Genomic DNA, 942,055 nt, shown 5'->3' with positions numbered 1-942,055 from the left:
GTGTAGGAAACCTATTTTGATTATTTTGTATGAATAAAGTTCATTTCACTGAGGCTGCATTGGGAAGACAGAACGGGCCTCTAATCAGCTCTCTCATTTAGGAAGGTTCAGAGTAATGGAGTGCATGTAGAGCGTGTCTAGGACTAAAACTCAGGGCAGGGGACTCCCAGAACCACTGTCTCTTTTTCAACCACCAATATTCCACACTGGCTTAATAAAAGTAGAACCGTGCTCAAGGATCGTGTAATATAAAAATATAAGAGAATCATGTAAAACAGAAAATATTTCTTATAAGCTCACTGACATACTGGGGTTTGAGCTAAGAAACCAGAAAAAATAATGAGCGTATATATATATAGAGAGAGAAGATGGAATATGGAAAGAATAAAATTTAACTCAAAGTATATGGTCTATTAACATTTAAGATCTGCATTTATCTTTGTAAATTATTTCCTTGCAGCTATATTTGTGCTGAGCAGGTCTGACTTTTAGATTAAAAATAGAACATTTCACAAATCATGTTCTCATAACCACACTTCCCCTTCCTCTGCCCAGCTCAGAGGGCTTTTGATTTGGGGATTGTAGCTATGCCACGGAGTGTATTATTCCTCTCTTTAAAAAAAATGGTGGGGCTTCCCTGGTGGCGCAGCGGTTGAGAATCTGCCTGCCAATGCAGGGGACACGGGTTCGAACCCTGGTCTGGGAAGATCCCACATGCCGCGGAGCAACTGGGCCCGTGAGCCACAACTACTGAGCCTGCGCGTCTGGAGCCTGTGCTCCGCAACAAGAGAGGCCACGATAGTGAGAGGCCCGCGTACCGCGATGAAGAGTGGCCCCCGCTCGCCGCAACTAGAGAAAGCACTCGCACAGAAACGAAGACCCAACACAGCCAAAAATAAATAAATAAATAAATTAAAAAAAAAAAAAAAAATGGTAACTTAGCCCAAATTCCATGTTTTTATGTTTAAAAAAATAAATCACTTAACATTTGGCATATAACCATATGGGGAATCAATGTCATCATTTGCTCTAACATGACTGTAAGAAATATGTTTCTATGTGCAGGCCTGTGAGAAAATCTAGGTAGGTAGACAGCCTTGACTTACCGTGCAGAAGGCCCCTAAGAATAGAAGAACAGAAATGAGTTTTTAAAATCAGTTTTTCATAATCTCAAAACTCTACCACTAAAGTAGAATGCTTTAGTAAAAAGAATTCCATTGCAATGTTTATGTCACTGAGACATGACTTAAAATCCACATTAGCCTTCATTATTTAAATGACCCACCTCGAACTCTTCTCTGTTTATAAGAACTGGCAATCATATTAGTAAGCAGGTTGCAACATAGAACACAAACCTGCAGAAGTTGTTTCCAAATGTAAAATATCATAATATTCATGAATTTCTTAGTCTTTTTAGATTTATATCAGATGATGCCTTTTTCATTAGAAGCTCCTGTGCTCATATTTACTCAAAGTTGTCATCATCAGTATTAAGGTATCTTGACTCTCCATGCTTCAAGACAAAAAAATCTTCAGTCTTAAGTCCATATCTTTCTAGAGCCTCACTCAGTTTCACTGGAGGTTCTAAGTAATGCTGGCAAAGGGCAGAGAGAAACAAAAATGGAAAAAGATTAAGCATACATATATTTGGGGGGATATTTCAAACAAGAGTTCAAACTAAAATAACCAACATAGCCTACTTAAAGTAATGCTCTTCCTTTTCATTGAAGCATTAGCAAGTGAGTCAATCACACTTTCTAATATAGAATCATTAAGCCAATATAAATGTCATATTTGTCAATCTGTTAACACCATGCATGTCAAATTTGGCCAACTTAGATCGAACATTATTAGACTGCATGAACTCTGATCACTATTTCCCTACATGAAATCCCAGTCTAAATGGAATCAATGCTAAAGAATTAAGTGTTACCAATATTTTGGGAGAACACACAAACTTAGATTATAAGGAAGAGTATGTGTGTATAAGCAAACGCTAGAGAAAATATTTTTGGCTGGAAAAGGGTTGTCATCCCCAAACCCCAACCAAATACTGATTCTGTAGTCTATGGATTGAAGAGGGGCCCGAGGAACAGAGATTTGACAGGTGGAGTTACCTTTCGTTTCCTCACCTTTTCATAACTCAAAAAAAAAAAAAAAAAGTAAAGACAGCACACTGTTGAAGAATGTTTCAACACACTCAAATGTTTACCAAATAAATTGAAACCACTTGAATATGTGTTATAGTTAAAGAAAGCAAGAGGTATGAAAGAAATCATTTCACCAGTTATTTCTCTTTCGAGCTAAATCTTTACAGTGTATAGTAGCTATTTTTACAGCAAATAAAGGAAAAAAACAGGTATTACACAAAGGGTTTTTTCCCCAATTTCAATTAGAAAAGCTATAAAATGTGAAAATTAAAGCAGAAATAAAAATCAAACAGTCTCTACTCTGATCGCCGGTGGTTAAGTCTTCCACCCTCCATGCAGCAATGGCTGGTGAGGACCCAGAGAGCGGCCAGGTCAGTGAACTAAATAAAAACCCTTGCCTTCCTAGAGCTTTCATCCCAATACAGAGACAGATAAGAAATGAATAAAGAAAACAGTATCTGAGTGGGTGACATGTTCTGGGGAGAATATAGTTGGTAAGTGTCGGGGGTGGAGGTTTAATTTTAAATACAACCATCTAAGAAGTCCTCTTGGAGATGGCAACCTTTGAACAAAGACCTGAGGGAGCAGATTGCACCAGGCTTTGTAGGCAGCTGTGAGGGCTGTGGCTTTGACTGGGAGTGTGATGGAAAGCTGCAGGTCCTTCTGGCACAGGAGTGTCACAATCTGATCTAAGGGGTAAAAGGTCGCTGCCCTCTGCAGCGTTGAGAACAGACTGTAAGGGGCAGTGTGGCATCAGTGACCGGGGTAAGAGGTACTCAAAGTCTAAATACAGTCTAAAGGATGAGCTGACTGCATGTGGGGAAAAGCTGGAGGGAGGATATGAGAGAAAGAGTGTAAAGGTTTTGGCCTGAGGAACTGGAAGGAGGGTGTTGCCATTTACTGAGATTAAGAGAAGTGACTTTGAGGGAAGATCAGGAAGTTTGGTTTTAGACTGGAGTTTTGGGTACCTGATGGACATCCAAGTGGAGACGTCAAGTAGGCAGTTGGATATATAAACATGGATTGTAGGGGGAAACCTGGGCTAGAGAGGTACAGTGGATAGATGGTGTTTAAAGCCATAAGACTAATGAGATCCCCAAGGGAGTAACCAACTAGAGAAGAAACGGGGCCCCTGGACTGAGTCCTAAGGCACTCACTGCTGACGAGGAACTAGCAGCAGAGAGTAAGAAGGGCCAGCCAGTGATGTACTAGGAAAACCAGGCAGGTTTTCTGTGGCTTCAGATGTACAGATTGCTAACAGTTACTGGCCACACGTGGGTCTTTTCTCCCCGCTTGCTCACTTCTAGTTTTATGGCTATGTTTAGAGGGTCAGGGATGCCTTCCCACTGACTAACTGAGGTTAACTATGTATTATTTACCCAGTATTCCTAGAGATAGCCACTTATTAATGGGTTAGTTGACAACAGGAATCTACTTTTAGTCTTTATGCATATAGGAGATTGCTAATATATCCCCCATGAAATTTAACTGTAAATAATAGCCTAAGTCAAGAAGCTTCCCTTGCAAAATTGTTTTTAAGAGATTTCAAAATGATGAAATTCTTTCCCAATGAAAAATAATTGTTCTGTTAATTTTTTTTTCCCCTGTGCTCTCGCTACAAGTCTTGGCCAACAATACACTTACACAATTGCCCTACACTAATAATGTCTTTCCTAAACTGTAACTTTAGTTATAAGCTATAATTTAGTATGGATTTTGATGTTGCAGTATCTTTCTGAGTTTCTTCATAGGTCAATTCTCGCCTGTTTCAACCATCTAGAAGGGAGCTCTAGAAGTAGGCAAGAAAGGCTCTGAGTGACTGATAGCTATCTCTTAGTGCAAGCACATTAATCCTGCAGGGAAGGTAAAAATGCCCAATAGCCATGGGACCAAACAATATGTATAAAGCAAGGTAGTAGATTAGAAACATATATACCATGGAATATTACTCAGCCATAAAAAGGAAAACTGAGTCATTTGTAGTGATGTGGGTGGCCCTGGAGTCCATCATACAGAGTAAAGTAAGTCACAAAGAAAAACAAATACCGTGTATTAACGCATATATATGGAATCTAGAAAAATGGTACTGTTGAACCTAGTGACAGGGCAGGAATAAAGATGCAGACGTAGAGGACAGACTTGTGGACACAGTGGGGGAAGGGGAGGGTGGGACGAACTGAGAGTAGCACTGACATATATACACTACCATGTATAAAATAGCTAGTAGGAAGCTGCTGTATAGCACAGGGAGATCAGCTCGGTGCTTTGTGACCACCTAGAGGGGTGGGATGGGGAGGGGATATAGGTATGCATATACCTGTGCAGCAAAACTAACACAGCATTGTAAAGCAATTTTAATCCAATAAAGATGTGGGAAAAGAAAGAAAAAGAGTAAGTGGTGAAAGCAGAAGCTCCCAGCTGTGTGGACCCATTAAGGGCCAGGCAACCAGCCCCAGACAGCTCATACATTCCCTTTCAAAGGGGTCACTGTTTTATGATCTATTCCAACAGAAGAGACTCAAAATAAAGACCCTGGTCATTTAAGAAGTTAACACATATTATGTAGTGCCTACAGTTTGTTTCTACCAAAACTAGTCAGTTAAGTTTAAGTGCTTAAATACATCATTTAGGAAATTCACTCATCATTCCTTAGATAAATCAGATGTTGCTGTACGTACAATTTTAAAGTGTCGCCAAGTCAATGACATCCTTAAGCTGCTTGTATTATAGTAAGCAGTTATTACAACTATTTACATGCAAATCATTTAAAACTGTTTGCAAAGCATAGGCTAAACATCCTCCCCCAAAATTCCATGTATTTTATAATTTATTTAGCAAACTCGTAGTTCTCAAATTTATGCAACTAATGTCAAAAAGACTAAATGAGAGTGTATTTTATATTTCATTAAGAAATAAAGATGAAGTTTAGATTTAAAACAGGAGTAATTCTTGAAGGCTGAATAACACAATAACTCTTGAAGACTGAGGTTTTCTCTCCTCTCCTCATCTTCCCATCTCAGTAAAGAACATAACCACCTTCCCAGTTACTCAAGTTAAAAATCCAGGAGTCATCCTTGATTCTTCTCTTTGCAAGGTTTAATAAAATACTATTACTTCTTCTAAGTTGCTGAAATATGTTATATATAGAACATAGACATACATATATCTAAATTTACCTATATACACATGGAACACACATACATACACACACACGGAATAAGACATTGCCTCTAAATAATAGTGGTAAACCAATGGAAACCAGTGTCAAACTTCCCCCTTCTCCAAATACACAGACACACAAACCACACACACTCATCATATTCTCCTTCACCCTTCCCCTGCCCGTGGACATTCATTTACTGATTCCATTCTGTCCCCCAACAGTGTGGCTCAGGGCCACAGCATTGCGGAATGGGAATTTTGATCAGGGGGTAGTCGGCAGGGGGCAGGCAGTGTATTAATTCTGGAATAAGATGCAACTAGGGAGAGGGCAGGCCAGAAATAGGACAGAGAGGGAGTGCTTACAACAGCATAAAAGCACAGGGCTCCTGCAGAGAGGCCCTGGAAAGTGGAAGATGCCACACAGAGCAAAATAGAAGAAGCCAAGTTCAGTCATCTGTTTCTAAATTTTGCTTAGGGCAGGCCCTGGATCGAGGAAAGGAGAGAATGCTTTTTGCTAAGCTTCTGCTTGATCCCACAACCCTGGCTAGTAGCAGAGTTCCAGGGTTCAGCTACCTTAAGGAAAAATAAGCTCTTCTGTACTAGTCTAGGAATAAAACCACCATTTATCCCAATGCCTGGCACACAGCAGACACCAAGTCAGTGTTTACTGGATGAATAACATACTTCTGAAAACTTCCAAGCTGTCCAGCCTCACTTCCCCCATTGCCCTCCCTATCATCCATACTCTGGCTGAACCGATTCCTCACTATTCCCCATGCTTGCTGCCTCCAATCCCACACTTTCCTCCTCTTGAAATGCCTTCCTCCTTGCCTTTTCACAGCCAAGTTCAAATGTCAACTCTTCCATGAAGCTCTCCCTGATCCCTCCAATTAGTAACAGTCCCTGACTCTGAGACCACTTTATCTGTCCCACTTTACAACACTTTGAGTAATTATGTGCATGTCTTGTATCTTCTGCCAGAACAAAAGCCTCCCTTGGGAGGGATGACATGATGGTTCATTTTTCTATTTACTAAGGCTACACACGTTTTTGGTTATATAAACACATGCTTCATTAACTACAGAAATAAGCCAGAAGAACAACATGCAATGAGGATTTTTTTTTCCACTGTATATAAATATTGTTTTACTAATTAATATGATTTACCACCCTAATTCCCTTGATGACCATGATGACCATGCAGGTTCTGATTCTAGTTTGGTTTCTGAACACTGCAGGGTACAGTGATCAATCCCATCATCGGTCAGACACGTAACAAGTTATTGTTACCACACTCACACTCACCTCATTTGCTAAGGCAAAAGTTCCCCAGTGAATTGCCACAGATCTCTTTGTCTGCACATCAATGTGAATCTTTACAGCCTCTTCTGGGTCTACATGCTGGTATTTCATAAACCACCTGATAAAACACAGTAATTTATTAAATCTGGGCTTTTAAGTATACAATAAATTCTAATTACTGCTTCATGTAATCAACCTTTAACATTCTGCACAGGAATATATCACAGCAGGCAAAACCATCTCCCTTCAGTCCACTTTTCTGCTGGAAAAAAATAAGCAAAAATCTGTCTTGTACAAACTGCTATACAGTAGATAAGTCTCAAGCAAAACTTCCCTTTGAATAGTAGGATTTTGTTTCACATGTATTTTTATTTTACTGATGATTTATTCTGAAGATATCTTATTACTTTAAAAAGCAGATATTTTGCAATCCTGGTATGAATGAAAGAAACGGAATAATGGGTAAAGAACTAGAAATCAAAACTCCAGTTGCAAATAACCTTGCTGAAACAATTTTTTTTTAACGTGCTAAAGTGAAAAGGAAACAAAAATTAGTGTATAATTTGTAAAATCAGGAGCAAATAAATCCAGTTACTATTCAAGGATTTTATTTAAATACCGTACAACTGATGAGTGAGGTGTTTGGTTTGGCAAGAAGAAAGGGTACATAAGGGAGACTAAATAGAGAGAGTTTAGCAATGTGAAAGGCTGCCTCATGCCTGGGAAGAGACGGCTCTGGAGGCAGGGGGCCTGGGCGTGAATCCCAGCTCTACCGATTCCTGGGAATGCCTTTGGAGCTGCTTCAATTTCTCCAGCTGCCATTTCCTGGTCTGTGAAATAGAAGCTATGCCCACTTCACAAGGGTATTGTGAGGATTAAACAAGACAAAATTTATTCAAAGCATGAAGTACAGCAGCTACTTCATAGAATTCTTCCAAAAGAGTAGGGAGTTGACAAAGCCAACACTTTCAGGAGAAAGAATTATTTCTGATACAAAAGTAAAATGTACTACATACAGGCAGATCCTTTGCTTTCCCAGCCAGCAGTTTATTTATTTATTTATTTTTATAAATTTATTTATTTTTGGCTGTGTTGGGTCTTTGTTGCTGCGCGCCGGCTTTCTCTAGTTGCGTCGAGCAGGGGCTGCTCTTCGTTGCAGTGCACGGGCTTCTCATTGTGGTGGCTTCTTGTTGCGGAGCACGGGCTCTAGGCACATGGACTTCAGTAGTTGTGGCATGCGGGCTTCAGTAGTTGTGGCTCACGGACTCTAGAGCACAGGCTCAGTAGTTGTGGCGCACGGGCTTAGTTGCTCTGCAGCATGTGGGATCTTCCTGGACCGGGGCTTGAACCCGTGTTCCCTGCATTGGCAGGCGGATCCTTAACCACTGCGCCACCAGGGAAGCCCCCCCACAGCCAGCAGTTTAGAAGAGGAAAAACAACAGTGTCTTCACATTATTTATATCCTGGGTCTGCTACTGGCAATGAACACTGCAGTGAAGATTAAGGGATCTGGATTCAGCAGAGGGGCTGCTGCACTTTGTAGAACACGTCATGGAAAAGTTCATCCATCTGCACAGCACAAGGGTTGTTATTTACTGTTAGGAGTTGCCGGGCCTGATGGGAGCCCCAAAACAAAGCCACTGTGTTCTCAGCAAGAGATTAGAGAAGCACTTGTTCTGCTTTATCTCCTGACACTTAGAATTCAGGGCAAGATGAAAACAGTTTTGGCTGTTTCTCTCTATTGATTTTTTAAAAACTCCTACTTCAAATCAAAGGGATAGACATATTCCTTTCTACCTTCATATCTGAAATAAATTTAAAATGTTTACTCTGGTATACAAATTAAAATAAAAAGTTAAAATCCTAACCGACTTGGATAGAATGCCCAATGATAGGAGATCCCAAAAGTAAGGGTGAAAACATTCTAAGCAGATTATTGAAAATCGTTTTGGGTGTGATCATCTTACAGTTATAGACTACTCTGAAGTTTTGTTGATAACAACATTTCTAAAACTTTAGTACTGGGGCTTCCCTGGTGGTCCAGTGGTTAAGACTCCAGGCTTCCAATGCACGGGGCATGGGTTCGATCCCTGGTCAGGGAACTAAGATCCCACGTGCCGTGCAGCACGGCCAAAAAAAAATAAAATAAAATAAAAATAAAACTTTAGAACTGACTAGAGAACTGGAATACAGAGTAGAGGCTACTACAATTTAATTCTTTAGAGCAAATACTGTCCTCCCCATCCTTCTCCCATCTTAGTGACAAGACAGCTGCAGTGCAAGCAGCAAGGGGGAATTATGTGAGTGCATTTGTGTACTTCGGCTGTACACATTTTATCATCACCTATATATGACAAGTCTGTGTATTTCTACATGTGAAAATTATTTTCACAATTACAAGTAAGAAGTATTCTAATATACTAAGAACATATACTGAATAAGGATCAATACCATATAAAATTGATTTGTAAACAGGTTGACTGATGTTTTAAGAGGTTTCATTAGAATTCAGAATTAGAATTATGTGGAAAAGTGAAATTCAAGCACTACTATTGGCTTATAATAATTTTTTAGTAAGGTAAAAATATCTAGTCCCTTAAATGAAGAAACTAGAAAAAAGGGAGAAATAAGCATTAATATACTTAGCAATGAAATGGTTTTGGTGAACTTAAAAAGTTAATGAAGTAAGTATAACAATCTGATGGAAACCAATGATCAGATTTGCTCAATTCATCTATGTATCAGTGTTCTTCTGTTTGTAGGATTGCCTAAATAAAATGCCATCTTACATACCATTCTGTATGAGTCTGTGCATGCACTTCAGAAAATAAAACATTTTTTAAATTAGCCCCTACTTTGTTACTTTTAGTGTTTATTTTCTCTTAACTTGTACATATCAACCAGAGTTGACTGAAATCTAACTGAATTCTTGGAAATCACTTCTTTTTTCCTTAAATAGGCAGTATTAAGGAAAACACAGGCAGCAGATGGGTCTCCTGGGTCTCAAATGCTCGTGTGACCTTTATCTGCTCTGTGCTCTGAAGACAGGCAATCAGTACAGAGAGGTTGCAGGGCAAGTGGTAAGTAGTGCAGCAATGTCTTTAGCAGACTAACCTCAGTGCTGCCTGCAGTAAGACCGTCACAAGGGACTGATGCTATAGGCCAAGCCCTTGCTTTTTCTCCACTAAACACAGGACAGGGCATAGGTGCATTCCACTCACGGGGAGTATCCTCCACGTGAAAGAAAGACCAAGAGTCAGGTTTGAGTACTGGCTGATAGGTTTAAATTTAGTCGGAACAGTACACGAACTTCGGGCTAGGCAGAGTAATTCTTTAAACCGTCGTCCTTTTTTCTTGGTAATGTAATTTCAGTAACTACAATAATTATTTAACTGATATGACTGTAATTAAAGTATTTTAAAATTCAAAGAAAAATTTTAACTGACTCTGGCCCACCAATCCCCCACCCAACGTATAACAAAGTCCACCATTAAATCCACAGATCACTCGGAGTCCAGCTAATTCATCACGTAGCTTTCTTTAGACAACTACATACCTTGGTTCATACGCTCCAATGGGAATAGCTGCAAGGTCAAAAGGTCCAAATCTTTTTCCTATCTCTTCAAAAGCAGAGCAATAACCAGTGTCTCCTGCGAAAAAGAATCGGTTCCAGGGCCCCAAGACAGACCAGCTGCCCCAGAGAACCCTGTTGTCGTCCGTCAGAGTCCTCTTACACCAGTGCTGGGAAGGGGTGAGCACAAACGTCACCCGGTCGTGTCCGGGGACGCAGTTCTCCTCCCACCAGTCCAGCTCGATCACGTTCTCACAGCCACACTTCTGCATCCAGTCCAGGAGCCCCAGAGGCACAAACCACCTCAGCTCATTACCAAATCGCTCGTTCAGAGCGACGACAGAACTGTGGTCCAGGTGGTCGTAGTGGTTGTGGCTGATGAGGACCGCGTCTACCCGGGGCAGTTCACCGACGGTGCAAGGGGGGCGACGGAACCGCTTGGGACCCACGCGCTGCGACGGGGAGGCCCGAGCGCTGAAGACGGGGTCCGTGAGCAAGATGAGCTCGTCCATTTCCACCATCACTGTCGCGTGTCCCAGCCACGTGACTCTTAAGCCAGCTTCCCTCACTCCAGCTTCTTCAGGGTCATCGATAAAATACGGCTTAAGCACTGGGAGTTCTTTATCGAGCTCCTACACGTATAAACAAAGAAAGAAAAGCAGCTATTAAAAAAAAAAAAAAGTATGTGTCATCATAAATACATTTTTGACCTAAATTATAGCGAGAAGGGTTTTTGGGGAGAACTGAAGTCATTCGATAAATTTGTTATTTTTGCTTTTCTCTCGAAAGTGCATACTTCTGAATCTGACTCAATAATCACTATATGGCGATGTAAGATGTTACTCCCAAATGCAACCAACAAAGGGAAAATTAAACTTAAAACTTGGAGTACTGCTGACTTTACGAAATATTTTTAAAGGCTCTCTTCTGTAAGTGCCAGAAGTAGACCAACCGAGATGCAGTCCCTTGGCTACTGCTGTTTACTCAGCTGCTGCATTCGCTACTGAAAACTGCCTCAGGAGGTCAGCCCCTAGAAACAGTAACGAAAACTTTTGACCACAGATGTGTAGATCATGGATCTCACATGAACCTGACTTCCTGAGTACACAGAATTCAGAGCAGAGTACTGTGATGACTGCTGGGAAAGTCACGGGCATAGATGGTTCTCCTCACTGCTTACCTTTGAGGTTTTCTACCACTGATCAAACCAAAGCAGAACACGGTCCCTGCCCATGAGAAGATGATCGCTTTTGGGGGCAAAGAGGTGTGAAACAATAACTACAACATAATGTGTTAAGTATTATTCCTTTGTTTATTCTTCATTTTATCCTTGGATTAAGCTGGACCAACAAGAAGCTGTGTTCTAGGGTCACAGTCCTGGCTTTTATAAAACTTTCATAAACTGTGCTGTGGTGTTATGCCGCACAGCTGCATGGAGGTCTCTTCCTTGTGAAACCTGCCGAGCATGTACCGTGGGGCTGGCTGTCTTGAGGACTGGGTACCAGCCCACCCTGACCCCACCTTCCCACACACCCCAGAAACACTGCTCTCGATTCCCTGTAACAGGAAAAGCTCTTCTTCTCCAGAGCAATTGGCTTTATTCCTTTGACTACCATGGGGAAAACTGACAATCCTGCTTTGACTTTTGCTTTGACAGGAAGTTCAGAGTAAAAGCTGAAGACTCCTCCAGCCCATATGCAGAAGGGAACAGGGCAGGGCACATCGCAGGGAACAATGGAACAGATTTTCTAGGCTAACCTCTTTCTTGGCTTTATTTTTCTACCCTAATTGTCCATTTGCTCTTGTATGTTTATCCATCTGGTTTTTTACTGCTACATGTCTTTTTATAAGTTGCTGCAAATCAGTTTTGAAAAAGGCATGGTATTGAATAATTAAATAAAATACAAGGCATGCTGTAGCCCAATAAGAAGGAATGAAGAGCCCAGCTGCGGAAAGCATTACAGACACAGTAACTTGTGTGGGTTCCTGAAGAATGGTGAGAAGTTCCTGATGCAGAGGAAAGGGGGAAGGGCATTTCAGGTGGAGAAAATGCCCAAGCAAAGGCACAGACCCAAGTAGGAAAGTGGCATTCGGGGGCAGAAGACAAACTGAAATCTATAAAGGATCAGAACCCAGTAAAAGCCTTGAATCCCACGCTTCACCCAGAGACAGTGAGGAAGCATCGTTAAGAAAAGAAAAGGAAAAAAAAAAAAAAGACATGACCCAATTCATGTTTAGAGAAACCACTTTTCAAGTTTAAATGATGACCTGGGGTGTGTCACAATAGCTGCCAGGAGAAACAAAGAGCTGGACAAAGGAGACAGCAAAGGGCAGAGAGAGAGGGCAGATGGGGGAGATGCAGGTGAAGGGAAACTGAGAGGTCAGAGCCGGTCCAAACAGGAAATGGGCCCAGAAGGGGCAGAGCAGGAGCAGCAGAGGTGGAGGATGACAAGATAGCCCTTAGCCAGCCTAAGCCTTAGTTTCCTCATCTGAAAAATGGGTATAATAATTGCACCTACATGTCATTACTGGGGACTGAATTAGGAAAGGCTGGCACACAGTAAGCCCTCTGCAAGTATTGCGAAAGAAGAAGGAAGCACGCCCCAACCCCGACAAGCAATCAGGCACCACCCCTATCGATCCCTTACATATTTACCTGCTTCCTTACTCATAGTTAAGAGTTAAGATCCGAGTTAAGATCCTAAGTAACATCTAGGCATGTTCAAGTCCTCCTGATGGCTCAACCATCTTCCTGTCAACTCATTCCATACACTAGAGCCACCTCAGAAACACTTTTCTTATGGTGTAACTCTCTCCCCTGCTGAAAAATCGTCACTGGTTCTGTACTGCTTGACAAAGCACGTCTCACCTCCTTAGCCCAGTGGTAAGCCTGTCGGTGGACGGCCCCTCCTCCTTTCCAGCTGTTTCACTCAGTTCCTGCACACGGCTCTGTGTTCCCCCCAACACTGGGACTGCTCCTCGCTCCCAGCCTGAGCTTGGGAGCCCGGCACGACACTGACCCTCTTTCTTCTCTCTCTCATCCCTTCGAGACCTCAATCAAATCGCACGCCCTTCACGGAGCCATCCCTGAGTCTCCACAGCCGGCCGTGCTCACTCCCCCTCTCCACTTCCACGCCACGCGTTTGCACAGCATCTCTGGATGTTCTGCTCTTTGCCTGGTCCACTGTACACAGGATGTAGCCCATGTCTTATTCAACTTGGAATCATTCACAGTGCCTGGTTCAATGACTAATACACAGCATGCACGATAAAATTTGTTGAATGGATGAATGAATGAATTTTTCAACTCAGTTCTCAAAGCTGGTAGTTAGCATTGGTGAACAAATGCCATACGGTGTGCTTATCAAGAATTATGGAAGAAAGGAGAGGGAATGAGTATCAGTTGAGTCCCTAGCATGTGTTAGGCTTCATACGAGGCACAGGATGATGATGATGATGATGATGATGATGATGATGATGATGATGCAGCAGCAGAATCTAATGTATCAAGTACTTTCGTATAACACAAAATACATGTATGGAGTGCTTACCATGTGCTAGAAACTGTGCTGCTTCATAAAATTTTTTTCATTTAATACCACAATGCTGGAGGTAGGTGTTATTAACTCTCTCCATTTTACAGACAAAAAACCAGAGAAGGTACAGCACTCACACGAGGGCACACCGCCTGCCTCCACACATACTGCCTCACGCCACTATACTTACTCCCAAGTATTATCTCATTTACTACATATTTTTTAAAAACACAAATACAGGCATACCTTGTTTTATTGCAAGTAGAGATTATCATACTAAGTGAAGTAAGTCAGAAAGAGAAACACAAATACCATATGATATCCCTTATATGTGGAATCTAAAATATGGCACAAATGAACCTATCTACAAAACAGAAACAGACTCACATACATAGAGAACAGACCTGTGGTTACCAAAGGGTACGGGGGTAGGGGAGCGAAGGACTGGGAGTTTGGGGTTAGCAGATGTAAACTATTATATCAGGATGGATAAACAACAGGGTCCTACTGTAGAGCACAGGGAACTATATTCAGTATCACGTGATAAACCATAATGGAAAAGAATATAAAAAAAGAATGTCTCTATGTGTATAACTGAGTCACTGCTGTACAGCCGAGATTGGCACAGCATTGTAAACCAACTATACTTCAATTTAAAATAAAGAGTGAGGGCTTCCCTGGTGGCGCAGTGGTTGAGAATCCGCCTGCCAATACAAGGAACACGGGTTTGAGCCCTGGTCTGGGAGGATCCCACATGCCGCGGAGCAACTAGGCCCGTGAGCCACAACTACTGAGCCTGCGCGTCTGGAGCTTGTGCTCCGCAACAAGAGAGGCCGCGATAGTGAGAGGCCCGCGCACCGCGATGAAGAGTGGCCCCCGCTCGCCGCAACTACAGAAAGCCCTCGCACAGAAACGAAGACCCAACACAGCCATAAATAAATAAATAAATAAATAAATAAAATAAAGAGTGAGAATAAAGACATTTTAGACAAGCAAGGTCTCAAAAAACTGACTTCCCGTGCACCCCCTCTCAGGAAGTGCATTAAGAGTGCGCTCCACCAAAAGGAGAAAATATCCAAGATGGGGAACAGGTGGGACGCAGGAAACGGCCACAGTGAGGAGGGAAAGGGGCCCAGGAGGACGGTGAGGGAGAGCCCAGAAGGAAGCCACAGAAAGCGTGGAGGGCATCAGCCCAGATTAGAGCCTGGTGCTGAAAACCTCCTGAAGGTCTCCCCTTCGGGAAAATGGTCCTGAGAAGCCATGGAAAGGAGGGAAATGATTAGTCATAAATACACAGAAAGTTCAACAGATGAAAAAAGAGGGATTATTAACCTCAGAGGGAAAAGTATGTAAGACAGGAGACATGGCCATACTACATTACTTGGTTCATCAATGAAAAATACTGACATAGTCACAATAATGTAAATAGTAAGGGGAAAGCTCAAGTAGAAGCACGGGAGAGATGGGAAGGGGTACAGAGTGGGTTACATCTGATAGTAATGTGAAGGACCACAGAAAAACAAACACTGCATGATTCCACATATCTGAGGTATCTAAAATAGTCAAATTCATAGAATCAAAGAGTGGAATGGTGGTTGCCAGGGGCTGGGAGGGAGAGGAACGTGGGGAGTTACTATCAGTGGGCACACAGCTTCAGTTAAGCAAGATGGGGAAGCTCCAGGGATCTGCTGTACAACATGGTCCCTGCAGGCAACAATAATGCATTGTACACTGACAAATTTAAGAGGGTAGATCTCATGTTAAGTGTTCATACCACAATAAAAAGAAAAGAAATATGAAGACAAACTCCAAAGGAAATAAAAGGGCCTGGGTGGCAGAGGCTGGTTAGGGGACTGGTATTTGTCTTAAAAGCCTGTCGGTACTATGATTTTTTTTAAAAAACCTGTATACATGCATTTTTTTTCCCTTGATAAAAATAAAAAAGCAACCTGCTGGCCTACTATAGTACAAATATAAAATAACTGGTACGTATCATTTTTTCAAAGGGCATCCTATTCTTCAATATCATACATCTAAAGAATGCATGAGATTTTCCAAGTACTTTCATGTGTCACGTGAATCTCAAAACAATCCTCGTCACCGAAACTCTCTTATCCTAACTTCATAGATCCCTCCCCCCGACCCCCCCAAAAAAAGAGTTCCTTGAGGGACTGTGATAGAAATAAGGTCACACACGGACAGGATTCCTGAGCCTGAGCCTGGTTCCCAGACCCCTGGTGTGCCACTTTTTCTACCAGGCCATGCTGTGCAGCCTCAGTCCCGTGTCTCTCTCCTACTCCAATATGACTGTCCCTCTCACTTCTACAGCAGTAACTGATAAGGACAGCCTCCTTCCACTAATGAAACTCGGAGGTGCCTGCCTCCCTCCCTCTTTGAAGTTCTCCAACCTCCTTTCTCCTAACTATTGGAGACTATCATCAACACTAACAATCAGAGAAGGTCACTGAGCCACTGCAAGAGCACAAAGCACATGAACAACTTGAAGCCTGTGAGCAGGCCCACTGCTCCAATGACCCAGAAAAGGCAAATATCAGGAACGAAGTACTGTTTTCTAACCAGGCAATGCAATTGTGTAGCTCTGCTAATAACCCATTTTCACTTTGTTTAGAGCTGTTCTATTAGTTATTTTATACTTTAATCACATGTTTTTTCCAGAACACTTTCATATTCATATACCTAAACATAACATACTATAATGATGTAAATTCCATTATATATAGTCATCATAACCCTACATATATCATATTATCCTCTTCTTCCAAAACAATAATTAGAAGATCTGTATTATTAAACTCTAGCGTCCGAATATCTAATTAAAATAATTTCGAGAAATCTGATTAAATTCTGAACTGGCCCAACGATCTGAAGTAAGTATTCTTTACATAGTCTTTAAAATTTTTTAAATGAATAATTCTATCACACTTAGCAGTTCATAAAAATCAATAATCTGGGCAACTTAAAGGGATAAAGTATGGACTTATAGTTATCTATGAAAATAACAGAAGTCAACATGCATTTAATCTAGTTCTAGGCTTTTATTGGAAACAAGGGGAAACAAGATGTAGGTAAATGATAAGAAAATAAAAATTGGATTAAGACAAATGAGTCTTCTCTCTTACATGATGCCACATCTGTTTAAATGCGTTCATATTGAGCCTTCTTTTTGACATTTTCTAAAAAAAAACTGCCTTAAAAAAAAAAAGCTTACACTTCATTAAAGAATGCAGTTCTCACCCTTTTCTGCCTTATTATTCCTCAAAGCACTAATCATCTTCCTTTTCTGCCTTATTATTCCTTTCCCTTCCTTTTCTGCCTTATTATTCCTCAAAGCACTAATCATCTTTCAATATTCCACATCATTTACTTGACTACTGTCTCTCTTCCAATAAACCTGACTTCCAAGGAGGCCAGGTTTCCTTTCTGCCTTGTTCATGGCTGTATCTCTTGCACCTACAACAGTGGAGTTTAAGAACCACTCATAAGCCACAATCACCCTGATACCAAAACCAGAAAAAGATACTACAAAATCGAAAATTACAGGCCAATATCACTGAAAAACAGAGTTGCAAAAATCCTCAACAAAATACTATCAAACTGAATCTAACAATCCGTTAAAAACATCACTCAATATGATCAAGTGGTATTTATCCCAGGGATGCAAGGATCTTCAGTATCTGCAAATCAATCACTGTGATACACCACATAAACAAACTGAAGAATAAAAACCATATGATCATCTGAATAGATGCAGGAAACGTGTGACAAAATTCAACACCCATTTATGATAAAAACTCTCCAGAAAGTGGTCATAGAGGGAACCTACCTAAACATAATAAAGGCCATATATGACAAACGCACAGCTAACAGCATTCTCAACAGTAAAAGCTGAAAGCATTTCCCCTAAGATCAGGAAAAAGACAAGGATGTCCACTCTTGCCACTTTTATTCAACATAGTTTTGGAAGTCCTAACAACAGCAATCAGAAAAGAAAAAGAAATAAAAGGAATCCAAACTGGAAAAGAAGAAATACAACTGCCACTGTTTGCAGATGACATGATATCATACATAGAAAATCCTAAAGTTGCTACCAGAAAACTACTAGAGCTCATCTATGAATTCAGTAAACTGCAGGATACAAAATTAATACAGAAATTTCTTGCATTACTAACACTAAAAATGAAAGATCAGAAAGACAAATGAAAGAAACAATCACATTTACCATCACATCAAAAAGAATAAACTACCTAGGAATAAACCAATCTAAGGAGGCTAAAGACCTGTACTCTAAAAACTATAAGACGTTGATGAAAGAAATCGAAAATGACACAAACAGATGGAAAAATATACCATGTTGTTGGATTAGAACCATCAGTAGTGTCAAAATCATTATAATACCCAAGGCAATCTACAGATTCAATGCAATCGCAATCAAATTGCCAATGGCATTTTTCACAGAACTCAAAAAATTTTTTTAATTTGTATGGAAACAAAAAAAACCGAGAATACAAAAACCAATCCTTAGAAAGAAAAACGGAGATGGATGAATCAGACTCCCTGACTTCAGACTATACTACAAAGTTACAGTCATCAAAAAAGTATGGTACTAGCACAAAAACAGAAACATAAATAAATAGAAAAGAAGAGAAAAACCAGAAGTGAACTCAAGCACCAATTAATCTACCAAAGGAGGCAAGACTATACAATGGAGAAAAGACAGTCACTTCAATAAGTGGTGCTGGGAAAACTGGAAAACTACATGTAAAAGAGTAAAACAAGAACATTCTCTAACATCATACATAAAAAAGAACTCAAAATAGATTAAAGACCTAAATGTAAGAGCAGGCGCTATAAAACTCTTAGACAAAAACATAGGCAGAATTGTTTGACAAAAATCGGAGCAGTATCTTTCCGAATCCACCTCCTAGAGTAATGAAAATAAACGCAAAATAAAAAGGGGGATATAATAAAAGTTAAAAGCTTTTGCATAGCAAAGTAAATCATGAACAAAAAGACAATCCACAGAATGGAAGAAAATGTTTGCAAATGAAGTATGAACAAAGGATTAATCTCCAAAATATACAAAGAGCTCATGAAGCTCTAAATCAAACAAATAAACAACCCAACCAAAAACAGGGGAAGAAGATCTAAATTTGACAATCTCCAAAGAACACATAGAGATGAACAAAAATCACATGAAAAGATGCTAAAATCCCTAATTATTACAGACATGAAAATCAAAACTACAATGAGGTATCACATACCACCAGGCAAAATGACCATCATCCAAGGTCAATAAGCAATACATGCTGAAGAGAGCGCGGAGAAAAGGAAATCCTCCTAGGCTGTTGATGCAAATGTAACCCAGTAACAGCCACTATGGAGAACAATATAGAGGTTCCATAAAATATTAAATTTGAGGGACCACATGATCCAGCAATCCCACTACTAGGTGTATATCTGGAAAAACATATTTGAAAAGACACATACACTCCAAAATTCATTGCACCACTATTTAAGATAGCAACGAAATGGAAGCAACCAAAATATCCATTGACAGAGGACTGGATAAAAAAGATGTGGAACATGAAAAGGTTATTACTCACCCATAAAAAGAATGAAATAATGCCATTTGCAGCAACATGGATGGACCTGAAGGTGACAATACTAAGTGAAATAAGCCAGACAGAGAAAGACAAATAGCATATGATATCACCTACAGGTGAGATCTAAAAATTGATACAAATAACCAAATTTACAAAACAGAAACAGACTCGTGGACTTAGAAAACGAACATATGGTTACCAAAGGGGAAAGGTGGGGCTGGAGGGATACCTTAGGAGGTTGGGATTAACACCTGCACACTAATATCCATAAAACAGATCATCAACAAGGATCTACTGTCTAACACAGGGAACACTACTCAACAATCTGAAAGAACTTACATAGGAAGGGTCCGAAAAAGAGTAGATATGTGTCTCTGTTCACCTGAATCAAGCTGCTTAAAGCTAAAACAAACACAACATTGTAAAGCCACTATACACCAGTATAAACTAAATGTTAAATTAGAAAACAAAAACAAAAACGAAATGCCTACAACATTCTCCTCAGGCCTTGGGACCCAGGCAACTTCACATCCCTGGAGCCCGAGTAGCCTTGGTTTCCAAAGGCTGGATGTCATGGGGGTTAGGGACCTGGGAAGGATGTGCCAGCAAATGAGCCCTCCTTGGACCTGCAGTGCCTGATCCCTTCAGGATGGACCACAATCTCCAGATCCACGATGGACCTCTGACAGCAAGGCCAAGCCTAGTGCAGCCAAACGATGGTGGACCCTCTGGGCCGGAAGAGCTCTGAGAAGTCACCTGGTCCCCACGTCTCCTGGTGCTGGGGTTCCCACCTCCAGCCTCCTTCCACAGAGTCACCCCACCTACAGACGCCAGCGCCCTCAGCACAGCACTTTGGCAGGGATTGGGATTTGTCCCAGGGGGAAAGGGAAGGGGGTGGAAGTATTGAGACACAAGTCCTTGGGTGTCTGTTCTGGCACATTCCACTCATTTAAAACCCAGCAGCAGGACTTTCCCTAAGCCTCTCATTGCCCAAGTAACCAGAGTTGGGCAACCAGAAATGTTTCCTGGAATGACAACTTTAAAACCAGTGCTTATGGGCACTTCACATTCACAAGGCCTGTGAGACTTAAATGAACAATGCCCTCTAGAAATGTAGTGTGGAAGGTGATAGAAAGAGAATTCAGAACAGAGCCGACTTTCAATAAGCCCATTTCAGGCGGTAAATTTTACTCACGAGGTTTTTTCTTGTTTTGTTTTTTAAAGCACATGAAAAGATGCTTAACATCGCTCATTATCATAGCACATCAAAACTACAAGGAGGTATTACCTCGTACCAGTTACAGTGGACATCATTAAAAAGTCTACAAACAGCAAATCCTCGAGAGTGCGTACAGAAAAGGAACGCTCCTATGCTGTTGGTGGGAACATAAACTGGTAACAGCCACTATGCAGATCAGTATGAAGGTTCCTTAAAAAACTAAAATAAATCTACCATATGATCCAGCAATCCCACTCCTGGGCATATAACCAGAGAAAACCGTACTTTGGAAAGACACATGCACCCCAACGTTCATTGCAGGGCTATTTTCAGTAGCCAAGTCGTGGAAGCCACCAAATTGTCCGCCAGCAGATGAATGCATAAAGAAGATGTGGTACATATATACAAGGGAATATTAGCCATAAAAAAGAATGAAACAACACCATTTGCAGCAACTGGCTGGACCTGGCAATGATCACATCAAATGAAGTAGCCAGACACAGAAAGACAAATGTCATCTGATATCGCTTGAAGGTAGAGTCTAAGGTGAAAATGATACAAATGAACTTATTTGCAAAACAGAAACATACTCACAGAATTTGAATGCCAACTTATGGTTGCCGGTGGTGGGTGGAAGCACGGCTGGTAGGGATAAATTAGGAGTTCACAATTAACATATACCCACTAGTATATAAAATAGATAATCAACAAGGACCTTCTGTTTAGCACAGGGAACTGTAGTCGATATTTAGGTAATACTCTAAATGCGAAAAGAAATTGAAAAAGAATAGATACATGTGTATGTACAACTGAATCACTTAGCTGTACATCTGAAACTAACACCACACTGTATATCAACTATACTCCAATATAAAATAAAAATTAAAATAAAAAGCAAAGAAAAACAAAAAACTCCTGCCTTGAAAAAAAAAAAAAGAAAGCTTACACTTCATTAAAGAATTCAGCTCCCACTCCCCAACTTCCTTTTCTGCCTCATTATTCCTCAAAGCACTAATCATCTTTCAGTATCCCACATCATTTTCCTATCTGTTTATTGTCTCTCTTCCATTAAACAGAAGGCCCAAGGAGGCTAGGCTGTCTTTCTGCTTTTTCATGGCTCTATCTCTAGCACCTAGCATAGTGGAGTTTAAGAACAACTGGCCTGGTGAGTTCTCAGAAATTGAACACAGTTCCTTCAATATCTCCAAGTCATCAGAGTTCAGAGATGTATTTCCGCCTTCATGTGGTCACTCACTTTCCTGTTTGAAATGAGAGAAAACTAAAGACACCATTACTACTTCTGTATTTTTAGAAACTGTGGCCCAAAAACCAGGAAGGAATTTTTACCCAACAGGTAACCTACCCATCTTGGCTTCCTGCCCTAAACCCTTCTTCTCACAGCTTGACTCCATGTTTCTCTTCATACCAGGTCCTCCAGAAGACATAAAATTTTCTTGTTCCTCCCATCCACAAAGTTGACACATACACTAAGGTTTTATCTATTAATATCCTGACTCATTCTTAAACAGTGCCGGGAAAATATTATTCATGTTACTCAACTCTGTTAACTAGGATTAATACTCTGAACATTCCTTAGCATCAAAGTGACAATATGGGTTATTTTAAATCTCATATCCTTTAAAGAAAAATGGACACACTTACTAACGTAAACGATCTAACACCACCGCCACCGACCCACTCCCCATCCTCCTGCCTTACTGCAGATCAACGCTTCAGGGATACCTCCACTCTTTTCATCCCACCCACTGCCAATGTCTAGTTCCTCTATCTCTCAGTTCCCCACAAGGCCTGGCAGGACAGGGGTTGTTGGAAAAGAGAGGCCGAGCGGGGTAGGAGGTGTAGAGGGGCAAGAAACTAAGAAAGGAGAAAAAAGCGCTACTGCTATTGGGAGCCACCGACTCCCTGCTGAAGTGAAATCTCACTCATCTCATAAATCATAGGCCAAAGGTTAATAGTCTCATCCTAAGTATAACCAGCATATTGAAAGCCCAGGAACCTATTCCCAATTTTTAAAGGAGTGGAAGGTTATTTGACGATTTCTTTTATAACTTTAGCAGCTTTTTCCAAGGATGAAGAGCCAAGCGCTCCAGGCTTAACCCTTATAATTCATACTCCAAAACACAGGTTACTACTTTCTGGAACATGCCATGCACTTTCTCACCTCTGTGACCTTCCTCATGCCCATCATCCACCGGCAAAACCACTGCCAAATAGTTTTTATCTTTCTAGGCCCAGCTCAAATATCATCTCCTCTGTAAAGCCATTTCCAATTCCACCAGTCAGAATTAATTGCATCCTTTCCTATATATTTTTTTTAAATTATTTATTCATTTATGGCCGTGCTGGGTCCTCGTTTCTGTGCGAGGGCCCTCCCCAGTCTCGGCAAGCGGGGGCCACCCCCCATCGCGGTGCGCAGGGGGGGGGGCCCCCACCATCGCGGCCCCTCCCGTTGCAGAGCAGGGGCTCCAGACGCGCAGGCTCAGCAACTGTGGCTCACAGGCCCAGCCGCTCCGCGGCACGCGGGATCCTCCCAGACCAGGGCCCGAACCCGCACCCCCTGCATTGGCAGGCAGACTCCCAACCACTGCGCCACCAGGGAAGCCCCGTTTCCTATATTTTAAGGCATCTGTTCCTACTTCTAGTTGCCACCAGATCAGATCTGGTTATTCACACATGTACTTCGCTGCTCAACTATGAACTTGAAGGCACCTTATTCATGTCATCTCCCCAGAACCTTATCATACAAAAGGGCTCAATTAGCTAACTGGAGTGTCATAATACAATTCACAGCAACGTTAAGTAATACATATATTAAGAGCAAATATGCAGCACTCAAAAAGCCAAATGCTACCTCTTTGGAGCATGGAACACTGCTGTGATCTTTTTCCATCATCAGCCATCTGAGAACATTTGGAATAGAGGGATTTTTCCATGTTGGCCAAGGGTTAACAAATCTCCCATCCTTTCCTTTCTTTGATTTAGTTACATCTTCTTCTAGTCTGTAATCCAGTTTGAAACTCTTCCTGGAAAACCTAGAAGAATCACTTCCTCCAGAATTCCGTGAATTTTGGCGCTTTCTTACTGCTTCTTTAGGATATTGGCAACTTGTCCTCAGGGACTGGGTGCTTTCATTTTCATCCATGTCCTTTCGTGAAGAGCTAAAGAAATGGGGAGGGGGAATATACTGAGTTTAACATAAAGACATTAAAACATACACATAGTATTATTTCTTAACCAATAAAAAATTCCTCAAACTTATAACAATGTCTCTATTAGGCTCAAACTTTCTTCCTGCAAAATACAATTTTAGAATCCAGTATTACTGCTTGCTAAATAGAAAAGGTGTTTGCTTTACTTATTACTGCCAAACCTTTAAAATATTCCTTATGTGCTATAATTCAAAACAAATCTACTCTACCAGCCAGCATTTAAACATATGAAAATTTTCCATTTCAATGACATTCTGTAGAAAAAAGCACCTTCATGAATCTGTAATACTTTCATACCTTCATTTTAAAGTATTATTGTTAATAACATAATAAGAAGGATCGTCTTAGTTCCTCCAAGATACTTCAGTAATTCAAATGACTTACATATGACCCCATTAGGCCTAATTATTTTTACTTTGTAGACAATCTGTTACTAATGCCCCCCAAAAAGTACAATGAGTCCAAATCCCCAGAAAGGAGAGTTGAGAGTTGAGAAACATTAGTTGAGAAACATTTCAATAATGTATTTAAGTGGTTAACAATACAAATTTGAATTAACTCAGATGTAGAACTGCGCATGTAGCCTAGCTCTGTGACCTTAGGCAAGTGTCCTATCCTCTCTGTGCCTTGATTTCTTCATCTGTAAAATGGAGATAATAATACTACCTGCCTCCAAAGGGTTATTGAGAGGACTGAAAAAGCAAATGCAAGTAAAGCACTTAGAACACATATGTAAAATGTATACAGCAAACGTAACATACATGTATGCACATCGTCACATGTATCCCATACATCAGCTCAACAAACGTGAGGGGTTGCTGCTGCCCTTTTCTTTACTGCTCCTACAGCCACTTACACCACTTAACTCAAGGCACTGAAATCCTTGCTTTTGAACTATACAGGATTCCAGACACACAGACACATGAAAGTGAGAAACAGTGCAGTAAGAATATACATTCTTCTTCCATGAATTTCATCTCTTTCCTATTCTATTAAACAAACGTTTGCTTTCTGTTTAGTTTAAGTGTGTTGTGTATACACAATACACAATACTCTTTATAACCCCAAGAAAAATAAGCACAATAACAGAGAAACAAGTATTATTTTTTGACTACAGTGCTGTTTAAATAGAAATATTACCCAGGAAGAAAGGGAAATAACTCAAACCCCAGGATGAGGTACACATACATGTACACTCAACCAGAACTTTTTTCCCCCCAAACTTTCTGGAGTAAATAGTCTATGATCTGGAGAAGAACAGGTGTTAAGAAACCACAGCTCACAAAAGCTGAAGCACCCGCTGCTGCTCAGGCACAGCTGTTAGTGGGACAGCCTGACAGCTAAGGCAGTCTAACCAGTTTTATGTCTTCGGCAAATGACTTAACCTTTCTAGTCCTCAATTGTCTCATCTGTAAAATACCTACTTATCTCAAGTGGGGTTTCAAAGGATTCAAGGACATAATAATGTACGTAAAATGCTTGCCACTCACCCAAGGGCTAATTCTTTTTTCCCTAAACCATCTAAATTCTTTAAATTCTATTAGAAAGCAATGGATCTGGGAGAGTTATCTCAGTTCCTCTTACAGAATCGCTTTACCTGGGTCATAATTACATTCAGGCCGAGGCCTTTACAAAGGGCAGAAACAAAGACCAGCCATTTAAACCTTACTTCACTTAACAGATGAAAATACACAGGTTTAGAGAGTTTAAGTCACTTCTGGACAAGATAATGTCCGATGGCAGAGCTGACCTCACGCCGCCCCTTGTGATGATAAACAGTTTGTGAGATTGTTTGCATTCGTTACACACAGACATAAATATTCATATACATATAAACACACATATGTAGTAATTCTACCAAATATATAATAAAGTATTGGCTCATTGTTTTAAACAATCAAGAAATAAGGGGGAAAAAAGAAAAGGGCACTCTGATTCAAAACCACACAAAAAAGTCAATGCAGGGTCTTCAGACAACATCTAGTTGTCTAGTGTACCTGGGGCATAAGAAGCAAGAGAGGCTTGTGAGAGTCGAGGTGGTAAAGGTGTAAAGGCCGGGATGAAAAGGTTGGGACTGGACTGCGGGCCTGGACGGGGACGTTAAGGGGGTTTGGCTACAGTCAGGCAATGGGGAAACACTAAAGGTACTTAAACAGGGCATATACGGGGAAGACGACTCTGGTCACAGGATATAAACAAAAAGGGAGGGGACTTCCCTGGTGGCTCAGTGGTTAAGAACCCGCCTGCCAATGCAGGGGACACAGGTTCGGGCCCTGGTTGGGGAAGATCCCACATGCCGGGGAGCAACTAAGCCCGCAAGCCACAACTACTGAAGCCCGGGTGCCTAGAGCCCGAGCTCTGCAACGAGAAGCCACTGCAATGAGAAGGCCGCACACTGCAATGAAGAGTAGCCCCCCTTTGCTGCCACCAGAGAAAGCCCACATGCAGCAACAAAGACCCAACACAGCTAAAAATAAATAAATAAAATAAAGATTAAAAAAATTGAAAAAAAAAAAAACAAAAGCAAAAAGGGAGTGGCTAAAAACTGGAGCCAGGGACATAAATTAGTAGGAAACCGAAGAAACCCAGAACATCCACTAATAGCGAGGCCCTATGCTACATGTTTTATACGGTGCATTTAAATTAACGTTCCCAGCAAAATTTCAAGGTAGGTATTATGATCTCATTTTTTAAATGGAAAACTAAGAGGTACATAGCAGCCCAGTCAAAAGATGATGAGGCAGAGACTTCCCTGGTGGTCCAGTGGCTAAGACTCTGCACTCCCAATGCAGAGGGCCCGGGTTCGACCTCACATGCCGCAACTAAGAGTTCACATGCCACAGCTAAAGATCCCACACGCCGCAACTAAAGATCCTGCATGCCGCAACGAAGATCCCACGTTCCACAACTAAGACCCAGTACAGCCAAATAAATAAGTAAATAAAATATTAAAAAAAAAAAAAAAGATGATGAGGCAGTGACAGTGAGAAGGGAAAGAATAATTCCAAGAGACAATAAAGAAGCTGAATCCCTAAGAATTGAGAGTCTCTGGATGGTGGCAAACTTTGGCCACTTTGCAGGGCAGGTTGGGGAGGGGGTAAAAGTGGGAGGAGCACCACTAGCCCAGTAAGGGAATTAGGGGAAAGTAAGTACATATTTGGAGTGTGGAGGAGAAGGCAGGTCTCTGCCCCAGCGAGTCTGAGGCAGGGTCTGAGACCACAGGGAAGGAAGGATCCAAGAGGAAGTGGGCACTGACACCCAGTACAAACTGATGACTCTGGGGGTGATGAAAGTGAAACAGCAGAGAGGTTTCCAGGGGCCTGGAGATTGAAAGGAGAGTGAAAAATGGGTTTGGTGACTGTTTTCTATCTGGAAAATAAACTTTTTTTAAAGTTGTCTATTCACACGGTCCCCATTTTCTTAACTCCCACTAACTCAGGTTTTCACCCTGGTCAATCCTTGGAAGCAGGTCTCTACCAAAAGCAATCCTTTCTTAACATACCCCAGCTGCAACACACACAAAATCCAGACTTCAGGAGTGAGCTTTTTACAGGCAAATCTGATTCAAAAAAGAAAGAGGGGGGCAGAACCTCCAGAGGATGCCCTTTACTCTCAGAATGAGGGCAAAGGTCAGTAAGATGGTCCATGAGGGTGTGTATTTCTAGCCCCGCCCACACTCTCCTCTGTTCCAAACACAGGCCCTTCATCTATTTCTTCAAATGTATCATGCTCCCGCCTCAGGGCCACCTTGCCATCACAGGACTTTTGCACATGATTTTTTAAAATATCCTTGGGGTGGGAGGAGGGAGTAGCATATGGACATCGATACTCACAGGATTATGTATGACCACAAAATTTGTTCAAAACAACACAAAATGCTGGCACTATGATGCACCATTTCACACTATGCACTCTAAGTGTGAGATGATGGGAAGGAACCAGAAAGACATAACCTGAACTGTGACAACCTCGATTCATTCTTTTGGAGGAAAAGTACTAGAAGTCCGGCTGGTGAATGTGCACAATGATGGGCTCTGTCAACAGGTGGTCCCGTGACCTAGGGAGCACCAGCTCGTGGAGACGTACCAAGCCTGCCTGAGGGCTGGGTCATGAGAAGGCTCCGCATCAAATATCACTCTTCTGGTCACTCGGTAGTAGATACAGCAACAATCTCACAAAGGTCATCCTTAAATATCAAAGATAAAACGACAGGAAAACTAGAACTAAGGAAGACTGGATCCTGCTATGTTAACTAGCTTTCAGCTTTGCAGAATCAGAAAACATATCCAGCTTAACATATCAAGGCTGGAGTTTCCTTAATTAAATGTAGCAGATCTCCCAATTATTTCTTGTTATATATCTGTCTCCAAAGTTAACAACGTTAAATGAAAACTCTGCCTTGACTTCAGGCCAACACTAAGCGCGAGGGGAGGGGCATACCCATGAGTACATGTACACTATCAACAACCTGTGTTTCAAAACGAGGTTCAAAACTTGATGAAGATCTTTACGTTATACTGATTTTCATACAATTTAAGACACCATGAATTTGTAAGGCAGTTATTTTATGTGCCACTAAGAAAGTTAAAATGTTATCAACTATAATTATGTCATGCACTATATGATTCATCCTGATATGGGTGGTGTTAAAACCGGAATAAAATGTCTGTCTTAAAACTAATGAAATACACCATTTTATAGTGTGCTCCTAGGTACTATATATTACGTTTCTGTTTGCTTTGCTTTCCTTTAGCTTTTTAGCAAAACTGGTTGTTAAGTCAATAAACTGAGTTAAAAATGAAATTCACGGAAAAACAAAGCAGTATTTTCTTTGCCGATGCATGTTGTGCACGTAACTCCCATAGAATATTCTCTCTTTTATTATCCAGTGTACTTCCCATGCTTGGGACATATCTGTCCTCCCATCAGTCTCCTAAATGCCTGTGGGGTTAACACCATTCTCAATGGAAATCTGTACTGCATGCGAAGGGAGGGGAGGACAGTTTAACTTTAACCTGCAAAGCCCTGTGCAGACATTTCAATGAACTGGAATAGTTTCATTAGCTATGTTATCCAGCAGTGTATTAAAAGGACCCTTTTCTTCACTAAAGATAGGAGAACAAATATAAAATTGTGAATTCATAGGCAGGAGACAAGATGGCGGAGCAGGAGGACTTGAGCTCATCTCCTCTCATGAAAACACCAAAATCACAGCTAACTGCTGAACCACCATTGACAAAAAAAGACTCGAACCTACAAAAAAAGATATTCTACACCCAAAGACAAAGAAGAAGCCACAACAAGACAGTAGGAGAGGTGCTTTCACAATATAATCAAATCCCATACCTGCCAGGTGGGCAACCCACAAACTGGAAAATTACTATATCACAGAGGATCTCTAACAGAAGACAGAGTTCTGAGCCCCATGTCAGGCTCCCCAGCCTGGGGGTCTGGCATTGGCAGGAGGAGCCCCCAGAGCATTTGGCTTTGAAGGCCAGTGGGGCTTGAGCGCAGAAGCTCCACAGTCCCAGGGGAAACAGAGACTCTACTCTTCGAGGGTGCACACATGGTTTTATGTGCACTGGGACCCAGGGCAAAGCAGTGACTCCATAGAAGCCTGGGCCAGACCTACCTGAGGGTCCTGGAGGGTCTCCTGGGGAGACAGGGTCGGCTGTGGCTCACTGTGGGAACAAGGACACTGGTGACGGAGGCCCCAGGAAATATTCATCAGCGTGAGCTCTCCTGGAGGTCGCCACTTTGGCACCAAGACCTGGCTCCACCAACAGCCTGCAGGCTCCAGCGCTGGGACGCCTCAGGCCAAACAACCAATAGGGTGGGAACACAGCCCCACCCATCAGCAGATAGGCTGCCTAAAGTCGTCCTGACCCCACAGCCGCCTATAAACACACCCCTTGACACGGCCCTGCCCCCCAGACCCAGCTCCACCCACCAGCAGGCAGGCACCAGTCTCTCCCACCAGGAAGCCTGCACAAGCCCCTGGACCAACTTCACCCACCAGAGGGCAGACAGCAGAAGCAAGAAGAACTACAATCCAGATCATCCAGACAGAAAATCAATAAGGAAACAGAGGGCTTAAATGATACATTCAACCAATGGATTTAATTGATACTTATAGAACATTCCATCCAAATGCAGCAGAATACACATTCATGAATGCACATGGAACATTCTCCAGGATTGATCACATGCTGGGCCACAAAGTGAGCCTCAGTAAATCTAAGAAAATTGAAATTGTATCAAGCATCTTCTCTGACCACAACGCTATGAGATAAGAAACTAATCACAGAGGGCTTCCCTGGTGGCGCAGTGGTTGAGAATCTGCCTGCCAATGCAGGGGACACGGGTTTGAGCCCTGGTCTGGGAAGATCCCACATGCTGTGGAGCAACTAGGCCCGTGAGCCACAGCTACTGAGCCTGTGCGTCTGGAGCCTGTGCCCCGCAACAAGAGAGGCCGTGATAGTGAAAGGCCCGCGCACCGCGATGAAGAGTGGCCCCCGCTTGCCACAACTAGAGAAAGCCCTCACATGAAACGAAGACCCAACACAGCCAAAAATAAATAAATAAATAAATAATCCTTCCCTTAAAAAAAGAAAAAAACTAATCACAAAGAAAGAAAACCGTAAAAAAACACGTGGAGGCTAAACAATATGTTACTAAACAACCAATGGATCACTGAGGAAATCAAAAAATACCTAGAGACAAATGACAGTGAAAACATGATGATTCAAAACCTATGTGACATAGCAAAAGCAGTTCTAAGAGGGAAGTTATAGCAATACAGTCTCACCTCAAGAAACAAGAAAAATCTCAAATAACCTAACCTTACACCTAAAGCAACTAGAGAAAGAAGAACAAACAAAACCCAAAGTTAGTAGAAGGGAAGAAATCATAAAGATCAGAGCAGAAATAAATAAAATAGAGACAAAGAACAGAAAAGATAAAAGAATTTGAAGCTGGTTCTTTGAAAAGATAAACAAAATAGATAAACCTTTAGCCAGACTCATCAAGAAAAAAGGGAGAGGGCTCAAATCAATAAAATTAGAAATGAAAAAGGAGGGACTTCCCTGGTGGTCCAGTGGTTAAGACTCCATGCTCCCAATGCAGGGGGCATGGGTTCAATCCCTGGTCGGGGAACTAAGATCCCACATGCTGCATGGTGCAGCCAAAAAAGAAAAAGAAAAAAAAAAAAAAGAAGAAGAAGAAGAAAAAAAAAGAAGTGAAAAAGGAGAAGTTACAATGGACACTACAGAAATACAAAGGATCATAAGAGACTACTGCAAGCAACTATATGCCAATAAAATGGACAACCTAGAAGAAATGGACAAATTCTTAGAAAGGTACAATCTTCCAAGACTGAATCAGGAAGAAATAGAAAATATGACCAGACCTATCACAAGTACTGAAATTGAAACTGTGATTTAAAACTTTCAACAAGCAAAAGTCCAAGACCAGATGGCTTCACAGGCGAAGTCTATCAAACATTTAGAGAAGAGTTAACACCTATCCTTCTGAAACTATTCCCAAAAATTGCAGAGGAAGGAACACTCCCAAGCTCATTCTATGAGGACACCGTTACCCTGATACCGAAACCAGACCAAGATACCACACAAAAAAGAAAATCACAGGCCAATATCACTGATGAGCATAGACACAAAAATCCTCAATAAAATACTAGCAAACAGAATCCAACAATACATTAAAAGGATCGTACACCATGATCAAGTGGGAATCATCCCAGGGAGGCAAGGATTTTTCAGTATCAACAAAGCAATCAGTACAATACACCACATTAACAAATTGAAAAATAAAAACCATATGATCATCTCAATAGATGCAGAAAAAGCGTTTGACAAAATTCAACACCTATTTATTATAAAAACTTTCCAGAAAATGGGCATAGAGGGAACCTACATCAACATAATAAAGGCCATATATGACGAACCCACAGCTAATATCATACTCAATGGTGAAAAGCTGAAAGCATTTCCTCTAAGATCAGGAACAAGACAAGGATGTCCACTCTCACCACTTTTATTCAACATTGTTTTGCAAGTCCTAGCCATGGCACAGACAAGGAAAAGAAATAAAAGGAATCCAAATTGGAAAAGAAGAAGTAAAACTGTCACTGTTTGCAGATGACATGATACTATACATAGAAAATCCTAAAGATGCCGCCAGAAAACTACTAGAGCTCATCAGTGAATTTAGGAAAGTTGCAGGATACAAAATTAATACAGAGAAATCTCTTGCATTTCTATACACTAACAATGAAAGATCAGAAAGAGAAATTAAGGAAACAATCCCATTTACTATCGCATCAAAAAGAATAAAATACCTAGGAATAAATCTACCTAAGGAGGCAAAAGACCTATACTCCAAAAACTATAAGACACTGATGAAAGAAATCGAAGATGACACAAACAGATGGAAAGATATACCATGTTGTTGGATTGGAAGAATCAATATTGTCAAAATGACTATACTACCCAAGGCAATCTACAGACTCATTGCAATCCCTATCAAATTACCAATGGCATTTTTCACAGAACTAGAACAAAAAAATTTTTAATTTATATGGAGACACAAAAGGTCCCGAATAGCCAAAGCAATCCTGAGAAAGAAAAACGGAGCTGGAGGCATCAGGCTCCCTGACTTCAGACCATACTACAAAGCTACAGTCATCAAAACAGTATGGTACTGGCACAAAAACAAATATAGATCAATGGAACAGGATAGAAAGCCCAGAAATAAACCCATGCACCTATGCTCAATTAATCTATGACAAAGGAGGCAAGACTATACAATGGAGGAAAGATAGTCTCTTCAGTAAGTGGTGCTGGGAAAACTGGACAGCTACATGTAAAAGAATGAAACTAGAACATTCTCTAACACCATACACAAAAATAAACTCGAAATGGATTAAAGACCTAAATGTAAGACCGGACACTATAAAACTCTTAGAGGAAAACACAGGCAGAACACTCTTTGACATAAATCACAGCAGTATCTTTTTGGGTCTACCTCCTAAGGTAATGAAAATAAAAATGAAAGTAAACCAATGGGACCTAATTAAACTTAAAAGCTTTTGTACAGCAAAGGAAACCATAAATAAAATGAAAAGACAACCTACAGAATGGGAGAAAATATTTGCAAATGAGGAGACCGACAAGGGATTAATCTCCGAAATACAGAAACAGCTCATGAAGCTCAATATCAACAAAATAAACAACCCAATCAAAAAATGGGCAGAAGATCCAAAGACATTTCTCCAAAAAAGACATACAGATGGCCATAAAGCACATGAAATGATAATCGCTAATTATTAGAGAAATGCAAATCAAAACTACAATGAGGTATCACCTAACACCAGTCAGAATGGCCATCATCAAAAAGTCTACAAATTCTGGAGAGGATGTGGAGAAAAGAGAACCCTCCTACACTGTTGGTGGGAATGTAAATTGGTGCAGCCACTATGCAGATCAGTACAGAGGTTCCTTAAAAAACTAAAAATAGAACTACCATATGATCCAGGAATTCCACTCCCGGGCATATATCTGAAGAAAACCATAATTCTAAAAGATACATGCACCCCAATGTTCACTGCAGCACTATTTACAATAGCCAAGACAGGGAAGCAACCTAGATGTCCATCAACAGAGGAATGGATAAAGATGTGGTATGTATATACAATGGAATATTACTCATCCATTAAAAAAATGAAATAATGCCACTTGCAGCAACATGGATGAACCTAGAGATGATCATACTAAGTGAAGTAAGTCAGACAAAGACAAATATCATGTATCACTTATGTTGGAATCTAAAAGGATGACACGAATGAACTTATTTACAAAACAGAAACAGACTCACAGACTTTGAAAACAAACTTATGGTTACCAAAGGGGAAGGGGGGGGGATAAATTAGGAGGTTGGGATTAACAATATATACACTACTATATATAAAATACTCAACAAGGACCTACTTTATAGCATAGGGAACTCTACTCAAAATTCTGTAATAACCTATATGAGAAAAGAATCTGAAAAAGAATAGATACATGTGTATGTATAACTGAATCACTTGGCTGTACACCTGAAACTAACACAACATTATAAACCAATTATACTCCAGTAAAGATGTTAATTAAAAAAGAAAAACAAACAACAACCTGTGATTCTCAATTCTGGCTGCACAGCAGAATTACCTGTGGAGCTTTTTAAACTACACTGGAGGCTCCTGAATCCAAATGGCAGGTGGGGATTCCCCAGGTAGTTTTTAAAAGCTCTGTGGGTGATTCTGATATGTAGGCAGGGTTGAGAACAACTACTTTCAATCAGCCGTTGGCATGAAGGTAGCACAGGCATTTAGGAAGGACCAAAGGGACTTTCTGGTACCCCAGAATTTATGCTAGCAGAGCAGCTGCCAACAATAAAGCCTACTCTTCCTCCCTGTCCTGCACCCCAAGTTATAAAGGTGGCCTAACCTCAAGGTGGCTACACAGTACTAGGACTGGGAAGACTACACTGCTAAGGATAAAGTTTGATAGGTCACAGGCTTCTACTCAGTCCAGCTGAGTCACAAATTCAACTCTGTGTGCTCAGGAAGCCAAACCAAAAAAACAGGAACCACACTCAGTAATAACTGACACCGTCTATAATAACCCACAGCAGCCTGTACATCGTGAGTGCTCAATAACTATTTATTGACTGAATAAATGAACAGGAGCTTAAATCCTAATCACTCTTCACTGAGTCAGAGTTAATTGTTTCTGAGAGAATCTGCTGGGAATAAAACTACAGGAGAAGCAAAAGTAACCAAAGGACAATGAGACAAAATTCAACAAAGGGCATTCCCACTAAGTCTACTAATTATGGAGATAAAAATTGAAAAATCTTAGGGAATACTTCAGTAGTTGAATTCTGTGGTGGTAAAGTGGTGACAAAGTGGTAGAGACCAGAAAATGCCTACCATAAAATCTAGTCCCCCTTTTCTCCTCAGTAACAGAATGCCAGTTTTACTTAGCGTAGCTATGCACCAGTTAATGACTACATTTCCACACCTTCCAGCTAGGGATGGCCGATGCGATCGAAGCAGAAGTCTTATATGGGAAAGGGAGGCATTCTGGATTCTTCCTGCATCCTGCTGCCTGGAGCCATCTTGAGCCATGAGTATCACGGCCACTTCTAGGAATGGCACAGAGAAGTAGGACTTCAGACAGAGGCCACGTACCAAGCCTGGACCTTGCAACTCTGGACCTCCCCAAACTAATCCTAACTGATACAATGACCATAACCTGGAAGTTTAGGGAAGCTATTTTACACAAGGTAACTATCCAAAACTAGAGCCTTCCTAATCCAAACATGGGTACACAGAGCAGCACACACGACTACTATAGGTATATCGTTTATTGAGCACTTGTATGTGTCAGACACTTTACACACATTCATTACCTCATTTCATCCTCACAACATTCCCTCAAGGTAGATAGATATTATCGTCACGTCACAGGCAACATACCAGAGGTTCACAGAGGTTAATAGCTTACCTAAAGTCAAAAAGCTGGTAATAGTTGGACCTGGAAATCCAACCCAAGTTGATCAGACTCCAAAATCCATGCTCTTTCCGCTAATCATGTTGAATATGCAAGGAAAATCCAATAAATTTATCTTAAACAGATACCTAGGTTCTAAAGTTAGTTGCATACAACCAACAGTATGGTCTCACTGACAAGGCTAGCCTTTCTTGCTTTCAACAATGTCTTTTTTCTCCCCTTTCAAAGTAAACAGCACTTAGTAGACACTCAATAAATACCGTTCCCTTATTTTTCTTTTTATAAATGTATTTATTTATATTTTATTATTTTTTTGGCTGTGTTGGGTCTTCGTTGCGGCGAGCGGGGGCTACTCTTCATTGCGGTGCGTCTGCTTCTCATTGCAGTGGCTTCTCTTGTTGCGGAGCACGGGCTCTAGGCACGCGGGCTTCAGTAGTTGTGGCTCGTGGGCTTCTAGAGTCAGGCGCAGTAGTTGCGGCGCATGGGCTTAGCTGCTCCGTGGCATGTGGGATCTTCCCGGACTAGGGCTCGAACCTGTGTCCCTTGCATTGGCAGGTGGATTCTTAACCACTGCCCCACCAGGGAAGCCCTATAATTGCCCTTTTAATATTACACGGCGATTTCAAATGATGTAACTATCCTATTTAATTGCTAAATTATTTTCGTTTAAAGTTACACAGAAAAGAATAATAAATTAGTCCTATATTTCAGTCATATAAACAGAAAATATACATGGGGCCTTGAAGATATTTTCCTTGCCTTGAAAAGATGCCTTTGAGTTCATCCAGCATATAACCACCTAGCATTTTATCCTTCCAGCTGGAAGAATTTTTAATCAAGTCCAATGGAGAGACACTTTCAGGTAAGAGGATCAACACCTCGGGGCTTTCCCAGTTTTAGCACTGAAAGTCCTGTATCCTGGGAATGCCCTCAGTCCTGGGAAAACCTGGAAGATTGATCACTCTGCGGCCTCAGGGTACCATATATATGCATAGTAATGTCTTCAACAAAATGTATTAAAATGTGGGCAGTGTATACTAAATTGCAGATAAGCTTTATTATAAAGTATGATTTTAAGATATTTGGGCAGCTAAGCAAAAAGAAATTATAAAGCTCTACATAATCATGCTTAACCGGGAGAATGTTGCCGAGAACATCACATGTTTATGTCAAATTCTTCTGTGATGATATTCGATACGCGCTCCAGCATTCACATTCGCCCAGTTAAAACGTGGGCTCCGAAAGGCAGGCATACGTTTACACATGATGGACAGTTCGTCTACATATAAAATTGAGACACTATATGAGGAAAGAATAAGAAAGGAATGGACTTTCAAGTAAGAATTTTAAAGTATGAACGGTCCACGACTTACCATGGTCCAACTTATGATTTTTTGACTTTACAATGGTGCAAAAGTGACACGCATTCAGTAGAAACCCCACTTCGAACTGTGAATTTCAATCTTTTCCCGGGCTAGTAATATGTGGACCAAAAGATACTCTCTTCCCTTGCTGGGCAGAGGCAGCAAGTCGCAGCTCCCAGTGGGTGACTGGGGTCGCTGGCTAGCAATCACCAGGGTAAACAACCCATACACTTACAACCATTCTGTTTTTCACTTTTACTATAGTATTCAATAAAGTACATGGGATATACAACACTTTCTTACAAAATAGGCTTTGTGTCAGACTGTGGACTAATGTAAGTGTTCAGAGCACGCTTAAAGTAGGCTTATCTATGATGTCCGATAGATCAGGCGTATTAAATGCATTTTAAAATTACGATATTTTCAACTTAAGTCACATTTATGAAGATGTAACCCCATCGTAAGTCAGGAAGACCTGTACCTCATCTCTGTGAAATGGTGGAAAAGTCTAATTTTGACGTTTCACTTTTGTGGCATCATGAGAGGCTAAAAACTCTTGCAAGAGTAGAAACAGGAGAGACTTCCCTAGTGGCACAGTAGTTAAGAATCTGCCTGCCAGTGCAGGGGACACAGGTTCGAGCCCTGGTCCGGGAAGATCCCACATGCCGCGGAGCAACTAAGCCCATGCGCCACAACTACTGAGCCTGCACTCTAGAACCCACGAGCCACAACTACTGAAGCCCGTGCGCCCTAGAGCCCGTGCTCCTCAAGGAGAAGCCACCGCAATGAGAAGCCCGCGCACCGCAATGAAGAGTAGCCCCCACTCGCCGCAACTAGAGAAAGCCTGTGCACAGCAGCAAAGACCAAACGCAGCCAAAAAAAAAAAAAAAAAAGTAGAAACAGGAAATCTGTAAGCTAAGGGGTTGGACCAGCCACATATGAAGGTCCTTTCTAACTTGAACACTACATGACCCAAGTCATCATTCTGTGACCCCTTTCTTTTACAGGAGAAGCAAGTCAGGGCAGAGAGGTACATGGCACTCCAAGGGTCCAGCTCTGTCTGATGATGGAGCCTGGACTGCGATTAGCCGTATTCTCACCTGAATTATGCCTAGAAACACTTAGAACCAACAGAGCATGTGGTCAGCATGGGGAGATAAATGAAACATTTCACCTCATGGTGGGTATTTCACTTAGTTTAGCTCATAAACAGATAAACTGGCCTCAAGTTTAAAAAAGAGCTTTGAGCTCAGAAACTCTTTAAAACAGTAGTTACTTCAATCACAGAATAGCACAATACAGATAGTAGTACTTTGCATGAATTCTCTAAACAAGCCAAAGGAATGAACACAAGTAACTTGAAAACAAACATCTTTGTAGTTTGAAGGACCTTCAAAATACCGAAAACAACTTTCAAAACAAATTATTGCTGTCGTCCAGTTTTCCTAGCAACAGGATCTTTTGTAAGCAAATCAAGTGTCTGCCCACTTTAAGGGGTGCCAGAACAATGAGGAAGCTTGGTTTTTCTATATTCTGACCATTTCATTCTTATAACTGAGAGAGATTACAAAGGAGCACAGAAGTCTACAGGCATTTTTTACTGTCCCTTAAATCTGGGAAGGCCCTCAAATTAGATAAACAGGAAAATCTGCTGCCCCCGAGGGGAAAGGTGAATTGTTCTAGGTAGCAGGCGTATATACTGAGTTGATTTTCAATCATTTCTGAATTCATGCTGATCCATCTAGATGCCAGCCCTGTGCCCCCATAGCCAATGGCACTTACCATTCACAACCAACAGGTTTAGGGCTGCAACTTATGGCTGTGATGCTGACCAAAGTTTGCTGATCCCAACCACTCTTACCTTGGCTTCAGTTGGTACCCCCTTTCTAATAAGCAGCAGCTGTGTATACACGTATTGGGCCAAAGGCCAGGGCTGTTGTGTTAAGGAACCCTGGGTAAATTACTAAAATCTCCCAGGCTCTCAGTTTCCTGTTTCCCTCATCGGTGGAAGGGCATTAATAATCTCACATATTGTACGTCTCTAAAACCAAAGTAAATATAAATATATACAAGAATACTTGAAAGAGCTTTGTAAATTATAAAGTTATAATACATTATTTAACCAGCTGAGTTGGCAAAAGACTATCTCTGACATAACAAGACTTCCCCTGGGGATATATGAGTTCATACATAATCTGTCACAAAAGTCTGTTAATAAAATATTTACTTTGTTATAAGGCAGAAACTAACACACCATTGTAAAGCAATTATACTCCAATAAAGATGTTAAAAAATAAAGTATTAAAAATATTTAAATACACAATAAATGGTTATTAAATTCAAAAGACAAGTCAAGGAAAGCACTATAGATATAGATAGGTAGAATTTTTCGGTATTCTAGCAGTTAGAATAGCACATTACTTGACTCTCATGCTGGAAATCACATGGGTGATTTTTTTAATGCCAGTTTTACATATGCCCTCACAAGCCTTCAGGATAAAGATGCTCGTTAACCATTAATTATGTGCTCAATCCATTTCCCCAGTGATACTTCAACGAAAACATTTTTTACTTGTATGCATTTCAATCTAAAATGCCCAGATCAACAGTCCTTCAGCTACAGCCATATTCTAATTTACAAAAAAAAAAGAGCAGAATGGAATGGAAAAACCCACTATATCTGTTAGGTAGTTAGACATTAGCAGCAAGGAGGTGACAGTGGCGAAAAGAGGGGACTAGTGTAATTACACCCCGACCATCTGAGGACCCTCCCCTGACTCCACCCAGAACGGGGGAAACTATGGTCGTGTGGCGAGCAATTTATCCTGATAAAGAGGGAGCACAGTAACACAAGGGGACTTCCCCGGGCTGTGCGTGCCCAGACTAGACAGGCGTATAACCTAGAGTAAATCAAACTCATTATACCATCATTATAATAAAATCTGCAGGTGGTTTTGCCGCCCCCCTTGGGCTTTTCTTAGCGAATCAAGGGTAAGGGCATGCGCAATAAGGAACTTGTTACATAGCTCGGGACTGTCAATCAAATAATGACCCCCTGTCACTCACCCACGATTGCGCCCCGCCTCCTCGCAGAGCGCTCCTTATGAACACCCTTAAGCCGGTACAGGAGCTACTGGCTTCTCTTCGCAGAAACAGCCCGCTCTCTGAGAATGTATGCTTATAGGCTGGTTTCACTTCGCAGAAACTGCCCGCTGTCCCCCTGAGAGTGTAATTAGGCTTTAATAAAACTCAGCTTTGTGCTTAAGCCCTAAGTGGTAGTCTGCAATTCTTTGCATGCTATCACAAGGACCGAGATTGCTGGTCCGGGTCTTCCGCTGACCTCCTCGGTTGAAGCTATTTTGACACTACCCACGCCAACCCGGTAACATAACTACAGCTATCTACCACTACAATGAAAAAGCAGAATGAAACAACAAAATTAAAGGCCAATAGTACTTTGTCAAACACGGACAACATGTTCTTAAAAATTTCCCAAGCTCACTAATACTCAAATACCCTTTTCATACAGGATGACTGTATCATCCAAAGCATAACCAAAACCCAAACCCTATGACGGAATGCTTATATTAAAATATCAGTCAGTTATAACTAATTTAAAAATTAAATTTTGCAATACGAAATCTGTACAATATAATTTGAAATTGTGAAGGAAAATAAGAGTATGAGAAATACACTATTTTCATCCCTTGGAGACTTATGAAATTCTTGCAGCAGGAAAGCCTGCAGAATGTAATGATAAAATCTGAAAATTGCGACAATATCTTCAGTTAACTTAAAACAGTTTGAATTGAAATCAATCTCTCTCTTATATTTTAAACAGGCCCTAAATTTCTTCTCCAGCAGATCTAAATTTTCTTGCAACAAAATCAGACTACTGTGGGAAATAGGTAATCTTTTTAAAGATTACATAACTTCTTTCTAAATGATATCGACGTCTGCGGCTAAATCAAAATCAGTGAAACTGAAAATAGAAATGGAACTGCTAGATATCCATTCTTAACAAAGATGGAAATTATTTCTTAATTTCCAGAGAGCTGTATCTCAGGAATGGCTTTCTCAATAACTTAATCAGAATTATCAAATAGCAAACACTTGATGCTGATTAGCCAAAGTAAACCAGGTGAGTCATATTACAACATATATAGAACAACTGCAGTAAAGACAAGGCCGAAAACCTAGCTACTTTTTGAAGGTTAACTTTTCTCATACTCAATATTTTCCAGGTTCAACTGAGATGTGATGCAGCTCAGACTCAGGAGCCTGTATAAGCGTATTATCTCAACTACCAGGATTACAGCTGAAAAATAAAAAAAACTATCTGAATACCAGGTCTGACAAGCCTGCAATAATATTCAATTTGAGAAACAAACGACCACCTAACTGAAAACTCAAGAAAGCGCCGGCTCCACCACCTCGCCGCACCTTGCTCCAACCTTTCGCTCTTCATTTCCATTCCATAGTTAGTTTTCAAGATAAAAGGGGAGAAACCTGGTGGAACGGATTTTTAGAAATAAATACTACAGGTGAAGCAGAAATAAATTGCTCCAAGGAAGTTGTCCACCCACTCATTTACATACAACCAAAAAATACACCCACATGTATTCCAAGCGGTGAAGATGCAACCTCGTGATTTGCAGAGGAGATTGGATTATAACAAATCCCGGAGATGGCTACTCTCCCAAGCGAAAAAAATCATGTGGCTCTTCACCCAGGCAGCCTCAGAGATGCGGGCTCCGCACCTCGTGAGGTGCGGAAATTCAAACGAATCCCTGCCACTCACAAGTGCAGCATCTCCGGGTTGAGGCAGGGCTCGGGAACAGGAATCCACCCACATTCCGCTCTACTCCGCGGAAGAGTCCAAGCAGCCCCAAGCTGGGGAGTGCGGACCGGTCCACCCAGAGACCGAGAGGGAGCAAGCGGAGCCGGGCGAAGGAAAGGCGCTGGGGGGTAGGGGGGGCAGGGAGGCGGGCATGAAGCGTGGGCTCACCTGACGCGATGGTCGGTCAGGCGCGCGCGCCGCCGCCGCCTCTGCTGCTGCTCTTCGGCTACGGGACACAGCGCCCCCGGGCAGCGGAAGGGGCGACGGTGGCCAGCGCCCGGGTTTCTCCGCCCCCGGCTCCGCCGCACCGGCTCCGCCGAGGGCGTTAACAGCTGCAGGCAGCGCCTCAGCGCTCGCCGCCTCACCATCCTGGGGGTGAGCCGGCGCCGCATCTGAGGCCCACCGGGCGCCCCCACGTCGCGCGGGGCCCCGGCCGAGCTAGATTCCGCTCCACGTTGCCGGGTCACTCACTCATTGTGTCCTTCGAATCTGGCAGCCCCGCCAGCGTCAGCTCCGCCCTGGCCGCCGCTCAGGGCCTTACCAAGATGGCCGCCCGCACCCCCACCCCCCCAGGCCGCGGCGCCGAGGCCTTGTTGGTTACAGGAGGCGCCGCGGCACGTTTTGCCCTTCCTGGCCCAGCCCATGCCTCTCTCGCACTCTGCCCAAGCCCTTCTGACACCAAACTTGCTGTCCTGTCCTAGACCTCAAAGCTAACTTTCAGATCGCGTGAACACCTTCTAGAACACCCGCCCTAATTGCTAAAATTAAATGGGATCTTGGTGGCCTCTCGTAGCCTGCGCGATCGTAGTAGACCAGCACCTGGTAGCAGGATACTTACAACCTATGGTGCCACGAGCCCCGTAGCGAAGAAACCAAACTGTAATTTGAAGTGTGTACAGTAGGTGTTGACTATTCATGGCAAGCATTGCCTTGTCACGGTCTGTGCTCATTAACTATTAAAAAGATGTCACAGCTTCCTGGTATACACAGTTCTCATCTAAATTTGCTTTTTTTAAAAAATCTCAGGATGATGACAACAGAGCACCAAATTATGATTCCCAGCTTTTCCCAGGTTTTCCTTTTTGAACTGCAGGATGAAATTTACTGTTTCAATAAGTAATTTAAGTATAGACAGATGGAAACAGAATTCAACAATGGGTGGTTGGGCAAAGAGATTCCTCTATAAGAGTCCTCGGGGGTGTGTCCACGGGCCAGAAAGAAATGCCCTCTGTCTGGGACTGTGAATGCAGACACGACTGGTGGAAAATGCAAACCAAACTATTTTGCAATTTGAAAGTGCCAGTGTAATAGCGTAGGAATGTAAATAAGATTATGCCAGGTATGGACTTTTACCCCCTCAGGGTAGCTTGCAGCTGAATCTTACTCACTTAAGTGTGATTAAGAGCTGCTTGCTCGTGGGCTGGGCTGAGACTGCACTCACTCAGTGGTACCTCAGGTGCAACAGGAAAAAAAGACCCAGCGCTACAAACCCAAACTGTAAATTGAAGCTACTGTTAGCTCAGGAGGTCTTCACAATGCTCTTGGCTAAGGAACTTTAAAAAGATGCCCTCTGTTCCCCTCACTCCAATTCTTTATGATGATTTTCAAACATACAGAAAATAGAGATGCCTTTTTGTTACACCGTTTGAATAAATTGCAGACAACAAAATCAATCACCCCTAAATATTTCAGCCTGCCTCTTCTAAAGAAAGGACATTCGCCTCAATCACAATACTGTTAGCACACCTAAGGAAACAATTCCCTGATACCATTTAATGTTCAGTCCAGTTTCAAGTTTGTGTGATTGTCCCAAGAATGTCTTTTATAGACCTTTTTTTTTTTCTGAACTAGGCTTATTAACTGCCTAGGCTCATGCATTGCATTCGCTTATTATGTTTAAGAAGCAATTTGAAACGTTCGCTTGATAACTCTTCTCTACACAAACTTACAGATAAATGGAGACTAATGTTTACAGCTTGTTTTTCACTGAGAGCAGGTGCTTTTGATAAGCACATTTACGTAGACCAGGAAAGTCTAGGAGGAATGAATAGTAACCTTTTAATACAACACAGAGATTATCATTGAAGCTGTATTAATTAATGTTTATGCTTTCTAAACATAAACTTTTATGTAGTTTACTACATAAACTTTATGGATTGTGTTGTAATTTCTACTTGATTTCCAAAGCTTAATTTTTCTAGACAATGAAAAGCTGTTTAGTAAAACAATTTCTATCACTCCAGGTAAAACTTCTAGCTTGCCCTGCCTCACAGTACAGAGCAGAATGAATGCTGTGCCTTTCACTCATGGTTTAATTTTAGATCCTGACCTGCTAAACTGGGTTTTATTTGTCCTTCCCTCTTATGCCACCCCTAGGAAGTCAGGCACTCAGCATATAACTGTTTGTCTTTTAAGTTGTCACTGTTAAAACAACAGGCCTAAAATGGAGTCACTTATGCTAAGCTCCACATCACCAAATGGAGACTCAGAATGTCAGCCTCTCCCAGAATAGGAATCTTAAACCAGTCAATCAGGAATCACCTGGTCAGCACTAGTTAACCGGCCTGATAGACCCGTGCCATCCCCCAAAGCAAAGTGACCTGTCACAGCCAATCCACTTTCTGCTATTATAACTTCCTGGTCCACTCCCTTCTGCCTGTAAAGGTCTTTCATTTTGTGCAACTCCTTGGAGCTTCTTTCTATCTGCTAAATGGGATGCTGCCCAATTCATGTTATCATTGAAAAAAGCCTCTTAAGATCTTTAAAATTTACTCAGTTGAATTTGTTTTAACATTACTTCATTTTTAAATGTTAATTAATGCTGTAAAGAAGAGGGGCAAATTTACACAGTTCCCTTAAAGTGGCTGGTGGCCAAGGTAACATTTCTGGAGACTCGTATTAAATGAGCTTATTTTATTTTATTTATTTTTTTAAGATTTTTTCGATGTGGACCATTTTAAAGTCTTAATTGAATTTGTTACAACATTGCTTCTGTTTTATGTTTTGGGTTTTTCTTTTTTTTTTGTCTGCGAGGCATGTGGGATCCCAGCTCTCCATTCAGGCATCAAACCCGCAACCCCTGCATTGGAAGGTGAAATTCCAACCACTGGACTGCCAGGGAAGTCCCAAATGAGCTTATTTTAAATACTTTACAAAATGTTAGTTAAATTACTTCTGGGAAACCACATATAAACCAATTTTAGCACAACAGCTCATCTGTAAAGTGAGTTCTGCAGTCAGTACTGTCCTTTCTCCTCCCAGCTCCAGGCCTAAAGGCACAGAGGACTAGAGCACAGCGTGACTACTTACTAGAGGACTTTAATTCAATGTGTATTTATAGCAGCACCTGTGGAATTCAGTTAACTACTGAGTTCACCTCCAGTTAAATCAAAATTTATTTGCATGATCATTAAGAATCTATAGATAACTCCGAAAAGCAATAAGGCAGCTAACTTCTAAATCAGTGCTCTGCCATTAACTACCTCTGCGACCTTGGAAAATACCCGTCCCACCTCACCAGGCCCCACTCCTGCCCTCCAAAATGACTGAGTTTCCGTGGCCACTTGCAGTTGTAACATTTGGTGACTCTATAAAAAAGGTTTTGGGGGAAAATATGTGAAGACAGCATGCTGATTACAGGGGGAGTTGGATTACATTAGGCCAATGGTCAGCAAAATTTGACCTGAGGGCCAAACCTCGCCTGCCCCCTGGTTTGTTTTGTTTTTGATTCAAACTATTTTTTTTTTTCGGAATATAAAGTCCTCAACATGTATATTATAGTGATACTTTTTCACTTCTTGTATTGGGGTAAAAAACACATAACATAAAAATGGTTAAGGTGGTAAATTTTAAATGTACAGTTCAGTAGCATTAAGTATATTCACATTGTTGGGAAACAGATCTCCAGAACTTCTTCATCTTGCAAATCTAAAACTCTATACCCATTAAAGAATACCCCTTCTTCCCCTACCCCCAGGCCTTGGTAACCACCATTCTATTTTCTGTTTATGTGGATTTGACTATTTAAATACCTCATCCAAATGGAATTATCCAGTATTTGTTTTTTTTGTGACTGACTTATTTCTCTTAGCGTAATCTTCTCAAGGTTCACCCATGTTGTATTGCAGCACGTGACAAGATTTTCTTCCTTTCTTTAAGGCTGAATAATATTCCATTTGCCACATTTTATTTATCCATTCATCCATCAATGGACATTTGGGTTGCTTCCACCTCTTAGCTACTGTGAATTGTGCTGCTATGAACATGCGTGTGCAAATCTCTCTTCAAGACCCTGCCTCCCATTTTTTCAAACATATACCCAGAGGTGGGATTGCTAGATCATATGGCAATTCTATTTTTTGAGGAACCTCAATACTGCTTTATTGATCTGAAACAAATAGACTGCCAGACATTTCTCCAGCAAAGATGGACTTGGGATCAGCAGAGAACTGCAGTTCAGGGTCTGCAACCATGGTGAGCCATGTGCAAGTCTCCGTATAGCAAGGGAAGGAGCACACTTTTATAGAGGAGAAAAGGAAGTTGGGAGGGCTCAGTAAACAAAGAGTCCATGACTTCTCATTGGCTGAATCCTTGCCAGGAAAGTAGAAGAGTCTTTCTTCTTCCTGTTGGGCTCTACTATCATCGCAGGGTGTGAGAGCTCTCCCTTCTGGTCTCCCAACTCTATTTAATTGAGGTTTCCGTTTATTAAATTTTTAATACTTTCCATAGTGGCTACATCATTTTACAATTCCACCAATAGTGCACAAGTGTTTCAATGTCTCCATATCCTCATCAACACTTGTCATTTTCTGTTTTCTAGATATTAGCCATCCTAATGGGTATGAGGTGATATCTCATTGTGATTTTGATTTGTATTTCTCTGATGATAAGGAATCTTGAACATCTTTTTGTATACTTGTTGGCCATTTATATATCATCTTTAGAGAAATGTCTATTGAAGTCCTTTGCCCATTTTTTTTTTTTTTTTTTTTTTTTTTTTTTTAGTTTGGATATCATTACTTTATTATAAAAGAATCACGGAAATTATTTACAGGATGAAAGATTTCAGAACTTCAGTGGCAGCTTCACTTGATGCCATTTCAATAGTGACTTATTTTAGTCGACATATTTTCCAAGAATGTCACCATCTCTAAATAAGAAATAATCCTTGTCCTCTAGAACTACTTTGGTGCCTCCATATTCTGGGAGAAGAACTTTATCTCCAACTTTCACACTAACTGGTTGAATCTCTCCACCCTTTCCTTTAGAGCCCGATCCAACAGCTACTACCGTTGCTTGCAATACTTTTCCTTGCGATTTTTCTGGAAGCATAATGCCTCCTTTGGTTACAACTTCGGGTGCACTTCTTTCAACTAATACTCGGTCAAAGAGGGGAAGAAACTTTCTAAATGCCTGTCCTGCCATGACTCGGGTTGCCGCACTTCGTACTCTCGCTCTCTGGCCGCCGCCACCACCGCAAAGGAGAGATCCTCAGTCCGACCCCCCGGCCACGTGAACTCGAGAAAAGACCTCCCAGCGCGCAGGCGCGCTCGCCCTCGCCCCCGGCCCCTCCCCGCGAAAAGGGGCCCCTTTGCCCATTTTTAAATTGAGTTATTTGATTTTTTGTTGTTGAGTTATATGATTCTTTATATATTCTGGATATTAACCCCTTATCAGATATATGATTTGCAAATATTTTCTTCCATTCCATAGGTTGCCTTTTCACTCCATTAGCTGTGTCCTTGATGCACTAAAGTTTGGTTGGTATAGACCTATTTGTCTATTCTTACTTTTGTTTCCTGTGCTTTTACTGTCATATCTAAGAAATCATTGCCAAGTCAAATGTCATGTTTTTCTTCTGTTTTCTTCAGTAGTTTTATAGTTTTAGGTTGCCACCTGTTTTTGTATGGCCTGTGAGCTAAGAATGACTTTTTTACAGTTTTACATGGTTGGGGGAAAAAAATCAAAATCAAAAGTAATATTTTGCAATACCTGAAAATTATGTAAGGTTCAAATTTCAGGGTTCATAAAAAAGTTTTATTGACATAAAGCCACATTAACTCATTTACATATCACCTGACTACTTTTGCACTATAGGGGGCAGAGCTGAGTTGTTACAACAGAGACATATGACCCACAAAGCCTAAAATATTTACTACCTGACCTTTTACCAAAAAAGTTTGCTGACCTCTGTGTTAGGCTATTTTTAATCATGAAACTTTAGATGCATTTAAAAAAGAAAAGTGAAAGCAGAAACCAAAGTCACCAATACATACGTATTTTGTGATTAAGAAAAATTATTAGATTTCCAGGGTTTTTTTGAACGTTTATATTTGAGTTCATTCTTCATTTAACTTTTAAAACACCAGTTTTAACTTTAAAAACACTGCTTGTGTTGAATATAGACTTCAATTTTTAATCCTTATTAGACTGTCAGGAGGAATCCACTGACAAATTAACCAGAAGAATATGGGAAGACCCGCCGTGGTTTTCTCCAATGAGAAAGGAGCCCTCCTACACCTAAGTGGTTCAAAGAATATGATTTGAGGGAAGTCTTCGTCTGGGCACACTGATTGTGAAACATCACTCATTCTTTGTTCCCGTACTTTTTTGCTAATGTTATTTTGGGTTCCCATGCAGCTGAATTACAGAGTTACAACAAAAGATTGGAATTTAGAATATAGAATCAAACATTTTCCAAAATCTAAACATCAAAAACTGACTGTTAATGTTGAAGGCATTAAGTCTTATTTATCCTCTTCACCCTAGCTAACTAAATATTCTATCTTATGAAGGTGGGGCCCTAAGATAGATACTTTCCTAATGACTTGTTGGATTAATTGAACTTCTTTTTACATTCAGTTTGCTGCCCAAAGAAACTTGACTTGATTCCTTCTCATTATGATGCTTTCATTGCACTGCTTTGTGCAATGTGTGAGGTACCTCTGATTTAGGCGTTGCTATTCATAGCAGTGAGTGTAGCTCTGGCCAGACCTGCCACTAGCATATACAGAGCCCAAGGCAAGAGTATTAACAAGGGACACATTCTACATATCTAACTATTTAAAAGTCATAAATCAAGCTGACAAATGGTTAAGTAAAACATATTCGATCCTCCTACCTTGACAAAATACACCTTCAAAAAGACAAGGAAGCCCAGGTTCTTTGGCGTTCTCAGCCTCCTCAGAGTTCCCCACCAGACCCTGGCCATCCGTCTGGGAGAGCTGGCCTTTGGTCCGTGATATCAGCTCCAGAGCTTTGCTCTGTACCGTGATGGCCTGGAGCTCACCCATATGAACCCTTCCCCATATCTAAGTTCCTTCCATTCCCCAAAGAGCCACCCCTTGGCCACCCATGGGCCTTGGGGTGCACACAGCAGTGTGCTGCCTGACCTCAGGAGGACGGACATGGGGAAGAGGTTCGTGCAGGCCCTGGAAGCAAGCTTGGGACCATTTTGGCAGGACTCCAAATTCCTGGGTACCTGGAGAGCATTTAGACAGGTCCCCGTGGCACACCCGAGGAGAGGTGCAGCCAAAGGAGGCCAGAGTGGGCTCTCAAGCACAGGGCTTTTTACCTGGGTCTAAGGGTAAAAAACTCAGGACAGAGTCTTCAGCATGTCCCAAACTGTACACACAGTCAATCCAGAATCAAAAACTATGAACCTCCCGCATCTGTAAAACAGTTTACTCAGCTAGTCACGTGGCTCTGCCGTCAGTGATTCAGTGAAAAAATTTTCAGGAGTCCCTTAACCCTTTTTAAATTGCCAACCACATTTCCAGCACAATGTTAATTCAACTTGGATGGCATTTATTATGGGCAGGGAGGGAAAAGACTTCTTCTTGCCTTCTTCCCCCCAGACCCCTCTGGTATCTGATTGTCCAGAGGCTGAGCAACTGATGAGGGTTACTCGTCCCAGTCCTTCCCGTCTACCCCTAAATTCCCAAGTCTCCAGCCACAAAGAGGTGTGTGTCATCTGCTTCCAATTCAAGAACAAGGAATACTGCTCTCTGTGGTAAACTGAAGAATCCTCTCTTCCCCAGAAAATATTCACCTCCTAAGCCCCAGAATCTGTGAATGTTACCTCTGTGGCACAAGAGACCTACACATGTCATCAAGGATCGTAAGATGGGGAGATCAGCCTGGATTATCCAGGTGGGCCCTAAACGTAATCACAAGGGTCCTTAGAAGAGGGAGGCTAGAAGGTCAAAGAGAGAAGAAGGCAGGCACTTCCCTTGTGGTGCAGTGGTTGAGAATCTGCCTGCCAATGCAGGGGACACGGGTTCGATTCCTGGTCTGGGAAGATCCCACATGCCGCAGAGCAGCTAAGCCTGTGCGCCACAACTACTGAGCCTGCGCTCTAGAGCCTGTGAGCCACAACTACTGAGCCCATGCACCACAACTACTGAAGCCTGCGCACCTAGAGCCCGTGCTCCGCAACAAGAGAAGCCACCGCAATGATTAGAAGCCTGCACGCTGCAGCAAAGAGTAGGCCCCTGTTTGCCACAACTAGAGAAAGCCTACGCGCAGCAACAAAGACCCAACACAGCCAAAAATAAATAAATAAATTAATTAATTAATTATTTAAAAAAAAGAAAAAAGAAGGCAATGTGGCAACAGCAGCAGGGATTGGTGTGATGCAGTCACAGCCAAGGAAGGTGGGCAGCCTCTGGAAGAAACCAGCCTTGCTGACACACTGAGTTTAGCCCAGTGAAAATGATTTTGGCTTTTGGCCTCCAGAACTGTAAGAAAATATATAAATGTGTATAAATCACCAAATTTAAGGTACTTTGTTACAGTAGCAATGGAAAACCAACACATTCTCCTTTAAGCAGTCTTTGAAGTGTGATAACTATATATACATATATATATATATAAAATATATTTGTCCATTACCATAACATTCATGAGTAGACACATAGGTCTAAACTCTATACTGTGACTTCCAGGTTGAGCTCTGAGAGACCCAATTTCCAGGCATTAGAGGATCAAATTTCCAGGTTGGTGCTAGGAGTCATGGTTGGAAGATTCAGAGAAAGGAGCAGAAGTCCTGGTGTTGGGAGATGTCGGTAGGGAAGCAAAATTTACCAACCCAAAATGTGTCTCCTAGCGTGAGGAAGAAACAGAGGACTTGGGAAGTTTTTCTTTTCAGCTCTAACTTAACTGCCTAAAACAATTTAGATAGAGGGCCTATTCCAGGAAAGAGAACTATACTATACTATAGAACCAGAGGTAGCTATAGTATAATATGAACTAGGTGTGGTAGACAACGGAGGAACCTAGCAAAGCCTATTAAAATTCCCCTTTGTGTCCCATTGTTGGTTTGGCCCAGCAAACATTTATTTATTGATACTAAACATTTGCTCTCTTCATTCTTCCTATGAATTTACTTCTTTACTTTTGAAGGCCCAGACCCTTACTCCCTTCTCCTTGGTCCAGGACGACATATATACCTCATTTTACTTGATTCTTTGGAATTTCCTGTGTTTATGTGGATTCCCTGTATGTTCATGATTAAATTTCTTTTTTTTCCTCCTGTTTTTCTGTCTTATGTCATTTTAATTATTCAACCAGCCAAAAGAACTAAAAGGGGAAGTGGGAAATTTTTTCCCCTCCCGACAGATTGCTTCTGGTCCTGCCATGAACATGTCATTAAGCACCCTGAGCCTCTGTGAGGTTAACCTGCATAATCACTAAGTCACTAAGATCCCTTCCAATTCTAAAATTCGGAGCTGGAGCAAAACATGGTTTACCTTTGAATTTCACATTCACATGTTACTGCTGTTACAATCGCTCTCCAGCCAACCTTTCCAGCCTCCCTGCCCACCACGAAGCCTGCATGTCAACCACACACACATCCGAGCTTGTGCACACATTGCTTCTTCTGCTTAAAATTATCTTCCTGGGACTTCCCTGGTGGCGCAGTGGTTAAGAATCTGCCTGCCAATACAGGGGACACGGGTTCGATCCCTGGTCCGGGAAGATCCCACATGCCGCAGAGCAACTAAGCCCATGTGCCACAACTACTGAGCCCGCATGCCACAACTACTGAAGCCCGCTTGCCACAACTACTGAAGCCTGCTTGCCTAGAGCCCATGTTCCGCAACAAGAGAAGCCACCACAATGAGAAGCATGTGCACTGCAACGAAGACCCAACATAGCCAAAAATAAATAAAATAAAATAAATAAATTTATTTAAAAAAAAAAAAGAATTTATCTTCCCTGGCTTCACCCCTGAGCACTCAGGCTCATCCCTCAACACTCAAATCAAGAATCACCACCTTTGAGGAGCTCTCCCACCTTCTCAAAGCAGAATGGTCATCTCTGCCTTGGTGCTGTCAGAGAACTATTAAAGCAGGTAGCAAATTATAGTGTGACTATTTGTTTCGATTTCTGTTTCCCAAACCAGAATGTGGGCTACTCATATGCAGATACTCTGCCTGATCCATATGTATACCTCTAGCACCTACTCCTGTTCTTGCCACACAGCAGACACTCCTATTGTGTCTGTGGACTGAATAAATGAATGATGATTCCCTGAATTCTGCAGAGCCTACTTGGGGCTGGGCAGGAGTGGGATGTGGGGAGGGATGGAAAGGAAGTACAAGAGGACAGGAAATTTATGTTTCTGCAAGACTTCCAGAGCCTTGGAGAAAAAGCTGAGTCTGATGTGTGCGATGATTTAATTCAAGGCTGTCCTCAGATACTCATTGTACATGCAATCTAGCATCTCTCTTGACCTTGCTTCAAAGTCAGTTTTTGAGTGGAGTTATCAGTATGAGCTACCTTGCACAGCAATCTGCTGATTAGAAGCTCTTAACTGGGGCGGATGGCAGGCAGCCATGTATGATTTGTCAGCTTTGCATCCTTGTGTGCCCCTAGGCAGAGGCTACAACTTTAGAATTTTATGGTAGCTAGTTAACAACTCTGGCCTTATAGACCATTCTGAGTAACAACTCATAAAACCGTCTACATTCAGTGTTCTTTCTTAGGCATAAGAAATACCCTCCCCCTACTCCTTGAATGATCTGGATATGTCTTCCATTTTCTTGATACAAAGTACAAAGGACAAACGTACTCAGAAAACCTCCTTAAAGTGGAAATGAGGTTATCATTTCCACACACCTTAGAAAACCTATGAAGTCTTTTCACAGTATATAGACTGATGATAATTTACAATGTGTCTTTGATCATGCATCTCTCTTTATGATGTAGTCATCTCTGTATGTTCCTTTGCTGTTTCATTCCATATACTTGTGTCATTTTAGAATTTTACATTTGAGATTCAGCTTATTATTTAAAGGCACCACTTATTGTACCTTTTTCATGTACCAGACACTATGCTAAGGGCTTTACAAATCTTATTTAATCCTCATAACAAACTCAGGCACTAAGCATTATTATACTGCTTTTATAGAGGACAAAGCTGAGATTTTGAGAGGCTAATTAACTTTCCTGAGGACACAAAGCTAGTAAGATGTGGAAGCGAGACCCAGGCCTGTGTCTGTTGGAGAGTTCCTCTTCTCTCTGTTTCAATTCTTCTTAAAAAAAATAGTTAATTTATAATAGTGTATTAGTTTCAGGTATACAGCATAGTGATTCAGTATTTTTACAGATTGTACTCCATTAAAAGTTATTAGAAAATAATGGCTATAATTTCCTGTGTTGTAAGATATATCCTTGTTACTTACCTACTTTATACATAGTAGTTTTATCAATCCCATACCCTTATCTTGCTCCTCCCCCCTCCCCTCTCCCCACTGGTAACTCCTAGTTTGTTTTCTGTCTGTGAGTCTGTTTCTGTTTTGCTATATACATTCATTTGTTTTGTTTGTAGATTCCACATATAAGTGATACCATATAGTATTTACCTTTCTGTCTGACTTATTTTGCCAACAGGATATTCTCTAGGTCCACCCACATTGCTGCAAATGGGAGAATTTTATTCTTTTTCATGGCTGAGTAGTATTTCATTGTATGTGTATATACACACACACAATGTGTGTATATATATATATATATATATATATGCCACATCTTCTTTATCCATTCATCTCTTGATGGACACTTGGATTGCTTCTATAGCTTGGCTATTGTAAACAGTGCTGTTATGAACATTGAGGTGAATGTATCTCTTCAAATTAGTGTTTTCATTTTTCCAGATATATACCCAGGAATGGACTTGCTGGGTCATATGGTAGTTCTATTTTTTAGTTTTTTGAGGAAACTCCAAACTGTTTTCCATAGTGGCTGCACCAATTTATATTCCCACCAACAGTGTACAAGGGTTTCCTTTTCTCCACATCTTCACCAACATTTGTTATTTGTGGTCTTTTTGATGATTGCCATTCTGACAGATGCGAGGTGATATCTCATTGTGGATTTGACTTGCATTTCTCTAATAATTAGTGATATTGAGCATCTTTTCATGTGCCTGTTAGCCATCTGTATGTCTTCTTTGGAAAAATGTCTATTCAGGTCTTCTGCCCATTTCTTGATTGGGTTGCTTGTTTTTTTGATATTGAGTTTCATGAACTGTTTATGTATTTTGGATATTAACCCCTTATTGGTCGTATCATTTGCAAATATTTTCTCCCACTCCAAAGGTTGTCTTTTCATTTTATCGATGTTTCCTTTGCTGTGCAAAAGCTTTTCAGTTTAATTAGGTCCCATTTGTTTCTTTTTGCTTTTTTTTCTTTTGTCTTAGGAGACAGATCCAATAAAATATTGCTATGATTTATGTGAGAGAGTCTTCTGCCTATGTTCTCTTCTAGGAGTTTTACGGTTTCAGGTCTTACATTGAGGTCTTTAATCCATTTAGAGTTTATTTTTGTATATGGTGAGAGGAAATGTTCTAATTTCACTGTTTTACATGTAGTTGTCCAGTTTTCCCAGCACCACTTATTGAAAAGACTGTCTTTTCTCCATAGTATATTCTGGCCACCTTTTTCATAGATTAATTGACCATAGGCATAGGGGTTTATTTCTGGGCTCTATTCTGTTCCATTGATCCATGTGTCTGGTTTTGTGCCAGTACCATTCTGTTTTGATTACTGTAGCTCTGTAGTAGTCTGAGGCCAGGGAGTGTGATTCCCCCAGCTCTGTTCTTTTTTTCCAAAATTGCTTTGGCAACTCTGGGTCTCTTGTGGTTCCATATGAATTTCAGGATTATTTGTTCTAGTTCTGTGAAAAATGTCACAGGTATTTTGATAGGAATTGACTTAAATATGTAGATTGCTTTGGGTAGTATGGTCATTTTAACAATTTTGATTCTTCCAGTACAAAAGCGTGGGACATCTTTTTACTTCTTTGTATCATGTTCACTTTCCTTCATTAGTGTTTTATAGTTTTCAGAGTATAGGTCTTTCACCTCCTTGGCTAAATTTATTCCTAGGTATTTTACTCTTTTTGATGTGATTTTAAACAGGATTTTTAAAAAACTTTTTCTGATGGTTCATTGTTAGGGCAGGTGGGGCCCACATGGACCCTCAGCAGTGTGTGAGCTATGGTCGAGCGATTGCCATCAGAGATTTGGGCTGCTTCTGATGCACGGCTTGAGTTAGCGCTAACAAGAGCCACCACTGCCCCACCTAGGCTCTGCCCTGGGTCCGAGTCACATCTGTGTCCCATGATCAAGTCTTCTCCCTGGTTGTGGCCACCCCAGATCCAGTGCTGTGCTGTGGCTTGGAGTGAGCAGGTCACAGAAACCTGGGGGCCATTAGAGCAGACTTCTCTCCACCTTGCCTCGAGGGCAAGCCAGCATGCACGCTCCTCATGCGTGGAGTCGAGGCTTCCCACAGACCCTCTGTTAGTCTCGGCAGTCCTCCAACCAGCCAAAGGGGCTCATTTCCCCTTTGTAGGACCCCAGGACCAGTGCATCCAATCTGCGGCTCTCACCACTCACACCCCAGGGCAGGTGTCTGCCTGTGCAATCTCCCTTTTCTTCTGAGTCCCCTCCCAGGGGCGTGGATCCTGACACAATTGCTTTTCTTTCCTTCCTACCTGATTACGTGTGGATCTTCTTACAGCTTTTGTTGTACGGGGGTCCTTCTGTTTCTAGTTAGTTTTCAGTGAGGATTGTTCCACACGTAGATGTATTTTTGACTTGTTCATGGAGGGAGGTGAAATCCACGCCCTCTTCTCCTCCATCTTCATTGATCTCCTCTTTGTTTTAGTTCTTGAAGTCAGAGAGAGCAAAGCTAGAGCCCTAAGGACTGCCTACATGGATCCAGGCTGGAAATGAAATATAGGTTTATGATGTACATGTAAATGAACACTGAGGGGGACATTAGTGGAAATTACAATGCTTTGTAGAAATTCAGATTAACCTACAGCCCCTGTCATGTTCTGTGCCATCATTAGGTGAAACTTTGACTGTGGATTAGGTTTTATTTATTCCTTTAAAAAAAAACACAACAGGGCTTCCCTGGTGGCGCAGTGGTTGAGAATCTGCCTGCCAATGCAGGGGACACGGGTTCGAGCCCTGGTCTGGGAAGATCCCACATGCCGCGGAGCAACTAGACCTGTGAGCCACAACTACTGAGCCTGTGCGTCTGGAGCCTGTGCTCCGCAACAAGAGAGGCCGCGATAGTGAGAGGCCCGCGCACCGCGATGAAGAGTGGCCCCCGCTCGCCGCAACTAGAGAAAGCCCTCGCACAGAAACGAAGACCCAACACAGCCAAAAATAAATAAATATTTAAAATGTTTCTCCCACTGTATCCCCCAGGCCTGGAATTCTAAAAAAAAAAAAACACACACAACAAAATAAAAACAAGATCTGTATTGTATCCTACAACCTAGTTCTCCTGTGGAAGGTTAAGGACTTCTGAGAGGATGTCCAACACAACCGTAGTGAGCTTAGGATTCATGGAACGTCCCCGATTTGCAAGGACAGTCTGAGATTCACTCTTGGGTCTACAGGAAGCTACTCAACTCCCAAAGAGCAAGAATCATAGACTTCAGTGGTTTCCCAGATGTCTATGGATAAGAACAGCTGATTGCGTTAAGATCACTGGGAAAGTATGTTTCGAATACAAACAGATAGGCCTCACCCAGGAGAGGTTTTGGTAATAACAACAACAACTAACACTAACAGTGTTTACTATGTTCCACGCACTGTTTTAAGCATTTTACAAGCATTTACTCATTTAACTTGCTTAACAATGCTGTGAGGTAAATACTATTATTGTCATCACCATCTATCAACAATGAAACTGAGACACAGAGAGCTTAAGGAACTTGCCCAAGGTCACCTAGCCATTCAGGGGCTCAGCCAGACTTGAACATAAGCTGTCTGGCTCCAGATCTGCACTTTCAACCTGTATGCTATATTCTCCATAATCTATATGTTAACAAGTTGTCCAGGTGATTCTGATGTGCATCAAGGCTTGGAAATCCTGACAAACCTCAATGATATCTGAATCTCCTTCTCTTACAACCCTGTACCCAGCAGTCTCTCAGCTAGGGTTGAAAGCCAACCACCTCAGGACAGTCTATTTTTGAATTTCCAGTCAGTAGCTAGACCAACCTCTGCTTCATGGAGACTAAGACATATACTGGGAAGAAGCATATGGGATGGCGAGAGTGTGGAAATAAGGTGGTGCACTGGACTGGCTCGTACGGCTTGTTAGAGCTGTTTGTGTGCATCTCTTCCCAGCACCGTGTTTAACGGCGTTATGTTGGTAGCTTGAAGTCCACGCTGATGGGGGAATTTACACCACAGAAGTCAGCACACACTACAACACAAGGCTTCTTTTCCCCCAAAGAGCCAATAGTTAAACATTTACCAGCACACCACTGCATTTATGGCCTAATCCCAGCTCAACCACCTATTGGCTACATCACTTCAGGCACATTGTTTAAAACTTTCCAAGCTTCATTTTTCTCATTTGTAAATATGGGAGGAAGGACAACTATGGAAATCAAATGAGGTAAGAAATGTGGAAGCATTGGCACAGTTCTGAAAAGATGAATAAAGAACAGGCGTTTTACAAATAATGTTCCTTTTTCTTCCCATTTCCCAATTGCTCCCCAACAGTGAAAGACATCTGTCAAATTCCTCCATGTCTTCTCTTTCCCAAGCTAAATTTTTTTTCAATTGTTACTCACTTTTCAGTGTTTCCAGATCCTTTTTCATATTGGGACACATCAGACACAGATCACAGCTCTAGCTCCCTTTGGGAAGTGTTCCGGCTATTTCTCTGAGTCCCCAAAGAGCACTTGTGCTCTCAGTCTGATCAGCTGCCCTTCCTGGTCCACCTCACTCTGCTTGCAGCCCCTCTGCCTGCAGCTTGGCTGCCTGTGCCAGACCTTCTGTCGCTTTCAGTACCATTAGTGGTGCACCAGAGCCCAAGAAAATCATATTTCTGTGGCAAAGGAGGAAGACCACTCCTATTCCCATATGATTTGGTTGATTATCTTTCTCAAGTACCAAGGATGTGTTGCTTAGACCCCAAAGGCCCCGAAGTCTTGAAGATTTTATGAAGTTGCTGTTTAATTGTTTTACTCCCAATCCCTCTCCATAGGAATCAGGTATGAATTTGAAGGGGAGGGATTGCCTGAATCAGGAGATAAATTCAAGTGACAAAACTTAAGCCCAGACCACTCCTTGCAACACTTAAGGCTTTGCAACTGGGCCAAGGTTAGCTGTCTGACTCTTCCTTTTGGTTCTGTTCTCTCAAGAGGTTCATTTGTCCATCAACCAGCCAGCCAAACCCATGCCAATCTGACTTCCAGTGGTGAACTCACATAGACTCAGCTTGGGGGCTCCTATAGAATTCCTCATAAAGCATGTACCCAGAGCGGAATACCATATTCCAGGCAGTGTGGATGTGCAGCATGGAGAGGGGAGATCCCTTCTCCAGGGTGGAACACTATAGTTTTATAAAAGTTGCCTAAGGGCTTCCCTGGTGGCGCAGTGGTTGAGAACCTGCCTGCTAATGCAGGGGACACGGGTTCGAGCCCTGGTCTGGGAAGATCCCACATGCCGCGGAGCAACTAGACCCGTGAGCCACAACTACTGAGCCTGCGCGTCTGGAGCCTGTGCTCCTCAACAAGAGAGGCCGCGATAGTGAGAGGCCCGCACACCGCGATGAAGAGTGGCCCCCGCTTGCCGCAACTAGAGAAAGGCCTCGCACAGAAACGAAGACCCAACACAGCCAAAAATAAATATAAAAATAAATAAATAAATAAAAGATTACTATTAAAAAAAAAAAAGTTGCCTAAGATGGAATTACTTTTTAAAAAATCATCACACTGTTATTACCTGCTCTATAAAAAATAAAATTAAATTAAAAAAATCATCACACTGTTTTTAATATAAACTGAACTTGCAGTTTGCAAAAAGATTGTTTTTAGGTTACGGCTTACTTATATCTTCCAATAATCTCCTATTTGTATGGTTGATTCTTTGAACATAAATGGAGAGCTTTTAAGTTTATACCTATGAAATCTTAATGTATTGCATTAGGCCCATCACCCCAGCCTATTGAGCCTATCATCTTAGGTTACAGTTTGGTCTCTGTCAAATATCCTTTCATGTGGCAAAAACGTGACTAAGGTGATAGGTTTTTACTGAAAGATATAAGAAAAAGGCCTCTTGGACAACCAGACAAATGTTTATCATTTACGACCCAGCAGTGACTCTCCTGGCTCAAAACATCTTTGGTAACCTGAGCAATCCAAATGCTAGTGACACTATTTTGGAGGCCCCAAATCTGTCTTTGTTTCTCTCTCTCTGCTTTTTTCTTCACTTTGCTTCTACTGCCCCCTTTGCTGCTGCTGATTTCTACTGCCTTCCCTCTATATCTTGGATTCAAAATGCCCTTAATGTGAATCTGATGGGGTCTGATAGTCACCACACAATCTGTGGGGCAGATTTCTCATGCGGACCACTCACAGGCCACTGCTCTGTCGTGACTAGCTTAACCGAGGGTTTTCGCTAGAATAGCAATTATTAGTCCACTCAGATGTGGCCGACACAATGAAGTCACTTGACAAAAATGTGTTCATTCAACAGATACTAATTGGTCACTTATTGTGTGCCAACTGTTGTCATAGTGGCTGGTGGTATACACCAAGTCCCTGCTCTCAGGGAGCACTCATAAAAAGAAAGACAGTCATTTGACAAAAATTTAGTGGTAAGTGCCATTATATATATATATATAGAAGAGGTAATGAGAGAGACTGGGCTGGGGGAAGGGATTAGATAGAGTTGACAGGGAAGGCCTCTTTGAAAAGATAAAATTTAAGCTAAGACTTAAATGATGAGGATTTTACTATTGTCAAAAATCTCTGTAAGCGTATTCTCACACATTCCAGAGAAGTCTAGCAAAGGTCTGAGTATGGGAATGAGGCTGGTGTCCAGGAACAGAAAGAAGGCCAGTGTGGTCAAACTACGGGGAGTAAGGGGAAGAGAGGCAGAAGATAAAATTGGAAAGGCAGGCAGAGGCCAGATCATTTAGGAGCCACTTAGGAGTTTTAAATACGGAATGTGTGTTGTGGGTGGGAAGCATGATCTGGTTTAAACAAGATCAGAACGTGGTAACATCAGAAGGTACTGCCTGGAGATGACTTATTCAAGGTGTCTGGCCCTGGCAGGCACTTAGCATTTCATACGTTGTTCAGTCCACTCATCCAGAAATTCCTGTCCCTCCATCTTTCTGTCACTTATGACTTTTTTTAAAAAAATAAATTATTTATTTATTTTTGGCTGTGTTGGGTCTTCATTGCTGCGTGCGGGCTTTCTCTAGTTGCAGTGAGCGGGGGCTACTCTTCGTTTTGGTGCGCGGGCTTCTCACTGCGGTGGCTTCTCTTGTTGTGGAGCACGGGCTCTAGGTGCGTGGGCTTCAGTAGTTGTGGCACATGGGCTCAGTAGTTGTGGAGCACGGGCTTGGTTGCTCTGTGGCATGTGGGATCTTCCTGGACCAGGGCTCGAACCCGTGTCCCCTGCATTAGCAGGCGGATTCTTAACCACTGCGCCACCAGGGAAGTCCCCACTTATGACTTTATAAGCGTGCTTTTCAATGTTCTCATCCAGGTTATGATACGAACATTGCTTAAGAGAGAGCATCTGAAGGTCCCAGCCATCAATGATAATGGAAAAATCCAAAACCAAGGTCCAGATCACAGTACAGGAGGGTCAGCTGAATGACCAAGGGGATCGCTCAACTTTCCTCCCCATGTTCTCCCCTACCCCACTGAAAGAGTGAAAACCTGTCTGGAACTAAAAGATGAAAAAAATCAGCTCAAACTGAAAAAGAAAAAATAGGGGAAAAAAAAAAGCCCTGCTGTCATTCAGGCTGGGAGGATGAACACAGAGCCAGCTGCAGGGTTAACAGGAAGCACTGCTCCCCCAGTCTTATGGCAGCTGTAAAATGCCACGCCCCTCCTCTTTGAATGGCTGCTTCTTTCCTTCCAAGGATGTCCCAACCCATCTTATTATTTCCATCTCTTACTGGGGATTCCTAATTGCTAAATAGCCCTCCACTCATGGCAGCGCCCACCACCTGGTTTACTTCTTCTCTTAAACTCACAGCAGAAACAGCATCCAATACAGAGCTGCTCCTTGCTTCCCTTACGCCCTCCTCAGAATCCTTCAGGAGGAACCTAAGACTTACGAAATGCTTCCCTCCCCCCTCTCTTTAGTGCTCTCCCTCACCGCGCGGGGTCAGTAAATCGGGTTTTGTGCGACCACAGGTTTGTGCCTGGGGATCTTAATACCCAGCTCCCTCTGACCCCTCCCTGCTTCCTTTCCCCTAGTGACTCTGAAATATGGTCCTGGTGAGGTAGTCATTCAATTTTAAAACTGAGATACTGGAATTTGAAATTATAAATGATAAAGATGCATTCACCTCTCATCTGTGTGCTATCTGATTAGTGGAGTAGGCAGTGATATTGCTAGTTTTGCTACAGAAGAGGGGGTAGGGGACTGTGTCTTGACGTGCTCTCAGAAGCCCACGTCCTCATATCCCACCAGGATTCCTGTTCCTATTGGCAATTTCCTTCAACATACACTCTTTTAAAAACTACTCTAGGGGCTTCCCTGGTGGTGCAGTGGTTAAGAATCTGCCTGCCAGTGCAACGGACATGGGTTCGAGCCCTGGCCCGGGAAGATTCCACATGCCGCAGAGCAACTAAGCCCGTGCGCCACGACTACTGAGCCTGCGCTCTAGAGCCCGCAAGCCACAACTACTGAGCCCACGTGCCACAACTACTGAAGCCTGCGCGCCTAGAGCCCGTGCTCCGCAACGAGAAGCCACCACAATGAGAGTAGCCCCCACTCGCTGCAACTAGAGAAAGCCCGCGCACAGCAACAAAGACCCAACACAACCAAAAAAAAAAAAAAAAAAAAACCACAAAAACAAAAACTACTCTAATTTTGGGACTTCCCCAGAGGTCCCGTGATTAAGACTCCTGCTTCCACTGCAGGGGGCATGGGTTCAATCCCTGGTAGGTGAACTAAGATCCCACATGCCCGCATGGCACGGCCAAAAAAAAAAAAAAAAAAACGACTCTACTGTTGTATAAAAAGGGTTCTAATAGCTACCAGCTGATGTTAATTTTTAGGGTTTCCAGAATTAGCAAAATGGCCAGCAAGAATGCTGAAGCTGCTACCAGGAATGTTTATGCTTTCTTAAGGTAATGACAGAGTTCACGGTTACTACAATATGGAATTACAAATATATGTTATTGATACTACCAGCTCCATGCTTGACCTTGCTTTTCCACGAATATAAATTTTACTGTCTTAACGTTAATCATAGGTTGCATATGTGATGTTGCCCCTAAGAACAAAGAAACTGGAGTCAACTGTGCTCAGATACAGTGCGGAGTAAATATGTTCATGGAGTAGAAAGATCGTGGGTTTGGACTCAGATCGCCTTTTCTTAACTCTATGACCTGGGGCTATCACTTATCCTCTGAGCCGCAGTTCCCTCATTTGTCAAAGAGATAATTACACCTACCTCGCAGGGGTGTTCTGAGGTTAGTGAAAGTATATGCAAAGCCCTAGCACAGTGTCTGACACATAGTAGGTGCCCAGCGAGCAGCTGCTATTTTTATTAATATCAGTCCCATCTAGTCCCCAACTACTTAATTCCTGCTCCGCCCGTAGTGTGATGCCACCTCACACCCACTCCAGCCCCCACTCCCCACTGGGCGGCTCAGCTCCGGGCCGGTGTGTAGGCTGATCCTGACTGCAATGTCCAACCATCTTGGCTGTTGGTTTTCTTATCCTCCTGCTTCTGCTTTGAGATCTGGACCTCTGCCCTGTTCCCACAGGCCTGACTCTTGGTGCTCTGTCCAGTACCAAGTCCCTCTCCTTGGGACCCTCTTGTCAAACCTCCCAACTCTCATAATCCTTCCTCTACCAGGAGGATCGAGGACAAGTCTTGCTCACAAGGCCAGTCCAGCAATGTGGTCCTACCACCAGCTAACAAGCCTCCCCGATTCCACTGCTTGGAGTTCCAAGTATCATTACCTGTTCTGTCCTTCCGAAGGCCTTGCCCCTCACCAGTTGGGAGATTCCAGTTCCTGGGAGTTAGATCTCCCTTCATCTGGCTTGGGTAATATGTCCTGCCTTCTGGAATACACCTTTCTCCTAGTACCTGTTCTCTGAATACCTGTCCCAACCCAACTATCAGGAATCGCAACGCTGATTCCTGAATGCTGTTCATCTCTCCTGCCTATTCATAGTGGTAGATGGATCAGGATAGTAGAACCATCACACTGAAGCCTTTAACTGAGGGGCACACTAAGGTGTGTCAAATCTGGTTAAGTCTTTGACCTTTTGACCTTGTAAACGGTCAGGAAGACTGCAAATATCAGGACTGAAGTACTCTGGGGATGCAGGCAAGTCACTGCCTCTGTGGAGTTTTAAATGAATCTGAAATGATCATATGTTAAAGAGCTGGAGAGTTCAGCTGCGCTTAGCATTAATGGTCACTGGTGACAGAGTTTTCGTTTAGATAGTAGATTAGTTGTAATCTAATCTAATTAGTTGTAATTTCTATCGCCACTTCTTAAAAAACACAGTTGGTTGTCAGTTGGTTGTTGACTGTATTTGGGAGCTAGAAAGTATTAATAAGCAGGCATAGCTGGTACTATTTTGTCAACATTGTCTCCTAGGTGTGCCCAACGTGGACCAGCAAGTCACTGGGCTCGGTCACCTTTATTTCTCACGAGGCATCTGGGCAAATTTCAAGCGCTGTGTGTTGTTATGAAGAATTATTTTTCTAATGCTTCTACCTGCCTGTTGGCAATAATCTAAGTTATAAAGAAGACAATTAAAAAGAGCATTTTATATAAAATAATGCATGTTCACTTTAGAAACTTAGAAAAATAGTGAAGTACAAAGAAGCAGATAAAAATCACTATTCATCCCAGCATCTAGAGATAAACACTGCTAACATTTTTATGCTATCATACTTGTAGTTTAAAAATAATTCAGTTTGCATATAATGTTATGTGTTTATTAGGAAATAACGTTTGGGGGAAAAATAATAACAGTAATGACCATCACTTACTGAGCACTTATGTGCCAGCTTCTGTACTAAGTGCTTTAATGTGTATTAACCTATTTAATTCTTCCAACAGCACTGAAAGGTAAGCTGGTGAAATAGAAGTGTATTCAAACCAGGCAGCCTGTCTGGAGTGTGTGTTCTTACCCAACACACTATACAAAGAAAACAGAAGCTACTCATAATCCGAATGGACTCAGAGGACACCTTTAACATGTTACACTTCAAGAAACAATTTTCAAAATTCACGAGAAGTTGTATCTTGTGATTCAAGAAGCAAGAGAGATATTAAACAATGCATTAATATCAATAACATTTATTAGTTCTTTTATATGGCACTGCTCCAAACTTTAACATTTTCTCTCACAAGCAAAATGATACCATAAAAACTAACCTTTTGTCAATTATTTTATTTCTTTTTTTTTTTAAACTTTAATTTTTTTTTTTTAAAAGGTGTAGGCTTATTTATTTATTTATTTTTGGTTGTGTTGGGTCTTTGTTTCTGTGCGAGGGCTTTCTCTACTTGCGGCAAGTGGGGGCCACTCTTCATCGCGGTGCGCGGGCCTCTCACTATCGCGGCCTCTCTTGTGGCGGAGCACAGGCTCCAGATGCGCAGGCTCAGTAATTGTGGCTCACGGGCCTAGTTGCTCCGCGGCATGTGGGATCTTCCCAAACCAGGGCTTGAACCCGTGTCCCCTGCACTGGCAGGCAGATTCTCAACCACTGCGCCACCAGGGAAGCCCCAATTATTTTATTTCTTAATGCATTTGATCAATTATATTGAGCATCAGTGACTAAGGGGAAAAGTCTGAATGAAGAGGGAAATAAAGTAAGGAAAACAGGAGATTCCCTGGTGGCACAGTGGTTAAGAAACCACCTGCCAATGCAGAGGACACGGGTTCAAGCCCTGGTCTGGGAAGATCCCACGTGCCGCAGAGCAGATAAGCCCGTGCGCCACAACTACTGAGCCTGTGCTCTAGAGCCCACGAGCCACAACTACTGAAGCCCGTCTGCCTAGAACCCATGCTCTGCAACAAGAGAAGCCACCGCAATGAGAAGCCCACGCACCACAACGAAGAGTAGCCCCGGCTCGCCACAACTAGAGAAAGCCCGCGCGCAGCAACGAAGACCTAATGCAGCCAAAAATAAATAAATTATTTATTTTAAAAAAAAGAGAGAGAGAGGAAAACAGCAGTGCCTGACTACAGTTTAAAATTAGCCTCTTCTGGATTAGATTACTCTTCCATGGACTATTGCAATGGTTCTCTCCCTGGTCTACCAGCACCCACTCTGGCATGCTTCAGTCCATTTTCCACAGCAGCTAGAGTTTCCTTGTAAAACACAAATTTGGCCTGCTACCTCTTAGAATGAAGACAAGCTCCTTACCTGGTTCACCAGACCCTGCAAACCTCACTCCCAAAAGCATTCACAGGCTTCCGTAGGTGCCTAAGACTCCCAGGCCCTCTCCCTCCCAGTAGCCCCTGCTGCGCCCTCTGCCTGCATCACCGTCCATAATACTGCTTCGCCTTCCTCAGCTCAGAGGACGATACCTCAGAGGAGCCTTTCCTGACCTCCCTGAATAGGCCAGATTCCCATCCATTGAGTACTTATGGCACTGTCCACCTCTCCTTCTTAGCATGTCACAATCCCAGTTTTAAATTGGTGCATTTGACCATTTATTGGGTATCTGTCTCCCCGACTAGAGTGTGAACTCTGTGAGAACAAGCTCCGTGTCACCAATAGATCCTCAAGGTCTAGCATGGTGCCTGGCACAGAGTAGGCACCCAAAAAGTTAGTAAATGAATGACTAAACAAATATTTACTGAAAAGTTTACTTCCTATTTTTATAATAAGTTGCTATGTGAAATACTGTGTAATTGAAGTGATAACGTTAATTTATATAACATTAAGAAAAAACAGTCTGATACAGAGTGAACACTAAGCTGATTTTACTGTCCAATAGTGAGTAGAAAATTAATCCAACAGGAAGGGATTCAGCTCTGTGGGATGGAGCCTCAAGGAACAGAGGTGATACAGGGTTTTAAAGCCAAATGCACAATGGTCCATGATCTAATGGGCTTGCTGATTGGTTGAATTCAGGAAGTACAATTTAATTCAGACAGTACAATTAAGTCACAGACAAAAACTGACTGTTTCACCATCAGGGCACTTTGCTGCTGGTTGCAACCCGTATTCTTAGAAAAGCTATCCCAGTTCTTTCTTCTGGAGTCCTGACTGCTGGCTACCTTGAAATTTCTCTTGCCCTCCAAAACGCAGAGTTCTGCAGATCCTCACTTTGGGGACTCACCTAGAAAGACTGTCTTTTCTTTTACCTGGTTGGTACATTGGTTTGCATTCATCTCTAAAACAAGGCCGATGATATCTTTCTCAAAGGATTCTCATACAGATTATTAAGATAACTCAAGGAAGGAAGATAGTAAGTGTGTAATCTACTACTTAATAAAGACCACTTAGATGTTATTGAAAATGGTGTTAGTGGAATCCGCCTGCCAATGCAGGGGACACGGGTTCGTGCCCCGGTCCGGGAAGATCCCACATGCCGCGGAGCGGCTAGGCCCGTGAGCCACAACTACTGAGCCTGCGCGTCTGGAGCCTGTGCTCCGCAACGGGAGAGGCTGCGACAGTGAGAGGCCAGCGCACTGCGATGAAGAGTGGCCCCCGCTCACCGCAACTGGAGAAAGCCCTTGCACAGAAACGAAGACCCAACACAGCCAAAAATAAATAAATAAATAAATAAATTAAAAAAAAAAAAAAGAAAATGGTGTTAGTGATTCAAATGATACAACTGTTTTTGTTTAAGGACCAGTATGCCAAGCCCCACTAAATTTTGCTGTGCTAGTAAAGACTATCTCCATTTCTATATTAGTCTTCTAAAGGAGAACAGGAAAGATATCTTATGGAGAATCTCCCTGAACAAGTTTTTCTTCAATATATTGTTGACCAAAAAATTAATAGTCAATGGAAGAAAGAAACAGAACATTTTATTTGAGCCAACCTGAAGATTATAACCTAGGAGATAGTCTTCCCGAAAGCTCTGGGGACTGTTCCAAACAGGTAAGTATGGGAAGATGCAAGAAACTGTGTTCTTAAAATTCTCTCCTGAAAATATTTAACTATTTGAGGGCCAATCTGCCAGTTCTCCCAGAGCCCAAAATGCTTCATCCTGATCTTTGCCCTGAATTCCTTTCAGGGTGTATTGTAGGTCAGCAACTACAGTGGCTAATGACTTGATCCTTGTAGAACCGGATGGTGGGCTATGCTCTTTATTTTACAATACTCCCTCTTTCAGTCTTAATTTCAACCTAGGTTTCAGACCCATTTCAGGACCAGTTTGTCGCACGGTGCTAGGAATGCTCGTTCTCAGGTCAGGCGAGGATTTCACTGATAGGCCACTCGGTGTGCTATTACTGGACTAGGCCCTGTTAACTGTAGCAAAAAGCCTCTGGACCACCTGTCTTACTAGTCTGTCATGGTCCAGGAAATAGTTTCCTCTTGTTGCTTCTTCCCATATCTAGAGTTACACTATTATAATTATCGATCTTATAGAACTACATATTTGGTCAATCATTTCAAATCACTTAGTCATCATTATTTTTAATAAGAAGCTGGTCATACATTTCGTAATGCAAGAAACAACAATCTTATAAAATAGGCAGAGAACAAGTAATATAGCTAGTAACATTAATAAGGTCATAAGTAATGTTATCTCCTAAGGAGTTACATGGCCGGCACCGGAAGAAAAATAGATCGTCATGGTTGAGCAAGTATTTCTGCCCTGGGGGAGGTGTGGTTAATGCATAATGCAGATGCACAATGCACACCAGAGGGGCAGGAGGAGGCCCAAATGGGCAGAGAAAAATTTTATGTTTAAATTTTTCTTGTCTTGCCTTAAAATATGAATTTCATTTCATCGATATTAAATGAACTCATGCCTTCAGTACCACAAAATTCAAGGCCGAGGTTGTTCTGGGAAATTTCTTAGACGTCTTGTGGAATTAAAGCCTTAGAATAGTGGAGGCCATGAAGCATAGAATTCGGTCAGAGCTTTAGGTTCTTTTCAGCATCTCACCTCTATTTCTTAGAAGCTGTGTGACCCTAGCTTCTCAGAGCCTCAATTTTCTCATCCGTAAGATGATCATATTAACTGATCACCAGGTTATTTTAAGGACTAAAAGAGAAAGTTTTCATGGGAAACTTAACTCCCATATAAACTGAGTAATCATTATTTGTGTATAAAACAATATCACTTTTATATACAATAATAACTGGGCCTAGTCCTCCATAAAAACACAACCATATTACCCCATCTATTGGCAGTAAGTTAGTCATATGCACCTAATAAATTGAAACCAAGTTCCCTTACAAGTTTATGGTTAATCTCTCTATCTAAAAGTTTATGTCCCCTCTGACCTCAATCCTGTGCTAATTGAACACTAATCAACCAGAGTCGGATGACTATAATGATGTTATAGACAACGGCAATTTATGTACTAATAATATCTATAATACATGGTATTATAGATATCATCATTAACATACAAACTCAGATTGTTCCTCCAGGGCAAGATGAGTTAACAGACCCTGGAGCTGTGGACCACCTGGCCAGAGGCTCATAAACCAGAGACATGCTGACTCCCAAAACTACAATTAAGAAATGTCACAGATACATCACAAGATAATGATTAATCCCAGGCTTTGTTCTTCCCCTATAAAAGAACCCCTAACTCAAAGACCAAGTTGTAATGGATATGAGGCTTGTTTCCCACTCTGTTGCTTGGCACCCTGCAACAAATCCTACTTGGCCGCAAACTCCTGCTGTCAGAGTTTAGCTTTCTGTGCCATGGGCACATGAGCCCTTTTGCTCAGTTACAAAAGGTCAACATACTAAAGAGTTATGGGACCCCAAACACAAATGTAGAAAGACGACCAAATGACCATTATGGGGTTTAAAACCTTAACATCGGCATATGTTTGAAGATAATGTCATATCTCTAGTCAGCCAGAGAGGAGTACATTAATACAATGCATAAATGCAATGTCCCCACCTGATCAAAGGCATTATATTATTGGTACGTCAATGATATTCTAAATGAAAATTTTAAAGAAAAATATGTAAGATTTGACGTGAGATAAGCAGAAGTAAGTTGTCTGAAAACAAAATAAACATGTTAAATTTAGTCCTACATGATACTGGCTTTAAAGAAAAGTCTCCAGGTAGAGTTGTAGATGAGAAAGCATCCACCTTCCCTGTGTGTACATATGTTACCAAACCAAACTTGGGGCTGCTCACCCACTGTGCAGCAAAGCCAATTTACTCATGCAAGGTTGTGGTGAAGGAAAGTACAGCACTTATGTGCAGGGCACCAAACACAGAATACGGGCAGCTCATGTTCGAAAGACCCGAACTCCTTGACGGCTTTCAGGGAAGGTTTTTTAAAGGCAACATTTGGGGTGAGGGCTGAAGGGTGCATGACTTTCTTCTGATTGGTTGGTGGTGAGGTAACAGGGTGATGTTTCAGAAATCTTAATCATCAGCCTCTGGTTCCAGCCAATCTGGGGTCTAAGTGCTCGTGGTTAGCGTGTAGTCACCATCCTCCACCTGGATGAAGTGGGGCTCTTAGTTCCTGCAGAACAACTCAAAGATTTCTGTCAGATTGTTCTGTATACCCTTGAGGAGGAACAAGGACTCTGTTTTATCACTGAACCATTGCCATTACTTTTCTTGTTTAACTGCTTTGTTTCTGCATTCCCTCACTTCCCTAATTAGTAACTGCTTGAGCCTGCTCTTTGGAACTCAGGGAAGGCCTAGGAGACTAAAACCTTTTTCTACAAGCAAGAAACGGGGGACATGGATGGCCTTTTGTACCTGGGAGGGCTCTACAACGTTCTGCTCAGTTTCAATCCCCCCCCCCCCCCACTTCTTTGATATTCCTCAATCCTGAAGGGAACAGGGGCAGGACAAGAAACGGAATAACATTTCGAATAGAGAGGTTAATCATAAACTCAGCATGGGAACTTGATTTAAGGGGGACTCGGTTTCCTATATATGTATGTATTTATCTATATACATGTGCATACATATAGCATATGTTTTCCTAAAGAAATTTCCATTTATTTGCTGCAAATAAGTAAATCATTTTATTTGTCATTCCCCTCATTTTATTTTCAAGGTGGAGAAAGGATTTCATGAATTATTCAAACTGTCTTTTTATGGCTGAGAAAGGTCCTGCTATCTTAGAAGCAGCCTGATTTGAGACACTTAAAAACAGGCCTACTTTTTATGTGACTTTTAACCTTCTTGGTAGCTAATGTCTAGAAGCAAAAACTGTGTGTAGACATTGCAGCCTGATCCTTCCTGAAGGAAAATCCTAAATCACCAATTTCAAAAGCCTTAGATTTGCTAATAAGGAACATTGAAATCTGCAGCCATTATGTTTTACTTTAAGCAGATTTCCTTACAATTCAAAAGTACAAAGAATCAATCTCAATGCCTGAAGGCTCTTGAGGCTATTGCTCAGCTATTAATCATGGGGGAAAAAAAACTATTTTCAACTTAATTGGTTGGAGGACAACCTATAGATACAAAAAATGCAATTTACAGCCCACTAATGAACAGCTATTTAAGAAATGCTCACATTGAAAACACTATTTATATACATTATAAGAAATGTATAAAGCAGAATACTGCTTAATTCACATAAAATCTTTCTGGTCTTATTTGCTTGCTCTGTTTTTTCAGTTCCTATCTGCTGCTTCAATGAGTGAAAAGAACCTCTAGGCAGAAGCCATTGAAATACTCTTTAAACTCTGAGTATTTTCATTATATATTGCTGGCTGAATCATAAATGCTGATGCTGGCAAAGTAGTCACAGTAGAACAAAGGGGACTTTTAGGTGCTTCATCTTCTCAACACCACTTTATTACTATTGTTATAAAGCTTTGGACAATCAGTTACGGTTTGACTGCCTGTTTAGCCAGCTTTTGTTATATTTTGTTATAGCTCAAAAATCAGTTGAGAAACTCTCTATCAAGGCTTAGAATGATAGAATTTCAGATTCAGAAGAGATCCTAAATCAGTGAAGGTCCTATCAGAAAACAGAATTCCATGCAAAGGTTTAACTGAAGATAATTTAATGGCAAGATGATTTATAGGGATGTGGGCAAGGTTAAGGGATCCAAAAAGGGATGAGGAACTGAGGCAGGAGATAGATGGGCCCCAGGCTGGGCAGCTGGAGTTTGTCCCCTGAGGACAGAAACTCCAAGATGAAGAGAAGGAGGAGCTGAGCCCTGCCCAGATAAGAGACCACATATTTCTCATTCTGGAGGCCAAGGAAACCTTCCCGACTACACATGCGCAGAAAGGCTCCTCAGAGGTCAAAAGGGAGGGGGCGTCACCCCATAGTAAGGGATGTCAACCTACCCATAGGCCTCTTCACTTGGCTAAGAGATGCACAAGCACACATGGGAGGATCCTGAGATAAACCAAATACGGACTCAGAACCAGGCAAAGCAAGATGATTGGCCAAAGGAAACCTGGAAGAAATGCCCCATATAAGTGATTCAAATTACCACGAGGGCACGACTTTCTCTCTGAGCCTGCCCGTGTGTGCCTATTCACACGTACTCTTTTTCCCCCTAATAAACACTTCACTTGTTTCACTACTTTCCGTCCTTGTGGGAATTCATTTCTACAAAGCCAAAGGGCCAGGGGCCTTGTCACTGGTCACTGGTCCCTGGTGGTCTAGTGGCTAAGATTCAGCACTCTCACTGCCGCAGCCTGACTTCAATCTCTGGCTGGGAACCGAAATCCTGCTTCAAGCCGCTGCAGGCCAAGCCACCCAAGATCAGAACCACCCAGGACTAACAGTGGGGTTGTTACTACTTTGACCAAACAGGGCAAGGGCAGAAGACAGTGTCATGAGTGCTGGGAGGGAGCTGCAGTTCTACCCAGAGGAAGACAGAACCACTGCTGGAACTGAAATGCTGAGGCAGGGAAGCAGCAGGAGGAAGGACCCCTCCATCTCCCGCTCTCCATCCCCTGGCAGTGCCTCCTACTGGATGAACCCCAAGGGAAGCCAAAGGCGGGGAGCCTAGATGATGATGTCTGTAAGGCTCAGCTCCTGCTTGGGTACAGAGATCAGGGTAGAGAGCGGCAGAATGGAGGAAGGGGAGGAGCAGAGAATAACCCGACAACCCCTCAGAGGCCCCCAGGCCTAGTGATCCTCAGACATGTCCAGGCAGCAAAGCATGTGCAGATCAGCTTAGTCCTGACACAATAACTTGAGTCTAGCTAACTTTAACTGCACGCCTACCACATGCCAAGCCCTGCTAAAAGCAGGTAAATTGGGAGTTGCCTAAAGCATCTCCAAATTCAGTTCAATAGAATCCTATATAATTGTATATTTACCATTACAATTTAAAATTGTATATTAAAAGACCTTTTAAAAATTCAAGACCTTTATGCAGTGCTATAGAATGATCTGAGATATATTGTTTTCAAACACCGGAGCACAATGTTGTATGTAATATGCTGCCATTTATATCTTTAAAAGGGAGAAAAAAGAATATAGAGTCTAAATACATATGTTTGCTTGTACAGTTGAACAACACAGGTTACTACACGACAATCAAAGATGCTGTGAGGGGTGGCAGGGAGTGCAGAGGACTGACTCTAGGTTATACTGGGGTTTTCAACTGCATGGAGGGTCGATGCTCCAACCCCTGTGCTGTTCAAGGGTCAACTGAATATACTAGTCAGTCTCTCAAAGGAGTCATGAGGAAGTGGTAATGTCGATTGTCTCTATGGAAAGGAAATGGGTGGCCAAAAGAGAGGGTAAAAAGGCATATTGTTTACTTTCTTGAGCCTTTTGAATTTTGAACCATGTGAATATATTATCAATTTAAAAAAATAATGAAAAGTAAAAATTTTTAAGTCAACATACAATGGTAACTGCACAGGGTGTATGGCACCCACAGGAGGGATCTATAGGCTGGTCTGGGGGTGGGGATGGGGTCAGGCCAGGCCTCCTAGAGAAAGTGATGCCTGAACTGAACACTGAAAGAAGGCAGAGACTGGCAGGTGGGGAAGGCGCTGAGGCAGCTGAGATGGTTTAAGCAAGAGCACAGAGGAAACAGTGGGAGAAGCTGTGCATGACTGGAGCCAAAAGCTGCAGTGGAAAGTGACAGCAGAGGGGGCAGGAGAGCTGGCAGGGCCAGACTGTGGGAGCCTTGTGGACCCTGCTATAAAGTTTGGATTTCATCCTGAAAACAAAGAGTCATTGCACCAACTTACATTCCCAGTAACAGTGTAGGAGGGTTTCCTTTTCTCCACACACTCCCCAGCATTTATTTGTAGACTTTTTAATGATGGCCATTCTGACCGGTGTGAGGTGGTACAATGTAGTTGTAGTTTTGTAGTTTTGATTTGCATTTCTCTAACAATTAGTGATGTTGAGCATCTTTTCATGTGCCTACTGGCCAGCTGAATGTTTTCTTTGGAGAAATGTCTGTTAAGGTCTTCTGCCCATTTTTGGATTGGGTTGTTTGTTTTTTTGATATTGAGATGCATGAGCTGTTTGTATATTTTGGAGATTAATCCCTTGTCGGTCCCATCACTTGCAAATATTTTCTCCCATTCCATAGCTTGTCTTTCCATTTTGTTTATTGTTTCCTTTGCTGTGCAAAAACTTGTAAGTTTGATTAGGTCCCATTTGTTTTTTTAAGTTGGTGCAGCCACTATGGAAAACAGTATGGAGGTTTCTCAGAAAACTAAAAATAGAATTACCATATGATCCAGCAATCCCACTCCTGGGCATACACACCTGGACAAAACTGTAATTCAAAAAGATACACACACCCCTATGTTCATAGCACTAGTATTCACAATAGCCAAAACATGGAAACAACCTAAATGTCCATCGACAGATGGATAAAGAAGATGGGGTACATATCTACAATGGAGTATTACTCAGTCACAAAAAAGAACGAAATAATGCCATTTGCAGCAACATGGATGGACCTAGAGATTATCATACTAAGTGAAGTAAGTCAGAGAGACAAAGACAGATACCATATGATATCACTTATATGTGGAATCTAAAATATGGCACAAATGAACCTATCTACAAAACAGAAACAGACTCATAGACACAGAAATCAGACTTATGGTTGCCAAGGGGGAGGCAGGGAGGGAGAGGGATGAACTGAGAGTTTGGGGTTGCAAACTATTACATTTAGAATGCAAACTATTACATTTAGAATGGATAAACAACAAGGTCCTACTGTATAGCACAGGGAACTATATCTAATCTCCTGGGATTAACCATAGTGGAAAAGAATGTAAAAAAAAAGAATGTATACGTGTGTACACCTGAGTTGCTTTGCTGTACAGCAGAGATTGGCACAGCACTGTAAATCAACTCTACTTCAATAAAAAAAAAAAAGAGTCATTGTAAACTCTGGGGTTAAGGATGGCTTTGAGGGAGGTGAAACTGCAGATACAGAAGCTATTGTTTCAGTCCTTGAAACACGGGTACACTTTATTCCATCAGGTGACCCTAGAACAACTAGGCCAGCAAGAAATCCAAAAACAAAATCAACTCAAATTACAAAGATGATGTGGCATATATATACAATGTAATATACTCAGCCACAAAAAAGAATGAAATATGGCCATTTGCAGCAATATGGATGGACCGAGAGAAAAATCACACTAAGGGAAGTGAGTCAGATAAAGACAAATATATGATAATCACTTACATATGATATCACTTATATGTGGAATCTAAAAAGTAACACAAATGAATCTGTATACAAAACAGAAACAGACTCACATAGAAAACAAACTTATGGTTACCAAAGGGGAAAGGGATGGGGCGAGGGATAATTAGGAGTATAGGATTAACAGACACACACCGCTATATATAAAACAGATGAACAACAAGGATTTACTATATAGGACAGGGACCTATATTCAATATCTTGTAATAACCTATAATGGAAAAGAATCTGAAACATATATACATAACCGAATCACTTTGCTGTACACCTGAATCCAACACAATACTGTAAATCAACTGTACTTTAATTTTAAAAAATCATCTCCAATCACTTTCCCTTCTTAGTCATGGTGAGATCCATGTTTAACACATTATAGGTGTTCAATACAATATCACATACTGACTAATGGTAGTTTATAAGACTAACAGTATTTTAAGATTTATATCTAGTTTTGACATTAACTCAAAGAAGTTCATGTATTTAAACTTTTACTTATATTTGGTCCAAGATGATTTAATAAGTTAGTAGGTTGAGAGACAAGGAAAACCTAGGAGGAGGAAAGCATGGGTTTTTGAGTCAGAAAGCCCTAGATTAGGTTCCCAGTTCAGACTTGCATTCATTTTGTGCCTTGGCAAGTGGCCTAATCCCCTTGAACCTCAGTTTTTTCATCTCTCTAATGTGAATAAAGAAACACCACCACTTGCCATTCTATTTTCTCCCACCCCCCACCCTCCTCCCCATGAGGCAAGAATGTAAATTAATGAAGCCTAGTTTTCTAAGTGCTTCCACTTAGAAACACATAAAGGAGCACCACACAACTTCCAAGGCATGGTCTAAGGTATAATGTATGCATTACATCCACTGCCAGCTACACTCATCTTGAAGACAGACACCAAAGTCACACATTCATTCGTCTATTCAACAACTTATGAGCTCCCCCATGGTACCGGACATGGTGCTACTGTTGGGGATGCAGAGGTGGGTGAAACAGGCATGGCCCCCACCCTCACAGAGATCATGGCCAACAGGGAAGCAGGTAAAATTAATCAACCCACAAACAAATATAAAATCGCTATTTGTGAAAAGTGCAGTAAAGGAAAAGAGGATGTACGTGAGACAGTAAGGAATGTCATTTCTATTGCGAGCATCTTGGGGCAAGTTCTCTAGAAGGAGAACCTGAAGTGGGGACACTTGTGCAAGTGATTGATTCAGAGAGTGCTCTCTGGAGAGGCCTCTAAGGGACTGACAGCAGCAGAGTGAGGGCGGGGGGAGAATCTGGGTAAAGATGGGTTTCAGGAGAACTCTAGCCTCAGCCTGATCCTACCAGGAGCTCTGAAGCTTCCTTTCAGGACCAAATTTGTCTCACCCAGAGGCAAGAGGACTGAGCTGTTTTACCCCCATATCACTTAATAATTGGTTAAGGCCGCCCTCTTCGGGGAGAATAACCTCCTAGGCATCTTTCAGCCAGGCAGTTCCCATCAGCCAAAGGCAACTCTCTACAGAAAGGTGCAGGTGTGAGCAGTTAGCAGCAGCCACACCTGTAGTGGCTAAGGAACGTTCACTACCTGGGTACAGGTGATGAGGCGGGGCTTCAATAGCATCTGCTACAGAGCGTCTGGGGAGGCTTCTCTAAAGAAGTGACTTTTGAGCTAAGACTTGAAGGAGGAGTGAGAATTAGCCAAAAAAGTGTATTCCAGGCTCAAGAGATGACATGTGCCTAACAAAAAACAAAAAGATCAGCAGGGCTGGAGAGTTGTACTGTAGAGGAAAGTGGATCAAGATTATTTTGGGGAGAACCCGAGTCATTTTGGATTTTATCCTAAGAACAATGAAAAACCATTGAAATGCTTTAAGTGGGGAAGAGACATAGTCCTCCTCCCCCGCCCCCCAGTATGTTCATAGCTCCTTGGACTGGTCCGGAAAGAGTGAGAAGAGGGAAAGGGAAGATGCTGGGAAACTAGATAGGAAGCTGGTTTATACTCATCTGGGTTCTGAGGGATGGTGGCTTCAACTAGGGTGGAATGGGGATTGAAAGGAAAAAATGGATTCAGGATATATTTTGAACGTAGAACCAACAGAATTCGGTAATGAATTGTCTGCAATGCGGAAAGTTTTATATCCTGATGGAAGATCAAAATAAGAATTTATATTTATACTATTTCCCCTCTTTTGTCTATAGTATGCAAAACACAGGCTCAGAGCCTGGTGTTAAGGGGTGTTTTTTTTCCTGCCTTCCCCTGTTAGCTGATAGGGCATACTGAAAGAGACTGACAATAAAGCAAGGTAACAAAATAGCCACTCTGCAACAGCTAACCAAACATCTAGAGATTAAATTGTGTATGAGTTTTCTATAGCGGCACAACAAGTTAACACAAATTTAGGGGCTTATAACAACATCCATCTATGATCTCACAGGGTCCATGGGTTACGAGGCCGAGCATGGCTTACCTGTGTTCTCTGCTCCAGGGTCTCACAAGACTACAATCAACATGTCAGTCAGAGCTGGGGTCTCATCTGGGGCTTGGGGTCCTCTTCCAAGTACACATGGTTGTTGGAAGAATTCATTTCCTTGCGGCTGTAGAACTCCTGACATCTTACTTCTTCAAGGCCAGCAGAGAAATGGCTTACCTCTATACCCTTTTAAAGGGCTCACCTGATTTAGGTGAAGTCCCCCCAGGGCTAATTAACTTAAACTCAACTAATTAGTTGCTTTAATTCCATCTGAAAAAAATCCCTTCACCTTTGCCATATAATGTAACCTAATTACAGGAATGAGATTCCATGGGGAGAGGATTATATAAGGGCATGGGTCACTGGGGGTCATCTTAGAATTCTGCCCACTGCACACTGAAACTAAAAAGAGATCAATAGAAAAGAGTTTGATGCCAGTTTATGTATTTGGTAGGAATTTTTAAAAATACCTTTATCATTAAATTCTACCTCAGGATTAGCAATCTCTATACAAATTTGGTGAAATCAGCCAGGGTTAAGAAGAGAGGGATGCATACAGGAGATCCAGGTAGATAGATCCAACTGACTTGACTAGCTTCTCTCCCTGGAAATCTAAATTACTGAATTGGCAGATCATCATTCCTATAGTTTCTGAATTGCCTATTCTTTTCTCAGATACCAGATAACTGAGCAAATGTTGAAAATAGGTTCAATTCTTACTTCTGTAAGAATCTTACACCCATGTCTGAAGAATAGCATCTTGTGACTCAGGTGATTTCATACTCTTGCAAATTTGTTTTGAGATCTTTATAGAAGCTTTCCCCACATTAAATTAGATCCTAGACTTTGTCTTCTTCATCCCCTCTCTACCAAGCCTGTTGGAGTCTTCTCGTGAAGATTTAGCAAGTTTAAGTCTATCCTAAAGGTAACCACTGGAGTCATTTAGAGCAGAATATTTGTCTAGAAGGCACTGTAGGTCTTCACGACAGGAAAGACAGTCTCTAGGAAGGTTTGTGGAGTGAATAGAGCCCAGGGGCAGAAACTTTCGGTACATATCAATCCAGTGTGAGTCAAGGAGCACCGAGTGGACAATCAATGGAGAAGAACAAGATGAGGAGGCAATTCATGATTTAAGAGTCCCAGAAAGACCACTGGGTGTGCAAAGATCATCGCAATTTGGGGTCATCTAGACCAGGAGAAAATGAAGGTGAGGAAGACAGAAAATCAAATTTTGCTAGCATCATAAATGCTGGACTTAGTCTCCTATAGAAGAGAAATGGTGGCCTGAATGGAGGTAAGTGGGAGTTCAGATTTTTCAGAAATTACTTTTCTTCTACTGTACTTGATTACAATTGATTCCTAGCTAATAAACACAAACCAGAAGTTTGAGGAATGTGAAGTTGTTTGTATAAGGTGTCCTACATTTTCTTCTGCCTCTGCCCTCAAGGACAAACCAGGTAACCTATAAGTATTATACACACAGGCATGTATACACACATTCACTCAAACTCAGAAGCATTCAAAACATAGAAAAGTGCATAAGAAAGACTTTGACAATAGTTATGTGGGGGCCAAGAGCTACATTCCCAGGGATTGATTGTGGCCTCTGTTCCCATGGCGATTATACATTCAACTCGGGACTTCCTTCCCACTCAGTGTAACCTCCATTAAGAAGCAAGAAACAAAAGGAAATAAAGCCAAAGCACTTCAATGAGTCCAGACTGGGCACAAAGACTGCCAGCGCCACAGCCAGACTCAGGGAGCTGCTCAAACTGCCACATTACACATCTCATAGCACACTAATCGCTCCTTCCTCATTAGGGGGCCATTGTAGAAAAGGCTGGATCAGGAAAGCTTTATGAAACATGCAAAGATTTTTTGCTCCAATTCATTTGCAGTTCCCTTTATTACCTTATTAGTTATGCCCAGATGAACAATTCTAAATTTCCTTTCCTATGTCAATTTGTAAGAACTTCTGTGACTAATACATCTGTGCGTGTGTGCGTTTGAGTGTGTGATTGTGATACATGATGATCAGTAGATAGAAGCAGTACTCTTCCCACACGGTTCCTCGCGCACAATACAAATTTTCTTTTGGAAATGGAACCTCATTTTTCCCCTTTAATTCAACTTTTTATTTTGAGATAGTTGTAGATTCACATGCAGTTGTAAGAAATAATACAGAGAGATCTCACGTACCCTTCATCTATCTGTCCAATGGTAATATCTTTCATAACTGCAATACAATATCACACCCTGGAAATTGACATTGATGTAATTAACTGACCTTATTTCACCAGTTTTACATGCATTCATTTGTGTGTATTTAATTCTATAAAATGTTATCACGTGTGTAGATTCATGTAACCATCACCATTTCAAGATAGAGAACAGTTTCATCACCTCTGGGATCTCTCATGCTACCCTTTCACAGCCATACTCACCTCTTCTTCTCCCTGTCCTTCTCCCCTCCCTGCCTCAACCCCTGGCAATCACTAATCTCCTCTCCATCTCTATAACTGTGTCATTTCAAGAATGTTTTATAAATGAGATCATATAGGATATAACCTTTTAAGATTGGCGTAATTCTCTTGAGGTCATCCGTATTGCACTTATTAAGAGTTCATTCCTTTTTAGTGCTGAGTAATAGTCCATAGTATGGATGTACCACAGTTGGTTTAACCATTTACCTATTGAAGGACATTGGGATTGTTTCCAGTTTTGGGCCATCATGAATAAAGTTGTTACTAATATTCATGCAGATGTTTTCATCTCTCTGGGATAAATGCCCAAGAATACAATCACTGGGTTGAATAGTAAGCACATATTTATTTTTTTTAAAACCTGCCAGACTAGGGATTTTCCTGGTAGCACGGTGGTTAAGAATCTGCCTGCCAATGCAGGGGACACGGGTTCGATCCCTGGTCCAGGAAGATCCCACATGCTACGGAGCAACTAAGCCTGTGCTCCACAACTACTGAGCCTGTGCTCTAGAGCCCACTCGCCACAACTACTGAAGCCCACGCACCTAGAGCCCGTGCTTCGCAACAGGAGAAGCCACCGCAATGAGAAGCCCGCACACTGCAATGAAGAGTAGCCCCTGCTCGCTGAAACTGGAGAAAGCCCATGCACAGCAACGAAGACCCAACGGAGCCAAAAATAAATAAATTAATTAATTAAACAAACAAACAAACAAAAAACAACCTGCCAGGCTATTTTTCAGAGTGACTGTACCACACTGAAATTTTAGATTCCCACCAACAATGCATGACAGATCCTGTTTTCTCTGCATCCTCACCAGCATATGGTATTATTAGTATTTTTGATATCTCGTGTTTTTTTTTAATTAATTAATCTATTTTTAATTTTATTTTTGGCTGTGTTGGGTCTTCATTGCTGTGCACGGGCTTTCTCTAGTTGCAGTGAGCGGGGGCTACTCTTCATTGCAGTGCACGGGCTTCTCATTGTGGTGGCTTCTCTTGTTTCGGAGCACGGGCTCTAGGCGTGCGGGCTTCAGTGGTTGTGTGTGGCTCGCGGGCTCTAGAGCGCAGGCTCAGTAGTTGTGGCGCATGGGCTTAGTTGCTCCGTGGCATGTGGGATCTTCCCTGACCAGGGCTTGAACCCGTGTCCCCTGCTTTGGCAGGCAGATTCTTAACCACTGCACCACAAGGGAAGCCTGATATCTAGTGGTTTTAATTTGTATTTCTCTAATGGCTAATGATGTTGAATATCTTTTCATGTGCTTATTTGCCATCTGTATTTCCTCTTCAGTGAAATGTCTGTTCCTGTCTTTTGCCCATTTTCTGATTGGATTGTTTATTCTTTACTGTTTTAAGCATGATTTACATATTCTAAACACAAGTCATTTATTAGATGTGTGGCTTGCAAACATTTTCTCCCAGTCTTTAGTTTGTCTTTTTACTCTCTAATAGTATCTTCCATCGAGCAAAAGTTTTTAATTTTGATGAAGTCTTGTTTAGCAGTTTTTCCTTTTATGGGTTATGCTTTTGATATCAAGTCTAAAAATTCTTCACCTAGCCCTACATCCCAAAGATTTTATGTTATGTGTTTTTCTAAAATTTTATAGTTTTACGTTTAAGTCTATGATTCATTTTGAGTTAATTTTTGTGTAAGGTGTGAGGTTTAGGCTGAGGTTCATTGAGGGGCAGGGGGCAGGGGACGCTAGGAATATCCAAATGTTCCAGTACCATTTGTGGGAAAAGGTATCCTTCGACCATTGCATTACTTTTGCATCTTTGCCAAAAATTAGTTGGGCAGATGCGTGTGGGCTTATTTCTGGTTTGAGATAATCACAAAAGATGCAGATGAAAATGACAAAGCTTCAAGAGCCTAGAGAGATGCTAATAAAGGTGGAAGACAAAGTATTGTAATTCAGCATAAAGATAACTGTTATCCCCGATAAAGAATCCACTGAGTGGAATGTCAGATGATGTAATCAAAGAGAATTTTCCTAAATGAACGAAGAAGTGAATCTGCAGATTGAAAGAATATATCGTGTTCCCTGAAATTCTGACAAAAGTCATTGAACAGACGGGAATTCCCTTGCAGCCTGGTGGTTAGGACTCTGTGCTTTCAGTGCGGAGGTCCCGGGTTCAATCCCTGGTCAGGGGAACTAAGATCCCGCAAGCCATGTGGCATGCCCACCGCCCACCAAAAAAATCACTGAACACAGAGCTACACAATATTAATATATATCCTTAGTTATTAGACTTCAAGAATAAAATAAGTTTTTAGGTTTTCAAACAGACAAACCAAGCCATATTTAAAAGTGGTAAAAATGATATGGTTAGCCTCAGACTTCTCCAAAGCAACATTCAATTCAAGAAAATAATAGTGCTATGTTTATAAGATTCTGGGAAAATGAAAATGTGACCCAAGAATATTAAGCCCAGATAAAATATTAGTCAAGGATAAAACCAAAAGCAGACATTCTCAAACATGAAAGACTTAAAGGAATATGATATCCATAATGAAACTTGCAAAACAACAAAAATAGCAACAACTGACAATGAAATTCGGTCAATTAAAAGATTAATCAATATAAGAACTCAGGTTTAGAAAAGCCACATAAAAGGACTGGTGATAAACATTGGTCCATTTAAATATTATGACCATATCAAACAATTATGGGAATTATAGTTACAGAAGAGAGTATGAATGGGATAAATTTGAGTAATGCAAAAGTAATAATAATAGGGCTTCCCTGGTGGCACAGTGGTTGAGAATCCGCCTGCCAATGCAGGGGACACGGGTTCGATCCCTGGTCCAGGAAGATCCCACATGCTGCGGAGCAACTAAGCCCGTGTGCCACAACTACTGAGCCTGTGCTCTAGAGCCTGCAAGCCACAACTACTGAGCCTGTGTGCCACAACTACTGAAGCCCGCGCACCCTAGAGTCCATGCTCCACATCAAGAGAAGCCACCGCAATGAGAAGCCCGTGCACAGCAAGGAAGAGTAGCCCCCGGTCTCCGCAACTAGAGAAAGCCCGTGTGCAGCAACAAAGACTCAATGCAGTCAAAAATAAGTAAATAAATAAATAAATAAATTTATTATTTTTTTAAAAGTAATAATAATATAACTAACAAAAATCAGGAGGTAGAGGAATGAGGTCAGAGGAAATGTAAGATTTCGCGTGTCTTTATCTTTCAAAGCTGGAAGTCAAGAGCTACTGTTTAGATTGAAACATGTATTTTTAAATTTTTAGAGAGGATTTTAAAAAATACATATTTTGTTTTAAATAAGAGCTCTGAACCTCTAAGGAAGTAGCTTTTGGAAAATAATATCTCTTATGGTAAAGAAATATTTGAAGTTCAACAATTTCTTCAGTTTCACTTTAGTTTTTTTTTTTCTATTAAATTAAAGTAAAATTAAATGCTACTACTAATAATACTGAATCCATTTTAATCCTAATACTACTTAATAAATATTAAATGTATTGCTTATTTATACTCATACTGATTAATACAAATCTGAAACTTTGTTATCAGTCTCGTTCCTGCCATATTCAAATGGGGTAATTTAAAGAGGGTTTAAGACTATTTACAAAGGTAGGGGCAGGGTTTAGAGAAACCAACAAGGGAGGGTACAGTGTTCCAGAACCAGCAATAGCAGAGGCCTGTATCCACTTAGTCTCAAAGGTGGAAGAGAAAGGAAAGGCCACTAGAATGCAGAGAGGACAGCTACATGAAGAAGGCTGGGCCCTTGAGGAGATGCATCAACCCCCATCAAGGAAGCTGAGGGATAAATGTTCCCACCTTGCTTCTCCAGGCTTCTGTGTCCTGCTGGTGACTTTCATTGGCTAAACCCACTAAAAACCTGATGAATCAAGCAACCTATGCAGGTCAGCCCCCCTAAAGCACAGAATAGAGGGGGCAAAAGTGGGGATTGGGGATAAAAGGAAGATATGCAGATACTTTTTAATAAACGTAGCATCTGGGGGCTTCCTTGGTGGCACAGTGGTTGAGAATCTGCCTGCCAATGCAGGGGACACGGGTTCGGGCCCTGGTCTGGGAAGATCCCACATGCCACGAAGCAACTAGGCCCGTGAGCCACAACTACTGAGCCTGCGCGTCTGGAGCCTGTGCTCCGCAACAGGAGAGGCCGCGATAGTGAGAGGCCCGCGCACCGCGATGAAGAGTGGCCCCCACTTGCCGCAGCTAGAGAAAGCCCTCGCACAGAAACGAAGACCCAACACAGCCATAAATAAATAATTAATTAATTAAAAACTTAAAAAAAAAACCAAACAAAAAAATAAACATAGTATCTATTGTATCACCCCATTCTCTTAAAAATATCAGTTGAGTATTCAATCAATATAGCTATCTATCCATCCATCCATTCATCCGTTCTACCTCTCTAGTCATATATATGCCTAGAAAGAGACCTGGAATGTTACCCTAATGTTAATGGTGATAATATTTGGATGGTATGACTTGGAGTATTTTTAAAAATTGAGATGTAATTTATATAACATAGAATTTACTCTTTTAAAATGTAATACTCAATAGCTTTTAGTATTCATAAGGTTATACAACAATCACCACTATCTAATTCCAGAAAATTTTCATCACCCCTAAAGAAACCCCATATCCATTAATAGTCATTCCTCATTCCTCCCTCACCCAGCCACTAGCAACCACTAATCTACTTTGTCTCTATGGATTTCCTATTCTGGATATTTCATACAAATAGAACATATAATATGGGGGCTTTTGTGACCAACTTCTCTCATAGCATGTTTTCAAAATTCGTCTGTGTTGTAACTTGTAACAATATTTAATTACTTTTTGTCACTAAATAATATTCCATTGTATAGATACTCCTCCTTTTGTTTATCCACTCATCAGATAATGGACATTTGGGTTGTTTTCACTTTTTGGCTATTATGAATAATGCTGTTATGAACATGAGGGTATAATTTTTTGTGTGGACATGTTTTCATTTCTTAGGTATACACCTAGGAGTGGAATTGCTGTGTCAAATGGTAACTCTATGTTTAACTTTTTGAGGAACTGCCGCACTGTTTTTCACAGCAACTGCACCATTTTACATTCCCACAATCAGCATTGAAGGTTACAATTTCTCCACATCTTCACCAACACTTGTTACTGTCTGTCTTTTTCATTACAGCCATCTTAGTGTATGTGAAATAGTACCTTATTATAGCTTTGATTTGCATTTTCCTGATGGCTAATGATGTTTAACATCTTCTTATGTGTTTATTGGCCATTTACATATCTTTTTTTTGGAAAAATATCTATTCAAATCCTTTGTCCAACTTTTGGTAACAATTTTGAAATATAATCACGTTATGTAACTCACCCACTTAAAGTATACAGTTCAATGGCTTTCAGTATATTCATAGAGTTGGGCCACCATCACCACTAACTCCGAAACATTTTAATTACCTCAAAAAAAGAAACCCCATACACTTTGCTGTCAACCTGTAGTCTTACCATTTCCCCCAACCCTAGACAACCACCAATCTACTGTGTTTCTCTACATATTTGCCTATTCTAGACACTTCTAATAATGGAATAATAGAATGTATGGTCTTTCATATAATCATTGAGTATACTTCTTTCATATAATCAAGGAATATACTTCTTTCACATAATGTTTTCAAGGTTCATCCATGTCATAGAACATATAAGTCCATTCATTTTACTGCTGAATAATATTCTGTTTCATGGATATAACAAGTTTTACTCATCCATTCATCAGTTGATGAACACGTGGGTTGCTTCCACCTTTTGGCTATTACGACCTATGCCTCTATGGACATCAGTATACAAGTGGACATATGTTTTCACATCTCAGGTATATACCTAGGAGTGGAATTTCTGGGTCAAATGGTAACTCTAGGTTTAACTTTTTGAGGAACCATCAGATTGTTTTCCAAAGTGGCTGTACCACTTTACATTTCCACCAGCAGCACATAAGGGTTCCTATTTCTCCACATCCTCACCACTAATTGCTATTGCCTCTTTTATAAATTTTAGCCATCCTAGTGGAGGTGAAATGGTATCTCATTGGGATTTTGAGTTTGACTTTGATTTCTGAGGGAGTGTAGGGGAGGTGCAGAAATGACTTACAGCAGCAGTGGCCATTGGAGAGCCTAGGAGTATTGGAGGCACTGAACTCCCAGTGGTGGCAGTGTCATAGGCATCCTGGCCTTCTTTGGTTCCTGCTCATTTTCAGAGCTTACTTCTCCAGTCTCTCTATTGATTCTATGAAGCACAAAAGTTTTTATTTGATGAAGTCCAATTTATCTGTTTTTTTTTTTCCTTTGGTTGCTTGTGTTTTAGGTGTCATATCTAAGCAAACGATGCATAATCCAAGATCATGAAGATTTACATCTATGTTTTCCTCTAAGAGTTTTATAGGTTTGGTTCCTTCATTTACATCTTTAATCCATTTTGAGTTAATTTTTATATATCATATGAGGTAGGAGATCCAACTTTATTCTTCTGCATGGGTGTCTAATTGTCTCAGCACTATTCGTTGAAAAGACTATTCTTTCTCCACTGAATTGTTTTGACACCCTTGTCAAAAGTCATTTGCCCATAAATGTGAGGGTTTATCTCTGGATTCTCAATTCTATTCCATTGATTGTCTTTTCTTATGCTAGTACCACACTGCTTGATTACTGTTGCTGTGTAGCAAGTTTTGAAACTGGGATATGTGAATCTTTTAATTTCATTCTTTTTTTTCCCCATGATTGTCTTGGCTATTCTGGGTCCTTTGAGTTTCCGTATGAATTTGAGGATCAGGTTCTAAAGTATACAAAGAATCTAGCTGAGATTCCGATAGAGAGTGCACAGAATCTGTAGATCAAGCTGGGGAATATTGCCATTTTAACAACACTAAGTCTCCTGATACATGAACATAGGATGTCTTCCCATTTATATAGATCTTCTTTAATTTCTTTAAATAACGTTTTGTAGTTTTCAGAGTATAAGTTTGCACTACTTTTACTAATTTTTTCCTAAATAATTTATTCCTTGACTCTATTATGAATGGAATTATTTTCTTAATTTCATTTTCATGCTGTTTTTCATTTTTGAAGGATCATTTTACTAGATATAGAATTCTTGACTGACAGTCTTTTCCTTTCAGGACTTTGAATATGTTATCTCAGTGCCTTTTGTCCTCCATGGTTTCTGATGAAAAATTAGCTATTAACCTTATTGAATCAAGTGTATGTGACAAATTGCTTTTCTCTTGCTGCTTTTAAGATTTTCTCTTTCTGTAATTTTATTATTATGATGTCTTGGTGTGGATCTCTTTGAGTTTATTCTACTTGGAATTTGTTCAGATGTTTAGACATGTAGATTAGTGTTTATCATCAAATTTGGGTGTTTTGGATCATTATTTCTTCAAAGATTCTTTCTCTCCCTATCTCTCTGTCCTTTCCTTCTGGAACTCCCATTATGTGTATGTTGGAATGCTTTAAGGTATCCCAAAGGATTCTGAGGCTCTGTTCATTTTCCTTCATTCTTTTTTCTTTTTTTTCTTTAAAACCCACAGACTGTTAGTCTCAGTTGACCTATCTTCACATTTTCTGGTTCTTTCTTCTACCTGTTCATATCTGCTGTTGAGCCCTTTTAGTGAATTTTGCATTTCATTTATTGTACTTTTTAATTCCAGGATTTTGATTAAAAAATAATTACTATCTCTTTATTGATATCCTGTATTTGATGAGACATAATTCTCATACCTTCCTTTAGTTTTTTAGACATTGTTTCCTTTAGTTTTGTGAACATTTTAAAAACAGCTTATTTTAAAAAGCTTTTGTCTTTTAAGTCCGATGTCTTGGCTTCCTCAGGGACATTTTCTATTAATTTTTTTTCCCTGTGCATGACCATATTTTCTTAGTTCTTTGAATGTCTTGTAAATTTTTGGTAAGAACTGGACATTTAAAATAATATAATGTGTCAATTCTGAATATCAGATTCCACCCCCTCCCAGACTTTGTTGTTGCTGTTTGTTTTTGTTTGTTTAGTGACTTTTCTAAGTGAATTCCTTAAAGTCATGTGTTACCACTGAAGTCTCTGCTCAACTAGCTTAATGGTCAGCTAATGATTATACAGATACTTCCATAAATGCCTAGAACCAGTGAACTTCCCAGTTGTTGTTGAGGAGCTCTGTGTATGGTATACCTTCAACACTTAGCCAGACAGTTGACAACTGTGCCTTAGCTTTCACTTCCTGCTTGCACAGAGCCTCAAGGTCAGTGCAGTGGGAGGGTTTAGGGCCTTCTCCGGTCTTTCCTGGGCATGTGTACAGCCCTGGGTATGCACACAGCCATATACATGTGCATGGCCTTCCAGATTCCCAGGAATACATCTGGGCTTTTCAAAGTCTCTATAGGTATGCCTCAGAGATATCACAGGTTCAGTTCCAGACCACCACAGTAAAGTGAATATTGCAATAAAGTGAGTCACATGAATTTTTCAGTTTCTCACTGCATATAAAAGTTATATTTATACTATACTATAGTCTGTTAAGTGTGCAGTAGCACTATGTTTAATAAAACAATGTACAGACCTTAATTTAAAAGTTATCTCTTGCTAAAAATTGCTACCCATCATGTGGGCCTTAGTAACATTCAAGATCACTGACATCACAGATCATCATAACAAATATAATAATAATGGAAAAAGTTTGGAATATTGTCAGAATTACCAAAATGTGACACAGAGACATGGAATGAGCAAATGCTGTTGGGAAAATGGTTCCAATAGGGTTGCCACAAAACTTCAATTTGTAAAAGACAGAATATCTGTGAAGCACAAAAAAGCAAAGTGCAATAAAACGAGGTATCCTGTATAGACAGCTCAGGCCCTAGCTTTTCCTTTTAAGCTTCTTGGTTTGCCTATTGTTTGCCCTTACTGTTATCTACTACCTCCAGGCAGCCACCCAAAGTTAGATAACTGCCTCTAAATATTTTTGACAAACATCCCCAGAAAAAGGCTTTTTGCTTTGAGTCAGGTCAAATACAGGCAAACTTGCAAGTGAGATCATCCAGGGAAGCATGAGACAGGTCAAATAATTTCAATTCTCTGGATTTGAGGCCTTGAAGGAACTCCAACCCAATTTTGCCCCCTCTGGTGGCTGCCAGGCTGCTGATTTTCATCTTGGTTGTGGGATCCTGGTTTTCAAGGCTACCATGGAGTTAGGAGGAAGGGGTTAAGGATAGAGTTAAACACTATAAGTTTAAACACTATAAAGTTAAAGCACTATAAAGCTCCCTTTGCTTATTGCAATTTAGGTGTTTTTATTGGGGGGGGAAAGGAGCTCCCCAGATTACTGCAAGACTTGTTTAATTTCCAGAGTTTTGAAAATGTTGATTCTGGCCATTTTTATTTTTTATTTATTTTGGCCACGCCACATGGTACGTGGGATCTTCATTCCCTGACCAGGGATCGAACCCATGCCCCTTGCAGTGGAAGCATGGGGTCTTAACCACTGGACCGCCAGGGAAGTCCCAGATTCTGGCCATTTTTAAAACCAGTTTTCTCATTTATTTTATGAAAAGAAGGGAGGATTTTCACAGGTTTTATTCTGTCATTTTCCCTGACGTCTTAAACTAAGTTTGAATTAAGATGTGCTAAAATTTCCCAGGTGCTTCCTGTGATTATACCTAAATATTTTTGTATATATGTATGATGTTTGTATTTCTTTATTAATGTTAACACACATTTGTTTTAGAAACATGAAGGGATAACCTTGGTTGTCCTTATTATATAATAGATCTTGTGGGCTGAACCTGTGGTTCATAGCAGAAGGGAGATGTGGAGAGAGATGAGTCTGGAAAGATAAGTAGGAGTCAGCTCACGGAGGGACCTATCTTCCATACTAAGGAGGCTTCACTTTATCCTGACCAAGGGAAATTACTGGGGGGTTCTTCATAATGGTACTATCATACTAAAAGTTGCATTCTAAAAAGATCCCTTGGGCCAAAAACTATGACAGTGGGGCTGGAGTAGATTCAAGAGGCAGGAAAGGGGTGTATCAATTGGATGTTCAGAGTAGAGAAAAAGGGAGGAGCTGAGGATGCAACTGGGTTTCTGGTTTGGATGTCTGCTGAATGGAGGTAACATTTGCTGGTTTGCATTGAATATACAGGAATAGACTCCTGGGCAAGACAGTGAAGCGCATTTTGGACACGTTGATATTGAGGTGCCAATGGGGTACTCAAGTGTAGTTGTCTAGTCACTGAGTGGTTAAGGGGGCCTGGAGCTCAAGAGAGAGGCCTGGTTGGGTAGACGGGAAAGGCCTCAAGTGAAAGTGGAAACCATCAGGGAGAGTGTGCAGTAGAAGAGGCCCAGGCCCAGGTCCAGAACCCTGCGGAACAGCAACTTTCAGGGCAAAATGGTGTGGTGTTTAAGTGCAAAGGCTTTGGAGCCACACAGCCTGTTATTAGTGTCCTGACCTCAGGAAAGTTATTTACCCCAGTTTCTGCATCTGTAAAATGAGCATATTGAATAGCACAGTTAGAACAGTGCTTGCGATTTTTAGTTTCACTGAGATCTGTGAATAAAGAGCTGCCCAAGAAGGTGAAGAAGAAGGGACTAGGAGAAGGAGGAGGAGCTCTTAAGATACAAGGAGGAAAGACAATTTCACAGAGATTTACCATGTCAAATTCAGCCCAGAGGACTGTATGATAAGGTCTATAAAGTGTCCATCTTTCAGCAATTAGTGGCTTCACCAAGAGCAATTTCTGTGGAATGGAATGAGCCAGACTGTAAAGTGTTGAAAAGTGAGTAGGGGTCAACACCGATACTTCCCTCCCTCCCCTCACCGCGCCTCTCTCTCCCACTAGAGGCTTCCTCTAAGGACAGTGAGTTATGGATCATATTCCCCTTTTTCCAATCAATTTCGGCCACCAATGGGATAATATGTTGTACCAGGTTACCTTTCATTCTTCTACTTTTGTGCCTTGCACGTCGTAGGCAATTGAAGTAACTGCTGATACAGGGGCTTCTACAGACTCCTTAATTCGCGTTATTAGACTGCTCACACCACGTCCAGATCGATTCCCTCCTCGACTGCTTAGAGGAGTGTCATTCCCATCATGGCCACTTGGTGGGGCCCACCCTCTCGTCTGGGACCTCAGGTCACGACCCCGGAAGCACATCCTTCACACAGGCTCGAGGGGAGATGATGGCGGCTGCGGCGGTGGCCCGAGCGGTGGTGTTGCCCGCGGTGCGGCGGGGGCTCTGCGGTTTCACCGAGAGGCTCCTGGCCGGAGGTGCTGCCGGGCGGGTGAGCTTCCCTCCCCTTGTTTGGGTGCCGCCGGGACCAAGCTAGGCCGGGCCTCTCCTGCAGAACTCCGCGCGGCGAGCCTGAGTCACGGGCGCCCTGCCGGGCCGCGGGCGTCGGATCCACACATCCCCCAACGGCGGGTCGGGCCTTCCCAGCCGGGACCCGTGGGGCATCAGGCGGCCGGGGACGCTTATCTCCCGCCGGCGCTAGGCTGGCTTTGGTCCCCCGCAGCGCGTGACCCGCCAGTGACGTGTGGCATGACCCTGGTTTACCGGCCCCCTGCCCTAGTCACTCGGGAGTCATTATAAAGAGTGCGTGTTGATCACTAAAATCGCAGTGGTTGCCATTGGGGGAAATTAAAAAGTGAGGACCCCACCCCGCCCGCCCCGAGTTCTGTTTTTTCTTAAAACTGAGCGTCTTCATCATGAGCTCTGCTTCCTGCGAACCCCGGGGTAGCTAAAGGAAAAGTTTGTCTGTATATGTATATTTCTCGTGCGAGACTAGCTTTGTCTAGAGGAAAAGAAAAACGGGACAGGCGAATAGTCCATAGCCAACAAGTCAGTCAGCCAGAGTATATCTTGAGCATCTGCCCTTCTTCCTGCCTTCTCTTTTTCTACCTTTTTTAAAAACTTTGCTTTTCTTAAACGGTGGAAACCTTAAGCATTTCTACGTTGTGTATAGGTATTTTTCTATTTTTTGCTCCCTTTCTTGGCTTCCCTCACTCACCCACCCCCGCTTGTGCCCTCTATGGTGAATATTAAACATTTCTAGGAGAAGTATTGAAATAAAAGTAGTTTCTTTCAGGATAATGATAATAACTGTTTATTTTCCTTAAGGAAAGGGCATTTGTAGACATGTTGCTGGCTTTAGGAAAGTGGTTGGTTGAGGAATGTTCTCAACATAGGCCAGCAAAGGGGTGGGTCTCAGTGGAATAAAAGTTAAGGAGGAAAGAGTACTTTATAGAGTCTCTTTGAGATAGATTTGGTTTTCTAATCAACATTTCATATTAGAATAGTGATATGTTTTGCTTCTTCCCTCCACCCCCAACTAGTCACTATATTTTGGAGGAAACAGATTGAGAAGTACACAGGCTGCTACACAAGTTGTTCTGAATGTCCCTGAAACGCACGTAACCTGTTTGGAGAACGGACTCAGAGTGGCCTCTGAAGACTCTGGGCTCTCAACATGCACAGTAAGTGATTTAGTTTGACCCCTCATTAGGCGAGAGAGCAAACTGTTGATTTTAATTTAAGCTTTTCAGTTGGTTGGCAGGTGGTTGAAAGTAGCAGCAGTTATTTTGCCTTGACAAGTGACTGTCACTTGTGAATCTCTTCGTGTGATACTTCCATACCACACAAGTGTCTACATCTGGTTCTTGTAGCCTGTTTTGTCATGTAGTGTTGATAATAATGAGAGAGATATATTTGCTGGACTACTCTGTGCCAAATGTTTTTACATATATTGTCTTACTTGATCTTTAAATAGTTCTTTGTAGCAGGGATCATCACATCCATTTTACAGTTGAAAAACAAGATCAGAGAAGTTAAATGGTTTTGTCCAAGGTCACACAGCTAATACATGACAGAACCAGGATTTGAACCTAGATTTTCTGACAGTCTCTGATGTTCTTTATACTATACTTGTAAATTGACTGTAGTAACACATTGGGCTAAGAATCTGGGTTGTCAGTAAAGCTGGCAAGTAGCTATTTGTGGCACCCAGCAGTAGCCTGATGACCAAAATTTTTAAATCTCATAGTTCATAGGACTGTACTGTCTATCCACTCAAGAAAACTTTAATGTTAAGGCTGGAAAGCATTTGTCAGAAAAAGGAAGAAGACTGCCCCCTACCCCTTCCCCATCCCCTCAAAAGAAAGAAGATGATGTCTTATTTAATTCTTACTTGATTGCATTAAGGTTGGGCTCTGGATTGATGCTGGAAGTCGATATGAAAATGAGAAGAATAATGGAACAGCTCACTTTCTGGAGCATATGGCTTTCAAGGCAAGTTATAAGACTTTTTTTTTTTAATGAATTTTTCTTTAAGAGGCAGTAAACACAAAATCTCATTCTCAGGTAAGGAGAACTATAATAGTATAGCATGTTTTATTTTTATTATTTTTAAAATCCTTTTTTCAGGATAATTACCTGAAATAATTACTGATAATTGCTCTGTAGAGCTGAAACAAGGATTTTCTCTTGGGATGTGAGGGTCATCTGAAAGTATGCCACTATTTCTGAAGCCTGATGTACTTTAGAAACCAAATTTGGTCCTTACATAGGCTTATGTCCTCATATTCATTGTCTGAAGTGTTTAGAACAGATGAGGGATAAAGGAAGAGGTCATAATTTTTTTTTTTCTCTTTTATTTCAGGGCACCAAAAAGAGATCCCAGTTAGATCTGGAACTTGAGATTGAAAACATGGGTGCTCATCTCAATGCCTATACCTCCAGAGAGCAGACTGTATATTATGCCAAAGCATTCTCTAAAGATTTGCCAAGAGGTATTGTTATTATTTATACTGCAGATACGTAATCTCCACAGGAATTCAGAAATAATTTAGTGCTGTTTACATTATGTTTGTTGAGAAAGAAAATGAAAAAAATGAACCAAACTTTGGGTGGGGAGGGCACCTGTTTTTATTTTTTCCTCCAAATATGAGAAACGATAAAAATATTTGTAGGCTGCAGGACTTGTGCAAACCAGGCCCTAACACTTGATTCAAATATTACTTCCTCCAGAGCCATACCTGTGTAGTGAACCATTTTTAATTGTTTTATTATTTATTTACTTTTACTGCCTACTTTTTGTTTTTGTTTTTTCTCTATCCTGTTATCTGAATATTTTATTTCTACAAGTCAGAGCAGATTTTCTATCTATTGACTGCTGGGCTTTTTGAACAAAACTTGCTTGCTTCTTTATTGCATTTGCACATTCTGGTTCCTCATCCTGGAGTGCACTTCTTTCTTACTGTCCTTTCCACTAATTTTTTTCAAAATTCAATTTATTTAAACTAAAAAAAAAAAAAAACCCAATACAGATCACTGATCCCCCACCTCTCGCCCCAGCAATGATCAATCTGTTCTCTGTATCTATTAGCTTGGGTGTTTTTTTGTTTTCGATTTTTTTTCCCCACATATAAGAGAGATCATATGATGTTTGTTATTTCTCTGTCTGACTTTTTCGCTTAGCATAATGCCATTGAAGTTCATCCATGCCATTGCAAATGGCAAGATTTCATTCTTTTTTATGGCTGAGTAATAATACGCCTCTCTTTGTATGTGAGTGTGTATTTGTGTATCACAACTTCTTTATCCATTCATTCATTGATGAACACCTAGGTTGTTTCCATATCTTGACTGTTGTACATAACGCAGTGAACACAGAGGTAGATCTTTTCAAGTTAGTGTTTTTGTTTTCTTTGGATAAATATGCAGAAGTGGAATTGCAGGATTGTATGGTAGTTCTATTTTTAATTTTTTAAGGAAATTCCATATTGTTTTCTATCGTGGCTGCACCAGTTTACATTCCCACCAACAGTGTACAAGGGTTTCTTTTTCTCCACATCCTTGCTAACCCTTGTCTCTAGTCTTTTTGATAGTAGCCATTCTAACAGGTATGGGGTGATATCTCATTGTCATTTTGATTTGCACTTCCCTGATGATTAATGATGTTGAGAATCTTTTCATGTACCTGTTGGCCATCTGTGTGTCTTCTTTGGAAAAATGTTTATTTAGATCTTCTGCCTGTCTTTTAATCTGATTGTTTGTTTTCTTCCTGTTGGTTTCTATGAGTTCTTCATATATTTTGGATATTCGCCCCTTATCAGATATATGATTTGCAGATATTGTCTTCCATTCAGGAGGTTGCATTTTCATTTTGTTGATGTGCAGAAGCTTTTTAGTTTGATATAGTTCTACTTGTTTATTTTTGCTTTTGATGTCAGATTCAAAAAATCATCACCAAGACTTACGTCAAGGAGCTTATTACTTCCTCAGTTTTCTTCTACCAGTTTTATGGTTTCAGGCCTTCTGTTCAAGCCTTTAATTAATTTTGAGTTAATTTTTGTGTATAATAGGTGTCCAATTTCATTCTCTTCCATGTGGCTGATTTTCCCAACACCATTTATTGAAGAGACTATCCTTTCTTTGTTGTATATTTTTGGTTCTTTGTTGTAAATTAATTGATCATGTATGCTTGGGTTTATTCTGGGCTCTCTGTTGTGTTCCATTGATTCAGTACCTGGTTTTATGTACCATACTGTTTTGATTACTATTCTTTGTAATGTTTGAAATCAGGGAGCATGATGCTTTCAGCTTTGTTCTTCTTTCTCAAGATTGCTTTGGCTATTTGGGGTCTTTTTTGGTTCCATACGAATTTTAGGATTGTTCATTATATTTCTGTGAAAAATGCCATTGGAATTTTGATAGGGATTGCATTGAGTCTGTATATTGCTTTCGGTAGCTTGGACATTTTAACAACATTAATTCTTCTAATCCATGAGCATGGACTATCTTTCCATTTCCTTGTGTTGTCTTCAGTTTCTTTCCTTAATGTCTTGTAGTTTTCCTCGATTAAATTTATTCCTAAGTATTTTATTCATTTTGATGCAATTGTAAATGGGATTACTTATTTTCTCTTTCTGATAGTTCATTATTAGTGTATAGGAACACAACAGATTTTTGCTTATTGACTTTGTATCCTGCAGCTTCACTGAATTCGTTTATTAGTCCTAATAGTTTTTTTGATGGAGTCTTTAGTGTTTTTTATATGTAATATCATGTCATCTGCAAATAGTGATAGTTTTACTTCTTTCTTTCCAATTTGGATGCCTTTGATTTCTTTTTCTTGCCTAATTGCTCTGACTAGGAGCAATTTTTTTTATTCCTTGTTTGTTACAAAAACTCTGAAGCAGAATAAGCAAGTGTTCACTTAAAAGATTATTGATGATTGTTTTCATAGCAATAAAATAAAATAGATTTTATTTTTATTTTGTAGAAGTAAAATAATTATTCTGACAGCATAGCTATTTTTTGTAGTTACTGTGTTGTAGAGTGTTTTGGATATCTTAAGGGAAAGTTATTACACAAAACATTTTCCCAGTGGGAGAATTAACCAAAAAATGTAGCAGTTTTAGTGCTAATTGGTGAGACTATTAATCTTTAAGGTCCTTGTATAGTTGTAGTTAATTTCATTACTTTGAAATTTTGGATTCCTAATAGGCTTTCATTAATAATGTTTGAATGCCACTTTACACAAGTACCTTTGCATATATGTAATTTGTGTATATATCATCTCATTTGATCAGCATAGTAATCAGATAAGTGTCTCCACCGTACAGTTGTGGAAATTGAGGCCCAGCCCAGACTGTGACTTTCCCTGGATCACATAACTTAGTGGCTTACTGTGGACTCAAATGCGTGTCTTCTCACTCAGATTCACTGTGTCAGGTTGCTTTGTCAAAACAACAACAAAACAAAACACCTACCACCTGCAAATAAATAAAGTAAAATTTTCATAACATGGTAGCCTAACTTTTGCATTAAAACCAATGAAAATGAAAACAGTGGAGGGTGTGTTAGTTTGAATTGCAAAAAACATTGGTTAGATTCTTAATGATTTCCCTAGAAATAGTTTTTGCCCCAGGACTAGTTAGGCACTAAGAACAAAGGGCTAGGCCAGGCTACTTTAAAGGACTGTTCATTCTAGCCTGTCTCTCTCCTTTATTTACACAGAGAACAGCAAAGAAAGCAAAAAAGAGGACTAGAGAAAGGAAGAGAGAATTTAGAAGACCTTTTTTTTTTCTTTCTGGCTTCTGGCTGGGAAGGACAGAGTCCCTGCCAGTGGGAGTGGAAATGGAAAAGAGAGGCGCTCTTTGAGGAATCCAAAATGGAAGTGCTCTCTGAAGCAGATCCCACTTTGGGAATTTGCTTGAGGCTTTTATACTCTCAGTTAGGTGAAACCTGGTGTGTGAGGTAATAATTAGATGTTTAGACAAATGGTCTTCAAACTTTTATGATCATGCATTCTTATCAGTAAGAGACTTGAATATATACCCTCAATATAGGTATATGTATAAATTAAATACATGTACTGCTATACTAACATATACAGAATTACATATACATTAGAAAGAGAAGATTCTGAGTAAAACATAAATATTGGGAAATATGAATCCCCACTTTAGAAGGTACCAATCTAGACTACTACTTCCAAATAAAGGAGGGTCTTCACACAGGATCTCTTGTCCTCCCATCTGTCTTTGGGCTCTTCCTTACCCACCTGGGCCTTTATTTCTCTTGTCTGGACAGATAGGTTTTTTTGTTTGTTTTTGTTTTTAAATTTTATTGGAGCATAGTTGATTTACAACATTGTGTTAGATGGAGAGATGGTTTTACAGATAATTTTTTTCTTTTTGCCCAGGATCTCAGTCCCAGCCTATTCTAGCAGTCTGTTTTGTCATGTTGGGTAGTCTGTAAGAGGTAATTAATTACAGGAGGTCCTTGGTATTTGAACATTATTGCTTCTGAGACAAGTCACCTTAAAGTGAACTTAAAACAAGGAACAGAAATTTACAGCAGAGTAACAAAATGAAACTAAAGTTTATAAATTTGTTTTATATTGACTAAAATTTAGATAGTGATTGCAACTATATACTAATTCTTCAAGGATAGTTTAGGTTTTCCTTTTTTGGAGAAGTATGTACTTTTTCTGATAAAATTGCTTAATAGCATGATATATCCTTTAGTTCACTTGTGGCTTTTTGCAAATTAGGGTCATTTTTGTATAAATACTTGAGGGTTTTATCAGTTTTTCCAAGCGTCACTTTTAATCCTTTGATAGTCATATTATCTCTTTTGGGGTACCTATCCTTTTTTTCAAATCTTAACTGCTCCAGCTCTGTTGGATCATCATTTATCAGTGACTTTACTAATTAATGGTCAGAATCTACCAGCATTGACCAGAATCTAACCAACATTGACCATTAACTGGAGTTAAGTGGGGAAAGATATTTGAGAGGACACTAATTCTGTAAGTGGTTCATTGGGGTTATATATTAGATTACGATGGTTCTTGGCTTCTTAATATAGTAGCCTCGTTGCTGTGGGATCTTGGGTAGTAAATATTTGAGTGATGTCGGCTCTGTGTGTGTACCTATGTGCTCTGAGTAGAAAGATAATTTTCTCCTTACCATTGTCACAGAGAACAATATACAGTTATATGCAGATTTCCATGACCGTTTTGAAGTGGTTGTAGGCAGAGTCATTACAAGTGTTGTGGGGACTTCTGGCAAATTTAGTTTTCCTCAAGGTCATCTGTACCACAGGGGATTGCATTTCTCATTTTAATTTAGTCCTTTTAGGTATATCAAATTATAGAAACATTTCTTCCCAGTTTAATCATTTAGTCAGTATTGAGTGATGGTCACTATCATGGTTTCTGATGCTAGTTTAATAGATTTTAAATAGAGAAAATTTAAGATTTTAGTGTTTCTTCTTGTGTTTTATTTTCAATAAGCTGTAGAAATTCTTGCTGATATAATACAAAACAGCACATTGGGAGAAGCAGAGATTGAACGTGAACGTGGAGTAATCCTTAGAGAGATGCAGGAAGTTGAAACCAATTTACAAGAAGTTGTTTTTGATTATCTTCATGCCACAGCTTATCAAAATACTGCACTTGGACGGACAATTTTGGGACCAACTGAAAATATCAAGTAGGTATAATTCTCTTTTTTTTTTTTTTGAGAAAAAATTTGAATTGTGAAAATTAACATTCACAAACATTCAAAAAGTATGTTTCAGAAAGTAATTTTTTACCCCCAATAATCTGAATGAAATTGTACTTAAGCTACACTTTAGCCCCACCTAACTCCCAGGTGTCTGGGTTTGTAGCTAATTCTGGAATAAACAAGTGATGGTATTAAATCTTTTTTTTTTTTTGATATATAAATGTTGAAATTCTTTGATATTTGTTGCATATATCCTATTTCTGACTGCATTTAACTTAGAATACCTTTAAGGTCCAATTTAATTTCAGGTATATTATGTGAGGATCTGTGCTTTTAAATTTCCTTTTAATATTGCTTTTCTTACTCCATTTACAGATCTATAAATCGTAAGGACTTAGTGGATTATATAACCACACATTATAAGGGGCCAAGAATAGTACTTGCTGCTGCTGGAGGTTAGTTTAAATTTCTGTGACTGTTTTAAACAGAGTGATGTGCTTATCAGTTTGATCCTATTGGAAGATGTCTTTAGAGTTTTTATTTAGAGAGCAGATTGTTAAATGTGCTGGGTCAGGGCAATGTGGAGCCCTGGAACCAGACTTTTCCTCTGTCTTCTCTTTAGTAGAGTTTTTTTTTGTCTTTTAATTTTTATTTATTTTTGGCTGTGTTGGGTCTTCGTTGCTGCACGCAGGCTTCCTCTCATTGCGGTGAGCGGGGGCCACTCTTCATTGTGGTGTACAGGCTTCTCATTGCGGTGGCTTCTCTTGTTGTGGAGCATGGGCTCTAGGAATGCGGGCTTCAGTAGTTGTGGCACATGGGCTCAGTAGTTGTGGCTCGCGGGCTCTAGAGCGCCAGCTCAGTAGTTGTGGCACATGGGCTTAGTTGCTCTGCAGCATATGGGATCTTCCCGGACCAGGGCACGAACCCGTGTCCCCTGCATTGGCAGGCGGATTCTTAACCACTGGCCACCAGGGAAGCCCAGTAGAGTTTTTCAATGGGAAAACTTAGTGACCCTCCAATATATAAGTGTGCACACGTAATGGAATTTACTTGTAAGAAAAGGGCAAATGAGTGAACTGGGAGATAATGACACTTGGAAGATGGTGTTCTACGGTTTGGGAATCTCTTGAGATTTTAAATTACTTCTTGAGAACCAGCTTCATCCTTGGTCAGGCATGGTATGAGTATGTTATGTTGTTTATTCATTCTTTGATTTGTTCGTTCTTTCAGTAACATCTAGTTACTGAGAAGGGGAAGTATATAGGGGATTAGGAGAATATTTAATGGGAATCTGAACATGCAAGTGACATCAGGACAAGCCTTCCTTGTGAGAACATGTTTGAAGCCAGTGAATGAAAGAAAATTCACGTTAGATTTTGCTAGATTTCCTGGTAGTCTGAATTTAGGCAAATTGTACAGGTTTCCAGTTTTGTGTTCTCTTTCTCTTTTTAGGACAAAGTGAAGATACATGGAATGTTCTTTTGTGTAAATTTAATTTTTCTCTCTTTAGAAATGACAGTAAAAATTCTAGTTGCCCTGGATAGACTTTGAGCTTATTACTTGGGAATAATGGAGAAGATGAAAATGAGGGTTAAATATCTTAAAACATGTTACCTTTGTGTGGCAGATAAGTGTGCTCTGAAGTTATCTTGAGTTAGTAACATTGTTTCTAAAATGGCTGGTGCTGACTGGGGTTCAACAATTGAAACTGCCTTGGAAAGGGGAACACTATTGGTTGGATGGGGCCTCAGCAGCTAAGCTGTCTGGGATGTCTCTGCCATTGTTGGTGGCAAATGGATGCAATGGGTTTTATCATAGTTCATTGGTTCATTTTGACATCACCAGAGTTGGGATATCTTACAATTAATTAATGGCCTATCCTAGATTAATTAGCATTCTGTCTTATTGGTACATAAGTGATGTTTCTTATCAACAGTGGCATCTTAACTTCAGTGAAATAGGCCAGACCTAACTTCATTTAAAAAAATAAAATTTACCAGCTCCCCCCCCCCCCCCCCCGCCTTCTGGATAGAGGTAAGCAGAGGTGGTGCTGGGGCAGGAGCTGAATATCTGGAACATCCAACCAGGAGGGCTATAGGTGAAGGTAGTAAAACAGTGGAAGTGGTTGTTAAGTGCTGAGGACTGTGTGCATGTTCATGGTTCTACACTCTCTGCTTGTCATCCTTGTACCACCAGGGTCTTCCTATTGTTTTGTCACCCTCTGGATTGATATCCAAGGCGGCTCTCCTACATAGTGATTGTGAAAACGTGTGTAATCATTCACTGTCTTGTTTTATACCAGAGATTTGTTCGGAAAATATGGGTGTAAGCTGTGCTTTTATGTTCTAATGGAATGTTTCATTAAAAAAAAATCTTGTGGTGATATTTTTTAAGGCACTTACCCATGTTTAAATTTGTCTTGTAAGTTTAGGTATCTTTAACTGACTGAATCTGTTTGGATCCCAAGTTTGGAAAATAAGGGATATAGAATCTAAGTAATTCTTAAGTTTTGGATGGCAAGTAGTGAGTGTTTGAATAGCTATGAATTTATTCAGAAATTTATATGAGGTTATTTTGTTCCTGAATTTTGATAGCAGAGCACAGAGAATGAAGCATATCTTGTATCCAGCTTTCTTTAAATGATATATTCTTTTCTACTTTAAAAAATTAATTGAAAGTGACTTTTTCTTGCTAGTTTGCATTCTAGGACTTTTAGTTATTTAATATAGCATGATTCTGTATGGAAAATGGTATTTTCAAGCTATCTTATTATCCTTATCTGTGAATCCATTGGTATGTTATGAAAACTGTGATTGTTCTTCAGAATGAGAAAGCTGTGCAGCCCCAAGCCTTATAACCAGGGAAAAAGCGTGCTCTGTGAGCTTACTCTTGAAAAGGCTTTTAGTCAGAGCAAGCAGTCCATGTGTAACCTGTATCACATTATACCACCTTGAGCATATTGTAAACAGAAGTATTGGCAGTTCGTTGTGTGCTTTACATTGCACTGCTACTGGATATATAACATATTTTTCTTCAATTTAGGAGTTTCCCATGATGAACTGCTTGAGTTAGCAAAGTTTCATTTTGGTGACTCTTTGTCCACACACAAAGGAGAAATACCAGCTCTGCCTCCCTGCAAATTCACAGGAAGTGAGGTAGGGCAAGCCTCCTAAGCTAGTGTTTAACCCTTTGGGTTTCTTGTGTTGTATTTATGAATGTGTGTAGCAAATGTGCCTGTTTCTAACAGTAAAATGGAAGAAGCCAAAGGGGTCCAACCGAGGATGGACTCAGTTGTTTATATTCTTTCCTGTTCCATATATTTAACCACCTATTTTTCTTTCCTAAGGAAGTAAGGTTTTAAGGAAAATATAATTTGGTCTTTTTGTGCTTTTTCTTTGATACTATGCCCATTTTCCTATTGTAGGGCATAAAAGTAATCTTTTATTTTAAAAACATCCCAAATTTTGACTTTTAATCAGGTTTATTCTTGGCTAAGTTCTGCCCACAGTACATTTCTGGGGGGTAGCTGTTAAAGCCAGAACTTGTAGAAAACCTGCTACGTGTCAGCTGTATCTTTAAGCCTCACTAGAAGCTTAGTTTGCCACATGAGGGATGATGCTCATATAGTTGTATCTGGAGAGAAGCCTGATGTTGGCAGTTGCATTAAGACTGTAGCATTGGCAGTATTAAAATAAGCCTGTTATGTCAAGATTAGCTTAAATTTAGAGAGTCAGAAAAATTCAGACTGACAAAAGATTATTTCTACCAGTGAAATAATGCAACGCTTGTTGACCAGGTTATTATCTGGTGGCTGTGTCTGGACTATTTCAGTTGGAGATCTTTTGGTGAAATTCTTCTGGACTAGACTATACAGTGTAATGAGGCCTAATTGTTTAAAAAACAAAGGAGTGTCATGGTGGGCATTTTAACTTTGCAGTTAATGGAGCTGGTGAGTTTGTTTCTTGTTAAGCATGTTATATAGTGGTAAACTTAACTAGAGCTTTGTATCCTTTATCCTAACTAGATTCGAGTGAGGGATGACAAGATGCCTTTGGCACATCTTGCAATAGCTGTTGAAGCTGTTGGTTGGGCACATCCAGATACAATCTGTCTCATGGTTGCAAACACACTGATTGGCAACTGGGATCGCTCTTTTGGAGGAGGAATGGTAAGTGATTTTAAAAGTAAATTTCCATAATAAATGAGAAGATGAAACTCTGTACTATGAATTTTGACTTAAAATATAAACTGATCCTGGATTGCATCCTGGGCCAGAAAAAAACAATTTTTTTCTTTTGCCATATTGCCAAATTTTGAATAAGGATAGAAGGATTTGTTAATAGTAATATATCAGTGTTAATAGCCTAATTTTAATAATTGTACTGAGGTTAATTTCCTTGTTTTTCAGAAGTGCACATTAAAAAGTATTCAGGGGTAAAAAGGATATCTGCACTGTACTCTCAAACAATTGAAAAATATGTTAAAGAGAATGATAAAGCAAAAAAAAAGATGGTAAAGTAACAGGTGTTAAGGAATTTGGATAAAGGGAATTCTTTGTACTATTTATGTTACTAGTCTGTAGTCTGAAATTACTTCAAAATACAAAGTGTATATATATTTGTACTCAAAGATTTTGACAAAATACATTTCATACAAGTATCTTAGGCTTCACATGCAATATAATTTCAGTTTTTTAAGCAAACAGCCAAAAGCTCTACAAATTGGGTTGATAATAGCTAATTATTTTAAATTTTTGTTGTTGTTGGCAAAGCATATTGGCATGGGTTATTCAATTTTTTGGTTGATATGGTTATAAATGATTATTAAACAAAGCTGGAACACAGAATTAGAAGTCATAACTATATCTCACATCAATCACTGCTAGAAGTGGAATGCTGGGCTGGATTGACCAAGGGACCCTGTGAACATGCCTGAACTACAACATGTGAGGTCAACTCATTTTTAATTTTAGGGACAGCTTTGGCCTGATTGGATTTTTCCCTTTTTTTAATTTTAATTTTTATTTTATATTGGAGTATAGTTGATTTACAGTGTTGTGTTAGTTTCAGGTGTACAGCTAAGTGATTCAGTTATATATACACATATATATCCATTCTTTCTTTTTCAGATTCTTTTCCCATTTAGTTTATTACAGAATATTGAGTTTCCTGTTCTATACAGTAGGTTCCTTGTTGATTATTTTATACACAGTAGTGTGTATATGTTAATCCCAAACTACTAATTTATCCCTCCCCCAACCACATTTCCCCTTTGGTAACCATGAGTTTGTTTTCAAAGTCTGTGAGTCTCTTTCTGTTTTGTAAATAAGTTCATTTGTATCTTTTTTTTTTTTTAGATTCCACATGTAAGTGGTATCACTGACTTCACTTAGTATGATAATCTCTAGGTCCATCAAAATGTATTATTTTAGAAGTGGGTGCAGCTACTAAATTAATTACAAGGATTCACTGCTTTAACATTATGAATTTCTCTGGGGATGATGCATTGGGCTGGTGAGATTACTATAATTCTTAGTTTCAGTGAATTTTAGCTTTATTATTGAGATACTGCTGGATAAAACTGAGAAACTCAGCCTTTTAAGGCAGTCACGATTTTCACATCTCATTTTTCTTTCTGGTAATTTGGACACGTATACCTACAGTTCTCTTGGACAGTTTTTTTTCCTTACAGAATTTATCTAGCAAGCTGGCCCAGCTCACCTGTCATGGCAACCTCTGCCATAGCTTCCAGTCTTTCAACACTTCCTACACAGATACAGGATTATGGGGAATCTATATGGTTTGTGAACCAGCCACTGTTGCAGACATGCTACATGTTGTTCAAAAAGAATGGTGAGAAAAAATTTAAATCATGCTTAGAATTCCCACTTTAGACTAGTTTCTTTTTACACTGTTGATGCTGATTAATTTTTTATGGTGATGTTATTAGCATTTTATTAAGAGAACAAGACTTAAGTAGTAGCAGTTATTGCCGTGTTTTTAAAGATCACAGATGTTTCTTCTAAGTCTCATGTGAAGCTGATTTATACTATAGAAAATTCTTAATCAATCATTAAGAAGCAGATTACTTCAGAAAGAAGATCTTAAAAGCTAAAAATGTTTAAATGCCAACTAGAATTCTAGGAAATATTTCTAAAAGTTATCTGGCTTGGAAAGGCTGTGTTATGAAAATGAACCTGAAGTTGCCATTGCTAAAAGAAAAATGTAGTGTTTTAGTGAAAACTAGTACCTTGAGACAGGCAGAAGGGCCCAAAGCTTCTTGGAAAACTTTTATTTAGCTCTGGTCCCTTTCCTCCACCATTCTTAAATGGCTTACATCTCTCTAAGTCTAGTTGGAGTGTAATCATTAATTATTAGGTTTAAGTTAGACTCAGCTGCATTCTTTTGAGAAACCAATGACCCACTGACCTATCTATCCCCTAGCAAGTCAGATCCTATCAGATGGGGATTCATGAATTTTCAAAATGACTGTAGCATTTCTCAAAATGCGGTCAGCCTATTTTTATATTGTATTGAATCTCTGCTAACCATATCATTTTTGAGAAATTAACACTACCAGGAAAATAATCAGTAATATTTTAACATTTGCTTAACTGTTGGGATCATTAGTAATTTCAGCTTTTTACTAAATTGAAATCATAATCACTTGTACATTGTGGTGTAATACATAGAATATAGCATCCTTTCTTTCTTTAGGTCATTAACTCATGAAACGCATAACATTTTCAAACTACTTTGACATTTGATTTTTCCAAACGGTTTTTAGGATGCGACTCTGTACAAGTGTCACTGAAAGTGAAGTTGCACGAGCCAAGAATCTTCTGAAAACAAACATGTTGCTGCAACTTGATGGTAAAAGAACTAAAGACATAAGTCCTATTTTCACATGGTTGACTTACGTTCCAGTACTTAGTGTCCCCGTTTCTTTAAAACAGGTTCCACTCCCATCTGTGAAGATATTGGTAGGCAAATGTTATGCTATAATCGAAGAATTCCCATCCCTGAGCTTGAAGCAAGAATTGATGTAAGTAGTCCTTAGATACTATTGGGCCTTGTGTAAAATGATGCTTGTTACAACACCTGGAGATAGAGATATGCATCATAAATCTTGCCTTAGCTCTAAAACGTCCCAGGTATAGAATGTCTTCACTACTACAAAAAGCTCTGAATGCTTGTGTCTTCAATTTTTCAGGCTGTAAATGCTGAGATAATTCGAGAAGTGTGTACCAAATATATTTATGATAAGAGTCCAGCTGTTGCTGCTGTTGGTAAGCCTGGCTCCTTTTCTCCTATGCAGAAAGTTGGCTAAGGACCTTCCTTCTATTTAGTTTTAACTGTCTTTTCTTTTAATCCTAGGTCCCATTGAGCAGCTACCAGATTTTAGCCAGATTTGCAGTAACATGTGCTGGCTTCATGATTAAAATGCTCCTAATAAACATATTTTGAACATATATATTTATAAAACCGAGACCTGCAAGTCCTAAAGAAAAAAAAAAATGAACATCTATACTGGTAAATATGAATGAAATACTATCTCAGACTTTGAAAGAATAAGACCACCACAATGAATGGTAGATCTCTGAGCTCTGAGAAATTATACTGGAACAACACACTTTAAGTATAGTTTTAAGAATAAAATTTTGTACAGTATTTTTAGTTTTATTATAAAAATGCACACACAACAAAGATTGTCATAAGTCATTTCTTGCCTCTACTTGCATTCAGCACTTGCTCTTGAGCAGCTTTCTTCGCTTTCACCATTTCGACAAGTTCCTAGGGAGGGAGAAAGACGTTACTTACACCAAGAAGTTGTCAGAATTTGCAGACATTTCTAGTGTTTGGTATAAGTATGTAAAACATCCAAACTGGGATAAATCTATACTGAAAAGGTTGATTTTCTCTAGTAACTGCCAGAGCTGGAAAGTTTCTAAGGTTGGTTATTTCTAATATTGGCCCCACGACTACTGTGGTATTGAATAAGCACAAAAACATAATTTAAATGATAATGGAATCTATACACTAAAGATCTACAACCTTATATCGTTTCATGCAGTCCTTCTTTGTCCTGCCAGGCACTGCTTCTGCTATTTTTTCCCATCTTTCAGGTGTATTTACTGGGTACGTTTTCAAAGCTTGTTCCAAAAGCTTCTGTTCTTCTGTTGTCCAAGGGGTGAAATCTGTGCATGGACCTGTTTAAGAAAAAATTTTGTTTGGAAAATTTTATCCTAATTGATAGAAAACTGTCCTGGAACACCTTCCCAGATGAGTCTTTTGGTACACATCTTGGTAAGTGCCCATTTGAATCTGTGATGTGCAATCTTGAACAGACCAAATTAGATGCACATATATACCTCTAGGTATGAATCAGGGAAAAAACTTTAGATAGCTCACATCCCAGAGAAATATGAGACTTTTTTAAAGCACAATATGCTTTGTATTTCTGGTCTATCACAATCTAATCTTATATTCACCAGACTTTTTAAAAAAAGATCAGATTTAACATACACAGTTGAACTGTTTGGGTTCAAAACCACAATCACAAATCATTTAAGATTTCTGATAAATCTAGTTCCTTATAGCATAGGGAAAAGAGCTGCCTCCTACTTAAAAACTTTTAGCTCGATGAGAGCCTGGAAACCATTCTCGTTTTACACTGGAAGAAATAAGTTTAACGAAGCTAAGCCAAGCTCCCATGGTTTCAATGCTGTAGAGCCAAGGTGAGATTAGATTCCATTTCCAGTGTGGCACTGTCACCACGTCCACTAAAATCTTGTGGAGCCTACGCTGTACATCTCTACTAAACCAGACCTTTAATGTTTGATAGAACACCTCATACATGTATCAGAAACAAATATATTCCTTCCTAAGGATGTAAGAAGTACACATCCCACTTCTGTAGGAAAATGAAAATGTTAAAATGGTTAAAAAGCTGATTTGGTTATTCTAAGTTAATGGATTACTGACAGCTTAGTTATTTCAGATCATGCAGTGAAAACACAGTGGCACCTATCCTACCAGTAGTGAGGCGACCTCTTGAAATTGTATCCTGTGAGATCAGGTACAAAGTAAAGCCTAGAAATCTAAGTTATTTCCCAATTAAAAACACACTCACAGACACAGTGAACAAGTTGAAAAACAACACACCTTACTTAGAACAAAGCAGAGAACTCGTATTTGAAGACAGATTAAAGACTGAAGCTTTTTTTGAAATCAGCTTTTAAATTCCAGGAACCCCTTAGTGGAATTTCCTTTTATTAGTTTGAAGCCCCATTTAACACCATTGATTTAATTCATTTCCTCTCTCTTGGAAAAAAGATGGAACTGACATATAATTATTATCTGCTACTTATTATCTGCTGTTATTATCCAGGGACTTCACAATACCAAAATGAATGAAACATGTAAAATTCCTATGAGAAATCACTATTCTAAAAAACGCGGCCAGCTTGCTGTTTACTGGAGCAGTTGAAGAGAGAGGGACCTGCCCATTAAATCCGTAAAAAGAGGTAAAGGAGTCAGGCCCAAGTACCATATCACTCCTGCCCTCACAGGGTCACCCATCTGCCAGAAAGCACAACCATCAGTGTCTGCCTCCAGCACGGAAACTAGTCCCACAAGAAAGGGCTGAGAATAACGCAGTAATATCTGAACGTGTCTGATTTTTGTGGACGGCGTAAGGGGCAAGAGAATTATCTCCTTCTGAAATTTCCACTTTGTTACTTATCTTTCTTAAAAGAGCCAAAATAATGCCCAGCCTAGACAAAAGTCACCCGATTTTGCAAATGCAACTTGCAAATGCAGAATGATTTTTTCCTCTTTATAGAACATTGTTAAGTCTCTCCTAATATTTTCAAATTGAAATTTTGGGATAATGAACCAGACCAAGAACACAGGAAAAGTGGGACTGTTAAGACAGGGACAGGACATCATGAAAAGTCAAGGCTGTCAGTTAATCCCAAAACATACATTTGGCACTGTGATCTGGAAAGCATATCCAAGATTAGCTTAGTTTAGGGAGAAAAGGACTGGTGGCTCACAAATGCATGTAGTGAAAGAGAACTTTTCAAACTTTTGTCAGCAACTCACAGTGAGGAAAAAAAGGTCACATCCCAGACACTTATACACATGAACAAAAGTTTCACAAATACCCACTTATGTAATAGCTGTAATGCTCTCTGATATTTTCTATTCATGACCCATTAAACTGATTTCATGACCCACTTCTGAGTCATAATTTGCATTTGAAACATACTGGTCCAGAGTAATCAAATTAACTAGAACACCCAAGACATGTCAGCACAACAAATTGTGTCTGTATAACTAACTTGTTCTGAACCACGTAAGTTGCAGGCATGCTGCCCCTTTACTCCTGTCTTCGCTTAAAAACAAGGACCTTTCCTTATATATAGTGTATTTTTCAAAATCAGGAAATCAACCTTGATAAAAAATTATCTCGTCTACAGACCTTATTCAAATTTCAATTGTCCCAATATCCTTTAATACTGATTTGTAAAATCTGGTGAACAAAACTAACACAACCCCTCCCCTCATGGCATATGAAATGGAAGAACTGTAATTCTCAGTGGTGCTGAAGTAAATCTGTCCTGAAAACATCTGCTTTATACCTTTCAGTCTGCTAAATGCTTTCTATTCCAATCATTGTGAATGTAGACCGTAGATCTTGTATACTCTCACACAGATACATGGTTAGCATTTTCTACTCATAGAAAAATAAAATTTCATTACCTTCAAATCGTTCTGAAGGTGTTGCATTGTCTGCTTGACACACCACGCCATGTTCTTTTTTAAACTTATCAAAAGCCTTTTTGTTTATGTCATCTTTTTGATGAGGGTCTGAGAAGGGGAAAAAACTTTAATATAATACAGATCATCTCATTTAGTCTTTCATTAAATTGCATAGATTATTTTTAAAATATGTATTCAAGGTAGCAAAAAAATTGATTTGGCAAAACTAACTCACCAAGTTTTTGAAGACTCTTTGCTTTGCCAATAACATCTTTGGCGGTTCTCTTGACTCCAGAAGAAGAATGTATGTTCATGTAATTAGCAATAACTTCCCATCTAGAGCAACCGATACAAAAATAACGAAAAACTCCAAACAAAACCCAGAATGATCCCACATTTTTAATGCAGAAGGGTTAGCTATAATATCTAAAGAATTAGCTCTAAATTGGTGGTCTAATTATTACTACTGCCTGGACTATGGTTTTTGCTTTTCATATGTTTAAATCAACTGTGTATAATCTTGGTTTCAAGTTTGTACAAAACCTTACTGATTCTGTGTAAAAATCAACAGAAATAAAAGCACACATTTGTGTATACTGCCATTTGGACACATACTTAAGGAGACAGATCATTCTGAAAACAGAACCTTAGTTTCCTCATATACAGAATAAGGGAGGCTGGATCTCTAAGGTTTCTTTGAGTTCTCAGCTCAGACTCTGCAGTGAGCTCCAGTTTGAGGTTGGAAGCAACAAAGAAGGATTAAGACTGAAAGAGAAACTATGGAGCACAAAACCTAGTGCCTAGTGTAAGCCACAATGGAATAAGCCAACATGAGAGTCAAGGTTTATGTCTTACGATCCTTAATTTCCTGAGAAATTGATGAAGCATCCTACTGTATGTATGGATATACATATGTGTGTTGGTATAAGCTGCTAAGACTAGCAGGTTCAAAATGCACTCTGCTTTTCACACTTTTCTCTGCACAGAACTTAGTGTCTAGATCCAAGCACATCTCTGGAAGTTTGCTGTAACATGCTGCTAGTTGGATGTCTACATTATCCCTAGGCTCCAGTATGTGTTGAAGAGAAGTTTCATTAGAACCAATACCTTGAATTTGTTCCAGCAGGGAAGAGATTCACAGCTTTAATTAGTAATTGCAGATCATCTTCTGACCAGTGTTTACTGCCATTTCCACCTCCGCCAGTTGATTTCTCTGCATTCTTAGATGCTTGTCGCATACGAGCCTCAGCTTCCTCTTTCTCTTTTCTAATTTGCTCATTTATTTCTTCTATCTACACAAATATCATAGGTAAGTCAGGGACTTAAAGCATCTTACTACTCTGCACTCCCTTGCTGGCTGTGGTTCTCGACCCTCAGCATCATCCAGGCAAGGACCCTACACTCCCCCAGGCCAACCCCAAAACCACAATCAGCCTTTTCAATCTGGCTTCCAGGCTGCATATCTCTGCTTGAGGAACAAGAACCAGCCTTGGCCTGACCTACCCTGTATTCCTATCATATGATCTCTATTTGCCTTGGACACTACTTGTCAAATCTACAGTCAGTGGGTTATTCACCCACAAGGCCATTTCAAAGCTCATACCCACTCTTTCGCAGATAATGTCATTTACTCTCTACAAAAAGGTAAAAGCACAGCAAAGTGGCCTTTGGTTTATCTTGAAGTTCTACCTTTTACACTGTCACTTCCAGTGTACCTTCAAACATGCACAAGTGGAAGAAAAATCTTTACTTGATGTTGTTGCTGTGTCAGTTGCTATCTTGGAGTCATCTCTGACTCACTTCCCCACTTCAGTCCCTTAGCACCAGTCACCAGGTCCCAAAGATTTCAGTGACTCCCATTATCACTCAGTCCAAGTCCTTCCAGTGAGATTCTTACACTAGTCACTTACACTCATCCAATGCCTCTTGTCTACAAATGCCAGATTAACAGCACAGTCTTAGCCCTGTGCTACTCAGAGATCTGTGGTAATGGAAACTGGTCATCTTGGTATTCAAAACCCGCTTAATTTGGCTCTACTCTTCTTAACCAAGTTAATCTCCCGCTTCTTCTCCCCCTCACTTTCTACTCCTACCTGTATTTTACGCTGCTCCCCTGACCTTCATTTAACACTGTCGTCCTTCAAAACTGGCTCAAACCCTTCACTAAGCCTCCCTGACCACTCCAACCTGGTGTTGGCACTTCCTCTCTAACCTACAGCATTCACTGGGGGCCCTCCATCTTTTGGCCCTTAGGCCTTTTCTCTTTAGCATAACTGTTCCTGAACTCCTTTGTGGCAGCAATAGCATTAGGCTTTTCTCCAAATCACCTAGGCACGGGGCTATATACGGTAGGTACTAACACTTGTTGCACTGAATTGAATTTCTGGGCCTGTTTCCTCATCTGTAAAATAAAAGGTGTAGACTAGACAGAATAAAAATCTCTTTTGGTTCTAAATGTTATTATCCAACAAAAATGCTCAAGGAGTAGTCAACACAATGATTTTTTTCTAACAGTGATTCTGAAAAATCTATGATTAATGTGCTAGATAACCACAAATCAAACTATATACGGTAACAACTATACACATTTAAATCCAATTTAAGTCAACCCAAAGAGAAATGAGACACTCTTTGCCCCTACAGTAACTTACATGTTACGTGGGGAAACACTGAGGTGAAAGCAATACTAAAGCAGAATTAAATGCTAAATACAGGTAGAAGTGATGTGTTCTTCTATTACCTGTTTCTCCAGAGCAGCCTTTCCTACTTCTTTTGTAGACGATGTGAGTGTTTCATTCAAGCACTGTAAACTTAAAGGAAAAAAGGGGATGAAACTTCATCCTAAGCCCAAAAGAAGACTTCAACAGCAGCTCTACAGTTATACCTCGCTAGTTCAAGCCGATCACAAAGTTTTTCCACTTCCTCCATCATTTTAACACGTTCTGCCTCATTGTCAGAAAAGTGATTCCAGGTCTAGAAGTATGAACACAAACATTTTCATCATCTCTACTGGCACTCAAGAGTACATCCATAAACACAACTACCAAGCATGAAGTCCTTGAGGTTCTTAAGTTGACTGTATGGCCTCCTGGCCACCGACAAGCACATTCCCCGGGCACCGTGCAAGGCTTTCCCTGGCCAGCCAGCGATAAAGAGGCATTACTAAATGGATGGAGGCTCAAAACAGAAGCAAGGTGATGGTGCAGAAGGCCTCTGGATGATATAAAACAATGATTCCTCACAGAACCACTGAAGAATCAAGAAATTCTATATAATGACAAAATCCCTTTGTTAGGCTGCCTGTTCTATTTAGTGTGTGCCAAACTGTAAAAAAGACAGTGTGTTAAGAAACAGGAAGTTCAGCAAAACCTGATATAACTAGAGATTATGCTTAGAATGGAATATTGTGATGTGCCTGGATGAACAAGAATTGGAAAGTATCAATACTTCTCATGCTTCTTTAAGCTGCTGCTGACCCATCTCATTCCTCACTTTTCCTTGCTTCCTTAATCAATGCAATCTGGTGCTAAGGTTCCAATGCTCCTTTTACTGTGACACTTCCCTCGGCTTCCAAAAGCCTTACTGATTTTCTTCCTACCTGCTTGGGTCACTCCTCCTCAGGCTCCACTTCCTCTGTCAGTGCCTTAAGTACTAGTGTTTGCCAGTGTCCCATCTCCACCCTCCTTGCTCTATACTCTCCCCGGCGGATCTCCACTACTTGCCATTGAGATGTAGACGACTCTGTGATGATCCCACTCAACTCCAGACTTGTACATCAAAGTAAAGTCACCTACTGAGTATCTTCATCTGAGTATCTCAATGCACTCAACATGCCCTAAACTGAAATCATTCTTCCCTAGCCTTTTCCTCTTCCTTTGTTTTCTATTTCACTGAATAATGCCATCACCCATCCAGTATTCCATGCAAGAAACCAGGACATGTATTAACCCTTACTCCTCCTCTTCCACCTCCAACATATAATCAATACTCAACAGGCAACAGCCAATCTTACCTCCTAAATGTTGGTTCATTTAATCTACCTTCTTCTATTCCCACCATCTCTTCTAGTTCAAGGCCCATGCTCTCACCCGGATTATGCAAAAGACTCAATTTGTCTCTACCTCTAGTGTTCTCTCAGCCTCCTGAGCAAAAGTGACTCAGGATCAGAGTCACTTTTAAGGTAGCAAGATATATAATGCTCTTCAAGACCTGCCCCTTCCTTCCTCTGGCTCATTAAACCTCACTTTTCTGGATCTCTACACTCTCTCAATGCTCCCTGATCTCTCTCATCTCTAATCCCATACACACACTGCTTCACCTGGCTGAATCCCACTAGATCCAGAAAGCCTTCCTTGACCACCTGTTTGGTACCTTCTTGTCCTAGTACCCATCTTAAAGTGTTTCACTGGCCTGTTTTCTTGTCATTCTCCATCGTTAACCAGCAGATTCTTGAAGGCAAAGACGGTGTCATCATAGTATCAACATCAATTATAACTGCTTGACACATAATAAGTGCTCATCAGATATTTGATGAATGAATAAATGAACTCATGCTGGAAAGGAGCTATAATAAGTTACCAAAGGCCAGAACTTTAACCCTCATTTAGGCACCATCTCTAAGAACTATTCAAGTTTTCTATTTTCTAACTGAGCTTTTCAAGTTGTTGATTCAGTTCTCATTATGCCAAATCTAACAAGTGCTACATGTGAATGATCTCATTTAATCTTCACAACTCTATTTCTAGGTATTATTTCAGTTACTGTATAGGTGAGGAAATTGAGACATAAATGGGTTGAGGGAACCTCCTGAGGACCAGAGCCAGGACATGGGAAGTGGAAAATTACTTCAAATCTGAGTCCATGCTCTCTACAACTATGCTATACTGCATTCTTCTCAATGTAATTTTCTAGGTGAAATCTGAGGAAAATCTTTCATTTTTTTCTATTTAGATTTTCCTCTTACTTACCAAAAGCCTGAAGAGACATCCTGTGCTTGTATTTTTATTAAATGTCTTTCAAAGCCTGCTAATGGGGCAGGTTAATTTCAATTTTATTAACTGAAGATTTAGGATGGCATATATTAGCATACATATACTAGTGTCTAGAGCCTCTGGACAGTCACATGAAAGAGTCTTCTATACACAGTAAACATTTACATACTTGCTGAATTTAACTACAATGGTGTAGTATACTGTGCGGCAATCTCTACTATAGCTTGGAATTTCGTTAATTTATTCATTCGGTGCTATTTGATATGGAACAATACTGGCCTCTAACTTTACCAGTTTAAAAAGTAAGACCATCTCTTGGACAAAACTATATTTGAAAACTTTCAGGGTTTTTTAGTCAATATTTTTTAGTAAAAACTGTATCTGAACACAAACTACCAGTACTCAGCTGAAAGACATCCCTTTATTTAGATAAAAATGAAAGCTTTTAGATCCTTAAAAACAACCCAAGTTTAACTTCTTAAAGAACTTTTTCTTTGATAAAAATTAATTTTACATCATTAAGGAAGCAACCAGTCAAAAACAATTTGTGGCACATTTTCAGAACAAACGATCCGGTTTCTCCAACCAGGGGAAGGGGGAGAGATGGTGATGGTAGGGGACCTGCAACAGACACAACCAGGAGACACACAGCTGAAATCTTTGATCTTATTTAGATAAAAAGACATTGAGATAATCAAGAAGATGTGAATATGGAACAAGTATTAGAATAATAAACAACTTTTTTTTTAGGTTTGAAAATGGCAAGGTGGTTATGTTAAAAAAACAAAACAACCAGCCCTATCAGAGTTGCATACTGAATATGCATGTGTGAAATTTTTAAAAAGTGAATTTAAAAACGTTTATATTCTGAGATAAAATGTGTACAGTAGTTTATATTTCCATAGTATAGAAATATTTTTAAGCTTAATCAGCAATTTGATTTACTTGTATGTAGTGCCTGTTCAATCACAGTCTGACGTACCTTGCATGAGTTTCGAAGTTTTTGCCTTTCCTTCTTAATGGCTTTTTTCTGGATATCTTTTTCCTTCTTTGCCAATAACGCTTGTTGTCTAACTTCCTCTTCTTCTTTTTCCTTTGCTAACCGAGCAGCTTCTAATTCAGCTTGTCTTTGCTTTAATAATGGAAAATAAAAACATTTAATAAGAAAATTAGAATTCCAAAATGCTCTATAATCTTATTCAAAAAATATAATTTTTTAATAAATTACACAAAGGTAAACATCAACTTATCAAAGACTGAAGGAAAAGCAGATGGTAAAGTTCTATAAAAATTTACTAGAAATGTAAAAAGGACACATTACAAGTGAGTATAATATTAAGAAATTTATATGACATTATGTTTTTGCTCAATAAGAATTTGCTGGTAAGGAAGATCGTTCTATCAACTGTGCCAAATGTCATGATTCTTTCATAGTAGCACCTAATTCTCTACCGCCAGATTACAGTATTTAAAAATAGATCTGAAGATTGAAGATTTTATGAACATTTAAAATCCAACTTCGTCAAATGTCATCTTACTTTCTCTTTAGCTTCTTGCTCCTTCCGTTTTGCCTCTGCTTTTGCTTTCTTTTCTGCTTCTTTCTTGGCTTTTTCTTCTTCCTTAAATTTTTTTATCCTTGGATCACAGCTATATGCATTATCTACCAGAAAAAAAGATAATCTTTTGAATTTCTAACATTTAATTAAAGAACTTTAAAAAAACCATCAATTATCTTTACCAACTAATGTTCTTATTCTGTTCATTTCTTCTTTTTTCCTTTGGGCCCTTGTTGCTCTGTTCTGCTTTTCAATCCATCTCCTTTCGTCACGACTATAAAATAGGAAATATCGGAAATAAACTATTGCTTATGGATGGTATGATAGGAAAATGTAATACTTTATAATTTAGCTACAATGCAAATAATGTCTTGAAAGGTTAAAATGCTATGTCATTATTAACATTAGTTAAAGGGTAATAGTACTTACTATTATTTTTGGTTAATTTTTTGGGAACATTCATGTCAAAAGAATTTCCCTACACATACAGGGAAAATGAAAATAAAACTGGTTAAGCAACCAGAAGAAAAAGAATTTGCTGACTTGAGCTTTATTGACAATTACATTCCTTGGCGATTTCTTAAGCTTCATAACCAACTATTGATCTGGCACTATCAAGCTTAACTTGTGAGATAGGATCTCAAAATATCAAAAAACTCATTTAAAACGGATACACAAAGAGAAAATACAAAAGAAAATATATGTGGTATATTTTTACATCATCACAAATACCAAAGAACCAAACAAATATCTTCCTTTATTAATGATTTACATACATACCATTCTGCTTTTTCTTTTTCTTCTTCATCTAAATAAGAAAATTCTCTCCAAGAATCAAAATTATACCTAATATAAACAGAAATAAAATAAAATCAAGCCAAAACAAATAAAAAAAAATCTTCCTTTTAAAATTAAGTTAGGTGCATTTTAATTTTAAGAAACTTTAATGATAAGTGGATGAGTTTGTTTTAATAGATCCCTCCCCTCTCTTTTGATACTGAACTAGCACTATACCCAAGTCTTTTTCTTCTTCTTTTTAAAATGACATTGTATTTGGTATGAAAGTCTAAAATACTCATCACCCCTAAATGAAATCCCAGCTCCCTGCTATCTCTTCTGAATATTAGGTTTCTCTCTTGCCTGGGACTTGATAAAGTTTTCCCTGCCTTCACCTCCACTAGTCTGTCAAGTTTTAAGGGAACCTAGTAGTGGTTACTTTATCTGGTTTGTAGAGCTAAATTTTGTCATTTTTGTCTTACAGTGATTTTGTGTTTTCATATTTACCGATACTTAATGAGAAAATATAGCACACATAATATAAAAATGGAAAATGAATACTGCATATTAAAAATTAATGAATTAGTTATAGAGACAACGTGGTCTTCGTCATATATTCAAGTACTTAAAAAATAGCTAAATGAAAAATTATTTTTTAATGAATTCAAATAACTCCTTATTTTTCATATTTTACTGCTACAGTGTGCTTGATATCTAGAAATCTGATAAATAGAAAACAGATTGAAAAAATAATCATAAAAGCCTAAATATTACATAGGAGATAATACAGCATTCTGTGAAAACCTTCTTGATTTCTAAACAGAGTGCTTTCGTTCAGTGAAGGTTCTGCAATTTTCCCATCCCTCAATTAATTTACAGAAGTCAGTCGAGCACTTATTGAATACTTCTTAAAAAATGAAAGCATGGGAGAAACAGTGTATTCACTCACCAGAAAGAATAAAATGCATCTACGTCTTCAAATGATGAATTCCTATCACCAAGTTTAGGGACATTTTTTTTATTTGACCATCTGAAATATTGAAAAAAAGAAAAACTCAAAACATTTCGTACAAAAAGTTCAACAAGCTAATTTATTAAAAACAACAGTTTTTACTAATCCCCTACAATATCCCTCCCCTATGTCCCTCCACGACTAAGAGGTGGAACTGGGAAATCAGCAGTGCAGTGCTGAAAAATGCAGGTGCAATAAAAGGGAGGGCAAGGGGGGCGGTGTGAGGGGGAGAAAACAATGGAACAGTGTTCTAACCCTCAGGTTATCTTCAGTTCTGTAAATTACAGGGTTGTAGCAGCTGCCAAGCTGGCCAGGAAAAACAGGCTCTAACCCCACTTTTCAAGCTCACTTAGTCCTGCCCCTGAACAGGCAGTACGGAAGCCACCAGTAGGCCTTGCCTTTTAAAAAATGTGAATACTCACAGATGGAATAGATTTCCACCCCCTCATCACCACCACTTTCCTCCTAAGAGTCAGACTTGTAGGTTCAGCACTTCACCCACCATCTCTAAAAGGACCCTGAGTTCGCTACTGACCCATGTTTTTCCACTCTGTGAAACCATTCCACAAAAAAAAATAATACACTATATATATATATATATATTTTTTAACCATCTTCACTGTTACAAAACAAATGTGAGGAGAAAGGGTGGAGGAAATAATTAGTCTGCATCAAACCGCTAATCAAAGTGCTTCTCAAACTTAGCTGCCCATTAGAATCACCTGGAAGCATTAAAAAAACCTACAGGCATTCCAAACCAATTAAATTAAAATCACAATTTCTCCAGGTGGAACCCAGGCAGCGGGAACTGTTCAAGCTCTCCAGCTGATTCCAATATGCAACTAAGATGCACTCTCAGGAAACCTTCCAATGCAGATGGAACCAAAAAATGTAGATTATTGGTTCACACTACTTAAAAACTGATCTTAATGAAATAAATTACATATGCTTTAATCTTAAATATAAATCATCCTTTGTCAGAGAACCTTATGATAATCAGATGCTCAAAAATAGAACAAAAGCTTTTCCTAAATGATAATGGGCCAAATGTAGCAGTGTACCCATTAACAAAGGGGAAGGAAAGAACGGGAAATTACTGTCACTTAAGTATCAGCATCACACTACATAAAGTCAACCACCGTTCCCCGAAAGGAAATTTAAAAGAAAAACATCCCATGAGTTGTAATTTCACTAAGGAAAGGAAGAACTTCCATTTAGAGAGTAAAATAAATTAGTATAGTAAGTTCACCAGAGGCGCTCAATATTGTAGAGGATGAGGAGGACAAAAACAAAACTGTTACTAGCTATTACTAGAGGAAAAAACCAGAAACTTGGAACTACAAGAAGCCAACCAACAGAGCATCATAGCACAACCAACCTCTGCATTCAGTTCAATTAAAGCTCATTTTTCTAAAAAAAAAAAAAAAAAAAAAAAAGCCAGCCAATAGAGCATTATGATCACAAGGGGATGCCTTAACGCACCTGGAATTCCTTTCAAACACTGGGGAAAACACTTCAAAGAAATTGTCCTTTGCTTCACTTTTAGAAGGAACTGAGTTATCAAAAGTAGGATCTACACTGTTAAATGCTCGTCTTTTCACTGGATCAGATAACATTTCATAAGCTGAGGAAAAAAATCATAAGGTCACATCACCACAATGCTACATTTTTTTCTTAAAAAAAGTTATTTTTCATATTTAAAAATTTTGTGTGCTTGTGGGGAAGGGAGGATTTAGGTAATAGCTCTAGCATCACTGGATACAATTGGACTTAAGAACTTCTTTAAGTACCTCTTCTGGAAGGCAAAGGACAAAACAATAAACACTCAACCGCTTTTTTTTTTTAAATAATCCTGATGTTTATTTATCAAATTTCATCAGTGGAGTCATCGACCAGCTTTTAAAATAAGGGCAGTTTCATTATAATAGCATACTTGGCAAACCATGTAAGTACAGAAACACTCAACCCTTAGGAAAGCATGACTGAGGAAAAAGAAATAGCTAGAAGACTAACTGTTAGATCCCAAGGTTGTGAAAGATCAAAGGATCTTTGACATCCTGAGCACTATGTACGAGTGGGCCAACAAAGAATAAGTTTGAAAGGTGTGTATATAATTTTTTTAAAAATTAGCATCAAACTGTAAAATCACATTTAAGGAAATATTTAGGTATGGTGGCTCCCTCTATTAATTTGCTTAATGAGGATATGGCTATTTAAATATCCATTGATGGCTGGGGGAGGTCCCTTACTGGGATAGAATCAACTTCTTCATTTAAATAAGCAAAACGTCTGAGGAAAAGTTTAGTCCCGCAAAGTGTCTGAAATGGGAAAAGATCTTAGTAGTCTCATCATTAAACATAACAGGTATATGAATTAACTCTAGGATGCGCTTCTCAAAAGAACCACCTGGGGAATCTTGTTAAAATGCAGACTCCGATTCCGTAGGTCTGGGGCAGGGCCTGAGCTGCTGCATCCCTGACAAGCTACCAGCGTTGCTGATGCTGCTGGGTAGGAGACCCTCACTTTGTGCGGTGAGGCTCTGGGGGAGATTACCAGACATAACCAGATGTCAACTAACGATGTTTTTAAATGTTACGGTATAAATGAAGTACAATACGCATAGGACACCTAATCCCAGCAATTAATACATAATCTTCACTAAGGGAAATTTCTGACTCTAACGCGTTTTCTTACCTTTAGTTATGCAAGTGAAGTAGTCATTATCTCCTTCTTTTATTGGTTCACCAGCTGCTTTCCGTTTGTCTGGGTGATGTTTTAAAACCATTGCTTTATCTACAAAATAAGTCAGATTTAGATAATTTGTCCTTTTAGGCATCAAAGCTAAAAATAAAGATGAGCTAAATAGAGCCATTTCTAATAGCATAGTATTCGTTTAAAAAATATTTTCTCCTATAGTAAAATATATGCTGATTAAACAGAAATTACAGAGAAATTGAAATAATTATTTTAAGAACTGGCCAAAGTGCCAGCACCCAAAGACAAGTGCCATTCATATTTTGGTGTGTTTCCACACAGACTTTTTCCCCCTTAAACATATGCTTTCAAAAATGTAGCTATAATCATTTTATATATACCAATTTAAGTTGTGATTTTTTTCAGCTTAACATTACAGCAGTTCCATTTTCCACGCTGTTGCAAACTCTTCAAAGAATTTTAATGACTACTTAATACAGTATTTCAAGTAGATTTATCATAACTTATGTAACTGTTTCTCTACTGCTGGATATTTAGATTGTTTCCAATTCTTCACTACTGTAAGTTAGTCAATTTGAATCATTTTGTAGAGAAGTATTTTTCCATATTTAGGACTCTTTCTTCTTAGGATATACTCAGAGAAGTGAATTAGTGACTGAAAATGTAGGAACAAGTCCCATTCTAAAAGTCATACCACTGCACACCCCTATGGGAACATCCTTTTCACCACAACCTCAACACTGGACCCAATTATTTAAAACATGATTATCACTGGTGCTCAACAAATTTTTTGTTGTTCTTTATTGCTACCCTTCATCCTTCATTTATGGAGGAAAGAGAGGCTGTCTCAGTTTTTTCTTCTTAGTTTGTGTGAGTCACTTTACAATGACTAATGGCTGGCTGTTAACATCTACTGAGCATTTAATATGTGCCAGCACTATTTTTATCAGTTGATCTTCTCAGTAACCGGCTGAGGAAAGTACTATTAGTTTCTCCATTTTACAGATGAGGAAAACGAGGCACAGGGAGGTTAAATAACCACGTAACCTCTATGCAACCTGTCCAAAGTCCTGGCCAAGTTGGGCTCCAGACCAGGCAGCCTGACTCCTAAGCCTGTGCTTGTATGCTGCCTCTCCTGGTCCATCATGTTTGATGCTAATGCTTTCCACAACTGCTGTGATTATTGTTTTCAAAAAACATTCAGTTTTTTAATTTATATTTACTGATCATTTCCTTTATAATTTATTCCAGTACTTATAAATGTAGGTCCTTCATTCTCCAAAAGTTTGAGACATATGTTTCTATTTTAATATTTTCTACAGTCAGAATTGAAAAGCTTAGTTTTTTTTCAAAGTCCTAATACCATCTAATAATCCTCCCTTCTCTACTAATTTGTGATGCCTCCTTTATCACAGTAAATTTTACCAGGCTCTGTTTCTGGTTACCTATTCCTGTCCCAGGATTATCTTTAAAATGACTATAGCTTTCTAATTTGATGGTAACTTCCAAAAACTGTGTATTATTTTTGTATATTTTTCTTGCATCTGGCTACCTGACTCAACTCTTTCAGTTTTTAGGTAGATCCTATATTACCTACAAATAATATCTTTCTTTCTTTCTTTCTAATAGTTCTCTCTCCTTTAATATCATTAATTCACTGACCCAAACTCCCAAATAGCATAAAAGTAATGGGCAGGTAAGTTTCCCCCATGGGTTTTTATGGGAATATCGCTAATGTCACACAGTTAAAAGTTTGTTGGCAGTGAGTCTGAAATACTTATCTAAGTAGGGAGTTAACTGCATTTCTTTTCAAAGTTGTATTTACCAAAAAGGAGTGGATATTAAATTGTACTGTATGTACTTTCACATTCTTCTTAGGACATCACACTGACATATTTCCTAAGAGAAATCTTGTTCATGGGCATTATTCTTTTAATATACTGTTGAATTCAATTTGCCATTTTTTGAAATTAATTTATTTTATTTTATTTATTTATATTTTTGGCTGTGTTGGGTCTTCGTTGCTGCACGTGGGCTTTTCTCTGGTTGTGGCAAGCGGGGGCTACTCTTCGTTGCAGTGTGCAGGCTTCTCATTGTGGTGGCTTCTCTTGCTGTGGAGCACGGGCTCTTGGCACGCGGGTTCAGTAGTTGTGGCGCATGGGCTTAGCTGCTCTGCGCCATGTGGGATCTTCCCAGGCCAGGGATTGAACCCGTGTTCCCTGCGTTGGCAGGCGGATTCTTAACCACTGTGCCACCAGGGAAGCCCTAATTTGCTATTATTTTAACTGGGTGCTTTTTTTTTTTTTTGGTATTATATTCATGGGTGATATTTGTAGTTTTTTTAAAAAGCTCTTTTTGCCAGGTTTTAAAAATTAATTAGAGTCGTTTTAGGTTCACAGAAACATTAAGAGGATGATTAAGAGCTCCATATACCATCTGTGCCCATACATGCATAGCCTCCCCTCCCTGCCCCTCCTCCTCAACATCCCCCACAAGAGCAGTACACTTGCTACAATTTTTTTTCCATCTAGCTTTTTTTTTTTTTTTTTTAATTTGGCTGAACCACGTGCCTTGTGGGATCTTAGTTCCCCGACCAGGGATGGAACCCAGGCCCCAGCAGTGAAAGCACTGAGTCCTAACCACTGGACCACCAGGGAATTCCCGCTGTTTGTTAACAATTGATGAACCTACACTGACACATCATAATCACCCAAAGGCCAGTTTTCACTCTTGGTGGTATACATTCTGTGGGTTTGGATAAATGTATAATGATATGTATGCATCATAATATATAAAGTAGTTTCACTGCCCTAAAAATCCTCTGTGTTCTACCTGTTCATCGCTCCTCAACGACCCCAACCCCTGGCAACCATGAACTTTTTTTAGTGTCTCCATAATTCTGCCTTTCAATGCCAGGTTTTCATACTAGGATTACATTAATGTCACAAAATGAATTGTTCCAAAAACAGTTTACATTCAGCATGAGAATGTTCAATTCCTTAAGCATTTGAAAAAAATTCATCTAAGAAATCACCTAGGCCTAAAACATTTTTTAGGAGATAATTCTTGGTAACTCTTTAAATTTCTTCAATTCCAAAAAAGCCAATTTTATCAAATTTTCAAATTCACTGCATTTAATAGTGTCTCAGTTAAAAATATCTTCTGTAATTGTTTTCATCCTTTCTGTATTTCAATATTTGTTTTTTCTTCTCACAAATCCATTGTAAGATATTGTTTTATCTATTTTTTCCCTCCATCCTCCTTAGTACTATTCTTTTAAACATTCAAATTGAATGCCCATTTTATTTTTTCCCTCCTTTAAAAAAGGTAACATAGGACTTCCCTGGCAGCCCAGTGGTTCAAACTCCACGCTTCCACCACAGGGGGTCCGGGTTCGATTCCTGGTTGGGGAACTAAGATCCCGCATGCCACACAGCGTGGCCAAAAACAAACAAACAAAAAACGTAACACAATAGTTGAAGGCAATGAACTTATTGATGGTACAGCTCTAGCTGCCATCCCGTATGTTTTGACAGGCAATGATCTTACTTTCATGAAAAGAATCTATTAACACAATTTTTATTTCTGTCTAGGTGCAAAAGAGTATATTTCATTTCCCAAGTGATTTTGTTTTGGTTTGTTTAATCAGATCTATTTTATTAAGTTGAGAGAAAATTTACATAGAATAAAACGTTCAGATTTTAAGTATTTGGTTCAACAAGTTGTGACAACTGTATACACTCACTTAACTACCACCCAAAAGAAAATATAGACTATTTCCATCACTCAGAGTTCCCTTGAACCCCTTTTCCAGTCAACTCCTACCCCCTACCACCTGGGGCAACCTCTTTCTGATTTCTGTCACCACAGATTACGTTCGCATGTTCTTGAAGTTCATGTAAATGGAATCATACAGTATGTCTTTGTATCTGACATAATGTTTCGAGATTCACCACATTGTGTATATTAGTAATTTTTTGAAAACTGTTGAGTACTATTCTATTGTATACAGCAGTTTGCTTATCCATCATCCTGTTGGTGAACACTTGGGTGGTTTCCAGTTTTTGGATATTGTGAATAAGGCTGCTATGAATATTTCTGTACAAATCTTTTTATGGACATATTTAGTTGTTTATACATATACTGCAAGGTTTCAGAAACTGTGACAAATACACTTTCGGTTTTTTTGAGCTCCAAGATTTTTCTTATAGTCAAGTGTATTATCAGTTTCTCCACTAACACTCAAGAGAAGACATTTTCACCTTCTAGCTAGTTTAAGCAGGAAAGGAATTTATTTAAAGGTTATTAGGCGGCTCACAGGAACTGAGAATCTGAGTATCAGGCTTGGAAGCTAAGTAGCCAGGAACAATAATCACACCACACCAGGCAGTTCAGAGGTGTGATGACCCCACCACTGTTGGGCACCGCAGGGACCGAGCACAGGCTCCTCCCACGGCCAGTGCTTGGGGAAAGCCACAGCTTCTCAAGGCGCTGCTCTCCCACCCCTGCTGTCAAAACAGGTGCTGCTCAGCTCGGCCTAACTCACGTCGTTCTCCTCTGAAATGCTGACGAGTAAAACCTAAGTCACATGCCTACAAACATTCTCAATCTCAAGTCGTATCTTTTTATAATAAATCAGGCAACTTTTCTTCTTTATTTGCAATTTCTGTCTGTTACATTCATTCTGACCTCTTCTTTAGGGAAATCTGACATCTCTTTATTCTTTCCTTCTGAATCTTGGGAACATTCCTCAAGGCGGTCCTCTGCTTTACTTTGTTTTCTAATTGTACGTCAGTCAGCCTTTCTAATTCTAAATGCTGCTCTCCTGTTTTTAGTTTCCAGGCAATTCTACTTTTTTCTCGCTAGTCTCTTTCTGCAGTGCCTATGCTACTCCCCCCGCTCCCAAGGCAGTGTCTTCATCTCTCACTGACAACATGGAGCAATTAAGTTTTCCTTTGAACCTGATTATAAAGTCTGAGACAGGTGATGTCTCAGTTTTTTGTTGGATAGTCTCCTCTTATGCTACAATGTTTTTTTTCTTCATTGACTTTTCCACCTAATCACCTCTAGTCCTTCATGTACAGTAGGGCATCCTGAGATTCTCCTATATTCTGTCCCAGGGGTGGGGTTGGGAGAGGCAAAAGATGTCACCCAATATTAAAAATAAGGCAATGGAGGCCAAAGAACAGCTGTTGTGTATATTTACTGAAATTTCAAAGACCTACCTCTCCGCCCTTCCCCACCAAAGATAGTTTCTGGGGTGTTTTGAGGGTACATTAGCAAATGGGCTTTTATTGTACATTCATATTTCTATTATTATAAAAAGTCTCTATGATTTTTTAAAATATTATAGTTGATTTACAATACTGTGTTAGTTTCAGGTGTACAGCAAAGTGATTCAGTTATATATATATATATTTTTTTTTTTTCTGATTCTTTTCCATTACAGATTATTACAAAAAGTCTCTGATTTCAAATTTTTAAGAGGCATAATATGAAACAGTTTTCAGTTTAAAACATGGGAAGTATTTTAAGCTAAAATGATTAAATTTAGAAAATTCAAATCAAAGATTTTACTCCCATGTAAAGAATAGCAAACCTACATGCATCATTTGCCAGTGTGGCAATTTTTCTTCAAGAAGAAAATTGAAATACCACTGTTAGTACTCAAGTACTTTCTCTTAACCCATCATTCAACTTTTCTAGTATATTCTTTTCAGATAATGCAGAAAAGGAAAAAAAGACCACTTACTTTATCCACACGTAACTGAATCCCTAATTTTCATTATAGCAGTTCAAAATGTCAACACATTAAACAAAATTAAAACTTTCTACAAACTATTATGTATAAAATAAGCTTTAAGGATATATTGCACAACAAAGGGAATACAACCAATATTTTATAGTAACTATAAACAGAGTATAACCTTTAAAAATTGTGAATCGCTATATTGTACACCTGTAACTTATATGATATTGTACATCAACTATACTTCAATTAAATAAATTAATTAAATAAAATGTAAAAAAACCCCACCAACCTCCTTTATGTGTGTGTTTGTGATAGGATTCAAGAACTAGAAGGATCTCAAATGTCATCAGTCTTACATTATTATTAGGTTTGTCTGTGCTAATGATTATAAATTTGCAAACAATAACTTGTATTTTTACTTCTGGATGAGATTTCAGAGAGCAATAAGTAGCAACTGTCCATTTTACAGTGATAGAGGAAAGAGAAGAACAGTCTGCTTCTGAATAAATACTGAGAATATTCAGCAAGGTGGCAGAGAGTGAGTCATAAACCCACATAGCGTTAATAATCTGTACAGTCGGGGTGCAAAACTTCTGGCAACAGAATATTCAAAAATTAATCTCTATTATCCCAATAAAACAAATGGACTTAACAGAAGCAAATGGATGTTTCTTTTACAATTATTATACATTTTTTATCTTTAGAGAAAGAAACAATTCCTTCACCTTAAAACACCAACTGCTTTCCTGGCTCTCAATCACTTCTGGTTCTTTCACAAATTATATGTGTCAAGACGTATTTGGTATCTGTATGCTATTCTTTCATACAGTAAGACTTTGCAAATACTTTTCCAGGGCAAATGAATTTTCCTGGCATTTATGTATATTGCAACGACTATTCATATGCACTAACATATGCTTAATCTAAAATCATGCCAGCTTTTAAAGAAATCCAATAATAGGTCTAAAATAATCTCATAAATTCCTTCACCTTGTTAAAAAATATTTCCTGTGACTTTCCTAAATACAAGCATTAATGAGAAAATTTTGAGTTTATCTACTATACTTAGGCTCAACTAGCATTTTTCAGCGTGAAGTAGGTCTCATTCAGTCATCTTCCTCCAAGTGCAAGACTTTCTCTGTCCCTGATTCCCTCCTCCTTTTCCATATGGCCACAATCTTACCTCCTCTGACCTCAATATCCATTCTCTAGAGTAGAGGGCAGAACATTGTCCTAAGACAAAACAGAAAACTCATCACCTTCACCTCTTTCATGAAACTTTACTAATCAGGTGAACCGAATGGTGTGAGGAATTATGTCCACAGGACTGCAAAGGACAGGACAGGTCGACAGTTCAGAGCACTAAGGGGATGGTGTTTCATAAGGCCTATGAAGACTGGGTTGCCAACAATTCCTGCCCCCGTCTCCCCCCCCCCCCAATTTTTAACCTTGTCAATGAAAAGGACAATGAAACATCAGATAACTCTTTCTTGGGCAGAAGAGACAGGGTGGTATCAACAAAGATATGACCTAAGATCACAAAAGAATATTGAAAAACCTAAGTAACAAGGCAACTTCCACTAAGTACAGCTGGCCATACTTCCAAGGGGAGGTGAAATATTATTTTTTAAAAGCTTGCCATTGGAAGAGTGTTCTTTATCCTGTCACAAACACACACACCCACCCCCTGATTTCTTGTTCCTAATGAGAAAGTCCATTCATGAGACTGCATTTTTCTGGTTTTGAAGGTAAGAGACTGTGGTTACACATCATTATACCATACAACACATGTTAAATCTAGAGTTATGGCTATAGACTATGATCTTGCATACCTTTTCAAGAGGATAACATTTCCTACACCAGATATTTGATTATTTCAAAATAACTAAGTACTTACGAGCTGCTTTAATCTGTCTCTGTGTAGCTTTGTATCTTACATGGCCGAGTCCAAGTACTGCATAATGATCTTGGTTCTGATAAAGACACAAAAGGGAGTCAAGTTTGAAATGAAGCCATATATCCTATTCCTTGTGTTGGTACCCTATAACAGTTTCCCAAAGTGAGACTCTCATAACAGAAGTCTAGTGAGATGTTCCATGTTCCATAAAAAATGGGTTCTGGGACTTCCCTGGTGGTGCAGTGGTTAAGAATCCGCCGGCCAGTGCAGGAGACATGGGTTCAAGCCCTGGTCCGAGGAGATCCCACATGCTGCAGAGCAACTAAGCCCATGCACCACAACTACTGAGCCTGTGTGCCACAACTACTGAAGCCCACACACCTAGAGCCCGTGCTCCTCAAAAAGCCACTGCAATGAGAAGCCCATGCACCGCAATGAAGAGTAGCCCCTGCTCGCTGCAACTAGAGAAAGTCCACGCGCAGCAACGAAGACCCAATGCAACCAAAAAATAAGTAAATAAATGAATAAAAAGTAAAAAAAAAACCAAAAACGGGTTCTGAGGTCATGGAAGTTTGGGAAATGTAGACCACTGTATATAGCCTTCTTTTTTTTTTTTTTTAATTAATTAATTTATTTTTTATTTATTTTTATGGCTGTGTTGGGTCTTCATTTCTGTGTGAGGGCTTTCTCTAGTTGTGGCAAGCGGGGGCCACTCTTCATCGCGGTGCGCGGGCCTCTCACTATCGCGGCCTCTCTTGTTGCGGAGCACAGGCTCCAGACGCGCAGGCTCAGTAATTGTGGCTCACGGGCCCAGTTGCTCTGCGGCACGTGGGATCTTCCCAGACCAGGGCTCGAACCCATGTCCCCTGCATTGGCAGGCAGATTCTCAACCACTGCGCCACCAGGGAAGCCCTAGCCTTCTTAATAATTTGTATGCACAGAAGCCAAACAAAGGCTCTGAGAAGTCCTGCAATTAAAAAAAACAAAAATAAAAACAAGCAGACGGAAACCTATATAGCCCAGCATTTTCCAAAACTTGACCAAAGAACTCTTGGTCTTGTATTTCTCTTAATACGTGTTAATATGCTATGGCCATCCTTAAATCAAGGTACAGCCAGGAAGACTTCAGAACTGAGGGGAGCATTACAGTAGTCCCAGTAGGTTGGGCCAGTGGCAATGACAGGACAGGAGCCGTGGAGCAAAGAAGGCTGGATGGAAATTTTGAGAAACTGGGGATGAGGCTTCTCTGGATAGGAAGCAGCTGCTTTCATTTCTGCTTTGGTTAACATCCTTGCAAATCTAGAGATTGAGGCAGCACCTGAGTGAAGGCTCCTTACTCAAAGGGTGTATCTAGTATGGGAGAATGAGTGGGGAGAAAGAGGGGTTGAGGGCATAAAACACAGGAGAAAAAAGTCAAATAGGGTTGATTGGTTTTCCTTTAAATTCAGGACCGCAAACTCCCTAAGGATGTGCTCCTTTATGATGTCTGGCACTCACACTTTGTTCCAGTTGGTTTGCTTTTCCACTCCCTAAGACTATTATTACGTATTATTACATACTTCAGTCCTCTAGTCTTTCCTTAAACCTCACAGACCCTGCTCCACCCTCTCATCAATGGCCTTGCCTCCTGCTTAATGAAAAAATTTAAATTATCCTACTCAAATTCCAGCATCTTTCTGCCATCTTACCTGCATCCATGCATCTTTTCCCTTTCCCTCACCATTGAGAAAGCCTATCCTACTGAGACAAATTACTCCATCCCTACTCTTGGTTCTGAATACCATCTTCTCTATGTCTCTCAAATGCTAGCATCTTTCAATTGTCTTCTAAATTTCAACTGGATTATTTTCATCATTGTAAGAAGAAGCTCTGTCATCTCTCATCTTTAAGACCCTCCCATGACCCCACTTCCATTTCTTTGCTGCCCATCAAAATTAAACTTCTTGAAAAAGCCATCCACAGAACATTTTTACCCCCTCTAGCATTCATTTTCAAACCACTCCAATCTAGTTCTACTCTGTCCATTCACCCCAGGGGCTATGAAGCTGCTCTCTTCAGTGTCAATTTCCAGCTGTCAAACACAAGATGACCCAGCTGCCTTCACTCGACTTCAACTCTCAGTGGCAGCACAGCTGACTCTTTTCTTGAAACGTTATCTTCCTTTAGTTTCTGTGAATCCACTCTGTTTTTCTCCCACCTTCCAGTAGTGTTTTTCAGCCATTTTGACTGGCTTCTCGATGCCCCGCAAAGCTCAGTCCTAGGGTTTCTTTCTCTCTCTATACTTTGGTCCAAGGTGACGTGACCAATGCCAGGGCTAGAAGACGGTAGGTGCCCTGTAAATGCTCGCAACTCCCCAGTTCACTCTAGTGCGGACTCCTGAGCTCCAGATGCAGAGATACGACGTTCCCCACAAACTTCCTTCTCCTGCAATCCTGTGCTGGTGACTGACACCACAGTCTAGCAGGTGACTTAAGCTGGGATGATCACGGGTCTTCCGAATATGTTCCCTTCTCTTGGGCGGCACAGCCCAGGTCTCCAAGACCTGTCAAGTCTACCTCCCCAAAAAGCAAATCTGTCCCCTCGTCCTGCAAACTTGGCTACAAATTTAGTTCAAGCATCAAGCACTCATTCGCAGGCTTAGATTACGGCACTAGCCCCATAACAGCAAACTGTTCCCTTCCCCTCCGGTCCTGCCCTCCCTTTTCAAGCAAGTTTCTGTACTGCCAGGAGAATTACTTTTCTAAAATTAGCTCAGAAACTTTTGATGACTTCTTACTGCCCCCCAAAATAAAATATAAATTCCTTCCTTGGCATGGCATGAAAAGGACACTACAGAGTTTCATCTGGCCTCTGTTTTCAGTCTAATTTCTCACTGCCACCCCTCAATATGCTACTCTACCCTTCACCAATCCCCAAAGAGGCAGTGCATATTCTTTTACTCCTTTGTGTCTTTGCATATCTATTCCTTCTGCCCATTAACACCTTTTTTCCCTTCTTGTTTCATAAATTGTCACTTAACCTTTTAAGACCAACTCAGACATGACTTTTTCTGGATTTCTCCAGCAGAGATAGTATCCTAGGGCTACTGCTATCCCACTCAGGGCTTAACAATAAACAGGTGCTCAATCATGATTATTTTGTTGAAGCATCTTAAAACATGGTTTAATAATGGAAAACTGCATCTGACCGAACAAGATTCAGATATTAAGTACCTTCCAGTCTTTGGGATCAAGTGTTTTCAGCATGGGAAACTCTTCTAACTGCAATTCTTCATCTTCTGATTCCTCTGATAACTCTTTCTTATCCTCCAGTTCCTGAAAAGAGGCAGAAGCATTTCTGTTTCTCCTCTTAACAAAAGCTTCAAACCATCTTCCCACAGGTTCAACTTGACAGAGTGTTGAGGCTGTGATTGAAAGCGTTAAGAGAGGCTTCAATGTATTGCATGGAATAAATCTGTTCCAAGGCAATAAATAAGATCAAAACAGTGACAGCATCAGAATATAATTTTAAAACCATCAACTGAGAAAATAACTGCAGTAATCCAGTTAACATGAGGGTTAGCAATAAATAATCATTTCCTAGTATTTACAGAGAGAGATTCAATCAACCTCTTCCAGTTATCTGACAAAACAAGACACTGAGCAATGTCAACAATAAATCAATACTTTTCTGGGGATATGAAAGGAAGATGAGGAAAAGGGAGAGATGTTGCAAACTGCTTTCTTTTTAGACTTGTAATAAAGCAATAAATAATTATAAACTGTCAAGAGCCAGCCTCATCAAAAAAAATCTAAAAACAACTCAAAATATCTTAATTATTAAAACTTGAATTTAGATAGCTTTCAAAAATTTTAAGAATTCACTAGCAATGATTTTTTCTGAAAGACAATTTTCAAGCAGCTAACAGGAATTTACTAATGAAACTGTGCTTTAGTGGAACAGCTTTGAATCTGAAATCAGAAGCTCTGGATTTCAGTGCAGGTCTGACAATTAGTAGCTATATGAAATGAGTCAACGATGCCTTCAACTGTAAAATGGGAACAATACCTATCTTATCTGGTTCCTTGGAAGGACTGAATGACAAACGATAAAAGCACTTTGAAAATCACAAACAGTTAAAAGTAAGTCTTTATCATTATTCCTGGGAAGTGGGGTAAGTCACCATATATGTATACATTAACAATTCAAAAAAGGTAGTTTGGGTCAGGAAAAAAGTGAACATCTTAAGTTTAATTTCATATTTCAAATGAAAGCAAAAAGCTTTACTGTCTGGTAAAAACTCAGATTTAAGTCTTCCCTTGTACCTAATGGCCACAATTTTGTAAAAATAGCTGACTTTTCATGTTTTGTGTTGGGAAATTAAGATTTCTTCTACCATTCACAGGAGAGCATTCAAAAACACTATATTCAAGAAGTACTACCTGTGTAGTGTGCGTGTGGCTTTCAAGAACATGACCTTTCAAGCCTTTCCCTCTACTTGTGAGATTACACAGAAGCTTCTGTAAGCAGGAACACAACACGTGCCGTGAGATACGTCCAAAATCACATACAACAAGCGTCTGTATACGTGGCTATGGTAATCAATGAAATCACTGAAATTAGAGACTCTTTAAGTTTACAATACCATGACTGTCCTGGGCTATAAATCTAAGAACCTACAGCAGCAGGACAAATTTCACCCCCCTTTTTTTAAAAACTGAAGATAGTTGATTTCTACAGAACAAGTTTCACTTAATGACTGCCTTTAAGAGTCTGTCTACACGGGCCTTACCACCAGCATACACAGTGGTGTTTTCACATTGAATATGAGGAGCACTGTCTGAGTTGGGACATTTAAAAAACGAAGCCGGAGCAAACGTAAAAGGGGAGAGAGGTGTTTAACTGAGCGCCAGCTGTAAGGCTTTGTAGGGCTCCCGGCACGTGGGGTGCTCGCTGTGGGCAGTCTCCTGCTGTAGGCAAGATTCTTTTAAGAACCTTTTTAGGGTACTGGAGGGTTCGGTCCCGAACTCCTCCGCCCAATCCATGAGTCAGCAGCCGCGAGACAAGGAAGAAACTGCGGGGGCAGAAAGAAGACGCCCCCCCTTCCAGTCTGGGGAAGGACTTCTGTATAGCAGGGAGCAAAAAGACACTTGTCACGGCCCCACACTCTTTAAGCTAGTTGCCAGGGGCAAGGGTAGAGAGGTTTCGGGGTCGCCAAGGTGGAGGACCGAGGCAGGGGCTGCTGAGGCTAGGCTGAGCAGGGGTTGAGTGGGCACGTACCAGAGGTCAGAGCATGGGTGATGGCGGTGCCCTGGCCGTCCGCAGCGCTGTGCAGGAGCAGCATGGCGCCGGAGCCAGCCCCGCGGGCGCAGCAGTTCGCGTCCCAGGCGGAGGGCTCTCACAGTCCCGCCAGCTCTACCTCCCCGTCCGAGCCTCGCGCCTTGGCTCTACGATGTCCAGGAACCGGCGCATGGAGACGACCAATAACTACTTCCGGGATGAATCTTTCGTGGTACGTAGGCCAATCCCACCCCCGCCAACGTATGCGGCTGTCTAGGTCCCACTGACTCAGATCCGGGTGGGGACCAAGATTCACGAATGAAAGGTTCCTAGGTTTATCAGTTCCCTGGTAAAAAGGATTATTTGCCTCGTCCAGGTGGGATATGGAATACGTAGGACATGATTTTCTATAGCAGCTCTTACTATATTCTTTTCCTTTTTAAGTTAACTACTACTTTATTAGTTTGAATTGAACCGTTGATTTTAGTAGTAGCTGTACTTGTATAAATAGAGTGATGTGTATGAATTAGTATTGAGAATAACTGTTAGTATATACATTCATAGAGAATTCTTTACATAAACCTGTAATGCGTTTGTGTTTACCTAAATAATAATAGGAGCTAACGTTTGTGCTATTACTAATTTACCTGGGCTGTCGCATTTAATACCCATATCATTTGCAGAAGAAACCCCTCTGTAGTATTAGATTCTAATCCAAGGCCAGCAATCATTTTACCCTGCTCTAGCAGCATGAAGTTTTCTTTCAAGATATTCCCAATTACAGGACTCTGGGACTTAACTGTTTAATGTTTAATTGTTTAATAAAATCAATTATACTTCTGCTGTATGATTCCTTCTAGGACTGAGGTCAAATGCAAGAATTAGCAAAAAGAAACCAGTGGGTGGAAATTCACAGACTCCACCTCCCATCCTCCACCTCCATACACAGTATCTGGAATAGGTTGTGCAAAAGAGAAGAATTGATGTGCCACTCTTCTGCAAAGAGAACCAGAAATTAGTAAATTATTATCTAGGAATTACATTTTCACTGTTAAATACATTGGATTGGCCTGTGTATCTGCTGCATGACAAAATTGTTACTTCAAAACTGACATTTCAAAAACTAAGCTAAGTATCTCACCCTAAAACTCTTCCTGACCTGTAACCACTGTTAAAACAAGCTCTAAGGCTCAAGGTAACCTGACTCCACTTTCTTAATAATTTTTTCTCACACCTATCCCAATTATTCTCACCATAACCTCTAAGAGCATGAAGGTTATTTTTTTTTAATTGTGGTAAAACACACATAACATAAAATTCTCATCTTAACCACTTTAAACTGTGCAGTTCAGTAGTGCTAAGTACATTCACTCTGTTGTGCAACCAATATCCAGAACTCTTTTCATCTTGCAAAACTAAAACTCTTATATGCATTAAACAACTCCCCATTTCCACCACCCCTCAGTCCCTAGCAACCATCATTCAACTATCTCTGTGAATTTGACTACTATAGGTACCTCATATAAGTGGAATCATACACTCTTTGTCTTCTTGTCACTGACTTATTCCCTTAGCATAATGTCCTCACAATTGCAGTATGTGCCAGAATTCTTCTTTTTAAGGCTGAATAATATTCCATTGTATGTACATTTTATTTATCCATTCATCTGTTGACTGGGTTGCTTCCACCTTTCGTCTATAGTGAATAACGTTGCTATGAACATGGAGGTACAAATTTCTCTTTGAGACCCTGCTTTCAATTCTTGTGTGTCTATACCCAGAACTGGAATTGCTGGGTTATTTGATAATTCTATTTTTAATTTTTTGAGGTACTGCCATACTGTTTTCCACAGTGGTTACACCGTTTTACATTTCCACCAGCAGAACACAAGGTTTCCATTTTCTCCACGTCCTCACCAACACTTTTTTTTTTTTTTTGATAATAGCCATTCTAACAAGTACGAGGTGGTATTTCATGGTTTTGATGTGCATTTCCCCAGGGCCTAGTGAAGCTGAGCGTCTTTCCATGTGCTTCTTGACCATTTGTATAACTTCTTGGGAGAGGTGTCCATTCAAGTACATTGTCCAGTTAAAAAATGGGTTGTGTTTTGTTATTGAGTTTTAGTTCTTTCTTGGCTCCACAGGCTTGTGGAATCTTAGCTCCCCATCCAGGGATTGAACCTGGGCCCCTGCAGTGAAAGCTCTGAGTTCTAACCTCTGGACCGCCAGGGAATTCCCGAGTTTTAGTTCTTTATATATTCTGGATATTAACCCCTTATCAGATATATGACTTACAAATATTTTCTCTCATTCTGTAGGTTGCCTTTTCACTGCTGACTGGGTACAGAAAGGTCAGGCTTTTTTCTTTTTTTCATTTCTAACTTCTACAATTGTCTAACTGCTCTCTTCCGTTCCTCATCTCCCGAATTCATTTCTTTCAAAACCTGCTCTCTTCTCTGGCTCTCCTGTATCTGAAAATGGTACCGCTCTTTGGCAGCAGGGTCAAACATGGAAACCGTTTACCTCCTCATCCTTTGTTAATGTCAAATTAGTGAACAACTTCTATTTACCTTCACTCTATTTATAAATCTAGTCACTACTCATTGCGTATCGAATAAGCCAGGTACTTTACAAACATTGTTATTTAATGCATCCACAATGCTGTGAGATCAAGGGAAAAATTAAAGCACAGGGATTAAATAAGTTACCCAAGAGTACAGAGTTTAAATGACTAAAGCAGGATTTAAACTCTGCGACCTGAGCCTGAGTTGATCTTGCAATCTGTTGCTCAGGGAACTCGCCACGGTGAGGTGCTAAGGGAGAGCGACGTTCCCTCCTAACAGTGAAACCTTCTCACTCCCCTTCGCTGCTCTCCCGCCGCAGCGCGTCTCCTCCGTGGCGTTCTTCCGCCCGTTTCTGGGGCAAAAGGGCCCGCGGAGCCGGCTTTACTTCCGGTGAGGAAGGGAAAGGCGGGGGCGCCACCGGAAGCGAGGAAGGTGCTGTGTAATCATCCAGCAAGCTGGGGGTCCTTGGATCTCCTAAAATGCCGGATTACCTCGGTGCAGATCAGCGGAAAACCAAAGAAGATGAGAAGGAAGACAAGCCCATCCGAGGTCAGTTGACGTAGGCAGGAGCTCCGGGCCGGGGCAGGACCAGTCTTGGCCCGGGGTCCGGGATGAGGGGCTTAGGATTCCTGCTCGGCGCTCCGTCGCTTTTGTGCCGCTAGTGATTTGAGTCTGGTGCGGCAGCCGGGTTGACCGGCCTGTCCTCTCCGTCTCCCTCTACCAGCCCCGCGTCCTGTGTTCATCTCCCGCTGATCGAAATTTTTATTCATATTCAGCTCTCAGGTCTTGAGGGAGTCACGCGCCCCGCTTGGCCTTGCAGGCCTTGAAAAGTTCCCCGCCTGGCGGTGCTTGGTCGCCTGGACCCTCTTGGCTGTCCCTCCTCCCCCTCAAGTGACAGCTTGCTGTTATCACTGTATAGCCAGGATCCTGAGACATAATTTTCTTTTTTAAAAAACATTCCTTTGACTAGATAATTCATTCACATGATTCAAAACACGAAAGCGAAAAAGATAAATGGAAAGGTGTCTCATCCTTGACCCCGGCCCCCTCTTATCCACGGAGGCAACTGATGTTGCCGTTTTGCCTCATCTTTCTAGGCATTTTCTGTGTACATACAAGCAAGTTTGTATATTCTTTTTTTTTTTACATATATGTAACATGCTGTACATCTTGCTTTTTAAAAAATCTTAATGATATAAGTTCATATCATTCTGTAGAGTCAGTGTGGTCTGTATAGTATCCCAAATGATTGGGTGTTCAGTAATAATCATTATTGATGGACATTGCGTTTTCTTCCCGTCTGTTGGCCATTGTAGAGCAATGAATAACCTTGTTAATATAACTCTTTACTACGTGCACAAACACAAGGTGTAGGGTAAATTTTAGAAATGAAGTTGTAATTTTTATAGACACTGCTGGGTTATTCTCCTTACAGACTATACCACTTGACCCTTTCCCCGCAGCACGTTCGTTCATGATTTCTTCCCAGTAGGCCCTTTTGTAAAAGCCTTATCTTTATGCTGTTTTCTTTTGTTCCTTATAGGCTATTTTAAAACATTCTTATGGTGGTTTTTTGTTGTCTTTCCTTCCTAAACAACTTCAACCTCTCCTAGCACCCTTTCTTCTTAATATCCACCCACCCCTCAGAGAAGGAGCATTTCCTCTCCACTTTCATCTCAGTCTTTTCCCTTGAAAGAGGTACTCAGTCACCTAGTGTAAAATTTAGTCACAGAGATGTAACATTTCATGTGGGTATTTCTCTGGGTAGGTTGTAATTCTATAACTATATTAACAAATTTATCCCTTGGATACAGTTATGACTAATGTGTGTAGCATTTTTCTGCGCTTCTTCATCCATGTCTTACTTGATCTTTAGAGCAACACTGAGGCTAACATTTTTCCAGGTGAGAAGACTGATACTCAGAGAACTTAAATGGTTTTTCCAAGGTTACTTAGCAAATGCATGACCTTGCTGGGACTAGTGCTCAGGTCGTTTTGAATCTCAAAGTCTGTTCTTTGGGCTCCCTGTTCTTGTTATGTCATATCACTTTGAAGCTATGTTATGTACTTTTTAAGATCTGCCTTCACCCAGTTAGATAAAAGTTCCTTGAGTCCAGGAACTATTTGATGGTTGTGTTTATATCATTACAACTTTTCACAGTTTTTCTCACTCAATGCAATCTGAATTGAACAGAAAAGAATTGTAAGCTCTAGTTTCTTTTGTTTGAATTTCATGTATTATCTCTTTTCTTTTAGCTCTGGATGAGGGGGATATTGCCTTGCTGAAAACTTATGTAAGTCCTTTCAATGTCTACAAAATATAGATGTTTTGTGTTGAAATAAGGACTCTTGTTGGTATTGGCCTTCCAGAATAGTTGGAAGAGACTGTCCAGCTGTTTAATCTTCACTGAAAAGAAGTTATCTACCTACAGTTTCTATTTAGAATAGATCAGAGAGTAAATACTCAGTGTGTCTAAGCTATATTTAAAATGTTTGAAAATGAATTAGATCTGAAATGGTAAGTTTTAATGCATAGAAATGGACTTGAATTTTAGATCATTTTAGGCATGATTTTCATTTGTTACCTTGCATAATGGTGTGTTGCCTGTTTAGGGGAATATATTGGTTCAGGAATAGTTCTGAAAATGATAGATTTCTTCTCTCTACTCTCATTTCACAAGCTTTAGGACAATAATAGCTATTGCAAGTGTACCTGTTAAAAGTTTTTGTTTATAGTTTAATACATTGTTGGTATCCTGATATTCTAATTAAAGTGACCTTTGTCTCCTAGGGTCAGAGCACTTACTCTAGGCAAATCAAACAGGTTGAAGATGACATTCAACAACTTCTCAAGAAAATTAATGAGCTCACGGGTATGTATATTTTTTATTTCTGTTTCCCCTCTTTATGGGTAATGGTTTGATTATATCAAAGGAGCTGAAATACCAATGTCACTCTTCCATGAATCACAGATTTAAAAAAATTATTATTCTTCCTATCTGTTAAGAAATTGGATCTCATTTAATAATCTCTTTTCATTACCTTTTACAAGGAAGTTTAATGCTTAAGCAATTAAGAAACATCATCCTTTAAGCAAGTATTGGTTCTGTTGGTCAAAGCCAAGTTCAGTTGACTATAATAAATAAGTCAAAATTTCTTCTTGAATAAAAATATGATCTCACATGGTACTGCTGGAAGTAAGCGGGCTATGGCCTAGTAGTCGGGAACTTCTTTTTGGGAACTTGAGTGGTGAAGTTTTATATTGATAGTATTTGACTTGCACAAAAAAATGTCAAAATATGGCATCGCATCACATTTTGACCTGTGACTACTTTAGGGCCGTGGTTTTCAACTGGGGTCATCCCCCTAGGACATTCGGCAGCATCTAGACTCATTCTTGATTCTCCCAACTTAAGGGGGAGGTGGTGCTAGTGACTAGTGGCTAGAGGCCGGGGACGCTCCTAACCATCCTGGAATGCACAGGATGCCCCCCACAGCAAATTATTCAGTCCAGAATGGTAGTGGTGCTGGGGTGAGAAAGCTTGCGTTACAGTACAGTGAATTTTGTAATCTTTCTTTACGTAGGTATTAAAGAGTCTGACACTGGCCTGGCCCCACCAGCACTCTGGGATTTGGCTGCCGATAAGCAAACACTCCAGAGTGAACAGCCTTTGCAGGTTGCGAGGTACGCATAGTGCTCTGTGGAAATTTATTTTTATCTGTACTTTCAGGTACTTTTTCAAGTCTTGGGTATAAAGTAATAGTTCGTAAAGAATTTTTATGCCATACTCCAAGTAAATGCAGCTTTCTCCAAAAGTATCTGGGGTTAAAACTTTATACTTTAAACAATTATTTAAGAAATAGGTGAAAACATAATCATATAAAAGATTCAAATGATACCGGCAGATACAGAGCAAAATATGAAAACCTTCCTTCCCGTCTAACTACTGAAAATGATTTGGTCCTCTTAATCCTGCAGTGCGTCTTCACGTATATATTTACATACAAAGAAACGTCCTGTTTTCTTTTTAGATATAACTACATATTTTGGAAATCTTTCATTGCCTTTGTTATAGATGTACCTTTTTTATTTCTTGTTTCTCTTGTTTTTTAAAAATTACATAATATTCTGTAGGTGTTGGGTTGTTTGCAATTTCTGTTATGATAACAGTGCTGGACTGAACACTCATGTTAAATATTTCTCTACATATGTGCATAAATTTCTATAGTATAGCTTACTAGAAGTGGAATTATGGGGACAGAGGCATTTATCGTTTTGAAAATGTGTGAAAAAAAGTGGTTTGGCCAGTCTACACTCTCACCCAAAGGTTTTGAGGGAAATGCGTATTTGCCTGATCAATGTAAGATTTGTAATTATTGATTTTTACACTTTTGCCATTTGGGCAAAAAAATTAAAAAAAAAAATTCACTTTAATTTGTGTCGTGCTGATTAGTAGTATGATAGCTACTTCTTATACTTATTAAACATTTGTATTTTTTTGACCATTCATGTTTCGTTCCATTGGATTGTTTCTTGTTAATTTTTAGGAATACTTCATATATTGTACATATTAATCTTTTCTTAAATATGCTACAAATATTTTTTCTCAGTCTCTCACTTGACTTTTAACTTCTCGGTACTTTTTGTTGTGCTGTTTTAACTTTTTCGGAGGTAAATAAAATATATTAGCTTTTTCATTATACCTTTTGGGTTTTAATGTTGCTTAAAAAGGCCTAGCCCATTCCAAGATTATAAACATGTTCTCCTGTGTTTCATTCTAATTATTGAAAGTTTTAATTTTGCCTCTTTAATACAGTTACAGGTTATTTTTCTTTCGTCTTATCCTCCTTTCCTTTTTCTGTCTTTCCATGCTTTCCTTTATTTGCTTTTTAGTTTTATCATGGTTTTAAAGAGTTAAATAGTTCTATAACAACAGTTTTTCCTAATTCCTCTTTACTAGACACCTATTTTCAAAATTTTTAGGTGGTTATTTTGGTTTCTGCCTTTCTATTTCTAATGGATAGTGTCAAGTTTTGTATATTGTAGATTACTTCTTCTTGATTTTTTAGTTTCAGGTGGTGTTTATTGGTTTTCCCACCATGAAAGATGAGGATTTTGTTTTGCTTTGTTTTCTCTACCTTCATCCCAAAGACATGCCCTTCTCATCCTTACGGCCTCATAATGTAATTATATTAAAATTTTGGTTAGATCCGTATTTAGTGTTTTCATAATTATGGCTAAGTAAACCCTATTCACAAAGAGCCATTAGTAAACTGTGATTACTTTTCCTTTCTTCTACCACTTTTTGTTTTCCTTGCCCTAACTGTCTCGTTTTTTCATTTGCCTTGTTGTCTATGTATATTACTAACTCAACCCCCCGCCCCCCGGTTTTTCCCGATCGTCTCAGTTGTTCTTCAGATGCATTAGGTCCGTCAGGTTTTCTCATGTGTACCTCAGGTGCGTCAGCTGCATCAGGTATTCTCTCAGGTTCATCTTCCTGAGCAAGCCTTTCCCAGCACTTTCCGACCTGCTTCAGTTTGGACTGGTTGCCCTGAGCGCCTGCTGAATCACGAGCACCCTGTGACTTCTTACCCTGGCGGTTCCCTGTGACTCTCTCCGGTTGCTCGTGTATCACGAGTTTCTCTTTCTGATTTCTTTACACCCTCATTAGGTGGCCTGTGTTCTCTGGTAGCTTCCTGAAAGGGTCATTTGGGAGGTACCATTTCAGACCACATATGTCTGGAAATATCTTGGCTGATAGAAAATTCTTCTCCTTCAGAATTTTGAACGCATTGTTACAGTGTCCTCTGCCTCCCGGTGTTGTTAGTCTGAAGCCATTCTGATTCCCAGTCCTGTATATGTGACCTGTTCTTCCTCTGAAAGTTGTAGGGTCTTCCCTTGTTCTCAGTGTTCTGAAATTCCATGGCTGCGTGCCTTGGTGTTGGTGTGTTCTCAGCTGTGGTGCTGCGCTCTCATGTCCTTCAGCGTGCACATTTTCTTGAAACTATTTATTTGTAAATAGTTTCTTTCCATTTTCTTGGTCCTCTGTTCTGGACTTCTGTTACAGGGATATTGGACCTCCTGGACGTGCTAATCTTTCTCTCCTGCTTTTCTTTGTTTTGTCTTTTTGTTCTACTTTTTTGTTAGATTTTCTTAACTTTGAGTCTATATATTGATTTTTTTCCCTCTCACTTAAGTTTTTAATTTCCAAGAGCTTTTCTTTCTTTCAGTGCATATGTTGTGTTGTCCTGTTCTCATATCATGGTTGTAATATGCTGTCATGTCTAATGAAGTTAAGGATAACTGGAAGGTTTCTGTTTCCTCTAAGATGCTTTTTTCCTCTTTGCTTGCTTGGTGTCTGTCTTTTATGTTAGATGTCTGGTAATCTTACTTTGTGCTTTTGTTTAGTGGGAGACCAAAAAGCTGATAGACGCTCTAGATTCAATAGTGAGGCATGTCTATCTCAAGCTTCACTGTAGCTTATACGGTTGAATGTTTAGTTGGGGAGCCTTCAGGGTCAGTATCTTTAGATCTTTTCATTTGGATGGTCACTTTTCCCAGAGAAGTTGTCTTCAGTCTCATGTTGTCTCCAATCTCCAGTATTTTGGAAGAACAGTGGAGATAGAGGGCTAGGGAATGTCAGTGGCAGGTTCACTTATGTTTAATCACCCTTCCCCTCTCACCTCCACACTCTCCTCATTTTCAGTGAAGTTACCACCACCCTACCCCTTGCCCCAGCATTTCTTGACACTTTGTTTTACTCTCCAGAATATTTTCATCACGTCCAAAAGAAACCCCGTACCTATTAACTGTCCCTATTCCCCTCTCTCACTGGCCCCTGGCAACCACTCATCTACTTCCTGTCTCTATGGATTTGCCTGTCCTGGACATTTCATATAAATGTAATTATACAAGGCATGACCTTTTTCTGGCTTCTTTAGCTTAGCATAGTGTTTTAAGCTTCCTTCACGTTGTAGCTTGTATCAGAACATCTTTTTTTTTCATAGCCAGATTATATTCCAGTCTAATTTCTCTCTTCATTGATACTCTCTGGTGAGACATTGTTCTCAGACCTCCCATTAATTCTTTAGACATGGTTTCCTTTGGTTTTTAAAAAAATATTTATGACACTGATTAAAGTTTTTGTTTAGTAAGACCAATGTCTAGGCTTTCTCAAGGACAGTTTCTATGTACTTTTTTCCCTATGTATGGGCCATATTTTTCCTTTTGTGTCTCATAATTTTTTGATAGAAACTGGACATTTTAAATAATGTCAGTTCTGGAACTCAGATTTCCCCTTTCCCCAGGGTTTGTTACCGCTGCTGTTCCTTGCTGTTTTTTCTTTGAAGTTTTTTGGTCAGCCTCTTGTTAGCCCCAACTGGTAAATGCCGCCTCAGACAGTTGATGTTAAACAGTTGCCACCGATTGTTTCCAGTAAATGTCCTGTGGGCAGGGGGTGTGTAGACGGTGAGCTCTGAGTCCGGTCAAATAAAAGCAAGTCCTGAGAACGGAGCTTTTCAGCTAGCTGCCAGACAGGTCAAGTAGTTCTCTGGGGTTGGGCTTTTGGGGAGCTCCAGTTCTTTGTCCCTGCCTTCCCCGAGGAAGGCTGCTTGTTTTCACATCTACCATGGCTGTGAGGCTGTTGGCTTTCAAGTCTTGTGCAGAGCTGGGGAGAGGGCTGTGGGATGAAGGCGAATTTAAACGCAAAATGCTCGCTGTTCTTACCAGGATTCAGCCCTTTTTTTTTTTTTGGAATAAACATTCTTTGGATTGTTACAGACCTATAGTTTGAGTTCCGAAAATGTTGATTTTGAATGTTTTTGCCAGTGTTCTCTTTGCTTTTAAGGATGAGCAGGTTTTCAAAGGTTCTTATCTAACGTTCTGCAAGTTGAGGTCCCTGTATATACACTTTTTCAGCTGAGAATTAAAAAAATCCCTATCTGTGCAGCAGTGTTGGCAGGGTCTGTCAGATAAAGTAGTGATAGATACTTTCTATATGTAACATTCTATTTCCCTGGTAGACCTTTTCCAATAACAGAAAACGGGGTCCTGTCCACAATTTATGCTGCAAGGACAAAGCATTCTTTACCTTACTCTTAGCTCTACCTGTATGCACACGCCAGAGACTATTTTGTATTTCCCTGTATCTGTTGCTACAGCTTATGATATAAGCTCTTTCCAATATGAGTTCTGTTTTTTGTTTTTGGGTTTCTTCTGTAGGAAGATAGTATAGAAAATTGGCAGTAGACTACTTTCTACTGTGATGTATGTGGGGTTTCAGATTCGCCTTCACCACAACCCACAGGAAAAGAATATATTTAAGTTAAAAACAGCAACAGTAATAATGGATTTGAAGTGTACTCTCAGGAAAGAATGAAAACATTTATTACTTGACGTAAGACAAGATGACTGTCTTTTTATAGGAAAAATAAAAAGGAGAATACCTGAAGATATAGAGGAGTATCACTAATAAAGCCATATAGTTATGAAAATCAAGAAAGAACTTTTTTTTGTAGTTGAGCATTTTTTTAAATTTTATTTTTGTATACAGCAGGTTCTTATTAGTTATCTGTTTTATACATATTAGTGTATATATGTCAATCCCAATCTCCCAATTCATCCCACCACCATCCCGCCTCCCCGCCACTTTCCCCCCTTGGTAAAGAGAACTTCTTGATGATGAAATATTTGGGTTTAATTTTCCAGGGGAATGTATCTTTTGAAATTTTTATGGCTTGGCTAAAGTTGAGCAGACCCTTGGGATTGAGCGTGTTCTGTAGAGAAGCATCCTTAGCAGTGGCCCAGTTTCTGCGGTTCTAGTTTACACCTGCTCATTAGTGTACTGCATACCCAGGGGAGAATCTAGTTTCTTGAATTCATTATTAGTGGTTCAGGTTCCTTACTCTAATCAAGCCTTTTGCCATGTTAGATGCACAAAGATAATCAATGCTGATTCGGAGGACCCGAAGTACATTATCAACGTGAAGCAGTTTGCCAAGTTTGTGGTGGACCTCAGTGATCAGGTTGCACCTACTGACATTGAAGAAGGCATGAGAGTTGGGTAAGATTTCTATTTGCAGTAAATACTCGTCTTTCATTGAAGATGCCATGTCACGTTCACACCCTTGGCTTGCTTTTGAATGGGTGAACTGGGTGCCATGGAATATCGGGGTAGCCTAGGAGAGGGCTGCAGTTGGACCTCCCCACCCCGACTTGGCCTTTTATGGCCTCAAATGTCATGATCAAACTAAGTACAGAATTGTAGAGTTGAGTTTGCCGGTCTATTTAAGGTAACATGGTGTAGGTGGAGGAGGCACTTGCTCTAGGATGGTTATGAGGATTAAGTGAGTTAATGTAAATAATGTATATAGAACACATGATAATTCACTCAGTAAATTCTTTGAATGTATTGGTGAGGCTCTTTTTTACTTCCTTAGTGTGGACAGAAATAAGTATCAGATTCACATTCCACTGCCTCCTAAGATTGACCCAACAGTTACCATGATGCAGGTAAGAAACTATGGGAGGGAAAAGGAATGGCATGACTAATTACATCCATCTCAAAAAAACGCTGGAACTTTTAACTAATAAAATATTAATATGTGGGTATGTATTGAAGAGTTGCCAAAATTTTTAAAACAATTTTTCAGATGAGGAAGTCTTTATTGGTCTTTATTTTAGTAGTTTGTCTCTCACTTATTGTCATAACAAGTAATACAGCAAGTGGGTCTAGGACACTGGGCAGTGTATTCCATTTTTATTAAAATTCTTACTTGCTATAAATCTGATTTTTCTTTTAGGGTATTGGGTCTGCTCTACTGGATAGAACAATTGGATTAGTATGCAAAAGCGTGTGGCTCTATGTTGTACATTTTCATCCCTCTCTTAGGTGGAGGAAAAACCTGATGTTACATATAGTGATGTGGGTGGCTGTAAGGAACAGATTGAGAAACTTCGAGAAGTAGTTGAAACCCCATTACTTCATGTAAGTGGTTGAGTCTTTTGCCTTTTAAATTTCTTTGTACAAAGATGTGAGAGCGTTTTGTGTACTGTGCACTAAAATTATGCCTATATATTAGTTTTAAAATTTTATGTTTTCCTAAATGAAAATTTTTGATGGGGTAGAGGGTAAAGGTGTGGAGAATTGGTAAGTTCCAGAAGAGAAAGCAAAAGGATTGAGTCATCAAGCCTATTCAAAAAAAGAAGAATCTGCTATTTAGTGACAAGGGAGGTTGAGGCGTAACCTTTAGAATAGGTTGTAGAAGAAACAATGTGTTTTAATGCTATCAAGAAGAAATGGGCTTTAATTGAATCAAATTAAGCCTGGGGGGATAATGGAAAAAACTAGGATATTAATTATCATATTATTATGTATTAAATATGAGATAATACTTTTATTCTTTAAACACTGTAATTTTTTTAAATTAGGGAAAAAAAATGTTTTGTTAACCCTGGATAATAGAAATACCTTTAAAAGCCATTCAGCCTTGTGTATTAATATGAGTATAGTTTAGACCTTATGTCTTAGAATAAGTAAAATTCTTACTTAGATCAAGTATATAAATTGTGGACTTAATAATTTTGGTTTAAATATACTGATGTAGAAGTAGTCTTGTTTTTATTATAGAGAATTGATAAGTGTAAAAATCGTGTCTCCATCACAGCCAGAGAGGTTTGTTAACCTTGGCATTGAGCCTCCTAAGGGTGTGCTGCTCTTTGGTCCACCGGGTACAGGCAAGACACTCTGTGCTCGGGCAGTTGCTAATAGGACTGACGCTTGCTTCATTCGAGTTATTGGATCTGAACTTGTACAGAAGTACGTCGGTGAGGTAAAGTAAATTGATCATAATCAAAGAATATGTAGCTCTATGAAAGATTTATAAAGCATAGATGAAATTAAAATGGGATTTCCACATTGAAGGTTGAGACCTGAAATTTTTTGATTGATGGATTGTAATTAGTAGGTCAGAAGCCCAGAAGCCACCAGCCTTCCCGTGCGGTCATTTGGAAATAAAACTGCTTAACATTTTTAATCAGTATGCTCCCTACTCAGAAGGGTGACATTTTCTACAGATTTGATTTGTAAGATCAATAACCCAGTAATGCCCAGTGAATGCATTCGAAAGTGTATTCACTTCAGGGGCAGTGTTTTATGTTGTTTTGAGAAAGAGAACAGAGATTGTCTATGTGTATGTGCGTGGGTGTATGTACACACATGTATGTACACACACACACACGTTTTTTTCATTAGTAAGTCTAGGGCTGAATATATTATATCTGAAACATTAATGATTAGTATACTTACAATGAGAATTAGAAAAAGGATCTGCATGAGTTGAGATATACTTTTATTCCCTTATCAAAACTTACAAATCAAATTCATTGATCAGAAATGCCAAGTGATGGATCAGATGCTTTTATTTCCTCAAGTTTTATTGATTGAAATGGTGCCTTTATTTTATTTAATCGTGTTAATTTGACCTCTTCAGGTCTTAAAGTTATTGGCTATTTAATAGGTACAAAATCATGAAATTACTTAAGATTGTTTTAAAGCTAATAAGATTAATTTGATGGAATAGGTAACAAACTTCAGTCCTCCTGAAAAAGCTTTAGGTAATAATGGTTGAGAATACTGTTAGGAATATTAAAAAGTTTGAAGTATAACTTATTATATTTTAAAAGATTTTAAAACCAACTCTGAATTAACACTTTCTTTTTTTCATCAGGGGGCTCGAATGGTTCGAGAGCTCTTTGAAATGGCCAGAACAAAGAAAGCCTGCCTTATCTTCTTTGATGAAATTGATGCTATTGGAGGTATGAATGGTATCTCAAGAGAACTTTACAACTGGGTTTCATGAGAATTCTGTAGTAATATGTGTAAAGTTCCCCTGATACATTAATCTTGTACAGAATTTTAATTCCAACTCTTTTATGAGCTTTAGCACATCAGAGTCACGGATCTAATAAACTGTAGGGCCAAACCATAAAGGAAAGAAGCAGCATTATATAGTATTGGTATTTCTCAAAGTCTTTATCTTTGAACTTTCCCAGTTTCTTTCCTAGGGCACATATTTTCACTTTAGCAACTCCTAACTTGGGATACGGCTTCACTTAATCGGATCAGAAAGCACTGGGGCATAATTTAATTGGTGGTAGTTTTTCATAAAGTTTACATAAAATAACATTATTGGCTTCATCGATTTGATGAAATACAGTATTAGCTCTGCAATCTAGACAAGTTACTTTAACTACCTCTTAGCCCCAGTTTGCTTCTTTTATAAAAGAAATGATAATTCCAGCCTTGTTTATTTCATGGGTTTTTGAGGTTTGAAGTCAGTCATAAATGTGATTGACTTTGAAAACTCTATACTGTTCTATAGGCCTTGGCTATTGTTACAGTCTATAAGAGTAATAGTTCCTATTAGCTGCAGAAGTGTCATATCACCAGACAGTTGTTATTTAATGAACTTAGTGACAAAAAAAGTCTTAAAAAATATAGTGGATGCTGTAACACTGTTTGGGGACTGAGGTTAGGATACCTAAAGTCTTGCTTTTAGACTGGATGGATGTTGTGGGCTTTGGACATTCTGTAGGTAATGTTCAAGGGCCATAATTTGACCGCAGTCTATAGATGCGGTGTTGTGACCCTTAAGTCATTTTTTGTAGTATCATTGGAATAAGCCTTATGATGTCAGGATGCTCTGAAACTGTGGCTTCCAAAATGGATTTTGTATAAAACAGTATTAGGGTGAAGGAAGAAAATATTGGTACTTTTCTTCATATTTAATTTTAATCTCATTTTTAAAATGTCTATTTTTGTATTTTATAATGTACATAATGCATTAATACAACAGTATGTATTTATACAATTTTAAAATGAAAAAATGTATATGGAGGCCTCTTCTTGTGCTATTTTGGTTGAAATGAAGAAGAGTATTGACATTAACCTAGAGTATTCTAATATATCCAAATCAGTGTGATAGTAAGCTGTTACAGTTCTACTGTATTATGGATTTAGCCATATTTTTAAGGACAGTTTTGAGAAATTTAGAAGAGTTTGGCATCTTCTTACATATACTCAAATACCATTATAGTGCTAAACTTTGCATGTAATCTTTTGCCTAGTCTAGGTGTATATTATATTGTGTTGAATGGAGGTGTTCTTGAGTGACTTAAACCAAAATCCTTAAAGAGGATTTAAAAAAAATAAAGGAACTTATGTTAAATCAACCTATGACGAGTCCTTTTCTCGTTAGTTTTGTGTAAATCAGGCTGTTCTTACAGGATTTGCTTAAAACTGAGAAGTTCCCTTGGGCTGGAGGGTGTGATCTGAGCTGAGATTTACTGTGCTGAGATTTACTGTGCTGCTCTGAGTAGATGTGAAGAGCATCTTTCCTCCTGTCTTCTCAGGGGCTCGTTTTGACGACGGTGCTGGGGGTGACAATGAAGTGCAGAGGACCATGTTGGAGCTGATCAATCAGCTGGATGGGTTTGATCCTCGAGGCAACATTAAAGTTCTGATGGCCACAAACAGACCTGACACTCTGGACCCAGCGCTGATGAGGCCTGGGAGACTGGACAGGAAGATTGAGTTTAGCTTACCTGATCTAGAGGTGGGAACATCATTTCACTGTAGAAAAGGGATTCTTGAAACTTCTTCTTCCTGTGCTGTTTTCCATTTTAATATTTGTCAATTCCCCTATTTTTAGGGTCGGACTCACATTTTTAAGATTCATGCCCGTTCAATGAGTGTTGAAAGAGATATCAGATTTGAATTGTTAGCACGACTGTGTCCAAATAGCACTGGTAGGTAGAAAGGTCTTGCTTCTATTTGCTGGTCTGTCTATTTGGGCTGCTTTAATTAAGCCTGTTATTTTCTTTTTGTTTGAAAGGTGCTGAGATCAGAAGCGTCTGCACAGAAGCTGGTATGTTTGCCATCCGAGCACGGCGAAAAATTGCTACTGAGAAGGATTTCTTGGAAGCTGTAAATAAGGTCATCAAGTCCTATGCCAAATTCAGTGCTACTCCACGCTATATGACATACAACTGAGCCCTGGAGGTGTTCATGAAAACACTGTTCATTGGAATCCTAACCTTATACAGACTTCTTAATAACCATTTCACACACAAAATAAATGGTTTTCAAAATTGTATGCTTTTTTTTTCAGATGTCTTTTCTCTGTGGTACAATAAAGGGTGATATCTAATGCCGTTAGGCAGAAAAGCTGTTTTTTTTCTTGCTACCATTTTTAAAGGTTCCAAATTGTGAAGTGCTTGCTTTGACCACATATGTTCTAGGCATATGCTGGTTGAGTGCTGTACATATATTATCTCATTTTATCTTCCCATCTGCCCAGTGACGTGGATTTAACAGATGCAGAATTTTCCTACCTCGTTTCCTTGTAGCAGAGCTGGGATTCAAGTCCAAGTTTGACAGCTCCATCACCGATGTCCCGCCCATTATGCTCTTCTGCCCTCATCACAACGGCCCATCCAGGCACGTGATCACATGTGTTTCGACAGGTTTTTTCCTACAACGTTGAATAAAGCAGCTTTGGCTAAACTATGTTTAAAGTGTAGGAAGCATCTGATGTAATGTGTTTTGCTTTGCCATTTGAGTTGATTTCAAATTAATCAAGAAGAATTGTTGATTTTAATGACTAGCGAAGTAGTAAAGCAAAAAGAAAAACACATATAATAATCTCATTTAGAAAATCTGGAATTGGCTTTATACAGAAAAGTACTTATTTTCATTTTATAAATTAATGGTTTAAAATTTCAGTAAAGCTCCCGTTAGACTTCTGGTCTATAGTGAGGTATTTCTAAAATAAAAGTTTTTATTAGAATCTTAATCAAAGCTCTTTAAAATTATTTCTTGTACAGCCACCACCAAATTCCCTCCCCTCTTCCACCACAATTACCCCCTTCCAGGCCCCTGCCAAACACTGAGACCCAAACACAATAAAGAATATTTTTATTGTAGTTAAGTATTCACAAGTAATGCAAAATAGTGAGAGATGGATACATTTTAATTCACAAAAGAAAAAGTTGACAACATAGAAAATGCTGTGTTGCACTGAAATATATAAAATATGAAAGTTTTAAAGCAGAATAAAGCTGTTCATTCATAAAATCCAACCAACATCCTTTCTCTTTTCATTTTTGTGAACTTGATGAGAAAATTTTTTTTCTAAGCCTGCCCTAGTCTTTCATGAGGTATGAAAGCGAACCATTTCCAGGTTATGCTGATAAGTGAATGACTAAAGATGTGTGTTTTTCTGCTGCTTTGATCAATGTAAGCATTCAGAACACACTCCTTCAAGTCTGACCACTTGTTCATGTTGCCACATGGATCAGATGCACCAACGTGAGACAACTCAAGTTGGTTATGTGGTGCCCACTCAGGCCTAACGTGTCATAGGCTGTGAATAATCTTGACATCTCAGTTTCGTGATGAAAATCTAACTGGCCACACATCAAATCAATGCACAATGAATTATTTGAAAAATCTGGGCGTTTCTACCCAGGCATATGTATGCAGATAGCATCAACACTATCTAGATTAGCATGTTTGTACCCCATTTAAAAAGAAAAAATACACATTCACTGGTAACTCCCTCCACCTAAAATATGTATGTGTGTGTGCATAAACACGTGTATATGTGTGTGTACATACATGTTTACACATATTTGCGTGCTGATAATACAAAGGGTTTATGACTTCAGAAAAATACTGTAGTGATCCTTTAAAAAAAAACTTTTAAAAACCATTTTAAAAATGTGATTAGATTTATAAAATTTAATTTTCACAAAGCTCAGGTTCATCTGTTACATAAAGCTGAAATGCTATACACCAGTACAATGAAAAACCTGGTAAGCCTTTTTTAAAGGCAAAGTGGGTTTCTGAGATGCTCAAACTTGTTTAAATCCAACTCAGTAAGCAGGCAGGTTACCTGGTGCAGTCCCGGCTTTTGAACATTTTCCTGCTGGGATTTGAGGGGTTTCAAAACCACTGCACACATTTTGGTTAGCTGTATGTTTGGAGAATTAGATAACACTTTTATCAGTCCTCAAACCAACTTTTATCAGTCCTCAAACCAACTTTCATCAGCACTCAATCCATGTTATCAAGAATCTACACCACTGAATCCTAAAAGCATTGCTGAAAAAAAGGACCAACAGCACTTTTGCACTCACTAAAGCATACAGGCTCACACCAAGGAAGTTGTGTTTGATTTTAGAATTTGAATTAATTAAAGGGGCAGACATAATAAAGTCGTCTTCACCACATACCCTTCCTTCCCTCAGCCCCACACAAGGGTACCCCCTCGCCCCCCACTCCCCAAACAGAACAACACACCCACCCACTCTGGGGCAGATTCTCTGGGTTTGCTACCCTCTCCACACACACTGGAGGGCAGTCTCATTTTCTCAACATGTACCTTTGGAGGCAGGCACCTCCCTTCTCTGTTAAACAGGTAAGGATACAGGATCAAACCACATGGGTATTTTAGATGTTACCTGAAAACTACAAAATGCTTCTCCCAGAGCCTGCAGAGGATTCATACCCTTCACTGTTTCTCTGAGTCCCACTGCAGATGAGATTGGCATTGGGATCCCACTCTCAGCTGCCGTATGATTGTACAGTCAGCGTCTATGACCTGAATGAGGAGTTTCCCGGGCCCTGGTTCAAAACTGTTTGCAAACGTATTCCATCCAGTCATGAGACAGAGAACAACTATGGTCATGTTACACAGGATTTGAGAAAGACAACATCACTATATGGGACCTTCCTGGAAACAGGGCTTTCCCATATTTCCATAAAATAAGGCTAGTCTAGTCCCTATATCCATCAGTGTGGATTATGCCCTTTTTGATAGGGCAGTAAGAATCTGAATTTGAACCAGGGCTGAAAAACATAGAAAGGTATATACTAGCAGCTTTTAAGGTCCAGAAAGAAGGAGGTAGAGACAAAACTTGATTGTAAGTAAAAGAAGTCAGGAAATTTCCCACTGTATGGAATAACTCTAAGTAAAACATTCCAAAATATTTACATATAGATAGAATACATTTTGAAATACATTCTTATGATATCAGAGGCATGCCAAAACAAAAACATATTACCCCTCAGTAAGACTTAAATGCTTTTTATGTACATGGTAGAATTCTATTCAAAATAGGTTAAAAATTAAAGGACAGAAAAGTTAAATACAAATTTGTAAGCTATAGACAAGTACTTTTTTTGTACACTGCTTTCAATCTATCAATAACCAGGACTTGAATATCTGCTGTGTGTAAAGCATTTATTGAAGACTGGTGCTAAAGATTATGCAATAAAATATTTTATAATATTGTTTAAAATCCTTAAGTTCTACTTTAATGGCTAAAATGATACAAGCCCTTTTATAAAAGTTTCTAGTATAAGCTGAGGTCCTATAACTACATGCTCTTTCAGAAGGCAGTCTGTATCAGAATGCAGATGTATCTGATGATTGCAAAGGAAATAACTGACTGCAAATCTAATTTCACTCTAGATCTAGATAAAGTATTGATTAGAAAGGGGCGGGGGGTCTACTTTGAATTAAATTAGTAAAGTCACTGAGAAACCTGATAAGACTTAAAGCAAACAAGCCATAGGGTTTGGTTTGGAGTAGACCCATGCTAACCTACTTCTTTCCTGATGCACTTTTCCCCTGGAAGTGTTTTCTTCATGAAAACTAAAACAAGGAGTCAATAAGGAAACACGTAAAACAAAAACAAAAACAACTATTAGCAGGAAATCTTAGCAGATGAGGCTTTAGGCAGGTTGGCTAATACTTGTGCTGTGATTTGGAGTGAGCAGGTGGTTAGAATTACAGGAGCAGGAACTTCTGATGACAAACTGGCTTAAAGGTCTCCCCACTCCTTTTGAACAACTGTAGAGTAAATGCTTCAAACAGCATTTTACTCACTCATCGGCTTAAAACTGAGTTTGATGAAGAATTAACTAACTCTATGGACTTAGAAGGAAGGTATTAAATTATACCCAGGAGTCCATTTTCTAAAATATGTGGTAAATCACTTTTAGCAACAACAACAAAACTTCTAGGGGCTCCTACTGGCCACAGGTGTGACAATTTGAACACCAAAAAGAATAACTATAATGCACTGAAACACATTAAAACTACAACAATTCATGAGTGTATAATTACACGAAAAAGGAAAAATCAAAAAGAACCTAATTCGTCACCATCTATTAAACCAACTCCTTACTCTGAAGTTGATAACTAAATGGAAAAAAAAAAAATTTAACCTGCCCTTCCAGTAAGAACTATATTTAAGGATGACTACATAATTCAAGTTGAGGGAAAGCTGTAGTTTACACAGAAACACCAACTGATAAATGCAGAAGAAATGAAAGAATTGGAAAAGAAAATTCACACACCTTAATAAAATTGCTGCTTTAGGCAAGGATTATCACTAGACGTTAAAACCCCTAGGTGAACGGCTAATGGATAACTGAGCATTCATTCAATGCCAAAGGAACACCATACAGATAACTCACTAGTCACAAAGGAGAAAATGTAATTGGGGGATTGGTTGTCATGTTAATCCAAGTGATTTATTTTAGCATCATTAATGGTAGGTCAACTAGATATTACTTGTTTTCTGTTGTGATGCGATTTGAAGCATGTGTCTCATCTATGATATATTCTAGCAAGAAATGTTTTATTCATATTCATGAAGCCTTTAGTTAGACATAACTTCTAGATCATAGGTAGTTCAGGAAATAAAGGGACAAACTAAATAACACCTTGAAAAAGCGAGTGGACACACTCACAAGATGGGATTCTACAGGACAACTGTCCCAACTCCCTTTAACAAGTCAATGTCATCAAAAAAGGGACAGTGCTAGACCAAGACACAGTTATGGGACTTAGAGGGACATGACCATTTGTAGTGTAAGGTCACAGAATGAATACTAGTTTGGATAAACCAACTACAACTGTGGAGACAACTGGGGAAGTTTGAATATGGTCTGAGGTAAACACGTTCTAGAATGAGAAAGCAGAGATTGATGACTGAAAAAGAACAGGTCACAGAACACTATGTAGAGTATGATCTTATTTTGGTTAAAAGATGTAAATATATATGGATAGAAAAAGATCTGGAAGGATATGCATTAAGGTGTTAGCAATAATCTTTGGTGGTAATGTAATGTTTTTCTGATTTTTGCTTGTCTATATTTTCTAGTTTTTTGCAATGTACTTACATTGCTTCTGTAACAATAAATGGTTATTTTAAAAGAAGAACTTCTAGAAAATTGTGGGTTTGCCTCCTCTGTGAGATAACTGATTACAGAAAGTCTGTAGATCAACAAGTACAAAAGCAAAGAACTGCTACCCATCTGGTGACAGCGTATCTGATTTGTGGATAAAGTACTTAAAATAAATAAATTCTTTAAGTTCACAAAGATAATACTAAAGAGTAACAGAAATGTCACTACACAATAAATGCAGGCAAGAGGCTAATAATATCTTTGAAATAGTCAATTAAAAAAATACAAGTAAGATACATCTTGCTATGCGTCATTCACCCTCCAAATCAAGCCTTGTATTTACTAGTATTTAACTACTACTAGTATTTACCCTTAGGAAAAAAACATTTAGTGTCTACTATTTAAAGCGTGTAGGCTAGTAATTTCACGAGAGGCTCATACCCCATCGCAGGCTGAGCTCCTCGTCTAAGCTTCCGGAGTGGCGTTGGGCTCAGAGTCCTCCTGGGGAGGTGCAGCCGTGGCCTCCTGTTCGGCAAGTGCCTCTCGAACTTGGCTGCCTAAGACTGCGTCGTGAATGCTGTGGAACAGCAGCTCCAGTAAGGCAGGATTTTCAAAGAATCGATTTCGACTGAGGTCATTCACGACTTGTGCTATAAAAGAAGAAAGGAAAATTAGCCCAGGGACTTCCCTGGTGGTCCAGTGGTAAAGAACCCACCTTCCAATGCAGGGGATGTGGTTCGATCCCTGGTCGGGGAACTAAGATCCCACATGCCGCAGGGCAACTAAGCCCGCCCGCCAGAACTACTGAGCTCGCGCGCCTCAGCTAGAGAGCCCGGGTGCCGCAAACTACAGAGCCCACGTGCCCTGGAGCCTGCACGTCACAACTAGAGAGAAAACCTGCAAGCCACAACTAGAGAGAAGACTGCACGCTGCAATGAAAGATCCTGCATGCCTCAACAAAGATCCCGCAACTAAGACCTGATGCAGCCAAGAATAAATAAAATAAATCAGTAAATAATAAATAAAAAAAAAAGAAAATTAGCCCACACTCTGGGTGTCAGTCTTAAACATTAAAAAAAGTAACACTTTCAATATAGTTTAAATATTAAAATGATATAATAAAAATTATTTTTTACCATACATGGTATTATTCTATGGTGTAAATGTACCCTAGTTTATTTAACTGGTCCCTTTTGTTTGACAATTAGATTTTTTCTAGTGTTTTGTTCTTATAGACAGTACTATGATCATTAACCACGTACATGTGTTATTTTGAATGTGTGTAGCATACTGCTGGATTTGCTGGGTTAAAGGTAAATGCATTTGTAATTTTGAAAGAAAATGCCTGTCTGCCCTCCACAGAGGCTGCTCCAGTTTGCACTCCCACCAGCAATGTCTGAGGGTTCCTGTTGTCCCACAGTGAGCCTACAGAGCCTGCTGTCAAACATTTTCGATTTTTGCCATTTTGGTAGGTGAAAAGTGATGCCTTTATGTGAATTTCATTTTCAAGCACCGTTTTAGCCAAAATTTATATTAAAACAAAAAGAGCAGGCATTGTCTGGAAAAACCTAAATGATTTTATATAATTATGTTTATGGCAGCCATTATATAAATAATTACTAAAAAATATACCAGCCCTGAACAATGGTTTATTAGCTCCTTTCCTCCAACTCCAGTGCAGGAGGCCTGTCACAAGTAACCCAGGGATGTGAGTGCTGTAAGTGGCAAATTTCAAAGCTAGCTTTAGATTTTCAGAAGAATAATTTTCATTTTCACCTAAAACTAAAATTAAGGGAAAATACTTCCAAATGCAGTTATTTAAAAAACAAACAAAACCAAAATGTTAAAACTTCTCCCATTCTAAAAGTGTACTCACCACTGCATCCTGCTAAATACACATAAATGCCGACATCTCCATATTCTTTTACAATCTGTAATAATGTTGAAATAAAGTTTAATTTCTCTTGACTCTGTGAGGTGCCAGTTTCTTTCTACCAATACGTATTTAGTGATATAAGATGCTCTGGTTCATTCACTTGAGCTGCTCCACTTCAATAATTATGCATTTTGAACTAATCATTTAAAAATCTGTATTTTGTTTGATTTTTATATCAACAGTGATAATCTGGAACATCAAAGAATTCTTGTCAAATTTTATTCAAGTCTAAGAAAGGTATTATGGTAATCGTTTTTAAAAGAATCTTCTCGAAGAGATATATACTGTAATATTTATAGATTATATGATGACTGGGATGTGCTTCAAAATAAGAGAAGGGGAAAATGGGTGTGGGGATAAATGAAACAAAATTGACCATGAACTGATAACAGTTGAATCTGAGTGATAGTTACACGGGGGTTCATTACACTCTGCTCTTTATTTTGTATATTTTCGATATATTCCACAATCAAAAGTTGAAAAACAAAAACAAAAACAACAACAAAATTTTGAGAGTTGAAAAGGGACCCTAGTTCAATTCTCTGATTTTACTCATGGTGATACTGGGCACAGAGATATTAAAAGACTTGTTAAAGATGATGCTTACCCCTGCCAGAGTTTTTACACCAACGGAATCAATAAAATTGACTTGCGTAAAATCCAGAATGATGGTGTGGACGTTATCCCCTGGGGGCATAAATCTTTGCAGTTCCTCAGGAAGTGTGCTCTTGATGACTATTGGGGGATATTTTATTTCATTCTCCTCTTCCTCAGGCTTGGTGCCATCTTCTCCATCTACTTCTGCATCCTATGTTAAAAATCAAACCAAACCAGAGTGCTATGAACAACTCATATTTCGGTTCTGAGAAAGATTTATGAGGGAAAAATTAGTCCTCATATGCTCAAGTTTCTGACTATACCAGACTGTTTCCAAAATATTTGCTATATCCTAGCCCTGTAATATGACAAAAAAGGATATGTACACAATATTCAGTTTTAGCTGTTTCTTTTTTTCTTCCTCCTCTTCCTCTTTTTTTTTGTCCAATGAAATCCAGTCTCTTTAGTCATCATATACATTTTCCCCTAACTTCTAAAATAGTCCCATTAACTTCAACATGACAGACCACAGTTATCATAAGCCCAAACAGCAAAAACCAGTCTTTTGAGTTTTTTTTACTATCAGCTGAATGAATCTCTGACAAAGTAATAATGTTTTCCTGGGCTCCTATCACTACTTATTTCAGAAGCATTCTCATAACTGACCTTACCATGTATCGTTAATATACAAAGGATACTTAGCTTGTTTCTAAGCTTTCCTACTTTAAGGACTTTATGCTGTGTTAAAACTTCAATCATGAATAAAGGTGGGGGGCACTGCAGATCAAGAGACAAGGGAAAGTTACAATGAAGGGATCACTCACCACTTTGACGATGGTTGCATTGGCCATGTTGGCATTTCCAACTTCCTTAGCATACTTCTTCATGGCCTTTCTTCTTGCTCCCATTATGAGGGCTGGGTTCACTCCAGTCTTTACAGAAGGGCAATATATGCAAAAATCACTTCTTGGCTCCCAGGAACCCACCCAAAGCAATTAATCTTCAAATCTCTCCATCTGACTGTTTTCTATGCCAAATTATCACCATAACCCTTGCTCTACCTTTCCCTCAGATGCCCTGAACTGGGTTACTCCCTCATTAAAAGAACAGTAGTAACTTTTCTTATTCTTGGTCTTGATTCAAGACAACCAGAAGCTAAATATTAAACAGAATTTTAAAGTAGTATTTTTCAAACTTAGATCTCTCAGATTCTTATATTTAAGAGACTCTGGGGGTTGAATGGAAGGTTTTCCTCCTTGCTGGATAGTGTGGGGTGGAGTTCTAATCATCATCAAAGGAACCCAAGAATAAGAAACTTAAAATTATTTTTTCGTTTTTTTTCTTAAATATTTTTGAAAAGGTAATACATGCATATGATAAAAGAGAATGAATAGCGGTGTTGGTTATACAACAATGCGAATGTACTTAATTCCATCCACTGACTTGTACAGTTCCAAATGGTTAAAATGATAAATTTTAAGTTATGTAAAGAAAAATAAAAAACAAAACAAAAAAGATAAATTTTAAGTTATGTATATTATACCACAATTAAAAAAAATAGAGGTGGAGAAAAACAAATAGTATAAAAGGTATACACCAAGACATTTAAGTGACCCCCCATGCCTATCAATCCCCTCAGATTCCCTCCTCAGAAATAATCACCCTTAATTTCTTGTGACTCACCTTTCTTTTTAATGCACTGCTGTATAAGTCACTATTTGCATAATAAATTGGGGCATTTATTTGGAATATTTTTATTCCAGGAATTTCTTTCACCTGAGAAATAAAACGTTAGTGAATTTAATATATGGAAATATTTCAGAATCAAAACAGCAATTGCTTCCCTCTTCTAACTTGAAAATTAATACAGAAGTTGCTAAGGGCTCTCTGACAGTGTTTAAATAAAATAATGTCACTCTAGCTGACCTACTCGTGCTCTGGAGGAACACGTGCTGAGCAGAAAGCCTTTAAAAATGCACATCTTTTCATTTCTTTTAAAAGTCTTTCTTTGTTTCATTTTTACCATAAAGTACAAAGAAGAAACTGAAAAATGTTAAAAAAGAGAACTGGATAGGATAGGGGAAGCTGCCGCTCAGACTGTGAGAAGTAGCCAAATAAAATGAACAGAGGTTGATATTGGTTGATTCACAGAATGTAGGAAGGAGTGAAAATGGACCCAAGTGAAACAGAGTAAAAATTTTATCAAGAAGCCTCATGGAACTCTAGAATGCAGTTGGAAACAAGTAACCCAGCACATAATTCTTTAGGAAGGGGGAAAAAATAGCAATCCTAACACCAGTCTGATTTCTTAATATCTTATAGTGAGTTTGAGAATTTCCTCCCAAGCATACAACAAAACAAACAGATAAAACTAGTTTAAGAAGACTTTGTAAAAGATTCCACATAAGAGATTCCATATAAGCAAAGAACATTCAAAATCAAGAATATTTTAAGCCATAATTTTAACGATTAAAAATGAAGCAGGTGGGCTTCCCTGGTGGCGCAGTGGTTAAGAATCTGCCTGCCAATGCAGGGGACACGGGTTCGAGCCCTGGTCCAGGAAGATCCCACATGCCGCGGAGCAACTAAGCCCGTGCGCCACAACTACTGAAGCCCGTGCGCCTAGAGCCCGTGCTCCGCGACGAGAAGCCACCACAATGAGAAGCCCGTGCACCACAACGAAGACCCAACGTGGCCAAAATTAAATAAAATGTAATAGATAAATTTATATATTAAAAAAAATGAAGCAGGAGAATTCCATAGCCCCACCACCTACATTTTACACTGCTAATACTAGTATTTTGCCACCAGTTTAAATTCATCAGAAGGAAATCATGCCCATACAGACCACCTTGGCAAACAGTCTCAGTATTTTGTAAACATATACTTTAAGGCCAAGAATATATGTTTATCCTCATTAAAAAAAGAGGAAAAATAAATATTAGGAGGTTGTGTAACTGACGTGTAGTATAAACTGTAAAACTGAATCCAGACAGTAAACTGAAGTTCAGGTTTTTCGCTTTGACCACCACACCTCCCTGCTCTCCACCCCACTCTTTGTCCTAAGTAAAAACAATATCTAGCTGGCCAGTCACATCACATGCTTACAACCATTTAAAATGATAGAAAAAGGTCCTACCTCCTCATACGCGTCTATGTCAATGTACACATCAGTGTCAGGAAGCTGCCCAAGGACTTTGTAGCTCGGACTGAAGACAGAGAAGGAGCGTGTTAAAATACCAATGTGCTGACGCGCAGGACTTGACGGAAACACGAGGTTCTGCACGTTGGATTTGCTAGTGACTTCAGGGATACTCGATCCTTTTATGGTGCCTTTTCAAAAGGGCTCCACATGTATTCACATTCCCAGTGCCATTCCAAGCCTAACACACCCCACACACACCCCCCAAGACGTACGCAATATACACACGCAACACATACACCTAACACACATACCCCCCACACAGCACACACGCACACCACGTACATACCCACTACGTGACACCACACACACACCCTGTACACACCATCCAGAGAGCACACACACAACCTGACCAAGACGAAAGACTCAGGCATCTAAAGATGGGGGCAAAAATGAATTGTGCAGAGTTCAAACCATGCCAGGGACATGTGTAACTCGATCCCATGTTACTGGGTAGATAGAATTATCTTCCTGTTTTAATTCTGAAGCAGGAGAGGGGATTTTCATTTTGTCTCTAATAAGAGTCTCTGACTCATGGAGCAGTGGGCGGGGGGTTAGTCAACAGAAGGTGTGGGGAGAAAAAAATCTCAAATCAGCATAGAAAGTTTTCTGAAGTCTGGTGTGAATAGATTTTAAACATTATTTTAAAAGCACAAATTCCGAATTCTTTTTATAGGACAGTCTGGCTCAAATTAGATACTGAAATGATGACAGGTACTATACTTCTTAAGCACCTGATATTACCTTACTATAGCCCATGAAAAATCCTACTGGGCTTATTTCTGCCGTCATGTGGAAGAGAAACTGAAGTCCAGTGGGGTTAGGTGAGCTGTTCAAGGTCAGAGAGCTCGGCAGACCCAGAATATGGCTCAAGGTCTTGTACGGACATTCCATGGTCTTGTTACTATGCTCTGGTGTTCTCAGCACATATGTGCAAGTGCTTTGTGAGTTAGAATCTAGAGCAGAAATGTCAGGGGTTTTTCTAGATGGATTCCTTCAACAAGCATTCAGAGAACACACACTATATGCTGGTACTGGGCTCTAGGGACCTTGCGTACACAACCAAGGTGCTCACAGTCTAGTGACGTCTGTGGACAAATATAACACCAACGACTGATACTGGAGATGAGAGGCAAGGTTCTCAGTTGAGTTCCCAATTATGAGAAAACCTTCCATACGAGACTCGAAATGTTGTCCACATGTTGCAATCTAGTGCCAGCGGGCAGAGGTGAGTGAGGGGTGGACACAGGGACCACACAAGTACACAAGTAACTGGGAGACATGTGAGGTGCTGGAGGACCACAGCGCTGCTGTGGGCGCACAGGGGAGTTGGGATCTCTCTGGCTGGGTGAGCGGGGTCTAAACTTACGTGGATTTCAACAGGTAGATGAGGAAAAGGCCTTCCTGACCACCTGGAGTGCGCTGGAATCCCACTTCCTCAGGTCTAAATACTCCTTGTTTCTTCCCTAATCACCCCAGGAGCAAGAAAGTCTCTCTTTATGAACTCTGATGGGGTTTTATTTGGCCATCTCTTATGCTTACTATCACTTGTACCTTGCTTACACTTAACTGAAGCACTTACAACTGTGTATTCCAATTTCTTGAAGACGGATTATAAAATGCTGATTAAGAGTTAGCCTCTGGATTCACAAAAACTCATATTTTAATCATTGCCTACCACTTGCTGTGTGATCCAAGTTACTCAATCGATCTAGGCCTCAGTTTCCACATCTGTGAAACGGGGATGCTAACAGTCATTGGGCTGGAAGGATGAAATGACATAAAGCGTGGATCTTCGCACACAGCCAGGCACATAACTAACTACAATAATTTAGTGCCACCATTACTTCATTATCATGATTAGCATCATCATTATCATTATGTATCTGTCATCCTTAGGAGAGTGCAGCCTTTTTGAAGGGAAGGACCATGTTTTATTTACTGCAATATCCCTAGAGTCTAGTATCTCCCTGGGAACCTAGTAGTCTCTCAAATAAAACTGTCCAATTAAGATTATAATTATTTTAATATGTTTTGCCCCCGCTTGGGGGCAAAAACTGAATTTCCGTCATATTTATAGCATCACCCACAGTGCCTGCATGGAGGAGGCATAAGGAACTATTTGTTGATGAACTGATTGTCCCTTAACCATGTGGGCTTTGAGGGAATCTGGGTGTTTGGAAGACAAGCAAAGCCAGTGAAGCACTAGCCCTCTCTGGACAGCATGCCCTAATTACAGAGAAAGAAGCAGCCGAAAATAAACATGTAGCCTTGGTACTGGCTCCCCAAACTCTAACCTACAAAGACCCAGCACAATCACCAACAGGGACAGAACATTAAAAATGAACTTTAGTTAATTATTTGGGGGAGAAAAAGAAGCAGAGCATTTAAAAAACAACCTGCCTAACTTTAAAATTTATGATAAGAAATCATAAACTATTATTTGGGTAAAAAAAAAAAAACCAAACAGTGAAAAAAAACCCTCCAATTCTATACTATGGCTTGTTAAAGGATATAGGTATTTTTAAACCGTGATGTTCACTAAAGCTCCGAGATAAAGAACTCTTGCATGTACTAATAATGCTTGTATAAAAACGGGGGGGTGAACTTCTTTTACATAAAAGTGGGTGACAGGGTAGAGTTTGTTATTAAAAACAGTGTAATTCTTGAGTTTAGATTCCACATGTTGTTTACATTTCCCTCTATGTCGTTTCTGAAGAGGAAAATGCTCATTTCCTACTCTGTAGAGTGGGGAGCATCCCATCATTTCCATCTAGCAGACCTTCAATATACCACAATCAAAACTTTAAGAACTATCGTGTGATCTGCAACTACAGGCAAAATCAGACTAACCTCATTTTCATTCCTCCTGTGTTAAATTTGTTGCGTGCATAGGATGTGTCAGGCACTGTGCTGGGCTCTTCATGTGCATTATTGTCATTTGAACCTTACTGTGACTCTTTGAGGTAGCAAGTAATAGTCTCATTTTATAGAGGCAGAGACGGAGGCTCCAAGAGGTCACGTAAAATCACAGAGCTTATAGAGTGTGCAGCCAGGACTTGAACCTAAGGTTGTCTGACTCCAAAGTCAGGCTATTTGAAAACATAATGTTTCCTTTTTTTTTTCTTTATAGTGATTTATTTATTTATCATGAACAGAGTATTTTTTTTTAAGTTAGTTTATACCTTCCCCATTGGGCTCAGCTTGCTACTAGGAGAAGAGATGACAGGCGGTAATAGTTCAGGGTGGAGGAAGGAACAGCTGAAGCCCCACATATGATAACTTGTTGTCAGCGTCTGCTCCATGTTATCAAAACCTATGTCAGCACCCGGTGCCAAAGCAGACTGCAAGAACACACAGTTCATTTACCCTCACAAGAGGGTAAATAAGCCAGGGTGCCACAGGGGCCAGAATGGCAGGAACCATGAGACAAATTAGGCTCTTTTAAGAAAACCACTGATGGAATTATAAACTGTGATAGAGTAGAGCATCTGGCATGATCATATTGAGTTTTTCATTTGGCATTTTGTTTATTTAGCCAACAAGCCCCATGCGTCCTCAGCTCCCTTTCATGCTGACCAGAAGTAACCAAAGAGCTTACTTTGACCAGATCAAGCTTTGATCTACGCTTAAACTCACTGTTGCAGTCTCAGGCAGGACACACACCCATGCCAATCTGTGCACTCACCTCTGTGTTCTGTAAATCACAGTCAGCAGTGCGATGATCACAGCAGTAATCAAGCCATAGTCCAATCCCAGGAACAAGGAGGAAACAAAAGTGGTAAGCCAGATGGTCTAAACAAAAGACAGAAAGCTTTAGGTAGAATCATGTGAAAAATTTCCTAAGAGTTATACACACACACACACACACACAGAGTACCTAGCCTTGTTGCCTAACTGGATACTGCATATAATAACTGGCCACAGTAACTTATCTTTCTCACATTTTTATCAGCAACAATACATTTGTTGCTACGACACATTCACCTAGCAATCACCTTTGTTACTTACCAGCTCTATCTTGCTGGTTCTCCAGAAAAAGGGGAGATCTGAGAATTGCATAAACATTCCTTTCAGGTTGACGATCACAATGGCCGACAGCACAGCCTGAAACACAGTACATTCATGCATGCCTCTCCTCTCGTGTCCAGAGACCCCCTTTGCTGGCTCCTCACTGCCCTGCAGCTGCCCTCCCACCGAACTTTCCCCACTCACTTCCTACACGGCGGTGATGGTACATGTGGAGACAAGAACACCTGGATTTTCAGGACTTGGTTAGCTAAAACGGGCCTTGAAAACCAGGCTTATATCCTAGTAGCAAACCTGCATGGTGGTCAAGAGGTTCAGAATTAAATGGTACTCAAGGACTTATCTCACCCATGGTCTTCCTGCTTTATGATTTTCTCTATGCTATAGCATTCCTGAGCTCTACTAGATTAAATGTTCCAGTAACCAAATGTTTTATGAGTGTAGGCCTTCTCAAATTTTTAATGGGAGTATAAGGTCATAGAAGATCAAAGAGAAAAGGACCATGGAGATTAGCCAAACCCAAACCTCCACTTTGCATATAAAGAAACTGAGAATCAGAGATGCTAAGATGGCTTTCCCTAGGTCCCAGTTGCTGGCAGACTGTGGAACAGGATATTGAGATCCTAGCCTTGGCCCTTTCTCATACCACCTCACTAGGATTACAGTAAAAACCCATGAGACAGCCACAAAAACATAAACAAATAAAATAGCAAAATCTCTATACATGAGAAAACCTCACACCAAGTCCAAGCTACACACCTGAGGTAATGATTCAAAGAGGAATCCAGTGGCTAATATGACCAGCAGAATCATTAACGAGGCCAAACAACCTGCAAGCTGAATGAGAGAAGACACGTGGAAGGGGCTTTTAGGAGACCTGAGTAAGAGGCGGGGCACAGGTTGGTCTTAGTCTTTTGATAATCACTGTGGGAAGATATGGCTTCACATAAGTCATCCATACCATTACATAAACCTGTAACTCGTTCCCACTCCCTTTCTGAGGTTTTGGTTCCTCATATAGCCTTTAAACAGAAGCTGAAATATTTAAATACCCTGAATGAAATGCCCGTGCCAGGGGTGGGGGAAAGGAGATGTATGGTGCTGACCCAAGACTCACAGGGGCCAGAAGAGTTCAGATAAGACTTTGCCATCCAAAGTGGTAGCCACTAGCCACATGTGGCTATTTAAATTTTAAAAAGTAAAATTAAATAAAATTAAAAATTCAGGTCTTGGTTGCACTAGCTACATTTCAAGTGCTCAAGAGCTACATGTGGCTAGTGGCTGCCATACTGGACAGTACAAATATCAAACATTTCCATCACAGCAGAAAGGTCTATTGGATGGTGCTGGCATCCTGCCCATACTCACTCTCAGGCTTTCATGACAACATCCTATGTCTGAACTTTGAGGTTTACTGGTAGCAGGGAGTGTTGTTTAATTTTTCGATTTGACTGGCGAATATACCCCTTTTCTGTAGATTCAGTTCCTTGTGATTTGCTTCAACCAATCATGCCTTTCTCTGATTCATACACAGCTCACTGGAGCATGGATCTTCAGGCAGAATACAATCAACAGATTAAAGTTTATCACCCAAATCACCAGACCTTGGAGGCCAGTTGCATACGCACCTGTGTCTTCCCTCCAGTTCCCTCCTGAACAAGGCTTCGAGACAAGGAGCATGAAATTGAAAACGTCTGGAAGAGTGAGCCAATGGAATTGCACAGTCCCAGGGCAATGAGCTCCTTTTCCACATGGAAGCAAAGCACAAAAAGAGATCAGTTATTTTTCAGCAAGCCAGGCATGATGGCCCATTTAATGCACATTTTCAGCAGTACAGGCTGTCTCTTCATTCTCTTTCCAGATACAAGAATTTGTTTAGCATGAGTTCAAAACAGGAATTAATGCATAATTTAAGGTGGGAAAAAAACACCTTGAATTTTTATTGTGTTGGAGATAAATGCTGCGCTCACCACCTAGCCCCCTTTCCCAAACACACTCTCTACACAAATAATGTTTTTGTTTTTAAAGAAAACTGCAGCAAAAGGGACAAAATATTTTTGTTGTTTAAGAGAAAGTTATTGGTGAACAGGACTACTGGCATCTTTTAAATGCCTGGGCTCTTGCTCATCAAGGAACCCATGCCAGTGTCCTCTTGGGACCAGTGAGTGAGTCCTGATCTCAGGGCAACTTCCGGTTTTCCTAGATGGATTACCGTGTCTCGTATGAATATGGAGCGTCTAGTCTCCTCTTAGAAATACACAGTGTGAATTTCTAAGATAAATACACACTGGGTATTTATCTTAGAAATAAATAATGGCTCATGGTATTCAGATTAAATACTTTATCTGTAGCTATCTTATAACAGAAGGTGGCAAAGAATGTATTGTGGAGTTTAAGTGATGAATCATAAACTCAAAGTTCAGTGAACAAAGAGAAGGCTTCCTGTGGAGTAAATGTGGTTCTGGAAAAACGTTAGATTCTCAGGCTGTGAGCTTTAAAAATAGGGATAGCGCCTAGAGGAGTACGGCAGACTGTCAACCTCAGAGTGGAGACTGACCTACTGATCAGGTGAGGTAGGAGCCTGTACCTCAGTGTTCTGATGATTTAAGGCACACAAACCAAGAAAAAATTGTAGTGTTGAATAAATACATGCTTCAAATACGTCCATCACCAAACTAATTTTTTTTTCTACCAAGATGGAGAAATCCAGTTTATTTGTCTCCTATAGTAGAGCCAGATGATTGTGCCACCAGGAAACATCCGCAGGAAATTAATGATTTTTACCTGATTGCCATCAACCTGGTAGCCATGCTTATTTGCCAAGGTCTTGGCCATTGAGATGGTCACTGAAAATCCAACGATGGCTATGGCAATGGCATCCACGTACACAAGGTGGAAGAGGCTGGTGTCCGGATTGGCCGGAGGTAGCAGCCTGAAAGGTGAAGCTGACTTTAACCTGGGCATTGTGACCACTGGAAAAAAACATGCAGCTAGAGGGGAGCATTGCAGGGGGGCATTATCTGCAGATGAGGTGATCAACACTTGGGTACTTGTTTGGCAAAAAGCAGGGCCCTCTTTGACACACAAGTTCTTTCCAGGCCCCAACCCCAGAGTGCCGGCTTTCTACCTGAATGGGTTATCAGCAGAGATCAAATGCCGTTGTATTTAGAAAAGGAGTAACTTCATACCTCATGGCACCCCGTATGGCAGGTGTAAGTAAGCCTCAGAGCAGGAAGAGGAGAGGGTCAGCGAAGCGCTCAGATGCCACAAGACATTCGAACCAAAAACTGAGGTGAGGGGGGAGCTGGACAAGGGCTATCATATCAGAGAATTACTACTGTCCGGGCAACACGAGGTACTCACACTGTCCCTTGCTATTTGATGTAAGGACCCTGCTTCTTCCCTGGATCCCTTCAGGTGAGTGTCTAACATGGGAAGTAAGCAGCAGCAGACTCTACTCCTTGGGTTACATCTGGGAATCTTAGGAGTCTGGAGGGGCCAGAAGTGTGGCTCCTGGAGCTCCCCAATGGGGGACCTAATTTTTGTGGTCCATTCTTATAGTCTGGAACCTTTGTCCTAAAATAACAGAATAGGTGTTCCCCAGAATGGTATGGGGGAAGGGGCAAGAGAGGTTTTCAAAGGCACCTGCTCCAACTCAAGGCACTGGGCTAAATAATATCAATTAATTGATGCACAATATTATTACTGTTACAGTCATTCATTAGGTGCCTCCTCTTGTGCCAGGTTCTGTGTTTATCTATCTCCAACAGCACTGTGAGCTAGGTACCATTATAATCCCCATTTTACAGATGAGGAAAATGAGGCATAGTGAGGTCAATCAACTTGTTCAAGGTCAAACGGCTCATCTATTAAGTACAACAAAAACCACAAAGAACCCGTCTCTCTACACTATTTCTCATACTGTGTCATATCACAGTGACAAAGGGGCTGTCTCAGGTTCTGAGGTAAGGGAAAGGGAGGGGAGCAAAGGAAAGGAACCTAACATATGTTAAGCCTAGATTATGTGCTACATGCTTGACATATGTCATCTCATTTGTCCTCACAACAGTCCTTTTAGATGGGTGCCATTATTATCCCAATTTACACGTGAAAAAATGGATGCTTGCAGATGTTAAGTAATCTGCTGAAGATGGAGCAGGGAATCAGACCCAGGGGGTCCAACTATAGAACTTACTGTCTTTTCCTTGCACTTTGCTACATAAGCACTAACCAGGAGAGAAGGCCTGGCAGCAGGTTTGGGTCTGAGGAATAAGAATATGAGAAAAGAATGTATGCTGCAATGAGTTAAGAGAAGTAAACCAAGGAACATGATATATTGCCATGAATGGGATCTCTAACAGTCAGCTGTCACTTTCTGGACACTGTATTATATATTTGTGTGTGTGTGTGTGTGTGCGTGTGTGTGTGTGTAGATAAGTGTGGTAGTTTGTTTCCAAATACAACCACCACCAATTCCTCCCATACTTCTGTGTGCTGCTCCCCTATCTAGATGTGGTCTGTTTCCCCTCTGGTTGAATCTGGGCTGGCCTTGTGATTTGCTTTGACCAACAGAATGTGGTGGAAGTGATGTTGTATGAGTGCTGTAAGCAGCCTGGCAGCTTCTGCTTTTCCGTCCTGTTGCCCTGAGCTGACACATAAAGAACCTGTCTACCCTGCTGGAGACACGTATGGAGAGACGATGCCAGCCAGCCCTCAGCTGTTCCAGCTGCTGCAGCTGAGCTGTCAGACATGTGAGCGAGGCCTTCTTGGATCCTTCAGCCCTGGTCACCCCTTCAGAGTCCGCAGCTGCCTGAGAGACCCCGAGTGAGACAACCACTCAGCTGAGTCCCACCTACACTGGCAAACTGCGAGCAAATAAACGGACATTGTTATAAGTCACTGTTCGTCGGCAGTGAGACTCACAGATCACTGAAGCAGTGTGATTGCATATAGATAGGAAGTTAGGGAGGCATTATTGGTTGCTTGCCTGGTTTGGGGCAAAGTTCCAGAAAGATAAGATTTCTGGGAAGCCAAGTTTCAAAAGTAAAATGTTCTTATTTTTTTAAAAAATGTTTAGCTCTCCTAGAGCCCGCGTGCCACAACTACTGAAGCCCGTGCTCCGCAATAAGAGAAGCCACTGCAACAAGTAGCCCGTGCACTGCAATGCAGAGTAGCCCCCGCTCGCCGCAACTAGAGAAAGCCCGCATGCAGCAACGAAGACCCAACGCAGCCAAAAATAAATAAATAATTTATTAAAAAAAAAAAGTTTAGCTCTCACACATAGAGGGAAAGCAACATATTTGGGTATAATGCAATAGGGAAAGGAAGGTATTAGGTAGGAATGATGGTGGCATGTGAATTTTTAAAAGGAGAAATCTAAGCGTGAGAATTCACATGTAGATTATTTGTGATTAGTTATTGAATAGGGTTATCTACTGGATCCAAAGACACATGTTTATCACATGACGAATTATGTTAGTGACCCAGATGTGAGGTAATGGAAAGATCACACAACTGGGTATCAGAAGATTGAGTTCTGGGTCCAGGCTGGGACATACCAAACTTCACTCACGTCTCTCAAATGTCGCCTTCCTTGATACCCTACCTAAAACAGCAACCCCAGCCCCTCCTACCTCTTACCTGGCTTCCCTTGTCTTCATAGCTTGTCTCACTATTGATGTATTGTCTATCTCTCCTAGTAGAATATAAGTTCCATGACACCAAAGGCTTTTTTGCTTGCACGTTCACTTTTGTTTTTAACTGCTGTGTCCCTGGCACATAATAGGCACTCAATAAACATATGATGAATAAATGGGAATAAATGAACTTTCTTCTCTGTTAAATGAAGATAACATACATCAACAGTGTAGTTGTGAGCATCAACTGACATGGCGGGCATAAAAGTACTTAAAAAATGATAAGTGCATATAGAAAAACAAGGGTTATCACTGTGTTATACCTTTACATTGAATCATAAGTAACACGTTAATGACAGCAATTCGCTGAAGTTGAATGCAGGCTTCCTCCTTCAACACCTGCTCCCTGGGGTGAACTTTGGCTTAAAGAGCAACTCCTGCTGCCTGTGCTTCCCTGGAGATTCTTAGATGGTTCCAGGGGCAAGGCCTGATGGAATATACCATGTCCTGTCAATGTCCAGCATCTGGGCAAATGTCTGACTCTTCTTTTGGGAAGAGAGAACAGGGTGGCAAGAAAGAGACAGTACCAGGAACAGAAAGACAGAGACATGCAGAGAGGTACAGAGATAGCCAGAGTATCAGAGAGGGACAGAGTGAGACCAGGAGAGGCTCGTAGTCACTCTCACTCCTTCAAATATAAAAATAATAGTAAAATTTTTAAAATGTAGAATTAGGTAAAAGAAAAACAGATGAAGCAAAGAAGTAATATATGATTTAAAACTAGAAACCTGGTTGAAATAATGAGCCATAGAACTTTCAATTAACATGTCTTCAACGTGCACTGTGCATGCCAAATGCTACACTGGCCGCTTTAGACACATTTTCTCCTGTAACTCTCACAACTGCTCTTGAGATAGTCATTAATTACCATGCTTACCTAGCAGGGGAGGAAACTGAGGCTTTGAGAGGATAAGTGACTTGCCCAAGGTCACAAAGCTACTAAGTGGCAGGCTAGATTTAGGTCTTTCTGCTTTTAGCTCCAAAGCTACCCAGGAAGAGATCTAAAAAAACGATAAATGCTAAATGGGAAACAGAACAAAACGAAAAACCACATGCCATTGTTGGTAGGACTGTAAAATGGTGCAACCACTTTGGAAAACATTACAGAGGTTCCTCAAAAAGTTAAAACAGACTATCATATGATCCACCAATCCCACTTCTATGTATATATCCAAAAGAACTGAAAGCAGGGTCTTGAAGAGACACTTGCACACCCATGCTCATAGCAGGATTATTCACAATAGCTAAGAGGTGGAAGCAACCCCAATGTCCATCAACAGATGAATGCATAAACAAAATGTGGTATATACATAAGGTGGAATTTTATTCTGCTTTAAAGAGGAAGGAAATCCTGTCACATGCTACAACATGGATGAACCTTGGTATTATGCTAAATGAAATAAGCCAGTCACAAAGAAGGCAAGTAGTGTATGATTCCACTTACGAGTACTAGAGTAATCGGATTCATAGAGATAGAAAGTAGGGGCTGGAGGGAAAGGAGAATGGAGAGTTATTGTTTAACGGTATGGTTTCAGATTTGCAAGATGAAAAAGTTCTGGAGATGTGTTTCACAACAGTGTGAATATACTTAACACTACTGGACTGTACACTTATGAACAGTTAAAATGGTTAAGTTTTATGTTATTTTTTTTTTAACCACAAAAAGCCACCCCCCCCACACACAGACAGCCAAAACAACCAAACTCAAAACCCCCCAAACTCTCAGCTATTTGATATGTAGGAAAAAAAAAGATTGTTCATTGCAATACTAAAGCAGGAGTTAGAAGCAATAATAGATCCCTTGATTATTCAAGTCACACGGTTACTTGCAACTATTTTCCTACCCCAGAGGAAGTGTCCCAACGACATCCACATTGTACGATTCATGCAGGTTAAACCCAGCTGAAATGCCAGTTCCCATAACCACCTGAAACAGACACAAAACCAAACGTACCTTTAGAAGTGAACATTCAAACACCACAAAAATAAGCTTCAAAGAACTTGTTAGCCAAGCCAAATCTATTCTCACTTTCTCGGTTTTTTAAAAAAAGAATTATAGTTAGCTTCCAGCAATTCTAACTTCTCCTAATGACCCTTCTCCACAAAATTAAAATGGACTCTACAGTCTCCTTGTGGCCTGGAATTCTTTTCTCTTTACTTTGTTCTGTTCCATCCTGAGGCATTTGGCTAGTTGGCTACAAACAGAAAGAAGCCATAAAACCTTTCAGGAGTTGGCTTTGCCTTTGGGGCAGGTAAAATGAAGCTCTGGCCAAGGTGGCACAAATAAAGGACATGAAATATGTACTGTGAGGGTGGTACAGTGACAGTGTATCATTATAACATGTAGGTTTGGATCTATTGCACAATCTTTCTATGGACTCTTGTTTCCAGGACAGCAGCACCAAGGTGGTTAGAAGCCTCCACCAGCACCCCATGGCTATCTTCTCCCATGTCTGTTGCCGAGTCAGGGTCAGGGTGAAACCGCCCATCACAGAGTGTCCTTGTACATAAGGTTGCCTGGATTGTCGGGGCACAGATTCAGTCTGTGTGTAAAGTACAAGCCTTAGTGAGCTACAAGAGAAAAATAACAGAAGGAGAGACAGCAACTTTCTTCACCCCAAAGAACCACTGCTTGTAGAACTTTCTGAGTGGGTTATCCAGGAGTGAAGGCATAGGGCTGGCCAGGGAAGGGAGCCAGACCCCCACCAAAGGGGGCTGCTGCAGGGAACCAAGAAGAAGGTAAGCTCATTATCAGACACAGCAGCCTGAGAGACCAAGGGCGTGGCTGCTTCTGGCTGCTATGATGAAGTGCCCCTTCTTTGTTGGTTGCAATGTCTATCACCCTTCATTGCATCTGTTGTTCATCTCAAACTGGGGGAGTGCCCAGAAAATTCAAATCCACAGGATACACATGGCTCAAGTTCCTGGAGCATCAACTTTATGCAGTGATAAATAAATTCAAACCAAAGCTTTCCTACCAACACTAACAGATGCATTTTGAAATAGAATGCAGAACCCCAAACAATTTTATGATAAGAAAGGAATTGTATGTTTAAAGAGAGTCATGAAGATTCTGTCCCAAATTTTCCAGTATGGCTTCCCTCTCCCTTGCTCTGAGGAGCATACAGATAAGAAGTTAAAAAAAAACAAAAAAACAAAAAACAGGTTCAACCATAATTATAATGATAGAATTCTGGAGAACCATTGCCCTGGAAAACATGAAGGAAACTTTAAAGGGAATCTGGAAAGTGGACAAAACTAGGAACCCAAGCCAGGAAAGTCAGTCTTCATCATTTACTTCATGATTAGGGCTTGCCTTTCTCCACTGCCATGCGAAGGAGCTGAGAACCTCTTGCTGTTCTCCAAGAGGAAACAGGAACTCTGTGCCCAACCCCAATGAGACAACAGGTCTTAAAACAGTGAGAGACAGTCCTATTCGGGTATAGACAAGACAAAAGCAAGGAAAAGGGTCAAAGGGACTGGCTTCTTTGTGAGCTATACGAGCCAGTGGTTTTCGTGGCTGGAACTTTTTGCTAGATTTGGATCAGACACCTATACTTTTTATTTCTTCTCCTTGTGGCTCCCAAACTATACACCAAAGTGCTCCAGGGTCCCAAGGAGAACTCACCAGGACACTGTGGGACATGACTTTCAAGGAAAACAGTGACACCTGTCAGACACCATGCAAACTTCTAGTTTGAGGTAGTTCACAGTTTCGATATTAGTTCCTACTACATTCCTTTCAGTCACACCTCATGTTTGCAAAGTTGGGCATTCAGTGGTCACTGTGATAAAAAAGCAGGTACCATGCAAAAATCAAAGTGAACAGGAAATGATGGTAGTGGTGCCCATCTGATTCCCAGGTTTGAGGGATTGTGAAGTGCCCACCAGCTGCCATACACATTCATTAATAAATTACTGTGGTGATTTAAGAATGTCATAAAATATATTTTATTTCAATTTATGTGCATTATTTTTACAAACAGTTCTTAAGTTGTTAGACATAAATACATATGCAGTTGTTTGGACCTTACTACTTAGTAAATGGAACTATTAGTTAGGTATTTCTTTTGGCCTAGGAGTGCCAGGAACCAAGAAAGTTTGGGAACCTTTGTCATTTGCTCTTTTCAGAATGGAAACAGCTTAATTTTTTCAGGTTATTAAAGTTTATATGTTCATTATAAAACAATTAGACAATAAAAACTTTGAAAAAGAAAAATCTCCATAATTTCACTCAAAGATAATTTACATTCACATTTTTATGGACAGATTTCAGCTATACTTTAAAAATCATCCATGACTCTGCTTTAATGTTTTCTTTTTTTGTCAGTGTATTTGTAAAAGTTCCCCTTGACAAATTCCGACCTTCTCTTGGCAGAAGTGAGAGAAAAGAGGTCGAATTTCCTCCTCCCAGGTCCACTTCTAAACCCCTCACAGAAATAGGTAGGTGTATGCTGCTGGAAGTTGACTTACCGCAAAGAACTCTAAAGGGATGGGCGCTGGCAATTTCTCTTTAAATCTCTCATTAAACTCCTTGCCACCCAGCAGCAAACCAAAGACCATCAGCCCAACGCCTAGGGAACACACGTTGAGGTTTTTAACATTCTGCAACACAGCAACTGTACTCTGTAACACAGTGAACACTGGATGTTACATCAAGCAAGAGCCCCTGAATAGACAGAGACAGTCTAGTGCTCTAATTCACACCAGCCATCCCATTAGTGGACATTTCTAGCTAAAAGTTCTCAGGCTGAAGTCTCTCTCTTTGCAGCTTTCACCAATTAGGAGTCATTTTTACCCAGTCATACAGCTTGGTAGTTGTAATCCTTACCTGACAATCTTATACTACAGTGTTCTTTGCTATGCTAACATCTCAATGTAGAATTGTAAAATTCAGAAAAGTAACCCTGAAGCTGAGTCCTGAGCATTAGGAAAGGATGAGGGGTACTATCAGCAAAAAAAAATCCAAAGGTAAATACATACAAAAGCTTTTAGGAGCTGAAAGAGGGAGAAATCATTGTTAGCAGATGAAAGACGAATCAGGTGAGCTTGGAAAGGAAGAGAGTGGCTGAAGCTTGGAAAGAAGCCCAGGAAAGTTAGAGAAGAAAGCCGCTTAATTTTCTCCTAAGGCTGCAGTCTCGGCACCCCAAACGCAGTTAGTACTTATCTGGACCCTGGGAAAGTAGGTTACCACCGAGCCCAGGCTACACACCTTTCCTATCAATGCCTAGAACATTCTCTAGTATGCTTGTCTGTTTATTTCCTTTGTGACAAGGCATTTTGAGAAATCTCAGAGTAAGAAGCATGTTACCAGCTATTACGGGAAACAAAGAATTTAGTTATTTAGGGAATGCTCCCACAGTTGGACTCCATTCTAATCAATGAAGGACTCAATTTAACTGTCACTTCCTCAAAGCGACTTTCCTAGACCCCTAATCTAAAGGTCTCCCTATTCAACTTTCAGAGCAGCCTGATTTTTTCTTCATAGCACTTAAGACAATTTGTACTTAATTACATATTTATGTGATTAGCAGTTTACTATTTGTCTTCCCATTGGACTGTAAACTCACTGCTCTGCCTAACAGTGTCTGACACATCAATACCTACACAAAGGCTATAGATCTCTCATTCCAAGGATAGCTTTAGCAGCATCTCAGAAGTTCTGTTATGCAGTACTTGCACTGTCATTTGGTTTTAATTATTTCATAACTTCCTCTTTATCCATGGGTTATTTAAAAATATGTTTTTGGTTTCCAAATGTATGGGGTTTTTAAAGCTATATTTAGTTATTGATTGCTAATTTACTGCACCATGTGAAACAACATTGAATTTTTAGAATTTGTGATCAGTTTTACATGACCACTCTCAACGTGATCAGTTATTACCACTGTTACCTACGTGCTTGCAAATAATTTATATTTTCTGAGATGGGTGGAAGGATCTATGTATATTTTATTAGATTAAACTGGTTAATTGTGATAGTTAAATCCTTTACAGACTTAATTTTTTGCCTGCTTGAGTAAGCAGTTTTTGAGAGCGATCTATTATCCCATAATGCCTTTAAATTATTTGTTAGTTCCCAAAGATAATCTAATTTGGTCTTAAGAAAAAGCTGTTTCTTTAGCTAACTAGAGTCAAGGTGAAATAACCAAATAAAGACCTAACCAGGGACTTCCCTGGTGGTCCAGTGGTTAAGACTCCACGCACCCAATGCAGGGGGCCCGGGTTGGATCCCTGGTCAGGGAACTAGATCCTGCATGCTGCAACTAAGACCCAGCACAGCCAAATAAATAAATAAATATTAAAAAAAGACCTAACCAAGAAATTCCTTGTGAGGTAGACAGTATCATATATTAAAGAAATAAGACTTAAAGGTTTAATTTTCCTTGTAGTGCTCTTCTCAGAAAAGCCTCAGAATAACTAAATCTCCTCCATTTTATTGAAATTCTTGGAAATAAGAAAAGTGAGCCTTGAAGGTAAAAGAGATACAGAAGAGAAGGGGGAAAAATAAAGAAGGGAAAACAAGTACCAGTAAGTCAGGAAGTTGCTTACTTACATACACCACTGAAAAGATCCCACTGTACCGCTTTGTTTTCACTCCAAACAGGTATTTTAACATGGAGGTGAAGACATGCACAGCTGCCGCAGTGGTAAACCCACGGACCAGGGGCTCCGTGAGATATATGGCCACAAATCCAAACCTACAGACACCTAGGCAAAACTATTTTTTTTTTTTAATGACAAAGAAACAAATAAATCACATGATAGGTCAGGAATTTAAAACCAACAGAAAACATTAAGAAGTTCTTTCTGGACCATTTTCTAACACTACAGACTTGCACCTGCAGCAAGTAAGTAGCTAATAAATCAATCACTGGTTATGCAGAAAACAATGGAAGGTCTGGAAGGGCCTGGAGCCCCACGGAGCAATGGGCACCCCCGTACTCTCTCTGTCCCTCAGAAGTGGGGGTAGGCTTAGTCATGTCACTCCCTGTTCCTTCCAGGCAGATAAGAAATGCCCTCTTCCCATTACTAATCCATCCCGCTTCAAGCTAGTCTTGCTTTTGGAATCTCTAAAGTACCCAACTGAAGCTAGCTAGCTCCTATTCAGTATCAATTTAAGTAAGGCATGCAGTGGGACTGGCGTTCCTCAGCTATGAAGCCTGAGCTCTGGAGTTTTGCTGGCTGACCCTGTCCACCATGTAGACCGGCCAAGTGTGCTCAACAGATATTTATTAAATGAGCAAATGAGAGCCCATTTCCACATCTGTGAGCCTTACCTGAATGATTCCTGAAAGTAAGGTCACAGACATGGCGACTTTCACTCTCAAAGCATCTCTTGCCTCCGTACCGTTGGTTGCGTTTACTCCTCCTGGAATGACCATATCATCTGGTACTAATCGAACAGCCACGCCGCCTATCATCAGGCTAATAACTGCAAACGGACCTGAAATAAGGGAGCATTAATCAGGGAAATTACGTTCAGTGTGTCTGATGTGGTTGTTTCCAGTACCCCAGGAGACACAGGTGAGGTCAATAAATCCTCCTTGAAATAACACTGCACTGTGACAAAATCTTCCATCCCACACACTCTTCTAGAACCCCGACATTTCCCCATGAAGAGGTGGTCTAATTCCTCTCTCCTTGACTCTGGGTGGACTCGTGACATGCTAGTAATCAAAAGAATGCAGCAGAAGTGATACTGCGTGACTGCTGAGGCCAGGTAACAAAAGGCGATGCAGCTTCCACCTGAGAGCTGCACTGCTCGCTTGTGCTGCAGCCCTGCATGCGAGAAAGCCCCAGTTAGGACCACGTGGAGAGAGGGTGAGGGCGGGAGGTAAGAAGAGAGGGAGGGGGAGTCCAGCCTTCCTGTAGCTGCTCTGGCTCTAGCTCCTACCTGACTCTTAACTGCTTGAGAGACGCTGAGCCTAAACTGCCCAGATGAGCCCTTCCCAAATCCTGACCCACAGGAACTGTGAGAGATAATCAAATGGTGGTTGTTTTTAGCTGCTAAACTTGGGGGGGTATGTGTTACCCAGCAACGGACAGCTGAGACCTTGTGTGTGTTGGCTGGTGGCAGCCTCAGGCAGCATCAACACTATTATGAAATCCATATAAATCTGGTCCTAAATACACTAAAGAGAAACCAAGTACAATTCAGTGTCTAAAATAAGATGAAAATGCATTATATGCATAGTAATTAGGAACTTACAGTATCACTAATAAAATAGAGGAAAAAAAACAGATGCAGGCAAATTGTATTATGAACTCAAGCACTTATTTCACAGATTTCAACAATTGCTCTTTTTACACAAGAAAATTGTCTTTTTCTATTATGCCCAGATTATAAGAAAGCTGTTAGTTCTATAAATCTTGAGGGGGAGTGTATTCTTTAAAAGCACCTATTGGGTATACAGTAACAAAAGTTGTTACTAAGCAGATGTCCTAATAACAAACATGCTGTTTCTTTGGCACACTGCAAAGCTTGGAAATCCAAAAGGAAAGGTACTAAAATATCAACTATAAGGTTTACCTATGGATATGTGTCTGGAGGTTCCAAAAAAACAATACATGATAACGGGGTAAAATGAAGAGTACAGGCCAAACACCGGAGGCACAGCTGCCAACATTGCAAAGGCTAAACCTGTGGGATTAAAAACCAAACAGAAATGGGGAGCTCATTAGAAAACAGAGGGCTATGTGTGTTTTTCTCTTGGTTCTTTATATATGATGAACAAGTGAAAATCATGTTAATTTAAGCAGATGTGTTTTAACATGCCCACCCTTCCATCCCACTCTTACATGGAATCCTATATTTGTGTTCAGAGAGTCCAGGCTGAGACAGTTTTCCTTGTCATCTCCTCTTTGCCAGGGGTGGATTTTTTTCTGCTTTATTCTTTCCCAAATTACATAACGGCAGAAAGGCTTACTTGACTGGTGCAGGTGTAATCTGGTGTTGATGCCCAAATGCCAGCTGTTTCTCCAATGGGGTGTTTTCCGGGTTCTCTGGAGACCCGTTTTCAATGAGGAACTCCCACTGTACTATTCCCTGGCCGATGTAATGCCCCCCTCCCCCTGACCTAGGCCCCTTACAGGTTCCAGTTCTTACACCTCCTCCAGGTTCTTTCTGCTGGCAGCTGCTCATCCTGTAGGCAGACTTCTTGGGCAGGTACCTTTCAAATGAGCCAAGCCTGGTTACTTTCCAGGGCACCCAGTTATCTGATGCTTTACCCCAGGAAACTGTGCAAGTGCAGGCCACGCCCACAGGAGGGGTCCTCTTCATTCTGCTGTCACAGGCAGTTCACACCCTTTCACCTGTAGATTTATTTTTCTTGCAAGAATTAGGCAACAGTGCCCACAAACTCCAGGGGACACACGTCCAGTGCTCCGAGTGATTCTCTTGCAGTCCTTCCTTCCTTCCTTAACTTTAGGTGGAGGGGAAATGCACAGGGCTTTTTTCACCTTTCTCTCGAAAATTCTCATTCCAAATCTAGTATCAGTCGTCTTGTCCCCTCACATCCTGTTGGAGTGATGCACTAAGGAGAGAGCATGTGTGTCATTCACTCATCGTTTTGCATGGATGGCCTGGAATCCCTCTTTAGAGCGTGTAAGCAATAAACACCCTTTGTTCTCAGCTTTGGGGCCTCAGCCAAGTATCTGGAATAACTAGAAAGTTCATGTAATGCATTGTCATGTTGTGGATAAGAACATTTTAGCAAAAGAAGAGTTGGGAAAGCATCCCTATTTCATATGTAATAATATGGTAACTTTAGTGTTGCATTAAAAAAAATTTTTTATTTCTAGCAAAGAAATGCATGTCCATAGTACAAAAAGCCAAGCAGTACTAGGGAGGCTCGGAGGAAAAGCCAGCACTCTTCTGCCTTACTCTAGGTTCCACTCCCCAGAAGCACTCACGTCTAACTCTTTCAGCTGTTTTTCTACATTTACCTCCATTTTTCTAAATCAGCAGTTCCTACATGAGAGGATTCTGCCCACCCCCAGGGGACATTTGGCAATGTCTGGAGACATGTTTTATTACCAAGCCTGAGAGTGGGGCTGCTGCTGCATCTAGTGGGTAGAAACCAGGGATGCTGCTACCCATCCTGCAATGCACAGGATGGCCCCACCACCACCAATGTACATGGTACGGGCTGAGAAACCTGTTCTACATAACATGTTCACGTTGTTACTTCTTGGTTTATCGTTGTAGATATAAACTGTTGACCTTCTCTAATGCCTATTTTTTCAGATTGCTCTAGGTTATGATTTCATGGTTATGTGACTTTTTTTTCCTTTCTAGAAAGTTTTGGGATCTTCTATTTATTCCTGGTATTCTGATATTTTACAATGGTGTGTCTTGTTTTACGTTAATTTTTCATTAATTCTGATGGGTACCTGATGGTTGCTCTCAGTCTGAAAACTCATGTATTTCAATTCTGAGAATATTTTTTGTCACTATAGCTCTTTTCTCTGGGGACAGCTGACCGTCTGCCTTGTGCTATAAGTTCTTGCAGGCTCTCTGGAGCTGAACAGGGCAAGAAAGAGCCTTTGTGAGCTCACAGTTCAATGGGTAGATGTTTACATAATGTCTACAGGTCCAAAAAAGTCTGTGGAATGGCATTTCAGTGAAAACCCAACTAGGCAAAATTCTGAGGATTTCCTTGACGTAGTCATGTACACGCGTTCACTGCAGCCACTTCCTGTGGCTCTGTCAGTCCAACTTGACTGAATGTCAGTCTAGCTCCTATTTCCCACTCCAGATGGGAAATAAATAACTCCAGCCTCTGTCTGCTCCTCCCCCGCCCTCCCCTCTGTCTTTAAATACATCCCTTTCTCTATCCTTGGGGTGTTGGTGCCAAAATTGTTGTGGAGAATGGTCCTAAACCTGATTTAAGGCTTTTGTTTAACAGATTTAATAGATTTGATAACTCAGTCACTTGGAAAATTAAAAACTCAGCTAATTGATCACTGGGGAAAATAATTTTTTTTTTTTTTTTTTACAAATTGATTGTTCAATAATTAGTTTTTGGGAAACTGGAGAAGGGAATAGATTTTCAGCCAGCTTACCTAGAGGCTGTTCAAGCCGTTATCACCTTTTGACCACACTGAGTCACTGTCACCTCTAATTGGTCTCCCTACATTCATCCTGGGACCCTCTCGCCAGCCAAGTCCATTCCCCACACGACAGTCTCAGTGATCTCTTACCAGAAATACCCAAGTGAAAAAAGCTCACTGACAGCTTTCGTCGCGCTCAGAATGAAATCCAAAGGGGCCTGTCAAGGCTGTGCAGACCTGCCACTGCTCGCCTTGCCAGCCACCGGCCCCTCACTCCCCACACTCCTAGCACCCTGCCTCTCTCATAATTCTTCAGGCACCCAATTCTCTTCCTGCTAAATGCCTTCACACATGCTATCACTTCTTCCTGAAGTGCACTTCTTCTCATTCTTTACCTCCCTCCTACTCGTCCTTCAGGTCTCACTTCAATCTCACCTTCTTAAAGGGGTTTTTGTGACTTACCTACTTAAATTAGGTCCCCCTAGAATCATCATGTCAGAGTGCCCTGTATCTTCCTTCACAGTGTTTACCATCATTTGGAATTAAAAATTGATGCGTGCTGTTATGTGCTTCATGTTTCTTTCCCTGATTGGATAGTTAGTTCCATGAAGATGGGGACAGCCAGGCAGATACTTGATAAATGCGTGTGAATAGATGAATAATCAGTGAGTGTTTTCTTAAATTCTTATATCACATATAAAATCACACAAAGGCACAAGAATTCAGTATATCATGGTCCCTTGTAATAAGAATATGGACTTATAAGTCAAGAACCTGAACAAGGACAACTCCTGAATGAATCACAACATTGTAAATCAACTATACTTCAATAAAATTTAAAAAACAACAAAAAAAAGGACAACCTCAACAACATGCTCATGAAATGACTGATTAACTTAGCGAGAGAAAGGCAATGCCCAGCCAGCTCCTAAATGTACTGGTCTGTAAAACAGTATTACCACATTCTACAACTAATATCTCCGGGGCTTTTAAAAGGTTATTTAAAAGGGTTATTTCCGGAGAATTCCTTTAAACAGGTGAAGGTTACTAGAACGATAATGATAAAAACTATGAATTTCCAATCACGATGAAATTAAACAGAAAAATGGTCAAGCAACTGTTTGAGGAGATGGTAGCAAAGGAAAGAAAGAAAGAAAGATATTCTACTGACCTTGAGGAAGCTGCAGCACTCCTGTGCTTACGCCTGAGACTAAGTCACCCAACACATACTCCTTGAATCTGTATGCAGGCAACCACTTGGTTATGGGGAGGAACATGTAAATGATATTTCGTATTTTCTTAGGAGTACACCTGGAGGACAAAGAAATAGATAAAATGAGGACCATTTCTGTAGAATTCACACCAAGGCACTTTCCTCATATCCTAGAGCAGTAAGGAAGAATTCACAACTGGTGCCGAGGATGACTATTCTACTCTGCAGAGGTCAGAGACAAGAAGACCTGCTTATTATTATTATTATTTTTTAAAAAGAGGAACATCTGAATTGGCTCCACTCTAATGCTCTACGACTGACCATGAAAAATAAAAAAAAATTAGCTTCAAAATAGTTGAGATATCCCAGAAGCTATTATTTCAACAGGTGAAATCGTTAATGTGCTTTCTGTGTTGGTGTAAAGTGAAGTAGGGGAATTATTTACTGATTGAGTTAACTTTTGAATGTGGAACCAATGACTAGCATCTACCCTCTTAGTTTTCCCTTTCCTTATAAAATGAACGAAATTTACACAGGTATTATGAGCTTTATGCACATGTGTTCAGTGCTTTAGGGTCTTTGATTAGGTAGCACGGGAGCACTGTAGCTAAGTCTATGTCTGGTTGTCTTGGTTAGGTGAACACCATGCTGAAAAAACCAAGGCTTTGCATTTAATCCCTGGATGGTTTAATTAACTTTGATACACAGACTATATTCTGGACCTCAGCCAGTCCTTTTGCCAGTCTATGCCTATAATCAAAGACATCAGTGAGTAAGAGTATGGACAGATGAGTTCCATCACCACTATGACAGCCTCAAGTCCTCGTGGTGATGAGGAAGCAACTTATTCCATTTAAAAGGATAATGCATTACTGCAGCATGCATGGTATTTTATACAGTGCCTTTAGTGGTTAAGAGTATCTGGTAATTAGATGTAGGAAGATAACAGGAAGCAAAATGTGAGGGAACTATGGCAACAGCAATGAATTTGAGTGAAACAAACCAGATTTCACAGCAGTCTCCTGGTTTAGAAAATTGAGATATTAATAACAGCTGCATTTATACAGTGCTTGCCATGTGCCTTGCACTTTGCATATATTAATAGGTTTTAACCCCAGTAACTCGATGATGTAAGCACTAATTACTATTCCCATTTTACAAAGCAGGAAACTCAAGTGCACAGCTGGTGGGCGGTGCATATACTTTTAACCTCTCGTGATGTCACACCTAGAGCACAGGGTCACTGTGAAGCTTAAATGGACCAGCACAGAAGCTGTGGTCTCAAGGGTTCAGGAGGCAGCAATCAGATGGTCTGCAAAATCAGGTGTGCAATCAGGTACACATGTCAGGCACACATGTATTACACAGCCATGTTGCTGGCCTGGGAATGGTAAGTGTCCTAAGACACTGAGTGTCCTTGATAGCTTAGGATGGGGACTTAAATTCATAGATTCAGGGTGTTGCCACGTGGAGTAGAAGTGGGAAAAAGAGGGGTTGGAACATTCCTGAGAGACAAATGGAAGAGGTGGATATTATGTAGGCGGGTGGAGAATTGAAAAGTGGGTTGTTTATAGAAACCTTTATATAGACATAAAGCATAGAAGGAATTTAATAAATATGGTGAAATATGTAATGAAGCTTGCGTTCCATCAAATATCTACCAGTGAAGGAACTGTGTGGACAGCTCTGCAGATCACGAGTGCTCACCATTTGTTTTTCCCTCCACATCACCAGATTCTCTTTATACATTTGACCTTGCTTCTCTCATAACTGAATGACAGATTAAAGGAAATAGGCTGAAATGACATACGTGAATGCCTGTTTCAGCTTATCGCCGATGGAATCCGAAATCTTGTCCTTCTTGTGCAGTCTTTCCTGGAGGACCGGATGACTAAAGATAGGTCTTTCCACATAGTACCGCTGGGCTGCTGCAAGGATTTCATTTTCTTCAGCATGATCCATAGTACTCTGAAATAATTCATCAATAGCAGGAGACGAGCATTTCCTGAGTTTTACTAAGGGAGAAAATAAAAACTCTATGTCAGATGCCAAAATCCTACTGATGACTGTTCCTATGCACCTCTTCCTGGCGGTATTATTGCAAGTTCTTCTGAAGACCTCTTCATCTTTGGACACCCAGAGCACCTAACCTAGTGATCTGGACAGAGTAGGCACTAATAAATGAAAGGAAAGCAAAGTCAGTAAAAAACTTGTTGTCTCTCCCAGGGCAACGAGGGGGTAGTGTGCATACTTTAAACAGAGGATCGTATTAACTTCAGTGGCTAAATACTGCAGCAAGTTGACTCCAAGTCAATATTGAGGGAACAGGGAATCAGGCTGACTCTAACCATTTACACATCAAAGAAAAAGAAAAAGAAAAAGGAGCAAGGTCAGTGCTTAAATTGACCCTAAGTTTCTTGAAGGTACATTAGCCTCCTTTCCAATTCTGTATTCACATTTGGTTACTCCTTAAATTATTCTATGGTTCAGAGCTGAGGCTTATGTCTCCACAAGGGAAGTTCCTGATGACTTTTGTGAAAAGCTACAAGTTGAAAACATCAGTGCAATGTTATAATCATTTTAAAGTTTACTGTGTTGTCATGTGTAAGACTATTAGGATGACTGATATATCTGTACTTATATCTATCTATCTACCTACCTATCTACATAATGAATACTACTCATATGAGTAAAAGAAATGATTAAGGAATAAAAACCCAGTATGTTTCTGCACATGGGAATGTGTACAAAGATGTTAACTGCAGCTTTATGATGGTGAAAAGTAGGAAAAAACCCAAATGTCTACCTATATGCAATAAAACACAAATTTTTGTATAGTCATAAATTGAACGCTATGCAGTAATTTAAAAAAATGAACTAAATCTGTATGTCATCATCAATAAATCTCAAAAACTTAATTTTCAATAAAAATGCAAGGCACAGATGGGTACTTCAAGGATGCAATTATTTAAACAAAGTTTAAAAACCTTACCAAGCAATAATGTATGTTGTTTGTGGTCACACATATATGTAGTAAATGTATAAAAGCATGCATGTCAATGATAAACACTAAGATCAGGATGGTGTTACCTCTGGAGAGAAGGGGAATGAGACTCGGAAGAGATAGGGAGCTTCAACTAACCGAATCTGCAATGTTCAGTTTGTAAAAAAGAACTGGCACAAAAAGAGCAAAATGTTAAGATTTGACCAAGTCATGTGGTAAGTAAACTGGTGTTTAGTACACGACTCTGTCTGTAAATTTGAATGATATATTTTATAATAAAAATTAAGTGCACAACAACAGCTAAAGCCATCGGTCCCAACTGAAGGAAGTTAAGGGCAGAGGAGTTGGGGGTTAGTGTGGGTTAATGGTTAGGTGCCTGTGTGGTGACTGAGTGAAGGTGGGGGATTACTGATGCTGGTCAATCCAATTCCCTTATGGTGAAATCTTAACGTTCAAATTGAAATCACGTTCGTGTGATCAACCAGGAAACATCACGCAAAATAAATGCCTAAGTCCAAGGAGGCTGAAATTTTAAAAGTCTAGAATAAAAGGGAATTCTAGCAGCAAATGCAACTAAGTATCAGGACGGATGATATGAAACGATAAACCTGGAGAAAGACCATTCTGCAGCAGAATCTGACAAAGAAAGATTGTACATCTTTTGTTTTAGAGTTAGCAAGGCTGGTTGGCTTCTCATCTAACTTTTTATTTATTATTCCAGGAACTCATCATAATATCCAAGAATGACTGGGCTGAGGTATGCGGGTGGGGTCTGAAACACAGCAACACTACCACTCTGCCTTCCCCCTGCCCCCAACTCCTCCAGAACATCACGCAACAGCATCATAGAACCATATGCAATTCAGGCAACCTCCCATGCTGCTTTAAGCCTCTGTGCCCATGCCCAGAGTTCCATTCGCTCTGGCAAGAAATTGTTTCTTTCCCCTCACTCTCCTTCCATTTTCTCCACACCCTAATCATTGTATCTTTCAAAAGCCAGGTTTTGTCCTTTGCTTTCCTGAGTCCCCTCTCACCTGTAATCCCCCATGATGTCGGTCTATACTCGCTGCTTCGTGTAATTTTCTATTTCTTCCCACTATATAATTATTGGTCTCCTCTTCTAGACTGCAAATTCCTTGAGGCAATACCATACCCTGAATTCCCAGGACCCAGTTCAGTCCTTGTCTCACTGATGAACGTATGCATTCTTTGGACTGGTGCATCATGTTGTTGATAGTGTATGCCACGCCTCCTCTCTGTTACTTCCTATTACAGAAGATTACGTCTGCTCTGACATTTTAATTTAATTATTTATGTTTCTGGACACCTCCTCCTTGGTTGTCTTCTGTCCTACTTTAGAAAGATAACTTCTTTCTTGATATAGCCACACAAAGAGAAAAAGACCAGGTAGATCTGAGGGAGGTTTAATAAGAATCCCTGTTGCAAAAACCTACTTTTACCACTGATTTCACTGTTACTCCACATGAATTTGCCCAGTTGTCAATGGGATGAATTGTGATGACCACGTCTAGGGATGTGTCATCGTAGAAGGCGGTAGTGACCAAAACTGCCCTCTCACCACCTGGGGAAGGTTTTAAAGGACTGGTGTCTGGCCTCACTCTGAACCTCCTGAATTAGGGTTCCATAGGTAGGGCTTGGACAGTGGGCATTTACTCTGAGTAGGTGTGGGCACGCATCCCTGTACCTGAGTGGCAACCTTCTTTGAAGTTTTCAGAGTAACATAATAGGTTAGGCTGAAGTGTAGCAGAAGAAATAAAATATTTCTAAAATATTAGAGATCCTCCTCTTTATTCTCAAAAGTCCTCTGGCCACCCCCAACAGGAATTCCTCATTTACACCTATTACTCGGAAGGCCATTTATCATCCCCTCATTTCTCCTCCTCACAGAACCTGGAAATAATTTCTACCTCATTAAGCAGGGCAATTATATGTAAGTTTTAAATTTCTCCAGCAAGATTCAGATGACCAGCTAGGTAGGAATTTAACATATTTAAAAATACTGGCTTTCAACTCTGCCTAAACACGGAATCTCCTCAGGTGCTCTTGAAAAACAGCAATGCCTGGGCTCTACACCAGACCAGTTAGCACAGAGCCTCCGAGCAGGGCCTCTGGGAGGTGTGGCCCAGGCATCGTCTTTTAGAGCATCCTAAGATGATTCTAATGAGCAGATAAAGTTAAAAACCACTGGTTTAGAACCTAAGAGAGAGAAATACATATGAAAAAGACATAGGAAAATCACAAAGAAACATTTGAAAACAAAACCCAACTATAGGCTTTTCCAAAATTGATAATGAATCAGTGACATGATTAAAGCCAGATGAGTTTCTTTTTTTAGTAAACTTTATAAAATAACATATGCTATGCTATAATACAACATAATACATATAATATGCTATAATGTAATATGCTTACTGAAAAATACATGAAATAAGTTTTGAAGAGGAATATGAAATATAAGGACATGATTTACCAGTAAAAAATGTTTCTTTGCATTTGCCATTTTTATTCAGGGCACTGGTTCTCAGCCCTGGCTGCACACTGGAATCACCTGACTCTACTGCCAGGGATTCTGATTTAATTGGTCTGGGAGGCAAGCAGGGATTGAGAGTTTAAAAGCTCTCCAAGTGATTCAAATTCACAGCCAAGGTTCAAAACCACTGACTTAGGGGCTGGCAGTATACACACTCACACTTACCTACCCAACCAAACAAACAAAAAGAAGAAAACTGAATAGGGTGTAAATAAATTGTGTGCAATGCATTATATTACTGTCTTTGCTTATGTGTATCTTTGAAATATTTAATAAAAACTTACAAAGGAGAGAATTATCTAGCTTAGGTTTCTCCAGCAAAGTCTTATTTCTATTTGTATATTCTCATAACAAAAGGGAGTTGTGTGTAGGTGGGCAGTGCAACATCCACTACACTTCATGCAAATGCTGAATAAAACTGAAGTCTTAGTTGTTACAAACATTCCATTCAAGGTTTAAATTAGGATCAAATATTAAAGGAATTTAGACCCCAAAACAGTAGATGGACTTAGGAAAGCGTTAGGGTATGCACTCTCTGCAGTGTTGCCAAATAAAATATAGGATGTCCAATTAAATTTGAATGTCAGATAAGCAACAAGTATAATTATGTTCCAAATGTTGCATGGGGCATACTTATATTAAAAATTTATTGTTTATCCCAACTTTAACTGAGTATCATATTTTTCTTTGCTAAACCTTGCAACAATAACTCTCTGTAGGTCAGGAAGAGACAGAGAAAAGACGGGATTCTCAAATTTTTGAGGTTTTAGGACCCTGGCTACAATCTGTGTCCTCCTTGAGATATCTGGAGTTGAGACAAAGATGTCACAACTGGGAAAGAAAAGGACTGCTGAGAAGAGTAAAGGAGAAGAGGATGTTATAATGAAAGGCTGTCCTATTGGGGAACTTTTTATGTTCATCACAATGATTAAATAATTAAAGCCCTGAAGGCTATCAATAACCACCTTATCAGAAGAAGACAGGCAAAGTAACCAAGGGACCAATGCAGGAGATCAAATGACCAGATGCTTATCTGACAGATAATGAGCTTCCAGTGTGCTGATTGCAATTATAAATCACCAAGTTGTAAGACTAAGTACATAAACCCTCACATGAGAAAAGTGACCTCTCAGATGGCCCAAAGGGACAAGTCTTCTGGCAGGCCCTCCAACGAAAATACTAATAACAGAAAAGCAAATTGATCTAGACATTCAAGCCCTGCTTTCCACAGCTATGAAAGAAGGGATTTAAAAACAGTTTAGAACATCTTTCAACATAGATTTTAGATCTGAAAGTAATCTTGGAAATCACCCAATTTAACTCCCTCACCTTGTGAGAAAAGGAGCTCATCTTCACTCACTTGACTTACCCAAAAATATTCTCAGAATGCAAACCTTGTTTCCTATTCAAAGTAGTCATCAAATATAAAAGGCTCAGATATTTATAAATAAAAATGTAAAACTACATTTTTATTTATAACAGTAGCAACATTTTAAACTTCAAACTAAAGGCAAGAATTGCTTGACAATTATGAAGATTCACTATGCTTTTGTGGAAGATGCTCCAAACTGGAGGTTGGGGGCGGGGTCTGGCCCTAGTTCTGCCTGTCAAGCATCTGAGCTATTCTATACTGTTATGACAGGATCAACTAGACCAGGAGTCCCCATACTTGGAAGCACATTGGAATCACATGGAGAGCATCAAAACCCACAGATTTCCAGGCCCTCTAGAAATTCTGATTTAGTAATTCTGGAGTCTCTATTTTTCAAAGTTCACAGAGTAAGATTATAGTCCAGAAAAGAATTACAGTCCAGAAATAATTTTTCTTTCACCTATGACATTACCAGCCTTTCCCTGAAAGCAACTTGAAAAAGCTGCTTCCTCTTTTCTACACTTCTGGGACTTTTAGCATAACCAAGATAAATTCCCTGCTTTTCCTTATTAACAATCATTGATAATTAAAGAGGCCCAATATGTAGAAAGAGCCAAAGGCCATGCAAAATCCATGCAAGCTGGTCCTGAATGTAGACTGTAAGCTCCGTGAGGGGAGGGCCATTGTCTGAACACCTAGCACATAGTGGCATGCAGCTTGTTGACTGAATGCTCCCGGAGTGTTTTTGAGTGTTGGGGGCCAAGGTTGCTGGAAGATGTAGCCTGGGGCTCTTCCCATCCTTTCCCTCTTTTATAATTATCCACCTCCCCTGAGGAGGAGGCCACCTACCTCCTCAGCCAAAGGATTCTTAGATGAGTATCCAGAGAGGCAACACCATATGGTAGGCTTTGGGTTCGGAGAGACTGTGTTTGTAGATTGGAACTGGCTCTGAATATATGTTTTTTGCAAGCCTCCATTTGTTTATCTGTAAGTGGAAGTTCGGAGCGTAGGCTGTGAAATCACACAGATCTAAGTTCCAGTCCTGCTACTGTCCTCTTGCTAGGACATCTAGCAAGTTACCTGACCTCTCTAAATAGGGTGACCGTAAGTCCTGGCTCATGCTTGCTGTCCCAGAGTAGTTCTTACTTCCAAAGTATCCTGGATTGGAAAATAAATTATATGTTTCCTTCAGATTCTTCAGCTATAACACTCAGATAAAACCTCGTTATATATCTGTGAAAATAAATTAGAAAATGTTTCTAAAGTACTTACATGGGGCCTGGCACACAGTAAGTGCTCAATAAGTGTGACCATTATTATTACTACTGTGGAGAGGGTACCTAATTTCCTTCAACCTTGGGTTGCTCATTTGTAAGTGGGGATAATGATTTTCCTTTGTTTTCATTTAATTGTCTTTTTGAATCACTGACATATTCACAAGGCTCAAAAATTCATGTGTAAAAAGAATTAAAGTGAAGTTACACTGCCGTTCGGTGGCTGGGAGGCAATCGTGGTGTCAGTTTCCTGTGTGTCTTTCCAGAGATATTTTCTACATAAGCAGATATGAGTATATGGTCTTCTTCTTATAAATGGTAGCATGACTTAACACCATTCTACACCTTGCTTTTTTCACTTACTATATCTTGGTGATCTTTCCGTATCAGTACAAAAAAGTTTCCTCATTCTTGCGTTTTTTTAAACAGCTGCATACTGTGCTGTTAGGTGGATGTTCCTCAATTTGCTTGGCCAGTACTAGCAGTGCTACATTGAGGCTTAATGTAAGAATTATGAAGCGCTTAGAATAAGGCACTCAATATTTATTATTTATAATTACTATTACCTTTTAAACAAACCTCACATTTATTTCCTTTCACCTGCTCCATTTCTCGAGGCCTTGTGTCTCCATTTATTCATTCGTTCAATACAAACCTACTTAGTCCCTACTTATATGTTTGGCTGAAACATGCAAGTTGACTATGCTTAGAGATTAATAAACTATGGTACATGCCCTCAGGGAACTTGTCATCTAATGTCTTTGCAGCAATCTATATCCTTTTAAGGATGTCTTACAGGTGGCTAGGGGCATATGAAATAATGGAACATATAGGGGAACATAGGAGGTTCTGGGGATGGGAACAAGAGATCATTGGTGAGGAAATACAACACTTAGGAAATGAGATCAAGGGCCTCTGATATAAAAATCATGTTACTTTTTTCCTTCTTATTATAAAAGTAATATATAAGCACTGTGAAAATTTGGAAATTTTCCATTTTTCTCATGCATAAATGATACATAGTAAATGTATATTGCAAATACATATGTTTGTACGTATATGTAATGTATATTCACATGGCTGAAATAGTCTTAATAGTTTTGCATTAAAATTTTTTTTTACTTAACATTATAACATAAACATGTTGCCACGTCAATAAACAACTTCAGGGACTTCCCTGGTGGCGCACGGGTTGAGAATCTGCCTGCCAATGCAGGGGACACGGGTTCAATCCCTGGTCTGGGAAGATCCCACATGCCGTGGAGCAACTAAGCCCCTGTGCCACAACTACTGAAGCCCACGTGCCTAGACCCTGTGCTCCGCAACAAGAGAAGCCACCGCAATGAGAAGCCCGTACACCACAACAAAGAGTAGCTCTCACTCGCTGCAACTAAAGAAAGCCTGCGCACAGCAACAAGGACCCAATGCAGCAAAAAATAAAGAAATAAAATTAAAAAAAAAACTTCAGAAGATATTTTTTAATGATTGTATAATATTTTCTAATATATATGCACCATGATTTAGTTAACCACCTTCCTTATTATTAGACACTTAGGCTACTTCTAATTTTCTGCTATCACAAGTGAGATTTTGTTTTTCAATCTGTGTGAGTTTATGTGTGTAATGGTAATAAAATATAATTCATATTTAAACAACGTTAATGCTCATTTTAAGTAGTGGATAACTTACAAAGTGAGTACATAAAAACTTCAAATTGACTTAAAATATTACAAATGATTGACATTTATGTGAGCTTCTTGTCTATACACAAAAATTAGTAATTATAGTATAACATTTATTGAGACTCTGCCATTGAAGAATCACAGTATCTATGTAAGGTATGAATTACCCACATTTTTCAGAAGTAATAACAGCCGGGATTGGAATTTAGGTCTGCTCACTGCAGAAACCATGCTCTTATGCTATGCTGCCTCATTAACTGTGTATCAGATTAATCCTGTCAAAATGTTTATCTACTTTTATCTAAATTATATTAATTATAGGCATATGTTGTCACTTGTGATTTGTTTCTTAGGAAGCATGGTGGTCTTAACCAAATTAGAAGCAAGATTAGCGGTCAAGGAAGGTTTCAGAGAGGACGCTGCATTGGAAGTAGCTCTTGAGTGATAGATAGAAGGCAAAAAGTGAGGGTGTGTGACTCTGCACAGAGAAGTGAAAGGTAAAAATTAATAGGACCTATTCACAGAATACCAAAAGCACTGGTAACAACTTTGTTTTAGGTAGTTATAGGAAATGAAACTGGAGAGGTCAAATAGGATGAGGTCTTATAGGACCATAAAAGGCAGGCTACACGTTCAAATTTGAAGCCATATGCTCTAGCTATTTGAATATATTCCCATCCTCCTTTGTCCTATACAGAACTACTGATCAAAACCACCATACCAGGGACTTCCCTGATGGCGCAGTGGTTAAGGATCCGCCTGTCAATGCAGGGGACACGGGTTCGAGCCCTGGTCCGGGAAGATCCCACATGCCGTGGAGCAACTAAGCCCATGTGCTACAACTACTGAGCCTTCCCTCTAGAGCCTGCGAGCCACAACTACTGAGCCCGCGCGCCTAGAGCCTGTGCTCCACGACAAGAGAAGCCACCACGATGAAAAGCCCACGCACCGCAACAAAGAGTAGCCCCCGCTCTCCACAACTAGAGAAAGCCTGTGGGCAGCAACAAAGACCCGACGCGGCCAAAAATAAATAAATAAATAAATAAATTTATAAAAAGCACCATACCATGGAAAAATTATTCAATTCCACCAAAGATACTGAATCCCTTCCAGCACTAATTTTCTGTGACTCCTTAAGTTGATAAATTGCAAGATTTATTTTCCAACTAGGAACACATGAAAGATCATTAATAGTCAGAAGATATGCCTCCAGAATCTTCTTTGGGATAAAAAGTTCAGTAATTCATATTGGTGCTTAAGTTTGAATGACAGATATATTAATAAGAAAGAGTTCTCTAGTTCAAGTGAAAATGAAAGAACTACTGGCTCACCAGTCATTTCTTTTTCTACAATAATAACTTTAGTCAAAATAATACAGACATGATAAAAATACAAGTATGATGGAAGGGCTAATCACAAAAATAAACAGTTTTCCATCCCTCTTTTCCCCAACTCCAGCTGTATTCACTGAAGCAACCATTTTCTTAAAACCAGTTTTTGTTTTTAGTTCTTCTGGTGGGCTTATTTTTAACTTTAAATCAGCATTTTCAAAAAGAGTGCTATTAGTATTTTGGGTGGGACTTGTGTGGAACTGTGCTGTGCATTTTGCATCTTCGTCTCCGATACTAAATGCTAGTAGTGCCCTCCAGCCACTATGATACATTTCCAAGTCTCCTCTAGGATTGAGAACTACTGCTCTAAGTAATATAATTATAGGGCTATCTTTTTTTTTTAACATCTTTATTGAAGTATAATTGCTTTACAATGGTGTGTTAGTTTCTGCTGTATAACAAAGTGAGTCAGCTATATGTATACATATATCCCCGTATCCCCTCTCTCTTGCGTCTCCCTCCCACCCTCCCTATCCCACCCCTCTAGGTGGTCACAAAGCACCAAGCTGATCTCCCTGTGCTATGCGGCTGCTTCCCACTAGCTATCTATTTTACATTTTGCAGTGTGTATATGTCAGTGCTACTCTCTCACTTTGTCACAGCTTACCCTTCGCCCTCCCCACGTCCTCAAGTCCATTCTCCACGTCTGCGTCTTTATTCCTGTCCTGCCCCTAGGTTCATCAGAACCTTTTTTTTTCCCCTTAGATCCCATATATATGTGTTAGCATACGGTATTTTTCTCTTTCTGACTTACTTCACTCTGTATGACAGACTCTAGGTGCATCCACCTCACTACAAATAATTCAATTTCGTTTCTTTTCATGGCTGAGTCTATCTTCTGATTTATCGAATTTAGACATTATTTATGAATGCTTACCATGAAAAATGAATATTTAAGTCTCCACACTGCCTGCAATTTTTTGCTAGATTGTATTACTTTAAAAAAAAATTTATTTATTTTTGGCTGCATTGGGTCTTCGTGGCTGCATGCAGGCTTTCTCTAGTTGTGGCGAGCAGGGGCTACTCTTTGTTGTGGTGTGCGGGCTTCTCATTGAGGTGGCTTCTCTTGTTGCGGAGCACCAGCTCTAAGCACGTGGGCTTCCGTACTTGTGGCACGCAGGCTCAGTAGTTGTGGTGCACGGGCTTAGTTGCTCCACAGCATGTGGGATCTTCCTGGACCAGGGATCAAACCCGGGTCCCCTGCATTGCCAGGGGGATTCTTAACCACTGCACCACCAGGGAAGTCCCTGTATTACCTTTTAATTTGTTTACCTATATAACCAATATAGGCTAAGTCATTCTCTCTATTCTTTCCTTCTGGAATTTCTATTAGACATTTGTTGGAGCTTCTGATTATACCATTGTGTCTTTTAACCTCTGACATTTTCCATCTTTTAACCTCAGTGGGTTGATTCTAGGCAATTTTCTCAGATTTGGCTTCCAGCTCACTAATCTACCTTTGGCTCTAATGTGTTTAGTTAGTACATTAATTTAAAATAAAATGCCTATATTTGTCATTTATCTTCTTTTTGAAATATGTTTTGTGCACTTTTTCCTTTTTTCTATTCTTTTTATCCCTTTAATAATTTTTAACACACGATTTTTTTCATATATTTCTATTATTTTCAATTCTTTGGGATCTGATTCTTCTATTTGTTTTGTTTGCTGAAACTCCCTTATGGTGGTTTGTAGGTTTTTAAAATTGTGAGCTCATATCAAATTGGAGGGAGGTGAGAAGAGGTTCCCTGTCTCCTTGGGCCTGAGGTCACGTCTTCCTTCCAGATTTAAATGGCATGATCCCATCCCCACACCCCAGGATCTGTATCCCCCAGAGAAACTGCTATGGTTGTGCTGAGTATACGCTTGCACTTAGTGCTCTTTTAAACCATTTCCTGCATTCTTCTGGCAGTCTTTATTTTAAAGTTAACTACTTATTTAAACATGTCATTGTGTTTTATTCTTTATTTTTGTATGTTTGTACTGAAGGGAGGTCTGTATGACTCAGTTTAGTTCTCCAGGTTGCTAGATGTCCTGTTATTATAACTATGTGAATACAGTTCATTACTGGTTTTATCTGTTGAACAGAAATTACTTAGTTCTTCTTAAAGTCATTCTTCTTGGAGTTTACTGACTACTTGTTTTAATTTGTATCAATTTCCTTCTAAGCCTGGTACAAAGCTGCCAGCCTAGGACTGCATTTGGGGAGTAACACTCTTATTTCACATGTTCTTCCTTCTTACTTTTTACTCTCTTTTTGCTAGAGCACATCCTTAGGTAACTGTTTCAGAAAGGGTACTTGCAAGTAAATTGCCTGAGTCTTTGAAGATCTGAAAATGTCTTCATTTTACTCTCACACTTAATAATTTCACTGGCAATAGAATTTTAAGTTCAAAATCTTTTTCCCTCATAACTCTGAAGGCATTGCTCCACTATAGTTTAATATCCAGTTCAATGATGAGAAGCTTTACATCAATCTTAAGTGACTTTATTTTCTCTTTCAGAAAGTTTTAGGAACCTCTCTGTATCCTTGACTCTGAAATTTTATAATGATTGTATCTCTATATAGATATTTTTCCATTCATTTGATGGATCCTTTTTATCTCATGCTTTTCCTCAACTACAGGAAATCTTTTCCTAGTATTTTTTTGTCAACTTCTTCCCTTCCATTTTGTTTTCTCTTTCTAGAGCCCCAATAGGCTGAAATTGGACTTAATGGACTGTTTCTCTATGTTTCTTATCTTTTCTAGCATATATATTCTCCATCTCTTTGATTTCATTGTACATTCCAGGAGATTTCTTAAACTTTATCTTTCAGCTGCTCTAATAAATTAATTTTTATTTTAGTAATTATTTTTAAAATTTTCAAGATCTTTTTTTGCCTGTTTGTTTTTTGATTATACTTTTTCTTTATAGAATTATGTTTTTGTTGTATGGAAACAATATCTTTTTAATCACTCTGAGGGTACTCACATTTTTTCGAAAGCTATTTTATTTCTTTTTTTCTTTTTTTTTGATAGTCCTTAGATTTTATTTTTTAATTGAAGTATAGTTGATTTACAATGCTGTGCTAGTTTCAGGTGTATAGCAAAGTGATTCAGTTATACAGTATGTGTATATATACACACACACACATATATTATTTTTCAGCTTCTTTTCCATTATAGGTTATTATGAGATATTGAATATAGTTCTCTGTGCTATACAGTAGGTCTTGTTTATCTATTTTATATATAGTAGTATGTATCTGTTAATCCCAAACTCCTAGCTTATCTCCCCCCCCCCCGACCCCCCTGCTTCCCATTTGGTTACTCAAAGTTTAAAGCTATTGTAAACAATCTCCCCTGGGACTTCCCTGGTGGTCCAGTGGGGAAGACTCCACGCTCCCGAGGCAGGCGGCCTGGGTTTGATCCCTGGGGTCAGGGAACTAGACCCCACATTCATGCCACAACTAAGAGTTCTCATGCCGCAACTACAGATCCGGTGCAGCCTAAATAAATAAATAAATAAATATAAAATAAACGATCTCCCCTCTGACATTAATAACTGTTTATTTTGGTGTTGTTGGTTTTTTTTTTTTCATGCTCCTTCATATGTCAGGTTATTCGTGGTTTTATAAATATATATATATATATATATATATTTAAATAAATGAAAGACTTCATTGACTTTTCTGGTTAACTGGGATCACTTTCCTCCACTATCATGTATATAAGTGTTTCCAGGATAGGATCCCTCCCTGAATGGAATGGTGATTATGAGGTTTTGTATAGCAGAGCAGGCTCTTCAACTTCTAGCCTGACTTTAGGATGAGGAGGCAAGAGCTGGCCTTCAGGCTAGGGGCACCCCTCTTTTCAAATGCCAGAAACAGAAAGGATTTGCTCTGCAATGCCAAACTCACATTAAAAGCATTGGTTCACCTTAACTGATTCATAGACTTTCCATCAGTCTCTCTGCTTTCAGGCCCCCCTGCTTATGCCCGCTCTCTGTCCTTGCTGACTTCATGCTCAGAGCTTCTTTCTAGAGGGTCACTCTCCCTCCCATGGTGGTCCTTCCTGATCATGGTGGTGATCCAAATCTTGGTTCTGTTCATCAGCAACTTGCCTCCAAACATTTCGCTATCCCATTCTCTTCAGAGCTCTTCCTACTATTTGTATAATGTTACAGCCATTTAAAAAGGGTTATAGGATAGAGGGAAGGCAAATGCCTGTGCTTAGTCTGTCATCTTTCATCTTTATTATTTTTTTTCATTTTGCAAATTGGGTGATTGTGTGCTAAATTTTACATAGTAAACGTATTTTCAATATAAAGTATATATAGATGTATGGAGAAAAATGTGAAAGTATTTACCACAAAATGGTAAACAGGGGTTATGTTTGGAATTGTGGGTAATTTTATTTTCTTCTTGTCTGTACTTTCTAGGATTTCCACAGTAGACCCTATTATTTTCATAACAAACATAATAAAAGTAAGTCTTAAGTGCTGATAATAGGATTGAAAGGTACTTTCCGTTATACTTTCAGAGGAGGTGTCTGCAAACGTAGGCGACCCTTACATTTGCGAGGAAAGGTGAGATTTATGTTCAGAGACCTCTGAGAATCCCAGATTTGAGAATACCGCTAATTGAGGGATGGATCCAAGCTACCAGGTTTATGTTTTTGTTACATGCTTCACATACAATCCGAGGAGGCAGGTAATAATTTCTCCACTGCCAGTTAAGCATATCAGGCCCCTTCAGATTTGTTCTCCATCGATAATTGAAACCAAAACCACTACTGCAGGAACCACACACCAATACCACCTACAGGGGCCAGGTAGGTAATGACAATGATTGAAGTGAACCAGGTGAGTCTGTGCCAATCTCAAGAGCACATGCCAAGTCCGAAGTGGTCAGTGCTAGTCAGCTCTCACTGAATGTTGGCTTCCATTTTAAACTTTCTTCATATTGAGGTTCGACTGACATATAGTGAACTGCACAGATCAGTGTATGGTTTAATGTGTTTTATCATGCATTTCAGACTACTATGCACAGAACCTTTTCATCATCCAGAATTTCTCCTAGTGGCCCTACCTAGTCAATCCCTGCCACACCCCCATGTCAGGCAGCCTCAGTTCCGATTTCCATCGTCATAGATTAGTTTTGCTTATTCTAGAACTTCATATAAATAGAACATTCAATTTTCAAAGAGAACTTGAAACTGTATTTTAATGAAAACTTTCTTAACTTTTAAATGTTGGAAACCAACACAAATTTTTATAAAACAATGTGCGGACCCAACAAATCACACAGGCTAAATTCTATTCACTAGCAATGCAACCACTTTGTGTCTGGACTACAGTATAAACCAAGGATATACATTGTATAAGTTTATTAATTTCTCTCATGATTGTTGGTTTTGGTACTGACAATTTTTATTCCTTATTGACTAATGGCACATTCTTTAAAAAGGAAGGGCAAGCCTAATCTTCAGGGCATCAAGAAAGCAAAGATGGGAAGACTGAATCCCACTCCAGAGACAGCCTTGGGGATAAAGAAACCACAAGGGGAAATATCGGTAGAGCATGATTTGATGAGGAAACAAAAACTGGTAACATCCAGAGGGTGTAACAAAGAAGAAACAGAGATCACAGCGCTTCCGTTGTTTTGACTAAACAGTAAGAAGCCGCATCTTCATTTCACCTTAGAAGTATCCCACTGAAAGGGCCCTACAAGATCTTCCCCACCCTCCCAAACTCCACCCCACAGCCACCCCTTTGCTGATTTCATTTCCTTCTACTTCCCCCCTCATCACTCTGCTCCAGCCACTCGGACCTCCTTGCTGTTTTGTGTATGTGCCAGGGCCACACCTGCCTCAGGGCCACTGTGTTGGCTAGAAAGCTCCACTCCCAGAAAGCTCCATAACCTATTCTTTTTTTTTTTTTTTTTAATCATCTTCTGGTCTAGTCTCAGGGTCACCTTCTCAGGCCATCTTATTTTAAATATTGCCCAACCAACTTCTCCACTGCCTTCCTCCCAGCTTTCTTTTTCTCCACAGCACGTATCACCATCTAACTCACAATGTATTTTACGTCTTTATTTTCTGTCTCCCCTCCTCCCTTCGCAAAAATGAAAGCTACAGGAGGACAGGTGCAAAGCAGAAATTCATTAGACATTTGTTGAATGGATAAGTGAATCAAGGAAGGAAGGAAGAAACAAAATACCCTGCTAGCTTTGGAGATTGTTGTTAAAAGTGTTCAAGAAAACAGGGACCAGTTAAGAAGATGTTATCATTTCTAATTACCTTGAGGAAGTAAAGATTAAAAAGCAAACAAACGATAATCCTAAGAACCAGACCAACCCTGATTATACTTACTAGCTTCAAAAATTAGATTTGTGGGAGGACAAATGCTTATATATAAACACATAATTGGGTGTTTGAGTTTAGCAAGAATTAAGTTTTTCATTAGATTTAAAGTTATGATGATAAAACCATCTTTTTCTAGTACATTTATTCCTATCTTAATTCATTTTAAGAAGTAGATAAAGAAGAAATTGTGAAATAACAAAACAGCCTGTGCCCAATACCACTAAATCTTTGGGAACAATGATCAGCAATAAACATATAAAACGAATCCAATCTCAGAATTTTTTCTGAGTGCAGCCAGCTCTAGGAGGATGGAGAGTGCGGGGCTGAGCTGAGTCTGTGGTTCTCCATCAGATTTTTGACGCCAGGTAAGGGCAGCTCCCAGACACAAAAGTAAAGAGCTCCTGAGCCAGCAGCTTTCCACTCCAGAAAAAAATATTCCCCAACCTAAGACATTATTTAGGATTAAGTCAGGCTCTGGGATTGGTCAGTGCTGAATTAGACCAAGTATGTCCAGGCTGCCAATTCACCCATGAAGATACCACTCCACGCACTGTGTATGGAAGATGCAGGGAACACGTAGGGATCATGGGCCACAAGCCCGCATCTACCAACACACAGCAGGTGGGATCCGATTTGCCTAAAGTTTAGAAAACTTGAGAATAAATGTGTAGCAGCTCTAAGACCAATAGCAGAGAGAAAAGAAATTAAGTGTAGCTCCTTACAATCCATGAGCCTCCTTAGCCTTGTTTTACGTTTCCTTCTTAATGCCTTTCCATCTTTTGTCAACTCAGGTCCATTTCCCTTTACTGATCTGACAGTCACACATACATAGTTTTTTTTCTTCTTCTAAGTGTTTTGGGATACAAAGGGCAGTGGGAGGAAAAAAAGGGTAGGATAAACAGAAATAAATTTCATGGATTACAATTTAATAACTCCTATCTCTAAACTGAAGAATAATTTTCAAAGTGTGAACACGTACAGAATTTACAGTGTAATGGCAACAAGATTAGGTCCCAACAACTGATGAAAGTAAACAATGTGCTCCTATCCCGGTTCTGGTAACTCGATAGTCTACAACTACTTGAGAAGGTGTAAGGATCATTTTTTTATCTCAGTTTGGACACAGAAGCTCACATTTCAGCAACGATCGATGTGATCATCCTTATCCCTTGCTGACACCTTCTCCCCAACCCCAGAAAGTCACAGATCATCTCTAGGAGAAACTTTCAATAGGCCAGTAAACACTGGCATGGATACCGAGAGAAGAGAGATAATCGTCTCTGGGGACCTTCAGGAACAGCTAATCATTTTAGATGGGCAGAGTTACACCTAATTCAGTCCATCAAAATGAACGGGGTGCCGATAACTCGCAAAGCATTGTGGGAATACTGAAATGACGAGAAGGCACAGCATCTTCCCTGAATAAATTTAAATTGCTTGATTTGGACTGCTTCTTAGAAAGGCGTGTTTAGGCTTGGTTACCATGGAGTGGACGTAACGCTGGGCCAAGCTATGCATGAAAGCAGATTTTACTGCTTTTCTCTGTTTAGGTTACACAACCTTAGAATCAGTTCTTAGCATTTATTTAACCCAGCGATTCTCAATCTTGGCTGGACATTAGTGTTTCCTGGGGGGGGTGGGGGGACTTTTAAAAAACAGAGATGTCTGGGCCTGCCCCAGACCAATTAAATCAGAATCTCTGACCCAGTGTATACACATATTTTAAATAAACTCTCCAGTTCCATCAAATGCATGGAACTACACAGTAGTTGAGAACCACTGATCCCATGACACACACTTTATACATAGAAAAATTAAGGTCCAAATAATTTAATTGATTTGTTACTTAACCAAGATCACATACCTAGTTAAGGAGAGAACTTGGATTAAAACCATGATCTCCATTAATTTAGTAATCCAGTTAATGCCTATCAATGACATTCTAGGGTTGTGACCAGTTACCTAGTTGTCACTCAAAAATAAGATAAGTTAAAACTGGTTCATATCTAAGGATCAGTTAGGTTGGTCCTGATCCAAGTTAAAAGGAGACAGTAAGCCGTGATGGTTCTGGCATTCTCTTTCTTTCAAATAGTGCTACGTGATATAGGCTTCTGGAAATATTAAGGAATCTTGTAGTCCAGGTAAAATTCATCACTACCTATGACTCACTCTCCCATTTTACTAGTTCCAGGGGCCTCGACTTACCCAGATCCAACGTGCAGCACACAGAGCAGGGGACAGGGTCCCCAGATGGGAGGTCTAGTGCAGCTCAGTGAAATCTTGATCTGTGAGGCTGAGAGCTGGAGATGGGAGAGCTTGCTCCTTGGCCCTGGGGATAGAAGAAGGAAAGTTAATCCACTGGTTACTGTTTCTTTTTAAAAGAAGTTATGTCCAAAATATTCTTAATGCTGTCCACTCATTCCTAATACTAACCAACTCTCTCCAAGACACAACCACTGCTATCACAGTGGTTCACATTGAATATGGTAGTTATATAATATAAATATATATATCTCCTTCCCAAAGGTAAACTACTAGTATGTGTTGTGTGAGAGCGAGCAAGTTCAAATTTTGAACTCAACCATTCCCATAATAGAAAAGTTGACGCGTGATAAACTGTTCTGAATGAGGCATCAGTGCCAAGAGAAAAATCATCTCAGAAACACTTTCCTTGAGAAGAACAAGAAAAATTGAAAAAAGAGATTCATGATGTTCAAAAGCTGATCTTAAGCAACTAAAAAATTAATAGGACTAATTTGTCTTCAGTCTTTTACAACGAATACAATTATTACTTCCCATTCACAGAACACTTACTCAAAAGGCCAGGTATTTATTCCATTTGAAGTAAATTAAAATATATCTACAGTCTGTGGATTTATTCACATCTTTGCTTCATTTCCATTTTCCTCCATCTACCTACCTTCTGACTTATTTACTGCTCCTGTTCTTTTTTTGTTTTTTTAATAAATGTATTTATTTATTTATTATTTTTGGCTGTGCTGGGTCTTTGTTGCTGTGCGCGGGCTTCTCATTGCGGTGGCTTCTCTTGGTGCAAAGAACGGGCTCCAGGCACACAGGTTTCAGTAGTTGTGGCTCGTGGGCTCTAGAGCACAGGCTCAGTAGTTGTGGCTCACGGGCTTAGTTGCTCCACGGCACATGGGATCTTCCCGGACCAGGGCTCGAACCTGTGTCCCCTGCATTGGCAGGCAGACTCTTAACCACTGCGCCACCAGGGAAGTCCCACTGCCCTTGTTCTTAAGCAAGATACCATGAATCCTCCAAAAGATACACAACATTCTAAATGAGTGTGCATTTTTTCTAGGGATAAAGTCCCTAGCTTTGGCCAGATTTTAGAAAAGGCCTGTTCCCTCCCCAAAAGTCCCCTAGAATACAACTGTTTTCAAGGGTAAAATTGGGAAGCTGATGATGATGTTGATGGCTTCTGGTATCTACAGTGAAAGGTTTTACGAAGTTGGCCTCTGGAACTATCTTTCAAAAGAAGGCTTGAAAGATTTCATGAAACTGGATCTATCTTCCAAAAGAATGGACTCAAATAAAACAGTTTGGAAAGCACCAGAAATTAAATTTATTCATGCTGACTCTGTCTTCTTTTGTGCAAGATTTCACTAGTTTGAAACCAAAGGAAAGGAAAATCATCATCTAATTTTTCTTGTTGATTTTGACTTCATTAACTTAATGGTAATGCAAACGCTAAGGAAAACGTACTTACTTTCTTATTTAGTTGTATTACTTAGAAAACCCTTTACTTTGGAATTACTAAAATGCAGACCACCTGCAATGGCAGGATAAAACTGCCAAATGATTAGGTTATCAGGGGCTACACATGGCATTTAGCATGAAGAGAAGCCCAACTGTTTTTGATTTTAAATTGAACAGGCAGTGCACACCTGCATCTACACCTTACAAATCAGTCCACTGTTGTTGCTGTTGTTGTTTTAATTACAAAGTTCCACCATCTTCCATTCTTCTGCAGCTCTTAGCAAAGCACCTCATACAGGAAAGGTGCTCAAATTCTTGTTGGATTGAGTCAATCCTTTTGGTATCACTCATAAATTAATGAGGAACGTGTAACTCTGTATAGTTTCAGAGTAGTTAAAGAGAAAAAAAAAAAAAGAAAGAAATGCTACGTAACAGAATTGGGGCTTCAGGTGTTACTTAACAGGCTAGAATGCTTTCCAGCAGTGCACTTAAGATATCAGCCATAGCAACCTTACCTAGGAATTCTTCCCCGTTTCTTTCTAATGCAAATTGGCTTGAATTTCTCTCTCCTGCCTCCCGTCCCCTGCCTGAAAGTCTTCAGAAACAGAGAAACACTACAGAAGTAATTAGAAGGGTCGCCTGGCAAAAACCTATTTCAAATTTCACTTCAGAAAGGCTTATGCATCCTATTGCATGCTTCAAATTCCTCTCCATTTCCAAGCTCACCTTAAATGATATATTTATATAACACTAGAGATTGTTCCCAGTTCTCAGATAAGAAGAAGATGAATCTCGGTCCACCCTCCACCCCGAAATTGCCATTTTTGTTGTGTTTCCATTCACGTTTTGAGAGTTTTAGACTCCACACTGATACACAGTCATCACGGTGAGGAAAAGAATCTCCCCACCTGCCTCACAGCCTATCTGACCGCTGCTTTAGGGTTTCCATGCTGCTTCCTCGTGGGTCTGGCCCAGAGTGCGCCCCAGCGACGCAGTCAATGCCAGCGAACTGATTTCCTGATCAACTGTTTTCCAAGTCAGGGCTTTCAGAGGCCAGCATATCAGAGCCGCTATTACGGTAGAGCGCCCGCCTAAGCGCCCACTGCTTAGGCCGGAGGCCACCACTACCAAGTTCTAGGGCAGGAAGGCTCTCAGCAAGCCCTCCGCTCAGGGAGAGGCCGGAGACCCGAGGTTCAAACGCCCCGGGCGCCGGGAGGAGGCGGGGGAGCGGCCCAGTCTCCGAACCACAGCTCCCCTGGGGGAACCCGAGTCGTCCAAGCGGCGAGCGCACCCCGGCTCCCGGCTTAGCTGGGGGCGGCGCCGGGCCCCAGGGAGAAGGCGAAGGGCAGCACCGGGGCTGGGGTACACGCGGCTTGGGGCTGGGGTACACGCGGCTTGAGGCTGCGCACAGCAGGGCAAGGCGGAGGGTTCTGGGCGCCTGAGAAGCTACGAAAACAAAACTGTAAAGACCAGAGGGTTGCGTTAGAACCACAGGGATGCACACGTCCAGTGAAGACGCAAACGTCGGGTAAAGAAGCTGTGCGGCCGCGGCCTCGGGGCGGCAGGTTGGCAAAGGAAGGCGCTTCTTCAGACTTTATCCTGTCAGGGGTGAGAGACGGCCAAGGCGTGGGCACGTCAAATGTTGAATTCGTTTTAGGAAAGGGGTTTTCGGAGAGGTAGAGAGCCCGAGACACAGAGCGGAGCTAAAGACGCCGGGAGAGGCGGCGACGCAGGGAGCCCCGTGGGCCCCCGCGGACCAGGCGGGGGGTGCTCTGCGCGCGCCGCGGCCGCTCCCGCCCCGGCCCCGGCCCGCGCGCACTCACCGGCCGGCGCTGCCCGGCGCTGCCCTGGGCGGAGCCGCCGCCCCGCCGCGCTCCGGAGCTGCTGCCGCCTCGACGCCGCGCCGCTGCTCCCCGGACCGGCAGTGGAGGCGCGGCGCCCGGCGCGACCCGTAACCCGAGCCCGCCCCGCCCCCCGTCGCGCCGCGCCGCGCGACCCCTGCGACCCAGAGCCTCCTCTCGAACTTCTAAGGTGGAAGGAAAGCCACACCCCGCGCGTCCAGCCCCCCAGCGCTGCGCGAGCCACACCCGCGCTCGTCTCCCGCGGCCCACGGACTCCTCAAGATGGGATTCGTGCAGCAAACACAATAGACAAGCGACAGTATTCAAGCGGGAAACATCACTTACTGCATTTTTTTTTTTTTAATGAAAATACTCTAACAGATATTTCAAAATACACTCGTTATGGAGACTCACATTGACACAGGAACGATGACAATACTGAATTGACAGTGCAGTTGTTTTGTTTTGTTTTGTTTTTTAAAGCTTTGACGAATTGCCTCAGATGAACACTTTACCTGCAAACGTGCGCGACAGATTCTTTCCCAGGCAGGCCGGGTATCACCCTCGCAGCGCGGGCCGGGAGGAAGAGCTGGAAATTTCCTCTCTACTCCACAGGAGGGCACTCTCTTCAAGGGCACCACACCAGCCTGAGAGTCCTGGGATGAGGAAGTTACTGGTATCTCGGCCTGTGTGTAAAACCAATTTTGCTTTTCTTCAGGCTTTGATCATCTTTGAATAAATCCTAACAGAGTGAGATACTGAGAAGGAATGGGATTCCTGTGACATGACTTTCTGTTGTCGTCCATTTGACACTGTTCTTTGCCATCTTAGGAGATTACCTTGTCACACACAGGTCCTGCAGCCCAGTACTTAAACTATAATGTACATGGGAATCACCTGGGGATCTTGTTAAAAATGCAGATTCTGATTCAGTCGGTCTGGGTTGGGCCTGAGATATGCACTTCTAACAAGCTCCTAGGTGGGGCTGGTGGGCCGATTGGAGGACCAAATATTGAGTAGCAACACTGTAGACAGGTGGATTATAAACTATTTTTGGAAGTACTGCTCAGGTACCTAATATAATAACAGTTGTAATAGTAATACTGAGTAACACTTATTCAGTGTTTGGCACATGTGCTTGGCATTGTTCTAAGCACCTTACCTGTATTAACTTATATCACAACAACTTTGTGAGTTAGTGCTATTGTTTCTAGTTTAGAGATGAGTTTACTTTCAGTTTGGTGGCTTGATTTAATTTTTGAACTTGTAGATTAACATTGACCTCCAAAGTGAAAGCTATACAAATGTTAATAGTCAGAGAAATGTCTTCCCTCCTTTGTTCCACTCATGCCACCCAACCCCCCCCGGGAGTAACCAACTTCATGATTTCCTGTCTTATTCTTCCTGGTTTCTCTCCATAAAGCTAAGCAGGTATAGCTATGTGTTCTGTTTCCTCTTCTCTCTTAAACAAAGAGTGACTGTAAATGCTCTTTTGTGCTTAGCTTTTTTCACGTCCCAGTATCTATGGAAATCACTCCATATCACTTCACAGAGATTATCCTCATTCTTTTTTACAGTTACATAATACTCCATTGTGTATATGTACCACACTGTGTTCAAACACTCATGTATGTTTGGATATTTATGTAGTTTCCAACATTTTATAGTTATAAATATTACAGTTAGGAAATTTAGAGGAACACCAAATAATCAACTTTGAATCACCTAAAATATGAACATGAAAGAAATTACATTAAAATTAGGAATGCCTGGGTTTCTTCAGTGTTTAAGGGAGTTGTTTAGTTTTTGTTACGGTGATTGCAGATGTGGTGAAAAGTGCCTGACTTATCATAGTATGTCTGTTTTCCATGGATAGTAACATTAAGGGATTCTTATAATAATTTTGCTGTAAGTTAGTTTACTGTCTCTAGATTTACTGAGGCAATATTTCTTACACACAGTTTCTGTGCCTTTTTATTATTCACATGTATATCCATATATTATTCAACCAGTATTCTCTCCATAAAAGTCATGTTTCCAGACTTAACTTTTCTTTCTCTGCTGTATTGGCATGGTTTCTGGACAGTGGAACCAGGGGCTGGAATAAGGTAATAAGGCCGCTGGAGAGAGGCAGACTTTCCCATTGTCATTGCATGGTCTTCCGTGTCTATAAAGACAGCATCCATTTCCATCCATGTTGGGTTTAAAAAATACTGTAAAAATTCATTTATAATAAGCACCCAAAGGACTAAATAGAAGATACAGTTATGATGACAAGCCCCTCTCACCTCTGAACTGGAATTCTTTCAGTAACAGCTATTTTTTTTCTTTTCCTTCTGCACAATAGATAATAAACACATAGTTACTTTTTGTATTTACTACTATATTTTGTATGTGAAGCAGTTTGTAGTTTCTCTGGAGAAGTACGAATCCTTAGCAACATTCTTATCAGACAACTTAAAATTATTCCTCAGCTGTTGTCCCAGATCTACCTGTTAATTCCAGTCTCTCAGCTTCTTTTCTTAACTCCAACCCCTCTCCACACTTTGGTCAGAGTGGACTTATCCTGGCGCCTCCTGGGTAAAGCTGAATTTTGTTAGTTTGAGAAAGTGCTCCCCTTCCCTCCCTCCTAAGGCCCCCAGCAACCCTGGACCCTGGCGTCTCTCCAGGCTGCTCCCCGGCGCCCCTCCTCAAATTCAAATGAGCTTTGACTCCCCCAAGGTGCCAAGCTGCTTCCCGTCTTTGCATTTTTGCACACGCTGCTCTATTGCTAGAATATATTTCCCCTTTGAATCTGCCTGACAAAGCCTATTTATTCTTTTCTTTTTTTTGGCCGTGTCACGCAGCTTGCGGGATATTGAACCCAGGCCCCCAGCAATGTGAGCGCCGAGTCCTAACCACTGGACCGCCAGGGAATTCCCTATTCTTTTTTTTTTTTTGCTATAATATTTAGATCCTCACATGAGAACAGAAATATGACAAGCCCATTTGTACGCACACAACTCATTCAAGTCTTAACATTATATTATCTTTTGACTTTTAAAAAAGAAATAAAATATTTTAGATACAATGTCTTCCACATCCCCCACTCTGATCTTACTTCCTCACCCGAGGTAACTACCATCATGCATTTGTATGTATCACTCCCATACATGCTTTTATAGTTTTTATAGTTGCAACGTATACATGTATTCATAAGCAATTTACAGTACTTGTCTGCAAGTTTCATATCTGATAAATGTCATCATACTACATTTATAATTTTGCAACTTTTGTTGTTATCGTTAATAGGTGTACTCTAAGTTTATCCATTTTCACTACCAAACAATGTTCTATTATGCAAATAAATCACAATTTGTCCATTCTCTTGTTGATGTACACTTGGATTGCTTCCCATTATTTGCAAGTACAAATAATGCTGCTGTGAACATTCTTGCACAAATCTTTGTGTATACATGTGAGAGTTTTACTATGGTAAATACCCAGAAGTAGCTTCGTCATGCTGTATACACAAATACAATTTTTACTGATATTATAACATATTCAATGTTACTGATACTATACTACTCTCTACAAAGATTTGTATTAACCGTATTTTCTTATTTTCAGTATTCTTGATGTCCTAGCATCTGGGGTCTTGCTGACATATACAATTTGCTGTCAGAAATATCAACTGGAAAACATTAAAATGAATGGGTACATGTTTTAAGTGATCCCCTCTAATTCTTTCTTTAACCTTGGAACATAAGGAAGAGAGTGCTAGTGACAACCTCAGTTTGGGGAATTTTAAAAGTAATATATGTGTTAAGTTCTTTCTTAGGTAAAAGGTAAAATACGTGTGATATTGAATATATTTAAATTAGATATGAGTGTAGTTTACATTAAAATGTACAGTGAATAAGAGACAACAGTGTAGAAACCATGGAAACTTGGCCATACAAATACTTTTTATCGGTTACTAAACTTTGTTTCCTTTAGCAAGATAAGTCAGTTGAGCCAACAATACTTGAATTCCTACTTTAACTATGTTTTCAAATTAAATAAACCAATAGATGTGAGTCCCAACTTATGCTATTAAAATTTCGAGGAGATGAATTGGTGGGGAGTTCAAATCCTGTTCTGACAGCAAGACACGTGGATGGGAGCAATGAAAATATCTCAGCCGTAGTAAGGGGGTAGTTCTATGGCACATATAAGTTACTTGGAAAGATGAGGCTTTGGGGAAAATTCAACCCCTCGTACCAATGAAAAAAATGAAACAAAAATACCACCAAATGGTGAACCAGCAGCAGACAATTTGTGAACGAAGAAAGGAGAATCAACAATTAACATACAATATTTATAAACATTTATGGGCCACATATGCACCGAATTATACAATATGTCATATATCAGGTAGAAAAAAGAAGGCCTTGTATCACCAAGGCAAGGATTTACAATGGATTTGATACCAGACTCAAAATAAAATTTAACTAAACTTCTCAGTGAGATCAGCCTTATCGTTTCAATGAGAAATCCAATGATCTCCAATCTCATTGGAGATCATCCAGTGAGAAATACTACTGCCATTCAGCCCTTTATTACCTGGGTATATTTTTTTAGCCCTCTGGAAAGCCAACAAATTCAACAATATCAACATATTTATTTTTTTGTAGATGTTAAAAGCAAGCAGGGAAAACGTCTCAATCAGCATTTTTATCCTCAACACTTAGCACAGTGCCTGTCAAATAGCAAGCACTCAGTAGATATTTGCTGAATGAATGCATGAGTACTTATTATGAGCTAGGCATTATGCCAGCAGCTAACAAAATTTTCAGGAGTTAAATAATTTTCAAAATTCTCTACTGACTTTTCTTAGTGTAATTACAGAGTGAATAATAGAAAAAAAACTAAGAGAAAAATGGCTACATTGAGAGTGTGGCTTCATAATTGCTATTATCAATGACGAAACAAAATAAAAAAACAGTAAATCTATTTGACACTGTTCTTTCCAAACCTGACCAGGCTTACAAATCCTACAGAAAATTTAATTAACAGTAAATAAAGACAAATGAACTTCAAATGGCTTTTGAACATAATTTTTATTTAAGCATGGGCTTTTAGCATGGTTCACCCTAGAGTGCAACCTTTTCGTTACGTTAATAGAGAGTTCAGGGCTACAGGGCCATTATAATGTTGCTGGTGTTGGTACAACTTCATCAGAAAGGTATGAATATGACCCGCAGGAAAAACAATCCACAAAGAGAACACAATGAAAACATCCACTGTTTTACAAATCACTCTGTTACCACAGACACAAAATGGCAGTTACTGTTAGTAAATCAGCCACAGAACACTTTAAAAGAATCTTTAGACAAGGAAATGGGAATTCCTTTGTGGGAGATAGGGTCTTCATCCACAATTTTTAAGTAGAAAAAATTTCAAGGTCAGGCATCTTTCTTATCCACAAAACAACGCTAAGCCAACATACGTTTCAAGGGGTATATTAAAGGAGATACAATATCTTTACAACTATCTTCTTGAGTAGGTATTTCAATGAATTTTCTGCAGAATATAAGTAGCCTGAAATTCAGCAGCAAAATATTGCAACATAAGTAAATACAGTGTCAATGTGTTGTTATATTGTAGAACAGAATACATAAAGGACAAACAATGATAATTTAATTATATAAAACATGATACATAGCTGAAATACAGTCCACTTAAATAGCTTTGTGACCAAGAATGTTAAATACTGTACTAAATGACATTTTAAACATAAAATCTCTTAAACTTTTGTGCTTAAACTTTTTTTTCTGTTAAACTATTTCTTATTTTCAATACTGTAACTGATATTACCACAGATCACAATTTGCACAGACTCATCAACATGAAGACATTTACTTATGAGAAAATAAGTCACTTGTCATTAGTTCACAGTGTGGGAAAGTGGTGTATACTCAGTCTTGAGAAGGGCTTTCAGTTAATCACCAAGTCCTTCACAGAAATTTCCTGATATCAGATGCAGTACGAGATTTAAAAGAACGGAAAACAACACATCACAAGTTGGAAGGAAAAATAAACTTTTTGATTCCTCATGGGTATCGTCTAAGTGACCTTCGTCTTCTGTTGTAGAAGTGCCTGAGCCCATGTTGTCGTGAAAAATTCATCATGTAATTTTGTTTGCGAGTGCTGTTAAAATCAGAAAGGATAGAGGCGGGGGAGGGAAAGGAGAAAGAGCATGTAAGTCCCATCATTGAAAGCACAATCTAGGACCTTAGTCTAGGTCCTAAGTTACCCTGATACTTATTTGAAAATTTTCAGGGTTAATAGGTCATGCTGACATTACCACCCCAGGACAGAAGAACTAAAGGTTGACTGACACCTGAATTCACCGCCTTTGGCCTTGAAGAAATCCCCTTCTTTTCATGAGTGAGGTCCGAACCAGAAAAAATGGTAAATTCTCTTGATTCATTGCAAAAGTGGACTGAAACTGTTTTTGGCTTTTTCATTTTATTCTTGAACTCTTTCTGAAAACATTTATTTGGATGGAGTTCATTTGAGACAAAGTGCGTGCTGTACCCATTACCTTATTTAAATACCTCTTTAACAAGTAGAAAGCATAATTTGATTCTTTCAGCAAACATTTTCATTTAAAGCTTAAAAAGCAAAAACAAACAAAGGGAAAACAAACTTGTTATCTGAATCAGCTTGACCTTCCTATTTTATGCAGTCTCAGGGGCAAAATGAGGAAGTAAGTTTTTTTCTCAGAAGGTCGGATTCCGCTGCCTTCCTCAAACAATAAGCAGCTTGGGTCATATTCTATAAACATGGCCTTATGAAGGAAACACCCCACTGAAAAAAGATCATAAAATACTAAGAAAGTGTAATTCAATGTATAGATGTAAATATATGTGTATATATTCCCCCCATGTATGTACATACACGTTCATGCATACATACTCTACGTGAAGCTGATAAAAATACTGAAAATGGATTTTAGGGGCCTGTAGGAATATATGCACGATACTGGTAGAGACAGCTGTTAAAGTTTTGGTATGGAAAATGTAATTTAAAAAGGATCATTATCCATAAGGTCACTGACAAGAATCAGACTCCTTTCACACATGGAGTGGACTGACAACATGTCTCTATGTAGCACTGAAGGGTGGTTTTTAAGTGTGAGCCTCTTAGTATTTTCCAAATTCACTGAGTCTCTTGAATACTGTCTGGTCCTAAGGTCTTTTCCTCCTTAATTTTATGGGAACATAAAATGCATATGAAGCAGGATAATGTCATGTGATGTGCTATCACCATGAAGGTCAGTCAATATGACATGAACTTGAGTCACGGTAAAGAGGTGGGAATGGATAATTTTGCACTGAGCAGTGTATTCTTCTGAGTTATTAATGATCAACAGACCAGGCAAGGTGTAAAATGATACTGTTTTACCTCGGATATTATACTAACACTTGTAACATACAGAAACCTTTAAAATAGGATTTTCTAGATGTTTGATCATTAGAAAAGAACACTTATAATAAAATCTTTCAAAGGAAAATGCATAAAGTGAATTTCATCAGATATGTTTAATCAAAAAGCAATAGTATCTGTGCTGAAAACTTGATAAAAAGAAGACATCACATTGATATATATTTTACAAAATAAAGTGCTAATAACTTTTCACCCTGGATTTCTATACTATCAAAATGCTAGAAACTATAGAATGGAAACAAAATATACTCTGAAGACACTGTAGAGAAAAAGAAAAAAATCAGGTTTCATCTTCAGGTAGCTTGACTATCCTCCTTGCTCCCCTGTATCAACCAAGTTGACCCGTTTCAATGTCATAGTTGAAGAAGGAAATGAATGTATTCATTATCCATTAGCTGCTGTAAGTACTAATTGCTGCCTATGTAAAGTCTAGTTACAAAAAATGGACAACGACCTAACGTATTGAATTAATCAAGTGTCAGGAGAAAGAATCCTCTCACCTCTTTAGTCACAGAAGATTGGGGCTGGCACTAGCTGTCTTCCTGCCAGCATCCTAGGACACCTTGTGGCCCTTCCCCTGAATTTCCCTGAGCTATTACAGTGGCCCCCTAAGCTAGCCTCCACGTTCTCTCCACTTATGAAAGAAACACCACTGAAAAGATACTATGAAATACTAAGAAAGTATCACCGAATGTGTAATTGTATGTGTGTGTGTGTGTGTGTGTATCTTCCCACGCATACATACAATGAATTTTGCACACCAGTCTCAGTCACCTTTCCCTCAAATGCTGGCTTTATCTTGTTAAAAAAAAAAACCAAAAAAAACCATTCATAATCCTTCTAAGTCAACTTCGCCAGCTATTTCAAGTCCTCCACATGTTTTACCTTACTCTGTTTTTCAAGTCCTTTCATCCGCTACACCTCACACAGACATCTCTATTCAAACTCACCTTGAGCCCCTTCCATTTGCCTTATTGGACAATCCCCAACACAGCTTCCTAAAATTTCTACTTATTTTTCAAGTATCACATTTTCTTTCTTGCTCACCCCCTGCAGTAGGGATTTTTCCCCCTTCCTGTGAACCCTCATAGTGCTCATTTTCTGCTTTGCATGGAGATGATTTGTGTTCACATCTTGGCTCCCCATGACTAAACTGCGGTGCGTGTCGTGGATGTGCCCCACTCCCTCCAGCCCCACACCATAGCGCTGAGCCTCCTGCCTGACCTCTGGGTGGTCAAGGCATGTTTGTTGAACTTATGGTGACTTACTGATTGGATTCCTGTTGTAAATCATTACTCTTTAACTATAAGGAATAATTGCAAAGTTAAAGCAATGAAAATATTCTGTTGAAAACACATTTAAAGATATAAGGTACTCAAAGAGAATTTAAAATAGTTAAAATATCTTACACGGAAAAAAGATAAACTCAGAACACTCAAGATATTTAGTTATCTTAATGCGACCGAGATGGACATGAAAGTGACCTCAATATCCAGGAACAAAGGAACATTTAATTTGAACAAAAGTTGATGTGCACGTTTAATGGCTTTAAAGCAACTTCTCCATATAACTATTTACTTATTATGGACTGATTTAAATTCTTCATTTTTGTATGTGAGAAAATAAATATTAACAGGTTGCAGATCTTTTAATACCTTGATAATCGATCGGTCCAGCTTGGAAGCTGACCTCTACTTTAGGAGGCATTTTGAGTCATTGGATACCCTTTAATTTTGAATACATTTACGTATCAGTAGCATATCTTTGGATCTCTGCGAATGTTGATATGCACTCAGCATTTGCTATAGATGTCTAGTGTTTTGTAGTCACATTAGAAATGGCCACATTTTCAAAGCACACTTGAAACTAACTAGTAATTTTGTTATGTAAATGTAAAGCATAAATATCTCTGGAGACAGTTAGGTTGGAATCTAACAAAGCAGATTTTTCCAGTTCATAAGCTTTTGAAAATCAAGCACCATGGGAAGCTATACCAAAGTGCTGCCTGCTTCGAGGACCATTTAATAAACTGACATGGTTATTAAACTTGTTGTGGCTTCTAAAATGTCTAAGTTATAGGCTTGGGCATTAGAGGAATTTTAAACAAGTTTAAAGATCTCATGCTTATTATCTTTTTTTGTGAAGCAGATCTGAGAGCCTATTTTTGTTTTTGATACATGTAGATGTATAGTTATAGATAAACTTATAACCAAAATAATTAAGGTGTGGTGGAATTTTAAGGATTTATTTCTTCACTGCGATTATAGGGGAAAGTATTTTTATGATAATTCCAGTGAAAGCAGGTCATATTCATCCCAAGGCATATTAACTACAGCACTTATCAATTTGCTTTGATTGTGAATAGAACTAGGTCCATTTATAAACTCCCATTATGAGTTAAGTCATTGAAGGAAGGGAGAATGATGACTTCTTGGAAATGCTAACTTAAATTTCCATTATCACTGAGGGAATTTGGGGACTTTAGACAGCATATGGAATAATAAAATGCTTCCCTGTTTCTGCATAGGAAATACGGATATTGCAAGTTTTTTCAAGAACTAGTGACTGTGTTCTCTCAAACTGCTCTTCTTCACTGGAGCCACTATCTTAGGTTATTATTATGAAAAAATTCAACTGATTTTTAATTGATTCTAAAGGAAATGGGGAAGACAGAGACTTGGTAGAAGTAATTTGAACTCACAGAAATTTAGGCATTTTTACTGTTCAGTAATTTATTTTTCATCAAAACAAAATGATACAATAAATAATATTTTATATCAATGCAAAAATAAGAATCCAGTGACTGCCATTATCTTTCAGAGAAATATTGATGAGAGTAGAATGGGAAGCTGCCACTGAAACTAATCAATGAAACTGCCCTGCATAGAAGAAAAAAAAGTACATTTTACTTTCAAGGCCATGTGTTTTCAGGAGGGCTACATGTAGATAAGTGTGGGCTCATATATCTCACAAATGTAGAAGGTTTCATTTTTCTTTTCCCTGCTGAATGGGGATAGGAATTATATCTGATATTGTGTACCTTGGGGAATTGTAAGGATTAAATGAAAGCTTCTAGTAGAATATGCAGATGTTTAATAAATGATAACCATTTTACCTTCTTTCCTAAGTTTAAAGTATCTCCATCAGAGGACAAATGGAAATTTATATTAAAGAAGGCCAATCTTACCTAAGGATGCCTTCTTTCCTAAGTTTTAAAGTATCTCTATTAGAGAGCAAATGTAAATATATATTTAAAAAGGCCAATCTTACCTAAGGATAGCATCTAGAACTCACAAATATTATGAATAAACCCATTCCCTTTTGCCTGTTCATTTATTAACTTAGAATAGAATTAAGAAGTCTAGGCATCCTCACTCATCTCCAGCATAAGAGATCTTTTGAAAGACACTGCATTTAATCAAAGCCCCTAGCTCTTTTCCACACATTTCTATTTCCACTTTCCCCTCATAACAAACTTATAAACTGTTAACATTTCAAGAGCACCTAACAAAATCCCAGGAACAGAGTCAAACATTCAAATGAAGGAATGATGATTGGTACTCTGGTCTATGCTCTTGTGCCCCGTATTGTATACATCAGAAGATTACCACAATTTGGCTGAACTCCGAGTTTACATGATATAGGTTTCAAGTGTTCCAGTATATTTCAGTATCACATATAACTTTGTTTTCACAGGTTTTTTTTTCAGTTGCAAAGGTCTTCTACAAAACTTCTCAGTTAACGTAGGTAACACTGATGAAACTATTAGTAAACAGTTCCCCGGAATTAGTAAGAGGACTTACCTTACTCTAGTGGAAAACCAATGACAGCAAATAATGAAATATAACACAAGTTAAAAAATGCCTTTCAACACATGCAGCACTGTGATTAGTCATAAAAGTCTGATCAGGTTTAGATGTGATATAGGATTTTTCATCTCTTTTGAAAATAAAAATTAAAGAAGTTATTTCTTATTCTTCTATACCTAATATATACATATATTTAACTTTTCTATGTAATGCAACATGCAATATTTGCTCATAACCGTATGTCAAGGTACATGTAGCTATAGTACTACATTTGGCATAAATGTTGCATATAAATTATAAATATGAAAGTAATAGTTTAATAACTACCATTAGTTTTATTATTTGATTTTTCAATTATTTACATTTTAGAACATACTTATTCCTGAATATATTAAGGAATGGGCTCTTAAAAATACGTAAGTCCTCTATATCAAACAACACAATCAAATTTAATAAAGGATAAATATGCTTTGCAACAAATGTAATATGCTGTTCTCCATAAATCATTTGTGCCAAAAATGTGACAGTATCTTGATAATGAATACATGAGGGAATGGCCATGATGGAACTCATATTATAAAATCTGATAAATGCCTTTAGGACCATAGTTAGCAGCATATTCATTTCTAATTCTCAGCAAATGTGGTAATAATTCACTTTTTAGTAAATCAATTCACAAAGGCTGACTCTTTGCTGAGCAATTTGCTTTCAAGGTACACATGCAAAAATTGGCCCGCTTCATTGTACACATGACAGGTTGTGACTTAGACACGTACACAGGAAATGTGATGTGTGAATGAAATGCATAGTTGGGTGAGGGAGATTCTTAGGATAGAAGGATGAGTGCCCAGCAATAAGACAAAGGATTCCCTTTTATCCTAAGAAGAACCCCACCAGCATGGATCTTGTGAGGGATCTGCCCAAACGTATTCAAAAACATTTACTGAAAAACAAATATTCTACACTAGCCAATGAATTCAGAGAAATTAGGTTTCTGAAACTTGATTGTCAATGACTGTGTTAAGCTGCATCACTCAGACTTTACGGATGAGGACTTTTTGTAAGCTAGTGAGGCTGGAAAAAAGTGATCTGTCAATTCAGTTCATCTGTTCTGTGGCAGATTAGCAAGGGCTTATCATCATGAAGTGCTTTTCATGTGCAGGTTTTATTGAAAAACATCATCAGAGTGTGGAGATTACACTCTCAAGCATAAGGCATAAGTGACTTCGCTTGTTAAATGCTAAAACTGTGGTTTTTATCTTTATGGTGTGGGGCTTTTTCTGTATATCCATATTTATGAAACTCAAATCCTTCTGGATGCAGTATTTTAGAATTAAACCATTAAATTAAAAATATATTCTCTATCTTGCTCATTTAGGATATACTCCTAAACCCTGAAATATTTTCAAAAGTGCTACATTTTTTTCTCATCAAACTCATGTATCTTCTTGGTTAATATGGGCAGTACTGAGGTTAGACTCAAGATACCATGCGTGGCCACAGTTTTTCTTTCTAGGAGTTTTTAGCATGTGTCCTTAGTGCACATGCACAAAAGCTAAACTATGGTAATAAAGCTAGATTAGGGCCAATCTTTACTCAGGAAAGAAAATATGTTCTAAAAATGTATACCCCCAACCATTGGTTGCAAAAAACATATTAGTTGCCCTATCTGTAGCATTCAATTAGGCAAGGCTTGTATCTCTTGAGATATGCACCTCAGCCTCCTGTTCCTTCCACACTTAAGGAGTTAACATTATTAGTTCCTATAACTAAGTGTTATTATACAAAAGTATAGTTAATTAGGAGGATATTTTGAATTTAATAGGGCTTTATGGGAGTATTCCACCTCTCCATTTCTAAATATACATCTACTGCAGCAAAGTTATAATTAGTAATATTTGTGAATTGTGACATGAACCTTGGCTGGCTTCTTTGTGCTTTATTTGGTTGCAAGACATTTGGAAAAATTATTATATTTTATTTTTCTGAATTATCTGGAACTTCATTTTTAAGCTCATCAAATGAATGAATTAAAGTAACTGTTTTGTAGAGCTACTACTAAGGGCATATTAACTAGCAAATGCCTTAAAACTTTCTGTGACTCTTCTGAAAATAAGCAGTTTGAAAGAATACAGTGGCATAGAAATATTAAATCCTAAGACAAGAGCAAAACATCAAAAACATAGTTCTGAAAATATAATTTCTTTGTACCGTATTTTTTAAACAACTCATTGATTGAACTCAGCTTTATGAAGTATTTCTTCTTTCCAAAAAAGAAGGAAAACAAAGTGACTCCTTTAGTTTTAACAAATTTTAACATATTATATATATACACACACATATTTATATAAATACATAAAATTTTATGGTTACACGTGTAAAGTTATAATTTAAAATTATTCACCAAAAGAAGACTGAATAAAACTCAAGTCATGCAATACTCTGCATGTGTGGCAATGCTCTTTTCTCATTTGAAATGTTTTAGTGCCCTGAGACTTTGAAACGATCATGCAGAATAAGAGCAGACAGGTGCCTACGTGCTAAATTCTTCAAAGTCTTAAAATTCTGGAGATGGAATAAAAGTGAAGTCTTTATAAATACAGATTATTGCTCCAGAAAAATACCAGAAATGCTAGGTTTCTGGTATCTTATATAATCTGACCTTGATTCTTGTAATAATATCATGATTCTGGTTACTGCTTATAAAAATTAATACCAACAGCAGGTATACCAGAAGGTTCCCTGGGGAGCTGTGTGGTGAGAACCTCTGAGGCAGCAGGTCAACTCTGTTCTGCTCCCAAATTGTCAAGGGCTTATTTTATACCAGGGAGTATATTTGTACTTCTGACCCCACCTACTCTTTAATCTTAGTACATGGGAGGGAACTGTCGTGATAATATGCCTTTGAAATCCAAAATGGATAACTGCAATTGCTTGGTTGGATGGGGGGATAAGAAATATCCTTTCAAACACATGACATGTTAACAATTGTTGTATCTACCCAAGGTCAGTATTAACATCCTGCCTTCTATTGAGGACTGTCAAGCTTTGAACTTTCCATACAGGTTGGTAATGCTTTGTCAGGCACAGGAAGCCCCATTAATGTAAACTGTCTTGGCAAGAGACTTGAAAGATAAAAACTGGTTATCGACTCTAAATTTGATTCTCAACCAGTTTATTAGAATGAACTGAGGTGCTTTTAAAAAAGACCGATGCTCAGGTCTCACTGCAGATCAATTTAAATCAAGTAATCCATAGGGATGGGCATGGACATTGAGACACTCATTGATGCTTCCAAAAGCTCCTAAGTGATTCTGATGTTCAATCAGATCGAGAAACGCTGCTCTGAGAGGAAAGTAGCCAGAGCATAATGGCTAGAGGGTTGGGTTTTTGGTCTGTCTGGATCTCTCACTCTCTGAACTTACCATACATCATTTGTTTTAGAGCGCAGGTTAGTCTATTCTCCTGGAATAATGCAGTCTGAGGAAATCAAAATCTAAGTAAAACATCAGCCTCATAATATAGATTCAAGTGAGTCTGGACTGTTACTTTAAACTTCAACTTTATCTTATGGAGGCAGAGCCCAGCAAGTTGTCCAAAGCAGCAGAGCGCACAGTGGGAGCTTGTGTAGGAACCGGGTTGCTCTTGGATTTGGGGATTGATATGGATGCCATGCAAGCAGGTGCCTCAGTGAAAACTAAGACGAGGGCTAACTCAAGACTGAAAAATTCAGCTCATGGCTATGATTGAAAGAAAACAAATCTGGTAGGTTTCCTACCAATTAATCACTTAAATTTGCTTTCAAAATGACTGAAATCAGCCAAGGGACTGATTTCATTTTCGATTTGGTAAACAGAATGAACATTTGAACCTATCTACCGAGAAGATTCGCCTCTCCTTGCCAACCACTTGGAGCCATCAGTCCGAACCCGTCGAGACATAAGCATTCCAGTTCTACAGGAACTAGATTGTTAGAGAAAAAGCAAGTCATCTCTCTGTGGCACAGTCAACCCAGTTAGGTGAGAGCGCTGACAACTTTATTCTATGGGAGAAACCATGGGGGAACACCCTTGACTTCTTAGGCGCTGGGATTGGTCACGAGGAATCTGAAACCACAAATTCTTTGTTCTAGTTTTGACCATGTCATTAAATGGAAGAATGCCCCAGCCATCTGTTGCTAGGACAGGTGTTTGTAATTGGGCACATGTCCTAGTGATACTCTGTACATCGACCAGTACAGATCCTTTTTCTTTTCAGGATGTCATTCCATTTTATAAGGCAACTCAGATCTGGTAGTAGGCATTGTTTCCCATTTACCTGGAGACTTCTGTTCGATCCAATTTAATTAATATTGTCAAACCCTTAAATAAACCTTTGCTTATTGAAGTTTTCTAAGGTATATTAAATTATATTCGGGGCTTTGTTATTTCACTGTTGACTAGAGCCGTAGTTTGCAATTGTGGAAGAGTATAAGCCAAAGTGGTCCCATGGGGGTTTCTCATCAGGGACAGTTCTTACTGAATTAAGGAGCATGCCATATCAAAGGAATTTCAAACCTTTCTGAAATGCACATGAGATGCTATGTATCAGATACTCACAGGACGACCTCCACATGGTCCAAAGCCCATTGATCATGACCTGTTCCATTGTGGCGTGGCTGCCACCAGCGCAATAAAACTCCTTTCATCCGTGCCTCCCTGGGTCACAGATAGAAGGACAGAGAGATTAAACACTAGAACACAGAGAACTTTCTGGTAGGTGACTTCCAGACTTCAACTACAATAGTCTAATCTTAATCAACATAACTTTGGGTATGGAATTTAGATTTGCTTAGGTCATAGTATTCTCCTAAGCAGCATCAAGTTTTATTGGCTACTCAAGGATTTGCAATCCTTCTACATCTCTCTCCCTTCTTCCCCTTGCTCCACGAGTACCTGGAAGAGTCACATCTTTAGTCAACAAATGTGACGTGCCTTCTATGTGATGGGCACCGTACTAGACGCTGGGGTACCATGCCAGGCAAAACTGACTAAGCTGCCTATCCTCAGCAAATTTTTAAACCGGTGTACCCAGCAGAAGATTAAAAATGTTGTTTCCTAAACGACTAGAAACACTGGTTACTGGGAGGGAAATACGCACAGCGCACCCTTGTATTTAATTGTTTTTCTCTCTTCCCTCTTGCCCTCATCCTGGCTCCCAGTTCTGCCTGTTGTCCTAACAGAAAACGGTAACACAACTCTGGAGATCTGGATTAGTCTTGGTTCTGCCACCACCTACTTTTGCGGCATTGGTTCAGTAACTTCACCAAACTCTGTTAATTGTTAGGATCATGTGTGACACCACGCTTTTGCTCTCTGACCGCTTACAGGGGGACGTTGTAGGACACCCTCTGAGCCTGTGTGAAGTCCTTCGGCTGGTGCTGCGCGATGACGTGCCAGGTGATCCCGTTGTTGACACTGTACTGCAGCAGCACGGCCTTGTCCACGGCGTGGGGGCCACTCAGGTCGCTGTTGCAGCTGTCTGTCTGCGACGTACTCCCAATTTGCAAAACAAACATGATTTTGCTGAACAAACACAGGGGAAACCATGTGTAAACAAAAGTCAGGAAGTATTCAAGGAGTTATACTTTCTATTTTTTTATCTTTCTCGTTCCTAAAGTCCATAATTTTCATGTTCATAATATAGTAAAAATAGAAGCATCCAGTCTTATGACTAAGTCACATAAATGACAAAGTTTATTCAACTTATCTTTTACATCATACATATGAAAAATAAGCCCAGAAGGCTGGTGTTCTACACAGTGAAAATTTTGACTTTCAAAGATCTTTTTTCTTCTTATGATGTTAGAAATCTTGTTAGAGCATTTCTCCTGAAACACCTTCTGTTCTCTGCAAAGTGATATGGGCCAAATAGGCAGCTGAGGACATGGAGAGGACAAGAAATAAAACCACAGTATTTATGCTACGTGCTTTTTACAAATAGCTTCAAGCTGAACAGAATCTGGACAAGGATAAATCATCATGTTTATTTTAGGAAAGGATGTCTGGAGATCAGAGCAGAGGGAAAACTGAGTTAGACACACAGGCTCTTGGACCATATCTGCTATCGTGTTTGACGTGTCCTTTTGTTTCTCACAGGCATCCTTGCCCTTAGAAGATACAGTTTTTAAACATAGAAAATCTATCCTCCTAAGATTCCTAGTGATTAACAGGTGGTCAAATAAAGAGCCTGACTTAAACTGGTAAATGCATTATTTAAATGCATTAATTAATTTAAAGCAAGGTTACTTGTATGACATGGTGTGCAATCATTAACTAAGTGGCTAGTTGTAGCTATATATGGGGTCAAGGAAGACATCAGGTTGATCCAGATTATGTACATCTTTTTGGTAGGAAAAAAATTGGGGATGGGTGGACAGAACAACTTCTGGCATTTATGGTTAGTTATATGGTTACTCTACAGGAATTAATTTTTTAATGTTTTTATTGTTTATCATATTGAAGGCCCCTCAACCTGCCTTTCTGCCTCTGAAAATACATGACTAATATTAAGCTTCAAGTAAACATCTACATTCCCACTAACCCAACATTTAATTCTCAAAAATACTCATGCACTTTTAAGCATTCAGTGAGTAGTCTAGTATTTTGCAACCTTTATAAAGCCTTGGAATCTCTTCTTGAATTACACAGACAATAAGCTGTGTTTGCTCTGGCTAAGGTGATAGAGCTGGGAAGGGCAGGTGGGGAAGGAACCCTCTTGGGTCTCTTTTTCTCTGTCCTCTATATTCTGCATTAGCGTGTGGCTCATAAAGCATGTGAACTTTTAAAGTTCCCATCCATCCAGCCATCGATCCTCCACTTCCTTTTATAGCTACATATGCTAAATACAGGAATATGTATGTTTGCATCACTACGAATCTTCTTCACATTCACATTTATATTTACATGCTTGCATATGGTCCATATTAAATTATCTATATAGATTATTCATAACCAATTATTTATTTTTGTCAACTTTATTGAGATACAACTGGCCTCTAACATTGTGTGAGTTCACGGTGTTCAACGTGTTGATGGGATACACTTATCCATTTCTTATATTTGGCCATTTCTCCAGGCTTATGCCTATGTTACCAACACTCAGCCAGTGTGTGTGAAGAGATACAAGGTAATTCTACACTAAATTTAAGCAAAGCATAATTCTGAGTTGTGAAAACATATAATGCTTTTTCATACCAAATTCAGATGATATTTAGGTTTCCACTGCTTAGTGACACCTGTGCCATAAAGTTCATGATCATTGCTAACAGCACACAGTGAGGCGTTTTGACTGATTCTATGCCTGGACTACTACCCGGGAGTTGTATTACCTTGCTCGAGTGAGATCCAGAGGTTTGGTGGCAGCTTGCCTTATTTGACAGCCGTTAAAATAGAGTGAGTCTCCATGGGCATAGGGTGCCAGCTGCCCACAGCCACTTCCTATCACTCCACCTTGAATAGTCTCCCAGTTTGCCTCAGTGACTCTTGCGGACTCAAAATTATCTTTAATATAACTGGGAAGATCATGACTGAAAACAGAGCAATCATCTCCTAGAGGGAAAGGAATAGTTGCAAAAATTAGCTGGAACAAGCAGAATCATCAAAGATTAAGAACAAGCATTCAATTTCAGACTTAATCCAATCAATTTCAGATTTATTGTAAGAATGACAAAATACCAAGCAGATATAGACTCCCAGAAATGCATGTTTCTCTTTTATTTCAGTAATTATTGGCTTGTGTTGCTGAAAAATACCATTATCTTTGAGTCAATGTTTACTAAAATATGTAGGTGCTAATGTGCTTATTTCTTGTATAAGCCCATTGTTAAAAAACTACAGCATCTGGTTGGGCCTGTATGCTTACCAATGACGTGTCTCCAGAGGGTGATCTCACCCTGGCATTAGAGACAACCTAATTTCTTGTCCCCTAGCGTGATTTTGTAGCAGAAAATAAGTCATGTTCTTGTTCTCCTTCTAGCTCTTATATTTGATGATTCTTGAGAGCAGAGTCTATATTTTATTCATTGTTGGATCCCAGCACCTAGCACAATATTGAGCACATATAAAATATTCCATCATGTGGCTTCACAGGCGAATTCTATCAAACATTTAGAGAAAAGCTAACGCCTATCCTTCTCAAACTCTTCCAAAATATTGCAGAGGGAGGAACACTCCCCAACTCATTCTACGAGGCCACCATCACCCTGATACCAAAGCCAGACAAAGATGTCACAAAGAAAGAAAACTACAGGCCAATATCACTGATGAACATAGATGCAAAAATCCTCAACAAAATACTAGCAAACAGAATCCAACAGCACATTAAAAGGATCATACACCATGATCAAGTGGGGTTTATTCCAGGAATGCAAGGATTCTTCAATATACGCAAATCAATCAACGTGATACACCATATTAACAAATTGAAAGAGAAAAACCATATGATCATCTCAATAGATGCAGAGAAAGCTTTTGACAAAATTCAACACCCATTTATGATAAAAGCCCTGCAGAAAGTAGGCATAGAGGGAACTTTCCTCAACATAATAAAGGCCATATATGACAAACCCACAGCCAACATTGTCCTCAATGGTGAAAAACTGAAACCATTTCCACTAAGATCAGGAACAAGACAAAGTTGCCCACTCTCACCACTATTATTCAACATCGTTTTGGAAGTGTTAGCCACAGCAATCAGAGAAGAAAAAGAAATAAAAGGAATCCAAATCGGAAAAGAAGAAGTAAAGCTGTCACTGTTTGCAGATGACATGATACTATACATAGAGAATCCTAAAGATGCTACCAGAAAACTACTAGAGCTAATCAATGAATTTGGTAAAGTAGCAGGATACAAAATTAATGCACAGAAATCTCTTGCATTCCTATATACTAATGATGAAAAATCTGAAAGTGAAATTAAGAAAACACTCCCGTTTACCATTGCAACAAAAAGAATAAAATATCTAGGAATAAATCTACCTAAGGAGACAAAAGACCTGTATGCAGAAAATTATAGGACACTGATGAAAGAAATTAAAGACGATACAAATAGATGGAGAGATATACCATGTTCTTGGATTGGAAGAATCAACATTGTGAAAATGACTCTGCTACCCAAAGCAATCTACAGATTCAATGCAATCCCTATCAAACTACCACTGGCATTTTTCACAGAACTAGAACAAAAAATTTCACAATTTGTATGGAAACACAAAAGACCCCGAATAGCCAAAGCAATCTTGAGAACGAAAAGCGGAGCTGGAGGAATCAGGCTCCCTGACTTCAGACTATATTACAAAGCTACAGTAATCAAGACAGTTTGGTACTGGCACAAAAACAGAAATATAGATCAATGGAACAGGACAGAAAGCCCAGAGATAAACCCACGCACATATGGTCACCTTATCTTTGATAAAGGAGGCAAGAATATACAGTGGAGAAAAGACAGCCTCTTCAATAAGTGGTGCTGGGAAAATTGGACAGGTACATTTAAAAGTATGAAATTAGAACACTCCCTGACACCATACACAAAAATAAACTCAAAATGGATTAAAGACCTAAATGTAAGGCCAGACACTATCAAACTCTTAGAGGAAAACATAGGCAGAACACTCTATGACATAAATCACAGCAAGATCCTTTTTGACCCAGCTCCTAGAGAAATGGAAATAAAAACACAAATAAACAAATAGGACCTAATGAAACTTAAAAGCTTTTGCACAGCAAAGGAAACCATAAACAAGACCAAAAGACAACCCTCAGAATGGGAGAAAATATTTGCAAATGAAGCAACTGACAAAGGATTAATCTCCAAGATTTACAAGCAGCTCATGCAGCTCAATAACAAAAAAACAAAAAACCCAATCCAAAAATGGGCAGAAGACCTAAATAGACATTTCTCCAAAGAAGATATACAGATTGCCAACAGACACATGAAAGAATGCTCAACATCATTAATCATTAGAGAAATGCAAATCAAAACTACAATGAGGTATCATCTCACACCGGTCAGAATGGCCATCATCAAAAAATCTAGAAACAATAAATGCTGGAGAGGGTGTGGAGAAAAGGGAACACTCTTGCACTGTTGGTGGGAATGTAAATTGATACAGCCACTATGGAGAACAGTATGGAGGTTCCTTAAAAAACTAAAAGTAGAACTACCATACGACCCAGCAATCCCACTACTGGGCATATACCCTGAGAAAACCATAATTCAAAAAGAGTCATGTACCAAAATGTTCATTGCAGCTCTATTTACAATAGCCAGGACATGGAAGCAACCTAAGTGTCCATCATCTGATGAATGGATAAAGAAGATGTGGCACATATATACAATGGAATATTACTCAGCCATAAAAAGAAATGAAATGGAGGTATTTGTAGTGAGGTGGATGGAGTTAGAGTCTGTCATACAGAGTGAAGTAAGTCAGAAAGAGAAAAACAAATACAGTATGCTAACACATATATATGGAATCTAAGGAAAAAATAAAAAGGTCATGAAGAACCTAGTGGCAAGAAGGGAATAAAGACACAGACCTACTAGAGAATGGACTTGAGGATATGGGGAGGGGGAGGGGTGAGATGTGACAGGGTGAGAGAGTGGCATGGACATATATACACTACCAAATGTAAAACAGCTAGCTAGTGGGAAGCAGCCGCATAGCACAGGGAGATCAGCTCGGTGCTTTGTGACCACCTAGAGGGGTGGGATAGGGAGGGTGGGAGGGAGGGAGATGCAAGAGGGAAGAGATACGGGAACATATGTATATGTATAACTGATTCACTTTGTTATAAAGCAGAAACTAACACACCATTGTAAAGCAATTATACTCCAATAAAGATGTTTAAAAAAAAAAATTCCATCATGAAGCTGAGATAAATACATGAATAATAAACTGGAAGTGTCTCTCACAGACCACAGAGCTGAAATATGGCCATTTAAGGAAGGTGCTACTTTAGCTAATGTGTATGTCTTCGCATTTCTCCTTCATTGGAACAGCACAACTTTTCTCAATGTCTACAATAGTTCAAAATCAAAAGGTCATAGCTCTGTTGGATCAGGGAAGAGGGCAAATTCCAGACACCTAGGACTCCTTGTGAGACATTTGATTTGTTCATTTGCCTAAAGTTCAAATTCTCCAGCTAATATACAAACAGACCCAGTTGGTCTCAGCGGTAATGAGACCAGGGGAAAAAGATGGCAGCTAAGTAATGTCTAACCTCAGAGATGTGCAGCGGTCTACATTTACCATACTCATTTCACTTGGAGGCAAGGAAGTAGCATCTGCCAAGAAATCTAAATGGATTCTACTCAATTCAAATCTATGGGTTCCTCCATTGTACCCTTGGGGAAGCTATATAATTTGGTCCTCTTTGGATAACTCTCTCAGCTCTGAGAGACAGCAAGGCTGACTGGAAAGGACAACTTGAGTTCTGGTCTTCTTACTGACATGTACTTGCTATGTGACCTTAGGCAAGTCACTTAACCTCCCTGAGTCTCAGTTTCTTTACCTGTAAAGTGGGAATAATGATATTAACCATAGCTAATTTATGGGGAATATCATAAATACTAAATGACTCTGCTGAATGTATTGGTGGATACTGTGTAAATGGTAAAGGATAAGGCAGTGTAAGGATTCACTCAAAAAAGATTTACTGTGCATTGCTATTAGGCTCTGAGGGTATAGTGGTAATTGGATAGAGTGAACTTTGTAACATAGAGGCTGAAACCTATGAGAAACACTGCATCAAAAGAAAGCAGGGCTGCAGGCCTTCAAACAGGCCAACATAGCAATCTCCTGGGATGTTAGGAGTTGACTAAATACTCTGCCCCAAATACACAGTTAGCCTCTAGAAATTCAAGCAGTAAAAGTATATTTTTTTGAGTCATGAAGGTTTTTTCGTATGTGACAGAGTGACCTGGGAAACAGAGCATCTTGAATTGTTGGCTCCATATTGGGAGGACAGTGGCCGCTCCCTGGACCGGGAAAGGTCCAGGGAGAAGGAATATTGGTCCAGTATCTAGGGACAGGCAGCCAGGCCAGGCAGGAGAGAGGTCCAGAGTGGAAATCAAGTGTGAAAGGTACGGGTTGGAGCAGGGAGTAGTACGGAAGTTGGAGAATGTGAGGTACTATAGAATATCCTGGGAGGATAAAATCTGCATTTTTAAAAATTCAAAGAACATAGCATAAAATTACCCGTGGTAATTCATTCCAAAGGTAAATAACTATGTGATCAAAGAGTGTATCATCTATCTCAAATCCCTCAGGCCAGAGTTTCTATGCATTTCCTAGCAGCCTTTGTACACATGTTGAGATGAGGAGAACTCCATGGTCTCCTGTGTCAAGAAGGAGCAAATGGGATTCTGACCTTGGAAACTTTCATCGCAGATGCAGATGGCGCCGGTGGTGCAGTATCCGTGCCCACTGCAGAGCTTGGGGCAAGCCTCTCCGATGTACACGTGGTCAATTGCCCAGCTTTGCTTCTCCGTTTCTTCGCCCTTCTGGATCCAGCGAAACTGTGTTGCACTGAAAGTCCCACAGAGAGCAGAAGGGATTCAGGAGGCTGTTATTTTCCATGGCTATGTCCAGCATCCAGCCTCTGGGAATGGGGGCTATTTCTAAGAAAAGGGCTTCCCAAACTTCTCCCCGAAGCACCCAATTGGTGGAGGTGAGTGAATGTGTACCCCTCACATTCTAGGAGTATATACCCCAAAAGCCCTGAAAATTTTATGTGAATTTCCTATTCTGTTCCATAATAAACCTGTCTATTTTCCCTATAGTGGTGTATCATTTTCAAATCTTTGAGGAAAATCAATGCTGCTCTAGGAAGACTGTGCGCCATTATATTTACCCTGCAGCTTTGCGTAACCCAACCAGCCTGGCACAACCCAGAGGGCACTGATTCTGGGAGAAGCAGCACAGCCCTTGGGAGCACAGAACACTGGGGCAGATACGGTGCCAAGTCCAAGTCTTTGGGCATTTGTGACTCTGGGCCTGTGATTGAGTTTGGTGTGTGCTGTGGTATTTAATCAAAAGAAAATTTGACGTCTATGGATCATTTACAAACAAGATCCTATTTCTTCTTGGGACATGCAATTGCCATTTAGGGGCATGGGTTGGTGAGAGGAGGGGGAGATGAGGGGAAAGGGTACTAGGGCTGCAACTACAAGTCTAGCCTTATTTTATCAGTTGCTCTCGCCTCATTGTATGCGCTCTGCAGAGACTGGCAGATGATTCCACAAAGTTTACCTTAGTATGCAACCTACCTGGAGGAGACATGGTCAGGCAGCTGGATGGTGATTCTCTTCCAGCTGGAGCTGTTGACAGCATTGTAGATGGTGGCTTCGTGGAACTGGAAGGGGGAGCAGCCGATGCTGTTTGAAGAGGAAGGAAGGCACTGGGTCTGAACGAGCTGCCAGGAATCGGACCTGCAGAAACCAAAAAGGCTGCATTAGACAGCTCTTCAGAGAAATATATGACCTGTCTAATGTCAAGGGAATGCTTTAGGGCTGGGTTAAATTAAGACATTTTAACGTAACTTTCCTATTTCCTATATATATTTATAATTACAGATAATAAAAAGAAAAATTGAAAACTATCTCGTATGAGATAGATCCTAACTCTTTACAGGCACATTAATATATTCACAGATGACAGAATAAAATGATGGCAGGAACAGAGTGGCATTCTAGCGACTTCCTCCCACTGATATTGTTATAAGAACTACACCTGGAGTCGATTGACAAAGTTCTCTATCTACCCAAACTTTCTCACTATAATTCATTTTTCAAAGCGGTGGTGAGAGGCAGGCCTGCCAGCACCAACAAGGCAGCCTTCCTCTGTCAGACTGATGCTCAGTACTGCTACTATGCTTTAGGAGGTGTGACTCTAGCTAAAGCATGTTCAGACCTTTCATTGATCTATATTTTTATTAGGGTTGGTTGAGAACAAGCAACGTGAATAAAAGAGGGTTCTACTTTAAGGACAAACGTAGTGTCTTACTTATGTTACAATGTAAAGTCTGTTGGCTGCAGCGTAATACAACATTGATTTTTCTTGGTTTGAAGGGAAAATTTGAAAATAAGGTACATGTGTGAATTTTATACAAATGAAATTTTTACATGTATACACAGGAACTGCCACTTTTAATACATAAGAATGCTCCCCTGTAAGCAGCTGCCTTAAAAATAGACAAACATTTGAATTGTATATTCACGTTTGGAGGAAACGTAAAACATTATTTCACAAACCTTGCATCCTTAGTGTACTCCAACATTACGGAATGAAGGTCACCACAAGAAGTGGCTTCACAACCCACCACAATCTAAAACAAGCAAACAATTGATATGTGTCAGGCTAGATTAAATAATACCTCTCATTAATTAGAAATCCCATCTCTCTTCATTATGACTCTGAAAAGTAATCAAGACGTATTCAGAGAAGCTTTTACAGAGCAGCCTGCTAGGACACCGAGAATACATTCTTTTGAGCTTTGTTAAAGTCATGCCATTTTGCAAAGAGACGAGAATTAAGGTTAAAAAAATACTATTTCTATTTACTTAATTAGTATAACATATTAATCATAAATTTGGGGAAGAAAAATTGGTCAAAAGGAAAGCAGTATTTGGAGAATTAAAGGAAAGAAACAAAGTATCATTGGTTCAAAACATTTTCATTGATATCCTATCTTCGTTGATGCTACCATTAAATTTTTATTTGTAATTAAAAATAGTAATTTTTAATTACTTAATAATTATTCCTAGTCTTTTTCCATTTCCATGTGAATAAAAGCATTCCATATTATGTGCAATTAAATGCTTGAATCATCAATAATGCATAAATGCTAGAAAAATTTGGTGATTCAAATTTAAATTCTAATCATCTACTCAATCAATAAGTCCTATTTCAGTGCTGATACTAGGGAAGGTTAATGCTAAAAACTTTAGACTATACGCTTATTCATAAAACAACCCTGGTTTCAGAGATAGAATACAAAGTATATTCCAATAGTGGAAATGGAAACCAGAACACATGCAAATAAAATGCTGTGGTGCTTCACGGGAAGGAGAGATTGAATCTTACTAAGTGGGTTAGAAAATAGTTCATCAGAAGTGGGAGATCTAAATTATTCCAACTACAAAAAGAAAAGATAATTGTGTGACGTGATAGAGGTGCTAATTATCACTATTGTGGCAATCATATTACAATATATAAATGTATCAAATCAACATGTTGTATACCCTAAATTTACACAATGCTATATGTCAAATATATTTCAATTAAAAAAAAAGAAAAGAATTAATCAGGTAGAGTGTATGTGAACTGTCCCTGAAGAATGGGAAGAGTCTGAGAGGTAGAGACAGGAGAAAGACATTTGGGTGGGAAAGCACTGTGGCATGTCTGGAGTGCAGCGTGTGGTGTGTTTTGGTCTAAGTGTAGAGTATGTGGAATATTGGTAGAGGAGGTTGGAAAGATTGGTTGAGTTTGACAGACCATGAGTTGTAGTCAAAGGTGTTTGATCTTAATTTGGTAGGCAGTGGGGAGTCATTAAGGGTTAATGAGCAGTGGAATGATGGGCTCAAAGCTGTGCTTTGTAAGGATCAATCTGACTGTGCTGTTGAAGACAGGTGGGAGTGGAGAGAGATTAGAAAGCAAAGGACTACTCAATGGCCTACTCATTTAATTAGGGCCAGAATAAAGGTGGTAAGAGTGCAAATAGAGGAGATGGGATGGGTGCCAGGAACACTGGGAATTAGAATTAAAAGGATGTAGTAACTGATTAGATGTGAAAAGTGAAAAGTCAAGACTAAATTAAAATTTAGAGCCAGTGAATAGGTGACAGGCAATGCCATCAAGAGAAATAGGAAAATCAGAAAGAGGAGTTGGCATGGGGCAGGAAGATATGAAGTTCACTGTTAGACATGTTGAGTTGAGATGCCAGTAAGACAGAGGTGTAGAGGTGTAGAAATGTAGGTGTAGAGGTGTAGCCTGTACACAGGCTATTAAAAGTACTGAATTGACTGTTGATGAGCCAGTCAAGGTTGGATATGCAGATTTGGGAGTTGCTCTTAAAGATGTGATATTTGAAGCCAGAGGATGAATGAAGTTTCCAAAGGTGAGAATGTCTGTGAAGAGAGAAGAAAGCCAGGGAGAAGTACTGAGAAATGTTGATATTTACGAGGTTGAGGGAAGAAGAGGAACCAAAAAGGAGACAGATGTAGATATCAAGAAGGTAAGAGGAGAAGCAGCAGAGAACCCAGAAGCCAATAGCAAAGAGAATTTCACGAGCTGGAGAAGACAAGGACAAGAGTGCCAAATAGTACAAAGAAAAGGAAAAATGAGGAATGGGTGAAAGCTGAAAGCTGTTGGATATGGTGTTTAGAAAGTCTATGGTGACTTTATTTTTTTATTTTTTAAACTTTTTATTTTATATTGGAGTGTAGCCGATTAACAATGTTGTGATAGTTTCAGGCGCACAGCAAAGCAACTCAGCCACACATATACAGGTAACCATTCTACGTGGTGACTGTAAAAATGCAGACTTAGTGACACTTTAATCATTAAATTTCTGGGGACAAGCTTTTTATTTTTAAGAAACAAATTGACTTGGCTAGAGAAGAAAATTTCAGTCTCTTCGGTTCTGGGTTGATAGAGGCAGCAAAAGAGGAGGTCCCAACCAACTTAATCAAAAAATGCTCTGATGTGAGCCTGGTAGAGGGAAAGCCTTAAGGGACGTGGCTTGGAATTAGGGGTGGTGTAACACTGGACATGACCTTGAGCATCCTTCATGTCACTAAGTTAAAGACAGTCCTGAGGGAGTGGTAGCATTTGGGGGGCTTGCCTCACCTCACAGTCTCTGAAGGAGAGTTTAATACAGAGCTGAGGAAAACAGAAAATTTGTTTCTTTCTTTTTTTTTTTTTTTACAACATATCTCTAGGAATTTTTCATCTTGCAAAACTGAAACCCTAGGGCTTCCCTGGTGGCGCAGTGGTTGAGAATCTGCCTGCTAATGCAGGGGACACGGGTTCGAGCCCTGGTCTGGGAAGATCCCAGAAGATGCCGCGGAGCAACTAGGCCCGTGAGCCACAACTACTGAGCCTGCGTGTCTGGAGCCTGTGCTCCGCAACAAGAGAGGCCGCGATAGTGAGAGGCCCGCGCGCCGCGATGAAGAGTGGCCCCCGCTTGCCGCAACTAGAGAAAGCCCTCGCACAGAAACGAAGACCCAACACAGCCAAAAATAAATAAATTAATTAATTAATTAAATCCATGAGAAAAAAAAAAAAAACTGAAACCCTATACATATTAAGTCCTCATTTTCCCCTTCTCCCAGCTGTGAATACATTTTTATTATACTAATAAGGATTCTTACCATTAATTGTGATTGTAGCACATCTTTTTAAATAAGGGTATTAGAACAACTGATCTGTCTCTTTAAAATGATCTAGTAATAAACTGCATTTCTGTAATGCCCCTTTTTAGCGTGTTCTGCAGTGAGAAAGACATTAATTGATATTGCTTTATCTTTCTCTCTAATTGTCTATTAATTACCTCCTATGCCTTCCCTTCCATTCTTCTATATGAATAAAATATGCATTTATAAGAAGTGAGAGTCTTTTTCAAATCTTTGAGGATTTGGGAAGTTCCAATTGGGCTAATGTACAGGTTCGTTTTTGGAAGTCAGAGACAAAAGAAAAATGGAAAGACATAATGAAAAAGGATAGATAAAGAAGTAAAGTGGCTTGATGTATGAAATAGGCATAAAGAGAAAGTGGTAGAAAAATGGAGGAGAGAGACAGACAGAGAGGGACAGAGACAAAGAAACTAATAGGCAGATGTGCCTACTTGAGCTTTTTATTTCCAAGTTTGGAAAAGTGAACTCAAGATTACATATCTGAGGGACAATACAGTTACATTTCTTGCTATGTCCCAATATACTTAGATTTTAACCTGTGTTCAAATAATCCTACAAGATAAAGGTCTTTGTGAAAGATAACTTCTTTTATTCATAAGACAAAGTCTCTTTTAATGAATGAAATGAATCATTTCCTTGGAGTTGTTCAAATAAGGATTCTCTCTATACCCCCTCCCCCAAATGTAGTGCCAGACTCTGGAAGAGCCGCTTCCCCTTACTTTAAACTGCATCATGTATCCTGGCTGTATAATGAGTTCTCTGGAGGAGAGTGCATTGTGAGTCTTGTCCTTCTTTTTATTCGGCCAGTAGAGGTGGAAGGATGGATTGCCACAGAATCCTGCTGTCCTCACTGCATTAGGGTAAAAACTCCAGTTTTCTTCATGGGAAGTGCCTTCTGTTAAGGTAAATTGGAAGCAATACGGCATGTTATTCTCTTGAATTAATTGGGTTAGTGTTGAACTACTTGAATGTCTATGCTCTAGCTCTTTACTTACCCTTTAAGATTGACTTTTATCTTATTTAATTGGTATAATATATAAATCCAAGATGAGAAATCACATCTAGAAAAGATTATTAAATGCTAGAACAATGATTACTCAACTTTTAAAATGTAATTGCTAGACTGGTAACTTTCACCATTGCAAAATTTTTCCTGGTATACTTTCAAACCGATACAATGTGTATCTCTGCACAGAAATTCCTAAAGAAACAGAAATTATTTTGGGCTACTGAAATTTCAAATTATACTTAGAGCGAGACATTTTGTCTTTAATGATTGTCTTTAAGATTTATTAAACATTGTCTTTAAGATTTATTAGTCTTAGTTGACATTTCAACATAAATTCTTAGTTGACATTTCAACAAGCAGCCAACCTTGAAGATGTATAAACTATTGGGCAAAATAATAGCTAACATTCATTGATCAGTAAATATGTGCTAGGAACTCATCTAAAGGCTTTTCATATAGTAACTCATGTAAAGACACAAGCAGACAAAAGACGCACAGGAAAGATTGCTCAATGTCTTGTTTCTTACCATCATCAAAAGTGTCGACCAGTTGACTGGGATTGATTTCCGCTCCGCCAATCAGAATGTTGTCTAGTGCCCACTGAGCACGCTCTACCCCGGAGACCACAAGTCCATTGCTGATCACAAAAGGCTGCCACCAGCGAAGTCGAGTTGTGTTGGTGAGGGCATCCTCGGGGAGAAGGATGTAGTCGTGTCTGACAGAAATGTATTTCTGATAATCCATCTCATGGAGCAAAGTCCAAGTAATTCCTGTAAAGCAAATACACCAAAAAAGTAACATATCTGGAAAAAACACCACAAACCACCAGTATACTGCAGTTACCGTAAATTTCCCAAAGAAATCTTCAGCCAGATAATGAGAACTGATTTCACTGACTTTAATGTAAGTGTTCCCCACTTATACATATTGTTTCAAAATGAGGCGGATGATATAAGGGGAAGGGTATTTAGAAATACTTGGCCACAAATAGAAACACTTAAGTAAAAATTATATACTTTCTGCTTCTAAAATTTTGTTCTCGATTCCTATATGCATTATTTCTCATAAATAATGAGAAACACCCATGTTCTGCATGTTTCTGGACAAGAACTCCTAGTATTTTTAAATATAGCTTTTATAATTCTATGCAATTTGTGATTTGTTGGACGAATATGAAGCTTCTGTCATCAACTAATAAGAGAGTAGGTGGAATGTTTACATTACTTAAGAAAACACTTTTTGAATACCCTAAAATACGTTAGGGTCATCTATTTATCTGCCAGTTATTAAGAATGATACCCATCTGCTAAAGCTGATTTTCTAAAGACCTCATGGTACTACTGGCCTGGTTTCAGCTACTTCAAAATAATGAAACAGAATCTTGTTAAAATCGTGTGTCACAGACTCAGGAATTGACTCTCTTTTTTACAACTAATGACGTTTTCTTGTAGCTCTTCTATAGCATTTATTACATGCTTGTTCACACAAAAGCTTTTTAAAACATTTTAAAATGTTTTTTTTTTAATTAATTAATTAATTTATTTATTTTTGGCTGTGTTGGGTCTTCGTTTCTGTGCGAGGGCTTTCTCTAGTTGCGGCAAGCGGGGGTCACTCTTCATCGCGGTGCACGGGCCTCTCACTATCGCGGCCTCTCTTGTTGCGGAGCACAGGCTCCAGACGCACAGGCTCAGTAATTGTGGCTCACGGGCCCAGCTGCTCCGTGGCATGTGGGATCTTCCCAGACCAGGGCTCGAACCCGTGTCCCCTGCATTGGCAGGCAGATTCTCAACCACTGCGCCACCAGGGAAGCCCCTAAAATGTTTTTAAAATTATCTTTTACTTGGAAGGCCAGGCAAAAATTTATCTCTTAATTGTATCATTTATAATCAAGCTTCAGCTAAGCATAGTGATTATTTTCTTTATTCATAAAGTTTGGAGTTTATTTTTTTTAATGTGATTTCTCTCTTGTCCCTTTTTGGGTAGATTTTGTATAACACAGAAGTCACACATATATAGAACGTGTAATGCAGCTAAGGTCTGTAGCTTTCTCTTTGTGGCTTTCACTATTTGCACTGCCAGGTCAGCAAAGCTTTGCAGGGACTTTGCTGAGGGGCACTGGATGGAATGTTGCAATCTGCTCCAGGGCGTGGCTTTCACCCCCAAACGTGCCTCCATCAGTAGAGTAGTCTAACAGCACGCCTTCCTTCCGGCAGATGGGTCGATGGCAGGAGGTCATGTTATTCTCACTACCGATGCGCCCCCAGTATTGCAGGAATCTGAACGCAAGCACATATTATCCGTCAGAACAGTCAATTAGAACAAATCGTCTACTCAAGTCCTGGATAACAGCTTCTTCCATACATGCATTCTGGTTTGGGGGCCAATTTGCTAAGTCGTGACAAAAATAACAAAAATTTGACTTACTTTGCCCCTCTGAGATCTAAATCTTGGGTAATAGCTTGTCTCACTGTGGATCCCCCGAAATAGAGTGCAGTGTCCTCTGCAAGAATCCCACACTCAGTACAAGTACTTCCACCTTCCAAGGACATCCATAAATCAGGCTTGATTTCTTCACTGTCAAAGCGTTCCTTCAGGAAAGTCTGGAAAAAATTAAGTGGCATGTGTTTAAAAATAACAATTTTAAAGAATAATTATGGAATAGTTAAGACAATACAGAATTACATCTTGGACTTGAAAAAAATTAGAGCTGATTTCAAATGCTTTTCCAAAAGATATTAAAAGAAACCCAACAGGACACATCCACAGTATTCTTTTCCATCATATATTGAAGATCATTTAAACTGGTTAAATAATGTTTAATAATTGGAATTTAAAATCTAGAATCTTAAAATAAAACAATTGTAAGGTTGAGTATAGTAATACTCCTACTGGTAAAACGTTACTTAAGCATGTACTCTCAAAATATACTTATTTATTTATATATTATATAAAAATACTTTTGTACTTTATTATGATTCTATGAAACATGAACAAAAATTGAAAATTTAAAGGAGTAAGACAAAATAAAACAGATGTTTTAGCACTTTCCTCCCCAATATTCCCTGATTGATTGTCTCGTTCTCCCTGGGAGTACGTGCCCCCCACCAATTGGAGACTGATTTAGGAATCCAGAACCCTTAAACCTAATACATATTTTTAAAGTTTCCATACAAAGGATTTATTTACTGGGGGCCCCAAAGAATGTGGTTATAAATTATTAGTCTCACTCTTAAGTTGGTTCTTTTTTTTTTGTTTTTTATCTATTTATTTATTTATTTATTTATTTATTTATGGCTGTGTTGGGTCTTCGTTTCTGTGCGAGGGCTTTCTCTAGTTACGGCAAGTGGGGGCCACTCTTCATCGCGGTGTGTGGGCCTCTCACTATCATGGCCTCCCTTGTTGCGGAGCACAAGCTCCAGACGCGCAGGCTCAGTAATTGTGGCTCACGGGCCTAGTTGCTCCGCGGCATGTGGGATCTTCCCAGACCAGGGCTCGAACCCGTGTCCCCTGCATTGGCAGGCAGACTCTCAACCACTGCGCCACCAGGGAAGCCCTTAAGTTGGTTCTTGATGCACGGTCTGCAATGCGAGTACATGCTTCCTTCAGGGGCTTTAACATTACCTTCAGAGTGTGAGTCAAGTAGCAGTTTGGCCCAGAGTATCCCGGATCACAGATGCACTGTTCCTTTAAGCAGTCCCCATGGCCTCTGCAGTTGTCCAAGCATTCAGGGCCCAGGTAGAAATTGTCAATTGCCCACTGCGTATCTGAGTGCTTCTGATAGAACCTAAACCTTACTGGACTATTGGCAACACAAAAGCAAAGGAGTGAAGAACAAAAGCTAACTTTACTCAGGTCCGTTTTCCTGCGCGTATATTCAGTAGTCAAGAGAAAAAACATTTAAATCATTCTGACAAGATGAAATGGGTTAATAAAAGATGTTTTCAGAGTACCACTATCTTTCTAGAAATGGAAGTTTAAAGCCAGTTCAATTTACATTTTAAAATACGTGAGTAAACTTGTAAAAAATCCCACCAAAACCATAGTGGAATCTCTATTTCAAGCAAAAGGAACATTTAAAAATGCAAATCCGTAACTATCATAAATCAGGTGGCTTATGAACTGGAGTCCAGTGGCTGCGACACAATTTCGATTCATTAATCGTATTCCTGAAATTGTACAGAAGGTGAATCAATCCTTTGACAGAGCCTTGTCAGCCTACACACAGCCCTCAGGTGGTTGGGAAACAGCAACTTCTGAATTCCCCAAAGATAATGAATATTCCCAGAGTACCTGTGCTAATTAGAAAACAATTTTGAAAGGATTATATATTAAAGGAAAATTTCCCTGAGATTTCAATTTCATCATTGCACTTCTCTGTCTTCTGGGGAAAATACAAGCCTCATAATTAACCTTACATTAAAATATGCCACCCTATTTTGGTGGAAAGAGTTCACAGTGCATGAGGGAACATTCTGGGACAATGTGAATGCTCTGTATCTTGTTTCATGTGGTGGTTACACGGGTTATACAATGGGAAGAACTCACTGTGAGGAACAATTAAAATGTGTTCATTTTACTGAAAATAAATTATACCTCATTATAAAAAAGGGACTAAAGACAGGAGGGGGAAACAAGGAAATGAGGTTGTGGTGGCTCCCCAGCATCCATTTCAGCCCAGATGAGTCATATGAGATAATCACTGTAATATAATGTCCCTCACTACTGACGGAACCAGGAACGGGCATTCTTGAACTAATTTGTACCAACGGGATGCAAGGAGGCACTTGCTCCAGCTCTGTTAGAAAGAAAAGCGACTCTCTCTCTCTCTCTCTCTCCCATTGGACACAGGTAAGGATGCACTGTGCTCCAGCTTTCTGGAAGTCATCTATGTTCACGAGGGGAACCAGCCTGAAGACTGAGTGTGACATCCATGCGTGGACAGTGGAGCGAAGAGTAAGAGAGTAAGAAATAACAATGGCCTTGAAGACACTGTTGAGCTTGTCAATCAACCAATCCTAGAGTCCACTTATCTTTGGGTTTTTTTCGTTATAGATACAGTACATTTCATCTTCAATTGAGCCAAATTTAATTTGAATTTGAATGGAGTCTTCTGTTACCTGCAGCTGAAAGTATCCTGATTGTTTTCTAGCGTGTTAATTGACTAAGCCCTTTAGATTTGTAGCAGAAAACTGTGAGTGGTCATGTAATAAATGATCTCTAAGGGACTTTTTTTTTTTTTTTTTGGCCATGTGTAAGCACCTTATTCAAAGGCTCTATATGTTCTGGTCCTATATCCTAACTCTGTTTCACAAGAAGGTTCTTCATTTAGCCAGAAACTGTGATTCATATGGTAGAAGTATACCTGTCATCTTCTTTAATGTATCTTTTCCCCTAATTTTATAGTTGAAGGGAAATCTTTTAAAAATATATATTTATTTATTTATTTGGCTGCACCAGGTCTTAGTTGCAGCATGTGGCATCTTTGGAAATTTTTTTGTAATTGCCTAAATTAACTTATCCACATACTTTTCAAAAAACAGTTTAATCATCTTGGCTCACTACTGCTCCAGGCTAATTACTTTTCACTGCAGGTGCAGAACATAATGCTTTGATAAGAAAAAAATGAAACCTACCTACAAACTACATCTGTACAAATAGCATGAAGAGTTAGGATTTGTACAAATAGCATGATGAGTTAGGTTTTGTTCTTGGCTCTGTCTATCATGGATTGACAAGGCAGTAATGTGGAAAGCATATGATGTACAGTGGACCACAATTTACAAGGTCCATAAGGTAGCATACATGTTTTCAACTGGATCCAAGGCCATCACTATTGCTCTGTCCCCATTTTCAGACACTGAGGTATGGAAAATGGAAGGGCCTGTCAAGGCCTATCTTGACAAGTCTGAGGATTACAATTTGAGGTCTCCTTAAATTAGCTCATCATGGCGGTCACCAGTTAGAGAACCTTTAGAGTTAGGGAGGAAGAGAGCATTTTATACACAATTACACAATACTTTCAGGCTGACCACAGTGTCCCTAAACCTACTTCTGGTGCTTAGAACTAGGCTTTATTTTAATTTTCGACTTACTTTCCGACTAAACTTTCAGGAAGTGGGTAGGTGATCCTTTTCCACCCTTTAGTTGGAAAGAATACAGATGGTTGAGAAACACTTCCAGAGCATTTTGGGTCTGCAGGTAAGCACTGAGGGACCAGATAGTTCCAGCTCACACCGAAGTCAGTAGAGTACTGCACGTGAATTTGATTCTGGGTGACTTTTTCAGATACTTTACATCCGACAGAGATCTAACAAACGGAAATACAAGATTATTAAGGTATTAAAACCATATTACATGTTTCTGCTCTAAAGACTTGGTAGCAAGAAAGCTGCTGATCACTTGACAGACAACCACATCTGTCCTGTATTTTCAGGTTCATTATTTGCTCTGCTGATAGACGGCGGAGTTGACATGGTTGCCCAAGGTGACAAATTATAGAAAGTGCCACATACATTGTGCAGGGAGTTTGGAGAGAAGCTGAAATCTGTGCTTCTGCCATGGCTGGCTGATTGCCTTGGTAGGCCTGGGCCTACTCTTACAAATTGTTGTTTGTCGTGCTAATGGTCTGGCACTTCTGTTTGGCAGAATGCTCGACCAAGAAGGATTACTAACAGCTTTACCAAGTTTACTGTTTTGTTATACAATTTATGACTCTCAATAAATCACTTTCAACTACAAGTAAGATGCAATGAAGTAATTACAGAAGGTACTTTCAACCCTAACCCTTTGTTGATGGAGATAGTCGTAACGCAACATTTGTTGCTAATACAGCGGGATTGAGGTAGACAGAATAAATTGATTGAAATAAAATCTTGGCCAAAATTGATGTTGGCATTAATGCTAATCATGCCTTTGTTTTCTATAATTTTCTTTCTCCAGAAACACTGAAATGCTTTTGTAAAGAAAGGAGGTATAAAAAAAAAAGTAGGTATCACCGCAATAGCTTTAATCTTCTCTTAAAGGAAAAAAAATTGCCTAAATCATATAATGATTTAAACTCAGGGAACTGAAATCAGTATCCTACATTTTATTTATCAATATTTTGCTCTATCAGTATTTAATCCCAGACAGAAACACATTTACTCTTATGTAAGTTTCATCTTGAAATAGTTCAAAAATAAAATACTTTTAGTCATTAAGTTATATATAGTTGGGATGTATTGATATATTATCTTAATATTAAATTTCATTTTTCTAAGTATGTATTAAGTCAATAAAATATTGTATGATCGTTGTCTTCACAATTTTTTTCATTTTTATATTGCTGGTATATGGCTATTTATGTAATTGAGGTTATCACATTTTCACCTTGAATTGCATGATCCAGCCTTCAGTGGGGGTCAGGTCATGGGTCACTGCATACACTTCTCTTCCATCGTGACTACCACAAATCATGACACCATCAGGGGAGTCACAGAATCTTTCTACTGTACAATCATCATGGAATAGCCAGTGCTCATTTACTTAAAAAAAGAAAAACAAAAATTTTATGACAGATTTATGACAAAAATACTTTGAAACAAATTTTCACTTTAGGCAAGATCTAGAATTATTTTAAGTAGAAATCTCTCTTATTACATACCATCCATAGACAAAACACTAATGTAAGCACATCGTTTTAGGAACATGGATACTGAGAGATTGAGATATATCAAGTATCCAATACTAGTGAAGTCTACATTTAGAAAGAAAGAGTGTATTGTATGTGTTACAGATGAAAAGCAAAGGAAAATGTATACCCATTTCTTTTTCTGACAGGTGTTTAACTTTTTAGGCAGAATCTAAAGAAGGAGGAAGATTTTTAGTAACATGATAGCCAAGTGAGTTAGCTATTTCTACTCAAATTTTGGTAGTATCTTCTGGGCAATTAAAAAAATTGTAATAGTAAAACTCATAGAACCAGAGAGTAGAATAGTGGAAGGGGAAATGTGGACTTGTCAGTCAAAGGGCACAAAGTTTCAGTAATGCAAGGCGAATAAGTTCAGGAGATCTACTGTACAACATGGGGCCTATAGTTAACAATTCTGCATTTCATACTTAAAAATTTGCTAAGAGAGATCTTAATGTTAAGTGCTCTTACCATAATAGAAAAATCAATATTAAAAAAGAGGGGGGGCAGGAGGAAACTTTTGGAGGTGATTGATAAATTATGGCCTTTATTGTGGTGACGGTTTCATGGGTGAACACTTATCTCCAAACTCATCAAATTGTATCCATTAAATATCTAAAGCTTTTTGTACATCAATTACACCTCAATAAAGTGATTTTTTTAAAAAAGCTTCTAGAAGTCTAAGGAAAATTTAAGCAGCAAGGTTATGATCTGATCAGTGCAGAATAATCCTATTGTCCCTCTCTGTCAAACACACGCGCACACACACACACACACGTGTGCGTGCGCGTGTGCACACATTCGTGTCCGTCACAATTCCCTTTCCCTTTCAGAAGAGGTGTTTTAACATAATGATTTTATCCCAGAAAGGTTAGAAATTAAACATATCTGTAAATTTCATCTAATTCATGATACACTTTGATTTCATAGGTCCAACGTTTCTCTGGCAGTTTCCTGGTTAGCTCCAGCATTCACAGTGAAGATGAATGGGTGCAACTGGAGGCTTGGGTTACTGTGCAAATCACAGAGTTGGCTGGCCTCAGAAGAGTCAGAGAAGAGACCAAACAATTTAGTTGGAATTGAGCCTTTACTAGTGTTGTGTCTTTTTGATTTTGTCTGAGCATAACATATGTCTGTAGAACAAGCAGTTTATCTCCAGGACTCAAATGGCTACCACAATGCCATTATCTGTTAAGTTTTCATTCCATGGGATTTGGAGCTACATTTAGTCCTACAGCACAGATACAGGACTCAAGAATCAAAAGGCACAGAAATTTGAATTCCAATAAGAATACCCTGAGTTTATTCTGGGGTACATATTTTATTTTATGCTAGAACTCTGCAATCCTGACGAAAAAGGGCTTACATTAATCAGCTAACACCAATCTCTTCCACAATATCATAAACTACTTATATAAGTAGATATTACACTTTCTAGGAGCACTGTCTTTGCAAGACAGGCAGGAGCTTAATTGTACATCACGAATTAGTCTAAAGTAAAAATCACTATTTTAGGTACTTGAAAAATACCTATTTGCTTTTATTCGTACAGAAGTTGTACTTACATTATTCTCTGATCATAAACTCACTTACGTAAACCATTACATAGGGAAAAACAAATGAGTACTTCAGCAAAGTTCTGAATCAGATCTATGTAAGTCTTCTCAATAACCTTCTTGAAAGAGTAAGACTACTTGGTAGTGGTGAAGAACATTTTAAGCTTTTTCTATTTAAAAGGGTGATTTTTATTAAATATCTGCAGTTATACCACTGTGCCATGTGAAATACTAATAAATGAATTAATAAGAATAATTAATCTAAATATTCAATGTTAAAATGATAAAAATTATAACAGAATACTATACAGCTATTAAAATTATATTTTCAAAGATACTTAAGGACAAGAGGAAATGGTAAGGATTTAATTCTAAATGAAAAAAGCAGGCTACAGATATGTATAATTTAAGATTATCATTTTGTTAAAAATACGATTATATAGAGGCATAGAAAAAAAGACTCTAAGAAAAATATCAAAATATTGATGATGGTTATCCTCTGGGTGATTTTCATTTTCATCTTCATGATTTTCTGTATTTTCTTAATTTCACACTTTGAACATGTGTTGCTTTTAAAATAAAACACTAATAATTAATAATTAAGTATTTTAAGTTATTAAAATTCCTCACATTTCAACTGTCTTCAGCATAGATTTCATTCCTCCAGAAGGTTCTTATCAGTCTTATTATTGTAAGATACAACCAGATTGTCCTTTCTATGCAAGAGGCTAGTGCAGAGTTGGATATGGCACAGTCCCACTGTCTGATGAATCTATAGTGGTACAGTATATCTATTCGATAGCACTTGCAGTGTTGATACGATACGTGTAATTAAACATCACTACTTCACCTGAAGATACCACGTTTTATGTAGTATAACCAAGTATGTGGCATGACAAAGCCATATCCTTAATATATGACACCACTTAAAAAAAGGTGACCAGAATAGTGTCACGAAATGAAAAGAAGTCGTTAAAAATAAGAACAGCATGGAGAGATCCTTGACAGTTCACTGGGACACTGTGATACTCCTATCAGGAATGAAGAATAACAAGCATGACCTTGGACACTTCTGAAAACATGAAATACCATCACAAACGCGTCTGACATGCAGCAAAACAAAACACTTGTCCTTGGAGAATAAAACAAATGTCCAAAAAATGTTGGCTTTCTAACCAAAATAAAAAACAAGAAACGTAGAAATGAAAATTTTTAAAAAGAAAATTACCCTGTTAATAAAATTATTGAATGTTATTTATTAAAACAAACTTGCTGGCTTGACCGAAAGATAAGATTTAGTTACAGTGTAAACCAGGAAGGTTAAGAGAAGCAAAAGGGTGACACCCTTTTCACTGTTTCTGTACCACTTGAGAATCTGTAAAAGGTTCCACATTCCACTTTTTGGAAAAGACCCAAATGGATTTTCATTTAGCATCAGTGAAAAATTTACCTGCAGTTTTGTCCTCCATAAACATGTCGAAAGCAATTCTTCCCACAGGGCCAGCGTCCGAGGGTGAACGCTCGTGCTGGGGCACTGGGGCGCTGCTGAAGGTGTCCAGCATGACGGTCCTCTGGTCGGCAGACCCTGAGATGAGGACGTTGTCAATGGCCCAGTCGTTCTGGTCCAGGCCGTCGTGTCTCGGCTGCCACCAGCGGAAACGAGTAGCAATCTCTTTAGCATCAGAGGGGAGAAGGATATTCACGAATCTGAAGAAAATGATGGTTGGGGTGGGGGGGAAAGTCTTGTCAAATGTCTCATGCAAGGAAGGGATGTGCAACCAGAGATAAGATATTCCATGTCACATGGAGGATGAGGAGAGGACATTAGCTAAAATCGTTTTTAAAAACCACGATAAACTGTCTTAATTTTATGAAGTCTCACAAATCACTAAATTGGGGAAACAGAATGTGAACAAATTCAAGGATCCTGAAAATACCCCCTTGCTCTAACTGTCCCTGGGCAGGCCTGAGAGGGACCCTACAGTTTTCTGCTTGCCTAGAGACCCTCCAGATCGGTAGGCATAGGGTATATGCACTTTGGTAGACATAAACCAATGCTGACTTTTTTTTCTGCCACTCAGGGGTTGGTTTCATCTGTTTCCTTCCCCTGCCACCTTGATTTTATTCCACTCCCATGTGTACCAGAAATTTGCTTGGAATTTGTACACTAGATTGTGGGACATTTGGGTTCTCAGCCTGAGAGTACTAGGATGTATGTAATTACTTCATCAGTTGCCTGGTTTGACATCGACTTTATGCTTTATTGAAAACATTATACTTAGAAATGCTGAGTGAGAACCATGGGCTAACAAGCCGAGCAGACTGCCCCTGACTCAGTCACCAAAGACAGACATGGAAACACATGGCTCCAGCCTCCAACATGAATCTTAACCAGCTACAAATAAGGTCGGAAATACCCCTTAATCACAATGATGCATTTAAACCCCAGGAAGATATCAAACCCCTTCGAAATGATATTCACAACTCACAAAGTCTGTTGGGGAAAATAATTTCCTGAGGTTTACTCTCCCATAAAGTCTCATCTTTTTATCCATGCTAATCTACCTCCCTTTACATTCCAGGGCTGCCTCTTCGTGTTAGCACTGCAGTTCATCCTGGGAAGACCCCTTAAGCTGAGGGCTTCAATATGACCCTTGGGTTTTCGTCTTTCACATGGAAGAGGTTTTGTTATTTTAGTTTTGCCTACATACTATCTCCTTGTTGATTTTATGTTCCCTTCTTCTTCTCTCTTTGATGTCTTCCTTGAAGTATAATGACCAGAAGAGTAGGAAGTATTCCAGATGAGGAGCAATCAAAATCCATTCAAGGCTAGGATGTTATCAGTTGGATTTCCAGTACTTGGATTTTAAATACTTTTTTAAAAATATTTATTTATTTATTTAATTTATTTGGCTGCTCTGGGTCTTAGTCACGGCATGCAGGATCTTTAGTTGCGGCATGTGGACTCTTTTTTTTGACACCAATTGTACTTGAACATTTGTTATTTATTTATTTATTTTTGGCTGTGTTGGGTCTTCGTTTCTGTGCGAGGGCTTTCTCTAGTTGCGGCAAGCGGGGGCCACTCTTCATCGCGGTGCGCGGGCCTCTCACTATCGCGGCCTCTCTTGTTGCGGAGCACAGGCTCCAGACGCGCAGGCTCAGTAGTTGTGGCTCATGGGCCTAGTTGCTCCACGGCATCTTCTGGGATCTTCCCAGACCAGGGTTCGAACCCGTGTCCCCTGCATTAGCAGGCAGATTCTCAACCACTGCGCCACCAGGGAAGCCCCGGCATGTGGACTCTTAGTTATGGCATGTGGGATCTAGTTCCCTGACGAGGGATCGAACCTGGGTCCCCTGCATTGGGAGTGCAGAGTCTTAGCCACTGAACCACCAGCGAAGTCCCTTAAATACTTTTTTTGATTATGTCCCTCATTTTGTGCACCGTCTGGGCCATGATAACTCAATGGATCTTGGTCTTAGGGAAGTGTAGATTGTGAATCCCAGACCCTCACCTGTGTAGTAACTGGCAGTTTGGAGACCATGAGTCTTTAGGTAAATAATCTTTTCCAAAGTTCATTTCCTCATGCATCTCAGTTTTGAAGCTCACCTGTGCCCCTCCCTTCCCTCTTTTTTTGTATGCTCACCTTGTAAGATCTTTCTATAATTTTTCTCCTTTGAATTGGCATGTTCAATTAACATTTTTAAAAGTATTAAATAACATCAGAAATCTATCCGTTCCTGGAGGGACACACAATCACACTTCTTTATCCAGAGCAACAATCTTTTATCTTCATTTCTCTTTCCTGATAAATCCTTGACCACATTTTAAAAACCTTTGGAGTGGAAATTTATGCAAGGCTGCTGAAAAGTGTAAATAAATTATGACCACTGTTCCTACCTTGGTGAATTTGTTTCTTCTTCAGAGAACTAAAGTGGATTAGACAGTTATGCTTTTACCCTACAGAAACATAACTTCCTTCTCCCTGTATATTATGCTGTTAAAGTGTTCAGGAACTCATATGTGAGAGTCATTATAACTTTCTTCATAAACAGTTTACTTGCCTTGCCTACTATCTCCTACTAATAGGTGAGTACATTTTTTTGCACTATTACACTGTGTACCACTTAGTTTCTATCTGGAATCCTTTATTGGTGTCCAACTTTAATGCAAGTGCAGTATTTAAAACTTTTGCTTATGGCAGAGACTGCTGGCATTTCCTCAATTGTCATATTCCCCATTCTTCCTTCATATTAGCAGCCTATCTTTTTAGCAAGGCGAATAATCACCCAGAATAAAGACACCATGTCCAGACTGCCTTGCATCTGGGTGTGTCTCTGTGACTAAGTTCTGGCTATTAGAATGTGAAAGGAAGTGTGGACAACTGTTAGGAAGTGTCCTTAAAGAGAGACAGCACACTGCTCTTGCCCCATCCTCCTGCCTGCAGGCTGGAATGTGGGTCCTCTCAGACCATGAGATGCAGGTCAAGCGTTGAGTGTGGCAGAAGTACCAGGTAGAAGGAACCTGGGTCTCTGGTCCTGGTGGAGCCGCTGTAGCAGCTCTGGGTTACTTCCTTCTGGGTCTAACTTACATAAGAGAGGAAAAAACACCTTTTAAGTTATTTTAGGTTTTCTGTAATTCACAGCTGAACATATTCTTGACTGATACGTTGAATTTAAATTATCATTTACAAGATTCTTGATTTTTTTATTTTACATAATTTTTAGCTTGTACCTGGTTTGCCATGCACTGAGGGATTATCTATGTTTCTCCTTTTATTTATTCTGTTTCTTGACTGGGCTGCAATCACTCCTCCCCTCCCCTCCTTTCTCCTCCCCTCCCCTCTGCTCTGCTCTCCTCCAACCTTCTCTCCTTCTCTCTTTCTCAACTATATCACCTTCCTCTTCCCTATTCTCCTCCTCCTACTTTAATAAATATGCTCTTTTCCTTTTTAACAACCTTTGGACTTTTCTAATCAGCCACAATTGTTTTTTGCCCTTCAAGAGTATATTCTTAAAAATGACCCATACATTGTGTTTCTTCAGGGTTTTTCAATAAGGAATTTAAAAATAGACTCTAGGCTTCTTAAGGATATTTACATTTTGTGTTTATTTTCTAGCCCCCAATTCTCTAAAATGGAGTGAACACTATATAAACAAACAAATAAATTAGTTTTCTGTTTCCACTTTCCCAAAATGCTGTTGAAATTAATTATCATATATTCATTAATTTATATGAGTTTTTACAGTGGGTCTATTCATTATTGGCATTGTGATTGTGCATTTTATCTTATTTGCGGATTCACAAACTAGTTTTTTTGAAATAAAAACCCCAAACCAGCTGTTTATCTAGCTCAGAAACCTTGTCTTCGTGTTGGTCTCAGAGGCATCCTCTACTGGTGAGTGTGGTCCAGGTCCCCTGTGGTCCCTGTGATGGATTGTTGGCAGGCCTTACCAAGCATCTTTGCTCAACACACTAGTTATAAGAGATAAAATAGAATACAAACCCAGGTTTACTGTACTGGTCATAGAAGATTTCCATTAGCAGGTTCCAGGTAATGCCTCCATTGACAGAATATTCCAAGAGAACACCTTGGTTACGGTTGTTTGGTGTGATCAGGCATCCATACATGAAGTAAAATTGGATAAACTCAGAATTAGTGAGGTTTAGATCCACTGTGACCAACAGCCGACTGCAACCCTAAGGAAAAGAAGCAGAATGCAACAACACGGTGATAAGGAATCGTCATTACGCGTTCTAGGTATTCTCTGGCTTCCATCCTTTCTTCTGCAAAACAAGTCACACAGTACTGCAATAATGATTTTCTTATCTCTCCTATTATACTAACTCCTAGTATGGCCTTTAGCACACAGTAGGTACACAGCAAATATATGCTGAACTTTGAAATTTCAGTATTAGAATTTACTTACAAAGGGCAATGTATTCTAAAGAGATTCTCTTCTATTTTCTTCTAAGCAATAGGAGAGCTGAAATTAAAGTAACTATTCTATATTTTTATTAAATTATTTCTAGCTATTTATAGGTATCTTTTAGATTTTTAAAAAGGCATCAGCTATTAACAAAATAGTACACTGAGATGACTATTTTAATATGAAATTTAAAACTGATGTCCAAAAATGTAATACAACTTAATTATAATTAGAGATATTAGTTGTAAGCTTTTTAAACTTTTATAGTTGATTTTAATGTTTTCTATATTAATTCATTAACATAGTCATTTCTTAGTTGAACCTATGAAGAAAACTAGGCCTCTTAGAGTTCCATCTAAGCTAGGAGGAGTACTGTGAACACTGCATTCTTAATCACTGTTGATGATTATAAAAATCCAACATAATGTATGTCCTCTTGCTACTCTTGGGCTAAAATACTAGTATACTTCATTGGCACAAACGTAAACTCTAAGGTAGGACATGGTAGGGCAGTAAAGAACTGAGAGTGAATTTGTAATTTTTAAAAATTAAATTGCCTGTAAAGGGTATTTAATTATAGTATTGGAGAAATTCTACTTTTAAACAAGTCATCTTTGGCAGCAATGCATAATGACTATAAAATTTCTCAAAGCAATTTTCTAACATTGCTGCTATCATTCACAAAATAATCTGCTATAAATACACATGTCTAGTAATTACTAACAATTACTCTTTCTTGGATAATTTACATAAGGGATTAATTATTGTTAATAAATTCAGGAAACTGAAGCTCATTTTCCAGATTTTTGGCTCCCTAAATCCCAAATCTGTTGCAAGCTCAGGAATTTTCAATTAGAGCATCATTCAGGTGGAAGACCCTCACACATTGTGCAAGCTCTCTATCCCAGGGTGGAAATTCATTTAAGTTCTTTTTAAATGTGTACTTAAATATGCCTGTGCTGACACTACCCTGCATAATTAAATTGTCGCAACTGATTTGTGATAGGAAAGTGTTGAAAATAATTAGCATTTTCTGATTTGTAGAAAGTTGTGAGTTCACATCAGGGTTGTGCATTTAGAGTGTCTAACTCTGCATCTTGATTTGCCAATTAAACTTCAAAAGAGACTCGATTTTTTTGGGGGGGAACTCAGAGGATGCAGAAATGAATAAACAGCAGCCAAACACTAACCCCACTGAAATGGAGAGCCATTCCCGAAGCCACAGCTCCACACACAGTACTTAATTTCCCTCCATTCACAGTTAGCCAGTTCTGGTTGGATGGGGCCCGATTGAAGTTGTCTTTGAGTTGGGTTGGAAGGGAGGTCTGGGGCTCATCACAGTACAGGCCACCCCACTGCTCGTCACAGCTGGGAGTGGAGAAAGAGAAAAGAAAAGTCAACATCAAACAAAGCCCCTGCAAGTGTTCTCTCAAATTAGCAAAGCCAACTCCTTTTCCTAGTCCAAGATGATGAAAGGTTAGTTGTCTTCACAGAGCTTGCTGGAATTCACCTGCTCTCCTTAACAGTGCTTTAGGTTAGAAATAAGCTGTGAATTAACTGCCTCTAGGATTTCCTAAAGTAGTGACTTGGGCTTACAGGTGGAGAGAGAAGCAATTTGAAAGAATTTACTAAAGCCCTGTCCCTGCATGACACAGCTCTGGATGGCCGGTAAGTAATTGCAGCTACCAAAGTAAACTGGTTGGTCCTAATAATTTATGAAACTGGTCTTTTTAATAGAGGCTTTGAGCCAATCAGGAATCCAAGAAGCCATGTTCCAAATAGCAGAGGGTACTTTGGATAGCATCTGCCATCTTTGACCACAGAAGTGAATTCCCTGTTCAGTGTTGGAGGAAATATGGATATAGGGCTGGGAGGCTCCGGGATCTCAGAGGTCATGCTGGATATGGGCTAGAATCATTAATCAAAGGAAAGACTCCCCAGGTGTACAGGGATTAGTGGAGAAGGAACTGAATTCTCTATCAGCATTTTCATTCATAGTAGCCCATCGAACAGCAGAGTCTTTGAAAATAAAGCACAGAGCCCCGTAGTACACAACACACACACACACACACACACACACACACTCTCTCTCTCTCTCTCTCTCTCTCTCTCTTTATTTAGATCCTTCCAAAGATACTAAGGCTCTCTGAGTAAAATTGTAGGTCTCTCCATCAAATATACCTGGCAAATTGATCAGGCATTTATATACTTCCTTATGCAAATACCACAGGAATACCATTCAAACCACAAGTAAGGCATATCACTACATACATTCAGACCTAAGTGAGAAAAATATTTATGATGTATTATTTTCAGTCAGAACATACTGAACTCCTGAACTTCTTCTAATGTCTTTTTCAAGGCTCAGGTGTATCACAGAAACATAGAAGAAAATAAAACAAGTCAATTATAACTGAGCCTTCCCCCTACAAGATAGCTATTGTTCAGTTCCTAATCTCTAAGCAAGAACAAAGATAGCCATAAACTCCATAGTTAGCTCAAGGTCAGATTTCAGGAAAAATGTATCAATATAACCTAAGGCAGCTTGGAAGTGATTAAAAAACCAGTTTCAGAAAAATCTCCTGGCCAGAACGTGAGTCAGGAACTTTCTGTAAAAGGAAGAAAAAAACCTACTTACACACAGTTTCCTTGGATGCACCTTCCATGGCCACTGCACATATCTGTGCAGCCATCCCCGATATAGACATTATCTATTGCCCACGTCTGCTGCTTGTCAAAAGGAGCTGGTTGATGCCAACGGAAACGAGTGGCTTGGGACCTTTGAAGAAAAAGAGAATTATAATGAAGGATGTGGTGGACAAGAGAACGTGTTCCGGTACGTTAGAACAAGCGCATGGAGGAGTGTTACACAAATGCACGTACATCCTCACTTGTGTTCCAAAAAATGTATTCATTATGGCCAATTCTTTGCCAAACTTTGATTAAGAAAACCAAACCAAACTGAACTGCAATAGCTTGAGAACATACTGGGTTGGCCGAAAAGTTCATTCGTTTTTTTCCGTAAGATGGCTCTAGTACCGCTTAGTTGTCTTTAACTTCATTTGAAACAATTTTGTTAGATTTTACTGTGACAGCTGTCGTATCAGCGTGGCAGAAGGTAGTGGAACAAAACGGTGAATACGTTGTTCAATAAAGTTCTTGGTGAAAATAAAAAAATGTGTCTTTTATTTTTACTTAAAAGCTGAAGGGAATTTTTGGCCAACCCAATATTTTAGGCCAAGGAGCTTTCTGAGCCTTGTAAAAACAGACTGAAACAGATACTAAAACTAATGCTAAAATCAGTAGCCTCATGGGACCAGTGAGCCCTGAATTTTGTGTGGAAATCATTGTGGAGGGACAACAGGGCTACTGCCAAGTTGTATTTGCATTTTAGGAAAAGATGTTTGTCCTTGAGCAGTCATAACCCCTCTGCATTTGAGTCGGGGAGAGGATTTCAACTCCTACGTGCTCCCTAAGGCCAGACACTTTTGTACAGGAGGCATACTGGTCAGCATTTATGAGGAATTCTCACAATGAGAGCCTTAGGAAGACTGGGGGTGTATATCAGAAGGATCAGTGAAACCCTAGATAAGATAATTGGACAGAGAAGAGAGAGGATAGTAAGACCAGACTTATTTTACATTGATTTAAATGCAATGTAAATAAAATCCAAACAGAGATTCTCCCACTCTGGAGAATATATATTAGCTCATTTGCACAGCTTGGGGGAGAGTCTTGTTCATAAGGACAAATAAACTTATGTGTTTAGGGACACTAGATGGCAGTAAAATCCAAACAATGCCTGAGGCTCAAGTGAGCTTGAACATTCAAAGACCTTGGAGGAAATAATTAGCCAAAGCAACTCTTGTTTTATGGATTTATATACTTTTCTCATTAAGAGATATGCTAACCACTTGACTGAAAGATACCTGTTTTAGGCAGGACCAAAGACCAAATAACAGCAAGGATTTAAAATTTTCCAATTGAACGCATTTATATTAAGTTTAGAAAATAGAAAAGAAACAACAGAACTCAAATCTTCACTCTGAAAATAAATCGTTCAGTTTGATATTTGTTTACTGAGCATCTATGCACTCATTTCTCCATAACCTGTCTTGCTCGCCAGCTCCCATCTGTTCGTCTCAGCAGAGAAACGTCTACCTAATACCCTCCTGTCACTTCCTATTGCATTTAACTTCAATCCCAAGCTCCTCCTTGGCCCACAAGGCTCTGCCAGAGCTGAGCCCTCTCCTCTAGTCCCTCAGCCTCACTTCTGGAGCCCTGCTCCTCCTCTCAGCTCCTGAAGCTCCTCAAACTCTTTCCTGCCTTCTGCTGGCATGTTTTTCCTTTCTGCCTGGTTAACCTCTGTGTGTCCTTCAGGTCTCAGAGGAAATGTGAGGTCCTCATAGAGAAATATTCTTTCAGATCCCTTTAAAAACTACATTTCTTCCATAGCAAATGGTTCTTTTCCTTTCACAGTATTTATCACATCTGTAGTCATATATTTATTGGCATATGTATTTCTTAAATGTCTGTCTCTTCCTCAGAAAAGTTGTAAGGGAGCAGGGTTAATCTCTTTTTGTTTAACATTATACACTCAGTGTACAGCACCTAGCCCTTAGTAGGTGCTCTAAGGTGCAGGGAGCTGGTATTCTCAGAGTAAGTAATATGAAGATGCCCCCGCTGTGGTTGTGTAACTCAGTGCTCTGCTCACCAGTTAATTTTTAATGACTAAGTTTATTAATAGCTATGCCTGTTACATGCAGCAACATCTCATAAATAACATAGTGGAATATCATATTTTCCATAGCACATCATTACTTGGATTTTAATAACAAGTCAACACTTACATATTTATTCTGTCTTTTAGACTATATGTTTCTGAAGGGCAGGAAATATCTCTGTATTCCTTCAAGGAATATTGTTTTATATCTTCAGTGTGCATAGATAGTGGGCAAGTAATAAGATTTCCTTGTTCCCCTAATATTTTATATATGCTCCATTACCTTTAAAATTTTTTTAAATTGAAGTATACTTGATATACAATGTTTCATGTGTACAGCAAAGTGATTCAGTTTATATACATATATATATATATATGTGTATATATATATATATATATATATATATATATATAGGGTTGGCCAAAAAATTCGTTTGGGCTTTTCTGTAACATCTTATAGAAAAACCCAAACGAACTTTTTGGCCAACCCAATATATGTTCTTTTTCATATTCTTTTCCATTATAGTTTATTATAAGATATTGACTATAGTTTCCTGTGCTATACAGTAGGTACTTTTTAAAATCTATTTTATATATAGTAGTGTGTATCTGTTACTCCCAAATTCCTAATTTATCTCTCCCCCCTCCCTTTTCCTTTGATAACCATAAATTTGTTTTCTATGTCTGTGAGTTTATTTCCGTTTTGTAAATAAGTTCATTTATATCATTTTTTAAGATTCCACATATAAGTGATACCATATGATATCTGTCTTTCTCTTTCTGACATATTTCACTTAGTATGATAATCTTCTGGTCCATCCATGTTGCTGCAAATGGCATTATTTCATTCTTCTTTATGGCTGAGTAATATTCCATTGTATATATATATATATATCTCACATCTTCTTCATCTATTCATCTGTCGATGAGCATTTAGGTTGCTTCTATGCCTTGGCTATTGTAATAGTGCTGCTATGAACATTAGGGTGCACGTACCTTTTTGAATTAGAGTTTTAGTCTTTTCCAGATATACGCCCAGGAGTGGGATTGCTGGATCACATGGTTGCTCTGTTTTTATTTTTTTAAGGAAACTCCATACTGTTCTCCATAGTGGCTGCACCAATTTATATTCCCACCGACAGTGTAGGAGGGTTCCCTTTTCTCCACATCCTCTCCAGCATTTATTATTTGTAGACTTTTTGATGATGGCCATTCTGACAAATCCATCACCTTTTATTAAAGCTCTTATCACCTTTTAATAAAAGTGCCTATTTATGCGTAGTTTCCTCTGTTGGATTATTCTCCTTACTTACCATTTTACTGTTGGTGACTCCTATAGATGGGGCTTCATAAACCTTTACTGAAAGAATGTTTAATTGGCAGCAATAAAGGTGGCCAGAAAGAATCAAATAGGAGACATCTTGAGAGTGGTCGGGCAGGGGCTGGGGGTCAGTGGTGGAGGGGGCAGTAATTTGATGACTGTTAAAGGCGGGGGAGATCTTCCCAGCAGTTGGGAGATGGCAGAGATGCCTAGCATGTGGTGGCCCTGCCCACCAGAAAGACAAGATCCAGCCTCATCCACCAGAACACAGACACCAGTCCCCTCCACCAGGAAGCCTACACAAGCCACTGAACCAGCCTCACCCACTCGGGGCAGACACCAAAAACAACGGGAACTACGAAACTGCAGCCTGTGAAAAGGAGACCCCAAACACAGTAAGTTAAACAAAATAAGAAGACAGAGAAATGTGCAGCAGATGAAGAAGCAAGGTAAAAACCCACCAGACCAAATAAATGAAGAGGAAATAGGCAGTCTACCGGAAAAAGAATTCAGAGTAATGATAGTAAAGATGATCCAAAATCTTGGAAACAGAATGGAGAAAACACAAGAAACATTTAACAAGGACCTAGAAGAACTAAAGAGCAAACAAACAATGATGAACAACACAATAAATGAAATTAAAAATGAAATCAGTAGCAGAATAACTGAGGCAGAAGAACGGATAAGTGACCTGGAAGATAAAATAGTGGAAATAACTACCGCAGAGCAGAATAAAGAAAAAAGAATGAAAAGAATTGAGGACAGTCTCAGAGACCTCTGGGACAACACTAAATGCACCAACATATTCAAATTATAGGGGTCCCAGAAGAAGAAGAGAAAAAGAAAGGGTCTGAGAAAATATTTGAAGAGATTATAGTTGAAAACTTCCGTAATATGGGAATGGAAATAGTCAAGCAAGTCCAGGAAGCGTAGAGAGTCCCATACAGGAAAACCCAAGGAGAAACACGCCAAGACACATATTAATCAAACTATCAAAAATTAAATACAAAGAAAAAATATTAAAAGCAGCAAGGGAAAAGCAACAAATAACATATACAGGAATCCCCATAAGGTTAACAGCTGGTCTTTCAGCAGAAACTCTGCAAGCCAGAAAGGAGTGGCATGACATATTTAAAGTGATGAAAGGGAAAAACCTACAACTAAGATTACCCTACCCAGCCAGGATCTCATTCAGATTTGATGGAGAAATTAAAACCTTTACAGACAAGCAAAAGTTAAGAGACTTCAGCACCACCAAACCAGCTTTACAACAAATGCTAAAGGAACTTCTCTAAGTGGGAAACACAAGAGAAGGAAAAGACCTACAAAAACAAACCCAAAACAATTAAGAAAATGGTAACAGGAACATACATGTCGATAATTACCTTAAATGCAAATGGATTAAATGCTCCAACCAAAAGACACAGACTGGCTGAATGGATACAAAAACAAGACCCGTATATATGCTGTCTACAAGAGATTCACTTAAGACCTAGGGACACATACAGACTGAAAGTGAGAGGATGGAAAAAGATATTCCATGCAAATGGAAATCAAAAGAAAGCTGCAGTAGCAATTCTCATATCAGATAAAATAGACTTTAAAATAAAGACTACTACAAGAGACAAAGAAGGACACTACATAATGATCAAGGGATCAATCCAAGAAGAAGATATAACAATTGTAAGTATTTATGCACCCAACATAGGAGCACTTCAATACATAAGGCAAATGCTAACAGCCATAAAAGGGGAAATCGACAGTAACATAATCATAGTAGGGGACTTCAACACCCTACTTTCACCAATGGACAGATCATCCAAAATGAAAATAAATAAGGAAACACAAGCTTTAAATGACACATTAAACAAGATGGACTTAATTGATATTAGTAGGACATTCCATCCCAAAACAACAGAATAAACTTTCTTCTTAAGTGCTCGTGGATCATTCTCCAGGATAGATCATATCTTGGGTCACAAATCAAGCCTTAGTAAATTTAAGAAAATTGAAATCATACCAAGTATCTTTTCCAACCACAACACTATGAGAGTAGATATCAATTACAGGAAAAAAACTAAAAAATACAAACACATGGAGGTAAACAATACACTACTAAATAACCAAGAGATCACTGAAGAAATCAAAGAGGAAATCAAAAAATACCTAGAAACAAATGACAATGAAAACACGACGACCCAAAACCTATGGGATGCAACAAAAGCAGTTCTAAGAGGGAAGTTTATAGCAATACAATCCTACCTCAAGAAACAAGAAAAATCTCAAATAAACAACCTAACCTTACACCTACACCTAAAGCAATTAGAGAAACAAACAAACAAAAAACCCAAAGTCAGCAGAAGGAAATAAAGCATAAGGATCACATCAGAAATAAATGAAAAAGAAATGAAGGAAACAATAGCAAAGGTCAATAAAACTAAAAGCTGGTTCTTTGAGAAGATAAAAAAATTGATAAAACTATAAGCCAGACTCATCAAGAAAAAAAGGGAGAAGACTCAAATCAACAGAAATAGAAATGAAAAAGGAGAAGTAACAACTGATACTGCAGAAATACAAAGGATCATGAGAGATTACTACAAGCAACTATATGCCAATAAAATGGACAACCTGGAAGAAATGGACAAATTCTTAGAAAAGCACAATCTTCCAAGACTGAACCAGGAACAAATAGAAAATATGAACAGACCAATCACAAGTAATGAAATTGAAACTGTGATTAAAAATCTTCCAACAAACAAAAGCCCAGGACCAGATGGCTCTACAGGTGAATGTGATCAAATATTTAGAGAAGAGCTAACACCTATCCTTCTCAAACTCTTCCAAAATATAGCAGAGGGAGGAACACTCCCAAACTCATTCTACAAGGCCACCATCACCCTGATACCAACACCAGACAAAGATGTCACAAAGAAAGAAAACTACAGGCCAATATCACTGATGAACATAGATGCAAAAATCCTCAACAAAATACTAGCAAACAGAATCCAGCAGCACATTAAAAGGATCATACACCATGACAAGCGGGGTTTATCCCAGGAATGCAAGGATTCTTCAATATACAAATCAATCAGTGTGATAAACCATATAAACAAACTGAAGGATAAAAACCATATGATCATCTCAATAGATGCAGAAAAAGCTTTCAACAAAATTCAACACCCATTTATGATAAAAACTCTCCAGAATGTAGGCATAGAGGGAACCTACCTCAACACAATACAGGCCATATATGACAAACCCACAGCCAACATCATTCTCAATGGTGAAAAGCTGAAACCATTTCCACTAAGATCAGGAACAAGACAAGGTTGCCCACTCTCACCGCTATTATTCAACATAGTTTTGGAAGTTTTAGTCACAGCAATCAGAGAAGAAAAAGAAATAAAAGGAATACACCATTGTAAAGCAATTACACTCCAATAAAGATGCTAAAAAAATAAAATAAAAAAACAAACAGGGCTTCCCTGGTGGCACAGTGGTTGAGAATCTGCCTGCCAATGTAGGGGACATGCGTTTGAGCCCTGGTCTGGGAAGATCCCACATGCCACAGAGCAACTAGGCCCGTGAGCCACAATTACTGAGCCTGCGCGTCTGGAGCCTGTGTTCTGCAACAAGAGAGGCCGCGATAATGAGAGGCCCATGCACCGCGATGAAGAGTGGCCCCCACTTGCCGCAACTAGAGAAAGCCCTCACACAGAAACGAAGACCCAACACAGCCATAAATAAATAAATAAATAAATAAACCCAAAGTTTAAAAACAAACAAACAAAAAACATGGTCCACACCCCCCCCCAAAAAGGAATACAAATCAGAAAAGAAGTAAAACTGTCACTGTTTGCAGATGACATGATACTATACATAGAGAATCCTAAAGATGCTACCAGAAAACTACTAGAGCTAATCAATGAATTAGGTAAAGTAGCAGGATATAAAATTAATGCACAGAAATCTCTTGCATTTCTATACACTAATGATGAAAAATCTGAAAGAGAAATGAAGGAAACACTCCCATTTACCATTGCAACAAAAAGAATAAAATACCTAGGAATAAACCTACCAAAGGAGACAAAAGACCTGTATGTAGAAAACTGTAAGACAGTGATGAAAGAAATTAAAGACGATACAAACAGATGGAGAGATATACCATGTTCTTGGATGGGAAGAATCAACATTGTGAAAATGAGTATACTACCCAAAACAATCTACAGATTCAATGCAATCCCTATCAAACAGCAATGGCGGGGCTTCCCTGGTGGTGCAGTGGTTGAGCATCCGCCTGCCAATGCAGGGGACACGGGTTCGAGCCCTAGTCTGGGGAGATCCCACATGCCGCAGAGCAACTGGGCCCGTGAGCCACAACTACTGAGCCTGCGCGTCTGGAGCCTGTGCTCCGCAACAAGAGAGGCCGCGATACTGAGAGGCCCGTGCACTGCGATGAAGAGTGGCCCCCGCTCGCCGCAACTAGAGAAAGCCCTGGCACAGAAACGAAGACCCAACACAGCCAAAAATAAATAAATAAATAAATTAATTAAAAAACAAAACACAAAAAAACCGTACCAATGACTGAGCCGCACCCCACGGCCATTAAATCTGAATGTCTACAGATAGGACCCAGTCCAGACACTATATTTAAAAAAACAAAAAAACAAAAAAAAAACAGCAATGGCATTTTTCACAGAACTAGAACAAAAAAATTTCACAATTTGTATGGAAACACAAAAGACCCCAAATAGCCAAAGTGATCTTGAGAAAGAAAAGTGGAGCTGGAGGAATCAGGCTGAGTTCAGACTATACTACAAAGCTACAGTAATCAAGACAGTATGGTACTGGCACAAAAGCAGAATTATAGGATAAAACAGAAACAAAAACAGGATAAAAAGCCCAGAGATAAACCCACGCACATATGGTCACCTTATTTTTGATAAAGGAGGCAAGAATATACAATGGAGAAAAGACAGCCTCTTCAATAAGTGGTGCTGGGAAAACTGGACAGCTACATGTAAAAGAATGAAGTTAGAACACTCCCTAACACCATACACAAAAATAAACTCAAAATGGATTAAAGACTTAAATGTAAGGCCAGACACTATAAAACTCTTAGAGGAAAACATAGGCAGAACACTCTATGACATAAATCACAGCAAGATTCTTTTTGACCCACCTCCTTGAGAAATGGAAATACAGACAAAAATAAGTTAATGGGACCTAATGAAACTTAAAAGCTTTTGCACAGTAAAGGAAACCATAAACAAGATGAAAAGACAACCCTCAGAATGGGAGAGAATATTTGCAAATGAAGCAACTGACAAAGGATTAATCTCCAAAATATACAAGCAGCTCATGCAGCTCAATATCAAAAAAAACAAGTAACCCAATCCAAAAATGGGCACAAGGTCTAAATAGACATTTCTCCAAAGAAGATATACAGATTGCCAACAAACACATTAAAGGATGCTCAACATCACTAATCATTAGAGAAATGCAAATCAAAACTACAGTGAGGTATCACCTCACACCAGTCAAAATGGCCATCACCAAAAAATCTACGAACAATAAATGCTGGAGAGGGTGTGGAGAAAAGGGAACCCTCTTGCACTATTGGTGGGAATGTAAATTGATACAGCCACTATGGAGAACAGTATGGAAGTTCCTTAAAAAATTAAAAATAGAACTACCATATGACCCAGTAATCCCACTACTGGGCATATACCCTGAGAAGACCATAATTCAAAAAGAGACATGTACCACAATGTTCATTGCAGCTCTATTTACAATAGCCGGGACATGGCAGCAACCTAAGTGTCCATCGACAGATGAATGGATAAAGAAGATGTGGCACATATATACAATGGAATATTAGCCATAAAAAGAAACGAAATTGAGTTATTTGTAGTGAGGTGGATGGACCTAGAGTCTGTCATACAGAGTGAAGTAAGTCAGAAAGAGGAAAACAAATACCGTATGCTAACACATATGTACGGAATAAAAAAAAAATGGTTCTGACGAACCTAGGGGCAGGACAGGAATAAATACGCAGATGTAGAGAATGGACTTGAGGACACGGGGAGGGGGAAGGGTAAGCTGGGACAAAGTGAGAGAGTGCCATGGACATATATACACTACCAAATGTAAAATAGGTAGCTAGTGGGAAGCAGCCACATAGCACAGGGAGATCAGCTCGGTGCTTTGTGACCACCTAGAGGGGTGGGATAGGGAGGGTGGGAGGGATACGCAAGAGGGAGGGTATATGGAGATATATGTATACATATAGCTGATTCACTTTGTTATACAGCAGAAACTAACACACCATTGTAAAGCAATTATACTCCAATAAAGATGTTAAAAAAAAAAGACAACATTATACAGCATAGAAGCTGGTGATTCAGTGTGAATTTTCTGTCATTTATCAGCATTTTAACTTTGGAACGTGTTTTTCTTTCTCTCCTTTTGTTAATTAAATAAATGGCGAAAAAAAAAAAAAAGAACTTGTAATTCCCTTGACTATTTCTCCATGATGAACCCAACAAATATTATGTTCAGTTATTTGGTTTTTTTAGAATAAGACCTTTTCTTTGCAGTTACAGTAGTTGGGAATATCATTGAAAAATATCCTCCTACTCTAAATCTGTTTACCTGCCAAAAGGTACAGACTCCTCCAATCCCAGTCCATCACTCCAGTCCTTCCACAATCTTTTTGCCCCTTCTTGAGCTTATCACCATTCCTTTAAACTTCCTGCACACATTGAATAGCTTCTGTGCTGTGGTTAAAACCACCTGGCTTCCAAAGTGTAGTAGTTAATCTTTAAAGACAGTGGTATCAGCCAGGTCATTAGGGCCAGTAGAAAAGAATGGATCATTTTCAAACTGTGACTTTAAATAGCCAAGTCACACCTGAGCCTTCCAGTGGCAGCTCCCACACCCCACCTTTCTTGGTGGATTTGGGTTACCTGCCCTTCCATTGACTCACCCTGGTTCTCAGGTGACATTTCAAGAACCATGCCACTCGAGCCACCTTTTATTTTTAGGTCTGGGGTTAGTAAAGAGAAGGAGGCAGATTCAGAGTAGGGGCTATGAAATTGATTTTGGCATCTTCCTATTTTTTTCAGCCTTTCTCAAGAACGCCTGGCATCCTCCCTTCCTATTTCTTCTCGGACCATATCTCTTAGGCAAGCAATAAAGATGTAGTACTAATACAGTGGTTAAGCCCATGGGCTCTGGCACCAGACAAGCTGTATTTATTTCCAGTATCTCACTGAAACCGTTCTTTTGAAGGTCATTGACTGTCTCCTTATTGAAAACTCTAGTAAATTTATTGTGAAACTTTCTTCTTCTTGACTCTATGTAGCATTTGTCACTGATTTCATCTCTCCCTGCTCGATATTCTATTCTCACTTGGCTTTTGGATACCACGTTATTCTGATTCTCCTACCTCCTTGACTGCATCCTCCTGGTTCCTCTAATAGCTATTTCCACTCATTCTGCTATTAAATTTAGGGATCCTTTCTTTTTAAATGCTCTCCTCTGGAGAGCTGCTGCAGTTTTACAGCATTGCCTATGACCTCTATGTTCATGCCTTCAAGGTTTATTATCTTCCCCTGGGCTCCAGTCTTCATAGCTCTGTCAAAAGGATATTTCCATCACATTTAATTCAGCATCTTTTGATTAAATCTGCCATACTGTCCCTCCTGGAATCAGCTTCAGCTCACTCCTCTCTTCTTCTCACCACTTTCTCAGGCTTCAAACTTTAAAGTCATCTTTTGATGTGTGCAAGGGAGAAGAAGTTAGTGACTGAGTTTTATCAATTCTTTCCCTGAAATGTCCTATAATATCTACTTCATCCCCCTCATGTTAGCTGTAGCCCAGACCCTTGTTACCATGTACAGTCATTATCACAATGCCTTTGTCTTTCTCCTACCTGAGTCTCTCTTTTCTCCAATTTTTTTTTCTTGGAAGAATAGTCTCAGCTCAAAACCCACCATAGTTCATTTTCCCTACAAGTCTAAACCCCTTTGCCTTGCTTCAATGCTTACTATAAATTACCCCAACTCTGCTAACAAACAACTTCCCGTAACTTCCAGATATGAGCTCCCTGTTTAATCAGCAACCTCTGTGCTTCTCCCAGGCTCACATGCCCTGTTCACATTGTTCCCCTAATTTAGGATGTTCTTTTCCTTACCCACCTAAGTCCTAGCCATCCTTTGAGGCCAGGGCCCATCTTTTCCCGAATCCCTAACTCTGGCATTCAACACTGTCTCCCATCTCTCAGTACCTACAGCATTTCCAGCCCATTCCTCAGTGAAGCTCTAAATTATACTCAGCATGTATTATTTTTAAGTTGTTTATTTTCCCATAACCAGATTGTAACCTCCTCCAGGGCAGAAACTTAAGATAGCATCCTACCATTACTATAGGCTCACTCTTTTTTTTTTTTTTTTTAAATGGAAGCTGCAGTACCTTTTTTTTTTTTTTTTTTTTAATTTATTTATTTATATTTATTTTATTTATTTATTTATTTTTTGGCTGTGTTGGGTCTTCGTTTCTGTGCGAGGGCTTTCTCCAGTTGCGGCGAGCGGGGGCCACTCTTCATGGGGCCACTCTTCATCGCGGTGCGCGGGCCTCTCACCGTCGCGGCCTCTCCCGTTGCGGAGCACAGGCTCCAGACGCGCAGGCTCAGTTGTGGCTCACGGGCTTAGTCGCTCCGCGGCATGTGGGATCTTCCCAGACCAGGGCTCGAACCCGTGTCCCCTGCATTGGCAGGCAGGTTCCCAACCACTGCGCCACCAGGGAAGCCCTAGGCTCACTCTTGTTTACTGAGGACGACTTCTTAGTCTGACTGAAGTCTGGTAATACACTTGAGCTACGGTTAACAAATGTGATTATGTAGTTAACTCATAAAAGTAAAAATGACTTACATTTCAGTAAATGTTTACAATGTCCCAAACACTTCCAGGCACATTGATTAGCTTTTTATAAGGTAAAAAAATCTTCATTTTTCAGATAAGGAAACTGAAGCTTAGGGACGTGAAATGACTTGCTTAGAAGCTCACAGGGCTGAAAACTGGGAGCCCTCCACTAAACTGCAATGCTTTCTGGTCTTTTTCTTTTCTTTCTTTCTTTCACGAAGATCTAACTTCACCAGTGTATATGGGGAGGATTACAGACTATGATTCTATCTACCCCAATTTATTTAGGTTTCAACAGAGCAATGTCTGGAGCACAGTGTGATATATCTTGTGTTTAGTCTCACTGTTGCTTTCCTGATGAAAAGCACCAGCATCCGTTCAGTTTTGCAATTCAGAGACCAGGGAGTCATCTTCAGCATTGCCCTTTCCTTCACTGTCTCACATGCATTTCATCATTAAGCTCAATGTTACTGCCTCCATTTCTCTTGAATTTCTTCACTTCTCGTCATGTCTGCCACATCTTAGTCTAAGCTACCAGCAGTCACTGTCTCTTTAAGGGCCTCCTTACATCTACTCTTATCCTCCCCAATTTGTTCTCCAGTTAGAATAAGCTTTTCTGAATGCAAATCTGATCATGTATCCCCAACCCCAAGCATTTTAGCAGGCTTCCAGCATCCATATAACAAACTCCTAAATCTATTTTTTTTAATTAATTAATTTTTGGCTGTGTTGGGTCTTCATTGCTGCACGCGGGCTTTCTCTCTAGTTGTGGCGAGCAGGGTCTACTCTTCGTTGTGGTGCGCGGGCTTCTCATTGCGGTGGCTTCTCTTGTTGAGGAGCATGGGCTCTAGGTGCGCGGGCTTCCTTTGTTTGTGGCTCACGGGCTCTAGAGCGCAGGCTCAGTAGTTGTGGCGCACGGGCTTAGCTGTTCCATGGCATGTGGGATCTTCCTGGGTTCGAAACCATGTCCCCTGCATTGGCAGGTGGATTCTTAACCACTGCACCACTAGGGAAGTCCAACAAACCCCTAAATCTTTAGTACGACCGACTCTCCATGGTCTGACACCATCTTACACCTCACTCCACTTTCTCTCTTGGTGTCTGATCCATTCTATCAGCATCTCAAATATGCCTGCTTCCTCCTACTATAGGGTATTATCCTTACCTGGAACACTCTTCCCCTTACTCTTCTCCTAGTCAACTCATATCCTTCCTTCACATCACACTACAATTATTTTCTCAAGACAGTGTTCCTTGACCTTCTTGACCAAGACAAATCTCTCTATGATGTATAATCTCTTAGCACCATGCAAGTATCCTCCATCACTTATCAGAGTTGAATTTCATATTTACTTCTCTGATTACTAGTGATTTCTGGTTAATACCTCTTTCTCGCACTAGACTAAAAGTTCCTTGAGGTGGGGCTAAGTTCAGCCTCTCACACAGACCTAGGTAATAATGAAATACTTAAAAAATACTTGTTTAATGAATGGCTTAGTGCATGAATAATCACTACTGATGACTACTAGTCATTTCAGTTTGGTTAACAGTTTGATGTCAATTTGTGGACACCCAACCTCGTTGACTGTTTCCACCACTGTGCCAACAATACTGGGAGCCTAGCTCTTAGGTCACATGATAAGTGAGTGGACAAACTACAATTGGCACATTGTCACAGTCACTTTTAATTCCTACTCAGCACATGGCTTTAAGTTGTCAGCATCATGTTTGTTTATAGTGAAGAACTACAAACTAAAATCCTCAATTCTGTCCTGGCAGATGACATAAACACTGATGTCCCAGTATTTTGCAGATGTTGAGGCAGTAAGTTCAACTCAGAATAAGGAAGCACCACATTTAAAAAGCAACTGGATGAAAGAGCAGATATAGTATAGATTAGCTATCCTGAGTTTGAGGCAAAGTGCTCTGAGTCTGGTACATTGTTCTAATGATCTTTGGCATATGGCAAAGCACAGTTAGAAGGGGGTCTGGCTTGGGTTCCAGTCATGCTCGTTTCTTTCTGAATTACCCAAAGGGCCTTGTTATAAAGCAGTGTTGCCTTTAAGACCATTGTACAACATGAACTTTGAGGGTAATATAATAAACAAGCTGCATATTTTCAATATGATTACAAGATGAAATGCATGCTCATCAGATTTTTCAAGTATCATTTGAAAGGGTCAAAATTTTTATGGGTATGTGAAAGAGACAAAAGATAAATTAAAAGATGAGGATTAATTATTTTTCTTGAGTAAAAGACTCAAGGGCATAATGACGAGCTGGAGTATATCTTAGAATGTCGTTTGTTTGCAAAACGCTACCAAGTAGCTGGGTAATAATTCACAGAATTCATAATGACTTAAAAGACTACCACCTTAATAGAGTTTTTCTTTTTCTATTTTACTTATTAAGATGGCCTTAATAATTCATGCATGGCAATACCTTTAACGAGCAACAAAATCTCACGTATCTCATTTAAACTTGGCAACTCTGCTGACAGTTAATATAGTCTTGCACCCCTGAGCCAGCAATTGTACAGGAGCCCTAGGCTGTTAGTAACTGAACCCATCCCATTTATGATAATCCCAGGAAAGTTAAGCCCTAGATGAATGGCTGAATTTTACGATCATTTGCTAGGAAGATTTATTCATTCTTCATTTGTGGGGAGGCGAGAGAACAATAATGAGCCCAAACTATAACTCCTGTTCCACAGACAGCATTGCTGGCTTTGCTTCTTTCTTAACGGCAGCAACTGATTACCATTTTCTACTTAGATGGTGAAAAGAGAGAGAAGCATGTAACACTATCCCACTAGGCAAGGTGAGTTCTCTGCTTTACTCAAGCAGGAGCGCAAATACACAGATAGTTTAGACTTAACTTCTCTACCAGCATCTACCAGGCAGTTTTATTAAGCCACTGTCATTTCTTAAAGACACAATGAAGGAGCATTTAAAATTGTTTTTCACATAAAAGAACGTTCCAGGTGATAATTCTCAAGATACTGTTCAAAATAAAATTTCAAAAGCAGACAGTAATTTTAATACACATTTATGTGCTACATCCATTTATATGATACCACTCACTGCTATATTTACAGTAGTCTGACTGACAGAAAATAGACTCCATTTAAATCCATTAAGACTTGTTCTTGGCATAGTGACTTAAGTTGGAGAAGCTCACTGAGCTGGCCACTGTTTCCTTTCATATGTCATTTAAAAAAATATTAGAGTTAAAGGTCAGTAAAGGCCTGGATTTAGGGAAAACACAGAACAATGTCACCACAAAAACTGGTTTCTTTTTTACGTTTTAACGTCGCTTTAATAATTCATGCATGGCAATATCATCAACAAGTAACAAAATCTCATGTAACTAATTTAAACTTACTGTGCTGAAATTGGACATGCCAAATTATATCACATTCGGGTTCACTACATGCAGAAACATCCATACCTGGTGTAAGGTGGGAGAGGCAGAGTAATTCTGGTCCATTTGTTGAAAGTATCTGACACCAGGATCCGCTGTAGATGATAGCGATTGCATTCAACATTGGTAGGCAGACAGTCCCTTACCAATGGGTGCCATGACAATCCAAGGTCTACTGAGTATTCCAACTCAATAGCTGAAACAGGAAGCATTATTCTGGTTAGAAATACATATCTGCAGATCCAGGAACCATAATTACTTATGCTTTCACATGTTTTAATTTCAATCAAATATCATTTGATTTTCCCCAAATGTATTTCCTGGTTTTATTTTTTCCTCTGTGTATTACTAGTGATTATTTTTAACTTTCCATATTAAAATAATTTTTCTGTTAAGGGGATATGATCAAGTGAAACATAAAGTAACTTTTCCTGAATCACTTCTTATATTGCAAAATTTTCAGAACAATTCTAACAAATCTATTGCTTCACATGCAGTTAAAGCAATAATAATTATAGTTATAATTTATATAATTTATTATTTAATCTAATAGTTATAGGATATATATTGTATAAATACATTATATAAATTAGATATAATTTATGTATTACAATAACTATATTTTGTCTGTTTATTTAAAGGTTAACATACAAATACAGAACGTAGTAACCATATGTTATAATGACTACTTCTTAAACAGTTAAAAATATTGAGCAGCCTTCTCAAAATTTAAGCATTCTATAGGGATCCTGACCAACTTATGCCAAACTTTCTCTGGTATAGGTGAAATTGACAAATCTCTTTTGCTTATATATCCTGCTTTGCTGTGTTATGGAATATACTGGGAAATCAGAGAAGCCTAAAGAGGGAGCTGAAGGCCATGCAGTTCGTGCCAAAGCAGGCAGTCAGGCTGTGGGTCTTATGGAAAGAGATTTCTTTCTTTCCTTTCTCTTCTTCCAAAACATTCAACCTATACGCTATGTTTTATATTTCTCTCTCTGGTCCCTTCTTAAGACTTTATAAACTACTTTAGCCCATACCTCCCTACTGAAACTGCCTAAGACCATGATTCTCAGTCTTGGCTGCACACTGAAATCGCCTGGGTACCTTTAGAAACTACTGATGCCGAAGTCCCACCTGCAGAGATTGGGATTTCATTCTTGTGGGGCAGGCCAAGGTGTTGGGAGCTTTTAAGTTCCCCAGGGGATTCTCCCATGCAGCCAGCGTGGGACGACTCACTGGTCCTGGTGGCCTAAGGTTCCTGGTGGCCTTTTCTAGTTAAATACAATGGCCTGTCTCAGTCTTCATTGTTCTTGCCCTCCCTACAGCCTTGGACATTATTGATGACTCCCTGGTTCTTGAAACTTTCCTTTCTTTTGGAGGACATTATTCTGAATCTCCTGCCTTACTTCCCTCTGACTTCTGTGCTAACTAGCCCAGCTATGGGCATCTTTCCAGACTCCATTTCTGGCCTTCTATTCTACACCTATCTTCCTTGGGCTTCAACTGTTATCTCTGTGCCCAAATCTCCCAATTTTACATCTCAAAATTGATTTTATTCATTCAGCAAATGTTTATTCAGCCTGGCATTGTCCTGGATGCTGGCATACCGTGATGCACAGTATAGACAAAGTTCCTGCTTTCTACACTGCAAGCCCTCTGCACTAAAGGATACCACCACTTAAAACTGTTTTCACCGCACTAGAGAAAGACTCATCATTTTCCCTCATAAATAAACATCTCTTCTTAACTACCAAATGCTATCAGTGACAACGCTTTTGCACTAGTTTTCTGGGTTCAAAATTTAGAAATTATTTTAGAAATTTTACTCCTTTCTTCTTTACCCTCTATGTTCAACATGTCACCTGGTTTTGAGGTTTGCTGCTTCTTTCCTTTTGGTTTGCAGTGTCTCATACTAGTTTTATCCATTCCCTTTCTCTTCATGCCACGTAATTCAGGTTTTCATCACTTCCTACAGATTCAAACACTGACACTTTTTTGTTGGGATTCTACTCTACCCACCTTCATTGGCTCCTGGGCTAATCTCCCTAAAACCCACCATGCCACTCCCCTGCACTTGTGCCCTCTTATTCATGACCTTGTCAAGCACAAATTCCTGTGCCTGCCTTTTAATGTCCTTCTTAATTTGCTGCCAACTCTTCTTGGCCACTTTCCTCTTTCATTTTTTATTCAGTTTCATCTTTCTCAAGAGGTTTACCCAGCCTACAGAAGAAAGTACATGTGACTGGGCTTATGAAGGCAGAGTTTCAGCCCTGGTTCTGCTGCATGCTGACCATGTCATAACTCACCTCCCTGGTCTCTAGCTGACTTCCTATGCTAATGAGGGAGTGGGTGTCTAGGACCCTAAAGCCCCTATCTATTTTCAAAATTAGCACTCTACTCTCCTCCGTTAGATGCAAATATTGTCTGTTCAGGCTGGTCTGCTCATGGTTTACCCATGGACCAGGAGAATCCCCGCTTTATGCTGCCAGCCCAGCCTGGGGTGTCCTCTCTTCCCCATTCACCCTTCAATTTCACTCCAACCATCAACGCCCACTTGAGACTTAGCTTCTTTGTGAAATCTTCCCAAACTTCTTGGACTGGCCATCCATTGGTTATCTCTTCCTCGGCCGAACTCTCATTACATTTTGCATTAGTACCACTCCATACAGCACTGGATTTAGTCATTTATTGGACTCACTTTCTGAAGTATCCCCTCAACTAGACTGTACCTAGTGAAGACAGGCTGTGTACCTTATACTTTCCCAAGCTCCACCTTTACTGACTAGTTTAGTGTTGACTGAGTCTGAAATAGAAAGAGTTCTTCTGGGCTTCCTTCTTAGATCTGTCCATTAAGTTCAGACTAATGGAAATATGAAAAATCTGGATTTTTCAGGACCTTGGAAGTAACCAAGTTCTCCAGATTTTGGCCCCCAAGAATCTAAAACATTGTAGTGTGAACATTCTAGTTTGGATCTCTTGGAAGAATAGTGATACAGCGTGGTGAAAGACCAGAAGGTCCCCAGAATCCTGACAGATCTGCAAATTCCAGTGAAGGGTCCAAGTATGCAAAGATGTCAGTTTTTACAGCTCCTAAGATAGGCTCGTGTGTGTGTGTGTGTGCGCGCGTGTGTCTGTGTGCACGCGTGTGTAAGGTATGCATAACCTAGAAGATGCAAACTGGTCACAATCACAGTGGTTTAGAATATGCTATGACCCACAGTGGCAGAAAGTATCAGACAAAATAGGAACAACAAAATTTCATGATTCCTGGGAGATGGAAAGGAGACAATAACTAGACTAATCTGAAGCCCTATGAATTAAAACCCATGTAAATACAAATGTATGTGTAAATCCTATTGCTTATTCTGACATTCTCTATATGACGAGAACCCTTTATTCTGTAAATATGATACTTAAAAAAATCTGGATTTATAAAAAGAGATAAATTGGGGGCTATTGTTTATAAAAAAAGAAGCCTTCATGGACATATGCTTAAAAATAAGCTCACATTCTGAGGCTTTAAAAAATAAACTTCTAAAACTCAATTTACACACAGCATTTTCAAGAACGCAGTTATGTTTTGACTGAAAGCACACTTGTGTTTTACTTACAGACTTCCTGGAGGTGCAGTATAGTCCTTTGACAGAGGCAGCCTTGGATGCCCATTTACACTTCTCTGTCCCTCTACCTGGAAAGGGAATACTCACCATAACAAGAGTCTGTGACCGAGCAGGAGGCGGCGAAATCTATCTGTAGGAATGAATCCTCACTCACAGCAATGTCTGTGGTGACCACATAACGGGTGCTGGCCTTTTCGATGAAGACTAGGGCATCACCAGTAGAGCCACACACAGGCATCTTGGTGCCTCCAGGGTGAAGCAGCCATTTCCTACTGTCCAGAGTTGTGAAATCATCCTCCAAGACTGTATTACCAGAAATATTTCCTCCAATAAGAATCTGAAATATATTTTTTAAAAAACAACTTTTCAATTTGGTTTCGAGATAGGAGAAAGTTCATTCCTTTTTGTTTGTTTGTTTTTATCTGTCAGATCGCTCAGAACTGGCATTATACAGCAAGCATAATGTTAGAGGGCCTTTCAGAATGCTCCTGTTTATGTGGTCTGCTTGCCCATCTGGCAAAAAGCTACAGAAACAAATCGAAAGACTGACAAAACCATTCACAGCCTTCATGGGCCAAATTGTGCCTTTGGAAACTACATGTACCCAAGCTGGGAACGCAAAGTTTGGCTTACATTATTTTCCATGTAAAATTTATATTTAAGGACAGTTGTACCCTAAGGCATTTCAGTTCCAATTCTTTGCATGGGTTCTACCGTTTGTTAACAGGTTCTTCGAGTTCTATTTGATATGCATATTATTATGTATGAAGATCCTCTAGAACTGTCCATAAGGATGTTAGGGAGATTTATTTATTTTTTCTTTAAAGGTTAGGAAAGAGGATTGGGCAACTACTGCATGTGGCACCAATGCTAATTTGCACATTTTCCTTTTCAGAGAATTATAGCCTCGTATCACGCTTGATAAGGTCCCTCTATCCATATGGCAGAATCCTCTATGAGCAGAACCTGGGCCTTCTGTTGCGTCATTTGTTTTTATAGGTTCAGGCAGTTGAAGGAATAGAGAATGAAAGGAACCTAAATGCCACATCTAATCTAGCCGTGTGCCCTTGGGTAAGTCTCCCGACTGTGGGTACTGGGCTTTCTCTACTGAGCGAGGGGTTGGACTAACTGCTTTCTAAAGCCATATTTAGCTCAAGTGACAACATTGTAACAGTTAATCCTGAAGGGACTGACCTGGTCGATTACCCAGGGACTGTAGAAGTGCCCATTTTCAGATGGTTGCCACCAGCGGAGACGTGTAGAAGCAGAACGGGCTTTCAAAGGTATCTCCAGGGCTATGTACCTGCCCACATTGCTGGAGTTGCTGAAAAGGAACTCTTGAAGGAGACTCCACGAGAGGCCACCATTGAGAGAATATTGTAGAAGCACAGGTTGGCTCCTGGGGTCTGGAACACCTTTACCACATCCCAGTCTCATGAAGAACTGCACAAATCTGATACGAGTAAGATCTACTGTAGACTTCTACTTGAGTGAAAATTCACACCATTGACAAAAGACAAGTGCACAGGATAATAGGGGAAAGGTATACCTTTAATGAATATCATGATTTAACGAACGTCCGAAGCAATTGTTTCAAAGTCTGACTTCTCTTTTTAATGTGAAAGGGAGTTAATAAAATGTGAAGTCTGAAAAAGGCTATTCTGTACCCGTATTTATATTTGGCACCCCTCCAGAGGGGAGAGTCTGAGGGAAGTGAGCATTCACTGCACCCTCTGGCTATTCTATAAGAAGATGGGAGGGGTCCAAAGGCTGTCCAAGTTTGGGAGTGTGTATTGCTATCTATTCAAGATAAATTTGTATCCTTGCCCTTAGTATCTGAAACTGGAAGAATGTAATCAATGTAGTTTATGCCGTTTATTGGCAAAATCATCCATTCCCTGGTTTTACCAGTAGTTTTCCAGATTTCATATTGTTGGTTTTGTGAGACACATTTAAATTCACCAGTTGTAGCACCTCTTTGTGAAAGGCCAGGCATCTTTTGGAAGAGGTGTGTCAAACCTGAGCCTCTTTTCTGTCTTTTGTGCCAGGGGCAGGAGAGCATGAGTGTGGGGTGGTGGTGATGGTGGGCTGTGCCAGCCTCTGACTGTTGCTGGGTCTGGGATGGATGATACTGGCCATCGAGAACTGTGGCAGTCAGCCAGTGGCAATCTTCCCAGCTGGCAGGGAGGTGGACAGAGTGGCAGCAACCAGCTGGGGTGCCAATGAAAACCAGCTCACATGTTATCTTTGGCAGGCGAGCTGCTGGTGCCTGGTCTGGCCGCTGTGCTAGCTGGTGATGCAGAATAAATTTCATATGCAACCCAACACACATACCCAATTATGGACGCATGTCAAACATATGAAATATATTGGGGCTTACAATAAAAGTTAGCAATGCCATATATAAAATCATGCACTCTTCATGGGTTCCTCCCCTCCCCCATCTCCACTAACTGGGCATTCATTTACCTCATAACCCTGAGAAAATTGGGATTTTATATGGAGGTCAATATATGCAAATCTTATACAGCATGCTACTGAGATGAGATAAATAATGGAGATTTTAACATTGGATTAATGACAAAAATACATGGTTAGTGCCTTGTGAAGTTTATATCTATAAAAACAATAATCATTTACAGAGAAACACTTTTAGCACATTGTCTACTTGTATTGGGAAAATGTTTATATTAATTTATAGATAAACCATGTTAGAATTATTTGGAAAAATCTAATAATTTCTAAATTAGAGAACTCAGCTGCCAATGATAAATCTTAAATAAAGAGAAACAAATTAAACTACATGCATTAAAATAGGATGGAGATAAATAAAATCTTGCTTTCTATAACTGTAAAATTATTATCTCATGGATCGAGTTGTATTTTCTATGAAGCACGATCAAATTTATAATTCAATAAATGAAAGATTTAGGAGGAAGAAGAGGATAAATATGTTACAGTGTATGTTAAGATACTCTGAAATGTTTCAAAAGATGAAACATGATTTCTTTGTTTGCTTGCAAAAATAGGTCAGGGTTCCATTTTATACATGTTAAACTGTATTTTCTATTTTACTGGCTAAGTTTTTGGCTCATCAAATGATCAAGGGATACACATCTTGACAGGACATAATCCTCTGAGCCAGTTTAAAAAGTTTGTTTCTGAGTGACTGTGCTCAATTTAGAAAATGCGTGCTTTGAATGTATGAGCAAATCATTGGAAAGAAATGCTTATAAACAATAAGGCTACACTTTAGATGTTCTTAAATTGCTAATGGATATAAAATTAACTGTGAGTAATTTGTGGATGTACTGTATTTCAATTAAGCTTTCTCCTAAGAATGGTAAATAACTTCTAAATAGTCCAAGTGCTAACGAAAAGTATTCTGTAGAAGGTGGATAAAGAAGATGCAACATTACTTTCTTGAAGTTAAAGTGAGTTAAACGTTGTTATTTCCTGGTCATCCACCATGTAGAAGACCAGGTATTAACCTCTGTCCGTTTAGCTGCGTTTCATTTCTGATCCAGTTATTGTACAAATCTCTCTCAGTTTTAGAATGGAAATTATATAAATCGTGTCTTAATGGAGTCTTTGACAAGAGAGAAGCTCAGCATTTACAATGGAAGGCCTTGTCCTTGAGATCTCTGCTTCTTTCTGATTTGATTATGTTCTGCTACTTTATATTACAAGGTGGCTCTTCAACAGTATTTAAAAATGATTACCTAGCATGTGATAAATCCAGATCTCGTGTCATCAACATGCGTAAGCCATCTTCATTGAAAAAGAGGTTGTTTCCACTGGAAAGGATTCCACACTTCCGAGATGGCTTTCCACCACTCATTAATAAGAATCTATCAGATTCTAGCTGACCTGAAAAAAGTGGAAAATGTGGTTTACCTATGACCCCAAATACAGTCATATTATTTTTTTAAAGGAATATAGTAGGTGCTTCGTACAGTTTTAAAATATGAAGTCATGAATATTGAAGTCATATATTTGGGGGATAAGAAGTCTCTTCTACATTTTAGCTTGTTTGAACTGTTTAACGTTGGCTGTATGATTTAAGGGTTCACATGACAGAGGGAGGAGGCCTTTTCCTGAGTATCTATGGTCCACCTAAATTGTTCCCTCTTTCTGCTCCTCTGCACTGCAAAAAAAGACACTGGCTAGTCAGAGTGGTTCAGCCCAAAATTAAAAAAGGGTAATGAGACCTTTCCACTGGCCTCTTCACTGTGTCCTTGCTACTGAGAGGACAGTATCAGGCCAGTGTTATATAATATTTAAAAAAACACAATTTTAATGGGAGAAATTTCAGTGTAATTTAATATTTCCTATTAAATAATGTCTTTCAAAACCAGCTTGCCAATCTCTTTAGATATTCACCTTAGATCTAATTTACTTTTTTGATTGTGGTAAAATGCATATAACATAAATTTTGCCATTTTTACTATTTTAAAGTTAATGATTCAATGGTTTTCAGTACATTCACAATGTTGTAAAACCATGTTGTGTTGTGCTAACTAGCTCCAGAATTTTTTCATCACCATAAAGAAAACCTTGTACCCATTAAGCAGTTACTGCCCATTTCCCCCTCACCCAGCCCCTGGCAACCACTAATCTGTTTTCTGTCTCTATGGATTTGCCTATTTTGAGTGTTTCATAAAAATGGAATCATGACATGTGGCCTTTTGTGTCTGACTTCTTTCGCTTAGTATAATGTTTTCAAGGTTCATCTATATTATAGTATGTATCAGCATTTCATTCCTTTTTATGGCTGAATAATATTCCATAGTATTGCTATACCTAAACCTAATTCTAAAATGTACCTTAAAACCATAGATATATTATAAAAAATTTACAGACAACTTGCGAAAAAGAAAAAATCTTTTAATCCCACTATCCTAACAGAGATAGCTATTACATTTATTTAAGACTTTCTCTTGTGAGAATGTTTTTCCAGTATTATCAGAAAGCATATCCAATGGATATACAATTAACTGTGAATAATTTCAATCATTAGAGCACATACATTTTTCTACTTTGTCACATATCTTCATACATAATGGCATTAGATTCTAGGTATAACTGAGGTGCATAAAGTGACAAAAGGCTGCATAATGAGTTGGTGATAAAGCAATGACAAGAATTTATATTTCTGGAAACTTGCTCCTTCTACCCAAGATTAACCCTCTATAGACATTTTCCAAAATTATCATTGATCAGAAATTACATGTGATAGAAAAAAATGGCTAAAATAGCCTTAGTTCTTCTCAATTACGGTCTTGTTCACTCTCACTGACCATTGTTTCAAGAATGGAACCCTGTGAAATTCAGAACTAAATGAAGGCTTGGGTGGTCCCAAACGTAATGATAAATAATGAAATATCAGAGTGGAACTTAATGATTACTTCTACATTACAAATTGTGCTTAATGTATAAGTTCTTTCACAAAGCTACATAGATTTTATATGAAGAAATTACCTTCAAAATCATCCTTGAGAAAATCAGGATTTTTGGTGCTTATTTTACAGGTTGGACCTGAGTAGCCAGGATCACATATACACTTGGTTCCATTGATACAACTCCCGTGTCCGTTACACATCTCTTCACATTGGGGACCGATATAAACATTATCAATGGCCCATGTCACTGGCTGAGAGCCAGCAGGATAAAATCCTTGGTACCATCTGAAACGCACAGATCTGGAAAAGAGATACAAGCCCTTCAAAATCTAATCAACACATTAATCTAAGTAAGCACATCTGATCAATGAGCAGTGGGCAGTTACTACCTCTGCACCACACTCAAGAAGTACAAAACATGATTCAACATCTCAGGACCATAAACTCCATTCCTCAATCTCCAGGATTTTGCCAATAAAGTTCCTGCTTTCTAAAAGCCCTTCCCAATCCTATCACTATGTCAAAATTCCACTTGAGCTTCCACCTTTTTCAATATTGACTTTTCTTGGTGAGGATTTTTCCATTAAATACTGTCTATGTTCTACATAACTAATCTTTTTTTTAATGGAGGTAAAATTCACAAAGTATAAAAGTAATAATTAACCATTTAAAGTGTACAATTTGGTGGTGTTTAGTACCTCCGCAGTGTTAGCCAGCTATCACCTCTATCAAGTTCCAGGACACTTTCATCACCCCAAAGGAAACCCCGTGCCCATTAAGTATTCTCCCCTACACCCAGCCCCTGGCAACCACTAATCTGCTTCCTGTCTCTGTGGATTTACCTATTCTGGATATTCCATATAAATGGAATCATATGCTATATGAGCTTTAATGTCTGGCTTTAGTCACTTATCATAATGTTTTCAGGGTTCATCCATGTTGTAGCAAGTATCAGAATTTCATCCTTTTTTATGACTGAATAATATTCAATTGTATGGCTATATCAACTTTATTTACCCATTCATCAATTGATGGACATTTGTTTTGTTTCCACCTTTTGGCTATTGTGAATAGTGCTTCTGTGAATATTCGTGTACAAGTATTTGTTTGAATACCTGTTTTCAATTTTTTTTTGGTAGACTCGTAGTGGATTTGCTGGGTCATATGGTAAATAACTCATCCTTTAATTTCTCTCTCTTCCATAATTTTGATGGATTTCCATTATTATAGTTATCACAGCTGGAGGTATTTAAAAGCACACCTATTTGCCTCATTGGCTATGAGCGCCTAGAGGCCAATGCTCATACCTCTTTCTTTTTTGCACCCTTTCACGGTGCCCAGTACAGTGTTTCACACATAGCAGATGCTCAATTAATGTTTCTTGAATGTCATTTGTTATGGAAAGCCTTAAAAGCCAAACTAGGGTGTTTTGGATTTTATCCTATTGGCAATACAAAGTCCCAAAAGATTATTTTAAAGAGAGGAGTGACAAAGTCAGATTTATTTTTAGTTAAATCTCTTATTTCTTAACTTCTTTTTAAATGAAACACAATTTTCCTTTTTACTTGTAAGATGATTGTCCTATCATGTTGCTGACGATAAGTTAGCTCCTTAGAAATAATCTACATATTTAGGTAGCAGGCCAGAAATAGTTGAGTATATTTCATTATGTACAAAACTCAGTTCAAAGAATATAGACTTTATTTCAGAGGAGCTAGATATAGAGATGGCATGTGCACTCATATTTGTACCCGGTGAATCGGTCCAATTTTCAATTATATAGAAACCAAATTCAGAATAGTTCTTTTTATTTGAGAAACAGAAATTAGAAGTCAGTATTAGAAGCATTTACTAGACTTCTAAAGTTTAGCAGATAGTAAAGCAGATGGAGTCAAGTTCCCACATATAATTTTAACCCTAATTTCATTGTTTATATCAAGATTCCAACTATATTAAGCTGCCCCCCAAATGCCAGTTCATAATTAACTTTTATTTTCTAATACTTGTCAGAGTTTAGTCTTGGCAAGAAGCACTTCCTACCTTTTGAACTTTCAGACTGCTGAGCTGAGGGGAACGGCTGGAGTTTTCCTTTGAACAAAGCCTACATGGATTCTGTTTGAACTTCTTATTTATTCAAATGTTCTGAAGACAAATGAACCACCTTGGTTGGATATTTATTATTGTTCACCTGTCTTGACACAGAAACTGCAAGCACTATGATAAATGGACTGAAGGGTCTGGTTTCACTGTGGTTCCCAGTCTGCTGAAATCTTATTTTGAAAATTTCTCACTGCCACCCTCCCTGGTGAAGGTCAGCGTCTGTTCTCCCAAGCCAGTGGTGTTTAAAAGAATCTGTTTTTTTTAATGTAAACTTAAAATTTCAGGCACACAGCAGTGCTTTCATTAAATAGGGGTTTTGGTTGACTCATTATGAAACTGCATAAAGCAAAAGCAATTCGGAAGTTTTAAAGACAAAAAGACTCTAAATGAAAAAGACACAAGGGTGATGTGAATAAAATTCGATGGAAGCTCAATACTTATGCTTCAAATGTGAATTGACTATATGTAAAGGCAAGAAACAGCCATTTCTGCACCTGAAACACTTAGTACAGTTTTTTGGTACCTAGTGTCCTGTGAGTGCACAGAAAAAGGCAATTTAAACACGGGTAATATATTTCTTTTAGCATCTAGCACTTGTGCCGTTATTATGTACCATGCTGAATACAAACCAAGGAATGGTTCACTGAGCTGGAGAAAATTTAACTTTTGCCTTCCAGCAATTCATGCCTGTGTGGGTCTTAAGAAGAGTGCTAATTGTTTTCCTGAAACAAGGACTAGACAACATTTCTAAGGCAAATTCTTCTCTTTGTAGAAACAGTTGAAGGCAGTTTGAAAGGTAGGTTTATACCACTCTGAGAGTGGGCATGCCTCCTTAACAGATTTACTTTCCTTTCATAGAAATGAAAATCACATGGAATGTAAATAACATGATGGTTTAAGTTCTGTACCTTTATAATTAGAGGAGGTATATTTTAAACTGACTCCCAATATACCAGTCGGTGAAAATACAGATGTCTGCATTTCTCTCGTTCAAATTACATCTCCATGCCTTATGTGTAAGCACAGCCTGGTGGACAAAGCCAAATGATGCAGGCTCCATGATCCTGGAGCACTGTCCTGGGGTGGGTAGCTTCATTTAGTACCTCTGGTTGGCAGTGACTGTATATCATACGCCTTTAAATCAGATTACTTTCATGTGGGAACTTGTGGAAGCAAGTCTCAGTTGTTAAGACAATCTAAAATCATGGCCTTCACCCTATCTTTAGGGTTGTTTTCTATTTAATCTAATTCTTAGCTGAGCAACTGGAAGAAATTAGTGGTCCACTGAAAAGGAAACCTGGAGCTTTTCACAGTACCATAATGATCATGGGTATTGGTCACAGGAGCCGAAGTGATTGTTTATCCAGCCATTTTCCCCTGCCTGCACTGCCCATAAGCACAGATTTTTGGCATTTATGTTTCTGTTGCAACACTTGGCCTTCTGGCTGTAGCTGATTTGCTCAGATTTTCTTTTCTAGAAATGTAGAATTAAGAGTTCCAGAAAATGAGAGCTGGAGTTTGCTGACTGACGTTAATACAGCATGATAAAAAGGAGGATCACGAACTTTTGCTGATGTCCCCAAACTTCCGGAGTGGAGTCCATGCTCTTCCCCAGTATTTTTCTAATAAGTTCTTCCACTTTTTCGGTAAGCCTCTTTCTATTTCTCACAACATATGATCTTAAATAACACAACTAATTTTGGATAAAGAGTTTTTCCTGAGCTATTTCCCCCTGCCCAATTCTTCCGTAGACAAGTTCACACCCCACCCCCGAACACTCCAATAGCAGCTTTCCAGTTGTGCTGGCTGAGTCTCAGCTCTATTTATTCCTGTGGTCTTCAGAGATTCTCCTTGCCTCCTCAGCTATCGCTTCTAAAGAATCTTGAGGATGTTTTACTTAGTAATATCCTGGTGTAATAGTAAGAATTAATAAATGACTTACTTGATAACACAAAATATTAGAGTCTTTAGCAATCAAATTATAAAAATTTTGCTAATGATATGATGAGGAGTGAATGGATTTATGTTCAAAGAGGATGAAGACTTTCGAAGATACACTGTCACCCTTTTGGAAAAGTACTAGGTATTAGCAGGAGTTTTGCTTGAAGACTCAAGACTTCTAATTATGCTGAGTTTCACATCAGGAATGTAAATCTATCTCCATCTTGAAAGTATGATATTAGTACTTCCTTCTTTTTTTGGCATACCCTTAAGTTGTTTATTCTGAGAGAAAAGACAAATTCTGAGGCAGACTGCTTTACTGACTTCCTCTCTTTGTTCACTTATACTATTAGTTTTATGTTTTGAACTATACTTTTCATTTCTATTGGAATTGAAGTCCTTTATCTCCAAATAGCTTTTCAACAGAAGAGTCAAATATATGTAACAAGAATGCTAAGAAAGGTTGAAAAAGTAGAAATGCCTGGGGAAAGAGCGCTAACAAATTTTTTTTTATGAGACACCTGGAATATTCTGCAGGCTTCGATCCTCCATACGTGCCCTCTCCTTGCACGAAAGACATAGGCAGATGTTCGAAAGTAAAAATTCTAACTGCATTTATATTGTGAGGTAGGGAGCAGAAAGGAGATGGATTATAACACTGGGGGAAAACCATATTTCTGTTGCTTCCTAATTGATCTAATAAAGACCCATGGGGATATGAACCCCAGGACGGGGTGCTGCCCAGGGTGTGCTCCTTTAAATCTATCTTCAAACTATGAATTAGTAGTATGTCAGTGCAGTGTCCTATGTTTTAAACATCCACTGATCTACTTTCAGTGGAGAACTGAGGAAGAAACGTAAGGTGCAAATTTCCCTGATAAAGTGGCAAGGCAACCATGACATCACGGAGAAAACCGTGAAATGAGAAGAACATGGTGCGAAGCAGCAGGTCCTTACCCGCAAAGGTGCAGCTTCCCGAAGTGCACAACCTCCCTCCTCCAGCCCTGGGTGGTCCCCGCGTAGTAGGTGCTGCTGGGGTGGTGCTCCGTGGAGCACAGGGAGCTGACGTGGCCGCTGCTGTGGTAGCAGAGGGGGAGCAGCAGGTGCCAGGTCGCCCCAAAGTCCCTGGAGAACTCCAGTCTGACCGCATCAGCAGAGGAGCTGTCAGTGGAGCATCCGACATTGATCTTGGTGAAGAAGAAACAATGATACAAATTACCTCAGAGCAACAAGCCTTGAAATGATTCACCACGTCATTATTTTCTCGAGTCCATTTTCCTGGGAACTGTCTTGCTGAAATACTTAACACCATGAAATTCTGTTTTGCCTGAGTAATACTGCACATTACTTTTAAATAATACTTTTTCATAAAGAACCTCAAAGGGCCTCATGAAAAATTTACTTTCCCTCATTTGATAAAAAGCTAGGAAGTGAATAAGGCAGAGGTTGGCATGGAATTCCAAATTTTACCTTTAGCCCACTTTCACTGCCAAGCCAAGCAAATCGTAATGAAAAGACTGCTTCCCTAATTCTAACCGTTAGCTTTTTCTCAGACTGCTGGATGGAAAGAAGACCTTCTACTTTCCTTCTTATGATACCTTCAAATAATCCCCAAAGTTCTGCACATGGAGAATCTTCAGTATGTTTTCAGTCTTAAAACAGAACAAAATACAATTATTGTCACTATTTCCCTGGCATAGGGAGAATATTCTCAGAAAGACCTTTTTAACCATTAGGGAAATAACCACTCCATTCCTTTTTCATACTTTCAAGTGAATTTAAACTAAAACTTAAATAAAGCATGTGATTCTTTCTATGAAAAAATTTTCCCACTTCCAATTGGGGTTAACATTTTCTTGCTGTCAGAGCCACCAGATATACTTATATAATATTTGTTGTTGTTGCTGAACTTACTCCTCTTACCTTCTGAAGAGTAAACTATTGACATTTGATAAACTTTTCAGCTACAGGCATTTGTCTCTACCTAGATTCTTCTGATAACAGAACTCTTGAAAGGGCCACAGGGATTACTTTTTATTAACATTTAAAGCATAAATGTTAGAAAATATAACAGAAGGTTATATAAGTAACTTAAAATAAAATCAGAAAATATAACAGAAAGCTTAAAAGAGATAGAGAATCATTTCTCCACTAAGGCATCATTTGGTCTCTGACTTTAAGATGAAAGAAACAACTCTAATTTAGAGGATGCAGACAGTTAATCTAGAGCAAATATTCAAAATTTTTGTTGATGAAATTAGGCACTGTCCAATGGTTGGTATAGATTTCAGCTATGAAACAAGTATCTTCGAAAGTTAATGGGGCCCTCCCAGAAGGCCTCGGGGCACAGAGGTCCCACCCCCTGTGCCCAGAATGGAGCCCGCCTTTCCGCAGAGCTGGAACTCCTGGCTCGGGGTCTCTTCCCTCTGCCGTCACTGAACTGCCCCGGAGCCCGAGGGGAGGGCGGCCTCACTGAGGCTGCCGGCTCTGGAGGGGCCCCAGCAGCCGAAGCCGCGACAGTCCTGGGGACCGCCGACCGGATCACTCATCCTGGGTTAAGCCAGCTGCCATGTCATGAGGACACTCAAGGAGCCCTAAGGAGAGATCCATGCGGCAAGGAACTGAGGCCTCCTACCTACAACCACGTGAGACATGAAAAAATGTTCAACATCAAGAATTATTAGAGACGTGCAAATTTAAACTACAAAAAGGTATCACCTCACACTAGTCTGAATTGCCATCAGAAAAAAATGTCTGCGAACAATAAATGTTGAATGGCTTTCCGAGAATGGGTACCCTCCTATGCTGTTGCTGGGATGTAAACTGGTAACAGCCACTAATCAGAACAGAATGAAGGTGCCTTTAAAAGGTAACAACTGAGCTACCATATGATTCTGCCGAACCACTAAGGGGCCTATAACCCGAGAAGACCAGAATTCAGAAAGACACAGGCACCCAAACGTGCACTGCAGCAATATTTACAATAGCCAGACATGGATGCAACCAAAATGTCCATCTACAGATGAATGGACAAAGAAGAAGTGGTCCATGTACACAATGGAATATTAGCCATGGAAAAGATGAAACAATGCCATTTGCAGCACCACAGATGAGCCTAGAGATAATCATACTACGTAAAGTAAGTCAGAAAAAGAAAGACAAATATCCGATGATATCATTTACTAGTGTTATCTAAAAATTGATGCCCATGAACATATTTCCACAGAGAAAGGCCCATACAGACTTAGAAAAAGGTGAAAGGAATGGAAAAATTAGGATGTTGGGGTTAACATGCATTTAATAATTCATATAAAATATATAATCAAGAAGGACCTACTGGATGCCAAGGGAGGTCTACTCAATGCTCTGTAATGACCAACATGGGAAAGAGTCTAAACCTGATTATATATATGTATACGTATGAATGAACCAGATTCTGTACACCTAGAACAAACACAACATTGTAATCAAATTTATTCCGATAAGAAATAAAAATTAAATTAAACAAGAAAAAGAAAAAGAAAAAGTTAATGGGAATTCCCTGGCAGTCCAGTGGTTAGGACTCCATGCTACCACTGCAGGGGGCATGGGTTCTATCCCTGGTTGGGGAACTAGGATCCCTCATGCCATGTGGCGTGGCCAAAAAAAAAAAGTTAATACTATTGAACTCTAGCACAATGTACCTTTGGTTCTGCTGATTTTATCTAAGCTTTTGAAATATATAAATGTTTTTCTTTTATACATTATTAGTTTGCTGTCTTGAAAAATATAAGGAGTCCGCGAATATTAATGAAATACCCAGAAATTATAAGAAACAGTATAGTGTTATTTTATCTGTAAAATTCATGACACCATGATAAATATTATATAAATGTGCTGGCATGGTATAGTTACACTGACCTGGATCCTAAGTAATATATAAAAATTGTGACTATAATAATACTAGAATAGTATGGTCCTTTTCATTTTTATAATGTTTGAAATAATCTATTTTGACAATTTCCCATTGTAGTAGGTGAGGAGATTATGTCATAAATAAAGGACCAAAATTCAGAAATAAACCTTAGTAGGACAATTGGTTCTGCTAATAAAAGTGAATTATGATGTAAAATCTCTTTTGTCCTTGCACAAAAATGGAAAGTCATAATGCATGAAATCATCTGAGATTTTCCTCCTCTTTCCTAGCTTTTGTTCAAGACAAAATTTAAAGCATTTCTAATAGAACAAAATCAAGTACCTCAAATTGTATGATGGTGTTCTCATTCACATTCAGGTCACGAGTAGTAATGGAATGCTCACCAACTTCATTTGAAACAAACACCATAGCCGAATCTTCCTCGCTGTTATACAAGACAACAACAAGGAATCCATTTAGGCAAAAGATCATTGTGACCTGTATAGAGCAGGGGTTTTATTTTTACCTTCTCAATTAAGTACTTACGGCGCTCCTTTGGAAGAATATGGGCAATAAAGACCAATGTTACCACCAGGGTAGAAAAACCAATTGTCTTCTCTGGGCCCAAAGTCGAAAGTATCTAGAAGCATCACAGGGTTGTTTAAATTATTTCCATCGATGATGAAGTCATCAACAATCCAGATTTCTTCTTTCTTACCTAAGGCATTTTTGGATAAAGCAAGTTTTTTCAATGGTGAAAATCAGATGGACATTTTTGCTCATTGGAAGAAAGTAAAGGACAGAAGGAACTCAGTAACAACCGGTTAAACAGATGCCTTCTAGACAAAGAAGCACAAACTATGTAACAGTGTGTTTACACTGATTAAAGTGTGAAAAAATTAAGCTTTCAGTGCTATTAAATTGACATTGCATGGAGCAGCTTCACTAATTTCAGAAGGCTGGTAAGAGTCTGCTGCCCTTCCCGTCACAGCAGTGCTATGGACCCTCCACCAGCAAGAGTGGGCTTTGAGTTATGCTTTCACGGTTTAGGGGACTCTGTAAGATACCGGAATCTGTGAGGATGGGTGGTCAGCCTGTGGATTTAGAACTCAGTTATACTAACTAGTCTATTCATGGAGTAACTCAGGACTTTTTAGAGTCAACCCATGACTTAGAATCATGCTTCCTTCAGGCTGAAGGACCATGGCCATTATAACACTGGCTCGATGCACAATTTTATTTAGGTGTTAAAAACTACACAGAAGAAAATATTCTGTGTTATATAATACTTTATTTTCCCCTTAAAGCGTTTCAAAACTTGTATGTTTAGTTGAAGATATGTGGGAACATACAGAAAACTAGGAAAATCACTCCTTAGGCTGTCAGAGAATTTGACTCAGCGACTTCGGCAGGGTGTTTAAGGAAGATATTACTGAGTAGATAAGAAGGGTGAGCTCAGTGCTTTTGTAAAGCATTGCTTGAATTGAACTGGAAACAAGGTGATAAGACCATACCAAGCAGAAACAAGATTCCTCAAGGATGCTTCTTCACTGATGCCTACTTTTAGTAGAATTCTTACAAAATATAAAAAAGGATCTGTAAATAGGAGCTTGTAGAAACAACCTGATGATTTAAATGAAGTCACATGTGCCTCTCCCTCTCTAATCCTATCACTGTTCTAATCCTAGTAGCTTTCTTCCCTTTTCTTATTTTGGAAGCAGTTGGTGAAAACAATGAAGAACAATTGGTGAGCATTCCAAACATAACATGAAGACAACTATCTTCTGGACTGTGAAACTGGTTGCATTTCTTTTTTGGACTTTTCCTCAGCGATTATACAAGATTATTTTTTCTGTTCACAGTAAATTAAAATTCTTTTTTGACTTACTAGTTATAAAGGAAATATTCAGGTTAAATTTTAGAGATGGAAGTACATTTTTCTTATCCATTGCTGTGTTACCTCTGCAAAGAATCTGCTTAATATGATGTCTCTGTGCTTACTTAGGCCATTAAATGCATAATTTGGTAGAGTCTGGTCCTTTATAATCAGTAGTTAGTAGAATTACAGGAAGCAATAAAACATTACAAATTTGTAAAATCGTTTTCTGTAACCACCATTTGAAAATACTGTTAAATTATACATTCATGTTAGCTTATCACTGAGGCAAGTGTATGCGATAAGAATATTTTATCTCAGGCACTATCTGCTTTGTGTCAGTCCCTCTCACTTTGTCACGGCTTTTGCTGTAATGTTGTTCTATCTCACTAATGAAGTGCCATACTCAGAAGAACTATGGGGACTTCCCTCATGGTCCAGTGGTAAAGAATCCGCCTTCCAATGCAGGGGACACGGGTTCGATCCCTGGTCGGGGAACTAGGTTCCCACATGCCGCGGGGCAGCTAAGCCCATGTGCACGACTACCGAGCTCGCGTGCCTCAACTAGAGATCCCATGTGCTGCAAACTACAGAGCCCATGTGCTCTGGAACCCGTGTGCCACAACTAGAGAGAGAAAACCCGCACGCCACAACTAGAGTGCGCCGCAATGAAAGATCCCACGTGCCGCAACTAAGACCCGACACAGCCAAAAAACCCCCAAAAAAACATAAATATTAAAAAAAAAGAACTATGTATTCCTAAATGAATTCAGTAAAAAATGTAGTTACAACTGATGAGTACCTAATGGTAGAGCTGGATTAAATTTTAAAAACCTTAGCTCTGTGACAGGATTTAGCTGTATTTACATCAAGAGAACTTACGAGTCAAGCCCGAAGATAATACATAGTCAAGTATGAAGATAAAGATATATAAAGCTAAATATTCCTTGAGACTCCTCAAAAGCGAAGCATGTAAAAGGTGCTGTGGACAGCGAAGCCACTCAGCTGACAAACCCTTCCTCCACACCTTAGGAGCAAGCATGCTAACGTGCAGCAGTCAGTTTTGATCACAGGAGAACATGTGCATTTTTACCATTGTTATAAGGTTGCCAGAGTCTGAATCTTGTAGCGTTGGTTTGGGCAGTGTATGGCAAGGGAACATTAATGAAAAGTATGTTGGTCATTTGAGGAAAGTAAAATTCATCCATCAGGTGCCAGGTGATTCCCCCATTGGCGGAGAATTGTAATAGAATAGAGTGGGACCTCTCTGGGGTACCTAGAAAGAAGGTAACAGAGGCGTGAACACATCATTATAAAAATGGGGAAATGGTATGATCTTAGACTATTTTTTTTGCATCGATGCATAAGCTGACTTATATTCACATAGACACCTTAGAGTCCAAATGCTTCCGAGGCAACTTAAAGTGATGATGGGTTGGGATTTCTGTATAAATATATCTCAAAACACACACCAAATCTTGCATTTTCACACAATAGTATCTCCCTCTTTTTCTCAGATATGAACACATATCTTTCTGTATTTCATTTAGGAAATATTAGATCAAAATTTTTTGATTCTATAGGCATCACAGTTCTACAAAGGGCCAAACATTTAAATCTCAGAATACACAGAAAATCTACTTGAGAATTTATTATATCCAAATGGTATTATTTGTCAAGAAAATTAGTTAGTTAATATGAAAGGTCAGAATGACAGAGTTGACTTTTGGGGTTCACTGTTCACATCTGTGAAAGAAAATCCCAAGTTTCCATAAGTTAAATTTTTTAAATTTAAATTTCTTACGGCTAGAAAGAAGTGGTGGAAAAAAGACTCAGGGACATGATGATAAATTTAACTACCACAGGACTAGTATGATTACTACATCTGTATGAAATTATTATAAAACAAGTAGTTATCTTACCCTTATATTAAAAGGAATATATATTATAGAACATTTGTGAACACTATGTACTCAAATTTATGTTAGCTCTCCCATATAACAAAATTTATAGGCCTCAAATCTGTTACTTCTCTGTGGGGAAATTTGCTTGAAGGGAAATAGTGAATTCATACTCATAGAAATGACTTACCTTTTGCTATAAATCGAAGTGAAAACTGGACATACATTGTATTGGTACAGTCTAGATCTCTTGAAATGAGCATCCGTAGTCCTTCCTGTAAACAAAAACACATATGTTAGGCAATCTTATTTCATTTGCAAAATTATTTTCCTTTGATTTTATACATCTGACTTACATTAGCTAAATGATACATAATGATCAAGAAGCAATACTAAGTCCAGATTGGAAGGAAAAATTGATCATTTCCCCTTTCAATGGCTTTCATTTCCCTATGCCTAAATAACAATATTTCATTGTCTCAACTCCAAGTCACACTTTGCTGTGACTTATAGAAAGCAGTGCAAGAATGATAGCACTGCATAGCTACAGGCCTTTTAAAAAAACAGCCTCCTTTGATCACAGCATGTTGTGAGAGGAATAACGAGGAAACAGACGGAAAATGTGCCAAGTGCTCCTGCTGGAAGCTGGGAGCTGATAGTTAACTTTTTCAGGGTTCCAAAGAGTCTTAGGAACTTACTCATTTGCGTGCTGTGATGGCCCTTGGAAGCTCTCATTCAGGCTGACACAACACCCTCCAGTTGGTCAAGTTAAATAAGGCATAACTAAGCAAGTCCCCAAGCCCAGCCTGGAACCATTCATGCAGAGAAGCCAAGGAAGGCGGAAAGTGATCATATTGGCTTTAGTAATTTTTTCTGCTAATTAACTATTTCTGGTTGCCTGGGATTGACAGCTCCATAGCTTGTTTTCTCCATGCGTACACAGGGTTGCAGTGACAGCCAGTAAAACAGAACTTCACTATGCAGATGTCCTAGGTACAAACAGGCCTTTCAGTTTCTCAGGTCTGACTCTGAATGAAGTGGCTCTTTGGTGGTGTGGGGCTGTGTGATACTGAGTGGACATTGTCTATCGATTTCTTAATTATCAACTAACAAATACCAAATGGAATCTTAGGTAGAGAAAGCAAATTCTTCCTCTTCTTCTTAACATTTATTACGGAGTACATTCTTCAATAGCTGAAAAATTTTAAATAGGACTAATTTTGTAATAGTAACCATATATTGAGTGCCTACAACATGCTGGGTTCTAAAAGAACCACTTTACTCCTTTAAAAAGCACCTATCGCTCCTAAGGGAAATATATTATTATCTTCCTGTTGCAGATAAGGAAACAAAATCTGAGAGGGACAGGAACTTGCTCAAGATTGCAAAAGTGATGATAGCAGGATTTGAACCTAGATATGTCAGATTCTGAAACTTATCCTCCATGCTTTAAGATACCATTATTTTGTTTATTAAATTATTTTTTGGTTTGGGGAGAGATATCCAGCTAATGTTAAATTTAGAATTTGGGAATTATTTGATATGGTAATGAAAAAGCAACTGCATTTATACCCATCCTTGAACTTCACAAAGCATAGTTTCAGACTTCCTGGATTAAAGGCTGCTGTGTAAAAGCCTTACATTTCCAGTCTTATTTTTCTTTTATCATAATAACTCACTGCCCTGCACAGTCCATGATGCTTGATCATTGCCTGTCCTTCATGTCTTTATGTCCTTACCCTCTCCCTCATACACTTACATACATAAGGCCTTGGATGTTTTTATAGCTTGGCGCCATGCAGAGGTTAAGTTTATGGGGAAAGGTCACTTCTTCATCTTATCAATACAATGAAAAAGCTTTGAGGCGGGTAGTTAATAGATCCAGTTCATAAATATCCCTTGACAACGTCAAGATAAAGGAATATGATTACTCTTCCCCCTTGATTATGGAATGTGAGTATAAAATTGTTCCCATGGGTCAATATAAGTCAGCCATAAAAGAACCCAGTTTATAGTGTATCTTGTAGGAGCAATTTTTTAAAATTTATTTATTTTATTTATTTTTGGCTGCATCGGGTCTTAGCTGCGGCACACAGGATCTTCGTTGAGGCAGGTGGGATCTTTCATTGTGGTGCGCGGGCTTCTCTCTATTTGTGGCGTGCGGGTTTTCTCTTCTCTAGTTGTGGCGTGCAGGTTCCAGGGTGTGTGGGCTCTGTAGTTGTGGTGCGTGGGTTCCAGAGTGCGTGGGCTCTGTAGTTTGTGGCACGTGGATTCTAGTTGAGGTGCGCGAGCTCAGTAGCTGTGGCCCGCGGGCTTAGTTGCCCTGCAGCATGTGGGATCTTAGTTGCCTGACCAGGGATCGAACCTGTGTCTCCTGCATTGTAAGGCAGATTCTTTACCACTGGACCAAGGGAAGTCCCTTGTAGGGGCAATTTTGTTGAAAGTTGGCATGATCTGTAATTATGAAAGTATCTTTCTTTCATATTTTAAATTTTGTTTATAGTTAAGCACTTGATATTGATAATTGCCCAGTGGAACTGTCATGCCCAGCTTCTGCATATATTCTAGTTCATACAGATGTTTCTTTTCTCATCCTCTTCCAGATTCAGTAATCCATTGTGCTAAATGTGAAGCTATTTTAATAGTGGATAGCACTCCTGAATCTATAAACATTAAAAAGAGCCTATCATTTCCTTTTTCACAAAAGAATGCCTTTCTAGGTCAAACTACAACCTACTGAATGGCACACGCTGAGCCCTCTCTGCATCTTGCAGAGTTGATAGATAATATGTCCAACACATATAATGCTTGGCTGCCCTTGCATTTGGATGGCTAAAGGGAACATATAAAAGACTATATGTCTTCCTTGTTTATAGGATCTAGAGACCAGTTTAATTCTACTGCTTAAAATTTTATCAGGTAAAGATATTTGAATCACAGGACTTTATCTTTTTTGGTCTTGTCAACTGCTTCAAATAGATAGCGGTAATGAGAGCTAAAGCCTCAGACAAGGCTTAAAAACACACACACACAAAAACAGTAGTTTCCACCCTGAAATGTCCTGCCTCAATTTTTTTGGCCCCTTATAGCACTCAGGGACTTGTAAATCTCTCTGACCCTTGAAGTGTTTTTTCTATCTCATCTAAAACTTGAGAAGAATTCTGGATTCAAACAAGGATGATAGCCAGCATCTATTAGCTATAATTGAAAAAGTTCCAGGGTGTCTAATTTTCTAAGTGTTAGGTGTTAATTATTAAGGATGTACAGAAACCCATGCAGATTTTTGTTAAAGATTTCATTTGCACACCTAGATTAGCCGATTTCCCCAGCTGAGTGAGACAGGTTGTAGCATGCATTTGCATATGAAGGTGTGCCAGCTCAGCACAGTTTCACACAATTGCTTAACAACCCTCTAACCAACATCTAGGTTGAAATACAAAAAACACACTAATGATGTTTGAGAATGTTATTTAACTTGGCTTAAATGTTTGGTTTTCTTAAAGTCACCAAATGGTTGTATTGGTAGGAGGAAAAGAAAGAAAGTGAAAGGAAAAAGCAAAGACCTTCCGTAAAATCAATTAAAAAATATTCTAAGTTAGATACTTAATTACACATAAAATGCTACATTCTAGAAGTCAAGATTCTAGAAATAGTATATATATAATTTTTACATATATAATTCCAGCAGAGAGTAAAGAAGGTCTGATTACCAAAGCAAAGGAAAAATTTTATGCCTAAGTGATCATAAAAAGTGACTGCAGTGAATATAAGAGGAAACATTTGTTGTTGTTGTTGTTGACATGAGCATATTCATGTTCCTTATGGAACCTTTTTTACTGAAATATAAATTACATAAAGGAAAGTATCAAATCATGATGGAACTATCACAAAGTAACACAGCTATGTAATTTCTATACAACTCAGGAAACAGAACATTACCAGCAGTCCAGATGGCCCCTAATTCTCTCTTCCAATTTATACCTCATTTTCTTCTGCCCAAACCACCACTATCCTGACTTCTAAAACCATGATATGTCCTAGAAGACAATAACTGTATATAAAATAATACATCATCTGAACAGAAATGCATGTGTGTGGAGCAGTGAGTGAAGTAGGTAATTCAGTGGTAGTGAAGAAGAATCTTATCTGACCCCTTTAAAAATGAGCGATGTTCCAGATTTGATGGTTTCACCATTCAGATTCCCCCTCTCTGCACCATATACTTCAGGCCAAAGGTCGGGATGTAAGTTCCCATTGAAATCATCTTTAAGAATCGAGGGCAGAGGAACGACAGGAACACAGTAGGTTCCACCAAAGCCCCGGTCACACCTAAGAAAAAAATGAGTGGAGAAAAGGCATTATTTGTCGTGAGATCAAGAAGCCATCTTTATCTCTGCATTACAAAGAAAGAAACTGCCAGTTTTATTAACTTACACACAGCGTCCAGCATCACAAATCCCTCGTCCTGAGCACATCCAAGGGCACCCCGAGGCCAGCACAACGTTATCAATAGCCCAGGAGTCAGCCCCCGTGGTGTAGTTGGCTTGGATCCATCTGAACCGGGTCCTGGGAGAGCTAAGCAAAAACAAACAAACAAACAAACAAAAGAAAACGACCAAAAAAAAAACAAACCACACTTGGTTTGAATGGCAACCTTCAAGGCACGAAAACATTTATTTTAATTCTTTCCCTTTAAAGTGCCCTCTCTGGGTTCCAGTTCCCTCTTTATTTGAGACACTTTGTTTTCATACCAAGTAAAGGATGTTGTTTACTCCAGACCCACAAACAGGAGAGTAGAAAACATGCTTTAAAAATATTTCGCCATTTCTTCCATACAAGAGCCTCTAAACACATGTGAGATGGGAGAGTTACTTCAAACTATCAATTTATTCTGTGTTTGAACTACATGCAGAACCTTAGTTTTTGCTTTCAGGCTTTTACTACTTTTCAGTACTGGGAACGAGACTGAGGATGATAAACATGAGTATAAGTTGGAATCTTACAAAGGTCTTGCCATAAGGTCTACTGTTCCCTAAATGGTTTCTGAGGTAGTCAATGGAAGCCCCATCCAACTTCTGCCTCTATTTTGGTTCCCGAGGGCCTGGCTCCTTTAAAGGGGAGGACTAGAATGATGTGATGTACTCCCGTGTTTTTTATTATATTTGCAATCTGTTATTTGGAATATACTGACAGAAGACCACTTTATCCAGAAATATGTGCAGCCTTACCAAACAGCAGTCTCTCTCATTTAGGAACAGATTGCACAGTAGAAACGTGTTAGTTATTTGGAAAGCAGAACACAGTTGACTTGAAGCGGAATTTCAACAGTAAAATCTCAAGTGCTATAGTTTCCCCTACACAAGTTCTCCTTCAGTGCAACACAGCTGCCAGCATGGTGGCTCTGAAACAGAAATCTAGTCACATCAACACTCAGCTTAACACCCTTGAAATGCTTCCCCAACACATGCAATGTCAAGGCCAAACTGCTAATAAATACACGGCCCCTTCATCATCTGCCCTCTTCCCTTGCCTCATCTTCCCCTATTGCCTCAAAGTTATACTCTGATAGCATCGAATCCTTGCATTTCCCCATAAACTCATGTTTCTTCTGGCCTCTGGGATTCTATTTCGGTTTACAACAGCACATATGCCCCTCCCCCCCAACGAGCCCTTTTCACTCAGACAAGCTCTACTCACTTATTTAGACTCAGCTCAGACATCAGCTCCTCCAGAAAGCTCCCTCTGATCTCCCCAAACTGAGTTAGGTAGTATCTCCCTGTGTTTCAATAGCATCATTGGGTTTTGCTTCTGTTATCATTTTATAACATAACTGTTTAGATACCTGTTACCCTAAATAATATATTTGGATCCTGGCATCAACTTACTCATTTTGTGTCAGAGATCTAAAACATAACAGATATTCAATAAATGTTTGTTGAATAAAAATAAAGTGAATAAATGAGCTACAAGTTAGCACTCTTTAAAGCTCTGGGGTCCACAGGAAACTATTTTGGGTTATATACTAAAACGCTTTGATTTCCTGTGTTTGTTTGTTTTTTTTCTCTGCCACTTGTTTGTACCTCTCTGAATCCAAATTGAACCAGGAAAATGGAAACCACTGTAAATATTTAACACAGAGGGAATTTAACACAAGGAATTGGATGCACAGTTCATGGCAGAGCATGGGGGCAGTGAGGAAACCAGAGTTTAACAAAGTCAGGAAGCACTACAAGTCCAAAGATGGAGGGACACAAGAGGAGATGGGGTTAGTGCCCAGGGGCCAGTGTCACATGGAAGGACATCTCGGGGGAGCTGGAGCTGCTGAAGTTGGCCAAGATGCACTTGAGATAGAAAGGGAGGGGAAGGAACACCCTGGTTTAACTTTATTTCCACCCTCCAATTTCTTGCCAGTATCTGCTACTCTCTAAATCTATCAGGAAGCCAGCAAACACATGCAGCTGGCAAATGCAGCTTACAGAGGCCAATTTGCCTACAGTTCAGAGCAGAGCCGTGGAAGGGAGATACAGGGATGTGCGGGGAGCAGCCCCAGGATGGTACAATCTCTACCACCCACCATAGTACACATTGGTTCCTAGAAAGATCCCCAAATTATGCAAATGCCTAAACCACAAAAGTGGGAGCCTGCTGTAAGCCCTAATATAACTCCTGAATGTGATGTGAAATACTGTGGAGGGGAAGAAAGATGTAAAAGATATGAGCATCCCAAAAGAACGAACCTTTTACTCTTATTCCGGTACTGAGATTAAAAAAAACCCAAACAACTAAGGATACTCTTCCACATGTGATGATTTCACAAACTGCTTCATGTGGATAAGTATCAGTCTGGTTATTGGGTAGATATTTGTTTTTACAACAGTTTAAAAACTGAATCTGGTGGGCAGCCTTCACGTTGCTGAAGAACAGAAAAGTTCAGCCTTGGAAAACTCTCAGAACTCTTAACCACATTTAAAAATTGTTACCCAAGCACCTTGAACATTTCTTTCCCCCTGGTATACTCCATGCATGATTATCATGAGAGAGTAATAGAATTGCCAAGTGGCATCATAATTATTTTCCAATTAGGTGACAGAAACCTGAAGTTCTGACATGTAGCCAAATGACAATTCTCACATGGTGGAGAGTGGAAGGTAGACAGTGATCCGCTTCCAATTCTGGAATCTCTCGGAGGTGTAAATTGAACTTTCTGTGTAGTGCAGACAGCCAATGGTTGGAGGAACACACTCTGCGGTGACAAGATGCCAGTCCCTGCCATTGTTCAGAGAATACTGGAGCTGTACACCGTGGGAGTCGCTAAAGGGCTTGCTACAGCCCATGCTCATTTCAAACTGCAAGAAAGTCGATGCTGACACATGAAAGTCCCAGGTCTCAGCATAACGAGGTTTTCCTACAAAAAAAGGAAAAGTTTAATGGCAGCACATAATTGTTCTCTTTTCTTATTTGGTGTTTCTGCTCATCATGCTTTCAGTGGCAAACAAAAATCATGTCTTATCTATAGTGTCTCACATGTGCTTTGGCTTTTCATCTCACGTTGACTATTTTTATCTAGTTAGCATAGACTCAGAAATATGGAAGGCTGCTAACTTGAAAAGCTTTACCACCTTGAGACAGGCTAATAGAGAGTCTGAAAATTGTAACTCTGCAAATTATGAAACATGGGAATGTTTTCAGATAGGTACTTTTGCCCCACTTTTAAGAAACCTTAGTCATATTATGCATGCCATGAAAGACAGTTCCTGCAAAAATTGTTATTGGGCTCACCAAGTTACATTAAAGGACAACACACGTCTTTACTTCCAAGAGCCCCCCTCTCAGTACAGGCAGTTATGCACACAGTTTTGCATTAGAGAATCTGCTCTTGGGTTTTAGTTAATTTAATCCTCCAGTTAATTAAATATTCTCCCTTTATCTGGTGAAAATGTATACCTATGTTTTCAGTGAATATCAGAGCAGTATCCATAGAGAGACAGTCAGTATTGACTTGACCTCCTTGGATTCGATACCAGTTGGCTTGCAAATCTAAAGAGCCATCAAATTTGTCTTGAAACCCAGTTTGAGAGCTGTCATTCATTCCTATAAGGACATCATCCAAAGCCCACTGGGCTGAATGCTTCCCTGAAATCAGATGAATAAAGGCAGTTAGAGAAGATTCATTATATAGCAATATGAATATCTTTACGACTGTGGTTTTAAATCAAATTATCTAGAAATTGACAGCAAATTAAGAAACACACAGTACAACGTGGCTTTAACTGGATGATCTAAATGCTACCAGGAAACTTGGGGTGAGCAGTAACTTGCCATGTTGGGGTTGCCACCATCGAAAAGCTGTTGCAGGTGTCTTTGCCTCTAGTGGAAGGTCGATGGAAATGATCTGTGGTTCCAGAAATGACATGAAGTCCAACTCTCGAAGCAAATGCCAGAGTATCCCATTGTCATTTGAATACTGAACAACAAGCCCTGAGTTAAAAGACATAAATCCAGTTACTTAGACAGCTTTCCTAGAGGCAAAAAAGGCAAGGAACAGTATTATTTGAAATGGCAAGACTGCAGGAGAAACTTCAGATTGCATCTCATAGGATGAGGGCACATTCATCTAACTTCCAAGGAATGAATTAGTAGACCTGAAGGCTCATCAATTTCTTGACAGTTTCTAATGCACTGACTCCTAGGAAGTGGGGGGGAAAAATACATAAGCTCTTTTAAAGACCACTCAGCTTTGTATGAGTGATGAGTAGGTTGGTAAGGGGGACATAAAAATCCACTCCAGATTACGTATTTGAATTTTAGGTTCTGTCCTGAACTTTACAAAGTCTCATATCATTATTATATTCTCAGAAAAAATATCTCAATCTCCCAGTACAAAATCAAGAAGTGCTCTTTGCCACCAATGTACCAGATAGGAAGCACAGCCCAATCTGAAATTCTATTAAGCAGAATAGAATTTTTACTGGCACTTCACACTTTGTCAGACCTTGGTCACTGAAGACTGAATAAAGACAAATTATTAAATAGCAAAGCAGAAGAACTCACTCCCATCCGATGGTTCTACCTTTCTTTCTCTACCTTTCTACCTTTCTAGTTCTACCTTTCTTTCTCTGTGTCACCCTTCCCCTTCACTTATCCCTTCTACCCCACCTCCCTCTGCCTGTCACCTGGTGTGATTTAGGGAAATGCACATTAAAGTTTAAGATACTTCGTGTGCTATTACTGCTACCTATCCCAGAAAAATTTTTCTTTTAAAAGAGGACACAGGGAAAGGGTAATGTTGAATGCAAAGGAAAAAATTGCTAATGATGAAATGGTAGGAATCAACAGGATATATATATGATCCTTAGCAATTAATAAAAAAATATATTTTACTTGATGGGGGGGCAGAGAGCTTTCTTGGCATCTATCTAATTGCTATTCTATAACTGTTCCTAAGACTGGCACTGCATATTCATAATTATGACTGGGGATATTGAAGTGCTTTCTGAGTATTCACAGAAATTATGTTCAGTAAAGTTGTATTTGTTATATTAATTTTATTACCTTCTAACCTTTTTGTAATTGTAATAATTCATGGTTCTTACAATAAGTTTTTAGTTTCCTCATTATTGACTAACCAGAACATCTCAATCCCTCTGTCATGTTGCATAGCAAAGAGTTTACTAAAATTAAGTTTCAAGAAATAATATGATAAAATATAGAACTAAAAGAAAGCCTTTTAAGGTGAATTGATATTACATGGAATTATTGTCACCACATCTGACAAGGGGTGATGCCAGAAATAATAATGACTAACATGCAAAAAAATTGGAAATCTCAGGAGAATTAATCCTACCATATTTAAAATAGAAGAAATCATCGTGTTTGATGAGAGGATAAAAACAGCTCAAAGAATAGGAACTCTCTGGGGAGGCAGTATGCTGTGTATGTGTGTAGACATGCGCAGTTGGAGCTTCAGTGGGTGGAGGTGAGACCCATGTGTTGGAGAAGGGAGAGAACCACACCAAAGTTCAGGAAGAAGACTGAAGCTAGGCTCTTTCTCATTTTTATTCTAGTCAAGGTGAGGAGCATCTGAGAAAACTCCAGTCTCCAACCCTCGATGTTTTCTCAAAATATAGTTTTTCTTGTGGATATTAATTTGTTTGATATGGTTTATATTTAATAACATAGGAGAGAGAGAGAGAGAGGGAGAGAAAATGAATAATTTAGATAGTTAGCTCGGTGACCTATTCAGAAAGCAGATACAGTACCAGAAATGAAGCATCACAAGACTAAAATCTCACTGGTGGTCCTTTAGCACCTTCTACTCAAAGTACGGTCCAAGGACCAGTGTCTGCATCACCTGGGAACAGGCTCTACCTGTGGTGTTTTTACATGTCCACAAATCCTTTGACACTCCTCCCATCAAAAAGTGAAGCTTAATTCTCCTCTTTTTGAGTGTGGCTGGACTCAGTAACTTGCTTCTAATAGAATATCGTAGAAGCGACAATGTGTGACTTCTGAGAGTAGGCCATAAAAGGCGCTTGCACTTTCTTCCCTGCTCTCTCATGGTTGTCTTGCTCTGAAGAAAGTCAGCTGACAGGTAGTAAGGACACTCAAGCAGCCTATGGCTAGGTCCACTGAAAGAAACTGAGGCCTCTTGCCAATAGCCATGTAAGTGAGCATCTTGGAAAGAGATCCTCCAGCCCTGGTTGAGTCTTCAGATGACTGCACCGTCTTGGCTTTTATCTTGTATGCAGCCTCATGAGAGCTCTGGAGCCAGATGCACCCAGCAAAGCTGCTCTTGAATTCCTGACTCACAGAAACTAGAAGATAACAGATGTTGCTTTAGGCCACTCAGTTTTGGAATAATTTGTTATGCAGCATACCACCCAAGTCCTACTGAATCAGAATCTGCATTTGAAAGCCTCCTAAAGGATTCAGATGTACACAAGAATATGAGAAACACAGCTCAAGAGGTCCATACTCCATTTGGTTTCTGCTTGCTGCCTTTCCCCTCATTAACTCTTTCAGGAGTGTCACTTATACCTTCAGGCAGCCACAAGATCTACAGAGATGAGGGCCCCAATTCTGCAGGACAACGAAGTGCCTTGCAGATAAGTATGAAAGAATGGAGAAATGCAAGACAGGGAAATAGCAATATCCATATTTTATATCAATCGCTGAGCCTCTTTAGCTGTGTCATCTAAACAGTGTCCATCTGAATAAACCAAGCCATTTTAGCTCATCTACTGAGCGTTTAAGGAACATAAAACATTTCCCTTTTTAAATTACAATTCCATCTACAATCTTCCCAGTCTTATTGAAAATAGCCTAATTTTGATTTTAATTCCAAATATGTAAATTGAGGCTTCAGCTTGAGTATGTAAAAAATTGTTCATCACTTTCATCACTAGAAGAGATTTGTTCAAGGATTTAGGCAGATTTACATTTTAACAACCAGTTTTCAATAAAAGACTGAGAAATGCCTGTGGGATGTAAATTACACAGGCAGCAGTGAGTTCAAGAAAATGGCTCAGAGTCCTTGAGAAAAAGTTGTGTTCTTAAAGGAATCCTAAGGGAATAAGCCCAACAGGGCAGACAAGAGCATTTGTAATCAGAGGTTAAGTATAGAGCAGCGCTTCAGGTCAGTAAGTGGATGCTTCCCACTGTACTCTGGCCAGAGTTGGTCTTTTTTTCTCATATACAAATAGGGGTACGGATTGGTAATTTTCAGAAGAGTCATGCACATATGCACGTGCACACAGGTGCTACGCTGTGCCAACCACAAACTATTTTTAAATAATAATCTTATTACAAGGGTTAAGGACAACATTAAAGTGCTCTACCTCTCCAATCAGTAAGCAATGTCTTGGGACAGGACCCCATCTACCTTTGCATCCGTCAAAGCTCCTGTCTCTGTGTGGGCGGAGAATGTGCTCTAGAAATACTCTTTTGCTTTGAACTACATATTGTTTCTGCAGGGTGATCCTGTAAAAACTTAAATCAGGTTACGTCGCTACCTGACCTAAAAGCCTTCAATTGGTTTCCCCGACAGTGGATTCCGACCCCACCTCCCTACTACGGCCAGCAAGGTCCTGCATGACTGGGCTCCTGCCCCTCGCCCCCAAGCACTCCTCGACCTTCACGTGCCCCAGGCCACCTGGCTTTCTTTCTGTTCCTCCAATACCACAACTCTTTTCCACCTCGAGGCCTTTGCTGTTTCTTCTGACTGGAAAACTTCCCCTGAGCTCCTCCTGTGCTGGCTCCTTTTCACCCTTTAGATTTCAATTTAAATGTCACTTCCTCAGTGAGGCCCCCCCCAGACCATTCTATCGAAATCTGCATCTCCCCCTGCATAAGTTTACTTTCCATCTCATCAGCTTATTTATTTCTGCCTAGCCCATCAATCTAACATCTTGCTTATTTCTTTTCTTTACTGTTGATTTTCTGACTCCTCTTACTAGAATGTAAGTTCCCTTAAGGGCAGGGCTTCTGTCTGCTATGCTCATTATTGCCCCACTAGTTCTTCCCATTCTGGCATGTGGTAGTCTGCATTTCTTGTCCCCTTTACCACACACTCTCTTTCCTTCTGCCACATGGCTGGCAACATCCAGAAGCTACCCAGCAGCTGTTTCATTATCCTGGGTGCTGGAATGAGGATCTCAGATGACCCATGAGGAAAATGCAGCACAAAGGACAAATCTTTTTTGTTTTAACCCACAGAGATTTAGAGGGTTGTTTGTTATTGCAGCATAACCTAGCTCATCATGACTGATGCATCCGTCTTTCAGTGACACTATATCGGTGCCACCTAGAACAGTGTCTAGCTTACAGCAGATTCTTAATAAATGTTTGTCAAGAGATTAGGAAATGCAAAATAGTCTATATAAGTTTCTAGACCGCTGCTTCAGTAAACAGATAATCTGGATAATTACTAGACTAAAAGTACTGAGATACTTAGAAAAAGTCATGGAAGCTTTCAGTTAGTGATGATATGGCCAAGGACGTTTAGAATTGATGAACAGAGCTATTGGTAGCTCTATTGACTAACAGGTACTATAGTGTTTAAGCCAATATGTTTTACATAGTCATGCCTGAGAGAATAACAAACTTAGAAGCTGCAAAATTCTTCACATGCTATTCACGAGATCAATGTTTGGAGGAAGACCCATCTGAGAAGTTCATGGATTTTGTACCAGGAACCAACTCATATGCGGGGTCCCTTAAGGAATCCCATCATATCTGTAGAGCAACTGAAGGCCACCTATGTATGTTTCAAGCCTTATGAATTTCTTTCAGCACTGAATCACGGAGGCAGAAGATGGTATGGATGCCTAGAGAGAGTAGAATTCTGGGCAACGAGAGAGGCAGTGTGCATGGTGGTTAAGGCATAGGCTCTAGAGCCAGCATGAGTGGTTTGACTCCCTGCTCATCTACTTACTGACTGAAGGATCTTGGGTAAGTTACTTGACCTCTCTGTGCCTCAGCTTCTACATGTGTAAAATAGGACAAATAATAGTACCTATGGCAAAAGGGTATGGTGAGGATTAAATGCATTAACAGATAAAACACTTGGTACAGTGCCTTGCATATAGTAGGTACTCAGTAAAAGTTCATGTTTATTATTACAAGAACTGCTCCTTCCACCAAAGGATTCTAGTACCCCCAGGATGCTTACGGGCGGGAAGCAGAGTATGATCTGCATTCAGTAATACCCTATGCAAACAAGTTCCTAGACCTACACCGTGCTGAATGTAAAAGTCTCTGCAATTTTGTTTCCTCCTGTGTAAAGTTATAAAGGAACAGGTTTCCCTGTTTACAGGCTTAAGGATCTGGATGAGGAATCTTAGAGACCAAGGCTCTATGTAGTTACCCCACTCATTGATGGAGAAGAGAAGAGAAGGAATGATTTAAGGTAGTGTATCAGTTTACAAAATCCCGGCCAAACTTTGGGAGGAGAAAGAACTAATTTGCTAGTAGTAACTGTAATTTCTACGGAAATATAGCAGCTTACCTTCATTTCTAGCTCTTGGTTTGATGCAGGTAATCCCTGAAGTTTTGCTTCCAATTTGTACATAAAACTGAACGAGTCTGGGGGAAAAAATCCCAAAACACTTCAGTTTACTTACAAATAGATGAGCTCAGAAGAGATTTAGCCCTTTGTATTTTGACACATTAAAAAGTAAAACTCCTATAATTCTTAGGTACTACTTTTAAATTCGAAGGGCATATGACAAACAGAAACTACAAAGATTATATAGTAAGTTAATTCTGTAACCATTTGAAAAAGTTAATTAATATGACCATTAATTTTATTTTGGAATAATTACTGAAACAAAAGGAAACAGTTTAATTCCACTTCATTGTGACAGCCTGATATGATTTAATGAAATCACTGAAATGGGAATTCCTTTAAATTGAGATGATACTATCCTTGGAAACTCAGGAGGAAAAATCTAACATTAAAAAGTTGAATGCTGGGACCTCCCTGGTGGCGCAGTGGTTAAGAATCTGCCTGCCAATGCAGGGGACACGGGTTCAGTCCCTGGTCCAGGAAGATCCCACATGCTGCGGAGCAACTAAGCCCGTGCGCCACAACTACTGAGCCTGTGCTCTACAGCCCGCGAGCGACAAGTACTGAGCCTGCACGCCACAACTACTGAAGCCCACACACCCTAGAGCCCGGGCGCCGCAAATACTGAGCCCACGCGCCGCAACTACTGAAGCCCACGTGCTCTAGGGCCCACGTGCCACAACTACTGAGCCTGCGTGCTGCTACTACTGAAGCCCGTGTGCATAGAGCCCGTGTTCCGCAACAAGAGAAGCCACCACAGTGAGAAGCCCGCGCACCGCAACGAAGAGTAGCCCCCGCTCGCCACAACTAGAGAAAGCCCGCATGCAGCAACGAAGACCCAATGTAGCCAACAACAACAACAAAAAAAATTGTTAAAAAAAAAAAAAAGTTGAATGCTGTATTCGTTTAGGGCCAGATAGTTACCTGTATTACTGATTTAGACTCAGATGGTTTAATTTTTCACAACTGACACTCACTCAGTGTGATGTAAACCATGCCTCAGTCCACAGTAAACCAACCTACATGGCAGGCACACCTCTGTGAGAAGGACTCAGAAGGAAGGGGAAGGAGATTGAAGGCAGAAAAACTATGACACAGAACCCCAGATTTTAGTGAGAAGAAGGTCTAAAAGTTTCAAACATTTCTTTAGTTTCCCTTCTTTCAATTCTAAAATAGTTTGATTAAAAATAAAAACGCACAGTTTTATTTTAGGTGTGCTACTATTTCATTTGCCCTTAAAACTAAGCAGTTATTTACTTTACCAGTAGGTGTCAGTGTAGGTATTTTAAATTTCTGGAACAGTTTTCAATAAGTGAATACAAATAAACTTAGATAAACAGGGGTCATGACATTTTTGGACACAGAATTTAAAGTTGAAAAAAATTCTTTGTTTCTCCTGGCATATATTAAAATTAATACCAAATAGTCTTCATAATAACACAGAACTTTAGAAAACCAAGCTGACATATATTAGACACACAGGCCTTGGTGATGACTGTACACTGATTAATGAATTGGAGTATACGTTTTGTAGAAACTGTCTATTTTATTATAAAGTTATGCTTTATTTTTATATATCAGAATCTATATAGAGAAACATTACTATGTAAACCCTCAATAACAGAACAGAGTGTTGTAGGTTAGAACACATGGCACGGTAAGTACTATGTTCATGGAGAAGTATACCAATTAACTATTCACCTGATATTCCTGGTGTCCAGAGGGATGGTCCTTGCTTCCCTTTTTCCGGGGCCACTGAAGTACAGAGACTTGCCATCATTAAGTGTTCCACAGCCTGTTCCAATCTGGCCTCCGGTTATCTTGTACCACAACGGGCTGAGCTTCCCCTCAAACCTATCGAACATCTCACTGTGGTTAGGGACAACAGACACACAGGTTCCTTGTGTGGCTTCCGAGAAAAGAAATACACAGGAGAGAGGTTTTGTTAAAATCATGAGACACTGGAAGGTACATTCAGTGCATGGGCAAAAGAAGCATTGCCACAGGTGTTAGGGGAAAGAAACCACATCAAAATTTGAATCTCCCAATCGTCTGCCTGAAATACAGCCATCACTTCTAACATCAAAAACACTATTCTGCTCCTATAATTTTAAATTTTTAAACAGAGAGACATCAGGAACCACACATTTCCATGATTCTTGTTACTCAGAGGATTTGTGTAAACTGAGAAATAGATTTTGTCCACAACAAAACTGGTTCATTTGTTCTTTGTATTAGTGGATCAATAAGGGGAGTTAATCCCAGATTTAAAAGAAACACCCTGAAACCACGAGTGACAGCACTCTCTACAGAAGGCCTGCAACAACATATGTTTGTCTTTGGTCACGCACCAGATGAAGGGCAGAGCACTGAAAAGCTGGGAAGGATCCTTTGAAGTTCCCTCCAGGAAAAATTCTATAAAAAGATTTCGGAGCTTATAATATTTTCTCCAATTTTACTCTTTAATCTCAGCTTCCTTTTTATTTTTGCTTGTAGCAACATCCAAGGGTGACTGTGGTCAGAAAATACTTCTCTTGTAAAGTTCTCTTTTGGCAGTCTTGTATTTATCATTTCATAAGTTGATTTTTACTTTAAATGTATACAATTACATTTTGTATAAAAGCAATGTAAAGAGCACAGGCAGCCAAGTGCTCAAGAGCTCGGCTGCCAGGGTTTGAAGCCTAGCTCCAGCAACTCCTAGCTTTGTGACCTTGGGAGAGTTACTATACCTCTCTGTGGCTCAGTTTCCTCAAGTGTAAACAGGGACAATAACAGTACTACACTATAGGGTTATTTATTGCTAGAATTAAATGAGGTGAAATAAAAACACCTACTATAGCGCCTGGCATGAAGTACGGACTCAAGCGATGTTAATTATTTTTACTATTACTAATAAATAAATACACTTATGGAATGAAATTTGTGTTGTCATGCGTTTCCTTCTTAGGCAGTTTAAAACTACAAAATATCTCAGCACCTCATTTGCCTGGGTTACAAATTCCTACAATTAGGACTTAAAGAAGAACAAACTCAGAATCTATTTCCTTGGAAGAAGTAACATGAAATATAGTAACTAGAGACGAATATTTTACAAGCAAATCATCAGACATGTCTGCAGCCTTACCAGTGTACCCCAGGTCACAGAAACACACCCCTGAAACGCAGTCCCCATGGCCACTGCAGTAACTGGGACAAGGCTCTGATATGTACACGCCATCCAAACCAAAGGGAGGCACATTCTTCTGTGAGCTGCTCTCTTGGATCCATCGGAATCTGGTCTTACTGTTGGGAAAAACAGCACAGGTGTTTCTTGTACCAGTATCTCACACCAAAGCACCGAAATACAGAACGTTTCAGAAAAACTCAAGAGAGATTTAATATTTATTTGGAAGTCACATTCACTTGATTGGTCACTTAACCTTCATAAGGTGTCTCTCTCAGATCTTTCTCAAAACTTCCTGATTTTTTCTTCAGCATAAATGTTTCAATATCAGGAGGATCAGATAGAGAAGATTCTGATGGCCAGAAACATATTATAGGTTTTTGCTTGTACATTTTAAGAGGCTATTTGGGAATCTTTGAAACCATCAAACAGAATGTTCTTTGTTAGGACAAATAAGGGGACTCTGGCTATTTGCCATTCTCATGATTCTGGGAGGACTGACAGCTCTATTCCCACCTGTTGCCTTCCTTGCCCTCTTCTTCTTATCTTCAAATCTCCAAGATGCTCATTCTATAAACTCTTAGCAACCAGCTGGGCTGCCAATGAACACTGGTAACTGCCAACAAACAAAAGAGGGACCTGGTCCCAGTGCTTCAAAACCCTGGAACACCAGTGGCCTGGGCTACTGCCCAGTCCTATTTTCCCCACAACAGTTGTGAGGTTGCCAAACTAAAACTTGTCCCAGTTGCTTTCTAATCTTTCCAATCCCTTCAACACATCTCTTTTCTTTTCAAATATATGGAAATCCACACACATCTATAATTTACCAAGAAAACACCTCTTCCTTCTCAGTTCTACTAACATTAAAGAGGGAAGATGGATTAGGTTATCTGGATACCAGTTAATTTTGCTGCCAATATTTATAGACTTTTGAGTGAATTCAGTCTCTTAGTAAACAAGAATAAAGAATCTTAAAGATTAATGAAGATTGTCAAAGATAACTGTAGACAAAGGTTCCTTTTCCCCTCTATTATTGTGAAAATAATACAGCAGTATCAGAATGCATTTCTTTCTGGCTCTTCAAATAGCTTTCGTAATTTGGCAACACTGAATCATAATCCTGGCTTCTTTTCATTATTTTAAGTTACCTACTTTTAGCAAATTTGCAAATGTAACCAACGATGTTGTTTAACTAGGTTTAAAAGTTTTCAGAGATTAATTTCTATTAATGCAAGTCTTAACACATTCTTCATTGTGTCAAGAGGAAGGTGAACACATCTTTTATTTACTTTGGAAATAATTCAAAATATATTGGTCTTATTTTTTAAGGCAAAAGACAATTGAATTGAAGATTAGAAAAACAGAGCAAAACCAAAAAACAGAAAGGAAAAGAAAAAAGTCATGGACTTTGGGAAAATTCCTCCCAATAAAGTTGTAATATTATTTAGCCTGTGAAGATATTTTTCCTTTCAAAGGAAGTAAATGGAATTGATGAACAGCATCTTTTGCCAATTGCTCGTAAGAAAATGGTAAGCCCTCTATGCCCCTTCCAAAAGATAAGCTGCATATCTATGATAAAAGAGGAAAACATACCAATTCCCTGAAAGAAGTCTTCTTTAATTAGAAGTCATACTTGCCTTTTCTTTTATGTTTCTATAACATCAATAGAACCCAGAGAAACATGGATCTATGATTTCCACCACATGGAAAGTGAAAAAAGAGGTAAGAATAATTTCTTTTCTTCACCTAGGCTCTCTCACCTGGGCAAGATGAGGGCATCTCTCTATCAACTGTTCTGTTTCATGGAAGAAGCAAGTTCAGACTGAGCCCCGGAAGCATCAGAAAGTTGAAGAATCCCAACTGTAGGTAGAATTCTAGAAGCTTTGTTAATTCGATAGGGAGTGAAGGGTAAGTAAAGCCCTTTGACCCATCTCTGATTCTTGGGGTCCTGTAGTTTCCATTATAAAAATAAAATAATCAAGGTCTGGTCTGGCCAGAGAGATGAGGCACCCTTGTTTGTAGATTCTAAGGCTGCTATAGACCCAAGAAACAGAGTAGGCTGTTAGATACTTGAGAAGGCAAAAGACTTCAGGAGCTCAGTATTAAGGCATCCATATTTAAATAAATTAAAAAAAAAAAAAGCAAAATGACTAATCATTTGATTAATAGGGTGTCCAGGACATGGTGGGTTATAGCTGAGAGTCCTAGCTGGAAGCCCATATTTCAGAGTGAAAGGGCAAGAGATGGCACCTCTTTTCCTTCTTTTAATCTTTGTTAGTTGGCTTTTAGTTGGAAGGTACAAATCAAAGCAACAAAGATTTCACTGATCATGACATAAGCAAGCTTCGTTTTATCTCCATTTCTCCAAGTTATGACTGGTTCCTGATGCCTACTGCTTTTCTGTTCTCTTAGGAGCACAACCTTGGAAATGAGCACAAGTAATTTAGCAACCTCAGGGCTGCGTGAAGAAGAGGAAGAACTAGTACGGAATTTACAGAAAAACATAATCATAGACCATCGGAAGAAGGGAGGAAATAAGTAGGCCAAAGTTAGCTAATAGCATGTCTAGATTCCACATAGTTAATCCCCCCCCCCTTTTTTTTTTAAATAGAGGAGATGTAGCTTTAAAATGATTAATATTATTAATGTGTGTGTGCACATGCGTACATGTGCTATTCATATATTTTCAAGGAGACACAGCAGAATGCAGAACAATGATTTCTTGCTGAGCAGCACTGAATTTATTTTGGAAAACATATTTTAGAAAGAGAGGTGTCTTCAATTAGCTAATCACCTGTTGCTGGTCTTTATTGTTCATTCAACCAGCATTTACAAGTGCCTATAACATGCTAGGGCTGGGCACACGATGGGGCGGTGCCAGGGCTGGGCACACGATGGGGAGCAGAATTCCTGCATGGTCCCTACCTTCACGATGCCCACAGTCGAATGAGAAGACACATTTAATCAAACCCCTGCACAAAGAAATGTAAACATGCAACTCTGATAACTATCACCATTAAGAAGGACATAGAGCCAGGAGAGCATGTAGTCTTAGAGGTCTTTGACCTGACAGTCAGGAAGCTCTGGGAAGGTGTTATAGGACGTGATGATTGAGGAAAAGACAGAATTTAATCTTATGTAATTTAACTAGAAATAAACCACACTGCAATTCGACTATTCAAATCGTTGAACAAAACTTCCCCTTTGTCCTGCATGTTCTAGATAAGGAACAAGTAAAAGGTAAGACTCTCTCTCTGTTTGTTCTCTTCCCCAACTGCCACCTTTGTTCAAAGGATGCCTGAGTGACCAGGAGAACCAGTTTCCCCTCCCCCTTGCACCACCACACTTCAGAGGGGTGTTGCATCTGCCTCTCAAACCAGGAAGGTGCACGTGCACCTGCTTGCCCTGTGATAGGTGGTGGTGCAGGAGACATTCTGCAGCATAGTAAGCAACGGTGTTTCTAGCCCTTTCCAGAGACATCGACTTCTTGCATTCTGCACAGGGAGCCTAGAGCAGGCTGAGGGGCATGCTGTGTGGTTGGGGAGACAGTCAGGAGGGATGTACCAGCACATATTTACCACCACCAGTGTCTCTCCTCTGTAGGCAAGAACCAAGAGACGTAACATGAGCACAAACTGCTCCTTTGAGAAACTCAGCTTCGAAGTACTCGTCAAAGAGCAACGTTCTAGTAACTATTACAAGCATGTTGCCTTGTGGCAAAATAGCTCCAAAGTTTAACAATTTTCACACTTAGAATTCTCAGCTTTCCAGCACTGCATTTGGAGATTTCTGAGTTTAACATATTGCGGAAGAAACAACAACAGCTCATTTACTTGGGCTGAAGTAGAAACATGTTTACTATTCTGTAGCAGAGAGCTCTCCATCACAAATGCCATCCACCAGCAAGCTGGACGGTATTCAAAGGAACCACAAAGCCAGATCCTAATGAACAAGATTTCTTCTTCCAAAAGCTGAGGTCCAAGAAAATATTGATAAATTGGGAGCCTCAACATTTTGGCTCACTTTGTGATGTTAAGGACTACCTTTTCTTATTTCTCAGATGTGGTTTTACCAACTGGGTGTTTCCACTCAGCGTCAAACAAACTGCAGTTTCAGATTCAACTTTGTATTATCTGGCTTTGGGGTATTGCACCAGAGGTGTGTTCCTTGGCTTCTGATTCTATTGGCTTCTTTCACAGTGATGTCTTCCAGGATCCTGGTATCCTAGTCATTGCAGCAAAGATGCAGCCCCTGATGCACTCCAGCTTCATGGCATGCTGCACTTGTCTATTTGGAAGAGATGTGGTTGGGCCACAGTTTCAGAAAAGCATAGGGAAGAGGAAGGCAGTGGTGGAGGAGAGAATTACAAGGGCTGCACTGTTACATGCCTAGCTTGAAATGGGCAGAAAGCAGGATGAAAGGGCTATTTAGCTGCAAACACAGATATGTTCTTATGGACAGATGTCTCAGAGGATGAAGCCTAGAGGGTAGAACCAACAGCTGAGAAGAACAACAGATTAGGGAACCACTCGTAGGGAGCAGAATTGTCTCAATCAAGAAAACTTTCTTATCCTGGACATTGCTCGTGGAGAGGGGAACCCTAGTAACAACAATCTTGCTAGCTTTCAGAATTCCTATGAGCCAGTGGTTGCTATGTGCTTCCCATTCTTTTCTTTTTTTTTGAGTTGGGGTGTCTATTGTGTTTATCTTGTCGTTGTCTCACTGTTGTATGTTGGGTATGGGTGGGGTGGATAACTTGTTTTTTTAGGTCATAGGTCGTAGGTCTATGGGTCAAGAGGAGCCATATCCAGGGAACTCTGACTTGATAGAAATCATGAAATGAGTGACTTAGTACCTGATGCTGTGATGAGATGAGCGTTTGGGGGTTTTGGGAGGAGAGTGAGTACATCTGCCTGGGGGAGACATGTGAGTCATTAGGGCTAGGGCAAACTACGGTAGGTCGTTACAACAATGTCCCCCAATGGATCATACTAAATCTTCTTCTACAAGACTTCCCTGCACTTCCTATCAAAAAGGGGAGTCTGTTTTCTCGCCCTCTGAATCTGGACTGGCCTTGTGACTTGCTTTGACCACTAGGATGTGGCAAAGAAGACAGGGTCCTGGCAGCTTCTACTTTTGTTCTCTTGGAATTCTGGAACCACCTAATTGTGGAAACTGTTATGAATACTGGGATGAAGACCAGTATAGAGAGAAAAGTCCTACTAATCCCAGACACTAATCAACCTACCAATTGAATGCAGCTACATTATAAAGCTTAGGAGAGACCAGCAGAAGAAATACCCAGCCAATTCCATAAAACCATGAGAAATAATAAACCACTGTTGTCTTAAGCCACTAAGTTTTGGAGAGGGATGTTGCATAGCAATAGGTAACTGTACAAATATTATCCTAGGCTCTACTGAGGAATATGAAAAAGGAATAAAGATGATTTTTAAAAAGTAATGCATCTATGCATTCCTGATCTTTTTGCCTTCCACTGGTTAAGAGATGACATGGTCTGGAATAGCTGCCTTGGATCCAGAGATAGAAGTTGTGTGTTCAGAATGGCAGAGACACCCTGTAAACTCTGAAGTCCTCACCTGTGGACTATTATGCAAAAAAGAATGGATTTCTAACTTGTTTAAGTCTTGTTAAGCATTTGTATTTGTTTCTCTGTTATAGTAGCTGGGCCTGTATCCTAACTAAAGCAGAATGCAAGTCAAATTATTAAATTTCACTAAAGAAGGTCAACTCATCAACTCTGCCACATACACATCAAATCATCTGAGTCCCTCTTTGATACATAACAAAGTACACTGGCATGTAAAGACAAAAAAATTACTTATAAGTTGACTTGGATCCACTGACTGATAAATCTTTTCTTGGAACAGTTGGCATTTAAACATTATGTTCCAAAGTTTAGTAGATTACCACACAAACTTATACATCCTGACCATACAAGTTTCTTACCCATTTGGGAAGTCTGTGTACCAAAGTCTATGGTGTAATTTTTGGAGGTATGCACATCTAAGTATTGAGGGAGGCAGATGAACACAAGCAGCATATCCAGCTAGATGCAAATTTGGTGATCAATTAGGTGAAAGATTATAGACAGAATGGTCTCTACAAACATTAGAAGTAAGCCACTCCTATAGATTTTCTAGCTTTTACCACTGTATCAGTCAGGATGAGATAGGTTGCCGGGGTAACATGCAGTCCCTAATCTCAGTGGCTTAACCCAACAGAAGTTTATTTCTTGCTTATGCTATAATGTCCAGTATAGGTTGTAAGAAAGTCTGTTGATTGTAGACACTCAAGGACCCAGACTGATGTAAGCTTCATCTCCAAAGAGGCTTTCATGAAGCAGAGAAGATAGCAAAATGCACATGAACTCTTAAAGTCATATGTTTAATTTCCACTCACATTTCATTAGGCAATGCCAAACTTTATTTTTTTATATAAATTTATTCATTTATTTATCTATTTATTTATTTATTTTTGGCTGCGTTGGGTCTTCATTGCTGTGTGCGGGCTTTTTCTCTGGTTGTGGCGAGCGGGGGCTACTCTTCGTTGCGATGCGCGGGCTTCTCATCGCGGTGGCTTCCCTTGTTGCGGAGTATGGGCTCTAGGCGCACAGGCTTCAGTAGCTGCGGCACGCAGGCTCAGTAGTTGTGGCTCGTGGGATTAGTTGCTCCATGGCACGTGGGATCTTCCCAGACCAGGGCTCAAACCCGTGTCCCCTGCATTGGCAGGCGGATTCTTAACCACTGCGCCACCAAGGAAGTCCTGGCAATGCCAAACTTTAAAGGGTGTGGGGAAAGTATAATCCTACCATATTCCAGGAAGGAAGTAAGCTGGAAATATTGATGAATGGCACTAATGAGTATCTCAACCATATATTAATTTACATCACCAGCAGTGCAAGTAGTCTTATTATACCATCTCAGCTCTGCACAGAAATGCTTTGACTGAGTCACAATTGAATGGTATGTTCTAGGATTCAATTAAGAAGTGTCTACTTGAAGAATGCTTCATCTTTTGAAAAATTATAGAGTTAAAACACTGATTTTCATGTTACCTACTCTACCTGACACAAAGATACATATACGTACTATAAAGGTATTCTAGAATACTGAGTGTAGAAAAAAGTAATTCTTATTTTTTTATCAGAATATATGTATTTTCTTTCTTTTTACCCAACAATGAGAACCAAATGACCCTATCCCCTGACCTCCCACACTATGTCCTAGCTGCCAGGAAGCTAAGAGTTAAATTTGTTGCCCTATTACTGAAACTAATTTACTTCAAGTTCTTGATCCATTTATCTCATTCTTCTGTCAATTGATTTTAAATCTTTTTCTCTATTGTTTTAATTATTTATCTTAATGGTCATTTAAAGGGATCTTTTATATTGTAATATATCTCAAATTGTCTATTTAAGGAGGCATTACATTATCAAAAATCTCTATATAGTGAAAGTCTGATACGATAATGCCTTATAACTCCCTTAGCTTTTAAACATCTTTTGTTCAGGGCTGTAATCCAGTGCCCAGAACAGAACTTGGCACAGGTAGGTGGCTCAATAAATATTTGTTGAATGAATGAATGGATGAGTGAGTGAACTTTTTCACAAGTATGAGTGTCATTTCCTCAAGAGTCCTTACAGCTAGAGTTTATGAATTCTCTTAGGTTATTGAGATATATGAGATGAAGATACTGAGATAAATACATGCTCCTCAGAAATGGCAACTATGGCACATAATAAGAATGGTCACTTTACCTGGATGCAAGAGACCTTGGAATAACAATGGTGATTCTCGTCCATTCTTCAAAGTCCCCTGTGTGATACAGGGTGGGCTCACTCAGTTCTCTGGAGTTTCCTTCACATCCTTTGCCTGCAGAAGCTGGGTAACAGCCTTCTTTCACCAGAAACCAGGACATCCCAGCATCGTGAGAGTACTGAAGAAGAACTGGGGCAGCGCTGCTGAATTGATTGGCACACCCAATGTTTAGCTGTTAAAAGGAAAGACAGAATTATACAAGGTTTTGGTTTCAAGTCATCATTTAACAAATTAGGTGCTACAGCCGTCTGGGCTCTTTCTACTGAGTTTGCACTAAATTTACAATGATAAGACACGGGCAGCTCAATTCCAACCAAGACCCTTTCAAAGGTTCTGGAAATCTCTGTATAGGCAAGCAATAGGTGCTTTTCAATAGAAAGCGGGACCAGTTGCCCATTTTGTGGATTTCTTGAGATTATAGAAGGGAAGAGAGAAGCACAGATGTGACTGGAGTCTTGGACAAAAGATAAGAAGCCAAGAAACTGCTTTTTTTTGCTTTCCCAGACAGAGGGTATAAACAGAGGGAAGCAGACGACAAAGAGCTGCCCTCTTCAGAACATGAAGGTTACTGAAGCTGTCCTCTGCTTTCAGTGGAACAAGCATTTTTACTCTGGTTTCTTACAAAAGCTCAGTAAGAAATCATTGTCAACTTAGATGAAAGAGCTCAGTTCTTGTCACAGCATCAAATAAGCAACATAATCCAGAAATAAAACTATTACTCTTCTGTGTACTTGTGTAGATGATTGTCATCACAGGATTAACAATATTCAAAAAAATTGTAAAAACATGCAACCTAAATCCCAATGCCCTAGCACAACCATTTTTACTCTTCTGTTTTCTCTTCTAAACTTTAGAAAGAAGCACATCAATACCTAGAAGTAGTATTACTGAATCAAAATGCAGAAACACTTTGAATTTCCTATTTATACGTGTTCATTTTTAATCACTTGGGTTCAAATGAATCAGTTTTACACAGCACTCTATTATTATAATTTTAGACAGTTTCTTTCTAAATTAATAAATATATAAATGATTGTATTACTGTTTTAGTTTATATTTTTTGATAATTGTAAATGTCAAACTCTTTTCCTGGTATTTAATTACATGCTATCTTATATAAATGATCTATTCATATCTTATTTCATTTGTTGGTTGGTACCACCACAGAATTTTATTGTATAAGACTTTATAACTAAGAATAGTCAAATTTTATAGAAAAAAATTGAAGAACTCAAAAGAACATAATCATGACCAAAAAATAAAGGACGAAGGAAAGGTAGGCCCATAGGCAAATAACACTGGGTCAGAGTTCAAGGGCCAACCAGCTTATCTTTGTGACTATAAGGTAGCTTGAGCCAGTCTTTCAAAAAAAGGAAGACTCCATATTTTCCTTAATTCCATGCTCAGAGCTAGAAAGTGTCTCTCAGAAGGATTTACAATATGGCTAGTGGCAATTTTATTGTGATTCATTTATCCAAGTTTACATAGTTAAATGTCAAGAAAATAAATAAAGATTTGACCCTCTCAGATGCATGATTACCTTTTGTAACACCAACCCTTTTATTATATTACCGGTTAGTAAGCACAGCCTTCGGTTGGCATGTGGTGAGAGCATTCACACTGGGCACACATAGTTAGCTTTTTGTCTTAGAATTATTATCACTGCCACTGTTTCTAAAGTAAGCAAGTCGATGGAACTTTCAGTTCTGTGACATCTTTGTGATTTTTTTTTTTTTAATTGACCTGCCTCTTAACTGTTGATGTTTTCTAGAATGCAATTCTTGGCTTTCTTATCTTTTTACTCCATACATGCTTCCTAATCTCATTCACAGTCATAATTTCAGATTCCTTCTGAATCCCTATGACTCCCAGATATGGCCTCTCTCAGGTTCTCTGCACAATGTACGTAACTACTTCCTGTGCATCTGCCCTTCAGCAATCTACAGGCATCCCTAAATCCTATATTTGCAATTTCAGTGACTGGAGCCAGAAATGTGGGAGTCATTCTAGAATCCATTCTATCACCCAATAGGTCACCCAAACCTGTAGACTACACACCTTTAACATCTTTCAGACCCATCCATTTATCTTATAATCCCAGGCTATGCCTTAATCTGGCCTCCTCATTTCTTACTTTGATAACTGCTCTAGCATCCTCACTTTACTCAACATATGCCCAACAATCTGAGTACTTCTCTCTGCCTCCTCTGCTATCCCACAGGTCCAAGTTCCCATCATCTATTATTGGGATCACCACAATAGTTGCCCAGCCAGTCTTTCTATCTCTGCCCTTGACTCTGCCAGTGTACTCGCAACACAGTCACTGGAGTGATTCTTTAAAAGCCTAAGTCAGAGTATGTCACTCTTCTGCTAGCCATTTTATTTAGAGCAGAAGTCAAAGTCTGACCTTATTTTTTCTACCTGTCTCCCCTTCCTCACTTTGCTCTAGTCACAGTGGCATCCTTCTGGTTTCTTGAACTTTTGCAAGCACACTCCTACTTCAAGGCTTTTGTCCTTTTTGTCCTCTGTGCCTGGAGTGCTCTTTCCCAGATAGCTGCATGACTCCCTCCTTCACTTTTCACAGGTCTCAGATTAAAAGTTATTTTATTAGTGAGGCTAACCTGACAACCTTTTACAAAATAGTAATTATCCTCCACCACCCTAGTCAAACTCTCTATTCCTAGTTATTTTCATAGCCTAGAACTGAGCCCGGAACATAGTAGATGCTTTATAAATATTTGCTGAATAAATGAATGAATGTACTTGTTGATTCCAGTTTCTCCTCCTGTTAAGTCAACAGAATGTTCTTTCTAAAACACAGGTCTGATTTTTACATTCAATGGATTAAACATCTTCCATGACTCATCGCTCTTGGGTTAATATCCAAGTGACTTAGAGTATCATATAAAGCCCATTAGGACAAACCTTATCTCTTATTTCTGTGGCAAATACTCCAAACTCCTTAAATTTCTGACATTTCCATTCTCACTTGCACTTTCATGTATTTTCACATATTTGCACATTCTGTTCCCTCTAACTAGAATCCCCCCACCCCCTCCACTTTTCAGCTGGCTAAGTCTCTGTATTTCCAGAAACTTCCAATTTCAACTCATCCATCCATCTATCCATCCATCCATCCATTTATTCAACTAACAGATAATTTTGGAGCACCTGCCATATGCCAGGAACTATGTCAGGTACTCCTATAGTATCAGAGCCTCTCTCTACCACAGCACTCCAGCGACTGCATTGCAACTGTTCACTTTTCTGGCTCACTTGCTAGTTTCTGAGCTCCTTAAGGGCTTGGGCTATATTTCTCATCTCTATATTCCTAGAGCTTAGTGTTGACACATGGCAGGCAGTCACAAAAACTTTACCAGCACCGTGCCTTTTGGAAAAATAACACCAAGTTCTTATTACAGATTCCAAATATACATTAATTATCAATCCCCAAATCACTCATATTATATATCTATTATCAACTGATAGCCACAAATCAACAGTTTTCTGCTGGTGTGATTCGAGAATTGAGACTTTTCTTAGGCATTATGCATTGTTGCTGGTTGTTTAAGTACTTGAAACATTTAATAATGTTTTCTCTATTTAGATTTTTAAACTTCAGAATACCACCTTGCACAGTTCAACACCTACACTATCATGATTTTGTGACTAATTAATTACCAAACGTGCCAGATGAGAAAGAGCATATTATTCTGGCAATGTATTTGCTATTGCTGTTATTTTGTTCCCATTTTAGGCAGTACCAACAAATTAATATAGAGTCATATACTGTTATTAGTGTTCTTTCCATGGCAATTTAGCATCAAAATCTAAACAGAGAAGGACAACATTTCACTAATCATCTTATTTATGACTGACTTGTTTACAGACCTCTGGAAATTATATTTGAAGAGCTTCCTATAAACATCTGATCTCTTTAATAATTCCATTTGTAACTTATTTAGCATCTGCATCCTGCCATTATGTAAGGACCATGTAGTTGTGCTGGCTCATTGAAACTGCATTACTTTTGACCCCAGAATTCACCAATGGGATTTTATTATAAACACAATGAAATTTTGATTAGGGTTCTGAAAAAAGAGCTTGTCAAAGTAAATACTTGTTATACATATTGACATGTTATCACAGCACAGAAAACAAGCAGCTTTTAAGAGAACAATGAAAATTAAAGTAAAAATTTACTCAATCAAAGAGAAATTGTTTGAAAACCCCATAGTAAAAACATAAAATTACTCATGAGTCCAAAAAGTACTAGTAAGCTGAAAGGGAGAACTTATCCATTACCATTCAGAAGCATGGGATTTATCAAGCACAATCAGATTGAAATCCTCAAAGTCATCTTTCTTTTTAATTCTGGTAGAGTTCCATGAGCCCTTAAAGAAATACAATGACATAGCCACAACTTATGGGGTTCATTAAAAACTGACAAGCTATTTTCCTTATGGGTAGAGCTAAAAAGCTTTGCCATTCTAAGATTGTTGGCAACTTTGTTCAGATGAGTCCCTACTTTACTAGAATATGAATATTTTGTGTTCTTTGTGAATTTCATTTATAAATCTGGAAGATGGTTGCTCCTTAACCTGCAAGAAGTTTGTGCATAAATACCTTAAACTGCAGCACATATCCAGGCTTCAGAGTCAAATCTCGAGTTACTGCAAATCGATCCCCATCTGATTTTCCAAACACCATGGCTGATGGTGTGGCAGAGCAGAAAGTTTCATTTTTAACCATTCCTTCGTTAGCCAACATCAACCACACACTCATTTGATTCATAGGGTAATCAAAAGCCGGCTTCTCATAAAAGTTCTAATAGGAACAACACAAATAACACAGAAAGGCAATTTGGTACCTTTGAAAACAAGAAAGGAATTTTCAGTTCATGGCATGCAGGGCCATGTACTATTTGTATTTCTAGGAAAATACAGCAGACTCTCTAAATTAACTTTTTTTTTTTTAAACTGCCATGAACTTTTTCTCCTGATTATTTAACAACTGAATATATTTTGCCACTGTGTATCATTTCATAAACACACTAATAATCATATTTAATGACTTGGCCACACTTTCTAGTCTTGTTTTTTGTTTTGTTTTGTTTTTTTAACATCTAAATAATCTATGAACTAGTAGCACAGAGAGGTAAAAAAATTAAGTGCAAACACAGAAAACTAAATTACATGTTCAAGTGTCAAGCACTAAATCCTTGGGGGAGTGAGGAGTTATTTGATCCCATCCTCTTTTACAATTCTATGCCTTCCTGGAGTTCAGACATAATGAGAAGTACCTGGGGTAAAGTTGGGTTGACAACTGGGATGATTTGTTTTTGCTTCTCGGACAGAATGATGATGTCATCGACTGCCCACTGGTCATAGTCCTCCCCTGAGAACACAGGCTGCCACCAGCGGAAACTGGTGCAAGGGGTCTTGGCAGCAGCCGGCAGCTCCAGATAGACAAATCTGCATAAAAGCAAATCATTTAGCGTTGGGAAAGGAAAAGCTGTGTTTTTCTTAGCAGCTGCTAAAATAACACGAGTAGCAACAAGAGAAGGTTATGTTTTGTTTGATCTCTTGGTATTTTTGTAAAGTTTCTAAGTTTAGACAGATCAGACAAGAGGTTTAAAGTTGTAAGCAAGTTTAGTCCGGATCCTGGTTTTTCCATTTGGAATTGTATCTTTTGGAGGCAAATATTTCAACTGAGTTTGATTCACTGAACAATGTCTTTTGACTACTATGACAATGGCCATAACATTTTAAAGAAACCCTTAGAAAAAGCTGTTCCTTTGTATGTTATTGCATTAAAATAGCATTAAAATTTTTTTCATGGCAGTTCTTACTTATTGGGGGAAAACATAAATAAGCATTAAAAATGAAACATAAATCACCCATAAGCTACCACATGGGGTTGGCCTCTGTTAACAATTTGATGTATATCCTTAAAGCATGTAATCTTTTACATAGGTGAGATATATGTATAATTCGGTATCTTACAGTTTAAAAGTTAACATTATATCATAAGCACATTCTCATGTCAGTAAAACAAGTTCTTAAGATCATTTTACCGTTTATATAATTTTTCATCACACAGACTGCTAGTATTTGTTTCACCTTTCCTTATTATAAATAATTCTGTGATGAAAAATCTTTATGCATAAAGCTTTATGTATACCTCAGTTTATTTATTTAGGGAAGATTCTTAGAAATGGAATTACCAGGTCAAATAAACTGGTCATGTTTAAGGCTCTGGACTTTTCCAAATTCCCTTCTGGGAGGGTCATGATGGTTTGCAGGATGACATGAGAGTGCCTGCCTTGCTGCTCCATGTGGAGAGAGCACTTGGTGTTATCATTAAAAAATGACCATTTGACTGTTGAAAAATGGTATCTTTTTTATTGCAACAGAGGTTGGATATTAATCATATTTTATTAAACATATGTCTTCCCTGTTGTGTAACATCTACTCATTCCTCTTACCCATTTTTCTATTGGGATCTTAGTGTTTTTCTTGATAATTTGTATAAGCTCTCTAAGGGAACACTGATCCTCTATTTCTCATATTTGTTTCATATATTTTCTCAGTTTGCTTTCCTTCTTTTTTCTTCTGTTTTCTTTGAAATGTATGTGTTACATGTATATGCAGTTTTACATCTGTATGTAGTATATTTCTGTGTAAGCAGTCCTTTTCTTTGTTAATTCTTGCGTTGAATTTATATTTAGAAAGTTCAGGTCTTTTTCCAAGATCAGATAGCAACCTAAATGTTTAAACCTTTAACCAGTCTTTAACAGTTTTTGCTGATGGAAGGTGATAATCTAAATAGATATTTTTCCCCAAGAGCCTACCCATTTTTTTCTAACACCATTTGACTGAATAACCATTTCTTTATCATTGATAGTTGATGTGTCTTTTTTTCATATATAAGTTTGTACAGATATCTGAGTCAATTTCTGGGTCATCTATTTGGCTTGATTGTTCTATCTATGCACCATTATCATTCCACTTTAATACTGTAGCTTATACAATATGTTTTAATATTGTGCAGGGCATCCCTCTATATTTTGTCAAAAGTTTAAACTATTTTTGCCAGTTTATATTTCCAGATATAAAGCTCCCCCCCCAAAAAATACCACTAAGATTTTGATTGGAATAGCATTAAATGTAAATTAAGAGATTTCTTCATATCACAATGTTCAGTTTTCCTATCCAGGGATGCTGTATTATTTTCCATTTATTTGTTTTCTTTTATATCTCTGAAGGAAGTTTTGAAGTTTTATCATTTCCTTTACAGAGATTCTCAGTATTGTTTCTTAAACTTATATTTATTTATGTATTTGCCATCATGGGGTCTTCTTCTGATATCTTCCAACTCAGAATTTCTTAACCATTTTAGTGTCATAGAACTCTTTGAGAATGTGATGAAATAGTTAGCCCCTAAAGAAAAACTCCCTTAAATAAAAATGGAATATCTCTGGAATTTGAAAAAGCTAGTGAATTTTTGTTTGTCTACATAGTACTCTAGTTGCTTTACTGAATTCTCAGTAATTTCCAGATTGACAATGCTATTACTTGGAAAAAATAATTTGAATAGTTTCAAACTGTTGTTTAAACCAGTTTGGCCCCATTATCAATTCCCCTTCTACTGTATGGGCGGAATCTCACCAGGCTCCATCTCCCACCCACCATCCCTGACTCTCTCCCTGGATGTTATGACTCTTGTTAGACCTAGTTGCCTCTTCTCTGGTTTCCACCTCTCCCCCTGTGTGCCTTAGAAGAAATGCTTTTGGTTGGTCTGTCTGCATATCTAATTGTGTTATATTATGGAGAGTTATGTCACCTTGAAATAACTCAATGTTTTAAAACAACGAACTTATGAACCTTCAATCTACAAAATAGCTCTATTGTAAGTATTATATCTAAAATATATTTAATTTGTAAGAATTGGATCTACATATTTTTCAACAATTTTTTTCCAATAAAAAAAGGTTCAGTTGTAAAATGCAAAACAGGGACATTAGTATGGTAAGGCTTAATAATAATCAAGGAGATAATTATTATTATCGCACTGGAAGGAGATTGGGGCTGGTTACCTGGGCTTGCTGAAGTCTGAGAAGTACATTTCTGCCAGCAGGTGCCACTGGATGCCCCCATTGTTGCTGTATTGGAGGAGGATGCCCTCCTCTCTGCTGTCGGGCTTGTTGCACGCAGCACTCTCTCCACCGATCTGCATGTAGAACTGGACAAAGTCCACCCAGGAAGTATCCAGATCCCAGCTCACCAACCGTCTTTTTCCAGCCTTTCGGAAGAACAGAAAAATCACAGATTCAGTTATCTGGGAGCAATTAGTTGTTTCCGTTTCAAATTCATATGAGCATCCTAGCACTATGTGGAGATGACCTTATTCTCATTTACTGTTGAGAGGAGCAGGTTATGCCATTTAACTGCTCCTGGATACATTCTATTAGTCTCTACATCACTGACTCCCAGATTCGGTTATGAGACCCTTGAAAACTGCTAATTCCACCAAAGGGTACTCAAAAGTCTTTAAAGCAAAATTCATTTTAATTAAAACACTCCCAGCATTCGCTTTGGAAATCTCCTCCAGGCAGAGTCATGGAGAAGAAAGACTACATACATACTTTGAAATCAGTTTGAGCTGGGTTTGAATCTCAGCCCATGATTCATGCTGTTCACTAGCTGTGTGACCTTTCTGAGCTTTTGTTTTCCTCAAAGTTATAACATGGGTAATAATACCTTCCTTAAAGGGTGTTGTGACAATTAGATGAAATAATATGTTACATAACTTGCCTAGCACATGGCATCTCTTCCTGAGGGGACAATCTCTCAATAGATATGCCCCGGCCCTCCTCCTCCCTGGGAATTGAGGTAAAACAGGCAAGACAGAAACTTCTTGACAAAAAGAGAGTACTGAAGTCTCCCGGGCTCCCAGTCAGTCTATTTCTTGGAAATAGAGAGGGGGGAGGGATCATTAAATAAGTTTTTGCAACCATTAAATGGTCTCTTTGTGTCTTAAAAATGTTAAAAACTTCCTCAAATCCAGCAACTTGCTTCTTTTGCTTAGTGCATCCCCTGCCTGTCACAGTTCTGTTGTGAGGTATTAGATACAAATTGACAAGGTTTGTCATCATTTCTGTTGTCTGTAAATGGTTTCATGCTAACAGGATTGAAAAAAAGTTTGCTGATAAGATCCTTTCACCCAAACTGATTCTGCCAAAGCTAATCCATGGACTGCACTGAGTGGTCTTAGAGAGTTTCTGAGGAGTTCAATTAAAATTTGGGAAGAAAACCTGAGACAGAATACACAGTATAGAGAAAAGCACCCCTCACATTTATAATTTAAACCCCACTCTAATCCACTAAGTTAATTAAGAAAGGGTTTCAGATATTAGAAGTCACAGGGGAAATACTTGGGGATAATTATAGGAGTACACTATTACTGATAAATCTAAAGCCAATTAAGAGATTCCAAAATAGACAAGGGTGCCAGCAAAAAGAGAACGGAGGTTAATCCTGAGACAGAAACTCAATTTTTGGAACTCTCAATTTTATGTATGTATTAGAAGAAATCTTAAAATATGCATTTTCAACGTGTTAGATGTGCTTTTCATTTTTCTTGCTGTTGATTTGAAATAGTGTTAAGTGGAAACACCTCAAAGATTATTATAATCTGACCTAGAATTTTCGTGCCTCAGGATCAGTACAGGAAGAATGAATTTGAGAAGAACCTAGCTGGTTAATTCCCACCCAGCAAACTTCTTTGAAAACCCTGGCATGTGGAAAAGAGCCAGAAGGATAAAGATCTAAGGTGAGGAGAATGATAAAAATCCAATTACCACAATTAAGTGGTTGGAATGATTGGTCAATTGTGAAATTCACAGAACAGTGTTGTTTTTCCAGGAGACTATGGTGTTGCTCTATAGAGATTTTGAGAGTGTTTTGTGGAATTTTTTAAGAATTTTGGTAGGAACTTTTAAAATAAATTTATTTATTTATTTATTTTTGCTGTGTTGGGTCTTCGTTTCTGTGCGAGGGCTTTCTCTAGTTACGGCAAGCGGGGGCCACTCTTCATCGCGGTGTGCGGGCCTCTCACTATCGCGGCCTCTGTTGTTGCGGAGCACAGGCTCCAGACGCGCAGGCTCAGTAGTTGTGGCTCACGGGTCCAGTTGCTCCGTGGCATGTGGGATCTTCCCAGACCAGGGCTTGAACCCGTGTCCCCTGCATTGGCAGGCAGATTCTCAACCACTGCGCCACCAGGGAAGCCCTGTGGGATTTTTTTAAATGGTGAAAAATATCATACAAATGCTTGGTTTGGCACTGAAAATGTTTTTTCCTAGAGAGTAGTACAAGTCATTTTCTTTTGTTTGGTGACCTGAAATGCTGAACATTGTTTTAAAGGGGGAAAAGAGAGAAAAAGGAAATGGCTCAGGGCAAACTATTTTGTCAGAATTTAGAATCAGATGTTAACACACGGTTTGCAGTTTTTCTACTATACTATGATCAATGTATTTATGTGTATGTGTAGATACATATAAACATGGAATGTGCATATACGTGTGTTGGAGTAATAGATTAAGGACCTCCTCATTCCTGGAGTGTGGAAAATACCCTCCAATTTCCCCCAACATTCTAGGTTAAAATGTCTTCAGTGTTTAGATAAAATAATACAGAATTTAAAGGTAATGCCTACAGAATCTAGAGCCTTTATAACAAAACCTCTAAAATGCTTTATAAAAACTTTACCTTTTGTCTTCCATTAAAATCTTCTTTAATCAAAATGCCACTAGAAAAAAAGTCTACTATATTTATTTGAAAATAACCATTTCTTTATAACTTTCTGTTGTTTTCCAATGTTCTTTCATCCATTCATTGATTTCTTTCTTCAACAAATAATTACCGGTTGCCAGTTATACCAAGCTCAATACCACGTGTTATAAAAACAAACTTGAAAGGAGAGTTCACAGATACGTGCAGGGAGAGTAATGACAACTTAGGGCTGCAGACCAAGTTCTATCCCTTGTTAAATCCCACTTGGTCATATGATTAATTATCAATGCTCCAATCTATTCAGTCTCAGGGGTATTTATTGATATGTAAATGCCTAACGCAAGGCATGCATTTCTGAGTTGAACATCTTATCTAGAAGTTTGGCTCAGTCAGTAAGACTGTGCATTTTGCTGGGTACTGTGAGAATAAAAATAAAAATATGATCTATATAGGTAGGGAACACAATGAGAGGGGCAGTCAAAGGAAGGAGAGATCAGTGTACTCTGCCCTAGCCCCAGAAAGCCCCATGGAAGTGAAACCAAGCAGGACCCTGTGGGGCTTCTGGGCACAAAGGCCTTTCCACGTCCCCCACTCCCTGCTTGTAGGGAATAGACTCCAGCCTCTATGACCTTCCCTGAGTCCCAAAGGGCAGATTCAAACAGTTGTCAATCAGGGAAGGGAGGGTATGCAGAGACAAGGGAAGAACAGCCAAGAAACAATAATGCAGCCTTGGGGCAGGGTTGTGGTTCTGCCTCAAGGGATACACATTAACAATATCTTTTGAGCTCTTTATAGAACTAAAACCCAACAAGTGGCAGATGTCAGCATTCTTCATACCAGAGAAGACCACCTGAGGCCAGATTAAAGGAACCAGAGAAGCCTATCAAGAGATCACCTGAGATGAGATTAAAAGAGTGAAGGCCCTGCACACACCCTAATCTTATCAGCAACCCCACCCTTGAACTATTGCTATAAAACTCCTCACCAAATCCTCCTGGGGTGGGAAACAGTTTTTCAGGGCAGGAGCCCACTGTGTCCCCCTTTGCCTGGCAAAGCAATAAAGCTATTCTTTTCTACTTCACCCAAAATTCTGTCTCTGAGATTCGATTTGGCACCAGTAAACAGAGGCCAAGCTTTCGATGTCAGAAGCAGCAGGATTTGGGCAAAACACTGCAAGGTTTATATGGATGTGAGGCCGTGGAAGGCATAACGGAAAGCAGTGGAGGCTAAGCAAAGAGTGAAATTGGCAAAATCTGGGATGATGAGGAGAGCTTCCTGTTTGGAGCAGGGGACTCATGTTTGGAAAAAGAAAATAAGTTCTGTAGTTAGGGCAGCAGTATTGGAGACTATCCTGAACACTGGTGATGGAAGAGTGGCAGGACAGAAGCATGTTTTTAGAGAAATTAATCTAGGGTGGTTTGCAAAGGTCTAAGGAACCCTTCCTTTGGGTTATTACCCCTGCTTTACTTCAATTATGCTGGCTGGTGGCGGGGGCCAAACTGTGTATCCCACCTCTCTGCCAAAGGAGTGAGTACATAACTCTGGCCATGCCAATCATATTACGCCATTCCCCGGACACGTGACTGGCCAATCGGAAACCTTTCCCACGTTTTCCTATGGAGTTGCTTACAGAGCTCTGTGGCCATGGTTTCACTCTCTCTTTCTCCTTATGTCTGTTAAGGAGAGAGTTCTGTGGGCATTTGAGTTTCCAGCTCCAAGTACCTCTGAATCAAGTTTCATTTAAGCCCTCCCTGTTTTGATTACAAGAATCAAATTTCCTTCTTTTTTGCTTAAGCTATTTTCTCTCACTTAGAATTCAAAACAGATCTGACTGATACAAGAGAAAAAAGTAAAAATATGATCCTTAGATATTTTGACAAAAATTTAGGGAGAAAGCTGGTTTCAGAGAGGAAGAGAATGATTTTATTTTTGAAATGCTGATTTTGTTAGTGGCAGGGCATACATATGGAAATATTCAATGATACCAGTTTGAAATTTATTTTCATAAAATGTAATTATGATAGCTAACACTTATAAGGCTATTTCTATATGCCCAACACTATCCTCTATTCTTTACCTGCATTAACTCACTCCCAACATCCTACTTTACAGTCGAGAAAACTGTGACACAGAAAGATGTTATAACTCTGCAAGGTGAACCAATTAATTAGTTTTGGAGCCCAGGAATAAAGCCAGGTAGCTTGACTCCAGACATAATCTTGAATTAAGTGTTAGAAATATTGATATGTAACCTTTATATGTTTAAAATATCTGTGTGTACGCACACATGTTTACTGGGGTGTTTGGGTAAATATTGGTTAAGGATTCATAATCTTGTTTTAAAATTGATGGTTATGGGAGCCACAATCTTTTCATTTCTGCACGATTATACAGTGTACCCAGATCTATGCAATGAATATTGGTCACTTATTGACTATTATCTCGAAGAATAATGACATGGGGATCTTAGATGTCAATGGATAAGAAATATCATTAAATGAAATCCATCCCTGATTTTCTGTCATTTTCCATCTTGTTTACTTTGTTATTTACATTTTCTATCTTGTTTACATTTTCTATCTGATTCTTTGTTCTGCATCTGCCTCAAAACAAAAGCTGTACCTATTTTTGCATTTGCATACATTAACTTGTTTTGGATTTCTGCCCAAACAGGTTCTGCAACACATCAGCCCTACGGTATATCACCCACCTTTGTGTACTTGCTATGTGACGTGGAATGGGACATTTTCAGTTGTCCTAGAATTGGTGGCTATAGTCCCTGCTGGAAAGAAGTGGTGCTGGTCATCCCACATTCTAAAGAGAGCTGCCAATAATTAGGGTTGAACACATTGCTCAGGTTGGAGAGTTGGACCTGCTCCCCTCTGCAGTCCTTTCGAAAACTAGATGAAGAGATCAATTGGAGGACGCAGGAAGAAAAGAATGTCCTGCCTGGACTGTAGCAAGGGAGGAGAGGGAGGTGGTTCTCTCAGCCGCATCCCTCACCAAGCAACATGGGTTAGGAGTGTTCCAAGAGAATCAGACTTAGGGATTCTGGCTGGCACCTCAATCCCTAGTTGGTATGTACTGATCTGTCTGCTTCCACTGGGAAAGCTGAACCCTGCAAGAAAACCTTCTACTCAGAGTCCCTGTTATGGGGTGCCCCCAAATTCATATATTGAAAGGCTAACCCTTAAAGGGATGGTATTAGAAGGTGGGGCCTTTGGCAGGTAATTAAATCATGAAGGTGGAGTCCTCATGATGGGATTAGTGCCCTTATAAGAAGAGACAGGAGAAGGCCTGCTTTTTCCCTCTCTGCTCTCTCTCTCCACCATGTGCGGATACAATGCAAAGATGGCCGTCCTGCAAATGTGGAAGCAGGCCCTCACTAGACATTGAATCTGCTAGTGCCTTGATCTTGAACTTTCCAGCTTTCAGAACTGTGAGAAAAAAACGTTTGCCGTTGAAGCCACCCACTCTATGGTATTTTGTTATAGTAGCCCAAGTTGATTAGGACGGTCCCACATCAGCCGATGCCACCAGCCGCCACCAAACTGAGCTGAAATAGGACCCGAGATGTCTGCTCTTGATGGAGAGCTGGTCAGTACCCTAGGAATGGCTTTGCACACCCCTACCCTCACCTTTATTCCCCCTTCCTCCAATCATATTCTTGGGATTAATGGATTGACAAATTTAATAAACATTTCTAGAAATGTTTTCTACATGTTAGGTACTGTTCTACATGATTTACAAGTACTAACTCATTTAACCTGCATAATAACCCTAATTAGGTAGATACTCTTTTACAAACGAGGAAGCCAAGTCACAGAGAGGTTAAGGTATTTGTTCCAAGTCACACAGCTAGGAAGTGGCAGAATCAGACTGAAACAGGCAGTCTGGCTCCAGAGTTGCTGTTGTTAACTTCTAAGCTCCACCACCTCCACCACCACTCATGTCCTCACCCCCAGGCCCGCATGCTCACACACCCTCCAAAGCCTGGTATGAGAAGGGGCCAAGACCCTGCCCCATTCAAAGCCCCCCAAGACACAAGCCTGGCTGGCACTGGAGGAAAGGAAAGCAATGAGCTTTAAATCAGGTCCAAGAAGGGCAGGAATTTTAAACCGGCCTATCTGGATTTGTAGTAAGCAAAGACAAGCATAAAACTATGAGTTTCCCAAATGGAGTTCAGGCATAGAAATTTGACAAAGTCCAGTCAAAAGCAGGGAATGTAGGGAAAAATAAAACTGCGTCATATTTGTACCTTCTGAGTTCAGACGGCTCCAACATCACATATTGAAATAGCCACTGTCCTGATCACTTACTCCCAGCTCTTAGTCATACCTTGCTGAAATACAGAGATGATCCAGAAGAGATGACTCCACACCCTTCTTCTGGTTTTACAACTTCTCCCCCAATAACTTCTTGCCAGTCAGACTCCCAAGCATTCGGGTTCTCAAAGTCCGACATGATCGTGGAAGGAAGGGCAGCTTCTGGGTGGCACTCAGTGCCTTGGTATCCCTGGTCACACCTATGAGAGAGGAGGGCCAAGTGAACAAGTGATGGACTCCTGTGTGAATGCCACAGCCATCTGACCTGCAACATTTCCTATATCTCACTTTTGTTTGGGTATTAGCATCTGCACTAGACTTTTCTCTACAGTGTAATCTTTGAACATGGTGGTAACAACCTTCAGTTTTTCACAAGGGGGAAAAAAGGGATAGAATCCGTTCTTAAAACAAATAGTGCTGTAATAGTAGAGATGAGGCATCAAGTAGTAATGAAGGATACAGGTGTGTGTGCACACGTGTGATGGGGGGAGGGGAAGGATCGTGAGATCTTCCCGTGGGCTTAAAAGGTCACATATAAATGTTTGTCTGCTCACCCAACATTTAGTTGTGGCTGTGTTTTATAGTTCCTCTTTCTGATTAGATTATGTCTCTTTTAGAGTCTTTAAGTATTCAAGTGTGTTCCTATCTCATCCTCATTAGCGATAATCACCATCTCCCACTGTACACAACCTTGAGCTTCTGGCGAAGTGCTGTAGGAAAAGCGTGTAGCAGCTGTTTGACTAGGGCTTTAAGACTATCAAGGGAAGGAAGGGGGAAGCAATAGCAAGGCTCTGTTAACTAACAAAGAGGACTCTGGGGCTAATTGATAAACTCTGAAATTTAAACCCAGGAGGTTACATTTTAAGGTTTACAATCTATGGCTTTATACTTATTGAAATGCAACAATATCTTTTACATCTAAAATAAAGACAGAAAGGAGGATCATTTTCCTTTGGCGATCTCATTATTTATCAGGTGATCCCTATAACTGATGACAGCTGCTGTGGTATGGCTATAAGCACACATCCGGAAAAGTAGAGTCAACCAGGCCTCCTGACGCACGTACCTGCACACTCCGTGGTCGCAGGAGCCATGCCCACTGCACATGTTTGGGCACTGCTGCCCAATGTAAATGCTGTCTAACGCCCACTCGTCTTGGGCTGTGTAATAGCTCTGACTCCAGCGGAAGCGGGTGGCGCTGGACCTAGAAACAAGGCACAGTAACAAAAACAGTATTTTAACTGACATGGGATCGTATAGACAAAGAACGTCAGAGCTCAAAATCCTTCAGAGAACGAACTCTCTGGAACTTGAATTTAGCTGCTAATCATCCACCATGAAGGAAAGCCTATTTTGTATATACCTCAATCTTAATTTATTTGAGACTAAATTTAATTGATTAATTTGTATTTTAAAGAAAAACACTATCAGATTTTTGTTGTTGTTGCACAGGGATTTGATGCTCGGAAAAGAAAGGAAGTAAGACGATATTTTTAAAAAATAAAAATTTATAAGAAACTGCCTCTTTCACAGATGAAAATGCGCAGTGTTTAACTTAGAGTAATGCAGTTTCTTAAAATAAACGTATCAGTAGTTATTGGAAGACTTCCAGTTAGCTCTCAATATAAAACAAAAGTTTTGTTTGGAGGTATTGTTTGGGGGTTGAGGGGATGGGCTACAATGTACTATTTTACAAGTAAGAACATCTGGGTGCTAAATCCTGCTTCTTATTTCTGAAACATTAACTTGCTTGGGTTTCACGGACAAGCTGATGTTAAGTGGAGATAAAAACTTAAACAGTCCATTACACATAGAGAAACACTTGGGACCCTGATTCATCTAAACTACATATAAAGTCTAAAGAAGAGGATGCTTGAGAGCAATGCCAGGAAGGTTTTCATTCACTGACTACCATAAAAAAATTCTTTTAAAATCACATCATGCTTTTCACCTCTAGGAACTTTCAGGGATCCATGATTAGTCCTTTCTGGTCAAAGCACACAAAAAAAAGAAAACAAAAAGAATTTGCAGAATTAACGTGCATGCTCAGTTCCATTAATTAAACCCTCCCCAAGTACACTGTCTACAGATACACTTGATCTTAATGGCTCTGAATGATCCATTAAAGTCTACTGCATCAATTACCCACATATTGAATACTCCCTAAGTACATAACAGGCTGTTAAGATCCAGACTAAGCCTTTACTGTTTATTTTACTAACGATCTGTGGCTAATAGGTTGCATTTTTATTCCTAGTAGGATGATTCCAGGATTCACTGAGGTGCATCCAGTAGACACAGGTTTGCGGGATATCAGTGATCTTCACGGTACATACAATGAGACAGATGCACCTCTTCTATGGTAATAGTTTATATTTGTAATCTAACAGCCATCACAACTTTCACAGTCCCATTAAGAAATGTTTTTTAGAAAAGCCTACTATAAAAGTAGGTACATTATCTTAGAGCCCCACAGAAAACAAATAAATTAAGACGCATGCACCACTGTCATGTAAAGGAGAGATGACTATATTTCTTTTAAGATTGATTACAATCTGAGTCAAGTCTAGGGTCACAGGTATCTAGACTGTGAACTCCTTTGGGGACAGGGATATGTTTTTGTCTCAGTAGTTTGCACAGGAACAGAATAAATTAAGTGTACAAAAATAGTCTGCTAAAAAATGAGCCGATGAGTGGATGGACAAGGCCAGGAAAGGGCAGCCTGTTTCTGACTTCTGTAGGTAACAGTGTGAAGAAAGTGCTAGGAGTCAGGGGACCCATCCCCCAGGACCCTGGCTCTGCAATTTATCAGCTGTGTGATCCTTAGTGGGAAATTTAAGCCTTCAGGGGCTTCCAGTTCCTCACCGTTCAAATAAATAGATTGGGCAATCTGATTTCTAAGATCCCTTCCAGCTCAAAAATTTAATGATTGTTCTGGTGGTTTGTTGACCAAGGTGATAGTTTACTTTCTTTAGAGTCACATGCTTACATGAAACCCATGGCATACATTATTTTGAAGTTTTGATGTTTCAAACATTAAAATGGGGTTGGAGGGTTTCAGAACCTGACCTAGATTTCTCAGTTTATTTATGCTTCTAAACAGTCACATGTAAACACTCTCCAAATTCTTTTTATAGGTAAATTAATCCTTACATGTACCTATGAACTCTTGAAAATATATTTCCTTAAGACAAAAAGCTTAAAAAGTGAATTATTCCATTTAAAGTGACAATCCACAGTTTCATGTGCTGATGTTAATTAACAGAAAAGAAAGCAAAAGCGGTTGAATATTGGCTTCGTTTTTAGTGAGAAAATAAAAATTAGTTGTGTGAGCAATCTCCAGCTGGTCACATGTGAGAACACAAGGTGTGATCTCACTGATTTGCAGCTGCATCACTGCTAAATATCGCCCTCAATACAAATATTTAATTTGCCAATTTTCTCTTTCTCTCTCTCCCTTCCTCTTTCTCCCTGCCTCTGTCTCTCTCTCAAAACTAAGTATTCTTAGGAGGAAAATCTTGTGTACTTTGGACTGAGTCTGGAAATAGCAGTACTGCTGTGTGGATCATGAAATGAAGTTGACCTACATTTAAAATTCAAACTATGGATTCTCAAAGGCAACAAAACTTGACAGTCTCTTCTTTATTTGATTTTTTTCCTCTTATAAACTTTTAGACTGAAATAAAATACCATTGAGTCCTCTCGCGATAGGTAACTGAGGAATCAAGGTAAATGAAGGCTGACTAAATTGTATTTTCTACCTTCAGAGTGACTGTAATTACATTTACCCAAATATCCTGAAACTCATTCAGTCATTAGGTGTTGATTTGTTCATGAAGTCAGCAACTGACAGCTGTTTGGGTCTCATTAGGCCCTGTTCTTATGTAAATGTCTCTCACAAAAACAAAATTAATTTTCATTGGGTAACAAATGTTCAGTTCATATACAAAATAATTTCTTTGATCAGGTGTATACACATTCAATATTCCACTCTTAAGTTTTCCTATCTAGCATTATCTTCTAAAGTTAACAGATCTTTGACAGTGCAGACCACATTTGCTTGTCTACGTTCAATTTATAGTTGCATGTGCTTGACAATCAAAACAGCAGAAGAAAGATTCACCAAAAGGAATATTGCTTCACACTAAACTGTACTTCCTTGCTCCAATGCTTGGGAAAAACACGCAATTTGCAAAAGTTTGAAATGCATATCATAAAGTTATCAAGAATGCCAAAGAGAATAAATGTACTTTATCTTTATAGCAGAGCTTTAAAGCATTACAGATCTAAAAACAATGATAATAACCAGTTGAACACTATTTTTTTGAAATACTATAACAATAATGTTTAGCTTACGTATTAGTCAGTAGAAATGTTAAAATAAATATCCTATCGGGTGGTTTGTTTTTAAGAAATATTTTTACTTTCTTTACACAGGGCTTTGAAGGAAATCTGGAAAAGCAGAATTCAATTATTTACCTACATGTACTTAAAGGCAAATTGTCAGAGGAATGATGTAGTAGATTTTTTTTTCAGTTTGTAAAAAGAGATGGTTTGTAATAAAACATCTCTTTAGTTCATCAAGGCACACTGAATTGAAATTTATTTAATTTCCCAACATTTAATGAGCACCCCTACAACATGCCAGGCTCTGTGTTAAAACTAAAGAGTTTAAGGATCAATATATTTCCTTTCAAGTGCTGAATAAACATTGACAAGAACCGGACCTTTTCTTACTATACTAAAACTTTCAACCCAGTGGTACTATCTTTTAAGCTAAGAAAATAATAATGCAACATACAATCTCAGTGTAAAATAACCTGCAAAGGCCTTTTCGATAAAGGACGATACTTTTTGGATATTGCCTAAACTATATTAATTAAGAATAATAATTTAAAACATTTCTGGGAACAAAAGGACATCTCTAAAATACACTATCAGTATTATCTTGTCATAATTTTGAAATTGTACGCCACATGTCAATGAATAAAAATCAGTGTTTTTTAAATAATGAGGGTAATATACTTAATGGCAAAATAATGGGGGCAAATTAAATAAAAAAAGCTCAGTAGCTTTGCACCAAGTATGACCAGTATTTCAATTGTTTGATGTGTCACTTTTTATAATCTTGATAGATATGCTTGGAATATCATTGAAATTAAATAAAAATCTTGATTATATTCCCAGCAGTAGATATAAAAAAGTAGGACATTAGAAAAAGTAGCAACTTGTTATACAAAGCATTAATAGAGTATCCAGAAAATGGCTCACAGTTGGATATAAAAAAATCTGTGGAAATCAAATTTCAAGCATTTTGTTCCAACCGACATAATGATGAATCCTTAAAAATAATCAAGGAGGCATTCTATAATGTAGTAATTCAATCTTCAACTAAAGGAGGTATAATAATAATTCTAGGTAGTTATCTAACCAATTGTTTTTTTGTACAGCCTAACTTACATAAAATAGTCTGAGAAGGGTTGATTTAGTAATTTTCTTTACAAAAGGGGTCTTGGAAGGCAGGTACCACAGAAAAATATAATTTTTGTCTCTTTTATGCTTTTTCTGCTACACAAATCACAGAATCTTAGAATTCCAGAACTGCCAGGGACCTTTTAAGATTGTCTAGTTCAACCTCTTCATCATACACATAAAGAGTCACGTTTGAAGAGGTTGTGAATGGCTAAAGCATGTAGTCAATCAGTAGAGATATACTGAGAACTCAGCCCTTCTAATTTCTAGTCAAAGGTTCTTTCCTGGGCAAGCTCGTCCTATCCCAGGGTTTAAATAGGACTCATAGTATTTAACTTTTCAACCCAAACCTCTTTTCTGAGCTCCAGATTCATAAGTCCAATTGGCTTCTTGACATTTCTGCTTGAGTAGATAAGTATCTCAAACTTCACATTACAAAACCTAAGAAGCACTATGTCTCTTAATTCTCTGCCCTAAATCCACTCCTCCAATCCCTCCCATCTCAGTCAGTGGTATTACCGTCCAAAAATGTTCCCAGGCCCAGACTTTAGAAACTGCTTTTGATTCTTCCATTTCTACCTCAGCCCCCATCTGGTCCATCAACAAGCCCTTTTTGATCAAAATCCATTTCACAAAAGATGTCTCTTTCCACGTTGTTACTATCATACTCCAAGCCACCTAAACATCTAATGCCTGGACCTCCCTGCCTCGAACTGGTCTCCCTGTCTTCACTCTTTATCCTACAGTCTATTCCTCACACAGGCCTCAGAGTGATCAGTCTAACATGAAACAATGTAATATTTGGGGAAAATGTGCTTTTCTCTTTCATATTATCAAATGTTTAACTTTCTCCCTAGTTACTGAGGCTTCTGCTTCCTGGGGGATGATTTCCATTGTTACTGAAAGAATGTGAATAGAGAAAAAGAGTGTATATTAAGTTTTTGAAAGAAAAAGAAGGGCTTTGCACCAAGAAAACAGCCTTGCAATCCAAACTGTCTTGACATAGTTTTTAGATTCCTGTATCATTCTCTTTTATATGTCAAACCCAAAGGAACTGGCTCATTGAATTTTCCCATAAACAGAAAAGTTGAGGCAAAAGGGAGATGAGAAAAAGCCAGGACAGTTTGGAAACCAAACTTTCATTGGCTCTATTTTTCAAATATCTTAGGTATAAAAGAAAGATCTTTTGATGCTGAAAAAAAAAGAATGCGTCTTGCCACCTTGTGCTTAATTCTTCTTCATATTCGTCATGCTAAAAGAGATAGAAAAGTTAAAGTGACAGCCATATCTGAAGATGTCATCTCTCACCAAGTTTTCTGGGGAAGAAGCACTATGACTCTTCTCCACTGTGTGAACTCACTGGCATGGTAAATACTTGCTGATGTAAATTCCTGACAACTCGGCATACTTGGAAGGCATTCCTAAAAGAGAATCATGCAAAAATTCAACTCAGCTTCTGTTTCCTCCAGGGCAATACGTTTACTCTCTCAACGCAAGTGAAAAAGATCTTGGAGAAATCTAATGTTACAATCTTAACCATTTGCAACACGAATGCAATCTATAATTTGTCCTTCTGTGAAGCTAAAATATTTGGGAAATAATTTAAATGAGATCCCACAGTGGAATTAAATGTCTTCCAATTCTCACGTGGAAAAACAGAAAATGGATTAGGATCCATTTTTTGGCCTGTTAGCATAACATTGGCATTTGGTAAAATTATCCTATTCACTACATATTTATGCATTTATTGCAATATCAGATCACCAGTATGTATATATAAAGAAGTACATTTTATTCCAAGAAACTGGAATTATGTATTTCTTTTTTATTTTTTAAAACAAGAGATACCATATTCTTAATATGGTCTACCTGCAGGTGAAGAGACTTAGAAAAGAACAGATGAAGACATGCTATAGGGAAAGAAGAAAGAGACATTTATAGAAAAAGAGAGCTAGAGAAAATAATGTTGAAAACACCATCCCAGTATATCTAGTCCTGAAGTTATTCCCATTTTTAAAAATTTTCAATTGCCCTTTAGTATCTGATAATGCAGAATGTGGCATCCTTGTAATCCACTGCTGACTTGATGTCAATTCTGTTACAAATAACATTGTTCCTTTTCAACCAAACCTAAACTTTTAGAATTGCAATTCTTTGCTTCCTGTGTTAAAACGTGAAGGTTACCTATCACAAACTTTAGAAAAAATAGACTTACCTCTTGTACGAGGTGCCAGGTGAGGCCATGGTTGGTTGAATACTCTAGTTTCACCTGGTTGTCCATGTGTGGAGTGTATTTCTGGCCACAGCCCATCACCAAGCTGAACTGAATCATGTAGGATGCTCCTATCTGCATTGATTGTGTTTCCACATAGCGCATACTTGAGGCAAGTTTAGAATCTCCGGTAAAACTGAAAGACAGAGGTGGAAATCAGAAAATTAAAAACAGCAATATATTAGGGAAAAATTAAGCTCTTCGTTTCATATCATACATCAAAATGGTTTCACTTTACTTGTTTAAACCTTGCCAAGCTCTAGAATGGATTTTAGTTAATCTAAAAAAGGCAATTTGAGGGCTTCCCTGGTGACACAGTGGTTAAGAATCCGCCTGCCAATGTAGGAGACATGGTTCGAGCCCTGGTCCGGGAAGACCCCACATGCCACGGAGCAACTAAGCCCGTGCGCCACAACTACTTAGCCTGCCCTCTAGAGCCCACGAGCCACAACTACTGAGCCCACGCACGCCTAGAGCCCATGCTCCGCAACAAGAGAAGCCGCTGCAATGAGAAGCCCATGCACCACGACGAAGTGTAGCCCCGGCTCGCCACAACTAGAGGAAGCCTGCGTGCAGCAACGAAGACCCAATGCAGCCAAAAATAAATAAATAAATTTATTAAAAAAAAAAAATCTTAAAAAAGGCAATTTGAAACAATTTGCCTATCAAGGAAGCAATATTTTCTTTTAAGTTAATACCTACAGTTGTCAAATATATTTGAAAATGGGTACTCACTCATATACTGCTCATGAGTATAAACCCTTTGACTCATTTCTTGGAACCTATCCTAAGGAAACAGTCCTAAATTCAAAAATAATTTTATAACATATGATGAATATTGCAGGTTTACTCACAGTAGTAATTGACAACCATTTAAATGTCAAACTGTAGGGAAAATGGAATGCTTTAGTAAATTGGTATAGTCACGACAGATTGTCCATATTTCAAATATTTATGAAGGTTATATAATCAAATTAACGTGTATGTGAAAAAGTAAGTTTTAAAAAAATCCACAAAATGACGAATGAAGGAAATTCACCAGAATGTTTGCAGGGGCTGTGTTTGATGGTAGGAAATGGGACAATTTAAAACTTCTCATTTTCCTTATTTTCCAAATAGTCTTTAATACTCAGCCATTAAATACTGAAAACACGATAATGTAGTTTTAATGGTTGTACCTCAACTCAAAAATTCCCATGTTTTACTCGTCTCAGTTGAGTACTATGTGATTATAAACTGCTTGAAGGCAGGCACAATTACTTTTTCAGAGAAAAGTGCTCAAGGAATTTATAACCTACCAGAGGAGATTAAAATATGGACATGTTTCACTGTAGTTAATATGGGTCAATGTAAATATTCCCAGGGCCAGCCACACTGGGGTTTGTCAGCCACAGTACTTGGTACTGCCATTCTGAAGCAGGTCAAGTACCACTGTTCAACGGTAAGGGGGCTTAGCTGGCATAGACAAAGAAGATAATGCAATACTCCATGAAATCTTTGAGGCATTTAATATTTTTTCTTAATTCCCCTTTGCTGAATCAGCAAAATAAGAAGTTACTACTCTGACTTGCTTCTTGCAGAGTTTAAGATGTTATTTAAAGATGGAATTTTGTCCATATGGAAGATCATCATGGGTTTGGGCTCAAGGTTATAAAATTTAAGAAGCTTTTTCCACACAATGACTAATTACTGTTTAACTAAGTTTTAAACACTTGAACAACAAATAGAGTAATAAAAGGTAAGAGCCCCAATCTCTGCTTTAGTGTACTATTCATAAATGAAGGGAAAAGTCTTATTTAGTACTGCTAGGCTTACAAATCCAGTGCTACAACTTGTTTGTTGCTATTATAAAGATGCCCACCAGTTGCTGAGTTAGGCCTATATCCTAAGACAGTGCTAAGCACAATACCCATATTACAATACATCCTTACAATAACTCTATGAAGTAGGAACAATTACCTAGAGTTAACAAATAAGGAAATGGGGACAGTAAATGGTAGAGACTCAATGAGAAATCAGCTTTGCCTGACTCCAAAACCTCTCAACCCATACACTATCTCTTTGTCCTTCTATTACTCTAAGATGGAGAAGAAAACACTGTAGTTTTGAATAATTTTCATTTATACTTAATTTAAAAATCATTAACTTTCTGTTACTATTCAATGATGCTCTGATGTTAGAGATGTAAAACCATGATTGCTGCTATGTGTTAGGGCATACCGGATGTGATCTAGAAAATATGAAGCTGTAGGATGCAGTTTTTAGCAATATTACAAAATAAATCAACATAGAGCAAAAATAATAGTAAGCTATATAGGCACAAACTCATCTATATAAATTCCAGAGTCTTTAAAACAGGCAAAAAAATCCCAAATGCTTCTCCCTGTGAGAAATGAATGCCGCTTTTTGCTTCAAGGGTTATATGCTTTCTACTACCCTTTATGAGAAAGGCAATCAGAGGCAGCCAACTAGGGTTCATTTAACTTTTTACTTTAAAGGCACATATACCCTGGGCATCTGGTAAAAAACCACAGAGTGCATGGAAGCACATGGGCTGAACCACCTACAGGCCACACAGAGGCACTAAAACTTTCTCACTCCTGTCATGTACATTGTCTCTCCACCCCAGCATTTCTGAAATAATTTAAGATTATTTTCACAATCAGCTCCTTTTAAATTCCTCCCTTCTGAGATGGTTTAGTGTCCTGGCAATTCTACACAGATTCAGAAATAAGTGCTACGTTTTGTAAATAGTGCCTGCACCCAACTTTTGCATAGTAACAGATTAACCATGAACTTCGTTGGAGAGAGGAAGCATTCAAACCTGAGAAGTGTGTGCTCTGTGAGCTACCCTGATGATAACAGCTTTTAAAGGTGCCAAGACACCAAGAAAGAAACAAGACAAAAAGTATGTAAAAGGACAAGTTAAGAGGCTAAATGAGGACAGTTAAACAGTGACAATAAAATTCTTATTTAGCATGAATGTTTGTTCCACTGGTAGTTTTAGGCAGATACTGTTGGGTAGGCTGATCAGCTGCCATCCACAGCCCCTCTCTTCCCCAGTCACCTTGCAGTGATTGGTCTGGGGGGTGTCCACGTCCATCATAAGTCTCACCAATGAGACGTAAGTGAAAGATGCTAGGTGGGTATACTCAGCTTTAATATAAGCTTTTAAAAAAGAGACAGGTGGAGTTGGCTGGCATGCCCTTTTGCCTGTTGCTCCTACTGTTTTCCTTCCTCCCTAAGGGGGCAGCAGTCAGCCTATGAACAAATATTCAGTTGGAGTTCTCTTTGCTGAGACGGTGGAGTAGAAGGATGAAGAGAACATGGGTCCCTGATGGCCTTGTTAAGCTGCTTACCAGCCCTGGATTGCCAATCCTAGGACTGCTTGTTACAAATGACAGATAAGCCTCTTCACTTTTGCTTATGCCACGGTCAGTCTTTTCTGGTTGTTTTTGTTACAACCTAGAGCTGAATGCATTTCTGATACACCTGCCATACTTCATGGCATTGCAGGATACCTCTCCTGATGTCTTAATCTGAAGCAAAATAACCCAAGAAGATCACAGACGTCTGTGCCTTAAAATCTTTTTTTTTTTTTTTGTGCCTTAAAATCTTGACCATTCATAGAACAAGTTTACTCGATTGTTTATGATTTATTCAAGACTGGCTGAAAGCCAAGTGATATTAGGTCTGACTTTTTCCTCCTGAATACTCTGATGTTCATACACAGCTGGAATTTTAGGGGAGAGAACTTGAAAGACTGCAATCCTTTCATTTACAAAACTGCTCCTCTTTGCTGCTTGTCTAAGTCAAGATACATTTATAAAGGCAAAACTGAAACTGAACTTCTCTGTTGCAATCATTGAAACAGAAAAAAATAGTCCACATCAGCATTTTGGAGAGAAATTCCGGAGACAGAATGCCTTGGGAATCGGAGGCTCAGTTCTATTCATGTTGATTTGCAAGAGTGCCTCAAAAATAAAGGAACAATAAAAAAAAAGTCCTGCATCTAATTACAAGATTTAGAGAATAGGGATAACACTTTCCATTAGGACAAGCTTACCTCCCTGTGCCTTTTCATTTCCACCCCTAAGAAGGCTAGTAGGCTCTCTGTTATGACACTGGTAAGTGGACGACACCATAATGTAACTCAAGTCTCCTTAGTCGTATCTTAGTCCAGAGTATCGGTCCTTCGCCTCCCCCTTCCTTGCTTAATCTCCGGTATTGCTGAGGATCTATTTTCCTGACCAGGCTGGAAGCCTCTCTGCAGGGAGAGGTCACATCTTGTTCATGTCTACATCCCTCACAGCACTCAGAGCCTTGTGAACCTCAAGAAGCACCTGGTGTTAGCGCACGACATCGTGGTTTTCTAACAGCTGGATTATTTCATTTGACCTCTGAGTCAAGACCATTTGGGAGATATCAGGGATCCTCAACATTGTATTACAGAGAAGGAAAACCGAGAGGTTGAGCTGTTGGCCTCCAGGGTCACACAGTTACTAAAAAGCTAGAAACCAGGTCTTCTGATTTCTACTTTGATGTCCTTTCCACTATGCCACGCCTATCAAAGGCATGTAAAGAATGTTAAATAAAATAAGCACATGAGTGAGGTGTCTCGATGGGAGAGAAGGCAAGTTTTCCAAAACCACAGTTACTTAAATGCTGTAATGAACACAGACAAGGTTTTGAGGTTATCCTCACTTAAAGAAATTGCTCTTCCTGTGTTTCCCTAGAGCCTCATTCCCATCTCCAGAAAAAAGGCTCTTTTATATGAAAGGCAGATACATCTAACTAAACTAAACAGGAGAATACTCAGGCCACCAAGTTCTATAAAAGCAAATTCATGTAAAACAGCCAAATCACCTAGTGACTGAGCCATTTTTGACAATTGATCCATCTCTTTCAGAATAGTTTGGTAAGTAAACAATGCGGCTGTAGTGTCACTACCCATGGGCCACAAGAGAAGACAATGCACCAATATTTACATTTCTTAGAAATCTAAGCAGTATTCTATCATTTTCAAGAACCCCATGGAATAGAACAGCTCTGCAGAACTCATTTTCAGAGAAACAGAAGACCAACACAAAGCTGTTTTTAGTCTGATACTATTCAGAAGTTATATTAATTTGCAGAAGGACATGTGAATGAATTTAACCCTCTCCATCATCCTTTTTGGGGGCTTTTGTTCTTGTAATCATCAAAAAATGTTTACTAGAGTTGACAGAAAAACTTGCTGATACTGTGGAATTAAAGGTGGCATTTAAACTCATTTGTTATTTCTATAATATTATGTCTCAAAACAGAAATAACCATGATTTTAGTGGATTATATAAGTTTTACACTTATAGGAAAAAAAAATCTGACATTATAGAAGCATTTTTTTAAAAACTAAAAATTAACAATTCTACCTAGAGATGACCACTGCTAACATTTTAGTGTAAGTACTTCCAGACTTTCTTATGTTTACGCACACACAAATACAGACACATACTCACTTTTCTTTCTTTTAAAAAAATTATAGAATTGTAATAGTCCTGTTTTTTTCTTTCTACAAACTGTTTCATTGCCGTCTTTCCAGATCGAAAAATATGGTAAGACACTGTCATTTTTAATGAATAAAGTCAATCTCCAATTATGAAAATCTTTGGAGGTTGTTTCCATTTTTCACTGTTATAAACTATGCTTCTATAATATGCATCCTTGTATATCTTTGTGTACTTGTCCAATTATTTTCTTAGGATAAATTCCTAGAAGCAGACTTACTTGGTCAAAGCAAAATTTAAAAGTTAGCACTTATTGCTAAGTTGACCTTCAAAAAGGTTGTACAAAGTTACATTTACCAAAAATATTAACAACGACGGACGGAGCTGCTGATTCTCACCACGTATCAACACTGAACATGCACAATATTTTTCATTTCAGCTACTCTATGCAGTCTTTTAATCTACATTTATTTGATTACTAGAGAAGTTAACATGCTATTTATGTTAACTATTCATTGCCTATTTGTAGTTTTTTGGGGTTGCCTTTTCATGGACTTTGCCCATTTTTACAGTTGGCATTTATCTTTTCCTTACTTATTTGTACAAGTTCTTCACATATTTGGGATAAATAGTCTGTCATATACATTGCAAATAGCCCCCTGTTCCCAATTTCTTGTCATGTTTTGTTTTCAGGGAGGTCACCCCCCTGTCCAGAAAAACAAGTTTAAAAATTTCAAGTGCTGGAATATGTGACCTTAATGGGCCCTGCTTTTGGTGTCATGCTTTATTGGTATCTATTAAGTCAGCCTCAGAGCCTAGTTCATAATCATTTTTTGCAAATGTCTAATGGACACATGAAAGGGATTTGTATTTTTTATTTGTAGGGTACAATTTTTTTTCTTTATCGATTAAACCATCCTTGTTATTTACCTCTCATACATTTCTCTAGGTCCTCACTTATTTTTTGTTTGCTTCATCCATCAAGGACTCAAACAAAATATTAACATCACATTCTGGATTACGGTTGTTGTAATTTTCCCTCTGTGATTTTAACAGGTTTTGTATTATGCTCACCATTCTGTGGTATTCAGGGTGTGGAGGCCCCTGACTTTTCATATTCCTGTGGACATCTATCCCTCATAGCATCGCCTGTGTTACTGGTCTCTAGCCCCAGCTTCAGCCTTGAAGAGTTTAGTGGGGCCAGGTGCGAGGGTCCACCCAACATTTTTTTTTTTTAACATCTTTATTGGAGTATAATTATCTAAAATGTTGTGTTAGTTTCTGCTGTATAACAAAGAAAATCAGCTGTATGTATACATACATCCCCATATCCCCTCCCTCTTGCGTCCCCCTCCCACCCTCCCTATCCCACCCCTCTAGGTGGGCACAAAGCACCAGCTGACCTCCCTGTGCTATGCGGCTACTTCCCACTAGCTATCTATTTTACATTTGATAGTGGATATATGTCCATGCTACTCGCTCACTTCGTCCCAGCTTACCCTTCCCCCTCCCTGTGTCCTCAAGTCCATTCTCTAAGTCTGCGTCTTTATTCCTGTCTTGCCCCTAGGTTCATCAGAACCAGTTTTTTTTTTTTTTAGATTCCATATATATGTGTTGGCATACGGTATTTGTTTTTCTCTTTCTGACTTACTTCACTCTGTATGACAGTCTCTAGGTCCATCCACCTCACTACAAATAACTCAATTTCGTTTCTTTTTATGGCTGAGTAATATTCCATTGTATATATGTGCCACATCTTCTTTATCCATTCATCTGTCGATGGACACTTAGGTTGCTTCCATGTCCTGGCTATTGTAAATAGTGCTGCAATGAACATTGTGGTACATGACTCTTTTTGAATTATGGTTTTCTCAGGGTATATGCCCAGTAGTGGGATTGCTGGGTCGTATGGTAGTTCTATTTTTAGTTTTCTAAGGAACCTCCATACTATTCTCCATAATGTCTGTATCAATTTACATTCTCACCAACAGTGCAAGAGGGTTCCCTTTTCTCCACACCCTCTCCAGCATTTACTGTTTGTAGATTTTTTGATGATGGCCATTCTGACTGGTGTGAGGTGATACCTCATGGTAGTTTTGATTTGCATTTCTCTAATGATTAGTGATGTAGAGCATCCTTTCATGTGTTTGTTGGCAATCTGTATATCTTCTTTGGAGAAATGTCTATTTACGTCTTTTGCCCATTTTTGGATTGGGTTGTTTGTTTTTTTGATACTGAGCTGCATGAGCTGCTTGTAAATTTTGGAGATTAATCCTTTGTCAGTTGCTTCATTTGCAAATATTTTCTCCCATTCTGAGGGTTGTCTTTTCATCTTGTTTATGGGTTCCTTTGCTGTGCAAAAGCTTTTAAGATTCATTAGGTCCCATTTGTTTATTTTTGGTTGTATTTCCATTTCTCTAGGAGGTGGGTCAAAAAGGATCTTGCTGTGATTTATGTCATAGAGTGTTCTGCCTATGTTTTCCTCTAAGAGTTTTACAGTGACTGGCCTTACATTTAGGTCTTTAATCCATTTTGAGTTTATTTCTTTGTATGGTGCTAGGGAGTGTTCTAATTTCATTCTTTTACATGTAGTTGTCCAGTTTTCCCAGCACCACTTATTGAAGAGGCTGTCTTTTCTCCATTGTATAGTCTTGCCTCCTTTATCAAAAATAAGGTGACCATATGTGCATGGGTTTATCTCTAGGCTTTCTGTCCGGTTCCATTGACCTATATTTCTGTTTTTGTGCCAGTACCATATTGCCTTGATTACTGTAGCTTTGTAGTATAGTCTGAAGTCCAGGAGCCTGATTCCTCCAGCTCCGTTTTTCTTTCTCAAGGTTGCTTTGGCTATTTGGAGTATTTTGGGTTTCCATACAAATTGTGGAATATTTTGTTCTAGTTCTGTGAAAAATGTCTTTGGTACTTTGATAGGGATTGCATTGAATCTGTAGATTACTTTGGGTAGTACAGTCATTTTCACAATGTTGATTCTTCCAATCCAAGAACATGGTATATCTCTCCATGTGTCTATATCACCTTTAATTTCTTTCATCAGTGTCTTATAGTTTTCTGCATACAGGTCTTTTGTCTCCTTAGGTAGGTTTATTCCTAGGTATTTTATTCTTTTTGTTGCAATGGTAAATGGGGGTGTTTCCTTCATTTCTCTTTCAGATTTTTCATCATTAGTGTATAGGAATGCAAGAGAGTTCTGTGCATTTTGTATCCTGCTACTTTACAAAACTCATTGATTAGCTCTAGTAGTTTTCTGGTAGCATCTTTAGGATTCTCTATGTATAGTATCTAGTCATCTGCAAACAGTGACAGCTTAACTTCTTTCCCAATTTGTATTCCTTTTATTTCTTTTTCTTCTCTGACTGCTGTGGCTAAAACTTTCAAAACTATGTTGAATAATAATGGTGAGAGTGGGCAACCTTGTCTTGCTCCTGATCTTAGAGGAAATGGTTTCAGTTTTTCACCATTGAGAACGATGTTGGCTGTGGGTGTGTCATATTTGGCCTTTATTATGTTGACGTACGTTCCCTCTATACTTACTTTCTGGAGCGTTTTTATCATAAATCGGTGTTGAATTTTGTCGAAAGCTTTTTCTGCATCTATTGAGATGATAATATGGTTTTTCTCCTTCAATTTGTATATGGTTTATTACACTGATTGATTTGTGGATATTGAAGAATCCTCGCATTCCTGGAATAAACCCCACTTGATCATGGTATATGATCCTTTTAATGCGCTGTTGGATTCTGTTTGCTAGCATTTTGTTGAGGATTTTTGCATCTATGTTCATCAGTGATATTGGCCTGTAGTTTTCTTTCTTTGTGACATCTTTGTCTGGTTTTGGTATCAGGGTGATGGTGGCCTCGTAGAATGAGTTTGGGAGTGTTCCTCCCTCTGCTATATTTTGGAAGAGTTTGAGAAGGATAGGTGTTAGCTCTTCTCTAAATGTTTGATAGAATTCACCTGTGAAGCCATCTGGTCCTGGGCTTTTGTTTGTTGGAAGATTTTTAATTACAGTCTCAATTTCAGTGCTTGTGATTGGTCTGTTTATATTTTCTATTTCTTCCTGGTTCAGTCTCGGAAGGTTGTGCTTTTCTAAGAATTTGTCCATTTCTTGCAGGTTGTCCAATTTATTGGCATATAGTTGCTTGTAGTAATCTATCATGATCCTTTGTATTTCTGCAGTGTCGGTTGTTACTTCTTTTTCATGTCTAATTCTATTGAGTTGAAGGTTCTCCAAGACTCAAGAAAAATCTTGATGAGTCTGGCTAATGGTTTATCAATTTTGTTTATCTTCTCAAAGAACCAGCTTTTAGTTTTATTGATCTTTGCTATCATTTCCTTCATTTCTTTTTCATTTACTTCTGATCTGATGCTTATGATTTCTTTCCTTCTTCTAACTTTGGGGTTTTTTTGTTCTTCTTTCTCTAACTGCTTAGGTGTAAGGTTAGGTTGTTTATTTGAGATGTTTCTTGTTTCTTGAGGTAGGACTGTATTGCTATAAACTTCCCTCTTAGAACTGCTTTTGCTGCATCCCATAGGTTTTGGGCCGTCGTGTTTTCTTGTCATTTGTTTCTAGGTATTTTTTGATTTCCTCTTTGATATCTTCAGTGATCTCTTGGTTATCTAGTAGCATATTGTTTAGCCTCCATGTGTTTGTATTTTTTACAGACTTTTTCCTGTAATTGATATCTAGTCTCATAGCGTTGTCATCAGAAAAGATACTTGATACAATTTCAATTTTCTTAAATTTACCAAGGTTTGATTTGTGACCCAATATACAATCTATCCTGGAGAATGTTTCATGAACACTTAAGAAGAAAGTGTATTCTGTTGTTTTCGGATGGAATGTCTTATAAATATCAATTAAGTCCACCTTGTTTAATGTATCATTTAAAGCTTGTGTTTCCTTATTTATTTTCATTTTGGATGATCTGTCCTTTGGTGAAAGTGGGGTGTTAAAGGCCCCTACTATTATTGTGTTACTGTCGATTTCCCCTTTTATGGCTGTTAGCATTTGCCTTATGTATTGAGGTACTCCTATGTTGGGTGCCTAAATATTTACAATTGTTATATCTTCTTCTTGGATTGATCCCTTGCTCATTATGCAGTGTCCTTCTTTGTCTCTTGTAATAGTTTTTATTTTAAAGTCTGTTTTGTCTGATATGAGAATTGCTATTCCAGCTTTCTTTTGATTTCCATTTGCATGAAATATCTTTTTCCATCTCCTCACTTTCAGTCTGTATGTGTCCCTAGGTCTGAAGTGGGTCTCTTGTAGACAGCATATATACGGGTCTTGTTTTTTATCCATTCAGCCAATCTATGTCTTTTGGTGGGAGCATTTAATCCATTTACATTTAAGGTAATTATTGATATGTATGTTCCTATTACCAATTTAACTGTTTTGGGTTTGTCATTGTAGGTCTTTGCTTTCTCTTGTCTTTCCTGCCTACAGAAGTTCGTTTAGCATTTGTTGTAAAGCTGGTTTGCTGGTGCTGAATTCTCTTAACTTTTGTTTGTCTGTAAAGGTTTTAATTTCTCCGTCAAATCTGAATGAGATCCTTGCTGGGTAGAGTAATCTTGGTTGTAGGTTTTTCCCTTTCATCACTATAAATATATCCTGCCACTCCCTTCTGGCTTGCAGAATTTCTGCTGAAAGATCAGCTGTTAACCTTATGGGGATTCCCTTGTATGTTATTTGTTGCTTTTCCCTTGCTGCTTTTAATATTTTTTCTTTGTATTTAATTTTTGATAGTTTCATTAATATGTGTCTTGGCGTGTTTCTCCTTGGATTTTCCTGTATGGGACTCTCTACGCTTCCTGGACTTGCTTGACTATTTCTATTCCCATGTTAGGGAAGTTTTCAACTATAATCTCTTCAAATATTTTCTCAGACCCTTTCTTTTTCTCTTCTTCTTCTTGGACCCCTATAGTTTGAATATGTTGGTGCATTTAGTGTTGTCCCAGAGGTCTCTGAGACTGTCCTCAATTCTTTTCATTCTTTTTTCTTTATTCTGCTCTTCAGTAGTTATTTCCACTATTTTATCTTCCAGTTCACTTATCCGTTTTTCTGCCTCAGTTATTCTGCTACTGATTTCATTTTTAATTTCATTTATTGTGTTGTTCATCATTGTTTGTTTGCTCTTTAGTTCTTCTAGGTCCTTGTTAAACGTTTCTTGTATTTTCTCCATTCTATTTCCAAGATTTTGGATCATCTTTACTATCATTACTCTGAATTCTTTTTCAGGTAGACTGCTTATTTCCTCTTCATTTGTTTGGTCTGGTGGGGTTTTAACTTGCTCCTTCATCTGCTGTGTGTTTCTCTGTCTTCTCATTTTGCTTAACTTACTGTGTTTGGGGTCTCCTTTTCCCAGGTTGCAGGTTCGTAGTTCCCGTTGTTTTTGGTGTCTGCCCCCAGTGGATAAGGCTGTTTCAGTGGCTTGTGTAGGCTTCCTGGTGGAGGGGATTGGTGCCTGTATTGTGGTGGGTGGGGCTGGATCTTGTCTTTCTCGTGGGCAGGGCCGTGTCTGGTGGTGTGTTTTGGGGTGTCTGTGAGCTTAGTATGATTTTAGGCAGCCTCTCTGCTAATGGGTGGGGTTGTGTTCCTGTCTTGCCAGTTGTTTGGCATGGGGTGTCCAGCACTGGAGCTTGCTGGCCGTTGGGTGGAGCTGGGTCTCTGGGAGAGCTTTTGCCGATTGATATTACGTGGGACTGGAGGTCTCTGGTGGTCCAATGTCCTGAACTTGGCTCTCCCACCACAGAGGCTCAGGCCTGACACCCAGCTGGAGCACTAAGACCCTGTCAGCCACACGGCTCTTGATGTGTTTTCCTTCCTGCTACTTTCCTTCTCCCCCTCGCTTAGAATCCTTGGGCAGCCATCCTGTCACGGAGTCACCTGAGGGCTGGGCGTTGGTCTGAGCCATGCGGGGCGCTGGGTGCTCCTCTTCTCTGCTCCGGAGCGCAGTGTCATGGGTCTCGAGTGGCGTCTGAGGCCCAGGTTATGGTTTCCACCCAGATTTACATCTGGGCCCCCCATGCAACTTTCACTCACTCCACTCTCATTAACAAACTTTCTTCCCACACTCCACTTCTTCCAGAAGCTCATTCAAGTTTCAAATTCCAAAAATGGTTCAGCATTTTCTCTGTTACATTGCCTCGATCACTTCAATGAGGAGTTTAGAGAAAGAGTATGTAAAACATGTGGGGTTAACATATTGTATTCATATGACAGTCTGATTTATTAATTTTCCCCTTGTTTTCCTGACTACATTCTTTCCACCAGTTTCTCAACTGGAGTAATTCTCCATGTAAGAAATTTCTAGATACAAATTTATTTTATGACAATCTTTTTTTTTTTTTTAATAAATTTATTTATTTATTTTTGGCTGTGTTGGGTCTTCATTGTTACACACAGGCTTTCTCTAGTTGTGGTGAGCGGGGTCTACTTTCGTTGTGGTGCGTGGGCTTCTCACTGCAGTGGCTTCTCTTGCTGCGGAGCACGGACTCTAGGCATGCGGGCTTCACTAATTGTGGCTCATGGGCTCAGTAGTTGTGGCTCATGGGCTCTAGAACACAGGGTCAGTAGTTGTGGCGCACAGGCTTTGTTGCTCCGCTGTATGTGGGATCTTCCCAGACCAGGGCTCAAACTTGTGTCCCCTGCATTGGCAGGCAGATTCTTAACCACTGTGCCACCAGGGAAGTCCCTGATAATCTTTTTTACTTACTTCAATCTATAGCTTTGAACAAATTTGAAATTTCTACATATAATGCATTTTGTCATGTATTTATTCAATACTTCATTTTAAAAATCCTTATGGATTTCTAAGTGACTAAACCACTCTGTATTTAACTTGTTAGGCTGAACTGGCAATAGAAGATATTTTGGAATGCATGTGCTTTTCAGCATGTATTTCAGGCTCCTTTTATACTTTTGTTCCTAGTATCTGCTTTATCTTGCTTATTGTTACCATTCCTACTTAAAGTACATAGTTTATATTCTTTAGCTTCTTCAGTGTCATTTCCATTTTCTCAGTCTGGAAATTTACACATGGTTCTTCAAGTCAGGACTAACATTTTACTTTAAGCTATAAGACGCTTAAATTGAGCTGCTTGGCTGCTGTTTATTCAGCTTTTACAGAAAGCAGCCTCTTGGCAAACAAAACTCAGCAAAAAATTGGACACTTAGTAGCAGTTTTCTCTCAAGGATCAGATAACTTTCTGTGTGGGAGATAGACTAGGGGGGAATGTGTCACCTAGGTTAGACATTCAGGCTGTTGTACACAGTGGCTGTGACCACTGTATTCTCTTTCTAACCAGGCTGCACGCACCTACATGCGTGCTACGTGAGACTGGTGGGTGACTCGCCTTTGTTGGGAGTCCGGAGGTCCATCTGCACCCCAGTCACCCACCTTTGTCTCCTGTGAAACTAGCTCAATTCTCCCAAACCCTACATGCCAGCAGCTAATTCCAATAACTTAAAAAAAAAAATCTAGTTTTAACGTTTATAGAAATTTTAAAAGTTTACAGAAATTTGTTGGTGAGGTAATGCTTTCAAAGATTTCTGTCGAGTCTCAGCTGAATCTTCTTTTTGTCCACCTCATAGCAGTTTTAGGAAATGTTCAGCAGCTGGAAGTAAACTGCGGCAGAAAAAGGGAAATGTCTGCCACAGTCGTTTCCCTTAAAAGTCAGAGGGGGAGTCAGCATGAAGCACAGCCTGGGCTTCGGCCCCCAAAGAGAAGCAGAGAGAGAGAGGGAGACCGAGGGCCAGAAAGGGGACAGACTATCAGAGAGCGGGGAGACCAAGGACCCAGGGGAAAATAGCTCCTCTCAACTCTCATAATGCCTGCCAGTCTCTTGCCAGGAACCTGTGGGTGTGTGAGTAGTGAAGCTGTCAGGGACCCAACAAGACTTCCCTCCTCTTCTGGCGGGAGGAGACGCATCAGAGAAGCTTTAGCTGTTTCCAGCCTCTGTTAATAACTTCACCTCAACTCAGATCTTTGGCTATCCAGAACCTCCTTCCTCCTGTTATTCTTACATTGCATCCATACTAACTCCAGAACCAATTTTGGTTGAAGTGAACTTACCCAATCTATATTTACACTGCTTATAAGTAGGGCTTGCCTTTTCTACACAATCCTGTTATCTCTGTCATCCCCTTCCTGTTTCCTCTTGCACCTCACTTCCTTTCAGGAAGGAACACACTGGCCCATGTAGTTAGGCCTGAGAGCCCTGAATGAAAATGTTTAGCTTGGAGGGAAGAGGTGAGGCGAGAGGGAAAGATACACGAGGAATCTTTGAAATTCTCTCTTTCTTTATCCTTCCAACTATGTGCAGCCATATAGCGTACTTAAGCAGGGTACTTAGTACTGAAGCAGGGCCATTTTAAGACTTTTATAGGACTTTGACACTTTTAATTTTGGAAACTCCATCACACATCATGGCAAACATATTAAAATGCACCCATGTCTCACATTACATATGTATTTTTTGTTGCAAAAACCTTCAAGTGGATTTTATAAGTTTGCCTTTAAATTTTATTTGGCTACTGGTAATGCATGGAATATACATTTGCCTATGATTTCTCAACATACTCAGGAATCTGACTAAATAAAAAATAAAATCTAAATAAAAAATTTTTTCTAATAGCATCAAATTTCATGAATATTTAAATTTAGCAATTAATGGGGTTGGCATATGCTGTGTTTTATAGATATTTAATTTAAATTTATTAATTTTAGTTTTGCAATTTTTAAATCATATTTTTGAAACAATATTCATTTTCCAAGCCCCTGGACTTCTTCCAGTTCTCTGGAAAACTTGGAGGCCTGGCACTGAGACTAATGAAAGAACTTCCTAGGAAGAGGCATAGGCAATGCAAAGGTGCTGGGAGAGGAAAGAGCTTGGCTCGTTGGGGTAGAGTAGGAAGAACGATGTGGTTGGGCAGGATTGAGTGAAAGGCAGGGAGGCAGGAGAGGCTGACCAGGTCAGGCCACCCAAGGCCTACCACGAAGCTTTGTGAACCACTGTCCGTAGAAAGTAACTACCTCAGCCTATTAAATTTCTTTTTCAACGAGCCAGACATACCTTGAATCTAGATCATGAAAGGCAGATTTCTGTCATTAATCTGTTTAGTGGTACGTTCTCCTACTTCTGAAATCTCACCTAGCCGCTTAGTCCAAAGGGAGATTTTTAGGAAAATCTAACTTTGGAGAAATAAATGACTCAAAAGTCAACCGTTTGGACATGAATCTGGGAACATGGCCATTTTATTCATTCCTTTGGCAGGTCCTAAGCCTTTGTTCTCCAATATATATTTTCAAGTGGTCCATCAGCTTGTTCCTTGCAACATTGTAAGCGTATGTGGATGACACTACTGGCCTCTGAGCTGAGCTCCTTCTACCGCTTCTCCTATTACCCTTACCATCTACGCTCACACAGCAGTTACAATTATATTAAAAATATGATTATATCATTCCCTTGCTTCAAATTATTTACTGGATTCCCATAACACTTAAAATAAAATCCAAAGTCTCTCTGTTGTTCTATAAGGCCCTAACGTAATCTATCAATAGTTCCTTGCTTGCCTCAGGACCTTTGCTCTTGCTGTTTCTGCCTGTAATGATTTCCTTGCACACTTTCACATCAGTGTTTCTTTCTCATTATTCTGGTCTCTACACTCCCAGGAGGGTTTCCCTAAACATCTTACCTAAAATAGTCTCACTCTCCACTTATGTCATCTAACATTCCATTCCTTTATCCTCACAGCAATTACCACTATCTGGAATATTATTACAAATTTGTTTACTTGCTCACTTTTGTTTTTCTCTTTTAGAAAATAAGCTCCACAAACAAAGGGCTTTTCTATCTTCATCTTCAGTACCAAGTGCTATACCTTCAGGACAAACAGCACTTGTAGTGCAATCAATAAACAGTTGAACGTATAAATTAGCCTATCAACAAATGAAAAATTTCATGTAATGAAACCCTCATGATGAAAAAGCCTAATAAATAGGATTTATTTTAGAAAGTCATTTATAAATTTATTTGGGGGTATATTCAATTATATTACTAATTTTATAGAGGCACTGATTCCTCTGGGTACTGAAAATACTTTTTCCATAGCTGTTGAAAATAATAGTGACTTTTCAGTTTGTCACTCAATGTATTTATCTTATCTATTTGCTAAGTTTCCTAATCACTTACTGAGAAATGGTAGTTGAAGTGGCTCTTGGGAGCCAGTTCACCCCAACTGACTTTCTTCAGCAGCACAATTTGAGCTGATTTATTATTCTTTTTAATAGTTTTTGTAAAAAATAATCCCAAGAATACTCTAGGCTTACTAATAAACAATTTATGCTGACAAAATTTCTATGTAAATTATGGGTTGATGTTCAATGAAAGAAAAATCCTAAAGACATTTACTTGGCTATCATTTTTATTCTATAAGCAAATTCATTTTATAAAGGGATAGTTATAAATTTGTTTCTCTTGTGACCTAAGGGATCAAGGCTGTCCAAAGTTTCAGCAGGGCACTAATCCAACCTCTCCTTTGTCAATGTTTACCAATGACACATTCCTTATATTAGTATCAGGCAACCTCCTTGACTATTTTCATGAGACCAGTCCAAAGGAATAAAGATCTGCATGTAGAAAAGACTCTTGACTCTTAACCCCTGCAAATACATATTCCTATTTTTAAAAAGTAACCAAAAGGTAGCAGAAGAAGAGGTAGATCTCATTAAAAAGTGTTTCGCCCACTGCTTGCTAAATGTGTATTAGATCTGCCTGTGGGCTTGACGGTCCCCACAAATGCATGTCAGGTTTGTGCAAGCATGAGCTCTGAAGGGATTTTTCTAGGTCAGTTAGGAAATCTTTTTGTGTTATCCATTACTACACATTGCTGTTGATTCTTGATGGTTCTTATAATCCAGAAGTACCTTAACAACTACTTTATAGCTCCTCTTGTACAGCTTAAAACACAGTCCACTCATTGTTCAGTTCTGCTATATTATTACATGACTATTATATAATGCTAAATTATTGATTTTCTTCAATTGCTAATAGAGCCACAGTACTATTTCTTACCTTTTATTGCAAGTGAATTGTGCTTAATTTGTACTATGAGATAAACAGGCTTTTAGGATCTTTTTAGTCTGAGATTTTCCCCTAGGCAACTCTTGCTTCTCATAAAATATACAAATTCTTTTTTGTTGTGCATGTTTATAGATGCCCCATGAGATATGAACATACATTTTTTGAATGTCCAGTTTTATTGAGATATAATTGCCAAATGCCATTGTATTAGGTGTACAACACAACGATCTGATATATGTATATGCTGCAAAATGATCACTGCAATAAGTTTAGCTAACATCTATCACCTCACATAGTTACAACATTTTTTTCTTGTGATGAGAACTTTTAAGATCTACTCTCTTAGCAACTTTCAAATATAAAATACAGTATTGTTAATTACAGTCATAATGCTGTACATTACATCCCCAGAACTTATTAATCTTGTAAGTGAAAAGTTTGTGCCTTTTGACTCACTTCACCCATTTTGCCCATCTTCCACCCCCCACCTCTGGCAACCACCAATCTCTCTCTGTAACTATGAGTTTGTATTTTTTCAAGGTCCATCCATGTTTTCACAAACGGTAGAATTTCCTTCTTTTTTATGGATGAAAATACTCCATTGAATGTATCACACTGTCTTTATCATACACTCACACATCGATGGACACTCTTTTTATCTCCGTGTCTTGGCTATTGTAAATAATGCTGCCACAAACATGGCGGGGGAGGAACAAATGTATTTTCAAGATAGTGATTTCATTTCTTTCAGATATATACACAGAAGCAGAATTGCTGGGTCATATTTTTAATTTTTTGAGGAACCTCCATAAAGTTTTCCATAATGGCTGCACCAATTTACATTCCCACCAACAGTGCACAAAGATCCCCTTTCGCCACATCCTCGCCAAGACTTGTTATTTCTTGTTTCTTTGATAATAGCCACTCAAACATGTGTGAGGTGATATCTCATTGTGGTTTTGATTTCCATTTCCCTGATGATTAGTGATGGTGAGCATCTTTCCATGTACCTGTTGGTCATCTGTACGTCTTCTTTGGTAAAATGTCTATTTAGATCCTTTGCCCATTTTTAAAATTAGATTGTTTAGGGGTTTTTTTTGGCTACTGAGATCACTGAAGAAATCAAAGGGGAAATCAAAAAATACCTAGAAACAAATGACAATGGAGACACGACGACCCCAAACCTATGGGATGCAGCAAAAGCAGTTCTAAGAGGGAAGTTTATAGCAATACAAGCCTACCTCAAGAAACAGGAAACATCTCGAATAAACAACCTAACCTTGCACCTAAAGCAATTAGAGAAAGAAGAACAAAAAAACTCCAAAGCTAGCAGAAGGAAAGAAATCATAAAGATCAGATCAGAAATAAATGAAAAAGAAATGAAGGAGACAATAGCAAAGATCAATAAAACTAAAAGCTGGTTCTTTGAGAAGATAAACAAAATTGATAAACCATTAGCCAGACTCATCAAGAGAAAAAGGGAGAAGACTCAAATCAACAGAATTAGAAATGAAAAAGGAGAAGTAACAACTGACACTGCAGAAATACAAACGATCATGAGAGATTACTACAAGCAACTCTATGCCAATAAAATGGACAACCTGGAAGAAATGGACAAATTCTTAGAAATGCACAACCTGCCGAGACTGAACCAGGAAGAAACAGGAAATATGAACAGACCAGTCACAAGCACTGAAATTGAAACTGATTAAAAATTTTCCAACAAACAAAAGCCCAGGACCAGATGGCTTCACAGGCGAATTCTATCAAACATTTAGAGAAGAGCTAACACCTATCCTTCTCAAACTCTTCTAAAATATTGCAGAGGGAGGAACACTCCCCAACTCATTCTACAAGGCCACCATCACCCTGATACCAAAACCAGACAAAGATGTCACAAAGAAAGAAAACTATAGGCCAATATCACTGATGAGTTCTTTATATATTTTAGATATTAACACCTTATCAGATATAGGATTTGTAAATATTTTCTCCCATTCTGTAGGTTCCCTTTCCATTTTGTTAACAGTTTTCTTCGCTGTGCATAAGCTTTTTAGGTTAATATAGTCCCACTTGTGATTTTTTGCTTTCATGGCCTTTGCTTTTGGTGTCAAATGCAAAAAAATAATTGCCAAGACCAATGTAAAGGAGCTTGCTGCCTATGTTTTCTTCTAGGAGTTTTAGGGCTTCAGGTCTTATGTTCAAGTCTTCGATCCATTTTGAGTTAATTTTTGTGTATGGTTTTGTGTAGTCCAGTTCTTTTCTTTAGTGTTTGGCTGTTCAGTTTTCCAAACACCATTTATTGAAGAGAGTCCTTTCCCCATTGTATATTCTTGGCTCTTTTGTCAAAAATTAATTGATCATATATGGATTGGTTTATTTCTGGGCTCTCTTTTCTGTTCTCTATTGATCTACATGTCGTTTTTTATGCCAAAACCATACTGTTTTGATTACTATAGCTTTGTAATATAGTTTGAAACCAGGGAGTATGATGCTTCCTGCTTTATTCTTCTTTCTCAAGACTGTGTTGCCTATTTGAGGGTCTTTTGTGGGTTTTATACAACTATTTGGATTGTTTCTTCTATTTCTGTGAAAAATGCCACTGGAATTTTGATAGGCATTGCACTGAATCTGTAGATTACTTTGGGTAGTATGGACATTATAACAATATTAATCATCCCAATCCATGAGCACTGATTATATTTCCATTTTTCTGTGTCTTCTTCAATTTCTTTCATCAATGTCTTACTGTCTTCAGTGTACAGATCTTTCACTTCCTTGGTCAAATTTATTGCTATGCATTTTATTCTTTCTGATGCAATTGTAAATGGAATTGTTTTCTTAATTTTTCTTCCTGGTAGTTGATTGTTAACATATCGAAATGCTACTGATTTTTTGTGTTTTGATTTTGTATCCTGCAACTTTGCTGAACCTGTTTACTAGTTCTAGCAGTTTCGATGGAGTCTTTAGTTTTTCTATATATAATGATATAATATCAGATCATCTGCAAATAAAGACTGTTTTACTTCTTCCTTTCTATTTTGGAGACTTTTGTCTTTCTTGCCTAATTGCTCTGGCTAGGACTTTCAGGACTATGTTGAATAAAAGTGGTGAGAGTGGGCATCTTTGTCTTTTTCCTGATCTTAGAGGAAATGCATTCAGCCTTTCATCATTCAGTGGGCTTGTAATAGATGGCCTTAATTATGTTGAGGTATGTTCCCTTTATATGTACTATGTTGACAGTTTTTATCATAAATAGATGTTGAATTTTGTCAAATGCTTTTTCTGCATCTATGGAGATGATCATATAGTTTTTATCTTTTATTTTTTTTAATTTTATTTATTTTTCTACAGCAGGTTCTTATTAGTTATCTATTTTATACATATTAGCGTATATATGTCATACCCAATTTCCCAATTCATCCAACCACCACCACTACCCCCGCCACTTTCCCCCCTTGGTGTCCATACATTTGTTCTCTACATCTGTGTCTCTATTTCTGCCCTGCAAACCGGTTCATCTGTACCATTTTTCTAGGTTCCACATATATGCGTTAATATACGATATTTGTTTTTCTCTTTCTGACTTACTTCACTCTGTATGACAGTCTCTAGATCCATCCACGTCTCTACAAATGACCCAACTTCGTTCCTTTTTATGGCTGAGTAATATTCCATTGTATATATGTACCACATCTTCTTTATCCATTCGTCTGTCAATGGGCATTGCTTCCATAACCTGGCTATTGTAAATAGTGCTGCAATGAACTTTGGGGTGCATATGTCTTTTTGAATTATGGTTTTCTCTGGGTATATGCCCAGTAGTGGGATTGCTGGGTCATATGGTAATTCTATTTTTAGTTTTTTAAGGAACCTTCATACTGTTCTCCATAGTGGCTGTATCAATTTATATTCCCACCAACAGTGCAAGAGGGTTCCCTTTTCTCCACACCTTCTCCAGCATTTACTGTTTGTAGATTTTCTGATGATGCCCATTCTAACTGGTGTGAAGTGATACCTCATTGTAGTTTTGATTTGCATTTCTCTAATAATTAGTGATGTTGAGCAGCTTTTCATGTGATTCTTGGCCATCTGTATATCTTCTTTGGAGAGATGTCTATTTAGGTCTTCTGCCCATTTTTGGATTGGGTTGTTTGTTTTTTTAATATTGAGCTGCATGAGCTGTTTATATATTTTGGAGGTTAATCCTTTGTCCGATGATTCATTTGCAAATGGTTTCTCCCATTCTGAGGGATGTCTTTTCGTCTTGTTTATGGTTTCCTTTGCTTTGCAAAAGCTTTGAAGTTTCATTAGGTCGCATTTATTTTTGTTTTTATTTCCATTACTCTAGGAGGTGGATCAAAACAGATCTTGCTGTGATTTATCTCAAAGAGTGTTCTTCCTATGTTTTCCTCTAAGAGTTTGATAGTGTCTGGTCCTACATTTAGGTCTCTAATCCATTTTGAGTTTATTTTTGTGTATGGTGTTAGTGAGTGTTCTAATTTCATTCTTTTATATGTAGCTGTCCAGTTTTCCCAGCACCAATTATTGAAGAGGCTGTCTTTTCTCCATTGTATATCTTTGCCTCCTTTGTCATAGATTAGTTGACCATAGGTGCGTGGGTTTATCTCTGGGCTTTCTATCTTGTTCCATTGATCTATATTTCTGTTTTTGTGCCAGTACCATATTGTCTTGATTACTGTAGCTTTGTAGTATAGTCTGAAGCTAGGGAGTCTGATTCCTCCACCTCCGTTTTTTTCCCTCAAGACTGCTTTGGCTATTCGGTGTCTTTTGTGTCTCCACACAAGTTTTAAGATTTTTTGTTCTAGTTCTGTAAAAAATGCCACTGGTAATTTGATAGGGATTGCATTGAATCTGTAGATTGCTTTGGGTAGTATAGTCATTTTCACAATATTGATGCTTCCAATCCAAGAACATGGTATATCTCTCCATCTGTTTGTGTCATCTTTGATTTCTTTCATCAGTGTCTTATACTTTTCTGAGTAGAGGTCTTTGTCTCCCTTGGTAGGTTTATTCCTAGGTATTTTATTCTTTTTGTTGCAATGGTAAATGGGAGTGTTTCCTTCATTTCACTTTCAGATTTTTCATCATTAGTGTATAGATATGCAAGAGATTTCTGTGCATTAATTTTGTATCCTGCAACTTTACCAAATTCATTGATTAGCTCTAGTTTTCTGTGGCATCTTTAGGATCCTCTATGTATAGTATCATGTCATCTGCAAACAGTGATAGTTTTACTTCTTCTTTTCCAATTTGTATTCCTTTTATTTCTTTTTCTTCCCTAATTGCCGTGGTTAGGACTTCCAAAACTCTGTTGAATAATAGTGGTGAGAGTGGACATCCTTGTCTTGTTCCTGATCTTAGAGGAAATGCTTTCAGTTTTTCACCATTGAGAATGATGTTTGCTGTGGGTTTGTCGTATATGGCCTATATTATGTTGAGGTAGGTTCCCTCTATGCTCACTTTCTGGAGAGTTTTTTACCATAAATGGGAGTTGAATTTTGTCAAAAGATTTTTCTGCATCTATTGAGATGATCATATGGTTTTTATTCTTCAATTTGTTAATATGGTGTGTCACATTGATTGATTTGCGTATATTGAAGAATCCTTGCATCCCTGCGAATAATCCCACTTGATCATGGTGTATGATCCTTTTAATGTGTTGTTGGATTCTGTTTGCTAGTATTTTGTTGAGTATTTTTGCATCTATATTCATCAGAGATATTGGTCTGTAATTTTCTTTTTTTGTAGTATCTTTGTGTGGTTTTGGTATCAGGGTGATGGTGGCCACATAGAATGAGTTTGGGAGTGTTCCTTCCTCTGCAATTTTTTGGAAGAGTTTGAGAAGGATGGGTGTTAGCTCTTCTCTAAATATTTAATAGAATTCACCTGTGAAGCCATCTGATCCTGGACTTTTGTTTGTTGGAAGATTTTTAATCACAGTTTCAATTTCACTACTTGTGATTGGTCTGTTCATATATTCTAGTTCTTCCTGGTTCAGTCTTGGAAGGGTATACCTTTCTAAGAATTTGTCCATTTCTTCCAGGTTGTCCATTTTATTGGCATAGAGTTGCTTGTAGTAGTCTCTTAGGACGTTTTGCATTTCTGCGGTGTCCATTGTAACTTCTCCTTTTTCATTTCTAATTTTATTGATCCCTCTCCATCTTTTTCTTGATGAGTCTGACTAAAGGTTTATCAATTTTGTTTATCTTCTCAAAGAACCAGCTTTTAGTTTTATTGATCTTTGCTATTGTTTTCTTTGTTTCTATTTCATTTATTTCTGCTCTGATCTTTATGATTTCTTTCCTTCTACTAACTTTGGTTTTGTTTGTTCTTCTTTCTCTAGTTCCTTTAGGTGTAAGGTTAGATTGTTTATTTGAGATGTTTTTTGTTTCTTGAGGTAGGCTTGTATTGCCATAAACCTCCCTCTTAGAACTGCTTTTGTTGCATCCCGTAGGTTTTGGATCGTCATGTTTTCATTGTAATTTGTCTCTAGGTATTTTCTGATTTCCTCTTTGATTTCTTCAGTGATCTCTTGGTTATTTAGTAACGTACTGTTTAGCCTCCATGTGTTTGTGTTTTTTTAAAGATTTTTTCCCCTGTAATTGATTTCTAATCTCATAGCGTTGTGGTTGGAAAAGATGCTTGATATGATTTCAATTTTCTTAAATTTACTGAGGCTTGATTTGTGACCCAAGATGTGATCTATCCTGGAGAATGTTCTGTGTGCACTTGAGAAGAAAGTGTAATCTGCTGTTTTTGGATGGAATGTCCTATAAATATCAATTAAATCTATCTGTACTATTGTGTCATTTAAAGCTTGTGTTTCCTTACTAATTTTCTATTTAGATGATCTGTCTATTGGGTTAAGTGAGGTGTTAAAGTTCCCCACTATTATTGTGTTACTGTCGATTTCCTCTTTTATAGCTTTTAGCATGTACTGAGGTGGTCCTATGTTGGGTGCATATATATTTATAATTGTTATATCTTCTTCTTGGATTGATCCCTTGATCGTTATGTAGTTTCCTTCCTTGTCTCTTGTAACATTCTTTATTTTAAATTCTATTTTATCTGATATGAGTATTGCTACTCCAGCTTTCTTTTGATTTCCATTTGCATGGAATATCTTTTTCCATCCCCTCACTTTCAGTCTGTATGTGTCCCTAGGTCTGAAGTGGGTCTCTTGTAGACAGCATATATACGGGTCTTGTTTTTGTATCCATTCAGCAAGCCTGTGTCTTTTGGTTGGAGCATTTAATCCACTCACGTTTAAGGTAATTATTGATATGTATGTTCCTATTACCATTTTCTTAATTGTTATGGGTTTGTTTTTGTAGGTCCTTTTCTTCTCTTGTGTTTCCCACTTAGAGAAGTTCCTTTAGCATTTGTTGTAGAGCTGGTTTGGTGGTGCTGAGTTCTCTTAGCTTTTGCTTGTCTGTAAAGCTTTTGATTTCTGCATTGAATCTGAATGAGATCCTTGCTGGGTAGAGGAATCGTGGTTGTAGGCTCCTCCCTTTCATCACTTTAAATATGTCATGCCCTCCCTTCTGGCTTGTAGAGTTTCTGCTGAGAAATCAGCTGTTAACATCATGGGAGTTCCCTTGTATGTTATTTGTCATTTTTCCCTTGCTGGTTTCAATAATTTTTCTGTCTTTTGTTTTTGCCAAATTGATTACTATGTGTCTCGGTGTGCTTCTCCTTGGGTTTATCCTGTATGGGAGTCTCTGTGTTTCCTGGACTTGGGTGGTTGTTTCATTTCCTATGTCAGGCAAGTTTTTGACTATAATCTCTTCAAATATTTTCTCTGGTCCTTTCTCTCTCTCTTCTCCTTCTGGGACCCCTATAATGCAAATGTTGTTGTGTTTAAGAGGTCTCTTAGGCTGTCTTCATTTCTTTTCATTCTTTTTTCTTTATTCTCTTCCACAGCAGTGAATTCTACCATTCTGTCTTCCAGGTCACTTATCCGTTCTTCTGCCTCAGTTATTCTGCTATTGATTCCTTCTGGTGTAGTTTTCATTTCATTTATTGTATTGTTCATCTCTGTTTGTTTGTTCTTTAATTCTTCTAGGTCTTTGTTAAACATTTCTTGCATCTTCTCGATCTTTACCTTCATTCTTTTTCCGAGGTCCTGGATCATCTTCACTATCATTATTCTGAATTATTGTTCTGGAAGGTTGCCTATCTCCACTTCATTTAGTTGTTTTTCTGGGGTTTTATCTTGTTCCGTCATCTGGTACATAGCCCTCTGCCTTTTAATCTTGTCTTTCTTTCTGTGGATGTGGGTTTTGTTCCACAGGTTGCAGGATTGTAGTTCTTCTTGCTTCTGCTGTCTGCCCTCTGGTGGATGAGGCTACCTAAGAGGCTTGTGCAAGTTTCCTGATGGGAGGGAATGGTGGTGGGTAGAGCTGGCTGTTGCTCTGGTGGGCAGAGCTCAGTAAAACTTTAATCCGCTTGTCTGCTGATGGGTGGGGCTGGGTTCCCTCCCTGTTGGTTGTTTGGCCTGAGGCGACCCAACACTGGAGCCTACCCGGGCTCTTTGGTGGGGCTAATGGCGGACTCTGGGAGGGCTCATGCCAAGGAGTACTTCCCAGAACTTCTGCCGCCAGTGTCCTTGTTCTCATGGTGAGACACAGCCACCCCCTGCCTCTGCAGGAGACCCTCCAACACTAGCAGGTAGGTCTGGTTCAGTCTCCTATGGGGTCACTGCTCCTTCCCCTGGGTCCCGATGCGCACACTACTTTGTGTGTGCGCTCCAAGAGTGGAGTCTCTGTTTCCCCCAGTCTTGTCAAAGTCCTGCAATCAAATCCCGCTAGCCTTCAAAGTCTGATTCTCTAGGAATTCCTCCTCCTGCTGCCGGACCCCCAGGTTGGGAAGCCTGACATGGGGCTCAGAACCTTCACCCCAGTGGGTGGACTTCTGTGGTATAAGTGTTCTCCAGTTTGTGAGTCACCCACCCAGCAGCTATGGGATTTGATTTTATTGTGATTGCGCCCCCTCCTACCGTCTCATTGTGGCTTCTCCTTTGTCTTTGGATGTGGAGTATCTTTTTTGGTGAGTTCCAGTGTCTTCCTGTCGATGATTGTTCAATTAGTTGTGATTCCGGTGCTCTCGCAAGAGGGAGTGAGAGCACGTCCTTCTACTCCACCATCTTGAACCAATCTCCCCGTGGGGTATCTTTTTTTGTGAGTTCCAGTGTCTTCCTGTTGATGATTGTTCAGCAGTTAGTTGTGATTCCAGTGCTCTCACAAGAGGGAGGGAGCACACGTCCTTCTACTCTGCCATCTTGAACCAATCTCTCTCTTTCATTTTATTAATGTGGTGTATCACTTGACTGATTTTCACATGTGGAATCACCCTCGTATCCCAGGAATAAATCCCACTTGATCATGGTATATATTCTTTTAATGTGTTGTTGAATTAGATTTGCTAGTATTTTGCTGAGGATTTTTGTATCTATGTTCATCAGGAATCTTGTTCTGTAATTTTCTTTTCTCATGACACCCTTGCTTAGTTTTGGTGTCAGAGTAATGCTGGCCTTGTAAAATGGGTTTGGAAGTATTCCTCTCTCTTCTATACTTTTTGGAGGAGCTTGAGAAGAACTGGTATTAATTCTTAGAATGCCTAGTAAAATTCACCAATGAAGCCCTCTGATCCTAGGCTTTTGTTTTCTGGGAGGTTTTTGATTACTAATTCAATCTCATTACTAGTAATCAGTCTGTTCAGATTTCCAATTTCTTCATAATGCAGTCTTGGTAGGTTATACGTTTCTAGGAATTTATCCATTTCTTCTAGGTTGTCCAATTTGTTGGCATATTAATTGTTCATAGTATCCTCTTATGACCCTTTATTTTTCTGTGGTATCAGTTGTAATTCTCCTTTTTCATCTCTGATTTTATTTATTTGAGTCTTCTCTGTTTTTTTCTTGGTATGTCTAGCTAAAAGTTTGTCTATTTTGTTTAGTTTTTTAAAAAACCAGTTCTTACGTTCACTGATCTTTTTGATTATCTTTTAAGTCTCTATTTCATTTATTTCCACTCTGTTCTTTGTTATTTCCTTCCTCCTATTAACTTTGGAATTATTTTGCCCTTCTTTATCTAGTTCCTTGAAGTGTAAAGCTAGGTTTCTTAATGTAGGCATTTATTACTATGAACTTCTCTCTTACAACTGCTTTGGCTCCATCTCATATGCTTCTTTTTTTTTTTTCTGGCCACTCTGCGTGGCTTGCGGGATCTCAGTTCCCCGACCAGGAATTGAATCTGGGCCCTCGACAGTGAAAGCGCAGAATCCTAACCATTGGACTACCAGGGAATTCCCATCCCATATACTTTGTTATGTTGTATTTCCATTTTCATTTGTCTCAAGATATTCTTTGATTTCTTGACCTGTTTTGTTGTTCAGTATCACATTGTTTAATCTCCACGTTTGTGGATTTTCTAGTTTTCTTCTAATCGATTTCTAGTTTCATACCACTGTGGTTGGAAAAGTTGCTTGATGTGATTTCAGTCTTCTTAAATTTGTTAAGACTTGTTTTGCAGCCTAACATATGATCTATCCTGGAGAATGATCCATGTGCACTTGAGAAGAATATGTATTCTGCTGTTTTTGGATGTAATGTTTTATAAATATCTGTTAAGTCCATCTGGTCTAACTTGTCTTTTAAGTTCAGTGTTTTCTTATTGATATTCTGTATGATTCCATTATTGAAAGTAGGGTACTGAGTCCATTCCAATTACTGTATTGCTGTTGATTTCTCCCTTCAGGTCTGTTAATATTTGCTTTGTATATTTAGGTGCTCTTACGTTGGGGTGCATAAATATTTACAAATGTTATATTGTCTTGTTGGACAGACATTTTTATCATTATGTAATGCCCTTCTTTATCTCTTATTACAGTCTTTGTCTTAAAGTCTATTTTGTAGAACTACCATACGACGCAGCAATCCCACTACTGGGCATATACCCTGAGAAAACCATAATTCAAAAAGAGTCATGTACCAAAATGTTCATTGCAGCTCTATTTACAATAGCCAGGACTTGGAAGCAACCTAAGTGTCCATCATCGGATGAATGGATAAAGAAGATGTAGCACATATATACAATGGAATATTACTCAGCCATAAAAAGAAACGAAATGGAGGTATTTGTAGTGAGGTGGATGGAGTTAGAGTCTGTCATACAGAGTGAAGTAAGTCAGAAAGAGAAAAACAAATACAGTATGCTAACACATATATATGGAATCTAAGGAAAAAAAAAAAAGGTCATGAAGAACCTAGTGGCAAGATGGGAATAAAGACACAGACCTACTAGAGAATGGACTTGAGGATATGGGGAGGGGGAAGGGTAAGATGTGACAGGGTGAGAGAGTGGCATGGACATATATACACCACCAAATGTAAAATAGATAGCTAGTGGGAAGCAGCCGCATAGCACAGGGAGATCAGCTTGGTGCTTTGTGACCACCTAGAGGGGTGGGATAGGGAGGGTGGGAGGGAGGGAAACGCAAGAGGGAAGAGATATGGGAACATATGTGTATGTATAACTGATTCACTTTGTTATAAAGCAGAAACTAACACACCACCGTAAAGCAATTATACTCCAATAAAGATGTTAAAAAAAAAAAAAGTCTATTTTGTCTGATACAGGTATAGCTACTCCTACTTTCTTCTGGCTTTTGTATGTATGGAATATCTTTTCCCATCCCTTTACTTTGAGTTTGTGTGTGGTCTTAAAGCTGAAGTGAGACTCTTGGAGGCAGCATACACTTGGGTCTTATGTGTTTATCCATTCAGCCACTCTATGACTTTTGATTGGAGAATTCAGTCCATTTACATTTAAAGTAATTTTTGATCAGTATGGACTTACTATTGTCATTTTGTTCATTGTTTTCTGGCTGTTTTGTAATTCCTTTTTTCCTTGCTTCTCTAACTCTTTTCCTTTGTGATCTGATGATCTTCTGCAGTGGTATGCTTAGGTTCCCTTCTCTTTATCTTTTGTGTATCTACTCTGGGTTTTTACTTTGTGGATACCATGAGGTTTATATAAAACATCTTACATTTGTAACAGTCTATTTTAAACTGATAACAACTTAAGTTAAATGCATACTAAAGCTCTACATTTTTACCCTCCCCCCACCATGTTTCATGTTTTAGTCGTCATAATTTACATCTTTTTTATCTTGTCTATCTGTTAACAAATTATTATAGTTACAGTTATTTTTTGTACTATTTTTGTCTTTTAACCTTCATACTAGATTTATAAGTGATTTATTCACTACCACTACAACATAAGAGTATTTTGAATTTAACTATATATTTACCTTTAGCAGTGAGATTTACACTTTTATATCTGTTCCTGTTACTAATTAGAGCCCTTCTGTTTCAGCTTGAAGACCATCCTTTATCACATTTCTTGTAAAGCCCATCTAGTGGTGCTGAACTCCTTTAGCCTTTGCTTGTCTGGAAAACTCCTTATCTCTTCTACTAAAATGAACTGCCAATTCTAATATGCTATGATGACCATACCCTCATAGTTTTACACATTTTGAAACCAAAACTCTAGCTAATATGACAGCAATGTCCTTTCCACCTGTATACTTAGCTAGTCTACTAGATAAGACAGAGGAATGTAAATGTCCCTCGGTATTATCACTAATAGTATTAGTCAAATAATCTTTAATAAATCTCAATTAAAATAATTCCCTTAGTGATCTTAAAATATATGGAAGAGGCTTTAAAGACTATTTTTAGAACATAAAGCAGACAGAGGTTCTGATTTCAGATACTATGTATGGAAGAAAGGCAAGTACTACAAATAATTAAAGGCAATTCATTTCCCCAGGGAAAAATGTGCTCTAAGATGACATACTGTAAAGTGATTTATAGCATATTGACTGTAGTTCTTCTAATGAAAAAACAATTGTCCAAGTTTTCCCTGGCGAACACTCTCAGTAACAACAATCCATGCTCATAGAAAGTCATGAGTTAGAAAATGAGACCCAAATGAACTCTCAGCTGGGAAAAGCCAACAATAATTAATTTAACACCAGTCATTTGTAGAGAACATGTATACATTTCAAAATTTCCCTTGAGAAAAACAGGTCATTGAACGGCAGAGGCCACATATTTGAATATGTTCAAAGAACTTTTACTTAATAAGATAACATGCTCCAAAGGTTTTACATTAAAAAAGCCTTGTTTTTAGGACTAGGTAGTTATGATAAATAGTTGGTCAATATCATCATTTGAATTTCAATATTGTAGTAAGTGTTTCTGAAAAACATCACTAAAGTGAGTTCACATTGAACTTGGAACTTGGACAATATATTCTTCAACAGCAGCAGAGAGAAAACGGTGTCATTAAATGGGGCTTTATTCTGATTCATTGGCTAAGAAAATGGGAACAGTTTGAAATCTTCCATGTTGTTTCATTTTAATGAGCAGAGAGCATTTTTCATGTCCTTATTAAAGCGGTTAATGTGTTTCTCTAGTCTCATTATCACCACCAGAGTATACTCTCTGTTGTTTCATAACCAAGACAACTCCTTTTCATTTCAGAGAAGTCAAATTTGATTGCTCACATGTGGTTGTTAATAAAACTCCTGTGGCGCTGCTCAAGGTGCCCATGGGGATTGTACAATTATTTATATTTTCTTATGGTTTTCTATAATTATTGTGATTGTACTTTCACAGAGTAAATGTATCTCCACCAATTAAAGCAGTGGTGGGTTAAGAATATTCATCAGACTTGTGTGAAAGGATATTGTTCTTAGGGTTTTGCAAAGCACAGAAATTAAACTGCTGTTATCATGTATTCAACCCAAGTGTTAAAATTAAAATGCTCAGCAACTTTGGAGTTTATCTGAGCAGATGTTAACTATTTAAGAAAAAATAAACATTATACAGGACTTGCATTCATGATATGATTCTTTGTTGTATTCAAAGTGCTGGAAAGGAAAACTGCTACACAAACTTGGGAGATATAGTTTATGGTATATGACCAATTTGGATTATTGTTAATTCAGGTCAATTTAAAACTGCAGAATCATAAAATTCCAAGAAATCTCATTTTGCTTTACATCTTTGTATCTTATTTGCTTCACCCCTTTATTTCCTTTGAGGACTCCAGGACTAAGAAAGAGCATGCATAAAAACAAGCATCTGAGGCTATCAACTAGAAAACACACAATATAACCTTTCATATTTTGTCATAGAGAAATTTCATTCTATCTAGTTTGACAGTGCTTGCAGCAAAAGTGATCAGCTGTACTTCCATGCCATTAGCTGTCATTTTGACGCTAGAATTTTAGCCTGCTGTGTGTGAGATGTGACTGTCCATGCACAATTCCCATCAAAGGTAATTTTATGTGCAATGGTGTGTAAAATTTACCTCTAATTATGATAAGGTCACTGATGGGTCATTTATGATATGCTCTCAGGAGACAATTGCAGTGAATAGCTTTTGGCAAGATTCATCTGGAGAAATTAAATTGGTCTGACCATGACTCAATAGAAAGTAAAAGACTCTTAGAAAATTATTCCTCAATCATGTTTAAAGTTCTAAAGGAACCCAAAGAGGGGCAGTTTGCACAGTGGTGAAGGTTGGGAGTTTTGAAATTATACAGACCTGAGACTTAACCTAGGATCTCTATGCCTAGAAAGTCCTATCTGATCTGGCTTCTGCATATCTCTTGGTTTCTATTTCTGACATTCGCTCCCTCATTACCTGGGCTGTAGCACCATTGGCCTCCTTCCTGGTTTTTGAACATGTCATGGTCACTCATGCTTTGGGAGTCTTTGCACCACAGAGTTTCCTGTAGTTGTACGCTCTTCCTTCAGATCTTCATGTGCCTGGAACTTCCTGCTCTTTTACTTTCCAATTAGTGGAATGGGTTGTATCCACTCTCTGAACTACCCAGACACAGCCTCCTCCTATCTAACGTTGCCACCTCCTAACTAGGTAATCACTATTGTGTCATCCTACTGATGTTCTTGAAGTACTAATCATAGTCTTAAGTTATTTATTTACTGCTTAATGTATAATTAAGTTTGCATATGACAATAGGGAGAAAAAAAATCTAAGAATGAAAGGTGTCTTGACTAGGAGATCCCACACTCTTGAAACCCCACTGACATTAACTATACAAGTCACTGGTCTAATACTGCTTGATAAAATGGACTAAAAAGAATATCTTTGGGTTGGAGAAACGTCTTGGACTTTATGTAAGACAGCATGAAAATAAAACACCTGATGAGAAATTTTATTAAAATAGTCATTAGAGTGATTTCACTTTTCACTATGATCATGATGGACCTCCATGAAGGGAGAATATGTTAGTCACTTTAGTTATTAACACTTCTTGAAGAGGGTTTTTATATGTAATGGTGGGAAAATGAAAATTTGAGATGAATAAATATAGTGAAATTTTATATTTATTTAAATCTATCAGTTTTGTTTTTAGTCTTCTTTCCCAAGATAACTTACTTATAGACATAACAGTGACTTTTCAAATGGTTCATGTTCAGCTAATATTTGTCAACAAACGACTAAGTGCTGGATGGACTGGAAGATCATCTTTGGGTTTCAATCCTTAATGCAAATTGTAACAATAACAACAAGAACAAAGATGAAATCCTTACCAAAGGGTCCAGTCGTGGCCACAGTACGGCTGAACATTTCCAAGGTAGAATCCCAGAGATTGAGTGACCTCCACAAGATTGGTAAAGTCAAGACTAATGCTGTTGAAAAGTACAGAGGTCATGATAATCTCATCAATAGCCCATACATCCTCTCCCTGGGAAGAATGATATGGTTGCCACCATCTGAACTGAATTCCAAACTGTCTTGCATCATCTGGTAATTCTACAGAGATTATTCTAAAGGAGAAAATAGAAGTAAAAATTCAGATTACTTTGATTATCTTAAAATACAAACATTTATAGCAGGATCTTTTTTTCCTACAGTATAATATTTGAAAAAAATAATTCTCCCACTATGACAAACATTCTTGAGATTTCCAATTTCCTGTCTGACTCCAACAAAGTCTTCTCAACACATCTAAAACTGTGACTTTGCTTGCACTCAGCTGCTCTCAGAAAAGCTAACTCAATAAAACATAGTTGTCAATGTGGCAGGATTTGCCTAAGTCTGGTAAAGGATCTTGGGCAGCTTGTTACACACATTATAGTTTTGGGCTGGTTGGAACCATGGCACTTCCTCATTCCCATGAGTTTAGCATAGTGTGCGAGGTCACTTGCTGTGTCATGGCAGCTATGACAGTAAACCTGTATCTGACAAGTGGGGAAGAAAATTAAGAATAATATCTAATTTCCAGGAGCAATCATTGTACACAGCAGCAGGAACTATATATTAATTGCCACTGCAATGACATCTGCTTGAAAGCTCCATAAATCATAGTACCATGCTGCTCAAATCCGTACACAAGGTGAGATGTGAAACAAATGGTAAATGGAACATTTATCTCCATCAGTGTACAATTCTACACCAGGAGAGGTGTTTGCAGTAAACGCACACTGAAGGGACTGAATCTTTTTCCTAGTGAGCAAAGAAAAACTCCCTAAGACGGGTAACTAGCTGGATAACTTAGAAATAAATTATTTAAAAACTTCAATGTCTAAGGCTGGATTTACTGAGAAATTAGATTGATTTTCATATTTGTATTATGTTCATCTTTAGTTATTACACAAAGAAACATTAAATCACATCTTGAAAATGTAATTTTTTGCATACTGAAAGTTATTAAAAGTCATATCTATTTTTACTTTAAATAATCTGCACATGAAAATATGGGGTGGAATAACACGATTATCACCATTGATTATAAAAACAGTAAAAAATTGGTAGGACTTTTTGTAATGTGAGAAAACATACTTTTTAAATGATGAGAAATCAATGTTCAAATACAGAAATATAAATTAAAAAACATTTCTTAAACTAAAAAGACATAGCTATAACAGGTTTATGATTTTTTTAAGTACTTTCCACGATCTGCTGAATTTTTTTAACCAATGTGAGTTTATTAAAAGAAACGTACTTATTAAATACTTAATTAAATTATTTCAGTAATTTTCACTTTAATTTTCTAAATATTTATTTATTTATTAAATAATTAAATAATATTTATGTTAACATATCAAATATATAATAAAATAAACTATATTTAAACTGGCTCAACAATGAAAACATCATGCATTAATTTAATAATTTAATTTGATTAGCATTATGTTATTAGAAAATTATAATTTTCTTTTAATATTAATAATTTTAAAAGCAGTTACTGTTCTCTCTGATGAAAATAAATATAATATTAAAAATTAACAATTGAGAAGTAGAATTTTTCGGGCAACTTTAAAGGAAAATAAAGTGCATATGTGTGTGAGAACAGTAACTGAAGTGACCAATATTTCCCCCAGCAGAGATGTGAAGACTGTGAGTCTGTAGTCAGACTCTTGGGTTAAAGTCAGCACTTTGTCACCTCATGGTTGATAACTTTGCAGCTGCAGGGAAGGTATTTAACTTCTATGTTCCTTAGCATCTTCATCTGTGAAACTGGGATAATAATATTCTTATGGCAAAGTCAGAGACTTTTTTTCTATTTTTCACTATTGTATCTTAGCACCTAGAATAGTGTCTGCCATATAAAAAGAATAACTTCTTGCTGCATAGATGAAGTACATATTATCAGTATACCCTGACAGAGATTCAAACACAGAGGCACAAGGAGGTTAAAGATTTTCTTTTAGGTTAAGCAGCTTTTAACTGACAATGCCAGGGTATGGACCTAGGGAACATGGCTCTAGAGTCTGCGTCCTTTACCTCTACGTTATATCTTGGAGTGGGGTGGGAGTCTCTGCTTTACCACTCTATGCATATTACAGTGGCTGGTTAGAATGGCTATGGAGCCATTTGATCAGAATATTCCTAGATGAGAACCCAGGGACTTAGGTCAACTTTCTGTCTCAAACTTCCTTTTTTGGATAGGTACTAAGCTCATGGATTTCCTGTAATCAAATACAATAATCAAGACAAAAATAAAACATAATTAGACTTCATAATAATTTTAGAATAAGAAACCAAGCCCCATAATTAAGAAAAATCTAGAATAATTTTAGTCTCACCAAAAATATATAGTTTTATGTTAATAAGAATGCCAATTAGTTCACAAGGCAGTCTAGTCAGTTAGAATTAAAAGATTAACTTAGATATATTTACAGGCTTTAACTTTTATAAATATCAAGCAGATAGAGTTCTTTCACTTACTGAGTGAATTATAGGTAAGGAAATTATTAGAAATCAGCTAGGAATAACAGTAGTTAGCCAACTAGCATATCTAATTTATGGATCACACTTCATTTTCGAACAACCATGGCAGAAAGGAACAATATGGAATTCACAGCAATTACAGACAGCAATTTATACTGAAGAAAACACAGCAAATGGCTAAAGGCATCAATAATTAACTGTCTCATGGAGAGTTTACATGGTTTGTACTATTTCTCATATAAAACATAATTTAGTGTCTAGAATATATCAAATTCTACTTCTGCCATGTCACCTTTTATTAATATTTATAAGAGAGACGGGGAGGAGGGAAGAGTCTCTTGGACAGAGGCAATATATATAAAATGAAAGTGTTCTTGGTTGCACTACCACGTTCTCCTTTTAAAAAAATCTCCCCTCTGATCTTAATCTTTCAAGCTGTGCACATACCTAATGCTGAAAAGCCACCTTGGTTCTGCTTAGAAGAAAAATGTTGCTGTCAAATGGCAGACAAGATTAAATGTACCTTTGCAATAGTACATTAAATGTATAATTTCTTTTCATATCAACAAAGATTAATTAAATTTCATGCTACAAATTGATTACTGAATTTTGAAGCTGTCCATCCTTGTTAGAAAAAATTGTGTTTTGGGCCAATTTAACTTAGGACAATGACATTTTCTTCATGCTTTCATCATTTTTATTATCACCTTGATTTTTGCTTAATTTTCTTTTAATGCTTATTATGGAGAACCTATGAAATGTTTCTTTAGGATTCATATGTCTCTACTGAGTGAGAAAGTTGAGTTTAGTCTTATATTTACCCTTATAGGGAAAAGACTCAACACATCTGGTGCATTCTTAAATTTTACAACATATAGTATTTACCACTCATAATAGTTGTTAACTATTATCTCTGTTACATGCTACTTCATCTTCTAATGAAAATAAAAGTTCTCATCTATTTGCAAATACTTAAATGAAGGGATAGCTCTAGGCAGAATTTTAGAGTATATAAACTCTATCATCATTGCCCCTGTCCTTTTGCCATGGTGCCAATGCACACTTCAGTGCCCAAAGTCCTCACTCTTTTTCACATCTTTCCATGATCAACATGTATGTACTTCCAGGAAGGTAAACTGTATTAGCTCTTTATATCTGAAAGTGAATGTAAGTCACAGTGATACCTCCTCTAGTGCTATTTTAACTTTCCCATCCTCCTCTTCTCCTGCTATTTTAAAGGAATTTCAGTGAGCAGGTCAATAAGCGTTCTAGAAAAGGAGAGGACTCTTTGGACTCTTCCGAAATTGTACCACAAATGGTGATTACCACTCTCCCAAAGTGACGGATGGCCCTACTTCAAGTAAAACTTAAATCTCACAATTGTGACTATATATTACGAAATATATAAGCCAAAGAAAAATAGAAGTGGCCTGAAGAAAGGGCTTTAAATACAGCCTCCACTCCATCTTTGCCAGGGACTCTATACATGCTGGAAAAACGCCTTTATACTCATTACTTAATTATATTACATGCAAATTTAAAAAACATATTGGTCATCAGATTTTATGAGTTATTATCTCATATAATTTATTACAATATATTATCATATATTGCTAAAAAATATTTATCAACAGCATTTATAATTTAGTACCATATTAAAATCGTACCTAATAGTTTGCACTATAGTTGAATAAGGAAAGTAGTGTTAGTTATTTTTCTCTTTCCTAGGTATCAAAATATTTCCCTTAGATGCACATTTCAGAATATGAGAATAAAGTTCTTCAAATTACCAGAAGTCAGTAGGGCAAATGAATTACAAGATTGCAGCTTTCTAGTTTTTCATTGCAAGAGGCATCAATCTTTGTCCTCACCATCTCTCAATGCAAAAGCATCTGGACTCTTACACCACTTGAATGATGATTTCCCCAGGAAGGAGATATCACCCTTACCAATTTTTCCAAGTGCTTTCCAACATACCTGGGCTCATGATAGTTGAGATATGAATAATGCTCCAAGAGTTTCCAAGTTATCCCATTATCATAAGAATAATGCAATAAAACACCTTCACCAGGCTGGTCAGGGGCTTTGCATGTGCTCAGAACAGACTTGCTGCCCAGCCTCAATGTGAACTGGAGAAACCTAGAAATGAATTGTCGATAATTAGTGTGCATAAACATTTTAAATCATAACATTCATTCTGGCTTTTAAAGAATTTTGAACAAATTTAAATAAACTACTCAAAAGCTGTAGGTTTCCACTCATCCCTCTTCTATAAAATGTAAGTAATTTCACTGTGATATGTATGAATATATGTAGAAGATGAGGTCACTGCATGTGTTTTGTAGACAGATATATCTATACAAATATAACGGTATGTTTATACATATTTGTATACTACATACTTGTGTACATACAGTTAAAACGCCAATCATTCTTTTGCTGCATTATTTATTAAGCACTAGGGGAAGGAAAGATGTAGAGTAAATCTAATCAGCCTCTGCAAGCTGTCAAATAAATAAAACTGCATAAATAATTAACTAGCCCTTGGCTTAAGGACAGTTTTGATGCTAACAGTTCATATTTTAAAAAATCTAGTCAGTCATTAGTATCTTAACGTCATCAGTGAGCCTTTTAATTTATTAAAAACTAGGGCAAATTAACTCTATATAAACTATAAGCTTCCTCTCATCCTGGTTGAAAATCAGAAGATATATATTAGTAAAAAAGAAAAAAATTGAAAATTAATAGGTTTGAATTCAATTGTTATCTTGTTTCTGTATGTATTCCACCCTGTTTTAACTCACCTGGATTGTGAGCTGTCAAGGAAAGATGTAATTAGCTGACGCCTCCCATCTTTGTTGAAAACCAGGGCCTTACCACTGGCCAAGACACCACAGCCAAAGCTGACTTCAGCACCACGGATAGAGTAAAAGTTATGGTAAGAGGAGAGCCTGGAACTGCCAAAGCTTTCAGAAATAAACATTGGGAATGTCTGGGATGCCATCTCACAAGCTGGGCCAGAAAATCCAGGGTCACACCTGAAAAAGAAACCATGATATTAAATCTTAAACTGTTGGCCCTTTCAGGGATTCCTTTATCTACTTTGGGGATGAGGAAGTCCAGAGGCCAGGATTGGACTGAATGGTAAGCAAGGCTCATTCGTCTTTGGAGAATACTGAATGTGAAGACTTGATATGGGAGAAGTAATTGTAAATATCCCAAAAGAATACAGCTTTTGCACAGTCCTGCTGTAAAAAAAAGCTTATGATTAAAACAATAATTCAGCACTCACCTTCAACCAATGCCAGTAATTTATCTGCAAATGCATCTATGCTTGTGCACATTTCCAATTTAAAATCTTTATAAAAGGTATATTATATGTATATAATTTTATTCACAATGATGTTCATTAAATTTGTAAAAGAAACAACATAAACAAAATACTTCTGTAAGATATCTAGAACAAATTTCCTTTAAGAACAAATGTAAAAATACACATTATGTTTTTGACAGTAATTACTGGAAATATTTGGAAAAGATTGGAAACTAGATTGGCATTATAAAGGAAATGTATACACCCTTGACCTAGATAGATGGATGTCCTTAGCAGAACTGTGTTGTCTCTCAGTGGAATTCCACATTAGCGGTGCTTCAAGAAAAAGAAACACACACATACACACACACACACACACACACACACACACACCAGCCTGCCTGCTGCCATGTAAGGATGTGTTGTATTTATGTTAGCTGACTAGAATATATATGGAGCTCCCTGAGTCTTCTATCAGTGAGAAAACTCATCGCAGATGACTTAATAATTGAATATCAGAAACTTTCTATATTTTAAGGAGTTTGCTCATCAGGAATTAGTTTCAAATTCTTTATTTTTACTGCACTATTTCTTTCTCACTATATTTACTATGTTTCCCATTATAAAATTAAATTGGTGTCTTTTTGGGTGCGTGGCAGGGTTCTCATCTAAGCATTCAAAACTTTCTAAAATTTGAAGCAAGTCTTATTTTTATTTATTTATTTTTTATTTTTAATTTTTTATTGAAGTACAGTTGATTTATAATGTGTTAGTTTCTGGTATACAGCAAAGTGATTCAGTTATACATACGTATATTCTTTTTCATATTCTTTTCCATTATGGTTTATTACAAGATATTGAATATAGCTCCCTGTGTTATACAGTAGGTCCTTGTTGTTTATCTATTATATATATAGTAGTGTGTATCTGCTAACTCCAAACTCCTAATTTATCCTTCTACCACCCCTTTTCCCCTTTGGTAACCATAAGTTTGTCTTCTATGTCTGTGAGTCTGTGAAACAAGCCTTTTATAAAGCAAGTGAACCGATGAAGTGATATTATGGCACAACTCATAAGGTTACTTCTTTAGCACTAGTGCAGAAACTGGGATCTATGCTGGCCTCACAGAGGGTCCATGGAGTGTGTGAATGTCCTGAAATCAAATGCCAAATTTTATGTGTATTGGATATTCTTGGGGGGGTTTATAGTTATCACCATTTTATCAAAAAGGTTGCACCCTAAAATGCCAAGAACTACTGTAGCATGAAGTTGAGGTTGTCTTGGCGTTAGGGATGGGAGTGGGAAAGAAAACCAATATTTACACAGCAGGTAAATAAGCCTCAAACAGTTCACTTCTTTCACATGTTACCCCCTTGACTTAGGCCAACTCTGAAGAGCCAAGCAGTTTCTAAAAAGGATAAAAAGTCAGCTAAAGAGGACACATTTTAACATTCGAAAACAATATAGTTTACCATGGCCACAAATTGGGATTAATGTCCCCCAACAACACTATCTATTGCCAGAGTGCTTTTCAGGGCAAATGCGTATCTGTGTATTAAATGCGTCTTCTTCAGCCTACTGACTGGGGGAAACTGGTGATCATTTAAAGAAGACTCACACTGGAGTCAGTTCCCATTTTGAAAGTATACTTTTAAACAAAGGTTACATAATTGGGATAAAATGCTGGTAAGGATTCCACTCATATACATTTATAATACCTTAGTAGCCTTTGTTTTGCAGAAAAATAGTAGGCTGGCACACACGGGGGATTTCAGGAATGACCAGAGGCTCTTCTGACTCCAAATATGTCCCCTACTGGTTCATCTACCCACCCTTAAATGCGGCATTATGGTCACCCTGCATGTCAGGGAAAAAGGCTCCATTGTTAAGACACATGGATAACACTTGTGTAGGAAGGTTTCTAATACTCTCTGTCCTTCTCACTAGCATCTCTAACAGAAATGAGCTTAACAGGATAATAAGTTGTCAGTTTAGAAAATCAGGCCTGGGGATTGTACACAGGCAAGAAAGTGTTAGAAAGCAGGAAAGGTGGAATCCTGTTAGCAAACAATGGTAGTGACTAAGGGAGCGAAATGGGGAGAAAAAGAGCTGCAGAGGCCAAATTCAAGGATCTGTTTAAAGGAAATAAGTGGTATTGAATATGAATTATGTTTCTGTGGAATTCTGCTCAAAATTGAAAGGTGTATATTGCTGGAAAAAGAGGTAGTGGCCAAACATTTAGCCCAGTCGCAAATGAACAAAGCCAATGAATATTACATCAAACTTTGTCACAAATAGGGAAAAAAACTAAAGCTCCAACTGGTGACAATATTTTGCAAAACCTCAGCAGGAAGAAAAGGCCATTATTATTCAGGATAACGTAGAGTATCAAAAAATAAAAATGCCCAAAAGGCATAAAACTGCCCTTCAGATTTCTGTTTGCATCCATCGTGGGTGACACAGATGGTTGCCTAACAAAATCATTTAATGCTAACAGAGATATTGTACACAAAATAATGAAGTACAAAGTATAACTGTTATAATTATAGATAGGTATTTTAGAAATAGCACTTTCTATTTTCATTAATAAAAGCAGCTGTCATTTTAGATAATTTGTTTTCAAAACTTTTCAGGACAACTTCAGGAATTACAAAAATGTCTGGCTTCTCTGTGTTAATTTTATTTGAAATGCACTAAACAAGAGAATGATCTGGTTATGGATAATGAATGAAGATAAACTTGAGGCAAACACCAGCTGATGTTTCATAGATCTAACGAGTCAGTGTTTCTGGGCGGGAGCTGGTGGTTTTATTAAAAAGGGCAGAGGTGCTTATTCTATTTTGAGATACAAGTGGGAACTTTTCAATTCTTTACATACATTTCCATTATAAACATTTCCATTGGGCAGAGCGATATCTCTGTTAACTAAATTCATTGAAATACAGTTAAAAAGTTAACCTGAGGCTCAAGATGGCAGACTGAGAGGACGTGGAGCTCACCTCCCCCCGCCCACAAACACATCAAAAATATACCTATATGTGGAACAATTCTCATGGAAAACTAACCGGAAACCGGCAGAAGAACTCCTATACAGCCAAGGCTGCAAAGAGAGATGGCCATGTAACCAGGTAGGTTGGGAAAAAAAGGCATCAGTTTGGGACCTGTACCTCTGGGAGGGGTCTAAGAGGAAAGGAAGGACTGCGTGGTTGGACCCTCACCCTGGGAAGTGAGCCACAGGCTGGGCGTCCCAGTCCTGGGGTCCTACATGGAGGAGACAAGCCCCCGTGGCTGCTGGGAGAACAGCTGGGACAGACAGAAGGGCTGGAGAAGCCTAGACTCCACTCGCAAGGAACGCGCAGGTGCTGGCTTGCCGACAGACAGGGCAGAGCGAGCTCGGGACCAGCGGCGGCTACCTCGCTGTGCCCCCCCGTCCAGGCTAGGTGAACAGTCTGGTCCTGCTCACTCTGCAACATGGCTTGGCATGGGATCTAGGGCAACCAGGACCTGGGAAAAGACTCCATCTAGGGACGCAGAAATGGCCTGGGGGCCTGGGGTGTGGTCTCGATAGGCTAGTGGCCATTGCTGGTTCTTACTAAACAGTGCTTCTGAGGCAGCCCAGACCTCCGGTGACAACACAGCTCCTCCAGCCCCCACAATCAACACACTGTGACCCCCATTCCCGGCTGAACAAATGCTCCAACCCTGCCCACTCCACATCACAGCTTGGCATTGGATCTAGAGCTGCCAGGTCCTGGGAGAAAACTTGATATAGGGGCACAGGAGCAGCCGGGGGAGGGGCCTGGGGTTTGGGTGGGGCAGTGCAGCTTACTCTGGTAGCACCATGAAAGCAGCACAGACCCCTGATGGCAGTGCAGCTGCTGAAGCCCCTGCGACTAGCTCCCAGCCAAGCAAATGCTCCAGCCCTGCCCCCTCCATGCCACAGCCTGGTGCTCGATCTGGGGAAGATAGGTCCTGGGAGAAAACTCGATCTAGGGACAAAGAGGAGGCTTGGGGGCTTGGGGTGTGGTCCACGTGGGGCGGCGGCGGCCATTGTTGGCGCTTACACACCCCAGAAGCAACCCAGACCTCTGATGGCAGCTCAGCCGCTTCAATTCCTGCAACCACAAGCACCGACCCCCAGTCCCAGCTGAGCAAACTCTCTGGCTCTGCTCACTCCATGCCACAACCTTGCACTAGATCTAGGAAATGACAACAGGCAAAGGATGCAAACTTGGGTTGCATCTGAGCAGAGCTGCAGATACCTACACAAGCAGCACATCAGACTTCTGTAAGCGCAGTAGCCTCCCTTACTTCAGCACTCTCCTCCACTGGGGCAAAGGCCCCAGTGCCAGGAGAAGGCATAACGCACACTTAAAGGGAACAGAGCCAGCTGGAGCCCAACCCTCAGGTCTTCCCCTCCAGCAACTGTGGAGCAGACCCCACCCCTGACATGGCTCCAACACTCATGGAGCAGAGAGGAAGTCCTGCCTCACACCTTGCACAGGCTCTAGCTCCTCCAGCATCAACCACACCCCCTATCAAGGTGATAGCGGCCAGCAGACCCTGAGGAAAGACGTGGCTGGCATCCACATCAAATCCAGTCCTCACACCAAAGACACTGGGCACATGCAGTCTACATGGGGATGCTGTCACATAAAAACACCCCCTTAGGCTTCCCTGGTGGCTCAGTGGTTAAGAATCCGCCTGCCAATGCAGGGGACACGGGTTAGAGCCCTGGTCCGGGATGATCCCACATGTCGCGGAGCAACTAAGCCTGTGCACCACGACTACTGAGCCCACGTGCCACAACTACTGAAACCTGCGCACCTAGAGCCTGTGCTCCACAAGAAAAGAAGCCACCGCCATGAGAAGCCTGCGTACTGCAACGAAGAGTAGCCCCCACTCACTGCAACTAGAGAAAGCCCAGGCAGAGCAATGAAGACCCAGTGCAGCCAAAAAAAAAAAAAAAAAAAACCCTTCAAGGCCACAATAGATAACTGTTTCACCTAAATTCATAAAGACAGAGAAAGTTAAGTAAAACGAAAAGGCAGAGTAACTACTCCCAATTGAAAGAGCAAGAGAAAACCCCTGAAAAAATAATGGAACAGAGATAACTGGTCTGCCAGACACAGATTCAAAAATTTGGTAATAGGGACTTCCCTGGCAGTCCAGTGGTTAAGACTCTGCGCTTCCAATGTAGAGGGCACAGATTCGATCCCTGGTCATGGAACTAAGATCCAACGTGCCACGTGGCACGGCCAAAAACAATTTATAAAAGACAAGAAAATTCTTAAAAGTCAAATCACAACTCTCACGTTGTGCATTTAAAAAAAAGTTGGTAATATAAATGCTAACTGAATTAAGAAAGACTATCAATATAAATGCAGATCATCTTAACAAGGAACTAGAAACTATAGAGATGACCCAATCAAAAACAGATAATTCAATTTCTGAGATAAAAAACACTCTAGAAGCAATGAATAGCCAAATAAATAATACAGAAGAATGCATAAATGGTCTGGAAGATAGAATAAAGGAAATTAATCAGAACAGCAGACAGAAAAACAAATGAAAAAAATGAAAGCAACATATGAGATCTATGGGATAATATAAAACATGCCAACATATGCATAATGGGTTCCAGAAGGAGAAGAGAGAAAGAAGGAGATCAAAAATGTATTTGAAGAAATTATGGCTGAAAACTTCCCCACCCTAAAGAAGGAAACATATTCAGGTGCAGGAAGCACAGAGGGTCCCAAACAAGATGAACCTAAAGAGAGCCACACTAAGACATAATAAAAATGGCAAAAGTTGAAGATAGAGAATTCTAAAGGCAGCAAGAGAAAAACAGTCATACACAAGGGAAACCCTATAAGGCTATCGGCTGATTTCTCTGCAGAAACTTTTCAGGCCAGAAGGGAGTGGCATGGTATATTCAAAGTCCTGAAAGGGAGACTCTGCAACCTAGGACACTCTACCCAGCAAGATTATCATTTTAAACAGAAGGAGAGACAAAGAACTTCTCAGAGAAGCAAAAACTAAAAGAATTCAGCAATACTAAACCTAACCTAAAATAAATGTTGAAGGGTCTCCTCTAAATGGAAAAAGCAGCAAGAACCTATAGGAAAGGGAAAATTCCAATAGGAAAGGAAAATATATAGTAAGGCTGAAGATCACTTAAATAAGCCAGTATGTAGATTAAAAAACAAAAATTATAAAAGCAACCATAACTACAATAAACAGTAGTTTATTGGGATAAGCATGAAGATGTAAAAAATGACAGCCAAAACACAAAATGTGGGTGAGCAGAGTAAAAAATGTAGGTTTTTTAGAATGTATTTGAACTTAAATTATCAGTTTTATCAGTTTAAAGCAAGTAGATATAATTATGGGTCAACATATATGAACCCACAAATAAAACATATAAAAGAGATACACAAAAATCAAAAAGAAAGAAACTCAAGCATACTACAAAAGAAAATCATCAAGCTACAATAGGAAAAACAAAAAGAAAAAGAAATGAACAAAGAAGAACTATAAAAACAATTGGAAAACAAGAAATAAAATGGCAATAAGTACATACCTATCAATAATTTTGGAGAGGATGTGGAGAAAAGGGAACTCTTGTACACTTTTGGTGGGAATGTAAATTGGTGCAGCTACTTGGAAAAGAGTATGGAGGTTCCTTAAAAAACTAAAAACAGAACTACCATATGATCCAACAATTCCGCTCCTCGGTATATACCCGGAAAAAACAAAAACTCTAATTCGAAAAGATACGTGCACCCCAATGTTCAAAGCAGTACTATTTATAATAGCCAAGATATAGAAGCAACCCAAGTGCCCATTAACAGATGATTTACATTAGAGGATGTGGTATATATAATATATAAAATGGACTATTACTCAGCCATAAAGAAGAATGAAATGCTGCCATTTGCAGCAATGTGGATGGACCTAGAGAATATTATGCTTTTTGAAATAAGTCAGAAAGAGAAAAACAAATACTATATGGTATCACTTATATGTGGAATCTAAAAAATAATACAAATTAATGTATATAGCAAAACAGAAACAGATTCACAGACACAGAAAACAAACTTGTGGTTACGGAAGGGGAGAGGGAGAGGAGAGAAACAAATTAGCGGTAGGGGATTAACAGATACAAACTACTATATATAAAATAGATAAGCAACAAAGATTTACTGTATAGCACAGGGAAGTATATAACCTATAAAGAAATATAACCTGCAAAAATACTAAATCACTATGATGTACACCTGAAACTAACACAATATTGTAAAGCAAGTATACTTCAATTAAATAACAAAGTTAACCCGACACTCTAATCTCAGTGGTGACCAATGTCTTGTCTCATACATATAATTTCTAAATGATCAGGTTCAAAGCACTTTTATGATTTTTCCATTAATTAATTATTTAACTGGCTAATTAATTAATGACTCTTTTTTGTTTCGAGGACAAGAAGAGAGACTAGATGATCCATTGTTGAAAACTTATCTGTATAACAAAGATTGTGTTTTCAGTAATTCTCAGGATATCTTATAATTAAATATTATAGGGGAATGACATAATGACTATCCATTCTTGCTATAAATAAATATAATGCAATGCTCTGATGGTGACTAGATATTAAACTGTTTATGTGTAATTTCATACTTCATATTCAACATCATTATTATATAAAATTCTTTACATATCATTTTGAAGACTCAAAAGATTTTCAAAAGTAAGCAAGATTTGAAGTTACATTTAAAGATGAATTTTCTTATCAAATCTGTTAATTTGGCCCACTCCAGTTTCCTTGAACATTGGGTCTATGGGTCATTATTGATTTTTATAATTCATTTACAAAGCATGCCAGGAATTAAAATATGACTCATGAACACTAGAACAAGTTTATGGGGAAATACCATATTGAAGAAACTAAAGATGGAAAAGGCAGCCATCAAGCTATGAAGAATTCAAATTTGTTCACAAATTTACATGAAGTATGCTACGTTTGTTCACAATTTAGCCTAATAGAAAATTTATTTATTAAGCAACTTCCACTTACAAAATACATTTAATATTCTATTACACTTAAATTCCATTTGGAGTATGCTACTTTTAGTCTTGCAAAGACCTTAAAAGCCTAAAAAGGAAATTAAAACAAACTAATATGACCCGTGGTTTCAGTACATAAAGCACATATCAAAAAAGAGAAGTATAGCTATTACTCAGAACTGCTTACTTGCAACCATGTCGAGTGCACTGTCCTCTGCCAGAACAGAATTTGAGACACGATGGACCAACATAAACTGCAGGGCAAAAGAGAGCATGTGAAAGATGGCAAAATCACTGGAAAGACGACCAAGAACACCATCAGCATGTGAAACAATTTTGTTGAATTTTGTTTGAAGCAATACCCATGAAATCTCGTTCCTTGTATGTATGTTGTGCACAGGAATCCAGATGACATATAGAGTGCTGCGTGACAAGGTAAGTGCTTAGTTACAAATCTGCCAGAACTCTTTTAACCTAAGTAATCCTTTCAAGATTTTAATCTTTCATAGCAGAGAAAACAGGACCATATGATTTGGGTTCCTTAATGGAGTCTCTTCAGCTAACATGATTTCAGGCAGAATATTAGTGCTTCTGTTTTGAACTCTCCACAAAGTTTATATTCTTCAGGTGGAAATAAAGAATTTAGAAAGGATCAATTTGATATATCAAAAAATAAATAGATTGTAATTTAATTAAAAAAACTATAATTTCATTTTCATCTGAGGAAAATCTATACCACTGCAGATGATTGTTATATGTATTTTTAAACATTAATTCATCCTTCCTGAAGTGGGGAGTTAAAATCTGTGGTTGAGCATAAAGTCTTCTCTACAACGCAGACCTTTTTTTAAATGGTGGGCTTGACTGATAATGATATTACAAACCTAAATTCTAACCTTGGGAATGCTGAGAAAAGGGCCCCTGACTGTCGAATGGCAGGTTCTGAGATACTCAGACTCAAATACATTTAAAGATATTAAACCTTTTGATAATCAGTACAATCAGTAACACACCAAATAGTGTGAAAGTGGGACAAACCAATGAGGAATTAGAGACGCAATGATTACTGAGACCTCACGTATTCAATTTCAGGCATAAACAAATTTACTATTCATTATCATTTTCTTCTCTGTCTTGTAATCACATCAAAAGAGTTAAGCAATTTTATTTTTAAAAAAAACTTTCCTGTGGTCTATGCTTCTACAAGCATTTAATCCCTGGAAGTCAATTAACAGGTGCAGCTGTTAGGGAAATGAGAGCTAATGAGATGCAAAGCAGGCCAGTGGAAAAACTCTTTCTCAAGGAAACTGTTGGTTTAAGAAGAGATTAGATAGCTGGCTCAGTTATTCAAAAGGTATTGGTTTTAGGTGTCAAAAAACCCTGGATTCAAATTCTGGCTTCACCTGGGAAACTGTGGATAAGTGATTTATCCTGTCTAAGCCTCGGTGTCCCTATTCTTTAAAGTGGGATAATATTCCTTGAGGAAAGAATAAACTAAATGTTTCATGCCTGGAACCTGGCACCATATGGTTATGATTTTCTCATACTGGAGTCAAGTATCCTTTGCCACCTTCCTGCCCCACCTGCTTTGATGGCTCCACTGGACACCGAGTGCTGAGGAATCAGAAAGGGGCTTCATCCTTCTTTAACATGGAAGAGTGTATGGATTGTTTTCCCAGCCCTCTTGATTTTATGGCTGCTGTAGGATTTGCTCTAAGTCCTGTAAGCAGTTCATTGCATTCTGCGGGGCTGCCCTATAGTGTACCAATGTCATACATCAAAAAGTCCCCATCACTAAAAAAACTCAACAGTAGAATAAGACTTTCCAAGTCAATGAAAAAACTGGAAATAAGAATTTTGTTGTCATCTTTCCCTGCTAATGATGAAGTCATTAAGACTTGCAGTATGAGTAAATTTACAGGCTCTGTTTTTCTAAGAGTGTGGAAAAGATAGTTTTCTTCACTATTATCATTAATGCAATCAAGTTTAAAAAATTAAAAAGTGGTAATAAACATACTGGGCTCTAGGATCTTACACTTTGCTAAGAATTTCAGAATAATTTCCAATATTGATCTGTTTTTTCTGTTTGTTTTCTTTGATATAATTCTGAAATTCCATAGTGAAATGGAGGAGACTTCAAGGGTTCTTTGGCAAGTTGACACACAATTCCCTTGGGAAGGAGTGACGATGTGTCCTCCTCTTGCCTTTCGAAGAAACCAGAGAGCAGGTTCTGCTTCTGCGAAAGCCTCACGTATAGAATAATATCAGAATTTAAGAGATTCTGCTTCTAGTTCTGCATTCGACCCACACTCCTAACCATGCCTATTCCATGTATTTTTATCTTTTCTCATTCTACTCAAAGCTTGATGCTGGGAACTCAGGATGTTATAGCAAACACTTTCTGACTTAGAATCATGTTGTATTAGCCTTCTTTAGGAAATTTAGATATTCTTTTCACAGGCTTATATGACTTCATTTGTGCTCTTAGTTTCCTTATATGCTTTATTTCATTACTGATTTTCCAATTTCTTTTATGATTTTTTAAAGTAATCTAAGTTCATTATAGGACCATTGAAGAGTATGACAGCAGGAAAATGTCATCCATATCCCATAATCCAGAGGCACATACTCATTCCCTAGAGCTAATTAACAGGTGTAGTAATTCAAATACTATGCAAAATAGTCTACCAATGGAGAAATTCCATTTTAACAAATTCATCCTTAGACATTTTTGCAAATACACTATGTTTGTGTCCATATGTTTATATCCATACAGCTCATATGGTCTTTGAAGTCTGGGTCTTTTATTGGTCTTCTTTGAATACAGATTGTTTAAAAAATTTACATTGGCTCATCAGCAAATTATCTTGCCTGAAGTTACTCCTGAGTTTCAAGAATGTAAAACTTCTTGAATTATGTATCAATTTTTAAATTTTCAAAAATAACAAAAATATTATTAAGAGATGGAAAATCAGCATGAAACAACGGTGTAGGCTTTTCCTACTTTATAAAATGGACACAAGTCAGTGGCTATACTACTAAATTTGCTTAAGTATTGATATTTTGTCCTTCCTTCCTTCCCTCTACTTCATTGTAGTATAACTCTTCAGTCAGATTTATATACTCTCTGAAAATAGGGAATCTATGAATCTGCTTGTAACGAGAATTATTAAAAGAGTTGGCTATTAATAAAAAATATAACAAATTTACGGTCATGCACTCCAATAGATTATATTATCTTTTCTCATGTGCACTTGTCATAAGTGATACTGGCTTTAATGTAATGCAACAACATTGTTTATCAACAATTCACTTAAAAATTAAAGATAACATAGGATATTTTATGTATTTCTGAATTTTCCTTTTATACTGTTTTCTGAAAAAGAGGTAAAAGTTTCACTTCAGAAGTTTCATTTTAGAGATGATGTTTCCTGATGTGTGGTGTCTGCATCTACAGGAGAAGCATTCCAGATGTTGTGGTAGTTACTAAGAGAAGAATGGGTCTTATTTTAATACATGCAGGATGGTATGTATGTTAATTTTGTATAAAACATTCAGGGAAAATGTTAGGATATCCCTTGTCATCAACTGCAAGTCTGAGTTTCACGACTTTATGCATTTTAAAATAATGTATGTTGAAACATTCTAGCCTCTAATATTGCTGACTCCACTGTCTTTTTTTCTGATTGTGCATCCCTGGGCTTGTAACGGAATGCTAAGGAGAGAGGGAAGAAAGGGCATTTAATGAATCGCGAGACCATGACTTAGAAGGGTGATTAAGTCTGTGCTGATGAACAAAAGCACAGGAAGACGCTACATCAATGGCATGTGATCATGACAGACATAAACTAACCATTATCAATTGCCCACATGTTTCCAAGGATTGGTCCCGTTTGTCTCCAGCAAATTCTGGTATCCCGGGTTAGTGCTGCGTTAGGAAGGGGAATCGTTATTCGGTTCCACCTGCAAGAAATTTAGCACAAAAGAGCTTCTTAGCACAAAACAGCTTCACATCCATGTTCACATCTTTTGAATCTATTTTACATGCTTTTGATGTTCTAGTCTCTGTATGCTTGAGATAGCACTTAAGTTTGATAATGAACTCTTTAAATTCACCTGTGGAGTTTGTTGATCTATTTATCCAGTGCTTATCCTGTAAAGTGGCAAGTATTTTACATAGTCATCTTTAATTCTCTTAAGAGTCCTTAAGGGGGTCAATCATTGTCCTTAATTTACGTGGAAAGAAGTGGAAAGTTAGAGTAAATAGCATTACACAAGTATCAATAGCCGGCAGGATTTGAGCCCAGGTTCAATTCCAAAGCTTGACTTTCTTCCACTTGTCTATGCTGCATCTTTTCTTAAGTATTTTGGCAATAAGCCTTTCGGCAGTAACTATAGGGTCACCGTATAGAACTTAAATTTATGTAATCCAAAATATAAAAGCTAAATACCTAAAGAATGAATGACTCTACAAATTGTGATCTTGCATCAGATTTACCAAAGTTACTGTCTTTTTTAAAAATGAGATCACTACTGAATCAGCTGAAAAAGAGAAGGCAGCTTCCTTACCTATTATGCCAAAAACACTAATCTCAGGCTTACTCATCGACTTTGAGTCTGCAACATGGATTCAGATCTCTTGCTACGTTAGAATGCACTCACCCACTGTAGTTTTCCGAGGAGTAGATCGTGCTATGGGGAAGGTGGGGTCCGGCACAGATCTCAGGCAAACATTCAGTGTGGAGCAGGGACCAGGAACGCCCATGGTTGGTAGAAAACTCTAAGCTGACACTGGTAACACCAGACCAAGCACAACAAAAAAGGGGCAAAGATAACAAATGAAATGAAATGACTCATCTCTGGCGAGGTACATTAAACATCTGTAGAACTATTGTAAAAATTTTTAAGATGCTGTTTCCAAAGTGATTGTTTTCCCCTCTACTGAAGTCTGACCAGCTTTCAAAGGGCAAGCAGTTAAATTACTGCTATAGAAACAAAATATGTTTTACAGACAGCAAATGGGAACTTGAGTTTGTGCTCCTGAATCTGATAGATGGCAAGGCAATTACCACGTCTCACACTGCCGCTTCATCCTGTAAATGTCAGACTGACAAAATCCTTAGAAAGGACAAGGGCAACACTTCAGCAAGTGAAACCGAGAAGTCATAGCTCTTGAAGTGCTAATTGATTTCCGTGCCTATTATTACGGGGTCACTAACCAACTTGGGTCAAGCTTTTCTTTGTTTTTTTTTTCTGCTCTCTCAGCAATCTGTTGGAATGGATGGCTGCCACAGCTCCTCCAAACACCTCTGATACCTAAGACCAAGCTCTTAGAATAAAGCCATTTCTAATCAAAATCTATCTAATCATACTCTACATATTAATTGAAGAACTTTTTTCTTCCTTTGAGGGAAAGTGTGTATTTTGTTAATGGATATTTTATTAAAAATTCAGCTGAAAACCTACTGAGAAGTTGCTCTGATTTAATAGCCAAGTCCACGTGTTCATTGTTAATTTGTCCACAGGCGCACAGAATGCGGCTTCCTACCTGTTCCCAGGTTGCTGTGTTCCACATCCCAGATTAATGGAAAACTGTATCATGTGAGACATTGTAGAAGGGAGAACAGGTAAGACGTGGAAAAAATCTATGGCCCAGACATTCCTATTATGTCCTTGATGGTTCTTTTGTCTGAGACAAAATCTGGTAGCAGGAGTCTGAAGTTCAGGATTGATGACTACAGAAACCAAAGATGGAACCTTCAAAACAAAGGAAACCAAAATCACTCATAACCTTCCCTACGGCAGTCTGTGAATTCTCCTAAATTCAATCTTGCAATTACTATGTACATAACTGCCATTGATTAAGCACCAAGCAATATTCTGTATATTCCATTTGTTATTTCATGTAGAAGATGCTGTCCTCATGGGGCACTCATTTTAGTCACTCAGAATTCCTCCTTTGCAGACACCTGGAACTCCCTGTGTGTGACTGATCAGGCCCTCTCTACCTGAAGATAAACTGGTTTAAGGTCTTTAAAAGTTATCAAAGCATATGTATCCATTTTATCTACCTTAGCACAAGATAAAGGTAACTTGACATTTACATTTCATCATCAGTCTTCTTTAAAGCGTACTGTATAATATGAATTCTTTGCCAAACTAGGTATTCTGAAAATAGGACTCCAAGCAGAAACAGCCAGAGCAAAGAGTTAATCCATGATAAGTGACGTATTGATTTGGTCTGAGGCATGCAGCTGACCAGAGCAGGTGTAACCCTACCTAGTCACAGCTGGAAGAGTGGTCCATTATGAAATCCCAAATGGTATAACTTGGGTGACCGTAGCATGTGGAGTGTACTGGATACATTCTTTGGTTGTCCCCTATTCTAGCCTTGATGTTTATCTCCTGTCTTCCTAACTGAAGCTATGAGATGCTAGAGGCTGGCTGTGTTCAAGCTTTTTAAAGTCCCGAAGGTGCCATCAACGTGGAGGGAAGGCTAACTAATAATGAATGTGTGAGTGTACTCTCAGCACAAATATATCTACTATTAGAAAAGGATAATTTTATACCATATGATAAGCATCACATCATTTTGAAGATGTTTGCAAATAACCAGAGCCAACATCTGTCCTAAATCCAAAGGGCAAATCTCTGGCTCCAAAGACTCAATCTCTGGCTCAAATTATCAAAGAAAAAAGCAAAGGTAATAACAATCTGTACTTTTACAATGTCTTCTGCCTAGGAAACCTCAAATGCTAAATTAATACTCACTATGCCTGATGCCAAGTCTGTGAAGCTGCATAGTTAGAGCCACTTTTAGGGCTTTCTTAGGGATGAGAATAATTGTCAGAGTACTGGGCTCCTCCTTATTGTCTCTAATGGGCTGTAATTCACTCTTCCTGATAAAACCTCACTTTTTGTTTATATCAGGAAAAAAAGTGAATGCTAAAATAATGTCCATGTCACTGTTTTAAAGAAATGTGGCAACTTTCTGGGCTGCCAGAAGAGAGATTTATCCTCTAGCATGGCATCTAGCATGGTCTTCATGGTTTTGACCTGTACTGGGGTGGGGCCATCTGACACACAGATTGGCATGGGTACCTTATATGAGGAATAGGAAAGGGTATCCAGTGTAATGTGCTCTTTTCTTCCTTCAGTCTTTGCATACAGGATGATATCATTTTCATGAGACTCTCCAGGGTCACAAATCCCTCCTGCACAAAACATTTTAAGTGTTAGTACCAACTTGCATCCATTAACATGTAAAACATAGTGTTAAATTTCAGGATAAAAAATAATTATGAAACCCAGATGTCACTTAAGAATGACCCTAAACAAAGGTAACCAGACCCAAAGAAAAAATTTACGAAGATAGTTCAGATAGGCCATGCTAAAGATCAAAGACTTGACATTTGTGAAGGCCACAGTAACTATTTACTTAATGAGATGACTCAAATAATAGTCTGCAACAAACTGTGACTACCTGTCCATATTTTAACTCTCATTAAAGAAGTGTGCTCTGCTTTTTAATAAACCATTACTTCCTTATATTTGAGGTCTTTACGGCCAAAGTTCAGAACCTATTGATTATGGTTTTAAAAAAATTGTGGTGACTCACTGAATCAAGGATTTCTGAAGCAGTGTGTTACTTAAACTGTTGTATGTAGTATCTTTAATATTTTAGCACATATTAGGTATTTGCTTTTTTTTTTTTTTTTAGTACTTAGGAAAATTTTTTTTTTAACATATTTATTGGGGTATTTGTACTTTAGATGCAGTTCATTTTACATTTTTCATTTTTACTTTTGGTATTTCATTTGATTCTTGGAAGGTATATAGAGTAGTTTACTCCCTATCACACTACTTTATAGTCATATGAAATGATATAAAGTTAGAACTGAGAGGTAGTTAAGATCATCCTGATGATGCAACTGAATAACAGAGCAAGTACCTGAAACTGAAGATAATTTAACCAGTTGGTGGAAGAGCCAGGAGTTGATGTTATGTCTTAGCCTTTGACCTTCTATTCTACCACATTCGGCCAATAATCCTTATTACTGCTGGCTTCTATCAATTGTCTGCTTAACCTGGATTTTAAAGGATTACATGTCTAACCAGAAACCTCTCCCCACCCACCATTATCCTTCATAACAGCACCAAACATAATAGCAGGAGTGGCGATATGTACATGGATTTCCTGGCAAATATTCTACCCCTAAGGTCCAAAATTTATAACATTAACTTTTTATTATTATCTTTCAAAAAAACCCTCTTCCAGTTCTTAAATCAACCACCGTCAATGTTAATTTTTATCTACAGGCAATTTTTGTTGCTAATACTATATGGTGACAAAAAAGCAACTTCAAAAACTCTAGAATAAAGTTACCCTTTAAGAGTTAATCTAGTAAAATCAATAAATAATGCCTGAGACTCACCATCTGTATAAAAAAATAAAGTGTCAATTACTGCAAGTGTCTGGCTTAAACTCGATCTGGGTAACTGGGGTCTGGTCCTGGGGAGAAATTACTGAAATGTGATGTTAAGTAAGAAAGCTAGAACCTGACCAGTACAAGAAAGACCATGATAACAGAAGTAACTTGGATGGTGGTATTTGTGAAATCTGGCATGTTACATCTGTCAGACATATGTAACTTGGCATATAATAAGTATTTACTGAGTTAAGTAATCTAAACTGAGAATAGAGAAGCCAGATATAAGGATAATGTAGACCTCATCCTAAAAGATGTTTATTGTTCAACGGCAGCAACCTGTCGAGAAAAAGCTCATGATTTTGACAATTGATATCATATTTTTAGCATTTCATTACACACTTTAAGATTATAGTAAATATAGCAAGTAAAGCCATTCAAAATGACAGTCTGGCGGGCGGGGGAGAGGTGGGGGAAAGACCTCCATGAAAACTAAATTCTCTTTTTTAAAATGTAACTTTGAAGAATTGACTATTGAGCCCATATTAAAGACTTACCAAAAAAGAACAAAAAAAGGTGAAAGGTCACAGGCAGTGTGGGTTTAAAGCACCACATCCAGAGACACAGGAACTGAACCATCAATTCTCTCTAATTTCGTTAAAATTTGTTCCCTGTAAATCCTCTCTGCTCTCTCAAGAACAGTTCGCGAACTGCACCTGAGTTTCAGAGAGAACAGAAACCCACATGGGAGGCTCATCCAGCCCAGAATGACAGAAGAAGAAAGTCCAAAAGGAGCCAAGACTTTAAAATGATGACAGACTTTATCTGAAAGATCCCTCTTGGGGCAATTTATCAGTTCTGTGAAGTTTCAGTGACAGCAGCTCCTACAGAAAGACACGGATTCTTCTTCGGCTTCATTCACTTTGATGTATTGTGGAAAGGTATGACTCAAAAGGCGTTTTGTACAGCAATTAAGGTACAGAAAATTTCAATAGAAACTAGATGGACAGCTAGTTTTAAAGTATTTTAAATCCTGTGTTAAGTAGATTTAAGACACTTATTTATATTAAGAAAGTGATTTTTTTTTTTTATTGACTATGTGCAGGACATTGGGCCTGAACGGGAGATAAGCCCTGACCTCAAAAAGTTTGTAATTTAGCAAGTAACTAATACATATGTCTAATATACATGAAAGTATGCTGATTAGCAGTAAACTGTGTTGTGCTGCCATAACTGCAGTCAAAATTCAGAGAAAAGAGATACAAGTGTAGGCTAAAAGAGCTCGGTATATAGGAGATGCTAAGTAAATATCTGTTGAAGGAATAATAACGAAACCAAACAAAAAAACCCAAATGAATGATGTATATTACGTTATTTTTGTCATGTTCACTGCATTCTGGCCCTAAGAACAGTGCTGGATACTAGTCCTCAAATAATTTGTGTTGTATAAATGAAAATGTGTGAATGAAGGAAATAGACCTTGAACCAAACTTTGAAAGTTGAGCAAATTTTCCAGAAATGGTAGTCACAGCAGACTGATATGAACCAAAGGATGAAACCAGGAAGGACACGTAGGCAGTGTCTAAGAAGAAAGGAGTGTGATCTGGTCTAGATTAACAATCAGTCACTGATTTTCCTAAGGCATCATACTTAGTGAGGGGTTACTTATAAACTGTCTATCGTATCTTAAATCTCTTCCCATATTGTTTTCTTTTCTATCAGCTACCAAAGTTTTGAAGTCTTTTCTGTAGAATCCAGTCTTATCCTACTGTCATCCTGTCCTAGCCTAGCCTAGCCTAGCCTACCCTATCCTATCCTAAAAACACCTTTGCTGGATTCTGCTTTCTCCTCAAGGTCAGACCCCATTTCTTTCCTTGTGTTTACTGGTGAACTTCCTGAAAGAGCAGTTCTCAGTCAGTGCCACGTCTCCATTTCTTTTAACTCTATGCTCTTTGGCTTCCCAGGCACCACACCACGGGGAGTCACAGGTGGGCTCTCAGCCCTGTCCTGGTTGACCTCTGTCTCTGTGGCCTTCCTACACTGCTGATCACCTCCCTGTCATCCCATTCCTGAACCACTCTCTTCCTTTCCCTCTTTAGCATAGAACCACGCCTTCCTCCTGCATTTCCTTATGCCCTTTTCTCAGCATCCTTTGTCTACTCCTTTTCCTTCTACCTATACTTAGGTGAGGGTTCTCCTTAAGGAGTTTTCATGTCCTTTGCTTACTCTGTCTCCTGCTTGGGAGAACACAGCAACTTTAGTGGCTCCGGTTATCACCTGTATGTTGACAACTTTCAAATCCGATTCAACCCCTGAGTAGAATTTCTGCCTTCATATGGAGAACCCTCAACCTCAACAAATCTAATATCAAAATTCTCTACTGCACACTTGCTCTTTATTGTGATCATACTTATTTTTGACATTTCCTAGTTTGGGAAATGGCACCATTCTTCCAAACACCCAGGAGAGAAATGTGTCCTCTCAAGACTGTTCTCATAGTCCTTAGTCAGTTGGGTGTGAACTTCAGTTGGTTCCTTCTCCAGTTATTCTATCTCTGTCCCCTCCTGTACATTATTGCCACCATCATTGCCATAATTCCTTTGTTGCTTGGACCAGTGCAATAGCTTCCCTAACTTAGGGTTGCCAGCTAATATACATTGCATGACCAATACTTATACAAAAAATTATTCGCTGTTTATCTGAAATTTAAATTTAAATAAGTCTCCCCCACCACTCACTAAATCTGGCAACCCTATCCTACCTGGTCTTCTATCCTCTAATTTCTGATTATTTCAGTCTTTCCTTCACACTATGCCAGAATTATCTTTCTAAAACAAAGATGAGAATATATTATAGAACTGACAGAAATCATCTGATGGCTCCATGTTGCCTAGAGTAAGAGAATCCAAATTCCTCAGTATGATGTTAAAGAAAGTCATTCACTACTCTGGCTTCAGTTCACTTTTCTAGTTCCAGCTTATGTCTTTCCTTTCAACTATACTGGGAAAATCACCCAGCCCCAAACATGTCATATACCTTTATACTTGTGCTTTTTCTCAAAATGCTGGCTTAGCTTGAACCTTCAAGGCCAGTTCAAATACCATCTCCTTCGTGAAACTCTACCCTAATCCCTCCACTACAATACCCAGAGCTTCCTCTGCACTTCCATAACATTTTCATTCCATTACAGCCCAACTGCAATCTCTTTTATAGTTAAGTGTTACTTGTGGGCAAGGGCTCTTAAGTAATTTTTATACATAAAAAACCAAAGATATATTGAGTCTTAAGTATTTATTAGACACCATTTTGAAGGCTTTGCATGTATTAACTCATTGATCAGCAACTCTGCGATTTAGGTATCATTATTTTCCCCAGTTGTAGTCTCTATATATGCTAGCTCAGTGCTCTACATTCAACAGGAACTCATTAATTTTTTTAATCGAATGGAGATGCTTTTATTTGGGATAAGGTACTTTGGGTCTATTCAAGTGAATGTTTTCCTCAGAGTCAATATAATTTTAAATGATTCATTAATAATCTGCTTTGTTCTAGAAAGAATTAAAGATGACTTAATCTCTTATATAAAGATGACAATCTCTTATATAAAGGCATTGAATGGTTTGATTTACCATAATTTACTACTAAAAAATGAAGAATTCAAATATATTTTGTGAAAAATGAAAAAAAGGGAAAATACTTAAATTAGATGGGCATATTAAATGTTTATTACAATTTGCCGGGGGGTGAGGGCGGTTCTTAAAGTTTCCCAGGAATCACTCTTAATAAAATGAGAGCCAGTTTGAATTCTAATTATGTAAAGGAATTGAGGTCTGGGTCTTTAAATATACAACTCATTTCAGAGTTAAGGTGAGGATATCCTTATGGCAGGAAGATTACATTATTGTATTTTATATCCACAGCTTCCCTGTTACCAAACAGATCATTATTGAAAATGAGGTAGCATCACACAGGCAACGTATTTGAGAGCATGATACAATCTGAAGTTTGCTTTGCCACTCTGAGCTGTAGGAGGTGAGGAATGTGAGAGAAATAATAGCCACTGCAGAAGCCTAGACTTGGAAGGTCTGTTTGTCCTGATGAATTGACATCTTTGCTAGTAAGGTCAAAGGTGGATAATGTTTATTTCCTGTTTCACTTCCAGGTGTTGCCTGTGCTTTTCCAGTCATTTAACAAAAAAGGCATGTGACACCTACTCACATTTCTGGAATGACATCCAGTGAAAGAGTATGTAACTGTGGCTCTTGCTGACGAAAATGATAAATTTCAGAGGACACCCATTTCAACCCCCTAATTCCTCCTTTGGTATTTTTCTAAACTTTTAACTATTTATTTGCTCTGCAGTCATCTGAAGAAAAATAACATCTTATAAGCACTTTTTTCCTATGTTTGCCAACATATTAGAAAGTATAGTATTAAAGCATTAAAAAGTATAATAAATCTGTTTCTTTCTTAGCTTCCCACAACAAAAGAGTTATGCAATGATGAGATATCCATGAAAACAAATGATTCACCTCGATGATTGTATTTTGGGGAGGCTAGAGGCTTTGGACAAAGGAGTTACTTTGTTCTTAGCTTCTCTCTCATTGTCTTTTCAGCTATGACCATTGCAGGAAAGGTGGAAGGAAGGTCTTAAGGCATTTTGTCTTTAGGCCTAGTCATGCAAGAACAAGACTAGCTCTTGCACAGGATGGTTCCAGAAAGGCTGGTGTGAGGCAGGTGTGAGCACCACAGACTTTTGCTCAACCAGTAGAACTCATAGTTCATGAATTTTAATTTTATATTGTAGACAACAAACAATCTTACTTCCTCAGGAATAGGTGCTCATCTAGAATTTGCCCTAGGTCAATAAAATTTGTTCAAAATGTACCTACCCATAACAAGGTAAAACCTCAGGTTCCCGTAACCAGTTGTGTCCAGGTAAGGAGTGCATATTTTCCTCTCTCCATCTTTGAGGAAGACCATTGATAAACCTGATTCTATTGTTCCACATTCTGTACCAATGACAGCTCCCAAGATGTCCCACCTTTAAAAAATGACAATCACTAAGAGTTAAAATAGTAAGTCAAAACTTTATAGAGTATAACATTTTACTTTTAATGAGGAACATATGCTTAGTAATGAATAATTCTGAAATAAAGATGTGGTACTACAGGGACTTCCCTGGTGGTGTTGTGGTTGAGAATCCGCCTGCCAATGCAGGGGACATGGGTTCGATCCTTGGTCCAGGAAGATCCCACATGCCGCGGAGCAACTAAGCCTGTGCACCGCGACTACTGAGCCTGAGCTCTAGAGCCCACGAGCCACAACTACTGAGCCCGTGTGCCACAACTACTGAAGCCTGTATGCCTACAGCCCATGCTCCGCAACAATAGAAACCACCACAGTGAGAGGCCCACGCACTGCAACGAAGAATAGCCCCCGCTTCCCGCAACTAGAGAAAGCCTGTGCATCAATGAAGACCCAATGCAGCAAAAAATTAAAAAATTTAAAAAAATAAGATGGGGTACTACAGATCTTGGGTAATGAACAAAGTTTAAAACACATTCCATTCACAATTACAGTTTTTCTGTAGAGGCTAAGTTTAATCAATACTATGTATAGTGTGTCTACTACATGATAGCCTTTATTCTCAAAGCACTTACAGTTGAGGTGGGGAATCAAATTTGAACTAAGGAAAAAGGAAATCATAAAAGATAGTGCCATAATATCATAAATACTTGTATGCTGTTTTGCACACTAAAAAATAGTTATAGGATGAAAAGTCATACAAGCTGACAAGAATCTAGCAAGTTTTCAAAAAGGGGATGGGATTTAAACTGTCAAATAGGTATTTGAATATGTAGGAAAATAAAAATATCTAATATATAAAAACTCTTATATCTCCTTAGTATTTATCTCTGCTCATATCTAATTTGGCCACCGCTTTTCACACAACTAACTTGCTTACAGACAGAGGAAACTGGGACACACAGAGGTAAGTGGCTTGCCTAAGGCCAACTGCCTGTTTGGTTTTAAATTGAGATCTTCTGTTTCTTAGTTCACTGTTATTTTAGTAGTTAGAGTTCTAAAGAGGACACTGTGCCAGGACAATTACGTTGAACCGTTTGAGACCAAGATGTTTAGGAAATGCTTAATTTTTTGTCTTTTGAAAGGTTATTATCAATCATTCAAGGAGAAGCAGTTCTTTTTCTTTTTCTTCTTTTAAAAAACTTTTTATTGCAGATACTCTCCTTGTGTTACAGTCCTTCAGATTTATCATTTCTTTTCTTTTTTCTTTAATTGGAGTAAAATTGCTTTACAATGTTGTGTTAGTTTCTGCTGTACAATGAAGTGAATCAGCTATTCAAGGAGAAGCAGCTCTTAATAGTACTGGACCACTGTAAATACCAGGAACCTCTCTCGACTCATACAAGAAAATTTCACACTGGTTCATTGGTCTTTCACCTGCTCCATTTATCCCAATAAAGCCACTCAGCCTACTGCTCCATAAAGCAAGTTAAGGTTATAAATGATGCATATGATGACTCCTTTTAGGCATCCATCTGCTTTAGAGTATTTTTAAAATGAAAAATTAAATTGGAGAAGATCAGATTGTCATGGACTGAAAGAACGTTTTATTCAAGTGAGAAATGAGATTAGTCGTCTTTTTCTCTTATTAGCTGTAAATGATTAACTCTTTTAGATTAATCTAAAGGAATTATTTTCATTGACTTCTACCACAGAGAGGGCTATATGAGATATGATCCAGGCTATACATTTCTTTTTAATCTTTATTTTAAAGTCCAACATATTCAATTTTACTCCAGTCTTTATTTATCCCACTGTAACTGTTGGAAGATAACAAAAGTGAGGTTATTTTCTTTAGAAACCCAAATATTTAAAATCAAAGGAAATGGAAAGTTTAGTTGGCTCTGAAGAGAAAAAAGCAGAGAGAAATCTGAAAATCATTTTGTAGAAGTCTCATTGCTTTAAATAAATTATCTTGCATTTATTAAAAATTCAGTAGGAGCTTCTTGTAGCACAAGCTCATTCTTTGTGAATTTGTATAAACGCTGGCTCGAGCTTAGTTGGAGGCAAAGCATCCTTGAGGGGATCCCAGAGCTGCATCAACTACTGAGGGACCTCAGAGATGCCCTTTCACCTGTCTGGACTTCAGAATCCCTCTCTGTAAGGTTGCAAAGTTGTGGTCTTTTCCAATTACAAAAATGTCATGGTCTCTGACTCTCTCTTAATATAATAATTACATGAAGTAAAATTATAGCACAACCAAATCTTTGAGGCCAGCAGTGGTATTTAAAGAGCTCTATAGTTTTGGCAATATCTTGGATGGCACCACAATTTCCCTGAAAAGGAGTGTTACTTTTCTATGGTTTAAATTATGTTTTCTCCAAGGAAATGTGGTTCTTTGTGAACTGCATTTGAAGGAATGTCTGCTAGAGGGGAGAACTCTCTACAACATAGCAATTTATATTTATCTTTGATGGCTAATTCTAAAAAAAGATCCCTTACATTATTTATTATAAATACATTGGTATCTATTATTTATAATAGAGTGGGCCGAAGTTGGAACACACACAAAAAGTTTAATAATCAATAAAATGCCTTAAGGCAACTTCGTTCCTTAGAGGTAGCAAGGTCACAATAATATTTAATTTATATTTTAAAGTGTGTCCTTCTACTTTCTGTGTCAAAAAGAGAGTTCTTTTTGTAAGCAAAAATAATTTAAAGAAGTTTCTTAGCTGGAAAGCTGATGATCCTCCCTATCAGCTGCTTTGGAATGTTTTGAGAATAAAATTAATTATGTTTTAATTAGCTTATACTTTAATAGTTTTAAGAAGGATATGAGAGTATATGTATAACCGATTCACTTTGCTGTATACCTGAAACTAATACAACATTGTAAATCAACTATACTCCAATAAAAATTTTTAAAGAAGAATGATATGAGAGAGCAAAACTTAAATGTTCTCACCAAAAAAAACCAAAACAAACAAACAAACAAAAACAGATAAATATGTGAGGTGATGGATATGTTAGTTAACTAGATGGAGGGACTCCTTTTACAATGTGTATGTATATCAAATCACCACAATGTACACTTTAAATATCTTACAACTTTATATGTCAACTGTATCTCAATAAAGCTGAAATTAAGAATATTTTCTTCACAAGCTTAAAAAGAGAATGATACATATTCTTTGAAGGGCAATCTGGCAGTAACTATCAAAATGAAATTACATACATACATATATATGTATATGTACATGTACATGTTTGATTCTCTAATTTTCTTTTAGGAATTTCTCTTTCAGAAATACTTCAACAAGTATACAAAAATTTTATTACAGTATTCTTTGTCTATCAATAGAGGTTTACTTAGATAAACTGGTATAGTGTCTTTCTGAAATAATGGTATAGTGTCTTTCTGAAATAATGATATATATTTATTGACTAGAAGAGACATTCATAATATATTGTTAAGTTTTAAAAAAACAAGTTGTGGGACTTCCCTGGTGGCGCAGTGGTTAAGAATCCGCCTGCCAATGCAGGGGACACAGGTTCGAGCCCTGGTCCACGAAGATCCCACATGCCGTGGAGCAACTAAGCCCATGTGCCACAACTACTGAGCCTGTGCTCTAGAGCCCGCGAACCACAACTACTGAGCCTGCGCTCTAAAGCCCGCGTGCCACAACTACTGAAGCCCGCGCACCTAGAGCCCGTGCTCCACAACAAGAGGAGCCACCACAATGAGAAGCCCATGCACCGCAACGAAGAGTAGCCCCCGCTCGCCACAACTAGAGAAAGCCCGTGTGCAGCAAAGAAGACACAACGCAGTCAAAAATAAATAAATTTATAAAAAAATAAAATAAAATAAAAAATCAAGTTGAGTATAGTAAGGAAAATGTGACTCTAGTGGTTTTTTTTGTATAGCCAGCAAAATTTCTGAATGATATATGCCAGAATATATGCCTACATTTCAACAGTGTGGAGTGGGATTAGCATTGGAGGACTTTTAATTTTTACTTTGCACATTTTTTTTTTTGCAAAAGGAAAATCATTTTCAGAAAAAAGAAAGGTATTCAATTTATAATTCAGAATGAAAACAAATTATCTCATCATAGGTTGATGAAATTACTAAGAATATGAACATAGGCAATGGTGGTCTTATATTTTAATCATTTTTTTTCCTACAAATATTGGCATAAAAGGCTCTAAAGGGTAGTGGAACATTTCACATTATCTATGAAAATTTTTTTTATTATATTTCCCAGAATATATTAAACCACCTAAAGTTGGTGACTTTAGGTTTGAACTAAGATATAGAATAGAGCCTGGCTATAAGATCCTACATTTACCAAATTCATAAGGTTTTTTATCTACTAGATATTCTCTGAGGTTGAATAAGTTCATTACATCCATAAGGTCTCTATTTGGGATGAATTCTCTGATATTTAATATGGGATGTGCCATAGGAAAAGACCCTCCACATTCATTTATATTCATGAGGTTTATCTCTAGCATGAGTCCTGTGAGGTCTAGCAAGGTGTATATTTTGACTAAAGGCTTCTCCACCTTCACTGCATTTATAGGTTTTTCCTCCAGCATGACAGCTCAGGTGAAGGTAAAGGATAAGCTCTATTTGAAGGCTTTCCTGCATGCACTGTATTTCAAAAATTCTTTTCTTCAATCAGTTCCCCTATATTTCACTCAAATGCAATTTTGTTTTAGGTTCTTATTACATGCATTGTATTTATTTACACTCTTGTTGGAATAACATTAATAAAGAATATTGGCTTCAGAATGGTAGAAAGCACTCAGCTTTCTCACCAATAAGACAGAAATATGACCTAGACTGAGGAAGTTTAGAGAAAATGATGTATTGCCTGGCATATTACAGTTTCAATAAATGTTAGATTCCTTTTCTCCCCCTGTAAAATGTAGTACTATTTTTGTTTTAAAATAAGTGAAAGTGGCAATTCAAATGAACTTCTAAATTATAATGAGTATTTTTATTTTTTTCACACTAGAATTAGCAGAGCAGCAATCTTAGACAAAGTTGTAGTACAATATGCAAAGGGTAATTGCTTAAACAATTTAAGCAAGGGGATACTTAGTTGAAAGAAAAACTGTACTTTCTATCCGTGGGTTTTTTGTACAGTTTAAGATTTTGGCTACAAATCTATCGGGGCGCTTAAATTTATTAATTATGTGATCTAAATGGCCAAGTGGGTTTTACTTTAATAATAATGAACATGCCTGTAAAAAAAAAAGAGACCCACTTAATACAGTGTTAACTCAGTCTGTCAGTCTATCTTAAATTCACTTACCCTGAATTATAAGCTTAAATAAAATGTCAGAGGTAACATAATTCTTCTGGGTAGGATAGAGGGAAGACTCTGTAGAAAATAGCAAGAAGATGCTCAAACTGTTCTGAAGAGTTCTATGTAATTTTAAAGCCAATTTTTAATAAAAGCATCAACTGACATTGAAGGGGCTATAATGGAGATTGTTCTTGTTGGTCTATATGCAGTTTTGGTTTTCAAGGTATATGTAACATTCTTTGGAACTATCTCCCCAGAACAAGGAAGCCAATATAAATTTGTTTTATTGAGTTTATATTGCTTTTTTCTTGGTTTTATTCCAGTGGCTAGCACTGAAATTTAAGAAAGACATTTTGAGTCAGTTTCAGGACTGACCCTCTTTTCTAAGCAATGCCTTTAAAAAACATAACTAATACTTGTATTTTGGTCTCTTTATAGTAAATCACCTATCAGAGACTAAGTCATGGCTGACCTGAGGAAAACATTATCTGTGCTCAAATTTTTTTCTGTAATCTTAGATGAGCTGTTTTAAAATATATTTCTGAAAGAGCTTCTTCAGAACAAATTTATAAAGCAGTTATCTTAATAGGGTGTGATGGTAGCGGAGCAGGATTGTTAGGGCTGGAGGTTGGAGAGAACTGGAAATAGTCAGGTCAGCAGTCCAGAGACTAATCTCTCTGACCACTTGATAAGTCCTGTTTGCCCTCTGGCATCTTTTCTATGTCTTACTGGTATGTGGGAGAATTCTGGGTATTCCATCTATCTGTTTTCTAGTATGATAGCAATATTCTCATTATTGGAAAATAGAAAAAGTAGAAGAAAAAAATCACCCATAACCATACTACCCCAGAGACAAGAACAATTTATATTTTACTATATTTATTTCTAATATTTTATACGTATATTTCCAAGCGGTCATGATAATATTATACAGATGGTTTTGTATTTTGTCCTTTTTCATTTACATTAGTAATATACACATTTTCCAGGTTACTACTAACTCTTTATAAATGGGTCACATAATATTTTACTACATATATGCCAAACTAGTCATTATTTCGTTGTCATGTTTCAAAATACAAAGCTAAATAATTATACTACTTAGCATACTTTATGGGGCTGAGGAATTAAATTCTCAGTTTCCTAATGCTCCTGAATATGTTCTAGATAACCCTGAGCTATGTTTCGTGAGGTGTCAGAGTTCTGCTTTTCCTTCGTATAAACTCCTACATATTCAGGACTGCCTTGTGGTCAGTGTGGAGCAGGTGAACTACTGAGGAAAGACTATAGAAGATGAAACATGCTGAAGAAGTGGGCATCTGAAGAAGAGGGCATCTGAAGAAGTGGGCATCAGTGCCAGCAGCCTCCTCTAAAGCCTTCTACAGAAAAATCCTATCACGGGCTAGTGTTATGCCAAGCTGTGAGGAATTAAATCACTTTGGGAGGATTCAGATTTCATTCTCTTCTTTCTGTGACTTCAGTAAAGAGCATCCTCTCTTGAAGAGGGAGTGAGTTGCTGTATTCTGGATGCTCACATGGACGGCTGGTTTGGAGAGGGGAAGGGGTTATTAACCAACTCAAGAATGGCAGTGCCAAAAGCAAAGATGTACACGTGCTGCAAATTAAAGAAGGGTTTAAAATTTCTATGAAGGAATTCCAGAACAATTTTAGCATACCTAATCATATGAACTTACTTTTTTATTATTTGAAAATTTACTGTCTATGTTTCAAAACAGAAAAACAATCTGTGTAAATAGAAAGCAATTTTAGAACCCACATCAAAAGCAAACCAGAACAAGTAAGAAGTCTTTTAACAGCTTGCAACAAGTTTACTCTGATCCACTTTAGTACTTCCATGGTTTTAAAATATATCCAACTATCATTTTAACTAATACTGTCTTTTTTAAAATGACATTTCATTGGTTTATTTAGAGAATCTAATGTAGGTTTCCTTGGACTATTCAACTTTGTGTTTCTTTCATATCTTATTAGTTACTGTGAATATAATTTTTCTTTGAGTACCACTTTGGTCATATCCCATTACCGATAGTAAGCATAGTTGGAATAACAACCAATTTTTATGTCTTTTGATTGCTTATTATATGTCATGCATTGTGCAAAGTGCTCTTCATATACTGTTGCATAGGAAATTGAGTCATTTGTGGTGATGTGGATGGACCTAGAGTCTGCCATACAGAGTGAAGTAAGTCAGAAAGAAAAAAATAAACACCATATATTAATGCATGTATATGGAATCTAGAAAAATGGTACTGATGAACCTAGTGGCAGGGCAGGAATAGTGACACAGATTTAGAGAACAGACTTGTGGATACAGTGGGGTAAGGGGAGGGTGGGACGAACTGAGAGAGTAGCACTGACATATATACACTACTATGTGTAAAACACATAGCTAGTGGGAAGCTGCTGTATAGCACAGCGAGATCAGCTCGGTGCTTTGTGACGACCTAGGGGGTGAGATGGGGAGGGTGGAAGGGAGGCCCAGGAGGGAGGGGATATAGGTATACATATAGCTGATTCACTGTGCTGTACAGCAGAAACTAACACAACATTGTAAAGCAATTATAATCTAATAAAGATGTAAAAAAAAAAGTCACACACACAAAAATACTCCTTTTTAGCCCTTTTAATGCTTAAATCTGAATTCTATTTTATCTGATTTGAATATCTGATATTAATATGCCTCCTTGCTTCTTTTGCTGCATTTATCTGGTATATTAGTTTCTCTTCTTTGACTTTCAACTTCTTGTGTTGTTCTAGTTTGAGTCTCTCATAAATAGTAAACATACAGCTGATTTTTTAAAAACCTACTGTGAAAATCTCACTTAATAAATGAATATATCTCACTCAAATTTATTGTGTACTGATATGTTCAGATTGTACTGATATGTTCCCATCAAATTGTTTTCTGTTTTCTATTTACCCTGTTTTTTATTGTTTACTTTTTGTCACTTTCCTGGCATTTGTTGGACTAAGTCCTCTTTGTTTTATGTTAACCTAATGCTTTAGAAGTTATGTAGCCTATAAATGGCTAATATAATTTTTTTTTTGAATTTTTGTATTTTATTTAACTTATTTTTTTATACAGCAGGTTCTTATTAGTTATCCATTTTATACATGTTAGTGTATATATGTTAATCCCAATCTCCCAATTCATGACACCAACACTTTCCCCCCTTGGTGTCCATACATTTGTTCTCTCTATTTCTGCCCTGCAAACCGGTTCATCTGTACCATTTTTCTAGGTTCCACATATATGCGTTAATATACGATATTTGTTTTTCTCTTTCTGACTTACTTCACCCTGTATGACAGTCTCTAGATCCATCCACGTCTCTACAAATGACCCAATTTCATTCCTTTTTATGGCTGAGTAATATTCCACTGTATATATGTACCACAACTTCTTTATCCATTCATCTGTCGATGGGCATTTAGGTTGCTTCCATGACCTGGCTATTGTAAATAGTGCTGCAATGAACTTTGGGGTGCATGTGTCTATTTGAATTATGGTTTTCTCTGGGTATATGCCCAGTAGTGGGATTGCTGGGTCATATGGTAATTCTATTTTTAGTTTTTTAAGGAACCTCCATACTGTTCTCCATAGTAGCTGTACCAATTTACATTCCTACCAACAGTGTAAGAGGGTTCCCTTTCCTCCACACGCTCTCCAGCATTTGTTCTTTGTAGATTTTCTGATGATGCCCATTCTAACTGGTGTGAGGTGATACCTCATTGTAGTTTTGATTTGCATTTCTCTAATAATTAGTGATGTTGAGCAGCTTTTCATGTGCTTCTTGGTCATCTGTATGTCTTCTTTGGAGAGATGTCTATTTAGGTCTTCCGGCCATTTTTGGATTGGGTTGTTTGTTTTTTTAATATTGAGCTGCATGAGCTGTTTATATATTTTGGAGGTTAATCCTTTGTCCGATGATTCATTTGCAAATATTTTCTCCCACTCTGTGGGTTGTCTTTTCGTCTTGTTTATGGTTTCCTTTGCTGTGCAAAAGCTTTTAAGTTTCATTAGGTTCCATTTGTTTATTTTTGGTTTTATTTACATTACTCTAGGAGGTGGATCAAAAAAGATCTTGCTGTGATTTATGTCAGAGTGTTCTTCCTATGTTTTCCTCTAAGAGTTTTACACTGCCCGGTCTTACATTTAAGTCTCTAATCCATTTTCAGTTTATTTTTGTGTATGGTGTTAGGGAGTGTTCTAATTTCATTCTTTTACAAGTAGCTGTCCAGTTTTCCCAGCACCAGTTATTGAAGAGACTGGCTTTTCCCCATTGTATATCCTTGCCTCCTTTGTCATAGATTAGTTGACCATAGGTGCATGAGTTTATCTCTGGGCTTTCTATCCAGTTCCCTTGATCTATATTTCTGTTTTTGTGCCAGGACCATATTGTTTTGATTACTGTAGCTTTGTAGTATAGTCTGAAGTCAGGGAGTCTGATTCCTCCAGCTCCGTTTTTTTCCCTAAAGACTGCTTTGGCTATTCGGGGTCTTTTGTGTCTCCATACAAATTTTAAGATACTTTGTTCTACTTCTGTGAAAAATGCCATTGGTAATTTGATAGGGATTGCACTGAATCTGTAGATTGCTTTGGGTAGTATAGTCATTTCCACAATATTGATTCTTCCAATCCAAGAACATGGTATATCTCTCCATCTGTTGGTATCATCTTTAGTTTCTTTCATCAGTGTCTTATAGTTTTCTGCATACAGGTCTTTTGTATCCTTAGGTAGGTTTATTCCTAGGTATTTTATTCTTTTTGTTGCAAAGGTAAATGGGAGTGTTTCCTTAATTTCTATTTCAGATATTTCATCATTAGTGCATAGGAATGCAAGAGATGTCTGTGCATTAATTTTGTATCCTGCAATTTTACCAAATTCATTGATTAGCTCTAGTAGTTTTCTGGTGGCATCTTCAGGATTCTCTACGTATAGTATCATATCATCTGCAAACAGTGACAATTTTACTTCTTCTTTTCCAATTTGTATTCCTTTTATTTCTTTTTCTTCTCTGATTGCCGTGGCTAGGATTTCCAAGACTATGTTGAATAAAAGTGGTACGAGTGGACATCCTTGTCTTGTTCCTGATCTTAGAGGAAATGCTTTCAGTTTTTCACCATTGAGAATGATGTTTGCTGTGGGTTTGTCGTATATGGCCTTTATTATGTTGAAGTAGATTCCCTCTATGCCCACTTTCTGGAGAGTTTTTATCATAAATGGGTGCTGAATTTTGTCAAAAGCTTTTTCTGCATCTGTTGAGGTTATCATATGGTTTTTATTCTTCAGTTTATTAGTATGGTGTATCACATTGACTGATTTACGTATATTGAAGAATCCTTGCATCCCTGGGATAAATCCCACTTGATCATGGTGTATGATCCTTTTAATGTGTTGTTGGATTCTGTTTGCTAGTATTTTGTTGAGGATTTCTGCACCTATATTCGTCAGTGATATTGGTCTGTAATTTTCTTTTTTTGTAGTTTCTTTGTCTGGTTTTGGTATCAGGGTGATGGTGGCCTCATAGAATGAGTTTGGGAGTTTTCCTTCCTCTGCAATTTTTTGGAAGAGTTTGAGAAGAATGGGTGTTAGCTCTTCTCTAAATGATGAAATTTACCTGTGAAGCCACCTGGTCCTGGGCTTTTGTTTGTTGGAAGATTTTTAATGACAGTTTCAATTTCATTACTTATGATTGGTCTGTTCATATTTTCTGTTTCTTCCTGGTTCAGTCTTGGAAGGTTATACCTTTCTAAGGATTTGTCCATTTCTTCCAGGTTGTCCATTTTAATGGCATAGAGTTGCTTGTAGTAGTCTCTTAGGATGCTTTGTATTTCTGCAGTGTCTGTTGTAACTTCTCCTTTTTCATTTCTAATTTTATTGACTTGAGTCCTCTCCCTCTTTTTCTTGATGAGTCTGGCTAATGGTTTATCAATTTTGTTTATCTTCTCAAAGAACCAGCTTTTAGTTTTATTGATCTTTGCTATTGTTTTCTTTGTTTCTATTTCATTTATTTCTGCTCTGATCTTTATGATTTCTTTCTTTCTGCTAACTTTGGGTTTTGTTTGTTCTTTCTCTAGTTTCTTTAGGTGTAAGGTTAGATTGTTTATTTGAGATTTTTCTTGTTTCTTGAGGTAGGCTTGTATAGCTATAAACTTCCCTCTTAGAACTGCTTTTGCTGCATCCCATAGGTTTTGGATCGTCGTGTTTTCATTGTCATTTGTCTCTACGTATTTTTTGATTTCCTCTCTGATTTCTTCAGTGATCTCTTGGTTATTTAGTAACGTATTGTTTAGCCTCCATGTGTTTGTGTTTTTTATGTTTTTCCCCTGTAATTCATTTCTAATCTCATAGTGTTGTGGTCAGAAAAGATGGTTGATATGATTTCAATTTTCTTAAATTTACTGAGGCTTGATTTGTGACCCAAGGTGTGATCTATCCTGGAGAATGTTCCGTGAGCACTTGAGAAGAAAGTGTAATCTGCTGTTTTTGAATGGAATGTCCCATAAATATCAATTAAATCTATCTGGTCTATTGTGTCATTTAAAGCTTGTGTTTCCTTATTTATTTTAATTTTGGATTATCTGTCCATTGGTGTAAGTGAGATGTTAAAGTCCCCCACTATTATTGTGTTACTGTTGATTTCCTCTTTTATAGCTGTTAGTAGTTGCCTTATGTATTGAGGTGCTCCTATGTTGGGTGCATATATATTTATAATTGTTATATCTTCTTCTTGGATTGATCCCTTGATCATTATGTAGTATCCTTCCTTGTCTCTTGTAACATTCTTTATTTTAAAGTCTATTTTATCTGATATGAGTATTGCTACTCCAGCTTTCTTTTGATTTCCATTTGCATGGAATATCTTTTTCCATCCCCTCACTTTCAGTCTGTATGTGTCCCTAGGTCTGAAGTGGGTCTCTTGTAGACAGCATATATATGGGTCTTGTTTTTGTATCCATTCAGCAAGCCTGTGTCTTTTTGTTGTAGCATTTAATCCATTCATGTTTAAGGTAATTATTGATATGTATGTTCCTATGACCATTTTCTTAAATGTTTTGGGTTTGTTTTTGTAGGTCCTTTTCTTCTCTGTGTTTCCCACTTAGAAAAGTTCCTTTAGCATTTGTTGTAGAGCTGGTTTGGTGGTGCTGAATTCTCTTAGCTTTTGCTTGTCTGCAAAGCTTTTGATTTCTCCGTTGAATCTGAATGAGATCCTTGCTGGGTAGAGTAATCTTGATTTTAGGTTCTTCCCTTTCGTCACTTTAAGTATGTCATGCCACTCCCTTCTGGCTTGTAGAGTTTCTGCTGAGAAATCAGCTGTTAACCTTATGGGAGTTCACTTGTATGTTATTTGTCGTTTTTCCCTTGCTGCTTTCAATAATTTTTCTTTGTCTTTAATTTTTACAATTTGATTAATATGTGTCTCGGCGTGTTTCTCCTTGGGTTTATCCTGCCTGGGACTCTCTGTGCTTCCTGGACTTGGGTGGCTATTTCCTTTCCCATGTTAGGGAACTTTTCGTCTATAATCTCTTCAAATATTTTCTCAGGTCCTTTCTCTCTCTATTCTCCTTCTGAGACCCCTATAATGGAAATGTTGTTGCGTTTAATGTTGTCCCCGAGGTCTCTTTGGCTGTCTTCATTTCGCTTCATTCTTTTTCTTTATTCTGTTCCGCAGCAGTGAATTCCACCATTCTGTCTTCCAGGTCAGTTATCCGTTCTTCTGCCTCAGTTATTCTGCTATTGATTCCTTCTAGTGTATTTTTCATTTCAGTTATTGTATTGTTCATCTGTGTTTGTTTCTTCTTTAATTCTTCTAGGTGTTTGTTCTTTAATTCCTCTAGGTCTTTGTTAAACATTTCTTGCATCTTCTCGATCTTTGCCTTCATTCTTTTTCCGAGGTCCTGGATCATCTTCACTATCATTATTCTGAATTATTGTTCTGGAAGGTTGCCTATCTCCACTTCATTTAGTTGTTTTTCTGGGGTTTTATCTTGTTCCTTCATCTGGTACATAGCCCTCTGCCTTTTCATCTTGTCTATCTTTCTGTGAATGTGGTTTTTGTTCCACAGGCTGCAGGAATGTAGTTCTTCTTGCTTCTGCTGTCTGCCCTCTGGTCTAATCTAATTTGTTTAACACACATATTTACCCTTAAAGTTTTCTGTTAACATTAAGAGTTACCCAAGATCTATATCCTCACTCCAAGCAAGTTAAGAACTTTGGCAGTATTTTAATTCCTTCTTCTTCTCTTCTTATCAGTCTCCCTCTGTACCTCTCATATTGAGGTCATCTGGGCTTTAATTCCAATTTTTTATTAAAAATTTTCAATAATCAATACTTTTTTCAGTCTTAACTACAAGCTTTACTTTTTTCCTTGCTCACTCCTTTTTCTTGAATCTATCATATTCCTCTTGGATTAATTTCCAGGTATACATCTTCTAGTAATTCTTTCAGAGAGCATTCAGGGGTAGTCAACTTTCTGAACCCTGTGTGTCTGAAAATTTTTATTTTTCCCCAGTACTTGAATGATATTTGACTGGAAGAGAATGTTATGTTCCAAATAATTTTCTCTCAGAACATTAAGATAACTGCCTCATTTTATAAAATTATGCTTAGTGTTACTAAGGAAAGTATTATACAGTGGATCTCATCTAGAAGCTTTTAGCATTTCCTCTTTTTTCTGCATTCTAAAGTTTCTCCCTGATGGTCTAGGACTGGATATTTTTCCATCCACCTTGCTAAACATTTTCATTCATAGGAACTATGTCTTTTTCTTTCTTCTTCTTTTTTAAGTCTTGTGAACTTGTCTTCAATTATATTTTTGAATATTTCATTCCACATATTCCCTCTGACCCTTCCTCCTTTTGGAATTCCTATTATTTCTAATGTTAGAAGTGCCAATCTCCCCCCCTACACTTTAAATTTCTTTTTCTTACATCCAATAACCCTAAGTTTTGGAAAGATTTCAAGACTCAAATTTCCAGCTCATTAATTTGTTCTTCAGCTATGCTTATGCTCATATTCAGAGGGAAAAAATCCATTACATTTGTTTCAACAATCATATATTTTCATTTCTCACATCTCTGTTTTTTCCTCACAAAATCTGTTTTAGTTTCACAAATGCAGTATGCTCTCTTATCTCTCTGAGGGTATCAATTATACTTCTTATAAAATCTCCATTTGTTTATTCTGCTACTTCTATTTTCTCAGCTCTTAGTTCTCTAGTTTGATGAATTTTTTTTAATGGAGTGGATTTTCCTCAGATTTGATGATTCTAGATCATTTGCTTAGATTTGTATCTGCTATTCTTCCTTAGTTTTGGTGTAAAAATGCCCACCAATGGAAGCAGATGTGTCCTTGGGTGGGGGGTACCATAGCGGTCCTTGAGGTTTCCAGTTACCCGGCATTGCCCTGCTTCTCCATTCCAAGTGTCCGCATTCACTGCTTGTTCCAAGGGGCAGACATGCCTGCACAGAAGTGTGTGTAGTCAAAGACTCACCTACTTAGCAATCCCGACAGCAGGACCCCAGAGACCCATCTGATTCCTGTGTCCAGTAACTAGGACCCTTTTGTAGTGTCTCATTCAATATATGTTTTGGGTTATAGTTTCCTCCTTCCAACAGATCCTTTTCTTCTCTCTCTTTCTCTCTCTCTCTCCTTTTTTTTTCTTTTGTGCAACACTTCATAATTCCTGACTCAATTAGGGCACACTTTCTTGTCATTATAGATTCATTTGCTTGTTTTCTGTAGTTTCCAAGGATTTGGGGCAGGTGGGGAAGACTAGAGCATGTTGTGTTGATTCAATAGTCTAATATGCAATTATACAGCCATAAAAAATAATGAGATAATGCCATTTGCAGCAGCATGGATGGAGCTAGAGATTATTACACTAAGTGAAGTAAGTCAAAGACAAATGTCATATGATATAACCTATATGTGGAAGCTAAAAAAACGATACAAATGAACTTATTTACAAAACAGAAATAGACTCACAGACATAGAAAACAAACTTATGGTTACCAAAGGGGAAAGGTGGGGAGGGATAAATTAGGAGTTTGGGATTAGCAGGTACAAAATACTATATATAGAGACTTCCCTGGCGGTCCAGTGGTTGAGACTTTGCCTGCCACTGCAGGGAGTGTGGGTTCAATCCCTAGTCGGGGAGCTAAGATCCCACATGCCTTGTGGCCAAAAAACCAAACCATAAAACAGAAACAATATTGTAACAAATTCAATAAAGACTTTAAAAATGGTCCACATCAAAAAAATCTTTAAAAAAATACTATATATAGAATAGATAAACAATAAGGTCCTACTGTATAGCGGAGGGAACTATATTCAATATCTTGTAATAACCTATAATGGAAAAGAATCTGGAAAAAGAAAAAGAAAAAAAAAGGATCTGAAAAAAGAATATATATATACATATATATATATGTATAAATGAATCACTTTGCTGTACACCTGAACCTAATACAACATTGTAAATCAACTACACTTCAAAAAAATAGTTTAATATTCATTACATGTGTGGAGCTTCTCTAACATGAATACTTTGGTGACAGCAAAAAAACAGATATTTTTTAAAGTTATCTTAATAGTTAAAAACATACAATGTTTTCATTTGGGATGAAAGACAAGTATACAAATTCCATATTCTAGTAATGTGTCTTTCTACAAAGCCCCCTCCCACCCAAAGACAGCCTCAGATGGGTGAGATATGGTAGTTGCTAACTAAATGATGTGTTTGTGAGGTTAAGCCAAAGTTCAGAAAGGCTCACATAAATTAACAATGTATCTATTTAAGTTTCTCTCTTGCTGAAGTAACAGATGTGTCTTCTTTAGGAAAAAGAAAAGAAACTTTAAAATCCCACTTAAAATAAACCTATCAACATACAGCTTTACGATGTAAAAGGCAAACAGCTTTTGCATCCTTGTGATCTGAGATCAAACAATTTGACTCAAATGGAAAGAAAACAGGAATATTTGGAAAGTGGGTTCCAAAAAAGTCATAATGACACTGGCTTTTTTTTCTTGCCATTCATATGAAATGTTTTGAAGCTATTATTAGAGAGGACTGCATACTCTTTTTTCTCTCTCATAATACTTATGGGAGAAAAATATAGTTAAATGAGATGAAAATATTATATCCATATTAATAATTTAATTTTTCTCTCTTAAAAGAAAGTGACCTCAAAGCTACAATCCAATCAATTTAATTGGTCACTCTTGAATAGAGTGGGGATTTACCACCTACGTTTTACGTCTATTTTAGCAGGTGAGCTTCTGATGACAAATTCTGTGGGTGGTGATGGTTGAGTGGAGGAATGAGACAAATATTCAGTAAATCTGCCTGATAAAACACAGCAAGAATTTCACTACCAAGTTCCTAATCTGTGTTTCTTTGTCAGCTCGCACCAAAAATTTCACTACCAAGTTCCTAATCTGTGTTTCTTTGTCAGCTCGTACCCTAGGTAAAAATGCTTCACGTTAATTTGATTGTCACAGGATTTTTTCCCTGGAGCTTTGATTGTAAATTATTATAACAGCTTTCTTTCTCAGATCAATAAAGCATCGTTTGGGAGTGGGTGGATGTGGAGAGGGGGCACACACACACACATTCACATACAATGCTATGGATTAAAGCGGCATTTTACCATCATCCCAAAACAGAGAAAATACTAAATAGTCTCATTATCCTTTTATACCTTTTTAAATAATATAATGCCAATGTGGATAAATGGTTCACCAGATGAGAGCATAAATGAGGTAGTTCTGAGGGGGGCGGTGTGGTCTGATATCCTAGGGGAAAAGCTACAAATAAACCTAAGGGGAAAAGCTACAAATAAACCTAAGGTGTGGTTGCTAGAATAATTAAGCTGCTTTTAGAATTTAGGTGAATTAATTGTGTTCTAATTAGAGTGGCACAGGTGCTTTTGTCAAGCACATTATTCTACATTATTGGAACAGAAATCTGCTGACAATGTCACAGCCTGAAAGTATCGGCCTCTTATCTGTGACCAAAACCTGATATATCTCAGTACTGAGAAGTGGCCAAAGAAACCACCTGAGTCACTGAGCGAATGGAATTTGCTCTGATGTTCCTCTGTATCTGTGTTGAATTTAGCTCTTTTTTTAAGCATAAATACTTTTAGTTCATTTTGTTTGTTTTGGGAGATGAATATTTTGGTTTAGCCACAAATTCTCACATCAGTAGTACTCTGAGATAGCAGAATGTCTGATCTGTTAATTGGAATATATTTTTTGCTAGCTATTTTTCTGGACTAGTACATTAATTTTCTAAAATATGCTTGGTTTCTTCTAATATCAAAACTATTCGTTTCTAAGCTTAATTCATAACGGGTTTTTTTGTGTGTTTGTACTAAGTCTCCACTAATGTTAGTAGCAGAGAGCTGTATGGACCATTAATCCATCCAGTAAGCATTCTTTTGTTCTTTTATAGATGCTTTTTGATACTACAACAAGCTAAAACAAAGAAGAGGGCATTCTAGGAGAGGGAATATGTGGATATGAAGGCCATAGGTAAAAATAAATTGTATCTCTTCCCAAAAGAATAAGAGGACATTAGGACTTCGAGGAAAGAGATAGCTTGGTAACTAGCTAGCCAGCTAGCTACATAAATAACAGGAAAGGGTTTACGCATGTTATCCGAATGGTACCACTGGAGACTTGTGTTTCTTTCTCTGCTTTAGTGGGATGGAGACTGGGTATCTGGACAACACTGTGGCATCATTTGTGTTCCTAGAGGATGTAGGTCTCACTGAAGAAAATGACCTACAACTGCTGCACAGGTGGTATTAGCTTGGAGAGGTGAAGGAGTGGAGGTCATGAGTCTCTGGTGCTTCAAAATTTGGGACCCTCTCATAGGCAGTTAAGCTCCATCATCAGGAAGGGGATTTGAATTGGTCTTTTATATCAGGAGTCAGAAGGAAAGAACTGATATGGTGATGTAAAGCTGGTGATGAATCTTTTACCTCTAGAAGGTAGGTAAAGAAGACTTGGCATGCATTGTCAAAGTTCTAGACCCCATCAAAGCCCATGGGTCTGTGAGGGGAGTGGAATGAGCCCTATGTAGTATAAGGGTTACAAAGGAAAGCAGCCAGATTCCTGGGGAGATCCTGGACACGAGAAAGAGGAACAATGGTTGCTGGTGCCTCAAGGAGACACCACAGCCACACTGGACATGGGACTTCAAGGGTGACAGGAACCTTGAAAGAGAAGGGCTCTGTGGACTGAAGGGCTTGAACATCACTGCTAGGCTTGGAAAGGTCAGTAGTGCACCCTGGAAGCGGGGGGGGGGGGGTCCCTCAAAGCATCAATCTCCTTCAGAGGCTTCCCACAGCTGGACTTCCCTGAGGCGGGGAAGAGCAGGGCTGGGTCAGCTGCTGTAGAAATCTAGCTTTCAACAGTGAGAGACCCTGATGTGGCAACAGAATGTCAAGCAGCAGTAGCAGTGGCTTAGGCTGCTGGTCAGATTTCCCTCTTATTGGGTCCCAGTGCAGTTTCTGGGCAATGCATAGGAAGTGGGGAACCCAAGAGGTCATCAATAGTGGCCTTCTCGCCCCTCAGACACTTAGAATCCCATCCAATTTTGATTGAATTTGTTGAGGTCAGAGGGACGTGACTACCTCAAATGTTGTGTTCTGGAAAAGTTCCTCGTAGTTAAGCATTAAATTATTGCTATCTCATATCCATCATGAAATTACACTTTATGTTAATTTCATTCATCTTCATCATAGTCTTAGAAAACATACACTAAACAGCAGTAAGGACCTGGTGTTATGATTACAATTGTATACTGCAAAAAAAAAAAAAAAGCCAGGTGCAAACCAGAGAATTTCTAGAATTTCCTTCCAATTCATACTACTTTATGAATATTGTTTCTCTGAACCTATTAATTTTTTTCAACTTGAATTTCTGAAAGTGCTGCTCAATTAATAGGAAATATCTTAGGGCCACTGGACCCAGAAGAAGGCACACAGCTCAGAATGGCCAGAAAATACTACCACCAAACCATCCTCATTGTTTCAACCTCAACCCCATATTCTTTCTTTAAAAATCTCTCAGGGACTTCCCTGGTGGTCCAGTGGTTAAGAATCCCCCTTCCAATGCAGGGGACGCAGGTTTGATCCCTGGTCAGGGAACTAAGATCCCACATGCTGCAAGGCAACTAAGCCCGCACGCCACAACTAGAGAGCCTGCACGCTACAACTAGAGAGCCCCTGTGCCACAACTACAGAGCCCACGCACTCTGGAGCCCGCACGCCACAACTAAGAGAAGCCCACACACCTCTACTAAGACCCGACGCAGCCAAAAATAAAAAAATTTTAAAATATTAAAAAAAAATCTCTCAAAGATTAAATTTTTCCCCCTAAAACAATTTTTACAGATCACAGCCACACTCCACTGAAAATCAGGTAACAGCATCTATAAATCTCAGACCCCAGGAAGACAACTGAAAGTCTCAATATAAAAGTAGTGGAAAGATTTTATATTCTATATGCATTGAAAAATAAAACACCTTTTCCCAGTAAAAGCTGAATAAACAAAGACGAGATATAAGTGATTCAACTGAAGTTAAAAGTATTTGCAATCACAAAAATTAGTATGCATAAAAATAGTTGATTACTTAATAAAGAATGTTGAAGATAAGTGTACCCCTTTTGGCTTGTCTATGATAAGGATCACCAGTATTAAGTATGCTTTTGCTATTTAACAATATGCATTTAAAATATTTCCAGTGGAATAAATGTAAGTGCTATACACAGCATGGGACATAACAATTACTTACCCTGTAGGCTGGCTCTCAAATTCTTCTGACCACTGCGCTTGAATATCCTCTGTAGAAAGATCTACATCCCGGGTGGTGGCAAAATTGAACTCACTGCCTTCATTTCCATGGAAATAAATGGAGTTCCCATCAGACTGACAGCTATGCTGTAGATAAAAAGAGAGCATGGGGTGTCTGTTGAATTGGTTTTGTAGCTATATCTGTCTTACTCATGTATAATTAGAGTTTTTAGAAAAGTCATCATGTTATTCCCTCTATGGTAGACTCCGAAATCAAAAGAAATTGTTACCTCTTTTTTTTTTGGTCTTGTTTAATTCAATTACAGTTTCTCTCTAGCTTATTAAGTTATCACAAAAAAGGAGTCAAGAGGCCATTTGAGCTTTGCCACCTCAGCCTTCAGTATGAAACAAGAATATTTTAATTGGAATAATTTCCCGTCTTTACCACAGTCCTTGTTGTGGGAATTAAGTGTGATAATGACTTGTCATATATTTTCAATACTGTGGTTACAGGCTAAATCACACTGACCTTTTCAATATTCTATATATTTCTGGCTTGCCATTCAAGCCTTTCACAATTTGTCTATAAATGGGATATGAGCCGAATAGCTTGCTAATCAAAACATGGAATACAGAAAAGGTCAAAGTAATCCCTGATATGATCGTATATTCTCAGCCAGCTTTTGAGTAAAAGTGTGTGACCAGACCTAGGAAGTGCATGATGTCCCCGATGAGGAGCTCGTAAACAACAAACTTTGTTATTCTCCAAAAGAACACCAGGCTTACAAAGAATAAAGAAAAATAATTTTTTGTGATGCTTTTTTTTTAACCTACATTTTTTCAGTTTAAAGTGAATAGTCAAAGGCAAGATCCAACTCTGGAGCTGAGTAAACTGAGTATTTAGTTTTTAAAAATATGATAAGTTTTTGCATTAATCATTTTTTGGTAATGTCACACATAGAGAAATGCTAATAAATGAAAGACCAAACATTCTTTTAAGTTTTATATATTCTTAAAATAGGAATGAAGAAAAATAACTGGACAGAGAGTATCAGTTGGGCCCAGTGACTGTAAGTTCTGCAGGGCAGGGATCATGTCCCTGTATTCCAGGTTTTAGCACAGTGCTTGGCATATGGTAGGAATTCAAAAATATTTGTTGAATAATTCAATAAATGAATAAGTGAATGATACAGTTATGCCTTTCAGGTAATTAATCTGTTATGGAGAACTCATGATGTAGTAAGCATTAAGGAAGGTCCTGGAGGGAAGGGGTTTATAAGAGTATAATAATATCTAATCTTTGCTCTAACAAATTACAGTCTAGTTGATATTTATCAAAGGCAGCATATGGAAAGTGCTAATGAGTGAAGGAAGGTAGGAATCACTGTGTCCAGGGCTGGTCTAGATGAGCAGGCTTCATGTATGAGCAGGTCTTCAATTGGCTTTAAAGGACTGAGAAAAATCCAAGTTGGATGACAAATATGAATAAATTACATAGGTGATAAGTAGGCATAATTTTGAGAATTAGACTGGAGCCTGACTGTAAAGGATCTTAAATGGTAGTCTAAGAGATCTCTGCAATATGCCATCAGCAGTGATGTGCTAAAACAGAGCAGTGATGTGTGCAAAGAAATGTTTTATGACTATTAAACTAATTATGGCAGGTAAAATCAATGGGGAGGGAAATCAGACTTCTATACTGAAAGAGTAAAAAAGCTTCCAGAAGCTTCCAGAAGTTCAAGAGAATTGGAGCATATGATCTTGGGAGAGTCACTTCACAGCACTAAGATGTGAGGCATACCCACTGGGCCTGCCATCAGCTTAGATAATACTGTAGTGTGTGGCAGGTTTCACCTGCCTGAGGCTCTTCTTCACACCACAGTGAGTACAGATTATTCACGGATGTTAAATTGAGCCCATTATATATGATCCTTAACCCACATACATTGATCAAAACTAGGATTCAGTTTATTTAGACAATAGATTTTAGAAGTTCCACTACAAAAAGAAAAGTTGTAACTACATGAAGTGATGGATATGTTAACTAACATTATTGTGGTAATTATTCTGCATTAAGTACATCTATCAAAAAAACCCAAAAAACAAAACAGTAAATAGAAACTGTCAAGCAATGACAAACCCAAGGATCCTCTACTACTATGCACTCTGTAAAGATAATGAATGCTAACTAGAATAACAAAGATTACTTTCCTAATAATAAATCCACCGAGCTCTAAATAGTGGTTTTCACAGTTATCTTCCCATTCTGGAATCCTGAACAACTATGGTCTATGTTTATTTAGAATTAATATAAGGACTCTGACACTGATGCAAATGACATTAGGTCACTGTCCAAGGAAAAGGCATACATGAAATATCTACACATGTGAAAACAGAATAATCTATATTACAATTTAAAAGGATATATTTGTGTAATGAAAAGAGTGACTTGCTTAACATAAAATCTTGGTCATTTCTGGCTAAACATCAATTTAATTATTTCCATTTTGATTCCGTTTACCTCAGAATTGTTTGTTAATATTTTAAGACTCTGTGTTATACATAACTATGCTTTGCTACTCTTCCAAGATTTATATTATTAACATATTTGATGCATATTTTAATTTAGTTGAGATAGAAAGTTTACGTAAGGAAACACATCATTATGAAACTGAATACCATACTGTTAAACTCACTTCACAAAATTAAAATGAGTTGGTGTTTTAGAAAAATTGAAGTTTTTTTTTTAAAGATTTATTTATTATTTATTTATTTTTGGCTGCATTGGGTCTTCGTTGCAGCACACAGGATCGTCATTGCGGTGCGTGGGCTTCTCTCTAGTTGTGGCATGCAGTTTTTCCCTTCTCCAGTTGTGGTGCGCAGGCTCCAGGGCGCGTGGGCTCTGTAGTTGTGGTGCCCGGGCTCCAGAGCGCGTGGGCTCTGTAGTTTGCGGCACTCGGGCTCTCTAGTTGAGGCACGCGGGCTCAGTAGCATGGTGCATGGGCTTAGTTGCCCCGTGGCATGGGGGATCTTAGTTCCCCAACCAGGGATCGAACCCCGCGTCCCCTGCATTGGAAGGCAGATTCTTTACCACTGGACCACCAGGGAAGTCCCTGAAGTATATTTTAAAGGATCTTTTTGTTAGTTATTTGGCTGTTACCAAATACATTTGGTAGTTTAGTAGATCATTTGTAATTATACAACTATTAAAAACTGGCTATCAAACATATTTTTATATTTAATATTGTATCTATATGAAATGATGGATGTTCACTAAACACTGTGTTAATCATTTCATGTATGTTAGTCAAATCATTATGCTGTACACCTTAAACTTCTATGGTGTTGTAGATCAATTATATCTCAATAAAACTGGAAGAAAAAAATTAGCTATCAATATACCTTTCTGTCATTATAACTGCTAGCGCCAGCATATGAAATACAAGTAATATTTACCATAACAAGTATGAAGAAAGCAACCTGAAAAAAATGAACACTCACTTTGAGTGTTAACCAGTTTTCATAATTGCAGAATCTAAAAACTAGGAGGATCTGTCTTTGCCAAGTTTCCATGAAGGACAGCATGGTATAGTTTTTTATATAGTTTATTTTTATAGGGAAGGAGCTGTTCTTCACCAGTTGGCAGTAAAAGGACAATACTCGAAGTCTAAATTCAAACAAACAGGGCAGTGGTTTATAACAGTCAGTGCTGGACTTGCACTGAAACATCTTAACCCTGTCTGTTGAGTTTAGGGGAAGATTCAGAGTCCACTCTATTCTCTCTTCCCAAATGGGCCCAATGCCCTGTTGGGTGTGGAGGGGGAAAAGTATTGCTCTTTGAATGTTTTCTTCGTCATAGTCTTAGTACATCAACACGTTGCTAAAGAAAGTTTGTGACACACCCAAAGTGAAGAGCCACAGCTCAGCGTGCAGTGAATCAAATCCCCTTGTCTCTTAGCAGGATGGGGCTGCCAATTTCTGGGCAGCAGGGCCTGGAGACGCACTGAATGCACACACTACAATGGATGGCTTGCTCTGCTCCCCACCATGCTAAGGAGATCAGGACATAATTTCTGCCTCAGCCATTACGAGTAGAACACATGTTTTCAAGGTTTGGAGTAAGGGTAATATAAGCCAGCTGGGTACTATTGGGACTATAAAATAGGGGATAGCCTCTGCAAAACTGGTGAATTACTGAGTCATTGGAGCAGGAATGGGCAGGAATGGGCCTACCGAGAAGTTGATTATGTATAATCCTTGTATTTAGGAATCCTGGGAAAGATAGGGGGCCAGTTCAGGGTTCTCATTCTGGGGATTCCTACATCAATTACAAGGCTAGTTAGAGTTTTACATTAATTCTACTTTAGAATTGGTCACAGGGGGCTCAGTGTCTTAGTATTGGACTGGTTTCCCAGATGCTCTCCAAACTGAGAATTTATGCCTGACTACATTCAGATTGAGATACAGCCCCTGTGCCTCTGCTTGTTTGAGATTGCATTTCTGCCTCTGAATGGAAATCCACCACCTGTGTGGGTAGGGGTGCTTGAACTTTCCCCTAGAACCCAATTCAATTAATTCAGCACTTACATGTACTGAGGTGATTAAGGTTAGAAAAAAACCCAAAATACTGGAAAACCCAAAAACATTCTTGACAAGGAATGAAAACTCAGTTACTGTTCATCCTCAAGGAGTTTGGGGATTGGAATCAGAAGGCATGTTCCGATGCATTTTCTCTACTGAATGGCTACATGGTTTTGCACAACTCATTTAACCCATGTAGGCCTCAGTTTCTTAGGCTGTGGAATGGGGCCAATAATATCTATTTCCTAGAGACGCTGTTAGAAGCACAAATTATATTATATGTGGAAGTGCTTTTGTGAAATCTCTAAGTGGTATAAAATAATTGTTATTTTATTTCTAAATATGCACTTTTCCAAAAATTTCTAAATATGCAGTATTATATTCCCTTTGCAGTATATACCCTTGGCAGTAGGTTATAGAGAAATAGAATATTTAAATCTATTTTAAATTGTTTCTCATTAGACTAATCACTAAAATTCCTCAGATCAACTTAAAACCTTTAGTAAAATGTAAAAGAATATGTTGCACAATACAATATGGTAAAATACTGCAAACATTCATTCATTTTCAGGGCATACTGAGCCATCAATTAGAACTTCAAAAGTTCTCCAAATTTTGGCAGATTACCAAACATTTTCCTTAGGAAAACTTAATAATGCAAGATGTCTGCTGCCACTTTTCTTACAGGTGAAATGTATAACATCTATGTATTTATGTTAAAGATCCAAACAAAAAGTGAACTGAAAGTATGAAAAGAATTTCAGAAAATTGCTCTCAGTGATTTTAATACCCAGTTGTTTTTGTTCAGCATCTATTCAAACTCATGTCATTTGTGAGACAATTAAAATCTAAACAACTTCATAAGACAGTTAAATGTCTAACTCTGTGAGATATATGAGCTTTAATATGATAAGAAGAATACTTTGGAATTCAGGGCTACTTTATTTTGAGTATGGTAAAAATATAGCAGGTTTTCTTGAGTAAATAATTACAAATAACATGTGACTTCCTGAGTCTTAGCTTTTTATTTTTTTTACTGTTGTATTGGAGACAGTTTTAATAACTGAAACGCCCAGCATAAATGAGGGTACAAGAAAACAAGACTCTATTGGTTAGGATATAAATTGACAGGATTATTTTGGTTCAATAATTTGGCAGTAACTATTTTAAAATTTTAGTGTTTAATGCAACCTTACCCAGAAATTCTACTTCTAGGTATCTATGCTATAGACAAAAATAGCATGAGTGCTTGAAAATATATGTACAAGGCTGTTTACCACAGCATTTCTTGTTATAGAAAAAGAAGAGGACAAATTTCCATAAATAAGGAATACTTAAATGAATCATAGTAGAGCCACATGATGAAATACTACACAGCCATGAAAAAGAACAAAATTGATCTGGAAGGTGGATGAGCCGCTATCTTAAGTGGAAAATACAATTAACAGAACATATTATCATGTGAGTCTTAGCTGTTTTTTTTTTTTCATAGTGAAATCAAGTACAGTTTTATTTGAGTCTTCACTTTTGACTGACTTATGGTGAGTATATATCAGGTAATTAAGAATTTATTTTTGGTAAAATAAAGGTATAAATTCTGCAGATGGCTCTATATATTTCTTTCTATCCCTAGCCTTCCTAATTACATTAATGGTGATGTTAATTATCATTATTTTTACTTCATTATTTTAGCACTGACCAATGACAGTTTTTTAAATCACTTAAATATCATCCTTATTTGTTTCCATCTGTCAATCAAAAATATTTTTCTACTTTGCTGTTAAATGGGTTTCCTTTACTTGAAAAGCAGAACACATTGTAACTGACAAGAATTTGCCATTCAGAAAAGCATCAACAGGAAACATCAGTGAAAATTCCTCAATATAACAAGTCTTTGGCCACAATTCAGGATAGCATTTTTCTAAGGCTGCTGCTCCCTATACTCTGCTGAAAATGTTAATGACTTCACCTCTGTACTTGTAAAAGTACTTACAATGCCTTCACCATAGTTTAATAAGGTTTTCATCAAAGATGAACACTGAGGTACCTCTTAATGTTATCTCCCTGGGGTCTAATGGCCCTGATGATTCTTTCAGACATCTGTAGCCTTACAATTTATTTTTGACGATATCCTTTTAGTTGGAATGAGTATATTGGGCATTTGGGCAATGCCAGCTTGCAGAGAGCTGGTGGCAGATGGAATGAAATCTGCCTGGTATGCCTTCCCCTCCACATGAGCAGAGAGCCATCCATTTCCTCCATTAAGGAGTTGTCACTCAGCCCACCCAGCTGGAAGACCATTTTTGATAGCCAAGCTGGCTGGTGGCAGACAATTCAGATACAAAGCGCACTTTAAAAGGAGCTAAAACATCATTTGTAGGAAAATTGAAAATGCACGGCTTCCACCACAGCCAATTTTTTAATGACTGTAATATTTTAAGTGATTATTTTTGCCACTTCAGATTGCTCCTTAGAGAGGAGAGGTTTTTAAATTAAAATCTAGGCAACGCATAACAGTTGAGATATGAGGAGCAGAGGAAAGAGAAATAAGATGAATAAAATTAATTAAAATGGCATTGTTGGCAGAGCCATAAATTAGCCACTGTCTGGCTGGAAATAAAATATATGGGTATAGGAGTTTCTGGATTAAACTGGGATGTATGACTGAGTGACTAGAAATGGACTGACCTACAGCCTACAAATCATTGTGTTTCCTAAGCCTTTCAACATGCTATAGCTATTATCATATAGAAATATATATATTTCCTACATCCTGGTTCAATGGTCTTTAATGGTACAGACTTTCATGCTTATAAAAAAAAATAGGAAGAGAATGATTTCTCTCATGAGGCAAAATGAATTTCTGTCATTTTCCACACATTCAATTTCTAGGTAATTTAATGCCAGTTAAAAAACTGAAAACTTGGCTATGAACACAGTCCAGGTGCAGGAGGGCTGAAGTGCATTTTCTCTAGTCAACACAATAGATTCAACCACAGTGAGCGAATTTTAGGGAGCTTAAAGAGTGTTTCTTTCTCATTATTTTATGGATTCATTAAGCATTTGAACCACTTTGTACTACGATTCATAAAGATTCAATTCATGGTATATTTTGTAACAAGTGTGTAATTATTTGGCAATAGTTATGACAACTCTAAAATGGCAATAGTGACAGATTTGAATTGGAGTAATGAGAGAAAGAATAACTGTGTAAAATTCCATAGGGCAGTTGTTAACCTTGTCTGTAGGGATCAACTTAACTTTCACAGAGTCTGAAGTTTTCAGACTGGCCTCCTCAAATTAAGGCCAAGAATGCCAGGCGCAACGTGGGAGGCTGCAAGATAGTGAGGAACAAAAGGGTTGGGGCTTTATAATACAACGTAGTTGGCTTTGAAAATCAAAGCTGTTTGATCTTGGAGAAGCCACTTAACCTCTCTGAGCCTCTATATTTTCATCTGTGAAATGGGGCAATTGTGAGGATTAGATGAGATAGTGTAAGTAACATGCTTATTCTAAAGACTGATGAATCTTAGGAAATCAGTAAATGCTAATTCCCTTCCTTCTTTCGTCCCCTATCTTCATTCATTTATTTAAAAAACCTTACCTTAATGAGTGCCACTATGCAAATAATTGGGCTATGTGCTGTGCTAAGTACAAAGATGATGGGTAATGTTACTATGTTTTGGATGTTCAGATAGAATAAAATAAATTTCACATTGAATAACATATTAACTTAATTAGTGATTAAATGTGTCAGCTTCAGACCATAAACAAACAAGAAAAGGGTGCATAGTCAAGGACGCTCTGGGGATTTGTTTGAATGGTTATTTTTAGTAGAATTTATCGAAATTATTTGTTTCTGTGTTACTGCCACTCTTGTCATGGTGATTTGGCTCAATTCCATGTTTCACTAATGCTATTCCACATTAATTACTGTACAAATAGGCCTTATTGGGGGGAAACTGTGAAAAGCACACTACTTACGTTTAACCCTTCATCCCCAAAGTACTCTTATTAGCTTAAAATATATTCTGGCTCATTCTACAACATCATGTACCCACCTCTTGGGGGAAACATGACAATAAGAGCAATGCAATCCAAAGTGAAGAACACCCCAAGCAAAGGGAATTTACAGAGACAGCATGCAATTAACCAAGCTGGAATCCGGCCAGAAAATCATAGGTAACATTCTGATTCTTAATGGAAAAAGACGTGGGAACATGGTCTCGCCACAAGTCTTACTGAGCTCAGGTTTATCCTCATTAGAAAACTGGTACTCAAATCCCTCAAGTTACAGACCAGATAGTTTCCAGTACAGCGATTTGCAAAGCACATTTCTGGAAAGCATATCTGATTTCCTCCTGTTTGTCCTTACATTCTAAAAAAAGAAAATCACTGAATGGATTTTTGAAACCTTTTTCTGGGGTGCCCAATTCATGGAAGACAAGTTAGGCATTATAGTAGGCAGATACTGCTCTGCCAGGGGATTATATTCCCAAAAAGCACATTTAAAAATAAATTCTGCTTTGAATGTGATCATCCCTTTCACCATTTGTCTTTGACTTTTTTCACTAGCCTCGACTTGTGTTAAGACTACATTTTCAGACAAATAAATTTACATTTTTTTCATAATTTGGATATTATAACCTTTATTCTCCATTAGTGACTCAACAATTTGTGACAATAGTATTAGACAGGTGACAGCAGAATTCCAGAATGAAAGCTCCAATTTTTATTCAGGACTGGAGATCTGCCTAGTGTCCACTGGGACAAGGAATTTGGCAAATGCATAATGTACAAGAGCTATAAGAAAATTAATAGACTCTCTTGCTCTGACTTAATTCTTCTCCTTAATGGGTTGTTCATTCACCTGATGGCTGTTGTCTTCATTAGGGCCTTTTGGTGTTTGTTCAACTAGGAAAATTGACACTATCATTGGATATTTATCAACAGTAAATGGAGGAGAGAGGAAGCAGTCTAACTGGAAGTAGAAATACTTCTAAATTCTGTATACTTAGTTACTCCCAATCCTTGGCACACATCTGCAAAATATCATAATTTACTTTTTAAGAAAATTTCTTTTAAATACATTTGAGCGCAGCCTATTCTAAAGGACAAACCTTCACAACAGAATCTGTGACATTTAGTACTGATTTACTTCTCAACACAAGTTGACATAAAAGTGTAAAAGGAGTAATCTGGAATTCTTTGCTATCCATACAATGAACTAGGGTAATAAACAGAAAAAGATTAGCAGGTGCAGGCACAGCAATCAGAGTGGGAAGATTTCTTAAAAATAAAAAATACGAGGAACAGCACATATCTCCTAGTGATCTGCACTTAATCTGTGGGTCAATTCCAGAGTTGACAGAAGCCAGTGATTTATGCCTTTGCAAGCTGAGGGTAACCAGGCTAGCTGAGCAGATATAAACATTTATTAACAGTGAGTGAGCAAAGTGTGCTCTCTCTCTCTCTCTCTCTCACACACACATACAGATTTCAAGGAGTTGTGGATGATTCATGCTTTCAAAATACAAATTTTGGCTGCCACCAAAGATGGGAGTGAACAAACAAAAAAAATGAAGCAGCTGCTTGACCAATATTTACCTCCATGGCACATTGATCCATCTGGAAATTTTGCTTCATTGGGTACTATTAAAAGATGAAGAAAACAGAAAAAACAAAAACCAAAAAATCTGCTCATAGCTCTTTCCAAATCATTTGTTCCTGGGTTCTCCTCTGAGTACTTTCCTGACCTTTGCAGCTCTTCTCTCTAAGGGTGAGTTACAGAAAGCAGGTAGCTGTAGCAGCTCCAGGCTGACCCTTTAAAATCTTACATTTAGTGTTTTTCTTTGAACTTGAAATTAAGGACATTTTCAGATTGCAGGATGTGTTTTTGAGGAGTTGGGAAGAGATGACTTTGATGGATTTGTCCAGATGTTTTAAGAATGACTAAGGACAATTAAGCACTAAGTACTCAGGGTCTTTACAGACGTGCAATGTTCACCTACCATAGGTATAAAACTTGGAGGATAAGGCCTTCCTCATAGTGCTGGCACCTACAGATGATTCATGAAATGCCACCATTACTACTGCTGCTGCTGCTACTACTACTTATAATTATGGTTGTTATTATTATTAGTTATTATCCAGTATCCATGCTACTCAATGGAGAAGGATATGAGAATCCTACCCAAGGTGAAACATTGATTCTTGATTCTATATGTCTTAAATGGAAGGGGCCAAAACATTCATTTCCCTTAAACCTTGATGACAAAACCAAGACCATTTGCAAAGACTTGGAGCACCAGAAGTTGCCCTGAGATTAATCATTCCCCCATTTCAGGCAGGAAGAACGTGCCTCTCACTATTAAATGTGGCAAAACACCCACAGCCATCTGATAGAGAGCGGTGCTGTCAGGGGATGGCAGCTGTGGCAGCGACAGCCAATTCTAGCAACTGCAAATGATGGATTAACAGAGTATATTCTGTATCTTTAGAATAGAAACAACTGACACAAATAATTCTTGATTAGTTTAGAAATTGTATACAAAAGTAATTTTAAAAAAGGATGCAATATTCTGTAAAAGAAGGAAATACCATCGTAACTAATAATTAAGACAGGTGTTTCTCTATCAAGTGGGTTCAGGCTCCTTGCCTTGCTGAGTCCACAATGGACTTACTGTGGAGACTGCTAATGAGGCTGGTGCTCTGGCTAGCTTTCTGACTTGCGGTACTAGATTTATTGGCATTTAGAGCCCCACCTATTTGGTTGTGAACAGAGAGGGCTGCTTAGGGATTCATGGGAAATAAAAAAATTATGATGGTAATTAGAAGCACGATAAGAATGTAGTGTCCCTTTTTTCACATGGGCAGGTTCTCTGGAAAAACACTGGAAGCTGAGTCAGGCAAGGCCATGAACTTGTAAAGAGAATGGAGGAGAAACACAGATGGCTGTCGAGGAAGAACATATTAATTCTGTAACCTCTTACAGTCCTCTTCAGCTTACCAATCCAAATAAAAAAGCGCAACAAACATAAGGTCAGGTTCTACATTAAAAGCCGATACTGCTAGACATCTACTTCATATTAATTACTAAAGAGCCAACAGATGGTAATGGCCTTCTACCAGCCCAGGGCAGATTTAAACTGGTGACCTATAATTGCAGTTCTCCAGATCACATAACTCCTTAAGTTAATTACTCCATTTGGTCTTCTATCGTTCTGCCCTACTTGAGATAAACAAGGACAGGCTCAGATGAAATGAATTAAATAGTAACAAAGAAATTGAAAAAAAAATCTAAAGAAGGAGAAATATGTATTATGAATGCCAGTGACTCATTTTTATCTTTCCTATTTGACCTGCCACCCTCAAACATTATTTTCAACATCAACTGGACAGTTTACGTACTCACTACTCTCTATTACCTTATTTTATGAACAGTAGCACTTAAAAAAATCACTTGTTAATAAAGAAAACTAATATTAATATTATAATTACATGAATGTCATTTCAACTTAATTCCAGAGGAAACTATTTCTTATTTTGATTGCCAAAGTTACATCTACGGGCAATACTTGTGTCCAACCTAATCAATTTACTGCATTTGATTTTGATATTACTTTAATGACATATAAGGATGACATAATTTGTGAGTTCTGTATTTTTTCTATCCTATCCCCCCCCATTGGAGCTATCAGCTCAATCCTTTGCCTTTTACATATTTTTCTCCATATTCACTTCCCTGTAGAGTTTATTTGTTCTTAAAGTTTTCAATGAAAAGGACACATACTTATTTAGCCCTTTATATATGCCAGGCACTGTTCTAAGGGTTTTACATGTACCTTCTTATTTAATTATCACAACATGAGATGGATACTATTACTATCCCTGTTACAGGTGAGGACACCAAGGAACCAAGAGGTTAAGTAACTTGCCCAAAACCACATGGCTAATAAACTGTGAAACCAAGATTTGAACCCAGTTAAGCCCATTTTCTTAACAGTTGTGCTATATCCAGTCCCATTCACAATATTTTTAGCTGCCTGCATGTCATCACTGAATATAAAATTTATTTTCTTTCCCCACAAACTAGATCTTGATATTTTTTCAGCTTTTCATTTGTTCAATTAGCACAATGTATCATGTGCCAATACTGGAGATTCAAAAATGGTAGAAACAGTTCCTGAGCTTAAGAAGCTAACACGCTAACCAGGGAGACAGAAACATAACTACAAAGCAATGTTGTAAACACTCTCATAGACGTATATTTACGGCATAACAGAATGTTGAAATGGAACTAGGTTAGTGTTGGATTTGGTTAAGGTGCCAAGAAAATAGGTAGCAACTGCTCCACATTCCAAAGAGAGGTAATGGACCAACTATAAGGACTTAGCAAAAGAGGCGGTAAAATGGCTTAGCCACTTACTCAAATTGAGAGCACACAAACCTGAAGCTGAAGTATGTAGGCAGCTGGAAAGCAGAGAGATGATTCCTTTAGAGAGGGTTGTTGGTGAACTGTGGGTCACACCCATGCCCTTGTCAGGGGAGGAGGGTACCTTCCCCTTGCCTCAAGCCTGGTGCTCAGGACTTCAAGAACACCCCTTGGAAGGGATGCTGTAAGGGCTTAGACTAGTGCCTGGGGCTGCCTGGCAGGTAGCTGGGTAACAAGAGGGCTGCACTTCAAAGTAATTAACTTCTCTTCTCCCAATGATGGATTCAAGGTGAATGTTTACCATAGACTACAATTGGGCCCATGTACACAAGAGGCAGTCTGGTTTGTCTAAGATCCTGCCCCCAAGGTCTTCCTGGAGGGGCAAGGACCCTTAGAAGAAAGAGGCTGAGGTCATGAGTCAGAGGCCCAGTGGCTAGGAGTAGAAGTAGACATGACCTGAGAGATGCATTGGGGAGCTACAGGTGAGAAATCCCCAGTTCTGCTGAAAAGTAGGGGCATTTCCAAAGAGCTTTTTGGTAGAACCAAGAGAGAGCCAGCTTTGATCACTTGCCAGACCAAGGGATCAATAATTCCAGCTTACAGCGTCTGCCTCTTGATTCTTCTCCTGCCTCCTGACCCAGCCCCGGGTGGTTCAGAGGCTAAAATTCATGGCGGTTAGCGAGGAGGGAGAAGGAGCTGACCTCTATCTCTATTCCTACTCAGCAGACCTAAGCTGGAGGAGAGAAGCTATGGGCGAAGCTTGGAGTTTGCATTATTACGGTGAACTGTGTGGTATTTGTTATGGAACGGAGACTGGGGACTAAAGTGATTGATTGCTTTTTTGGTCTATCAGTAGTCTTGGGACCTGCCTTAGGTTTGTGCAAAAAGGACAGAGATTAAAAAAGCTGTCTGAATGAATGTGAATGGTCACTAGTGAGGAAGAAAGAATGTTTTTTTGTAGCCAGTCTCCAACCTCAAGTCCTGCTTATTCAACCTCATGGTTATAGCAGCACAGAGAGGAGCCAGATGTTAACTATGCAAAACTTCACCCAGACAATGACATTTGAACTGGGCCCTGAAGGATGCTGGGGAATGACTAGGCATAGAAAAAAGAAAGGTGGAAAAGCCTGTCTAAAGGGGTCGAAGTGTGAAATTCTGTGTTGTATTTGTGAGGCTGGCGCACAGGGGAGCAGGAGATGAGGATGAAAAGTTAGGCTGGGCCGAGACTGGAAATGGCCTTGAATTACATGCTAGGGAGTTTGGCTTGTCTCCTCTAGGCCTACACAGGAAGCCATCAAAGGTCTTGAGTATGGAGGGTGCATGATGTAATTTCTTTTAATGAATGACCGTGTCATTTTTTGTCAGTGGCATCCCTTTGTATGATCCTTGACTCCAACATCCTCGTCACAGGAAGTCTGCTACCATGAGACTGTTGATTTCTCTTTCTTTAGTGTCCCCCTGTTCTCACTCTATTTCACCTTCCCTATAGGTTACTGCAAATGCCTCCTACCTCCATATGGAAAATATTTTAATACTCCTTTCTCCTTAAGTTCACTTTAGGTCAGCAGTGGTGGACCAGTAACTATGATTGTGAAAATAAAATCAGCTGTTGTAGTGTGGAAGAAAAGGAAGCAACCAGTGCTTGGCCTGAACTTACTAAATTCTGATGTATCAAAATCTGTCACCCAGAGAAAGGAATATATAGTACAAATGGAATAAAGCTGGGGCAAGATCAAGAAATACGAGAAAAACAAGAATCTTTCAGCCTAGAGCCAGAGAGTGATGGTGAAGAAAATAGGCAGATAAATTAACAAATAGATGATGGGAAGAAACACAGGACCAATAGGGAGCATGTCAGTTTATATTTACTACTTGTAAGAGCAAAGTTATGTGGAGCTGAGAGCAAGAGTTCTGAAGTCGGATTCCTGTATTTGAACCCTGGCTCTGCCACTGGAAAAGGGGCATTCTGGACAAGTTACTCAACACCTCCATGTCCACTTTCCAAATCTGTAAAATGGGGCTAATAAAGCACATTTTTATAGGTTTATAAAGATCAACTATATGACTATACATATATAATCTAATCTAAACATATATACATATATAACTATACATATATAATCTCACACGCACATCTGGAATAGCAAGTCCCTAGAATAATAAGCGAATGATAAAAAGTAGCTGTTGGGACTTCCCAGGTGGCACAGTGGTTAAGAATCTGCCTGCCAACGCAGGGGACACGGGTTCGATCCTTGATCTGGGAAGATCCCACATGCCGCGGAGCAACTAAGCCCGTGCGCCACAACTACTGAGCCTGCGTGCCTAGAGCCCATGCTCTGCAACAAGAGAAGCCACCGCAATGAGAAGCCCGCGCACTGCAACAAAGAGTAGCCCCCGCTCTCTTCAATCGCTTGCCGCAACTAGAGAAAGCCCATGTGCCCCAATGAAGATCCAATGCAGCCAAATCAATAAATAAATAAATGAGGAAATTGTTCACATTCAGAGCAATTAAAAAAAAAAAGTAGTTATTATTATTTAACCAAAGAGTATCCTATCTGTGCTTGGACACTTTTCCTGGAATAAACTCTACTTTGTAATGACGCACACTTTCTTGATTGCTGTTAGACTCGATCTTCGATTTAGTTAAGATATAAACATCTTGGAGAGTTTTAATGAATATAGAAAAGATAACGTATAGGTTGAACAAACAAACATTACCCTCAAAACTAAAAAGTCCAAAATAAAGCAATGTTCAAAACATGTCCTATGACCAATAGGAACATCGAGATATGCTTTCTAATTGGTTGTATTCGGTTTTCATCTCAGAGGCCACCCAGTAAAGGAACAATATTTGGTGGAGAAATTGCATACAATTTAAATGAACAATTATTATTTCTAGAACTCCAAATCACTTGGCAAAAGCAATTTTTTCATGCTTAGATGTTTGAGGTAAAAAGCAAAAGGTCGGTCATGCAAATGAGTTAAAATGACAAACTCTTAGATTTTATCATTGCACTTATTTGAAATTTTAAAAAGAAATATCAGAGGGACTTCCCTGGTGGCCCAGTGGTTACGAATCCACCTTCCAATGCAGAGGACGTGGGTTCGATCCCTGGTCGGGGAACTAAGATCCCACATGCCGTGGGGCAACTAAGCCTGCGTGCCACAACTACTGAGCCTGCACGCTCTAGAGCCCATGTGCCACAACTAGAGAGCCTGTGAGCCACAACTACTGAGCCCACACGCCACAACTAGAGAGAAACCTGCGCATTGCAACGAAGAGCCCTCCTGCCACAACGAAAGATCCTGCATGCCGCAACTAAGACCCGATGCAGCCAAATAAATTAATTAATTAAAAATAAAAGAAACATCAGAGACAAGCTTCTACTTGATAGCCAAAGACCCTGGTATAAATCATTACTACAATGACCTTTTTCTTAGTAGGCCTAGGTAACTAGGCAAGTCTCAAACGTGTGATTAGTAAGCTTATGAGTAAGATGAGAGACCACAAAGCAAAAGTATACTCCACACAAGGTTGTAATTTAAGTAACCATCACTATGAAGCAAAACCACACTTCATGCATTTTTATCATGGGTGGTACCAAAGTACAGTGCATTAAGGCACCAAAAAGCTAATTAGATTAGTATAATGATGACTTACAAAACAAGGCATAAAAAGTACATTTATATAGTAAAGGGAACTGAGACCAAATAATCACCAATGATTATCACGGGAAAAGGATGTGAATCCCAGGCCCTGAGGTCTCCATGTGTTTCCTGGGTTTCTTCTTGCCAATGTTGAACAGTGACAACAGAAATACTTCTCTTAATCAAGTAGTAGTGGGATATGACATGGGATATCCTTACAAAGGTTCTTTTCCATACCCATATGGAAGGCATCCATGGACTCTCTTTAAAGGAACCAAAGTTTTAGAGTCTTTGTCAAAACAAATTTCCATAAGGTTTACTGGGTGTTTTCTCATGCTGAGCAAAGATGATGCCTGTTCCTAATGCTAGTCAATTGGTGTAACTTCATCAACTTAAAACAAAACATCTAGAGTTTGATTTGTTAAGCAACAAGTTATTGTGTCAGGGGAGTTTCCTAAAAAGGTGAAGGTTTTCTAAATAATTTGGAACCATTTTGAACCATGTTTCTAGAATTCAAATAAATTATTAAAATGAGATGAGCATCTTAGATCTTTATATTCTGCTTGGGACTCCTCCTGTGACCTCACCCCCATGCAGCACAGGATTTTTTTTTGTACCAGTGAGTCACATTTTAAAAAATTCTCCAATCTGCATCTGTACTTTATTTGTTATACTGGAAACTTGAGAGAGTCCAGTTGAGGGTCTAATGGTATTTTAAAATATCGCCTAGGCACAATTTCTTACTCTACACACTCTCTGGACAGACAAGCCATGATTTCAATTCTCATTCAAAAGGTTGATAATTGCCAATTTTGGATCTTCCTCTGAGTTTCTGATCCATACATCTAACCTCCCACCAGATGTTTCTTCTTGCCTGCCCCCAGGATTATCAAAATCAACATGTCCAAGGTGAATTCAGCTCCTGTAATCCTGTTCCTCTTCCTGTTTCAACAAATGGCATCGTTGTTGAAACAATGATGCCCAAACCTTGTCGTTGACACCTCCCACTCCATCATCATCTCAGTCAGTCCCCAATCTTCTCCATTTCCTCCTAAAAATCTCTGAATCCATCCATATTTTCCCATCATCTCTCCCCTACTTCTGGTCAATGTGATCGCCCATTGGACTACTGTTTGCAGCCTTCTATTTGGTTTTCCTTCCATTCTGTCCTCCATCCTCGAAGGGATATTTCAAAACTCAGATCTAATTATCTGACTCTTATTCAGAGTACTTCAGCGACTCCCTATCAACTTTAGGATAAAGTTCAAACTCTACAGCAGCTTTCAAGACCTTTAAGGTTTCATCACTGGCCATATCTTCAGACTTTATCACAAGTCTCAACTCAAAATCTGTTAGACAACTATTTGGAACATTGTCCAAGGCCTCTGCTTTGTGCTATCACCTTCCAGCCTTTATGTATGTGATTTATGATTCTAGAAACACTATTCCTCCCTCCTGGCCAATTTGAAATTACCCTTCATTCTCTGCTTGGATCCCTATTCTCTTGGATAGTCTTCTTAATCCCTCAAGTCTGGATTTGGTACTGTATGTTGTATTTCCACAGCACTCTAAACTTTCCCAGCAAATCAACAACGATGCTATTTTGCACATGCATGTTGACATGTCTAACTCCCCACTAAACTGACAGCCAGTGAAGGGAAGAGACATATCTGCCTTTTTGTGGTTATATTCTCTAGGTTCAGCCCAGTACATGGCACCATGGATTCTCAAAAATACTTGTTAAAGGGATGAATAAATGAATGATTTTCCATGCTTACAAGGGAGGGTAAAGTAATATTACCTATTCTTTTAATAGTGGCTTTAGTAAAACTGTTATCTTTGTACAATTTGGTTTACTGAGCTTTAGGTTTTAGAGGAGAGGAGAAGGAACAAAAGAGAGATCAAACCTTCACTGTAGCTCCTGGGAAGAAAAGCCAGTTGCCCGTGTCTATTGGATCCAGATTATCTTCTAAAACAACTTGTCTGTGAGCTGAGTTGATGACCAGGACGTTATCTAAAGCCCAGCAGGCTTCATATACTTCACCTACTCGGAGATTTTCCTGCTTCCACTGAAACTGGACATTCTCCCCTTTGGCGTCTTCAGGAAGGTAGAGGATATGGATGATTGTGCTGACATTGGAAGGGGCTCTGGAGAGATGAGAACTGGTGTCACAATAAAGTTCAACAGTGTCCACTTTACTTTTCTTATAGATCCTTTTTGTTTCTTAATTAAGACTGTGGTTTTCTTATCACAAAAATATTGTACACATTACAGATTAAATACTTACAATCCCATGCCCCTTAAATCTTTTAATACATGCTGATTATTAAGATGTTCGTATTGAGTGATGAAAGTTCAAATATTAAATGTCTTAATGAGCTTTACGTTTAACACAAGGCAGGCAGTAAGCATATTCAGGCAAGCCAGTAAAGGGATAATTGAAGAGAAAATGGTACACAACTGCCATGGCTCCTGTAAAAAATCAAAATGTATCCAGCACAGTTTTTTGTGAATGGTAGACACTCAATCTAAAACCATATACTTGGGACTTCCCTGGTGGTCCAGTGGTTAAGACTCTGCACCTCCATTGAAGGGGGCACATGTTTGATCCCTGGTCGGTGAACTAAGATCCCACATGCTGCGAGGCCAAAATAAATAAATAAATTAAATAAAAGCGCTTAAAAAATTTTTTTTAAAAAACCATATATTTTTTATGATACTGAGAAGAAAAAAAGGAGAAAAACTATAAAATTATCTTAATTTTAATTCTTACTTTGAAATTTTGCATTTATTAGAGATCATTGTATGCTATATGTTTCATAATCAGTCTTTACGTAATAGTTATTTTATTTCTAGTAACCAGATACATTTTTGTTTTGAAAATGTCAGATTTGCCATGAGAATTAAATGCTCTCATTTAGAATTCTTTAGAATTCCATGCAGACCGGTCTTTAAAAACATGATATAATTTAACATGATTTTTATATTACATCTGTTACATCTAGGTCCTTTTGCTATATAATATTTTTATTAAACATTTTATTCTACCAAAGTAGAAACCTGCTACAGTAAAAATGATGGCTTTAGCCAAGATTAAAAGTAGTACTAAAATACAAACTAGTAGTACCCAGGGCTTACTATAAATCAGTTTTGAAAGGACTAGAGAAAAGCCATATTTTTCACTCACCAATGAAGCACATATAAATCCGTAGAATTGTCTGTGTAGGTTATGAATGGTGTACCTTACCTTTGGGGGTAATCAATTCCCCTTTCCTTTAAAATATTTAATGATGACTATGTTTTTAACTTCAAAAAGAATTTAAACTAATGAAGATGCTACATTTTAGTTTCAGGAAGTGATTGAAAATATGTCCACTCTGATCAATAACGGTAAATTTGCATTAAATGAGTGTGATAGTTTGGTGCCTGGACTAAAATTGAAAGTCTCATTTAGTGAAAAATAAATGGAATCACCTGAGTGTGATCTTTATATCTTGTAATTAAATGTGTACACTCACTATTTGTCATATCAAAAGCATGTAGCTGTTTTTCAGCAAGAAACGCACTACAATTTATCTAAACTATGGTATATAACTATTAGAGAAAAAAATGGAGGCATGAGTAAAACTTCCAATACTTATGCTGCTTTGCTTAAAGCCATTTATATAAATCAGTATTTAATATGAATGCATTTTCATAATAACTACTAGAAATTAGAAGGAAGAGCAAAATGCTCTGTTATAAAATTGGTAACTGGCACAGCATGTCAGAGCTTGGCTTGTACCAGGTATCTATAAATAATATCTTATCCTGCCACAGAGGGAGACAATCTATTAAAATCCATGAGTTAGAATCATTTTCTCAGTTTTTGGTTAGACTAGAGCTTGAACGTGTGAGACTTTTATTTTTATTTGAAATACTACTAGAAACTTTGGACAGATTGGTTTAATATTAAAGACTAAGAACCTAATATTTATTCTTCTCCCCCAAACAAATCACAATTCTTTCAATATGGAAAAATGGTAAGGAAAATAGCGTGAGAAAAAAGAAAACTGTCACAGAACTGATGGAAAATGTTCTACGTGAGTCATGCTAATTTAAGAACTAAACTGATCAGAATAACCACTTAATAAAATTTCAAGGTATTTTTTCCTTTAAATACCTCACCATACCTGAAATTAAGCACCCATTTTGAATTTTATTTTATGATTTAAACTACATAGAAATAGTTAACATAGTTTGAGTTTTGCTAAATTTAATCAAATATTTTCAACCTGAATGAGCTCTCCCTCTTTAAGCATCAACCTAATTTTCTTATGAAGGGATTTTTTTAAAATAAAGAAAATGTAATAAATGATTACAAGTCGCATCACAATTATGATAATAGAATTTTAGAACTGGCCTTACGGAAGTTAGAAGGAAAATGACAGAACTAGAGATTAGATCCAAAAGGCTATTAACTCATTATCATCACAGACTGGAAGGAATTTAAGTGGTAATCTGATATATTCCTAGGCCTATAAACCAGGCCACAGCCAGGCCACCTAAAGAGATGGGTGGTGATGTTATTTTGTGGAGAATTCCATCAGAAAGGTTACTATCTCAAATGTACTTTTACCAAAAATAAATAGTTTGTTATAGCTACTACTGACAGTGGCAAGTATTGAATGGAAAATGACACTTTTAACAATACCTTCTTCAAATAGAGCAGGTAATAATATGTGCATCAATGTAATTCAACATAATTAACAACCAGAGTACTTTTAACCATGAGGAATAAAGCCAGTGGTAGAATGAAGGTAAACAGGGAAGCAGAAATCCACCTACGTCAAAATTTATGAAGATACTTTAAATGATAACAAACCTAATTTTCTCAAGCTGAATCCAGTCCACAGTATTATTCTTGGCATATGACACAATGATGCAAGGGTCTGAATAACTAAAGCGACATGAACCTGAACCTGTAAATAGCAATAACAATAAATTTCAAAGTTAATACAGTGTAATTACATATTATCCTTCCTGATAAATACGCTAGATAATTTTCTAACCACTTAGATAGTTATCTGATCATTTCCCCATTCTTCTCACTATGCTAAAATTTCTTGTAATCTGTTCTGATAAACATTATTTGATAAATAATTTTAAGAGTTGAAAAAAGGTAAAAAAGGTAAATTTCAGGTCTCTTTAGAAATACATGAACTTCTAAGTTAAATTACAATATAAGCGTTCAGTTCTATGCCAAGAAATATCTAAATATTATAGAATGATTAATATGGATCTTACAAGTTAATATCAAAAATGATCGCATTTAATGGCATGTAAGTCATTCAGTTGTATGAAGAATAAAAATAGCATTCTTATTCTGTGTGTGTGTTATTTAAATGATGAGGCAGTATGTGAGAAACTAAAATACTGTAAAGTAAATTCAAGTACTAAATGAATGAGAACTATTAGAGATATGATTGATATTATTCTACTGCAGCCCAACATTAAAGATTTAAAAGAGGGACATTATGTCCCATTGTGGATATCCGGTCATTGTTTTTCACTGTTATTTTCAATACTGGAGATATGACTACCAAAGAAAGTTTTAAAACTCTGATAAGAATTTGTTTTTACATGTTCAATGAATACATACAAGAAAGCACAATTTGACTGTAATATCAAAGATCTTCATAGATTCCAAAACCAGCCATGAAACATAAGCCACGAGTTTATTGTAACTCAATAGCAGGGTTTTTTATACTATATTAAAAACAAATGAACCAAAATAAAAAGAAATAGCGCAATTTATTTTTAACTTTCATCCATCTGCTAGAGGAGCCTTGGTTTCAGCAAATGGCATCTGTTGATGGTTTTTACATTTGTAGTACTCAGGAGTTCCAAGCTTTAATCAAACTCATTTATTTTATTTCAGTGGTGTTTAGTACAACACCAGTTAGTGTGCAATTGCCAAAGCTGGCAGTGTGCTAAAAAGGCCAAACAGCAGTTTTCCTAGATTTATTCGCACAGCTAAAATGTAGATGAAAAAGCATGAGAGAAGGCTACTGAAAGGAAAGTTACACAGCAACCCTGAGCTCAAACAGAAACCTACTTTATGCCATTTTGATCATTGTTAAGTTCCACCTTTCTTAAGCAGCTGCTTAAAATAAATATCAAACTGTGGCGCCGGAAATGGAAACAGCCAGGATTATGTGAGACAAACTTCAACACAAACAAATATGAGGTCTGGCAGACAATGTGTTTTTTCAAAAGACAGTTCAAACTAGCCTAAAGAATGTAAATGGTATTTATGTGCTTTCTTCGTGTTTTATACACCATTAAGTACTTAAAAGCAAATGTATAAGGTGAATCCCAAAAAAGGAAAGGATAGAACAAATGATAACCAAAAAATGTTCCTTACAGAAGCAATTCAGTGGAAATTATTTACAAATTAGAAAAAGAGAAGGAAAGCTGATAAACATGAAAATAAAAATGTGTCTAAATATGACCCTGATGACCAATATGACCCCTCTCCTGTCTATTTTCTTACGTTACCATCTCAGTGTTGCGAGAATAAGTTTACTATGCACCCATAAAACAAAAAAGGCACCTGGCCGGTGACTCACTTTTCCTTGGTCATTAAACTCTTTTGTACCTAAACTATTAATATCTTCTGAACTCATCTCCTCCTCACTATTGTCAATGGACTCTCAGTAGCTCTTGCCAAAACTTTTTAATAATGATTAGCTGGTCTCCCTGTCTTCAGCCTTACATGTCCTCACCCAGCCCCACTCTTGCCAGTGCTCTTCCTACAAGTGAACTGAATTGTTACCTCCCTGCTTATAATCCTTCAACAATTTTTCAGTCCCTTCAGGATAAAGCAGTACTTCTACCCCAGTGAGATAAAGGTGCACAGTTTCTAGAGACCAAATGTGTACCCTGGAAAACAGAACTAGCCCAGGGTTCCCATGTGAAAAGATAGCTCAAAAGCCACAGGGACTCCCAACAAAGCAGTGGACAACTAGAAGACCAGGACTAGGGTGTGCGGTACGAACGGACAGCCAGAGGAGAGGTACTGCCCATGCCAAGGGAACTTCCCCTCCTGGAAGAAGCGCCACCCAAGAGAACCAGTCGGCTTTGGATAGCTGCCTCCCTCTGGGACCACTCCCCATCAAACTACCATCCCAAATGGTGCCAAGCCAGTGAATAAATGATTCTCCATGCCCACTCCTAATACAACTGTTCCACATAGACTGGGTGAATTTCTTCTTCACATAAGCCCTTCTGAATTGCAGCCCCACTGTCACATAGACTTCTGTCAACAGAATAAGATTTCCCCTTGCCCAGGTTGACAACGGTTGCTTGACTCTGTCTGTGATAAAGGGAGGAAAGAGTTAATTTACGTCCACGTGCCCAGGTGCCTAACGCCACCCCCAACTCCCTGCTCCCAGATCCGGTGGTGCAGAGCTATCACATACCTCAAAGCACCTCTGATGCAGTGACGAGACAATAATGAGCAGGTGCCACCTACAACAGGTACTTCTTTCTTTCCCCTCTTAAATCGAAGATCTTTAATTGCCAAAGCTGATATTTAAAACCAGAAAGGAAAGACAAACCCAAGTGAAAAATGCAAAATGTCCTCTCACTTGCAAATCCATTTTCTCTCCTTCAGATCACTTCCAATGTAATTGTAATCCTTCACTCTAAAGTAGTAATTTTGCAAGGATTTAAACAATTGCTGAAGGAGGGAAGATAATTTAGAACCATGGTTATAAAAGTATGGCCTGAGAACCATGATGAACTTAACCAGGTCTAAAAATTCAAACTCTTTCTTTGGTTCTTACCGACAAATGAGGAAATTCCATGTATTTTCATTTTTACCCACATCAAGAATACAAGTAGCCTACAAAGTGATTAAGGGTTCCTAAAGTTTGATACTCATAGATAAAACTGATGAACTTCTAGAACTTACTGAGGACCCCCATCTAACAGTCTAGGATATCTGGCTCCAGTGTAGAGCTACAAACACCAGGATTACTGCAATATCCCCAGTTTGGGGGAGGACAGGATATTTTGTGTTAAAGGTACCTCATGAATGTTGTTTCCAGTTGGTCTTGGTTGTCAATTCTTGATTTTAAATTGACAAATAAATTGATAAATGATAAAGATAAACCTACATTAATTTACTGTAACTGTCATTTACATTATTATCGATTATTTAGTCAACCCCATAGTACATAATGACGGATACTTTTTTCAGCAACATTTCTGGCCTATTATTGGCTTACAGTTTGTCCTATGGCTTAAGACATATATGCATTGCAATATAACTACAAGCCATCTCTACTCCTCTGCTAAAGCAGATATCTACATAATGCCTTGAAACTATCTTGCAACAAAACCACCTTTCATTGATGATGTCCTGAATTTGTGCTATTGAATTTGTGCCTATGAATTTATGCTATTTTAATAACTTGCTCTGCATTATCAAATTATGTATAAAAATACTGGGTTATTTTTTAAATTTTTGGAATTTTAACATACAATCATATGTCTAAGTTCATTCTTATTAGGTTAACAATGCACCACGTATAGTTAAGAAAAACAGAGACCCAGACAGTAATGCCCTCATCTTTTCAACCACTGCACCAGTGTTTTCTGCCTTCCTCCTGTTATACTGGATGAAGTGTTTCTGTTCTTACCAATGGTGAACCTTCTCATGTGGTCTAGATCCTATCTTCTCTTGTTCTTTAAGATTTCCCCTCTTTCTCTTGTATCACCAATTTCTGCCAATGAGTTTCCTGGATCATTCCTATTGTCATACAAACATCATAGAAACATACAAAGCAACTCCCATCTTAAAAAAGTTTTTTTTGATGTCACACCCCTAACTTCTGTTCCTTCCAATCCTATTTTTGTTTCCCTTTATAGCAAGACTTCTCAGAAGGGCTGTCCAGTGATTGCCTCCACTTCGTCACATCCTCCGATTCCCTTTCCCTTCCACCCTGAAACTGCTCTTGGTTAGGTGGCTGGGGAGTCCGTGTTGCCAAATCAACAGATCATTTCCCCATATTCAGGTTACTTGACTTCTCAGCAGGATTTGTCACCGTGTACCCCTCTTTTTTTCTTGGATACTTTCTTCTATCTTCTACCACCTTCTTGATTTTTCTCCTGCTTCACTGACTGCCGCCTCTCAGTCTCCTTTGTTGCCCTTTTCCTTCTTGATCTCAAATTGTTTTGGTAGCTTTCTCTTCTCTTATCTACATTGCCTCCTTTTACTTTGAAGCTTTAAATAATATCTATAACAGATAATACCCAGAATTATATTTTCCATGAGATCCACACTTATAGATCCAACTGCTACTCACCGTCTCTAATGGACAACTCAGACTCTTTAAGTCAAAATGAGAATTATTGGTTTTCCACCCCCCAAATATCTAGGATACCCTTTTCATTTCAAATGACACCACCCCAGATGCTCAAACAAAGCACTAGGTGTCATCTTTGGTTCCTCCCTTTGCTTCACTGCCCACTTCCAACCCATCAGCCTGGGAGTTCTGACTCCAAAATATTGTTCAGCTTCTATCCCTCTCTACTGGTAGTCTAAGGACTACCACCTTAGTCAAGTCAGGGTCATGTCTCGGTGGTTTTCTTACTCCCTTCTTTATCCTCCTGTAATCCATTCTCCACACAGCAGTAAGAGGTCTTTCAAAAACAGAGGAGTCTTTTAAATTGTTTTAGCGATCATGCCATTCATTCCTGGCTTAAAACCCTCTCAAGGCTTCTCAGCCCACTAGGAATAAAAGGTTGAGCTCCCTCCGTGACTTAGAGCTTCCCTTGTACCACTCTTCTCGTTTACTGTGTTCCAGACACTGTGGACTTTCTTTCTCCTCCCTGAACACTCCATCTCAGGGCTTCCATGCCTTCTCTCTGCCTACAACAACACTGATTATGTCAATTTCCTCATACTTTATTCTCTCCTCATTCCATTCATATCTTTCCCCACAGACCACCCCTTGGCTGGGTCCATCTTCTCTCTTGGGGTTCTGTGCAAACATCACCTCCTCAAAGAAGCCTTCCCTGTGCATTCAATCTAAAGAACTCCATCCCCCAGTGTCCAATCACCCTCCATCTTATCACTCCATTTTAAGTAATTCATAGTACTTATCACTATCTAAATTTACCTTATTTATTTACTTGTTTACTTGCTCATTGCCCATCTCCTGTTAGAATGCAAGCTCCATTGAAGGAGGAACCGTGTCTGTCTTGTTTACTACTTGTGTCCTTGGTACCCAGAATAGTGCCTGGTGCACTAACAGAAGCTCAATAAACTCTGGCTGGATCATAAATAAGTTTGCTGTAATGTGCTTATTTTAAGTTCTCCATTTCTTTGTTTTTACTGTGTTATATTTATACTAGAAAGGGGAACTATAACCGTAGATCGATGGGACTTAAGGACTTTCGATTTGCCTGAATTGGGTCAAAGTGAAAAGGCATCTGAGAGCCGTGCTGTAGAATATCTGGACTTTATGTATCCTTACCACAGATGAACTTTGGTACTGTTGTAGAGTCAACAGGGCAATAATTCCCCCATGTTAATTAGAAACTGCCCTTAGATGACTTAGATGGTTACATAATCCAGTCTGCTTTTAGAATAAAAATATCAGAGACAGATCACATGAGTAATTATGGTACATTTTTATCAGCCAGATAAAGTAATGTGAGGAATAATGATAGCCAGATGAATTATTTTACTTATTAGTAAAGTCTTATTATAATGGCCCAGCATAATTAAAAATAAGCAATTTGCAAAGTCATACAAAGTACTCAAAAGCCACATAGAATATCATCCCCAAGGCACATGTTCTGACCTCTCCATCAGGAATCATTTTCTACTGCATTAAAAAAAAAAGAAAGTTTCTCGAATGTAATGTCTTCTTTTTTTTTTTTTTTTTAATTCTTTATTTTTTATTTATTTATTTTTGGCTGTGTTGGGTCTTCGTTTCTGTGCGAGGGCTTTCTCTAGTTGCGGCAAGCGGGGGCCACTCTTCATCGCGGTGCGCGGGCCTCTCACTATCGCGGTCTCTCTTGTTGAGGAGCACAGGTTCCAGACGCGCAGGCTCAGTAGTTGTGGCTCACGGGCCCAGTTGCTCCGCGGCATGTGGGATCTTCCCAGACCAGGGCTCGAACCCGTGTCCCCTGCATTGGCAGGCAGATTCTCAACCACTGCGCCACCAGGGAAGCCCCATGTAATGTCTTCTTAATCGTAAAACATTATCTTGTCCTTTCAAGTTGATTTATTTTGTTTCTGTTTGAATATTTAACTAGATTAACACACTGTTCTAAGGGAGAAAACCCACTTTTATGTCTAGAAAGAAACCTAATAAAATTGTAACCTTATAGAAAAATGTTACTCTAAATTGTAATGTTATAAAATCTTTGATGATAGGTACATCTTATCATCGTATAACCTTATCACCACATAGCCTTAAATAGATCTTATTTTTCTCGTATGAAGGAATTCTATATGATAATAAATTCAATGCTTGTTAGTATTACCGATAATTCTATATAATTTTTTAAACTTCAGTTTTTAGAGTGAAATTCCCTCTGATATAAGTTATCTTCCAGAGAGAAAGTATGTGTAGGGGTTAGGAGAGTGAATGGTGGGGGCAGGCTGCCAGGTTTGCAATCTGGGCTCTGACACTTTTTAGCTGTATGACCTTGGACAAGTCACTTATCTTTTCTGTGTCTAGTTTCTACATTTGTCAAATGTGAATAATAATAGCAATCACTTCACAGAACTGTTATGAAGATTAAGGCATTAATGCATTAAAAGTGCCTAGAAAACAAATCTTGGTCCACGTTAAGAGATTTCAGGTATGATTCAGTATTTTTGTTTCATTTCATAAATTCATTTATCCCAGAAAAAGGAGCAAATATTTGTCCATGGGCTAAATATTAAGTTGAATTACTGCTTATCAAAGAACTTATGGCACATTTTTTCCCCCATCGATTCTTTCGTTTGGGGCTATTTTCCAGCTCTTTAATGGAAACGCTGTAAGTTCAACCTGGAGATGAAAACTGAGACCCAAATGAGTAATCTACCTGTTTGTTAGCATCACCGTAAATGTGTCAGAGGGGAAGAAAGTTGTCTACTTGATAAGAAAAAGAAGGCCCTTTGGGATCAGTATAATGAAATATACTTTATAAGGTCTTTACAATTGCTACACTGGAAATTTGATTTTGCAGTTCCTAGCATCCAAAGAAAACAGAAAATCAGATCAAAGTTTTAGTAGTATCCACAAAGAAAAAAAAAATTCTAGTAACTCAAGAGAACAATTAAGGTTTCTATGAGCAGAGAGGTACTACTCTGTGCATGTCCACTTTATAGGTAAGGGCACGGAGGCAAAGAGAGGTTAAGCGATTTACTCTAGACCCATATGGGATTCAGAATTGGGTAGACCAGAACCCATGCCTTCAACCACTTCACTATACTCCTTCTGGTGCATAAAGCACACTTTAAAAAAACCAGACAAACAGTGCTTCATTTTCACATGGTCAGAACATGTTGGGACAGGCTTTTGTGCTTCTGCTTCTACTCAGGCTCCTGACTTGAGCCAGATGGTCCTTTTTTTGGTAAAACCTAAAGGACTGAACCACCTCTAGCCTCAATATCAGGTTTACTTGGGCATCACTTTCTCTGCAGGCTCCCTGCCCATTCCCCTCCTTTCCCTGCCCCCACAGCCAGTCACCCAAATCTGCGGACCCTCCTCCTGCAAATTTATTGAATCTATGCCTTTATTTTACCTTCACCACCACCTCCTTAGACCATCTCTCACCCAGATCAGTGTGATAACCTCCTATCTGGGCACTCAGAACAAACACAAAAGGTATTGTAAAGAACACTTTTTTGTCATTTGCTTGAAAAATCTATAGAAAGGCATTTAAAAGAGGTTTTAAAGAATAGTTGTATTCCAAAGAAGTAAATCCTAACACCTCCCAACTCAGAAAATTTTAATTATGTGGAAAGCATTAACCTGATATAATATTACAATCAGGATTAAATTTAAGATAACAGTGTAATCCACATTTGTACCCTAAATAACACATTCCATAATATTTGTAAATCTGTTTCTGAAATAATCATTTTACTATAAGGAAACAATTAATATTTACAAATGTAAAACAGTGCCTAGTACTTCTTATTTAAAAATAAAGAAATAAGAAGAATGGCAAAGCTTATTTCTAAAAGGTTGCTTCCTTTCACTGTTAGACTCGTCACTATGATTCTAAGAAATATTTTTTTGTAATCTCAGTTTGATCTTTGAACCACTTATTCAATTTAAAATTGCAACTAAAATTGGTATCAACTTTTACCCCCCACCCCCCGGTTCTATTTAAATAGTATCATCCCTAGTATAATTTAGAAAACAATAGATAAGTAACTTTCCACTTTTTTTATAGGGAGTCAGGCCAAGATGATCAATCTAACAGTCAATCAATCAATCAATGAGTCAACCAATTATTAAAAATATTTCTTATTTCTGAGGTACACTGGAACTCAAAAGCCTAGTTATTTTCTCGTGATTCAGTCCCACTTCTCTTGACTTTGGCTGTCATTCAGGAAAAACTAGGAAATGTATACACTTTGAATAGCCTTTCCCACTTAAGAAGTAAAATATCATTTAGAACTGACATTTACATAAGCTGTGTGGTGACCCGTTAGCAGTCCACATGGCTCTTATGTTGGCCGTTCCTTCTGCTGGGCTACCTCGCCGACACAATTCAAGCCTTTGATCAATGGTTACATCCTCAGTGGCTGCCCCCTGGCTGCCTCCAACAAAATGCTACTCCTCATTTGCTGACCCCTGATTAATTTTCTTCATTGCATTCATTATTCCCTGACATTCATTTGTTTGATATTCATCAGCATGTCAGCCCTATCAGGGCAAAGATTTTGTTTTGTGAATCCTGTCTCCCCAGTGCCTTGAGAGCTACTTCACACAGAATAGGAGCTCAGTGAATAGTTGTTGAATGAACGAACGAATGAATGAATGAATGCAATTTAGGAAGCACTTTAAACTCTAGGAAGAAAGTCTTTTGGAAATGCGATGATACCATTATTATTATTGTTGTTGTTACTGGCTCTTTTGTAGCATTTCTTTTCAGCAGGATAAGGAGATGGAGGTGATTTATAGCCTCTGTCCACTAGCACAGAGACTGTCACTCTTCTGGGAAAGCTAGAGGGGCAGCACATTTGTTCTCCGATGCTGAGAATTGTTAGGGTAACAACATTGCATGGTTTGGCTGATGCTGCTTTTCTGTTCCTCTACTTAATATCTTCCCCTGATGGCAAAACAGGCTACAAGTATAAATTAGCTACAATTGGTTGAATAAAGGTATCAAAGGCAACTACTGTGATATTTCTTGTGGGGCCCCCCTGAACTAAACAGACAACATCATAACCATATTTTCAGACAAAATGTATTCCTGGTTAACTCACAGTTCATTCTTGTCACCCAGTTCTAGGATTTAGGACTACAGTGGGAAGACATTTAAGAGGTCATGAAGATGTACACTCTCACTTTACAAACAAGTTGTCAGGGGTTCACACAGGCTCCACAACTTCCCCAAGGTTACACGACAAGGCCAGTTGGCAGAGAAAGGACGATATGGCCCGACTCCCAATCCAGTGCTCTTTTCCCTTCCCCATTTATATCAACAACAAAAGTTGTTTATCAACAAAAATGAGTCACAAAGACATGGAAATATTCTCAATGAAAAAATACATGGCTTAAAATATCTACATTGAACAAAATTTTTTTCTTATTTTGCATTAATGACTATTATTTACAGGGAATCAGAATACTAGGTGGAGCAGTGTATAGAAATCTCCATGATTCCTACATATGACTACTGAGATAGGCAAAGTAATAGAATATTAAATAAAGGGAAGGTGATAGGATGTGATTGGTATTTGGAAGGGAAGTTGAGGCTTTCCCATGAAAGAAGTGTGAAAATGACAATAAGTTTATTATAAGAATGTAAACACATCTTTATCAGTATAACATCTATAAATATAATGTTCAATTATATACACTAACATGTTAGTGTAGACAGTGGACAGGGTAGACAGAAGTGGGTTTACCATGAAGCTCATGAAGCTTAAGCTTCAGGGCTCTGCACTTGGATGAGCACCTTCCAAGGCCCTGGGAGGAACTCTAGCAATGTGTTCACATGACCATGTTTTATAACATTTGCAACCGATTGAGACTGCTGCCTCCTTTCTTGACTACTGCCTCACCATGTTACCCTCATGCCAGGTGGTGTTGGAGTGGCCATGGCAGCTTTTGGGATCCGGCTAAGGGGAAGTTGAGTTGGAGATATGTTATGTGTGTGTGATACAGTTACATAGTTATGCAGGTCACTTCTATTCCATAGTGCAGTCATCCTCAGCGTAGAAAGAGCTTCTAGGAACACACCTACCACCCACTGTGATGAAGTACCTAGGTCATCATGACTCAAGAACAGTGGTAATAAACTGTTCAGTGAGTGATGTCAATTCAGAGTTGCTAAGATTGGTCACTGTGCAAGAGAAGTCAAAATGCCCTGAAGTCTTGTAGTTCATACATGAAAGAAATTAAGACAGAGATTTTTACAATTTGCTAATGATCCTAAAAACGTACATGATATACCAGTAAGGAATTGTGAAGGTAAGATGTTAAATAAATGAAAAAAAAAAAACTCTGATCCACCAAGCTAGAGGCAGAATTATTTTTCTAGTCTCTAAATAAAAATATTATAGAATTGTCATATGCAGAGGCAGTTTAAGAATATGCACCCAAAAGTTGTAAGGAAAAGAGTATTTCAGGTAGTTAACAAAGACGTTATGTTATATTTTTGGATTTTGTGATGTTTGTGGTATTGTCAACTTCTAAACATTTGTAATTTGTTGTGACTTCTTTTCTCATTCTAAATAAATATTCACATTTGTACCTAATTTTGAATGTGCAATTTTGTATTCTTTTCCTTAAAGACAACCTAGCCCTCACCCAAATTGTGTAAGGTTCAAACATGGACCCACAAAACCTAGACCCACCCCTGTACAGAGCATGCCCTGAAGCGTGTTCCTGCACATTTCACGAATGTCTTAACTCACATGGGAGCACCAAGGTCCAGATTACATGGTTCACTTTCCACTTTGCCTAACATGGCACATTCCAGTGACAAATGTACTGCAATGCAGGACAACAATAAAAAGAGAATGAGAAGATATGATTCTTGAAATTATTTTCCTTCTCTATTACTTCAGGCAGATCTGGCTCAATTAAAATATTCTTAAAAGGAAACTATCACATTACAACTAGATTAGGATGGATGAAATGACTTGTAATTAATTGTTTGCTTACATAAGAAACATGCCATTCATTTTTGGACTGTGTTGGAGACCACCTGAGTGAACCTCAGGAGCTCAAACAAAGCCAGTGAGAACCTGTACCTTCCAGGATTTACTAAGTGGAGTGTTTCTGTGCAGTGCTGGCCGAGAGGCTCTTAAAGGGCTGTTAGAGTTTATAATGCCAAGAACACACAAGCACATGAACAAGTACCAATTATGTGCTAATCAATGAAGCCCATATTAAGCACACTGAAAACCTGTTCATTGTGCAGTAGCCCATTAACCATAATGTACACGCCTGGAGGAGACGCTAGGGAACTTCCTAGAGTCAGCAAATTTCCCAAAATTCACAAATAAACTTCTTCCTTTCTTCTCATCTCTCTTGGGTGGTTGCCATAAAAATAAACAACTTAAAAAATAGCTTGATTTAGTATAAAATCAAGACTACTTAAAAAATAGATATATTAGTCATTTATTCTATTAAGAATTCAAGAGTTACTCCCTTTCTCAAAATAACAGTCATACAAGTCCATAATCCCTTAAGGTAAGATAAACTTCAGGATCCGAATTACTTACTTACTTACTTAATTTACAGATTTCAGAAAGGTAACATGGTAAATATACCATATGTTATGCGACATCCCCAGCAAGGTCTGAGGCAATACCCTATAATGAAACATATTAATATTTCTACAGTGAAATACATGAAGATTCACATAAGTAGTATAAATAAAGATTATAAATAGCCTTAAATCATTTCAAGTCAGGTCTGGCTGCCAAATGAATTCAGGTCATGGGAGGCTTTGCCATCACATAAATATAAAAAAAAAAGGTTTGTGGTTTTTCCGAGAGTTTTTGTATTGTAATATGGAATTACAGATTAGGAATTGTGAGCCTGTATCTCCAGCTGCCCTCTCTATTTCTTTATTTCTTTTTACTTTTATAGTAAAAGGATAAATCAATTGGTTTTAGTCTCCCAAGCCCAGGGTAGTTTTATTCTTATTTGGTTATGCCCTTCTTCACAAAGCCCCAGACTTTTCAAAGTAAATCAGAACAGAAACAATGGAAGGAGCTACTGCCTCTTGGGGGTTCGGTAGTGGTTGCCGGGAGCAGGCTCTTTCCTCAAAGCTCTGCCTGAAAAACAAGCTGCCTTTTTAAATGTGGCACAGGGCCACAGAAGGAGAGAAGTGATCTCGCAGAATTTATAGATGGGGAAAAGCACTGCCAGAAATCATGCCTCTAGATAGTGGAGCGGGACCCATAAATACTGAAGGCTCGAGGAGTGTCTGGACAGAGCCCTGCTGAGGATTCTTGCAACCCAAGTGCTGCCGCTGCCCTTACTCAAAACTCAGACCTCAGAGACAAGCAGGGCGCCCAGAGCCGCATGTAAACAACAGCATTTGATATAGAAAGATCATAAAGTGATGAAATCGATGTAATCAGGCTACTTAGAACTCCCTGCTAGGACTGGAGCAAATCTTAGCAGAATCAACACATCCTTTCATCTTTTCAAGGTAGATAAATGGAGGACAGGGCCATTAACTAGAGGTTGCAGTGAATGGAAAGAGAGAAAGAGATGAACGGGGAACTTTTAGCGAAGCTTTTAAAAGCCAGACACTGTCACTCCCAGAGGATATTACATGTTACTGTAGGCTAAGGCATTCAACAAAGGGACTTGCCTCATTCTATATAGTGAAAAATGTGATGAGCAACATGAAGATATTGGTATAATAAGCAGTTCTGGCAATTATCTACATTTTTTTCCCCCAGAGAGATTTTTAAGGACAGTACTACTCACTATGGAGAAAATGCTCATTGTATCCAAAAGCACTGAGAAACACAGTGAAAGCTTATTTGCTACCTGGCAATTCTTCTTCTTCTAAGTAATTCTGCCACAAGCAAGTCATGGACCATTATTATACAGATGACCAATATTTTGATAGTTTCACAAACTTCTGCTCAAGTATTTCACTGGAGGCAGCTGTGCATGTTTATTTTCCAGTAACAACAGTGATGTAGAACAATGATTATACTATACTTAGGTTTTTATTTCCTTCATTACCAAGTCTGCCAGAAAAATCCTAAGGGCATTAGCTCTCTCAGCCCATGGCATCAAAACAACCTACCATAAGTAGAGCAAAATCTTTATAATACGGCCAGTCTAGAAGTACTACCTAATGCATGGGACCTAGATTGTGACTGCCGGTTTTAAGCAGGTAATGCTGTAATTTCCAGGATAACCAGTTTTATATATTTCTTAGTTTTCATGTTTGTTTTATTCCTCTCCTAGTAGAAAAACCTAAACTTGATAAGATTTTATGTACCTGTTCATACTATTTTGTAATGTGGCACATCTGTATAAATCTGTTTCATTAGTTTATAAATTTTGTAAAAACTGTAAGCAAGTTTGTCCTCTAGCAGTGAGTTAGCTTCTTGCCTGGTGTACCCTTCGAAGCCAGTTGTTTTGGTTACTTATTACCTTCATGTACCTCAGGTATCCACAGAGTACTTGGATGCTGTTCTTGGCTGAGCACCAGTCTCCCTGGCTCCTCTGAGGCATTCTAGTAGCTGCTGTCCCCACGTCTAACCCTGCCCACACATCCTGCCATGCAGCACTGCTTCAGGCTCTCATAAAATACAGGCTCAATTCGCCTGGCCTGTGCCTGCACAGAGACAGCAGCTCATGCCTTGATGAAGTTCAGACACTGTAGCCAAAGGGGAAGCAGTCTGATTTGTGGGTAAGAGGCAGGGAAGGAAAAAATGGTTACTGTATCGGATAATGCTTTGTGGCAGCCCAGGCGGGATGCATCCTGGGGCTTCTCAGTCCCAAATGACAGGGATGGGAATTGTGACTGAAAGGAGCCCACAGATATTACTTTAATTAAGAACAGTTCCATTCCACACAAGAGGAAATTCTCGAATTACTCTTGGATCTGTCAAGAGCAAGTGAATTCAATTTTGGTAAAATATGATGACCGAAGCTGAGATAAATCATTATTTTATTAATAGAAACTGTCGGTTTAGAGAAATCAACATGTCCAAAATCTGCGGCTGCCCCAAAAGATCAATTAAGCAATTATTTGAATATGAAAATCCAGAATTTATGTCTATAACTCTGTTTTGCCCACCAGAAAATACCTTCGGGGGAATTTAGCATATTTTTAAATGAAGAAACATATTTCAAGGATAGTGTTGTAAAAAGGACCATTATATGAAAGTAAAATTTCCATTTTAAGCATCTACTAAAAACTGATATTAAGGATTAAGAGAGGTCAAATAAAGTAACAGTAAAAAAATCCTCACAAATATTCTATATTTATGCTATACATATGCTAAAAACACGCTACCTTGAATGAAACTCAAAAAACCTCTTTCATAAAATATAGAAAAAGAGCCAGGTTTTAAAAGCAACTCTTCTTCCCCTTATGTTTTATATTTATTTTTAAAATGAGGCTACTAGTAATAATTTTTGTTTTGACTGACTTTATTAGTAAACAGGCTATTAGATCTGCAAGCCTTTCCTTCTGAATAAATGTGACAGTATGTGATTTACTGTACTTAATATTTTGCTCCTTAGTCACTTCCTTGGCTGAAATTCTCAAACCTCATTAGGTGACTTCTTTCAGTTTATGGCAGATGGACAATGACCACAGGATATAAAATGAACAGCTGTCCTCCTCCCCTTTGTACCTTGCTCCCTTTCATTCCTATTCCCCGTTCCCTCACTTCCAAAATATTTGTATTTTTTCCTTTTTCCTGCCACTCCTATAAGAGAAAAAGGGACCAATTCCCTCCTGGTTTATGGAACGCCATGTCATTTCCAACCAATTTCAGATGCCCAGCCCTTTGCAAGTTCCCTCCCAAGTCCACAACATAGAGGTTTCATCAGATCTTATGTTGAGAAAAGCACAAGGAAGACAAATGCAAAACGTGCCAGGCTTTGCCAGGTTCCCTGCTGAGCAGCCCTCCGTTCCCTGGGGTGGAGGCCATAAACCGAGCCCCAGCGCTCAGGCCTGGCTCATTTTCTAGGAGGACTGATCCCCACCTTTGGCAGCAGGTGTTAAGTAACGTCCCTCTCCACCCCCAGCAATCTGGAGACTCAGCATTACCACCCCTGTTGCAGTTCGGGCTTTGACCTTGGTCTCAAGGTCTTAGAATGGCCACTGCCTTATCTTCCTGAAGGGAACCATCGCTCTAACCTTCCTTGTGATGCTGACTCTCTGGGGCGGTGCTACACCTGCTCTTGTCAGACTCCCTCCCAAATGATAAAGTCCTGCCTTTGGATCCCCCTCTTTCCTGGACTTTCCGACAGGCTGCCCTCTCACCCTCCTCTGTGGTCTGTACCCCTCCGTTTCTTCTCCTACCTGGACTTCCCCTCCCCCACCTCCACCTATTTGATAATAAACTCCCGGAAGCCTGGGCAGTTTCTTAGATTTTGCTTTCCCTACGGTGGATGTGTTCACATCCTAAAGATCTGTGATAAAAGAATCCTTGATCAAGAGTCCTTGATTGATAAGAAAGTGAAAACTGCTGGCTCAGAACAGGTGTTAATATTGCCCACGGATTTCATTCGGCACTCTCCCCTGCCTCGGCAGTCGAGAAGGGTCTAGTATCGAGCGCCAACGGGGAACCTCACTACATCTCTTTCCTAACCTAAGAACAGAATTCAATTCAGTTCATATTGATTTAGTTGTAGTCGTGAGTGAAATTCTGCCCTAAATACAACGAGGGATACTTGTACACTCCTTAGTCCTCACGGAACATTTAAGCTATAAAGGGTGAAAGTGGATGTGCATAAATGGCCAGAGTATAAATCAACGCAGAGTGAAGTAGGCATCATAAAATAAATACAGAGGAAGTGGGGATTCAGAGATATGAGGGTGTGGCAATGAGATGAGTTTTCATGGAGGAAAGACCATTTAATCTATATCAATGATCAATTTCTTCTCATCCTATTGTTCACTGTTTTATCCCTTCTACTAGAACAGCCTTCAATAAATATTAGTGAAACATATTTATGAATGAATTATTAATATTTATTTTTAAGCCTCATCAAGATGAGTGACAATGAAATAAATATTTCAAAAGAGAAAGGGTACAGTATCTTTCAAACTGTATTTTAATTCACGTAAAGACAACTCTTTAGTTATCAGTTTCAATAATGCAAAGACATAATTAATCTCAACAATCTTTGCCAGAACCTTATACTTAGTAGCATCTTACAATATTTCAGAATATTCCCCTTTATTACATAAGATAGGACTTAAGAACTTGGGGTGAGGTGGATTTGAAAAATATATAAAGTTCATATAAACTGGTTTTTTAAATATACATTCCCTAAAAAGGTCAACTCCAGGATGAAGAAGAAGGATAACCTGAATTAAAATCAGTTCCAAACTTTAATTATTAAATAGATAACCCAGAAGTGTTCCATATATAAATATTTCAATTTTTGTGTTAATATAGATTCCTGAAGATCTAAAAATTAAGTAATAAACAAATCTTATTTTAATATCTTTTATATCCAAGAATCTTAAACTCAAATAAAACATGTATTTAACCTTAAAAGCAAGTGTTGAGCTAATTTTACCATTAAAATTTTCTAAACTTCTGTTTTTATTTATGTATGTTTTGAGCTCAAGTCACCAGAGATTTTGTTAGCCTCATACTCAGAGATTCCCGTGTTTTCAAAAGAGTTTTTCACGACTTCATAATAAATTCCCCAAAGTCTTACTTACTTACCAAGGAAAGTGAGTCTTAAAAAAAAAAGAGAGTCTGATTTACAAATATATCTCAGGATATTCACAGAGGAAATGAGCAATAATTCCTACCAAGATATAAGAGGGCTCAATTTCTCCTCCTTTTGAATTAGCTGTTCCAAGAGTTGAGGGACAGTTTCTCTACTGAATCAAGTTCTAAGTAATTAAGATGTCTGTGAATCAGGCTTGAGGGAATAACTTCCCTCATGCTAAATGCAATATAATACCTCTTATAAGTGGCATTTTATTCATTACATCTATTTGAGAAAGATCTCTTTTCTTTTACAAAGCAATCTTCCAATTCAGCAATGAATACCTCTAACTTTGTAATTTTCTAGTTTTTATTTTTCAAAATACAAAATGAGTAGCTCTCATTTATCTCAGAGACTCTGTAGCATGTACAGCACAAAGGAGAATAATTCAGGCCTAAGGACATTTTCATATCTTAATCTGTAAATATAAAACATTTATGATATAATGCCTTTTCTCTGCTTGAGGTGATTAAAAACAAACAAAAAAGCAGTGAAAAAAAAAAAACAAAACACACAGGACTTCCCTAGCGGTCCAGTGATTAAGACTCCACGATTCCAATGCAGGGGGCCCGGGTTCGATTCCTGGTCAGGGAACTAAGATCCCACATACCGCAACTAAAGCTGTGCGCCACAACTACTGAGCCTGCGCACTCTAGAGCCCGTGCGCCGCAACTAGAGAAGCCCGCATACCTCAACGAAGACCCAGCACAGCCAAAATAAATAAATAAATAACACACGCACACATACCCACAAAACCCAAAATCTTTAGGATATTTATAAGTAAAACCAAAGAAAAAAGATACTAACTCTATAAATTATGAACAAATAAAAGATTCTAGCTAGTTCAATAATAGCAAACTGATAAACACATGGATATGTATTTTCATCTACTGGCTGCACTAAAAGCATAGTTTATTGGTGATTCTCTGTTTCCTTCTGGGTCATCTTTTCCATTGATTGAGGTCCTCAGATCACCTCCCCCAAATTTCTTGGCTTGAAATGTCTGCATCATACCAATTTAGCACTTGGCTACATTATATTACAGATGTCTCAGTAATAGTTACTTGTCACTCAGGCAAGAAATATTAATGAGCATCTACTAATTTTGAGTCCCTAGGCTAGGCGCTGAGAATAGCATGATGGACAAGACAGATTTACCTCCCATAGCAAACCGTTCTTCATAATGTATGTTTTTAAATGCTTTACTTTCAATCCCCATTTAGCCAATAGATTCTATTAATCTGAAAGAAAGAGCTGGGCTAAATTGAACAAGCATATTACTTGGCAAGTTCTTGTTGAGTGTATCAATGCAGATTTACATTAAGGAAGGGACAAATCCATTCTTAACACAACTGATCTTTCTTAAGAAAGATCACACACACATTAAGAATTAATTTTATTATATTTCTTTATTGCTCGAGAGAGAAAGAGGTCATTTTTCTGACCTCTATTTCCTACTTAAAACTCCCAGCTGATGCAGATTAACTCTTCAGATGGACACAAATACTGTGACATTGCTCATAGCCACCCCAGCCAGTCCTCCTGCTCTAGGAGGGCACTCACGTTCCCATTTTAAGCCTTGCTTATGTCACTCTATCTCCTGAACTGGAAAAACTTTGTCCTTGCCACTGACTCATCCTGTTGACTTTCAGGGATTCTCCTCTCTAAGAAGCCTTCCTGAATTGCTCTACTCTGCAGGACCTAACACCACGGGGACCAGTACACACGTCCATCTATGTTTATAACAGTCTGACAATTCTCTAGATGTTTCATGCTCCATATGCATCCAGAGCCTTCTACCACACCACTAAACACTGTAAAAATGTTGTTTTCTCACTTTTTTGTCTTTCCATAGTTAACGTTAGCTCAGAAAAGCCTAAGCAGACAACAAATAGTCAGTGAAATTTTGTTAAGTGAATAATGGCTCCAAAGCACTACCAGCACTTCCCTTGGACCGAGGACCCTGCCTAGGAAAACAGAGTTTGGAGGCATCTGTAAAATAGTGGTTTACAAGGGCATCTTCTCAAATTTTTCTTCCTGTCCCAGAGGAAGTCTAAAGGAAATGGGTAAATGTCCCTAAGCTTACAACCATAAATTCCACAAGTTGAATCTAATGAATCAAGTGAGGATTGTAGCAGATCGATGCCTCAGCACAGAAATGGATATGAGATCTTTCACTGGAATGGAAAAATGAAAAGTTGTTCTAAGAATATTTTAGGACATCTTTCATGATGATTTAGCTGTTGATAACCTGGTACATTTCAACTTGCAGAACTGTGTTTTCAGGATGCTTTAACTTTAAAATTCATTTGGTTAAGATGGTTTGTATATTTATATGTGTGTGTGTGTGTGTGCGCGTGTGTGTGTATTTAGAAAGAGCTGGGATAGCATTGGTGCTAAACATTGGCATGATAGAGTTTATCTGAGACACTCCTTAGTAATTCAAGACATCTCTATATACATATCCCTGAGGTACTTGGGACTATCTTGGATAATGCTTGTGATGAAATTAAAATGTTTACAAGAGCAATATAAAAATATCAAGGCAATAATTTATTCAGTTGTGGTTATATAGCCATAATTTTGAACATACTTATCATTGAGGCCATAAATAATGACAGAATCCCCTAGAAAATGGTCTATATTACATCTGAATCATCATGATACACAATGAACATTTAACATCCCAGAGGACTCCTTAAGGAGTGACCCTAAATCTGACTGACCATATTTAACCACACTATTTGAATAGATTTGGAAAGTTCCACAAGACACAAATAAATATAAATGTTGAACTGTCTACACACAGTGTTTTTTTTATAACACACTCAATATAATTTTTGAAGAGAATATGAATTCAGTGTCTACTTGGCTGCGATTGCTACTTTGGTTATTGTGGGGCTTGTAAAGCTCAGGATGAATATACAAAATTATGACATTTCTGGAATTTGTGTATGTGCCCCAGTCTAGTCCTCGCACCATACATACAAACAGAAGAATACTACTCCAAGCATTCATCATGAGATACACAAAACCATTTCTGGAAAGTTCTGCCCGCTATGCCTATTTACCATACAACACCATACAGCTAATGGTTTGCCACTACATTGTTTCTCAGCCACTTTAATACTTCTTAGTTCCCAAGAATTTTTATTCTCAAAATGCAGTAAGCAAATTCCCCAATGAAGTCACTAGGCAGTAAATTATAATTTCTTTAACTAAACATTTTGTTTCATTCCCAAACAATGACATGTTAAAATTTCACTTTTTATTCTAAACTTCCCACTCAAAAAAGATTTCTAAGTGTATTTTTTAGTTATAAACTTGACATAACTATCTATCTATCCATCCATCCATCTTTTTGCAACTCCCTGATTCGGTTACTCTTCCAGTCTTCTAACCTGGGATTCAAATCCATGCTTTGTATAATACAAGCAACTCTCTGGCTCGCTGAGCTGCAGCCCTCTGGCTTGTGGGGAAATCAAGGATTCTTGCTAAGTCACATTTTTGGGTCTAGTCTCAAGCCTTTGGGCATGGTGCTTGCTCTGGGTTTTGGGTCTCAGGCACCAAACCTTACATTCTCTGATAAACACCCCTTCTTGGCCCTCTTTCATCAGCTCTATTGTTCATGGTAGGGTGCTATTGAAAGGTGAGGAAATGAATCTATGCCAGCTCCACAGTATACTCTTTACTATTTACAAAAATAGAATTTATTTTTCCTTTAAGGAAGGATAATCTAATTGCTGCTGGATCTCTGCTACCATGACTAAAACTTAAATATAGTAGAATTGTGAGGCATATATTTTAAAGAGGATTCTCTTGTGTTCTTTAATTGCATAAAGATATTATCTGAAATTAATATTCAAATAAATACTCAGAATACAGATAAATAAAAAATCTAGCTTATATTTTATATTAATAGCATAATGAATTTAAACACATTTGTTCTGGTTAAGAACCTCTAAGTTACACTAGCCCGTCATGCTAGAGTTTTAAAAATCTGTTTTTGTAGCACCACAACTTTTTAAAAATGAGCTATTTTTTCTGATTATAGAAGTATTACATGCTCATTATAGAAAATCTAGGATACACTTGTTAATAGATCAAAGAAAATCGTCTTACCAAAAAACTCATTATTTTGTTTTTGCCAATGCTTTTCTTATGACCACATATGGACTTCTGAATAGTTTGTAAATTGTTATAGGTAATGCTATCAATGTTAGAAGAAGAGTCCAAACCGTAGTCAGGCAGGTTCACATTTTTACTTACAGAAGCTGAAAGGAGGCAACCTGAGGAAAAAGTGACAACTACAATACATGACTTGAAGAAAATTGTTCTTAGGCACAATCAACCACAGTGGGCTGTGAGAGCACTGATTTGCAGTTAGGACTAGAAGGCTAGTGAGGGAAACAGTCCTTTCACTAATGCGGGATGCCCAAAGATATGAGGGTGAAGACAGTGGAAAGCGGAGGATGCTGTCTCAGGGGCATGGCTGCTAGCAGTCCGCATGTCATGGGGAGAGGCCAGGAGGTTTCCATGTTATGAAACCAAGACCAATAAACTAGCCCCCATCTAGAAGGCAACATCTTTCTTTACCTAGAACACTCCCTTTGGAAACTTGTGTTATTTATTAATATACACCTTTGAAAATTCAAATGGAAAATAATATAATAGACAGCAAAACTATAAACACTTGATCAAAAGATACCTGATTTTACTGAAGGCTTTGGGTAGAAATTTTTAGCTCTAATACAAAGGCACTTAAAAGAAATACTGCCAGATACAGTCATTTTAAAATTATCTGTGTCTGAATTAAACATAGATTATTTATGTCAAGTATGAAGCCTTAATTGGTTTCTCTGAGCCACCAATAATTATCTTTTTCACTGCCATTCAGTAAGAATGCAGGAAATTTAACAGTTTTCAATCGTAATCTGAGGAAAACATTACTAGTAAGGTAATTCTGTGCAATATAATAATCCAATACATTCAAAATCCACATGTAAATACCTTTAAGATGTTTCGGATTATTTGGATTATTTTTAAATACCACTTGCTGCCAGAGAGAAGTGAGAACAGGATGTAGTATTTACAATTTTTTTATTTCACTTCAAAAATGTTTTAAATTATTTACTGCAGTGTTAAGACTTACTCTTCTCTAAATCTAAAAGTATTTGGCACCATAATCCTGCTTATACACTATGATTAAAACAAACACTTCCAAGTTAAATTGCTTAACTGCTAAAAAACTTACCAATGGAAAACTGGAGGACAGAAGCTGTTGTTGTATTAAGGCCTGTGGTAATCTAGAAAAAGGAATATAACAAAATAAGACGAGATAGAAAGAGAGGAGGAGAAAGAGGAGAAGATTCAGAGGAGGGAGAGTGTAAAGGATAGAAAGGAACCATAAACAGAGGTTATGTTTATCCAGTGGTTAGCTTACTTCTGTCGACATGTCAGAACACAGATGTATTTCTCTGTGAGATCCTCACTTAGACACTGCTGGTACATTTCTCGGGGTCCTATCGAAAACTCTTTCTTAGTATAATTTGCCAGGCACGTAACACAGTCCCCTCCACTCACCCCACCACCTCCCCTCTGTCCTCATCAACAGACCTAGGGCCCAAGAGAATATCATAAAAAGTGACCAAACAAAAATTGGGACCAAAATTAAGAGCAAATGAGAAGAGTAAGAATGTTTTGAAAAATAAATAGAATTGCAACAGGTAGAAGGTGCAGGATATCTTTGGGGGATGATGAAAATGTTATAAAATTGATTGTGGTAATGGCTGCATAATTTTGTCAATAAAGTAAAAACCTTGAACTGTATACTTTAAATGAATGAATTGTAGAATATGAGGATTATTTCTCAATAAAACTGTTACTCCCCCAAAAAGTAATCAAAGTATGGGCCTAGAAATACTCTTCCAACACATTTCTATTATTTTCCCTTAGTTTCATGAAGAAGCATTTTTCCCCCTTTTAAAAAAAGGAATGGTACCTTATTTAATTTTAAATAAATTAAAATTTTAAAAAATATTTATTTATTAATTAATTCTTTTGTTTGTTCATTCATTCATTCATTCTATGGAGTAGTGACTTTGATCCATACCAGCTTAAGTAAGATGAGAAATAAGGTTCTCATTTTCAATGACTCTCTTGTTGGGTTTCTGACCCCATCAGGTAAGGTATGGGATGCCTCCCATGACTGCACCTTATAAAACAAAAAGTGTATAACTGTGTTTTCAACATGGCAGAAGCAGTAGGCTTCTTAAATGTCATAATAACATCCTTAGACTTGTCCCTGCACTGTGTTAGCCCCCATGTGATGAAGTCCACAATGCAGAAGAGTCAAGAGATACCCAGTTCATGAATCGCCGTGGGAATTCGTGGACAAACAGTGAGCAAGCCTCTTGAAGTGCTAGAGTTCAGCTGAGATGTGAATATCAAAAAGTTGAATTGCACTTCCCATTTCTACAACACAATCTGGAAACATGACTGAGCATGTGTTATAAATATGTGGCTTTAAAGTTCATGAAGAAGCAGAAAAGGTAATAGAGGGGAGGGCAAGACAGCCCATTTTGTAAGTTGTCTAGATATCAGTATAGGCATCAGCTCCTAATTGATTTTAACCATAGCAAAAATCACTGGTGTCAGGATGTCAGGTGAATCTCTCATTATCACAGATTATTTAAGAGAAAGCTGGCCCACCATGCTCAGAACTATTTCCTACTTCCTTCCTCTCACCAGAGTCATTAGGGAAAAATGCACTAATAGAATTTTCTTTAAATAACAAAAATACTAGCTCCTTTTCAAGATTCCTTTAGAAAAGGTTAGCAGACATTTGGTGCTGTCCAAAATGCCCAAAAGACATTTGGTCCGCTACAAAAAGTCCTTGATATTTGGTCCTGTCCAAAACCATTTGATGTGGACCAAACAAGCTCATGGAAGTTTTGGATAGACCAAACTTCAAGGACCCTTTGGTGTGGACCAAATGTCTTATGAACCAAATGTCTCATGGATGTTTTAGACAGAACCAAATGTCCTGCGAGGTTAAAAGAAATCTGTTTGTTTTTCCCTCATAACTTTTAGAGTAAGTTCAACTACTTATCCTCATGGGTGTTCCACTTGGAAATTTTGATCTTAAAGTCCAAAGAGGCACATGGAAATTTTAAAAATTTTTCACAAAATTGAATGAATGCTCTTTTCCCCCTCTGATTTTATGTAACTGAGTAGATTCCCAGATGAGTTATTAAACACTCCTGAATATAAGTTCTTTGAAACAATGGTATGGTATTATGTAAGTTAAAAGCACCACGGCTATTGCTATTGCTAGTGCATTAAACAGACCAGAGAGTCTTTGATACTTATGCTGGGGGTGTAATAAATGATGCTTGTGTCACCTGGGTGATCAAGTTTCACAGCTATGACCTCTGCTAGCGAACAGTAAATCACTTGAAATAGTGCCAAATTTCAATTACATGTGCTAACTGAGGGTGACCCTAGACTTCGATTAGTCATTGATTCCACATTTTTTTCTTCACCAGGGAAGCTAAGGACTGTTGACTCCCATTCTTTTACCTTTACCCATTTAGTTTATTAGTAAAATTGTCAGCTAAGAGAAAGAACAGGAAAGATGAAGAGAAAAAAAACAATGAAGCATTGTCTATAAAATCTATTCACCTATATTTACATTTGAGTATTATAAATTATTTATTATCCTTGAGTTCCAATATATGATTTCAGTCTGCAAAGTTATTAAGTCCTTACATGGGACATTCTGAAAACTAAAGGACCTCTTAAAGAGATTTTGATAAATATTATAGCGACTATGAATGTCTGAGAGAGAACTTTTTCCCTACCAAATCTCACTGCTCTTAAATTATCAAATAAACTCCAAATTATAGAAAATTAATATGCTCACTAAATGAATCTGAATAATTCACTGCAGGCTGAGGCTGTTCATTCTACACTTCTTCCCTGCAAATTTTTACTGGGTTTAATCCTGTTTTAGCCCAAACTCCTCCTTGTAACTAAAATGCATTTCCAAATATGAGAGAATAATTGAGTAAATATTTTATTTTTAAAAAATGAAGAGTAACATGACTACTTTTGTTTTAAGCTCTGAGAGAGCACATTTTCTCTAGAAGGAGTGGGTAAATGAGTTCCTCATTACCTTCATTTCAGACTAGCAAAATGAATCAAGTTAGGTGCCACCCCCTGAAATAAGGAGACTTCCCTGAAGTAGTGAAACGTGTGAGGGCTGCACAGCAGAGCAGCAGTGGAAACAGAAATGCGTGGTGTGCCCATGTGTAAGTGGGTACCACCTCTCACTGGCTCTGGGTTTTATTGAAATGAAATAGCCATTTGACTAAATTCACAAAATGGAAATGCTCTTTTAGGCATTTAAAAAAATAAAGCATTAACCTACTAAGGTTCTTCACCTGTGGTCGGTGGTTCTTTGTTTCACAACTTCAGTAAGAACTGGATTTATGAAAAATTTTAAAGTATATTTTTTTTAAAAGTGATGTTTGGGGCTGATAACTTTCATCAGTTCTCATGCACAACTGTTTTAACTGGATTCAGTTTTGAAGTGCCGTGCAAATATTTGAATTTTAGTGGACAACAGCATGTTTACTGACCACTGAATTCATCACTTTTCTTTCGATTGATCTTTCTTCTGTAAACACAACTTGGGTACAATATATATTTCTGCTCCTGGGACACCAATACAGTATAAAAATTATTGGAAATTAGAAGTTGCTAGTGTGTAAAATGTAGACGTCATCCTTATCTTTGTTAATGTATCTTCATTCTATTCCCTTTGAGTCTACAACACAATTCATCCTAGGAAAATACTTATGACGTAAATATAAATCTGTGTATGTTTTTTCCTTTCTTGGATAAAGATAATTATTTTGAATATTTTCCTTTTTAGTTGAAAGGCTGATCTCACATTAATTATATAACACAATTCAAAACTAGCCCACTGGGTATATAAACTCTAATGCTAAATAAACCGGTATATAGTGAAACCTTCAGGATTAAGTATATTACATGGGATCAAATAAACTAGATACTTCAGTTTCTATGCTACAGAAATATGAATTCTGGCACTATATTCTTAGATATGTTTATTTCTTATTAATCAGAAACAAAAAAGAATTTACCAAGCATTTCCAGAAATATTACTGAATGGGTGAACATTCTAAAATAGGCATTTATTCTAAGCTTGATTAACTATGACAAAAATTTAATTTTGTTTTAAGGTTTATAGATAATTAATTCAGTCATGGTACATTATTTAAGATGTACTAGCAAATCTATTTTTTCAAGAAGAATTTCACTACAGAGTCACATTTGTCTGCAGGAATATTATAATATCTTGTTAAGACTTGAATTATGAGCACCTATTTTAATTTGCATCCAATTAATTCTGTTTGTGTTCTAATTTCAACTAAAAACTCTTCAATTTATCAATGTTCTGAAGCTCATATGTTTAATAAATTAAATTTATCTATTGCCATGAAAGGGGTATTCAAGCAGCATAAAATAAGAACCATGTTATAAAAACTAATTGACTTTCACAATTTGATAACTAAATCTTCTTTTAATTACCTAGCAAGGTTTTCTCCTCCTTTTTACTGTGGAGGCCAGTCTTTTGGCCACTTTTTAAATTAATGAATTGGAAACATAACGTGTGATGGAGGGGTGAAAAACACAACTTTGTTACTAAAAACTCCATCATAAGGAAGATGTGGGAGAAAAAAGGAGAGGCACTGAAACTCAAGTCAAAACGCAGAAAAGCAAAGCATAAGAGATGTTGCGAAAAGAAAATTAGATGCAAAGATATTGAGCTAGAAGTATAACACAACAATTGCTTCTATATCCTTTTTCAAGAATGTGAAATGAAGGTAGTCTTGGTGCCAGAAAGAAGTACCAAGTGACAACAAAAGGCTCACTAGCCACATGCTGATGGCTAGTGGTTTTATTGCTTTCAATTTAGAATGCTCATGTTTCATTTTACATATGATCCAAGGACTTACCTTTGGCAAGCAAAATCTAATCATCTAAATTAAAGTAACCTACTACTGAACAATTTGGCATAAACCAAAATTTTTAAAAAACTGGTTTATTCAGTGTGCTCTTTCATTTAAAAAAAATTCATTAAAGTTCCTAGGTGGTTAGGAAACAAAGTTTAAAAATAATGTGATAAAATTGCTCATCTAATATTTTTGGCTTGCAAGGAGAAAATAAGAAGTGTAAAAGTAAAACTTTATACAAGAACTTATAAAGTCACAAATTATTTAGATATGATATATATATATAATATGTGTGTCATATATATCATATGTCATGCCTGTCATACCCATATTTTTAAAAAGGCATATAATCACAATGATGCACCATGTTTAATGAGATCCATTGATGCTGCCAATTTTATTACTGCATTCTTTATTTTTTACATTTGAAAATAAATTATAAAATCACTGCTCCTAATTTTGAGACATCTGCAATAGGACTCATAAATAATACTGCAAATTTTCATCTGAACTGGAATTGGGTAGGAAAACCTTTTGTTGGCAAAAAGTTCAGTAAAGACAATGTATTTGGAACAATGTATGTAAATAGCACATACTTACCAATTCTCTTGGACCATATGGCTCACAGAAGGTGACAGCATTGCCATGCATAATTGCACCACACTGTTCTCCAGTCTCACAGTTGTTACATTCAACCCTGTGGGAACACAGAACACAACCTCAGGCTGTGAACTAAGTAGCACAATGTGGTTTATCACTCAGGTAAAGAAAGATCTAATAGTTGTTGTTATTCAGTTGAAATCAACATTTCGAGGAAGATAATGGTATTTTGTATTGTGACATGTTAAAGAAACATAAAAACAGAAAGATTTGAACTTCAATTCCAATTCTTTCAGTTACTCGCAATGGTGGGCAAGTTACTTAACCTCCCAAAGTTTCAGTTTTCTCATCTGTAAAATGAGGAAAATAAAATTGACCTAAATATCACATAGTTATCATGAGGATTAAATGAGAGAGTGTATATAAAACACAGAGTACAGAACCAATCTCACAGTAGGCACTTAATGGCCGTTGGTATTATTATCAATCATTACATAATATACTATGCCTAATACAAGTATTTTGCTAATATGAAAGATAAGCAGAGTAATATACACTTATATAATCAACTAAAACCATGTATCTCTGAAATCAAAAGGTGTTTTACAAATTTTAAACCTTTTTCTTTTGAGTTATGATTAATGTCAATGTTTAAAATAACTGTCCTCAAATAGATCTGCATGCCTACGAAATGTAAAAAATAATGGAATCAGATTGTACTTAATCCACATAGTAATATGAAATAAACACAAATTCTAATTCAAGCAAATTTTGGAGACTGAGTTAATGTTAACCTTGTAAATAATTTAATTAGTTGCTTTATTATTATAAAGTGAAGTGGCTAATAAAACCTTAGAACAGAATCTCAAAAATAAATATATTCATGTCTTCAGTATAAATTGACAATATGAATATTCTGGATTTGACTTTGCATATTTACAATAACATTGACAATGATTTGCATCATGATACTTCAACCTAGAATCATTACATGTACAAAGAAAGAATTATGTTTCCTCAGTCTGAACCTCAAAGCACATGAGAGCTGTATTTCATGCAGAAAGGACATTTTCAAAGACTTTCACATTCTAGGTGCCAAACATTATGGGAAGGGCACCATGCCCTTTGTTTTTGAGGATCATTGTATCAGGCCCTTTCAGCTGTTTGCTAATCTCAGAGAAAAAAGGGAGCAGGAAGTCCTATTCAAATAGGAAGAAGACAAAAGTGTGAAAAGATACCAGGTAGCCCATAAAGCCAAGAGGCAGAAGCACAATAAGTAAGTAAAAATGTGGCAAAAAAATAGAAGTATTTCCTATATGTGTATTGCATGGAATAAATTATTCTAATCTTTTGAGCTGTGTTCCTATACAAAGGAGATCAACAATGTCAAGAAGCTTTGCTTTTTTAAGAATAAACAGAGAGCAACTTCTGATATGGAATTTTTAAAGGTAGTATCTCAAATCTTAGTAGGAGATTTAAATCTTCCCTTGATTACTGTGAAGCAAGATTCTAATAAAAAGTCCTTGACATTAGAAGAGGCATAGTAGTAGCTTCATAAGGGCAACAAATATGTCTCTTGTTCACCATTTTATGCCTGGCATGTTGTATTCCATAAATATTTGTTGAATGAGTGAATAAATATAAGGCAACTTCATAAACAGAACTATTATTAAGGCCTGAGATCTAAAGCACTTCAAATAGAGCCTGGCATACTTCAAATAGAGCAAGCATGATGTAAGCATTAGCATAAGTGTTAGTTATTATTATTATTATGGATTTCTACCATTTTCATCCAGAACATGTATATTAGTTGTTTTTCCCCACAGGGAACCTACTACATGAACTTCTTACTACTATTATTCTATTCTTAAAACTATACATTAATTTTTCCCAAGGAGTGTGATTATGATAAAAGTACAGAGAAGAAGCACTGAAATTATAGTGTGCTTCTTACTTATTGATACATGAGGATTATTTGGCCTCCAAGGCATTGTGAAATGGCTCAAAAGAAATATAAGCTTTGACAGAGAGAAATTAAGAGATTGTTCAACCCTCACAATGACTATCTGCCATTTTCCTCCAGTGATTCTAAATTAAAAGCATCATTGTTGATGTGAAGTCCGAGGTCTGATATTTGAATTCTCATAGCAATCATTCTATCTATAAATATTGATCAGCACTCCCCAAATCAACTGTATATCAGAAAAACTGTATCTGTATAAATACATGTATTACAAGTCTCCATCACCCACAGTTTTGATTAAATAGGATTCATGTGCAGCCTAGATATCTGTATATTGTTTAAAGGTGATTCTAGCATAGGTAGCCTACAGCCTGGCACTCGGGAACCAGTGAATAGACCACAGATATTTGATGTGTTTGGAGAACCACTTCTATTTTGTGGAATAACAGGAGTTAAAAAAACAATAAACACAAGAAAAAGGCAATCAGATACAGCCTTCTCCCCACTTGGCTCAAAAACCCCTCTGGACCTTTCTTTGTTGTGCTGTATAGCTCCAGAAACTTAAAATAAAATTACAAAGGCACTGGTACCCTGTTGAAACTTAAAGATTTAGAATTACCGGCTATTATTCACTGAGTTGTTGCTACCTGGAGGTACAATGGCTTCACCAAGGATTGATGAAACAAATCCGTTAGCTTCTTGTCAAGGTCTTTTAAATGCCCTTTGCTTGAATTTCTCACAGTATGTCTGGGTTTGTCAACATAATTTATTGTAATTTTTTTTCAAAGCACATCCCTCTGGGTGATCAAATCCAACCCACTCTTAGCTGCCGATGGTGTTATTTATTCATTTATCATTCATTAATTCATTCTTACAATTAACAACCTTATGTTGAGAACCTATAGGCACTATGATGAGCTTTAGTGGTACAAAGACCAAAACAAAAAACAGTATTATTTTCTTCCAGGAGTTTACACTCCAGAAGGAAAGGCAGAGAAACAAGCACACAATTAAAATATAGGGTGCCAATGCAATGATAGCTATTTACTGCATCCTATTATGTGCCAGATATTCTAAAGCCTATTTGAATCTCTCAACTTCTCTATAAGATAGTTATCAGTGTCCTCGTTTTACTAATAAGAAAACTGAGCTTCAAAGAAGTTTAGCATTTGCTCCAATCCTAGAGCTGTAAAGTTGACAGACTGGCAATTTGGACCCAGGACTTGCTAATTCCAACACCCATCACGTTTTCCATAGCTCTTCACTCTTTATAACAGGAGTACATGCTGGCTGTGATGGTACCTAACTTAGACTAAGGAAGTAAGGGAAAGCTCCCAAAGGAGGTGGTCCCAGAACTGGTCCTGAATGAGAAATAGGAGTTAATCAAAGAAGAAAGGTGATGGTGTCATAGGGCACAAGGAATGCAGAGATTATGATACAAGTAAAACTGCTACTTCAGTGTGTTAGTGTGCCTGGAACCACACTGGTACATGAAGAGGGTGGCAAAGGATGGGGCTGGAAAGTGGCAGCCAGTTCATGGGAGGTCTCATGTGCCATTTACCAAGTGATAGATACTGCACTAGGAACTCTACAAATAATGCCTCAGTTAATTCATATACCCCGCCTTTATTTTTGTCCACATTTAGAGGATGCTAAAACTGAGATTTAGAGACATTAAATGATTGTCCAAGGTTACACAGATTGCAAATTATAGAACTGGGATTCAAACTCCTACTATTCTGTTTCCAAAGTCATGATACGATCCAACTTTTAGGAAAATTACTCTAGCAAATAATGGATTAGCGGTAGAAAAGACTGGACTGTTGATATAGCACAAGTAGGACACAACAGTGCCTTGAAAGAAGGTGGAGATTAAGAAAAGAGTATCACTTTTTCATAGAAACATAATATGATCCACATATGTAATTTTCAACTTTCTAATGGCTACATTAAAAATAAAAAAGGATAGGTGAAATTAAGTTTAATAATATGTTTTATTTAACCCAGTATACTCAAATTATATTTTAACATGTAATTACACAAAATTATTAATGATATAGTTTACATTCTTTTTTCATAAAGTCTTCAAATTATGGGATGTATTTACACTTACAGCACATCTCAATTCAGACTAACCACAGTTCAGGTGATTAATAGCTGCAAGTGACTAGTGGCTACCATACTGGACAGCTCAACTCTAGGGAATTACAGGGCTTGGAAACTGACTGCTCTTCTGGTTATGCTGACAATTGGAGATGAGCAGCTGACAATGATTATATGTATTTGAACTTCAGGGAAAGGAGATCAGCACTGAGAGGACAATTTAAGATATGGTTGAAATCATAGGAGTGCATATTATTGGGGGCCAGGGGGAGAGGGGAGGATATACTAAGTGAGAAAAGTAGAGGTCCAAGAATGGATCCCTGGGGAACAACTATATCCTTAGTCTGGTTTCTGGAAAGCTCCAGCTATCATTGTGACCCTTCAGTGTGTATCAATCTGAGGCTATCCCTGCATACTTTTCCATGATTATTGGCAGTGGGTTCATTTCTGTTCATGTTCCTAACAATGCTGATATTTTTGTGCTGCCCATCAAGGTGACTTTTCTAACAGTGAGTCTATAATATGACCTTCCTAATATTTTTTCTACCATTAAAGTTGAGGGGCTTCCCTGGTGGCGCAGTGGTTGAGAATCTGCCTGCCAATGCAGGGGACACGGGTTCGAGCCCTGGTCTGGGAAGATCCCACATGCCGCAGAGCAACTGGGCCCGTGAGCCACAATTACTGAGCCTGCGCGTCTGGAGCCTGTGCTCCGCAACAAGAGAGGCCGCGATAGTGAGAGGCGCGGCGCGCGCACCGCGATGAAGAGTGGCCCCCGCTTGCCACAACTAGAGAAAGCCCTCGCACAGAAACGAAGAGCCAACACAGCCATAAATAAATAAATAAATAAATAAATAAATAAAAAAGTTGAGCATTGTACAACCACTTACATGAATGCCATCATCACAAAGGAAAAGAAAAATCACAAATTCATGATGAACACAATGACTCTGATGGGGGCCAGATAGTACAAAGGGCAACTAGGAGTCATGGCTTCCCAGAAGGAAATAGTGATCCATGTCAGAAAAACAAGGTAAGTTTTAAAAACCTACAGATGTAAATAAGCATCCAAATTTCAAGAAGAGGAATTCTTGGCTCATCCCAGAATCTAAAGCAATGCCTAAGTGCTCTGAGTGCCTGAGTTCTTCCCTCCTGTCTTTCTCAGAATGCCCGTGTCTAACAAGTTAACTTGGTTGAGGAGGGTTAGGTACCTAACCCCAATGGGTGCTCTCTGTGGATAATACTAGTAGTCTAAAATTCTACTCTTCCCTTATGAGTTGTTCCTAAGTATAAGGGCTCAATTTGCTGGATAATGAGCAGTCCAATTTTCTTTAGGCTCGGAGCAAAAAAATAGTGCTATTTATTTCTAACATTTAAACTGTGGTCTCCCAACCGAATTTTCTCAAGAAAATGATGGGCTCTGTAAAGTTAGGTAACATATTCTTCAGAGATTGGTGGGAAGAAGAAGTTTTAAATAATCCCAGTTAAACAGACTTTTATTTTTCAATTTAAAAAGGAATGTGACCTCCCAGGCTAAGGATTAGAAATGAATTGCTTCTCTGCTTAAGAGTAAAAGTAATACTGAATACTTCTCTAATCTAAGAAAACTTTCCCCCTCTTTTTCTTTTTCTCAATATGAAAAACAGAACATAAGAATCTGACAAATACCACAGCACATCATACGAATCGCCCACCTCAAAATATAATCTGCCATGAACAGTATGATTAACAGACAATTTAAGGGAAATGCTTGCTATCCCCGAAGACCAGGCAAAGCCTGAATATATTGAGCCCTCTCTGAACCTATTTATCACACGCTTAGGTACCACATGAATCTCATCTATTACTACAGTTCACAGATCATTGGTCGTTCGAGTTAGAGGGCATCTGAAGTATCACCGAGTCTCATCACCCCCTCATTTTACAAATGACAGAACAGGACTAGAGGCTAGATTTCCTGACTCCTTGTCCAATATTCTTCCTACTCTACTCTAATGCAGCCAAGAAGAGAAAAGAACTCCAATTCTACAAAACTCATGTGCATTTCAAAAACGTTTGTCATCATTTTTACTGTCAGAGTTTATCTGGAAGAGCTACAATGTCTTTTCTTAAAAGTTCTTTTTTACATTTATAGGATAAGGGATTTTGCTTTGCTAATGAAAATGTACAAAAATAAGAGAAATGTCATGGACTTCACAGAAAATGTTCAGAATGAATTCACTGGACTAAAGTACATAATCAAATTCAATATTCCTTTGGTTATGTACATCCTTACATAATTCATTCCTATTTTATATACACACTATCACACTACCTTTTTTTCACTAACAAAAACATAAAGGAATCAGTAAGGATGAAGGCAGGTACTTGTTGACCAACACATCTAGGGTCCAACTAGAAACATAAAGCAAAAAGAAATGCTTTGAACCAAGATTTGTTTTTCACTCTAACAAGCTCCTTGGCAGTTTGAAACTTGTTATTGTGGTGTCAATTCTGTGTCTTTGTTTTTTATCATTTAGGTGGCTGTTTCTGTTTAGGAATTATAGGCAATGTGCATTTGTGCTGTAGAGAGCACACTTCTGAAGGTATAATTCTGTTTTTAATCATGACTTTAAAATTAATAGGCTGGAAGACACACCAAAGCCCCTGTTCAGGAGGCACAGAGGAAGCTGGAGTGAAATGTCCCTGGAGTTCCCTGCAGTCCCCATGTCCTGCAGTGACTCACACAGGACTTTCAGGACACAGGAAAGAGGAGGAGGATTAATGAGAAAATTGGGCTCCTTCGCACAACCATAGATTTATGAATGGTTGATGGTAACATCATCCTGATAACAGTAAATAAATAACTAAAATATTATTTTCTCAAGAGCAGTCTCATTACGCAGCCCATTCTTCTTTTTAGATCAGAGTGAAATCACTCAGCCTTTAGTCAGTCACTCTGCTGAAACAAGTTAATCACCTGGAAACTCAGTGTCAATCAGTTATCATCAAATTCTCATTTGAGATACATGCCATTTGTCCCCAAGACCGAGGACATCGTATTATCTATCCATAATTTATTGCCTCTGAAGGATTCAGTGTCTGGTATTCTATGAGTTGGAATTGTCTATTCACCGGCATTTCTGAACAGAGATATTAAAATAATTTTAATATTTGATCTGATTATAAAAAGTACATTAAAAATGGAAAGAGAAAAGAGAAATCTCTTATAATTTCCTGACTCAAAGACAACATGTCTCTTCCCCCTGCATGTGCTGACACCATCTGATGTGTGGGCTTGCACGACAAGGCCAGATCAGGGACTGGTGAATCCACCAAAGTAAATAGGACCCTGCTAGCCCTGTGGGAGCTGGGCAGTCAGCTGACTTCTTCTGGAGACGTCGGAGCTCCTTGTAATTTCCACTCAAACCTCAACAAGGAATCAACTATACTCCAATAAAAATTAAAAAAAAAAAAAAACCTCAACAAGCAGAACACTCAACTTTTGACCATATTGTATAGCAAAGAGACAATGTTTTATAGTAAAAAGGCATGACTATTTACTTGTGAAAGATCAAGCTTAAAAAAAAACCCTCATAAAATCCTCTTCTCTTTGTCGATGTGGAATATTTTTAGAAAAACAGCAAGGAAAGTTCACTCTATAAGACTGAGAATAATATCACCTTCAACGATGTCATGCCTTTTTTCTAAGGAGCTAACACATGCTCTAAATGTGAAAATAACAAACTCCATCTATAGCTCATTCTTTCTCATTACTTCTCACTGAGGAAGGTAAGAGAACTCTTCTCATTTCACCAGGGAGTTTAAAAATTTGATCTCACCTTTGCTGAGAGGTATAATGGCAAATATTATTTGGATTAAAAATAACCCATCTACACCCTACTACTGCATGCAATATTCTGACCTCCTACTATGCTGAATTCCACTACATACTGCTTGAGGAAATATTTTCTCACTGTTTCAAATGTACTTGGCATTTAATTCCATTGAGTGAGTTCCTATTTCTGTCATATAAAACAGAGATTAAAGAAGGAAATAATAAGACTCCAGATTCACACCTTATTTTATTAGTAGGACACCTCCTGGTTAACCTTTCTATTGTAGATGAAGTTTTCCCCAGAGCAATTACATCATGGTAAGAGGAAGGAGGGGGAGGCAGCAAGAGATGAAGGTTAGAGGAGAGTTTAATAATAAGAGAAAAAAGTTATTAACAAAAGAGAAGAGAGAGTGAGAGATAGTAGAAAAAGGTGAAGTCAAGAGGGAAAAGATGAGAGAAAAAGTAGAAAAAGATGCACGTAAGATCAGAATATTGGACCATTAAACCCTAAAAATCAAATTATAATTCCACAACCCCAAAATACAGTGATATATTAGACATTCTGGCAAAGGTGTGTCATCTGATAAAATATTTATTTTGCCAGACTTTTCTCACCTACTCACAATCTCCCGTAGTCACCTGGTCTTGAAAACTTGTAAGGTGTATGTTCCATGTTACATGGGTAAGCCTATTAGGTGATATGTCTTCCAAGTGATCATCATTACAAAAATATCCCTTGGACATCCTTCAGCAGTGATGTGGCGCCTTTGATGCCCATGGTCAGTGCTCCCCTTCACCCAACACTGTCTTCCAAGTCTTACTCCCCATTGGCCTGGTGGACATTGAGCAAAGTGGATGCACTTTTATCCAGTTTTTTCCCAGTGACATTATTCATCAGACTTATTAATACTTTGTTCTGATTACCTGGAAACTCCATTTACATTGTGGTTCTCATACTTGGCTACTAAATGGAGTCCCCTCTGCTGTAGTTTTCAATGGGGGCTCCAAGATACTAAGGAACTCTGAAGTAGTTTTACTCTTCACTTGACTTCTTTTCTCTTATGGGCTAATCTACTAATCACTGAATAAATAAAGCTCCAGTCAGAATAACTCACCCCCAAACTAAAATTTCAGTCTTTTTAGAGTCTTTGTTCAGATAATTATTTTTCTCAAAGCAAATAAACTTTAATAAGCCAAGTCACCAAACTTTTTGCACCATTTCCGAATAATTTCTCCAATAAATTTGTATTTTAAAGAAAATATTACATGCAGCAGAGTCTGTGATCTCAATTTCTCTAGTCCTGTAGTATGATCTTTTACATATAAAAATGGAAATGTCCTAGTCTTTTCTTGATTCAAGCAACCCTATGCAATGCCAGCCACAGCTTTAGCTTCCTTGGCTGTAAATTGTGGGGCTTCCTGTATGATAAGCCAATTGACAGACGTCTTCATTTGCCATAGGATCTGAGACAACTTCATTTGTGTCCTTCTTCTTGATGTCTCATATCCCTGTCGGCATCACAGCTTATTCATCTAAGATGCTTCTTCTGACGAGTGACTCTTGTTCTTCCCTGATCTCTGCTGAATAGAACATCTCTGCTATTATTATTGTGCTGGAGGGGAAACATCTGTTGTCTTCTAGTTGCTATTTGTCATCATGTTTTCTAACAGTCGCACATTTCCCACTAGAACATCAGAGCCTAGTGATATTATAGCTCTGGATGCCTTCTGTGATCTTCAGAAAACAAGCATTAAAGGGATAATTTGTTAAGCAAAACAAAGGTTCCTTCTAGACTTTGTAAGTGCTTAGAGAGTAAAGACACCTCTTAAGAAAACTTAAAATGTTTTTAAAAATTCATTCACTTTTTTAGTTCCTTTAACTCTCTCTCTCCCTCTCTTTGAACTCTTTTTAACCCAAGTTATGAATCAGAAATGTCTCCTATTTCTTAACTCTTCTCACTGTTTTTTTATTACTGTTGGAATTTTTAAAAATTTATTTATTTTATTTTTTTGGCTATGTTGGGTCTTCGTTGCTGTGTGCGGGCTTTCTTGCAGGGCAAGAGGGGGCTACTCTTCGTTGCGGTGCATGGGCTTCTCATTGCGGTGGCTTCTCTTGTTGCGGAGCATGGGTTCTAGGCGCGGGCTTCAGCAGTTGTGGTGCATGGGCTCAGTGGTTGTGGCTCGCGGGCTCTAGAGCGAGGCTTTGTAGTTGTGGCGCATGGGCTTAGTTGCTCCGCGGCATGTGGGATCTTCCCGGACCAGGGTTCAAATCCGTGTCCCCTGCATTGGCAGGCGGATTCTTAACCACTGCGCCACCAGGGAAGGCCCTGAAATTTTTATTGAGGTAAATTTGCACACAGTGTAATATATGGATCTCAAGTTTTGACAAAGGTATACATCTATGTAACCCATGCTCCCTCAAGATTATATATAATGTATTAATCACCCCAGAAAGTTCCTGATGCCGCTTGCCAGTCAATTCCTCATCTCTGAAACAATCACTAATCTAATTTCTAGCACTTTAGATAATTTTGTCTATTCTAGGTTTCATATAAGTGAAATCATACAGTAAGAACTATTTTGGGTCTGCCTTCTTTCATTCAACATAATATTTTTAAAATCCAACCATGTTGTTTCAACTATCAATAATTAATTCCTTTTTATTGCTGAGGCCACTGAATGGATGTATCATTGTTTATCCATTCTCCTGTTTATGGGTACCTGGGATGTTCCCAGTTTTGGGCTATTAGGTGTATTTCTTTTTAATTAAAAAAAATCAAGATTTCTCTCCATTCATATGGAATACTGGCAGTGTTTATATCATACTAAAATAGTTAATACATAAAAAGAAACTATGGGGGCTTCCCTGACAGTCCAGTGGTTGGGATTTCGCCTTCCAATGCAAGGGGTGCAGGTTCAATCCCTAGTCGGGAGCTAAGATCCCACATGCCTTGGGGCCAAAAAACCAAAACATGAAAAAAACAAAGGGAATATTATAACAAATTCAATAAAGATTTTTTAAAAACTATAAAAATGTAGTTGAGACACAAGTAGTAGATGCTTACGTGAAATGTTGAGATAGAGCGTATTTGTAGGTTCTTACTTTCCTTCTAAATTTAGTTATATGAGGTTTTTCTTCCTACCTTTTTTTCTTTTTGGTTGTAGGGCTGTCTCTATAGGAACAAGACCCTATCGATCCCCCTCCATCTTCAGGAGTGTAATCACACTGAATACACTTGATAACGGAGAATTGTCAGTAGTGCTGATAAGTCGGTGTGGCTCCATCCACACTCTCTCTCACCCCCTTAGGTTCAATGGCACATTTGAGCAGAAGAAGTTACTACTGTGGTTCAGAGGTCAACCTGCATGCAGGTCAGCATCAGGGCAAAGTTAAAGTGGAGAAGCCTCACTCTCATCAAGCCTAAGGCGCCACTATATTCCCATGAAGGGGTTTTGCTGTGGTCTTCATTTGTAACTTTACTTCTCATCTTTCATTCAAACAAAGCAATCAGAAGTGGCTGAGAGAATGGGAGATAAAAGGTCACTTCTCTGGCAGAGCCCCAAAGAGATCTGGGGGGCAAAGGGCAGAAGGATCCTACACTCTACATCTCAGGGAGGCAGAAGGACCATAGCGGATGAGAGCACATCAGAGCATCTCAAAGACACCCACAGTCCAGGCCCAGGAGCAGCAGAAGTTTTCATGCCCTCAAGCAGGGCTCAAAACAGAGCAATTGCCATGAAGGAGTGGTTAGGACAGGTGCGAAGGCTACCTGTGTGGACCAGTCACCAAAAACTGGATGAGATAGGGAAGACTCAGTGAGCACCTGCAGGAACAGAGGACTGGGGGACCAGAGGTGCATCCCCACCCTACCCCTTGCTTTTGAACTAATAAGCTCTCTGAAACTTAGCTACAACACCAGCAAAATGGGAGCAGGCAAGCCAAAGTTGACTGAAATTAAAGTTTTCACCACTGGTAAAAGGGGGATAGTGAAAAGAAATTAAGTTGGATTATAAAAAAAATAAAGTTTTATTTCTCTGATACCCAAGTTTGTAACTTGTAATTCATAACGGTCACACCTGCGTAAGCCTAAACAATTTCTGGAAGGACTGGCAGAAACTGGTAACAGTTGATGCCTCTAGAGGGAGGGAATCTAGATCTAGTGTAGGAAGGTTTATTTTTATTATTTTTTAATATTATTGAAATTTTCACCAAGTACATTTAATTTTTAAATCAAATCTAATATTAAACTAAGCAGAGAGACAGTACATTCAATATTGAATTGGTGTAAAAAACTTTCTTGGCTCTATTCCAACTGCCGTCATACACTTGGAATAGTAACTTGGTTGTTACGTTCATTCATAATAATAGTAGTATTGTTTTATGTTCCTTGTTTTTTGTGTACAGTCATTTGTACAGAAGATAAGAAATTTGGATATCAAAAGTTACATGAAATGAAGTGGAAAAAAAGTTGATTTCATGAGATGAAGTCAATGGAAGCAAATAAGCTGTGAGTGATTAACTTTTAAACTGATCTCTCTCCCCATCATTGCACAGACGGGACTTTAGTTTCATAATTTCTCCTTTTGCTTGTCCTTAAAAATTACAAGTTAAATAATGCATATGATGCTTTTCAAATTCCATGGAAGAAATATGCTCATAAAAGCATGTTTTGCTCTTGTGGCAAATTATTGAGTGATTACTGAGTCTCGGGAATTTGTCCAAAAGCAGCACACCAGAACACTCATGCTTCTTTCTATCTGGTGGTGAGTGGTAGTGGCAAAGAGTTATAAGTTGTCAGCAAGGATTCTCCTTTTCAGTTGCCACAAAGCTGCCCAGTGGTTTCTAATTCCATGGGGTAAAAAAATCAAAGACAATATCATAAGGGACAAAACTCACATGTCAGTATGTATACCAAGAGAACAGAGATGTCAGGAGAGTGAAAACTGCCTATGAGATTCCAAAACAACATAGGACTTTGTTACTTTATTGGAAATATTTCACTGGAATATTTGATTGTATTTGTTTCTAACTTTAGGGAGCTTATGTCTATTTTAAGGGGGCTTAAGCATCTAATACCCTCATTTTCTCTATGACTCTGCTATATTTTCATTAATATATATTCCATATATTATATAATACAGATATATTTTATTTGAAGTCCGTTTTTCATCCAAATACAGTGAGGGAAGACTTGGGGACTCATTTACATAAATTGGCTGAAGAGTATTTTAATAATAATGATTTGGGGTCATATCTGGGCTTAGGGGAGCCACGTAGACCAATGTGCAGATATTCCACAGGAGGAAGAAAGAAAGGAAAGAAGGGAGGGAGCGAGGGAGGGAAGAAGACAGGAAGGCAGGGAAGGAGAGAGAGAGAGTAAGAGAGGCGGGGAGGGAACTGATTTATACTGAGCAGCGTCAATACACCAGGCGAGGTGCCAGACCTTTTCAGGCTCATCAGACTTTAAAACAATGCTGTTACGACAGTATTTGGCTCACTTTTACTGACAAGGGAACGGAGCTCAGAGTGGTAAAGCAAGCTTTTTGCTTTTCTCAGATACCCAGCTGGCAAGTGGTTAGCTCAAGAGTCAAACCAGACCAGCCTGATCTCAAAACCCCTGCCACCTTTGTTTAACAAAGCCATCTCTCAAATGATGAGAGCTTCATGGTTTTTTTTTTGTTTGTTTGTTTTTTGTTTTGTTTTGTTTTGTTTTTTTAATCTTAAAGAGGCTAGATGAAGGAGATTGTGGGCAATAAGGGATAAAGTAAAATTACTCTGAAGCACATTTGATAGAAGACAGAAGTATGTGGCTTTTTAAAGTTAATAAAAGGTTTTTTAAAACATTAAGAAAAACCATAGCTTAAGTAAAAGGGACATAAAATCCATAACTTCGGTCAAGAAAGCATCTATCAGATAAGTCATGAAAATGGGTGAAGCAAAATCAATCATGTTTTATTGATTTTAAAAACAGAATTTGGACCACATAAAAGTCACATTTTGTATTTGTCAAGAAAACTCACTGAAGAAAATGAATTAGCTTGACAGAAATGAACTTGCCTTGAAAGAAACAATCATCTGATAACATTTATACTAATGGGATATAAAAAAGCCAAAAGTGAGGAGAACTAGAGAATTTTTCTTGGGTAAAACTAATGCTTAGAAAGTTCTTTTTTTTTTTTTTTTTGGCTTTTTCTTAAAAAAGATTTTCAATTTATTTTAGGAAATTTATATTTAGGATATGTTCAGAGGGAAGTGAAATTTTGTTGATAAATTATTTCTTTAAATGGCATATCAATTTTAAGACTTTATATCTCTGTCTAGTCTGATTTTTTTGTGTATTTACATTCTCTAGATCTATATTTCTTTCTAGAAAAGATATAAAAAGTTTCTCTGTCTATATTTAAGCACCAACACTCTCTAAATCTGTATGTCATCTTCAACTGTCAGGTCAAGGACCACTTTCTCCAAGAAACTCTCACCAGAGTCATCCCTCCTTTTTCAGAACTGCAGTATGCTATATGTAATCCTCTATTACACTTAAGGATTTCTATCCTGGATTATAAGCTTTTTAAAAATATGTTTTTAGTGTCTCCTCTACAGAACTATAAGCTATTTGAGAGAAGGAACCACATCCCTTTTTAATGTACTATATAAATAAAATAATTACTGCTTGATATTTGTTGAACAATGAAAATAAGGAAAAGCAAATGAATATCATACTCTGACATTTGAGGATGAAATGGTTTTATTCTCTTTCTAGTCTTGAGTATTGCTTGGATTTTGGTTGCAACTTGATTACATTAGAGTCTCTAATTTATCTTGAACTCTTAATCGTGTACACAAAAACATTTAGCACCACAGAAAATCCACATTCATATACTCTCTCAAATTACGCAGACTATAGGTCTGGGTGGATAGATGCATTTCTCCAAAATCAGCAAAAATACAACAAACTGCCAACAAATTCGTGCATCCATTTATGTGTTCAACAAGTTTCTAATGAATGCATTTTGGTTCATTATTTCTTTGCCCTCCAAAATCCCATGGAGTTGCCCCTAAACAGTCTTGGAAGGAAAGACTGGAGTATAAATGAGGTAACCCAATAACATAGAAGTTATTTGGAAGTATGACTCAAATCATCTATAATTTTCAGATAAACCACTTCCCTTCTTTCGTTTGGCAAAATGCAATTATTAGACATTGTAAAGCATAATGTTTTCTATGTAAAGAACTTGTACAACTGAAAAAAAACAACTGATCACACCCATGGCTTTGAGGGGCAACTAGATTCAGTTCTTAAAGAAGTCAAGAAATAGACATTCTTCAGCTAGGTGCTTTGTGACCACCTAGAGGGGTGGGATAGGGAGGGTGGGAGGGAGACGCAAGAGGGAGGAGATATGGGGATATGTGTATATGTATAGCTGATTCACTTTGTTATAAAGCAGAAACTAACACACCATTGTAAAGCAATTATACTCCAATAAAGATGTTAAAAAAAAATAAAATAAAATCATCATGCTGAATTGGAAAAAAAAAAAAAAAAGAAATAGACATTCTGCTGGCGACAGTAAGCCCAGTTCCCTAGTTGAACAATTCTCACTGATACCTTAGAGCTAAAGAGCAATTTCATTTTATGTAAACTACTCCAAAGGAGCAGTCAGAATCACTTTTTTAATTTAAAAAAATTTTTTTGCATTATACAGACCAAAGTGAGGCATGTTCCTATAACTTACCATATGTTTGGATTCAATTCCTTTTGGTGGTAGGAGTCAAAGTCATCTCGTAGGATAATGCTGTCGCTATGAATTTCAGCTAAAAGAAGAACAAAAATTTAGAAAAGGATTATACTAAACAATAGATTTAGCTACATAAAAGAGTCAACATGCTGCATTTATGAGGAATAACAGTATTTTAAATTAAAACTGGATTTTAAATGAGCAGATGATTATATTTGCTTTGTCCCTAAACTACTAAGTGAAAGAGTAACTCTGTTGTTTAGAAGTCTGGAAACCAGAGCCCCCAAAGAGAACCCTACCAAGGTGTCACCAGGCTGCAGAGGTGGGAAGACCAAGGTCAGCACTAACCTACAAGGAGATGTCACCCAAGACTTGCCCCTCATAGCTCGACACACCCAGAACAAGGTCAGTGTCTAACTCATTTTAGAGCATTGAAGGGAACAGAACATTGTGACTATTTATTGTCAGCTAACATTGCTGGTATTTACTAACCCATTTCCTCTTCTCTTCCTTACTATCCCTCTTGCCCTGGCTTGCTTTCTCTCATTTCCTATATTCACTCATTTTGTACTTAATGTGTTTCAAATTGTTAACATTTTCCCCCCTTAGAGCTGCACAGGAGAAATTATCTACATGAATAAGTAAAACTCCCAAATAAAGTCATGTTAGAAGTCAGGAAGAATGCCAGGGAACCATCCATAGTCTTATATATATTATCGTTACACTTGAGATTGTATTAAATACTTATTTTTAAGCTACAGAAGAACTCGGGTCATGCCAAAAGCAAAGAATGTTTTCATAAACTGTAGAGTATGTGATATTTCCACTGAATAGAGGGTGGACAAGTAAAAACAATTTCATGACCAACTACCATGTAAGTAGGCTCATTTTTAAGGTTGTATGAGGAATGATAATTATTTCTACTCGAGTTGTTAAAAAATGAATTTAGTGCTCAAAAAACCTCCTCATCTGATTCCCATGGTTTGCTTGGGAAATTTGTTTCAGCTAATATAAATTCTCTGGGTCTGTATAAATTTGTTAGGACTAGTCTACACATGCTTTTCGGGAAAATTAAAATCATATGATTTGATTAATAAAACATAACCCAAATTTTTTATTTTTTTCAAAAGTGACATTTTACCCTTTTTTGGGGGGCTCACTTGAATATAATTCACTGAAATCACTGGGTAATTAAAATCACCTCCAAATATCAGGAAGCACACTTCTACATTCTCTTTGCCACCTGCAGCCATCCTCACCCTCTTTATACCGGGTATGCCAGCAGGTAAGCACATAACGAAGTCCAGGAAACCAGTGAATCAGCATGTATTGAGAGAAATGGCTGTTCAGACTCGAAGCCTTAGGCCTGACAATAGGGAGAATATGGATTTACACTGGAGAGAACACCGTGATGTCTTCTGTGCATGGGAGTGATTTAATGACTCCTCTGAGCAATTAGATGCAGTGCCTGAAATGCCTACAGGGTACCGCTCTCTCAAATACCTAACCTGGTCGAGGCTCAGCTGGGCCACTGCGGGTCACCAGCCTGCCTCGGCTGCTAGAAGGCATGCTTCTAAGTGCTTGCGTTCATCTGCCAAAGAAGAGGAGCCCCAAGCTGTAGCATTACATAAAAGTAGAGCTTCTCAAGGCAGATTTTCCAAAGAGAAAAATAAATTAATTGGGTTTACAGGTTGAAAGAGAAAGCCCAAGAGACAAATACTGACCCATCTGCAAGTCCCACAGTGAGAGACATCTGAAAAAGCTGGAGCCAGCTAGGATGACTTCTTTTCATTTTTATTAAATAGTGTGTGTAGGAAACTGCTTTTAAAATAAGTCTTCACTGTCACCTATGAGAAATTTAACTCTTAAAGATTATTTGCTTTCTAGAGATTTTTTTACAAAGCCATGGGTAAGCCTCTATGGTTATTTGTTCATGTATTTATTTCTTTACAAACATTATTATATCCTTGACTATATACTTTACAAATATGAATTCATTTAATCCTCATAACAACCATAGGAGGTAGGTACTATTATGACTTCCATTTTATAGATGAGGAAACTGAGGGACAGAGAGGTTAAATAACCTGCCCAATATCACGTTGCTAGCAAGTGGTGAAAGTGAGATAAATCCAGTTGGTTTGGCTTCAAATCTGTGCTATTAACCACTATACAACCCTGCCTCAAGAACTGTGGCCCACTAAGTACACGGCAGAATGAAAAGATCATGAGAAAAATGAGAGGTGGCAACTTTACATGGTGCCATTAAAAAAAGCATTTAGTTATTTAAACAACCTCATTTTAATTTTTGAAGAAATGGCCAAATTATTTCTCTTTTTACAACCCAGTACTACTTTGAGCAGATATCTCAGACCTGAAATAATCTCAACTCCTCCATACTCATAGCTCCTTGCCCATTGCCTCCATGCTCTACTATTTATGATGGGTAGGAGCTCTGGGGAAATTTCAGCATTAGAACACTGTGGCAAAAGATCACACTCAACAGGATCCCAAGGATAAATGTACTAACAGGTTCAGAAGTCCCTCCATTAGCCCCAGCTGGGCAGCTGTATCACCTCATAAGGTGAGGTCCCGGGTTCAAGCATAATCTGGACCTGAGTCTGATATCAGTGAATGATCAGCGAATCAGAGAGGGCAGAGAGTTTCCTCACCTCTGTATCACCTGCTCACATGGCAGAGGAGTGAAACAAGTAGATCTAGTACTAGGGTCAGTGACATCGGGGTCTCAAACACTTACCTAGATGCGGGTGCATAGTGGCCTCTGTTGGAGCTGGACCGAGAGAGAAAAAGGGAAAGATGATTGATTAGCAACAAGAGCAAAATCCATTAATAAATAATCACAAACACAGTTACAAAACTTAGTCATACTAAACAAATTAAATGGCTAGATAGAACCTTTTTAGAGGAGTAAGAAGAAAATGCCAATTAACATCCTAAAATAAGACGGCCAACTCACTATTCATTATATTTAAAAGTCAAAGTGAAAAGTAGAACCCCTTACATACAGGGCAGTTATTTATTATGCAAGTTTAGTCAGGTATCCCTTGAAACACGCAATATAAATGTGATGTGAGCACCCATTACATGCCATGGGCTGTTGTGGGTGTGAGGTATAGAGACAAAAAGCACCATCCTTGCCCTCAAAGAGCTTACCATCTGGTGGAGACAACTACAATATAGTGTAATAAGTGCTATGGGAGAGTGTTCAGAGGTCCTGGGGTGAAAAGGGGGACAAGGGAGGGATACTAATTCCAGGCTGCCCAGGAGAAGAGGGTTGTCAGGAGAGGCTGCTGAGTTTTGAAAGACTAGCAGGAGGAAGATAGGTGGGGAGATGTGCTTCTTTCTGGAGTGAAAGTGAAATGGCATTGAGAGGTAAGAGAGAACTGCCTTTTACAAGAACCACAATTTCAGCATGACTAGAAGGAAGTTTAAGAGGAGGGGGTGGAAAAGTGAAGTTGGCAAGATTGGGAGGCCAAGATCATGGAATTGACTGTTAAGGAATTTGGATTTTACCATGGAAGCATGATGATCTCCTGAACATTTATCAGCAAAGGAGTGCGTGTTCAAATATGCATTTTACAAAAGGGCACTCTGATAAGAGTTAGGAAATAAGGGACACTGGCCAATTAATACTTTGGTTATGTTTTTTTCTCAAAGGACTTCCAAATCTATGAAGAAATATTGCCAATCACTATCTAAAAATTAGAACTTAAAATCTTTTACATTCATTAAAGAAGAACTTCAGCTGGATATTAAAAAAATTAGTTTCTATCATGATGGTCAGTGCTTCAGTTATGTTAGATGAAAAATCCAGACTTAAGAGCATTTTAAAACTAGAGACTGATGTTTGTCTTACTGCTGCATACCAACATATTATATATATTGAAAATACTTGTGCTCAGTTTTATGAAGTAGATTCTGTGGAAAGTGTCACAGATACAGTTGTTAGAATACACATGCAAATGCTCTGAATCATCACGAGTTTACAGAAATCAAGAAAAAAAAAAAAAAACCCAGAAGAAAAATTTAATGATTTTGTGTTTTACGCCAAAGGTTATTGGTTATGAGGAGTTTTACAAGGATTCACTGAACTGTTAACTCTAAGATTTTTTTGAAACAAAAGGAATAATTGCCAATTACCCAATAACCAATGACAAAAACAAGGCACACAGATGCACGTTCCCTCACTAATATCACACTACTTATGAGTGAACTGAACTTGAAGCCTCAAGGAAAGCAAGAGTTTACTTGCAAGGTAGTTGGAAAACTTCAGAGAATTCATGTTGAAATTGAAACCTCCAACATACAAATAAATAATAATTTTACATATTTTCCTAATATGATCTATATGCAGACTTTAATTGCAATTGACAATTTTCTAAATTGTCTGCAAAAAACTCCAAAAATATTTGAAGAATTTCTTGTTGATATTGATAATTTTGGAGTTGCTTTTCAACTTATGTAATATCCCTGTGAATCCCATGTTAATAATACTAGGCTGACACAAGAGTAAATGAATTTACTTGGACAGACATAGTTTTCAAACTGACATGTTTTTGTACCAAAGTTAAATCAGCTCTTCTGAAAAAAGATGGACAAATCTTGTTAAGGTGGGTGTGGATATTAAAGGAAAATAATTTTTTTATATTCGACTCAGTTATTGGAAGACCTTTAAGTAGGTATGGAATACTTTGATATGTGAATCCAGTTTTCAAAGGTAAAATTTACAGAATCTTAATACAGGGCTCTGCTGGTGGCGCAGTGGTTAAGAATCCGCCTGCCAATGCAGGGGACATGGGTTCGAGCCCTGGTCCGGGAAGATCCCACATGCCATGGAGCAACTAAGCCTGTGCACCACAACTACTGAGCCTGTGCTCTAGAGCCCGTGAGCCACAACTATGGAGCCCACTTGCCACAATTACTGAAGCCTGCATGCCTAGAGGCCATGCTCTGCAACAAGAGAAGCCACCACAATAAGAAGCCCGCACACCACAACCAAGAGTAGCCCCTGCTTGCCGCAACTAGAGAAAGCCCTCGCGCAGCAATTAAGACCCAACACAACCATAAATAAATTTATTTATTTATTTAATTTTTTTTTAAAAGATCTTAATACAGACCAAGTATTCCAATACTTAAGATGTGCTGTAATACTACCATATATAAAATAAACAACAAGGTCCTACTGTATAGCACAGGGAACTATAGTCAGTATCCTGTAATAACCTATAATGGAAAATAATCTGAAAAAGAGTGTGTATGTATATATATGTGTGTGTGTGTATATATATATATGGAACTGAATCACTGTTGTACACCAGAAACTAATACAACATTGTAAATCAACTATACTTCAATTAAAAAATGTGCTTTAACTGTAAAATACAGATCAGATTTCAGATAATGAGTGCAAAACTGTAAAATATCTCAATTTTATATCGATTATATTATATTGAAATACTTAGTATTTATATAGTCCGTGTGAATTAAACTGCATTATTAAACTTACCTTTTTTTTGGTTTCATTTTTTAAATGTGGCTTCTAGAATATTTAAAATTACACCTGTGGCTCACATTATACTTCTATTGGACAGTTCCAAGAGCTAGGAGGGATATCTGTACTGTTCATCAATTAAGGAAGCATTATCATACAGGAGGTGGTGAAGTCATGGAAGCAGACCAGCATGTCACTCAGAGAGAGCATAGGGGAAAAAAAAAAAAAGAGTGAAATGAAGAGGTAAATGTGCATTTCAGGGACTGGTAGAACAGGAGCTAGCAAAGGAGACCAAGAAGGAGTGCATTTCATTACGGATATAAGGAAAAGAGAGAGTTTTAAGAGAGAAGAGGGTTAAAGGAGAGGCCAAAATAATCCTAATAAAGCTGGTATCTACTGAGAATATCCTGTTACCAAGGCACAGTGTTAAGCAGGGTCTGTAGATGAACCCAGGGTATTTGGCCTCAGTGGCAACTCTCTCAACTACTGTACAAACTACTTTTTCAAGAAGGTTCACTGCAAAGACAAGAAATGAGATTTTGTAGCACCTAACAAGGGACTTGGACCAAAGGGATGTTTTGTTTGCTGTGTTTCTTAGGATATCATAGTTTGCTGTGTTTCTTAGGATATCATATCATTTTACCATGTCCAATATTGGTAGCGAAGAATAAACTTTCTTCTCAAGTGCACACGGAATGTTCTCCAGAATAGATCACATTTTGGGTCACAAATCAAACCTTGGAAAATTTAAGAAAACTGAAATCGTATCAAGCATCTTTTCTGACCACAACACTATGAGATTAGAAATCAATTACAGGGAAAAAACAGTAAAAAACACAAATACATGGAGGCTAAACAGTGTGCTGCAAAATAACCAAGAGATCACTGAAGAAATCAAAGAGGAAATCAAAAAATACCTAGAAACAAATGACAATGATAAAATGACGATCCAAAACCTATGGGATGCAGCAAAAGCAGTTCTAAGAGGGAAGTTCATAGCAATTCAAGCTCACCTCAAGAAACAAGAAAAACCTCAAATAAACAATCTAAGGTTACACCTAAAGCAACTAGAAAAAGAAGAACAAAGAAAACCCAAAATTAGTAGAAGTGAAGAAATCATAAAGATCAGAGCAGAAATAAATGAAATAGAAACAAAGAAGACAATAGCAAAGATCAATAAAACTAAAAGCTGGTTCTTTGAGAAGATAAACAAAATTGATAAACCTTTAGCCAGACTCATCAAGAAAAAAAGGGAGAGGACGCAAATCAATAGAATTACACATGAAAAAGGAGAGATTACAACTGACACCGCAGAAATACAAAAAGATCATAAGAGACTACTACAAGCAACTATATGCCAATACAATGGACAACCTGAAAGAAATGGAAAAATTCTTGGAAAAGCACAACCTTCCAAGATTGAACCAGGAAGAATTAGAAAATATAAACAGATCAATCACAGGTAATGAAATTGAAACTATAATTAAAAATCTTCCAACAAACAGAAGTCCAGGGCCAGATGGCTTCACAGGCGAATTCTATCAAACATTTAGAGAAGAGTTAACACCTATCTTTCTCAAACTCTTCCAAAAAATTGCGTAGGGAGGAACACTCCCAAACTCGTTCTATGAGGCCACCATCAGATACCAAAAGCAGACAAAGATATCACAAAAAAAGAAAATTATAGACCCATATCACTGATGAATATAGACACAAAAATCTTCAACAAAATACTAGCAAACAGAATCCAACAACACATTAAAAGGATCATACACCACGATCAAGTGGGATTTATCCCAGGGATGCAAGGATTCTTCAATATATGCAAAACAATCAATATGATACACCATATTAACAAATTAAAGAATAAAAACCATATGATCATCTCAATAGATGCAGGAAAAGCTTTGAACAAAGTTCAACACATATTTATGATAAAAACTCTCCAGAAAGTGGGCATAGAGGGAACCTACCTCAACATAAAAAAACCATATACAACAAACCCATGGCAAACATCATTCTCAATGGTGAAAATCTGAAAGCATTTCCTCTAACATCAGGAAAAAGACAAGGATGTCCACTCTTGCCACTATTATTTAACATAGTATTGGAAGTGCTAGCCACAGCAATCAGAGAAGAAAAAGAAATAAAAGGAATACAAATTGGAAAAGAAGTAGTAAAACTCTCACTGTTTGCCAATGACATCATACTTTACATAGAAAATCCTAAAGATGCCACCAGGAAAGTACTAGAGCTAATCAATGAATTTGGTAAGGTTGCAGGATACAAAATTAATGCACAGAAATCTCTTGCATTCCTATACTCTAACAACGAAAGATCAGGAAGAAAAATTAAGGCAACAATCCCATTTACCATCGCAACAAAAAGAATCAAATACCTAGGAATAACCCTACATAAGGAGGCAAAAGACCTGTACTCAGAAAACTATAAAACACTGATGAAAGAAATCAAAGATAACATAAACAGATGGAGAGATATACCATGCTCCTGGATTGGAAGAATCAATATTGTGAAAATGACTATACTACCCAAAGCAATCTACAGGTTCAATGTAATCCCTATCAAATTACCAATGGCATTTTTCACAGAACTAGAACAAGAAATATTACAATTTGTATGGAAACACAAAACACCCCAAAGAGCCAAAGCAATCTTGAGAAAGAAAAATGGAGCTGGAGGAATCGGGCTCCCTGACTTCAGACTATAGTACAAAGCTACAGTAATCAAGTCAGTATGGTACTGGCACAAAAACAGAAATATAGATCAATGGAACAAGATAGAAAGCCCAGAGATAAACCCATGCACATATGGTCACCTTATCTTTGATAAAGGAGGCAAGAATATACAATGGAGAAAACACAGCCTCTCCAATAAGTGGTGCTGGAAAAAATGGACAGCTACATGTAAAAGAATGAAATTAGAACACACCCTAATATCATACACAAAAATAAACTCAAAATGGATTAAAGACCTAAATGTAAGGCCAGGCGCTATAAAACTCTTAGAGGAAAACATAGGCAGAACACTCTCTGACATAAATCACAACAAGGGATTTGACCCACCTCCTAGAGTAAGGGAAATAAAAACAAAAATAAACAAATGGGACCTAATGAAACTTAAAGGTTTTGCACAGCAAGGGAAACCATAAATAAGATGAAAAGACAACCCTCAGAATGGGAGAGAATATTTGCAAATGAAGCAACTGACAAAGGATTAATCTCCAAAATACACAAGCAGCACATGCAGCTCAATATCACAACAACAGACAACCCAGTCCAAATACGGGCAGACGACCTAAATAGACATTTCACCAAAGAAGACATACAGATGGCCAAGAGGCACATGAAAAGATGCTCCACATCACTAATTATTAGAGAAACACAAAACAAAACTACAATGAGGTGTCACCTCACACCGGTCAGAATGGCCATCATTAAAAAATCTACAAACAACATATGCTGGAGATGGTGTGGAGAAAAGGGAACCCTCCTGCCTTGTTGGTGGGAATGTAAATTGATACAGCCACTATGGAGAACAGTATGGAGGTTCCTTAAAAAACTAAAAATAGAACTACCATATGACCCAGCAATCCCACTACTAGGCATATACCCTGAAAAAGCCATAATTCAAAAGGAGACATGTACCACAATGTTCTTTGCAGCACTATTTACAATAGCCAGGACATGGAAGCAACCTAAATGTCCATCAACAGATGACTGGATAAAGAAGATGTGGCACATATATATAATGGAATATTACTCAGCCATAAAAAGGAACAAAATTGAGTTATTTGTAGTGAGGTGGATGGACCTAGAGTCTGTCATACAGAGTGAAGTAAGTCAGAAAGAGAAAAACAAATACCGTATGCTAACACATATATATGGAATTTAAAAACACAGTATGGATGAACGTAATGGCAGGGCAGGAATAAAGATGTAGACGTAGAGAACAGACTTGAGGGCACAGGGATGAGGAAGGGGAAGCTGGGATGAAGTGAGAGCATAGCACTGACATATATACACTGTCAAATGTAAAATGGATGGCTAGTTGGAAGTTGCTGCATAGCACAGGGAGATCAGCTCGGTGCTTTGTGACGACTTAGAGGGATGGGATAGTGAGGGTGGGAGGGAGGCTCAAGAAGGAGGGGATATGGGGATATATGTATACATATAGCTGATTCACTTTGTTATACAACAGAAACTAACACAACATTGTAAAGCATTTATACTCCAATAAAGGTGTGAAAAATATAAACAAAACAAAACAAAACAAAAAAACCCATTATCTTGATCACGCATTCCAGCCCTTATTTTTACAGCATGCAGAACTGCTGTTATGTGCATTAAGCATATGTCTTTTATCCCAAGAAGAAATAAGTTCCTCAAAGGCATAAAATATGCCCACTCAACACACCAGCCTAAGCTGGTAACAGATTTTCAATAAATACTTAATTGAATTGAACGCTACCTTCCTCCTTAGTTGTTATGTATTTTATGATATTTTGGAAAATAAATAACTGAAGATCCAAACCTTTGAAAAATGCCAAAATACAATGTTGTCAAAAGATCCTTCAGTATAAGTAGTCTGGGCAGCTTAAACACCCAATTAATGTCCACTTGGATTTAATTTAACTCAACAAACTTAAATCATGTTTTCAATCACTAGTTAGGAAGACTCAATATTTTTAAAAAATGTATCCACTGTCTGAGATAACTAAACATTATTTCCTCAAAAACAGGAACACAGCACACATTAAACTTGGTGAAATGAAAAGTAGAAATTTCCTTGAAAAATATTCACACATATATGGTGTAAGTAGGGTCCAAAATCTAGTAAACTAATGGGCCTGGGAAGCTTATTTTAATCATCTCTCAGTAAGTAACTATATCAATCTAGTTTTATAAAGTATAAGAGAATTTTTTAAGCTTGTAGGAAGTTCACCATCTTTTCTACGTTTATCGTGAAAAATGTACCATAGAAAAAATAGAATAAGTAGCCTGAAGAAGTATAATATAGCTCAACGTCATTTATTACACTCCCACTTGGATACTACCTGCTTTGCCTCATCCTACTGACACAGATGAATTATTAAGATCCTGAATTATGTGAATTTGGCAAAAAGGTCTTTACTCTTTCCTTTATTAAATATAAAATGCATGCGTCAGAGCAGTCCTAATTTGTCAACTTTCCAGTGCTTACCCAGTGGCATATCTCCAAGTATACCCTTCCTGCTCCATTGCCATTGAACTGATTCATCTCTCTAGTTTGTTTGAATGTTTTTATATCAACATTTTGTTGGTCTGTTACTGATTCTCTGCCTCTCCAAGGACTCTAGCCTGCCTCCACCCCACCACCACTTTGGTCCAATTTCACAGTTCCTTTGAATCTGAAATTGCATGACTGACACTAGCTACCATATAAAGTTGCCAAATGGCTTAAACTGGGAAGCTTTGTTTCTAAGAATGAGAGACAATAAAAATGCTCCTAAAGAAGTAGGCTTTGGCTTTGGAGAAAATAGGATACAACACACCTTTAACAGAAGTAAAGGTTTCTTCCAGGTGTCTCTGCATTGTGATAAGAAGACCAGGTCAGACGATGACCACAGATGGACACAGGGGAGGATGCACTGGCAGTGAGGGCCCTGGTAGTTGTCAGAGGGGATTGAACTGGAGAGAGGGGAAGATAGCTTGGAGTGGTTCTGTACCCAGAGAGGTGACTGAGGGGAAGTTTCATAATATGGTCCTGATTTAGCTTCACTGGTGAGACCCATAAGACTATATATATAAAGGCTGGACAGAACTTTACACTGTGAGGTACTCACTTTTTATTCTAACACCGAGCTGTTAACAAATCTGGATATTTCTAGATTCACGAAAACAATTAGTTGTACATCCTACACTATAGAAAAAATTCACTCCTGAGAAAAATACCAGGATTTCATTTTGGTTTACACAAACCATTGATTAGTTATGAAATCATTTATCTTCCCATAAATGTTGGGGCAATTCAGATTAATATGAAGTTTCTACCAATAACTTGTAAACTCTCATAAACAATGCAACGGTTAGAGGTGAAACTTTCAGTGGTGTTTTAGAATTAAAGTACAATGATCATGGGATACCATATCTTGCAGGTGGATTTCATTGATCACTCCAAGGAGCTCCATGAGTATTGGCAATGGATAAATAAATCCAACTCATAATTCTGAATATCTATTTATTTTTACGAATCCTAGGCAAGATGACAACATCTATGTTAACAGATGACACAACATAAAGAGTAAATAGATTCATGTTTCAAAGAACTCTAGATCTCATTCAAAATATTAGCACATCTTTGTAATCTTTACCCACAAAGTTAATGTCATTGAAATCCACAAAAATTTAAAGACTATGTCCTTTGTAAAGCTTGACAACTTCAAGTAACCAGACTAAATTGGAAATTGAACTTAAGTTGTATCTTGATAACTTAAGGAGTATGCCAATGTCATCAAAATGAATCAACTTAGTCAAAACCACAGATATAATACAAAATGCTAAACAGGCAAGTTAAAATGAAGATTCTACTTTGCTTAAAAAAATAAAGTAAAAGCAAGCCAACAGAATGTAAGAATCATGATGGTAATCTCACTAAAGCCTCCATGTTTTTTAAAAGCATGTTTCCAGCAAAGCATTAGGAATGAAAGCATGGCATACTCTGACTTGGTTTTAGTTGAAAAAGCCAAACACCTTTAAAACTTTAAAATTATCAACACAAATTGGTAGCAATTTTCCCAGGAAAGTATTAAAAAAATGAGGATCTATGTAATTTCATTAGTCAAATATCTCCTGAAAGCAGGTAAACAAGAAAAAAAATGGGAAACTTTTAACGCTTTAAGCATAATACAGTCCTTTCATAGATAGGTAATAAATGTTCTTAAGAGTCAAAATCACTCATAACTGTGCACTAACAATTTATTTTTCCAGATTCCTTTCAGTGTTTGTGATGGTGCCACTTAAAAGTTATTTGGGGACTTCCCTGGTGGTGCAGTGGTTAAGAATCCGCCTGCCAGTGCAGGGGACACGGGTTCGATCCCTGGTCTGGGAAGATCACACATGCCGCGGAGCAACTAAGCCCATGTGCCACAACTACTGAGCCTGCACGCCACAACTACTGAAGCCCGCGCACCCTAGAGCCTGTGAGCCACATCTACTGAGCCCACGTGCTGCAACTATTGAAGCCCGTGCGCCTAGAGCCTGTGCTCCACAACAAAGAGTAGCCCCCACTCGCTGCAACTAGAGAAAGCCCGCACACAGCGACGAAGACCCAACGCAGCCAAAAAAAATTTTAATTAATTAATTAATTAATTTTTAAAAAGTTATTTGTCTTCCAAATTCTGTAGTAGGACCCATCCAGGTTATTTGTTTTGGTAAAATACAAAGGTTTACATCAATAATGAATATTCTAGGTCTTTGCTTAGTCAAACATTTTCCTAGATGCTAGGGTATTATTAAATGACCTGAATATTAGGTATATAATTTCTCTAACGTTTCATGGGCTATGTAAAGAAGAGAAGAATGGATCTTTTTAATTGATAAGCTGATATAGTTGAAAATAAAAGAAACCTGAATCATTATTTTCAGAAGACACTTTAAAATTTCTTTGAAAAAATATATTCCTTGGAGAGCTTCCCTTTTACTTAGCTGTGCTATTCTTGAAATGGTTTATTAATCTCCATGAGTAATAAGAAAAAGACTGGAATTGCCTTGAATGAATACAAGAACTCATACTAATGCAAATTTGATAAAGATAATTATGCCAGGAATAGTGAATGTGAATGATTATTATGTGAAACAACTGTAAAGAGACCCCACTTACAAACAAGACAGTCAATTCACATCATAGAGATTGAGGAGGTCTAACCTGAAAAAAAGTAAATTCGGTAGCAAAGTTTTCAAAGAAAAATATGCTTCCTGGTCTCTTTAAACAAGACTATTATTTATCTGTTTAAAATACAAGTACAAAAAGCATGTACTGACACTTTGTTGAGTAAATGAAAAAAAGCACTCAGCCCACATATGTTAACACACCTGTGTGCTGGTGCTGGTTCTAGAGTTGGCAAGAGTTGAACTTACTAAGGAATATGTTTACTTTTTTGGAGGGTGAGATATATTTTTAAAAGCTCATTATTTTCCACTCACTGTAAATTAATCTGACCTTCACTACAATATGAAAATAACCAGTAATCAATCCCTTTCCAAACTTTTAAACACAACTAATGTTAAATATCTATTGTTTGGCACTAGATAGAGTTACTCCGTCAATACTGCCTTTCATTTACTAAATATATTTTCTCTATTATCTCCAATTATAATTAATAATGTGTCCTTATGACACTAGCAACAGAGCACTTGCTGAACTTTGCAGATATTCAAATTCAATGGAAGATCAGAAAATTTCTGTAAACTTCAACAGGAAGCAATTGATTTCATTTGGATCTTAGAGCTCACAGCCATGCTTTTCTTAATTACATTCTAACAGGTTAAATCTTTGGGTGTTTTTAGAAAATATCACAAACATGGATCATTATATGGTTTCTCAATATTAAATTGAAGCAGAAATTCTTCCTATCATCAATTCAATTTGTCCAAGAGACAAATTACACGCTGAAAGTAAAGAAAAGCTTCATTTCTTAAAAAGCATTTCTGTGTTTATGCTCTTTCAAAGGTTGAGGTCACCAGCATCTCATGAGGTCACAGCAACCTAAAATAAGCAAAAGAATGGGGTCGTGTTTAACTCCTCCAAAGGCTGTTCTTTTAACAAAAGTGTTTTTCTTTCAAATGGCTTATTTTGGAGGAAACTTTTGAGTAATCATGTGACCCCAAAATATATTTTGGCCAATTTGTTCAATAAATTATTCACTGCAAAGGATGGAGATTTCAATATGCTGGGCAGAAAAAGAAAGGAATGTCTGGAAACAAATTGAGGGAGTGGTTAATGAGCTTTGTGTTAATATTACTGATTATTTTTTTAAAAAGCCTTTGAGTCACGCAAGCACTATATGGCTGATGATAGGCATTTCTTACAAATATAGGTATTATGTTATGGTAACTATAGCTCCTGAATCATTTTAGAATTCAAAGGCCCTAGGTAGTTTTGCCTCAGGTATCTCTTCACCTAATTTGAAATTCAAATGTATGAAACTTCCAAAGCTAAATATGACAAATTAGACACAGTCTGTGAAGTTACCATTTAATGAGCTATGAACCTAGACTTTCATCTCCCCAGGAATAATTTCTTTATTACTCTTTGTATTTTATTGCAATAAAGCACCATTTGACCTTCAAGTATGATAATTAAGCTTCCAAAAATGTTATAAATTTAGAGTGAGAATAGTTCTCCCTGTGTTCAGGAATATACTTATGATCAGTAAAAAAGATTACTTAATATTTAAAGACAGCTAAATTATACACAGAAACAGCAATATTAGAAAGTATTTTTCTCTTCCCTTCCTCTCCCATATCCCATCTCAATTTGAATTGTGTCTCATAACAACTTATGATCACTCATATTCTAAAATATATGGAATAGGTACAAAACTAAAATATATCTTTATAACCTACAACTGGGGGAACAGAGAACTCTTTCAGGTAAGACTTATTCTACTAGGAGCTGTCAATAATGAGATCTTAAACACTAAAACTTGTGACTCATTGTCTTGCCATGCTCGTGCCTTCACCTTTTCTAGGGGAGATACTCATATATTTTTTCAAAACTTTGCCTATGTTATGAATAAAATCTTAAGTGAAAAATCAGAATGTAAAACAATTCAGAATATCATCTGAATTGTTTGTGAAGAGATGGAGATGATACATTCAAGATGAACTTGAAGAGATGAAGTTCATAGATGGGGCAGAGGAGAGGAAGTGCAGCTATAAATTGACCTGTAGCCTGAGCATATATGGCCTTTAAATAGCTTTCAGAGGTGGGAAGAAAAATCATTAGGATCATCATCATCACCAAATAATAATAATAATAATAACAACAGCAATATTAATACTACTACTAAGAAGAACAGGAACAAGAAGAAACCTTGTTGCTAATGTTAGCAGAAATTTGTTAGAGGTCTACCAATATATCTATTCTCCCCTTCTTTATTCTCACTGGACTGTGGCCCCCAGTTAGAGGTATATTTCTCAGTATCCCCTGCAGCTCCTGAGACAAAGGAATCAAGTTCTGCCCATAGGGAGGTGAGCAGAAGTGACCTGGGTCACTTTCAGAGCCGGGTCATGCCCTTTAAAGGAACGGGCATGATTCCTGGCCCTCTACCCTTCCTGCTACTAGGACATGGCCCCTAGATATGGAAGCTATGTGCTGTACACAGTACAGTCACTCCACCAGCCCTGGACCATCTACCTCCAGACTGGTTTATGACTGAGAAACAAACACACTTCTAGCCACTTAAGCCACCTGCAGTTTGAGGCACATGCCAAAGAAGCTTAGTCTATATTCTAAGTAAAAGAGTTATTTCTTGTGGGCTGGGGAATGGGTCCCTATGGGGAAGGGTATCCTCTCTATCTCAGTCATAATCCTAAAGGCCAGAGTGTAATTTAGAGCTGATAAGACTGTGAGTTCCTGTGAGTAGAGACTTCAATTTGTATATCTCTGCACCCCCATGCCTAGCACAATGTCTGGCACACAGCTGCTCCAAAAATGTTAGTTGATTGGTTACTGATAACATCAGTAAGATATTATTGCTAAAACCATTGCTGCTAGAAAATTCTAATGTTCTCCTCTGTTCCCTCCCCTCTTAGTTACTTGTACATATGTTATCGTCTCCATTTTACCTTTTCACTTTCCTTTATGTACTTAAGGATAAACTGTACAATTCGCCTTGTTCTAAAATAGATGTAAGGCAGCTAACAAAGAAAGGCAATCGAGCAAGACAATAACGTGGGAAAAGAGGATAACAAATCAGGGTGGGAAAAATATATCCAGTGGAGATAAATATGCAAGATGCAAGCTCTGACATTTTAAGTTTGGTTCTGAAGCTCTAAAGTTACAGAAACTGAAGAGTTTATAACATGAAAAGCACACATATTGCTCAGGAGAAGCGTGGCTATTTCAAATGCAGAGACTTAAGAGAAGCTTCTCCTGTGGTTTCTTACAAAGGGGACACTGAGCAGTGCAATGAACATCATTTAAAATAACATCCATCCAACTGTGAATTTTATAGGGCTCTTCCTAATAAAGTCCATCAAAGCAAAAGGAGTGCATAATGTTTAAGTATGATTGTAAAAACAGTTATGCGGATATAGGAGGTGAAGGTTGGCTGGCAATTAAAGAAACAATACTGGGTTGGCCAAAAAGTGCTTTCGGTTTTGAAGTAAAAATAAAAGACACATTTTTCATTTTCCCCAAGAACTTTATTGAACAACGTATTCACCATTTTGTTCCACTACCTTCTGTCATTTTTCAGGCAACTTCATAATTCCATCTTCCCAAAACTTTTTATCTTTTTGAGCAAAGAACTGTTCCAGGTGCCTTTTACAGTCTTCCAGGGAATTGAAATTTTTTTCCATTAAGAGAATTTTGTAAAGACTGAAATAAATGGAAATCAGAAGGTGCAATGTCTAGTGACTACAGCGGATGAGTCAGAACTTCCCAGCCAAGCTGTAACAGTTTTTGCCTTGTCATCAAAGAAACATGCAGTCTTGCATTATCCTGAAGGAAGATTATGCATTTTCTGTTGACTAATTCTGGATGCTTTTTGTCGAGTGTTGCTTTCATTTGGTCTAATTGGGAGCAGTACTTGTTGGAATTAATCGTCTGGTTTTCCAGAAGGAGCTCATAATAGAGGACCCCTTTCAATCCCACCATACACACAACATCACCTTCTTTGGATGACAACCAGCCTTTGGTGTGGTTGGTGGCGGTTCATTTCACTTGCCCCACGATCTCTTCCATTCCACATTTTTGTACAGTATCCACTTTTCATCGCCCATCACGATTTGTTTTAAAAATGGAACATTTTCGTTACGTGTAAGTAGAGACTCGCAGGCAGAAATATGGTCAAGAAGGTGTTTTTCGCTTAACTTATGTGGAACCCAAACATCAAAGTGATGAACATAACCAAGCTGGTGCAAATGATTTTCAATGCTTGATTTGGATATTTTGAGTATGTCGGCTAACTCCCATGTGGTATAAGGTTGATTGTTCTCAATTAATGTCTCAATTTGATCACTATCAACTTCAACTGGTCTACCCGACCATGGAGCATTGTCCAGCAAGAAATCTCCAGCACGAAACTTCGCAAACCACTTTTGACACGTTCGATCAGTCACAGCACCTTCTCCATACACTGCACAAATATTTTTTTTGCGTTTCAGTTGCATTTTTACCTTTCTTGAAATAATAAAGCATCATATGCTGAAAACGTTGTTTTCTTCCATCTTCAATATTAAAATGGCTACACAAAAATTCATCAATTTTGATGTCTTTTTTTAAATGCACGCTGATATGACAGCTGTCACATACAATCTAACAGAATTGTTTCGAATGAAGTTAAAGACAACTGCTACCAGAGCCATCTTACAGAAAAAAAAGAACGAACCTTTTGGCTAACCCAATAGTAATTAGACAATTTGGGATAGGTATACCTGCTCTATATGGTTCATCCATTCCTTCAACTAATAGTTGAGTACCTACTAAGTGCCAGACACTGCCAGATTCTGGGAATGTAAAAATGATCCAATATCTGCTTGATCAAGGGTTTCAAAGGGCAGGAGGAAATACATGTAGAAGTTAACACATGACAATGCAATAAGATAAACTAACTTCAATTTTTAAGTATAAGGTGGATTAGGGTTAAAAATATAAATGATGGAGGAGGAGAGATTTGAACTGGATCTTTAAGGATGAGTGCAACTTCATCAGTAATATGGAGAAGGAGGTAATGTGGAGTGTATTCCAGGGAAAGAAACTGGCATATATATAAGCTACAGAGAAAGGGGACAGGACAGCATGTTTGATGAAGTCAGTACTTTTTACGGCTGAAGTAGAGAGTTTGGTATTAGGTGAGGGTGGGGAGTATGGAGAGAGCCTACATGCAATGAGGTTGGAGAGAGAGGCAGCGTCAGATCATGGAGGGCCTTGAAAGCAGGCTAAACTGGGCAAATGGAGGCAGTTATAGGGTTTGAGGCTGGGAGGAAAAAAATGAGGTTTGTGTTGAAGAACATTTTGATAGATGTGTGGAAGGCTTGAACCAAAGATATGGCTGTAGATGCAGAAATAAAAGAATTTGTTTAAGAGATATTGAGAAGATAAAATAAATTGGTCTTAGAGACACTGAGTAGACATGGAAGAAAGAAAGGAATGAGGAAAGAAATATTACCTAGATCTCTGTTTATTGACTGGGTCGAATATGTCACTGACTATAACTGCAATGAAGGGGACTAGTTTGGGGGAAATGTCAAGTTCATTTTAGAATATATTGAGTTCAAGGTACCTAAGGAATCCAAATGTCAGTGCCCAGTAATAATAATGATAGCTAACATTTATAAAGTATTTATGTGCTAGCCACAGTGCTATGCACATCATTATTGCACTTAATTCTCACAAGTTCACTAGGTTTCTTCTGGGCATAGAATATTGTGCCAGGCTCTTGGGAATGGTATGGGATGACCAGAAAAGTAGGTACTATTATTTTCCCTATTTTACAGTTAGGGAATTGAGACTTTGAAAGATTACATAGCTAGAAAGTATCAAATTAGAAATTGGGGACTTCCCTGGTGGCGCAGTGGTTAAGAATCCGCCTGCCAAGGCAGGGGATATGGGTTCGAGCCCTGGTCCGGGAAGATCTCACATGCCGTGGAGCAACTGGGCCTGTGCGCCACAACTACTGAGCCTGTGCTCTAGAGCCTGCAAGCCACAACTACTGAAGCCCGTGTGCCTGGAGCCCATGCTCCGCAACAAAGACAAGACACCGCAATGAGAAGCCCGCGCACCTCAACTAAAGAAAGCCCGCGTGCAGCAACTAAGGCCCAATGCAGCCAAAAATAAATTAATTAATTAAAAAAATAAAAGAAATTGGAACCCAGGGGCATATAGCTCCAAACTCTATTCTCTCAACCACTTTGCATTACTGACTCAGTAAGCATGAAGCAAATGGACAGAGTTCAGGAGATGAAAATCACAGGTGTGAGTGAGATCACCAGGGACAATATAAAAAGTCTAAAAGAAGCTGCAGGACAGAATCACTGCCAATCCCAGAATGTATCCATAGGAAGTTCAGGAACTCATTAAGGAAACTGAGAAGGAGTAGGGAAGTCAGGTAGGGTGAGGACCAGAGTCCTTTGGATTGGTTGGCACCTACTGGGTTACTGATGACCTGGAGGATGACTGTTTCCATAGATTACTGGCAGTAGAGGTCAGATGGCAGGGTTAGGAGTGAAGCCTCAGAACACACACGACTCTTTCAAGAAGCTGGAGTGTGAGGGAGAATGATGGCCAGAGGAGTACTCACAGTCAAAGACAGCGTTCCTGCTCAAAGTTGCAGTGGCTTTGGCACGTTTAAACCCTGAGGAGGAGGGGATGGTGAAGAGGAAGAAGCTGATGATATGGGAAAGAGAGGGCGAAATTGTTGGCCAAGGCCTCAGAGGAGATGGGGAGAATGCCATTCCACTGAGTTTATGTTTTTCCTGTAAATGTATTTTGGACTTTCTCTTCTAGGTTTGGACCAATATATCTATATTATAAACTATTTATGAACAGGATGGGAAACTGCCTTATATTGCCACACAATTCCCATACATCTGGTATAATGTTCCACATATACCCATAGGGGACACAGCATAATATGTGTTAATTAATATTAATGAATTCCAACTCTTACAAACATGATTATGAAAATCTGTATTAATTATTACATTAAACAACTGAATATTCAAATGTAAAAATACGGTTGGATTGTTTGCATGAAATAATATTTCACAAGAGCCAAAGTAAAGTTGTAATTTACGTATGTTTACAACAGCTTTGCTCTCCCCCAAGTAATTATACAGATGCAAACCTAGGCTTTGTCCTCCAAAATGTGGGGGAATCCAGCAGATTACACACCAGCTGAGTAGAAAGTATACTTCTATGCGCATCCAAAAGAAGTCAATGTCAAATTCTTCTCAGGCATAAATCTTGGTGTTTTGACTCTGGACTAGATAAAGCTGTCAAGGGGGAATGTATATAGCCCTGAGAACTGAAAAGAAGCCTGTTTAAATCTGTGTTCAATCATCTTAGAATAAACAGCACCAGTCCAAAACACTATGCTTTAGGAAATTAAAAAAGTAGTCAGACCAACCTAGAGCCATTAGCAAGGAATTTTACTGTGGCCCTATGAGTCAGCTCTTCATCATTCCCCTTAATCTTGTCTGTTGTCAAGATCACTTAGGGACACTTTTTGCCGGCCACTGCCCCAGGAGGGCTTCAGTTCCTTCCCCTGTTGGGTAGTCTGTGAGACCTTGAAGCAAGACTGGGGGTTCCGGATGATTTTACCAGAGCATCCTAATTCAGCTCTCTTTGTTTGTAAATTACAAAATGCAGGATGTCAGGAACAGCAGTTGCAACTGCTACACTGAATGTAAACGACAAAATAGCCACAGGGAAACAGATGTCTTTTTTTTTTTTTAAATAGATTTATTTATTTATTTATTTATTTATTTATGGCTGCGTTGGGTCTTTGTTGCTGTGCATGGGCTTTCTCCAGTTGTGGTGAGCCGGGGCTACTCTTCGTTGCGGTGCACGGGCTTCTCATTGTGGTGGCTTCTCTTGTTGTGGAGCACGGACTCTAGGCGTGCAGGCTTCAGTAGCTGTGGCACATGGGCTCAGCAGTTGTGGCTCACGGGCTCTAGGGTGCAGGTTCAGTAGTTGTGGCACACGGGCTTAGCTGCTCTGAGGCATGTGGAATCTTCTCGGACCAGGGATCGAACCCATGTCCCCTGCATTGGCAGGCGGATTCTTAACCACTGTGCTACCAGGGAAGTCCTAAAACACGTCTTTAGCTAGCAAAAGTTTTATCATTGGGCACATTCAAATGAAACACATCATTCATTATTTTTCACTTCATCAGTTAAAGTGGATATGGTAAAACCCAATTCTGACGCTCAGTCAATTTTGACTTCTTTAGTCTGAATTAATAAAAAATTTACATTTCAGGATATTGGAAAGACATTTAGTAATACAAGTTACTGAGCATTCAAGGATAGCCAAAGGAAGATTCTGGTAGATGTGACCTACAATTTATACAATATTTGGGTATAAAAGGTATTCTTTTTTTTTTCACCAGCTTTACTGAGATATAACTGAAAAATAAAAATTGTATATATTTAAGGTATTCAACTGTATGCTTTGATGTGTATATATATACATTGTGAAATAATTACTACTATCAAGCTAATTAACATATCCATCACGTCACATTAAAAGGCATTCTTACTGGACAGCTACGTGTAAAAGAATGAAATGAGAACACTCCCTAACACTATACACAAAAATAAACTCAAAATGGATTAAAGACCTAAAGGTAAGGCCAGATACTATAAAACCCTTAGCGGAAAACAAAGGCAGAACACTCTATGACATAAACCACAGCAAGATCCTTTTTGACCCACCTCCTAGAGAAATGGAAATAAAAACAAAAATAAACAAATGGGGCCTAATGAAACTTAAAAGCTTTTGCACAGCACAGGGAACCATAAACAAGACAAAAAGACAACCCTCAGAATTGGAGAAAATATTTGCAAATGAAGAAACTGAAAAAGGATTAATCTCCAAACTTTACAAGCAGCTCATGCAGCTCAATATCAAAAAAACAAACAACCCAATCCAAAAATGGCCAGAAGACCTAAATAGACATTTCTCCAAAGAAGATATACAGATTGCCAACAAACACATGAAAGGATGCTCAACATCACTAATCATTAGAGAAATGCAAATCAAAACACCAGTCAGAATGGCCATCATCAAAAAATCTACAAACAGTAAATGCTGGAGAGGGTGTGGTGAAAAGGGAACCCTCTTGCACTGTTGGTGGGAATGTAAATTGATACAGCCACTATGGAGAACAGTATAGAGGTTCCTTAAAAAACTAAAAATAGAACTACGATACGGCCCAGCAATCCCACTACTGGGCATATACCCTGAGAAAACCATAATTCAAAGAAGAGTCATGTACCACAATGTTCATTGCAGCTCTATTTACAATAGCCAGGACATGGAAGCAACCTAAGTGTCCACTGACAGATGAATGGATAAAGAAGATGTGGCACATATATACAATGGAATATTACTCAGCCATAAAAAGAAACAAAATTGAGTTATTTGTAGTGAGGTGGATGGACCTAGAGTCTGTCATGCAGAGTGAAGGAAGTCAGAAAGAGAAAAACAAATACCATATGCTAACACATATATATGGAATCTAAAAAAAAAAAAAGGTTCTGAAGAACCTAGGGGCAGGACAGGAATAAAGACGCAGACATAGAGCAGGGACTTGAGCACACAGGGAGGGGGAAGGGTAAGCTGGGACAAAGTGAGAGAGTGGCATGGACATATATACACTACCAAACGTAAAATAGATAGCTAGTGGGAAGCAGCCACATAGCACAGGGAGATCAGCTCGGTGCTTTGTGACCACCTAGAGGGGTGGGATAGGGAGGGTGGGAGGGAGGGAAATGCAAGAGGGAAGAGATATGGGGACATATGTAGATGTATAACTGATTCACTTTGTTATAAAGCAGAAACTACCACACCATCGTAAAGCAATTTTACTCCAATAAAGATGTTAAAAAAACAAAAACAAAAACAACAAAAAAACCACTACCACATCTGTCTTTAAAATCACCTAATGACATTTTGGACAATCCCACAGATACCTTCTTGGTCTTTGCTATGTTACTTCTCACTGAGGCCTGCCTGACTTACCTGCCACCCTATTTAAAATTGCAATCTGCCCTTCCCCCCTCTACCCAACTGTGTAATTTTACCCTGCCCTATTTTGAGGTCTTTTTTTTTTCCCTGCAGCACTTGCCACCTTCTAACATGGTATCACATTTACTCATTTATTATATCTCATATTAATTGTCTATCCTCTCCACTAAAATGTAGGCTCCAGTAAAGCAGGGATTTTTGCTCTGTTCACTACCATATCCCAAGATCTAGCTTAGCCTGGCCCATGGCAGGCATTCAACAATCCTTTGTTGAGTACTGAATGTTAAATGAATTCATTTCTTTATTTTCTACTGCTGGTGAATGAACCTAAGCATCTTCCGCTTTCAAAACAAATGGGAGTATACAACCTGGCACCTGCCTACCCCACACCAGACTGGAGATGAGAAAACTCTGCTTCCTCGTCTGTACTACGACTGTCAGCAGAATTCAGCTGGGTATGTGTTTATAATTACTTAGGACCTCAGGATTCAAGGTGAAGACATAAAATCCCCAAACCTGATTTATGTCCCAAGAGCATTCAGGGGACTCATTAGTGTTTAGATGGAAATCTGTGAATAGAATAGTTTTCAGATTTCTTAACGCAATGATTCATACATTTTTCAACCTGAGGTCAGTGTAGAGAACACTGCTTTGGTGACAGCCACACTGCCTCATGGTGTTCCGCAGCAAAAGTTCAGGGTTAAAGAAGATTTTTTCAGGAAAGACAGAGATTTTTCAAATGTATAATGTTTAAGGTGATATTCAGCAAACATTAAGAGAGTGTCTGTTTTATGCCAAGCATTGTTAGATGTTAAGAAAAACAAAAAATTAAGTCATGGTTGCTGGGCTCAAGAAGCTTCAAGTTGGGGTGATGGGGTGGGCATGAGTATTTAAACAAATAATTATGACAACATAGACCAATCACATTAAGGGAGCCAGGCAAGACCTCACACAGGAGGAGACATGGGAGTTGTAATTCAGAATTTTCCTTCAGTTCTTAGAAGTGATTTATTCCACCTGCTTCAGCAGGGTTGCCCCTCCTTCTTCATAAGTATAACCTTATATTTGTTGTGTTTTGGGGAAACATATATTATAACCCAAATAATATAAGCTTATTGTAAAAAAAATTAGAAAATACAGATAAGTTCAAAGAAAAAAATTAAATATCCATAATCTCACCACACTGATCTACTTAGTCTTTTTATTTCCTCCTGGCTGACCTTGAATAAAATTTTGCTCCAGCAAGATGTCTTCCCTTTATCATTTACTGAGCTCGTACTTTGTGCTAGGGATTCTGGAGAGTATGGTCACACAAAGCCTGGATCCAGACCTACTTCTCTATGATTCAAAAGTCCTCGTAAAGGCTAAATCCAAAAGGAAATGACTGCCTATTAGCATCATTCTCCCCTCAGGCCTCAAAAAAGGAAAAGCAGCTCCTGACATCCAGGAGCTGGCCTGGCACTCACAGCTGGGCCGTGGTGCTCTTCCGGTGAACAGAAACAATTTCACAGAACATCAGCTTCAGACAAAGCCACTCTGTGATCATGATGGGTCAAGACAGACAAAGGACCACTTTATAATCACATCTGAATGCAAGCACAACCAGAACACTGTCCAACTCACAATGTACCATGCATCCCTCTCTCCTGGCTGATAGAAGTGACTGCTGCTTCTTTATCAATTACAGCCTTAGCCTGGCTCTGCTCTGCCCTCCCTATGGATAAGATTTATTGAGATCCCCAACCATAGAATACCCACACTTGCTAATAGCATCCAATCCAGAGCAAAGCCCCACCTCCTTAAACCTGAGCCAAAATCACAAAATATAGGCCCAAATATCATAATGATTCCTTTTATAATTTCTACTTACTGACCCACCCCATGGTTCCCAATGATGTGCCTTTTCCTATTCTGGAATGAGCACTAAACCCCATCTGTTCAACTCTAGGTGTGCTCCTGATGGTCTTTGTCTACAAGGCAGTGAAAGTCTATAAATACTTTGTGAGAGAGAGAGAGAGAGAGAAAGAGAGAATGAACCCATCTTTCCCTTGAACCTGCTTTCCACTCGGGCTGCCCTTTCTCTCCTTCCCTTTAATCTTAGATTTTTTCAAAGCCTCAACTTTAAATACTTCTCAACTCACAACAATTTGTCTTCCCTTGACTGTCTGACTCCAAACCCTGGGCAAGAGCTTTCCAACCTGTAAGGCTTTAATATGCTTAGATGCTCATGTAGTCTGGCCTCTCCCGAAACCATCCTCACTTATAAATTGCCAATGACCTGTTAATTGAAAAATCCTAAAGCATTTTTCTTGTTCTCCTCACCATTCTTTTGGAAGCCTCTGTCCCTTTTGAATGCCTCTCCCATGTTGAAATGTCTTCCCTAGTACCCCCATTTCTGAAGCTTGCCCCTTCTCCCAGAGTTCCCTCTTCCGTCCCTGCAATGGCTAGCATTCCACACTGGGCCCCTTCCTCCCTTCTCCGGGGAACTCCCTGGATGAGTACATTGCCTCCTCAGCGTCTATATCCTGATGTCTCTCCAACCTGCCTCTCTACTCAGCAGGCTGCTGGACAGCCCTGTGGGATGGAAAGCAGCTTCCTCAGGCCAACACGTTGAAATCCAACCACTGTACTCCAACTATTCATTAATTCTATAACATTAATTGGGTGCACACTATGCACTGGACATCGTGGAAGGCTTTAGAGATTCAGTAAGAAAGAGCACAGTCCCTACCCTCAAGGAGCTTATAGTGAACAGCAGACAAGGCATGTGCGTTAATGTTTTCATTACAACACACAATAAATAGTTATCAAATGAACGAATGCATGCTTAAGGAAGAGATTTCTTTGAAAGGCAATGTAATATGAATGCTAATACCATGGGCTACTGGCCAAACTGCCTGGGATCCAATCCCAGCTTGGTCAATTTCTAGCTGTGTGACTTTAAGTTATTCTCACTGTGCCTTTGTTTCCTCATCTGCAAGTGCAGATAATAACAGTTCATTCTTCAGGGGGCTGCAGTAAAGATTAAACGAGTCCATGTTTGTGGAGTGCTTAGGGTGCAGTCTGGCACATAGTAGTGCTGACGGTGTTTCCATTTGCATTATTACTGTGCCTTCACAGTTATGTCACCATGCACGAGAGTCGCCAAGACCAGATCGAGGAGGACTGTAAGGGGGATCAGAGACTTTTTTTTTCAGGAGGAGGTAATACCAAAGCAGGGTCTGAAAGCCTGAGCTAGACGAAGAAGACGAGAAGATGAAAAAGGGTCGTCCAGGCAAAGAAGACAGGGAGGGTATAGAGTGCCAATAACACTGGTGATCAAGTGACATGCATGCCAGGAATTTTAAGGAGAAAAGAAAGGATGACAAGAAATGAGGCAGGGGAGGAAAACAGGCCAGATTGTAAAGGATTTTCCTCGTATAGCAGTAGGGATTCTACTCTGAAGATAAACTATTGCCTCCAATTGAGATATTGAAGGGTTCGAAGCAGGGAAATGATAGAATCCTATTTCCATTTTAGCAGCTCTGTATAGAGCACAGAGAAAGTGGGAGCAGGGAAACTAGGGAAGAGGCTAGTAAGCAATTCCCCAAGGAGGGGATGGGTCCTCATCTAAGGTGGGTCAGTAGCAATGGGAAGGATGAGAGAGATGGAATCTTCTCTCTTATTTTTTCTTAAACTGTGGCTGACCCTTCAGGACTTGATCCTCAGGATGTCTTTCCTAACCACCCCAGGCGAATCTAGCTACCTCTGTGATCCACTAACCTGCCATTTACAGCCCAGCCTTCAAGAACAGGAAACGGCTGTTTTTACTTTTATATCCATATTTAGCACTGTGCACTAGGACAGGGGCTTGCAGGTGCCAGATACATGTTTGCAGAATAAAATCCTTCACTGAATGTCTTTTAAGGAAGGGGATCAAGATTACATGCCATCTAAGACATTGTTAGTATGTTTTCTGATTCTTTTACTTTTTTAATATGCTTAGATGCAAACTATTATATATAGGATGGATAAACAACAAAGTCCTATCGTATAGCACAGGGAACTGTATTCAGTATCCCGGGATAAACCATAATGGAAAAGAATATAAAAAAGAATGTATATATATGTATAACTGAATCACTTTGCTGTACAGCAGAAATTAACACAACATAGTAAATCAACTATACTTCAATTAAAAAAAGTTAATATGCTTAGCCAGCAATCATCTTGTAATAATAGCTATCCTCAAGCTCCACAAGCAAAATTTGTTTTGTTTAAATTCCTTAATTTAATTAAAATCAACAAACCTACCAAGTATGTTGTGACTGAAAGGCATTGTCCGGTGGTAGGTATATAGAGACTGTCATTTTACTCTCTTTAATACTTATATTAGATATTCCTCACCCAATGCATAGGATATTATTACATGTTAAATTTATGTTATTTTATTTGAGGAGATAATTAATGTTTTAATTAAAAGTGGAGAGGGCCAAAATAAATATATGTTTTATAGCACCAATTATTTCCCTTATTATTCCTGACAGCAGGAAGCAATCACTCTTGTTAGTATCCTTTCCACCCTATCTTGGATGGATTGATATGATTTCAATTGATTAGGTGCTGTTGAAAAAGCACAATGTTTTCCTCTGGTCCTGGGCTGAATAGAATTTTTAATAACATCCCAGTCTACCATCATGTAAATCATGGTCGTGTGTAACATTACTATTATGTAAGGCATTTTTTTCCCTCACCGGTTGAGAATTTTTTCCCACTGATTTTTCTTGGTTTTTTCTTTTCATTTCAAATGAACCCAATCCCAACAATTCATTTACAACAGAAGAGACTCAAAAATTCAAGGCTTAAAAGAAATCAGCTTTTAGGCAATGATAAATGTCAGTAAAATTAGACGTGTCTTTTCCTGACACTATGCAGTTTTCAGGATATTAACGTTCACTGCTATATGGTGTTCTATATTTTCAGTAACATAAACATTTTTATAGTCTGGAAAAAGATTTACATTGTGGTAGATTTCTTGAGCCTACACAAAGGCTATCACATTTTTGCATTCTCAAAAGTCACAGAATACAAATCTGTTCAAATAAACTAAGAACACTGATAATATATGTGAAACTAGAATTAGAATGGGGTTTTCTGATTCAAGAGTTATTAGGTAAACAATCAGAAGTCTGCCAGTAATGGTCATCAAGTGTCTCATTACTTAGATAAAGCCATATTGGTGATATATATGACTATAAATAATAAATGGTACTTTCTTAAGCCTTTCAAAAACCCACATAATTTTCCTAATTTCTGTCTTAAACCCATTAAAGTCTCCTTAGCAGAGAGATAATTAGTAGAAATTTCCTTTACATTCAATAATGTAATTCTTAAGTTAACAAGTTTCCCCCAAAATAGAACTCTGTAAACAAAAATTGATAATATGCCTATGATAATGGTGAAAATGGGATGACATTTTTTCATTGTGTGCATGTGCATACATTCACATATGTGCATCTATGAGACTTTGGTATGGGTGAGAGTCTGGATGTGTATGAGGCAGTCACAAAGCTTAATGTGACTACTTAATGTACACTTAACGTATCTAAAATGATGTTGCATCTGAAATTAATAGTGCACACAGTTGAAACAAGCATATAGATACTACATACACGATCACCTATAACACACTCAAATATTAAAAGCTATAAACAAATATTTTCGACAAAGTTAACAAGAAATTTAAGTGGTAAATTACGCAGATGTGTTTTTGTAAAATTCTAAAATTAGTAAGATTTATATTTCCAGGACAACTAAATATAACTCATTAGAAAAAAAAACTATGAAAAGAATATATATTTTCTCTTGGTTTATTTCACTCACAGTATCTTCAGAAGTCTACAGATCTTTATCAATAAGTAGTAACTAAATAATTATTAGAGATATTAAGGGGTCAAGAATTCCATTTTTAAAGCGCCATGATCAAGTAATAGTCATGAAATGCTTACTCAGTACATAGGACCTACCATGAATAATTTTGACACAACCAATACGAAGAAGTCAAAGATGATTCTTACCTCCTTGTTCACACAATTGCTGGGCTAAAGCATCTTTGAAGATAATCTGGCCTTTGTGTGTTGCTGTAGCCCTGGAAATGAACAGAAAAAGGTTAATACAAATCTTGTAATATGTTTGGTGATAACAATGTATTTTTAAAACTTTTTTAAAACCTCATTTTTAAATGTTATGTGGATATGATTTTTTTTTTTTTAAAGTGCCTCTGAACAGAGATAAAAATGAACAAGAGTCAAGGCTTAAACCAAGTCACCTGGGTTGAGAATTATCTTCTGATTGGTTTTACTTTGTAAAGATATTGTAACATTTGTGGGCTTATTCTGAAAACTGCAGATGTGAGCAAATTTTGGGTAGAAGAAAAAGTATGGCAAGGATGTTTATTAAAATTTATTCTTCAGGAGACCTTGATATAAAATGTGTTGTGGTGCAATAATGATATTAGCACTGGAGGAAGATGCTCTTAATGTACTTTTTTCTGAAATCAACAGTCACCATAACACCGTAACAGATTTCAGACCGAGAATTACATTTTTAAAGTTTTTATTTTTTTAAAGAGGCCTATTTGGAGCTTTCATAATTACAAAGTCTGTCATAATAAAATACACCTTTTCCCCACTGGGTCTAATTCACCACTTGAAGGAGATGTGCATCTTTTACCTCCTCTAATCAGAGCTGTGCACATGGACTGGTGAAAAAAATAACATCCTTGGAGCAGATGTGTTATTCAATGGTTATAACAGGAACTGTCTTATTAAAGGAAGAATTATTTATGCTTTATATTTGAAGTGTTTTTCCTTAAAAAAGATTATTTTCCGGCACAAAAGGTATTATTTAAATGAATTTAAAACAGGAAATTATGCCTCTTTAAAATACTTGATTTCAGAAAATAAGCCATACAAAATCTTTTTAATAACTAAAATATATTAACATTAAATCTCAAGTTTAGTTCTAGCCAAAACCAGCCTAGGACAAAAATAATTTGATTCAGCCATCATTTACTGAAGATGGATTATGTACAAGGCACTGGGCTAGGTCACAAAAGGCAACTTTTGGCCTCTGCATTTCCCCTCCATATGTGCACCCCTCAGTCAACATCTTGCCCTTTGTCCAGCCCAACAGGACCTCATGGTTGCCCACATCCCCACTCTGGTCTCCAGGTGGATGCACGTTCCTCCTCCATGCTGCAAACCTTTCTGATTTCTATCCCCCACTGAATTGTTACAAGTGTCAGTCCCCCAGGACCTGAGTCTCTGGAAGTAGTCTGAAGGACTAAGCCATGATGAAGTGTTAATGGGTGATATTCCTCCAAGCTAACATATTTCAGCTGTGAAATTGAAAACATTATACTTTAACACACACACACACACACACACACACACACAATGACACAGTAGTGAGAGTTTTGAATGGTGGGAGGGAGATATAATTGAAGAGAAAAATCACTGGGCAGCCTTCAACTCACACTATATGTGACGTTTATAAGGGTAATCAGCCTTTGTTGTTGCATATTAATCATTATTGAAATTACAGATAAACAGATGCTACCACTCTCCCTATATATTCACATATGTTTATAGGTTTTCCATTGCTTTTAGCAAGGTGAATATGAGAGGGACTAAATTTAGGGCCAATCTAAGCCATAAACATGACCCACAGACTCATCAATTACAAACTTTATTTCCAGAGAGAACATGGAAACTTGATTTACCTAAATACATTTCATTATTCAAATCTCAGTCAAGTCAAGAGCTTCTGAGCTCACATATACTTCTGATAGCAACATGACAATCATAAATGTATAATTTTAATTTGACATTTACTTTGGAAGGGATGTATTTTCTGAAATCACTAACCACCAAGAAAAGTCCTGCAACATACAATGTTTAAATAATTGTTCATTTTAGTTGTCTTCAGATTTTAAGTATATACTATTCCTACAGTAATATTTCTCGTTGGTCCACAAACTTATCATTGTGCCAATGTATGCTCCCATGAACACAAAAAAGCCAAAGTATCCAAATAAAATTCATGTCACAGAGGTTTTGCTTTTTCCCTGGATATCAGAGATACTGATATATATCGGTCACTGCACAGCACCTTGTGAATAGTCCATACTGCTTCCCCTATTACTCAGTTTCTTCAGATTTAGAATTTCATTCATGCTCTTACTTCTACTGTGGTTCAATGAGTGAATTTCTGAGAACTAGAGAAAAACTGAAACTGAAGAAACTTTTATCATCTAGTCAAAATTTCTTTAGCAGTGGTACTCATTCTTCAAACAAATATTACAGAACTCCTATATAAGAACAGGGGAGCCCTGTTTGCTGGATTCCCTCTTCTCACCCAGCATGCTCCCCACCACCCAATCCCCAAAAGGTCCTGGTGCACTTCTCTGGAACACTTGGGAGTTTGAAGTGGAAGAGTTTGAAAACCGTCGAACTAGTCTAACTCTTTACAGTGTATGGATCAGGAAACGGAGGCCCAGGGAACACCTGCTGAAGGTCACACAGCCTGTTAATGGCAGATGGAACCTGATTCCAGGTCTTGATTCCAAGCCTTGGATTCTTCCCACCACATCAGCAGTTTTCAAAATGCGCTCCATAGTGGTGCCCAGGGGTCTCCGTGGGAGTCAGAGGGATGGGCAGCAGGGAATGCTTCAGGCACCATTAATTCAACCAGAGCACCTGGTTCTAATACTTGTTCTAAGTATTTAATGTTGTTTGAAGAAAGGGCTCAGCAGTTCGAAACTGGATTGAGAAGCATACTATGTGCTCAATGTCATTATCTGAAGTCTTCTGCTTGGGAAAAATAAAAGTAGTAATAATAATAATAATGTGACTGGTAGAGGTATATATAAGGCATATATATATATATATATATGTCATGTATATATATAAACCATGCATATATGGTTATTACTATTATAACACCTATTATGAATTGAAATTGACCCCCTGCTAGGCACTGTTGTAAGGGCTCTACATAAATTAACTCAATTAATCTTGACAACAACCCTACTAGGTAGATACTATTATTCTCATTTTCCTGGGACATAGATCTATTGTTTGATTTGCCTAATGTCATGTAACTGGTGCTAGGCCAGGATTCAAGCCCAGGCAGTCTGAGTGCAGAGTCTTCGCTTTTAACTGTTAACATTAAATTGTCATTGATCTGGTTCAAAGATGGGATGGTAGCTTGTGATGTCTTTTCAGAGGGAGAGCCTGCTTTCCAGGCCTGATCTTTAAATTCATGCCTCCTTGAGACTGTGCTCTCGACTCCAACTTTTCAGTACATTTCTCTTGATCGCTTCTCCTACACTGTTCTGAGTCCTTGGGCTTCTAGTCAGCTCACTGCAGTTCCCTTTCAACTCTATCACATTTCCTCCATTAGCCCCCAGATCCCTTGTATCGCTCCTTTTCTCCACCAAATATAAGAGCGCTGGATGCTAACCTCATCAACATCAATGTGGAAGCCCTGGAAGGATACACAGGACACACACACACACGTGTTGACAGACAATCATCATGTACATCACTTTCTTTACAAACCTTTAAATCCCTCAGATCACATTTTAATATAAAAATGCCCAACCCTACAGTAGGTGCATGGTTAGTGATTTTAAGGGTCTGCTTATTAGCACCTTTGAGGGAAGAAAGAGCAGAAGCCCAGGTGACCACCAAGAACATAAGTACCGTTGCTTTTACCCATGAATGTGTCTGCTCTAAATGCCCCAGGGTGTGACATGTCAATAATGGCAAGTCTACTTTGAACACATTTAGAGCTATGAAATAATTCATGGTGGTTTACTTACAGACGCACAGTACTTACTTCAAATATTCTACAGAAATATATATTTATACAAATATATATTTAAATATAATATGTAAATATATAGTTAAAATATAAATATATAAACATAAATATATACATTTAAATATAAATATAAAAATATATTTATGTATTCAAAAATTGCTAAAGTCACAGTAACTCAGAGTCAAAAGTCCCTAGAGGTCATGTCCTCTAATTTTTAACCCATAATATATTTTTCTTTTGTTATAATAAGATACAGCTATGGTATATGGTGACAGGCCTTATTTGTTTTCAGAATTATATTATGCAATTTATAGCTCTCTTTTAGGAGGAGGTCTATCAAATTTGTGGTGCTAATAACTATGTTGGTACTACTTGTACTTAATTTTCCATAATTACCAGTAATTTTTCAGAAGAGTTCAGAAGCTATCCTCATTGTTCACTGTCCTGGGGAGTAGACCAAATTTCTTAAATAAGCTTCTAATAAGTATTTATCTTCTTGGGAGATGCATAGGTTTCTAGAGCAAGTTTGCCAACAAGAATCCCTATTAAATAAGTAATTTTAAAAGTTAGGGGGGCTGTTATGATCTATCATTTGAAAAGCTCCATAGATTCTGCCAAATGAAGAAAGTTCATTATGATCACTATATTCAGAGCTTGAAATAGCTTGAATTTAAAAGAACACGCCATATTCTAGTTTTTACTGAACTCCTAGAGCAACTGTCTGCCCAAGACATTTAACAATAAGTATGTATTGTAATGAGGCACAAAGCTGAAGCTCACAGTCTCTGGAATCAGAAAGACCAGTGCGTGACCACGGTGAGCTGCCGCTAACAAGCTATCTGTCTTCGTACTTCTGTATTCACTTGAGGCTTCAGATTCTCTATATGAGGATAGGGTTAATAACAACAGTTATTATTTAAAGACAATAATATTCACTCTTCTGATACTTACAGTCTCTCTACCTAAACAGATTTCAAGCTTCTGGAATAGTAGGAATAATTAAAATTATCTCCCACAAGGCACCTGTCATAATGATTTGAACATATAAGGGAATCAAAACTATATTTTTTCAGCTCACAATTTGCTTCTATTGTGCAATATTGCCATCCAGTTTCCAAAACAGGACTAAAAAGGGGTTTAAATGTAGTTGCTACAATGCCTACCCAAGTGTACTGTTTCATTACTTCATCAATCAATTTGCTCACAGATTAACCTAAAGAATCATTTTTAAACCTAGGACGATGTGCTTTACATCTCCAGTGGTGGGTTACTTTCCTACTTTTCTACCTGATTTACCAGTGAGGTCTGATATGTTACTGTGTCTCGTCCATTGACAATTGTAAGGGCATTCATCTGTCAGCAACGTGACGTTAATCTAGTGTAATATCAGCGTGCCTGTGCCAACTACCCTCCAGGAAATGTCAATAAATATGTGGAACATGGGAAAAGAGAGAGGCGGTCCAAGTTTGGTCAATTTGATCTTCAAAGGAATCAATTCACTTACAAAGATTCTTGACCCTTTTTCATCAGCAAATTACTGTACCTTCTAATTAGGTTGAGGATTTAGCTTGACCGTTATTAAAACAAGAAAAAAATACCAAATTATTTAAAACATGTAAAAAGGAGTAATGAATAACTTCAGGGAGAAATTATTTTTATATTAAACTCTCAACTTAAACCACGTCAAGGCCATTGCAAAATGATAAAAAATTGTGGATGTTTTCATAATGCTTTTGCTCTTCAAAGCTTTACTGGGCTCTTTTTTTATAATTACATCTTTTGTTCCTAAGTCGTAGCATTTTCCTTCTGTCAAATGTATAAACACTTTTTCTCCCTCCAAACACAAATTTCAGCCTTAATGTTTTTATGTGCTTATCCAATAATCACAAAGTCTCCATATTCTTAAAAGTCACCAAATACATGAATTTATGCTATTTTCTGATCAAGGTATAATTTTCATCAGTAAAACAAAGAACATATAAATAAAATAATTTAAATAGGGCTAGTAAGTTAATGGTTAATGACAACCATGATGGTTAATCCCTTTCAAGAGACTCAGCAGAGCTAACTACTCAAATTAAGATGCAGCGTGTTAATCAAAATAAAACCAGATAGTTCTATTACTTTGGGAGGTAACTTAACCTCTCCTGATTAATTTCCTGATTTGTTTAAAAAAATAGTAACAGATGATCTTCAAAGTTCCTATAAGTTCTAAACCTCTATGATTCCATGATTCAAGATTAAGTGAGCACATATGAGCATGTACACACACACACACACACGCGCTAGCTGCATCTATCGAGAGGAGTGTTGCCCAAAATCACGTGACACAGGTCACAGGTAATGGTGTGCTACAGCAAGCTTGCATCAGCTCATGAGAGCTTGTTTTTTTAACAGTTATATTTTTATTTTAATGTGCAATTTAATATATGTGTGTGTGTATAAATGGGTTTTTTATGTATATAATATAACTACTGCAGCTATATCCCCTAACTCATGTAAAAATATAAACTTTATCTTAGTCATTCAAGTCAAAAAAGTGAGTCACAGACTTACCTCCTCATTCATCAGCAAATTCTGTCAATTTTATTTATTTACTCTCCAATGTACCCTTTTGCTCCATCTCCACAGCCATGTTTTAATTCAGGACTTAATAATTTGTCATCTGATAAGCTGCAACACTCTCTTGATTGGAATCTCCCTCCAGATTCACCCCCATGCCAATGCAGCTTTCACATCGTGCCAGTTTTCTTTCTAAAATTGCTAGAAATCCTTCTGCAGCTCTCCAACACTTAAAGGAGTCTGTCAAATTCCTTAGAATGGCCTGAAAGGTTCTTCAGGTTCTTGTCCCTGCCTGTGTATCCAGCCTCACCTCCCACTGCACCCTGCAGTTGAGCCACAGAGTAGTCTTCACGGGTTCTAGAATGCACGATTTATTTCACGCCCGCCAAATTTTTTATGTCCTGTCCCCTGTGCGTCGAAGTCTCTTGCCAGAAATCTTTTATTCATCCTCTCCAATTTATCCAGGAATCTCCCTTACAAAACCTTCTTAGATCTCCCAGGTAGCATTAGACACCTTCTCCAAGGATAGCACAGCCTGTTTCCTTAGCTCTGACATAGAAGCTTCCTAATTTAAGGTGATCTGACTTGCAGCCCAGCCCTCTCTTTTCACAGTCATTCTTATCATAAATTGAAACAACATGGTAAGTAGCAAACTCGTATTCATGGTTGCCTAACAACCTTAACTAACACAAAATCAACGTTGATGCCTTCCAAATCCACCAAGACTAAGCCCCTACAATCCACAGTGAAAGGGTAATACTATGGAAAATTAATCACATTAAAAAGGAAATGATTGCCTGAGTATCTGATAAGATGCTATGAATCCACATATCTCTGAACCTGGCAAGAATTTTGTCAAAGGCATTGTCTGTCTTTGAAATTTTAACAACATGATCAATTAAAACATTAAATAAGGAACTTTCAGTGCAACAAAGGATGCTTTTATCTATTCAAGGAGAGAAGTAGTTGGTCTATAGTCAGATTTCTGGGATGGAGTACTAGCACTGATATATAAGAATGAAATATTTTTCCAGAAAATTTAACAGGAAACCATTGAAAAGAAAGATCGTTGTATATAATAGGAGTTTAACTTCCATTAAAAAGTGAGCAAGGCATAACTAAAAAAGATTCCATGAATGATCTTCCTTATCCAACATTTATCATTCAAGGACTTTCGGAAGCATTCTGCATATTGAATCAATAATGGGAATTCTCCAAAGAGTGAATTCCAAATTTAAATGTAGTTTGAAGTTCCTTGGGAAAAAAAAAAAAAGAAAGGAAGGAAGGAAGGAAGGGGGAAGAAAAGAAAGAGAAAGGAAAAGGAAAAGAAAGGAAAAACAAGAAAAGGGAAAAAGAAAAAGGGAAAAAAAGCTGGGCTTACAAGAAAAAAGCCATTTTCTCTACAACTAACATTAGATTTAGACCATGACAAAAAATTCTCCTAAAGGATATTTACAATATAGATTTTAGATGCTTTGCTTTCATACATAGTATTTTTAAAGGTATGCATTTGTATTTTATTTCTATACACAATTTTGATATTTTTAGTGTGTGAAAAGAGATTTCAGGAATGAAAACCCAACTGATAAACTTAGGAGTTTGAATTGAGATAGTTTGGACATGAGACCAGGCCTAAAATCTTAACTCCTTTCCTCCTTTTGATAACTTTTCCACCACAATTTTATGTTTCTGATATCTGGGAGCATCTTACTATACACATCAGAAGAAATTCATCAGCTTCCCAGATGTGGGTTGTGATGTGACCACCACTGCCTGCATATGTGGGAATTTGGCAAAACATAGATGGTCTATGTTCATCTGGCAGTTATGTTCATCTATGGTGTTGCATGCACTCAACCAAATGTAATTGAAACCCTGATTTTCACTTAAAGTATTTTCAATAACACTGCTATGTGATACTGCATTGAAATAAAGAATAATCATTTTGGTGAAAAAGCACTGATAGTTGCAGGATATATAACACTAAAGAGAAGCAAACATTTATCACTGGCAGAGTTTTATCCTTTGTTTGCTTTGTAAATCAACAGCAAAGTGGATTTAGGGAGGGAAGATAACCTCTGAGTAGGCAAAACTATGTTTTGTTTTGTCAGTGTGCAAAAGGATTGCTCTGAACAACTATTAAAAGAAGCAGAGATGCCAAACTTCTCAGGATTGATCACAGAGTTTTAAAGTAAGGGAAGGCTGATAGGACTGATTCATGTAGCAAGAAGGATTATACCCAGGTGCCAAACATCTTCCAAAGTTCCCAACTCACATGCCACTTTTCTAAAACTGAATGGAGGAGTGCTGTACACCAAAATGAAGGACTTTTTATTGTCTAAATTCTAAATAGCTTGAGTTTTATCAAGAATTGTCCTGGTTCAGAAAACCACAAGTACAACAAGAAAAGATGTACAACTTTTGTTAATAAAAAGATCATGTTCTGTCTGCCTCCACTAAATAATTATTCACAAACCCTTGAGGATTATGAATTTGAGGAGGTGCTAAGGTAACAGTCTGCTTTAGGTGCTCACATTTCTTAGTCTGGCCCTGTTGACATACGATAGGTGCTCAGCAAATATCTTCTGAGTTAATTTGAATTGTGTCTTCTATAGTAGGCTACGTGTACACTAGGCACAGGAATTTTTGTCTATTTCTTTTTTTTATATTGTGTTCAGTGCTTGACATATAGTAGCCATGCAGTAAATGTTCATGGAATACATAAATGATTAGTTTGCATGATGATTACTATACAATGTTAAACGCTTTAATAAGTAACCATAAATTATTGCATAAGAAACACTTTGAGAAAGATGGTTAGGTGATAATAATAGATTGTCAAGATAAACATTATTATAAGCAAGATTTATCCCAGAAATCAGTTAACAGCAAGAGCAATAAAAGTAAATAAGCTAATGTATTTGTTTTACTATTGCAACATGTTTTCATGATGTAACATCTTCCAGAGTATTCTTAAATCACTTGTAATCCAGAAATGCCTTCTAAAACTTCAAAACAAAAATGCTTTTCATACCACCTTTTAAAATCCCTAAGACTCATCAAAGAAAAGTGTTTGAGTGGCTTTGCTGCTTTAAACACCTTTTAACTAAGTAAGCCTGTGTCAACTTGCTTCAGAGGCATCTTTAGGCAATGCAAGGACTAAACTGGTAAAATAGTAAACCAATTCTAAGAAAACCTTAGTAAAAATTATGTTATCCATTGGATAGTGAATTAAGGAGTCTGTATATTTGTTGAAACATTCATGCTAAGTATTTAGGTCTCATCTCCGAGGGGACAGATAGAAAGAGTACTAGTTGCAGATACAGAAGAGGAGATTGTTCAGGGTCTGGTGCTCATTATCTCCATGAATTAGGCTGTATCACTTAGCTTCTGTGTGTCTCATTTTTTTAACCTACGAAATAAACTGACTGGACTGGATAATTTCTAAAGTCCAAACAGTAGATCTGTAATCAGAAGATGTGGGTTTGCACCACAGCTCAATGGTTTATGTTGACCCTAGACGAATGTTTATTTTTTGAGAGAGGACTTAAAAACTTGCACTACTTCTTGTTCAGGGTTGTGGTGAAAATCAGAAGACATCAACTCCATGAAAAGACTGTAAAAAATGTGAGGAATTATGATGATGACGTTCTGTCATTTTGGAAAATATTGGCACAAAATTGAAAAAGAATTACGAAACATATATCCCATAGGAAAAGTCTCCCCCTTATCCTCCAAAATAAAGGGCTGTAAACTCTAAAATGTTTTATGGCTGTGAGAAAGCTGATGAAAGCTCTAATGAAGCACAGGATTTCTAACCTAGTTAATGGATCATAATAAATTAGAACAATATTGGTGTATTGATATAATACTGATATTCTTGTAAAATCCTGCCAAATTACATACAATGGTTACTTTGGAGGAAACAAGTTATAAGGCAAGCTTCTATCATAGGCAACAGTATTAAGTATTTTTTTCTGTTCTAAAAATAATTTCTGTGTATTATGAAAATTTTAAAATACAGGAAAGTATTAATGTGAAAATAAAATTACTCATATTCATGCCTAGGAGAGAGAATCACTATTAACATTGCAGTAAACTATATATACTCTTCTAGTTTTAAAAATTAGTTTATGAATATAAAGATTTTTAGAAAATTACTTGCCTAAAAAGTAGGTTTCTATTCCTTTATACTTAATATTTATTATAAATAGTTCCTATATCATTAAATATTTTTAGAACAAGATTTTGATAGGCTAAATAATATTCCACTGTATGGCTATATCATAATTTCTTTATTATACTATTGTTGGAATTTTGTTTCTGTTTTTTAATATTTTAAATAATAAAATAAATAACCTTTGATCATATCTTTTATTTTTACCTCCCATTTTACTGAGATATAATTTACATGTAACATTGTATAAGTTTAAGAATGTGAAAGGTATTAATTTGATACATTTATATATCACACAATGATTACCATTAGCGCATTAGCTAACACATCCATCCTGTCCATAATTATCATTTCTTTTTTATGGTGAGGACATTTAAGACCCACTCTCTTGGCAACATTCAAGTATATGATACAGTATTGTTAGCTATAATTGCCATGCTGTACAAAGACCCCCAGAACTTGTTAATTTTGTAACTGGAAGTTTGTATACCTTGACAAATATTTCCCCATTTCCCCTACTCCCCAAACCCCTCGTAACCACAATTCTACTGTTTCTCTGAGTTTGACATTTTTAGCATATCTTGCATTTTAAGATGGATTTCCAAGACTGGGAAAACTAAATCAAGGGCATAAACATGAAAGCCGTAATTCCAAATAGCATTTAAGAAAAGGTACATGTCCCCATCAGCGTCCTAGAGAGCACCCATCCCACAATACCTCTGATGGCAATGAGCATTATCAGTCTATCAGTTTTCATTTCAAAGGTGTCATGTTACTTTTAATTTCCATCCCACTGATTATTAGTGAGGATACTTTGCATATTTGTTGGTTACATTTTTCAGCTTTGGGAATTATATATTCACGTCCTTGCCAATTTTGCTATGGGTTTTGTTTTGTTTTGTTTTGTTTAATTCTTTGGCCGCGCCGCATGGCATGTGGAATCTTAGTTCCCTGATCAGGGATCGAACCTGCACCACCTGCAATGGAAGCATGGATTCTTACCCACTGGACTGCCAGGGAAGTCCCTTCTCTGGGTTTTAATGTTTTTCTAATTGATTTACAAGAGCTCTTTAAATGTTAAGGCTATTAATTCCATGCTATATTTGTTGCCAATATTTTTTATGCAGTTTATAGTTAGTCTTTTACTGTCTTTATGATTTTTTATTTTTAAAAGTTTAAAAATTTTGTGTAATCAAATCTTTCAATCTATTGCCATCTAATTTTTTCCAGCGTTTTCATGCTTAGAAGCTCTTTCCCACTCTAAACTCAGTTAAATAGATGCTTGCATCCATTTTCTTTTGGGAATTCTTTCTACTCATCTGGAATTTATTTTAGTATACGGCCATTCAGTGGGGATTAAAAATTTTTTTTCATTTATTTAAAAATGTCTTTGTATATTTTATTGAATAATCTTTGATCAACCTATTTATTATGGAACCTTTTCTATATTGTGTTTTGAACATATATCAGAGTTATTTTCTGAAATATCTATACAGTTCCATTGATGTGAAAGCCTTTGACAATTTTCCACACTAAATAATTTCCACACTAAACTCAATTACATGGATAGACTAATCAGGGACTTGGGAGTAATGTATTCTCATGATTTCTGACTTGATCAGAAATAGACAATGCTTTTATTAGCCATAATTATAATCATGAAGAGGAAATGCACAGTGAAAATTTCAAATCCACAGATTATGCTTATTTCTAGTTGTTAAATATCAGTTGATTCAGATAATTATAGGGAATAATTCCTATGGCAGTCTGAGAATACAGACTTGTCAGTTGAGCATTTATGTGGGTGAAAAGGAATTAATTTGAGGAAAATTTAATAAATCTGAGTCTTATTCTCTAGAAATATTGTATCAGAGAGTGTCTGGAATTTAGACATAAGGTATAATATAGGGGGCTGAAAAGAGGAAGATGGAGAGAAACGTCTGGCATGAAGAATTGGACTGCCACCTACTTCCTTTACTTTATACACATTATCGAGAAATTGAAAACCAACAAGGCTAAAGAGAGGATCCTGAAAGCTTCCAGAAAAAGGAAATAAAAGAACTTTCAAAATAAGAAAAGAATTGCACCATTTTCATGCACTCAATTACAGCACTAGAAGCTTTCAAAATTTTCAGAGAATATTACTTTTAATCTGCAATTCTATTTCTAGCCAATCTGTCATCAAAAATAAGGAATCAAACATTGTACCTCCCATGTATACTTTCTCAGGAAGAAATTGAGAAAGTGCTCCAGAAAAAATGACAGACTAAATTAAGAAAGAGAAAAAATCATTAATCCAGGAAAAATGAAAAGTTGTTCAAGAAAGAAAAAAAATTATAATATACCACTTGGTTCTGCAGTGAATAATATTTATATAATTATTGATTGAAACACTGATGACTGATTTTATGAACTATGTGATATACTGAGAGGATGTGGGGAATAAAGTTGTGTGTTTGGGGGGTAATGATGTAAAAGATGTATATCTTCATCTACCACAATGTGCAGTAACTTGATTTAAGTATAATATTTAAAAATATAGATACGAATACCAGAAGGAGCAGCAAAAAATGATTACAATGACTTACTCTGGGAGTGCTACCAGGAGGAGTAGAGAAGGAAAGTCTTCCTTTTTATTATGAGCCTTTTCCTATTATATAATACTTAAAACTTTTTTTGTCAAAATAAAATTTAATTTAAAAAGAAATTAGGGGTTTCCCTGGTGGCGCAGTGATTAAGAATCCGCCTGCCAATGCAGGGGACACGGGTTCGAGCCCTGGTCCGGGAAGATCCCACATGCCATGGAGCAACTAAGCCCATGCACCACAACTACTGAGCCTGCTCTCTAGAGCCCGTGCGCAGCAACCAAGACCCAATGCAATCAAGAAAAAAAAAAAAAGAAAGAAACTAGTATCAAAGCAAGCAGAAGGAAGAAAATAATGAAGATTAGAGCAAAAAATGAATGAAAAATAGAATAGTAAAACAATAGAAAAAATCAATGAAACCAAAAGTTGGTTCATTGAAAAGAACAACAATATTGACAAACCTTTAGCTATACTAATCAAGAAAAAGAGAGAGACAGAAAACAATTTACTAAAATCAATAATGAAAGAGGGGGCACTACTACTGACTACAGAAATAAAAGAATTATAAGAAAACACTATGAATAATTAATATCAACAAACTAGATAACCAAGATGAAATGGCAAACTCCTAGAAAGACATAAAGTACTGAAACTGACTCAAGAATAAATTGAAAATCTGAATAGACCTATAACAAGTAAACAACTGAATTAGTAATCAAAACTTCCCACAAAGAAAATCCCAGGTCTAGATGGCTTCACTGGTGAATTCTATAAAATTTTTAAAGAATAATTAACACCAGTCCTTCACAAACTCTTCCAAAAAATAGATGAGGAGGGAATACTTTTCAAAACATTCTTCAAGGCCAGTATACCAAAACTAGACAAATACATCACAATAAATACAAACTACACAAATATTACTTATGAATATGGACACAAAAACTGTCAACAAAATACTAGCAGATTGGAATCCAGCAATATATTAAAAGGATTATACACTAAGACCAAGCCAGATTTAACCCAGGAATGCAAGGTTGGTTCAATATACAAAAATCATTCAGTATAATACACCACATTAATAGAAAAAAGACCAAAAAACGCATGATCATCTCAATAGATGCAGTAAGATAACCTGACAACTTCTAACATCCTTTGATGATAAAAATCATCCAATGAACTAGGAATACAAGGGAACATCTTCAACCTGATAAATGTCATCTCTGAAAACTAAGAGGTAATGTCATACTTATTGGAAAAAAATGAAAGTTTGCCCTCTAAGATTATGAACAAGACAAGAATTCTGTTCTTACCACTTTTATTCAACACTGTAATGGAGGTTCTAACCTGGATAATCAGGCAAGAAAACGAAATACAAGGGATCCAGATTGAAAAAGAAGAAGTAATGTCATTGTAAATGACATAATCTTGTGTACAGAAAATCCTAAGGAATCCACAAGAAAATTATTAGAATTAATAAATAAGTCCAGCAAGGTTGCAGAATAAAAGACCAATATACAAAAATAAGTTGTTTTTCTATGCATTCTTAATGAGTAACCTGAAAGTAAAATTAAAAAAACAATTCCATGTACAGTAGCATCAAAAAAAAACAGAATACTTAGGAAGAAATTTGGTAGAGTAAGTGCAAGTCTTGCACATGACAAGATACAAAACATTGTTGGAAAAAACCAAAGAAGATCTAAATAAATGCAAAGAAATCCCATGATCATTGAGCAGAAGACTTAATATTGTTAAGATGGCAATAATAACCAAATGAATCTACAGATTCAACACAATACCTATCAAAATTCCAACTTGGTGTTTTCTAAAAATTTTGCAAGCTGATACTAAAATTCAAGCAGAAATGCGAAGAATTGAGAGAGTCAAAATAATCTTGATAAAAATAACAAAATTGGAGGACTTGTACTTCCTGATTTCAAAACTTACTATAACCTTACACTAATCAAGACAGTGTAACATTTCCATAAGAAGCAACATACGAATCAGTGGAATAGAACTGAGAGTCCAGAAATAAACTTTCACATTATGGTTAATTGATTTTTGACAAAGGAGCCAGGACAATTCAATGAGGGAAGAGGTCTTTTCAACAAATGGTGTTCAGTCAACTGGATATCGACTTGTAAAAGAATGAAGTTGGACCCCTACCTCACACCATATTAAAAAAATTAACTCAAAATGGAATACAGACTTAAATGTAATAGCTAAAACTATAAAACTCTTAAAAGAAAGCATAGAGGTAAATCTTTCATGACCTTGTATTTGGCAATGCTTTTTAAAATACAACATGGAAAGTGCAAGCAAAAAAAGAAAATAAATAAATTGGACTTCATCAAAATTAAAAATTTTGTGCAACAAAAGATACCATCAAGAAAGTAAAAAGACAACCTACAGAATGGGAGAAAATATTCACGAATCCTGTATCTGCTCAGAGACTTGTATCCAGTATATATACAGAACTCTTAAAATAGTTAAAGAGAAATAAACCAATTTAAAAATGGGCAAAGGATTTGAATGAACATTTATCCAAAGAAGACATCCAAATAGCCAATAAGCACATGAAAAGATGCTCAATATCATTCTCCATTAGGGAAATAAAAAAAAACAAAAATGGGTTACCCTCGACCTACAGTAGGATGGTTAAAATAAGAAAGACAGACAACAATACGTGTTAATGAAGATGTGGAGAAATTGAAATCTCATGTATGCTGGTGAGAATATAAGATGCTGTAGCCATTTTGGAAAACAGTTTGTCATTTCCTCAAAATGTTAAATATTGATTTACTGGATGACACAGCAATTCCGTTTGTAAATGTGTACCCAAGAGAATCGAAAACATATGTTCACACAAAAATATGTACACAAATGTTCCTAGGAACATTATTCACAATAGGCCAAAGGGGAAACAACCCAAATGACCACCAACAGGTGGATGGCTAAATAAAACATGGTATATACATACGACAGAATATCACTGAGCCAGAAATAGGGATGAAGTACTGTTGCTATAACATGAACCTTTCAAGGGTGAACCTTGAAAACGTGGTAAGTTTAAAAAGCCAGCCACAAAAAGCTAGATGTTGTATGATTTTATTTATATGAAATATCTAGGATAGGCAGGCATATCCATAGAGACAGGAAGTAGATTAGTGGTTTCCAGGGGATGGGGAGATGGGGAATGACTGCTATGGATGCATGGTGTCTTTCTGGGGTGATGAAAATGTTCTGAAATTTTTGATGATGATTGCACAACTCTGAGAATATACTAAAGCCACTTAATTGTATACTTTAAAGGGATGAATTTTATGGTATGTAAATTATATCTCAATGAAGCTCTTATTAAAAAATAAAATTGAAATATATTCTAGAAGGTAGACAAGCTAATAATAGATAGGCATATAATCATTATTAAGGACAATCATGAGCGTTTTGGGGTTACTTCTATTTTCTTGAGAATGATGTTTTAATGGACAAAAAGAAGTGCTTTGTTGCTTGAAACAACCAGAGAACAGAGCTAAATTAGTATTTTTTTTAATGCTGCCATCCTTCAATGCTTCATTAAAAAGAATACAATAGGTGACCCAAGGAAACTATAAAGCCTCAAATTGCAAGCAAATTTCAATTAAACCAAAGTTTAATTTCTGCATATTATATGCAACTTTGAGCCCAGGAAGAGAATAATTTTTCTCTTCCAATATATAAGTAGTACTTCTCTTACCTGCCTTAGGACACATTTAGATGAAAGAAAAACACATTCAATTATTGATGTAATGATTAATTGAAAGTCCCCTTAATTGTCTAGCATACTTACAGCAAAACCCTTTGGCCCGGTTCAGGCAAAACTACAACTCTTACAAGTACACTCAAAAGCAGTCATGTGTACCATTAAAAAAAAAAAAAAAATGAATTACATTATTGAAGTAAGCACAATGAATGCTTAGGATGTTGTCTGGATGAAGGCTGATTTTTTTCTGTGCCCTTCTCACCTAGAAATACACTCCTTTAGGTCAATAAAGAACCATATTTGGATTGGATCTCCTAAGTGTTTCAAGTAAATTCCAGTACTGCTGGGTTGCTGGGTGGAGTGTCCAAGTGGGATTCCTGGTGATATCAACAGTTCTGTTACTAGTGAGTCTGATTTTGGAATAGCACAAATTTCAGCACAAATCTAACAAGAACCATTTACTAGCCTAATCAGAAACAGTCAGTGGCCCCAGTGAGAAATATAAAATCATTGCCAAGTGTAAGACTCAGGCAGGTGCATTTTTAGGGCAAGCAAGGGGAACGGGAGATGGGAATGGACAGTAGGAATGGTAGTGGTCATCATGGGTAGGACAAATGAAATCTTGCTAGACAGATAATTTTTTTTTATTTTAAGGGTGTTTAAAAGGCTGATTCTAAACCATCTAGATTAGTGCTTTCAGAAATCGGAAGCTTTAAAAATATACAGATTACCAGTTCCCATCCAAAAATTAAACAATAAAATAGATAACCAACAAGGACCTACTGTATAGCACAAGTAACTCTGCTCAATATTCTGTAATAACCTAAATGAGAAAAGAATTTGAGAAAGAATAGATTCATGTAATATATGTATAACTGAATCACTCTGCTATACACCTGAAAGTAACACAACATTGTAAATCAACTATACCACAATATAAAATAAAAATTTTCAAAAAAATTTATTCAGAATCTCTGGGCAGAGGGCTCAGGCACAGGTGATTCTACTTGTAGCCAGGCTTTAAAACTACTGGTCTGAACAGTTACACTGCTGTACATTTTTCCTTATGAGTCAGAAATGTTTCACTCTCCCTCTTAGTAACATCTTGCACTGTGGTAACAGCCATCACTATCAGCAAATTATTTTATTCCGTCTTTCTCCAACCAAAGGCCCTTTAGTAAGGATTAAAATGTATCCTGCTGATCCCGGCAGGACACTGCCCCTCATTTCCCCTCCATTTTTCAATGTCTTTGGTTTATGGGAATCACATGTATATTTCACTCACAACATTAGCCAGAAAGAGTAATTTTGCAGTGAAGAGGGATTCCCCTATTAACCTAAAACTGTATGAAATGCTGTATTTTTAGCGTTGTCTCCAGTATAGTCATTCACAAGCTGGTGTATAGGCAGGATTTCTCAATGTCGGCACTACTGACATTTGAGCTGGACAATTCTTTGTTGTAGGGGGCTGTCCTGTGCATGGTAGAATATTTAGTAGCATCCCTGGTCTCTAACTACTAGATGCCGGGTATGACAAAAAAAAGTCTTCAGACGTTGTCAAGTGTCCCCTGGGAGCATAGGCAAAATTGCCCCAGTTGAGAATCACTGGTGTATAGGTTTGTAAGAACTCAGCCCATATCAAAGTTACAATATTCACACTGAACCTTCTGTTTACCACATTGAATATCATCCATTTTGACATTTATACAAAGAAAAATATTTCAGATTTGGCTTATGTCTAGGAGTTTAATTATATATAATATCCCCTAATGCCAAATAGAATTTTCTATTGAAGTCAATTTCTGTGGAACAGTCATAACTGGTTTCCTCTATTGCTCTGGGCAAAAGAGAAAAGTAAGATCCGACACACATTCTGCAGTAGATGTCTGTATAAATGGTCCTTGCTGGCTCAAACTAAGTCTCAGTTCTAGGAAAATTGTTCTGTCTGACTCACATTTTCTGTGACTTTACTCTTTGATTAACACAGCCCTTGGGGTTTTGAAGTGTGTAGTGTTTTTGTTTAAAAGCCCTTTCCTGGAATTGAACACAATGTTGTTAGAGAAAACCCAGTGTGGATAAAAGAGAGTTCATGAAAATATAAGGCATAAACATTAAAGTTCAAAGTAAAGAACATACCACAAAGGCCAGGGATTCCCTAACAGAGCAAAGGAAATTGAGTAAATTGATAAGAAAATCAGGTATTTTCCAGTGGAATTACATGAGTCAGCATATTTTTCCTCCCTTTGCTAGGAAGACATGAACAAATCATTCAATTTCAGGAACTTAAGCTAAAAGAAAGCCTTCACTGCAAACAAAGGCAGAGCCAGTATAGTCAAAAGTGAAAAGTAAGTCATGGAAAATGAATATATTAAAATTCCTCTGGAATTACAAGGCACTGCCCCCTGACTAATAGCACAAAAATGATGGCCCATCATAATTTTGCCCACTATTTGAATTACATTCTGGGTAAAGTAGCAACAAGGAAGACCATTTTGACACAGCTTGGGTTCGTATAATGTCATTCTCTGCCTTCCTGTGAATATTCCATTTTTGTATAATGCTGAAGAAATCACATTTTCATTTTTCTATAGTTCATTATGGCTCATTGCTGTAGCAACTGCCAAACCAGTCAATTTGTACAAATAATAGAACAAGCTTCCATTGTCTCTCATCTGACACAGTGCCAACTAGTTGGGCTACCTTTTCCAAGAGGGAAATCATGTTTTTAAACTCTTTATCTAATTTTAATGTCCCTGGAGTTATACATGGTAAATTCTTTTGGAACACTGAACTGAGCGTTAGGTACTCAAGCACTTACCCCTTTAAATTAGGTCATATAAAGACTACTGATTTCCATGTTGCCATTATACAAAGAACAAACCCTATATGAGTATTTGAAAGCCCAAGTGAATTTGTTTTCCTTCTTATATTTTAAAACAGTGGCAATTTAGTGACCTTGGTTTTTCTAAATTATTCATCTCCCAGCACATCAATTAGTGTTGCTTAATTCAGATTTCTGGAATCAATCACCCTTCCCTGAAGAGGAAAAAAATGGCTGTGTGCTTCTTGTTTTGCAACTTTAATTCTCAGCTTGGTTTTTGTCTTCAAAAACCATCATTTATTGCAGTGAAAAGAATAGAATCAATCCTCTTACACTGGATACAAGTCATAGCATCCAAAATGTACAAAATAGAAACATTCAATGGTTAAATAAGCTAAGGGTCTGTAGAAAGCAAATAGGTACACAGCTATAGGGGCATCCTTACGTACCTATATGATATGACCTGCATGCCTGAAATTCTTAAATAGAGATTTATTCCTTTGAATAGTAATTGATCTCTCTATAAGGTCCCTCTACTTTAAATGTTTTATATGGGGATTATTTTAGACTTATGGAAAAGTGGCCAACATAGTACAAAAGAGTTCCCATACACTCTTCACTCAACTTCCCGTAAATGCTAACTCCTCACATAATCCTGGTACATTTGTCAATACTTAGAAATTAGCATTCAGATTTTACCAGTTTTTCTGATAATGTCCTCCTCCTGCCCCATAAGAATCCAATCCAGGATACCACATCATATTTGGTAAGATCTCTTGTAAATATAAAAATTTCCAGGCAGTGTAATTTATTAAATTACTAACCAACTCTATTATGAACTCATTTATTATATAAATTTTCTTCTGCAAGGAAAAGATAAGGGCAGCATAAAAATCCTGGGCATGTGAGGATACATAAAGGAACTGTGAAAGGAAGGAAATGCTGCCAAGAAAGGAGGAAACAAATCAAAGCCAAAGACATTCAATTTTGCCTGGGGCAGGCCCTGTGCAGCTACGTGTAATTAGCATCCTCGATTACTACATCTGACAAACTAATTTTCATTTGAGAGAAAACAACAAATCATTAATTACGATAATAAGTCATGGATTAAAATCTTTGTGTGTGGTTTCTACATGCTCTGTGATTTGTGTCCTTGGTCAGCCACCATTTTGCTCCCTCAGCCTTTCCAGCTCCTCACTCCTGGGAGTCCTGTGTGAAGACATCTCTGATTGCCCACCCCTGGACAGCACCACTCACTGACTCTGCAGAACCAATTCAGAAGGAACTCTGCTACTGGGCATAGCAAATCCTCCCTGTGATGCCCTTAGTAGCTACAGTCTTTGTTTTGACAGCTACTTGAAAGCAGAGATGTACTTTAAGAAGCAGCAAAGTGTTGTGATTAAGTGCCTGAGCTTTGGAGTCAAATTTGGGTTCAAATCTTAGCTACCACTCAATAGACTTAATCTTGGGCAAATTAAATAACCTCCCCATACCTCAACTTACTCATGTATAAAATAGGAGCAATAATAGAACCTAGCTATCTTTTGGGGGGGACGAAATGAGAAGTTCCCCATGAGTATGTAATCATCCCTGACACCCATAAGGTCTATTTCATCCCTGTTCTTAAAACCAATCCTGGAGTTAGGCAGGACAAAGGACATTGTTTCAGAAGTAGGGTCTCAGGGAACAGCGCTGATTCTTGGGAACCCATGTTGTTCTCTATATCTCCTTCACTGTCAGGCAGATCCGGGACCCCTTCCTCACAGGAACTTCCCTCCTTCTCTCCCTTCCACACTGACTCAGTGGACTTCAGACTTCCACCTAGGCACATGCTCTAAGACCTCCTGGTTATAACGCCAGGCACTACTCCAGGCACCAGGGATAAAGCAATGAACAAAAGATGTTTTGTGCCCTCCAGAAGTTTACATCATAGTCTCCACAGCTAGAGTTCCAGATGCAAACCATCCTTTCTCTAGGTTCCCAGGGTTGGCTGCCCAGATTTGTCATTGGGCTCCAATTCAGGGAAACTCCAACGTTAGTGCCCCTTGGTCTGTGCTGTCCCCTGCCTGACGTAGAACCTCTGGCTAGTCTCTGCCATAGGGTCAGTGTCCTGAGCTTTGGTGTCAGACATATCCCCTCCTTTCTACTTGCTTTCCACATGTCATGGGTTGCTGTGACCACCACACCTAGTACAGAGTTGCAGTTTATAAGAGCAATAAAAACATCCATGGGGCTACAACCTTACTATTAATAATAAACAGTGTCAGAATTATCCACCTTAAGTAAATGGTTTATAGATTTAAATACTTTGTACCTCCAGATTTCTTCAATCTTGAATGGGAAACACTTGGGGAATGACATAGCTGATGATATTTCTACTTTTAAATCATGCATTGTCTATCAATAGTATCCATTTTAAATGAATATATCTGATTACATATAAAGCAACTATAATTAGAACTATGGCAAAGTTATATTTTTGAACAAATTGTGCCTCTGTGGGAAGAGACCACTGCTTCTGGAGTGCACGCTGCTCTATCAATATTCCTTTATTACCTATCACATTTACAGCCTAAGGTCTGCTTTTAGTTCCTCTAACCACCTAACCATTTCCTACCTCAGGACATTGGCATGTGCTGTGCAATTACCTTTGGGGAATTCTCTTCCACAGGCTCAATCCTAGTCATCCCGGAGGTCTCACCTTTAACGCCTTCCTCAGAAGAGGCCTTCGTTACCTCCCCGACTAAATCAAATTCTTTGTTATAGCTGCTCATTATAGCTTTCGCTCCTCCTTTGTGGCATCTGTCACAACTATAATTATTTTATCTGTGGGACGTATAGTAGAGTGGTCAAGAGAACTGAATGCCTGATTTAAATCTGATTTCAGTACTTATTGGGGTAAATCACATGAATAAATGACAATTTCTCTGGGCCTCACCAATAACAGTACCTACCTCACACAGTTGTGGTTAATTGTTAGCTACACTAATTATGATTTAATATAACAACAACAACTACAACAATAATAATACAAGTTCTATGGCAGGGACCAATTTTGTTTGTTCACTCGTATACTTCTAGGGCTTGGCATAACCTATGGCACATAGTAGATGGTCAATAAACATCTGATGAATTACTGAATGGATGAGAAACAAAATAAATAAAAATCAAGTTTCTTCTTGGTCAGGGTTTACTGTTCAGAGGGAAAAGTTGCTCATGCATGAAATTAAGTAAGAAAACAAAGGCAAGAGCAACATGAGAGATCAATAATTTTCACAAATTCAGGGAGAAAAAAAATAAAAGAAACAATTTATCCCACTCAAAATTCAGTCACAGGTTCTTGAAAAAACTTTTTAGAGAGAAAAAAGAAACAAAAATGATCACGTGTAAAAAATTATCATTTTCAGTAAAAAAATATAATGAGATATGATCAAATAAACAGAAGTAAATTGATATTTGCCTTATATGATGTTATGCATACATTCCTTAACACGTATATGAGGGTGTTCAAATATTAAGAGCACAAGGGAAGACTGCTAGTTAAAGGATTATTATTGTAAAATAAATCACGATCCTCTAATTGGTCTTTTTCTATAAACTTGGATTTTCACATATTGGATTTAGTCTTAGACCAAGGTTCACCAGAATTTAAATTAATTTAAATATACAAGTGCTATAAAAGTCACAGAAATTTAAGATACCCAAATGTAAAATTTTGAGAAGCATTTTGTTTAGTAGCAAAGGATAATATTAGCACTGTGCATTAAATTCTTAGGAAAATAAACTAAGCTTCTAAGTACCAACATAATTGCAAGTCTTCTTAGGAAATCAGAGTGCCAGTTCCATTTAAACTCTTGGATTAGCTTCAGGAATAGGTATATAACTACATTTGAAATATCCAAGCAGGGATTTTGAAAAAGTGTACCTTTCATATAAAGTGTAGATACAAGAATTCCTGCAATGCTTGTTTCACTGAACAAAAATAAAGCCTCCAAAGTAACCATGGTCACGATAAAGCTATTTTAGGAATGCTGGCACTTTTTAAAATGAAGTAAACCAACAGCATTTTTTTCACATGGTAATATATCCTATAATGAGCTATTTTCATATTTCCAATCAATATGTAGGAAGAACATTCCCAGGCCCAGTTTCCAAGTGAGTTTAAATTTGGGTCAAAATGGAATCATCCACATAGATATATGAACACCAAAGTTTTGAGTCTCTCTTGTGGGTCAAAAAAAGCTCGCTTTTTTCCTAAAACCCTTTCCAGATTTATGATTATAGTACTAAAATACTCCATCTTTATTCCTACTCAAACTCACACTTTATAAACACATTCCCAGCTGCTGCTTTTTCACCTGCTATTTCACTAAAGGTATTTATCTTTTGTTCATACCAATGACTCACAATGATAATGATTAAAACACCTATTAATATATCTAGCACTTTTAAATACATCTTAACTCTTTACTTATTCCATTCATTGCCTTCACTTAATGCCTCTTCATATGCTAGGTGTCTTTAATATACTTAGTGTTCTTTCCTCATATAATAAACTCTTATACATTGAGGTGATTAACACTATGAGATAATAAAAGACACCTGATAGGAGTGATGATAATTGAAAAATTATGAGAATAACTCCATGACTTTGCCTAGTGCTCCAATAGTTGATTCCAAAAATATTTATTCTTTGGCGCCTTCTAGATGTAAGGCTTTATGCTACATTCTATGGGGGATAGATACACAAACCTTGTTAAATTGCTTCGACATTGCAGCTCGATAACTAGCTTCTAAGGCTAGAAGGAACTTAGAGACATGTACAATTTTACAGGAACTTCTGCAAATTATAATGGGTGAAGATCATTATGAGACTTGACGACAACTTTGACTCTTACATTTCCAGGACAATAGGAACAGGCAAGATTATAAATCTTAGGATGCTGTCATTTTTTTCTTCTGCTCCTCTCCTAGCAACAGATGCAGTTATGGGAAATGCTTTAGATATTGGGGTTCATTAGCTATTTTAAAAGGTGGAAACTTTTATACAGGGGGAAAATTTCACCCAAAAATATCTCAAGGCTATGAAAACCATTGAGAATCTCTGAGTTCTGTGTCTAGGGGGAAAATTGCACCCAAAAATATCTCAAGGCTATGAAAACCATTGAGAATCTTTGAGTTCTGTGTCTAAGATCTTCAAATGATGTGTAATCAGAAAGAAGCCCTCCATCACGTAATTAGCTTTACCTTCACTCCTGCCAAGGGAGACAGAGTCTATCACACCCATTTATTTCCCCTTCTTGTACGGGAAAAAATTTCCGACTGTTGGAATATTTTTAAAGTGTTCATATCTTTATCTTTGAGACTTGTGTCTGTTTACTGACAGTTTTGCAAAACTTGATTACGTTTGGGGGTTAAGAGAAAGGTTATTTCAAGGACATATAAGAATAATTCTAAATTATGTCTAACTCAACCATCATGATTGATAATGGAGCCAAAATATTAATGAGGCAAAATCTCAAATTTCATCGGAAGTTGCTAGACAGCTTTTCTATTTCAAATAGAATGCCACTAAATAGTCATCTGAAAAGAATCCCATAATTTATGCTCTGAATCTCTGACAAATTAGGAGTAATGCCTGATACACTATGCAGGTCACAGCCTGTCAGGTAAGCATTTCTTACTGTGTGGCAGCGACAATGCATATATTAGCTATGTAAATGTGAAATCTACACACAATTTCCAGGTTAGAATATATTTAAAGAATATGGTCATAAATAATGCGTAGTAATACCAACCCTGATTCTGCGATGTCCGGGCATCCACGAATTATTTACGAGGAACAAGAAGCAAATCTTTTAGACAGATCTAATGAACTAATACAAGACATCACTAAGAAATAATGTAGAAACTAGTGATAGGTTATTTCTTGCTAACAAATGAAACTCCTAAATCTTAAATATTAGTTGCAAAAACAAGTTAGAAAACAGCATCCCAAGTTATTCAGTGCAGAGTGGCTTTTCATAACGCATTTTCTCTCCATTCTTTTATGAAAGTCACATCCAGCCAAGATAGTTTTAATTTGGGGGAGTGAACAAATGATCATGGATGAAAGAGCAAGTGTTGCTGATCCAGAGGTCTAGCAGGGACTTGGCTTTCATGAAAGAATTTAAGGTTGAGTAAAATAATACCTCAGGGTCAAGGAGTAATTCAAGGTCTAAGGAAAAAAAACCTAGACTCTGCTCTTGGTTTTGTAGCTAATAGTCTGGGCGAATGAATCTGGGCAAGTATTATAACTTGTCCAAGCACCAGTCTTCATCTGTAAAATGGGAGCAATAGCTGGCCTGCCTATTTCACAGGTTGAGATGGATATCAAATAAGGCAAACGATATGAAAGTGTTTTGTAAGCAGTAGAAGACTCAATACATGTAGAAAAGTAAAACCTAAATCCCCAAGAATCAATGTTTTTTCCAACTCTAGATACATGAGTGTGCATGGCACGTGAATACATAAGTGTGGGCACACATGCATAAAAACATATAAAAGGCATATGTGCTATCAACTTTCAAATTTGTTAAATAGTCATCAATATTTGAACGCTACCTCCATTTTCAATGTTCTACTCCTCTGGTCTAAGTATTTAAAACAATGTACCATGGTGTATGCCAGAGGAAAGAGTGGGTCCACCCCACAAATCCTACTGAATATGCCAGCTAACTTCCAGCAATTTGGATTTTTTTAACCATTTTTTAAAAATTGAAGTATAGTTAATTTACAATGTTGTGTTAGTTTCAGGTATACGGCAAAGTGATTCAGATGTATATATGTGTGTGTGTGTGTGTATATATATATATTTATTTATTTATTCTCTTTCACTACAGGTTATTACAAGATAAAGAATATAGTTCCCTGTGCTATACAGTAGGTCTTTGTTGTTTATCTATTTTACATATAGTAGTGTGTGTATGTTAATCCCAAACTCCTAATTTATCTCCCCTCCCATCCCCTTTGGTAACCAAAGTTTGTTTTCTATGTCTGTGAGTCTATTTATGTTCTGTAAATAAGTTCATTTGTATCATTTTTTAAGATTCCATATATAAGTGATCATATGATAGTTGTCTTTCCCTGTCTGACTTACTTCACTTAATATGATAATCTCTAGGTCTAATCTAAGGGTTCTTCTAGCAGCCATTGGTCTGATGACAGCTTAATCTTGGGGGTGTGAAGATTGTTCACATTTTCCTAGGTCACAGGCTCTTTTAACTTATCAAAATGTGCTTTAATTGGTCACACAGCCACTTTTAAAATGAAGAATAAGCCAAAATGGTTGTTTTTTTTTACTTAAGGGACATGAGAATATGGTCACAGAGGTGTCTAGAAAAATGCTGGATAAGCAAGGAGGAGCTGGAAGGGACATGGAATGTTTTCCCAAGTGTTTTTCTTATCAGATACTCCATGGGGATGAACACTGACTCATTATAGTTTATAAAACTTTTTATTTTTCAGCTCAAAAGAGAAAATATGTGGAAGAGAACATATGGATTCTGAGTTGCTGAATAAGGAAGAATCAAGAGTCTATATCTTCAGGGAATTTTTACCCAAATTGAAAAGAATGCCCTACTTATTGATAAAGAAAATATAGTATGTATTTTTAGAGAAATTTAAATAAAGTCATGCTAGTTTTTCAAATGAGGTCATAATACTACAATATGTTTTAAAAAATAGAGAAAGAACCGAACATTTTGCTAACATCTGAGGTAAGTGCTAGATAACCAGTGTATCTATAGTTACTGGAGAGAAGGAAAAGGAGACTTCAGTTAAGTCCACTGGTTAAAGTAATTATCCTTGGTATCAAGAGAGAATAGAGCTCCCTGTAAGTACTTTCTTAACGACAGCCATAAAATATAATTTGCCTCTTTCACATTCTAAAAAAAGAAGAAAAACAAACAGTGAATTGAGTAACCATCAAGAGAATCCTAAAAATAATCTCTGTTTTTAAAAACACAAAAATCAGTTTGTCTTTTTCTTGGCCTTAAAAATCAAGTACCACTGCAACCAAAGCCTTAAGAGTCAGTATAATCTCTTCAGGATAGATTTAAGCCAGGAAAAGTGTCTCTTCCTTAGTATCCTAAGATCCATGCTCATCCATTCAGTTAATAAGTATTTCCTGGCATCTACTGTGTTACAGGCTCCACACAAGTGCTAGAGATAGACAAACAGTAGGCAGCTTTCAAGTGAAAGACCTCAGAGACTAATGGAGAGAGACACATGAAATGACAATTATAACGGAATGAGGTAAGTGCAACGGCAGCACAAAACAAGGACTTTTAATCTGAATGGGGACACTGAGAGGTGATAGCTGAGCTTAGTTTTAACTGGTAACTGAGAAGTTGTCAGGTTTTAAAGATGGTGGATTGAATGCAAACATCAACTTCCACTCCTTCCTGAAACCTCACTAAAATACAGTACAAGATTTTAGAAAAAGGCAGAAACCCAAAGAGCCAAAAAGACAGGAGAGGTGACAACAACATCAAAATTTGGGAAACAGGAAAGCAGATGGATGAGTTGCAACTAACCTAGCACACACTAAAACACTGAATCCGAAGCCAGCAGTGGGGTAGGCTGAAAGAGACTCAAATTAGTAGCATTAGATGCCTTCTGAAGTTAGAAACCCTTTGTTGAAGTCCTGTTTAAGAAGCTTCCTTTAAGAGCGCATCTCCTCAGTTCTACATAGCTCAGTGACAGGCCCTCATCATACCAGCAAAAGACTGGAGGTTTATTCTTCAGAAACCCTAGGCACCTTTGAGGCCAGAGCACCATGCTGCAAATAGGAATAAACAAAAGTTTACTACTAAGTGAGACCCCCAGCTTTCTTTCCCTTCTTGGCTCCCATAAAGCTGCAGACCAGGTGTATACCCTCCCTCAAGAAACTGGAACATCCTTTTTGTAAACTCTGACTTGCCTGAAAGAAAAATCTAAAGATACTAAAATCTGAGACCCTCAGGGAATTAGCCAAGCCAGATAAACCTACAGTGAAGACAACTACCACCAACCTCTCTCACTACCACCCCTACCCCTCCTCACTTCCCCCACAGAACTTCTGGGTGATTTTATAGGGTCCTTTAGCCAAAGATCACAGGACTTTTGAGGAAATTCTCCATTATGAAAGAGCAAACAAACAGGCAGGAAAAAAATAAAGAAAATAGATTACATATACCCACAAAGGAAAAAATGGTGTAGTTAAAATATTTCTATAAAAAATGGAAAGATTCAAAAGGAAAAATGTATTAAAAATTTGAAATATTATAGCAGAGCTGAAAGGCCAATAAAAGATTTGGAAGATAAAGCTGAGGAACTCACTCAGAAGGTAGAGCAAAAAGTAAAGAAAACTAGATGATCTGTCCAAAATGTCAAATGTCAGGTAGAGGCATACCAGAAAGAGAGCAGAGAATATGGGGATGGGAATGGGACAAATCCTCAGTGACATAATTCAATAGAATTTCCTAGACCCGAAGAGCAAGAATTTGCAGACAGAAGAGCCGAGGTTCCAGTACAAATGAATAAAAACAGAACCATAACAATCTATATCATCATGAAATTCCACAAACCCTAGAAGTCACACAACTTTATAAAGAAAAAAAATTTTTCAAGAAAGGGTCAAGATTCAGAATGGCCTTGGTCTTCTCAAGCTATACTGGGGGCTAGAAGGTACTGAAGTATTGCCTTCCAATTCTGAGGGAAATATTTCCAATTCAGAATTCTATATACAATCAACCTATCAATCAAGAGGTAGGATTAAGACATTTTCAGACCAACAAAGTCTCAAAACTTTGTTTTTTCTACTCAAGAAATTACCAGAGGATGCTCTCTTCCAAACAGCAAAACAACAGTGACAAAAGTGGAGGAGGGCTTGCAGGGAGTATATCAAGAAAGAGGAATATGTAAATAAAGGAAACCAGAGAAGCAAAGCAAGAGAGAGAAGGAGGAGATCCCAGGGTACTGGCTGTGCAGCCAGCCTAGGGAGTGGCCAGTCCAGATTAGAACAGGCCAGAAGGCTCCAGGAGATTTCTTTGAGAAGTTTAAACTAATGGAACACCTAATGGGTTTGATTGTGTTGAGAGAAGGTTTCACAACTAGGGAAGAAATAAATACTCAGAAAAGAAAGCAAATAAAAAAGCAAGGAAATTATTAATTCTGGGGAAAACAAAAACTTAAGCTGGAAAGGAAAAGAAATTACAGTACAGTATATGACTCAGCTGTGAACAGTCTTTACATAATCAATATTATAGACCATTACTATTGGTCCAACCAAAATCACAAAATAACAATCCAGTCTCCCAGTGTAGAGAGTCGAGAGATAATGCTTAAAATTGGAAAACCAAGAATTGGCAAAATAAGCATGCTATGTAGAGATATGGAGGAAAATTCTAAAGAATCAGCTAAAAGAGGATCCCTGTTGTGACCTCAGACAGCAGAAACACACACGTCAGGGAGTATGTGACATTAATGACTTCCTCGGTAAGCAAAAACAGACTTGCAAAACAAGTCAGGTTTTCTCTTATGTGTAGTAAAACCTACTCCTAAATGATACAAATTCCGGTAGATACTGTTTACAGAAATTTGCTACTTTTAATAAATCCTTAATCTCACAGTTCATACAAGAAGGAACTACCTTGATTATCCTGCTGTTACCAATCCCCCTTCTTTAGTAATTTTCCCCTCTGAGGCACCCTATTCCCCAATTCTCCTGTGCCTACTTTCCTTCCCTTCTGCTGACATGCCCAAGGCCTCCTCTGCTCTCCTGGGTGCATTTACTCTGCCCTTTGCCCCAAGCGTTATGAAATCAATTACTTATTACACTACTAAGTAACGTCATTTCCTCTCATTCTTTTGTCAGTCGGGCCTTGAAAGCAATAGCTCATCCATCTTCTTTTCAGAGCAAGGCCCAAATAAGTGGATCTTAAAATCGTCACGACCTCAAGCTAGGTCTAATCAACTGGAACCAAAGGAAGGAGGGGAAGACATTTGTGTCAGTTTCTTGCATATGTTGGAATTATTTTCTTTGGCAAGAACATATCACATTCTTTCTTTGTGACAGTCAGCAGAGCTGATTACAGGGCTCCACAGCGGGCCAGTGACGAAGCTCAACAACCTGGCAATCTCGCCATTATCCCAGCGCCCTGTCGCAGCACAGCTGGAGTCAGATTACCCTTCTCTTTGGGAGAAAAAAATCATGTCTTCTGCATGGATTACAGTGCACTCACAGTGTTTGGTTCAAAGAATAAATATCGGGCATTGTAGCAAGGATAACAACAATGCCAGTAAAATTCTCCTGACACTAGGAGAGTTCGCTTTTGTCACCCTCTTTTTTTTTTTTTTTTTTTAGGAAACTGACATATCTTGATTTCTATTTTCTGTATAGTTTGCTTCCAAACAAGCGAGGGACTGACTTTCCTTGCAGTAAACTGTAATATTTTCCTTTTCTTGGGCTGGACTAACAAGGAAAGATAAACAGGCCTATCCTCCCATAGTTAGTTATTTTTAAAATTATTACTGAAAAGAAATTTTAAGGCTTAAAATAAAAACTATTTTGACACAGAATGAATGTTCAATTATTCTATTTTTTTAAAAACTTGTGCAAAAAAAGATTAAAAAATAAACTGTAGTTATTAATTCACATTGAACTACTTAAAGAATATACAAGAATTACAAACTCAAAGCAACTGTTTTTTCATTATACTTCTCTTAGAGTTACTTTCTAAAACATATCCCACTGGTGGGGCAACAATAGAAACCAGTCATACCTAAATCAAAATAAATTGCATTTATCTGAAAAATGGCATAGTGTAGAGCAACCTATTATTTTTACCTGGTGCATATAGTCATATGGAAAAGCCTGGGTTTAATCACAAGAAGTACTGTAAAATACATTTGTGACATCCTCTAACCTAACTCATGCCTACATGAGAGATTGGTACATCTTATGAATTAAACATAAGTCCTGATTTATGTTCAGTTATCCCTCATATCAAAAACTACAGTAGCAGAGCTCTGTCACTGTGAATTCATTTAATGATATTGATGAGACAGCCAGCACAGAGACTGAAAAGTAACTGCCAGTGCATAGAACGGCCCTATAAATCACTCCTGAAGAGTGGCTGAGCAATAAATAACAAGTCATTAATTCACTGTAAGTTATGCTAAGAAGCTCAAACTACATATGTACCAGGCTGTAAATAAATGTCTCTGGTACAGTATTCGGAACAGGCAATGTTTGTCATTAAAACAATTTTATAAGAGCAAAAATTCATTGAGCAGAATTAATTCACTGTGAATTTCCCTTAGCAGACATAACACAGAATTAAAAAAAAAAAAAAATCAACCCCAAAACTTCTTTCATCCAGAGTGAAACACATTTCAGGTATTAAAATCCAATGGAACTTTTTTTAGTGCCCCAAATTATGAATCTATCCAGTGAGTGATATAATGGGTCTGCCATAAAACCCCTGAATGAGCTAATAGCATTTCTGTAAAGAATAAACTGGTAAGAATGAGGCTAGTTATTCAAATGGTTTGCCTTGTTGCCTCTAGAGGACCAGTAGAAAATAGGTAGCTCTTTACCACTTTGCTTTCTTAGGTAAATCAGAAAACATTCGAGTTCAAGTGATTTTCACTAACCTCTTCCTCACCCACCAGCTCCCACCTCGTGAGAGCTCTCCAGCTGCTCTTTCTCCCTAGCCCTCTAGAAACAGGCCCTCAAGCTGCCCAAGGGGACACCATCTGGCCGCACCCGGCCCTTCCGACCTTTGTGCAGACCCCAGGGCCACACAATTGTCTGTCCTGCCTCCTCTACTCAGACTCCTGACTCTGCCACTTGGCTGCTAAAGCATCTTTCAAACAAATTCATTTCCAGATTTATTCTTTCCAGGTAATGAGTGTACAATTTAATGGGAACAGTTAGAATAGCAGCCTAACTGAAAGTGGTGGATCTAAAGATGAGAATCTCATGCACTACTGCAGACAGGTAAGGGACATATTTGGAAGGAAAAGAAACCTTTTTTTGGAGTTTGTAGCTGCCTAGCACTGGATTTTCTTGGGCTGTAAGATATTTGCATACATATAACAAAGACTAATCTTTCCTTTTTCTTATTGCTTTGTAATCTGTAATCAAGGAACTCTAAATGAGGTCCCATCAGCAAAGACTGTTAATCTGATCCTTTATGCAGAATCTGAACACAAGGGTCCTAGATACAGTAGCATTTTAACTATATTGCATTTCAAGCTGATATCTAATTTTCTGCGTAAAATCACCTTAAGGCGATCTTTTATCATCATTGCATTCTAATTCTAACTTATCTAATATCAGTTTTTAAATGACTTCCTCTCTAGATACATCTGCTTGCATTTTTCAGCTTCAATACTGTTGTTATTTCCTATCTCTAACATTCTCTAGGGACCTTTTGAATTTTGTCTTCTCACTGGTATTTAGTTACAAACACTTATCCATTTAGCATCATCTGAGAGTTTAATTAACTTGCCATTTTCTCTTGTTTCAGGTCAATAATGAGGATGTTAATATAGATGTGACATTAGTCTCCCTGGAAGGTCACTGGAAACCTGTTCTCTTGCTACACACACAGCCAATTATCCTCTATGATCCTCTGACCAGTTGTTTTGTTTACTGTTATGTGGTAACATCCATATCCTTGTCAGTTTGAAGTAAAACTGCATGGGAACTGAGAAAAGATAATAGCCTACAGACAAGGCTTCATGTCTTTACAGTTACTGACACCCAGGAATATCAAGGAGGCATACACTGAATCTTTATGATTTTCCCTAAATGAATTAGGAAAATGCTAAATAGAAGTAATTTTGTCTCCAGATAAGGAAACTGAAGCAGAGATGCCAATGACATCAGAACTTTAACAAGTCAATCTGATTACTTTTGCCTTTACTTTTTTTAAAGGGAGGATATATAGTATTTTTAAAAAGCCAGTATATACATGTATACAAAATGCTCCATTATTTAGACATAGTTGGAAAATTGGATTTTCCACATAAGCAAAATTTCCAGATAAGCCCAGAAAACTGAAGCTTATGCCATGAGCATAGCAAGAAAATCTGACACTTGGAATACTAGTAATGTATCAGGAAGAAGGTCTTTGAGGAAAGGAGGAAGATTGAAGATCTCCTTTCCCTGTATTTTTCTCATCTTTTTTTCTCTATTTTTCTACCAGTTTTGACTCCTTCAATGAATCAGAAGACCATGTCTCTTCTTGTATTTAAATTTTTTCTTTTCCCTTTTTTCTCCAAATAGTGGTTTACCTAAACACACAAAATAATACTTCTTAATCAACTTATTAACCATTACCATATAAGTAGACTCCAAATTATAATATTTTAAAGTAAGAGGTTTTTTTTTCTTGTTTGTTTGTTCTGCATTTACATATAGTAATGATCAACTTTGTGTGGTCATTGGAAAAGCATCAGTTAAGGGCCCATATTAGCCCAGGCTAAACCTGAGTTGCAATCCTGCCTCTTACTAGCTATATAAACTAGCTGCGTAATGAGAAAGCTATTTAAGTACCCCAAGTCTCTGATTCCTCATCCGTAAAATGGGGATAATAATACTGCTTATTTCATAAGAGTGCTATGAAGATTAAATAAGAAGAATGAGGTGAAGAGCCTAGCATAGTGGATGGCACACAGAGAGACACCTAGGGAATCATATATTCTTAAATAAAAATAAAGCTGCATAATCTGACAAAAGATTTTCTTCTGATTTGGAAGTTTATTCTGATTGACATTTAAACAAATGAAGATTAAATTCTATACATTTATGAGTTAGTGCTATATATTTAACAAATGACCTTATTGGAAGTAATACAGTTACCTGAAACTGAGCCTGTCCCAGAAAATCCAGAATATAAAGTCACAGTCTATGTAGATTAATAAATCCAAATAAAATATCCCCATTTTCATCAGTAATCACGGATCAGTATTGGGTTTAAGTGTAACTCCTCACTGTCTTTGCTGCATTGTTAATATGTGAAGGAAAGATGGAGAGCACAAGGGTGGAGTTCAGCCTGCAATGCCCTCTGAGGGCCCAGAGGACCAATGAGCTGAAAGATCAGCATGGTGTGGTGAAGAGGGAAGGAAGCAGAAGCCTTGGGTTCTACTGCAGGCTGTCATCATCTAGCTTGGTGACACTGAATTAACCTGTTTCCTCACCTTTAAAATGAGAGTGTAGGTCTTTCTAGCTAGTCTTAGAACTTGAAGTTTTTCCATGCTAAGAAAACTCTCCTCTTATCAATAATACAACTTCTTGGCAATGTTTCTAAAAAGGTAGCTTTACCCAAGTTAACTTACACATCTTTAATTATCCAGAGGAATGGCCAGTTAAAAAGGCAATTAGGGATGGAGGAAAATGAGAAAGCAACATAAGCAATGTTTTAGATAATATAGAGATATGTTGGAATCTTTGTTGTATGATTTTTCATTGTCAACTTTCAGCTGCCCAATTGTCATGCAAGCAACTTTATATACTGAAAAGATTTGTTCATGAAAGTGACTGAATTTGCAGTAATGCAGACAAATATTATTACAGAGCTATTTCTGAGTTGATTTTGCAATGGAATTATTTTCCATTTTCAAATATTTATTCGAGAAATTCAACTCAGCCACATCATCATATTTTGGTTAATATTTGACCTTGTAAACTTTTACACATTTCATGATAACTTACAAAAGTTTTACTCTTTCCAGGTAAACAAAATAAATATTTGCATACGTGTTGAAGTTTCTAAGACAGGCAGCTGGGTGGATGTCTTTAAAATGTAATTTTCCTTAGATTTTAAGTCATGAGTTTGACTTGATGCATCAAATGACAAGTAAGTTATCTATGAAAATTTAAGTGTATGAGTATCATTACTGTATTTACTATAGTTTTATTAATTGAACCTTTTGATTTGCCAATAATTCATACTTCTTGGCCAATTACTGTTACTGTGACAATTTCACACTTAAAAATGAAACTTCCACTTGTGGATTAGCATTATTGGTGGTGGGAAGTCATTCCTGTGAACTGGCAGAGATGCAACAAAAGTGCCACAAAAATAACAGCTTTGGTAGTTACTTTGTAAGTTAAATTTTTAAACTTAAAGACTAAAAAATTGGCACACCAAAGTACGTTACTTTGAAAATCTCCATGAGAAAACAGCAATTTTTTTTAGAGATACTAATTATCCAAGGCCATGCTCATTCCCAACACTGCTGTACTGAAAAGCTCTGTGTAAACGAATCTGAAACAACAAAAATGTATTTCAAAGGTGTTTGATATATAAATCCCCTGATAAAATCTTTCATTAAAAACACTTTTTTTTTAAGTTCCATCATGTATAATGGCCCATAAATTGAACTGTTATACATCAAGTTCTCTAAAACAGAATAAAAGGCACTTCTGTATGCTCTAGAATTTTATCTTTATTTTCTCAATGAATTAGAATTAGCAAAAGGGGGCTATAGCTCTCAAGACAGGTATCATAATACTAAAAAAATAAAAAAATTTAAACCACCCTTTATTTTGCATAAAAATATAAAAAGATCAGATGCAGAAAGTTATCTCCAAAAGAAAAAAAAAAGCTGTCTTACAGTGGCTTTCCAGAGACTTCTTTCTCTGAAAAGACACACACACACATACACACACACACACTTGCCAACGTCTTTCCATCAGGATTGATATCATATAGACTCAATATAAATATAATTTTATTTGACATTGCAACCATTCTTCCAGGGACTGCTGCCTGCGAGACCATCACTCTCTTCTCAGTGGCACTTGAGAGGCTTCCCAGAATTTGGAGGATCATGGAAACCACAAGAACCCTGTCTGAAGTTGGAGACAGAGTCCACGATTGCTTCTAGGGTCTACCTCTTGGAATAAAACTGATAACTCACAGATCATCATTTTGTAATAACAGCTGAAATTCTATTTCCTCTTACATTTCTTTAATTTGTCTGCACATCGATACCAATTTTGTCACTCTTCTGCTCACTCATGTTTACAATATCATCCTACAATTTATACACATGAAGTCAGCACTTCATTCCCTGGAAGAATCTAGCATATCCATAAACTTGAATATTTCACTGTGAATTCTCACTTCTAGGTGATTTATACGTCCATGTATTGAGACCAAGGGTAAACAGACATCCAAAGCTGAAGGCCACGGTTCTAAATATGTGGCCAGGCCCTCTCTATTTGATGCAATGCCTTGTTTTTGATATAGCAATTGCAGAGATAAAGGTGAAAAAGGCATTACCCAGATGAAAAAGACATTATTTTACAGATTATTCTACATGGTTAAAATGGTCAATATTAATCATGCTCACATTTGTGTTTGTATAATAAACTATGATGTCTAAGAATCAGTCTGTAGAATTTCCTTTGGGAAAAGCTCAAGGATATTTATATTAAGAATTTACTTTCCCAGTAAAGACTAATTAGAATATGGAAGAAGGGATAGACAATGACAATGCTATAAAAAATACAATTAAGAAATAGAAAAATGTATGTGTCATCACTCATGACAATTTTAAAGGCTCTACTATGGGCCTATAACCAGTAAATAATTAAGAATTTAGAAAGTGAATATTTATATAATATAATAAAGCCACTCTCATTTACTAGTGAAATTTATGTTCTCTACGTTTTTCTTACACAAGAAAAAAATGGGAATGTTACATTCAAATTATACAGCTGAAATAACAAAGATATTTTAAAATATATAAACATTAGACTAAGTGGCTCACTCACTACCAACAAGTTAGTTGCAAGGCTATGCATTCCAGGGAGCTTTGGGAAAGGGACTGAATGTGTTGTTTTTCAACTGAATTAGTTTGTTTTATAAAACAGACATTTAAAAGGCATTTAACAATGGAACAAAAAATATTGCAAAGTGAGAGATGATGTTATCTTTTTTTGTTTGTTTGAGACGATGTTTTCTTAAAGTGATGACTAGATAGAACAATGATAAGGAAAGTAACATTCATCTTAACCCATCAATAACTACCAAATATTATTCTATAGAATTACTACTGTTAAAAGTTGAAAAGTTAACTACCATTAGTCTTTGTGATGCCAGCCTTAGTACAAAAATCATATGATGTTATTTTAATCAGGCTGACTTCATAGCTTAACTTTTCATTTTAATCAAGTTGACTTTATAGTTTAATATGAAAATAATATATTTTCATAATTAGTAGTGTGCAAAGAGCATTAACTATAAGGTTGTTCATCATAAAGCTGTTACAGTAGTGGACACTGGAAACATGCAAAATGTCCATAAATAAGGGATTGATTAAATACATTATAGTACAGCCATACAATAGAATACTATCCGGATAATGTTGTAGATGGATGTTTATTAGGAAACCATTTACAGTGTAATGTTAGGTTTAAAACAAAGCTAGATTAGAAAATAGAATGTATGATAGAACCCCAGTTTTATAAAAAATAAAATTGAACACATATATAAATCTAGAAAAATGTACCCCAATATACTTAGTATTCTTATTTGTGAGGTAGTAGGAGCATGCATATGTGTGTGTGTGTGTGCATGTGTGTGCACACGCGTGCACGCATGCAGGGGCACAAGTGTCAAGGTGCATGTATGTGTGTATACAAACATAGGTATTCACCTAGCTGTAGTTCTAAATGTTTTCTTCACTACATGAGCATTGCTTTCACAATTATAAAATAAAATTATTTAAAAACATTTAAAAAGAAGTAGTTTTTACTGTCAAGTTTAAGAAAAACAAAGCCTGTCTGCAGCATATATTTGTTTACTGTCATTCTTTTAAATTATAAGTCCAAATCAAGGCATTTTGCATTCTCACTCAAACATAAAATACAGAAAGCCAAAAAAAATTAACTTGACATTTTTACAAAAAACAATGTCTGAAACAAACAATTGGAAGGAAAAAAGCATATATTCCAACTATAACGTTTGGATTAAAAAATATACCTATTTTTTAAAGCCTGATTTGAAGTTACCAAAGTGCAATATGGAATTGAAATTACAGAATAAATACTCCTTGAGAGAAAACTCTGATTCCCTTTGATCTTCAAAGAGGTCATCTCATGCTCCAAGTGAGCTGTTGAGAAATCTCCCCTTGCTATTTATTTGTATGGGATACCTGATTGCACAACATACCTAAAATCCATTGTACAAAAATTTTAAAACCTATGTTTCAATGGCAAAATATAACATTTTAAAATCAGGAATTATTTCCCTTGCATTGATGATTTACTACAGTTATTTATATTCTCAGTTTCTTCTAATAGATTTCTATTTTCCTGTAAGTCCATAAATATTGCTTTAATTCCCTGTATCCAAGATCTTTAAACAGAAGCAGACACTAAACCCATTCTATGTATAAATTCTGATGATATCTAGATAACATAGATTCAACTGTTCATCCATAAGATATACAATATAAAGATCCTTGTAAAACTATCCATTTCAACATATTTTAAAAAATTTCTCTACTGTGGCATTTATTATCAACTAGAAAGTCTGAAAAATATCAAATATTTTATTTTAATTTTTAGAGTTAAATGTTACCATTTAAGATGCCTTGAGATATATTTACTTAGATTCTTTATCAAAGTATAAAAATAGTAATAGCATTTAACTTTAACACCAAAAACTAATGAATGCCATGGTTGGTACAATATTTAAAAGACTTTATGTTTTCACCTAATATGATTGTAGGTACATTTTTCTGTTCCATTTTTCCCTCCCCCACGCAAAATGATTCCATGCCAAATCCCTTAAATTCCTCTTTTGAAGTTTAAAATTAATTCCCATGGTTACTCTTCTATAATCTCCCACCTTTTTGAAAATGCAAAATATGCTCATACTTTTTGAGAAATCAGATAAAATCCAAAATATCCTATGAGTATGTATTATGCTTTTAAAAAGAAAAACCACACACTCATTCTCTAAAAAAACTATTCATCAAGGAATCTAATTCTGTAATTAATACGAACAAGGTAACAATTTGCTTTAAGTGTCCATTCATAATGTTAAATCAATGTTAAATTATAGAGAACTTCCATGGAAATACACAAGACATATACATTGATTCTAAATGAAATTCATTATAAGCAGCTCTATTACACTGAATGGCAAATGAATTCTTAGTAACAAGGCACTTGATGTGTTATCGAGAACTGGGATTGACAAGAAAACCACTTAGCTCACTTTCTAATAATATTATAGCAAGTTACTGATAAAGCACCTATATTTTTCAATTTGGAAGAAAAACTTTAAAGAGGATGATGTTTTACCTAACCTTTTTAATATAGTCTGTTTCCTGTACAGAGCTTTCAAAGGTTTTGCTCTTTTATAAGCTCATCTTGCCCATACCATCAGAAGTCCATAAGAGCAGATGCTGGAATAATTAAAAACCTATCACTATAGACTCTTCCATCACATCGCAGACTAGGAAAATGAAGGCGGTTTATGGGTGCCCTTGTCTCACTTTATCCACCTCTTCATGGTTGATGTGTAAGCTTTAATGTGCATCCTTGCACCTCTCCTCCGTCAGGAAGCCTGTCTCTGGGGATCACTTGCAGAAAATAGGACACTGAGTCCATAATTAAAGTAATCTCTTTCCAGGCAGATGCTGCAGTTGGCTCTGTTATCACATATTACAAAAGGCATCTTGAGGGTTATAAAATGTGCAGCAAATAGCTTTGGAGATGAGAAACAGCAATTTTTCATCTAATTTTGATCCATAGACATGTAAGCACTGTGTTGCTACTTTTTGGTTTTGAGCCAAATAACTGTTATGGTACTGAGATGAGCCAGGCAGTAACCAAAATTAAAGAATACTTTAGCTTTTATCCTCAAAGTGAGAAAAGCTCTTTTGTAACCATCTTTGCACTTAGCAAATAAGGATGCCATCTCATATCTGAGCATTAATGCCTGCAGGCGGATTTAGAAGAAAGGCTTATGTAGCTTAGCTTTACAGCCATACTTTCAATATATTTGCTTAAGTTAAAACCAGTGGTTGATTAAGGGACCAACCATCTTAGCTCCTTTGCAACTACAATGTACATTTTTAATTAGAAGCATTTCTACTGTTTATCTTTCATATAATATTTTAGGGCATTGCTCTTTGAAATACATGTCAGCCCAGATAACTAAAATGTTCATATTATTCATAATCCCTTCTTTAAATACCAGTAGTGGAGACAAATGGAGGAGATCTGACTAACACATTTTTGTTTCCAGCTTACGACTTGTCAGTGTAGGTAAACAAAACCTGATCTCAATATTGTGAGGTGCTAAACAGAGATGGAAATAATTTTGTTTAATATTTATTTCTCAGTGTTAAACATGACAACTTCTCAATACAAACTGATTCAATTTTAAAAGAGGTGATCTTAGAACTCCAGAAAATATGTGGTTTAAATATTTTTATTTCCTCAAACTGCTTTTTTCTTTTTAAAAAAAATTTTAACAGCAAAGTTTTATGTAGACTTGGGCCTTTCAAATTAAAATGTCATACCAGGGTATACGCCCAGTAGTGGGATTGCTAGGTCGTATGGTAGTTCTATTTTTAGTCATGTACCACAATGTTCATTGTAGCACTATTTACAATAGCCAGGACATGGAAGCAACCTAAGTGTCCATCGACAGATGAATGGATAAAGAAGATGTGGCACATATATACAATGGAATATTACTCAGCCATAAAAAGAAATGAAATTGAGTTATTTGTAGTGAGGTGGATGGACCTAGAGTCTGCCATACAGAGTGAAGTAAGTCAGAAAGAGAAAAACAAATACCATATGCTAACACATATATATGGATTCTAAAAAAAAAAAAAGAAAAATGGTTCTGAAGAACCTAGGGGTAGGACAGGAATAAAGATGCAGATGTAGAGAATGGACTTGAGGACATGAGGAGGGGAAAGGGTAAGCTGGGACGAAGTGAGAGAGTGGCATTGACATATATACACTACCAAATGTAAAACAGATAGCTAGTGGGAAGCAGCCACATAGCACAGGGAGATCAGCTTGGTGCTTTGTGACCATCTAGAGGGGTGGGATAGGGAGGGTGGGAGGGAGACGCAAGAGGGAGGGGATATGGGGATATATGTATATGTATAGCTGATTCACTTTGTTATACAGCAGAAACTAACACAACATTATAAAGCAATTATACTCCAATAAAGATGTTAAAAAAAAAAAAAGAAAAAAAGAAACTATGAAAATAAATAAATAAATAAAATATCATAACATAAAGCCAGATGTCACCAGTGCATGCCTGGAAGTTTAAATAACATACTATAAACCCTAATTTTCTAACATAATCTTCTGGTACCTTTGTGCATTAAGGCATTTTTTCATTCAAGTATTCATGCATTCACTCAACCATCCAACAAATAATTTTTAAAGAATATTTTTGCTCAAATAATTTTATAATACTACTTGCAAGTGAAATATTAGAAAATATGTACTCAGTATTCTGCCACCTCAAAGGCAATTTTCAATTTTGCATGTTTTTTCTTTCAGCTCTGTGTATATGCATGTTATTTTGTTTTTAGGTAATTACTTTGTCCCTAGCATTATTAACTTTTGCTTGTTTTGTCTGATATTAATATAGTGACATCTGTAAATCAACTATACTTCAAAAACCAACTTTCTTTTGGTTAATATTTTCCTGGTATGTCCTTTTCTTTCTCTTTCCTTTTAATGCTTTTGTGCCATTATGTTTAGGTTTGTCTCTTGGAAGAAGTACATTGTTGGATTTTTGAAATTGCCTTCTGAAAGTCACAGCATTTTAGTTGGTGAATTTAATCTGTTTACATTTATTGTAAGTATATATGTATGTGTATGTGTATATATACACATATATATATAATACCTACATGTTTATGTTATCTTATATTACATTTCACATTCCTATGCTTTTTATATTTGCCTTTTCCCCTTTCTTCTGGTGGATTAAGTTTTATTTAATCCTTTCCCCATCCCATCCCCTATTTTGGAAGTTACACACTTATTTCTGTTCTATACATTTATGTTTCTAACAATCATCCTTAACTAAGCCTACAGTCTTCTTCCAGAATAACTGGAGGACCTTAGAAAATGTTAATACTGATTTCCCTTATACACTGATGTTGCTTAGTATTTTGGTTATTCTTTGCCTTTAAATTCTATCCTAAAATAGTTATTGCTTTATATTATATATATAAATTTATTTGTATATTCAGTGTTCATTTAGAATTTCTAACATGCTTACCAATGATTATTTATTATTGGGTCACACCATAATTTTATGCATCCTACACTTTCTGAGTTTTTCTTTTTACTAAAGCACATTCTTTTAAAACTTGCTTTAAAATGATCTCTGTGTAGTAAAAACAATTAAACCTTGTTTCTTTGAAAATGTCTTTATTTTGTTTTCACACTTGACTGATAATTTATCAAGGTACAGAATTCTGGGAAGATAATTATTTTCCATCCTCACTTCGAAGATACTGTTCCACTGTCATCTGGTGTCTCTTGCTGCTGATGAGAAAACCACTGCCAGACTAAATTTACAGGTTATCTGCTTTTTCTTTTCAGTTGTCTTTGAGATTTTTTCTGTCTTTGACATCCTGAAGGTTCACTATGATCTATATCATTGCTAATTTATTTTATTTATCTTGATTAGATTTAAAAGTTTCATGTCTTCCTTAATTCTAGAAAATTCTCCTCCATGATCTCTTGAAATATGCTAGTCTTCATTCTTTCTATTTTCCCCTTCTAAAACTTCTATTATATGCTAATTTCTTAACCTGGTGTTCTGTACCAGGTCAAAAATGTAAAATTAGACTCCTCCCAAGCTGAGAGTTTTTGTTTCCCATAAATGACTTATTTTTACCAAAGGCTCCAGTCAAATGCCAAGCTTCTTTGCTGTTTTCCCAGATAGAGTTGGATAATACCTTGAGGCTCTAGGCTTCATGTAATAGGTCCAGTTCCTGCTCCCTCTCCTCCCCCATCTCATGGCAATAGTTACAGGCCCCACTCAGGTTAAAACTCTAGACCTGGGACCTAAATCCAAGTTTAAAATACCCATAGGCCACCACAATGTGGGCTGCCACTTCCTGATCCAACTCTGATAGCTCCCTTTTTTTCCAGAATTGTGTGTTTTCTTTTTCTTTCAAACCAGTTTTTTAATATATTTTAAATGTTTACTCATTTTATCCAAAATTTCTATGTAATTTCAGTGGAAAGCGTTTTTGCCATGCTAGCTCAGGCTTCCACGATGCCAAAAGTTCTCTGCAAACATAATTTTAATGTGCCTGAAGTTGTAAAAATAACTTTTTTATGCTTTTGTCATTTAATATTCTAAGCATCTCCCAGGTTGCTATACTGTCTTCCATAATTACTATTTTAAAAGTGACATAGAGTGGTAATACAGAATGATAGTTAAAAGGATATGTTTTGGATCAAAACAAACCTGTCTCTGAGCTCTTCAAGTTCTTCCTTCAGTAATGATTCTAGGAGAGGAGAGGAATTTAGTAGGCTGCCTGGTACACAGGTACTCACTAAATGGAAGTTGCTATTTTTACTACTACTATCACTATCATCATCATCTTCATCATCATCAAATAGTATTCCAAATTTCATTATCACTCATTTTCCTATTAATGATGATTAGCCTTCCAGACCAGTTAATTTTAAATATTAGGTACATGGTGGTAAATTTTCATGGCATAAGGGTATATTTGAAAAGGCCCAGAACTTAAAACATTATGGCAGGGGATGGGGGGAGTGGGGGGTTGGCAAGGTCAGAGCAGGGGCTGAGGCCCAGGGGTGGGGGCAGGGAGAGCTCAGGGCAGCCAAAGAGTAGCTCTGAGGCCTGAGCTCTGTATGGGAAGGTAGCCAGAGGGAATCCTCACCTGTCACACTTCGCCTACCATTGCCCACAAAGTTAAGGACCATAGAAATTGCTGCACTGACAAACAAAATTAAAATGAACAGTTTGGTAACTAGCTTTTTACATATAACTGCCCTACTTGTCCAGGTTAGCAGTTATGATAATTCAAGTTCATAGGACAACTGCAAAATCTTAGCTTTACTTTACTCCTTCTGTATGTCCTTTGAAGTACACAGTTACATTCTGTAAATGTTAAGATAACATTAGAGGAAAAAATAATTCATTTGATCCTCTAAATCAGTGCTGCGCACCAGCACTTCCTTATTTTTTAAAAATTTTTTTTCTTTTTTTTTATTTTTTTAACATCTTTATTGGAATATAATTGCTTTACAATGGTGTGTTAGTTTCTGCTTTATAACAAAGTGAATCAGTCATACATATACATATGTCCCCATATCTCTTCCCTCTTGCATCTCCCTCCCTCCCACCCTCCCTATCCCACCCCTCCAGGTGGTCACAAAGCACCAAGCTGATCTCCCTGTGCTATGCAGCTGCTTCCCACCAGCCATCTATTTTATGTTTGGTAGTATATATATGTCTATGCCACTGTCTCACTTTGTCCCAGCTTACCCTTCCCCCTCCCCGTATCAAGTCCATTCTCTAGTAGGTCTGCATCTTTATTCCCTTCTTGCCCCTAGGTTCTTCTGACCATTTTTTTTCTTTTTTTTTTTTTTTAGATTCCATATATATGTGTTAGCATACGGTATTTGTTTTCCCTTTCTGACTTACCTCACTCTGTATGACAGTCTCTAGGTCCATGTACCTCACTACAAATAACTCATTTTCGTTCCTTTTTATGGCTGAGTAATATTCCATTGTATATATGTGTCACATCTTCTTTATCCATTCATCTGTCGATGGACACTTAGGTTGCTTCCATGTCCTGGCTATTGTAAATAGAGCTGCAATGAACATTTTGGTACATGACTCTTTTTGAATTATGGTTTTCTCAGGGTATATGCCCAGTAGTGGGATTGCTGGGTCATATGGTAGTTCTATTTTTAGTTTTTTAAGGAACCTCCATACTGTTCGCCATAGTGGCTGTTATCAATTTACATTCCCACCAACAGTGCAAGAGGGTTCCCTTTTCTCCACACCCTCCCCAGCATTTATTGTTTGTAGATGTTTTGATGATGGCCATTCTGACCGGTGTGAGATGCTAGCCCTTTCTATAATGATGGAAATGTGCTAGATCTGTGCTGTCCAATACAATAGTCACTAGACATATGTGGCTAATGAGAACTTGAAATGTGGCTAGTGCAAGTGAAGAACTGTATTTTTAGTTTTATTTGACTTTAATTAATTTAAATTTAAGTAGCCACATATAGCTACCATGTTAGAAAGTACAATTTTAAACAAATTTTAGAATATGTGTGTGTGTATATGCATATATGTGTATGTATATACATATGTACATATATACACATATAGCCATGTGTATATATATACAAATATACATCTGTATATAAATACACATACAACGTATATTCAGATAAGTCACAGAGGACAAGATAAGTTCTTTAAAAAATTATTATCTGGAAGAAGCAATCAAAATTTTATTTCATATTTGTAATAATGTCTTAATATTCAGAGATTTTACTAAAAGCAGAATTAAAATCCTTTTGCTGGTATGTATTATCCAAGTCACTAACTATATTGGCAAACTGTGGAGTTGTTGTTGCCATGAGAAAAGCTTATTTACCTGTTTCCCAGACATTTTTGTCATCACTATTTTTAACTGTGTAGGCAGTTTAAAGAAAAGGAAATAATTTCACAGTTGGGGCTTCTAAAACTGGTTCCATCAAATTCTACTAATAGAGAAATAACTCAAATCTCTGCCCATATCTCATTTAGGAAATTTCTGTCAGATATTGAGAACTCCTAATAATTGTAATATGTAAAGCTTTTAGATTTACTGATTTCGATCTTTCTGCTTTCACAAGTGTTCCATGTGTTTTCAAGTAAGAAGTGCCAAGTGGAGTTGTAATCCTGTCTAAACCACAAGGCCTTGTAATAAGAAGCATCTCATGGATTCCAAACCTCAGTCCATTTACTTAAGTACCCTCCACAAGTTATGATTCCATTACAGGAATGGAAGGGATGAAGGGAAGGACGGGTTTGCCACAGAGTTTTGTTTTGTTCTGTTTCTAGACTTAACATTAGGAAAAACTACTATTTCTATATAAAAAGAAAAGAAACATAAAAAAAAATCACTAACAACTACTGATATTTACTGTGGGATAGAATTCCATAGATGCAGGTCCATCTTTGGGCCCTAGTTAAAAATATTTCATTACTGAAGTAGACAATTTTCTCACTATAAAGCAGTTCTACTTCTCTGTTGGTCTTAAGGTTTTGATGCAAAGGAAAGTGTCACAGTGAGATTCCAGTAGATTTCTCTAATATAACCAGTGCCGTTTACACAGAGGCTTTTTACAAGAAGGGGACACAGGAAGGGAGAAAGGAGACAGGAAAAAATGAAGGGAATGATTTTGCTTTTTGAATATCTGTAAATTTTTTAAAAACATATTGTATAATTAATATAACAAAAATAATTTCTTCACACCTTCCTGGTGATTAATGGACATATTTTATCTCAACATTTTACCATATTCCCTAAAATTAAGGATTAAATCCCCAGGAAGCATCTTGACCTCATTTACCAAAATGTTGATATATAAGAACACACATTAGTCCCTGAACTTAGATTATATCCTTGTCCAAGCCTAACTGGCTATTTAACTTTGATGAAAAACAGGCCTATGGGGAAATGAGAACTATCAGGCTTCTAGCCACTCACTTTTAAGGGTAGATAATTTTTTTTTTTATCCTGTCATTCAAAGGTATGTTTTTGAGCAGCACTGAAATCATTGTCTCAAGTTGGGGAATGTCTGTTTCAAAAAAGAAAACTGGACCATCAGAAAAAAATCAACACACTTGTGACTTAGGAGATAGATGAAATTCCTCCTTTGTAAAACAGCATAGCTGGTTTTATCAAACAGTGTGGATACGATCATTTCAGCCTTACATGAGAAGTAATTTATTTTTGCAGTAAGCTATAACCTACAAAGTAATTTATTTTTGCAGTAAGCATAACCTACAAAGTAAAATAACATTTCTGTGTAACAACTGTTAGCATCCTTATCTATAGGTATGAATGCACTCCCCATAAATGCACCCATGGGGAAGTTCCTGATCTTATTTTAAATGTTTAAGTAACAAGGCAAACATCTCCAATGTTTTCTTCTGATCGATGGTAATAAATGGGCAACCACACTATCTTTCATGGGAATCCTCCAGAAAGACCAGAATGGCTCTCATCAAAAATTAAATGCACCAGAGATATACTCAAGGCAGCATTTCAAATCTCTGCCTCAGTATTACTTTGAGCCTGTTCAGTGTTCAGAAAGTACCAGTGTCTTCAATTCTCTAAAATGATTTTTTGTCTTCTTGTTTAGTATACTTTTAAGGCCCCTCTAGGAGAATCTTCCTTTAAAATATCAAATGTTCAAATATGGTCCACCTGTGCACCTCTTTGCTGCCCTGAGTTCAATTCTTTGTTGTTGCTTCAGTATCTTAAATAGAACATTGCTTGCTTCATTCTGTTCTCAGTTGTGAGGGAGTTCACTTAAGGTTAAATCAGCATTAATTTAGGCACAAAGCTGATCTTCTTTTTTGTTCCATTTTTATTCTAATATTATGCTAGCATCTGTCCAATCAGTTTAACTTAAATCTAACAGTATTCAATTTTGCCTTTAATTCACACATTCTCTCCCTATATGCAATCCCCTTGTGACAAGGGATGGGTAGAGTCAGCACCCAAAGAATGAACCTACATCATACATATCAAGATCAGGACTATGTTTGACTTATGAGTCTACTGTGTTCTCCACATTTCAGAAGTTTAAATCAGTGCCTTAGGATATTTGAATGAGTTAGATAATATTATAATGTCTCATATAGAGATAGATTTCAAAATGAGGATAGGAAACACGAGTTGCCACGTTAAAAAGTTTGAGAGATTCTGATACCCCATTAAAAACTCTCATTTTCATCATATCAATATCATGGGTATTTTATCCTATAAAATAGGTAAGTGATGATTTTAGAGGCAAATGTAGTAAAGTGGCAAAAATCACCTGCTTGAAACTGGATTGTCTTCTAAATGCAGGCTGTGTCAATCGCTAGGTGAGTTATGTTAAGCAAGTTATATAACATCTCTGTACTTTGATTTACTCATCTGTAAACTGAGAAAATAATAGCACCTACTTCATAGAATTACTGTGAGAATAAAATGGGTTAAAAGATGTCAACTACTTAGAACAGTGACTGGTACGTTGTATATTTTCAAAAATATTAATGAATTTTGCAGTTGTTATTTTATAGCCTTCTTTCCTTGTTAGTTTCTCACTAACTTTTAGGGTTAGATGCCCTGGAGATTTCCTTCCTTCCTTCCTTTCTTCCCTCCATCCATTGCCCCATCCCTACCGTTTCGCCTCCTCCTCCTCCTCCTCCTCCTCCTCATCCCTCCCACCCTCTTCTTCTCCTTCCTCTTCCCTCTTTTCTCTCTGTACCACCTCCTGACCCTTGGGAATTTTTTTTTTTAATTTACATCCAAAAACTTCAGATAATTAAGCTTACTAATCATTAAAGACTAATCAAATACAAAAGTAAATACAAACTTACTGTCATAAGATCTGCATACTAAGCAGATCTCTGGATGAACCTATCACTTAAAATGTAAATGTCATCAACTGGTGTCAAAAAACTAATGACAAAATAATTTTAGTTATTATTTGATCCATTTGATATATTTGTACCAGTACAACCAAACACTTTATCCTCAGGCCATCCTCTTCTCTGTGTCTCTCACTTGATTATTTTTAATGAGAAAGGCAGTAAAAAGACAGTCCAGGGAAGACCTTCAAGATGGCAGAGGAGTAAGATGTGGAGATCACCTTCCTCCCCACAAATAAAAATCTACAGGTGGAACAACTCTTACAGAACACCTACTGAACACCGGCAGAAGACCTCAGACTTCCCAAAAGGCAAGAAACTCCCCACATACCTGGGTAGGGCAAAAGAAAAAAGGAAAAACAGAGACAAAAGAATAGGAATGAGACCTACACCTCTGGGAGGGAGCTGTGAAGGAGGAAAACTTTCCACACACTAGGAAGCTCCTTCACTGGTGGAAACAGGGGGTGGGTGGGAGGGAAGCTTCGGAGCCATGGAGGAGAGTGCAGCAACAGGGGTGCAGAGGGCAAAGTGGAGAGATTCCCGCACAGAGGAGCAGTGCCGACCAGCACTCACCAGCCCGAAGGCTTGTCTGCTCACCCGCCAGGGCAGGTGGGGGCTGGGAGCTGAGGCTCGGGCTTCGGAGGTCAGATCCCAGGGAGAGGACTGGGGTTGGCTGTGTGAACACAGCCTGAAGGGGGCTAGTGCACCACAGCTAGCTGGGAGGGAGTCCGGGAAAAAGTCTGGACCTACCTAAGAGGCAAGAGACCACTGTTTCGGGGTGTGCAAGGAGAGGGGATTCAGAGCACCACCTAAACAAGCTTCAGAGATGGGCGCAGCCGCGGCTAACAGCGCGGACACCAGACACGGGCATGAAATGCGAAGGCTGCTGCTGCAGCCACCAAGAAGCCTGTGTGCAGGCACAGGTCACTCTCCACACCTCCCCTCCCGGGAGCCTGTGCAGCCCGCCACTGCCAGGGTCCCGTGATCCAGGGACAGCTTCCCTGGGAGAACGCACGGCGCGCCTCAGGCTGTTGCAACGTCACACCAGCCTCTGCCACTGCAGGCTCACCCTGCATTCCATACCCCTCCCTCCCCCCAGCCTGAGTGAGCCAGAGCCCCCTAATCATCTGCTCTTTTAACCCTGTCCTGTCTGGGCGGGGAAAAGATGCCCTCAGGTGACCTACACACAGAGGCGGGGACAAATCCAAAGCTGAACCCCAAGAGCTGTGCGAACAAAGAAGAGAAAGGGAAATCTCTCCCAGCAGCCTCAGGAGCAGCAGATTAAATCTCCACAATCAACTCGATGTACCCTGCATCTGTGGAATACCTGAATAGACAACGAATCATCCCAAAACTGAGGCGGTGGACCTAGGTAGCAACCGTAGACTTGGGGTTTGCTTTCTGCATCTAATTTGTTTCTGCTTTTTTGTTTATTTAGTTTAGTATTTAGAGCTTATCATCATTGGTAGATTTGTTTATTGGTTTGGTTGCTAGCTTCCTTTTTTTTTTTTTTTTTAATATATATATTTTTTCTTTTCTTTTTCCTTTTTCTCTTTTTGTGAGTGTGTATGTGTATGTTTCTTTGGGTGATTTTCTCCGTATAGCTTTGCTTTTACCATTTGTCCTAGGGTTCTCTCTGTCCTATTTTCTTTTTTTTTTTAAAGTGTAGTTTTTAGCGCTTGTTATCATTGATGGATTTGTTTTTTGGTTTGGTTGCCCTCTTCTTTCTTTCTTTTTTCTTTTCTTTACTACTTTTTTATTTTTTTACATTAAATACTTTTTATTTTTTAATAACGTTATTTATTTATTTATTTATTTATTTATTTTTTCCCACATTTCTTCTAAGCTGTGTGGCTGACAGGGTATTGGTGCTCTGGCCGGGTGTCAGGCCTGAGCCTCTGAGGTGGGAGAGCCGAGTTCAGGACACTGGTCCAGCAGAGACCTCCCAGCCCCACATAATATCAAATGGCGAAAGCTCTCCCAGAGATCTCCATGTCAAAGCTAAGACCCAGCTCCACTCAACGACCAGCAAGCTACAGTGCTGGACACCCTATGCCAAGCAACTAGCAAGAGAGGAACACAATCCTACCCATTAGCACAGAGGCTGCCTAAAGTCATAGTAAGTTCAGAGACACCCCAAAACATACCAGCAGATGCGGTCCTGCCCACCAGAAAGACAAGATCCAGCCTCATCCACCAGAGCCCAGGCACCACTCCTCTCCACCAGGAAGCCAACACAACACACTGAACCAACCTGACCAACTGGGGGCAGACACCAAAAACAATGGGAACTATGAACATGCAGCCTACAAAAAGGAGACCCCCAAACACAGTAAGTTAAGCAAAATGAGAAGACAGAGAAATACACAGCAGATGAAGGAGCAAGGTAAATACCCACCAAACCAAACAAATGAAGAGGAAATAGGCAGTCGACCTGAAAAAGAATTCAGAGTAATGATAGTAAAGTGACCCAAAATCTTGGAAATAGAATGGAGAAAATACAAGAAACGTTTAACAAGGACCTAGAAGAACTAATGAGCAAACAAACAATGATGAACAACACAATAAATGAAATTAAAAATTCTCTAGAAGGAATCAGGAGCAGAATAACTGAGGCAGAAGAATGGATAAGTGACCTGGAAGATAAAATAGTGGAAATAACTACTGCAGAGCAGAATAAAGACAAAAGAATGAAAAGATTTGAGGACAGTCTCAGAGAACTCTGGGACAACATTAAACGTAACAACATTTGAATTCTAGGGGTCCCAAAAGAAGAAAACAAACAAAAAAAAGGGACTGAGAAAATATTTGAAGAGATTATAGTTGAAAACTTCCCTAACATTGGAAAGGAAATAGTCAATCAAGTCCAGGAAGCGCAGAGAGTCCCATGCAGGATAAATCTAAGGAGAAACAAGCCAAGACATAATCAAACTATCAAAAATTAAATACAAAGAAAAAATATTAAAAGCAGCAAGGGAAAAGTAACAGATAACATACAGGGGAATCCACATAAGGTTAACAGCTGATCTTTCAGCAGAAACTCTGCAAGCCAGAAGGGAGTGGCAGGACATATTTAAAGTGATGAAAGGGAAAAAAATACAACCAAGATTACTCTACCCAGCAAGGATCTCATTCAGATTTGACAGACAAATTAAAACCTTTACAGACAAGCAAAAGCTAAGAGAATTCAGCACCACCAAACCAGCTTTACAACAAATGCTAAAGGAACTTCTCTACGCAGGAAACACGAGAGAAGGAAAAAACCTACAATAACAAACCCAAAACAATTAAGAAAATGGTAATACAAACATACATATCGATAACTACCTTAAATGTAAATGGATTAAATGCTCCAACCAGAAGACACAGACTGGCTGAATGGATACAAAAACAAGACCCATCTGTATGCTGTCTACAAGAGACCCACTTCAGACCTAGGGACACATACAGACTGAAAGTGAGGGGATGGAAAAAGATATTCCATGCAAATGGAAATCAAAAGGAAGCTGGAGTAGCAATACTCATATCAGATAAAATAGACTTTAAAAGAAAGATTATTACAAGAGACAAAGAGGGACACTACATAAAGATCAAGGGATCAATCCAAGAAGAAGATATAACAATTGTAAATATTTATGCACTCAACATAGGAGCACTTCAATACATAAGGCAACTGCTAACAGCTATAAAAGAGGAAATAGACAATAACACAATAATAGTGGGGGACTTTAACACCTCACTTACACCAATGGACTGATCATCCAAAATGAAAATAAATAAGGAAACAAAAGCTTTAAATGACACAATAGACCAGATAGATTTAATTGATATTTATAGGACATTCCATCTAAAAACAGCAGATTACACTTTCTTCTCAAGTGTGCATGGAACAATCTCCAGGATAGATCACATCTTGGGTCACAAATCAAGCCTCAGTAAATTTAAGAAAATCGAAATCATATCAAGCATCTTTTCGGACCACAATGCTATGAGATTAGAAATGAATTACAGGGAAAAAAACGTAAAAAACACAAACACATGGAGGCTAAACAATACATTACTAAATAACCAAGAGATCACTGAAGAAATCAAAGAGGAAATCAAAAAATACCTAGAGACAAATGACAATGAAAACATGATGAAAGAAATTCAAGATGATACAAAGAGATGGAGAGATATACCATGGTGTTGGATTGGAAGAATCAACATTGTGAAAATGACTATACTACCCAAGGCAATCTACAGATTCAATGCAATCCCTATGAAACTACCAATGGCATTTCTAACAGAACCAGAACAAAAAATTTCACAATTTGTATGGAAACACAAAAGACCCTGAATAGCCAGCACAATCTTGAGACAGAAAAATGGACCTGGAGGAACCAGGTTCCCTGACTTCAGACTATACTACAAAGCTACAGTAATCAAGACAATATGGTACTGGCACAAAAATAGAAATACAGATCAATGGAACAGGATAGAAAGCCCAGAGATAAACCCACACACATATGGTCACCTTATCTTTGATAAAGGAGGCAAGAATATAAAATGGAGAAAACACAGCCTCTTCAATAAGTGGTGCTGGGAAAACTGGACAGCTACATGTAAAAGAATGAAATTAGAACAATCCCTAACACTGTATACAAAAATAAACTCAAAATGGATGAAAGACCTAAATGTAAGGCCAGACACTATCAAACTCTTAGAGGAAAACATAGGCAGAACACTCTATGACATAAATCACAGCAAGATCCTTTTTGACCCACCTCCGAGAGAAATGAAAATAAAAACAAAAATAAACAAATGGGACCTAATGAAAGTGAAAAGCTTTTGCACAGCAAAGGAAACCATAAACAAGACGAAAAGACAACCCTAAGAATGGGAGAAAATATTTGCAAGCAAAGCAACTGACAAAGGATTAATCTCCAAAATACACAAGCAGCTCATGCAGCTCCATATCAAAAAAAAAAAAAAAAAAAAAAAACCCAATCCAAAAATGTGCAGAAGACCTAAATAGACATTTCTCCAAAGAAGATATATTGATTGCCAACAAACACATGAAAGGATGCTCAACATCACTAATTATTAGAGAAATGCAAATCAAAACTACAATGAGGTTTATCACCTCACACCAGTCAGAATGGCCATCATCAAAAAATCTACAAACAATAAATGCTGCAGAGGGTGTGGAGTAAAGGGAACCCTCTTGCACTGTTGGTGGGAATGTAAATTGATACAGCCACTATGGAGAACAGTAGGGAGGTTCCTTTAAAAACTAAAAATAGAACTACTGTACGACCCAGCAATCCCACTACTGGGCATATACCCTGAGAAAACCGTAATTCAAAAAGAGTCATGTACCACAATGTTCATTGCAGCACTATTTACAATAGCCAGGACATGGAAGCAACCTAAGTGTCCATCGACAGATGAATGGATAAAGATGATGTGGCACATATATACAATGGAATTTTACTCAGCCATGAAAAGAAACGAAATTGAGTTTTTTGTAGTCAGGTGGATGGACCTAGAGACTGTCATACAGAGTGAAGTAAGTCAGAAACAGAAAAACAAATACCATATGCTAACACATATAGATGGAATCTAAAAAAACAAGAAAAAAAAATGGTTCTGAAGAACCTAGGGGCAGGACAGGAATAAAGATGTAGACCTAGAGAATGGAGGTGAGGACACGGGGTGGGGCAAGGCTAAGCTGGGACGAAGTGGCAGAGTGGCATGGACATATATACACTACCAAATGTAAAATAGATAGCTAGTGGGAAGCAGCCGCATAGCACAGGGAGATCAGCTCAGTGCTTTGTGACCACCTAGAGGGGTGGGATAGGGAGGGTGGGAGGGAGATGCAAGAGGGAGGAGGTATGGGGATATATGTGTATGTATAGCTGATTCACTTTATTATACATCAGAAACTAACACACCATTGTAAAGCAATTATACTCCAATAAAGACGTTAAAAAAAAAAAAAGAGTCCAAATGACTATGTGGCTAAGTGGTTTTCCAATAAAACCTGGCTTATTCAGACAGCATGCCACTTACTCTTCTCTGGGAAAGGCACACACAGCACATTATGTAATTGTTTGGAATTTCATTTCAAATGTTCCATAGTTCTTACTATGAGGTTTTTTAAAAAAGGATTTAAATAGATAACTAGGTTTTAAAATCACAGAGTTTGCACCATACACTGGCTATACCAATATGAGGTTGCAAAATTGGGTACAGTGTTGATTCAACTGTCAGCTCTAGAGAGACCACATACATGGTAAATGATAAATATTAGTTGCTGGATTTCTTCAAATCCGAAACACCATCAATCATAATATTAAGAAGTAAGGGCTTCCCTGGTGGCACAGTGGATAAGAATCTGCCTGCCAATGCAGGGGATATGGGTTCGATCCCTGGTCTGGGAAGATCCCACATGCCACGGAGCAACTAAACCCATGCGCCACCACTACTGAGCCTGTGCTCTAGAGCCCACGAGGCACAACTACTGAAGCCTGCGTGCCTAGAGTCCATGCTCCACAACAAGAGAAACCACTGAAATGAGAAGCCCGCGCACCGAACGAAGAGTAGCCCCTGCTCTCCACAACTAGAGAAAGCCCGCGTGCAGCAACGAAGACCCAACACAGACAAAACTAAATAAATATATAAATTAAAAAAGTAAAATACATGCTGCAAATTATAATTGTAAGATGCCATCAAATGTAAGATGCAACTTTAGAGATACCAAAATGTAAAAGAAACTTCCGTATTTTAGAATCAATGAAATATGTCATTAGTTATTAAGAAATATTTATTGACTATACTCAATATTTTGTAATAACCTATAATGGAAAAGAATCTGAAAAGGAATATATATGTAATATGTATATATGTATGTATGTATATATATATCTGAATCACTGTGATGTACACCTGAAACTAACATGATGTTATAAATCAACTATACTTCAATAAATAAAATAAAATAAAAAATAAAGCAAGAAAAAATATTTATTGAGGACTTTCTATTGTCTATAGTTCAGTATTAAGAACTACTAGATATATAAAAGTACCTAACACAGTCCCTGACCTTGGGGGATTTCAAACCCAGTTAATAAAGAAAACACACATGTGAAAAATTAAATAATGATATGAATTAACTAATGATATGAAAACCTCATACAAAATATATTACAAAAGCATATAACTCTGGTTGAAGTTTAATTTCTAAAAAGTAATTCTCCCTACCTTAAAAAGTAAAAGCTTTAATTTTGGGAGTTAGAAAAGAGAGAATCAGAGTATATTTATATTCAAATGCCATAGGTGGTTGTTTTATTTTATCTTTGTGAAATGTTTACATTAATGTTGAACATTAGCAATCCTCTTCAAGTACTACCGGGCACATACTAATTATAGATATTAACTCTTACATATACCTCTACTGAACACATAATAAATACTGTAGTAAGGAACAAAGGTAAGAAATTGCAAAACTTTAGTTCAGAAAATTTCAAATGAATTGTTCAGTGGTCCACGTTCAATCTTCAGTTTTCCTGTACTCTCTCACAAACCAATTAGGAAAAGAGATCAACAAAAACATCTTGCCCACATAGGAAGCAGCTGCTCTATGTAAGATTCAACATAGTCATGGCTTACAATAAGCAGAGACTCAAACATTTATTAAGAATGCTAAAAAGTGCAAATTGCATCATCAAAATTTTATTATGAAATACAAGTGAGGGTGTGTAAACTTCTTTGTAATCAGTAAAAATTACTTCTAACCAAACTGTATTTTTTTTACCAACTGCTAATAAAACATCGTTTGGGGCTGACTTAAAATACCTACATTATGCTTGCCAAGTCACTTCTGATTATAATTTGGTTTCCAATATTACTGATACTAAAAAGAGGATACCTAGATGATAGATATTTTTTTTAAAAAACCTGGAAACTAAAAATATATATTTCTCCTCCTACCATAAATCAATACCAGAATGACAATGTATTAAACTACAATGTTTCACAGACTTCTCTGGTAAGAATCACCTGGAGTGTGAGTTTAAAATATAGATCCCCAGACCCCCTCTTCTGGAGAATACGATTCTCTGGGACAGGGAATTTGTATTTTGGCAAATTCCCCAGCTAATTATTGTCAGAGAATGTGTGGGAAAAAACACTAAGGGAATACCTTTCCAGTACCCTGGTTATTTTCTTTTTAATAAATAAATTTATAAAAAAAAAAAAGAAGCATTAACAGATATAAAAGCACTGGGATTTTGAGCGCTTAAAACCAGTTGATTTGGAGGAGCGCAAATCAGACATATCAAGTAAAAAATCCAATATTTGTCATTTTCAAGATCCATTTATCTTTTATAGTTAAGAAACTATATGACAAACCTTTTTAAGTATTTAGGAATGTATTTCTCTGCTCTCTTTTTTTTTAATGTTTATTTATTTATTTATTTTCTTATTAGTCATCCATTTTATACACATCAGTGCATACATGTCAATCCCAATCGCCCAATTCATCACACCCCCACCCCCACCCCCGCTGCTTTCCCCCCTTGGTGTCCATACGTTTGTTCTTTATATCTGTATCTCAATTTCTACTCTGTAAACCGGTTCACCTGTACCATTTTCTAGGTTCAACATATATGCGTTAATACACGATATTTGTTTTTCCCTTTCTGACTTACTTCACTCTGTATGATACTCTCTAGATCCATCCACATCACTACAAATGACCCAATTTCGTTCCTTTTCATGGCTGAGTAATATTCCATTGTATATACGTACCACATCTTTATCCATTCATCTGTCAATGGGCATTTAGGTTGCTTCCATGACCTGGTTATTGCAAATAGTGCTGCAATGAACATTGGGGTGCATGTGTCTTTTTGAATTATGGTTTTCTCTGGGTATATGCCCAGTAGTGGGATTGCTGGGTCATATGGTAATTCTATTTTTAGTTCTTTAAGGAGCCTCCATACTGTTCTCCATAGTGGCTGTATCAATTTACATTCCCACCAGCAGTGCAAGAGGGTTCCCTTTACTCCACACCCTCTCCAGCATTTGTTCTTTGTAGATTTTCTCATGATTCCCATTCTAACTGGTGTGAGGTGATACCTCATGGTAGTTTTGATTTGCATTTCTCTAATAATTAGTGATGTTGAGCAGCTTTTCATGTCCTTCTTGGACATCAGTATGTCTTCTTTGGAGAAATGTCTATTTAGGTCTTCTGCCCATTTTTGGATTGGGTTGTTTGATTTTTAATATTGAGCTGCATGAGCTGTTTATATATTTTGGAGATTAATCCTTTGTCCAATGATTCATTTGCAAATATTTTCTCCCATTCTGAGGGTTGTCTTTTCGTCTTATTTATGGTCTCCTTTGCTGTGCAAAAGCTTTGAAGTTTCATTAGGTCACATTTGTTTATTTTTGTTTTTATTTCCATTACTCTAGGAGGTAGATCAAAAAATATCTTGCTGTGATTTATGTCAGGGTGTTCTTCCTGTGTTTTCCTCTAAGAGTTTTACACTGCCTGGTCTTACATTTAGGTCTTTAATCCATTTTCAGTTTATTTTTGTGTATGGTGTTAGGTAGTGTTCTAATTTCATTCTTTTACCAGTAGCTGTCCAGTTCTCCCAGCACCAATTATTGAAGAGACTGGCTTTTCTCCATTGTATATCCTTGCTTCCCTTGTCATAGATTAGTTGACCATAGGTGCGTGGGTTTACCTCTGGGCTTTCTATCCTGTTCCATTGATCTATATTTCTGTTTTTGTGACAGTACCGTATTGTCTTGATTACTGTAGCTTTGTAGTACAGTCTGAAATCAGGGAGTCTGATTCCTCCAGCTCCGTTTTTTTCCCTCAAGACTGCTTTGGCTATTCGGGGTCTCTTGTGTCTCCATACAAATTTTAAGATTCTTTGTTCTAGTTCTGTGAAAAATGCCATTGGTAATTTGATAGGGATTGCATTGAATCTGTAGATTGCTTTGGGTAGTATAGTCATTTCCACAATATTGATTCTTCCAATCCAAGAACGTGGTATATCTCTCCATCTGTTGGTATCATCTTTAATTTCCTTCATCAGTGTCTTATAGTTTTCTGCATACCGATCTTTTGTATCCCTAGGTATTTTATTCTTTTGGTTGCAGTGGTAAATGGGAGTGTTTCCTTAATTTCTCTTTCAGATATTTCATCATTAGTGTATAGGAATGCAAGAGATGTCTGTGCATTAATTTTGTATCCTGAAACTTTACAAATTCATTGATTAGATCTAGTAGTTTTCTCGTGGCATCTTCAGGATTCTCTATGTATAGTATCATATCATCTGCAAACAGTGACAGTTTTACTTCTTCTTTTCCAATTTGTATTCCTTTTATTTCTTTTTCTTCTCTGATTGCTGTGGCTAGGATTTCCAAGACTATGTTGAATAACAGTGGTAAGAGTGGATATCCTTGTCTTGTTCCTGATCTCAGAGGAAATGCTTTCAGTTTTTCACCATTGAGAATGATGTTTGCTGTGGGTTTGTCATATATGGCCTTTATCATGTTGAAGTAGATTCCCTCTATGCCCACTTTCTGGAGAGTTTTTATCATAAATGGGTGTTGAATTATGTCAAAAGCTTTTTCTGCATCTATTGAGGTGATCATATGGTTTTTATTCTTCAATTTATTAATATGGTGTATCACATTGATTGATTTGCATATATTGAAGAATCCTCGCATCCCTGGGATAAATCCCACTTGATCATGGTGTATGATCCTTTTAATGTGTTGTTGGATTCTATTTGCTAGTATTTTGTTGAGGATTTCTGCACCTATATTCATCAGTGATAGTGGTCTGTAATTTTCTTTTTTTGTAGTATCTTTGTCTGGTTTTGGTATCAGGGTGGCCTCATAGAATGAGTTTGGGAGTTTTCCTTCCTCTGTAATTTTTTGGAAGAGTTTGAGAAGGATGGGTGTTAGCTCTTCTCTAAATGTTTGATAGAACTCACCTGGGAAGCCATCTGGTCCTAGACTTTTGTTTGTTGCAAGATTTTTGATCACAGTTTCAATTTCATTACTTATGATTGGTCTGTTCATATTTTCTGTTTCTTCCTGGTTCAGTCTTGGAAGGTTATACCTTAGTAAGAATTTGTCCATTTCTTCCAGGTTGTCCATTTTATTGGCATAGAGTTGCTTGTAGTTGTCTCTTTGGATACTTTGTATTTCTGCGGTCTCTGTTGTAACTTCTCCTTTTTAAATTCTAATTTTATTGATTTGCGTCCTCTCCCTCTTTTTCTTGATGAGTCTGGCTAATGGCTTATCAACTTTGTTTATCTTCTCAAAGAACCAGCTTTTAGTTTTATTGATCTTTGCTATTGTTTTCTTTGTTTCTATTTCATTTATTTCTGCTCTGATCTTTATGATTTCTTTCCTTCTACTAACTTTGGTTTTGTTTGTTCTTCTTTCTCTAGTTCCTTTAGGTGTAAGGTTAGATTGTTTATTTGAGATGTTTTTTGTTTCTTGAGGTAGGCTTGTATTGCCATAAACCTCCCTCTTAGAACTGCTTTTGTTGCATCCCGTAGGTTTTGGATCGTCATGTTTTCATTGTAATTTGTCTCTAGGTATTTTCTGATTTCCTCTTTGATTTCTTCAGTGATCTCTTGGTTATTTAGTAACGTACTGTTTAGCCTCCATGTGTTTGTGTTTTTTTAAAGATTTTTTCCCCTGTAATTGATTTCTAATCTCATAGCGTTGTGGTTGGAAAAGATGCTTGATATGATTTCAATTTTCTTTAAATTACTGAGGCTTGATTTGTGATCCAAGATGTGATCTATCCTAGAGAATGTTTCATGCGCACTTGAGAAGAAAGTGTAATCTGCTGTTTTTGGATGGAATGTCCTATAAATAGCAATTAAATCTATCTGGTCTATTATGTCATTTAAAGCTTGTGTTTCCTTATTTATTTTCATTTTGGATGATCTGTCCATTGGTGTAAGTGAGGTGTTAAAGTCCCCCACTATTATTGTGTTACTGTCTATTTCCTCTTTTATAGCTGTTAGCAGTTGCCTTATGTATTGAAGTGCTCCTATGTTGGGCACATATATATTTATAATTGTTATATCTTCTTCTTGGATTGATCCCTTGATCATTTTGTAGTGTCCTTCCTTGTCTCTTGTAACATTCTTTATTTTAAAGTCTATTTTATCTGATATGAGTATTGCTACTCCAGCTTTCTTTTGATTTCCATTTGCATGGAATATCTTTTTCCATCCCCTCACTTTCAGTCTGTATGTGCCCCTAGGCCTGAAGTGGGTCTCTTGTAGACAGCATACATATGGGTCTTGTTTTTGTATTCATTCAGCAAGCCTGTGTCTTTTGGTTGGAGCATTTAATCCATTCACGTTTAAGGTAATTATCGATATGTATGTTCCTATGACCATTTTCTTAATTGTTTTGGGTTTGTTTTTGTAGGTCCTTTTCTTCTCTTGTGTTTCCCACTTAGAAAATTTCCTTTAGCATTTGTTATAAGCTGGTTTGGTGGTGCTGAATTCTCTTAGCTTTTGCTCGTCTATAAAGCTTTTGATTTCTCCATCGAATATGAATGAGGTCTCTGCTGGGTAGAGTAATCTTGGTTGTAGATTCTTCCCTTTCATCACTTTAAGTATATCATGCCACTCCCTTCTGGCTTGTAGAGTTTCTGCTGAGAAATCAGCTGTTAACCTTATGGGAGTTCCCTTGTATGTTATTTGTTGTTTGTCCCTTGCTGCTTTCAATAATTTTTCTGTGTCTTTAATTTTTGCCAATTTGATTACTATGTGTCTCGGCGTGTTTCTCCTTGAGTTTATCCTGTGTGGGACTCTCTGCACTTCCTGGACTTGGGTGGCTATTTCCTTTCCCATGTTAGGGAAGTTTTCGACTATAATCTCTTCAAATATTTTCTCGGGTCCTTTCTCTCTCTCTTCTCGTTCTGGGACCCCTATAATGCGAATGTTGTTGCGTTTAATGTTGTCCCAGAGGTCTCTTAGGCTGTCTTCATTTCTTTTCATTCTTTTTTCTTTATTCTGTTCCCCAGCAGTGAATTCCACCATTCTGTCTTCTGGGTCACTTATCCATTCTTCTGCCTCAGTTATTCTGCTATTGATTCTTTCTACTGTAGTTTTCATTTCAGTTACTGTTTTGTTCATCTCTGTTTGTTTGTTCTTTAATTCTTCTGGGTCTTTGTTAAACATTTCTTGCATCTTCTCGATCTTTGCCTCCATTTTTTTCCCGAGGTCTTGGGTCATCTCCACTATCATTATTCTGAATTCTTTTTCTGGAAGATTGCCTATCTCCATTTCATTTAGTTGTTTTTCTGGGGTTTTAGCTTGTTCCTTCGTCTGGTACATAGCCCTCTGCCTTTTCATCTTGTCTATCTTTCTGTGAATGTGGTTTTTGTTCCACAGGCTGCAGGATTGTAGTTCTTCTTGCTTCTGCTGTCTGCCCTCTGGTGGATGAGGCTATCTAAGAGACTTGATGGGAGGGACTGGTGGTGGGTAGAGCTGACTGTTGCTCTGGTGGGCAGAGCTCAGTAAAACTTTAATCCACTTGACTGTTGATGGGTGGGGCTGGGTTCCCTCCCTGTTGGTTGTTTGGCCTGAGGTGACCCAACACTGGAGCCTACCCGGGCTCTTTGGTGGGGCTAATGGTGGACTCTGGCGGGGCTCACACCGAGGAGTAATTACCAGAACTTCTGCTGCCAGTGTCCTTGTCTCTTGGTGAGCCACAGCTGTCCTCCCCTCTGCAGGAGACCCTCCAACACTAGCAGGTAGGTCTGCTTCAGTCTCCCCTGGGGTCACTGCTCCTTCCCCTGGGTCCCGATGCGCACACTACTTTGTGTGTGCCCGCCAAGAGTGGAGTCTCTGTTTCCCCCAGTCTTGTCAAAGTCCTGCAATCAAATCCCGCTAGCCTTCAAAGTCTGATTCTCTAGGAATTCCTCCTCCCGTTGCTGGACCCCCAGGTTGGGAAGCCTGACGTGTGGCTCAGAACCTTCACTCCAGTGGGTGGACTTCTGTGGTATAAGTGTTCTCCAGTTTGTGAGTCACCCACCCAGCAGTTATGGGATTTGATTTTATTGTGATAGCACCCCTCCTGCCGTCTCATTTTGGCTTCTCCTTTGTTTTTGCATGTGGGGTATTTTTTTCCGTGAGTTCCAGTGTCTTCCTGTCAATGACTGTTCAGCAGTTAGTTGTGATTCCAGTGTTTTCGAAAGAGGGAGTGAGAGCATGTCCTTCTACTCCGCCATCTTGAACCAATGCCCAGTTCCTTGGTTATTTATCAGCATCTTCCAATTTTGTTTTTGGTTTGGGGAGTCCCTGATTTAAGGCTGATCACCTCTGAAGATTCTGGACTTCCTGCAAAGCTGAGGACTAGATCCAGGACTCTGCATGCTCATAACAACCCTTTTCAGGAAATTATTACTACCCTTATTTAATGGGTGGGAAAATTAAGTCTCAGATTCACTTGGCCCATACCATGTATTTTGAGGGCACCCCCAAAAAAATACCTACATTATTTATCAGAAGAGAATACAATTTGATATCCCAGGAACAGTGAGGCCATAAGCCATCAAATATCATTTTAAAACAGGTTAAATGAAAAACTATATCTATTTGGAAATAGGCAGTTCTGTATTGCTGGCATAGATTTAATTTGTGTTTTTTCAAAAAATAATTCTTGTTTTAAATGAAGAAGTTATGCATGGCAAGACTCTAAATTACCCTAACAAGTGCCAACATGAGTAAGATAAAGCATGCCAAAAGAGAGAGTCAGAGCTTACTATTAAACTAAAGAAAAAGACAACATTGTACTTCAGATACAGCTGGCCCTCCGTATCCCTGGATTTTGCTTCCATGGTGGGTTGAATCTCTGGATGCAGAAACCACAGATACAGAGGGTCTGCTGTACCATGCCATTTCATATAAGGGACTTGAGCATACATGGGAGGTCCTAGAACCAATAACCCCCACCCTCCCAGGATACAGAATTCAAAGGGCATTTTCTGTGAATTCTATGTATAAGTCCTTGAACCAACTGTGGAGGAATCATGAAGAAATAAGAATTTGTCCTTATCCAATCTAATCTAATAGAAAAGGCAAGAAATTAACTCAAATAAATATAGAGTAAAATATAGTCAGCATTATAATAGAGTTAGAAGCAAAATGTGACAATAAACATCACTTCTGTTGCTGATGTCTTAGAAGTTTTACAGAAGATTTTTTAAGAATGCCAGCTTGAAGAAAGAATAGGAATTTAACAATTGAATTTGAAAGAATAAAGCGTTCTAGGCTAAGGGAAAAGCATGGAGAAAGAGAGAAAGTCATGGAATGTTTAGGGAATTGTGGGAAGTACTGCCAATTTGTGCCCATCAGGAGGTGCAGGCTATGGGAGACGAGAGAAGATGATAAACAGCAAGATTTGGAAGAACTTGAAACCATTGCCAAAGGGCTGGCCTTTAGAAGGAAGTCTTAGGATATCCAAGTTTTGAGCACTTGTGCCTTAGTAAGATTAACTGGACAACAGTGTGCAAGATGGACTGGATGGGAAATAGGCTGGAGGTGAACAGACCAGTTAGAAAGCTACTGCAATCATCTTAGCAAGAGGTACTGGAAGGAAAGGGTTCAAGTGTGAAAAACTTTCTGAGGGAGAAAATGATGGGATTAAATGTCAACCACCTGGGTGGGATGAATCGCACGTTTGCAGCCTGAGTAACCCAGAGCAGTGGTCCCCAACCATCTCGGCACCAGGGACTGGTTTCGTGGAAGACACGGGGTGGGGGGGGGGCGGGGAGATGGTTAAGGCGGTATGCAAGTGATGGGGAGTGATGGGGAGCAGCAGAGAAAGCTTCGCTCCTTGCCCGCTGCTCACCTCCTGCTGTGCAGACTGGTTCCTAACAGGCCGCTATCGGTCTGCGGACTGGGGGAAGTTGGGGACCCGTGACCCAGAGGATAGGCAGAGAGAGTATATAATCAGTGATGTGATACAAACCCTTGACATTCAACTGTGTATTATTAAGGGAGAAGAAAAGGTAGTGGTAAATTTTGGAGTATGCAGGTTTTATGGGATTTTGTTGTCTGAGTAGAAGGTTGGAATAGAACACTATTCAAGATGAATTCCAGCTCTATTTCACCTGACTGCCCATAGAATAGCTGTTTCTGAACTGCCTTTGACCTTGTTCCATTGGCCTACTCATCCATTCAAGAAATATTTAGTAAATGCTTACTGTGTGTGCAGGGACTGTACTAGACAACTGGGGGCAAATCAGAGAACAAAATAGAAATGTATTCTTGCCTTCAAGGAACTTGCATTTCAGCAGGAACATTCACACAATAAATAACATACATAATTAAATAAATGAAGTATATCATGTGTTAGAAGTGAACAAAGGGCTATGGGGGAAAAAAGAGATGACTAAGAAAGATGAGGAGCAGTGATTGTAAGGCACGGGTAGGGGAATAGTCTATATTGAGAGATGGCACAAGTCAGAGACTTTGAACCGTAGTTCAGAGTTTATCTAAGGATGCTGTTGGGACATTGCTCACTACATTTCCCTGTTTCCTCTTAATGAAAGCATAGGAGAGATTCAGTAGGTTTCTATAGAGTTCTGACTTCTTACCACCATGAATCAGCTAACTGATCACATTTTCCTCTTGGCACTAGTGGCTAGAAAGCTAAAAGCTTAATCTCTAATCTGTGGTCTTCTTCTATACCATGTATGGAGCCTCATAGCATTTTTTTGTACCTGTTTTCATCTTATTTTCTGAATATCATTTTCCTATTGCCTTGATTTCTTCACATACTTTTTTATCTTATTGTGTATTTTAATCAGCTAAAATCCAATTTAGATCTCCTGAGGTATAAATAAATATGCAAAAATAAACTGCTAAAATTACTTTTTTTTTTTTTTTTACAGTTTTGGCCTCTTTTGACACCAAAATGAGAGGCTTTAATTAAGGTTAAACCTGTTAAAATAATACATTTAAATAGTGACTGTATATGTAACCTCATGAGAGGTATATTTGTAACCTAGCAGGACCCTATGGGGCCTTCCCAGGACAGACCACCCCATGTCCTACACCTGCCTCTTACTTGTAGAAAAACTTTAGCCTCCTAGGCCTTCCCTGAGTGCCAAAGCATAAATTTAATCAGAGAAGTAAGAAAATGTGGAAACAAAGGCAAACAGCCAAGCAAGACAAAATTATAATAGTTTAGTCACAGACCTTTAGTTCCTCCTCAAGGGCTATAGATAATATTCTGAGCCATGTCCTCTGAGCTGCTGTGCAGATACTGAAACCCCCACCAGGTGGTTAACTGTATGCTGCCCACAAACACCTTGACCCCAGACCAGTTGGAACCAGAGGTTGATAATATCGACTCCTGATTACCTCGCCATCAACCAATCAGAAGAATGTCCATGAGCTGATCACGTACCCCACAACCCTCTCCCTCACCCTGTCTTTAAAAAACCTTTCCCTGAAAGCCACTGGGGAGTTCAGGTCTTTTGAGCACTAGCTGCCTGGACTCCCTGTTTGGTGCCCTGATATAAACACTGTACTTCCCTTCACCACAAGCTGCTGTCCATAGATTGGCTTTACTGTGTGCAGGTGAGTGGACCCAAGTTTGGTTTGATAACACGTTTGCCTTCTGTACCAGTCACAGACATTTTGGGTACTTACATGAAATTCACACAGCCTGTGCCAGCAGGTGGAGCAATCCAGACGAAGCTGAGGTTGGTTGTGGGCAGATGACTCACATGAGAGGCCACCACACTGCACATAAACTGGTTACCAAACTGGTGGTCAGACATGATCCCTGACAAACAGAAAGGAAGGGAAGTTGTTATAAAAACAATAAAACAAAGTCCTTATGATGGCATAATAATATTTTCTGGACATTTTTCTTTTATGTTAAGATTCAACATGCTGTTTGGCTTCCCCATAAGTTATGCAATTTTCCACTTCCTATTGTCAGAAGGAAAAGAATCATTTAAAACATTATTGTTAAGGAACAATCTACTAAATTATTGCTATAGTATTTGCTTCATTTTGATCTTGTTGACTGGTCTTTGCCCATCAACAAAGACCACCAGGAACACGGTATAACAAGGTTGGATTCACTGGAAGTGTTTGCAGCAATGGAGACCAAATACTATTGGGAACTTGGAGGTATCTCAGTATGAGGATATTAGGAGGAGCTTGTTAAAATATTTGGGCTTGTGTTAGGTTATTTTAGAGAGTAGGGTGATCAAGCTGGCCCAGGAATTTCCCGATTGTAGTACTGAAAGTCCTGCATCCTAGGGACCTCCTCAGTCTTGTTGGAGAGGTTCCAGGTAAAGGTGGCTTTGCCTCTGGATTTGGTACTATCAGAAAGTGGGAGCAATTTTATCACTGAGTATCTTAATTTTTATCTATGAGACACGAGGAATGGAGTAGGGCTAAAGCTGAGATCGATAAAAAAGCAGCGGCAGTCACGTTAGCATGGAGAGGGGATGTTGGTCATTTTTGTGGTTTGCACCATGTTCTTGCTTTTGTCTGTGTTCAGGCATGATTACAAGGTGATCTTGTTTTTGTCTCAAACCACAACTGTCTCAGAGTGGATGACCTATGAAACTGCTCACGTTCAACACGAGAACATCATGGCCTAGCTGAGTACCAAGTCAGCTCTCAGATGAGCTATCAGGAGATGCTTTTTTTCCTTTTTAATAAGGTGATTCTCTTATGTTTACCTCAGATATAAAATATTAATAGATAACTCAACACTAAGAAAATGAATAACTTGATTTTTTAAAATAGGCAAAAGATCTCACCAAAAAAGATATATAGATGGCAAATAAGCATACAAAAAGATGTTCAACATCATATGTCATTAGAGAATTGCAAATTAAAACAATGAAATTCCACTACACACCTAATATTCCACCAAAGTCCAAAACACTGACAATTCCAAACGCTGGTAAGGATGTGGAACTACAGTAACTCTTATTCATTGCTGGTGAGAATGCAAAATGGTATAGCCACTTTGGAAGACAGTTTGGTGTTTTCTTACAAAAATAAACATACTCTTACCACATAATCCAGAAATCACACTCCTTGGTATTCACTCAAATAAACTGAAAATTTATGTCCACTCAAAAACCTCCATACGGATGTATATAGCAGTTTTATTCATAACTGTCAAAACTTGGAAACAACCAAGACATCCTTTATTAAGTGAATGGATAAACTGGTACATCCAAACAATAGAATATTTTTCAGAGTTAAAAGGAAATGAGCTATCAAGCCATGAAAAGATATGAATAAATAAGTGCATAGTACTAAATGAAAGACGCCAATATGAAAGAACTACATGCTGTATGATTCCAACTATGTGACATTCTAGAAAAGGTAAAATTATGGAGACAGTGGTTGCCAGGGGTTAGGAGGGAAGGAGGGAGGTATGAATAGGCAGAGCACAGAGGATTTGTAGGTCAGTGAAACTATTCTTTATAATATTGCAATGGTGAATACACAACACCAAGAATGAACCTAATGTAAAGTACGGACTTTGAGTGACAATGATGTGTCAGTGTAGGTTCATCTGCTGCAACAAAGATATCACTGTGGTGCAGGATGCCTGGGAGGTTGGGGGGGGGTGGGTGGTATATGGAAAAACGTTTTACTCAATTTTGCTGTGACCTAAAACTGCTCTAAAAATAAAGTTTATTAATAAAAAAAAACATTGCCAGGAGTGGGCAGTTAAATAAAAAATTAATTTGTTGGCTTTGTGAACCTGGGCAAATGGCTTACTCTGAGATCCAGTTTGCCTGTCTTTAAAATGAAAACACATGTCCACTCCATCCTAAAGTTATTGTGAGAATTAAATGACTCAATACATTTGGCAGCATCTGGTACAGTACCCCTGTATTTGGATAGGTGCCCTGCCTACATGTCATCACAGCAGTTCACACATTGCTCCATCATACCCTGGACCATCTCTCCAGGGAGTCTATGAGGGACTAGGTCTTTAATCTTTATATTTCAAGCGACTATCACAATGTCTGGCACATCACAGATACTCAAGAAATATTTTCTAAATAAATATAAGAATAATTTAAATATAAAAATAAAAGACTATAAATTATACACGTTACATCAACTAATGAAATAGAATCTTCTAGAATAGTAAGTTGTTCAGAATAGGTCATATTGGCCAAAGAAATAGAAGAACAAGTCTATATTTTGACATATCCTAATGATGTTACTTTTCTCAAGTATATATGTATATATATATAGGTATTTTTTAAGCTGTATCTTGAGACAAAAGGATGAAAGTCATCAAGCCAGAGAAACCACAAGTTTAGAGAGGATGACAGACTCCAGACTCCCAAGGAAATCACAGAGTGCTGAAGGAGACTCAGTAGCCGTGACTCAGGAATTGCCACTCCCCTCTGGTCGGGCATAAAGCAGGGATCCAGTGTATGGAAAATGATACATATGCAGGAGTCAGCCTGGCCAAAAAGGAAAGCAAAAGTTCCAGCCACAATCATGTGGGAATGGAAATGAATCAAACAAAATAACGTTTCAGGGTCTCAGAGTCTTGGTAACAGAATTCATGTTCAAATATCTCCTCACTCCTCAAAGCTCCTCTTAGAAAGTGAGTCATGTCTAGACTGCATATTACTTGACAGAATTTTATAAGGTAGCTATAGAGTTGCAAATGTCTCATGCCCTACCCTGGGTAAATACCCTACAGGATGACATTCTTGCAATCCAACCGTCTAGCACAGCAGTTCTCCAACTTGGCTACACAGCAGCATCACCTAAAGAGATTGAATAAATACCGGTTCCCAGACATTCTGAGTGAACCAGCAGAAAAAAACAGTATTTACAGAATCCCTGTGTTGCATCAAACATTGGGTTAGGCCCTATGGAGGTACAGAGAAGAAATATAGGACATTGTCCCTACCTTGAAATGACTTCAGCTGGGACGAGAAAACTGGAATAAACTAACATTATAAATAGAACAACCAGAAAATAAGTAAGTGCTAACTGGGTGGTATTTGAGAAAAATACAAAAGAGGAGAGAAAGAGTGATTAATGTGGACAATTATAATAATGACAACTAATGTTTATTGAGCACTTACTATGGCCTGACACTATTCTAAGCGTTTCATGAATATTTACTTGTTTAAGGCTCTTAACAATCCTATGCAGTAGGAGCTGTTATTTTCTCTATTTTACCCATGAGGAAACTAATATGATGAAGATAAAAACTCGCTTACAGTTATACAGCAAGGGCAGTATAGCCTGGATTCAAACAAGCATCCTTGCTGCACAGTCAGAAATGGCACTGTAGACAACAAGGTCCTACTGTATAGGGAACTATATTCAATATCTTATAGTAAACTATAATAGAAAAAGAAAAAAATGACTTTGTTGAAGAGGGAGATTGGAATTGAGTTTTGAGGGAAAAACTAAGATTTCCCATATTTGTTTTTATGTACATGAGGCAGGAGAGTACAAGCACGAGATCGTACCCTCAGCTCTGTCACCCGCTGCTGCATGACCTTGGTCCGGGTGCTCCCTCTCAAGCTTCAGTTCCAACATCTATAAACTGCTGGTCCATGACCTCTAAGACTCCTTTCAGTGCCTTAGCTCTCTGAGTACAATTTAAATGAACAGAAGAAAGATGGGAGGACAGCTCACAAAGGCAGACATAATGAGCAGAGGTACGCATATAAAATGAGAACGAGGAGGAGAGCAGTCAGCATGAGCTTCCAGTGTTCTGTGAAACACAATTTACTGCATCTGCCACAGTGATCTTCTTAATGGCTTTTGTGTCATGAAAGACATATACCATCTAATATATGTGATTTGGAAACCTATTCTTGGATAACTTTAATTTGAATTTGATAATGAATTTAAATTTACGATGGTGCTTTCCCTTGCTGCATGCTGGATAATAGGATATATATATTGAGTTTAAAATTACTTGAAAAAGGGAAAATCAGATCTATGATAAAAGAATTTAATTACACTGTGTATCTCAGGGAGATATATACATATAAAATATATGTGTGTGTAGTGTAGCTATAATAAAGATTTTATTTTCATTGTTGTGGCTATGTGTAAACTTTCATACAAAAATTTTTTTCTGTGGAATTTCTTCTCCCAAAAAAAGAAGCTATTCTTTTCCAAGAGAACCGGACTATGAGAGAAAGAAAGCACTTCAAGAAGTATGGCTCTCTTTGTCTAACTTTGGATGAAAAAGTAAAGGGTATCCTTCAATCTGTGAGGTTCTATGAGACCGATAACTGTCCTGATAGATTTAAAGCATTTATGTTATAGATACATTTTCCTTTTGAATATTGTGTGCACACATTTGAAAAACAGGAATATTGACAATCTAGCTATAATTTCTGTATCAAGAAATAACCAAGGTAACTTTTTAATATAACTCTTCCTTTGACAAAGTATGAGTGTTTTAAATCCATTAAATTCTTCAAACCACTGGATATCTAATTTAAAATTATCTAGCATCTGTCTTCTTAATCAAAGTTGTGGTTAAAGGATAGGAATCTATGCCAGAGTTTCCTTTACCCACATTATACTTCTGCAAGATTTGGGTCACAATGTCTTTAATTGTTCTAAAGTTGCTTCCATGATCCCTTTTAAGACAGTGATACTCATTTCTGTGCCTTCTGGGATGTCATTTTCCTTGACAAGTCTTCAGTTATTTTAAGTTCGTGACTAAACCTTGTATGAACTCCATTTTCCCTCAGGAATACTCTTCTATGCTTTTAATGTGCATACCTTGAGTCTTCAGAACTTTAACTAGAATTTCTATGATTCCCCCATTTTGAGAATAAAATGTACACATCCTCATAAAAATGTAGGCTATTCGCTTCCAAGAAACACCCTGAAGATGTTATTACCAAAAATAACCAATGTACTAGGAAAATTACACATTCATGTTGGGTTTATTCTATATTTTATAGATTAAAGACGTGGATTACTCAAATCAGTTCAGTTTGTAATTTGCCACAGTTAGTGTTAAAGTGGGTAGAAGCATGTCCTGGTTTTTCCATGTGATTCAAGAACTAAGACAACTGTGGATGGGATATCACGAAATAAAGGGAAAGTACATTAAGATTATAGATTTTTGGGTTGTGATAAATGTAACCTTCATATATAAAAATTATGAAATCTTAAATATTTTATTGTTTCAAACACTTTCAGAAAGTACGGCAGAATATTTTGTCAGGAAGTTTATTAAATTCATTAACTTATGTCTGTATAAAAAGTGTAAGAACAGACAAATATTTAAGATGATTTCTGTTTCCTTTTATTTTCATCATTTTCTCTTTGTTTCAAAGGGATATCTAAAGGCTTACATCAGTTAATAAAAAGTAGACTGTTCTGAAAATGTAGTCTGGAAAGTTAGTGTTATATTTTAAGTGAAGAGAGAAAGTGAATTATGGAGTTCCTTTATGTCATTCTTTAATCTTTTCATTTGATTCAAATACGAATAACTGTTTACTTGCAGAATTTGACTTGTCTATTATTTGCCTTCTTTGCTAGGTCAATGTACACAAATATTTCAGCAAAGCTAAACATGATTTTATATGCTGAAAAGTAATTACCGAACTTCCTGAAAACATACTTATTGCAGCTTATCTGTGAAGTACCAGCCTGATGAAAATGGATATGAAAATAATAGCTTTCAAGTAGTGATACAAGTTAATGAAAAGTATGGGCACCCATACTCACACATATGCACTGGGTATATTTAACTTTTAAAGCATTGATTTGAAGGCATTTGGTTTCAGATTTAGGTCTAGAAGGAAAAAAGTACGAAAACCTTTTAAAAATCTTTCTGGAATTGTATGTCTATGGGTATACATTAGAAATGTATGAGGATCCATGCTATTCCCATACGTCTTGTCGGTTATACACAAAGAGCTTATTCTAAGTCAACCTGATTCTTTCCTCACTCATGCAGTTACAAAGGTGAGAATTCTTGCTTTTGCCTTCCCTCTCCATCCCTCTTCCAGCACTACTGTTTATCCAATGCCCCCTCTGTGCCAGGTGTTTTCCCCATGTTATTACCTTACTACCATTATAGCGGCAATAGAGGGGAAAGGTTGAGAGCACAGACCCTGGAGGCAGTCTGCCTGGGTTCAGATCTTTGCTCCACTACCAAGGAATTGTGGAATTTTGGGCAGGTTACTGAAACACTGTTCCTCACTTTCCTCTCCAGGAAAATGGAGATGATAATAATAGGGTGGCTCTGAAGATTAGATGAATATATGCACATAGTTAGCACTATATGTGTTAGCTGTTACTATCATTCCCACTTCAGAGATAAATGAGAATTAACAAGAACCGGTGGATTTAAGTGACTTTCCAACACTTAAACAAGTGTTGATAACAGAGCTAGTGAACAGCACTGAACACAGATCCATCTTCTATCTTACACTGTCCACTGGCTTCCTCCCTCCTTGTGTCCATAAGAGGCAGTACCTCAATTCCGGGACAGACCCCTGTGTCTATCCAACCTAAATCCAAATCCAGTGATGAGATGCAAACCATCTGAGAGTGAGCATGAAGAGGGCCCCTGCTCTAGGAACAAGCTCAGGTGCTGTCCTCCCCTGCTTCCAACCCTCTCTCTCCAAAGATGTTAATTTCTTATCAGACAGTTTTTGGATAACCTTTGTCCTCTTGCTAGACACATCCCTGAGTTAGGTACAGACGTGAGTGAGACATCTTTAGGTCAAAAGTGCTCCCCAAAGGGGTGAAGCCATCCAGTTACACTTAGGTCTATGTGGCCACTGAGTTTGACAGAGCAGCATCCTTTCCAAAGATCTATGTAAAGTCTGCACTGTATTTAACTGAAGCTCTCTGATCCACTGTTTCAAAGCATATCTCTGCTGCCTTTCCTCCTAACACTGCATACTCTGCCTCCCCTCTTAAAAGTTGCTTGGTGGTAGGTAATCTCTACACATTGTCTGCCCCCAGCCTTTCCAAACTAACTGCACCATGCTGGCTATGTGTCCAGAACTATACTCCCCTCCTTCTCATTGCTGCACTTGACTGAATCTGGATTTCCCCACACTTGGTCCTCACTTCATATTGCATTCTTCTATATTCAAGTCTCATGAGCATTGGTCTAGTAGGTGGAAACTAAGTTACATGCCTTCACCCTAGAAAGAAAGTATGAAAATTCTATTTTGGGATGGTGGTACTAACAATATGGGAAACTGTATAGAAATGGTGGCCAATCATAGATGGCTTATGTCTACTTCAGAGGGCAATTTCAAAGTCTATAAAGTTCTGGATTTCTTGATCCAAAAATAGCTAAAATAACTGATAGTCTTAAAAGACCACAGCTTTTAGGACTATTTCCATGAAACTATACATTGAGTTCTTTACCCTTGACCTTGAACAGGCTTTCTGTCACAGGAAAAGTACTGCTCATAGCTGTCAATCTATTTGATGGACAGGAGCAAAAGCTCCCCATACCCTTCCTGCACAGCCTAATAGATTTCCCCAAAAGTCACACAAGGAGAGAAGATGTGCCTCTGGTTTCTGACTCCAGATGGTGTAAATCTGGAATAAATGACAGAGTTCCTACTAAAGGAGGAACATCAATGAGCCAGCATAATATTTATTATCTCAGCTAAAGTACACTACCTACCTAGTCTTGGAGTCACTCCAATCAATCATCAACTCTTTCTGATGTTACCTCAAAATTTTTTCAGCTGTGTCCCCTCTTGCCTACCCTTCCCACCATGGCTTTATTTCAGGCTTTCATTATCTCTTTTTTTGACCAGTGCCAATACCTCCCAAATTGGTCTCTGTATTCAGTTTTGCCTCCTCAAGTTAATTCTCAGTACAGGTATCTTTCTAAAATGCAAATCTGATTTTATCATTCTACTAATTTAAATCCTTCAGTGCAATCCAAACTTGACAAAATTAGTCCTAAATACTTCAACATGAAATTCTGTCCTCTATCTAACTGGGCTCATCTATCATGACCCTTACTCAAACTTCATACTCTATCAAAACCAAACTGAATATAGTTGTATGTACTTATCTCTGGCTTTGCTCCTGTTCTTTCTGCCTAGACCAGGGGTCAGCAAACTATGACGCACTGGTCAAATCTGGACTATGGCTTGTTTTTGTACAACCACTGAACTAAGAATAGTCTTACATTTTGAAAAGTTGTAAAAAAAATGAAAAATATGCAAAAGAGACCTACTGTTATAACCTGAAAAGCCTAAAATGCTAACTATCTGGCCATTTACAGAAAAAGTTTGCTGACCCTTGACCTAAAGTGCCCTTTCTTCCTCTGGCTTGGCTAAGCCATTACTTTTCACTTAATACACACAAGATCATAAACCATCTCCTCCATGAAATTTTCCTGTACAACTCCTCCTGTATCCAAGGTTAATGTTAGGAACATTTGCATGTTCTCATAATACCCAGAGAACAGTTCTGTTATTGAAGTACTCATTGCATTACAGAGAGTTATCTGTCTTCCCCATTAGACAAGTTAGTTATATTATGAATTATTTTATCTACAAAAATTTATCATATGCACATAATAAATGTTAATGGAATGAACTGTTGCTGCATAAAGGCATTGCAATTGACATCATATGGTATTACAGTAATTTAAATGACAGGAGCTCTCCGTGGTACTGGAGAGACTCTGCCTACAGCTTCTTCCCATACAATGCCCAGAACCTTTATGTTTTGTGTTTCTTAGTTACCTTCACCAGCCTCTATCACGACTTCATGACTTTTTCTGCTACTTTCTGGTCAACTTTCCATAGAATCCCAACTAACTCTTGTCCAACTCTCTTCTGCTCCAGTTAACTGTACATACCTTTTTGGTCAGGGCATTTGGTGTGCACCAGATAGCCATATACTCACACACAATTTCTAGCCTCTTTGCAGTTCAAGGGCCCATGTGAATAATTTTGACCAATGGGATATGAACAGAAGTGAAGCGTACTATTTCCTACTTGAAGCACAGAGCAGAGACTGTGAGTCCTCTAGCTTCCTTTATTCCCTTGCCTTGATGGCAGTGGAAGCCACACACTGTGATAGTATAGCCACAATATGGAAATACCTCAGATTGCTGAGTCCCTGCATGGAGGACAACTACCCTGAAGAGTCTTCAACTCCTATCAGACTATTGAGTTAAGTTGCAACTTGGGGGTTAATTTGTTACCAAAGCAAAACTGAATTTCCCTGATTAATACATCCTTTTAATATAACTCTTACCACACTTCATTTAATTCTATTTCCTTTATTAAATTTTAAGTTTCTTGAGAAAAGTGGTTTGGTCTTACATTGATTTTGCACAGCATCAGTCAATAATTGTTTGCTAAATGAGCAGACTTCTAAGTCTGCTTTCCTCTTCTCCATAGTATTTCCTACTGTCAAAAAGAACAATAATCTGTTTATTTTACAGCAGTCAAAGGAGAACTGTGATGCATGTAAGCTGTATAGCAGTAGTCAAGAGAAAGGACTCTAGAACCAAACTGCCTGGGTTCACATCCCAGTTCTGCCATATACTAGCTATGTCCTTGTTAAATTATGTAAACTCCCTGTGCCTCAGTTTCCTTACATGTGAAATATGGAAAACAAACAATATTACCCATCTCATCAGGTTACATAGTTAACACATGTAAGTGTATAGAACAATACCTAGCCCATAATAAATACTACATAAATGTTGGCTTCTTCTACATCATTAAAACTTCTTGTTAGGGGCCCTAAATTTCTATCCATGTCCCTAGTAACTTACAGAACTAAGATATATTTTTGTGGTAAAGACATTTCATTCAGTAACTTCAGTCTTTGTTTTCTTACAGATTAACTAATAAGTTAAAAAATATTAAATCATATAATATAAAAAAATTACAGTTTAAACATGTAAAACATTATAATTATGGCAAGCACTTTATCTATATACATCACAGTGGCAGTTTATGTGCTGTAAGAAAGCACCATCACTTAATGAATGAATTCTGATGATATGTATTTCATCATGTTTTCAATTCATCTGATTCCAAATCAGATAAAATAAATATCAATAAATTTTTAAAGACAGATCACAAGGAAATTGTTTTCAAATATGATGTATACTACTTTCATTTAAATTTTGTTAAAATTCATACTCCACTGAGGCAATAATTTGAATATTCTATCAGAAAAATGAGTGTTTCATATTCCTCAAGGCTAAATGATTGCAAAGTAGTCTTAGAAATTTAAAAATTCCTTTCATATTTAAAATATATTAGGAGGGGGCAGAGTCAAGATGGCAGCATGGGAAGACGCAGAGTTCACGGTCTCCTCACAACTAGGGCAACTGCTGGACGCTGGTGGGGGACCTTGATGCCCAGGGAGATGGGAGGAACCCCCAAGCGAACCGCTTGTGGGATCTTGGTTCACAAGCCGGGGGTCAAGCCAAAGCTCCTGCAGTGGGAGCTCTGAGTCTGAACCACTGGACTAACAGAGAACCTCAGACCCCAGGGAATATTCATTGGAGTGAGGTCTCCTGCAGGACCTCATCTTGGGACCAAGACCCAGCTCTACCCAACAGCCTACAAACTCCAGTGTTGGAAACCTCAGGCCAAACAACCAGTAAGACAGGAACACAATCCCACCCATCAAAAAAAAAAACAAAACAATGAGATGGCAAAAAAATATCTCACAAATGAAGGAGCAAGGTAAAAACCTAGAAGACAAAATAAATGAAGAGGAAACAGGCAATCTACCTGAAAAAGAATTCAGAGTAATGATAGTAAAGATGATCCAAAATCTCGGAAATAGAATGCAGGCACAGATTGAGAAAATACAAGAAATGTTTAACAAAGATCTAGAAGAACTAAAGAACAAACAAACAGAGATGAACAATAACTGAAATGAAAAATACACTGGAAGGAATCAGTAACAGAATAACTGAGGCAGAAGAACGAATAGGTGAGCTGGAAGACAGAATGGTGGAAATAACTGCCGAGGAGCAGAATAAAGAAAAAAGAATGAAAAGAATTCAAGACAATCTCAGAGACCTCTGGGACAACACTAAACACACCAACATTCAAATTATAGGGGTCCCAGAAGGAGAAGAGGAAAAGAAAGGGTCTGAGAAAATATTTGAAGAGATTATAGTGGAAAACTTCCCTAACAAGGGAAAAAAAATAGTCAATCAAGTCCAGGAAGTGCAGAGAGCCCCATACATGATAAACCCTAGGAGAAACACACCAAGACACATATTAATCAAACTAACAAAAATTAAATTCAAAGAAAAAATATTAAAAGCAGCAAGGCAAAAGTAAAATAATAACATGCAAAGGAATCCCCATAAGGTTATCAGCTGATTTTTCAGCACAAACTCTGCAGGCCAGAAGGGAGTGGCAGAATATACTTAAAGTGATGAAAGAGAAAAACCTACAACCAAGATTACTCTATCCAGCAGAGACCTCATTCAGATTCGATGGAGAAATCAAAAGCTTTATAGACGAGCAAAAGCTAAGAGAATTCAGCACCACCAAACCAGGTTTACAACAAATGCTACAGAAACTTCTCTAGGCGGGAAACACAAGAGAAGAAAGAGACCCACAAAAACAAACCCAAAACAATTAAGAAAATGGTAATAGGAACATACATATCGATAATTACCTTGAATGTAAATGGATTAAATGCCTCAACCAAAAGACACAGACTGGATGAATGGATACAAAAACAAGACCCATATATATGCTGTCTACAAGAGACCCACTTCAGACTTAGGGACACACACAGACTGAAAGTGGAGTGATGGAAAAAGATATTCCATGCAAATGGAAATCAAAAGAAAGCTGGAGTAGCAATACTTGTACAGATAAAATAGACTTTAAAATAAAGAATGTTACAAGAGATAAGGAAGGACACTACATAATGATCAAGAGATCAATCCAAGAAGAAGATATAACAATTATAAATGTTTATGCACTCAACATAGGAGCACCTCAATACATAAGGCAAATGCTAACAACCATGAAAGGGGAAATCAACAGTAACACATAATAGTAGGGGACTTTAACGCCCCATTTACACCAATGGACAGATCATCCAAACAGAAAATAAATAAGGAAACACAGGCTTTAAATGATACAACAGAACAGACAGATTTAATTGACATTTATAGAACATTCCATCCGAAAGTGGCAAAATACACTTTCTTTTCAAGTGCACACGGAACATTCTGCAGGACAGATCACATCTTGGATCACAAATCAAACCTCGGAAAATTTAAGAAAACTGAATCGTATCAAGCATCTTCTCTGACCACAACACTATGAGACTGGAAATCAATCACAGGAAAAAAACTGTAAAAAACACAAATACATGGAGGCTAAACAGTGTGCTACTAAATAACCAAGAGATCACTGAAGAAATCAAAGAAGAAATCAAAAATATACATGGAAACAAATGACAACAAAAACATGATGACTCAAAACCTATGGGATGCAGCAAAAGCAGTTCTAAGAGGGAAGTTTATAGCAATTCAATCTCACCTCAAGAAACAAGAAAAATCTCAAATAAACAATGTAACCATACACCTAAAGTAACTAGAGAAAGAAGAACAAAGAAAACACAAAGTCAGTGGAATGAAAGAAATCATAACTTCAGAGCACAAATAAATGAAATAGAAACGAAGAAAACAATAGCAAAGATCGATAAAACTAAAAGTTGGTTCTTTGAGAAGATAAACAAAATTGATAAACCCTTAGCCAGACTCATCAAGAAAAAAAGGAAGAGGATGCAAATCAATAAAATTATAAATGAAAAAGGAGAGATTACAACTGACACTGCAGAAATACAAAGGATTTTAAGAGACTACTACAAGCTGGAGGAAACAGACTCCCTGACTTCAAACTACACTACAAAGCTACAGTAATCAAGACAGTATGGTACTGACACAAAAACAGAAATATAGATCAATGGTACAGGTTAGAAAGCATGCAATATGGTCACCTAATTTATGACAAAGGAGGCAAGAACATAGAATGGAGAAAAGACAGCCTCTTCAATAAGTGGTGCTGGGAAAACTGGACAGCTACATGTAAAAGAATGAAATTAGAACACTCCCTAATACCATACACAAAAATAAACTCCAAATGGATTAAAGACCTAAACGTAAGACTAGACACTATAAAACTCTTAGAGGAAAACATAGGAAAAACACTCTTTGACATAAACCACAGCAAGATATTTTTGACCCGCCTCCTAGAGTAATGAAAATAAAAACAAAAATAAACAAATGGGACCTAATGAAACTTCAAAGCTTTTGCACAGCAAAGGAAACCATAAACAAGATGAAAAGACAACCCTCAGAATGGGAGAAAATATTTGCAAATGAAACAACGGAAAAAGGATTAATCTCCAAAATATACAAACAGCTCATGGAGCTCAACATCAAAAAAACAAACAACCCAATTAAAAAATGGGCAAAACACCTAAAGAGACATTTCACCAAAGAAGACATACAGATAGCCAAGAGGCACATGAAAAGCTGCTCAACATCACTAATTATTAGAGAAATGCAAATCAAAACTACAATGAGGTATCACCTCACACTGGTCAGAATGGCCATTATCAAAAAATCTACAAACAATAAATGCTGGAGAGGGTGTGGTGAAAAGGGAACCCTCCTGCACTGTTGGTGGGAATGTAAATTGATACAACCACTATGCAGAACAGTATGGAGTTCTTAAAAAACTAAAAATAGAATTACCATATGACTCAGCAATCCCACTACTGGGCATATATCCTGAGAAAACCATAATTCAAAAAGAGTCATGTGGGGAGGGGGAGGGGTAAGATGTGACAGGGTGAGAGAGTGGCATGGACATATATACACTACCAAATGTAAAATAGATAGCTAGTGGGAAGCAGCCGCATAGCACAGGGAGATCAGCTCGGTGCTTTGTGACCACCTAGAGGGGTGGGATAGGGAGGGTGGGAGGGAGGGAAATGCAAGAGGGAAGAGATATGGGGACATATGTATATGTATAACTGATTCACTTTGTTATAAAACAGAAACTAACACACTATTGTAAAGCAATTATACTCCAATAAAGATGTTATTAAAAAAAAAAAAAAAAAGAGTCATGTACCACAATGTTCACTGCAGCTCAATCTACAATAGCCAGGACATGGAAGCAACCTAAGTGTCCATCAACAGATAAATGGATAAAGAAGATGCGACACATATATACAATGGAATATTACTCAGCCATAAAAAGAAACGAAATTGAGTTATTTGTAGTGAGGTGGATGGACCTGGAGTGTGTCATACAGAGTGAAGTAAGTCAGAAAGAGAAAAACAAATGCCATATGCTAACACATATTTATAGAATCTAAGAAAAAATGGTACTGATGAACCTAGTGGCAGGGCAGGAATAAAGACGCAGACATAGAGAATGGACTTGAGGACACGGGGAGGGGGAGGGGGAAGCTGGGGCGAAGTGAGAGAAGCATCAACATATATACATTACCAAATGTAAAATAGATAGCTATGGGAAGCAGCAGCACAGCACAGGGAGATCAGCTCTGTGCTTTGTGATGACCTAAAGGGGTGGGATAGGGAGGGTGGGAGGGAGGATCAAGAGGGAGGGGATATGGGGATATATGTATGCATATGGCTGATTCCCTTTGTTGTACAACAGCATTGTGAAGCAATTATACTCCAGTAAAGATGTATTTAAAAATAAAATATATTAGGAAAAGAAAAAGGGACAAAACACAGCTATTTTAAAATGTATTATAATCTATTAACTCAAATTTAAGCAAAGCATATTGGTTGACTAAAAAAAATGATGCTGCGATTACTTGAATATACACTTACTTGAATGTTCACCAAAAAGTTTCTTAACAAAGCAAGTTATTAGTTAAAGGTAAATTTAAATTTTTTCTCCCCTGTAGTTTTCATTTATTTTTAATAAATCATGCCTACTTGAAGCCTTCGAAGTTTCTTCTTTACATACAAATTATACCATTCCAAGCTTCAGTTTGAATGATTATGTTTCCATTGTATGGCTTCTTTTAGACTTTATGTAAAATATATAACCTTTAATGTGAATTTGTAACCATAAGTCTTATATTACTGGTAAAGTTTACATCATTTCCAGTTTGTATTCTTTGAGAGAAAGAAATTTAATTTTAGGTTAGGAATTATCTATCTACAGTTTCTAACTGAAAAGGCAATCACCTAAACATTTTTTAAAAGAATCCATTTGTATACCTCTATTTATAGTTGGGAAGGAAATATTAGAATTTTTATATTTTAACATCAAATGTGTATGTTCTATAATATACAAAGTAGGTAAGTACAGGAGTATATGTATAGAATTTATAAATTAAAAGTAAATAAATAGGCAAATAGATAATTATACATGCATGTTCAAAAATTTTACTAATAGAGGAGTCCAATTAAAAGAAAAATTTTGCTACATTTGGTTTAGAGCCTTCGCTAGGTCAGGGAGGAAATTAAGAGATTTAGTGTGAATAACTGTCTCTCTTGTGACTTTCTGACATCAGGGAATCATCAGATTCTTAACTTAGCCTCCTTTGGTTGGTAAGGAGATACAAATAGTGATGGGAATAAGGACAGAAAAGGCTGTGATTTGAGCCCGTTGCTGTATTTTTCAAGGGAATGTAAGGCGAACATGTCAGGGGAGCATACCAGAAGCCTGAAATCAGCAGAATGTGTTTCTGATTGGTCTATTATGGAATTATGATCTACCCTGAAGATGCCAGATTTCTGCCAACAAAAGTTAAAGATTCCTTGAGGGCTTAACACAATGGAAGACTCATGCACAGATATTGGTAATACAAAGCAAACTACTCTAAGGATCATAAAGAAGTCTACATTATTTTGTGATCCCAAAGGAATAGCAAATGCTTTGGGGACAGAATCAATAAACAATGACAGCAGCCTTTGAGCTCGGTTTTGAAAGGGGAGTATAATTCTGGAGCGGGGCTTGTTGCAAAAGGAACAGCATGCTCGAAGTGGAAAAGTGCTGGTCACACTGAGAGAACAATAAGTGGGAGTGGTTGGAATACAGTGTTGTGCACAGCAGGCGCAAGGCGGGGGAGGGGGAGGGCTGGAAAGGCAGTCGAGGCCAGAAAAGAAGGCCCTTGAATGCCTCACTTAAAAATTTGCACTGCTGCAGGCACAATGAAGAGTGATTACTGGAATTCTGTATACACAGAAGGAAATATTAAAATGGTAGTGGTGTGTAAAATGGATGGGTACAAACCAAAGAGCATCAAGGACAGTGCCTGGAAAATTACTGCAAGAGATCCAGCAAGACATGAGAAGGGTTGGAATTCTGGTGTTAAGAGAAAGATTTTTATTTGAATTCATTGCTTTATGCCTGGTATTAGTGTACTAGGGCTGCTGTAACAAAGTATCACAAGCTGGGTGGCTTAAAACCACAGGAATTTATTGTCTTACAGTGTTGGAGGCAAGAAGTCCAAAATCAAGGTGTCAGCAGGTTGGTTCTTTCTGAGGGCTGTCAGGGAAATTTTGTTGATGCCTCTTTCTTAGCTTCTGGTGGGTCCAGGAGTTCCTTGATCTATACATCATTCCAATCCTCCACCGTCACATGGCATTCTCCCTGTGTCTCTGTATCTTCTTACAAGAACACCAGTCATATTGGATTAGGAGCCCACCCTACTCCAGTATGACCTCATCTTTACTTAATTAATTATATGTGCAGTGATCTTACTTCCAAATAAGGTCCCCTTCTGAGATACTGGGGATTAGGACTTCATAACACAACTCAAATAAATGAAGAGGATCATGAGGAACTGCAGTGCTCTCACTCAGAGAAATATGTTTGCGATTAGTGTTCTGTGACTCACGGTTAGGTATTGAGGCAATGCTTTATTAAGATGCTATCATATAAGAATAACTCAATTTCTAAATATTGATTGATTTTACAATTCAGACTTGCCTAAAATGCAAAGTGTAATAGAATGTAACATCACATAAAATAATGAGGGGTATTACTTAAAAGCGCGGGGAGCAGGAGGGGGAGAGATAATTTACATCAAAAAACAAATATATTGACAAAAAAGTCTAGAAAAAAGTTCTAGATTTGCAACTGGAAACTGCATGCAGGAGTCCACATGACTTTTTGAAATTAATATGTATCTTTACAGAGAGGTAACCCATTGTCATCCATACAATTTTTTTTTTAATATTGAAAATCACTAGCTAACATAAACTCTAAAAGAACATATAAACAGTTACAGTATAATGATAATTAAACTTTTCATTAAAGACCTTCAGACAGGAAGAAGTCATTTGTACCTAGCAAAAGTTATTAGTAAAAACTATCCTAAGTTTACTTGCCAACACAATTAATTTTAATTACACTACCCCCCCCAATACTGCCACCCCACCCAACATGTTATAGATGAGAGCCAGGCAGAGTTTCGGCTTACATGACAATAATATGATTCTTTATAAAGATGTCACAAGAGGTGACATCAAAATCTCTTTCTAAAGACTGGAAATACGACTAACTAAGCTATCATTGAATGTAGACTTTAGGAATTTTTTTTTTAAGCAATGAGAAGTTCTCTATGAAAGACTGAGATTGCATTTCATGAAAGAGTGTGGTTGCAAAAAGCCCACCCACACTGTCCAGTTTTTAGAGGAAGTTTATTTGGCCTCTTTTAAGCAGACTGTTTTTTTCCTTTCCATGCAAATTACAGGGGTGTAATAGTCTCACCTGAGGGTATAGGGATTTACAAACACAATCCCAATTACAAGGAACAGGATTTGCCCACATAAGGGCCTGCTCAGAGAGCTTCTAATTTGCAGTGTCCCCCGCCCCGGCCGAGGCTAAGCATAATTCTGTCCACATATGGAGAGTGCGTGGATGCCTGTGACCAGTGCACCAGGAGGGAGGTTTGGAGCTTGCAGTCAGGGAGGCTGAGCAGATGATTTACAGCTGACGTCGAAGAGCTCCATAGAGAACCTCCAAGCACTGCACTAAACGCCACCAATCAGACAAACCCGGTGGTGGCAAATAGGCTTGGCATTAACAACAGAAATAAAATATGCTAATCAGTTGTTCTACTCCAGGAAAACAGGTCACCAGGGAAGGGGTGGGAGGGAAGCCAGATCTTTAAGGATTTGCAGAAGTTTTTGGTTAAATTTCTACATTTATCTCTAGTTATGACTTCACTAATATTTCTACCTCATTTATGACCTAGTAATGTTTTATGCAACTACCCTCTTCAGCAGTCTCTTTGGAAATCTTCAGATCCACTTTTATGGTACCAGGAGGTAACTGTGGCATTTAAAATACATATATCAGGTCTACTTCATTTTAAAATACTCTCTATAGGATGCAGTATAGTGTAATGGTTAAGTACAACAGGGTCAGCACTAGGCAAACTAGGTTCAAATCCTGCCTCTGCCGTTTAATAGCTGTGTGATCTTGGCCAACTTAAAATCTCTAGGCCTCCATTTCCTCACCTATAAAATGGTAATGTAATAATAACTAATTTTTAGAATTACTGAGAGAATTAAATGAGTTACTATAAGCATAGCTCTTAGAATGGTACCGGGCACACAGTACTCAACAAATGTTAGCTACTGTAATTCAGTACACTGTCTGTTCACCTTTGACAGGATAATTGAATTCTTAAGTATAATACTATAAAATTTGAGTATTCAAGCCAAATACTTTGATGGCTTACAGTGGGGGCTAGGAGTTAGAAATATGCAGAAATAAGAGGAATTGGGAGTGTTGTGGGTTTTTGTAGTTATATAGTTACAGAGCCTAAACATCATGAAAACATAAAGTGTTTGATTATACTTAGACTATTCACAAAAACCTTTCCTTTCTGACCTGAACCAACACTGTCATTAGTGTATCCCTTACTGGACATCTTTATTTCATCACCTTGATTACCCATTGCTTTATTACACAAACACAGAGACACTCCAACAATGTAGCAATGGTGCTCCCAAAGCTTTTATTCTTCATTACAGCAAATGTTGACGATGTGACTTAAATTTTATTTACTAATTAACTGATCCTATTATGTCCAACTGGCCTTAGAAATGATTACTAGCCCCCTAGGAAAAAAAAATCCCTGTATGTTTTATTACACATAATGAAGACCTGAGCCCAGGCTTGCCAAAGAAAATAGAAGACTGGTGATAAAAGACCTCAATTCTATATTTTCAAGTCTTCACAACTGTGGGGCAGTCATTGAGATTGCAGCAAAAATTTGTGGCGCACTCACTGAGATTGTAGCAAAAATTTGATCCTTTTACTTTTAAAACTGAAGGGTAAAAAGAGGGGAGTGGATAGAGGGGAGGGGCAATAGAGGGGTAGGGAATTAAGAGGTACAAACTATTAGGTATAAAATAAGCTACAAGGATATATTTTACAACACAGGCAATGTAGCCAATATTTTATAATAACTATAAATGGAGAATTACCTTCACAAATTGTGAATCACTATATTATACACCTGTAAGTTATATAATATTGTACAGCAACTATACTTCAATTAAAAAAAAACCTGAAGGGTGGAAAAAAACTGGCCAGTTGAAAGGATAGAAAAAAGTAGAGAAGACTATAGAAATTATCAGATTAGTTTTAGTGAGAAAAAAATGCATGTTTTGTGCACCTTTTGAGTGTGTGCAAAAAACCCTGACACTAATGCTACTCAAAAAATGGCAACTCCAATTTCACCATGATGATGCTCTGCACTTTTGGTACCTTTAAAGGTTTCATATTTAGTCTTACAAATACTGGATTATATATAATGTAAATATAATGTTAATTGAATTTTTAACATGGCGCACAATGCATCCAATTTTATTTGATTTCCCCTTTCTGTGTCGAATCTATAGCAAGCTTCCCAATATTGAATAAATGGAGCACAGAACATAGTGACAGAGGTTTCAGGATTTGTCTGACTTGCTTTCAGCTCACTGAGAAAAGATTACAGAGCGAAGATAAGATATCCAATGTTAAGACACTGAGACCACTTCAATTTTTTTTAAATGTGCACAATGACAACAATTAACATTCCTCAAATCCCCATGAACAAAATGTCAAAGCAATATAAGTACACCATTAAGCTATAGCCTCTAAAGGCATTAGTACAATTACTTATTTTATTGGCTTTAAAGATGCAAGCCAAGCCATGATAAACTGAATTGGACATATGCTGTTCATTATATCATAACTATAAATGGAAATATTTATTTATATATATATTTATATATATATTTATATTTCCTCAGATGTTTCTATCAACAGCAGAAGGTAATTAATTGACAAGACTAAAAAATAATAAAAACAAAAAAAACACTGAAATAACTTTATACTCCCCTCAAAACACTTAATATTCATCAGATTATGAAATCTGTGAGGCAAATACTTCAACACTTCTTTGCTATATTCCCTAAGGGATTAAGGTATTTAAGTTTTTATTTTAATTATAACGTGTAGCAAGCCAATTATTATACGGAGTAAGTCAGTGAATGGGATCACACTGCTTTATGGGTCCTGTGATAGTACTGAGAACTGAATGTTTAGATGCAGGAAAACATGTAATGAGGAAAAACCTGTTGAAGGAGTCTCTGAAGTGATAAGAGTCTCATTAGGCTAGAAATACTAAGAACAGTAAGAGCTACAAGTTATTGATGGTTACTCTATTACCTGCACTTTTTCCCCCCAATAAATCCTCACGACAACTCTATGAAGTGGCAGCGTGGTATGGTGGAGCTGGCTTATACAGGCTAAAGAACGCTGCTGATTGTAGCTGAATGTCTCTTCCCAACTCTTCCCAATTCAGTGACATCACATTGGTAGCCTGAAACTGGCCACGCTGTGAGGATTTACATCACAGAAACTGCCACATGATACAAATCAGGATTTCTTTTCCCCCAGAGAGCTGGTTCTTAAACGTTTACCAGCACACCACTGACAATAGGTACGATTATTCCCATGTTACAGAGGAGGCAACTGACACTTAACATGGTTAAGTAATTTGATCAAAGTCACAAAATTCAAGCCTGAGATTTGCCTCAAAACAATCCAGTGGGAAAAGGGAAAATGAGTGAGGATACTGATAAAACAAAATTGGTTCTGAGTTGATGATCGTTGAAACTGGGTGACAGATGCATGGGGGTTCCTTGAGCTATTATGTCTAGTTTTGTACGTGAGTAAAATTTTCTACAATACAAACACACACACACACACACACATACATACACACACACAATATTGACACTTGAAGTAAAAAATCAATTTAACATAATAAGTCACCCACTGAATCAGAAGTTGAAGAGGTAGGATTCAGTAATCTTTTTTAATGTCAAAAGTTGATAAACACTGCTTTACACTACTACTTATTTATAGGAAAAAAAAACCTAGAACCACCCAAATGACTATTAATAGGGGATGATGAATAAATATGGTACACACAATGAAGTACTATACAGCTATAAAAAAGGAATGACAAATGTGTCTATACATTACTATTGATCGGTGTCCTACAGATATTGTTAATTTTTTTAAAACAACATAGATATAGAAATTATGTATGTATATTTATGTTTAGATTATTGTTATCATTATTTACCTATGAGGGGGAAGAAGATATACAGATACAGACGTTGATACAGGTATACACCAATATAGAGACATTTGTTTATATTATAAAACAAACAAAAAACCCTATAATTTTTTAAATGATTACATAGAGGGGGAGGAATGAAATACAGGAGAGAAACAAGACTTCTTGGAATAAATCTTGTTTTGTGGATTCCATAGATACTTTTAATCATGTAAATTATTTGTGTAATTCTGAAACAAAATTAAATAAAAAACAATCTCTAATAATTGAAAGTAAAATTAAGCATATTAACTTAACTGTATATTTACTTGGTGGCACAATTACAGAGAAGAACTCTGTAATTTTCTCACACATCCAAGCAATTCTCTGGACACCAGCTGGGTGTCCTACAATTCAACTCAATTTTGACACTATCTACCTGGAGATAGCATCAGATCCCACAGGTTAAGGGTCAGTCCTACAAAGAATGCCCTCACTCTGCCCTGACTTCACATGCCAATCGCCTATGCTTATCACCTATGCTTCTGGAACAATCAGCTACAGATTGGAGGTTCCAAGAACCCCTCCTTGGACTTCAGACACTGGTCTCAAGTCCAGGTTGTTACCTGTACTTCTCAGTGACTGGCTACAAATCAGAGGTTACCAAGACGCCCTCCTAGGGTTTGATTTATTTGCTAGGGCGGTTCACAAAACTCAGAGAAACATGCTACTTACTAAATCACCAGTTTATCGTGAAAGGATATAACTCGGCAACAACCAGATGAAAGAGACGCATTGGGCAAGGTATGAGGAAGGGGCACAGAGCTCCCAGGCCCTCTCCAGATGTGCCAAATTTCCACCTGGAAGCTCTCTGAGCCCTGTCCTTTTGGGTTTTTTATGAAGAATTCATTACATAGTCACGATTGATTAAATCATTTGCCATTTGCCATGATTCAACCTCCAGCTCCTCTTCCCTCCTGGGAGGTTAGAGGGGTGAGAAGGTTTACTGAAAGTGCCAACCTTCTAATCACATGGTCACCTCTGCTGACAAACAGGCCCCATCCTTAGGTTACTGAAGGCCTTTCTAAAAATCACCTCATTAACATAACAAAAGACGTTTTAATGGCTCTTATCACAGGAAATTCCAAGGGTTTTAGGAGCTCTGCGCCAGGAACTAAGTCAAGAACAAATATATATTTCTTATTATAAATCACAATATCACATATGCAAAAATAAAGTCAGATTTTGCCAGTAGGGGACTCCTAAATTAATTCAGTGGCTACCCCTCAGGTTTAGTTCCCTCTGATTATAACTCTAAACTCTCCTGGATAAGACCAAGATATAGGAAATCCAAGAAGCAAAATGGAATATAACAAGTACAAATTTTCTCACTAAAGAAGGAAAACCTAAGATTTTTCAGGCAGTACAGAAAGGTGATCTTTTTGGTTTTTTTTTAAACATCTTTACTGGAGTATAATTGCTTTATGTACAACAAAGTGAATCAGCTATATGTACATATATCCCCATATCCCCTCCCTCTTGCGTCTCTCTCCCACCCTCCCTATCCCACTCCTCTAAGTGGTCACAAAGCACCAAACGATCTCCCTGTGCAATGCAGGCTCTTCCCACTAGCTATATTTCGTTTGGTAGTGTATGTATGTCAATGCTACTCTTCCACTTCGCCCCAGCTTCGCCCTCCCACTCCATGCCCTCAAGTCCATCTTCTATGTCTACCCCTTTATTCCTGCCCTGCAACTAGGTTCATCAGTACCATTTTTTTTTTTTTAGATTCCATACATATGCGTCAGTGTATTTGTTTTTCTCTTTCTGACTTACTTCACTCTGTATGACAGACTCTAGGTCCATCCACCTCACTACAAATAACTCAATTTCATTTCTTTTTATGGCTGAGTAATATTCCATTGTATATATGTGCCACATCTTCTTTATCCATTCATCTGTCGATGGACACTTAGGTTGCTTCCATATCCTGGCTATTGTAAATAGTGCTGCAATGAACATTGTGGTACATGACTCTTTTTGAATTATGGTTTTCTCAGGGTATATGCCCAGTATATACTTTCATCAGTAGTGGGATTGCTGGGTCATAAGGTAGTTCTATTTTTAGATTTTCAAGGAACTTCCATACTGTTCTCCATAGTGACTGTATCAATTTACATTCCCAACAACAGTGCAAGAGGGTTCCCTTTTCTCCACACCCTCTCCAGCATTTATTGCTTGTAGATTTTTTGATCATGGCCATTCTGACCGGTGTGACGTGATACCTCATTGTAGTTTTGATTTGTATTTCTCTAATGATTAGTGATGTTGAGCATCCTTTCATGTGTTTGTTGGCAATCTGTATATCTTCTTTGGAGAAATGTCTATTTAGGTCTTCTGCACATTTTTGGATTGGGTTGTTTGTTTTTCTGATATTGAGCTGCATGAGCTGCTTGTAAATTTTGGAGATTAATCCTTTGTCAGTTGCTTCATTTGCAAATATTTTCTTCCATTCTGAGGGTTGTCTTTTCGTCTTGCATATGGTTTCCTTGCTGTGCAAAAGCTTTTAAGTTTCATTAGGTCCCATTTGTTTATTTTTGTTTTTATTTCCATTTCTCTCTGAGGTGGGTCAAAAAGGATCTTGCTGTGATTTATGTCATAGAGTGTTCTATGTTTTTCTCTAAGAGTTTTATAGTGTCTGGCCTTACATTTAGGTCTTTAATCCATTTTGAGTTTATTTTTGTATACAGTGTTAGGGATTGTTCTAATTTTATTCTTTTACATGTAGCTGCCCAGTTTTCCCAGCACCACTTATTGAAGAGGCTGTCTTTTCTCCATTGTATATCCTTGCCTCCTTTACCAAAGATAAGGTGACCATATGTGTGTGGGTTTATCTCTGGGCTTTCTATCCTGTTCCATGGATCTATATTTCTATTTTTGTGCCAGTACCATACTGTCTTGATTACTGTAGCTTTGTAGTATAGTCTGAAGTCAGGGAGGCTGATTCCTCCAGTTCCCTTTTTCTTTCTCAAGATTGCTTTGGCTATTTGGGGTCTTTTGTGTTTCCATACAACCTGTGAAATTTTTTGTTCTTTCTGTGAAAAATGTCATTGGTAGTTTGATAGGGATTGCACTGAATCTGTAGATTGCTTTGGGTACAGTAATTTTCACAATGTTGACTCTTCCAATCCAAGAACATGGTATATCTCTGTATCTGTTTGTATCACCTTTGATTTCTTTCATCAGTGTCTTACAGTTTTCTGCATACAGGTCTTTTTTCTCCTTTGGTAGGTTTATTCCTAGGTATTTTATTCTTTTTGTTGCAATGGTAAATGGGGGTTTTCCTTAATTTCTCTTTCAGATTTTTCATCATTAGTGTATAGAATGCAAGTGATATCTGTGCATTAATTCTGTATCCTGCTACTCTACCAAATTCATTGATTAGCTCTAGTAGTTTTCTGGTAGCATCTTTAGGATTCTCTATGTATAGTATCATGTCATCTGCAAACGGTGACAGTTTTACATCTTCTTTTCCGATTTGGATTCCTTTTATTTCTTTTGCTTCTCTGAGTACTGTGGTTAAAACTTCCAAAACTACGTTGAATAATACCGGTGAGAATGGGCAACCTTGTCTTGTTCCTGATCTTAGCGGAAATGGTTTCAGTTTTTCACCATTGAGATTGAAGATGGTTGTGGGTGTGTCATAAATGGCCTGTATTATGTTGAGGTAAGTTCCCTCTATGCCTACTTTCTGGAGAGTTTTTATCATAAATGGGTGCTGAATTTTGTTGAAAGCTTTTTCTGCATCTACTGAGATGATCATATGGTTTATATCCTTCAGTTTATTAATATGGTTTATCACATTGATTGATTTGCATATATTGAAGAATCCTTGCATTCCTGGGATAAACCCCACTTAATCATGGTATATGATCCTTTTAATGTGCTGTTGGATTCTATTTGCTAGTATTTTGCTGAGGATTTTTGCATCTATGTTCATCAGTTATATTGGCCTCTAGTTGTATTTTTTTGTGACATCTTTGTCTGGTTTTGGTATCAGGGTGATGGTGGCCTCATAGAATGAGTTTGGGAGTGTTCCTCCCTCTGCTATATTTCGGAAGAGTTTGAGAAGGATGGGTGTTAGCTCTTCTCTAAATATTTGATAGAATTCGCCTGTGAAGCCATCTAGTCCTGGGCTTTTGTTTGTTGGAAGATTTTTAATCACCATTTCATTTCAGTACTTGTGATTGGCCTGTTTATATTTTCTATTTCTTCCTGGTTCAGTCTCAGAAGGTTGTGCCTTTCTAAGAATTTGTCCATGTCTTCCAGGTTGTCCATTTCATTGGCATATAGTTGCTTGCAGTAATCTCTCATGATCATTTGTATTTCTGCAGTGTCAGTTGTTACTTCTCCTTTTTCATTTCTAATTCTGTTGTTTTGAGTCTTCTCCCTTTTTCTCTTGATGAGTCTGGCTAATGGTTTATCAATTTTGTTTAACTTCTCAAAGACCCAGCTTTTAGTTTTATTGATCTTCGCTATTGTTTCCCTCATTTCTTTTTCATTTATTTCTGATCTGATCTTTATGATTTCTTTCCTTTTGCTAACTTTGGGGTTTTTTGTTCTTCTTTCTCTAATTGCTTTAGGTGTAAGATTAGGTTGTTTATTTGAGATATTTCTTGTTTCTTGAGGTAAGATTGTATTGCTATAAACTTCCCTCTTAGAACTGCTTTTGCTGCATCCCATAGGTTTTGGGTCTTCGTGTTTTCACTGTCATTTGTTTCTAGGTATTTTTTGATTTCTTTGATTTCTTAGGTGATCTCTTGGTTATTCAGTAGTGTATTGTTTAGCTTCCCTGTGTTTGTATTTTTTACAGTTTTTTTCCCTGTAATTGATATCTAGTCTCATAGCATTGTGGTCGGAAAAGATACTTGATACGATTTCAACTTTCTGAAATTTACCAAGGCTTGAATTGTGACCCAAGATATAATCTATCCTGGAGAATGTTCCATGAGCACTTGGGAAGAAAGTGTATTCTGCTGTTTTTGGATGGAACATCCTATAAATATCAATTAAATCCACCTTATTTAATATATCATTTAAAGCTTGTGTTTCCTTACTTATTTTCATTTTGCATGATCTGTCCATTGGTGAAAGTGGGGTGTTAGAGTCCCTACTCTTATTGTATTACTGTTGATTTCCCCTTTTATGGCTGTTAGCATTTGCCTTATGTATTGAGGTGCTCCTATGTTGGGTGCATAAATATTTACAATTGTTATATATTCTTGGATTGATCCCTTGATCATTATGTAGTGTCCTTCTTTGTCTCTTGTAATAGTCTTCATTTAAAGTCTATTTTGTCTGATATGAGAATTGCTACTCCAGCTTTCTTTTGATTTCCATTTGCATGAAATAGCTTTTTCAATCCCCTCACTTTCAGTCCGTGTGTGTCCCTAGGTCTGAAGTGGGTCTCTTGTAGACAGCATATATACGTATGACTCTTGTTTTTGTATCCATTCAGCCAGTCTATGTCTTTTGATTGGAGCATTTAATCCATTTACATTTAAGGTAGTTATCGATATGTATGTTCGTATTACCATTTTCTTAACTGTTTTGGGTTTGTTATTGTAGGTCTTTTCCTTCTCTTGTGTTTCCTGCCTAGAGAAGTTCCTTTAGCATTTGCTGTAAACCTGGTTGGTGGTGTTGAATTCTCTTAGCTTTTGCTTGTCTGTAAAGGTTTTAATTTCTCCATCAAATCTGAATGAGATCTTTGTTGGGTAGAGTAATCTTGGTTGTAGGTTTTTCCCTTTCATCACTTTAAATATGTCCTGCCACTCCCTTCTGGCTTGCAGAGTTTCTGCTGAAAGATCGGCTGTTAATCTTATGGGATTCCCTTGTATGTTATTTCTTGCTTTTCCCTTGTTGCTTTTACTATTTTTTCTTTGTATTTAATTTTTGATAGTTTGATTAATATGTGCCTTGGCGTGTTTCTCCTTGGATTTATCCTGTATGGGACTCTCTGTGCTTCCTGGACTTGACTATTTCCTTTCCCATGTTAGGGAAGTTTTCAACTATAACCTCTTCAAACATTTCCGCAGACCCTTTCTTTTCCTCTTCTTCTTCTGGGACCGCTATAATTTGAATGTTGGTGCATTTAATATTGTCCCAGAGGTCTCTGAGACTGTCCTCAATTCTTTGCATTCTTTTTCTTCATTACGTTCTGCGGTAGTTATGTCCACTATTTTATCTTCCAGGTCACTTATCCGTTCTTCTGCCTCAGTTATTCTGCTATTGATTCCTTCTAGCGAATTTTTAATTTCATTTATTGTGTTGTTCATCATTGTTTGTTTGCTCTTTAGTTCTTCTAGGTCCTTGTTAAACGTTTCTTGTATTTTCTCCATTCTATTTCCAAGATTTTGGATCATCTTTACTATCATTACGCTGAATTATCTTTCAGGTAGACTGCCTATTTCCTCTTCATTTGTTTGGTCTGGAGGGTTTTTACCTTGCTCCTTCATCTGCTGCATATTTCTCTGTCTTCTCATTTTGCTTAACTTACTGTATTTGGGGTCTCCTTTTCGTAGGCTGCAGGTTCGTAGTTCCTGTTGTTTGTGGTGTCTGCCCCCAGTGGGTGAGGCTGGTTCAGTGGCTTGTGTGGGCTTCCTGGTGGAGGGGACTGGTGCCTTTGTTCTGGTGGGTGGGGCTGAATCTTGTCTTTCTGGTAGGCAGGGCCATGTCTGGTGGTGTGTTTTGGGGTGTGTTTTGGGGTGTCTATGAACTTCTTATGATTTTAGGCAGCCTAAAATCATAAGCCTGCTAATGGGTGGGGTTGTGTTCCTGTCTTGCCAGTTGTTTGGCACGGGGCCTCCAGCACTGTAACTTGCTGGCCATTGAGTGGAGCTGGGTCTTAGCATTGAGATGGAGATCTCTGGGACAGCTCTTGCCGATTGATATTACATGGGGCTGGGAGGTCTTTGGTGGTCCAATGTCCTGAACTCCGCCCTCCCACCTCAGAGGCTCAGGTCTGACACCAGGCCGGAGCACCAAGACCCTATCAGCCACATGGCTCAGGAGAAAAGGGAGATAATAAGAAAGAAAATAAATAAATAAATGAGTAAATTTTTAAAAATTATTAAAATAAAAAAAATATTTTTTAATAATAAAAAAAGAGAAAAAAAGGAAAGAAAAAAAAGAAGAGAGCAACCAAACCAATAAACAAATCCACCAATGATAACAAGCGCTAAAATGTATACTAAGATAAACATAAAAATCATAAACAAATCAGTCGCAGATAGCAAACCCCATGTCTACAGTTGCTCCCAAAGTCCACCAACTCAATTTTTGGATGATTCGTTGTCTATTCCGGTATTCCACAGATGCAGAGTACATCAAGTTGTTTGTGGAGCTTTAATCCGCTGCTCCTGAGGCTGCTGGGAGAGATTTCCCTTTCTCTTCTTTGTTTGCACAGCTACTGGGGTTCAGCTTTGGATTTGGCCCCACCTCTGCATGTTAGTTGCCTTCAGGCATCTCTTCCCTCCCAGACAGGATGGGGTTAAAGCAGCAGCTGATTAGGGGGCTCTGGCTCACTAATGCAGGGGGGAGGGAGGGGTACGATAGTTATAATTGGAATCTGGGGCAAGCCTGTGGCAGCAGAGGCCAGTATGACGTTGCAATAGCCTAAGGCGCACTATGTGTTCTCCCGGAGAACTTGTCCCTGGATCACGAGGCCCTGGCAGTGGCGGGCTGCACAGGCTCCCGGGAGGGGCAGTGTGGACAGTGACCTGTGCTTGCACACAGGATTCTTGGTGGCTGCAGCAGCAGCATTAGCATTTCATGCCCGTATCTGGGGTCTGAGCTGATAGCCGCGGCTCGCGCCCGCCTCTAGAACTCATTCAGGCAGTGCTCTGCCTTCTGTGGGCAGACAGGGAAGGAATCCCCTCTCCTCACACACCCTGAAACAATGGTCTCTTGCCTCTCAGGCAGGTCCAGAATTCTTCCCGGACTCCCTCCCAGCTAGCCGTGGTGCACTAGCCCCCTTCAGGCTGTGTTCACACAGCCAACCCCACTCATCTCCCTGGGATCCGACCTCCGAAGCCCGAGCCTCAGCTCCCAGCCCACACCTGCCCCGGCGGGTGAGCAGATGAGCAGACAAGCCTCTCGGGCTGGTGAGTGCTGGTCGGCACTGATCCTCTGTGAGGGAATCTCTCTGCTTTGCCCTCTGCACCCCTGTTGCTGCACTCTCCTCCATGGCTCCGAAGCTCCCCCCGCCCCACCCAACCCCGTCTCCGCCAGTGAAGGGGCTTCCTAGTGTGTGGAAACTTTTCCTCCTTCATAGCTCCCTCCCAGAGGTGCAGGTCCCGTCCGTATTATTTTGTCTGTTTTTTCTTTTGCCCTACCCAGGTATGTGGGGAGTTTCCTGCCTTTTGGGAAGTCTGAGGTCTTCTGCCAGCGTTCAGTAGGTGTTCTGTAGGAGTTGTTCCACATGTAGATATATTTTTGATGTATTTGTGGGGAGGAAGGTTATCTCCATGTCTTACTCCTCTGCCGTCTTGAAGGTCCCCTCCAGAATGGTGATCTTTTGGTGTATGAATCTGAAAATGCTTGGTTGCCAGTAAATGTGAAATATTGCAGCACTGAGTATTTCTACTTGATTATGGCTGATACATAGACTTCAGGAAGATGAAAGGCAGTGATAACTGGAAATTAATTTTAGTTATAGTATCAGCCATCCTACTGTGGTACTGGTCTTCACCATTTATGCCTTTATCTATTCATCCATCCGTCTATCTTTCTATCTACCTACCTCATCTCTCAATCTCTCTTTCCTCCTCCAGGCTGGCCCGTCTCTCTGTCTCTTTCACTCCCAAGCCTCTTTCTCTTATTTTTTCCCATTCCTCTTTTACGTTTCCACCTTTCAGTTACCCTAATTTATGGCTCCCATGTTTGGAGCATGGAACATGACAGGTCCTCACTATATTCCTAGTGAAATAAAGAACTAAAGTTTTGCTTTATGAACTCTTCATCTAAAGTGAAACATATGATTGATTCCTAGATAAGGGACCAAGGATGAAGGGGATATGACTGAAAGGCAGAAAGGTCAGCAGTAGTGAAACACAAAGTTGAGAAGGAACAGAAATCTAAGCCTTGGGCAGCCCTAGGCATCCAGGATGCTCTCTTCCAGCAGATAGGAGGCAAGGAGCAGATGGTCTAAAGGATGGTAAAAATGCTTATCTGATCCAAAACAGGCAGGAAATCAGATAATGGGCACGTCTCTTTCCCCCAGTTGAGGAATGTAAAGATTTACTTAGGGAGAGCCACATATTTAAGAGTGAACATCTATTCAAGTTCACATCAACACTTACTGGGGAGTGAGAATGTCCAACAGGCTAGGGACCTGAAGAGCTGAAACAGTCCAAACACAGAGAGGGTAAAAGGAAGAAAAGCTTTAAGAACTTGGCCATCTGCTATTCAAATAATAAAGCCCAGCAAAAGAGACTGAAAAGAATAAGCCGCAATGTGGGCCACCTATAATGAACAGTTTGGCAACTATGAAAAAAGAGGTGTGTCATTGGGGGGGGGCACACCGCAGGGCGTGCGGAATCTTAGCCCCCCCAACTGAACCCGTGCCCCCTGCAGTGGAAGTGGGAGTCTTAACCACTGGACCACCAGGGAAGTCCCAAGGTGTGTCATTTTGAATGCAGGTATTAAGATGCTCATGACTCTAAGAAGAAAAGACACAAAGCATAAAAGCAAAAGGAATAATAATGATCATTATAGTTTCCACTCAAAAGACAGCTGTGACACCATGTACCATGTGAAAGAATCAGAATGTTAGAGCCAGAAGCGGCCCTGGAAGCATCTGACCTAACCTTCTCCTTTTACAGATGAGGAAACTTGTGCTCGGGCAGGTAAAGTGATACGTCTAAGGACAGAGAGATCATGAGTGAGAAATCTGGGGTTAGAATCCAGGACTCAGAGGCCCAGACTGCTATTCTGAAAATCACACACCCCTGTAACAGGGGGAGTCCTTTTAATGGCCTGACATTTGTGTTCTCTTTAATGGCCTCACATTAGTGTTCTCTTTTCACACCTTCATGGGACACTGACTCTTAGAGTTTTGAAGATTTTTTGAAAAAGCTACAGAATGGGGCTTAAAGTGGGGGCATCTAGGGGGTGGAATACAGAGGGTGGCAGACTGCTCAGTGGGATTAGACTAAATAAAACATTCAATATTTATATATCCTATATCTATAGAGTGATTTTTTTCAAGGTGCTTTTCTGTACATTTCTTCAGCTGAATCTCCTTTGAGACTGGTAAAAGCTCCATTCTTCAATGAGGACATTCCACTCCAAGACAGTACAGTGGAGCCACATCTTACTTTTCACATAAGGTAACATCACTTATAATCAATATTTTCCCTTTAAAAGTCCCCTAAGTTGCTCAGCACTGGAAGATATCACTGTTTTGTTGGCTGAGCACTGAATGTGGTAGTTGGCTTACATGAATGTGATATGTTTTGCAAAACACATGCATCCTTAAACAATAAAGTTACACTGAGCCCGGGGGATATTCACACTACTGAAGCCATGAAGAACTCAGGCAAACTGAAGCAACAGCAGATTCACATCTCGTATTTTACCTTCCCTCAGAGGTATATGCTGCTTGGATGGGAAGATAGGTAGAATCACTTGCACCAATTATTATTATTCTTCCTTCTGTCTCTCTCAACTATAGTAGAATTCTCATAACAAACATATATATGACACTACTCCACTCTAAGTGACTAACCCAAGGTCACAAGGCTAGTTAGTGTTATTTCAGGCTCTTAGGTATATGATATCCTGAAAAAAGTTAATGAAAAATGTTTATTTTCAAAGGCAGAGTGTGGAAATCCCTGAACTTGCAGTCAAGATACCTTGATTTAGTACCCACATCTGATGTCTGAAGGCCATGGAACCTTAGTCAATTTGCCCAACCTCTCCATTTCAGTTTCTTTACCTGGAAAAGGGGTTAATATTACCGATCTTTTACTTATAGTATGTTATATGGATCAAATGGAAAAAAATGCCAGCTAGAATATTTTGTAAACAGAAAAGCCATAACAAATGCAAGAATTATTGTTATTTAAAAATATCAGTTGCTGTCTTGGAATTGATCCTGGAAATGTGATAAACTTCTCAGTCTATTACTAGAAGCAAGCAGTGAGTACTATTTCACCCCACATGAAAGAGCACTACATCTTAAAAAAAAACAAACCCTGATTAAAGTTGGCAAAACATATCAAAACAGATTTGCTTTGTCTTCCTCGTTCTCCCATCGAATCAAGGTTTATTTGAAAGACCCACTTTAGGGCATGTTTGATAGCAGGTGTGGGCTTGCTTCTTTTTAGGAATGGATGTAGCTTTGGTAACCCAATTTATTAAATGTACAATTTATTATATTTTTAAAAACTAGATATTTGTGATTGTACCCCTGAAATCATTTAGACCCCAGTAAATCAATTAGATAACCAAAACAGATATTACAAAGTAGTTATTTTTCTCTTATTTTCATATTTTAAGTCAAAAAGAGAAGTGCTGTAATTGAATCAATAATCAGGCATTCTTACCAGTAAAATACTTTTGGAACATGTACCACAGTACTGGGTCTTTATTTTATAAAATATATACACTTATTACTGCACTATTATATTTTACACATTATAAAATACACAAAATTAGAAATTGTAAAAGGATAGGACAATGACAAAACTAACAGTATAAAAACAGAAGTTCTAATATTTTCTTCACATCATCCAGTGGATCATCTTCTCTGCCCCCTATGACATACACATAGCCTCCCCCATCCCCTGACATACACACACATTAGGGACATAGAACTAGATTGTTTTTGTTCATTAATTAATTAGAGAAGGAATTATTAGCTATCCCTAATTACTAGCTTAATATGTCAACAAATTTCACCTATTAAACAAAACAAGGTGATACATACAGTTGTATTTTAAAATTAAAATACCCCAACCAAAAATGAGAACTAGTTAACACTGAAATTAGACTGCTTCAACCACACAACTGTACCTGAATAGATGTTAAATATTACATAAGTTCTGCAACAGGTAAGTAAGTGACAGTTAATATTTACTTGAAGCAGTTTAACTAAACATTTCTGTGTGGAGCTTGTCACAAAATAAGAATTATTTATGTAGTCTTATTGTTGCACTGTGTGCATGAGGAATTACCTTCATTTAAAAGAGAAACTCGATAAACCAGACCATTCATATTTCCCAGTTTGATAACAGTACCCCACAAGGTCAACTCTTAAGAGAAAGATTAGTTCATTATATTGCCTTACTGGAAAAAAAAAAAACTCACATAAAAGTTTGTTATGTGTCCTTTGGGCATGAAAATATAAAGTCACAGAAGATTCTATGTTACTTTTTTGTTTTGGAACATATATTACAAACCATTTAAAATGTGCTAGATCAACGTGGCTGAGCTTTCTATGCAGCTATCACACTTAAAAAAAGAATACAATTTAACAGAGAATATCTAAAAATATTTCCTAGGAGAAAATCAATATTTATTCCACTGAAATATCTAAATTAATTCTTGGCTCAGAATTCTTACCTTTGAATATGTTATTTTAAAAAAATCTTTGGTGCTGTTCCTGATTTGGCATATTTTCCTCTATGTCATCTTGAAATTTAATCTCTTCTTGACTGCGGGAGGCTATAATGTTTAGTAACTATGCAAGGAGACATACTATTGATTTCATTTTACAGAATAGCAAGGGGAAAAAAATCTACCAATTTTTTTTGTGTGATAAAACAATGTGTACCAATCACAAACTGCTTAATTCATATTCCAAACCAGAGCAGACGCCAGGCAACACTGTGAAGTCAGCCAAATTCATCCACTGTGTCCTCCCACCTCCCTCTTCAATGCCTTTTTTCCTCCTGGCGCCAAGTGCTCTCCCGCTCTGTCCAAGTGCTTGACAAAATTCAAAGCACTATTTTAAGAAAAAAATTTGGCCCTACCCAAAGGCACCCCTAAGGTCACCTCCATGCACAAGTGGGACGGTGTTCCATATGGATACAGATACAAAGAGAGCGCCTGAATTTTCATAATGAAATGACACTTGCCTCCCTGTAACCTAAAACACGCAGATCTCTTTTTAATCAGAAAATAGGATATCAGGAACCAACTTGAAAATTCAGCCTCAGGCTGACCAAGCTAAATGTTTTGCTAAACCACCTGAACTTAAAGAAAGCTTATAAGGGCCACGTTAATATTTTTAGGCATCCTAAACGCTATTTCTGGGTTAAAATAAACTTAAAAAGCAAAATAATGTTTTCTAAACCTACCTCCACAAAGCAATTGATTAAAGGTATTTTATTAAATTTTATTTTATAGAAAATGTGAAACAAGGAAATGCATTTGAAGATTATTTCTATATCATTTCAGAACCTTAATCCATAAGAAAGTGTCCTTAGTTTAAGTATCTATATCATAAATCCTCCCAGAAGTCAGTACCAGAGAGAGTCTGTTCATCCAGATCACCCTCCAGTATCCAGACAGAACGAGTTAACAATTATGTTTCCCTTTTTGCCTGGTATGTTATGGAACTCAGACTTAAAATCTCCCACTATGATTTTGGATTTGACTATTTCTCCCTTAGGTTTTGCAGTTTCATGAATTTTGAGACTCTGTTAAATGGCGTATATATACATATTTAAGATCATTACAACTTTTTACTAAATTGCACCTTTTATCCTCATTAAATGTTCCTATTTATCTTTTGTAATAATCTTTGTCTCAATATTTTGTCTCATATTAATATAACCACACTAGCTTTTTATATGCGCTGTTTGCATAGTATATTTTTTCTGTCCTTTACTTTCAATCTGCTCATATTTTTCTATTGAAACTGCACCTCTTCCAACAGGATATACGTGGATCTTAATTTTTATATCTGGTCTAACAATCTCTGCCTTTTAATTAGAGTGTTTGATCTATTTATATTTAATGTAATTATTGATACAGTTAGGTTTAAGTCTATCACTTTTTCATTTGTCCCTTTTGTTCAGGGGCAAGTAATAACCTTACAAATTTTGTGAGGTGTGGAATGTGAAGTTTAAAGATGTGAAGAAGTGAAAAATGTGAAAAAGGATGTGTAAAGGGTCAGGTGTGAAGTGGTATAATAAATAAGCATTTGAAACCTCCCATTTTAATGTAATTAGTTTTTCTTCTTTCTTTTATTTTAGGATATTACAAGGAGAAAAAATCTACCATATTTTATATTCACCCACTTTTACATCATTTTCAGTTTTGTTCTTTACAGCTTCTTTATTTCATACAGATCCAGGTTTCCACCTACTATTATTTCCTCTTAACTGGAACAATGTCTTTTAGAATCTCCTGCAGTGTAGATCTGATGACAATGAATTAGTTTAGCTGACACTTATCTGAGAATATCTTTTTAAAATTTATTTTGAGGATATCTATATTGTATATAGAATTCTGGGCTGACAGGTTTCTTTTTTCCTTTCCTCACTTTAATGATGCGATTCAAGTTTCCTGGCTTCCATTATTTCTGACAAAAAGAAAGCAGTCACTCTTACTTATGTCTGAGGTATCTTTTTTCTCTGGCTGCTTTAAAGGTTTTCTTTTCATCCTTGGTTTTTAGTTGTTTGACCAGTGTGCTTACATATGAATTTCTTTGTATTTACATCACTTGGAATTTGTTGAGCTTTTTGAATCTGTAAATTAATATTTTTCATCAAATTTGGGGAATGTTTGGTAATTATATCTTCAAATAGTTTTATGCCCAACTCTCACTCTCTTCTTCTGGAAATCCTATTACTCATATTTTAGACCATTGGTCCACAGGGCCCTTAAATTTTTCTTCAAACTTTGTCCTATTTGATGTGCCAATTGACTAATTTCTATTTTTGTCTTCAGATTCACTGACTCCTTCTTCTGCTTATCTAATATGCTGTTAAGCTGAACCAATGAATTTTTCATTTCAGTGGTACTTTTCAGCTCTAGAATTTCCATTTGGCTGTTTTATTACAATTTATACTTCTCTGTCAAGATTCTATGTTAAATTCACTAAGACCATGTTTTCATTTAATGCTTTAAACATATTTTCCATTACTTCTTTGCACATTTTTATAATAGCGGCTTTAAAGTCTTTGTTAAATCCAACAGCTTGGCAATCTCAGGACTGATTTCTATTGACTGCTTTTCTTCTTAACTGTGGTATGAAGTAAGAAAAGACTAGAATTGAGAAGAGGAGGACAGAAGAGCAAACCAACATTTTAGCGACCACTATGTCTCTATAATAATATCAGTTCCTCTTTGGAAGGGAGGGTGATCCCTAGCTTTATAGTCTGGCTTCCTCAATTGTATATTTCAACATTTCTATATCAAAAGATAGGGCAGTAACAAGAGGCTTTAAGTAATAGAGTCTATGCTAGAAATAATGGATCCATTTTTACCAGTATTAGAAATTAAACCAATGAGATATAATGCTAATTCAACCATTTATTATTGACACTGACAACAATATATGAACATATTTTTTAATAGAAATGTCAACTATCTTAGAAGACCACATTTTGAAATATTGTCCAAATATTAAACACAGGTTGGTTCTGTAATTAATAGAGTTTTAATGTGCTACCATGCCAAAAAATGGTAGATATTAATTGCAATCTAAGCAAACTTACAATGCCTTGTTAAAACTACAAAGTGGATATAAACTGGTGACTTACTTCTTAAACAACTACAGCAAAAGAAAATATACACAAGACTTAGAAATTTTTTCCAGGCATAGTCTGGAAATGCCAAAAATTGCAACCAGTTAAAACTCAAAACCCTGAATCTCTCTTTTATAATTGATGGTTGGAAAGCACCTCAGGTCCTTCTAAACGAAATTTTCTTGGAGTAAGATGATTCTGAAGAGATCCAAGAGACTTAGGGCATAATTCATATTTTAAGTACATGTGAGAGGCAACCCCCAAGAGTCTATGCACCATCACATACAAGCCACTTTCTAGCAAGCATACTTGAAGAAGCATTCTAAAGAGAACACAACAGCATGAATTCCCACAGTAACCATGATGTTCTCGTTGCAGTATAGCTATTTCTTTGTTTGATTATGTACTCCTAAGGGACTATTGATTCTAGTTTCTGTCTCTCACTTTCTTTTTTTTTTTTTTTTAATTTATTTATTTATTTATTTATTTTTGGCTGTGTTGGGTCTTCGTTTCTGTGCGAGGGCTTTCTCTAGTTGTGGCAAGCGGGGGCCACTCTTCATCGCGGTGCGCGGGCCTCTCACTATCGCGGCCTCTCTTGTTGCGGAGCACAGGCTCCAGACGCGCAGGCTCAGTAGTTGTGGCTCACGGACCCAGCTGCTCCGCGGCATGTGGGATCTTCCCAGACCAGGGCTCGAACCCGTGTCCCCTGCATTGGCAGGCGGATTCTCAACCACTGCGCCACCAGGGAAGCCCTCTCACTTTCTTTAACAGTTGGCCATTACTGATATTTTTTTAGGGTTAACTTGTATAGGAAGACTTAAAAAAAAAGGCATTTCATTAGGGATTCAACTAACATGAAATGTCAGGATATATCTTTTTTTATTCCCCTAAATATATGTTTGCTTCATCTCCTACATACATATACCTATGAAAGGTTGTATGCAAGGGCAAGCCCACACAGGATAAAGGTGTGGAGTATTAACTTTGGGATTTACTATACCGCTGAAAGCTCTGAACACAAAGATTTTAAATGACTATTTTCCCTAACCCCAGTTACCTCCTGTCCTTCCAAAAATATTTGATTATAAGCTTTTATATATATTCATGCTTAAATGTATATAGAAGTACAAAATGGTATTTAAGTTATCACTATTATTAAGCTTTTATTGCTTTTGTACCTTTTCTTGATATTAGTAATACTTTATATTATAATTACGCTGAGCATTAAAAGGATAAAGCCTGTTGTCTGGCTGATTTTACTTTCACTGTGTGAACTAATCTCTATCTAAAAAGTTTAACAAAGTGCACTCTTTTCAGAAGCATACCATGTGATACTTAATGCTATCTGAAAAAAAATTCTGATTCAAAATACGAAAAAAAAATCAAATCATATGCTAAAATTTTGGCCATTAAAAAAGACTCCTTGGTTAAAAAAAAAAAGATTCAGGCTTTAAAATAGAAATTACAGGGTTTCCCTGATGGCACAGTGGTTAAGAATCCACCTGCCAATGCAGGGGACACGGGTTTGATCCCTGGTTCAGGAAGATCCCACATACCGCGGAGCAACTAAGCCCGTGCACCACAACTACTGAGCCTGCGCTCTAGAGCCCATGTTCCTCAACAAGAGAAGCCACCTCAATGAGAAGCCTGTGCACCGCAACAAACAGTAGCCCCCGCTCTCCGCAACTAGCGAAAGCCCGCGTGCAGCAACAAAGACCCAATGCAGTCAAAAAAAACAAAAAATAAATAAAATTTTTAAAAATAAAATAAAATAGAAATTACAAAATTAGTTACCTTTACTTACTGCTTTAGCACTTGAGAAGTTTCTAGACATAGAAAGTCTAACTCAAGGTCGTTGACATCTCTGTACCACTAAACCCTTTCTCAGGCTTTATTTAATTTGACTTCTCCACAGGTTTGACCTGCTGACTTCCTCCCCGCTTCTGGAAATGCTCTCTTCCTTTGGCTTGTGGGATACCCAACCACTCCGCCTCTCCTACCTCTCACCTGTCTCTTCCCTGGGTCTTTTGCAAATTTCTCTCTACCCCTCCCATAAGTATCAGTATTTCCCAGAATTTAATCCACTCTTCTCTTTTCCCTTCCCCCTCCCAGGGTGATCTCAATCACTCCTATGGCTTCAACTGCCACCTATGGAAAATAGCTCATTCCTAATTTATATCTCAAGCCAAAAACCTTCCCTGAGCTCACTATTATTGCATATTGGACACTTTCATTTGAATATCCCAACACTGTTTGACTCAACTCATCATCCTTGATTGTTAGAATAAAGACCGTCACCTCCTACCCAGGTCAGAAACCTGAGCGTTAGCTTTGACCCATCACTCACCCTCAGCTCCAGCTTCCTAACCTGTGGATTCTATTTCTCTAAAATCTCCTATAGATGCACTTGTCTCTGTTCCCTCAGTCATCACTGTGGCTTAGCCCCCATTACTTCTCCCATGGGTTACTGCCAAGAATGTCTCTCCTCCATTCCTGCCCTTCTCAAAATAATCTCCATATCCTGTCCCCAGAGTGATCTTTCTAAAATGCAAATTGGTCATGTGACTTCCCTGATAAAACATCCTCAAATCCAGACTCCCTGATATGGCCCATAATGTTCTCTCCTGCCTCCAGAATCAGCCTGTGCCACAGCCTGGAATATCCCCCTCCTTCCTGATCCCTCAATTTCACACACACAGTTAAGCAGCCTTCCTGTCTTAGCTAAGAAGAAGCTTTGCCCCTTTTACATGCTCCCTTAACATTTACATGCTCCCTGACCTTTGTAACTCTGCACAGCCAGTTTACCTTCAGATTAGGACTGTGACTTATTCAACACTGTTTCTCTGGTGTCCACTTTGGTAAACATTTATCAAATTGTTGAATGTTTATCAATTGTTGGTGTTTGCCCCCCTCTTCTCTCAACTTTCAAGTACATACACCTTGAAGCTGCTCCATTCATAAGAAATGACTCATGCAGTAATGTGACAGAGATGTCTCTGCCTACTTTGAAGACAAGAGTAGGTAGAGGTCACTAGAGACTCCCACCTGAGGGCAGCCTAGAGGTGGATAAATGGAGCTCCTCCAACTGCAGTGTCTGGCACACTGATGGGAACGTATGACAAAACTTCCTGCTTCAAAAATTTTAGCTCTAACAGATCATCAAAACTACACAATCATTTGTGCCCAGGATGGGAGTGGGATATTCAAATACTAGAATTCAATAAAGAAATAATACTGAACTTATTTTCTTGTCTTCAAGTAAGGTAGATTCATAAAGCCCTTTAAAAAATATAGCCAGGGACTTCCCTGGTGGCGCAGCGGTTAAGAATCCACCTGCCAATGCAGGGGACAGGGGTTCAATCCTTGGGCCGGGAAGATCCCACATGCCGCGGAGCAAATAAGCCTGTGTGCCACACACTACTGAGCCTGTGCTCTACAGCCCGCGAGCCACAACTACTGAGCCCACACACCGCAACTACTGAAGCCCACGCGCTCTAGGGCCTGCATGTCGCAACTACCGAGCCCGCTCACCTAGAGCCTGTGCTCCGCAACAAGAGAAGCCACCGCAGTGAGATGCCCACGCACCGCAACAAAGAGTAGGCCCTGCTCACCACAACTAGAGAAAGCCCACACACAGCAACGAGGACCCAACGCAGCCAAAAATAATAAAAAATAAAAAAAATATATAGCCAATATTTTCTAATAACTATAAATGAAGTATAACCTTTAAAAATTGTTAATCACTATATTGTACACCTATAACTTATATAATATTATACATCAATCATACTTTAAGTTAAAAAAAAAGTCTTTCCAAATGTTTGTCTCCACCAGAATATATGCTTCTGATTACAGATTAAACCCAGATTGATTTTCTATTATTTACCTGTTTCCCTACAAGTGGGCAGATGGTCAGGGTTTGACTCTATTATTGATCAATTTTCAAACACTGGACTTGAAGTCAAGCCATAACTCAGGCTTTTACTAACAAAATGAGCCTCAGGCTGAGACCCCAATGCTCAGCAAGACAAAAGAAAATAGACATGTCGAAGCTATCTTGAATTTCAGGCCATTTGCAAAATATCATCAACCACATCTTCTTCAGACATGCGAAGGAGTATAACTTTATGGTTAAGAGACTGAGCTCTGCAATTACAGACACCCTGAGTCTAGGCTCAGCTCATTGTCTGTCTGATTTTGGGCAAGTCACTCAAACACTCCTAGCTTTAATTTTCACACAGATTATATCTTTTCCAAAGCATTTTAAATAGAGTATGAGTAGTTGAGCTCATACATGCAAAGCACTTAGCTACCTTTAGTAAGCTTGCTACCATTCCTTCCTCTTCTCTTTTACAGGTCAGGTCAAGCAGAGATAACTGGAGTTAGCAAGGAGGGGGAAGGGAGAACATCTCTTGGTTTTTCATGTTCTGATATTTGCATTAAGTGCTATGGGATTGGCCACCACAGTGAGGGAACCAAACCATACCTCCCTATTCCTTTGGAAGGATGGTGCACCGTATGCAGTCCTCTAATGTTAAAACATTTGTTTCATTTTGATTCAAAGGGAAGAGAATGATTTGCCAAAACACCAACAACTATACTTCATGCAACACGTGAACTTCTCTGACAGGTGTCTCCATTCCCAACACTGACCAGGCCAACACTAGCTAGAACAGATGGCCCAGCTGGCAGCATATGCATTTTCATCTTTTTGCAGTTTCTCACATGTGTGATGGGGGGGTGGGGTAATGCAGTTTTCTAATGTTTTGATAACCTTAACTGCTGTTTTTCCCATGGGCCAATTTTGTCTTGGACATATTTCTAATTTTAATATTTGACAACTGAAGACACTGAGAGGAAAAATAAAAATGCTTTTCTAAAAACTGATTCTCCATACATGTAATCACACAGCTGGCTCCTTCCCAGACTTCATTAATTTCCTTTCCCTTGAGCCATTTTTCCCACCTACATGTCATTGCAATGTTTATCAAAATATCATAAAAACTGCTTCTAAGCATTTTCCACAAGCTGTGGTTTAATACAATAGTGTATTTAAGTAAGACATTCACCCTTTTCTGAAATAAAAAACTATAATAATATATTTCTTCCCAACAGTAGCCCACTTGTTCTTCATCTGTGTTACTTCCAGACTATAAACAGATGGTTGATTTAAGAAGTAGGCAATTTTAACATCCACCATCACAAGCAGAAAGGTGGCATAGCACATCTAGGTAGAAAAGCTTACACATCCTAGGTGCAATTTATAAGTAACTTTTATTTAGAACCTGAAAAACAATTTAAAACACAGATTTAGAATTTTATACATGCAAATACTTCACATCTTTTTAAAGCTATTTTTACCTATTCTTTTATTTTAGCTCAGTTGTGATGTAGATCATGAATCATCACCACTATAAAGCTACTATTTCAAATGTAAGAAAATTAAGACACCAATAATTATAAGCTGCATATATACAATGTCCATTTCATTAGTCAAAACTCAGAGGAAGAATCCTCCCCCTACCATCATTATCACTATCATCATTGTCATCACCATCATCTTACATAGTGGTTAAGAGCACAACAGTTAAGAGTATGAGCTCTAGAAAGTGAGATCTAGGTTCAAATCCCTTCTCCTTCCCTTCTTAGCTGTGTGACCTGGAAGAAATTGCTTAATTTCTCTGAGCTTCCAACTCTCTCCATCCCCAACTCCCTCTAGCTACTGTTCTCTTCTCCTCCTTCTCATTTCCTTACTTCCTATTAAGTGCTCAATCTATTGTAATTTGGCTTCTACTTCTACTAAAAGTGGTCTGAGGTCACCAACTACCAGTTCTCATCGCTAAATCTAACAGACACTTCTCATTCCTCATCTTCTTCGACCTCTTGAGACCACTTGATCTTTTTGATCATGCTGTCCTTCTGAAAACTCCCTCGTTTGATTTCTGTGATAACCCTCTCTCTTGGTTTTGTTTCCTTCCTTTACTTGCTCCTTCTGATTTCCTATAAATTCCTCCTCCTTAATAGACCCTTAACAATTGGCACCATCAACATTCTCTGCTTTGGACTCTTTCTCATTCAACAAACATGATCCTCTGTGATCTATCCCTCCTTACCTCTGTAGCCTCAGTTCCTACAATTAACCACATACTTTTATTTCTGGCCTCTTCATGCTATTGACCTACTTGAAGCTCCCTGAATGCCTCATATTATATACTATTTCTCAGTCTTCCATATATTATTTCTTCTTTTTTAAAAATGTTTCTTTCTCCTCCCTTCCCTTGTCCTTTGTCCTTCAAGGTTGCTTGTCGGTTCAAGCATCACCTTGAGCTCCAGCCATCCCAGCTAAGGCACCAGATTTGCAAGTGAAAAAGTCAGTTTGGATGTTCCATCCTAAATAGATGTGTCATAGAATAGAGACAAATTTCCCCATTAAGCCCTACCCAAATTACAGAATCATTAACAAATAAATGATGGTTATTATTTAAGCAACTAAGTTTTGGGTGGTTCCTTAGGCAGCAATAGATAAACAAAACACTCCCAACCCACTAAATTAAAAGCTCCTCAAATGCAGAATCATGTCTTGTTGATTGTCTTCAAACCAATACATTCCCTGATTCATGAAGGTCCCATGAATGAATGAATGAATGAACCAATCAATCAATCAACCAACCAACCAACTAACTAACCAGTCAGCCAGTCCATCAATCAGAAGTCCTTAAATTTAGTATTTTTCCTTTGTTTTAATTAAATGTTTCTTTGAACCAAAGCACAACAAAATGGGAAGAGGGAGAGATAAATGAAAAAAGAAAACTAATGCTACTTAAATTCATGCCCATGGAGGACCCTCCCAACTAAAGCGCTAGCTCTGATCTGCTTCTACAGCTACAGTCTCACTTTTTCTAGTCCTTACTACGTAGTTCCACTCAGGTATGTCCCCCTCTGTTACCTCACATTGAACTTTTACAAACCCTCCAAACCTATTTGATCATTCTGGCTGTATTACAATAATTGTTCATCCTCTAAATATAAAAGTTACCTTTGACTTCTACCTTCATCTCCTCACCAGTATCTCCAGTCTCTAGTTCCCACCAGTTTGGTTTGGCTACTTTTTAAAAATTCATCCCTTTCTTTAAAATCCTTCTGTCCCAGCCTAGTTCTGACTCTCATCATCCCATCTCTCTCACTTATATGTGGAATGTTAAATATAACAACAATGACAACTAAAAAAAACAAACAAAAAAACCCAAAAACCTGCATAGAAAAAGAGAACAGACTTGTGGTTGTCAGAGGTGGGGACTGGGAGGAGGAGAAATTGGAGGAAGACGGTCAAACTTTCAGTTATAAGATAAATAAGTATTAAGTATGCAATGTACAACATGACTATAGCTCACACTGTTGTATGATATACAGGAAAGCTTTTAAGAGAGTAACTCCTAAAAGTGCACATCACAAGGCAAAAAAATTTTTTCCCTTTATTCTTTTCTTCTTTCATTTCTTTGTATTGTATCTATAAGAGAAGATGGATGTTAGCTGAACCTATTATGGTAATCATTTCACAATACACGTTAAGTCAAACCATCGTGCTATATGTCTTAAACTTAACACAGTGATGTATGTCAATTATTTCTCAATAAAACTGGAAAAAAATGGTTGCCTCACAAGGTGGCACTTGATTAATGTGACCTAATGTAACATGTGTGCTCCCCCCAAACCAGATTATATGGACAATATTTTATTCTTCTCTAATATAGCCTGTAAAGTCTTGAACATTGCTGAATACGTACCAAAAAATACAATAAAATAGTAAAATGCATGGAGAGCCTTATAGTTGCATTTCCAAGTCACAGGTGTGTCCAACGTAAAGGTCTTTCATAAGCTAAACATTTAATGTGAAGCTAATTAGGTCATTTGTTTTTTGGAAGAAATGGTGATTATTTCAATAGCCATCCTGCTCTTGCAAAAACAAATTACATTATTTGCAAGGGTGAAAGTAAATAGATCTTAAAAATAATTTCCGTGAAGGGACTCAATATTAGAGCCTATTATTTAATGAGTTTTATTCATGAGCAGTGCTATAAGAATAGGTAAGGTGATAGATGATGTTTGCAGTGAGGAAGCAATTTAAACTTGGTTTTTGTTAGTCTTAAAAACCGAAATGAAATCAACAGACAAAAGGAAAGAAAAAAAAAAAGTTGGAAGCCCAGCTGTTTGGTATACACAGCCTCTGTTAATAGGATAGGGAATTCATTATCCATATCAAGAGGAAATGGACAAACATTTTATGCCTGATAAGATTTTTTATTTATGCATTAAATTCTTTAAAAGATACCCAACTGAAGGATATTCTTCATCATGGGAAGTTTGGAGAAGGGATTTATCCATATGCTAAAATCTATCAAAGCTATTTCCTGAGTCTGTACTAACAGACGCTAACCCCAATTAGCCTTTCTCAATCAAGGGATTATCTTTCATGTACAAATTAATGCACATCTTGATTTTTAAGCTATGGTGAATTATTTGTTTTGTGGGAACATAAAAGTCATTTTGATGTTCAGAACAGCAAAAAAAGTAACTCTAATTAAGCAAATCCTAAAATGTTATAACCTCATCTAGGAAACAGCTATGAAATAAGGATAGCTGTTTATGGACTAACAATTGTGATAACAATTCAGGTCACCTAAACTTACCACTCCCTAATGAAATGTCACATTTCCCTGTCATTGTAAGGATGTATCTCATCACCAGTGACAATTCTATACCCACAAGATATCTGTCTTCATATTAGGTGCTATGGAGTTTATACTAGGCAGCTGCCACCCTTGAACAAATTACTAGCAATCTAGTGGCAATATAAAGTGAGCAAGGAGAAATTAAGAATAGGAATAAACTATGGAGCAAAACAATATACAAATAAAGACAAAACAATAAAAAGGACAATGGGAGGACCAGTACTAGGTGATTTTCTGCTTCATGCAAATGTTGTTTATGTCCAGATTTCTATTAAGGGGTCTTTATTCATTAACAGAATAGTTACTCCACAACCTCTGATTGTTCCCATCCCTGGGTCCTGGCAATGATTTAATTGCCAAAGAGAAAGCATATCAGTCATGATACAAGGTAGCTGCTGAAGAGTTGGTGGAATTCAGAATCCACTTCCTCTTCTAACTTCAATATTTGGCACCCCAGACAACCTCACAGTTTATACGAATATTGGTATTGAATGGTGAATAGTTATACAGAAGTGAGGATTAGCTGAATCCCCTATGACAGGTCTTAGGTGCATCTAGGTGAACAGAAGAAAACTGCCTAGCCATTGCACCTAAAATGGAGAATGGAGGAGTCTGATCCTGATACAGTGTACAAGAACAAACCAAAAGGTGAGTTGCAAGAGAGCTGGAAGCTTGCATGGATGGGAGAATACGAACTCAAATATTAACAACTAAAAGGGAAATTACCTAAGGGAGAGCCGAAGTGCTAAGAGAGAGCTACGTCTCCTACGCAACAAAAAGTCAAAAGAAAAATAAGTGGAGGGTGTAGCATAATCGTGCTTTGTGGTCTACTCTTGCTGTGGCAGTCAGGATGGGAGGAAGGGATGGTGAATTAAGAGTTGGATGTTGTATGATTAAGAGCCTTCTGTGGTCAGACGAGATCAACAGAGTCTAGACAAGAAGACATTCACAGAATATCATATGCAGAAGAGGTGCTGTGTCTTTGCTCTAATTAAAGTGTTTTGGTGTGTACATGGGTGTCATTAGCGGAAAGGAACATGAGTGGTTGGATATAATGAAGAAGCACCAGAATTGGGAAAGATCTTCCATTTCCTTACCCTTGCCTTTGACAGTCTCAGAAGAGTTCTAGGAAGAATATAGTCATTTCTCATCTTATACACAGACATAATATGGCAAAATAACTAGGGTTGAACTAGCCCACAGAATTCTGGAGAAAACTTTCAGTGGTATGGATCAACTGTGCTCCTTTTGTTCCAGAAGCTAGTGGTAAAACAGTAACTACTCTCAGGCCTCCAGCATTTTCATTGCCTTATCCTACCCTGGAGGGGTTCTCTATTGCTTCCAGGTATCCCAGGACATGATGAGAGTTCTAAGCTTACCCTCTGGTCTGTCCCGAAGAAATCTCATACAAATCTTCTTTCCCTTAAATAAAATCCCCTGGTCTCCCAAACTGATTTCTGAAACTGATTTCTGAGCTCTCCTATACCAGTTCATCTAGGAAAAAATATATATAACCTGAGAGTCTGGAATCAAACAAATATTTATGGAGTGAGGGTATAAAGAGACCTAGAGAGGAATCACAAGGAACTGCTGTGGCTCTTCCCACCTCATTGGGGATTTTCAATAGCCTCTTATCACGGATGGGGCCTTAGAACAGGATCTCTGCGACTGGCCGTTGAAAGCCATAGAGAATCCCAAAAGTTGAAGCAGAAACTGCTTTAGGGTTTACATTTCCTTGATATTACTACGTTGATAATATTTGGCATTGCCCAATCCCACTTAATCACTTAAATTTTCTAGCGACCACTTATTTAACCTCACGCTAAAGAGATGGCCTCATATTCTTTATCCATCCATCCACTGATGGAAATTTAGGTTGTTTTCATATCTTGACTATTGTGAATAATGCTACAGTGAACATGGGAGTGCAGATATCTCTCTGAGATCCAGATCTCAATTCCTTTGGATATCTACCCAGAAGTGAGATTGCTGTATCAAACGGTAACACTATTTTCAATTTTTTGAGAATCCTCCATACTATTTTCCATAGTGGCTGCACCAATTTATATTCCCACCAACAGTGTATAACGGTTCCCTTTTCTCTATATCCTCACCAACAATTTGTTCTCCTTTTCCTTTTTCTTTCTTTTTTTTTAACGATAGCCATACTAACAAGCGTGAGGTGATAACTCAGTTTTGAGTTGCATTTCCCCAATGATTAGTAATGTTGAGCACTTTTTCATACAATGTAATATTATTCAGCTTTAAAAAAGAAGGAGTTATACAGCAGAAACTAACACAACATTGTAAAGCAATTATACTCCAATAAAAATATTAAAAAATAAATAAATAAAAAATAAAAGTTCCAGATTTGGAGGGGAAAAAAAAAAAAGAAGAAGGAAACCCTGTCATTTTGACAACATGGATAGACTGGGAGGACATTGTGCTAGGTGAAATAAGCCAGGGACAGAAAGACAAATACTGCATGATCTCACTTGTATATGAAATCTAAAACTCAAATACATAGAAGCAGGGGGTAGAATGATAGTTGTCAGGGGCTGGGAAAGGTGTAAATGGGAGGTGTTGGTCAAAGTTTCAGTTATACAAAATAAATAAGTGCTGGAGATTTACTGTAGGAAAAAAAAAAAAAGGTCTGAAAGTATAGTAAGAAGATTCTCTAGCAAAGCCACTGCCACCCTACTCTTGGCCTCTGCAGAAAGTAGACCGATATCCCCTCCAGATGTATGAAGCTCCATAGCCCCACAGCATGATAATCCACAGGTGCTTTTTCCTGGAAGACTAGGTCCTGCACCAAAGCACAAAAACTTGGCAAGCACAACAGGAGCCAGATTTCAGCCCTACTTAGCAAGAGGCTTTGGGTAAAGCACAGACTGCTCAGCCGCTGTTCAGAGCAGCTCTGTTCCCCAGTTTCCAGCCACTTGTCTTATGTCTCTAGTGACTCTTACTACCCACGCTTATCATTCTGGCTTTCTGGTTCTCAGACCCCCAGGGACTCCTGATGTTCTCCTTTGGCCTGCTGGCCACCGACCCACAAGCCATGACCTCAGCGTGCCAAGGATTCATGAGTTGCAGTTCCTTCTCTGATCCCCTGTCACCCGGCCCTGATTATGACAAGAGACAAAAGGCAGAGGCCAAAACAGTCAATTACACAAGCTTATATTTATCGAGGGTGATAATGTCTGGAGTAGAGAGACAGTTTATACCATCGTTTAACTATTCTAAGCATGAAGATCCCAGTCTGCGTTAGAAGGTGAAAACAATCTATACTTCAAGTCATGTAAGTAAGTAAAACACTCTTGCTTTCTAACCTCACACCTTTAGGAGGTGATTAGCTTTGCTGGTCGCTCTTGAGCTACATGGGAATGCTGCTAGCAAGAAAGTAGCCAATTCCACCCAAGGAGAGCACTAATGACAGAGGACTGAGGGCCATCACCCTTATTTCTCTTTTGAGAATGCTGCCAAGAATCGAACATGTAACTTATGAGCTAAAGTGCACAACTCATAGAAAGTATGAAAAGCCATATAAAATTTTATATTTCTGAACATCAAGAGGGTTTAGTGAAGAAAGGCCTGGTGAAGGAGGCCCTTTTTGCTTTTCTCATTCTTCAGTCATTACTGACAGGATCAGGCTTAACGGAGTCAGAGGCTCCCCCCAAAGTCAGTACATCTTTCCAGGAGTTATCTTATTCTCTCCACCTCATGGAGACAGATTAAGAGAAAGAGAGAGGAAGACAGACAGAGGGAGGCAGGCAGGCAGACACAGACAACAAATGGGGATGACTTTCTAAAAATTGGTGAAGGTTCTTTCAAATGGGTACGTTTTCTGCAGCTATCTACAAAGACTCAAGTGCTTCCTCGTTGGAGAGGAATGAGGCACTATTAGATGCACTAACCCCAAAATCCTTGTCTAACGGCCTGGCATAAGAAACATTTCCCCAGCCTTCTCCAAGTAGGTAGGACAGCACAGAGTTTGTGCCAGCGAAAAACGTGACCTTTCTAACACTGACTTAGCTGGCACTTTTAGGGTGGGCTTCTCTAAGCTCTGGCCAAGAAGTTACCACAATTCAATTATATTTTCAATTCTATAACCTTTTTGTTGATGTACCCTTCAATTCTCTTCTGTTTCCTTGACTTTACTCCAGTCCCTTCCATGGCACTTCTGGCAATAGTTTGTGCACTCTGCTGGCCCCTGTGCCTCTGGTTTTCCTCTCCCCACGTCTTTTATGCACTTCAGCTGTACCCATGTCTTGGATCTGCTTGGGCACAGTGCGTGGCACTCAGAACTTTTTTTTAATCGTTTTTCTTTCTAGTTAAATGAGACTCTGTCATTTCATCTCATTGTAGCTTTAGCACAATATGTCTATCAACCTGTAGAGGACTGTCCTTGGGATCCACACTGTGAGACTCTATTATGGGGAGACCAAGACCCTTTTGGTATTTAAGCAATCAAGCTCCCTAAAGAGAGAACTAAACACTACAGAAAATGGTATGATCCTTGAGTCCCATTCTCTCTCTGAATCAAGAAATGGATCGTAGCAACTGAAAGTGAAATTCCATCAAAGTCTTTATTTGCTTGAGAAGAAATTAACCACTGATCTAACTGGGCCATCCTTCATGTGGCTCTAAAAAGTCTTCCTTAGCCACTCTGCCTGAGTTAGAATAAGAAGTGCTCTTGCATCTTGAAAACAACAGTGTTCAGTTGAGACACTTTCCAGCTTATGTTAGTGGGATTACGTGCCTGACACTGGTTTGTAAATTGTAGCATATCCTACAAATGTGCTGACTGGGATGGTGATTCTCATCTCATTGTGCTCTATGTGGTAATTAATGTTGCTGGTGAGGCAGGAGACCTATCTGCAATGGGTGTCCAGTGACTTTGCATCAGGCTCAGTAGTCTTCCCTCTAGCACTACATCTTACAGCCTTTCCTCCCAGCTCTACAGCGAACTCAATGCCAGTCACTCCATGTCAGCAGTACTTCAAAGGATACGTTGGACCTTTTCCTCACCTGGAATTATTCTACTTGTGAAATATTAGCTCCTCACATCCCAACTCTGACCAAATGCTTCTCTTCTTCCAGTTCTTACTACTTTACCCCTACCTTGCTGTTTACTCATTAGTCATTTATTCAGCAAATACCTACTGCCTTTACAACCTCATCGAGCCTCTGGTTCCTTTACTTCTCTTGCTAATGCCCATGTTTAGGACCCTCCAGGTCTCAGCTGCTTTCTCAACCAGTTCAGACCCACTGTGCACCACGTCATCTGAACCCTGGACACTCTCTCACCAGCACCTTAGCTTCCCTTGCTTCAACCCAGGGGAACAGAGTGAACGAGAGGAAGGAAGAATATAGTGTGTTGGAGTAAAGGGTAAGAAGCATCTCACTGTCCACCAAGAGTCATGCTCCCCCGACACAGAACAGAATTGTTGCTGAGAAGCAGCTGCCCCATCTAGAACTACGTCTTCCAGTATGCCTCCTCCCAACCCCATCGTATCCAGGTGAAGCCATATGACTAGTTTTCACTCAGGGAATGTGAGTAGAAGTGATGTATCATTCCTGGGCCAAGGCAGTTAAGTAACTGTACCTTCTTTACTCTGCTTTCTCTCTTCTATCAGCTGGAAACTGATGCCCAAGGTAACCTTAGAAGCCTTATGAAGATAACAGAGCCTCTGTCAGTCATTCAGGTCTGAATGACTATGTGGAGCAAACCCTCCATATTGACCAGAAACACCCACCATGGACCGATACACAAGTTAGGAAAGAAATTCTCTAGTTGTAAGCCACTAATATTTTGCAGGTATATATGACAGAACCTAGTGATTCATTAGCAAATTTAAAGGGTGAAAGCAGAGATGGGAAAACAATCATTGAGAGCACATGTTATATACTAGGTAGTTTTTCTCTATAATTACACTCAGTTTTCACCACAGCCATGTGAAGATTCATTTTCTAGATGTGTATTAGGGAACTGGGGTAACTCTTTATAAGATCACAACCAACTCTGCTCAGGTTTGTTTTGAAGTCTTTAAAAATTATAGAGGACTAACACATTTGTGACATTTTGTACTTTGGAATTCATAAGGTATCTCAAATATTTGAAAGAAAAATTATGAACAAGGAGTATAAAACCTTATTCAATAGTTTTAAATATACTTTAAAATATACTTTTATAATGTATTTGTTATTTTAAAATGTAATTTAAAGTATACTTTTTCTTCCACATTATGACCAATCACCTGACAAGGTCTCACAATTTCAGCCTTTCACCTAGGGCTGCCATTTCTCTGCATTCTTCTTGATGTGCCTTCATAAACTGCTCTGCTCCTGACATGCTGTAAATATAGGCCACACTCTGCTTGATTATGAAAAAAAAGCCAGGAACCTAAATACTATTACTCTGGACAATCCAAGTGAGTAAATGCTGCTTACATAATGAGGGAAGGGATGAGGGGACAAGAGTAGAAAGTGAGCTCATGCCAACAGAAAAGATACACTGAAGAGAGGAAGAAAAGTGGGGGCAGGGAGAAAATAAGAGAAATACAAGATTAAAGGAAGGATAAAAAGGAATAGAGAATTGAAAGAAATGAGCAACCACTTAAAAGCAGAGGCAGAGAAAATAAATAAAAGCACTGAAAAGGGGAACTAAAAGGAAACCATCAACGAAATGAAAAGGTAACCCACTGAATGGGAGAAAAATATTTGCAAATGTGGTAAGGAGTTAATACCAAAAAATATATAAAGAACTTATACAACTCAATAGCAAAAACAAAAACAGAGAAAAAAACCCGATCTGATTTAAAAATGGGCAGAGGATCTGAATAGACATTTTTCCAAAGAAGACATACAGATGGCCAACAGGTACATGAAAAGATGCTCAACATGACTAATCATCAGGGAAATGCAAATCAAAATCACAATGAGATATCACCTCACACCTGTCGGAATGGCTATCATCAAAAAGACAAGAAAGGACAAGTATTGGTGAGGATGTGGAGAAAAGGAAACCCTTGTACACTGTTGTGGGGATGTAAATTGGGGCGGCCACGATGGAAAACAGTGGAGACGTTCCTCAAAAAATTAAGAATAGAACAACTGTATGATCCAGAAATTCCACTTCTGGGTATGGAAAATGAAAACACTAACTTGAAAAGATATACACAACCCTATGTTCATTACAGCATCATTCACAATAGCCAAGATATGGCAACAACCTAAGTGTCCATCGATGAATGAATGAATACAGAAGATGTGATACATATCATATATATATAGTTATTATTATTTAGCCATAAATACATATATATATACATACAAGTATATGTTATTCATCCATAAAAAAAGAACGAAACCTTGCCATTTGCAGCAACATAGAAGGACCTTGAGGGCATTACACTAAGTGAAATAAGTCAGACAGAGAAAGACAAATACTGCATGATCTCATTTACATATGAAATCTAACAAACAAACAAACCAAGCTCATAGATGCAGAGAAGAGATAGGTGGTTACCAGAGGCAGGGAGGCAAGAGTCAGAGGAATGAGCATTTCTCCCATGAATGTTAAATTGCAAATCTGGGGAAATGTAGTCAACCTATCGAGAGTGCAGTATGTCATTGCCCTCCTTGTTCTAGAAGCCAAAACCTTTCCATCCCTACAGAAAAACAAAGCGTCTATGTTGAGATACGTGTTTTTTGTTCAATTAATTTGAGATCATCCTAAATACTTTATACTACATTTTCACATGCACAAATCTACCCATTAGTGCTTTCTGGAGAGGGATGGGGGGTGGGGAAGTGCAAAATAAAGACTATTGGCTATTTCATTTAAAAAAATGGGGCAAAATGGGTGAAGGGAGTCAAAAGGTACAAAGTTCGAGCTATAAAATAAATAAGTCATGGGATGTAAGTTACAGCATGGTGACTACAGTTAATAATACTGTATTGTGTACTTGAAAGTTGCTAAGAGAGTGATCTTAGAAGTCCTCACCACAAGAAAAAAAATTGTGTAACTATGTATGTTGACAGATATTAACTAAACTTACTGTGGTGATCATTTTACAATATATATAAATATCAAATCATCATGTTGTACATCTGCAGCTAGTATACTGTTATGTCAATTATACCTCAATAAAAAAGTAAATAAAAAACAAATGAGTAGCCACCTAGAAGCAGAGGGAGAGAAAATAAGTAAAAGCACTGAAGAGAGACTAAAAATAGGAGTTAAAAAACGAAGTGGGACAGGGCAGAAATTTGAAATGGGAGAAAAAAGAAAATAAAAGGAAAAGTAAGGAGTACCAATAAAAGTCATCATGCCTCTCATAAGCCTGGTGTAATCCTTCCACCAGTGGTTAAATATCGTGCTCTCCCTCCACTGTCCCTCCTCTCTGCCCCAGAATCCTGTCGATTCCCCAGGGATTCAGATGATGCAGAAACTCGGGGTGGGGAGGGGGAGTGTCAACATATCCATCTCTGAGATAGTCCTTTTTCCTACATAAGAACTGTACTAATAAGTGTTTCAATTATTCACAAGGTAATTTAAGATTTAAATTTTTTAAATTTCTTGGACCAAACCATTTTTTTTTTAATTTAGGTTCAATCACATACCCTGTTTTTTAAAAAATGACTGCAGTTCAAAAGACCAGTGCATCCCTTCAAAACTGTAATTCATTTTGCTTATTTTTTTCATGCCCTAGCATATAAATTAGTGTCTAGTTTAAAACGAAAATCACTAGGTCTTGCCAGCATAATACTGCCTTTTCTAATACAGACTCATACTACCATTCAGAAACTAAGATCAATTTAGAAAATTCCTCTATGTCTACAGGAAATAATGTAGTTCAGAATATACCTGCAATCAATCATTAATCTATATGTTAGATGTATAACAGGAAAGCTGATGTCTTAGCCAAAAGGGTCTTTAGTTCTGAATCCAATATAGGAGTTTCCAAAGAGAAGAGTGACTCTGGGGAAGGTTTCCGAGTCTGACAATGTAGAAAGAGCCTTGAAGAGAGGCCAGAAGGATTCCTCTGCACAGCCCAAGTGCATGGGCAGAGGAGAGAAAGACAATGCACAGGGCGTAAAGAAAGAAATGAAGGTTTTCCCTTCCTGCTCCCAAAAGCTGTGTTCGCAGGTGACTCCATTTGAGGATGGAATATAAGGATGCCAGCATGCAGCTAGAGATGAGCCAGACCCCGCAGATATTCCTACAGGATGCAGAGCTCTCAAGTGGGGCCCATAAAGTGGGACCCCAGGAATGTGAGCATCCAGGCTGAGACTCTTCTCTTTCCCCTCATGTTCATCTCTAGCTCAAATGGCTGACCTCCTCTGTAGGGCAATTTTCACAAAGGAATAAAAGTTCTTATCCCTGCCATACTGAATGAGAACAATCAGAGAAACACAAAAACGCATTGAAATATGAATACTGAGTGGCTACTCACCAAGTCTTGAAATGTGTATCATTCAAATTTGTGCTTTAGATGAATAACATGTTATTACATGGTCTTCTTCTCTGAGGAGGCTTACTAGCCATCGAAACTACAAATGTTAAATCTTATACGCCAAAGATCTAATGTATATAAATATCTGAACATAAACGCACACAGACTTAAGCAACCACAGTGTTGGAAACCACAGTGTTTGAAAAGCAGTGAGTGCTTTTCAAACTTCTATAATACCACAACCCAGCAGAGAATATACTTTTTACTTTGCAGCCAAGGACACACAAATATATGCTCAAAAAACAAACAAACAAAAATCATGAAACAATATGTACCTTTGTCATGATGTGTTGAAACATTAACTAAAGAATATTACATATCCCAAGGCTGAAGATCATTAAGTTATGAGAATATGTATAATTGATAAGTAAATTGGTTAAGTGATTCCCCATCATCAGAAGAGAAGACAAATGAAAAGAAGTAAAAGAGTCACTGATTCTCCTTCCTTCATTCTTTGAAGACAGACTACTTTTAGTATGGCTGGGTTCTAAATATAAGGGAATAAACCATAACATTAAAATTCCTAATTCAATAACACTTTCAGAACTTTCAGTGTTAAATGTAAGTGTGTGTAAAAGGATTAAAATGTTCCTACTACCAAGTTTTCTTTATTCACTTTCATTTATTTCAGAAGAAATTAGCAAAAATATTCTTTACTTCCACCATAATCTATGAAACCATAGTTTTACCAAGTGTTCTATCTCTTTTGAACAATTCAATACTTTATTATTTACAGAACTTCTAAGTTCTAAAATATTTTTATATACAGTATACTCGTCACTGCAGTAAAGATTTTGAAAAAAAAATAATAAAATATATGCATTCATAAATCATTAATTTTTAGTTTTTGCCCAGTGATTAAAAGACTCCCTAAACAAATGGAATTTTAAAACACTTAAATCTTAAGCAGTGTGTATTAAATACTTGGCACTACCCACTCATTCACTAGTCTAAACGAAAAAACTTAAAATATATTTAAAAGCATACTATTTAATAAAAATATCAACTTTTAAAAAACGGTTTAATCTATGTATTTTTGAATTCTTTTGAAGAGTAACACAATGGTAACTTCTGCGTTAACAAAAACAAAGAAAATTGGGAGTCAAGTTTTTATTTTCTTCTTGGTGAATCTCCAGCTAACCATTTCATGCACTCAAGTTCTAACTCTAATAAGCCGAAAAACACAGAGGAAGCTGTGGCCCAATTTCATGAGGATATTTAAAGGCTGCGAAAGCCCATGCAATTATTAGGGTCAAGAGAAAAGCACATTAATGAAGCTTCAAATCTTATGTGTTCGCAGCAGAATAGCAACCAGCAGTTGGCGTTTTTAATATTTAGAGCCAAAGAAACTAATTCTTTAATGTAATGACGGTCCACCTTAAGCACCGTAACGCTAAGCCAAACTCACAGTTTTAACTCCACTCATGCTCTGCTCTGTCTCAACGATGTAATCTTTACATACTGTGTATATTTATTTATTTATTTTACAAGAGAAGTTCATCTGTAAACTTTCTTGACCAACCTTGACTTGGCACCAACTCATCAGTTAATTAACTGTTAACAGATTCTTCTAGACATGACTGCTACACAGATATTTTATCTTCCTGTTAATTAGTAATTATGCACTGGCAAGAAAAACAGTGTTTCTTTCCAATTATCCCAGAACTCAGTGATTATTTAAACTTGGCTAATTAGCATTGGAGGGCTGTACAGCTTCTGGGCAAATCGTGTTTGATAATCCCTATTAAAATATACATGGTGGTTGTTGACTTGTAACAAGAAAAAAAAGTGGCAGTTCAAAGGGTATTAGATACAGGACCAGGCAAACAGGGGCCCATTAAAATTCCCCCAACTGCTCTAATGAGAATGCCAAGGGTCATTTCTGCCTAGTTTACCATCTGTTTGGTTTCTGGCATGTGTCTCTGGTGTGAAGGGAGTGTCCTGAAGCCCATTTGGCTTATCATAGTGTAATCCAGTAGTCTGAAGCAATTTCAGTTGTTTATAAAGTGGCATATTAAAATCAGAAGGCTACACACATGAATGGAAAACTTTTAAGTATAAAAATGCTGCCACATAATGGAAAGTGTCCTGATTTTTTTTAAAATACAAGCAGGCAACAGTTACAAGAGAAACTTGTAGACAGATTCTACATGAATTCTGGTATCTGCTCTCTACTCACCCAAAGGTTATGATGATAAAACATCTACTTTTAGGCTCCATCATCTGGAACACACATTTTAAAAGGTTAGATTCGCATTAAGGCAGACAATAGCTCCCTAGACAAGACACAGAAAGCAATAACCATAAAAGAAAAAATCAACAAATCGGAGTTCATCAAAATTTTAAATTTCTACTCGTCATAAGATACCATTGAGAAGATAACAGGCAAGCCACAAATGGGAAAATACATTCACAAAACATACCTCTGATAAAGGACTGGTACCCCAGGATATATTAAAACTCCTATAACTCAATAATAAAAAACAACTCAATTTTTTTAAATGAGCATAAGACTTGAACTTGACAAAAGTGGCCAACGAGCACATGACAAAGTGCTCAACATCAGGAGTCAGCTAGGAAATGCAAATTAAAACTACAACCACCATACACCTACAAAAATGGTTAAAACTAAAAAAACACTGACAACGCTTAATATAGGTGAAGATGCAGAGCAACTGCAACTCTACTACTAATTTGGTGAGAGTGTAAAAAAGGTATAGCCATTCTGGAGAAGGTCTGGCAGCTTCTTATAAAACAAGAGCCATACACTACTAAGTATTTACCCAATAAAAATGAAAGCATATATTCACAAAAAGACTTGTACAGGTATATCCATATGCTGCTATATGCACAAAAACCAAAAGCTGTACTCATAACAACCAGGAGTCAGGACTTCCCTGGCAGTCCAGTGGTTAAGAATCCGCCTTCCAATGCAGGGGACGTGGGTTCAATCCCTGGTCAGGGAACTAAGATCCCACATGCTGCGGGGCAACTAAGAGCCCCGGGGCACCAACGAAGAGCCTGCATGCCGCAATGAAAGATCCCGTGTGCCACAACTAAGACCCAACGCAACCTCTGAGGATTAAAAGAAAGAAAATACATGGAAGTACGTAAAACAAGGCCTGGAATATGGCTAACACTCAATAAACAGTACCAGTTATTATTAAAAAAAAAAAGACCCAACGCAACCAAATAAATAAATAAATAATTTTTTAAAAAAACAATGACCAGGTGTCTAATAATAAAAGAACAAAAAACAAAGGAATACTACTCAGCAATAAAAAAAGAATAAGCTACGGATAGACACAACATGAATAATTCTCACAAATATTATGTCTAGTGAAAGAAGCCTTATACAAAAGAGTACATACTGAATGACAGCATTTATAACAATTCTAGAACAGGCAAAACGCATCTATGGTGGTGGAATAAAATCGAAATGATGGTTGCCTCTGGGAAGTGGGAGTAAAAGTTAATGAAGGAGAGGGAACTTTATGGGATTAAGGTCTATATTTTGATAAGAGTTTGGGTTACACAGATGTGTACATTTATCAAATCTCTTCTCATGTATACTTAAGATTTGTGCAGTTCATTGTATACAAACTTTACCCAGGTAGTGGGTACTCACTGTAAAATTCTTTCAACTTTGATGTATGTGTGAAAATTTTCATAATAAAATGTTAAAAGTAGATTGAGATTACTTCAATCAAATCCCTATTAAATTAATTTTTAAAACAATATCGTTTCATTAGATGAGTACCTACACATATTATAAAATCATGTAAATATAACTGTGATAGCATGTCTTTCACCAATTGATTTGGTCACATCAGGCTTGCACATGGGGGAGTCGGTACCTCCGCTTTTGTGTTTGATTTTTGTGCTTACACCAATGTGCTTATCTGGTGTATTCTTCCCCCTCCCCACCCCCCCAGCAACCCTTTCCGCTTTGGTAACCATAAGTTTGTTTTCTATGTCTGTGAGTCTATTTCTGTTTTGTAAATAAGTTCATTTGTATCATCTTTTTAGATTCCACATATAAGTTATATCATAAGATATTTATTTTTCTCTGTCCAACTTCACTTAGTATGATAATCTCTAGGTCCATCCATGTTGCTGCAAATTGCATTATTTCATTCTTTTTTATGGCTGAGTAATATTCCATTGTATATACATGCCACATCTTCTTTATCCATTCATCTGTTGATGGACATTTAGGTTGTTTCCATATCTTGGCTATTGTAACTAGTGCTGCTATGAACATAAAGGTGCATGTATCTTTTTGAATTAGAGTTTTCTCCAGATATATACCCAGCAGTGGGATTGCTGGATCATATGATAGCTTTATTTTTAGTTTTTTGAGGAACCTCCATAATCTTCTTCTTAGTGGCTGCACCAACTTACATTCCCACCAACAGTGTAGGATGGTGTGTTCTTATATGTGTACTTATCTAGCGTGTGCCCCCAAATCTGTTTATTACATTTGAACCTGTTATTATCCTAATTTCATTAAATGCTACGTAAACTAATGAAAAATGAATACCCTTAAGAGAGAGCTCTGCTGTTTCTATACAAACTAATTTTTGAATGCTTCGGACAGACTTGATAAAAAGAAGCTAAAGAAATGCTGCTTTCAAATTATGGTGAAAAAGGTACCAAAACAAAAGATTGCAAAACAAAAATCATAAATACTTAGAATTCCGCACTCAGACTTCACAATTCTGTTTATGTTCTTGCTCCATTTTAAAGAAACTAAAACTGGAAATATGGTTTATGTAAAAAAATAATGTCTTAACAAACAAAAATCAGTGAAACTCCAATCAGTGGTCTCATATTTAAAGAACAGCCCTTAGTTGACATCTTAAAATTGGCAAATTTATTACATGACCGTCGTATTTATTATCAAAACCCACACAAGTACTGCCATTCATCCTCTCCCTAGTCCATACCCTCTGCATGGGACTGACTGCCTTTTAACAAACTATGTTGTTTAGTCATTCATAGAAAATAAACAATAAACATATCTAACCAATTTCTTTTAACTGACGTAATACCTGTACTGATAATGTCAAACAATAGGGTTTCTATAGTTTCTTTCATAGGCGCGTGTAGATGTGTTAAGTATTGGAGGAAGCAAGGTGAACACTCAAACTGTGTGTGTGTATATGTATGTGTATATATATCCACATACAAATATATGTATACATACAGATATATAGAGTCATTTCAGTTATCCTGTAACCATTTTCTCATGCCATTAAATATTATACAAAAATAGAATTTTAATGGCAGCATATTATTCCCTAATACTCTAAAATGTTTCATCATTCCCGTATTATTGGGCATTTAAACTACTTTCAAATTTTTTCTATCAAATAGTGTTTCGGTGAACAATCATATACATCAACCTTTGTCTACATTCCTGGTTTTTTAAAATTTATAATAGATTTCCCCAAACTAAAAGAACTATGTCAAAGTATATGAACATTTTAATGGTTCTGTTTACATATTGCCACTAACCCAGTATACACCAACATCAACAATAAATAGCTATTTTCCAGCATTGGTGTCAAAATTAAATATATATGAGTTTAAACATCTTTGCCAAATTAAGAAATAGACCTCAGAATTGCTTTAATAATGTATTTTTAAAGGTATGCTCTATTTTTATTTATTTATTTACTGTATACTCTATTTTTTTTCAGCCACGCTGTGCGGCATTTGGGATCTTAGTTCCCCAACCAGGGATCGAACCCATGCCCCCTGCATTGGAAGCATGGAGTCTTAACCACTGGACCACCAGGGAAGTCCTTAATAATGCATTTTTATTAGAAGTGAGTTGACTATTTTGCTCACATTTATTGGACGCCTGTCTTTCTTCTTTTACAAATGGTATGAGTTTGTTGTTTGTTTTCTTTTGGTTGCCTTTACCACTAGGGCAAAATGTTTGTTCATTTTTTAATCTTTAAAAATTAGCATTTTTATTACACAAGCAGTTCTTAGCTTTCAGACAATTAGAAAGCAGAAAGGAAACACATTAGATGTTCTAAGATTATACCATCCTTACAGTCCGGGGATTTAAAAAACCCACTTAGTCACGATGCTCTATTCTTTAAAACAGTGCTTCCCAAACTGTCCCATGCAAAACTAGCTCTGAAAGATGTAAACAGATATCCTTTAGGAAAAAAAGAACTCCATGCTAACATAAATTTTTAAAAGAAAGCTTATTATATGCTGTTCTTGAAAATTCACAGTGTGAAAAAGTTCATTAGACTTAACGACGTGACAATAAAAATACTGATAATCCAATTCTTAAAATGAGTCAAGGCCTTGAATAGACATTTTTTCAAAAATATATAAATGACCAATAAACACGTGAAAAGATGTTTAACATTATTAGTCATTAGGGAAATAAAAAATCAAACCACAATGAGATACCACTTCATATCTACTCTAAAAAAAAAAAAAGAAAAAAGAAAATAAGCATTGTCAAAGATATAGAGAAATTGAGACCTCATATATTGCTACTCGGCCTGTAAAATGGTGCAGCTGTTATGGAAAACAGTTTAGCAGTTCCTTAAAAAATTAAACATAGAATTACCATATGACCCAACAGTTCCACTCCTAAGTGGAATTTTAAAAGAATTTAAAATATATGTTCATACAAGAAATTTGTACATGAATGTTTATAGGAGTATTATTCATAATAGCCAAAAGTGCCAAAAATGGAAACAATCCAAATGTCCAACAGATAAATGAATAAATAAAATATGGAATATCCATACAATGAACTATTATCTAGCCATAAATAAGAATGAAGTACTTCCATCCTTTAATATGGTTCAATATGGATGAACTTGAAAACATGTTAAGTAAAAGAAGCCAGTAACAAAAGGTCACATATCATTATTTCATTTATATAAAATGTCCAGAACAGGCAAAGCTATAGAGACAGGAATTAGATTAGTGGTTGCCAGGGGATAGGAGGAGGGGGGATTTGGGACTGACTGCTAATGGGTATAGGGTTCTTTCGGGGGTGATGGAAATGTTTTCAAGTTAGTGGTGATGGCTGCAGAACACAGTGAATATACTAAGAATCACTGAAGTGTACACTTTTAAATGGAAAGTTTTATATTATATGAATTATAGCTCAAAAAGAAAAACAAACAAAAGCATATTAAAGATTTTAAGAAGCACTGTAACTTTCTTTAACCAGCCATATTCCAAGCTCTTTTACTCTTTTTCCACATAAGACCTATTAACATACCATGAGACACTAATGTTTTCAAGAAACAGTGTGGGAAAAGCTGCTATTAACACAACATTTTAAAATTCATTCTAAGATGTGGCTATCACGTCCTTGTTAAAAAGCGAACAACAGCAAGAAAGAGAAAACGGAGGGGAAGGCTAGGGGCTTAAGGGATAGACTTCATCAACCTCACCATTATTCTAGAGCTGGTCATTTGTCCCATTCTCCAGAAGCAGAAAGCCAAATCCCAATTGAATTCTTTTATTAGTAACAGATTTCTCTCCATTTTTATTATTCTTGTTAGAAATGCTATTGGATCATTGAGGTTAAAAGTCAGGTTAAAAAAGAATCGTCTCATAATGTAAATAATTATTTTAAAAAGAAAACAATTAAGGATAAATAAAGCATCTTCCCAGAGCCTGATGTCTGATAGCTCCATTCATTTTACTTTTAACTTGCTATTTACTAGAGTTCATGTGGAGAGGAACTTTCTGAAAGAGAACCAGAAATAACATAATTAACTAGATAATAACAACAACATGGTTCTGATGTATGAAAACACATAGGAAGAAAAGCAGGAGGGGAGCTCAGTCTGAACTTTTACCAAAATATTAACAATTTTTGCTATTCTGTTTTCCAAAATGGCAACTCCCACACTATCAAGTATCTTTCCATTCAGACATTTAGAGTCCTGAAAACAGTAATTTAGTTGTGTGCTTGCTTCAGAGAGCAGCCTACATGTCTATTAGGCTACATGCAAAACTCAGCATCAGAGGGTTGAATACAAACCACAACAGAAGACAAGAGTGAAAACAGAACTGGCATTTGGTGAAGTGCCTTTATTGGACTCCTACATCTGTTTTCAGATTCACATGTTGCACCCAGAACTGTTTTCTAAGCAATGCCAAGAATTTACTTTCACTTTTTTTCATACTTCAAAGATGATTATCAGAATTATTTCTAGGAAGTAAGAACACTGTACAATTATTTTAAGTTGTTCTCAAATTTAACTGCCAGGAAAGAAGAGGCCAACCTTACCCACGAGTATTTATAAACCAATTACTGTGAACATGAAACATAAACTCATTTATCATTACCTGGATACCTCAAAAAAGGACTGGAAAACCTGAAGAGGAAACTACTTTACAAGCAAAACGACCACTAGACCAGTTGTTTTAAAGTTTATTCCCTTAAGCATATACTCAATCTTGTCTCCGATTAAAGTGGACAGCATACTGTGAAAAGCCTCACTCTTACAGAAAACAGTTATCTCTTATTAGCAAAGACGCAGGATTCCTAAGTGGTTTTAAAAATTATTTAAGAAAAAGAGAGAAAAGTATTTCTGATTCTGCTTTTACCTACTGAGGGGTAAGACCTCATTTACAGAAACTTATTTTCCAGAATTATTCTTAAACACTTGGGCATATAAGAAAGTACCCCAAGACCTAGAGTACTAATGACCAGTGCCCTATCCTTTTCGTTAGGTGCTCAGTCTTCAGAGCAAATATCTTCTTTAATAACAAAAATTAGGTTACACTTGCCAAGGCAGAGGAGTCTCTTGGCCAATAATTTTTTAACACTAACAGGCAAAATTATAACAGAACAATTTGAAATTCATAACTTATACAGCATAGTGGCAACTTCTATTAGAATCTGCTCTAAAAATGTGACTTTACTGATGTTCTTATTTATGAGCAGCCAGTTTACTCTGTTCCTGGCACACGGATTTGAGTAAGAATAAGAAAGAGAATGGAGCTACAAGAACTCCTCTTCCTTAGGGATACATTTTTAAAGTAACTGCAGTGGCTTCTGGGCACATATCTTATCAGGGCTGAATTCCTCTACCTAGAATCTGTGGACTGTCCAGAGAAAATAGACAAGTAAACTATTCAGGAGCTATGAAATGGATTGAATCATAGGTCAAGTATTGGGTTTCTTTTAGGTTTTTTGTCTGTTTGGTTTTTTGTTGTCATTTGTTTGCTGTTTGCCTAAAGGAAAGAAAACAAGTGACTTAACTTTTAAACTAACATCTACCATTTTCAATTATATAAAAAATTATGTAAAAAAAAGTGTTAAAGTTATGCAAAGGATTACACATATATACCAGAAAACCTTCCTTAATCATCTCACTTGATGTACTCTTAGACTATATTCCCAAGAAATTATAGAATCACCATTTTTTGTAAAGATTTAAGAGATAAAATTAGAACTTAGCTGTCATGTATCATTCAGACATTGACTTGCCCTATGATATGAAGATGAACTGGATGATCTCTTGACATTCCTTCTACTCTCTTGATCCTATAGAAGGCACTTAATCAATCACTCTCCTATCTGAAGGCACTGGTGCCTGCCACTTCCAGGAGAGAAAGGAACAAAGCAGTAGGCAGGAAAATAAATTTCTCCAGGATCTCTGATGATACAATATACATTTGTTCCTTTAGTCTTAAATGTCTGTCCAGATGTATAGACTTATATATACATATACAGATTCAGAAATACACTCAAACTTGAAGACAATAATATTCTCTCTCTCTTATCCATACCTATCCACTTGTGCCCATACATGCATTTACTAATGTCAATGCTAGTAAACAGTAAAATACCCGATGAAGCCTCAAAGATTTTTCTTGGTTTATTCATTCAATAAATATTTATTGAGCACTTGTTATATGCCATGAGAGTGAAGGTAATAACAAGACCATCTCTCATCCTCAAAGAGGTATAAAGGTTTTTTAAACAAGTAAATTCAGTAGATTGTTAGAGATGTCTGGTAAAGGTCACAGAGTGTAGCATGGAGGAAGGAGCAGAGAGTTCCATGAGGTGGGGACCAGGGAGGAACAGAGAGGAGGTGAGTCAGGACTGAGGCCCTAAAAGATGGCAGGATGCTTGCCCAGCAGACAGAGCCAGAAGGAATTCTAAGCAGTATAAACAAGGTCTAAAGCAGCTGGGATTTTGAAACTGTGTGTGGGTTACTATGATTGCTACACAGGTGTGTGTGTGTGTATATGGTGAGAGTAGGTGACTGGAAAGGAATAGAAGGAGGCTGGGAAGAGATGGGGGTTAGGGACACGCAGGGCTACAGCAGAGAGGGCCTTTTTTTAGTCAAGGTTTTTTTGGTTGTAATAGAAACCAACTCAAGCTGGCTTGGTCTGTAAGTGGAGTTTAATGAGAGGCTATAGTCCGGGGTTTGGATTACGGCTTTGCAACTCCCTGTGTGTGACCCTGGGCAAGTTACCTGCCCTCTCTGTACCTTAGATTCTTTACCAACAAGATGAGCATAATTATAGTAGGATTTTTGTTAGGATCAAAAGAGTTAATACCTGCAACACACCTGGCACATAGCAAGTGCTTGATAAATGTTAACTATTTTTAATTGTTTCTTAGAGCCCAAGAATATCTGAGCCTGGTGGGAAGAAAGCCTAAAATAAGAGCCTGGAAAGCTCTGATACCCCAGGCAGCATTCTGTCTCTATCTCCTCCTCTCTCTGCACGACCTTCCTCTGAGCCACTGTGGAGGAGGGCTGCGCAGAGCTCCCAAATATTTACATGTGCCTTGATCCAGCTCATGAATTGTTGAACTGTGATTGATGAGTCTTAATTCCAAATTCCTGTACTAGTAAATTTGAATGACTCAGCTTAGCTTGTGTATCCCGTGGTTTAAACTGAGGCCAAAGGGTTAGGATAAAAACATGCCACGGTGACCTATCTCCCTTAAATGGCAGAAAGGAGGGCAAAGGAGTAATTTATCTTGATTTCTAAATATTTTCTGGTCTGAACCATAGAACAGGTGAAGCAATTTGCATCTTCAGAGCTGTTAGAGCTGCTGATGAGTTATTTAAGGATTCTGGTGGTCCTTCACTTTGCATCCTCCTTGAACTTTTCCAATTTGCACAGCCCTAACTCCTTTTAAGAATCTGGACACTACCAAATATAGTATATCACTTAAAACTGTAGTATATTCATACAATGGAATATGATTTAGCCATAAAAAGGAATGAAGTACTGATATATGCTACAACATGGATGAACCTTGAAACATCATGCTAAGTAAAAGAAGCCAGACACAAAGGGCCACATATTATATGATTCTGTCTACTTGAAATGTCTAAAACAGGCAAGTCCATAGAGACAGAAAGTAGATCAGTAGTTGTCAGAGACTAAGGGGAGGAAGGAATAGGGAGTGACTGCTAACAGGGATGGGGTTTCCTTTGGAGGTGACGAAATGTTCTGGAATTGGATAGTGGTGTTCGTTGCACAACCTTGTGAATATACTAGAAATCATTGAAAAGTACAATTCAAATGGTAAATTTATAGTATGTGAATTATATTTTTTTAAAAAGTATCTGAGACTGTATATGATGTCAGAACACCTGGTTTTAGTCTTCACACCTACACTCTCTCTCGTGCAGAGTCACCACTTGCCCTTCCTAAGCCTTGCCTCCTTACCTATACGTTGGGGCAGGGGCTGAGCCAGGCTCTACCCAAGGTACACTTCAGCTCCAAGTTCTATGGGTAAGAAATTGGGTGCAGGATTTCCCTGGTGGCACAGTGGTTAAGAATCCGCCTGCCAATGCAGGGGACACGGGTTTGATCCCTGGTCTGGGAAGATCCCACATGCCGCAGAGCAACTAAGCCCACGTGCCACAACTACTGAGCCTGCGCTCTAGAGCCTGTGAGCCACAACTACTGAACCTGCATGCTGCAACTACTGAGGCCCCGTGCTGCAACTACTTAAGCCTGCATGCCTAGAGCCCATGCTCCACAACAAGAGAAGCTACCGCAATGAGAAGCCTGCGCACCTCAACGAAGAGTAGTCCCCACTCGCCGCAACTAGAGAAAGCCCGCGCAGCAACGAAGACCCAATGCAGCCGATTAATTAATTAATTAATTATTTTTAAAAATTGGGTGTATTTCCCCCACTCCAAATTAATGTCACCTCCTACTTTCATATCTTCTGTCACTTGAAGCATCTGTCATTCTGTTTCCTATTTCAAGGAAAGAATTCTCACTTCTTTCTGAGTGTTTAAAAAAAACACCTATTTTGAGCACATATACAAGGCAGTTGAATAGATAATCTCACTTAACCCACCTAACAACTTTGTGAACTGGCCTTTCTTATCAACCTCATTTTACAAATGCAGACACTGAAGCTCAGGGAAGGAAAGTATGTGGTCCAAGGTAGGAAGAAGCAGGGCTGGGCATATAGCTGGAGCTGCCTCACTCCAGAGGTCATGTCATGACCCCTGCACTGAGCTGCCTCTCTCCACTAACTCCTCCGCTTGGCCCAAATCTCATGCCCCTCAACATTTTCTCTAGCAATTTGTCGATTGATGAATCCAACAGTTTTATTCATCATGCCCATTACTCTAGTAAGTGATTCTTTTTAGTGATTTAGGAATTGGGAAATATCCCTGAATTCTTTGTCATATGTCAAATGCAAACTATATAATAGTATTTCTTAATCAAGGTAATGCTGGCATACCCAGATGGAATGAATAAAGAACAAACTTAGTCTAATACCCTATAAAGAGGAAAAATTAATGGCAATTTCATCTCTTGTCAACCATGCTCTATTGACTACAGTAATTTGTTTAATTAACCTAGAGGCTTCTTGTTAATTATAGATCATTTACCATACCCAATAAAAGGTCATGCTTCCAATCCCTCAATGTGTTTAAAATTCCTCAAGTATGTTACAAAGCATTTCTTTGTAAAGAGACAGACAAAATAAATTTAACAAGATCATCTGAGTAATTAAACTTAATTGCAGCTAATAAATAAATACCACTACTATACAGGATGTTATTTAATGAAGTTGCTAGTGGCTGCCCCTTCTTTACAGATATTATGGCCTAAATATGTACATGTATTCATAACACGTGTATGTCTCAGTCACACAGACAGGATACCTAAGACTGAACTATAGTTAATGTCCAGGGATCCAGCAGTCCTGGTGATACTTAGTAAAGCTGTAAAAAGTTCTAGTTAGTTTTAATGTGAAGGATATCCAAAAATTAGCTTAAATAGACCCTATATTTTTATTCTTAGTGACAATAAAACAAAGTAGTAACAAAAACTTGCATTCTGGAAATGAAAGATTAACATACAATCTAAATCTACTGGTAAAGTACACATTCTTATTAACTAGTGACCAATATAAGATTTACTAAAATTTGAAGTCTTAAAATATTTACTTTGCTTTGTAAATCTATCCTTATTCATCTAAAGTTAGAGTATCATACCACACTGGAAAAAAAATCAGATCATTAAGCTCAAAAGTTCTAATACTGTGCTTCAAAGATAATACTGAAAATATTAAATTTTTATGGTAGTGGCTTAATCTACTAAAAACATGACAGGATTGACTGAATCCAAGAACATATCTTGGATCTGTTTACTACATTTTCTCCCCAAACTTAGAGTCCATCAAGTCTTGCCATTTTAAGAGTTTTATAAATTAACAAATGATTGACTCTCCAATGGCTAATTATTACAGAAAAAATAAATGAAACACATAGGCAATTATAAAGGTTTACGTGAAAAACTGCTAAAATGGCTGATGTATTAGCTGAGCAAAATTATCTAGGAATTGCAAAGCAATTTATGCAAGGTCTAACAAAAGTTTAATTTATGCATGGTCTAACAATTTGAAGTGTGGCATCAGATGTGCAAACCTGATTCTCAGGTTTTAGAGAGCCAGAATACCAAAAACTGAGTAATATGCTTTTAGAGCCAGAATACTAAATATTGAGTAAAATGTATTTCAGTGTCTGGAAAAGGAACAATTTTGTATGAAAGGATATTCAAATAGCATTTCACTGAGCAACCACAATAAGCCTTGAAGATTTACATGACTGAGCTGGAATTCAGTGCCAAAGACAAGAGGGAAGCATTTTTTTCTGGGATACACAAAGAGATACCCATAATTAAACATCACACTTCCCTAGAGCAGCATGTTTTCTTATACTGACAAGCAAAATGAGGTATTTAAAGTCATGCACTGCTGGCATACAGTCATCTTTTGCATAGCTATTGTTTTAATGTATTTCAGGCTATTAGGCATTTGTCTGTTTTTGGTCAGCGAGGTATGATTTAAAGAATTCTGGTTTCGCATAAAAGGCTGCAGTTATGTTAGTGGAATTACATTTATACCACAGTATCTTAAGGATAATTATGGCCTTATTTTGGCTGGTCATACACACATTTTATATTCAAAAGAGAGTGGCTATAACTTTAGTGTAATCAGTACGATTAAAATTAACTATAAGCAGAAAAAACTTTCCGAAGTACCTTTTTAGACTCAACTGTATGTTTTACTTTGCCTTATTTATCACAGCTAAACATCACACTAATTCCACGACATATTGGGAAAATGCCAAACAAGTCATGTTTGCTTAACAGTCCATCAATTAAGTCAGAGCCTAATGATAGATTATGTATTCAATAATTCTTTTGTTCTAGATCAAAGAATGCCACACTACTTCAGCCTGATCCTACTATAACTACTAAACTACCAAAAAGCAGCAATTCTGTTACAATTTCTATAAGTCTTCTATAAGACTTTTCCTCTACTTTCTCACCTGTACCCTACTCAAATTGATTTTTTTCCATTTTATTTAAATTATAAAGAATATATTAAACGTAAATACCCAAAAAATTAATGTGCTTTTGTTTCCAAAAATGACCATTTACCTACAAAGACATTTAATCTTCTGCTTTCTATTCTATTATTTACGAAGATTAACTGTTTAACAATATTCAGGCATATTATTTTATTTTATTTTTTAACATCTTTATTGGAGTATAATTGCTTTACAATGTTGTGTTAGTTTCTGCTGTATAACAAAGTGAATCAGCTATACATAAACATATATCCCCATATCTCCTCCCTCTTGCGTCTCCCTCCCACCCTCCCTATCCCACCCCTCTAAGTGGACACAAAACACCGAGCTGATCTCCCTGTGCTATGTGGCTGCTTCCCACTAGCTATCCGTTTTACATTTGGTAGTGTATATATGTCCATGCCACTCTCTCACTTCGTCCCAGCTTACCCTTCCCCTTCCCCGTGTCCTCAAGTCCATTCTCTTCGTCTGCGTTTTTATTCCTGTCCTGCCCCTAGGTTCTTCAGAGTTTAATAAACTCAAAGTGGATTAAACACCTAAATGTAAGGCCAGACACTATACAACTCTTAGAGAAAAACATAGGCAGAATACTCTATGACATGCATCACAGCAAGATCCTTTCTGACCCACCTCCTAGAGAAATGGAAATAAAAACAAAAATAAACAAATGGGATCTAATGAGATTTAAAAGCTTTTGCACAGCAAAGGAAACCATAAACAAGACGAAAAGACAACCCTCAGAATGGGAGAAAATATTTGCAAATGAAGCAACTGACAAAGGATTAATCTCCAAAATATACAAGTAGCTCATGCAGCTCAGTATCAAAAAAACAAACAACCCAATCCAAAAATGGGCAGAAGACCTAAACAGACATTTCTCCAAAGATATACAGATTGCCAACAAACACATGAAAGGATGCTCAACATCACTAATCATTAGAGAAATACAAATCATAACTACAATGAGGTGTCACCTCACACCAGTCAGAATGGCCATCATCAAAAAATCTACAAACAATAAATGCTGGAGAGGGTGTGGAGAAAAGGGAACCCTCCTGCACTGCTGGTGGGAATCTAAATTGATACAGCCACTATGGAGAACAGTATGGAGGTTCCTTAAAAAACTAAAAATAGAACTACCATACGACCCAGCAATCCCACTACTGGGCATATACCCTGAGAAAACCATAATTCAAAAAAGAGTCACGTACTACAATGTTCATTGCAGCACTATTTACAATAGCCAGGACTTGGAAGCAACCTAAGTGTCCATCGACAGATGAATGGATAAAGAAGATGTGGCACATATATACAATGGAATATTACTCAGCCATAAAAAGAAATGAAATGGAGTTATTTGTAGTGAGGTGGATGGAGTTAGAGTCTGTCATACAGAGTGAAGTAAGTCAGAAAGAGAAAAACAAATACAGTATGTTAACACATATATATGGAATCTAAGGGGAAAAAAAAGGTCATGAAGAACCTAGTGGCAAGACGGGAATAAAGACACAGACCTACTAGAGAATGGACTTGAGGATATGGGGAGGGGGAGGGGTAAGATGTGACAGGGTGAGAGAGTGGCATGGACATATATACACTACCAAATGTAAAATAGATAGCTAGTGGGAAGCAGCCGCATAGCACAGGGAGATCAGCTCTGTGCTTTGTGACCACCTAGAGGGGTGGGATAGGGAGGGTGGGAGGGAGGGAGACACAAGAGGGAAGAGATATGGGAACATATGTATATGTATAACTGATTCACTTTGTTATAAAGCAGAAACTAACACACCATTGTAAAGCAATTATATTCCAATAAAGATGTTAAAAAAAAAAATGCCAAGTGACCAGTGGGAGACCTGAGAGTTTGATTATGGAGGTCAAACTACCATCGATGAGCTTCAAGTTCAGAAGCCTCTTCAGACTCTGTATCCTAGGGCTGGTGGTCATGGGAAGACTACATGCAATTTAAGCTAATCAAAATACATTCTAATTCAAGTGAAACTGCCTTTTTCCAGCTTTCAAAGTCACAACAGAAAATGTCTTAAAGACTAAAAGCCTTAAAGAAAATGTCTTTAAATCATTTCTAACAATTTTCAATTGTTAGTTTTTTGTTTGGTTACTAGCTAAAATCTGAGGCAATATGATACATGCCTTTTATATGTTCTTTCAAAATGTGTTTATAATATACTACAAATGATATTTAATGATTTTTCTCATTTAAAGGCTCCAACTTGGTAAATGATGGTTACTTCATGCAGCCAAGTCCTCTCAAATCATCTGGGTCTAAAAACTTCAGAAAAATTCCACCTGAGACCTGTTTGTGTGTGTGTGCTTCCTCCTCACCCCCACCAAAGGAGGTATATGCAAGTCCTGGAATGAGACTTCCGGTCTCAGCTCAGACTTCAGCAGCAGCTGCTTCAGGTATCAAGATTTATAATTTTGGAACACCTAGTTTTACTGAGTATTTTGCCATTGTCATCAGCATTTCATAGATGAGGAACTTAAGCTTAGAGAAGTTAAGCAATGTGGCTGAGGCACATGACTAATGAAGGTCGGGGTATAGATCTGCAAGCAGGTCTGCCTGACTGCACGGCCCACACTCTTATCCCCCCCCTAATATGTTCCTTCCGGTCCAGGCTTGGCCCATGCCAGCCTGCACCTGAACTCCTTCCATGCCTTGTCACATCAGACCTTTAACCACAGAACAGTCTTTCTGCATCCACTGCTGGACCCGACAGTTTGTTCTCCACACTGACACCAGAGTGATCTCCTCAGCCCGAAACCCTCAATGGCACTCTCTGCTTAAGATCCTGAATGATCTGGCCCTGGTGTCCTATCCAGCCTTACCTCTTGCCCTCTTGGTTCCAGGTCAGCCACTCCAAGGTTTTCTTTCCATTCCTAGAACACAGCCAGCCTCTTCCCACCCTGAGGCCTTTGCATCTACTGTTCTCTCCTTCAGGTATGCTGTGTCCCACATTCCACAGACCTTTAGCGAACTAATTCCTACTCAACCTTCACATCTCAGCTCAATACCACTGCCCCAGGAAAGCCTTTCCAAACTACATGCCATTTCACTCCAGACTAGATCTCGTTTCTCTGTCACGCCCTTTCCCAGCACTCAGTACATTTCCTGCCTAGCCCCTAGCAAGATTTACTATTACATATTTACATGGTTATTTAAATAATGTCTCTCCCATTTAACTAATGTAGATGAGTGGTTCTTAAAATTTAGTGTGTATCAAAATCACCTGGAGTCCTTATTAAAAAGTGATCACTGCATCTCACCCTCCAGAGTATCTGATTCTCTGAGTCTGGAGTAAGGCCAGGAACTCTATATTTACAAGTTCCCAGGGATGCTGAAGATGTTGGACCCTGGACTTATCCAGTACAGTGGTTCTCAACTCTGGGTAAACATTAGAATCACCGGGGAGCCAATGCCAAGCCGGGCTCCCAGAGGTTTTGATTTAATTGGGTTAAGGTAGAACCCAGGACATCTTATCCCAAATACTGCATACTTATCCTAAAAACGTTTTTATCTAAAATTTAAATGTAACCAATGTCTTGTACATTTTTATTTGTTAAATCTGGTAACCCTACTTGGAAATCCTATTGTAACATAACACATAGTATGTCATATATTTATGTACACATATTATATATATGATTGTAAGCTGACCTTTCACTTCTACAGAGCACAGAAAGGGTGAGGCTAAAAAAGTGGAATTTTTAGACTTAAATTTTTTTTCTTAAGGATTAGACCTTACAAGTAGTTACCAACACATTATAAAAGCTTATTTGGTATCTAAAATGGGGCAAATTCTCAACGTCAAATAATTTTAACAGGATTATTAAATGACTTCTAGGTTCCTTTAAGCCCTGAGGCTGTGAACCTCATTTTGGGCCAGCAGGGTAACAATGCAGCCTCAATATTATTGCTCTGACATCAAGCAGTGAGTCATCTGGGCAGAGCTCTGCTGGGACTCAACATAGAGGAGATGTTCTTTCATATATCAAAAGTAGGTAAAATTTATTTATTTAAAAAGTATCCCAGAAAAAATAAAACGTTGAACTTGTGGCTGCTTTAGATAATGCAATTTTGTCTTTCTCACATCAATGGAGGAAGTCTTGTGCAATTTTCTAATCTTAGAGTAGGATCAGCGATTTCATGTCTTATATAAATTGATACGTTAAATTTGCATTTTTGATGCTGTGAAGGGTCTACTTGATTCCAGCTCGGCATGTTTATCAAATTATGGGTAAACTATAGATTTCCAAATCAAGAATCCTCTGTGATCAGTGACCATCATGCAGCCTTCTGCCTCTCCACTTAAGTAACCTTCCAGGTCTCTGGTTTAAGGACAAAGACTCCATATAAGTATTTCAAATATTAAATCACATTATTTTATGAATACTCACAGAATGTAATCATTTCAACAATTATTGCTATCTTCCACTGTGTGCAATGCTTACTTGCCAAACAATGTGACACTTTTCATCTATTCAGGATTTTAAGAACTGTTTATAAAAACAGGTTACTGAATAAATGCATGGGCATCAGAATGAATTCCAATTCCAGCAACCTAAATGACAGAACACAGGAATCTACTCAAACCCCATAGGACCAAGTGTAATAGCAGTAGTACACGGAGAGAGGGATAGAAAGACCGTCACACCAAGCTCATGGTTGGTTGCATATTTACATGATTTATTTCAATTCACCTAACTTCAAGCAAACACACAAAAATCACTTCAGATTATTTCTTCTGAAATAATAAATGTCAAATACTTTAAAAACAGATATTTCAAAAAATAAGACCTATAACTGTATAAAATGTAGACAGTCATGGGTTTCTTATGTCAGGATAGCTTACCAAATCCAAAAGCACTGGACCCTCTGATGCTCTGTGAAGCCTGAACACTTGTAGATGTGTATAGTCCTGTCACCAGTAAGCCATCAAAGAAGGTGCTTGTTGAAATTGTCACTGAAATACAGGGGAAAAAAAGAAACCTTAATTAATACAGTCAGAATAATGAGATACATTTCTGAAGTGTTAGACATTGTCAAAACAATCTTTACTCATTATTAACAAATTATTTTTATACTATCCCTACTTAGTATTTTCTTTATATTAGAAATTACAGAGGAGGAAAAAGAAAAAAACAAAAGCTCAGAACTCCAATGTCTGTAATTGCTGGTCTTAAATTTAGTACATCAGTTCCACCTTTCTGCATTCATTTACACTTTCCCTAGCTATGTGCAAAATCATCGGAAAATAATGTAGTACTGAATAGTCAGTTTCCCCACCTCCATCACCACCCCTGAAGGCAGTCAAAGGCATTGCTGGAGTTTTAGCATTGTGATGAAACACTCTTATTTTTTTTAATATTCAATACTGTGGGAAACAATCTTACATCAGCTGAAAGCAGAATAGTAAGCTGCACTGCATTTCTTATTGTTACTCTATGTTTCATAGATGAGTCCCCTGGAGTCTTTCAACAAAAGCGGACTAATTTGCATGAAGACAGTCAGCCCTTCTCCCTTTGAGAACAGGAAAAGAAGACCACTACATGCTTTAAGTTTTAGAACAAAGTCTACAAGAGGAGTCCAAATGGTTTTATAACCAGAAAATCAGGATGTTCCTGGGGGAAAAAGGGTCAAATTAAGTGTATCTGTACACTACTCAGGTTTGGCTTCTTAAAAAATTGTATCTTGCTCACCACCCTAAAAGTTGATCATAGGGCTTCCCTGGTGGCGCAGTGGTTGAGAATCTGCCTGCCAATGCAGGGGACACGGGTTCGAGCCCTGGTCTGGGAAGATCCCACATGCCGCAGAGCAACTAGGCCCGTGAGCCACAACTACTGAGCCTGCGCGTCTGGAGCCTGTGCTCCACAACAAGAGAGGCCGCGATAAGGAGAGGCCCGCGCACCGCAATGAAGAGTGGCCCCCAGTTGCCACAACTAGAGAAAGCCCTCGCACAGAAACGAAGACCCAACACAGCCATAAATAAAATAAATAAATAAATAAATAAAAATTAAAAAAAAAAAAGAATGTGGCAGTCTTTACTGAGTTGGGATAGTGACAAATGAAAACTGTATGTTCCTGAGGCACTCATGTCACTTAACTCCATGGTAAAGTTCGGCTACTTTCCTTAAAAAAAAAAAAAAAAAGTTGATCATAATTTCCTCCTTGACATAATAATTTTTTCTCCTGCATTGCCTTTATTACATCAAGATGAAGGCATTTGTAGGAAGCAGCCAGGAGAAGGTAATATTATTTTGGTAGTACACAGTACAAGGCTGTCATAATGCTTGCTGGCAATAAGGAGAATGACCACAGTTACATTAACTGTGATGAGAATGTTTAAACTCCAGGAAATCCAGTGAGTAGAGCGGAATGGTTTGAAACATCCGTATTATAAAACATAAATAAGACACATGTATCAACAGAACAGCCTGACATCATGCTACCCCCAAAATGGCACTGGATGTTGGAATAAATCATCTCCATATCCTTTAATAAGATAATAGATAATATTTTGAGTGCTGCCATATAAACCACATGAAAACCATTCAGCAGGGCACTGAGATAAGTAGTTTACATGTATTATTTCATTTCATTAACAAAACATCTCTATAAAGCAGGTACTGTTATCATTCTCAGGATACAAGTGAGGAATCTGTGGCACAAAGCAATTAAGAACTTTGTCCAGGACCATGTGATAACATCTAAAACTTTTTTTTTTTTTAACATCTTTATTGGAGTATAATTGCTTTACAATGGTGTGTTAGTTTCTGCTTTATAACAAAGTGAATCAGTTATACATATACATATGTTCCCATATCTCTTCCCTCTTGCATCTCCCTCCCTCCCACCCTCCCTATCCCACCCCTCTAGGTGGTCACAAGGCACAGAGCTGATCTCCCTGTGCTATGCGGTTGCTTCCCACTAGCTATCTATTTTACATTTGGTAGTGTATATATGTCCATACCACTCTCTCACCCTGTCACATCTTACCCTTCCCCCTCCCCATATCCTCAAGTCCATTCTCTGCTAGGTCTGTGTCTTTATTCCCGTCTTGCCACTAGGGTCTTCATGACCTTTTTTTTTTCCTTAGATTCCATATATATGTGTTAACATACTGTATTTGTTTTTCTCTTTCTGACTTACTTCACTCTGTATGACAGACTCTAACTCCATCCACCTCACTACAAATAACTCCATTTCGTTTCTTTTTATGGCTGAGTAATATTCCATTGTATATATGTGCCACATCTTCTTTATCCATTCATCCAATGATGGACATTTAGGTTGCTTCCATGTCCTGGCTATTGTAAATAGATCTGCAATGAACATTTTGGTACATGACTCTTTTTGAATTATGGTTTTCTCAGGGTATATGCCCAGTAGTGGGATTGCTGGGTCATATGGTAGTTCTATTGTTAGTTTTTTAAGGAACCTCCATACTGTTCTCCATAGTGGCTGTATCAATTTACATTCCCACCAACAGTGCAAGAGTGTTCCCTTTGTTTACCTGGCTTATCTCCCATTTTCTTCCTGCCCTACACCTACCACCCGCCACCAAATCCCCAAGTGGCAAAGTGGCCGTGGCCAAATTTTTGTTTAATAACCTCTTTCCCACATTATTCCCATGCATTAGGAGTATTTGAAAAGCAAAATGAAAGCTACAGGAGTCAATATCACTGTTACTAGCGAGGAAGTGGGCCAAAGGCAGCTAGGAGGTGTCACCTATGGCACGGTGGGTGAAGCCCTAGGCCAGATAAGGGATGAGATCTGGAACTGGGCCCTCATCTACTGCTACCTGTTCTTCAGCAAAACCACTTGACTTCTCAGAGTCTAAAGTTCCTCATCTGTAGAATAACACCCTAGTTGTCAGCCCCCTGTTTTGCTTACCCCAGATCCCCACAGGTGGTTGTATTGCTGCCTTCATCCTTTGGTTCAGTGAGGTAAAAAGTGCTTAAACTGCTTCTGTGCCCCATCCAGGAGGTTTAGAATTAGGTTACTTCCTGTTAAGTTGCCTATACTAACCACTGAACTCAAGTGCTGTGTCTCAGATTATCCTTCACAGCAAATCAGACCCAACCTGCAGAGTCTTACTGTGGACCCACGGGACCTTGCTTTTACCTACTTCCTCTCAATCCACTCCACTCTACTCCAGCAAGATGGCACCAATCCCACGTTAATGCACAAATGCAGCCCCTGTGGACTCCTCTGCATTCCTTTATGCTTCTACTCTGGTTCCTATTTCCAAGATTCTGAAAAATGTAAGGGTTTATGTGTTTGGGATTGAGGCAAAACTGAATTTGAGTCTCACCTCTTTCTACCTTTGTCCAGGGTGTGACCTTAGCGTGAGTCATAGACTCCCCATATACAAAAGGGAATCATAATACTATCAGGTCTACTGTAAGAAATAAAGACAAATACGTATTATCTATCAATGTATCTAGATCCTTAACACACTATCATGCACATAGTAATGAATCAATAAAAGTCAGTTACCTTTCCCTGCCCTTTTTCAGACCTGGAAGCCCTGCTGTGCTCCTCCCTTCCTGAGAACTGGGGTCCTGTACAGACCTCCTGGCATCTCCCTCGCCAGATGCCTGGGTATGTCCAATCACTGGACTACCACCTCTGAGTCCTACTGCCTGCCAGGATGCTCCACGTACCCTTCCCACCCACTACTTCATTTCCGACTACAGTCCACTCAAGTCTGAGCTGTGATCTCAAATGGCCCAAGATAAATGAGCATCCCCAGCTTGTTATTAGTTTAACTGTCTTTCCAAAAGATACTCTTCAAGCATCTGTTCAATGTTAATTTAAAACAGATGCTAAACACTCTCGGAGAACTGGCTGAGAAAGAAAAGAACCATGCATGGCAGCTCTCAGTCTTTCTTCTACTGCCCTCAGCTATTCAGCTCTGGCCTCAAACAGATATGTCCCTCCCAGCAAAACATAAGCCCTGCCATGTCTACCGTGACAATCGAAAAATTCAATTTATTGGTGGCTTGTACATATCTAGGGAAGTTTCAACAGCTTAGAGATGTACATCTAGTAAGCTATCTGGGTGGCCTGTGACTCATTTGGAAACTGAGCATGGCCAAGGCCTACTGTGCCCCTTAGATATCCAACCAGACTGTTAATCCTTTCCAGACCTCCCCTCCCCTCTCACCTACCACCCAGTGCCTCTCCAGACCCAGAGGATGAAGCAAATTCTATCTTCACTCTTCCACACACCGTAAGAGGAGCCTGCTTCAGATCAGTTCTCTTCTTTACTTAGATTCTTGGGTGCTGAAGCAGCAAGGTCTAGTGAAAACAGCCCATGAATAAGAGAACTGGACTTCATTCCCAATATTATTAATTTGCTATGTCAGACTGAGCAAGGTTTTCTCTCTGCTTGGTTCTATTCCTAGTAGTGATGTGAGTACCTATTATTTGGTAACCTCAAGAGTAGGTGGGCTTAAATATGTCAGAAATCGTTTCTAAACATTAAATGACTTGAAAAAAAAAAAAAAGAAATTCGTAAGAAAAATACTTACTACTCTTAGAGACTCTTGGCTTTAAATACCATCCATAAGCTGACTACTCTCAAATTTCTATCTCCAGTCCAGACCTCTTTATAAATATACTCCAGATATAGATCAAGCTTCTGCTCAACACCCCCGCTTAGATGTCCACGAGACGTCTCAACTTCCACACGACCGACACTGAACACTCACCCCACCCCGCAAACCTGCACCTCCTGCAGCCTTCCCCAACTCTGCTGATGGCAGCACCGTTGTCGCTGCTGCTCAGGCCAAACACCTCTAAGTCAATTTTGGAATCACCTTCTCCCATACCCTGAATGCAGTCCATCAGTAAATCCTGCCGGCTCTGCCTTCAGATCATATCCAGAATCTGACCACTTACCACACTGTTCTGAGCTACCATCATCTCTCCTGTTGTTGCATTAGACATCGATCTGGTCTTCCTGGTTCTATCCTCTCTCTACAGCCTAATCTCAGTGTAAGAGTCAGAGGAATTCTTTTTTAGACATCCAATCATGTCACTCCCCTGCTTACAACTGTCCAATGCTCTCAGAGTCTTTACAGTGGCCTACAAGGTCCTATGTGATCTGCCTCCGTGCCATCTCTGTTCCCATGACCTTCTGCTTTCCTCCTGACTCACCCCACTCCAGGCACACTAGCCTCCTTGCTGTTATTCAGATATGCCAAGCCTTTGCACTAGCTCTTTCCTCTCTGCCTGGGACTCTCTTTCTGCAGATATGTGAAGGGCCAATTCCCTCACCTCTTTCAAGTCAACTCAGATGTCACCCTCTCAATGAGGCCTGCCTTAACCACAGTATTTAAAATCACAAACAGCCCCCAGTCCCCGGTCTCTGCAATATCCACATCTCCAATGCCCCATACTTCGTTCTAACTTCCCCACCCCTACTTTTTTTCTATAATTATCACCTTCTAACACATTATACTGATATATTTACTTAAAAGTATTTTTTGTTGATTATGTTTATTGTCAGTCTCATTCTGTAGAATGTAAACTCCATCAAAGCAGGCATCTTGAGTGTTTCTTTCAGTAATATATCTCAAGTACCTGAAACAAGTCCTGACACTTTTGGGTGTTCAATAAATATACATGAAAATATTTATTCATGAATAGCTCACTCATAGAAAAGTGGAGCCAGGTTGTCTTATCTTCAACTTGTTTCTAGAGGAAAAGTATGTTGTGAATCCCAGGCTTTGTCAGTCAGATGAATCCCACTTGGAGAAGCCACATGGGAAAAAAAAAGAGAACAGAGAAAAGTTGGCTATTTCTATATCTAAAACATTTTCCAGAGTGCAAGACAGATCAATGCAGACAGAAACTGACTCAGAGACCAGCCAAAGACATTTGTTAAAATGGCAAACCAACTTCAGTATACATACGTTCTCAGATACTGTATGTTTATAGACATCATCTAAAGAAAGAGTTCCCTGTTAAAAATGAATTGATTATCATCTATTTTTCTGCCTGCTGGAGTTGGGAATTTACTTTTTAGGGAAAAAATGAGATTTGCCTTTGGAAAAATGCTCCACTCTTGACACTGTGGAGCAAGCATTCCCTTTCCTTCTCTAAACAGATGTAATGCATAATCCATACATGAACTGGTTGGTAATTGGTCTCTGTTTTCACGAAAGAAGAAATGTTGCTCAGACTCTTACGGAATTAAAGAGGTATCTTCTGGGCACCAGGTCCCTTTTACTCAAGAAGATAATCGGTCTAACTTCTGTATTTAAGAAACACCTGACACAGTTTGGACTCCCTGCTAGTTTGTAGGAAACGTCAGAATGTCCGCAGCCCACATGTTTGTATCGACGAGAGCATTGGAGCAAATCCATGAGCAATCTGAGCAAGACAACAAAAACTTTACACCAAGGAACTCTGACTTTGAAACAATGTGAGGGACATCCTTCCCTCTGCCCTATTCTTTCCCTTTCATCAAATGTTTCCTCTTATCTCTACCTGTAGCCCCTGGTTAGTCTGTCAGGGTTCCCTAAAAACACGCACACACACAAAACCCCACAGAAACAAATAATTGTTTCCAACAACGAGGCTGCTCAGTGTGGTGCTCTGAAGCTGTCCTTACCTGTGTAATTCTGCATCATTAGCTTCTGCAGAATTCGGTTTTCATTTGGGGCCTCTTCCCTCATCTTACCTTCTGAGATTTTCCTGATTCCTTTCTACCAAGCTTCATAGGATCTCCAACCTGCACTGACTCCTACTCTACCTACATGCTGTATCTTGACTTCCTTTCTTCTAACTCCACTGGGACTCACCCTTCAAGCACTATTTTAGCTTCTCTACTCTTAGCTCATCACTTGCATCCACCAACTGCTGCCATCCAGGCAACTGGAATAAACTTCTTGAAAGTGGAAGAGTGATGTATGATAAATTAAAGGAAAAGTTTACTATACACAGCACTAATATGGCTACTGACAGAAAAAAAAATTGAAGCTCACATTTCTGAATGTAAAATTATTTTAATATGCATATGAACTAGAAAGAAAACTTACAATTTTCATGGTTATCATAATATTTGGCTCAAGTTGATTAAATAAAGATAGATACCTGTTGTCTACTATTTTAAATAAACTATACATGAATCATAGGATTGCGTGTGTGGTAGACAAAATAGATATACTAATTGCAGAATGTAAAATACATAGTACTAATTCAGATTACAGCGATTTTTGTAAGTTTCTGATACTCTGATTCAGAATGGTATAGTCTCAACAGCATAATTTAAAATGTTCCAAAGCTAATGTCATTTAAAAACGTTCCCTTTAAAAATATTTGTATATGAAACTACTTTTTTGTAAATAGAAGTTATAGCTAAAATATGTATACTTGGGTACATTAGCATGGAGCACAATTGCACAAAATGTTTATATTTGAACTGCCTTTAAGATAAATAACTGTTAGGAATACCTGTATCTAACTGATATTTAACTAGCCCAGTTGATAAGCAAACCCTTCATTTTCTTTCCAAGATTATCAGCCAAATGTTCTAACTAATACGCTAAGATAGGGAACAAATAATATTTTAGCAATTCACTTAAAAAGAAATGTATTATAATATATGAATAATTGCTGAATCTAGGTAGGGGGTATACAGATGTTTGTTGTGCTAGTCTCCTTTGTTTCAGGAAAATTTCATATTAAAAAGTTGAGGCGGGGGCTTCCCTGGTGGCGCAGTGGTTGAGAATCTGCCTGCCAATGCAGGGAACACGGGTTCGAGCCCTGGTCTGGGAGGATCCCACATGCCGTGGAGCAAATGGGCCCGTGAGCCACAACTACTGAGCCTGCGCGTCTGGAGCCTGTGCTCCGCAATAAGAGAGGCCCGCGCACCGCGATGAAGGGTGGCCCCCTCTTGCCGCAACTAGAGAAAGCCCTGGCACAGAAACGAAGACCCAACACAGCCAAAAATAAATAAATAAATAAATATTTTTAAAAAAAAAAAAAAGTTGAGGGAAAGAAAGGAGCTTATTATAAATACACTTATAAATGCACTTAGGATGAGCAAACTAACCCAAACAATAAAAATGCACTGGAAAGTACATAATACCTTCAGTCTTTAAAAACTGTATAACCTTCTATGAGCCAAGAGCTGTGTTAACACTGTAATTTGGGTTTTATTAAATAGAAAAGCAAAAAGAGATATTAGGAACTAGTTCCCTATTGACAAAATGTTTGTAAACTCTATCTGATATCCTAACAACTCTAGTTATTTTATGCAAATTTATCGCCACCATGGTATTGGAGCCACCAGTTACCCACTTCAGACACCAACGGTTTATGTAAAAATCATCAAATAATAATGTAATGACTTTGAATAGGTAAACACTTACTTAAAAGAATTCAGTCTGCCTTATGATCTACTTCTTTTCATGGTTTTACAAATTTTCATGGTAAATTTATAAAATTCTTCCCCAGAAGACTTTTTTTTTCCTTAGAGTCAATTTTTCTATCTTTTATATTTTCGCATTAAACTGTTATATGGAGAACTAGCTACTTTAATTATAGAGAAAAAAAGCAATATATATATTATGGATTGCAAGTAGTATTTTGAAACTATCAGTACATTTTAGGGAAGAAATAAAGCAAGTATATTATTACCTATGATCAGAAAGCAAATGTGTCTTATCAGATCACATAATTCCCTTGTTCAGCAAACATCTCTAGCTTCCTATCATTCACAGATTACAATCTTATATTCGGTGTGATTTCAAAGTCCTTCAGGTTGTGGCCATAACCAGTCTCTCCAGTCAATTTTCCCCATTTCAGCTGAAAACACCCTTTGATCCATTTAAACTAGAACATGTTCTTTACTTCCCTATCTCCTTCCTCCCTCCCTCCTTTCCTTCCTTCCTCCCTCCCTCCCTCCCTCCCTTCCTTTCTGGCTGCGTTGGGTCTTCGTTGCTGCGCGCGGGCTTTCTCTAGTTGCGGCAAGTAGGGGCTACTCTTCGTTGTGGTGCGCGGGCTTCTCGTTGCGGTGGCTTCTCTTGTTGTGGAGCACGGGCTCTAGGCGCGCGGGCTTCAGTAGTTATGGCACGCAGGCTCAGTAGTTGCGGTTCGCGGGCTCTAGAGCGCAGGCTCAGTAGTTGTGGCTTACGGGCTTAGTTGCTTCGCGGCATGTGGGATCTTCCCGGACCAGGGCTCGATCCCGTGTCCCCTGCATTGGCAGGTGGATTCTTAACCACGGCGCCAACAGGGAAGCCCTCCTTGCCTTTCTTTAAAGGGTACCTTCACCTAGAATGACTTCCCCTGTTTCCTTTTGTTAAAATCCTACCCATTCCTCAGGCGCAGGCTCAAATGCCATCTCTCATGAAGTCTCTTCTGACCTCTTAGGGAAAGCTCCCTCTCTCCCCTCAGTGACCCCATAGCTCTCAAAAACATGGAATACTTGACACATTCCACCTTCCACAGAGCCTGGCCCAGAGGAAGAGCTCAATCAAAGCTTGTTAAATTCAACCATACAATATCCAAAAGAGACAAAAATACTTATTTGAAAAGATACATGCACCTTAATGTTCCTAGCAGCATTATTTACAATTGCCAAGACATGGAGACAACCTAAGTGACCACTGACAGATGAATGGATAAAGAAGCTGTGGTATATATATACAATGGAATACTACTCAGCCATAAAAAAGAATGAAATTTTGCCATTTGCAGCAACATAGATGGACTTAGAGGGCATTATGCTAAGTAAAATAAGTCAGACAGAGAAAGATAAATACTGTATGATATCACTTATATGTGGAATCTAAAAAAATACAACAAACTAGTAAATATAACATAAAAGAAGCAGAGTCACAGATATAGAGAACAAATTGGTGGTTACCAGAGGGGGAGGGGGGAGGGGCAATATAGGGATGGGGGGTGGAAGGTACAAACTACTGGGTGTAAGTTAGGCTCAAGGATGTATTATACAACAGGGAAATATAGCCGATATTTTGTAATAACTGTAAATGGAAAGTAACCTTTAAAAATTGTATAAAAATTTAAAAATTAAATAAATAATTTTTAGAAATTCAACCATACAGAAATATTTGTTACAACATAAAATAACATAAAAATAAAATATCACTGAGAATATAGTATAGCCAATGTAACTAAAAGTGTAAAATCTCTATCTCCTCTACTGAAAAAAGGGACCACTGTTATTCATTGAGAAATGTGAAAATACAGGTTTCTCCTGAATGGAAACAAAAATAAAAATTAATGCAGTATTTTTATTGTAGTGCTCAAAAATCAGAAATACCTAAGAAAATTCTGGTTGAATTTTACATTTAACCGTAAGAGTGATTCTTTTGCATATATGTACTTTGTGTGTGAATATATATATGTATATATACATATACATATTTTATGTACATACCAAATTAATCTGATAATTTTGTCACTAAGACACCCTTATCCTCACTCTGAAGCTACTCTGCTATTTCCTCAAATAAAAAATAAGAAGGGATCAAAAGGCTGAGGAGGTTGTACATATCTCTCCCACATCTGTGTTAAATTGGCAATGAGCTTAGCACTGGGAGACTATGAATATGGATTGCTGGGTTGTGACAGCTGAATGAAAACATGATGTAGCCTTACAATTCAATTCTTATCAGTGGCTCAGAGAGTACCTCTGTCTTGAAATGACTAATTACAGAGTCAGTTATTATCTATTATAGCTTCTATTAACTGTTCCCAACAAGACCCTAATACCATTCTTGCAGAAAATCACTGTAAGATGAAAGTCTGGAAGAAGATAAATTTAGACATTTAATGCTGTTTGCATTTCATCCTAAAGCTTCTTTCTGGCTTACAAATACTCTATGGGCAATTAAATTTTGATCACTTCAAGCATATTCCATTACTACTTTATACAAAAGACCTTTAATATGCGCAGAAAAGAAACATATTTTATAATAATTGAAATGATGTTTCCATCTTTTGCAAGATGACAAACATCAGAGGACAGCAAATTGCAAAAATGTTGAAATTGAGTACTAGTGATGATGCACCTATTGCAAAGAGTTTCCATTTCTTATTTTTATATATTTTGAAAATGAAAAGCACCAGAACTAATACTGTCAATATTAAAAAAAAATGTTGCCGCATTTTGCCTTATGAACAGAAACTCATTTGCCTTTGAATACAGAACAGATTAAAGAGCCTGAGGAACGAACACAGTACTCTGAAAATGAAATCAACTGAGTTTATTTGCCACAAAATTTCATCAACAAGGTGTGTTCAACTACTGATTCTTCCTTAGTTAAAGTGCCACTAGCCCTGGTACCAAATAGAGACCATCTAAAAATACATTATAATTTACATTCAAAATCTCTATAAGAACACAATCCTCGAACTACTTCTCATTACATATATTAATTCCATTATGACATGGTTTTATGTGGTTTTCAAATATTAAGCCAGCCATTTCAATAACATCCCCAAACCAACAACAGCTGAGAAAAAATATCCCAGTAAATATGTAAAAGAAATGACTGGAGGTCAGGATTCACTGAGGGAGTGCATGAATCAGTAGCAGTGAACTAGACACACAGATCTTAAATAATGAGACCACAAGCAAATAGACTCCAGTTAGCCCTTTGTGAGGGGTAGAGAGAGATCACCCATGCCTTACCTATGTGCTCTAACAGCTACTCAAAAGAGGCATGATGAGGAAGGATATGGATGCCCACCTAGTGTCAGTCTCTAGAGAAGCACTGCTAAATGAACCTCACTCACCCTTTCCTGCTTCCCTAAGCCTCTACTAGATGGCTGACCTAGAGCATTTTACCCTCAGATTTAACAGTCACCTCCATCCTCTTCCTCCTCCTCCTCCTCCTCATCACCGTCATCCTCATCATCATCATCACAGCTAAACAATATTTGAGCACTATATGCCAGGTACTGCTGTAAGTCTTATAAGGATTAACTTATTTGATCATTTCAATATCCCTAAGAAATAATTACAATTAATATACCCTTTTACCCTTTTTTAAGAAAGCTTAAACAAAGTGGGGGTGGGTTAAGAACTGCACCTTACGTGGCATGTAAAAGGTGGCTCTAAGAAATGGAAGCCATGCTCCTTATCCTGGACAAACTGCATTCATCTCCTGGAAGATCTGACACAGTGGCAGGGGCTTCACCTTCTCTTGGAAGGCACTGCTACGGTGGTACTCCCAAGCCCCAGGCGCATGGGTGTAGTCTCCTGGGAGTATGCCCAGCAGGCTGATCTATGGAATGCATTTAACCTGACATCTGCTGTACCAATCATCACAGCCCTTTTAAAAAAATTATTATTATTACTCCTTTTTTTCATTTTATATGGCTTTGTACTGTTCCTTGGGGGACAAAGGAGGCAGAAAGAATGGCCTCCCCAGAGGACTAAATGCAGGGTGATGGAGGACTAAGCTAAAGATCACAATAAAAAGGTCAAAGAGCCCTGGATCAGCCCACCTCTGAAAACAGGGGGAGCACGCCCTGGCAAATGCCCTCCCACCTTTGTCTCCATCTGAAAGGAGAGGAAAAAGTGAGTATGCTCTGGGAATTTTGACAGGTGCAGGGAACCCATTATATGCAAAATTTAATGATGTACTAAAACATTTTCGAGGGTCTGTAAAAATGCTCTTTGCTAGCTGGAAGAGGGATCCAGCATCTCTGCGGAAGACTATTATGATATATTTATTACAGATTCAGAGATTCAGATGAACCACATGTAGTCTCTAAGTCTTATCTTCCAGCACCACCAGTAATAAAAGGAGAACCACTGAGGTTTTTCCCTCTTTTAAATTCTTCCTAGGAGATAAAATGGATGTAGTCAAATGTGCTTGTGAATTTATTATTTTAAAATTAAGCCCTTTGGAAGTAAGTTTAAATGACAGCATTTGGTGAATGTAAATCTTTTGTTTCTCCATCCCTCCACATTGCCTTTCTCTCTCCTTTATGCCCCAGGGCTGGCTGTCTCTCTCTCTGTCTCTCCCCGTCTCTGTCTCTCTGTCTCTTCTCTCTCTCTCTCTCCCCCCTGCCCCTCCCCCCCACACACACACACACTGAGCATTTCTGAAAACACTAACAATTGGGGTAGAATCTCACGTACCTTATTTAGGTGAAAACCCTTCCCGAGACTTGGAGACCTAGGTCAGAATAAACACCTGAGATGAGCTCCTGAACAATATTTTTGAAACCTCCTTAAAACTGTTCAATCTATGCTAAACACAAATTCTTAATTAGTGATCTTGAATATAAAGAAATATAATTTTACATTGATTTACCCTACTTCTAGTCCCAAGTGAAGTTAAAGCAGTAATGATTTTTTTGTCATCCATTTTTGCCTTTCATAATGTAATTCTGAAGTTTTAAAAATTCCTACAAACAATGATAAAATTCTTTAGTTTCTAGAACCAAAAATGTTTATTTTTTTCTTTATAACTAGCACTTTATTATTATAATTTAGAGAACTGTTGTCAAGAATTACTGGTATTTGTGATTTATCTTTGCCCTTATTTTTCATGTATTACTTTTATATGAGGCTGGATGATACTTATACATGAAAATTTCATATTGTTGGCCCTGCACTCGATAAATTATTAAAGTGATGTGAATAGGAACGTGGTGTTCAGATTTTCAGCAATTTTTATCCTTTTGTTCTTTCTTTTTTAAAAGAAAGCCTACCTTGTCTATAACTCACCATAACTTTTTAAAATTTAAGCAAAGATTAACCTGAAAAGAAAGCATTTTGGGGGACTTATTATCCCCAACCTTCTCAAAGAAGTTCTAAGAAATTTTTTCTTTGACATATGGATGTTAATTAGTTCTTCCAGTCTGGAAAAAATAAGCTTAGTAATTCTCCTAAGCACATATACAGGTAAATATGTTCCAAAAAAATGCACAAATGCTTAGGGAATAAACACATGTGTAATTTTTTTCCAATATAATCAGGTGTTTAAAGCCTTTACACAATTAAAAAGCCCTGTAGTTATTTTGTTTTTATTACTCTATCTTGGATTTTTTTTTTCTTTTTATCATGAAGTACCCCCCAATTCCTCCAAAATGTGGTTTTGATTGAGCGTAACTAAAGAAAATTTGAACTCATGTAACAAATTACAGAGTGACTCCTATTAGTGCCCCAAGGTGTCCAAAACATAAATATATATTTTTATTTGCAACTCAACATATTGATAATATATTACAAATTTTCAACATGGTACTCATGTGTAATGTATCTTTATATGTTATGTGACAGAGATGTATCATACATCTCTTATGCTTGTAAACTGACTAAATCAACATTAATAACCAATAATTAATAGAATTCCTAATAGGCATAGTTAAACTAAATGCAGCTGTAAAATTACTGCATTTTTTTAAAGGGCATTTCCATAGTACTCTCGTTTGGCACTTCTGTATGTTCATTTCAATTCACTTAACTAATTACAAGCAACTGTGCTAACATCAAAGCATCCATTTAAATACATACTGAGTTTATTACACATATGACACACATATGAAAAAAATAAACTCTAAAACTCTACAATTAACTTAGGACAAATAGAAAACTCTCATTTATAGTCAGACCTAGTGTGTGTGTGTGTGTGTGTGTGTGTATGTGTGTGTGTGTGTGTGTGTGTGTCTTGCCCAACTCATTCATTCATTAAACAAATATTTATAAAGTGTTACTACTTGATATAATATGAACCATCTGTATGTTTATAAAAACATTTGAATAATTGTTCTTGTCCGTTTGCAGAATAATAATCTTTATTCCATATTTCAAAATCCAAATCATAAAATCCAAAACTGCTAGCACTGAAATTCACAAAATAATGTTAGGTAAATGATGTGAAAGAGAAATGTTCATGTAGAGGCACAGCTAGTTGCTCTTCTAATAAGCTACAACTAAACGCTTTTCTAAGAATTTTAGATAAGAATATTAACTAAATAAGAAAATAATTTAAATGACACATTGATAGATGGTATCTGATAGTTCTTGGATAAATTATAAAAGGAATAAATGCATAACCAATTTATATAACATCAAATTGTAATTACATATAATATTTCTCTTATGTGTAAAATGGAAAATGTCACACTTTATATTTTACAACGTGGCATTTAGTATCGTGAGTCTTAAAATCCTTCTTAAAATAATAAAATCTCTTGTACTTTAGTATAAATTTGCATTTTCAATACAACCATAAGACAGTTTTTCCAAAGATGAAGATAAAGAAAAACTCCAGGTGTGAATAATTATTAAGAAACGTCTTAAGGCTTAGGAATACAGGAAAAAGTTAAGTGATTAGTTACGTAAAAATTGTTTAAATGAGAGGAGTCTGCAAAGGACTAAATGTGTTTTGCACCTGTGGTATTCCTTATTTTCTGATGTAGGATTTCTAAGAAAATCTTAATCTAGCCTTAGCGCATACCTGTTTTTGATCTGTTGGGGTGTTTTTCTTGAGAAAATTGATCTAAATTCTTAAGTTAAAGACTTGCCATAAAAAACTAGAGTTGGATGAAAGGCAAGCTTCCATATAGATACATTTTTATAAACTTGTACATCTTGTTGGCAAGTATTTGTATACAGAAAGGTTTACCTAAGATAGAATTCCAAACAGAATTTAAAATATCAGTTACAATATCTATTCAACATGGATGGACCCATATTCTACAAGTGCTAACTAATAAAATTACTACTTTTTAGTCAAATAATTGAGTATTTGGTAGAACCATGAGCCAAACTAAATTCTCCCAAAGATTATTTTACTTTATTAACTAAAACTTTCAATCACCTGAGAAGCTTGCTAAAATTCAGATTCCTAGGTCTCCTTCCTTCCCCCACTTGACTCCCCCAGGGATTCTGATTCTGTAGGATTGATATAAAGGCCAGGAATTAGCATGTTTAACAAGTGTCCAACCCGGGTAAATTCTGTGTAGGTGGTCCTAAAATAGACCAATTACAGTGATATGAAAAGTTCCAGATTAGAATAGAATTTCCAGTGAAGGCTATCCATAGGACTAAAAATTATAATTGAATTGAATTGAAACTACATTAAGAATTCCACTACACTAAAAAGTTACTTTGCCTTTTATTATACTGCAGTTTCCTCCTAGTGCAAATGATGTTTAACAAAATGAGGATATAACGGGACACCTGTTCTTAGATCTCATGGGTGCCAGTGACTTTTCTCTCACTGATAAGGACAGAAACAAATCCAGAATAAAGATTAGCAGCCAAGGCAGTAGATTAGCGGCGAGGACTAAAGAGCAATGTCAGAGCCTGTGGCGACATATGTGGCAAATGGAGACCCCACTGTATGTCCTGACTGAATTAGTAATAAAGAAAAGAAGCTAACTATTTCCTGAATTTGGCAGGTATACCTTTAGAGAACATTTATTTGCCCAATGCTACATAGGTTATGAATTTAATACCAACAAAAATAAGGGGGGAGAAGGTAGGGGAGGTTAAGTTGGTGTATCTTGTTGTAGGAAACCCTTTCTGGGTGCTATGGTGCACCCTCTCTTTTCTGATTGCTAGTAGGTCATTAGAATTTCTAGAATTTACTAATGGAGTAACATGAGGTTAAAGGTCTATGGCTGCTGGAATCCTTACCATCAGAAGTAGTCATAGTACTTCTGTTATCCATGAGACAGAGAAGTAGTGGCTCAGGAACCACATGTGTACGTTTTTCGGTACCACAGCTGGAGAATTGAGCCCATGCCCAGTGTTTGTTAGGTGATCTCACTACCCCTTTATCTACCTTGAGCTTCAACTCTTCTCTAAAGGTACGTGGGTTCTACATTTTTCATTTGGAATAAACTTCTTCGTGGAAAAGGTGAAAACATAATTTGGATAGCTAGACTTTCCCACCATTTTCCAACATCATACTGTTGATTCTTGTAATTTATGTTCTAGAAAGACACCACAAACACTGAATTAGCAAATACTGAGCCACTGCTCCCAGGGGACAGACAGGGTTAGGTTTCTTTGAGCCTCAGGTCACAACATTTTCATCAACTCATAATTACATAACCTTGTTTTATGTATGCTTCTGTTTAAAGACAACCTTATTTAATAGGTATTATTGATTCATTAACATTTAACTTAGGGCCAACACACTAGGACTCATACCTGAGTGAAACTTACCTAGCACATATTTTCCCTACATCACAACTTTCAGCGCTTTGATACTACCACTTGGGAACTATTTTAAACAGCAAAATTGCCAAGAAAAAGCACAAAAATGCAAAAGATGGCACTAAATAGACTGTAAAAAGGATACTCATTTACAGTATGAGGGCTGAAACAAGATGACAGAGCATTCAACTTCAGCTGGGAAAAGGCAAGCCTGGCAGCTCTGAGAAGGTCTGCAAATGACTGCAAAAGTGCTCCAAGTATGGATTTGGGGGATTACAAACAAATTTCGGCAACTAGGCAAAGTTGCAAATATGGAACCTGCAAAAAATGAATACTGACTATATCATCTGCCCCAAGCCAAGGGCCATCCCATTGCTTATTCCTGCCATACAAAGTACCACAGACTGGGCGGGTTAAACAACAGACATGCATTTCCTCACAGTTCTGGAGCCTGGAAGTCCAAGATCAAGGTGTCAGCAGGTTTTGTCTCTCCTGGGCCCTCTCCTTGGCTTGCAGATGGCCACCTTCTCACTGTGTCCTCCTTTGTACACATACGTTTGTGTCCAAACTTCCTCTTCTGATAATGACATCAGTCATATTGGAGTAGGTCCCACGCAGAAGACCTCATTTTAAGTTAATAACGTTTTAAAAGGCCTTTCTCCAAATACATTCTCATTCTGAGGTGCTGGGAATTAGGACTTCAACATATTAATTTGGAGGGGGACACTATTCAGCCCATAATACCATCAACGCCTCTCTAACACGCAGCACTTTTCTCCAAGCTTCAGTTCACTGCAGCCTTGGACTTCCCAAAAGCATTCTTCAGGGTATGCGTCCTTGTGTGTATCTCTCTTTTGACCTTTTTCAATGCTTTTTGAAATCTGAGCTGATCAGGCTGTCTCCCTTTTATTCCTCATTATAACAAGTTATAATTTATCATCAGAATTGACAGTTTAGAGACCCCTGTCCCTCTTGGGTCTTATAAAATTCCCTTTTGGAGTCTGTGCCCGAGGGATCAGACTCCTTAAACAGTTTCTCTGCATCTTGAACACTTATTATATTAGGAGGTATACCAAGAATTCACCAGAATTCCATCCAGGCATCCACAACCTGCCTATAAACTGCCTCTCCAGGCTTTCCTACAACTCCAGGCTCCTGGATACCTCTGTATTTCCAAGAATGTTAACACAAGGATTGTTTTCCCAGTTGCACGCCTTTGTTCTCACCATTCTCTTCACCCAGAACTCCTTTCCTCTCCATCTCTCCCTGCTGAAATCCCTCCAGTTCCTCAAGGCCTCATCTAAATGTCCCTGCTTCAGGATGCTCCTGCAATTCTGATCACCAATTCCAATGTGTGTGGGGATTTTCTCATGCCACCAAGCAATTCTCCGACACCACACCAACTGGGTGTCCTACAATTCAACTCAATTCTGACCTGTATACCCAAAGACAGCATCAGATTCCACAGGTTAAGGGCTCAGTCCCACAAGACTGCCTCCCACTTCAGATGCCAATCACGGGTCCAAGCTGTCACCTGTGCTTCTGACTAAAGCACATATCCAGGCATTATATATCCAAGGTCCCCACAACCCCCCTCCTTGGGTTTGACTAATTTGCTAGAGAGGCTCACAGAACTCAAGGAAACATTTTACTAACTATTGATAGATTGCTGGTTTATTACAAAGGATATTAAAGGATACGAATCAACAGCCCGATGGAAGAGATGCTGAGAATGAAGTACGTGGAAGGGACATGGAGCTTCCATGCTCTCCAAGTGTCCCACTCTCCCCAAATCTCCACATGTTCACCAACCTGAAAGCTCTCCAAACCCCATCCTTTTGGGTTTCTTTTGGAGGCTCAATATATAGGAATGATTAATGAAATCACTGGCCATATGTGATTGAACTCAATCTTCAGCCCCTTTCCCCTCCCTGGAGGTGTTGGGGGTGGAGGGGAGACTGAAAGTTTCACCCCCTAATCACGTTGTTGGCTCCACTGGCAACCTGTCCCCATCCTTAGGTGCCTTCCAAAGTCACCTCACTGTAATAACAAAAGACACACTTATGGCTCTCATCATTTAGGAAATTCCAAGAATTTTAGTAGCTGTGTGTCAGAAATGGGGATGATGAACAAATATGTATTTCTTATTATAAATCACAATATCATCTCATGCCTGATAGAATGGCTATTATCATAAAGGCAAAAAATAACAAGTGTTGGCCAGGATGTAGAGAAAAGACAACCTCTACGCACCATTGCTGGGAACATAAATTGGTTCAGTCACTATGGAAAACAGTATGGAGACACCCCAAATAATTAAGAATAGAACTGCCATATGATCCAGTTATCCCACTTCTGTGTATTTATCCAAAGAAAACAAAAACACTAACTGAAAGAGATATATGCAGCCCTATGTTCATCACGGCATTATTTACAATAGCCAAGATATGGAAACAATCTAACTGCCTATGAACAAATGAATGGATAAAGATATATATACGGAATATCTATTAAACCATAAAAAGATGAGATCATGGATGGACCTTGAGGGTATTATGTTAAGTGCAATAAATCAGATAGAGAAGGACAAATATGATTTCACTCATGTGTAGAAGATAAAAACAAACAAAAAAACAAAATAAATGAACAAAAATAAACCAAACAAAAACAAACACATAGATACAGAGAACAGAGTAGCAGCCACCAGAGGGGAAGGGGTGTGTGGGCATACAAATGGATAAAGGGGACCAACTGTATGGTGACAGATGGAAACTAAATTTTTGGTGGTGAGCATGCTGTGGTGTATACAGAAATAGAAATATAATGTCATACACATGAAACATAATGTACAAACCAATGTTACCTTAATAAAAAACAAAATTTTTAAAAATCACAATACCACATTCTGCATCCATTCAAGCCTTCATTCTCCCTCCCGAGAGCTGCGATCACTCTCAGCTATGTGAAGCTTGCCACCTTCTACCTTGAAATATTTATGTGTATACATCTGATATCCCTTGATAGGTTATAAGCTTCTTGGAACTAGTGGCAGTGATTCATCACATCCCCATACCACTGAGCACAATACCTGATAGATTAAGAGCAAGTGTTTTTTAAGTAAAAATGCTCTGCTTTAAGTAAAAACTTGAATTAGAATTAGGTGAATACAGTTGAAGTCCCCCATGACTACTCTATCTTGCTTTTCTGCCAGCTATGAGAACATCACCACCCATGTCTGCCATCTGGATGGTTTACCGTTGATTCTCACAGGATACCACACCTCTGCTTCTTGCCCTGATCCTGCCCCAAAGTTCTCCAATATGCTTCCACCTTCCACATAGCACTACTCCCCTCCCTTTTACACAACTCTCTCAGAAGTGGTCCCTGAGGTAAGGTAGAGGGACAGAAGTGAAAAGATGTGATACAAGGAAGGGAGGGCAGCCAACAGAAAGCACATATGAAATAAGCTATCATTGTGGGCAACTGAAACTTAATCCTGTGGGAAAACTTTGGGAAATAGTATCCAATACTTGCCTCAACATTATCCCCCTTGAGGGTGAAGGGAGCTGGGGTACTTATACACCGATTCCTGTCATTCACTGGAAAGGCTGCTCCTGGGGGAGTTTGTTCCTGCCTGCAGTGCACATGGGCAGGAGCGAAGTGACCTTCCAGAAAAAGTCCTCTGGCTCAGAGATGCAGATTTTGCAGTTAGAAGCATGCTGGAGCACAACGAAATGGCAAGGTTTAAGGATATGGGCAGTGGTGTGCTGCTAAATGTGTGACAACTGCTTTTCTGGGGCAAAAAGACCCTGGTATTTTATTATAAATATTACAAACTCCCACCATGGCTGATGTCAAGGTACCAGCTTCTACCTCACTGAGCACTGAATTGGGAAGGGAAACAGCAGCACACCATTACTCCACCATTGGGTATTTTCCCCATAGAGATGCAAGAGACATAAACCACAGTAAAATGTAGTAAAGCAATTAGGAAGTGATGAGATTTGAGTATATATTACTGTTGTTTTTCATATTATTTACATATTGATAATTCTACATAATTTAATTTTTAATAATCACTGTGCTTAACACCTGGCTCACAGAATTCCTGAAAACGCAACACACGGCATTTGTGAGGGGATGGTTTGGGAGGGCACTAAAGTCTCACTTGCAGTCTGTTCTTTTTGAACAAAATACACCCTTTCTATACTGTATTCCAACCATGCATTTTATTCTACCTATAAGGCAATGAGCAGAATTGTTTAAAAATCCAGGTGGCCTGGGAGCTAGCTGGAGATGGGTCCTCCTCTCCTCAGCAGGAGAGGCTGCACTCAAGCTCAGAGTCCCATAGGATGGGGGGCTTCCTCCCGCATTGGGAGCTACAATACTCCACGAACCCCAATGATTTCAGAGGCTGGACAGGTAACTTTCCAGACAACTCTGGTTTCTGACTGCCTGGCCTCAAGCAGACTGATTATTCCGCCATTGGCAAGATTGCCTTTTTACTCTCTTGCTCTATAAAAAGGGAAAACCACGAGGGAGGGGAGGGTTCCTCCACTGAAATACAGACCCTGGTCCCTGCCTACGTCTTCTTGGGATGATGAGAGACAGCACAAACTTTCTACCTGTGGCTCTTTGTCCTTTAAGCTTTCTCAGTAATGCCTATTTATTAATCCAAACCATCAATCACATTGTAGAATTTGTCCCAAACCCTTCAGGATAGTTGGTGATCACAATGGGATCCACCTTGCAGGACACTTCCAAATCTCAATACAGCTAGGAAATAAACTGTTGTCTAGTATTAAAATTTCATATTCACTCTGTGTATCTTTTCCACTGTGGTTCTTTCTACTTCACACCTGGTTAAAATTGTAAAATCTATCTTTGGGTTTTTTTGTTTGCTTTTCAGATTTATGTAAGCATTTGTCTCCCACTTCCTCATATTCAATGAAAATCACACACCTGCTAGACACATTATTTCTTGTCTCCATGAGATATACTTTATCCTTTGCCAGGAGCCCATTATTCTCGTAGCTTAAGCCATAGGCAGAAACCCAAATCCTGTTTTTCAATACTTATCTATGTAGCCAGATGATCATATCCTATATTCCTCTTTCTCTTCCAAATTCAGCTTCCCAGCTCAGAATCACAACTTCCAAAGGTGATGCGGAGGGTACGTGTAATCAGTGCGTCCATCAAGCACCTGGAGCTGGAATATATTGTGCCCACACACTGACAGACATCAGCCTCTTCTCCTGTTGCTAGGCAACCATGCTGACTGGCAGCACATGCGTGCTCCTACTATTCCACCTGGTGGCGGTGGCAGCACTTATTCACTGGCTCTGGGGTCAGAATAGCTGGCAGCAGCAGAAGGCACTTCACTAACTTGGGACTCCCACTAAACTCAGACATAAAGGGATTTCAGGATGGTAATGAGAAGGATGTTCACCACACCTGCACCTAAGGAGAAGCACAATCTCTGAAGAAGCAACCATCCTGGGAGGGATCCCATACAGAATAGCATTTTCACCTAGTTGCTTTTAACACATAACCACCAGAGGCTGAAATGCAGAGCTATACACATCTCCAATCACAGTGGCTACACAAGAAGAGAAAAGCCATCAGCATGACTCGTTTATTTCTCCAGCCTAACACAAAAGAGTGCTCAGTAAATGTTTGGTTATACGTGAATGAAATTTCTCTCCCTCCTAAGTATTTATGTTAAAGTGTATTCCAGTTTCCCTAGTTCCTGGGTTTTTAGTTGGTCTATAACCATATTTTATAAGTGATCAAATGGCCTCATCTTTTGCCTCTAAACTACTGCCTCTCTTCCTTCACTTCCTATTCACTCTTCAATTAACTGCAATCTAGCTTCCACCTCATATACTCCACTAGGACAGCTCTCACTAAAGTAATTATTGACCTCCATGTTGCTAAATCCAATGGCATTTCCAGTTCCCATCTTACTTGACTCCTCTGTACCACCCCACCCTTTCTTCCTTCAGTCTCTCTGAGCCTCATTGGTTGTTTTTCTCCTGCTTAACTGGAAATTTCTTCTCATACTTTTTTGGCCAACTGTTCCCAACCTCTAAAGGAATATACTTTAAGGTTCTGTCCTAGGCCCTCTCCAATTCTTATTCTATCTCCTATGCCCACGCAACATCAGCATCTTCTATCATCTACACATCAGTGGATCCCAAGCCTTCCTCCTCTAAGCTCCAGTAGATCCCCCTAAGTCCAGACAGCTACTTGGCATCACTGACTTGTATGTCTCAAAGACATTCAAACTCAACCTGTCCAAAACTGAATGCATAATTGATTTATGTAACAAATATTGAGTGAGGACCGACTATGTGCCAGGCACTGTTCTGGAGCTGAGGGACTTCAGTGAATGAGACTGAGCCCCTGACCTTAGGAAGCACAAAAATACTCTCCATTCTGCCATCTCCAATTTGATCCTTTCTCAGTATTCCCCACATTCCTGAATGGTACAGCTGTACAACCAGATGCAAAATACAAGGACTGGAATCATTGTTAACATTTCTATCTCTCTCTCGGCTCCCCACACACCCAGTTCCAATACTGCCAATTTTCTCTCTTCGGTGTATCTGAAGTCTGTCCATATCTCAACTCTGTTCATCTCTCTATTACCTCCCTATTCCAAGCTTCTATCATACTCACTTTATTGCTTCAACCACTTCTTAACTGCTCTTTCCGCATTCACTCTAGCTCACAGCAGCCAGAGGGGTCTCTTCAAAAGGTAGATGTGATCGTGGGACCCACTCATACCCCCAGTTTAAAACTTCTCTTTAGGGCTTCCCTGGTGGCGCAGTGGTTGAGAATCTGCCTGCCAACGCAGGGGACACAGGTTCGAGTCCTGGTCTGGGAAGATCCCACATGCCGCAGAGCAACTGGGCCCATGAGCCACAACTACTGAGCCTGCGCGTCTGCAGCCTGTGCTCCGCAACGAGAGGCCGCGACAGTGAGAGGCCCTCGCATTGCGATGAAGAGTGGCCCCTGCTTGCCGCAACTAGAGAAAGCCCTCGCACAGAAACGAAGACCCAACACAGCCAAAAATAAATTAATTAATTAATTTAAAAAAAAAAAAAAAAACTTCTCTTTAGCTTCTTTTTTTCATTGGATACAGGAAAAAACCATAAGCAATGGTCTACAAATCCTTGCTTTAAATGCTAAGCCTCATCTTGAGAACAATATACCCCTTCCCTGTCTGTTCTGACCACACTTAATTTCCCTTCCTCCCATCACAGTACCTGTGTGCCTGCTGCTACTCCCTTTACTGGGGACCTTCTTACACACACATACACATGGCCTCTAAAGGGTAAAATTCTATTTCTTCTGCAAGCTTAGCAGATAAATCTTCCCAAATTTTCCCTATGTTCATTCAGTTTACAACTATATTCTTGCTCTGAACTATTTCCATGGTTATCTGTCAACCAATGAAAGTCATCAAAGGTCAGCAGAGGATACTTACAATCTTACGTTCCATTTTTGCCCTTAAAAAAAATTAGCTACCATGTTCCATCTCAGGCTTTTTCTAATATTTTTAAGATAATTGTTCTAATTATTCCCTTTCTCCCCTGTGGTTTTCAATATCTTTTTCATCTTTATTTTATCCTCCTTGCAGATACGTTAATTGTGTATCTATTGTCCTTAACCTCAAATCTGGTTTTGTAAGGAAATGACATGTACATAATAAATAAACATATGAAAATGTCTGGTGGAAGTGAGCACTGAAGAGATATTTAATTAATCAATTAATTGGAAGTCAGAAAACCTGGTCTCTAATCCCTGCTCACACTAACTTCACTAGGAAGACCAATTCATTTTTGTTTTTAAAGATTTTTTTGATGTGGACCATTTTTAAAGTCTTTATTGAATTTGTTACAATATTGCTTCTGTTTTATGTTGTGGTTTTTTTGGCCACGAGGCACGTGGGATCTTAGCTCCCGACCAGGGATCGAACCCGCACCCCCTGCACTGGAAGGTGAAGTCTTAACCACTGGACCGCCAGGGAAGTCCCTATTTTTAAAATAAGAAGATTCTAGAGAGACTACACACTGGACACCTGCAGGCCAAATGTGGCCATGGATATGTTTTGTTAGCACAGCAGTGTCTGAATAAATTTTTGAACTTGGTGCCTTTGGGTGGGGCCTATACCCTCTAGTTTGCACAGTGACTATCACCTCCTTTCATCCTAACCCTGATAACTTCACATAGGTACTGCTGGCCCTGGAACACCAGGTTTGAGAACCCAAAAGATTACATGATCTCTAAAGTCCCTTCCAACTGTAAAAAATCATTTAGGCCCTTATTATACAGGAAATATTTATGAAATAATGAGAAAAATTGAATTTGATTTACATCAAAATGGAGAGCAAAGAATAAACAACAGGTAAAGCTCAAATTTAACATCCAGGTACTCAGAGACACAAAAAATATTCTGCCAAATTATTTCCAAAAGAGGAAAGAATGGCTTAAGGCTTATAACACCTGGAGATCAGAATTCTAGCACAGGGATTAAGACACACATGTTAAAATGACCTCATCCTAACAGGCTTGGAGATGCAGGTTATTTGTCCGTGTTACATAAAACACAGCACAATCCGCCAGTCCCCATAGCCTCTGCTCAGTAACAAGGCTCAGAATAGAACCAGAGGCAAAGGAAGATACATTTGGCAATGAGAAACAGACCTCCCACCTCACCCCCACTGACCCTCACTTTTGTGAATGGATTCTTTCTTATTTTATTAAAATTCCACTGCTTTCATGCAAAAGCTACTTTAGAAAATCCCTAGTTCCTGAAATTATAAAAACTTTGTCTCCCAGATATGGTAACAAAAAAAATCAAAGGTATCTTTAAAGGCTGAAAACAGCCAACTATAAAGCCTTTGATATGTATAATTTTGATTCCAATTTACTTACAATCCTCCTTAAATTTCAGGAATGGACACAGATTTTTCTCTAAAAGAGTTATATGGATGCTTTGAAAAAGTGATAATAAAAAGAAAACTTATATCATCACTTTCCCAAATTTTTATGAGCTAAAAAACACATTATCCTTAAGTTTTATAAGCTTTAATGTCCCAAAGAAATCTGAAAAAAATAAATAAGGAGTAATTTTGTAGTTTCATTTTAATTTCTATATAAAATAAATAGAAAAATAAATTACCATGTCCAATAAATATATGAAAACATTAACCTCGTTAATAAGCAAAGAAAACCTAAACAGTGGTCAGATATCAATTTCTGTCTACCAAGAAGGCAAAGATACACACACACACACACACACACACACACACACACACAGATGAAGAAAACACCCAATATTGGAATGTGGGCACTCAATAAACTCTGGTGGACTGGTATAACCATTCTGTGGAGTTATTTGTCAATGTGTATCAAGAGCTTTAAAACATTCATGCTCTTTGATCTAGCAATTACACATCTAGAAATATATCCTAAGGAAATAATCAAAGATGCAGTCAGAGATTTATGTTCAAGACTATCACCTACAATGCTATTCATAATAATGAAAAACTGAAACAGCAAAAATGTCCAATATTCAAAGAATGGTTATATAAATTATTGTACACCCACCTGAAGATCTGTCATGCAGCCATTAAAAAGCTTGTTTTTGAGGAATATGTAGCAACATGGGAAATACTTGGCAATAAAATGTTAAGTGGAAAAAGCAGGATGGCAATCTCTAGATAACAGCAGGATCCCAATCTGTTTAAAAGTATATTTATAAAGGCTCTGCTTGCTGATCTGGGTGAAAGTTATACAGGTGTGTTCAGTTTGTGAAAACTCAATAAGCTATATATTTATGCTATTCCTTATTTTTTTTGGAGGCATGATATACATCATAAAATATTTGTTAAATGCTGATTTATTATGTTTTATACAAATGCCAGCCAAAAAAATGGAAGGAAATTCAAAAAAAAATTTTAACCTCCTCAGTATTTGCCTTGGTAATTTACTGGGGTTGGAAGAAGGCCTATCTAGAAAGCAAAAAGGAGCTATAGCAATTAAATAATTTATATGAATTTTTTTGAAAACTATATGGTACATGTTGTGCATTCAAAACTGTTAGAATCATTATTTAACCTTTAAAACTACCATTGAATAGGACTTGAATTCTTACTGAGAAGGAGGTTATTGAAAGCAATCACTAAAAACTCAGATTTGGAGAGGATACTATGCTACCATTACCAGCCCCTGCCCCACAATTATCACTGCTTACCAGCAGCTGCTATCATTCCCACACTCATCTCCTGATGTGGATCTCCCAACCTCTCATTCCTTACAGCACCCCATAAAGTTCTAGGGCTAAGCCTGGGAGTACCCTGAGGCATAAACTCTCATCTGACCCCTGATGAGATAACCAAATCTTAAACCTTAAGGATAACCAAATTGCTTTAATTTGTCTCCAGATTCACTTGGTGATGGGTATCTGGGGGATAGATTAGGTAATGGGTTTAGAGAAGAGATATCTGAAACCAAAAATTTCCACAGTTGATTTTGTTAATAAAGTAATCTTACAGGATATCAGCTGTGGGTAATGTTTCCTTCCTTTGTAAAGCTCTTATCTATTATCTACACTTTGATGGACACTTTGGATTCAATCCTAGCCAGGAAACTTCATTGCTAAATTAATAGTAACCTCTTTTTCCAAAGGTCAAGAATGAATTAAAGTTAGCTTCTACTCAATAAACATTCAAGGCCCAAATCTTCCTCTCTGGGAAACACTACTCCCTTGGTCGCCTCCCCTTCCCCTTCCCCTCCTGCCCCCATACCATCAGGTCAAAACTATCCCCTCAGAAGAGATCAGCCTTCCGTAACTGTCACCTTGGGAGAGTTCTCATACAGCTGAAAAAGAGAAAGACACACTGAAATTTCTACTGCATTTACTCTGACCATAAATCTCAGACCCTCCTGTGTTTCCTCTAAATGGTAACTAAAACACTTTTAGATACTCTGGAACTTATTAAGACAAATACATGTTGTCAAGATTGTCCAAAGGGCATGGAAGAATTCAAGCTGTTTCTTTCCTTTTAAAGGGGATTGATTGGCTTTTTCCTCCTTTAGGCAAACTCACAAGTAAAAACCCCATCTAGAGCAAATTGATTTCTTCTCTTATCTGGAGTGCCTTTCCATTTTATTTTTTTTTTATTCCATTTATTATTTTTAGTCTCTATCTCCAACCATACCTAGCCAGATGAAAATTATTTTCCACTTATTAAAACTAAATTATACATTTTTCTTATTAATAATGTAATGCCTACTCATTCAAACTTTTGAAATTAAAAAAAATGTTTTTAAAAATATTAAGTCACCTGAGGGACTTCCCTCGTGGTCCAGTGGGTAAGACTCTGCGCTCCCAATGCAGGGAGCCTGGGTTCGATCCCTGGTTGGGGAACTAGATCCCGCATGCATGCCGCAACTAAGAAGCCTGTATGCTGCAACTAAAAGATCCCGCATGCCACAAATAAGACCCGGTGCAGCCAAAATAAATAAATAAATAAATAAATTTTTAATTAAGTCACCTGAAATACCATTACCCAGAAATCAACACTGTCAACATTTTGTTCCAGGCATGTACAGAGGGTCCACTACACTATGCCATTTTATAAAGGGACTTCAGCATTTGCAGATTTTGGAATCCACGGGGGTGGGGGGGTGGAACCAATCAGATACTGAAGGGTGACTTTATGTACAATTATAACATTTAACCAAAGGACACTTGTCCACTATTTCTCTGATAACCAAAGAGCTCATAACCATCTTAAAGCTAAAAAATTACAAACAAAGCTGTGAATTTACTGATGATGCTACCAATTGTTTCAAGCATTCATGGCACACTAGGCCAATAGGACAAAGAGAGAGAACTTGCCAGGCCGGAGTATCTCTTTAAGTAAAGTGATGTGTGCACATCATAATTTAAAAATATAACTATAGACAGAGAGTATCTGGCTTAAATAGCACAGTTAAGGCTTAAAATACAATTTGATTTACTACATGTAATTTAAACAAACATTCTAAGCATATGTCTATTCTAAAAAGCAAAAACTAAATTAGTACCTTATTAAGGGACACATTTGTTAACCCAGTGATTCTCAAAATTTTCTCTATAGAATACAACCTATCTAGGAATCACCTAGGGGCTATGGATGTAATGCAGATTTTCAACCCTTATCAAAGAGCCAAGAAAATAGAATTTCTAAGCGCTAAGTGGGTGGCAGGGAGGAAGACCTGGGGAATCTGCATGTCTCCAAATAATTCTTAAAAGTGATAAAGTTGAAGAACCGCTGCTTTGTCTCTTAATAAATAGAAATGACAACTGCAGTTGTTTTGAGAATCAAACAGATTTACATTTTTTGGTATCACTTATAAAATATTAATAAACAGAAATCCCAATTAAATAGAGTCAGGAGACCAGAAGGGGGAGCCCTTATGTCCTGCGATCACAGCAGAACCCAAGAAGAAGAGGAAAGACGCCTGTTCTTCCTGGCAATAACTCTGCCAAAGAAAAGCCATGGACTCTGTTTAGGACAGCCCTCCCAACTTCCTTTTCCCCTCTATGAAAGAACTTTCCTCTCCATTTTTGCTGGGGACTTGCACAAGGCTTGCCACGGTTGCAGACCCCAAATTGCAATTCTCTGCTCATCCCAAATAAACCCATTTTTGCTGGAGAAATAACTTGCAGTCTATTTGTTTTAGGTCAACACACTTTACAGACTTGGCCAGTGATAACTGCACACTTAATATGATTTATTTATGACAATGACTTTCTCCAAAATAGAATACAATAAATAATATGTGATGAGATCAAAAGAATCCTATCACTGAAATTCTAATTTTCCCCTTTCAAAAAAGAAAGGCTTCTCTCTGCTAGAAAGAAGGCAGGTTTAACCTTGGTCATGATGGATGTTAGAAAGGTGGGTACCAAATGAGAGATAAGATGGAACACTGAACACAACTTGGATTAAACCTGTGAAAGGTGCCCTGAGCCAGAAACCCATTTCCTTCCTCAACACCAGCTTGCTCGCATAACCATGCAAAGCTTTGTGCATGAGATTTCACGAAGGGGAAGCCATAATGTTTAGTGGCACAACAGTGGAAATTCAATGAGATCTTCTGAGGCTAGACAGTATTCAAGTTAGAGGTGCACATTTTGGGAGAATATAGTTAGTCCTTAAGACTAATTATACCAGCTGTAGCACTAAGTGCTGTGTGAGTACCAAAAACTGAGGAAGTCTTAAAAAGTTCCTTTCAGAGTGATAAATTGGACATAACTACCCCCCCCATTTCCATAAACAATGGTTTCCTTAAAATTCAGAATCTTTTCTAGACGGCAAGATATTGTTGGACCCAGTCAGACTAGTTTAAGGCTTCAGTGCCACACACCAGCCAAGTCCAGACCCTGGGGATTGGATGCTTCTGTGATCAAGCAGGTGCTGGAACTCCTGAGACAGACCAACTGCCTCCAGACACTTGAGAAACTCTTTTTTTTTTTTTTTAATCTTTGTAAATAAATTTTTTTTGAATTTTATTTTATTTATTTTTTTATACAGCAGGTTCTTATTAGTTATCCATTTTATACATATTAGTGTATACATGTCAATCCCACTCTCCCAATTCATCACACCACCACCATCCCCCCCCCTCCCCGCCGCTTTCCCCCCTTGGTGTCCATACGTTTGTTCCCTACATCTGTGTCTCTATTTCTGCCCTGCAAATCAGTTCATCTGTAGAGAAACTCTTACTGCAAGAGATTGGAGGTAAACTGTGCTAAGTCAGGCCAGTGACCCTGTGGTTTTAGTACTAATTAATGGCAGTAATTCTTATTAGTAAATTAATTTATAATTCTTAGTAAAAACTCTGATTTTTCTGCCAAGAATTACAAAAGTGTGGTGGACAGCGGGTGAACAGTGACTAGGAGGCTTAGGTCACATCTATAACTTCACTGAGCATAGGCTGGGAGGCGTGCTCTGAGCCCAGGTTCGCTCAAGGATAAACACTGCAGCGAGTCATCTGCCAAGGGGTGGCACACCAAGACTTGGAGCCCAGAAACAACCAAGTCCAATTCAATTAAGGGTTGATTTAAGTCAGGAATTAACACTCTACTTGGATTACATCATGACCATCAAGGAGTCCCCTGAATTCTCACTTGTGGTGGTGCTACTCAGGGCTGAGAAGGAAAGGGAGGACACTTTAGTGACCATCTTGCAAGTGAGGACTTAAGGAAGTCAGATGTGATACAGCTAGGGCTCAGCCTCTTGAAAATGAATCCCTGAGTGGTGCAGATTTGCAGGTTCTCAGGTAATGGGCTGAGCGGGCTTTCAATGTGGCAAGGTGGCCATAAGTGAGAACCTTTAGCCACTCACCCCTGGGGTTTGCAGACTCTGGTATGAGCAAATAAACACTAAAGACCTTGACACTAGCCAAGCTTTGGGTTTTGGAAATGGCCCCATGCTTGTTTCAGTTTGGAATAATAAGGCCCTATAACCCTTTTATTAAAGGCAATGGAAGGAGAGTCCTCCATGGTTGTTTCCTGAGAAGTCGAAATTCCCAGCCCCCAGATATTTTTTCAAAAACCTATGGATCCCCCTGTGGTGCCTATGGTGCCTGGCAGTGCCTCCAGTTCACCCCTAAAATAGAAGTGCAAGAATTCTGTTAAGAGTTAAGCACACTCACAGAAAGAGAAGACGAGCTGCAAATAACAAGGATCTCTGCACTACACTCAAATATTAGGAGCTCCCAGGGTGCTGGGGAGCTCTCAAATGGCTGACCAGGGGAAAGTACACAGGGCAGAACTGACTGATGTGAGAAAGTTCTTCCCCACCGCCAACCCTGCCAAAGAAATCCTATAATTGTATTACTTTACTAGGATCAGTCTTGATCATAAATACTCATAATCCATCTTCACAAATTGAGGTTACACAACTACAGACCTCTCAGACATTTCCCAACAGCTAGTCCTACTCTATAGAGAAAACAAGTTCTCATACATAATATCACTTCGGACCTCAAACCTGATTCTGTTTCCCCCTTCCAAAGACTCATGAGCCTCAAGGCTTTCATGTGTGGTTACCCTCTCTCCAAAATGCTCTCTCTTCCAGCCCTTCCCTGGGCCAATGGTTGCTCTGCTGGCAAGTCATATCATAGCTGCTTTTCCTCAAGGAAGTTTCCCTAATTCTCTCTGACAAGGTTGCAAGCTCCATTAAATATTCCCACAAAAACTCACACTCCTCCAGCTTAGCACTTACCATATTGTAATTAAATTGTCTGAGTAGTTATTTGTTTAATCTCTATTCCACAACAGACCATGGGCTTCATGAAGCCATGACAGTATCTTATTGCTGACTGTTACACCAGTGTTGAGCATATAATAGCTGCTGAATAGTATCTAATGATTGAATAAAAGAGCAACTAAAAATTAAAATCAAGGTAAAGTTATCACTACAATACTTTCACATTATTAAGACTATGCAAACTTAGGGCTTCCCTGGTGGCGCAGTGGTTGAGAGTCTGCCTGCCAATGCAGGGGACAAGTGTTCGAGCCCTGGTCTGGGAAGATCCCACGTGCCACGGAGCAGCTGGGCCCGTGAGCCACAATTACTGAGCCTGTGTGTCTGGAGCCTGTGCTCCGCAACAAGAGAGGCCGTGATAGTGAGAGGCCCGCGCACCGCGATGAAGAGTGGCCCCCACTTGCCACAACTAGAGAAAGCCCTCGCACAGAAATGAAGACCCAACACAGCCATAAATAAATAAATAAATACTTAAAAAAAAAAAAAAAAGACTATGCAAACTTAACCTCAACTATTACTTTTAAAGATAATTAGGCTTAAAATGTTTAAAAGATAGTTAACCTTTAATTTTTCATTCTGCTCTAGCTTGTGAAACAGCAAACAAAAAAAATGGTGAGAAGTTCAAAACAGTATTTACCTAAAATAAAATGAATTGTTTTGTAAACTGGGCCTGCAAATAAAAATGGTAATTAAACTGTCCTACGGTGACCATGGTTCCAGTTAAATAATATCCAATCAAGGCAAGATATAGGTATTAAACATTCATAAGCTGCTCAGAATATTATGAATTAATCAGTGCTTCCTCATTTAAATATTTAATATTTAATGCTAGTGCTTCTACAGTCTCTTGAAATTATTATACTTTATTATGTCTTACAACTGAATAACAATAGAGTTGATATATAATATCTGAGAATTCTGGTTATGGAATCCATAGCACATTAGAGAAAAGCATGGTTGTAGTGCATTAAGCTTTTGATGAAATTCTCAACACATGCACCTCAGATGCAAAGAGATAATAATGACAACAAAAACACTCGTGGTAAGCAAGAGTAAGTGCTTATGGGATGTGACTGCCTTTCATCCATGATGAATTATTTGTAGAAGCTTACTAAAAATCTGGCTTTCATGAACACCCCTAGACAAATGTAAGTGGTATGCTAAAGGCATTTTAGATAATACAAAGTATTCGTGCTTGCCATGTTAGTCTAGCAAATCTTCTAAACACTAGCTGTGGCAATAGAATAATAATCCCCAAAATGAATTCATTCATTCCAAGTCCTCTCAGGCATCTTAAAAGTAACGTCGGCATTTAAAAACTCAAGGTAATGGTCATAATGTTTTATTCTTATATATAGTCTATCACTCAGAAATCTCAAAGACAGTAACTGTGACTCACTGTATCTTACAACACAGTCAGTTCCTTTAACCCTATCAGACAAGCCTCTTTGTGCATCAAAAACAAAACAATGGTGACTGTTACAGGTGAAGCTGTGTACCTGCCTCCCTACCGCCCCTGCCCAGTTCATATATTGAAGTCTTAACTCCCAGAACCTCAGACTGCATCCTTATTCAGAGACACGGTCTTTACAGAGGTAATCAATTTAAAGTGAGGTAATGAGTGTGGGCCCTGATTCACGATGACTGGTGTCCTTACAGAGAGGAAATTTGGAAACAGAACCAGACATGCAGAGAGGGAGCACAGTGTGAGGAAACACATGTAGAAGGCAGCCGTGAACAAGCCAAGGAGAGAGGACTGGAACAGATTCTTCCCTCACAGCCCTCAGAAGGAACCAATCCCGCCCTGGGGATTTCAGACTTTTAGCCTCCAGAACTGTGAGACAATATATATCTGTTGTTTTAAGTCACCTAGTTTATGGTACTTTGTTACAGCAGATCTAGAAAACAAACACAGTGACATAAGTAAAATATTGTGTATTACAACAGAAATATGTCATTCATAAAATATAAAAATTGAATTTCCCAGTGAAGCTGCAATTTGACTCTAGAGCATATCTTAACATGAGATCTCAGCATATATTATTTATTATTAAATATTACTGCTCACAGTGTCATGTTACTTGGGAGAGTTATAACTGCTATGGCACTTGTTCCTCTGAAATTCCGTTTTCCACACTGATATAGATTTTTACCATGACACTGTCTTCATTCTTTTCCAAAATAAACTATTTAATTTCTGTCTATATATCTATATCTATCTATAGCAAAGCTAACTACAGCAAAGAACAAAGTATAAAATACGGCCATTTTCACCAGATGAATAACACTACTTTTCACTGAGTAAAGCAAATTCAGAACAGATACTCAAATGCATTAATAAGTATATCTACAAGTACACTAATGCCTAGCACTGTTGATGCCCATGACAATTATAATCATTAATGCAATAAGAATATTCAATAAGGGACCTCCCTGGTGGCACAGTGGTTAAGAATCCGCCTGCCAATGCAGGGGACACGGGTTCGAGCCCTGGTCCGGGAAGATCCCACATGTCGCAGAGCAACTAAGTCCGTGAGCCACAACTACTGAAGCCCGCACGCCTAGAGCCCGTGCATGCCTAGAGCCCGTGCTCTGCAACAAGAGAAGCCACCACAATGAGAAGCCCGCGCACTGCAACGAAGAGTAGCCCCCGCTCGCCACAACTAGAGAAAGCCCACACACAGCAACGAAGACCCAACACAGCCAAAAATAAATTAATTTAAGAAAAAAGAATATTCATTAAAACATCTGAAACATTTTAAAACTTTTAATATCTGCATTATTTTGTTTGGATGCCTTACACTAAAACTACATTTTTGTGACTGGAATCACATTCTCGGTATTCTAAGGAGTCTTCTATGTAAAGAAATACTTGAGGAATATACATACCCATATATATATATATATATATATATATATATATATATATATATATATATGGGTATGTATATAGTATATATATATATATATATACACATACACACACACTTCCTTCTTTATATAATGTGTGTACGTATATATTTAACTTCATTCTACATCAACTGATTTTTTAAAAATAATTTGGGCATTTCATGTCAAGTTTGCATAAGTTGGAATATATTAATATATTCATTTTAGTTTAATAAGTTTTAATTCTCAAAATGCCTGTGTATGAAAAATCCAAAACAGCAGCATTATTTACAATTAAGAAATCTCCACTGAGTGAAAAGTAATTTCCCCAAGATCGTATTTCCAAGGTCAAATCTGGGACTAGCCTGTTCCTATGTGAGGAAGAAGGCCAGAGATATTCTAGATTACAACCCTTCCTTTCATTATTAGTGGACAAATTAACTAGTGTTATTTTAAAAATATAAATTTGAAAAGAATATTTTCTTTTCTACTCTGCGCCTCTCACATACTCTGTATCTAACATTTAGCCACAGATGCAGACATTCTGTGGGCTACATTTATACTTCTGTATCAAAATGCTAAGCAAAGCAAGTTATATCAAGCTTTCAGCTCACGTTTTAAAGGAAATAATGTTCTCAAGACATAGTCAGATTTACAATTAACAGTATAGTTTACTAAGATCCTATAATACATACCATATTCTAAAATAAAATTTCAAGAAATGTATGGAAAAGTAAAACTACTAATAAAGTCATGATAAATTATTCATGATAAACTAAGACATGAGAAAATTTAGCAATATGAATTTAGTTATCCCAAAAAAAGGCATGTAGAACACTGAATCTAGATATTTTTTTTAAAGTGGCTCTTGAGCATTTGCCCCATATTTATGCGAACATATAAGCTTTTAAAGTAAATACCAAACATTTCAGTCAAATATTACTAAATGATTTTAACCTCTGCTTCATCTAGTTATTTGAAGACATTTCCTAGTGCCTTCTACTACCAAAAAAAAAAAATTGTTAATCTTTTTTTTTTTTACTTAAAAACTCTTGATAAATGCTTTTGGCTCTTAAAGGACAGTTATCATGAAAACATTTTGTTTCCTACACTGTATACTGCCATGATGATCTATTCCTGTTTCTGTATTAAAGAGGCTGCTAAACGTTGTTGAAAATACAATTTGGGTAAATAATATTGAAATGTTGATGTTCTGCAAACAAAGAATCTCCAACGCTCTGTCACTATAATTGCAGCTGATTTTTCTTTAACCAGTGGGTTTCCCAGTCCTATCCCAAGTCTACCAGCAATCAAATCTATTAAAAATCTGACACTACCTGCACCTTTGTCAGCTTACCAACTATTAAAAGTCAAGTACCTTTAACTGTAAGCAAATAACATCTATTTCAGTACATTGTCTTTGGATTGTATCTAAATGAAATAAAGAGGGAGGAATAATATCCTAGAGAGTAAACATGGTATTTTTGAGGGGAAATAAAGTACTATGTTCTTTAATTTAAATCTTGTAACTGCCTTATCATTATATAATCACTACTTTGAATACTGCACGTATTGCCAAACCACAGTCCTAATAAGACAGACTTGGCAGGGTGGGAGTTAGGTTCATCTCAATTTTTCTACAGCCGCCTGCTCTAAGGAGACATTTCCTTCACTCAAGTACTTAGCCTGAACTTTCCTCATCAAATCCTCAAACACTCCTTACCATGAAAACATGCTCATTATCTCCTCTGGGGTGTGTTTATGTGATTTAGCTCTCATAAGCATCTGTATTCTAGGCCCTTTTTGACTTTTGAGCCCCTAAATTTAAAAATCTAATGCACTTACATGCACACGTTCAGACACCAGTTCCAATCTGGCTAGTGAAACATCCTTTCATTGTAACAACTGTCAAGTTAATCTGAAAGAAAATAATTTAGATCTGGTATTATTACTATTTATTGTCTTTTCTGGGCTTGTTTAAAACCAGTGGTTTTGTTGTTGTTCTGTTTTGTTTTGATTTTAATTATTTCATGAATTTTAAGGCAGTAAAGGGTTGAGTACAAGAAGTAGTGAGAACCTCAAGTCTGATTCTTCACTTCATCCTACAGCCTATTTGCAAAGTCAGGAAATATAAGAAACAGATTTTTTAAAGTATGTTAATTATATACAACTCCCTACAATTCTTTTTTTAATGTCTGAATTTTAGTTTGTTTTGCTTTTCATTTTTTACTGAGGTATAGTTGATGAACAATATTATATAAGTTTCAGGTGTACAACACGGTGATTCACAATTTTTTTTAATTTATTTTATTTATCTTTGGCTGCGTTGGGTCTTCGTTGCTATGCGCGGGCTTTCTCTAGTTGCGGCGAGCAGGGGCTACTCTTTGTTGCCGTTGCACGGGCTTCTCCTTGCAGTGGCTTCTCTTGTTGCAGAGCACGGCCTCTAAGAGCGCAGACTTCAGTAGTTGTGGCAGTGGGCTCAGTAGTTGTGGCTCACGGGCTCTAGAGCGCAGGCTCTGTAGCTGTGGCACACGGGCCTAGTTGCTCTGCGGCGTGTGGGATCGTCCCGGACCAGGGCTCGAACCCGTGTCACCTGCATTGGCAGGCGGATTCTTAACCACTGCACAATCGGGGGAGCCCAATTCACAATTTTTAAAGGTTATACTTCATTTATAGTTATTATTATAAAATATTGGCTATATTCCCTGTGCTGTACATTAATCCTTGTAGCATATTTATTTTATACATAGTTTGTACCTATTAATCCCTTCTCCTATATTGCCCTTTCCCCATCCCCTCTCCCTACTGGGAACCACTAGTTTCCCTATGATTCTTGACTTTGCAAACATACTGTATGATACTCATTATAAAATAAAATAAATTTTAAAATAAAATTACTTAAATTTAGTTAAAATTTTAAAATAAATTTTAAAATAGAATAAATTTACTTAAATTTTAAAATAAATTTACTTAAATTTATTTTAAAATTTTACTGCTTTGGTACTTAAACAATTATCATGAGTTAACAACTCGTTCTCAGCCCTTTTCCAGTTTCCAACTAAAATGAATATTTCTCCTGATATATTTCTATAAATCTTTCTTTAAACACATTCTCTCTGTGTCTCTGTACCTCTCTCTTTCTCTCTCTCTTCTGATGTAAACTCAACACTATAAGAAAGTCTCTGGCGTCTTGAAATAATGTCACTAGAGATGACCCCAAATGCATAAATGCAAACATGAGGAACTAGTATCATTTCTATATAAAGCTTAGGGAGATATGTACTAAAAAAGCATACAGAGTAGCTGTTTGCATTCAAAAGTTCAGGAAATGTTTTATAAGTCATTATATTATTGAAAAGTAAAGATGATGAGCAATATCATAGTGTCTCTGACACTTTCACAGAAGGATGAAAGAAACAGTCTGATAAAATACCTTTTTGCCTTTAAAAAAATTCCACCCTCAGTAACTGGGAAAATGGTATTTTAACATGGAAATGGGCTCTGGCCTTAGTTTAAGGTGTCTTCCCCTGCGAACCCTTCGTTAGATGAAGTCACACCCCTCTACGATGTCACAGCCATCACTACATCCACCTCCCAGTGGGCCTTCTGGTGGAGACCAATCACCAAAGCCTGGTTTCTCCCTTTCTCTTTCTCATTCTGTGTGATGAGCCAAGTTCCAAGATTCCTGCTGACTTCAAAGGGAGATGTGCTCCAAGATCAGCACCACAGGGGAAAAAGTCAGTGCAAGAAAAAGCTCCCAAATAAAGACAAACTTGAAAGTATCCTAAACTCACATTATTGCAAACACTTTATTGAAAAAGTTAAAATATTGCCCTACCTAAAGCTCACAATAATGATTTGGAGGGTTATCATTTTTTGTTTGGTTTTGAATCCACATGCATAGTTTATTGCACTTTGCCATAAAGCATCAACAGGGCTCAGGGCAACTTAGACAATGAGATTCAATAACTAGCAACGGATAGTTTTCTCCACCATTTCACTAAAAGCAGTTTGAATGTGCTCTTGACAAATCATGTTTTGGCAGTGCAGATATTTTTGAGGCATTGCTTGGGGGAAACATACATACACACACAGAGAATTTTATATAAAAATATTAAATATATCAATCTAAATATCTAATGGGAAGGTAATCTCAACTAGCAGCTATAGTGAATTTGTTTTGGTAAAAATAAATGATCAAAACCCACTAGCTTTATTTAATTTATATACTACTCTTATCTCTTCTGACTGTTACATACAGTTGCCAAGGATACTATGGTGATAGGCACCTAACCAAACACTTTGGAAGAGAATGATGTGAGTGTGTATGTGTGTGTAGGTGTGTATACATGTGCGCATGTGTGATTTATTTACTCCCACTTTCCTTTATTGGGAAAAAAGGATGTTCTTCATACATCCTTTCTGGTAATCTACCGACAATCATTTTCCAACTATAGGCTATCTGAATTAAAGTGTGAACTGATACAGAACAAAACACACATGAGATACTAGAATTCCTACACACTCTTGAGACCAAGTTCTGGCATGGGCTATATAAAATGGACAATTAGACTTAAAATCAATATTGCATAAACAGATTTTATAATTAGATTATCAAAGTGGTAAAATCTGGATAGGCAAGAACCAATTTTTATTTTCTGGTAAACTAAAACAGAAATGACAAGGAGTTATTAATCTGGATGTAGGCTAAATCATCATTATTTCAAAAGCACACAGAATAAAGTGTTGTCACATGTATTTAAGCTGATTTTTTTTTTAAGGACAGTAATGTCAAGAGCCTCAGAAAACACAATCAGCAAGATTGACGAGAAAAAAAAAAAAAGCTTTTTTAGCTGAAGAAAAAGCTAAAGGCTATCTTTTATAAAAGAGGTTTTAGCTAATGGCAGATCATTCTGCTCATCAAACACAGGAAAGGATGCCAGCCAGCAGCTGTGGCCTGGTGTTCGGACCTTAAAGGTATCAGCAGTTCTATTTTTTGAACAGCATATTATTTGATTCAATCTTAACTGGGTTCCAGTCCTATCTTTGCATAGCTATGATACCTTGAGTAATCCAACCAATTTTTCTGGACCTCGAATGATTTAATAAACATAAAACAGAAGTAGATTCAATGACATACAAAATGTTTTCCAGCTCAAAGTCTTGTATGACTCTCTGGCGTTCTTACGAAATATATTAATATATTACCATGAACAGTTACTGAATTCCTTTCTCTAGAAATTAAAACTGAGTAAAAATAATCAAATGTCTTTCTGCTCGAACTTAAGGTTATTTTCTCCACCAGCAGAAGAATAGACATGACTTGGTAATTCCTTATGATTCTATACCATCCAAAGTAATCCTACTCGGTGATATTCAGTGTGTACTTTCAACCTGAGGACTCAAAACTTTCTCCAATTCTAGAAAACTCTCTGCCATTATCCCTCTGAATATTGCATCTGCCTCATTTGCTGCACTCTCTCCTTCTGGAACTCCTATTAGATGTAGGATAGTGCTGTTGCTACATTCTTGGCTCAGGTTCCTGCAACTGGTAGAGATTCAGGCCCCTACCTACATGTACGGCAGGCTTTAGCTTCTGTTTCCGCTCAGGCAACCTCTTTTCTCCCCCAAGAACCAGGATAAGATGCTCACTTCCATGTCACACGTCAAATCTAAAGGGTGGGCAGAGATTTTCTGGTACTCATGTGGAACAGGAAAAGCCCATCCCAGCTTTGGGCCTTATACTGAAAGCTCAGGTCGATCTTTCTTTTGTGGTTAGATACGTTGACTCAGAGCTAAAAATCTCAGCACCTAAGGCATGTGTTAGGTCCAGATAACCTTGTGGCCTACAGTAGCTTCTGTTCTTTCTAACTACTGTGTCTCTGGGTCCTTTCTTGTTTCTGGCACCTGAAGATATCCCCTAGTTTGCTTTAGAGCTCAACTATGTACTTTAAACTTTTTTCTGTCATATTTTATCCAGCATTTAATATGTTTGGAATAGCATCAGGGTTTTGCCAGGTTAATTCACCCTCTACCTATTGCTATAACTACATTCTACACAGACAGTAAGGTACTACATCCCTGGTGGTCCCTCAGGCACATTAAAACATCCAGTTGCAATGTCAGTTCTACTTACTACATTGTTGTTAGTCATCAGTCAACCTTGTATCTAGAAGAGCCACTACCTGAAATGAACAGATTTCCTGAAAGACAGGAGACCATGGTAAAACTGATTTTAATGTTAGAAGAGTTCAGTAAGAAAAACAAGTTCACAACGTAGCTGAATCAACCTCCTGCAAAAGAAAGGAAAGGCCAGGATAAGGCCAAACACAATTTAAGAAGTTTGACAAAAACCGTGAGTTTTAATCAGCAAGACATAAAAGTATATCCGTACAGAATGATTTTTGGGTATAATGATAATTAATCTTATGAGAAAAATCTCTCCTTTGGGCTAGTTTTCAAAACTTTTTAATTAGGAATCAAACTGATATATTATAATCTTTGGATAGAAGCTTGGTTAACAAGGAGAAGATAGGAAAGTGTGTTAGACTAAAACACCGTGTGTACATCTTCTCCCAAAAGGGGTCATTAGTAAGGATTTAAGAAGGCTTAGCAGTGCTAAAATTTCAGTGTAGGCTTGAAAAGGAGCTAGATGCTAAGGATGAAGCTGTAGAGGGCAAGAACTGTTGGACTGAACCAAAAGAAAGAAGAATGGGATCACTGGAATGTTAAAAGAGAAGTCTCCTGGCAACTTTACAACTTGTGCTTAGAAATGACAAAGAAGAACATGGAAAGAAAAACATAGGGGAGGGGATGAATGGACGTTCTTGGTGTCTTGGGATTCTCTAAACCAGAGCGAAAATTAACACTTCATATCTGGAGCCGGAAGCGGAAGCATAAACACAGGTAACAGGAGACTAAGAAATCTGCCATAAAGCAGGGAAGAAAACTGGCAGTGTGCAGGAAAGGATAAATGACTCATGTTGCTGAGGTATAACTGGAGGGGCACTGGGCTGTTTGCCTTGGCTTCGTCAAGCCATTCTCATTGGAAATATCTCTGGAATTCAGTTCCCTTGAGTTAAAAAATAAAAAGCGTTCTACACTGAATCTGTCTCAAGTGAAATAATATTTTTTCAAACTTTTCTCAGCACTCCAGTAGACAATTAATACATAAAGGAAAACAAATTCTTCTTTTTATATACAGTTTGCTGAACAAAAGTGAATGGAGTTACAAAAATTATCTCTGGGATTAAAACTAAGAGAATGAGTCCTTGGTTTTTAACTATAATAAAAAGTTATCTAATTCTAAGAAGGTTGATTCAACCATAATAACAGTCCTTTACATGTGTGTAACACATCATAAAATACTGTCACACGTCTAATTTAACCTTCCTAGGAATCTTGCAATATAGGAAAGCGGAGATTACCTGAACTCTTTTGCCCTTTTGTGTAGCAAGGCCCAAGGAAGTCAGATCACTCACCCTGGTTGCATGCTAGTGCCGGGGTCCCCAACCCCCGGGCCACCGACTGGTACCGGTCCGTGGCCTGTTAGGAACCGGGCCACACAGCAGGAGGTGAGCGGCAGGCTAGCGAGCGAAGCTTCATCTGTATTTACAGCCGCTCCCCATCGCTCTCATTACCGCCTGAGCTCCGCCTCCTGTCAGCATTATGGTGAGTTGTATAATTATTTCATTATATATTACAATGTAATAATAAATAGAAATAAAGTGCACAATAAATGTAATGTGCTTGAATCATCCCGAAATCACCCCCCACCAGTCCGTGGAAATACTGTCTTCCACAAAACCGGTCCCTGGTGCCAAAAATTTGGGGGACCGCTGTGCTAGTGCACACATGTATGAAAATGTGCACACACAACACACACACACACACACACACACACACACAGAGCAGGGCCTTGGTGTGATGCCTGTTCATCCCACTTTTATCCCAGGCCCTTTGTACTCCCCTACAGGGTCCCTTCCTCTCCTGAATGCATGTGTATTAGTTTTATACATCTTTGAATATTTCCAGATGGGTCTTTTTAGATTTCACAGTCATTCCTGGATGTTTGCATGACAGAGGGGAAATACATTAAATCTGCAGAAAATCCACCTGAAGGCAAAATATGTACCTTAATGTAGATTTGACAAAGCATTAGTAATAGTCTGAAGGATAATAACATACAGCCCAGCTGTCCCCTGAGTATTGGAAACACTAGACACACACACTGCTCAAGTACCAACACAGACTTAGACCCTTTCAGACTCTCCTAGGAAGACCCTACCACTCCTAAATTTGGCTCTCCTGACCTGCACACCATAAGAATACAATGTGTGTCTGGGAGGCCCCAGAGGGCTGTATGATGCCTAACTCCTAAATTTACTGGCCCTACTGACGTAGCCCAAGGCAAGCAATTTAAGCTATTTGTGCCCCAGGTCCTCACCGACACAATGGATAGAATAGTATCTACTGCACTATGTTCATATAAGGATTAACAAGATAAATCAAGATAATGCACATGAAGCACCCAGCAGTGTCCACGATTAAGAAGTCAATGAATATTCCCCTCCCCTAAGAATAAGTCACTTTTCACTGGCAATTTATCGAGGGCATCAGTCCTGTCACAAATGGGACCCGGTGTCAGTCATTGTTCCAGAAGCTTTCAAAACCTTGTGTAGATTTTGTACATGGCTTCCACTATTTCGAGGAGAGATAGTAAGATCCATGGGCTGAGACTCCTGAAATAAAAGGTAAAGTCTGATTTGTGACTGATTTTCTGCAAGTTTAAAGAAAATTCACATACCACAGAATGCTTCTGTCCAACATGAATGGAGCAGCTTCATAGGTAGTTTCCTACCGTTCCCTGTTCTCTCAGCCACCCAACCATACCCTCCTCCCAGCAAAGATCACATAGTGGGAAAATCTCCACTGCTGTGAAGGTCTCAGTGAGTTTGATATTTCATTGAATATCTGTGTGAGTGTGTATGTGTGTGTGTGTGTGTGTGCGTTCATCTAAGTGGGGAAGTATGAAAGATCAAACTGATAGAGATTATCAGAATGTGTGTCTGTGTGGGTGAGTGTGTGTGTACTTTGGGTCAGACATTATGTTTGGACAAATGAAAAACTAGGGTCAGAAATAGTGTCTGTGATTAGCCATACACAAGGGACTCACTATGCAGTGGCTCTCAAAATAATCCTACCGAATCAAAGCTAAAGTGTCTGAGCTTCTCCACTGCCAAACTGAAAACTGAAAAAAATCAGGAACATTAGGCTTTATATTTTAGAAATAACCAGAGCCCTAGAGATATCTAGTCCAAGAAAGGGATATCTGAGCCTATTTACTTCCCCATTCTAAAGACAAGAAAATTGAGTCTGATTCAGAGATGTGTTCAAAGTTCACGAACCTCCAAACATCAGCCCAGCTATTTTTCCATTAAATCACGTGCTGCTCCTCTCCTTCCTGCATTACTTACAGAGAACTCCTGTGGACTTCTTCTAACCACACTCACACCTTATGATCCCATTTACATGCAGATGGCACCAATATTTATATTCCCAGCCCAGACCCCTTCCCTGAATCCCACTTTTGCATCCTACTGCCTACTAGAAATCCTCACATGTGTGGCCAGTAGTTCCAAACTTAACGTATCCTAAACTGAACTCCTGATACGATGCCCAAACCTCCTCTTCCTGAAGTCTTCCCCATCTCAATAAACGACAACTCCATTCCCTGAGTTGCTCAAGCCACTACTCTTCAGGCCATCCTGACGTCTCTCTCTCTATCTCTCTCCCCCCACACTCAAGTTATCCTCAAATTAAACTACAGTACTACTCCGGTCCAACTCATCATCATTTAACAACTATATTGTTACAATAGCCTCCTAACTGGTCCCTGCTTCCATTCATGCCCCTCTGCAGTTCAATTTCAATTCAGCAGCCCAGCAGCTCAGAATGATCCTTTTGAAAGGAAGAAATTAGATGGTATTGCTCCTTGGCTCAAAACCCTCCAAAAGGTCTCCATACATTCAAGTCCTTACAAAAGCCCATGAAACTCTATGGTATCGGCTCTGTCCTTTCCCCATTTTCCTAACCTCCCTCTACTATCCACTCCCCAGACACACTATCTACCCTTGCTGTGACTCAAATACAGAGGCAGGCTCCTATGTCCTTATTGTCGTTTCTGCCTGGAAAGTGCTTCCTCTAGACAGCTGCAGAGCTCACGCCCTCATCGCCTTCAAATCTTTACTCAAAAGTCAGCTTCTCAGGGAAAGCATTCCTCCCCACCCCTACCTTCAAAGGTTCCCTAGCCCCCTTCCCTGCCTTTTCTTCTCCTTAGCTTTATTTTCCTTGTCTATATTTTTCCATTTACATATCTTCTTATTTTCTGACTCTCCCATCTTGGCTATAACCTCCATAAGGCTAGAAAGTTTCTGGTGTATTAGATGAATAAATGAATAAATCAATGAATGAAACAGTAAAATCTTGTCTAAATAAAACTGGTTCCCAAAGCAGGACCAGAGTGACCAACTGCTAAGAAAAAACTAAAGCATATATTAAATGTGCCTATATATCCTCATTTATATTTGTGCATGAGAATGTCTATGCCAGTATATGTGCATGTGTGTGTTTACTGTGAAGATTCCTATGAATAAGCAAAGTTAACACTCTGATCTGGCCCCCAAAATCCTTGTGTATATATATAGAAAAAAGTACTGTAAGTTGTTTCCCAAAGATTAGAAATGGTAGAGCCAATGTAACTAATAAAGAACACTGCTTTGGGCTTCCCTGGTGGCGCAGTGGTTGAGAATCTGCCTGCCAATGCAGGGGACACGGGTTCGAGCCCTGGTCTGGGAAGACCCCACATGCCGCGGAGCAACTAGGCCCGTGAGCCACAACTACTGAGCCTGCGCGTCTGGAGCTTGTGCTCCACAACAAGAGAGGTTGCGACAGTGAGAGGCCCGCGCACCGCGATGAAGAGTGGCCCCCGCTCGCCGCAACTAGAGAAAGCCCTCGCACAGAAACGAAGACCCAACACAGCCAAAAATTAATTAATTAATTAATTTTTTAAAAAAAACAAAACACTGCTTTAAGGTGACTTCCTCAAATATAGGCTCACTTTACTCTTCAGAAATCACTAACAAGCTTGGGCAAGCTTTTATGGATAGCTGGTATTTTGGAGCTAAGTGAACACAAGAGGGATATGTAAATTGTTAGGGAAGATGAATTTCTTTAAGCATGAATGCGGACTACATATTTGGTCAGCAAAGTGCTAACGAACAGAGGAATTTAAAATGCTGCTTGTGCAGGAAATACAAGATAGAAAATATGTCTGATTATACACTCTTGTGTTCTCTGCTAACTAAGATAAACATGATAATTTTGAGAGAATACAGAAGTAAGAAAGATATTCTACAACTGTTCCAGGTCCTGATGAAGAACCAATCCATTTTTTTCCCAAACTGTATTTTTTCAATATACTTTAAATGTTAAGGAACTGAAAAGTCATCTTTAAAATTTACAGCTGGCAATAGCTATCTGAGAAATATTTTCATCTATTTTTCCCTTACCTGTGGCGCAATTAAACTGAGGCCTAGAAATCACAAACTGATGAATTTAGGTCCCCACCCACCATGTTTTCTATCATTTATATGCTTGTGGCAGCTAATAATCAATAAAATGGGCAAGATGAGAACAAAAAAAGAGAGAGAGAAGAAAATCTAGCTGATTGGGTAATACATTTACCAGGTGCCAGGTAATTCACTCATGCATAGTGGAAAATGGTGTAGTCTTGTAAGCACAAGAGCAAAGCAAACACAAACAGAAGATGCTGCTGAACTAGTTTCCGGGGTTTGTTTTTTTTAACTTTGCTTTGAGACATACACATCAAAAATAATTCAGGATTGTGAGTCCAAGCTCTAGAAATCATTCACCTGGGTTTGAGGTCTGCTCTACCACTTAATAGCTCTATGTTCTTCATGCCTCAGTCTCTCCATGTGTAAAATGGACATAAGAGTACAATTTCAAAGAGTTGTGACAATTAAATGAGATAATGTATATAAAGTACTTAACAAAGTGTCTATAAGTAATAAGCATGGAGTAAATATTAGCTACTTTTAAATAATGGTAGCATTTAAATTCTGAGTTCCCCCAAACATGTCTTTCTAACTGGAAGGGGTCTTTCCATCTCTCTTTTCACCACAACAAAATAAAAGTAAAGTTCTTATTTTAAATTCTTGGACATAAATCGTAGCAACATTCTTTTGGATCCATCTCCTAAAGCAAAGGAAACAAAAGTAAAAATAAACAAATGGGACCTAAGTAAATTTAAAAGCTTATGCACAGCAAAGAAAACCATTGACAAAATGAAAAGACAACCTACTGAATGGGAGGAAATATTTGCAAATGATATGATAGATAAGGGGTTAATACCCAAAATATGTAAACATCTCATACAACTCCTTATCAAAAAAACAAACGACCCAATTTAAAAATGGGCAGAAGATCTGAATAGACATTTTTTCCAAAGAAGACATACAGATGGCCAACAGGCACAAGACACGATACTCAACATCACTAATCATCAGAGAAATGCAAATCAAAACCACAATGAGCTATCACCTCACACCTGTCAGAATGGCTAACATCAAAAAGACCACAAACGTTGGTGAGAACATGAAGAAAAGGAAATCCTTGTACACTGTTGGTAGGAATGTAAATTGGTACAGCCACTGTGGAAAACAATATGGAGATTTTTCAAAAAAGTAAAAATAGAACTACCATATGACCCAGCAATTCGACTCCTGGGAAAACAAAAACACTGATTTGAAAAGACACATGCAGGGAGGGGCAAGATGGCGGAAGAGTAAGACGCGGAGATCACCTTCCTCCCCACAGATACATGAGAAATACATCTACACGTGGAACTGCTCCTACAGAACACCCACTGAACGCTGGCAGAAGACGTCAGACCTCCCAAAAGGCAAGAAAATCCCCACGTACTTGGGTAGGGCAAAAGAAAAAAGAAATAACAGAGACAAAAGAATAGGGACGGGATCTGCACCGGTGGGAGGGAGCTGTGAAGGAGGAAAGGTTTCCACACACTAGGAAGCCCCTTCGTGGGCAGAGACTGCGGGTAGCAGAGGGGGGAAGCTTCGGAGCCACGGAGGAGAGCGCACCCACATTGGTGCGGAGGGCAAAGCGGAGATTCCCGCACAGAGGAGCGGTGCCGACCAGCACTCACCAGCCCGAGAGGCTTGTCTGCTCAGCCGCCGGGGCGGGTGGGGCCTGGGAGCTGGGGCTCGGGCTTCGGTGCTAGCCGGGAGGGAGTCCGGGAAAAAGACTGCAGCTGCCAAAGAGGCAAGAGAATTTTTCTTGCCTCTTTGTTTCGCGGCGCGCAAGGAGAGGGGATTCAGAGCGCCGCCTAAACGAGCTCCAGAGACGGGCGCGAGCCGCGGCTATCAGTGCGGATCCCACAGCAACAGGGACGCAGAGGGAAAAACGGAGAGATTCCCGCACAGAGGCTCGGCGCCAAGCAGCACTCACCAGCCCGAGAGGCTTGTCTGCTCACCCGCCGGGGCGGGCGGGGGCTGGGAGCTGAGGCGCGGGCTTCGGTCGGATCCCAGGGAGAGGACTGGGGTTGGCTGCGGGAACACAGCCTGAAGGGTCTAGCGCACCACAACTAGCCGGGAGGGTGCACGAGAAAAAGTCTGCAGCTGCCGAAGAGGCAGGAGACTTTTTCTTGCCTCTTTGTTTCGCGGCGTGCAAGGAGAGGGGATTCAGAGCGCCACTTAAACGAACTCCAGAGACGGGCGCGAGCCGCGGCTATCAGCGCGGACCCCAGAGACGGGCATGAGACGCTAAGGCTGCTGCTGCCGCCACCAAACAGCCTGTGGGCGAGCACAGGTCATTCTCCACACCGCCCCTCCCGGGAGCCTATGCAGCCCGCCACGGCCAGGCTCCCGTAGTCCGGGGACAACTTCCCCGGGAGAGCGCACGGCGCGCCTCAGGCTGCTGCAACGTCACGCCGGCTTCTGCCGCCGCAGGCTCGCCCCGCCTCCTCCGTACCGCTCCCTCCCCCCGGCCTGACTGAGCCAGAGCCCCCGAATCAGCTGCTCCTTTAACCCCGTTCTGTCTGGGCGGGGAACAGACGCCCTCAGGGGACCTACATGCAGAGGCGGGTCCAAATCCAAAGCTGAACCCCGGGAGCTGTACGAACAAAGAAGAGAAAGGGAAATCTCTCCCAGCAGCCTCCGAAGCAGCGGATTAAAGCTCCACAAACAACTTGATGTGCCTGCATCTGTTGAATACCTGAATAGACAACGAATCATCCCAAATTTAGGAGATGGACTTTGGGAGCAGGATATATTAACTTTTCCCCTTTTCCTTTTTTTTGTGAGTGTAGATGTGTATGCTTCTGGGTGAGATTTTGTCTGTATAGCTTTGCTCTCACCGTTAGTCCTAGGGTTAGGTCCGTCCTTTTTTTTTTTTTTTTTGGCTTAAAAATTTTTTTTTTCCCTAATAAATGTTTTCTTAATAATTTTTTCCTTATTTTCTATTTTTAAAAAAATTTTTAATAAGTTTTTTCATATTTTTTATTTTAAAAAATTAAAAAAATTTTTTTCTTAATAAATTTTTTCTAAATAATTTTTTTCTTATTTTTAGTATAAAAAATTAATAAATCTATTTTTAAAAATTAAAAAAATTTTTTTTCTTAATAAATTTACTCTTAATAATTTTTTTTCTTATTTTTTATTATAATTGCTTTATTTTATTTTATTTTATCCTTTTTTTTTTCTTTCTTTCCATTTTTTCTCCCTTTTATTCTGAGCCGTGTGGATGAAAGGCTCTTGGTGCTCCAGCCAGGCATCAGGGCTGTGCCTCTGAGGTGGGAGAGCCAACTTCAGGACACTGGTCCACAAGAGACCTCCCAGCTCCACGTAATACCAAACGGCGAAAATCTCTCACAGATCTCCATCTCAACATCAAGACCCAGCTTCACTCAACGACCAGCAAGCTACAGTGCTGGACACCCTATGCCAAACAACTAGCAAGAGAGGAACACAGCCCCATCCATTAGCAGGGAGGCTGCCTAAAATCATAATAAGGCCACAGACACCCCAAAACACACCACCAGACGTGGACGAACCCACCAGAAAGACAACATCCAGCCTCATCCACCAGAACACAGGCACTAGTTCCCTCCACCGGGAAACCTACACAACCCACTGAACCAACCTTAGCCACTGGGGACGGATACCAAAAACAACGGGAACTACGAGCCTGCAGCCTGTGAAAAGGAGACCCCAAACACAGTAAGATAAGCAAAATGAGAAGACAGAAAAACACACAGCAGATGAAGGAGCAGGGTCAAAACACACCAGACCTAACAAATGAAGAGGAAATAGGTAGTCTACCTGAAAAAGAATTCAGAATAATGATAGTAAGGATGATCCAAAGTCTTGGAAATAGAATAGACAAAATGCAAGAAACATTTAACAAGGACGTAGAAGAACTAAAGAGGAATCAAGAAACGATGACAAGCACAATAAATGAAATTAAAAATACTCTAGATGGGATCAATAGCAGAATAACTGAGGCAGAAGAACGGATAAGTGACCTGGAAGATAAAATGGTGGAAATAACTACTGCAGAGCAGAATAAAGAAAAAAGAATGAAAAGAACTGAGGACAGTCTCAGAGACCTCTGGGACAACATTAAACGCACCAACATTCGAATTATAGGGGTCCCAGAAGAAGAAGAGAAAAAGAAAGGGACTGAGAAAATATTTGAAGAGATTATAGTTGAAAACTTCCCTAATATGGGAAAGGAAATAGTTAATCAAGTCCTGGAAGCACAGAGAGTCCCATACAGGATAAATCCAAGGAGAAACACACCAAGACACATATTAATCAAACTATCAAAAATTAAATATAAAGAAAACATATTAAAAGCAGCAAGGGAAAAACAACAGATAACACACAAGGGCATCCCCATAAGGTTAACAGCTGATCTTTCAGCAGAAACGCTGCAAGCCAGAAGGGAGTGGCAGGATATACTTAAAGTGATGAAGGAGAAAAACCTACAACCAAGATTACTCTACCCAGCAAGGATCTCATTCAGATTTGATGGAGAAATTAAAACCTTTACAGACAAGCAAAAGCTGAGAGAGTTCAGCACCACCAAACCAGCTTTACAACAAATGCTAAAGGAACTTCTCTAGGCAAGAAACACAAGAGAAGGAAAACACCTACAATAACAAACCCAAAACATTTAAGAAAATGGGAATAGGAACATACATATCGATAATTACCTTAAATGTAAATAGATTAAATGCTCCCACCAAAAGACACAGACTGGCTGAATGGATACAAAAACAAGACCCATATATATGCTGTCTACAAGAGACCCACTTCAGACCTAGAGACACATACAGACTGAAAGTGAGGGGATGGAAAAAGATATTCCATGCAAATGGAAATCAAAAGAAAGCTGGAGTAGCAATTCTCATATCAGACAAAATAGACTTTAAAATAAAGACAATTACAAGAGACAAAGACGGACACTATATAATGATCAAGGGATCGATCCAAGAGGAAGGTATAACAATTGTAAATATTTATGCACCCAACATAGGAGCACCTCAATACATAAGGCAAATACTAACAGCCATAAAAGGGGAAATCGACAGTAACACAATCATAGTAGGGGACTTTAACACCCCACTTTCACCAATGGACAGATCATCCAAAATGAAAATAAATAAGGAAACACAAGCTTTAAATGATACATTAAACAAGATGGACTTAATTGATATTTATAGGACATTCCACCCAAAAACAACAGAATACACATTTTTCTCAAGTGCTCATGGAACATTCTCCAGGATAGATCATATCTTGGGTCACAAATCAAGCCTTGGTAAATTTAAAAAAATTGAAATCGTATCAAGTATCTTTTCCGACCACAACGCTATGAGACTAGATATCAATTACAGGAAAAGATCTGTAAAAAATACAAACACATGGAGGCTACACAATACACTACTTAATAACGAAGTGATCACTGAAGAAACCAAAGGGGAAATCAAAAAATACCTAGAAACAAATGACAATGGAGACACGACGATCCAAAACCTATGGGATGCAGCAAAAGCAGTTCTAAGAGGGAAGTTTATAGCAATACAAGCCTACATCAAGAAACAGGAAACATCTCGAATAAACAACCTAACCTTGCACCTAAAGCAATTAGAGAAAGAAGAACAAAAAAACCCCAAAGCTAGCAGAAGGAAAGAAATCATAAAGATCAGATCAGAAATAAATGAAAAAGAAATGAAGGAAACAATAGCAAAAATCAATGAAACTAAAAGCTGGTTCTTTGAGAAGATAAACAAAATTGATAAACCATTAGCCAGACTCATCAAGAGAAAAAAGGAGAAGACTCAAATTAATAGAATTAGAAATGAAAAAGGAGAAGTAACCACTGACACTGCAGAAATACAAACGATCATAAGAGATTACTACAAGCAACTCTATGCTAATAAAATGGACAACCTGGAAGAAATGGACAGATTCTTAGAAATGCACAACCTGCCGAGACTGAACCAGGAAGAAATAGAAAATATGAACAGACCAATCACAAGCACTGAAATTGAAACTGTGATTAAAAATCTTCCAACACACAAAAGCCCAGGACCAGATGGCTTCACAGGCGAATTCTATCAAACATTTAGAGAAGAGCTAACACCTATCCTTCTCAAACTCTTCCAAAATATTGCAGAGGGAGGAACACTCCCCAACTCATTCTACGAGGCCACCATCACCCTGATACCAAAACCAGGCAAAGATGTCACAAAGAAAGAAAACTACAGGCCAATATCACTGATGAACATAGATGCAAAAATCCTCAACAAAATACTAGCAAACAGAATCCAACAGCACATTAAAAGGATCATACACCATGATCAAGTGGGGTTTATTCCAGGAATGCAAGGATTCTTCAATATACGCAAATCAATCAACGTGATACATCATATTAACAAATTGAAGGAGAAAAACCATATGATCATCTCAATAGATGCAGAGAAAGCTTTCGACAAAATTCAACACCCATTTATGATAAAAGTCCTGCAGAAAGTAGGCATAGAGGGAACTTTCCTCAACATAATAAAGGCCGTATATGACAAACCCACAGCCAACATTGTCCTTAATGGTGAAAAGCTGAAACCATTTCCACTAAGATCAGGAACAAGACAAGGTTGCCCACTCTCACCACTATTATTCAACATAGTTTTGGAAGTGTTAGCCACAGCAATCAGAGCCGAAAAAGAAATAAAAGGAATCCAAATCGGAAAAGAAGAAGTAAAGCTGTCACTGTTTGCAGATGACATGATACTATACATAGAGAATCCAAAAGATGCTACCAGAAAACTACTAGAGCTAATCAATGAATTTGGTAAAGTAGCAGGATACAAAATTAATGCACAGAAATCTCTTGCATTCCTGTATACTAATGATGAAAAATCTGAAAGTGAAATTAAGAAAACACTCCCGTTTACCATTGCAACAAAAAGAATAAAATACCTAGGAATAAACCTACCTAAGGAGACAAAAGACCTGTATGCAGAAAATTATAGGACACTGATGAAAGAAATTAAAGATGATACAAATAGATGGAGAGATATACCATGTTCTTGGATTGGAAGAATAAACATTGTGAAAATGACTCTGCTACCCAAAGCAATCTACAGATTCAATGCAATCCCTATCAAACTACCACTGGCATTTTTCACAGAACTAGAACAAAAAATTTCACAATTTGTATGGAAACACAAAAGACCCCGAATAGCCAAAGCAATCTTGAGAACGAAAAATGGAGCTGGAGGAATCAGGCTCCCTGACTTCAGACTATATTACAAAGCTACAGTAATCAAGACAGTTTGGTACTGGCACCAAAACAGAAATATAGATCAATGGAACAGGATAGAAAGCCCAGAGATAAGCCCACGCACATATGGTCACCTTATCTTTGATAAAGGAGGCAAGCATATACAGTGGAGAAAAGACAGCCTCTTCAATAAGTGGTGCTGGGAAAATTGGACAGGTACATGTAAAAGTATGAAATTAGAACACTCCCTAACACCATACACAAAAATAAACTCAAAATGGATTAAAGACCTAAGTGTAAGGCCAGACACTATCAAACTCTTAGAGGAAAACATAGGCAGAACACTGTATGACATAAGTCACAGCAAGATCCTTTTTGACCCAGGTCCTAGAGAAATGGAAATAAAAACACAAATAAACAAATGGGACCTAATGAAACTTCAAAGCTTTTGCACAGCAAAGGAAACCATAAACAAGACCAAAAGACAACCCTCAGAATGGGAGAAAATATTTGCAAATGAAGCAACGGACAAAGGATTAATCTCCAAGATTTACAAGCAGCTCATGCAGCTCAATAACAAAAACACAAACAACCCAATCCAAAAATGGGCAGAAGACCTAAATAGACATTTCTCCAAAGAAGATATACAGATTGCCAACAGACACATGAAAGAATGCTCAACATCATTAATCATTAGAGAAATGCAAATCAAAACTACAATGAGGTATCATCTCACACCGGTCAGAATGGCCATCATCAAAAAATCTAGAAACAATAAATGCTGGAGAGGGTGTGGAGAAAAGGGAACACTCTTGCACTGTTGGTGGGAATGTAAATTGATACAGCCACTATGGAGAACAGTATGGAGGTTCCTTAAAAAACTAAAAATAGAACTACCATATGACCCAGCAATCCCACTACTGGGCATATACCCTGAGACAACCATAATTCAGAAAGAGTCATGTACCAAAATATTCATTGCAGCTCTGTTTACAATAGCCAGGACATGGAAGCAACCTAGGTGTCCATCATCGGATGAATGGATAAAGAAGATGTGGCACATATATACAATGGAATATTACTCAGCCATAAAAAGAAATGAAATGGAGGTGTTTGTAATGAGGTGGATGGAGTTAGAGTCTGTCATACAGAGTGAAGTAAGTCAGAAAGAGAAAAACAAATACAGTATGCTAACACATATATATGGAATCTAAGGGAAAAAAAAAAAAAAAAAGAGGTCATGAAGAACCTAGTGGCAAGATGGGAATAAAGACACAGACCTACTAGAGAATGGACTTGAGGATATGGGGAGGGGGAGGGGTGAGATGTGACAGGGTGAGAGAGTGTCATGGACATATATACACTACCAAGTGTAAAATAGATAGCTGGTGGGAGGCGGCCGCATGGCGCAGGGAGGTCAGCTCGGTGCTTTGTGGCCGCCTGGGGGGGTGGGATGGGGAGGGTGGGAGGGAGGGAGATGCAGGAGGGAGGAGATATGGCAGCGTGTGTGTATGTGTAGCTGATTCACTTTGTTGTGGGGCAGAGGCTGGCACACCATTGTAAAGCAATTATACTTCAATAAAGATGTTTAAAGAAAAAAAAAACTTGCACAATAAAAAAACTAACAAAAAAAAAAAAAAAAAAAGAAAAGACACATGCACCCCCATGTTCACAGCAGCATTATTTACAATTGCCAAGATATGGAAGCAACATAAGTGTCCATCAACAGATGAATGGATAAAGAAGATGTGGTACATATATACAATGGAATGTTACTCAGCCATAAAAAAGAATGAAATTTTGCCATTTGCAACAGCATGCATGGACCTGGAGGGTATTATGTTAAGTGAAATGAGTCAGACAGAGAAAGACAAATACTGTACGATATCACTCGTGTGGACTCTAAAAAGTATAATAAACTAGTGAATATAACAAAAAAGAAACAGACTCACAGATATAGAGAACAAATTAGTGGTTAACAGTTGGGAGAGGGAAGGGGGAGGGGCAAGACAGGGATAGGAGATAGAAGTACAAACTACTGTGTATAAAATAAATAAGCTGCAATCTACAGATTCAATGCAATCCCTATCAAATTACCAATGGCATTTTTTATGGAGCTAGAACAAATCATCTTAAAATTTGTATGGAGACACAAAAGACCCCGAATAGCCAAAGCAGTCTTGAGGGAAAAAAACGGAGCTGGAGGAATCAGACTCCCTGACTTCAGACTATACTACAAAGCTACAGTAATCAAGACAATATGGTACTGGCACAAAAACAGAAACAGAGATCAATGGAACAAGATAGAAAGCCCAGAGATAAACCCACGCACCTATGGTCAGCTAATCTATGACAAAGGAGGCAAAGATATACAATGGAGAAAAGACAGCCTCTTCAATAAGTGGTGCTGGGAAAACTGGACAGCTACATGTAAAAGAATGAAATTAGAACACTCCCTAACACCATACACAAAAATAAACTCAAAATGGATTTGAGACCTAAATGTAAGACCGGACACTATAAAACTCTTAGAGGAAAACATAGGAAGAACACTCTTTGACATAAATCACAGCAAGATCTTTTTTGATCCACCTCCTAGAGTAATGGAAATAAAACCAAAAATAAACAAATGGGACCTAATGAAACTTCAAAGCTTTTGCACAGCAAAGGAAACCATAAACAAGACGAAAAGACAACCCTCAGAATGGGAGAAAATATTTGCAAACGAATCAACGGACAAAGGATTAATCTCCAAAATATATAAACAGCTCATTCAGCTCAATATTAAAGAAACAAACACCCCAATCCAAAAATGGGCAGAAGACCTAAATAGACATTTCTCCAAAGAAGACATACAGACGGCCACGAAGCACATGAAAAGATGCTCAACATCACTAATTACTAGAGAAATGCAAATCAAAACTACAATGAGGTATCACCTCACACCAGTTAGAATGGGCATCATCAGAAAATCTACAAACAACAAATGCTGGAGAGGGTGTGGAGAAAAGGGTACCCTCTTGCACTGTTGATGGGAATGTAAATTGATACAGCCACTATGGAGAACAACATGGAGGTTCCTTAAAAAACTAAAAATAGAATTACCATATGACCCAGCAATCCCACTACTGGGCATATACCCAGAGAAAACCGTAATTCAAAAAGACACATGCACCCGAATGTTCATTGCAGCACTATTTACAATAGCCAGGTCATGGAAGCAACCTAAATGCCCATCAACAGACGAATGGATAAAGAAGTTGTGGTACATATATACAATGGAATATTACTCAGCCATAAAAAGGAACGAAATTGAGTCATTTGTTGAGACGTGGATGGATCTAGAGACTGTCATACAGAGTGAAGTAAGTCAGAAAGAGAAAAACAAATATCGTATTTTAACGCATATATGTGGAACCTAGAAAAATGGTACAGATGAACCGGTTTGCAGGGCAGAAGTTGAGACACAGATGTACAGAACATATGGACACCAAGGGGGGAAAACTGCGGTGGTGTGGGGATGGTGGTGTGCTGAATTGGGCGATTGGGATTGACATGTATACACTGATGTGTATAAAATTGATGACTAATAAGAACCTGCAGTATAAAAAAACAAACAAAACAACTAATACTAAACTTTCTTTGGGTTATTTGTATGGAAATATGTTAATATAAATGTTTCAGACATTACATGAAATTTCTAAAAATCTTATATGTTCTGGCATAATGTTATAAGTCATAATCCTAGTTATTACTTTAAAATGTATATCTCAGAAATAACTAATTTTCTTGTCAACTGCATTATTATGAACTTTCATCAAATTTTTAACCGTGGTCATTTTTAAGTCTTTTGTCATTTACAGACAGTTCTGGGTGTACTCTGATGCTTTTGCAAATATGTTCCTATAAAAGGGTTTCATCTTCAAGAAATTCATGGAAAAGACTCTGACAAGTACAGCTTTCTGGTAACTGACTGTACTGCTGAACTGAATGAATAAGCATTTTCAGAACTCTAATGAAAAACTGATGAACTCATAAAAGTGCTAACAAAAGATCAAGATGAAAAAAAAATTAATTACACGGGACTGAGTGAACTGATGAGGATGAGTATAATTTTTGTGACTTTCTGTTTGAATTAAAAAAAAACAAATCCCACAAGGACTCAGAGGCAAAGAATATACAAATCAATTTTCACTGCAAAGTAAAGGAGCTGTTACAGTGGAGGATTACTGGACTGAATGTCAATATTATGACATAGTATGAGTGTGTTTCATGTTTGGTAATTGCAATCATTCTTGCTTTTGTTGTGGTCATCCATGCACAATGCTTGGTGTCAGTCTATTTATCTCTTGTAAAAATAAAATACAGTGTGTGTGTGTGAAAAAAAAAAACAAAAAGAAGCAAAAAAAAAACAACAACAACAAAAAAATAAATAAGCTACAAGGAAATATAGTGCAACACAGAGACTATAGCCAATATTTTATAATAACTTTAAATGGAGTATAATCTATAAAAATTTTGAATCACTATGTTGTACACCTGAAATTAATAGGATATTATAAATCAACTACACCTCAATTAAAAAAAGAAAAGTAAGTCTTATTTGAAAACATTTAATCGGGAGTTGGCGGGGGGAGACCTTCCCAAAGTTCTCTTTCTTCTTTCTGAAAAACCTCCCTTACTCCCTCCCTCCCTCTCCTTCTCCCTCTCTTTCTTTCATTTTTCATTTCTGGATTATTTTATTTAATCTCTAATACATTCACTTATCTACAGTTAGTTATAGAAAGCAATATCCTGTAATAAACAAAACACCTGTAACAAAAGCTACTTCCCTACTCCCCTTTATGATCTCTCATCCTCCTCAGCGCCCACCACTATCCTTCACCTAAACGTCCAAACTACATACTGGCTCCCTCCACTCCTCATAATGGCCCTGATCCCCTAAACTCCCTCCCATACATTCCTCTCAACACACACACACACACACACACCCTTTACAACTTACCAGACTCTCTCCTTTCTCCTGTCCCATTACCGTTCCCATCTTTCCCTGTTGCCTCCCTCTCCATTCCTATGCCTTTCCAACCACCACCAAGTGTGATGTGCCTCTACTCACAGCTCTGTGCCACAAACAGGTGGTCTGCCACAAAGTCACTGCCCTGAGGCACCTCACCACTAGGAGGTTTTAGCTCTGGAGAACACAAAGTGTTCACAGAAACACAAGAGAAAAGAGAGGACACCTCCCAAAAGACATTTCACGGCAGATGTCTTTGGATACTCCATTCAGAAGTCATCGTAAGTGTGTGTGTGTGCATGTGCGTGTGTGTGTGTGTGTGTGTGTGCACTAGATAGATGGACTAATGAATTCATGAGTCTGCCACTACCAAAACATAACGGTACAACTAAGAATTAGGCTGCATGTCACAGAATACACTTTGAAATGATAATTTAACCAGAAAGGGTAAAAAAGTAAATTAGAGTAAAAATTTATAACTGTATTTTTATAATAAAGAAAACTATTATGATTACTTCAGCTGATAGAAAAACTTCTGAATGTGGCCGTGAAAATGAAGCAAAACCAGCAATAATATAAAATTTCTAAGGACATGATACCCTAAACCAGTGAAGACGGTGGGGTGAGACTAAGAGTCCAGCTTTGTCAGGTAGGTTAGAGACAGAAACACAGGGAACAGGAGGCAGAACTCAGCCAGTGATAGGAATAATAAGACGATCTGAAGAGACTGAGTGACGCTGCGTCTGTCTTACGTAGGATATTTTCTCCCTCTCTCCAAAGCCTTCTGCTTGAGTCCTTTTTTTCCCCTCCCCATTCTCTTCTTTTCTGTTATGCCTGTCTCTCTCTGCTCCTTCTCTTTCCTCTGTCTTTGCTTTACCCTCTCCTCCCACCCAGCTTTTTCTCCATAACCAGTGGCAATCATAAGGCAGACCCTAAAACTAGATGATGATGATGATGACAATAATAATAATAGCAACATTGCCCTACATTTCTGTACCACTTTACAAATTACAAAACATTTCCACATAATGATCTGCCACCCTCTCAGGTAAGTAAAGACAATATTTTAATCCCCAATGAATAAACAAAGGCTTAATGAAATTCACGACACAGGTTCTCTAGGTTAGGGGTTTTCATAGACATATCTCGTTTTTATTATCAACATAACCTTGTGGATACAAGCCCACTTCAGTACACTGGCTATCCCTAGGCCAGTCAGGTGGGTTGTGGGTGAGAGTAGCATTGGTTGGGGAAAAAAGAAGTTTTTTACATCTCTGTTGTTTTATTTCTTTTAAAAATCTAAGCATATGTGGCAAATATTAATGTGTTATATCTAGGTGGCAGTGAACTGATTGCCTTTTTTTTTAACATCTTTATTGGAATATAATTGCTTTACAATGGTGTGTTAGTTTCTGCTTTATAACAAAGTGAATCAGTTATACATATACATATGTTCCCATATCTCCTCCCTCTTGCGTCTCCCTCCCACCCTCCCTATCCCACCCCTCTAGGTGGTCACAAAGCACCGAGCTGATCTCCCTGTGCTATGCGGCTGCTTCCCACTAGCTATCTATTTTACGTTTTGTAGTGTATATATGTCCACTGGTTTGACATCTAGGTCTCAGGTACCAGCACTCACTACTAAGGACTAGTTGGTACTCTGTGAGAAATAACTGAGGAGGAGCAGAGGAATCCATTATGCGACAGCAATGAGTGGCTGGCCCCGCTCTCAGATGTCCCAGCAGAAAACGAGGGTCAACAGAGCCACCAAAACCCCTTTCCCTGCACAATTATTCAGTCCCTCTAAGATTAGATGGGATCATTGCTCTAAAAGGATTTGAATGAAGTCTCTGCAGCTGCAGTGTCATCACTCCTAATGTAGCCAATTCCAAACTGCGCACTTTATTAAGATGAAAAACAAGGAAAAGGTGGAGAATTGTTTTAAAAATTAAATATATAATGTAAAGAAGAGAGGGGAGAGAAAAAAGGAAATTAAATGTGTGAAATAAATTTAGAAAGGTAAGTAAATGTAAAGGAGAAGAAACTAAATCTCATCAGTCAAAGATACAACAAGGCAAAGGATATTATTGCTTCCTTGTTCAAATATAATCTAACCATCTAGTAATTCTTTTCACTAAACTATTTATATAATTCATTTGCAGATAAAGAGGCACTAGACTATTAAGAGCCAGTTAGAAGAGTTGGAGATGATCAACCAAAAATACTGAATGATGTCAAATTTTTATATGCTGCTTAAAAGAAGAATTAAGTATAAAACCTCATAACATTTAAAAGAATTTGATATGAATTGTCATGGTTTTATTGAAATATAAAAAGCCAGTCATACCAAATTCAACTAAAATTTCAGAACGATGGAAAATAAGATGACCAATTTACTTTGACATTTTATAGGTTTCAATACCTCTCTGTACCTCCATTATCCCAATCTTAAATTGAGAATACCAGTACCTACCCCATACAACTCTCCTATGAATAAATGAGTTAATTCCATAAAGGGGTTAAAGAAAAGCCCAGCACATGGTAATAAGAGTTCAATTAACTCTGGTGTTGTTTTTGCTCATATATGTGAGTATTCCTACCACCCTTGTTCTCCCATCCATAAAACGGAGGCATTTGCACTCACAAAAGAGATGCTTCTAAGATGAATAAGCTGGGGTTTTGAAACCCCTCCAATTCAAGTATTCTAAAATTTCAGTGTTCTATTTATGCCCCAAAGACCTGTTGGAAATAAATTTTTTTTTCAGCAAGATGGAAAATTAAGTTGTTGTGACCCCTTTCCGGTCTGCATGCAATCTGCCTTTTTCCTCCATCCTGTCTTATTCATTTTCAAATCTTTAAAAATGCTTCCTAAAAATGGAAGAAAATCGACCCCCAAAATATATGTAAAAACTTTCAGAGAGTTCAATAAGATGCCTACATACAAAATATATAAAAATCAATAACATTCCTATATACTAGAAATGGTCGATTAAAAGATGTACTGTAGGGGCTTCCCTGGTGGCACAGTGGTTGAGAGTCTGCCTGCCAATGCAGGGGACACGGGTTCGAGCCCTGGTCTGGGAAGATCCCACATGCCGTGGAGAGACTAGGCCCGTGAGCCACAATTGCTGAGCCTGCGCATCTTGAGCCTGTGCTCCGCAACAAGAGAGGCCGCAATAGTAAGAGGCCCGCGCACCGCAATGAAGAGTGGCCCCCACTTGCCGCAACTTGAGAAAGCCCTCGCACAGAAACGAAGACCCAACACAGCCATAAATAAATAAATAAAAATTTTTTTTTAAAAAAGGCTTTACTTTAAAAAAAAAAAAGATGTACTGTAAAAGATCACTTGTACTATAAAATAAAATACTTAAGAATTAGTGGGAGAAAAATGTTCTATTCAACAAATGGTAGTGGGGAAACTGGCAGAACACATAGGAAAAAATTAAATCAGTATCATTCTTCCCAGACATGAATGAATTCCAACTGATTTGAGAGTTAAATGTAAAAACTAAACTACTAGGAGAGAGAATTTAAGAATGTTTTTGTAATCTGAGGGTTCAGGAAGCTATTTATATGCATGACAATGAAGGCAGAAATCATACAACAACAATAGCAGGTAACATTCACCAGCTTATTATATATCAAACATACATTATCTCAATATTGTTATGTCTCTATGTAAGTCTTCCTTTTAGATATAAAGAAAGGGGACTTAGAGAGGTTAAGTAACTTTCACAACAGTGTATACAGCCGATCTTCATTATTCACAGATTCCATATTTGTTAATTCATCTACTCTCTAAAATTTATTTGTAACTCCAAAAGCAATACTCAAGGCACTTTCACAGTCATTCAGATGTACAGAGTGGCAAAAACTTTGAGTCACCCAACATGCACAGTCCCAGCTGAGGTCAAACAAGGCAAGTCTCTGTCTTCTTATTTCAGCTTTCATACTGTAAACAAGTATCCTTTTCAAGATCTATTTAGCCACATTTTCACATTTCTGTGCTTTTTTTGGTGATTTTGCTGCTTGACATGGCCCCCAAACATAGTGGTGGAATGCTGTCTAGTGCTCTTAAGAGGAAGAAGGCTGTGATGTGCCTTACAGAGAAAATACGTTTATGCATGAATCATATAGTGCTGCTGGCCATGAGTTCAATGTTAATGAGTCAACAATGTATATTCAATAAGGTATCTTTAAACAGAAACACACATAAAACAAGGCTATGTATTGATCAGTTATGAAAATGTGACCAGAGGCTCACAGGAACCTAACTCTATATTTCCTCTAGGAACCATGGTTTAGTATTTAATTCACTGTGCCCAGAGATGTGATAGCTATAACTATCACATATAACGAGAATCAACTGTAAAAAAAAAAAGGTAGCAGAGCCAGGACTAGAATCCAGGCATGTCTGATTCCAGAGACCACACTACTAACATACTGTCATTCTCTCTCTGAAAACAGAAAACAATGGATTGGCTTGACTACATAAAAATTAACAGATAAAGGACAAACTGGGCAAAAAATACGTGTAACATTTATTACAAAGGACTACTAACATCAATAAAAATTTCTTCAAATAAATATGAAAAGGGGGAACTTTGAAAAAGAAAAATGAGTAAAGGATCTAACAGATACACACAAAGGATCACACATACAAATCAGTAATGAGACATAAAAAAAGTATTTGACCTCTCTGATAATCAAAGAAGTAAAGATAAAATAATTTTAAAATACTACTTTTCAAACATATAGGTTTGTCAAAGACTAAAAAGAATTATAGCACCCAGTATTAGTGTGTGCGTGCAGACAGACTGCTGTACAGAGTGTAAACTAATATAATCTTTTTGGAGGACAATTTGACAGTAGGTATCAGTATTTTCGTGTTATTAATAAATTTTGAACTGGAAATTTCAGTTCTAGTTACTTATACTGTGAAAGTACTTGTTGACATCAGTGAATGATAAACATGAATGAAAAAAAACGCTCTTTGAATGTTGTATTTATTATCCCAAACTTGAATATTAAAGGAAATTAAGGGGGCGGGGCCTAGGCAGGGTGAAGTTCAAGCATGGAGTGGGCCTCTGCTTAGGACCTGGGCAGAAGGGGAGAGGCAGCACGTGGAAAGGGGGGCCTCCGGAGTGTGGAGTTCCGGAGTTTGGAGAGTATCAGATGAGGAAGTAGGACAAAGAATCTAGGTCTGGAAGAGGAAGCAAGATGGCGGAGTAGAAGGACATGCTCTCACTCCCTCTTGCGAGAACACCAGAATCACAACTAGCTGCTGGACAATCATCGACAGGAAGACATTGGAACTCACCAAAAAAGATACCCCACATCCAAAGACAAAGGAGAAGCCACAATGAGATGGTAGGAGGGGTGCAATCACAGTAAAATCAAATCCCATAACTGGTGGGTGGGTGACTCACAGACTGGAGAACACTTATACCACAGAAGTCCACCCACTGGAGTGAAGGTTCTGAGCCCCACGTCAGTCTTCCCAACCTGGGGGTCCGGCAATAGGAGGAGGAATTCATAGAGAATCAGACTTTGAAGCCTAGTGGGAATTGATTGCAGGACTTCGACAGGACTGGGGGAAACAGAGACTCCACTCTTGGCGGGCACACACAAAGTAGTGTGCGCATCGGGACCCAGGGGAAGGAGCAGTGACCCCAGGGGAGACTGAACCAGACCTACCTGCTAGTGTTGGAGGGTCACCTGCAGAGGCCGGGGGGGGTGGCGCTGTGGCTCACCGTGGGGACAGGACACTGGCAACAGAAGTTCTGGGAAGTACTCCTTGGCGTGAGCTCTCCCAGAGTCTGTCATTAGCCCCACCAAAGAGCCCAGGTAGGCTCCAGTGTTGGGTTACCTCAGGCCAAACAACCAACAGGGAGGGAACCCAGCCCCACCCATCAACAGTCAAGTGGATTAAAGTTTTACTGAGCTCTGCCCACCAGAGCAACAGTCAGCTCTACCCACCACCAGTCCCTCCCATCAAGTCTCTTAGATAGCCTCATCCACCAGAGGGCAGACAGCAGAAGCAAGAAGAACTACAATCCTGCAGCCTGTGGAACAAAAACCACATTCACAGAAAGATAGACAAGATGAAAAGGCAGAGGGCTATATACCAGATGAAGGAACAAGATAAAACCCCAGAAAAACAACTAAATGAAGTGGAGATAGGCAATCTTCCAGAAAAAGAATTCAGAATAATGATAGTGAAGATGATCCAGGACCTCGGAAAAACAATGGAGGCAAAGATCGAGAAGATGCAAGAAATGTTTAACAAAGACCTAGAAGAATTAAAGAACAAACAAACAGAGATGAACAATACAATAACTGAAATGAAAACTACACTAGAAGGAATCAATAGCAGAATAACTGAGGCAGAAGAACGGATAAGTGACCTGCAAGACAGAATGGTGGAATTCACTGCTGGGGAACAGAATAAAGAAAAAAGAATGAAAAGAAATGAAGACAGCCTAAGAGACCTCTGGGACAACATTAAATGCAACAACATTCGCATTATAGGGGTCCCAGAAGGAGAAGAGACAGAGAAAGGACCCGAGAAAATATTTGAAGAGATTATAGTCAAAAACTTCCCTAGCATGGGAAAGGAAATAGCCACCCAAGTCCAGGAAGCGCAGCGGGTCCCATACAGGATAAACCCAAGGAGAAACACACCGAGACACATAGTAATCAAATTGGCAAAAATTAAAGACAAAGAAAAATTATTGAAAGCAGCAAGGGAGAAATGACAAATAACATACAAGGGAACTCCCATAAGGTTAACAGCTGATTTTTCAGCAGAAACTCTACAAGCCAGAAGGGACTGGCATGATATACTTAAAGTGATAAAGGGAAGAACCTACAACCAAGATTACTCTACCCAGCAAGGATCTCATTCAGAGGCAAGGATCTCATTCAGATTCGATGGAGAAATCAAAAGCTTTACAGACAAGCAAAAGCTAAGAGAATTCAGCACCACCAAACCAGCTCTACAACAAATGCTAAAGGAACTCCTCTAGGTGGGAAACACAAGAGAAGAAAAGGACCTACAAAAACAAACCCAAAACAATTAAGAAAATGGTCATAGGAACATACATATCGATAATTACCTTAAACGTGAATGGATTAAATGCTCCAACCAAAAGACACAGGCTTGCTGAATGGATACACAAACAAAACCCATATATATGCTGTCTACAAGAGACCCACTTCAGACCTAGGGACACATACAGACTGAAAGTGAGGGGATGGAAAAAGATATTTCATGCAAATGGAAATCAAAAGAAAGCTGGAGTAGCAATACTCATATCAGATAAAATAGACTTTAAAATAAAGAATGTTACAAGAGACAAGGAAGGACACTACATAATGATCAAGGGATCAATCCAAGAAGAAGATATAACAATTATAAATATATATGCACCCAACATAGGACCACCTCAATACATAAGGCAACTGCTAACAGCTATAAAAGAGGAAATTGACAGTAACACAATAATAGTGGGGGACTTTAACACCTCACTTACACAAATGGGCAGATCATCCAAAATGAAAATAAATAAGGAAACAGAAGCTTTAAATGACACAATAGACCAGATAGATTTAATTGATATTTATAGGACATTCCATCCAAAAACAGCAGATTACACGTTCTTCTCAAGTGCGCACAGAACACTCTCCAGGATAGATCACATCTTGGGTCACAAATCAAGCCTCAGTAAATTTAAGAAAACTGAAATCATATCAAGCATCTTATCTGACCACAACGCTATGAGATTAGAAATGAATTACAGGGAAAAAAACGTAAAAACACAAACACATGGAGGCTAATCAATATGTTACTAAATAACCAAGAGATCACTTAAGAAATCAAAGAGGAAATAAAAAAATACCTAGAGACAAATGACAATGAAAACATGACGATCCAAAACCTATGGGATGCAGCAAAAGCAGTTCTAAGAGAGAAGTTTATAGTAATACAAGCCTACCTCAAGAAACAAGACAAATCTCAAATAAACAATCTAACCTTACACCTAAACGAACTAGAGAAAGAAGAACAAACAAAACCCAAAGATAGCAGAAGGAAAGAAATCATAAAGATCAGAGCAGAAATAAATGAAATAGAAACAAAGAAAACAATAGCAAAGATCAATAAAACTAAAAGCTGGTTCTTTGAGAAGATAAACAAAATTGATAAGCCATTAGCCAGACTCATCAAGAAAAAGAGGGAGAGGACTCAAATCAATAAAATTAGAAATGAAAAAGGAGAAGTTACAACAGACATCGCAGAAATACAAAGCATCCTAAGAGACTACTACAAGCAACTCTATGCCAATAAAATGGACAACCTGGAAGAAATGGACAAATCCTTAGAAAGGTATAACCTTCCAAGACTGAACCAGGAAGAAACAGAAAATATGAACAGACCAATCACAAGTAATGAAATTGAAACTGTGATTAAAAATCTTCCAACAAACAAAAGTCCAGGACCAGATGGCTTCACAGGTGAATTCTATCAAACATTTAGAGAAGAGCTAACACCCATCCTTCTCAAACTCTTCCAAAAAATTGCAGAGGAAGGAAAACTCCCAAACTCATTCTATGAGGCCACCATCACCCTGATACCAAAACCAGACAAAGATACTACAAAAAAAGAAAATTACAGACCACTATCATTGATGAATATAGATGCAAAAATCCTCAACAAAATACTAGCGAACAGAATCCAACAACACATTAAAAGGATCATACACCATGATCAAGTGGGATTTATCCCAGGGATGCAAGGATTCTTCAATATATGCAAATCAATCAATGTGATACACCATATTAACAAACTGAAGAATAAAAACTATATAATCATCTCAATAGATGCAGAAAAAGCTTTTGACAAAATTCAACACCGATTTATGATAAAAACTCTCCAGAAAGTGGGCATAGAGGGAACCTACCTCAACATAATAAAGGCCATATACGACAAACCCACAGCAAACATCATTCTCAATGGTGAAAAACTGAAAGCATTTCCTCTAAGATCAGGAACAAGACAAGGATGTCCACTCTCACCAATATTATTTGACATAGTTTTGGAAGTCCTAGCCATGGCAATGAGAGAAGAAAAAGAAATAAAAGGAATACAAATTGGAAAAGAAGAAGTAAAACTGTCACTGTTTGCTGATGACATGATACTATACATACAGAATCCTAAAAATGCCACCAGAAAGCTACTAGAGCTAATCAATGAATTTGGTAAAGTTGCAGGATACAAAATTAATGCACAGAAATCTCTTGCATTCCTATACACTAATGATGAAAAATCTGAAAGAGAAATTGTGGAAACACTCCCATTTACCACTGCAACAAAAAGAATAAAATACCTAGGAATAAACCTACCTAGGGAGACAAAAGACCTGTATGCAGAAAACTATAAGACACTGATGAAAGAAATTAAAGATGATACCAACAGACGGAGAGATATACCATGTTCTTTGATTGGAAGAATCAATATTGTGAAAATGACTATACTACCCAAAGCAATCTACAGATTCAATGCAATCCCTATCAAATTACCAATGGCATTTTTTATGGAGCTAGAACAAATCATCTTAAAATTTGTATGGAGACACAAAAGACCCCGAATAGCCAAAGCAGTCTTGAGGGAAAAAAACGGAGCTGGAGGAATCAGACTCCCTGACTTCAGACTATACTACAAAGCTACAGTAATCAAGACAATATGGTACTGGCACAAAAACAGAAACAGAGATCAATGGAACAAGATAGAAAGCCCAGAGATAAACTCACGCACCTATGGTCAACTAATCTATGACAAAGGAGGCAAAGATATACAATGGAGAAAAGACAGTCTCTTCAATAAGTGGTGCTGGGAAAACTGGACAGCTACATGTAAAAGAATGAAATTAGAACACTCCCTAACACCATACACAAAAATAAACTCAAAATGGATTTGAGACCTAAATGTAAGACCGGACACTATAAAACTCTTAGAGGAAAACATAGGAAGAACACTCTCTGACATAAATCACAGCAAGATCTTTTTTGATCCACCTCCTAGAGTAATGGAAATAAAACCAAAAATAAACAAATGGGACCTAAAGAAACTTCAAAGCTTTTGCACAGCAAAGGAAACCATAAACAAGATGAAAAGACAACCCTCAGAATGGGAGAGAATATTTGTAAATGAATCAACAGACAAAGGATCAATATCCAAAATATATTAACAGCTCATGCAGCTCAATATTAAAGAAACAAACAACCCAATCCAAAAATGGGCAGAAGACCTAAATAGACATTTCTCCAAAGAAGACATACAGACGGCCACGAAGCACATGAAAAGATGCTCAACATCACTAATTATTAGAGAAATGCAAATCAAAACTACAATGAGATATCACCTCACACCAGTTAGAATGGGCATCATCAGAAAATCTACAAACAACAAATGCTGGAGAGGGTGTGGAGAAAAGGGAACACTCTTGCACTGTTGGTAGGAATGTAAATTGATACAGCCACTATGGAGAACAGTATGGAGGTTCCTTTAAAAACTAAAAATAGAACTACCATACGACCCAGCAATCCCACTACTGGGCATATACCCTGAGAAAACCATAATTCAGAAAGAGTCATGTACCAAAATATTCATTGCAGCTCTGTTTACAATAGCCAGGACATGGAAGCAACCTAGGTGTCCATCATCGGATGAATGGATAAAGAAGATGTGGCACATATATACAATGGAATATTACTCAGCCATAAAAAGAAATGAAATGGAGGTATTTGTAATGAGGTGGATGGAGTTAGAGTCTGTCATACAGAGTGAAGTAAGTCAGAAAGAGAAAAAGAAATACAGTATGCTAACACATATATATGGAATCTAAGGGAAAAAAGAAAAAAAAGGTCATGAAGAACCTAGTGGCAAGACGGGAATAAAGACACAGACCTACTAGAGAATGGACTTGAGGATATGGGGAGGGGGAGGGGTGAGATGTGACAGGGTGAGAGAGTGGCATGGACATATATACACTACCAAATGTAAAATAGATAGCTAGTGGGAAGCAGCCACATAGCACAGGGAGATCAGCTCGGTGCTTTGTGACCACCTACAGGGGTGGGATAGGGAGGGTGGGAGGGAGGGAGATGCAAGAGGGAAGAGATATGGGAACATATGTATATGTATAACTGATTCACTTTGTTATAAAGCAGAAGCTAACACACCATTGTAAAGCAATTATACTTCAATAAAGATGTTTAAAAAAAAAAAAAAAAACTAAAAATAGAATTACCATATGACCCAGCAATCCCACTACTGGGCATATACCCAGAGAAAACCATAATTCAAAAAGACACATGTACCCCAATGTTCATTGCAGCACTATTTACAATAGCCAGGTCATGGAAGCAACCTAAATGCCCATCTACAGACGAATGGATAAAGAAGATGTGGTACATATATACAATGTAATATTACTCAGCCATAAAAAGGAACGAAATTGAGTCATTTGTTGAGACGTGGATGGATCTAGAGACTGTCATACAGAGTGAAGTAAGTCAGAAAGAGAAAAACAAATATCGTATTTTAACGCATATATGTGGAACCTAGAAAAATGGTACAGATGAACCGGTTTGCAGGGCAGAAGTTGAGACACAGATGTAGAGAACAAACATATGGACACCAAGGGGGGAAAACTGCGGTGGGGTGGGGATGGTGGTGTGCTGAATTGGGCGATTGGGATTGACATGTATACAATGATGTGTATAAAACTGATGACTAATAAGAACCTGCAGTATAAAAAAACAAACAAAACAACTAATACTAAACTTTCTTTGGGTTATTTGTATGGAAATATATTAATATAAATGTTTCAGACATTACATGAAATTTCTAAAAATCTTATATGTTCTGGTATAATGTTATGAGTCATAATTCTAGTTATTACTTTAAAATGTATATCTCAGAAATAACTAAATTTCCTTGTCAATTGCATTATTATGAACTTTCATCCAATCTTTAACCATGGTCATTTTTAAGTCTTTTGTCATTTACAGACAGTTCTGGGTGTACTCTGATGCTTTTGCAAAAATGTTCCTATAAAAGGGTTTCATCTTCAAGGAATTCACGGAAAAGACTCTGACAAGTATAGGTTTCTGGTAACTGACTATACTGCTGAACTGAATGAATAAGCATTTTCAGAACTCTAATGGAAAACTGATGAATTCATAAAAGTGTTAACAAAAGATCAAGATGAAAAAAAAATTAATTACATGGGACTGAGTGAACTGATGAGGATGTTTATAATTTTTGTGACTTTGTTTGAATAAAAAAAAAAAAAAAGAAATCAGGGACAGTGGCTACCTTTGAGGGAGTTGTGACTGGAAAAGAAACATGAGAGGAACTTCTGTGTTCCTGGCAATGTTTTGTTTCTTGATCTAGATGTGAAATACACTGTTCATTTTATGAATTTGCAGTGAGTTGTACACCTATGCTAACTTCTCTGTTCTATATTATTTGTCATTAAAAAGCTAAAGAAATGAAAAAAAAAAAAGGAAGGAAATCCCGACATATGCTAGAAAACAGATGAAACTTAAAGAGATGCTAAGTGAAATAAGCCAGGCACAAAAAGACAAATACCATATGATTCCATTTATATGAGGTACCGAGAGTAGTCACATTCCTAGAGACAGAAAGTAGAACAGCAGTTGCCAGAGACTGGGGACGGTGTGGGGTGGAATGGGGGATTACTGTTTAATGGTACAGAGTTTCAGTTCTGAAGAATGAAAAAATATTCTGGAGCTGGATGGTAGTGATGGTTGCACAACCATGTGAATGTACTTAAAGCCACTACACTGTACACTTAAAACTGTTAAAAATGTTAAATGTTATGTGTATTTTACCATAATTTAAAAAGTAATTAAAAAGAAAAGAATCTAGGTCTGCCATTTTACAGTGGAGAATTTGGATAATAAAGTTGTGAAAAGAAAAGATTTTGAGAGAAATTTTTTTCTTTTTTTTTTTTTTTTTTTGGTAAATTCTCAGGCTGTTGCCTGGGGAACTAGAGCAGGCAAAGTCTTAGATTTGCCATGAGTGGGCACTGGACTGAGGATATATGGACAAAGTAGAACACAGATTATTTGCGTTTGGACAGTAGTCATGAATAAAAATATGAAAAATAAGTCTCTATGCTAAGTTAAACAGGACAGGTTTGCATGATTTTAGGTGAAAGGAGGCCAGTCCTATCTCCCGTTTGTCCTCAGTCACACAGTGCACTCATCAAAGGGCATTGATTCTTTTTTTAATTAGTTAATTAATTATATAATTTTTATTGGAGTAGAGCTAATTTTCAATGTTGTGTTAGTTTCAGGTGTACAGCAAAGAGAATCAGTTATACATATACATATATCCACACTTTTTTAGATTCTTTTCCCATATAGGCCCTTACAGAGTATTGAGTAGAGTTCCCTGTGCTATACGATAGGTCCTTATTGGTTATCTATTTTATATATAGTAGGGCATTGATTCTTGTGTGATCAACAGAGCCATGGGATTTTCCAACGGGGTTTTACATTAAATTTCTATATGTTTTAGGACATAATTTTGCTCATGTTATCTCCTAACATTTTATATGCAATATATGTAGTGCTACCCACTGTTTGTTACTTGTTACTGATTTCTGTCATCATTTCATCTAACCTAAATGTTTATACAAGTGAAGAAAAGAAGCTCTATAATATGGGAATGAAATGAGGGAAGCTCTACCTGAGGAATGATATGTGTTTCTTAGAAAATATGTGTGTTCATAGAATTTCTAGGTACTAACAACTTAGTAAGTTTCCTAGAGTTTGACTTTGATGACCATATTGAAATCCATAATCTTATCAGTACTTATCGTTCTTTTTTCCCCCTTAATTTACCAAAGTGGCATAAAATCACAATTCTAGTGCCAACTGTATTTTGACTTTTTTAAAGCCTGGTACCAACAAGATTTTTTTAGAAATGCAGAAAAATAAAAAAGGGGAATTAAGTACAGCTGACCCTTGAACCACAAGGGGTTAGGGGCACAGACTCTCCACTCAGTCGAAAATCCACGTATAACTTTATAGTTGGTCTGCTATATCCATGGTTCTGTATCCGCAGATTCAACCAGCCTCAGAACATGTGGTACTGCAGTATGTATTTACCGAAAAAACTCCACACATAACTAGACCCATGCAGTTCAAACCCATGTTGTAGAAGAGTCAACTTTGTATTTGTGTACATCCATACAATACAACACTATATAGCCACCAAACAAAGATGAAGCTCTCCATTTATTGCATAATACTGAAAACACAAGCTGAGTGAAAAAAAGCCGACTGCTAGGTATAGTTTGATCCCATTTGTTTCTGGATGTACACACCCAGACAAAACACATGATTGCTTAAAAGTAAGAGATTCGATTTAGAGGTTAGTTTCCTCTCTCACACTGGAAGGGCTCAGTCCTGAGGACCATATCAAAGAGGATTTCATTGGCTCACACACTAAACTTTCTAAATTTTCCCACTGAGTAATCCCTAGAATTACAGGGCAAAGAGGTACAGTACTATCCCACTGAAACACACTGACAGGATGGAAATGCAGGTGAGGTATGGGCAGATCCCATGTCACAACAGCTGGCATCAGACACCTGACTTCTGTTTAGAATAGAGGGGGCAGTCAGCCGTTGAGGACTCCTGATGCTTGACACCACTAGATTTAGGAAAAGAAAGGCCATGATGAGATGCAGCATCACTGTCAGACAGAGGCTTACACAAAAAGGGTAAAATGAAGTTTGAGAGTAACAGGAGTAGCTTGAGAGCTAAATTAGAAAGAAGAAGAAACCTACACACTTTGCATTTCATATGTGTTCACTTTCTGGTTTATTAATATTTTCTTGGATAAAAAAGGTAGCTGCTTCACACACTGCTAATGTATGTAGGCATAAGATAATATATATGTGATACAAGATTAGATAGAAGTGCTTTATTAGTGGCACTCAAAAAAGGTACCATCAGCGAGAGAGTAAATTCATGATGTCAGCAATTTCTCTGATCCAGTGGTGGCTCACAACTGAGAATATTAGAATCCCAAAAAGAATTCTATGCAGGAGGGTGAACTAAACCCTGCTGAAAAAAGCAAATGTCCCCTGAAGGCTTAAGTAAAGGCATCTGGCATTTGCACTCAACCACCGCAGTCAGCAGCAATAATTCAATCCATATGGTACATGGGACAGCTTTTTCAAGAGCATTTTGAATAGTGGCTAAGACAAAGCAGGTAATGGCAGAAGGTTACTGTATCAACAGAGAGTGCCTTTGTGGTTCTAGGGGAGCCACTTGCTCCACAAGAAAAGAAACATAAACAAATGAGATCAATGCACTAACAATGCATGGAGTTATGATAATCTACAATTTAAAATAAGATAGGGAAAATATTTATGTAAATATTTATCTCATGTTTGAGTGGGAAAAGACTCCCCAAGCACAAAAGTAGTATGAGAGAACAAAAGAAACAAAAATACACCTGTTCTCATAAATTTACTAACATAATCTGCATATAAAAATTCATGACAACCTGAGGGAAAGAATTTTGCCAAATTTGGAAAGATGTATAAAGATATTCACCATAGTGTTTATAACACTGAAAACAAAATGTAAATGACAAAAATGTCAAACATTTATAAATTTATAAATTATGCTATAGCCATTCAATACAGTATTATGCAGCTCTTAAAATTGTATATTTTTGAAAAATATCAATAAAATGAGCACATTGGGCTTCCCTGGTGGTGCAGTGGTTGAGAATCTGCCTGCCAATGCAGGGGACATGGGTTCGAGCCCTGGTCTGGGAAGATCCCACATGCCGCGGAGCAACTGGGCCCGTGAGCCACAATTACTGAGCCTGTGCATCTGGAGCCTGTGCTCCGCAACAAGAGAGGCCGCGATAGTGAGAGGCCCACGCACCGCGATGAAGAGTGGCCCCCGCTTGCCACAACTAGAGAAAGCCCTCGCACAGAAACGAAGACCCAACACAGCCATAAATAAATTAATTAATTAACTTAAAAAAAAGTGAGCACATAATGTTAAGAAAAAAAAAGATTATAAATCCTTTTTTTGTAAATATAGATCTATTTACTCACAGGAAAAAAATATCAGCAAGTGTGCGACAATAATAATACCTAACATTATTTTCTGTGCCAGGCACTGTGTTGCTCTTTATAAGCACTGTCTCATTGAAGTTTCATAACAAACCCATGAGCCAGGTACTATCATCACTGCTATTTTTCAGAAGGGAAAACCGAGACACGGAGAGGTGAGGTCACTTGCTCAAGGCCACGTAGCTTGAAAATGCAAAGTCCAGAAACCAACCCAGCTTGTGTGCTGTCCACCACCACAAATCCCTAAGAGCTAAGTCTCCTCTGATTTCAAAGGCTTATAAATTAAAGTATCCATGTATGTTAGAAATAGAGTGGGGAAAAGAATTTTCAATCTTATCTATAAGAGGAGCAGTTCTCACAACTCCTGGAAACGTTCATGTTGAAATCCGTAAGTATGGAACCTCTGATGCTGTCAACTTACAAGGTATCAGTAAAGAAAATGTAATGAAGAGCCAGCATTCTCAGCTGCTGTTCCCTTCATATATTCATCACTGCCCAAATAGATTTCTCTTAAAAGATGAAATCTTTTAAGAGAAATCTTTTGTTTCCTTTTTTGTGTGTTTTCTCTAACGTTGGTACATATCTGTTGAGTACGGAGCCAAGCTATTTCGGTCTCTGCTCTTCCCATTATTTATTCCCATTCAGATGAAAATTTAAATGCAAACTATATACCCATTCATCAAAATTGCTTCAAATTTATTTATGGTACAGCACAGAGGAGCTTCTGGGAATAAGAGCTTCAAGTCTATTATAGTTTCTATTAATAATTCTAGTCACTAATTGCTATGAGAACTTTTCTGGATATGCTAACATATAGTTAAAGCAAAGCCAATCCAACAGACTACTATAAATAAAGTTGCATAGTCTCACAAAAGTCATGAGAATTTTGTAAGTTTGGAGGGTGGGAAAGTAGAAACATGGTTTTTAGATTTTTTTAAACATTGTTATCATGGATTCAAAAGGCCAAATTGTACTCACAAATATATCTTTATAAATTATCTTCTTGATTGCTTTAATTATTTTGGAATATCACTTTCACATAACAATTTTAAATATAACTGAGATTAGACAGGATTCTCAAGTGCTATATTTGCTCATTGATTCATTAAATCAAAATGTTTAAAGTGCCTGCTATGTGCCACACACTATCCTAGGCACTGGAAATAGAGCAGCAAACAAAACAGACAAAAACCCCTGCCTTGTGGAACTTAAAGGCATTATGCTGATGGTCACAGAAAGCAAACAAGGTAAAGAGTAAAATATATAGATGATGATAACACCTATGAAGGAAAACAAAGCAGTTCATGGAGATACGGAATACTGGGGAGAAGAGAGGACAAAGCTTTAAGAGTGTGGACAGGGAAGAACTCATTGAAAAGGGGACATCTGAAGACACACCTGAATCAGGAAGGGAGGGAGCATGGGGCTATCTGGGGAACAGCATGCTAAAAAGGGGAACAGAAAGTGCAAAGGTTCTGAGATGGGACTGAGCCCCACATGTGTTTGAAGAACAAAAAAGAGGCCCTCATGATTTCAGTGGAAGAGTAAGAGGAAAGTAGTAAGATATGAGGTCAGAAAAGTAACAGAGGAGGCAGGTGCTATGGGGCCTTAAAGGCTACATCAAGGACTTTCTCTTCTTCTTAAGGAGAAGGGGAGCAACATAAAGGATGGATAGAATTACAGAAGATTTTATTGTTCAAATTCAGGCAATATTTTTGGGAAAACAGAGGCAGAGCAGAGCTGCTCCAAGCAACTTGGTGGATTGGATCGTTGTCCTAGGTATGGAGCAGAGGGTTGGTTTTAACCGAATCGCTCCCGCTGCTGTGTTAGGACTAGAATGAAGGTGACAAGCATTGAAGCAGAAGAAGTGATCAGGAGCCTGCTGTAATCCACGTGAGAGAGGGTGGTGGCAATGGCAGATTCTGGGTGTGTTTTAATGTAAAGCCAGCTGGACTTAGGGATGGATCGGATGTGGGATGATAGGGAAAGAAGGTCTGGGGACTGAACAACGGTAAGGACTCAGCTGGCAATAATGGAGTTGAGGAGACTCGAGTAGGAGCTACTTTGGGGGTGGCAGGGTGAGGGAAACAAGAAGCTCATTTGTGGGTATATTAAGTTTGAGATGCCAACAGACATCCAAGTGGAGACACTGAGTGGAGAGTAAGACATAGGAGTTCAGGGAGTTGTGAGAGAGTCACCAACATGTAGACTGGCACTTAAGGCATCAGAATGGATGGCATCCCTAGGGAGATAGGGCAGATGAAAAAGAGAAAAGGAGAAAGGACAGAGCCCTGGGTGCCCCGACACCACAGAGTCAAGGAGAAGAAGAAAGAGCAAAGGAGGACTGAGAGAAGCATTTTGACATCTTCCTAGTGAATATCGGGATGGTTTGTCTACAGTGATGCATGAATGCAGAGATATGTACTCACTAATTTACCTTTGATATTCCCTTGCAGGTCACTGAATGTTAAGATCCCTCGGTGTTTGAGGTAAAGAGAAAAGTATGTGAATGTGGTGAAGACACCGCAGTGAATGTGGGTGTCTTGTACAAGGATAGGCAATCTGTGCAGCTTTGAGAAGAGAATCAGACACTTTCACAAAAACACAAAAGCATGATAAGTCACTGTTAGGTTGGATCTATATGCATAACAAAAAGATAATTCTGCCCTCTGCCCCTCGCTCCCCAAAACATCACTAAAACCTTCACATCTGATGAAGGGTGCTATAGTACCCCAGAGAGCACTGCTTCTCCACATGGCCTGTGTTGTCAATACCTTGCTATCCCAGAGGTCATTTCACACCTTTTTTTTCTTAAACGTATACCGTGAATATTGTGGCACTCATCTGTTGTTTCTGCCTGCCTTACACCCACTCTCCCTTCTTTGGGGTAACAACACCTCAATTTTCCTTCAGAGAGAGATACCCCTCTGACCTCAACATCCATCTCATGGGATGGCCATACCCCAGGTCGGCCAATGAGACTTGTGGTCCCAGGAATTAGAATTCAGTGACACAAGAAAGGAAAGGAGTTGGAGAAGATTCATCCAAACTTTGGGGCCAGAAAAGCTGAAAATCAGAAAAAAAGCCAGAAAGTTTTAAAAAGTCAGAAAATCATGGTTCTTACCACCACGATTCCTTTAGCAGTTGACCACTCCCTGCTCCTTGATACACTATCATCATTTCTAAATCTAATGTTTGGATTTTCCTTCCATTCTGCAAGTTAACCCACCTCCTATTAATGAATTCCTTTAGCCCAAGTTAGCCAGAACCGGTTTCTGTGGCTGGCAGCCAGGGTACCCTGGCACACCTGCCACTCTCCAAACTGTACAGCTCTGTGGTAGCTCACAATAAAACGCATAAATCTTCAAGTGGGTCCATTCCTCAACGTAAGTAAAAATAAAGGTTTAGAGTCTATCATAAGCAAAATAAAAGCTTAAGAAATTGTTTTATTTGGTAATATTCCAATAACCATCCTAAATTCTGGTTGTAAATCTTTCTTTTACTGACAAATCTTTCTAAGGAGAAACATTCTTTTCATTCACTGGAAATACTTATTTGTCTTTAACTAATCAAAGTAATAGACTTTTTTTTTTACCAGTTTTTTCTACAGGATGACTATCAAGCATGTACCTCACTCAAGATATCCTACTCTTTTATGCTTGCAGAGACTCCGTGTTTTTCATTATGTTGTAGAAACACATGGGAACCACTGGCATAGCTGGGACAGGACAAACTCTTCTAAGCCGTGCAAAAATCATTCAGCAATGCGGGTCAGATCAATGAGTATTATTTTAACAACTGTGAAGCGCTTGATCTCCAGAGCATCTGCATTTTACTTCAATGAATACAGATAGGTATCCCTTGGGTACTCATTAGTGATAACCAATTTTGTATTTTAATTTATTGTAGTTTTCTATATGTTTAAAATATTTCACAATTTATTTGGAATTGAAGTGTCTGCCTCACAGTTTCTGTTAAAAGGCTGAAATAAACCACTCATATTTGAGAGAAACAGTCTCAATAGTTTAATACCTGCATCAAGTCAGATCACCCCGTAAGCAGCCTCTTGGCTTCCTACACCACCCTGGAGGCTCACAGATTTGCCATTAGAGCTACAGCTAGGCACAGCTCACGGGCGAATGCTAAAGGGAGAGATGATCTGGTGTGTCCCGCCTGAGGAAAGAAATGATCTCTATGTGGACCTTCTCTACACTTTTTGATAATAGCTTTTTAAGGCTACTGTCCTTTTGTTAACGTCCAATGAAGCAAATTTTTCTCTCCTAGTGAAAGCATGGGCCTCCTTCAGGCCCTCTGAGAACCTCCGTGGGTTCCATACAGGAAGCTCCTACCCTGAATCTGTCCTCCACCCTCTGTTTTATTTCCACCAGGGGTCTGTTTTAGCTTCCACCAGGGGTCAGTGGCTCTCAGTTCAGATCTGATGTCAAACTCTGGGATAAACTATAACGGTGACAAATCAGGAAACACTGGTATTACTAACGTAATTCACGTTGCCACCTCACCTGGTTGCCAGAAAACCTATGGCTGACCTTTGCCCTCCTTGGCAGGAGGTGAATTAATTTGGGAACAAGGGCAGGAGAGGATGCTTAGCCCTTTTCTTCTCATTCAAATAAGCTCAATAGAAAGTGATTTTTATAAGTCTGATCCACATATGAAAAATAACCCTACAAAGGCGAGTACAAAACAAACGTTATCCCGCTGGTGTCACTATCACTGTGAGAACAGACCTCTGATGAGCGAGGTCAGACACTGCAGGATGATCTGGCTTGTCACCAGGAGTTTCACCGTGTACCCCATCACTCAATTTCACAGGCTCTACCTGCCGACAGATAACACTCACAGGAATTTCCTAAAGAAAGAAATACATTACAAATAGATGAACATCAATGAAAATCTTTTTAAATGTCTCTCTGCTTAAATTATACTTCTCCCCTTGTATTCATGTCCTTCTCAAGTTCTATTAGTGAGTCAAAGAACAAATTTCCTATTTACTTGAAAATCTTCATTAAAATTACATTCATCAAAATGTTAAAAATAAATTTGAGCAAAATTTGGAAATCACTTTCTTATATTTGTATTTGTGGTGATACTTTGAAAGCATGTTAACTCTTTTAGGTCAACAGTATACTAAATGATATCTTTGCTTTGTGCTTCATCTGGAAGGTGATATCTAGTCAAGAAATATTTAGGACTATAAAATTCTGGCCTAGTTTGGCATGGATATCATCCTTCTGGTTTGATTTTGCAATCTTTATTTTAAATAACGAAATTAGCTTTTACTTTTCCTTATTTTCTCTTTCTTCAAATGTCTTTTGTTATTTCTTATTACTATTTCTTTCTTGAAATAATTGTCATTTCTAAAAAGAAATGCATACCAGTTAAAAGTATGGATTCTGGAGCAATATGGATTCTGGAGCACTCTTGCATGACAGCTTTATGATCTTGGGCAAAATACCTTTCTGTGACTTAGTTTCTACATCCACAAACAAAAGGAGGATAATACTACCTACCTCATGAGGTTGTTGTGAGAATTACATGAATCAATATATGTAAAGCATATAGATCAGTACCTGACACCTAATAAGTGCTACTCTAGAGTTTGCTATTGTTAATGTTGTTGTTATTAATTTATTCCTAAGTTCTTGAGTTACCTTTCTAAAAAAATTGTTGATAGTATCAGTGCTTGGAATGGGAATGTGAACCCACTTTTCTAAAAATGCCTAAAACCAACTAATTTTCTTATATTCCTCCATCACCATCACTGGACCTATAACATTTTTTTTGCAGGATGAGGATGCAGGAAGTGTTTACATGAGAAAAGGAAGTAAGAAAAGATCTGGAACCATGATCATAGGATATTTCAACATTCATAACAAAGGTGGCCTAAACAAAAAGATTACATGTTCCTGAAGGTAAGGCTGAGATGCCTGTTTCCTCTGTCGATATGCAGCAAGCAAAAGAAATGACATTATTGGATTTGGTCCTAGAGGCTGAGCCAGACATAACAAACAAGGTTAAGGTTGGGGCAGAGCTCACATTCACAACCATGTCACACATCTAAGTATTTTAAGTGTCAACAGGATTTACATATGGTGATACTGCATTTTAGAGAGATAGGACTGACAGGAAACAAAGTTCATAAACAAACTCACTAGCATAAATTGTCAGTTATAAGAAACTCCAGAAATTGGAGGTCAGGCACAGGTTACCTTCTCAAAACATTACTAAAAAGTTAATATAAAATGCACTATTTTTGCCACCTGCATAAGTAGCACATCTTGAAGGATATTCTGAAAATATATTATCAAAACTGTCTTAGAAAATATCCTAGTTCCATCAAGGTGACCAAAAGCAATTCTATGGGAGAACCAGAGCAGTTCAGAGCTTGATACAAGAATTGTGACTGACCTAAAAGAGAATGTAAACTGAGTCATTTGTGTGTTCAGAAGAAATGATTAGGATTGCACTCAGCTGCAAATAACAAGAACCTGACTGATTTTTCTTATGATATGAGAAGTCCAGAAGAGGTATTCCAGGGCTGATACAGCCGCTCAAAGGTATAAATAAAGACCCAGGCTCCTTCAGAACTCCTGGTCCACCATCCTTAGCATGGGACCATTATCCTCAAGGTCACAAGATGGTTGTACCACACCCTGCCTAGAAGAAATGGGTAAGGGCAGAGCAAAAAGTATTTGCTGAGTCCTTTTAAAAATCATCTTTATTAATTTTAAAAATAATCTTTCTAAAGACCCTACCCGGTAGACTTCCACTGCATCTCACTAAATTACATGGCAGGGGAGCCTTGGAGGTAAGCATTTTTAACTAGACACATAGTTGTTCTCAAAATCAGTTAGTAAGAAAGGGCGTTTTAGTAATCACTAGGTAGACAACGAGCAACGTATGCCACATAATGAGGCATTATAGAATCTAGAAAGAGGACAGTGTTCCTCCAGTACAATCTAGGAAAAATGCCAACCAGCCCAGCTGACTTGGATTGGATGGAGACGCTTTCCTAGGTGTGGAATCTGCCACTGAGATCATCTAACTCCATGCTGCCAAACAGCCTACTAATAGTCATTTGCCCACCCATATAAACTTTGATACAGTGGACAGAATACACTGGTCAGCCAATGCCTTTATCCTGACAAGGATATGTTTTATTGTAAATGAACTAGCCTTCTACTTCACCACCTAACCATGTGTGGATTTAAGTTTCCTCAGTCAGCCCCTGAGGGGTGAACTCTGGGTTCACTATCAAAATCAATTTCTCTCATTTCTCGTTTTGTTGAGAAACAGTTTTGTATTTTAAAATTATTTTACATGGGGTTGTAGACACATATATTGTAGGATTTAACAAAATATATTAAACCGATGTTATTTACTTATCTTGGCATCTTTCCTAGACTACCACCTAAATACACAAAGTTTGGTTGTTATCATGGCCATCAACTAAGGAAACATACTCAATTTAGGAACAGGAAGGTCTGACTTGGGAACTGGCTAAGTTAATAAAAGTTTTGGTTAGACTAGAACTACACTAATCAACTGTTTAATTCTACGCAAGTCATATCTATTTTGGCTGGGAAACACTTTCTGATCATACATATTTGGTGACAAGGTGACTTTTTTTTTTTACTTTTGTGACCCTCCTTAATATACTCAGTTTGGAATTTCCCTTGAAATGGGCCACATGTTGACAAGGCACAAAATGAACAGGCATGGGTAAAGAGTTCCTATCTGTATATCCAATGCTTCAAAAATCCTTATCTAATGCTGGGTGACTGTACCAGATGATAATAACTACTATCTAATATATGCATTTCCTTATTTAATAATTGCAACCCCCAAATACGGATACTATTATTTCTACATTAGAAATGAGGAAACTGAGGCTAGGAGAGGGTAGGTAACTTGCTGAAAGCACACAACTAATAAGTGGCAGAGAAAGGATATAAGCATGGGTCTCTCTGCTGCCAAAGCTTGAACTCTTCCCACTACATCACTGTGCCTCCCTAGACTTTCTTTTTAGTATAAGTCTGAGCTCTCAGCCAAGGAATCTTTGCATTTTTGAGCTGGAATAGACATTAGAGTTCACAGGTACAAAACAGTAAAATAGGTCTCATTGAAGAAAGACTGTGGAACTTACCCCAGAGTAACACACCTCCCTTCTTGACTCCCAATCTAGTGTTCATACCAAGTTCCCCCACCCCCTTTTCGACCTGTCTGTTAAATGCCAGCTACCTAAAAAGGTGTCATCACTATTTCATAGCTATGCAACTGTTACGAGTCTTGGCAAAGAGACCAGCAAGTAAAGGAGATAACTTGAGGTGACCGTGGTGATGACAGAGACAGCCCTCATCCATTTACTAGAAGAGTCTCTATGCATTCAAGCATTGAAGACATCTCAAAATTGAGCTGCCTTTTAGATTCAAGCTAATTCAGTGTGCATTTTTCTAAATTCTACAACTCTTCCTCATGGTGTATATATGTGCTTCCATGCACAGACTTCTGATCTGCAGTTTGACCCCATAGCTGACAGTAGCTAACTCAGAATTAAACAGCTACTGGCTTGAAAGTTCTTCTAAGAGATTTTACAGTATAGGAAGAAGAGCCTACTTTCCCACCAGGAATAACTAACCCATGATTTTTAAAAAGGGCACGTGCATGTCACAGAAAGATAACATTAATTTTTTGAGAGAAATACAAAGGCCAACTCACCCACTTTCATTACTGCAAACATCCAATGAGTACAATATATACTAATTATATAATATATACATATATATATACACCAATATTTTTCATGTTATAGTTAGAGGGAAAAAAAGGGGTAGAGCTGGTGATAGGAAATCTGAAGAGAAGAAAGAAAAAGAAAAAGAGAAAGAATTGAAGGAGCAAAGGAATCAAGTTGTGAAGCAGAAAAGAGGAAGGAAGAGGAGAGGGAAGACAAGGCCCTGTGACATGGAGGAAAGGAGCAAAAGAAGAAGGAAAATGAGAAAATTTAGGAGGAAGAGAGGGGCCATGGGAGAAAGCAGGTCAGATACAGGCGTAAGGAGAGAGGGGCAGAGCAGGAAAGGCAGACAGAGACGATTCTGAGGTGAGGGTAGCACTTAATGGTAAACTATTATCACTCCTTCATGTAACTTGGTATGTGGGCACAGGCGTACATCAATAACCAGGGCTATTCGAAACACTCCTGAGTTCTCCTATAGTTTCAAAGAATCCTTTAATCAATAAAATTTAATTTATTTTGCTTTCCAAACAAAGTTTTATGTTTCTAAGGAAAGCTAAATTAGCATTAAAAGATAACCTGGGTTTTCAATGTTTACTTCAGAACCTCAGAGTTCCTATAACTATCTTTTTGTGGCATTCAAAAGCTATCTAATTACCTTAGCTTTGTTTTTTTGAATGATTAGAGCTGCCTTAAGCCTCAAATCAACATCTGTACATGTGTAGTGACCCTTCCGCACACCCCCAAATCCAGTTGCTACACTTAGCTCCTACAGGAAATCGAATAAAGAAGGAAAAAATGTGTGTAGTTTTAGAGAAGCACACATGTGTTTCTCTAAAATAATTGGTTAACCTGTAGGCACAGCATTCAACCCTTCAGAAGCTCTGCCTTCAATGAGATGGGCATGGCAGGTGACCGTGGCGAAAATTACTCTCTAAGCTACACAACTGACACCTAAGTGAGATTACCTCATGTGGAATTTCCTGAGAGCCAAGAATATTTTTTTTAAACACACCATTCTTGTGTTTGAACAGTCATTATGAAATCTTCATATTTGAAAATTCAATTCCAAGTTCTGAAAATGTGTGTTTAATACTTCTTTGTTTAAGGTTGGTAAGATTGAAATTATACAGTTTGGTTATTTTATTCAATATAAATAACTCTAAAATCGGTGGGGTAGGGGTGAGGTGAATTAATCACCCAAATTATTCTTGAAACCAAAATATTTATATAAATGAATTTTCCTTTTCATATGTGTGTTATGCCATTACCCAGACATCGTCTAAAGCCCTACGTGAACCTGTCCATTCTAACCAAATGCACTGAGTGTAGGGCTATCCATTTTTTCTATTTCTACACGGCATAAAGAACTTTTAAAAAAAAGAAAGAACTTTTTAAAAAAAGGAAGAACTTTATATTTTTGTGTGAGAATATATACAAGATTTTTTTTTTAAATGCCAATGTTCAAAAAGCACCAGTAGCTCAATTTATTCATGCTTGTCTAATGTAAAGGTTATCTGAAATATATTTCAAACATATATGTATCAGCAACTATTTGTGAAGATTAAAGACATAATAAGTAACTGTCAAAGTGTCATTTGAAGTCATCGGAGGAACAATTATGGCTTAATATGCAACATATTCTAAATAACTGATAATGTAAGGTTCCCAGATCATCTATAGAGTTGACCAATTCCAGAGAGGGGAAAAAAATAAATCAAAGATTGGTTTTAGATATTGTCTTTTGAATGAAACTAATTTATGAAAAAATTTGAAAGTCAATAGTATTGACTTTAAAATCTTGTGAAAATATCTATCACTCACTTTTAAAGATGAAAAGACAAATTTATTAGAATAAGATGGTTCTGTAAAAAATATACTTGTATGATTACAATGATACAACTTTCTTATTTTACTCTTTAACATTTTTAATGAAATTAAAAATAATAGTTTAAAATAAAGATTCATAAAAATTGGAGGAAAATATTCTAATTAAATAATTTCTGGTAATGTAGTGCTGTGACTGAAGTAAGAATACCTGCCTAAATTAGATGTTTCCAATTATGATTCTAAAGACCTGATTTTTTTAGTGTATGACTGGAATTGAAACTCACACAGGGAATATATATTAAAGCAATATTTATATGATTTAAGAAATGATCTGAACCACATCACTCGTTCACTTGTAAAATATGTTTGAAATAAATTGTAGAGAGTGAGATGAAATATAAGACAAGTAGAGAAAAATGCTTTAAATGTTCAATTTTCAAAGTCATATGCAAGCAGGACACAGCTGCAGTTCACTTATAAATTACATTCGACAAATGATTCTGAGTTTAAATATGCTGATTCCAGAATCAGAGACATATAAAAAACAAATATCCACTCACCCACTCAACAAGCCAGTTACCTTAGCAATAGCAGATAACTTTAATTCAAATTTTTAAAAAAATCATTCCTTCGAAAGGAATTTAATCTAGAGTATATTACCAAAAATTATGTCTTATACTTGAAAAGTCATTATATTGCAACTGCCTTTGAACGGTGATTTTTAATTAGCAACCAGTTGATTCCAGAACACATGTATGTATAATAGGAATACTGGCAATTCTTACAACAAAATACCATAAATACTTAATCCTGATTATATCTCTTTTAGGTAAACATTCTGTTTTAGCAGTTGAAATTGATTTTCCCACCCACCCCACAATAGGATTAAATAAATAATAGAATGAAAATGTAGCACAAAAGAACTACCAATAGTGATACTGGATTTACAAAATACAATCAAATCCCCTTTTTAAAGCACCATGCTTTATTAACAATTCAGTTCTGCTTAAGACAATTTTTTTTTCTCAGTCAATATTTTAGAGCATATTTTTCACTGTAATGGAACGTTTCCCCCACCTTATGCCACCTTAATAATGGGGATTCTTGTCTTTTTAGAAATTCAGATAAAGTGTCTCACCAAAGCTCAAGCACTTTCCACAGACTCATTCACTTATGCTTGGCTTTCATAGATAATGTTTTCTCTTATGTCTGACCTCTCCTTTTTGATGGTGACTGAATAAAGCCCATCTTGTGAGTAGGCAGGTCCTCATTACAGGATTTCAGAGTTATCTAAAAGTCTTTCTATCTCAAAATATATTATCTGCCTGCTCAGTGATGCCAAAATTCTTTTAAACAAAAAGGGAAAAACATCTTTCCATAGTTGTAATTAAGATTGTGGGAGAATATAACATTGACAAGTCACAGTCACTACAAATTGGTTGGGGGAGGAGTTTTAAACAAAAGCCTGAGTGGGGGTGAGGAAGAGGGATTATCAGGGGAAAGGAAAGGTGCAGACATCAACTCGACCTTTGCATGTTTCACAATACTGCCCCGGTCCTTAGGAGAAGGAGCAGTGAACAGCCAGGTGTGGCTGGGAAAGAGAAATGGCTACCTGACTGGACCATCTGGGTTTCCATTTCTTATTTTCCCATCATTTGCAACTTTCTGGCCCCCCCCCACAGAAAAAAACAGGGCCTGGAAACCATGTTGTGGAAATTGACCATATTTTGGGATTTGTGCAAAAAAGGGAAATTCTAGGAAAAAAATGTTCTGACCCTGAGACTTTTCTAATTCAACATGATATATATATACATATACATATGTATCATCTCTTATTGCTGAGCTTCTAAACTGCATTGTACTCATCATGCAAAGACACCATAGTTCATTGTGACCAACGATGTCATCTCAAGAAAGTCATAGACAACAGATTTCAAAAGCTATAGGAAGACGACAACAGAGGTACCAAGTGAACGAGTGACGAGAACTAGCAAAAGTAACCATGCACTGTTTACAGAGTTGCCAAAACTGCAAACAGATGGATATACTACTTAACACTGGAAATATCTGACAATGCTGTAGATACACAAATTTCAAATTCTTTTGTTATTATATTTTTGTTGCTTTTTTTCCAAAAGATTTTCAACAAAAATCTTTAAATAAATATGACACATACAGAGACCCATGATATTGAACTCGGACATTTGCCTCTCCATTTCATATTCTGTCTCACAACACAAGTCTCAGAGGGCAGCTGACACAGCCTGGTCTACAGTCATGACCTGTGTTAGGTACCACTGTACATCTCAATGCATTCCTTTAGGTAAAAAAGTTAACAGCCATCAGCTGCTCCCAGAAACCATTCCCTCAAATGCTGACTTCAATGTAAAACACAGATAAGACTGAGTTTTCCTGACATGTGTTACATTTTAGAAATTCAGAAGATTACAAATAAAGTCTCAAGCTAATATTTTACTTATTTCTTAGTTTTAAAAAATTTTGGCTGAATAACCTCCTACTTTGGTCTCCTATAAAATGAGCTAACTCCCAAAGTATATTAGGTTAAGTTTTCCTATCAACGGTTCAATTCTTAAATAGATGTTACGTAATTAATTTGTAACATTAATTTCCAAAAGTCTAAAAGAAAAGGAGACACATGTAAGCACCATTTCATTTTTAAACATTTCTTCTACCTGTAGAAAATTTTACAAGGAAAAAGTCTTACTGAAGGCCTATAGCTACAGCCAGTTTCAAAATCTAAATATTTGACAAAACAGGTAACAGGAATTTAAAATCTTACAATAACCATTCTCAAAGTTTATAATAATAATTCGATCTTCTTAAACTTACATAATAAAATTTCTCTACCTTTTCTGGTGATAGAAGAGGTAGAAATTGAGACTTTCCCACACAATATGCAACTTGAAGTATTACACTGTATGCTTACTCTCTATCATTCTTTCCTTTCCTGACTTAGGATGTGATTATGGTCAGTCTTAGGCTGACTTATATTTGCTAGCTTTATAGCAAAAGCAAAGGCTATGTCATATTTTGGTATTTTTAAGTTTTCTATGCTGGCACCTTACAAAGGATATGGAAAACAGGAGAAAAAAAAAAATAAGGCTACGTGTTATCACAGGTCTTCCATCACAACCTGACAATCACACCTTTTAGCCCAGCCTTGACTCACTTACCTACCACTCTCACTTAGAGCTAATAACGGGCAAGCACCTTTACTAAAGGTCACACTAAGTGACAAGCTCAATCAATCAGTCTTTGGGTGAGGTCTGGGTTGCCATCATATTGGCTAGTCCTTCTCCTTAAAAGATTCTCATGAACTCAGAAAAACACCAGACTCTTCTTGGAAAGAGAATACAATAAGCATTTTAAAAGAAGGGACCAGTTACAGAAATTTAATATTCCAAAGTCTAAAATTCCAACCGAATTAGACTCCTGCTCTACAGACAAGGCTGACACCATGCCACAAGAAAGTTGTAAAAGCACTACTTTCAATCTCTAGAAAGCATTTATTTAGGCTAAACATTTTAAAGCGGATATGAAGGGCTTTCTAAATAGAAAATTTAAGGATTCTTATCATTTTTATATCCATGTTTATCTGAAATGCCAGCTGCTCCGTGGATTATCTCCTGCTATACCAATAACTGTTAGCCTACAAGAGATGGAAACTGTAACAGGAAATCACTAGACAATAGTTGGGTATCAGTATTTTTGCCTTGAAATTCTAATTAAACAGTGCCTGTCACCACTTAAAAGCTCCATAGAAGTGAAATATTCAGGAGTTCCAGCGGAAATAATAGAAAATAGACAATATCTTATTATCCCACATACACGATTTACTCGCTTCAAATATCAAAAACGCACGCACTACAGAAAATTCTCTTGCTTGCAGCTAAACTGTCCTTTTTCGATCATGTTTCATTATGATGAAGGACTCCAGAATGATCCTTTTTTAAAAGGTACCTTTAAATTATAAGGAACTTCCAGCCCCTACCTGGAAATTAAAGCTGTGCAGATTAAAGACACAGTTGTTAAGAACCATCACAGAGATCATTCTAAAAACAAGTAGCAGGTTACAAGTAAGAGAGGACTCAGAAAAAAAGCACCCTTTCCTGACATTTTAAAAGCCACTTTTAAAAGAGCAGAGCGCTGGAAGCAGCCGCTCCCTGTCAGGAGGGTCGTCTGACACTGAAGGAAACGAGAGGGACCCCTGGCTGGGGAGCAGCGAGAACTTTGCGGCGGCCCGGCGGGCGACGGCGCGGGGCGGCCGCGGACCGGGGCGCGTCAAGCTGTCATCAGCCGGTCCGCAAAGCCCAGCAACCCCCGGATGCCCTTCAGGAGGAACCCGGAGCAGGACAAAGGTCTGATCCAAGCACTCGGGTTAAGGAAACAAGATGCGCGTTTTCATTCACGTGTCAGCTGCCAGAACCACGAGGGAGGAGGAAAGACCTCAAGAATTCTCTGGCGTTTCTCACCAGAACCGGCTCCTCACGGGGAGACGCGCGAGGGGAGTGTGTGGAGTGGGGGAGGGGGGGACGAGGGGGGAATAAATCCCAACTCGCGACTCTATCCTCAGCTAACTTTGTTTTCTCTCCCTCCTCAGAGGTAATGCTGAGGTAAGGGTTGTCACCGTTCTTGGTTAAACGGCCCCTTGGAAGAAGGAAAGGGACACAAAGCTGCGCTGGGCGGCGAGCGCGGAGATGCTGTGGTACCTACCATGGTATTCTTGTCCCGGTACGTAGTAGGTGGGGTGGCCCGCAATGTGCAGGGAAATGAGCACCTCGCCCTGCTCCCCATCCCCTTCCAGCTCCCCGTGGTGGGTGCACAGGAAAAAGAAGGGCGAAAAGCGGGGGTAATAGCCCACCGCGGCGCGCACCCTCAGCGTCGCCCCCAGCACCAGCGCCAGGAGCAAAGTCCGCGGCGCCCAGCCACTGCGCTCCATACCGCCGCTGCCGCCGCCGCGCGCCCCGAGCGCCGCTCTCTCATTCAGTTTTGGAGGCGCCGGGACGAAGGAGCCGCGTGGAGAGACGGCGAGAAGGCGGCAGAGGGAGCAGAGAGGGCTCGGGCGCGGAGCCCCGCCGAGAAGTTCCGCGGGAGACTGCAGCTCCCAAAGTTTCTCTGGGCCGCGGGAGCGCGGGGCCGGGCTGCGGACGCCGAGAGCGCGTCGGCCGCTGCCGCGGTGCGCCGCCCAGCCGCCGCCGCCGCCTGTGCGCGACGCCCCTCCGCCAGGCCTGGGAAAGCGCCCGGCCCACTCCACACCTTCTTAAAGCCTGGGGCGCGGAATCGCCCCCGCCGCCGCCACACGTGTCCCGGCCGCTCCCCCGCCCCTGCGCGCCGCGCCGCGCGCGCCCGCCCGGCCCCCGCCCACTCGGGCTCGCTCGCCGCACCTCGCGCGGCGCAGGGCGCACGCCTCCGCGAGGCCCGGCGCCTGAGCCCAGTTCTCACACTGAAGGGCAGATGAGGGATGCGAGTCGGTCGGGTTGGGGGAGGGGGGCTCGGGGCCACGAGGTACGCGAATCTGCAGGGAGGGACTTAAACGCCTCAGAGAGAGAGAGAGAGAGAGAGAGAGAGAGACCCTCCCGCCCAGCTGTCCGGAGGAGCAAAAGGAGAGGACAGTCCCTTTTGCCCCTCAGATTTCCCTCCTTTTTCCTGAGAGGAGGCGAGGGGGAAGTAGAGGGGCGGTGGGGAGGGGAGCGGGCGCCGGCTTCTTTGTCTGCGCCGGCTGCGCCCCGCGCCCCTCGGGGCTCGCCCGCCTCGGAGCCCCCGGCCGCCCGCACTTGTTCCGGGGATCCGCCCGCGGCCCCGAAACGCGAGGGGCCCCTGCGCTTCTTTCCCACCCAGGCCTCGAGTCTCTCCCGCTGGCCCCCGCCCGGCTCCTCGCCGCAGCGACCGAGCCTCATCTGTAGCCGGATTTAAAATGAGATTAAGCGAAAGTAGAATTGGCAGCCTCCAGTGGTGCCTGGAAATGGTGATTTGTGCTGCTCGGGTGTGGGGAATTGTGTGGCGGGAAGGGCTGGCGGAGCTGAGCCCCGACAGGCGCTCTTCGCTGGACTTTTCTATTATTCATTGCTGCTGGGTTCTTCAGGCGGAGATGGTTGTAATTTTTTAAATCGGTGTTTATTTCCTTTAAATGTCAGCTACGACCAATGCCCCTGAAATGGGGGGAGGGGGAAACGTCTGGGGAGATGCCGGCAGCGGTGACTGAAGTGGGTGGTAATGAGCTGCTGCACAGGAGGCTGCGGGGAAGAGAAATAAAAAGCATGTTTCTAACCGAGGACGGCTGGCAGGAGCCCTGCGGCATCCGGAGATGGGGGAGCGGGGTTGCCAGGTTTTAATGCCTCTCCCCACCACCCTTGGCTTGCCACCAAGTCCAGATAAACCCGCACGTACAGAAATGAGTAGATTATAAAATTGGAAGGGATGGTGTCTTTGCCTGCATTGGGGGGACGGGGCGGGGGAGGGGGACGGGGGGGAGTGCGAAAAGACAAGAGGAGTCTTTCCAAGGGGAGACCTCTGTAGTCACTTTGTTGCAAAAGGAAGAGACTGGTGGTTTTCCTCTTACCCAGGCCGAGTTCAGACAGGTAGAAGGGCCACTTCTAGCTGCCTTCTGGTTTCCCTTCCTTCAAAATCCCCCAGGGCTCAACTGTTGTATATATTCGATGTAACAGTCGTTACCCCTGTAGCTCTGTGCTGGTGCAGGCTTTGGGCCGTAGGTAAGTCACCTCATTTAATCCTCACAACACCCGGAGAGGCAAAAATGATCCCCATTTCACAAGGGAGGAAACAGTCGGTAACAAAGGCTGGATGCGAGGCAGCCTGGCTGCTGGCTACAAAGGCTGTCACCGGGACCTGCCTTGCAACCATCCACGGCAACCCTAGCTAGACTAGGGGAAGCCACCACCACCACCTTTTCCCCACAGGCAGGCGATGTTGCCTCAATTACAAGACACTCGCCCGCAGCTGGCAAGGCTGTCACCACCTCTTCCTGTCCCGTTATGTGACTAAAACCTAAGACGAAATGAATCACTTCTAGAAAGAATCCAAAACTATTGAACATTTTTAGCTAACACTTTTAAAACGTTTACTATATGCCGAGTACTGTCCTAAGTACTTTACATATTAACTCCTTTAATCCTCATAACGCTATGGGGAAATTGCTGTTAATAGTACATTTTACATACGAAGAAACTGAAGCACAGAGAGGTCAAGTAATGTGTCCAAGGTCACACAGCTGTAATTGTGAGAGAGCTGCACTCTCCAGAGTCCCTGCACTTAACCATGGCAAACCGCTGTAAGGAATGAATGCCTATTGATGCTGTTAGGGGGATGGGATGAGAATTATTCTTTAACCAATGTTGGATTACCTCATTTAATTCTTACATTGGCCTGTGAAGTAGGTATAATTATCCTCATTTTTTAGAAGATAAAGTTGAGATTCATACAAGTTAAATAATTTGTCAAGGGCACTCCATAAGAAGAGGAGCCTGGGATCAAATCTGGCCATGCTTGATCCCAAGGTCGCTGACTTAAATAAACCGAAAAGTAAAGTAGTAAAGCACTGATACTTGGTCCAGGTCACAATTACACTTAATTCCCAGAAGGTCCCCAGTTCCCAGGAAGTCCCCCTCTTTTCACTCTGTAAGAAATATTCTCTTGTGAATCTCTCACCATGGCTTTCTTGACATTCAATTTATGTGACCAAGTTTATTTTCCAATCTTCCCCTTTTTTGTGCTTTCTTAACTTTTACAGCATGACTTCGCTATGTGCATTTGGGTGACTTTTATACTCTGAACTACGCAGGCTCGAATCTGTGACTACAGCCCTGTGGTTGTTCATTAACAGGCATAGAGACTGTTTAAATAATGCCCTGAGTGGTGTTGAGCTGCTTAAGAAGAGGGTAAATGCTTGTACGCTCCACTTAGCAGTCCTTTGGACTAGCATGTATACCTGTGCCCTTACAGTAATAGAAGCCCAAGTTCACACATCTCTGATACCTTCTTCAGGGAATCCAGTTCAACTAATTATTATTAATACTTTTTAATAATCTTTTATATATTTTTAAATTAATTAATTAATTAATTATTTTTGGCTGCTTTGGGTCTTTGTTGCTGTGCGCGGGCTTTCTCTAGTTGCGGCGAGCTGGGGCTGCTCTTCGTTGTGGTGCGCGGGCTTCTCATTGCAGTGGCTTCTCTTGTTGAGGAGCACGGGCTCTAGGCACACGGGCTTCAGTAGTTGTGACTCGTGGGCTCTAGAGTGCAGGCTTCAGTAGTTGTGGCGCACGGGCTTAGTTGCTCTGCGGCATGTGGGATTTTCCTCGACCAGGGCTTGAACCTGTGTCCCCTGCATTGGCAGGCGGGTTCTTAACCACTGTGCCACCAGGGAAGCCCAATTATCTTTTTTAAAATGAAGGAAAATTACACAACATGGATATAGAATCACCTTGAACATGGGGAACAGCATCTTCCTAGTGAGCAGTTCACTTTAAGTCCCACAATAACGTGGCAAACTGGGTTACAATTCAAAACTTCCAGTTCCCAGCTCGTGTGCTAACCCTTAGATCTTACTTCTGTTTAGTGAGCCATAATAAACATCTTGAGGAATATTTGTCTGGTCCACAAAATCTACAAACCTTTGAACTAATGGAAAAATAGAGACATACTCTTCAAGAAAATTTGGTTTACATCCAAAAAAATCTGCAAAAAAATAGAAGGTGATGTCAGCGTGAAAATGAGTGAATCTGTGGGAAAGGGAGTTTAAAATGGGGTAAGATCCCTTTTTAATTAAAAGAGCTCTGGAGAAGCAATTAGTCTACCAAAAAATTACATTTAAGCATCCAGACTATAAATTCATTTCTTGCTGATAAGTAGAAATTACTGACCAGCATTTGAATAATTTTAACACAATGGAAATTAAATTATATACTATGAGATCCACAACTTTCAAATCATTGGAAGATGATGACTCTAAATGAAACACAAAAAAGCTGTTAAATTACATTTTAAAGTTGTAAGCATTCATTCACTGTCTGCCTTCACTGATTTTTTGAGTCAAAGTATCAAACGTTTTGGTGTGTATGAGAAAGTGAATCTCTACTCTTATTTACTATGTAAAAGTCAAATAAAAAGTACATAAAATCAAAAAAGTATATAAATATAAATATGGAGATGGTGAAATCAGTCAACTCTATAGGCTCCAAAATGGTAATAAAAGGTCAAATAAAAGAAAACCCTTCTTTAGATTGCAGTTAGTAAACTTATAAAACCTACTACCCATAAGATGTACAATCTGAAGAAACTGAGGCTCTTAAGTAAAAAAACAAAACAAAAACAAAACAAAAAACAGTTAACTAAGTCTTCAGGGAATGAAACCACTTGGAAAGGTGGGATATTTGAGGATTGGCTCTGATATGCATGTCTTGCCAGAACAAGTTACTTAATGTACCCCAAATTAAAATACTAAATAATTAAATCATGGGTCAATAAAAAAGCATTATACCATAAAATTTCTAAAAGAGAAAACAATTCAACACTAAAAATCCCTTTTTTAAAGCTTCTCCACTTCCAGGGATTTGCACATGCTGTTTCCTCTCTCAGGAATGTCCCTCCCATTTCTTGTGCCCTGACCACACTCCCGCAGCCTTCCCCTCGCCCACCTCACTCCTCACTTGGATGCTATCAATTCATCCTCCAAGTCTCAATTTACATGTTTCTGCGCTTGCCCTTTCCTGACCTGCCTCTCCCCCCAACCTAAAATAGTTCCTCTAGAACTAGATCGTTAGATAGGTCCTAACCACAAGTAGCTATTTAAATTGAAATTAAACTAAATTAAAAATTAAGGATGGCAAGAAAAAAGAGAACCGTGGAGGCTTAACTGAAAAAGAGTCAAAGCTAAGATCTCCGAGTAGTTACTTTGGTAAAAAGTGGTGGGGAGAAGGAGGGAAAAACATTTCGGGCCAGAGCACCTACATGTAAGAAGAAGCCGATGTGAAAAGGAAGGTGGCAGATTCAAGTCCTGAAAGAACGTCAGTGCAGATGGAGTAAAGATTATCCAGGGAGACTGGTCTTGCCCTAGCATGGACAGTGGCCAGACTGGGCAGGGCCTTGTCGACCATAGTGAGGATTTTGGTCTTTTTCCTGAAAACAATGGTGAGGCATGGAAGGGATTTTGAGCAGGGACATTCCCTGGTCATGGTTTGTTTGTTTATAAGGTCATCTTGGTTCCAGAGGGGTGAATGGACTGGAGAGCAGTAAAAGTACATGCAGCGAGAGGATTAGAAATGTGGTGCAAGGAGCTCAGGTGAGAGATGGTGTTCTGGAGAGGAGATGGAGAGAAGAGGATGGAACTGGGAAGTATTTACAAGACAACTACAGGACTCGGTGATAGACTGGGTTACTGACTGGATAGGGCTGGGGGGAGAGAGAAGGGCTGAAGATGAATGATGCCCAGCTTTCAGTCTTTTGAAGCTTGGTGACTGTTGCTGTGGGATAAACTATTTTTAAAATATTTTTATTTATTATATTTATATACATTATATAATAGTATATTTATATTATATTTTTAAATATTTTTATTAAGTAAATTTTTAATGAAGTATATGCAGGAAATAGTGAACAAATCTTAAATGTAGAGCTCAATGCATTTTCACAAGTGGAACATGGCAAGTGAGCAGCATTCAGAGAACAAGAGCAGAAGGGCCTATGACCCGTCTGAGCCATCAGTCTTCCCCAAGGCATGGAAGGGATTTTAGGCAGGGACATAATATGTCTTCAGGATGGTTAGTGTTGCATGTTTTAAAACTTTATCTAAATGGAATTATACAATACATACGATTTTATATCTGGCTTCTTTGGCTCAGCATCATGTTTGTAAGAATCATCCACATTGTTGCATGTATCAATAGTTTGTTCATTCTTATTACTACGTAGCATATGGAGGGAGGGCTATGACAATGTATTTATCATTAATGGAACGGTTGGCTATTTTCAGATTGCGGCAACTATGAAAAATGCGGTTAAAAATACTCTTGTGCCTGTCTACTGGTAAACATATGCATACATTTCAGTTAGGAAAGGGAGTGTTGGATCATGGGGGAACCTCTTTTGACACATTGCCAAACTAGTGAGATATACAGAGAAATCTTTAGAGGTGAAAACGAAGTGAAAGCAAGAATCCAGAGATAAGCTAATGAGTATCCAACCCACCCAGGACTCTGTGACATCTCCCATTTCAACACACATTGAACTTCCATTTTGATGGCCAAATGAGGTGTGGAAACAGGAGATAAAGCTTAGGGCCTGCCCAAGGTGGGAAGAATGAGAAGACAGTGCTACTCAAAGTGGGGTTTGCAGATCAGTCTACAAATTATCTGTTGCCAGTCCATGTTGAGATGTGTACAGAAATTGAGAGTGTTTGGAAACTTTTCTAAGGATTTTATAGTGCAGTAACATCCAAGCAATATTCCATTTTTCTTGTAACTAATTTTGATTATATTAAAAAAAAAAAAAAAAAGTACCTGCCTATGATGGCTCACAGACAATTTGTGAAGCACTGTGATAGGAAATTCATGCATAAAGCTATGACCCATCCTCAAATAGCTAGACCCTCAATGGTAAGGTGAACTAGAAAAAAAATTTCCTCATTTGTCTCAATCTTACTGGAGAGTAGTGATGTCAGGGCAATTCTCTCACCAAAATGTGAAACCACAATCTGGTTCTCAAGAGTTTGTGGCCCAAATTCATACATCTGTTTTATTTCAAAAACCTCAAGCCAAAAATTAATTTTAAGGTGGTCCTGAGTTGAAACTGCTTCCAGGCCCTAGAAGAAATAAATTTGAATTTGTCTCTAGGAAGAAAAAACCCCATTCCTTTAAGTCAGGCTTCAAAGAATTACAACAGATAAAGATGTATAGGGGACTTCCCTGGTGGCACAGTGGTTAAGAATCTGCCTGCCAGTGCAGGGGACATGAGTTTGATCCCTGGTCTGGGAAGATCCCACATGCTGTGGAGCAACTAAACCCACGTGCCGCAACTACTGAAGCACATGCACTCTAGGGCCCGTGTGCCGCAACTACTGAGCCCGCATGCTGCAACTACTGAAGCCCGCACACCTAGAACCCATGCTCCACAACGAGAGAAGCCACTGCAATGAGAAGCCCCTGCACCGCAACAAAGAAGAGCCCCTGCTCACCTCAACTAGAGAAAGCCCGCGCGAAGCAACTAGAGAAAGACCCAACGCAGCCAAAAATAAAAATAAATAAATAAACAAGAATACTCATAGCAATATTGATATTAATAGCAAAACCAAAAAATGGAAACCACCTAAATATCCATTAATAGAATAATAAATAAATGATCTGATCATACAATGGAGCAAAGGTCCTTGCTTTTCTTTAACAGCTTCATTGAGGTTTAAATTAAATACCATAAATGCTATCCATTTTAAATGTACAGTTCAATGATTTTTAGTAAGTCTACAGAGTTGTACAACATCATCATGATCCAATTTTAAAACATTTCCATTATGTCAAGAAAGATCCCTCATGCCCATTTGCAGTTAATCCCATCTTCTTCACCCCCAGCTCCAAGAAACCACTAATTTACTTTGTATATATAGATTTGCCTTTTCTGGACATTTTGTATAAATGAAATCATAAAATTTGTAGTCTTTTAGATCTGGCTTCCTTCACTTAGCACATTGTTTTTGAAGTTCATCCATGTTGTAGCCTGTATCAGCAGTTAGTTCTTTTTATTCTAAAGTATTATTCTAACGTATGGATAGATCCATTCACTCTTTGGCTATTATGAACAATGCTGCTCTGAACATTAACATACAAGTCTTTGTATGGACATACATTTTCCTGTCTCCTGGGTAGATGCCTAGGAGTAGAGTTGCTTGGGAGCAAATGTTCTTAACCTTGTTTGTGCGAAGGACCTCTCTGGCAGTTTGATGAAACCTATGGACCTCTTCTTAGAAAAATGTTTTCAAATATTTAATGCCTTTAAATATAATATATAGGTTTATAAAGAAACAAATTATATTGAAATATGGTTATTATCAGCATACTAAAAAAGTTATATATGTATTTTTATTAGCCCATTAAATAATTAGATATAGCAGCAAGATAAGCAACTAACAATGTCAAAAATTAATGGCCTGAGGGTGGAGTCAAGATGGCGGACTAGGAGAATGCAGAATTCATGTCTCTGCAAACTAGGGCACCTACCAGGCACCGATGGGGGACCACAGACACCTAAGGGGATGGGAGGAACCCCCAGCAACCGGGTCCTAAGAAGAGGCGCCGCCCCACGCTTGAACGTCGCCCCCCACCTGCCTAGGTCCCGCCCCTGCTTAAGTTCCACCCCCGCCTAAACTCTGCCCCCCATAGCCAAAGCTTTTTTTTTTCTTTTTTCCTCTTTTAGGTTGGGGTTCTGTTTTACCTTGTTGATTCATTGTTGTTGATTCATTTATATTTTTATCTTTCCTGATAAATCTTTTATTTTTCTAATTTTATTTTATTCTTTGTACTTTGTTATTGTTCTGCTCCTTTTGGCTTGTTCCCCCCACACCCCTCCTTTTTTTTTTTTTTTTTTTTTCTTTTTTCTGTTGTGGTTTTACTTTACCTTGTTGCAGTTGTTTCCATTATATTTTTATTTTTCCTAATATATTTTTTATATCTTTATAATTTAATTTTGTTTTTTATTCTTTGATAATGTACTGCTCCTTTTTTTCTTTCTTTCTTTCTATTTTACCACGCCACGCAGCTTGTGGGTTCTTTGTTCCCAGGGCGGAGGTAAGGCCTGAGCTCCTGTGGTGGGAGCTCTGAGTCCAAACTGCTGGACTAACAGAGAACCTCAGACCCCAAGGAATATTAATCAAAGTGAGGCCTCCAGGAAGTCCTAATCTCAGCACCAAGACCTGGCTGTATCTAATTGCCTGCAAACTCCAATGCTGGATGCCTCAGGCCAAACAACAAATAAGACAGAAATACAGCCCCACCCATCAAAAAAAAAAAAAAAAAAAGAAACGACAAAAAAAAGGTTACAGACATAGGAGCAAGGTAAAAACCTACAAGATCAAATAAATGAAGATGAAATAGGCAAATGACCTGAAAAAGAATTCAGAGTAATGATAGTAAAGATGATCCAAAATCTCAGAAACAGAATGGAGAAAATACAAGAAACATTTAACAAGGATCTAGAAGAACTAAAGAGCAAACAAACAGTGATGAACAACACAATAACTGAAATTAAAAATACTCTAGAAGGAATCAATAGCAGAATAACTGAGGCAGAAGAACGGATAAGTGAGCTGGAAAATAAAACGGTGGGAATAACTGCCAGGGAGCAGAATAAAGAAAAAACAATGAAAAGAATTGAGGACAGTCTCAGAGACCTCTGGGACAACATTAAATGCACCAACATTTGAATTATAGGGGTCCCAGAAGAAGAAGAGAAAAAGAAAGGGTCTGAGAAAATATTTGAAGAGATTACACTGGAAAACTTCCCAAACATGGGAAAGGAAATAGTCAATCAAGTCCAGGAAGCACAGAGAGTCCCATACAGGATAAACCCAAAGAGAAACACGCCAAGACACATATTAATCAAACTATCAAAAATTAAATACAAAGAAAAAATATTAAAAGCATCAAGGGAAAAGCAACAAAAAACATACAAGGGAATCCCCATAAGGTTAACAGCTGATCTTTCAGCAGAAACTCTGCAAGCCAGAAGGGAGTGGCAGGACATATTTAAAGTGATGAAAGGGAAAAACCTACAACCAATATTACACTACCCAGCAGGGATCTCATTCAGATTTGACGGACAAATTAAAACCTTTACAGATAAGTAAAAGTTAAGAGAATTCAGCACCACCAAACCAGCTTTACGACAAATGATGAAGGAACTTCTCTAGGCAGGAAACACAAAGGAGGGAAAAGACCTACAAAAACAAACCCCAAACAATTTAGAAAATGGTAATAGGAAGATACATATTGATAATTACCTTAAATGTAAATGGATTAAATGCTCCAACCAAAAGACACAGACTGGCTGAATGGATATAAAAACAAGACCCATATATATGCTGTCTACAAGAAACTCACTTCAGACCTAGGGACACATACAGACTGAAAGCGAGGGGATGGAAAAAGATATTACATGCAAATGAAAATCAAAAGAAAGCTGGAGTAGCAATGCTCATATCAGACAAAATAGACTTTAAAATAAAGACTATTACAAGAGACAAAGAAGGACACTACATAATGGTCAAGGCATCAATCCAAGAAGAAGATATAACAATTGTAAATATTTATGCACCCAATATACGAGCACCTCAATACATAAGGCAAATGCTAACAGCCATAAAACGGGAAATCGACAGTAACACAATAAAAGTAGGGGACTTTAACACCCCACTTTCACCAATGGACAGATCATCCAAAATGAAAATAAATAAGGAAACATAAGCTTTAAATGACACATTATACAATATGGACTTAATTGATATTTATAGGACATTCCATCCAAAAACAACAGGATACACTCTCTTCTCAATTGCTCATGGAACATTCTCCAGGATAGATCATATCTTGGGTCACAAACCAAGCCTTGGTAAATTTAAGAAAATTGAAATCGTATCAAGTATCTTTTCTGACCACAACACTAGGAGACTAGATGTCAATCACAGCAAAAAAATTGTAAAAAATACAAACACATGGAGGCTAAACAATACGCTACTAAATAACCAAGAGATCACTGAAGAAATCTAAGAGGAAATCAAAAAATACCTAGAAACAAATGACAATGAAAACATGATGATCCATAACCTATGGGATGCAGCAAAAGCAGTCCTAAGAGGGAAGTTTATAGCAATACAATCCTACCTCAAGAAACAAGAAACATCTCAAATAAACAACCTAACCTTACACCTAAAGCAATTAGAGAAAGAAGAACAAAAAAACCCCAAAGTTAGCAGAAGAAAAGAAATCATAAAAATCAGATCAGAAATTAATGATAAAGAAATGAAGGAAACAATAGCAAAGATCAATAAAACTAAAAGCTGGTTCTTTGAGAAGATAAACAAAATTAATAAACCATTAGCCAGACTCATCAAGAAAAAAAGGGAGAAGACTCAAAACAACAGAATTAGCAATGAAAAAGGAGAAGTAACAATTGACACTGCAGAAATACAAAGGATCATGAGAGATTACTACAAGCCACTATATGCCAATAAAATGGACAACCTGGAAGAAATGGACAAATTCTTAGAAAAGCACAACCTTCTGAGACTGAACCAGGAAGAAATAGAAAATATAAACAGACCAATCACAAGTACTAAAATGAAACTGTGATTAAAAGTCTTTCAGCAAACAAAAGCCCAGGACCAGATGGCTTTCACAGGCGAATTCTATCAAACATTTAGGGAAGAGCTAACACCTATCATTCTCAAACTCTTCCAAAACATAGTAGAGGGAGGAACACTCCCAAACTCATTCTACGAGGCCACCATCACCCTGATACCAAAACCAGGCAAAGATGTCACAAGAAAAGAAAAAGAAAACTACAGGCCAATATCACTGATGAACATAAATGCAAAAATCCTCAACAAAATACTAGCAAACAGAATCCAGCAGCACATTAAAAGGATCATACACCATGATCAAGTGGGTTTATCCCAGGAATGCAAGGATTCTTCAATATATGCAAATCAATCAATGTGATACACCATATTAACAAATTGAAGGATAAAAACCATATGATAATCTCAATAGATGCAGAAAAAGCTTTTGACAAAATTCAACACCCATTTATGATAAAAACTCTCCAGAGCAGCTCCCCAGCCCCAGGCCGGGAGGCCCAGATGGGGGAACCCTGGGCTGGGGCCCCCCTGGACAATGGCAGTGGCTGGACAGGAAGTGAGGAAGGAAGCGAGGAGGGCACTGGCAGCAGTGATGGGGCGGGGGGAGACAGGGCCCCAGACGCAGAGGGTGGCTGGAGTCCAGACATCGAGCAGAGCTTCCAGGAGGCCCTGGCCATCTACCCACCCTGTGGCCAGCAGAAAATCATCCTGTCCGATGAAGGCAAGATGTATGGTCGGAATGAACTGATTGCCCGCTACATCAAGCTGAGAACAGAGCAGACTCGAACTCGCAAACAGGTCTCTAGTCATATCCAGGTTTTGGCCCGAAGGAAATCGAGGGAAATCCAGTCCAAGCTCAAGGCCCTGAATGTGGACCAGGTTTCCAAGGACAAGGCTTTCCAGACAATGGCCACCATGTCCTCAGCCCAGCTCATCTCAGCACCTTGCCTGCAGGCCAAACTTGGTCCCGCCGGTCCTCAGGCCCCAGAGCTTTTCCAGTTTTGGTCGGGGGGTTCTGGGCCCCCCTGGAATGTTCTAGATGTGAAGCCATTCTCGCAGACACCGTTCTCCTTGTCACTGACTCCTCCATCTACTGACCTCCTAGGGTATGAGCCCCCCCAAGCCCTCTCATCTCCTGCTTTGCCCCTACCTGCCCCATCACCCCCAGCCTGGCAGGCTTGGGCTCTGGGCACTGCTCGGTTGCAGCTGGTGGAGTTCTCGGCCTTTGTGGAACCTCCAGATGCAGCTGACTCTTACCAGAGGCACCTGTTTGTACACATCAGCCAGCACTGCCCCAGCCCCAGAGCGCCCCCCTTCGAGAGTGTGGACGTCTGGCAGATCTATGACAAATTCCCTGAGAAAAAGGGTGGTCTGCGGGAGCTGTATGATCATGGGCCCCCGCCATGCCTTCTTCCTGGTCAAGTTCTGGGTGGACCTGAACTGGGGCCCGAGTGGCGAGGAGGTGGGGGCCGGCGGTAGCAGTGGTGGCTTCTATGGAGTAAGCAGCCAGTATGAGAGCCTGGAGCACATGACCCTCACCTGTTCCTCCAAGACAGAGCGTGCCCAGCTGGAGGACGGGAGGTTCGTGTACCGCCTGCTGCACTCACCCATGTGTGAGTACCTGGTGAATTTTCTGCACAAGCTGCGGCAGCTGCCCGAGCGCTATATGATGAACAGTGTCCTGGAGAACTTCACCATCCTCCAGGTGGTGACAAACAGAGACACCCAGGAACTGCTGCTCTGCACCACCTATGTCTTCGAGGTCTCCACCAGTGAGCAGGGGGCCCAGCACCACATTTATTGCCTGGTCAGGGACTGAAGGGGGACCCCAGAAGTGGCTCACCCCCGGAATACCCTCCTCCCAGGAAGGACCTCCAGCTTTCCTCACGCTTCTTACTTGGGGGGGGGCTGCTCCCTCTTAGGACCTTAAAATCTCGGTGGTGAGTTGAATGGGCTGGGACTGAGAGGAAAGGATGGATCCTGATATTGGGACCTCACAGGGGTGTCTGAAAGGACAGATCACTCCAGAGCATTTGACACTGGGGACAGGAGTGAGACAACCCCTGGGACAACACTGGTTTCTGTCTCTGACAGGCATCCTCCCCCTTCTCTGTATTGGATGTTTTGGAGGGCCCCAGTTACACATTGGCTTGTCCCTCTCTGTTTTTCAGCACCCTCCTTCTTCCCAATCTTCCCCTCCTTACCAGCCCCATCCCGGGACCCTGATATTGAATTTTGAAGGTTAACCCTTTCTGTGCAGGAGTAGAGCCAGATGGGCCCTGGAAATATATATATATATATTTTAATATAACAAGAGATATTTATAAGTGGGTGTTAGGGTCATGCCTTTTTCTCAGCTGGGCAAGCAGTGGGGTGAGGCTTTTAAATCTCATGTCCTCTTCTAAATGAGCCGTGGGGCTAGACTGTGTTGCCTCCTTCTCTTCCCCTCCCCCCAAAGTGTGCTGGTTTGTGTTTTGACAGAGGATAAAGCTATTTTACCAAAAAAAAAAAAAAAAAACTCTCCAGAAAGTGGGCATAGAGGAAACCTACCTCAACATAATAAAGGCCATATATGACAAACCCACAGCCAACATTGTTCTCAATGGTGAAAAACTGAAACCATTTCCTCTAAGATCAGGAACAAGACAAGGTTGCCCACACTCACCAATATTATTCAACATAGTTTTGGAAGTTTTAGCCACAGCAATCAGAGAAGAAAAAGAAAGAAGAAAAGGAATCCAAATTGGAAAAGAAGAAGTAAAGCTGTCACTGTTTGCAAATGACCTGATACTATACATAGAGAATCCTAAAGATGCTACCAGAAAACTACTGGAGGTCATCAATGAATTTGGTAGAGAAGCAGGATACAAAATTAATGCACAGAAATCTCTTGCATTCCTATACACTAATGATGAAAAATCTGAAAGAGAAATTAAGGAAACACCCTCATTTACCACTGCAACAAAAAGAATAAAATACCTAGGAATAAACCTGCCTAAGGAGACAAAAAACCTATATGCATAAAACTATAAGACACTGTTGAAAGAAATTAAAGATGATACAAACAGATGGAGAGATATACCATGTTCTTGGATTGGAAGAATCAACATTGTGAAAATGACTATACTACCCAAAGCAATCTATAGATTCAGTGCAATCCCTATCAAGCTACCAGTGGCATTTTTCACAGAACTAGAACAAAAAATTTCACAATTTCCATGGAAACACAAAAGACCCCGAATAGCCAAAGCAATCTTGAGAAAGAAAAACGGAGCTGGAGGAATCAGGCTCCCTGACTTCAGACTATACTACAAAGCTACAGTAATCAAGACACTATGGTACTGGCACAAAAAGAGAAATATAGATCAATGGAACAGGATAGAAAGCCCAGAGATAAACCCATGCACATGTGGTCAATTTATCTTTGATAAAGGAGGCAAAAGTACACAATGGAGAAAAGACAGCCTCTTCAATAAGTGGTGCTGGGAAAACTGGACAGCTACATGTAAAAGAATGAAATTAGAATACTTCCTAACACCATACATAAAAATAAACTCAAAATGGATTAAAGACCTAAATGTAAGGCCAGACACTATAAAAGTCTTAGAGGAAAACATAGGCAGAATACTCTATGACATAAATCACAGCAAGATCCTTTTTGACCCACCTCCTAGAGAAATGGAAATAAAACCAAAAATAAACAAATGGGACCTAATGAAACTTAAAAGCTTTTGCACAGCAAAGGAAACCATAAACAAGATGAAAAGACAACCCTCAGAATGGGAGAAAATATTTGCAAAGGAAGCAACTGACAAAGGATTAATCTCCAAAATTTACAAGCAGCTCATTCAGCTCAGTATCAAAAAAACAAACAACCCAATCCAAAAATGGGCAAAGGACCTAAATAGACATTTCTCCAAAGAAGATATACAGATTGCCAACAAACACATGAAAGGATGCTCAACATCACTAATCATTAGAGAAATGCAAATCAAAACTACCATGAGGTATCACCTCACACCAGTCAGAATGGCCATCATCAAAAAATCTACAAACAGTAAATGCTGGAGAGGGTGTGGTGAAAAGGGAACCCTCTTGCACTGTTGGTGGGAATGTAAATTGATACAGCCACTATGGAGAACAGTATGGAGGTTCCTAAAAAAACTAAAAATAGAACTACCATACGACCCAGCAATCCCACTACTGGGCATATACCCTGAGAAAACCGTAATTCAAAAAGAGTCATGTACCACAATGTTCATTGCAGCACTATTTACAATAGCCAGGACATGGAACCAACCTAAGTGTCCATCAACAGATAAGTGGATAAAGAAGATGTGGTACATATATACAATGGAAAAGTATTCAGCTATATAAAGAAACAAAACTGAGTTATTTGTAGTGAGGTGGATGGACCTAAAGTCTGTCATACAGAGTGAAGTAACTCAGAAAGAGAAAAACAAATACCATATGCTAACACATATATATGGAATCTAAAAAAAAAAATTAAAAAAAAAAGGTTATGCTGAACCTAGGGGCAGGACAGCAATAAAGATGCGGTCGTAGAGAATGGACTTGAGGACACGGGGAGGGGGAAGGGTAAGCTGGGACGAAGTGAGAGAGTAGCATTGACATATACACACGACCAAATATAAAATAGATAGCTAGTGGGAAGCAGACGCATAGCACAGGGTGATCAGCTCGGTGCTTTGTGACCACCTAAATGGGTAGGATAGGCTGGGTGGGAGGGAGATGCAAGAGGGAGGGGATATGGGCATATATGTATGCATATAATGATTCATTTTGTTGTGCAGCAGAATCTAGCACAACATTGTGAAGCAATTATACTCCAATAAAGATGTTAAAAAAATAAAAAAATTTTAAAGTTTAAAAAATAAAATAATTGACACTATATATTAGATGCTAAAATCAATAAAAGCAAAAAACTCAGGTGACTACGAACTGGAAAAAAAAAAAAAAAGATAGAATGGAAAGTAAGACCAGGTATGCCTAGCCTAAATGCAATACATAGATTGTCTCACTGTGTGTATACATACAGTGTGTGTCTTTGTGTATGAAATACACACTTTGGGTGTCTGGATAAATCACACAAACCCTTTAGCTCCAATACCTTCCTCTGTAAAATGGGGAAAATACCTCCCCAGGAGATTACTGGATAGGTATTAGTCATTAAAACACTTTGTAAAGAAAATATCAACGCAAATTTAAAGTGTTAAGCATTTTAAGAAAATAATTAATGGCCTTACTCTATATTTCAAGGTCTCTATATTAAGCATAAATGTGATATGGAAATATCTGTGATTTCTAATGGTGATCTAGTCACATATTACTATGGTTGGTTGCCTGCTTTATAATTGAAGGAATGCTAAATTTCAGTTATAGGTTGGTGAAAATTCTATTTCATAGATTTCCTCCACCCCCTACTGGGTCCTTAACCTATTAAAAACTTGAAATACAATAATATACTGTAGTGAAAATGAATAAAGGAGAGACACTTATTTCAACATGAATGAATCTCATAAATATAATGTCTAATTTAAAAAGTAGCTGGAGAAAATATATACTATTGTACCACTTATGTAAAGCTTAGTTACCTGCTAAATAACACTATTTGTTGTTTGGGCATTCATACATATACGGTAAAGTATGAAGGAATGCATGGGAATGACAACAAATTCAGAATAGTAATTACCTCTAGGAGGGAAAGAGAGGGATTTGTCCAGGGAGGGAAAAAGGGGGCTTCAACTTGTAATGATATATTTCTTAGGGTGACAGGTACATAAGTGCTGGTTATATTATTTTATATGTTTATGTTTTATGTTTCCAATGTATTTCCATTTGTATGAAATATTTCATAATCAATTTTTAAAAGAATGAATTAGCTTTTAAAAACATGTAATTGAAGAAAAATTAAAGCCTTTACTTAAATATCAATTATAATATTCAAAATATTAATGCCCCACATATGACTAAAATACTTTGCTATACTCAAAATTGTGAAATTCAAAAATGGAAAGTGAAAATATAGTAACTTTTTTCTCACCTATCATTCCCAGTTAAGAATTTGTTTAGTTTTTGAAACTAGCTTCAAAATGCTTTTAGTGATGTTTAATATTCTTTCTCTTTATATATTCCATTATTTGAGCTCCTAGGACTTTCCCAAGACATCTTTTCCAGATAACATTTAAATTTCATTACACTATTATTTGTTGATTAGAGCTGGTAGAACCTTTTGATTGTAAGCAATGGAGACCCCAACTCAAATTTGTTTAATCCAAAAAAAGCTATCATTGGTTGAGAAAACGGAAACATCCAAAGGAAGTTCTGGCTCTGCGCACATTTTAAGTAATGCTACCAGGACTCCGCTCACCCTCTGTCTCTCAGCTCTGTTCTTTCCTGCAGAGGTATCACTCTCAGGCAGACCCTCTCAACATGGTAGCCCTTGGCAAGTTCAGACATACTTTATCATTACAGGATTGCGTCTCATGGATTGGCTTAGGGTTGTGTGTCAGTCCCTGAACAGTCACTGTGACGGAAATGCTGATGGTCTCTGTCAGCAGAGTGGGTAGAGTCAGGCCCGCCAAACCACACACACTGTGAGAGAGAAAGGGGTGGGTCCCCAAAAGAAAATGTACCAAAAGAAGGGAAAGTGAAAGCTAAGCAGAACAAACAACAAATGTCCGCTGCATCAACTGAAATGCCTTCCATTGTCTGGCAGTGGAGGTTCATTCTGGTGTCACGTATTTCTCTAGTAACTACAGCATGTCTGACAATATGTCTGAATGGATTCTTCTGCTTAATGATAAGTGCCGATCAGTCCCGGTTTTCAGAAGCAGCATTCGTGGTAAGGTAAATTTTAACTTGATCAAGAAAAATCTGGACCATTGTAAAATAGAGGCCAGGAGTCTCATGTTCCATAAAATTTAATAATAATAACAGTGTTTTCTATATATCAATATAGAAAACCTTGACACACCTAGGCTTGTAATCTGTAAGCCGTATTTTCTGAGCACATGACCTTGTTGGCAACTTTCACCACACAAAAAAAATTATCTTAGAATTCAACAGCTATTAGCAGTGCTCATAATGTAAGTTTTCTCTAACAGAGAGGATACAATTATAGATAACATCTACCCAATTTCTTTTCACAGTATTCAAGGGAATTTTCTAAGGAGATTCTCTACTTATAAATATTCCTCCCAAGGAAATAGGTAGCCAGAATTTTGCTTTTCAGGGGTTAAACTGAGGGAGATTAATAAATACAGATTCATTAAATATTGTTCACCTACTGTATGCCAAGTAACATGGTAAGTCCTGGGGATATAAGAGTGAAGAGAGACAGTCTAAGCTCTCAAGGAGTTTGTTGTTTAATGGAGCAAACATACAGGCAAGTAATTATAATATAGTGTGATAAATAGTTTGATAAAATGAATAATTTTCATTGTGGTTTTTAGAATTGAGGTTCAGCAAGAAAAATAATGGAAAAGGATCACAGAGGTGTTGGGAATGCTTCAGTGGGGAATAAATGTCTTAGGGGAGACTTGGGCTAAGTCTTAAGGACAAGTAGGAATTATCCAAGTCCAAGCAGTGGGAGTGGAAAGGACAACACAAGCAGAGTAAACAGAAATGAGCAAATAAGTAAAGATGTAGGCACTTCCTGGGAGGCCTTGAGAAGTGTACCTACTAAAACGTATCTGTCAAGTACCCACTGAGATTTTATTCATGTAATTGCAATTAATTATGTCTTTAAAACATTTTTAATAGGTTAATATTCCTGGGGGTGGTTATGGAAGAGATATTAGTCATCTGCATCTTAGTGTCAATTAGTTTAATCAGTTTGCTGCCCTAACACTTGGTCTCTATAAGGGGTTAGCAAACTTTAGTGTAAAGGGCCAGATGGTAAATATTTTTGGCTTTTCAAGCTATACAGTTTCTTTTGCAACTACTCAGCAATATAGTCGTATTGTGAGAGCAGCCATATGCAATACGCGACCAATGGACACGGCTTTGTTCCAATAGAACTTGATTAACCAAGACCAGCGACTTGTGGTAATAGAGCTGCGAGTTAAACCAAGGGCTTAGGATTCCAAAAATAGTGCCCTTCCTAGCCATGCTGACCCCAACAACAAACTTTGAATTTTGAATATCTGCCTGAACAGACAGCCCTTCCCCCTCTATTAGTTTTCTCTCAAAGAGCCACCACTCAGAAGCTGTATAAGAAATTCTATCTCAGTTTGGAAGATGGTGCTGAAGAGAGACGGGAAACGCCGCCCATCCCTCCTTGATTCATTCCCCGCCTTGGAGAGGAGGAGGTAGGAATCCTATACAACTAAGTGTCTTCTCTTGTTCCAGGGGTACACCTCCCTTTCAAATTTATACTGTAAAGTATCAGAGGTCCTCCCCGCCGGCCTGGCCTATGCATGGCACACAGATGTGCACAGAAGTAATTTTGGCTTTGTGCAGATTACAGTGAACATTCCATTCCAATTCTGAATTTATCTCCCTCTCCTAGCACCCTCCCCCAAATATACTAAATCATAGTTCGGGTTTAAGCCTAAATATAAAAGCCTATTTAACATATTACATAGCTGAAATACAGTACTATTCCACTGCTAAAGTTCTGTTAAGTCTCATGGTCTTGGACCATGAAACTCACTCTGAAAAGAATAAAAATATTGAAGGACTAGGAATCCCAAGCCTTTTGGTAGGGGAAAAAAAAGAATAAAACTAGCTACCTTTAATAATTTATTTCTCTAATGCTTTATCCTCATTTGAATTTGAGAAAATCTTACAGGATTCGAGGGGACTTGTTCATGCCAAACAATTTATCTCTATGAATTCCTTTTTTGTGCACTTCACATGTCAGAGAAACACACACAATAATGCCACCATTACTTGCCAAGTACATGAACTTTGATCTCAAATGGGTCACGGGTCAGTTTCAAACAAAGCACTAAATGTGAAATGATAAGCAACTTCCATGCCTATGATATTACGAGATTTTATTTTTCACATAGTGGACACAATGGCATATTTTTGTCTTTATTTTTCAGTTAATGACTATAATGCGGATATTGCTCAAAGCCAGGGAAGGTCTAACAATTTTGTTGGAGACAAACTTCTCAGCATTATACAATCCAGTCTAATATATCTTATTTCCTAATAGTTCAATGGACATTTCATTGTTCATTGATATTAGAGGATTTAATGAGAGAAAGGCCATTGACAAACTTGCCTTATAATTGAAAACGTTAACATTTTAAGAGTTATAAAACTGGTCACTATTAAAACACGGTTTGACAAAGTTGCTGTTGAAGCTGCAGACACTAATGTGAAAAGTAATAATAATAATAATTTTTAAAGCCTTACCTTGGCCAAATTCTCTATCATTTATATACTTCATACAGGAAGTGTTAAGTATCACACATTTTACATTAAAATTTGAGGCAAGGTATTTATAACAAGACCAATGCTGTAGCTTCAGTATTAAGATAAGTAAATGAATCTGGACCCAAAACTAAAGGTGCTCAAATCCAGCTAATTGTGTAAGTAATTGAATTGTCCAAATGGTGTGAACATAGCGTTAGATTTGGGGATCATAACCATTTATCTCTAACAAAACCCCCAGTCCTTTTGCATGAACTTCTAGCCTTGTGGTTCCGATTATTCTAGAGGACTTGTGAGGTTTTTTGTTTGTTTGTTTGTTTTTATGAGAACCCACAAACAGAAATCCAATAATATACTTCTTACCCAATTTAATAAGCCTACTAACTGTAAGTTATATGCTCATTTAAAAGAAATGGTAGTTATGATTATTTTTTAAATATTATTTTAGCACTTTATGAATTATATATATGATAGTTTGGCCAAATTGAAGGCTTGAAAATCATTAGCATTACTATTATTTTGCACTGGTGTGGGAAGCATGAGCAGCAAATGTGTGCAACCATGCCTTAATGGTGATGGGTTTTGTAACTCTTAAACTTAGATTTCTCAATTTTAAGACAGATTTCGTTAATGGCTTTGCTCATATTAAATTCTTTAATAAGAATTTTAATGACATTGTTAATAAGAGATTCTTAATAAGACACTGTTCCTCCCTTCTGGAAGAACTCCTAGTTGGTTCACCAAACTACTGCCTGCAAGGTGGGTTTACAAGTTTTTTAATTCAGTTGTAAATATTTATTCTAGATAGTCTTTATCTGAAGTGTTTTCGAAATCCTGATGATGAGAAAAATCTCCTTCCACTTTATAAGAGTTTAGAACTTAAGGTGCACACAATAATCACAATAATGTAAACCACTAAGCTGCTCGTTTTTTTCAGTAAAGGTAGAATTCAAGTCAAAGGTATTCAACAACTTATAACTGTTTTTTCTGTGCAGTATGATTAATTTTACATCTTTGGGGTGTCACAGGCTGAGAGAGCTGGCAAAAGACTACATTTTATGCTCTTATAATGCATAGTTCTCAGGTATTATGCTGAAATACTCCCAGAGTTATCCATGTTTTAGATCGACCATAATGTGTTATATACAATATAAGGGTTGATTTCCTAACTCTCCTTTACTTTCATAAAAATAGTCTAGCCGCCCTGCTTTATTTTGCAGAAGCTCCTCCCCTGGGTGAGAATTGGTTCTTCCAAGAGTCCTTTAGAGTGGCTGAGAGAGGATTTTCTCCAAGAATGAGCAGTTCAGAGGTTCCGCATGAGGTGAGGTCAGAAGGCCCAGGGAGCAGACATCCCACAGGGAGGACACCACATGCCCCTCTGTTTAAGAGATCCACATTCTCTGACCTGGAGGGACAAGGTGATCCATGCACAGGGTGACACAGGCTGGTGAGTTATTGGGATCAAGCAGCTTTGCTTGCTGATACTAAAGCCCTAAACTTTGTGTGTCAACAAGCAGCACTTTCTGGGAACTCAGTGATGGACTTCCCCACAGCTCTTCTTCCTGCCTCTGTTAATCATTGAACTCTCTTTTTCTGAATTTCAGAATGAGCCATGGTTTTAACTCTAGGGTGGCCTGATAAAGGTCATCAATGGCCTGCCCTGGGATTTCCAGGTCAAAGGAAAAGAAAAAAAGAGGGGAAAATGACAACAACTGCCAACTTGAGAGAGGTCTGTGACAAGTGTTATTGTTTGAAAAATAATGTTGACCTCAAAATGACCTTCAGTACAACTGTGCTCCCTGCTTATAGATTAACGGAGCCTAGACTAAACTATAACATCTAAAGGTAGGATGGAGCTTCTTTCATCCACCACATTTGAGTTTTGCTAATATTTGATGTACATGACTGGTCTCGATCAGGACAACTATTGTCCTGATCTCTATATAAAGCAACTGGTTCACTGAGATTTAAAGTGAGCATGTGTGACAGATTCTCTAAAAGAGGAAATCACATGTAAATCCTCAAAGACTTTGAAGGTCCTGGCTTAGTGACTGTACCTCCCAGTATTTACTACTGATAAAACTGGGCATGATTTTATTTTCTTGGAGGCATTTCTTTTGTTACAGTCATCTTAGGCATCTGATGGTCAGTATTCTTTGGAGAGCTTGAAGCCAAAATGATGTGTTTTGTTTTTTTTTCCATAGCCAAATTAGATACAAACAAGGAAATCTGAAGTTAGGGAAGGAGAAAATCACATTTCAAAGATTCAATAATCAGAATAATTTTCCTAATTATCCTGGCAGATGAACTTTTAAGACCTCATATGAGAGCAGAATATGTTAAAACAACATGTGTTTTTTATGGTCAAATATACTGTTTGACCTAATTACTAAATTTAAATATATATTTATATATAAGCTTAAGTTCAGAGATGGAGAAAGCCCTGAGGTCACATCTTACCATGTACCAGGCAAACACTATATGATCACCCAAATTCCAATGAGCTGTGCATTGCTGCTGAATTGTATTTTCTAAGTTGCTTATTATTTAATGTTAAAGTATTATTTCTAAGTTGCTTATTATTGAATGTTAAATTATTAAACAAAGGTCAGGGAAATAAAAACACAGTAAGTGTTCAGTAGATGACTTAGCAATCCAACAGCATAGTTTTACTAACATTGGTACTATAGTATCAGGCCATAAATTTTATATTTTCATAACATTCTATGATTGAGAAAACATTTGCACGCACAAGCACTCATTTTATTTAGTCCTCAAACTGAACCCATGAGGTTGGTATTACCATTCCATTCTCTAGATGCAGATGATGAGGCTCAGTGAGTTTAAGAGTCCTCAATAGAGATTCACTCATTCCAACAATTATTGGTTGACTGCCTACAATGTGCCAAGCATAGCTAGTAAATTAACTTGGACCTAAATCTAATAACTAAATCTACTGTCAGAAACATGGTTTCAGTATCTTCCTCAACATAGAAAAGCAGGCAGCAGCTTCCAAACTATTCGAGTTGCCATCTCAGCACTGTGCCAATCTACTACTTACAATCTGATAGCTAGAAAGCAGTGGCTTTATCTAGTGCCTAAAGTACTAATTATAGACAAAAATTGTGAGATTGAGATGAGAACCACCTACCCCCTTCCCACCACAGGCCTTTCTCTGGACTTACTCTCCTCTCTGCCTGTGTGCCTGTGTCCTACTTTTTCCACTTCAATTAACTCTTCTTTGAAAAGCAATCTGAAAAAAAAGTAGATTCTTTAAGAAAAAAAAATATATAAACCCAATTTTTAAAAAATACTGAAAGCAAAATATACATGCTTTAAAAAGAGAGATTTAAGCACTGATATGGAAGGATTATGGAAACTGGGGGGGAAATCTGTGTAACCCTATGGAAATAAAATTGAAAATCGAGGGGAGGATGTGGTAATTTTCCAGCAGGATATAAATAACCAAAGTTAGCCTAAAAAAAGAATGAAAAACTAAACAGAGCAGTAATCTTAAAAAATAACTAAAAATATATCTTTAAGAAAAGCTACAGACCCAGGTAGTTATACAGATATATTTAGTCTTAAAAAACTAATGATTCGTGTCACTTAATGTACTTTAGCTGATAGAAAAATGCATTAATCTCCATTTTATGCAGATAGCAATGCCTTATTAACAAAACCCAGTGGATAGTACACACCAGAAACTTATAAATCAGTTTTGCTTATGAACATAGATGAAAAACTCTAAGTAAAATATTATTAATCTAATCTAGCATTAAATGAAAAGAGCAACAATTTGAGTTTATTCTAGGCATGCAAGGATAGTTCAATATTCTTTCAAGATAATTCAGTATAAAAATGAATATTGTTATGAATGTAACAATAGTATACTAAAATGAGATTTATCAAAATTTACCATCCATTCCTAATTTTTAAAACCTCCAAATAAAAAATAAGTAGAAGGAAATATGATAGAGACTGACACAAACCAAAAGCCAACATCAAACTAAACAGTAAAATGCTAAAGCCATTTCTATTAAAATCAGGGACAGTGCATAATGTCCACGTCAACATAATTAAACATCATTTTAGAGCTAATGTATTAGATAAGAAAACAATAATTCATATAAATATTGGAAAATTTAAAAATTATTCTTTTTTGAAGGATGTGGTTATAGACATAGAAACTCCAAGAAACCAGTTTAGTAAGTTAATAGTATAAAAAAATGAATGGATTTGAGGTAATATACAAAAGCACTTAGTTTCTCTTTATACTGGCAATAACCAATAGAATAACATAGCATAAAATAACAGATACAGACATCATTTATGAGATCATTAATTATGACAAAATATACATGAAGAAAAATATAAAATTGTACTAAAGAACATAAATCAAGACCTGAACAAACTGAATGATATACCCTGATCCTGAATGAGGAGTTTTTTTTTTTTTTTTTTTTTTTTTAAACATCTTTATTGAAGTATAATTGCTTTACAATGGTGTGCTAGCTTCTGCTTTACAACAAAGTGAATCAGTTACACATATACATATGTTGCCATATCTCTTCCCTCTTGCATCTCCCTCCCTCCCACCCTCCCTATGAATGAGGAGTTTTAACATCATAAAATCTTATATTTCCAAAATTAATATGTAAATTTAATTCAATTCAAATATAGATATTTTAGAGCTGAGTAACATTTTAAAGGTTAATTGAAAGCATCCAAGAATAGCCAAGAAGACTCTGAAAAAGAGAATTGTGATATGGGACTTGCCTTGTCAGATATTAAATGTAATGTAATGCTTCTGTAATAAAATAGCGAGTAAAAGAAAAACCACAAAGTATAGATAAATGATAAATGACAAAAGTAGCATTCTATTCATAAGAGAAAGTAGAGCTTATTTAATATATATAGCGCAATATAGTAGGCTAGTCATCTAGGAAAAAAATTCAAACTTATTTCCCTATCTCATTCTATATACAGAAATAAAATATTATTTATTTATTTATCACTAATTATTAAAGAAATGCAAATCAAAACTACAATGAGGTATCACTTCACACTGGTCAGAATGGCCATGATCAAAAAGTCTACAAATAATAAATGCTGGAGAGGGTGTGGAGAAAAGGAACCCTCCTACACTGTTGATGTGAATGTATATGGTGCAGCCACTATGGAAAAGAGTATGGAGGTTCTTTAAAAAACTGAAAATACAGCTACTATACAATCCAGCAATCCCACTTTTGGGCAGATATCTGGAGAAAACCATAATTCGAAAAGATACATGCACCCCTATGTTCACTGCAGCACTATTTCAATAGCCAAGACAAGGAAGCAACCTAAATGTCCATGAATAGATAAATGGATAAAGAAAATGTGGTATATTTATATAATGGAATATCACTCAGCCATAAAAAAGTATGAAATAATGCCATTTGCAGCAACATGGATGGACCTAGAGATGATCATACTAAATGAAGTAAGTCAGAGACAAATATCATGTGATATCACTTATATGTGGAATCTAAAAAAAAAGAGATACAAATGAACTTATATATAAAACAGAAATAGAGCCACAGACATAGAAAACAAACTTATGGTTACCAAAGTGGGGGGGGTGGTGAGGGATAAATTAGGAGTTTGGGATTAACATATATACACTACTATATATAAAATAGTTAACCAACAAGGACCTACAGTAGAGCACAGGAAACTATACTCAATATTTTGTAATAACCTATAAGCGAAAAGGATCTGAAAAAAAAAAGATATACATGTATGTATAACTGAATCACTTTGCTGTACACCTGAAACTAACACAACATTGTAAATCAACTATAATCAATAAAAATTTAAAAAGAAAAAAAAACCCATGAGAATGTAAGAGTACTCTATAAAAATACTTATTACAACATCGTAGTTGCAATTAGTTATGGTATATCCATTCTAAGTAATTTTGTGTAGCTGTTTAAAGAAAAAAGTAAGATTTATATTTGTTATTTTTTAGGGATGTCCAAGTAATGTTATGTGAGAAGACATTTGCCAAATAATGTAAAGAGTATCTTCTTATTTTTAAAAATCAGACATTATAAGGTATTTGCTTTATCTGGGCATTGAGAAAGGCTGTTAATATGTTTCCCCTGGGAGTGAAATAAAGGAGGTGGGTATAAAGGAAAACACTATTATCTTTTAAATATATGGATTGTCCCACTTGAAAAAATTTAATTGGAAACTAAATACATATGCAAAGAAAATTTCTGGAAGATACCCAAAAGTGAAATTTGAGTATGCATAAGGGAAAGAAACTTTTCTGTTTGTACCCTTTTGTACTTTTTGAATTTGTTTTTTGAACAAGGACCATGTATTCATTTTTAAAAATCTGATAAACTAATTCCAGTGATTGAAAGTAGCTTAATGTAACCCTTAAAGGAATATTTAAATTTTAATGGATGACTCAGAACTTTTTATCTAGGAAGGATAAGTCTATTTCAAATAGATCACCAGGGCCAATAGGAGAAGAACTCATCAAAACATACCATACAGACCCATTAACTTGGTCTACCCACTCACAACTCCTTTCAAGTGTTCTTGAACTTAAAAGCTTTGCTGTCAGGATTCCAAGGAAGCTGGGAGGGGAACATTTAGTGTTAGAATAATAATCCATGAAATGTGGAGAAAAGAGGTTGGTAAACATATTACATACAACCATTAACACTATTCATATCACCCCACCACGTCATTTTTGTACCAGGCTGGTTCACAGATTGGAAAGAACCAGAAATCCTTATGTATCAAAATTATTTTTTGTTTACATGTCTCAAGGAAACCTAAAGCTGCTGATTGCATTTTACAAGAACACTGTGAAAAGCCATCTGTAGCTAACTTTATGTGACCAGCAGGAGGTAGATGTTGATCACATAAAGAATAGATGGCAATACTGTGAGAATAAATATTCTGCTGTTATTCCTGGGTAAGTCCAACAGGCAGAAATTACAATAACTAATCAAAGAAAAAATCAATTACTTTTATAAGTCATGCTATAATATCTGAACTGGTTGGATGTGGGGAAGCACAAAGAAACACTTAAAAGTTATTTATTACTTGTAAGTCCTCAAGTTCAATTTTCCTCTTTACATTGTCTTAATAAATTACACATCAAATAAATACCACTGAAGAAAAAAATAAGTAAAATGAGAGTTGAATGTCAGGTTGAGTAGAGAATTTTAATCGGAGAATAATGGTCCTTGTGATATGGATGACGTTTTTAAGTAAAGTTATCACTTCCTTTCTCTCTCTCATCTCAGCCCCCAACACAAAGTGATAATTGCTTTAAGAGCAAAATACTTCTTGATACACTGATAGGTATTTTTTTCCCAAGGACTATAAGTAGCAAATTTCAACACCTGATGAATTGCTATATCACATCTCACTTAAAAAATTCAAATAGGCAGCTAAAAATCTCTTACAGGGTATTCATTTACCTCAGTTCAAAATGTTTGAGGTTGAAATCTGGCCCAGAAAATGGAGCAGAAAGATCAGGAAAGGGAAATTACATAACTGTCATCACAAATAATACTCTGTTCTTCTGGAACTGAATCATAGCATTTTCACCATGAATACCTATATTTCCTTCTCAGGAGACATAATCATCAAAAATTTAGAAATCTAAATAAAATAGAGACAAACATTGCATTCCTAAATGTAATCATTGTGAAAGAGTTAAAAATATGAAAAAAAAACACTACATAAGTTTTTTTTACAGAAATGGAATAAACACTCACAACATTCATACAACAGACAGAAGATAATTGTGGTCAATTATATTATACTCCTACTCCTGAGAAAATATCTCACACTCCAGGAAATGAGTTCTGAGATCCTTCCTGTATGTGGTAATATGTCCCAGTGAGCCTTATTGTCTATTAAATGCCCTACTTTCACACAGTCTAAAAGTGGATATGCATTTTTATTGATTTTTATGTACCACACCTTCAGTTCCAAACAGACTTAAGATAGCTTTAAAAGACACATAAAGTGCAACAAGACCTCATAAATTAAAAGTCTGAGCAAAGAAGAAAGGAAAATATGGATGGGAGCATGAATGGAACCAGAAATAAGGCCAAAGAAAACATGTTATAATAACATCACTCTTGCTATTCATGGGCCACAGATTTGGTGCTAAACTCTCTAGCAGTGACTGAGAAAAGGAAGACATCAAACTCTAGCATATTCTTATAAAAGGGAAAAGTCCTAATGAACCTTCAGCATTGGCTTAAATTATTTTATTTGTAATAGTAGTAAAAATACATTAACAGAGTAGATCTAACTCAGAGTGCTGACTATAATTTCAGGTACAATTCTGAATTCATTATATATATTAAATCATTTAATTCTCATAAAATCTAGTAAAGTAAATAATACTATTACCCCTTTTGTATAGATCAGGAAACCGAGGAACAAAGAAGTTTTTTAATCTTGCCCAAGATCATGTACCTAGTAAGGGATAAAGTGAGATGTTACTAAATGTGTACTTAAGGTAAAAATGCTATGGGCTTATAGTTTTTATATCTTCATCCATATGAAACAAATTTGATTAAATATAAACAAAACTACAAAAATAAGCCAGCTGACAACTTTAATTTTATATGATAAATGTTCTTTGAAACTGAATCCTGCTTGCAATAGTAATATGGAACTGAGTGCTAAGATGAAAGTTCATTTACGTTGGCATGCTACAAGTTGATGACTCAATTCTCCCTCCATTTTTCTCTAATTAGACTACTGAGAAACCTAGTTCATATGGACTGCTGCGATACTGTTTGTCCTTCCTTTGGTGAGAAGACATCCTCAATGTATCAAGCACACCAGTGTTCTTTTAACATTCCTGGCAACAATTCAAGAACTACCACTTGGGGCTTCTCCGGTGGCTCAGTGGTTAAGAATCCGCCTGCCAACGCAGGAGACACGGGTTCGAGCCCTGGTCTGGGAAGATCCCACATGCTGTGGAGCAAGTAAGCCCGTGTGCCACAACTACTGAAGCCCGCGCACCTAGAGCCTGTGCTCTGCAACAAGAGGAGCCACCGCAATGAGAAGCCCGCACACCACAACGAAGAGTAGGCCCCGCTCACCTCAACTAGAGAAAGCCTGCGTGCAGCAACAAAGACTCAACGCAGCCAAAAATAAAAATAAATTAATTAAAAAAAAAAAAAAAAGAACTACCACTTGGCATCAACTCTATTGGGGGCAGTTTTCACTTATAAGATACAAATGATCCAAAATATGCTTATATTAATTTGTTTTCTAGAATGTCATTTAAATAAAAACACAAAATTTAAGTATTCTTGTAAATAACTCTCAAGTTCCCTCTTTTGGGAAACACCGTTTTTGTAGAAACATATTTGACCATGTTCTTAATTTTAAAAATAAACAAATTGCTCATGTATTACTAATTTTCATAGTAGACAGTTATTTCTCGTGGGAGGGACAATATAAAGAGGGCAGTATGGAATTAAAATAATAATGCTTTTGGCACTTCTACAAAAAGAAGATAAGATCTTGAAGTTAGAGTGATGACATCACACTAATGGGAAGCTCAATAAAAATAACCATGATGCTCTGGTTTGATTTGAGGATATATTTTTAAATAGAGGGAAGCCAGCTTTGGGGAAAGAAGTTTATGGCAATGAACTCAGAGATGTCAAATACCTGAATTCAGCAATCATATGTTGCTGGTTGAATACAGACCCATAGGCTGTATTTAAGAAGCTCTTGTATAGAAAGCTAAAAAGGCCAATAAGAAATTGAACCTGAAAAGGCACAATCTATCTCTATTCACAGATGGGCTGAGAGAATATTCTTTGGAAGTGTGCCATCCAAGAATGCATATTTATATAATGTCCTTAAGCTTGGAGATCAACAAAACCTTAAAGATTGTTTATTATTTCATTTGTTTCCATTTCCAGTACTGTTAACAGTTAGGATACTTTCAAACAGACTTAAACAATTATAAAATGTATTATCTCACATAATAAGAAGTCCAGTGTAGGTAGGGCTTGAGGGTTAGCTGATTTAGAAGCTGAAAGAAGTCTGGGCCCCATAATCTTTCCATCTTACTGCTTTGCCTTCCACAGTGTGGACTTCTTACAACAGGTTTCCCCAGGGATCAGAGCATGGGCGCCAGTAGTAATAAGGCTACATGATTCCTCATTCATATCCAGCAGAGAGCAAATGAGAGTTTCTCCCTCAATTATGCAATAAGAGTACTTCCTTTCAGTCTGACTTGGCCCAACATAGGTCCCATTACCAAAAGAATGCCACGAGCTGATTGCTTAAGCCAGGTTACTTAACCAATTCAGGTAAGAGACATTAGATCACCACAATTGCTTTACACTAGTTAAAGCCCATCTAGGGACCGGGCTGGGTCACATTCCCTTAAGTCACATGGGTTGCATTTTGTGGATGCCTGCATAAAATCAGAGTTCCACTGTGAAGGGGGAAGTGGGAACACAAAGCTGGGTAGACAACTGATCTGCTAGCAATAAAACCTTTTCCTAAGAATGTCAAGGCAAAACATTTAGTATGGTGCCCTGATATACCTTGGATAGACTATTGGGGGCAGTTCTCAATGGATTTCTACCATGCTGTAGTGAGGGACACTTCTCCTGGAGAGGTGTTTTTCTTTAAGAGTCAAATATCATTTGCTATCAGTAAATCATAACCGGTGTTTTCATCAGTGAAAATCACAGCTGTTTGGAGTTGAATGCATAGGAATAATGACTTGTTCCTTTTATCAGTAGCGCATTACACAGCCTCTCTGCACCTCTGACTTCACTCGCAGAAAACTGTTAGTAAGAACAGTTTATGCATTTGATTAACATATTTTTCCTACCAACCGTTTCCCTGCTATATGCTATAGAATGAGTGAACAGGCAAAAGATACTTCTATGTAAGTATTCTATACATAGCAGCATGATTAACATTAAACTCAAATGTTAAAAATGTTACAAAGATAAGCTAACAAACACATCAACTTCTGATTTAATCAGGAAGACCTCTTGGATGAGTTGGACTCTGAGCTGGAGATGAATGAAGGGCAAGATAGAGGGGGAAGGTTTTCCCGATAAGCAGGCTACAGCGGACAAAGAAAGAATGCTGAGCAGGGTGGTGACTATTTGGGAAGATAGCAGTGGATGGGAGGAAAAAAGAAAGGACTATGGGACTAGTTCACTGATAACTCGCCTCAGATTCTGAATTACTGGGTAATGAGAAACCTAATGGAGGACACAGAAATAAAACTAATATTTGTTCGTTGTCTAAAATGTGCCAGACACTGTGTTGGGTGCTTAATATATTTGTTTGTTTAATCCTCACAAGAACCTAGCAAAGTTTTATAGTTATCATCTTCTTTCTATGGGTGAGAAAACTGAGGATCAAAGATGTTAAGTAAATTAAGATCACACAGCTAGTAATTGGCAGAAGAATTTTAGTCAAATCTGTTTACTCCAAATCCTGTGCTTTCCCACTGCCTAATGTTGTCTCTGAATCTTAGCATTCAGAATTGACCACAGGCTCTTAGAGGAAGACGTGGGAGAGGGTACCCCAATAATCTAAAAGAGGAGCATGGTAGCTAGCAGACAGGGTGTGAATGAAATTCTTGATTATGTAGATTTAGATGAAACAATGTACAGGTTACTCACACAAATCTGTGAGGCATAGGATTCTAAAGTAACTCCAGGTTCTATGCTTGTTTAGTTGGTCAGATGATTCTGCTTCCAACCAAAATATGAAGACAAAATGTCAGGAGTTGGTTGTCGCTGCTATCAAGGATAGTGATTGGGCCAAGTAACATTTGAAGGATATTGTTATGTAGCCCCATGGGTTATATTGCACAGACCTCTCTCCCTTAGGGACACAGCTAAATTCAAATTTTCTTAACATGTACTTAGTACCCAACCCACTTGAAATTTGTTCTAATCTGGAAAAGAATTGAGTTGAATTTCCCTTTTTCTTTTATACATTAATGGTATAAGAAAGATATTTAAAAATCTTAAATTATCTTAGTCTAACGTTTAGAGTCTAAACAAACCGAGTATTGTTTAAGGTCAACTGACAAAGAAAACAAACTAGAGGGTGAATATTCACATTACAGTGTAGTACTCCATGAATTAGCAAGTTCTCCTTCTCAACTTTAAATGCACATTCAACTCACATTTTAAACTCATATCCTCTTTTGATTGCATATGTTACAACTGAGGTTGGTTTACAGGTTTGTTTTTCTCAATAGGGAATTTCATGGCAGAGGTTCTGTTATTTGCCTTTCAAGAAAACTTCGTTAGTCATTTAATTTAAGATGTGCATGGTAAGTGCTTGTTGAATGACAGCATGTTTGTTAAATGCAAATTTAACATTTTAAATTAGTACTATTGGAAAGGAAAGAGCTCCTGGCTCCTCTGCTTTTTTGCTACATGACTCCAAACAAGTACTTTAACACTCTGAGCGTTATCAATGATGCCTACTGAACAGCACTGTTGTGAAGACAAACATAGTGATGAATGAAAAAAACCTTATAAATATTATTTATTTTATTAAATAAATTAAGTTACAACTGTGCAAATATTTTAGACACCGTGCTGTTCCACACCTTAGCCATGTCAATGAGTCAAACCTTGATAATTTACTCTGAAGATCTGAGAGTAAGTAAAAGACATGTTCTGTAGTCCAATTGTGCTATAAATTCACACTGGCAACCCTCAGAAGATTCCTTCTTTCCACTGTAATGAAGTTTAATAATAATAAAAAATGAAAAAAGATCCGAGAAACTAATACATGCTTTCTAGAATATCAGAGTTGTTTTTCCCCCTTTCCCTTATCTGTTGACATTCCCTTGAGCAAAGAAGCTGACTATTTTTTTTAGATTTTTGCAGTACATCCACTCTGTACAACTCAAGTCAATAATCATGTAACTCCCAAATGAGTAAGTTTTGGACTAAAAACCAATGTCAGTGTTAAAAGTATAAGATAAAAAAAAAGATCCCATTGGGGGAAGAACGGGCGGACACAAAGAAAAAGAATAATGGGGGTAGCTAAAAACTATTGCTTCAGTCTCAGCTTGGAGGCTGGGAAAGTAGGAGGAAATAGAAAAAAATCAGAACGGCCATAATTCTAGAGCATCCAGCAACAGTTCCTACGATGGATTCTAAAAATGTGATCCCCTCAGATGCACATCCTCTTTCAATCCTCCATTCTTCTCAGATCCAATGCAAGAAAGTATGTTGTCCACATTGTCTGCAAGAGCTACTTACTATGGTGCTGGGGAACCAAAAATAAATGTAGAATTAGTCAAAGGTCCACGTTGTTTGCATGCAGGTCCAGGCCATACTACAAAATCCCTACCCATGATCTTGCCGGGAATCCTGACCAACGGACACAGAAAAAAATAAAATAAAGGGGGGATTGTGTATCAGAAACCTTTGGCTGCCATGGTCCTGAGATTGGCAGCTTTTCTACCATTCACAAATGAAGTGGGCAACAAATTCAACTAGACGTTAAAACAATCAAGTTTAATTCAGGAGAAATTTTTAATAAAATCTGGGGATTTTATTAAATATTAAAATGGTTCTCTGTAGATTTGTTATTGGGCTTTAAAGGCTTGACTGAGGGGCTCCCTCCCACTCTCTACCCCCGCCCTGAGGGTGTTTATTCTGCTCTCAGTTCTTGGGTAAGGAAATACAATAGACCAGCTGTTCAGAGCTCAAGTCGGGAGTCATACAATCATAGGACTGAATCCCATGTACCTACTTACTAGCTGGTGGTGTTCAGGAAATTACTTCACCTCTCCATGCCTCAGTTTCCTCATGTATAAATAGACATAATAATAGTTCTGCCTCACAGAATTGTTGGGAGTGTTGCTGAGCTCTGTGAATCATTAATATTAAACACATTCCACGTCAACAGAGTAGGAAATCAAGGGGCTACAAGTTTCGGAAAATATACCTTGCCTTGAAATCATGCACCAGCGTGTGGAGCACAAAGGAAAGATGTTTGGTGAGTCTCTATCAGGAGTTACTGGGTGGCTTAGATCTGGTATGGGAAGGAAACAGAAGTGACGGCCCCTCCATTTCCTGAGAAGGGCAGAGAGGACATAGGCTGCCCATATCTGCACCTCCTTGAAAGGATATTTGTCTGAGCAACAGATTGTTTAAAGTTTTTGCTTTTAACTTTTAAAGCTTTTGAAGGACTGCTTCCAAGTGTGCTTTACAAACTCTGGGCCAGCCCCTGCCTTCAGGGGGTTTGAGGGAATGGAGCTTTGGACTTTGGGGCTTAGCAGAACATTAAAGGGACTGTACATCTCTTTTCTTATGCAGCCCCCAGGCAGGGAGGATCATCTCTCATTTTAAAAAAGCTTTCATTTTTCAGGGCCCTTTGGCACCTCAGATTCATTTTACATCTGAGTTTTATAGCCGTTACTTATTTATTTTTTTTGGTAGTCTACATTTCTCTTTTTTATGTTTTTGTTTTGCTCTCTCTTTTCAGGTGTTGGTTTTTGGGAATGCACTTTGGGTTAGGAGCCAGCTAATACACACTAACGACAAGAATGTCCACTGTGAGCTTTCTAAATTGATGGATAATAGATCAGCAGACTACATTTAAAAGTCTTTTAGAAGACTACTTTAAAAATTATTTTTCAAAGTCAAGGATACTGTACTTTAGTCATTTATTTTAACACATGTAATTTAAGAAACGCCAACATGTGGGTTGTTTTTTTTTTTTTTTTTTTAGGGTGGCCTTTATTTATTTATTTATTTATTTATTTATTTATTTATTTATTTATGGCTGTGTTGGGTCTTCGTTTCTGTGCGAGGGCTTTCTCCAGCTGTGGCAAGCGGGGGCCACTCTTCATCGCGGTGCGCGGGCCTCTCACTATCGCGGCCTCTCTCGTTGCGGAGCACAGGCTCCGACGCGCAGGCTCGGTAATTGTGGCTCACGGGCCCAGTTGCTCCGCGGCATGTGGGATCTTCCCAGACCAGGGCTCGAACCCGTGTCCCCTGCATTGGCAGGCAGATTCTCAACCACTGCGCCACCAGGGAAGCCGTGGGTTGTTTTTAAATCCTTTTATCTGAGGCTCTCTAAATAAGCTTTTATTATGGTGCGCCCATGTGTCCAACTTACTATGTCAAAAACAGAGGTTCCAAGAAGCTAACAGAATTACCCAAGGTCATTTAATAAGTTGTAGCCAATCCAGACGTGGAGTCCAAAACCTTTGACCAGTGCAGGGTCCTGTGTGTGCAACAGAATGACTGAAAATTTTTTCAGAGATGGAAATTTTCCCATTCCCATGCTGCAAGAGTCCATTTCAGGAATCTGGGAAAGAGCTCAAGGAATATCCATTGTTATACATATTATTTTTAATAATCCTAAGGCTGGTCGTTCACAGACCACACTTCAAAACCTGTATCTTTAAATCCAGCTCAAATCTCTAAGACAGTGAGTCTCAAACTTTGATGTCAGGAACCACTTAAACTTTTTAAAAATATTGAGACTCCCCCAAAGCTTTTGTTTTTGTAGGTCAAATCTATCAACATGTATTGTACTAGAAATTTGAATGGAGATGTTTAAAAAATATTTACATATAAATTCATTTAAAAATAATAATTCCATTACATGTTAAAAAACACATTGGTTATGAAAAATAACTATATTTTCCAAAATAAAATAAAAATTAGTGGGAAGAGTGGCATAGTTTTACATTTTTGCAAATCTTTAAGACTGGCTTAGATAGAAAGCAGCTGGATTCTCCTATCAGCTTGTCCATTCATTCTGCTGCCATATGTGCTTTGGGTTGAAGTATATGAAGAAAATCTGGCCTCATACAGATACTTAGATAGAAAAGGATAGACTAGTTTAGTAACCTTTATATATAATTGTGGATATTCTTCTTTGATACTATAGCAAAACTCAACAGGTGGAAGTTTCTTAAGGGTTGGTTGCAATGTGGAATCTGAAACCCTATCGGTGAACTTTTCATACTCTCTCACATTAAAATCCACTGGTCTCACTTGTATTTTGAATATCCTTTTACCTATTCTGGATTTTATAACATTATATATTATTTGGAAAAAATTGTTTCACAGAGTTATGCAGATCTTCCAAATTTTGACGTATTTTACTACACATATTAAAAAAATCATATTCATTAATATCACCACCAATATTGTCAGAAAAGTCATTAAGTATTGAGAAGCTGTCAAGCTTACAGTGGCAGATATGAATGTTCCAGAATCCTAATTTTCATTTGGAAACTAGAATTTTATCATTGGCAATAAATATCTAAAGTTAGAACCTAGAACCAAGGTTTACTTGGTTCATTTTTGCAAAGTCTAAAAAGGCGTATTTTACATGCCAGTTGTTCTTTCACATTAAAATAGTGTTCCATGAAAAAAGTGGCTAGTTCAGCTCACAAATCAAACGATTGCACTATTGCTTTACCTTGAGACAATCGTTGGACTTTGGTGCTTTATGAGCACTTTCTGTTTTGTCACACAAGTTAAAAAGGCATGTTCTCAAAGATCGAGATAGCATACAATTAATGATTTTTATTGCTTCATCAGGGATGTTCTTAACTGAGACTAGTTTGTTTGTTCATTTGTTTAACTGCAAGTGCTTAATGGTGAAGGATGAGTACTCGTGCAATTTGGTACCATTGCCTTGGTTTAGGCTCAGGTACTAGCAGCTTGCTTTTGCATTATCAAAGCAAATATCAACATTGCAAAAAAAAGGCAAAGAACATCTTAGTATTTTTTTGAAACTAGTTTTGACCTTGCAGATCTCTGAAAAGGTCTTGAGGACTCCAGGGTCTGTGGATCACACTTTGAGAACCACTGCTCTAAAAAAACATTTTGGGGGCTTCCCTGGTGGTGCAGTGGTTAAGAATCCACCTGCCAATGCAGGGGACTCGGGTTCGAGCCCTGGTCCGAAACGATCCCACATGCCGCGGAGCAACTAAGCCCGTGCGCCACAACTACTGAGCTTGTGCTCTAGAGCCCGTGAGCCACAACTACTGAGCCCACGTGCTGCAACTACTGAAGCCCACGTGCCTAGAGCCTGTGCTCTGCAACAGAGAAGAGAAGCCACCACAATGAGAAGCCCGCGCACCACAAGGAAGAGTAGCCCCCGCTCGACGCAACTAAAGAAAGCCCGCGTGCAGCAACGAAGACCTAATGCAGCCAAAAATTAATTAATTAATTAAAAACAAAAACAAAAACAAAAACAGTTTGTGGGACTTCTCTGGTGGCGCAGTGGTTAAGACTCTGAGCTTCCAATGCAGGGGGCCCGGGTTTGATCCCTGGTCGGGGAACTAGATCCCACATGCATGCTGCAACTGAGTTCGCATGCCACAACTAAGGAGCCCACCTGCTGCAACTAAGGAGCCTGCCTGCCTCAATTAAGGCCTGGCACAACCAAATAAATAAATACTTTAAAAAAAAACAGTTTGCTATTATTTTATATATAATCCAGCCTGGAAAATAAAAACACAAATTTAGCAGACTGTTCTTATTTTTATTGGCTCATCTTCCCCCGAAGAGGAGATACAATGATTACCATTAAATAACCCATCATTCCCATGAAGCTATCTTTAAAAATCATGTGTCCTTCTAGAGCTGGCAAGCTAGGAAGTATGCAATGAGATGAAAACTCAACACCATTTACAGAGTGGATGATAACCCAAGTGTCAAATGATGGTTACAATGTATGGAGGGTCCACATGTTATTGTTTTACTCTTGGTCCAATACAAAATGAGGGATTAAAAAGAGTTTGGGGTGAGTTTAGGTCACAGTGGCTCTTGCGGCTATGTCATCACAAAGGCAAACATATTCCTTAGCTATGCATGCACCGTATACCATAAGCAATAAGGAGAAAACCTTCACCTATTGGCATAAGTATTCTGAATATTGAGGGTTAAGGGAACTGTGATAGAAAAGATAATAATAATGTGATGCGGGAGAGAAAAATAAATTACCCTTTGCCCCTTAGGTGTTCATCTGCCAATGACTGGATGTTACCCTTGGATGCCTTTCCCATTTCAGGCCACAAGATGGAAAGGAGCTTCCAACTCAGAGTAAAATTTGAATAGGTTACACAACTGCCTTCTAGCTATAACTTTCTACATAGCCCAAACTGCAAAGAGCCTTCCAGTTCCTTCCATCTGACACAGTTTACCATACCCGGGAAACTTTCATATGTATTTTAGAAATTTCAAGATGCTTAATGATTTTTCAACTAGTTTTCAGCTATTATTGCCTTCAGTCTGTGGGTCACTGGTTTGGAGAGAAGGTACTGGATAACAGTGCTTTCTCATCTCCTCATTAACTATTTGTCTGACCTTGAGCAGGTCTCAAGTCTCCCATCTCATATGTATAATGAGGGAGCCTAAACTCTAGCATGCACAAAATCCTGGAGTGGAAGGTCTTCGGAGAATAGTGTCTACTTCAATCTTCTCTTTGTTAGAGCAAAAATAGCCACTGCTAATTTACCATTCACTATAGCCAAGTGTTATCCTAAGTGTTTTGTACATATTCACTCACTTAATAATTAGCTTTATGAAAGAGACAGTTATTGATATTATAGTCAGTTCTGCTATAACATGATGCATGTGTTCCTAAAAATCACCACTCTATGCATTGGGGTATAATACACAAAAACTTTTCAGTGGCATATTTTTAAAAAAAGAGAAACCTAATAAAAATGGTAGCACAGTTTTATAGATGTGCAATAGTTAAGAAATACATAATTTTACTACAATAAATACACAGTTATATAGCTGTGCAATAGTTAAGAAATACACAATTTTACTACAATAAATATAGCACTTTACCTTGAAAAAGACCTGAAGCTTGCTTGTGGCGGTGAGCACCTGTACTCTCACCTTGCCACCCTATGTGCAGATAACTAAAGAAATACAGGAAAAGAGTGAGAGAAAAGATAAAGAGAGAAAAAGAACAGAGAGGAAAATACAAAATAGGCTGAGAAGAAAGGGGGAAAATTAACCAGAGGGGAGGGTGTCGGACTGTGGACAAGAGAGTGGAGCCAAGTTCTTGTGCCCCGCTCCAGACCTAAAGTTTGCCAGCAACCTGTTTTAACAAGCCCTCAAGGAGATTTTGCACCACCCCAAAGTTTGAGGAGCAACACTGTTAGGAAAGGGATGATCACAATAGTTAGGCAGAGAAGCTCTCAGTACTGGCTACAAGGAGTAAAAGACTGTCTGATCTAAGGAATGTTGGCTATCAGATGATCAGAAAAAAATCAGTTTAAGCATAAGATCAAACACAGGTTATGTTGATAAAATGTTCTCAGCACAGAGACAGATTACTTGATAAAAATATGTTGGTTTTTTGACAATCTACCATTAAAGGCCAATGTTTAAATGAACATAAGAAAGCAATGATAGGGCTTCCCTGGTGGCGCAGTGGTTGAGAATCTGCCTGCTAATGCAGGGGACACGGGTTCGAGCCCTGGTCTGGGAAGATCCCACATGCCGCGGAGCAACTAGGCCCGTGAGCCACAACTACTGAGCCTGCGCGTCTGGAGCTTGTGCTCTGCAACAAGAGAGGCCGCGACAGTGAGAGGCCCACGCTCCGCGATGAAGAGTGGCCCCCGCTCGCCGCAACTAGAGAAAGCCCACGCGCAGAAACGAAGACCCAACACAGCCAAAAATATATAAATAAATTTTAAAAAAATTTTAAAGAAAGCAATGATAATAAAATAGACCGAGGAGATGATTGAAAACCATTAGTTTATCATTACTTTGTAGAGTTCTGTGACTATACAACCCCAGTTTTATCATAAGATGGCAAGAGTAGTTACAAGCCACACCTCATGGAACATAGTATTTTCCTACCTCGTCCTCCAGCACATCCAGCTGAAATATAAAGCACAAGAAATTCTGAAAACCAATTTGCCCCATATAAACTTAGAATATGGTACCTTTAAATGGGTTATAAGGACTGGATTATCTCTTTTGTGAATACTTCGATTAAATAATTCACTTGTAGAACCTCTTTGAAAGTTTGTTATAGAGAAATACAAAACTTCATCCGTCTTTCTTATATGTGGCTGCTGATTAGTATTATTATCAACATTTTATATCAGAAAGTGCTTTTGGCTGCAAGGGAGAGAAAACCCCAATGCAGAACAGTTTAAGCAGTAAGAAAACCTAACTAGGAGCTCAGAGGTAGGGCATCTCCAAGCTCAGCACCTTGGGGTTCCAGCTCCCTGTGCCCTCCTTTACGCACTGCCTTCATCTTCAGGCTGGCAGCAAGACGGCTCCAGCTGTCCCCATTATCACATCCAGGCATGACAATATCCAAAGGAAGAAGAGGCACCAGCTCTTTCTCGCAGCTCTTTTTTAGTAGTCTCCCAGAAACTCCCCAGCAGACTTCCCCTCTTGTCTTACGTCTAGAATTGGGTGACATGCCAATTGTGGGTCTTATTGACACAATACACACTAGATGTCTTCAGCAGATCTCTGGAGATTTATTCTGTTAAGAAGAGTAGACTTTGCCAGATTCATGGACCCTCAGCATTCTAGGTTTCCCTGGGGCGTTTGTCAAGTAGAGTTGGCATTTAGGCATTTTTATAAAATTATTGAATATTGTCCCTTTTTCTGTTAATAAAGATACAGTCAGTTACAGTAAGGGTAAGTGTATAACTATGACTAGCTCAGACTAACCCTACGGGGTGGTACAGATGTTGGAAAGTCAACCACTATTATCACTACAAATAACAATCTCCACTAACATTTACTATGTATACTTTCTATTGTGCCAGGGACTATGCTAAACCCTTTGCATGTATTATATCATTTAAAAATGAATCCAGAAGGTATGTACTTTTATTAATTTCATGTTACACCTGAGGAAATTTGGGCTGAGGTTGGTGAATCACTTCAAATTACACACGCAGTAGATGCTGAGCTAGGACACAAGCCTAAAGACTACCCCAAAGCTCAACTCCAAGGACCACTCTGCAGTATGGAGAGAACACATTTAAAATTACTTTGTAAATTTAAATGTACAATTCAAACATCAACCCTCATACACTGTTGGTGGGAATGTGAATTGGTGCAGCCACTGTGGAAAACAGTGTAGAGGTTTCTCAAAAAACTAAAAGTATAACTACCATATGACCCAGCAATTCCATTCCTGGTATGCAACCAAAAAAAACAAAAAAACTAATTCGAAAAGATACATGCACCCCAATGTTCATAGCAGCATTATTTACAATTGCCAAGGTATAGAAGCAACCTACGTGTCCATCAACAGATGAATGGATAAAGAAGATGTGGTGTATATGTACAATGGAATATTATTCAGCCATAAAAAAGAATGAAATTTTGCCATTTGCAACAACATCAACATGGATGGACTTGACAGGTATTATGCTAAGTGAAATAAGTCAGAGAGAGAAAGACAAATACTGTATGACAGAAGCCCCCAACCTTTTTGGCACCAGGGACTGGTTTCATGGAAGACAATTTTTCCACTGACTGGGGAGGAGGGTGATGGTTCAGGTGGTAATGCAAGCGATGGGGAGCGGCAGATGAAGCTTCGCTCGCTCGTCCGCCACTCACCTCCTGCTGTGCGGCCCGGTTCCTAACAGGCCACAGACCAGGGGTTGGGTACCGCTGCTGCATGATATCACTTATATGTGGAATCTGAAAAATGCAACAAGCTAGTGAATAAAACAAAAAAGAAGCAGACTCACAGACATAGAGAACAAACTACTGGTTACCAATGGCGAGAGAGAAGGGGAGAGAGGCAAGATGGGGGAGGAGATTAAGAGGTACAAACTAGGGCTTCCCTGGTGGTGCAGTGGTTGAGAATCTGCCTGCCAATGCAGGGGACACGGGTTCGAGCCCTGGTCTGGGAAGATCCCACATGCCGCGGAGCAACTAGGCCCGTGAGCCACAGTTACTGAGCCTGCGCGTCTGGAGCCTGTGCTCCGCAACAAGAGAGGCCGCGATAATGAGAGGCCCACGCACCGTGATGAAGAGTGGCCCCCACTTGCCGCAACTAGAGAAAGCCCTCGCACGGAAACGAAGACCCAACACAGCCATAAATAAAAAAATAAATAAAAAAAAGACAAAACTGTAGTTCCCAGAAGCGCTCATTATAAAAAAAAAAAAAGAGGTACAAACTATTGTGTATAAAATAAGCTACAGAGATACATTGTACAACACAGGGAATATAGCCAATATTTGATAATAACTATAAATGGAGTATAACCCTTAAAAATTGTGAATCACTAAATTGCACACCTGTAAATTATATAATATTGTACATAACTATACTTCAATTTAAAAAAGATTACAATATAATTACCAGGCAAAAGTGGAAAAAAAAAGAGACTATTATCAAGGTAAATATGGCATAAACCTCAGCAAAAGGGAATGGAAAGATGGAAGAGGAGATACCAAGTAAGCTTGCCCTGTTGTGTTAAATGCATCCATTCTTTCAAGCTCTAAAAGTTTAAAAGAATCTGTGTGACTTTTGTGATGTCACGGATAAGGGGGAAAGTGCCTGAAAACTGGAGAAAAGCAAATGCCTGAATTTTCAAGGAGTGAAAAAGAGTAGAGTAGATTGTGAGCCAAATAATAACAGCTAACATTTATTATTTCTTCTATGCCTGGAATTGTTCCAACAATTTTACAATGTAGAATTATTATTCTCTGCACGTTATAGATGAAATACTGAACTCACGGGGCTTCTAAAAGGATTAAATAAGTGGTTAAATAAGTAAAGTATTTAGAATAATTCCTGGCACATAGTAAAACCCTCCATAAATGTAGGCTATTATCGTTATGGAGAAATCAAAGTTCTCCTCTTTATGCCTGCAGTGTGTCATCTTTATTTAATCTATATGTATTTAACTTATAACTGTCATCTGCTTTTCTAATCTTTTTATTAGCAATATTTTACAGCAATACTGTGTATCAAAGGAGAGTGCAGCGTTGGTAGATTCATTTTGCAGGTCAAGAAACAGAGGCAAGCAAATTAAGCAATCGATGTGAGAGTCTTTGGTTTGGTTAGTAGTTGAAGCAAGGTTAACTCCACTAACAATAGGACACACGGGTGCTTAAAGCTCCTCTCTATGACTCACCAGTGTCAACTACACCTGAATCCAGCCTCTTCAGCAGTCTGGGGCCTGGGAGCTGAATTCCTCAGCCGAGCTTAAATTGCTGATTTGTTATTTACTGAACTATGCTCTTTTTCTTCCCTTTGTGTTTCTGGCTGTTGTCTGCAAGTAGTCATAAAAGTTTCATATAATGACAGGTAAGGGACTAGGAAAAGATGCAGGCATATGAAATCTGACACTCAAAAGATGTATTTGTCTTGCAACATGCTTCAAACAAAGCATTTTCCTGGGCATTGAAACAATAATAGTGGAAGAAACCCAGCCCTTGCCAATAATGCTAAATTATTTGGCACAAGAGTCATTTTGCCCACCTCATAAAAATAGGTGTGAGTTTGGTGATTAGACACACTTTAATAATTCGAGAACGAAAAATTTTGCAAATTCTGAGGTGTGAGGGCAGTGGTTTTATTTATTGATTTGGACCGGAATTTAGATCTCTTTCATTGTGGGTCTCATTAGCACACAATTCCCACTAGATGGCTGCAACAAATCTCTGGAGATTTATTCTATTAGGAGAAGTGGACCATGCCAGATTCTAGGACTCCTAGCTTATGCAGGTTTCTCTGGGATGCTTATCAAGTAGAGTTGGCATTTAGTCATTTTTATAAAATTACTGAATATTTTTCTTTTTCCTATTGGTTAAGGTATTAATTATGAATTCAATTCCTTTCTCTTCCCCTAATTTTAAATCATTCTCATTGTCACCTCAAATGTATTTGTTTACTAATGCAATCGAGAATCAGCTGACAAAGCAACCCATACAACTGATCCCCCGATATGTGGATACTATATGTGTGTAACCATGATCTGTACAATGCAAAATCAAAAGAGGAAAATTTAAATTTCCCCCTGATATGAATTTATATAATTGAAACCAAGAAAGTAGGTCCTTTATCAGGGAAGAGACTGCTGGGTGGTCCCACTCGTGGCTCTCTTCACCTCCTGCCCCTCAGACTGGAGGAATCAAAGAGCTGGCGGTAATCTGGGAGTGATGGTAAAAGTGACCTACCTAACTCCTTCAACCAAACAAATATAGGCACAAAGTCCCATTGAATGTTATCTATTATTATACCACAGTTAAGTAATATAGTATTCCAACCCACCTAAGGCCCTTGGGGTGGCAAAGGTTTATGACTGACTTTCTTCACCTATTTGTGTTGTCTCTGATTTCTACTTTTAGACACAGGGCCTTACTAGACTCTCAGGTTCTCCTGATGACCTCAGTTATCAGAAAGTGTTCCCCTGGGCCCCTCTCCCTGTGCCTTCTCTTGTCTCCCTCAAAAGTATCACCCCCAAACGACAGACCTCATCTTATGTTCTGCTACTGCTGATGGTTGTAGGCACTCTAGGTACTGTCAAGTCCCTCTAATGCCCTAGGGGAGAAAGTGAGCTTCAAATCCTTTGAGTGAATAGAAAGAAGGAAGAGATATCAAATTGAACTGGTCTAAGAGTGAAAACACCTAGCAAACATTCAAAAAAACTCACATCCCAAAGGATAATTCCCTTTAGGATATCTCCTGCATGCAGCATGATGCATTAGTGTCTGTCTCCTTCCCTTCAGTTACATTACAAATAGCTCCTTTCTATTCCCTCTCCAAGCACTGGAAAGAACCAGGTGCCAAGATGGCATAAATAGGGGGATGGATAAAGAGAAAAGATAATTCTTCCTACAATATTATATCACTTTAGGAATCCCTACCTTAATGTGCATCATTGACTACAAAACAATTTGCTTTATTGCAACATTAAATGTATGTTATGTCCTATTTCTACATATACAAACACATATGGGACAGAATAGAAGTTTCTGTGTGGGAGTACGTGCAGATTTCCTTCTTCCCCTAGTCTACCAAAAATATCCTGTAACTTCCAGGCTATTCCTCATCCCCTTCAGTCTTGTAAAGAGGATGAGTTCTTTCTCACTGTGAGAGATGCTAAGTTTATTTACACAATGAAGGGCTTAGAGAGAACTGAGGTGGTAAGAGAAAGTAAGAACACTTTTTTTTTTGCAATGTTCAAAGGAAAAGGTGGCAGAGCAGATGTAAAGAGCAAGGGCAATGGATAGAGAACTATACATTTTTATTCCTTTCAGCTTTCGTTGTAAGAGGCAAGTAAGGAATGGAATTCCTTATAAAGTATTTTTGGCTATTAACTGTGCTTTTTCATTCATATGTTTAAAAACAGCTTTATTGAAATGTAATTCAAATATCATGCATTTCACCATTTTAAAATGCACAATTCAGTGCTGTTTAGTATATTCACAGAGTTCTGCAACATCACCATTATTTAATTTCAGAATATTTTCATCACCCAAAAAGAAACCCTGTACCCACTAACAGTAACTCCCTATTATCCCCACGCCCAGCCCTTGCAACTATAATATACTTTCTGTTTCTATGGATATTCTGGACATTTTATATAATGGAATCATACAACATGTGCCTTTTGTTACTGGCTTCTTTCCTTAGCATAATAATTTCAAGGTTCATCCATGTGGTAGCATGGATCAGTACTTCATTCCTTTTTATGACTGAATAATATTTCATTGTGTGGATATAACACATTTTGTTTATCCATCCATCCATTGATGGGCATTTGTTTCCACTTTTTGGCTGTTATGAATACTGCTGCTATGAACATTTGTGTACAAGACATATCTTTTCAATTCTCTTGGGTATAAAGCCAGGAGCAGAAATGCTGGGTCAAATGTTAACTTTATATTTTGAGAAACTGCCAAACTGTTGCACTATTTTACATTCTTAACAGCAATATGTGGGGATTCCAATTTTACCTTCTTACTGTCCATCGTTTAGACTATAGACATCCTAATTGGTTCATAGTAGTATCTTATTGTGATTTTGATGTGCATTTCCCTTATGTCTAATGATGTTGAGCATCATTTTATGTGTTTGTTGGCCATTTGCATATTTTCTTAGGAGAAATGTCTATTTATATCCTTTGCCCATCTTTTAATTGGATTATTTGTCTTTATATAATCTGGATACAAGTCCCTTATCAGATATATGATTTGCAAGTATTTTCTCCCATTCTGTGGATCGTGGAAAGCTTTCAGCCTTTCACCATTAAGTATGATGTTAGCTGTGGGTTTTTCGTAGATGACTTTCATCAGGTTGAGGAAGTTCCCTTCTGTTGTGTGTGTGTGTGTGTGTGTGTGTGTGTGTGTTTGTGTGTGTTTATCATGAAAAGGTGGTGGAATTTGTCAAAATTTTTTTCTGCATCTGTTGAAATGATCATGTGGGTTTTGTCCTTTATTTTATAATATGGTATATTATATTAATTGATTCTTGTATGTTGAACCAGCTTGCATTCCTGGGATAAATATCACTTGGTCATGTTGTACTATCTTTTTATATGGATTTAGTTTGCTAGTGTTTTACATATATATATGTAAAATCCTCATATATATATATGTATATATATATACATATTCATAAGAGATATTGGTCTGCAGTTTTCTTGTGATATTCATGTAATTTATCTATCAGGACAATACTGACCTCACAGAATAAGTTAAGAAGTGTGCCCCCTCTTCTATTTGTAGGAAGCGTGTGAAGGATCGGTATTAATTCTTCTTTAAACATTTGGTAGAACTGACCAATGAAGCCATCTGGGCCTGGGATTTTCCTGGTGGGAAGTTTTAAAATTACTAATTCAGTCTCTTCACTTGCCATAGATCTCCTCAGATTTTCTATTTATTCTTGAGTCAATCTCAATAATTTATCTTTCTAAGAAATCGTCCATTTCATTTAGGTTATCTAAATTGTTGACATATCTTTTATATGCCATGCACAGTTTCAGGCTCTAGGAATAGGGGTAAGCAAACAAGATGCTACCTTGCCCTTATGCAGCAACTATTCTCTCATAAGAGAGGGAGACAAGAAGTAAAAAATAAGTTCTACAATATAAAATATGAGGTCAGGAAGACATTTGATTATAGAGTACAGTTTAATAGATGACAGCTTACCAATCCATTGGACATTATATTCCAATCATAAGTTAATAAGTTAATAAATGAACATAACATGTTGGTTGGATACCTACAAGGTTAAACAGATTCTCATAATGAATTTCCTTTCATATATCAAACCTATATAATGAATAAATTTGCATATGTATTTTATTTTTAAAATTAAAGTGGTCCACAGAGATATTAATTGGTCAATAAGATAATTCATTGAAGTGAGGGACAAATCAAGTCAAAACAGCTGTTTTCTTAAATGGCTAGTTGATTTGGTGGCACTGAATCCCATCATACAGTTTATGTGAAGTAGTTTATCAGTGGTCCCCCTTCAATTTAGTCAAAATGGTGCCCTACATAGATACAGCCTTGCTGAATGGGAGGCCATCTACTTGATAGACTGTATGTACTCTGCACTTGTGTCATAACAATCATGATTCAGAGCTCACCTCAGGACCTTGGACAGCACCTGGGTAAGCTCTCTCATGTTAGCACATGCAAAAACATTAATTTTAATTATGAAATTATGCGAAATTCTTTATGAACACAATATCATTATCCATAATGACACTGTAAGGTAGATAATATTATTCTCCTCTTTTTACAGATGAAGAAACTGAGGCACTGAGATACAAAGTCTTATAGCTAGTAGGTGGCTGACATGGAATTTGAACACAGGAAATTTGATTCCAAGCCAACATGTTTTACCACTGTATTATCCTCCCTTACAAGTAACAGATTATACATGTAAAAAATCTTGCTTTGTCAGTTATTTGTGGCTAACCTCACCTCCTTCAAGTTACACTCATTAACAAAGAATAATGGAGAGAACAAGTCAAAATGGCTATCTTCTATCTAAACCACTTCTTAAACATCTACACATCCTTATCCTTGTTCGCATCCTCAGAGGCAGCATTTGCATAGACTTCATGAGAACACACATTACGCTAGAACTTGTTATGAACTAGGATAACCCTGAAAGTAATGGGCAAAGTCAAACATTAGCAATTCCGAGACCTGCAGATAATCTATGTGAATTTAATGGTACCCTAACCCTCTTCAACTATCCCAGCATGAAATCATCAGCTTTTTTCCATTAAAACATTTAACAAAAAGATTCAAAATACTGTACTTAATTATCTACAACATATATAAAATGGAATAAAAGTCACTCAAGCTATGTGTTTCTAAATATATATATAGTAGAGTGGTTCACTGCTAGTATTTTGGTCCCTTTGAGTTTCTTAGAAAACAAAGATGGGGTGACTAGAGTATTTCTAGAACAACTGTGAACAGTCTTGCTGAATGAAGGCCTGCTCATTTATTGTTGCTCTTTACTTTTAACAAACTCAAAGCCTTTTATAACAACAGAGAGGAGATTCTTTCCTAAAAATATTGAAAAACAACCCTCAGTACACATCCACCTTCAGATACTACTGGTAAGCAAATGAATCCAACTTCAAACATAAGGACTAAAACAAATTGAACAATCTGATGTCAAGCCACTTCTTGGGATTCTTATGTTGAGAGGCTCACTTCTACTTTAAAGCAAATCAAACCCTGTGACTTGGTCAAGTGTATTGTGCTTCCATTGCCTGTGTAATTCACAATTACCATAATAGGGGCACTCGTTTCTCTGGCTGCATTATGACAAACACATCTGATGAATTTGTGGGGGAATGTTCACAAGCACCATCAGTCATTGTCTGGAGATTTATGATCCACATATAAGATCAACGGTCTGGTGCTCACTGATTATTTTACTGCTGAGCGGCACCACCTGTCTCCACCCAGTAATCTTAAAGATTTCTTGGATAATGTTGCAGGATCATCTTTTAAGAGGCATTATCAATGGCCCTCCAACTCCCCTTTTCTTAAATTTAAAAAAAATATTTATTTATTTATTTATGTTTTGGTGCTTTGGGTCCTCTTTGCTACACGTGGGCTTTCTTTAGTTGCATCGAGTGGGGGCTACTCCTCGCTGTGGTGCGCAGGCTTGTTGCAGAGCACGGGCTCTAGGCGCGCGGGCTTCAGTAGCTGTGGCACACGGGTTCCAGAGCACAGGCTCAGTAGTTGTGGAACACGGGCTTAGCCACTCCGCAGCATGTAGGATCTTTCTGGACCAGGGCTTGAACCCGTGCCCACTGCATTAGCAGGTGGATTCTTAACCACTGTGCCACCAGGGAAGCCCTCAACCCCTTCTGACTAAAGCAAAATTGATATGAGAGCTATCCAGTGAGTCTCAGAAATTAAAGGACTTATTACAAATAAATATCCTATCCATGAAAATAAGCTTTTACTAACAGGTTTAGCAAAGGGAAAAAAAATATATATATATGCTCCACAATATCTGATCAATCCCTGGTCGGAGAACTAGATGCCACATGCATGCCGCAACTAAGAAGTCTGCGTGCTGCAACTAAAAGATCCTGCATGCCACAACTAAGACCCAGCGCAGCCAAAACAAACAAACAAACTAATTAATTAATTTAAAATGGCACAAAAACAGAAACATAGATCAATGGAACAAGATAGAAAGCCCAGAGATAAACCCACGCACCTATGGTCAACTAATCTATGACAAAGGAGGCAAGGATATACAATGGAGAAAAGACAGTCTCTTCAATAAGTGGTGCTGGGAAAACTGGACAGCTACATGTAAAAGAATGAAATTAGAACACTCCCTAACACCATACACAAAAATAAACTCAAAATGGTTTAAAGGCCTAAATGTTAAGACTAGACACTATAAAACTCTTAGAGGGAAACATAGGAAGAACACTCTTTGACATAAATCACAGCAAGATCTTTTTTGATCCACCTCCTACAGTAATGGAAATAAAAACAAAAATAAACAAATGGGACCTAATGAAACTTAAAAGCTTTTGCACAGCAAAGGAAACCATAAACAAGACGAAAAGACAGCCCTCAGAATGGGAGAAAATATTTGCAAATGAATCAATGGACAATCAACAGATTAATCTCCAAAATATATAAACAGCTCATGCAGCTCAATATTAAAGAAACAAACAACCCAATCCAAAAATGGGCAGAAGACCTAAATAGACATTTCTCCAAAGAAGACATGCAGGTGGCCAAGAAGCACATGAAAAGCTGCTCAACATCACTAATTATTAGAGAAATGCAAATCAAAACTACAATGAGGGGCTTCCCTGGTGGCGCAGTGGTTGAGAATCTGCCAGCCAATGCAGGGGACACGGGTTCGAGCCCTGGTCTGGGAAGATCCCACATGCCGCGGAGCAACTAGGCCCGTGAGCTACAACTACTGAGCCTGCGCGTCTGGAGCCTGTGCTCCACAACAAGAGAGGCCGCGATAGTGAGAGGCCCGCGCATCGCGATTAAGAGTGGCCCCCACTTGCCGCAACTAGAGAAAGCCCTCGCACAGAAATTAAGACCCAACACAGCCAAAAATAAATAAATAAATAATAAATAAATTAAAAAAAAAAAAAAAAAGCCTTTGCTCCTGACTCTGCCTATGTGCAATAGCTTCCAACACCATGCTGTGTAGCACTGTTTAAAAAAAAAAAACTACAATGAGGTATCACCTCACACCAGTTAGAATGGGCATCATCAGAAAATCTACAAACAACAAATGCTGGAGAGGGTGTGGAGAAAAGGGAACCCTCTTGCACTGTTGGTGGGAATGTAAATTGATACAGCCACTATGGAGAGCAGTATGGAGTTTCCTTAAAAAGCTAAAAATAGAATTACCATATGATCCAGCAATCCCACTACTGGGCATATACCCAGAGAAAACCATAATTCAAAAAGACACATGCACCCCAATGTTCATTGCAGCACTATTTACAATAGCCAGGTCATGGAAGCAACCTAAATGCCCATCGACAGACGAATGGATAAAGAAGATGTGGTACATATATACAATGGAATATTACTCAGCCATAAAAAGGAACAAAATTGGGTCATTTGTAGAGACATGGATGGATCTAGAGACTGCCATACAGAGTGAAGTAAGTCAGAAAGAGAAAAACAAATACCGTATATTAACGCATATATGTGGAACCTAGGAAAATGGTACAGGTGAACCGGTTTGCAGGGCAGAAATTGAGACACAGATGTAGAGAACAAACGTATGGACACCAAGTGGGGAAAGCGGCGGGGGGGGTGGGGGGGTGGTGTGATGAATTGGGCGATTAGAATTGACATGTATACACCGATGTGTATAAAATTGATGACTAATAAGGACCTGCTGTATAAAATTCAAAAATTAATAAAAAAAAAAACACCTAAAAAAATAAAGATCAGCCTACACTTTCATTATGTATTTCCCAACCCCCTCTGCAATTAGGTTAGGGCCATATGATTAAATTGACCAGTGGGCTCTGTATGTGTCCCTTCCAGGCAGAGGCATGTAGGAGCTGGTATGCCTTCTCCATCACTCTCGTCCCCAGTGGGAGCAACCTTGAAGAACACGCACAGGTGTCACAGAAGACGGAGATCTCCCTGGCCAACACTGGGCTGTGATGAGAGTGACAAATAAACTTTTATTGTGTTAAACCCCTGAGATTTCAAGGCTGTCTGTTGCAATTAATTACTCTGAATAATACAGCCACAAATAGATGGCATTGAGAATTCTCACCACTGAGAACAAATCTTATTTTCACTGCCAAATTGGGCATAAATCAAGAAAGAAGTTTTTCTCTCATCAAAGGAGTTAAAGAGTTCTTGCAACTATTCTAGTTCTACGGTATTGCCTTTAAAAATTATGCTGATCACAAGGTTCTTTGGGTACTTTTTTCTAAAGATCAACCTACACCTTAATTACATTGAGAGATATGTAAAATAAAGATTCTGCCCAGTTATTCCAGTCATATTAGTAGGCTTGAAGAACAACATCTAATTCCAATACCCTGGGCTACATGTCCCAGGGGCTTCCAAACTACGGTACGCCATCTCCCCTGCAAGAGCTTTAATGTCAAATACTTCCTTGATCCATCTTTTTGGGCTGGGACCATCATATTAACTGTCTGCTTTCAAATGCAGTATGGCTGGGGTGGCCAAAAAAGAAGGGCAGAGGCACCCAAACTTTTAACGAGCTGCCATCCTGAGCTATCTGCCCATAAAGAATGACTTTTATGGAGAAATCTCATTGTTATTCCAGAAGGCATCTGTCACATTACCTTAGCCACAATGAGTGAAGCACAATGAAGCAATTTTTTGGAAGAAGACCTTGGCCATAAGCTACATTTGGTAACCCAAATGTAGCTTATGTAAGGGTTGTAAAAGACTGTCGTGTAAGTAAGAATACTGCCAGTAACTCATCAAAGGAAATCATACTCCATGAAATACGACTAAGACGTCTTGGTCAGAAATATATGTCAACTTCCTAAACCTACTCCAGATGGAGAAATCTCTATTTTAAAAGATGTCTCAAAATGTTTTCCCATTATTTGCTGAATTTTTGTGTGTCTTCTTTTCTTCCATGATGACAGCCTTACTGCTGCGTTAGAGTAGACAAAAGGGGATTCCTGACTGTGTGCGTGGAGGACACAACTAGGCTGTAGGGGGAGGGAACACATGTGACTAAGTATTTCCCCCTCCATAGGTTTCCGTCTTTGTGGAGAGACATCCATTGCAAGGCACACCTGGACTCTCTGACCCCTTCTTCATCCCCAGGAAAGGAGGAATTTCTTATCTGCTTATCTGACTTTAGGAGCAGGGACTGTGGCTCTGCAGCTTAGTCCCTCCTTCCCCTCTTTTCTCTTGGGGTTTGTCTGGCTGCAGAGAAAATGTGCCACAAGGTAAGTTAGTGGCAAAGGCTCTGCCCCTGCAAGGGGAGGTCACCATTTTCTTGGGCTACCTGCGATGGATGGATAAGTTGGTCAAATTCTGGGGTTCAGCATTAGGAAATTCTCTCTGGTTACAGATCTAAGTTACATCCTCCAACTCAACATTAATCAGCAATAAACCCAATACTTTTATCTTCATTTGCTTGACTCCTTTATCTCACAATTCAGGACTTGGCATGGGGGGAGTTGTATGTCAACCCAAGACAAAAATTCACCATCTGAACTAAGGGGATTTGTCTAGAAGACAGTTTCAAAGTCCCAAATGGGCCATAAAGTATTCAGATTCTCTGTATTAGTCAACTGAAACCAACTCAAGCTAGAAAGGGGGGTGGGGAGGGAATGGAGTTTTTACGTGAAGATACAGCGATATTTCATTGAACTCAGGACAGAAAAGCTATTGGACCTTAAAAGGGAACAGGAAACAGGAAATGTGAGTCCAGCTGGATTCACTCTACCTCTTATCTTGACATCCCTCAACTTGCTCGCCTTTCTCTTTCTCTGCTTCTCCAGACCACATGGGGTTTTATATGTGTGTGCATGTCAGGGAGGTGTCCACATTGATCTAATCAATTGCAGTCATGAGGAAAAGAATCATATAGATCAATATGTCTACTGTATCAATAAATCAATAATGTAGTTATCAGCTAAGAGTTAGAAATGGGAAACAGCTGTATGAGGTTTGGGGACTAAGAATATAGTGTAAAATAGTCAGATGGGAGAGAGGGACTGGAAATTAAGTATAACAGCATTGGTAGTTTGTGCTGAGGCTACCTGTGAGATTTGGCGTCCAGTACTTAGAGACCAGTCATCCCAGCTGCAATTGTGTCCCCAGTCATGAACAGCTGCTGATGTGCAGACACAGCCTAGGCAGAGTGTGGAGTTTAACCTGCACTGTTTTGTCAGGTGAGTCAATCAGAGGAAAAGAAGATGTTGATGGTATTTTCTCTGATATAGGTAATGCTACCACTGTTCCCTTTTGGCTACCACTTAAATACATTCTTGTAGGAGCCCCCTGACTTGCTCTTCTAATTTGGGTCAATTGCTTTCCTGGCCTGCTACAGAATTCTTCTCCTGGGATTTCTTTTTATTGTGCACCCGAATTAGTGCCACCATTTCTTGCATCCTACAACTCCTTTTGAATTACTTTTTACCTTATTTTGTCAGAAGAAAATTCTTTAGAAGGAATATTTTATATGTAAATTTTCTGAGGCTTTGTAGATCTAAAATTGTCTTTATGTTACCACCACTGTTAATTGATAATTTGACTGGGTTGTAGAATTCTAGATTGAAAATTATTTTTCTCAGAATTTTGAAGGCATTGCTTCATGCCAGTTTGATTTTTATTCCTTTATATAATGACTTCTTTTTCTTCCATGCAAGTATTTAAGATCTTTTATCTATCCTTGAAGTTCTGAAGTTTCACAATGATATGTTTATTTATGGGTCTTTATTTCATTCATCCTTCTCAGAATTTGGTGAGTAAATTCACTCTTAATTTAAAATAATTTAGTTCAGATTAATACTAACTTAATTTCAATATTATATAAAACCTTTTCCCCAATATATACATATACCCCTTTTTTCCTCCCTTGGTCTATTATTATCATACAAATTACATCTTTACATGTGTAAGCCCATAAACATAGTTTTATAATCATAGTTTTCTGCAGTTATCTTTTAAAACAGAAGAGAAGAATTAGGAAAAAGATAATTTCAATCCAAAGATTCATGTCCTTTTAGCTCTGAGAAATTTTCTTCTATTATTTCTTTGATAATATCTCTTTTTTCCTTTCATGAACCTCATACTTGTGAGATTTGCCATCTCTTTGTATATTTACTCTTTTATCCCAACTCTTTTATTATTTCATCAATAATGTCTTTACTTTCCAAGAGGGCCTTCATGTACTCTGATTGCTCCTTTTCTATAGTACTTTGTTCTAATTTATGGATCTATTATATTTTATTAATTTAAATAGTAACACTTGCTCCTGGGACAAAACTCAATATGTTAAAAAACGCATGGTGACAAGCTCTCTCTCACCAGTTCCCAGCCCTAGAGACAACCTTGTTATTAATTTTTAATGAATCCTTGAGAGGTATTTCGTGACTTTAAAAAATACACATTTTCTTTAAAATACATTTTGAATCTCTTTGAAAATATAACTTCAGTTTTACTTTTCTTTTTTCTCTTTCCTAAATTATCTCGTATTTCCTGGGGATCAGCTATTCTCCTTATCTTGGACTTTTGATTTCATGATTCTGGATTTCTTCATATGATTCATTGTCCATCCACATGTAAACATGGACTAGATTATTCTTTTTTAGGTAGCAGATACGGATTTTCTCCTGTTGCAAATGTTAGCATATTTTCTTGCTCATTTTCACCCCTGAGTAGAAAAGCTGCCTAGGAGCTATGTTTATGTGTGTTAATGGTGGTAGAGAGGGAGTAGAAGTCATCAATACAACTAGAATAAGTGGTTGAGAGTTGGTCTGTATGCTGATCAGGTGAATGAACAGAGAGGCCAGGTAAGTCTGCTCTATGTATTTACATAGAATCCCAGTTAATGCCATGTTTTCCATCTCCCTTCTCACTCCCACACCTGCCCCTGCCAACTCCAAGTTTAGAGTCCCTCTGGGTTTTGCTTGGGAGCTCAGTTCTTTCCACACTATTGTCCTTCTTTGCATTTACACAGAACTGTTTAGGACCATAGTTCCCACCAATTTGTAGCCGTCATTAATATCTTCCACCAGATGAAATCTCTCATCTGCTAGTGGTTCCCTCTAGTACATTATCCTTGGAAAAAGTTCTGGGCATTGGTAAGTAATGCAGTTCAAATACACCAATCTAGCCTGTAATGGCATTTGTTTAGTAACATAAAAGTAGAGCCCATGGTGGGGATGGGTACTTCTCTACAGAAGGATATTTTTTAACGTAAGGAGATTGTCAATCTGTTCTTGTGGGTTTAGAGACATGTTTTGGGGGAGCCCTAGAACAGAGAAGGGAGAAGAAATGCTATTTTTTTTCATTTGTTCCTGCATCTTCCTCCATTTGCCATCTGGAAGATTGGTGTTTTCCCGAGAGACATCTGGTAGCCCTGTCTGTTCTCGGGTTTCTCCTTAGTTTAAACAATAAGGAAAATGCACTGTAGTTATTATTTCTTCCTTATGAATACCGCATCTTGCAATGGTTGCAGCACTTTGGATATTATCATGGTTTCATCTCCTTGGGAATATTTCTCATTTCCTATTTTGAGGTGCATTGTTTTCTTCTTCTGATAGAAGGACCTCACCCATCTAGGCTTCTAGCAACACTATAAAATTAGAAGAAAAAAAACTTCAGAAGTGGCAAAACAGATGATTAACAGCAATGCCGTGGCATTATTAAGTTAAGGATATCATGCTGTTTACCCATTCACACATGTTTATTGATTTAATGTTTTGCAAATTTAGACCTGTTCAGTCTCAGCTGACGTGCAGGTGCATATACCAACCAGACTGATATTTATGCCATAAGTGAGAAATAACTTGATAATTTATGAGTGGTGAAACCCAAAGTCGAACAGGTTTTCCCTCAGGAAAGGAAAAAACACATGTGGTCCATTTTAGACAACTCTTTTCTTCAGCTTTTTCATTTTAAGAAAGTCCACACTGTCTGGTGGGGTTGTCGGAGGGAGAATTATGCAATTCAGTCAGCCCATGTTTTCTTTTACAAAGATTCTCTGAGAGAAGTGTGCCTGAGTGACAGATTTTTTTTTTTGCTTGCTTTTTCTCTACGTCTGTGCAGAGGCTGGACCTACGCTAATGAGGACAGCCTGGGAGTTCAGCGGCCACATTTGGGATGTCCAGGGGTTGTCACTAAGTGACTGGCCCATGTAGATGATATGTTGAGGGAATAATTAGTAAAATAGGTCCTGGGCAACATCTGATATGAGCATCTCCCTTTCTTATAAGCCCCGTGTTTGACAAAAGAGCTAGAGATATGTTTCTTTTTTTTTCTTTTAAACTAGGGGTATGAATTTGGTTACAAAGGGGCAAAGGAATTTTTTCCATTAGAGAGAAGGGCACGTATCAGTTTGGGGAGGAGAGGTTAGGGGAGAGTTGCTTGAAGGTCATCTTGGAAAGACACCCAAACACACTTGAACACAGGCATACATACACGCTTGCACACGTACTCATGCTCTCACATATGTACTTAATGATGAGAAGGATGGGGAATTCTGAAGGTAAAAAAACGAGGCGCCAGCTCGTCAGTCCCCTTCTCCACAACCTTGCTCTTCTTTCATTTGGAGAAGTCTGTGGCAGCCCACAGACTTTATGTCTGAGCCATAAAACTGATCTAAGCTTGTGTCAAAAGTTGCTTACCCTCACAGCAGCATGGATCCTTCAGAGACCATGGGCTTCAATGCAAGATATAAGCTGCTTTGGCTTTGTTTTGCCACCATCATGGAGACAGGATTGGAAGGCAGGAAGTTGATTCAAAGACTAAAGCTGGAAAAGTGGGGAAATAGAGGCATGCAATAGTCACTGGTCCATAGTAATTCTGGAAAACAGGCAGGCACATGTTAATTTCTTGTGGAAGCCCAGTTCCGCTCCTTGGGAATGATTTTCTGTTGTTTTTGGTTCTTAGTGTAAGCTTATGGTGCTTCCATCAGAACAGTTCTCTTAAATATTCTGCGAGTTCTCCATGAATTCAGTACTTTTAAGAAAGCCGCAACCTCAAATCTCTTTAAGATAAGCTCTCTTCTACCTTAGAGTCCTTATGAAGCTGCTGTGTGACAATCCCTTAAGATTCTAAAAAGCCACATTGCATAACAAAAGTCTGTAAGGCATGCTTTAAGATCTTTAGAAAAACTTCTGCCTATTTGAAAGAGTCTCTGAGGTGCCATCTTACATCTTCTGAGGTTTTATAAAAGGATCCTAATGGCCCATCCTAGATTTGATCTTTGCCTGGAAGCCGTTTCTTAATTTGAGAGTGGTCTGCCATTTTAACAGATTGAGAAAAGACATCTTTTATGTTCAAATCTAAAAAGGCCTGGATTCTTTATATTTCTTCCAATTTTCCTTGAAATTGAACAATTGCTGTATTAGATTTTTATTTCTGTGCAACAAATTATCACAAACTTAGTAGCTTAAAACAACACAGATTTATTATCTCAGAGCATATTTTAGCTGGGTCCTCCGCTCAGGGTCTCACATGGCTACAATCAGGCAGCTGTTATCTAGAGAAAGATATGCTGGCAAGCTCCTTGAGGTGATGGCAGAATTCATTTCCTTGAACTGTGTCACTGAGGTCTCTATTTCTTCCTGCTTTCAGCTCCTAGAGGACACTGTCATGTCCTTACCATGTGGCCCTTCCAGAGCCTTCTCACACTTCAAATCTCTTCACAGAAAGGGACCACTCCCTTTTAAGGGCTCACCTGGTTAGGTTAATCCCACTAGGATAATCTTCCATTGATTAACTCAGAGTTAGCTGATTAGGAACTTTAATCACATCTGTTAAATTCCTTCTGCCATATAATATAACCTAATCACGGGTGCCACACCAGGAGGTGGAGATCATGGGGGGCTGTCTTAGAATTCTCCCTGCCACAGTCATTTTTGGTTCATCTCTCCTCTCCCATTTCACCATAGGTAGCTAAAAACCCAAGCAGAACCATCCATGCTCTTCATGGAAATTTCTTCACTCATCATCAAGTTTATTATATTTTCCATTTTCCACATTCAGCTACCGAATGAAAAGGGCCCCCTTTTCTCCAGCTTCTAGTTATTTTTACTCTCTTTCCTTTAGTGCTTACTGAAAGTTTCCTTGGGGGGTTTTAGACTTCTGCTAACGCTCTTTTCAAGCCCCTTTAGGTTTTTACTAACATGCCCCTTGTATCCCCTCCAGCTACCATGAACCATGAGATGCCAAAGCTGATGACATGTTTTGGGGTTTTCTTATGGCAGCAGTACCAAAATCAAGTACGAGTACCAAAATATGCGTCATTTATCCACAGTTGTATAGCAAGCCATTCTAAAACTTAGCTTAAAACAACAATCAATCATTTTTTTTTTAAGCTCACAAATCTGCCAGGAGAATTCTAGACATAGGTCTGTGTTTACTAAACCAATTAACACATAAGATGAGATGAGATTGCTCTGTTAGCTTAAAATTCTCTGGGCTAGGAGTTCTACTTTTTAGCCATCAAAAATTAGTTGTTTGGACCAAACTCCCCACTGAGAACTAGGAAAGCTGGAACACACACACACACACACACACACACACACACCCCAAGCCAGTAAAAATGTGTGGGGAAACATCTTAGGGAGAGGGAGGAAGCCCAAAGAGGTGAGTCTGGCATTTGGTGCCACTATCCTTTCAAGAGACATGGCATTCTTACCAGCAGTAAATGAGAAGCTGAGCAGAACTTTAAGCAGACATAGGTCTAGGGGGCAAACACTGAAGCTCAAGGCTTTCTATAGAGCAGGAATCTATTTATCGAGGTGAGTTGGGACCCCAAAGGGATATACACTGGAAGTACAGCCCTGCCAGATACTGACATCCAACTTCTAACCATTTCAATTTCTGGTTATAAGGTGATCTGGAGGCCCTAGCTCAAGACCAGATTCCAAAAGTAAAAGAAAATTCTCACTGAAGGAAGATAACATTATCTAGAACTTCAACTTCCTCTCCATTTTTTTTTTTTATATACAGTGTCTGGCACCCAATCAAAAATATTTCGGCATTTGAGAAGATAGTACTTAACTAAAAGCCAAGATAATAAAACATATGATAGATATTTATTATTTCGTCTGATGCAGTTATCAGACATGAACTTCAAAATAATATATTCAAAGAACTAAAAGAACAAAGAGAATTTCAGCAGAGAAATAAAAAGAATGAAAGAGACACTTTAGCTGGTAAATCCTCATATTAATAGTAACTGGTATTAAGAACTTGATGATTAATACACTTGATGCAACTGTCATACATAGAAGAGTGTACCCAACAACTGCAGCACCATTTATCTAAATTGGACATATGCTAGTTCATCAGCTACTCTAACAAATTTCTTAAGATTAAAATTAGAGAGTATATTCTCTGACTACATTAGAAATAAGTTAGATATCCATAATAACACTGCCACTGAAGAAAACTAGAAAATTCCCATATGTTTGGAACTTCAACAATATACTTCTAAATAACCCATGTTACCCAGAAGTAATCAAAATGGAAATTAGAAAATACTTGAACTGAATGATAATGAAAATCGTACATAGTAAGGTTTGTGTGATGAAATGAAAGCAGTGCTTCCAGTAAAATATATAAATGTCAACATACATATTAGACAAGCAAAGGGTCTTAAAATCAGTGATTTAAGTATCCATCTCAAGAAGTTGCAAAAATAAAATTAAATGAAACCTAAAGTAAGTAAAAGCAGGGAAATTATAAAAGCAGAAATTATTTAAAAAGAAAATAAATATAAAAGAAAAATTAACAAAGCCAAGAAATTATTCTTTGGAAAGACTATGAACATTGACAATACCCTGGCGTGACTAATCCATGAAAAAAGAGAGAAGGCAAAAATAACCAATAATAGAAATGAAAAAGGGATATTATCACTGGTCCTTCTGACAATAAAAAAGATAACATGAGGATATTAGGACTATGATGAGAGATTTGAAATTTTAGGTAAAATGAAAAAATTCCAAGAACACATTACAACTGACACCAAAAAGTAGAAACTGTCCAACTGGTTCTAAAATCTATATGGAAATGGAGAGGGAGGAGGGGGAATTGGATGAAAGCAATCAAAATGTACAAACTCCCAGTTATAAGACAAATAAGTACTAGGGATGTGATGTACAGCATAATAAATATAATTAACACTCCTGTATGTTATGTATGAAAGTTGTTTAGAGAGTAAATCCTACAAGTTCTCATCACAAGGAAAAAAAATTGTTTTCTTTTTCTTTTATATTGTATCTCTATGAGATAATGGATGTTCACTAAACTTATTGTGGTAATCATTTAATGATATATACTAGTCAAATCATTATGCTGTACACCTTAAACTCAAACAGTGCTGTATGTCAATTAAATCTCAAAACTGGAAGAAAGAAAAGGTAGAAATTGACCAACGGGTTCTAAAATCTATATGGAAACAGGGAGAGCTAATAATAGCTGAAATACTTTTGAAGAAAAAGAACAGAGTTGGGAGGAGCCACACTACTGAATATCAAGACTTGTTCTAAAGCTGTTACAATTGAGATAGTGGTACCGGCACAAGGATAGACTAGTAGAGAACTGGAAGAAAGCAAAATCCAGCAAAAGACCCACCCACATATGACACTTGACTTATGTAAAAGGGGGCACAGCAGAGAAGAAGGGAGAAGATGGTCTTGTAGCAAATGGTGCTGGGATAATTGGACACCTACATCAAAGAGAAAACTGAAAATAAAATTCAGAAAATAAAATTTGACTGCTCCCATGATCATGACAGGAAAAAACTCTAGAAAAAAACACAGGAGTATATCTTCATGAAGTGAGATTGGCAAAGATTTCCTAAATGGAACACAAAAAGCACTAGCCATAGAAGAAAAGATAAATAAATTGGAATAAATTAAATTTAGGAACTCCTGTTCCTAAAGTAAAAGGTACCAATAAGAGAGTGAAAGGCAAACCTCTTCCACTTTGTGGGAGAGGATGTTTGAAAATCATATAACAGACAAGGGGCTTGAATGCAGAATACGTAAAAATAATTTCTATAAATCTATAAGAGAAACATAGATAATCCTACAGAAAGATAATCAGATGGCCAATAAGCATATGAAAAGGTGCTCAATTTTATTACTAAACAGAAATATGCAAATAAAAACCCCAATGAGATACCACTACATCCCCACCAGAATGGCTAAAATTATAAAGACTGAAAATATCCAGTGTTGGTGAGACTATGGAGCAACTAGAACTCTCATGCCCTCTGGGGAGTGAAATTGGTGCAATCATTCTGGGAAAATGTACATTACATGTATACATATCTTATGACCCAACTAGTCCTCTCCTAGGCTTACACTGAAGAAAAATGCTTGCATATATGAGCCAAAATACACATATGAGAATATTCACAGCACCATTATCTGTAAGAGCTAAGAATGAAAGAACCATAAAAACCAAAGTCCTATGAGCCATCAAATGATAAATACCATGTATTTTAATCATATAATAATAAAGAACATGGAGCAATGACAATTAAGGTGCAACTGCCACACATCATGGATGAACTTCACAAACATAATGTCTGAGCAAAATATCACCCTCCCCCCAAATATATATACATATATATTGTGTGTGTATATATATATATTTTTTACACATGTATAAGTTGGTACCTAGCCAGAGATGTCAGGGAACCCTCTGCTAATCTCTGGAGATTTCTCTTTACAACTTCCCCCTCTATGATACTCTGCTCCACAAATCCCATGCCATTTTAGCCTGCCAGAACCCCACAATGAAACCTTCAGGCTCTGTTAGGGTTCCCCCTGGAAACAGCTTCCAGGAAGGAAGCTGGGGCAATTGAAGGGTTCACCTCATTTGTTTGTCTCCTTCCATGGATAACAGTCTTGCAATGGCCTGTTATCTAATGTCTAAAAACCACAGTTTCATATATTTTCCCCAGTTTTCCAGTTATTTACAGCAGGACCACAGTAATAGAAGTGCAAATATTTGGATTCCACTCCTGGAAATTCTGATTCAAGGTGAGACCCTGGTATCTGCATTGTGAAAAAAGTATATAAAAGTGATTCTACAATGCAGTTCCCCAGTTGTCTATGACGAGAAAAAGGCCACTGTCACTAACTGACAGGCCTACGGTTCCTTATTTGAAATATTGAGGGTCACATTTACACACACTAGTTGCATTTAAAAATTAGCATATATTATCATTTCAATTAGTATGTATTTATATATATGTATGTTATTTTAACTCTATTGGGCATTCTGACCCTATGAATTTGAATTCTGAAGTGAAAATATATTCACCAATTTAAAGTATAGAATCAAGCTTGGTTGGCGTGTATGCTTAATTTTTTAAAATCATGTTGGATATCCCTTTACAAATGACATCTCTGTTCAAGGATTTTTAAAATGTATTGATCTTTTATCATACACCATGATCAAGTGGGGTTTATTCCAGGAATGCAAGGATTCTTCAACATATGCAAATCAATCAACGTGATACACCATATTAATAAACTGAAGGATAAAAATCATATGATAATCTCAATAGATGCAGAAAAAGCTTTTGACAAAATTCAAACACTTATTTATGATAAAAACTCTCCAGAAAGTAGGCATAGAGGGAACCCACCTCAAAATAATAAAGGCCATATATGACAAACCCACAGCCAACGTCGTTCTCAAAGGTGAAAAACTGAAAGCATTTCCTCTAAGATCAGGAACGAGACAAGGATGTCCACTCTCACCACTATTATTCAACATAGTTCTGGAAGTTTTAGCCACAGCAATCAGAGAAGAAAAAGAAATAAAAGGAATCCAAATTGGAAAAGAAGAAGTAAAACTGTCACTGTTTGCAGATGACATGATACTATACATACAGAATCCTAAAGATGCTACCAGAAAACTACTAGAGCTAATCAACGAATTTGGTAAAGTAGCAGGATACAAAATTAATGCACAGAAATCTCTTGTATTCTTATACACCAATGATGAAAAATCTGAAAGGGAAATTATGGAAACACTCCCATTTACCACTGCAACAAAAAGAATAAAATATCTAGGAATAAACCTACCTTAGGAGACAAAAGACCTGTATGCAGAAAACTATAGGACACTGATGAAAGAAATTAAAGATGTTACAACCAGATGGAGAGATATACCATGTTCTTGGATTGGAAGAATCAACATTGTGAAAATTGCTATACTACCCAAAGCAATCTACAGATTCAATGTAATCCCTATCAAACTACCACTGGCATTTTTCACAGAACTAGAACAAAAAATTTCACAATTTGTATGGAAACACAAAAGACCCCGAATAGCCAAAGCAATCTTGAGAACGAAAAGCGGAGCTGGAGGAATCAGGCTCCCTGACTTCAGACTATATTACAAAGCTAAAGTAATCAAGACAGTATGGTACTGACACAAAAACAGAAAAATAGATCAAAGGAACAGGATAGAAAGCCCAGAGATAAACCCACACACATATGGTCACCTTATTTTTGATAAAGGAGACAAGAATATACAATGGAGAAAAGACACCCTCTTCAATAAGTGGTGCTGGGAAAACTGGACAGCTACATGTAAAAGAATGAAATTAGAACACTCCCTAACACCATACACAAAAATAAACTCAAAATGGTTTAAAGGCCTAAATGTAAGGCCAGACACTATAAAACTCTTAGAGGAAAACATAGGCAGAACACTCTATGACATAAATCACAGCAAGATCCTTTTTGACCCACCTCTGAGAGAAATGGAAATAAAAACAAAAATAAACAAATGGGACCTAATGAAACTTAAAAGCTTTTGCACAGCAAAGTAAACCATAAACAAGATGAAAAGACAACCCTCAGAATGGGAGAAAATATTTGCAAATGAAGCAACTGACAAAGGACTAATCTCAAAAAATATACAAGCAGGTCATGCAGCTCAATAGCAAAAAAACAAACAACACAATCTAAAAATGGGCAGAAGACCTGAACAGACATTTCTCCAAAGAAGATATACAGATCACCAACAAACACATGAAAGGATGCTCAACATCACTAATCATTAGAGAAATGCAAATCAAAATTACAATAAGGTATCACCTTACACCGGTCAGAATGGCCATCGTCAAAAAATCTACAAACAATAAATGCTGGAAAGGGTGTGGAGAAGAGGGAACCCTCTTGCACTGTTGGTGGGAATGTAAATTGATACAGCCACTATGGAGAACAGTATGGAGTTTCCTTAAAAAACTAAAAACAGAACTACCATATATGACCCAGCAATCCCACTACTGGGCATATACCCTGAGAAAACCATAATTCAGAAAGAGTCATGTACCACAATGTTCATTGCAGCACTATTTACAATAGCCAGGACATGGAACCAACCTAAGTATCTATCGACAGATGAATGGATAAAGAAGATGTGGCACATATATACAATGGCATATTACTCAGCCATAAAAAGAAACAAAATTGAGTTATTTGTAGTGAGGTGTATGGATCTAGAGTCTGTCATACAGAGTGAAGTAAGTCAGAAAGAGAAAAACAAATACCATATGCTAGCACATATATATGGAATCTAAAAAAAAAAAAATGGTTCTGATGAACCTATGGGCAGGACAGGAATAAAGACCCAGATGTAGAGAATGGACTTGAGGACATGGGGAGGGGGAAGGGTAAGCTGGGACAAAGTCAGAGATTAGCATTGATATATATACACTACCAAACGTAAAATAGATAGCTAGTGGGAAGCAGCCGCATAGCACAGGGAGATCAGCTCTGTGCTTTGTGACCAGCTAGAGGGGTGGGATAGGGAGGGTGGGAGGGAGATGCAAGAGGGTGGGGATATGGGGATATAGGTATACATATAGCTGATTCACTTTGTTATACAACAGAAACTAACACACTATTGTAAAGCAATTATACTCCAATAAAGGTGTTAATAAATAAATAAATAAATAAATAAAATGTATTGCTCTTTTAAGAAAATTGCTGAGCTCACTTACATCGAGATTCTGTAATGTGTGGCAGTTTTTAGATTATGCAAGCACACACACCATAACTTGCATACACATATATGTTTTTAAATATTACAATAGCATTAATAGCTAATATTTATTGAGCACTTATGTGCCAGGTACTGAACTAAATTCTTTATATTGATTATATCCTTTGAATCTCAAAACCACCATAAAACGTAGGTCTTGTCATGATCTCCTTTTATGAGGTTGCTATCTTGCCCAATGTTAGGCAATGAAAAGGTGTACAACCACAAGTCAGCTCAAGTGTTTGTGATTTCAAACTGTGCTTGTAAAAACTGTGCTACAAAATCCATGTAGAATCAGAAAAATTCCCCCAAATATTTTGAAATAAAGTGAAACGGTGAAGGAATTTTGACCAAATTTTCTTTTCTCAGATTAATAAGATTTTTAAGTTTACCTCTTTTATGGAAAGAAGTAGAGTAAAAAATTGGCAAATGGGAATTTTTCTAATGATAACCCTTTTCCTTCAAGTAAGCAATGACCTTTCAAGCCAATATTTACTATTATTGATTGAAATCTAAACATACAGTAAGTTCAACTGAAAAAGGAAGTTTTGCCATATCAAAGAACTTTGATACAGATAAAGAAGAAAATGATTAATCCTGGGGGAATCAGAACTTTGATCCCATGTTTACCTGCAGGTGAATGGCAGCAGACACTTTATCAAAGAAGAGTCATTAAAAGGAATCAGCAATTTCAGGAATCCCTTGAATCAATGCATAGCTCTCCCCTTGTTTATAAAAGCCCATTTGTCTCTGTGCAGACTGGCTGGGTTCTGTGCAGACATCTCACAGTACCACACATTCTCTGTTCAATAAAGCCATAAAGGCTGAACTCAAAATAGTTCAGCCATCAGGTAAGGAAGGTATTGTCCCATCTCCAAAACAAAGTCTCTTTTATTAACTTTCACTAAAAACAATAAGGCAGTCTGTGCATATGTGCATCAGAGACTGCCATAAAAGGAAAGGGCAGGGGATAATTTTCTATTATTTCTGTTTCTGTTCTTTGTGGTTTTTTTAAGATACACCACCTTTGCCCTTCCACACCCAAAAACATTTGCCTGTTTCATAAAACTCAGTTTAAAGAAACTTAGGTTAATCGACTCCACGTGAATAGAAATGGTATGCAGGTTTCTATAATGAACATTTAGGATTGTTCATCTTCTTCACCTCTTACAGCAATTGCAAAGTGAGAGACACACCGGCCTGGAAGTCTAATGAGAACCTGTTTCATTTACTCATGATATAACTCGAGCTGCTGTAAAAATTGCTTTTGCAAAAAAGATGAAAAATGATAAACAAGCTCCTCTTCCCAGAGCCATAGTAGCTTATCCATAACTATCACTTCATAAACAGTTTCAATCCAAGTCTCATCTTTTGGTGTCTCAGAGGAAAGCCTTGGAAACATGGTAGGAAAATGCATGCTTTGGCTCAAACTGCTTGGACTTGTATCCCAACACAACCACCTACTAGCTGTGTAATCTTGAGCAAGTCACTTACCCATCCTGCGCCTTACTTTCTTATTGGGGAGTTGGGAACAATAATAGTACCTGTCTCATGAGTAGGCATTTTTTTGGGAAAAATTCAGCCATTTTTTGACTGTTCTCATGGTTATTGTGGTGATGAATTCTCTCAATACATATCAATTTATTTTAAATAGGATAGACACTATCTGATAGTTAAGAAATCTCTAGATCAACCATATCTGCAATATATCCTAGCTAATTTCATCCAGCCTCAAGACTCTTTACAAATCCCTCCTATATACAGATTCTTCCATAACTAGGTCCTTGTCCAAAAGGACCTCATGCATATTCCTCCAAATTCCAAAATTACTGTAGTTGTTGCCTGGCTCGCTGTTGTGGTTTATCACCTACTGTTTTGTATTCTCAATTATACTTCTTTTTATTTATGAGTTGTCTTCCTAACAAGACTGTGAGCTACTCAAAGGTAGAAACTTTAATAGTTCTCTGATTCCTCTCTTATGCTTAGCAGCAGCGGCATCTTCTCATCATATCTCCTCTTATCTCTTCAGCTAAGGCAATCCCCCCAAAGGGCTGACAGCACGCTCAGCAGCTGGGGTAACAAACCTTCATTTCTGATGGGGCCCTGGGTGGTACATCAGAACATCCACTATAATATTCAGGACAGTGTTAGTATACTAACCATAGAAGGTAGGGCTAGACCTTCCTGCACTTGGGCAGAGATTTTCTATCTGTCCTCTGTGATAGTGTTGGGTGCAGATTTTCCTAGGGAGATGGATTGGGTGACCTCTGAAGGTTGACCTTATTTATTATCAGCCTACGTATGAATCAATAGCAGTTGAGAGGCTTCCTTGGGCAAATAATTATTGCCCTAATGAATCAAAATGTCAGTGCTAGCAAAACATAGGTATCTGTTTGAGCACCCATGTTCAATTACAGGTCCAAGGAATCCACCAATGATTCCCTTCCCCAAACCACACTCAAGAGAAGCTGAAGAAGAGCTTGGAGCTGGCTCTAAACCTCTAAAAAAACAAAACAAAACAAAATAAAAACTATAAGAAACTCTTGAGAAATAGAAGGTGGTTAGGTCTAGGGTGGCGTAGATGATGAGGCATGCTCTAAAGCCCCAAATGGGGATAGGCTGGCAGGGAATTTTCTAGTTGTGTTCTTTTCTCTTCCCAACATTCCCTGAGCAGAGATCATTGCCTTCTCTACCATAACTACAGAGCCCTTAAGATAATATCTTAGAAGCTCTGGCAGCTGCAGAGATAAAGAATATAAGGTCTCAGGGCAGATGAGCTGGCAAGCACCTGAGCCACCTGCTCTTCCTCAAAGCACCCTCAACAGCTTTAGCAATGGCATTCTTGGGTAAAAGCAGTTCCTGGGAAGAGGGACTGAACTCCCAGGGTAGAAAGGATGACGCAAGGGTGACTTAATCCTGGATTTCAGCACGAGGGTCTCTTCACCATGGGTCATTTCCCCAAAATCATTTGGTATAGAACTCCCCATCTTCTAACTCACTTGAGGAAATGCTAGCCAGGGTCTAATAAGCTTTTGCCCTTTTCTCCAGGTAGACACCACTAGCTGAATATATAAACCAGGGTTCCAGCGGAAAATGGTGGCATATTCAACCTGATAATTTGAGAAAACTTTAATATTAAGACTATTTATAGTTATGTAGGCAGCATATAGTGCTAGCAGCAGACCTGAAAGGAGTTAAGAGATATTAGAATCACAAGGAGAAAGTTGGGATTCTGATCTTCAGTCAAGGACACAGCCAACACCATAGGGAGCAAAGTGAGAGAATAAATACACTTGACCTCACATTCTCCCCTCCCACCATTCTCCTGATGGTTCTTCCCAGTGGCTGAACCCAAGAGGAAGCCAGAGGGCAAGAGAACTTGCTGATGTTGTCTGTATAGGTCAGCCTTAAGGGATACTGAGCAGGGTGGGAAAAGATGGTGAGTGGATCTGGAGGGATGAACAGGAAGACCTCCAGAACACAAAGTTAGCTGATAATCAATCCCAAGGAACAAATAATGAGATATCTTACAAGGACAAACACTATACAATGAAAACAAATACTGAAAAACTTGCACCAAAAAAGCAGAATTACTGTAACAAAGATTTTAAATGAATAAAATTCAGAGATATAAGGAGGAATATTAGCAGAGGAAAGCAGTTATGAAAAATAGGTAATTGAACATATTGTGATGGAGAATAATACAATAAATGGGTTTAACAGCAGAATGATTATAGTCAAAGAACAAATTAGTGAGCTGGAAGACCTTCCCACAATTTTGGGTGTCCAACCCTTCCTTGGGTCCCATGAGTCAAAGTAAGTTGCCTCTCTGCCTAAGCTAATTCTGTCACTGGCTACCACACTAACATACTTTAACACTGCAAAGCTTATTGTGACTAACAAATGAATGTAGATTATGAAAAAGAAAATAGTACTAAGAGCTAACATTTATGGAGGCCTTACTCTGTATCAGACACCGTTTTAAGTGCTGTAAGTGTCTTAACACAGCCCTCAACAATCTTAGGAGGTAGGCGCTACTCTTATTCCCATTTTACGTATGAGAAAACTGAGACACAGAAAGGCTAAGAAACTTATCCAAGGTCACACAGCTAGTAATTAGCAACGTCAATATTCTTAACCATTGTGACATGTTGCCTTATATAGAGTAAAACACTATAGGTATGTAGAGCATTATTATCATTTGGAAGAAATTAACATAAGAATTAGTGTCCATATTACTGTTATTAAATAACTATTCTGAGATATGGGTTTGTTTTTTTTTAAACAGTATCTCATATAGAACCTTTCAAAAACTATTTATGACATTTGGTACTTCTAACCTATGATTTCAGTTCTCTGACTTTAAATACTTCTATTACCTGAATCCAAATTAACTTTTATAGTGGCCCCAGTTTTTATGGATGATTGCTATCAGTATTTTGGCTTATACAGCTACAGAGCCACATACAGTGTCTGTCTCTCTGTTATGCTCCCAAAGTAAGAAATGTTCATATTCTGATGTTTTATTATCAGGAAAGTCAGTAAATTATCTACACAGAGTTCACACCGTATTGATAGAATACGATCGCATCATCTGAAATACATTCAGAGTCTCACTATTGAAGCTGTAAATCAAAAGCACAACACTTGTGCTGCTTGGTTCTCCTTGCAAGAGTACGTCTAAATTCATGTTAAACATGTAAACGACTTTCTCAAGATTAGCAAATCAGATTCTGGTGAATCCCAATGCTTATCGAATTTATTCCCAGCAGAGGTTGGAAAGTTGCAAATTAAGTTTTCCACCCCTTCCTCTTAGCCCTCCCTGCAGAAGGATGAAGGACGTGTCAACTTTTTGTTAAAGGAAGTACTCAAGGGAGAGAGGCTTTCTCCTCCAGGCTATTCACTCCCTGGTGTTTGGTTTCCTACAGAGTGCTAAATATTGGTGGAAACCTCTTAGATGGAGTTTGTGCATTGGGCATCCTTGTACAAGGAACAGGAAATGAAATTACCACTTCATTTCACATAAATATCAAGTTGTCACCAAGAAGGCAACAACCTGTGCCAACATTAGATGTGAACTAGTGACCCCTAGGGAGCATGATGGCTTTCGATTTAAGAAAGGCGCTGAGATGGGTGAGGAAACCAAGATGGCCAGAAAATACTTGTTTCTCTTGCAGTATAATATCTGAAATTCCATGGTTGGAGTTTCACTCCTTAGTTTCACATTTTGCTAGGTTATTGAATTGCAATTAATCTAAGGAGAGGAGACATTTAAAATCTTTTCAATTCTTTATTATCTTATTGGGAATGAGTTGCAGATCCTATGCTGTATGTTTTAGAAATGGAAATAAAGAATAAGAATGTACCTCTGGAAGGAGTGATGAGGGACAGGCGCTTAGAACACACCCAGTGCTGTCCAAGTCCTGTCTTGCACTGCCATGTCAGTGTCTCACTGGGTCACTCAGTCACTGAACCAAAGGGGAATCGGAGGGGCCTGGCCACCCCACAGGAGTAATTGGGAAGAATTCTTCCATAAAGAGGAAATCACAGTAGGCCTCAAGTCAAGTGAAAAGGGGAAGGGAGCCCTTGGTGGCATTGTGTTGTACTTGGTAACAACCAGTTAGATCATAAGCCAACACGTTTGAGCAGCCATAATGAAGTAACTGCTCTGGGCAAAGTTCTACTTGAAGGTGGTGAAGGAAGAAGAATGGAATTAAATAGAAATAGAAGAACTGGTTGCCCTCGTCCTTTGAAAATCCAGTAAGAAAAATCATATAGACACACAAAACAAGGAACAGCAATCCAAAGCAACATGTCTGTTACTTCAAATTGGTAAAACAAAGGCAAAGAGTATGTAAGTGAAAGTTGGATCTGAGCAAGATTGATCAGAGAACACTTCCTGCAGAAAAGATCCGAGCCTCACCAAAAGGTAATGTCAGACATAAGGCATCAGGGAAGAGGTCATTCCCAGGTGTTTTTATTTCTTAATAACTGCCCAATATGTACAAATGAGAGTAGACATTGGTTACATGGGCCTCTGTGTTTCAATTCCACTGTTAGAATAGAGGCAGTTCTTCAATCAAACAAGCCCCCCACTGTCACTAAAACTACTAATGTAACTATGGATTGCAGCTATGCAAGGTTTTCCTAAGTCTACCTACCTCTGTAATCTCATAATACCTCATATGTATCCCTTCCATTGTACTTGCAATATTATAATAATCTGTTTATGGCTGTTTCTCTTAAGAGTCTGAAAGTTCCTCAAGTGCTAGGATCATGTCTTCTTCATCCTAGTAACCCCAATACCTGACATAGGGTATGGTACATAGTTGGCACTCGATAATATTTATTCAATCAATATTAACCAAGCACTTACCTTATGTCAGGTGGCATAGAGAGGTGAACAAGATCAATGGGACTCTTGCTCTGATGGTACATATATGCAAAGCCTGCCAGTGAGAGGGTAAATGGATGAAGGAGTAAAGGTTTCCATATTCAGGTGCTGTAGATGTTGCTCTGTAAGGCCTTTCTTACTTCTTGAAAGACATAAAACTCTTTGGTTGAAAACTTGTCTTTGTCTTACCAATAAGTGTGTCCACAGAGGTCCAAGGCTTCCCCCTAGAGCAGAAAGCTTTGCTGTTGGAAGGTCAGAAGGAGGCTGTCATGGGTAGATGGCCTGGCAGGGTGAGAGGGTGCAGGATAACCAGGCCCCCAGGGCCTAAGCACCAAGAAGGCTGCTTTATCAGTCTTTTTTTTTTTTAAATAACTTTTTTAAAATTAATTTATTTTTGGCTGCGTTGGGTCTTTGTTGCTGTGCGTGGGCTTTCTCTAATTGCGGAGAGCAGGGGTTACTCTTCGTTGCAGTGCACGGGCTTCTCATTGCAGTGGCTTCTCTTGTTGTGGAGCACGGGCTCTAGGCACTTGGGCTTCAGTAGTTGTGGTGCTGGGGCCAGTAGTTGTGGCTCGTGGGCTCCAGAGCGCAGGCTCAGTAGTTGTGGTGCAAGGGCTTAGTCGCTCTGCGGCATGTGGGATCTTCCCGGACCAGGGCTCGAACCCATGTTCCCTGCATTGGCAGGCGGATTCTTAACAACTGCACCACCAGGGAAGTCCCTGCTTTATCAGTCTTAAGTGGGATTTGTCTATACAATATTTTGCCCAAGCTGTCTCTACTTTTCCTAGTTCCAGATTCAGTCAGCTCATCAATCCTATTTACAAAATGTGTACTACTCATTTATGTGCTGTTTCTCTCAAGAATCTCATGCTGTGAATTTCTAGCTAAGTCTAATGTTTCTGTTTTTACTCTCTGAAGACCGTGCTGATAAAATTTTTTCCCCACAGCTTGGAAAATAAAGTTTGCCATCAAAATAATCGTTGCTAGCTATTATCATCTAACCCTGAGCAGCCCTGAAATTTTTCTAAAAAGAATTTTAATAGGAAAGTAAAGCATGTCTTAAATTTATAAAATAAAATAATGATGGTTGACGATTGACTTATCATAAAATAATGGATTTTGCATTTGTCATAATTGAGTGGTGACAGACATTCCAATCTCTAAAAATGCAGAGTTTTAAAACAGAAATCACTAAATTCTGTATGGCATTTTATAAATTACCTCTTGCTTCTAAAAACCAACCCACAAAGTATTTACTACATGACAAATGATGAAACTTTAAGGGACTTTTTTTTCTTCTTTTCCCAACTTTATTTCACGAAAAATTTCAAGTAAAGTTGAAAAAGAGTAGAGTATATACTCAGATGCCCCCCACTTAGATTGAACCATTGTTTTGCTAACTTTGCTTTATTTATACATATATAAAAATATTTCTCTCTTGTTGAACCATTTGAAAATAAGTTGCAAACATCATAAATTTTATCCTTAAATATTTAAGAATTTGTCAATTTAAAATAATGATATTCTTCTTTTATAGCCATAATATCATTTTCACCCTAAGAAGATTAGAAATTCTTCCCTAATATTTAGACCATGTCTAAATTTCCTCAGTTGTCCCATAAAATGTATTTTTTTGTTTTTTTATTAAGATATAATTCACATACCATAAAATTAACCTTTTCAAAGGGTACTTTTTAGTGGTATTATTATATACCATTATCACTATCTAATTCTAGAATATTTTCATCCTCTCAGGGAAATCCCTTACCCATTAGCAGTCACTCTTCTTTCTCTCCTCCCTCCAGCCCCGCCAACTATTCATCTTTCTGCTTTTATGGATTTGCCTATTCTGGACATTTCATATGAGTAGAACCATACAATATGTGGCCTTTATGTCTGGCTTCTTTCACTTAGCACAATGATTTTAAGGTTCATCCATGTTGTAGAATGTATCAGCACTCCATTTCTTTTCATAGCTGAATAATTCATAGCTGAAAAATAAAACTCCATTGTGAGGATATACATCTTGTTTATCCATTCGTCAGTTGACTGGACATTTGGGTTGGTTCAGCTTTTATGAGTAATGTTGCTATGAACATTAATGTACAAATTTTTGTGTGGACATATGCTTTCATTTCCTTTGAGTCTATATCTAGGAATGTAATTGTTGGGACATATGGTAACCCTAAGTTTAATATTTTCAGAAACTTCCAAACTGTTTCCAAAGCAGCTGAACCATTTCACGTACCCACTTGTAATACATGAGGGTTCCAGTTTCTCCACATCTTCATCAACACTTATGACTGTCCATCTTTTTTATCATAGCCATCCTAACATGTGTGAAATGGTATCTCATTGTGGTTTTGATGTACATTTACCTAATAACAATGATGCTGAGAACCTTTTCACGTACTTATTGACCACTTAAATAGATTCTAGGAACACTGTCTATTCAAATTCTTTGCTCATTTTAAAATTAAGTTGTCTTTTGTTGTTGAGTTGTAAATGTTTATTCTGGATATCAAACTTTTATCAGATATATGATCGGCAAATATTTTCTCCCATTCTGTGGTTGAACTTTCACTTTCTTGATGCTATCCTTTCAAGCACAAAAGTTCTCATCCTTGATGATGTTCAATCTATTTTGTCTTTTGTTACTTGTTTTTTGGTGTTATTTCTAAGAAACAATTGCCTAATCCAAGGTCACAAAGATTTACCTCTAAGTTTTCTTCTAAGAGTTTCATAGTTTTTGCTCTTACATTTAGGTCTACGATTAATTTTGAATTAAAATTTGTATATGGTGTGAAGTAGGGATATGACTTCATTTTTTGTACATGGATATCCAGTTGTCCTAGCATTATTTGTTGAAAAGACTATTCTTCCCCATTGAATTCTCTTTCACCCTTGTCAAAAATTAGGTGACCATAAATGTATGGGTTTGTTTTTGGACTCTCAATTCTGTTCCATTGCTCTATTTGTCTAAACAGATGCTAATTTTATGCTAGTCTTGACTATTGTAGCTTTGTAGTAAGTTTTGAGATTGTTGTGTGTGTCCTCCAACTTTGCTCTTCTTTCTCAAGATTGTTTTGGCTATTCTGGGTTCCCTGCATTTCCATATGAATTTTAATATCAGCTTGTCAATTTCTGCAAAAAAGACAGCTATGGTTTTGATAAAGATTGTGTTTAGTATTTTTAAAACTTACAAAGAAAGTGATAGCCAATATGCTTTTCCAAGCAAAGAGGCTTTTTAAGGACAATCACTTTTGACTATTTTAATTGTTTCAAAGGACTAAATGCGGGGTATTTATTCTCATTTTTAAATAACTTCATTCATTTTGAAGAAAAATTACATTAAATACATGCAAAACTGAATTTCAAAGGGTGTTCATGAATAAAGATGTGTGCTGCCGAGTAATCTACAGCACTCTTACCAAGAACTAGTGCTCTTTAATCAGCAACTTTTAAAAAAAAAAAGATAATTTTGCAAGGGATTTTTTTCTTTGGAAGGAATCTGATTGCTAATTATTAAAGAGAGTACTACATAACTCCAAACAACTAAGTGAGGAACAGATTGAAAGATGAATTTTCAGAGAATGAAAATTCAAAAAGCAACCACCACATTTCAATCTGTTGGTATAAGCTCTTAAAATGCTACTTCATAGAAGACTGATTGCCTAGGAGTTCAGTTAGCAATACTGTCAAAGAAAAAGATTTAAAAATGCTTCCCCTTATAGGTTTGGTGCCAAACTCGTGCAATTGATTTTTTCACAGCTCTTTATCTTCCTCAGTGCCTCCTCATCACTTACCCCACCTTCTCTTCACTGAGTGCTTCCTTTTTGGGGGAATTTCAGGTATTGATTTTTTGAAGTACGTTAAAATAAAATTAAAATACATTATTACTTAAATAATTTATTTTCTTACATCCAGGTCCCTGATGACCCATTCTACACCAAGCTCCTGAGTTACATCCTGGAAAAGTAGCAAGGACCTGGCTGGGGAGTGTATGGATCAATTCAGGTGGGTGTGCACATGAATATCAAGGTAGGATGCTATTCACCCTCCACTGACTATACAACAAGACAGACTTAGGTGTAAAATTTCCTAATAATAAAAGTGCTTTAGTACTTCTAAGACAAATTCATCTTCAATAGGACTTAAGCTTGATTAGACAAATTAAAATTTTTTTTCTATGGCAAATACTATGTAGTAGAAGAAATAATACTCAAATATATATGTCATAACTGTGAATTTTGCCAGCTGCAAAATCTCATATAAGACAGCTTCTTCATGGATTATATGAGGCAAATTTAAATGTCAAAGTGACAATTTTCAATCACTCTGTTTGCTTCTGAGTTACCTACCTTCTGTCAGAAAGTCTATGTTCAGAGAAGGAAATTCATCTTAATACAACTAAACAGGAAATGTACATAGTGAGGTAAATCTAATAAGAAAACTCAAGTAGCATATTCCAAAGCAAATACAAGTGATATTTTTCTTACCTAGTATTTTTAATTCTCTGATCCACTAGCCTCCATGTATCATCCTAAATTACCAAAAGTTGAACATATGTAGATTTAATGTGTTTGGGCTTCAAAAGGTGATGTGTTAAGTCAAATACCCACTCACACAAAGATACATTCACCCTCACTAGTTTTACTGAAAGGTTTAACCTGCCAGTTAGGTGCAGTTTCTGAGAATGTCTTTGTTTAGTCTGGTTTGAAACAACTCAAGCCTGGGCTCTCCTTACTTCAAAATCCTTGTAGAAAATTACTGCAATAAAGTATAATTTTCCAAAGAATTGGGATTATAATGCTTCCATATTTTTAACTTGTAATTTGGTATTATTAAAGAACGTACTCTATGAAAGTAGCTTTGAAACTATTTTTTTACTCTGACACATATAAAAAAATACATTTTACATTGAAAATCAGTACACACACAGGAGTATGTGTATGTGTGTACATGTGTGTGCGTGAAACAACAGAAGTTTTATGAAACAATACTTGCCCTTACTACATGCAATGCATTCTGATATTTTCTATTCTATTTCTTTAATTCTGTAAAAATGCTGAGCAATCCGCCCAACTGATTTCACAATTCAGTAACGGACCCCAACCTTCAGTTTGATAAACACTGTTTAGAGAAAGACAGTCTTATCACATCAAAGTAATCCAAGAATCGAACCACAGTTTGTTACCTGATAATCCCAGCTTTGACTCAGCTGCTACCCCACTCTGAGTAACAGAGATGGCTTATATTCTTCCCTGTTTTCTTTCTTCTGTAATAGTCTCAGATGCCACATACTGCAGGCAAATACAAACATGCCAAGAGATAAGACTAAGCAATCATGTAGCATCAGTCGCAGACTTTTAAAAAAAATCTCTCATCTTGGACATAAAAATCTATAAAATTGGTGATTATGTAATCAGCAATCAAGAGAAGGGCAAATATTGAAGGAGAAATAGTCCCACAAAAGCAAAACTCATATAACATTCTACAATCTGCCTCCCTCTAGACTAATTTTTTATCCTCTGTCCTTCCTACTGTCAAATTTTTTGCTCAGTGGGTAGAATACGGTTGCCTTCTTTGCCCTAATGTCTGCTTTCTTTTCCAGAAAGTTGCTTTTTTCTCAGACTCATGGCAGCCTTCCATGCAGTCTCTCTCCATCCTTCTCTAGCATTCTCTGAATAATGGAAGCTCTTTTTTTCAATCCAGGGCACTAGCTCTCACTTGACTCCTCACCCACTAATCAATCACTCATTGCCCAAGGATTCCCAGTAAACTCTGGCTCCCCTTCCTCCCTGCCAGAACATCTTTTCAGCTTTCATCAAACAAAGGGACCGGACTACATAGCCAACCTAGGTAAGAACACAAAACAAAAGAGGGGTTTAAAACTTTTTTATTTCATTACAGACAACGTCGTTGTCTATTGGGTAGATATTAGCCACTGTATCTACCCAGCATAAGATAAAGATTTTATTTGATTTACCCAGGGACTAGGTGGAATTAATTGAGCCATAGGGAATTCCCTGCCCCAGCCCTGGCTAGCGAAAAACTTCCTTTAGTGATCTCGGCCTTTCTGTTTAACTGCACATATCTCCTTGCTAGTGGGGCTGTGTCACTCTTAATCTTCCATCTCATCACTTGTGGTTATTGCTAATTATTTGTACTTTTCCTTCAGTGACTCTTTTATTACTCATATGACCAAACTAAATACAAATTAAACTTGTAACCTAGAGTGTAGTAGAACTAGACCACCAACTTTCTGTCCAAAAATGTTGTTTCAGCATCTGCCATCTCATCTTTTTGGAAGTCATATTTTATATCATCCCATCTAAAAAAGATGGACTAGATAACATTTAATATCAGGTGACAAAGCTCAACAGAGAAATAACCTGCTTGACTCTTTTTACTTTATTGTTTTTCCCTGATTTTAACTAATAGATACCTACATATATATTTTTTTCCCCAATATTATATAAAGGTATAAGGATAAAAGTGAGAATCAACCATCATTCCACCACCTAGAATAACCACCGACAACACTTTGGTACATATCCATGGAGATGTTATTCTCATAAATATGTCACATACACATTAATACAATATTTAATATTTTAGAAAATCTCAAAAGCAGTTGCTTTTGGGTGGTTGGACGAGGCATAATTTTTTTCTACTTCTTTACATCTTTCTCTGCTTTGCACATTTTAAAATAATGTCCATGCATTGGTTGCAAATCACAATAAAAGAAAGTAAAAAACTGAAAAGACCAAGCGAGGGACTACAGTGAGATGTCATGTGGGCAGATGGAGGCTGGGGCAGGCAGGGCGCAGGCATGGGAAAGGCGTGCAGGTGGGACTGGGGACGGGTCTGCAGAGGAAGGAAGCCTCAGCTGATCACACCTAATTCTCAGTTCCTGCTGTTGTTCTCTCAGAACTTTCACACTTGGGCACCTTCACAGTCACTTGCACATATGTTTATATTTCCCAGGACTTCACTAAGAGCTGATAAAAAGAAAATTACCTAGATCTTTTGCCAATGTCAAGAAGTGAGGAATAATTTATATGTTTTTCCTTAACGTCTGCTGTTTGGATCATTATGAAAAACTTTGCTCATAGATAGGATGTAGCTGACAGGAAAGATGTGATGATTATCTGTGCTCTCTCCATCAGGCTTGGAGTGGAGGAAGTGCACACATCTCTGCAGGGCTCGGACTGACTCCCCATAGGCCACTATTGCAATGCAACTCTATTAAATTACACTCCTTCGCCAATCCCAGGAAACTCCCCTCTTTCCCTAATGAAGCATCTATCACTCTTTCCACACTGAATCTACAGCCTGTTCCCTCTCCTGCACCTTCATATCTCAGCCCCATCCATCTCTTCCCTTTGTTTTACTTTAGGAGGGAGGCATGTTATATATTGCTTGTGTAATGCTTTAATCATGGATTATGGGTTGCTTTACAGCTCCCTGAATGCCTTGGCAAGGTCTCTATATAAATAAAAGTATTATTATTAAAGTCAATTAATCAGAGGCACAATTCACTTTTCAGTGTCTGAAACCTTACTGATGCAGAAAAGGCTTCTTGTTTGCCTCCAGTGAAACAACATTTTTGGGAATCAATAATATAGAACATGGGACTACAGAGGTCCTTAATTAGATTGTGCTTTGCACATACATATGGATGCATTTCTTTTTGTTGACCTGTTAAGGATCAGTGATTGATCAGTAGTGAAATAAGACATGCTACTGAGTAATTATGTTTAGGAAGTGCTAGTGAGGCTTGTCACATAATTTGCAAGCTATTTTAATTCATACTCAGCAGAAGAAAGAAGGGAGAAGCAGCTCCATGTATAATTAGAAATCTCTCACCCACCTCAATTTCTTTTGATAGATTCTCTGTCTGGAGTAGCTAATTCTCTTATTTTTCTTTTTTAATTTTAGTAAACTTTTTATTGAAGCATACATATACATACAGAAAAGTGCACAAATCATAAGTGAACAGCTTATTAAATTTCACAATGGAAACACAAAAGAAGTACAACTCAGCTTGCCATGGGAAGTGGCCTCAGTTCCGCCAGGGGCAGCAGTTCCACCATCAGATACACCCCCAACTCCTCCTCCAGCAGGAAGAGCTATAAGCACTGAAGCCCTGCCTTTGCCTTGGTTCCACAATGTCTCAGGCCCCCTCTCAGCTGCATTGCCCTCTCCTCCAGTTCCTTCTTCTCTCCTGCTTCCTACTTCTTTTACTCGTTGAGTTAGAACTGAAGTTGCTGAGAGCCCTCATCTCCTCTCTGCCAACACCTATTCCACCTGAGCTTCCATTGCTCACCATGGGAAGGTCACTGCCTGGGTCCTACGCCACAACGGGGCAACTCCCCCTTGCTTTCCACTGGCCTAGGAATTCCCCATCATACAGGCGCTGGGTCCTCCCTTGCAGTGATCATGAAAGCACAAATGGCTAGTTCTGTGATGTACAGGGTCTGTATCCCTGTGATGTTTCCTCTGCTCTTTGCCCGCTATGATTGCTAAATAAAGCAGATTTATAATATTAAAAAGAAGTACTACCCAGCTCAAGTGATAGAACACCATCACTCCTAAAAGGCCCCCTCACACCACCTCCCATTGTTACCCTTACTCAAAAATAATCCTGACTCCTGTCCCCAGATTAGTTTTGCCTGTTTTGGATGTTTCTATACATGCAGTCACACAGGATATAGTCTGTGTCTGCCCAATGATTTGGTTTTATGGTACTTAGGTTTTTTCTTTATTAAGTCCCTGCCATGAGGCAGGAATCATATTAAGGGCAGGAACTATAAAGACCTATTTGTGGTGGTGGGATGAATTGGGAGATTGGGATTGACATATATATGCACTAATATGTATAAAATAGATAACTAATAAGAACCTGCTGTATAAAAAAATTAAATTAAATTAATTAAAAAAAAAAAAAAGGCCTATTAGAGACAATCCTTGCCCTTGACAGCCTTTCCGTTTTGGGGGATGGGGGAAGACAGACCTGCACACAGATGGAGGCGGGTAACTGCCAGTGGGTCTGTGAAGGAAGACAGGGGGGCTCCAAGCGGGTGGGCTTCAGTCCCACCGGGGCTCAGTAGGTAGATTAGAAAGACTTCTCAGACATCTATCTTGATACCGATTTTAAATTTTAAAATTATCTAGGGACTGGGAGACAGAGTAGGACGGCACAGTCGTGGTATTTGGGCAAGTTATTCTGAGGGCCTCCCTGGTGGTTTCTGGGTGGGGTCCTGCCTTTTTAGTTCATTCCATCCCTCCTCCCTTTCCTAGTTTTCCCACTCCCTGGCCTCCTTGACTTTCACCTCCTCTCAACTCTCCTTCTTCCCTCTTTCTTGGTCTCCCTCCCATCAGAATCTGGAGGATCTTCGCCCACATCTGCTCTGGATCTTTCTCTCCTGACTTTACCTTTGCTTCCAGGCTGAGAGGAGACAAAAGATTGGAGCCTCAGCGCTCTTGAGGCCCACAGGTTCTGCCCCCTCACCTTCCCACGTAGGCTTCCTTAGGGTTAGTGTGTTCACAGCACTGCTGGCGGCTGAGGACTGAGCAGGTGGCAAGGATAGATAAAGGGAAGGATGGATGTAGGTGGAGGATGAACAGAAGGGATGAGCAGAACCATTTCAATCAATTCTTTTTGGTTTCCCACTTTGACTCCTGTGGTCAAGCGAATTCAGTTTGGCTGATTTAATATTTATTGTGCTCCTTGTACCATCACCGAGCACTATTCAATTTCAGGTGCTGAGGTGGCACAGTTAGAGTTTTGTTTCATTCTGGCTCCAGCAAATCCATCCTTTGCTTCGAAAACCCAAACGGTGGTTTGTGGTGATTGCTCGTCTACTGAGGGGTTGCTGCTCTTGTGTCTCCTGCCAGAGGGATGTTGCCTGTTCTGTGTCAGTAGGAGACGATTTAAAACACCAGCAAGGGACCTGGACCTCCTGCTTCAACATTATGCCAAGAATCCCCAGCCTGTATTTCTTTTCCATCTGATTCTGACAGGGTGGTTTTTGTATTTTGCCCACTGGCAGCCTATATTGGAAACTTGGCTAAAAATGAACTGGCCGAAGTTCAACCAGACAAGATGAATGCTCAGGGTTGGTAAACTATAGAAATTGGAAGAGATACCCTGGTCCCTCTTTACACAGGGCTTTCCACAAGGGGATGTTGGAGTTTCAGAGGAAGGAATGTGACCATCATTTGGCAAGTGTTATGTTGCGTTAAGAGGCAGAGTAGTGGGATGGTGGACATCAAAAGGGCTTTGGATCAAACCATCTGAGTTAAATCCTGGCTGCGTCAACTAGCTGGGTGACGTTAGGCAAGTTGCGTAAACTCAAAGCCTGTTCTCCAGTCTGTCGTTTGGGATGGTGATGCAGGCCTCAAAGGTGAAAGGCTGCAGTCAGCTGGATTATGCATGTGGAGGGCCTGGTGTAGGGTCTGGCACAGCTCCTCCAGAGAGTTGTGTCTTTACCTCTTCTGGATGGGATTCTGTTTTTAACTTTTTATTTATTTATATTTATTTTTGGCTGTGTTGGGTCTTTGTTTCTGTGCGAGGGCTTTCTCTAGTTGCGGCGAGCGGGGGCCACTCTTCATCGTGGTGCGCGGGCCTCTCATTATCGCGGCCTCTCTTGTTGCGGGGCACAGGCTCCAGACGCGCAGGCTCAGTAGTTGTGGCTCACGGGCCTAGTTGCTCCGCAGCATGTGGGATCCTCCCAGACCAGGGCTCGAACCCATGTCCCCTGCATTGGCAGGCAGATTCTCAACCACTGCGCCACCAGGGAAGCCCGGATTCTGTTTTCAAAACCAGAGGATGCTGATGTCAGGGTCCTAGGCTAAAAGTCAGAGTTTTTGAAGGGGCTAGATTTCAGGTCCGATTGAAGTTAGATTTCAAAAAGGGCATGGTTGAAACTCCAAAAATGTAGCTCTTCGGTTTGCATTTCCGATGAACAAATCTTACAAAATGCCAAATGTCTACCATTCCATTACCTCTACAACAGAGAGTATGTGTGTGAGGATCTTCTGGTCTCGGTGAGCTGTGACCAGAGTCCAGATCCTGAAGGACAAGAGGTACTCCTAAAGAATTATCTTCTTGTGCTTCTTCAAGCTGGGAATTCCAGTAAAACTTGGAAATAATAATTTAACCCATAGAGCAGCTTAAACTGCTTAAACTGCCATTGGGAGGTAAAACCCACCAAATAAGAATCAATGTCATATAGACATTGACATACATATTTAATAGATGGTAAGGTATGATAGCTTGCTGGGATTATTTGTTATTGTCTCAAAGGAAGTATGGGAGAACTACACACATGTATCTTCTGTGTAAATGAAAGTATAATATTTTTATGCCATAAAACACTTATTAATAGCCTGTATTATACCTGGAATCATGTCTCATGATAGAGTCAGAGATGGGAAAAGATACAGGCCCATCCCGAAGGAGGCCACAATCCAGTGTTTGAATTCATGGCTCTTCAGTGTAGTTTTTACACACAATAAAGAGAAAAGTTTCTCTGAGGAAGCACATTTCTGAAGTTATAATGGTAGAAAAAGGATATGAGACCAAGACAACTGATTCCTTTTTTCTCTTATATGCTACATCCCCATAGCTCAGGAAATCTTGTTAGCTCCACCATAAAAGTATATAGACTCTACCGACTTCTCACCACCTCTCTTGCTACCACCCTAGACCAAGGCGTCATCATCTCTCACTGGGAACAGCCTCCTAACTGATCTCCCATCACACTCTATTCTAAACACAGTGGACTGAGTGGCCCTTTTAAAGCCCGCCACCCCTACACTCCTGGCCCTATGCTCTGTAGTTTCCTATTTCACTCAGAGTAAAAGCCAAAGTTGCCCCAGAGATCTAGGTTTCCATTCCCTCTCCAGCCTCGTCTCCAATCACCTCCCCTGGAGCAGCCTGCTCTAGTACACTGGCCTCCTTGCTGCTCCCTCACCCATCCTCCCAGCCACCCTACCCCAGGGGCTTTGCACTAGCTCTTCCCTCAGCCTGGACCATTCTTCCCCCATAAAGCGACATGACTAACCCCTCATCATCTTCAAACTTTTACTCAAACATCGCCTTCTCAATGAGGCTTACCCTTACCACAGTATTCTAAATGGTCACACACACACCCCCAACCCTAGCACTCCTAACTTGCATGTCTATCACTGATTTACTGTTTTACATTTGTGTAATTTGCTTGCTTATTATATTTATTGTTTATTCTTCTCCTTCCACCAGAATGTAAACTCTATTTTTGTTATTTTATTCACTAGTGTATTCTAAGCACCTGGAACATTTAACAATGCATGTTTGTTAAATGAACGATTAATCACATAACCAGGGTAGGAAGATACCTTAGAAATAATCTGACCTCTCCCATCTGACACCTCAAACTTTTCAGGAATTGTGCATCGAATACAAAAACTGAGAACAATCTGTACTTCTACGCTCTAAGTGAAGTTCTGCTAAGAGTGCCCTCCTTGGCAATGGATTAATTTACACAGTTCAATTTGATTTCAACCACTGGATCTAAAATTATCTGCAGTGAGGGACCCTTTTAATTTAATTTAAAAAATTTTTATTGAAATATAGTTGATTTATAATGTTGTGTTAGTTTCAGGTATACAGCAAGGTGATTCAGTTTTATATATGTTCTTTTTTAGATTCTTTTCCATTACAGATTATTACAGGATATTGAGTAGAGTTCCCTGTGCTATACAGTAGGTCCTTGTTGGTTATCTATTTTATATATAGTAGTGTGCACATTTTAATCCCAAACTCCTAATTTATCCCTCCCCTGCCTTTCCCCTTTGGTAACCGTAAGTTTGTTTTCTGTGTCTGTGAGTCTACTTCTGGGGACCATTTTTTTAGGAGAAAAAAATACAATCTGCAGTAGACCAATACTCTTAAACATTACAGTAAAAAGTATTACAAGAAAAATAAAAATAGAAAATAGAAATATAAGAATAATTAAATTAATAATAAAATATAATGTACTATTTGTTCAATGGAAATATAATTATCAAAATCCTGAGCACCTATTCTTTTTTTTTTTTAATTTATTTTTGGCTGTGTTGGGTCTTCTTTGGGTCTTCATTGTTGCATGCGGGCTTTCTCTAGTTGTGGTGAGCGGGGGCTACTCTTCGTTGCGGTGGGCAGGCTTCTCCTTGCAGTGGCTTCTCTTGTTGCAGAGCATGGGCTCTAGGTGTGCGGGCTTCAGTAGTTGTGGCACATGGGCTTAGTTGCTCCGCGGCATGTGGGATCTTCCTGGATCAGGGCTCAAACCCGTGTCCCCTGCATTGGCAGGCGGATTCTTAACCACTGCACCACCAGGGAAGTCCCCTGACCACCTATTCTTAATTTCTATTCTTACACCATGGTTGGCAAGTAAGGACAGTTGGAGAAACATGCTTTGAGAAGCACTGGACTAGACTCTGCTTCAGAGTTCACTCTGCTCTCCTGCCCTCCTGAGGCTCTCAGCATGCCTTTCCCCTTGTGCCCTCAGGTTAACAAGGTTGGCCTATGTGTTTTGCTAACTTTGTCCACAATCTCTCTCCAAGGAAGGCCTCCAGAAGCCTCCTATAGAATCCTTGCACATTTTAGTTTAACAGAAGCCCAGTGAGCTGATCTTTGGAACATAGTGATAAAGCCTTATCTTTCCAAAGTCTTTTATTCTTCTGTTGGGGAACAGCAAGGCCACCATTTTCAGTTGATTTTATAGTTGATTATGCTGTTACTAAAAACGTATTTCTTAAAATGCAATATGTTTAATATAGTTTGTATATATGGTACTTGAGAACATCTAAAAATAAATCAAAAATTTTATCCATATTTATGAATGTAGTGGGGCAATATAATTCTTATTTTACAGCAGTTAATAGTCTATTGCCTGGATACAGTAACACTAAGAATTGTATCTATTAAAAAGATGTGACCATTTTAAAACTGCTGAAAAAGTGTTTTGGGGGATGAAGTTGAAATATAATTTGGAAAATAAAAAAGGTAGTAAACTCATATTTTTCTAGACATTTAAAAAATCTGATACATGCAACAGAGTTCACATTTCAGTGTGCAGCAATTTCTCCCCTTAACAATACTCTGATTGAGCTTCTGTAAACTTACCAGGCATTTGTTTTCAGTTTATGTACCAGATTTCTCCATGGAGATACATCCATAACATGAAGGCATTCAACATAGAACATGACATGCAATGCCTTTATTCTGCCAGTTTAATTAATGCCGTGACAACTGCCTGGCAGAGACTGCAGTGCAGAGGAGGCCTCTGTAGGGAACTGCAGGTTATAAGCAGTAAGAAAGCCGTCAAACTGTTCCTGGGATCCAGCATATCAAAACTCGAAGCTTTTTTTGCAGCATCACTGCAGATAAATTCCAAGGAGAACAAGCAACTTGAAAAATTGGGTTGTTTAGTCTAACGAAGAAGAAAGTTAGTAATGATACAAGTCGTAATTTTTTACACATTTCAGATTTCTAGAAAATGATTTCCCCACCTTAAAACAAAATTCTGAAACTAATATAATATTGCAAATCAACTACACTTCAATTACAAAAAATCCTAATATTCATTCAAGCTATATAAGTTCTCAATGCCCTGAATACTTTGCTTGAGGAATTCGAGTTTCTTTCCTCCCTTCAAGGGGGATATTGAGCACCAACACGGTGCCGGGTATAGTGGTGAACATGACAAAGTCCCTGCTGCCATGAGTGAGCCGGGGGCAGACAGTGAATGAACCATCAGATACAGGATAGGTGGATGATGAATGAAGTGGAGGTGCCATTGCACACAACAGGGTCGGGGAAGGCCTCTCTGATGTTTGAGCTGAGACTTAAGTAAGGGAGGGACTGAGACCACTAGGGAAAAAGTGTTCCAGGCCATGGGGGCAGCGAGTGCAAAGGGCTGAAGCAGGAGCCTGTTTGCTGGGCTTGAGAAAGAGCAAGAGGGCGGTGTGGTGGGAGCAGAGGGTGCAAGTCCAAAGTGGCTGGAGGTTAGGTGAGAGTGTTAGCCAGAGGCCCATCACTCGTTGAGCCCCAGGAGGGTTCGTGAGTCTACGAAACAAAGGCCTCTTTCATATAACAAATGTCTTCAAATGGCCCTTTTACTCTCTTGTAATAAAAACCTGTAGATAATATAGCCTTCACTAATAATTTAAAAAAATTAATATAATGCCCCAATTCCAGGAAGAAGTAGAAGGCCTACAATAAAATAATTCTTTCCCAGCCATACCAGAAACTATAATGAGTTAACAGGATCCTTGCACCTGTACATCAAATCACTGTGAATGTGACAATGGACTGATACCAGTGTGCTGGCAACTCAAGAGCATCATGTGGCCGTATAGAGATTTTCTGAAACGGCAAGTACTCTTGAAGAGTTCTGAACAAAACGAAGTACAAACATTCCCTGAGGTATGCAACAGTTGCATTCTCGGATAATCAGGTGTGTGGCAAAAGCCGGTAAAAATTAGTTTGTGTTTATGTGTAAAATGGACTTAGGATCTAGGCTTGAGTCATAATTAATAGATTTCAGGACTTTCAAAGGTCTTGCTGGATGCAGGACACTTTTGCATTGTGGGAAACTATTCTGAGCATCGTACAATGTCTGGCATTCCTGCCCCACTCACTAAATGCCAGTAGCACCGCCACATACTTCCCATAAGCCCCCCAGTAGACAGTATCATCTCCTTGGAAACCACTGTGATAGTCCATGACAGAGGCTTTGGGTTTTACGAGAAGGTGTTGGGGGTTTCGAGCATGGATACAGACCAGTGCTGTCCCACAGAACTTTATATAATGATGAAAATGCCCTATATGTGCCCTATCCAATAACATGGTAGCCACAGGTGGCTACTGAGAGTTTTAAATGTGGCTGGTGCAACTGAGGAACTGAATTTTTACTTTTATCAATTACTTAAATATAAATAGGCACATGTGGTTAGTGGTTGCCATGTCGGACAGAACAGTTATAGATGATATAGATTCCTGAAAACCAGTTTTTTCTTCTGTAGTCATCCCTCCCCACCTTACTTTCATGATCATTTCTTTTTTCTTCTATGGATATAACCACATTTGAAAACCTAACTCTTTGGAAAAGTTGGACTTGGAGCACTGCACTGTCACTTACGTAAGGGCTAATTAAGTAATAAATAATGGGGCCTCTTACCAAACATGGGCTAGCAGTGAGCTGAGCCCTTCCCCAGAATGAAGAATGTCTGACCTATAAGCGAAATCACCTGAGGGACTAAAGTGTTCTAGGAACCTGAGGTTTAGAAGACAAAGCTATAGCCCAGCGAGGACTGAGAATGGGAGAATAACAGGGGAAATGAAGACAGAGTTGAAGGGGCCAACAGAGGAAGCAGGATGATGCAAGAGAAGAGCTAACCTGAGGAAGGGGGTGGGCAGCCTGTAAGAAATGATGCAGTACGCGCAAACCGGGGGCAGTTATTTCCCTACAGTTGCTGTGAACTGGGGGTGAGACTCCAGTTCGGCGAACTTCCTTGCCGACTGGACCCTCCTTCACTCTTCCTGAAGAAGAAAGCATTCCTTGTTTCCAGACTTTGCTCAGCTGTTTCCTCGCCTTAAAATCTTACCAGGTCTGCAGTGTCCGGGCTACATGCCACCGCCTCCCCTGTATGCTGTCACCACACAATGGACTGTCTTTAGTTCATCCAGTTGGATGAATCACCTTCCAACTCCTTCACTCTGTGTGCCTCTATCACAGCATTTACCCCAACCAGGTGAAAAAAGGCCTCCCCTGACTCCCCAAGTGGATGTGACCCTCCCCTCTCCTGAACCCTTTGACCCTTTCCTTGGTCATAACGTGGTGTGGGCATCCTGGTCCCATCCCCCTCTGCAGAGTGCCTAGCCAAAGTGGGTGCTTGATGAACAGCTGTGAATGGGAATTTAGCTACTTTTCCCCTTAGCAAAGAAGAATCCTCAGGTGCTAGGCATAATAACAGCCCCCCCAAAGGTGTCCACATCCTATTCACCAACACCTGTTAATATGTTACCTTACATGGCAAAAGGGGCTTTGCAGATATGACTGATTTAAGGATCTGGAGATGGGGAGATTATCCTGGATTATCTGGGTGGGCCCACTGTATTCAGAAGGGTTCATAGGGAAAGGGGGAGGCAGGAAAGGCAGAGAAGGAAATGTGATGACAGAAGAGGAGGTCAGATTCAGAGAGGGATTTGAAGAAGCTATGCTGTTGGCTTTGAAGATGAAGGAAGGTACCAAAGCAAGGAATGCAGAGAGCTTCTAAAGCCTGGAAAAGTCAAAGAAACAGATTCTCCCTTAGAGCCTCCAGATGAACTCAGGTCTGCCAACAGGTGAATTTCAGCCCAGTGAAACCCATGGACTTCTTACCACCAAAACTGTAAGACAATAGATCTGTGCTGTTTTAAGCCACTAAACTAGTGGTTGTTAACAGCAGCCATAGGAAACTAATACATCCCATCTGCTCTTCAGCTATCAGAGGGCTCTCCCTCCAGGGCATGTGAGCTCCAGGGCAACTTCAAGGACTACTACTTTGAACTCCACCATTGTCCTCTGAGCAACGAGGCATGCCCACTGCTTGCCCAACCTCCCAGGTCCTTCTGAGTGTCTCCAAAGGGGCAGAGACACCTCCCACCCTACCACCACCGAGACCAAGGCTTGCTCACGGAGGAAGGCCCTATTTAAGGAAAGCCTACACTTGAGAATGAATAGTTTTCACTTAATTCATTGATAAACCCAGAAATGTTTCCAAACTGTGTGCCCTGAGTCTGGGCAGAGGTGCGACCTTCCTAGCATAGCCTTTGGAGGTATCAGGGAGCAGGCAGCTTCCTGCAGAGGAGCTGGTATCCCGACGGTGCTGTGTGCAGGTTAAGGAGGCTCTCACTGACTTGATGTGCTCCCAGAATTCCCTGACCCCCGTCACAATCTACTGGCATTGCCTGTCCAGTCGCCCTCCTTCCTGCTGGAGCATACGCCTGTGGGTGCAGGGTCCGAGTCTGCCTTACTTGCTGCTGCATCTCCAGGCTAAGCACGTTACCTAGCTCGTAGTGGACACCGTACACCTATGTTGAATGGATGAAGCCACTACCAGGTGTATTGCCTAGTACCAAAGTACTATCTAGAACCAGCACTCACGGGCAACTCAGAAAGGCACACTAGTGGGGTCTCTTCTCTGGGATGCACCCTTCAAGCCACTGTAATCTGCCTTTTACCCCTTTCTAGTCTTTGTGATTTGACAGTTTATATTCTTTCCAGTGGACATTCTCTTCATTGGCATCCATGACCCAAATTTCTCTGGTGTCTACCTGGGCATTCCTTTTCTTTTCACTATTCCTCTCTGTAGGGTTTCATCCATGGTCAGGACTTCAGCTGTCACCCAGAAACTGATGACTCCCAAATCTACCTCTAGCTTGGAATTTCTCCAGAGATGCTCAGCAACTTAAAAGTGCCTGACAGAGGTAGAATAGTCTTGAACAATACAAAGTAATAGATGACAAGGCCCTAAATCATTTAATAAAGTCAAATGGTTTTCTGGCCTTGTCACCTAACAAGGCTGGATATATTACCCTGATTTTTCAAACAAGTTCCTCACTCGAAACTGGTTACCTTAATTCTATATCTCATTTAGGCTTCTGTGGACATAAACAACAACTGTTAAGTAAGCATCCTCATTTAAAAAATCCTTCATCTAACAATGAGCCAGAAATATAGTCACTGCTTCTCCTAATGTGGGAACAGGTATAGGAAAATTCTGAAGGCACAGAATCAGCAGGAATAATTACATGTCCTCCATACAGAGCCCCACACCCCGGCCCCAAGCATAACCTACTTGGACAGCTACTGTTCCCCTATGTGATGATAAAGTCAATTACCTGCTCTCCACTACCCAGCATATATTTTGGCATTACAGTTTCCTGGGGCTTCTTGAATTCAGCAAATACATATTCAGTAGACCTGGTTATAAAGATACTGTCTATAAGCGACATCTCTGAATTCATCAAGGATATGGCTGGATGATCCTTTAAGTAAGTGACTCTGCCAGCTGGAGAAACACTCTGTGATGGATGTTCCCATCTTTGTTTTTTTTTTTTTTTTTAATGTGAATTTGGTTGTTATTTGTTTGTATCAGTTATTTTCCACCTGTAATATTTCTCTTCTGTCCATTTATAATTTAATTTTACTGCTGCTGACACTGATTTGTAACCAGAATAATTATCAAATGTCATGAATGCACCATTAATCCCAAAGAGAACATTTACAAACCTAGTTCCCACATGAGTCCTAAACTAAGCCCCAGCCTCCACTGAGCACTCCTCAACCTTCAGTATGCTGCTACGGAATTGCCCTTCTATGGGATTAATATTTTAATCAATATACTTTTGATGTATTAATTTATAATAACTAGGTTGGGAAAGGCTTTATTTCAGATGATTCTTTAAAAAAATATAGACAGCTAACAATTTTTCTTATTCATTAGGTTTGTGAATCTACAGATACAAGGCTAGGATGTTCAAGAAATAATTTTCAAACCCTTGCTGTGTTCTTAATAAATCCATTACATTGTCTCAGCATTACAAGTCATAGATTTTTTTTTTTTTTTGGCTGCATTGGGTCTTCATTGCTGTGCAGAGGCTTTCTCTAGTTGTGGCGAGCAGGGGCTACTCTTCATTGTGGTGGCTTCTCTTGTTGTGAAACACGGGCTCTAGGCGCGCGGGCTTCAGTAGTTATGGCACGCGGGCTCAGTAGTTGTGGCGCGCAGGCTTTAGAGCGCAGGCTCAGTAGTTGTGGCGCACAGGCTTAGTTGCTCCACAGCATGTGGGATCTTCCCGGACCAGGGCTCGAACCCATGTCCCCTGCATTGGCCCGTGGATTCTTAACCACTGTGCCATCAGGGAAGTCCCAAGTCATAGATTTTTAAAGTAGTATATTATGCTCAACACATTTTCCTCCTTTCACTCTCAGCATTTCAAACAGTCAGATTCCCATGACAACTGAACACCACAGGGTCCCCACTGGCTGCTCATGACTTATTGGAAGACTGAAAACCTAGCTGAGATTGACTGTGGGGTCACTAGCTTCAGCAGAGGCCCCTCACCATGACCTAAGTATTTCCAACGGGAAAGAAGACATGCCTGGCTTAAACCTGTCAGCACGCTTGCCCGTTCCCCGTACATGAACTTTCTGGATTGTACTCCCCCACTGAGAAAGTAATCAAGAGCAAAGCTTCAAATGAGAAACAGACTAGCTCCTCACCACAAACATTTTGAGGCCCCTTAGAATACAATGTAATGCAAATATGCTGACTCTGCATTTGGCAAAGATAAACTAAGAGACCCTGAAATTGATGGCTGTGGTGTCTGCAGTCCCATTAACTAGGATTTTAAGGTTTATCTCAAGGATACAACCTGTGACATAGGCAGTTGCTAGAGAACACAGTATTGAAGATATACTGACCAACCTAGCCTCACTAAAATTGTAGCCATGGTATAACGGTACACTATGGCTTGGGTTTGAGATGTGGCTCTGCAACTTGATTAGCTGTGCCTTGGAAATACCTCTTAATCCCTCCAAAGCTTTGGTTTCCTCACGTACCTCCCTGTGGATTTACTGAAAATATAGCAGGGTTTTTAGAAGTGGCAAATTGAAACCTAGCGTTTTCTTTTCCCTCTTTTTAATTTTTGCTTTTATATTAAGTTTTTTTCACTTCTACTTTATTTTATTGTTCTATTCTATTGTTTTATTTTTACCACTGAGCCAGTGATACTCTTTGACTCACGGAGATTACTTATGGTCTAGAACAAAGAATCATTGCTAGATTTGAGGGTTGTTTTTTTTTTCTTTTTGAGGTAAAAATAAAAACATAATAGTGAAGTGCATAAACTGCATAACTCTGTAGTGTACAGCTCAATTGAATTTTTCTATACACCAGTGTAACCACCACCACCTGGATCAAGATACAGAATATTTCCATCACTCCAGAAAGTTCTATCATATCCTCTTTCAGTTAACAACACAATAACCACCACATTTGGAGGTAACCACTATTCAGATGACCATGAATTAGTTTTTTCTGTTTCTGGTTTATTTCACTCAACATAATGTCTATGAGATTTATCCATGCCGTTGTGGGTTCTAAGAACATACAATTTTTAAATTCTTTCTCCTATTGATGAATATTTGGTCATTTTCAGTTTTGACTATTATGAATAAAGCCACTATGAACATTCTTATACACATCTTTTGGTGGGCAAATACACTCAGAAGTTTTGAGCATATCGCGTAGGACTGGAATTGTAGTGTCTTAGTCTGGTTTTGGTATCAGGGTAATGGTGACCTCATAGAATGAATTTAGGAGTGTCCAATCCTTTTCAATTTTTTAGCATAGTTTGAAGAGGATAGGTATTAGTTCTCCGTTATGTTTGGTAGAATTCTCCTGTAAAGGTGGCTGATCTTGGACTTTTGTTTGCTGGGAGTTTTTGTTTTTGTTTTTAAATTACAAATTTGGTCTGTTCAAATTGTCTGTTTTTAATTGATTCAGTCCTGGTAGGTTGTTATGTTTCTAGAAATTTGTCCATTTCTTCTAGGTTGTCCAACTTGTTGGCATACAACTACTTGTAGTATGCTCTTATGATTTTTTTTCATCTCTGTAGTATTGGTTGTTATTGCTCCACTTTAGTTTCTTATTTGGGTCCTCTCTTTTCTTATTGGTGAGCCTGGCTAAACGTTTATCAATTTTATCTTTTAGAAAAGCCAGACTTTGGTTTCACTGATCTTTTCCATTTTCTTTCTTTCTTTTTTTTTTGTCTCTATTGTATTTCTTTCCTCTCTGATCTTTATTGCTTCCTTCCTTCTGCTGACTTTGGGCTTTATCTGTCCTTTTTCTAATTCCTTTAGGTTGTGGGTTAGGTTGTTCATTTCAGATTTTTCTTATTTCTTGAGGAAGGCTTGTATCACTATAAATTTCCCTCTTAGAACTGCTTTTGCTACATGCAATGGGTTTTGGAGAGTTTTAGTTCCATTTTCATTTGTCTCAAGGTATATTCTGACTTCTTTGATAACTGCATTGACCCATTTGTTTCGAAGTGGCATGTTGTTTAGTCTCCATGTTTTTGTTCTTTTCCCTTTTTTCTTTCTGTAATTGATTTCTAGTTTCATACCACTGTAGTGGGAAAAAATGCTTGATATAATTTTTATCCTCTTTAAATTTGTTGAGACTTGTTTTGTGGCTTAGCATGTGATCTATCCTGGAGAACATACATGTGCATTTGAAAAGATGTGTATTCTGATGTTTTTAGATGAAATGCCCTGCAGATATCTATTAAGTCCAACTGGGCTATTGTGTCATTTAAGAGCACCATGGCCTTATTAATTTTCTGTCTATGTGATCCATCCATTGATATCAGTGGGGTGTTAAAAGTCCCCTACTGTTACTGTATTATTATCAAGAGAGGCCACGATAGTGAGAGGCCTGCGCACCGCAATGAAGAGTGGCCCCCACTTGCCGCAACTGGAGAAAGCCCTCGCACAGAAACGAAGACCCAACACAGCCATAAATAAATAAATAAAAATTAAAAATAAACAAATAAATAAAGTATACTTTAATCTGATATGACTTTGCTACCCCTGCTTTCTTGTCATTTCTGTTTACATGAAATATCTTTTTCCATCCCCTTTCACTCTGTCTTTAGCTCTGCCACCAGTCTCTTGTAGGTGACATATATTATAGATGGGTCTTTTTTTTTTTTAATCCAATCAGCCATCCTATGTCTTTTGATTGGAGCATTTAGTTCATTGACATTTAAAGTAATTATTGATAGGTGTGTACTTACTGCCATTTTATTACTTGTTTTCTGGTTGCTTTTGTAGTTCTTCTCCATTCATTTCTTCTTTTTGTTCCTTTCCTTGTGGTTTGATGATTTTCTTTAGTAGTATACTTGTGTTCCCTTCTTTTTAGTTTTCCATTTGTGGTTACAATGGGATTCATATATGTTAACCTGTATTTACTTGTTTTAAACTGGTAATCAAATATTTAAGTTCAAACACATTCTAAAAGATCTACATTTTTTACTCCCCTCCCCTACACTTTGTGGTATATTATACATCTTTACTTTTATTCCTTAACTGTTTAATTGTAGTTGCTTTTGTAATTTTTTGTCTTTCAATCTCCATACTGCCTTGTTGAGGTGGCTGATCCTCAGTCCTTACTACATATTTGCCTAAGTGGGATTTTCCCTTTCCTGTAGATTCTTACTTCTTTTCCACTTAGAGAAGACCCTTTAACATTTCTTTTAGCATAGGTTTTGTATTGATGAACTATTTTAGTTTTTGCTTATCTAAGAAGTTCCTTATCTCTCTTTTAATTCTAAATGATAATCTTGCTGGGTAGAGTATCTTAGGTTTTTCCCTTTCAGGACTTTGAATATAACATGTCACTCCCTTCTGACCTTCAAGGTTTCTGCAGAGAAATCAGCTGATAGCCTTATGGAGACTCTTTACTTTTCTCTTGCTGCCTTTAGAATTCTCCCTTTATTTTTAACTTTCACCATTTTAATTATGTCTTGGTTTGAGTCTGGGTTCATTTTGTTTGGGACCCTCTGTGTTTCCTGTACCTAGATATGTTTCCTTCTTTAGGTTTGGGAAGCTTTCAGCAATAAATTCATCAAATATATATTCAACCCCTTCCTCTCTCTCTTCCCCTTCTGGAACCCCAATGATGCAAATGTTAGTACACTGTTAGTAGTATGTTGCCCAGAGATCCCTTCAACTGTTCTCATTTTTCCTGTTGTTTTTCTTTTTTTCTGTTCTGATTTCCATTATTCTATTTTCCAGATCACTCACACATTCTTCTGTACCATCTAATGTGCCATTAATTCCTTCTAATGTGTTTTTCACGTTAGTTATTGTATTCTTCAGATGTTTTTTATATTTTCTAGTTCTGTTAAAATTCTCACTGTGTTCATCTATTCTCCCTAATTTCGTTAGCATTCTTATTACTAATGCTTTGAACTCTTTATCTGGTAAATTGTTCATTTGTTTCATTAGTTGTTTTTTCAGGGGTTTTCTCTTGCTCTGTCAATTGAAACAAATTCCTCTGCCGTCTCAATTTTGTTTAACTTTCTCTATCTCTATGAAATTAGGTGAAACAGTTACCTATTGTAGTCTTGAAGGAGCGTCCTTGTGTGGGAGTGACCCTATACAGTCTGCGTGTGCCCAGTTACTTTGCGGGAGAAGCTGGATCTGATGTGAACATGAGTCGCATCTTTCCCCAGGATGTGCAGGCAGCTATCACCTTGGTAGGAGGGGGTACTGGAGATAGAGGGGCTAAGGCCAGAGGCAGGTGTGAGCCAGGACTTCTCCTCTGCTCAGTGGCCATCACTGCCCTATCAATGAGAGAGTTCTCTTTAATTCCTCATTTGCATAGAGGTTTTTTTTTTAAATCATAAGTGGATCTTGTCAAATGATTTTCTGCATTAAATTAATCATGTGGTTTTCTTCTTTAGTCTATTGACATGGTGAATTATATTGATTGATTTCTGAGTGCTAAATCACAATCCTGAGAAAACTCCACTTGGTCATAATGCATTATTATTGATACTTTTATACAGTTGCTGGCTTTGATTCAGTACTAATTTGCTGAGGATTTTTGTGTCTATCTTAATGAGGGATATTGGCCTGCAAGTTTTCTTGTCCCATCTTTGTCTGGTTTTGGTATCAGGGTAACGCAGGCCTTGTAAAATAAGTCAAAAAGTGTTCCTCTTCTATATTCTGAGTTTGTGTAGAATAAGTATTATTTATCCTTTAAATAATTATTAGAATTCTTTAATGAAGAATATGGCTATTCAGGTTATCTATTTCTTCTTGAATAAGTTTTGGTTGGCTGTGTTTTACAAGGAATTTGTCCAGTTCATTTAAATAATCAAATTCATGGGCATTCAGAATATTCTCTTTCAGTGATTACATTCTTTCTATCATACAGTAATGTGTGTGTTCTTTTTTCTTGATTAGCTTGACCAGAGGTATCAATTTTGCTGATCTCTCCCTAGCAATAGACAGATTTTTTTCTGATCCTTTAGGCACTTCTTCCAAGGACTATCAGGATCTCATCTGCCACTTCACAGCTTTCTCATCGTCTACTCCTCAAATTTCTCCCCTAAGAGGCATTCTAGTGCCAGCTGTTGAGTGAATACATTTTTTCATACACACTATATAAGTATTAGAGAGAATGTATATGAGTTGTCTATTACAGTGTCAAGCACATAAATGTTCACCTGGTAATTATCACCATTACAATCACATAGTTTTAACAGTGAAAAGTGAAAGAGGAAAAGAAAAACAAATTTCCATCTCAAATGGCAATATGTGTCCAGTAATCCCTTGAGCTTTTTTCCTCATCTTCCTTACTCAGGTAGTTCTTATTTATTGTAATGTAATGATGGACCCATATTTATAGTTTTAATCATTAGATAGGCCTGTCAGTTTTACTCTGTTCTGCCTCCTACAACTTTCTTACTAATGAATTATTTATGAGGGGGATTAAAAGAGAGTCAGTGCAAACCAATCCAGCATCTGGAGACACAACTCCAAACATGTCCTCTACTGAGCATGATTCAGTGGTGGACTTACCATGATTAGGGTAAAAAAAAACACAACAAAAGATATATGGATATTGCCAAGAAAAAAAAAAAAGCTACCATATCACACACTTAGATAGAAGGAACCTTTATTTTAATGATGAAATTCAGCATATTATCTTTCAATTAATTTTTACTTCTGAAATGGAAAGAACGCAAATTCCTAGTAGTAAGAACAGCTCTAAAAGAATGGATTTTGGAAATTAATTAACATATTCAATCTGTGAACTCAGTATTTACAGGTCATTTTGTCTTGGCTGGGCATCGCATAAATTGCTATATCTAAATGTATGACCCACTCACTCCATTCCTGCTATTTTTCTTTTTAAGGTTGCAAAGATTTTTTGAAATTTTAGTATCAAAGTTAGTAATTTAGTATTTGCAATTTCAGTATATAAAAAAAAAAATTTCACTTTCATCATGAATCCCTTCTTCCTATGGAAACAAGTAACTGAAGGTTCCTTACAGTTTAGAAGCAACTCCCCAGGGAGGGGGTTTACCTTCTAGAGGGGCTCTGAACACTCCTAGGCAGGAGCTCAGTGAGAAGGTAGTTCTCTGACTCAGAAGAGCTGGCCATAATTCCTTCATGTACACATTTCCCTTACACATTCCCATTTAGATATTCACAACCCCTGAATTTGTATCTCCAAGCTGGGCTTCTACCCTGAACTCCAGATTTATCTAACTGACTCCTTGACATTTCCAATTTGATACCTAACAGAAATCTCCAACTTACCACGTCCACACGTGAACTCCTGATCTTATCTCCCCTACACGTTTCCACATGTTCACGTTAAAAACCCTGGAATCATTCTTGACTCTTTCTTTCAAAACTGACACCCAATTAATCAGCAAATCATAAAGACATTTCTTTTAAATTATATCCTAAATCTGGCAACATCTCACCACCTCCACTGTTAACACCCTGATCTGAGCCACCATTATCTCTCACTTAGATTTTTTAATAGCCTTCTACTTTTCTTGCTTCCACTCTATTCTCAATATAGGTTCCAGTAATCCTTTTCAAAAAAAATCTAAACCAGATCATGTGACTCCTCTGCTCAAAACTCTCCCCATCTCACAAAGAATAAGAACCAAGGTCCTATATCCACTCTATTTTAGATTCTTTTTCCCATATAGGTCATTACAGAGTATTGAGAAGAGCTGTGTATTACAGTAGATAATACTGTGCTATACAGTAGGTCCTTATTGGTTATCTATTTTATATATGGTAGTGTGTATCTGTCAATCCCAGCCTCTCAGTTTATCCCTCCTCCCACCCCCGCTTTCCCCCCTGGTAACCATAAGTCTGTTTTCTACATCTGTGACTCTATTTCTATTTTGTAAATAAGTTCATTTGTACCATTTTTTTAGATTTCACATATAAGTACTCAAATATATGCCCAGGAGCAGGATTGCAGGATCATATGGTAGGCCTATTTTTAGTTTTTTAAGGAACCTCCATACTATTCTCCATAGTGGCTGTATCAATTTACATTTCCACCAACAGTATAGGAGGGTTCCCTTTTCTCCACACCCTCTCCAGCATGTATTGTTTGTAGACTTTTTGATGATGGACACTCAGACTGGTGTGAGGTGATACCTCATGGTAATTTTGATTTGGATTTCTCTAATAATTAGTAATGTTGAGCATCTTTTCATGTGCTTTTTGGCCATCTGTATGTCTTCTTTGGAGAAATGTCTATTTAGATCCTCTGCCCATTTTTTGATTGGGTTGTTTGTTTTTTTTCATATTGAGCTGAATGAGCTGTTTGTATATTTTGGAGATTAATCACTTGTCAGTCGCTTGTATGTATATGTATAACTGATACACATTGCTGTACAGCAGAAACTAACACAACATTGTAGATCAACTATACTCCAATAAAACTTTTTTAAAAAGAAACAGTTAAAATATGCAAATGCAATAAAATATTTACAACCTATTAAAAAAAGAACCAAAGTCCTTCAATGCCCTGCAAGGCTACACATGACCTGGCACCCATTACCTCTCTGATCCCATCTCCTACCAAGGTTGCCTTTGCTTCCTGTACTCCAACCAGATTGGCCCCCTTGCAGCCAGAGCTCCTGTGCTTTGGAGGAATGGAGAAGAGATGTTTGATGAGGGTATGTGTACAAGAAACAGTCTGTCACACTGACTCAAATTTTTAAAGGACATAAAATATATTCCATCTGCATTCCATATTTTTATTTTCAGCCTATTATGATCTGTGTGGTGATTTAAAGCATGCTTGCAAATTCTGTGACACTCCTTCTATCAAGAGGTGGGTATAATAATTCCCCTCCCTTTAAATAAAAGGAGGACTTAATCACTGCCTTAATCACAATACTGCAAAAGTGATGCTATGAAACTTCTGAGGCTTGATTAGAAAAGGCCATGCAGCATCTGCTAGTTTCTCTTGGCATGCTGACTTTCGGAACCTCGTCACCATTCCATGAAGTGGAGAGAGCACATGAGAGACCATGTGTAGGTATTCCAGGTAGGACCCATTAGCCAGTGTCAGCCTCCAGACAAGGGTGAGGAAACCAGCTTTCATGTGATTCAACTCCACTCTCAAGTTGACCCAAGGGATACCACATTGAGCCAAGCTCTGCTCAAACTGCAGATTCATGATCAAAATAAATGATTGCTCTTTTTGCTTTGTCATCCAGATATAGATAAGGGAACGTCCTGTTTCCACACCATTTTTGATTTGTATTTCCACAAATTAGCATCTACTTCACTGCCCTCCTCCTTCCATACTTCAACTTTTGTCTCTCTCCCCTCACTTTGGTGCTTCTTTTGTTCTTTCTCCCATTTTATTATCATGACAAGCATTTTAAATAAGCAATTCTACTGAAAGAGATATATTGGCCACACATATTTGAGAGTTGGTTTTTGATGTTATAGCTTTAAAATATATTGCTTTTCATTATGTTGATGTGGTTTCACATTTTATATACTTGGATGTAAGTGATTTACAAAAAAAAAACAGAAAACTGTTGTCACTCTAAACATTTTTGATGAAATACCAAACTTAAGTCCTACCAGTCATGTTTCACAGGCTGCTATGAGAATCATTAATCTTCACCTGATCTGTCCTTTCTTTCTCAATATAAAAGACACAATTACCCCTTTTCTTTAAACTACCAGAACAATATAGTAACTAAAGTAAATATACCAAAACTTTTACTTACAGAGGCTATCTCTGAATGTTGTTAACTGGTGATTTTTACTTCTTCATGATTGCCCCAAATTTCCACAGTAAACATGTGTTCCTTTTATAATAATTAAAAACAGATTTTTAAATTATGTATAACAGCATTATAAAAAACAAGTTCTAAATTGTTTTCTCTTTAAACAGGGGTGGGGCTCTTTTCACCTTCTGTTTTTTTTTTTTTTTTTACAGTTTAACCCAGAACTTTTATCATAAAGAAATCAGGCGACCAGCCCAGGCTGCAGGGAGCTGTGGGCAGTGTCCTCTTCTGTTCAACATTTCCAAAGTTTTATTCTTACCTAAGCTGGGGAGTTAGCTCTCCTAGTCTAGTAATCTAAGAAAATTTCTTTTTATTGGTACATGTTTTATTTCTCCCACATAACTTTCAGTTACAATATCACAATTTTAAAAAATCGATTTTTTAGATCTACTTATTTTTCTCTGTAGGTCACTTCAGCTTAATTATTATGTTTTTACACTCAGAGGCATTTGTAGCAGTTGCCTGTTTTATCCCTCCTCAAGCCATGTGGCTCTTTCCCATGTCTTTCCATCCTCTCAATGACTAGGCTTTAGTTCGTCAATATTTTTCAATTAAAAAAAGAAAGATTGATGTAGAAAACAGCAGGGGTTTCTATTTCAGCATCCTTTCTCATGGATGCTTATGGGGTTAGTGCATCTCTGTTCCTCTAAGGCTCTCTTCATTTCCAGCTGGATGAATCCCATGAACTAGGATGGCTGAATGTTCCCTCCCAGAGAAAGTGAACCTAAAGTGGTTTCAGAAATTCTAGGGCACACATAAGCCAGTGCAATGCCTCTATTATTATGAAAGTTGGTCCAAAGTGATAAAATCATGTGTTTGGATCTAACATTCTCCACAGAACTAAGACGCTAAGTGGGTTTGGTTTTTCCTTTTGGGACCAAATACTAAATGGGACTTGGCCCAGGTCTCTTACTGCCACTTCTTATACTGAAAGGGATGGGGTTTATATGAATAGTGGAGAACTCTTATTTGAAAAAATAAAATTAACCTGCAGTTCTGTGGTGAGTTGATTAGCAACAGTTATGACCACCTTCTTAATTCATTTCAAGATGGTTTCTCCCTCACTATGTCAAGAACAGTTTTCACCTCTATTCCGGTGACCCCTACGTTAATGCTTGGCAGTAACTCTGATCTCTAACTAGATCCAGCTACACACTTCACACTCCACTTGGATAAGCACCTCAACGGCACATGTTCAAAACTGAACTCATGATCCTCTTCATCCCACAGACCTAGTCGCTCCCTCAGGATTTCCTATTTCGAGGAACGGCTCTCCCAATGCTGAAAGCACCTGTTGTCCAGGACAGAAATCTGTCTCCTTTGTCCATTGCTGTATCTCCTACTCCTACACCCAACACAATGCCTGACACATAGATGGTACTTAGTATTTTTTTTTTGATGAATACTGAATAATTTTATGGGAACTCCCATTAAATTGGACTCTCAACTTCCTCAAAGACCAATGAAATGGATTATGGTTTATCCAAAACCCCAAGTGAATCTCTACTGCCTCTAAAATCCAGACTCTTTTCTCATGCCAAAGCTACCACTATTTACTCAAACAGCTGAATGCCTCCTAAAATCCCATCATTATTGTGCATCAACATGCAGTTAAATGAATGAATTGATTATAATTTTCTCTGCTCTACCAAATTTCTACTTCTCAAACTGTGCTTCATGAATATGTCACTGCTGGAAAATGAACACTAACTGCGCATTGAGGGCATTTAACAGCAAATTTGAGTGAAACGTTGATATCTTGATAGGAAAGATTTCTTTGAGCTCTACTAAGCATTTCTGAAAGCAAATTGTGTCAGCAGACTGAAATTACATACAAAATTATCTAAACTATTTTACATATGATAGTCACACTTTGCAGGAGATGAAGCTTTCAAAATGTAGAGGATGAAGCTGAATAATATCAACCTCTGGTTAATTACCTCCAATCTAAGTCTCTGCTCATGGAAAAAGGCATGAGATGCAACTATGGTACTCAATAGTGTCAGACTTCAGGTAAAAGTAGAGGATGCTATTACAGCCCTGGTCGCATACATGGGCAGTTGTGGCATTTCATCTACTATTTTAGAGACTCTCTGAGTACTTAATGCGATAAGGGATGCATTATTCCTCAACTTGGTCCATTACTTTTCTTTTCTTTGCATAGAACAAGCAGAGTAGGGCATACCTTGGAGTAACAAAGGAGGCTTCTTCTTATGCTGAGCTTTCCTTGCTCCAGACCACCTTAATTACATTAAACAGTTGTTGGTTAACTAAATCCGTCAGAGGTATACCACTAATTGTACAGCCATCACACCTTGAGGGCAAACAATGTAACTCCTCAGTCACCTGCTCTCTGATTGATCATTCTCAGTTCATGCTTTTGACTATTCAACAAGATCCTGAAAAATAAGTAATGAAACCTACATGTGAATTAGAACCCAGTAGAAAATCCTTCAATTCTAAAAATAAAAATCCAAGGTATTGTGTCCATTTGAATAATTCAAAAATTTTAAACAAGAAGTAAGTTTCCTAGATAGGATTAGGTAAGAGTACCCCTTCTCTATTTAGTTGGAATGTTGTCACATTCTGTCACTTAACTCCTTTCGAGGTCACAAATATTTCATAATAATAATAGCTAACATTTACTGAGCACTTACAAAGTGGCAAGTACCTTACTTAGATCGGGGTTTCTCAACCTTGGCACTACTGATACTTTGGACCAGATAATTCTGTTGTGGGACATGCATTTAGGATGGTTAGGGGCATTCTAGGTCTCTACCCTCCCCTACCCCACACCCAGTTGTGACAACCAAAAATGTCTCTAGAAATTGCTAAATATTCTCTGGTGGGCAAAACTGCCTCCAGTTGAGATCTAGCACCTTACATATATCAACTTATTTATTAATTCTCTAAACAGCTGCATGAGGGAAGTTCTACTTTCCATTGTATAGGTGAGAAAACAAGAGACACAGAGAGATTCAATAATTTATCTAACATCACACAGCTCCTAGAGATACAGCTGGTATTTGACAAAGGTAGTCTGACTCAAGAGCCCCAGCTCTTAACTGCTGCCCTAGAGACTTGACTCCTTTTTGACTTTTAGGGCTTAATGAAAAGAGACTTGTTGGATCAGAATCCCTTCCAGAGTTACTGAAAAGGAACTGTTTCAGCAATGAAGACTGATTCAGGGACTGAAACTGACTTGAAAATAAGAGGGGGAATAAGGTCTCCACCTTACTATGTATATCTGAGTCATGGTAATGGAAAGAAGACATTTTTAAAATGGAGCATCAACCACGTATAAAAAATCTAAAATCCCACAGCCTGGTAACTTTGTTCTTCTACCACCTAAATCATTTTTAGATCTAGGTAGAATAGATGCTTAATATAATTTAGGCACCTCCTCTCTTAACAGAAATATCTGGCCCACCAGCCAGCATCATTCTCATCATTAGATTCCCTCCTCTAATTGGAGATTTGTATCTTCCAATTAGAAAATTCATTTGCAGATGACCCTTATTAAAATGCTAATATCCACATTAAGCTCTGTTAGTCTTCGTTTAAGTAAATTAATCAAGTTAGTTAGTGAGTCATTTAGCAAGCCATTAGTAAGTAAATTACAAAACATAAAGTTCTCATGGCCCAGTCAGCGGCAGGGAAAATCTGGTTACAAGGTGTTTTGCAGGGAAGCTATACATAGGGCTGGTGGCACAGTGTAGGGCAGTACAAGATAAGCAAGGTGCTGGGCGGGGGACAGGTGGCCAGCAGTGAGAAGGCAGGGAGAGTCACATACAGGAAACCTTGCCTCCTTTCTGTCTTTCCCAGTTCCCTATTTGACAATCTCTGTCCCCCCTCATATTCCAGAGTTCTTCCCTCAAAATGCAGATTGGTCCCAGGCTATCCAAGAAAGCTGCACAGCAGACCTGTCACTTTATAGCAAACTATGAGGGGCTGAAAATCCCCGAAGTGGCATTACTCTTCCTTGAATCAGCTACTCAAACTGCCTTCTACTTGAATGATACACAGATTTCTACATGCAGGAAGCCTAAGCCTGAATTTGCAATGCACATGGCTTTTCCCTGGTCCTGGCTTCTACAAACATCTGTGGAACACAAAATTTCACCATCTTCCATGGGACAAGAGACACAGGGTGAGGGTGCTCCATGCTATCTTGTGCAGGCAGACACAAAGGAATTTCATTCCTTCTCCCCCTACTCAGTACCTCTAAATAAATGCAAGTAGACAACCACTCGTTTTCTTTGATCCAGAAAGTGTCAGTCACTACTTTAAAAGGCTTCCTATTTGGGGGTGCCTATTGTGAGAATTTTTCTTCAAAAAAAGAATGAAAGAATAAAATGCAACTGAAATTTAAACTAGGCTCCGTAATTAAGCACTTTAAATCTGCTCAAAATAATTTTCAAGCATTTACATGCTAACAGAAAACGTCTTAAAAAATATGAATAGACAAGAAAATCAGACCCAAGGTTCATAACTGATATAACAGGAAAAAATTTTATTGTAGAACTAGTAAAGGCCAATGATTAAAAAAAGGAAAGAAAATCATCATGCAGATTAAAAAGCTATGTTGGGTAGTTAATTGCAAAAGTGACCAGATAAACCTCACCTAAGCATACTGCAGTTATCAAGTAGGCTTAGAGGTGGAAAGCTGCCCTATATCTGATCAAACTACCTTGCCTTTTGAGAAAATCAGGGTGAAAGATAAGCATATACAAACTTGGATCTTAAAAAAAAAAAAAATTCTACTTATTATATTTTGCAACTATGATTTTTTAAAGTGGTGGCCTTAGGAAAATCTGCTTTGGCAAGCAACTGCAGAGGCTCCTGTGGAGAGGAAGTGAAAAGACTGGGCTTATATACAAGGGCTGCTGGCACATTCAAGGTGCAGGGGATAGTTCACAGAGTAAAATGTAGTCCTAAGTAAATGGGTTTCAGGCAATTTCAGTGTTAAGATAACATCATTAAGAGTAGAACAGATTGTGCTCAAACCCTGCTGTTTATAATTAACACGTTCCTTCCAAATACTCCAGGGTCCCTGGTAAATAGTCTTCTGCTCACATTCACCCAGACCAATCAGAGTATTTTCATCAGATTCCATGCTGGGCCAGCACCTGTCTGGACAAATCCAATAGAGCCAAAGAACTCCTCTCCCTGGCCAACTGAGTAGTTGGATGAACACAGCTTGGCTTAGTCATTGTCACAGTGTCCATATGGCTTTGAAGCTTGTTTTCACAAGAAATCATACAAGTATTTTATTATGTCAAAGTTCACCGTCCTATAAACAAAAACAGATAGTATGTTAGCATCCTCACCGCCTAGACTGCTCAGCTTTGTATGTATGATTCTGAGTATCACATGCAAAATAATTCACAACTACTGCTAAACAATCCTAAGATACTGTCAAAAGCATCATGATAGAATTGACATTATTTTTTGAAATGTCACTAGGAACAGAGTTTCTTTAAAAAGTTTTTTTCCCCAACGCATAAAGTTTGCTTTTCTAAAAAAAGGAAACGAAGTTAGAATTATCCAACATTCTGTATTTCTGTATTATACTACAGAAAGTTTGGATTTCATCTGAAAGCTATTTGCTTTTTGTCTAATAACCAGAATAAAGTAATTAGAGATGCAGAAGTATTTAAATCTTCTTTGCTTTTGAACATTGTTTATCTTCCAAAACACCTGTTTTATCATTACATAATGCATAGCTCATCTGTCCTCATTTGTAGTTTTCATTCTTTTCAGTCTTTTAACACTGGCTGACCTGTGTGTGTATTGTAACTAAATCTGTATGATACAAGAATACGATACAACAAACAGACGATGTGAATGTATATTTTTGTACTCTGATGGCAGGCAGAATAAAATAGCAGGAGACAGAGACATATAATTATTTTCCTTTCTCTAAACTCATTCTTCACTATAAATATTCAGACTTGGAGGTTTATTATTTGAATAAATGGTCAAAATAATTAGATATAATGATCTAGCAATAAGTATAAAATTAAAGCCTTAAAGTATTCAATTCTGCAAAAATAATCATCCATGTGAGAACAGCCTTTAAAGATGCACTAATTACATGCTCTTATTTATTAAACCATCATCAATTAGTGTTTTTGTCTATCATTTTGTAATACACTTTCTAAAAAAGTTTCTAAGCAAATGACTGACATATCAAATATTTTAAAAAATCTGGAATGGGGAACTATAGATACTGCTTATGAAAACACATTTTAAAATAGCTCAAATGAGATGCTATGGCTATTGTGGTACCTAATGATGGAATGAAGAGTACTTTAATTGTTTCATTACAATAGTGTCTCTCTGAAGAACACTAAAACTTTCCAAATTGTATAAAAACACTGCCAAAACAATTCTGTTATCATTAGCAGTAATAAAACAACTAAAAATAGTTACTAAAATAAAAACTTATCTCAGGCATAAAGACACAAAAGGTATGGTTATTATATCATAAAGCTGTTTATTTTTATGTGCTTTTCTTTCATTCAACTCTAGAGCCCCACCAAATTTACTAGTAACAAGGTACCACTAACAAACCGTTTTTAAAAAAATCATGAAAACATTTTTCATTATTGGTTGAAAAGATCTTTTTTAGAGGATTTTAGAAGGAAACAGAGATAGTAGGCTATTTTTAATCATAGGCAAAAAGGAAGGTTGAATTTGTATATCTCTCCAGGCACATTTCCCCACAATGATTTTGGGTCTTAAGGTTATAAACCTAAAGTGACAAGGTAAAGTGAACTTAATGTTAAGTTTTATTGTCTTTTGGATTTTTTTCTTTCTTTTTTTATTTTTATTTTTGCACTGAGTGGAAAAGAAAAAGTTTAGAAGAAGCTAAGATGAAAACAATTAAAATTCCCACACTATGGAACTAGAAGGCATTATTTGATAGACTACTACAAAGCCATACAAAATGATCAATATGAAGCCATTAAGTACAATATTAAGAGAGGTAAGGAGAAAAGAGAATTGCAACTATGTTGTGATAGCTACAGAGAAATGTTTGTATAATGGACTAGTACTAGAACATAAACAAATGAAAATACTGTGATTTGTTAGTGGTAGGACTCCTTCATCTTATCTAATAATCTATTAACACTGCAGCATAGTTTATGCAATAAACTTTTCTTTTTAGAATGAATGGACTGACTTAAAAACACTAAGCAATTTACACTAAAAACACTTTTTAAACACTTAAAAACACTAAGCATTTATAAAAGGTTCACTACATTCCATTTCTCTGCTTTGCCACTGGGAAGTACTCAAGCAAACTGAATCATACAGTTAAGATTTTTGGACTTTAAAAAAAACTAAATTAATTGTGAAATGAGTATGTAAGATCATTCCTCCAAGAAACATTTACTGCCCAAGATGTATGACTACCTTTCTCTATCACCCCTCCATCCCCCAGTATAAACAGGTGACTTACCCAACTGATCCCCACATATACTATTTTAAGACACAGCAGAATTTGATAGAATAACCACAGGGCAACATCAAAACTTAAATCACACATCCCAAAGATAGTTTTTAAATACTACAGGAGATTCTCTCTCTCATAGAACACAAATAATTATTTTCTAAAGTAAGCATCTAGAAAGAAATAGGATAAACAAAAATAATGTTGGTGGCACTCTGCCTAGGAGTAATTCTTAAACCAGAATTTAGAATACTTTAATACAAGTTAATTACATGGCATATATCTAAGGATTTAATTTTGCCTTTATCCTTTTATTTCACTTTGTTGATGCTTTTACTACATTGAAATACTTTTTTCTCATGGGATACTATTTTATTTCCTTTTACTTTTGTAGGCAGTTTGAGTTTTTCATTTTTAGCTTGGTCCTTCCGACAATTTGCAATCATACAACTTTAAGTTGCAATCTAAGTTATTTTGTAGCGTCTACCCACTGACTGTGGAGGGAAAAAATTAGAAACTTTAACTACCGTTAACATTAAGAACCACCCAGGGACAATGTTTAATACGCTTCTTGGCATCTGTCCTCTCCCATACTCTACACCTCCATATTCTGTGCTCCTTTCTGGAACCAGCCTCCTACTGCTTCTCTGTCCAGATCTTTCCACTGTTCCTCGGTCAAGAACATTCTCTATGTCCTCTACCTCTTCCATGAATGAATGGTTTTTTTTCTCTTCCAGGCTTAACTGAAAGTTGGCTCCCCCTGAAGGACCAAGCCTCTTCTTCAGATCTTTCCAATGAGGTTAGACTCTACTGTAGCCCAGGCAGTCCTGTCAGGTGGGCTTGGTGTCCCTGTGCAAAAAGCTCTGCTCCTCTGAGTTTCAGACCATTCCACTAGCCACCCTTTATCCCCCTGTCACCACCTCTTAGTCAGCTAATAATGCAGCACCCAGTTCAGTCTTCCTCTCCATCCCAAGATCTGCCTCAGCTTTAATGACTTCACTGCACACTATCCCTCTCTCTTACCTCCAGAGGAGACAACTAGTTCACAAACCTCTCTTTGCTTTCTCCTGATCTACAAATAATTACTGAGTATTATGTGCCAGGCACTGAACTATTAGCCCTCTACTGGCTTTACTTCCTTCCTTCCCTTCCTAGCTTAGACTCCATGGTTTGTCACTTCAAGCATTCATTTGCTAGCATCCACTGAATTCACCTGGCAAAACCCCAATCCTATGTGATTTCAATTACAGCCCTTTGCTGTCCCAGTACCTGGCATATGGAATGCTGTTGGAGAAGATCACAAGTTTCACAGATTGCTGCCACTGTAAATTCAAGGTCAAGAACCTCAGCTGGGCCCTCAACACTAGCATCAAGTTGCTTTCCTTGTCAGCACTTTCTCCCATTCCCCACAGCAGCTATTTCAAATATCCATATTCCTCTCAAACTGCTAGTACTTCTGTCCTTAGTCTCAATATTGCCTCCTCCTTTACAGGCAAAACAGAAGACATCAGATCAGACCTCCTTCAACTTCTTGCCACCAAATCTCCCAATTCAGTTCCATATGAATCCACCTTTTCCTCTTGTTATAATGCAAAGGGATTCCCCTCTCTCATCTAGGCCTATCTCTTTAATGTTTCTAAATCCCATGTTCTACACCTTTTCAAGGACTTTGTGCTTTAAATTAATACCTCTCTTTTGTATCATTAACTCTCCTTCTCTACGAGTTCTTTCCTATCAGCATTTAAATATGCTCAAATCTTTAAAAAATAACTACCTGCTCACAACCCCACAAACTGTTTAGTAGGTAATAATCCTCTCTTCCTCTTTATAACAAAAATATTCTAGAATGTAGGCACATGAGGATAGGATACAAATCTGTTATACTTCTTGCTATATCCCCAAAACCTAGCATAGGGATTATAATGGACAACACAATAAATCTTAAGTGAATAAAAAGCATTCTATTTGCTGCATCAACTTTCTTATAAATACTACTTAAATGCCCTATAACCTGACTTCTACCCCACTGTATCCCTGAAAGTGTTCTTGATAAAGTTACAAATGACTGCTTTACCATTAAATTGCATAGACTCGGCCTGATTTCTTGGCAGCAACTGACAATTTTGACCATTACTCCCTAGCCTTAGGTTTTTCTGCCTTTCTTGTATAATATACAACTTTTTATATCACTGTTTTATCCACTTAAGCTTGTATCATGAGTATTTTCCTGTGTTTTTATCCTTCAAAATTATGATTTTAAATAACGGCACAATGGTTTTTTTGTAAGAATATATAATAAATTACTGATCCATCCCCTTACTTTGGATATTTAGGTTGTGTCCTGTGATCTAATTGTTCATTCTCTGCCACGGGTGTCTGGAACTAGGGCTACCTACTTCATCTTTGTTAACTATCCTCGGGATCTCCGATCTCCACCAAACCTCAGTTTGGAATGAAACTCTGCCTCCTTAGTAGCTCCCTTCTTCTTGCTGCCCCCAGACTCAAGACCACAATTGTTCCCTTTCATCTGAAATTTTACTGCTAATCGTGATTTTTAAAAAACATGCAAAACTTTGGACATTTGGCATATATTAAGTTTAAAGTCTTGTGCTGGGTTTGAGTAAGGCAATGACTGACACAGTCTCTGCTCTGAGTTTCATGGACTTATACTGTAGGGAGGAAGTTCTAATTACTGAATTAATTATTTACGTAAAATAATGATAAGTCTCAGAAGATAAGGGGACCTGTATAACTGTTTATAGTGTGTGTGTGCAGGCGTGAGCGATGGGAGGTCATTGTATGTTTGAGATGGCTTCTTCAAGGAAGAGACATTTAAACTGAAATCTAAAGGTTACGCAGCAGTTAGCTAGATAAAGGAGAGGAGGAGTTGGGAAGTGCTGCATATGCAATGAATGGTGTATATGAAGAACTGAAAACAGCCAGAGCGGTTAAAGTGCAAATACCTAGGGGAGAAGATGTGCGTGGCAGGTGTGGCTGGGCATAAAGGCCGGGGCCAGGTCACTGGGGCCTCGCCGGCTATTTTAAACATTCTGTCTTTTATCCTAAGAGTTATGGGAAACTATTGATATTAAAGACTTTTAAGTAGGAAGGTGATATTAAATTTTTATAAGATCATTCTGGCAATAGTGTGGACAACAAATTATAAGGGAATAAGAGTAGACGGAAGACCAATTAGGAAGCTACCAGAGAAGAGATGATGGTGGCCTGGTCTAGAGGGCTAATAGAACAAATGACAAAAGTGAATGAATTTGAGATACAATAGGAGGGACTCAACAGGCTCAAAAGGACTAATGCTTGGATACTGGGAGTGTGGGAGTGAGAAATGTCAAAAATAACTCCGAGGTTTCAGGCCTGTGCAACATGGCAGACTGCAGTGCTAGTCACTGAACCAGGGAACCCTGGAGGAAAGCTGCATCACTCCTTTTTTGTTGGCAGGCAGAAGTAGAGGTAGGAATTCCTGAGTTCAGTTTTGGAAATACATTGATATAGGTGGGAAACATCCAATAAAGGTCAAGAATATTAGAAAAAAGGTCTGGCCTTTAAAAACTGGGGAGTAAGATCAGTGCATAGATAGATGTTGAAGCAGGGGTAAAGCTAAAATTACCTAGGAAAAAATATAATATGAAAAGAAAAAAGCACTCAAGGACCAGCTACATTTAAAGGTCAGGTGGATAGGATACATTGGCAAATGAGCTTTAGAAGAAACAGCCAAAGAATAAATATGAAAACCAGAAGACTGGAATCATGGGCTCTAGGAGAAGAGAGTTTTGAGAGACACAGAGAGAGAGAGAGAGAGGTCAACTGTGTTGGGTGCCTGAAAGAACAGAACAGAGAGTCTGAGGACTGCAAAAGGTTCTGGGGAAAGGGAGGAGATGGAATTCAGAGCAGAAGTGGAAGAAGCCACCTTAGTAAGAGGATCCCAACCTACTGATAAAGGAAAGACAGAAGATGGGCACCAATGTAGGTAGCTGAAGAAGTTCTCAACTGATAGTCTCGATTTAGTCCTGTGAAACAGTGAATGCTGAACAGAGTGAATACAGACATTAGGACTTGCGGTTTGAATAGAGTCGAGAATCTAGATTGAAAAGAAACCTATGAACCACGTGCTCTACTGTTCTATACATGAGGTGGAATGGCTGGGAGGCTGGTAGAAGATAATCAGTCATAAGGAGAAGAGGAAAATAGAGCCAGATTGCAAGAGTCTCAAACAAACCCACATTTTCACAAGAAACTGGGGGAAAGTAACAATCTAGAAATGGCAACAAGAAAAAAGGAGAGCACTTAACGAGCATCCAACCCTAAGGGACTGGGGTTTGAGAAAGTAAGAAGCTACCACTAGAGATAACTCTAGGGAAAGTAGTATCTCCAGGTAAGAATCAGGTTTTCATTAAGGCAGTGACGAAGAATATTAGGGAAAGAGAGAAGGATGGGGGAGGGAGGGAAAAAATGGCAGGTTAAATCATCAGAAAAGAAGTACAAAAACATCACTGGGATGGGAGGGGGGATGAGGGCAGATGTGGAAAGAGGGACGTGACTATTCTTTGGACACTGCCCATGGAAAGTAAGAAAGAGTAAACACATGTAACAAAGCAAGTTAGAGTTCCCAAGTTCTACGGCAAAATTCCAGGTCTACAATTCCTGCTCCCTTCTGAGGTTGTAAATGGAAGTGCACTTCTCTGGATGTGTTTATTATCAATGATGCTGTGGATTAAGCAACACACAGTTCAGTTCGGTTCACTGCATATTCATCATATGGGGCACTCACAAACCTGTCCTGTACATGATTATGATGGGGCACAACTCAACACATACACAGTCATGACAAAATCCCTGAAGTAAACACTCAGCATTCAAAAGTTATGCCTTTGACAGAGGCTCTTAGGATACAGAGTTTTAAATACCATTGTTTAGAAACAGAAAGTTCCTGCTTTATGGTCATGTGGAATGCATTCCAAAAAAGTTTCTGCTCAATTTCCTCAGTGTAAAAGTTTGCCCAGTTTTATCCTAACAACACATTTCAAAACCCTCATTTCAAGTTTCAGAGTCTACATGTCATCAAAATGTCTCAATACCTGCTTCATAGTATCACAGAACTTTTAATTCAGAAGAGACTTCGGGGCAGAGGCTGCCAACCTGTGGACTTCAGAAACTTCAAGAAACTGTAAAATTCATTAGAGGAGATCTGCAAATCCATACCTATGTCAAGCACTGGTTTTAGGCTGAATAATGTTCCATGCCTATATATTATTAATTTTGAAATATACATAAATACTTCCATGATTAATTTTAAAAGGATTTTAAAATGGAATCATCATATTCAAAAAGGTTGGGAAGACACTGCATTATGGCTTGTCTTGTTCCACCTACCAGACTACCCACACACTACCTCTTCTACTACAAGTCCTGACAAACTGTTATCCAGTTGCAACCATAATGGCTAGAACATTTTGCCTAACAGCAAGTACACCTCTTCATGAGGAAACGCGTTACATTTTTAGATAGCTTTCATTTTGACAGACATGCTTTCCTCCCTTGAATTTCTAATGCTCTAGAATTATCGAGAATTAGTTTCATCCATTTTGCACATGACAGCCTCTGAAATCTAGAGGTGGTTACCATATCCTTCCTAAGCCTTTTCTCTCACACCTTGCCCCTCACTCAGGGATGTGACATGGTTCCTCATTCTACTACTCTCCTGCCCCCTCAGCATGTACCCATTCATTAATGCCCCCTTTTAAAACTCCAAGCACAGCATAGCATACCACATTTGATCTGCCTATGGCAACACACAGTAGACCTATTATATCCCTTGAACAAGACACCAAGACTTTTAAAACCCTGTAGTCATCTAAAATACTTAGAACTTAAGCCAGGTCTCTTCCATCTTGTTTTAGTACCTATGAGGTTTTTTTTTGTTTGTTTTTTTAATTGAGGTAACAATGGTTTATAACATTATATAAGTTTCATGTGTAATTGTATTTCGACTTCTGTATACACTACAGTACATACTAGTTTTTTGTAGTCAACTGTCCATTAAATCCTACCTTGCTACTATGTGACCATTATTCCAGTCTGTTAAGGTCTCTCAGAATCTTGATTTTTTGCCATATAACATGTTAGCTAATTCTCCCAATTTTAGGTCATTTGTAAATTTGATGAGCGGGTTCATTCTACAGTGAAACTTATGCATTCTTGGCACTAAAATGACCTTTTCTTGCTTAAATGACTAATGACATTACATTAGAAAGACGATTAATTTTTATATTTAGTGTATCATTTATATAATTCAAGACATTTAAGTTAACAATTATTCTACACTTACCTAGCAATAGCTCTGATGAAGTCTAGAGATACTGTGCATTTGTATTTTGGTCCATCAAGCTGATCGTCATGGCCAACCAGGGTTAATAGCTGAAGAGTCACTAAAGAGGTAATCTAAAAATAAGAAAGCATTTTTATGAGAAAATGGTTTAATCAGATTACATGATGCCCTTGTTTCTGAAACATTTTATACTTTGATAAAGATATATAACTGAATTCACAAGAACATCTGCAAAGAATATGACTACTTCGAAATTTGTATATACAAATTTGTACATATGCTTAAAGTCTTAGTTAAACCAATGATCAACCTTTAAGGACTCCACTAGAGATAAATTTATTTCATTTAATGACACACACATGACTGCTAACCTTTAAAAACTATAAACAAAGGACATTCCTTCTCTCCATAAAAAATTTATGAAGTTTCTATCTAAATAGCTCAGAATAGCAAATCTGTACTCCCTTGAGAATTGCGCAGTTAAAATGTGAAAGTGGGCCTTTTTCAGAGTTGGCTAGCTGGTTAGATGAGATAAGAAATACATCCTTCAGACCGGGACTTAGTCTTCTTTTAAAACTGATCACCAACTAGGTAGTCAGGAAAACACCGGGTGGATTAATACTGGCAAAAGCAAAAGTGTATTTTGACAGGTCAAAATCAAAATAACTTCACATGCATAAGGCCAACAAAAGTGTTAAATGCTCTGAAACCCAAGAAAGCAAGCTGACCCAAGAGCTGAAATTCTTTGAGTAGCCCATTCTCTTCTCCCAATTTTTTATTCTCATCTCCTGCAGGCCAACAGAAAAAAGCCAGCAATGGCAAGAAGATCTGGAGACTTGGTGACCTGTAACTGCCTGTAGCAATATAAGGGATAAGAGTTATAGTATCTGTAATACCTAATCATGTGTCTTAGGAATAAAAAAATGCTCACTTAACTTGAGATCAATACCTTGAGATGCAGTAAACATTCTGAGTAATAAAAACAGTAATAGTAGTAGTGATTTGCTTGGTACCAAGTACCTATACACAGCATCTCATTTATTCCTCTTGACCCTACAAGGTGGAAGCTATTGTACTCATTTTATAAACGAGCCTTAGAGATGTTAAGTAACTTTCCTCAGATCCCAGAACTGGAGGTGGCTTAGCAAGAATTCAAACCTAGAGTCCTTGCTCACCGTATTATGCTGCAAAGACTCCACTATGTTTCCCATTACAATTTTATTTTTTATTTTATTATTATTATTTTTGTTTTGGCTGCGCCACGCAGCTTGCAGGATCTCAGTTCCCTGACCAGGGATCGAACCCGGGCACAGCAGTGAAAGCGCCAAATCCTAACCACTAGCCCACCAGGGAACTCCCTCCCATTACAATTTCAAAGGGAAAACTGTTATGCAGTGTTCAGTCAGCTGTCATTACTTTATTAACAATTTTTTTAAATGAACATATGGATAGATTACCACAGTATTTTACGTATAGAAAATACTACATTTAGCAAATATAAAACATTTTTTCAATTAGAAAAACATTTTGTATCAATACATTGAAATATGAAGCTCTGCATTCAAAAGGCTAAGACTTTAATTTCTAATATTACAAATTAGATTATGTCTTGAATCATTTTTTCTTTAAATAAATTTATTTATTTATTTTTGGCTGCACTGGGTCTTCGTTGTAGCACACAGGCTTTCTCCAGTTGCTGCAAGCGGGGGCTACTCTTCGTTGCAGTGAGCAGGCTTCTCATTGTGGTGGCTTCTCTTGTTGCGGAGCACGGACTCTAGGTGCGTGGGCTTCAGTAGTCATGGTTCGTGGGCTCTAGAGCAAAGGCTCAGTAGTTGTGGCTCACGGGCTTAGTTGCTCCGCGGCAAGTGGGATCTTCTTGGACCAGGGCTTGAACCCGTGTCCCCTGCACTGGCAGGCGGATTCTTAACTACTGCACCACCAGGGAAGTCCCGAAACATTTTTTATAGATGTTCTATGTGTTGAAAAGAATATGTATTTTGAAGCTGTTACACTCTCCATTCTACATATATTTATTAGATCAAGCTAGTTTGTGTTGTTGAAATCTTATAAACATCATTTTTTATCTACTTGAGAGAGGTACTAAAATTCTCCCCTTATAATAAGAAGTTTGTCCTTTTCTCTTTATAATTGTTAGTTTTTGCTTTATATTTCTGAATCTGTTATTTGGTGCATACATTTAAAACTATCATGTTTTGCTGGCAAATTAAACCTTTTCATTATTATTTAATGGTCCTTTTTTTCAAAAGTAATGGCTTTGCCTTAAAGTGTGTTTTTTTTTCTAATATTAATATACCTATATCAGCATTCTTTTAGGTGCTGATCTTTTTTCCTATGTACTTTTCATCATTTTACTTTCAGGTTTTGTATTTTCTTAACTTTAGATAGTGCTCACATAAACAACATATAGTGTGACTTTCTTTTTATAGTCAGTCTAACAACAGTCCTTTTGGCTGGACTATATACTCCATTTGCTTTCACTGTAAAGATATTCTAAAATTTTATTTCTACCATTATGTCAAGCTTTCTATTTCTCCTTCTTCTATGTGTCTTTCTTATTCCTTTCTTGCTTTTTATTGAACTGAATTATAATATTTTGAGGACTGCCCTGGTCGTCCAGTGGTTAAGGCTCTGTACTTCCAACGCAGGGGGCATGGGTTTGATCCCTGGCGGGGTAACTAATGTCACACATGCCATGGGGTGCGGCCAAAAAAAAAAAATTAATCCCCACTGAGATGTAGACATTCGAGAAAACACTTGAAAAAGATGGAAAAAAGATATGAATTATAATATTTTTTCATTCTATTGTTTTACTCTATTACCTTGGAAATAGTTTTATACTCTAATTTCCATTTTAATTTTTTCTTTGGCCCCCAAGCTATTTTAGAATTCTTCTTTAATTTTCAACTCATAAAGTTCCTCTAGTATTTTCTGATTTTTTTTTAAGGGGGGGATATCACAGAATGTGGTCTGTATACTACCAATCCTTTGAAATTTGATGAGAAAGCTGGATTCTTCAGGGGGAAAGAAGAGGGCACAGGGACACAAATGCCACTGTGGCAAAGAGTGAAACTGACCACAGTGGTCACTCTGCCTGTCCTGCCTGCCAAGCCCCTTCCCTCTTTGTCCCAAGAATGTCTTCAGCTGATGGCAAATGAGTGAAAAACATGCCCACAAAATGGGATGACCCATCATAGGCAAACAAGGTGGAGTGAGACAAGAGTTTTCTCTCTTACTTATACACATACTTATATCCTATCCTCCATTTTGCCTCTTGGACTGCAAAGCCTAAAATATTTACTATGTGGACCTTTTACTGAAAAAGTATGCCAACCTCGGCATTAAAAAAATTGCTATATTCAGATAATTAACTTAACCAATGTAGAAATCGAGATGTTCAGTGACTTGTCCAAAGTGATAATGACTAGATAATGACAGAAACTTACTTGACTAGGATTTAGGTCTCCTAACTACAACTCCAAAACTTATGAAAAGTATGACTAAAATGCGATCATAGCTGAGAGAGCTAACTTCTAATAAGTTGTATTATAATCTTGCCTGAATAAAGAATGTGTTAAAAGAATGAGGATGATCTGTAAAAAAGGCAGTGTTCAAGAGAACAGACCTGTCACTGTGCCTCCAGCCAACAGGACCAAGGGACCCTTACCCATTAACTTGGAAATCTGGTATGGCTGTAAGTTATGTGCTCACCGTAGAGGTGTAGTTGTCCAGCTGTCATTCTGTTAATGATTTTCTTAGTAATATTTTGTATGCACATATGAGTAAAGTTGATGAAAAGGTAAAAAAATGTCAAGTTACTCAACATTTTTATAAATGTGCTCCCATTTACCTAGTTTAGGAGTTAAGTTAAATGAAACAGAAAATTAAGTTGGTTGTTAAAAATGTGTGAAATAGTATTGTGCTCATTAAATGAGGTCATCTGTAAAGCAACTTAACACAGTGCTTGTAACACAGTTAGTATTCAATAATATGAGCTACTATTTATATTATTACCATGTATTAGCACTATTTTTTAATTTCAAATTTAATGAATAGGTTTCTTTTCCAATAGCCCATTAATTTACTGAAAACTCACTATATTTTATTTGAGAACAGTTTCACATATATATATATCCTATAGCTTTCTGAATAATATGCCATACTTGTTTAGAAAATAAAAAATAAAACTATCTGCAGATTTAAAATATCTTTATGAGATTTATAAATATTGACAACAAACTATTGGTTACCTGTGGGGAGAGAGAAGAGGGGAGGGACAAGACAAGAGTAGGGAATTAAAAGGTAAAAACTACTATGTATAAAATAAATAAACTACAGGATATATTGTACAGCACAAGGAATACAGCCAATATTTTATAATAACTTTAAATGGAGTATAATGCCCCAAAATATTAAATCACCATGTTCTACACCTGAAACTAACATAATATTACAAACCAACTATATTTCAATTAAAAAAATACTTCTGAACAGGTCAAGAAAAGTAATGTGCACATATATAAATTACTTAGGGAGAAACACTCAATGTGTCACCAGGAAATGAAGTAGATTAAAAAAATGAATTGACAAAAAAAACCTGTATGAAAAATATAACAAATTAAAAATTATATGGCAGATTAGACCCAGATGTAGAGAAAATTAAGGAATATGAGGATAGTTCTGAAGAAATGATACAGAATGCAAACTGAAGAGGTTAAAAAAAGAGAAAATATGAAAGAGGTTAAAAAATAGAAAAGACAAGTGAGAAGATCTAACATATTTCTAATCAAAGATCGAGAAGGAAAACAGAGATGGAAAGAATAGGGCAGAAGTAATATCTGAAAAGACAATGGATGAAAATTCATTCAGAAAGATTAAAAATACCAAATCACAGAACTAAAGGACCAAATAAATCCAAACAAGGAGAAACAAAAAGAAATCCATACCTAGACACATCATAGTGAAAGTACGAAACACCAAAGATAAAAAGTTCTTAAAAGTAGCTAGAAAAGGAAAAACAGATTATCTTCACAGGACTGGCAACTGGACTGACAGCTGTTTTAAGAACAATGATGACAGATGGTAATTGAGAAGCTAATTAAAAAAAAAAAAAAAAAATGGTGCCAGGTACCACAACAGTAACAGAATTTGCTGTTTTCTCAGATTTTGTTTTTTACCTTTTTTTTTTTTTTAAATGGAGTATGCTGGATGTCTCTATAATTTTGTTCAGATGACTGCAGAACCTGGAAAAGCTGTTGCTGCTATCGATGTATAACATACTGCTATTGGTCTTTTTATATAAATATATATACATATATATATATATATATATATATATATATACACATCCATATATATACACACACACACATATATATATAATTTGAATTTTTGGAAACTTTAGCTGTGCTGTCAACTTTGAAGAAGTATCCCAGTTGTACTGTGTTGGGTTGGCATTGTACAGAAATCAACAGCCATATTGGTCTAGAAACGTTAAACATAATTTTTTCCATTTGTACAGGGGTAACACACTGTATTAAATATGTAAGGTCTTATCTACATGGGTTTGATTACAGAAACTAATAAAGTATTCTCTAAAAAAAAAAAGGAACAACAATGAAAGACATAAAATAGTGGTGTATTTTCAACATACTGAAGAAAGTAACTGTTAACTCAGAACCATATGGCCAGAAAAAACAATCGTTTAAGACTGAGAATGAAATAAAAGGCACATTTCCAAACTAAGAACAACCAGAGGTTTGCTATCAAAAGATCCTTATTCGGGCTTCCGTGGTGGCAGAGTGGTTGAGAATCTGCCTGCTAATGCAGGGGACAGGGGTTCGAGCCCTGGTCTGGGAAGATCCCACATGCCACGGAGCAACTAAGCCCGTGAGCCACAACTACTGAGACTGCACGTCTGGAGCCTGTGCTCCCCAACAAGAGAGGCCACGATAGTGAGAGGCCCGCGCACCGCGATGAAGAGTGGCCCCCGCTTGCCGCAACTAGAGAAAGCCCTCGCACAGAAACGAAGACCCAACACAGCCAAAAATAAATAAATAAATAAAAAAAAAAAAAAAAAAAAGATCCTTATTCACTCAAATTCCTAAAAGGTACCTCCAGGTGAAAGTAAAGGAATCCAAGTTGGAAGGTCTGAAGTGCAAGAAGGAATGAAGAGTGAAGAAACTGGTAAATGTGATGGTAAATCTAAATTAATTTGCCTGTTTAGGTGATAACAATACTATATTATCGGTTTAAAAATAGGATTAAAGTGCACAACACCAGTAATACATAAATTGGGAGTGGACAAAATGAAGTTAAAATGTCCAAGGTCCTATGGTATCTGAGAGAATAGAAGTACTCACTAAATTTTGACTTTGATAAGTATGAATGTTATAATATTTATAGTAACAACTAAGAGAACAGAAACAAGTGTATGTACTTCTAAATTAGAAGGGGAAACCTGAACTAGAAAATTCCAAAAGAAAGTAAGAAGAAGAAACAAAAATAGGTAAGACAAATATAAAGTATAAAACAAGATAATAGATATAAACAAAATTACATTAGTAATTATATTAAAAGTTAACTAACTTTTGCAAATAAAAGGCAAAGATTAAGTGATTGAAAAAATAAATCCAACTATATACTGTTTAGGAGAGATACATCTAAAACAGAAGAATATGGGAAGGTTAAAAGTCAAAGGACAAAATGAGATACATGAAGCAAACTAAAGAGAAAGTAAAATGATGAAGGTGTCTTCACGCAGACAAGAGAGAATTAAAAAGAGATTTAAAGAAGGGCTCACTTAGTAATGACAGAATGCAGGCCCTGAGCTCCTATCTCTCACAAGAGGAGTGGCTTGAGACCCTCACTATGAAGGGATGAGACACAGAACAGGATGAGCAGCCAGGGAATAATGGGATCTTTGGGGGAAAGTGAGTACTGCTGAAAGTCAGGACAAACTCATTTTCCTTCCCAGTTTAGAAACAGGTAGGGATCATGATGAGAAAGTAGGTCTGAAAGTTTAATGAATGGGGAGGCTACATAGAAAAGAGCTGACACCGTCTCCTATGGCAAAATATACTCATTAACTTCATTCCTTTCTATTTTTCTACAAGGAATTCATTTGCTAAAGTAGGTTAGTAATAGACATTTGAAACTCACAGATTAATCTCCCTTTATTATTAAAAATAGATTTCTTTAGTAGTTCTTTTTCTTTTAATATATAAGATATTACTTACATTTTACTTTCCCACTGGCATTTCCTTATACTATTTCTTATAACTTCTACTTTCCTGTGATTCAAATACTCTCACATATTTAATTCAATTCTTTAATCCAAACTGTATGCTATATTTACTCTTCTTCCATTTTCTTCATAAATACAAAATCTGTCTTTAATCTAGTTAAGTTAGAATTTCAAGAATATTTTCAGGTATCTCACTGTCTTATTACTTTTACCATATTAGTTACAGCAAATTACCAAAGGCAATTAAGTTGAAACAGACAGTCCCTTGAATCACTTTCAGTTCTACCAAGATTCCATGATAAATGAATCATATAAATTACACAAAGGATATAGTACCACTTTAAGATGTAGCAGTCAAAAAGCATTTCCAAAATATTAGTAAGATGACTGCTCAATTTGTTGGGGGGTGGGAGGGTAGGGTCTCATTTAGGAGAAGCTAATACACAAAAAATCTAAACCAAAGTGAAAACAATTAAATTGTAATGTGATTTTTCACATTAAATAACACTAATTTCAGAGATCTTTTACTCCTTGAACTTACCATATGAACAAAACCAACATACAAATACATAATTTAGGAGAATGTTACATAAAGCAGTGTACAAATACCAACAACTTAAAAGTACTTTGCCAGTTTATGAAAATAATGCTGAGTAAAACTGAAAAAATCAAATACAAAGATTAACTTATGGGTTCAACATTTTGAATCTCAAACATATTAATTTATGCCTAGATGAAAAATTCTGGAAAAAAATACGAAACTTTTGGAAAATTATTTCTATACATGTATAAGTACAAGAATACCCACCTTCCTCTCCATTATTGAATACTTAAAATTATCTAATTTTTATTTCCCACTGCATATCCATGAAACTCTTGGGGACTTGGTCTAGGCACTGTGCATTCAAAGATGAATAGGATCATGGAAAATACTAATTTACTTCCTGGCCCAACGTTAAATGTTCATGACAAAATGATGAGGTCGCATCTGCAGGCTGGCATTAATGCCTAAATATTTTGATATGGTCAGTAGGAATACGGCAAAAGTCTGTAGACAGTAAGGGTACTCAGGACCAGACTCAGTTTTGTATGTGAGCGTGTGCAAACATAAGACAGAGGTGGAATCAGAGTCTTTCTCATCTGCTACAGCAGCCGAGGATTTAGTAACAAAGAAAACAGACACACAAGACTCACTACTTTTGTTAAGACCCCAAATGAAGGAAGTGATTTAGTTCCAGCAAATAAGAATTAACTGGAATATTTTGCAGGCTATAAAATCGATGTCTTAGAAAGATTTAATCTTTGTTGGGGAAAAGCTCTCTAAATAATGGCAAAATATATTTGAATATTTTGAAATCTTTTTTAGCACTGTTCAATTTACAGAAAGCTTTTCATCCAATTGAGCTAAAATAACCCTAAAACATATTTCATAAACAAATACTAAAAACAAGCCTAGCCAGAAGAAAATATATTAAAAAATATATATATAGGAGGACTTCTGGTCCAGATAACATGGCACAGATTCATATTTACAGTTCTTCCCTGCTAAGTGCAACTATAAACCCTGGAAATAACCTAAACAGCAACCAAAGGACTCTGAAAGGTGGAAAGAGGAAGGCAGACTGCTTAAGGACCCAGGAATGGAGGAATAATGTAGAGGCTGGAAGTCTGACGAATCCCCACACAACAGCACAAGGTGACCCAGGCTCAGCATCTCCTGACACCCAATCCAGAACAGAAAGCTACCCAGGTAGGCTCATTTCTCTCCTGGACTGAACAGGGGTCCTGCCCAAAGGCTGGCAGTTATATGTTCTGTATCTGGCAAAACTATCCCTCGTGAATGAAGTGGAAATAAAGACATTCTCAAATGAGGGAAAACTAAAGAATCTGTCACTAGTAGACCTACCTTTGAAGCATGGCTAAATGGAGTTCTTTAAACAAAAGGGAAATAAAAAAAAGAAGGAACCTTGCACATCAAGACAGAATAAAGAACAACGGAAAGAGCAGAAATATGGATAAAGTAGATTATCTCCTCATGAGTTTTCTAAATCATATTTGATTAAAAGCTGACACCATCTAATAATCAAGACAATGATATTTAAAAAGTGGGAAAGTTAAAATAACCTAAACGTAAGTAAGGTTATCGTATTTCACTGGAAGTAGTAAAACAATGATACCACTTACAGAACTAAACATGCAATTACCATATTACACAGAAATTGCACCCTTTGGGCATGTTCACACAAAGACCTGTATATGAACATTCATAGTAGTTTTATTTGTGACAGCCAAAAACTGGAAAGAACCCAGATATCCTTCAATGGGTGAATGGTTAAACTAACTGTATATTCCATATCATGGAATACAACTCAGCAGTAAAAAAGAATGAACTATTGGTACATGCAACAATTTGGATGACTCTCAAAGGAATTAATTATGCTGAGTGAAAAAAAAGCCAAACTCAAATGTTACATACTGTATGACTCCATTTATACAAACTCTTGAAATGACAAAAATTTTAGAGGTGGAGATTAGTGGTTGCCAGGGATTAGGGGAACAGGCAAGAGAGAGGTGGGTGTGGTTATAAAAGGAGGGGTCCTTGTGATGGTAGAACTGATATATCGACTGTGGAGAGAGATACACAGACCTACACATGGAATAAAATTTCAAATAACCAAATATGCACAGATATACACAAAAATGAATACACGTAGAAGTGGAAAATTTGATTAAGATCAGTAGATCGCATCAATGGCCATTTCCTGGTTGCGAAACTGGGTAAAGGGCATGCAGCAAGAAAGAGCCCTTATTCTTTCTTTCCACTGCACATGCATCTACAGCAACTCAAAAAAATTTTTAATTAAAAAATAACAACACTGATAAAATACACAAAATATAGAGGGCTTTGAGAAAGACCTTATAAACTGCCAGAAGGCATTTTATCCCAAAATATTTAAGTATCTATGAAGTAGATACTTAAACCTACTCATAGAAATAAAAACATTTTTTGACCTTTATTTACAGGGATTTTAAAGAAACTACTTGATAAAATATTGCTCAAAGTGGGTAAGTTTGAGAATATTATTTCAATATTGATAGGTCACTGGAGTGAGGCTATATGGGTTTTTAAAAGTTTATAGATTACAGATTTTGCCACTGAAAGCCAGATAATTAGTTGTGACTTGTGGTTCAGCCACAAGGAGGATTTGTAGCTGCTGGTTTCATGCTGTGAGCCCATAAAAATATCACAAAGTTGCTCCAAACCTGTGGCTAGTACAACTTATCACCTCCTCTAAAGCATAGAAGGATTAGAGCAAAACTGCTATTATGTAAATCCCAACCTCAGTGTTCTACATTTCCCCAAATTCTACCTTTTATTTCTATTTTTTTCAACGGTGAAAGTTTTGTTTTTGTTTGTTTGGAGGCTATAGCAACCAAATGCACTTCAAACTTATTAAATACTAGTGTTCCACTATAAAAATTATTATGAAATAAAATTATGAGCTAGCTCATCAGGACTGGAATCCTTGGAGATCAATGCCTCGTTTCACAGATGAGAAAACAGACATCATAAAAGGATGACTGGCATTATCAGCCCCTAGTCAGTCACCCCTAACAAATTAATATGTTGGACATGTTAGCAGATGTTTCAAATTATTAATCCAAAAGTCCCAATGAAAAAGAATATAACATATATACCATGCAAGAGGTTTACTAGAAAACATTTTAGAGTTGTGACAAATTTTAAATTAAGTACTTAATCCTAAGAATATTTAACGTATTAAAAATGCTTAGCCAAAATAATGCTTCATTTTGGGTGTTCATGAATATTAGAAGGTGGTCTGCCAAGACTATGACTACTGTAGTAAAGACCCCAGTCAGTGCTTTTATCTTTTCTTCTACTGCTCTTCAAAGTTCCTGAGAATGACACATATGTAACTGGCATTCACTCCTGATTGGTCAGTTCTACTGAATATCAGTGACCATGGGTAATTAGTAGTATAGGGAGTGGAACTTGTTATTGAGTCCAGGCTCTATAGATTAGATACAGACATCGACAGATCTGTATCTACAGGCTATAGATACAGGCGTTGTACTAGGCACTTTAATTCCTTCAGTCCTCACAACAGCACAGCCATGAGTTAGGTACTATAAATAAAGCTCTTTTTCGAGAAGAGGAAACATCTTCAGAGAGGTTAGTAAATATTCAAGATCACTGAGGTGATAGTGGTAAGAGCTACACTGGGTTTGAATACCATCTGAATTCAAAGCTTATACTCCTTACACTACCCCAAAGGGAGATGCAGAATATAGGGAAGAGATCATCATATTGAGACAGACTAAGGAAAGCTTTACAGAAGAAGGCACCAGTAAGGAAAAGTGAGTAAAAAGACAACTCTGAAAGCATTCCACAATGAAAGGGGATACTGTGAGTCTGCTGGAGGTTAGAAACCCAGCAGCAAAGGCACTGCAGATAAAACAGAGGAAAAAATTTAAATGAAATTGTAGCAAAAAGGATAAAGAAGCATCTCAACATAGGCAAATGTCCTGCCCCAGGGATACAGGTAATAGCCTTAAGAATTAACAATCAATAACCCTGTGAACAAAATTATCAGATATGAGAGGTTTGATATTACCAAAGTAATATTAATGTGGAATTTATTAACCTTATGACATTTAAACTTTTCGTAAATCAAATTGCATATTATATTAGACATAAAATTACTGTTTTTAAGGTTTAATTTTAAAAGATAAATTAAGGTGGAGGAAAAAGCACAATTTCTTAAAATCTGAAATTATTGAACACTGAAAATGGTATCCCAAAGCAAAACTTCCTACACATTTGTGGATTAAAGATAATTTACCGGGCTTCCCTGGTGGCGCAGTGGTTGAGAATCTGCCTGCTAATGCAGGGGACAAGTGTTCGAGCCCTGGTCTGGGAAGATCCCACATGCCGCGGAGCAACTGGGCCCGTGAGCCACAACTACTGAGCCTGCGCGTCTGGAGCCTGTGCTCCGCAACAAGAGAGGCCGCGACAGTGAGAGGCCCGCGCACCGCGATGAAGAGTGGCCCCCGCTCGCCGCAACTGGAGAAAGCCCTCGCACAGAAACGAAGACCCAACACAGCAAAAAAAAAAAAAAAAAAAGATAATTTACCAAAAAATTCATGACTATAAATCATACAAAATATATAATAGTTGAATAAATTAAAAGTTAGGATACACATAGAAAATTTTAAAGATATAAAAAGGTCTTTCCTGAAACACTGGAATAATTTTCAAGAAATACCATTTTAATTACCTAAGTAAATTTAAATTTCTGTGGGGAAATTATTACTCCCCTTCTTGGTTTCTATTACCTATGAAGACATATTCCTTTGCCAATAATTTTCAGATTTCAGGGAAGTATACGCTGTTTTCCACAGCTGTTTTTGTTGTCTATTGTATCAAGCTCAAATTCAAATGAATGAAATTCAACTGAAAAAAAAATTAGTCTAGAAAATGGGTTTTCTTTTTCAAAGTGAGGATTTAGATTTTGTGCTAGGAAATACAGAATAAAGTTTAAAAAGAAACTTGTACAAAAAGTCAGTCACTTTACCTATAAGTTTTAGCCATGTTTACATTGATGTTTCTCCTCAAAATATAAATTCTGGTTTTTACTCCTTGGTTTAAAAATAAACAAAACTAAAAATCTGAAGCATCTTACTATCAAAGAGAATAGTATTTCCGTAGTCTTTATACACACACACACACACACACACACACACACACACATATAAACACACATATATATACATATATATGTAACATATTGACACTAATTAAAGGATTTTATTTTACTTTAGCTTAAAATAATCAGTCTACCTAATTCAAAAGCCAAAATATTTATTTTTTTCCCTCCGACTAGCACCTATGTCATGACTGAGGCATTCACAAAGAAAAATAAAAACTAAAAACCTCCTTAAACATAAAATGTTTTAAACTTTACATCTTTGATGGGGTTGTACCATATTTGCTTAGTTAATCTTTGCTCTGTGTACTATTATGTTCTTTGTTCTCATCCATCTAGGGGATGAGCTGATTATTTATGTCTTAACAATAGGAGTTCATGTACCACAGGGAGGATTTTTTTTCTTAATCCGAGAGGCAGTCACTAACAAGCTTCAGCTGGAAGTGCTTGATGTTAAAACAGTGTGAACCTGTTCCTGGGCTAATAAACTATGTTCTTTCTGCCAACAAAAGGAAATCAATTTACAACTGTAATTAAATTTTAACATGCTCATTATTTTTATACTTTCATAGGTTAGTCAATTGATTTGTGAAATACTTTCATAGGTTGTCAATTGATTTGTGAAATATCCTATCCTGCTTGTTTTGGAAGAGCTTTACAATCTGAAACATTAAATTATTTAAATAAAAAAACAACATGTCAGTGTATGAGGTCCACACAACCCAACAAGCAACACATTTGATCTGATTTCAGGCAATGTGATAACTCATGAACATATGGCATATATCAAGAAGAGTTCAACCGACATTTTTATGCATACAAAGGAGAGGTGGTGAGTGCAGCAATGGAAGGGAGGGAAATACTCTCTAAGTTAATTCAACTTAAAATCATCACAGTGGGGCTTCCCCGGTGGCACAGTGGTTAAGAAACCACCTGCCAATGCAGGGGACACGGTTCGAGCCCTGGTCTGAGAAGATCCCACATGCCGCGGAGCAACTAAGCCTGTGAGCCACAACTAGTGAGCCCGCGTGCCACAACTACTGAAGCCCACGCACCTAGAGCCATGCTCTGCAACGAGAAGCCACCACAATGAGAAACACGCGCACCGCAACGAAGAGTAGACCCCGCTCGCCATAACTAGAGAAAGCCTGCCTGCAGCAACGAAGACCTAATGCAGTCAAAAATAAATAAGTAAATAAATTTATTTTAAAAAAACCCATCACCGTGAATTTGTATTAAAAAAAAAAAAAAAGGCAGGGAATGGACTGTTACTCTTCAAAACACTCAGATAAACAAAAAGTGGCATGAATGTTTATACCTAGAGGAACTAAAGTTAGCACCCTCTAATCTCTAGAACTTTTTAGCATACAGATGACTGCAGGTCTTTACTATCCAGGAAGACCCTAACTTCATGCTTAGAAGAATGGGAAGTCATTCATTCAACGAGTGAATCCCATGTTCAAGGCACAGTGCAAGAGACATAAAAATGAAGACAAAGTCTGTGCCCTCAAAGAATTCAGGGTATCAGGGGAGACAAACATATAATACAATGGCAATAACACAATATGAGTGCTATGCTAGTGATATGGATAAATCCAATTACCTGACTTTAGAAAAGGTAATGACTAATAGGAAGGGAGGCAAAATGTGAATTCACTGAGAAATGGCATTTGGGGGGTGGACCACGAAACGTAACAGAGAGCTCAACAGTGGGGAGGACAGCACATGTAACAACACAACAAGGAAAACGGGTGTGCTTTCAGTGAGGAAACACCTTACTGTGAATGGTGTACAAGATGAATAAAGACAGTGGCAGAAAATAGTGCCAGTCTCCGAAGGGCCTCACAAGAAATGCTATGAAATGTAGACTTGGTGCTGTAGATAATGCAACTCACTAAAAAAGCGTAAGCAGAAAAATAAGACCATATTTATTTTTTAAGATCTTTGCTGATGACTGTATGCAAAATGAATTTGAAGATGTCAGTGTCAGGGAGACCAGTTAGGACAGTGTTGCAATGGTCTAACTAAGAAATAATGAAGCTGTGGATTTAAGGCAATGGCAGTGGAGGTGGGAAGATAGGAATAAGTTTGAGACATTTGTGTTTAGGAAGAAAAACAGACTGGGCTTGTTGAACAACTAAGTGAAGTGAAAACAAAAGAGGGTTCAGAGACAATTTTTCCATTTAACTAAACTAAAAACTAGAAACTGTATTATCTTTGTTTTTCTAGTACTTAACATCGTGCATGCCACGAAGTATGTGCTTAGTAAAGGATGAACAAGTAAATGACAAGTTTTGAAACTTAGGTAAGGCTGAAAAAATCACAGGAAAAGGTTTAGGGAATACTTTGGTTTTGGATATATCAGGTGTTGGTAAATATGGCACATTCAGGTCTGATTGTTCTGTTGGCAGTCTGGGTCCAGAGATAGAGGAAAAGGACTAGAAATAGAGAATTCAAAAGTTATCAGCATAGGGCTTCCCTGGTGGTCCAGTGGTTAAGAATTGGTCTTGCAATGCAGGGGATGCTGGTTCGATCCCCGGTCGGGGAACTAAGATCCCACATGCCGCGGGGCAACTGAGCCCACGCACTGCAACTACTGAGCCCGCATGCTCTGGAGCTAGTGTGCCACAACTAGAGAGCCCACACACCACAACTAGAGAGAAGCCCACACACCGCAACAAAGAGCCCGGGTACCGCAACGAAAGATTCGGCGTGCCGCAACTAAGACCCAACACGACCAAAAAAATAAATCAGTAAATAAATACTAAAAAAAAAAAGTTATCAGCATACACATAGCATTTGAAGCCAAGGGAATAAATAAGACACTCCCAGATAAACCTAGTTCCCTTTCTTATTCCTAATTATTGGAAATTCAGCTCTCCACCACTATTCAGAGTGGCCAAGGTGAGAGAACACCTTAGGTTCTAGAGGTGACTTGGGAACAAGGACCTTAATTTCTCATCTAGGGGAAAGGACAAGGACTTGGTGCAGCACCAGCTCATGAAAAATGTCTACTATAGGCAGATGAGGCCTATATCCTCCAAAGGACTCGGATTAGTTGTGAGCTGACAAGGAATCAGGACAATTTCTCATTGGAAACCCCCTTAAGCATCAACATTTCTTTTAATCAACTTTTTACAGAGTATTTTAAAATGTAGCACACATTTCCATAATGTAGATTTTTTCCAAATCATTTAACTCCTAAATTGTTCTCATTAAAACAATCCAGTCATAAAGCTCTAAGGTATGCATTTGCCTATATAGTCTCTGTATTAACAGTTTACTTGAATAGGCATGTATAAGCACATATCCATATAAACTTTTTTGTGCGTGCTTTCAGCAAAATATTTGCAAAGTCAAATAAAATTTATTGGTGTTCAATATTTTTCCCCAAAAATTGTGAATAAAGGTTATACATTTGCTATATTTATTAGAAAGGTAGTCATAAAATAGTGCCTACAAAAGTAAGGTTCCAAGATATTATTTTATTCAACAGTTGAAAGCATAATTTATGCAATATTTCTACCCCTTAGGCAGTACTTTACATGTCACCCTTAAGCAATGGTTCCATTTCTCTAGAGTTCAGTAAACATGCCTACTCCTGGGCTGATATATTCACAAAGGCAAAGTGGTTACACTGAAGAAATTTAACACCAGATTTAGGGAAGACTGGAGAAAGGTAGGGGTAAACACTGTCCTTTTACAAATGAAAATGAGAAAGATTTTATCCCTGGGCCACAGAGTAAAATATACTTGTGCTTTTTATTACCCTTGGTTATACTGAGTATTCCTTACAACAACAGTGCAGCTGGTGAAAATCTTAGTTCAACTTTACTCTTTCCAAATATGAAGGACGACAAAACGGTTTTTAAAAAGTCTCCTGAAATAGACACCTACTACAGAGTGGTCTGATAGGCAGAATGGTAATACATCCACACCAAGGGTAGTAGGAGATTTCAGAATCTAATTTACTGCACCAGTGGAGACAGAACATCACGATGGTAAGGCTCTTCCCTGCTAGAGAAGAGCCCGCCTCTATCAAACAGCACCCCTGCTGATCTGTTCATCAGCAAAGTAGGCATTAAGTAAGGCTCTTGCACTATCTATGGAATGGAATGCCTCACAATTTCAGTTGTGGTTAAGAAAAAAACATAGTAAGATTACTAGAAAATGTTAGCATTTGGGATATTTCCTGTGATTTACATAATTTACCTTAATGACATCAAGCATTTCAGTTGTATACTATAGAGACACTGGAATGCTGGTACAAGTCAAATGAAACACAGAAAAATTGCCAAAGAAGAGCTTTTCACATTTTCTAATACTCTAGCAACCAGGGAATTTGTTTTTAGGAAAACTGCCCCTTTTGTTCACCAACTTCATTATCTATAAAATAATTCGCATACTTAAATCACTTCATATGAATATCTTATATAGCTAGATTTTAGGATATTACGTTTTATGTTTACAAGGTTCAAATTCTTATCTAAGCAATATATGCAAAGGATAGTATTTCATCAACTATGATTTCTGAGGTTCTGTGATTATCATTTGATAAATATAATTATCTTCTAAAAAATATAAATCAAACAACTATAGTTTATATAATATACTAATTTTTTAAGATAAAGAGGTTTTATAAGTCTATAAAATGAGTTTATTTGGTTAAAGTGCTTTTGGTTAAAAATCTATAAAAGTAGTTTGAAATACTGCATATAAAAGAGTAACATAATGAGTATAACTTTTAATCATAAGGTGTCTGAAATGTAGCCACGTAACTTTAAGAAAAGCCACTTAGTTTATAATATGCTATGCATAATACACTACTTATTGTCCATAACTTAAGTTTCAACTGATTGTTTGATACCAATGTCATAATTTAATTATTAACAAAATTTAGCTATGACATAGGCATCAAACAATTGTGCTCCATAACACTAAGTTCAAGGAATGTCAGAATGAAAATTTCAACAAATAGGATTGTTATTTTACTTGGAAGAAGACATTTAAATATCTAAATTATCAAATATCGTGGACTACTGAACTGAAAAATCCTATTTTTATATATTCACTTTACAAATTTAAGTATTAGTTTTCACTTCAAGTATTTAAGTATTAGTTCCTTCAGCACGAATTAACTCTTGTATAATCTGGCAGTTGCACACAATACTAATGAAGGGCAGAGGAAGCCACAGACTGACCATAAGGTCCTTGAGGGCAAGAACTGCATTTTCTTGACTTTTGTATTCTCTTTACATAACACAGAGCATGGAACATAATAGGCCCTTAATAAACATGTTAAATGAAATTTTAAGCAGACAAAGAAAACTTTAATTCCAACTACGGGAAAAAAGATCAATACTGACTTTGAATTTGAAGCTTGAATTAAATTACATTTAAACATTTTTAATTAAATAAATATGGACAAAATCCCTTCACCTTAAAAAAACCTGAAAATTACATAAATGTTCTATACATCTATCTATAGCTGAAGAAAAATGCCAAATCTGTTTTTGGTTGAATAAATAAATGTAACCTGCCCTAAAATTTATAGCAAAAACATCTTCCTACAGCTATAGTAAACTAGAGATTAAGCATCGGCTTCAAAAACTCCCATACGTAAAATAATTAAATCATTTTGCTTTCTGATTAATGATAAATTTATTTCAAAAATACCAAAATAGGGCTTCCCTGGTGGTGCAGTGGTTAAGAATCCGCCTGCCAATGCAGGGGACACAGGTTCAAGCCCTGGTCTGGGAAGATCCCACATGCCGCGGAGAAGCTAAGCCCATGCGCCACAACTACTGAGCCTGTGCTCTAGAGCCCGCGAGCCACACTACTAAAGCTCACACACTCTAGGGCCCGTGCTCCGCAACAAGAGAAGCCACCGTAATGAGAAGCCTGCGCACCACAATGAAGAGTAGCCCCTGCTCGCTGCAACTAGAGAAAGCCCGCGTGCAGTAACAAAGACCCAACACAACCAGCCAAACAAACAAACAAATAAAATTTTAAAACCCCCAAATAATTAGTTCAAATATATCCTTATCATAAACCAACACTTAAATGAGCAAAAAGCATAAGGTTAACTAAATGCTACTACAATTAATGCAACACTTGTGGGAAAAGATCAAGTTGATTTATGACTAAAAAATTAAACTGATATAACAAACGTAAGTCCAAATATATTCTAATATATAGTATAATGATGTGAGTTCAAAAGAAAATGGAAATGTGTATTTTTGAAAAAATATATATATTACTACACTTTGCTCCATAATGTTTTATTTACTCTTGAAAATAAATTTAAAAGGACATTTTAACTTAAATGTTTTTCTTATTAATATGCACAATAGGAAACAATTCAGAAATTAAATATTAATTCTGAAAAATACAACTTGTCAATTTGGTACACAGAACTAAAGAACTATGCTCCTTTTCTCATTTTTCAGTTGTTTCTTGAAATTAATTCAGAGTGCACTGTTTCTTATAATAAAAAAAAACTTATTATTTTAAACCTCCCAAACTGTAGAATTACAGTGAACTACCTTCAAAAGTAATTTCTCAAAATGTTAACTGATCAAATAAGATCAATAATAATATGTGATATATGTGTAATTGAATGTCCTTAACTTTTTAAAGATAATTTTCCTTTTAAAAGTCACTTTAGAAACCTGTACCAATAATTTCAGAAATAAACTCTTCAGCAATTTTATCCTCTGGGAAAATATAAAGCAATATGGCTTAATATTTTATTTTATTATTTTTTAATTTACTTATTTTTGGCTGCGTTGGGCCTTCGTTGCTGTGCATGGGCTTTCTCTAGTTGTGGCGAGTGGGGGCTACTCTTCGTTGCGGTGCGCGGGCTTCTCATTGCAGTGGTTTCTCGTTGCAGAGCACGGGTTCTAGGTGCGCGGGCTTCAGTAGTTGTGGTGCATGGGCTTAGTTGCTCCGCGGCATGTGGGATCTTCCCGGACTGGGGCTTGAACCCATGTCCCCTGCATTGGCAGGCGGATTCTTAACCACTGCGCCACCAGGGAAGTCCCAATATTTTAAAATAAATGATATATCTGACAATCTTAAAGAACTGTTCTCCTACTGCCTTCACCTAACTACAAGAGTATGGAGGGGCACCTAACTACAAGAATATGGAGGGGGTAGGCAAGGTTGAGTAAGAGAAGATACAGAAATATCAAAACAATGAAATAAATCATTCAAAAGTTTCCAAACAATTTATCATTTTTCTTCAAGACAAAAAAAGATAAATTAAAAGCATAACCTGGTTTTAATATACTTCTGAAAAAAAGGCAATTCAAAATCTTTTAAAGATAATAAATGGTCTTCAAAAATGTATCTCATAACTAACTTCTGAAGGTAATACCTACACAAATTACCATTTCTTGCTTATAAATAAATGGTATTCTATTTACATTCTATTCATGCTGACAGGAGAAAAGAATGAAAACACCAGAATTAATGATTCATCATTCATGAAGTTTAGGTATATATAGAAAGGCTACATTTATTTTATTTGAATGAATTTTTTAAAATGACCCATGATCATGAATGTAAAATTGTATAAGGATTTGGATAAGATGAAATTATCTTAAAGGTCTAAGAAAAATTTAAAAACTATATTTCAGTTCAATAAATTTGAGCATTAACCTATTGTAAAATGTTAAATGTACTATTATTCCTTTACTTTTTTGAGACTAAAAAGTTAATGAGTAGAATTTTATCTAAAATTTAATAAAGAATAAAGAAATTGAGAAGAATGCCAACTACAATACACTACTATTACTCAACTATTATGAATTTGACTATTATTCTCAATTGGACTTTTAATAATATTAGAGATCCCTTAAGCTACTATTTTTATAACTTTATGCCAGTATAGATTTAAATAGATTTAAATGAATGTGATGGAAATAAACTTTTGCTTCAAAAGGATTTTGAATGTATATACCACATTTAATCAATTTATTATATGTGAAAAATTATAAATAATTATGTGGTAAATGAAGCTATAAAATAACACATTACTGTAAAGCAAATCCTTAAAACAGTTGCAGTTAGACAAAATGAATAGAAAAATAATACTTTACCATCTCATATAGACATATTATAACCAATAAAAAGCAATTTGGTTCCAGGTGGAAAATATTCATGCAAAACAATTCCTTACCAATTTTATTTACATTTTCATGAAACTGTAAAAGTGTGAGCATGCACATATAACATTAAATATCTTCAGGCAAATTTGTTTTGCAAATAAACTAATGTGTTAAATTAACAAACAGCTCTCTCTAAATATCAAAGACAACATTAACAAAGCTAGGTTTTCCTGCTCATTTTAAAGCTAGAATGCAACAATACTGCCATCTAGTGTTCATATCAAGTACTTCCAATACAAATGTCATATTTTTGTTTTGCACTTAAAAAATTATGTACAGGTTAAATACAAAATTGTCATTCCTATGGGTAAGAGTACAGTTTTGATGGATAAATTAAAGGAGAAAAATAGAAAAAGTCACTAAGAGATAATGGGAAGAAAAAATATAAGGCACGTGGGAGAAATACCTTTCTTTTGGATGCAATTTCTGCCACATTTTGTTCTTAAAACATGGTATGTTATCTGATTTTCTTTGATACTCTACTGACCAAACAAAAGTAAAGGTAAACTTCCTAGGGCTAGTTATACAGTCACCCCTCGGTATCTGCTGGGGATTGGTTCCAAGATACCACCCACCACACCTCCATACCAAAACCCGAGGATGCTCAAGTCCCTTATATAAAACAGCACAGTATTTGCACATAACCTATGCACATCCTCCCATACACTTAAACCTTCTCTAGATTACCTATAGTACCTACTACAATGTAAATGCTATGTAAATAGTTGTAAATGCTATGTAAATAGTTGCCAGTGAGGCAAATTCAAGTTTTGCTTTTTTAAACTTTCTGGATTTTTTTTTCCTGAATATTTTCAATCTGTGGTTGGTTGAATCTGTGGATGCAGAACCTATGGATATGGAGGGATGACTGTAACTATCCCTTTGTACCGCCCGCCCCCCCCCACCTTTGCATCCCAAATGAAATCACTGAGATCAAGTCCTAAATGATTTCTCATCAAATAAACGTAAGTTCATTTAAAGCAGTGTTTTAAATGTACAAAATTTATCATTTTGATTACTGCTAGTTAGAAGAGATAAAGAATAAAAAGACTGAGATTGTAAATGCTGAAAAGAATTTAGCTTCATTAAAACATAAAGATACATTTGGGGCTAAATTGTTTAATTACAACATTATAGGCATTACTGAAAACAAAGACTGGTTACATTGTTCATCTATAATCAAAGCCTCAGAGTAGCTAGTAGATCTCTAAATCAGCAGCCTATCATTATTTTTGATTGTCCATCCCTATAAACCTAGACCTGCTGCTAGGAAATGCTCTACCAATGTTAGGTACAATATGTAAGGTGTGACGTGTGGTGGTGGCAGTATTAGTACTAGATCAGAACTACAATGACTGCTACCACTGCTACAGTATAACCCCGCTTACTTTCAACTAATCTGCTGTGACACTTCACAACTGTGTCTTGCTTTTTTTCCTAGTCCCACACCTTTGGTCACATTATCCTCCCTCTTAGAGCTCTATAAATTCTATCCATTGGAAACAAGATGTCAGCTAATTTTACTATTATTTTTCCTTTTTTATTTACTCATTTTTGTACAACAAACATGTTGTATGTAAATTAGAAATATTTAAAGAAAAAAATCCTACTGATTCTCTATAGCCCGGCCCCATTTTTCACCTTTTCTGTGATACCTTCAAGTTCTCTCCTCTTGTCCAATCCAGAAGTGATCTCTTTCTACTCTAAACTTCTCAGCAGCACTATTTAGCATTCACTTACAGCCTTACAATATTACTTTTATGTACGTGTTTTTTTATCTGCCCCCCAGAATAAATTATAAGCTCTCTGGAAGAAAGAAATGCACATTTATTACCCTTCTTTGTGTCTCCCACAAACGTAATTTTTGGGCACCCAAGAAATATTAATCACATGTGATACAAACACCTTTCTGTTCTGTTTAGAAGCACTGTCTCCTTCACTTCCCTAGGCTTTAATTCTCAAAGATTTACTCATTTTGTCATAGTGGGAAAATCACTTAAACTCTCTGCGGCTCAATTCCTTACAATAAAGATCATAATACCTGATGTCTATTTCACAATTACTGCAACAGCAAAAACAAAACAAAAACCTCACATATTATACGTAGAAAGCTACTAATAAAATGTACAGTTTGACTAAAAATTAATTTCAGACAAAAGCATTTAAATATATATATACACATGCATACACACACACACACACGGCAAAAAAATCCCTGTAATACAGATTAAAACTGAATTAGATTTTTAAAACTATCAGCATTAGGGCTACGATCCACCTACCCATCTAGCTAGTTATTTACATAACCTAATAACTCACTAGACTACCATTCTTCAAAAATGTAATAAATGTAGACACGATTTTCTACAAAGTTGACTTATATAAAAATTATCTAACTTTAATGTTGAGCACATTGAGAACATAGCTATTTTTGGTCCCCAAAGACTTCTTTAAATGAAGAAACAAAAGTTACTATCACGCATTAGATTACAAAGTCTAATATCCATTCAGGAACCAAATTTATTTGAAGTGAATTAAAATGTAAATGCTATTATTTACATGTTTTTCAACCTAAAAACATATACATAAAATGCTCATTGAAACATGAGGTGACTTTGCTTTTCAATAAATACTAGTTACATCATGCGGTTTTTCTTCTATCCATTCATACCACGTGCTAAGTGCTGTTTTTCTGGACCATTTAAGAAATCTACTGTGACTGTATTTTTAACAAATAGGTTTTTCTTAAATGTCACTGAAAAAAAGAACCTTAGCTACTTTATAAATGTCATATTTCCTATTTTTATGCTACTGCTGCCATCTAGTGAAAATTTTAAGAACTTAATCATTTTGGAAAATATCAATATATCATTTCTTTAAAAAAGCATACTGTCAACCTGCAAAGTATATATATGAGGAATAAGAATATTATGGATTATTTTCTTATAAATACATTTCTAAATTTTTTCATTAAATTATATTTCTATATTATAATTCATCAATTTAATCATGAAGCCACTTTTTTATTTAATCAGCAAGATAATTATAATCATTTAAAAATTCCTTTATTGAAAAAAGAAAAAGACCAGAAACATCAAGTTGTTTCTGTCATCAAATTATACCTTTAAATATATGCAAATTCAGTAACACCCTCGAAAATTGTATATCTGGAACTTCAATTACTTACCAAGGATGTTGTTCATTATATAGTTTAATTAGTAACATATGCTGACCAAAAATCTAAATGCCTGGAACTCTACTGATCACATTACCTGAAGAATTCCATAAAGGTAAAGATGATACATAATAACCGATCATTAACGTTACCTGGGAGAAGATATTTGCTGTTGGAGCAACTCTGCTATCCACAATACTATATAATATTGCTAATAATCTGTCTAGTGGAAACGGTTTTGGTCCGAGGAGATGATTGCTTGTCTATAAGAAAAAAAGATCATGGATTTTCTTCTTACAGCAGAACACTCACTTTCTGTACTATAAATTCCAATAACAACATATTTACATTGTATACAGTTCCCCAAAGAGGCTAATAAATCTAACTTGCAATCTCTAAGTTAAAACTTTACTTGATATGATCATGATTTATCTTTCAACATTTTCTTCAAGATGTTCTGATTTAGCATCAACAAATATTAAAGAACTCACAAGTTACCCAGTCTAGGCCTGAACATCACCCCTATTTTGCTGTTGTAACCAGATGTTAAGTGACTTAGCCAAGTCATTTGTCAAGACAGTGTACAACCAAAACAAGGGTCTAGGCCCTAACCCCTAGACTAGAACTTACTACTAACTCCTCACCATTCCTCTTTGTGCCACTGCCTGAAAAATGTATCTGTTCAAAATTAATAGTTCTAAAAAGATCAGTTATAATAAATACTAGCTTAGAAAATGAATGCAGTGTTTCATAGTATGTGGATAAGCTGCCAGTCGGAAACAATGTAAAATTTATTAAAAATTTTTAAGATTGTAAAATGTTCATACTTGTCTACAAAGTCAATGGTACAATTACTTGCCATTAGAAAACTGCAGTGCTCAAGGGTCTATAGATAATTAGATAACTCTATTAGATAATTTTAGTAGCAATGTAATAATTTAAGTACTCTATATGAGCAAGGGCAAATAAAATGAGAAGCTTTATTTACAAGCATGGGAATAACTATTTCTTTAAAAGAATGACTGTAAGTAAAAAAAACCTACTCAGAATTACAAAATGAAGTATTTACCTCAGCTATTTATATCTAAAACATAGTTTAGAAATCATTTTCCCGGTCTTAAAGTTTATATGCTTTTCTTACTAAATACTTCAAACATTTAGAAAAGAGATTCATAAATACCAATGCAACCACCCAATTTTATCACATCCAAACATTATGCAATTTGTGCAAAAAAAGCATTAGATCACATTACAAACTGAAGCCCCCTTGCATCCCTCCCACATACCACTCTCCCCTTCCCTCCCTAGAAGGAACCACCATCCAGAATTTGGTGTTTTTATCATTTTCATGACAATTTTTAAACTACTACTGCTATATACGTATCCATAAACCATATACAGCGTTGTTTGCATAATCTAGTATCTCAAATAAATGATATCATTTTGGACATAGCACTCTACCAAACTGCTTTTTTCCTTCAACATTATCTTTTTGAGATTTATTCATTTTGATACATGTAGCTCTAGTCCATTTTTAAATTACCCTACAGAATTCCATTTCATGAAAAATCACTGTCTACCCTAAAAAATTAATCCCTATAATTCATCACAAAGAATACTGTGATGGCCAATCGTGTACATTTCTCCTTGCACACATGTGTGAACTTCTCTGTGGGATCACTCAATTAAAGTAGGGGGCAGAGAATGCTATGTGTTCATCAACACTGCTTCTCCTTGGGCACGTAGAAGACTACATGTCTCAGTCTCTCCTGCAGTTAGATGGACGCCATCTGATTTGAGTTCTGGCCAACAGAATACAGGTGGCAGCGATGTGAGCTACTACCAAACCTGGCCTTTCAAACCACTGGATCCTTTAGTCTTCTTTACCTTTGGTGACAACTTAAGAGGCCACCATGTTTCACTTGACATCACTATACCACCATGAAAAAGGCCCACATAACTCATATCCAACTGTGTTGTGAGCAATATGGATATACATATGAGCAATACATAACTTTTATGTTAAGCCACTGAGGGTTAGGGAGTTTGTTTTTCACTACACCACTGTCCAACCTATCCTGACCAATGTAAAGTACATTCACATATTAAGTTTATTAGATATGACCAACCTGCAGAACACGCAGGCTCTTATTCTTCCATATTATCACCAACACTTGGAATCATCAGACATTTTTTTAGTTTTGCCAATCTTAGAGTGTAAAATAATACCTCAGTGGTGTTTAAAGTTGCATTTCTCTCATTAGTGAATGAGGGTGATAATCATGTTACGTTTGTTAGACATTTCCAGTTCCTTTTTGTATCGTTTACCCATTTATCTACTGGATTTTTGCCTTCTTCTTATTAGTTTGTATGAGCTTTAAAAATCCTAGATACTAATCATTATCAGGTGTATGAGTTCAAGAACAGTGGTTAAACATCATGATAGGCTTTGGATTCAGAAAGTCCTGGAATTGGATGCTGGTTCTACCATATTAACTATGTATTCTTGGGCAAGTTACTAAATTTCTCTTTAATATTCAGTTTCCTCATCTAGAAAATGAGGATAATGATAGCAACTACATTTATTAGGTCATTGTGAGAATTAAGTAAGATCATATGTGGCGCTTAACAGTGTTTGGCTTATACTGCTCAACAGCTTTTATTATTATCAACATGATATACTTGTTTATACGTATTTTCTTTTCTACACAAATGCCTTGAAAACAGGTGATGTTTTATTTACCTCTTTCATCCCTAGCACTTGGAACTGTTAGTTAAATAAATGAACGGATGAAAGGATAATGAATGAAATGGTATTAGAGGGAAGAAAGAAAAAAATAAAGGTAAATGTTGAGCTATCTAAATGGAACTGGTGTCCCTGTCCTCATTAACACTTAGAAGTGACTTGAGGTTAGTAAAAATTACCAAATTCCTGAAGTGTTGGGAATAAAGTGGGAGGCAATTCAGGCTGAGAATCACACTGTGAAATGCTGCTGACACTTTTCTGATTTTCACTTTTTATTTTGTGATTAGAAAACACATTTCCAATTTAAAATTAAAGTGTTCTAGTGCCATGGAGGGCATATGACATTTATCTTCTTCACAGAATTGACTTTGTATGCTATAAATGCAAACTGGCTTCCCACCTAGAGAGAAAGTCAAAGTGTGAGAAATACCTCACTAGATTCGCTATAGCTTATTAGACAGAATGAAAGTCTGTACGAATGGAAGAAATAAGCGAAAAAAGAAACCAAATAAATGAGATAAAATGGAATGAAAACTGGTATCAAGTCAAACCAAGAAAAACAGTGATGGGAAAATAAACTTAGAGTTATAGATATTTATACCAGAAAAACTAAAACTAGGAACAATTAAAAGAAGTTTAATTGTGGGGAATGGGACTATGAGTGAGGAGAGGAAAAAATGCTCCTTTTTCACATAAACTAAGTGGCAGATCACCTGGTATCACATACATGCATTAGGTGAACTGAAAAGCAAAATCTTAAAAAATGAGTGTCAACTGAGGATATACAGAGAAAAAGAATTATACAACTGAAGATACATAACAGACTTAAAACAACTGTTATGATTATTATTCGTGTGGTTTGCTTTTAATGTTTGATGCCCTGATTAAATTGAGAGCTTCATGAGAGCAGAGACAATGGTTATTTTGTCCTCCACTATGTCCACAGCATCTAGCAGAGTGCATGGCATAGAGTAAGCATTTAGTAAGATTTCAAAAAGAGAGGGAACAAAAATACAAAGAAACTACTACGTGTACATAGATTTTAGTAACTAAGCTCAGATTTTAAAATGACATGAACCAAAGACAAAAGAGGCTAACACAAAAGTCAAATCTGTAAGAATAACATCAGAAGAACTAGAGCTCACCTAGAACTAAAGACAACTTCACAGTGTCTTTGCTCATATGGTTCCCTCTGTCAAGACTGTCTTCCTAGACTTGTACAAATCCACTCATTCCACAAGGATGGTCTAAAGTGCCAGCTCTTTCACAGTCCTCACTGATCAGCACTCATATATCTCCCTCTTCAACATTTTTAAATAATTTTCTCTGTCTAAAGAATAAAGCCTAAAATTCTTAGCTTTATGTTCATTCTTTGATTTCCTTCTTTCATTCATTCAATTTATTCATTTGCACAATAAACACCCACCAATTACCACCAAGTGCTGAGATTACAGAGGTGAAGAGATGGGCTTTCTTCCCTTAACTGGTGAGTAAGGAAATTCTTCCACAGTTTGGCCTCAACTGATTTTTCTCTCAAACTCACCATACACTCCAGCCAATTTTATTTCATTATTTCTTGTATATACCCTATACTATCTTACCTCTGTTTCTTGGCTCAAATCATTTCCTCAACTAAAATGTCTTCTCCTCCCATCTTTGCATATCTAATCCTCGCCATTCCTGAGTGCCCACTCAAAATGCAAGCCCTACTACACATCCTTCCCTCCCTACCTCAGCCAGAAGTACTCTCTCCTCCTACCCATCCTTTATGACCCAAAGCAGCTACATACATCAGGAAGAGGGTACAAAATCAATGATCTGCCTATAGTGGAGAGCCTAATCAGAGATGTCTCAGTGAAAGGGCATAATGGAAAAGTCTTTCCATGCCAAGCAAATGGATTTGGTGAGGAAATCTGCCTGCCAAACTCTAGCTCTGTGTGAATGCAAGAAAAAAGGCTTCCCTGAGACTTTTAACCAGAAGCCAGAGCTAATGCTGATGTGGGGGCAGAATGCACAATAGCTTCGTGGTCTGCAAGTCCCCAGGCTGAGAACTGAATTTCAAATGATCCCAGGTTACCGGTGTTCATAAGTGCTTGCAGAGAAGTACGTGTAAAACCTTTCTAAAGGAACACATCTCAGGCCTCAAAAATTCCAAAGATTAAGTTCAGCCAACAATTAAAAACAATAAAATGTTCAGGAAACAGGACATTATGCGCACAAGTCAGCAAAAATAGAAAACGTGGAATTAGACTAACAAGGACTTCTAATACTGAAATATAAGACACAGAATATTAAATAGGTGTTTTTATGTTAAAGAAAAATATGACTAGGAAAAATATTAAAGTGATCAGATAGACTTGAAATGAACCAGTAAAACTTCTGAAGATTACATATAACATTACTGAAATTACAAAATTGATGTAAATAGCAGATCAGACAAAGGTGAAGAGAAAACAAGAACAGAGAACTGAAGAAATTACCCAGAATATAGCACACAGAGATGAAAGGGAATGAAGAATATGGAAGACTTAAGAAACACAGATGGTAGAGTGAAAAGTCTATCATAAGCCTAACCAGTGTCTCAGGAAAACATGTAAGAGAGAATGGAGGAGAGGCAATATTTGAAAAGTTAATGACTGAGAATTTACCAGAATTAAATAAAGGCATCATTATTCAAATTTAGGAAGCAAAACTAACGCCAAGTAAAAAGAAATTCAATCCCAGATACACTACAGTGAAACTGTAAGAAGACTAAAGTAAAAGGAAAACTTGAAAGCAGCCAGAAAAAACAGAGGAATAACACAGGAATAAGACACTCACAGCAGTTTTTTTTTAGCAGTAATAAAGCCAGAAAACAGTAAAACAATGTCCTCAATTCAGAAGTGTATACTGAGCAAAACTGCTTTTAACAATGAGAGTGAGAAACAAAACTCACAGCTTCTATAGTGCAAAGTCTACAGTTCTAACTTCCCTATCTTCTGCCAGGAGAAACCGCAATGGTTAAGATGTACAAGAGAGCTGAACAGTCTAAATGCTCCTTTTGCCAATTTCAACTTGCCCCACACCCCTACCTTCAAAGTTGCTTAGTGCTTCTAATTCCTAAGCTTTTCCAGATTCCTTGGGTCAAATCAGCTTGTTTTGGGGGTTAGGTTTCAGCCTTCTCTGATGTGCTTAGTCACCGGCATATCTATCTACTAGTCAATTCCAAATTTTATAGATCTCTCATCTGCTTAGTCCTTGTTAGTTTAACCTTTTTAATTTCTTCAATGCCATCTCTGTGGTGTTTCGAAGGGGAAAAGAGGAAACTAAGCTATATTTAATTTAAAATTCCAGGGTGACCTTTTTCATCTATTAATTCACTAGAAAAATTTTGTCAACTCCCTTTTATCTCTAGAACCAGCTCACCTGAATTGTGCCTCCCCAATCACTGTATCCAACATAACAAAATACTACTACAGCATTATGATGGTACCATATCAATACAAGTAACTTCTTACATCCAAATGACTATGTAAATGCATACAATTATGCATTTACCTACTTCCTATAATATTCTAAATTTGTAAGTTCTTCCCATTAAAGAAATTACAACATAAATACCTTTTCGTGTTTCTTTAGAAAGTTGGTTTTCTTAATTTTCCCATGATGCTGCAATTAAGCAAAATAATTTTTAAGATGAAAGATAGTACTCCACAAAACCAGAAAGCATAATTTGTTTAAAACATGATACACGTAAGACTAACTTATGTATCTTAGGCTTTTTTATTTTATTCTATTTATCACCTAAAACATCACCTTAAAATACCAACATATTTTAGGCTTTTTAAATCAATTTTGATTGTATACAAGATTACTTGTGCATGTAAAGAGGTTTCAAAATAAAAGTGACATTTCCTAAAAGAACTTATATTGATTTATTACAGCACATTTATTTCTATAAAAACAAAACTTCCAAAGATAAACGGGTTTTCAATTCATTCTGTAAGGCAGGCTGTCAATTCGCATAAAATTGAGAGCATTTAGTTAAGCACTTGGGATTCAATAGTAGGGAAAAAATACAGATGCAGTCCTTGCCCTCTTGAAACCAAAGACTAGTGGTAGAAATAGGCAAAAAATAAAGAGACAAAAATGTATTATATTTAATAATAAATCAAACTGCATATTGTTTGTTTTCAACAAGAAAATTCTAAAATGAGATTTCTCCAACTAATATACATGCAGAGAGCCTCCTGAATGTTCTGGATAATGATGTATGGAGTACATGATACTATAGTAGGAGTTTTAGAACAATAAAGGAGTTACGACCCTTAAAATCATTCCCATCTCTCATATTTTTAACAAAACCTTATTTACATTTTTTTAAATGTAGAATTATTACCTAAGGTATACCTGAACTCTTCTGTGAAACTACCTACTTCACCCATTTGGGCTGTGATCTTAAAGTGAGAAGTCAAGAATAAATGATTAAAGGGGGAGAAAAAAAAAAGAATAGGTGGAATTTAAGCATGTAGAGATTGGAGAGGAAGGAATTCTAGATGGAGAAACCAATGTAAACAAAAGCTCTGGGAGTTAGGAGGAAAAACAGCTAAGTTCTGGAAACAGAAAAGTTCAGTTTGAATTTTTTTTATTAATCAGCTTGTAATTGGACTTGCTTAGGATGTGTAGCAAAATGTATCTGGTTGCAAGGATAATTTTCACCCACTTGACATAATGCCTTGGTAAGAGAGAGCGAGTGGTTATAGGGAGAAGACCACACAGAGCACCCGTTCATTCTGGAGAAGGAGAGTTGGTGTTTGCTTAGGTGGAAGGTGACTGAGGTAATGGCTCACACATCCCAAAGCAACCCTCTTGGGAAGTTTAAGTGTGAGGAATGCTCCATTGATGGATAAAGTTCTGAGGGCCTCTAGATTTTATTATCAACATTCATTTCAGGAATATTGTTTTTTGCTGTCATTTTCAGACTAACTTCTGTTTGTCTTTCAAAATTCAGCAAGCAATGCTACCCCCTCCATGAAGTCTTCTTTGCTCAACATTTCCCTGCAAGTTGTTTATCATATCATGTTTACTAGACACTAATACCACCTCTTTTTTAGCCTGTCTGCTCCACAACTGTCCCCACCCCAAAAGTGGCACTCACTCACCCCCAATATCCTAAAGAAAGTTCTCAAATAACATTGTTGACTGGCAAAGGTAAAGTGAGAAATAAAGAATAAATGATTAAAGGAAAACAAATAAATAAAATCTTTAAAGAATGAGTCCTAAATACATATTTAGGAATCTCTTGTTCTAATCTCTATCCCTTACAAATTTACAGGTGTTGAGGAATTTCAAAATATTCCCTAGATCTGCAAAAATAAAGTGAAAAAGAAATAATGATTACCTTAAGGAAAAACCTTCTGTCAGTTCTTGCTGGATTATAAGAAGCGAGGTATGCAGCAATGAGAATAAACTTAGAGTAATATGGAAGTTCCACGTGAGTATATGCCGAGAGACCTAGACAACAAAATACTTTTATGAAGGTATTTAACAGGCTACCATTAGATTTTAAGTATCTCTTACCTTTTCTCACTTATCTTTTGACTTTCATATGGTACCCTCTAGTCAGAAGATTTTAAAGTGCCCTAAGCTTAAAGTGCCATGATAATGATGGTGGTGGGGGAAACATTATTATTAATGATATGCTCTGCTCATTCTGTTATTTTTGTTTGGCTCCGCCTCTTCTAAAGTCCTGACCTTCAAAGCCACACTCTCCATTAAACCTTCCCTGATGCTCCTCTACCACACCAAAAGAGAAAATCTGTCTCTACTGTGAATTCCTACTTCGTGTATTTTACTTACGGGCCACATAACTTTATACCTTATATAAAGAATTAATTAAACTAAGTGATATTTCTTACTAAGCTACAGTGTTCACTGAAGGAGCCAAGTCTAATGCTTTTTTGTATCCCTACAGTACCTTGTACAAAGGAAATAACTGAATGAATGGATAAATAAAACAATAGACTCAGTCAAGCAGCAATGATTTGTATGGGAAGGGAAAAAGGAATCTGATATTTACTGAAATATCTAGTACGTGTAAGACACTGTGCTAGGTGCTTTCCTTAAGCATCTCTGAATCTCTGCAGTAACTTAAAAGTAGATATTCTTTCCATTTTAGACAGACACTGAGTTGGGCTCAAGGCCACACAGGCAGCAGAGCAAATTACTGCAGATTTTTTTAAACTCTAGTATCTATTTCTTTCCATTACAACACACAACTGAAAATCACTTGTACGGTACTTCAAGCATTTAAAAACCAAAACAGGGACCTCCCTGGTGGTCCAGTGGTAAAGAATCTGCCTTACAATGCAGGGGAGACGGGTTCGATCCCTGGTCATGGGACTAAGATCCCACATGCCGCAGGGCAACTAGCCTGCGCACCACAACTACTGAGCTGGCGCGCCTCAACTAGAGAGCCTGTGTGCCGCAAACTACAGAGCCCATGCACTCTGGAACCCAAGCACCACAACTAGAGAGAAAAAGCCCGCGCGCCGCAATGAAAGATCCCGCATGCCACAACTAAGACCTGGCACTGCCAAAAATAAATAAAATAAACAATAAATAAATCTTTAAAAATTAATTAATTAAATTAAAAAATAAAAACCAAAACGGAATCTCAATACCACTTCATTTCATACCACTTCCCCCACCACTGGCTACTGACCCAACTTTTAAATAAGAGTATTTTAGATAGTTGCTTTACTGTTTTTTAAAGTAAAAGTAAAGTTGACCCATACGGGGTGGGGGAATGTTAGGGGCACAGACACCCCTCTCCTACACAGTAGAAAATCTGCAATCTGCATATAACTTTTGACTCCCCAAAAACTTAACTAGTAATAGCCTACTGCTGACTGGAAGCCTACTGATAACAAACAGTCAATTAACACATATTTTGTATGTTATATGTATACCTACATATATATAATGCATTCATGGCATACCTAACTTTTTCTTAATTTTTTTGATATTTCTAGGCTATGCAGTTCGTCTGCCAGTTTTTTCAAATTGTTGTATATCTCCAAAAAATTTTCCAATATATTTATTGAAAAAAAATCCGTGTATAAGTGGACCTATGCAGTTCAAATCTGTGTTGTTCAAGGGTCAACTATAGTTCTGTTGGGATAAACCCAAAGTAATAGTTTCTTTAAAGAAAACAAAAGCACAAAACTTTCAAAATATAACCAAATGAAATGCATCCCCCAAACTACATTAACATAAAATTGAATTTTATTCCATAACTCATGAAATACATATATACTGAGATAAAATTAGGTATACAATTGATTGTTTTAACACAAGCATTTAAAGAAATATAAACTGCTTGGTTTTCACATGATATAACCCAACATGGAGAAATTGGTATTCAAACTTCATTTCTTCCTATTACATTGGTGTGTTGCTTAAAAGAAAATCATTAATTAAAATATCATGGTAGGGAATTCCCTGGTGGTCCAGTGGTTAGGACTTGATGTTTTCACTGCTGGGGCCCAGGTTCAATCCCTGGTCGGGGAACTAAGATCCTGCAAGCTGCGTGGTGCAGGAAAAAAAAAAAAAAAATCATGGTAGCTTGTAAATTATCTTTTATAACACTACTGACTGATGCTATCTTTAGTGTTAACTTTAGTATCTTGATTATTAGTAATCAATTAAAGAAGTGTCTCAACACTTCCTTTGATACCTTTCAGTTGTCCTGGATCTGTGTCATCTTTCTGTAGCTTTTCCCACTGTGAACTGAAAAAAAACATGAAAGAGCAATGATGGACTGAAAACATATAAAATCAATGTACTGTACTTAAAACAAAGCCGTAGAAAAACTAAAACTTTTTTATTTGACAAAATACATTTAATTTCCTTATAAATAAGACAAATAACATATACATGTTGGTACCTCTACAAAAGCATTTAGTGTATATTAGAACAATATAAACTTATATATCAATGCCCAGATGTTATATTTTTTAAAATCTCTTTTCCTCTGATCATAATTATAAAGCTATCAAAAAGCACCAACAAATAAATAACATCACCTACCATACAATAAAACTCCCAATATTCCAGTTATCATATTAAATACAATTGTTATACACCATTTCTAAACTCCGTAACAATTTCTTAAAGTAAGTATCATTACATCAGAAAACTGAGGCCCACAGGTTAAGTTGTCCAGGGACACTCAGCCAGTCAATAACACAAACTCTGCAGGCATTCTACAAGGATTCAGCTCTTAGTTCCACTACCAGGGAACAAGGTTGGAGACTTTTTCATAATTTGTCCAAATTGCTTATAAAAGCTGTAAAACCAACATATATTCCCAATAACAGTTTGTTGAGTGAGCATCTAACCTTCTATAGCTTTATTCTCCTTTTCTTTATTCTGCTTATCCCAATTATTTAATCTCAATTAGAAAATATGAAATATGTGATTATTATTATTCTTTAATTTAGTAAAAATTTTATTATACACGGGTGAATGGAGGTTGGGGGTAGCAGGGAAAACAGCTGAGTCATTTACTGTGAAGAAATTTCAAATGGACCAGTAGATATCACCAGGCTTAGAATGCCATTTCTCTACTACACTATTGGAGAGTCTCACTGGTCCTTTATGTCACAGTGTGACAAAAAGGTAACTAAGGGCATTATATATGCTATTATTATAAAGGAACAAAAATGCAAACTGCCCTAAATACCAAAATTTTTTTCCAAAAAGACAAAGAAAATAACCACGTAGGAAATTCTGCAAATTAATACAACAGTTAATAAAACACATATATTTCCTATCAATAAATATAAATGGGTGTACCCCATTAAAGAAAAAGGTTTTCAGAATGCCTCGGTAAGGCAGGAGGTCAAATTAGCAATGCTTATTTCTGTGTTCTATACCTTTTTGTGAAAGAAACATACTACAGATTATATATTAATTGCATATATAAAGATGTTATGTTATATATGCATACTTGTAAAAGAAGATGAGTACAAATCAGAAATTATATATGTGGTTAGGAAAGGAATGAAAGGAATAATGGGGTGTGAGACTTCTTTGAGTACTTTTTTTAATAGTTTTAGGTTCTGAATTATTCTGATGCCCTCTTTTACCTGTACAGCAAACAGTGAGTTTATTCTTTGCCCTTTCTCTTTCTCTTCTTTTCCCATTTTTTAACTTTGTAACTGTGTTATTCCCATCCTGTCAAAGTATGTAACATATACATAGTGTTCTTCTACCCTCATTCCCATCTTTTAGTTTTGAGCTAAAATTAATCAAATCTGGTGCTCATCATTCCTTTTGCTAGTTTCCCCAGTCATCTCCATTGCACCAACACTGTCACTAGCAGACTCTTGAGGAAGTGTTTATGAGTACAGTGTTCCCTGAGTTCTCACATGTTTAAAACTGGTTTTCTAGAGCCACGATACCTGAATGACAGGTTGGCTAGATGTAAAATTCCTTGGCTTACACATCCTCTCTCCTTAAGTTTCTTGAAAATGTTGCTCACTTGTTGTCTTGCTTTATTACAGATTCACTTTCCTTTGTAAGTGACATATTTTTGCCTTAATTTCCACCCCTTGCTTCATTCTTCACCACCAAGCCTCCAGGAGATGCCATGTCCTTCCAAATCACCTCTCCGTCTCCACTCAAAAACAGTACTTTCCCAAATCTGCCTTGTTAATTCTTATCTACATACTCTTGAAACACTTACTTTTGATTCTTCAGTAGCCGGTGCTCTAATCCTTCAGGTCTCACTTGTTCTCAGTATCATCCCACTCAGGGTTGGACTCTCTTTCTGGAGGTGATTCATTTGTATTTCATCCCTACAAGTCGACCCCATCCCCTGTCCCCACTGTCCTCTCCTCTTTTCCTTATAGCCTTTGCTTAACTTTTCACTTCAGCATAAGCCCCAGTTGGCTCTGCTGGCTTCAGTTATTTATTTCACTATTTACATATAAACTGAACTTTACAGTCAGCTCTGTAGACTCCTAGTCATACTGCAGGCAAGGGTTATGAGTGATTTTATTTGCTTTCCTTACTGACCTTGTGGAGAGAACTTGATTGTTGGCTTAATGGCCAACATTATCCTATGGGAAACTGGAAGTCCTTGTATTACTATGTAAGAGTCACTTTAACAAGCATCCAAATTTTTCTGCCTTTAAAAGATCAGATCACAAGCTTTTCTATTCTGTGACTTCCAAAAATTCTCATCAATTATTAAAAAGAGGAATAATAATATCTTTGTAATGTTTCTACTTATTCAGAAACTATTACATTCTTAAAATCAGCTAATTAAATCAAGCACAAAGTAAAGTAGTTATAGAATAAGGTATTCATGAAATAAAAATAACAAAATTGATTAGAAAGTGAAAAAAGACAAAAGCGTTGACGTTTTTAAATTTCCTATGTTGCTTTGTAACGTAGGCTAAACCTAACACCTATAAGGCACTTTATTATTCACAAATCATCTTCACATATATTATTGAAATCTTCTAAGGATTGTTAGAAGAGGGATCCGAGGTCTAGAGGTTTTAGGTGAATTGCTAAGACCCCATAAGGCAGAAAATGGCTAAGCTGGAAATCAAAACTATGTTCTTCTCACTACTCTATGTCTGTGCAACCATGTCTCCTAAGCAGTTTCATTACTATGAAGTCTAACAACAGACAAATGTAGATTTATGACTTGACTTATACATTTCTTTAATAATCAATTTTTTATTATACCATTCAAATATCTAACATAAATACAAAAAACAAAGCTGAAACTGATTTTCCTATAGCTTTCCAGATTTAAAAAAATTAGCAATTATTAGAAATATGCCTTGTGTAACATATTGGCTAAAAATTGTTTGTCCTTCCCAAAATAATAAGAAATGATTCAAATCACAAGAGTTTTTTCCCAATGTGAAGAAGGTAAAGGAAAACATGTACACTTTAGTGAATAGCCCAAATATAGAAAAAATTACATATACTAAATAGAAAATTACCTTGATATTTCCCTGAGATAAACAGTCTGCATGGCTTTTTTCAAATGAGGTTCAATATTTCTCCAGAGTTTGCGAGTATCACGTTCACTTGCTACTCCAAAGAAAGAAAATTTCAATAATTTAGATATTATAGAAACTTTTTTCAAAAGAAATATTATTATAGTAAAATTATAGTTACCTTCTCCTTTAACAACAGGTTCACAATATTTAGGAAAATTAAGTACTGCCTATAAACAAAGAAAAAAAAAGAGAAAAAAGCACTTATCTACCACAATTAGATATTATTTTTCAAGTAAAAATTTTATTAGAATTCAGGCAATTTTATTTCAATATAATTGCTCAAGTAAAATGTTATTATAGTTTATTACTACAACAATAAAACCACAATTATCAATAACAACAGTAAAACAATATGTAAAATATTCCTTAACTGGCTAAATCCTGCCTAATGTATCAGCCTCTAGATATAAAGAAATATAACAATTCCCAAAGCAAATTTAAAAGCACATACATAGGGGCTTCCCTGGTGGCACAGTGGTTAAGAACCTGCCTGCCAATGCAGGGGACACCGGTTCGAGCCCTGGTCCAGGAAGATCCCACATGCCACGGAGCAAGTACGCTTGAGCGCCACAACTACTGAGTCTGCACTCTAGAGCCCGCAAGCCACTACTGAGCCCACACACCTAGAGCCTGTGCTCCGCAACAAGAGAAGCCACCGCAATGAGAAGCCCGTGCACCGCAACAAAGAGTAGGCCCCGCTCGCCACAACTAGAGAAAGCCTGCGTGCAGCAACGAAGACCCAACACAGCCAAAAAGAAATAAATAAATAAATTTATTATATTAAAAAAAAAGCACATACATAGAAAACATGCCTAAAAAGAATATTCTGCAGATGATTTATTAAACTCTTAATATGCCACTTACAAACTTTAAAACAAATAATAGTAACCATTTGAAGGAAAAAGGACAACATATATTTATTTTCCTATGTTCTACATACTCAGAAAAACAGAACACTATACTATTATTTCTCCAATGCTTAAAGATCATTTCTTATATTTATTAGTATTACTAGTAGTAGTAAAGACTTAAACCATACTTCAAGCTTCAAGTTTATGAATATGATCTAACAATAACATAAAAAGCTGTAACCTCATCCCTAAATAAAATCATTCCTCAGTGAAACCCAAAGGACTTTATAAAAACCATGTTTAAATTTCACATTTTCTTTTCCTACTAATAGTTTCTCTAAATAATTCCTCCTTCTTGTACTTTATAATCTACTTTGAAATGGCTGCCAGCACAGATTCCCACAGGATTCAAGGACATCAGTGCTAAGGAGTAGAAGCTACAAGTTATTTCCCTGACTCCATCTCACACTGAGACCGTGCACTGACCCTCTCTCCTCTCTGTAAGCCCCCCTGTTGTCATTTCCCTTGGGCACCAGGAGTCCCAGACATTCAACTTCCAGAGAGATGTTAGTGATGAGCTTGAACTAGAACAGCTTGTCTTCTGTTTTTTCCCTACTCAGAAGATGCTCGAAACGTACAACTAAATCAGAAGAGGCCTAAAGTTTAAAAGTTCCAAAAACATACTAAATGTGAACACAATTTTAAATGGTCATTTTCTCCTATATTCTATCTCAAATATACACGGAATCCCTCTAAGTAACACTTTTCAGAGCAAAGAAAAGAGCAAAGCAAAGAAAATGTACCAAGAGATATAGAATCTGTTCCTTTGAAAGTAACTGTTTTCTAGCCTTAGATATATTACCATTTTCTGTTACATGGAGATAAGACCTTAAGTACTTATAAAAGGTTCTAAAAGTGAAACCAGATATTCTTGCCTCCTCCTTTTCAGATCCCCACAACTAAAGCAGAAAGGTAAAAATTAAATTAAATATGAAAATTAAAGTAAATACAATTATTTTCCAAACTGCCTATGAAGTATAAACAGCTATTCTAATGTTTTTAAAAACTTTTTAAAGTAATCTTTTATATAAATATTCAAAGTAATCCTTTAATATGTATAACTGATTCACTTTGTTATAAAGCAGAAACTAACACACCATCGTAAAGCAATTATACTCCAATAAAGATGTTAAAAAAAAAAAGTAATCCTTTATATAAAGATTACTAACTCAAGGTCAGTGGCTAATGAAAGACCTATATAAAGCTTCTGACCATATTCAAATTCATCTAGAGTCCAGACCACTATCAATACATACATAAACCTGAAAAAATCTGTTACAAAAAATTAACAAAAAGATATAAAATTGCTTAAGTTTTCACACCACCTTTCTGTTAATCTTCATTTTAATTTTAATAAAGTTAAACATTTTCTGCAATTAGAGAAAAGAGAAAGGAGGAAATTAAAAAACACTCCTAAGGATGTATTAAAGAAACAACAAAAAATGACTGAAAGGTTTCTGATCAGGTCAAAGTTTGTACTAACCCACAGACTTCCACCTTCTTATGGTGTATTTGCTCCCAAAGGCCATATCCAAATTTCCAGAATAAATTTTCAGCTTCTAGCCTATCTCACACCCTTTCTTCATGGAAAAATATTAAAAGATGTACATTTTTTTTTAAGCAAAATGAGCACAGACCAGATGCCGGAGCTCTTTCAAATCTCGACAGACGGTGTAGAAGACTCCAAGAAGAATGTTAATGTAGGCAGCATAGAAATCAGCCGAATACTCTGGAGGATGATCATGGGATAGGATCTTTTGAAGGTTACCTGTTCAAAGGACACAAATGAACAGAAATGACTGACCCATCACCCTAGTTATATCTTCTAGCATTTTATAACAAAGGTTTAAACAATAAATACACAGGCTCAGCAATTATTAGGAACAATGAAACAGTTACAAGATTAGAATGCAAAAGTAATACAAGTTTTAAAACTGAGGTAAAAGAATTATGAACCTAACGTTCTAAAAGAAATTACTAAATTTTACTTAAGATAAATACAAAGCAATGACATCTAAAGAAAATCACAAGAACCTTATAACAGGCAACATCAATATCAAGGGCAAAAAAATAATATGGATTCCACTTATTTTTCTACCAATTAAGTAAATCAACTAGATAAAAATAAGGGGTACTACATAAACTACCACCAAACTGGAAAATGCTCATTTTTTGTAAAGTGAAAAGAACTCATGATTTTTTTAATTAAAATCTTCATCTTTACTTTGTCATTCCCTTTCTTTATAAAATGTGTTTTCTTCCTACAACTTTGGTATCTTTATTTCTCTTCTACCTTAAACTCCTTATACAGTATCACATGTTTAGAGTCCTAAACTTGTATTTTATCCTGCTAGAAATATCATATTGTAGAAGCACAGTTAAAACTAAAAAGAAACGACCTATTATTCAAAATTTCCCAGTTATAGCACATAAATCAGTCATTCATTCATTCCTTATTGCAATTCCCTCTGACTTCTTGATGCAATGGTCTCTTAAGACTTCTCAGTTAAGAGCTCTTTGAACATGACTAGTACTTTAAGCCTACTTCCACAGGATTCAAGACTTTCACAATACTTACAAGTGAAAATTCTCATGGGATGTTCTGATCATGTCAATTTCCTTTTGTCTAAGAATCCCTGTGAGTATTTTTACCATGGATACTTTCCCATTTACCATCAGCCTTTGATTTTAACTACTGTCTTATTCCTCACAGTCAGTTAGATATAGGTACATAACAATATATATGGCCTATCAATACATACTAATATACAGAAATTTAGAAATAGCTATATTAATGGGATCTTTCAAACAGGGCAGTTGGCCAAAACAAAAAAAAACAAACAAACAAAAGCCCAAAAAACATTTCAAAGCCTATTCTCATGCCTAGAATGTTATCCTGAAGGAATTCCAGATACAGACTGTTACTAGATCTGTATTTTAATATCACAACCACTGAAAAAAAATACACAAAGTGCAAAACTTGACTTTGGAGTCTATGTATTTTTACATGTAATAGTTTTAAATTTAACGTTACTAAGCTTTTTAAAACAAATATTTGATACACTAAAAATTTCTAAAGGTGCCTTAAAACTTGGAGATAAAGATATTTATATATTGTGTTAGCCAAAAAGTTTGTTTGGGTTTTTCCATAACATGTTACGGAAAAACCCGGAAAACCCCGAGAGAACTTTTTGGCCAACCCAATAAAAGCTGACAAATAACTGGATAGATGAAAGAAGGGAGGGAGGAAAGGAAGAAAGGGATCAACGGTCAGACAGACAAACATACATAGGCAAAAAGGTGGTCTCTAAATGCATGGATGAGGAAACCTGGAAAACAGTTAAGTCTCCAGCTTAGACTGCACTCCTAAGCTCCTCCTGACTCTCTTCTGGATATCCCTTACAGGTGACACTCAGTACCTCATAAGAAAGTTGATTATATATGACCACTGGCCCATTTCAGTTCTGACTAAAGTCTTCTAAGAATTAGAACTCTCACTGCGTTGCAACAAAAGTAGACCAGCTGCTTAGTTATACAGGCTACAGACAAATTCTCAGAGTACAACTCAACATTAAGGAAGCCATACCAGCTCTAACAGTCAAACTTACTAAAAATCCCATCTCTAACAGAAAGCTGAAAGCAGTGTACTAGCAGGTAATAAATAAAGGGAAGGAGAAATCACTTGATGGGTCCCCTGCTGTATTAAAATTTCACTATCAAAATATGGTCTAACACACCAAGAACAACCATTTCTAACATGGAGAGGGACTTCCGCTGCCAGTCATAAGGGAGTAAGAGGGTCCAGAAATACTCTCCTATAAATAACTAAAAACTGGACAAAATATAGAAAACAATTATTTTCAGACATCAAACAACAGGCAACAAAGGACTGTGATACATGAGAAAAGTGAAATGAGGTGAGTCTTACCATCAGCCAGGCTTTCTAACTAGAGGTAATTTTAGAACTGTGGTACAGGAGAGTTCCAAAGGGAGCCCATTAATCTCAGTGAGTTGATAAGACAGAGATGAGAGAAGAGAGACCTAAGGTAGCTAGAATGTGCAGGGTAGAATACATGAGAAAAGGAAGCTATGCAGAGAAAGAGCCCCAGAAATGTGCCTAGATGTTGCCCTTGATTCTTAGCTGAATACCAGTACTTATATGCATAGAGTAAAACCTCAAAAGGACAAGCAAGAACAACTTCTGGGGAAAAAACAATTACTAGAGAGCTGTAAGTCAAACAATTTCCAGAGTTCAGACAGGGCTATAAACTGTTCATTTTGCCACCAGTAAGAATGGAGAAACTATACTAAATACATGGGACATTCAGCAGAGAACCCAAAAGGACTATATCTTAGAAGTGGAGCTAAAATTAGCCCTGGAATAAAGGCTGCTCTAGACCCTCTCTCTAAAAGAGCTTAAAAATAACCTCAAAAGGGTCATATGTATCTTCAAGTGATTTAAATGCTTAACCAGAAAAAAGTCCAACATGCAACAAAAAATTTAATACCTATCATTCAATCAAAAATTACTAAACACATGTGAAAGCATAATGGATACCCATAATAGAGAAAAATTAGTCAATAGAAACATCCCCACAATGAAAGAGGTAATGGAATTAGTAGACAAGAACATTAAAACAACTATTATAAACATGCTCATATGCTCAAGAATATAAAGGAAAACAAAAGCATAATGAGGTCAGTAATGAAAAATTCCACTGGGTTGGATTAATTGCAAATTAGACACTTGTAGATAAAAAGATCAGTGAACTTGAAGACATAGAAACAAAAGCTATCCCAAATAAAACACTGAGGACAAAAAAAGATGTAAAATTTAAATAAATAAATAAGAGATTCAGCAGGACAATATCACGAGGTCTAACATTCATGTAACGTGGTCCCAGAAAAAGGTGTGGGGAGCAGGGTGGGGGGGAACGACAGGACACAGATAAAATATTTTTAGAAATAATGGCTGAAACTTTTCCAAAGTTAAAACTATACACTCACATATCCAAAAAGCTCAACAAATCTCCAGCAGGATAAACAATAAAAGATATTTTCCACCTTGCCTTTTTATTTCTGTAAAGCCCAAATAGTAATATAAGGTTTATAATAAATGTATATGTAAAATGTAGGACAAAAATAGCACAAAGGTTGTGAGGTGGGAAATTATAAGTCATTGAGATTTTCAGACTGTTAACTAGAGAATAACTTAACTTATTCTGATTGATTCAATAACTAAACCAAAAACCTGATCAACTGCACTACAATCCACCTGAAGGAAAAAACAAAAACAAAAAAACACAAAGCATTACCAAAAGATGAGCAGTCTGCGTGTGGGAGAGAGAAAACAAGAAATCCAAATTAGGGCCCTAGTGATACTGCTAAGAGGAAAGTGTCCTGAACATCAGATACCATATTTCTACAGATGACATATGTATCAAGTTATGATTGGACGACTTAGACACTAAGATTATCCTTTTGCCCTGGTTCCATGCTTACTTATTCTGACTATAATTTGGCTTATCAATTAATGCTTCCTTTTTGAACTTTTTTTGTATGATTATGATGCTTTTGAATTATTTTAAAAACCTAATACGTTAAAGGCTCTAAAATTTAATAATCAGATGAACTTGGCTCCACATTATACATTTTTCAAAAATCTATTAGCTTAGGGCTTCCCTGGTGGCTCAGTGGTTAAGAATCCGCCTGCCAATGCAGGGGACATGGGTTCAAGCCCTGGTCGGGGAAGATCCCACATGCTGCGGAGCAACGAAGCCCGTGCACCACATCTACTGAGCCTGCGCTCTACAGCCACGAGCCACAACTACTAAGCCTGCGCACCACAACTACTGAAGCCCGCGCACCGCAACGAAGAGTAGCCCCCACTCGCCGCAACTAGAGAAAGCCTGCGCACAGCAACAAAGAAAACACCGCCAAAAATAAGTAAATAAATTTATTTTTTTAAAAAATCTATTAGCTTACACTTTCTAAAATTAGCAAGGTCACTTTAATTATTTAATTATGTCCTCAAATTCTCTCCATCTCTGCAGCTTTGTATCCTTATTTTTTATAAAATTTAATCAAATTCTACAATTCATTATAGCATACTTTAATTTCAACTTCACTAGAAAACCAGCATTTTTTAATAATTTTTCACTAAAATGGGTCATGAAAAACTTTAACATCTAACGGTCATGACATAAGTAAAAAGAAATTCTTTTTATGAAATCCTTTGATTTATTCATTTTCTTCCTACCCTTTTCTCTTTTCCTTGTGATTTTTCATAGAAGAGGAGCTATGAAAAATTTAAGGGCTCCCTTCATCTATTTTGGGTTCCTTTTTGTTATCTCAGTTAATTATCAAAGGCAGGAGGTGTTATCTGATCGCTGTTCTTGTGAAAACAGGCAAAAATGTGTTGATTTTAATAATGAATGTTTGTAGCTGATTAGTTCACAGGGATAGTGTTTAGAGGCCAAGGTCCAGGAATGTTATTTTTTCATAGCCTCTAACCATCTTATGCTTCAGTTATAATCTTTGAATCAGAAGTATCATATTTGCACAGTAACAGCTCAGTATTAATCTACAAAGCTACTCAGCAACAAAAAAGCTATTGTATTATTCCAAAGATAAAAATTATTAGGATCTATGAAATTTAAGATTAAACACAAACCAAAAAGAAATAAGAAACACAAGGGCTAGGACAGTTGCTACTGTAAGAGTTACAGTAATGAAAAATGAGATTTACAAAATCAAAAGATACATTCCACATAGTACTTAACTCAAGTACATGGTATATAAAGATTTCAGTACAATTTTAATGTGCTTTGCCAATCTAAACATCTCACTTGTATGGATGTAATAATCCCACTTATATATACATCTTATTGTACTGACTAAAAAAATGTGAAAATACACCTTTATTTACAAATATGTGAGAACTGCTCTTTCAAAAAACGTTAGTAATTATGCAAGAACCTCTGTAAGTGCAGAAGTATAAATAACATTTTATTTGAGATTGGCAGCAAACCATAATAGATTAAAACGCCAAAGTATTCCCATTTGAACATGTTAGCTTAATCTTTCAAACAACAAAAACTATTTTACTGAATATCATTTATCAAAACAATGTTTTCAAATTTACCTATGCTATAATCAGGGAAATACAAGACAAATGGCTCAAAGCATCCAGTATTTGGACGAAACTTTTCCCAAACAATCTCGCTGAGAAAGATAACAGTCACATTTCTGTCAGTCTGTAAAAGAGAGATAAATAAAAGTAACTTTGCATTAAAAAATCTTAATCAGAACAGTAATTCCATTTGAATTTTTCTTTCAAAAGAAATCCAGCAAAGTTCCAACATATAACAAACTATTTGCATATTAATAAGCCATATTTAGAAAACCCAATCAAGGAGCTCATCCCTGTATGCAAATTTTCAAACATAATTACTTAGAATTTCCATAAAACTTTTAGGTTAATCGACAATTCAGTTACCCATGAATGCTAGGACAGTCACACAACGACTAATTTTATAGAAATTAAGAAACACATCCGCTTGAATGATTAAGACAAGAACTTTTTATGGGAATTTTCAAAGAAATCACACGCTTTACATCAATAAACCAAAAAAGACAAAACTTAACATCTTTCATTGTTAAAATGGCTATAGTACCCAGAGAAAAGAAAATACCAATTGCATATTTTAATGTATATTCAAGAAGATGTTGAGTATACATTAAAAACACAAACAAGTGTTGAGTATCCAAAATACCAGTGTTAAGTAAACAGACATCTTTTGAAATATATGTAGAAATTATAATTAGTATTCCAAAAATAACATTAAGAGAACAAGCTCAATGTGTATGTTATCCTTCTACAGAGTGGCCACAAATGCTAATTCTAATGCTAGAATTTATCTATAGACACCTGGCATTCTCAACACAAATTTTAATGCTTCCCATGTTCTTTTGGATGTCTCCCAAGTTGACAAAACAGACGTATTTGTTTTGTTCTATAACTATTCTTAGGACCCAATGTCATACATAAATTACACTATACTTTGATGGTGATTTACTATTTATTGATTTCTAACTTATGTGTAACCTTATATTCCAATTTTCATTATTTAGAGAAATATACTTCTGGCTAACAAAGATAGCTGAGTTCAATAAATTAGTAACTCCACAGAAAATGTAGCATCTTTATGAAAGAAAGAAAAAGATTTTTACTTTCAAATGCTTTCTTTGTCTTATTAATTTTTAAGAATCCTTGAATTCATTTCCATAAGGATAAAAAAGCATGCTCTAAACACAATCTTGATTACAAAGCATTGAGTTGTTTTTGCTTTAAAATATGATTACCCAGAAGAATTTTATAAAGTCAGTTAAAAAAATACTGAGAGGTTAAAAAAAATAGAGGTATTTATCAGTCTAAAAGGATTTTAAGGACTTCCCTGGTGGCGCAGTGGTTAAGAATCCACCTGCAGAGGACACAGGTTCGATCCCTGGTCCAGGAAGATCCCACATGCCGCTCAGCAACTAAGCCTGTGCGCCACAACTACTGAGCCTGCGCTCTAGAACCTGCGAGCCGTAACTACTGAGCCCACACGCTGCAACTACTGAGCCCACGTGCTGTAACTACTGAAGCCCGCGCACCTAGAGCCCATGCCCCGCAACAAGAGAAGCCACCACAATGAGAAGCACGCACACCGCAACGAAGAGTAGCCCCCGCTTGCCACAACTAGAGAAAGCCCACACGCAGCCACAAAGACCCAACACAGCCAAAAAAACAAAAAAAAGTATATTAATAATAAATTTAAATATATATATTACAAAATAAATAAATAAAAGGATTTTAAGTTGGGTAATGTTCTCATCTGTTCATCTGAAAGTGCTTTCAATGTACAGTGATATCTATCATAATTTAAACTTCATTTTACTCTGATAAGTATTTAATATAAAAAAGTGTGAAATGCTTTTGCTATATTTCTCTTAAATGAAATACACATTTAAAAATCAAGCATGTTTTCAGAAACATCAAAACAACAATTTTCTTTTCTGATGGAGTTGAGCTTACTATGAATCTTTTCATTTTCTTCAAATAACATCCATAATTAAAACTAAAAAAAAGTGAAAGGCCTAAGTACTATGACAGGATGCATGATCAAAGGTCTAAGTACTGTGACAAGATAAAAATAGTGGGGTAAGCTTTACTGGAAGGGCGAGAGGACAGCAAGAATGCACTCTGGCTACCAGAGAGGGAGCCCTTGAGCAAAACAATGGGAAATAGTGGATGGATAAATGCAAACAAACCACAACAAAAAATAAATAAAAATAAAGAGAGAGGGCTTCCCTGGTGGTGCAGTGGTTGAGAATCTGCCTGCTAATGCAGGGGACACGGGTTCGAGCCCTGGTCTGGGAAGATCCCACATGCCACGGAGCAACTCGGCCCATGAGCCACAACTACTGAGCCTGCGCGTCTGGAGCCTGTGCTCCGCAACAAGAGAGGCCACGATAGTGAGAGGCCGGCGCACCACGATGAAGAGTGGCCCCCGCTTGCCGCAACTAGAGAAAGCCCTCGTACAGAAACGAAGACCCAACACAGCCATAAATAAATAAATAAATAAATAAATAATAATTAAAAAAAAAAAAGAAAGAGAGAAAGAGACCTTTACTCAATGAGGATGGGTCCCTGGTGTCAGTAGTAAAATGCCAAGAGTTAATCAATCTGGGAAAGCCTAGACTTCATGAGGAAACTTCCAGGATAAGTCACCAAGAGCTACACTTACTCTTCTCTTGTCCTCTCCACATCTTCCCCTCAAGACTATTACTAAAAGGGGATTTTAGGAGTCAGCCTTAGGCACACAATGATTCCAGTGGCAATCAGCTGAGAACTTCTAGCAGTTTCTCAAATTTGAGTAATATATTTAACTTTTCAAAGGTGGAAATGCTCTAGGCACTGTCTCCCCAAATATTTACTTAATTTTTATTATAATGTTCCTTAATACTTAAATAATACAGACATAAAACTAAGTAGGTATAAACTATTTATGCTCAAGGTACTTATAAAATTATAAAACCAAATATTTTTATTTATAAGTTAAATATAAAACTATAAAACTAGTAAAATTTAAATTAACATTATTTGAATATGATGAACATTACTGTTTTGCCTAAACTAAATCTTTGCTCACTTCATGAATATGGTACTAACAGGAAACAGCCACAGTCCTTTTGAGTTTAGCATTCCTATAGCAACTAGTATTAGTAAAAACTGAATTCTCTCACCAATTTCCTTTATTCAAATTACTACAAACTACTGCCTGTTGTTGCCATCATATTACTATTTGGCTTTCACCTGACATATACATAGTAAGTCTCTCCCTGTTCTTTTCTCATTAGGCCATGACAATCACAGTAGAATTAGTGTTATTCAGTACCAACACAATTTTACGTTGAAACACAAAGCTCGTTCCAAAATCTGAGTGGCCATGAGACAGAACATCAGATGATCCAGAACAGACTTATCATTCTTTTTTTAGATTACTGAAATGAAAATTTTAAAATTCTTGCAGAGAGTTCAAAGTCTAGCCCACCCCCACCATTTACTCTAGCAACCACCTAAAATCTTTTAATAGAAAGCAGTGTTAGCCACTTCACAATCAAAAACAAAAGCTAAAATAGTTGAAGAATAAGTCTTATCAAATCACAAATTGTTTTAACTTTGAAAAAATCCTCAACTTCACACATAATAGAGAAATGCATATCAACTTTATATTAAGAGATTATTTCTCACCTATCAAATTGGCAAAATGAAAAAATGTGACAATACAGTTCTACTGATTAGGCCATAGGGGAAAAAGATTCATTCATCACTTACCAATTCTTGTAACCTAAGAAATCCAGGTAAAAGATTTGCTTCCATATCTCTTAAATACTCTGCTTTATCAAGAACCTTATGAAAAAAAAAAAAAAAGCAGTGTCAAAATTGATTTAAAAAGCCCTTTAGCAAAACATTTACATAATATAATGCACAATTCAAGATCTGAACTTCCCATGTTAAAAAAAAATGGAACTTATGAATTAATTTTTTAAACAGTATTTACATTTGTGGAAGACATTTCAAATAGGTCAAATAAGTTAAAAAATGAACTACTAACAACATGTTTCAACCCAGATTTTAGAGAATGGGTCATAGTTATACTAAAAAAGGTTTGTTTTAAAGATATACCATCAAAAAGATAATGAATTAAGATGCTCTAAGGACCTTTTCTTATAGGTATACAAGAAATAAAACTAATAAAACTATGTGCATTTTTAATTACATTTAGTAAAAGATAAATGTCTACCACGTACCAATAATTACAAAGCTTTCTGACCTGACAGAAGAAAATTCTGAATTTCATCATGTAAAACTTTTCTTGCTTGAACTTTGTAACTCGATACTAAACCCTGTTTAACTAGATAACCGATCATGTTAAGAAAGATTAAATTTTTGTTCAGTGTTATGATAATGCTACTGGGATTATGTTGCAAATTATAATCATTTAAATTAGGAATAAAATTAAAATGCAGGGAATATAATATTATTTCCCTGAATAGTCCAAATTGTTTTGTATCTGTTTTATTGATTAATAGACAGCTTGAAACAATGTATGAGAGTAATCAACTTAAGATGTTTCATTCTTAATTCATTTAGACAAAATAAAGCTAAAATTATTTACCACTAAAAAGATACAAATTAGTTTCTCCACTATGTATTCGCAATTGCAATTTTCCCATCAATTTCCATTTAAAAACTCTCTAATACAGGACACAGATTAATTCAAATAAACTGGCCCATTTGTATGCCCATTTTAATGCAAAACACAAAGCTGAAGCAATAAGTTAATAGTTCATTCTTCTGACTGGATACAATTAACCCACTTAATTAATGGTTTTATGGTATTTTAATAAATGATCCTTCTTCAAAAGCAATTATCAGTGCCCGCTTCCGCAGCACATATACTAAAATTGAAACGATACAGAGAAGATTAGCACGGCCCCTGTGCAAGGATGACACGCAAATTCGTGAAGCGTTCCATATTTTTGCTGATTCATTTTGTTATACAGCAGAAACTAACACACCATTGTAAAGCAATTATACCCCAATAAAGATGTTTAAAAAAAAGCAATTATCAAATAACTAATATTTGAAGAAGTTAAAATTTTAATTCAGATTCAAACATTTTTTAAATAATTTACCTGAAGGTATTCTAATAGACTCTTGATTTGTAAGCTTGTTTACTGACTAGAAAACATTCTCAGACATCTTTCTGCATTATTTCCTAAGTGCTGAAACTTACCAATTCATATATTAGATAGGTGAACATTCTACGATTTACTCTAAATAATGTTCTATGCTAAACACCTGCAAACTTTTCCACCCTAATGTTTAGTCATCTAACAAATAACTTATTGAATGCCTACTTTGATCCACTGGGCCTGAAAAGTGAGTTGGGTCCTACTTATTCCTCATGGCTCTTTGCAGAATATTGACTCTCCCTCTTCCCTAAAGACACAACTTTGAAACTCTACTTGTTGGAGTCATCCAACACTCTGGGGTCATTCCTCCTTGGTCTTTAAATATTATAGTTTCTGACTATCACATCTCTAATATAACTCCTGTATTTTTTGGATATTTCAAAATCCACATAAATGACCTTCTGATATGGTAGACTCATTTCCTTAAATCCCTCTCTCCACCAGTGATCTTGTTGCCTACCCTACCCAGTGAAAGATCAACTTATTTCCTACATCACTGGTTTTTGAAGTGTAGTCTGTGGCCCCCTGTGAGGTGAGGGCAGGGGGGGCGTGCTGTTTCTGATACTCTTTCAGGAAGTTGGTGAGGTCAAAACTATTTTCATAATAATACTAAAAATTTACATGCCTTTTTCATCATGGTGACATTTGCACTAATGGTGCAAAAGCAATGGTGGGTTAAACTGGAGTCGCCTTAGCATAAATCAAGGTAATAGTGCCGAACTATACTAGCAGTTATTAATTCTTCACTATGTACCTGCTCTTAAGAAAAAAAAAATTAGACTTTTGCTTCTAAGATGGAGTAGATGTACTTTCCTCTTCCTCCTAAGTAAAACTAAGAATCTTGAGTGTTACATATAAAACAAATGGGGCTCTGAAAGGTGGAAAGAAGAAGGCAGACCAGCTAGGGACCTCAGGACCAGAAGAATGACAACTCACCTCAGAGGGTGACTTGTCTAAGTTGTCTTTTTGCCTCACATATCCCATTTGTGGAGCTGAAGAAGCCAGCAACACAGGAAGGCCAAGCAGCACAGACCAAAAGAGCCCCAACAAAAACCTTACTTCCTCTAGCCAAAGGACCAGGAAAGGGACAGCTCAGAGAGACTTCCAGGACTATGCACTCTCCAAGTTTTCTTTGTATAAGACATCAGTACATCACTGATTTCTTGTCTCCTCATTTCTTCATCCCCTAAACACTGGAGCACCAGAATACTCGGTCACTGGCCTCACCTCTTTTCTAACTCACTCACTCTCTCGGTGACCTAATCCTGTCTCACAGCTTTAAGTACTACTACTATATGCTCAGAAGTCCAAAATGGTATCTCCATGTTGAACCTCTCTTGACCTCAGACTCAAGCATCCAACTGCCAACTGGACATCTCTACTTGGACTTAACATGCCCCAAACCAAATTCCTCATCACTCCTTCTCCCCCAGCAAGACCCCACTTGCTGCAGTTTTCTCCACTCGGATAATGACAACCTTATCCCTTCAAGTGCACAAAAACTTTTTTTTTTGAGTCATGCTTGACTTCTTTTTCTCCTCCTCCACACTCACTCTATCAGAAAATTCTGTCAACCCTACCTTCAAAATATATCCAGTCCATATCTTACCACATCCATTGCTACTACCCCGGTCTAAGCCAACATGTTGTTTGCCTAGATTAATACAAAGGCTTCATAACTAGTTGTATTAGTTTCCTAGGGCTACCATAACAAAGTACCACAAACAGGGTGGCTTAACCAACAGAAATTTATTATCTCACAGTTCTGGAAGCTAAAAGTCCAAGATCAAGTTATTGGCAGGGCCATGCTTCCCATGAAGGTTCTAGAGAAGGATCTGTATAAGGTCCCTCTCCTAGCTCCTGGTAATCCCCTTCCTTGTGGCAACATAACACTAATCTTCATGTGGCATTTTCTCTATGTGCGTGTCTGTCTCAAAATTTCTTCTTTTTATTAGGACATCAGTCATATTGGATGAGGGGACCAATCTACTCTAGTATGACCTCAACTTAACTAATTGCAACGACCCCATTTACAAATAAGGTCATATTCTGAGGTAGTAGGGGTTAGAATTTCAACATACGAATTTTTGGAGGAAACAAATCAACCCATAACACTAGCCTGCACTAGTGTACTCTTGTACTCTTCGTTTGATTCTCAAATGAAGAATCAAATGTACCTGTACTCTTCATTTGAGTCTCAACATTACCCCTCTCCCCCTTACTTAAACTATATTCCAGCCAAAATGGCCTCCTTCATATTCTTTGAATACACAGGCATGCTCCAGTCTCCTCTGTACGCTCACGTAAATCTCTTTGCTTGGAATACTCTTTTTTCAGATATTTTCATGACTTGCCCCTCGCTTCCTTCAGGTTTCAGCTCAGTTATCATCATCTCAGTGAGATCTTCTCTGCCTTCCCCACTTAGAAAAATAACTAGCCTCCCCCGCCCAGTGGATTCTCCCTTACTCTAATGTACCACATCTGACATACTACATATTAACTTGCTTACTACCTATCTTCCTCAATTAGAGGAATTAGCCACAAGTGGGTAGACACTATTCTGTCTCTGTTCCATCTCCAGTATCTAAAATAGTGCCTGGCACATAAGAAGTACTCAGTAAATATTTGCATAAATAAATGAACAAAATTAAAATGTGGAAGGAACTGCTTTATACATTTAAGGAGATGCAAGAATGCATAAGATGTGGTCCCTTCGGTGAGTATAAACTTAGCCATTATGAGAAGGTATTATATTAAAATTTAATTTCAATTCCAGAGATAATCATTTTTTAAAATAAGGTTACAGTGTTATAAAATCTCACTAATGTAAAACACATTATATATTTTCAGTTGTCTGCTAGTTATTTTCACATTGATGTAACAACTAAAACTTAAACTTAGCCAACATAAAAGCAAACAATTCATCTTTCCCAGACCTACCCCATACATAATTGACAAGTTTGACCTTTGCTGTCTCTTCCATTTATTCTTTTCTGCATCTTCTGCCCCAACTCTAGTCCAGGCCCAAATTTCCTCTAATGGAAACAGTTACAAGAGCCTCAAAACCATCTAGCCTATGTCTTTCAATCCCCTCAAATTCACCTATTCAACATGCCTTCATAGCAGTCTTCCTAAAGCATGTTTGTTGCTCTAGTCTTCACTACGTCCTTGCCTCTCACTGCCTAGGAAATGAAATAAAGCTCGTTAGTATGGTTTTCAAGACACTCCCTGATCTACCCCCACCCACCTTTCTACTCTTCTTTTTCTTCCTTCATACTTTAAACCCACTAAGACCAGACTATTTGGCATTCCCTGGCCTCCATTCCCATCTGCATGCCTTTGCCTAATTCCCTCCATAGGAAATTCCTCTTCTTCAGTTTCTTCGTAATGATACCCGAATTATTCTTTTAGATCTATCTCAAATGTTATCACCTTATGAAGCTGTACCAGATGTGCCTGAATCAGTGCTTTGCATATCATGGTTATTACTAATCACATTCTACATGTAGTCATATTTGAGTACGTCACGTCATAGCTCTTCCACTAAACTGAAGCTCCCTTTAGATAAGAACTACATCCACAGACTCATAGGTAAGAGAACAAACTAGTGGTCACCAGTCGGGAGAGGGAAGGAACGAGGGGCAACATAAGGGTAGGGAATTAAGAGGTACAAACTACTACATATAAAATAAATAAGCTACAAGGATACATTGTACAGCACAGGGAATACAGCCAATATTTTATAATAGCTATAAATGGAATATAACCTTTAAAAATTGTGACTCACTATGCTGTACACCTGAAATTTATCTAATGTTGTACATCAACTATACATACCTCAATTAAAAAACTATACCTCAATTAAAAAAGAAATATATCTAAAACATTTTTATATTGCATAAGCACCTTGTACAATGCACTGTACATAAGTGTCAAAAGAAAAATATGGAAATTGATCTAATAAATCAGTTTTCAAATAAGAGATGATACTTACAATATATACAGTCTGATCCTTGAGACTTTCAGCTTTGGTTATTTGTTTAAATAAGCGAACGAAGTCATTAAATGTTTCACAGGTTATTTGAGTAGAACATTCACCCTCTGAAGAACTAAGATGATTCAGCTTGTTTAAAATTTGTTCCAAAAGCAGCCTCAAGGTAAAGCATTCAACACAATTCACAAAGACATGTGGAAGCTGAAAACAAAAACCAAAAAAGTGTAAATAGAAAACACATATACACAACAATGGCTCTGCTGGATATCTGCCACTTGCCCTTCTAAATATATACTCTGGAGTTTGGAGAATGCCCCAGGAGGCTGACCACTACAGACTGCATCGCCCAGACTCTTATTTTCTGGCTCTGGCTGGATTCAGCCAATGGGAAGAACCAGGAGACAGAAGCAAAGTGGTAAGAGAAAGCAGTTGAATATTCATTCCCTTGACTCCCACCCCCATCCCACAGTTTGACAGTGGCTGCATCTTCTACCAAAGGCTACAGCTCGAGTTGGGCAGCCCCTCATCAAAGGCTACACCTCTTGCTGGGGCCTGATTACAGCTCCTTCCTGTGCCATTCAGGTCTGAGGGAGGTAAAGGCTCTCAGCACATCACCATCCCTTACTGGTTCTCTTAACATTTCTTCAACCTTTGTAAAATATTATAGTCCCTCCATTAAACTCACTTTAATTATTTGAGTTTTCATTTGTTTCCTACAGGGATTGAAAGCAAACCTGCATTTCCCGCTAAAGAATTCTTACAAAGAAACCCAAGAACATGGGAATGTTAAAATTCTTAGTGGGAATTTCTTACTTATAATTTTAAGATAATATTTTTAATCATGGACACACCTAAACCAAGAAAACATTTTTAAGAGTTAAAAACCAGAGTAATCTCCCTATGAGGACTTAGAACTAGCTCTTCATTTAGAGAACTATCAAAATGGAGCTAATTCCAGAAGTAACAAGGAAAAAAACGATTTATAAATATAGTCTGTTCTCAAAATGAAATCACAAAAGCAGTACTGATCACTCAGAGGAAGACAGCTTGGGGCATCTGGCACAAATAATGGAACCTATAACTATTTTTAGCGACATTCTATAAATCTCACCCAATAAAGAGGCTTTTTTTCCTCAGAGTAGCAGTGTAACTAAGGCTACATTATATTTACTTAGGCACAATTTCACCAGCATTTTCTGACTTCCTTTACCCCCACTCCTTTATAAACTAGAGTCCACAATAGCTCTGTTAAGACTGTCTTGTTTACTGCTACCTGTGTGCTATCCATGACCTTTAATGGCAGCATATTCTAAATGTCTCTTTGTGTACCTATACCAAAAGTGGTGATAATCATCATTACAATGTTTAAGTAGCAGCAAAAATCAAGATACATTAAAAAATGAAATACAGCCCTTAAATATGGAACTTCCATATTCAGTTTTCATGCTTTTATTCAATATAGATATTTTTGGACACTTCATGCAGGGAGTTCCAAATGCAAATGCCTGAGCCAGGACCTTGTACACTCAGGTTCTGAAGCCTGGTATGAACCTCAGCCATGTGTATTTTAAACTGCAAGGCAATCTTCAGGATCAAAGGCTAAAATCCCTAAGTTGATATATGCCAAGAACTGTACTGGGAATAATCTCAAGAAACTCACAGTTTCAAGCCAGGGAAACACAAACATTTATCACAGCTGAAAGGGATAAATATTATGACAGAATTAAGCACAGAGTGCTGAGGCTGCACAACAGAGGGGCATCTAACACAGCCCAGAGAGTCAAAAAAGGCTACCCAAAGTGTAAACACAAGAAAACCTAGCAAAATAAATAAGCATTTGCCAAATAATAGGGTAGAAGAGTTGGAGTGAACGAGTACAAGAAAGCCATTCCAAGAAGTATGTGCCAAGGGTTGAAAGTAAGAGACAGCAAGAACTGTAAATAGTTCAGTATGCCACACAAAACACGCATACTCTGAGCTAGAGTTAGGACTGGGGGTAGCAAACTACAGCCTTTGGGTTAGCAATCTGTTTTGATATATACAGCCATGCCCATTTAGATAGATACTGTCCATGGCTGCTTCCACACTGAGGAGGAGTTGAGTAGCTATAATATAAAGTACCTGGCCCGCCAGCCTAAAATATTTACTATCTGGCCCATAAGAAGAAGTTTGCCCATCCCCGGCTTAGGATATAAAAGAGGGTGTGGCAATAATCACGAACAAGAGCAGCTAAACTTTATTGAGTGCTTACTATATACTAAGTATTGTGGTAAGCACTTTTCATGTATTAACTCACTGAATTCTCACAACAATTCCAAATGTTGTCACTATTAGCCCTACTTTTCAGAGGCGAAAGCACTAAGGGGTGAACCCAGAAGAAGAACATGAGTCTGCCAGACTCTATCTCAAATTCTTAGGCATTACACTAAGAAAGATAAACTGAACTCAGCTCACGAAGGGTCTTATATATCAGGCAAAACACCCGAACATTTTCCTAAAGACCTTATTTAAGATTTTCATGGACTAGCTGCAGGGTGGAGAACAGACTGCACTTAGGAAACTGTTGTGGAAATAAATGAAAGAAATAATGGTAAATGAAACTCAGGTAGCAGCAATGGCTATGATTCAAGCTACATGGAGTCAAGACATTAATGATACAGAATCAACAGGATGTGTTTACTGTTCAATTTACTGAGAGAGTGAGGATAAAGAAAGAGTAAAGAGCAAGTTTAGACAACTGTGTGAATGGTGAAATTCACTGTTAGAGGCAATATGGGAAGAAGGGCAGGGTAAAGGTGACATACTTAGTTTTGTACTTGTGGAGATTCAGACTTATCACTATCAATATTACAAATATGTACAATAATGGAGAAGAAACAGATTTTAGTATTTTTAAAGAATTTATTATTATGTGTGTTTTCCCCCAAATATTATCATCCAATGAAAGTTAGAGAGAGGAATTTGGCTCAACTTAAAAAGTACATTCTAACATCAAGGCTCAAGTTATTTAACAATGCCTTCTGAAGCTTACAGTCTTTGAAGGTCTTCAACCAAAAGTTGGTCAGAAATGTTTTATGTAGAAGATACTCCTTCAGAGAAAGGTAAACTAAACATCTCCCAGATCCCTTCTATTTCTAGGAGTCTATGAATAAAAATCAATTAACACTGAGTTTGGGATATTCTTACCTCCAAAGTTTTCAACAAAGTTTGTGTTACATAGGTCTTTCCACTGGCAGTATGTCCATAAATAAAAATGGATGGAAAGCTGAAATGATGTCTCTAGCAGAGAAAAGACAAACATCAGTCTGCACACACAAAACAGAAAATAAACATTCATCAACTTGTGACAAACTTTTCCATGATAAAGTAAATTATTCAATCCAAATGATTTCAACAGTGAGCATTTAGTGGATTCATCATTACACCTTAAACCTACTTGAATTCAACTCTACTCTTTCTCAAAATTTCTGGAAAATCACATTTGGCCTATTTATTATATATGATATATTGCTATACATATATATATTCAACCCTTTTATTATTATACAGGTTTATATATATAAATGTTTGTATTTTCAAATTTATTAGAGATTTAACAGATTTTTCAAGAATAATTTTGACCATACTTCATTTTTTTCTTAACCCTTTTTTATAGAATCTAAGCCCACAGGCTGCAACTTCAGTCTACATTCTAAGGTTTGAAACTAAGCATATGTAATCACAGGGCTAGAAAGAATTTCAAGAGTCCTCTGTTCTAAGGCAAACTTACAGGATACTTCTGAATTATGCATACTACATTTACCTTGGCCTAAATGTGTACATTTCATCATTGTTTTCAATGATCAAATCTACACAGCATATATTTCAAAATACATATTCCCAAGATTCTCCTGAAGTACATTGAGTCAGCAGCCTAGAGAAAAGTAAAAATTGTCAAACACCCCTATATTGGTCTGGTCAATACTACAAATATGTTTCATTCATTCAATGAACATTTATTACACAGCTACTAAATGCTGAAAACCATGATGCACTAAAGAGTACAAAAATCAGTTAGAGATAAAACCTGCTTTGGAGAAATTCACATACACTTAAAAAATAATTATAAGAAAATTGGATGATGCAATTTCCATGAAAAAGTAGAGTCTCTATGATCATCATCTACCACTACAATAGTACAGTTGACGCTTCAACAACACAGGTTTTGAACTGCTTGGGTTCATCTATACATGGATTTTTTTCAATAAACATATTCAAAACAATTCTGGAGATTTGCCACAATTTGAAAAAACTCACAGATGAACCACGTAGCCTAAACACATAGGAAAAATTAAGTATGCCATGAAGCGTAAAATATATGTAGATAATAGTATATCCTTACAAAGGCATAACGTGAATGATATTTAATATAAAATTAATAATGTGTTAGTTTTCTGTTTTATAACTTTGCTTCCAAAGGATTACATTACCATACATACCACATGGTATATCTGTGCCTCCCAGCCTCTCCCCTCTTTCTCTCCCTCTCCCTTCCTCCCTTCTTCCTACCCCTCCTTCCTTCCTATAATTGGAGAAACTGTGTATTAGCCTATCATCACAGGTAAGTGGTTTTTCAAAAAATGTAACCATGTGTTTACAATACTGTATTATGAATATGACTGGAATACTGTATGCCATGAAACTTTATAAGGGTTCATTCATTAGTATCTAGGTAGGCTACCATGAAGGAACTCTATCCATAACAGAAGGCTACCATAAAGCAATCATATCGCTGCTTCTTTGTTATCAATGTATGAATCATTATAACTGTAAATAGATATGAATTTCTTTTTCACATTATCTTTTCATTTTTAATGTCTAGTTAGTAATATGTATAACATGCCCAGTGTTTTGTATTAAGACAATATTCATGTAGATATTGACAGACGATTCATCTTACAATGTAAACTTACAGTACTGATAAATACAGTATAGTACTATAAATTATTTCTCTTCCTTATGATTTTCTTAATAACATTTCCTTTCCTCTAGCTTACTTTATTGTAAGAGTACAGAATATAATACATATAACATACAAAATATGTGTTAATTGATTGTTTCTCGGTAAGGCTATTAGCAGTTAAGTTTGGGGTGAGTCAAAAGTTACACACTGATTTTCAACTCCACGGGGGGTCAGCACCCCCAATTCCCACATTGTTCAAAGGCCAACTGTACTCACAAACATTTATTACATTCTAGCCACCAAGTTACAAATTTCCTTTTTGCAAGACAAATCAGGAACTCAGATTTACACAGAAAAATACTTTCTTATGGCAAATGCCTATGGCAAGAGTAGCCCAACAGATTAAAAATGGATGTTTCATACAGGGATTCTTTTCTTAAGTTTATACATAACACTCCTGTAAATTAACTAGCTCAAAAATTCTGTAACAAGAATTAAACGCATGCTTGCTGAGCATCTCTGCTAATACAATACTATATTTCACCGTGAAAGAGAAGCACAAGATATCCTTCAGGACACTTTTCCAAGCTACACTAAAACTCTCCTTTCCTGGAATCCTGCCACACTTATCTGCATCCATTATTTGGTGCTTAATAATATTCCACCTTACATCATCTTTTCTACTGTTAACTAGAATTGTACTGAACTCTTGCACTGTTATTTAACCTTTCACCTTCATAAACCTAACATAAACTGTAATAAGCCAGGATCTGGCACAGTGCCTGGAACAGAGAAGGTACTTACTAAATATTTATTTGCTGAATACATAAATGAATCTGCTAAGAAATATGAACCAATTTTTTATAGATCTTTGCATCTCCTACATGCACAGCACCTTACAGAAAAGTGCTATTAAAATTGTTAAATATGATTTCTTTCTGTGATCTACACCAAATCGATACCACTCATCTCTATTTGCCAACCTTCATTTTCAGGAGGACCACTTCTGTTTGTAGTGATCTGGGTTTGTCTACTCCAGGGAAGGAATGCATAAGGTATAACTAAGAAAATGTTTCAGTGATAATATAGATAACTACAATTAAAAGCATTATAACTGGGCTTCCCTGGTGGTGCAGTGGTTCAGAATCCGCCTGCCAACGCAGGGGACACGGGTTCAAGCCCCGGTCCAGGAAGATCCCACATGTTGCGGAGCAACTAAGCGGCCCGTGGGCCACAACTACTGAGCCTGCGCTCTAGAGCCCTCGTGCCACAACTACTGAAGCCTGCGCACCTAAAGCCCCTGCTCTGCAACGAGAAGCCACCGCAATGAGAAGCCCTGCACCGCAACGAAGACCCAACAAATAAATAAAGTTTAAAAAAAAAGACCCAATGCCTTCTTTAAAAAAAAAAAAATCTGATATTAAAAAAAAAAGTGTTATAACTAGAATACCGACTGAGGGTGCAGTCCCTGACCTCTTAGTTCCCTAACTAATGTGCCCCTTTAGAAGGAGGGTGGTACTTTTCCACTAATACTTCACAGGCCACCCCAGACTGCCACCCAGGTAGTTGGATGAAAGCAGTACTTATGAAAGCAAACCAGAGGTGTGAGGGGAGAACGTGAGTGTGACCTTAAACTCTCATTTACTCTCCTTACAGATGAGATCCAAGTGTGATCAATTCCAAGTCTAATTAATGAGTCTGAAGCAAAAGGCTCACTAAAGGCCACCAGAATATAATCAAAAACAGATTAAGTATGGAATTGATGAATGCTACCTCCTATGGAAAGGACTCCGTAGCAGTGTTCATCCAGAGGAAACATTTAACCTCTTCTCTTAGGCAACACCTGAACTGCTAGTCAAGAAGCCTAGACTACACGTCTTCTGTGCTTTAACAACGCTGGAAAAGCCGCTGAAGTTTTAAACCTGAAGCACCGCGTTGGCCCTCACTGGTCTTGACAACTACCCATCCACACAGGACTTACACTACCTACCTCACTGAAACGTGGGGACTCACTTTTGAATAAGTAACACTGGGCAAACACACCTGTTATATAAAATCCTGTTCAGCTGGGGTAAGAAGCAACTTCGAGTAGCTACTCTGGACTAAACACCCCCTCAAAACCGTGGCGTGTGTAAAAGATGACGTCCTGGGCCAACGAGCCCTAGTGCAGGCCGGTCCTCCCCGTGCAGTTTAAGAGACCGCTCACAAGTTACTTTAGGTGAGGAGTGGCAGAGACCTATAACACCCCCTACCTCAACGCAAAAGACGGTCTACGGCCCCTCAATCCGAACGAAAATTTAAAAATTGGAACATGTCGCAAGACCACGGAATAGTTTGCCTCCGGGATTTGGAAGAGAAAAGATATCTGGACCACAATACCTCTCCAAACAGGGACTGCAAGGTGGACACTTGGGACTCGCGACAAAGCACCATGTTTTCCAGGTGAGGCATGCTGGCGGGTACCAGAGGACAGAGGAGCCCGCGGCCAGCTCCGCGCTCACAGCCGCAACCTCACCCACGTTCGGGTCCCCGCGCTCCCGCCGGAAACCGGACTCTCGGGCTTGTGGGAGGAGCCGGCGTGGCCGTGCGTCCGCGTGACGTCAGCGCGCAAGAGGAGCGTCGGACCCGCCCTAGTCTTCCACAGCCCGAAGCGGTAGGGTTCTGGGCGCCGTAGCGGGGGTAGCGGAGCGTGCTTTGTGCGGTTGGGCGTCTCGGGCTGCGGCCTTTGCCGCCCAAAGGTCGAGAGGGGGGTGCAGGGATGGGCGAACAGAGAAAGCACTTGAAGGAGCTAAGGGGGCCCTGTGGGCTCCACTAAGTCGAGAACCTGTGGCTTCGGCTTTCCCGCCTAAAGTCCCCAAATTTAGAAACCGTAAGTGCTGGGGAGCTTTGTCGTGTAGCCCCGCCCAGGAGGGGGAAGCGGTCGTGGAGCCGAGGCCCGCCTCCTTACAGGGACCTGAGGAAAGCGGGCTCAGATAACCAATATGCTCAAAAGCTGCGGGTTTTTTTCCTGAGGAGGGTGTGGAAAATTGGCGTCCGGTGCAAAAAAAAGACTGATGGAGTCGAACAAACAACTTGGAATTACTAGTCTTACTGCAAGCCTGAAAACAGATCTGGAAATGCGTCTCCCTCCTAATGGGAGGAAGTTCTAGTGTGAGTTGCTGAGGGCAACAAGAGTGAAAAATAATGCTACCTTTAGTATAAGGCTTTCCGTTTATTTGTTCGCGGAACACCTGCTAGAAACCAGACGCTAGAAGATTCTGGAAATAAACAGATATAGGGGTAGACAGAAATGTATGGTGAAAAGAGGGTTTGGGATTCTGAAGCTGATGGGTTGGGGCCATTGACTCAACAGAGAGACCTTGGAAGAATCGTTGAACCATTCATTTTGAACTTTAACTTCTTTATCTATAAAAGAGAGATAATAATAGCTGGGTTATTGCTAGGGATAAAAGATTATATACTTAGTGCCTGATGTACATAGATTTAAGTCATGGATATCAGAATCAGAATCTTGTATTTGTGATAGCCAAAAGGATCTTTTGGTAATCGTTGTCTCCTATAACTTATCCGCTGGTCAAAATCATATATTGAAAGCAATTCAAGTGCAATGGCCTAAGTACTTTAAGAAAGAATTATAAAGGGTACAGTGGCACCATACATCAAATCTTTTAGTGTTTCTTCCTAAGGGAAGCTAGCCCTTGACCACCCTCTCAAGACGGGGTTATACATTCCCATAACACTGTATCTTTATAGCATTCAACAAAATTATAAGTAAATTATCTAAATGTTAGTCTCTGTCTCTAGCTGCTTCATGAGGGCAGGAAACCCTGTCTTCTTCACAGCTCCATTTTCAGTGTATACTATACTGGCTGGTGCATACCTAATAAGTAGTCGGTAAGTAATTGTTGACCTGGGAGGAAGTGCCTTACTGCCTGGACAGGTGTAGGGAAGTTTCTCAGAGGAGGGAACTGGGATGCTGAGACTTAAGAATAAGGGTTCACCTGTGAGACCAACAAAGCAATTCTAAGCAAAAGAACAAAGAGACAAGCTAAAGGCATAAAAGGGACAAGTAGGCAATCATATGCCAGGGACTAGCAAGTAATTTTTAAGAATAAACCTAGAGTGGCAGGAGGTCACGTTGGGGCAAGCGTATGTTATGCTAAGAGGATTGGACCTCATATAGGCCACAGGAAGCCAATGAAGAATTTTAGGCAAAGAAGCAAATGACAAGACTTGACTTTTAGGAAGTTCCTTTTGGCTACAGCATGGAAAATAGAATCAATTTGACTTGTTAGAAAAACTGTTGCAAAGTTCTAAACAATAAATGATAATGTCCTAAACTAAAGCAATGGGAAACAAGGTGACAGGGAATGGAAATTAAGGTTTATTAAACGTAATGTGGCAGGCACTGTGATAGATATATTATCCCATTTAAACTTTGCAGTATAATAGATTTGCAAATGGAAGAACTAGCTGAAATTTATCTTACAAGTAGTGTATACTCGAACCTAGGTCTGCTTCACTCCAAAGTCCTTAATCTTTCTACTATATCATACTGGGAAGAAGCTGACTCTGAGAGAGATTTAGAAGTACATTTAATAGAAATCAGTGGCTGCTTAAATGAGATGGAGGGGGAAGTCTTTGAGAGTAACATTTAGGTTTCTGATTTAGCTGATTTTTGGCTTTGCCAGTAATAAAATCAAAAATAAAGTAGAAACAGGCTTATAGATTTGGTGATATCTATACGGGATTTAGTTTTATCTTTAGGACCAAAGTGAGTTTTTCACATTAAATTTGAAGTGTCTACAGGATAACCAGATAGAGAGGTCCAGTAGAAATAGAATTTGAAGCTCCCAAAGAGAGTGGCCTAGAGGAGATACAGAAGTTATCACCACATAGGTAGTTGAGCCAGTCCTCTGGATAAGGTTACACACAGAGAATACATGTTTGTTACACATTAAACCTGCAAATAATCCTTTAAAAAATGTAATAGTAGTAGATGAAAGTTGGTGCTCAAGTACTGTAAATTATTTTTTCCACAGAAAGAATGTGTCTTCAAAAAATATCCCAATAGTAGAAAGCTCACTGAAATCCTTTACAGCATATTTAATAGCTGTAGTTTGGGGCCAGCTGTATTAGAACTCAAGTTTTAGTTGATGGAAAAAATCAGGAGAACCTACAATCACAAGTAGATTGTTTCACTAGGTTTTCCACGTATCAGAATTAGTTTTATAAACCAAAAATTTGGGTAATACATATAGCGCTAGTTTAAGGAGTATGAGAAGATAATGTGGGAACGGTTTCTTATAGAAAAGAAGAAGTGAACACATCACAAGCCGTGCATCACCAATAGTTATGTACGAGGGATGTTTTAAAGAGTCCTGAAAATGGCCAAGTCTATCAATATGTAAACATAAGGAGCAAAAAGTATAGTTTTTCTATGTTAAAAGGGTCTTTAACCATACTTTTAATCTTTTAAAGTTAAAACATTAAGCAAATAACATGAAACAACAGGAAAATTTATTTTTCAAAACAAAGCTCAAATAACTTGTTTATAAGTAAGTGTTTATGAGCCCAAAAAAGGAACCTAATGAAGCTAACTTTACTATCTTTATTTTTAATTTTTTTAACAATACCTCTGTGCTCTTTTAATCTTTGGTTACTTATTCTGTAGTTTTTAACTTAATGATTTGTTTACTGAACAAACATAGAAGCTTTAATCCTAAAATACTCGGTGATAAAATGGGCTTTCAAGTTAATTGTCTTTCAGTGCCATTTTGAAAGTCTGGTTTACATTGTGATGTACTGGCATTCCAGGCCTAATAAAATATAAATTAATTGTTTAAAAAGTAATCAAACAGAAAGAAAATCTTTAATAATGGTTGTGGAACTTAGTCATGGCATCACATAAACTACCGGTAAACCCAAATATAGATGGAAAATTTCAAGATTTTATTTTAGCAAATTAATCTAATTTTATGAAGGTAATTCCGGTTCATCCCCCTGCTCAAATCCTTCTCATTTCCCCTGCCAGCCAGACCCTCACAATGTACAAGACCCCATAAAACCTGCTGCCCGCCTCACCCTTTACTTTGCTCACCTCATGTTTTGCTTCTCCTCCTTAAGCTTGCTCTCTATCAGCCACACTGGCCTCCTTGCATTCTCTGGACTATGCTGCGCATGCTCCAGCTTCTTGTGACTCTTCTCTTGCAATTCCTCCTGAAATCCTTTTCTCAATCTTAATTCGCATGGCTCACTCCTGATCTCCTTTAATCTCTGCTCAAATGTCACCTTACTAAAGGAGCCTTCTTTGACCACCTAAGTCTGTGCTGTCCCCCATTCCCCTTTTTTTCTTTATTTTGATTCACGATACTTATTCACAGTACTTATCATCTACATATTTTACTTGTTATTGTCAGTCTCTCACACTAAAATGTAAGGCCTGTGAGGAGCTCTATCAAAAAAAGTTCCTGGTACATAGTAGGCACTCAATAAATATTTATTGAATTAATTAATGACTTCGCTTATCCCAAATGACTAACATGAGCTCTGATACAGAGTACATGTTTAACCACATTTGGTTAATGAAATGAATTACTAAGGAAAAACTACTGAAAAATTAAAACACCAAAAAAACCCCAAAAGTTCTAGTTTTAGTTGCAATGATGATTGTTTTCTGTGTCTTTAAATATGGCATCCCATCCTTATTCAGCAGTCTGATTATTGTAGTTTTAGCCACTTTGAAGACTACCCTAAACCCAAAAGAAAGAATGAAATGGTTGTTGTGCAAAAAATAAATAAGCATATAAATAAATAAAATTGGGTTAAAATCCAGGCAGTTTACTCTGAAATGAAATTAACTTTAGGTCTTTTGGACATTTACTCTTAAGGAAGTTTGAATGTGAAGGGCCAGCATGGTCTTTAGAAATTAGATAGTGTATCCTCAGTACCATGTTAGACGTTTGTGAAAGTCCCCCCAGGTGGATGAGGACATTGTTTAGGGTATTATCTGAAAATAAACCAAATATTGACTTTTTTCTAAAGTAAACATATTTTAATAACATATAAATACTGATTAAATAATAATTACCTATGTTCACATATTCATATTAGGAGAAAACATCAAGTAGATCTGAAAGCAATGTCATACTTGTGCAAATTGCTGTTATTTTATGTACCTTCTCTAACCTTAACTTACTCTAATTCAATCTAAGCATGATGTCCACCTTTCCTGCTCCCTCCATTTACCACCTGTGATAGGCAGAATAATGGCTTCCCAAAGATAGCCACGACCTAATTCCAGGACATGTGAATATGTTAGATTACATGGCAAAGGGGAATTAGGTTGCAGATGGGAGGAGGTTATCAGCTGACTCTGAGATGGGGAGATTAGACAGTACTTATCCAGGTGGGCCCAGTGCAATTACAGGCATCGTTACTAGTGAAAGAGGGAGGCAGAAGAAGAACCAGAGAGATGGCAGTGTGAGACTTGGTCTGACCTTGCTGGCTTAGAAGTGAGAGGAATGGGGACAGGAGCCAAGGAATGCAGGCAGCCTCTAGAAGCTGGAAAAGGGAAAGAAATGGATTCTTCCCCAGAGCCTGCAGAAAGGAATGCAGCCCTGCTGAAACCTCGAAATGAGTGAGACTCATTTCAGACTTCTGACCTCCAGAACTCTAAGAAAATAAGTTTGTGTTGTTTTACGTGAATAAGTGTGTGGTGATTTGTTACAGCAGCAAAAGAAAACTAACCCTACCTATTACATGAGAGTTCATTCTGATCTTTTTGCTAGGATAAAAATTTATATGTACTCCAGTGATTAGTACATTCGGCCCTCTGGATCTGCAGGTTCCACATCTGTGGATTCAACCAAGCTCAGATTGAAATTGAAAATATTCCAAAAAAAAAAAATTTCAGAAATTTCCAAAAAGCAAAACTTGAATTTGCCAGTCTCTGGCAGCTATTTACATAGCGTTTACATTGTCTTAGATATTACAAGTAATCTAGAGGTAACTCAAAATATATGGGAGGATGTGCATTGGTTATATGCAAATACCATGCCATTTTATATAAGAGACTTGAGCATCTGTGGAACTAATCCCATGAATACTGAGGGACTACTGTACTCGTATTGATTAGTTTCCATAGTAATCATGTTTGGAAACAACCCAGGGATATTAAGTGACTAAAATGGATACTTACCTCTTTCATCAAGAGTGAGGGCCATAATACAATATACTCTGAAGTATAATAACTTTTTTATTGCATCAAAATTATGGAACAACTCTATTAAAATTACACCAAAATATAAAATGCAAAAAATGGTGGAAATTCAAGGAAAAGTTGACAAATCCACTACTACAGCAGGAGATTTCAACAGACTCTCTAAATTACTGTTAGGTTAAGAAGACAAAAATTGTAAGGATATAGGAGATTTGAAAAAAAACATAATTAACAGGCTTGATTTACCACATAGACACCTTTTTTTTAAAATTTATTTATTTATTTTTATTTTATTATTTTTGGCTGTGTTGGGTCTTCATTTCTGTGTGAGGGCTTTCTCTAGTTGCGGCAAGCGGGGGCCACTCTTCATGGCGGTGCGCAGGCCTCTCACTATCGCGGCCTCTCTTGTTGCGGAGCACAGGCTCCAGACGCGCAGGCTCAGTAGTTGTGGCTCACGGACCCAGCTGCTCCGCAGCATGTGGGATCTTCCCAGACCAGGGCTCGAACCCGTGTCCCCTGCATTGGCAGGCAGATTCTCAACCACTGCGCCACCAGGGAAGCCCCCTCTGTAATCTTAGCTCTCTGATGGGTTACAGAAAAATTATTATTTTTTTAGTTTATCCTGCCTTTTTTGTTGTTAGGGTCTTTACATATGTTATGCTCTTTCCATAATTTTACAGTCTACATAGTATAGTGGAACTCAACTAGTTATTTTTAAAATCCAAGCTCACGTATGTTCTCTCATCTCATTTTCCTTTTGACTCACCCTTTCTGCCCTTGGTTTGAACCTTCCATCTGAAAGCACTTTCATCATTGACTTAGGCTGCGTTTTCTAGGAAACCAAACCTAACACATCTGCCTATCTTAAGTGCAAGCCCCAATGCTATGAAACTCCCCCAATTTTCTCAACAAAATTTTCTAATCTGTCAAGTCTCACAGGATTTATCATTTACACTTGTTATAGCCCCTAAAACTTTCAACCTTGTATTATGAATATTTGTGCCTATGGTTTTTCAGGCACCAATTGAATGAAAGTATCCAGATTCATTTATTAATTCCTTCATTCATTAGTCTAGCATTTATTGAGGACCTATCATGCCGGAGTTCTGGGGGAATGAAGTGTGACCAAAAGAGACATTGTACCCATCCTTGTGAAAATTGGAATCTAGCAGGGAAGACAGGCAGTGAAGATGTATTGGGCTGGCCAAAAAGTTCCTTTGGGTTTTAAGTAAAAATGAAAGACACATTTTTCATTTTCACCAAGAACTTTATTGAACAACGTATTCATGGTTTTGTTCCACTACCTTCTGCCATTTTTCAGGCTACTTCATAATTCCATCTTCCCAAAACTTTTTTCTTTAAATTAATTAATTTTTAGCTGCATTGGGTCTTCATTGCTGCGCATGGGCTTTCTAGTTGCGGTGAGCGGGGGCTACTCTTCGTTGCGGTGCACGGGCTTCTCATTGCAGTGGCTTCTCTTTGTTGTGGAGCACGGGCTCTAGGTACACGGGCTTCAGTAGTCCTGGCACGCAGGCTCAGTAGTTGTGGCGCACAGGCTTAGCTGCTCCGCAGCATGTGGGATCTTCCTGGACCAGGGCTCGAACCTGTGTCCCCTGCACTGGCAGGTGGATTCCTAACCACTGCGCCACCAGGGAAGTCCCTTCGCAAAACTTTTTATCTTTTTGAACAAAGAACTGTTCCAGGTGCCTTTTACAGTCTTCCAGGGAATTGAAAGTTTTTCCATTAAGAGAATTTTGTAAAGGCCGAAATAAATGGAAATGCGAAGGTGCATTGTCTGGTGAATATGGAGGATGAATCAGAACTTCCCAGCAAAGCTATAAGAGTTTTTGCCTGGTCGTCAAAGAAACATGTGGTCTTGCGTTATCCTGATGGAAGATTATGCATTTTCTGTTGACTAATTCTGGACGCTTTTCTTCAAGTGCTGGTTTCAGTTCGTCACATTGGGAGCAGTACTTGTTGGAATTAATTGTTTGGTTTTCCGGAAGGACCTCTTAATAGAGGATTCCCTTCCAATCCCGCCATATACACAACACCACCTTCTTTGGAAGACCGGCCTTTGGCGTGGTTGGTGGTGGTTCATTTAACTTGCCCCACATTCTCTCCCGTTCCACATTATTGTACAGTATCCACTTTTCATGGCCCATCACAATTTTTTTTTAAAAAAACTGAACGTTTTCATCACTTTTAAGTAGAGAATCGCATGCAGAAATACCGTCAAGAAGGTTTTTTTTGCTTAACTTATGTGGAACCCAAACATCAAAGCAATTAACATAACCAAGCTGGTGCAAATGATTTTCAGTGCTTCATTTGGATACTTTACGTATGTCGGCTATCTCCCACGTGGTACAACGTTGATTGTTCTCAATTAATGTCTCGATTTGATGGCTATCAACTTCAACTGGTCTACCAGACCGTGGAGCATCATTCAGGGAGAAATCTCCAGCAAGAAACTTCGCAAACCACTTCTGACACATTCAATCAGTCATAGCACTTTCTCCGTACACTGCACAACTTTTTTTTTGCGTTTCAGTTGCGTTTTTACCTTTCTAAAAATAATAAATCATAATATGCCGAAAATGTTGCTTTTTTCTTCCGTCTTCAATATTAAAATGGCTACACAAAAATTCACCAATTTTGATAAGTTTTTTTAAAATGCACACTGTCACATGACAACTCTCACAATACAATCTAAAAAAATTGTTTTGAATGAAGTTAAAGACAACTAAGCGCAACTAGAGCCATCTTATGGAAAAACCGAACGAACTTGTTGGCCAGCACAATAATTAGAAGCTTACTGCATGCTACAAATGCCATCTCATTAAATAACAATATTAATATAAATACTTACAAAATGAATAAATGAGTAGTTGAATAAATGTGTTAGTATAATCCCTTCTGCACAATTTTTTCACTCTTCTTTATATTACATTTAGCCTAAAATATAATATTTCTTATGGTCCCTGTCACATTATTGAGAATTTCACTGTATATAGCCCCAGGGAATATTTTTCACAAAACTTTTTCTTTGATAAATGGTCAAAAAGTACCTCTCTTTTAAGTGTTGGGTTTTCATTACAGGACCACAGTTTTCAGTGCTTCATACTATCTGAGCGCTACTAACGTATATTAGAAGTCTTTTTTAATGTTCCGCTGAATAGGACAAATATTTTGAAATTCACATTTACTCAAATTCATTTCAATGACATAATTTTAAAAATTATGCCACAAAGGAAAAAGAAAGTAATAAGGATATGTAATGAAACTATATTCAAAAGTAATTTATGTCATGAAATATAAGAAAATCCAATATCAGCGTGAAATTAAATCAATATTAAATTGAAAAAGCAATTCAGTTAACTTTTCCACTGCAATAGCCAGATCCGTTATTTTTACATTACTTTTTTTTAAACTTTCAGTGCTGCATTTCTGAGGAAAATTTATTGGACAGGCTAATTTAACACTTCTTAAAAGACATTATATTCACTTTTACTAGTGAATATTCATGATTACATTCTTATTCACAAGGCAAATAATGAAGCATAGGCTCTAGAGTTAAACAGACTTGAGTTAGCATCTTGGCTCCAACACTTGTTAACTGTGACCTTAGGCATATTACTTTTCTAAGCCTTTTTTTTCTCTCATCTGTAAAGTGGGGGGAAATAAAACCTACCTTACAAGGTTGACATCTCTGTATCTCCAGGATGAGTTGATCCCCACTCATATTGAATTTCCCCAACAGCCTGACTGTCCTTCATTACAATGCAAGCACCACAATGTAAGGCAGAGATGTTGCTGGCTTTGTTCAATACGGTGGTATCTCCAGCTCCTAGAATAATGACTAGCATGTATAAGGTGCTCAGCTAGTATTTATCAATTAAATGCATGTGATGTGTTTAACACAGTGCCAAGCACATGGCAAATACCCAATAAATATCATTATGGCTGTAATTATTTTGTTGATTAATTAGCCTGACCAAAACCACATTTATCTTCTTGCCCTGCTGCTCCCACAGTTGTTCCATCTCAGTAAATCGGCATTACATTTTTTCGGTTGCTTAGGCCAACAATTTTGAAGTCATATTTATTTTTCTTTTTTCTTAATACCTCACAAATCCATCATAAATCTTGGCTCTATCTTCAAAATATTGTTGGGAGTCACTCCATGGGTCTCTCAAATTTCTGCATGTCTTATGAGCAAGACACTGACTGCCCTTTTTTCAGGACTATCTCCTCCAGGATGTTTAGCCAGTAAACAGCTTTGGAAGATATAGTGTCTCTCTCTGGAGCAAAGGGGCAGCCAAGCTTTCTGTCCAGTATAATAAAGATAATACCTCTCTCAGGAGTAAAGTGCAGGCATGTTTACTACCCATGATAAAAGATCCAGGTTCCCCAAGCTCAGGGTTCCCTTTCATGTAACAAAACCCACTGCATGTGCAGGTGTTATCTGGTCTGTGGAAATTGGGGCTTGGGCCACTCACACAAAAATGCTGGGATTAGGACATAGACTCAAAAGTGCACATCATGGAAGGCTTCCTAGAGAAAATGACATGATACAAATACTGAAATATAAGTAGGAGTTAGCCAGGTGGATTAGAAGAACGTGTAAAGGTCCAGTGCTAGAAAGAACATGAAAACATTAGAAAAGCCGCAGATGTTTCAGCAGAGCCAGAGTGTTGTGTACAAGGTAGAGAGAAGGAAATGGAGGAGGAAGGCTAGGGGAGCATATAAAAAAAATTTGAAGAGGTAAGAGTGTCCTGGGTATAAAAGGTCATGTATGCCATAACATGGAGTTTAGACATGGGAACCATTGAAGGATTTTGAGCATGGATCTTTGCATCTTGGAACGATCACAGTGGCAGCAGTATTGAGAACATTAAACAGGCAAGATTGGAAACACACAGACCTTTTAAATCTCTGATTTAATAAACTGGCTTAGAGTTTTTGCGAAATTCAAATAGGGAATGGCAGAAGCAGGGTCAGATAAAGATTCAAATCTTGCAAAAGTTGTGATGTTTTCAAGTTTCCACCTGTGTATTTCAAAGAAAAACTATATTAAACCATAAAAATATTTGCAAGGAAATTCAATTATGTTCTGATACTGTCTTATGTTGAATATAATCTTTTTTTGATATATCAAATATTCTTTTTCTAATTTTTTTCCTTTTAAAAAATATTCCAGGTGTTTTAGAGAAATCATTGGTCAGTTATCAAGGGAGACTTCCTCCTACTTGTCAGGATGTAAATTAATTACCTGGTTTGAAAGACTCAGAACATTGTGACAGAAATCAAAGAGTTCTTTTAAAAAGGCTTTTTTCATTTCTCTTTAACATTTTCATTAAATAATAACCATGTATTATCTACACACTGGTTTCTCAGTTCTCTACTGGTGAGATTTCTCTCTTGGAACTGTCTCATAGTTTTATTAATGAATGCCTCTCCTGTCACAGAAATAGCTGATAAAATGATGCCCATTTACAGTTAAACTCTGGACCTGATCTGGTCACTGATTCCCTGGGTTGGGGCAGGTGTATTCAAATTAAGTGCCTCTCTCTTTTATATCTGAGATGATTGACAGAGAAAATGTCTGAGTACAACTTTCCTTTCTTAATTTGGAGCACTGAGAGGTGGGCTTCCTCTATTGTTTACTAAAAATATTACAAAGTAACAAGTATGTAAAAATTCCCATGGCTGAGAAAGATAAGATTTTGAAGAGCATCTAATATTTTAATATCTTCCCCTTGCAGTAACATATCAATTGTTTCTTGGGAACAGGACAGGGCAGATCTTTGTCTTCTGGTGTCCATTCATCAAGTTCATCTTTTTCTCAGATGAGGGTAGAATTCTTAAATGACAAATAGCCAAGAGTCTTGGCTGGCAAGGTGGGAGTTTCTGAGGGCTCCTTGGGACCCCATACTCTGCTAATGCCCTGAGCATGTGATGAAGTTAGATAATCCAACATCAGGAAGAGGATATGAAGAGAAATACAGATTAGAGAGCTATTCAGATGGTAGAATTGACAGGTTGGTTTGGTTAAAGAGAGGGAAAAGACAACAATGACTGTCAGGATGCAGGTAGTGGCCATCACTGAGGTGAGAAATACTGGGGGAAGGGGTTTGGGGAGGAGAGAGAAGATGAGTTCTGTTCTGGGCAGGCAGAGTTTGAGGAGCCTGAAAGACATCCAGATGGTCATGCCCAGTTGGCTAAATGGTTCTGGAGTTTAGAAAGCCACTTGAGCTAAACACTCAGATTTGAGAGTCATTAACATCTAAATGGCAGTTAAATTCATGTATTAAGTGAAGTCATTCAAGGAGCATGGATAGAATAACATGAAAGAAGGGGAACATGTATATCTAAAAAATATCTACATTCAGAAGTGAGCAAACAGAACAGATTAACAGATTGAGAAGGCAGCCAGAGAGAGCATAGGAAAATTAGGAGTGAGGAAAGAGGTGTCATGAAACTAAGAAAGGTTCACAAAAGAGAATAATCAGCAGTGCCAAATGCTCCGGAGGTCAAATGAAATACACACTGGGATCATATCATATATGCTGCTCTGTAGACTACTTTTTTCCTTACAAGATATTGCCAAGATTTTTTTTTCATTTCAATAACTGAAGATCTGCACTGTAAATTTAAATAGCTACATGTAGCTGCTACATAGAATTCAATTGTATGGGTGCACCATAATTTAGCCAATCACCAACTGAACCTTAAAATTATTCCCAATTTTTGCTTTTATAAAAATTTTTATGAATACCTTTGTATATAGATCTTGACATGCGTTCACATATTTCCCTAGGTTAAAATCCTAGAATTGGAATTATTAGGTTGTCACCCATACCAGCCCCTGAGAGCGGATCCTTGCCTTGATTTATCTGTTTGTTACAAAAGCACCTGGTATTTGACAGAGATGTTTTGCAACTGTGCTTTAAGAGATAGGCATGGTCAACCGCCCTGAACCGGCTCTGACTTGACCACTGGAAAGTGCTTGCGGAAAGGAGACCTAGGTGTGGCTAAAGGTTACCTATGCTTCATTACTATGCTAAGATTTCTGCCCAACGGGGGGATTTGTACTCTGCTAGGCCTTAAGAAGTGTGTGCAAAGAAGCATGTAGGACTGCAGATGCCCCAGCTGCTCCTGGAAATGTCCACCCCTTTCCTAGAGCCCTTACGACATCTTCCTCCCTTAAAATTCCCTTACTCCCTTCCGTCCCAGGAGAAGGTGTTTTTAGAGCACAAGCTCTCCCTTCTCCATTCCTTAATCAATGAATAAAGTTACTGCTGTGCTATGCCGGACCTGGTTTCATTTGATTGGCATTTGCAACTCCAGGCAAAGAATCCATTGAGGGGTCACCGACCCCTTGGGGATCAGTAACACAGTCAAAATATCTACAGATTATTTACCAAATTGCCTTCCAGTAATTTGCTCCAATTAGCTAAACTTAGGATTTCTGAATTAAACCAGGGAGACTGGAAAGGGGTGGGTGGTCACAAGCTAGTAATGCCACCTGATTCTGGGCAGAAGGAAATGAACATCCTCTCCAGAGAAAAGCGCCTATGGACAGAGTCTCCAAGGGTGAAGATCTACCAATCCTAGGGCCTGCTGCTGCAGGATAAATTGCTGCACTGACCAAATAGGAAGCAGCAGGCATGCCCTCCTTATTCTTGAACAGTATGCGGGAAGCCGAGGCACGTTCTCCGAGCCTGAGGCTGCACCATCTGGAGTCAGCATGCCAATTTAGGAAAATCCCTCATTTGAGCGGCCGGATTGTCAAGGAATGGTGTGTTTCTGGCTCTGGGCAGGGTATTTGCAGGCAGCTGCAGCTGCAGGGTAGAGAAGAAAGCCAGAAGACTGATAGAAAAACAAGTTGCCCTGGGGCTGGGTAAATGGGAAAGAGAAAAAATAGAGCAGTTTTTAGGGAAAGAAGCCCTCCTAGAAGGTCAGCAAAGAAGAAATATATAAGAAATATATAAGAATATAAATATAAATATAAATATAAGAAATATATAATATATAATATAAATATATTTATATATAATATATAATATATATAATATAATATAAAATATAAATATAAATATATATATTTATAAATATATAAATATAAATATAAAATATAAGAAATAGCTGTAGATATGTTGACAATGCCACCATTCAAGAAACTCTTGACATACAACAGAGGAACTTTGTGAAGGTGAATGCATTGACATAAATAAGGAAAGTGGTTGTAATGAGAAAAAAAAAATGAAGATGTCCCAGAGAAAGTGACACTGGCAAAGATCTTCACCTTAAAGGAATGCTCAGGAATATTTCACAACATCGATAGCACAAAGGATGAAAGTCAATAACATTTTTACACACTAGTAATAAACAGTATAAAATGTAATTTAAAAAATTATTTGCCAAAACAACAATAAGTTCCTAGCAATAAATCTTAAAAAATAAGCAAGACTTTTAAGGAACTGTGAGCTTATCACTCTAAAAACATATAGTACATGTATGAAAACTTTGAACTATTTGGTCCCACCTGCAGTCACTTGGGAGCAACACCAGGAACATCCTCAGGGCTGCTTGCAGGAAGACCTAGGGGTTGGGGAAGCAGGATGCTGAAAAGGCCTGATATGAAGCTGGATGTATGTCCAATCAGGGAAGCCCTCAACCAGGTGTTGTTCCTCTTTCACAACAGCTCCCAGCCAGACAACGATGGAATGATATCTGAAGAGTCTACTGGTGGCTTCTTCATATGGGACATACTACGACATCTTGGGAAGCCCTTCCTAAATCCTAAACACTCTTAATATATGATTACTGACGTTCATCCTTCACCTGTTTTTTTCTCAAAGACATAACACTATTGAATGGTGCCAGTCATGGAGTATAATCGCAGTTATGGAAGACTTTGTTCAAGGCCCTTTGTACGTATTTATACTGCTATTTGCTGTCAGCCCAGCAGCAAAGAACACAGATCTACTAAGTGTTCAAAGCCTTCCCACTCCCGCATCTAGTTCCTGCTCCAACATTCCAGCCCAAGCCAAGAGGACACAGACGGGTCAAGGGTCTCAGGTAGAAACAAATGTAATTGAATCGTTTGTTTTGAGTTATATGGAGCCACACTCAGGCTCTCACCTCTACCCCATGTCCTACCTCTATTTTTGTCCTACTGGGTCATCCCAGAATTTTCTGAGAGGAGATTCTTCCCCACCAAGAAAAGAGGAGAATAAAATGGTTGGGTAAGGAAGAAATATGGAGAAGTGAAAAATGTAAAATATAAAGCATAAAAAATATAAATCAAACCATAGGTATCAGGCGTGAGATAGCAATATATCTAAAAAAGCAGCCAAGAAATAAGAAGAGAGAGAGTTATTGGAAAATAAATGATGGCAAATATGAATCCACACCCTCAGATATACAAAATATTTACCTTACTTTATTTTTAAAAATCTAATTTAGTATGAGTTTGGTCCCAAGTCCCATGACCAGGTTGACAGAAAGCTCAATCTCAATCATATTGGAACCCCCTAACCCCACCCCAATCTTATGAAGTACTCCAGGGAACTTACAAAATATTATGAGTGGCACTTCCCATCTTCAGTCCACCCTGGTTACTATTAATATTCATATTATCCTTGCTAGACCTTTGAAAAGCTCTTCTACTTCTTGGGCATGTGAATATTTTTGATCTCTGATCAAAATCAGAATGCTAGGTGGTGACTGTCTTATCTTGGGCTGCTATAACAAAATACCATAGACCAGGTAGGTAAAGAACAAAAATTTATTTCTCAGAGTTCTGGAGGCTGAAAAGTCCAAGATCAAGCTTGGAAGATTTGGACCCTCCTCTTGGCTTACAGATAGCTGCCTTCTTGCTGTGTCCTCACATGAAAGAGAGAGAGAGGGCTCTGGTCTCTCTTCTTCTAAGGACACCAGTCTCATCATGGGGCCTCACTCTCATGACCTCATCTAAACCTGATCAGCTCCCAAAGGCTCTACCTCC

The 942,055-nt window shown here is 38.2% G+C and overlaps 9 protein-coding genes and 1 non-coding gene across 15 annotated transcripts; 4 read left to right on the top strand and 6 right to left on the bottom strand.

Moving 5' to 3' along the window:
• Positions 1-1,461: 1,461 nt before the first annotated feature.
• NAPEPLD (N-acyl phosphatidylethanolamine phospholipase D) lies at positions 1,462-42,078 on the bottom strand. Of its 3 annotated transcripts, XM_061197630.1 has the most exons (6): positions 41,740-42,078; positions 23,437-23,743; positions 10,502-10,817; positions 10,171-10,264; positions 6,618-6,732; positions 1,462-1,594 (listed from the first exon to the last, which is right to left on the bottom strand). In XM_061197630.1, the coding sequence occupies exons 1-6, from the start codon at positions 41,961-41,963 to the stop codon at positions 1,466-1,468; spliced, it is 1,185 nt and encodes a 394-aa protein (XP_061053613.1). In that variant the 5' UTR covers positions 41,964-42,078; the 3' UTR covers positions 1,462-1,465. The 3 variants fall into 3 exon arrangements, with proteins under 3 accessions (XP_061053613.1, XP_061053612.1, XP_061053614.1); XM_061197629.1 differs by having other exon boundaries at positions 10,171-10,817; XM_061197631.1 differs by lacking the exon at positions 41,740-42,078 and adding an exon at positions 41,349-41,354 and having other exon boundaries at positions 10,171-10,817.
• A 4,570-nt stretch (positions 42,079-46,648) lies between these two features.
• On the bottom strand, positions 46,649-47,113 carry LOC133096150 (10 kDa heat shock protein, mitochondrial-like). The gene has a single exon (XM_061197628.1). It carries the CDS (start codon positions 46,993-46,995, stop codon positions 46,687-46,689), a length of 309 nt encoding a protein of 102 aa, XP_061053611.1. The 5' UTR covers positions 46,996-47,113; the 3' UTR covers positions 46,649-46,686.
• Positions 47,114-90,997: 43,884 nt separating this feature from the next.
• Positions 90,998-106,530, top strand: PMPCB (peptidase, mitochondrial processing subunit beta). Its single transcript, XM_061198461.1, has 13 exons — positions 90,998-91,128; positions 92,180-92,320; positions 93,045-93,131; positions 93,502-93,631; positions 98,647-98,845; positions 99,236-99,315; positions 101,903-102,015; positions 102,885-103,028; positions 104,552-104,712; positions 105,647-105,732; positions 105,816-105,904; positions 106,073-106,148; positions 106,237-106,530. The coding sequence occupies exons 1-13, from the start codon at positions 91,024-91,026 to the stop codon at positions 106,299-106,301; spliced, it is 1,476 nt and encodes a 491-aa protein (XP_061054444.1). The 5' UTR covers positions 90,998-91,023; the 3' UTR covers positions 106,302-106,530.
• On the bottom strand, positions 106,519-133,828 carry DNAJC2 (DnaJ heat shock protein family (Hsp40) member C2). 2 transcript variants are annotated; one of them, XM_061198459.1, is made up of 17 exons: positions 133,586-133,828; positions 131,539-131,729; positions 128,327-128,402; positions 120,657-120,755; positions 119,445-119,586; positions 117,900-117,980; positions 116,954-117,019; positions 116,356-116,447; positions 116,156-116,277; positions 115,600-115,749; positions 112,511-112,599; positions 112,367-112,436; positions 110,734-110,918; positions 109,862-109,962; positions 109,627-109,734; positions 106,915-107,069; positions 106,519-106,653 (listed from the first exon to the last, which is right to left on the bottom strand). In XM_061198459.1, the coding sequence occupies exons 1-17, from the start codon at positions 133,647-133,649 to the stop codon at positions 106,579-106,581; spliced, it is 1,866 nt and encodes a 621-aa protein (XP_061054442.1). In that variant the 5' UTR covers positions 133,650-133,828; the 3' UTR covers positions 106,519-106,578. The 2 variants fall into 2 exon arrangements, with proteins under 2 accessions (XP_061054442.1, XP_061054443.1); XM_061198460.1 differs by having other exon boundaries at positions 131,539-131,640.
• A 2,721-nt stretch (positions 133,829-136,549) lies between these two features.
• On the top strand, positions 136,550-150,301 carry PSMC2 (proteasome 26S subunit, ATPase 2). Its single transcript, XM_061197626.1, has 12 exons — positions 136,550-136,698; positions 138,406-138,443; positions 138,941-139,022; positions 139,735-139,834; positions 145,080-145,211; positions 145,588-145,660; positions 146,040-146,135; positions 146,815-146,979; positions 147,877-147,964; positions 149,561-149,763; positions 149,860-149,956; positions 150,043-150,301. The coding sequence occupies exons 1-12, from the start codon at positions 136,629-136,631 to the stop codon at positions 150,198-150,200; spliced, it is 1,302 nt and encodes a 433-aa protein (XP_061053609.1). The 5' UTR covers positions 136,550-136,628; the 3' UTR covers positions 150,201-150,301.
• Positions 150,302-155,873: 5,572 nt separating this feature from the next.
• SLC26A5 (solute carrier family 26 member 5) lies at positions 155,874-185,098 on the bottom strand. Of its 3 annotated transcripts, XM_061197623.1 has the most exons (18): positions 184,947-185,098; positions 183,095-183,234; positions 179,402-179,512; positions 178,149-178,315; positions 177,425-177,589; positions 175,342-175,494; positions 172,713-172,795; positions 167,957-168,104; positions 166,801-166,914; positions 165,932-166,009; positions 165,155-165,250; positions 164,832-164,938; positions 161,081-161,150; positions 159,625-159,717; positions 158,766-158,873; positions 157,952-158,152; positions 157,285-157,339; positions 155,874-156,058 (listed from the first exon to the last, which is right to left on the bottom strand). In XM_061197623.1, exons 1-18 carry the CDS (start codon positions 185,096-185,098, stop codon positions 155,874-155,876), a joined length of 2,226 nt encoding a protein of 741 aa, XP_061053606.1. The 3 variants fall into 3 exon arrangements, with proteins under 3 accessions (XP_061053606.1, XP_061053607.1, XP_061053608.1); XM_061197624.1 differs by lacking the exon at positions 165,155-165,250; XM_061197625.1 differs by lacking the exons at positions 155,874-156,058; positions 157,285-157,339; positions 157,952-158,152; ... (3 more) ...; positions 165,155-165,250; positions 165,932-166,009 and having other exon boundaries at positions 164,828-164,938.
• A 27,076-nt stretch (positions 185,099-212,174) lies between these two features.
• Positions 212,175-747,975, bottom strand: RELN (reelin). The gene is made up of 64 exons (XM_061197622.1): positions 747,577-747,975; positions 656,635-656,745; positions 580,926-581,061; positions 513,791-513,861; positions 487,005-487,037; positions 484,244-484,322; positions 468,630-468,726; positions 463,241-463,292; positions 440,676-440,772; positions 437,718-437,958; positions 419,149-419,294; positions 398,865-399,016; positions 392,645-392,757; positions 391,092-391,300; positions 390,206-390,334; positions 389,397-389,506; positions 385,731-385,797; positions 376,968-377,201; positions 376,141-376,302; positions 371,520-371,756; positions 338,217-338,409; positions 337,310-337,422; positions 331,596-331,733; positions 330,543-330,729; positions 323,510-323,715; positions 320,714-320,885; positions 320,038-320,238; positions 315,351-315,583; positions 307,532-307,689; positions 306,109-306,316; positions 304,348-304,424; positions 298,662-298,820; positions 298,287-298,475; positions 297,474-297,747; positions 294,777-294,917; positions 294,494-294,671; positions 290,533-290,617; positions 289,535-289,717; positions 287,112-287,283; positions 286,908-287,010; positions 283,628-283,857; positions 278,709-278,929; positions 276,950-277,097; positions 274,422-274,680; positions 273,315-273,564; positions 269,632-269,800; positions 253,852-253,992; positions 252,404-252,581; positions 250,790-250,983; positions 246,736-246,992; positions 243,429-243,583; positions 242,153-242,367; positions 239,682-239,859; positions 238,485-238,660; positions 238,230-238,336; positions 236,588-236,830; positions 235,771-235,946; positions 231,890-231,963; positions 230,906-231,067; positions 230,008-230,165; positions 224,967-225,186; positions 222,964-223,161; positions 222,196-222,294; positions 212,175-212,486 (listed from the first exon to the last, which is right to left on the bottom strand). Exons 1-64 carry the CDS (start codon positions 747,800-747,802, stop codon positions 212,390-212,392), a joined length of 10,377 nt encoding a protein of 3,458 aa, XP_061053605.1. The 5' UTR covers positions 747,803-747,975; the 3' UTR covers positions 212,175-212,389.
• Positions 747,976-759,718: 11,743 nt separating this feature from the next.
• LOC133096145 (transcriptional enhancer factor TEF-4-like) lies at positions 759,719-761,052 on the top strand. Its single transcript, XM_061197621.1, is given in 2 exon segments — positions 759,719-760,618; positions 760,620-761,052. Coding segments are annotated over 2 exon segments (1,317 nt in total). The 3' UTR covers positions 761,037-761,052.
• Positions 761,053-854,253: 93,201 nt separating this feature from the next.
• On the bottom strand, positions 854,254-926,365 carry ORC5 (origin recognition complex subunit 5). Its single transcript, XM_061197620.1, has 14 exons — positions 926,202-926,365; positions 922,067-922,159; positions 918,881-919,081; positions 913,463-913,537; positions 909,725-909,836; positions 904,218-904,348; positions 901,788-901,836; positions 901,610-901,700; positions 898,321-898,373; positions 895,984-896,096; positions 894,204-894,251; positions 888,010-888,120; positions 863,519-863,631; positions 854,254-855,009 (listed from the first exon to the last, which is right to left on the bottom strand). Exons 1-14 carry the CDS (start codon positions 926,271-926,273, stop codon positions 854,964-854,966), a joined length of 1,308 nt encoding a protein of 435 aa, XP_061053603.1. The 5' UTR covers positions 926,274-926,365; the 3' UTR covers positions 854,254-854,963.
• LOC133097101 (U6 spliceosomal RNA) lies at positions 914,566-914,672 on the top strand. The gene has a single exon (XR_009701974.1). It is a non-coding gene; the product is annotated as a U6 spliceosomal RNA (small nuclear RNA).
• Positions 926,366-942,055: the final 15,690 nt, after the last annotated feature.

This window comes from Eubalaena glacialis, chromosome 8, assembly GCF_028564815.1.
Source record: "Eubalaena glacialis isolate mEubGla1 chromosome 8, mEubGla1.1.hap2.+ XY, whole genome shotgun sequence".
In the NCBI taxonomy this organism is placed as follows: domain Eukaryota; kingdom Metazoa; phylum Chordata; class Mammalia; order Artiodactyla; family Balaenidae; genus Eubalaena; species Eubalaena glacialis.
This window is presented reverse-complemented; position numbering and strand designations above follow the sequence as displayed.

Bases quoted from the DNA above. Each gene is read 5' to 3' on its own strand.
- NAPEPLD (XM_061197629.1), bottom strand. From the start codon at position 41,963: ATGCGGCGCCGGCTCACCCCCAGGATGGTGAGGCGGCGAGCGCTGAGG. The intron at 23,744-41,739 runs GTGAGCCCACGC...CCATTTCTTTAG, and splicing joins CTGACCGACCATCGCGTCAG to CTCTTCACGAAAGGACATGG. The intron at 10,818-23,436 runs GTAGCATTTGGC...TTATACGTGTAG, and splicing joins GTGTTCCATGCTCCAAAGAG to GAGCTCGATAAAGAACTCCC.
- LOC133096150 (XM_061197628.1), bottom strand. From the start codon at position 46,995: ATGGCAGGACAGGCATTTAGAAAGTTTCTTCCCCTCTTTGACCGAGTA.
- PMPCB (XM_061198461.1), top strand. From the start codon at position 91,024: ATGATGGCGGCTGCGGCGGTGGCCCGAGCGGTGGTGTTGCCCGCGGTG. The intron at 92,321-93,044 runs GTAAGTGATTTA...GATTGCATTAAG, and splicing joins CTGGGCTCTCAACATGCACA to GTTGGGCTCTGGATTGATGC. The intron at 98,846-99,235 runs GTAGGTATAATT...CTCCATTTACAG, and splicing joins GGACCAACTGAAAATATCAA to ATCTATAAATCGTAAGGACT.
- DNAJC2 (XM_061198459.1), bottom strand. From the start codon at position 133,649: ATGCTGCTCCTGCACAGCGCTGCGGACGGCCAGGGCACCGCCATCACC. The intron at 119,587-120,656 runs GTAAGAAAACGC...TTTTTTCCTCAG, and splicing joins CTTCACTTGCATAACTAAAG to CTTATGAAATGTTATCTGAT. The intron at 116,278-116,355 runs GTAAAGATAATT...TTTTTCTGGTAG, and splicing joins CAGAATAAGAACATTAGTTG to ATAATGCATATAGCTGTGAT.
- PSMC2 (XM_061197626.1), top strand. From the start codon at position 136,629: ATGCCGGATTACCTCGGTGCAGATCAGCGGAAAACCAAAGAAGATGAG. The intron at 145,212-145,587 runs GTAAGATTTCTA...TTACTTCCTTAG, and splicing joins GAAGAAGGCATGAGAGTTGG to TGTGGACAGAAATAAGTATC. The intron at 147,965-149,560 runs GTATGAATGGTA...CTGTCTTCTCAG, and splicing joins TGAAATTGATGCTATTGGAG to GGGCTCGTTTTGACGACGGT.
- SLC26A5 (XM_061197623.1), bottom strand. From the start codon at position 185,098: ATGGATCATGCTGAAGAAAATGAAATCCTTGCAGCAGCCCAGCGGTAC. The intron at 183,235-184,946 runs GTATGTCATTTC...TTTGTCCTCCAG, and splicing joins AAGCTGAAACAGGCATTCAC to GTGTACTCCTAAGAAAATAC. The intron at 164,939-165,154 runs GTAAGTAACAAA...TCTTTTGTTTAG, and splicing joins GAACCAGCAAGATAGAGCTG to ACCATCTGGCTTACCACTTT.
- RELN (XM_061197622.1), bottom strand. From the start codon at position 747,802: ATGGAGCGCAGTGGCTGGGCGCCGCGGACTTTGCTCCTGGCGCTGGTG. The intron at 269,801-273,314 runs GTGAGTATTCCC...TTCCTGTTTCAG, and splicing joins GGTCACAGACTCTTGTTATG to CTATTGAGTTGGAATACTCA. The intron at 223,162-224,966 runs GTAATACAACTC...GTGTTTGTTCAG, and splicing joins CTGGATCTCACTCGAGCAAG to CAAAATCATGTTTGTTTTGC.
- ORC5 (XM_061197620.1), bottom strand. From the start codon at position 926,273: ATGCCTCACCTGGAAAACATGGTGCTTTGTCGCGAGTCCCAAGTGTCC. The intron at 913,538-918,880 runs GTAAGTATCATC...TTTTTTCATAAG, and splicing joins AGGATCAGACTGTATATATT to GTTCTTGATAAAGCAGAGTA. The intron at 896,097-898,320 runs GTATCAAAGGAA...TTTGTTGTCTAG, and splicing joins AGATCCAGGACAACTGAAAG to GTCTCTCGGCATATACTCAC.